Here is a 1,153,433-nt window from a genome sequence, read left to right on the forward strand (position 1 = left end):
GACACACTTGCCAATACAAAATACAAAATTGTTTTAACCAAACCCCTGAGGCGCTCGCACAGTGCCAAATAGTTTGCTTTCCACGGTGAGGATGAAAGCAGTTCCCCGCCTTCCTTCAGGGCAGCGACAGCAAGGATGGAGAATTGTTAAAGCTAGTAATAGGGTTAACTTAAGGGCCCAATCCTGAAGACACAGGCACAGGTGAGTAGAGGGGACTACTTGTGTGAGTAAAATTACTCATGTCCTTGTGTGGCTGAGACTCAGGCCCGATCAGGTGCAGAATCAGGAAAAACTTCCTGCCATGAAGAAAGTGGAATAGTCAGATGGGCAGTGGGGGAAGCCCCATTGCCGGGACACTGAAGTCTAGGCAGAGCTGGGCAAATGATCTACCGAGGGCAAGCCTGCATTAAAAGACCATGGACGCAACTGCATTCAGCAACATGCACCCCCCGCCACCCTGCCAAGAGATCCAACTGGCTATCCTCACATCCCACCTTAATTGTCTTCTGTCATGCCATAAACAAACCCAGGCATTCTCAGCCACCCCATCCCCTGGGAAACCCCATCTCAGCTAGCCTAGTGGGAAGAGCAGAGCGGTTGAAAAACCCTTCTCTAATCCACATCAGTTATCAGGCTGTTACTAACCAACTAGCAAAGCAAAAGCACCCACCTCCTCCAGCATGAACCAAAACCCACGGACAGCCCCCACCACCCAAAGCCCAGAGCGAGATCACCCCAGGATATGATGTTCTCGAAGCACATGCCAGCAGTGCTTCACTATTAACGTCAGCGGGGCCCAATAGAGAAAGCCACGGCAGATCACTCTCTGAGTCTCCCACTGGCTCTCAAGCATCTAAGCTCCTGGGCCAGAGATTTTACACTGGGGCCAAAGCTTGTGGCGTTTTTGTTTGGAAAGCTTTCTGCAGTTGGGGGCAGTGGAGTCGGGTGGACGGGGCATTGACTGGCGAATGGAAAAGACACCAGTTCTCTTCCCGGCTGTCTGCTCTCACTGCTTCCTTTGCCACCTATTGTCTGCCTTGGCTAGACTGAAAGCTCTTAGGGGCAGGGGCTCTTAGTATTGTATGTATCTGCCTTGATTCTTCTCACCTCTCCTTTCACTAGTCATAGCCCCTGGCTGTCTTAGTAGGGTGGTCAGGTGCCTGGTTTTTGACTGGAAAGTCGGCTCAAAAAGGGGACCTGACAGTGTCCGGTCTGCTCTACTGACCAGCCACCCAAAGTCTGGTTACTGCAGGTGGGGGAAGCCGGGGCCATCACCCGCGCCAGCCCCTACGCAGCTGGGGCCACCTCCTACCTTCACTGGGTGGCGTCAGCTCCCAGCCCTGTCTCTGCAGGCAAGTCCCTCCTGACTTGGATGGGGCTGGGAGGGGAAAAGTAGCACGCAACAGGGGAGAGGGAGGAAGAGGTGTGGATTGGGACAGGGCCTCCGGCAAAGAGGTGGGGCTGGGGCAGAGGCAGGGGCTCGGTGGGACAGGGGAGGGGCTTTGGGGGGAATTGGCGGGGTGGGTTGGGATCTCAGGGGGAAGAGATGAGGCAGGAGAGGTCCCAGCACCCCTGCTGGAGTGTCTGGTTTTTAAATATTACCAAGTTGGCAACCCTATGATTTAGCTGTAATGTTGGTACAGTGATTTGGAGAGGTAAAGCACCGTATACGTGCTAAATAGTATTAGTCGCATATGCTCATGTTCCCATGGGAGCTGCTAATGTGCAGCCGTTTTGTGATGACATCAAAGAGGAACTGGATTTGTAATTATACAACTCCTTCCTGTAAGCCAGGAAACATTGGGTTTGATTGGTTGTGTGGGACTTTTATGACCCAAATCACAGAGTCCTTACCTTTCATCTCAGCGATCTAAAAGAGAACGTGGAGGAAAGGAAAACGAAAGCACTAATCCAGCTGCAGTGTACTTCCTTTTGTTGTAGAGCCTGTAGAAGGCCATTGGAGGTTAGACATAATGGAATTCTGCTTGCCACAGCCCCTCTCTCCCCCACCTGGTACCTCCTTTCCTGCCATGATCCTGATGCCGCCACCAGTTTCGCACCAGCACGCTGTTCCTCTAGGCGAGGAAATTTTCTGATGGCTACTTACAGCTGGATGCTGGCTCCTTTGTGGCACCTGAGTGATGCAAAGGGCTTTGAGCTCAGTGATGGATCTGATTGGCTTCGTTAAATGCTTTTTTGATCCTCATTTGTCACCCCCTTGCCGGAGTTCATCCCAAGGTGGTTAGTAAGATTGTCTGTGCAGACTGACTTGAGGGGAGACCCATGTGAGGAGATCTTTCTTTCTTTCTTTCTTTCTTTCTTTCTTTCTCTTAGAAAATCTAGGCAAAGAACTACAGGAAAAATGGCTCCGTGTTTGCTAACTTGCTGTCCATCCCCTTAAAATTTATGGAGTTTCCTTTTTATATAAAAAAATCTGCCTACCACAGCGAACATTTTGAAATATTTTCTGGTAAATTAAAGTGGTGACATGTTTGTAGGGTTCATTGTTAATTTCATTTCCTTTTGCTCAGCCAGTCAGACAAACTGCCAAGTCATTAATCTTTGTTTAAAAGATGATCTTTTGCTGAACAATCATGAATGATCTTGATAGATTTGTGAGGAAAATGAATGATAATCATTTGCTGATAGACACAAGCCTACTAGAGATGATAAATAAGAAAATACACATTGGCATGATTAATAATGTCTGCTGCCAATGGACTTGTGTATCCATTACAATTCTGAATGCAATGCAGTCTTGTTAGGATATTGCCATTTATCACAAGCTCTGAGCAACAAGGATGTACAAGGCCTTGCAATGCAGACAAGTTCTTCCGTGAGAAATGCTGGCATGGAAGATAAAGCTTTACCCATTCAAGGATGGATCTGTGTGTATTTTTCATCTCTCCTTTTTCATCCTTCCCCCTTTCCTATGCCACTTGAACGTGTTACATACAGAGGTCCAATTGTACTATTCTCTAACCTGGAGCACTTCTCTGTTAAAGTGTTTCTGAAGCACCCACGGGCTTCATCTGGGCACCATTCTGCAAAACCACCACTGCTCGGGCTTGATCCACGACTGGTGTAAATCCACATAGCTCCTTTGATGGTAGTGGAGCATTGCCAATGTGCACCAGCTGAGCTACCGAAGCCTAGGTGAAAATAGCTCAGATCTCAGTGTTTGCAAACACACTGTCCTGTGTGCTAGCCCCGACGTGTAGATCACAAAAAGCTCCCACCAATCTCTGCCCCAGAAGTTTAAGCGCTCGTGTGTCTTCCTCTATCACAAGTAAAAGCATCTCTATTTTCTTGGACATACAATGTTCTGAGAGGCAGAACGCCTCCGTGTCGCAGTGACACTGGGGCTTGTGGTGAGTCCGAGAATCTCTATTACTTCCCAGTTGTATTTATTCCTGCCTAATAATCATGCCGCCGGTGAAAGACACACTTGGGAATTGTCTTTTACAAACCTGTCACACACTCTCTTAAATTGCACCGGTCTTTCTCCACTCATCGTTGACTCCTTATGCGGTCATATCTGAATCCTGGCCATGTTACCTTGCCTTTGTCTGAGCTCATGCTAGGGCCAGTACTCTATGTACCAGCCCCAGATAAGGTAGAAAAAGAAAACACACCATTGCATGGCAATGCTCTGATATTTGTAAGGATGGCCTGTTCCATCCACCTCCTAGTACGACTGAGAGGGCTAGCACGGGCTTATTTTCACCAGAGGCGGCGTCCCTGGCCCCCGCTGCCGTAACACAGAGAAATCTGGCTCAGATGCAGAACTGGCACTCGGCTGCTAGGAGGCCACCACAGTGCTAGATGAGTCCCAGAGAGGGTGGTCCTGGTTCCCCAGTGGGAGTGCTGGCCGCACAGGGGCTCAGTGAGCTGCAAAGCCCCTACGTGCAAGCATTGCACACTGTCTCTTAAGTAAGGCCACCCAAACGCAGCGAGATGTCTCAGCATGCGGCCCCCCCCTCACCCCGGGATTGCAAAGCCCGGCCCAGCAGCCTGTGCAGCATCACCAGCCAGCACAAAATATGCTCATTTTAATATGAAAAGCACAGGCCCTAGCCCACCTGTCTGTGATAAGCATGGCAGCCCAGCAGACTGTCTGGCTGCAGCTCTGGCCCTGGGTCTGGTTATATCACGCTGGGTGCAGAATGTTTAGCTGTGAGGCCGGATAAGTCGCTTCATTCACCATCCCAGTGCTGACAGCAGCAGGAAACAGACACTCTAAAAACCCTCTTAAATTTTTGTTTTAAAGCACCATTATTTCCAATAGGGAGTCTTGGTAATTAAATAATGATGCAGCCCTAGACAGGAGCATGACCCCCTTCCCCGGAAGCCCCACAATACCGGCTGGCTGAGGGCCCCCCCACACTGTAACTCATTTCAGGCCTGACACATTAATTGCCCCCACAATATAGGTGAGTATTAGAATCAGACTCTGAGGATGAAAGTGTTGTAGGAAGAGAGCCTGAGACATAAGCCTTTTTATTAGAGGCTTGGTATGAGGCAGGACCTGCTCTCAGAATCTGGCAAGAACAGGGGAGATATTGTAGAAATACACATTCCTAAGAAGTCACAGAGTACTCACACAAATACATCCTGAGATCAAGTGGTACCAGAACATCCCGATATCAAGCATGGGACAAAAACATTCCCTAAGGATAACAGGAACACACTGACCCCTCCTAAAAGATAAGGTCAGGATGACAGTACGTAATAGAAATGCTTTGATTGAACCAACGTGTGCAAGGTAATGGGTAAAACTAACTATGTCAGGGGGCAGTAACTAACTGTGTCAGAAGGGCAGTATGTAACTTGTTTGTGTCGGGGTATAAAGATGTATCTCAGAGGGAATATTTTTGTCTGGCACAGGAATGGAAAATCCCACCGTTCACTAACCCGGTCCATTGTTATGGGCATACATGCATTAGTGGTACCGTGCTTCATTGACAATAAAGCTGGCTGGGTGCCTTCGTCCCTAACTGGATCTTGTGGTCATTGGGTGGTTCGCTTGAGGTCTGCCGTGCCAGCTGTCTGCGCAGGGCTGGGGTGGCACACAGAGGGAACACACACGCAGCCAAACATCTGTCAACATCTAACCACAGAAGGTACCGATAATAGTGCATTGCTATTGCCAAGAGCAGCAAGAGAAAGGCAGATCCACATCAGCCAAAGACAATGAGGAGGAAGTGTCACAGTTTTTCAATCACACATGCATATGTTTGTCACGAAAACAACGCCAGAACTGAAACAAAAGGTAGCCCTGAAAACTGCAGAACTGTTTTATGGCTGTACTATTCCCTTTTCAGTGACTGAACATCCACTTTTTTCAAGCACTGATCAGCTGCCTAAGGCCAGGCTACAAAGCACCCAGCTGAAAGCAGGTAAACGGTTAGATGCAGTTACTGATGGCTTAAAGGTGGAAGCACACAACAAATTATATGGAAAAGCAGTTCCATGACTACAAGATGGCTGGCATAACATACACATTGTCCCAGTGATAGCTGACTGTGGTTTCCTTAGCAGCAGTTGATATAAGAAGACTGGAAAGTATTGTGCTACACCGATAAGAGAAGCCAAGGCATTAGCAACGAACGGTATGGTTGTGTTAAGAGCTACCCGACAGAAAATGAGGAAAAAATGCCAAGTATGGGCAGTGATTTGGAACAAGCTAACCACACTTTGGCTAAGTATGGATGTGCATCACATTGGCTCAATCTACTTGGACAAGCCCTTACACTGAGTGCTTTGAAGAAACATGTTGGCGATTTACAAAAGTATTTTCGTAATCACCTGGAGCCTGGTTAAAAGACTGTCAAGTTCTGTAAATCCCTGGTAACACATACTGAAACAGTCAAACAACATGTCTGGAAACATATATTCAAAAATTGGCCACATTATCTCAGGATTATGAGTGAGCTAGAGGCGGAATTTCAAGCTAGAGTGGTCAGTGAAATTAATAATCAAAGGATTTACCGAGAAGCAAATAACTTGATCAGTCAATTAAATTCAGTTTCTGTGGCACTTAACACACTCTAAAAAGGACACAAGACGGATCTACTGATAAATGAAGATCTTGCCCCACATAAAGCAGATGTACCAAAGAGATTTCATGAGGCAATTACAAATGTTGGCCGACCTCCTTCAGCCAAAATACGCAGGCAAGAAATGTGTCATCGGAACAAGAAGAAATTGCAAGCGGTAGCTGCTGAGCAAAAATCCCGACTTTCTGCCATATTTACTTGCATTTAACATAGAAGACTCACTGTAGCTAAAATTGACGTTTTCATCTGCTACAAGGAAAAAAATTCCCATTTAGCATGGTGGAAAAAAATCTGAAGTATGCCAGGAGTCTCCCTGATGTCACAGAACCGGTGGTGCAAGTCCATTGGTGTCCAGCCAGTTCAGCAAGCATAGAATGAATCTTTTCAGACTTTGGATACATCCATTCAAAAGTGAGAAATAGGTTCCGTCTACCCACTGCATCCAAGTTGGTCTGCTACAGCAGGCTCCGTGGCCAGCCAGACCTGGACAGGTTGTCTGCAGCGCTGCATGCTTCTGATTGCTTAATGCTTCATGGCTACAACTCTGCATTATTGTCCCTGAAGGCTTTTGACTTTGGGTTATAGAATATAGAAACCTGAAAGTTGTCATGGCCTCTATAACTTCCTGGAGAAAACACCAAACTAAATTGTTTACAGATATTCTGACACTATTCTCATTACATATATTTGTATTATGCTCACTGCAATTTTACTTGTTTATTTGCACAACCCTAAATTAATCTCCAAATCGAGTGCCTTATTTGACTACGTAATGCAATTTGACTATGTAACTACAACTAAGTGTGATGTGTGTGATAGTAAAACAATTTTAAAAATAGAAAATATCATAAACTGGGCCCAATTCATTTTTCCCTAGGTGACAAAAAACATGATTTTACCTGATAAAAACGCTCCCTGGTAAATGGTATGCTATCCCTGCCCGCTAGGTTTGGTCTTCTAGAATGTAAGCTCTTTGGGGCAGGGAATTCCATTTACTGTATGCGTGGCATCAAGAACAATGTGGTCCTGACCTGCTTGAGGTCTCTAAGCATTACTGCTATATTCTAAATCAAAGCCAAGCCAGCCGAGTACTGTCTGCAGCCCCGTCTTCAGCCAAAGTATCCCCACAGAAAGACGTTAAAAGCTAGCAGGATTATAGCATTAATGTTGCAAACAATATTTGATAAGGGCTTTTCCACAATGCTGGTGAGTTTCCTTTCCAGGACTGCTTTCTCTTCCTTGGTCAGTGTGGGTCCTGGGCTGCTGGAGATCCCGCAGAACCAGAAATATAACTTCTTCCAGCAAGGAGGGCTCACTGCTGTAGGAAATACACACAGAGAGGGGGAATTAGTCCCATATTCTAAACGCTGGGGTATTCCACTCGCCTCACCTCTGTCCCATGCCCTAAATGCACCATGTCACCTGTCTGCACATCTCCCATGCAGCACTACTGCTTGAGGTGTACGGGGAGAAAACCAGCCACACTGAGCCACATCCTCAATGGAAGGGAACGCTTCACCCTCTCAGCTGACGATAGGTCCAGGAACCAATGGTTGCAGCTCAGGAACAGCTCTGCGCAGGGGTATGCCCACCCACTTTTTACTGGCCGTAAATGCGAGCGATGAGGCGGGGGGCTTGGGGAGAAGAGGCGACACGAGAGCGGGGTTTGGAGGGAATGGGTGGCATGAGGGCGGGGTCTTGGAGAATGGGTGGCACGAGGGTGGGGCCTCAGGGGGAAGGGGCAGTGTGAGGGCAGGGCCTTGAGGGAAGCGGTGGTGCGAAGGCGGGGCCTCTGTGGAAGGGGCAACGCGAGGGTGAGGACCTGGGGGGAAGGGACAGCATAATGGGGCGGGGCCACAGTTCGGGTGCCCATGGACCCCCCCACTTTTAGGGACATTCCGGCGTCCCTGGCTCCACATTAAAGGATTCACCCCAACCAGAGGAATTAATAGTCCAAAAATGACCATGACTGTGGTTAAAAAGTTGTTCTCTTCTAAGAGCACAGAGCAAAAGCCAGACCTTGTCAGTGCTGCAGAGGAAGTGAACGGGTAAGCTGGTTAAACAGCACGGCCCTGTTCACCCTCACAGACAAGTAAGCTAGCTGAAACCCAGAGGAAAGGACATTTAAAATAGCACATTACATCAGTAGCACTTGATATGTTCCAAGTGCAAGCATGAATCAGTCCTTTTCACGGGCTGGAGGTAGCCAAGTGAGTATAACGTTGTACAGAAACTGAGCTGCAAAGAGGGTCGGTGATTTGCCAAAGTGGCTACTGATTTTCCGCACCTACGTTTTTGGACGCGCCGCTTGAACCATTTCGAGAAGTTCCACGTGCCCATATCTCCCAGAAGCTGACCCGACGCTACAGGTACTCAGCTACTTGGACAATCAGGCATAAAGAATCTCAACGTGAGCATCCCAAAACCAGTGGTCACTTTGGAAAATAGTTGTCCTAACTCAGTGGCCCAGCCACCATTAGGATTGAGATGTTCCTGGATCCCAGCCCTGCACTCAGGCCCCAAATCCTACCTGCCCTACTTTGCCCCAGCATTCTTAAAATGAAACTAAAAATGACAACAAAAATCTGTCCTCCAAAGAGGTTAAATAAGCCCAGTCGATTGACATATAAAGCATTTGTTGTTTAATGAATAAAAACCCTTCTTATTTCTCCATTGCCCAACTTCCACCAAGCGCCAGAAAACTTGTAGGATTTCATGGTCTCCGACACAGAACTCATGGCTTGTTTATCAGGCATGAAGTGCTGTGTGAATTATGTCTTTTACTTGTCACTTGCTGTTCCTTCCACGCAGCCTGTCTTAAAAGCTTGAAAAAACATGTTACCAAAACCTCATTAAACTGTTGTATAAGCTGTTCTTCATTTCCTTTCCCATCATTGCTAATTACCAAATTACCAAGACGTCAGGCTATAAAAAGATGAGCTGGGTCAGGTATAATAAGAATTGATAAGAAACAACATCAGCACCCTGAACAGCTACACTAAACTTGAATCCCAACTGCCGCCATTTCCAAAAAATGGAGGAGAACTTTTGTAGTTTCTCACTTCTTCATTTTGAGGCTGTGGCGAGAACTAATTCAAGCATGGCCAGTCTAGACTAAGCAAATGTAGAAAAATCTCACGAGAGAGTTCCCATCTTGCGAGATCTCCAGTTTTGTGGACTCAGGAGGGTTAGGTTCAAAATGTGCACCTGAAATTTTGGATGGTTTTCCAAAGGAAACCTCTGACCATGTTGAGAAGGAGCAGGGGGCTATTTTCGTTCTAATAAACTAATAATTAGAAGTGTGCTAATGGAATTCGCTGATACAGTTGGCAGGCCTTGTCAATACGGAGGAGAATCGGAACATCAGACAGGACGATCGGGATGACCATGAAGGCTTGAGTAACAGAAATGGGATGAAATTCAACAGTGCAAAGTGCACAGTTATGCATTTAGGGTCTAATAATAAGAATTTTATTATACAAACTGGGGACTCATCAGTTGGAAGTGATAGAGGAGAAGGAAGACCTGGGTATGGGGGTTGATCTCAGGCTGGCTATGAGCCACTAATACGATGCAGGTGGAAAAAAGACCAATGCGCTCCTAGGAAGTATCTGGTGAGGCATTTCCAGTAGAGACAGGGCCGTATTAATGCCATTGTACAAGGCACTGGTAAGACCATATTTGGAATACTGTGTACCATACTCGTCACCTGTGTTCAAGAAAGACTAATTCAAACTGGCACAGGTGCAGAGAAGAGGATGATCAGGGGAATGGAGGACCTAACTTATGAGAAGGGACTGAAAAAGCTTGGCTTTTATAGCCTAGCAAAAAGAAGACTGAGAGGGACTATGATTACCCTCTGTAAATACCAGGGAGGGTGAAGAGCGATTTAAGCTAAATAGTTGGTTAACCACTGGAACAAATTACCTTTTGGCGTCTCTATCATTGGAGGCTTTTAGCAGCAAGTTAGACAAATATCTGTCTGGGATGGTATAGATCAGTGGTTCTCAACTGAGGGGGGGGTGCGAGCTATTTCAGGGAGGGCCACGGGACCCCGCAGATGAAGCCTGGTGCCCCAAGTCCTGGCACCCCAAAACCTCAACAAATTACCTAAAACGGCATGTCTGCATCTAAAAATGTCCTGGCTTTAAAGTCCATATCTCAGGCCCTCTAGGGCTTAAAAATAAGTATTTGGTTGGTCTATCTCAGTGGTTCTCTGGTCCCCATCACTGGTCCATCTCAGGCTCTGCTGGGAAGTTTCTGCATCCAGCTGGCCTGGCAGATGCAGGGATTTGCCAAGCCAGAAAAGCTGGGATACTTTTAAAGTTTAAAAATGCTGTTGCTGAACCTGGCTTTGAGGCCGAGGCCATGTGGGAGAGGGAAATTCCACATTTCGGGGGAGAAGGAGGAAACATGTCTCTGGAAAGTTGGGGTTTTTTTTGGTTTTAAATGGAAGCTCTCTGGAACGAAACAGAGGGTTGGAATGTTAGAATAAACCCGAGGGGGATGGGGTATCAGGCAGAGTGCAGGTGCGGTGGTCAAAGATCAATTAATTTAGCATGTAGCTGTCACTGCCACAAACGTGGTACCATCAGATCCATGAGGCGGATGCCACTGAAGGCACTGGAAGGGTGCTGGTGGGCCTTGGACCAGGTTCCCTACGCCCACACATGCACATATTTGGAAGACCCAGCTAACCTACCTCCATGTTCTTTGCTCCCTGAATCCGTGTTCTCCCATGTCGGCACGTCCCCATCACTCTCGCCCACTGAAGGATTTACCTCCACCGACTCGCTCTTGTAGCTCACCAGGTCAATTGCGGGAGGTTTGCTGTGTCTAGTCCACCACGTCAGGCTAGCCAGCTGGATGCAGCAATGCAAAACAAGACCGGGAAAGCAATTTAAACAGCTGTCAGTTCATCGGACAAGACCAGTGCTGGTGACTCGGCTGGGAACAGGAGCTGTGCTTAGAATGGAGAGGGTTTGACCTCACAAAAATCTGTGTTCCTTTTTTCCAACAGTTCTTGTATTTTCAGTTGACTTGTGCCATTTTAATCCTTTTGAGACAAGCACACCTCTCTGTGTGAAGGCTCCTCTCTTTGGGAAATTACATGATCAGTACAGGTCGAGATCTGGATTGGGGGCCCAAAACATGTATGTGTTGATGATGCAGGCAGGGCCAGTACACTTTGTAGTCATATATGGTGCCCCCTTCTCAGACACTCCCTTCTCCCCAAAATATGATCCAGTTAAAGCCAGGAAATATTCAGCTTTAATTAATTAAGTTGCTGATTTCTCCCCCCCTTCCCCGCAATCTGCAAATCACGGTCTACAGCACAGGTTATTAACTGCTGGTGAAGCAGGCTTCCAGTACAATAACACAACCGGCTGGCTCTCCATAGAGATGCAAAGGGACAACAGCCGTACCCAGCACCTCAAGCCTACTGATATGGAATGACCTTTCACAGTGAAACCCCGTCAAAGGAACCAAGCCCAAAGCCTAGGCACAAAGGTCCAGAAGCTCAAGGTTACAGCAAAGGAACAACCAACGGAAGGAACAACAACGGGCTAGGGCATGGCAGAGACAGGACCTTCTACCCCTCCCACACCCAGGGCACTGGGCCAAGACAGACCTTGACAACATCATGTTCATTCAGGGTCCCTTATTTGGGCACATAGGCGAGACAGAGAGAACGTCCCTCAGAGCCCCTGCCTGGCTTGTGACTCCAGCCACAATATGCCCTGCTGTGATGGGGGTGGAGGGCGAGGGGCTGGGAGTGGGGCCAGCCCTGGCCTCCCCCTCTTTCTGGCTGGCTATCTGCTCTCCTCCCCTGGAGCAAGAGTAAAGCAGTGGGGAGGAAGTGGGACTGCCGGAAACACAATCCACTCTCTGCTAAGGCTAAATGGTGTCCCTTGTGCAAGGCAGATTATAAAGTTACAGCCTAGGTGTCCCAGTGTAGGGCAACTTCACCTGTATTCCCCATGGTCCAGCAAAGGCACCCACTCTAGGGTCCTGGTTACCCCACCATCACCTCTCTTGGGCAGAGACTTGCCTGTCTCTGTCTCTCCCTCCTGATCTGGACTTTTCCAGGCTGCGCAGTTCCTTATCTACACTCTGCTATTCCCAGCAAGCAACACTAGCTGACTGGGCCAGCATCTGCACTTAGCTTTCTATTCGAAGGCTTACGAATAGCCTATGTGCCCACAGTTATAAGTTACCACATAGCCTTTTCTAAGCAAGCACATTTTATTCTTAAGGTGAAAGCACGACAGAGAAATCATATTAGAAACAACAAAAGAACCTACATGCATGCTAGAAAACTGATGAGAGACCAGCTCTCCCTACAAGCTCTGGTAGGTATCAGTGCTTCCAACCCTTCCTTAAGGATTTGGGGTCCCCCGGCCCTTGGACAAAAGGTCCTGCCCATTTGCTGGATCAGAAAGCAGGTCCTGTGTCCATTTAAATGCTGGCTATTAATCCACAAGTCTGTTGGCCTCTGTAGAATCCGGTTTGAACTAGTAAAGGTGAGCCTCCCCAGGAGGAGGGATCTCTCTGGAGGTGATACAATCTGAGTCAACTTGCCTAATTCTCTCTCTCTTTCTCTCTCTCTCTCTGTCTCTCTCTCACACACACACACAGAGGTCACCTGCCTCCCCCCCCATGGAATTATATACAGTCCCTGGCCCACAACACTACACAAATGTAAGGCAGTCAGATCTCCCAGACATATTGTAGGAAATTGCCATATCTGCCACACTAGGCCTCAGGGAAAGTCGGCAGCCGGGACAGGGACCTGGCACTATACAGATCCTCTGGCCATTCCCAGCAAAAGGGTGGCAGTGTTGGCATCACAGAGGATGCTGCAACTGCTCTTTGACAACTTGGTGCGGAGGAGTCCTCTCTTCCCTATCTGTCTGTGGCACCCACCCAGGCCCAATATGCACCCAGGGATTCAAGGCACCCTGGCATTTTGTGCTAAGTTCTGGAAAAGTGCTAATAGCCGGTAGGAATTGGTTGCAGATAAAGGAGAAAGCTGCATCATCATTGTAACTTTACAGAGCAGCATCTTGGTCTGGCACTTTGCGTGTGCATTGACTTGGCACAAACAAAAGAGACATTCAGATAAGCAATCTCTTGCTTTCAACAGAGCCAGCTGATGTCTGCCCACCTCCTTTTTATTAAAAGCCGCGAGGTTTTACACTTGCAGCCTAGGACTTGCCACTTCCCCATTTCTCACTGGCTTTTGGCAGGCCTGGGAGGCCTTCTCCTGCCTCAGCAAGGAGCAGAGCAGCTGCTGACTCCAGAAATGTGTGCTCTCATTCCCCCTCCCTTTCGAAGCACACGGCGATGCCAGGATGGTCCAAAACACTCAACTCGTAGCAAGAGACTCGACGCCCGGCTCATGTGTGTGGTGTGTAAGCACAGGAGTCAAAAAGTCTGGACCTTCCAGGGAAATGCACAGTAGGGGCTTGAACTGGGCTAGGATTTTAATGGACCTGGGTCCTTAACTATCAACACATTGTGGTTTATATGGTCATACCCTACACAGCCTATTCCCAGCTGGAGGTGTTGGTGTTTGCACTTGCAATTTCCTTCCCATTCTGTCCTGGAGTGGTGGGGGAAGGGAATTGCTGCTTTCCTCTGGCATCCCTTCCCACGTAACATTACTGACAGAGAGATGGCGGAGTTAATTCTGATCTGCTGAATTCCCATGTGTTTGTGAGAGGGGAACAGAAGCCACTGGGAGCAGCTGACACTGGCCAACCACACCCATCGGAGCGGCTCTTCTGCCAGACAGCTCAGGAGAAGGCAAAGTCACTCATTTCTCCCGACAGCAGATTTCTCCTCTCTGCCTCCATGGAAATTAAGTTCTCCACTGGGTTGCACACCCAGTATCACCAGTTTAAATGTAGATTTTTTTTTTTGTAAACACGCAAAATCTAGATGGCAATTTCCAACTGACACAAAATGTTCCAGAAGATTTATAGCTTTATTTAAATCATTTTCAACCAAGATGAGCATCAGGCAAGGCTAATCTTTCTTGTCACATTTTGCTAAATTACTTTGATTTGATGATCCACATCTTTACTGAGGATTTTTTTTTAATCACTTAGGAAATGTCACTGGAATGTTGCAAAGTTTCTGAGCACAAAAGAATTCAAGAAACTATGCAGATCCCATCACCCCCACTTCCTCCCCAAACACAAATGGTTGCTTGTGCATGAGCTTTCTCTTGGAATTAATGTATTAAGGCCAGAATTTTCCTAAGAGCTCAGAACTAATCACCTATTTTCAAAACAGGCCCATTCCAATTTAGGCCTCAAAATATGGCCAGATTTTCAAAAGAACTCGGTAGACTGGGAGCTAAGGCCCAGATCCTCAAAGGTAGGCTCCTAAATTTCATTGAAATCAGTGCAAGTTCAGAGCCTACCTTTGGCCTGAGCTCTGGTGATGCTATATACCTCTTTTGAAAGCCTGGGATGGAGGGTGTGTGTGTCTGAAATCCTGGCCCCCCACTGAAGTCAATGGGAGTTTTGCCCTTGTCATCAAGATTTCACTCCTGACCTTTACCTCCCTGCCTAAATGAAAGCGAAGCTTTGTGGAGAGCTGCTGGTGCTGAACACTTGAGAAATCTGATTCTCAATTTTTTGGGAAGGGCGGAAACCCAGTTCGGTAGAGAGGGGAAGGTAGGGGAAGTTACAGAGCAGAGCCTAGATATTCAAGGTGCATTGAGCTTCGTGCTCCCCCCCAAAAAACTTTACTTTCAGAAGTAAAGTTTTTGAGGGGCAAGAGTTGCTAAGTCACTAATGGGAGTTCAATGCCTAACTCCCATGGCCAGCCATTTGGAATTAGGCGCCTTGAAAATGTTCCCTTTCAGGTTTAGCTGAGTTGCCATGAAATGCCTTCCCCTGCATCCCTGAGCCCCAATTCTCCCTCCACCTCTCACCTTTACACTCAGGAGCTTGTCGACGGGCTGTCATGTTGGGGACAAGCCTTATCGTGTGTCCTACATGCCCAGCAATGTCCTAAAAACTGCAACTGCAGCAGCTTGCCTTCAACACTGACAAACCAAGGACACAGCAGTGGCATATCTAGTGAGCTGTAATCTCATTAAGCTCAGTCGGCAGGGATTTACTAAAGGGAGATCATGTCTAACAGGGCAGCTATTTTGGAGTAAGCAAAAAAAACCCAAACCAACAACTGCTGACGGAGGAAAGTCAGCAGCATAATTTACATGGACTTTAGGACAGTATTTGACTCCATAGACTGGGTGTAGCAGAAGAGCTGGAATGCAGAGAGAACAGACTTGAATACTGAAGGCAGGTGGTATTTCTGATTGGAAGCTGGGCATGAATCAGTAGAGCTACAAAGAGCACTTTGTTTTAGCATCGCGGCAGGGTCTAGATCTGCTCAGGGGACCTAGATTCAGTGTTGCAGTGCCTTGCTTTTAGGCCCCCTGGCACTTAGTGGAAGCTGCAGCCCCACGTTAGACACCCAGGCTTCCTACACACGACATAGAGGGCGTTAGGTGTCTAAGAATGGGATTCACAAAAGCCAGCACAAGTTGAGTAGGAAACTGCTTAAGCTAGCCAACAGGAAATGCTGAGGAGAGGGGCATGACTGAAGCTCCTGCCCTCAAAGGGAGTTAGGCGCCTACCAGAAGGTGCCTCCCTCCACTTAGGATTCACAACTGTGAACCCTCTCTGGGAGTTAGGCACCTAAGCCAGGTCAGTCCTGTCGCACAAATAACAAGGAGGAGTTAGCAGTGCCTGCCTTATACCCAACGGCCCAGTGGTTAGCTCACTCACCCAGGCTGGGGGAGACCTGGGTTTAAATCCTTCCTCTGCCAAATGTAGAGGAGGGGCTTGACCCCAGGTCTCCCAAGTGAGAGCCCTAACAACTGGGCTATAGTGTGTTCTCATAGGGATCTCTCGCTCAATCTCTCCTGTGAAAGCTGGTCTATACACCTCCAATCTGGGAGCATTTGGATCCCAGACTTTAGCCTGAGCCCGTGTCTCCTCTGCACACTTTTGAAGGGCTGATTTTCAGAGGAAAGGAGCATTTCCAGCTCCCATTGGCTGCACCTGGCACTGTGGGAACTCAGCAACTTGGAAAACAAGCCACCTAATGTATCAATCTCACTCTCTGGAGCAGAACAGTTGAAGTTCCCAGTGCACTAGGCCTCTAGACAAGCACAGGCCCTGGGCGTGTAGCCGGCGATCAGCCCAGGTGGCCCTGTTCATTTGCAGAACGTTGCCATGTTACTGTACCATTTCCTTCCCTCTGTGGTCCCTCTCCCCCAAGTTCTCCTTGCCCAAGGGACTTTGAGAGAAGTCGGCAAAGTGAGAATAAATCCTTCTGTTTCAAAATGCCATCTGGCATCTGACAGTTGCATTTTAGCTTCACCGTCTCAAATTTAATTGTAAGCCCTTTTGCAAGGTTTTCAAGGACGGCGTGACACAATATGGACTACCTACAATGAAGACATATGAACTTCGGAGCATACCAAACAAATTCTTTGCATATTTGTTTCCCAGCACAGCATCAATCACCCACAGGGATGGGAGAGTGTCCAAAACAGCAGGGAGAAATGCTACTGCTGGCAGTTCTTGGATTGTAATTCATTTAAAGCCTCAGCACATTAACTGTACCACTCCAACATCAGCTACAAATCGCTCTTTCCCCTTCTATGTGTAAAGCACTGAGTCATTAAAGGTGGCTGGGCTACATCCTCCACTGGTGTAAATCGGCATAGCTTCACTGAAGTGCTGGTCTTAGTATTTTAAATCAATGCAGCTATGCCAATGTACACCAGAGCTGAGAGTCTGACTTGTCGGTATTTTTCTTGGGCTTTTTGGTGGCATGTCCTTTTTAGTTCACTTGACAGAATAATAATAATTCCTAGCTCTTATCTGGCAGTTTTCCTCAGTAGATCTCGATGCATTTTACAAAGGAGCTGAGCAGCAAGCAGAGCTCGCTCTAATGCATCACACTGCCTTCCAGTGATACTAGCTGGGTTGGGCCTGGTAAGGAGATATGAAGCCCTTTCATCACATGGTTTATTCATAGATTCATAGATATTTAGGTCAGAAGGGACCATTGTGATCATCTAGTCTGACCTCCTGCACAACGCAGGCCACAGAATTTCACCCACCACTCCTACAAAAAAAAACCTCACACCTATATGTGTGCTATTGAAGTCCTCAAATCGTAGTTTAAAGACTTCAAGGAGCAGAGAATCCTCCAGCAAGTGACCCGTGTCCCATGCTACAGAGGAAGGCGAAAAACCTCCAGGGCCTCTTCCAATCTGCTCTGGAGGAAAATTCCTTCCTGACCCCAAATATGGCAATCAGCTAAACCCTGAGCATATGGGCAAGATTCATCAGCCAGATACTACAGAAAATTCTTTCCTGGGTAACTCGGATCTCACCCCATCTAATAGGGATCTAATAGGGATGGGGATCTCACCCCATCACAGGCCATTGGGCCTATTTACCATGAATAGTTAATTACCAAAATCATGTTATCCCATCATACCATCTCCTCCATAAACTTTGAGTTTAATCTTAAAGCCAGATAGATCTTTTGCCCCCACTGCTTCCCTTGGAAGGCTATTCCAAAACTTCACTCCTCTGATGGTTAAAAACCTTCGTCTAATTTCTAGTCTAAATTTCCTAGTGGCCAGTTTATATCCATTTGTTCTTGTGTCCACATTGGTACTGAGCTTAAATAATTCCTCTCCCTCTCTGGTATTTATCCCTCTGATATATTTATAGAGAGCAATCATATCTCCCCTCAACCTTCTTTTAGTTAGGCTAAACAAGCCAAGCTCCCTGAGTCTCCTTTCATAAGACAAGTTTTCCATTCCTCGGATCATCCTAGTAGCCCTTCTCTGTACCTGTTCCAGTTTGAATTCATCCTTCTTAAACATGGGAGACCAGAACTGAACACAGTATTCCAGGTGAGGTCTCACCAGTGCCTTGTATAACAGTACTAAAACCTCCTTATCCCTACTGGAAATACCTCTCCTGATGCATCCCAAGACCGCATTAGCTTTTTTCACAGCCATATCACATTTGCGGCTCATAGTCATCCTATGCTCAACCAATACTCCAAGGTCCTTTTCCTCCTCCGTTACTTCTAATTGATGCATCCCTAGCTTATAACTAAAAGTCTTGTTATTAATCCCTAAATGCATGACCTTACACTTCTCACTATTAAATTTCATCCTATTACTATTACTCCAGTTTACAAGGTCATCCAGATCGTCCTGTAGGGTATCCCTCTCCTTCTCTAAATTGGCAATATCTCCCAGCTTTGTATCATCCGCAAACTTTATTAGCACACTCCCACTTTTTGTGCCAAGGTCAGTAATAAAAAGATTAAATAAGATTGGTCCCAAAACCGATCCTTGAGGAACTCCACTGGTAACCTCCCTCCAGCCTGACAGTTCACCTTTCAGTAGGACCCGTTGTAGTCTCCCCTTTAATCAATTCCTTATCCACCTTTCAATTTTCCTATTGATCCCCATCTTATCCAATTTAACTAATAATTCCCCATGTGGCACGGTATCAAATGCCTTACTAAAATCTAGGTAAATTAGATCCACTGCATTTCCTTTGTCTAAAAAATATGTTACTTTCTCAAAGAAGGAGATCAGGTTGTTTGGCACGATCTACCTTTTGTAAAACCATGTTGTATTTTGTCCCATTTACCACTGACTTCAATGTCCTTAACTACTTTCTCCTTCAGAATTTTTTCCAAGACTTTGCATACTACAGATGTCAAACTAACAGGCCTATAATTACCCGGATCACGTTTTTTCCCTTTCTTAAAAATAGGAACTGTGTTAGCAATTCTCCAATCATACGGTACAACCCCTGAGTTTACAGATTCATTAAAAATTCTTGCTAATGGGCTTGCAATTTCTTTTGCCAATTCCTTTAATATTCTTGGATGAAGATTATCTGGGCCCCCCGATTTAGTCCCATTAAGCTGTTTGAGTTTTGCTTCTACCTCAAATATGGTAATATCTACAAAATATTTGTTTAGATATTGGCAAAATATTTGTTTAGATATTGGGCCATGCCTAGATTATCCTTGACCTCCACTCCATCCTCAACGTTTAGCGGTCCCACTTCTTCTTTCTTTGTTTTCTTCTTATTTATATGACTATAGAACCTTTTACTATTGGTTTTAATTCCCTTTGCAACGTCCAACTCTACTTGACTTTTAGCCTGTCTCACTTTATCCCGACATGTTCTGACCTCAATAAGGTAGCTTTCCTTGCTGATCCCTCCCTTCTTCTACTCCCTATATGCTTTCTGCTTTTTCTTAATCACCTCTCTGAGATGCTTGCTCATCCAGCTTGGTCTGCAACTCCTGCCTATGAATTTTTTCCCCTTACTTGGGATGCAGGCTTCCGATAGCTTCTGCAGCTTTGATTTAAAATAATCCCAGGCCTCCTCTACCTTTAGATCCATAAATTCTTCAGTCCAATCCACTTCCCTAACTAATTTCCTTAATTTTTGAAAGTCAGCCCTTTTGAAATCAAAAACCCTAGCTGCAGATTTATTTTTATTAATCCTCTCGTTCAGTTTGAACTGAATTAGCTCATGATCACTTGAGCCAAGATTATCCCCTACAACCATTTCTTCTATGAGGTCCTCAATACTCACCAAAACCAAATCTAAAATGGCATCCCCTCCAGTCAGTTCAGCAACGACTTGCTGAAGGAATCCATCAGCTATCGCATCTAGGAAAATCTGAGCCCTATTATTATTACTAGCACTCGTCCTCCAGTCTATATCTGGGAAGTTAAAGTCGCCCATGATCACACAGTTTCCATTAGTATTTACTTTATTAAAAACATTAAAAAACATTAAAAAATGTTATCAGTTCAAACCCATGCCAGGCAGGGGGCATAAAAAAAATCAATGTTTAAATAAAATATTTTTAAAAATCCAGGTTTCCAAATTGTTTTTTAATTTAAATTAAATACACATTTATTTTTATTTTTTTTAAAACCAACCTATTTAAAATGAAATTTGAAATAATGACAACCTGTGTTAAGGCCGAAATTTGTCATGACTCTATTAAAATGTTTAAATTGAATGCAAAAAATAATAACACTGAGTCGTATACATGCCAGCTTTTAAAGCATGTCTGGTGGACGTCACTGGCTAAGAACCCGGAAGAAGCGTACGAAGTGCGAAACCAGCTTTTGACAGCCGTAGCCTTTTCTACAAACGCAGGGAGAACATTTTCTTCATCTCAGTTTATTCAGCGAGCTCAGTCCAGTGACTGGTTCAATCAAAGTTAAGAAACCAAGGAAAACCTGTGTGTCTCTTTCAATCAGTGAATAAAAACTAAGTGTGAGAGGACCAGATCAGCTAGTTCTAAAATCTTAAAGGATACGGTGGCAAGAAATAATCAGTTCAGTTCCCTAACTACTGATAATGCAGCCTTTGTTGAATAAAGCAGTTAGTTTTAAATGCAAAACCATGTTTTGAAAAACATTTTTCGTACGCATCCAGCACATATAAGGTAGCTGTATTTAATAATAAATAACAAATAAAATATCATTATAATACAAATTAATAATAATACAAAATTTAAAATGCTGGTTTGGAGCATTTTAACTAATTTGAAGTTCCATCCAAATAGAGTTTGACACAAATCACAAGTAAAAAATGAACCATCGTCTAGCAAATAAAAAATGCATCATTTTCTAACATAATGTCCAAATTAAGAATCTGAATAAAAGCACGTTAAGCTATATAATTAAGGCTAAGTTTTTGTCACGGATATTTTTAGTAAAAGTCAGGGACCGGTCACGGGAAATAAACAAAAATTCATGGCAGCCCATGACCGGTCCCTGACTTTCACTAAAAATATTGCTGACAAAAGGGAGAGGTGGGGTCAGCACCCACTGCTGCTGGGGCTCCCGGGTCCCCCTCTGATGCAATGCCTGGGAGCTCCAGGGTTCCCCTGCCCCTGGGGCTGGGCTGCTGCGGGGTGCCCTCGCCTGAGCAGCTGGGAGCTGCAGGGTCCCCCAGCTGCTGGCCCTGGCCAGCCTATTTAGTCTGCAGAATCTATCCCCCTGAAGCCAGGTTGCAGTAACCAAAAGTCACTATCATCTGAATACTGCTCTATGGCCTATGTCCAGGCAGTGGTCTCGGCTCAGTGAGCACCGCAGAGGCAATTCCATCTCTATCGACACTTCCCATGCCACCTGCCCAGTCCCAGCACATAGCCCACAGACTGACTCTGACAGGAAAAAGCTCCCTTCTGAATACCCCTGAAGCACCGGGGTGGGATAACATAGGGAACCAGTCGACTCTGTGCAGGGCTGTTGGGCCACCACCCATCCCAGTGAAACCCAACCGGACTGCCCTGGCCGAGCCCCGCTGACTCAAACCTCTGGGAATGTCACAAAGGCCATGTCATGGGATTGGAGGAGGCACTGGGTGGAAGATTCACCATCCCAGGGGAGGTCAGTGGAGATGAGAATGAAACGCGTTAGGGATCGAGTGTCACAGCCCTGACCCAGCCAGGCAGAGGCCCCGCTAATTCCCCAACTATTGTTTTACTGGCTGCAGCCTAGATTCCCACGGTGAGCAAAAGGGTCGAGGGGGCGGTGAAGGAAGAGCCCTGTCTGCACTGCTCCCTACTCACCGGCCAGAGTAGCTGGGCAGGTGCACAATGGGGAGCAACCACAAGGGCTCCAGAGCAAAGGGGTGAGGAAGTGAGGGACAGGGAGGAATTGGGACTCAGAGGGTAGAGCTGCGCTGGAGATGGAGGAGACTGCGCTAGCTCTGCCAGAGACGACACGCTAAAAATAGAAGTGTAAGTACGATCCCATCCAAGGCTGTAGGGATGTACCTGGGCGGTCAGTCCCTCCTGCTGCTCGCCCTGCCGCAGCTGCCCTTCTAGTTCTAGTGCGCTAACTAGTGTGGGTACGTCCCCTAGAGCTAGAAATGGCCCCTGCCAGCCCCTGTGTTCCCTCGGGCTCCATTCTTGCTCTGCTCTGCTCCTGCCTCAGGGCACTGCCCCTTACGCGGGGCAGATTGTAAGGTTACCGTTTAGCCCATCGGGTTGATTCACTCGCTGCTCATGCACAATTGCCATAAATCCTGGCAGGATTTACACTCAGGCATGGAGAAAAGAAGGGTGGATTCTTCATCACTGACCACTTTGAAATCAAGATTGGATGTTTTTCTAAAAGATCTGCTCTCGGAATTATTTTGGGGAAGTTCTATGGCCTGTGGTCTACAGGAGGTTACAGTGGTCCCTTCTGGCCTTGGCATCTATGAAGGTCATTTTATCCTCCTCCACATGGGATCAAATTCACCCCCAGTTAAATTCCATTGAAGACAATGGAGATACACCAGGGCTACAAGTGGCCCAGATAATCTCTATATCCCAGACCCCATTCAGAAGTTCGTTTAAAAAAACACTCATGGAACATGGTTGCACTTGATGTTTTTTTTCCTTTTCCTGACCCCAATTTTTATGCAACCGCTCAGTAAACCAAACCGCCTTAGACCCTAAACTACTTGACAGTATCTCTTTAAGCTGACACTCAATAAAACCTTAACCTTTATGCACAGTTCTGTTTTAATACAGTAAGTAAAAGAAAGTTGCTTTCTTCTGTCCCGTGACACTATGTTGTTAAATGTAATTTAGATTACATTGGACTGGAATGTTATTTCTCTAAATGCCAGTGTTGCAAAGATATTAATCTTGTTTGCTTGCAAGATTGATGGGGGCTTTGCTGAAATAGGGCAGAAGCTTCAATTAGATCCATTTAATTCCTTCTCAGCAACACACTGTAATATGATCCCCCCCCCGCACACACACACACTTCTTTTCCTTCTCTCCCAGATATGATGTGCTGTGGTGTGTGTGTGTGCAGAGCTGTACACACAGCATGGGAACTCACACTCCATTGCAATAGTTCATTGAGCCCCAAGCAGTGTTAATACTCTGAGCCCTGGAAAACAGAAGGGCTTGGGAAAGGTGCTTCTTTGTAGACGTGCATTATAGGCCCTGAGACCTCAGCAATAGGAGAGACAGGCCTGTACAGATCAGAGAGTCCTCTTGGACCCTATGGTGGGGAGGGGCTTGCAAGGTTTGAACTGGAGAGCCGCTTACCTTTTCCTCTGGGATTGGTGGGGTGCAAACACTAATCAGGATAATGACGATGGCCGTGAGCACGCAGAGAATGAGGGCAAAGTACAGGTAGTGAACATCCTTTAGGACAGCTGGTCTTGGGTCCTCCTCGCCGCAGGATGGCACCCCATAGGAAAACTCCATGATCATTCGAATGCCACCCACTACCAGCCCAAACATGAGGCCCCAGAAAGCACCCTGTGAAGAAAACATGGGAAGAGACGCATAAGGAAGTGAGGGATCATTGAAAGCATCTTTGTGTGTGGGGTTTTTATAGTCCCTTTCTGGGAATGATCCCTTCTCTCCTGGATGGAGTCAACAGAGCAGGACAGCAAGGGAGGGGAATTCATTCTTGCTCGATACCTTTAATGGCCCTCAGAACTTGTAATCCACACATCCTCCCCCCCCCCCCCCAACTGCAAGACAGACACATCAGACCCGACTGAGCTAAGGTCCTTCCATTGATTTCAGTGAGGCTCTCTGTGGGTACAAGGTTCCACTGAGGTTCATCTCATTGCACGATTGGGACCCATTGGTCCATCTAGTCCAATGGCGTGTCTCAGACAGTGTCTGCCCCACATGCTTCAGAAACAGGGGTAACTCTGCAGTCCTTCCCAGGGGGAGACATTTGATTCTGACCACACCATAAAGGGGGAGAGACCAAACCATAAGAAAGGTTAGAAAGAAACCTTCCTTAAAGGTTTTTAAGATCAGTCTTGACAAAGCCCTGGCTGGGATGATTTAGTTGGGGATTGGTCCTGCTTTGAGCAGGTGGTTGGACTAGATGACCTCCTGAGGTCCCTTCCAACCCTGATATTCTATGTTCTGTGATGGTTTGAGCTTCATATGGGGCTGTCACTGGAAAAGGGAGGGAGGGTTCATTTTCACTTCCACCTTGTTTTCAAGGGGTCCAGCAAAAAGGTCTGATTTTCCAGAAATAATTGGGACCCTGAGCTAGGGTCGGAAATAGAGTCGGAAATCCTTTATGCGGTTTCTCCTGCCTCAAAGGCTGAGCCTGTGTCTGGAGCAGAACCAGGCTCCAGTGGAAGTTTCAAAACAATGGGATTAAACAGCCTCAGTGATGCTCCCCCTTCTTGCTGACAGTGGAAAGAAGAGGGCACAGAGAGACACAAGGGAATGGTAGAAGTTTGAGTCTCCACCTCTGCATATTGGACTGGAGGGAAGCCAAACATGGTAGGTGTTTTATAAATGAATTTCGAGCTCGTGAAAGGTGCTGGATGGACAGACTTCAATGGAGCTAGAACAAGTTTCACCAGCTGAGGATCTGTCTCCTAGAGACTAAGGCCAGATCCTCAAAGTTATGGGAGTTAGGAACCTGGGTACCTTTGAAGATCTAGGCCTAAGGCCCTCTCTTTACTTAGAGCAGTTACAGCACAGACAATGGGAGTGCAAGTTTGCCCCTCACTGACTTAGACCTAGAGGGACCACTTCTAGGAGTACAAAGCTAGTTGAGTTTCCATGGCCCCTCTGCTGAGGCTGCCAATTAGCCTGAATTGTGGTGGCTTCTGCGAAGCTGACACCCATCCAATAGAAACAGGCGTAAGGCCCACTAACTCATGCCACGAAGCCACTTGGTGATAGTCACAGCTTTGCTGGGCTGTGTTTGAATGGGTGACCTAGAGATGAAAGGTTCTATAGATCAGTCCCAGTCCCCCAACCATCCTGTCCTGTGAAATTTCCTGTTTAAAATCATTTTATTGTTAATCCCAAACAACTGGAACCAGTTCTAACTCCTCTGATTTCTAATTTTTCCAGTTAATGGTAAGCAACAATCCACTTGAGTGTTTACTAAGAACACGAACATGAACACCCACACCCACACACACCCTGAGGTGGTACTACTATTCAGACAGGCCCAGTCACTGATTCCTCACTTACGGGCTCATTGATCCTCTTGCAGAAGATTGCCAGGACGAAGAGGGCAGTAATTGGTGGGGCCAGATAACTGGTTATGGACTGAATGTAGTCAAAGAGCTGACCGCTGTTGGACATCTGAATGATGGGAATCCAGAGAATACTGATGACAATGAGGATGAGAACAAACACTCTGGAAGACCGGAGATTGGAACAAAGAGTATTAGCTCTGCATGCTTTAGAATCCACCTGGAAATGCAATCCCCAATCAAGAGACACTTCCTTGGGTTTTCAATGAATTCTAGGGAAAATCATTGTGCATCCTGAGTGAATTCCTCATCTGAAGTGAAATCTAGGACAGGTTTCTCCTGGTAACTGCAAGCAGGAAGTAAATTTCACTCTCCTAAGGAGGATGGCTAACAACCCTCTGCTGAGATCTGGTCAGAGTGTACAAATTAAGCTGTGTGGGGCCTTGTAAGGACCTGAATGGGAGAGATCCAAGGAGAATCCAGAGTGCTGCAAGAAGTGTGCCTGGCAATGTGCCTGGCAATCTCAGGGCTAGCTGACCCATTACTGCCCCAGCAGCCTGACATGGTTTGAGTGAGAACTGCTGGAGGCACTGTCTCTTGGATGAGACAGAGACCCTGACAGCTTGTGATCATGAAAATCCCACAGCCACCTTTCAGAAGAGTAGAGGTGTTTAGTGCCTTCACCAAATTCCAACAAAGTCATTACCTCCTACTTAATAAAATTCCCACTGAAGTTTCAGCGGCATACACTATCCTCCTTCATTTCTGCCTTGAGCTGGTGTGCCATGTTGCTTTCACCCCTCTCTATCCTTCACCTAACTCACAGGGATGTTTTGAAGCTTACTTGATGTGTTAATGTGTGTGACCTCAGATAAAAGGCTCTACAGACCTGCAGATTATTATTAACAGTGTTAGTGGGAAGGGAACTGTTTTACAGCCTTGGTGTAATGCAGTATTGGAGTCTGCCAATAGAGGGTGCCATGATTTCACTGTGGATTGTGTTTAGGACAGGAGTCTATGACACATTTAGAGAACACAGAAGAAATAATCTCTGCAGATCAGTGGCAAATTGAGCCTGTGTATGTAACTGAATCTACTCCAGGTAAAGTTGGGAAACATAACTCATCTCAGGTTTTACTTTTTTCATTAATATGCATGTTAATTTTCACCTGTTTTTTCCCTCCCTCTAAAAGATACACTCTTGTTCAAATAAGAATTGATTCAGGGCAGTTCTTTGGCCTGTGCTGTACAGGAGGTCAGATGAGATGATCACAGTGGTCTCTCCTGGACTTGGAATCTATGAATCCCGGAGCCCAGATTAGGACATTTTGGAGAGTTTAAGACCTGCCATCAAAATAACAACAAAAAATGGTCTCTGCCTAAAACACTCAGTGAAGCCATAAGGAAGTGAGAGGACCTGCCAACAATCATGAGCTCCTGCTCCGTGGCTTTCTTGCGGATCCGCTGCCAGATATCTATGGCGAAGAGCGTGCTGCTGCTGTTGAAGATCGAGGTGAGGGAACTCATCAGGGCTGCCATCATCACAGCTATCATCAAACCCCGTAGTCCTGGGAAACCAACAAGGAAAATTTGGTTCAGATCATTGGTCTTTTAGCTCCTGCATCATGTGCTGCAGATTAACATAAACAGAGTCCAGAGAGCTCTTTGGATCTGTGGCTCTGGTCCAGGCCCATCTTGACTTTTTAGAACTAGTGTCAGGGTTCCTTCCCCACTCTGAACTCTAGGGTACAGATGTGGGGACCCGCATGAAAGACCCCCTAAGCTTATTCTTACCATCTTAGGTTAAAAACTTCCCCAAGGTACAAACTTTGCCTTCTTCTTGACCAGTATGCTGCCACCACCAAGCGTTTTAAACAAAGAACAGGGAAAGAGACCACTTGGAGACGTCTTCCCCCAAAATATACCCCCCAAGCTCTACACACCCCTTTTCCTGGGGAGGCTTGAGAATAATATCCTAACCAATTTATTACAAAATCATCAAAGACCCAAACGCCTGGATCTTGGAACAATGGAAAAATCAGTCAGGTTCTTAAAAGAAGAATTTTATTAAAAAAAAAGAAAGGTAAAAATCACCTCTGTAAAATCAGGATGGAAAATACTTTACAGGGTATTCAGATTTAAAACACAGAGGATCCCCCTCTGGGCAAAACCTTAAAGTTACAGAAAACAGGAATAAACCTCCCTCTTAACACAGGGAAAATTCACATAAAACAAAAGATAAACTAATCTCCCTTGCCTAGTTTACCTCTACTGGTTGCAATATTGGAGACTTGGATTAGGATGGGTTGGAGAAGATGGATTTCTGTCTGGCCTCTCTCAGTCCCAAGAGAGAATAACCACGTAAACAAAGAGCATAAACAAAAGCCTTCCCCCCGCCCCAAGATTTGAAGGTATCTTGTCCCCTTATTGGTTCTTTGGGTCAGGTGCCAGCCAGGTTAGCTGAGCTTCTTAACCCTTTACAGATAACAGGATGTTGCCGCTGGCCAGGAGGGATTTTATAGCACTGTATACAGAAAGGTGGTTACCCTTCCCTTTATATTTATGACAGCTAGTCATAAATATAAAGGTCAAAATTGTTTAAGGTCAAATTCTTTTTTTTTTTAATGTCCTTTATTCAAAATAAAAAATTTCCAGGAACATTTTTTTTCTTTAGAATTTTAATCTTTCAATTAAAAATGTGAAAACTAAAAACTTTAGTTGAAAAATTGGAAAATTTCCATAACATTTTTTGAAAAATATGTTGGTTTTTTTGGTTTCTTTTGATATTTTGCCATAGCAAACACTTTATTCTTTTCCGTTCAGTGTGGCTACTTCTATTTATCCATCTATTTATCCATCTGTTTGTCAAACACACACATACATGCTTGCCTGCTACATAATGGAAAAGAAAACTTTGCTATCTTTTAATTTGTTTACCAATCCAACTGATAGTTGCAGGGCATTGGTTCCTCATATGGATAGCTCAAAAGGCCACTTCATTCCAAGGACACAGCTGTTCAGCGCTAGTACAATCCATACCCCAAGGAATACAGCTTTCTCACCTACAGGCATGAGTCCCATTACGAGCTTAGGATAGGCAATGTTAGAACAACCCACTTTAGCTCCGCAGACGGTTTCACAGACTTTCGGGTCCACACATCCCACTTCATCTGTAGCAGAGAGGAAAGATTAGAAACTGAACAAGCCAGCTTAAACCTCCTTTGTGGCATATCTACTCCAGCTATTGGAAACTGTCTTAAAGGAATGGATTTCTTGATACCTTATTATTTAATATAAGTCAGTAAAACAGCAAGAAAAGAGTTTTCCAAGTTATAGCAATGGGTCCCCAAATAAAGGTGGAGCCTCATGATGACACACTGCAAACTTGGCTCAGAGCAGATGGAACACTTCACCCCTAGATGGGTTGGTGGCAGCTGGGATTGAACCTGAGACATCTGGTTCTAAACGCATGAGTCTTGACTGACTATGCTAAAAGAGCCAGCTCATCCATCTCTCTCTGTGGCCCAGCCATCACTAGAGGAGGACGGAGGAAACATGCACTGCAGCCCAGCTTGGCTCCCCCTTCACCTACTGCATTCACAGCAATCCTATCCAAAGCAACAGTGAGAATCTGAGGACTCACAGTTGCCTACCCTGCAGAACCCATGACAAAGCGGGAGAAAGAGGGGTGACTCAGGTGAAATACTTTTTACTTTTACATCAACGTCATAATGGAACAAACCAGATTCCATGTCTGACTCAAAAGACCTGCCCCTAAAGTCTGTATGGGTCTCTCTACACTGCATTGTAAACTCAGGTCTGTGGGACCTGGGCTTGTGGACTCAGTGTTTCCAAGCCCATGCTTGAGCACCCACACTGCATTGTAAACCTGGGCTTACAGTTGCTGGATGTGCGGACATGTCCATACTGCATTATGTAGACCTTCCGACTTGGGTTTGCGGCTTGACCTGCCTCCACACTACAAATTGACAGGGCTAGGACTCAAGTCACAGCAGGACTGGGGCTCTGATCCACCCCCATACGAGGTTTCTAGGACCCGGGTCCTGAGTAGTTCTTGACCTGAGTCAGACAGATTTGTGTGTGGATGGAAGGGGGAGTTGGCTCAAACCTGAGTCAGAGCCTGGGCTTAGGGTGCAGTCTAAACATACCCTATGTCTCCATGTCTCTCTCTAGCCTACTCCCTTTTGTCTCCTATTAGATACATGCAGTGTCCACAAGATGGTATTCTGACACCTGCCCCTTGCAACTTCCCAATGGCTTCTGCCACAGGTGTCCTAAAGCAGCACCCCAAATCTGGAAGTGGAGTCAGGGGCTGGGAAGCTCCATCTGAATAGCTAACGGGTGTGAGCACTATCTGGAGATAAACCCTGGGACAAGATTGCTGAGCTCTGGCAGGTCTGCACTGACACAAGGACATTGTATTCACAACCCACGAACAGTCCAACTGTAAGGAACAGCAGCTTACCTGGGTAAAGAGCTCTGCTGATCATACCAGGCATGACAATGAAAAACATCGAGAGCATTTTCAAATAACCCGCCAGCACCGATCCACCCTTGGCATGGGAGAGGTTCTTGGCAGAGAGAGACCTTTGCACTATAACCTGCCGTCAGTATAAAAATGGAAAGTGTTAAAAGAAAACCCTGCAGAGAGAAAACAGAGTCATCATCTAACGCAGGATACTTTCATCTCAAAGGATCCCAAAGCACTGTGCAAGCCTATGGGAAAATTCTCCTCTGTGATCTGCACTGAAGATCTCTGTTGCATGGTTCACTCTTGCTGACACCAGCGAGGGTCTGATTGCAGGAAATTTTCCCTTGTCCTTCACAGGCATCACTTCATGGTGATGATAGCTGCTCCCCACCATCAAAACAAGCCCCCCACCCCCAACACTCAGAAGCATTGAACTGCAACAGGAGCTGCACAAGCTTGAGTAGCAGAAAGAATGGGCAGAGGCGGTGGCCCCCCAAAGACAGACAGACAGACAGACAGACGGAAACACACATTCGTCATTTTACTGACTCTGCGAACAGTGCAGCAGCCTGGAAAGGAAGATACTGGGATGAGAGGCGGAAGGGGAGAGAGAGAGAGAGAGAGAGAGAGAAAAGAGACTTACTTTACCTGATCAGTGCACCAACACCAAGTAGCCAGCACAGAGAGGCCGAAGATAAGCCCAGGCCAAGGAATGTCCCCAGTGACAGGGTTCCTGAGCATGTGGAAGGCGTCAGCGCGTGGGAGGTGACAGGTGGTGTTTGGGACGATGACATTGGGTATCATGGTGCTGTATTTCTCTTTAAGTCCTTCAAACCAGCCGACTTTTTCAAACCCTGAGAAGGAAGCAGGCAGTGGTTTAGGTTTGATGCCCTGCTACAAGGTCTTTCATCCACCTTGTTCTCTCCCCTTCTTGCTTTTTTCCCCCTCCTCTCTTCCTTGCTGTCCTCTCACATAGGTTTTGGTGGCCCAGTTGGCGTGTGTGGTGGGGGTAGCAGGACTGCACCCAGAAACGCTGGGATGCTAATGGGATCTGTGGAATTCTGCAGTGCATTCTGGGTGAGACAGCACCAGCACCGCAGAATTCCCTTAGCAGTGGCATCATTACCTGGACTGGCAAGAAAGTGCCCCTAGAACCCAGAGTCGCTGATCAAAACCCTCTGGAAGAGCCTCGGCAGGAAAACATGAAACCACGGGAGGCAGCATTTGGGTTACTGTTTGGTAGGCAGGGCTTAGAGCAAAGTGCTAAGGATCTGTTTTTGTTTCCAATGATTCCCTTGTAAATCCAGAGTAACTCCACTAGAGGAAAGCAGAAGAGATGGCTGAAACTCAAAGGAGTTAATGGGCACCAGAGCAGAGTTTGACTCTGAGGATCTGATCCAGCAAGCTGCTCCGTCAACTCCCAAAGGGAGCAAAAGGCGTTCAACACCTTGTTTGACTCAGACTGTAGGTAACACAGTCCCTCGTTCCTCTTACCTATAAAGGCGAGAACCGAAGCCCCGAGTACCATGATCACAGTCTGCAGCACATCTGTGTACATCACAGCCGTTAAACCACCTGTAGGGAGAATGGCAATCAACAGAGTAAGAGAGAGCCAAAGGGTGAGGTAATATCCTTCCAACAGAATTTGGTCAGTTACAGATATTACCTCACCTATCACATCCTTCGACCAACATGGCTACAATCACAGAGTAAGCAGGTCACCATATTTATATAAATGGCCAACTCTTCTGTGTTACCTGTGCGGGAGCTCTCCCCCCTATGAGGACTCCTTCCTAGGTCTCAGTTCTGGCATTCTGAAAGGGGCAACCAGGAGAATCCTAGGTTGGTATTTATCTGGCCCCAATTATCGCACTGCCTGACCACCTCGTAATCACCAATGGATCTGAGTCCCACAACACCTCTGTGAAGCACAGGAACATCATCTCCAATTTACCGGAGGGGAACTGAGGCACATCTAAGTCCCTTGCCCACAGTCACACCAGGAGTTGGTGGCTGAGCTGGGAACCCAGGTCTCCAGAGGCACAGTCTGGTGCCCTACCCACTAGACCATCATCAAAGGACCGGCAAATGATGCAAACAATTGGGCTAGGGTCGGGATAGGAGTTTTCAGCCTTCTATGGGGACCAAGGAGCCTTTTATGACCTCAGAAGCACCCTGCAGAAATGATCTGTTCCTAGAGCTCTTCAAAGACTGACTTCCAACTTGGGGAGGCAGGAAGAGCAGGAGAAGTGTTTGCTTCTTGGAGCCAAATGTTCAAAGGTTCATGCAATGGCTGAGCTGTGCAAAATTAATAACTATTATTATTATATGCTTGTTTCACATGCTGCTGTTCAGGGACTGCCTCCCCTCCCTCTCTTTGTGCAGTCCTGCCCTGGAGAGGCGTAACTGAGCCCTAGCATTGCCCTGTTGATCTGCACGTAAGGTTTTTCACCTTAAGTCCATTACTAGGGAGGCTGATCCAAAGCTCAAAGTCAATGGAATTCTGTCCATTAACTCCAATGGGCTTTGGATTGGTCCCAGAATGCACAGAAGTAAAATGCATGGGGGAAGCGAGTCTTCACCAGACTCTAGATCAGTGTGCTGCTTTTAAGGCAGTATCATTACCAGCTATAGTGTAGACAGCTGTCACGGCTAGCAAGATCACGGTGGACAGGTAAAGGTTCCAGCCCAGGGAGACTTGGATGAACAGCGCTCCAGAGAAAATATCTGTCTGGAATAAGAGCAAGGAGAATTTGAGTCTCTAGTGAGTTGCATTTATCAGCACTTCCCTGACATAATCGCCAGCCCACCGGAAGGCTCAAAACCCATTAGATGGGCAACCAGAAGGGAGGATGCTTTGAAAGCGAGGGAGGGGGAGACAGAGTGGAAAAGGACAGACACAAGAGGATCAAGAAGGTGCACTGGGCTTTGGAGAGCATGGGGCCTGATTCAGTACTGCACTGTGGCTCCGTGTGCCAGGCCTGAGACAAGCAAAAACCCTCCCCCTCAGGTTAATACCCCTAGTGTGGGGGGCCTTCTGGGGTGAGATCAGGTTGGCCTGTCCCTCAGCAGCTCTATATCCATGCAGTGGCTTTCAGAAACCATTACAGCACAACTTAGAGCAGCCTGCGAGGGTTGTAAGTGGTTGGCACTTCATTCAGACAGGGTCAGAACTCCCTGCGCTCTAAGTGGGAAACGGATTCTGGCACTGGAAGGGGCAACTAAATGAATGCACGGACAAGAGCATGAGTCACTGGGAAACAAGGGAGAGTCCCAAGCACTGTGGGTGTCGTGAATGGTTAGTCTGAGCTCACTTTTCTAGTAGGTGGGATCATCGGCATCTGTTAAAACAGAACATCTTGGTATCACCCTGGGCTTGGGAGACTACATGATCTAATGGTCAGAGTGATGGACTATCAGCTGGACAGACCACGTGTGAGTAGCCAATGTCTTGTGCTTCAACCTATCTATCTCAATATGGACCCTAGTCAGCTCCTCACTGGTGTAGATCAGGGCTTCAATAACATTAGGCCTATTTATGCAGGCTGGAGATCTGAACTAGAGCTGCAGAAGCTCCTTGGGTTTTACTTTGTGGAGGGGGATAATGAACGAGGCCAGACTGAAAAAAAGCAGCATTAAAATTGAGATGCATCCATTGTAAATACAGAAGGTGGCACATAACAAGTGGGGAGGTTTTGTTCTGTATTAATCAACTCAAAAGAAATCTGTAAACCTGGGATGTGGAAAGATGCAGGCACTGTCCATGGGAAAGCGAGACAGAATGGAGTGGTAAAGAGAGTGTTCCTCTCTGTCCCCAAATCATCTCCCTAAAATCCAGCTTCCATTAGACCGCCTGATCTTTACAGCCCTCAGATACACAAAGTGGTGAGGAGGCCGGCGGGGTGTGTGAAGAGCCTCCTGTACATAATGGAATATAAGCTTTGTCTTCCCAGCAGGAAACATAAAGAGAACTGCATCCACACACTTTGACCCCATCTCTCACTCAGCTCTCCGCTCTTCCTGGCAAGCAGGAGGATTATGAAACTGAGCAGCAAAGTTATTAACCTACTTTCCAGCAGGAAGTGCGGCATGAAAAATCCCCCTCATAACCAAATCTCCTGCTGTCGAGCCAGCCACTAAATACGCACTCTGAAAACAAAAGGTGTTACCTTAGAGAAAACACCTCCGATAAGCTGAACCAGACACACCTGTCAGACGCGTATGAATTAGCCTTAGAAGAGAGGTCTCTGAGAATAAGCAGTGAATACTAAGCACACACGACTGAACCGAAATGCATTGGAAAATACTGCTTCCCCCAAAGCCACCTTGTAGCTGTGATGAGCCTTGGGTAGCTGTAGGCTCCCTCCCTCCCAGTATCTGGTACCCTGCTGTGCAGAGGAGCTTGCAGATGACCAGGCTGTGGTTAAGCTCCGATGGGGAGGTGAATGTGAGCTCCATGTGCCAGAGTCCTTAGGGCAGGACCTTGGAGCGAGGCCTTTGATGCCACAGAACCAGAGCCCTAGAGACTGAAGCTCTGTATTTGCCTATGGAATAGGCATGACACAGGCAGCCGCAGTGCAAGCTTACCCAGACTGCCCCACCAGTCTGGTCCACCCCTGGCCTTTAGGGACCACTTCTAGGGTGAAAACGTAGCCCTGTGTCCATGGCCCATTCATTCCTACTTCTCTCAGCCCAGTCTGCTAACCAAATAGCTCCTACTCTGCTGATGGCACCTACGACATACTGTACGGAGGCCAGCAACTCCTCTCACAGAAGCTGACCAGAAGTCATCAGCCCAGAAGGGCATTTGGGCCCAGATCCTCAAAGGTATTTAGGCTCCAAACTTCCACTGGTGGAAGGATCTGTGAGGATCCGGGCCTTAGTCACTACAGATCTGGGCTGGAAGTAAACTTAGAGATATTGGCTTTGAGACAAAAGACTGTCGTTCCTGTTACCAGTCCCTTGAACTGGCTAGTCCCCTGGGTAATGAATATCTCCTGTGCCTAAGACTTTGCACTCTAATCCTCCCTCCGGGTGCACAGGTAACTCCCGTTAATGCACTGAGCAGAGAATATGCTCCTTTCTTTGCAGCATGCAAATGATCAGAAGCTGATATTCCTTCATGTGCCATAAAATGCTACTGGCTTGTAACTAATAACGCTTTAAGAACGCTGTGCTTCTTTGCCTTAAGGTGGAATACATTTCCCATTCATCTTACAGATTGAAATAATAGAAGCAATTCGTGAAGATGGAGGGACTAGAGATAACACTAGCTGTTTCCTTAAAATACAATTCTTAAAACTAGAAATTTCAGTAAAGAAAATAATCATAGAAATACTATTACTCTAAGATTATTTTGCAAAGAATTTAATCAACACAAGATGCAATGGATCAGCTCCGCAGACGGTGTACATTACTTTGGTGTACATGGAAGTCAGTTTGGAGCTAAGCCAATTTACACCAGCTGAGGATCTTGTCTGATCTATGGGAAGGAGTATGGGGGAAGCAAGAGGGCATTTATGGTGCATAATGTGTTCCTTAATTATTTGTAACGTTACTGTAAGGTTCACAGTGATTACTCTGCCTCTGTCTATGAAGCCAGCTTGCTGTAGACACAATGTTGCTTTCCAGTGGGATACATACTGATATCTTGGTGAATATATAGAGAATGAGGGACAGTACGGACATGTAGACTTGAATCCTCTGTCCTCCAAATCTCTTCTTCAGGTACTCGGGCATTGTGACAACTCCTGCAGCAATGTAAACAGGCACAAAAATCCAGCCGAGGGCCAGCAGCGCCCAGGTAGCCTGGCAATGGGGAGGAAGGAAAAGAAAGGGCCATAATTAAACACATGTGACAGACTCTCCACAATGGAAATTCTCTGTACATGCCATGACAGTATCAGACAGCATGGGAATATGGTATCTCTAAGGGAGAGTATTGCTCTGCCATACAGACAGGAAAATCCAGGGACTTGGGGGTTACAAGGGGTAGATGGGTGAATGAGAACAGGATGAATATGGCTGTCAGTACAGTGACAAACCTTTGGAGATCTCTTGTCTCTCTCTTTTTTACAGGATGTCAGATCCTGTTCCACTTCCTTGCCTCCTTGGCAAGATTTCCACTTCATTGCACTAGGTCTATGAAAGGAGATGTAGTATTTGGTGACCTTTGGTACCAGCGGCATTACCACTTATGCCAAGGATCTAAGGCCCGGGAAGTTAGGAGCCTAAATACTTTTGAGGATCTGGGTCTAACTGACCTTCAGGCTCCCGGCTTCAGAGAAGCCTTCGAGCATCTCTTGATTTTTGCAGGACGGTATGACTCGGTTAGCAGATGAGGATGCTGAATGAACAGAATCTCTCTGAGCAGCAGAAAGAGAAGCAACAGAAAGACTCTGATGGACTTTTGGACAACTTTCTGTGTGATTGAACTGGATTTGCGCCTGCACATGGTAAAACCAGTGGCAATGCAGATCCAGCATGACATGGATCATTTGTTTTGGATGATGTGTCTTTTGGGAGTTTAAAGTCTTCTCTCTCCCATCACACTCTGCTGCTCCAAAATCCAGAGATGGAGAAGTTACAATGAGTGGAGTCACATTTGCTCTCCATGATCATCAAAATATATCAATATGTCTGACGGTGCACAGGCCTGCACGTAGACGCCATGTTCTCCTGAAAGGGCTTGTTAGTGCAAATTGGAATTCGCAACGGGACCCAAATCCCAACTCCCGCAGGCGCCTTGAAAATACCAGCTGCAGTGAAAATATATACAAGAAAACTGATCTTGGGTGGATTCTTACTTGCCCCTTGGGGATAAATTGGCACCATTACCAGGCTCTGCTCAAGGGAGGACTTGGAATGGAACGGCAGAGATTCCGAGTGATCAGATTGATGAGTATTGCCGGAAAACTAGCACCAGACTCACTCCTAGCCAGTGCAGCTAGTAATTCCTCTTGAGTTGTACATGCTACACCTCATATTCATGCTCTTAGAAGGGTCAGCGGCTAACCTCCAGTTGATTTCAATAGGCCCCAATTCACACCCAGTTGTTGAACACAGAAACACACATTTTGGAACCTGAAATGTTATTACAGTGTTGCTATCTCTTGTGGTTTTATGGTGTGTGTAGGGTTGTGTAGGTGTGTAGGGCTGCCAACAGTCCCTTATTACAGGGGTTCGCAACCTTTTTCTTTCTGAGGCCCCCCGCAACGTGCTATAAAAACTCCACAGCCCACCTGTGCAACAACTGCTTTTCTGCATATAAAAGCCAATGTTATGGATTAGTAAGCAGGGCAATTGCCTGGGGCCCCACACCACAGGGGGCCACGTGAAACTAAGATGCTCAGGCTTTGAGGGGCCTCAGACTTCAGCGGGGGCCCAGACTTCAGCCCTGCATGGTGGGGCTTTCACTTTTTGCCCTGGGCCCCAGTGAGTCTAATACCGGCCCTGCTTGGTGGCCCACTAAAACCTGCTCGTGGCCTGGATGAGAATTACTGCCTTGTTACAAGGGATGTCCCTTATTTTTTCATCTCTGTACAACAAGATTGGGAGTTGCTGAGCACTGCAAAAAGCAGGAATAAATACCCCTGGCAAATGTAGGCAAGTACTGCTTATTATTAATTATAATAAAATAATAATAAATAACAATAATATCAGGAGGAAGGGTGGGGAGGGGTGCTAAGAACACAGTCCCTTATTTTTAAATACAATGTTGGCAACCCTACTTTTGCAAGATGTGTTGTTTTCCCTAAAGCCCCAGGTCCTGGAATCCTGTTACTATGTGAGAATTTCAACTTTTATTTAGCCTTCATGGCTGCAAAGCACAGCCTAAAAACGTGACTTGGGAGCTCCCTGAAGGTTCAGTAAGCAGCAGTTTAAAGAAAAAGAACCACAACATTTACATATTTTAAGTCTCGTGATTTTTAAGACAATCTCGTGATTTTTAGGGGGTCTGATACAGGAGTTGTGAGCACAGGGGTGGGGGGGGGTTGACAATATTGTTAATAACAGATTCATGGAACCCACACCCCGTCCCCTTGTAAACTGTAACTCCAGGGCAGCCTGGATTCTTACATTCCACTCAAAGCCCCCGACGGCGAGGCCCCCAGCTGCTCCTGTGCCTGCTAGGCCAATGAACAAGCCACTGCCCACGTTGCTTGACATCAGGGAGGCTCCAATCTGGAAGACACCGTACAGGCAGAGAATGCAGAGAGTCATTGCAAGTCGTTTCTAAGCAACATAAAGCACTTCCCTATGGCCCGTCCTGCTGTCACGTCGGAGCTGCTGTCTGATGGATTTTTTTTTTAAAGGATACGGTGCTTTGACTTCTTAAAGTACTCTAACATATGTAAGTCTGCCCCCTGGTGCCGGCCCTCATCCAGTCAGTTTTCATTCAGTCACTGACTTCAGTGGGAGTTTTCCCTTCGACAGACACCACGGCGGAGTTGTCTTCGTGAATTCCGAGGAGCTCAGATACACCAGTGGGGGATACCACAGCAGTTACATAGGTAAATAGATGGATAAGGTCCGAGCACAGATTCAGGATGGGGCCCATTTGAAACAAGCCCTTGTTCCCTTTTAAGTTTATGTATTGTAAACATGTACATTATTGCGGACCCTCTTTATGGCTTATTCCAATCTGTGGGTATTCCGTGAAGTGCAAGGAATCTCCCCACACATTTATTGCTTTGCCCCCAGAGTATCGATGCAGGCTGCGGGACCCACCCCAGACGCTGTTGCTCCCTTGGGATCCATCCCACTGGAGATCCCCTTCCTCTGCTGCAGCTGTTGCCCTAGGTGCCACCCTGGCAAAGTGGGTGAGATGGAGTCATGTTAACAGGGGTGCCCCCGGTCCACCTCTAAAGGGGGATCCCCAACCACAGCAGAGTCCCCAGGGAAGAATGACTGCAGCTCCAGGTGGTGGCATGTTTTCTGGATGAGGTCTGCAAGCTTGGGGTGGGGGAGGTGCATGTGTGAGAGCAATTTGCATCCTTAAGCACCACCTACACCTCCCTTGGCCTATTCAGTCCCCGCCCACTGTGCAGGTCCCGCCTCCCAGACTAGCAGAGGGGCTAGTTGCAATGTCTGGGGAACGGGCTGGCACCATGGCAGTGTCTGAGATGCCCTACAGGGAGGGAAGGCCCCCTCCATGTGTGATCAGAGTTTGAGTTCAGCTGCTGGTTTGTAAAGCACTTTCAGCTTCAAAGCGTGACATAAATGCACCATGTGCAATGCAGCCTCATGTGATCACTCCTCATGCTTATGCCCAGGGCGTGACTCTGCTCCTCTTATTCGCGAGGTGCCCCATTGAAATGCAACCCAACGGGAGAGATGGATGCAGAACTGCCCACATTTGTGAGTGCCTGTCACGTTAGCAGGTGTTGGGCTGATACCACATCTGCAGAGCAGCGCCGCTCGACCTCCCTGGGCTGTGTTACTGGCTGATGTCCGTGCGGCTCAGCAAGATAACCGGAGGGGCAGTTATAAAAATGTCCATTCAGCGGAGGTTATGCAAATCAAACACTCCCTCGCAGCTGGGGCCCTGGCTGGTGATAGCAGACACCGTGCCCCTGGGGCTCCTTTAAGCTCTGTTCCTTTTGTCACCCTTTGTTAGCAGAAAGGCTCATGTTTGACAAAGATCGATGAAACGCAGGAGGCTTGGATACGCAGGGTGAAAAGGGAGGGGCTTGCGGGCAGACCTTATTCAAATCTCCCTGCTCTCAGAATCTCACAAAGTCAGGGGGTGCAGGCATTTTGCACTTTCCCCTGGAAATACTGTGAGACCAACCCCCTTTCTCCCGGTGGGCCAAACCCTGATGTCCTTACAGGCCCAGATCCCCCTGCCCTGGTCAGATCTACACAGGGGATTGTGAGGGAGGAAATCTTTGTGAGGATCCCCCCACAGAAACCCCACCTCCCACAGCATTTCTCTTCCCCCCACCCTTATCCCCACCCAACAGTCTGTGAAGACCTGTCCCCAAACCTAGCATCTCTCTCGGGAGCAGGCCCTGAGCCTCTGCATTGGGCCTTGTGCCCCACCCCAGCTTCCTGGCCACATGGATCTATCAGAGCTGAAACAACAGAGTGTCCCCATTGTGCCCCAGAGGGAACCATGCTGAGATGACACAGTTTCAGCCTTAAACTCCAAGGGATTAGAGGGATGACATTATGTGTAACCTCCTCACGGGTCCCCTCCATCTCCACCCCGTCCCTGTATGGCCCCCAAACCCACAGAGACGCCATTGCAGGGTCTAGGATGGGGTTAGGGAGGAGATGGCAGCTGGAATGTGGCTGAAGGAAAGCAGAGGAGCCTCACCTACAGTGTGCCCTCCATCTATGGGGCAGCTGAGGATCATCTGGGCCTTATTTTTCCTCCGGAAAAAGCCAATGGACTTCTGACCAAGTAGGAATGGAGGTGAAATCCTGTCTACATGGAATTGAACGGCAAAACTCTCACTGATTTCAATGGGAACAATGCTGCCCCCTGAGTAGTTATCATGCCAGTATTCCCACTGGGGTAGCCAGGAAGTGAAGGCTTGCAAAAAGAAAAAAGAAAAAAGGACTTTTGCATTTATAACCTGAGAAAATCCAGTGCCTTTCTATAGGCAAATATTTACACTCCAAGCCCGGATCTTGCATGGTTCAAGAAACACTTGCATGGAAAGAATGTTGCATGTATCTTAAAGAATGTGTGGCCCTGGGAAGGCTGCAACCCATGCATAAATGTGGGTTCAAACACATATAGATGGAAAACTGCAGCAGTCTGGAAAATGCTAACACCTCGGGTTAATTTAACACTGCCCCTAGCATGGTCCAGTGATCCCTTAACTAGATGAAAGCAAGATACACTGCTCTTCCCATAGAATAAAACACCCCTGGCTTTAAGTATCACTCTCCTTTGGGAGAAAGACTTGTCACACCTCTACACAAGCCCAATTCATCCCAGGTGGCCACTGACATCAGTGGAGATACACCAGGGATAAATCTGGCCGTGCATTGCCAATGCTTTGGCTTCCCTCCTGCGGAAAGTTTGCTTTCAAACCACACCTTGTCTGAACAGCAGATTCCTAATATGAGCTCTGAGCAAAGAGTAATAGAGTTTGACCTGCTCCTCACCTTCGAGAAAGTTAAAATATTAATATTGCATGAAGCCGGAAGCCGTGGCCAGAACGAACACTGCTCTGCTTCTCCATATAGTAAACTGCCGATTAAAAGGCTGACTGGTGTAACGTGAAATCGTATCTTGGGTAAATATACTGATTCCCAAGGAATGTAAATACCTTCTCTAATCCACACATCCGACTGTATCGGACACCGATGTAAGAAACACAGAAGATGTAGAGCAGTGAGACAGTGGCCCTGTTATTTATTCTGGTAGTGCGTGTGTCCAACTCAAAGGAAGACACAGATGCTCCAAGAAAAATAATCCTGAAGCCCTGGAAATGGTTGTCTGCGGTTCCACGGCCCATCATGAGACCATGGGGAGGGTGCCCATTTGACTCTTGTCGCCACTGTATTTACCCTACGGCTTATCCCGGGGTGGACAAACTTTTTGGCCCGAGGGCCACATCTGGGAATAGAAATTGTATGGCAGGCCATGAATGCTCACGAAATTGGGGTTGGGGTGCAGGAGGGGGTGAGGACTCTGGTTGGGGGTGCGGGCTCTGGGGTGGGACTAGAACTGAGGAGTTCAGGGTACAGGAGGGGGCTCCAGGCTGGGGCAGGGGTTTGGGGTGCGGGGGGGGGGTGAGGGCTCCGGCTGGGGGTGCAGGCTCTGGGGTGGGGCTGGGGATTAGGGGTTTGGGGTGCAGGAGGGTGCTCTGGGCTGGGACTGAGGAATTCAGGGCACAGGAGGGGGATCAGGGCTGGGGCAGGGTTTGGGGCACGGCAGGGAGCGAGGGGTGCAGGCTCCAGGTGGCGCTTTTCTCCAGCAGCTCCCAGAAACAGTGGCATGTCCCCCTGCCAGCTCCTATGCAGAGGCACGGCCAGGCAGCTCTGTGCACTGCCCCATCTGCAGACACCGCCCCTGCAGCTCCCATTGGCCACAGTTCCTGGCCAATGGGAGCTGTGGGGATGGTGCTTGGGGCGGGGGCAGCGTGCGGAGCCCCCTTGCTGTCCCTACACTTAGGAGCTGGAGCGGGCACATGCCGCTACTTCCGGGAGCTGCGGCATGTGCACGCGGAGTGGCTCCCGACCCTACTCCCAGCTGGAGCGCGGGAGTGGGGCAAGCCCCAGACACTGCTCCCCAGCAGGAACTCAAGGGCCAGATTAAATCAGATGGAGGGCGGGATGGGGCCGGTGGGCAGTAGTTTGCCCACCCCTTGTTTATCCTCAGACCCCACTCCAGCTCCCATTAAAGTCAATGGAGAAAAACTTCAGTGGGAGAGGGATCATGCCCTCTGTTACACTAATGTAAAATCATGAGTAACATCATCAAACTCAATGGAGATACACGGGGCGGGGCTTGGAATCAGTGATAGAGGAAAGGCAGGTTCTGTGGGTCTGACTGCCTTCACTGAGGGTGGTTTTTACATAGAGGACTGCAGACTTCACTGGAGTTACTCCTGGTTTATATTGGTGGAAGAGAACAAAAGCTATAGGCCAAAATCTTCAAATCTGGTTTCCCACCATCAGGCTCCTAAGGCCATGCTTAGACAGCTAAATAAATGAGACTTGACCTTCAGGGTAGCTGAAGCTCGCACCTCAGTCAATGGGAACTTCAGGGCCTCTAAGCCTCTGAAAGGCCACATTGATTTACGTGCCTGAATCTGGATTCAGGAGCCTCACTTTGGGTTGTTTGCCATTTTTCTTCCACCTTCAGGCTGTTGGCTATGGGATGGAAATACTGTAAACAAATATGGGCTCTGTCAGATCAGGAGGGGAGATTAGTTCCAAAGTTGGGGGGTCATTAGTTGGAAATGCGGTTTGGCCAACCCTTTTTGGTTAAACTGGAGGGGCTACTGGCACCTCAGCTGATCTCAGCTGCTGTGACATCACATGAGAGGCCTGCCTTGGAGACCATCTCTCACGACCAGACCCCTTAGGGTGTTATTGCTCAAAGCTGAAACCCTGACGTTGCCAGAGGGTTGCCACCCAAACTGGAATTTAGCTGGGACGCTGGGGTTAACCTCCCAACTCCTGCAGAGAGTGCCGGGATGCTTCAGTTATCAAAAGTGGTCAGAAGACAGTCCCTTCAGCAGCAGAGCAGACCTCCTGCCATGTTGCATCATATGTTTCCTCAGGTGTCAGTATTAAAACAGTCACACCTGGGCTCAAGTGGGGCTCAGCGCCTCTGAGAATCAAGCCCAAAGTATCTCAAGTTGGGCCCGGAAAACAGAAGCAGGCAAACTCAGAGGCTGCTTTTGATCTAAGCAACTTGCCAGATAGTGAATCAGTAGGAGATCCAAGACTGGAACCCAGCCCTCCTAGCACCCACTCATGTGTTCTAACCACTTGGCCATATTACCTCTTGGAGTAGCCGAGCCACCAGACACAATGAGAAATAAGAACAGTAAGGATCCTGGGAAAAGCCAGTTTCCTTTCAACATCTTTTAAACCTTCCACGCTCTAGTCACAAAAACACCCCCTATGCTTTTCCCTAAACATCACCTGGGAGAAATTGGAGCACAGAGCACATGAAAGCAATGACAGTTGTTATATATACGTACGCCTCTCCAAGAGAAGAGGTTGAAAACTTAGGCTGGAGGATTTATGGGCACTGTGTACACAGAGAAAGAAGTTTTTGGTTGAAAACTGTATTCCGATACCAGCGACTCACTAGAGAGAGATATGGCTGTATATTTTGCAATTGGAGGAAAAGGTTATTTATTCCTGTGACACCTTTATTCTTTTAAAACTTTTAAATAACTTTTAGGTGTACCTTTCGCTCCCACAAAAGCGTGCCCTTTAAGAGCTTTGTTCCTTTCTTGTGAATCATTTTGGAGATTTGTATTTTTGTGGTTTGGAGCTGAGTTTTAGTCCTTGCACAGTCAATAGCGTAGACTTTCCCCCACCCGGGGAGGGTAGAGGCAAAGGGCTCTGCTATACGATTGTTTTCTTTGTAGTTTCTACATGATTTTTACGGCATCATGCAGACCTGAGTCATTTAATGCTCCCACGGCTGTTCTGCAGCTGTATGTGAAGTGAGTTGGGAACAGGGGGAGGATCTAAATCCAGCTCCGCATGGGCAGCTGGGGCTGCATCACAGAAGCCACATCACCAGGTATCCCCTTGCCTCTGACCTGAGCAAAAAAGCTAAGAATTGAAAAGACCAGGGAGACTGAACTGTCTGTTTCCTCCAGGTAGGGGTCCCTGTAGCTCAGGGCTGAGACTCCTGGGCAGAGCTGTGTGGGGTGGGTACCGCCTTGCTGTGCCTGTCCCCAGACCTTTCTATCAGGTACCTGGATTCGCTTGAAACCCAATTTTTAAGTAACAAGTGGAAGCATCAGACTCACAGGCAACCATGTCATGGACCGTCCAGCCAGGAAATACCCTCCAACTGTCCCCCGGCTTGCCCGTATGGATGACTGAAAAACAGAACAAACATTAAGTGCTTCCCCCCCACGGGTTCCCGTCCATCACACTGGCCCCGCTCTCCAGTTGTCCTGCCAGCAACATGCTGGGAGTCATCCCAGGTCTGCCCTCCCAGCAACTGATAGAATTGACTACCTCTCCATGTCCAGGCCATCCAGTGCTTTGGCTTCTGGAGGATTCAATAAACCATTTGGCAGACACTCAAGGTGCAGTTAAAACAGGGGAATAATGCACAGTGCTCCAGTACCATCCAGCAGGGTGAAACCTCCGGCTGTAGCCCATCCATTCCTGGGACGTCGGAGAGCTCACCTTGTCGGAGACCCCAGACTGCGTACTACAGTGTGCACAGGGGATTGCACTGGGGCAGTGAAGAGTTGCCCCATTCTAGGGGGAACTCTGAGTGGAACTGAGCCTTAGGAAGACCAGTCCTTCCCGAGCTTCCCAGGAAATGTACAGCTTGTCCCCTGCATGTTCCCAGCCAACGCTTCTGGCCAGTGAGAAGGGGAATGCTTCCTGTTAGCTCATTATTAACACTAGCCTGAGCTAACAAGCCTCTCTGGTTTCTGAGCTGGGGGCCTGCTTGTTACTTTGCAAGTCGGAAAGCCCCTCGGTTTGTCAGGACATTGTACCCAGAAGTTACCAACCAGCAGTGAGTTGTTGCTCTGCTCTGATTTGTGCAGCAATCTCATCTGCATCTTGGTACCCAGGATATGGAGCAGCATTGCCACTCGGAGGAGTCAAAAGATTTGGTCCATGCTTGCAGCAGATGCATGGGGAACCTGAGACTGGGGGTGCGGAGTGAAGGCCTAGGTTTTCCATTTTCCTTCTCCCCATTCCTATGTATGCTGGCTGCCGGCTTGGATAGAAACTACCCTCTGACTGGGTGATGGGGCTTCTGAATCCATTTAACAATCTCCCAGTGAGTGCACATGTGAGGAGTACAAAAAGATTTCCCCAGCCAGGCCGCTAGGCCACTCTTCCAAGTAGGCTGGGTCAAAGAAAATAGGGATCAAATAATCATCTTTCCAAATTTTCCAGTGCCCGATTCAGTCCTTTTCTCTTCATTCCCCCTCTTACGCCAGGCAAGTCTCCCAGCTCGCCATTCTGCAGCCATTCCATGGGGAGCCTCACCCCTTCTCCCCAGTCCATTATGGGATACTTTGCAATTCTGGTGGCACTAACCTTCCCTCAATGCCGTTCAGGGGATTGCAGGGAATGGAATCAGAGCTGCATGGGAGTGTAGGGGAAAATGTTCCTACTCTCAACCCCCTAGCATACCAGTCAAGGCCTGCTACTATCTGGCCCTACATAAGTGATATGTACATATAAAACAGCAGGCTGATTATAAGCAGATATCTTTGCACACACACGAGGCCCATAGCTGATTACACACACTGCCTGTCTTCTGTCCCCTAATGGAAGCAAATCATTGAGCTCCCGGACTCACCCATATCCCAACGGCAAGGACGAAGACAAAATAAATGATGACAACAACGATGTCCACAACCTCGAAGGTAAGGTTCCTCTGTCCAGGCTGGCCAGGTGGCTCTGTGGTGGCCGGGGTGGGCTGGCTCATGGCTGCAAATGAACTGCTGATTGTCTCTCTCTCACACTGGACTTTGATGTATGTTTTCCTTCATTATTCTCCTTTAATAATTAACAGGGTTGGGAGAGTGTCAGTGGGGGAAATCAAGAAACACAGGGTGGCAGATAACACTGTTGGCACACGGGCAATTGGTGGATCCCTGCCCGCAGCATACATCGGCATCCTGTACTGAGCCTGCCTTGTAATTAGCCGAGCTAAGGATGGGCAAACCCTCACAGGGTTTGGAAGGTGGCTCAGATAAGCGAGTTCAGGGAATCAGGATTAAAGGGACTTGAAAGACCTTGAATTAACGAATAAATGGACTTAGGATGTCACGTTTATTTTGATGGGTACCAAACAGGAATCACTCCGAGAATATGGGCTGGGGAAATATAATTGAACCTACAACATGCTGGGACTGGATCTTCCCACAACATACTTAGACTGGGGTAGGGGCCAACTTTCTGCACTCTGAGGTTCCATCACAATACAAAGAATAAATTGTACAGGGCCTGTTCTGGCTAGGGTTGCCAATTGTCTAATCACACAAAACCAAACACGCTGCAGTTGTTTGCAGGGGTGCGGGCTCTGGGAGGGAGTTTGGGGCAGGAGGGGGCTCTGGGCTGGGGCAGGGGGTTGGAGTGCAGGTGGGGGTGCGGGGTGCAGGCTCTGGGAGGGAGGTTGGGTGTGGGAGGGGGCTCAGGGCTGGAGCAGGAGGGGTCGGGGTGTGGGCTGTGGCAGGGAGCTGCTTACTTTGGGAGGCTCCCGGTGACGGTGCTGTGGGGCTAAGGCAGGCTCCCTGACAGGCACTGCCCCCGCAGCTCCCATTGGCCGCAGTTCACAGCCAATGGGAGCTGTGGAGTCAGTGCTGGGGCAGTGCGCAGAGACCCCCTGTCCCCCCAGGGGCTGCAGGGATGTGCAGGCTGCTTCTGGGAGCGGCGCAGAGCCAGGGCAGGCAGGGAGCCTGTCTTAGCCCTGCTGCACTGCCGGACTTTTAGCGGCCTAAAAATCTCATGGATTAGCTTCAGTAGCCTCCGGGAGATAGGGCCTGATTCTGGGAGACCCCTGGTGAAACCGGGAGGGTTGGCAACCCTAGTTCCGACTGCTGTTGAAGTGACATCGTCAACACTCATGATTCTATCCCCAGCTGCTGGAGTCCCGAGATTAAGTGAGAACAGCAGCAGTTATTGTAAAAAGAGGACATTTCCCGCCATCGTGGCTGCAGAGAAAAGCTTGAAAACATGACCCAAGGGTGATTTATAGGCTCAAAAATTAGAAGGAAAATAAAAAGAACCCAAGAGTTATTATTTTTTTAAAGTTCATGATTTTCAAGACAAGCTTATTTGTTGGGGGAAGGGGGGCTGAAGTGATTTTGGAATGCTTGTGGTTGGCCTTTCCATTCTATAGGAGTTCGATCAGGCTCAGGGTCCCGAAAGCTGCAGAGTGCATATTTAAAACAGCCACACCGGGTCTGGGACCCAAATTTAGCTTTTTTTTTTCTTTTTTTCAAGACAAACTCCATCAACTTCTTTTTTCAAATAACTGGCAGGTGAAATAAAAATGTACCCCTGAGTGCCGCTGGCACGTATTCATACATGGCACAGTGCCACCTGGTGCACAAAGAGAACAGAGAGTTGAATTGAATGAGAGTCCAGGACCTGTTATTTAGATAAGCAAATTTTCTTTCAAGCCCTTCATAAGCAAAGAGTCTTGTTGGAAAATCACCCAAGTTAATGAGACACAAGCCTAAGGGCCTAGCCACCTGCAGTCATTAAAGATCCCCGGGCACTGTTCTCCACAGCAGGGCCATACATCCTGCCTTAAACTGCTGTGTGCTGGTTTTATGTGTTGCAGAAAGCTGCAGCATTCCATGCCAGAACCAGCTGCATTTCAGCAGCGGGAAAAGTATTATTAGGACAATTTATTATTAAAGTGATTTCTGTGCAGTTTGCAAGGTGCTTCCTGATCTCTCAGGAGGAAAATTGCTATATGTATAAATATAAGCTCTTAATTATTATTGTATTCTGCTACCTGACATCAAATCAAACCGCACATGGCGACCCTGGACCGCTCGATATGAGCTTCTAAATTCCATTCCCATCAACAGGAATTAAATGCAGATAGCAAGGAGTAGCATTTGTATTGCCCTGTCTTGGGAGCCTGTCACATACACATTTGGCACTGACGGAGTTAACTCGCCTGACTTGCATGAGCATCAAGTACAGTCACCGGCACAGAGCTGGGGAATGAACCTGGGAAAGCAGCTGTCTCTGGGCGTTAGTAGGGGGAGCAGGCATAGATCACTCTGGGTTTGTCAGGGAGCTGTAATTGCTCTAAGGTGTGGCAAGCTGGTAACTCCAGTTCCTTCACTACATCCTGTCAGTGCCATGTGCCACCTGCTGCAGCTCAGGACATTCCCTGGCTGGCAGGTGGGACTTCTGCATTTATGGGTGTGCAGCCCTGTATCCTGTCAATCTCAAGCCAAGCAGGACCTGGCTGCTGCTCCCATTATCTTCAGGGTAGCCCTCCCCGCAGGGGAAAGGAATCCAACACATTCAAAGAGCAGCTGATTCCTCCAGCTTCTGGAACTGCCCTGAAACATCTGCTGCTCACACAACACAAGGAGAATGAAGGCGAGGGAGCAAGGCTAGTGGCTAGAGCAGGAAATCAGCCCTTGGCGTTCCTGTTTCTTAACACCTGTGCCACTGACAAAGGGGGAGTCACTTCAATGGGTTGCCTCAGTTTCACCAGCTATAGGCACGTAGGGAGAAATAAGGAATGTATCTGAAGCCCTTTAAGAGCTGCCTGGTTCGAAGTGAAGGGAGGAAGCAAAAAGAGCTGGGAGCTCCTGGGGCGTGAGACCATAAAGATGTGGGAGTAAGTTGCTGAGTGGGTCGCTCTCACACCATCATGGATGCCAGCTTGATTTTTCACAATGGGGAAGTCTCCCCAGCCATCATGGAACTGATGGGCTTGTGTGACAGCCTGGCCACCTTCTTGGCTGACACATCATGGAGTGAGCCAGGGACCTCCAGAGCGTAGTGTGAGTGGCTACAGCTTGAGCAAAAGAGCCAAGCCACTCCAACGAGGGCAGTAACAGACTCACATCCTCTGCAAATGAGGCACAGAGGGGCCACCTGGTAACATGCACTCGAGAGTGGGTTACACTTGCACAGAAGATTTTCACTGTAGTGATTCAAAGTGCCAACAAAACCTCTTCCCTAGCACCTCACTGGCTAAGAATAAGGTCTTGTCTGCACCCCGGCTTGAACGCCGGCACCTCCAATTAGCTCCATGACTGAAATGACAGTGTTCAAAGATGTCCAAGCTGCTGTGTCAATCCAGTCTCCAGTGGCTACTTCTCCTTCTCCCAAAGTCACGTAACACGGATACCACGTAACCCACATCTGGGATGTGACTGGTTGGGGGATTTGGATAAAATAGCAGGGTGCTGGGTCAGGATGTAGGCGTAGTGCCAGAGCTCACACACTAATGTGTGGTTGTAGCCAAGAGGTACTCAGCCCTTGTTTCAAGGAGCTCAGTCCCCAGCAATTTTAATAATAAGAGGTCCAGTTGGTTGCTATTCCAGATTTGTAAGCTTCCCTCCCAGCAGCAAAGATGACCTGTAACTTACCCTACCACAGCAGAGGGTTTTGCCTGCATAGAATGAGAAGAGTTTACTGCTCCGGCCAAGTAACGGGGAGTGCTGGGGGAGATACTATTCCTGTCCCAGGAGGATTTTCAAGATTTTGAAGTGTTTCCCATCCAGAAACCACCCCCCCTTCCCCGCCCCAAATCTCCATCCAAGTGTTTAATTTCCATTTCAACCTTTTACTTCTTTTTTTTTAACTATAAATTAAATTTCATTGTGAAACAAAAAATCATTTTGGATCCTAAAAATGGGTTTCAAAATGGGACGTTTCAACAATTTTGAAACTTGAAAAAAAAAATCATACTGGGGGAGTGGTCAGAGCTGACCCTTGCCCAGGAAAAGATTTGGTTCCGACAAATTGCCCTTTTCCGGCTAACAAATGCTTGTTGAAGAATTCCCGACCGTGGAGCTGCTCCCTTCCTGCAGGTGGAAGAGTCTTGTGCTGAAGTCCCCGGGTTCAGGATCTGCCATGCCTCTCGAGAGAATGCCCCAGAGGCTTGAATTTTCAATAGTGCCTGCAAACTTTTGTGCATACCTGGTTGTATACAGGGTCCCTGCTTGAGTCTGCACATTGTGCAGTGGGCACACGCTTGCCAGGCACATTCTCTCTCTCTCACACACACACACAGATGCACGTGCCCACACACTCATTAGAAACCCTGTCTCAGAGTGTCCAGGTGAGTAACAACGATCCCAGACACGCTGGGTGGCTCTGAACTCCAAAGAACCAGCTTCTCAGCACACAGGGCAAAATCCAGCCTGGACATAAGCGAGTACCATTCAATTGGCTTTGGCACAGTTGTGCTTGAGGATACCAGGGCTGTATGGTGCCTGTAGTGTTCAGGCTCACAGACTCTGCTATGACCAAGCAGGCCACTGAGAGCCATGCAGTCCAGTGTCCTTGCCCCAACACCCATTGAATACACAGCATTCCAGCTCCAGAATGCACTTTGCTAACTGGGCAACACTAGACAATCGACCAAGTGGGTGGATTTCCCTCCTGGCCCCGGCAGGCGACTCTAGTGCACCCTTGTGAATGAGATTTGAGTCCATTTCTCTTATGCTGTGCATAAGGGCCTAGTCTGGAGACATGCCAAGCAGCTGCAGCTCCCGCTGAATTAAATCCTGTACCTACAGCGCCTAGCACAACGGGGTCCTGGCCCATGAGCAGGGCTGCAAGGCAGTACAGAAACCACAAAATAAAAACAAGAGTCTCCCCCAAATCAGTGGACTTCAGGAATTGGCCCAGAGTGGCTCCCCGATGCTCAGCATCTCTCAGGACCAGCCATTTCCTAAAAAGAAAGGTTCCTCTGTTGCTCCATTACGGGCATGACCCCTCTCTAAGGGTAGCCCACTCACACGCACAGAGGCCTAGAGCAGGGCAGGCTTTTCCCAAGCCCAGCGTTAAAAATGGCAGTCTGCTGGCTCAGGGAGTGGGATGCGAGGCCAGGCTTGCTAACCCCCTGCAGGGCCCTCAGCTCTGGAAGGAGCCCTCCCCAAAGAATGAGAACACACCCTTGGCATCTACACTCTTCCATTGAAATGCCAGGGTTGCTATTTGAAATTAGTTTTGTCTGATTGCAAATGGGTCCGTCGCTTGTTTCAAGGAGGTGTTTTCTGCCGAGGAGCTGAGCCGTGCCAAGGCAGCGCTTGCCTGCTCTTCTTCTCCCTACGAGGAGCCATTTTTGGCAGCACACTAGTTCTTTGGATCTGTCTCTCCCCCGCAACCCCCATCCCCATTACACCATGGGCTGACTCACACCTACCCCACTCTGTGCCAATATGCTAACACCTCAAGATCTCTTAGAGCTTTGAGGTTAGTTTTCTTGGAAATGCAGGCTGCCAATCAATTGCCTTTCCCCAATAAGCCTCATTTGTATAAGGCTTCCTAGCAAAAGCAACGTCTCCCCCCCCCCCCCAAAACAAACAAACAAACAAACAAAAAAAAACCACCAACCAAATCCATTATCCAAAAGAGGCTTTTCAAGCACAAGAGATTCCAACCCACTGAAGTATAATGATTTTCAATTACATATGCAGGGCTGAGACCCTCCGCTGGTGAAAACGGGAATCTCTCAATTGACATCAGCATTGCTACACTGATTTACATTGGCCTGTCTAATGCCCTAAACTGTTAACAGGGGAGCACAAGGTGCAAAGAAGTTCCTTCCTGATCCACAAAGGAATTCTGGTAATTGTTAATATGCCTCAAAAGTGTACAATACCTTGAGCCAGTCTCCTGTGGGTTTCCTTCTGGGACTGTGTATTCCCATAACCTCCGTTTTCCTTTTGGTTCCTGATGCAGAGGCGGAGTGCCCTGAGGGAGGCACGGCAAAACAGTGGCACACCCATGAGGCAATCCGGTTTTCCTCCTCCTCCAGCACTGGCCCTGTGACATGAACTTGTTTTGCTCCACATTTGCTTTGGCTCAGAGTGTTTACATTCACGTTGCCAATCCATTCCAAGCCACCCATCCAGAAAGACGGCTTATTGTGAACACATTGAGCAGCGAACCTTAACCTGGGACTTCTGACAGGTTGGCTTTGTCCAGCGGTAGTATTTATCTCATGTCCCTGGCTCGCCTTGACATTAAATTACCATCTGAGTCAATTACCTGAGCAAATGTGTGCCCCCGACCCCCGCATCAATAGAGGCTGAGGATGGTAATCAGTGTTAATTTTACAGGCACCGGAAACAGTAAAAGTTTAACAGAGCTAGCATGTGAGGGGGTAATATAACTTCCATCGCCTAGTGCAACTGTGTGAGACACTGACACAAATGTTATAGGGCCAGTGCGGGAGTGGTGTAAATCACCCCGACTTTATTGACTTCAGTGTATTTGCCTCCATGAGGTCTTGCTAAACCAACACAACTATGTTTAATATTATTTGCTATCCTTTCACAGCAGCAAAACTGGAAGGACATTTATCTCCTCTTGAGGAGTATAGTTTTCAGCTCACGTCACAGCAGCAGAGAAAGAGACCTTCGAGGGAATGGAAATTACAAGTGGCATTTCAAGAAGTGCAGCTAAAAAAGTGCTAAAGAGCAAGTGTGTCAGGGGCAAAGCATGTTCGGTTAAGTGACAGGCAATTATTCTCCACAGGTTAACAAATACATGGGCTTCCTCTTCATTATGGAGCTACTTCAGAACCGTCAGCAAATAGCTCCGGTGATAATTAGTGGCTTTATAAATGTATGGAGAACTAACATATCTACAAATGACAGCATAGCCAGGACAATCCAAGAGGACAATTGCACACCTAACCTCCTACCTAAGGCATTATTATTAAATCCTTCCTTTGGGTTTTTCTGGAGTGTTGGGCAGTTCATCCGACCCTTTGTTTTTTCTTAGTCTTTGCTCATTGGGAGTTTAGCTTGAGTAAAATCAAAGTCCTCTCTGGTGTAAATTTGGTTTACATCCATAGCAATTCAACTGAAGTGACATCAGTATAGCTGAGCTGAGCATCTGGCCCTGATTTAGCTCAGTCTTAGCGGACAGTAATTTAGCAGGATCAGACCCTTTATTAAGTTAATACCCTCTTAATAAGAAGAGGAGGTTGCGATGGGCTTGGTCACGTCAGAAGAATGGAAGGAGATCGTACCTCTAAGAATATTTTGTACAGTGAGGTTCGTGATGGCTCTAGAAAGCGGGGTTGCCCTTTATGGCAGTATCACGGTGTGTGTAAAAATGATATGAAGTCAATGTGGAAAGCTGGGAGGAGCGCACAGAATCCTGTTCAGCCGGGAAGGAACATCTGGCACTGGGTGCAGCTCACCGGGAAGCGGCTTTGACCCAGAGGATGGAAGCAAAGCGAGAAAGAAGAAAGCAACGTGCTGTAATCTTGGAGTCCAACTCAGATAATACACGGATCAGTGAAACTTGTAACAAGCGGCGTTGCTCTCGAATTGGGCTTGTCAGTCACAAGCAGATTCATCACGCACCTGGCTAGGCCTCTTATGCATACACCATGATCCAGCGATCGACGGTTGCCTCCCAGACCCTCTTGAGGGGGTCATCAGAGGGCAGAATGAAAAACCTCCTTCCATCCTAGAGGGGTTACATGAGGATCCTTAAAGAGCAGGTGGTGCTTGGGCCATCAAGCCACGGCTCTAGGGGTACGTACATCTACACGGCCCGTGGCAGCAAGTCTCCCAGCCCGGGTCAACAGCCTTGGGATTGTACGGCTCATGCTAGTGCTCTAAAAACCGTGGTGTAGATGGTGCTTTGAGGTTGCAGCTCGGGCTCTGAAGCCCACCACTCCCACTAGGATACAGAGACCTGAGTGCCAGTTCGAGTCACAGCTTTGAAGCATGGTCTACACAGCTCGTTTCACAGTTCTAGTGCAAACCCAAGTCTGTCAAACTGGGCTGGGAAGCTCGCAGCGGTGGGCTGGGCGGACGTGCCCTAGGAGGTCCTTCCCACACCAGGAAAGGCCACGAAATTCAACAGGGCCAGCTCCAAGACAATCCATTACTTCCTCAGAAGTCAGCGTCATATACGGGGGCGGGGTGTGTGTGTGTGTGTGTGTGATTCCTGGTCATGGTAGCTCAAGCCAGGGAGAGTCCCTGCTGTGAGCACCAAGTGAGAGAGCATTACAGCGATCAAGCTTCATGGCATTAAATCTGCACCATCATTAGCGCTTAGTTTCCCCTCATTATATAAAGGTGCCAAAGTTTTCTCCAGTGTCTCACTGTACAGGCTGGCCAGGTGCTGAAATCAGAAAGTGACTGCCAGGGTATTATTCCTGGAAGCACAGTGTGTCCCCCAAACTTTGGTCACCATTTTTCTGGCTGTAAAGTGCCTGTAAGGCATCCAGGATCTCTCTCTCTCTTCGGGGCATGCTAATGGTCAGAGGCGATGCCAGCACAGTCAGCATGCAAGGCAGTCTTTCCAGGCCTATCCTGCCCATATATCCGCAGACATGTCCATCTGGCACGTACAGTGCAAGGTCAGCGTGTTTCCTCCAGGAGATCGTCATGGTCACTAGCAAAATGCTATCCACAGCCAGACAACTCAGAGGGGAACTAAATGCCACTAGATACTATTGGTCAGAACCTGAGCTGGGGTAATTTGTCACAGCTCCATTGATGTCAGAGAAGTGAATGCAATTAAAACGTCCTCTTTCTGCTCTCTGCAAGCCTCATTCTGATCTCAGTTATTGTGCATCAGCATAAATATGCAGTAACTTGATCAGGGTTGATTCTGGTCTTCCTTGCCTAGGGTGACCAGGTGCTCTGATTTTATAGGTTTCAGAGTAGCAGCCATGTTAGTCTGTATCCGCAAAAAGAAAAGGGGGACTTGTGGCACCTTAGAGACTAAAAAAATTTATTTGAGCATAAGCTTTCGTGCGCTTATGCTCAAATAAATTTGTTAGTCTCTAAGGTGCCACAAGTCCTCCTTGATGTTACAGGGACAGTCCTGATATTTGGGGCTTTTTCTTAAGGACACATCTATTACCCTCCCACCCCCTCTCCCGATTTTTCACACTTGCTATCTGGTCACTCTATCCTTGCACCAGTGTAAATCAGGTATAACTCCATCAAGCCAATAGGAGCACACTGGCATAAACACGGCACAAGACTAGAATTCAGCATGCTGAGTTCAGTGGTGTTTCCCTGGATTGACTCAGTGTAACTACTAAGATCATTGCTTCAGTGAAGTCCCTCTGCATTGATTGTCATGTAATTAGGACTGTGGAGGTCAATTGAGTCACTCTAGGTTGGTGTAACTGAGAGTGAAATCTGGCTCAAACATGTGACTTCCACTCCCATCTGCTCACTTAGTGACACAAATAAAGCCCTGCAGAGCCAACCCAGCTACAGGTGACTAAACTGGATTCTACTCTGCCTCATTCCCCACACAGCGAAGTCTTCATTACTGCTCATAGATGAAGGAAGGAAGGACGCAGTCAGAGTTTCAGGTTGAATTTGCAGCAGTGGCCAGCTAGAAAAATCATTTTAGGAAAGAGTAAATTTAGCTTGATTGAAACTGAGAGGCAAAGTGAGTGGGAACCCATCATGTTGTATTTACGGAGCGATTGCTCTATCCGAGAACGAGCCTTTGAGAGACCGGTATTAACAAGAGCACAATGTTCAGTGACTCAAGAACAGGGACACTTGGTGTGATGGATGCCACTTTGCCTTTCACTCACTCTCTGGTGTTTAAGCCCTGCAAGGATCTCAGTGGAGTGAGAGTTGTCATGGGACATAACATACTCTAGGTGCTAGCCTCCAGAGAGGGGATGTTATGGGTATTTATAACCTGCATCCTATAGTTGTAGCCCTCACCCCTGTAGCAAGAGGACGGTGCCCAAAGAGAACAAACATGCCTTTGGGGCCCACCATGGGGTCTGCGACAGACCCCGGCGCTAGTGATTTCCCTGGCAGCACAAAAGGGAACGGGAGGGGGATGCAACAAACCCCACTCCCAGTCACCCTGTCGCCCCTGAGCAGAGGGCAGAAGACAGCCAGGCAGATGACAAGCAGAGTCCCAGGCGCTTGGGAAAGCAAGAGGGAAGCTGTGAATAGTCCGGCTTTCCTTCCGTCTGGGAGAGACCAGCCGGGGAGCGGAGAGGAGAGGCGGTCTCCCTCCAGCACTTCCAGGCCCAGCAACGGACCTGCTGGAACCTCAGCTTGCAAAAAAAGCCTAAGGAGAGGACCAGCTGTCCCTCCTGCCACCAGCCTGCCAGCAACAGGAGACAGCCTGGCTCTCCTGACACTGCCTGCAGCCTGCTTGCCCTGCAGCCAGTCCACACCAGATCCGGGATTTGGGATCCAGAGACCCGACCTCCTTGCCACTAAGCTTGTGGGTTCCAAGCTGGAAGAAGCTAGGGAGAGGGCTGCTAGGGCTGCTGCTGGCCGAAGCAGCTTGGGGCTGTAAGCCAAGACGCTCGGCCCTGGTTTTGCTTCCTCCTGTGTTCACAGAGGCAGGACTTCATACGTTCCTTGTAAATAAAGACAACTGCCTCCAAGAAACTACCGGAGTCCATTGTCAGTTTCTACTCCCACCTGGAACACCCCCAGGGCCCTGACTAGCCACTCAGATCAAAAAGGGGTAATGATAGGTTTGTACAGCACTGCCTACCCTGTCTGGTTTTGGGTTAGCGGCTGCCTCTGTCTCTCCTAATCCAGGTCAGATCTCCTGACCTTCCAGCCTGGTTTGGTTGCTGCAGTGATGTGGCCTCCAGCTAAGTCATTCATAAAAAAAAGCCCACTCTTTCCAGAGTATCCAAGGCTAAAACAAACACAGCGTCTTCCACTCCTGCCCTTACCTTAGGGTCGGTCTTCTGTTCAGCCCACCCTCCGTGCTCAGCTTTCCCCATCAGCTCATCCTGGGCTCCTTTTTTGTCTCTCCCTGCTCTCTACCAAGCACCAGCTCCAAGGGCTTCATACCTGGAGTTTCCCCCTCCGTCTTCTCTCCACCAGGAAAGGCCTGGTTTAGCTGCACGTCTCTCATGTGATTTGGATAATTTTCTCCACCCGGGCACATGAGCTAAGTGTGTTACAGGTGGGGCTGGACCCTTCTCCCCTTAAAGAGCCTGTCAGCCTGTAGTGAGCTCCTTGCACAATCCATCCTGGCTGCTGTGGCCTTTAGGCACTATTGCAATATCAATGTTAAATAATAATAAACAAGGCGAGGGAGTGAGGGTGGCAGGATAGAGCGAACTGGGACAGGAATGTGTGGGGAACAAACAAGAGACACTGGTGTTCCCAGGGATCCCTCCTGGATCACTATCCAGAGAGACGCTAAAGAGAAGCAGCAAATTTATGTTACTTTATACCGGTTTTATTATTCTTGCAAGTGAATAAATGCCCAGCCAAGGAATGACTGATTGACTGACAAGCAAATACCTAATCCATTCTCCTCCTATCTAGTACATCTCAGTAGGTGGACCCCACATTGCAATGCAAACCCCCAGGTATGGGACCCCAGATGCTCAGGTACTACCATGCTCCCGGGTGGGTCAGTAGCAGGGCGCCCGGAGCCTCTACATCAAAAAGCCACGATTCACCGTACGGCATGTGTCAGAAAGTGGGAGGATGAAACAGGTTTCAGTTGAGGGATGGATTCGGAACAACACGGAGGGAGGGTGGGTATGCGTGTGAGCACTTTTTTCACTCCAGCAGCACAGCTGGGCTTGGCAAAGCATCCCCTCCGACAGGTCTTCCTCTTCTGCTTTGTGCTCAGCGGAATGATTCTTGACAGCCCGATCCTGAAATCTCTGCTCCCGTCGCGTTCCTCTACGCCTGCCTGGTGCTGATCAGACCGAGAGGTCTGCACGCTTTGTGTTGTTCCCCTAATTAGGGAGAGAGACTTGCGGGCAGGCGGCGAATGCTAAATGAGCATTTCTCAGCCCCAGAGGCAGGCCTGAGTCAAGCAGCCATCTGTGACAAGGCGCACCGAGCAGCGTCTGTTCTGAAGGACACTTCAGTCTCCACTGATGAGATGACACATTAGCAGCATCCCGTAGCGTGCAACCATTACTGGGGCCAGCTTTTCCCTTTGCAGAGAGAGCAACAGCTCAGAAACATATTTTCAAGCATCTGGAAAGGCCTAAATAAAGACATGGCAATGTGTTAGCCGGCAGCATGCATGGGCACCACTGCCCTCTACTGGAGAGACTATCAGATCTGGTCAATCCCGTTCCCCTTGCGAGCCCACAGAAACTTTCAGCCCCACTTCTACAGAGCCGGGCGGGGGGAAGAGCAGGGTTCATGTAAAAGGGAAAAAGTCAGTTAAAAAATCATCTGAGCTTCCTGGTGCTTGCTGACACATTTGGGATCGGGCTAATCGGCTGTATTCTGGATGACCAACCCCCAAAGTTCAAAAAGCATGAGTTTGGCTCCAGAATCATGAGGGTTCTTTTAAAGATGAGGTTGTGTTTGGGGGCTTTTTGATTTTTTCAACGCCCCCCTCCTGCCCCCACACAGTGTGTGTGTGTGTGTTTGTGAGTGAGTGAGAGAGAATTCATATTGCCCACCCTCCGGACTGTATTGGATACCGCGATTTTGGCTCCCAACCCAAGAGCTCTCCCTAGCTGCCCGATGGTGCTGAGCTTCCAGCTTCTCCCCAGACCCCAACATTCTCATTAATTAATTCTGTGGGTGCCCCCCAGCCCCACATCTGCCTCTCCGCAAGGCTAGCAATTAATTACACACTCCTCCCAGCCTCCACATCAGTTCTGCTCCCTACCCCAGCCCCACATTTGTTCCTCGTGGATTTCTTCATCCCCCACCATGGGGGGTGGGCAGCTGCAGGGATTCATCGCCCTGCCCCCTCCCTTCCCAGGCCAGGTGCTGCAGGAGGGTGGAGGGAGGAGCAGAAAAGCCACCCTCTTGCTCACTGGAGGGGAGGAGGGAGAAAAGGGGAGACATCTTGAGCTGCGGGGCACTTTCTGCTCTCTCCTCATCCCTGAGAATGGCTCCTGAGGACAGGGCTCTACCTGCAGCCTTCCTGACTGGCTGTCCTTCCCCAGGAGATGAGCAGTGAGCTTTTGGGCAGAGTGCTGGCTGGAAAGAGGGTTGGAACTGTGAGCAAAGAAACTCTCTCCTGTTCATCTATCTAACATCCTCCCTGGACTTTTAGATAGATGGCAGAAGGCAGCCAATGAGAGGGGGTTTTCCCCCAGGGCAGAGGTGACATTTGCAAGAGGACACAAGCATCTTGGCGCATGGCCACACTGACTCCAGCCCCGGCCACACTTGTGAGGAAATCACAGTAGCACCCAGGGGCCCAAGGACAGGGCCTCCTTGTATCAGGCACTGTACAAGTACGCACAGTCCCTGCTCCAAGCAGCTTACAATCTAAAAAAAGACAAGACAAAGGAAGAGTTACGATACCCTAATTTTATAAATGTGGTATCAAGAAAGGTGTTACCCCTTTTGGCCCAAGTAGTCAGTCAGTATATGAAGGGTGGGGGGTGTGGAGGTTGTTCCTGTTTGACAGAGTAATTGACGATGGAGTCAGGAATTTCTTTGTTGCAATCCTATTTACAAAGAATGTACAAAGTCCTGCTGTGTTCAGGAAAACAGCAGACAGTTTCCCTGTTCCAAGCCTCTTTCCAGCCAGCACTCTGCCCAAAAGCTCTCTCTTAGATTTTTCTCAAGGTCACACTGCAAGTGCTTTTCTGGGGCTTCCTTACCACTTATTCTGTGTGCTCCTGCCCTTTCCCTCTCTCTTACACACACACATAGCTCCACCAAATAATACTCAGTCCCCCATGTTTACATTCAGACCCCAAGGAAAACCCCTCAGACCACATGGCAGAAGAACTCTGACTGCAGCCTTGCAAGTGGCTTATAGGTTTTTATTTTTGGTGGGTTTTTTTTGTGGGGGGTGTCTCCTATTGTTTCAACTATCTATTCCATCAAGAAACTTCATTGCTTCTTACATTTATTCTAAATGAGGGTTGGCTGTTACACTAACCAGCTTGCAATTGGTTTCACCCAACCTCCAGCATAACAGAGGGCTCAAGTGACATGTCCATAGTCACACAGGAAAGCTGTAGCAGAGCAGGGAATGGAATCCACATCTCTTAAGGTGAGTGCCTTAGCTACAAGACCATTGCTTCATTTCTAGCCCCAGCCTTCAGAAAGTCTGGTCTGCCCATCCCCAACTCAAACAATCTGTGAAGTGGGCAGGGCAGATCAGACACCCTGCTTTCTTAGCTTGTCTTAGTATACTTAACATGAGATCTTTTGAAGGAACCTTAATTTCTTAGGATTAATCAGTAAATAAAATAGGTGCATAAATAATTTCAAAGACTTTCAGAGGCTGCTGAAGCCAAGAGAGTCCTGGGCGTAATTGCATGTGACTAGAACAAGCAGTGAATGAAGGACCGGCCAAGGGTGGTGCTGGAAGAATGAAAATCAAACATAATGAATTGCTACAGCTTGAGGGTGTGAGAAAAACTCTGGAACAGTCCAAGTTGTCAAACTGTGAGGTAGGGTTACATTCTTCCCCCTCTGCCCCCCCCCCCCACCCGCCCGCTGGGCTGTCCTGATTAGGTGAATGAACTCAGGCTCACTACAGGGTAATCAGTCTTGCTTGCTGTAACCTTGCAAAAGCTAATCAGCATCCAGAAATGACAGCTCCCTCTAGGGTGCTATTTCTGTAGAAAAACGGCCCCGTGGCCGAGTTTAAATCCTGGGAAAAAATACTCTGGCATTCTCCAGTAATAGTCCTGAACGCTAATCAGCACTGTGATCGTAATAATAATAAATACTCCTAAACAGCGCCTGAATCCAGAGGAATACATCAAACTGCTTTTCAAAGTTGATACACAGCGATGATCCACCACGCAAGTATAAAACTGTCTAGGGTAGGCTGTACAAGCCCTAGTTCCTAGTGCACAGCTTCACTGAAGAAATTTAGAACAGTGATCAAGAATTCCATATTCAACTGAAAGTCCAAGGGAGAATTTTAAATAGACAGAATGGGATCATCCAAATTGGGATTTGGCCAGGACACAGGGGTTCAGACTTACTCTTGGGGAAAGTGTCATGGGAGCTCCAATACTGCCAACCCAAGCATTCCAAAATCACAAGTCAGGCTCCAAGAAAATACTGATAGATAGAAAGATGAGTCTTTTTATTTGCCTTCTGATTTCTGTGCCTTTAGTGGGCCCTTGGGGCACGTTTTTAAGCTGTTCTCCACAACCACGAGGGCTAGAAATTTCCTTTTCTTTTTCATGCAAGCTGAGCATCTCACATAGTCACCTGATTCCAGTAGCTGGGGCTTTAAGAAAAAAACCCTGAATATCACGAGATGTGTGATAAATTTCTGAATGCAGGCAACACTAACACTATGAGGAGCATAAGTGGTCGGAGCTCAGTTTCACATCTTGTCTGAAAGATGGCATGTCGTACAACACAACACTCCCAAATGCTATGCTAATGTAGCTCACTGGTTTGCACATGTTACATAAATTTGTTCTCCCACTCCACCCTGGTGGCTGGCTCACAGAGCTACAGAAATTGTGGAAACCCATGATGGAACTAGTATACTAGGGCTTTGAGAAAGATGCCACCCAACGAATCCCAGTGCCACTTCTTGCAGGGCCTGGGTTTTTCTTTTTGCATCCAAGGTATAATATCTGAGACTGGAGAAATTCACCCAGAGCCAGCTGAACATCAGGGCAGCAAGATCACAGATCAAAGTGCTGTTTGGGGCCATTTGTTCGGTATATTTTAGTATTAGTTTTAGGGTCTCTGTTTGGAGGATCATAGTAGGGTCACTTTAAAGCTAAGCTCAACTGAATACAAAACCCTGGGGAAATACTAGCAATATTAATATCAATTGTACTTTATTCTAGCTTTTTTTCCAGATCTAAGCTGTCTGGAAAGGAAAGTAACATATTGTTAAGGGGATCAGTAGAATTGCCTTCTCTGTCTCTGGCCCCAGTCCAGCAAAGCTATTAAGTGTGTGTCCAACTATAAACATGAGATTGGTCCCCTTGAAGTCACTGAGGTTGCTCAGGCGCTCCAAGTGAAGCATGTGCTTTCCTGGATTGGGAGCTGTTTTCTTTCTTAAGAATTGTTCTACTTTTTCAGGAATCTCTCTTGCCATTGTGATCTAGATTCCTTCTGCAAATCACAGGGTTAATTTCTAGGCTGAATTAGGAGCAGGTCTATGCTACACTGTAAACCCAGCTCTGTGGAACCTGTGCTTGTGGACTGGGTGTTTCTAAGCCCACACTGGAGCATCCATACTGCATTGTAAACCTGGGTTTACAGTTGCTGGAGCCAGGTCTCACAACCGTGCTAATGTGTCCACACTGTACTACACAGATCTCCTGATAGGGAACTGGGGCTCGAGCTGTATCCACACTGCGAAATGACAGTGCTTGGACCTAAGTCACAGAGGGACTTGGGCTCAGACCTCCTCCTTAGCAGGGTCCTGGAACCCAGATCCTGAGTGCTTGCTGACTTGTGTCCGACTTATCATAGAATATCAGGGTTGGAAGGGACCTCAGGAGGTCATCTAGTCCAACCCCCTGCTCAAAGCAGGGCCAATCCCCCATTTTTGCCCCAGATCCCTAAATGGCTCCCTCAAGGATTAAACTCACAATCCTGGGTTTAGCAGGCCAATGCTCAAACCACTGAGCTATCCCTCCCCCCTTATTTATGTGTGGACAGTATAGGGGGCTTGGGCTCAAACCGGAGTCAGAGCCTGGGCTTAATGTACAGTGTAAACATACCCTAAATGACCACATAGAAAAAAAATATGAATGCACCCTGCCCCAAAACATCAGCCAGTGAAATAATCCTGCTCTCTACACTTGACAGCAGATGGCAGTATTGGCTCATTAAGTTCCTCTTCAATAAATGCAAAGCAGAAAAGCCTGGTTCGGTCCCCCATCTGCCTGTCTTGTATTCTGGTATAAATTCTGACCCGGATCATGCCACTCGCAAAGCAGAGTGGGAAGGGAACCCTAATATATATGGATGTCCATGCTTGGGCATATGGTCAAGGGTCTGCATGGGAGAACTGGTCTGGCTGGACTGCAGGAGTGCGTTGGCTTGTAAGCAGGAGTAGATGGAGTTGGGGTTAGATGAGCATCATGGGGTCACTCATCACACTGGCACCTCCTGCTGGACATTTCAGGAAGTAGCTCAGTCTCAGCAGGTGCACCCTCGGGTGGTGGTGGCTCTCCCGTCCTCGCCTCCACCTGCAGACCCATTATAGCTCCTTCCTCTTGGTGTCTGCTTCATGGCACAGCCCTCCAGCTGTCACCATCCAGTTTCCCCCCCTTCCGGAGGACTCCTATACCAAGAGTGCAGACAGTCCTCGCAGTGGCTTGGCAGTCCCCAGCCAGGCCACACCTTCAGCAGTTGGGGGGAAGGGGAGAAGGAAAGGCCCATCCAGTCCTCCAGGCCCAGCCCTGGGACCCTGCAACCAGCAACTTCCTGCTGCCTCTTCCTTCCATCTCACTGTCTCTATTCCCTGGGTCACTTCCCCACATTCTCAGTTCCTTCTGCCTCCGCCTCCGCCTCCAGCTGCTTTGCCCTTTTCCTGTAAGTCCTGGCAACCCACCAGGAGCCCTCTAGGACCAGTCTTCTCCCTAGGGCTCCCTGCATCAGACTCACTCATGCTGGTCTGCAGCTTTCTTTTATATGGGCCAGCTGGGCCCTGATTGGCTGTTCCAGCCACCACCCTAATTGTTGGCAGCTGACGCCCTCATTGGCTGTCTCCCCTGCGGCCCCTCCTTTGGCTGCCTGCCACTCAGACTCCCTAGGCTGGTTTTAACCCTCTCAGGGCCAGTGCGGGGCAGGCGCCCTGTCACAATGAGCATCATCCCCTCTCCAGTCCCTATGGAAGCCAGTCAGCCCCAGGCTGGACTGTCTATGCTATGTTCCGTCCCTCATCCCCACAGGGGGCCTAGGTGCAGCCGTGACCAGTTGGCACCATGCAAGGGGAGCTCAGTGAGGAAATCCTTGTGGAGATTTCAGTGTGGCCAACCCCCAAAGTTCAAAAGTGATTGCCCCCCAAATCATGAGATGGTTACAAAAGATGATACTGTGAGGTTGGGTCTTTCAGTCATTGAAATCCCGCCCCCCCCACACACACACTCCCACACAGCATTTGACAATTAGTGTTATTGGCTCGCCCAAATTTATTGAGCAAGGGGATTCCGGCCCTTGCTGCAGGAGCCCTCGGGTCTCCTTGGCTGCCTGATGGCTCTGATCTTCCTGCGTCTCCCCAAATCCCAACATTTTACTTAATTAATTCTGGATCCCGCCTCCCCAGCCCCACATCTGCCTTTCCCCAAGGCCAGCAATTAATTATATACCCTTCCCAATCTCCACATCAGCTCCTCCCCGCCACCCTACCTCACCTCCTTCTTCTGCAGCTCCAAATGTCTTCATACTCCCACTCCCAGGCCTGGGGGAGGAGCAGCTGCTGCGGGGTCCTGTTCTCCCCCTTCCCAGGTGGTGGGGGTGGGGGACATGTGCAGGGATTTGTCCCTGCCCTCCTGCTACCAGGCACGGGCTGCAGGGGGAGGGGAGGAGCAGGGAGCAGACTGACCTTGAGTTGCTGGGTTCTTTTTGCTCCTTCACCCCCCCATTCCCTATCCCAAAAGTCCTCTGGCCCCTATGGAATGGGGGAGAGAGCTCTGATGCCCTGTAATGTTTAGGAATGGTGTTTGCATGGCCCAGCACAAGGTGGGGGGGATAATACAAGTGTGGAAGATGAGTGAATAATGGGAACATAGTGGATAGTCCTTGGAGAGGTGAAATGCCCCAACAGCTGATGTAAATGAGACGGGAGGTGGAAGACACGGTGACGGGTTGTGCATATGCATGCTTACTGTACGCAGCATCTAATAAAGCTGTATGAATTCTGACGTGCCCCCCTACATGTGCCTTCAGCTCTGGAGCAGAGATTGTATGGATGCGCCATGGTTGAAGCACAATAAATCAGCAACAAGCGGCTTGACCCCAGTGACCCGCATTTTGTCTCAGTGGCATGCAAGGGATTTATGTGAAAAGGGTTCGGAACATTCACTTGGACCCTAACGGAAGTGTCCTAGCACCAGCTTCGGTGTCTATGGGAAGACCACCCTGCAGGGGGATCCTCTGGTGTCATGTAGCTTGAGCAGTGACTCCTATGCCCCCTCCCTCTCTCCCTCCCTGTCGTTGGTGTACGGGGCGTAGTCAGGAGAAGGAGGCATAGCCAGGACTTCCTCACTGATCATTAGCTGCTGCCTAAATCCTATTAGCAACCAGCATAATTTGAGCAGCTTCAGATTTGGACCCAGGCCCAACCTGCCCACGGTTGGGGGAACTCAGTCTTTGCATCCCTCTTCTGAGCTGTGTCGTGTATTTTTCAGCCACAGCTGAGGCCCTGGGGATAAATATACTTTACACCATTTGTTTCTGCTTGTGCTTAACTCAGTTTGGATAATGAAAATAACTTTCTGGTTCTCATGCTGTAGCTTGAGGCCGTCAGGTTGGAGGGGAAAGTAAGGAGGGGTACTCTCTTCAGTCTCTGACCACAGTCCCAAACTGTATCCCTAGGCCCAGAACACTTGCTAAAGCACTCAGTGAAAGAGTCAACAAATGCTGACTTTTGAGTTGTCATCATTAGATTTCAGAGTTAGTACTACATTGAGATAAATTGGGACAGTTCACACCTTTTCCTCTACTGTTGTTGTCAACTGTTTATTCTAAGTTATTCTATTGAGCCTATCAGTGTAATTCGCATTACTAAATGCACAGTAATAAGGGCAGGTTTCAGAGTTACAGCCGTGTTAGTCTGTATTCACAAAAAGAAAAGGAGTACTTGTGGCACCTTAGAGACTAACCAATTTATTTGAGCATAAGCTTTCGTGAGCTACAGCTCACTTCATCGCCTCAAGCAAGACTAGAGCCTTTTACTGTGCAAGACACTGTAGACATACAGTAAAAGATGGTCTCTGCCTCCAGATCTTTCAATCTAAATAAACCAGACAGACATAGCTGAACCCAGATCTATCGAGTCCCAGACCAGTGCCTTAACCACAAGACTATGCTGGCTGCATTAGCTCTTTGCAAGCTCAGGCAGACAGCACGGCAATGATTCACAAGCAGAAGGTTTTCCTGGCAAAGAGAGGGCTAGAAACTTTTATTTTTTAAATTCAAAAGCTTCCGGTCTACAGAAATTGATGGAGGCCCAGAGAAGCAGCATATTAGCCAGTACCAGTTCCATGGGCTTTCCTCTCTCCCTCTTATCTGAATGAGGTCTCAGATTTGCCCCTTATAGTTGCTAGCACTTTGATCTCTTGAGGCGCTGTAATATACAGCTGAAGCCGGGGAGTTTTGCTGGTTTTGCTGCTGCAACATTTAAAAACAAAAACAAACCCTCCAGAATTTTTTTTACTGGGCCTTCTGACGGGCTCTCCATGTGCAGCAAATGGACATTTTTACATCTAACACCCGTTTATCTGTGGTGTTACCACATATACCATTTGCCTTCTCCCAGAACCTTTGGATCTTGGGGCATTCCCCGCGTGCAGACATCTGTGAACGGAATACAGCATAGTATTTCCATGATGCTTCCTACTCTCTTCCAACATATCACAGCGAGGATGCCCTTGTGCCCATATGTGGCCTCTGGAGTCCTGCACTGCAGCCCATGGCTGTAATGATACATTTACTTGCAGGACATTTTCCAGCCATTAGATGTCGCTGTGTGCTATATGGAGTTCTAGCCACATTGGGAATGTCCACGCTGCAGCCGGGCATATGCCTCCCAGTCTGGGTAGACAGACACAAGCTAAATATTGCAGTCTGAGAATCATGGCACTGGCGGTGGCACAGGCTAGCCGCCTCTGAACAGATCCAGGGGGTCAGATGGGCTTGTACATGGGTGGCTAGCCTATGCCACAACCTCCACGCTGCTACTTTTAGCATGTGTCTGTCTACCCAGGCTGGGAGGCACATGTCCAACTGCAGCATGGACATACCCAGCGTGAACCCTGGTAAACAAGGCAAACAAAGTTGGAACTAAAGTTGTGTGCAAAACTGTATTTTTGGTCCATGGTTTCTAGCTGTTTTTTTTTTTTAAATTCAACATCTCACATTAAAGCCAGATTGTAATGCTCTATTTCACACTCATCTGATAACGGCAGGGCAAGGAGAAAGCTGATCAGCTGCAGAATGGTGAACTAAAAGCCAAATTCTCTCGAGCCATTACCAAAGCTGTAGTATACACAAATATGTCTGTGGCTATACTGCAGTTACTGTAGCAGTTGTCCCTTCCATCACCGCTCAGTCCAGGCACCGGTTTAGGGAGACCCCTCCTGGCGACTCTATGCACCACAGACTGTGTTTACTTAGACTGCAACCTGGAAAGCCACCGAGAATCACAGGATGTGTATGTGTCCACCGGTCTCAATACCAATTCTCATTTACAATCATTTGAACTTTGTCCAGTCTCTGCTGTACCAGACGGGACAACTACAGTGGGCAATTGTATGTTCAAATTAGAGTCATCCTTTGGGTTCCTGGCAACTTGCTGATGCAGCCCCAAAGTATGGAAAGTACTGGGAAGAATTTCACCATTCATTTTAAGGTAAATCTGCTCCCAATTTTCAGTGACGCAGACCAGTTTTAGATCAATCAGTTCATCTCACTGATCAATTAGTTCATCTCAGCCACTGTGGCATGGATGGAAAGACCCATCTCTTCTCTCCTTTCCTGCTGGCCTTTCACAGCGGCTCTGCTTGTATCAAACCAAATTTCTGCTTAACTTTGGCATCAGGGGGCAGCAGCTATTCACTGATGCCAGGAGATCAGCATCTTGAGGAGCCTTAAAAAAGTGCAAAGGCTGTGTCTCTTCACACTGATTCCTTTTGAAAACAAGGTGCATAGCATTGGGGCTGTGTTTATTTTCCCCTCAAGTTAGGGCCACCTGATTTTAATTGAGAAATCTGCCATAATAAGTCATGTTTGTGCAGCTGTCATCAGAAATTCACATGGCTTTTTGGGGGGGGAGGGGGAGATATTTACTCAAGCCCTACCTCTGATCTCAAGCAGGGCAGGTTTGCAGTTCATACAAGAGCTCTCTATAGCTTGATTTTACAGGAGTTTTTTTCTCAGTCTGTCATTGCCCTTGCTCAATGTCAAAATGTGTTTATGAAAGTGCTATGCTGCAGGACTAAACTGCGTCAATTTTATGTGGTTCCGCGGAACATAATACTTCGAGCGGCTGCTCCCAGTTTCTCCACTTTGCCTTTTGAGGAATCTGCCATGCTTTTCCTGCCTTCCCTAATCCTCTTCTCAATGTGACTTTTTAAAGAGATTACCGGGGCAGGGGGTCGCTCAAGTTATAGGACTGGTAAGAAGATGTAGAGATCTCCACTAATCACTGTAACGATATACTTATTTGTAATATATGATCCTGCCACTAGATGTCACTGTGTGCTGTGTAGAGATGTATTCCCTGGTGAACAAAGGAGACAAAGCTGGAACTCAATCTCTGTGGTAGCCTGTTAGTTTGTCTGTAGCTAGTGGCTGTTTTATTTAATAAACACTTTCTTCTTCTACAAGCAGATCTGTGGCTCCAGCTAGCATGGCAGTGCAAATGCCACCCACTGGCTGGTCAGTGACTATGTTAAAGTAGTTGGCATCGGCAGTCTACTTTTACATCACAAAACCACCATCTCTGTTAACACCTTTGAGGTGGCTTTAATGATGGAGTTGGCCATGGGGGCGACTGAACTTTCTTTCCTCACTCTTAAAAGTGGTTCTTCTAAGCCAATTTTGAAGCCCATTGGTGTTGCAGGATAGGAAAGCCTGTGCTACTGCTGCCTGGAGTGGAGTGGCTGTGGATTCCTTTGCTCCTGGAAGTGAGAAGACCTAATACCCATCACTCTTAGCTGGGGCACAGGACACTATGCTGGAAGCATGGGCTATGGTTTATGTGCCGTGTATTCAGCACAGTTAAAGTTGCTTTGAAGAGCTAACAGCATAAACCATTTTAATGCCTTATAGTGGCACAGGCATCTTTAAAGCGGTCTACCTACTTCTTTTCTGCCACAGGGGTGAAAGGGAGTCACCACTGCCGAGGTTCACTCACAAGGGAAGTGATGAAGGGAAACCACATTTCAGCCATCTCATCCTTTTCTTCTGTTAGATCTATCAGTCTGTCCACCCACCTTGGGCTCATAGCCATGGTATCTTAGGGTATGTCTACACTGCAATGTCAGCCGCGGGTTTGAACTTAGATTCAAGCCTAACCCTGATTTTGTCTACACACAAATCACACTAACCCAGGTCTTGGACCCAGAGTCCCAGGATCCCCTGGGAGTTGAGGGTCCTAGCCCGAGTCAAGCTGGGACTCAGGGTTCAAACCCTACTGCTTTACAAAGTAGACATACCCCACTGGACGCATGCTCTGGGAGTCTGCCAAAAGTATCCCACAATCCCATGGGCTGAGTTTCTTTGTCCTCTGGACAGTCATGTTTGGTGGACTGTCACATTTTCCCACACTGCACCATGAACAAAGAGATAGAGTGGCAAAATTTTGGGAGGACACTAGAAAGTCTGCGATATGGATAGCTCCTGGAAGGTGATTGCTTTAAGGTGAACTGAAAAGCTTTGAATGGAAGTTAAAACCTTGTTATGAGATCCCACGGGACTGGGAGAAAGAGTCTAGCTGCTTAAATTAATGAGAAGTTCCCCTTGACGAAGTAGAAAGGCACTTTGCCTAGCACAGGGCGGCTTAACCTAGACATCTACCTGCCCCATGCAGGAATGGGTGTGGGGTATAATGATAGGAGGAAAGTGGCTGTGGTGGTGGCTACCAAAGGGGTAAGGTGTGTTTTCCCTTGCCAGCTGGCTAGGAAGCTGGGAGGGTCTCTGGAAATTGGGACTTGCTCTTCTGAGTGACTTATTTTTGTTTGAAATCATTTGTAAATCACTGACAGGCAGCCTTGAGGATAAGGATTTAAATTCTGCCCTTGAGGAGTGTCATTCATCTTCCCTGGCTGGTGGTTCAGTGTTGTCCTAGTGGATGAAGTATTACACTGGGCCTCAGAAGAGCTAGATTCTGTTGCTGTCTCTGTGACTGGCCTGTTGTGTGACCTAGAGCCAGTCATGGCCTCGCTTTGTGCCTCAGTTTCCCAATCTGTAAACGGAAACCGTAAACGGTTAACTGTAAAGCACATTTGGATCTACTGATGAGAAGTGCTCTGTAGGAGCTAGATTTTATTTTCATTCCTCTTCCCAAGATCCCGAGAGACCAGAACAGCAGCAAAGTCCTGTTTCCTTTTCCAGAGGAAGTGACATCCCATTCCACTTATAAGCCCTTCTCTTCATTCGCTAGTAGCGTTCTCCATTCAGGCTGCAATAGCTCACGTTCGGCCTCCGCTGGATCAAGCTCCGGAAATGTGAGACATGCGCCCTTCCAAATAAAGGAATTAGGAAGCTTCCTTTGCAGGCTGGCGACAGAAAGATGAGTTCACCTCAGCTTCAGATTCGCCAGAGCTACACGGCGGCCATGAGGAAACGTGAAACAGATGCCACGTGTAACCTGGGATGAACGTGCTAACAGATGAAGAGCTGTCGTCAGTACTCACGAGCACATGTTGAGCTACACATGCAGAGGACGCCTGCAATCTCAGCTCCACAGACTGTGTGACCCTGCCCCACCCCTCTACCACCAACCACAGCTTTTTGTGATGGTTAGTGCCATGGGAAAGATGGACTCTCCTCTGCCTCTTTTTCGGATGTGCTAAGGAATCACTCAGGAAGAAAAGGAGCCTGGAATTAGGCCCCAACCCTACCCTGTATCCGTGACGAGAGAGAAGGAGGGTGAGTTTGGTGCAAGTCGAGTGTCCTGGGTCTAATGCAGGGGCGGACAAACTTTTTGGCCCGAGGGCCACATTGGGTTCTGAAACTGTATGGCGGGCTGAGTAGGGAAGGCTGTGCCTCTCCAAACAGCCTGGCCCCTGCCCCCTATCCGCTCCCTCCCACTTCCCGCCCCCTGACTGCCTCCCTCAGAACCCCCGACCCATCCAACTCCCCCCCGGCTCCTTGTCCCCTGACTGCTCCCTCCCGGGACCCCCCGCCCCTAACCACCCCAGGGACCCCACCCCCTAACCAACCGCCCCTTCTCCCTGTCCCCTGACTGCCCTGACCCCTATCCACACCCCCACCCACTGACAGGCCCCCTGGCACTCCCACGCCCTATCCAACCCCCCTGTTCCCCGTCTCCTGACTGCCCCCCTCAAAACCCCTGACCCATCCAACCGCCCCCCACACTCCTTGTCCCCTGACCGCCCTCTCCCGGGATCCCCCACCCCAAACCACGCCCCTGGAACCCCACCCCCTATCCAACCCCCCTGTTCCCCATCCTCTGATTGCCCCCCTCAGAACTCCTGACCCATCCAACCCCCCCCCCGCTCCTTGTCCCCTGACCGCCCCCTCCTGGGATCCCCTGCCCCTAACCCGCCCCCAGGGGCCCCACCCCCTATCCAACCACCCCTTCTCCCTGTCCCCTGACTGCCCCAACCCCTATCCACACCCCTGCCCACTGACAGGCCCCCCAGGACACCCACCCCCTATCCAACCCCACCGTTCCCCGTCCCCTGACTGCCCCCCAGGACTCCCCGCCCCCTTACCATGCCACTCAGAGCACCGGACTGGCAGCCCGGCCGGAGCCAGCCACGCCCCCGCGCTGCCTGGCAGGAGCGGCGGGCCAGAGCACTGGCGGCGCAGTCAGCTGAGGCGGGGGAGGGACCGGGGGCAAGCCTCCCCGGCCGGGAGCTCAGAGGCCGGGCAGGAGGGTCCTGCAGGCCGGATGTGGTCCACAGGCTGTAGTGTGCCCACCTCTGGGCTAATGTCAAGGTGTACCTGCTCGGTTGGGTACAGTGTTTGCTGGGCACAGAAAAGGAGGTGAAAGCGGGTTCTGGATCCCTGATCTTGGGAAGGGCTTTCAGCAGTACTATATGGCCCTCAAGGGAAAGGGGAATTGTCAGGGTTCAGTGCACTCGGGGCACGCTTCCTCCTCCCCATCTCAATCCCTGTACACTGGAAGCTGTGGGGAGTATGGGGTAGCTACACTGGCTGTATACCCACTGAGGAGTCCCTGGTGCAGTGGAAAGCCCCAGATCAGGAGATGCAATCAGTGTCCCGCTCCATCCTGAGAATTTGGCCCCATCTCTCGACACATTAAGCCAAACTCAACTTGAATTTGTCCTTTAGGCAACTCGCAAAAACATCAGCTCCCGGCCTTCCCCGGCCCTTCTGCAATGCCAGGTCTGCAGTAGTTTAATATAAACCAGGCACCGCCAGTTGCTGGGGGAAGGACTGTCTGGGATGGGTATTTAGAGAAATGTGCTTCTCTGAAGCAGCCTGCCCAACGTCATTCCAGGGTTTATTACCTGCTGAAAAAGACAGACATGCTTCAGGTGCTAAGTGAAGAGCAGATGTCCTGGCAGAAGCAGCTTGGATAGCTCTTGGGATCGAAACCCTGTGGGGTGAATGCAGGGATATTAATGCAAACTCTCAGAAGCTCAGGTCCAGTCTGTTACAGTCTGTCCTGTAACGCACCATTGCTGGCTTTTTCCACCCCCTCTGCTTTGTATTAGATGCTGCATTTCCATCACCTGCGGGGTTTGGGATTTTTCTGTCGGCCCTAACGCTTTCTCTCTCCTCCACACAGTGTTCTGCAGCGCCAGGCGTCAGTGTAGCGGGTTAAAATGGTATTGGGTGAAGGACCGCAAGGCTGGACCCGAGAGGCAGAGGCACATGATGGCATCTCCCAGTTCGGAGTGGAGAGGCGCATTTACCAGCGCTAGGATTTGAGCTACAGTGATTAATGTGGGGGAGACATTTCTTCAGCACAGAGAGGGTGACTGATTGGTGAGGAGGGCTTAAGGGGCCCTGAGGTCACAATAAGAGCCGGGCTGCAGCAGAGAGCAGCACTGCACTGGGGATCAGAGAGGGCAGCTCAGGAATTGGGAAGTGACGTAGATGCTGGCTACGCTGCCCTCCTGGGGGACCCTCTTTCCTCACTGAGGCTGCTGTGGGGGAAGCCGGCACTGCTCATGCCAGATTTGTTCTGGGGACAGAAATGGTCAGTTTACACCACATGTCAATCGGACATTGAAACACACACAGGCCAAATTCTGAACTCCGATACACCCCCATTAACACTTGTGTGTGAATAGCCAAGAGGATTTCAGCCTGAATCCTCTGGGGTCCTACATCAAGGTAGAAGGCAGATTTCAAACTCATTTAAACACAGCTTGGCCCTATTCACAATGGGATTTTCATACAGTTTGGATACCGCGGTTCCCAGCCCAAAAGAGAGCCTGGACCAAGCCCCACTTCCCAATTAGCCACACTCCTCCCCTTGACTCAACCCTGAAAGTGAAAATCACCTCCAGTTTGACCAGTGTCTTAGAGGCCAAAACTAGAGATATGTCTAAACCCAACTCCTGTATCTGAGCAGGAACATTGGTGTGTTCAGATCCAGGCCTGAATTTAACAGGCCAGTCTGAAATCCAAGATTGAAACACTGCCAAACTTTGGCAGGGTCTGAGGAGAAGTCTCTCTAATTTTCGGTATAGTTTCTAGAAGCCAAAATCCCAACAGCATGAATGAAAACCTCATGGCAAACATAAAAGCAGTTTAAGAGAATTCCACACCTGCCTAAGAGTATTAGAATTGGAAGCTGATCACTGCATAATTAACCTATTACACTGGCCTATTAAAGCTTTTCTCTGAAAAGCATGTGCTATTTTAAAGTAGCCAACGGTGCACCGGTGTATAATTGTTTTATGGGCGTTACACATATGCTTTCATCATTCCCCAGTAAATTACTTACATTATTCCAATATTGCTCCAGAGCACACTTTGGGATTAAAGTCCGAACTAGGCTTTTGCAGCATTGAGCAAAGACATGCAGCATCCTTGAATCTCCTATGGTAAGCACAGTCACAAACCCTCGGCTCAGACTCCAAAACTCCAGTCACGCTTATTTCTTGCAACTGGTTGATGGTTTCAATGGCATTTCACTATAACCTCCAGGGCTGCTAATTTCTCTCCTTATTCATTTTTTCTTATGTTGTTGCTCCAGGTTTATTTTTGCCATAAAAAGGTCTCCCTTAGTTTGGTGTTGAAATCAGCAAGGAAGGAAATCTGCTAAAAGGACTGAATTCGTCTAGGAAGAATTGCGGTTGAGGTTCATGTCAGTGTCATCTTGGGGCAGGCTTAAATCATCCCCAACCTGCCCATCTGCATTCGTAACTGAAAGGATCTGAAAACGCCTGGCCTTTGGTTCATTGTTCAGCGAAACTGGGGTGATGCCTTTAGCTGGTGGGAGTGAAAATTTGTATAACTGTGAAAAGTTCTACAGCAATTCAAGGAAGATATGAGTGCAAAGAAGAATATAGCCCCTTCTGCTGCTGGAGCGGAAACACTGCTTGTTCCTGCCCAGAGATACAAGGCCAAGTTGTAGCCCCACGGAAGTCAATAGGAGTTTGGACACTGGCTGCAATGGAGCCAGGATTTCACCCCATGGTCTCTTTTTCACCTCCAAGCTTAGCAACTAAAATGGCTTCATATTTGTTCCTTTATTATTGTTTTTAATCTATAACTCCATTGATTACATTATTTGTAGCTCTTTGGCTTCAATGGGGCTAATTGTGTGCTTATAGCTTGGCGCTGTTTGCAGGACCTGCTTCCATCAGGGGTTTATGGCTGTCCTGGTCATTACGTGGGTCCATAAGTGGCCAAATTCATCCCTGGTGTAAGTCTTTTGGAATCACACCGGCTATTCATTTCGCTCAAATATTTGTTCTGCCTGGTGCTGCAGATGGAGAGGCATCTTGGCGAGGTCAGCGCCGAGGCCAATGAGAATTAAGTATGATTGGATTTAACCTGATGAAATCAATTGAGAGTTTAATTAAACGGTTGACTGTAAAGTCTCAGAGGTGCTGACCTTCATATTTAGCAGGTACTTGTGACATGTTTATTCTTTTACATGGCATTAGATACTACAATGATGTGACCTGTTGAAAACCATTACATAGCCAGAAGAGCTTAAGAGTCATAGGTCAGCAGCAGTTTCAGATATTCATATAGAGAGAGTTGGTCGGAATTTTTTGTCTGAAATTCTCATGAAAATGTTTTCTTCTTGGAAGCAAACATTTTTGTGGATTTTTTTCTGGTTTGTAAGGGGGTTTTTAATCAATGGAAATCCAGCCCGCAAAATGGATACGTTTTACCAAAACCAGTTTTTGAAAACTGAAAATTGTGCGGTCAGTTTTTGTTGAAAAACTGAAAAGTTTTCTTGGGAAATTTTGACCGGAATATTTGTTAAAAATGAAACTGCTTTCAGAATTTCTCATGAAAAATAACTGGCCAGCTCTACTCATACATCATTGCACAGCGTGCATTGGCTTGTTCCTAATTCTGAACATGTCTCAGAGGGCATTTATTCAACTCCATTTGGTTGACATTCGAGTCCAGAGTCCAAATTATAATTCTAACACTTTGCCCAGGTACACAGTATCAAAAATTCTTTACCAGACCATACCCCCAGCTGGCACACATTGGCAGCGCTCCATTCACTCATGGGACTGAGCCAACTTAGCTCAGGATCTGGCCCACTACCTGACAGATGTTTCATGGCCTGTGTGAAATGTTGTTGAAACATACTGGTGTTTCTCAGTACAGTTCCTCATGTACACCTGGTGATATGTCCAACTCATGGACACACCATCATCACAGCATAAGTCTGAATTTATTATTAGTTAACATTTCTGAGTGCAGTAACACTCAGAGGCACCCAGAGGCCACCACCCCATTATCCTCAAAAAACCCCTTTAAGGAAGGGCAGTGCAGTTATCTCCATTTTACAGATGGGGAACAGAGACACACAGAGGCTAAATAACTTGCCCAGGTTCACACAAGAAGTCTCTGGTAGACCAGGGAATTGAACTTGGGTCTCCTAAGCCCTAGACTAGTGAAGAAGTGAGTTTTGAGACAGGATTTGAGGAAGGACAAGATGGTGGCATTATGGATATCAACTTTCATAGATTCATAGATATTAAAGTGAGAAGGGACCATTATGATCATCTAGTCTGACCTCCTGCACAATGCAGGCCACCGAATCTCACCCACCCACTCCTGCAATAAACTTCTCACCTATGTCTGAGCTATTGAAGTCCTCAAATCATGGTTTAAAGACTTCAAGGAGCAGAGAATCCTCCAGCAAGTGACCTGTGCCCCATGCTACAGAGGAAGGAGTAAAACCTCCAGGGCCTCTTCCAATCTGCCCTGGAGGAAAATTCCTTCCTGATCCCAAATATGGCGATCAGCTGAACCCTGAGCATATGGGCAAGATTCACCAGCCAGATACCCAGGAAAGAATTCTCTGTAGTAACTCAGATCGCACCCCATCTAACATCCCATCACAGGCCATTGGGCCTATTTACTATGAATATTTAAAGATCAATTAATTGCCAAAATCATGTTATCCCATCATACCATCTCCTCCATAAACTTATCGAGTTTAATCTTAAAGCCAGATACTGAGAGCTTTTCCCCACTTGTAAAGGGAGACATGGGAGAAAATGCAAAAATGCTTGGTGAAGAAGCAGCCAATGGGGTGACTGAGGCTGAGGGAAGACAGAAGTCGAAGTGCAACAGTCTTATGTCTTCTTCGGGTACATACAATTAAGTTGTGTACAGCTGGCTGTGTTTCAGGTCAAATCTTACACTCTGGAAGGACCTCTATTAATATCAACTATTATTGTTGCACGAAATAAGCTTTTTCCCCTTTGCAGAGCTGTGACATTGTTTTCGGTCAGATGTTCAACATTCTTATTCCTCTCATTCGATAACTGTTAGTTTTTGAGCTGAAACTCAGGAAGCTGAAAAACAGCTTTAAAAAATGCTGTTTAAATTAATTCACCCAAGAGGTCCATTGTATCGAAAGCCATTTCCACCATAATCAAGAACAGTAGTTGATGGGGGGGAATCTACGTAGCTGCATTAGTTAACCCATTATTTTGAATGCACATATGGTAAAAACCCTGTCATGCATATTTCATAATAAATGTGGATAAATATGTGGGAATGTTGTCTACTTAGGATCAGGTTGTCAAAATTGCTCAGTTCCCATTGAGGCCCTAAACTAAGTGGCCAAAACATGGGTGCAGAGCACTTGAAAATGTGGCCCTTATTGAATGAGAAATCAGAATTCTTTTCAGCTGTCTAGCAGGTTTCTCCAATGGTTATTTACAGATCCATAGCGAGTTTAAAGTCACATTGTTGACCCCTGGCACGTGATAGATGGCTGGCCCGTTTTTCTGGTAAAGTGCAATGAAATTCACAGCTTCCCCATAACTTTTTGTTCACCTGATGCACATGCTCTGAAGACAGTGAATGATAAGAAAATAGTAAGGGATTGATAAATGGTAGAAAGAAAGTTTCCGATTTGTAGTGTATTTTTCTCATTCTTGGCACGAGTCGACTTAAGCCATTTTTTTCCCCCATTGGCCCTAGTTCTGCCAAACAAATCTTTTTTTTTTCTGTCAAATTCACAAGAGTGGCACATGGGAGCATTTTGGCTAACAGGAAGCTGGCTAAGAGAGGTTGTTTTAAAATCAATTTTCTTAGGGAGTAGGAGTGTGGATCATAGTCATAACAGGGCTAAAAGGTCTTTGTTTAACTTAGCGGAGCATAATAAGCGAAGTGTTGCAACCCTGCTTCCTTGCTGCAACATTCTTTTTCCATTTGCTTAGTGGCACCCAAAACACACGCTGTTAATAAGCTGTTGAGAAAATACAGATCTAGTGACACAATTCAGAAACCAAGCTGACGTATGGCGTGTTACATACACAGCCCTTATTTGGACTGGCAAAGGGCACTGAAATTGGTCCTGAAAAAAACAGATCAATTTGTCTTGCTGCAGAGGATGATGGACAGATGAGAAGGAAGGCTGCTCATGGGGTCCAGAATGGAGGAAAGAAATGTGTGTTTGGGGGGGGGGGGAGGATAGAGGGGGATGAATAAAATGGATCCTCTGAAAGAAATGGCAAAAGTTAAATGTGAATTAGACGAGAAGTGAAGTAGACAAGACAAAAATACACCATGTCATTGCGAGCTGGAAAGCAGGTGATGCAACGTACACTGTCAATGTCCCAGGTTAAAATAAATGTTGGGACTATGTAGAGTGAGAGGCTAAGCTCTTTGTGAATTATAGTGGAATAGAGAAAGGGGCAGACAAACGCCCAATGCATTTGAAGTCAATAGGAAGATTCCCATTGACTTTAATGACCTTTGGGCCAGGCCCAAAGAGGTTAGGGTCCAATATTGCTCTGCTTGAAGTCAATGACAGTTTTCTTGTTGATTTCAGTAAGCGGGATTTTGATCCATGTTTATCCTGTGTTATCTACTCCTTTACTCACTTCATAACCCAGTCTGAAGTCTATATTCATTTCTGGACCTTGTGAAAGTAGTCATGAAAATTGTTATGAAATTTGGTGCAAAATTTTATTTTTTTATAATTTAATTATACATATTACCTGAGTCTGATATTGCATTTTTCACAGCACTGTCCTGAAATGGGCATTTTCTCATACAAACTGCTGGAAACTGCTGTCTGAACAAAAACTTGAATTTTGAACAAACAGAAACGTTTTGAGAGTTTCACAAATGTTCCTCAAAACTAGGCCTTTTTTAAAAATGAAAAGAGACATTTTCCACTCAAAAGATTATTTTAGTTTTGATTGAAAAGCCATAACAGGTCCGTATTTTTTTAAAGAAGTGGGGCCACTTGGAAAATAGGAAGTGAAAGGCAAAAACTTCAGTCCGCGTAGATTTTCAATTTTTCATACACCCCTCCAGCATTTTGCCCAGAATGTCACTTTCAGTAGGGGATGTTATGAATTCCAAACCATGGTGTTTGAGTTGATTTGATGCGTTTTGAAACTAGAGACTCACCCAGCCTATTACTCAACAACCGCAGGAATGTTCCAATAAAACAACAAATATTAATAATACCCAATTCTTCTATAGCACTTTTCATCAGTATATCTCAAAGGGCTTTACCAAAGAGATCAGTATCATAATCCCCATTCCACAGATGGGGAAACTGAGGCACAGATAGGCAAGTGATCTGCCCAAGGTCACCCAGTAGCAGAGCTGGGAATAGAACCCAGGTCACATAAACAAATAAAAAGATTTTGCACTTTCACTGCACTTCCCATGCAAAGATCTCAAAGCACTTTCTTAACTTTGTGACCCAAAACTTCAGCCCCTTATTCCCCAGGTGGGTGGAAGCCAGATGCTCTATAAGCAAATAGACAAAAACCAGATAAATATGGGCTAGATGTCCCAAGCCCTAATATGGCTATCCAGAGGAGTGAGGCTCCCGGTGCAGCTGAGTTAGTGTTGCACGGTATGCAGCCCAGATACTCAGACTGGTGCGGTGGCTGCATGCCGGATGTTCCTCCCCAGGAATAAGCGGGTGGGAAGAAGAATGGGCAGAGCAGTAGCTTTGTCCCCTGCCCGCCATCAGAGCTGACCAGATGTGCAGGGAGCAGGTTGCACCCTTTTATAACCTGAAATAAGTTACTCCACTGATCATCTTTAACAATCCCTGAAATAAAACAGCTCAGCAGAAATCCAACAGCTCTTTCTCCTTGCCCAGGGACTTCCTTGCTGGAGCCTCCCTGCTCCTGGCAGTAATTCCCCATTCCCCTTACAGCTCATGTGCCAAGGAGTCCTGACTCCCCCAGTACAGGGCCTGAGACAGGAGCCAACCTGCTCCCTGTCGGTCTCCTGCGCTCTTTCGCCCTCCACGGGAACCAAGTGTTCAGACAATCACCCGACCCCTTCCTAGCTAAATTTGCTAAGCCCCTCTACCAAGACCTGTTGTTAAAGGCACTCTGCCTCAGAACAGGGCTAGCCCCAGGCTGCCTGGCCCTTACATGGGCAGACTGCCCAGTTATAAAGCCCCACGTGAAAAGCAATGATAGTGAGACAGGGACCTGCCACTAACCATCACCAGAAGAATTCCAACTCAAACGACGCCTTTCCACCACATTCATTACTGTGCTACTAGACAGCCCTGGATCCTGCCAGATAACCCAATACATATTTTGGCAGGCAATAAATTAAAGACCACAAATGCAGCCAGCACAATGCACTGGTCATCTGATGAAGATATTGGATGTAGCAGTTAGGAAGTTAGTTCTTAACTGGCACCAAACTATTATGATTTCCACTCTCTCTCTCTTTTTGAAGAATTAATTCGGATGACAGAGATTTAACTTTCTTTTTCAGAAATGCTCTCCATTAAAGAACAGCTCCTGCTGGTGGTTCTTGTTTTGCCTGTGTGAATCCCACTCATGAGCCACATGTACCTCGAATCTCAACCAGTATTTGTTGGGGCCATGCCTGCATGCAGCCATGAACCATGATGTGTGTGGTCAGGCCCCGTGGATGGAGCTGGAGTCACAGCCAGAGTAAGGAAGCCAATAACCAAAGCCAAGGGGTTGGAGCCGGAGTCAGGATGCTGGTAGGGAAGCAGGAGTGAAGTGACTGGGCAGAACAGAAGCAAGGTTGGGAATGAGACAAGATCAGGGCTGGAGCAAGGCTAGGAGCAGCGCCGACATGGGAGAGATCACAGCTGTGGCCATGTGCATTGAGCAGACAGAGATCACTTGGTGCTGTTGGGCTTAAGAACTGGCTTGCTGACATCCTCGGCTAATCAGGCAGAGTGGTCAATCAGGTGGCCTGGCTGTGGTTCAGCTGTGCTCATAGGCTGACCGGAGACTGGGCAGCCACAGCTGCAAGTCCTCATTCCTGACACATCCTGCATGTCTTTATGCCCCCCCCCCCCATTCCCATCTGAAGGCATAAAGGGGCCCTGGAGCTGCTCTGTCCTATACACCCTCAGGTGGGAAGGCCAAGAACATGCCTAGGTCCAGCCCCAATGGACAGAGACTCCTATCTCAGGTGCATGTCCACCATATGTGGGATTCACATGGACAAAGACTCAAAGTAGAGCTACCATTTCTTCATTGGGCTTATCCCAATCCTGGCTGCGATTAGAACATAAATTAATCATTTTTTGCTATTAATATTTTTGAATCAACTTTGTATAAAGCCAGCAATGTAGGAGAAAGATCTCTTCACACTTATATATGAATATATTTAAAATGCCTTCCTACCAGACATCCCACTGCACTCTGTTCTTGTTTGGTTGTTGAACCTGGAAACTTCTCAAATCCTTCACGTCTGGGTAATTCATGAGTTAATACCAGTAATGAAATGCCATGTTACCAACTTGTAGAAATGTTAGACAAATATAATGACCATATTTTCCAGTTACCTAATACACACTTACAAATGTAAAAACCAAAAGAACGGCATAGTTTTCATTGCTATTAACCAGACAATATTGTTCCAACTAAATATAGTAAGTGATGAAACCAATTTAAATATTGTTCAAGTATTTAACACTGTAAATATTAGACTTCACACTCCATAAATATGTGCTTTGATGATGCAGGATTGACAAAAGGAGTCTAGTTAATTACAGATTACATCATGGCTAGGACAGACTCATTCCTGGGGCAGCTGTGATGAATAAGGGGTAAAAAATATATATCTAATAAAAAGAAAAATAGTCTCTGTTCAGTGTTCGCCTTTAATCTTTATTTTTAGGAGGGAAGGGAAAGGAAAATAGACACAGGTACAGAATTCTCCTGACGTAAGCTATTCTGCATTTTGGCCTTGGTTCAGCAAAGCACTTAAGCAGGTGCTTAACTGTAAGCGTGTGCGTATGCCCCATTGTCTTCAATAAGGCTTGTGTGTGCTTAAATCCTCTCCCGAATAAGTATGCCGGCTTGAACTGGGGCCTTCAGCTGTTAAATTTGATCTGCTGGGCCTGTTGTGAGGAATACTGGTATGGCACTGTGCAATGTGGCACTGTTCAAAGGTTAGGAAATGAATGACCAAAGCCTTTGGCATGGACTAACTGTGGATAGCTTCAGGAAAAGGGCAATTTCCTGGTTTTATGAGTCTGATTCTTGTCTCACACCAATCGTACCCCAGTGTTAGTCAACTGACTTTACTGGAGTTACTCCTGATTTACGCCTGCCCACATGAGAGAAAATCCAGCCCTACATATCCATGAAAGGATGGCAAAAGGCACTTGTGTCATATATAATGGAGAGGTAGGTCAGATCCATGACAGCTAGACTTTCCCAAAGCCTAGGAGAGCATTCAGAGCTGGGCTTTGGCTCAGGCTCATCTGTAATATAAAGTAACACACACAAAGAATGAGGGACAAATTCTCTCTTGCGGTCTGTGGACAATCTGATCACACCTCCTTGGTTGAGAATTCCCTCTCAACAGGAGATCCGAACCTGGTGTAAGGGTGCGTTCAGCAGAGGCCTGCACCCGAAGTTGACCAAGGTACCAAAAGCCCAATTTAGCTTGTTACGTGAAGTTGTTTATAAAAGTCAGCAGAACTTGGAGACAGCTCGACTGGTATAAATTCGATTGTTTAAGTCAAAAGAACTGTGCTAAAGGGTAAAGTGCCAGGTTGGCGTGGCAATGAGTCAAAAGATTCCAGACATGGAGGAAAGATTTACAGTTGAAATCACCAAAATGTGTTTGGATTGGTTCATGGTAATGGGGTGAGGTTGCTACCCTGTCTTGGCCACTGAAAGGAATGTGGGGGAGGGGCACATGGACTGCCTCCCCATCCATCTTTTGGGTCCCCATCTTCATCCTGTAAGGCATTTTAGTCAGACTGGGCCCGGGAAAGAGGAGTAGATGACATCACCATCTGTACTGGCTTTGGCTAAATCCTGACCACCACCGAGGACACGAGCCCCATGTCCCTGCTGGCAGCCCCTCCCACGGGTGCCATTTTCCCGCTGTGCCATTCTTCTTTCTCCTTTTTTGTGTTTGTCTTGCTTTGTCTTCAGGGAAATGGAATCAGACTTCAACGTGGCCAGATCCAGACCATTCAAACTACCTTTCTCTCCACACACCTTGCCAAAAAACCCCAGTTAATATAATCTTTAATAGCATCTAAAAGACAAATGAGGGTTTCCTCTGTAAAAGACTGTGTACCTTTCTGGTGAAAAAGAATAAGAGAAACTTCAGAAAAAAGAACTTCACGTCATACGTTATATTTTAAATGCTTTAACTATTCCCTCCCCCCCCATCTGTAACAAGAAGTTAAAATGATTTTAATGGTGGGTGTTACAAAGGATGTCACCAGCAAGAACTTCACACAAAACCCTGGGCCACAATTAACTGTTTAAGGTCGTAACAGTGAACAAGGGATTTAACATCTTGCCCCTTGATGGGATGGACGCTGCCCCTTATCAACACAGCAGGAGGTGTAATTGGCTTCTACACCACTCCTGTCCCAGTCCCAGGCCGAGCCCACATGGGTGTCGTGTTGGGTTGGCAAGAGGATATGGCTGATGCGGAGGTGCCACGCTCATACAGCTTCGGTTATTCTCAGCGAGTGGGTGGCATACACACAAGAAGGACTAGTGAAGTGCACACTGGCTACCCTAATGCTGGCATTTCTTAACTTTTGAGGGTTTAACTTTGCAATCTAGACATTTCTTTGAATACAGTATTGAGCATACCTAATTGAGGAGGGACAGTGCAGTCTAGTGGTTGGAACACAGGACAGTAAGTCACGAGATCTGGGTTCTGTCCCTGTCTCTGCCACTGACCTTGAACAAGTGACTTCTTCTGTTTTTCCTCTCCCACTCTTTGTCCATCTTGCTCATTTGGACTTTAAGCTCTTTGAGATAGTGACCGTCTCTCACTGTGTTTGTACAGCACCTAGCACTGTGGGCCCTGATCTAGGCTAGGGCGTCTACGACTGAAACATACATAATATGTACATTGTATATATCAGAAGAGTGTGTGTGTGTATGTGTTACTCTAGAGTATTTTAACTGTGAGATCATAAATCTATAGTTCTTCTGTACGCTGGATTGATAATACAGTGTGATAAACTCTCTCTCTTTCCCTGAATTCAACTGGGCTGATCACTTCGGGCTCCTGAGACTCTGGGAGGCATGGAAAGCCTCAGCACAAATCCCTGACCTCGGATGTAATCAAATAATGCGGCTGTTTGAGGACATTACTTGTTAACATATTAACAGGTACAGGGCTAAGTGAGTGTTTATTTAGTCCTAGTGTAAAAGCATGTCTAAAATGATTTATGCCGGAAGCCCTTTCTCAGCAAACAGGCTGCTTTCATGAAAGCAGGTCAGTCAGTCACCGTCTCCCTGCCCGCCCTCATAAATCATAGTCAGGTGCTAATGTAACCAAAAAGTGTATATAATCAGCACAATCAGCGTGGTGGCCGGGTGGATACAGTGGCAGCTTGCCTGGGTAACTGCTTTCTGCTTTGAAGGCTGATGTTTTTGGTGGGTGAATGATTGATTTAAAGTAAAAAGAAAAGAAATAAACTTCCCGGCGAAAACCTTGCAAGTCACAAAGGGCGGCTACATTTTTGCAACAGTGTTTAACACACCCAGGGGTAATTTGGCACTGTCCAGATCTTGCTGGGGGGGGTGGGGGGGCGCGGCAGGGGTGTTTTTGTGAGGACAGAGTTGGTGTGTGTCTTTTAAAGAAAATTAGTCCAGGGTTTTAATGTAACAAAGACAGATACCAGAACCGCAACAGCATAAAAGGAGATCTGATTCCTACTTCCCATAACTCTCCCTGAACAGTGGCCGATTGGGGATCCCTAGAACATACTTACTGGAGTTGTCCTATCTTTTAAGAGCTGCACAGAGGAAGCCATTTGCAGGGCCCAACCACCACCATTTGTATTGGTCCTACAAGGCCTATGAGCAAAGCTGCACAGTGAGTGCCATCTATTGGCACATACTCAACTGACATATTCCCAGACACCTCTTGTGGAACCCAGCAGCTTCCTTGTGTGAATGTGAGTCTTGCCTCCGCAGTATTTCATCGTAAATTCTTGATTTGGAAATATTTTCATGAATAAAAGTATTGAGTGGGGGTTCATTGTTAGTGGTGGGATCATAGAATCCTAGACTATCAGGGTTGGAAGAGACCTCAGGAGGTCATCTAGTCCAACCCCCTGCTCAAAGCAGGACCAATCCCCAACTAAATCATCCCAGCCAGGGCTTTCTCAAGCCTGACCTTAAAAACCTCAAAGGAAGGAGATTCCACCACCTCCCTAGGTAACACTTTCCAGTGCTTCACCACCCTCTTAGTGAAAATTTTTTTCCTAATATCCAACCTAAACTTCCCCCACTGCAACTTGAGACCATTACTCCTCGTTCTGTCGTCTGCTACCACTGAGAACAGTCTAGATACATCCTCTTTGGAACCCCCTTTCAGGTAGTTGAAAGCAGCTATCAAATCCCCACTCATTCTTCTCTTCTGCAGACTAAACAATCCCAATTCCTTCAGCCTCTCCTCGTAAGTCATGTGTTCCAGTCACCTAATCATTTTTGTTGCCCTCCGCTGGACACTTTCCAATTTTTCCACATCCTTCTTGTAGTGTGGGGCCCAAAACTGGACACAGTACTGCAGATGAGGCCTCACCAATGTTGAATAGATAATAATCATATTTGTTAACTACAAGTATCTGCTGATGGACCGTGAATCACAAATTTTATTGCAGTGATAATTTGTACCAAAAGGGCATAATTAGTTATTTGGTACTCATTATTCACTCTTTGTTATCACACAGTTAGAAAGTTTCAGTTATCCAATCAAGCAGCAGAAAAAACAATACCACATGGCTTAAAAGACCAATCACACACCAAGATTAAAGAATGTGAACCGATGGCAAACAACCCAATAGACCAAAAATAGTTTGTTCAAACTACCTAGCCAAGAGCTATCAGTAACTACATATACAGAAATTTGCAAACTATTTGTGAACAACAAAATAAAACGCATTAACTTAGATTTGTGGTGGCAACACTAGATGTGTCTCTCTGACCTCCCACCCTTTGTCTGTTTAGCTTGTAAGTTCTTGGGGGTACAGACTATCTTTGGCTATGTATGTGTATGAACAGTGTTGAGCAAAATAGAATTCAATCTCAGTTTGGCTCTCTAGGCTACTACAATACAAATAATACATACTGTTCACAACATAAGAACATAAGAACAACCATAGTGGGGCAGACCAAAGATCCATCTAGCCCAGAATCCTGTCTTCCGACAGTGGCCAATGCCAGGTGCCCTAGAGGGAATGAACAGAACAGGTAATCAGCAAGTGATCCATCCCCGGTCGCCCATTCCCAGCTTCTGGCAAACAGAGGCTAGGGACACCATCGCTGCCCATCCTGGCTAACAGCCATTGATGGACCTATCCTCCAAGAATTTATCTAGTTCTTTTTTGAACGCTGTTATAGTCTTGGCCTTCACAACATCCTTTAGCAAGGAGTTCCACAGGTTGACTGTGCATTGTGTGAAAAAATACTTCCTTTTGTTTGTTTTAAACCTGCTGCCTATTAATTTCATTTGGTGGCCTTTAGTACTTATGTTATGAGAAGTAGTAAATAATACTTCCTTACTTACTTTCTCCATAACAGTTATGATTTTATAGACCGCTATCATATCCCTGCTTAGTCCTCTTTTCCAAGCTGAAAAGTCCCAGTCTTACTAATTTCTCCTCATACGGCAGCCATTCCCTACCCCTAATCATTTTTCTTGCCCTTTTCTGAACCTTTTCCAACAAACCATTGAACCAGCTTTACTTGGTTACTAAGTATCCTTCCTATCTATGCATGTAAAATATGTACATCACCATGACATGTAAGCATCCTTGCAAAAATTGCATAAAGATAATAAAAGTCAATTGATATTTGATTCTTTAATTCCACTGGGCACACACATTTTCAGCATCTTTTTATTTCACCTCTGTCCTTTCTCCCAGCACCATCTATTGACATAATTACTCTGTGATCCTGAGAATCAAGGTAACCTTGAACTTTGACCTACCCACTGACACAAAAATCCATATAATAGGAGACATCATCAATATACCTATTGCCAATGATTAGACAAGTCTAACCAGGTTAGCCAGCTGCTGACATACACACAAAGCATTGCTGCTATGAAAGGACTCATGTCATTACCTATTAACAGAAGAACATAAAACAGCCATATCGGGTCAGACCATTGGTCCACCTAACCCAATATCCTGTCTCTGACAGTGGCCGGTGCATGATGCTTCAGAGGGAATTAACAGAACTGGGAATTTTTGAGTGACCCCTTCCCTCTTGTCCTGTCCCAGGTTCTGGGATCTGTGCTTTTAAAAACCAGGGAAGATATCACCTTAAGCACTGGAAATAGACATTACAGAATGGTGAAGAAGACTGAGTGACCTTGAAAATCTATTAAATAATGTTCCACCTGGATAAAAATACAGAAATATACCATGGTGTGAAGCCTTGTAGAAAGGCATATGGTGTATTCAGATACAGCTGACATGAGATATGATAATGGTGGTATTTGTGGCAAACAGCGATAGAAGAGAAAAAGCAAATATTGACTTCTCTTGAGGTGTGTATCAAGATTTATTGACCAGGGAGATAAATTAATGACCAAGGAGAAGACAATGGATATTGATTCTCAATATTCACCAAACTGAGAAGACAGAATACATATTGTTTCATACACCTAGTGTTAATCATTCATGGCCAGCAATGCCTGTGAGGGGGGAGAAGGGAGAGATGGGCAGGGGCATTAGTACTAATTATTTGTGCTACAGTAGCCCCTGAAGTCTCCTGAGATCAGGGCTCTGTTGCCCTCGGTACTCTACAAAGACATCTAGTGAGAGAGAGAAGCTACCCTGAAGAGCTTTCAATCTAAATAGACAGGACAAAGGACAGGAATAGAACCAAAGAGACAAAGTCTCTCAGTCAATATCACACTGCAGGTTAACAGCAGCAGGGCGCTTAGAACCCAAGTCTCCTGGCGCATAGTCCTGCGCCCACTCCACTATTTGAGTGCTTGCAAAGGGGAGATAGGGTGGCATTTTATTGCAGAGAAGGAAGAAAAGGAAATGAGCGGGAGAAAGGTTTTCTCCTGGGAAAAGCAGAGAAGATGGAGCATAGGCATCTTCCAGACTCTTCAGTACCACTGTGCAACTTCACGACGGCTCAGCTACTGCACATGTACCCTGTGCAAGGTCAGGAACAGCAGAAAGAAGTGATCACTTGCTCCCCGCAATGTAGTTCGGTCCCTGTGCATGTAGGAAAGCTGGCTGAGTAGTTTGCCAGGCAGCAGGCGGGAATTTTTAAAATCCCATCCATCACGCATAAATACTCTGTATTTATTTGTGACGTCTGTAACATAGCCATGTGTACATTACACAGCCCATTAGACTATGAAAGGTATAAATTATTTAAAGCAACCTATGTTGGAATTGTCATTTTTTACATTTAACATTATGTTGTTGCAATATCTAAAGCTCCCTTCCAAATGCAGCAAAAATGTAAAACACATTGGGAGAAAATGGAAAACATACTAACTTGATTAAAATGGGTGCTCTGGATTCTGTCACATTCAGTATTAATTTAGAGTACATTCCGGTGGCTTCATCCTTTCCCTCCACATTCGGCACCAATCTGTTGGAGAAATATAACACAGATGAAAATAAAATAAATACACACACACACACATATATATATTTAAAGCCTGCAGTGTGTATGTGTGTGGGGGGATATGTTTTGGATATACAGTTTAGAGAGAGTTGTTTTCCATTAGCAAATGTAAAGGCGGGTTGGTTTTTGAGGCTCATTTGCATAATGCCTTCCTGCTGGGTAAACAGGATGCACAAATGGGCAATCCCACGAATAATGTCTCTGGTTTTAGCATGGGGTGGGGGTGTCCCAGCCTTGTCCACCCACAACGGGAACGGTAACGACAGCGCCATTCATTGATAAATTGCTGCAAGCTAATGTAGCATGCGTGAAGTTGCAGCCGGATGCAATTAATGAGGTTAGAGAGGAAGAATGGTCTTGTGGTTAAGACGCTAGAATAGGACTCAGGAGATCTGGGTTGTGTTCCTGGTGCTTTACAGAGTTCCAGTGTGACCTTGGGCAAGTCACATAATCTCTCTGTGCCTCAATTCCCCATCTGTAAAGTGGAGTGTCACACTGGGTCAGGTTCCCCTTTCTGGTGGCTTACTAGACTTCTGCAAAGAGACTGTTGGGTCCCCAGGTATTTTAAGTCTCCGGAGTTTGAACAGAGTTTGGGGATTGCTCTGGCTGGGGAGTCCTTAGACACACCCTCAGAGTGTAGATACTCTGTCTAGAATCCCATGCTAAGAGCCTTCCTTTTCCCCATCCTTTGTCTGTCTTGTTTCCTTAACTTGTAAGCTCTTCAGAGCGGGGACTGTCCCTTAGTATGTGTTTGTTCAGTGCCTAGCACAATGAGATCCTGGTCTCAGGGGGAGCCTTTAGGGGCTACTACAATATAAATATTTATTATTATTGTTATTCCTGCCTTAGGTAATTGTGAAACCACTCAGGACTTGTCTACGCTTAAAATGCTGCAGCAGCACCACCACTTAAGAGAGGACACTACCTACACTGATGGGAGGTCTTCTCCTGCGGGCATAGGGAATCCACCTCCTGGAGAGGCAGTAGCCAGGTTGACGGGAAAATTCTCCCATCGACCTAATGCCACACACATGGGGGATAAGGTTGGTTTAGCTCTGTCATTCAGGGTGGGTGAGGAGGTGTTTTTTTCACACCCGTGCATGACGTAGCTATACCGACCAAATTTCCTAGTGCAGACCAGGCCTGAGTGTTTGTAGGAAGTTGCTTTCTTAAGGGATTTTCACTTCCTATCAACATGGTCCTTAAGCATTCTTCAGAGGTGCCAATGACCTACTGAGTCAATTCCATCTACCTGCCCAGCTGGGTGTATATGACATCCCATCCATCACTGTAGGACTTGCGTATGTATTAAAGAAGTGACCTCTTTTCTTAAGACATCACAGTATCTCCACTGCATAGCTACAAAGCCCAGCATCAATTTTTCTCCTTACAAATCCCCAGAGGGATTTCTTTCAACAATAGAATTTCAGGGTAAAATTCACCCCTCTTCAGAAGGCTGACACAAGGCCTATGTATTGTTTTAGTCCTGTCAAAGCCCTCAGAATAGTGGGTGTAAAGGCCTTCTCTGACCCTCTTTATACAGGTGATTTTCACCCGCTTTGCTCTGATCACTTGCTGTTGGTGGTTGATTTGCATAGGAAGTGATTCCTGGGACTGCATATTTACAAACTTCAATCCTATTTCCACAGAGAATATGAACCATGAACTCAAAGCTAGGGACTTGCATGTCTAGGTGCCCAATGACTGGTGCAAACCATGTGCTCAGAGGGACTAATGCTCAGATTTGCGACCCCAATTCATTTTGGATGAGCAAAATGGCAGGATCAAATTGTTCACAGAAAAAGGGAATGAAAATCCATCCAATTCGGTGGTTGGGGAATCAATATGACAACGCAACACCTCCTGAATATTTGTTGTGGGATTTTCAAAAGCACTCAGAAACAACGAGGAGTCTGGTGGCATCTTAAAGACTAAAAAGTGGGGTTTTTATCCACAAAAGCTTATGACCAAATAAATCTGTTAGTCTTTAAGGTGCCACCAGATTCCTTGTTGTTTTTGTGGATACAGACTAACACTGCTACCCCCTGACAAAAGCACTGACCAACTCTGCAATGTTGATTTCAGTGGGAACAGAGTTAGGCGAATATTGAGTGCTTTTGAAAAACCACTACCTTCAAGTGTGGTTGAAAAGTGACTGTGTGAAAATGGCCTCTGGTTACTCTAGAGAGCTGCCCCGTTTGTGTGTTCAGTGTCATCTACTTAACCTAGTGACAGAATACATTTTTACTACTTTTCAGTGCTGTTTGCTCTGCAGAGTCAAAATAACTTTGGGAGAGTGAGTTGGTATGACAGGGTGGACTAGGCCCTGAGGTCCCCTTCTGGAGGCCTTGTGGCCCTGCCATACCCCACCCCAGAAACGGGCAGTAGAGAGGTCCTCCAAACTGCCTAGAGCAGCTGTATGGGAAGCAGCCAATCAGGGTCCACCAGGTCAATATAAGAAGAGCTGCAGGGCCAGAATAAGTTCTGTTCCTTGCCAGAGCTGAAGGAGTGAAGATGGTGTGTGGCTGGCTGAGGGAGCTTGGATGAGGCAGTGCTGCCAGAAGCCGGGGAGAGCAAGAAGGAGCCCTGAGCTGGCTGTGGAATTACAATGTAAAGATCCATACTCTTTACCCCTGCTTATGATCCAAATGAAAATTAACTAGGTAAACCTAAAACAAACTTCTTTATACATTTTAATTGCTTTTCTCTATCAGAACATCAAAATTCAGTGACCAACAACTTCCTCAAAGCCAGTGGATTTATGCTACTTTTCCGTGTGTCTGAATAAGATTCTCATGATCTAGTAATGGAGTTTATTGTGCTCTGAATCCTTAATCTTTACATAGACAAAACTTCCACAGTAGAATCAGTCTTGCTGCTGATATTTCATGTCATTCGGTTGTTGACAACGTGAGCTAATATACAGCAAGATGTTGTTAGTTTCCACAGTTCTGGACATAAGGCCTGCTTCTGCGGACGTAGTTTTGCAGCTAGAAAATGGTTGGATGGCGATTTACTTTAGGTTTCTTCTATTACACTTAAAACACTTTCTTGTGAAACAGGTTTGTAATTCATGCTTTAATGACCTCTGGGAGTCAGGGTAGTGTAGTTCACCTTCTAGCCAGTAGGTAGAGCTAGCAAACCTTGCATCGATTAAGTTAATGCCTAATATTAATTTTTCAGAAATCTAGAAAACCATAACTTCCTTTTCTCTCTGCCTTTTCTTCTCTCGGTGAAAGTACTGTATTTAACAACAATCCTAAACTACTCTTTAGGGAGTTTCAGAGTAGCAGCCGTGTTAGTCTGTATTCGCAAAAAGAAAAGGAGGACTTGTGGCACCTTAGAGACTAACCAATTTATTTGAGCATAAGCTTTCATGAGCTACAGCTCACTTCTGGATAAAAACGTATAGCTAGCACAGCTGACCTTGTGTTATGAATGTTTTAAGCATTTGCCATCTAATGTAAAGAAGTACTAGAGAGAGAAAACTCGGGGCCCAGATCCTCAGCTGCTGCAAATGAGTGTAGGTTCACTGAAGTCAGAGTTATGCCAGTCTACACCAGCTGAGGATCTGACCTCATTGTAAAGTGCTTTCAGATCCATTCATGAACGGTGCTAGACAACAGCTAGGTATTATTATAATGTCCTTACAGTATCTGTGTTACGAATAACACACACACACAGATAGAATGATCAAATTCTAATAATTTACTTTTCCCTGACTGTGTTTTACTGTTTATCTTACACTGACCATGGAGAGTGAGACTGGATTGGTCAGTTTCTCATTTGTTTCGAGTCAGTTTCACTTCTTCCTTCTCCTAGGTTACCGCCCTGCTGCCACATTCAAGTCCAGCAACACTTTCCCTTAGTATTTCGGAGTAAAATCAAGACCTATTTTCACAGCAATGTGAAAATCCCCGTTCTGTAACTAAATCAACTGGACACTGTGCCAGTGTTGCCAACCCCGAACATTACTAAATCATGAGTCAGTCCCTGAAACATCAGGAGAGTGGCTTAAAAAGCATGAGATTTCTTTTGGAAAAAATGTATTTTGGGTTTTTTCTTTGCCTTCTTGGTTTTGAGCCTTTAGGTGGCACTCCGGACACAGTTTCAAGCTCTCCTCTGCAACCATCAGGGCTAGAAACACTTTTTTTTAAAACAAGAGTTCAGATTCCCCTTTAATCATTTGTCTCCAGGACCTGGGGCTTAACATGAAACATGAAGTATCTTGCGAGCTGCTATGAAATCATAAGCACTGACAATGCTGCTGACCCCTTCATGCTTTCTTTGCCTGTCTTTCAAGCCCTCTTTCTGTTCCCTTGACTCTGCTGCCCTGTTGATTTTACTGATACAAGTGAATTATTAATAGAGCTTCAGTTTTCACTGGAGCCATGCAGCCTTTGGCATATGGCAGTAAAATGCAAAAGGGAAAAAAAATAGTCAATTTGCCCCTGGGGCCTTTGATCTGTGGCAGGTGGGAAAGAATGTGAAAAAGCTCTGTACAAATTATGACCTCAGTGCCTTCCTAGGTGGTGTTTCCCTGCTTCCTCAGGGCTTCCTGTACCGTTAATGACTCCCATGGGCCAATATGTGGGAGAGCACTAAGGCAATTACTTAAAGGCTGCCTATAAAATGCAGGGCAGCATTTTGCCTCCTCGCACTGTAAACGCCCTAGTCAGTTCAGACGCATGGCAGTTCAGGTTCAGGCTGTTATGATGAGGGAGGGAGGGCGGACAGCAGGCTGGGGAAAAGTCTGTCTTTTTCATCTCTCTCCCCAACTGTGGGAACAACCTTGGCTGTTTGTTCATATGAGTGCAAGCTCCCTTCCCCTTCAGAACGGCTCGTCTGGGACTCTCTGTCTGCTGAAGCAATCTGGTAACTGCTGCAGTTTGCGTCTCTTTATTCACTTTCCAAACAGGCCGGCAAAGGGAAATACCCCTCCCTTCGCGGAGCATCACTGAGGCTGCAAACACCGTGAGCAGCCAGCAAATTTATCACGCACATAAATAACTGGCCTCGTTCCTTTGTGCGTGGCTGGGTTTTCCTAGCATCCACGTTGCATGTTGAACTGGGGAGGTCAAAGGGCAATGAAATCCCATGCCCTAAAAACTTGAGACCAACTTTGAACAATCTGCTTGTCTCTATAACGGTCACCTCCAATGGTTTCTACATCTGATGGAGTAAGGAAGAGTTAGATATACATCTAGTGACAGCTGCTGGCCCTGTCAATAAACGACACCGGTTAGCAGGAAATTCCAATCAGGGCTGAGCAGGGACATGCTGACAGTATTTTAACAAGGCACATGCATAGCAAGGTCTCCCCTAGCCCGTGAGTGCATGCAGCAGGCCAGGGCTGTCTATCTAGGTGCTTATTTCACCCTCATTCATCACTGTAGTATCTCAGGAACTCACAAACACAGATGAGTTTTATCCTCACAGCACCCCATTGCAATAGGAAGACGTCACCCCTGTTTTATCAATGGGGCACTGAGACCAAGGTCACACAGGAAGTCTGTGGATGAGCAGTGAAGTGAACACAGATTTGAGGCCCAGTCCAGTGATCCGTCCACTACACCATCCTGCCAGGGGACTCTGCCTCACGCTAAACATGACCAATTCCTAATAACAAGGCTCGCTTGGGCATCCATTTACAAGAGGCAGAGCTAAGGCTCCGGACTGAGCCTGAGTTTCAAGCCCTCTTTCTGTTCCCTTGACTCTGCTGCCCTGTTGATTTTACTGATACAAGTGAATTATTAATAGTGGCTGGGTCGTTACACATATTGAATATATTTCCCTATGTTAAGTATCCTCACACCTTCTTGTCAACTGTCTAAATGGACCATCGTGATTATCACGACAAAAGTTTTGTTTTTTCTCCTGCTGATAATAGCTCATCTTAATTAGCATCTTACAGTTTGTATGGCAACTTCCACCTTCTCTGTATATCTATCTTCTTACTATATGTTCCATTCTGTGCATCTGATGAAGTGGGCTGTAGCCCACAAAAGCTTATGCTCTAATAAATTTGTTAGTCTCTAAGGTGCCACAAATACTCCTCTTCTTTTTGAGTTTATTTGCAATCTAACACGGCCAGGCTGACATACGCAAGCTGGTGGCGGCATGTTTCTGTGACTATCAAGGCCCCCATTCATCCCCACTGAAGCCAACAGGCTGACACCAGGGAAGAATACGGCCAAAGTGTTCATTGCTCTTGCTCAGCCCGGCAGATCACTGGAGGGATCCGTTTCACGGAAGAGGCGATCACTCTCCCTCATTTTTCCACAAGGCAGGGCACATGTAGGCCAGAACGGCCACTTTTCATGCTCCTCTGCCCAAATAGACCTGCAAACGGCTACATCGGGGTGTCCCAGGCAGTATATCCTCTGTATCCTTGTTAGACTTGTGCCATGGGACAGAGCAACGGCTGCTTAAACCAGAAGCAGAAACGGGACTATCAAATTAATTTGACTTGTGGCTTGGCTCCTTTCCAGCTCACACTTTTGGATGTGAAACACAGGTGCATTATTCAACCTCCCCTCCACGGGCTCTTGAAACCCTTGGGGGTCTAAATGCTGGCTGCAGAAGCATGAGGCATACAGGGCAGGCTGGAGGATCACACACAACATGCATTTATAGCACAGAGGCTTAAACCCTCCCGCCACACACACACACACACACACCCCCCCCCCAAAAAGCCAACAACTAAGGGTACATCTACACTAGAAACACTCCAGCTGCAGCGTGATAGCATAGACACTTACTACAGCGACAGAAGAGGTTTTCCCATCACTGTAGTAAATCCACTGCTCCTAGAGGCAGTAATTAGATTGACGGAAGAATTCGTCTGTCGACCTAGTGGTGTCTACACCAGGGCTTAGGTTGGCTTCACTGTATCACACGGGGTGTAACATTTTTCACAGGCCTGAAAGACTTAGATAAGTCAACCTAACTTCATAGTGTAGCCCCGCCCTAAGGATGAAATTTTGCCCATGATCTCTGCATTCAGTTTCCACTAATGTCCATGGGAGTCCCCTCACATGGACCATGGATTAATATGCTTGATACTAAGATCTTTGCAATAGCTACCATGTGGGTCCATTCATTTATCAACTCTCCTGCTTCCATGGGTCAGCTGAACAAATAAGTCAGGAGAAATTCCCCCTACTCACCAAGGGCGGCGAGTTACATGGGCCCATGGTGCCCATGCTCCAGAATTATTCAGGGCCCAGGGGCCCGGCTCCACCAATGTCCGGGGCCAGGTCGCTCCCCCGGCCCCGCCTGCCGCCCCCGCGCACCGCCCCGCAGTGTCCCTGCCTGCCCTGGGCAGTGGGCGGCTGCCCCCTGCAGCTCCATGCTCCGCTACGCCGGCTACCGGCATCAACTGCCACCACAGGGTCCTAGCGGCCCCCAGTCACTGGGGCCAGGGCAGGCTGCCCCTGCCCTTCCGCCTCGGACGGACCCTTCCCTTTTCCGGTGGGACCCTCCACAGCACAGGGGGGCTCCCCGCCAGCAGTCACCACTCCTGCCCCATGCTGGGCAAGGGGCAGCCCCATCCCCCACCCGCAGTGAGGGGCAGCAGCAGGGGAGGAGCTGCACACGTGATGGCAGCCCCCGCACCCACCACAGGGGAGGCGAGGGGGCTTCCTGGACGTGAGAGGGGCCCAAGGAGGACGTGCAGTGATGCGAGGTGAGTGTGGTGCAGGGGGACAGAGGGGGGTCCCTCCCCTGGAGCTTGCTGCTGCCGGTGTGGAGAGGGCTAGGGGGAGTCCTCCTCTCTGGTCCCAGCTGGGAGCAGCCAGCCTACATCCCAAAACCCTCATCCCCGGCCCCACCCCACAGCCCTCCCCCCTCACCCCAACCTTCTGCCCATGCACCTCCCACACGCCAAACCCTCATCCCCAGCCTCACCCCAGAGCCCTCTCATTTTTACGTTATTTTAAAAATATATATATATATCGGCTTACAAGGGAGGTGTGGGGGGGCACGGGACTTGGACCCGTTCTGGGTACCACCAAAAATTATACAAACCTGCTGCCCCTACTACTCACATAAAGCCTTGCACAATTGTCCACATTCATTTATAGGGTTTTATTTTCCTTCCTGGGAGGCATGGATTATGGCTCACTGACTGAGGCAGAATACTTGAGGGACCAATGGAGTGAGCTGGTTCTGGAAATCCTGTGCATTAATTTTGATGACTGCCATCTTGGTGATGCTGGGGATTGAACTGGGGGCCTTGAGAGCTAAAAGCATGAGTCTCTAGAGCAGTAGTGGGCAACCTGCAGCCTGCAGGCCACATACAGCCCATCAGGGTAATCTACTGGCGGGCTGTGAGACAGTTTGTTTACAATGACTGTCCCAGTAGCCATGGTTCACCATTCCCGACCAACGGGAGCCGCGGGAAGCGGTATGGGCCAGAGGGACATGCTGGCCGCTGCTTTCTGCAGCTCCCATTGGCCGGGAACAGTGAACCGCGGCCACTGGGAACTGCGGGCGGCCGTGCCTGTGGACGGTCAATGTAAACAAACTGTCTCGCAGACCACCAGCGGATTACCTTGACGGGCCGCAGGTTGTCCACCACTGCTCTAGACTGATCCGCTGTAGGCAGGGGCTGGAACAGACGTACATCCTTGGTGGATCAGGCACAGATGGGGGCTCATCATCACACACGCTAACCAGAGAGTGGCGCTAGCAGCTGTGCTAAAAGACAGCAGGGCTAGAGGAAGAGCTACTTTAGACTGATGGGGGAGGCCAGATGTCATGGCTTCTCACTGGGCACAGAAATAGAAAGCTGGGGACAACTACAGGGTTGGGGAAATTAAGCCAGATCTTCACCCTACTTTTCCACCTTAGGTTAGCAAGTATTTGTGACACCATAACTCAAACCTCTCCAGCCCCTTGTTTGACTTTACTCCAGTCATTAAACTTTCAAGGAGCCCTGGTCTCCATGGGCATCACTCACCTCTTGTCCTGCCTGTCAGACTTGTCGCCACCACCAATCCACTGAGGCAGCGTCTTCCCAACTACGGGCCATATTTTGGTTCATTAAATGGATTATAATTTATGAGTGCATTTTTTTTTATTTTAGTTTAATACTGAGCTCGTTTGGTTTCCAAAGGTGGCAGTTGAAAAATGTGGGTCCAGAGCATGTCCAACGCACTTCATAAAACATAAAGAAAGAAAACAGAGCAGGCCCTTATTTGCCTTTGTTGGAATGAAAGTGACATTCACAATGATGGAGGAGCAGCAGGGCTGGCGGCAAAAAGAGGGAACAGCAGAGTTGGGAAATGTTTCTCTTCCCTGATGGAACATTTCAACAACTGGTCAGGAGCAAATTGTTTCACCTTCATTTGTAGCTGCAGATTGCTTCTGGAGGCAGGACACTGGCCTACATGAACCAGTGGCTTTGATCTTCTCATGGTAAATTGCCAAGGAGCTCAGCCTCCTTGGCAATTTTAGTATTTACATATTTGAAAGGAAGAATGATCTCATATTTAAGGCATCAGAGTCATGGCCTTGGTTCTGTTTCTGCTACTGCCATAAGCTTCCTGTGTGGTCATGTGCAAGTTACTTAATCTCTCTGGGCCTCAGTTCTCCATCTGCAAAATGGATATGAGGGGCAAAAGCAATCATCGGGTGCATAAGCAGGGGAATATCAAGCAGAATTAGTGAAGTGCTGTTACCAGTATATACTGCATTTGTGATGCCACTGCTGGAGTACTGTGCCGACACTTTAAAAAGAAAGTTGGCCAATAGAAAAGAGCCAGAAGAAGGATTCAGGATTAGAAAACCTGTCTTATAGTGAGACACTACAGAACCTCAGTCTATTTAATACAGACGCTCCGCGGGTTACGCAAGACCCGACTTACGCAAATCCGCATTTACAGAAAAAGTCCCGTAAGCTATAAATAGGAGGGTTTTGGGTGGGTTTTTTTTTGTGTAACAGTCGGGTATACATTTCCGACTTATACAAAATTCAAGTTACGCAAGGCATTCTGGAACGGAATGATTGCGTAAGTTGGGGAGCGTCTGTATAACAAAGAGATGGGTAAGAGGTGATTTAATAATGGTCTATGTGGCAGAGCTCCAACCTCATCCCCAATGGTCCTGCACTTCCAGGCAGTTTATGCTAGCTTCAGAGGCTCACAGAGCCCTCCACATAGCCCTTCTCTCTCTAGGGCCAGGGATACAGTCTACCGAGCCCTTTTCATCATGAGCCAACGAGGAGGTTGGTGAGAGAATTCCCACAGTCTCTGTTGCTCCTGTGGCCTTATACCAAAACAGTTTAGCCTCCTGTCCTGACAGGGGCCTGCTTTCCCCTCCCAAGAGGTGTTTCTGTGGTGCTGGGTTGGGGGTTCTGGCCCAGGGACCCTAATGGTAGTAGCTGTTGGCAGCCAATCTTTCACTACCAGAGTTGCTACATTTCCCTGGGCCACTTCCCCACAGCTCTCCTGCTTCTCCCTTCTTCACCCTTACCTTAGGGCTCCCTTACCAATGACTTGAGGGTGTCTTCATTAACCAGCCGCACTTCCTCTCCCCTGGCTCTCCTCTGCCTGATTGGAGTGAGCCCTTTTATAGTATCAGAGGGCCCTTAATTAGAGTCAGGTGGTCACATTAGCTTAATGGCCTCACCTGACTCTTTGCAGGTTAATTGGAGTCAGGTGTTCTCATTAGCCTGGAGCAGCCCCTGCTCTGGTCAATCAGGGAAAGAGAAAACTGGTAATCCAGTGGCTAGTAGACCCGTCTTCGGCTCCTCTGCTGAACCCGACGGGCCTGGAGGGAGGAGGGAGACTGCTGCTCCTGCTGCTGGACTGTGGGCCCTTGCTGCTGCCGCCACTGCCCCTGCTCCAGCTGCTCCCCTGGCCGGGCTGGACGCCATCCACCCACCCCCCTTCTCCGCTACCTGGTTGCTGGCTAGCTGCTGGACTCCCCCACCCACCCACCCTTGGGTGCTGCTGTTACTGCTCCAACTACAGCCCCTTGGGGGGGGGCTGCTGGCCTGCTCCCCAGAGTGGGGGAGTGAGGGACCCCTACCCCAGCCATTGCTGCTACCGCTGCTGTGGATACCACCACCACCATCAGCACCACCTGTGAGGGGTCCTCTCTGCCTGCCTGGCCACCGGGCTGCTGCCTGGAGCTGCTGCTGCTGCCTTTGCTGCTGCCTGGGAGCTGCCGGACCCCGAAGGAGGAAGGGACGAGGCCATCTGCTGCTGGGGGAGTGCACAAGGACTCTGTAGACCACTGTGGAGGGGGCTTGAAAGCTGAGTAACTTTTGGACTGTGCTCTTGTGGTGAGGGTCCTGACTGTGTTTGTGGGGACACAGGGGGTGTGGCGTGGAGCCTGCCCCCTAGTCCATCAGTGTGTCCCCCCCCACCACCACCGTCGGCGCTGCCTCCTCCACCACCCCCAGTGGACACTTACCATCTGCCTCAAGCTCCTGCTTCTGGGACTCCGCTGCTTGCTTGGCCTGCTGCCCCCTTTCACCACCCTGTGGGTCTGCAGCAGCAGCCAGCCCGCACTGACTCTTTTTTGCAAGCGCACGTGGACGCACGTGCCCCCCGCCCCATCCTGGACTGACCCCCTTCAGCAACCCTGCCTCCAGCCTGGTTCTCCCCCCTCTCCATGTGATACCCCTGCCCTGATTGGCCCCTTATTCAGTGCGCCCATGCCCCCTCCCATGCGCTTGTGCCCTTCCCCTGTTTGAGTTTGCCCCGATCTCACTGCACTCCCCGAATGTTGCTATGACCCCCCTCCCCTAGTGCAGCTAGAGGAGCCGGTTTCCTACCCTGAGTCGGTGAGTGTCCCCCACAAGCCCTCGAAAGCCCCCCTGTCCAGCCCATCCCCCTTGGCGCCCTCCTCCCCTGCCTGCAGCCTATCGGGGAGGAGTTGTTGACCTGCCTCCCCTTTCCCCTCCTCTTTCTGGTGTCCTTCCCTCCCTCCCTGCTCATTATGGCGGGGGATACGACAGGTGGGGCCCCTCCAGCAGCCCTAGATACCCCTCCCCCGCCTGCCCCTCCATCACCCCCCCAAGCCTCTACCTCAGCTGCTGCTGCCAAACCACCTGTCACCGCCCCCGCCGGGGCCCTGGCAGCGGCGGGCACCGGGGTGACCTCCGTTGCTGCCACGTCCCTCCCCCCCTTAGATTCTGGGGGAGCCCCCCCAGCCGGCGGGAAGGGCCAGGGTAGGAAGAAGGGGAAGGGCCCTGCTAAAAAGTCCAGGCCCTCCATGGCAGGGACTGCCCTCACTGCCGCGGCCCCGCCACCGGCCGTGGCCTCCCACCCCGCTGCTCCTTCCACCAGCTCTGCGGGTGCCATTCCCCCGGCCCCCAGGGTGTATGCCCAGGTGGCGGCAGCCCCCCCACCTACCGTTACGTCATCTCTCCCGCCCGCCGCCTCCGCTACCAGCTATAGCGGCCGGGGCCCCTTTCCCACCATGACCAGGAAGCATGGCGTCCATTGCCTCCTGGTGCCCGCCTCGCCCCACGTGGAGACCTATGTGCGGGCGTTGGCGAGGGTGGTGGGGCCCACGGCCATTGTGGCGGCCTCCAAAATGTACGGGAAGGTGGTCTTCTTCCTGGCATCGGAGGCCGCCGCCCAGGAGGCAGTGGAGAAGGGCCTGGTGGTGGGGGGCGTGTTCGTCCCCCTCGAGCCGCTGGATGACCTGGGCGTCCACCTGGTCCTGACTTCCATCCCTCCCTTCCTTCCCAATACCGCCCTGTTACCTGCCCTCTCTACCCTGGGGAAGCCCATCTCGGTTTTGAGCCCTCTCCCCTTGGGCTGCAAGGACCCCGCCCTCCGTCACGTCCTCTCGTTCCGCCGGCAAGTGCAGCTGCAACTGCCGCCGGCGGCGCGTGACGGAGAGGCGCTTGAGGGGTCCTCTTTGATCCCCTACCAGGGGGCCCACTACTGGGTGCATTATTCCATGGGGGAGGCCTGGTGCTACCTCTGCTGGGCGATGGGGCACGTCCAGAGGGACTGCCCCTTGGCCCGGCAAGGAGAGGCATCCGGGACCCCCGAGCCCTGGCAGGGCGCTGGCCCTGTCATCGCCGGCGCCCCTGGCTGCCCGGCGCCTGAAGCCGCCCCTCCTCCCACTCAGTCCATCACTGCTCCTGCTCGGGCACAAGGGGCGCCCCCCCAGCACGCCCAGACGAGCGGGAGAGCCCCGTCTCTGCTGCCTACAATTCGGTGGGGCCCCTAGAGGAGGGTGCGGCAGGGATACCGCCAAGCGTGGGAGAGGGCCTGCCCCAGGGGGACTTTTCCCTCCCTTATTCCGCCCCACCGCTGCCTCCCACGGTCCCTGTGCCATCGTTCTTGCCCCCTGACCCGACCCCTGTTAGCCGGCCCCCCGATGATGCCATGGAGGGCTGGGCCCTAGTCCAGCGGAAGCGGGGCAAACGGAAGGCTTGAGCTCCGCTCCTTTCCACCGATGCGGAAGCCCCCCGGAAGACCAGAAGGGGGGGGCGCCAATGCCGAGCCCTCTGCCTTGCCCACGGATGCATACCATCCCCTGGTGCCGGCTGGGGAAAACATGCCAGCACGGGAGGCCAGTACCGTCCCTCCCTTAGAGTCCCCTCCCTCCAAGGACCCCGATGTAGCCCCACTTGCCCCGTTACCATCCGGAACCCCTGTGAGTCTCGGGGTGAGTGTCGCTTCGGGCACTGGTGGGGAGACCTCCGGGGTGGCGGAAGGAGAGCTCCCCTCCATTTACGAGGAGATTGAGGCCCTGGGTCTGACCCCAGTCACCCAGGGGGAGGACGACCCTCTGCTAGCGGGCCTCGATCTAAGCGACCTCACCGCGGCCCCGCCTTCCCCATGTCCCCTTCCCCTAACCGCTACCTTTGCTCCCGCCTCTGAGGGTTCCCAGGGCTCCTCCATCTGCCCGGCCGTGGGTGGCACCCTCCTGTTAGCCGCCGAGCCCACCGAGGCGACCGCTGGTGCACTGCGGCTGGGACCCGAGCCCCACGGGTTGCCCCTCAAGGGCGTGGGGTGACTGACCTCCTTCCCGGGCAGGGACCCCACTGACGGTGCTGTGACTACTATGCCGGCCGTGGTGCCAGAGCCCAGCATCATGGAGGGCCCCCTGCCCCACCCCCACCTCTCAGAGCCTGATCGAGAGGGGCCATTTTCCAATGGCTTGGCTCCTGGGGCCCAGGATCCTGCCTTTGCCCCTCTCCCTGGCTCTGCACCCAACCCCTGCCTTGCCCCTACTTTGGATCCCTGCCCTGCCCCTGAAGTAAACCCCGCCCCTGTCCCCCCCACCTCCCGTGCTATCATTGCCACCCCTGGGGCCGTCATCTCCTCGCTCCTAGAGGATAGCCCCCAGGGAGCGGCTTCTGTATTCCCCAGTCCTGACCCACTAGGGGCTGCTACCTTCCCTCCGCCGCCCCCAATCGAGCCAGGGTTTGAGGGCGGCTGCATGGCACCAGCCCATCGGGCGCCACATCGGGGGTCTGCCCCTTGCCTGCCCGTTTCGGTGGGCCACGGGGCTGTGTCAGTAGTCCCTCCAGAGGACAGCCGGGGGCTAGTGACCCCAACCCCCCATACGCTGTGGGAGGAGCTGCGGAAATTCCTTGAGGACGTCCGGGGCTCCCGTAATAAGGTGCAGCTCGCCCTGCAGCGATGGGGGGATTTCCATCTCATCCTCCGGGCTGCGAGGGCCCTTATGGGGGAGGGTAAAAGGACCGGGAAGCAGGCCGCCGTGACTTACCAGCGGGTCCGCCTCTTCCATGACTCCCTAATTACCTATGGGGTAGGTCACGGATTGTTGCGCGGCCCGTTGGGAACCGCGAGCGTCCCTGCCGGCGAGGATCCCCCCCAGCCCTCCTCATGGAACCTCTTACCATCATCACGTTAAACACCCGGGGCTGTAGGATGGGTCTCCGCAGGTGCCATGTGCTCTCCTTCCTTCGGGAGGGGGGGTACTCTGTGATTTTCCTGCAGGAGACCCATACGGATCCAGCCGCCGAAGCTAGCTGGCGGCTGGAATGGGGGGACAGGGTCTACTTTAGCCATCTCACAGTTCGTACGGCTGGAGTGGTGACCCTGTTCTCCCCCGACCTACGGCCCAAGGTGCTGGGGGTCGCCGAGGCTGTGCCGGGCCGCCTGCTGCACCTCCGGGTCCGTTTGGAGGGGCTCGTGGTCAATCTTGTCAATGTCTATGCCCCGACATCGGGCCCGGAGCGGTTGCGTTTCTTTCAGCAGGTGTCCACCTTCCTCGGCACTTTGGATCCTCACGAGTGCCTGGTCCTGGGCAGGGACTTTAATACGACCCTCGAGGAGCGGGACCGCTCGGGGACCGAGCAGTGCCCAGCCGCCGCAGACGTCCTCCGGGAGATAGTCGACCATCACTCCCTGGTGGACGTCTGGCGCGACCACCACCCGGACGACGTCTCGACGTTCACTTTTGTCCGGGTGGAGGCCCGTCGGTCACGCTACTCCCGGTTGGACCGCATCTATTTATCACGTTTCCATCTTTCACAGGCCCACCCCTCCAGCATCCGGCCGGCCCCATTCTCCGATCATCTCCTGGCCACCGTGACGGTCTCTCTCTGTGCGGAGAGGCCAGGGCCGGCCTATTGGCATTTTAATAACAGCTTGTTGGAGGATGTGGGCTTCGTGGCATCCTTCCGGGAGTTCTGGTTGGCCTGGCGAGGGCAGCGGTGTGCCTTTCCCTCGGTGCGGCGGTGGTGGGACCTAGGGAAGGTGCGCGCCCGGCTCTTCTGCCGTGACTACACCCGGGGTGCCAGCCGACGGAGGGATGCGGCGATAGGGCAGTTGGAACGGGAGGTCTTAGAGCTGGAGAGGCATCTGGCCACCAGCCCCGAGGATCCATCCCTCTGCGGGGCGTGCCGCATCTCCCGGGAGGAGCTCCGGGCCCTCGAGGACCATCGGGCTCGGAGTGCTTTTGTTCGATCCCGCATCCTCCTCCTTCGGGAGATGGATCGCGGTTCCCGCTTCTTCTACGCCCTGGAGAAAAAGAGGGGGGCCAAGAAGCACGTCACCTGCCTCCTCGCAGAGGACGGCACCCCCCTCACGGATCCAGCGGAGATGTGTGGGAGGGCCAGGACCTTCTATGCGGGCCTTTTCTCACCGGATCCAACCGATCCTAACGCTTGCAGAGTGCTCTGGGACGAACTCCCGACGGTCAGTGCGGGCGACTGAGACCGGCTAGAACTGCCTCTCACTCTGGCCGAGTTCTCGGAAGCCCTCCGCCGCATGCCCACCAATAACTCTCCGGGCATGGACGGGCTGACCGTGGAGTTCTACCGCGTGTTCTGGGATGTCCTCGGCCCAGACCTAGTCACCGTCTGGGCCGAGTCTTTGCAGAACGGGGTCCTCCCTCTTTCGTACAGGTGAGCCATGCTCGCCTTATTGCCAAAGAAGGGGGACCTCTGCGATTTACGAAATTGGCGTCCCGTCTCGCTCCTCAGCACGGACTACAAGGTCGTAGCAAAAGCCATCTCGCTGCGGCTAGGGTCCGTGCTGGCGGACGTGATCCACCCAGACCAGACCTACACCGTCCCGGGCCGCACCATCTTCAACAATCTGTATCTGGTCCGGGACCTCTTGGAACTCGGGTGTAGGGACAGTCTGTCGTTCGCCCTCCTGTCCCGGGATCAGGAGAAGGCGTTCGACAGGGGGGGATCACGGGTATCTCCTTAGCACTCTGCGAGCGTTTGGCTTCGGACCCCAGTTTGTGGGTTTTCTCCAGGTGCTGTATGCCTCCGCAGAGTGTCTGGTCAGGCTCAACTGGACCCTGACCGAACCGGTCAGCTTCGGGCGAGGAGTATGGCAGGGGTGCCCCCTCTCAGGCCAGCTGTACGCTCTGGCGATCGAGCCCTTCCTCTGTCTCCTTCGCAGGAGGTTGACGGGGTTGGCGCTACAGGAGCCGGTCCTGTCGGCATACGCCGACGATGTACTCCTCGTGGTCCAGGACCCGGGCGACTTGGCGTGGGTGGAGGCTTGCCAGGCTGTGTACTCGGCAGCCTCCTCCGCCCGGGTCAACTGGGTCAAGAGCTCTGGCTTGGTGGTAGGGGACTGGCAGCAGGTGAGCTCCCTCCCATCCACGCTTCAAGCCATCCGGTGGAGCACGGGTCCACTGCTCTATCTCGGTGTTTACCTTTCTGCCATGCATCCGTCTCCGCCGGAGAACTGGCACGGTTTAGAGGGCAGGGTGGTAGAGCGGCTCCGGAAATGGTCAGGACTACTCTGGTGTCTGTCCCTTCGAGGGCGGGCACTGGTGCTCAATCAACTAGTCCTGTCCATGCTCTGGTACCGGCTCAACACCCTATTCCGGCCCTGGATTTCCTGGCCAACCTCCGGAAGTCGATTCTGGAGTTCTTCTGGTCAGGACTCCACTGGGTCTCTGCAGGGGTTCTCCATCTACCCCTGGAGGAGGGAGGGCAGGGCCTGAAGTGTCTCCACACTCAGGTCCATGTCTTCCACCTCCAGGCCCTGCAGAGGCTCCTTTATGGTGCAGGTAGTCCGGCATGGAGCATATTGGCGCACACCTTCCTGCGCTGCTTCCGAGGGCTCCGATATGACTTGCAGCTCCTTTATCTCCATCCGAGGGGTCTTCCGCAAGACCTCTCTGGGCTGCCGGTCTTCTACCAGGACCTCCTCCGGACCTGGAAACTGTTCACAGTGATCAGGTCCGTGGCGGCCTCCGCGGGGGAAGATCTCCTTGCGGAGCCCCTGCTACACAACCCCCAGCTCCGTGTGCAGGTGGCGGAGTCCCCCTCGGTGCGCCAGAGGTTGGTCCTGGCAGAAGTCACCAGAGTCGGAGACCTCCTGGACTACGACCGGGGAGACTGGCTGGATCCCCTGACGCTCGCTCAGCGCATGGGGCTCTCTAGACCTCGTACTCCCCTGCGCGTACTTCAGGAGGTGAGGGCCGCTTTGCCGCCCGCTGCTCGGGTTTACCTCGACCGGGTCCTGCGAGAGGGCGCGCCCCGCCCACCCTCCACCCCAGGCCCTCCGGACCTTTTCATCGGGCCCCTGCCCCGTGGACCCCACCAACCCCCCCGTCCCTTCACCGTGAGCCGGCTGCGTGAGCTGCAGCCGGTCCGGTTCCAGACTGCGCCAAAACAACATCTCTACACGCTCGTGCTCCACATCCTTCATGTCCTCACCCTCGCGACCCGCTGGGGTATATCTGCCTTCCGCTACTCTGCTGTACCCAACTGGCCTGAGTCTATCATATCTATAAGTACCTACATGTAGAAAAGTTTTCTGATTAGTAGAGGGCTCTTGAATCTAACAGACGAGGGCATAATGAAATCCAATGACTGGAAAGTGAAGCTAGACATATTCAGACTAAAAATAGGGTGCATATTTTTTTACCGTGAGGGTAATTAACCATTGGAACTGCTTTATGTAGTATGTGGTGGTTTCCCCATCACTTGGAGTCTTTAAATCAAGAATCATAGAACTGTAGGGCTGGAATGGACCTCAAAGGGTCATCTAGTAAAAAAATATAGTAAAAAATAGTAAAAAATAATAAATAGTAAAAAATAATAAAAAAATAGTAAAAAAATATAACAACAATTTAGCATTTCACAGATTATAGTAACTCAGGCCGGTGTCTGAAATGGATGAGAAACTCGATGGAATTACAGCACTGATTGGATAAAATGAACCCAGATGGCTCAGATCTGACATAAAGGATGGTGACTTAGCCAGTGAGCCGTCAGGTAAAAATAATAAAATCCAAGACATAAGAAGCTGGAAACGATCTATCAGGTCATCTGGGTCCACATCCCTACACTGTGAAAATGTTCCTTTTCCCCTGAGACAAAAACTAAACGTGTGTTTTCAGCCTAAATGTCTTATTTCCAATCAAGGAAAATAAGAAACAAAGAAAGCATAAATATCATGGGTGAAATCTTGGCCCCATTGAAGTCCATGAGAATTTTACCATTAACTTGAATGGAGCCAAGATTTCACCCAATGTTTCCAGGAGAATTAGCCCTATGTAGCAGCTGGGAAACCACTGAGAGACTTGCCAGAAACAGACAGGAGTGGAGGAGCTTCATCGCTGCCCTAAACGCCAGAGGCGTAATGGGAACATGATGATGAGCAGCCTGCAAATGAAATGGAGCCCAAAATGGCAGCTGACTCCAATTAGTCCCGCCAACAAGAAACTCATGGAGGACTCATCAATGGCTATTAGCCAGGATGGGCAGGGATGGTGTCCCTCGCCTCTGTTTGCCAGAAGCTGGGAATGGGCAACCGGGGATGGATCACTTGCTGATTACCTGTTCTGTTCATTCTCTCTGGGGCACCTGGCACTGGCCACTGTCAGAAGACAGGATTCTGGGCTGGGTGGACGTTTGGTCTGACCCAGTATGGCTGTTCTTATGGTCTCCTCTATAGTAAAAGGCAAAGTGTGCAGAGCAGCAACATACCCTGTTAGTAAATGATTATTAAGTATATTGCATAGCACCTAACCAAGACCAGGGCCACTTTCTGCTTGGTGCTTGATGAACTCACATCACTGTGCACTGCCCTACCACTGGGTTGCACAACCTTCACACATGCTACATTCCCCATATTCATGTGCACTTTGTCCAGTCTCCTTTTAATTAACTCCAGTGATAGGGCTTCCACTACTTCTCTTGGGAGGGGCTTTCACTGTCAAAGGAAGTGCACTATTGGAATAGTCACCTAATCTCTGTCCTAGAATTTCCAGTGGTCATCTTCACCCATCCCAGTGTTTCTAGTTATCCTTCCCTGAAATGCCGTGAGGAATTCTTCTCCTTCCTTTCCTCTGGGGTCCAAATGTCTGGGGAAAATGAAAGATGATGTAAGACTGGAGAAGAAGGTAATAAATCTTGGTCCAAAGGGGATTTCCCAGGGAATAGTGGGCTCAGAGGAGGACGGGAAAGTGATAAATCCTTTGGAATGCAGCCCTTAGCACTTACCTGGCTAGCTGACGACTGCAGCATTCCTAGGGGATTAGCACAGTGCAACCTGCCTATAGAGTTAAGCTTCAAATGCACCCAGTTGTCTTCACCAAGAGTGAGTAAAGTAGGTTAGATGGCAGTGGAATCCAACCTCCCATCCTCCAGGCAAACATAATTCTCCCTCTACCCACTATTCCCATGGTAGAACAGGAGTTGCAAATTAGTTATGTGGGGTAGGGTTGCCAACTTTGGTTGGATGAATTCCTGGAGGTTTCATCACATGGCATTCTCTTTAATTAAAGATTAATCTTTAATTCCTGGAGACTCCAGGACAATCCTGGAGGGTTTTCAACCCTAAATTGTGGGGATTTGTAGCCGGATTCAGCTTCTAGGGGTATTTCTGCACTGCAGAGTTAACCTGGGTGAGTGGTACCCACATTAGCCTAGCCTGAGCAGCCACACTACAAAGCCCTATCTGAGTGACTGGGTCTCCACTGGTGCCACACTCCCTGGTATGAGTTACACTTGCTAGGACTCCTCAGGGTATAGCCTGTGGTTCTTTCTGCAGCATAAAGCTGAGCCATGCTCTAATTCTTCCCTAGCGAATTGTGGGAGAACTTTTCTGTTCTTCTGGGCACTCAGAGGGAATTGTGGGAAGGCAATGGAGGACGAGCAGCATCCTCACTGCAATGTGGTAGAGTACCAGCCTGAGGGAAAGCAGCACTTGAGCTGTAGCCGAAATCCCCATCCGGACCCGCTAGCCTGGGTTGAAAGCACCAGTAAACTTAAGGTGAGTGGGTTGTGTCTGTAGATGGGAGTGGGGGTTAAGGACAACACTGGAGTACGAGCCCAAGTTAACTCTACCATGAAGACATTACACTGGAGATGGGAGCTCAATGGGCCAGTGCACAAACTGCAGAAACCAAACAGGAATATACAGAATCAGTTAAGGTTGAGGGAAATACTTTCCACTACCTGAAAGGGGGTTCCGAAGAGGATGGATCTAGACTGTTCTCAGTGGTAGCAGATGACAGAATGAGGAGTAATGGTCTCAGGTTGCAGTGGGGGAGGTTTAGGTTGGATATTAGGAAAAACTTTTTCATTAGGAGGGTGGTGAAGCACTGGAATGGGTTACCTATCTCCTTCCTTAGACGTTTTTAAGGTCAGACTTGACAAAGCCCTGGCTGGGATGATTTAGTTGGGGATTGGTCCTGCTTTGAGCAGGGGGTTGGATTAGATGACCTCCTGAGGTCCCTTCCAACCCTGATATTCTATGATTCTAACGAGCCAGACTTTGGGATCGGTGAAATCTACAAACCAACCCCTCCTGAATTTAGGGAATCAATGAGCATCGAGGCTAATCTTAGCTTTTGTGAGAGTATGTGTACTATCTATAACTCTCTGTAGCAGGAAGCTAGACAGGAGGAGGCTGGGGAAGGCATTTGGTAGAAGATCTACAGGAAGCAGCTCAAAAAGCTTTATTTTGATCAGTTGTATACTGTAGCGTCTAGGAGCCCCAGTCATGGCCCAGGGCCCCACTGTGCTAGGAGCTATACGAACACAGAGCGGGCAGAAGGCCCGAGCCCCAAACTCCTTGAAGTCTGTGTAAGCAAGCTTTAGCAATAGTGCTGTTTACCATGATCTAATAAAGTCATTCAGTGTAAGAAAGTGACTCTTCCTGGAATTCTTTACCATCGTCACACAACTGCAACTCTTCTTTATTTTTTACAGTAAGTTTTTAGCCTTTCTTGTGAGGAAGATCATTGCGAAAGCATCTGGTACAAAGACCTTGCTGGGGCTGAAAAATTCATCACGGCCTACAGGAGAGCAGAATCTGGGTTTTTAACTCCCAAATCCTTTCAACCCTCCCTGCTGCAACAGTCACATGGAGGCATATGCTACCATACAAAGGGTCGGAGAGTGGGGGTAATACTGGCTGTAGTAATTCAGTACCAGGGAAATGGTTCTATTCAGACCATTAAAGATGAAAAAGGACAAGTGATTTATTAGGCAGAGAAACATAAACACCTTTTCCACAATGGTTACATACTTTGGTTCTTAATAAAGGGCACAGTGTGAAAGGAAAGGCTTCTGGAAGGAGTCCAAGTTACCCAAATCCCAGCTCACCTGATATAAAACACACACGCGCCTCACAGAATTTCACTTTGCTGGTCAGGCAATTGGAGAAGTAGGAAGGTTCAGGGAGCAGATGGGTTTGCAAACAATTGTCAGGCAAACCCGAGAGCGTTCAGGCAGGTTGTCACAAGCTGGAGTTGTCCTTCATCCAAACTCTGTTTTGAAAAACTGGGCCAGATTCTCTCACTTATGAGATGTCATTTACTTCACTAGAGAGGAGAGTCTGGATTCTGTAGAAACTGATGTTTTATAGGGGTCCCTAGGATTTTCCTCCTCTGTGGCGGCCTTGATGGTTAATTTCTTCTTCTCTCATAAGCCTGCATCTCTCTACTCCCTTCCCATCTGGTATTATAATACTGTAAATGTATGTGAAACATATTGCTCTCAGCCTTTAATAGAAAAGATAGGGGTGTTGACTCTGTAATAAAGATGTCCTTTCCCCCAAGCATTTGTTAGGTGATGGAGTGGAATAATATTTTAAAACAAAACAAGCCAAGAAACCCAACAGTATAAAAACACGTCCCTGCTTAGCTTTCATTCTCTTGCTTCTGATGGTGGTAGCAGTGCAAAGAAATTATAAATCAAAAGCGACTGTGCTTTCAGTTGTTATGATCACTAGCAATGTTCCCTCTAATTTCTGACAGGCCGTGTGCCCAGAAAATTTCTTCTGTGCAAATTTTTGACAGGCCACGCGCGCAAAAAATTTCTTCTGTGCAAATTGTTGTGCTTCTGTGCAAATTTTTGTGCACACGGTCTTTCACCGTGTGCGCAGGGTTTAGGATCTGTGTGCACGCATACAGCTTAGTGGGAACAGTGATCACTAGAGCAGTGTAAAAGGGATGAAAATGTTTTTGTGAAATTCTATGTACAATTATTATTCACATTACTCATCATAGAATCATAGAATATCAGGGTTGGAAGGGACCTCAGGTGGTCATCTAGTCCAACCCCCTGCTCAAAGCAGGACCGATCCCCGACTAAATCATTTCAGCCTGGGCTTTGTCAAGCCTGACCTTAAAAACTTCTAGGGAAGGAGATTCTACCACCTCCCTAGATAACGCATTCCAGTGTTTCACCACCCTCAAACACCCTCATAGCACCTAGTGATCCCATCCGAGATCAGGGCTCTAATGGGATAGGCACTCTACAGACAGCTACTAATATCTGGCTTTTCAACAGCATTTTTCATCAGTAGATTTTAAAAGTGCTTCACAATCGTTAATGTACTTATCCTCCCCAACCCCCTTTAAGCTATTATCCCCATTTTACAGATGAGGAGTGACTCATCCAAGGTCACACTGGCAATTTGTGGCCAAGGAGGGAATTGAACCCAGATCTTGGCTATTGCCTTAACCATTGGATCATCCTGCCTCTCTGTGACAGTCCCTGCCCCAAAGAGTGTACAGTCTAAGACAGATAAAGGAAAGCTTTATTGACCCCGTTGTGCAGATGGGGTACAAAAGCCCGGAGAGATTAGATAACTTACCAAAAGTTGCACAAATGTCTGTGACAAAGTAGGGAATAGAACCCCTGTGTCCTGAACTCCCAGCTGGTGTCTTAACGACAAGACTGCCCTTCCTTTCAGATACTCAGCTCTTCATTTCAGGTTATAAGTGATCCAGATGCAGGGTTTTTCACTAGATTTCCATGAAAGGGCCATGTTGTCTTTGAGAACTGGAAATGCATCCTGCTTTCAGCACAAATGGCTGTTCATCTCAAAGACTTTTTGAATTTAAAAACTCAGATTTTTTTGAAGTGTCAGTTTCTTTACTGGTGACAGGGAATCCCAACATTTAGGTCTCAAAAATGATGAAAATTACTTATGCACCACGATAACAAATCCAGTCTGCTTTTAGCTGAACTAACTAGTCCTTCCCACTTGGAAAAAGCAAAAGGAGGGGGATGGGCTAGTTCTCATTATTGCACATCTGCAAACCCACTGCAGGGAGTTAATGAAGTGCCTGTTTGTCACACACAAGGACAGAGTCACACAACGCCTAGCTATGGTCTCCAAGCGGACATGCCGTGGCCACAGAGTCATGGGTTTGGAAAACAAAGCTGCTCAACAAAGCCTTATCATCGAGATGGGCCAGGTTCAAATGGAAACGAAAAGAAAACACTCATGATGTTTTTATTAAAAGGTACAAAAGGTTGTGGTGTAGCTGACAGAGGCCATATGTGACCTGCTTAGCATTCGGTGGGGCTGCTGCAAGATGAAAAGTGAAAGGCGCGTGATGTTAAGGTAAAGTTATACCTCACCTTAATGAGCAGGCAAACTGGGGGAATGATCAGGTTTCCAATGACCTGCACTTCAACTTCCTACTTCTTCAGATTTATAGATGAGCTGCTGGGAAAGGCAGAGACCGCTGGGGGAAGAGGGTGGCTTTCAAAATTGGGGGTCTTCTGAATGATAACCTCTGCACCCTTTGCTCGCAATGGCCTGCAAATCAACATAGCAGTGACAGCATCTTCACTGCACAAAATAGGTGTGGACAAGGCACATCTCTATGTGTGCAGCTGTTTTGGGTTTTTTTTGCAATGAAGACACAGCCGCTTTTCAGACCAGCCCGCAGAAAGAGAGCTTTGAGCCTGCTTTTGCCCTCACTGACATAGTATACATCAGGAGTAATTAGACACGTCAGTGGGGTTTACACCTACAGCTAGAAGGGGTGGAGAATGGATCTGCCCTTCTGGTTGAGCAGCATATTGTACAGCCAATTTGTGCAAACATTATGGTGCAGAGGATTGGAGAATCAGAGCCACCTTGTCCACGTGCCTAATGCCATTGGCACGGATGTTGACAGTCTCCGCACTGCAGGGAAAGGAGAGACAGAGGGTATGTCTCGCCCAGGGTTAGCGGGACTCAAGTCTGCGGACCTTGGGTTTGAAAGCCCAGGCCCTGAGCAGCCACACTGCATATTGGCCCTAGGTTGCTTAAATAAGGGAAATTGCTTCCAGTTCCTGGGAGTTGATTGGCTATTCTTGGGATAGGGAGGACAAAGAACATTGGCCCATGGGATTGTGGAATAATATTGGTGCCCTCTCAGGGCCTGAATCTGGGGGGCAGGCCTGAGCTGCGTCCACACTGCAAAACAATGGAGTTCGGGCGCAAGTCCTAGTGAGACCCGGACTTGAATCCACCCACCCTGTGGGATCCTCGGGCCAAGGCCTACCTCAGATCCAATTGTGTGTAGACAGAAGGCGGGTTTGGGGTCAAACCCAGGGATGCACTGCAGTGTAGCCATACCCACAGTCACCTTCTCACTATTATAGGCATTGGTTAGGCGAGGGGCGAGCTGAGACATCTGCCTTTATGTTAAACTCTGTTTGGCTTATGTTGCTTTGCGCTTCCAGCCTCCCCACCTTGTTGGTCTGTTTCATCCCCCTGTTGTGTTCTGTCTGGCACTTAGACTGTGAGCTTTGTGGGGCAGGGACTTTGCTGCTTGTCCGCACAGTGCCTAGCTCAGTGGCGCCTTGATCCAGGCTTTCAAGGTGCTGCTGTGACAATAAAAAAAATAACATAATTACTGACTGATGACAGTATCTAAATTCACGTGCTTATCTCCAGCATCCAGAAGGATCACCTCACACTTCACACACTGTGGCCCTGATCCTGCTATTGACAGGGACTCAGCAGTGCATCCATGCACTGTCAATTGCAGAATCAGACGTACGTAATCTCTGTAAGGCCATTCCCCTCTCCTTGGTTAAATCCCTCCTTAAGATCTTCTTCCATCTACCACAAACTGCCAGCTGACAGTGGCTGAGAAGAGGCCAAGTCACACGGCGCATAATTATATTTTTAAATGTATAGCCATGTTTATCCTTGCTCCAGCCCCTTTTGGCTCTTGTTTGTCGCTTAGGTTCTGTGCTCTTTGCAGCAGACACTGCAGCCTTCATGACTGGAAAACACCTAGCATATTGCAGCCACCAACCTAATTCAAATAAAGAGGGCCCTATAATTCAGCCTGCAGATAATGACAGCCTTCAGGTAGCTACGATATTTTGCATATTTAATGGTTCGGTCCAATAATCTCAAACTGCATTAGCAGCATGAATGAACTAAGTTTTTCAGCATCTCTGTGACACAGGTAAACATTATCCCTGATTTACAGATGGGAAATGGGTGTTAGAGAACATATGGGCCAGATTCTGATTTCACTGGCACTAGTGAAAACCTGGAGTAAGTCCAGTGACGTGGAAAGTGGGCAGTAGAGTTGGGACCAGAATCCAGGGCAATTCATTCCCTAGACACAAGGAAAGGCCATCCTTCCTGCTCATTTTGTCTGTGGAGCTGAGGGCAAGATTAGGCCCAATGGGATTGCCACACCCATCACTGAAAGGCAGTCACCTCTTCAGTGGAACAAGGCGTGTGTGTTATCCAAATGAAACCACCGGTGGAAATTCTACAAGAAGAGTGAATGTGATTACTCAGGTTGGAAAGACACCAAGGCTAATTTACCTGACTGCTGTTGGGCCAGACTCAGCCCTGATGTAACTTCCACTGTATGTGAAAGGGCATTGTGGTTTTACCAATTAGACAGGTGAACCGGATTGCCCCACTGCACATGTATGCCAGAGTGATCCTGCTGTTAAAAACGTTAATACAAATGAGGGTATCAAATGTTCCCCTTGTTATTTATTGTTTCTTCAAGTAGCAGCCATTGCACAGCCCTGTAACTCTTTGGCCTGGAATATTACTTCACATAATTCACGTGGACAGTTGTACAAGCAGAGAGGGGAGCGATCTATGGTATCCCGATGTCCCGTCATTGTATATCATGTGTTTCTCACCTCGCTCCCACCCTCAGTCTGCGGAGAGGCGGCTTGGTAAAGCTGGCAGGGTCCTTTGATTCATTACACAAAGATAAACAGTTAATTTTCTTCCTGGATAGAACTAATTATGAGAGTGTTTGTTTTTATAAAGCATAGATTTACTGCCTCTGCGATAAACCCGTCTAATTGAAAAGATTGTTTGTTTTAAAAAAAAAGAAAAATAACCAGATTTTGCCTAATGTTTCTCGATCCCTCAGAGCAAAGGAGACACAGTCGCAGGATCCAGTGCTATTTAACACATCAGTGTTTTCTCCCCTGGTCTTCCTAGCAGTCTCCTGAAAAATATGGTCCTTGTCCTCCCCAGAGTAATTTCCCCCTTTCTCATGTTATTATTTATATCACAGTTGCTCTGTAGAGAGACCCATTGTGCTAGGTGCTATACATGCATCTAGTAAGAGATAGCCCCGGCCCGAAATATTTTACAATCTAGATAGACAAAGGGTGGGAGGGAAAACACAGCCATAGAGTGGTGAAGTGATTTGACTAAGGCCACACAGGTGGTCAGTGGCAGAACTGGGAATGGCACCTAGGTCTTCTGATTCCCAGCCCCGTCACCCGCCCATTAGATCACGCTGCCTCTCCGAGCTTGAGCTGAACTTCCCAGAGTGATGGCTCCATTTCTGCTCCACCACTTTCAAAGCTCTTCACAGATCTGTCGAAATCTTGCCCCCACCCCATCTCCTATGGCTCCCCTTACTCATGTCATGTGCTGCGCCACCTCAGCATGCCTTGATGCTCCTCTGATCTGCTACAAGCTGCTCTGAGTAGCCATGTCACTATCCTCATCCGAACCCCCCCCCATGACTCATCCCTTGGATTATCCTCCATTACTGACCTCCTCTGAATTGATCCCGCCTTCCTGACTGAGTTTACTCCCTGTAGGAAGGCCCAAGCATAATATATTTTGCTCTTATAACCCATATCTTTCCCATAGTTCCCTCCCTTTGTTTTTCTCAGCCCCTGCTGAAATTGGTCTCATGCTAGAAGTGGCCCGAGTCTCCTCTCATTAACAGCAGGACTAATGTGGTTGAACTCAAGAAGAGACCAGGCTGGTTCATGAGCTGCAGAAACAATGAAAGAACAGATCCACTGGCTCTCTGCAGGCTGAGGGTAAGGCCTCTCTCAGTCCCTAGCCCTTGTGGAGCACTCATGTACAAGGCCTACTCAGACTTTGAGCACGGGAGAAGATTTTGGCTGCAGAGTGTAAAGCCACTGGATGGTGCTTGAGAGTTGCAAGGAGAACACCGCCTTTGGAAAGGCTGGATTTCAGGCCAGTGCTCAGCAGAGGGATGGACTTAATACTGAGCTGGGGGGGGGGTTCTGTTCCACATTTACTTAGGTGAACATCTTTTGCTTGTTATCAGCATTATGCCTCGAGGAAAAGATGTTGCTGGCTGATGTGGTTTCTGCTGAGTCACACCTCCACCACCTTAAATTCCCGTCAAGAACTGGGACAGGACTGATCCACAATTGTTCAGTGGTGGAGCTTGAAAATCTGCCATTTGGATGTGCAGTACTGAATTATTTAAGAGTTACAGTGGGATCCCTATGAAAACGGATGAATTGAATTCTCCTCAGTTCGCATATCTTGATTTTTCTGTGCTGTCTTAGTCATCGTCGGTGATCCTGCGAGGTCAAGGATGATTTCTTTCACAGGTTTTATTTTTTACGGGTCCTTTGGTGACTGAGGAGTCCGATCCTTGAGCGGCAGGCTCATTGGCAGACATTGCAGGTGGCATTGGAAGACAGGTTGGGCCGTGATTGCTGTGTGACAGTTGTCTGTCCTTTCTTTTCTGGCATTTTTCTGTGACCAGGACAAGGCGATTTTCCTCAAAAATGGACATTCCCGCTCTGACAAGTCTTCACCAGTTATCCCTATCCTGGGCTGCTGTGTGTGTGGTGTTGACGCCACATCTCTTGATGTTTATCTTGAGGGTGTCTTTAAAGCGGTTTTTTTGGCCTCCCCATTTCCTTTCTCCTTTGGTCAGTTGGATGTACGGCAGTTGTTTTGGTAAGCGTACATCAGGCATGTACACACAGTACCCGCTCCACTTCAGCTGGTGCTGGATAATCAGGGCCTCAAACACTGAAGATGTTGGCCTCTGTGAGGACACTGACATTAATGAGATGATCCTCCCACCTTATGTTGAATATCTTCCGAAGAAAGTGCTGGTGCTGGCATTCCAGGTATTTTCTATAGGTCACCCAAGTCTCACAGCCGTAGAGGAGAGTTGGGATTACCACCGCTTTATAAACTGTTTTAGTTGACCCTCTCCCAGTGCAAATTCATTGAAATGTCTGCTGACCTTAGTGTCTACATTTAATTCGTGATGATTTTGATTCCCACTGGCCTACCCTAGCAGAGCCAGGAGAGCTGTGGGAGAGAAAGAGATTCAGTTCCAACCCATGCATCGTTTTAAAAAATTGTAAATTCAGTTCATGTAGCATGACAAGTGGAACTGGAGTGAGGGTTGGGTTTCAGGGAGGACCTAGTTTGGTTGGACACCAAGGCGCTCAGGAAAGCGAGTTGAGTCCAGACTGCTAGCTCTTGAGCTGTAACATCAGCCACTCACCATAGTCGGTGCAGATCTCTTCCATAAATCTGTCTGCCACATCACTTAAAGCTAATGAGATAAAATGGTTCCGACTGCAAGATCTTTATTGTAGGAAATGCATGAGCAAGAAGGGTCTCCAGATCCCAGGGTGAGTTTGACAAGCAGTGAAAAAAAAAACTTTTTACTTGTACACTGGACAGTTTGGATAGAGACCCAACACACCTGGAACCTGGTAATGCCATTTTGTCAAAGTCACTTGTCAGAACAGAACAGCACTTTAAGGCAGTGGATTCTCCATCTCCTGATGTCTTCAGACCAAGACTGGACACTTTTCTGGAAGATATGCTTTAGTCAGACACAAATAATTGGGTTCAATGCAGGGGAAATGGGGTGTAATTTTACATCTTGCACTTGCAGGAGGTCAGACTAGATGATCCAATTGTTCCGTCCGGCCTTAAAATCTATGAAGCTAGGAACATTCTCCAATCCCCAGCCCTATAGCTGTGTGGCAAGGGGGCAGTGCTGGTTCCGAACACATAAATAACTAAGTTAGGCTCTAACAAAACCCAAGCAGCCCAAAGTGGCCAGATTCAGCCCAAACTCTGTCACGACAATCTATTGCCTGAAGCTTAGTGAGGATCTTGCTACAGAGCTGAGAAAAGCAGACAGATATTCCTCCTCCCCAAAGTAGCCCAGTCTAAACTCGGCAAGACTTTTTTTGCACAAATATCTGCAGCACGCAGTACGTAAAGTCACTCGTACGCGCATGACTTCGGGGTGCTGTGCAGAGGCCACACTATGACATACGATGAGCCAAGCCCCCGGCTTTCCGTACATCCCCAATGATGCCATTAGCATAACTCTGTGCCAGTTCATACCACTGGGCGTTACCAAACCAGGTAAAAAAGGACTCTACAAAAGGTATTCTGCTCTCCTGGCCATATGCTTTCCATTCCTACCACATCAGTTCCTTCAGCTGTTTTCTGTGGCACCCCACCCAGCACTCCCACATCAGAGCTGCCAATGACATTTTCCCGCTCCTAACAGGAGAGGTTTTAAAGTGCTTAAGTATTTGCTATGTCTCCTCTTTGTTCTGCCTGAGTTATGTGGTGCCAAGAGCCCCTCACATCCACCCCTCTCCTTTCCAAGCGCAGGAATGCACAGATATATGCATAGAGAAGGAAAGAGAAAAGTACACAGAGAGAGAGAGGGAAGTTACCGGATATTAAAAATTGCTGACCCTTTACAATGGCTGATGCTGAGCGCGGATTCTTTTTCACGTGGGCGGGTTGGGTCATTTTCAAAAAATTGCTGGCTGTTTGGTGATCAGGCAGATTTTGACTGCAATAACAAGTTCTCCGGTTTCCCGCCCGATTACCTAGAGGATTGGAGGAGAAGCCACAACATCTGACATCTTTGATCAGGCCCTGCTGGTTATTGGCAGGTGTTTCCCAAGCCAAGACTATAACGACTCTCAACTGAAGTAACAAAGGTCATCCCCTCTCCCACATTGCTACACAGCTCCCTCTTCCAGTTTCTGGACTGGAGCCACAAAGTTGACCTGCTTATTGGAATGGGGTTGATGGGGTGTTTTGAGGGATAAACAATGGCATCCCACCAGAGATTACATAATCATACTTTCAGTGGACCCATAGCAAGACATTTAACCTTTCGCCTCTGCAGCGTATATCTCCTTCATCTGCCTCTCCACTGTCTTCATCCCTGGATTATAACAACAACAAAATAATAAAACCTCGGTCTTATGTAGCACTTTTCATCAGTAGGTCACAAAGCACTTTGCAAAAGAGGTCAGTATCGTTATCCGCTTTATAAAGATAGGGAAACTGAGGCACACAGCGATGACGTGATTTGCCCAAGATCTCCCAGCAGGCCAGTGGCAGAGCTTAGACTATGACTCAGGTCTCCTGAGTGCCAGTCTAGTGCTCTAGCCACTACGAAATGCTGCTTTAAATTTTATATATTATATATATATAACAAAGTGGTAAACAATCTTATCACATTTTTCACAAAAGCTGGGACTTTAGCTTTGGTGTCCCAGCCACCTGTGTTCCAGATGGGATAATTCCATCCTACCAGCCTAGGTTCCCACCCTGCAGCGTGTAGTGGTGATGTGAATTCTTAAATGGTTGCTCCATCCCACCACAGCACTGACCGCACCAATCAGACCTCACAGAATTTGTGACTAGAAACTCTAACAGGAACCTTTCACTGTATAGTCAATCGGTTGTATCCCTTTAAATATTCTGTGAGTGCTCTAGTGGGTTATATGGTTTAGATGTCACCAGAACCCTGCAGAGCTGGGTTATCTTGCATGTTGTATACAGTTAGTAAGCATGGTTATTTGGCACTCAATGTGCCCATGTCGTTCCTATATGTTACATATGTTGTGTAGTTTGCACAGCACCTAGCACAATGAGGTCTATGATTAGGGCTCCTCCTTAGAATAATAAATAATATAACAGGGATCAGCAACCTTTGGCATGCGGCCCACCAGGGTAAACCCCTTGGCGGGCCGGGCCAGTTTGTTTACCTGCCACGTCCGCAGGTTCAGCCGATTGCGGCTTCCACTGGCCGTGGTTCTTCGCTCCAGGCCAATGGAGGCTGCAGGAAGTGGTGGCCAGCACATCTCTCGGCCCACGCTGCTTCCTGCAGCCCCCATTGGCCTGGAGCGAAGAACCACGGCCAGTGGTAGCTGCAATCAGCTGAACCTGCGGACATGGCAGTAAACAAACTGGCCTGGTCCGGCCGAGTGTTTACCCTGGTGGGCCGTGTGCCAAAGATTGCCAATCCCTGTAATATAATATACTTGTAAACATGGCATAACTCCCTCTCTGTCTCCCAGGGCCTTATTGGATCTATTTCGTGAATACAGTAGAACCTCAGAGTTACAAACACCTCAGGAATGGAGGTTGTTCGTAACTCTGAAAGGTCTGTAACTCTGAACAAACAGTTATGGTTGTTCTTTCAAATGTTTACAACTGAACATTGACTTAATGCAGCTTTGAAACTTTACTGTGCAAAAGAAAAATGCTGCTTTCCCTTTTTTTCAGTAGTTTATGTTTAACACAGTACTGTATTTGATTTTTTTTTTGGGGGGGGGTCTCTGCTGCTGCCTGATTGCATACTAAGGTGTGTGGTTGACTGGTTGATTTGTAACTCTGGGGTTTGCAACTCTGAGGTTCTACTGTCCAATTCTTCTGACAAACAAATCCATATGCAAAAGTTGTATAGAAGTTAATGTGGAGGAAACCAATAAAACTCTATAGAAATGACTTTAAAAGACCTATCGAATTTACTACACAAATGGACTCCTTTCTACAGATTTTTTGAACCATTCATTAGGCTCCTACAGCATGGATATCATTATCTTTTCAATTCTAGAGGATGGTTAAAGTGCCTTACAGAAAGATTACACTCTTCCATTAATTCGAAAGGGCTTCTCCGTAGGGCAAATCTTCATTCATGCAAACAATAGTTAATGACACTGCCAACTTCCTTTGTTGACAGCCAGTTACCACCAGCTTTGACGGCGTCACAACAAAGCTGCATATTTACCAGTGGTGAGTGCCTGGCCAGGACTAGAGTCTAGAAATACTCCGAGTAATATGTTTCGGAAGCACTCAAATATCTGTGGCGGTCAGTTCTTGTGGGTAGCAGTGATATTGACATGGCTGATGCCTCAGGCATATCCCCTAGAGAAGCATAATCAGGGAATGGGTGTAGAATCAGACACTCTTTGATGCTGACATTGATTTCACTCTTGCAAGAGGGAGGTACACATCCACACTTGTGTTTAATAAGCTGTTGGCTTGCTCGCATGAGCATTATTTGGATAGGACTCCATGCATTTGCTCCCTGTTGCACTGTGGTGAATTGGTCTTCAAGCTAGTTTCGTGAAGACAGGCATTGACATCACCATCGCAATTGGCACTCATTGACCACCCTGTTAGCAGTCACAGCGAGTCCAGGGACTGAATAGGCTATGGAGATTAATCCCCCCTCTCACCACGAGAGATGGTCAATGTGCTTGAGGTACATTAGCAAGATAGCGTGTGGGAAACCTGCACGGCCATAGCCTGTCCTGTACCTGCCCACCACAAAAGAAATGGAAATCAGTAAGCTACACAGTAAAACCATGCGACTGGTTTAGCCAATCAAAATTATGGAGATTTCAAGACCACTTTACAATTTTTTCCACTATTATGGAGATGGCAGAGACAAACTTAGAAGCAGCTGGCCCTGGTTTGTGATTTGAACAAGAGCATCCAGATCTCCCTATGCGTTTGTGACATTGGATCTTACCTCGTTAAATGATGCCATAAATCACACTGGTCATTAACGGCATTTGCTTCATGCTTAGATAACAGCCTAGATCATGTGCTAATTGAACTCTATAGGGAAAGATGGAAAAATGTGTTTCACTACATAGTTGTGGCAGCGGTTAAAGGATAAAACACACTGTGGTTAGATGCGGCTGCTGTAAAGTTTATTGAATTTGAAACAGATATCGAAGAGCAAATCACTTTGCAGGTTCTTGCGGATGTCAGGGAGCAATTCACTCTGCCAGGAACTTGATCCTAAGAGCACCTGTATTTCACTGTCTCTCAGACATCAGGAAGCTTTGAGCACCTAGAAAGTGAATGCGAGTGCTTCAGTGGCCCTACTGATTAGCAGAAACTACCAGGCAGGACGGAGAAGGATCCTGACCCCATAGTTTTTATGTTGCTTCTCACATCTGTGTAAATGTGGCAGCTTCGGTGTGAAAATGCAGTACTAGCTGCTGCAGCATCTGCCCAAGTGACAGGACCGATTTGTCTTTTGCAAAAGTTAGCCAGTCAGGGGCAGCCGTAGGTGTGTCTCTGCCTTAGGTGATGAATATTTGGGTTCTCTGACCTCAAGTCAAGAAGGAGAATCCTCCATGTCTTTCCCTTCCTTGGGCCACTTGCCTGATCTTTTCCCTTTCCCTGCTGCCTGGGCCATCTGTCGTCCTGCCCTGTCTCTTGGCCAGCAGCCTCTTCCTACAGCCTGTGCTCTGGGGATTAGCTTCCAGATGTTGGAGTCTACTGACTAGCTGGCCTCATCTCGCAGTGAAAGTTCCCTCTGTCACGGCACCCCTCTGAAACACTATCTTAGGTGATTGCCAATCCAGTTTCGGACTAAAGCAGCTTCTGTAGGCAAGATGCTACAAACTTGTTGGTGAAAAGGATTCCACTATCCAAATGAAGAGCATCTTTATTTCAATGTCTCCTCTTGTGCACCGCCATAAAATGAGATTAGCAGGAGCTGACTGACTAGAGGCCTGGTAGATTTCTCAAGCTGTTTGGCATGGCCGTCTCTGCTTTGCTCCAGGACACCTAGCCTTTTATTTTCCTCAAAGGGGAAGAGCGGGCTTTCCATCGAGAACCCATCTTGCCTTTCCTCCAACTTCCCCTACCCCATTTGTTCTCTCTCCCTCCTCCTGCTCTGTGTGTGTCTGTTCTTAATGCAAGTGCTGGCTTGTAATCCAAATCTCTGGCCGGCCAATCTCTCTCTGGAAGTTGTGGGAGGGTAGGTAGTAGCCTGGCTTTGGCAGTGAAGAATCACAGCCATGGGAGTATCTTTAACAGGACATCTGTCCCTCTCACTTTATTACAGATGCAGATTTCTCCCACACACAATCCAAACCACTATTATTCTAACCCTATTAAGTTAAAACATGTTTCACATTTGGGCCACTGAGGCTGAGCTCCCTTTGATCTACAGTTAGGCATGTCAGGTCTGCAAGACTGTACTGTTGCCCTTCGCTGGACTCTCTCCAATTTTTCCACATCCTTCTTGTAGTGTGGGGCCCAAAACTGGACACAGTACTCCAGATGAGGCCTCACCAATGTCGAATAGAGGGGAACGATCACATCCCTCGATCTGCTGGCAATGCCCCTGCTTATACACCCCAAAATGCCATTGGCCTTCTTGGCAACAAGAGCACACTGTTGACTCATATCCAGCTTCTCGTCCACTGTCACCCCTAGGTCCTTCTCTGCAGAACTGGCTGCTGAGCCATTCGGTCCCTAGTCTGTAGCGGTGCATGGGATTCTTCCGTCCTAAGTGCGGGACTCTGCACTTGTCCTTGTTGAACCTCATCAGATTTCTTTTGGCCCAATCATCCAATTTGTCTAGGTCCTTCTGTATCCTATCCCTACCCTCCAGCGTATCTACCACTCCTCCCAGTTTAGTGTCATCCGCAAACTTGCTGAGGGTGCAATCCACACCGTCCTCCAGATCATTAATGAAGATATTGAACAAAACCGGCCCCAGGACCGACCCTTGGGGCACTCCGCTAGATACCAGCTGCCAACTAGACATGGAGCCATTGATCACTACCCGTTGAGCCCGACAATCTAGCCAACTTTCTACGCACCTTGTAGTGCATCCATCCAGCCCATACTTCTTTAACTTGCTGACAAGAATACTGTGGGAGACCGTGTCAAAAGCTTTGCTAAAGTCAAGGAACAACACGTCCACTGCTTTCCCCTCATCCACAGAGCCAGTTATCTCGTCATAGAAGGCAACTAGATTAGGCAGGCATGACTTTCCCTTGGTGAATCCATGCTGACTGTTCCTGATCACTTTCCTCTCCTCTAAGTGCTTCAGAATTGATTCCTTGAGGACCTGCTCCATGATTTTTCTGGGGACTGAGGTGAGGCTGACCGGCCTGTAGTTCCCAGGATCATCCTTCTTCCCTTTTTGAAAGATGGGCACTACATTAGCCTTTTTCCAATCTTCTGGGACTTCCCCCGATCGCCATGAGTTTTCAAAGATAATGGCCAATGGCTCTGCAATCACATCCGCCAATTCCTTTAGGACTCTCGGATGCAACACATCCGGCCCCATGGACTTGTGTACGGCCAGTTTTTCTAAATAGTCCTGAACCACTTTCTTCACAGAGGGCTGGCCACCTCCTCCCCATGCTGTGCTGCCCAGTGCAGTAGTCTGGGAGCTGACCTTGTTCGTGAAGACAGAGGCAAAAAAAGCATTGAGTACATTAGCTTTTTCCACATCCTCTGTCACTAGGTCGCCTCCCTCATTTAGTAAGGGGCCCACACTTTCCTTGGCTTTCTTCTTATTGCCAACATACCTGAAGAAACCCTTCTTGTTACTCTTAACATCCCTCGCTAGCTGCAACTCCAGGTGTGATTTAGCCTTCCTGATTCCATTCCTATATGCCCGAGCAATATTTATATACTCATCCCTGGTCATTTGTCCAATCTTCCACTTCTTGTAAGCCTCTTTTTTGTGTTTAAGATCAGCAAGGATTTCACTGTTAAGCCAAGCTGGTCGCCTGCCATATTTACTATTCTTTCTACACATCGGGATGGTTTGTCCCTGTAACCTCAATAAGGATTCTTTAAAATACAGCCAGCTCTCCTGGACTCCTTTCCCCCTCATGTTATTCTCCCAGGGGATCTTGCCCGTCAGTCCCCTGAGGGAGTCAAAGTCTGCTTTTCTGAAGTCCAGGGTCCATATTCTGCTGCTTTCCTTTCTTCCTTGTGTCAGGATCCTGAACTCGACCATCTCATGGTCACTGCCTCCCAGGTTCCCATCCACTTTTGCTTCCCCTACTAATTCTTCCGGGTTTGTGAGCAGCAGGTCAAGAAGAGCTCCGCCCCTAGTTGGTTCCTCCAGCACTTGCACCAGGAAATTGTCCCCTACAGTTTCCAAAAACTTCCTGGATTGTCTGTGCACCGCTGTATTGCTCTCCCAGCAGATATCAGGATGATTGAAGTCGCCCATGAGAACCAGGGCGTGCGATCTAGTAGCTTCTGCGACTTGCCGGAAGAAAGCCTCGTCCACCTCATCCCCCTGGTCCGGTGGTCTATAGCAGACTCCCATAACGACATCACCCTTGTTGCTCAGGCTTCTAAACTTAATCCAGAGACTCTCAGGTTTTTCAGCAGTTTCATACTTGAGCTCTGAGCAGTCATACTGCTCCCTTACATACAGTGCAACTCCCCCACCTTTTCTGGCCTCCCTGTCCTTCCTGAACAGTTTATACCCATCCATGACAGTACTCCAGTCATGCGAGTTATCCCACCAAGTCTCCGTTATTCCAATCACACCATAATTCCCTGACTTTGCCAGGACTTCCAGTTCTCCCTGCTTGTTTCCCAGGCTTTGTGCATTTGTATATAGGCACTTGAGATAACCCGCTGATCGCCCCTCATTCTCAGTATGAGGCAGGAGCCCTCCCCTCTCACATGCTCCTGCTCGTGCTTCCTCCCGGTATCCCGCTTCCCCACTTACCTCAGGGCTTTGGTCTCCTTCCCCCGGTGAACCTAGTTTAAAGCCCTCCTCACTAGGTTAGCCAGCCTGCTCGCGAAGATGCTCCTCCCTCTCTTCGTTAAGTGGAGCCCGTCTCTGCCTAGCACTCCTCCTTCTTGCAACACCATCCCATGGTCAAAGAATCCAAAGCCTTCTCTCTGACACCACCTGCGTAGCCATTCATTGACTTCCACGATTCGACGATCCCTACCCCGGCCTTTTCCTTCCACGGGGAGGATGGACGAGAACACCACTTGCGCCTCATACTCCTTTATCCTCCCTTCCAGAGTCACGTAGTCTGCAGTGATCCACTCAAGGTCATTCTTGGCAGTATCATTGGTGCCCACATGGAAAAGCAGGAAGGGGTAGTGGTCCAAGGGCTTGATGAGTCTCGGCAGACTCTCCGTCACATCGCGAATCTTAGCCCCTGGCAAGCAGCAGACTTCTCTGTTTTCCCAGTCAGGGCGGCAGATAGATGACTCAGTCCCCCTGAGGAGAGAGTCCCCGACCACCACCACTCGCCTCCTTCTCTTGGGAGTGGTGGTCATGGAACCCCCAACCTTAGGACAGTGCATCTCATGCCTTTCAACTGGTGGAGTCTCCTTCTGCTCCCTTCCCCCAGACGTATCATCTGGGCCACTCCCCGCAATGGTACCTGTGGAGAGAACATGAAAACGGTTACTTACCTGTATCCGCGTTGCTGGTATATGGACGTTCCCCCTTCTTCTTCTGGAGGTCACATGTTGCCAGATTTCTTCACCGTCCTCCTGTCCGCGCTGCACAGCCTGCTCTGAATCTTCAGAACCTTGTGCCTGTAGAAGCATATCCTGACGTCTGTCCAGGAAATCTTCAGTTTCTCTTATGCAACGCAGGGTCGATACCTGTTGCTCCAGACCTTGAACCTTCTCTTCCAATATGGAGACCAGCTTGCACTTTGTACACACAAAGTCGCTTCTGTCCTCTGGAAGAAAGACAAACATGGCACATCCAGTGCAGGTCACAACAGTTGAACACTCCCCATCCATATTACCTTCCTACTATGAGCTTCCTCAGGAGATGCAGTAATTACTCAGAGAAGTCGTTAGGGTGTAAGCCTCAGTGGGCTCACCCCAGGCGAACTCCCAGGCAAACTCCTGCTGTTTGCTGCTCTGCTGTCCCCCGCTGCTCAGCTGGTTCCCCGCCACTCAGCTGGTTCGCGGAGCGCCGGCTTTTTTAAACAGCCAGGCTCACCTGAAACAAAACACTCCCACCCAACTCCCGCCCTTTTCAGCCAACCGATCAAGCACTCGCTCAAACTTTCAAGCTGCCCTCACTACAAACACTCTGATCCTCTCACCAAACACACATTCAGTCGGAGCATAGTGAATGACACAGACCTCTTTTTCTAACCTCGAATAGATTTTTCATGAGAAATGGTGCTTACCAGATTCTGTGCTAAGATCAGATCCATCAGAATAGGCTCCCGGTTTAGAAGTGAGGAAGTACAATGGTTAGATCACGGGACTGGGTGTTGAGAAAGCTGAGGTTTTACCCTGCCCCCATCTCACTGTGGGACCATAAATAAATCATTAAAATCGATTGTGCCCCAGATTTCACACCAGTAAATATTTACTTTCATTCCAGGGCTCTTGTGATCATAGAATCATAGGGTTGGAAGGGACCCCAGGAGGTCTAGTCCAACCCCCTGCTCAAAGCAGGACCAACCCCAACTAAATCATCCCAGCCAGGGCTTTGTCAAGCCAGGCCTTGAAAATCTCTAAGGATGGAGATTTCACCACCTCCCTAGGTCACCCATTCCAGTGCTTCACCACCCTCCTAGTGAAATAGTGTTTCCTAATATCCAACCTAGACCTCCCCCACTGCAACTTGAGACCATTGCTCCTGGTTGTGTCATCTGCCACCGCAGAGAACATCTGAGCTCCATCCTCTTTGGAACCCCCCTTCAGCTAGTTGATCCTTAATAAAAAAAAACATATATGTAAAACACTTTTGAGATCTTTTTGATCCAACTGTAAAATATCATCATTTAGAGTGACCATATTTTTAACATAACCCCCCCCCCCGAGCACTTTTGTGACATGTTTTAGGGGAGCAAGATACTCAAATAAAAAAACAAATTGCCCCTTCTATGATTGTGTTCCGATGTTGCTCATGTCAGCTTTAGCTCAGCCTCAGTATGTATGTGTCCCAGAGTCAAAGAGTTTTTCCCTACACATTTAGTCTTCTGAATGAGTTTATCATGAAACTAACAAAGCTGATTGGAAAATGGAATTTCCACCCCAAAGGAAATTCTGATAGTTTAGCATTTGTTTTTGGTCTAAATCAGGATGGAAAGTTTAAATGTCAAAACTTTTTGCAGAACAAAAAGTTCTCAAAACTTTTGATTCAGAAGCCAGAGGTAGTTCCATATGCATAGCGGCAGCTCAGCTACAGGGAAAGACCATTATAGGAGAGGTAGATCAGTTGAGGAGCAGGGCCCATAGAGGAGAATGGCAGCAGGAGGGAGGTGGGAACTCAGATGCACCGCAGCACCCCTTTGAAATGCAGAAATTAAGGTGACCTGAAACAAAAATGTCTTGCGTTGGGTCGACAAACCAAAGTTTAATCTCAGGTCATCCTGAAACACTGAGCTTGGATTCACCTATCAGAAAATGCCACCAAAATCTGGACAACTTTGATGTTGACAAAAACCTCATTTTCAGATGGGAAAATGTTTTGTTAGAGATTTTTCAGCCTGCCCTGGACTTTTTTGAAGATCTGTGGCATGAAAGCACCCTGCCAGTACCTAGAAAGGAAGGATTCCTAGCAATGGCCTATTGCAAGTTATTCTCGTCAGACCTGCTTCAGAGTCAAGCCCCCAAATCGCTTGAATCGTGCTCAGATCCAGCATTATAAATTAAAACAAGCTCCTGAAAAACCTTCCCCCTTCAGCTAAATAAAAACAAAATGATGGCACTTGGAGAACAAATGAACATAAAATACAGCAGGGCCAGACTATCTAGCCCCGCTGACTCCAACGCCTTACCCCTCCACATTCCCAACAGACAGATTAAAATCTAACATGTGGCTTAACTCTTACACACAACATGCTGTGGAGGATGGGAAAGGAAGGAAGACTGTAACAGCATCTGCCTGGGAGGGAGGTCTGCTCCCTTCAGACACTAGCTGACCCCAAAGGGCTAGACAATAGCTTTCAAATAAGAGCCCTGAATAAGACCATTAGACCTACAAAAGCCTTCATAAAGACTAGGCTACTGCTGGGCAGAGATCAGAGCCCACCATGCTGACCATATTGTCTCAGTGTTTCCTTGTACTCCACCATCTGAATCCATTTGTGGTCTCTTTCCTTATACTTGATTGTAAGCTCCTTGGGGCTGGGACCGTCTTATTTTTGTGTGCCTAACAAGTGCCTAACACAACAGGAACCTGGTCCAGGAATGCAAATAATTAACAATAAAAGGTAGTTGTGACACAAAGTCTCCTTGGTAAAGGAACCCCAGTTCTTTGCAAATGACTCATCTCAGACCTGAAAAACTCACTACACCAAACACATGTCTTTCAGGAAATTTATCCATAAAGCATAGCATGTCAGGTTTCTACAGAAAGCGCTTAACTTGTCAAGCTTTATAATCACTGTGAGATGTATGTACAGGTAATAATGAAGGAATAAGAGAAGTATATTGAAAGTATGCTGTATGGACTTGGAGTAAAAGCTTGTCACCAGGACATAATGTGTCTCAGTACTGGCCCATTCAAGCAAGAAGGAGATGTCCTCCCACCCTGATAAGCAGAGGATGTAATGCAAGGTTCAATTGTCTCGCCTTGCTCCATCCAAAGCCTTTCAATGAAAAGGCCTCAGAGACAACTGCAAGCAATGGAAATCACCCTGTCTATGGCTAAAGACAAAAGACTGCTTCAGTATAACACAGGGTGGGGAAGGCACTCTGTATCCCTTCACTGAGGCGACATCTCGAGGGGCAGGGGCGTTCTTATGAAAAACTGGATCCTGGTTCCTGTGAAGCCAGCCAGCTCTGCAACAGATGTGGGGTAACCTGCTTTATTAGACGGGAAAGGTAACTGTTAATAAGTGTTGGACCAGGTTCACATTTTATTATTTTGTTTTGTATTGTAACCATCTGTTCCCATCACTGTCTTGTTTCTCTTAGAATCTCTGTCCTTTCCTAAATAAACCTTTTTTTTATTATTATTACAAGTGCTGTGTGTTATACAGGAGTGGTGGTTTAAGGTGAAGCTGGCAAACTGGGGTACGCTGTTCCCTGGAGTGCAGAGAATCTGGGACTTCTGTGAGCAGCCAGTGCCAGGGGCTGGTTACCACAGGGGAATGCTTCAAAGGGACTCAGGACAGTGGTGCACCTACTGTTAACCTGCAAGCAAAGACAAGGCTGGCATAGCCCAGAGGAGGCTGGTTGACAGGCTGGTGTTGTTAGGGTGCTAACACGCAGCTAGGCAGAGGCAATACTCCCTCATGCTGGAGACAGGGTAACAGGTGACTCACAGTCCTGGGTACCCCAAGAACCACAGTTGTACAGAATAAAAAGCCTCTAAGGAATGACTTCCAGAGTCCACAGTTGAACAGAAGCCCCATTGAGCTCAATGGGAATTTTGCTCAGTTCAGGATGGTAAAATTTGGGCCTACATTCTTCCTTGCTCTGGATTCTTAAGTACCTTCTGTCTTGTGTGTATCTGTCTGCTAGACTTTTTTGTCCCTACTTTTCTACTTTTTCTACTTTTGCAAACAACAACTCAACTTTATCTGGGGTAGCAACAGCAGAGCCCTAGCATAGACCAGTCTCCTGCAACTGCTACCATCATGTTGTCCAACCTTACTCAGAGACGGTCTAAACAAGCTGGTGGTAAATATGCCAGTGGTCACCACCACTCTCTCTCTCTCTTGGTAAAATGAGGGAGCTACAGTGATGTTGGCAACTGTGATAAATTTGAGGTAAAAGGGACTGGTTTAGCTCAGGGAGATAATGTGGTCTGGTGACGAGGACATTGGTGTGGAAGTCAGGAATCCTGGGTTCTAATCCCAGCTCTGCCTCTGACATTGGGATTGTTTCTCCTCCCTCCCTTTGTCTATATAGACAATACATTCTTTGGGGCAGAGACTCTTGCGCTCTTTGGCTTTGTACCATGCACGGCACATAGACATTAAAATAATTTTAACAACAAAGACCTTGGAGCAGAAGCCCTTCGCTGCAGCTGCCATCTTTGTTTCTCTGTTTTAAGTTTTGCTGAGTACATTGATGGCTCTAAGCAAATAATAATAAACAGCTAAATGTTAATTGCAACACTTTTCTAAATAGTTCCATCACATGTATGTAAGCAGTGTCAGGGTGAGCTCCACCCTGACATCTGGTGGTGAGGTGTGGCAAGTTGTGGAAAAAAAAAAACTTTAGGGGCTGATCTCATTTGCATAGGCACACCCACCCCGCCTAGACTGAGGCCATAGCTGCCCAAATGGTCACTTCGGCTGCTGTGGGATCCCCAGTGTCTCTGTTATTGGGGCAGGAAGAATAAATTGTTATTACCCTGATTATGGGAACTGTACTTGGCCTTTTGCTATGATGGAGGGACTCACCATCAACTAAGTAGCACTCGCTAGGCAAGGGTCATGGGTTCCAAAACTGTGTGAATTGAGAGAGACTTGAGACAGGTATTAGTACCTGGTGGTGTGGGCCCCTTTGTGAGGGCCTGAAGCACCAATTGCACCTCTGTCTCTCTCCACTGTGGAATGTCAGAGCTAATTTTGGGTCTATTAAGAGTCTTGCTACAGGTACTGTGCTGCATTCACTTTGGCCGTAAGGTGCACCAGCACTAAGGCCCCCACTACTATGAGCTGAAATCACTGCGAGCTGAAATCACTGAGCACTGTGTCAAGTAGTGGGGAGCCAGAAGATCTAGAGTGCAGCGGTGTGTTTGTGAGACGGCGAGCTGTGCGGAGTGGAGCCGGTCGTGGTGGAGCGGAGCCGTCTGTGAGACAGCGGTGTGTTCGTGAGACGGCGAGCTGTGCAGAGCGGAGCCATTCATGAGACAGCGAGCTGAGCAGAGCTGTTCTTGAGACAGCGAGCGGTGCAGAGCAGAGCCGGTCGTGGTGGAGTGGAGCCGTTCGTGAGACAGCGGTGTGTTCGTGAGACGGCGAGCTGAGCAGAGCTGTTCGTGAGACGGCGAGCGGTGCAGAGCGGAGCCGGTCGTGGTGGAGCAGAGCCCTGTGGGGCAGTCAGCTTCAGGACACGTAAGGTGCCCCTTACCCCTTTCCCCCCACACAGGCACATTTTAGCCAGACTGGGGAGTAACACTATGCAGATGAACTTTTGAACTCTGGGGCTGGACTTTTTGGACTTTGGGTGATTTGTGGATTGCTGGACTCAAGAGACGTTTGGGTGCTGGGACTCAAGAACCCGAGGGAAAGGGGCATGCCCCAATTTGCTTGGGGTGGTTTTTTTTGCTCATGGGTTGTGTTATGAATCCTGTTGGTGGTGTTTCCCCAACATAATGCCACATTGTTTCTCTCTGTTATTAAAAGGCTTTTTTGCTACACTCAGACTATGTGCTTGCGAGAGGGGAAGTATTGCCTCTTGGAGGCGCCCAGCGGGGGTGGTATATATTTGTCCCAGGTCACTGGGTGGGGGCTCGAGCCGGTTTGCATTGTGTTATTGGAATGGATCCCCTAGATATTGAACCCGGCCCTTGTTGCTGCCAACTCTGATGGGCAGAAGGGTTACATTTTTGGGGGCTCATCCGGGATCCATTCCAATAACACAATTTATCTTCTTCTCCCAGAGGGATCTGGTAGTATCCACTTCGAAGATCCAACACAGAGAACCACTGGCTTCCCAACAAACAGTCTAAGGCATCTTGCACTCGAGGCATAGTGTACTGGTCGACCACAGTACGGCTGTTTAGGGTGCGGTAGTCAATACACATCCGAATTTTCCCATTCTTTTTACGGACTACCACAATGGGTGAGGCGTATGGGCTGCGGGACTCTGTAATGATGCCATTCGCAGCCAGCTCCTGAAGATGATGTCGCACATCTTCCATCTCAGAGAGAGCAATCTTCCTAGATCTCTCCCTGAAAGGTCGAGAGTCATGGAGTCTGATATTGTGCTCTACTCCTTTTGCACATCCCACATCCCACTCATGCAGTGAGAACACCTTGGATCTTTCACAAAGTTTCTTCCTCAGGCGATCTTTCCAGTCCTCGGACACTGGTGAATCTCCAAAGTCAAACTTTGCTGGGTCTATTGTGGGAACTTGAGTTTCACACTGGGGTTTTACAATCGACTCAGGCTCAAAGAGGTCTGCTATCTTTTGTCCTTGCTTCACAACAACATCACGACTCGTTTCATTAGCAATCAGTATAGTCACCCTTTCCTGGGCTTCAAGGGGTAGAGTTATGACTCCACTGGGGACCAGCACTCCTTCAGGGAGCTCTCCTCCCATCGGCTGCTCTATCATTGCTAACGTCCGTTTACTGCCTTTCAGACAGGTACTCATGACAAGCACTTCTTGCTCCGTCCTTGCAGGCACTACTAAGGGGGTCGTGCCCGCGTACTTCAGTGCCCCAAGCGGTAGCTCAGATGTCTCCCTTTTAGCGCTCTCAATTTTCCTATAGGCTTCAGCACAAAGCGTATGGATCATCAGGGTATTCAGGTACTGGTCCCCAGCCCGCCTTCTGCAGTAATCCTCAGTGAAGTATGTGGGTCACATCGTGTCCCAAGAGGGTGTGAGTACTGATCCTGATAAAATAGAAGCACTCACTACATGGCCACGTCCAAGTAACTACAGAGAACTCAAGACCTTTCTCGGATTTAGTGGCTACTACCGCAGATTTGTGAAAAACTATGCTACGATTGTAAAGCCTCTGAACGATCTCACCAGGGGACATCAGTCCAGCAAGAACAAATCTAAGTCCAAGAATAAGGGGAGGTCTCCAAAGCCCCCTGTGCAGAGACACTATGGCCCATTTGAACCATTTGGGCCACGGTGGGATGAGAGATGTGAAAGGGCTTTTCGAGAAATCATTACTTGCCTAACTCATGCTCCAGTCCTAGTTTTTGCTGACCCAAGCAAACCCTTTATCCTGCATACTGATGCCAGTTTGGAGGGTCTGGGAGCAGTCCTGTACCAGGAAGTGGAAGGCAAACGTAAACCTGTAGCCTTTGCCAGCCGAGGATTGTCTGATAGTGAAACTCGCTATCCCACCCACAAGCTGGAATTTTTGGCCCTGAAATGGGCCATCACTGAGAAATTTCGAGACTACTTGTATGGTGCTCAGTTCCAGGTGTGGACAGACAACAATCCACTGACTTATGTGTTAACAAGTGCTAAGCTGGATGCTACAGGGCAGAGATGGGTGGCCGCCTTGGCTAGCTATGAGTTCAGCATTCAGTACCGATCAGGGAGAAGCAATGTAGATGCAGATGCATTGTCCAGGCGTCCACAGGCTCCAGAAGTTGCTGTGATACCCACAGATGGTGTGAGAGCTATTTGCAGTGTGAGTCGCCGAGAGCCAGAGGCCCGTGAGAGCCTTCAGGTATGTGTTGCAGAAGCTTTGGGCCTGCCCCCTGAATGCATGCCTTCTGCTTCAGTGAACTATATTGCATTGGACCAATCTCCTTTGCCCATGCTCAATGCAGCTGACTGGCAAGAAGCCCAGCGGCAAGATATTGACATTCGTGATACACTACTTGCCAAAAGGGAGGGGCGAAGCCCAGCTGCGGTTGTCCCACCTAACCCGGAGGGTAAACTACTATTGAGAGAATGGACCAAACTAAAACTGATTCAGGGAGTGCTACACCGAATGACCACTGACCCTTTACAAAAACAACGAGCACAACTAGTGCTGCCAAAAAAGTACAGAGCCCTGGCCATGAGGGCCCTGCATGATGACTTTGGGCATTTAGGGATGGAGAGGACCCTGGAACTTATTCGTAGTAGGTTCTATTGGCCCCGAATGGCTGAAGATGTTCGCAGGAAATGTGAGACTTGTGCTCGATGTGTTCAAAGGAAAACTCTGCCCACGAGGGCTGCATATCTCAAGAACATCACCAGCAACAAACCTTTGGAATTGGTATGCATTGATTTCTTGTCTGTAGAGGTAGACAAGAGGAAGGTTGGGAACATTCTAGTAGTGACTGACCATTTTACACGGTATGCACAGGCATATCCCACACGTGATCAGAGGGCCACCACCGTCGCTCGAGTATTGTGGGACAAATATTTCTCAGTCTATGGATTCCCGGCTCGGATACACTCTGATCAGGGGCGGGATTTTGAGAGTCACCTTCTGAAGGAGGTGCTGAAGATAGCAGGAATCAAAAAGTCTAGGACAACGCCTTATCACCCCCAAGGTGATCCTCAGCCAGAGAGGTTCAACCGAACCCTATTAGATATGTTGGGAACTTTGCGACCAGAGCAGAAGGCAACCTGGAGCCAGCATGTCGCATTTCTGGTGCATGCCTACAATGCCACAAAGAACGATGCTACGGGAGTCACCCCATATCTCTTGATGTTTGGGCGAGAACCAAGATTACCCATAGACTTGTGCTTTGGTGTATCAGAGGATGGAGATAGCTATGAAACTCACCAGCAATATGTATCCCGACTAAGGGAAAAGCTGCGGGATGCTTATCGCTTAGCTACCGCTGCGGCTCGGAAGAACGCAGACCGCAACAAACATCGATATGATGCTAGAGTGCGTTCGCAGGAGCTCCAGCCGGGGGACAGAGTCCTGCTGCGAAATTTGGGTATTGCTGGCAAACACAAGATAGCTGACAGATGGAAGGCAATGCCTTACCTGGTGATGGAAAAGCTGGGAGATCTGCCGGTCTACAAGATCAAACCTGAAGACGGCCCAGGGCAAATAAAGACGGTGCATAGAAACCTTTTGCTCCCTGTGGGGGAATTGGTAAGCATCCCTTATGAGACGGGCCACAACAGGGCAGCCGGGCAGAACAGAGGTGCTAGACCAAAGCCGCCATCCAACACAGACAGCGGGCCCCCTGCAGCTAACTTACCCCTATTCTGCACATCTGAGAGTGAGTCTGAGGAGGAAGACACAACCCTGGTGTATCCTGGGATGGAGACAAGATTTCAGACTCAATCAGCTGAACCAAACGAGAGTTTTCCCTCTTCCGCCCTAAACCCCATGGCGGAATTATTTAGGCCCCTTTCTGACACCCCGGTGCCGCTGATGAGACCCCACTGTGATGACACACACAGGTTATTGGACAATGGAGACACACAGGTAGAGGATGCCCTGGGCACCTTGGACCCTCCAGCGTTAGAACTAGGAGTGCAGGGGCCTACGCCAGTAGCCGAGGGACCCTCCAGGGAAGCCTCTCCATCCGTCACTCAAGAGAATGTTCCCCCTACCTCGGCAACAGAGAGTCTCAATAGACGAGACAGGGTGATAAGACCAGTGAAACGGTTAACTTATGATGCACCTGGGGTGACTAGTGAGGAGCCAATACATTTAGCACACAGGCTTGTGGAAGCTAAAGTGGGCTTCCTGAGGCCCTTTGGAGGAAACCCATGAGTTGGTATAAAGGGCGTGTGATTTGTCGGGACGACAAATTCTCGGCTGGGGGGAGGATGTAAGCAGTGTCAGGGTGAGCTCCACCCTGACATCTGGTGGTGAGGTGTGGCAAGTTGTGGAAAAAAAAAAACTTTAGGGGCTGATCTCATTTGCATAGGCACACCCACCCCGCCTAGACTGAGGCCATAGCTGCCCAAATGGTCACTTCGGCTGCTGTGGGATCCCCAGTGTCTCTGTTATTGGGGCAGGAAGAATAAATTGTTATTACCCTGATTATGGGAACTGTACTTGGCCTTTTGCTATGATGGAGGGACTCACCATCAACTAAGTAGCACTCGCTAGGCAAGGGTCATGGGTTCCAAAACTGTGTGAATTGAGAGAGACTTGAGACAGGTATTAGTACCTGGTGGTGTGGGCCCCTTTGTGAGGGCCTGAAGCACCAATTGCACCTCTGTCTCTCTCCACTGTGGAATGTCAGAGCTAATTTTGGGTCTATTAAGAGTCTTGCTACAGGTACTGTGCTGCATTCACTTTGGCCGTAAGGTGCACCAGCACTAAGGCCCCCACTACTATGAGCTGAAATCACTGCGAGCTGAAATCACTGAGCACTGTGTCAAGTAGTGGGGAGCCAGAAGATCTAGAGTGCAGCGGTGTGTTTGTGAGACGGCGAGCTGTGCGGAGTGGAGCCGGTCGTGGTGGAGCGGAGCCGTCTGTGAGACAGCGGTGTGTTCGTGAGACGGCGAGCTGTGCAGAGCGGAGCCATTCATGAGACAGCGAGCTGAGCAGAGCTGTTCTTGAGACAGCGAGCGGTGCAGAGCAGAGCCGGTCGTGGTGGAGTGGAGCCGTTCGTGAGACAGCGGTGTGTTCGTGAGACGGCGAGCTGAGCAGAGCTGTTCGTGAGACGGCGAGCGGTGCAGAGCGGAGCCGGTCGTGGTGGAGCAGAGCCCTGTGGGGCAGTCAGCTTCAGGACACGTAAGGTGCCCCTTACCCCTTTCCCCCCACACAGGCACATTTTAGCCAGACTGGGGAGTAACACTATGCAGATGAACTTTTGAACTCTGGGGCTGGACTTTTTGGACTTTGGGTGATTTGTGGATTGCTGGACTCAAGAGACGTTTGGGTGCTGGGACTCAAGAACCCGAGGGAAAGGGGCATGCCCCAATTTGCTTGGGGTGGTTTTTTTTGCTCATGGGTTGTGTTATGAATCCTGTTGGTGGTGTTTCCCCAACATAATGCCACATTGTTTCTCTCTGTTATTAAAAGGCTTTTTTGCTACACTCAGACTATGTGCTTGCGAGAGGGGAAGTATTGCCTCTTGGAGGCGCCCAGCGGGGGTGGTATATATTTGTCCCAGGTCACTGGGTGGGGGCTCGAGCCGGTTTGCATTGTGTTATTGGAATGGATCCCCTAGATATTGAACCCGGCCCTTGTTGCTGCCAACTCTGATGGGCAGAAGGGTTACATGTACAGAAAAGTGAATGGATCCAAATTCATCCCCAGTGTAACTCCATTGACTTCAGGGGAATTATTGATTTGACCCAATATTTATATATCCACTCTGGTTCTCTCTTCCAGCAAAGTCAGAGTCATTTGAGTCCCGCACTGCTGCTGGCTGATTCCTCTCTCTCCATGTACATGGGCAATTACATAGGCCCAGCGAAATAAGGCAGCAAAAAATATTGGTCTTTGTTATCTTTTTTTCTCGATTCAATATTTCATGCACTTAACTCCACTTTGCAGCTCCTCTTAGTTTATTCTGCATAAATTATACCATTACGGTTCCCATTATCACGAGGGGTCTGCAAATGAATAGCAGGCACCCTGTTAGCATTCGGTATGTTTAAACAGGATGCCAACAGCGGGAAAGGATGTAACACAATGAGCACACACTATTTCCAGTGGCAAGGATTGTGTTCCACCTGCATAAATAGAGTTTACAAGCCAACACTGTGGTTGATTGTAGAGGCATTGTCTCTCCAGTAACATGCCCGCCTGTTCTAAGAGTCATTGTTTTCTTTTCCAGCTTGGTTGGATTGCTCGCCTTCCAAATTGATTTAAACCACCCCCTCCCCCCAAATTACTATCTTTGGGAAAAGACAGCCTTTGTTCACAGCTCACAGGTTAACGATACGCTGCAGATTTAGAAGTACAGCAATGAGCAGTTTCAATAAATAAATTCCCCCCATGAACCTGACCCCTGCTTGCCACAGATGTGAAAAGCAACTTGTGTTGGCTCCTCCAGTGGCCGTCAGGAACTTTGCTATAAATTGTGATCCTAGTGTCAACAGCTTTCATATTTTATTGACCACTATATCACCTCAGCTGTCGCTGTTCACAGTTCAACTGCAAGGCATAATCTCCAGCTTTAATCCAGGATAAATCCTGATGTGCACTCCTTTCTCTCTTCATGACAGCTCTCCACAAACCCTAATGAATTCTATTCTCTGTGTGAAGGTGACTTACTTCAGCAGAGGAGCTGGTTGATGGGCATAAAGCAGCCAGACTGTGTGGTGAATGGGCATGAAGTGCATCCTGACTCTGAATATCCTCAACAATGAAAGTATTTGAAATCTAGGCCTAGACGTGAGATCAGGCTTGTCTTTAGTTGTAGGAACATGGTAATAAAATGATTCACACACAGCTTGTCACGCACGCACCAAGGGAGGAACGAAATGGAAAGTGCAATTCCTCTGAAAGTCACCACGCTTGTAACATTAAGTGCAAATAGATGAAACACCCCAGTCAGCTCGTGGTTATAACTGGAGGATCAAAAGATTGCAATATTTAAAACAGACCTTTGCGCCAGCTAAAATGTCAGATTAAAAATATAATGTGGTTTAATTGCTTGGAATAACACAAAGGGCAGTTCGTTTAAATGGAAGGTATTTGGCAACTTGGTACATTGTAAAGTGTTTAATAACATGCCAGTCAGACCCTTGAAGCACTGATGTCAATTTAGTACCCGGCATGTTAAACATCCTGCACCACATGCGCTGGACGTATCTTTTAATGTAAAGGGTTTAAGTGGAATTTAAGGCTCCAGAGAGGTGCTGGATTGACAGTCCTACTTATTTATAGAACAGCTACAGCATGAGCAAAAGCAATGAAAGCTTCCTCCAGCACTGCTCTTGCCCGCATGCTCTGCTCTGGGACAAGAGGGTCGCTCTTTCACCAGGCCCCATTCAGTCCCTGCAGAGAGTGCCGAAGAGGCACTCGCAGCCCCTTGTGCAGTGGTTCTTGTACCCTGGACAGTGAGGAAATGGGGATCCCTTTCACATGGGGAGACTTGTAAAATGGTTTGCTAGGGCTGGAGTTGATCCAGACGGGAAGGCAGCCATCACTGGGGGTCCAAATCCAATAGACCCACTTCCCAGTCTCCAGTGGGTACATCTTGCACCAGTGGAGCCCATCATGAGATGTCATCTTGTGATCCAATTAAATATCCGCTAACATGCAGTGGTTGCCAAGAGTACAAATTTCCTGGACTAGCAGCAGACCCTTCTCAGTTCTAATCTGGAGCTCGCTGCCTCTCTGTACGCTAAAGCCAACACCTATCAATCTTTAAGGCATGATGTAAAGCTAACCAATTAAATCAGACTTTTAATTAATTACAGTCTTGTCAGTTGAAGGTGTGGGCCTACTGGATGAAAAGGAATTAAATATAGAATACATTGTCCTTGTGGTCTATTAGCTATTTTATGTTAGTTTGCAAAGCTGATGGATAATGCAGAAGCCCCTGAATAAATAACACTGTGAGAAATTCCACTGTGTACACACACTTCTGCTCCTATATAATAGATTGCCTGTTTTTAACCTTAGAAATTAAAGTCTAGTGGGCACCAACCCAGTTCCCTGCAGGTTTTACAGGGATGGTTCAACTTCAAAGTGTTGAAAGCTTTGGTACAAATAACGACAGAACAACTCGATACTTAGCTCAGCCCCCTGAGCTGAAAGTCTCACGACAACAGGCCTGCTTGCGAGGATTCAGATACCCACCAGCATCCAACCAGAGCAGACTTTCTTATGATACTTTAGACCTTCTGATTTGGGTTCCAGTTGGAAGTAAAAAGTGGAAAATATTGAGAGTAAACAAATGAACCAAACTTTTAAAAGTTTAAAACAGGGAAACGTTTGGTTCAGAATTTGAGTGAAAGTTCAGTGGTCAGTTGGTCCCTGATTTTGACTGTTATGCTGTGGCCTGTGATTGTCCTTTTGAGGGCTGTCTTGTGGATAAAGCCCTGCACTGGGACTCAGGAGATCTGGGTTCAGTTCTCGACTCTGACACAAGCTCCCTATATTACCCTGAGCAAGTTACTTAGGGCTTGTCTACGTTGTGCCTTTGTCAGCACCAGCTGGTTTGTAAATTCTAATGCACAACAATACGGTTTGAAAAGAGACTATATCAACGTGTACTAGGGAACTTCTAGTGCACAGCAAGAGTCTACATGGGTCAATAACTGTACAACTCACTGGTGTGCATTACAATTTATATCCCAGCTAGTGTGGACTGATTTAGTTGGGGATCGGTCCTGCTTTGAGCAGGGGGTTGGACTAGATGACCTCCTGAGGTCCCTTCCAACCCTGAGATTCTATGATTCAGTGACTAAGGGTCCATGGACAAGCCCTGTTCCCCATCTGTGCTTCTGTTCCCTATCAATAAAATGGAGATAGTAATATTTCCTTTGTCTGTCTTGTCCCTTTACATCGTAACGTCTTTGTAGCAGGGAATGTTACACACCGAGTACAATGAAGCCCCGATCTGGGTTAGAGGCTTCTAAAAACTACTATAATACCACTAACTAAACTAAACTAACAAAAAAAAAAAACCAGATCCTCAACTGGTTGGAACTGGTGTAATGCTGATTTACACCAGCTATGTGTAGTTTTGAAATACATAGATATTAAGTTACAGGCACCTCCAGTTTATCATTACCATGCATGATTTTTTAAAAGGGGGAATATAATAAATAAAACATGGCAACCAAGGCTACTGGCAAAACAGAATTGGAGTTTAAGGGCCTTTGCAGGAAGTTGGTTGTCTTTGGAAAACATTGGAGGACATAGTTTTCTTGTTCGCTCAAAGTTATTTTTCTTTTATTAAAATCAACTGTTCAAAAACTTAAATTGGTGGGAAAAATGGTCTCTGCCAAGTGTATCCAACTCGAGATGAAAAAACACCAACCAGGTCTTTACATTGTGGTATGGATGTTATTTCCATCTGGATCATTAGCAAACATTCCACAATACAAACCCCAAGCAAGATTGAAAATCTCTAATTTGGCACCATAAGCAACAGACTTTACCACCTCTATTATGATCCCAAACACTTCTTAACACCAACGTGCAGTTCTGGACCTAATGGAGCATAAATACGTAGAGTATGTTAACATTTATAATTTCCCCTTACTCACAGGACAAAAGGTGTACATTACTTAAATCTGGGGCTGCTTTCTCATGCCAGATAAATCTCAAAATAAATACAGTTTAAAAGGGAAAGATAATTGTTTCAGCACAACTCTTAGTTTGGAGAGTTGGACAAAGAAGGTAAATATTTATTCCTATAGTTATTTCTTGGAAAGCTCTCATGACCATACATTGCTCCAGGCTTAGAAATTCCTCTTAGCAAGCGAGTCACAGGCATATCTCAGATAGGTTAGAGCATGGTTTGCTTTCCCCACGCAACACAAGCTTTAGATGGTTATCTGAAATCTTCTCTGCAGGTCTTGGGACTGCAAAGTTGGATTGGAAATGTCATGAGAACAGGCTTTCCTACAGGATTTTTTTTTTTTTTGGTGCTTTTAGTGAGGCTGGCAGTACTAGGGGAACAGCTGCTCAGGTAGTTATTCCAGCAGTTCCACCTACCAACCGGATCAGAACCAGAAGGTTCAATAAGGAGCAAAAGTGGACAATAATGGCTAAAAAAGGCTCATGTTTGGGATCAGGTGGAATTTTGGGCAAAGTATCCACACCCGGTAAGTATCTATGCAGATATGCTCTAGTCAAACTCAAGCTATTGGGCTCAATACATGGGTAGCTGGGTGAAATTCTACAGCCTGTGAAATACAGGAAGTCAGACTAGTGATCGAATGATCCCTTCTGGCCTCAAAAATCTTTGAACCAGGTTTGCTTATTCCTTACGAAAAGATGACCAGCAAAGAAAAAAATAGATCTGTGCCTCTTTTTGGCTGATTTATGATGACTACAGAAGGACTAAAATTATTATTAATTCCCTGCTTGTTTTTAATATTAGAAATTCCAGTTTAGTCTCCCAGGTATTTCCTGGTAGGAGCTATGGACAATTGGAGATATAGCAAGTTTAGAAGATCAGGGACACTACATGAGCCAATGCTGATTAACTGAGAAGGGAAGGTAGAGAGAGAAGGTGGGTGAGGTGATGTCTTTTATTGGACCAACTTCTGTTGGTGAGAGCCAAGTTTTCCGGCTTAATCAGAGCTTTTCTTCTGGTCTGGGAAAATGACTCAGAGTGCCACAACTAAATACAAGATGGAACAGATGCTTCAGCATAACTACTTAATGGGACCAGTCAAGGTGAAGTGGCCTGGTGTGAGAAGGGAAGCGATTTTTATTCAGACTCTTTAAATCACTTTCTGATTGGTTTTGCTGACACCTTTCTCGCTCAAACACCATGGAGACGTGTGGAAAACTGATATCTGTATGCAAGAGTTGACACCACACCCCTTCAGTTGACACCACACCCCTTCAGTTCAGGGTTGGAAAAAACCCACAGTCCATATCTGAAGCCTCACAAGGTTCTTCAGGAGCAGAAAAGACCAGATGTGAGAGTCCTGATATTTCTTAAAGGTCAAAACCACGCAGAACACCCCCTGCTCTCCCCATCTGTGATCACTATACAGACGTGCAAAAGGGCTCATGCATTTTTGCCTTTGCAGGCCACCTTTAAAGCTGTAGAGACTTTGCCCCTCTCGCTCCATCACAGAATCAGAGTTGTAGGACTGGAAGGGACCTTGAGAGGTCATCTAGTCCAGTCTCCTGCACGCATGGCAGGACTAAGTATTATCTAGACCATCCCTGACAGGTGTTTGACTAACCTGCTCTTAAAAATCTCCAGTGACAGAATTCCACAACTTCCCTGGGCATTTATTCCAGTGCTTAACCACCATCACAGAACAGAATGAAGATTTGAGGCTCAGTTCAAAGTTCCCTTGTACTAGTCTTTGCACAGACCCCTTCCATTTTTGGATGTAACTCAGAACGAAGAGTGTAAAGGGCTGGTTTGAATCTTAGCCTGCAAGGCCAGAAGGGACCATTGTGAGCATCTAGCCTGATCCCCTGTGTCACACAGGCCATAGAACTTCTCCAGAATAATTCCTAGAGCAGATCTTTTAAAAATATATATATCTAATCTTGATTTTAAAATGGTCAGTGATGGAGAATCCACCTTGGTGGATTGTTCCAATGATTAATTACTCTCACAATTAAAAATTTACATCTTATTTCTAATCTGAATTTGTCTAGCTTCAACTTCCGGTGATTTGAATTTCCAGACTTGAAGTGCTAGCTCTGGCTAATACACTAACTAGATCTGATTTATTGGAGAACATTTCATACAAGTTTCCCGTAAACTGACACCATCATTATTTGTTATTTATTATTTGCACTGGGGACCCTTCTCATAAATCAAGGTCCCATGGTGTTAGGTATTGCACAAAACACAGAACACAAACATGGTCCCTGCCCCAAAGAGGTTACTCTAGTCAGCTGCTCTTTATATCAGCCCCCACCCAGAAAGATCAATTTGCTTAATTACATAATATCTGTCTCGTGCTTCGCAATAAAGCATCAGTACATTCTAAATATTATTATTAGGCAACAAGACGAGCATTTTACTGAAATCCACTGTCTTACAGGTTTAGTTTAGGCCATGGAGTTGCATGTCTCGTCCCTTCTCCCCCAATCTGTAGACCCCCAGCAGTCATGTTGGAAGGTATGACAGGCTGGTGTGGACATGAAAGGATCCCGCACTCTGAGGGGGAGTTTAAACACCTTTGCAGAAGGTTGGATTATAAAACAGGGAGGTCAATGTAAAAAATGTTCTGCCAGACAGAAGAGTCCCAGGGTTTTCCTCAGCCAGAGTCTGGAGTAAAGTATGAGTCTCGGCCCATTTCAGCCCAGGGCCAGACAGGAAGAGAAACACCCCCCATTGCCGGGTTCTCCTCATGGTTCTGCCCCTCTCCCTAGAGAGCCTCCCTGCCTTCTGCTAGATTCAGGCCCACATCCCCTGTCCAGTGTGATGGGATGCCATTAATTCCCCCCAGTTACCCTGCCAACTGATCTAAGCCAGAGGGAGAGCGTTAACCCCTTTCCTGCCAATAGAAGGAGGAGGCCTAGGACACAGAGTGTTCTCCTCCTTACGGCTGCTGATGGGTTTCTAATACCCAATGAGACTTTGTGCTTTTCCTCCTGGCCTCAGCTCCTTTGCGTTTCTCCATGTGCGCTACTGATTCCCTCCAGTCTGCTGTGCCTTGGAGCTGCCTGCCAAAACCCATATGCTCACAGCTGCCGGAGGCGGCTTGGACTGGCACGTCATAAGAGGCAGTCAGGGCCAAGTTTCCAAATTAAGATAAGGGGTTGGGTTGTGTTTAAAGTCATTCTGACAACGTGATAGATACATCTGGGTGCAGTGTCACTCATTAGCCCTGACAGAGCCCAGGCATGGGCTCGAATGCTATCACATATGTCTCACCTGTGCCTCATTGTCTGCTACAGGGGCCTATGAGGCATCACCGTAAGAAGCTGCACTTTGATTACATATCCCTTTAGAGCTAATTCTTGCCTGTGTGTGCAGGGAAGGCAGGGAAATGGCGGCAGGACACCTTTTCTCCCCTGCACCTGTCCCATCTGCACAGAAGCAGGGTAGGATCCACACCTAGCACACCCTTGCCAACTAGGCAGCTGGACTGGCTAATATGCCCAGTATCACTCCCAAGGAGGTGTGGCCAGCTATCTTGGGGGTGTGGCCAAGTCCCCCCTGTCTTATTTATAGGCAGGGCTGGTAGCACTTTAATCACTGACACAGAGAATGACAACCTACTATTGTCGTAGCGGCAGCGATCTGGTTACAGGTTATAAACCAGCTGATGTGCTTGTCAGTATGATGCCGCATGATGGAATTTCCTTTTGTTCAGTTTGCTTTGTTAAGAACCTTGGAAATTACACACACAAAACTACGTTAAAAGAACATTATTGTTATTATGTGGAAAAACCCAGCATGTGATCATATAATCCGTACCATAATTCAATTGCCCCAGGGGGCTGTGCAGCCTTAATTCTGGCATTTCCTACGTTTTGATTGCTCGACTTTGCAACCTTAATAATGCTCTTTTAACATAGTTTTGATGTGTAAGTTTGTGCATAAAGACTCATCTGGCAGCCAGCACTGAGTACTCTGCCCATTACTCCTCTATAGAGCAGTAAGTAGTTTCCTCCCCTCCTTTTGCCCCCCAGCCTCAAAGCTCATTCCATCCTGTGAAGGCTGAAGCACTCCATAACCTTGTGCTGGGCTATTATTCCGCTGTCTTCCCACATGCCTCTCAGGTAGGTTGATGGAAGAATTCTTTTGTTAACCGAGCTACCCCCTCTAGAGCGAGTGGATTTACTACAGTGATGGAAACCCCCCTTCTATTTCTGTAGCAAGTGTCTACACAACAGTACTGCAGTGGTGTAGTTGTGCGGATGAAGCACTTGTAGCATAGACGTACCGTCAGAGAAGTACGGATCCAATGTTGCTGATTCTCTGCCAGCTGCTCCAGCTTGGTGAGGATGTTCGGCTGTCGTGCAGAATGGAATTCCCAATAAGTCGACAGTATATTCTACAAACTCGTGGACTCTAGGAAACAATCCTGCATTGACAGGAGTATGCAGTGGATGAGCTAATAAGACTTTTTCATTACTAAACTCTGAGTGCAACCCCAGCAGTATGACCTCCAGTTAATGGATATGCATGTCTAACTGAACGCGAGCCGTGTATCCCCTAATAGCAGTTGTGACAAAGTTCCCCCTCTGCCTTGGGGGGTCCTGCGCTTATTGGCGGATTTGCTTGCCTCAGAGGTTCACGGCAGCCCTCAGTTTGGCCACTTTCATGGCTCAAATCTGCCGTTCACTCAGTTAGCCTCATCACTGGCCAGCATGGGGAAAAGGAAGAAGAACAATCCCCGCAGCCTCTGCTGATCCACCTAGGGGATCGGGGAATAGGCCAGAGACCTTCCCCTCTGGTGGAATCCACAGTCCAGGTCAACTCCTCCGGTATCAAGTAGGGAGTTGGGGGAATGGAGGGATGGGGGGAACCCGGGCCCACCCTCTACTCCGGGTTCCAGTCCAGGGCCCTGTGGATTGCAGCTGTCTACAGTGCCTCCTGTAACAGCTGCGTGACAGCTACAACTCCCTGGGCTACTTCCCCATGGCCTCCTCCCAACACCTTCTTTATTCTCACCACAGGACCTTCCTCCTGATGTCTGATAATGCTTGTACTTCTCAGTCTTCCAGTAGTACGCCTTTTCACTCTCAGCTTCTTGCACCTCTTGCTCCCAGCTCCTTGCACGCACACCATAAACTGAAGTGAGCTCCTTTTAAAACTCAGGTGCCCTGATTAGCCTGCCTGGCTTAATTGATTCTGGCAGCTTCTTGATTGGCTGTAGGTGTTCTAATCAGCCTGTCTGCCTTAATTTTTTCTGGAAAGTTCCTGATTTTTCTGGAACCTTCCCTGTTACCTTACCCAGGGAAAAGGGACCTACTTAACCTGGGGTTAATATATCTGCCTTCTTTCACTCTCCTGTAGCCATCTGGCCTGACGCTGTCACACAATGTATAGATGGCTTGCTTCTTTGAACCTCCATAGTCCCATTTGTCTGAAGGTTTCGGATTGCTTTCAAACCCTTTGGAAAAGCAGGGCTGTACTGTGTCTTCTTTTGTGTACAATGAGAGCTCCTTGCATGGAAATATCAGGACCAATTTTGCTTTCCCTTGAACCAAACTAAATGAGGAACAACTTTAATAACTCAGTGAAGTTAACTGGTATAAAACCAATTTCAATGGGGCAGAATCAAGCCACTTCACCCCTGATTCTGTCGCTGAGAATACAATGGCTCTCGTTCCAGCTAAGCTGCTGCCTGAGTTGCTTCATTTCCGCAGCAGTTTCTATCACTGTTGTTTTTTATCTGGGCACTTCAAAAAAAAATTGAACAAAAACATTTTCTTTTCAGGAAATAGGTTTTCATTGAATTCCAAATGTTCTGTGGTGAAAAATCAATTTTGGGGAAATTTTCTGTTAGGAAAATTGAAACAAAATGTTTCAGGTGAACATTAATTTATACCTCTGCTTGAGCTGCTGCTGAGCCTCATGGGACTTGTAGATTTAGGTCCTTAATGGCTACAATTCTCTGCAATGGGTCCTTCTTCTCAGCCGGACTACATCTACCATGATGCACTGAGATCTCACCCTGTGACTGAGCTGGCAAAGAGCATCACGGGACTCCCAATATTTTATCATTTCCCCATTGAAATGTTTCAGAATGGAACTTTTTGTTCTGTAAAAAAGCTTTGATATTTGGACTGTCCCCCCCCCAGTTTGGGATGAAAATAAATGTCAAAATTTTGGAATTTCCCAAGGGAAAGAAATTCCATTTTTGATCATCTCTATTATCTATATAGTGCTGCCGTACACAGGGCTGTACAATGGGGAAAGTCTGCCAGATAGTTAAGAGCTTCCTGGCCTGCACAGCAGGTACCATATATGCAGTGCAACGTGAAGCGCAGAGCAGCGTGAACACTTTAAAGCACAAGGCTGCCACCTTTGTCTCTAAGAAATGTCAAATGTAGATCTTCAAAATAAAGGGCCCGATTCTCCTCTTACTTACACTGGTATAAATCAGAAATAACTCCAGGAGAGTCACACCTGTATAAAACTGATGGGAGTGAATTCAGAATCAGACCTGTCTTACCTTGTGACCCTTAATTAGCATGGAAATTCAAGGTAAGAACACATTTCTCACCTGGTGGAGAGAGGTTAGTGGAGGGGCAGGGGACAGAGATAATCCACTGGGATCAAATTTCATGTAGATGCTGAAGCTTTGCAAACTACCTTTATTTGCCTGCACCATTGATTTCCATGCATATGCAGCTTCTGAAAATTTGCCTCTACCTTTGCTGAAATGGACAGATTTCTTTTCCAGGAAACTATACAGCCCTTGTAGCACTGTGTGTGAATGTTGGCCCTGCTGTTAAGTTCGGCCCTCTGGTATCAGCAAAATCTTGCTGGTCCATGACATATTGCAATTTTTTTGGTCCAGGAAAGGCTCGAGGAGATGAGCAATTTGTGTGATGTTACCCGATGAAATCCTGCGTCTTTGGCAGCAGTAGCTTGACTATGCTAAATCCACAAAAGTATGCCTTTCCCGCGGTGATCCTTCACCTATACCCATGTCCAAATGGCCCAGTATCGTGTGCTATGCATGCCAGCCAAGTGAGTCCTCGCTGCTGCTTATCACACTCATCCCTCATTGTAGCATCTTTGCCTGCTCCCTGGCTCCTGTAGTGGCGCCTGTCCATTTTGAACCATGCTACCAGCTGCACAGTGGCTCACTGCTCTTTTGAGGTCCCATTTGACCATGGTTCCAGATCCAAGTAGTATACATAGAGGGAAAGAAAAGGTAACATGACATTTGCTCTCCGAATCCTGCTGTGCACAGAGCACGCAATTACATTATCCCTGGGCGGGGCATCACCACAGCTCAATATGACTCAGCAGGACAGTGATGCAAATATTCACCAAACGATGAGAGGACAGTCCGGGTACATGACTTATCTGGATCAAGTCATAACGAAACAAGACAGAAAAATGAATGTGCAGGGAACAGCTATGAGATGAGGCCATAGCAACTGGACACAAGAACACTGCAGCAAATTTCCCAGCAATACAGGATCATTAAAATGAGATCCCTTCAGCCACAAGCAGAATACAAGCTATGAGAGCTCAAGGGTATGTGAATATTGAGGAAACAGCCCCATGGAATGACTGCAGGTTGCCTGAAACAGACATCTGTTATGTATTGTCTGTGACAACTCTTGTAGGAAAGCTGATGAGGTAACCAACTAATATATTTAATGAGACAATATATGGAATTAGAGATGGCCTGGATTGCAGAGTTTGGATTTGAACTGCCCCAAATTTCAGTGTTTGGTGTTTGGATTCAGCCCACTAGGGAGAGCAACAGAAAGTTTGGGTCCAAATCTAGTTCCTGATCCTCCTGAAGCTTAGGTGTCTTTAGATCAGAGCTTTTGGCCTGGGCCCCATCTCTATATTTATGATGCAGACATTACATGAATGTTCCTATTTATTTTAATATTATTGTAGAGCTTGAAAAAATGTACAAAGGGCTTTGGGGTTCTCTCTGATGAAATCTGCCGATGGCATTAGATGCTCACATACAACAGTGATAAAATACCATATAAATACATGGGGAGAGAGAGAGTGCCTAAGAATGCATGACATTTTGGTCTCCAAGCACTAAAAAGCACTACAGAAAATGTTACGTTATGCTATAGCTCAAAGAAGTTACAGGCTCAGTGAAGAAATTATTGCACAAGATTCTACGGCCTGTGTTATGCAGGAGGTCAGAGTAGATGATCACTCTGGTGGCTTTCAAATTATATGAATCATCATCACAAATAGTTATCCACCGAGAAACAGGTACATTAAAAATGGCCACATTATCATGACATCAAGATCAAAGAGAACAAATCTTAGACCTTTCTGTTCTTATAGTGAAAATTGCCCTTTCAGCGACATGGTGTGATCTTCATCACCTAATAACACAGGGGTTTGCAATAACCAGTCCTACATTCAGAATACGTGCATTCTATTCCAAGCCTTGCTGTAGGCTCTCTTTTACTACAGCTAAAGCCTGTGTTTGCTCGTTAGGCCAGCATTAGGTTCTTGGAGGCCTGGCTTCAAAAGAAAAGGTTTCAAGTTGTGCTGATTTCTCTGAATCAATTAGGGAAAAACAAAACAAACTCACCAGAGACATGTTGCTTTTGGACAGGACCGGACCTTCCATGACAGAGTGCTGGGAATCACCCATTGCACTAGCATTCTGTCACTGTTTTAACCAATTAGGCCCCAGGGAGGGCCTGATTTACCAGATAAGATCCAGGCTGGGAAGCTAATGAGCTAAATAGCCCATTAGCAAAGAGATTGGATAAAAGCACAGTCAGGCAGTGCAAGGGAAGGGGAGAGGGAGAGGGGGAGGGGGAGGGGCTGGGGCTGGGGCTGGGGCTGGGGCTGGGGCTGGGGCTGGGGCTGAGGCTGAGGCTGATACTGATACTGATACTGATACTGATACCAGAGAGTTTTAAGAGACTGGGTAGGGATGTTTAATAGCATTGTAAATACCATGGCTGCACTAGTATGTGAAGCTGGTAGAGTGAGACACTATAAAAGAAGGTTTCAGAGTAGAAGGAAGGTCTCTGAGCATTCTGTGAAGCTAAGGGGATGGGAGCAGCGGTGATACCCCATCACACCTTCCCAGAGGGCCAACGGGTGCTTGACTCTAGTGTTTTAGCTCACGCCTATCATTGTCAAAGCTCTCAACAATCCACCTTCATCTCAGCTCTCATCCCCTGCTGTGCTGTACACTCTGCCACCCCAGAGCGCCTCGATGCTCCTCCGGTCTCCTGTTACAAGCAGCTCCATGTCTTTTCTCCTGCCCCCCTCAACCACCACCTCAGTCTCCTTCCACATGGCTCAGTCCCTTTAGTTACCTCCCATTACTCTCTTCCTCTTTATCGTTTCTGCCTCGAGATTGACCTTGCTCCCTCCAGGCACACTATAGTGTGCTCTTATAACCCATCTCCTCCCCACAGCACCCTCCCTGAGTTTCTCAGCCCTTATGGTAATCTGTCTTGCAGTGTAAACCCTGCCTGCTTCTCCTCTCACAGGCAGAAATATAAAACAGGGGTAATGTTACTGAAGTTGAAGCAGAGATTATGTAGATCATGCAGCTTGGGGTTGCTGCAGAAACAGCTCCAATCCCTCTCTTCAGGTTGGTGGGGTGGCTTCAGTCAGGCCCCATCTGCTCTGGAGCACCCATATACAAGGCCTACTCCGGCTTTGAACAGGGTAAGGGGATACTGGCCTCTGAAGGTAAAGCCACTGTTCTGGAGAATATAAAACACTCTGCCTCACTATAGGCTACCTTCATTGCGCATGGGAGCGGGTATGTCACCAAGTGCAGCAGTTTCACTCACGAGCGGAATATATATTTATTTGGTCCCATCTTTTGTAAATCTCCATTAACATTGTAAGATTTTTATCTCCTGCCCCCTTTTTCATGTTGGGTTTTCGACAAGGTACATGAAAAAGCCATCTCGCTTGGCTAAATGAGAGACCCTAACATCAAGGGCATTATTTTATTTCCAACCTTCTGTTACTCATGACATAAATCTTTCTAGCCAGGCTCCTTAAAAAGCAGCGGGGAATCCCAGTCAATGTTTCCTAATCTTTGCTTCCAAAATATTCTTGTTTTCATTACAAGGCAATCTCAGAAAGGGGCAGGTTTTATTATTTTTAATCCATACAGTCTATAAATACTAGGTGATCAAGAGCAGAGACCATGGTCAGACAAAACTCTAAAGTGATCTGTTGAGTTATGTAAGGTTATTTGAAAACCCCAACTGCTGATGGAGTTTTAAGATTCAGGGGCTCAAATATTTTAAACCTCAATATTAAGTGTATTTCCCCCCGGGATAGCCTATGTAAACTAGATGTTTATTTTCTTGGCATGCTTAGCTGAGGTTTTATTGTATCAATGGTTGTGTGGGTCTCAGGTCACCTGATGACAACGCTCAATCAAATGCATGTTAAGAAAATAATTCCATCCATTTTAGACCATTATAATCTAGGGATGGAGATTATTCTTAGGTCCTTGTTTGTACACAATAAGCAAAACACAGGAAGACAAAGCCCGTGTCCCAGGGAACTCACAATTTAAGAGGACAAGTAACTTCTATGGAAGATGCAGAAGGTTAAACTGTATATACACAATGCATAATTATAACAGATAGCTGCTATCCCTAACTGCTATTCAGTCCAAGAGGAGGATCTGATAAGGGAGGCCATGTCCTGTGGAAGGCATGATGTGGAAGGAAGTATGAAGATGGTTTGGGGAGGACAAATGGGGAGGGGTTTCAAGGCAGGCATTGTTGTCAAAGTGGGGGGTGGCACTGTCATGATAAAACACAAAAGCAGCTATTAGGGACAGTGCCCCAAGTGCCCAGAAGGAATTGTGGCCACTGATTACAAACCACCACAACCATATTCAATTCCCCCATCTCTTTGGCATGCCAAATCAATGGTGAGTAGGGTAGAACATGCATACATTTTTAATATACTGCACAAAGTGAGAATTTAAGGGATGCACACATTTTTTGTCTGCCTAATGCACCCATCACCGTGGAACTGAAGTTCCATGTACATCATTTTATAAGCAAAAATCATTCAAGATGACCATGCTTGCCTAAGGTCAATGTCAGAGCCAGGAAAAGAACCCAGGAGTCTTGATTGTCAGTCCACTGCTTCCCCGGAGAAGAATTGCCCAAACAATAGATTAACCTCTCACACACACACACAGGTTCTAATACATGATGGGAGGCTTCAAGAGTATACCAGCAGGTTCCAACCCTACAAGGGGAGGCACACCCTTAATTCCCATTGGCTTTCATGACCATGGTCTTCTACACCGATAGGTTTGTCTCTGTTTGCAACCATGTAACTGCAGCGGTTTGTCTTGTTCTGAAGGGACCTCCCCATCCTTTTCATCAGTACATTGTACAGGTCCACAAAGTTCATAGCACGGGCCTTCCCAGGCTGGTGCTATTTTTGCAGCCAACTTTTGTGGCTTGTTTGGGGATTTTTTTTTTTTTTTTGGTTTTATGGTACCACATGCTGCCATGTCAGAAATCTGGCCTTAAAATAAAGGGATTTCTCCTAAACAATTCCCACATCTAAGTGGCATTCAGGGTCCAACAGGGGAAGGAATGAGGCCCAACACATCTTTTTATTAGAGTTTATCTGTGGGAGGCAAGGGCACTGAGGTGAATTCAGCCATAAATCTTGTCAGGGTTAGATTCTGAACCAATATCCGTAGCCAGTAGAATTCTCCGGCCCCTCGGAGTGTTTGGTTTCATACTGAGGACGCTTCATGGGGAATATATTGTTAAAAAATAATTACAGATTTAAAAACAAAATAGCAGAAAGCTCTCACACAGAAAATAAAGGCACCCATTACTTACACGGATAAGCTTCTCTGACGTAAGTAGTCCCATTGGCCCAAATACATCAGTGATGTAGTGAGAATAAGTGCAACACAGTTGCACCATGGATACATTTTGATATTTGGGGACGGGAGACAAATACAGTGGAGACAACTTGCAAAAACAGTCACACTCCAGACGAGAGCTGGGCAAACAGTTGGTAATGAATAATTAGTCTCTTATGTCACCGTCTTGTCCTCTCTATTCTGCCCCAAATTCCCTGCTTCTCCAACAAACATTTTTTTTCTTCCATGCCTCTCCTTACTCATGCAACACCCTTTCCGAGTCACTCTACCCTCTCCTCAATTAAATCTCTCCTGAAATTAGTCATATGGAAGACCAGTGATGAAGCATGTTTGCCAAGAAGTGCAACTATACAGCTCCGACTGATACCAGATAGACCTTGTTGCTAAAGCTGCTCTTCAGGAACACATCACCCCAGTGCTCTGCTCTTCTGCACTGGCTTCCCATTGAGGACAGCAAACAGTTCATGGCCTCACTCCTGATATTCAAAGCCTTGCATGAGATTAGCCTCTTATTTCTAGGTTTGCTTCTAATGCGGGGGACACATCCTCATCTCTAGATAATGCTGTTGTCTAAGCTTACAAACCAAAGGGATGGCGCCTTAGCATACTCATTGCGTTTTCTGTTCTTTCCACCCTTAAGGTTGACAAAGAAATGGTAGTTGAGGAAATCACAAGGCTGCATTATTTACGGAGATCGTTTCGTCTTAAAGTTTGCTAAGCTATACGGAAATGACATGTAGCTGAATATCAAAGGTCCTGATAGGTGCAAGGGCCAGATATTTTTCCAATATTATCTCTCTGAGGAAAAAATTTCTCCTTTCTGTGGATCACTGATTTAACTTCAGGCCTACGAAAAGGTTTGCAAATTAAAGGGAGAAGGTATCTGTGAATGGTTTGAGTGTTATTTTGTGAACAAAGTTGAGCTCATTAGAACAAAGTTCCGTTCTGCTTTCTAATAGTTTATCCATAAATTTAGATTCTTCCCAATCTGAGAGAGTGTAGCATGATATTATGGCTGGGTTTTAAGGAGAGGTTGGCCAACAAGGTGACAGATACAGCAGTCATTTCTGACCATGTGCAGATTGGACTCAATGGCAGCAAGAGTGGTTGAAGGAATGTATCCAGGCATGAACTCCGTTAACACCTGCACCGTCCACTCTCTTTGGAGGTTAGGGAACAACTTTCTTCACACAATGCACAATCATCCTGTGGAACTCATTGCCAGGGGATGTTGTGAAGGCCAAAAGTATCACTGGGTTAAAAAAATAATTAGATAAATTCAATGGCTATTAGCCAAGATGGTCAGGGATGCAACCCCATGCTCTGAGTGTCCCTAAGCCTCTGACTACCGGAAGCTGGGACTGGACAACAGGGGGTGGACCACTGAATAATTGCCCTGTTCTGTTTATTTCCTCTGAAACATCTGACACTGGCCACTGCCAGAAACAGAATACTGGGTTTCTACCCATCCCACAGCACTGGGTCTCTGTGGCACAAAGGCAAAGTTTGGTGAGTCCAGTTTAAATATTGAAAAGCCCACAGCATACTCAGAATGGCATTAACTCTGTGTTTTTGCAATGATGAACAGTAATGCTTTGTTTGAAGAGCTGCAGAAAGAAAGTCATTTGTATGGCAGACAGTTCTGAGCCAATGGATGCATGAGAGATAATTCCTTGTGCAACATCTGTAACGATGACTGAAATTTGCTTTCCCTGCCCCCAAGCTTGGCAGCTTTCCTGTTTGAAAAGTTATTGTAAACCTGTGTAACTAGGTAGCTGTAGAGCAGACAGACAATGTTATGCTCCTTTTGTTTGCTTCTTTCCTCTGGACTGCGCCAGAAAAAGACATGGAACTATTACTTGGCAAATTTTAGCCTGCCAAACATTTGACCATGCAGAAAGATGATTGTTCAGCTTCCTAGCCTGTCACTTCTGATTTAACAGCTCCATGCTCTCAACTGTAGACTAATCTAACCAAACTGAGCAACAGCAAACTCAGTAGCACAAATACAATAAAACCGAGGAGTGCCTGTGCGAAGGGATCATATCTCACATACAAAATTTGTCTGATCCCTGGGCTGTAGAATCCCTAGGTAAAGGAGAAGGACCCACCAGACTACGGACACAATCAGGCTTTATTTACAGACTTTTTCGGAAATCTAGGCTAACCCCCACTTAAACTATCACTTCTGCCCATGAACAGTTGTCCTCTAGAGCTAGAGTAGATTCTAGTGTTGTGACCATCCTGATTCAAAAGACTGTAGAGATGAGACTTCCACCGCTTCCCTTAGACTGGAAAAGCCCTGATGCATCTCACTATTACGATACGTTTGCCTCCATTTTTCTTTAGTTCATTTAACCCCTACCCCATGGGCCATATGAAACAATTCCAGAGATACAGATAGCTTGGACTCACCAACGTTTCTTTACTCCCCGGTAAATATAAGTCCTATTTATTTATATTTGTCATGAGTACAAAGTACCTCTTATGCACTCTAGATGGCTTTTACCAACATCTCTTGACACGTGTACATGAATCTGCAATCTTATCTCACCCTCATATTAATCAAGCACAACTTAAAACGTAAGTACCATTGTCCTTCAGGTTCCCGGATGGAGATCCTCAGGGTAGACAAGCCCCTAATTCTAGAGAAGACTGGGACACAAATATAGGGGTTCTGTTCCTCATGTAGCACCCCGCATGGGTGATCTCTGTTGATCTCAGTTGTGGATCTACTGTATGGAGAGAGAGGGAGAGAGTCTCACTAGAAGGTCAGTCCCAAGTCATTTAGTCTTTAAAGGTCAAAATCAAGGCCTTAAACTCTACTATTAACTTACTAAGCAACCAGTGCAGATTGTGGAGCAGTAGTGCAAGGTGTTTGTGACAGGATCTCCTGCTGAGTAGGCCATGGTATTCTGCATGGCTTCAGCTGGCGCCCATTGCAATCTAATCTTGATGAGATAAAGGCATGGATCATGGCAGCCAGGTCTGCTGCATCCAGAAGCAGCTTCACAACTACCTGGGCAGACACACAGGTAAAAAAAGGCACCTTTGTGACTACTGGGACCTTGTCACCCAGCAGCACCTGATGGGGCTATAACCACACCCCCAGATTGTGCAACCCCAGCACACACTGAAATCAGTGGAGTCTTTCTGGTGTAAATGAACTCAAAATCAGATCCAAAGATTTTAGGAACTAAGAAATACAAATATTCCTTTCTTAATATGAGAACTGTTTTGTGTTCAAAGTCCTTAAGCTTCTTCAATGCATGATACCACAGCACATTGAAGTCAACGGCATGGAAGGAATTACACTAACTCCAAAATTCTTTGGATTGGCAGGGTTATTTTCTAAGACTTTGGTCCAGAAAGCAAAAGTGCTCTAGGGCAGCTTACTGCAGGAATATCCATGTAACCATTTGCAGGTGTAACACCGACAGAACCCAGTCGTCGGCAGGCTGGACTGAACCTGAGACCTCTGGAGCTTAGTGCATGAGCCTCTACTGCATGAGCTAAAAGCCACATTCCTCTTAACTAAGGCTGTAGAGTAGACTCATTAATCTCTCACTAAGTGGTCTCGATGGCACTAGGTGGGACAGAACACCACACCCAGGAGGTGGGTAGGTTATATAGGCTTCTTCAGAGCAGACCTGGACTAGCTGTCTTTAGCCACACACGGAGAACAATTAATATACTTAACTGCCCAGGCCAAACACAATTTCAACACAAAATCAAGTGAAAAGTGGGGGGCAGGGAGGGGGAAAATGGTGTTTTAACTCTTATGCCTGGTTCTATTTGCTTTTAATTTCTCCAGCTGTCAGTGAGCACAGAATGGGGCTGCCGGCTTCTTTACTGAGAAAAATGAAACCTTCCCCATATTACTCCTACATTCTGTAGACTCGGTTTACTGCAAAGCTCATGATTCTAGGTTGATTTGCTTTTAACTGGCTGCATTAGAACTCTGTATAGTCATGTTAATTACAGTCAGAATCGAACCTGGGATTGTTCTGAAATGTGGATACATATTAAAACAAATAAAGACCCCAACTGTTAAAATAACTTTAAGGGGTTTTAACCAAACCTCACAAAAGCCAAGAAATTCAGAGTTAAGTTTCTGTTTCTAACTAACCCCTCTCCGTGCACTGGTCTCAGAACAGTGCCTGCTCTTGTACAACAATACATTGCATTTATACAGCCTCTTTTATCCCCAGATCTAAAAGCAGTCTACAAAGGCTGGGAATATTATCATCCCCATTTTTGGAAAAGGAAACTTTAGCACAGATAGGCTAAGTGACTTGCCCAAGATTACACAGCAAGTCAGTGCCAGCATGTGCTGGGGAATAACATGAAAGGACTCCATGCTCATCAAACTAAACTGGCTCTTTATTAAGAGAACTATTTACAGAGATTCTGCAAGTGCAGTTAGCAGTCCAGACATGTGCATACAGACTGACTTCCTGATCCCTCCTCCAAACTTTTCCCACATGCAACTTGTGCTCCTCCTTCCAAGACCCATGCAGGGTGCTACATGAGGAACAGAACCCCTATATTTGTGTCCCAGTCTTCTGTAGAATTAGGGGCTCATCTACCCTGAGGATATCTTTGAATCAGTGTAGCCACCCCAATAAAGCTATGCTAGTCCAAACATGCCTAGTGCAGACCTGTAGCACTGGAGTAAACAAGTGATTCACACTGGCACAGCGTACCCTGGTTTCAAACCAGAGGAGGCTAAACTGGTGCAACTCACATTTTATCCAGGTGCATCACTTCTACACTAGCAGTTTGCACTAGTGCATCAGTGATGCAGCTACATCAGTGTAGCTACACTGGTGCCAAAAAAAAAAAAAAATCCCCAGTGTAGACAAACCCTGGAATAGACCACACTTGGCTTTGTGGCTCTACCTATCTAGGTTTTTCTATGGTTGCTGTGGCAGGGTCGGCCTCCACAGCTCTCCCTTGTGGGCCACCCCGCCATCTCTCAGCGCTCCCAGGCAGGGCACTGGTAACAAACTTAAACAATAGTCACAAAGGAAATTCAAAGTAGAAGGGTCTTCTGCCCCTCCTGGGCTGCCCTAATCCCCTGCTCTCTCAGAGTGCTCACCCCCCCAACTTTCTCCCTCAAGATCCAGCTCTGACCCAAACTGCTGACCCTCAGGGCTTCCTCCCTGGAGTCTTTCCCCTAGTCTGGATTCTTACTCCCACTGTGCCTCCAGGTTATCTGCCTGGGATTAGGCCCTCTGCAAGGCCTGCTACAGAAGCCTCGTCTCCTACCACCCTCTTCCTTCAGGTCCAGTCCCAGGAGAACCTCCCTCCTACAGTTCCCCTCCACAGCTGAGCTCTCCCAGCCCTTTATGGAAATCACCTGCCTATCCCAGCTACCCACCCAAGCCATCTGATCCCCAGCCAATCAGGATCAGCTGGAGGTTGGGGGTTGCCACTGATCTGCCACAGGCAAGGCTGAAACTGATTCCCACTGTAGGGCCGGCCAGCCAGCCTGTGACAGCCTCCCATCACCGTGGTAGTCCATACCCCTTCTTATGACTGAGCAAACTCTCACTTGTATTCTCTGCTACACATACCTAGCTGCTGCCATGGTCTAACCAAGTGTGATGTGCAACCATACAAGGGTGGCCAGAGGTAGCAGAATTCTCAATCTCTGCCTTAGCAGAGTGGCCTATTCTTTAGTCCTTGCTATCTCTATGGCAGCTGTTGGCCTTGTTCTACTCTGGCTTTATTTGCTGGTTCAACTGGTAACTCTAGTTTTCTGCTCTGCCTTTTTCTCCCCTCTTCAGACTATCCTAGTTCCTCTCCTCATGACATATGAGAGCGGCTCACCCTGCAGTCTGGAGTACAAGCAACCTGCCGCAAGACACAATGGTGATGGGTGCACCATAGATCAATAGATCGATGTTGCTGTCCGTCCAGCCAGCCACCAGGTGGTGCAAAACAGCAATTCAAGCTATAATTTCCCACCCAGAAAACAATAAAATCACCTTTTGGATGCTACTAGCAAGTACCCTGCTAGCCAAGGTGAGAGAGTCCACAAGTTCATGTGATCATTTGCAACAAGTGGGACCTATTTCAGTGGGACACATTGGCTATGTTTCAGAGTAACAGCCGTGTTAGTCTGTATTTGCAAAAAGAAAAGGAGGACTTGTGGCACCTTAGAGACTAATAAATTGGTTAGTCTCTAAGGTGCCACAAGTCCTCCTTTTCACATTGGCTATGGTAACTCAGGTCAGACTGCATGAACTGCAGCTCTCTGACCATTTTTTGTCACCGCTGCATTTTCTGCACTGAAATCTCAGCTGAGCAAAGTGACTCCATCATGGGAACACACTTAAATTCAAACACAATCAGCTGACTTGGAATGCATTGGAGTTATTTGGTCCCATCACCTACAGTGTCAAAAAGAAAGTGGGAGGGAGAATTTGTGCTCTGTCGGAACAGATCCAGGAGAGATCTTGGGTCAATCCTACAGCCAGCTGTTTTACAAGACCTTGAAGAAGCTTAGCCAGGCTTCATCAGAAGAACTATTTGATGGAATTAAGAGGACCAGACTGACCAGGGAATATTTAGTGGTATCGATATGTACCGACTCAGCATTAAATATTCAGCTGAGCAAGGAGGGTACAGGACCATTCATACTTGCTTGTGATTCCTAAGTGATCCATGACTGTTTATTGGGATGGCGTGTCTCTGGCTCTGAAATGGGAAAGAAGCCAATTTATATAAAAAGATACTCTTATACTCCTTTTTGCAGGACTGGATTCTGCTGTATGTGTATATTCTACATATTTCTATGATTCTGTGATTACACAAGTCTACATTTACTTTACATTTCAGGTTGCAGGAGAGTCTGTGTGGGAGTTTTATAGAATGCCTTTCAATATTTATTTGGTTAAGTTTTACAATTATGATTCTCAGGCAAAATGATTCTCAGATGCTAGATCCAGCCCCTTCCATTTGAATGTAACTTAAAAATGTACCAGGTGGAGTTGGTAGCAACAGGGCCCTGGGTTTAATATCTAATGGTTTCTCTTAACAACAGAAAATACAACCTGCTCAAGCTCCCACCTAGTAATCTGGGAACACTAACCTGGGTGTCTCTAAGAGGCATTACTTCCCCTCTCACAAGCATAGAGTCTGTGTACAACAAAGTAAAGCTTATTAAAAGGGGACCCAACATTAATTTGGGAAAATACCACAACCACACTTCAAGAGCATGTGACCACAGGCAAACACCCACCCCACAATGCGTTGGGAAGTGTCCTTTACCTCAGTTTCTCACCAACAAACAAATGTCTGTTAACACACTGCTCCTCTCTCCCTCCCTGTCACCCCACTCACAGTCAGCTGTCTTTGGTTAGCGAAGACCCAGAGTTCAGAGGTGCTTTCGCGAGGGGGGGGGGTTTCACCTTCCGCCCCTGGGGTGGGCAATGCCTCTGCCGTCTCTCTGCCACCGCCATTCCCCTGCTGCAGCTGTCTGCTATCGCTGTCTCTCTGCGGCCACCATCCCGCCACCACTGGTGGCTGTGATGTCCCATTCTGAGGTTCTGCCACGTAACTTGGCTCTCAGTGATTTCAGCAGGTACTGGGGAACCTCACAGCCAGTGCAGCTTCTCTGTTGCCTTTCACTGCCTGCACAGGAAACCTCAGGGTTAGCCCCTGCTCTTGCTCAGCAGCAAGGGCAGCTCTAGGAATCAGCCCCTGGAAACCAAGGCTCTTAATGACGTCTAATCAGCTCCCTCATTAAACACTCTCTTACTCACACAGTGCATTAGCCAGGAGTTGAGTTCTCAGTGGATTCGCCTGTGCTCCACCGTACAAGAGCAGACTCCCCGTGCACTAGATAGCAACACCAGTTTGCCCGCCCACCCCTCTGAATGGATGGAGGGGTGGCTGGGCCAAATTTGAGTGGCACTGTGACCTGGGGCACCAGCTCACAACACCACTCACTGAAATTGGTTCTGGCTGCCCCTCTATCTGCACAAAGGGGAACCCAGACCAGATCTTAGTGGTGTTGTGACCACGCAGCTGGAGCAATGCTCTGGACCAGCACAGCTCCTAAGTGCTTAAAAGTGGACAGCTCATGCTGTGCCACCCCCCAGGGCCTCTGGAGCTTTGAGCAAGTTCAAAAGCCTTGAGAGAGGGCATTCACCTTTCTCTCCCAGTTCCTCCCTAATTGTCACCACTGCTTGAAGGGTCTAAACTGAAAGCGAAGAAGGAGAGGGACTGCTTAGGTTGGGCTCAGTTAAGAAAGTGAGATGAACGATGGAAATTAGGCTGAATATGTGGAGAAAATCTGTAACATTGAAATGCACTATTCAGCAGGATAGTCTCCCTTGCAGAAACCCTATTGTCGGAGTTATTTAAAACCAGGCCAAACAAAAATGCCACCCCACCCTCACTGGTAGGACAATGGGCAAACCGACCTAATGGCTCCCCGTCTCTAATTTATAGGCTATTGATCTCTTCTGTAACCACTTCCGGATTTTGAAGGTGTGATCACCAGACGTAGGCTCAAATGCTGGGAGCAGGCCGCTACAAGCATTTCTCTCTCTCCAGTACAAACCTGAGAGCATTCACTGGGCATGGGATAAATATTTATCATGAGGGATGGCTCTAGGGGAGAGGCTGTTGTAAGCAAAAGCTAGTTCCTACCAGCCCACAAACAGTTCCTGAAAACTTCATTGCCCTAGAGGACTGGCCATTTTGCCTGGATGGTGGAATGGCACTGGTCTTGGTTGCCATGATATCCACCCTCCTGCCATTCCCCTCCTTGTCCTAAAAATCTCACCCCCTGAGCCATTCCATTAGCCAACAGAGCTGCTGAAATGACAGAAGGGAGACCCCCAGCACAGTTTGTTCATGTGTCTGAGACTGACACCGGGAAAGGGAAAACCAGCTTGGAAGCAGCAGAGATGCCTTCCTCCTGAATTCAAGCCTAGATCACCAGAACTCTTTAGGGTTAACGCAAAACATTATTGGCAGGTGTGCCAGGGAGAGCTATTTCAGGCTTATTCGCCATGCCAAAAAGGGCAACATCAATCAAATATCGGAGTTCCTGTGTAGGAAGTAAAAATAATTATTCTGTTATTTATTGCCGTAAAAAAATAAATTCATCTCAGCCAAGAGGGCTGGGGGCAGGGGGAAATAAAAACAAAACAAAAAACCCATGAAAATATTCTGCATTTGTTGATATAAGAGTCTTTGCTTTGGCTATTTCAAACAAGCCTGTGTGTAGATGTCATGACATTTCTGACTTAAATGTGGATCTGAACCAAAACTCTGGATCCAGAGCAAGTTCAGATCCAAATGTTTGCAGTCCATGACCTGTTCCTAGCACCGTGCAATGGACTGAATCAAGGCCCCATATCCAAACAGAGCCCCACTTTGGAAGATTTAAATCCAGATCTGATCCCAATAGTGCAAACCTCTCTCTGCTCAGAATATGCATGGAATGGACCGTTTTGTATGTTTTCTGCTTCAGTTTAGCATCTTACTGGAGTTATCTAATAAGCTGTATATGTGCTAGAGATCAAAAACAATATTCAGCGAGTTTATTTTCTATCCTGGAGTATTTCCAGACGAAAAACAACTCCCCCGTGTGAATAAATTCTTAATGGTGGCCTATATGACTCCAGTGGCAATGTTCTGTATTACTAGGAGAGAGACCAGGATCTGAGTCCCAGCCCTAGTCTTTCACTTCCCACACCACTGGGAGTTGGCAGTTCTGCAGAGGCAGCATGTTCAGACCTCAGGGGAGATAAGGGCAGATCCTCTGCTGGAGTGAATCAGTGTCGCTCTGGCTGATGATCTGGAGCCCAGTGAAGTTGCTCCACAGTGACCCCTGTGGCTGATTACGGGAGTGGATTGACAGGCTCCAAGGAGAATTGAGAAAAGGCGTGACTAATAAGAGATTCCAAGGGCTTCTGTAGAAATGTAGTCATTGTAGGCAGAATACCTCTGGCTACTGCTGATGTTGGACTCCCACCCCTACAGCCCCTTCAAGCATCTGGGACTTTAGAAGACACAGTCTGGCACACTACTTATAAAATGCTATAGGACCCTTTGGGATGGAAGACAAGGTCATCATGGAAATGTTGTACAGAACTGAATACTGTGGCAGAGCTCCGACCTTGTCCCCATGGGTCCCACGCTTCCAGGTGGTTTATGCTAGCTTCAGAGGCTCACAGCAACCCTCCGCATAGCCCTTTTCTCCCTAGGGCCAGGGATACAGTCTACGGAGCCCTTTTCATCATAAGCCAGCAATGGAGGTTGGTGAGAGAGTTCCCACAGTCTCTGTTGCTCCTATGGCCTCATGCCAAAACAGTTTAGCCTCCTGTCCTGACAGGGGCCTGTTTTCCCCTCCTAGGAGGTGTTTCTGTAGTGGTGGGTTGGGGGGAACCCGGGCCCGCCCTCTACTCCGGGTTCTGGCCCAGGGACCCTAATGGTAGCAGCTGTTGGCAGCCAATGTTTTACTGCCAGAGTTGCTACATTTCCCTGGGCCACTTCCCCACAGCTCTCCTGCTTCTCCCTTCTTCACCCTTTGCTTAGGGCTCCCTTACCAATGACTTGAGGGTGTCTTCATTAACCAGCCCTTCAACCATACTTACCCGCCTCTGCCTGACTGGAGTGAGCCCTTTTGTAGTATCAGAGGGGCCTTAATTAGAGTCAGGTGGTCACATTAGCTTAATGGCCTCACCTGACTCTTTGCAGGTTAATTGGAGTCAGGTGTTCTCATTAGCCTGGAGCAGCCCCTGCTCTGGTCAGTAAGGGAACAGAAAACTGGTAATCCAGTGGCCAATATATGTCTTCTGTTACTCTGCTGTACCCAACTGGCCTGGGTCTATCACAATATGTAATGATGACCTTCGAACCATCATATAATTTAATAGAAAATGATATCCCTTTTATAGAATTCTACAGAATGGTTCAATGAACCCATAATAATGATACCGTTCTCTATTATATTTTGTAGGTTTCGTAAGTAAATGATATAGAACTCTATTAGATGTCTTTGGAAACCTATGGGCGTCAATCTTATTACAATTCTATAGGAATTTTCCATAAAGCCATACAAAAAAAAACCCAAAAACAGGTGACAGTCACTGTGATTGATCAGTGTAGGAAGTGGCTTAGGAGATGTTCCTACTCTGGACCTCAGTCCAAGGAGGTTTTCCTTGAAAGGAAGTTCTGTCCTATAGTTGTGAGATTGATTCCATAGGAATTGGAAAGCTGTTGGCTGCCTTTTTTATGGGATACACCTAGAGATGCCAGAGATGCTTGGACCCACATAGAAAGTTAGCAGCGCTATCCAGTGATTAAGATGAAAAATAAAAAGCACCCTGACCCCAGTCAGGTCATGCTCAAGGGCCTTAACATTGCTTCACACAGTATAAAGATTCTTTCCCAGAAATCTGTTTATTCCCCTGCCATACAATACATGTTGTACAAACCACTGGTTTTCAACTTGTGGTCTGCAGACTATGTCTAGGATATCCAAAGGGGTCTGCACCACCATTCAAAATTTTAGGGGTCTACAATTGGAAAAAGGTCAAAAACCACTGGTATAAGCCATTGTTCATGTTAAGGCTCTAACACATCCAGAGGGCTCTCAACATGGGTGGTGGGTCACATAGTCTGGGGGAGGCTATGCCTCCCCAAACAGCCAGGCATAGCGCTGCCCCCTGCTTACCACCACTGTCTGCATGTGGCTCCAGTCCTCTAGCCCCCAGTGCTCTGGGGCTGGGGAGGCTGTGGCTGCCCGCCCTCCCACGCTCCAGATCTGGGGGGCTGCAGCTGCACACCATCCCAGCACGCCTTTAGGACTGGGCCGGTGGCCTCAGTGGGGGGGCTCTGGGCTCCGGCGGGGGGCAGAAGGGGTGGGGCTCAGGCAGAACGGGCGGGTCTGGGTGCTAGCCTCCCCTAGCTGGCGGTTCATGTGCTCACCCATGGCTCTCAAACCTATTTCTGACAGGAGACGCAGAATCATTTCAGTCTCATGGATGGAGGTGACGTTTGCGGTTTTGGAAAGAGCTAGAGGCAAGGATATCCACAGCTTGAGTGAAAGCTCTGCAACTCAAGTTAAGACAAACACAGCCTGCTGCCCGTATCACTTTGGATTTCTGGCTGTTTTCTAAAAGAAAGATGTTATGTCTGTCAACTTGCCCAGAAGAGTGGAAAGGATTGTCAGCTGGCAAGGAGAACCTGAAACCAAGGCTGTCAAAGGCTAAGGAGGGATATTTTACATTAGCTTCAGGGGGAGGAATTCCTAGAATACAGAGGCAGGCGGAAGTCTGGCATTGCTTCGTGAGAAAGTGCCCTCGTCTCCCTAGGTAATTCCTATCTTTAGGAAGGAGGGCAAAGGATGTCAGAAAGCCACTTGCATGACCTTTCAGTAGAGGACGCTTGAGATGACCATGAGGAGGAATTTAGGCGGAGTTCCTTGAAATCGTTTGTTTGCTCCTGGATGTGTTGCCAATTCTCATGATTTTACTGCCATTCTCATGCTATTTGATGTTTTAATTAAGGCCCCAGCTTCAGGAGACAAGTGGTGTGAGAACTGCAGTTTCCTTTAAAGTCGCTAGCCCTCACCACATTGGAGCAAAGCTTGAACACGTGACCTGAGTGTACCCCGTAGGCGCTAAAAAAGACAAAACAGCAAATAAAAAGAACCAAACTTTTATTATTTTAAAATCTCATGATTTGGGGCGGGGGGCTTATATTGAATGTTTGAGGATGGCTAATGGTGCCACATTCAGCAAGACAGAGCCACTAAGGAAGAATAAGCCATCTGCTTATCCAGACTTCAGCATATGGGAACAATGAATAAAGCCAACGTAAGGGCCAAATTCATTCTTTCGTGGTTATGCCAGGGATGAATCTAGCCTGAAAATTTACTGTCCATGTACCAAATCAGCTCATTCTTGGGTGAGGTTGCAAATAGATTTTAAAGTGAAATAGAGGAAGATAAAGGTCTGTGGTATTAATTTGGATGGACTATATGGGGCAAAGGTGTTACATAAGCCACTCACTGTTCAACATTAAACAGTGTTAAACAAGGTTCGAGGTTTGGTGCTTGCTTAATACCATGGCAAAAACACCATTAAAAGTTATTTCAACCTTTTATTAAAGGTACAGAAGAGAAGGGAAAAGAGTTAAAGCATTTCCTGAAATATAAAGTATTAAGAAAGGCTGTCATTTAAAAAAGGGAAGAAGGAGGATCCTGGGAACTACAGGCCAGTCAGCCTCACCTCAGTCCCTGGAAAAATCATGGAGCAGGTCCTCAAAGAATCAATCCTGAAGCACTTAGAGGAGAGGAAAGTGATCAGGAACAGTCAGCATGGATTCACCAAGGGAAGGTCATGCCTGACTAATCTAATCGCCTTTTATGATGAGATTACTGGTTCTGTGGATGAAGGGAAAGCAGTGGATGTATTGTTTCTTGACTTTAGCAAAGCTTTTGACACGGTCTCCCACAGTATTCTTGTCAGCAAGTTAAGGAAGTATGGGCTAGATGAATGCACTATAAGGTGGGTAGAAAGCTGGCTAGATTGTCGGGCTCAACGGGTAGTGATCAATGGCTCCATGTCTAGTTGGCAGCCGGTGTCAAGTGGAGTGCCCCAGGGGTCGGTCCTGGGGCCGGTTTTGTTCAATATCTTCATAAATGATCTGGAGGATGGTGTGGATTGCACTCTCAGCAAATTTGCAGATGATACTAAACTGGGAGGAGTGGTAGATACGCTGGAGGGGAGGGATAGGATACAGAAGGACCTAGACAAATTGGAGGATTGGGCCAAAAGAAATCTGATGAGGTTCAATAAGGATAAGTGCAGGGTCCTGCACTTAGGATGGAAGAATCCAATGCACCGCTACAGACTAGGGACCGAATGGCTAGGCAGCAGTTCTGCGGAAAAGGACCTAGGGGTGACAGTGGACGAGAAGCTGGATATGAGTCAACAGTGTGCCCTTGTTGCCAAGAAGGCCAATGGCATTTTGGGATGTATAAGTAGGGGCATAGCGAGCAGATCGAGGGATGTGATCGTTCCCCTCTATTCGACACTGGTGAGGCCTCATCTGGAGTACTGTGTCCAGTTTTGGGCCCCACACTACAAGAAGGATGTGGATAAATTGGAGAGAGTCCAGCGAAGGGCAACAAAAATGATTAGGGGTCTAGAGCACATGACTTATGAAGAGAGGCTGAGGGAGCTGGGATTGTTTAGTCTGCAGAAGAGAAGAATGAGGGGGGATTTGATAGCTGCTTTCAACTACCTGAAAGGGGGTTCCAAAGAGGATGGCTCTAGACTGTTCTCAATGGTAACAGATGACAGAACGAGGAGTAATGGTCTCAAGTTGCAATGGGGGAGGTTTAGATTGGATATTAGGAAAAACTTTTTCACTAAGAGGGTGGTGAAACACTGGAATGCGTTACCTAGGGAGGTGGTAGAATCTCCTTCCTTAGAGGTTTTTAAGGTCAGGCTTGACTGGGAATTGGTCCTGCTTCGAGCAGGGGGTTGGACTAGATGACCTTCTGGGGTCCCTTCCAACCCTGATATTCTATGATTCTATGATTCATTTGAACAATGTTTCTTGTTCCCTTTCCCTTTAGCTGGAGAGAGTTTTAGAAGGGAATCCCCCCCCCCCGTTGTCTGACAGTCTCTTAGGCGGTATTGAAGATGATAATAATTGCCATTTTTGGATAAGAGAGAAGTTAGTTGAGATGAGCGGGAGCTGTTGTTGCTGCTGTTTAAGTCCGATCCCATTTCATCTCAGGCGATGTTTGGGATTCAGCTGGAGCTGGTGGGGTGATCTCATTTAGGTTCCTCTCTGCGGCCTATTTAGGTCAGGAAATCTCTGAGGATTAGGAGGAAGATCCTGGGTCCCAGGAGATGGTTGGGGTGGTGGCACATATGATGGGGACGCTCGCTCCAGTAACCTCCCTCTATTCTCCCGCCAAAGTCTCTGTTCTTAAGGACCCAAAAAGGGAGCGATGTGTGGAATAGCCCATCCCCTCATTATTTTGTCTAACAATTAGGACAAGGCCCAATATCTGACACACCCATTTTGGTTCATTAATTTCTGGACCCATAGTTTCTTATTTACCAAGGGTGATTTTAACACAGTCCTTGAGTTATATCAGGAGGCCTTTTTGTTTAGGCTAGTTTAATCTTTCTGCCTCCTTTTTGTAACTCTTCCCATCAACATTTTATATGGTAGGTTATTGTGTCATTTTATGAACTTTCACATACTTTTCTGCAGCTGAGCTCATACTTCGAGTAAATTTGTAGGCCCAGTTATCACAACGGTTCCCAGCTAAATGGTATATGTGTTCACAATGCCATGGCCTTCCAGTTAGGGAGGGAAAGCAAACGGGGCCTTTCCTGATGGAGTCATACAAAGCGAGAGTGGGGAAGAGAGGTCAGCAAAGTCTGCTCATTTGGGAGTCCCGGTTTCTCTCCCAGATCCCCCTTTCTTCTGGGAGCAGTGGAATGCTGCTGGCCTAGACTAGCAGTAAGATACAACCCCCGCCCTCCCAGGCCACCTCAGCTGCATCTACCTGAAAGTAGCCATGATTACTCCTGTGTACCCAGATCCAAGGTCCGGGTAGTCTGCATAGGAGTAAGTATTCCCTTTATAATCCTTTAATGGTACATAATCCAATCTCAGTCTTGCTATAAGTGTTCATTAGAAAATGCTTAAAGAGCTTGACATTTGAGGTGTATTGAGGACTATGTTGGAATTTCAAGGTATGAATTTAAGAGAAGTGAAGGGTGTTCCTGGTTATGCTTACAGATGAGGGGCCTCTGTAGTGAGGAGTGCTATCTAGAAGCAGTCAGTCTGAAAAGAGCCAAACAAGAGTAAGGTGGAGTTGTGCCTCTCTGTTTTAGGGAGCAGCCTGCTTTGTCTCTCTCTGGTTTGGGTTCTTGTGTCTTCTTGTTCTGCATTCTGAGAAATAAAGTAATGTTACATTGCAACCTTCCAGCCAGAGTATTTATGTTTTTATTTACTTTGTGTGTATGCCATGAACAAACATCTTTGTGCTGATTGGAGTCCATGGGAGTGCTGTCTATGATTTCAGTGAGTGCAGGATCAGGCCCTATGTGACATAACATAAAACATTAATATAAGGTTGAATTAAAAGGTTGCCATGCTATACTGAAAACCCTGGTGCTGCTTTATGGAGGTCAAGAACATGGTGTGAATATATTTAACAGCCTCCAATTAAGCATGTTAACTATTTTATGAGTAACTATAAAAAAAGTATCTTATGGGGAGATGGACGTGCCAGGCTGCAGGCTTTTCATGCAATGGCTATATAGCCTTTTTATTATTATTTCTCCTAGACACATATAGACAGTGTGGCTGCCCTGCCACATCAGTGATTAATTTCTTAATACTCAATATGTGTTAACATGAAAAACCATTTACATTTCTATAGTGACAGCCATCATGGATCTTCAAGCACCCCACAAACATTTCTTCTTTGAGGGGGTGATGATAAAGCACTAGTATTTACAGGTGGGGAAACTGAGGCACAGAGATGTGATTCTCCCCAGGAAACACAGGGAGTCAGTAGCAGAGATGGAACTAAAACACACGTCATCTGACTCCTAATTGCATAACTCTGTGTTTCCCAAAGTGGTGTGGTGTGACTCACTCTATATAGGTGGGCACAGAAAGGCCTCTCCAATGTCTCCAGAATCTCCGAGCGTCTCTAGCTGTAACCATTCTGAAGAAAAACCTCGACAATGTGATCCCAGTGTGCTGCTGCAGCCGTAGCTACCTACGTTTCCAGAGAACCTGAACATGACCCAGAGTTGTGAACGGCCAAATTAATTTCACTGCATGAGTCAGATGTCACTGTTGCTACTTGAAACCTTTACATGGAAGATTGTTAACTATTTCACTATGCCAAGCATGCAAGCGAAGAGAGGAAAATATATTGCAAAGACCTACATGTTCCACTCCAACTGCTCGTTTTGGGTAGACCTTTAACAACACATGGCAGATTTGCTGGGGAGTAAGGAAAGGGTGGGGCGTGATTTTTTGAAGGGGTATAAGTCAGCTTTCAAAAGTCTGGGAAACATTGACACAACTGAGCCATGCAGTCTCCCCATCGAGAGAATTAGGAACCTACTGTATGTATTTTCCCTCTGTATCTATGCCTGTTGGATGCCTCCTTATACCTTCTGGACTTCTTGTACTAGAGAGAAGCTGTGTCCTGGCTGAGTCACTCACTAACAAACAGAGGTTTGGAACAATTTCTTTGCTTGGCCTATAAAAGTCACTCTGATTTTCTCTAACGTCTTAGTACAGTGTAAAGACAAATCCACTAGAAGAATTCAAGAACCTGCAACTAGAGGAAGAATTTCTGTCTCGGGGTATGTCTACACTGAAATAAAACACCTGCGGCTGGCTGATGTCAGCTGATTTGGGCTTACAGGGCTTTAAGACGGCAGTGTAGATGTCTGGGATTGGGCTGAAGCCTGGGCTCTGGATTCTCCCCCCTTGCAGGATCCCTGAGCCTGGATGTCTACATTGCAGTTTTATAGTGTCAGCTGACATGGGTCAGCCACAGGTGTTTTACTGCAATGTAGACATACTTGGGGGGGTTGGGCTCATTGCCTCTTCCAGTTCTGAATGCTATGTTCACTAACCTAAGAAAATGGCCTCATTCCTACACTGGTGATTTGAAGCAGCATACCCCAGGGCAATACTGTTTGCACACAGTCATTATGCAGTGAGCAGATGCATTTTCTCTGATGACCCTTGTAGCCTTTTATTTTATTTAGAGTGATGCCTAGAGTTAGGGTGACCAGATGTCCCGATTTTATAGGGACAGTCCTGATTTTGGGGGCTATTACCCCCACCCCCATCCTGATTTTTTACACTTGCTGTCTGGTCACCCTACCTACCGTGGTTGACAGTATAACACCCTCTATAAATCCAAGCACTGTCATAAAACTCACTCGGACTGTGGTAAGGTGCCATAAGCTTGCAGTTTCCTTGGCAAATACAGCACTAAATGACTCTGATAACCTTTACACATCTCGTACCTTATAGAAATGCAGGAATCCGTATTCCCTAACAAAAATCCAACTGGACAAATTGTCAAAAGCAGCCTTTGGAATTGCACCCACCAATTAGTTATGTCCAAGTTAGTTTTACTTAAAATGTATAAAAACAGGGAAAGAAAGGGAAAACATGAAACACCCCCCCCCCACCAACCTGTTCTAAGCATCCTTAAGAGTTATTTAAAAGTACAAGCAGACACCAAGGCAAAACCAGCAGCAAACTCAGCCATGCACAGCAGTGTAATTAGATCTTACCAAACAAGGGAAAAATAAGGGGATATGATTATAATTTTGAGCCCTCAAGCAGGTCAGGGTCCCATTGTGCTAAGCACTGTATAAATAACTGGCAAAGGACATTCCCTGAATATAACTCACCCTCCACCCCACTCTCTCTAAAGATTATACTTCCCTGCCACAGGGCATGGTCACCTCCCAGACACCCCTCGTGGCCTGAGGTAGCTCTGCAGTACCCCTGACTCAGTTTCCCTTTACTCAGGGCCTCAATCAATAACTCCAGTAGAAGCTCTCTTCTGGGCTGCTACCACCCCTCCCTGGGGTCTGGCTTTATTAACAAACAGTTCAAAACCATCCTCAGAGTCCCAAAATATCATCCATCAGTCCAATACCTATTCAGCTCTGCTTGCCACAGGCTCTTCCTCAGCCTTCTTCTTATCAGCAGCCACCCCAGGCCCTTCTAGCTGGAGTCCTTCTCAGCTCCTGCCAGCAGGAACACCCCTATCTTCCTACCTAGTGTGCCTTCCTCCCCAGGAAAAGGTCCAACACTCACTCGATGCTGCGTATTCTCTGGCTTTGAGAGGCCACCAGGCAAAGTACTCTGCTGTTGCCTTCACCCTTAGCCTTCTTCAGATCTCTGGCTCAGGCCAAACCCTCCCCCCAGTCACAGACCTCCTGCTCTCTGCAGCCTCTACCATAGCTTCCTCTTCCTGCTCCACTCTAGCTCGTTAGAGAGACCAGCTGCTCTCCATCAGGCCCCATTGTTAATGAGGCACAGGGCTGGACCAGTTCCCTCTGAAAGGGCCCAGTCCACTGCGTGACATGCCCCCAAAGGAGATGAGTCTCTCAGTGTGCCCTGAAGGTCAATATATTTGGGCTTCTTCAGACCCAGTTGTGTGCCTGGGGGCACAAGTTCAAAAGCATAGGGGCCCCCAAGCATGATGCCATGACAGGAGCAGCTTCCCTTTGACCTCAACCCAAGGTCCCGCTTGAGCACAACCACTGAGCTCAGTGAAAGCAAGAGATCACAGATATGGGACAAGAAGAGGGTCAATCTATCAAGGAGGCAGACTGCAGGCTGTTTAGGGTAAAAAACCAAGACCTTAGAAACCCACAAGCAGCGACTGCCGATTGCAAATCACTGGTGTTATACACTCACAGTGAGATAGTCCGCTGAACAGGAGGGATGCGGTGTTGCTTTGGGAACTTGGTTAACAGGTCTGTTTACAGAAGAGGGTCAGTTAATCACAAAATAGCTCCGTTCATAATTTGTTAAACTGCTCGAAAGTGCACTCAGGCACACGGCATCCTGGAGCTCTTAATCACCAGCCTCGTGGAGCGTCTTCTGCCATTGCAGCTCTAGTTGGAAAAAGGCCCTGACAGTGCGGGGAAAAAAAGGAGCAATTGTCATGTAGCTTCCGAAAGCAGCAGCTGATGAGAGAGCTGCAAAGAAAGAAAGAACAAAAATCAAGCTGTAGTTTGAATGTGGGTTTATCTCAGTCAGGAGCAAATGTAATTGCTGAAAAAGCTGTTAAATGAATAAAAGTCCTTTGTTGTATACAGACATTTTGAAGCCATACTTTATGACTTCATTACGGTTTACATTACAGTAGAATGACCCACACAACAGAGGATGGGCATTTTTTCCCCTCTAGTGGCTGACTCACATAATAGTTTTATGAGCTGCCAGCCAAAGGATTTAGGCCCAAGTTCTCAAAGATATTTAGGCTGAAATCAGTGGAAAAGAGGAGGCTGACTAGCTTAGAGGCTCTGGGCCTTAGGCCTTCGACACAAGCAGCAGACACTCATGCTTTTCTTACTGCAGGTCCCAGGTTCACGGTCCCCTACTGCTGTCCCTGCAAGGAGTGTCCGTGCCAGCAGCACCGATGAGTCTCAGCTGAGATCCGGACTCCATTGCCCGAGGTGCTGTGCAAACACATAGTACGGGACATTCGATGGCTAATCTATGTATAAACCCAGATGCAACAGGGCTGCCAAGTGGCATGCATCCTGCCTGACCTGCAGCTCCCCCACTCATGCATTCCTCCAGCCCAGCCAGCTTGTCACACATCTGGTCCCTGTGGGTCTGCTAACCAGACAGACTCTGCTCTCACAGCTCCCCCTGCTGGGCCACAGCTAGAGGTGGCAGCAGGGAAGCAAGACGACAAGCTGGTCGGGGGGATTCTAGGGAATGAGTGGTCCCTGCAGAGAGCTCCCATGCAAGCCTCCAACACGGGCAACCAGACTCTGATCGGGGTCCCAGCAGTGTGAATCTGAACAGCATTAATGGGACAGTCTATAGAGTCTTGTGGCAGAGTGCCATCCTAGAGCACCCCCGTTGTGGCACAGTCAGGCTCTGCAGGTACACTTCCCTCAGCTCCCTTTTACTGGGGATCAGAACTAAATCACTCATCTCCAGAGTCTTTAAATAATTTCCCCCTTATTAATTGGGTTCCCTGCCTCCATTCCCCACTTTAACATAAGAAGAGCGGAGAAGGGGTAGAGGGCCTCCTTAAAGAACGTGGGCGACTTTCAAAGTGATGCTGTAATAGCTGCTACGCGTAAGTATGGTTTATCTGGGAAGGAGCTCAGGGGAAATTCTCTGTGTGTGCTTTATCCAGCAGTGGGTGGGGCACCAGTGCTTTCTTTCCACCCGTCCGTCTCTTTAAATCTGCAGTTCTGCTAAATGCTAAGCAGCAGGCTTTTCTGGTGAGCCAGGTGTGGTGGCTGCTGAATTCTGCCACACCACAACAGAGGGCCGTGTTATCTTTAATTCATACGAAAGTCTTACTACAAGCGTTCTTGCTTGAACAAGACCCTGGTCTGTGAGCGTTAACACTGGCTTCTCTCACCAGGGTCCCTGCGGAGTAGGAAGAGAGAGGTGGGGCAAGATGGACTTCTGTTTATTCTCCTGGTTAGCAACGGAATAGAAGAGACTCCATTGATCTTCCTTAGTCCTTGATGAAACAAAGGCACATTCTTAGAACTGGTTTGGTGGGAGTGACTGTCTCCAGTGAGGGTGAGAAATATGAAAAGCATTGGGTGGCTGAAGGGTTCTCAGCAACCCAGAACTTTGTTGTCTTCTCAGGCCAAAAAGTGGTTGAAAGAAATCTCCAGATGTGATTGTTGATAGACCGCTGACATCGTCATGCGAGCATATAGAATCTAATTGCTTCCTTTTAGAGGTCTGTTTATTGTTTACCCCTTTTTTTTTCCCCTGAGCAAAAGTCTCAAGTTGGGAGCAACAAAGCTCCCATATGAAGATGATCTCAGGTAAGGGCAGCAGGGGATGTGTTAGGAGTAAGAGGCAGTTCTGGAGTAGGAGGCCTGCGGGGGGCAGAGGTGAGGCAATTAGGGGTTGGATCAGCTGGGGGCAGGGGAGCAGTTGACTCTCTGGAGGCTAAGGGGCTGAGGATGCCAGCTAGCCTGGACCTCAAGAGAGATCTGAGTAGGGTCTCTTCCTCTGCAAAGCTCAAGCACTAGGGACAAGGAGCAATGGTCTCAAGTTGCAGTGGGGCATGTTTAGGCTGGATATTAGGAAAAAACTTTTTCATTAGGAGAGTGGTGAAGCCCTGCAATGGGTTACCTAGGGAGGTGGTGGAATCTCCTTTCTTAGAGGTTTTTAAGGTCAGGCTTGACAAAGCCCTGGCTGGGATGATTTAGTTGGGGTTGGTCCTGCTTTGAGCAGGGGGTTGAACTAGATGACGTCCTGTGGTCTCTTCCAACCCTAATCTTCTATGATTCTATGGTTCTAGGGGCCAGATTCTAACCTTGGTCGTAGCAGTGTAAATCTAAGGGGCACTAATGGGAGAATCTCTTTATAGAGTCTCCTAAGGGATCAGAAGGGGAGAACAAGAAACTAGTTTTGGGCAATGTTAGGAAAGGTTTCTGTAAGTATGAGAAACCAAGAAAGCTAAAGTGAATATTTGTTGTTGAGGTTTTTTTTAAGGTTAAGATGTGCATAAGTGATTTATAACAGGAGATTCCGACCTTAGAGAACCGTTAGAAATTTCACATTTGTTTTTTTAGGAAGCACCATATCAAAAAGAAATAAAGAAGGAAGAAGAAGAAGAGGTAAAGGGGAAAATGATTGAATACAACTGTTAAATTTTTAAAAAAAAGAAGATTGTCTTTTGGAGAGGTTTGTATGTTGGCTTCTATTAATTTTGTGTGATGTTTGATAGCAAAGAGTTATATGAGATGTTTGTAGTGATATTCTGTAGGTATATTTATGTTAGTGAGGGTATTTATAGACATTTAAAAATAAAACTGATGTTTTTGAGGACTGATCATTTAAGGGAGAATGGCTGGTTGAGAGGAAGGATGGTCCAGTGGTTAGGGAACTAGCCTAACACTTTCCTGTGTTCAAGTCCCTGCTTTGCCACAGACTTCCTGCGAGACCGTGGGCAAGTCACTTAGCCTCCCTATGCCTTGGTTTTCCAGTTGTAAAGTTAAGACAATAATAATTTTGACATCACAAGGGTGTTGTGAGGAGAAATACATTACAGAGTGTGAGGCGCTCAGATACTCTAGCCACAATGGAGTAGGATCAGTAATGGACTAAATAAATGAGTGTTGAGTTTCAGTTTTTGAACCCTTCTGTGTTGGCTTTTCATTGGTGGCCAGAATTAAACTCGTAGGCCTTTAAGGCTTCTCGAATGTTCTGGAATCCAGATAGCACTCTGCCAGCTGCTGCCAAGGCCACATTCCTCCTAGACCTCACTCCCCCCATCCCCAAAACCCCCCACCTTGTCTCTCTGAACTCTGCCACAGAACCTTCCACCTCCTCAGCTGACCTATGCCCTCAGGCCTCCAAAGTAGGGGAAGAAAAGTAGATTTGTTCCTCACTGACCTAGGATTATTCACCACACTGGTGCTGAATGACTCAACAGTTGCCCCTCAAGCAACATCCCGCTTCCCATAAGCCGTCAGGAAAAGATGAGCCCAGGAGATAGTGGAAGGAATTCATCTGAACCCCAAGCAGGACGAGACTTGAGGCTTCTGCTTCCTTCAAACAGTTTGAGATCGTCCTGCGAGCTGGGATCAGAGAGGCTATTTCTGGCCCTTGCACACCCCTCAGCCCGCCCAGGCCCAAATGTGGGGTGCAATGAGTGAACAGGACCCTGGGAAATGTATTCATGCAAGAAGCTTAGAACCCTTGGGGGTTCCTTCCCTCAGTGTAACACAACTAGCTCTGCCTGTCACCCCAGATAAGGGTTCCTTGCTTCGGAGGCCAGTCATTTTCAGAGCTAAAAGTGTGTGCAGCGGTGGTCACAGCAAATTTCTGTGCAACATAAGAGACACTGGGCCAAAAATGACACCATTGACACTGGCCCAGGCAGCGAAGGCCCCAGGCTGGTGGAACCCTGAGACTCCTGATGGAGAAAATTCTCTTTGAGGGAACCAAACCCTGGGAGCTGGGATCATACATGCCATCTCCCATTCCTATCCTCTGCCCACCACAACAGAAGCTTGCACGTTGAATGGAAGCCTGGTTCACACCGTGATTGTGAGGCCCTCTACCCCCAGCTCCCCCCATACTCTACTACATTATGAGGGCTTTTGACAAGAAGTGAGGGTGAGAGGCTCTCTCCACATGCTTCGAGGCTCTAGGGTCTTGGCCACCTTGTTAAACTCTTCCCCCCCGTCCTGTTAAATCTCAGGTTCATACACAAACTTAAAGAGAAGGCGATGCGCACGCAAAGGACTGTGCTTGTACAGCGCCGAGCACAATGGGTCCTGGTCCATCTCTAAGACTTCGTAAGGGCTACGGCAATACAAACGCAGAATCCTGGGCATCAAATAAAGCACCAGACAAACACTGATAGAAAAAATGGGCATTAAAAGTTTCAAGCACAACATTAGAGACTGGATTTTTCAGCTTTGGGAAACATGGTTTACGGGAATAAGCCACTGAAAGTCCATTCTCTTGTTTAAAGCTTGTTCTGTTTATTTTTGAGGGTCTGGGGGTCTTTATGTCCATCAGTGACATTTTTTTTAAAAGGAGGAGTAAGAATGACACCATCTCCCAACCCTCTTAGCCTGGCTCAGTACCACGGAGGATGCCTCGTCTGGGAGCTCCATGAGTAGGCCTGTTTACAGCAAAGGGTTAGTCAACCACAAAATTGCTGTGCTGATCATTTGTAAAACTGCTCCAGAAGTCAGGCATCCTGGAGCTGTTAACCACCCGTCACTAGGCGCCAGGACAGGTTTCAGAGGGGTAGCCGTGTTAATCTGTATCAGCAAAAACAACGAGGAGTCCTTGTGGCACCTTAGACACTAACAAATTTATTTGGGCATAAGCTTTCGTGGGCTAAAACCCCCTTCATCAGATGCATGGAGTATATTTATACCTGCCTACTGTATTTTCTACTTCATACATCTGATGAAGTGGGTTTTAGCCCACAAAAGCTTATGCCCAAATAAATTTGTTAGTCTCTAAGGTGCCACAAGGACTCCTCGTTGTTTAGGCTGCAGGAGCATCTTCTGCAATTGCAGCTCTAGTTACTCACAGCTCTGCCAGTGAGGGGAATGAAAAGACAACGGAGCAATAGTCAGACAGCTTTAAAGAACCAGGCGTCAGAGCTGAAGTTTGAGTGTAGGTTTATCTCATTCAGGAGCAAATTTAATTTGCTACAAACTGCCCCCCCTGCTCTGCAACCTTCCACCACCCTTAAATTAAGTATGGGCCTGGGAGCTGTACACAAACATAGTAAGAGCCAGTTCTTGCATCAAGGTGATCAGGTTTAAGATTAGGCACAAGTGGACGTAACCTACAACCGTGGCTGGAGGGGAGGGAAGAAGGGGTGGGAATAGTAATATTAAGAATTTTTTGTACAGACTAAGTGTGTGTTTTGCTATCAAACTGCCCCGTTTTCAGTGCACAAAATCATAGGCTGGGGGAAAAATGTACATGCTAAACCTTACCGATTAGGTGAAAGTTTAAAGACTGGCTTGAGGACTCTTTGAAAACATAGCCTGAAGTGTGGGCAGCAAGCAACATGTTAATACAACTGATTCACGGAATCTCCATCCTTAGAGATTTTTAAGGCCCGGCTTGACAAAGCCCTGGCTAGGACGATTTAGTTGGGGATTGGTCCTGCTTTGAGCAGGGGGTTGGACTAGATGACCTCCTGAGGTCCCTTCCAACCCTGATATGCTATAATTCTAGGATTGTTAGCCCCTTGTTAACTAGCTCACTCACTGTGAGATACAGGAAGCTGCAGTGTCATAGACCCCCTAAGGGACAGTGGTGATCATCTCCTGTGAGCTCCCGGATGGCACAAGCCAGAGCATTTCAACGAATGATTCTTGAATTGAGTCAATAACTTGAGGTTGAACTAGGACATTTCTTAGATAGTAAGACATCCAGTGTTGATTCCAAGGCTCCAAGTGAGGGCGAATCCACCACACTTCCTGGGGAGCTGTTTCAATGGTTAACAACCCTTCGTGTTAAAAATGTGCATCTTATTTCCAGTTATAACTGAGGGATTATAGCTGGGGTGGGTGTGTTTATTTATCCTTTGGTGTAATTTGTAAATCGGTAAAGAACAAGTGTGGGGTTTCTTTCAGTTTAATTTGAGATAATCAATAATGCAACTTCCCCCCTTTGGGTTTATTTCAGACAATTCAAACGGGGGACACTGGGGGGGGGCACTTTCCCCCTCCTGCGGCTTCAGCCGGGGTGAGGGTCGGTGGCTGCTGCGGGAGGGGGGGTTCCCCCGCCTGGCGCTGCTGCCACGGAGCGAGGTTGGGGCGCGGGGGCTTCCCCCACCCCACCAGCTTGGTAGCTGGGGTTCCAGGCTTCCACCGTCGGGCAGCGGATTTTTTCCAGGGGCCCCCCCTTTGGGCCCAGTGGCTAATCTGTCATTGGGAAGAGAGGATTTTATTTGTTTCTCCTTCGTTGTGTGGTAGCTACAGCCAAAGACTGTTTGTTTTAGGTACATCTATGGCCCCCTCTTACCATAGCTCATCACAAACTTGCAAAGTATTTATCCTCACTACCACCCCTATGAGGTGGGGAAGTGAACATCTGGGGTTGGAAGTACTCCATATTTAAGCATAGAGCAGGCAATCGTTAATGACTCTTAAATACAGGACAATAGGCAGCCATGTACCAATAATCCTCTCCTGTCAATCCAAGGGCTCATTACATTCTGTCAATGTGTTGTACCTCACAGTGTGGATTGCCTTAACCAGAACTCCCCTTTCTCCTACAGGCACTTAGCGAAGTGCTGAGACTCTCATTAATGCTGACACCAGGCCCGTTTTCATCGTGTTTATTGCTGTTCACTGATCATGCATTCTGTCACTACACACTGTTCACTGGGTTGAATGCACGGTCAACCAGCCATGACTTCTTTCTGGTGTTTGTGTGCATCAAACATGTTAGAGTGCCATCTGGTGTCTGTCCTGGAGATAAGTGTCTCGGCTTTGATATGGTTCCTCTGGGAACACATGAATACGTTTCTGCGCTGCCGTGAACAGAGCAGGAAATCTATCTAGTCTGGTATTTGTGATGACGGATGTAATCCTGCAAATTGTAAGCTAGCTGCCTGCGGGCAGATATAGCTTATCGTCTATACTCGGGGACAGAGAGAATTTATTTGTTTTTAAATAAAGCTTTAAGTAATAGGGTGACATGATGCAGAAACTTTTCAGGGGGAGAGGGGGGCTAGGTGCAGAGCCAAACTTTTATTTTGAACATTAAATTGGTTAAAGTTTCATCAGTAAAAATTGTGGAAATGATTTTCACCATTACTGAGTTCCATGACTGAACCCAGTCATCAGGAGTTGTAACTTCCTTGCTCTCTCCCTCCTGCTGCTTCAGGGAGATGGACGTGGTGGGAAAGGAGAGTTGTATGTTTAGAACCTGATCCCAAACCCATCAGAGTCAATGGGAGTTTTTTCATTGATTTCAATGGGCTTTCAATCTGGCCCTTATATCCCAAGCTTGCAATTCGATCTGCTAGTGCAGAACCCTGATTTCAATGGGGCTATGCATGGGCACAGGGGTAGGCCCTTGAAAATGTGATCAAAGGGTCTTTGACAGGATGGGGGGAAGTTGTAGATGATGTGATCAAAGGGTCTTTGGCCTACTGGATAGGGGGAAGTTGTAGATGTGATACATCTTGATTTTAGTAAGGCTAAACAGTCCAATATCACAGTCTCATAAGCAAACTAGGGAAATGTGGTTTAGATGCATTTACTATAAGGTGAGTGCAAAGCTGGTTAAAAGACTGTACTCAAAGAGTAGTTATCTAGTGGGGTTCTAGTGGGAAGAGGGGCTATCTAGTGGGGTTCCAACAGGGGTCTGTCCTGGGTCTGGTACCATTCAATGTTTTCATTAATGGCTTGGATAATGGAGTGGAGAGTATGATTATAAAATTTGCAGATGACACCATGCTGAGCGGATTTGCTAATACTTGGGAGGACAGGCTTGAATTCAAAATGATCTTGACAAATTGGAGAACTGGTCTGAAACCAATAAGATGACATTCAATAAAGACAAGTGCAGAGTACTACACTTAGGAAGGAAAAATCAAATGCACAACTACAAAGTGGGGAGTAGATGGCAGTACTGCTGAAAAAAATCTGGAGGATTCTCGTGGATCACAAACTGAACAAGAGTCAACAATGTGATGCAGTTGTGAAAAAAGCGAATATTCTCGGGTGTATTAACAGGAGTGCCGTATGCAAGGCATGGTGGTAATTGTCATACTCTACCTGGCACTGGTGAGGTCTCACCTGGAGTACTGTGTCCAGTTCTGGGCTCCACAGTTTAAGAAATATGTGGACAAATTGGAAATAGTCCAGAAGAGAGCAACACAAATGATAAAAGGTTTAGAAAACCTGACCTGAGGAAAGGTTAGAAAGTCTGAGTATGTTTAGTCTTGAGAAAGTAAGACTGAGTGGGGACCCAATAACAGTGTTCAAATAAGTTAAAGGTTGTTATAAAGAAGACTGTGATCAATTGTTCTCCATATCCACTGAAGGGAGGACAAGAAGTAATGGGCTTAATCTGCAGTAAGGGAGATTTATGTTAGATATTAGGAAAAACTTTCTAGCTCTAAAGATACTTAAGATCTGGAACAGGCTTTCAAGGGTGACTGTGGAATCCCCATGCTTGGAGGTTTATAAGAACAGGTTAGAAAACACCTGTCAGGAATGGTTTAGGTTTAGTTGGTCCTGCCTCAGCACAGGGGGCTGGACTGGTGACCTCTCGAGGTCTCTTTCAGCTCTACATTTCTGTGATCTTATGATCAAATGGAAACAATTGCAGAGCACTCAGAACCAAGTAATGGAAACAGCTTTTCAGGAAGTCAGGTGTGGCGGTGAGGACGTGGAATGGAGACAGAAACTGGGTAACGTATTGGAGACATGCCTCAATCCTCACCATGACTTTGGTGCAAACAATGAAGAATCCAGCCCAGAGCAAATCCATTTCAGGTTTTTACACTGACAGCAATGCATATTAGGACAGGTTGTTGCGAATTTAGCTAGGGCTATATATATGCTCATGTACTACAGACATGATCTGTGAAACTTCTAGTTACCTAATTCGCTATTGAGGCTCTGTGACTTGGTTTAAGGAACTCCTAGCAAATGGAGATATGACAATTAAGTGAATAACTGGTGAATAATTGATTGTTTGGTCCAGTGGCTGAACTGACAAATCTGAAAAAAGAAATTGTTTAGTTCTGAACAAAAAGTTATGTTTTGGAGTATAGCGGGGTGGCCACTCGCTCCTGCCTGGAAGGGCCTAAAACAGCCCTGGGCGAGGGCTGGGGCAGGGGAAAAGCTGGGCTGATTGGGGAAGCAGCCTCAGCTGTGGGCTACGCCCCAATCATGGCCCAGCTGGCTCTATAAAGGCTGTGAGCCAGAAGCCCAGAGAGACTCTCTCTCTCTCTCGCCCTGAGAGGGAGAGACCTAATAGAGGCCCTAGTTTGGAGCAGGGCTGGGGAAAGGCTAAGGGAGCCGGGGAGCTCCGGCCTAGGAAAGCCCTAGGCTGCAGGTCTGGGAAGGCCTATTGGGTACAGGGGTTGCAGGGGCAGCCATGGATAGGCAGAGGCAGCAGGTCCAAACCCCCTTGCCTGTGGTGAGTGGCTTATACTGCAGTCTGCCCCAGGGAGCGGGGGCTAGTTGGTGACTGGCAGTAGCCTAGGACTGAGGCGAGGTGGGGATAGTGGGTGGGGGATTCCCCTGGGAGGGGGAGACCCAGAACTGTGGGGTACTGCCAGTGGGCAGCACCCAGTTAAAGGGGCACCGAGGGTCCTGGGAGGAACACGAGAGCCAGCAGCAAGGCGAGACACCGGCTGACAGAGGGCGCTCCGGAGGCTGGAATGCTAATTCCCTGAGACGACCAGCAGGAGGTGCCACCAGTGAGTCTGTGCCCGGTTACGTGGAGTTATATTTGGCAAATTGAAAAAATTTCCTTTAGGTCAAACAATATGTTTGTTTCAAATATCAGTTCAAAATGAAATATCCAAAAGGTTCATTTCAAAAATGTCAGAAATATTTAAGTGTTTCTGAAGTATTTTTTCATTCCGCTGAAATTACTTGTTTCATAATAGTTTCAGTACCGCAGAAAGTACATTTTGGGACAGGTTTGCTAGCCACAGAAAAAAAGTTCACCCAGCTCTAATAATAATAATGAGGTCAAATTTTGCTCTCAGATTTTAAGATCTGACGAGATCATTATGATCATCTAGTCTGACCTCCCGTTTAATAAAGCCCATTGAACTTCACCCAATGCTTCCTGCATCGATCCAGTAATTTGTGAAGGATTATATCTTTTAGAAATACATCCAATCTTGATTTAAATACTTCACTCTCGGTTACATCTGTGTAGCCACATTGATGTCAACTGAGTTACATCGGTTTAAATATGATCAGCAGTTTGCCCTAAGAGACTTGCGGTGTTGAAATGACACATTACCTTGTTTAACCATGAATCAATCTAATCTATCCATCTAGAATAAAAAGGAATATCTCTAGCTTTCAAAATGTACTCAACTTTTTAAAATGCCTCATTAATCTGTCAATTTCCAGATGCCCACATAACTTTATTAGGTTGTGTAGGATTCGAGCCTAGTATTGTACCAGCATTATTACAATTTGTCTGCTGCCTTATGGTTTGTGTCAGTGTTTCTGGACTCTGGATTTGTGGAAAAATCAATAAAGATTTTAATCATAAAAAGCAACAAAAGCAAAACCCCAAGACAAGTTTGACAAGCTTTCCTTTTGCCACTTTTTTTTGTTGAAAACAATGTGTAAGAACATTTAAATTATAGCAAAATATTAAAAATAGCTTCTAATTAGCTGTGAATAATGTTGCTGGAGGGGGACAGCTGAGCTCTGAAGTGTATATTAACTGTTTTTTTTCCTGTTTCAAGTTGAGTCATTACTTTATTATTTTCCTTCTTTCCATTTCATTTAGCAATGGAACTTTCACTAGAAATATATTTTTAGATATTCTGCCTACTGTGAATCCTGACTACCTCATCTGCAGATTAAATCAGCTGCATCACAGATGGTGAAAATAGAATTAGAGGAACTTAACTCAGAAAACAGTTGTAGACTTTGCTCATGAGACCATAACATCACTTAGGTATAGGTGATATAATCTTTACGTGGAACCTTGCATTTGAAGGTTCTCCAATTAGTCAGTGGAATGGTGTGACTTTGGGGGTGTACAAGATAGATATTTAGGTCAGAAGGGACCATTGTGATCATCTAGTCTGACCTCCTGCACAATGTAGGCCACAGAATTTCACCCACCACTCCTGCAAAAAACCTCACACCTATATCTGTGCTACTGAAGTCCTCAAATCGTAGTTTAAAGACTTCAAGGAGCAGAGAATCCTCCAGCAAGTGACCCGTGCCCCATGCTACAGAGGAAGGCAAAAAACCTCCAGGGCCTCTTCCAATCTGCCCTGGAGGAAAATTCCTTCCCGACCCCAAATATGGTGATCAGCTAAACCCTGAGCATATGGGCAAGATTCATCAGCCAGATACTACAGAAATGCACCTAGATATTTCTAGGCCTGAGCAACAGCAAATAAAAACAAAACAAAAAAATTTGCCAGTCGGCGCCAATGCTAAAATCTACTTCAATGAGTTTTGGACCAAGCCATTAAATGTTGATAGACTACGGGGTGAACAGATACATCTGTCTTTGTCAGATTAAATGAAAATCAGTGGTATAAATGGGGGTGTACTCTCCAAGTTGGGTGGAATATGGTTGGCAAATGGGTACTTAACCCTGTGCTGTGTGTAGCATGGAGCCATTTCGTTCTCAAGTGTTGCTGAAGCTTGAGATGAGGAGACATACACACTGTGCTCTCTGGGCATGTCTACAATGCAATCAAAGACCCATGGCATGGCCACCGGTCAGCTGGCTCGGGCTGCGGGGCTATCAAATTGCAGTGTAGACGTTTGGGCTAGAGCTGAAGCTGGGTCTGAGGCCCCGTGAAGGAGAGGGTCTTGAACCCCGGGCTCCATGGCCCAAATTCTGCCTTTTCCCCCAAGGTACCTCCCAAACAGATCCATATATGAACTGCAAAATCTGACTCTGATTTCATGCACAGCTCTCCTCTGAAGGGTATTCTGTGAGGGGTAAAAGCTGTTGCTGGGTGAGGAAGGATAAACACATGCACATGTGTCCATGTACCCCGTGAGTTTCCCTGTCCCACTCATGGAGCCGTCAGGACAATCTCATTCAGATCTGTGCCAGGGGGACAGGTTTGGAGCACCACACTGTCCCAGTGCAGGCAATTGCACGGACTACATGGAGGTTCTCCAGATTAACAATGGAGTCACTGAGAGTGATTTACACCTCGGTCACCTCTCGGCTGGATTACTGCAATGCAATAAACCTGGGCATGAAGCCTTCAGCACTTAGGAAACTCCAGCTAGTTCAGAACGCTGCTGCATCTCTCCTCTCCAACACAGGCTACTGCGGACATATCAGACCTGACTTCTGCTCTCCATTCTGGCTGCCCATAGAATTTGAAATCAAGTTCAAGGTCTCTATCCTTATCTTCAAACTGCTCCGACTTGGGCCCAGGATACCTAAAAGATTGTCTAAAGCTCCGGAACAAAGACCACGCTTGAGAACTCTGCCCCTCCGGCACAATGGAACTCCCAGCAATAAGGGTAAAACTCGTCTGTGCAAGGCAGAACTTCCCCAGGTTCCGAGAGTGTGGAAAGACTTCTCCCAGGAAGTACAGAGCAGCTCCAAACCTCACCACTTTCCACTCCAAGTGCAAGGCACACTTCTTGGACCTTGCCTTCTCTTACATATAGACATAGCCACGGGGATATTTATATTAAAACAAACAAAAGACACCCTACCAAAACAATACCCTCCACTGCCCAGGCATGGGCCTCTGGGGAGAGGATGAGTGAACAAACAACACAGGACGGATGTAGAATCACATCGCTTAATGCACTACTGAAAGATGCTCAGATATTGCAGTGAAGAGTGCAGTATAAAAACTTATATAGAATATAGGGAGTGTCTTCTTCACTATGTTCTTTCAATTTCCACATCTCCCCCCACCTCCACCCTTTATAAAACTACCGCTTGGCTAAGCTTTACACCATTTATACTCTCACAAAACAATCCACTGCCATGGCAGCAAAACACCAAGATATAAACAGTTTATTTCTCCCAAAATCTGTAAGGAAAACAAACCGTTTTACAAGGCTGCGGCTCTTCCCCCCCTCCCCTGCACAGCCTCAAATGATTGCCAATGTAAAATACAAGGGAGAAAATAGACCTTAAATAAACAGAAATGTGAGCATTATTTACTATCCACTGGTTATTTGCCAAGTAGACATCGGCCAGGCAGACATTAGGAAAATATTTATGCAAGCATTAATATATTCTTTACACATGACACATTGCACGTCATTATTTAGTTGTGCTGATAACACGGAAGCTTTACTAGCAGCATATTTCTTCCTGTGCTTAGAACTCTTTAAAGTATGTTTAAGCCTGCCATTAAATCACGGCCAGATATATTTTGTATACACGTGAACATTCCCCACCCCCCAAAGCCATCCAGCTCTTTGACAGTCATGTTGCTGAAGTCTCTTGTCTTTGCATTCTTGTTTCTTCTGGGTAATTGTATTAATCTTTTAAAATAATCCTTTCTAGCACATCCCAACCATCTTCTGAATTTTCCATGAACATCCATCCTTCCAATTCCAAAGCTCAGTGATATGGCTGGTCCATACGGATGGGTGAATCAGAAAAATCACATAAGACCCAATCCAAATATTTTCTGAGGTTTGAAAAAAAGTTTGCTTAACCTTTAGTATTTCTAAAATGGTTCTGGTTCTGGATCTAAGCAGGACTCAGGACTCAGGACTGGAAGCTGAAGTGCTTGCACTGATGAAATTGTGGTATTTCTGTCCCCATTGGGGGGGACGGGCGGGGAAGAAGCTCCAGAAATCTCATGAGTAGTCTTGCTCATGCTAGAGTTCATTTCAGTTTAGCAGACCTGTGGGGTTGGGATAGTTCACCTCCACCCTGGATAAGTGTTCAAACTTGTGAATGTCTAGTTACATCAAAATATCTATCTACATAAGATGGACACATCAGAGGAGCTGCTTATGGGAAAATCTTGCTCCCACAGCTGTGGAGGATCTGTTAACAGCAAAACTGAGGTGAAAGGCAAGAATTTGGCTGGAGGTGGAGCCGGGCAGCAGGGGAGTGGGGGGGAAATACTGCAGGGAATGCACAGCAAAAAGCTGTTCGGAAATTATTTTGTTCACTTGAGCACCATTCATCTACTGATCTGCCATGCATATGGACCAAACCTCAAAATGCTCCCATATTCTTTCCATATTTTGGAGAGGGGAAACGAAGGCATGGAGAATTTTAGTGCCTTGGCCAAATTCACACAGAGGGTCTGTGGCATTTCCAGGGACAGAAACCATGAAACGTGGCTCCCTGTGTCCTGTTCAAACTCCCAGCCCTTCATCAAATAGTTTGAACTATCTTTGCAGCTGCAGATTTGTGTAGGGGAATCTAAAGGGACTCATAAAGCTTAAGCTCCCTTTAAAATGATTCCTTAGGCATGCAAAGGCCTAAGTTAAAACTTTCTGAGATAAGTTGTAACTTACACTGCAACACATGCCTTCCTTTTAATCCATCTTTTCAGAGTAATGTCACAAGGAGTTGCAATCACATGCTTTACAACAACAACTCCATTGGCTAGTCAGTCATCCAGAGTCATTCTTTCCCTTATTTAGGAATTTGTGACCCTTTTTAGAAAGGGTTGATAAAATAGTGTCCTATCAATTTATCACATTAAGAATGAAAATAGAGAAGGAATTGTTAACTCAGTTGGATATTTTTTTCTTCCTTAAAGAATTGAAAACTGGATCTTGCAACATTTCTGTGCCATCCGCTGAAGGTGCATGTAATCACTTGCATCTGTGATCTGGCTTCCCAGTTCTTGGATCAGAGGGAAAACTTCAAAACAAAACAAACCGAGAACACTAAGAGTGAATTGTTCCGGTTATGCTCATGGCTGTGGGTTAGTATTTTGCCATTTGTAACACACCCCAGCTGTACAGTTGACAGAAAGAAAGGAAGATTTCTTAATGAGAAACTAAGCAATAGGCTAGATCCTGCCAGCTTTCTTTTTTATTTGTATTGCAAACATCTAGAGACCTCAAAAGGGGATTCTGCATGAGTAGCTTTACCAAAGTGAATAAGGATACTCCTTGTGTATAGAGACAGCAGAATTGGGCCCCTAAATTATTTACACCAGTATAGTGGCAAGTGAGCCCATTCACTTCACGAATAGGTGTAATAATTACTCATCTGACTAAAGATTGCATGATCAATCCTTAAAATAGTCTCAGGTTCATAGATTTTAAGGATCCACTATGATCACCGAGTCTGATCTCCTTGTATAACACCGGCCTTTCAACTGCAGGCAGTAATTTCTGCATCAAGCCCATAATTTCTGGTTGAGCCAGAACATATCTTTTAGGAATACATTCGGTCTTGCCATAAAGTGACAGAGAATCCACCACATCTCTACGTAAGTTGGTCCAGTGCTTAATTACTCTTCCTGCTAAGGAGTAATATCAATAGTAATATAATATCAAAGTTTACTTTTTTTGAAAGGCTAACCTGACTTACAAGAGGCAATTCAAATACTGCACAGTGGCTTATTTTTATTTTGTTATGAAAGCCACTAGCTTCTCGTGTGTGTGTTTCTGGTATCTTTTTTCCCCGCTGACATCAATTAATCCAGTTCCCTATATGCCCATAGGACATCCATCTCTGGGCTGACTGGTGGAAAATTGGTTGTTGATGGGATGTTCAGGAAATAACCGATTTTCCATCTATTATAATGTGGCCTCACGGAAAGTATACGTTGCTGAGATATAAACCACTGATTACAGTTTCTAGTTAACGAATGGCTTTTGTCAAATTGCCCCAGGCAATGCCTAACAAAGTTGTGATTAACTACTGGTAAAGGCCAATTTCTTTGGGGATATTGCTTAAATGGAGCACAGCTCTACGGTACACAAAAGTTGCTATTCATTAGGCGCTGGGGAAAAAAAATGTGGCAGGAAGCCAGAAATGTAAAGCAGCCCATAAGTTGGCAGAGTAGTTTATAATTACTGCTATTAAATATCTCTCTCTAAAAGATTTGTTGAGATGTAAGATGCCAATGTTCACTTCGGGGTAATATTTCTAGTATGATTTCACTCTGTGATTAAGTATTTTGGAAGGAAGAGACAACATATTAATTAAAGTGGAAGAATAAATGCCTTCTTAATTAAGTGATGAAATACAATTTGCACGAAGGTGGAATTTTCCTAATAACTGCGGAGTGCGTCCTACGCGGTGTTTCATTCAGTTCCCTCTTTCCCGTCTGTTGTCCCTGGAGAATTCTAAACCAACAGTTAGGGCCTGATTCTGATCTCCCTGCCAGTTTTTAATTCCTTTGACTTTGGTGGATTTACTCCTGATTTGGGACAGCGTAAATCAGAGGAGAATCAGGCCCTTCAATTTCCTTTTTGATAAAGGTTTCTTTTATACACCAGGATAAAACTAAACACTCTCTAAACAATTAACTGTGAGGTATTATCAATCTAAAAAGGGAGGGGGGACCTGAGAGCGATGCTATTGAATGGATGTATGCCTCTGCCTTGGTTCCCTTACTGAGTAAATCTGTATCTGCCCCCTTCTTTATTCTCACCCCTTATCTTCTCGAACTCCTTTGTCGATGGCTTACCTTATATCCTAGCTTGAAAGTCTTGGGGAAAGAAGGTCTTGTGGTTAATGAACTGACTGGGGACATGATCACATACGATTTTTACCACAGGACCCCTGCCTCATTCAGTATGCAGGCTGGACAGGGCTCACTTAATAAGCAGCTATTCAATATTTTGTTTTATCCTCATTGTTATGTGTTTTTATGCCGATTGTTCATGGGATTTTTTGTTTTAGCCTCGTTGTTCGATTTACTTCACACTATCCATACCCTGCTCTGAAGACAGAATTATTAATCTCCTCTTGGGCTTCTCTATGATCTCTTCACTAGAATATCTGAATCCCTCACAAATATTAATGAATATATGCTCACAGCACCCCTCTGAGGTGAGGAAGTGGTGTTATTGCCACTTTACAGATGGGGAACTGAAGCACAGAGTTTAGGGTCCAAAGTTTCCACTAATTTTGGGTGCCTGTTTAAGATCCCTAGGGGCTGAGTTTCCAGAGAACTTAGCATTATGTAGCACTTAATATTTTCAAAGCTGAGTTCAGCTGCAGCTGGGAGTGCTCGGTGCTTCTGTAAATCAGACCCCAGGGTGTCAAGTTGGACACTCAAAATATGAGGAACACACTTTTTAGTGACCACCTGTGGAAAGTCTGGTGTCAGTGACTAGCTCGGCATCACATGGGAACCTTGAGACAGAGGCAGTGACAGAATCTGATTCTCGAGGGCAGCCTTCAACTGACTTAACCATGAGATCACCCTTTCCCTTCCTACAACCCCCTGCCTCATTCTTGACAGATATTCCAACTTGTACAACCAATGAAGCAAGAGTCCTACAGACAACCTCCTCCTTCACTACACAACCTTGATTCAACCCCAAAGCAGGTCCATTGTGTGCACTGTCTGAATGAGGCAGGGGTCTTTTTTGGGGGGTGAGGGAGGTAATATATGATCACGTAATTAAAGCCTGTATATAACACACAAGCACAAGGGGACTGAATTAAGGGTAATGACAGACTTGAACAAGATGCTGCTGCTACTGCCCAATGTCTCACCTATTCAAGGCCCTTCATTTTCAGTTTTTATTTTGTTTAAAATTTCTTGAATTTATCAGTGCTTATTTTAAAAAAAAAATTAAAAATGAGTGCAAGAAATTAACTTCAGTTTTCTGGAGAAGTGTTGGGGTTAATATTGGGGGATGGGAGGACAGAAAAAAAAGCAGGAAATAGAGAAATGTAACAGTATTGAAAGTAAAAGCAGTTTAATGCTATAGTTTATTTCATTAACAGTACATACACATGCATGCATGTGTGTGCGTATTTTCTAGTACATTGCCTTTAAGTGCTACACAGCCTCACATTTACTTAGACTAATTTATTATTGACATAAACACCTCTACCTAATGTCATATACTGGATTTTCTCAACATATTCAGCATTTTTGTGTACTTGAGTGGTCCAAAATTTGGGTGAAAATTGGTAAAAACTGAATAATAGCTTTTGTAAACCCGGAGATTTTTCAGTAAAAATTAGTAAAAACTGAAAATGAAGGGCCTTACGCATATTGCAAACCACAGATACATTGCCACCCTCCTCAAAGAGATCAGTGTGCCCTCGTTTTGAAAATCCAGCATGGATTTATACCAGCCTCCAAAATGGAGCTTTTTGTCTTTCGACTTCCATCCTAACTATGCACCCGTATTCTCTCTGCATTGTTATATAGCATTGCCATGTTATAGGACCGCCCTTCTATTCTATCCTAATCTGGTTCTTATATTGTACAAATCACCATGGTATCTGTATTCCTGTAACACTCTGCTTCATTGACTCTATAACTCTTCAAAGCCCATCTGAAAATGTAACTTTTTTAACTTCTAATTTCCTTCCTACTAGGATTACTTACCTTTTAAAAACATTTTGGGTTATGATTTTATGAAAGAAGCTAGCTACAAAATAAAGCTGCCCATTGTTATGTTTAATTGGAAGCTGGTGTGCGCCTACCTCTGGGCGGGGGCATGACAGCAGTTTACCAGTGCACAGCAACAATACGAGAGCAGGAAATACCCTGTCCCAGTGAAAGTGCAGCGGGACTTGAGGGAGGCTGAAAGTAGTTACCTGAATTGGAAAGCAGCCCAGACTCCAGAGCAGCATTGCTGATCTTGCAAAAACTGGCACAGAGACTGTAATGACTGGAAGTGGGCAGGGCCTCAGCTGGATGGCTCTCCGGAAAGATCTTAGCACAGGGAAAACCTAATATTGCAAAATATTGCATTTTGGGTGGGGGAAATTCTATTCATGCTATGAGTTCAGCGAATGATTTCCACAAAGAAGAAGGCTGCTGTTTTTATGCCAGCACCTTTATTTGTACAACTGGAAAGAAAGGTATAAACTCATTTGGGGTTCTTTGTGAACCACTTGGACCCAGGCCCAACAGTTGTTTTTCATTTATCCTCGACATTTTTGACTGCTCCCATTGAAGTGAGATAAAGTAGCACAAAGAAACAAACTCCTCTCTTTTCCCTGACTCCTAGAGTCCCATTCTGTCTCATTTCAGACTGATCCGAGAGGGTATTGTGCAAACATGTGTCTACTATACCAAATGACTGGCAGGTAGCTAATGTAATGCTGATTTTTCAAAAAGGCTCCAGAGGCAATCCTGGCAATGACAGGGAATAAGCCTAATTTCAGTCCCAGGCAATTGGTTGAAACTATGGTAAAGAACAGAATTATCAGACACATAGATGAACACAATATGTTAGGGAAGAGTCAACACGGCTTTTGTAAAGAGGAATCATACCTCACCAACCTATTAGAATTCTTTGAGGGTATCAAGAAACATGTGGACAAGGGTGATCCAGTGGATATAGCATACTTGGACTTTCAGAAAGCCTTTGACAAGGTCCCTCACCAGAGGCTCTTAAGCAAAATAAGCAGTTGTAGGACAAGAGGGAAAGCCCTCTCATGGATCAGTGACTGATTAAAAGATAGGAAAGAGAGGACAAGAATAGAGGGTCAGTTTTCACAAGGGAGAAAGATAAATAGCGGGTCCCCCCAGGGGTCTGTATTGGGACCAGTGCTGTTTAACATATTCATAAACGATCTGGAAAAAGGGGCAAACACTGAAGTGGAAAAGTTTACAGATAGGTAAGTCCAAAGCTGACTGTGAAGAGTTACAAAGGGATCTCAGAAAACTTGGAAATGGGGCAATAAAATGGCAGATGAAATTCAATGTTAATAAATGCAAAGTAGTGCACATTGGAAAATGTAATTCCAAAAATACATCCAAAATGATGAGGTCTAAATAAGCTGTTCAAGAAAGATCTTGGAGTTGTTGAGTTGCCAGTTCTCCAGGATTGTCCTGGAGTGCCCAGGAATTAAAGATTAATCTTTAATTAAAGATTATGTCATGTGATGAAACCTCCAGGAACATATCCAACCAAAACTGGCAACCCCAATTGTGAATAGTTCTGTGAAAACATCTGCTCAATGTACAGCAGCAGGTCAAAAAAGCTAACAAACGTTAGGAACCATTAGGAAAGGGATAGATAATACTACAGAAAATATCATATTACCACTATATAAATCTATGGTACATCCACACCTTGAATACTGTGTGCAGTTCAGGTCAACCTGTCTCAAAAAAGATATTAAAATCGGAAAAAGTACAGAAAAGGGCAACAAAAATGATTAGGGGTATGGGACAGCTTCCATAAGAGGAGAGATTAAAAAGAGTGGGACTATTCAGTTTAGAAAAGAGATGAGTAACGGTGGGATCTGATAGAGGTCTATAAAATTATGAATAAGGAAGTGTTTATCCCTTCACATAACACAACACCCAATTAAATTAATAGGCAACAGATTTAAAACCTAGGAAAGTACTTCACATAATGCACACCCAACCTATGGAATTCATTGCCAGGGGATGTTGTGAAGGGTTCAAAAAAGAACTAGATAAGTTCATGGAGGATAGGCCCATCAATAGCTATTAGCCAAGATGGTCAGGGATGCAAGCTCATGCTCTGGCTCTCCCTGAAACTCTGGCTGCCAGTAGCTGGGACTGTACAACAGGGGATGGATCACTTGATAAATTGCCCTGTTCTGTTCATTCCTTCTGAAGCATTTGGCACTGACCACTGTTAGAAGACAGGATGCTGGGTTAGAAGAACCACTGGTGTGACCCAGTCTGGCCATTCTTATCTTATGAGATATGTAAACATACATACAACTGTGTAGACAGAGAGGAAGGATGATCTGGTGGTTGAGTGCCTGGGCGAAGACTTAAGGCATTGGGGTTTAATTCACAGCTCTCCTACAGACTCAGTGTGTGACTTGCACAAGCCAGATTAATACAAACAAGAGGAATTACTTTTTCACACAATGCACAATTAACCTGTGGAACTCATTGCCAAGGGATGTTGTGATGGTCAAAAGTAGAACTTAATAAAGAACTATATAAGTTATAGGGGGAAGACAAGGGTGAAGCACACAAAAATTGCCCTGTTCCGTACACTCCCACTTAAGCTCCGGTACTGGCCGCTATCGGAGACAGGAACGGGCTAGATGGATCTTTGGTCTGACCCAATATGGCAGCTCTTATATTCTTAAGTCACTTAGGCCCAGATCCTCAAACGTATTTAGGTTCCTAACTTCCACTGATTTCAATGGGAGTAAGGTGCCTAAATATCTTTGAGGATCTGGGTTTAACCTCTCTGTGCTTCAGTTCCCCATTTGTAAAATGGGGATCATACCATCTTGTCTCTTTAGATTGTTAACTCTTTGAGACCAGGACTTTTTTTTGTTGTGCATTTGTACAGCACCTCGCATGATGGGGCTTTGCTCTCTTGGGATTCCTTGTCACTAGCAAAATATATATACTAGTAATATATCTTTAATTGCCCAGATCTACATGTCCACTGGGTTTCTGATAGCTTCCTATTGGCTAGAGCTGCTAGAAAAAAATATTTAAATCAATTTGTGAATATATTTACTCATTTACAGAGTTCAGTTCCCTATGATTCATATGGGTATTCAGACATCCCCAGCTATTTGTGAAAATATTTATGAATCCTGAAAATGTCACAAATCTTAGCATGAATCATTATTTGGCTACAAAATTGTTATGCAAGTTTAGTTAGTCTCCTGTTTAAAACTGTTCAGTCATCTAATTAGGAAGCATACACAATACCAGGTTACTAACTCTACAACATGAATAATGAATATCCAAAGAGAACAGTTTGTCAGTGCCCTATAGGTTGGAAATGCTTCATCAAAACTAATCAGCGAAATACAAATAATGAACACAATTGCAGAAGTCAAGGCTGGTCTGCTAACCAAAAACTATGTTTGGAGCTGGTTTTCCAGCTCTGGCTGTTACAAGATGAAAAATTTGGCATCATGAGCAAAACTTCCCCAAGTATTAGCAAAGAAAGAGAGGCGTTTTGGACTTCCTATTCCAGACTGGAATATGATCTCTCTTGATCTGAGGGCTGCCATCTTGACTGACACAATGGGAATTGGACCAGGGAAATCCGAGCTAAAAAGCCTGAGGTTCTACAGTTTGAGATAGAGCTCTCTAGACTCGTATCTTCATGCAATCACCAGTGGGTTACACCTGCACGGCTTGTATTAGAAGTGTATTTTAATAACCCCACGTCCTATCTCTTTTAGTTCTCCCAGGCAGACTCATGGCAAGTCTTACAAACAAGTAAGTCCTTTTAGTTACGCTAAATTGTAATTGAAGTTTATGTATAGGCTGCTTGTTGTGTTATGTGAGCCCCCCATAGAATAGAATATCAGGGTTGGAAGGGACCTCAGGAGGTCATCTAGTCCAACCCCCTGCTCAAAGCAGGACCAATCCCCAACTAAATCTTCCCACCCAGGGCTTTGTCAAGCCTGACCTTAAAAATATCTAAGGAAGGAGATTCCACCACCTCCCTAGGTAACGGAGGTAACGCATTCCAGTGTTTCACCACCCTCCTAATGAAAAAGTTTTTCCTAATATCCAACCTAAACCTCCCCCACTGCAACTTGAGACCATTACTCCTTGTTCTGTCATCAGCTACCACTGAGAACAGTCTAGATCCATCCTCTTTGGAACCCCCTTCCAGGTACTTGAAAGCAGCTATCAAATCCCCCCTCATTCTTCTCTTCCGCAGACTAAACAATCCCAGTTCCCTCAGCCTCTCCTCATAACTCATGTGTTCCAATCCCCTAATCATTTTTTTTGCCCTCCGCTGGACTCTCTCCAATTTTTCCACATCCTTCTTGTAGTGTGGGGCCCAAAACTGGACACAGTACTCCAGATGAGGCCTCACCAATGTCGAATAGAGGGGAACAATCACATCCCTCGATCTGCTGGCAATGCCCCTACATATACATCCCAAAATGCCATTGGCCTTCTTGGCAACAAGGGCACACTGTTGACTCATATCCAGCTTCTCGTCCACTGTAACCCCTAGGTCCTTTTCTGCAGAACTGCTGCTGAGCCATTCGGTCCCTAGTCTGTAGCGGTGCATTGGATTTTTTCCGTCTTAAGTGCGGGACTCTGCACTTGTCCTTGTTGACCCTCATCATATTTCTTTTGGCCCAATCCTCTAATTTGCCTAGGGCCCTCTGTACCCTATCCCTACCCTCCAGCATATCTACCTCTCCTCCCAGTTTAGTGTCATCTGCAAACTTGCTGAGGGTGCAATCCACACCATCCTCCAGATCATTTATGAAGATATTGAACAAAACCGGCCCCAGGACCGACCCTTGGGGCACTCCACTTGATACCGGCTGCCAACTAGACATGGAGCCATTGATCACTATCTGTTGAGCCCGACAATCTAGCCAACTTTCTGTCCACCTTATAGTCCATTCATCCAGCCCATAGTTCTTTAACTTGCTGGCAAGAATACTGTGGGAGACCGTGTCAAAAGCTTTGCTAAAGTCAAGGAACAACACGTCTACCACTTTCCCCTCATCCACAGAGCCAGTTATCTCGTCATAGAAGGCAATTAGATTAGTCAGGCATGACTTGCCCTTGGTGAATCCATGCTGACTGTTCCTGATCACTTTCCTCTCCTCTAAGTGCTTCAGAATTGATTCCTTGAGGACCTGCTCCATGATTTTTCCAGGGACTGAGGTGAGGCTGACTGGCCTGTAGTTCCCAGGATCCTCCTTCTTCCCTTTTTTAAAGATGGGCACTACCCATGGTGTCCTCTTCTGCATGTCTTTTGGTGAAGTGTGATGTATTATTTAGATAGATAATTGTCATTCTGGATTGTGTGTGCACTACCCATTTAAAAGTCTAAGATTCTGCTCTCTGCAACTACAGGGAACCATTCAGAGAAGCAGAGGTCAATGCAGACAGTCATTTAGGAGACACACATACGGTGCTCCTTCTTGGAGACCTTAAGTTTGCTGTTGTTCTCTTAATGTAAAATAAAGGTCATCCTGACTGAAAGGAACTGTAAACTCTTTCTAAATGGGATAATAGATCAAGGAGGAGTATAGGAAAAAGAAAAGCTTTGCCCAGAGGAAGCCCTCCCTGACCTGGAGAAAACACCAGCTATTTGGAACCCTTGCAAATACCCACCTCCTTCCCCTTCACTATGCAGTTTGTTGGCCGAGTACAAGCAATGACTAGTGACTTGGAGGATTGCCGTTATTAATCTAGAGCTCAACTAGATTAACTTTGTGTTTAGTAAGGAAAGATTTTCACAGGTGTCCAGGATTGGCCCAGTAGCATTAAATGTAGTGGGTGTGGAGGGGAGTGAAGACAGCTAATTCATGTGAAGCGTTCATCTCCTGGTGCTCCCTACACAACGGGGGACAACTCCTGCCTTCACCCCAATCTAAAGGTTTTGCAGTCCAAAATAATGATGGCGACCCAGATTTCTTGTTGTGACCTTTTGTATGCATCTGAGTGAAAGCATTAGATGTGTCATATGAACATGAAGAAAATGCATAGATCATTAAATCTACAAGGGCTATATAATGCCTGGCACTTCAGCAGCTAAATTCAGCCCTAGCATAAGGAGGCATGAGTCCCACTGATTTCTTTGCAGCTGGTTATTGTATGCTATGGCTGAATTTAGTGGCAGGAGTATGGGTCAGCTTGTTGAAAGGGCTTCCATGCTCACAACGTAGCATGGCCCAATGGTTGATTGGTAGAGGCCACTACTATATGAATGATATGGATATAATCATATGGAGTAGACCTGGGCAAAGAAGTGAGGGTTGTTTTTTTGTTTGTTTGTTTCTTTGTTCAGTGGCAATTCTGAAAACAAAATAAAAAAGAATGGTTATGGTTGAACCAAAGCTGAAATTTTTTTGGAGTTTTTGGTGAACTAAAAAAAAATTGCATTTCAGGTCTGTTCTGGAGCAGGGATTGACGCCTGAGACTCCAAGCATCCTGGGTGAATACCTTACCCACCAGGAACAATGTTTTTGCTGATGCAGACTAACATGGCCACCGCTCTGAAACTTTTCAACAGCCGTGTTAGTCTGTATTCGCAAAAAGAACAGGAGGACTTGTGGCACCTTAGAGACTAACCAATTTATTTGAGCATGAGCTTTCGTGAGCTACAGCTCACTTCATCGGATGCATACTGTGGAAACTGCAGAAGACATTGTATACACAGAGACCATGAAACAATACCTCCTCCCACCCCACTCTCCTGCTGGTAATAGCTTATCTAAAGTGATCATCAAGTTGGGCCATTTCCAGCACAAATCCAGGTTTTCTCACCCTCCGCCCCCCCCCCCCACACAAACTCACTCTCCTGCTGGTACCAAGCTAAAAGTAATAAGCAGCCGGGACGGGCATGGGGGTCGGGAGTCGATGTGGGACTACTGCAGCAGCAGCACCTCCTTCTCTGGCCGAAACGATTCGTGTCCAATTTGCAGTGAGTTTCAGGTCGACCAAAACAGCATCTTTTTTCATCTAATAAACTATTAATCGGCAAAATTTTGCCCAGTCTAATATGGAGAACTGTATGGTGACCCCTACATTCTGCAGTGTGGAAACCCAGCTGCACAGGGCCTGAGTCTGCCTTGCCTTCCACAGGTGTAAATCAGGAGAAATAAACTGATTGGAGTCAGTGGTGCTCCACTTGTATAAAACTCAGAATCAGGCCCCTAATTTACGCAGCAAAGGGAGGAATTGCCTTCAGGACTCTCAATAGAAAAGGAGGACTTGTGGCACCTTAGAGACTAACAAATTTATTTGAGCATAAGCTTTCGTGAGCTACAGCTCCACTGAATGCATCCGATGAAGTGAGCTGTAGCTCACGAAAGCTTGTGCTCAAATAAATTGGTTAGTCTCTAAGGTGCCACAAGTCCTCCTGTTCTTTTTGCAAATACAGACTAACACGGCTGCTGCTCTGAAACCTGTCAATAGAAAATGTCTTAGGAAAATACGAAGCTCTCTGGAGGCAATAATTGCATGGTGCCTATCAAAGTTCTAATCATCTGTGAAAATTTATATCTCCCCCCGCCCCCAAATTCACATTAGCAGCATTAAAACTTGGTCGCCTACAGGAACACAAGGAGATGGCCTGAATTAACACACTGTGTACTTTAGCTCATGTAGCCTAAGGCCATGAGATAAGAACCCAAGTGATAAGGCAGATATGTGTTCTTTCCCCAGCACTGTTCCTTATTCCCGATTTTGTTTATCTGCTCTGATTTGTGAGCAGTTGGCTCTCTTGTTAATGACCCTGAGTCAGCGCAAAACATTACATCATGGAGATAAAGCTGGTCTGTAGAGCACAAGGCATGCCTCCTGAGCAAATACATCCAGACACCTGATTTAATCTCCTGCCTCAATGGGGGTCTTCGGGTTAAAAGATGGTTTTGCCAGTGTTTATTTACCTGGTTAGTCACATTCAATACTCCTCTATGAAACCTGCTCAGCAGCTGACTGGGGCTGCCTGAAATCCTCTGCTCCCAATCCAAGGGCCCCTCTCTTTTGAATGTTGAAGCTGAGGTCTGTGATTTGTGAAAATAAAGGGAGCTCAAATAGGATTAGGCAAGATTCCCCACTGTGTGGCTCGCCCACCACACGTGCTTTATGTTTTAATGGGACCAGGAAGATGAGTCAGAGCTTCAAAGAGACTAACAAGGCTGCTGAGAGCTGCCTGGGCTCCTTTTTTGTTTTTTTTGTTTTTTAAAAAAAGCCGCCTTAATTAAATTTGCTTCTTATCTGCTCCGATCATTTTAATTTCATAAAAGAGGGGAGGTTAAACTGGACGAAGACAATAACACAGGGGGAGTCCGAAAGAGTAACATAGAGCTTTTCTCTGCTGGCAGCAAGTCCCCTTTGTGCCAGGTTTTTCACCATTTTCTGTACACCCCAAAGAAAATACAAGCCCCACTAAGGCCAGAGATGCCCTCTGTGGAAACAGATGTTTGCGTCTGCCTTTGATTCCCAGTATCTTGGTCCTTTGTTGCATTGCAAATGTGAGCTCTGCCTTTTTCCCCCAGATGCCCCAACACCGGAGGCATTAACCTGTTCTGAGCAGGTCTGTTCTACTTGACACTTTCATCATCATGTTGGCACGCAGCCACTCCTCCGACATCAGAACTCAATTCAAACACTTCCACGATGAGCTCAGCTGAGACAGAAAGGCATTGGGCTTCCTCACAATAGTACAATAGAACCTCAGAGTTGCGAACCCCTCAGGAATGGAGGATGTTCATAACTCTGAACAAACCGTTATGGGTGTTCTTTAAAACGTTTACAACTGAACATTGACTTCATACAGCTTTGAAACTTTACTATGTGGAAGAAAAATGCTGCTTTTAACTGTCTTAATTTAAATGAAACAAGCATAGAAACAGTTTCCTTTCCTTGTCAAATCTTTTTTTTAAAATGTTCCCTTTATTTTTTTTTCAGTAGTTTAACACAATACTGTACTGTATTTGCATCTTTTATTTTTTAATCTTCTGCTGCCTGATTGCGTACTTCCGGTTCCAAATAAGGTGTGTGGTTGACTAGTCAGTTTGTAACTCTGGTGTTCGTAACTCTGAGGTTCTACTGTAGTGAAGGGAGAATTCGAAATAATACAAAGGATACACTTCAGACAAGTATTTTACCCAAGACCCTGAGGTCTTGTTTTCACTAGGGGGAAAAAGGTGTATTCTGATTTTGTGTTAGCTAACACAAGGATCAAAATCAGGGACTTCAGCATTCTGGCTGCTTCACTTGGATTTTACCTTGTGTCAATTGCCATGCGTTAGCTAACTTGAGGTAAAAACGCACCATTTTTCCTAGTGAAGATGCACCCTGAGCCATCCCATTTCCCATCCCTGGGCCTCCGCTGTCTCCTATACTGTTCCACTAAAGGCCCACAAGCAGAAACCTGGATGCCATAGAAACAGAGGACAGAAAGTGAAGCAACCAGAATGCTGATCTCTGACTTTGATTGGTTTAGCGCTCATCTTTTAATGTGAGTTGTTTTGTTTTATAAACTAAATTTCCTGCCCCTCCAGGGGAAATTTTTCCAAAGCCTCATTGTTAGAGCAGCCATCACAGAAGAAGCCACTTGGCACTGTAAGTGACCCTGTCTTATGATCAAGAGCCAGACTTGTGAACAGCTACTATACCCTAAGGGTAACTGTTGCTACCCTGTCATAGACATGGATGGATGAGATCATGCAGCTGTTTCTGCTGCACTTTCTTTGGCAGTGGCATAAATTTAAAAAAATACATAGCTCTAGTTGCGGCCTCTTCATCCTTAATTGTTGTTGTTACAGACTCTGGGAACTGTGCAATTGAATGGTAGGAATTACACAGCTGAATACCAAGGTCCAAGACTTGCAGGAAACTGAACAGCAAATTGAGTATGACACAAAGACACAAGGAGAAAAGAAGGCCTGGACGGACAGATCATGGCTTCAGCGTATAGTCACCCTATGGATCTCATTGTAACAGGAGACCTTCTAGTCAAACACTCAGGCCAAATGATATCTTGACCAGTCTTATCGTCTGTGTTGTACGCAAGCTAAATTAGTCTGATCTGTCATCCTTTGGAACAGGAGCTGATACATGGAAAAAACTGGTTGAAATAACAGGAATGGTTTGGTTTTGTTTGTTTTGCTTTTTAACTAAAACAGATTTAGACCATGAAACAAGCTGGGGATGGTACAACATTGTCCTCACTTGTGATACGGAAGGCTAGGCTGGACACTGGGCTGCATTCAGAGATACTGGAAATGAATGTGCAAATGATATGTAAGTGAACGTCAGAATGAGAGTAAGTTGGTGCAACTTAAACCCTGAAAGAGGCTGTAGCAGGAAAAGTCATCCACAGAGAGAAGCAAGAAGATGTGAAATAAAGATTCATGCATTCATTCATTTATTCATTTATCTATGATCATAAGGGACCCTTTCCGGCCTTAAAATCTACGTGTTTTTGTTATTTTTAATTAAAACCTATTTAGACCACAAAACTAGCTGGGGATGGTGCTTAGATACACATAGATGTTTAACCCAGAAGGAACCTTTATGATCATCTAGTCTCATCTGCATAACACAGGACGTTATAAAGTATGGAGCCATTTATCATCAGTATTCACTCCCAATGGACACCAACTTACATCATCATTAACATCACTTCTGAATCTCTCTCACAGACACACTCACTCCTCGCCTTTTAGAAACGATCTAGAAGTAATGAAAACATCCTGTCCCGCTTTACCAGAATGCACCGGATACTCCTCCCGGCCCCTTTCAACTCAAGAGGCTCTATTGCTTTAATACTTCACCGGACAGCAGTTTGATTGAAAACTGGTAAGAGGCCACCTGGGTGGACTAATACCTAGGAGGATGTGATATTACTTTTCGGATCATGCTTGGGACTTCAACAGAGATTGGGGTGAAATCCAAGCTTTAGTGCAGGAAGAGTTAATGTGATACTCTATGATGGAAGGATTTGAGATTTTGGTTAAAAGTGCAGCTCCCCTAGGCTAGTGGGCATGTGTTTTATGCTCACTGTGGGCCATGTAGGCTTCAGAGTGCCATGGAACTAACAAAAGAAAATTATGAGGCCCGAGGTTCAGATATTAAATGATTCCATTGTACATTAATGAGGCAATTTTAACAAACTGGCAATTTCCTTTTGGCCTTTAGTTTATGAGTGATCCTATTCAAGCCTTTATAATAAAAGGAACACAGGTGGGTAATTAAGAAGGTGTGAAACGTGAAGAAATAGCCAGCTTTCTTTTAGTGCTCTGCGCAATGCATTGTATAGGGCTATCTGCATCAAAGTGGTGACTGATGAAGTGACCTCACAAACTGACCTGGGGACTAGTTTTCTTTAAAACAGAGCAAGCCTGAGTGCATTCTGTAAATCTTTTGCTCTAAAAACTACTTAAAGCATGGTTAGCCCAAGCGCTGTTCAATAAAAATATTTAGCTAGTATACAGTGCTTTTCATCCATAGATCTCAAAGTGCTTTTCAGACACAGGTAATTATTATTATCCCCTTGATGATTGATTGGGGAAACTGCGGCACAGAAAGATGATTTGCCCAAGGTCACAAAGCAAAGTCAGTGTCTGAGCTAGAACAGAATGGTTTCCTAACTCCTTATCTAGTACCCTATCCATTGGGCCACACACCCTCCATTTTGGATGGTTATTTCCTCATTCCTTTAATTACTCTTCCTGCTCCCATTACAATCTGAGAGAGTACATTTGTATGATGACCACACGCACCACTAACAGATGGGAGCCTTTTCCTAATTGGAAACTGAAAGTTTGTTTTGTTCTTTTCCATTGTCTATTTTGGTTCATGTGAAAGTAAATCTAAAAACAGTGGCACTGCAGCTCAAAAACTCCCCTACGGTTTCTCACATCCACATTCAGCATAACAAGAAATGAAGCCTCAATGTTTCGATAGCATAAAGGCTGGATCCTTAAACTTGCTTCATATGTGTTTCATTTCGGGGCGGAGGGCAAAGGTGGTTTATCTCCTGCTAACCTCTGCCTCTGGTATAGAAATTTCATGAGCTGCTAATCACTGCCTGCATATTTTACCAGAAACCACGCAAAATAGCATTGCTTTGATTTCCATTCTGCCACTTCAGGTTTTGGGGTTTTTTTTAAGCATAATTTGGGATTCAGAAAGGTTTCCAAGCCACAGAAACACAGTACCAATTGGACAGTTGCTATGTATTCTTTCCTTTTGGGTACAATACAATTTGGTGATGTCATTTTCAGGAGATGATCTTTGGGGACTAGCCTTTCACTGGCAGTTAGAACTTCATTATGACCTCCTTCATTATGACCTTCTTTGTAACTCACCAGTGATGGCACAACTGGGCTAGATTCCAAGTCCACTGATTTCAATGGATTTTGAATCAAGCCCTAAAAGTAGTAATATATCACAGGTGGGTATTTCTCCCAGTTGCAGCTCAGGGTCATAATTGCAGCAAAAAGATAGCATGTAAGCTCCCTGGGCTAGGGACTGTCCTTTTGTTCAGCACAACAGGGTTCTGGTCTATGACTAGGGCTCCTAGGCCCTTTGGTAATAGTAAAAAGAAAGAGGGAGTTGATAGTAATGAATATGAATGAGAAGTTAGGAATTGTAGAAAATTGATAAGGATGGCAAAGGGACACACGGAGAAAACTATGGCCAGTAGAGTTAAGAACAATAAGGAGTTTTTAAAGTGTGTTAGGAACAAAAATAATCTTAACAGTATTGGTCCATTACTAGACAGAAATGTTAGAATTATCAATAATAATGAAAAAAATCCTATCAATATGTATATTTCTGTCCTCTATTTGGGGAAAAAACAATGATAGTCCTATCATATGATAACACTCTTTCTATTCTAGTATTTCATGAGGAGGTTAAAGAGCAGCTACTAAAGTTAGATATTTTTAAATCAGCAAATCCGGATGATTTTCATTCAAGAATTTTAAAAGAGCTGGCTGAGGAGCTGACTGGGTTGTTAATGTTGATTTTCAATAACTCTCGGAACATCAGGAAAGTTCTGGAAGAATGCTAATGTGCCAATATTTTAAAAGGGATGTCAGTCTGGGCAAGATCCTGGACTGGCTGATATGGGCCTTGATTAATAAAGAATTAAAGGAAGATAATATAATTAATGCTGATCAACATAGATTTATGGAAAATAGAGCCTTTCAAACAAACTTGATATCTTTTTTGATGAGATTTTGAATTTGGGTGATAAAAGTAATCGTATTGATGTAATGTACTTAGAATTCTGTAAGGTATTTGATGTGGTAGCTCATGATATTTTGATTAAAAAACTAGAACAATAGCAAATTAACATGGAACACGTTAAATGGATTAAAAGTTGGTTAACTGAAAGGGCTCAGAATGTAATTGTAAATGGGGAATCTTCATCAAATGAATGTGTTTCTAGTGGGGTCCTGCAGCGATCAGTACTTGGCCCTACGCTATTTAATATTTCTATTAATCACATGGAAGAAACCATAAAAGCAAATAACACAAAAATTGGGGCAGTGGTAAATAGTGAAGAGGACAGGTCACTGATACAGAGCGATCTGAATCACTTGGTAAACCTGGTCCATCAAACAATGTTTGTTTTATATTCCAGTGCAACAGTGTGGGCAAAAGGGCTAACACAATCCTTGTATGCATAAAGAGAGGACTCTCAAGTAGGAGTAGAGAGGTTATATTTTATATATGTTTTACGTCTGTATTTCACACCTATGTGGCCGCTATTGAAATACTGTCTCCAGTTCTGGTGTCCACAATTCAAGAAGGATGTTGAGAAATTGGAGAGGGTTCAGAGAAGAACCATGAGACTGACTAAAGGATTAGAAAGCCTGCCTTAGCGTGATAGACTCAAGGAGATCAGTCTATTTAGCTTAAAAAGGAGAAGGTTAAAGGGTGACTTGATCACAATCTATAAGTGCCTACATGGGGAACAGGTATTCAATAATGGGATCTTCAGTCTAGCAGAGAAAGGTACAATATGATCCAATGGCTAGAAGCTGAAGTTAGAGAAATTCAGACTGGAAATAAGGCATAGTTTTTGTTAAACAGTGAGAGAAATTAACCATTGAAACAACTTACCAAGGGTTGTGGTGGATTCTTCATAACTGACAATTTTAAAATCAAGATTGCATGTTTTTCTAAAAGATCTGCCCTAGGAATTATTTTGGGGAGATTCTATGGCCTTTTTTACACAGGCTGTAACCGTGCCTCAGTGGGTCACAACTGAGAATACCAAACTCAGGACAAACTGCTGAGAAACAGGGCACACACAACCCAAAACTGGTGGCTATTCTTCCATAAGACATACCAAACTAGCAACAAAAGGAAATTTCTGTTTCACCACGTTGGCTAACAAGAAGTCATAAAACCAGTTTCCAGTTCTTTTTCACCACCAAAAACTCTGGATTTAAAGGTGAGTGGTTCTTTACAACCAGTCTCATCAAATAAAAGGTTCTCCTGAGCTCAAAGGACCAGATCAATATACACCCAGATAAATATATAACTCAGATCTTTGCCCCAAAATTACACTGATGCCAATCCTTTAGTATCTAAAATCTAAAGGTTGATTCAAAAAAGAAAGAAAGGTGAGACCTAAAATTGGTTAAAGGAATCAAATACATACAACAATTGCAAAGTTCTTGGATCAGGCTTGTAGCAGGGATGGAACAAACTGCTTGATAAGTCTCTGGTTGCTTCCAAATCATTGGAAGGACCTCAGTCCCTTGGATAGAATGCTCCCATTAGTATAAATCCATAGTCCAGAGGTCTGAGCAGGAAAGAGGCCAAATGGAGGGATTTCCAGGGCCTTTTATAGTTTCTGCCATGGGGAAGGGAATCCATTGTTCTTACTGTGGAAAATTACAGTAACAAGATGGAGTTTGGAGTTACATGGGCAAGTCCCATGTCCCTGCATTTCATCTAGTCACAGCAGAAAATTCCATTAAGTGTAGATAGGTGTCTCCCATGGTCCCTTGTCAGTTAAATATTCTTTTGATGGGCCACTCAATTTTCATAGTCCCTCCAAGATGTGCTGGGTAACTACCTTGTGGGCATTACCCTAGGAATAAACATTTGAAATCCAGGTATAGAGCCAATATTCATAACTTCAAATACCAAAATGATACATGCATACAGATAGCAAAATCATAACCAGCAAATTATGACCTTTTCATACACATCTCACATGCCACATTTTGCACAAGATTTGTTGCAAATATATAACAGTGGTTGCAACAATGATCTACATGGTCATATTTTAATCAGATAATGTCACACAAGGGATCAGACTAGATGATCACAATGGTCCCGTCTGGCCTTGGAATCTATGAAATAATTAATATTAATAACAATTCTGACTTCATTTAAAGTTAAATATAGGGATGAAATAAATGACAGCTTCAGATCCAATCAAGACCCAGCAAACTTATCAGAGGTGGAGAGGTTTTGTACCTCCATTTATAAGGACTAATAAACATGCAAAAAAGAAGGCCTTGCCCTACTACTTGCCAAATCAATAGTTTTTCCAGTTTTTATACAGTCTGCTGTGCTCAGTACACCCAGATGACAGGCGCTAATCAAGTGCCAAATACTGGCTTTGTCCTGAACTATGGAAGCTTCAAACGACGGGCTGCCTATATCCTGGTTGAATTCCCACACCCCAGTACTAGTCGTAGCCCTAGTTTTCTCCTGATACTTCATGCTGTGCCTGCGTCTCTTTTTCTCTCCTTCACCCCATCCCATGCCATTCTCACACCTCTCTCCATTTCTTGAAACGTCTCTCCCACAGTTAACATGTAGCACTGAAATAATTACGGGACTGGCTTGCCTGCTCACTTCTTTCTCTTCGCCTGATGTGTGGAAAGCCAGGATAATTAACAAACCGACCCAAATGTCTCCACAGAGAACTATAATCTTGAGATTATGTCAATTTAGGAAGCTTGGTATTATATTTGACTGCAGTGTAGTAAAAAGAAAATCCCCCAACTGAGTATCTCTGCTCATAAAGTGATTTAGATTGGGTCTCTCTGTACCTGCTTTCTGCTGGGCTGTCAGAAACAATTAACAAGCTATATTATAGATTGCAGTGTTTTTCTTTCCAGCAAAGCTCACCCTTTATATTGGTGAATGGTTAAGCCATACGTCTTAAAACAAAAGCTCTGGAACCTCAAAGGTCCCTGAGCTGCCAAGTGAGAGAGAACCAGTTAAAAACATTTACAGGGAACTGCAACTTGCAAGTTCGCCAGGCAATGCTGTGCCTCACAACACGGGGATCTTGCTTTGTACAGGTCTCCTGAATGACCTTCCCTAAAACCCGAACGTGCTTCCTGACTATTTCAGAGCATTCAAGCCTCAGGAGGGGAAATCCATGGTAAGGTGCATGCTATACTTTCCACCAGCTCCTATCCCATTTCTCCTCTCCCTGTAGATTAACTCTTGTGTGATGGGTCAGGGCTCCATGAAGAGCGGAAAAGATGGGCTAAGTTCTGCTTTACTGAGGGCTTCAGTGAATCAACACGTTTTGCTAAGCACAGAGATTGCCTGCATCTTTGCACTCATTTCATAGCCCCTTCCCTTTGCTCCTTAGACTCCAGATCCTAATGGTTCCATTATTTTTATTATTATTTAGCATGTACATAGTCGTCTAGCCAAGCGATAGCATCTTCAGTGGCATGATGCAGTTCTTCTCGGCCACCACTGAACCTAGTCAGCAGGTATTCATCGATAACGTGCGTCATTGTCTGTGTCGCGCCACACCTGCACAAAGGGTTGTCACGAAGGCCCCAGCAATACTGGCTGGCTGCACAGAGACCTTGCCTGGTCTGGAACCTGTTTAACAGGGCCCACTGGCGACGGGGCAAAACCAGGCGAAAACCAGGCAGGCAAATTGTGGGGTCGGTGACGAGGGACTGGTTGGGGATTATAACGGATATCCATTCCTCTCACCAGAGTGTTTCTGCCCGAACATCCTGGTGTGGCAGATGAGACCATAATGGGCGAGGTGATGGCAAACGTGCAGCTGGAGGTTTAAAAAGGTCATTGTGCAGTGGCAGGCTTGGGTTGGCGTGTACTTTTTTCAGTAACTTGCCAGTGGCAGCCTCTTGTCTGATAGGAGGAGGAGGAGCAATATTGCTTAGAACTGGGAGCCAGGGGAGTGGAGTCGAGTCAGATGCAGGGTGCCAGAGATGATACGCATGGCAGCATGTAACGCGTATCCACCAGTTTGGTGTGTGACGATCAACTCCAAACTGGTGCACCGTACTCCGCCACCGAATACGAGGTGGCAAGAGCTGACATCCACAAAGTTGGAGCATGAGCATGACGAACCTGCCAGTTTGCTAAGAAGACTGTTGCGCATCTTAACTTTAGCTGCTGTCTTCTTCAGGTGGGCATGATAACTCAGTGTGCGGTCTAAAGTCACACCTAGATAGACCGGTTCTACTTCATGCTTCACCTTCTGACCATTCAGATAAACATTCAGTTCTTGGGTTGTGCAGGCGTGGTGAAGAGGGAACAAATTGGAGACTGTTTTTATGATGCTTGGCTGGAGGCCAAGTCTTACAGTAGTCAGCTAACTTTATCACTGGGTAGCATCAAGCGTGGAACAGCTGCGGGCTATGACAACATATCTCCAGAATTCCTGAAAAGCCTTGGCCCCCGTGCTCAGCTTTGGCTTATGAAATTCTTCACTAGGGTCATCAGTGAAGGTAGGCTACCAAAGATATGGTGCACCGCAAACGTCATTGGCCTCCTAAAGCCCGGAAAGGAACCAAGTCAAGCATCAAGCTATCGTCCCATATCCTTGTCGGTGTGCTTCAAGGCACTGGAGCGCTTGGTCCTACAGCACATATTACTCAATGTGGAGAGAAATTTGAGCCCTGACCAAGCCAACTTCTGCGACTAAGTACTCGCGTACGACCAAATACTCACACTGACCACATTTGTTGAAAATGGCTTCCAGAGAAACTTGAAAACAGGCGCTGTTTTCATCGACCTAACAGCAGCATACGATACGATATGGCACACTGGCCTGCTCATGAAGGCATCACGGGTCCTGCTACCTTGGGTCACAGGCGTCGCTGAACTGTTCCTCCGTGACAGCCAGTTCAGAGTCCATATGGGGGAGAAGACGAGTGCTTGGAGACAACGGAGCAATGGGTTACCCCAGGGCTCTGCTTTCTCCAACCCTGTTCAACCTTTACATCAATGACCTGCCAACAACAGAGTCACAAAAGTTCATTTACGCAGACAACATCTGTTGCGGTACCCAGGCCCGGACGTTCCATGAGTCTGATGCCACCTTAAACCAGGACATGTAAATGGTTCCATTCGCCGCCTTTCTCATTCATGGCTTCTTCTAGGCTGCCCTCTACTTGCAACATCTTCCCCCAAACACCTGCTCTGTTCTCTTCTTTCAGATCCCTTCTTCAAGCCTTTCTGTGCTGACCTCCCCATCAATGACGTCTATGCACCTTGACTGCTTTCCCGTGTCTTATGCTAAATTCTGCAGGGCAGGGATCTTAGCTTGCTCTGTGTTGTATAAAGCACCACGTAACATAACCTGTAGGGCCTGTGAATACTGCGTGTAGCATAGCAGCTTTCCGACCAGCTTTGGGCCGATTTTGTACCCTCTCACTCTATTTATTTTGCAGGAACACTGCTCCTTTTTCCGGTCTGCTCACAGATACAGTGCTAAGTGGACTCAAATTTCTACATTTGGAGTGGAGGGGAAGGGAGGGTAGACCTACATCTTAAACTGCACTTTCTAGATTCTAGGAAACTGAACATTAGGTTAATAATTACCTATTTTTAGAATTGGGAGGAAAGTTTACCCTATTGCCTTTCCCCAAGGGGCAGAGGAGAGACAGGATTCCCTGCTTGAGCATCAGCCTCTTCTATGTTAAATGCCAATAGGACAGGCCCTTTGTCCCTCCATGTGGGAGCTACCTTCCTTGCCCCACTCAGGTGTTTGTGATATCATCACGCGATGATGTAGATTCCTGATACTTACCATCATAGTTTCCAGGTGGATTAGTCAGCCAAGCCGCTTCTCTGAGCTCACGAAAATATGAATAGATCTATTACAGCAGAAGTTAAATTGCCAGGGCAGCCCAGTAGAGAATATCATCCCTTCTAGGAAATGATGCAGAGAAATCCTGAAACCCTCTTTCATCAGAGATACAGAGTGGGCAAATCCACTGATCAGCGTGTCGGCTCCCACTGTCCATTGTGCCTCCTCCATTTGCATCTCCATCCCCTAGGTGAACACGGGATGCGCTCCCCACCCACGCGCCCCACCCTCACGACGTGGCTGCAGCAAACAAGCTGAAGCCGTCGAGCCCAAGGTGTGGGGGCAGACAGAGCACTTCACCCCTCTCCTCCAGTCAGAAAAGAAGATGGGGGTGGGGTGTGCCGCTTGGGGGGACAGCAGCCGTGGTAGAGCAGAGCCTGGCCTCTGTGAATCCTGCTCTCTGTGAGCTGGGCAGGCAGGGTCTGAAACAGCTCAGTGGGGGAAGCATTCCTCTGAAGGGGCCAGGAGCCTCCTGCCTGGGGCTGACATAGGCTCCTCCCACCTGGGGTCCTTGTAGGGGAGACCTAAGCTGGCTGGGGGTGGGAAGAAGATGACCCAGTGTTGGGTGGGAGCGAGGCCAGTGGACACAAGCTTTCCCCCTACCAGTCCCCCCCTACCCGCCATGGATACCCCTAAGAAAGGCAACACAGCCTGGGCAATGCAGAGCCCCGTCTGCACCAGGAATCCATTATGAGGCAGGACATGGGAGAACAGGGGGCCCTGGTAGCTTGACTCCACTGAAGCTGTGCTTCCAGAAACGGGCCAGGGGTGAGAGGTCAGGCAGTCAACAGCATGGAGTCAGCGCAGAGTGCCCCGCATTCCTGGGGGTGCCTCGGGGGCTGAGAGGTTTGGGTGCCAGGCCCGAGACTCTCTGTGCTGAGGCAGAGCCTGCTCTGCTCTGGGAGGGAAACCTCACAGATATTGCCTCCTGCTTACCCCTCTCCAGAGGAGTTTGCTGTGGGAAGGGCTGATCTGTCTGTGAACCCAAACTGTGACTTTTCAAGCCCAAACAGCAAGTGGTGGCCTTATAGTTTGAGAGTCCTTCCCCTCTTCTCATAGGGAAGCTCCACATAAGCATTTGCCTTTCTTCTGCTTAGGCCTAGCCTGGCCTTATAAGATGACCAATGCCGTTCTAACCTTGCCCTGGGCTGATACTTTGCTTTTCTGAGAAGCCACAAAGAATACGGCTGTCGAGGCATGAGCAGAGGAGTTACGTTTTTCTGGGATGATTTGGGGGGTGCAAACATCCCCAGGTGACTTGACTTAGCAGGTTATCCCTGCAAATCTTCAGAGCCAACATAGACAACGGAAGGAAGCATTAGAAACTCTGCAGGGAGCTGGCAAGGCAAACTGGAAAAGGTGCGGGATGGGGGGCAGGGAGGTTGAACACCAGCCACTGTATCTTTTAAAGAGAAGCTAGACAAATAAATAGAGGTCGAGACTCTAGTGCAGATAGTCAGTGAAAATCACAGAGTATATCTCTGGAAGAGAAACAGGCTTTAATTCTCTCAGGTGGGGGTAAACTACTCACCGTAAACCCCCGTACATAATAAAGAATCCACTCTCTCGTAATCAGGACTGTCAGTCCAGTGTTCTTGATGCAAGACGGTTCTTAGGTGATGGCTGGATTAATATATTTTATCAAGCAACCATCATAAACAGACATGGTCTCTGCTTTGCAGTAGAATACATTCAGGTGCGAGTTAGATGTCCACTAGCCAAACCTAATTCTCAGGAGAGACAAGGGAAATGGAGAATGGGAGATCCCTGTCAGAACAATGATGAATGAGATGGTGCAAAAGGAACACGTCCGATAACTGAAAGTCAAACCTAGCTAGCTATCCAGTTTCCAGTCACCTCATCAGTACTTCCTCTGGAGTAAAAAATTAGTGACTCTTTCCATTAAATTCCATTGGTTTATTTCCCCAGCAAGAAACTTGTTCAACTAAATCACTGGTTTGTTGTACCTCTGAATGTTTGACATTATCATGGGAGACATTGAAGAGTCACTTAAAACACTATTCATCCTACAACACATAAGCAAGTCATGTTTCCAGTCAAGCCAATGCGGCATGAATTCAATCTTTCAACATAAAGTAGACTTTGGCAAAATTAAAATAATGTGGATACATAATTTGCATGCTCGCTGAGAAAGAGGACTTCTAGCACTGGTATATAAACACTTAAAAAAATTGTCACTTTTTAGCTGTCTGCCATTACATGGTGTAATTGAATGGGACTTTTTTTCTTTTGACTGTTTCTCATCAGCTCCTACCTGTATTTGATCATCTTCCATCCTCTCCTCCTTATTAGGACATAGGGAATCTCCATTTACAGATCCTCCCCTAAGGGATATCTGAACCACGTGCTCCTCCGCACCTGTTGGCTTTTCCCCCCCAGCCCTTTGTTTAAAAACTGCTCTGTGGCCTTTTTAACTTTAAGCACCAGCAGTCTGGTTCCATTTTGGTTTAGGTGGAGCCCCCATCTTTCCTGTATAGGCTCCCCATTTCCCAAAAGTTTCCCCAGTTCTTCATAAATCTAAACCCCTCCTCCCAACACCGTTGTCTCATCCATGCATTGAGACCCTGTAGTTCTGCCTGTCTGACTGGCCCTGCATGTGGAACTGGGAGCATTTCAGAGAATGCTCCCATGGATCCAAACCTTAGATCCTAACACTCCTGAATTTTATTTTATTATTTATTACATCACTCAAAAAAGTATTCTAGGCTCTTTACAGAGCAACCAGGAACACACGCTCCCTGTCCCAAATTGCTTATAATGTAATATTAAACATGATGTGACAAGTTAGGGGTAACAAGTAGTGGAGAGGTGCTGGAAAGAGGAAGAAAGAGCCTTTCAGCAGTAAGGTCATGTAGTTGCTTTGGTTAGGCAGGTGTATACCAAGTTAGTTCAGTTAGAAGCATGGGGTATTTCCCCCCTCTTTCTTCAATAATGATTATTATTAGCCTGGTTTTTGTAGTTGTTGTGGAGGCGATGGGCTTGAGGGAGGAATTTGAACAGGGAACGAATAGCATCTTCTTTGTGGAAGTTAGGATTTGCAGCCAAACTTTCTGCTGACTTATATCTCCAACAAACTGAACCTTGTCCCTGGAGTCTCATAGTGCTTGGTTCGGGAGAAGCTTGGACCTGGATCCAGATTTTGCACCTCGGGCCCCCATCTCTATTCTTAAGGGAAACCCCCCAAACAGTTTGAGGTTATTCACTCTTCTTCACATAACAGCTAAGAGAATAGAGGGCTCCTCAGCATCCTCGTATTCTCCTGCTATTGTACTTACTTCCTCCTGCATCCTCTATGTGCCATATAACTGTCATCATTCTTGTCACCCAGGAAGATCAAATTTCCTGTGGTGTTTATCACACACCACCATTTCCTTAACCATCCCCTCATTATTGAATGATGAGGCATTCCCTTCTGGGCATTCTATGGGCAGAACACTCCCCACTTCTTCTAGGACCAAGCATGGGAATCTAATAGAGCTGGTGGAAAAAAATTGAAGAAATGGGGTTTGGACAGAAAACAGAATTCCGCTGAAATCAAAACACTTCACAAATCTGAGTTGATTTTGTCCAAATGTCGTTTTGGAGACAAAAGGGGGAGGAGTTCTGACAATATCGAAATGTGTCATTTTAACATTTGCAGAATGATTTTTCCATTCAAAACTCGTTTTTGTTTTGCAGCTTTCTTTTGGAGTATTATATTATATCTTTGTAATATAAAATTTAAAAAGTCAAAATCAAAACAATCCATTTAAATTTTCTCAAAACAAACATTCTGATTGATCTGACATGAATTTTCCCCCAGGAGATTCTTTTGCAAAGAATTTTGAAATACTTGTTTTTTTGTTTCAAATTGGAATGAAAATACATTTTGAAATCCACCGTGAAATGGACTTTCCATTCCATTGACAAGTGAAGAACAGTTCCAAGCAATGAGTAGGCTAAAAAATGTTCATTCAAACTATCTGATGAATAGTTCCAAATAACTATTATAATCATGGAAATCAGGATAGGTTTTGAAACCTAAAAAGGTACCAAGTTAATTGATCTATCTTTCTATCATTGTTTACATACGGATATTCTGACCTACTATCATTTTCAATTCATAATTTGACCAGTTCTGTTGTCTAGTCTGGAATTGGGTGGCTCAGCCCATTCTGAAATTAATTAGGGCCCGATTCTTTGAGAGTTCTCCATACCTGCTGAGTGGCCCTCAGCACTGTAAACTCCCATTAATTTCAGCTGGACTTGATGGCTCTCAGCTCCTCTTCAGAAGAGCCTGATGCCTGATCGAATCAGGTCTTAGTATCATTTCCAAACCTTAAACAGAGCGCTATGGAAACCCAAAGCACCTCTCATTTTCCAAGTTATGCCCCAAGATGATGGGCATTTTTATCTCCTGTCCCTGGCTGAAAATACATGCAGTCAACATAGCCATGGACTTTGTTTTCCTTTCAGTCTCATGCAATAGAACAAAGGAAGTTTTGGGGTGGAATTATTATTTTTTGCACCCTTCTGCAATTGAATCCACTTCCTATCTTCAAAACTCGGTGTAAAACAATGGATTTTCCAGTACATTAGGACCCGCCGCTAGCTCTAGGATTTTCGCTGCTCTTGGCAGCTGTTATACTGGCAGAGTTCCCTCAGCCTCCTCAACCTGCCGCTGATTGATCCCCGTAATCCAATCCATTTTCAACGAGGCACTTCAGCTCCAATAAAAACAAGGGGCTTCTCTGATTGCTGGTTTCAGTTGCAGCTGCTGGAGCCACAAATCTAAAGAAAAATATTTTGAGTCTATTTTTTTAAAAAATTGTACTGGTAAAAATAAATAGATTCACTGCTTTTATTAAATTAAACTCAAATGGAGAAGGTCTATGGCTGATATTTTATACATCGCGGGTGCCTTTCTTTTATCATTATAATTGGGGGTTTTCCCCCCTCCCATGTAATCATGGTGCTGGCCTCTTACAAGTAAATATATTACAGGGAAGGAAATGTCAGGACTGCTTTTTCCCAGGCCTTTAGGAAAAATAAGCATGAAGTCACTTGTATAATATGATACAACTTATAGGCCTGGTGCTGCAAACACTTGATAGATTCATATAGATACTGTGGTTAGAAGGGACCACTCTGCTCATCTACCCGGACCTCCTGCATAACACAGGCCATGGAATCTCAGCCAGTGATTGGTGCATCGAGATCATAACTTCTGTTTGAGCTCCAGCACTTCTTTAAGTAAGATATCCAATCTTGGCTTAAAGACTGCAAGTTATGGAGAACTCACTATGTCTCTAGGCAAGTTGTTCCATGGTTAATTACCCTCACAGTGAAAATTTTGCACCTTATTTCAAATATGAATTGGATTAGTTTCAGATTACAACCATTGGCTCTCATTATGAATTTTTCTATTAGTTTAACAAGCTGTGTAAGATCCAAAAATCTCTTCCCCAAGTAAATACTTGTAGACCGTCATCAGGTCACCTTAACCTTATCTTCAATAGAATACATTGAGCTTATTAAGTCTCTTGCTATATGGCAAAATCCAGATCTTGAATCACTCTTGTAGCTCTTTTCTGAATGGTTTCCAAGTTTTCAACACTTTTCCTCACTTACTAGCTGGGAAAGTGTTTATTACCATTGAAGTGTGCCTAATGACGGTAAAGCACTATGCTGGGTTGTGTTTGCAACCTTATTTGGACAGAACACAGCCCAGAATGCTTTACGGAATTAAAAGTAACAAGACAGTGGACTGTATGGCCTGAGAAAAGTAACCATTGCTGACAACATGTGCCAGAAAACCATGGTTAAAGCCAGTTTGGAGCAAGCAGCAGTTCTTGAAACAGCGTTGATCATGCTTAAGTTTGGCTACATTTGTAGCGAAGTTGCATTCAGTACCAGCTCAGCTGTAACTGTCATTGACACAGTTATCAGCAATGGGTAATTTCCTAGTATAGATAAGGTCTATGTGGTAGAAATTAGAGAAACCTGGGGGGCAAACACATTGTACTGTGACTACCATATAATACCAATAGGAGAAGATACCTTAAAAGGCACAGGCAGGAAAGGAAAGATATGTTTTCAGATGGCATCTGAAGAGATATAGAGAATAAGACACAGATACAGGAAAGGCTCTCGCAGATAGCATTACATGCATAGGAGAAGGCTCCTGTACCATAAGGCGTGAGGTTGCAAGAAGGGATGTAGAAGAGGCGAGGATTAGGTGAGCAGTTGCATCAGAAAGGGCAGAGGAGAGAAAGAGTCAAGGTCTGTCAGGTTGGCTAGAGCAAGTCCAGGAAAGTTTTTAAAACAAGCCAAGGAGTTTTGAACTGGATTGTGAGATGAATGGGAGTTCTTTAGGCATATAATCTTGAGCTGCATCTCTGCGGTTACCAATAGAATTGAAATTAAATAGCACAAGCAGCAGATAGGAGGGGTTGCTCACAGAGACGCAGACTAAACATGTTTCAAGGTTTCTGATTGAGAATCAAGTTCAGCTGTGCTAGAACAATTTTTATAGTGTGGGTGCCGTGAGCCATTGAACCAAACTGTAAATCCTATATAACATGGAAACCATTTCAAGTCGGGGGTGCTGCAGCACCCGCCACACCCCTAGTTCAAGCACCTATGATCAAATTCTGAGGTCCTTAATCAAGTAAAACTCTTGCTGGACCAGCCTCTGAGCTACACCTCAAATTCAGTTGTCTGTATCTGGTGGGAGATGGGATCTTTAGGTCACTTGCCCAAGTCTTCTATAACAAAAGGTTCACCCTGTGAAAGCACACAGAAGTAACTCCACTAACCCCCAGCTGATCCAAGATTAACGGTAATTAGAACTGGACTAGTAATGAGTAATAACGCATAACAGGAATAATTGCACAAATCTTAAATTTATGTAATATCTATCGTATTAAGGGATCCCAGAGCACTTTACAAGTCTTCTGGGGTTCAGCTGGTCAGTATACCATGTGGTGATACCCATCTCATTACATCCTGGCATCAGCCTAGAAGAGGTCTGTGCTCTAGGCTGCAAGGAGAAGATGGGATTCAGTTTCACTGAAGTTTGTGGTTCTCTAAGTTGAACTTTCTTCCTAGTAAGACTTTGATCAGATTGCTAATTAGGGTAAAATTCACCACTGTGCTGAGGGCTAGTCGAGGCCTTATGACACACTTAAATCCCACTTAAGCCAAGTGAATGTCACCTTAGTTTAGGCACAAAATTTAGGTTTTAAAAACCTCACATGAATAGAAAGATTTTCATGCTATGTTCTTCCTAAGATAACCAGTGTTCTTGAGGATTGGGCATTTAAACATTTCCTTGCAGGGTTTGAAACCCACACAGAATAACATTGTGCTTGGCGTGATGTATGGAATCTTGGTCATTCATAAGTGGGAGGTATTTATTAGAGAAAACAGCCACAAAGAAACAAAGAGGCTTCCACACAGCTTGAGTCCCAGGTTTGTCTCCCTTATTTACCAGGGACCACAGAAACTCTGGATAATACAGAGTGACATCTAGAGGTTGAATAACTCATGGGACATAAGCACACGCAGCCAGAAAGTGAAACTGACCAGAATCAGAAAGTAAAGCTGTCCAGCCTTGTTTCACTATCCAAACAAGGTGACATACAAAACATAAGCAAACAGCATATTTGCTCATCAGGTAGCTGTGTGGTCCAAGGAGAGGCCACTGTATTAGGATTCAGATCTGCTCTATTCTCAGCTCTGTGTGATCTTGACTCATTCAATTCCCCTCTGTTTTCTCTCCCACACTTTGTCTGTTTTGTCTCTTCCAACTGTAAGCTCTTCAGGGCAGAGACTTTCTCTTCATATGTGTTTATAACATTGGTGCTATAGCAATCCAAATAAATAATAATAAATGTATTCCAGTGTGCCTGATTTTAATGGTTCTTTCAATTGTAATAATCTAAGATGCTATAAATGACCTAGCTAAGACGTTGTTTTAAAGGTTTGATTTATATCTTGACTATGTTCCTTTAAAACAATTATAAGAAACCCTGCAAACTACTACACATTCAATACTGAAGTACTGTACAGGAGCAGAAAGCAATACCTTTGGAGGAGGAAACTAAAACTGGGAGTAAGGAATGGCAGCTAAAATATAGGTAGCGAAGATACAGGCATCAACTCAACATTACAAGCTCCTACTGCTCGAGCGTGCCAGATTTTCTGAGGCAGCCTTTGCTTTCAGTGATTGACAGGCTGTGTAGCTTCCGCAGAGCTGATTTAGCAGAGTAGAAGATTCAGTGGAAAAGGAAATGGCAGGAAAAGGATTTCAAAACAAAGTTATGGTACCAAACTCCCAGCTAAGCACATTGCCTGGCAGTCAACGCTGCGTATAAATTTGTGCACTGTTGATTATGCCTGGAAGCTTTGACAGGTACTTGAATAATTGATCTCAATGAGAGAGTAGATTGTAGGAGTCACTATTAATAATGTATCAGATAATGTATTAATAAGGTATCTGACTAACTCTGTTTATGGAATCTCAGAGGCACAGAGAGTTTGCTTACAATGAACGGTTCATAATAAAGTCTCCGATGGTTTCAGTTCATGGCTCTGTGCAAGCTATAGCTTCACTGTGGGCTTGGCTTAAAGTGGCGGCTTTGTACAGCAAAAGAAATATTTACATTTAATAGGATTCTACGGCCTATAAAGAAGTGAAGCATGTAAGATCTTTGTGTAGGAACTCCCATTTACAATACGATCGTACAGCACCTAGTACAATGGGGTGGCTTCTAGAACTACTACAATAGAAATGTTAAAGGGTCAGGTGGTTTAGGAACAGGGCCGGGGTCCAATTCGTCATTGTTATAACTCCATTAGAGTTCCACTAGGGATGACTTTGACCTTGGGGGGCCAGGGGACTTGGGTTCTATTCCCAGCTCCAACATGGATTCTTTGTGGGACCCGGGGCAAGTAACTTCATTGCCTTGCACCTCTGTTTCCCGATCTATAAAACATCTGAAATAACACTTACCTCCCTCAGAGGAGTGCTGGGAGGCCTCAATAGGTGAAGTGCTTGGAGATTTGGGGGAAGAGCTATAAAGCAAACGTGTGTATGCCTGAAGGAAGGCAGAAATGATCAGGATGGCAAGTCATTGTTATTTTACTTTCCAATCAAAACTTAGTTGAAAATCTAATTCAGGAATTGTTTTATTCTTTTAATTAAAACCAAAACTTGGTGTTACTGTTTGTGTAAGAGGCCAGTCTGAGATCATGTCGGGAACGCCAACAGTGGAAGCTTCTCCATACCATTACACCAGAAGTGACTCACCCTGCATGGAAAGTACCACCTCTGTGGAGGAGAGATTATTTCATATTCCAGGCCCACTAAATCCTTGGTCTCTCCACTCAGATTGCCAAACCGGGTGCTAGCTGTGTGGTGCGGCCGGGAAGGTCGCACCATTGCTGCCCACATGTGACTGGTTCTATGGAGGGTTGGGGGAAAGAGGACTATACGTTCCAGGGCTGGACTTTGTTTGGGGTTCTCTGTTCAGCGTCCCCTTCTAGTTCCTCAGTTTGTCCCTCAGACATGCTCCCCCCATTTCTGTTAGTTCATTTTCATCCCCTGGCCTCAGCTGTTACCTGGGCTCTGTGGCCGTGCCCTCACCGAAGGGGCTGGGCCTTCAGTTGCTTTGGTTGGTTCCACCCACTAATCCTAAACAGGCTGACACTTTTACTAAATTTACATGAGAAGAAAGATAGAAAGAAAATCCGCATACCTTAAATATATTGCTAAGCAGCAGTCAGGAAGAAGGGATGGCGTACGAGAAGCACCCAAGGGTTAAATGAAGGGTTAGGTAGCTATCACTGTATTTGCTAAAACTGACAACATAACATGTCACATAATTCATAAATTGTGCCATTTCCTTAAAATCAGAAGCTAAGATATATGCAGTACTGTACTGGACGAAAATCAGTCTTTCACCTCGCCCTGGGAAAAAAAATACACACTCTGATTTATGAGAGAGGAAAAGAAGCTTATGTTTTCTTTTACTTTATACAACACTCCTTCCATATACGTAATGGATCACCTGGAGGTACATCTCATGTATAGGGCACATGTGTAACTCACAACATCTTTCAACAGATTTGTATGACAGATACTTTTTCAGTACAGTCTGTTTCTCACTGTTTGCTCTTAGTTTATTTGTGTAACCTGCTCACTGGACCTGGATGTAGCCTTTATTCATGCCACTGTAGGGCCCTTGAATGTGGACAATCCCATTTATCTATTGATATATCCACAGACCATGCACAGCACGAGCAACAGAAATGCAAGCTACCTGTGTGTCTCAGTGACGACCCAAAGGGATCACATCAGGAGTTAGAGGGTGAGCCAATCACTGTGGCCAATTTAATCCTTGACCTCTCTCTTGGGACTGCCAACAAAGAGGCAAATTAGTGCCAACGGCGATGGTGATTTTTGTGATGTAAACTATTCTGGCTAACTGGGCATTGTGCTCAAGACCATTGTTCTGACACTTATCTCAACGGAGACCATCTATTCATTTAATATAGGACAATGAACAGCTTCCAGATGGTGGGAATAAAAGCAACAAGTTGCCATTTGCCTCTGAGAATCTGAAAGGACATTTAATAACTTTTGGTCACTCCCAAGCTGGGATGGATTTGACCTGTTGACCTCAAGGTGAAAGGTTCTGTATCCGATTACCATTCCCCTGACCTAGCCTATCCCCTCTGAAGTCTTATTTTGTAGCTAAACATGGAGACAGATTATAGCAACTCATTAAAGCTGTGCAGAGATAACTCTGCTTTTTGTTATTGTTGTTTTGCTTTGCTTTACACCTAATCATAGGAGCTCAGCTAATTTGATTTAGGGTAAAGTTTGCTCCAGCACACACAGATTTTCATTGCAAAACATGGTGAAAGTTTTCTTTTTTTTAAAAAGCAAAACCCTAAATTTGCCCCCGCTGACCTTTCGCCATTTTCACTTGCTTATAGGGCCTTGAAATGAATTTTCTCAGATGCAGGGGAAAAAGGGAAAGGAACTCAACGTGTTCTGGGAAAAAATATTATTTCGAGCTTAATGGTGAAAACGTTTTTTCCCTCACTCTCTTCATGTGAAAACTTGGCACTTTTATTACTTATTTATTTGGAATTTGATAGCACTTACAGCTATCAATCAACCTGGTGCCCCATTGGGTGAGGCGCTGTACAGACACACAGAAAACACATTCCTTCATGCTACAGAGACCATGTGGCTACCAGCTTATAACTTTTAGCTACAGCCCATAATCCTGACCATGATTTTGCAATAACCAGAGTAGAAAACATCCATCTCAGAACACCTCCCCCAGCTTTAAACAGCACACAAACCCACAACAAACCTGCCTTTCTCTCTCCACATCAGCTTTTCATGCAATATCAAGTCCAAGCTCTTGATCCTTATCTTCGAGGCACTCAGCAGTCTGGACCCAGCAGCTCTAAATGAGCACCTAATGATCCTGGATAAAGACCCTGGTCAATAACTGCAACTCCCAGACACTATGGAGCTGTCCATGGCAAGGGTAAAATTCACCTGTGCAGAAGACAATTTTCTCGGACAGTTTTCAAGGCTGTGGCAGGAACATCTGACCTAAGAAACACCACACACCTGCCTCGCCCAGTGCAAGACACACTTCTCTGACCTGCCTTCTCTAATATGAACACACATAGAGTATGCATAATTTATAAGACAGACAGAGCAAAAAATGACACCAGATCTAAGTGCCCTAGTGCACACACAATTGGTGTTTGTCATATCATTTAATGAGGTTCTAGAAGGTGCTCAGATACTAGAGTGGAGCACTGAGATGTCCAAGAGAGGAAATGTGGTTACTTCCAGCATGCTTTGGTATGCAAATCTGTGGGAATTAGAGGTGAAGAAGCAATGAGATTTTTTTCCCTCTTACACATATTCATGCATCAATCATGGGGCTCTTTGGAACCTCTCTACAAGCCATTGGACCCCGCCGGGAAAATACTGGAAAAATCCTCTTCATGCCAAGTCTCTCTGTGAAGCTGCCTTCTCTAGCTTATCCATTTGTGCTGGAAATGGCCCAACTTGATGATCACTTTAGATAAGCTATTACCAGCAGGAGAGTGGGGTGGGAGGAGGTATTGTTTCATGGTGTCTGTGTATATAATGTCTTCTGCAATTTCCATAGTATGCATCCGATGAAGTGAGCTGTAGCTCACGAAAGCTCATGCTCAAATAAATTGGTTAGTCTCTAAGGTGCCACAAGTACTCCTTTTCTTTTCAAGGAGAGAGAGAAACAGAGACAGGCCACTGATGGGAAGGGTGGAAATGTGACTCTAGGACAGGGTGAAGACTGGAAAAAAATAAAGGAAGAAGGCTCTATGTTAGAATCATAGAAAATTAGGGTTGGAGGAGACCTCAGGAGGTCACCTAGTTTAACCCCCTGCTCAAAGCAGAACCAACACCAACCAAATCATCCCAGCCAGGGCTTTGTTCCTGCTATCCTTGACAAAAGGAGGGCTGTGGCTTCCACAACAGCTTGAAACCAATACGTGAAAAGTTCTCCAATGGTCAAGCTATCATGCACTAAATTCCTCCTTTAAACTGCTGGCATCACTTTTCATTGTTGAGATGTATAATGTTACTCTTCTCTCTATATTCACACGGCAGTTAGCAAGAATGTCTTTGGAACAGGTCAACTTAAAGTTCCTTTTTTCACCTATGTTAACCTCCCAGTCGGCCTGGGTTGGTTGTTCACACTGGCAGTGGGAAGGATATCTATCTCTGGTCAAGAGTTGGCCTGCGCAGAACACCTAATAAAAGACATCTGTTAGGATATAGATATTCAGGCCTGCCTGTAAAGGCCTATACTTTAAGAATGTAGGTATATGTTTATCATTTAGCTAGTAATAGTGGTATACAAGAAAGAATCTGTGTAAGGTCCTTCTCTCACTGTGACAGTCTGAGGCCCTGTTCTTAGGCCAATGCCTTTGGCTAAGCAGCAGAGGCAGCCATAAGCTGGGAAGCGTATGGTCACCTCCTCACATTCCAAACTAGTCAATATGGGGCTGTTAGGAAGGTGATCCGATCTATCACCTCCAGAGAAAGGGAAGAGCCTAGAAGATGTAAAAGGAAATTTAGGTTGATAGTTTTCTGTCTGGTAAGAACTCACTTATCAATAGACACAGCTGGGAAACCCTTATGTCTTTATAGATGTAGTTGTGAAATCCTCACTTCTGTATTGTTTTGTCATTATAGTTCCCACTTTGCTATTGTTTATTTGCATGGTCTCTGTCTGGCTCTGTGATTGTTTCTGTCTGCTGTATAATTAATTTTGCTGGGTGTAAACTAATTAAGATGGTGGGATATAATTGGTTAGCTAATCATGTTACAATATGTTAGGATTGGTTAGGTAAATTTCAGTAGAAAGATTGGTTAAGGTATAGCTAAGGATATTACTATATAAATTAGGGGCAAACAGGAAGTAAGTTGGGATTCGAAAATAAGGAAAAAGGAACTTGGATTTAAGCTTGCTGGAAGTTCACCCCAATAAACATCGAATTGTTTTCACCTTCGGACTTCGGGTATTGTTGCTCTCTGTTCATGTGAGAAGGACCAGGGAAGTGGGAGAGTGAAGGAATAAGCTCTCTGACAACATCTATTGATCATTCACTGTGCAGTTCAGATCTTCTGCCATGACGTAGAAGGGGAATACAAAAGGTTCTGTGTGTTCCTTCCAGTTCCATCATTTCAGAAAAAAATAACCTCTCTTATATAAAGGGATCATCCAGATCAGACACTGGAGCTGCGATAAGTTTCTCCCTGACAGTGGTCAACCATGGTAAAAAAGGTCTTTTGCTGAAGACATTAGTTTGGGAATCAGCTCAAAGTGGAAATTTGCCTGAGTTCTGTTCAAAGTGCTGGGTCCTCCCAGTTTCCCTGTAGCTGGATTGTGCCCAGAGGAATGGAATTTACCAACATATCATGACTGTTCTGGCACCTGTTTCTTTGAAAAAGTTATAAATGTCCCACAGGTCATGGGATGCCCTAAGAGAAGAGAAAAAAATAGTTCTTGGCCTGGAGTTGCAGGTTTGGAGGGCGACAGAAATGCATATCTCATCCAAAGAAAACTCAGCCTTGTTCTGTGCTGCTAATGACTCAGCTGGTAAGCCTCTTTCACTGTGCATGCCCTGCAGAGGTCTCTCGGATATAACCTGTTAGACCCCACCAAGAACACAGTTTTTTGGCTTGAGAAGCATTGCTTGTCTGTGAGGCCTTTGCCAAGAATAAGAAATGGAGATGGGAGAGAGAAGGAACCCAATGGCATCTTTGAGTCAGGTCCCAATTCAGACATCAAACTAAACTCTTCAGTCCCAATTGTCAAACATCCCTGTACATAAGATTTCCCAGCAGGCTGAAATTCCTCTGCCAGTTTATGCTGGCTTTAAACATTTAGAACAAGATCTCACTAAACTTTACAGCTTTCACATTTATGGTCATGATGATGGAGTGGCTTTTTTTCTGGAGTGCTAGAAATGAACAACTAGATTCATAGTTCACTCGTACATGGTGACTTGGGCTGTGCTCTGGGAGAAGGTCTGATCCTTTATTATCACAGGCAACAACTAAACTTAAGATGGTTATTGAGTCCATAATGCATTGGGCCATAAGAGGACTCTCAACAGGGTACAGAACTGGAATATGTTCCAGTAAAAGACTGGATCAGATTATTGTTGTTCCATTTGTTATCTGTCAATAGTGTGCTTGACCATGAACAAGAGACAGAAGGATGGTTACTGTCCTGAGGTGTTTTCAGTCTAGAAATGCAAGATCTTATGGGTGAGATTTTAAAAGTTGCTGACGGGATAGAAATTAGTGGAAATTGTGGAACCTAGAGCCCCTAGAGCCTGATCTCTATTCCATGGAAATCAACAGTTTTTTGGCTTTAGAAGCATTGCTTGTCTGTGAGGCATTTGCCAAGAATAAGAAATGGAGATGGGAGAGAGAAGGAACCCAATGGCATCTTTGAGTCAGGTCCCAATTCAGACATCAAACTAAACTCTTCAGTCCCAGTTGTCAAACATCCCTGTATATAAGATTTCCCAATGGGTTGAAATTCCTCTGCCAGTTTATCCCTTTGGGAATTGGTTTGAAATTCCCAGCCCCCAATACTAATGGCATTCCCTGACTGTGAATAAGAGGAGAACGTGCATGATGAATTCCCTTTGATGCCTAGCTGGAGTTCTGGGTGCTCTGCAATTGAAGGGCATTCACACAAGTGCTATATGAGGCTTGAAAATAATAGGCAATGAAAAGGTAATGACACAAACGCTCTCCTTTTAGGAACAGAATTCAATCCAAATGCTTGAACAACCTGAGGTTCCCTGACACCATGAGGCTGTGTATCCACAAACCATGCCAATGATTCAGCAGCCTTTCTTCAGAAGACAACCCTAAGCTAGCACAAAAGACCCATCTCTGATGAGGGAAGACCAGAAGAGAGTGAATTGGAACAGGGGATGGTCATGTGAAATGGCTTTTTGAGATCTGTTCTGAATCATTAGTGGCAAATGCTATGAGAAAACCTGCAGAATGTTGTGCTTTGCCTTGGGACAATACGAACATAAGAACGGCCATACTGGGTCGGCCCAATGGTCCATCTAGCCCAGTATCCTGACTCTGACAGTGGCCAGGGCTAGTTTCTTCAGAGAGAATGAACTGAACAGTGATCCAGCACCTGCTTCTGGTAATCAGAGAGTTAGAGACACCCAGCGCATGGGGTTGCATCCCTGGCCATCTTGGCTAATAGCCATTGACAGACCTATCCTCCATGAACTCATCTCGTTCTTTTTTTAATCCAGTTATACTTCTGGTCTTCACAACATTCCATGCCAACGAGTTCCACAGGTTGACTGATGTGTGATTAAGTACTTCCTTTTGTTTGTTTTAAACCTGCTGCTTATTCATTTCATTAGGCGACCCCTAGTTCTTGTGTCATGTGAAGGGATAAATAACACTTCCCTATTCACTTTCTCCACACCAGTCATGATTTTATAGACCTCTATCACGACCCCCCTTAGTCATCTCTTTTCTAAGCTGACCAGTCCCTGTCTTATTTCTCTCTCCTCACCCAAAAGCTGTTCCACAACCCTAATCATTTTTGTTGCCCTTCTGATTCTCTGTACCTTTTGAGATGGGGGCAAACAGAGCTGCACATAGTATTCAAGATGTGGGCGTACGCTGGATTTATGTAGTGACATTATGATATTTTCTGTTTTGTTCTCAATTCCTTTCCTAACGGCAACTAACATCCTGTTAGTTTTTTGGAGATGAAGAAACACCCTCCACCATAAGATAAGAATCGAGATAGATAGGCTCCTACCCCCTAGGATAGTGCCTAGTTCTGAATTTTGGAATTTGAGTTCATGTTTTAATGCAAACTGTAAATACAAAAAATGTCCATTGGACACATTTGTGTCCCTGAAGAAGAGGAAGAAAAATGTGTTTGATAAAGGCAGCAAAGTGCAGCTACATTTTTCTGGGATGGGGTTTGAGTACGGAAAGTCAGGTGTTCAAAAGATCCTGCGCTGAAGAAAAGAAGGAGAAGATCCGATTTTTCGTTCTTTTTTTTTTTTTTGAGTCATCTTCATCCAGCCTGAAAGACTAAACAATTTACACCTTCTTTGTTGGAGGCAAGAAAACGAAGAATTACTTCTCAAAATGCAAAATAAGAACGAGGCTCAAGTGTTTTGAATAGATCATTCCCCTTTTCAACGCTGGATTCAAGCAAAATAAGTGGCTCACCATTTGATTTCAAGTTTACCCATCAAGATACTTCCTGGAATTAAATGTATTAGTGGATTGAAATGATTAATGAAAGGCTCCCTCTGGTACTTTTTTCATCTGTTTTATATCTTCTCTTTTATCTCGGACCTCCTCCTCTACTAATCATGTTATTACTAAGCTACTAAAAATACAAGGCGTGAAGACAGATGTGGAACATTCCTGAATTGTCACCATTAGACGTACGTATCATTTACAGAACATTTCACGCTGAAAAGGACTCTCCAGAACTCTCCAAATCCACACCACCTATACAAGTTGGGCATTCTGCGTGGTCAGTTTTGCATCTCTCCTAGAGGGTTGGGGGTTGTGCCACATGCTATGTACAATATATATATATACAGTCTCTCTCATACAAGCAGTAGACTGCATCGTCAGCTGGTGTAAGTTGATTTAATTGAGAACAATGGTGCTATGTGGATTTATACCTGCTGAGGATCTGTCTCTGTACCTGGTGTGCAAGAGTCAGGAAGAGACTTTAGGAGCCTTGTTCTTCACTCACATTATTTTGATGCTGGGACCATACCATCAATGTCCCTTTGATTTACATCCGTGTGAGACTCTTGTTGCCAAATAACAGCTGGTAGAAAAATTCTAAATTTCAAAGTACTGGTAAAAATGTCTGTCCACATTTTGAATTTTGTCCAAAAAAAAGTTCATCAAATTCATTAAAAAAATTGTGATGTTTTCCTCTGGCCATGTGGCCCCCTCCCAACCACTTAGGCCTGGTCCAAAGCCCACTGAAGTCAGTGGAAGTTTTTCCATTGACGTCAATGGACTTTGAATCAGGCCCTGAACCCCTTGCTCTGACCACAAAACTGGACTAGCGAACTAAGCAGAGATTGCTCATCACATTTTAACTTCCCTCCTACAAAGGCCTATAGAACTCCCCCTCCACCCCCCATCCATTTATCCTCATCATTCTAGGTTGATCTTCTCAGAAGCAGCCCCTTTCAGTGCATGGTGAGAATGAAACCGTGTACAGTAAAAGCTGTGTTATTCGGCACTTTACCAACCGGAAAGCTCTAGAAACCAGCATTTCAGGAGGGGATGCGGGGCACAGGCTCTGGGAGGGAGTTTGGATGTGGGAGGGGGCTCAGGGAAGGGAGTTGGGGCGTGGGAGGGGTATTGGGGTGCTGGATCCGGGCGGTGCTCACCTTGGGCAGCTCCCCACAAGCGGTGACATGTCCCTGCTGCTCCTAAGTGGAGGAATGGCTACGCGGGCTCCGAGCACTGGCTCTGCAGCTCCCATTGGCCGGAGGTGGAGGCAACATGCAGAGCCGCCTGGCTGCGCCTCCGCCTAGAAGCAGCAGGGACATGTCACTGCTTGTGGGGAGCTGCCTGAGGTGAGCGCCGCCCAGATCCAGCATCCTGAAACGCCTCTTGCTCTCCAACCCCCTGCCTCGAGCACCTCCCACACCCTCTCCTGCGCCCCAGCCCTGAGCCCCCTCCCACACCAAAACAACACTGGTTCTCCACTTGTAAGGTAACTCCCTTCTCTTCATGTGCCAGTATATTTATGCCTGTATCTGTAATTTTCACTCCATGCATCTGAAGTGTGTTTTTTACCCATGAAAGCTTATGCCCAAATAAATCTGTTAGTCTTTAAGGTGCCACTGGACTCCTCGTCTTCTTCCTCTTAGTTAGCCAAAATTTTTGACTTACCGGCACCACCCCCCCACATCCTCCCCAACATGCCGGATAACAAAACTTTTCCTCTACTATCAAAAACACAGAAATAACACACAGACAGAGGAAATGGAAATACAGAAAAGCTATAGAATATTTATTAGGGGGTTTGCGAGTGAGCTCAGTTAAAATAAGAAACTGACCTAAATTTACATGTCATGCACCTCTGCACCTCCTGCTTTTGTCTGAGACTGGAAGCAGAAATATCAGGTAAATGACAAGGCCCTGATCCAGCACTTAGCCTCCCACTACTTCAGTATCCACATCTGTAAAATGGATATAATAAAGCACCTTGGTAAAGCACTTTGAGACTGAAGGATGAAAATCCCATAACATGCTAAGTATTAATTATTCACAATATTACTGATAAGAAAAGATATTTTCTCAGTATCTCATAATTGACCAAAACTTAGACACCTACAGGAAACTTCCCATGAAAATTCTCATGAGCTTTCCAGCTAATTTTTGACCCCAGAGGTCTGGTTTGGAATACATTTATCTCAAATCAAACTCCCTTTTTGGGACAGGGATTGTCTTTTTGTTCTATGTTTATATGGTGCCTAATACAGTGGGGTCTTGGCCCATGATTGGGGCTCTTAGGGGTTACAATAATACAAGCAATAAATAATTCATAGACTCATGGATCCAAGGCCAGAAAAGGACCACTGTGATCATTTAGTCTAACCTCCTGTATAACACAGGCTAGAGAACTTCTCCAAAATAATTCCTAGGACATACCATTTAGGAAACCATCCAATCTTGATGTAAATATTGTCAGTAATGGAGACCCACCACAACCCTGGATAAATTGTTCCAAAAGTTAATTACCCCTCACCCTTACAAATTTACACCTTATTTCCAGTCTGATTTTGTCTAGCTTCAACTACCAGCCATTGGATTATGTTGTACCTTTCTCTGCTAGATTGAAGAACCCATTTGCAAATATTTTTCCTCATGTAAGTACATATCAACTGTAATAAAATCAACCCTTAACTGGCTCTTTGTTAAATAGATTGGGCTTTGTTAAATAGATTGAGCTTCTTGAGTCTATCACTATAAGGCAAGTTTTCTAATCCTTTAATCATTCTCATGGCTCTTCTCTGAACCCTCTCCAGTTTATCAAGATCCTTCTTGAATTGTGGACACCAGAACTGGAGACAGTATTCCAACAGTGGTCACATGAGTGCCAAATACTGAAGTAAAATAACCTCTCTAGTCGTACTAGAGATTCCCATTTATACATCCAAGGATCTCATTAGCTCTTTTGACCACAACATTGCACTGGGAGTTCATGTTCAGCTGATTATCCACCACGAGCCCCAAATCTTTTTCAGAGTCACTGCTTCCTAGGATAGAGTCCCCCATCATGTAAATATGGCCTCCAGTCGCTGTTCCTAGATGTATACATTTATATTAACTGTTTTAAAACACGTTGTTTGTTTGTATACAGCTTACCAAGTGATACAGATCACTGTATCAGTGACCTGTCCTCTCCATTATTTACCATTCCCCCAATCTTTGTGTCATCTGCAAACTTTATTACTGATTATTTTGTTTTCTTCCAGGTCATTAATAAAAATATTAAATAGCATAGGGCCAAGAAGGTCTAGTGAGGGATACCACTAGAAACTCACCCATTCGACAATGATTGTCCATTTCCAATTACATTGTAAGATCTATCAATTAGTCAGCTTTTAATCAATTTAATGTCTGTCATGTTAGTTTTATATCTTTTTAGTTTTTTACTCAAAAGGTCATGTGGTACCAAGTCAAATGCCTTACAGAAGTCAATGTGTAATACATTAACCTATTACCTTTATCAACCAAATTGTAGCCTCATGAAAAAAAAGATACCAAATTAGTTTGACAGGATCTATTTTCTATAAACCCATATTGATTGGCAGTAATTATATTTCCTTCCTTTATCAATCAAGTCCTGTATCAACCTGTCCATTAGTTAGCCTGGGATCGATGTCACACTGGTTAGCCTATAATTAGCTGGATCAGCATGTTTGCCTTTTAAAACATTGGCACAACATTAGCTTTCTTCCAGTCTTCTGGAACTACCCAGGTGTGCTAAGACTTATTGAAAATCAACATTAATGGTCCAGTGAGCTTCTCAGCCAGCTCTTTTAAAACTCATGGATGCAAGTTATCCAGACCTGCTGATTTAAAGATGTCTAACATTAGTAGCTTCTGTTTAACATCCTCTGAGATACTAGTGGAATGAAAAGATTGTTTTCATATGATATGACAACATCACCTGCTTTTCTCTCAAATAGGGAACACAAATATTTATTGAACTTTTCTGCATTAGTATTGATAATTCTACCATTTCCACCTAGTAATGGACAAATACCATTGGTAGGATAATAATAAGGTCTCAGACTTTGAGAGGTTTGCCCGTCTATGTTACTCATATGGAAGTTCTGAATTGTTTGGACTGAGCTTGTAGTTTTCCTGTGCTTCAAAAAAGAGTTTGGGAAAAGGCAAATCTCTCTACATCTTCTGATTGGGTGAGCTAACCTCCGTTCCAGGAAGATTTCAACAAAACCCCACAGCTGTGTTTAACATCTATAAAGCTAAAGTGGAAGGATTTTGCATCAAATTCTAACAGACATTTTGGCTGATCCAGGCCTGGTTTGAACCAGCCGTGCATGTGTTGGGTTGGGCTCTGAGGTTTAGCACTTCAATTGCCTAAATCCATATTTATACACTGTTCACAAAGCTGTTATGCTGAAAGGATCTAGCCGTTAATTACACGACACAGTCAACCACATGCTTTGGGATCCATCCCAAGTTTATTTAAGAATGGAAAAAGTTATTATGGAAATTACTACAGCTTTTTTTTTAACTGGTCATTTTTTGTATCAATCCATAAACCACAAAAATGCTCATCATTTTAATAGTTTCCTGTTGAGGAAACCTTTCAAGTTAAGCTGTCAGTTAACAAAATGGGTGTGGGACACGCCAAGTGAAAGGGAGGTAAAGTTACCAAAAATATGTCCCCTCAGGGCAGATGCATGTTTGGGTGGTTCTGGAATGACTCAGTTCTCTGGCCTACGCCTCTTCCTTTCAGATATGTTGCAGGGTTCTCTCTTGTCCCTAGTCTTCCTTAGTTAGAGATGTGTGAATGCAGAGTACATTGAGAAATAACCACCCCAGGGGACTGTTCCCCTCTTATTTAAAAAAAAACAAACACAGTATTGGCAATCGCTTATCTGCAGGTGGGCTGGCAGTTTGACACCTCAGGATTTCCCAGATGCTTCTTCCTGGAGATACATTCACATGACTCTCTGTAGGTGGGGTTTTGTGGGCAGTTTGCACACAAGAAAGGAACTGTTGTTGTCATTTGTATGTAGATTATAGATTTTAGTCTGCATGAGGCATGAAATCATTTTACCAGCCATGTATTAAAAAGCCCACTCTACAATCAAACTCTTGGAGTTCTATTAGACTATGTGTGATTATCACTACAAAAGTTTTTTTCTCCTGCTGATAATAGCTCATCTTAATTAATTAGCCTCTTACAGTTTGTATGGCAACTGCCACCTTCTCTGTATGTGTATATATATATATATCTTCTTACTCTACGTTCCATTCTATGCATCCGATGAAGTGAGCTGTAGCCCACGAAAGCTTATGCTCTAATAAATTTGTTAGTCTCTAAGGTGCCACAAGTCCTCCTGTTCTTTTTATTAGACTATCCAGCTGTGCTTCCACACTCATCTTCCTCATTTAAGACATTCATTTCTAATGCATGTAATTAGCACACCAATTAACTCTTTGGGTCCACAAAGGCGCTGTCCTAGCATGATAGGATATTCACCCATCATTTCTCAAAAGTGAGGAGGGCTGCTCTTCTGGCTCAGGCACTAGACATAGTGGGACTCTGGAGAGTGGGCATCTCTTCCATGTTCAGCCTCCTTCTGTAACCTAGGAAAACTCACTCAGAGCAAAAATGTCAGGAGTGCCCCTTGATTCTGGGTAGAGCTGCTTGAAAGTTTGACCAAAAACGGGCTTTTCCTTGATTATTAAAATATTTGCAAAAACCAACATTTTTGGTAATTTTTTTTTAATGAAAACCTTTTATTTTTCACTAAAAATGTTCTTGTACATCAACAATGTTTCCTATTTTGTTTTTCATCTGATAGCTTTACGTGGGAGATTTTGACCAAAAAAATGAACATTTTCCCCCGAAATTTCCCATAAACAATAAGTGGCATTTCTGGACCAGATCTAAGTTTGGATGTCTTATTTTCTGGCCACCCACCTGGAGACACGGCAAGTTGAGCACCCAGAATCAAATGCCATTTTTGAAAAGGCTTGCCTGATTTTTCACATGCAAAATAAGGAGGACAATAACATTTCACTGTTGGAACTCACTGCAGTATTGAGAGGATAAATTCATGAATGGTAGCATGAGGCTCAGATGCCATGGTGACAGTATTCGTAGAAAACCCTAATACATAAGCTAAGAAGAGCAGATCTGATTGGTATTTGGAAGGGCCACCTCTAAAGAAAAGCAAGGTGTTGCAGGACGCAGGGCTAGTGATTCAGTAGTTGGCATTCTTTCTGGTGAGTCAGTGTTTAGCTGTTGCCTCAGAATGGTGCTAGAGGCACTCAGCAGTTCCTGTGCTGCCTTTCTGCTGAGATGTTAAACCACAGACCTGACCAATTTAGAAGTGGCTGCAATTTAATGATAAGGTGGGGTATATCTGGTTAAAATCCTTTCGGATCCTCTCTCGGGCTTACATATGTTCTTCCTCTATCCCTCTTGCCCATTACTCTGGTAACTGAGTGCTTCCCAACATTACAAAGTGCACACATGATGATATATTTTGTTCCTCTTCCCTTCAGTCAGGAGGGACTAGACTTAGTTTATTTTACACGTCTGTGTCTTCTTTTTTGGTTTGAGGTCTCATTTTAGCTGTGGTGAGATTGTGAAGGGGCCTGGTTAGGGATATGGGTTATGCATTTCACTCTGAAGGCTTTGAGGTTCATGGCTACCCTGATCCCTTCCTAGAGGGAGTTCCATATCCATGGGCCAGTCACCAAGGAGGCTCTGTCTTCTGCATGGAAACTTCACTCAAGAGGCTGATGCTTCCATTGTTCAACTGGAAGGTAGATGTTGTGGGAGGTGATGCTCATGGAGGGTCCCTCAGGCAGCTTGGGCTTTGAAGATGAGAACCAAAACCTTTGACCCAGTGGGAAGTAGCGCAGAGAGCTGAGGTGGTGGGCTCTTTGCACTGCTGAGTAGATGGGCTTCTTGTGTTCTCAATAGGGTGCAGGTTTGTTTCGGTTCAGAGGTTTCATACCTAGGAAAAGAGAATTACAAATAACCAGGACTGGATCTCATGAATCCATGTACCACTATGGTCAAGTCTGCATCTGTCCAGTGGGGACGTGGTCTTCTTACCAGCCATAAACAGAGAACCGGGCTTTGCTCACCATAGTTATTTTGGTGTCCAGAATTAGAGAGGTGAGCACCCAGGCTGCAGCCAGTCTCAGTTAATTGAGGGTGAGCTCCCTCACTGGAGGACACGTGGGACATAGTGTTCTTTGTGGCTGATGTGAAGGTGATGTAGAGCTGGTGTTATCTACATATTGCTGGCATTTTATTCCATGCTGCTTCACAGCCTCTCATAGTAGCTTCACAGAGTTGTTGAAGAAGATGAGGAAGAGACTGGATCCCTCTGGGACTCTACAGTTGAGAACTCTGGAATTTGGAGAAATAGGTGCTCCACCCCAACTCTGGCTGAGGCCTAAGATCATTACAGGCTTCATATAAATGTAAGATATTACACTCATATCTGGTTGAGAATGGCCATGCATGTGACTTAGGGGCATGGTAATCAGTGGTTAAGGATTCAGATTTAGGACACAATTCTGTTCAGGTTATAAGCTACAGCAGATATAGATCACACTTTCACTGGCTTATTGCACCCTGTTGGGTGGCAGTCTTGAATGAATAGTTCATTCTATGTTTTATAAGTAAAATTCAGTATCTTCCATTGTTGTTCATAGTGTTGTAGCCATGTTGGTCCCAGGATATGAGAGACAAGGTCGGTGAACTAATATCTTTTATTGGACCAACTTCTGTGGGTGAAAAGGACAAGCTTTTGCGATTCACAGAGCTCTTCTTCAAGTCAAGAGCTCTCTGAAGTTCAAAAGTTTGTCCCTTCCACCCAGAGAAGTTGGTCCAATAAAAAAATATTACCTAGCCTACCTTGTCTCTTTTATAAGTAAAGCAGTTGCTAACAGAGAGGGTGTAATCTAGTGGTATAGCACAGGATGGAGAATTATAGGTTTAGGGTTCTCTTCCTGACTCACTGAATGACCTTGAGCAAGCTATTTACTCTGCACCCGAGTTTCCCCTGTGGAACTTAATTGGAGTTAATTATGTCTACAAGATAGGGAAGTTGAGAGGATTAATTAACTGTTTATAAAATGCTCCGAGAGCCTTGGATGAAGACATTAATGACCATCCTTTTAGACCGAAGCATAACTTTCCTTTTTCTCTAGAAAAAAGCACTTTTAATAAAAGGCATCAATGTTGGCACAACATCTAGCTGACCCCTTAGCATAGCTTCTTTATTTTGACTTACATCAGACAGTTACCTGCTCAGACAATTGAGACTGACCTCTGCTTGCTCAAACGATGCCTCATTAAAATGGAACAGAATTTGTGGACTGTGACAAGAACAAGTGCTACTCTGGCTTATGAGAAACCAGGGGTTAGATTCCTGCTCACTCCAAGTGAAAGGACTGGATTGGTGTAAAGGGGCCCTAAAAACCCCAGGTACAGTTGGTGGAGGATTCCCTGGGCACAGGCACTGTGGAAGATGGCTGCGAAGCTGCCTTCTGAAGATTCCCCCTTACAAGACCTGAGATAGGGTGTGGGTCAGAGACAGGGCTGGAGCGGGCGGTTCTGTAGCTTTCAGGGCAGCCTAAGGAGACTGCCATAACATGGGCCTGCTCTACATTTAAAACTTAGCTCGACATAGTTATGGCACTCAAGGGTGAGAAAAATACAACCTCCTGAGCATACAACCGCCATAACTCTGCAAGCCTGAGCCCTGGTATATACACAGCTAGTGTGGGGTCACTCAGGAAGGTGGTATTCTGACAGCCATAGAAAAGACTCTTCCGTCGGTGTAGGCTGCATCTACGCTACGGGGTTATGCTGGAATAGCTGCGGTGCCCTAGCTATACAGCCATAGTCCCCACAGTGTAGACATGGCCTTAGAGAGGCCCCAGAGCTGTCTAAGTGATGCCAGGTGTCTCTCCAGAACCCAGAGCAGTCCAGGATCAGAAGGATACAAAGGGAGCTTAAACCACCATAGTCCTCCCTGGTCGGTGAGTTCTGTGCTGTATCTTTTTGAAGGGCAGTACATGTTCTCATCCCAGTTCTGTAAGATTATCGGGGTTCCTGGTTTTCAGTTTTGTTTTCTTCTCTTTGGCAAGGAAATGTCAACTGTTTCTGTGAAATTTCATCATGGGCAAACAGGGAGCAAAACAGACCGTGCATAGGGGAGGGGGTTTTGCAGCCCCTAAGCATATAGCCCAAGATTTCTCTCTCAGACTCTATCTGGAGACATCAACAGCTATGACTTTAATGTCAGAATTGGAGAGGATGCTAGAAACTAATCAACAGCTTAATTAAGGTTTTCTAGGAAAGCCTGCTTTAATTAAGAGTAGTCAGCAAGGATTGACAGAAGAATGGTCATGAATATCATCACAAATCTGATTTTGTGAGGATGAAATCATGAACATAACTATAATTAGTCAGAATAAGTTACTTGGACTTTAGAAATGCTATCATTTGATTTGTATTTCAGTAGCCCCTAGGAGGCACCAGTCACAGCTAAGGGACCCATTGTGCTGGGCTCATTACATACACCTGAAGAGATGGCCTCTCCCTCTCAGACCTTGAATCAATTGTCCTGCTCCAGCTCACATTCTGGTTTCCTCTCATTTATGAGCATCAATGTATGAAAGTGATCATAGTATTTAAAGATGGAAAGACCAAGACGCTATTCCACAGACACATTGAGCCTATATGCACCTATATCCAGGAGAGGCGGATTGTTTGGGGGAGGAGAGCTAATAGATCATAGGGTGAAGAGTTCAGATACCCTTCAAGATCCACCCATCCCAGGGCCACAAATGGGACCAGAACCTCTGCTGCATTAGGTCAGCTTTGCCCTGCTTCACCCACACCTGGGAGCCATAAAACCCATTACACTGCCCAGGAGGATGGATGTCCTCTTTACAAGAGGATCCTCAGTTGGTGTAGCGCTGCCAAGCATCCACCTTCCAATGCTACCATGGGATGGGGTGTGGCCAGGGGGATGGGGCACCCCTATGCCCAAGCAGTAATAAGCTCTTCGGGTCATTAGCAGCTGAGAGAGATTACAGCAGCCTTCAGGCTGCTCCAACTTGTGCCTCAGTGTGCAATGAGACTTGGACCAGTGGGGAACGAAGGCAGCTTAGCGCCACTTTGGTACACATCCCCAGCAGAGCTTGGTAGTGGCTGAAGAGCTGATGGGTTAAATATGCCAGCTTCCAAAATGAGCATCTTAAGCAGAGTCGGCCGTGGTAAAAGAAAGGAGGGGGAAAAGCAGTTTGAGTTTTATGGGGATTAGTCTGTAAGACATTTTACTTCAAAGCCATGGTTGCTGATGCCTTCCAGAAACTGTGGTGGAGCCCGTGAGTTCCAGCACCTGTGTTTGTTTTCCCAACCCCTTGGCTCACTCCATTATGAGAATACGCCTGCTGAGTTACCCCTGGAGAGCGCTCTGTAATTAATTAGCAGTCGTGTTCCATCGCCCCTGCAACGGCCCTTCGTGATGTTTCTGCGGGTGAGATGTGAAGAGGGAGTTGCCAGGATTTCAGGGTGGGAAACATTTGGTTAGACAGAATGTCTGCGGCAGCCCTGTGTGTTGTCCCCTTGGCTGGCCCTGGCTCCCAGCACTAAAAAGAACAGTGCTTAGTTTGTAAAGCCATTGCAAACCCCTCCATTAGATGCAGGTGCCTTGTCAGTGTGTTTGATCTCTGCCCTTGGTCCTGTAGGGGATACATAAGAGAGAGTTAGGGCCTGATTCTACTGTCTTGCATGTTTTGTCATCCGCATCTGTGCAAAATGGGTATAAAATGCTCACAACTAATGTCAGTTGGAACTCTGATTTGGCAGCAGTTTACAAAGGGTTCTGCAGTGGCTTTCTAGACTGAGCCTGATTCTGATCTCACGACTAGTGTGACTTCCTTGAGTTCAGTGAAGTTACTCCTGATTTACACGTAAGCACACAGAAGATATAGGCAAAAATTATATTCCTTGTATTCTTCTTCTTCCCCCATATGGCTTAAAAACAATGTTACATGTCCATGTTTAGGTAAACAACTCAAGTTATGCCTTCAAGTGGTGCAGAGAGGATAGAAGAAATAGCACAGGGATATGATCATTTGGGATGTTGGTTCACAAGGTGTTCCATCATGTGAAGTCCATTCCCACAGTCATAAATAGGATTGTGTCTCAGTTCCTATTTATGGGGGAGGTAGCGGCATCTGACACCATGTGATGTGCACATGCAGTTCAAAGTGGACTGTATTTTCAATGGGAGTGAAAAGCCAAAGGGTTTGGTTATTGGAAGATCTTTGTTCCATTGAACACGATAGAACTCCTGAAGGAGTCTCAGGTTGGGATGAATTTTGGGGTGCGTACATGTGCACCAGTACAGGCAGCCACAGCTGTGGTGTTGATTCTCCTGTGCTAGTAATGATCTGCATGATGGTGTTGAGAATGGACATGCGATTCGTGGGAGCTATGTGTCTAGACAAGTGAGCAGTAGTCTCTCTAGAGGAGACAAGGGCCAGTGAAGAGATCTGTAGAGCTTTTACATTGGCTGCCTGGGTCATTCCTATCAGTTTCTGGATGAGACTTACATGAATCTTTATTTTGTCATGGATATTTTTCAGGTGTTCATGGTATATGAGGTTTCGGCCTAATGTCACTCCAAGATATTTCAAGGTGAGATCGTGTCTTCTCTGCTGGCCGCAAAAGTCCACGCGCAGTTTTGCCCCAGCCTTTCCATTGTTTAGATGAACTGCTGACACGATAGTTTTAGTGGGGTTTTGTATTAACTGCCACCATAAGAAATGTTCTTCCACGGTTTTAAGGTCCGAGGTTAGAATTTGTTCTACAGCAGGTAGATCCCATGCCATGTAGTCAATGCAATATCATTAGCACAGACAAATTTCCATGCTCTGGGAAGGTCACTGGTGTAGATATTAAACAGGAACAGTGGTAGGAGTAATCCCTGTGGTAGGGCATAATTGAGAGTGCATGGCCTTCTCACTCGGTCAGTAAGGAACACGCGAAACCTATGGTTGGTCAAAACTTCTCGGAGGAATTTTATCATTGTATTGCATGGGATAATTTTGCTGGCTTTCAAGGGAATGCCTCTCCTCCATACAGTATTGCAGGTGGCAGAGGAGTTGAAGGGCTGGTGATGACAACCTTCTCAGAGTCTGCCCTGTTATGTGCTAAGGCACAATAAATGCCTCATAATGGCATCCAAACGGTGCTCAGTAAACTCCCAGATCAAACAGCAGTGTAAAATCATTGTATTATATACTATACTCCCTTCCTGTTACTAAACCTCTACTAGAGAGAGATTATTATTTTGGCTTTGGCAATATTTTGTGTGGGTGGAAGATGGAGATACCGTTATCTCTTCATTTGGGCTGAACGAAGTATTCTGATTAACAGGCAGTCTGTTTTTCCCAGGGTCCCCATAATTCCAGGCTGATTAACAGTCTGAGTTCTGTGCAGTGTTCAGCACTCTTGAATTTCTTCATTCTCAATGTTTTAATTTCTCCTTGTGAAATCAAACAATATTAGGACTGACCATTTGCCCTGTAGCCCTCACAGGGATCTGGACTTTCTCATGTGGATTGCTAATCAGAGAATGATTTGTTTTTCTTCCCACCCCCCGTGAAAAATTTCATCAAAAACTATTAAAAAATTGGTTGAAAATGTTCTTTGAATTTTTGGGATGTTTTGTAAATAAAAACAAAACCAAAAAACCCCACAAAACAAACCCCTGGCACTTGGAAAAACAAACAAACAAACCCTAAATGTTTGACTAAAACAGTTTCCTCAACAAGACTTTTTTCATCTAAAAATATTTTGATAAGATTTACTCTCATGGTTAGAGTCATCATCCTTCGCAGCAAGGTCTGATGGCTGCTTTGTGTCTGCTTTGGACTGACTTTGCTACTATGCAACTATGAACTCTGTCCAGAGAATTTAAGGCCACACTGAGTCAGTGGCATGGCCAAGAATACAACTATAGTGATAGAAGGTAACCGGCCAGACGTGCTGCACTAATGCTAAACTGAGGCGAGATTTTGCGGAAAAACACCTATTCCCTAATTGTAACTAAGTTAGCGTACCAGCTAGAAGACATGCAGTCATTGACGCCTGTCTTCACTTTGACCCAGAACAGTAAGGCCAGATCATCAGCTGGTGTAAATCAACATAACCCCATTGACCGAGGGCATGGCTCTTACCATTTATCATATTGGTGAACCAAACCAAAATCTTGGACTGTGTAAACAAATGGGTCTGTTTTTAACCTTCTAATATAAACTACTATATAATCTCTCACAGCTCATTAATTATGGTAAGTAAGGGTGGTAAACAGCTTGAATATAGGAGGGCTTTCTGCTAATTAAACTGTCGAGTTAGAAAGGGAGTTTGGAAAAAGGTCTAAGTGAAAGAATCAAGATTTTATCTTCAAAATGAGCAGTGTATTACAGGACAGTATGGGCCTGATCCAAAGCCCACTGAAGTCAATGGGAATCTTTCCATTATCCTGATCAATAGGATCAGGCCCTATTAGAACCAATTGCTCTAAAGTAACATACTACCCAGAAACACATCAGAAATCACGGTTCCTGATTCCCGGCCCTGTGCTGTAATTCCTAGACCATGCTAGGTCTGACTGATGTTGGGCAGGATAGGTAGGGTGGGACTTTCACAGGCACTCAGCCCTGGCCTAAGTCTCCTGCCATGGAAGTCAGTGGCAAAACTCCCATTGACTTCAAAATTAGGCCAACACAGTGCTTTTGAACAATCTCACCCACGCCGCCCTCTAGCCGTCTACAGTTTATTACACTGCTTGAGCCTGGCCTGGCTCCAATGCGAGGAGGTAGAGACGGAATTGGTTTCGCTGTGACTTGCTCTTTCCTCCCCACTCCAACCCCCCCAAAAGGAACTTATTGCAAAAATATCAAGGAAAGTTTCTGCTACTAAAAAACCATGAATCAAGGTAAGACAGACACAATAGAAACCTATATACCTGGTCTGCCTAAACAATGGGGGAAGTTCAGAGCTGTTGAGATACCCTGCAATATCTTAGGGAGTGTATCTGGTTATTGTTAGTAATGGGGGACTCCGAAGGTTTAGAAAAGCATCCAAAAATCTGTATCTTTCCAACAGTCAATTGTGCAATTCCTGCTCTGCTATCTATACAACACGCTATGCAAGCCGCCCATTAGGATCCTGGGGGAAAAAACAAGCCATAATTGAACCCATCTGCTCCATGCGGACTCACAAATCATCTTATCTACAGTGACATGACAGACATTTTTATATTACACAAATCTGCACGAATGGGACACGGTTCCCCCAGGTCAGATTCCCAAGTTAGCACTAAGTACTTCTTTCCTTCTGCAGACCACAAGAAAAGTGACGTTTCAGTAAATTACCGACACCAAGAAGTTACAAGAGGCGGGGTTCTAGGTTTTATTACAAAGCCAAGGGTTGCATTAAAATGTATAGCTAGTCATAAGTCCCACCATTCGTAACATCAAACTCATTGAAAACACTGGCTTCCTTTCCTCCATGTTTTGCTTATCTTGTCAATTCAGACTTCAAGCTCTTCGGGACACGCAAATCTGTTTGTACAGTGCCTAATGGAACAGGGTTCTTTTTGTTGTCCCCTAGGCGCTACTGCATGTCCCATAAATAAAAATGATTCTGGAGGCCCTTTGAAAGCTGCCATTTTCAAGGGAGCCCTTTATTCGAGTGGGCAGAGGGGGAAAAAAAAAAGATTACATATTTTGTCAGGGGATAGATTTTCAAAAGGCAGAAAGAGCAGGTAGGCACCCACTGAAAGTCAATGGGAGTTGGGCACCTAACTGCCTTTGAAATTCTCCCCTCGGAATCTTGACTTACAAGAGCGATAAAGCATTGTTTTTAATGCAATAACGCACTCAAACTTTTGTAATGACATTTCACTTAGGGTCCAATCCTATGAGGTGCTGAGCACCTTCATCTCCCATTGACTTCAATACACTGAACGTCCATAGAGTGAACCCCATGCAGATCAATGGGTTTGGAAGGCATTTAGCATTTCATAGGATCGGGGCCTTCATCACCCATTCCTTACGGATTCCTATTTAAGACTCCAGACTGAAAGAAAGGTCAGAGTTATAAAGCTTCTGATAATGAGCCCGGGGGACTGAATCCACTTATGATCCTTCTATTTGGTCCCTCCTGAGCAGGCATTGTGTGGGTCCAGCTGTGTAGGCTAACCCTGTGACAAAGCTCTTCTGTGGATAGAAGAATTCAGCCTCCAAGAAAAATGGACCCAAACCTAGTATGGTACAATAACCTAGAAAGGAAGACAGATAGAAATAGGTGATTTTCAAATGCAATTTAGATATTGAAATACTCGTTTTGCACACACAAATGGCCTTTTGGATGCACGGATCCCAGTCTTGCAGGTGCAAACAGTTCTGTTTGTACAAATTTAGAGGCAGGTTCAAAATGTGACTGAGGTTTTGATTTATCTTGATTGTGAAAATTGTTGTTAGTTATTAATCCCTCAAAAACCAGGTAGGCCCAGAACTAAGAGAAGCTACTAGTCTATTGATGTGGTTGTAAACCCCACCCCCCCCCATCATCCTAATGAGAGTAGCACACCTGCATAGAGTAGTACTAAACCATATATACACCAGTATTGCCAATCCCATGATTGCAAGTCAGGTTCCAGAAATCATGAGATTGCCTTAAAATCAAGTGTTTTTTTAAAAATAATAAATGTTGGGTGCTTTTCCTTTGCTGTCTGGCTTCTGAGCCTTTAGGGAGCCCTCCCTTCACATTTTCAAGCTTTAGTCAGCAACCAGCAGGGCTAGAAACTTAGTTTATTTGTGAAATGAAAGCTGAGCTTCTCAGTCTCCTAATACATGATAAAATCACAAGAGTTGGCAATACTGTTTATTTAAACACAGATGTACTGTATGTTGTCCCTCTCAACTGCTGTATGTACTCACAGGTCCCCCCGAGGTTCACCAAGAAGAATATGGATCATGATAATGTCTCTTCCTAAGACCTAGAGGCAAACCTCTAAAACAAAAAAAACTTTCTCAAGTTTTTCCATTGTGAATTCAATCAATCACATCACATTATATCACACCTCCCACCACCAGGCGGTAACAAATGTGCTTAACACCAAAGTCCTTTGAGAAAGAAACAAAAATAAAAAAGTCAATGAAACAATCTTTCATCTTTTCCCAGAAAGTGTGTTCCACAATCTTTTATTTTCATCATACTTAATTTTTCATTACACTGAAGAGATATTTTAGGTTTGGGGTTTTTTTATTCCTTAAATACCATTTTCAAAGTCACTATTTATTTTTGCTGGCTGATTGATTTTCTGTCTTTCATCTGACAAAAAGAAAAAGTGATGGTATGGATTTTATCTGTGTAATAGATTCTCTGAAAGGTATGCTTAAGAACTCTAGCACAAAGTCTGAAACTTTAATGGGAATTCAACTGGAACTTGTGGATTCAATTGATGGTGCGCTTTATTAGGTTTCTGAAGCAAAATTGTTACAGTATCACTACAGAAAGGAATATGGGGACTGATTCTGCTGTCATGACCCAGCAAAGGGATTTCTTATGTGCTTAACTTTGAGCATGTGAGTTGCCTCATTACTATCATTACTAAGAACATAAGAATGGCCATACTGGGTCAGATCAATGATCCATCTAGCCCAGTAGCCTGTCTTCGGACAGTCGCCAGTGTCAGATGCTTCAGAGGGAATAAACAAAAGAGGGAAATTGAATAATCCATTCCCTGTTATCCAGTCCACCGTCTGGCAGTCAGAGAATAGGGAAATGTCTACCCATGCCAGCTGACTAGGGCTTATGGGGCTTGGGCTGTGGGACTGTTTGCTTGCAGTGTAGACTTCCAGATCCAGGCTGGAGACCCAGCTCTATGACTCTGCAAGGTGGGATTACAGTCCAAGCCCAGAAGTCTACACTGCAGTTAAACAGCCCCACAACCCAAATCCCATGAGCCCAAGTCAGCTGACATGGGTTTTTAACTGCAGTGTAGACATACCCTTAGGGACACCTAGCGCATGGGGTACCTGTCCTCCATGAACTTATCTACTTCCTTTTTCAATCAAGTTATATTTTTGCCCTCCACAGTATTTCTGGCAACTGGTTCCACAGGTTGAAGAAGTGCTTCTTTTGTTGTTTTAAACCTGCTGCCTATTAATTTCATTGGGTGACCCCTGGTTCTTGTGTTATGTGAAGGGATAAACACTTTTTCTCTACACCCTTCATAATTTTATAGCTCTTTATCATATCCCCCTTTGTCATCTCTTTTCTAAGCTGAGCAGTCTTTTTAATGTCTCTCCTCATATGGAAGCTGTTTTGTACCCCTAATCATTGGTGTTGCCCTTCACTGTACTTTTTCCAATTCTAATCTACCTTTTTTGAGAACTGCACACAATACTGAAGGTGTGGATGTACCATGGATTTATATACCATAGAATTATGATATTTACTGACTTAGCATCTATCCCTTCCGTAATGGTTCCTAACATTGTTAGCTTTTTTGACTGCTGCTGCATATTGAGCAGATGTTTTCAGAGAATTATTCACAATGACTCCAAGATCTCTTTGTCGAGTGGGAAAAACCAGTTTAGACCCCCACCACTATATTATCAATATAGACCCACTAAGGTCAAAATCATCTCTAAAATGGTATTGTACTATACAAGCGACTTTCAGGCTTTCGAGTTAAGCATATGCTTAAGTGCTTTGCTGAGACCTTGTACCAGTTAAAATCAGAAATAACTTCAGTGAAAAATGGCAGTGCACTGGTGTATAAATAGTATATGTGACAGGAGAATCAGGCCCCTATCTTTTAAAAACTCAGATCAAAATGCTGCACTAGCACTGTGAATCAAAGGGAAACCTGAAGCTCACAGAAATGTGGTTATTTTAGGGATAGTGCTATATTTACCCAGTATACCCTGGCCCTATCAGATATATTGACAATAATGTAGTGCCATCAAATTTACATCAGCTGAGGATTTGGCCCTGAAAGTGAACTTTCAATCCATTACACACTCCATAAACTTACTTCTAAGAATTACACTAATCTAACTGGAGGAAAGTAGTAACAGTCTGTGGCTTATGTGACCAATTGCCCCACCGCTCAAAATTTCGAACGTTGAATTTCAAAAGGCAAGCCAAAAAGAGTAAAGAAAATAAACAGAATCCTTTGGAATGAGGACTACATTGGAGAAAATCATGATCTGTGTCTGGACCTACAAAAAAAGGGAGGAGAGATTTGTTGAATAAATTATTCCTTTTTTCATAAATAGATGAATGCACACAGAGAGAGAGAGAGAGAGAAATATAATTATAGGCACAGATTAGATAGTGTCAGTGAATTAATATCCAGGAATATATACACAGCGACACAGCGTGTGTGTGTGTGTGTGTGTGTGTGTGTGTGTGTGTGTGTGTGTAAAATACTTATTTTTTTTCCATTTAATAGATCACTGAAAGACAAATGCTCATTTTTGTATTGCTTGTATTGTGCATTTCTTTGAACTCTCTAGGAAGGCTCATTGAATGGAACAATACATCATTTCTTTCAAGACCATGAAAAAAAAGTTCATTTTAAGTTATATTCATGACAGATGCAGGCTTCTAGAGTGACTTACTCATTCAAAGACAAAGACAAAAAAAACCCCAAAAACTGGAGCCAGATCCTCAGCTGATATAAATTGGAAAAGGTCCATTGAAGTCTATTTACACTAGGTGAGGATCCTCTTTAAAGGTAAATCAAGGAATTAATTCAGTACGTTTCTGGCAAAAACCTTCCTCTTAAAGTGATGCAGTATTTTTTAAATCCCAAGGTCTGTGATTACATCAACAAACCAAGCTCTTTGGCATAGATAGAGCCACCAATCAAGTATTTGAACAAGCATAAGCAAATTACTTCATTCAGTTGCCCTTATTTATTTCAGATTACAAATTTGATCCAAATCTGATTCAGGAAAAAAACCCCACCCGTGTTGCCTTTCCTGTCTGTTTCAGAAGAACTTTCATGAATTGTGGCATATATTACTGCAAAATCAAGTCAGATTATGGAGAGAATCAACCAAGTTAATTCTCAGAACACTGCGTTTGGATGTATGTATGAAGCCAGCTCCTAGCAAATAGATAAGGCAAAAAAGATATGGAAAAGACCTGAATAATTCCTTCTAAAAGGAAAACAAGAGAATGAAAAATGCTTTCTAATTTCTCCTCATGGATTTGTTTAGTGTGCCCATCTGCATTTGGAGAAAAATTAGTACTACACAAAAAGCCACCAAACCGTTTAGGAATCTGTGGAACTATCTTGTTAATTTCTTATGATCAGACAAAGCATTACCTAATAGAATCAGAGAGAGAGAAAACCTGGTAGTCCATCCAGTCTCTTTCCCTGCCAATGTAGGATTAGCCCCCACTGTGCAATTTTTCCAGTCCTGAGCAATGGGGCTTTTGCCACTTGGGAAAAAGCTTCCACAGCTTGATACATCTCACTGTCAAGCAACTTTTCCTGATATTCATTTAATTTCCCCATATTAATTTAATTGCATTACTGCTACTCATATCCTCAGCTTGTTTTCTTATTTCTTGCCACTTCCCTAGTCAGAGTCAGCCACTTTTATAGACTTCTTCCAAAACTCATGATCATATGCCAGGCGGTCATGCAGATTGGTCTGCTGATATCCAGTCTAGGTACCAAGTCTTTGGTTTCCCCCTTGGTCATCTTCCATCCACAGTCATTGCAAAAGCCATCCTACTGATTTAGCTCTCCAGTCTCTATGAGACATGCCCATACAAACATAGCCTGGCCTCCCTCAACTTGTTTTCAACTGGAGCAACCCTTACAACCTCATTTCATATCAGGATGTCCAACTGTTTGACTCTAACATCTTGATTTCCGTGGTGAAGACCATACCGATTTCCTTTCTTGTGGCTGGCCAAGTCTCTGTTCCATACATTAAGATAAGGGGTATAAAACTGTAATTCAACTCACCTTTTAATTTTATAGGCATCCTTTTGTCAGAGGCCTGGGGTCAGCTCCTGGCATTTGCACCATGCAGACTTAGTATGATGCTGGAAAGCACCATCCTCAGCAACCTTTGATTGTAGGTATTTAAGTTCTTTTACTCTACTTGGGATATCCTTTATGGGGAGTTCTCCTCTGTCAGTCACCACAGCCTCAGTTTTACCAGCATTCATTTCAAGTCCAGCCCACTCAAAAGTATGTTGCCACTCTCCAAGTTGGCTTGCAGGGTCTCACAATCTTCCACACATATTAGTAAGTGATCAGTAAAAAGCAGGTTTCAAGTCAGCTCCTTTTGTATATTCTCACTTATGACATCCATGACAACTGCCAACAAAAAGGGTTTCAACATTCACCCCAGATGCTGGCCTACACATATCCTCAAGGGCTATGATCGATATTTCCTCTCCATTCTTAGGTCTCGGATCCGACATCCTTTTCACATTGGGTAGTACCTTACTTCTTCAGCAGGGAGATTGATTTCACTGTGACTGCTCATGGAGTAAGGTACAATGCAGTGGACTAGATCCTCAGTTGGTGTGAGTCATCATAGCTCCAGTGATGTCAAAGGAGATATGCTAATTTACACCACCTGAGGTTTTGGCCCAGTGTGTGTAAGAGCAGCAGAATCAGGCCTTGGTGTTAACACTCTATGGATATCTGAATGTAATGTCTCTTATAGTCTTCCCCTCTCTATCCCCCTCCCCGTCTCACACTCCCCCTCCTCGCCCACGATTCAGATTCTGATCTGAGTTACACCAGAGTAAATCTCGAGTAACTCCATTGGCTTAAGAAGTCATGCTACATGTTGTTCGCTCTTTTAAGCTTTACCTCCCGCTACCTGATATTTCTTTCTTGCCCTTCTCTGAACTCCCTCCAATCTTTCCAGTGATGTAGTGCCAAGCACTGAATTCCTGGTGTGATCGCACCAGTGCAGAATAGTGGAATTATTACTGCCTTGCTCTGTAACATGATGCCTTTTGCTGGCGCAGTCCAAAACGTCAGTGCCCCTTCATTTTTACCCGTATCACATTGCAATCTCCTGTATGCCATAATTTACTGTCCATGACTACTCCTACATCGTTTACAGCATCACCCTGTTTTCTCCTCCTTGTTGATTAGATTGGTTTCAGATTCTTTTTCTTTACATATATTAGCTTGCTTTTGTCCAATCTCACATTACTCTCTGCTCATGTTCTTTACCTCCTTTGGTGCCTTGGTATTATTTCTCTGTCCTGACTGATGTTTGCAATCCCTCCACATTTAATGTCATCTGCAGATTTCATTGGATGAAATGCAATACTCTTGAAATGTTATTTCCTTTTGCCGATCTTTCTGAAGAGGTTAAATCAGATGTGGATTTATACAGACCCCTGCAGTAACCCACTCAATGTCTACCCACAATTCAACACTGTCTTTTATCATTGCTCTTCTTATTTATAGTTCTTGGAGATGGTCATTGAGCTGAAAACTGAGTTCCTCCCTGATTCAACTTTGAATGAATTTATTAAGTAAGATTTGATGAGAACAAGTGTAATTTTCCTAAAATCCAGATTATAATCACAAAAAGCAATCAAGTGTGTCAGGCAGGATTAATTCTTTATAAACCCATGGTGTCTTTTGATCACACTTCTATTATCATTCAGTGTATTGATTAGCTCTCTCAATATTTGTTCAATTATTTTAAGAATAGAAGTTAGATTTATGGGAAAGTAATTGTCAGGATCATGCATATATATATATATATTTAACAGAGGAGAACAAATATAGTACCTCTCTTCTTTGGTACCTTCACAGCTGTCCATTACTTCTCAAAAATACTAGCCAGTGATACAGTAAATGTATTAAGACATTCCCTAACTACCCCTGGGATGTATATATTCTGGAATAGATTTGTGTATGTTCACTTTTTCCACATATTCTCTTACCTACCCTTAAATGCTAGCTGTTGCAACAGGGTCTTTCCTGCCTTAAATTGTATATTATACTTGAAGAAAAAGATATTTATGAAAGGAATTCATTATCTCAGCCAGTTTTTGGGATTTCCATTAATGTCACCCACCTCCTCATTTCTTTAAATGCAACTGCTTCCTCCTTAGTATTTCTGATCCAACAGATATATTTGTAAGAAACCAGCATATTTCCATTAATCCCCAGCATAACCATTTTTCACAGATTACAATCTAAAGACAATACACAGGAGGGGAAGCAGGAGAACAGAAAGGTGAAATGGTCACACAGCAGGCCAGCAATAGAGCTGGGAATATCACCAGGATTCCTGTGCACGGCCCTATCCACTGGACTGCATGACACCTCATTGTAAGAGCAGTGGTCTGACAGGCTTCAGAACTTCTGGTCACAGGAGTCCCTGAGGCGAGAGGGACTCACAAGGAGGCAGAGAGAAAGAGTTCTGAACATGTTCTATTCTCCTCCTCCTCCATAACGCTGTCCCTGCTGCCCTTCCCTCTCAGCTTCCCCCCTCCCAAATCCCTTCACCCTCCGTTGTTCGTTTTCTAAAGCTACACAAGGTTTTGATCATCATCATGGGGGCAAAGACATGCATAGGTCATCTAAACAACATCTACTAGGGATAAACATTTTACAGTCAGGCCAGAATGACTTGCACCCAAGAGTTCTAAAAGAGTTGGATAAGCAGATGTCTTTCCTGCTGATGTTAATTAGTAAAATCTTGGAATACCAGAGAAAATCCATAAGATTGGAAGAATACTAAGGTTGTTCCAGTATTCAAAAAGAGGGAAGGGGGCATAACCTGGATAACTATAGGCTGGCTAGCCTGACATCAGTCCTGAGCGAAATAATGAAGGAGCTGATATGGGATTCAACTGATAAAGAGTTCAAGGATACTAATATAATTAATGCCAGTCAACATGATTTAATGGAAAACAGGACTTGTCAAACAAACCTGATTTCATTCTTTGAGTGGATCACAAGTTTGGCTGATAAAGGTAACTTCATAGACTTTTGTAAGGCATTTGATTTAGCCCCACATGACATTCTGATTAAAGAGTTAGCACTCTGCAATATCAATAAAGCACCTGTTAAATGGATTAAGAAGTGGCTAACTGACCGTCTCAAAATGTAGTCAACAATGGGGAATCATTGTCGAATGGGGATGTTTCTGGAGGGGTTCCACAGGGATCGGTGCAGGCCTGAGGTTATACAACATTTTCATCAATGATCAGAAAGTAAAGAGAAAATCACTGATAATCAGATTTGTGGATGACACAAAGATTGGTAGAGTGGTAAATAATAATGAGGGCAGGAACGTCCTACAGAATGATCTGGATGGCTTGATGAGTAGGGCCGTTTAAACAAAATGTATTTTAATACAGCCAAATGTGAAGTTCTACATCTGGGAAGGAGGAATGCAGGCCATACCTACAAAATGGAGGGCTGTGAAATGCAGGGACTCTGAAAAGCATTTAGGGGGTCACAGTGGAGAAACAAGTGAACATGAGCTTCCAGTGCAATGTGATGGTGAAAGGGGCTAATGCGAACCTTGGATGTGTAAACAGGGGAGTACTGAGGAGGCGTAAGGAGGTTATTTTACCTCTGTAAATGGCATTGGTGAGACTGATACTGGAATACTGTGTTCAGTTCTAGTGTCTGCATTTTAAAGGATGTTGAAAATTGGAGAGGGGGCAGAAAAGAGCCACAAGAATAATCTGAGGGCTGGAGAAAGCCTTACAGTGAGACTTAAAGAGCTCAATCTGTTTGGCTTATCAAAAAGAAGATTGAGAGGTGACTTGATTACAGTGACTAAGCACCTTGGGGGTTGGGAGGGGAAGCAGGGGGGGAGAAGAGAAAACAGTGGGCACTAAAAGGCTCATTAACCTAGGAGAAAGGCATAACAAGAATCAGTGGCTGGAAGCTGAAATTCTTCAAATTAAGCGTAAGGCACCAATTTGAAACAGTGAGGGTGAACCACCATTTGGGCAAACCACCACAGGAAGTGGTAGATTCCCAGGCTCGATGTCTTCATTCCAGAGGCCTTTCTAGAAGATAGGCTTTCGCCAAAACACGGAGTTATGGTTTAGTCACACACAAGTTATTGGGCTCAGTACAAGGGTAACTGTGTGAAATATAATTGCTTGTGATATGCAGATGGTCACACTGGATGATCTGATGGTCCCTTCTGGCCTTAAACTCTATAAATGTATGAAAAGCAACCTCAGCCACAGACTGTGATGAGTGGCCTGTAGTAGCAAATTCCACTGGCTGGCTGTGCACTGCAGACATCCTCTTCCTCTATCTTAACTGCAGCGAGGCTTGGTCTCTCGTCAAGTGCCCAAGCTGGCAGCCCGGGTAGAGATGAACAGCACACTTTGAACTGGGGGTGGGGGGGCGCGGAAATGCATGTGCATACCTTACCAGCAGGGAAACACATACCTTACAAAGCAAACCACACTTTGGATCCCCCTGCCCCTTTTCAAATTAATCAGACCCTTTTAAGGTTTGATCTTGTGTGCACCTCTTTCACTTTCTGTCAGAGAAAAATTCAAGGTGAACACAGTCTTTTCCATGGAGGACTGGCATTGGCAGGCAGCACAATGTTGGGATGTGTCTGCTGGCAACAGAGAGGCTCTGTGGATGTGACTTCCAGACACCCTCAAATTCTAGATAGCTTCAATTATCGGGGTTAGGCCCTGCCATTCATAGCAGGTGGAACCCAATTTGCAAGATTGAGGATTGGATTCAGTTTTGGCATTTGAATTCCGCAAAAGAGGGTGTTGGGATCCATTGTTTTGTTTTGGACCATCTCCAGTAAGAAGGAGGGATGTCAGAACTGCTTTCGTGCCATGAACCTTATTTTTAGCCACCCACAAACTTGACTGCATCCCAGAATCCCCTGCATCAATTCTCACATGGCAGTCCAGAGAAGACTCAAGGGACCCTGGTGTTTTAAAGCAGCCACTGCAGGAACTTGTGCATTGCATTGTATTGAAGGTAGAGCTGCAATGAGTTGAGCAGGTCTGCTTCAGCCAAAGATCAGAGGCAGGGCAGGGCTCCTGACCCAAGCCAGAAGAATAGCAGCAAGACTCCCCTTAAGAGGTTGCAACTCACAGGATGAAAGCTGTTCTAACCAGTAATGGCAAAGGGTGGTTTGGCTGAGACTGCTGGTTACTAGTGGAGTATGAATCCTTCCTAACACCACATATCCTCTGTGAATCAGCACAGAGGAGAACCTGTAACCCACCCTCATCAATGAGTTACTTCTACACCACAGATCCCACGTAGTTAGCTCAGAGGCCAAGCATTACCTAGAGTGGGGAATGGCCCCGCCTCAGACTCGGTGCTGGAAGAACCACCTCTAAAGTTAAAGCACAGCGTGGAGTTAGTTCGTCCTGCCACTACTTGTGCTCTGCTTGTTTTGTGCATAAGTCTCCTAGGCTGTCAATCCAGCACTTCTCACCAGCAATGAATTCACTTGGGGAAATAAAATAGAGAAAGGGGGAGGAACTCGATAACAAGCCCCATAGGTGTGGAGAAATAGTGAAAGGTAAGTAGGGTTTATTTGCTCAGCACTGCCCAGGAAGTCTATTTACCTAAAATTGCCCTTGTTGCCAGAAATCCATGTTTTTTGGCAGATTGGTAAGTTAGTGTGTAAAGAAAGCTGAAAAGGAATCAGTTAAAACATAGGGACAGCCATCAAAATAAAAATGGAATGTACGACGATACACTGAGTTCTGTCTTACAATGGTCGGCACCCAAAGCTTCCTCCAAGAGAAGGTTGTCAACTCAAGCATGTTTAGGAGGATGACATCTTCAAAGGCTGCCTGCTTCTGGCTCATCATCTAAAACACCTTTGCCACGTTAGAGGCAGTGTGATCTAATGCAGAGGTTCTCAACCAGGGGGGTTGCAAACAGGTGGCAGAGCGCGTCAGGACCACCCTGCTCTTCCCTTATCTAGCAGATTTTCCCTGCTAGATGGGAATGAGGTTGTGATATGAAAGAAGTTGAGCACCTCTGCTCTAGCAGACGGGCACTGAACTCAACATTAGGACACATGGGAGTCTATCCCCAGCTCTGACTTTTACAGAGTGTACAGAACACTATAAAACCTCTTACACCACTCATCCACCCACCAGCAGCAAATAGCCCCCTGTGAGGAGAGGTAAGGAGGAAGCAAAGGAACAGCTCTATGACTCACCATCATGTGAGGCACTTGGCTGTCCACTGGAACTGTTAGCCCCTGTATATTATCACTGCGGTTTATTTAATCCACGAATGAACTCCAACTATCATCTAACACGCCCCTCCTGTCTCGCAGTTTATGCATTATTTTCTCATGTGATTGCAGTTGTTTGTTCAGGCTCCTTTTCTTTTTTTTTTCTTTTTTTTTTTTTTTGAGTCAGGACAAATAGAAGCCCAATCGTCAAATGCCAAGAACATGCAGACTTTGGCTAATGTGCATGTAACTATCTGCCTTAACTAGAGATAGGCCCCAAACCCAACCATAGATCTGAGTAACCCCCAATTTTTTTGTGTGGGGAAGCAAGTCTCCAGCCTTCAAGGGTAGGTCCAGACTCCTATTTTGTGGCAGTCCCTCTGTCTATAATTCACCAAACTAGAATCCCAAATCCCTCAAACCTCAGGAGGTTTCAAATCTGGATCCTGATTTGAATTTTGCAGTCCAGGCCAATCTCTTATTTTACCCCTCTCCCCCTAAGCCCCCTCCGATTATTTTTAATGTCCTTTAATCTCTTACAGCACTAAGGACACAATCCAAACCCCTTTAATGTCAATAAGGATCTTTCCCTTGACTTCAGATCAGGCCTCAATCCCTGCAGCTATTGGAGTTCTTTTTTTTTTTTTTTTTTTTTTTTAAATGGAGAGCTTATGTTATTTTTACATAGTGTTTTCCAACTGTTTTGTGTGGACATGTCACTCCTATTCCTGCTTTATATTTGGTCTATATCCTGTGCACAAGGCCTAAAAGATCAGTTATTCAGCCTCAGGGGGTGATTCATCTCTGGCACACTAATATTCAGGGAGGAATTTAATCTTTCAGAAAAGATGCAAATATAAGGAGCTTGCTGAGAAGCATAGGATCAGTAGAACCCATTGAGCAAAGCCAACCCCCTTGCCAGAAGCCAAGAATCTCCTTCCTTTTCTAATCTTGTTACCACTGCAATTAATACTCTGCACGTGATAATGAAAGATGAGCAAATGGTCCCATGATTCAATTTCAATAAACCTCCAAGCGTTCAAGTCTCTGCTTCTAGGCTCCACCGGAGGGGGTTTTCGTTCAGTTCACCGGGGTAGGGTGCAAACGGTATTCTGACATCAGGCCAGTACCCTGGTAATACCTAGATCCAGACACCTAGACCCTAGATTGCAAACACTGCGGGGCAGACATCGTCCTGAGATGCGTTTGCACAGTTCCGAGCACACTTCCGCCCGAATCCCTCTTTGGGGTCTGCGGCAGGGGAGATGGAGCAGAACAGCCAGTGCTGTGAACTCTCAATCTGAAATGGGTAACAACCAATGAAGTCAAGATTTTGCTGTCTGCACTTTTACACTAACAAACGAACAAGAGGTGACTGCTTAGTTGCAATGATGAAGCCAGGGTCTTGATCGGCCCTGGAGTTTTGGACAAGAACTGAGGAGTTCCTCTCCCAGCCTCCCTCAGCAGTACACTGCCCTTCAGAAGAAGCAGACAAGCCTTCTTAACTGGCCTGCTGGCTGCCTATTAGTCAGGGTCTCCTCCTGGCCCTTCTAGGTCTCTGGAGGACTAAGTTTTGTTGGCAGTCTGACCTGAGCAGATTTTTTCCTTACGTGGGGAGGTCAGGGCACCGACTCCTCTAACATGTGGCAGAAAAGGCCTGATGGACCCCATCTCAGGGTCAATTGAAGTACTGCAACAATCATTCTGACGTTTCATTGGATAACCACCATATCTGATCTGTCACTTTGTGACAGGATAACACCCCACTGTACGGTTTTTCTGACTCTTTTGAAACTTCAGCACCCCGCCACAGCAAATCCTCGGTAATATTCACCTTGCGCAAAGCAGAACATACCTCCCCATTGCTTCACCTTCTGGGCTCTGCCCTCTCTTTTGTTGCATAGCCTTAGCACACCTAGGCACAGCTGCATTCAAAGGCATGTTTTGAAGGGTCTGATGATTTTCCTTTGACTAGGATCAGAGACCTAGTGTGTGTGTGTGTGTGTGTCTGTGGAAGGTATGCAGGTGCAGAGACCACTCGTTTGTGAGAGGTAGGACTCTCCGGTCGTCATAAACGGGCTAAATAAAGACCGACATCCAGGGGTATGTTTCCAAACCTAGGAGACTAACAGACAAAAAGACATTAAGCTGATAAGTTTTATGCAAACATCTCTTGTGAACATGTCAACTTTAAAGCATTTAGGCTTTTCCTGCCCTTAATGAAGTTCCCATTCTAGGCCAAGGTAGCCTGTGGAGCATCTCACATATTAATGTGTTCAGAATAATGGGCCTTTAAATCAGCAGCCAGCACTGGACAAGCACGGTATGAGGTCTGCCTCAAAACCATAAAATACATTCAGCTGTGTTTGAACTGGTGTCAGCCAGGGACCCATTTTTCACCAGGAACAAAGTTGGTTTCTTTGAAAGAGCAGAAGGAAGATGCTTATGTAAGTCACTATGTGAACCTGGGTAAGGAATCTAGGCTCCCTGTCTGTAAAATGGGTCTAACAAACAAGTAAGTATCTTGTGAGACTTGCCTTCGCCATGAGTCAGCAAGGTACTTCAGCATAAGCCTAACATTAAGTTCACCATCTCGCTGAAGTCCCCATTATTGTAGTAGATGAGTGACTCAATCTATTTAATGGACTTACCAGGAGAGTTTTTTCTGACTTAATTGACACTACCCACATGCTTAAAGTTAGGCATATGCTTAAGTACCTTGGTGACAAAGTACTAACGAAGTATTGTGAAATTCTCAAAGAGAAGGTGCTCTATTAGTATAATTAATAGAATCTTTTTCGTTAGACTGAGTACAGAAATAAGGGCATGCAAAAGAGTTTCATTCAATGGAAAGTGAACAGTTTTCAAAACAGTAAGAATAATCAATGAACATGCACACTAGCACTGGGTGAACTTTGACAAGAATGGAGGTTGAAGTTCAGATCACCAGCCAAACATTGAGATGCTTACATTTATTATTTCTATTGAAGTGTAACTTAAGAGCCCCAGTGTACTAGATGCTGTAGACACAACAAAAAGGAATCTCTGCCTCAAAGAGTTTACAGGCTGGTCTGTAATATTGGACTGAACATCTCCTCAGGACAGGGCTTTCTGAAAATGTCTGCCCTTGGTGGTCCAGAAAATAAAGAACAAGACTTTTTTTTTGGGGGGGGGGGGGAGGAGGGGGTATTTATCTTCTCTATTCCTCGCCTACCCAGCATAATCTGAGGAGACAAATAATCAGGAGTGTTTTCCAGCTTGCCACTAAAAGGGAAAAAAAGTTTGAATTTGATTGGATCTGAGTTTTAGACAGATGTGTGGGTGACTTATAATTTTATTTAAATTGGTATGCTGATTCCTAGAATACACCTTCTAAAAACCTCCCCCACCAAATGTTATAGTTAGGAGTTAATTTGAAATGCTGATGTGAGATCTAATCAACCCTAATCTCTGTTGCATTGCAGAAACTGCTGTAATGGATAGATTTCTCATGGTGAGCCCTGATGAGTGTCATGCACCTCAGGTTTGAATCCAACCACAAAATGACTCAGTTCTCCAAGAGAGACTAAACAACATCTCTATATTGCACAACTGATTGACTGGAGTCAGGAGTAAAATTCGGGGCCGGGGGGGAGGGACGACACAGTGGAAAAGAGAATCACCTTTGGGGAGTTCAATCCAGAAACCTTAAACCCAAATCCAAGAAGATTTTCCATCAGCATTTCCAAAGCCTTTGGGAAGAGTGCAGGAGGTGAGCAACTTGTGGGCTGAAATGTGAAGTCACTGGACAAAATAGCTAAACCATGAAATGAGTAACTTCCATGGTGAATTCCCTGGAGGGAAGATACAACTTTATGACGTGAGGTGTCTGTCATGCAAACTGTCTGACCACTTTGCAGAGTTATGAGATAAACAACAGCTGGGGGAGAAAGCTATTCAGAGGCATAGACAAAGGAGAAAAGATGAAGACTTCAGATGAAGCTGGAAAGAGATGGAGTCAATGAGGTAGAGAGCAGCTGGGAGGCTGTTCCAGATGATAGACACTGCAGAGGGGAAGGTTCTTGGGAAAAAATAAATGAATAAAACACCACCAGTGATCTTATCATGAGAAAGAAGAGTGGAGGTTCAAATGGGGAGAGAGAGAGAGAGAGAGAGAGATGAACTTGGGGAGGTCCATGCAGGGTCGCCCATAGGTGACAGGTACTTCTCCTTCAAAGAAAGGAGTGTTACACTGGATCCCGAAAGGACTGCAAAACCAGTAGAGTCGTTTGAGGGTGAAGATGGGGTGATGTATTTTCCTTTTAATTGTCAGAAGGTGGGCAGCACCATGATACACGTCAGACTCTGGACCGGAAAGGCCAACAGAACAGCAATAGTCAAGGAAAGCAGGAATGGAGTAATTGATGGGGTGTTCAGCAACAGGTAGAATCAAGGCCAAAGAACATACAAACAAAGTTGGAGAGGTGCTGATGCATTTTTCAGACATAAAAGATGTGGGAGTAGGTGGAAAGTTCAGCATGACACCAAGTTTATATATACAGTGGCAGCCTGAGTGGAGGAGGGGGAAGGAGGTTTGCTTCAGGAGCTCCCCTCAAAGGGAAACATTCCATTGTTGAAATATTTCGCTGAGCATAGGTGGAGATGAAGACAGGTTTATATTATAAGGGCAGGGTCACAGGATTCCCTCACCTCTAGCACCATCTCCTGCTGGCCATCCTGGGAATTAGCTCTGCCAAGCATCATGCTCTCCCTCTGGCTGTCTTTTCCCTCCCATGTGGTCTTGCCCTGCAGCCCGCTCTCACTCCAGGGATTGCAGTCTCCTCTTCATAGTTTGGCCTTCTGGCCAGGTCACTACCATCTGCCTGCTTCCGGGGAATTCAAAGTCCTTCCAGACCCATTGTCTGGCTGGTATCTCCAATGGCCTTGCAACTTCTCAGTGGCTGGTACGGAAACCCAGCCCCACCCTCTACACTGGGTTCCAGCCCAGTGACCCTATAACAAGCAACCAAGGTCTCTGCACTGTCTTACGCATTGCTGCTGTTTCCCTCAGCTTCTTCCTACTTTCTTCCCACTTATCTGGCTTCCCCTCTCTCTGGGTTTGCCAGCCTCCCAACTCCCTCCATTCAGGGAGTGGCTGCAGCTGACTTCCCTGCCTTCCTGCAGCCCCCACATCTGTAGCCAGCTTCCTGGTTTTCTAGGTCTCACCTGTACCTGCACAGATGAGCCTACCTGCAATCCATTTTAGTTCCCTGCTCCCTGGCTCCTCCTCCAGTTGCTGTCTGGGAAATTAATTGGCCATCTTAACCCCTTCCAATCCTGTGTGGGGTGGACACCCATCACAGACAGCAAGAGGGCATGAATGCCTCAGACACCAGCTGAGCAACAGCCTGGATGGCTTCAGGATCGTGGTGAAACAATGAAGTGAACTGTAGCTCACGAAAGCTTATGCTCAAATAAATTTGTTAATCTCTAAGGTGCCACAAGTCCTCCTTTTCTTAATTCAGAAGAATGCATCTCTTGGGCCTGAGATACCAATGTATTAAGGTACCCAACCCTTATCTCTACCTCCAGCCAGCCCAGTATTTGCCATCAGCAAGTCATGTCCCAGGGCTTAAAGAACAAAATTCCCCACCATGAGTCTCCACATGCAGACTGCAAGGCGGCTCTTTCCTTTCAGCCTTGGAAAGGGTATCAGATTGCCCTTAGTGTTGCATCTATCAATGGTGGGCCACAAAAAAAAATAAATAAATAAATAAAAGTTCACTTCGGCAAACAGAAAAATCCCCTTGTGGGGAGTGATATTATCCCTCTAATGTCTTGTCTTAAGAAAAACAGATGTGATCTTGGATAGAAACCTATTTCAGTTGCATTTTTGGACTTGACAGAAAGTTCCCCTCCAAACCGATCTACACGAACACACGCACTTAAAAGCACTTAAAAAAAGTGACGGAATGGGGAAAAGTTTTGCTGCAATTCCAGCTTAGGAGATCTCTCTGGAATGAAGGGTAATTACAAGAAGGACGGCAATGTTGGCTCTGGCAGCTGCCATCAGTGGCCCTGGCCTGTAAAGCTTCAGCCTTCACATTGGATTCTCCTCTCTTGGACACAGAGAGAGGTCTCCTGGAGCACACTGGGATTTCACTTAGTCAGTGATACATATATGGATTATAAGAAACATTTAAGAAAGTTTAGGATACCTTATGGGCCTTGCTAGTTGGACAGCTACTATTTTGGCTCATCCAGACATAGCAGAATATCCCTGCTACCAGAATTTTACTGCTCTCTAGGAAAAAACTGAGGTTATTTCCTTTCTGGAATCATTTCACAAGCAGTGATTGCATGTTGAAGGTAAACTTTTGGGGTAATGAATGTGCCTCCTTCTGTGTAGGAGCCATGGCTTTCTGTTGTTGACACTACCAGAATGGAAATGTTTGGTTTTGGGGTGAAGGCACTGGAGTAGGCCTTGGGTAAAATAGATTCAACTCCTGGCTCTGTCACGGATGTCTTTTGTGATCTTGGGTACCTTGCTTCGGGTGAGTGTGTCACAACTGACTTTTACTGTTTGCTTTACCATAGCACCTAGGAGCCATAGTCATGGTCCAAAACCCCATTGTGCTAGGCACCATACCAACACAGAACAAAAGACAGCCTGTGCCCCTAGGAGCTTACAGTCTCAGGATAAGACAGAAGGATACAGGAGTGCAAGGGAACAATGAGACAATAACCAACTTCAAATGGTAGCAGAGCTAGGCCAGTGTGAGATTGCTGGTATTGTATTCCCAGCCCAGCAAGAAGCAGGAAGGACTGGAAATATCACAAGTAAGAGTCCAGGCCAACACTGAGTGCTTCAGAGAACTGCACCTTCAATGTCTAAGTTCCTGCACTTTCTCCTGTGAAAGGAGGATAATGCTGTCCCTGCCTCTTTGTTTCTCCATTTAAATTGTAAGATCTTCAGACACTTTCTCTTGTTCTCTGCCTGGTGCAATGGTGGCCCAGTCTTGGTTAGGGCTCTGCGGTGCTACAAATGATAAAGACATCATGGGTGTCAGCTGAGACCGAACTAGCATCGCCCACCTCTAGCCGCTGGGCTCTAAGGAGAAGCCCTGTCTAAGCACCAGGCTCCTGTATCCTCTGAGGTCACCACTGAAGGGAGACATGATCCCACACAGAGAATAAGTGACAGTGAGGCTCTTGCACCATTCTAACGTCATTACTACAACATAGCTTTCCCATAGGACTACTGCAGATTCTTTGTGCCACTGCTTAGCAACTGAGTGAAAGAGAGAAAAATACCACACACTGGTACACATGGCACTGTAGACAAACCTTTAAAGCCACATTCAATACCATATGACCTTCAACTCTCTTTCCTCTCCCACATTTGGTCGGTCTTGCTTATTTAGAGTGTAAGCTCTTTAGGGCAGAAACTATCGCTCACAATGTGTTTGTACAGGGCCTAGCACAATGGGGCCCAGATCTCGGTTGGGGTTTCTAGGCACTGCCCTGAAACAAACCAATTAAATCGTAATAAATCCAGCGGCATAACTTCATACATGTAGTCAAGATTAAACTCCCCAAAAAGAGATTAAAAAACCTCAAAATACCAGCCCTGAGCAATCTCCCACCTCCTCCCAATGCTGAGGAAGTCCAAATCACAGCATCTCTTGGAGGTCAGCAGATTTGGGATTGTTTCAGACCTGGGGGAGGGGGTGTAGGGTTTCCAAAATGAAGGCCCCTCACAGAAAACACCCTGCCAGCAGCCCTCTCCCGAGGGCTAAAGTTTGCCTAAAGCTCTGGGATGAAGTGTGATCAACATCATCGCTCCTCTGGCACTAAGGAAGTTTTTTTTTTTTTTAATATACAAACACATAACAAAATGACAAACGATCAAGGGCTCAGTTTTATGCCTTAGATGGCCCCTCCAGCAAAAACAGACCCATCCCTTAAATACCAATCTGGCATTATTGGCTCACTACTGTTGGAAAAAGAGAGACACTGATAACAGCACTACTTGTAACCCTGTCAAGGGGTGATCCACTCACCACCTCGCTGGTGCCTCCTCCTGGTCACTCAGGGGATTAGCTCACGAGGCTGACACCCCACATCTGCGGTTTGCACGCCGTCACTCTGACTCTGATCTCCAGCTCCTTTTGCTCAATGTCTCTTTCGGGACTTAGCCCGCTACCTAGGTCACTCAGTGTTCCCCCTTCCAGGGTTCAGTCCACCAACAGTCCTAAAAAGAAAAGGAGTACTTGTGGCACCTTAGAGACTAACCAATTTATTTGAGCATAAGCTTTCGTGAGCTACAGCTCACTTCATCGGATGCATACTGTGGAAAGTACAGAAGACGTTTTTATACACACAAACCATGGAAAAAATGGGTGTTTATCACTACAAAAGGTTTTCTCTCCCCCAACCCCACTCTCCTGCTGGTAATAGCTTATGTAAAGCTATCACTCTCCTTACAATGTGTATGATAAGGAAGGTGGGCCATTTCCAGCACAAATCCAGGTTCTCTCCTGGATTTGTGCTGGAAATGGCCCTCCAGGAGAAGACCTGGATTTGTGCTGGAAATGGCCCACCTTGATTATCATACACATTGTAAGGAGAGTGATAGCTTTACATAAGCTATTACCAGCAGGAGAGTGGGGTGGGGGGAGAGAAAACCTTTTGTAGTGATAAACACCCATTTTTTCCATGGTTTGTGTGTATAAAAACGTCTTCTGTACTTTCCACAGTATGCATCCGATGAAGTGAGCTGTAGCTCACGAAAGCTTATGCTCAAATAAATTGGTTAGTCTCTAAGGTGCCACAAGTCCTCCTTTTCTTTTTGCAAATACAGACTAACACGGCTGTTACTCTGAAACAACAGTCCTAGGTAGTCTTCTGATTTACTGCCCCAGGGCCACTCCTTTGGTGGCTGGTAAGGGAACCTGAGCCCACCCTCTACTCCAGGTTCCAGTCCAGGGACCCCTCAGCTCAGCAGTTCCAAGCCTTCCTCTCTCAGCCCTCACTGCTCCTTCCTGTGCTCTGGTTCCCTTATCTCTCTAGGTGTACCAACTCCAAACCCTCTTCCCAGGAAATAACCATCCTTTCTGCACATCCCATCAGCTGTCTTTCGCTACCTAGCTTTATAAGCCCTGCCTGGTCCTGCACAGGTGCGCCTGTTCCCTAATTAGCTGCCTCCAGCCAAAAGCTCCCCTGTTTACAGCCTGATTAGCTGATTGGGCCCATCTAGCCCAATTCAGCTCTTGCAGGGCTAGTGTGGGGGATCTCACCCCATCACAAACATCTACCTTTTTCTGGAATTCTCCCATCCAAGTACTGACCTGGCACACCGCTGCTGAGCTTCTGAGATGTGATGGGATCACCGATAGCAGATAAACCCCACAAATCATATCCATTTTAATATGCTTGCTGTCCACTGTAGGGCGTTCAAATCAACAAGGAAGACATTTGATGGGAGAGATTATAGGATTTTCTTGGTTTTATGGCCCAGTGAATGAATAGACTTCAGTACAGCTGACAGCACTTCACATCCAGCAAGCCTGGCAGTTTGGCCACATGTTTCCAGCACTGTATCATTCAGAGATGAATTGGATTAAGGCTAATCTGTGATGTGAAATCCTGTTAGAATTGCCTTTGGATCTCTGCAACTTCCAGGATATAACTCTCCTGCATTGAAACAGATGATGTTTGTTTGGACAGGTGTTGGACATGAGGTATGGGGGGCGGGGGGCAGAGAGAATAGATGTGTTTGCCATGTGATGTGACCCAAGAAAAGATGAAAGAAAAATGTTGAATATCTCCAGCACTGTATCTCCTATTCCACTATAACCAATTGTCTGGCGTGACAAAAGCCAGCTAACTCCCTTCTCCAAATTGATTTAAGAGACAAAACGCTGCACTCGGTCACCTGCACTGTGTGATTTAGACTTTGTCTTAAATCCTTGGGACAACAAATACAAAAAACCTGCAGGTTGCTAAATCAGATCCCTGCTTTTCCTACTTCAGTTTACTTCAATCTCAGAAAGGTTTTTTGCTTGTTTGTTTTTTAAGTGCTGGCTTGACAGCTCTGGAAATTGAAGTTTTCTGTTTGTCCACAGACCAGCTAAAGCATGGACAGAAGCCATGCAAGTTTATCAGCAACAGAGTGGGGCAAATTTTTTTTTTTGGTACAGGGTTTTGGGGTTTTTTTATAAAAAAAAAAATGCAGATTTGCATGGCACAAAACAATTTGCAAGCTGGGGTTGATTTCAAATTGTTTCAACAAAATTTTTTTTTTGCAAACCTCAAAATGGTTCGTTTTGGCATTTCAAAAACAAAATGTGTTTTTCCTTTTGGAATTCCCCTCGGTTGTAATTTTTTTTTTAATTTAAAATGTTTAATAACCCCTCAAAATCAAAACAAAAGATTTCAGTTTGAGTTGACTGAAATGATTCAGTTGACATTAAACTAAACTTTTTTCAATATTTTGTTTTACTGAAAATTTCAAAACATTTTCATTTCAGGTTGACCCAAAATGATTCCTGCCCCAGTTTTTCAGACCTGAACTATTTGCACAGCCCTACTAAGCACCACTTGCCACACAGGAATAACCAGATTGGATTAGAACTGTGGCCCATCAATTTAGTATCCTGTCTCCAACAGTAGCCAGTAGTGGATACTTCAGATGAAGTCATTTAAGCACCCATAATGGACAACTATGTACTAATGTGCCCATAGGGTGAAAGTTTCTTCCTGACCAGTATCAGTCTGTGGTTTCCTTATGTCCTGAAGCATGAGGGTTTATATCCCTTACACATTTTTATCCTATCTTAATTTTTACATGCCTCAAACCTGACTACATGGAGTCTCATTTTGTTCATTCCTTACTGCCCACAAGGGTGTGTATTAGTTAATGCTAGCTGGAAATGAGAGCAGCCTGTTCTAGGGTTTAGGGCCCTGAACTGGGCATTAAAAGACAGCAGTTCTATTCTTGCCTATACAATTGGGCTGCTGTGACGTGTTGGACAAATCAGTTCCCCTCCCTTTATCCCCTCCCACCTTTGTCTGTCTGGTCTACCCAGATACATATATGCACTGTAGTATCTGAGCTCCTGTTGTAAGATGTTCAGGGGCCGTCTCTCACTATGTGTTTGTACAGTGCCTAGCACCATAGAGCCCTAATGTTGACTAAAAGAAAAGGAGGACTTGTGGCACCTCAGAGACTAACCAATTTATTTGAGCATAAGCTTCCGATGAAGTGAGCTGTAGCTCACGAAAGCTCACGCTCAAATAAATTGGTTAGTCTCTAAGGTGCCACAAGTCCTCCTTTTCTTTTTGCGAATACAGACTAACACGGCTGCTACTCTGAAACCTAATGTTGACTGGGGCTTCTAGGTCCTGCAGTTAATATAGCTATTTATATATGTACTAGTTATGTGGAAACTAGACGAACAACACAAGTTCACTTCAGCTGGGTTTGCAAAACTGGCCTGGACTCTTTCTTGTGATATTTCCAGTCCTTCCTGCTTCTTGCTGGGCTGGGAATACAATACCCGCAATCTCATACTGGTGAATCCAATCCCAGCCAGAACCCATGATTCTGGGGATGCACACAAATTAAAAATAGTGAACAGTGAACAAAAATGTTGGAAACTTTAGACCATATTTGAATGATTTTTTTTTTTTAGTTTGTGTTGTGATCTTCTAATTCAGTGATTCTCAAACTGTGGGTTGGGACCCCAAAGTGGGTTTGGACCCCATTCTAATGGGGTCACCAGGGCTGGCATTAGACTTGCTGGGGCCTGGGGCTGAAGCCCTTGGGCTTTGGCATTGGCCCCCGCCCAGGGCAGCGGGGCTTGGACTTTGGCTCCACTCCCCCTCCCCCCGGGGTTGTGGGGCTCAGGCTTCGGTCCCCCCTCCTGGGGTCGTGTAGTAATTTTTGTTGTCAGAAGGGTGTTGCGGTGCAATCAAGTTTGAGAACCCCTGTTCTAATTGTAAAAGGTGTGAATGCACCAGTGCCCTCAGGTGGGCAGAATTCAAACTATTCAGCTGTGTGTCATTGGCCCTACTTGCTAACAGCTAACTGAGATTTTCCTTTAGCTCTTGTCATAAGACCCTGAGGTTTTGAAGCAGGAGAGTCTGGATTCTACATGGGCTCTTACCATGGAATTCCATAGTGACCGAATCTCTTCTCACTTCCACTAGTGTAATCCAGGAGTAACTTCCCTGAGGCCAATGGATTTACACTGGTGTCAGAGAGGGCAGGGGGACCTGACCCCAACTGTGAGGTTCACAAGTCAGTGAAGTGGAGATGATGCAGTTGTGGAACAAGCAGCTCAGTTGAGTAGATCCACAGTCAGTCTCCACTTGAGTTTCAAACACACACACACACAGGTAGACAACCCAGGGGAGATTCCTAGGCTTACTTTACATTAGAAAAAGTTTGCCAGTACTGTATATCTATACTAGCAAGCCCTCCTAGTGTAGATGACAGAGCTTACATAGGCAAAGGATCTTACATAGGCATGTCATTATAGTTTGTACTTTTTCCCTGAACAAAACAAGCTGTACCAGTCCATGTACTTTGCTTTTTTGGCAAATATATCTGCACCTAGACTAAGGCTTTTGCCAATATAAATTTGTCATTTTAAAAAAAAATCATCCCCCCTAACTCACATTGCTACTAGGGCAAAAGAGCCTAGTGTAGACCTGGCCTAAATAAGAAGCAGGACTTGAGCTAAATTGACATACACCAGGTTTCTATTGATTGAAGAGTCCACACCCCCTTTTAATTAAATCCATTTTAAGTCACACCTTTAGTTCAATCAGTGCACCACTGCGTGTGGACCAGCCCACAGATTCACCACATTTAAGTAGCTGCAAATTGGTTACATGGTTTTGATAAGACAATCTTGCCCATCAGGGCAGCAAATATCCCTAGAAAACTAAAAGGACTTTGCTCTGAAAGCTTAAGCAAGAATAAAACATAAGGAAGATGGTAGGAAATCCACAACTTTCTCCTGGGCTGTTTTCATCCAGCTAAGAGGCCCTGCTACAAGGGTTTGAAGAATTCAACATTAATGAGAAATGCCAAAGGAATAAAGAATGTTCTTGACAGTTAAGGGGGGGAGGGAATGTATGCCTCAAATATTTCCATCTCAGAATTAATTAGATTTTAAATGTGTCCATTTCCTACCCATCAGACTCTGTGCGCTATGGATTCAGTGCCAGAATTATGACAAATGACATTTATTCGGCTCGCTGGAACTTTTATCTGAATTATCTACCAAGTTAGAGGTCATGGGCATAACACTTCATTTTTCTCCAGGCCGCAGATACACTGAACAGGAATGCCAGATTGTAAGCCATTTCACAGGCCTGCTGTCATGAAATCATGCTAAAAAATGTTACTCACAATTAGCTTCCAGGGTTTCTGAGGATGAGTTTTCCTCCACACTGATTTATCTGATCTTTTTGGAAAGCCAACACTCGGACAATGTGTGGTCAGATATTCACATGACTAGCACAGAATAAGTGCAGGGTGATAGATTGCTCAGGAGACAATAGTTTCTGTGGAGTTGATTCTCAGATACTTCAAATATTTCATTATTCATTTGGTAGCTTCTGAGCCTTTTTCTGGTTGAAATATAACTCTGAAATGGGTTGTCTTCTTTTAAGCGATGAGTGGGTATGTCTTAACCCTAAACTTTGCTGGCCAACTGATTTGCATAATGAGGGACTTGTGCCACACCTCTAGAGAACCTTAAATATAATGATTTTTTTCTACACCCACTCTAATGTCAGAATTTTAGAAAACCTTGTAAAGACTAAGCTGGTGTAAAGACTAATGTCTTCCTCTCAATTAAAGTGGCACGTTCTTGTCAAACCTTGAGAACTCCAGAACATTAGGAAAACAAAACAAGAACTTGTGAAAAGTGGAATTATCCCAGATGGTCCACTTTAAATGGAGCTGGCAAAACTAGGACCCGAGTCATCCTGTTAGATGGATTGCCGTGCAACTGGGTGTATATTATCCGTATTATTGGCCTAATATTTCAAGCTGAGCTTCTGCTTACAATGCATGTCAGCACATAGACTGGCTTATTCAACTTCCTGAAAACATCTTGTGGAGATAAAACATGTGTATATGTTGTAATCCCTGGTAAGTCAATGTCATCTTTTGTAAAATGGTGACATTTACAGGGCACTGATCATTCTCAGATGTTTTTATTTAATTCAGCTGAACGGCGAGCGAGACATGAACGCACACACGCTGTGTTGAGCTTTTCACAGCAGGAAACTGTGTATCTCTGGACAACTTCCATGGTTGTTTACAGTGATGTTGTAGCCTTATTGGTCCCAGGATATTGGAGAGACAAGGTGGGTGAGGTAATATCTTCTGCTGGACCAACTTCTGTTGGTGAAAGAGACAACAGATGTCGGTCCAATAAAATATATTATCTCATTCCTCTTGTCTCTCTCTAATATCCCTAGACAAGTCACCTCCCCAAAGCGCATGTGGATTTCTCCCTGTCCCCACTGCTTCTACATGTAGTGAATTGAACAGTTGACACATCACCAATTTTGGAGCCTTCTGCCACACTCCAGGGAAGGCAGACCATTGTCCTCCCATCCCCATGGCTTTAATGATAATACTTTACCTTTAGAGTGATGCTTTCCTCTGAGGATTTCAAGTCACTCCTTTTACAGATGAATTAATTCAACCCTTAGGTTCTGGTAGGCAGGGATTATTATTCCCATTTTACAGATGGGGAAACTGAGGCAAGGGGTGGCATAGCAATTTGGAGAGCAGGAAAACCAAGGGTGAGAGTAAATAGAACATAGATTAGTTACGTGTGTAGCCTGATGAACATAAGGCATGTCTGCCGTAGCACCCTCCCTTCATCTGTAGTTCCCTCCACTTCTGCCCTATTAAGGCACAGTACATCAAAACCACCATTTGACAGCCCATGTACAGCAGGAGCTGGCATCCTCTTTTGCATATGGGTAACACTGACAGACCCCGGTCGTCGGTGGGCAGGATCAAACTGAGGACCTCTGGAGCTTAGTGCATGAGCCTCTACTGCATGAACTAAAAGCCAACTGCCTGTTAGCTAAGGCTGTAGAGCAGACTCATTTATCTCTCTCTCTCTCTCTAAGTGGTCTCGGTGCCAGTAGATGGGACAGAACACCACACCCAGAAGGTGTGTGAGTTACACATGCTCTTAGGGATTGAGTGGCAGAGAGCGAGGGAAAATTAGTGCCCAGAAATATGAGGCAACCAGGGCAGCGGAATGACCCCACTCTGTAAGAGGAGATTGCTTGTTAAATTTTAAAGAGAGGATCTATCCATCCAAGCTACTGACCTGCCAGGATGTCACCTGAGAAAGAAGGTTCCAGCCCATTGGAGCAGTGGTTGCTGCTTATTAAATATGTGAGCGGCTCCTGGAACAAGAGATGTCTCTGCGGAGTCACGTTGGCAGGCAGGAGCCATGAAGTTAGAGATGATTGTCCCTGCACTCTGCTGATGGGAACTTGACAGCCCATTTACTCACCTTGCCTTTCTCCCATCCGTTTGGGATGATCACTTAGGAATAGAATCCTAGAATATCAGGGTTGGAAGGGACCTCAGGAGGTCATCTAGTCCAACCCCCTGTGCAAAGCAGGACCAATCCCCAATTCTTGCCCCAGATTCCGAAATGGCCCCCTCAAGGATTGAACTCACAACCCTGGGTTTAGCAGGCCAATGCTCAAACCACTGAGCTATCCCTATCCAGGTCAGTGCTGATGGGGTATCTTTAAGACAGGCGCTGAGACTCATCCATACCCCTTGCCCGTGAAAGTTCAGCCCACTTGGAGTAAGTCCCAGAAGAGACATCACTGCAGCAAATATAGAACAGGAGATCGGAGGAGGGAAAAGAGAGAGACCACTTTACTCAGGGACTGTATGGGTTAGATCATCAGCTGGTGCAGAGAGGCATGGTTCCATTGAGCTCATCAGTTCCAGAAGGGAGCTGTGCTGCTCATGCTGAGGACATAGGGGTAGATTTTCAAAGGCAAGTGGCATTCAGGCACCTAACTCCCATGGACTTTCCATCTAGCCAGGCTCTTCTATGGAGCGCTAGACCCAGGGCCAGATCCTAGCTGCCCCTTGAATGAGTGAGGAGGGGGACTCAGGGAGCCTTTCCAACCATCCCCTTCTTCCCCGGTTATACAGGAGCAACCTGGGTCCTCGGGAGCTCACTCATCTACCGACTGCATGCAGGCCTGACAACAGTTGAGATATTATTTTGCTGGCCTGGCTTCTGCCCAGATTTCCCCTCCCTGCTGCCATTCAGAGCAGGCCCAAGAGCAGCTGAGGTAGAGCTTGGCTGATCTCGGCGTTACCCGGCCCCTGATCTCCAGCCAAGCCCCCAGAGCAGCAAAGATTCTTAGAGAAAACTTCATTTGCACACCCTTTTTTTCAGTAGAGAAAAGGCAGTCTCCCATGGAGATCCACCTGAGAGACACAGAGAAGAGATTGAAATTGCTGTTCCCCAGCCACTAGCTATGACCAGGCCACCCACGCCCGCATCTTGTAGCTTCTTTCCTAGGGACTGCTCTGAAATCTGACATGCAAAGCACAGAGAAAGGGACATTAGCGAAATGATACAAAGCAGAGCTAACCCTCACCCCCAAGTAAATCCATTTACCACCACATGCTGCTCCAGACCCCCCTGGTCACCCTCCATCCTTTCAGCCCTAAGCCGTGTGGCCCCGACTGCAATTAGGACCCCAATACAGCAAAGCATTTAAGCATGTGCTTTACTTTCAACAACACTTTGCCAGTTCCGAGCCTAGTTTGGGGAGGTGAAAAAGAGGGAACTTTGTACTGGCCCAAGCTAAGTGTAGGGAAAATGCATGGTATCCCGTTTATTTAGCATCAGTGTTTAGACACTGAGGTGATAGGTTGCCAAGGACAGACAGACTGGAAATAACCAAATGGTAACTGTTGGCATGTGCTGACTTTTCAGTGGCAACTCCGGCATCAGCTTTCAACTGTTACAGGCCTCTTAACTGAAGATCTACACTAGAAATGGTTTGCTGACATACCTATACCAGTATAACTATACTGGAAAAGGTTCAGAGTAGCAGCCGTGTTAGTCTGTATTTTCCACTGAATGCATCCTATGAAGTGAGCTGTCGCTCATGAAAGCTTATGCTCAAATAAATTTGTTAGTCTCTAAGGTGCCACACGTCCTCCTTTTCTTTTTGCGGATACTGGAAAACTCTCCTAGGCTGGATGCAGCTTTTAGCAGTATAGCTTAGATCGGTTCCCTGAACAAAATAAACTGCATCAGCAAAAGCACCTTGTTGCTGGCAGAACTGCGTCTACACTATGGTTTTTGCCAGTATAGAAATGCCATAAAAAACCCAGTCTCACCCCTAACTGGCCTTACGATGCTGGCAAAAATTGCTCGTGTAGCCTGAGGGTGCCAATGGGGTATCACAGCAAGTATAATTGTTTTGGTAAATTTTGTTTCTTAAAAATGGATTGCAATCCACTAATGGGTCATGGTTCTGCCAAGTTCCAATGTAGTGTACAGTCTGTGCCATCACAGACAGGATCATGACATCCACTGGGCAACACACAAAACCAGCCAGCTGAGTTCACTAGCTATCCTGCCTCTTCTTCCACGACAGCCACAAAAAGCAACAAGAAAGTGACGTGACTATCAAGTGTGTGAGTAGCTGAACAGAGCAAAGGAAATACTGAGCTTCCAAATATGGCAACAGACACAGTGCTCAAGCAGAGTTGAATTTCCTATGATGGTTTACACCACTCCTATTTTTCCTGAGCAATTTCGCCCAACACAGCACGAGCTCCTGAATTTGGATCCTGACATTGTGTGTGTGAATTTTCATGTGAGTTTTACTGTCTCCTTCCAGAGGGAACATGTACAAAGATAGACAACTCACTAACGTACACACACGCACAAGGGTCCTGTAGACCAAATGTTGATGTAAACCATAATGGAAAACATGCTTTGGTTTGAGGAGTATTCTCTGGAGACTTGTGAGAAACTTTCCCTTCACTCTTCTTAATTATAGGTTTCAAATTGCAACTCAAGGTCCCCTAAGATCTTAAGGCAATTTCAGCAGACTTGTCATTTACGGACATGAACAAACAAACAATGTAAGTTGCAGCAATAAAATATCAGTGTTTCGTTGGCACGTCCTCCAATGTGTCAAATGCTGTGTGTGTGAAAGGATGGGGGTCTTTACTGTACAAGCAGTTGGCTGGATAGTCTTCAGATTTTGAAGGTCCATAGCTCTGGGTTTCCTTAATTCATCCTCCTGACGACAGAAGATGTCAATGACCCACAAATACTTTGTGTAAAAATGTAACATCCCACTGGGAATATATGCATGGAAAAAAAATCTAGCCGTTCACGATTTGATATAAAGATACAAGTGATATTGGGCAACAAAATAGGTCTGACTAAAGCCTGCTTTTAAAGAGTCCATTTAATAAAGGAACGGCTCACCTATTTTGCCTTTGTCTGGGCTTGTTAACCTTCAAGCCAAGAAAACCATGGCTGTAGTTAGGCAATCAGTTCCCACTGAATTTCGCCCTAATGTCCTTAGGCCTCTTTAGAAAACCCAGCCTGTGTATTTAAAGCATTTCCTTGCCTCTGTCACTGCTAACACATTAGGTTGGATGACAGTGATTATCTCTATATAACATGCTTGGTGCTTTGTAGACTCCTGCTTAATTGGGAAGGGAAGTCATTTATATTCAGACTGTTTCAAATTTGTTTGGTTTGCTGAAACCATTTGAGCTCAGGAAGGTTTGGGATAAAAGACATCTCTGATAAAGAGCCATCAACCTCAGAGAATACTCACAGTTCACATTCTAAGCCTTCCAAAAAGTGCTTCAGTGAAGCCCGGGAAGATCTGTTTAGGCTCAGCCAGTGTGCCTAGCCCTCAGCCATCCTTCTCAGACCAGATTTGGTATTCCTTTTATTTCTAAAGGTAGACCCCCCCACCCCACAAAATTTTTTTTTTAATTTAAAAAAAACCCACAGATTCAACTTTGAGGCCTTCTCGTGAAGAAGCATAGAAGATCACCTTATTTGTCTGTGATTTATTGCTATTGCATTTAAGCAATTAATAGTTACATTATTTAAAGTGAAAACATTGAAGTCCCTGAGTCTTTGGGAATTCTTCATCTTCAGAAAGGCAGGGCTAAGTGCATTTCACAATTCACATACCAATGCCCCAGTTCTGCCCTGAGCTAAATTCCATGGGAGTTGCGCATGTTCTGAGGGAAGCCAGAACTGCACCCCAATGTCTCACTTGGAAAAGGATCAGTTGAATGTTCTGAATTCAGAACAAGACCGACAGCCAAATGCCACCCTCTTTGAACGCTAAATAATTTAGCTATTACCATGTATGTCTGCAAAAACATTGGCACCATCCCCAAAATGAGGGCTTAGCATTGTTCATCTTCATTTAAAAATAGAGATCCTTCTTCATTCGAGCCTCACAAAAGATGGATCTGTTTAAAATCTTCAGGTCTGACTTTTAAAATAACAATCCTTCAACATTTTTAATCTTCCTCCTGTAGGTGGAGATAGATGTGTGTTGGATTTCCTCAGGGAATACAAATGAGTGATGCAACTCATAAAATAACCCCATAGGCATTTAACATTTCTAAATGACATACCTGCAATATTTTCAATAGGACCTTTGTGTTTTGCTCCATTTACCACTCTCTTTTCTCACACATGCAGAGCATGCAGGAGGAAGGAGAAGAGAAATTTTCCAAGGATCCTGGTGAGACAAGCCATTTACAGCTTTGGTTTTGAGGTTTATGATGTCCTAAACCCACCTAGATGGATCCATGGGAATCAAAATCAGAAGTGACCAGAAGGTCCTATAACTTCTCATTGGTTTTTTTTTTTCATTTTCACACTCCTCTCCACTGCCTCCATTTCAAAGTAGGAGCTCAGACTTACCATGGGAAGGGCTGTTCTCCAGCAGACTTCCTGCTCAGAGTGGCGGCCAAAACGTCAGTCAACAAAACAATGACAGTTTACAGTATGGATCCAGCTCTAAATATGCCTTTAGGTGCCTATCCAAACTGTTCCAAAACATTCAAACCTTCTGAGCTTCCTCCACCACTATCAGCAAATACTTTAGGGAGCTGTTTTCTTATACAGTATCTCACACCAGCTCATCCATTCTCCTAAGCTCTTCTCTCTGGTTGACTTGCTACTGTGGAGAAATCCACAGAGGAAGTCTCCATGAGGTTTCCCCCAGAAAGCTTCCTCCTGAGTTGTCCCATTGGTAGAGCTGGTGGCCAGAGTTTGACACCCTGCAGAAGAGAGGTCACAGACCTTACAGATCGTGGAAGATCTGACAAAATCCAAGGCCATCAGCACAGAGACCATGTGCTTTGGTCCCAACCATGAGTCCCTTCCCCATTCCCTAGCAATGCAGGACCTTTGGAGCCCCACTACTAAGTTTTCTCCTGGCTGGTGGCTGCCCTGGGGGCACATTAAAAGGGGATTCCTAGCATGAGGCTGCAGAAAAATAATAGACCCTCAGGCAATCATTAAGTGATCCATCCCCTGTTGCCCATTCCCAGCTTCTGGGGAGAGCCTTATGAAATGTCCAGGGAGTGTTGGAATGCTGATGCATTAGGGCAGACCTGTGCATTACAAATTCCCATCTATGCATGGATCCCAAGGTACAACTGGGCCCAGAGACATTAACAGGTTAGGGATTGGACTATAAACATTCCTGTCGTGCATTGAACAGTTACTGTGCGAGAATTTAGATTTTTTTTAAAAAAAAAGAAACACCATTAGAATAACCATTAAACTAAAGAGCAACAGAAGATGAGGACTCAAATCCTCAAAGAATTTATAACCCAACCTGCAGCAATCCCTGGATTGACAAAGGATTAAACTGAGCCTAACAAGACTCATCCACATCTTCTTAAGGAAGTTATTAAAGTGCATTAAAGGGTGATGTGGATTTTCCCTTCAGGTTTCCTTTTCGGTTCCGTTTTGAGAAGGATTTTCTCTGGAGAACCTCAGTTGTCAATTTTAATGGTTTAATCAGCGTTGATAGATTCTGTTTATGCTGGGAGAGGACTCCGGTGGCTCAACCTAATGTAAGCTTTACATTGATTGTAAGCAGCAGCTTTCTATGTCTACGCTTCATTTGGGGCTTTGTCAAAGCATTAGTGGACCTATGCAAAGGAATAAGCTTGGCTGATGGCAGGGGGTGGGCCAGCTGGTTAAACAACTCATTTCCATCTCAAATTCCTATGATCCTACAAATGAACTAGGGACTATTTCCTCTACTGTCAACCCCAGAACGGAAAGATTATAGGGGCCATATTGTGGCCTCCTTCTCCACTCTGGGAGCAGAGGGGAGTTGGCATGAGTGGAAGCATGGCCCAGTGGTTAAGGCATTTGACTGGGACTCCTGGGTTTGAGGCCCTGCTTGGCCACAGACTGAGCATGATACGTTTATTCATGACATTATGACAGGATTGCCAGGGCACTACCCTTGATGACCCAAGCGGGCCCTATGTGCTCAATGAAACCCAACTGGGGAAAGAGAGATGCCTTGTCTCCTGTATCCCCCTAAACTTCCCAGAAGCAGCTCTGGGGCAGCTTCCAGCTTTTCCCACAGACTTCACTGGGACCAAGGCCTGCATTGAAGGGCTTTGCTGAAATGGGGCCTAGACCCCAACACTGTCGCTCGCTGTACGACACAAAAAGGGCTAGACTGCACGGCTCTTACTCATGTGAGTTATCCTATGAGCTTCCATGGGGTTTTTCTCGAGTGCATTGGAGCATAAGAACATAAGAACAGCCACAGAGGGCCAGACCAATGGTCCTTGTAGCCCAGTATCCTGTCTTCCAACAGAGACCAGCATGTCAGAGTTGCAGATTCTATCCCAAAATGGGCCAGCACCAAAGAGTTTACAATAAAATAAATAAATGAAAGGCCCAAGTTTTCAGAGCCCTTTCCAACTTGCAGTCCCCATTACGGCAAGTGTGATCCCATTTTACAGCTGAACACACTTATTTCTGCTTTTTATTTGTGTTTGCTACTTCTATGACTCCTATTACCATAGTATCTGAGCACCTTGCAGTCTTTAATGCAAGGACCGTGCAGTTATACCCATTTTACAGAAGGAAAACTGAAGCGCAGAGTTTAAGTGACTTTCCCACAAGTCTGTGGCAAAGCAGGGAATTGAACTGGGCTGTTTTTAAGTCCCAGGCCCCAGCCACTGGCCCATTCTTCCTCTAACAGACCAGTGCTCTCAAGTGAAAATGAGGTCCCATTGTGCTAGATGCTGTAAATACACATAGCAAGAGACATTGCCCGCCACAAAGAGTTTCTAATCTAAATAGAAAAGGAGTACTTGTGGCACCTTAGAGACTAACCAATTTATTTGAGCATGAGCTTTCGTGAGCTATAGCTCACTGCATCCGATGAAGTGAGCTGTAGCTCACGAAAGCTCATGCTCAAATAAATTGGTTAGTCTCTAAGGTGCCACAAGTACTCCTTTTCTTTTTGCGAATACAGACTAACACGGCTGTTACTCTGAAACTAATCTAAATAGTAAAAGCAGACAAAGGGTGGGAGCAGAAACAGATGACATGACTGCTTAAGGTCGCACAGCAGGTGATGGACGGAGGTGGGAATAGAATCCATGTCTCCTGAATCCCACTCTAGAGCCCTCATGTGGCCCCTCCCTGAAATCTCACCTTCCTTTCTGTACTACCAAAGCCCCAATGTACAGCTATAACTATTTTACATTTGGGGACAATGTATACCTTCAGATCAGCGGCACTGCTATGGGTACCCGCATGGCCCCACAGTATGCCAACATTTTTATGGCTGACTTAGAACAACGCTTCCTCAGCTCTCGTCCCCTAACGCCCCTACTTTACTTGCGCTATATTGATGACATCTTCATCATCTGGACCCATGGAAAAAAAGCCCTTGAGGAATTCCACCATGATTTCAACAATTTCCATCCCACCATCAACCTCAGCCTCGTCCAGTCCACACAAGAGATCCACTTCCTGGACACTACAGTGCTAATAAACGATGGTCACATAAACACCACCCTATACCGGAAACCTACTGACCGCTATTCCTACCTACATGCCTCCAGCTTTCACCCTGACCACACCACACGATCCATCGTCTACAGCCAAGCTCTGCGATAAAACCGCATTTGCTCCAACCCCTCAGACAGAGACAAACACCTACAAGATCTCTATCAAGCATTCTTACAACTACAATACCCACCTGCAGAAGTGAAGAAACAGATTGATAGAGCCAGAAGAGTTCCCAGAAGTCACCTACGACAGGACAGGCCTAACAAAGAAAATAACAGAACGCCACTAGCCGTCACCTTCAGCCCCCAACTAAAACCCCTCCAACGCATTATTAAGGATCTACAACCTATCCTGAAGGATGACCCAACACTCTCACAAATCTTGGGAGACAGGCCAGTCCTTGCCTACAGACAGCCCCCCAACCTGAAGCAAATACTCACCAACAACCACATACCACACAACAGAACCACTAACCCAGGAACCTATCCTTGCAACAAAGCCCGTTGCCAATTGTGCCCACATATCTATTCAGGGGACACCATCACAGGGCCTAATAACATCAGCCACACTATCAGAGGCTCGTTCACCTGCACATCCACCAATGTGATATACGCCATCATGTGCCAGCAATGCCCCTCTGCCATGTACATTGGTCAAACTGGACAGTCTCTACGTAAAAGAATAAATGGACACAAATCAGATGTCAAGAATTATAACATTCATAAACCAGTTGGAGAACACTTCAATCTCTCTGGTCACGCAATTACAGATATGAAGGTTGCTATCTTACAACAAAAAAACTTCAAATCCAGACTCCAGCGAGAAACTGCTGAATTGGAATTCATTTGCAAATTGGATACTATTAATTTAGGCTTAAATAGAGATTGGGAGTGGCTAAGTCATTATGCAAGGTAGCCTATTTCCCCTTGTTTTTTCCTAACCCCCCCCCCCCCCCAGACGTTCTGGTTAAACTTGGATTTATGCTGGAAATGGCCCACCTTGGTTATCATACACATTGTAGGCAGAGTGGTCGCTTTGGATGAGCTATTACCAGCAGGAGAGTGAGTTTGTGTGTGTATGGGGGTGGGGGGTGAGAAAACCTGGATTTGTGCTGGAAATGGCCCACCTTGATTATCATACACATTGTAAAGAGAGTGGTCACTTTGGATGGGCTATTACCAGCAGGAGAGTGAGTTTGTGTGTGGGGGGGCGGAAGATGAGAAAACCTGGATTTGTGCTGGAAATGGCCCAACTTGATTATCACACACATTGTAAGGAGAGTGATCACTTTAGATAAGCTATTACCAGCAGGAAAGTGGGGTGGGAGGAGGTATTGTTTCATGGTCTCTGTGTATATAATGTCTTCTGCAGTTTCCACAGTATGCATCCGATGAAGTGAGCTGTAGCTCACGAAAGCTTATGCTCAAATAAATTGGGTAGTCTCTAAGGTGCCACAAGTACTCCTTTCCAATGTACAGCTGTTTCCTTCCGGGAACTGCTCCACCACACGTGGACCTTCAGTATAACGTGTACTTTATCTTTATAACCGTTTATTAATGCTCTGGACGGATTAGCTGGCAGGGGCACAGAACGCTGGAGCAGAGAGGCTGGTAGAAAGCACCACAGTGGGCGTGCTCAAGCAGAGAGAAAAGAGCGGTCCTGTGATCATGCCTATACAGGCTGACTTGGCTTTGGCAGTGCTGACAGCCTCTTGGCTCAGGACTCTTGATTTGTAGATGGCAAACGATGGCTCCTCATGTTTTGCTATGGGAATAACCCTGCTCTCCCAGCATGGCATGGCAGGATTTCAAATAATGAGCAGGCCAAGGCAGCGTTTGATGGAGAGATCCCGTAAACCTCTTTAAAATGGGTTTGCTGTCATAGATCCAGCTGGGAATGGACGAAAGGATTCTATTCATGAATGGCTTAAGGGTCTGTTAGTATTTCTTATTTGATTGGGCAGGACAGAAACATGGTCCAGTGGGCTGAATGGGTATTAAGGTTAGAATTCTATGTCAAGCTCCGCCACTGAATCACTGTATGACCTTAGGCAAGTCTCTTCACTTCTGTTTTCCCATCTGTAAAATGGGGATAATGATATTTACCTTTTTTCTGCATGGTGTTTGGCAGTGGCAGAGCCAGATTGTGCAATCAGGGGGGCGATGGATCATTGGTGGTGCCTCCATATTCAGTGGGTGCATACCTCTTCCTCCACCACCACCTTCTCCTCGTCCCCACCAAGGGGGCACAGACCACTCTCTGCAGCAGCCTCCACCCTTGTACTCTAATCACCTCCTGATGCAGAGAGGAAGGTTGGTGAGGGGAAGCTGGAGAGCATGCCCACCTTGTACACACCTGATAGTGGGGGCTCCTGTACTGCTAGGCTGGGCCCAGCTGCACCCTCCAGGCATTGCGACCTGGTCCACGGGGTCTCAGTGCCACTGAGTTCGGCTTGGCCGTCACTCTCTCATGATCGATGAGTGGCTGGACAATACTTGAGTGAGTGACTTTGCAACATGGCACATGAGGTGTTAGTACCCCATCACCCAGGTTGCAATGCTCAGAGCAGGGAGCCAGGCCCATCCCCGACAGGGTAGGAGACATCACTGCTAGGTGAGTGAGGAGTGTGCTTGCTCTCCAGCTCCATCTGAAAAAGCATCATACATACAACTAAAGGCCACCAGGGTGGCGATCACGCCTCTTCCCCCCCACCCCCCATCCCCCCCCCTCCGCCCCACACGTTAACTCTGCTACTGGTGCTTGGACAATAAGCACGACACAAAGGCTCAGTATTATTACTGGATATGAGTCAACAGTGTGCCCTTGTTGCCAAGAAGGCTAACAGCATTTTGGGCTGTATAAGTAGGGGCATTGCCAGCAGATCGAGGGACGTGATCATTCCCCTCTATTCGGCATTGGTGAGGCCTCATCTGGAGTACTGTGTCCAGTTTTGGGCCCCACACTACAAGAAGGATGTGGAAAAATTGGAGAGAGTCCAGCGGAGGGCAACAAAAATGATTAGGGGGCTGGAGCACATGATTTATGAGGAGAGGCTGAGGCAACTGGGATTATTTAGTCTGCAGAAGAGAAGAATGAGGGGGGATTTGATAGCTGCTTTCAACTACCTGAAAGGGGGTTCCAAAGAAGATGGATCTAGACTGTTCTCAGTGGTAGCAGATGACAGAACGAGGAGTAATGGTCTCAAGTTGCAGTGGGGGAGGTTTAGGTTGGATATTAGGAAAAACTTTTTCACTAGGAGGGTGGTGAAGCACTGGAATGAGTTACCTAGGGAGGTTGTGGAATCTCCTTCCTTAGAGGTTTTTAAGGTCAGGCTTGACAAAGCCTGGCTGGGATGATTTAGTTGGGGATTGGTCCTGCTTTGAGCAGGGGGTTGGACTAGATGACCTCCTGAGGTCCCTTCCAACCCTGATATTCTATGATTCTATGATTTACTGAGGGCTGGGTGACACCTACAGCATATACAGCAACCTACAGCATACACAAGAGACACAGGGACTAATGCACACTTGGAAAGATGACGCTGTTTACGAATATGACATTGCTTGAGAAAAATCTGAGTGGTTCTGAAGAGGATTTATTACTTCACTCTATTGCTCCTGAACCCATGAAATTTTAAAACAAAATACACAAGGGCTGTGGCTAACCTGCCTTTGATCGTAAAAAATGCATCTGCGAGCAAGCGGTATCTATGATAACTGATGGGAACTAGTGGTGTTTTTTGTGGGTCTTCCCTTAAATTGCCTGAGGTGTGTCAAAAACTTCACTTGACACGTATTGACTTTCTCTCTCTTTTCTCGGGCCAGGTTCTGATACCATTACTGCAGTATCTTAGGCTTCCAGGAGTCCTATTGAACCCAATGAGACTGCTTGTGGAGTAAGGTGCTACTCATTTGGCCAGCCTGAATCCTGGGCGACTAGTTCCTCCCACAAGTACTCTTGTGGAAGTCAATAGTGAGAGTAACTGCTCCCCAGCATGTAAGTAAAGGAGTCAGTGTGATAAAAGGTATTAGAATCTGGCTTGTTTCCTCCCCCCTGCCTCCCACCCCACTCCGTTTTGCTAGTTCACACACATTGAAGCTTACATGTGCAAATATCAATACAGTTGTACGAGGCGGATAATAGCAGTGCCTGAACTCACAGAGTTCACAGAGGTATTAGGAAAATCTTTTAAAGATTGTGAGCTGCTCAGATGCTATTAATAATAATCATCATCATCATATGTATTATTGTAATACTTAGTAGCCCCAGTTGTGTTCCAGGACCTCAATGCACTACACATTGTACAAACCGTCTCTGACCCCAAGCCTTATAAGTACTTAGAATAGATAAAAAAGCCCTACAGGGTTATTTATTTCTCTTCTTCCATCATCATTTCTTGTTAAGGAACCATGGGTAAGAGATTTGCTGTTTTTCAGAGCTCATCAGCTCCTGCCACTTGTTAAGGACCCAGAAGTGGGCCATCCGGCCTGGTGGACAGAGCAGGCATCAAGAGCAGGGAAATGGAACTGAGGGTCAGAACCAGAGTCAGAGGCCAGATGCCAGAGCTGAGGGTCAAGCCGGAGTCAGAACCAGGAATTGGAACCGAGAGTCAGAACCAGGTTACCTGTAGTCAGGGAAAGCAGGAGCAGGGCTGGGTCTAAGGCAGGAGCAGAAGCTAATGGAGCTGAGGGTGAATGCTTTGAGCAGCCATTGCCTGGCTGCTGGTGGTTTTAAGAGTAGGGTTTGCTGGTCCCGTCAGCCAGTCAAGCAGTTTGGCCAGTCAGACAGCTCAACCGGTACCCTGCTGTGCTCATTAGACCACCTGGGGGGTTAAGCTAACAGCTCCTAGCAGGCTAGCTGCAGGTCCTTCCTCCTGAAACTTGTCCTCTGTTAACAATGTCCTCCTCCATCTGTGATATCACATTGCAAACCTTCATCCAGAGCTCCATCCACTAGTGATGCTTCCCACCACATGCCTTTGAGCAATTTGTCGTGAGATTACGCAATGGTTGTTGGTAGCGCAAGATGATATTTCCATCAGAATAACTGGGTTGAAGTCACAGTAAACTCTGGTAACACACGATGTTCCCATTACAAAATCTGGGACGGGAATACAATTAGCTCACGCTACTGTCCCATTAGATGAATGGCCTGCAAATGGAACATGAGAATGCATAAAACTGAAGAGGATTCTGGGGAATAGTTTAAAGGGACCTTTGGCTGACTGCCACAGGCTCTAATAGGAGCAGGAGCAGCCACACTTTCAAGATAAATCATGGCCCTGCTGTTTTCAGGTAGGTGCTTAAATGCTTGCAGTACTGGGGCCATAGACTGTAAGATCTCCCAGAAGCTGGACTGGATGACTCACTGGACACACAAGACTTCCCTTGGCTCCCAAACTTTTCTGAGGGCAATGGAATGAAATGGGGGGAGAAATGGGCTTTTTCCAATTAAAAAACAATTCATCGGAACATTCCTGACCACCTCCAGTTGCTGCTTTGCAGAGCTATCCGGCAGGAGGCCAGGTGCAAGGTTCTTGTTCTCAAACCCTAAAACAGTCAAACACAAGGGAGAACAAGAGAGAAACACAAATCGTTACTGGACATATTCCGTGTTCTTAACATTTGCAATTTTTCCCAAGGCTGCTTCATGGGGACCAGAAGGGAGAGATCATAGAGATTGTTTTCACCTGAGGAGCTTGCATTTCACAGTTCCCGTTTTACTAATTTCTAACTTCACATCTGTGACACACTGTACCTCAAAGTAGCACCCTGTAACCTCCATATTCATCATTCGTATATGGTTGTGATATTTCATACAAAGCATGCCATGTAGGATACCATATGAAAGGTCATGATCTGCTGAAACCCACTGTTCTGTCAAAATACGTATATTGTTAGTGGGTAGGAAGTTATGAGATTTTGCTCTATAGTTGTTATTGAAATATGTTGTGAGTCACCCACTGCTAGCTTTCAAATGACAACAAAGGAGGTGACCCCCCACCCAGGTGGGCATTAAACAACTATTGATCAGCAGGGGAATTGTAAACAAAAGATCATCAATTCAACAAGAGACAGTTGCACAAGCACCACACAATGGTGATTGCTCAACTCTGTGACTCTACAGGGCCCACTAGGACATGTCTGGGCCAGTATGTTTCCAGGGACATGGATTGAGAGTATAAAATAAGGTTCCGTAGCATCATGAGACCACTTCTCTCCTCCCCCACCTATTCTGAAGGCAACAAAAATGCTGGGAAGACAAAGACTTTGAATGAGGAGGCTGGTCCCAGGCTGAGAAGGAAATTGAGCCTGTGTGTTAAGAACTGTAACCTGCCTGCAACATCCAGTGGGGTGAGAAAAGCTGTTTGATTAAAATCTTGCTTAGTCTGAAAGTTTAAGGTTTTGAATGTGTGTTTACCTTTTGTTTTCTTAAGTAATTATCTCTGACTTTTATGTCTACCACTTCTAATCACTTAAAATCTATCTTTCTATGGTTAATAAACTTATTTTAATGTTTAATCTTAACCAGTGAATTTATCTAAAGTGCTTGGGGAATCTGCTCAGGATACAAAGGCTGGTGCATGTCCACTTTCCTTTGACAAAGTGGCAAACTAATGAATGAACCTGCATTGTTCAAGAGAAGGTCTTGAGCAGTGTAAGACGGTATATTCCTGGGGTACAAGGTTGGGGGGCTTGGGAGACTTGCTGGTGTTTCCCTGTGCATAGTTCATCAGTAGCTTGCAGAGCATTCATGCTGCTTAGCTGGGTATGCCTCTGCAGGCTGGTGGCTGAGTGAGAACAGCATCTGGTGGGATTTACTGCTTGTCACTGGCAAAGCATTGAGAGACAGCCCAGGCTGGAGAGTTAGGGGGGCATAGCAGTCCCACAATTCCAGGTTGTACCCCAGGGATCCCATCACAACATCCAATTGAAACACCATTCTGACTTTGAAGGTTAAATGGCAACATTTAGGATTTGTTTCCACAATTATCAGTGCACATCGCTGGCAGGCTGTAGTTCAATCAGTTATTGGGTCTGAATCACTGGGAAACTTCTCTGGCCTTCGTTAGGCAGAAGGTCGGACTAGATGATCATAATGGTCCCTTCTGGCCTTGGACTCAGTGGGTAAAAGCCTGGCTCATGGAAGTCTGGGAGTTTTGCCATTGATTTCAATGAGGCCAGGATTTCACCCTATAAGTCTTAAAGAACCCTACTGTCCTGAGGGTGAAATGCCTCAATGTTTGCAGCTTGCATTCCAGTGCCTCGTGTTTTGCAGCGTGCATTTCAAAAACCATTCGTGCACATGCACACACAATGAGACCTTCCGAACACAACTCCTTCGAGGCTGGGAAACATTGTGCCAGGATTTTTAAACAATGAGTAGTAGTGGTATTGCTGGGGGGGAAACCAAAGTGCAGCATCTGCAAAACGGTTTTTGCAAATAGGATTAAAAGGAAAACAGAGGCAAAGTGTTTACACTGGTGGAGAAATTCATTTAGGAAAGCACTGGCACAGCAGGGCATGGAGCATGTGCTAGAAGAGAGCCACACTGCAAACACACTGTGAAAACACACAGTGGAATGGATTAAAGCAGCTTTGGGCAACTTGCCTTATACTGAATATATTCAGAACTATGAAGGGCAGCTGTGTGCTTGCCTGGTTGTTCTTAGGAACCATCTCACCTAGTGCAGATGCTCTAAGCCAACTGGAGAGAGCACTCCCGTCGACTTAATTAATCCACCCCGAATGAGCGGCAGTAGCTAAGTCGGCAGAAGCAGCTCTCTGGCCAACATAACGCTGTCCACACCAGAACTTAGGTCAGTGCAACTTACATCGCTCAGAGGGGGGTGGCTTATTCACACCCCTGAGCAACATAAGTTATATCGACCTAAGCTGTAGTGTTGCCATAGCCTAAGATAAGGGGGTCAGCTGCATGAAAATAACTGAATCCAGCCCAGTTTCTGCTTCAACTGGGCCAGGTCCCCTTCCAGCCACTGCAGCTAGAATGGTGCCTTGGTAGGGCAGCTGGGGATTTCCTTTGCACGGTGGTATCCCTGAGGGGTGAAAAGCTAACCCTGTGCCACTAGTCCCCAGCATGTGCTCCAGTGATCCTCAGTGCATAGCATGGCCCCTCGGATTGCTCTGTTATACCAGAGGCCAAAGCAGTCCTTGGCTCTCTGAAGGACTACAGGGTGGGTGTACAGGTATCTTAAAGCCGGTCTTCTCCCACCATATTGGGACCTTATGCTGACCACAGCTTAGCTGCACTTGGGGATCTGATCCACTAATTATACTTCTGTCAGCATTAAATCTAGGACTCCCGTTCATCTCCATCATATACTCAAATCCAGAGAGGAAAGAATGCTTAAATTTGTCCACAACTGTTCCTTCTAATTTTAGTTTTGCTTCTTTCTGCATTGGTGGCGTTCACTTTCTCGGTGAAATTCACCATGTGCAGAAGGCCATGGGGGAAGAAGAAAAGGCCACATTTGGATTGTATCAAATGGGGTTCATTAGCTTTTTTCTCGTAAAGATTCACCCTTGTGTGGAAACACAAAGTCGATGCAGTCCAAGGTCCATGCACCACTTGCGTATTAAGTGGGATGTAAGGGGTGCATAGACCTCAGGCCGACTCTCCGCACAGTGGTCAGTTTTAGCCCCACTTCCTGATTACAGAGCACACTTTCTGCAAGATGCTTTGTGCCATGTGCCATTCATCTATTCCCTGTATAGCTGTTTTCACCTGCCTCCCCATGTGAAGTCTGTCTGACCTCATGCACATTTCTCCCGCCCCAGTCACAAGACAGAGTGCACCAAATTCACAACTGGTGCATGTCGGTGACTTCAATGGAGTTACACCCGCGCACGCCAGGTCTGAATTTAGCCAGTGCAGTTTTTGTTATAAAATGCCCTTCTTCGACCTAATGAATTTGGATGATTAAATCATGAAGATTTCCACACCTTTGCTAGAAAGCCCTGTTTATGAAGATAAAGTAGACACAGGCTGCTGCCATGCAAATGTCACACTTTACGATTAAAACAATCATAGTCAATGGGCTTTTTTTACATTGGATCTGCCCATTCCCTGGGTCTCCGTACCTGTCCCCTGTGTGATACATAAATGGACACCACAAGTCTCTGTCTGGGCCAGTTTTGGCAATGGTGCCAACAAGAAGAGAAACAGCCTGTGCTCTAATAAAAGAAATATTTATGGCTTGTCCTGGCCAACATGCCCTCTCTTTATAAAACTATATTTTGCTTGAGGATGTTGTCTATGATCTCCCTGACTGGTTCTCATCTCTCCCCTGAAAGGCCTAGTGTCAGGGACTCCTGTTCTTCTGGAGCCTGCTGATACTACCCATGAGTTCATTAACTGTTAGAATCATTAATACTTGATTAGTGCCCTGGCTGAGCTTGGCATCCCATTGTGGAAAACAACACACATATGCATAGCAAGATTCAGGGACATGAACATGGTTCCATCCATTTTTGTCAGTTTCACCAAATCATTTCAGTGGAAAAAAACTCAATCCAAACAAACAAATTCAGAGAAAATCAAAATGTTTCATTTCAAGCATTTTTTAAAAAACACATCATTTTGATTTTCCAGTTCAAACTGGCTTTGTTTCAAAATGTCCTTTAATACATTTTTTACATGGAAAAATGTTTAAAAATGGTCAACATTGAAACCAAAAAAGGGTTTCGATTTCATTGAAATTAGTTTGTTCAACCTGAAATGAATTGGTTTCTCACTTTCAATTTGCCAAAAAAGTCCAACCCCCCCCCCCCCCAAACAAACAAAAAAACCAACAACCCAGTTTGACCAAAAACAGTTTTAATTTCTTTTTGGTTTTTGCAGAATTGCCAGAGAACCAAAAAAACAACAACCAACAAACAAAAAACAAACCAGTTTCTCACCCAGCTTTAATGACTAGCCCCATACCCATTTACAGATGGGGAATGGAAACACACAGCCATCTTGCCCAGGGTCACCCAAGAAGTCTATAGCGGAGCTGGGAATTGGAGTCAGATCTCACGTTCTCGGCTGGTGCCTTTAACCAGCATACCAACCTTTCCCTCACTGGAGAAATAACTATCTTGTCATATGAAGAGCTCACTCTCCTCTGGAACCTTAGTACATTGAGGAAGGGAGGAAAGTTTCAGACTCAATCAGAACTCCTTTTTAACAAGCTCCCTAAAACACAACAGCCAATCACAGGAGTTTTGTGCTGTGCTTTGACTGGAAGGATACGAGCAACAACCGCGATTAAACTGGCATCTGTACTTAAAAAATACTCACAAGTCAGAACAATGCCATCTTCTTGCATTCTCCCTTTAGTACCCTTCCCCAAACCTCCCCATGCAGCTCTCAAGCATGTATTAGGTTTACCCACTACTGCTCTATGCAATTATCATAATGTACAGCACCTTGCACCCAGTCCTGTTCCACCGATTTCCAACTACTGTCGTACTCACAAAACAACTTTTGTGGGCAACATGTCTCAGTCACCTTAGGAACCCTGAGCCTGCATCCCTTGAAGTCCATGGCAAAATTCCCATTAATGCCAATGGAGCAGGGGCTTGGAAAGCTGGCTACACATCAGTTGCGTCTCTGATGCTAATAAAGCTCACTCAGCTGCCCACACCAAATAGCAAGGCCTCTAAAACAAAAGAAGCATATTGCCTATAGTCCAAGAGTTTGTCCCTGGGGATTGCTTTGCTGGATGATAAACTCAGTGGCATAAAGGCAATGGGAGAGAGCAGTTACTTGGAGGAGATAAAGGTTTCTGTGCTGAGTTAGCAGTGAAGCTTGTCCTCTGTCTACATGCTCTCCTGTTTGAGACTGGAAGCTTGGGTGTCCCCAGCACAATGGAGTTCCCAAAGGGCATTTCAGGTTGTTAACAAGGAGGCACCGAGAAGTCCTACTCCCAAGGACACATCTTCCCGATTGCGGACCAAGAATTTGGAACAGTCAAGATGTCCAGTCACAGATAACACATTGTATTCATCTGGCCCTCATTGTATCTGAGTCTGTCACAACACACCTGAGAGATACCAGAATCCAGGTGGATGGTGAATAACCTGTGGCCCGAATGAAAAAAGGGGTAACAAGCTTTCAGTCCATCACTTTACATGATCCAAGCCCACGCTACTAGGATAAAGGAGGGAGAATCTTTCACATTTCTAAATTCACCGAAATAGGCAGGATCTGCTGCTACAGACTCCCTGGGTTCCAAAGGCTGGCTCTGGGTACCAGCATGGGCTGAGGGCACTCGAGTTTCCTCTACATAGCCTCAGTCAATTTACCTCAGCTTACTACCAAGGGGCCTACAGCTAGGGAGGTAAGGGTAGGTCAGGTACCAGGGCCCGTACAATCCTGGGACTCTCTATTTAGACCATCAAACAAAAGAGCCAGACCTGAAGAACAGCTTGGTGCAGTTTGAAAACTTGTCTCTTCCACCAACACAAGTTGGTCTGTGACACTACCTCATCCTCCTTGTCTTTAACAAGGGAACTAGGTAATCTCAGGAGTGTTGGTAGTTCTTTCTGAGTTGGACACATACTCCCTGGGAGTGGGACAGTCACCCAATGACCCTAGTCATTGGCCCAGCCCCAGGGTTAGAGTTCCTATCTGGAGGGCATTTCTGGCTAGGGTTATGGTCCCTATGGGTAATGGTCCACACCATAAGGTTAAGGCTATTATTGGAAGGTCTCATCTAGTTGGGATTGGGGTTCTTCTGGGTAACAGTCCCCGCCATACGTTTAGGATTGCTATGGCGAGGGCTCTTCTTGCTAGGATTAGGGTTAAGGTCCCCTTTCTAGCTCACCCAGCTCTTTTTTTTTTTTTAAGGCCGCTGTGGATACTAGCTTTTTAGCTTGTAGAATTTTTTGAATTTTTAAAGCTTTTTTAAAATGTATTTTAAATTAATTTGTTATAGTTTTTATTAAGCATATAATTTATAATGGCTTTTAATAGGCTAACAATTTTAATAAGTCGAGCAACAGTGAATAATTTATTATTTTATTTATTAGCAAAGCAATTTTAGCAAATGACTTACAGACACAGGCACTTTATACATATACAGCTAACCTGAATCTATGAATCTGTCCTTTCACTTTATTCATTTTAGTTAGTAACACTGCAATTATGCAGATATTTTTGTTCTGTTTGTCTAAGGTCAGATTCTCCTGACTCTGTGATGTCCTCACTTCCAGCTTATGGGGCCTAAGTGTACAAGATGGCAGCGGGTTATGTCAAATCGAGTTGTCTCATAACACTCCCCTCCTTGAGGGTTTTATAATATGAAGACCTTCACTTATAATGAGTTCAATAGGTTACTAGTGAGGCAATCCAGAATAGCCTCAAGATCAAGCAAAGATCTTTTTGCCAGCACCCTTAACTTTTGCCACTGATTTTGCTTTATTAGTGACTTTATAGTCGTTTTGGGGAAAGGTCCATGGTCTGTAAAAGCAGCAGCTTTGTAGCAGGTTGATTTTTGTTACTATCCAGCATGTTAGGGCCAGGAATAAAACCACCACCACCACCTGGAACATTAGAATTACTGTAATTGGATGCAAGGCCAAATTTAAGATTTCTGTTGCCGTGGGAGACCAATTTAACAAAGACTTTCATCATTTGTGTTTTACATTTTTGTTAAGTTTTTAAATTATTTGTTTAATTTTGTGGTTGGAGTAATGGACAGTGACCATGATTTTGTGTGCTTTTTGTTTAGCAGCAAGTAAATAAGTTTTAAATGGGGGTGGCTAAGCAATTTTTTTTAGAACAATTGCATTTATTTTAATGGATATAGGTATTATATTTGAATATCATTTGTATTTTATTTTTAATTTTAATTGGCTATATTTTAATTGTGATATTTAAAATTTAAAATTACATTTTTAATAGCTACATTGTGCCAAAAAATATTTGTTTTTATATGGATTGTAGGTTATATTATGCACATAATTAATTATGAGCATCAGGCTCCAGCTTTTAAAACATACAAAATTTTTATTTACATATATAATTATAAATGTATTTGCAAATGGGTTAATAGTATAATGGCATTTTTTGTTATTTTTAAATATATATTTTGTGGCTGTAAGGCATTTTTATTCAATTTTAGGTTTTTTTAAGCAGGCTTTTAATAGTATTTTTTATTTTGGGGCATTTTTGTTGTTTATATTTTATGTGTTTTATTATTGTGCAGGTTTTTTTTAGTTTGGGTGGAATGGTTTTTAATGACGACTTTTACGTTAGTATTTTGGCTTTGTGCTGGGGGTGGAAGTGGCTGGCCGGAGGCAGTATTGTTGTGTGGCAGGCATTCAAATTGGTATTTTTATTTCATTTCCCTGTTGGCTCACCGTATGACACACACAGTTTTTTCAGAGATTTTTTGAAGTGTCACAGTGATGTTTATGTGGAGCCATTTATTTTACATAGTTACTGTTATTTACGGGAAGTTTTTTCAAGCCTCAACCATGACAAGTTCCGAATTTACATGATTAGAGGAGTAGACCTACAATTCAGATACCAGCAAAAGCACCACACAGGAGTGCATTATATTTAATATTTACATTATTTGTCATTTGAAATACAAAGCAAACTTTTTTTAATATAGCGGGAGGCACTATTCTATATTTAAATAGCATGTACTTAGACATATTTGGGCCCAAGTCAGTATTTGCCAAGCTGTGGGCTTTTGTACTTCCAACTGTGCTTTCGAGTGTTCAGTTGGGGCTCAGCAAATTTATTAGCCCTGATTTACTACGGATGGCTGGAGTGATACCCTTAAAAGGTAAAAGCAAACTTATAACAACTGGCCCAATGTAAAGGGATAGCAAAGAAAGCATTGGCCAAATTTAAACCTTTTTACAGTGGAGGCCATTACCTTCTGATACTTAACCACTACAGAGGTCATCAGTGGGGTCACCCGATTACCGGGGCGAAAATGTAGCCTACACCTCTTGGTGCTTTTTTAAAGCATTCATTTTTAGGATTTTACCTTTTAAATTTAGTAAGCCCTCTAACAGTTGTAATAAGGAGGATAAAAATCGGGGCCTCCCTTTAGCCCCCCTCTCCCCCGCTTTCCCCCTCCTGCCCCACACCCGACCCCGAGCACAAGCCCTTTTGATCACAGCCACTATTTCCCTTTTCTCTCCCAACTCCGCTTGGAGAGCAAAGATCTGCATTTTACATTCCTCATGGTCTGCCTCAGTCTTATTCTGGGAAGTTTTTAGTGAGCCTTTAACCACCGCCTCGCTTTTTTTTGTTTTGTTTGCTTTTTTAAAAAAAACATTTTGACCTTTTGTTTTAGCTTTTTTATTTACTTTGTTATTGTTACACACTTGCTTTTGCATGCCACTATTTGTGCTGCCTGAGTCAGAGCTGTAGCCCTTCAGGTATTTTATATTTCCTTCAGGCTACTGCTCTTTTTTTAATCTTGTTTTTTATTTTTGCTTTTAACTGATTAATTTTTTTTATTTACTATTATTTGCTTACGGATGGCAGAAACACCCTAGGGCCAGTGAAGGTTCCAGGCTTTCAGTGTTTATTACCATATTTATACAAAATCAGTCAAGCTGTTATTTAAAACCACTTTAAGGTTTATTTATTTTTAATATTTGTTTTTATTTGACCAGGCTACCAGCCTGAGTCCCAGTAACAGAATGTATCCATAAACTGACTCGCAGACTATGACACAGGAACTACTGTTTGCAACCCTGCCCCGCCATCCTCTATTGCAAGTAAACTGTGTGTGTCTGTACCAATCATCTCCTTCCTCTCCAAAAACTTCTGGCTGGCTCACTAAATCTGTTACCCGAGGTTATTTGAACCCAAAGCCGTGGTAACTAGTCTCTGTTTTCCAGGCAGTGTTAGGAAATAAATCAGTGTGGGATACAGCACATCCATCTGATAAAATGATTGGTACACACAAGAGTGCTTCCACACCAAAATCCTTGGGTTATTGAGTACTAAAGCACACATCAAAATTAGCAATAGTCTAGAGCACCCAGATAGATATAAAAAGAACAGGAGTACTTGTGGCACCTTAGAGACTAACCAATTTATTTGAGCATAAGCTTTCGTGAGCTACAGCTCACTTCATCGGATGCATATAGATATATATGCAGATAGATATAATTATCCAAAGTCTGAGGTGGTGTTGTGTGATTCAGCAGCGGGGTTCCGGTGGCCAGCCTTTCTCCGAGCCACTAGGGAGTTTGATGCCAGCCTTTTAGCTTGTAGAAATGGCATCATATGACCTCCAGAAGAAGAAAGGGGAACGTCCATGTACCAGCAAGGTACAGGTAAGTAACCGTTTTCATGTTCTCTCCACAGGTAACAATGCGGAGAGTGGACCAGATGATACATCTGAGGGAAGGGAGCAGAAGGAGACTCCGCCATTTGGAAGGCATGAGATGCACTGTCTAGGGTTGGGGGTTCCACGACCACCGCTCCCAAGAGAAGGAGGCGGGTGGTGGTGGTCGGGGACTCTCTCCTCAGGGGCACTGAGTCATCTATCTGCCACCCCGACCGGGAAAACAGAGAAGTCTGCTGCTTGCCAGGAGCTAAGATTCGCGATGTGACGGAGAGACTGCCGAGACTCATCAAGCCCTCGGATCGCTACCCCTTCCTGCTTCTCCACGTGGGCACCAATGATACTGCCAAGAATGACCTTGAGCGGATCACTGCAGACTATGTGGCTCTGGGAAGAAGGATAAAGGAGTTTGAGGCGCAAGTGGTGTTCTCATCCATCCTCCCCACGGAAGGAAAAGGCCAGGGTAGAGACCGTCGAATCGTGGAAGTCAACGAATGGCTACGCAGGTGGTGTCAGAGATAAGGCTTTGGATTCTTTGACCATGGGATGGTGTTCCAAGAAGGAGGAGTGCTAGGCAGAGACGGGCTCCACCTAACGAAGAGAGGGAAGAGCATCTTCGCGAGCAGGCTGGCTAACCTAGTGAGGAGGGCTTTAAACTAGGTTCACCGGGGGAAGGAGACCAAAGCCCTGAGGTAAGTGGAGAAGTGGGATACTGGGAGGAAGCGTGTGAGAGGGGAGGCCTCCTGCCTCATACTGAGAAAGAGGGGCGATCAGCGGGTTATCTCAAGTGCCTATACACAAATGCACAAAGCCTGGGAAACAAGCAGGGAGGACTGGAGGTCCTGGCAAAGTCAAGGAATTATGATGTGATTGGAATAACAGAGACTTGGTGGGATAATTCACATGACTGGAGTACTGTCATGGACGGATATAAGCTGTTCAGGAAGGACAGGCAGGGCAGAAAAGGTGGGGGAGTTGCACTGTATGTAAGAGAGCAGTATGACTGCTCAGAGCTCCGGTATGAAACTGCAGAAAAACCTGAGAGTCTCTGGATTAAGTTTGGAAGCCAGAGCACCAAGGGTGATGTCGTGATGGGAGTCTGCTATAGACCACTGGACCAGGGGGATGAGGTGGACGAGGCTTTCTTCCGGCAACTCGCAGAAGCTACTAGATCGCACGCCCTGGTTCTCATGGGAGACTTCAATCACCCTGATATCTGCTGGGAGAGCAATACAGCGGTGCACAGACAATCAAGGAAGTTTTTGGAAAATGTAGGGGACAATTTCCTGGTGCAAGTGCTGGAGGAACCAACTAGGGGCAGAGCTCTTCTTGACCTGCTCTTCACAAACTGGGAAGAATTAATAGGGGAAGCAAAAGTGGATGGGAACCTGGGAGGCAGTGACCATGAGATGGTCGAGTTCAGGATCCTGACACAAGGAGGAAAGGAAAGCAGCAGAATACGGACCCTGGACTTCAGAAAAGCAGACTTTGACTCCCTCAGGGAACTGATGGGCAAGATCCCCTGGGAGAAGAACAAGAGGGGGAAAGGAGTCCAGGAGAGCTGGCTTTATTTTAAAGAATCCTTATTGAGATTACAGGGACAAACCATCCCAATGTGTAGAAAGAATAGTAAATATGGCAGGCGACCAGCTTGGCTTAACAGTGAAATCCTTGCTGATCTTAAACACAAAAAAGAAGCTTACAAGAAGTGGAAGATTGGACAAATCACCAGGGATGAGTATAAAAATATTGCTCGGGCATGCAGGAGTGAAATCAGGAAGGCCAAATCACATCTGGAGTTGCAGCTAACAAGAGATGTTAAGAGTAACAAGAAGGGTTTCTTCAGGTATGTTGGCAACAAGAAGAAAGTCAAGGAAAGTGTGGGCCCCTTACTGAATGAGGGAGGCAACCTAGTGACAGAGGATGTGGAAAAAGCTAATGTACTCAATACTTTTTTTGCCTCTGTCTTCATGAACAAGGTCAGCTCCCAGACTACTGCATTGGGCAGCACAGCATGGGGAGGAGGTGACCAGCCCTCTGTGGAGAAAGAACTGGCTCGGGACTATTTAGAAAAGCTGGACGTGCACAAGTCCACGGGGCCGGATGCGTTGCATCTGAGAGTGCTAAAGAAGTTGGAGGATGTGATTGCGGAGCCATTGTCCATTATCTTTGAAAACTCATGGCGATCCGGGGAAGTCCCGGACGACTGGAAAAAGGCTAATGTAGTGCCCATCTTTAAAAAAGGGAAGAAGGAGGATCCTGGGAACTACAGGCCAGTCAGCCTCACCTCAGTCCCTGGAAAAATCATGGAGCAGGTCCTCAAGGAATCAATTCTGAAGCACTTAGATGAGAGGAAAGTGATCAGGAACAGTAAGCATGGATTCACCAAGGGCAAGTCATGCCTGACTAATCTAATTGCCTTCTATGACGAGATAACTGGTTCTGTGGATGAAGGGAAAGCAGTGGACGTGTTGTTCCTTGACTTTAGCAAAGCTTTTGACACTGTCTCCCACAGTATTCTTGTCAGCAAGTTAAAGAAGTATGGGCTGGATGAATGCACTATAAGGTGGGTAGAAAGTTGGCTAGATTGTTGGGCTCAACGGGTAGTGATCAATGGCTCCATGTCTAGTTGGCAGCCAGTATCAAGTGGAGTGCCCCAAGGGTCGGTTTTGTTCAGGCCGGTTTTGTTCAATATCTTCATAAATGATCTGGAGGATGGTGTGGATTGCACCCTCAGCAAGTTTGCAGATGACACTAAACTGGGAGGAGAGGTAGATACGCTGGAGGGTAGGGATAGGATACAGAGGGCCCTAGACAAATTGGAGGATTGGGCCAAAAGAAATCTGATGAGGTTCAACAAGGACAAGTGCAGAGTCCTGCACTTAGGACGGAAGAATCCCATGCACCGCTACAGACTAGTGACCGAATGGCTAGGCAGCAGTTCTGCAGAAAAGGACCTAGGGGTTACAGTGGATGAGAAGCTGGATATGAGTCAACAGTGTGCCGTTGTTGCCAAGAAGGCCAATGGCATTTTGGGATGTATAAGTAGGGGCATTGCCAGCAGATCGAGGGATGTGATCGTTCCCCTCTATTCGACATTGGTGAGGCCTCATGTGGAGTACTGTGTCCAGTTTTGGGCCCCACACTACAAGAAGGATGTGGAAAAATTGGAGAGAGTCCAGTGGAGGGCAACAAAAATGATTAGGGGATTGGAACACATGACTTATGAGGAGAGGCTGAGGGAACTGGGATTGTTTAGTCTGAGGAAGAGAAGAATGAGGGGGGATTTGATAGCTGCTATCAACTACCTGAAAGGTGGTTCCAAAGAGGATGGATCTAGACTATTCTCAGTGGTAGTGGATGACAGGACAAGGAGTAATGGTCTCAAGTTGCAGCGGGGGAGATTTAGGTTGGATATTAGGAAAAACTTTTTCACTAGGAGGGTGGTGAAACACCGGAATGCGTTACCTAAGGAGGTGGTGGAATCTCCTTCCTTAGAAGTTTTTAAGGTCAGGCTTGACAAAGCCCTGGCTGGGACGATTTAATTGGGGATCGGTCCTGCTTTGAGCAGGGGGTTGGACTAGATGACCTCCTGAGGTCCCTTCCAACCCTGATATTCTATGATTCTGTGATTAAATACTCTCAGACTTCTTTCCCAAGCCTTTTCAAAGTACAAAGTACACTTTTTAACTAAACTTTTTATAGGCTGTTTTTGACCAACCACATAACTTATAATGGCCCCTAATATGCTAACAATCTTTCTAAAAAAGGTCTAGCACTAGCAAATAATAATTTATTCTTCTACTTATTAGCAAAGCAACTTCCGCAAGAAACTTACAAAGACAGGCACTCAAATCAAGGTCAGCTATTTACACTCTCCCCCGCCCACCCGCATCATGAATCTGTCCTTTCACTTTATTTGTTTTAGTTATTAACACAGCAATTGTGCCAATGTTTTTGTTCTGTTTGCCTAAGCCCCCAAGGCCAGATTTTTCTGACTGTGTGGTGTCCTCACTTCCAGCTTATGAGGGTTAAGTGAACAAGATGCCTGTGGGTTCTATCAAATCCAGTTTTCTCCCCAGAGCTATGTTTAGGGTTCCCATGTGCAGGGATCCCCATGGGTAGTGTACTTGGAGCTAGGTTTAGGGTTCCTATGAGTATGGCTCTCCTCCCTAGGTTAAGGGTCCTACAGATAAGGTACTTGGAGCTAGGGTTCAGGGTCCTATGGGTAGAGCTCCCTGCCCTAGGGTTAATGTTCCTCTGGGTAGGGATCCCCTCCCTAGGGTTAGGGTTCTTATGTGCATGCTTCTGGCTTGGATTTGTTTTCCTATTCGTAGGGTCCCTGCTCTACAGTTACGATTCCCTTGGGCAGGTTTCTTGCTTAGGGATAGGTTTCCTCTGTGTATGACTAGCTCTCAGATGGAAGAGACTGTGTTACTACTGACCCCAGCTTGAGTTAAAATAGACTGCCTTTGAAGTAAATGGCTTCACACCCTATGAACAATGCACTGAGTCACTCAATCGCCCCCTCTCATGGTCTAGCCTCCCAGGAGAAACCTACAAGAGGAAAAAAATTTCACAAGGTTCTTTACTTCATATGGAGCTACAAGAGGAAAACACACTGGGGTACAACTATGAGAAGGGACATGCAAAGTAAGAGCAACAAAATCACTGCTTGTATTTTAAACAAAGGGAATTCAGGGAACACCATCACAGGGCCTAACAACATCATCCACACTATCAGAGGCTCGTTCACCTGCACATCCACCAATGTGATATATGCCATCATGTGCCAGCAATGCCCCTCTGCCATGTACATTGGTCAAACTGGACAGTCTCTACGTAAAAGAATAAATGGACACAAATCAGATGTTAAGAATTATAACATTCATAAACCAGTCGGAGAACACTTCAATCTCTCTGGTCACGCAATCACAGACATGAGGGTCGCTATCTTAAAGCAAAAAAACTTCAAATCCAGACTCCAGCGAGAAACTGCTGAATTGGAATTCATTTGCAAATTGGATACTATTAATTTGGGCTTGAATAGAGACTGGGAGTGGCTAAGTCATTATGCAAGGTAGCCTAAACCCCCCCCCCCCCCCAAGACGTTCTGGTTAAACTTGGATTATTGCTGTGCACATTGTAAGATGAGCTATTGCCAGCAGGAGAGTGAGTTTGTGTGTGTGGTTTTTGGAGGGGGGTGTGTGTGGGGGGGGGGGGGTGGTGAGAAAACCTGGATTAGTGCTGGAACTGACCCACCTTGATTATCATGCGCATTATAAAGAGAGGTTTCAAAGAGGGATGGGCTATTACCAGCAGGAGAGTGAGTTTGTATGTGTGTCTGTGGGGGGGGGAAGGGTGAGAAAACCTGGATTTGTGCTGGAAATGGCCCTCCTTGATGATCACTTTAGATAAGCTGTTACGAGCAGGACAGTGGGGTGGGAGGAAGTTTTGTTTCATGGTCTCTGTGTGTATATAATGTCTTCTGCAGTTTCCACAATATGCTATGCATCCGATGAAGTGAGCTGTAGCTCACGAAAGCTCATGCTCAAATAAACTGGTTAGTCTCTAAGGTGCCACAAGTACTCCTTTTCTTTTTTCTTTTTACGAATACAGACTAACACGGCTGTTACTCTGAAACCTGAATGCACACAATTCATTCTGATACAGTTTGGCAAAGGAGACTGGGGCAGAGCATGTTCTAACTTCAATGTACTGCACTCCTAGGAGGTGTTAACAGCTCGGTGATCCTATATTATTTCACATAAACAGAGGAGGCAGAGCAGAACAGCAGGGATTCCCACCATACTGACCAAGATGGAAAGGCTGTAGAGTTATGTAGGATTATCACTAGGAAGTGGAAGACGAGGGTGGAAGAACATTAACTTTCCTCTTGATCCAGTAGCTTGGCAGAATTCATTTTTTAAAATAATTTTGATGGATAATTTTAATGTTTATTTTTAAACATTTTTTAAATTTTTAAAAGTTAACTTTTCTCAGTTGTGGGAAGCTTTAGGGAGGGTCAGATGATAATTATTGAATGACAGTATATGTTGAGATTTGAAAAATTAAAACATTATAACTGTTAAAACACAAGTTGTCAACATCACATGTCAAAATATACAAAGCAAATATTCTTAAATCAAACTCTGACGTTCTCAAGCACCATTTTTCTTACTTTGCCTATCTGTAAATTTCTATTATTATCAATGGAAACACGTTTTTCATTGGCTTTCATGGATACAGTGAAGTTGGCGTTTACCAGCAATTACCAATATCAATCTAATTCTTCCAAGCATACAGAAGTGGCTCATAACCCTCTGTGACAGGTCCTGCCTCTGGGGTGCCCCCTTGTAGCCCAATAGGGCACTGCTCAACCTATCCCAGGGTCTCTGATGGTCAGTTGCTGCTTTGGTAGGTTTACACTGCTATGGAAGGCTAGGGTTAGTGGAACTTGAGTAGGCAGACACAGGGTTAGAAAACCCAGGGCTTGAGCATCTACACTGATTATCAACCCTCGGTTAAGAGTTTTCTAACCTGGGCCCGAACCCAGGGCTCCAATGTCCACACTGCAGTATACAGATCCAACCAACCATATTCCAGACTTTCTAGTGTCATTCCAAATTGTGGCCGCTCTGGCCTTTTGTTGGTGGTGCAGCATGGGAAAACTTGACTGTCCACCAAACTTGACTGTCCAGAGGACAAAAAACCTCAGCCTGTGGGATTGTGCGATACTTTTGGCGGACTCCCAGAGCATGAGTTCAGTGGGGGCTGCACCTACACTACAAGGAATAGGGCTTGAACCCTGGATCCTGGCTTGACTCAGGCTCAGACCCTCCACCCCTGTGAGGTCCTGGGAGGTACGAGCTCTGGTTTAGCATGATTTTTGTGTTTAGACTGAAGGGGTGTGCGACAGGGTGCTCTACTCACCGCAAGATGGCGCCTCCTCCTGACTGTTCTGGGGATTCACTCTGCAAGGCCAACACCCCTTCCTGCCTTTGCACCTTGTCTCTCTGTTGCTCTCGCGGTGTGCAGCCCCTCTCTCATTCCATGAGTTGCTGCTGCCTCTTTATGACTCGGTCCTCTGGCCAGGTCACTATACACGTGTTCCCCAGTCAAGATGGTATATCCAAGTCCCTTCTCACCAGCAGTCTCAGGCAGTCTTCCCTTTCACTGCCCCCTGAAGCCACTCCCTTGGTAGCTGGTAAGGGAACCCAGGTCCACCCTCTACTCCGGGTTCTGACTCAAGGACCTCTAATTAGAAGTCTATTCCCTCTTAGACCTTGTTACTTTTCCATGAGCCCCTGCCTACATTCCTGGCGCCCACCTGTCTGGGTTTGCCAACTTCCCAGCTTCCTCCTCCCAGGGAAGAACCGTAGGCTATGTGTCTCTGACGCCTTGAAACATATTTCCCTTCTCCCAAGGAGCGACTGCAGACTTTCTCAGCTGCCCCTTTCTAGTCTCCTGGGCTTTATATAGGCCCTTCCTCTTCCTTCACAGGTGAGCTTCCTCCCAATTGGCTGAGTGGGCCCACCTGGCCTATTTCAGCCCTATCAGAACCAGTTTGGGGAGGACACTCCATCACGGGGGGTTAGGCTTGAGCCTGAGTTCAAACCCTGGGCTTATACGGTTAAGTAGACATACCTTCATAGTATGTTGTTGTGGTCCTTTAGCCCTCTGGCTGAGGCACACTTGAGTCCCACCTCTTGGCATGCATGAACGTCTAAAAATAAAGGAATGTTATGAAGTCAAGAACAGAACCATCCTTTCAGTTTTCAGCAGAACCCAGCCTTCTCCTCAGGGGTTGTCTTCATGCAACCAGCCCTTTTAGTCCATCTTGCTAGGCCTATCCACCAGCAGGTTTATCCAGGCAGCAAGCTGTCTCTGACTCTTGGGTGAAACCAGGCTACCCTTCTTGGTCAGCCCTACACTGAGCTGGGCCTTCTCCTTTTAACTTTCCTTTCCAATTTTTTTAATCATGTGATTAATTTTTTTAATCACTTGACAACCCTAATGTAAAGGCGTTGCACGAGTGGTTCCTATATGAGCCTTAATCCATTGCAATTCCGAATTAATTAATGCTGCTATGGAAGCATAAATAATGGGCTAAATTTCGAAAAAGAGACTTCCAGTTTTACAGGCATGAGTCATTGGGCGAACAAATACCATCGCCCGTTTCACAACCTGGTTTGTAGGCACAAGAAACTGTGCCAAAGTCTGGAAGCCATTTTGAAATATCAGGTGCATGTGTGAATATCCACATTTCCACCTTAAGTACCAACTCACACTGTATTAATGACCTGCCAGTGATAATGAAATTAGTGCTGTTGAACCCTGGCAGCATTTTTACTGTGCTCAGTCAAAATCTCAATGTAAGGAATACTACCACGTGCCTGATCCTGCTGTCACTTACACCAGGGGTGTAAGTTGATAACTGTTTTCTTTCTGAGCACTCCACCCTCCCATTCCCAAACATGCTATAAAAATTCCACGGCCCATCTGGGCCACAACAACTGCTTTTAATGCATATTCAGTAGATTAAAAGCTGTATTAAATTTATAGTTTTACAGTTGAACACACACACACAAACACACACACACATATATACTGAAATGTATTAAATATTTTTGGATGTTTTTCTACATTTTCAATATTGATTTCAATTACAACACAGAATACAAAGTGCACAGCGCTCACTTTATATTATTATTTTTTATTACAAATATTTGCACTGTAAAAATGATAAACGAAAGAAATTGTATTTTTCAATTCACCTCATACAAGTACTGAAGTGCGATCTCTTTATCGTGAAAGTGTAACTTACAAATGCAGATTTATTTTGGGTTACATAACTGCACTCAAAAACAAAACAACGTAAAACTTTAGAGCCTAGAAGTCCACTCAGTCCTACCTCTTATTCTGCCAATCGCTAAGACAAACAAGTTTGTTTACATTGATGGGAGATACCACTGCCTGCTTATTTACAATGTCACCTGAAAGTGAGAACAAGCGTTCGCATGGTACGTTTGTAGCCTGTATTGCAAGGTATTTACGTGTCACATATGCTAAACATTCGTATGCCCCTTCATGCTTCGGCCACCTTTCCAGAGGACATGCTTCCATGCTGATGATGCTCGTTAAAAAAAATAATGCGTCAATTAAATTTGTGACTGTACTCCTTGTGGGGAGAATTGTATGTCTCCTGCTCTGTTTTACCTGCATTCTGCCATATATTTCATGTTATAGTAGTCTTGGATGATGACCCAGCACATGTTCCTTTTAAGAACACTTTCACAGAAGATTTGGTTGAAGCATGAAGGGACATATGAACGTTTAGCCTGTCTGGAATGTAAATACCTTGCAACGTCGGCTACAAACGTGCCATGCGAATGATTGTTCTCACTTTCAGGTGACATTATAAATAAGAAAAAAGAAAAGGAGTACTTGTGGCACCTTAGAGACTAACTAGTTTATTTGAGCATGAGCTTTCGTGAGCTACAGCTCACTTCATCGGATGCATAGCATATCGTGGAAACTGCAGAAGACATTATATACACACAGAGACCATGAAACAAAACTTCCTCCCACCCCACTCTCCTGCTGGTAAAGTGATCTTCAAGTAGGGCCATTTCCAGCACAAATCCAGGTTTTCTCACCCTTCCCCCCCCCCCCCCCCACACACATATACAAACTCACTCTCCTGCTGGTAATAGCCCATCCCTCTTTGAAACCTCTCTTTATAATGCGCATGATAATCAAGGTGGGTCAGTTCCAGCACTAATCCAGGTTTTCTCACCCCCCCCACACACCCCCCTCCAAAAACCACACACACAAACTCACTCTCCTGCTGGCAATAGCTCATCTTACAATGTGCACAGCAATAGTCCAAGTTTAACCAGAACGTCTTGGGGGGGGGTTTGTAGGAAAAAAACAAGGGGAGATAGGCTACCTTGCATAATGACTTAGCCACTCCCAGTCTCTATTCAAGCCCAAATTAATAGTATCCAATTTGCAAATGAATTCCAATTCAGCAGTTTCTCGCTGGAGTCTGGATTTGAAGTTTTTTTGCTTTAAGATAGCGACCCTCATGTCTGTGATTGCGTGACCAGAGAGATTGAAGTGTTCTCCAACTGGTTTATGAATGTTATAATTCTTAACATCTGATTTGTGTCCATTTATTCTTTTACGTAGAGACTGTCCAGTTTGATCAATGTACATGGCAGAGGGGCATTGCTGGCACATGATGGCATATATCACATTGGTGGATGTGCAGGTGAACGAGCCTCTGATAGTGTGGCTGATGTTATTAGGCCCTGTGATGGTGTCCCCTGAATAGATATGTGGGCACAGTTGGCAACGGGCTTTGTTGCAAGGATAGGTTCCTGGGTTAGTGGTTCTGTTGTGTGGTATGTGGTTGTTGGTGAGTATTCGCTTCAGGTTGGGGGGCTGTCTGTAGGCAAGGACTGGCCTGTCTCCCAAGATTTGTGAGAGTGTTGGGTCATCCTTCAGGATAGGTTGTAGATCCTTAATAATGCGTTGGAGGGGTTTTAGTTGGGGGCTGAAGGTGACGGCTAGTGGCGTTCTGTTATTTTCTTTGTTAGGCCTGTCCTGTAGTAGGTGACTTCTGGGAACTCTTCTGGCTCTATCAATCTGTTTCTTCACTTCCGCAGGTGGGTATTGTAGTTGTAAGAATGCTTGATAGAGATCTTGTAGGTGTTTGTCTCTGTCTGAGGGGTTGGAGCAAATGCGGTTGTATCGCAGAGCTTGGCTGTAGACGATGGATCGTATGGTGTGGTCAGGGTGAAAGCTGGAGGCATGTAGGTAGGAATAGCGGTCAGTAGGTTTCCGGTATAGGGTGGTATTGATGTGACCATCGTTTATTAGCACTGTAGTGTCCAGGAAGTGGATCTCTTGTGTGGACTGGACCAGGCTGAGGTTGATGGTGGGATGGAAATTGTTGAAATCATGGTGGAATTCCTCAAGGGCTTCTTTTCCATGGGTCCAGATGATGAAGATGTCATCAATATAGCGCAAGTAAAGTAGGGGCGTTAGGGGACGAGAGCTGAGGAAGCGTTGTTCTAAATCAGCCATAAAAATGTTGGCATACTGTGGGGCCATGCGGGTACCCATAGCAGTGCCGCTGATCTGAAGGTATACATTGTCCCCAAATGTAAAATAGTTATGGGTAAGGACAAAGTCACAAAGTTCAGCCACTTTAAATAAGAAGCAGGCAGCATTATTTCCTGCAAATTGTAACCAACCTTGTCTGTCTGAGTGATTGGCTGACCAAGAAGTAGGACTGAGTGGACTTGTAGGCTCTAAAGTTTTACATTGTTTTGTTTTTGAGTGCAGTTTTGTTTTTGCATAATTCTACATTTGTAAGTTCAACTTTCATGATAAAGAGATTGCACCACAGTACTTGTATGAGGTGAACTGAAAAATACAATTTTTTTGTTTTTTACAATGCAAATATTTGAAATAAAAAATAAATATAAAGTGAGCACTGTACACTTTGTATTCTGTGTTGTAATTGAAATTAATATATTTGAAAATGTAGTAAACATCCAAAAATATTTAAAATAAATGGTATTCTATTGTTTAACAGTGCGATTAATCGCGTGATTAATTTTTATAATCGCTTGACAGCCCTAATATATATATAAAGAAAAGGATAATATAGGTACAAAAATAAAAAAACCTGAATATTATGTTCAAATGTTAATATGTTCAAGCCCCGCCGCCCGGGGCTGAAGAGAAGCCAGAGGCATGCAGGGCCCCTGTAGTATGGGGCCCTAGGAAATTACCCTGCTTGCTACCTAGCTACCCCCTAACGCTGGCCCTGCTAAAGCCAATAGGTTTTAGCATATCATGCAGGAAAATTAACACACACTCTCCTAAAAATAAATAAAATAAATAACTATATAAAAGTACACTGTGTCCATATAGCGCAAGGTGAAATGGCTTTTATTTTTGCATGCTCTCTGGTTTATTTTGGCAAACCCCCTAAAACCTGCATGTGCCCCCACCCCAGGGGGCTGCGGACCCTCGTTAAGAACTGCAGACTTACACAGCCTTTACACACGTCATTGACTTCAGCTGATTTACACAAGTGTGAGTGCAGAAGCAAGAACAACATGTAGGTCTTAAACATATTAGTTCACAGTTGGTTAGTGCATTCACCTTTCACCTCTGGAGACCTCCTATGTGCAAATCATAATTAGATCATAAGGGGGAAGGAGGTTGAGGTTTCACCTGAGTCTGTTGGGGTTTTGTCCATATCCCAGAATCACCCCCAAATCTGGAATATGTTGGAATATGGATTAGTTCCAACTATGTAGGAGAGACCCAGGAAAAGAGGGCATGATGTGGAATTAAAACTTCAGTGCATCAGTAGAGTTGTTGGGAAGATCAGGGATTGAAATCGGAATAGCTGAGGGAGCTGTGCAGTGTTGCCAACTTTCACAGTAGCATGTCTCATGACATTTGGTATTTCTAAAGCCCCAGCTCTTAGAGTCATGTGACTCAGCTTTCTTTCTTGTCTATTTTTTTTTTAAGTGGTGTGGGGTGGAGGGTAACTTTCTAGCCCTTATGGTGGCAGAGAGAAGCTTGAAAATGTGAACAAGGTGCACCCTGAACACCACAAGAACTCAGAATATATTTAAAAACTAATGATTTGGGGTCCCCTAACTCATGGTTTTTTAACTTTTGGGGTTGGCAATACTGGAGGTGCATCCACAGTCTGTGGAGACCGAATTAGACCAAGAGGGAGGGTTGGCGGTCAGGCCTAAGAAGAAGAAATAGAGGTGACTTGCCTAAAATCACACAGCGGGCTCGTGGCAACTTGGGGACCAGAACACAGATCTTCCAGTTCCCAGTCCAGCATTCTAGCCAGTCGACCCAACCATCTCCCCCTGAGAAGTGCTTGTACATTGCCTGTCTTCAGTGTGCCTGGATCTCACCATATGCAGTACAGTACCATTGTAGCCCTGTCGGTCCCAGCTTGGTCTCACTCACCTTGGCTCTAGCTGGTGCATTTAACGCCTCACTTTCAGCAGCACCCTATTTAATTTTAAATTAAAGAAAATAAAATTAGGCAGGTTTTGTCAGGTCTAATGAAATCACATGCAAATTTTTTTTTAATAGCCTGAAAGGAAATGAACTGAAATATGTCTGAAGGAATGATTTCGGAACACTTAATAAAAAGGCCCAAATGGAGACAGATGGAAACGAGAGACTGGCGCAATAGCTCTTCAAGCGGGGTTTTATTGCCGTAACAAAAGTGCATATTTAAAAGCTGCCGCACGGGGCATCCATTCAGACACAAGCCCGAGGTCAGGGAATTAAAAGGAGGATAGTGTTTTGAATTTATCTAGAACATTTTTGCAGATTCGTTTACAAGCACAGAACGCCCCCAGGGGCTGCAGAGAGAGGAGAGCATTGAAGGCAGAAGTCTCTGCCTTTTTCCTTTGGCTGATGATTAGTTCATATCTCTTTGACAGCCATGTTTACAAGTCCCTAATTGCTTCATTAATACCTCATTATTACTTAGCAAGTGAAGAAGCTTTTCGCTTTGAAGCTGCTTTGCTGCACTTGAAGGCAAATCCAGGGTGAATGTTGAATGTGTTAGTACTAATTAAAAGTGAAGTCTCTTTCCTGTTTCTTGTGGGTGGTGTTAATAGCTTCAAAGAAAAAAAAAAACAGGCCTCAATTTATATTATACTCTCTTTCTCACTGTCACACCCACACCATTAAACAGTGTAAGGACTGATTACACTCATGCACATGCACAAAGAAATGAATGCAAGGTCCATGCTCATATACAGGATCATCCCCACATTTCTTTCTTTCTTCTTTTTTTTTTACAAGTGCTTCTGGATTCCAAACCCTGAGATTCAGGGAAATCCATCCATTATTCTTTAATGTCTGTACAGTCTACAAATACTAATGACCATTTGACAAAGAGGGAAACTGTCTAGCTTGGCTGGGACAGGTGCATTGGGTGGATAAAAGCACACAAGAATCTTCTTTAATGCTCCATGCGGGACAAAAGCAGGATCTCGGCTTGAACTAGAGCTGGATGAAAAATACCAATTATTTGTCCACAGGGAAATTTTGAAAAGAAAATTGTTCTCGCTGAAGTTTCTCATGAAATTTTCTTTTCGTTTAAAAAAAAAACCTAAAGACAACTTTTCAGATTGGTGAAAAAAAAATCTGCTTTTGAAAACCCATTAGTGATTAAAAATCAGTTTTTGGGAAAAACAAAAATGCTGAAAATGTTTAATGTTAAAAAACCCCCAAACCCTACAATATTTGATTGAAAATTAAAGTTTTTCTACCGGGGGGGGGGGGAAACCTGTATATACAAAAAGTTATTTTTCATCAAAACTACTTTTCAGTGAAAAAAATCCAAACAACTCTAGGTTTAACTTACCCTTGAGCAGCATGCAGTGGGCTTGGCTAACTCATCCAGCACTGCGTCATGGCCCCACTGGACTTTGGGCAGCCTGCTCAGTAGCATAAACTCTTCAGGGACAGGTAGCATCTTTCCGTTCTGCGTTGGTACAGCACGAGCACAATGGAGTCCTAGTCGAGTAATAAATAGCCGTTCCCCCATCTCTAACTACTCCCTTCATTATATTCCCCTTCTGCGTCACGTGCCTTCTGTAGGCGAGGGTCAAGTTTTGCCTTTCATCTATTTCTGTATTACTAATCAGAGGTAGCCACAGTTTAAATAAAAACACTCCACACCAGATTTTTATCTTGACAGTGTCCCTTTAAATATGGGGCTGTAAAAAATAATAATGCAAATACAAAGCAGCAAATTCACCTACTAGCCTGGTCAAAAATCCCATCTACTGATGGGTGGGGTTAGAAAAATGTTCCGTTTATTTACATTATCTTTGAGTTATACCAAACAGAAAAAAAAAACCAAACAAAACTCATTAAGGCAAGCCAAGATCCCGCTCTTGTCAGCATGTGAAGTTTGTCCAATTGGACATATTTAGAATATCAGTCCATTCTGTGTATTTAAAGCCTAAAGCTGTGACAGCTTAGAATGACTCAAACACACTACAGCCACTCTGGTCACTTGGCACAAACAAACCCAGAGTATGAAAGGCGTCCTGTGTGCTCACTTTGGGCAATGTGTCCTTGTCTGAAGATCTGTGGTGAGATGCTGGGATGGGAGCATCATTACTTAAACATCATGTGAAGATTCACCATTGGGGAATAGCCCCCCAAAACTCTAACGTTCTTGCATTCCTTCCTAGGGCAGATCTCAGGCTTTTCACAACACTTTTCAGGGTAAGACTTGTCAGCAAACCCTGAGAACCTCTCACAGCTTGTAATTTAATTGTGTTGATTGAAAACACGGTTAGCATCCTGCTGGAGACATGTCTGAAGACTTGCACGTGCCTAGCCAGACAAGGACTGGTGAGAACGTGGGGATACTTGCCAAAAATGTTAATCTAGGTCAGCAGAAGATGAGCTATAGCTAGGCACTTGCACAAAAAGTGTCCTGGGAAAAGAGCGTATAGAAATGCACTGGGTTTCCTCCAGCCACTGACCTATGGAGATTTGGCTTGCCTGAGAAGCAAGAGGGAATAACACTCTGAACTGCACTGGTGTAGTAAAGCAAGTGAAACAGCATCTTCAGGCTTCTTTTGAGGGCAGGATGCAAATCAGTGGAAGTATTTCCATTGTCTTCAATGGGCTTTGGATTGGGTCCTCAATCGACATCTCATTTACCCCTCTGTACAGAGGCCAAGACATAATGGTACAAGCCAAGAAAAATGGAAGAGTGAAAGATCATCCAAAAAAAATCAACTGGATTGATGGGTCAACATGCTAGGACTAACCAATAAACTCATAGCCTGCTGGGAGTAGAACATACTTCCTTTCCGGAGAGCAACCGTTGAGCTGATGTGTCTTGATATGTAAAAGATAACGAGATCCTTACCTGCTGGGAAGACAAGGCTGGTGTAAGCCAAGGAATCCACTGAGGAGAAACTGGACATAAATAATGATACCTAGCTCTTATCTAGCACTGCTCAGCAGTAGACATCAACACATTTTTCAAAGGAGATTATTATGATTATCTCCATTTCCAGATGGGGAAACAGATTGCTTTGGGTTTTGGCACGAAAGGGATCCAGTAGGAAAAAGGGCTCATTCACCATGCTGGCTCTCCAATTCCTCTAGGGCAGATAGCGGGAGGACTTGTCTCCAGTTTCCCCAGCATAGGGCCAGATCCTGAGCTAATATAAATCCTTATCACTCCTATGATGTCAAAGGACTTCACTCCTACACCAGTTTACACCAGCTGGAGATCTGGATCATTTGTTCAGGGCATAATCTATTCTCCATTAGCCCATGCAGCCTCTTCTACATATGTATATTAGTGAACGGCAGAGACACCCTTTTGTGGCCTGTGTCTTTCAAACGCTCTTAGGAAAAGAGAACACGTACTTTCATGTGATTCAGATGGAATGTACCATTATGGTAGGGGTGTATCTGTGTTTTCCTCCTTTTAATTAAAAGTGCACGCTTCAAAGGTCCCTAAACACTGGAATAGATATGTATTTATTTTTTATAGAGTGGATTCAAGTGCTTGTTTATCTGGCAAAATGCCATTTGAGTTTTCAGGGATCTGTTACTGTTCCCTGTAGATTTACTGCTTGAGGAATAATATTTCATTTGCTTTATGGTTGGTGCCTTACAGAAGGGTGAAAATATATTGAAGCCATCCACAGGTCATCTCCATGAGCGCACGGAAAGGCAATAAAGATAACTCACAATATAGCATGTTACAGTTCAATTGATCAAATCAAGCATTTACACAATGAAGTGAGAATTAAATGCCAATATATTTGTACCATAGGACAGTTTAAGAATTTGGCAAAGCAGTTTCTGAAGAGGAAAGTAAACTCTAGTTTAAATGGAGTCATTATAAAACAATGCACTTTTCCCCTAAGTCTGCAAAGAGCTCCACGTAACATGAATTGACCCTCAACATCCCAGTGAGGTGGAGAAGTGATATTGTCCTTATTTTACAGATGGGGAAACTGAGGCACCGAGAGATTAATTCTGTGGGAGAGCTGGGACTAGAACACAAAACTCGTAATCCTGTGTCTGATGCTGTCTAGGTGGTTAGATGGCCCATATTGCTGCAGGAAAACAGCACCTCATAAACATGCTTTAATTTATTCCTCCCCAATAACCCCTTGAGGAAAGAGACTATCATTATGCATGGGCTACTGAGGCATAGAGAGATAAAGTGATTTGTCCAAGGTAACCCATGGACTCTGTGGCAGAGCTGGAAATTCAACCCACATGACCTGATTCCCAGACCAATGACTTACTGGCAAGACCAACAACTGAAAAGTCACTGAAGGATTATTGCCAGTTTTCATAGAACCATAGAATATCACGGTTGGAAGGGACCTCAGGAGGTCATCTAGTCCAACCCCCTGCTCAAAGCAGGACCAACCCCAACTAAATTGTCCCAGCCAGGCTTTGTCAAGCCTGACCTTAAAAACTTCTAAGGAAGGAGATTCCACACACATACACCCCCCAAGTAACCCTTCCAGTGCTTCACCACCCTCCTAGTGATTTTCCCCCCCTAATATCCAACCTAAACCTCCCCCACTGCAACTTGAGATCATTACTCCTTGTTCTGTCATCTGCTACCACTGAGAACAGTCTAGATCCATCTTCTTTGGAACCCCCTTTCAGGTAGTTGAAAGCAGCTATCAAATCCCCACTCATTCTTCTCTTCTGCAGGCTAAATAATCCCAGTTGCCTCAGCCTCTCCTCATAAGTCATGTGCTCCAGCCCCCTAATCATTTTTGTTGCCCTCCGCTGGACTCTTTCCAATTTTTCCACATCCTTCTTGTAGTGTGGGGCCCAAAACTGGACACAGTACTCCAGATGAGGCCTCACCAATGCCAAATAGAGGAGAATGATCACATCCCTTGATCTGCTGGCAATGCTTCTACTTATAGAGCCCAAAATGCCGTTAGCCTTCACTGTTGACTCATATCGAGCTTCTTGTCCACCGTAACCCCTAGGTCCTTTTCTGCAGAACTCCCTAGCCACTCACTCCCTAATCTGTAGCGGTGCATGAGATTCTTCCGTTCTAAGTGCAGGACTCTGCACTTGTCCTTGTTGAACCTCATCAGATTTCTTTTGGCCCAATCCTCTAATTTGTCTAGATCCCTGTGTATCCTATCCCTACCCTCCAGCGTATCTACCTCTCCTCCCAGTTTAGTGTCGTCTGCAAACTCGCTGAGGGTGCAATCCACACCATCCTCCAGATCATTAATGAAGATATTGAACAAAACCGGCCCCAGGACCGACCCTTGGGGCACTCCACTTGATACTGGCTGCCAACTAGACATGGAGCCATTGATCACTACCCGTTGAGCCCGGTGACCTAACCAGCTTTCTATCCACCTTATAGTCCATTCATCCAGCCCATACTTTTAAACGTATTCATTTACAAAATGTCTAAGAATATGGAATTTGATTGTTCAAACTTTGACTTATGAAAGAGCTTGGCACTGGACATAAAAAAGAAAATATCACAGTCAGAAAATCCTACATAATAATAATAACATTTATTTCCACAGGGTTTGCAAATAAACAAAACATTTTTCGTCCGGAAAAGACAGTTTCTATGCACACACGCCAATTTGCAATACAAAACAATTCTTCCAGACAAAGATTTCCTCAGTGAAATTCACAACCTCTGCAAAGAAGGGTTTGGTTGATTTCATTACACACCCTCACAAATCTATATTTACTGTCAAAAATGATCCCATTTCTCTGAATTTCACGAAACTATAAGTCTTTTTGTTCTGTGTTTGTACAGCTCCTAGCACAGAGGGGTCCTGGTCCCTGACTGGGGCTCCAACAAATAAAATAAAAATTTATAACACAGCTCTGCAAAGCTCACTCTCCACTTGAATCTAATTGGGTTTTTAAAAATATGTGAAAAGCCATTTCCAGTACTGAATGCTCAAGCCATTATATGTAGTTTTCTCATTTTTCTCTTCTCTGTTTCTGTGTGAAAGACCCACACAAACAACAGGAGAAACTCACTTACTACATAGGGGACATATTGAAAGTGACTAGGCACAAAATGCTATCAAATGCACAGAGTAATCACTGATAAAAATATATTCTCTTTAATCTCTGTTATAGAAATTTAAGCTATTTTAGAAAGTTGTAGGTTAAAAACAGTGTACAGAAACATGTTATTTTTAAGCTTGACTCCAGGGATTAGTTGGGTTCCTATCACCAGAGAACTAATCAAAGAGAACGCATTTTGCAACTAATGTTCTAGCTTGTTCCTGTGTTTTAATAGTCTGAGGACAGAGCTGGGCAGAAGAAGAGTTTGAGAGCTTTGTAATGGTGGGTGCTGTTTGCTTTCTGAAACTCAGCTGTTCTTTCTTTCTGGGTTTAGTATTAATTCGTCTTGCTAAGACAATTCAAATGGGAGTTTTATGGTTCTATAATAAACAGAAAGCGGACAACTGAAGGGCATGCAAGAAAAGACAGAAGCCATATATACCATAAGCACTGCATTATGTATTTCATAACACCTACCTTTCTGACATCTTTTCCTATTAACTTTCAGTATGTATCAATAAAGTTGCCACTCTGTCCTGAGCCGTCTTAAATCACTTTAGTCAATCGATGTTTGACACTTTGTACCCTTTGAATTAAGGTTATAAATATATGAAAGCCACTTGGAAAGATCTGACCTGAGAGGAGTGAAAGGTAAAAGATTACTATGGCTGAAATGCCACAGCTTCACTCCGATGATTAAGAACGGACTATTCTACACATACACTTGGAAAACAGAAGAGGTGTTAACTCCAGAAGAAATAAACAAGTAGCTGAAGGAAACTAGACCATATTTTTATAACTCGTGGGGAGAGGTGTGTGGAAAGAGTCTAGGAATCTCCAAATTATTATGTTTGAGAGTCTGAATGGAGAAAAAACTAAAATGTTATAATGCAAATCTGAGTGGTGGGAAGAATTTCCCCAGTAACTTCAAATGTACACATATGTATTTGGCTTTATTTTCAGTTGTGCTTGTCTCATCTCTACCCACATTCCATTCATTTTAAAGCACTATTTTTCTAAACCAGACCACTCTGGAACCTTGCAAAAGAGACGTCCTCAAGGAGAGTCTGAGCTCATCTGAAATCAATGCGAGTCCTTCCACTGCTTTACCAGGCAATGAATCAGGCCTTAAAAAAGCAATCTTCCCAGTCACCAGTGGAGTCTTCATTACAGCTTCTATTGTCACCTCCACCACGTTATCTTCCCTTCCACATCTTATTCCATTTCCCCAGGGGGAAAACTGGGAGCCTGGGTGAGTCTTGCCGTGTTTTCTATAGGTCAACAATTCTGGACTCTTCGTGAGCTTACAATCTATACCACCCGGCCTCCAAAGATTTACATATGTGCTTCACTTTAAGCACGAGTAGCCCTGTTGGCATCAACTATTCATTCAGCAGCACCCTGAGCACTTTGGCATGCAGTGAGGGGCACTTGATCAACCAGATATCACGTGTGTGACACGAATAATAATAGCAATCAACTGGCAACTAGAGGGTAAAATTCCATAGGCTCCAGAGCATGCCCATCCACTCCCAGAAGAAGAGATTCCCCATGTTATCAGGGGAGCAGCCAGCTAGCTTTACAAAAGCTTTCCACGTATCCAGAGTGGCTTCACATTTCAGTACGGCACAGTGTGCATCAGTATACTGCATTTGTAGAGTGCCTAGCACAAGCACATCCCACCCCCCACCCCCCAATCAACTGGGGCCTTCAACACAAATAAATAATATGAGCCCGTGACAATGTTATATGTGCTGTATCCTGAATTATTAATTAACAATGAAACCAAATCCTCCCAACCCAAACACCTCTTTGATCTTTGGGAAAGTTCAGATCTTAGGCCCAGGTCCATTGCTAAAGAAACAGCATCAAGAGAAATGCTGGGAAGACAGAGTTTTGTCATGTGATGTTAGAAAACAGTTCATGGTGGAATTTATTAACATACAAGGACCTTGCGAGACACAATGACCTACTAAACTTATAACTAACTAGGGTTTTGTTTATCTGATCAACAGATGGTGTTTTTCTAATCTCACAGCTATTCCGCATCACAGCACTGAAGTGGCTGCTGGAAAAGGAAATTCATCTTGGAATCAAAAGACCCACCAGTCTAAAAATGAACAGGCCCACACATGGAAATACAAATGCAACAAACGCGAGCCATATTTCACAGGCTGTAAAATACAATAAGCGGTGGGGTTTTTTAAAAGCAGATCTGCTAAATAGGTGAATTTCATATATGTATGGTTTTGTATACAAAAGGTAGCACTGAAAGTCCACTGATGATTCTTGCAAGAATAGAGATGTTTTTAAAACCCTGAGTCATAGCCAGATTCCATGATGGGCATTATACTCTGCCTATCTACGTTCCTTCTTCATTAGATGTGGCACTTTTCACTTTCTGTCTTAAACTGCTGAGTACTGTACGCTGTTAAACAGCTTCCTCGCCCCACCCCGGAAGTGGTTGCATTTCAGTAGTATTTCAAGTGATTCCCAATAATTAGCAAAACAATTTGGGAGCATTCAGGATGAGACACATGATATAAACATATACTGATACTATTCAATATTATACCCAAAAAAGTAACATGCCCCATTAAAAATGAAAGATTCTAGATTTTTTTCAAAAGCATGATTATTTTAGCGGGAATTCTTGAAATTCAAAAAGAAAGTCCCTGTTCCAAAATAATTCATTTACTTTTACAGTTTGTTTCTCTGGGCAATTTTTATAGCTAGTCTTTTCTACCAGCTAACTGCTAACCATCAAACCATTAAGCTTCTTTAACAGGCTTTGGGGTTTATCACAGATGCCCTGAACTGCTCCAGCTTGAAACCTACAGTAGCAGGTAGAGAGTTATACATGTTCAAAGATCAGAGCAATTATTTAATGATTTTGGTAAATATTTACATTAGAAGGGGGTTAACATTACTTCAGATTTGCCCTGAACGGCTGTGTTTAAATGAGAAGTGCAGGGACATATGGAACTGATCTTAAAAGAAAAATTACAAGTACACAAAAGAATTAATTTCCCTTGCTGCTGCAGAAGCGATGGCCTTGTAAAAGTCATCGGTCTGAGGCGTGCCTTTAAGTCCTAGGTGAGACGTCATGATGGATGGCATGTGATTTGCGGTCTGCCGTTTCTGCTCCCTGGACCGTTGACTGAAATTTCCACAACCCGACTCCGCCACTTTAATAGGACAGTTCGGCTTCTGTCTCCTGCTGGGATGTACGTTCCTGTTCTTTTTATGGTTACTTTAGTCATCTCACCCGCAAGCAGCATAAATCAACAAGAGGCTGTGCTTTCCCAGCTAGACGGCGCTTGCATTAAGGGATGGCTCAGGGATTTGCTATAAACCCGGGTATATATTGATCCCAGTGCACCTGCCTTTTACCTAGCAATGGCTACCTGCATTGCCCTTGTGCACAGATAGATCTATTTGTGTTAGGAGCACTGCGGGCTGGGCCCATACACAACTAACTATCCTACAGGACGACAGGTTTCAGTGGTAGCCGTGTTAGTCTGTATCAGCCAAAAAAAAAATGAGGAGTTCTTGTGGCTAAGAGGCTGTGCGGGAGCCCAGGGGTGGGGGAGTGCTTGGGGGGAGCAGAGTATCACCCTGCCCTTGGATCTCCTGGCTGGCCCCAGAGTGAGGTGTTGGGGGCTCGTCAGAGGGTATGGCATGGCACCGTGTGGGAGCAGCTCCCCCACTGGCAGCCACCTGTCCTATTGCCCTTCCAGCGGCCCACACCCTCCGTGGGGATGCGGTTGAAGTGTCTCATCAGGGCTGAGCATTGATGCCCCACTGAGATTAATTGGGGAGACCCACCAGCCATCATTCCTGAAGGCAGGTGGCACGTTGCTGGAAGGCTGGCTTCCCGCCCACGCCAGGGTTAGAAACAGGCTGCCTCTTCCGGCTCCTTTGGGATTTCCCTTGGCAGCATGTCGGGGATAGATTGTCATCATGCAGCTCTTTAGATTTAAGCAACGGAGAAAAGAAAAGGGGTACTTGTGGCACCTTAGAGACTAACAAATTTACTTGAGCATAAGCTTTCGTGAGCTACAGCTCACTTCATCGGATGCATTCAGTGAAAAATACAGTGTGTCACAAAGCTTATGCTCAAATAAATTTGTTAGTCTCTAAGGTGCCACAAGTACTCCTTTTCTTTTTGCGAATACAGACTAACACGGCTGCTACTCTGAAACCAAGCAATGGAGAGACATCCAGATTAAAAGCTTCAAGTGTCCTAATTATCAATTCAACTTACACTTGCATAGTGGCAGCCACCCAGCAGTGGTAAATACTTATCTACAGGTAACGTTTACTCAGCCAGCCACCAGCATTAACTAATCCTATACAGACAACTCAGCCAGCCAGGAAGTCTACCCAGGAACACACCCTTGGCTTTCCCCCAAGCCCTACCAGCTTTTGTGGCCTGCCGTGAAGGTCACCAATGATGGGTTATTTTCGACCAAAGATGGAAGCACATTCCAAAGTCCTCACCGAGGGGTGGCTTGTCAGGCCAGGCAAGTGAGGCGCAGCCTAACCGAGAATTCCCCCAAGCTACAAAGTACATTTTGCATAGTCTTGGTCACGTCATTGATAAATATCTCCGGCTTGGACAAAGGACAAACTGTGATTTGACGTAACGGTCCCAAACGTCTCCCTCCCCTAGTGAAACGCAATGCCAGAAAGTTCAAAGTGAGACTCCAATCGTGGAACAGGTAATCGTGCCTCAAGAAGCGGCCTTGTTACCACAGTGATTTACCACACCTAGGAGTCACTTCATAAGGGCATTGCTATGGTAGCCATGGCTGGGTGAGGCAGGAGAGCAGCAGTTAAGCCTGCCAAGCATTTACAGGGGGTAGGGATGGGCCTGGCACCCTGTGCTCCCCCGAATCCCTGTGTGTTTGCACAAAGGGGCAATATCGAAGCATCCAGGCCCTCCTGGCACGCCCTCCCACCCCTTGCACCCGTCTGGGTAACGGTGGCAGCAGCTCCAGCTTCTTCACTATAAATAAGGGTATGTTTCAGTAGCTATTACACCGTACATGGGCCGGGGGTGGAAAGAGCTATAGAAAAAGGCTGAGGACTCCAGCTTAGAGCCTCTGGTGAGCGCAGCTGTGACAGCGTGCACTAAGGAGAAATGCAACCATCTTGCTGCACATGGGTACAGTAGATATGCATGTTTACAATTCCAGCCCCGCACCTGCAAAGAGCTCTGCATGGGAAACCCCTACAGCCACATGGAACAATTTGCAAGGTTTCCAGAGTGCTTGTAAACAATGGTCCTGTACAGACTTACACACGTAAGTAACTTGACACACAAGGGTAGCTCCATTGAAGTCAGTGTAATTCTTTATCAGATCATGGCCTTAGTTGGAAAAAATCTATCCCCCTTTATGCGTTTCCTATCTCCAGGATCTTGTCTGATAAATCCGTGGGTCTAATTTTCCTCTATAAAAATGTGCCACTGATATCAAAGCTATTGTTAGGAGAACACACTGTTTTCATGTCTGGAGGCCAGAAACGGAATCCAAGCAAAACAAATTTGATTTGGTTTCAACGTCAAAGCCCCTTCAATCGTCTTGTGTAGTTACATTTGTTTAACAGTAACCACAGTGACTGATACACGTGACGTCATTTCAGGCTTTGCCCAGGTTTTAGAAGAATCTTATTTATAATTAATCAGAGGGACCCGATCCTGCCAGCTTTACCCTGGCAAATGCCCATTACCAAAAATGGGAGTTTTGATTAAGGACTCAGAAAGTAGTTAAAAAACCAATCACCTTTAATTCTTTACAGCACAGCGTGTATGTAATATACACACGGAGCGCTCAATGCCTACCCTAGGTAGATTTTATGTTTTAATATGTTAAAAGATGACCTGAACATTGATGCTTAGATATAAACTTCCCCAAAGTTTGGGGAGTGTTTAGATCCAGGATTTGGATTACTGCAGATAGGGACCAGCTGTACGGTTCTGACCCAGAGCTCTTCTGTTGTGTTGCGTGGATGTGGGTGGTTCCAAGCCACTGTATATACCATTGATATACATTGTCCCCCCATTTTAGATATGGGGACGCCCATGCGCAGAGGGGTTATGTTCAATTTGCCCACGCACATGCAGTAAGTAAATGGAAGAGCTGGGCGTAGAATCTAAGCGTGAAATCCTGGCCATGCTGAAGTCAATGGCAAAACTTTCACGGACTTTAGTTGGGCCAGGATTTTGCCTGAAGCCAGCTACTGGCCAAAGCTGTCTCACATAGCCACTTCCAAGTGGTGACAAGCCACACATGTTTTGAGATTCTTATGAAGTGTCGTATCAGAGCCTCTGAAGTTTGCAAAACTGGACCAGAGATTTCTTTAGAGAAGCCTACTTTCTCAGGAGGCTTTATATCCCGATTCCAACCCAGGGGTGCAAAGGCAGCTGCCAAGGGGAATGGATGTGGGAAAATACACATTCAACTGTTTCAAAAGCTTGAACACAAAGTTGTGGTTTGATTCTATAATGAAGGCCTGGAGGATTCAGGGGTGGGAAGGAGGGGCATATGGTCATTTTTTACAGTTGTTTGGAGAGAACGACTGAAGGCAAACACACTCGGGGACAGTGAATTCTACAAACACCTGCATGTGACCCTGTCCAGATTAAGAAATAAAACTGAAAGGGGGGGGGGGCATATTTCTTCTTCTGTAGCAATGCGGCGAGGCCCTGGAAAGTTTGGCAATGATTTAAGAAGAAACTCACCTTTCAAAAGGAACCGCTAACTGAGGGGATATCTTGGAGCTGCATGTTCAGAGAGTTTAACCCCCATTCCCGCCCCGTCCAGCTGCAGGTGGAAATCGGGACAACTGAGGCACTGAACCTAGGAAACCAGCGGGCTGATCAAACCGGTCCCTTTGCCGGCAGGGTAAAGCTGCCTATGGACTGAGATCTTCAGCGTCGGCGGGTGAGATGATTGAGAAACAGGCGCCCTCTAGTGGCGGCAGCTCCTCCCTGCGGCGCACCAAAAAAAAAAAAAAAAAAAAAAAAGTTTGGGAAAGTTGGAAGTTGCTGTAAGTTTTTGCCTCCTCGCTGCGTGTGTGTGTGTGTGTGTCTGTGATATTGACATGCAGATCAGTACCCGCCTTCCTGTGCCTGTTCAAATAGCCGTCCCCAGCTCCATCCTCACCAGCGAGGCTCCAAGCCCCCCTCCTGGAAAGCTCCTTTTGCTCTCCCACCTCCTTTCCCCAGCGCCGAAAAGCTGCTCCGGCCAGCTCAGAAGTGGCTCCTGCGGTCTGCAAACAGAGCATGGCGGAGGCTGGGGCTCCGCCGCAGAGCCGGGCGCATCCTCGGAGCAGCCTTTCCCCCTCTGACAGGCCCTGAGCAGAGAGGGGGGCTCCGGGCGCCGGCTCCTGCTCTGCACTTGTCGCCTGCGGACGGGACGGGCGAAGTTTGTCTGAATAACCAGACCGGGGCAAGGACGGGGCCGGGGGCGGGGGGGGGGGCGATTGAGACCCCGAAGAGCCACCAGGGAAGGCTCAGCTGGGGAGAGGCAGGATGCAACCCACCCTGGCGCTGCTCTACTTCATCTTCGGGGGGATCCTGCCAGGCGCGACATCCAGGAGGAAGCAGACGGACCCCGGGCCATGTGAGCTGCCCCGATCGGTGAGCGGCTTCCCCTCGCCCCAGCCCGCGCCCTGCGCTCCGGCTTCACGCCCAAGCCCCAGGAACGACCAGACGACCCGCAGTGGGGGGGACTGGCCCTCTGCCTGCCATTCTCCTCCAGGTGCCGGCGGGGGGAGGGGGGAAGGGGTTAATTGCTGCTTTCTACCCTCCCCGCCCCAATCAGTTCCCCCTGCCAGGGCATGGAGACATTCCCATCCCAGCCCTGTTTGCCTCCCTCTCCTCTGATGGACCAGGGGGCGGCTGCGGGGCTTGGCTCAAGGGGGACCGGGGGGTTGCCCAGTTTGCACAGGGCATGCCAGCTGCCAGGCGCTTTCTCCCCAAGGAGCCCTGCAGGGAGACGGGGCTGGACTCCGGCTGCTCCAGGGCAAAGCTATGGGGTGGGTCTGATCCCGCCAGCCCGAGGGGGTCACTTTCCCTCTGCCTGCCTGGCTGGATCCACACGTCCAGCGCTCCTGTGCAGACAGCTCGTCCGGCTGCATCTCCACACGCACCGGGCAGTGCCTCTAGAGAGGCTGGGCTGTGGGTATGGGCGCATGGCTCTGAGCGTACCCCGCTGGGCGGGAGCATGCACCTCCTGTGGGTAGAGTTTATACATGGGGGTAGATACACGCACATTAAATACAGTTTCTGCATATGTCTTTCCATATCTACACACTGCCTCCCCTGAGCACAGTATGCATCCGATGAAGTGAGCTCACGAAAGCTCATGCTCAAATAAATTGGTTAGTCTCTAAGGTGCCACAAGTCCTCCTGTTCTTTTTGTGTAGCTAGGGGCACATATAGCTTCTGTCTATATATTTCATCGAGCTGTACGTGTATGTGGGTCTAGCCATCACCACATTTATCTGTGTGGTTACATGCTAATTGTGCACGGACGTGTGTATATAGCTATAGAAACATAGATAAGTACAGTTACTGAAAAGGGATCCATTTTTATGAATTTGCCAAGGTGCCAGTTAGATTTTAAAGCGGAAATCCCACAAGCTGGGTTTGCTAATTGGATAAGCGTTGTTATAGCCAACATAGGATGGACTCTAATAGCGTTAGCCTTCTTTCCACCTTCTCTGTATGTATCTATCTAACTTCTTACTATATGTTCCATTCTATGCATCCGATGAAGTGGGCTGCGGCCCACGAAAGCTTATGCTCTAATGAATTTGTCAGTCTCTAAAGCGCCACAAGTCCTCCTGTTCTTTTTGCGGATACAGACTAACACCGCTGCTACTCTAAACCTTCTTTTATTGGCTGCAGGGAGTGTTCACTTACTAATTTTAAGGCTGGATTCCTTTCAGGGCCACTTTGAACTTGAACTGTATTTCTCAAATCAGGGCACTTGCTTATTCGTAACTAGCCAACAAGTTATTAATTCGCCCAGAACCACATTAGTTACACAACCCACAGTTCATCACTCACATGGAGACAGAACCAATGTTTTGGGTGTGCACTGCACACACACTACAGTCAATCACAGACTAGAGTTGAGTTATACCAAGGAACAATGCACATGACAAGATTTCTTATTCACGTAGGTACACGCACAGGGACTGTATTTTATCTGGCCCTGTGTATTATAGCGGCTCAGTGTGCATATGCCTGGAGTGTGTGTTTGTGTGCCCATACGTACGGAGACAGTTTATGTGTGGTTTATTTGTGTTACGTACGGATTTATGGAGATAGACCGTTTCGGTGTATATCTCACAGACATCTCTACTGAGGCTGTGTGTTATCCACAGTGTGCGTTGTAGGTATAGTGTGTGCAGCAGAGTTGCTGTATATAAAATTCTCTCTCTCTCTCTCTCACATGCTGTCCTGTTGTTTTGCTGGCCCTGAGCCTCGTCCCCAAAACGGGCTGGCTCTCTGACTGTCTCTCCCCCATCCCCAGCAGGGAGAGCTAAACTCCTTCTTGTGGACCATTCGCCGGGACCCCCCGGCCTACCTGTTTGGTACCATCCACGTGCCCTATACGCGGGTGTGGGACTTCATCCCCGAGAACTCCAAGGCAGCGTTCCAGGCCAGCTCCAGCGTGTACTTCGAACTGGACCTCACTGATCCCTACACCATCTCAGGCCTGGCCAGCTGCCAGCTGCTGCCCCACGGCGAGAACCTGCAGGACGTGCTGCCCCGGGAACTCTACCGCCGCCTCAAGAGGCACCTGGAGTACGTCAAGCTGATGCTGCCACACTGGATGACCCCAGACCAGCGGGGCAAGGGGCTGTATGCCGACTACCTCTTCAACGCCATTGCTGGCAACTGGGAGCGCAAGAGGCCCGTCTGGGTGATGCTGATGGTCAACTCCCTGACTGAGACGGACATCCGCTCCCGAGGGGTGCCGGTGCTAGACCTCTACCTGGCCCAGGAGGCTGAGCGGATGAAGAAGAGGACAGGAGCTGTGGAGAGGGTGGAAGAGCAGTGCCACCCACTGAATGGGCTCAACTTCTCCCAGGTAAGGGGGGCTTGGGCCCCTGGGCTTCTCTGCCCATCCCAGTGGAGGGGGGGGAGGAGGAAGGGAAACTGACCAGCGCCAGGGTAAGGGAGCTCAGGAAGACAAAGCATGAGCCAAAGCCCACTGAGGCTGCGACGGCCTTTAGAGCAGGCCCTCAGCACCCCAACGCAGCGATCAAGTGACATAACACTGATGGTGCTGTGTATCTGCAGAGGTGACTCTTTCCCTCTGTGTGTGCACGGGATAGCCACCACAACACAAATGTGCGCACACATACACTCTCGCTCTCTACTGCATGCGATATTAGGGAGCCAGAGGCACCGAGATGTGGTGTCTACAAGTTTGTAATTTGCAAGGGAATGTGTCAAACCTAGTATGTAATTTCTCCAGCAACTTGGTAAAAAGTTTTTAACACCATCCTCTCATTCCCTGCAACTCAGAAGTAAAAATGTGGACTAACTGCGTGGGGGGAGTTTTAATGTCATTTTCAGTGTGTTTAATGTTACGCAAACTGCTTAGGTGTTCTTACTTTATTATTCCACGTCTAAAGAAATGGACTTTCATATAAGCTGTTGTGTATTGATATAAGTTGAATTTTCATTTCTTGAATTTGCAAGGGGGTGGGGGTGGGCTGTGAAGAGGAGGTAAAGCTTGGAAAGTGAAGGACAGATTAAGGAGCAAGTGTTGGTGTAGCTTGAATCCAGAATGTCTCTTTTTGTGCGTAGATTCAGCTTTCTAAACCAGATTTCAAGCCAGGATCTATTTCATTTTAGTGGACTAGCCGTAATACATTCACAGCTCTTGACGTTGCTTTGTGAAACTGTCAAATTAGACATACTGGAAATTCTGAAAATGAGCAAAAAGAGTGGGAGGGGGAAATATTCCAGAGAAGACCATAACTTACAATTACAATGCATCATTTTTTTAACCGGCTTCTGTCATTACTGTTAGTGCAACTATTTCCTGTCCTACCCTGCTGTCCTTATTTGAACAAAAAAAATCCTCAGTGACCCTTTAAGTGGAGAAATTGTCACCAAGTGATGCATTTTCCAAAGATCTAATGGGGGTTTTGCTTTACAGGGGAAAATCACTTTTTTTTTCTTTTAGCAAAAATAAATTCCTTTAATGTTCCCAGTTGTAAGCGTGTACACAGAGTATATAGAGTCCCCACAGCAAATCTCTGAGAGCCTGGGGTCTGAGAGCATGGAAAGTATAGTTTGAGTTGTTAAAAAATTCTTATTTCTAAAACTACAGACATCTGTGTTTTTTGACAAGGAATTTGCTTCTCCCTTTCCCTCAAAGAGTTAACTGCCTTTTCTTTTTTGTTGACCACATACTTCTTTAAAACCAAAGTCTAAATAATTAACCACGGTATCCTCCCAATATTGATCCAATCCTAGTTGGCTGGAGTAGGTCAAATGGTACTTAAAATAAAACACATGAAAGACCTTAGTTAAAAACCTACACTTGGAAGCCTTTTAAATGTGAATCATATTACACATTTTTGTGTGTGTGCGGGAAAGAGAATTGCAAAGAAATGTTCTTACCATAGTACTCAGGGGATGAGAAATCAACTTATTTTCCTTTTGGTCATTAGTTTTTAATGTGTACATAGAATCCCCCTTCCTTTAAAAAAAAAGAAATCAGGACTATTACCTATTTAGTAAAGGAGTTGTTTTATAGACAGTAAAGGGGAATTTTGTGGAATATTCTGATTTTTATTAACAAAATGTTAGGTTTTGATTATTATGGATTGGTGACGTTACTATGAAAACAGGTCACCGTTCAAGAGTAACTTTAAAAATATTATTTTTCTTAGCTTGACGCCACTTCTGGAAAGGTGGCTGTCAAAACAACATGAGACAAAATTAAGTAAAACAAACCAGATAGCTCTTTACTTGCTTCCTTTAAGGTGAATACATTCTGGCACTTGGCAAATTGTTTGGCGGTAGTAATTTGTAATGTTATCACTCTGTCTAGCAGTCTCACTGCTTGGGGTATTACTGGGCTAATTGAGAGGAGTGGGTTCCTATAACTAGGTTTCTCCTCTTAATTCTAAATCTTGGAACCTTCTGTAAGACACACATAATTAAACGTACTAAAAATGGAAATCAGAAATTGACCAGTTCTTATATTCCACTCTGTGTGTGTGGTTTGAGAACATCTGCGCTAAATTACACTCCCATATCTGCTAAGGGCATCAGCACTTCTTACCTGCTTTCAGCATTACTCTAATATTGCATATAATATATAAGAATATTTGGAAATCAAGTCTTGTGATTGTGCCTCATTTAAACATCTCTATGCTTTTGTTTTCCAGGGAAAAATCCAGCATGTTTCCCTTAGTAAGTTTTAAAAAATAGTCATTTGCTTCCTCCCTGACGACATCCCCCCCACCCCCCCGCTGCCATCCCCCCATATGAAAGGCAGCTTTGTGTTACTGAAAATTTTGTTTAGGACTTTGTACACCAAATCCGTTAATCTGATACCATGAGGAGGGGAAAATCAAGAAGTGATCACCCCGTTGTACTTGGTTTTTGATTGTTTCTTAAAGAAACGGGAGGGTTTTGCATTGTTAACCAGGAATGTTCCATGCCCAGAGTTCTTTCAATTTGTGAATTGTTTTATCAGATGAGAAAATTAAGGTGTACAATGTAACTCACTTCTTCTTTGAGAATGTGGTCTATCATTTTCCCATTAAGAAAAGGAGGTCTTGTGGCACCTTAGAGACTAACAAATTTATTTGAGCATAAGCTTTCGTGAGCTACAGCTCACTTCATCGGATGCCTTGGCAATATAACATTTGTAGTCTGAGCCTCCATTCTGCCTGGAACTTCTGTACAGTATTCCCTGCTGATATATGGAGACCATGTGGCTGATATATGGCAGCTTTACCATTGATTTTAATTGCTTTCTAAGTGTTCTTGAGATTGAGAGGGACCCAATCTAGTGTTTACAAGCACCCACAACTCCTAGTGACTTCAGTGAGAGTTTTGGTTACCCAAGAAATGCAGGGTCGGGCTCTGGATATTAGTAAGTACCAGCACTAGCAAACAACACAGTGCATCACTTGGTGGTGAAGGTTTCTAAATCCATGTGTGATAAGTAAAGGTGGGTCAGAACCTCATATTCCAGCATTGGGAAAGTTTGGATTCTGATTCAGAACAGATCAGAACAATATGGATCCATCTTAGTAGCTTTGATGAAGAGTAAAGTTTTTGGGAAATAGCTCAAAGGTTTGGTGCCTAAATCCCTTTGAGGATCTGGGCCTGAGTTCTTAACAGACACTGCCCTGAATCTCCAAGCTCAGGTCCTGCTTCACATCCATATTTTGAACTCACCCGTGTCTTGTGGAGTTGCGTGGAATCTGCAGTGCCAGTTCAGGCCCATCTCTAGTTTTTAGGCTCCTAGTCCCAGATTAGGACGTTCTGTGGCAAGGGAGGAGGAAAGGCACGAATGCCAATGGGAGCAGAAGTGATTTGCCCACAAATGTTCCATGGGGTGAGAGAGAGGATAATGCTTCCTGGAGCTCTAGAAGGAGCAATATCTCCTGGTGCTCTTGGGACCCCACTATCTAAAAGCTCCAATATAGTTATAACAAGGGCTTTCCAGGAAGCGAAAGTACCTGTTTGATTTTGGGTAGATGTGGGCCGACCCCACACCTGATCACACTGAAATTTGGGGAACTTCACCTCCAGATTTGGATCTGAACTTTGCAGCCGGCTCCTAACTCTGTTAGGGGACCTGGGTGAAATCAGGTGTCCATTAAAACAAATGGGACTGTTGCCATTGACTTCAACAGAGCCAGGATTTCACCCCTGTATCTGAGCACCCCTGATTCCAGGGGAAGATTTGCAACTTCGCTGTTCAGTCCTGTTTCTAGACATGGAACCCAGCATGATTGCCAAGAAGGTATTTACTCCCCTCCCTCTAATTCATTCCTATATATTATCCACTTCACTCTCTTTCATCTCCCATCACTAGTTCTTTGTCCACACAGTTAATCCACATTCAGTTGGTGGCAAAGCCTTTCGTTACTATGCTTCCTGTTTGCAAAGTAGCCTTGCTAAACACCCAGTGTTGTCCTGATGATTTTAAACCTATCCATACGTGGGAAATAACACTGATTGAACGAAGGCTGTGTTCATTATCCTCAAGATGTCTAGGTTTTCCTACTTAGTCCTGAATCTGATTATTATCTAGATTGTATCACTGCAAGATATGGTGGGATAAATTAAATGAGAGACGTAATATCAAACTGTAATTGATTGGCTCAGAGACAGCCTCGAAGAAAGGAGCTCTAGATAGTGTCAGATTAAACATCACACTTAGCTATTCTCTTCCTTTTATTTCTCTTCCGCCTTACTCTTTGCACAAATAAACATTGTTTTCCTATTTCCCACCAAGGAGAGTCAGAATGAAGTGGGAGAAATGACTTTGTTAACAAAGTCAGTCTTCATTTCCCAGGTCCTGCTGTTCCATCAAACTCTGGGACATGGCAGCTCTGATTACGCTATTGATAGGATTACAGAGAGTACAAGTGCTGTTTAATAAAAGGACTATGGGTGGTCCATCATGTTTGGCTGGTGACATCTATCTGCACTCTTTATGCTGGGCTCTGAATAGCAGAACCACATGAAATATTAATATACAGACAGGGCAATATTTTTGTACAGCCAGCATTCCTCCCCTGCCTTTTTAAAAATGATTAAATATTTTTGCATCTACAAGAGCCATACTCTTCAGATGGTACAAATTGCTGTAGCTCTGATTTCAGTGCAGCGATGCCAGTTTACACAAACTGAGGACCTGGCCCAATTTAAACAAAACAGATGAAAGTTAAAAATTTTAGAACTGGACAAAATTTTATTGACGAAAAAGCTTTTTACTTTTTTTGGGGGGGGGGGTAGGGTTGTTGGGAAACTGGGATTTTGACAAACTATTTTTCTCTCTCAATTTTTTTTTCAACAACAATAAGGACAAAAGTCCTAAATATTTCAGATATTGGTGGCTGAATACCAGAAGATTTTTGGTCTACCTTTGCCAAAGGTTCTTCCCCCCCAAATAAATGTTTTAGTCTGTTTTATTTTTTGAAGAAAACCTGAATTTCTCAGGTGTGTGTGTCTGTGTGTGTGTGGGGGGTGTAATTTCCCAGCCAGCGCTATAAAATTTATAATGATAAGGAACAAAGAAAAATTAAAATTATTCTGTATTGTCTGTATTCTGAAAAGAGCTCTCGAGATGGAGTCACTTTAAAACCTGCGCTGGGCAACTGTTTAAGATAAACATATGTACTTGAAAAAGAAATCAATAGTTTGCTACTAATAGTTATACCCCAAGTTATCAAAACCTGAAAGATTTTTAAAATCAAATTTACTTTTCATACGGATCTCTAGGGCCATGCTGTTTTCCTCCTTGAGATCTTTCTTTTGCGTCCAGCTCTGGCATCATGCCTATAAAAGAAAAAGTCAGCCAGTTAAAGACAGCTTGTGGAGCAATTGGCAATTAATCTGCAGTATTGCTATTCAATTGCAGATGTATATAACTAATTGTATATACTTGGTTGTACCACTTTACTAACCCCCACAAACCTTCACATATCGCTTGGGTTAGAATAGAATATTAGGGTTGGAAGAGGAGGTCATCTAGTCCAAACCCCTGCTCAAAGCAGGACCAACACCAACTAAATCATCCCAGCCAAGGCTTTGTCAAGCCTGGCCTTGAAAACCTCTAAGGATGGAGATTCCACCGCCTCCCTCGGTAACCCATTCCAGTGCTTCACCAGCCTCCTAGTGAAATAGTGTTTCCAAATATCCAACCTAGACCTCCCCCACTGCAACTTGAGACCATTGCTCCTTGTTCTGTCATCTGCCACCACTGAGAACAGCCGAGCTCCATCCTCTTTCAAACCCCCTTTCAGGTAGTTGAAGGCTGCTATCAAATCCCCCCTCACTTTTCTCTTCTGCAGACTAAATAACCCCAGTTCTCTAAGCCTCTCCTCATAAGTCATGTGCCCCAGCCCCCTAATCATTTTCGTTGCCCTCCGCTGGACTCTCTCCAATTTGTCCACATCCCTTCTGTAGTGGGGGGACAAAAACTGGACGCAATACTCCAGGTGTGGCCTCACCAGTGCCGAATAGAGGGGAATAATCACTTCCCTCGATCTGCTGGCAATGCTGCTACTAATGCAGCTCAATATGCCACTGGCCTTCTTGGCAACAAGGGCACACTGTTTACTCATATCCAGTTTCTCGTCCATAAGCCCCTGTCCTGCGGTCACATTTGCTGGGGTGGATCCCTTCATATCTGAGGGGTCTTGATTAGCGGATCCATTGGTAGGATCAGGGTCTCAGTTTGCCAACACTTCAGGGCAGGGATTGGTTCTGCATGTGTTTTCACGGCACCCAGTACAATGGTGCGCTGATCCTTGTGCTTAGGATGCACAAGGTTCTGATTGGTGTAGAAGTGCCTAGATAGATGGCGGGGGGAGGAGCCAGTTATATCTTCTGTGTGCCATGAAGTTTGGCTGCCCCAAGCCAGCATGGGGAAAAGGAGACCAGAAGAGCGACCGGAGGCACCATTATGCAGAGCCAGTGGCCCTAACACGTCACACAGCATGGCATGAAGAAGCTATGGCTTCTTCTCCAGGGCTAGCAGCTGCAGAGAGGTTAAGCTACAGACTTTTTCTCTGGTGTCAGATTGGGAAGGGGAACATAATGAGCCTCACATTCTCTTGTGCTTAGCCCCGTTGGCAAATTTCTGGCCTAAAATAACTCATCAGGTCCCTCTGAAATAGTGCTCTCGATTAAGGGAGACTTTGCTGAAGCCAGACAGAACGGTCTCCCATTTGTGCAGTTGAGTACTGAAATGCATCAGACTGATCCATCAGCACTGGGTGATATGTTAGAGGCACAGTGGCGTGCCATGGAAACACAGTGTGCTGTGCAGAGACAGGCCACCTTGTTAGACAGCGCGTCGCTCTGTTGAATGGGAACTGAAAGGCTTTTTCTGACCACTCCAGAGTCCACTTTCCTCTGTGACACTTGCAATTGCACTGCAATCCCTGATCTATTCTGGAGGCCAGCGATGCCACCGACTGTTGCAGGAGGCAACTCTCGTTTTTAAAACTGCACATCCAGGAAGGGGGGAAATGTATCCACCCTCTTATTTGGGAAGCATGCTCATTGGGGCAGGGACCGGCTTTTCATTCTGTTGTGCAGTGCCTAGTGTGTTAGGGTCCTGATCCGTGACTGGGACTGCTACTGCAATACAAATAATTAAAAATCCTCTGTGTCTGGAGAGGGCCCCTTGAGAGCAGAAATGGTATAATTCTGCTGTGTAAGGGGGAGGCAGGCATGCCCTGCTGTACAACCCTGAGCCCTGTTTCCCAGAGCCTGACTGTGCAACAGTGCATGGGGATCAGGTGACAGGATTTTGCAAAGAGCATTACTTCACCCACTGGAGTAAAGGCACCTGGGGAAATGACCCCTCCCCCCAGCTGCATGCCACACTGGGGATATGGGCCCAGATCCACAAAGGTACATCAGCTCCTAACTTCCACTGATTTCAAGGGAGGTTAGGACTCTAAACACAGTGTTGTGTTTAGACCTTAAGAACCTCAATTCAAGTACAGTTCAACCTCCAGCCCTCAGTGAAATCTTTAACGGTCTTCCCTCAGTCCCTGGTGCATAGCAGTCTACATTATAAAGCCAACCCACATCATTCCGGCTGGTCAGTGGTTCCTGTACTGAAATGATCTTAAGCAAGGGCACTAATTCACTTTGTGCTCCCGCTGGGACTGGGGTCTGCAGCAGAGCTCTTGGCAAGGCAGGGCTGGGAACTTCAGAGTGATATACTGTGCTGTAGACGGCAGAACAGGCTTCCCCTGTAATGCACTTCAGGTTCCAATCCCTCCATCGTTAACCTCTTCGCTTTCTTTAACAACCACAGACAATGAGCCATGTGAAGGAGAAATATTGGTTAATCCACGCCCAGATTTAATAAATAGGTAGGATTTATCCTGTCTGTCTATTGGCTTTATTGCATGCTTTGACCAGGGCTGTCATGACATTTCTGATTTCTCTCTCACACACACACTGTACACACACACAAACCCCGTGTTACAGTGTAAGGACTGATTATACACACACAGATCCCATTTGACAGCATGAGGATTGATTACACACACACACACACACACACACACCATTTAAGAAGAATTTCAAAGGTGACCAGTGATTTTGGGTGCCTCAGTTTCTGACTTCCCAACCCGAGAGACTTTAAAGGGACCTCCGTTTGAGCCAGCCCCCATCTGCTGAAAATCAGGCCCCTTGAACATGTGGCAAGTAGGGTATTCAGCATCATTAGTTACTTTTGAAAATCTTGGCCTAAAACATTTGAAAAAAAGCCAAGCTCATCATAAAACTGAAATCAAAAGGGATGAATTAAAATACAGTATATTAGCTGTAGGGATGGATGGGCCATGCGACTGAGGTAAGATAAAACCTCCTGCACCTTGGTTTAAATTTACAACAAACTTTGCTGAAGTTGAAGAAGTTGGCGGACCCTCTTTATTTTAATTTCCGTGAGCCTTTGTACTTCCAGGCTCCAGTCACGATAGCGCCTAAGCTGATACAAAGGTAGAGAGGCAACCAGAAGGAGGAAGTATCAGAAATCTCACTTTTGAGCCCGTCCTCCGTGCTATTTATTTCCAGGCTAGGTTTTCAGACCTAAGAGTTATGGATAAGCTTTTGTAACCCCATCCCAAATGTCGGGTGGCTTTCCTGAACCTCCAAACCTTCTAAGGATCACATTGTGAGAAGACATTTATAAAAGGATGGGAGCAACTGGTAGAGCTAAGGTTCTTTCTACAAGCGTGATGGCCACCACACTGGGGATTAAATTAGTGACTCCAGAGCTAAAGGCATGAGGTGCTACAGCTTGAGCTAAAGAGACACAACTCTGTAAATGGGACTCAGATTTGGCACAGAGGAGGACCCGTAACACATACTCATCAAGGGGTTACACAAACTCAACAAATACAGTTCTGCCGTCTTCTTCTTCTTTGGATTTCCATCCTCTGCTCCCTCTAGAGTTCAAGTATGTATTGCAGCTGCTTACTCCTGCTCTGCTCATTGAGGATCACATCTAACAATATTTTGAATCCTTACAAAGTTATAAACACCATTGCTGATGCCTCTGCAAACGGAACCTGGTCCAGAAGCTCAGATGTGAGTACATGTAAATCAAAGGTTCATTTCAGTCATTCCAGTTATTCTAACCATGTTCTTTAACATTTGCATTTCCACTCTTTAGAGGGTCTATGTTTCTATGAGGTCCTTGGAAAAAAGTTTCTGTTGCAAGTCATTTCATTATCATAACGTGATATAAATGGGAGCTGCTAACGTCTGTAAATTAAAACCGTATGTTTGGCACTTTGGGATGGCACCACTGCACGTTGTTTGAATTGCGTAAATCCATCAGCACAAATATTTTTTATATAAATGAATAGAAATCTTTTACATCTTCTTCAAATCTCCCATTATAAGACTGATTTAACATGGGCTTAAACACCCCATTCTCCAAGACATACATGCCCATTACCTGAGTTAATTTCTTTAAATTCTGACATTCTGGGTAACTTTAGGGTAATTTTTAAAATATATTTGTTTACTGATTTCCTGTTAATGCATCCCTACAGACAACCTTCACCTGAACACCTGAAGGCAATGGGAGTTTTGCAATTGACTTCTTTGGACCCAGGAGAGCATCCTGTATGTGTAGGGAGTGAGCCAACCTTCCATTTATTATGGGCCAAATCCCGCAGTTCTTACTCCCTCAAAAACCTCCTTTAGAGTCTGTGTGGAGGCAGGAGGGACAGGCTGGCATGGCAAGGTTTGGCTGAGAAAAGCCAGATGGAAAACCCCAGGGAATATGCATGGTCAAACATAGAAGGGATTAAATAAATGTCTATTTACCTACTTATCTGGCCCCTATTGCAATAGTATATGAATGCCTCAGTTTCAACAAAATGTTGTATCTTCACAACACCTTTGTGGGGCAGGGAAGTGTTATTATCCCCATTTTGCAGATGGGGAGCTGAGGCACAGAGATACTAAATGATTTGCCCAAGGTCACACAGGAAGTCTGTTGCAGAGTACAGAATTGAACCTGGTTTTCCCAGTTCTAGGAGTGGGCCCTAACTACTGGGCTAGCCTTCCCCTGAAGTGGAAATGAGGGAGATTTTTCTTACTTCTCATTTTCTTTTCTATTTTTTGTTAACAAAAATATGGAAACAAAGGCTAGGATTTTCAAGAGACCAGTGAGCTCAGGTGACTTCATTTTGGCGGGCCCATCTGGAGACTTGATCTTCAGAAAGTGCTGAGCCCCAAACTCTGAAAATCAGACCCCCTCCCAGGTGTCTCCACTTGAACACCCAAAAACTGAAGCACCTAAAATCATCAGTCACTTTTGAGTATCCTGGCCAAAATGTTTGCCATACCAACATAGATTTGTTCACCTGATTCTAATTGTTATCTAGTTGTTTAATCTTTCTCCCAGTACCTCTCTATCCAGGTTCTTCTACTGTGCCCACTGCTATTGTACTGGGGTTCCTGTAAGGGACAAAATTACCCACAGTTCATGAAAACTAGAAAAAGAAACTGTCTACAAACAAAGTGAAACTGACCAGGCTAGTTTCATGTGCAGTGAAGTGCAAAAAAGTAAACAAATGGTCAATAGGTTGATTTTTAAAGATCTTTCCATTTGCATAAGTTAGCTTGCTATTATTAGTAACAAAGGGGAGAATATTTCCTTATTTAAAGATTTTATATCTTGACTGCATATTGCCAATATTTTAGAAACTGCATTAAGGCTTATAACCAGCCTAATGACTTACCACATTTGTTAGCAACCAGGGTTGCTAACTGATACTGATAACTTGCAGTATGCTTTCTGCCACTAAGACATTTTTGTTTCCTTTTTGATTTTTTTCCGTGGACATTTCCTATTACAGGTGACAATATAACAGCGATGAAGATATCTATTCAATATTAGGCCAACACAACGCTCTCAGTATAAAGAAGATGCAAAGTCAGCAAGCGGAGTGAGAAAAATGAGACTCGAGAAACATAGCTGAGTTATTGACAGCCACTGTATTTTCTGGCCTGTCACTGCTTTACAATGTTAAAACAATCAAGATAGTGAATTGTATTCCACTAGTCAAATGTACTTGGAGTCACTGGGCCAGATCCCATCCAGTACATATCAGTATGGTTCTACTGATCTAAGTGGAGCTGTTTCAGTTTACAGGTGAGGATACAGTCCATGAATTGAGTTGCATGGCGTGGTCAGCAGGAATTATTGACTAAAGTGCAGTTGACTTCTGGTTCTAGTAGTCTTTTGTGTTTTCTGGGATACCACAAAAAGGACAAACGTTGACCAGATAACTATGCTAACTGCTTATTGTAACATTTAATCACTTAGCAGGGTTAAATATGAAAGAGCAGGGCTTGATTTCTCTTCCCCACCTTACTGAGTAGAATGGAAATCAGACTTAGAGAAGGACTTTTTCAAGAACAGTTTCAAGAAACGAGTAATAAAACAGCTTGTCTAGAAATAGGCCCAATGGAAAATCAGGCTACTAGTCCTGTGTTGTAGCCAGAATTATTCTGAAGTCACGTCTGCTTCATATGGTGTGTTCCAGAGAACTGTGATAGTTTGTTGTCACAAAGAACTATGAGTTTGAGGTTAGTTTTTTCTTTGCCAGTTTCACTGCTCAGTAATGAAAATCCCCTCCAGAGTTCTGATGTATGTCCAAGGGAATGGGGCACGCATCTGGCCCTATGGGAGGATGATTTTGAACACAAGTAGGCTGGCTTTTTCTCAAAGGAGTGGCTTTGGAGAATAGGTTGGTAATGGGATTTGAAGCTTCCCAATGCTAGATTTCTAGCATGACATCAGTTCAAGGGACAAAAACCTTGTTACCATTTGATGACTGCTTGGTCGGTTTGTGGGATGAATTTGTTGTCTCAGCTGAGCGCCCACTAAAATAGGTCTTGACATCAACAAAAATGACAGGTGCTTATCAGTACCTATGCTGGCATTCTTGAGAGAGAGCGAGCAAGGACTCAGTGGGCCTTGGAGACTGAGCTACCATCTTTGATGTGATGCCATCTCTCTAGATCCAGATTCAGTTATGTTGGTGGGACGGTGCCAATGGGTTTTGCATTGTTCTGACTCCTGCTGTGCCTGTTCTATGGCTAAGAGAAGGACTCGGTCTGCGGGGTTGGCAGGCTGGCACCATTTGCCAAGATTATATTCTCTTGTGAGTGATTTAGGCTGGTGTTAAGCTGTGACTCTAGCGGTTCCTTCAGACATAGTCTAGATGAGATTAATCCCCTTTTGTGTCCTGTATGCCCACAGGCCACAACCAGATAGTGGCACCAATAACCCAACCACCCCAGCATGTCTGGTAGGTCTGACCTAATATTTACCAAAAGGACTTATATAAACCCCATTGCTGTAGTACCTGAGCACCTCACCATCTTTGATGTATCCTCACAATGCTCCTGTGAGGTAGGGACATGCTATTAGCCTCATTGTCCAGATGGGGAACTGAGCCACAGAGAGACTAAGTGACTTGCCCAAGGTCACACAGGAAACCTGTGGAGAAGCAGGGACTTCAAAATCTAAGGTGCAGTGCCCTAGGCAAGAAGGTATCCCAAGTGGGCATAGCCGGCTGGCACTTAAGAGGTCAATTGCTAGTAACCAGTGTCTTCCTTGCCGCTCCAAACAATGTCCCATCTTAAATCTATATTAAGTGAGTTCCTCAAATGTTTTTTTAAATTCCAAATGTAGAGCACAATGTCACAGTTTGTTTATTTAAGGCAGTTATGTAAGTACCAGGAAGTCAAATTAGGCAAGTTAAACCATCTTGGAATAACTCACCCTTTTTGTCTGAGAGGAGAATTGAAAGGCTCAGGGCAGGAGTGTTCCTGGATTTGTGCTGTCGTCTGGCTGTGCGTTTGGTTTGTGGCAGTGACTTACTGCCTGCTATGCTGACTGGCTCTTTACCCAGCTAATTGTATGAGGCCAAAGAGGTTTTTCATTATTAACTCAAGTGGCTTGGCTGTGAAACGAGACATACTGTACAGTACATAACTCAAACATGCTTGTAAAGGCATTCATTTCATTCTCAGTGAAGCAGGGTGTCCAGAGAGACGTGAGCCTTTAACGTCTTTGCATCTGAAAGTCTTTCTCTCGAAATTGAATAATTTAGCTGCAGCATTCACACTGGTTCTTGTCCTGGTAATGGAATAGAGCTCTATATCTTAATATATAAGGGCCCTTCTGAAAAATAAACTGACTACTTGGAGCGCTCACTGGGTGTTAATTATGATTGGACAAGCTCACGAGCAATTTAATGTACAAAGCCCTGAGCCATTTATTGCCATGAATTTGAGTGAAAGCAGAGACAGGCCCTGGCCACTCAATTCCGCCCAGATACTGGTTTTGAACATTTTAAGTTTCAGGTTATCCGGGATCAGGGGTTGGGTATTGAGAAGTGTAAGAGCTGAGCCACAGATGTCCTGTTCTGGCCACGCGTAGATGCTGTCACTGAAGAGAAAAGATTCAAGTGTGATCTCTGGAAGAAGAATGCAAAAGAACCTCCAGAACTACTTGAGATTCCTGTCTGCCCTTGATCCAAGGCACAGGATCAAACCTGGCATAGGTTAATTTTTATTACACTGGAAATATTCTTTTATTAGGGGATTACAATGGCTTTTAATTGATCTGCTGTGCAACACACCAAGCAGTGACGTCATAACCCATTGTAAATTGTGGTTTGCTCACTCCGGGATTCTAGATGAGTCAAGGCACCAGTCATGGCCACAGTTCATGCATGGCTCTGCAGTTCTCTTTGATACATCACTTGACGCGCACTACCTCAAGCCCTTGGTATGCACAGTCAACATTGGTTAACAGGACAGTAAGTACAAATAGCAAAGACCTGGATGAAACAAAACTCTTGACAGATGATTCACAGAATCCATACTTAGCAGTTTTAGACTATCACAGAGCTTTGTAGCATCACCCAGTTCAGAGACTCATGGGCACATGGACAAAAAACCCCTCGCTGTTAGCATCTAACAAGCTGCTTGTCCCTGGGCATTAATACATGCCTCTAACCAGCTGTTTTAACCCTTTGTAGCTCTAAAAGAGCTAATAGCACACAGTTAGACTGGAAGAAATACTCCAATAAATATTCAATAGAGTTATCCCCACTGCAAGTGAGAGAGAGTGTTACATTTGAAACAAAGTATCAGGCAACCTTCCAATATAACAGTTATGTCAATTGCATCAAGGTCAGACAGCATCAACACCCCCTCCCCGCACGATCCCTCCTAAAGGCAGCCCAGAAGATGCCTAAAGAAAATCAAGGTGGACACTGGTTCTCTGTTTCTTAGGGCTTTCCAGAATGGTATTTACACACTTTCCCCATTGCTGACCATGAAAAACACCAGAAGCCGCAAACCCAGGTGACAGATACTCCTCAGTGGCTGAACGGGTTTCTTTTCGGGAAAAATAAGTAATGGCCATGTGATCAGGAAGTCACTGAGTTTCAGAGACAGTAGTTAGAATGAGTCTGTGGTTTATTATTGTGGGTTGGTGGTTTTTTGCTTTATTTTTCATTTTGGTTTCATTTGGTAAGTCATCTCCGGTGTGGAAGAATGCTGAGCCCTGTCATGCAATAGGGATATTGATATTTATTTCCAGGACCCAGTCATATGATTGGGATCATGGTGACAAAGTGCAGTGTTCTTACTAGCACTTCTGCGTATCATACCCTTATTGCCAGCTCTAAAAGAAGGAAGCAAGCTTGGCAGCTAAAAAGTGGTGGTGTGGTTATAAAGAGAACACAGATCAATTGTTTTCCGTTTCCTCTGAAGGTAGCACAAGAAGTATTCAGCTTAATTTGCAGCAAGGGAGATTTAGGTTAGATATTAGTAAAAAACTTCCTAGCTATAAGGGTAGTTAAGCCCTGAAACAAATTACAGAGAGAGGTTGTGGAATCTGTCAATGGAGGTTTTTCAGTACAGGTTAGACAAACACCTATTAGGGATGGCGTAGATTTATTTAATCCTACCTCAGCATGTGGGGATAGACTAGATCAGGGTTTCTCAAATTGGGGTCCGCGGACTGCTGATCAACTCCTCCCCCTTCCTTCCCAGTGCCTACTGCACGCCACAGAACAGCTGTTCTGTGGTGTGCAGGAGGCGCTGGGAGGGAGGGGAAGGAGGGGGAGGTGGCACGCTCTGAGGAGGGGGCAGAAAGAGGTGGGAAAGAGGAAGGGCAGGGATGGAGCGGGGGAGGGAAGAGGTGGGGTGTGGGCGGGGTCTTGGGGGAAGGGGTGGAGTGGGGGCAGGGCCGGGAGCTGAGCAGGGGGCTTGGATGTCCGGAAGATTTTTTAAATCAAAATGGGGGTCCTCAGGTTGCTAAAGTTTGAGAGCTGGTGGACTAGATGGTCTCTTGAGGTCCCTTTCAGCTCTACAGTTCTATGATCCTTGTGATATATATAATCTGGCTCACAACCAACAAGGTGAGAAAAGGGTGTATTTTGTTTTGAGCGACAAAACCATCAGCCTTGGGAGCATATTCACTTTGAACAGAGTAATGGGTGTGTCCGACAGGATTTGCAGTGAGCGTTTTATGTAGCAAAGCCAGGAGAACGATGAGAATTCTTGTATTTCAGCTTCAGATCTAGATGGGTAACACAACAAGGGAGTGCCTCAATGGTGCCATTTTAGCACTTTCAAATTCTGACTAGAATGCGGAGCTGAAGAAATATGCGGAAAACAAAACCTAGTGGGAACACGAGGGGCAAGGGAATGACTCTGGTTATGATAGCAAGAACACAGGTGGACTGGCCGGGTCAAAGGCCAGAGTGCTAATCCACAAGCATAGAACACAACAAATGTTCAAGAATATAATATATTGCTTGTGTGCATCATGTCCTCCTGTAATAGCTAGTTCTCAGAAGGTAACTGCCTGCTATTGTTACTAGCTGGAGAAGCTGCTCCTTTAGCTCTAGTTGTATTTGCTTATGCTTTACGGATGAAACCCACGATGTTAATCCATGCTGGGGAGTTACAGTTGTAAAACAAGTAATGGAATGGTAAGGTCTAGCATCTCGAGGACTGCCAGGAATCTTGAGTAGGAGTAGAGAAGTTATTCTTCCTCTGTATTTGGCACTGATGAAACCGCTGCTGGAATCCTATGTCCATTTCTGGTGTCCACAATTCAAGAATGATGTTGATAAATTGGAGAGCGTTCACAAGAATGATTAAAGGATTAGAAAAATATGCCTTATAGTCATAGACTCCAAGAACTCAATCCATTTAGTTTAACAAAGAGAAGGTTAAGGGGTGACTTGATTACAGTCTAAAAGTACACAGAGGGGGAACAAATATTTAATGATGGGATCATCAATCTAGCAGAGAAAGGTCGGACACGATTCAATGGCTGGAAGTTGAAATGAGACAAATTCAGACTAGAAATAAGTGGTACATTTTTAATAGGGGGAAAATTAACGATTGAAACAGTTTACCCAGGGTCATGGTGAATTTCCTATTACTGGCAATTTTTAAATCAAGATTAGATGCTTTTTCTCAAAAATCAGCTCTAGGAATTATTTTTGGAGACATCTGATGGCCTATAAAGGAGTTAAGACTCAATGACCACAATGGTCCCTTCTGGCCTTGGAATCTATGAATACTTCATGAGTACAATATGAGCACTAGTCGTTCAGACTAGGCAAAACACAAGTTGTTCCAATTAGATTTTACTTTAGGTACTTGCTTAGGTAAGAACATAAGAACGGCCATACTAGGTCAGACCAAAGGCCCAGCTAGCCCAGTATCCTGTCTTCCCACAGTGGCCAATGCCAGGTGCCCCACAGGGAATGAGCAGAACAGGTAATCATCAAATGATCCATTCCCTGTTGCTCATTCCCAGCTACTGGCAAACAGAAGCTAGGGACACCATTCCTGCCCATCCTGGCTAATAGCCATTGATGGACCTATCCTCCATGAATTTATCTAGTTCTTTTTTGAACCCTGTTATAGTCTTGGCCTTCAGAACATCCTCTGGCAAAGAGTTCCACAGGTTGACTGTGTGTTGTGTGAAGAAATATTTCCTTTTGTTTGTTTTAAACCTGCTGCCTATTAATTTCATTTAGCGACCCCTAGTTCTTGTGTTACGAGAAGGAATATATAACACTTCCTTATTTACTTTCTCCACACCAGTCATGATTTTATAGACCTCAATCATATCCTCCCTTAGTCGTCTCTTTTCCAAGCTGAAAAGTCCGAGTCTTATTAATCTCTCCTCATACGGAAGCCATTCCATACAAGGTAAAATGATACCATAGGTAGTATCTTAGCTCTATGACTGCAGGATGTGAGCACTTCATAATCTTTAATGTATATATCCTTCACATCCCTGTGAGGCAGGGCAGAACTATAATCCCCATTTTACCTATAGGGAACTGAGAGAGAGAGAAAGGGCTAGATTCTCAAAGGCCTTTAAGCACCTAACTCCTGTTGAGGATCTGGATCTAAGTGACTTGTCCGAGATCACACGGGAAGGCTGTAGCAGAGGAGAGAATTGAACCTGGGTCTCTTGAGTCCTACGTAAGTACCTTCAGTGCCCGACAATCTTTCATAATAGCAACCTAAACACCCTGAGGCAGCTTATCTCTAGGAAAGAGTTTGAGATACACCATCATAATTCCTTCTCTTTGTTAATGTATTAGTTTTTATGATAAGAAAATGTACTATTTGTGGGACCTGATCCAGGGAATTGGTGAGGAAAGTTCAGCTGTGGAAAGCTTGACTGATTGCTAACTTCAGTGGGAATAAGCACTGCAAAATGGAGACCGAGGATGCTAAAAGGCTGGGGTTCATGACACATTCTTCTATCCCTTGGTGACTATTTTGTTTGTCTTAGTCCAACGCAGACTTGATTGCAATGAATTCTTTATTCCCCAGCGCCACTTCTCCACACACATGCACAATTTCTGGCTGAATTTCATTCCAATTTGTAATGAAACAAATCCACAGTTAAGTTGCTTTCTCTGAATCATACTCTTTCTGAAAAAGAAAGTGCCCCAGGTTGTGTAACTCATAACCAACAGATTCCCCTTGTGTTATAACAGTATCTATCAAGGGGGATATTAATACAGGTTGATTTGATTTTCAACCGCTGATTTTTGGCATGGGCTGTGTAACCTGAATGGCCCCACTTTGCCTGTCTCGCTTTCATGCAATGAGCAACTCTGTTCCTACATGCTACAACATAGCATCCAGTCAGCTTCTTCCAATATCCTTGGGTTTCCAGATGTCATAACAAGAGAGTTAGCCATCTTCCATTTGTTTATGCTGGAGTTGCTATGTAGAAACCAAACTGTGGTGCTGCACAGATTTTCAAAAGGACTTAATCGGCCTCTCTGTAAACAGCTCCAAATATTTGCTCGAGTGACATTTATCGTATCACACATTTTGCGCTTGCATTTAGTTCTTGCTTTGCCTGTGTGTTTGCGTTCTCCTGTAAACATTAATGAAGTGCCTGAATACAAATGAATTATTTCACCTCAAAAGAAATTAAGAGAGATTCAGGGGACAAAAGGGCCTTAAGTAATAATGGTTCAACCCGTAATCATTTCTTACATTTTGATCGTGACCCAAAATGCTTTATTTACTAGTTACATATGTACACATACAGGAAACTCTTCACTCCCGTCTGAAACGCAGCTATCTCTGGGGCAAGGCATGAGGCAGTTACTTCACTGATTAATAGATTTCAAAACCAGAAGGGACCAATGTGATCATGTAGTCTGACCTGCTGTGTATAACAGGCCATAGTACTTCCCCAAAATAATTCCTACAGCATATTTTAACAGTGTGCAACAACACTATACATCAGTTTAACACTTGAAGTGAACGAGAATTCCACATCCAGTTGAAAGAGAAATGTACAGTGTAACTATCTAGCGCTTCGTTATGATTAGTGCTGGGTGGGAACTGGTGTTCCTGTCCCACAAGAATATTGGCACTTTCAAAAAAAATTCCTCTCCTGAACCAGGATGAAAAGTTGAAATCTTGAAAATTTTCACAAAATGAAAATTCACCCTCCCACACACACACATTTCAGATTGGGTCAGTCGAACCATTGTAGTAATTTCAAAATGTTTAGTTTTGCTCTCAACCTCCTTAAATAGTTTACATTTTTTTAACCTGAAATTATGTGACATTGTGAACATGCAAAGTCCCATTGACCCCAAAACTGGAACTGTCTTGTTCAGAAAAATCTCAAAATGTCCCTTTTCTACAACTTCAAAACACACTTTTTTCAAAGCAATTTCTGAATGAGAAATATGTCAAAACTGCCCCTTGTCTGCAAACCGTTTTGGTTTTGATGAATCTGCATTTTCTGGCCAAAAAAGAAAAAGTTGAAAAATTCCCAACCACTTCTCATTATGACTTGGACTATGTATGGTTGTGTCCAGGAGTAACCACTTCCATAGAACATAGGATCTGGGAGCATAGGACTTAGCAGGACTCCTTCCTTGGAGCATGTTGGCAGAAAGTGGTTTGGGAATGGGCCTGGCCTTTACAGCCCCCTACTCCCTAGCCAGCATTGCCATAACATGCTTTTAATATATGCAAAAGGCTATTTAACTGCACCATGCCCACTGCTCCCCCAGAGCTAGCAGGGACGGAATTGTGTCTCAGTGGTACCACAATGCTTCCTGGAGCAACTCCTGTGGTGAAGCATCTCATATTCTTCACTTTGTGTAAAGGTGCAATCTAGTCCTAAGACTGCAACCCTATCTAGGGACTAGATGGGCAGAACATTGGGATAGCACCAGTCTTGGGTTGGCACTTCTCTTGTGAAAAGCACAAGACCTTCACCGATCAATGGCTCTCTGTTGTTTCCAGCTGGGAGTCATGCAGCTATTGCACCTTCTGAGATGAGGCTGCTTCTTTATTTAATGTTTCCAGCTTCACCAGCCAAGCTTGTAAGAGCAGCAGTTGGGCTTAATTAAGGCCATGGAGAAAAGAGATTCCATGGTAGTCAAGAGGGTCTCTACAGTAATTCCCCAAGCCTATGCAAATAAATATCCAATTCCTTGGGGCTGGGAGATGTGTGACAGCAAACCAGGCCTTGCATTTATGCTGTAAGGGGAACAATCTTAATCAAGGTCCGGAAGGAAATCAAAGCACTTTTTTAAAGATGATCTCTTCTTCGTATTAATAATAATAATAATAATTAATAATAAAAATCCCATGCATGACATCTGCAGACCACAAAGCCACAGAAGTCAGACACATAAGGTTTTATTTGTTTATTACTTAATAATTGGACTCTGCATAGCTCTCAATATAAGGAGTGGGACCGGGGGCAATCCCCCAGCCACCTTAATCTGACTGGGTAGGTCTAGAAGGGGTTAAGAAAATTAACATGCTGATCTAAAGATTGTTTCAGTTGGACTCAGCTGTTCCTATTTTTTAATGCAACAATAGTCATAAAAATACCCTTTCATCTTTAATAATTACTGAATTGGCTTGTTAAATCTGTCCATTCCAAGAACCCCCTCCACACATAATCAGCATCAGAGTTCCCTCTTGTTAATGGGTTTGTTTGTACAAACCGGAACTCTTAATCTCAGAGTCAAAAAGTCTCTTGAAAGAATTCTCTTAATCTGTGCCTATGGGGACCCAGACTAATTGCTATTGATAGGATGCCCATTTTTATTTTTATTTTTTGGTCTATCTGGAAAAGGGATTAGGTGGTAGCTTGTCACAGTTGTCCACCCAGGCTAATAAAACGAGAGATTAAAATTGTTGTGATTTGCAACGACTGTGTATGTAATGCACTGGAGGGGGGATGAGGGGAAGAAAGAGATATTTTTGTCATCCTGGTGTTCTGATGTGCCGATGAAGGACTCTGCATTAATTTATATACAATGCGCTCAAGGGTTCCTGTCTCTCCAGCGTGCTCTCCAAGGCCACCTCCTTTAGGTGAAACACAAAAATGAAAGTGTAGTTGGAACTCGCTGGAGTCTTCATTTTTTTCTTTTGAGTCTAACTGCCAGATCGGAATCTAATCCACAACATATGTTTACAGGGCACTAGGCTCTCTCTGTGTTGAAATTAACAGCGATACAGTACGAACTAGAGTAAATACCTTCAGAGACCTTTTATCGTCCTTTGTGTTTATGCCAACAGCAAAAATACTCCCTTGTATCAGCAATGTGCCCTTTCCCTTGTTTATGGCCCTTTGAATTTCCTGCTGCGTTTGCGATGAAGCAGATTGTGTCTTTGCACTTGCTCCCACTGCTCTTGCTTTTAAAACAATCATCTTGACATCTGTAACGAAGTTCCATGATAGGCCGGACACCCTTTCCTTACAAAGCTCTAATATGGGGAGGGATCACCCAAGGTTTTCAAATTTCTGGGGACTCACTATGGTGTTGAGTGGGGTAACGCTGGGGCCCATTTATAGGGCCCGTTTATAGTTTGGAAAGCCTGGGGAAGCCCAGTAGCATTCGAGAAGCCGTTAATTGATATGGCACATAAATTAATACAACCACCCCGGGAAACAAAACTAATGACTTTTACGCAGCTCTAAATGAGACTCTTAAAACAAGTTGTTTGCTTCAAGACCCATCTCCTCTTTACTCTGTTTCCATGAGCAACTGCAGAAATGCTGTGCCGTGAAGAGACCAGAGTTTCGCGTGGCAGTCAGGACTCCTTGGTTCTATTCCTGACGCTGCCACTGATTTATTGTGTGATGTTGGGTTGGTTATTTTGCCCATCTGTGCCTCCATTTATTCCACTGCAAAATATGGATAATAATGTGTATAAATTGCATATGAGTGCTGGGAGGCTAGGTAAATTAGTGTTTGTAAAGTGAGCTCTCTTTAGATCACCAGTGAAAGTTTGTATACAAGGGAAAATTAATGCCATTATTTAATAACATGTAATGCTTTACAGGCATGAATTCGTCTGTGAAGAAGGCAGGAGAATGAATATCACTACATCCCCATTTTACAGATAGGGAAAATGAGGGAGAGTAACTTGATAGTAACTTGCCCTAGTCAGCAAAGGGAATGGGTGTCAGAGGTTCTGAGTCGCATCTCAGTTTAACTCTGTTTATTCCATAGCGTCATCACTGATGTATAAAGATGTGAGACCAGAATCAGGCCTAGAGTTCTCATTTTGCTGTATGAGTCAGTGTGTAAGAGATGGAATAATTTCTGCATAAAGGGTACCTGCAGCGGGCTGCCAACAAAGCATGAAGAACTAGAGAAGGAAGGAAAGTCCAGTGGTTAGGGCACTAGCCTGGAACTTATGAGATCTTGGACTCAATTCCCCGCTCTGCCACAGACTTCTTGTGTGACCTTGGGGAAGTCACTTAGCTTCTCTGTGCCTCAGTTTCCACATCCACATTTCCACAATGTGGATTATATAATTTCCCTACCTCACAGGGGTGTTAGGATAAATACATTAAAAACTTTGTGGTGCTCAGGCACTACAGCAATAGGGACCATATGAGAAACAAAGAGAGTAAAGCATTTAGGAATGGGATGGCCTATCCATCTATGGACCTGATTCACAACAGACGACAGTGGAGTTATGTCAATTTTTACCAGCTGATGATGTGTCCCTATATCTCTGACTCTCAGGAAAAGGAAGCATTTTGAGGTTGTTGGTTTTTTCAGTGTATTCTCATTAGATTGTGCTGTCCTTGCTCACATTAAATAGTACTGTGCACTGAGTAGTCTCATTGACGTCAACGGAGCAGCAAATGAAGTAAGTTTTTATTCAATTGTAGTCTCACCCAGTGCTAGCTTACAGCCCACTGATAGTCCTCTTGGGGAAGTTTGTGCCAGACCTTAGCTACTCTGCATCCAGAGCTCTCCTTTCAAGAATAAAAACAGTCTGGGCTAGATTTTCACTTGGACACACACAATGTCAGTTGGAGCCATGTGTGTGCATGTGTAAACCACTGGTGAGTGTGTGTTATAGGTCCCTCTCTGCCCTGACCCATAGAGAATATGGGTTGTTACAGTCCCACGCTACTGAGATGTCGCTCTTTAGTTTAAGCAATAGCAGGTCATGCTTTCTGGAGGTTCCTGGTATAGTCCATGGTGTCGGCCGTCACACATGCCAGGGCAGAGTCTATACCTTGCCAGGCATCTCACTGCACCAATACTTTGCCCCGGTAGCTTCCTGAATGTGAAAACCAATATAACAAAATCTTTTCTTGGAATTTTGGAAGCCATGTTTTATCTTCCCAGGGAGACTTCTGGAGTCCATCTTTGTCCCTTAACATTCTCTATGTGTCTACTCTTTGCGTTCAGGTTTTCAGTTGGAATTTACACCTTTTCCCATGTGATATTTGTTTCCGTGATGTGCTGCTTGGGCAAGGACATTTCAAAGTAATTGACGAATCAGTAACCCATTGACTCAGCTATTTGTAGATTTATCTATACCACGATAAGTGAGAGGAAGATAAGTGAGAGCCAGCCGGTAAAATCTCAGGCTGACTAACACCCCAGATATGGGGAATTTGTTCACTCTGTCATCTGATCTATTGCAATAAAGCAACTTCCTCTGCCTCAGTGATGGTCTAGCTCTTAATTGCTTGCTTCTCAGGGAAATCTTTTATTTGTTCGTTAAGTAGCCGCTGAATGTATCTGAATGAATTCTTCTGAATGGTTAGGATTAACAGAGATTTCAAATTCTGAGCAGCATTACAGGTTTTTGTTTTACTGGTGAAATTTACTAAATATTGCTAAATAGTGTACAAAATAAAATGATATAGGGGAATCTCAGGTCTAGCTATCCAAATGTTTGTTCTGCATTCATCACCGGGGGTCTGATTGTGTATGGAAGCAGATATAAGCCAACGCCTGAACCATCTGACTGTACTGCCTCTGACATGGATCTGAACCCATATCTCTAATGCCAGAATCACCACCTCTGGTCAGAAAGGACCTCTTGTATGATTCACTCCATACCTTTGTAAGAGTTCAGGATTGGCCACGATTCTAATCACTTAAATGTTTTATTATACAATTCTACACCTCTTTCTAGTGCTGCCTGAAGCATTCTCCATTGGCAACTTATTCCATTGTCTAAGTGGCTTCCCACATTTGGACTTTCCCCCCGTAACACATTTAAGATTTTCATTTACTAGTTCTGGATGTAATTCCTTGTTATATTCTCTTATTCACTTTACATATTGTCTTCTCTTTTGTATTAGTACTGCTCAGTAAGTTGTATATAGTTGTCATGATATACAGAATCATAGTCTCTCTTAAATAGGAGGCAGTTATTATTATTTAAAAAAAAACAGTTACGAACTAGACACAAACGAAACTTCTTCAGAGTTTGAGTTACAGTTTTGTCTTGTTTGTTAACCAAGAACCTTGCAGTCCCTGGAAATCTACAGCTCACAGAGACACCTAGTGGCTAACTGATCTACTATAAGTATACATATAATTACAATTAGAGACCCCACACCCTGGAATTTTTGAAATTCCCCTCCACCCAAACAAAAAGGGAGACAGAGATTCAATGTCAAGTCCATGTTGTCCGCCCAAGTGCAAGAACCGTTCTTATTACATTGACGCACCACAGCTGATTTTGCTGTTAGACCTGCCAGGGTTCTAGAGTGCCTCTCTAGATTCCAGAATTCCATATCAGAATGGGGTGTAAGAGAAGGATGAGGGGATCATCAGAATGGACCTGCTACAAAAGAGGTGCTGAGTATCCAGACCTCCAGTTGAAGTCAGTGAGAGTTGTCAGTGCTCAGCTGACCCAGAGGGAATCTATCATCAGTTCTTATGCAAAACAAACCCAGGCCAATTGCTTTAAATTTCAGTTCTTCCACCAATGTTCAAAATGTGACTCCTGGTAGCATTCATGGGGAAAAAACAGACCGATGAGCAACTGTAATTGAAAAAGGGAAACCCTGGAGTTTGAATTCTGGGCTGGCCGGGTTTGCAGCTTTCCCTCTATTTAGATAGAAGCATTTTTTTTTTTTTAAAGAATTGAAAGCTATAGGGGCAAGTGTTCACCCCACCTGTAATCCTCATGCCCAGCCTGACTCAAAAAGAGTCTCCTGCGGCTTTGCTTTTTTTCTTGCTTTTTTGAGCCTTGTCACCCATATTCCCAAATCACATTATGCAAAGTATTTTCCCCTGCCCTTCTACTGTCAGATTTTTGACAGCAGCAAAACCCCTTTTGCTGTCTGGGCAGCTTCCCCTTTTCCAGTTCAAAGGCCTTTCTCTTACAGTGGTGAGAGGGTGGGCTGTGTTGTGACTTTTCCTGCCTCCTGAACCTGTCTTCTTTGGGTAGGGCTCTTTACAAGTGATGGAACCAGGTACTCTAGACACCCCAATTTCTGATGCTTCTCCAACCTCTGGAGCATCTCACAGCTGTGAGGAAAGCGGGGGAGGAGTAGGGGGAGGAAGGAGACTGGAACTGGAAGTTTGGGGTGGAGGATGAATTGTGTAAAGTGAGAATTTAGAGTGTTACACACACACACACACAAAAACAACGTCGTATCAGCCCAATACACGTGTAGCTAATCAGATGCATTTCTGTCATCATCCTCATTACTTTGGGCTCGATCATGCATTGGGATCTCTTTGGGGACAGTGGGTTTTCTGAAGTGAAAGCAACTCCACACAGACATAAGTCTTTCCTTTTCCGAGTCAAGGGCTTTGCCTTCCCCCAGCCATCTTCTGTCTTTGTCTTTTAGACTCTGATCTCAAAGGCAGAGCCTGCCTCTTCCTCAGTGGTGGGCTTACCACACTGGGTGCACTACTGCAGTTTGCTTCACCAGTAACAATTACTGCTCTAACACACACAGGGTCAGATCCTGACATGGTGCGAATAACTGACTTCAATGGAGCTAGGGCAGTTTACAGCAGCTGAGGATCCAGCCCCATTTTATTCCGATGGATTTTCCAAGCCTATCTCTGATGTCAGCTCTTGTCCTCTCCAGGCATTGAACTGAGAGCCCACCCAGCACTGCCTTCTACCTTGTAAAGGGCACATTATGCGGGGTAGTGCTAAGGTCCTTCAAGCATTAAGGTTTCAAAACAGCCCCTGTGTTTATTTCAACTTTCCCTTTCGAAATTGCTTTGACAGCCCCGTGCTTTTCTAGCTCATTTTGTGGAATATCAAGTCCACCGCTGGAGTTATTTGAATTGTGCTGAAAGAAAGAAGGGCCTGTTTCCCTTAAAATTCCATATATTGTGTCGCAGGGGCTTTTCATGTTCCATAAACAATACCCTCTTTTTCTATCCCCCTGCCAGAGCCTTGCTTTCGCTAATTTTCTTGACACGGACAACTTAGTACTTATGTGGACAGCGAAGCCTGATTTTCTGCAGATTTACAAACAAGGAACCCCCAAAATGTACAGGTTTGGGATGCAAGTAGTTTGATAGAAATGAGACTGATTAGTGCCACTTGAACTTAAGGATGTTCTATCCATGAATCCAGCCTAAACTGTTCTTTTCCAAACTTCCATAACTTTGTGTTATCAGGTCTCTTCAGTTACCATGAGAGGTAAGTGAAAAATTAACTTTAAAAAGTGTTGTCCTTATACATCTTTATGAGCATACAAGGAAACTACTCATGATCATAGATGCTGGGGTTTTGCATTTTACTGATGTCCCCATGAAAGCTCTCTAGAGCAGGGGTCTCAAACTCAATTTACCTTAGGGCCAGTGCCAATCCTCAAGTACTCCCAGAGGGCCAATAATGTCACTCATGCCATCCAGAACCCACCCCCCAAAACTCCGCCCCCCATTGCCTAAGGCTCTGGGACGGAGTTTGGGTGCAGAAAGGGTGAGGGGTTGGGCTCTGGGAGGGAGTCTGGGGTGCAGGCTTGGGCTGGAGTTTGGGTGCTGGCTCTGGTCTGGGGCAGGGGCTGGGAGTGTAGGAGGAGGGGGTGGGGTTGCAGGCTCTGGGAGGGAGGAGTGCGGAGGAGGTGCGGGCTCTGGGAGGGAGTTTGGGTGTAGGAGGGGGTGTGTGGGAAAGGGGTGCAGGCTCTGGGAGAGAGGCTGGGGGGGTGGGAAGGGGGTGTGTGGGGAGGGGGTCAGGCTCTGGGAGGGAGTTTGGGGATGGAAAGGGGGAGGGGGTGTGTGGGGGTGCAGGCTCTGGGAGGGAGTTTGGGGGCTGGGAGGGGTGGGAAGGGGGTGCAGGCTCTGGCAGGGAGTTTGGGGATGGAAAGGGGGAGGGGGTGTGTGGGAAAGGGTTGCAGGCTCTGGGAGGGAGTTTGGGGGCTGGGGGGGTGGGAAGGGGGTGTGTGGGGAGGGGGTGCAGGCTCTGGGAGGGAGTCTGGGGGTGGGAAGAGGGTGTAGGGTTTGGGGGTGGGAGGGGGTGCAGGCTCTGGGAGAGAGTTTGGGGGCGGGGAGGGGGTGTGTGGGTGCGGCGCTCACCTGGGTCTCCAAGGTGGGGCGGGCCGCGGGGCCTCCGCGCGCCGCTTCCCAGGCCCCGCCCCCGCAGCTTCCCATTGGCCGCAGGGGCGCTTGGGGCGGGGGCAGCACGCGGAGGCCCCGCCCCGCCCCGTGGCTGCAGGGCGGGGCCGGCAGGCAGGTGGAGCGAGCCGGCAGACACCGCCCAGCTCCGCTGCGCTGCGGGCGCCTCGGGCCATTGTCAATCGCCGGCGGGGGGCGGGGCCGAGGGAGAGCCCCGCCCCCAAAACTGCCCGAGCCCCGCGGGTCCCCTGGGGGAGGTTCGCGGGCCGCAGGTGGCCCCTGGACCGCGAGTTTGAGACTCCTGCTCTAAAGCCTCCTCGTGGTCACAGCGGGTTCTGGGTTCTGGTCCCAGCATTACCATTAACGTGCTGTGTGGCGTAACCACCTTGCACCTCAGTAAAATGATGTTGCTGGTATTTACCAGCACAGCTCAAGAGGGGGGTGTCCCTGACTGGTGCCTAACAAGGGTTTTGCGGTGCCCAAGAGACAGTATCGTTGCATCTGGCCATGCATTTGGCCTCATTTCTCTGGCACACTCAGCAGCAGTGAAAGGGTTAACATGGCATCAAACAGCACTTTTAAGAGGCGGTTTTCAGAAAGCCCATCTCTGGTAACCTGGAAGCTGCCGTGAGTATTTTTGCCCTGCCATAAAACTGCAAACGAGACACCCTAAATATTTCTAAATAGTATAGCTGCTGGATGCTAATGCTTCTTTAATCTGCAGGCTGCTTTTTAAACTGCCTCGCTGCCTGGATACTTTGTGGTGGACCTGAGAGGTCCTGGGTTAATGTAATCTAATGCATCCTAATAGGGAGTATAATTGTTAACTGCCATACCAGCTGTCCCCAATGTATTTAACTCATTTATATGAAAAACACAGCATGGCAATTTTACTGTTCAACATGAAATACTATCATCTCCCTGAGTAATGCATTTTAATTGCAGAAGCAAGACATTGTCTATATAGAAATACCAGGGCTATTCAGTTGTTTTTTACACAGTATCAAACTGCCCTCTTTAAGCACAGAGAGCTGAATAAATAGAGACACAGGGAACCTGGCAGAGCATAATTCAGAGAGGGGGGGAAAACCATGGAGATAGATGACAGGAATGCCAACAGGGCAGGCCAGGCAATGAGCTGACAGGTGACAAGACAGCTAGACAGAGAGACAGTGACAAGCTTCCAGGCTGATGTGTAAGAGCCATTTTGACTGTCATGGGTGCAAATCTGGAGCGAAGCCATTAATTTACACGGGCATAGGAAAGCGATCAGAATCTGGATTGAAATGACTTGTATCTTAGATGAAAAATTAGCTGATGCTTGGGGTCCTGCAAAGCCTGCCAAAGGAGCATTCCTGCCCTTGCTCGCCTAGTTTACGAACCTCTCCCTTATGCAGCTGACGGTGTGCTTCACAGACTGCACAGCATAGTGCTCTATTCATAAGGGGCCAAATTCGGGAGCCTGGACGCGGCTTGAGTGCACAGACTGTGTGCAGGGGGCTCTGCGCAAAAGTTGGGAGAGAAGAAATTCCCTCCACCCAAACCATATAGTATAGTTGAGCCCTTCTGGGAGAGAAAGGATGGTCCAGTGGGTAGGGTGCTAGCCTGAGCCTTAAGAGACCTGGGTTCAATACCCTGCTCTCAGACTGCCTGTGTAAGTCAGTTAATTCTCTTTGGGCCTCAGTTTCCCCATCTCAAAATGGGGCTATTAGCATTTCCCTGTGTTTTGGGGATAAATGTAGTGAAGACTGTGAGGAGCTCAGATATCTGGGCTTCAATGACCGTTGTCAGTAGCGGAGATGGAGAGATTCTGCAGGAGCAGCAGCGGCTGGGCCTGGTGTGTTTACCCAGGCCCCTCTCTGTGCGCTGAAGGCTGCTGAGCTCTGCACAGTGCCAATTCCCTTTGTGGGCTCCCCACATCCTGCCTTTCCCCATGCAGCAGCAGCCGCACACAGATGAGCTGTGTTCTGCCCCTCCGTTGCCTGTTGGGTTGGCTAAGGAGAGGTGTCTAGGAGGCAGGGTGTTGAGGAGTATTTGTGCCTCAAGTATTAATTAGGAGACAACAGGCTTCAAAACATTGAGCTAGCAATAAACTAGTAAAGCTTAATACTCCACTGAAGTATTATTCTATGAAGTCACTCAGAGAGAGAGAAGTATGCCTAGCTTGGAAAGACTAACCCGCATTGGCATTTCATCACATACACCTGGGACGGGCTTCCAAGCCACACAGTCCTCCTTCATACCAAACACCTCGAAGCAGAGAAGAAACAAATCTTTAAGGTATTTCCTTGCCGTGCATGGAGATCATTCAACTTTAGCTGAATGTAAATATGCTGCAGGGTACAGGACCAGGTGGGAGACTAAAATGTGGGCTGTGGTGTCTCCAAGCCAAACAATGCCATGTGAATGATGCATGATATAGCCAATGGATGGAGTAATCTCTGTAATCTCTATCAGAGCCTCTGATGAGGTCAGTGGATACACTCCAGACTTGCCATTTCTACAGCCCAGGTGTGCTGGCACTAGGCTGCATTTCATTCTTGTGAAGAATTTTTTCCATTCCCTCCCAGTAAATAGAAAGGAGATTTGCGTGCTCTTCCATTTGAATGTCATAATTGTGAATCAATTAATTTCTAGAGATTTCAGATATTCTGCAACGGGTGAAATTGAAGGAGGAAAGTTTACATAGTCTCATTCAGATCAGGTGTCAATACATTTAACTGAAGGCTCTGTTCCCCACAGTGGTGACTGGATAAGCTGTAGGGGTTGGGTGAATTTATCCCCATTTTTAACGTAGTCTGCTATTTTGTAAAGCTCACTGAGGCTTGAGAAATGAGCTATGCAAGGAGCCAGAGCCCAGGATTTTGGCATTTTCTTGGTTAGTCCGAAAGAGAAGTTCTGAGTGCATGTGTGTCTAGAACAAAGGATGATCTACTCCTTTCTTTATCTCTCTCTTCACTCTTCTTTCAATGGGGACATCAATCTGTATTTCTGACACTACAAAAACATTCCTGATGAAAAAGACTGATCTTGCCAATGAAAAATTACGGCCTGATGCATTGTCATGGGAAGGGGAAAGGGGATAGAAAGTGTGAGAAGAAATCTGAGTCTACATAACAGAGATCTGAGTCACTGCTTGTTACAAGGGAAAGGACATGAGGGTGAGATAAAGAAGCCTGGGACGTTGTTTGCAGGATACCCTCCCAAATTCTTCTCCTCTAAATACCCGCAGCCACTCAGTGTGGCACTCTGTCCCCATCTAGCACTGGCTAGAGGTTCATGAGCCTTCTATAGACTTGGATAATAGGCATCTTTTAGCTCCAGTAACGGAAGCTCATGGTTTTAGATCCAGAAGTCCTAGCTTCTATTTCCCACTGCTGCCAACCCACCCCGGGGTGCAACATTATACTTACATCCTCTTAGAGTAATTTCTCCGTATGTTACCATGTGGAACCCTTTTCTCTTTCTTTGATGATGTCTGTTCTTCTCATGTTGAGTGCAACAATCCATCAGAACACCTGTACGACCACCAGGGAGCATAGCATAGCATGCACAGGGAATGGTTGTACTTACATCAACAACAACAATGTCTGAATGAAACATACTTGAGTTACAGTTGTATTTTATTACCATGGTTTTTTTGCAAATTGATTTAAGTTTACTGACCTTTTTGGAATATCCAAAAAGGTCTGGTCTGGGTTTCCTTTAAGTGCCGGGTTCAGATTTAGGTAAATTTGTATTTGATCTGAACTAGTTTGGATATATCCTTCATACTTTCAGTCAAGAGACAGACTTCCAGAGATGATAAAATTGCTCATTGGAAATAGTATTCATTGTGAATTTAGCTTCCTTGTTCTGTTCAAAAATCAAATGAGAAGCAGACCTGATTTCTGTGTATGTATTAGCTATTCATAACAATTTGCTGAACATTTTGGATGAATAATTTTCGGTCTGGGGTTTGTTTGGCAAATGTTCAGTTCAGTCTCCATTATTGGTGGCATGTGATTGGTCACCTGAGTCGCATGGCAACATTTCTCAACTCTGATTGGGTGACAAACATTCTGAAGGAAGAGACTAACCAATAGTGAGTGACTATTTGGGCACATGCAAGAATAGCTTTGTTCACAGGAAGATATAGACTTCGGTAAACAGAGACATTTCTCAGTAACCAGTTAACACAAATGTTTGCGAATAGCAGTTAGTAAGGGACCATGAACGCGGCTGAATCAAACAGCAGTTTGGCAGTTGAACAAATGCTTCTGAAAATGTGATGTCGTGGTGATGGAACAGCACCAAAGTAGTCCCTTCTCTTGCAACACCTTCCTTGGCGCCGTGCTGATCTTTAATCTTCTCCGCCCCCCCCCCTCCTTCTTGGAATCCTTTCCTAGCATAGACTCAGAGACTTTAGGGCCAGACGGGACCATCACGTCTGACCTCCTGCACGTTGCCGGCCACAGAACCTCACCCACCCGCTCCTACAATGGACGCATAACCTTTGGCCGAGTTACTGAAGTTCTCAACTCATGATTTAAAAACTTCATTTACAGAGAATCCACCAATTACTCTAGTTTAAACCTGCAAGTGACCCAGGCTATAGGGGAAGGCAACCCCCCCCCGCCCCGCAGCCTCTCTGACCAGGGGGGCGGGGAATTCCTTTCTGACGCCAAATAGGGCGATCAGTTAGACCCTGAGCATTTCGGCAAGACCCACCAGCCAGACGCCTGGGAAATAATTCTCTGTAGTAATGCACAGCCCTCCTCATTCGGTATCTCATGACCAGGGATACTTTAGGGATGCCTTTCTGAGGATGGTTCTTTGCCTGTGGGGGAACAAACAGCTGTGGCACTACAGTGGCCATCTTGCAAATGGCAGCTGCCTGTTCTCTCTCTTTCACATTTTAATTATCTGTTATTCTTCTCCCTGATTATTGTTGACGAAATGGCATATCCTCCCAAATGCTGTTTGTTAGTATTTCACCAACTCTAGGGGCAGTATGAGGAGTGGGACTGAATAAGGAAGGTCAGGTTTCAGGAGGCACCTAGAATGGTGAGACACCACGGGTTCCAGAAGGCAAGCCAGGGCCAGGCTGTTTGACCAAACTCTAGAGAGTCAGCATGCTTAATACAGATCTCTTCCCTGCAGCTCTGCCTGCTCTGACCTCCCCTTCCAAAGACAAATGTTTTTTCCCTGAATTGTTTTGATAAGTGAAGCAAGACTCTTAAAAAACATCTTGATCTGAATTACATACACCCCTGGCTGAGAAATGTGAAAATACATTTACATTTTGAAAACAAGTGATTTTTTTTTCACAGCTGTAAAATAATAAACGTTAACTATGTTCATAGGCAAAATCCAAGTCCATTTCAGATCTAGGGAAAATTACTTCTCCACTGTTACAGGTAGTCTGGTGTAGTGACTAGAGAACTGGACCAGGAAACCTGGGTTTGATTCTCTGCTGTGTGAGGTTGCACATCCCCTGTGTGCCTCTCTTTCCGCTATTTGCCACCCTTTGTTGGTCCTGTCTGGTTAGACTGCAAGCTCTTTAGAGTAGAAGCTGCCTCTCCTCAGTTATTAATACAGCACCCAGCACAATGGGACCTTGATCTTAGTCAAGGCCTACAGGCAGTACTATAATATAAAAAGCAGAGCTGTTATATGGCATAGCATTCCACTCTTAACAGACGGAGCTCTGGCTGATACTAGAATGAAAAATAATCTTGGTTTGGGATTTGTACATATAAAGGGCGGAGTCTAGGATTAGAAAGAGCCCAGAGCACCAACCCCCCCAAAGGCTTATATCTCTGTGTGAAGCAATAATTGTAAGAGAAATAGATGAGATGTTCCAAACACGCAGGGATCTAAACAGCAGGATGTTGAAAGCAACCAACAGACTGCAAGGTTTGCCAGTTCTTAGTGTGTTGTGAAATTCAAGAGGGCTGAAAACAAGTCCTACTGATGACATATTTGCACCCAAACAAACATACACTCAAGCAGGCTACAAACTGGCCGACCTAAAAAAGAACAGGCCCTTTACTTCAGAATGAGGTTTCTGCTCTTCTCTTCCCTCTGAAACGAAGCACAGCTGGGAGCCTTGTTTAGCTTTGCTATGTGTAAGGGGACTGTTGCCCCCTTACTAACATTCAGTGGGGGTGTTTTGGTTGGCGAGCTCCCAGTACTGAAAGGGGAAGGGCCTATGGGAAACCAGGACCCTGAGACTGACAGTCCCCAGGAACAATGGGGAGAGGCCAATGTTCCAGGTCAGCCTGAATGACAGGGCGGGCAGGCTAATCAGAGAGTCAGGAGGCCAGGAAGGTCCCGTCCCGTCCTCTGTGTGAGCTGGATTTGCCTGGGTCAGACAGAGTGGGGCTGAGCTAAGGAGAAAGCAGGCGCCCAAGCTAGGCTGGGGAGCAGAGCTGTGCCAGGTCCAGAGGGACCAGAAAAGCAGCCCAGAGAGAGCAGACCCTGTCCTGGGAGCAGAGCTGCAGCCCCAAAGCCAGAGGCACAGCCCAGAGAGAGCAGACTTGCCCTGGGAGCAGAGCTGCAGCAACCAGAGCCAGAGGGGCCAGAAAAGCAGCCCAGGAAGCAGGCCAGTGCTGGGAGCAGAGTCACAGAAGCAGCCTGCAGAGCAGACCTGTCCTGGGAGCAGAGCTGCAGCAACCAGAGGCAGAGGGGCCAGAGAAGCAGCCCAGGGAGCTGGAGGCAGAGCAGCAGCCGTGCAGAGACCGAGTGGTGCAGCTGGGGCTGGAGCAGTCTGGAGCTGGGTGTGGTGAGCAGCTGGGGAGAGCGAGGGGGACCCTGGGCAGCGGGCCCAGCACAGGGAGACGCCTCAGCCAAGAGGCTCTGCAGGCCAGGCTTGGATCGTAACCCCGATAGGGTGGGGGCGACACTGGGAAGAAGGGTCCTACCACTTAGAGCCTGAGAGCGTGTGGCCACCACCAGAGCAAGTGTCCAACCCACAGCATCCCTGCAGCACAGCCAGGGCCGGAGAAGGAGGCCTGGGACTTACAAGGAACAGACTGTGAACTGCCCAGGCATTCCAGAGACACTGTTTGTGATGTTCCTTGCCACAGAGCGGGTTGATGTGTTTCCTTTAACCTTTCCCATTTTTCCTTATTCTTTTTAAAATTAATTGTTGATTAAATAACTTGCATTTGCTTTAACTTGTATGTAATGGTCAGTGGGTCAGAGAAGTGCCCAGTGCAGAGAGAGTACCCTGGAGTGGGGACGCCCTAGCCCCTGTCCGAGGTGACTGCAGCAAGGTTGGGGGTCAAGCCCCCCAGGAATCCTGGGCCCAGCCTTGTTGGGGTGACGAGGACTCTGCCAGACAGGAGAGTGGAAGGGGAGTCCTCAAGGGCAGGGAGGCCACTGGGTAAAGGAAGTGGGAGCGAGGACTCAGATCCTTTCACTAGCCCACTTCACCGGGGTAGTGCAGAAGCCAGGAAAGTTCCCCACAATAGCGGGACCATTCCCCCCGCTTACATATGTACAGGGGGCCATATAGTTCATCCCAAAGTTATGCTGCACATGTTTGAAGAGAGCTGGAGTCAAGTTCAAGACTCCACCCCGGGAGGCAACGCAGCATGAGGAGTAAGGCTTAACTTTCCTTGCAGCGGGAGAAAAATAGGACTCGGTGAGTGATTCTCCTAAGAAATGGCCAAGAGGCTGAGAAAAGTCTCCCAGTCTCTTCAAAGAGGGGAGAGATTCAGAGGCCTGTTTTCCCCAATTGTTGCAAGATTAACTACCATTCATGTTCCCTGTTATGTTTGCTCCAACCTTATTTGATCCGAAGCAACAGGTTTATTTGCTTAATTTATGGTTGCTCTTAGACTTTTACCTCCTCAAATATAAATTAAAGACTTTTGCTGTGTGTGATATAAAGCAACAGTGTGCAGGAGGGTGAATCCAGCATTTGACTTGGCTTCATGTTTTTCTCCGGGCTATTGAAATGGCCATGTAGTTCTTTAATGTGTGTCGTTAGAATGGTTCTCTTTTTAGAAAACAAATACTTAGATGCTTATTTTTTCTGAAATAAAAGTCTGTGCCAGCTACCAACCACTAATGAATGAGAAGCGCTGTAATAATAAACCTGTTTGTGCTAATTTAGTGTTAATGAGCAACCTACAATAACAAACCAGTGTTACGAACAGCCCTGCCATAAACTATTGTACAAGTGCCAGGGAGAGAACATTTTGGCATGGAAAGAAAGTTTGCTTTTAAGCTTACAAGGGGTCATAATGAACAAAACCCCAAAAGTTTATTAAAAATCTGAAGTCTTTCTAGATAGTATAAAATTAACCCACTCGATTGTCCAAAATATTTTTTTTCAACGATGAATGGAGATTAATGAACAAATGGGGAATTGATGGAGATCTGTTGATTGCAAGGAGAGTGTTGCAAGATTAAACGAACTTCAGCATAAAGATTTAGTGTATGTCACGACAAGGGAGGAATTAGAAGGAGAAAAGTCACTTTCAATGCCATAACAATTTGTTTCTGTATTTAGAGGGGGATTTTCCATGGAGGGTATGGCAGTTAGGTTCTCATCCTCTGTTGAAATTCAAGGGTATTTAGGTGTCTAAGAGTTAAGCGCTTTTGAAAATCCTAGTGTTACACAGATGTACAGCAGTTATTGTCCAATATTCTCAGAGGGAGGCAGTGTGGCCTAGTGGATAGAACACTAGACTAGGCCCCAGGATACCTGGATTCTAGTCCTAGCCTGCCGAGTGACCTAAGGCAAGTCTTTTGCCCTTCTCCATGCCTCAGGTTCCCCACCTGTAAAATGGGGATAATGATACTGACCTTTGTGAAGTGCTATAAAAGAGCTCTGCAATATTAGTACAGCAGAAGCAGCGAGAGGCCGGGATTGAGAAGAAAGAAGTATGCAAGTGACAAGCATGATTTTTGATGAGCAGATCTTTTCATGATCCCATTCTTCTCTCGCTCTCCTCTTAAAGCACCAGTAATTAAATTTGCCCGTCCTTCCCCCAAAGGTAAATTCCAGATTGTCAGTAACTGGCACATTGGCTTGAAAACAATAAGCCAGTCTGACACAGCAGCTCTAGCGTAAATATAGGGATCAGCCCGCAAAAAGCCAACAAAATCCCCCAGACCAAGTGATAACGACTGTTTCACTTGCTGAAATCTCCCAGTAATCTAGGGGAGGAACAGGCTTCATAGCTGAGAATTGTTCGTATATCCGATTTACGGGGGTTTGTTTTTTAGTATCCACTTTTATTACACGTTTAAAAAAAATCCTTGCATAAGATTTGCCAAAGAACATAAGGGTTTGTCATAATGGATCAGACTGCTGATCCATCTAAGCCCTCTATCCCATCTTTGCCAGTGGCAAGCTAGTACAGCACTGGATGCTTTGGAAGAAAGCTGGAGTTTTCATGCTGGATGGTTGTGCAACAGTATAGGATGGCAGGAAGCAGATGGGGAGTTTGCTAACTCGTTGCTGTCTTACTAATGAGTGTAATTGTTAAATCTGTGGGGATGCATGTGTGGAGGTATCTGCAATCTCCGAGGCTCTCAAAGTGCCCACTGCTTTCAAATAGAGTGATTCATCTTTTCCCCTTTCCTCTGGAAAAGATAGGTAAGGGGACATGTATGTGACATATATTTTACGGGCATCTGGTTGCAAACCAAAATTCTCTCCTTGTGGTCAGGGGTCCGGCTGGGGGTGTGAAAAGGTGTTGGTGCTGTAAACTTCACCCACAAAATAAGCTCCATCCATGCGAGTTGCCAAAATGAGACTCAGTTCACAGTAGATTGTGCAGATGTTCAAAATACGATTGATTGTGCATGTTCTCTGGCCACCCTCTTGATGGGTGGATAGGTCCATGGGCTCTGCTAGGGCTTCTTCATGACTGGGGTGGGGAAAAAGAAACATATAAGTGGTGGTAACTCCCACATGCTACTTGTGGCACCAGTATGAGGCACCACGCGTAGTAAACTATACAGTTCGCTGCAGCCCCCACCTCCCTCTTTTCTTACAAGGGGGAATGAAATAGTTGATCATGTTGCCGAATAAATGATCATCACTGTGCATCAGAGTCAACCCTTTAATGGGATGACTGGGACAGTTCACATCTCTCCGAGCTATTGTTCCAGGCACTCTGCAGACTCAGGCAGACATTTCTGTATCAGTTACACTCAGGTCACATTTCTGAGATTTTCTTCACAGCCATAACAGCTAGAGACTTATGTTTTCATTGAATGAAAGTTTAGATTCCTGAGACCATCACAGCAATTTGAGAGAGGTGCCAGTCAGCTGTACCTCTGTGTACTGGCCCAGTGTGACCTGCCTGTTATACAGCCCAATCAAGGCAGTGTAGTGTAGTGAACAGAGCATTGCTCTGTGAGTCAGAAGACCTGTTCTCAACTCTGCCACTGATGTGCTGTGTGACCTTGGACAAGTCACTTCCCTTCTCTGTGCCTCTGTTTCTCCTCCCACCATTTGTCTGTCTTGTCTATTTAGACTGTAAATCGTCTCACAGTGACGACTAAGATTCTGAGCCCTCATCTCTTGGAAATGACTCAGAATATACTCTGTTTGTGAGAGACCAAAAACCTCCTCGCATTTTGTGTGGGGAAAAATGAATCCCAGTTGTGATCTACTGGTGGGCATTTAGATCAGCAGAGGAAAGGTGATCCTGTGGTTAAGGAAGAGGATTGCATCAGGAGACAAAGTTTGGCTCCCTGCTCATCCACAGATTTCCCATAGTACCCAGACAATTCCTTGTGGCTTGGTTTACTCGTCTGTCCAGTGGGAATAGTAATGCCTACATCAGAGTGGAGTTGTGCTGCTAATTCATGTGGGTGCATGCTGTGTCAGTTATGAACATTACTGCTTTGAGATCCTTGGGTGAAAAAAATGTAAAAGATTCTTTTGTAGTTTAGTTTTGTGTACCATAGACTCATAGACTTCAAGGTCAGAAGGGACCATCATGATCGTCTAGCCTGACCTCCTACACGTTGCAGGCCCAGGACTTCACCCACCCGCTCCTGTAATAGACCCCTAAAGGTATCTCATTTTATTCTATCCATTTCTAAGTACGTTTACAGTTATAAGGCACCGGATGAGTACAATGATACTTTATTGTAGATCTGCGCTCACTTCAAACAAACATGAAAGATACGCATTGAGCTTGGAAGCCCAATATAAAAGTTGTAAGCCCAACATCCACACATTCAGTGTGTTCTCACTCACTACTAATTGGTGGTTATTATTCTAATTACTAGAATTACCGTCTTTCTTTGCTGGCTGAAAATTGGTTATGTCAGTCTGTTGATCTCCGATATTCACAGCACAGTGATGCTTACTGCCTGTACTGATACTTGAAGACATCAGAGCTAGTTTGGCTCTGGAGAAGTGAAGTACTTTTGTGCTTATCACTCCGTGGAACTCTGGAATGGGATTTTGAGACTCAGGAATCTGTTTGTTTGTAAGCACTGTTTCTATTAAGAAAATTGATTAGCTTAAGAACTAGAAGGAAAAACAACAAGCTAGAAGTATGGATTCATTAAACCTGGCCTGATCGGAAAGAATATTTCAAATATAGCATTTTTGGGGTTCAGGAGGCAATGATCAGTACCCAGTTAGCTGAAGAGAGGGGAAGTTAGCAAGCTAATAAGATACATATCCAGAAACTCTGGATCCAAACACCTTTGGGCTTTAAGAGCCTCTAGATGATGATTTGTATTACAGGAGCTCCCAGTCACAAGGGGCAGGGCCCTGAACTTTGCAGATCCTGATTTTGCAGCTAAGCCATCTTTCTACAATGGTTGAACCAGAAAAGCAGATTGCTCGACCCCCCCCCCCCCACACACACTCTTTCTCTGCATCTGGATAGGAGGAAATTCAAAAGCCAGATCCCAGTGTGCGCCTTGTGGCTCAGGTCCATCTGACATCCAACTGCTTTCCTTTAAAGGATATATGTAGTGACTGTATTTGGCAAACAGGTGCTCGCTGTTCGGAACACGTGAGATGTGCTAGTACTCCAACATCAGGAGAATTATGGCGAGGAGGTCAACTCTGCCGGGAAACCACACAACAGACCTTATTAACCCCCAGGATTGTTGTGTCAAAATTGCAGTGAGTCGTTTATTTTCCTAAAAAAACTGCTGCTGTTGAGATCTTCGGATCCAGGATCAGGGCAGAGAGCAGGTTTGAATAGTGTCCCTTCATTTGATTTTTCCTTCTCACTGGTCTGTATTGTTGAGCTTTCATAGCAACATTGGGTTTGTCATACAGGATCTGAGCAGTGGGCCATCGGCCCTGTCTCTGATACAAGTCAATAGCAGCTGATTTGGGGGAATGGGCAAGAAATCCAGCAATAGGCAGGTAGGGATAGACTGTCCCCAAGGAAAATTTCCTCCTGACCTTATTAAACATAGAATCATATTAATATAGGGCTGGAAGGGATCTTGAGAAGTCATCAAGTCCAGCCTGCAGCTGGAGGCAGGAGTCAGTTAACCTAGATCATCCCTGTCAGGTGTTTGTCCAACCTGTTTTTAAAAGTCTCCAGTGATGAGGATTCCACAACTTCCCTTGGCAGCCTATTCCAGAGCTTAACTACCCTTATACATAGAAGATTTTCCTAATATCTGATCTAACTCCCCCTTGCTGCAGATTAAGCCCATTACTCTTTGTCCTACCTTCAGTGGATATGGAAAACAATTGATCACTGTCCTCTTTGTAGCAGCCCTTCATGTATTTGAAGACTGTAATCACGTCCCCCCTCAGTCTTCTTTTCTCAAGACTAAATATGCCCAGGTTTGTTGGGTTTTTTTTAACCTTTCGTCGTGGGTCAGATTTTCTAAGCCTTTTATCCTTTTTGTTGCTTTCTTCTGGACTCTTTTTTCAGTTTGTCCACATCTTTCCTAAAGTGTGGCACCCAGAAGTAAGATGCAGTACTCAGGAGCAGCGGAAGCTTCCTAAAAGTGGGGGGCACTAGTGCCCGAACTGTGGCCCTGCCCCCTGCCCCGCCCCTTGCCCACGAGGCCCCGCCCCCATGCTGCCCCTTATCCCCAAGCTCCTGCCCTCGTGCTGCCTCTTGTCCCCCCCCCAGCCCCTGCCCCCTCTCGCTTCTCTCCACCCCTCCCCCCCATCACCTTTACGGCTGGTAAAAAGTGGGAGGTCATAGCCCTCCCACTTTTAAAAGTGATGGGGCCATGGCCCTCTGGTGCCCCCTGTTCCAGCATACCTGGCAGTGCTTCAGTTGAGGCCTCTCCAGTGCTGAGGAGAGTGGCACAATTACCCCTGACATATGACACTCCTATGTATGTTCATACACTCCTCAATATTAGCCTTTTTTGCAACTGCATCACATTGACTCATTCAATTTGTGATCCACTAGAACTCCCGGATTCTTTTCAGCAGTGCTACCACCGCCCCAGTTATTCCCCCAATTTGTAGTTGTGCATTTGAGTTTTCCTTCCAAAGTGAAGTGCTTTGCACTTGTCTTTACTGAATTTCATCTTGTTGATTTCAGACCAGTTGTCTAATTAATGTGGAGTGGCTTAAGCCCTGAAGCAACAAAGTTTATATGCCTTCCAAAATCTTAATTAAAAAAAAAAACTACAGTAACTCTGGTTTTTCTTGTTATCCATGTCATTGCCTGGCCTCAGTGCTATCTTAAGAATTTGACCGGCTGATTGCATGGAAAAAAGTATTTCTTTTGATCAGCTTTAAGTTTGCTCCCTGCAGCACTGCTGAACGTGTGATTTATTCAGATTAAAATGCTGGCCTAAAGGTAACGGAGGATATCTCCAATGCAATGAGTTGGAGATCCATAACGGATCATCTAAAGAGTTAAAAAGAAACCATACATAAAGGTGGGATTCAAATACAAGAAGACAAAAGCTGGTTGCTGCCAGCCAGAGTTCACAACAGAGAAACCTAAAGGGCCTCTTGTACCCAGCATCTTCGTCCATCTTCCCTCACAGAGTGACTCTGGGTCTCAGGTCATCCCAAAGCTAAAGAGATTGCCAGCCATTCATCCTTCTTATCTTTCCACCTGATGGAGTCATTCACTCCAGCTGAGTCGAGACACTCTAACCTTTATTGTGGCTGGGTTGCCTGGTAGGAGCATCAGTAATGAAGACAGGCACCTGCGCGAGCTCGTGTGCTGAAAGACGGCGTTAACCCTCTCCCTGTCAAAATGGCAGGAGAAGTGAATGAGTTCCGGACGCCTTGCTCAAGATGTGGCCTCTTGTAGCTTGGGTTTGTGCCACAGGGACGTTAATCTGTATTAGTCATGTTGGGGAAAAAATAGAGATCTGTAATATTTGGATCTGGATCCAGATACTACCCCCACCCTTCTTAACCCCCCTCCCCCCCCACACACATGTTTTGGCAACATTCAGATATGTGCTATTGGATCAGCCCATATAAAGATTGGGGTTGTCTGTGAAACATTGGCCTGGATCCAGGTTCAGATTTTGAGGGTACCTAGGTCCACCCCCCCCCCCCCCAAATCTGAACACAGCTGAACTTTGAGGTATCTAAAATCTAGACAAGATATTTGTCTGCTTCTCATATCCTATCCCCAGTATAAGATCCTAATTTTCATTCCCCCCATGCTATTACTGAGCTTAGCAATTGTTAAGTCTGGAACGCTTTTGTGGGTAAGGGATCATGTCTTCTGGGCATATTCCAGTGTAACAATCTGCTTGTTAGGAGTTGAGATAGCTGAAATGCTGTGCACTCAGGCCCAACCCCAACATAAGCCCTATGCTACGAGCTGTTTGCAGGGTTGCGACAGAGCCCTATCCAGTTACCATTGTTAGTGGACCCCAGCTGGAATTCTCATGGTCACACATCTGGAAGCTCAGACCTCCAGTATCTGCAGCTCATCCAAAATTAGCAGATCCCAGGTTAATGCAAATGAAACTACCAGTTGTATACAGAAGGCACTTCCTCAGGCGCAGAGACAGGCTGTGGGGAATCTATCCCTGTGGAGTGCATGTCTGAATCCAGGGGAAAGAGATGAGTGATGAGGAGGAGGCATAGTTTATTGTATTAAAGGAAAACAGTGAGGACCTTCTAGCTGTGATTATTGACACAAGCAGCACCCGTCACTCTGGGCTTTCCCTCCACTTATGAGTGACAGACGAAACAAACCTCTGACCTGTTTAATCAGGGGCCTTGTGCAGACAGATTTCTTATGGAAAGATGGATTTGCTAGGGGGATTTGACAGGGGGAAGGGATAGCTGCAGGGTCACTTTGCAAATATTCCGGAAGGGAAGAAAGAGAAGCTTAAGCAGCCTATGAATGTGAATTTGTATGAGCATCATCCAGACAAAATCTGATTTGATTTCTCCATTTTGGATCATGGAACAAAGACTTTCTGATTCCAAAAATCAAGCATTATTCATATCCGATACAATTTCAATTTTATATAGTGTTTTTCATGCACACTGTACCCTCAAAACAATGGGATAAAGGCTATAATGGTTCACTTATTGATTTAGTTATTATTTATGTATTTGTTTAGGTTTTAATAATAAAAAAAGTTAATGGAAGAGCTCTGGAAGGTAACGGAAGAGGTTTTGGTTTTTTTTAATGAATGTTAACGGTTTTGAGCAATAACCATCCGATTGTATCTTTCAACTGTGAAGAATAATCTTATGCCAATGAATTAACAAAGCCAGCCAATGAACCAAAGTAGCAAAATGACCCTTTTAATGAACCCACGCCCCTAGCAATATGTCCTCAATCTTCTTCTAAAACCCTCTCAAATCAATGGCTTTTGCAGTGTGTCTGGTAGATCATCAAATCCAGGCTATTTTGGACCAATGCGGGGAGGAGGGGAAGGCATAATAGGAAGGAAAGAAAGGGAAGGGTGTAGATAAGGGAACAACAAGACAAGCTCAGGTGAGGTATGAAGAGAAATGGAAGGTTAATGGAAGACAAATAATGGAAAGGCTCAAGGAGGAGAACCTGTCAGGAGTTGCAGAAGGCTCCCACTCCAGCAGTCTCCAAGAACGTGCAGACGGGTCAGTGCTAGCTGAAGAAGGATTGTGGAGGGGGTTCAGAGAGACAAGGTCTGTTAATTTAGAAGTTCCATGGAGGGTTTTACAAACAAAGGAGGAAATTTTGACTAGAGGATGCAGTGGAGCTGTTTGAACATGGATGTGTGTGTTTGAGAAGGTGCGTAGCTTCATACAGTTTAAGGCCAGAAGGGGATATTAGACCATCTGCTCTGACCTGTATGTTACAGCTCATTAAATTTTGCCCAGTTGGCACTGTATTGAGCCCAATCATTTGTGTTTGAATCATAGAATCATAGAATATCAGGGTTGGAAGGGACCTCAGGAGGTCATCTAGTCCAACCCCCTGCTCAAAGCAGGACCGATCCCCAACTAAATCATCCCAGCCAGGGCTTTGTCAAGCCTGACCTTAAAAACTTCAAAGGAAGGAGATTCCACCACCTCCCTAGGTAACGCATTCCAGCGTTTCACCACCCGCCTAGTGAAAAAGTTTTTTCTAATATCCAACCTAAACCTCCCCCACTGCAACTTGAGACCATTACTCCTCGTTCTGTCATCCACTACCACTGAGAACAGTCCAGATCCATCCTCTTTGGAACCCCCTTTCAGGTAGTTGAAAGCAGCTATCAAATCCCCCCTCATTCTTCTCTTCCTCAGACTAAACAATCCCAGTTCCCTCAGCCTCTCCTCATAAGTCATGTGTTCCAATCCCCTAATCATTTTTGTTGCCCTCCGCTGGACGTTTTCCAATTTTTTCCACATCCTTCTTGTAGTGTGGGGTCCAAAACTGGACACAGTACTCCAGATGAAGCCTCACCAATGTCGAATAGAGGGGAACGATCATGTCCCTCGATCTGCTGGCAATGCCCCTACATATACATCCCAAAATGCCATTGTTCTTCTTGGCAACAACAGCACACTGCTGACTCATATCCAGCTTCTCGTCCACTGTAACCCCTAGGTCCTTTTCTGCAGAACTGCTGTGTAGCCATTCGGTCCCTAGTCTGTAGCGGTGCATGGGATTCTTCGTCCTAAGTGCAGGACTCTGCACTTGTCCTTGTTGAACCTCATCAGATTTCTTTTGGCCCAGTTCTCTAATTTGCCTAGGTCCCTGTGTATCCTATCCCTACCCTCCAGCGTATCTACCTCTCCTCCCAGTTTAGTGTCGTCTGCAAACTTGCTGAGGGTGCAATCCACGCCATCCTCCAGATCATTTAGGAAGATATTGAACAAAACGGCCCCAGGACCGACCCTTGGGGCACTCCACTTGATACCGGCTGCCAACTAGACATGGAGCCATTGATCACTACCCTTTGAGCCCGGTGATCTAGCCAGCTTTCTATCCACCTTTTAGTCATTCATTTAGTTTGGCTAAAGCATGTCTTCCTGAAAAGCACCCAGAGTGGATTTGAAGACATAAAGAGATGAGGAATCTACCACCTCCCTTGGCAGTGCGTTATAATGGTTAATCGTCCTCACTGTTACCGATGTCCCCAAGGTGGTACATCATTAGGTAGCAGCAGCAGCAGCAAACTGGAGAATTAGTTGTGATGGAGGCGACAGACAGGGAATGGGGGTGAGGTATAGTCAGAATGAGAAGAGTTGAAGGCATGGAAGATTTTACTAGGAGTGGAAATATATAGGCTACTGCCTTATGTTGCCATGAGTTCTGTGCAACATCAGCTATGCAAATGGGGCTTAGTAAATAAGTTCAGATCATCAAGGTTTTGACTAATTGAGGGACTGTCCACTGATGGTTAATTAGCCACTGAGGGGACACCACCTCTTCTGAATAATAGTGAGTTGCAGGTATTTGTGATTACCCAGTAACCAAAGCTAACGGTGACACTTCTACGTCGGAGTGCATTGGGTGTTTTAATGTGTCAGTGTGTTGTATGTGCATTGAATCTGAGAAAAAAGCCATTGTATCAAAGCCGCAGTTAAACAGGACAGTAAACCAAGGTCGGCAGAATACAAGCCCAGCACTGTGTAAAAGAGCAAAACACGTTTCCTTGGTGTGCTATTCCAAGAGCAAGAGACGTGGGGCGTTTGTTTACGAGTGTGAAGCATTAACAAACAGAGCATGGCTGCCAATCACAGATGAAAACCATGTGTGAAGCACAGCAGGTGCTCTTCAGACCTGAATGCAGAAAGAATCCACCAGGAAGGCGCATTTTTCTCTGAACTTTGTGAGCTAAAAGTCAATGAACAGTTTCTTGGCTGAATAGGGAATAACAGGAAAATAGCAATTCCCACAGACTAACGGTCCACCCTGCCTGGGATCATGTATCTAACAATGGCCAAGGGTTAGGACTCTACCAAATTCACAGCGGTGAAAAACACGGGCAGTGAAATCTGGTCTTTTGTGTACTTTTACTCTCTACTTATAGGGTAAAAGTATACAGAAGTACACAGTGTTTCTCAAACTGGGGGCCCTGACCCAAAAGGGGTTCACCAGGCTAGTGTAGGGGGATCACAGTATCACCACCCTTATTTCTGTTCTGCTGCTTGAGGCAACACTGCCTTCAGGGCTGGGCAGTCAGCCAGCAGCTGCTGCTCTCCAGCTACTCAGCTCTGAAGGCAGCACAGAAGGAATGGTGGCAATACCGTGACACACCCCCCCCCACCCACAATAGATTTGCAACCCCCTTTTGAGTTGGGACCCCCAGTTTGAGAAACTCTGAGTCTTAAGGGCCTTACATGTTTATATTTTGCCATTTAAAAATATATATTCATGTTTTGTTACAGCACCATGACATTTAAGATTTAACTATCTAAAGCCGTGAAATTCAAGATTTTTAAAATGCTATGACTGTGACGTTTACGAAAATGGACCATGCATTTGGTAGGGCCCTACCAATGGCAGATGCTTCAGACAGAGCTGTTTAAAAAGTGGAATTTTCCTTTTGTGGGAAATAATGATATTTCAGAATTACTTTTTGTTCTGAATGGGAGTGAAAAGTCAAATACATATTGCTAAAAAAAAGTTCCAAAACGTTTTGAATGGGAAGAGTTGAAATAGGAAATATTGACATTTCTGACCAAAATGAAATGCTCAGACATATCAAAAATAAATGTTTTGTTTCAAATTGATATGTCACAATGAAAAGTGCAATTACATTTTGAAATGTCAGTTTGAAACTGCACTTTTTGTTTCAATTCTCCTGATTGGAATTAAAAAATAATAATAATTGAAATTGACCTTTTCCTGTGGATTTCCACTGGCTGAGGGTTTGGACCATTTAACGTAAGTTATCTCTAGTGTTCTGGGGGGCTTCAGGGCTGAGAGCCTAAGGAAGTTGGACTTGTTTGAATCAATGCTGCTTGCAACATGCAGTGTGAATTCAGTAGTTCCTTGCAGCTGCAGATAAGAATGATGTCATGTAACAGAATGTATGCACCACAATGCATTATTACTGGGAGAATCACATCTGCAAGGAGAACAGTTAGCATCATGTATAATTGGATGAGATCAGGTGATCGTGTTTCTGAAAGGAGTCCAAGTTTGTATAATATGACTGTTAATAAGTATTCCAGTGTATAACAGTCAAGAGTCCATTTCCAGGAGTCATGTGTTGTGACGGGGATAGGTGGTAGGTCATTTTGCACCTTCTGATTGACATGTGTGCCATTTGCAAGCAGTGGGCCATAAATCATGTTAAACATATTGTGTCTCACCGACATCCCATTTTTGAAACCTTTCTGCCGGGAATGTTTTTCATGCTTTTTTTATTACCCTAAGTAGCAGCAACCCACTTACATTTCTAAGAACCTCTGTTGCTGACTTTAAGGATCAAATACAATTACTTTCACTGGAACTACTCATCTCAGGCAAGCAGCACTCTGCCCTAAGGAAACTGTATTTCTTTAAAAGTTTCTGCTGCTTGGTATTGCAGTATTCAAATGATTCCCGTTTCCATATCCCTAAGGAGACCTGATTCGATAGTACACCACATCACACTCTGAAATCTAGAACTTGTTTTTATATTAGATGTGCACAGGGTGAAAAACAAGAGCCAAGAATTTCTAACATGGGTGCCTGCCGTTGGGCAACTAAGGCCAAGATTTTCAAAAGCAACCAGTATTTAGGATACTTCAATTTTTTGGAAGCCCCACTTGAGTCACCTTTAAAGAGGCCTGATTTTCAGAGAGCATATGTTCAGCACCTTCTGAAATTGGGCTCTTTTAAGGTATCTCAAGTTGGTCACCCAAAACTTAAGATATCCAAAATCACTGATCATTTCTGGAAAACTTAGTCCTAGATCCATATTTAGGGCCCTAAATAAATGGTGTGATTTTGACAGATTTTAAGGGCAAAAGAGTACATTGTGGTCATCTGGTTGACCTCCTGCATAACACAAGCCAGAGAACCTCATCCACTAATTCTCATATCAAGGGTACAACTTCTGTGTGAGCTATAGAAGATCATTTACAAAGTCTTGACTTAAAGACTTCAAATGGTGGAGAAACCACCAGATCACTTGAAAAGTTGTTCCAATGGTTAATTAATTTCAAAAGTATTGAGCATTCACTTGCTCCTCTTGCCTAGGGTGACCATAATTCCCAAAGGGAAAATGGGACACTGTGTGGGTGCCTCCCCCGTGCAGGGCTGGCCTGAGCCCTGTCCGCCCTCCTTGTGTGGGGCTGGCGTCACTGCTCGTCCAAGCTCTGCCTCTCCCGTACGCAAGCCCTGCCTCCCCCGAGTGTGGGGCTGACTCACCGTTCACCCCCCACAACGTTCCTCCGCACTCCACTTTTTGACAAAGGTGGGCATTTGTCCCATTTGCTCTTGCCAGCTGATCAAGTTGGCAAGAGCAAATGGGACAAATGCCCACCTTTGCCAAAAACATTGGGATGGCTTAAAAAAGGGACTGTCCCAGCCAAAAATGGACATATGGGCACCCTAAGGCTTGCCCTTAATGGGTGCTGCTGGGTGCTCAGCGCTTTAGAAACTCTGGACAAAGCAACTTTTTTATTTCTAAATGATGGGAGTCAATAAACATATTAAAGTCACTTTCATATTATACATACAGGGATTCTCTAATAAATGTAAATTCCCTGTCTTTTAAACCCTAAGGAATTTAAGTTGCATAATCAACACCGCAGTCATCATCTGCGGGGAAGAAAAAACCATGATGCTTGTACTTTCTTTTTCTGATAACATGGCATAAGCCGCTCATGATTCGCACTGCTGACATATGGCAACAGTGTCCTGTTTATTGTAAACACGAGTCATAGCCCACGGAGTATTTTATTGCTTGTGGTTTTTATTTTGTCATATGTAGCAATTACGTGCATGGCGCCATCTTTCCATGTCAATAAAAAATGTTTCATTTTCAGAGAGCAATGTAATAATAATCCTAGCATCTCTTAATGTGCCACTGTGCTAAGCTAAGCATTGTTTTAATAACCAAGATGAGCATTGGAGACACAGACTTGTTAAAAGAGTAGCATTTTTATGGAATTTCTTTTTATGCCAATGAAGAAAAAGGTTTGTTTCAGTTATTTTCAAAATGAACCATTTTGACATTTCCAAAATTTCTGTTTGCAAAGGGTTGTTTTTTTTTTGTTGGCTGAAGCTATTTGCCCAATTTGACCCAAATCCATGAATAGTTCTGGTGCCCCCTAAAATGCACTTTTGAGCAAATTTACTATTTGCTGAACAAAAATTTGCCCAGTTCTGCTATTGAGGTCAGTAGACCTATGTTGTTTTACAGCAGCGTAGGATCTAGCTTAGTAAGTGTGAAATGGTGATCCTGTCATGAGGTTTGCAGGAGAAAGTGAGTTTACAGGAAAACTTTGAAAACCTGGAGAGAAACTGGAGGCATCCAGTGACTTTTCAAGGAGCAGGTAAAAGAGATTCTTCTGTGTTTTAGGTCTGGTACCTTTTGTGGATGAAATCATCTCAGAATGTGACACGGTGTCATGTGTGATGTGGGTTGGAAAAGTACCCCGTACCTTTAGTGTCACCTGTGATGGCATCAACCAAGGTAATTTAAACACCATTGTAGAGATCACCTTGGTTTTTGCCATCATTTTAAAAATGTTTTCGTTCCTATGCAGAAGTTGGGAGTTGTACAAAGTAATGATAGATAAATAAAATCCAGAATTCCGTATCTCAAATCTATATATAACTAGGAACATGCAAATCAATTAGATAAAACGTGACTATCTGAACCTCCTTCCCAGAGGTGAACTGAACCTTTCCCCCCAGGTTTGATGAAGTCACTTAACTTCATCTTCACTCATCCCTGACTTCTTGGTTCAGACAAGGACAGGGAGCAGGATCATTGAACCACCACGAGAAAGGCAGGGCTCCGGCATTCCTGGCTTGACCAGAAATGGGAAGTGTAGTGCTGGGAATCTCCAGCTCTGGAATGATTTCTAGCTCAGTTTTGCTGATCCAAGAGCTTCAGATAAGCTAGCTAAGATGCATATAAACATCCCAACTTCCGGGTGCTTGTCCAAACCCAAACTTTCGACACTTATCCACCTTGACTGTACATGAATTTGCCTTTAGCAATGGAGATTCCACCCACGTTCTCTGTCTTGCACTGTTGGCAGATGTGCAAGAATGTACACAACAGCCAATGAAACACCTAATCCTGTTTGGTTCTCACACCCACCTGCAGGCAGCCTTTTTCTCTTCCACAAACTAGTCTCTCTCTTTCTCCCTTTTTTTTTTTTTTTTTTTTTGTTAAATCACGAGTGGAGACCCTGCAAACGCCAACCGTGTTAATCAGGTCGCAGAAGCAGACATCTGCTGAAGATGGGCGCTTCCTTAGTGTGGCAGCTGATTTCCTTGCGTTTGTAGAAGTGTAATGTGGTGCGATGGCCCTCATCTCAGAGGCCGCAGTCAGTATTCATCTATATATTTCTCATTGCACGTGCTCACTTTGCTGCATGGGTTCATTGGCTCTGCAATTCATTTCCTCACATATGAGCTAAACGTTACCATAAAAGGTATGTCTACACACCAGCCAGGTGTGATTGCAGCATGTGTAGGCAGACCCGAGCTAGCTTTGATCGACCTAGCTCACTAAAAATCGCAGTGGAGCCATGGTGGCCCAGGACCCTAAGTACGTACTCGGGCAGCTAGCCCATGCCGTGAGTAATTTTAGTGAGCTAACTGAAATGCTGCCCACCTGCCTCAAGGGATGGGGGAGCTTGATCTGGCTGGTGGTGAAAGGAAACAGTCCCAGCCGCAAGAGAAGGAGACACTCACTGAGGGAGACCAGGTAGTTCCTTCCCATCCTTGGAGGCTCTGGCACCCATTGGCCATCTGCAGGGGAGAGGGGCTGATTGGCCAACATTCCTCAGTTCCCAAGATTTAACCTGCAACTGGACCCACATGGGCCCTCTTTTGGCTTCGTTCCAGCAGCCCTACCCGACTCACCCTGAACTAGGAATGGGAATCCAGCCTGATAGATGCTGCAGGTCTAGCCGATTGTCTGCTTGGGAGTCAGGAAGGAATTTTTTCTCCCATTCGCCAATTGGCAAAGGAGCAGGGAGTTGTTTTGCCTTCCTCACAGCACCTTCAAGTCCCAGTAGGTTAGCTAGGAATGCGGTACTTGGATCAAGTTGTTTGTCCATCACAACTCGCCGTCAGTTCCCAGTGCAGTTAAAAGAATAATGTGAGCAGCTCCCAGAGGTAAAAGACCTGGGATTTTGGTGATGAGCCTTGGGCTCATGGGACAGGGTAAGATCTTGTGGCCTTTGCAAGCTGAGATCAGAGCTTGTGGCCCGCACAGGCCGAGGTCCCCACATTTCTTCACCCCCACCCTTCTGCTGAGGAGAGTTAACCCCGAGTTATGGGTTAAATGGTAAAAGTCCTGTAACCCCCAGACTGGAACCAATTAAATGCATGGCATAGGAGAGTATGGGTGATGGGCAGGTAGCATTCCTCCCCTGTGTCTGTCCTCATTTCACTGCTGTGTCTGCATGAATCAAAGCTAGCTCTTGTATGCCTACTGGTGCTGTTCTGATTGCAGTGTAGATGTACCCAAAGACTGAGCCACACATTTGAGAATTCCTTCAAAAACCTGTTTAGGTTTCTAGATTGAAGTGGATTACAAACGGGCAAAAATGCTAACTTGACAGGCAGCCTTAGAGAATTAAATCCTCTGTTTTTTTTGTCATCAGTCAGAAGTGAAGCTGCCTTCCTCAATCCTTACCTGGGAGAGTCACCTCTGCAGAAGAGAATAGTTCAGTCTCCATGCCCCAGTCTCTAGCTATCTAGCCATCCATCCATCGCCTCTCTTTCACAAAACATTTCAACTTTTTGATTTTTTCTTTAACCGAAAACCAAAAATTTTTACAGTAAAATGTTCTGGTTCTTTACTGAAAAATCAGAAAATTTTCATTCGGATGAAATTTTTCTGTGAAAATGTTCATTTTGATCAAAATTATGTTTTGATTAAAACATTTCAACTACCTCATCTTTTAAGACTCCCAGCACAGATGCAAATTACTACAAACTGTGGCATGAACATATGTACATCAGTTTATTTCATGGAATCCTTTGAACCAGACGTCAGATGAAAAGAACTTTTGATCACTATCAACCTGACTTGGATTAAACCAAGAGACAAACCAAAAGTTTCTATATCCCATGAACCATGCAGTTCCCTTTATTTTTACCTTTTTATCACAATGGACTGAGACAGTTTTGAGTAGCTTGCAGAATGTGCTGAAATATGTAAATAGTAATATTTGGGGGGCATTTTTCTGGGATTTTCAAAAATGACACTCTTAAAGTATAACTGTGTTATTTTTTCAGGTATAAAACCATCTAGGGGAAAGCAATAGAAAATGTATTCAGGGGAGTTTTGAGAAAGGACAAGGAACATCCTGATGTCGAGAGGAAAGTAATTCTGAGTCTCTGTTTTTCTCAGCTGGTTCATTCATCCATAATTTTTCAGTGTTCTTCCTGACCACAATAATATTGTTAAAGGGCAGAAAAAGCTTATGACATAGGCTGATGGAAAAGTTTGAGGTGAAAAAAGATTTGATGGAAAATTGGATTTTTGACTAAATGAAAAAAATCATGAAAATTTCCTTTTTTTGAGGGTGTCATCAGTTCCTCCTCCCCCTACCCTACCCTCCCCCCCAAAAAAAAATCTGGCCAAAAATTGTTTAAAAAAATGTTTTTGAGAAATGTCTGAAAATGTCAATGAAAACTTTTTTTTTTCTTTGTTGTCATTGAAATGGTCTGTGGAAAATAAGCCCACGCCTTTAGAGTATTGTGAAAATGCAATGCCCTTTCTAAAGTGTGTATTAATTCAAGGACATCAATGCTAAATCTATGTGCAACTATGCTAGAGATCTGGACTGAGATCTTGTTCCATCTCCCAAGCGAAGGATGATCAAAAGTGATGTTAGAAATATGGGAGTAAAACCTAGGGATGGGCAAACCTGCTCCAGATAAAATAAGTACCATCCAGTCCTTGGCCTGACAATTGAACCAAACCCAATTCAAACATTGTTTTAAGTTTGAAAAAAATTATCTTCTTCTTGCCCTCATTTTCCATGTCCATGTCCTGGCTGTGGCTGGCAGCTGATGGAACAGAATACCGTGAGAACAGGACAGTGTTTGCCACATTCTGCTCTATCTGAACCTACGAAGTACCAAAAAACTCACTAGAAAGCCTGAGCTTGTGGGTTGGGTTGTAGTGCCTTAACTAATACCATTTGAGTCCATGGGAGCTTGACCATTGACTTCAATGCCGGCAGAGTTAAGCCAACTCGGAGTCCTTTCAAACATCCCTCTCATCCCCAGTGTTGTTAGTGCACTTTCCAGACCAAAGAGGGTCTGATTCATTTGGTTAAGCATCCAAAATTTGGACACCTATCCTAACCAAACATAACCTGTAAACCTTTCAAGTTTTGCCATCATCTCTAGGAGAAATATTTGCAAAGCAAAGCCGTCTGCTTGCAGATGTTAGGTGGTGATAAATAGTAGTGGTAAAGTGGCTGGCTGGATATTCTCCAGCCCTCTCCTGATTTAGGGTTATTTTAAAATCCTTCATACATACCCATAGATATATGTTTTCAATGACTTCTGGTTTGGGTTCCGTAAATCTGCTTGAATTATTGGCTCGTGAATGATAGTAAAACCAGAACCCTCTGGGTTCAACAACCTGGCCCTTTTTTTAGGAGCCTATTTTCAGAAGGTAAAAGCCCAGGTATGAACATGGAAAATGTGTGTGCAAAATATGCCCCTTGTATTGAATGGGGCTAAGGTACTTAACCAGCTGTTCAGGGAGGGGGAGGGCAGATGTACTCAATTGGCACACGCAATGGCAATAGCTGTTAACCATTTCAACTGCACTTTTGTGTACATGTTTTTTTATGCACAGGCTCTAGACGTACGTTTTGAATGCTTGAGGGCAGATTCTCAGCTAGCATAAATTGCTGAATCTCCATTGAGGTCAGGTGAGGATTTGCCCTGGTCATCCCATGTGGTGTTAACCGTTCTTTAAATGTGGAAGCTCAACAGTACTAATGACTTCCCAGGTGCTCGTTCAGAATAGGTGAAAAAGGCCTAATTAAACTGCCTCTCTGATGTTGCTGGCTGAAAGTCAGAAGGATCTATTTTTACCCACCTTGTGTTTGCACATAAGCATCCATGTACAGCTTTCTGTTGTTCCTGGAGTCTTTCAAGCATATGGCAAATAGAGTTTCAATGAATTACAACCTATTGCTTCGGGAAATATTGTTGCAAATTGTTTTTCCGCTGCAGCACATTGAGGATTTTCCATGCCACCTCCAGCGTATATTCTAATATTCAAGTGACCATCAGAGAAAGGAGCAGCCAGAAAGGTTGTTGGCAATGTGAAACCCGTCAGCCTCTTGGAGAAAGTTGTAAAGGCATCACAAAAACATGTCAGAATTTAGAAAAACAATAACACTGCTCCTTTTCCAAAGCTATTACTCAGAATTCAGTGAAACCATGTTTCTCTAACTAGATTAGCTTACATCTTGCAGCAGAGGGAAATAAAGCCAACCTAAAACAAGTCTGATATTTATTTTAGTGCCTTAGGCTGGTTGGGTTTCTTATGTCTGTGTTCATTAGCCATAGTAAAAGATTATCACTGTCTTCAGGGACCCTCCTCTCTGAGCCAAATCTAACCCCTCAGTTGCTTTTGCATAGAAATTGGATGGAAATGGCTATGGGCAGTGTACAGCTCTTTGATTCCTGATCATCTGCCTCTTACCTCTGCTTGCCTTCTCACTTCCATCTCTCCAGAGCTGATGGGAGTTTTTCCATTGACTTCCAAGGATGTTGACCTTTATTGCCAAACCCTCTTTTCCTTTGTGCCAGATTCCTACTCCTTTCTTACACAGATCTTACATTCTCTCAAGGCCTTTGTGTCTTTGGATCAGGAACCTCTCACAGAAAAGCCGCTTTTCCACATAAAGTTTTCATCCAATTTCTCCCACAAAATAATGGAACCAGATCCTGAGCTGGTATAAATGGACACTGTTCCATGATATCAGGTTTGGTGAAACTTGAACCCAGGCCTGCAGGGCAACCAGGTAACCAACATCCCCTCAGTGTCATCTGTAGCCTGCCCATTCTCTGTGACCCACAATCCATAGAGATTCAATGCCACAGGAAGTTCCGCCTTGAGGATGTGACTGACAGTGGTCCTAGCCATCCCTGATTGGCTCCTTGTCCCTATATAAGCCCCTGGGGCATACCAGGTGTCCCAGCAACAATGTGGATCCCTAGCTAGCTGCCATAACCGCCTGCTTTTCTGCTCCTGAACTCCCAATATTGACATCAGCTCTAACTTACATTATGACTCCCAGTTGACGCCTGGGACCCCATGAGGGGCTCTTATAACCGGTATTGACCCTTGCTCACACTCTGGCTAGACCCTCAGCTTGACTCTTGAGCCTGTTACTGGCTCTGCCCTCTGGCGTCCGTTCCGGAATCCCAGGCTCCTGCCACTAGTCCTGCCTCCCTTCCCCCAGGACCCTGACTTCAGTGGAGCTTTCCCCATTTACACCAGTTGGAAGGTTTCACTCCATGGTTTTGAGACCTAAGAAATCAAACTCAATATCCAACACAACAGGCTGTCATATGTAGGAGTAACGTACAGATCGCAAGGAAATAAGGAACAGCTTTATTTCATACGGGAGTCATCCTTGTATGGAGCCTGGATAGAAAAAAAAAAGTTTAGTCTCATTGAAAAAGTTTTTGAATCCACAGTGATGGGGTGAATTCAGAATTGTACTAACTTTAGGCATCCAACTATGACTTTAAGAAAATGGAGGAGGGCTTATTTTATAAGGTGAGTGTAATTCACTTTCCCGAGATTGCTCAACTGAGATATACTAATAGCTTTTGGTAAGGGCTTGCTTCCTTTTTTATCCCGGCTTGGCTAAAGGGTGAGGAGGTCAAAGGGCTTTCACAGGATTCATCAGTGGCTCAATTCAGAAACTATCCCTGAACAGCCTACTGCAGGGATCAGCTGACACTGATGACTGGTAGGGACAGGATACTGGACTTAGATAGCCCACGGGTTGATTCACTCTCGTAAGTCCTCTGTTTTTATGGATAAAAAGGGCTCATTCATCTCCTAAACATATGAAGTTCTTGAAAATCATTACCTCCTGGGCAAGAATAAGAGCACCTCTGAAATGTTCAGCACAGCCTGCTGTAAGTACATCTTCCGGGGATTTGCCTCACATAGATGAGACATGTACTGCACATCAGTCGAGCCATCCAGACTGAGTTGTGCTGCCCAAACAATCCGGACTTGGGTAGGAACCAGTGGAGGAGCTTAGTCCTGAAAACCAGAAAAATGGGTACTCCAAAATGTTCCGGAACAGAGGAACAACCTCAATAAACCTGAAGCAGAAAGAAGGTTCCCTGGGGATGAAATCAAAATTAAACAAATAGAATACTTCTACCTTGAACGTCTGCTAGAATCAAATAAGAAGCAGATGGAAGACTTTTAGAAGAAATCCAAGCTGGCTGGATTGCATTCAGGCAGATAAAAGACATCGCTGAGAACAATCTTTCAATTAATGGGGAGAGGAAGTCCTACAATTCATGTAGGCTTCAAGTGATGACACGTGGTTCAAATAACACTGTCCTCATCTAAGAAAACAGTGCAAACCCTTGTCACCACCCCTAAAGAAACATGCAGATGGCAGTGACACTGCTGACTCTATTCTGCAAGATGGAAAACACAGCCAATGTATCTGATGACAACAAATGAACCGATCATTTGTTATGGGAGGCAATTAGTAAGCAGTGGCCAGAACGTGTTGTCCCTAAAGAATTTATCCTGACATTGAGTAGACATGTGGGGCCAAAATTCATCCGCTGTTTAGCTCCATCAAAGTCAGTTGACTTACCCAAAAAAGGAATTTGGCTTATGTGCCCTCAGAGCCTTGCTTTGTGTAAGACTGTCCACTTGGTAAAATTACACTGGTGCAGCAAAATAAAACCAAATTTATCAGCAGATTTCTCATTGTTTGCTTTTTTTTCTGATCAGTTCTACCACCAAGACTGCACAACTGTGTCTGGGAATATTTGTTAAAATTTCAAACAGACCTCCCCTTGACTCTTTGAACCTATTTAGTGTTCACAGTTTAGTAATGTTCCAACAGACTGGCAGAAACTGTCACTGAAGTAGCAAAGTTTAAGAGGCTATTGCAGAATGTTCATGGAAAAGCAAATTCTGAAAATGTAGATGCAAGTATTAGCATCAGAAATCAGATCCTAAAAGATATGCTCACCCAGTCAGGGAACAGAAGCTCAGTTTGGGAGCTGCTGTCTGTATCTAGTCAAAGCATCTTGAAGTTCAAATATTGAATAGTCACAACAACCTGCTTGCAAACAAGCTGCATCCCTGTAATTGTTTGCATAAATTATTGAGCAAATCATTTTAAATAAATAAATGTAAGGCAGTATAGATCCAATTTGTGGACAATTCACAAAGAGGAAAAGAGATACATTTAATTGACAGCAAATTATTCACTATGAATTATTCCCCTAGCTCCGTTCCAAATTCTGTGAGAAGGATTCAAAATATATAAGAAAAGCTCTTCTTTGAATATTTTCAGTCCTTCCAGAGGCAGCAAGGATTGGAATTCCTAGGAGAAAACTTGTTCTTGTGAGCTGCACAGTCAAATTGAGCCTATATTTTGGATAATTGTTTCAGACTTGGGGGTGCTTATGAAAAGCCAAACCTGAATTCTGAGCCTTTTAGGGGTCACCATTACAATTACTGGAGCAAATATCTCACCAAATTCATATCCCAGGCTGAGCACAATTGGTTAATAATAATGAATGTTGAGTGATGTATGGTAAGTGAAATGTGAGCAAATGCAGCATCTCAGGCTGGAGCCCTAGAGAATTGCAAGCAGATAACTGCAACCTCACTTAACTCTTGGAGATGAGGAGAATCCTGATATTGATTTGACCTTTGGCTTTTTTAAAGGGCAGCAGCTTCTTCCGTTCCCAGTGGGCTTTTCCACAGTGGTAATAGGTTTCTTATCAACGCAGAACACTTCACATCATGTCTTTCCACTCTCTCATTATAAAACCCTGCTAAGCGTCAGGGGTCTATTAAGGTGCCGTGTGTGTGTGTGTGTGTGACACGTGTTTAATCCACATATTTTCTACTGGAAGGGATGTGAAAGTGTGAGTTTAGAATTTGAAACAGAGCAGTTTGGGATTATAAAAATTGAGCTTGGCTCACAAAGGCTGTGTGTAAGCAGAGGCTTAATTGAGTTCTCCTGCCTGTAATGGGCCTCTGCCAGCCATTCAGGCTGGGTCGACTGGCTGTCACGTCATCTGTGCACTGGGGGAGTTGGACCAATAATTCCACAATTCAGGCCTTTATTTTAATCACCCCAGTGGAACCTTGGAGGGCCAGCCTTCAGATATGTAGGCCCACTTGCGAAGTTCTTTGTGAGCAACACCATTCACCTGTGCTGCCTTCTTGACTCCACTGCTCCTGTTTAATCTGCAGCCCGTGCCTGGTTCTGACACCACATTCTTTCAGTATCATGTCATGTGATCTCCTTTTTTCAAACTGTTAAGTAAACTGTCCACTGCCACAATAGAGCTTCCTGAAGAGCAAAGCCTTTGGAGTGTCACAAAAGGAGAACTTTATAATGGAACTCAGAACAACTGTAGGTGGAAACTCGTGTCTGACAACCTCACATCCACTTAAGTAACAAAAGGAATACAGCCCCAAAGCCTCTGTCTGAATGAATGCTCGCGATTCCTATGCTGAGGGAGTTTCACTGTTTCCCAATATTGTTTATCAAAGTCCACTGAGAGACCTTTTCTCTTCATAACTGGCTTCATATCGTTGGGGTTCTCAGGCCCTTGACCCTGGACTGTCAGCAGTAAACTGTGAAACCACTGCACACAGGAAAAATGTAGAAAGAAATAACTTCAAGCAAAGTTTTATACCAAAATTCTAAATCTTAGCCGGACAGTTGTCTGAAGATGGACATCGCTTAGTTTCCTGGTTACACTGGAATATGGAGTTCCACCAAATGAGTTGAGGCTAAATTCTGCTCTCACACTTAGGAGTGAAGCCAGTGACTTGTCCCAGTAGCTATTTATTGATATCATGAAGCAATGTCTGTCCATCTGGCCCATCACCTGGCCAGAGAATGCTGAGTGTCTTCCAAGTATTTAGGGGTGCGTGCACAAACTGGATGCCCTTAGGCACTTTTGCAAATCTCACCCTGAAAGTAGCATAGCAATATCTTTGACTATGTCCTCACTGACAGAAAAGGTTTGGTTTTACTATGAGGTAATCAAAGTGCATTGGCTAGCCCATTTCAAAAACATAATGAAGAGAAGGCACTGTAGTTTTGAGCTTAAGGTATACCAGGTAAGGTAAATCACGGGCAGGGAGTATAGGGCTATCCTCCCTAGGTACCTCACAATAAACATGACAGGTACCTTGTCTCCATTTAGAATTTTACAGATGACTTCCCCACTAGTTACTATGCTGTAAAAAACCCACCCTTTTGTCAGTGAAAAGAAAGCCTTTATCTTCTTCATACTTCCCAATTTATAAGAGAAATACCTTAACTAATAGTTTTAAATTTGTCCATTCAATTTGTGTGTGTATGATGTCTGTCTGTCTGTGAGCATGTATGTGTATGTGAAGAACTGATTGATGGAAAGCTATGTTGAAGAAATGAGTTTTGCATTTAGTCCTGCAAATTGTGAAGTCCATGGTCATTCTTATTTCATGTGAATATAGCTGATCAAAACATGCCAACTATATTTTGTGGGAAATTTAGGATTTTTTTTTTTATTTCCTGGGGGGGAAATGCCTCCACCCCCCGCCAGTCAAAAATACAAATACATACCTGCTTCTTTTTCTTTGGTTAAAATGTTTGGTTTCCAAAAACTAAAACCTGGAATTTTGTACAAAAAGCTTAAATTTTATTTGGTTTCTGGTTTTCATTGAAACCAAAAAGAAAATTTTCCATGGAAAATTTTGTCTATGTTGAAAAGCCACTTATCTTGATGAACTCTTGATGCTGACCAACTGCACTTGTGAGTTCCATGGTGTTCGTGTGAAAAGTGATTTTTAATGTTGCTTTAGTGCTTAGATCCTTACACTGTTACATATGGGATGATATTTCCAAAACGAGCCAGGGTGTTAGCCACACAATCCCCTTTGAAATTAATGGGATTTGTGTGGCTAAATCACCTAGTAGGCTTTGAAAATCTTAACCAATGATTTGAAAGACTTCCCTACAGTTTAGTTTCCTATGTGGAAGTGGTATAGCATTGTTTTGCTTCAGTTGGGCAAGAATGTTGTTAGGCTATAAAGAAGATTATTGTATGCAAAATTAAACAAGAAGAGCTGGAATGAAGAATCAAAACAATGGGAAGAAAGTGAGGACTGCAGAACAAGGGAGACAGGAAGAATTCTCTACTATGTATCATTGTTTAGGAATCACAGAATCATAGAAAGGTAGTGTTAGGAGGGACCTCAAGAAGTCATCAGGGCCAGCCCCCTGCTCTGAGGCAGGACCAAGTAAACCTAAACCATCCCTGACAGGTGTTTGCCCAACCTGTTTTATAAACCTCCAATGATGGGGATTCCACAATCTCCTTTGGAAGCCTGTTCCAGAGCTTAACTATGCTTATTGTTAGAAAGCTTTTCCTAATATCTAACCTAAATCTCCCTTGCTGTGGAATACGCCCATTGTGTCCTGTCTGCCTGGTAAAGAATGATTTGCTAAACACAATGTACAGCACTGAGACAAGGGGCATAACATGGGCACCTTCCCTTATAAATCTGAAATTTGGCCCAGGTTTATCAAGGTCCATTAACCTTTCTACATGCCTGAGCCAAATTTGCAGTATACTTGAGGTGACTTTTGAGTGAACTTGGGATAAGGTTAGCCTGGAATGAGTTATGGATCCATCTGGAGAGACTGTAAAATATGGTGGTTTTGTATGGTTAGGTAGAGGCCTATAGGGGCCTGAACCCCCACTGAACCCCTAAGTGTGAGCACTTAGGCTGAGATAAGCAACTGAACATTTCACTGCTTGTCCAGATTTTCTGAGACTCATCCATCGTGACAAAGACATACTAGTAGTTAGAAGCTTTTCAGGTTGTTATTTGTATCATAGTAGCACCTAAAAGGTCCCAACCCAAGATCAGGGCTCCACTGTTCTAGGTTCTGTACGTACCCATAGTAAGAGACAGTCCCTGGTCCAGAAATTACAATCCAAATAGAACAGACAAAGCGTTGGAGGGGAAGTGACTTATCTAAAGTCACACAGGTCAACAGCAAAGCTGGGAATTGAATCTGTGTCTTCCAAGTCCCAGGCCTTACCATTGGATCATGCTGCATCTTCAAAAGTTGCAGAAGGGTTAAAAGTGGATTCTTCCTGCGGAGGGTTTTCTCCCTTCCCCACAAGTGAATATGCATGTGGCCTAGAAAGGAAGATGAAAACAAAATGACCAGTTAACATCTAAAATTGGAGGCAGAGCGAATAATAAGAAAGAAGAATGGCCATATTGGGTCAGTCCAATGGTCCATCTAACCCCGTATTCTGTCTTCCGACAGTGGCCAATGCCAGGTGCCCCAGAGGGAATGAACAGAACAGATCATCATCAAGTGATCCATCCCCTGTCACTGTAATGTGGAACAATGCAACTATATGCAAAATGTTATGGATCATACAGGGGAATGGGAGTGTAGGTGGCAAATTCAGTTTAGTGAAGGTAAAAATAAAATTGTCTGGGAGCAGTGAGCCAACGTAGGGAACACGGGCGAAGTGAAACAGACATCAGGGAATGAACTGGGGAATTATTGTCAAAATATGGCTGAATCAAGCCAGGGCAGAGCAAAAACGACTGATGACACATTGCACTATGGTGTAATAGCAGAAAGAGTGAATAGGAAATAAAATGCAAAGTAAGGAGAAGGTAGATGAGGAGCTTTTGTTAGCTCTATCTCTTAATTCAATAACAAGAGGACATTCAATGAAAACTAAAGGGAGGCAAGCTCAAAACTGATAAAAGGAAATACATCTTCACACAGTGCACAATGAGTGTGTGGAACTCATTGCTCCCAATGAATCATCGAGGCCAACAGCTTAAAAAAAGATTAGACATTTATATGAATAACAAGAATATCCAGTTATATAAACCCTCATATTTCAGGGTATAAGATGACCACTGACAGTTGAGGGTCAGAGGGAAATTTTCTCTGGGGCCAGGTTACTCCATACCTGTCTTCAGCAAAGTTTCTTCACTGAAGGTTCTGGTACCGGCCATTGTCTGAGACAGGATAGTGGACAAGATAGACTATCGGTCTGATCCACTATTGCAATTCCTATGTTCCTGGTGTTGCTATTAAGATGTATGACACCTGATATACCCCTGTCTGGAGCAGAACGGAGTGGGAAATGGTTTTTCCATCTCACAAGAATTTTCTGAGATTTTTCCTGTCCTAAAATGAGACAAGATCTTGACGTTTATTTATGAACTGAACTCCACCCCCAAAAGTATATATATTTATGGTCAATCAAAATGTTTTGTTTCAATAATTTTGAGACCTTTTGATTTCAACCCTTTTAAAAACATTTTTTGCAAATTTTCAAAATAGGAAATTCATCAAAACCAACCCTTTCTTGCAAAAAAGTTTCAGTTTTAACAAATTGGCATTTTCTGATAAACAAACAAACAAACGCTCCATTGAACATTCCCACGCATCTCTAATCTGCAGTATTATGTGCCATAGAAAAATATCATCACCATTAGAAGATGCAGTCTAGGGTAGTGGGGAGAAGAGGACTGGTGAAAAGACCAGGATTGAGGAAAGGGTAAGATTAAGAAGATTGCTGCGAAGTAGCAGGCGGATTGAGCTTGATGCCCTTTTCCTGTTCCTAAAAGTTCCTCATGAGAGGAAGAGAAAATAAACCATGGAATGGTAGTGCACAAGGTTACGTAATCAGTGTTAAGGTCCACTGACCTCACTGCTAATGGTTTATGGGCAGCCACGGGCATCCTCAACTGAATAGCAGCCTGGTATTTTTATTATACCTTCTCTAACACTTGCCAAATGACTCTGACCCATTATGCAGAGACTTATTTGAGTGCTTTGTTTAACACAAGGAGCCGGGTGTGGAGTAGCCTTGATTTGGCTTACGGCTGAGGAAAGATGAGTTAGTCTAAAGACAATATGGGGTGTATAGAACTGCGTGAGACCTTCATAAGGCCCAGTCTTTTGACGTCACTGGATGTTTGACCCATAGCAAATTCCACATCTACTGAAGCAGCAGGAAAGGGCTGTATTGTTTCACTGCATTGCAGCACACGAATGGCACCACTGCACAGAGCCCCACGTCCTGTCTCCAGTGCTCAGTCTGAACAACTGGGCTGGGGAGCTCCTTAGGGAGTGGGAAAGCATTCTCGCTGCAGGCAAGGAACAACAGCTGAGTAGCTTTGCACCTACCACTTCTCCCTCCAGGCTGGTATAGCCTCCAGGTCTCCTGTGCTGTCCCATGCATAAGGGACTGATGGATCAGTGTGGGTGTATGTGTGCAGGGGGAGATATACATTGAATCCAGCACTCCTCAAACTTGCCCTGGATCCCCACTATACAATGGTGCTGTGAAGCTGGGATGCGTGGCATGTAGGGAGATGCACCATCCAACTCTTCAAATCATTCTGTTGGGTTGGAGAGAGGAAAATGATTTGACAACTGGACCTGATGGAAAGGCCAGTGAAGTCTTGGATCAAGCGCTATAAGAGGATTTCAAAGTATCTCATACTCTGACACACAAACCCTCTCTGAAGGAACCATTCTGAAGTGTCCCCAAAAGTCTCCAGTGCAATTTTGTTTGGCTTTCCTTAATGATCACGTATAGTAGGCAGTCAGTTTTGCTGGTCCCTTGGGTAGTTGCTAAGATGCTGCAGCTGGAATTGAACAGGTTACCTGGAAGTATGCTCTAAGATTGAAATCACAAAGGTCCCAGTTCAGTAAAGCACTTAAATGTGTGCTGAATTCTGTCCATTGCAAGGAAAGATGGTCCAGTGGCTAGAGCACTTGCTTGGGACTCGGAAGAGTGGAATTCAGCTCCGTACAAATTTCTTCTGTAACCTTGGGCAAGTAAGTCTTGTCCTATCTGTGTCTGAGTTCCCCATGTGTCAAATAAGGATAATAGCACTCCCGTACTTCACAGTGATGTCATGAGGATAAATACCCTAAGTTTGTGAGATGCTCAGATGCCATGCAAATGGGATACTTGTCAGGGTCTGAGATCCCTATGTAGCAAACCATTGACGCCAATGCTTATGTCCCCTTGAAGTCAATATGGAAGCTTAAAGTGAAGCCTGTACTTAAGTGCTTTGCTGGATCAGGGCTGTAATACCTACTTTTGTTGTTTAACAAATTAATTGATAAAATTCTAAGTATATAAATAGTCTTAGCTATTATGTTGATGACATCTGGCCTTTCAAATGTACCTTCTGGGGAAAGAGTGGATCTAGTGTGTTCATTGAGTGCTCAATAGGTACATCTTTCTCGAAATGCTGCAATGCCACTTTGATGTCTGATGCTTCTGGGACATCTGTATGGACCTCTAGGTAGACTCATGCCTCAGACGTTGCTCTACAGAGAGAGCCATCTTTTTGGCAGTGAAATGCCAGTGATTTCCCCATTTTCCACCACATCTCTACTGTATTTCTATTTCTCTCTAGTAGTGAAAATGAAATAGCCAGTGGCAGCATATTTATGGCTCAGATGTCTTTTTTTCAGTTCAATTGTTTATTGCCTTCTAACATTGATTTTAGAGAGGGAACTGGATAGTATGAAACATGGCTTGCTTATTTTTGTTTAAGCCAAGGATCTGTATATTAAAAACAGAGTGTCCTGGTTTGGATGGTTGCAAGACAGATAGATGATGCTGATGTGCTTAAGCATCATTCATCTGTCTTGGCTATTGTGACAAAGTTCTCCTCTACCTTGGTGGGTCTTGCACTTATTGGCGGATTTGCTCGCCTTGGAGCTTCACGGCAGCCCTCAGTTTGGCTGTTTTCATTAACCCACAGTCCAGGTCAACTCCTCCTGTGTCTGACTAGGAGTTGGGAGGTTTGGGGGGAACGCGGGCCCGCCCTCTACTCCGGGTTCCAGCCCAGGGCCCTGTGGAATGCAGCTGTCTACAGTGCCTCCTGGAACAGCTGTGTGACAGCTACAACTCCCTGGGCTACTTCCCCATGGCCTCCTCCCAACACCTTCTTTATCCTCACCATAGGACCTTCCTCCTGGTGTCTGATAGTGCTTGTACTCCTCAGTCCTCCAACAGTATGCGTTCTCATTCTCAGCTCCTAGTGCCTCTTGCTCCCAGCTCCTTACATGTGCACCACAAACTGAAGTGAGCTCCTTTTTAAACCCAGGTGCCCTGATTAGCCTGCCTTAATTGATTCTAGGGGCTTCTTGATTGGCTGCAGGTGTTCTAATCAGCATGTCTGTCTTAATTGTCTACAGAAGGTTCCTGATTGTTCTGGAACCTTCCCTGTTACCTTACCCAGGGAAAAAGGACCTACTTAACCTGGGGCTAATATATCTGCCTTCTTTCACTCTCTTGTAGCCAACTGGCCCGACCCTGTCACACTATATAGATTATAAACAGAGCAGGTCAAAACTCAGAATTTCCATTTAGCAGGAAATTCTGACATTTTCAAATGTCCTTCTGTCATGAATCGCAATGAAAAGTTGAAATTTCAAAATTTCTGAAATATCAAAATGACCTTATTAAAATATTTCATGGTGAGAAGGTCAAAGCATTTGTTTTGAATTTATCATTTTTACTTTTGTATTATAACTTATAATTTGAAAAAAATTGAAAAAAACACTTTGACCGTATCAGATTGAAAATGTTGTCAAAATTGATACTTTCCCAGGAAACATTTTGATTTCGTTGAACCAACATTTTCAGATGGAAAAAACTTCCAAAAAGTTCATTCTAAAAAGAATGAATTAATAAGCTTCAGCTCAGCATCCACGTGTGTATCCCTATTGACAGTCCTCTGACCCTTTTCTGGTTCTCTCATCCTTAGTTTTCATCACTGGCTACTTTTCAGTGCCTGCTTGTTGGGAGAGGCCTCCCAGCCATTCCTGAGACGCTCTGAACAAATCCTGAGCGGCAAAACACCCCAGTTTAATTAATAAGACAAGAAAAAAATGGAAGGACCCTTGTCTGCCTTTAATAGGTGACATGTTTCCTCAGGCATTATGGCAATGGTGCTTTTGCCGTCAGCATGGTTAGTGGCAATGGAGGAGGTAGTGGCATATCCCTTTATTGCACGTTACAAACTACCAGCCGAGAGGCTTGTTCAAAGTGCAGGTCACTGGGCACCTATATTTTGTCTTTGACATTCCAGCCAAAGACCTTCCACTTCCTCATCTTCCCCTCCCACTCCCCCAACGCTGCTTTCTTTGTGCCAGGGGATCAAGGGCTGGTAGTGAAGATATTAGGTTTCCACTTCAGTCAATACTTTGATGTTCAAAGCTGTTTCATATTCATTAAAGATGCTCTTCAGATGTAATTGCAAGAATTACACTTCCCTTTTTTATGCTTGTCTGTAAACGTTAGGGGACAGGCAGTTAAACCCATTGACGCAACTGAAGGGTTTTTTTGATGAGGGAGAGACATCAAACATATAGGACTTACTCAGAGTTAGCTCTCTCTTTCGCTATGGGATGATATCCGGCTTGAGGCCCTCCCTGCCCCCGCCCTCCAAACATTTACACTTAAAAAGGGTCAGAATGATAGAAATTGGATCTATTGGGTGGTCTTATCCATCTCCTGCCCCACTCTCTACTACTTCTGTAATGTTCCCTACAATATCTCTTCTATCAAAGAGACCTATATGGCTCCCCGTTTCCATAGTGTCTGAGCACCTCACAATGCACCTCTGAGGTAGGGCAGTGCTATTATTCCTGTTTTACGAATGGGCAATAGAGAGAGAGAAAGCAGGGAATTGAATCCATGTTTCACAAGTGCTAGTTTAGTATGCAAACCACTGGACCATCTTTACTCTTCCAGGTCAGGCTTTTTTGTAAGCTTTTCAGGACTATCTGGACAGAAATTCAGTGGGGATAACTTTTCTCAGGGTACTTTCTCAGTTCCACTTCACTTCCCAGCTGTAATTGGGCAGTCCAGATAGGAGAATAATAATAAATGCAAAGCTAAAAAATATCAGGGAATAGGAAGGCAGTGGGCTGCAGAGTAAATGAACTTGTCAAAACTCAGAAGAGGTTCCAGTCAGGTTTGGGTTCCGTGCCGCATGTCTGCAGATGTAGCTATCAGCTGTGTTTTCCCCTGACCCCCAAGAAAGTGCTTTTCCAGTCTGCCTGGTGAGCTAAAGGAATGGCTTCACTGCCTCAGCCAGCAGAGGGAACCTGTAAAACCCTGTAACCTGCCTGAAGTTCTCTAGGCAAAGGGCAACTGTATTTGTGCTCAGAGGGAAACTCATTGTAGATAAACACATCCATGCCTAAGCCACCATACTTCTTGAATAATACAAGGATGTGCCTGGAATGTGCCATTGTCCTCAAGGTCCTGTTCTGATCATCCAGTCCTCTTTTTTGGAACCATCACGCATCAACCACTGCTTGCTAAAGCTGCTAATGGCACAAGTGCTTGCTCACACCCCTCTTCTTCTCGCATGGTTTGGTCTCCTTCCTGCATCTGGTTGTCTGAATATGACTGGGGCGGAGTGCACTGTCAATAATTTTTGTTTGGTTGGGAAGTTTCCAAGCCATGTCATTAACAGGGGATTCCTTTGTCCCTTTTCCAGGCTAGGGGAGGCAATTGCAAACACCTGCATGCTCCTTGAAATGTTTAGAACCTGCGCAGGTGGCAAGAATTTCTGGAGAAAGTTTTCCCCCTTTGATGTTGCAGTTTGTGTTGGGATCTCGACATAACTCAACTCTGTGCTATAAGGACTGTTGCTCAGTTCAAGATGCCGTCCATCAACTACAAAAGAACCACTGTCCATGGCTTAATCAGTTGGATTGTATGTCCTTAGTGGAGTCTGGATGAAGTACAGTATATTCAGCCCTAATATAGGCAATTAATGTCACTCAAATATTACTCCCCTTCCAACTCCTTTTGAACAAAAACAACAAGCTTAATTGCAGAGGTTCCTTTGCATTCAAAAGTATGTTACACTTAATGGAAGTTTTGCTTACACTGAAAATCGGCTGCAGCAATCCTGTTCCTATTAAAAACCTATTTTCAGCAGCAATTCCCCTCCATTCTAGTCAAACTTTTGCTTCCTTCATCTCAAAACTATGTGCAGACCAGATGGCTTCAGCCAAAACTAATTTCCTTAGCTGTCTTAGTGAAGAGCTCATGTGAAATCTTTGACGTTCGACAAGGTGATATTGTTCCCTGTGTGTTAGCACAGCTTCTGAGCCATATGCTGGGGGTGAAAAAACCCTCTTGACGGATTGCTGAGATGCCCATGCAAAGGAAAAGGTAGTTGGCACATGCGGGGGAGGTGCAGTTACACGATGCTTACACAACAGAGCCTGTGATGGTATAGCCATGTAGCATAGACCCTGAGTGTACCCACAGAAGGACTGCTGCAAATGGAGGAACACCACCTTCCCTAACAATGTTAGATATACTGACAGAAGCCATCTTCTGTTGTCAGACCTGCATCTGCACTGGGGTTTTTGTTGGCATAACTGTGTTTGTGTTTTTTTCACAGCCTGGACCATCAGAGCTCTGCCAATATAGGTTTTAAGTATAGACCGGGCTTTCAAATTGAGACCAAATGTTTTTTGGTTTCTGGTTTTTTTTAAAGGCATCTTTAAAACTGCCCTTAATTTAGAAACTCAGCAGCCTGAGTAATTCCCAGATTATTTTTCCTCAGTTCATTTGCTACAGTTGTGTTTTGTAACCAGCAACAAGGCATCTCGCGCTCTCGACTCAGCCACACAGGTGCGAAACAGTGATCCACTGGGTTCTGTAAATCTGAGGTTGGTCAGCTGACTTCAATTCCAGCTCCCAACAGTTAGTGACTTAGACGCAAGTTGGGCACCATACCCAACCTGCAGGCTGTTGCCTTTATCATCAGACCGTGAAGTATTAGCGAGTGCTGGCCAAAATATGCCTAGCCCTTTCCATCCCTCTTGAGACAGTCTAAAAATTGCTGCTCTCCTAGCAGAAACTGAAGCTTTGAAACCCGCGACTACACTTGGACAAAGGATTAGCAACCTGCTTTTCTCTGCCACCACTCCTGCCTTCCTTAGGATAGGCTAAGGATCCTGCAGTTTCTTCCACACTAGTGGGACCTACCTCCTCCTTGGGCTGAGACTCTCCCAGGCTGCACTGCAGGCTGGATCCAATGGGAATCGTCCTGCTGATGTCAATCATAGAATCATAGAATATCAGAGTTGGAAGGGACCTCTGGAGGTCATCTAGTCCAACCCGCTGCCCAGAGCAGGACCAATCCCCAACTAAATCATCCCAGCCAGGGCTTTGTCAAGCCTGACCTTAAAAACTTCTAAGGAAGGGGATTCCACCACCTCCCTAGGTAATGCATTCCAGTGTTTCACCACTCTCCTAGTGAAAAAGTTTTTCCTAATATCCAACCTAAATCTCCACCACTGAGCTATGGATCAAGTCCTGTGGCATCAGGGAAGCCACATTCTGATTCCCTTAATGTAATACTCCTCTGTGTAGAAGTTGGAACTAAACAGTGAACATTTATCTAGCTTTTAGTAGTAGTCTTACGGTAGCACCTGGAGGCCAGGGCCGCATTGTGTGAGGCACTGCACAAACCCATAACAAAAAGACAGCCCCTGCCTCTTCTTTCTGAGCGATTCGGTGTTTAAAGGGGATTCAAACAGGCAGGGAGGAGCACTCAAGTCCAGGAGGATGGGGTGCTATGGGGGTTGCAGTAAGTCTGCTTTACACTGCTCTGACGGTGTAAATTACCTTTGCTCTCACTCTGGGGCCCCTTTCCTCTGCATGAGTGGTGTAAAAGGAGGCTTAATGTAACAAAGAATCAGGCTTATTGGCTTAAACATCCTACGCTGCAATGAATTTCCTGCAGCGAAATAGTCAGGGCCCAGTGACCTCGTCGTGCTAAAGTAAACGTTCGGCATCAGGCGCCGGAAGTACAAAGTGGGGGTGTTATTAATAATGAACTCAAAGCTAATAGGCATATCTGGGAATATACATGGATAAGGGGTCATGCATTCTGGAGCAGTGAGACACCGGTCTTGCACAGTTGCCAGCAAATGAATGCTTGTATTTTAAAAGGTATGTTTTCCTTTAAGGAATTGGGCAGAGTTGTATATAATACTAAAGTAATCATACCATGTTAATATACAGACAGTGTTTTATTACGAATAAGGCCACTGTGCTCTCTCAGAGGTCTCTTCCCAAACGTGATTTACATCATTAAAATATCCCGAGTACATTTGCACTAAAAACGGCTCCACCGGCTTGAATAAACTCAAAGAGCTGCATCCACAACTGGTGAAAGTCAGAGTAGCTCCATTGATTCCAATGGAGGTACACCAGCTTATGTTGCCTCAGGACATGGCCCAGATCCCCTTCTGTTCACCCAGAGCTGGGACCAGTACCCAGACCAAATCTTTGATGTTCATGAACGTTTGATGTTGAGAAAACTTGGTTACCTTCCCCTGCCCCACTATCTTATTTTTCATGTCTCTGTATTTCCTGGTCTTGGCCAGGTCTGGAAGTGCGAGTGTTGACGTACTTGAAACGGCTGTTCTCATGGCATTTCCGGACTGATCAAACGCAAAAATGACTAGAAATGTCATGAAAGGGCCTTTTTTCTGGTGAATTCCTGCCTGCCTTTGTAAATCCAAGAGGCATGTATAGTTTACAGCCAAATGCTGAGTTCTTATGCTAACAGAACCCCAAACCTTAAGTTTTGCCATCACACTGCTCCCTGTGGATGCTCCCACTCATTCACTTTTTCATATTCTTAAAAAAAAGGAATACATTTTGGGGCCTGAATGTAATATCACTACTGGATAGGATGTGATGCAGAACCGCACCACCTAGATGGAGCTTGGGGATGCATGGTGCTTCTCAGAGCTCTTAGGAAGGAGAATTGTTATACCAGTTGTCTGTCTCTCTGTCTGTCTCTCAGTCTATCATTTTGGGGTTTTACACTGCCACCCAACACCACAGTATTTCAGCTCCTTCCACATAAAATCAATGGCAATAGGAAAGTCTCTGGCAGACTCTGTGTGCAGGGATCATGACTCCTTCCCACCCCTTTATGAGAAGCTAGTGCCCACAGGAAGTCTTGGCCAGAGGTTCCTTTGCATTTTGAAGAGCACAAGAGCTGTATAGACTAGTCATAATTTGTCTCTTGATCTCTGTCCCCTTCATAAAATTAGTGTCTTTGAAGAAGATTTTTTTCTTTCTCCTTTTTAGGCAGCTGAAGATGGAAACCCTTCTGAGATCAGAGATAAAATGTGGTGCAAACCAAGATCTTTTCAGAGAGATCATGCAATAATTTTACAGGTCATATCTATGGGAAAGATGGGTGGGGAACTTCCATGTGGTCTGGAGCGGAGTATTGCTTGGATTGCTCCTCTTGTGTGGAATCCATTCTGTGTACAGTGTGTGCACTGGTGGAATGCACTCCTGAAATGAATTATACTCTGTCTCTCTTTGAAAGAAAGAGGTTTGCAATAAGGCAGAAATGCACATGTATTTTTTTCACATGTAGGTTTAGATCTCAGAGACAGAACATGCTTAAGAAGGCAGAAATGATGATGAGGAACTGCACGGTTCCTAGCTAGAGGTATTCCCTTGAGAGTGTAGAATATGACGTTTACGTCGTAGGAAAACTCTCTGTTGTAATCAGAGCTGTTCAAACTCAGCAGTGAAAGGCTACTTGGCTTTGGTTTAACTTTGTATGGGTTTGTGCTTTCTCAGTTTTGCTTTGAGTTTTGAATGAAACCTCAGTTTCACTTGGTACAATGAGTTCTGTATTGTTTTTGGTATTGAACCATAAACCTGCCCAGGGTTCATTGGAAGTGGGCCAAAGCTCAGTTCAGACATTCATAAATGAGTATTACTTAGTTTCAGGGTTCCTTGCAAAACATTTTGCTCTTCCTTAGGTGCAAGTAGGGCCAGGAAAAAGAGATTTTACCTATCTAATAGTGAGAGATGGAATGAACCATAGGTGACAGATGTTACCCACCTAAAGAAGAGCTCTGTGTAGCTTGCAAGCTTGTCTCTCTCACCCAAAAAAGGTGGTCCAATAAAAGATATTACCTCACCCCCCCTTGTCTCTCAGATGTTAGTCACGTCACTTAATGCTCTACTGGAAATGGCTCAGATACCATGGTGACAAGGGTGGCGTAGTAGGGTCCTCAGTGGGCTTGGTGGCCTAGTGGATAGCGTCCACTCAGCTCAGGGAAGGGAAATGGTAGGGGAGCCCAGGCTCATTCACTCCACTGGGCTCTGACCCAGGGTCCCAGGAGGGTCAGCAGTGTTGACCCCTGGGAAAGATTGTGGACTGTCTGCGTTACCCTTCCTGGGTCACTTCTAAGGTTGCCAGGTGTCTGGTTTTTGACCAGAAAGTCTGGTTGAAAAGGCAGTGTCCAGTCAGATGTACTGACTGGACACCAAAAGTCCAGCTACTGTGGGTGGGGGTGGAGGTGCTGGGACATCAACCCGCACCAGCCCCTGCTCAGCCAGGGCCACCTCTTACCTGCATCTCATCATGGGCAGGCAGGCAGCTGGCTCCACATCAGGCTGCAGCTCCCAGAGCAGAGGGAGTCCAGCTGAGGTGCGGAGGGAGGTGGATAGGATCGTGCAACAAGGAATGGGGATGGGGGAGTGCAGCAAATGAGTGGGAGCAGGGACTCAAGGGAAGAGGCGAAGCAGGGGCAGGTCCTTGGGGGAAGAGACAGGAAGGGGGCGGAGCCTCAGGGGAAGAGGCGGGGCAGGGAGGGTCTGGTTTTCATACATTATAAAGTTGGCAATCCTAGTAGCTTCCTACCACTGCTCTCTTTGCTTCCAGTCCAAGATAAGAAGAAAGAATATATAAAAGGGAAGCCAAACCATCAGCCCCAACGGGGCTCAGCATACAGTCCTTGGTGTCTTAGGGAGGCATCTCTAACTCCTTTTGCAGGAGCCTGCAGAGTAAACCTGCACTCCCAGCCTACCCCTTCCGTGCTGGGTTGCTCCCTCTTCAACCCTGTCTCCAGTTGGAGCTTGCTCTGCAGGGTTGGAGGGGCGGGGCTATCTGGACCCATTATAGTCTTTTAACCCCTTCCGTCCCAGTGTAGGGTTTGTATACCCCATCACAGGTAGTGTAAGAACCTCTATATCAGTGATCCTTAAACTGAGGCTTGCGAGTTGCAAGTGGCTCTTTAATGTGTCTCCTGCAGCTCCTGCCTAAGCCATCCCAGACAGGTGGCTCTCCAGCCTCTTTTTGAAACCTCCAGTGAAGGAGCTTCCACAGCTTCCCTAGGTATCTGTTCCATTCTCCCTCTGTTCTTACAGTTAGGAAGGTTTTCATGAGATTTAATCTAAATCTGCTGTGCTGTCGTTTGAACCCATTGCCCCTTGTCCTGCCCTCTGTGGCAAGAGAGAATAATTTTTCTCTATCTTTTTTTTATGGCAGCCTTTCCAAGTATTTGAAGGCCACTATCATATCCCCGTTAACCTCCTCTTTTGCATACTAAACATACCCAGTTCCTTCCTTCAGCCTTTGCTCACACGGCTTGCATTCCATCCCTCTGATCATCTTTATCACTAACCTCTGGGTCCTTTCTAGTTTCTCTACATCCTTTCAGTACATTGGTGACCAAAATTGGGCACAGTACCCAAGCTGAGGCCTAACCAGTGCTGAGCAGAGCAGTACTATTGGCTCCCATGACTTGCATGCTACGCCTCTGTTAATGGAACCCAAAATTGCATTTGCTTTTTTTGCAACAGTGTCACATTGTTTACTCATGTTGAGGTTGTGATCCACCACAACTCCCAGATCCTTCTCAGCGGTGCTGCTGCCAAGATACTTATCTCCTATTCTGAATTTGTGCATTTGGTTTTTCTTCCCTAAGTGTAGCACCTCACCTTTGTCATTGTTGAATTTCATTTTGTTGTCTATAGCCCTGTTCTCCAATTTATTAAGATCCCTTTGAAGTGTTGGCAACCCCCAATAGCTTTTTGTCACCTGTAGGCTTGATCAATATGCTCTCTCTTCCTATATCCAGGTAATTAATAAAGATGTTAAACAACACCGGACCCAGAACAGATCCCTGTGGAACCCCTCTTGATACCTCCCTCCAATCCAGCATCATTCCATTAATAGTTGCTCTTTGTTTGCGGTTGTTTACCAATTATGTATCCATTTAATGGTAGCTCCACTGAGCTCATATTTCTTCAGCTTACTTCTCAGAATGTCATGTGGGACTGTGTCAAAAGCCTTGCTAAAGCCCAGGTATATTATGTCCAGTGCATTCACCAAATCCAGCAAACCAGTCACCCTGAAAAAGAAGGAAATCAAGCTGGTTTGGCATGATTTGTTCTTAGTAAATCCGTGCTGGCTGCTACTGATCACCCCTTCATCCTCCAGATATTTGCAAATTGAATGTTTTCTACATTGATTGAGTAGCTTCCCAGGTATCAAAGTCAGGCTGACTGGTCTATATTTCCCCGGCTCCTCCTTTTTCCCTTTTAAAAAAATAGGCACCACGTTAGCCCTTCTCCAGTCTTCCGGGACCTCTCTGTCATCCATGAGTTTACAAATCTTATTGCCAGTGGCTCCAAAATTTCTTCAGCTTATTCTTTCAGCCCCCTGGGGTGAATAGCATCAGGGCCTGCTGACTTGAATTCGTTCAAATTAGTCAGATTGCTGACATGTTTACTTACCCCAATCAGCATCTCTTCCCCTTTATCGTCTATGATCACTTCGCTCGTCACATTATTTTTTGTGTGAAGACTTAAGCGAAGTAGGCACTGAGAAGCTCCTTCTTATCATCTTCCGTTAACAGCTGACCTTCTTCATTGAACAGCGGACCCACACTATCCCTGATCTTTCTTTTTTGTCTGACATATTTGTAGAACCCCTTCTTGTTGTCTCTAACATTTCTTGCCAGCTGTAACTGATTCCTTGCCTTGACTTTCCTAATTTTTCCCCTACACGCTCATGCTATTCCCATGTATACTTCCTTAGTGACATGCCCCTCCTTCCATTTCCTTTATTATAACCCTTTTGTTTTTTAGATAGCTAAAAAATCTCCTTGAAAAACGCCCTACGAAACAGAATAAATTAGAATGACACTGGATAATCCCAGCTGCATATATCCTGGAGCTCTGTGTAACAACGAGACTTTCGCAGGTCCTTTCTGCAAACGGAGGACCAATGGGAGGACTAGAATAGACTTTACCACCTAGCAGAGTTCTCTGTCTAATGCCCGGGTTTGCTGTGTGTATGTGTCTGTGTGTTAGATTCAATTCAGGCTTATCAGCTCATGCTTTTAGCTCTGGAGGTCCCTTGTTCAGGTCTGTCAGCCAAGATGGCGGCCATCACATTTGATTCAGTAGCACAGGGAGAGCTGAATCCATGACTCCATAGAGTCTGACAGAGCATTTTAAGTGGATTGGCTCAGCTGGAAATCACTTTTTTGCATATGTGCAGATTATTGGTGATGTATTGAAGAAGCCCAAAGATTTTTTTTTCTAGTTTCTAACATGTATACATTAATTATGTCTTAGAACATGTGCACAACATTTAAAACTGTAATTAAGAAAAATATTTGCAGATTAGCAAAAGTTTATCCAAACTATCAAAGCCCCTTAGGTTGCCAAACGGGGTTGGAAAATTTGGAGAAACAGGCTTTTCTCATGGGCAAAGAATTTCAAAAGCAATTAGTGCTATTGGTGCATGACTTGAGATATCTTAAAGAGGCTTGATTTTCAGAGGACTAGTTATCAGCAGGTTCTGAAAATCAGGCCCCTGTAAGTATCTTGGGTTGGGCACCTAAAGTCGCTAATTGGTTTTGAAAATCTTGTCCACGAGGTTTCCAGTCCTTGCTGCTTCCGATGAGACCCAAAGTATCACAGCAGTAACCTTTCTTGGGATGTTTTGGCAGTTTCACTCTTAATCCTGGTAGGCACCAGGAAGTGCAGAAGAGTGAAACTTCAGATACACATCTAAAACTTCCACGAACTTTGTGCCTCAGACCCATCTCCATCTACTTATCTGGCCGTCATCTCTATAGTATGTAACCTCCTCACAAGCACTGATGGACTTATCCTCCACCCCACCCCTAAGAGGCAGAAAAATATTATCCACAGTGCAAGATAAGATACAGGGTAGGCTTGCCCAAGCTCTTAAACAAAGCTTTTGGCCAAGACTGGAACTGAATCTAAGCCTCCCGCATCCTCTCCACGAAACTATTCTTCCATCCTCAGGTTTGCGCTGTGCTCTGAAAAAGGAAGGGGATTCAGAATGGGGGGCAGGCTGATCTAGCTAGCTGGTGGAACAGTATCATAGAATCATATAACTGGAAGGGACCTCGAGAGTCCAGTCCCCTGCACTTAAGGCAGGACTAAGTATTATCTAGCCCATCCCTGACAAGTGTTTGTCCAACCATCATCAGGACTGACCTGTGACAGAGGGAATATGGAGTGACAGAAGACCAAGCAGATGTAGCAAGTGAGGGAAGGGGAACGTTAAGAGACAATATCCCATAAATAAGTGGCTGTTTTCACCATGAATGGGCAGGGGGAGACCATGGATAACCAAATAGAAGGCTTTAAGGAGCGGCGACTAAATGCCAGTGGTTGTATCCAGTTGATTACCTAATGCCATGCTCCAAAGTGCAGGCGTTTTATTAGCTGAAACTGTTTTCTGCTTGTGTTCTCTGCAAACCTTGCCACAGGGACAAGAAGTACCTTGTCTGTGCGGGGCAAAGAATGGCACTTAAACATGGTGTGTTGAAGTACCACTCACATTTAAATTCTACTCTTCAAAGCCCTGCTTCCTGGATACAAAACTTGTTATGTTTCCAACAGAACGTTTACATAGGTAAGCATCAGGTAAAGCACAAGGGTGTGAAGCCAGCCGTGTATATAAACCATTAAACAATTTCAATGCAAAGCTGCTCAAAATGTCTATTAAACTTAACAGTACTATTAAAAGTTCACATTTAAGGTTTCTTTGTTTCTAGCAAAGGCGCTTTGAAACATGAATAAGGTGTAAAAAATTAGCCTTTTCTCAGTACCTACTTTTACACCAAAGACAAAATGTCCCGGTCCATCCCCCCCAATTGGTCTTGGTCCAATTCTGTGCTTGCTTTTAAATTTTCTGAAGTGTAAATGTTCTCTTTATGAAATGGGCTACAGTCCTTGCCCATGCAACTCTCTCCTAAAGAGGTGTTATTTTTAATATCTGAAGGGCAGTCATTTCATTTCATAAAGATAGCTTGTTCAGAGGGGGAAATAAAAATCTCACTTGACGAATGCAGCGTCTCCCAATGATCTTCAACTCCAGGGGTGTAGGGGAACGGGAGAGAGGGCAGGGGCCATAATACTCTTCTGTATTCCCTGCCCTACAGTACGTGTGGCTTTGGATATCATTCCCAAAAACTAATTCTGTGGTATAACTGTAGCCACATAATAATGTTTTTAATACATGCACCAGCACAAGAATGCAGCGTAAAGGATGATATATTAAAGGCTGCTGAGGCTCTGTTAAGAGAAGGCGATGGCCTTTAACAGACCCATTCCGTTCTGTATGTTTGGTGGTAAATGGTTTAATAGGAGCCTGTCTGATGGGAAGGGGAAAAAAACAAGCAGAAACCCAATACTTGGAGTCAGCTAGTAAGACAAAACATCTCTGTTGGTGCAAATGGGCTCACCTCCATTGCCTGCAGTCGAGTTTTTGATCATTCAGACCAGTAGTTGGCTCATCATCCTTCCAGCTTAAATGGGAATTTCTTACTGAAAACCTGTGTGTGGGCTCAAGGTGCAAAGCGTGGATTTGGCTCTATTTCCAGATTTTAGGGATGTAGGGTCCCCTAGGTGTTAGCAGTATGTTCGACCCATTATAAAGGTTTGCAAAAAGTGGAGCCCGATCTGGATCTGTCATCTGAATACTGCCCAGTTAATATTCTTTATTTCTGGGGTTTTGGTTTGGACTAATTGTTAATCATTTCTGATTCTGGGTCTAGGGGACATATATCTGGTTTACCATTTTGGGAAACAACTTAGACTAGAGGAATGGGAAATCTTTAGCCTTACCTATTAAATCAACACAGGAGCCATTCTCCAGAAATTGTTGGGGACTGACTGCTGAGCGGAGGAGAAATTGTGCAAATTTATTCTGACCACATTTCTCAACATCATGTTTGTTGTGTTTGGAATGGACTGTATAGCTTTGCGCTGTCTCTCTCTCTCTCTCGGCACATAGTAACTACACTCTATGCTTACCGGACTGATGAACCAAGGTTGTTTCATCTTTCCCGTCATTTGAAGAAAAGGGAAGGAGGGGAACACCCTAAGCAAAACAGTCCGTTGTTCAATAAGCAAAAATGCTTTCTCAAGAACAGCATATATCTTACGAAATGTAATCCTGGCTGTGAAAGAAAATAGCTGTGGATAGCTTGCCAGATTTATCTGGGTATATCACACTTCATCGATTCCCTGCCATTACAGAGGGCTTGTGGCACTGGTGCATCTCGGTCTCTTCTCTTCTCTGCCAGTGGCACACAACGTGTTAGTCTTCTGAGGGCTGTAATGCTTTGATCTAAATTTGGTTGTTGGGTTTAGTGGGTGGGTGGGTGGGTGTTGTTGATGGCCTGTGATATATAGGAGGTCAGTCTAGATGATCTGGAGGTCCCGTCTGGCCTTAAATTCTATGGCTCTATGACTCTAGAAACAATACATACGACCTTTCTCTTCACCATTTACAGATTAGAGCATAACTGAGAGGAGATGATGATAAAAATGGCAGAGCCAAAGAGGGAATCACAGTCCAGAAGTCCTTTCACTGCATTATGCGGCCATCCATCATCACCAATGATGCTTCAAGCCCTGGTGGAAGAAGTAGTCTGATCTGATGCTTACAGAGATCCTCTGATTATAACCCATGTCTCAGGAGACTAGCATTTGACTCCCAATATGAACAGCCAAAATATAGAGGAATTTATTTTTTAGTGTTAATGTCATGGGACAAGGTAGGAACTTCTCTGGTAACAGAAAGAATAATTAGATGCCAAATGAATACTGGTTTTTTGGCACTAATATAGCAGTTCTGTGATAAAATGACTTGTTATTTCTTCCAGGTTTTTTATTATTTACATGTAAAATAGCTGTGCATGCAGCAGTATCCTCAAAGCAGAGACTGCAACAGAATGACCTTTCTCAACGGAGTTATGAAGTGTGACCTTCTGATGATTAGTTTCAGGGAATTTCTCCTGAACATTTGCTGGTTTTATTCTCAGGATTTATTGTACCCCAAATTTACCTTTGTGTGAAATTTCAATTAAATGGCTATTTTCACTTCAAAAGCACACGAAAAGTGCAACAGTTAAGGTTTCTTTTTTCTCATGCAAAGTTCACTTCCACCCAAGAAGCAGGCCAGATTTTTGCCTTAAAAAGAACCTCTGTTTTCATCTAAAATTGGCAACGGGTTTGCTTGAAATACCTTTGCAACATTTTTTTTTTGCCAAGATCAGCTCATTTTAGTTCATCACAAAGTGCAAAACCACATGAGTTTTTACACTGTTTTTCATTTTCTCATGGCTATTCCATGCACCCTTTACTCCTGCATAATTCAAATCTTTCTTCTTCCTTCTCAGTTTAGTTGAAGTAGAATTATCCAGATAATAGATAAAAAGCTTTTTTTTTTTAAATGAACAATAGTTATATTAAAGGTTGAAATCTTACAGATATAGAAACAACAGCCGTGGCTATATATTAATGAAGGGGAGTGAGATGCACTATAAGAATATGTCATCTAGGAGAAAAAAAGGAATGGAAGATGCTGCAAGTTTAAAACGCTTAGGAAGCTCATTTCGTTCACCAAATCAGTCTGATGGTTCGGAGAACTAGGTTCTGTTCCTAATTTTGCTACTGATTTGTTGCATGACCATGAGCAAACCACTGCACCTCAGTTTCCCCATCTGTAGAATAGGAATAATGAGCCTTACCCTCTGTTGCAAAATACTTTTGAGATTTCTGGCTAAAAAACCCCAGAAGGCTAAAATGAGAGATGACTGTTTTAGTTAAAGGTTTCAGAGTAGCAGCCGTGTTAGTCTGTATCCGCAAAAAGAAAAGGGGTACTTGTGGCACCTTAGAGACTAACAAATTTATTTGAGCATAAGCTTTCGTGAGCTACAGCTCACTTCATCGGATGCATTCAGTGGTTAAAGTATCTCAGTTTAGAGGGAAATGCAGGCAGAGATATTTTATTCACTCTATCTACATAGCAAGAAGAATGCTCAGCACTTCTAAAAAGTGAGACCAGGGTGTCCTGTATTTCAAAAGTTAGAGACAGTGGAAAAAGGCGAATAATGCTTGATGCTTTTCACAGAAATATTTAATCAACATTTCAAACGTTTGGAAAATGTTGACCACTCTAGTAGCTGATTGGAAAAGATCGAACCAAAAAAATGCGAAAAAATTCTGGACACATTTTTTGGTTGAAATTTTGAAAATTCAAAATTGCATCCAGCTCTAGTGACAATGTAACAGGAAGTCTAATGACAGTGGTGATCCCCATTTACCTGATTCCCTGTTCCATGCCTTAACTGAAACTATCCTTCCTCTCTGCAAGGGACTAAGAGGATTCTAGAATCCGCTATATAACCACTTTGAAACTCTCTGTCATATCCATACATTCAAAGGATGAGATGAGCTGAATTCCCTAAACAGAGATTAACTAAAGTCAGTGGAGCTGCATGGAGTTTCACTCACTGAGGATGTATTAGGGCTGGATCAGTGAGGCCTGATTCTCCATTGCCTTGCACCTTGTTTAGTCATTTACACCAATGCAAAGTAAGGGCAAGTTGTCCCTGGTATAAATGACAACATAAGGTAGAAGGTCCAGTGAATTAGGGCCTGGGAGTTTTGCCATTGATGTTAACGGGTTCTGGGTTGGGCCTCTAATCTATCTCCAGCAAAGCCTAGAGACTGATGACACATCAGCAAAATGGCAGCCCAATTTGTGAGAGACACCAGGACCATACACATCTATAGAGACAGTGACACAGTATTTCTTAAGGTGGGGGAGGGGAAGGGACAACAACAAAAAATACCAATCTCGTTTTATAAGCTCATTCCTTAATATATGCTCTTATAGGGTAAATATGTACTTAGCCATGTAAGGTAAAACTAATTGCTTCAGTTTTCCTTTCACTCAAAGACTGGAGATTCCCTCTACCTTAAAAAATAAAAAAAGTCCAATTTTGTTTCTTTGCTCTGCAGGAATCAGTTGTGGGGCTGGGGGTGGGGTGGGTGTTTCAGCTGCCGCCTGGGCTTTTCCGGGTTAGTTTTCACCATGTGAAATTATGAAGTATATACTCAAAGGTTCAAACAGAGGAAAATTGGTGATTGCTGCAGACTCCGTTGGGTGGGTAGCAAGCAGTCTCTTTTAAAAAAAAAAGTTTTCTTTTTTCTTCTTCTTCCAAGAGACTCTATGAGAATGAACTGGAAGAAGCATTTTTTTATTATATCCTGTAATCATATTTGAGCATCTTATTTTGGCTCTTTGCTGTAAGACCACCCTGAAGGTGGCCATCCTCCCACGCACACACATGCACAATTTTGCTATGCATAAAGCCATAAATTTATCACAAAAATATAGGAACTGAGGTTGCTGGAGGATTGCAAGGCAGTGTGCATCGAGATGGGAAGTCTGCATATGTTGGAAGGAATGCCATTTATTACATGCGTTTGCATTTTTATCACCTGCTTACCATTCCCACATAGGTAATAGAAATATACCCATTGCACAGAGCATGGTGGTGTAATGAAAAGGTTTTATTGGCAGAGGCTGGGATGGCTTGAGTAGCAAAGACATGAGTGAGTTCTGAAGGCATTCCCAGATGTGTGCCAAGAAAACATTTACACCCTATTAGACAATGAAGAAGATTCACAGAGATAATACTTGGGATAAAAAAAAAATAGAGACATAAACCCTCATGTTTCAGGGCATCAGCCAACCCTAATTGTCTGGGTTTAGGGAGGAACATCTACTATGGGCATACTGTTCCCTAGCTGTTCTTCGTGGTGCTTCTTGCACCATCCTCTGAAGTATCTGGCACTGATCTCTTCAGAGGCAGGATACCACACTAGATGGACCAACTGGTTTGACCTGGTCTGGCAAGTCTTATGTTCTTCTTATGAATTCTCTATAGGTCATATATTATACATAGTTTGTACAGGATTTGATTGGGGCTCTTTCTCATATCAGTCTGCCTATAATTCTGGTTTCTTAGTGACTGTTCCAACTCCTATTGAAATCAGTGTGCATCTTTCCTTTGACTTTAGTAGGAATTGGATTTGTCCCTTAGTTACTATGAGTCCAAAAAGAAGGGAAATTATAACTAATCCATTTTAGAAACCTCTAAAACTGATCTAAATTGGCTTTGTGATATCCTGGGCTGGAAACAAAAAGTCTTAACACATCAGAAAAGGAAGTTTCTGGGGTTTCTAATAGCATAAAGCTGCTGCTGCAAGCCTTAGGTTGTTCTGAGATATTAGACTTTAAACACGGCACTGGTCCAGAATTGAATCTACAGTTAACCTATAAATGTGCACCTAGGCTCTACAGAGGGATTTGTCCTGTTTAAAAACGTCATTTGGTTTCATAAACGCTGACTGAAGTTTGAAAATGTGCTTGTAAATGAGCCTCATTAGAGCTGGTAGAAAAATGCCGAACAATTGTTGTGTGAGAATTTCAAAACATGCTTACAAACATTTTTAAATTTGTTCATGATTCTTTTTTTTTGTCAAAATCTTGAAAATTTGTTGTGTGAGCTACCAACACCATGGGTCCACAGAGCTACCATATTCCTCCTTCTATGTTGTGTGGGCAGGAGTGAAGCCCAGAAAATGGGCAGTCTTGGCTCCCCCCCCATTCCACTACACAGAGATCAGCATATCTATGCTGGTGCCCTGGGGGAGGTCCACCAAGTCAGGCATAAGTGGGGGGCAGTGTACTTCTCTCTCCCCTGGAGCAAGTGAGACACTGAGTGACACCCCCCGCCCCCCGGAACTATTTCAACTATTTCAGGATATCCTACCAAATGGGAGCTATAGTTCCTCATGTCCCCATCCTTTTCTATGGGCTGAGCTTCCCAGCCAGACTACATATCCCATGATCCGTCATGGCCAGGGACTCCCAGGATGCAACCACCTCCCCTCACCATCAGGTGAGACCATGGTGCATTATGGGAGATGTAGTCTGACCAGAGAGTCCAACCTACAGAGGAGAATGGGATTATAAATGACTGGAAGTACAGCTCTGTTGAGGCACCATGACAGCATTTACAATTTGAAATATTTCAGTTATTTATTTATTTTTTTCTTTTTGCCAAAATGTTGATTTTTTTCCCACAGGAAAAGGACATTTTCTGACCATCTCTAACTGAAAGTCATGGTCTGCCTCTTAGTTTGCCCCTGGGGCAGCACAGTGTTTGCCCATGCTCAAAGCTTGTGGCAAATACATGATTTACACCAATATAATTATGATGGATTCTAGCAAGAGAAGGAGGACTGGAGAACACTCCACAACGTATGTGCCACATGTCAAAGTCAGTGTTAAACTAGGCCCAGTTCTGCAATGAGCTCTGTTTGCGTTGGGCCCTGCAGAGCCCCATGGTTGTAATCGGTGCCGTAGATTGTAAACTCTTTGGGGTGGGTATCTCTTTCTAAATGCTTGTGTGGTGCCTAGAAAGTGAGACACCCACGAGTGTGAATGGGGCCTAGTGTGTACTGCAATATAAATAACAGCAGGATCTTTCATTTTGCATTTTATGCTAACTATGCAGTGCTGACATCCCAGTAACTTATGATCTGACCATGCAAAGTACCCTTGCCTTCAACAGGAATGGAGGGGGCTCCCCATAAGGGAATGCTGAGTGCCTTGAGAGATTGGTCCCATTGCTTTTTGCACCTGGGCTAACTTTGGTGGGACCAAGAGGTCAAACCATGCTCCTGCTCTAACTGAAATCAGTGGCAAACATTTCATTGACTTCAGTGGGGGCAGGCTAGGCCCTGATCCTTTTGAAACATGAACTCTTGCATACTGGGGCATGAGAAGGCCAATGAGCAAGTGAGGGGAAGCGGGATAATCAGGCCATGCCTTTCTGAGCCTGTGTGCTGCTGGGAAATGCATTAAAAAGCCCCAAGTGTGATCATTTATGGGTGTATAATTCTCATGATTATAGTTTTATGGAGCTCCTGACATAAAGTCAAATGTAAAACATCCGGCTCTGGTGCCTGATGCTCCCAGCCAAATCAATAAGAGTTTTGGTATAGATTTCAATAGGAATAGGATTGGGCCTTTAGAGAATACCTGTGAGACCACCATTCCTCAGGTGAGATTTTCCAAAGGAGCCTCACTGAGTTAGGCACCCAATTCATTCAATAGGCACTGGGTGTCAAAGGGCCAGATTTTCAATTACTGTGTATTTATGTGCCTAAAGATGCAGATAGTCACCTACTGGAATTTTCACAACCACTTAAGCAGGTTTGGCACCTCAGAACACGTGGGTTTGATTCCCAGCTCTACCAATCCTTGTTAGGTGACTTTGGGCAAGTAACTTCACCCCAGTGCCTCAGTTTCCCCATATGTAAGACAGATACCGACCTCCTTTAGAAAGTGCTTTGATATCTACTGATGGAAAGTGCTAGATAAGAGTTAGGTATTAATAATGAGAGTAATTAGCTTCAACTAGTGTGGATTTAGCTTGTGGCCAGCACTAAGGTGGTCTGGGGGTGAGTCAATAGGGAAGTGAATAACAACCTTTGACACCATTTGATCTGAATATGCTGGCCTGAAAATTCTCTAGTCATTAAGGAGTGGTATATCTTTTCAGCTCTTTTTTTCTTTCTGTGTGTCAGTGATCTGGAGCCTGCCGTAGAGTAACAGACTGTAGTAATCTCTTTCAGATGCTTCAGTGTCTGTCTGTCTATACCCTGGGCCAGATCACGAGTGAATAGGATCATGAAAACCAGAATAAAACAACACAACAGCCATTCAGTATGAAATGATGGAAATTGGTGGGGGGAGAGAGGCTGTTTTCTTTAATTTGGAGCGTTCATCGCTGCTTCTCAGTTGTCATTTATTAGGCTTAAGTGTGCTGCAGCTCAAATAAACCATGACGTAAATAAAATGGGGAAATATTTTGTCAGTTTCAGAAACTAGCCATGTGTTGCAATCAGATGTGCATGAATAAAAAAAATACCACCAAGAAAGGGTGGTGTATAATACCAAAGGAGGACTTGGCTCATGCTTTGAAGAACAGAACTGTGGCCCTTACTACTGGCTGACTTTCTCTCAGCACCCCTGCTTAAGTGTTTGGTCTGAAACTAGGTTCAAAGGGGGCAGATGACAAAAGCCCACAGGTAAGCATAAAAAAGGTGACCTTAACAGAGGTCTAGATGCTGGGGGCGACATGGAAAATTATAGTAGGGCCTGAGGAGTGACAAGAGGGAAATCAGTGAGGGAATCTGCTCAACATCTTAAATTAGAGAGACAAGGTGGGTGAAATATTTGTCTTGGACCTACAGAAGATGGTCCAATAAAAGATATTACCTCACCCACCTTGTCACTCTAGTTTCCTGGGACGAACACAGGTACAACAACACTGCAAACATCGTAAATGCCTATGCACAAAAGCAAGTAACAATATTCCCTCTAATTTTTGACAGGCCGCGTGTGCAAAAAATTTCTTCTGTGCAAATTGTTGTGCTTCTGTACAAATTTGTGTGTGTGTGGTGTTTCACTGTGTGCGTGGGGTTTAGGATCTGTGTGCGCGCACACACGCGCACAGCTTAGAGGGAACAGTGGCAAGGAGTATGGGGAATAAACAGGAAGAACTGGAAGTATTAGTACATAAGTGAAATTGTGACTTAATTGACGTCAAAGAGAGTTGTTGGGCTAAGTCTCATGACTGGAACTTTGGTATAGAGGGGAACAGCTTAGTCAAGTATAAGCAGGATAAAAAGGGAGGAGGTGTTGCATTATACATCAAAAATATATACACTTGTTTTGAGGTCCAGAAGAAGGTGAGAGGCAGACCAGTTGAAAGTCTCTGGGTAAAAGTAAAGGGGTAAAAGATAGGGGTCATGTCATGGTGGGGGTCTAATATAGACCAAATAGGAAGAGAAGGTAGATGAGGCATTTCTGGAATAAATAGCAGAAATATCCAAAACACAAGACCTGGTTGTAATGGGGGACTTTAACTATCCAGCCATCCATTGGAAAAGTAATATGGCAAAACACAAAATTTCCGATAACTTCTTGGAATGTATTGGAGACAACTTTTTGTTTCAGAACGTTGAGGAAGTAACTAGGGGGGCAGTCATTTTAGACTTGATTCTAACCAACAGGGAGGAATTGATAGCAAATCTGAAGGTGAAAGGAAATTTGGGTGAAAGTGATCATGAAATAATAGATTTCATGATTCTAAGAAAAAGAAGGAGTGAGAGGAGCAGAATAAGGAGAATGGACTTCAAAAAAAGCTGACTTCAACTCACTCAGACTTTAGCAGAACTGGTAGGTAAGGTACAGTTCTGTTCAAAATATTCATCAATGATTTAGATAATGGCATAGAGAGTACACTTATAAAGTTTATGGCTGATACCAAGTTGGAAGTGGTTGCAAGTGCTTTCGAGGATAAGATTAAAATTCTAAGTGATCTAGACAAATGGGAGAAATGGTCTGAAGTAAATAAGATGAAATTCAATAGGGACAAATGCACAGTACTCCACTTAGGGAGGAACAGTCAGTTGCACACATTCAAAATGGGAAGTGACTGCCTAGGAAGGAGTACTGCGGAAAGGGATCTGGGGGTCATAGTGGACTACAAGCTAAATATGAGTCAACAGTGGAACACTGTTGCAAAAAAGCAAACATCATTCTGGGATGTATCAGCAGGAGTGTTGTAAGCAAGACACAAGCAGTAATTGTTCTACTCTACTCCATGCTGATTAGGCCTCAACTGGAGTATTGTGTCCAGTTCTGGGCTCTACGTTTCAGGAAAGATGTGGACAAACTTGAGAAATCCCAGAGAAGATCAAGAAAAATGATTAAAGCCCTAGAAAACATGACCTATGAGGGAAAATTGAAAAAATTGGGTTTGTTTAGTCTGGAGGAGAGAAGACTAAGAGGAGACATGATAATAGTTTTCAAGTACGTAAAAGGTTGTTACAAGGAGGAGGGAGAAAATATTCTCCTTAACCTCTGAGGATAGGACAAGAAACAACGGGCTTAAATTGCAGTAAGGGCGGTTTAGGTTGGACATTAGGAAAAACTTCTTAACTGTCAGGGTTCATTCCCTCTGAAGCACCTGGAATAAATTGTCCAGGGAGGTTGTGGAATCTCCATCATTGGAGATTTTTAAGAGCAAATTAGACAAACACCTGTCAGGGACACTTACTCCTGATTCAGCACAGGGGACTGGACTAGATGACCGCTCGAAGTCCCTTCCAGTTCTATGATTATATGTTAATGAACATGTTGCTAAGGGCAAATCTGATCTTTCATGGGAGTGTTGAACGGAAGAGTCAGGAGAGCTGGCGGGGATGGATTACAGGGATATCCCTGATGGATTGATTGATGACATGATATCATGTATCTGCAAAGGGACTGCTAATCCCATGCATGCTGCAGAACTGTTCATGGGACAGGGGTATTCAGCAACCACAAAAGCTATTGCAAGTAGTGGGATTACTCATCTAAAGGATGACTATCCATATGAGCAAGAACTGGGCTTTTAGACTGTGGGCCGAACCCTTGTCTGCAGTTTGTTCTGTACAGCACTGACCATGCTGTATGTTATATAATATACCAAACAAAACAAAAAGAAAACCTTGCATTAAAAGAATGTTAAGGTTGCAATGTCAAGCACTCAAAAGTTGGGAAATGCCAGTTTTAAGGTTGACCATGTTGACACACTCCATGGGAAATTTCAGTGAGAAGAGGTAACGTTAGGTGATACCCATGTCATCAGTGGCGGAACTCTACAATCAATTTTAGAGACATGCGGTAATTTATCATACACCTTTCACCCTCTGCCCTCTCATCCATCTCTTTGACCATTTCAAATAATCCCATTTTCCAAAAAAATTGCCCCCCACAAAAATATTTCTTCTTTGTTCCCCCAAATGTGGATTTCCTGATCCTAACCACAACTGCTGGAGGACCATGATGGTCAGGATTCAGTTATAGATCAGTGCCAACTTTCCTAGACATACAAATGTCACCACATTCAATGGGAATTTGGCAACTACCTGCCCTTTGTGCATTAGAAAATCTCCTCCTTAATTATTTTCTTGATGAACAGGATCTTGACATCCCATTTTTTTATTAATTTTTTAAGTTTAGGAGCAACATTTTCAAAATCGGCTACTGACTTTGGGTGCCCAGTTTGAGACACGTTAAGTTTCTCAAGTTGACCACATCAACCCAAAGGGAGTGACCACTTTTGAAAACGTTAACATATCCTATTTTCTGAGTGATACAATAAGGGAAGTTCATTCCCTCTGAAGCACCTGGCATTGGCCATTGTCAGAAGACAGGATACTGGGCTAGATGGACCATTGATCTGACCCAGTATGACTGTTCTTATTCTCTAAGTGGGGGATGGGAGGGAAGAGACTTTTTAGTCATTATTTGTAAAGAACTAATAAAGACTGGGAGATGTTACAAGAAGTCTAGCTAATAAAAGCAGCATCAGTAAATAGGTAGATAGCATAAGGCCATTGATTGGTACATAAGTATAGGGTCTGTTGATTCAGTAGAGGAGTTGTTATGCACTGCAAATAGCTCTCTTTGGGCAGCTCTTAACAGGAGAGTCTTTGCAGATGTATCAATAGGGATTTTGCCTGAGAATGGACTTCAGGATTTGACTTAGCAATGTGAGACCTTGCTACAGCTGTCTGCAATTGAATCTTTGCTGGGAAGCGGAGAAAAATCACTGCTTTGTATTTTGTGAGAGGAGATGCTCAGGTTTGTGGATTAGCAATGTGTGAATTAGCAAGGCTCGGCTGCATTTAAATGTCTGCCCCTATGCATGACAGAGTGTGTCTGTTTTAAATGGGAATATCGCACTCTGCCAGATGATGTAAATTTGCCAAGCACTATTGACTTCAGTTGAGCGATGCCGATTTACACCCACTGATGTTCTTGCCCCTTTGCGTTTGGACTGGGCCTTAGCAGAAATTTAAAACTGCTCTAAAGTTTTTTAATTATGGCCCTACCACGGTTTCTGCATGATTTCCTGGAATTCATTGTACGTTCAGTAGGGCGTGTAAATCAAAGAGCACAGCACATGGCGGAGGGGGCTGAGCAGGAGGAGTTCCTGGATGCCCTCGTAAAACTTTAAAAGGCTTGAATGTCAAATTGAAACCCTTGGGGCCCTAAAACTTGAGTCTCAGGGCACTTCTACCTGCTGTTTCATCACATAAGCCTTTCACTGTTCATGAGCTGCAAACCCAAGATGATTATGACTTCCATTTCCCTGCAGTGTATTTAATTTCCCTTTACTGTTGTCATCATGCCCATGTCTGAACCACCTTTCATCTCCTCCTACCACTCATCATCCTTTCAGTTGCAGCCAGTGATGCATAGTCTTTTTAAATAGAGTGTTCCTTGTAGGCTCTTATATCAAAATCTGTTTAACCTCTTGTGCTTTCAAGCTTAAGGAGAAATCAGTGTGCATTAGCAGCTTCATGTGTAACTGCACTCAGTATGAAGAGTCAGGGAATATACACAGGGATACTGGAGTGTACAGGGATAAATGCCATCAGGGATAGCTGGCTGGCTTGCTCTCTCACTTCAGTGCATTAAATGTTTGCACGCTGACTTTGACCCATTCCGACAGAAAATATCCCTGCTGGGCCAGATGCAGAAGGCTGTGGACGCTTGCTGTGTGCTGACCTGTAGAGGTTCTTGGAGGAGGACAAGCCAATGCAAATGCGTCCAGCACACCACCCACCACGCCCTAGACTTGGTCCATTTGATCATTCTCCACTGGGACTGTGGGGGATTATTCCAGATAAGGCTGTGGGCATGAAAGATGGCTGCAGTCTGACTGCATGGCTGGGATTGCTTCAAAGCATGATATAAAAATACCAGGTAGAGTTAGGAAGACTCTGATCCCCTCTCCCATCACACCAAAAGCAGTTCTCCAGGGGCCCCTTCATCCCTGATCGCCATGGTTTTGTTTAGGGAGGAGAGTCCTCATCCTCAGTGCTGCGGGGAGTCTTCCTCCTTCCTCTCTACTCCCCATTCATCTATCTATTTATGTGGCTACTACAAAATGGGGATGGACCTCATCCACTGTGGCTTCTGCTATGGTGTAATATAGCAGAATGACCCCATGGGGACACAGATGCTTCAGAGATGATTTATCTGATTGCAGGGCACCACTGGGGCTCACTCCTGAGTCAGTGAAGCAGCCGCAAAATAGCTGAACTAACTTCCTATCAACACGCCGGGTTTCTGCTAGAAGTAGCTTTGGGTCACTGCTCTCAGGTTATATGAAGTAGAATGTCCTTGTCCCACTGCAGGACGGAGGTGTTAGCAGAGCAGTATGAAACTGTTAGTTTTCACTTGGCCACCTGCAGACGTTTTCAGGGAAAATATACGAGGTGAAAACAAGTCAACCCCAACCCCAAATTAGCTTTTTGCTTAGTCAGGAAATGGGGCTCTTTGGGGGGCATTTTCAGGGACAGCTTGAATTTCTTCACATGGGTGAGCTTCCTTCAGTGCTTCTTACTGGACCAATCCTCGTCCAAACCACTTGGAAGCCCGCAGCAAGCTCTCACGGGGCAGTTTGTACAATCGGAAGAGGGGGTTCTGAATTCAGCTGTAATATCAAAGTTGGGAACTCCCTTATAAACTCTGAAATTCACACCACCTGAAAACAATAAAAGAGAGAACTCTTTTTGACCATTCTCCCTTTTTTTTTCTAAAATGTTCTGCAAATAACCTACTTAGCAAAACACATTTTAAGTAGAAGTTAGCGAACGTCAGTTTCCAAACTGGATCCTATCATTTGACAACAAATCTGCAAGCGAGATGGAAAATATGTGATAAACTAATCTCCCTAAACCACGTATTTCCTAACACCAATGAGGCTCTTATCAAATTAGGGCTTCTTGTACATTTCTGGCCCACCCATTTATTTTACCAGCCAAGTTTTATAATATTATAAAATAAATAATTGAGTAGGTTTTCGTTAGGAGGTTCAGAAAGCCATCAGTATGTATTGGCTTGTCATGTTTCAAAGCACTTTGTTAATGAGGGATGGTTAGAGAAAATAATTCCACCTCTCTTAATGTTTCCTCATATTTGGACTCATTTTTGACAATTCTGAAATATTTGATTAATTTTTGTTTTCACCGATGAGTTTTTACTTCCCCCTCACCTCTGACCTCCGCTTCTGGGTTTGGACATGGATAAGAGCAGCAGCGCTGAAATATCCTGGAGCGGGCTGATCCCTGATGTCTGTGGTCCAATCAGAAGCTGGGAGCACTGGAAATCCTGTAAGAGAATTTGTTTCAGAAAAATTAGTTGTTGGGGCTTGAGTTTGCAAACCGCAAGAGGGGTGGCTTCAGTCTGGGTTCCATTATATTCAAACCACCACTGTTTGTGGGAAAGAGATACTCCGCTCAAAATGTCCTGCTTTATCCTACCTTTAATTCTTATCCAACCCAAAGCTAAACTCTGAACCCTTCAAGATGTCTCTATCACTGACATTAATACGGTACATAAAATGTAGCAGTGCATTGCCGCGGGTTTAGTAGACAAACTAGTAGACAAACGCTGAAGATGTTCATCATATGTTGTATGATTTCCAGGTTCTCTTTCATTTGACCAGTATGGTTTTCCTTTTAGCCGCAGAAATCCCCCAGACACATTGGCCAGCTTCTATTCCCATTTATGCTGTGAGCAGAGTCTGGCCTATCTGTTCCACATATTGTTCTACTATTAGCCAAGTGAGTGATTCCTCTTGACTGAGCTCAGTATACCTTCTCAGTCCTTAGAAATCCCACTGAGCTGCAGCTTAGTAATGGACTGGTGAGCCCAAGGTGGTGGTGTTGGTTATATACTGGATGTGAACCACATTGAGCATCTAAAGAAAATCCCATATAACTTCACTTCCAATTTGCGCACATAAACAAGTTAATAGCAAGCAGGAACCTTTTATAAGTCACTTTACTTTAATTGACATATCATTTTAATTGGCAATTATCTTAATTGATACACAGGGCATAAATATTGTGCTCTGGAAAGCTTCCAGGCCTCCTTTATTAGAGTATTAAGCCACAACATATGCAGATTATATTGAAATACCACTGTAGCATTTGTTGCAAGAAATCTCTCTCTCTTTCTCTCTCTCTCTCTCCCTCTCTCTCTCTTTCTTTCTAATATTGGAGACAGATGTAAAATATAAGACTATATTATATATATTAGCAGAAAAATGATCATAAAGACATATTGAATATAATTGTCAACATAGTCTCTTAAATAATTTCAAATGATCCCTTCTAAGGGGTTTCTACAAGTTTTAACACTCTACTTTTGTGGAAATCGGCTTTCAAGTCAGTCAGTGTGGAGATTAGATCCAAAGATTTAAAACCCCCAGAGATCAAAAGCAGATGCTCTTAGAAGACATTTCAGCCGAGACAGGCCGTCTGGGGACATTGTTTCAGCGGGAAAAGACAATTTATCATTAAAACATGAAAGCCTCAGTTCAATAATAACCAGATGTATATGAAAAAAAGATGGGTGTCAGGGTCTTGATTCATTTGTCTCCCCTTAGAAATCATCTTTATCCAGTACTTAGGACCCGAGTGCGGATTCTTTGATGCCAAGACATAATATAAGGAAAACTGAAACATTTCACGTTGTAAATCCTCAGCAATTGTCAAAGAAATTTTAATCATATAAAAATCCGGGGTGCCCTAGGTAAAGATAAGCAGCAATCAACTTGAGGAACAGAGTCTGTGGGTTAGAATAAAGAGAGAGATGGTCTGGCAAGTGTATTCAAATGTTTTCTCCTTTTTCCATCAACTGTTCTTTTACATTCACAAAATTAAATTCAGCAACAATGCATTGCCTTGACATATAGGACCTTTTTTTCTAAATACTTTGCAAGCATTAGCTAATCCTTTCTCTATGTAAAATAGGTATTGTTGTACCCATTCACATGTAGGGAAACTGAGGCACCGAGGGAACAAGTGACTTGTCCACTGTCAGTATGAGAGTCAGGTAGCAGAACCCAGGAATCCCAATTTCCCAATCCCCTGCTCTAACCACTAGAGAGCATTCACTCCACAGTAAAGTGTATAGTACTGTCACACAGGAAATCCAGCTGTAGTTCCCTATGTGTGGCAAGTAGATTGTCCTCTTCATTCTGCATTTTAGTTTTGGCTTACATGCCTTGCTATGGGATAGCAGGTGTAATTAATGACAATATTTGTTATTAAGTGTTTGAAATGCATCAGAGCAATCCTAATTCAGTGGGCTTAAGCTGCAGCTTAATAGTGTCTTGGGAAGGAGAGCAGCTAAGCAGTTAGAGCAGGCAACTCTTGCTTTTTAGTCTTGGATCTGCTACTGAATAGGTCTCAGATCACTCTATGTGAGTCTCTGCTAACCCATCTGTGAAATGAATAAAAAAAAATCTTGCCTATCTCACAGGAGCACTATAAGGTTTTGTGGATGAAAAGTGCAACATACATATTCTTCTTACTGCCTCAAGAACTCTGATTTCTTATTGTGCTGGACAGAGCTGGTCTGGACTTCTCCAACTAAACATTTTTTACTTTAGAAAATACCGATCAATTGAAACACAAACTGTTTGTGGGAAAGGATCTGCTTGGATGCATCGCCTGATTTGAAAAAAAATGGACAACAATGGTTACAAAGTGCCAAAATGTTCCATTTTGACATTTTCAAAATGAAAAGGTTTGTTTTCTGGTTCAAAACACCCTTTTTCCAGTTTGAAATTTTAGTTTATTTCTACTAACAGCAACAACAAAGGTTAGAAAAAAAAAAGTCAAAATGAAAATGAAATATCTTCAAAATTATCAAAACAAAATGTTTTGACAAACCAGATCTGATTTTTATTATTATTATTATTTTATTATTGATTCATGAAAATTTGGGATATTTCAAATGTTTGTTCCAGTTTGGGACAGGAGAAAGCTAAAAATCTCAAACACTTGAAGGATGGGAAGACCACTTTCTTTCCAGCTATAGTGCTGGAGCGAAGGGCTGAGCAATGTGCCAAATTGTTTTTGCATGCAGATGTGTGATCAAGAACCTACAAGGTATGTTTGTGGGGCAGGTGCTGGGCCAGCTGTTCCAACTAGGCAGGCAGGGCTGTATCCTGTACATTTTAATATTCAAGGAAGGATCTTGTATCCACTTCCCATCTTAGGGCACTCACATACCCTTCCCCCACCACTCCCAACCAACCTGCTCACACAGAGTCCAGGCAACCTTTATTGTTTCCAAGGATTTGGGGGTGGTTGCTTCGTTTTCTAGTCTCATCCCCATTTTGGTGTCTGGAGGTTCCTGCCCCAGGATTATCAGAATGTGCTATTGGCTAATCTTGCCGGGAACTCAGCTGCCTCTGGGCATGGTTGCCTAGCAACCCAGTGATGTGGGCTGGGCCCAATATACCCGACTAAGTGACTGTGCTCCCTGATTGGTCAGAAGAGCCGACAGATCACCATTTAAGCCCTGGAGCCACAGCAGCACGGTGGACTCTCAATGCATTCCACTTGTGCAGCTGCCCCAGACCTGCATCTTGTCCAGGCCTTGCTCCCCCTGCCCCCACCTGCTTCACTCCAGCACTGGTCCCAAGGAGATGGCGGCTGCTGTGCATGTGTATGGTGGCTCCGGGGCTTCTGCGGACAAGAGTTCCCTGTTCTAGCTAATGCTAGGAGATGCTATTTCTCGGGACTGAGTGGCCCATGGAATAAAGTGGTGGGAGTGGGTTTTGGAGCAGCCCTGTGTGCGGTCCCTATTGTACAGGAAAAGATGTTTTGGTGAACTACTTCCTGAAATGTCGGCCCTTCAGAGAAGCCATTACAGGATCTAAGCAGAAGAGAATGGAACGATTGGAAAACATGAGCCCACTTCTCTCAGTCATGAAGCCTTGATTAGAAGGGCAATTTCGCTGGTAACACACGGTACTTGTACTCTTCTCTCTCAAAAAACATATGTATTAATTGAAGCATTAACAGAGTATACAAAGGTGGGTCACACACCGGCAATATACAGATCTTCTTAGGAAAATGAATTCCAAAGAGATGAATGCAGTATGGCAGGTGATCATAGGAGCAAGAGCTGTGAAGACTACAAAGCAGCAAGAATTCCTGAAATTAGAATCCAGTTGGATGACTGCTTTACGTCTTTCTGAGATGGCAGCGGAAGCTGCATATCAGTCAGGTCACATCAAGCTTCAGTGACCACTCGCAATCACATCCAGCTGGTGAAAACACAGGTACAAGAGGTATGACAGCTATCACGGAAAGCAGAGACCACGTTAGCGGAAGCTCAGACAGAAGAGCTCACTGACACAAAAGTTGAGGAATCATCACAGCCGGGCAGTATCCAGCCCTAATTCCTGCCTGCCTCTGAACTCCTGATTCCAAACTCCTGGCTTCAACCACTGGCTTGTCTCCTGACCACTCCTCTGGTTCCACTCTTCAATTTTTGCTTTGACCACTAGGTCAGACTCCTGCTCCAACCCCTAGGTGGTACTGCTTACACCTTGGGGTGTGTGACAAATCTTGTCTCGTGGCTTTGGGGTGGGTGAGTCACCAGCTGAGAGCCCATGTTTGATGTGGGAGCAGAAAGGAGTGATACACTCCCTTTCTACACTTATCAGCTCAGTCTTTGGCTGTACTGTGCAAACAGCATATAGCATCCCATAATCCCTAGTGTGCCATACTGACTGTCTAGGTAGATACTTACTTTTCCAAGGCCAGTGTAACTATAATACCCTAGCACATGTTTAGCAGTAGTTCATGAGGAGCTTCACTAGGGATTATGAGACAAATACCCAGTAGAGCTAGGGTTTAGGGAGAGTGTTTCCCTGGCCTGCTGCCCCACATGCATTCTGCCCCCATGAAGGCCTTAAATGGATTGAGGGTGCTGGAAATGATGGGCCATAAAACATACAGCACAAGGTATCCCATGGGGTAAAGGCAGAAGAGCCATCTGGACAGAGGAGGAAGGCCTGCATCTCTAATAACCAGAGCTAAGTGGCAGGGTGAGAGGAGGTAGCTGGGTAAGATAAAGGGGGTGGAAGGGAGGATGGGCAGTGTGATTAGAAACTACCCAGCCACGCTGAACATTGTAGACCTGAACCAATGTTTAGGATCACAGTAGAAACCAATACCCGCCCTGTGTCAGTTGGCTGCAAAGTTTGCTCTATTTCAATTTCTTGTAAAGCATATTGGGCCACACTCAGCCAAAAAAGCTTCAGCTACAACACTGAGAGAAGATGTCTGGTGGTTAGAAAAATTATCCAGTGAAAACAGATACCGCTGTTGCCAAGGCTGTGGTAAGACTCCTTGAAGCTCGTCAGCTTAGGAAGGATCTAGAGTTGCCAGTTAACTAGAAATTGTGGAAGCTTCCAACAAGAAAGTGCTGTCCATTATGCCAGTGTGTGGGGGCGGGGTGGGAAGGACAGGGGGAGAAGCATATTCTAGGCTAACAAGAACTATTATGTTAGGAAACTGACAGCTTTCCAGAGAATGGTTTCAGCTGAATGAAGAATTTCCATCCTGGAAAAATGCAGTGATTTATATTTTTGCTTTCCCATCTGGGTTCCTAGTGCTCCATGTTTTGTGAGATGCTATCAGTCAAAATACTGAGTTAATTGTAATAACATAGGTGCAAATGATTTGGGGAAGCATGGGAGGGACATCTCTCTCAATATTTTACAAGCCGGTTCCTGTCCCTCCTCTATGCAGTTGCGGAATGGAAGTGTTCTCTCTCCTGGTTCCCCATACCCTGATTTTTGTAAGTGGTTGCCCCCGCGATAGCTTTGCAAAATGCTACATGCAAGTATTGATGGGTAGAAATACGTTTTATTGTCCTGGAGCTTTGCTGTTGGAGGAGGAGGAGTTCTGTGGCAAGTTCTGTGCCTCCATAAGAAATATTTATAAACAGAGCTGGGCTTGAACAGTAAAAGCTGGATCCAGATCTAGAACCCCACTCCCACCACAAAGCAGTGGTGCCAGTGGAGAGATTTCTTGGGCAAGCGGGGGAGAGGAGGGAGGCAAATTCCGCTCCTTGCCTCCACCCCCACTGGCAGGGACCATGTTCTGATCCCTGCTCCCCCCTCCTCCTGCAGGGACTCCAAGTCTCCCCTCTTTCATACTCACACGGTGCATGATCTGATGCCTCCAGCAGTCGAGTTCTCAGTGGAGTCTCTTGCCCACTGGCATACAGGAATAGACTCCCTCCGTTTCCGCTGGTAACACCATTTGGCCCAGCTGCTCCTCCATCTAAACAGACGAGTGGTCGGGCCAAATTTGAGTGGCATTGCAGCCCCGTGACAAAAACCTCTGACTGAAATTTGGCCTGGCCACCCACCCGTCTGAATAGAGGAGCAACCGGGTCCAATGTCAGTGGCATTGTGACTAGCTGGAGCGATGTTCCGCACTGTTCTGGCAGCAGCCATACTGATTTGGTACGGGACCACTGCTTTAAAATGGTTGGGCCATGGCCCCCTCGGCTCCGCAGCCTATGAAATTTTGAGTAAGTGCACAAACTTGGACCCTTACCCTCAAGCCCCCTCCAATTGGTGCCACTGCCTCAAAGGGCAGGGTGTATTGGCTCTTCCTACTTCCAGCAATCGAATGAAAAATTGAGGTGGGGGGTACACATGTCTGGAAAACCAGGTATCAGAAGATAAATGTCAAGTAGAAACATGAGCCCTACATGGGCAACTGGAGTTTTGGTTGCACACACGCTTTTGGTTCACGTCTACGTTTGCTTATAATTAGAGCAGGTCAGGAATTGGTTGATGAAATGCTTTTCCACCAGAAAATGTCAATTTGCTGACATCAAAACTGTTTGCTGAAGAGGAGCGGTTTAAATTAATTTCCACTTTCAAAAGATTTTTTTTGGGGAAAAAATGTTTTGAAATTGTCAGAATGTGCTATTTTGACAATTTCAAAACAAAAGAGGTCAGCTTTCTTGTTCAAAACAAACTTTTGGTTAAAACTTTGTTCATGTAAGATTAAGAAAAAAACTATAACAAAATACAGAATGTTGAGCTTCAAATGAAACATTTCAAAATGATGGGAAACAATATGCTTTGATCAACCCAATCTGATTTATTTGTTTATTTGCATTTTCAGTTTGTGAAAATTTTCAAGGTTTCGAATCTTTGGCCTGATTCAGGACAGGAAAATATCCTGAAAATTCCCATGGAATGGGAAAACTGTTTCCTGACCAGCCCTACCTCTAATGCTAAACCCTTATTGATCCATGTAGGTATGCCTTCTGAGCCTAAATGTTAGTGCACAAGTGTGTGTACAAAAATTCACACAGATATCATGCCTCTATTTTTAACAATCAGCACATAAAGCGCATAAAATAAACATATTTTTACAGGCTGTTCAACCAAGGTTTCAGTTTGGCAAACAAAAACACACAATATACTGGAAACATGAGACTTCATTCATATCTGGAATATAAAATACTCTAGAGTCTTCTGAGTCCGTGCTTAAATTTAGGTTTTCATTTAATTTTAGACACGCTCTAGCCTTGATTCATCCTTCTGCAGAAGGTGCCTTTAATATTCAGACTTCCACTGACAAATATGTTCCAGGCGGGTTTTGCTCAGTGAAACAGATCTTGTAACCAAGAATTTTCCCCCTTTCAATGTAAATGAATAGTGTAATCTGATCCAATATGTCTCATTTCGTGACATGCATTACGTAGTTTTGGTGTGTGGTCACCAAAGTTTGTTGTTTCAAAACACAAATTTGCCAGTTCAGAACTTTTGTATCTTTGTGATAGTATATTGGGTTTAGATGCACGTTTACTGTACCTCCCTTTCATGAAAGATTCCCAGCATGCTTTAATATATGTGTTAATACATAAATACATACATTAATATATGAGAGTAATGTAAATCTCACAGCACTCCTTGGAGATAGGTAAGTATTTTCATGCCTGTTTTACACCAGGGACACTAAGGGGATGCATCCGATGAAGTGAGCTGTAGCTCACGAAAGCTTATGCTCTAATAAATTTGTTAGTCTCTAAGGTGCCACAAGTCCTCCTGTTCTTTTTACTAAGGGGATGATTACACTACAGCTGTTACAGAACTGCACATGGACTGCTGTAGCACCATAATGTAGACTTTTCCTACATCAGTGAAAGGGGATTTTTCCATAATGTAGGTCATCCATCTACATGAGAGACAGTAGCTAGGTTGATGGAATAATTCTGTTGTGGACCTTGCTGCATCTACACTGGGGGCTAGGTGGACCTAACTGTGGAGTCAGGACACAACATTTTTCACAACCCTGAGCAACGTTGCTAGGTAGATCTAATATTTCAGTGTAGACGAGCCCAAAGGCTCGTCCAAGTCACAACCAATATTTTCCAAAGTGTTCTCTAATTTAAACATATCTCAGTGTTTGATCCCTCAGCTTGATACTTCGGGCCGATTTTCAGCAGCGCTCGACACCAACAGCTTCCACTGACTTGCAGAGAGCATTTTAAACCAAAAATGTCTCAAGTTGGGCCTCAAAATTTATGGACCCGTTTGAAAATGTGCATGGATAGCAAGCCCAAAGCCTGGAGTCAGAATGAGAATGCAGGAATGTGAAGGATAGTCTTTGATTTAGGGCTCTAGTCTAGAACTCAGGGTTCAGTTCATGGCTTTGCCACAGACTCCCTGTGTGACCTTGGCCACGTCACGTAGTTCCTCTTTGTCTCAAATCCCATCTGTAAATTGAGGATAATAATACTTCCTTTCTTTCTCTTGTATATTTAGACTGTAAGCTCATCAGTGCTGGGACCGTTTCTTAGAACACTGAGCACAGTGGGGCCTTGATCTTTGTCAGGGTATGTAGGCATTACTACAATATGAATTAATAATAATAATAACAACCCTAGAAAATGCTCATTCTGTTTCTCCTGCTGCTCCTTTTCCTTCCCTACAAATCCTTTTAAAAGTCACTGGGACTATCCCCGTATTTGTTGTATTCATTCTAGATGAGACCCTTATTTTTCAGAATCTTCCTTCGCCCACTTGCTTGACTGTAAAGGCCTGGGTTACTGCAGTGGTGACATAAAATAAATGTGTTTTGCTGATAAATGTGCATAATGGTTCAAGACTACTCCAGTGAATAAACATGATTTCCCAAAGCCAACTGATGCATGAGAGTGGCCTTTGATTAAACAGGCTAAGTGCTGTATGCTACTGGTGCATGAAGCTCTTATTTATCAGCCAAAAACTTATGCTGGAAATGAACATAATTCATTGAGCCTTAACTGGAGACCACTTGAGCTTTCCTCTCATCATACCACTTTGTGGAAAGAAGTGTAATGGAAGTTAGAGTAAAGCCAGACAGAGCAGGGGATTGTTAGTTGGGGAGATCTGGGGAAAATTTCATCTGAAACATTTTTCTGTGGAAAATGGAGATTCGGCAACATCCAAATGTTTTGCAAATTTGGGTCAGTTTCATGAATTGTTCATTTTGGGAAAAAAGCTAAACCGAATCAAGCCAAAAAAAATGTTTTGTTTCAAAATTTTCAAAATGAAACATTTCAATATTTTGGTCTGAAATGACGTTTCATTCCAAAATTGTCTTTAATTTGACTTTAGTAAAATCGAAAACATTTTAAAATGATCAAAATTAAAATGAAACATTTCAGTTTTGTCAAAGCAAAATGTTTTTTTTTTACCTGAAACGAATTTTTTTGACTTTTTTCAAAATGGCCAGTGACCTGAAAAATTTGTTATTCGCCGAACTGTAATGCTGGATTCTGCTCCCAGCTCTGTCCCTGTGGGTATGTTTACACTGCAAAGAGAACCCCACGGTGCCAAGTCTCAGAGCCCAGTTCAATTGACTTGGGCACCTGAGGCTCAGGCTGTGGGGTTGAAAACAGCGGTATAGATGTTCCCGTGTGTGCTGGAGCCTGGGCTTTGAAACCCAGCAAAGGGGTAAGGTCTCAGAGCCCTGGCTCCAGCCCAAGGGGGAATGTCTACACTGCTATGTTTTTGCCCCAAAGTCCTAGCCCTGTGAGCCTCAGTCAACTGACCTGCGGTCTGAGACTTGGCACCGCGGGTTTCTCTTTGCAGTGTAGACATACCCCGAGTCTGTAATTTTCCCGAACAGCCGAGTGTTCAAAAGTAGCAATGGGATGAGCTGCTTCTAAGAACATCATTTGCCTTCAAATATCAATGTGCTGTGACCTGGGGTTGGTTCTTTGTACACCCACGTCTAGTCCTGGTGGCTTGAGCTACGTAATCTAGTTTCTGAACATATGGAAAGGTCCACTGAAGTGAACAGCTGGAATCAGGGCTGGAGCCTCACCCATGGCAGAGCACACGTAGCACACTTTAGGGACTAACTCTGCACAGCAGTGATCCTTTCTCAGCTTCAGTGCAGGACTGGTCCCTCTCCATGGAGCTAAAGCAGCAAAGAGGAGAGCTGTTTTCACTTATACTGGCTCGAAAAAGGGAGTCAAAGTGGCAGCAGGGGATTGGTATGACACCATCACTCCCCCTTTCTTCTGACCACTCCCCTTTTTCTCTACTATGCAACAGGAGGGTGATAGGAGCAGTGTCAGGCACCCGGTCCCTATGCCACCGTTTTATTTGAACTGAGTTCTCATACTGTTTCATCATTCTGCCAGAAGCTGGGAGCGGACAACAGGGGGTGGCTCACTGGCAATCACCTTGTTCTGTTCATTCCCTCGGAAGTATCTGGCACTGGCCACTGTCAGAGGCTAGATGAACCATTGGTCTGACCCAGTTTGGCCATTCTTCTGTTCCGCTCCAGTAAATGAGAATGAGATCAAATTACTGGCTCCAACCAATTTATTTGTAGTTACTGCTGGTGTGAGCTGGGGTTTTAGATTGAGCAAAGCGATTGCATGCTGTTGGTTTCACCAGGGAAGGTGCATTTCACAGTGCTAGAAAGGATGCTTAGGGAGTGGTATTGCTAACGAGATCTTTTTTATCAGTCTGTTTCAATAAAATTCTCTAAGGAGTTTCACTGTGATAACCGGAGGCTCTGTTTACTAAAAGTGATGCCGCTCCCCGTACCATGACTTCCCTAGTAAAATGGTAAGGAAGGATGGGCGAAATCCATCCCTGATGTAACCCAGATGAAAGTCAATGGGGTTACACCAGCAAGGAGTTTGGTCCCACCTTATTCACTTCTCAGTATAAATCAGGGTCAGGAAGCAGTTTACTCTTTTCCTAATAGTCTCAAAACCACTGTGAGTAAGTTCCTTCTCAGCCACTTTGCATATCCAGCTGAACACCAAGAACACAAACCAAAAGAATTTCCTGTCTTTCACATCACTTTATTTCTGTGTTCTCACACACACACACACACACACACACACACACACACACACACACACACACACACACACACACACACACACACACACACACACACACACACACACACACGAAAGAGAAATAAGAAAATTATCTAAAGGTCAAACAAAACTAACTGGTCAAAACCAACTGGTTTTAAAGGGGAATAGGAGCAAAGGCAGATATTTTTGGCAAGAGAGGTGTATATGGGAGTATGGAATTTGTAGCCAGGCATAGATGCAGTTGTGGGGATTTCTAGCCACTGGAATAACTAGCTATGCAGATCACAAGCTATGCCATGACAGCAGTCTGTTTGCCCCAGGATCACTGTATAGCCTTAGAATCATAGAAACGTAAGACTGGAGGGGACATCAATACGTCATCTAGTCCAGTCCCCTGTGCTGAAGCAGGACTAAGTATTATCTAGACCATCCCTGACAGGTGTTTCTCTAACCTGTTCTTAAAAACCTCCAATGACAGAGATGCCACAGCCTCTCTAGGGGATTTGTTCCAGCGCTTAACCACCTTAGAGTTTGGAAGCTTTTTCCGAATGTCTAACCTAAATCTTCCTTGCTGCAATTTAAGCCCATTACATCTTGTCCTGTCCACAGTGGATAAGGAGAACAATTTATCACCCTCTTTTTTATAACAACCTTTTGCATACTTGAAGACTGTTATCGTGTCCCATCTCAGTTTTCTCTTCTCCAGACTAAACAAACCAAATGTTTTCAATCTTTCCTTGTAGGTCATGTTTTCTAGCCCTGTAATCATTTTTGTTGCTCTTCTCTGAACTTTCTCCAATTTATCCACATCTTTCCCAAACTGTGGTGCCCAGAACTGGACACAGTACTCCAGCTGAGGCCTTATCTGTGCTGAGCAGAGTGGAAGAATTATTTCTCATGTCTTGCTTACAACCCTCCTGCTAATACATGCCATAATGATGTTTGGGTTTTTTGCAACGGTATTACAGTATTGACTCATATTTAGTTTGTGATTCACTATAATACCCAGATCCTTTTCTGCAGTAGGCATCTGTCTTCGTTCCTGATAGGGCAGTGGATCTAGGAATGATTCAAAATATTGTGGGGATGGATGGGTGAATGAATGCCTACCACAACTCATGAAGAACTCTCATGCTTCCCAGAGTGGACAGCTGATGCGCCATTGCAGTATCACCCTCATACTACTAGGCGGGCACTCTGCTGTCCTGGAAAGGGAAAGGAAGGAAAGTCCTTTCATCCATTCTGTTGTGCAATTTTAGTGTGTTGGGCTGTGATTATGGGGGAAAGGGGGTGTGATTGTTAGGGCACAACTGACCTTTTGGTTTTGACCACTCTGTTACCATGGTACAGCTAAGTGTTGTCAAAAAGAGGCTGAGCGGTTAATCTGGATGAGGGAAGGGAGAGCAGGTTGGATGAGGTGAGGAAAGCTCTTTGTGGCAGGGAGGTTAGCTGTGGTGAGTTGCAAGGGATTGTATGTAGCTGGAATGGGGCCGGGGTTGAGGATATCCTGGCATGTCCGTGAGTTTTCCTATGCTGGGTGATGAGAGGCCCATGGCACCATAAACTGAGTGAGGACAGGGAATGGGACCAGGGGTCTGTCTGCTGTGCAGAAATGTACATCCTGAGAGATCTACACCGGCATGGCCTTACGTGTTCTTGTTTCAGTGCATAAAAACCCCCTTCTAAGCCACACAGGCCAGTTTGGATCAGTCCCTGCCAGAGGGCTATACCAGTGCAGGATGTGTCGGTTGGCCTTAGGGACAAGTTCTGTTCTAATGTAAATGGGCATGGTCCTGTATACCATGACTGCACTAATACAGGAGGAAGGGTGACCCATTGGGTGAGGCCCTTGACTGGGACTCAGGAGCTTCAGGTTCCATTCCCAGCTCTGCCACAGACTCCCAGTGGGCAAATCACTCACTGGGTGTCCGTTCTGTAAAGTGGGGCTAATAGAAATGCTTCCTTTCTCCCACTCTCTGTATTTAAATTGTACTTTCTTCAGGACAGACACTGTCTATATCTAGGGGTTTCTACAGTGTCTATAGAGCAATGGTGTCCCACTCTGGGTTGGGATCTATGGCATTACCATAATACAAATCACTAACAACATTGCCACATGCCAGACCTTTGCAAGAGATAAATAGTAAAATAGTTGCATCTATACTCCATAATGCCACCAAAGAAGCCATGCAAAGGGTTTCTAGTCCCTCAATATTTCTGTCTGATTGGGGAGTAAAAAAAATATAAACCTGAGCTTCTTTTGAAATATCCATTAAATTTTTTCCAGTGTAGTTTACAGTCACTGTCGCTAACATTAACAAAACATTCATGTTAGCGGCATTTCCCTGCTGAGCCCCAAAGGAAACATTATTGGAAGGGCCAGAGACTGCTGCTTTATTTTATGTTGCCAATTAGCGTGTTTGCATAACTTAATGGACACCATGTCAGGCACAAATTCCAGAATGGATCAGTCTTTGAATCCGCGTTTGACTTCATGGGCAAGCAGCCGTGGTTCCATGAGGCAGCAACAGCTTATACTGAAATGGCCTTCAGGGTTGGGGCTATCCATCAATGTCTTTGGGACTGTTTTCTGTAAGGGAACCACGATGAATGAAAATATAGAAAACTGCCTACTGAAAAGCTGACTGATCGCTGTTTGGAATGGAAGCTGGGCGATACATCCTGTTGGGAAAAATAACTCCACCCCGTGAGGAATGGCATCAAATACTTCAATATGTACATACCTCAAAAGACCATCCTTTACCGGGATCCAAACCCAGCCCCACTGCTGTGGGAATCCTTTTTGTGAAACTCCAACTTAGGTCTTTGCACTGTGTTGTCTCAGCTGCAGTGTATAAACTTCTGGTGAGGAGGAAACCACCCATGAGTGTGCTATTTCCTGCCCCGTGCACTGCAATTTTTCCTTTTAAGAAAACAAGCTGGGTTCTTCCAAAACTTATTTTCTGTGCTCAAAATTTCTCTGCCAAGTTTACCTGATCCAGCTCTCAGTAAGGTCAGTGCAAGAACGTCCATTGCTTTCAAGAGGGGTTGAGGCCTCAGGAATATTTTCTTGAGAATAAAGGACAAGACATTGGTAAAAGTTGCCTTCAGGGGGCAATTCTGGCCGCCATTTTAGTGATAATTTCACTCTGTATTTAGTTGCCTTCCCAAACTTGCTAAAAGCTAATTACACGCAGGTGTTTGCATTATTACTGAATATTTGACGCTGGTTATTTCTTCTTTGCATGATGGTAGCATCTTGCACAGCCCCGGTCATGGATGAGGTCATCATTGTGCTAGGTGCTGTACAAACACAGAACAAAAAGACAGACCCTCCTCAAAAAAAGCTTGCAATTATAGGAACCAGATTATGACACCTTTGTTCACCTTGAGTAGTACCTGACTCCACATGTAATCCCAGGGAAGTCAATGGGAGAAAGGATGGTCTTCTGGTTAAGGCTTTGGACTGAGACTCAGGACTCAGTTTCTCTTAAGAGTCTGTGGCAAGCTAGGAATCACTTGGAATGTTTCCTTGACAAACTGGTAGACTTGAGTGTTCAACATTGTCCCTCTACCTTCCTTGCAGAGTTTCGTCAAATATTTTGTTACTTTCTGCTAGAGCTGGTAAAAAAAAAAAAATCTGTTTCTGTCCCCAAAATATTTTCTTGTTTTCCCCACAGAATTGGAATGTCAACATTTTTAAATTCAAAATTTCCTCCAGATGTTGAGATCTGAAATATTTTGACCAGTTCTGCTGTTTGCAGAGTTTCTCTGTCCTGAAGCTGACTGCCTACATATTGGGCCCCACAACCTTTCCGTTGCCATTCTCTTCTTTCTTTCTGCCCAGGTCCTGCCTACTTCTTTATATATATAGTCAGCCTCTCTCCTCAGCCAATCAAATTCCCTTACCTGCTGTTTATCACTCTGTTAGTGTTTTGCTACTGCATTTTGTTTCACTTCAGTTTGCTCCTTAAAAGGATAATGGGAGGCATCTTAACCAGGCAATGATTTGAATAATGAAAGGTCACCATCATGACATGGTAAATCCTAAAGCATAGGTGCTGGAATTAGGGGTGCTGCCACACCCCCTGGCTTGAAGTGGATTCTATTATATACAAGATGTAAAGTTTGGTTCAATGGCTCCCAACACCCCCACTATAGAAATTGTTCCAGCACCCCGTCCTAAAGATAATTTTTTGTGCCTTGACACATAATTGCAGAATGTTTTGAAGATTACTGATAGGCAATTGTTCTACAATGCTTGTCTTGTCCCTAATTGGTAGTTAGACTTGATGATTTAAGTTTAACAAAATCCTCAAATATCTGAGGATGTGCCTGTAAAAAGGAAATACTTCATTTGTAAATTTACTCCATAGAACTGGGGGTGGGTTTTATGTTATTTTATTTCTATTTGATCATATTTTACATGTATATGTGTAGGAAATATGTAACTAATATAAATTATCTACAGATAGCATCTATCCAAATTCTGGTTTTTAATAAATACCATTTCTGGTACAAGAAAGTGTTTTATTTGGACCAACTCCTTTCTGCTGTATTGCAAATTATGAAGTGGCTTTTGATGTCTGCTTTCTAAATGGCTGTATGCGATGAAATATCCATGCTTATACTGCCTAGTGTAAGTACAGATTTAAATGTTTTCTTGATCTGGTTGTATTATTCATTACAAAATTATTTAAGACCTTTAGACTGTTTTTCCTATTCACAAATGCACAAGAATATTTGCTGTTTGTAACCATTTCCCCACCAACTTATGTGAACTCATTCTAACCTATAGGTTCTTCATAAACTGTTATTGATGATTTTTCCCTGTATATTGATTTGTGATTGGTGATCTAAATCACATGATGTTGACTTTGCTCCCTGATTGGGTGACTTTGGTCATATATGCAGATAGGTGTTGGGAAGAAGAACGGCCATTCTGCAAACATTGCTGGGAACAAAAGCCCTTTCACATGAATGTTTACCAATAGTGAACGAAATGGAGTGTGAATACGTTTGTGGCCATTTGTGTCTGTAATAATTGACCAGCTCTACTCTTTTGCATATTTTTTTCACACAGTGGGTCCAATCCTTAGCTGGTGTAAATCATCATCACTCTTAAGTCAATGGAGCTTCACACATGTAAACCACACCTGTATCTTGTATACTTTATATTTTCCCATTGCACAAAAGCAAAAACCCTTGGGTAGTTCATTTAAGGGTTACAATTCCACTTCTTTGGTAGCAGACATCACTCAGTCTTCAGCCTCATGCCTGCACCCTTCAAATATGTGCTAAAAAGGCCTGATCCAATGTCCATCGGAGTCAATGGAAGTCTTTTTATTGTCTTAAATGTCTGCTGGATCATACTCTAATTGCCTATATAGGCACTTAGTGACATCTTATTGATTTATGGGAGAACTGAGTTCTGATCATGAAATCGGCGAGAACTGGGGCTGTGAAATCTATTTTACTCAAAGATTTGGCAGATTAAGTGGGGCACCCCATTCACTCCCCCAAATACTACTGGATCCATATAAGTCCAAATCCAGTAGCTTCCTTCACCAGCCCACTTCCAATGGCTCCCCCTCTGCAAAAGTTTATTTTGAGGCTGGTATGGAGCACCTGTATGGTATGCCAGGGTATGAAGACTTCTTATGTGGTCCCTGTGTCTGAGAGCCGTGGAAGAACAATACAAAGCTTCAGTGATGTGGAAAACCTTCCTTAGGCCTTCTGCCCCTGGGTAAATTTCACCCTAAATACACCCCTTGGAGCACACACATTGAAAATATAAATAGCAACTCTATTATCCGACCAAAGCAGAGTAGAAAGTAAAACATTCATAGTGTCTGCTAGTTGGCCAACTACGGAGATGAAGGTCCGAGCCATTCAGCAGTCTCTGTCGTGAAATTGCCGTTGATACATCTTTGCTATATCAAAGTTGTATGTGATTTTGCTATTCTATTAATGTGCTGTTCTGACAAAGTTCTTCCAGTCTGAAGGATGGGGGAGTGGGAGATGGGGAGAGAAAGCGTGGCTCTTTTTTTAATTTAATTTAATTTAATTTTTTTTTAATGGCTGGGAATCAAGTTGCTCTTTCTGTAGCTGGCAAGTAACAGGGCTAAGAAATGCTTCGAAAAACCTATATCCCTTGGAATGCTTGTCTTTCTTTCCAAAACTGTGGCAGGACATCCTGATGCTATGAAATTACATGGAAAACAAAATCGCTAGCAAAAAAGGGTCTCCTCTCAGTCAGGATTAGGAGCTTTATTACTGAAATATATTTGATAAGTTAATACATTGCTAGAAATTTTATTATGGTGAAAACTAACAACGTCTTTTTAGGGCTCTGTGGGATTTTGATATGAAAAATGCCAAGCTCTGGAAAGTTTTAAATAATAGGCAATTTACATTTAATAACTCACCTCCGATGACCCACAGGTACTGTGTTTGCCCTTACAACAGAAACATCTGGCTCTTCTGCTGTCCTTATTAAATAATCCCAGGGATACAGGAAAAAAGACAGGGGGGATTGAGCGGGGGGGGGAGCAAAAATAGATGAATTTGCAGCAATAGGCAGTGAATAATTCATGGACTCTCATCCAAATTACACTCTAAAAAATCTTTTAATGAGAGTGAAAGCATGTGGACCAGCTGTTTTGCAGATGACCAGAAATTTGGGACACGCTACTTAGACAAAGATTTAATTAAGATTTAATTTTGTTAATGCTCTCCTCTTTTCTTATTGTTTTAGCACACATGGCATGCGTAGGGACCAATAATAATCATCATTAATAACAAGAACAACTGCAATAGACTATGTATATAGAGTCCCATTCAACGCTCACTGAAGTATGGGAGGCTTTCTGGTGATTTCATTGGGCATTGAAGCAGGCCCATCGAGAGAGCTTTTGATCAAACAATAATATCAGTAAATTTTTACCACATTCCTGTTTGTGGGATTGTAACAATTGTATGGGCATCTCTACACTGCCCGAAAGTTTGGATTACAGAGATGTGAAAAGCAGTGCACAGCAAAGTGCTGCACTATAATTCCCCTGTGTGGACGCTGTGGGCTTGAACTGAAGAGTTCTGACTTGGCATTACTGTAGTCCTGTTTGAAGAGGACTATGTGAATGCCAACTGGGAACCTTTTCTTCATGCCTGCAGCATCCCTACGGGTGAGTTACAGCACAGCATTTTGGTGCGTACTGCTATTTACACCCCAGAATGTTGGGCAGTGTAGACATGCCCAATCTTACCCGTCCTACAGCTGGGTGAAGTGAGGGAGAGAGGTCCAGTGATTGGCTGACAAAGTTAGGGTCAGAACCTAGAAACTCAGAATTTCCATCGCCTCTTCTAACCACTAAACTCTGCCTCTTCTGTACAGCCTCTTGTGTGCAGCGTGCTTTTGAAGTTAAATTTTAAATAGACTTGAAAAGACTCCAGAAAAAGTTTCCTGGTGATCAAGATTCTCCTAACAGATTACCTTGATGAGTTTGCTGGGTTCATTAGCCTCATGAATGCCAAGGAAAACTTTTAAAAGGGGTGTGGGTGTGTGTATGATAATTAGGGCATATTAGACATGAGAGAGATTGGATCTTTTCTATAACTTTATTATTAATTAACATTTATATTCTTATAGGACCTACAGGCCAACTGCCAAAGGCTCCATTGTCCTAAGGGCTGTGAAAACACACAGTAAGAGACATTTCTGGGCCCCCACATCTTACAACACGTAACGGGTGAATAAAACAAACAAGTCGGTTAGGGTAGGGACGGTGGAGGTAGTGTAGAAAATAAAATAGGATAAGCACGATTTTTAGCCAGTCCACTCACTGCTTGCCTAACTATAACTTCCATAACTCATTGCTTCATCTGCTGTCTTCTCCATAATAAGAACTATTTTCTATATGTAAACAAAGCAAAAAGAATCCATGGCTTGAGGGGGGGAAAAATCAGTTTTACAGCATGTTGAACCACAATGTATTATCCTTTGGTGAAAAGAAAAAAATTACCCTAAAGGAAAGGTACTATTATATCAACACATGAATAAGACTGACAATTTTGCATTTTCCCAATGACAAAATGGAACTTACTTCAGATTCTTGGTTTCTCAAGATCTTCCCATGGTTATTGAAATCCAAACTACCCATCCTTGATTATTTTTTCAAGGACTTGCGTTTATGATTAAAGAGACCCTTGGAATAGATTTTGTAATTTTGAGTAACTGAGTCCAGAATAAATTTCATCCCACAAATCTGGTATCATTTTATTTGGTAATAACTGTGTCTGTTAAACTTCTAAAACATTTTCTAAAGGGCAAAGTGGTTATTTTATTTCTGTTCTTCAGTATATCTTGAGCCTGGAACAAACAAATCCAGACATGCACAGTATAAACATTATTATGCTAATGGACTCTTGATATATTAACAGCGTGAGAGATCCAATGCATAGTGAAGTCAATGGGAATCTTTCTGTTGACTTTACTGGGCTTTGGATCAACCGCAAAGGCAGATTCATGCATTAGATCAAAGTCATGCTGTATAGTCTCATCTGACGCCCAGAGGAGTCAATGGATATCTTTCCGTTTATTTCACTGGCCTTTGGATTAGGCCTTTAGTGTTGATCATATAGATCACTATGGGTATTACAACTCAAACTGGAACTACTTAGGAAATAGAAAAGGAGGACTTGTGGCACCTTAGAGACTAACCAATTTATTTGAGCATGAGCTTTCGTGAGCTACAGCTCACTTCCAATGAAGTGAGCTGTAGCTCACGAAAGCTCATGCTCAGATAAATTGGTTAGTCTCTAAGGTGCCACAAGTCCTCCTTTTCTTTTTGCGAATACAGACTAACACGGCTGTTACTCTGAAACCTACTTAGGAAATGAATGTCATACTAGATTTCATTGGGAAAACAAGTTTCCTTTGATTTGCCATAAAAACTCAACTTTGACTAATCACAATAATACTTTTAAAAAAATTAATGATGTGTTTTCCATTTCCATCCAAGAACGGAATACTTAGAAACGTGGACCTAACTTATGCATTTACCAAATGCTGCAGGCTCTACACAGGCAAAACTCCCACTGAATCCATTAGGAGTTTTATATCACAGCAGCACATGGGGACCGCCACAGATCTCAGGCCCCATTGTGCTAGGCACTGTACAAATGTAATGCCGACAGACCCCAGTTGTCGGCGGGTGGGACCTCTAGAGCTTAGTGCATGAGCCAAAAACCAACTAGCTATTAGCTACCTCTCTCTTTCAGTGGGCTCACTCTTTAAATGGTCTCGGTGCCACTAGATGGGACAGAACACCACACCCAGAAGGTGTATGGGTTACACAAAGAAATGGTCCTTGCTCTAAAGAGCTTTATTAGAACAGGAGTAGTAGAGGAAGCAGAGTCACGGGGAAGTGGAGTGACTTTCCTGGGGTCAAACAACAGGTCAGTGGTGGAGCTAGGAATAAAACCCAGGTCTCGTCTCTCTCAGTTCAGTGCTGTATCCACAGGCCAAGGAAAGTATATAAGGTGGTGTGCCCTTTACTTTTTGTTACTTAGCACTGAATTGTTATATGAGTGCCACTTGACCAGCTTTAAAAAATCACTTTGATGTCAGTTAGGGATAGACACTTATCTAGTTTTATCCTTACAGCATTGCACGCTCTGTTACATTTTTTAGTGGCCGGGCTGTTTTTCTAAGCAAATGCATCTCTTAACTGGCCTGCAGCCATATCTCCTTGGCCTGTATTTGCATCGTATCTTGCAGGCTAATCAAGTTCAGGCATGTAGCGTGGTCCACTCCTGCCTTCTAGCCCCACAGAAACCAGCTCAGACTCCACTGACTACGTATCCACTGTGCTGTTCATTTGCATTCCCTCCATCAACACTTTCACAGTGCAGTGGGACAGAATTATTTACGATATCCTCTGTATTTTCAGCCCTCTCCTCAGGACCTCAGAGGAGGAGAAGTTTCCCTTCCCTGAGGCTTCTGTGAAACTGGCTCAGCTAACTTGGCATGTCCATCCTATACCCCTTTATTGGTCTTGAGCCAATCGGCTTGGCTTGTTAGCTCACCCAGCCCACTCGCCTAATCAGCTTTCTCTAGGATGGGTGGGGCAGGGTGGGGAACTGATGGGTGTCAGAGTGATGAGAGTGCATGATCACCTGTAAACTCCCTGCACTCTGTCTCAAGGTGTGATCAGTCTGTGGAGGGGAGGGTATCTAGGAGAATCCAAGTTGCTCTAGGAAATGCTGAAGAGGATTTAATAAGCAGTATTTTTCCCTGTGAGTCAGCAGTGAGCCAATGACTTAGCACGGTTTTAGGAAGTGCTGCCTTACAGATGAGATGAAAATCTGAGGTGCTTTCCCATTGTGGTCATTAATAATCTCTTGGCTCTTTAAGAAAGAGAATGCCATACATTTAACAAGAAATCGGAGCGCTACAGATGTTTAATGATGAAGAGGAGTGAACATGATAAAAGTCTGTAAATAATTGATGGGATAGAGAAGGTAGAGCGGGAATGTCTGTTCTCCCTGGCTCCTAGCACAAGAGCATGGGGACATTCAATTAATTTAAATGGTGGGAAATTTAAAAGTGATAAAAGGAAATACCTTGACGAGTCATTGAGGCCAAGAACTTAACAAGATTCAAAAAGGAGTTCGATGTTATATGGATGTCATCTTTAAGGATAACAAACATTCAGAAGGGATATTAAACCTTGTGCCTGTGTAACTATTGGAGACCAGGAGGACATCTACTGTGGGGGTTATATTATCTCACAGCTGCTCCTGCAGGGTTCTTACACCTTCCTTTGAAACATCTGGAACTGACCACTGTTGGTGATAGGAGACTGGACTACAGAAGTGGCTGCTCTGAGCCAGTCTGCAAATCCTTCTGTTCCTATGCCAGTGCTCCTGACTCCCCGTCCTAGCCCCTTGTGTCCATTACACCACAATACCATCTCATGTCTTTTAGGCAGTACACCTTAATGAAATGCATTTGGAAAATAAAAGGTTTTGTTGCCCAGAAATCACTTTCTAGAGTGGAATAATGTGGGACTCATATGCCTACGTCCATATGTTCTGGTGAAAGCATGCATATATTTTTTCCAGTGCTCTACTGGTTTCCATTTGACACGACTGCCTTCCTTGGCTGCTGTCTCATTGGTACCATTGTGAAAACTACTTTGAGAGACAGCAATGGTGAAAGCAGACCCAGCGTCAAAGTAGCTGACAGCCTATGGAACAACATTCAACAATAAAGAGATAACAGGAGATGTTAAGGTAGAAAAGAAAATCAAACTAACATCTGTTCCCTTTATCAGCCTGGTATATTTTGTCAGTGGTTATTTGCTTTCTGGGCCTCAATAATTTATTGTCCATTTTCTGTCCAATAGGAGAGATGAATGAGACTAAATTCTTCGATGAACTGAACATACATTTGGAAACATCATTTTAGTATCAAAATGACATTTCCATATGACATTTCTGAATGAAGCTGTAACTATATGTCTTGATCACTCACTAGGCAAGGAAAATGCAGCCAGGCTATTTCAGAATTTTCAGGGCTAAATCTTTGTGTCGTTCAACTTTTTCTTTAATATTTATTTTAAAACAAAACAAAATTTATTGCTTGTGGAAGAATATTTCATTGGCCTGGAAACGAAAAGCCCTCTGTTTATCCACTGTGCAGATGTGGTACAATCAGATCAGTGCAAGCAAACCCCCTATGCTGCCCTCTGATGTGCTTCAACCGTGTTCTGAAGCAGAGGGGCGGTTAGTTGCCATATTGAGCCACATATTGAGATTTTCACAGGCACAGATGACAGCTGGGTGCCTCAGTGCTGCTGAAAGTCAGTGGGAACTAGGGCCGAGCCCCTCAAAGTTGTTTAGGAATGTATGTCCCAATGTGGGCCCCTTACTGAATGAGGGAGGCAACCTAATGACAGAGGATGTGGAAAAATCTAATGTACTCAATACTTTTTTTGCCTCTGTCTTCACGAACAAGGTCAGCTCCCACACTACTGCACTGGGCAGCACAGCATGGGGAGGAGGTGACCAGCCCTCTGTGGAGAAAGAAGTGGTTCGGGACTATTTAGAAAAGCTGGACGAGCACAAGTCCATGGGGCAGATACGCTGCATCCGAGAGTGCTAAAGGAGTTGGCGGATGTGATTGCAGAGCCATTGGCCACTATCTTTGAAAACTCATGGCGATCCGGGGAAGTCCCGGACGACTGGAAAAAGGCTAATGTAGTGCCCATCTTTAAAAAAGGGAAGAAGGAGGATCCTGGGAACTAGAGACCAGTCAGCCTCACCTCAGTCCCTGGAAAAATCATGGAGCAGGTCCTCAAGGAATCAATTCTGAAGCACTTAGAGGAGAGGAAAGTGATCAGGAACAGTCAGCATGGATTCATCAAGGGCAAGTCATGCCTGACTAATCTAATTGCCTTCTATGACGAGATAACTGGCTCTGTGGATGAGGGGAAAACGGTGGACGTGTTGTTCCTTGACTTTAGCAAAGCTTTTGACACGGTCTCCCACAGTATTCTTGCCAGCAAGTTAAAGAAGTATGGGCTGGATGAATGGACTATAAGGTGGATAGACAGTTGGCTAGATTGTCGGGCTCAATGGGTAGTGATCAATGGCTCCATGTCTAGTTGGCAGCCGGTATCAAGTGGAGTGCCCCAAGGGTTGGTCCTGGGGCCGGTTTTGTTCAATATCTTCATAAATGATCTGGAGGATGATGTGGATCGCACCCTCAGCAAATTTGCAGATGACACTAAATTGGAAGGAGAGGCAGATATGCTGGAGGGTGGCGATAGGATACAGAGGGCCCTAGACAAATTGGAGGATTGGGCCAAAAGAAATGTGATGAGGTTCAACAAGGACAAGTGCAGAGTCCTGCACTTAGGACGGAAGAATCCCATGTGCCGCTACAGACTAGTGACCGAATGGCTCAGCAGCAGTTCTGCAGAAAAGGACCTAGGGGTTACAGTGGACGAGAAGCTGGATATGAGTCTACAGTGTGCCGTTGTTGCCAAGAAGGCCAATGGCATTTTGGGATGTATATGTAGGGGCATTGCCAGCAGATCGAGGGACGTGATTGTTCCCCTCTATTCGACATTGGTGAGGCCTCATCTGGAGTACTGTGTCCAGTTTTGGACCCCACACCACAAGAAGGATGTGGAAAACTTGGAAAGAGTCCAGCGGAGGGCAACAAAAATGATTAGGGGACTGGAACACATGACTTATGAGGAGAGGCTGAGGGAACTGGGATTGTTTAGTCTGCAGAAGAGAAGAATGAGGGGGGATTTGATAGCTGCTTTCAACTACCTGAAAGGGGGTTCCAAAGAAGATGGATCTAGACTGTTCTCAGTGGTAGCAGATGACAGAACAAGGAGTAATGGTCTTAAGTTGCAGTGGGGGAGGTTTAGGTTGGATATTAGGAAAAACTTTTTCACTAGGAGGGTGGTGAAACACTGGAATGCGTTACCTAGGGAGGTGGTAGAATCTCCTTCCTTAGATATTTTTAAGGTCAGGCTTGACAAAGCCCTGGCTGGGATGATTTAGTTGCGGATTGGTCCTGCTTTGAGCAAGGGGTTGGACTAGATGACCTCCTGAGGTCCCTTCCAACCCTGATATTCTATGATTCTCTGAAATCAAGGGGAATTATGCAGGTAAATACCTTTAAGGATCTGGGCCTAGGTACTTCACTATCACTTGTGCCTTTAAAAACCTCTTTGTGTCCCTCTCTGCCAGTCTTCAGCCTCTCTGCTGTGACAGTTATCAAGGGTCCCAGCTGTGATAGAAGGTTTTTGGCGACTCATGGGGTTTTAAGAGCTCATCAATTCAAATAGGCCATTGACCAGGCGTTCGACAATAACAAATTGCAGTGACCATTACAAATGGATCTGAGCCCACCTTCCCAATCAAAATGCCTCTGAATTTGGGAATGTTCAGATCCAGTTTTGAATTTTGGGGCTTTTCCCCTCTTTAGTTATCATTAACCTGCGTAGGTCTGAGATAGAGACATACTGTAAGGCTGCTCTATGGTAGGGTAGCATGACCTAGTGAGTAGGATATTGGACTGGGACTCAGGAGCTCCGGGTTTTATTCCTGGCTTGGTCGCTGGCCCCCTGAATGATCTTAGATGAGTCACTTCTGCTTTCAGCCTCAGTTTCCCCATCTATAAAATGGGGATAGTGATATTGACGTGCTTTGATATCTACTGATGAAAAGAGCTAGGGCTTATTGTTATTACACCAGTGTCACTCTTCTGAAACACCTTGTCTTTGTATCATGCATCATCAGGTCTGCTTGCTAGTTCCTCACCAGTGTTTGAGGTTCAGTGGTGCTGTGCAGTCATCCAACAAGAAAAACTAATTGTTCTGAAATATTTTGCAATAATATATATTTCAGTATACATAGGCACTGATCCAGCAAAGCACCGAAGTGAGTGTATAACTTTAAGCATGAGTAGTTCCATTTTCTTCAAAGATACTATGCTGTTCTTAAAGTTACACATGTGCTTATGTACCCATGCCTGCTTGGTTTGGCATTCTGTCCCCCTCTAGAGGCACCTAGCCCAGCCAGCGATTGATGACTTTTAGCTTATGCAGTAGGGGCCCATACACTAAGTTTCAGAGGTCCAAGGTTCGAGCCCACCTACCGCCAAGCAGGGGCTGTTGGTGTTACACTTAAGTGTTCTACAGGGTCAAGGCCGTAGTGAACTAGTGTATGTGTACGCATGTGCACGACTTCTCCTTACTGACTGAAATCAGAACTGCTTGACTGCGAGTCATAGGTGCTCTACTTCAAGTAACACTTTCACAGCAGAAAGATCTGAGCTGTCTTTTCCTACTAATTCTGTCCTAGCCATCCCCTGGTAGTTTGGAGGAGCCATGGTCTGCAGTGTGGAGAAAATTCTAGGTGGTTACAGGATATTCTTTCCATATTTTGTATACTTCAAGGGCACAATACTAAGCGTTTCAAAGTGTATCATTTTTTCATCAAGGGTGAAAATCAAACAGCCATTTCAGACTCACTAGAAATTATGAGGCTTCTGGAATCTATTAAAGCATAAATGTCAAAGTAAAATTAATGCTGAGTATTTTCTGAACCTTCTTGTTTTACTCCCCAATGTCTGTCTCCCTTGTTTTGTTATCTGCGCTTTTGCACAGAGGTTGCAGAGACAGAAATCTATCCTGAAAGAGACAACAAAATTATTAACTATTTTCCATGTCTCCGCAATGAACACATCGTATTTTTTCCATCAAGATAACCCTGCTTAGAAGAATGTTGTGGTATCTCAGAGAGAGAGAGAGAGAGAGAAAAAAGAAAAAGAAATCGGGATACCAGAAAACCAGAACTAAATTGCTTTCCCTTCCTCCCCCATGAATATTTTTGAATTATTCTAGTAATGCACCATAACAACAAACAATGTGTTTTCTTAAGTGTAAGTAGATTTTCTGTTCAGGAAATCCATGCCAAAACTATTTTTGAACAAGCAGATGCCAGATGCCTAAACAGATCCTCAAGTGCATTAGCCATTACACATTTCACTTCCATTCGAAGGCCGGGTCTGAAGACAGAAGGCTTATTAAGTTTTACTAGGTTGTCTGAGGAGAGCTTCCTTTTAGACCACCACTCTGTGGGAAATTGATTATGGCAATGCATAAGAGGCCTTTCCAAAGCTCAGCATGTAATAGCTGATTTTCCTTTTAAAGCTCTTCATATTTCCTGGCTACAGCTACAACAAAGTTCCCTCATGGAGGGCCAGATCCTCAGAGGGTATAAATCTGAGTAGCTCCATTGGCTTCCTTGCTGCTAGCCCAATTTATATCAGCTCAGGATCTGACCTGCGGAATTTGTCTATTGCACTATTTGTAATGGCTGCCTCAGTGACAGTAAAATAGAGAGATGAAAGAAACCAGCAGGATCTACAGAACAAATCATACCCCTTGCACCGAAAAGGTTAAAAATAAATTCCAATTTTGTTTGTAACAACCAGCAGGGTCCCAGCAATTCTGGGAATATTTACGAGGATGAATAGATTTTAGAGGTTGAATAAATTATAAACTTTCTTTTCTCCAGTTTCTTTCTGGATAGATGAGTTACATTTACACTGGTACCCGGGAGAGCAGAATTTTGTTCTAAATTCAATCCGTCAGAATATTGGGCCTGATTCTCATTTATGCCACGACTCCTTCAGACCACGGTGGCAGTGTAATTTATGGCTGGAACAGTGCAAAAAGGCCCTAGTGTAAACAAGACTCAGGCCTGTTTTATACCGAACACACTGAAGATTGGCGGGCTACTTATTTTCTGTGTTTGCACAATACATACGATCTGAAATTCACAGAAGTGATGGTTCTGGATCAGGGCTACGGAGAGATTCTATCAGTGTCCATTGGTTTCCAGATTGTACTGATGCTTTAATCTATTCAAATATCCAGAAACAGTATGCTTATCAAAGATCCAAACTTCCTGGATACATACAGCACTGAGCTGCAAGAGATGAAATCATCTACCAAGATAGAAATGTATTGAGTCCAATATGATCAGTGTAAGTCAAAACCAAGGATCACTAAAACCCAATAAAATAACATTGTGGTACTTAGAAAATGAGCTTGGTGAGACCGCAGTTGTACCACATCCCGGCGATCAATTCAACCATCCTTAGGTTATAAAAACGTACAGTGTCATAAGAATAGGTTCCAATTTGTATGAAACCTTGTCCAGATATTGTCACATATGCTGTTATTACCTCATTAGTTATATTATAGTATAAGCTTAATAAAATGCGGCAGGGAAATGGATTTAACAATTTTAATAGATGGGGCAACATCTTAATTTTATTATGTTTCTTCCTATTTTGTGGCCTAGAGTTTCCTGGTACAGATACTACAGTATTAGTGATAGAAATGTGCATATACACTGAAATGATACCAGAACCTCACAATACATGCACAGCTGCACAGATGTGCAGTGAGACTTTAAAAAAAAAATTGCACTAACTTTTTAGGAGTTGAGGGACAAGGTGCGAGAGGTAATATCTTTTATTGGACCAATTTCTGGTGGTGAGAGAGAAGCTTTCAAACATACACAGAGCTCTTCTTCAGGTCTGGGGAATGTACTGAGCGTGTCACAGCTAAATACAAGGTGGAGCAGGTTATGTAGCCTAGGTAGTTAACACATATTTTGAGATACCATTCAAGGTGAAGTGACCCTTTAACACCCTCCAGTCATAGGGGGAAAAGGAAGGAGGGAAGGAAGATGGGGTGGGGGTTGTTAGTTGGTTACAGATTGTTGTAATAAACCATAAATCTGGTGTCTCTATTCAGTCCATGATTTTTAGGGTCCAGCAAAGTTATGAATTTAAGCTCCTAGGCTCATCTTTTGAAAGTGTTGTGCAGGTTTCCTTTGAGGACGAGGACTGAGGGGTCAGATGCAGAGTAATCACGTTGTGAAGTGTTTTCCCACAGGTGATCATGGTGTTTTTTGTCTTTTATCATTCTCCTGTCCCAGCGCGTAGTGATTGTCTAGTTTCATCTACATAGTCGTTATCGGGGCATTTAGTGCACTGGAGGAGGTACGCCACATGTTGGGATAGGCATGTGTAGGACCCATGGATCTTGACAGGAGTATTGGGGTGGGAGTTGATCATTGTAGCAGTGGAGACATGTCTTCAGATTTTTCATCTGTTGTTCTGGCAGGGTCTGTTCCACTTTGATTTGGTGTGCCCTGGTCTGCGGGGAACTTGCTTCTGATGATGATCTTCGAGAGGTTGGGGGCGTTGTTTGAAGGCCAGAAGAGGGGGTTCAGGATGGCTTTCTTTCAGAACATGGTCCCCATCAAGTATGGGTTGTAGCTGTTTTATTATATCCCGCACGGATTCCAACATGGGGTGGTAGGTGACACCGAAGGGTGTGCGGTCAGAGAGGGGTTTATTTCTTTATTGAAGCAGGTTCTCTCGGGGTATTTAGGTGGCCCTTTCCATGCTGTGAACTACTTCTCTGGTGGCGTGTCATTGTTTGGTGAAGGCTGCTCAGGGAGAGTTTCCCTGCACACGGCGGGACAGTGTGAGCCCGATGTTCTGTGGAGATGTGACACAAATCCACGCAAGCCAGAGGACAGTGGATGGAAGCTCCCAGCTCTGCCCCTCTGCCTGATCCCCAGGAAAGGAAGATAAAGGAACAACACTGGACAGCACAAAAGAGCACTAAGGAAGGAGGAAAGTTAACACGAGGGTCTGACTGGAGATGCTATACAGTGCTCATCTTATTGTCACCTTTTGCTCCGGAGCCACATGCGGCTCTTCAGAGGTTAGAGGCGGCTCCTTGCCTAGGCACCAACTCCGGGGCTGGAGCTGCAGGCGCCAACTTCCCAATGTGCTACTGGGTGCTCACGGCTTAACCCCTGGCTCTACCCCAGGCCCTAGTCCCACTCCACTCCTTCCCCCAAGGCCCCCACCCCTTCCCCTGAGTCTACCACACCCTAGGTCCTCCTCCTCCCTCCCCCCCCGCCCACGAGCCTCCTGCACACCACAAAACTGCTGATTGCGGCAGGCGGGAGGCACAGGGATGGAGGGTTAGGTGCTGCTGGCAGGTGGGAGACCCTTGGGGTGAGAGGCGAGCTGACGGCGGGGGCACTGCTGATGTGTTACTGTGGCTCTTTGGCAATGCACATTGGTAAATTCTGGCTCCTTCTCAGGCTCGGGTTGGCCACCCCTTGTCCCTGGAACTCACTGAGTATGGAGGGGAACAAAGTGTCCAAGTGGGGAGCAGGTCTTCTCTTGGAATTATTCTAAAGACACCTAACATCTAGCACAATTTGGGGTCATCCCCTTCCATTTGCTCTTTAGAAGCGTTGTCATGAGTGCCAAGGAGAAGACATTGTTGCAAAAATATTGGTATGGTGGCAAATCTTTGTTTCTAGTATGGTGTCCATGCCTGAGCAGCTAATGTTTTCCAAGCCCCACTTTATTTACATGAGTAGACCCCCACGGACCTCACAGCAGTTACTCACATGAGTACAGTGTGAAGAATTACGATCTTCAGGGAAGTCAACCCCCACCTTTCCCTTCTGTTTGGCGGTAACATTTACAAGGGACACCAGGGAGCCCCATCCAGCACAGGAACACCCCCACATTTCCATCTGCTGTTCACTGTTCTCAGAAGTGAGTTCTTCCCAACCTCCCATCTGGAGCATGGCGAAGGCTTAAATCCAGCTGCAACAATGCAAATCCAAGTTCCATGGTTTTTTAACCAGCAGGAAGCCATTTCCAGCACAGCTTAGGGCTTTTTCTTAGTCATTACAAAAGTGTGAATATTACCACCCAGGAGCTCTTAGTTCCATTTTTGCTGCTAGACTTTTGCTCGGGTTTTTCCTTTTCTCCTTGGGAAAGCAATGGCTTCACATTAGACCTGCAGCCGGCTACCCAATTAAATCCAAGTTCCTTGCATCCTCTCCCCAGAGGAGGGGATACATGGGATAGAGGTCTTTTTCAGGCAGCATAGTGTATCAACAAATGATTGTTTCATGGTGGTCAAGAAAGCAGGAGACCTGCAAAATCGTTACAATTCCACTGAGAGAGGCACAAGGAAACATTTGCAAAGAACTTCTATTTTTTTATATACAAAGCAAACTCTCAGGCTTCCAAGTCTTCTGGCTTTTCTTAAAAAAAGCTTTGTTACATCCCAAAAATTCTCTGTTTGCTTTCCGGGCAGCAATGTAGATTGCCAAATTCTTTTTTTAGGATTGATGAGAGCGAACGTCCAGCGGCGTGAGGGACTCCTCTTGCCTTTGTGCTGAAGAGCAGTCATTAGAGATAAGTTGAAGCTCACACATAGAGAGTTGGTCTGGTTTAGAGAAGCACCTATTTAATAATGCTTTGCACTTTTCATCCACTAGTCTCAACTCATTTAATAAATGAAGGTAAGTATAATGGTTCCTGCTTTAGAGGGGGATAAATGACCTTAAAGAGTTAAAGTGTGTTGCCCAGAGCTTCATAGCAGAGTCAGGAATAGAAACCACTTCTTCTGTCTCATATTCCATGAACCATCCACTGGACCATCCACAGCTCCCCGTTCAGCTGCTCATCTGAAACGTACACAGACCTCTACAAGGTTGCAAAAAAATCACCCAAAAGATGGCAGGCTGGGCATGGCATTTCTGCACAAGACTTGGTGTCAAGTAATTAGCATTTTATTCCTGGCTGTATCACAGACTTTCTATATCGCCTTCTCTAGTTGAAATTGCTGATTCAGCAAAGACAGAAAACTAGCCCAATGCCAGTTGTGTAGGCTTAGTTTGGTCAGAGAAGAAAATGAAGCATTAAAAGTAACAGTGTAGGCCCATAAGAATGCAAGAATTGTTGTATGAGGACTTGGTCCATCCAGCCCCGTATCTTGCTTCCAGCAGTTGCCAATTCTGGATGCTTCAGAGGAAGGTGTAAAAAGCCCCAATATACTATAGGGGAAATTTCTTCCTGACCTGAGCTGGTGATCATCTTATGCCCTGAGGCATAAGAATTGATATTCTTTGTGATTTTATCCTAGCTTATGTCATTGCAGATGCAGTCTCCATCACGGCAAGCAAATACTGTAAGATAATTGGCCACAGTGTGAGAGATGTGTTGAAAGCCAAAGGTGATTGTGGGTAAAACAAATCAAGTTCAATTATCAGTGACAGAGGACTCTGTTATAATGGGAAGACAAGGTTTGTTGTTCATGAAAGCTGTAGACGTTGGTCTTCTGCCATTTCCGTCTCCTCCATTTCTGCTATCGCCGCTTTCTGTCATTGCAATTTCACTAGCTATAGCAGCTGCTCTGAAGCCAGAACCTGGTTATTCAGAGACATTTTGGAGTAGGGCAGTATAAACTATTTTAACTTAAGGAGGGATGTGGCTCAGTGGCCAAAGGCTAGTGCTCCTCTCCCATGTTTGCCTTCCAGTCTCAGTCACTTCATGGACTAGCAACCCTGCAGAAGCAACATATCCAGTTCCTGAGTGGTCGTTATTGAGCTTGATAATGTTCACTCACATATAAAGGAAAAAGTATTCTTTTCATTGCAGGACTCCCTGGATGAAATTCCTTGGCCTGTGCTGTGCAGAAGTTCAGTCTAGATCTTGACGGCACCCTTCTGGTTTTAAAAACTATGAACTTCTCACTAGGCAAATAAGTTTTGGAAACCAAACAGTATAGTCTATTGTTCTTTAGGCTCTGTGGACTACTGGCTTATCAACAGATACCAGTAAAAAGTGAGAAGATCAGTAGGAACCAACCAATACAGGGTCTGGAAGGAGGGCCTTCCATTTCTCCTTAGAGGACAAAATGGCAGCTCCCATATAGTTTGTCTTCGAGGATGTCAAGGAAGGGAAAATGGAGATACCGAGAATGCCTACAGGGTAATGGAGGATTTAATCAGGGGGAAAACCTGAGATGGGAAAACTTACTCAGTGCAAACTCAGATGATTATATAATATGCTATATGAGCCAAACTCATTCTGAGCTGGTTCCCTGCAGGCAAGGATTCATACAGCTCAATGCGAGCATCTGTAATCAATCCATCTTGCCAGAAAATTCATCCCAAATGGTGCAAAATACCTTGTGTCACTCCCTCTGAGTTCTCTTATCTGTCACTTTATCGTTCCCCCTGCTCACACAAGAATATAGTTCCCATTCATATCCATTAGCCATGTGGTTAAGATGCCAGCACTGTATGTGTTCTGTGGCATGTTGTATGTATTGGCCGAGATAGGGAAACTGTATTTCTGTTTCTCCAGCTCTACAAACCATACCCAGAATCAAATGCTCCATCAAACCCCTAAATTCACTTTGCCCATTAGGAAATTTCCTTCCCCGCCAAATACCTTGTTAGTGGTGGCCTCCATTCAATCCAAAAGCAGTTTTTGATTGAACAAAGACGGCACTTATGCAGCTTCAGCATTGTGGTGAAAATTCCTAAGCAAATACCAGCCTCCGTTTTGTTTTGTTTTTATTTTAAACATTTCTTCCTTATTACTCCCTGCTCCGCATGTGAGAGGCCTGTAGCATCATGGTGATTTATGGCATTTCAAAATGTTGTGGCCCTCGTGGTTAGAAAAAAAAAAATCCCCCTGGAATGGATGTGGCTAACCATCTGTTGAAACCGGGGTCTGTGCTAGCCTGAGCAATGACAGGGAAAACCATCTAACAAGCACACTAAACAACTCTGTACAGATCTTGCATCTCTCCCGCATCCGCTTCCATCCCCACCCCACCCACGCGCACCACCTACGTGCTACTTCCGAACGGAGGATCATTAGCCCAGCGGCTGTTTGCTTTCATTGGGTTTGTGCTTGTAAAACTCTAGCCCACAGTGTTAAGAGGTTCATTTCAGTGGTGTGGTTGCTTCCCTCCTGGCGGTCCATGAACTAAGCAATGCATTCCCAAGCACACACAAACGTTATATAATATGGCCATAGAATGGTGCTTTTCTCTCCGCCGGTTCCCAAGAGCAGGGAGGGCTCATGACTATTGTTATTTACCAGATGCTTTAGGTGGGTGCAAGGCGCTGTATAGATAAATAGTTCTCCAGATCCCAGAAAGTGCCTGCAAGCATCTTCTTGTTCCATTTACACCACCCCTTGGAGAATTAAGTCCATTGAAGACAACCCTGTTCAGAGGATCTATGGGCCTGACCCTGCAGGGTTATGAGCACCTCCTACAAAGTGCAGAGCATCCTCCACTCTCATTAATTTGGAAACGAATTGATTGGCAAATAGGGAGAGTTGAGGGCATTCACCGTCTAGTGTGAGGTGCTGAGCACCCGGAATTCCAGTCTTTGCTTCTCACAGACTCACTCTGTGCATGAGTAGTATCATGAGTAAAAGCCTGACAAACTGGACCCAGGGCAGGTGTAGGAATGACAACAGAGGATGCATGAGCAGAGATTAGTCGTGGAAAGCTAACTAAAAGGCGTATTGGGCCAAATTCTCCTCCCTTCAATTAAGCAGCAGTAGAAACAGAAAATGACTAGGGAGTTCATTAGTCTTGTTGGTGTTCATCAGAGTAGGAAGTATGCCTTTCTACCCCCACACATCCCACTATCAAGAGTGAACCAGAATGGAATAAAGTAGCATCCTGCTGCCCCCCCCCAGTTTTATTGTTTAATGTTGATTTTGTGAGTGATTTTGTGGCCAATTCCATAGAGATGGTGAGCACCTGCAATTCCCATGGGAGTCTAGTGGAAGGTGTGTGGATGGTCTGGCCTCTCTCTTGATTTAACCCTTAGTGTAAGAAAAGTAAGGGACTAAAAATCTGATCCTGCCGAGGTGGTGAGTTTATGATCGCCCCAACTCCTACTGAAGTCAAGTGAACTGCCCAGAAATTTGCAGTGCCAGGGCCTGATACTATAGTGCTCTCTACAGCCATGCTTACTGCCAGCAGGCACATGTGATGTGCCTACTTCCACATGAGGTCAAACCTAATAGCAATTCCCATGGTGGACCGCTCTTGAGCACAGATGTGCCGTCATGCCCAATCCTGCCAACAGACCTTTGCAGACAGGGATAAGATCTCTGAAATATTTTTTCCTTTTCCTTAACCAAGATGGCTGCCGTTAGAGCTCTTCCATTGGATAAGCAGCTCATATGCCCCTGTGAGTTTAAAAAATCAAAGACAAAAAAAGAGATCCATCAGCTGACAGTAAGTGAAACTGAAGCACATTTGGAGAGGAACATACATTTTTAAACGGCATAATAAAACATATATTGAGTAGGGTTTTTAGTTTATAAGGTATCCCATTGTCCCTTGGGTTGAAAAACTTGAAAGCAGTTACTTTTTCAACCTGGAAGACATTACTTTTCTACCGTAAACCTCAACTCTTATTAATGAACAGTGTGTATGTGTGTAAGCAGATAAATAATTGCATGTATGATTGCATACAGAATGTAGGGTTGAGACCTAAACTTAGTCTTAGAAGTACTTAGAACAATAGTGTGAACCAGATGGCGGTATAATCCCACAGGAGAAGATAATGCAATAATGCAGAACTTCTGGCATGAGGAGGAGCGTAGTTCTAAGAGGAGGCTAAATCTTATATTTAGGCATGATGCCTAGGCATTAACTTTCCTTTCTTAAGTGAATAGTTTAAGTGATATTTATTTTGTGAGGTAATCTTATTTCCTCTCAGAAACCTAGTGCTTGGTGTAGCGCTGCTGTGATCATTACATTCTCCTGGTTTGCCTTCTCCAGCGTATTGTCTTCTGATCATTCAGAGGCCCTGAACGTGGCGGTGGCCTGCTCCGGACATCAAAGTCAGCATGAGTACCCATCATCTTCTCGCATCATCTTTTGCTGATTCTCTCCATATTTTCCCTCCATGTTTTATTTTGACAAGACTGAAGCCACTGGGCTTTAATGAGCCTCTGTATCCAATTCATTTGGTGTGTAGCATCTGCTTACTAAAGTTGGCAACATTTAAAAAAATAATATGTGAGAAAGGGACAGTCTGACATTTCACATTTGCCGTGTGTTGTGTAAATAGTTGATGCTTCTGATTTTCCCTCTCAAGGATTTAATATATACAATCTATAGGCCATCTCTTCTACTGGTGTAACCTGAAATAGCTCCACTACTGTTAATAGAGCCAGCCAGATTTACACCAGCTGAGAATCTGGCCGTGTGTGTGTGTGTCTAAGTGTCCATATACTTTCCACTATGAATAAAATTCATGGGAATGATTTTCCTGCATAGTCTCCCGGTAACCACCGGGCATTAAAAGTTCTGCCAACAGAGGCATTAAAGTATCAGTTGTTTGACACTCAAGCCTCTGTGTTATATCTACGGGAAGGATACCTGTGTTCCCAAACGTCTGTTTATGAGGGAGGTTTGCCCAGGATTAGGCTTGTGAGCTTGTGTGTCTTTCATGGTAATTAATTTTAATAGAGGCATCTGCGTGTATTTGCAAAGCTGTAAGAAACTGATTATATCAAAGCACCAAATCCCGCCTTTAGCTGCATGCACCCTGCACCCACTGAAGTCAGTGCTTTCTGAAAAATGTTACATCCACTCTGACAAATATTTGCCTAGCTGTATGTACAGGATGAATATTCAGTAGCAAGGGAAATGCATCTCTGGTTTGAATATTTAACTTTTGCTTATATACGAGGGTGCAAACACAAGCCGGGTGTAATATCAGCCAGGGAGGGATTGCACCCAGGCAAATGGAAGTCACTGGGGATATTGCCATTGACTACTGTGGGAGAAGGACAATAGTGGCCTGAATAGATCCACTCACATGAGTAAGGATGACTCACATGAGTAAAGAATCAGGTCCTTAAGTACGGTGACCAGATGTCCCAATTTTATAAGGACAGTCCCGATTTTGGGGGCTTGTTCTTACATAGGCACCTATTACCCCCCCACACTCTGTCCTGATTTTTCATACTTGCTATCTGGTCACCCTACCCTTAAGACTCCCTTCTGCACTGATGCCAACAGAAGATGGTGACCCGAAAACAGCTAAGCAGGTGATGAGCTGATCCTGCCACCCATTGTGCAAAACCACTGTCACCTCATCCTCCCTCTCTCCAGTTCTTTGTTTCACCCGTCCCTTGTGTCTTGTCACTACCAAGTTGAGGCAACTGTCTTTGTACCACCTGTCCGGACAGTGCCCAGCGCACTGCCTCTCCCTCCCCCCAGCTAGGCGATACTGTAATACAAATGTTGCATCATCATCGAATCATCGGGTTAGAAGGGACAGGTTCCACGACCTCCCTAGGCAGTCTGTTCCATTGTCCTACTCTTCTTACAATCATGACAATTGCTTTAAAATAACTTGTGTGTGGGCCTAACTCTTTAAGGTGTTGAGCGCCGACAGCTTGCTGCCATGAACTGTCCCGTTTCTAGTGTCGCCAGAGGGGAGTGGAATGCATTCGGCTCCTTGCAGGATTAAGCCCATTGTTTGCGGTCAGCTTCTCTATCTCGGTGAATGCCAGGTGCTCAAATCAACTAAGGTTTCCTCTGGGTTATAATCTATTGGCTTCACTCATGCAAGCTGGTTTCAATGAGGCTACCCCTGTGAGCAAGACATACAGGATTTTGTCTTGTGTGTTTCTGTCTCTCCAACTAGGCCCAATCCTATAGACCCTTCTGATCGGAGAAAGGACTGAGGGAATGGATTCCCCTTTCATCTGTGAACTTCTCTGTTGCACACACCTCAGGCTGAGCTTGGATTTTCCACTCCAAATCCCATTAAGTCCTTCTTCCCTTTTCAGGCCTACTAGGGAACACAGATGGCACCGTATGTCAGGGAAGTCTGGGAGCAGTGCCTGTTTCAGGCCTGGTGGAAAGAATCAGCCTGGCTGGTTTTAGCTAATCCAAATGGGCAGCATTCCCTTTTGTTCATAATCATGCTCGCCAGGCCAAACTTTCAATTATTTTACTAGATTGGAAGTTGAAAAAATAAAGTAATATTAATAATCCATATGGAAGGAATGTCATAAATTAACATTCCAAAGGTTCTGTTTTTTGCAAGGATGTTTTGAGGTCTTTTGAGCTGGGGTCTTGCCCATGTGAAAGTTTCCCTGTTGCATTTCTTCTGGATCCCCTACTGAAAAAGTTAAAAGATTTCCTAATAGTTGAGGGAAGACACAAAAGCTCCAAGAATTCAGGCTATTTCCCCTTTTCTCTTTTGCTGTGATGGTTGCCTGCTAAACCCCCAAATCTGGCTGTCAGCTAGGAGCAAGTGCTTTGTCCAGTGCGGGAGGAAGCAACATCCATGCAGCTCATTAGGCCAGTGGTTCCCAAACTTGTTCCCCTGCTTGTGCAGGGAAAGCCTCTGGTGGGCCGGGCTGGCTTGTTTACCTGCCGCGTCCACAGGTTCGGTCAATTGCAGCTCCCAGGGGCCACGGTTTGCTGCTCCAGGCCAATGGGAGCTGCTGGAAGCGGCGCGGGCCAAGGGATGTACTGGCCGCCACTTCCAGCAGCTCCCATTGGCCTGGAGCGGCGAACCGCGGCCACTGGGAGCCGCGATCAGCCGAACCTGCGAACACGGCAGGTAAACAAACCGGCCCGGCCCGCCAGGGGCTTTCCCTGCACAAGCGGCGGAACAAGTTTGGGAACCGCTGCGTTAGGCTATTGTAGGGTGTTTCCAAATTAAGGCACAAATCCTGCTTTCCTAGAACTCCCAGTGAAATCAGAGGGCTTTTTGCCTGACTGGCGTCCTTGGTCCTAAGTGAAATTATTCATCGCGTCCCTGGTATTGCACTCCTTTCTCAAGCAAGACTCCCACCAGGAGTTTCAGACCACATGTATTAAATTGCATCAAAGTCAGTTCAGAAGGATGAACAACACTGAGCTGATCCTATTAGGACTTAAACCGATGGCTCAAGGGAGTGTAATACCAAATCTGATGCTTAGACTACTAACCCATCCCTGTCCTAGGGAGGGGGTCATATTCTGGATCTCAGACAAAGAGCAGGAATGAGGATTGACTCCAGGGATTAGACTGTGGTAGATACAGGCCTGTCTTAACTAGAAAGAAAAGGCTTCAGTGAAGATATATTTTATGTGGATTCCCAACTTCAAATGAAAATGTATTTTAAAAATAATCTACCCGCGGAAGCATGAACTCTTTGACTGTGTTATTTAGCTTCTTGAGGTCTGTTAGCATTCAATGTTGTGTTCGGATATCTGGTGTAATTCGCTTTCTTTGCATGAAGCTATAGTATGCAGCCTTTAGTTGGTATTGGTCCTGCTTTGAGCAGGGGGTTGGACTAGATGACCTCCTGAGGTCTCTTCCAACCCTAATATTCTATGACTCTTTGAGTGAGGGAATTGAAATCACTCAACCTAACCAGGGCAGGCAGCAAAGCCCCCCAGCAACTGCTAGTCTGATGGCTCCGTTTCCCCTTCACACCTCTGTATCTGAACAATAGCGGCTCCTGGGACTGGGCCGGCATCACCCCCAGCCCATCCCCAATGCCACCTTTGCTCAGGTCTACACTAAGCAGCTCTGGAGACCCCCTCCGCAGCACACAGCTCTTTGTGGTGCAGAAGGCCTTGTGTTGGCTCTCCGCTCCAGAGTGATTTCACCCATTGAACTAGAAGGTAATGGCTAGTGCCCATAAGGAGAGAGGAAGATGACATTGGTTGTGTCCATTATCTTCCTTTGCTTTTTCCTTCCTTCCTTCTTTAAAGATGCTACTCAGAGATTTCAGAATGTTTTTCATTGCTATGACTTTGAAAAGGTCAACTATTGTTAATATTAGAAGGCCCAACTGAGACTTGGGCTGGGGGTGGGGGGGGGACCGCAGATTTTTTCAGTCACTCTGGAAACACATAGTAAGAGGCAATCCCTGCCCTGAAGGGCCAGCAGCATAAAAAGTCAAGACAGACAAAAGGTGGGAGAGGAAGACAGAGGCAAAGCAGCTTCCCCAACATCAGAGGGAGAGCTCAGACTAGAACCCAGGGTTCCTGAGTCCTTGGGGTGCATGAGCCCTAGCCACTAGACTATACTGCCCCCTTTATGCTATGCATTCTAAACCAGGCTAGTTTAAAAATAAAATACATATTCCAATGTCCGGGCTTCCTTTGCCAAGTTTCACTTCAAAACGCAGTTTTATGGCTTCAATAAATGACCTTGAAAATCAAATCAAATCAAATAAAATAAAATAAATAGAAGTTTCTGGTAGAAAAATCCCTTCCTACATTTACGATCCTTTTTTATTAGACTAACTAAAATACGATTTTAAAAAGGCAAAGAGTCCAGGATCATTCTATGAGGCAGGGTCTGAGTCTTCGTATGTGTTTTCCAGAGTCAGGCACAACGGGGCTGCAATCTTGATCAGAGGCCTCTGAGCTTGACTGCAATACAAATATTAGATCACCATCTTCATCGGCAATGGGCAACAGAAGCAAGAAGAGAAGCTTTTAAGGCTGGGTGTTGATTCAAACTTTCTAATTCAGTTCTGAGATAGTGATTTGAAGGGAAACAATGTAACAGTGCAGCTAGGTAAGGGTGTGGACTGGTGTTTCCCTTCTTAATTAATTGCTCTGTCTGGATTACAAAGAGGCTTTGTCAATTAGAACAAAAAGAGAGGGAGGAGTGGATGTAACAAGAGGCTGAACAATGTGCATTCAATGAAAAAGAAAGAAACCCTTGAATGAATTAGTAAACAGAGCAATTTCCCCTGTAGCTGATTTATAGTAATTAGGAAACTTCACTATGCATTGCTATTGCCAACCTTAAATGTTCAAAAAACTTGGGTCAGGCCCCCCAAAACTCAGGAGATTAGTATATTCATCATGAGATCGACCACACTATCTGGGATACCACAGTTATTTCCTCTTCTAAGCACAGGGGCTCTGTGTTGTAAATATTGGGCTCTGTCAGAAACCACAATGTGGCCTGTCCTTGTTGGCAAATGTTGAATTTTTAATGGCAACCACAGCTGAACCACCTCAAAAGCTTCAAAGACACCTGTTTGTGTTTACTGGGCACCTGTTGCATATTAGCCGTGCCCTTGGAGGCAGTTAATGCCCAGATTCAAAGCAGGTGGGCAAATGACAGCCTTTCTGAGTTTCTCTCTATATGTGGTTTCTCTTTAGATTAGGAGAGGGTCAGGAGCCTCTTGAGCAGCTTAGCAAGAGTCTCCCGCTCTCCACCTTTTGTCCCATTGAAATGGTTCACGCTCTTCACTGTCAGCACAGTCCAGGTGAAGTTCACAAAGTGGCCTTCAAGCTGTTTGCCTCTTTACTGGGGGAAGTATGGCTTTGGAATGTGATGGGCTTCTTATTTGATGGCCTGTGAGAGAGTCCCTAGAAACAGAAACTTTTTGCCCAGATGAGGTAGTTTGGTGTGTTCAGCAGAACTCAGTTTAAGATCACATTGAGGGCTGGTCAACTTGGGGAACTTACATCAGCATCGCTACGTCTCTCAGGGGCATGATAAATCCACACCCCAGAGAGACATGGCTATGCTGACCTAACCTCCGCCGGTGTAGACAGTGCTAGGTTGATGGAAGAATTCCATCACATGATCCTTAGCTCTTAAAGGTGCCTCCCCCTCTCCATTTTAACTATCAAACCTTTTACACCGATTTCTCATCCATTCCTTTGTAACCTAGTCTATAAGAACAATGTCATATGGGATCAAACCAAGGGTCCATCTAGTCCAGTATCCTCCTCCTCACATTGGTCAACACCAAATGCTTCAAAAGAAGATGCAAAATCCATATAAACGGCAATTATATACTAACGTAACTTCTAATTCCGTTGGTCTTCCCAGTGGACAAGTTCCTTGTCACATGGAGAGAACCATTTATGTTTGACCTTATAACTGCTTCAGAGATTCCTTTCTTCATCCTCACCGTTCATTTTTTATTGTCTTTAAAGTTGAGGGTGTGTCAGTGTGCTGTTAGCTACCACCCTGCAGAATCAAAGCCAAAAGCCGGAGCATCCCCTGTGAAATCTGATTGCATGCTGTCAGACTCATTTATACTAACCCTGGCTCTTAGATATTTTGGCATGTTATCAAAGGACTGGAAACATCAGAAAGATTTAATTTACAGCAACTAAGGCCTAGTAACGTGTGTCTCTTCTCTCTCTAACCACGTACTGTTCTTATAAATGTGTATTTCATCACGAAACCAATAAGCATCCTTTATTTAGGGCCCAGCCATATCCTTTATAGTAACTATGGTATGGTATGAACATTCCACTAAATAAACACAGAAATAACTACACTGCTAGGTGACCCTGGTTCTGTTTTGACCTGTCAAACTCAAGATCTGTTTGGTGAAAGTCTGCTCTGTGTTAGCAAGTAGCTGTTCAAACACAGATGCTGCCTGTGTCAAGGAGTCTTTTTTACCTAGAAAGTACAGACAAATATTGATCCTCTATTGAGTTTGGAGAGAAGGGCTTGAACAGCACAATGACATGAGATGGAGACTGAAAGGGTCTCACAGCTGAGGAATTTAGGTTACTAAAGGGCATCTTATTTGCTGATCAGGCAAAGCTTGACATGGATTTAATCCCTCTGGCCGATGTGGTCATGGAGGTTAAGCTTTAACCGATTTCTAATTAAAAGTGTTTACAGATGAGCGCTTTGTTTAGCCAACATTCATTATAAAGGGCTTTACCCCGATGAGGAGCAAGAAGTTTCTTGCCTGTTTTAACAAAACTCTCACTGCGACCCAGCTTCCTTCAGAAGAGGCCATAATAAAGTTATTATAATGACACCCTTTGTGATGTTATCCCAGGTTGATGTGGACTGGGGTTGGGGGGGGCAGCATTTCCACTGTGTATGCTCTGATTTTCATGGTTTATAACTAACTCCTATCCGACAATTCTCTCTGGCTGGGAGCTTGCCAATTGCCATCTAAGGTCTGGGCCCAGAAATCATTAGTTTAAACCCCAGTATAATCACGCTTAGGTTATACAAGGGAAAAAGGAAAGCAAAGGGCTATTGGCTGATTTAAGATGTTTTCTGACATTTGTGTGACTTCAAAAGGGCTCCGGTTCAACAGATGAAACGTGGTGTGTTGCAGGGGATGACAGCTCTACCATTGTCAAAAGTTTGCCCCTAACAGATGCCTGCAGCATTGTGAAGTCCAGAGCGCTAAATATAATTGCAAGTACAATTGCAGATGGAATGTTTGGAAACAGCTGATGGCACGGGTATTGGGGTAACATTAGCTTGAATGTCGATTGTTTTCTACATGAGTACCTCCTGGTTGTGCAGCAATCCATCACATATGGCAACTTTTGACAGTTTGTCACAACGTTAGGTGTTCTTTGAAATTATTTTCTTCATTTTTTAGAGGAAGGTTTCCCTTAAAATTTGAAATAAAAATCCCCAGGTCGCTATCTTATTTGAGAATTGGAGCATAGTGTCCCCTGTTATACACATTGCGTGTGCTTTTCCATTTGAGTTCTGTCTCTCTGAAAGAGTTGCCGTGATGTGATGCCAAGATATTACAATAGCTACGGTCTGTCATGAGACTAGAGCATTGGGTGGGAGCATTCTGAGGTGGACAGGTTTACATTCGTGAACTCAGGAGGTTATTGTAAAGCAAGAGATATGTTTGCAAAGATGCTTTTTCTAATTCCAGGGATGGCATGTGTTACCCAGGGCTGAGTGTGTGTTACAGTCTTCCTCTGCATGAATCCACATGGAAAATTGTTGTTACAGAGCTTTAGCTCAAGCTGCAGTCGCTCATGTGCTTTTAGCTGTGGAGGTCCCCGGTTCAAGCCTCAGTTTGTCAGGCAAGAGGGTGGCCATCGCACATGTATTATGGGAAGAGCGTATTAACTGACCCCATGCTCCTTCTCTCATTTATGCTGGATTTCCTACCCAGTGTAATGAGTATTCTGAGCCTGATGAGTCATCCGATGTAATTACCTTTGAGTCTTAAGGGTCTGGCCAATCCACAAGCAAGGGTCTAACCGGGTGACCCCAAGGCAGGCATACAAGTTCCTATGGAAAGGAGCCACTCCAGTCTGCTCAACATCATTACCTTGTGGATACTCCCAGCTGCCTGATAGTTGTGACAGGCTGCTCCTCTTCTGGTCCCTGCTCCAGCCATATACGGTTGCCTGGATTGTCTTGACACCCAGCTAGCAGGGAATTTCTAAAGGAACATACCCAAAGAGGGTTCTATCCCAGAGCTCTTCCAAACCATCTCACCGCGCTCTTGATTTATTGCAGTACCCCTCTCAGGTTTGTGGCTGCTTCTTGCTTTCCAGTAACTACACTGCTCTCTTAGACCCTGATCCCCCAAGGAACTTTGCACCGGAGTCCACAGCATAGCTGTCTGCAGGCTCAGAAATTTGCCAGCACAGAGCTCCATGCAGGATCAGGGTCTTTTCCTCACTGCTTTCTGCCTTCTCCATCCCCTTGATCCTTTACTCATTTGTTTCAGGGAGAGCTGTGGGGCTCCGTAGCTCACTTTCCCACTCAGCACCTATCTATCTCAGAGACTCAAAATGACTTCCCCACCTGGTCAAAGGGTGTGGTCATTGCTCTTAAAAAGGAGCTGGGATTTAAAGGGACAGGTCACAGCTGTTGGCAGTTTTATCATTACAAATCTAAGACAGCTTGCATCACTTTAATTCATTTGAATGCCTACAAAACAGGGATGCTCTCTTGCACAAATTATTTATAAATACAGGATTAGCCTGTGATATAACAGGCATCATCTCACTGATAAGGTTCAAGTAATTATGGCTAACTAGCAACTGTCAATACCATACAGACCCATTGATACAAGACCATCTGGTATTTCTTCTTCCCATTGCAGACTGAGTTCATTGGTCCAGAAGCTAAAAGAGCTGTAAATATGGAACTTGTTATATAAATGCTTCAGAAAATCATCTGGCAATTTAAACAAAAATGACATGATTACATTTGTTAAGTATGGTAATGAAATATGTACAAGACTCAGCTCAGAGAACTAAGTATGCTGGTGTGGACTGAGAACAGATCAGGAAGCTACATATGAAAAGGAGTATAAAAGAGAGAACATGTTTAAAATATTCTGGGAGGAAAGATGACATTGTGGTTAAAGAGCTAGCGAGCTGGGGAATTCCCGGCTCTGACTCCCTGTCTGATCTTGGAAAGTCAAATACTCTGTGTCTGAGTTTGCTATCTGTAAACTGGGGAGAAGAACACTTTTTTTTCTCCCTCCTTTTAACTCAGAGCTGGGCAAACTGTGGGCCACATCCGGCCCACGGAACCGTTCTGCCCGGCCCCTGAGCTCCTGGCCCAGGAGGCTAGCCCCCGGCCCCTCCCCTGCTGTCTCCCCTCCCCCGCAGCCTCACTGCGCCGCACCGCCAGCGCAATGCTCTGGGCAGTGGGGCGGTGCAGCTGCAGAGCCCGGCCTGACCCGCTGCTCTGTGCTGCACAGTGCGTGGCTGGCTCCAGCCGGGCGGCACGGCTGCCTGTCCTGGTGCAGCCACCGCCAGCCACCGGTGCTCCAGGCCGCACGGTAAGGGGGAGGGAGTTGTATAGAGGGTAGGGGAGTTTGGGGGGTGGTCAGGGGCTGGGGGTGTGGATAGGGGGTCGGGGCTAGGGTGATCAGACAGCAAATGTGAAAAATCAGGACGGGGGTGTGGGGGACTAATAGGAGCCTATATAAGAAAAAGACCCCAAAATCAGGACTGTCCATATAAAATTGGGACATCTGGTCACCCTAGTCGGGGTGGTCAGAGGGCGGGGAACAGGGGGGTTGAATGGGGGCAGAGGTTCCGGGGGCGATCAGGGAGAAGGGGTGGTTGGATGGGGCAGGGGTCCTGGGGGGGGGGGGGCAGTCAGGACAGAGAGGAGGGGTTGGATGGGGCAGCAGGGGGCAGTCAGGGGTGGGGGTTCCGGGGGCGGTCAGGGGACAGAGAGAAGGGGTGGTTGGATGGGGCAGGGGTCCGGGGGGGGGCAGTCAGGAAGGAGAGCAGGGTTGGATGGGGTGGCAGGGGGCAGTTAGGGGCGGGGGGGTCCAGGGGCAGTCGGGGACAGATAGCGGGGGGTTGGATGGGGCAGGAGTCCCAGGGGGGAAGCCCTCAGGGGGCGAGAAGCAGGGTGGGGTCAGATAGGGGGCGGGGGCCGGGCCATGCCTGGCTGTTTGGAGGGCACAACCTCCCCTAACCAGCCTTTCATACGATTTCTGAAACCCAATGCAGCCCTCAGGCCAAAAAGTTTGTCCGCCCCTGTTTTAATTGTGCTGTAATCTCTTTGGCACAGATGCTGATCTTGGGTAGGGCCTTTAAGCAAGAGTGGAGTGAATAATTGATTTTTCAGTTCAGGGGCTGAATCAAAACAGCTGGAAAAAATGGTTTGGGTCAAACAGAAATTGATTTTTTTTTTTATTTGTTTTGGGTCATTTGGGGGAAGGTTTCCACCCTTTTTGTGTTTATTTTTTTAAAGAACCGAATTTCAAAAGGAAATGCTATTTTGAAGCGAAAAGATCGACTCAAAAGGTTTGATGGTTTTAAAATTCCTTTTTCCTATTTTTCAGTGGAAAATAGCTGCTGAATGTGACCCACATTTATGAATAGTTTTAGTGCCCCAAAAATTCATTTTGCAGCTAATGTACTATTTTTATCAATGACAAGTGAATGGATCCTTTCATTTAGAGATTGCATTTTATTAGGCAGTGACTCATTTCCTTACCTTTCAATTTGTATCTCTTTAACAGCAACAACACTTTATTTAGTGCCCTGTAACCATCCGTGCTTGGATGCTAAGTGTGTTTTTTCTCTGTCTTTAAAACACCTATAATCATTGGTGAGCAGGTGAGCACAAACTGGGAGAGAACTTGCTATGGCTCTGTGGCAGTAGCTTGATGTGTCTCAGATCTGGTGTTTTTCTCAGCCTCTACCTGGCAATGAATTTGCATAAGGCTTTACTATTCAGTTTTGCAATTTCCTAGTGACCTTTAGGGTGAAGTTGTGTTCCACACTGGTGCCCCGTCGGCAAAGAATATGCCTGCGAAAGCCTGCTTAATACCAAATGACACTTAAGGGAAATCTTCACTTTCAGCTACGATATTGCAAATTACTGAATGCCGCAGATAAAATTACCACACGGTTCTTCTAAAAATACCTACCTCTGTCATAGTCGTAGGAAGCTTCAAAGGTTTGCATCGAGGGGATCTGGGAGATTAATTTCCGTTAAAGATGCAATTTCCTTATTTAAAAGAATAATTTAAACGCTGCTGTAAAAGCTAAGTTTTTTTTGAAAAGGAGGGTCATATGAACTAAGGGCCATGTGCTGCTGAGAAATTTTCAGACTTTAATATTCTAAAATAAACAAGGACGACTGGATGGATCAGGGATTGGTAACTGTATACTCATGCTTTTTTCTTCAACATCGCTGGTTCCAAGGAAGCTCTCCAGGCCTGGAATGTCCATTGAAGTCAATGGACGACAGGCAGAATCAAGTTACAGATCAGTAATGGTTGAAAGTCAAGATCACCTGGTTGTTCGGTGGCCTGTCATTATGTGTAATAATGATTTAGTGCAGTGGTACCTAGAGGCCCCAACCACCGGGAAAATTACCTACCACTGACAACATGTGCTAGCAAAATTTGCCACTGTACTGGCTCTGGGAGCAGTTGAGCGGTGTGTGTAAACCAGGTCAGACTGTTCAGCACCAACCAGAACCACAAGGGAGCTCCAGGATCCTGCAGGATCACCTTGCGGAGTTAGGGTCTATGTAAGTCCCAACCACCATGACAATCAAAGGTCATACATTTCACGCCAGCTGAGAATGTTGCCCCGAAGTGAAACTGACCAGACTAGACCCAGTGTCCACACTGAGCATAGTGCAAATAATAGACAAACAGCAGAAGTGATGAAAAGTACATTAGATTTGGACATTTCCTTCAGTGTCATTTTATTAATACAGGCAAACAGAACCAGGAGCCAAGATCCAGAAGGCATTTCCAATAAAACTAGGGCCTCAAAGCTTCTTGTGACCAAAACCCCCTAATCCCAGATATCTTCAGCTGCCTTTTTGATCTGGTTGAGTGGCCTCCATAATCTATCTGAGACTGGAGGGTCTCAAACATTTTTCCACACCATTTTACAGACCAAGAGTAAAGGTTTTGCCAAACCTTCATTGCAAGACCCGCATGACTTAATGGAAATCGTTTCATATACAACTCCATTGTGTATTGCTTGTTTGAGCCCAAGGTTCATGGTATTGCTGAGGTCCTTGCTTTGTTTCTCCCCTTGCCTCATGCTATTTCATTTTAAATGATGGCGAAAGATGTGACAGAAGATATGAACAGTATAATATAAAGATCTCCAGTCTCTTAGGGCATGTCCTGGAGTTTGGACCCCCCCCGTTTAAGGGGACTACATTAGTGAGGACTAGGGACCTTTAAGTTTGCACCCGCAGTATCCACACAGGGGAGTTACAGAGTAGCATTTCGGTTCGTGCTGCAGTTCACACCCCCAGTAGTCCGAATTGCTGGGCAATGTAGAAATGCTTTTAGAATACATTGTAGAGACAATCTCAGGCAAGAGACCAGATGAACAGCTCTGAAATGCAGTGGTGTGGAATGTGTCTTAACCTGTGAGCGTCAGTCGCTTCAAAATCTGAGGTCGGTTTGGATAAGCAACCAAAAGTTTGGATGTTTATCCATGCTATACAAGCTAGAGATGGGGCCAAGCTAAAACTTGGATCTCAACACCCTCAAATTTTGTGAATGTTTTGCCTCCTCGGCCCAAGTGCTCATTCACACTCTTCGGTCCTGCAAAACTGAGATGGCAACCTTGAGGGGATAAAAATATTTAGCATTTTTCCAGCGCTTTATATGCTCAACTCTGTATAGACTGTAACAAATGTATCCTTATGAAACTCCTGTAGGGTATGTTCCTATGCAGATGCATGCACAGTGCATACCAAGAAGTTTTATTGGTTCTCCAAAACCTAGGAGAAAGTGCTACATATTCATGAGTGCCATCTACTGGGTACCTTTATATATTAGCCGGCTGTTTCCATGTAAAGACATTTTTTCATTTAGCGAGCCCTCCTGCAACATTTTTTTCCTCTAAAAGAAGCTGGCTGATTTCAATAAACTCGGCAGCTTATTTGCCCTTCCACTTTGTGTGATTCCATCCTTAGTTCCTTCCTTCTTCTGCCGTTTGCCCTCTGGAGATTTTTTTTGAGTTACTAGATTTTGTGGTACCACCGTTGCCAGCCCCTAAGCGTTACCAGTATTTGAGTCTGCTCATAGTCACTGCCAGTTTCCTATGCCAAGAGCACTCCTGTAATGGTAGGTATGGATCATTATTCCCATTTTACAGATGAGGAAACTGAGTCAGAGGGCAATATCTTGCCCAAGATCAGACACTGAATAAGTGACAGAAGTGGAGTTAGAACTCAGATGGGGATATCATGGATTTTTTTTGGTTCACTTGTAATTTTTTTTTGGGGGGGGGGAAAGTTTGGGATTGAACTGAAAACCAATTATTTAAAAAAAATAGTGAATCAAAAAGTCAAAAAAATCATTTTGGACTGAACATTTAATTTCATTTTTGAGCATTTTAAAAATAAAAGGGAAGAAAATTCTGAAATGAAAAGTTGTTTAGAATTGGAAAAAATCAAAACATTTCGTTTCAAAAGTGTCTAAATGAAACATTTAGATTCTCTTGGATTTTTCTTTTTAACAAAACAATGTGGTGACATTGACATGAATTCAGGAAATATTTCAGTGTTGCTGAATCTTCATTTTCTACAACAACAAAATGTGGCCAGAAATCTTTGTCCAGCTCTACTCAGACCTCCTGACTCCCAACTCTGTGGTTTTTTTTGGAGGGGGGAGGGAGAAGACAAATCCATAACTGTACAATGCATCAAGTCTGAGGAAAATACTTTTCTCTCGGCTCATTGCTGCTACATGTGAACAAAGAAATCACACGGGTAGATCAAATTTATGAAGTTGCCCGGCGATGTGTCTGGGTGGTTAATAAAAGAAAATTAGCCTGCAGTGTGTTAGCACATATTTCACTTTTGTCACGGTGCAATAACGAACCTTGTATCAAAGTCTGCGATGCCTTGTGAGTTTTATATGCTCCGTTTCCTACACGTTTAGAAAAGTGGAACCAATTTATAATGTAATGATTTTTCCATGTATAATTTCTTTCTGATTAATTCCATAATGTGGCGTTTTTACTGTGTCCAGGGCCAAAGGCAGCCTCATAAAGGATATGAAAAGGGGGCGGGTTAAAGTGTCTCGTTTAAAAAAAAAGAGTTTGAGCAATTTGCTAGGTGCTCTTTACAGGCTAGATTATACCTCGGATTTTGCAACGTGTAGCAAGGGACAGCAAAGAGATTTCCCCTCTTTACATCCCCTGCATGGGCTACAAGGACTTTCATCGACACATGCAGGGTTATGAGGGGCTATTTGCCTGTTTACTCATTCCTGGGAGCAGGTGGGTGGAGAGTGGGTAGCAATGGGTGGTGGGAAAAGGCAGAGCCTGGGGTTCACCCATTCACTCGCTGGCCAGTGCCTCAGTGGGAGGGGGTCGTAACTTATTCCTGGGGTAGGCCAGCAGGGATTTCCTACCTCCTGGGGTGCAAGGAGGAAGCAGGGGAGAAATTACGACTCAGAGGGGTGTCTCCAAGTAACACTGCCTCCTAGGGTTTTTCCTGGGGAGGTGAAACTTATACTCCATCCTTTGTCCAGGGCTGTGTTTCAAGACACATCCTAGCCCTATTTATTCTAATTATCCGAAGCTTTGCAAGCAGGCTTATTTGTCCCTGTCCCTGTCCTTCCCGGCTGCCTAATTCATTGTGTGATGCAACAAAACCATTGGAATAAAGCCCTGAATCCAAGCCAGTCAGAAATTGCCATTTTGCTTGAGAAGCCTGATTCTGTCTCCATTGAAGTCCGTGGCAAACAGATGCTTTACAGGTGATGCATTTCTTTTGCCTGGACCTCTATCAGCTTTTGCAGAGGAGGGGGCTGAGGGATATGGTGGAAGGTGGAGGGAGAAGAGGCACAGGGAGCACCCAGCCTTAGAAAGACCAGATTCATACATCTGTGGCCCCCTCTCTATTGATCCTTGCGCTACACAGGATCATTTCCCACCATGGATCCGAGGGTGGGTATTGAATCCTGAGGTCCCAGCCCGCTGAAGCTTAATTAATTTTTTTTTAATAACCTTGCCTGTATTTTGTTAAACTGGAAAGAATTTAAAAGGCACTGATTGTCTCCCAGCCGAGGGCCTCAAGCTTAGATGGCTATATATCAAAAGCCATTTAAGACGCAATGTATCCTGCCAATAGAGTAATCTAAGAAGCTTAGCCTCAGGAGAAAGCTGAGAAACTGTCCATTTCACAGATTTGATGAGCCAGATTTGGCCCACTTTCATAACTCCACGGGAAAAACAGGGTGGGGAAAAGGAATAGATCTGTTTTAGCTCCCTCTGACGCTCCCCATTCTGATTTATGCAGATTTACCTTGGGGTAGACGGTGGGGAGAATAACAACCCACCCATTTTCCTTTTATGAAGTTTTCTAATTCGATGAAGGGGAAATGATCCTGGCAATAGAAGCTGCATTTCACACATGTGTATATAGACTGTCAACTTTATTCTATTGCACTGACTACAGTCTGCTTTAGATGCCATTAAACTTTCTTTTCTGCAGAACTAGGTTGAAAATCAACTTTAAAGAACCGTTGAAATTTCTCTGCAAAGTGTAAGGAAAGGCAGAATTATTTTGAAAAATATAAAACAATCTCTTCCATCAGACTCGAGGGCAGATGTGGTCACCGCGACTTTATAAAATCAACACCTTCTAAATCAATGTATCTACTGTCTGGTAATATTATTAGATTTCCGGAAGAGGTGGTTTTTTTTTTCTGAGAAGTCTTTCCTGCTGATTAGCACTGTGTAGGTTTGAGGCGAACTCTATTTTTTACTGAGTGGGGTAAGTTACACAAGTCAATTTTCCCCTTTCACAGCCAGTCAGTTCAAAATGCCTGCTTCATTTGTCTTCATGAGTCGGTAAGTTAGATACCTTCTGCCTGCCAGCCAGTTCCAGACACTACAGCAGACCAGATTATGGGCTGCCTTGCCCATCGTCCCCGTCTGGGTTTGCTTCCCCCACGTTTCTGCAGCCAGCTGTTCTTTGGAAGCAGTGTGGGTCTCTCATGTGGAGGCTTCCCTTGGCCCAAGCCAGCCAGATCTGTGTTAGGTTGGCCTTGACTAGAAATTGTTTGTTCCCTAGAGCAGTGTTTCTCAACCCTTTTGATAACAGGAACCGGCTTCCTTCCTAAACTACATCAGGGAGATCTCAGGGACCGGCGCTGGTCCATGGACCAACCTTTGAGAAACACTACCCTAGAGTATGCTTGTCAGCCTGCACAGGGAGGCTGATCCTGGTCTCATTAGTATCAGCTGCATCTTACTTAGACACATGAAACATGCTGGGGATGCAGTGAGTTTTACTGAAGACTGCACTAGGCTGAGAACATGACGACTTCAGGTTTTTACTTCCAGCTCCATCACTGACCTTCTGCATGACCTTGGGCAAGTCATTTCGTCTCGTTGAGCCTCTTTCCCCTCCCACCCTTTGTCTGTCTTGTCTATTCAGACAGTAAGCTCTTCGGGACAAGGACCATCTCTTACTGTGTCTTTGTGAAGCACTGACCGGGGGTGGGGTGTTGGGGGCCTTAATGTGCTAACATAGTATACATAGTTGGTAATCATTTGCAAACCGTTGACTCACTGCTAGTGAGGACTTTCCCAATCCTGGATAAATAGGGATTCTCTGTGTGCAGGGAAACCGCTCATCTCCATTCTGGCTGTGCCGGTCAGACCCGTGTTAACCATGGCTAAACTGAGAATGGCTGTTTGCAATATCTTGTGTGACACATAGCAACAATTTAATGCATTGTGCTGCCATCTTTGGCCTTGGTTTTTAAAAGGGCATTGACTTGGCCTCTGATTTTGATTTTGTGCCTTCAGCTACAGTGATTGTGGCGAGGTTTATCACTCCGGGTATGGTTACACTAGAGCTGGAAAGCGTCAATTCCAGCTTGAGGAGACATACCCGCACTAGCTGTGACCGAGCTAACGTGCTAAAAATAGAAGCGTAGCTGTGGCAGTGGGAGTGGTGGGAGGGGCTAGTCACCCCAAGTACAATCCCATGTGTGACTGTAAGTACATTCTTGGGGTGGCTAGCTCCTCCCACTGCTAGCACCGCCCACCCATAGCTACACATCTATTTTTAGCATGCTACCTCTGATTGAGCAAGCACAGGTATGTCTCCTGAACCTGGAACTTACACCTTCCAGCTCTGGTGTAGACATACCCTGAGCCATCAATAGCCTGATTCTCAGAGATGCTGAGCACCCAGGTCCAGATCCTCAAAGGTATTTAGGTGCCTAACTCCCACTGGAATCAATGGGAGTTAGATGTCTGGGCTCTAGTTCCCACCCAAGTCTACTAGTCACACTGCATGTGTTATAAAATGTGCCCATGTTAATTTGCACCTCCACAGTTGTGCCCACAATTACTTCCAGGTCCAAAGTTTGCAGGCATAAAATTAGAGGCCACTTTTCAAAATCAGGCCTTTTCCCTTTAAATCATCCCCCCTCCGCGTGCTTTCAGTTTGCGGCATGCTGAGGTTGATGCCCAGGAAATGGAGACTATGACATCGTGTTTGTGTGGGTGTATGTGTGTAATATCTTTAATATGAAACTAGTTGCCACTTAATTATAAAGGCTAAAGACCTCCATTCAGTGTGCTGCCTACAATTTATGAGTCTCCGCTCCCCCAGACACACATTACAGCTATGCTGCAACACCCGGGTGACTAACATTCCTCTTTAATTTAATTTCCTTATATAAATAGCTTCATTAAGGATCTGTTATACAGGCTGAGAAAATAGTATTTGAATGGGTAAGACTAAGTCATTGAGTTCTGCACTCTGCTACTGTTACAATCACAAGCCTGTCTCCTGCAGAGGCAAAGACCAGTGATAACCTCTCCCTCCGCTCTCGCCGTGTAAATCAGGGGTCACTCCACAGAAGACCAAGGAGTTGCACCAGAGTTAAAGTCAGAATCCACCTCCTCTTTGCTCTCCCCAGGAACCTTGTCCAGAATAATAGCCTAAGAGGAAGGCTTGTCCAGTGGTTAGAGTCCTAGCCTGAGCTGTGTGCGACCTGGGTTTAATTCCTGCTCTGCCACAAACGTCCTGAATGACCCTGGGAAAGTCACTTAGTCTCTCTCTCTGCCTCAGTTCCCCATCTGTGCATAGGGGATGATAATGCCCTACCTCACAGGTGTCTCATGGGAGTCAATACGTTTAAAGACTGTGAGATGCTGAGATATACATACTTAAGAAAGAATGGTGCCATCACAGGTATGACTTCGATCTCACAGTGGTTTAGACTGAGCCTTTTGCAGTTACCGTCTTCTCCCTCCGGTTTGTTCATTGTATCTCCTTGTTCTCGCTCATCATGGGCTAAGGGGACAAGTCCTTTAGGGTTGGATCTGTCTTTTTTTCATGATGTGGATGCACGCAGCACCTAACACAATTAGGCCCTCATCCCAGTTTTACACCCTAAAATGACAGTGGATGCATTTTATAGCATGGAGACATCAGTGGCCTGATTCTCAGGCCAACAGCCGGTTCCCACAGAAGTCGCCGATGGTCGCCTTTAGCCACTATCGTATTACCTCAAGTGTTGGGTTCAAGCATCCATTTTTCTCTCCTACGGCAGATCAGACCAGCATGGCAAAATTAGCAAAGCAACATGAATAATGAATTACAGCCTCCTACCCCGTGCTGCTGATGGCACGAGGCATAAATGAAATGGATGCATGTAATTACACAAGGACCAACATATTGATCTGGCATTAGGCGGAGTTCTTTCTTTTCAAAGTCCCTTTTGAAAGACTTACACTCCTGCCAAAATAACAGATAGAAGCATTGTCCGGGAGATGGATACTGCTGATGGCTTTGACACTTCTAAACCTTCTCTCCCCAAGATCATTCTGCCCCAAGTATATTTCAAGGATTTAGTAGGACTTAAGGAGGATTAGACATTTATGGATACCACAGTTATGATTGTTTTATCCTATTTAATGTAAGGGATATAAACTCTCGTGCTCCAGGATAAGAGCCAACTGCTAACTGTCTGGGGTTAGGAAGGAGCATTCCTTGTGGGCATGTTCTTGCATAATTATCCATTACTAGGGATTTAGACCTTCCTGTGAAGCATCCAGTAGTGGTGACACTCAGAAACAGGATACTGAACTGTATGGCCCCTAGGTCTCATCTGGTGTGGTGATTTCTATGCCCTCTAAATTAGTCCAAGAGCATGTCTCACACTTTTTGCTTGGAGATGGGACTGCATTGCTGTCGGGGCATATTGCTTTGCCTTACAGCCATGAAAGGGACTGAGTGATGATTTAGGCCTCTTCTTTACTTTTTCTCATTCCTTTCCCTGGTGACTAGAATGAGACTCGTTTTCATCCGTGGTCGAGTTGGGAGCCAGACCCTGGCTCAGCTTTGCTGTTCTCTATTGGGGCACTTCAGAAGTGCTGGGAAATATTACCCTTTCTCACAGAAGATATGTAACAAACGGGCAGTGTTTTTCTCAAACCCCCCCCCCCATCCTATCAGCAAGAGTTGATCCCGCTGGGACAGAAATATGGGGGCTCTGCTGACACAGTGAGGCAGGGTACTTCTTACCCCACCTGGATAGAATGGAGTGGTTCTCTTGTGGGAAAGAGGACCTAGGCTACAGGTTGAGGAGTCTTGAGGGAGGAACCCTGGGAACAGCCAAGCATGCAGAGAAGTACTTGAGTTGCTCTTTGTTATCTTAGTGTTGTTTCCTTTGCTGATAAACCCAAAGCCCAGGATGATGAGTTTGGACTTGATACATGAATTGGTTTTGTGGAGCATGTTGGGAAAGTCATCTGCTCCCAAGGTAGAGATGTATAAGTTCGACTCCACCCTCTCTTCAGCGCAGGATTGCCCCCTTACACTGTAATACTTTCCAGGGCTTTGTCCAGGTAAATGATCCAAGCGATGGTGCTTCCACCACTTCCCCTGGAAGCCTGTTAGGATGTTTTTCCCTAACATCCAGCTTACATTTCCCTTTTCATTCTTTCATCTCATTACTCCCTTTTTGCATGGCCCAAAGCATCAATTATTTCCTAGCAAGTACATTTCCCCACTAAGCAGCCCACAGAAATCACGACTTCAGTCATGCATGTTTAATCTCCGTGGCATGGTGTTATTGTTCTCTCTGTTTCGTGCTCCAGGAGGAAGTGAGTGATTGACGATGGGCATAAATGCTTAGGGGGTTAAGTCTTTAATGTGTCACCAGTTTTAATTTGTCCCATTTGGGCCTGGAGGGATATGCCAGATAATTGACAAGAATAGTGCCCCATGGCCAGTGCTAATCACTGCTGGAAATCTGCCACCACTGCGGCTGCTTGCATAGCCCCAAGGCATGGAACACCAGCAAAGGCTATTTTCTCCATACAAATGTGGGCATGCATCTCTGGTGGTCAAGGAGAGTGAGCTCTCTATTGGAATCGGCAGTATTAAGTATTCACCCCCTTTCCAATGCCCTCTCATGTCATATTTTCTCTCTTACTAAACAGTGCTATTTTTAGGAGATCTTTAGCAAAGAGAATGCAGTGGTACCCTGCTTATTTCATTGGGGCCCTGATCCAGCAGAACACTTCAGCAAGTGCTCAATTTTAAGCGCTTGGGTAGTCCCAAAGACTTTCCTGGGATGGTTCACATGCCTGATATTGCTTTGCTGGATCATGGTCTAAATTCGCTCCCTCAAAATGAAATAAGCAATTAATGAAAACCCAATTTCTGGTTAATGTGTGCATCCCTGAACTGCCAGTACACATTGTCTGAATTACGCAGCTCAGTCTGAGACCCAGTTGTGGATTCTGAAGCTACATAGGTCCGGAGTGTTTGGGCCCTGTCTTTTTAGTTCTTTTCTAATTGAGAGTGAACGAATACATGAAATTTTGTGACAGAATTGTGCAGAGTTTTGTGACTCAGAAGTTACATTTTGCAGGGGCACATGTGAACATTCTTCAGCTGATTTATTTTGGTACTCTCCAGCGTTTGAGATGGGGATTTTAACAAAGCTCCAAACTCAAAATGAAACTCAGCCAAAACCACTAGATTTTGCCAGATTTTAGGTAGAAACCACTCAAATTCACTCAGTTTTCATCCCAAACCATAACTTGGCCCATTCTCACCTGCCAGCTAGAGCAACCTTGGCTATAACTCAGCGGAAAGGTTTAGGAGTGTCGCTGGATTGGCTTCAGTTTCAGGTTGGAACAAAACCTCTTCCTTTTGCAGAGATCATACTGTGATCATATTTGTAGAGATCATAATGGACTGTTTCAGGCATAGAAAGTTGGGGAATTAAATCCCTTCTTTGGGTTTCAATGTACACAACTCATAGATTGCCGTTGTATTTTCTAAACAATCATATTGTTAACCTAATTGAAGACTATAAATCATACCCTAAACTAAACAAGAACAGCTGACTCTAGGCAACTGCAAGGCAGCAGATGTGATAGCAAACTGGCTTTTCTAGCCACACCTTTACATTTAAGCAAATGTGGAAAGTGCTGGGATACAATTATAGATGAATTCTTCAGGTCATCCTTTGCTTTCCTGTGTGAGCTGGGTGATATTTTTTTGCTAGCTAGAGGCCCAGAACAACAGTACTTTGCCCATATAAAAACTGATCAATAAATAAGAGAAGAACCCATCACATGTTGACACCTTTAGCTCTAGAATGTTTATGGTGTTGTGATATTAGCAGAGATTATGATGCATCATGGTGCTCATTATATCCCTACTGCTCAAAAAGGCATTGGAACCCCATGGAAGCGTACAGCCCACATGGAAGTAAATTGTGTTTAGTAAAAGACATTTTAATGCTCTGGGAGTGGCAGTGTTTATACCATGGAGACTAGGCAGGGAAACATTGAAGTGGCGTTCATTGTTCAGATGTGGTGCCACTGAATTCTCACCAAAAAGGAATTAGATCCTATCTAATGTGACTTAGAAAAAAGGAAGGAAAGGGGAAGTGTCGCTAAGAGATCTGGGGAGATTTAGCTCGTTAGATGGCTTGTTCAAACCCAGCCCATATTAGCAGGAAACAGAAGTTGCTACTAAGTGTATTGGGCCTTGCTGTATATAAGATCACAGAAACAACTGGTGCGTTTGCACTTCCTGGAACCTTTCTCGTCAGTCTCAGTAAAAAGAGATCTACTGAAAGTGAACGTGATCACTGCCTAGAGATCACAGAATCCTAGGGTTAGAAGGGACCACAAGGGTCATCTGGTCTAACCCCCCACCGAGCTGGGCCTTCCCAATTGGGACTGAGGTATATGAATGGGAAGCAGCGGTCAGGAAGCAGGGCCTTGAAGCAAAGCCAGTCTCCGGGCAACCTAACCCAGCTGGCCTATAGTAGGCTGCCTAATTGGCTACACTGCAGCTGGTTGCTTGGAAAAAGCCAGCAGACAGGCTCTTAGCCCCAGCAGCAGCAGCTTGGCAGCTGTTCAGAGCATTCACCCATGGCTGCCATATGTTGCCTGCTTGTTCCCGGCCCTGCTCCCGCCTGGGACCCAGTCGTGCTCCCAACTTGCTTCGTACTGACTCCAGCTGTGACCCGTGGCTCTGGCACCTGCCCTCTGACTCCAGCTCTGACCTTGGGCGTTGATTCCTACCCACTCCTGCCCTGACCATTGGGCCTGACTCCTGATCCAGCCACTAGTTATGACCGCCCACGTTCTGGTCACATGACAAAAGGACATGAGGGCAGTTTGCAATGTAGTTCTAAAACAGCATTATTAACTTTATACCATCACCCAGAGGGCCCAGCTGAGACACATCATTCTAAACATTGTACATTCACAGAGCAAGACACAATCTCTGCCCTGACAAAGGAGAGGCTCGAACTGTTACGTCATCTCCATTTACCAGTTTAGACTCAGAGCCCCAGATTGTTAAAGGTATTCAGGCACTGCTCAGCTCCTAACTGATTTAGATCTCATTTTCAAAAGGGATCTAAGCACATACGAGTCTAAATCCCATCAACTGTCAATAATCCAAGGATTTCAACCTGGCACCTCTCACCATCATTAAATCTACCTTAAAAAGCAGGAAAAAAAGAGAAACAATCTTCTGGATATTGTTTTTAGGTTTTGCTTGATATCTTGCAAATAAATAATTCTAAAATAACTATTACTTGCCTTTTAAAGAAAAATCATTAGACCCTTGGAAAGAGGCTTTTATCCTGAGCCATATTAAAATATATCGAAATGTTTGTGGTTATGTTTTTCTCAAACGTATCTGTTGTTTTTCTGTGAAACTGGGAAGCACAGCTTGCCAACTGCTCTCTGTATATTAGGACAATGACATAAAAGAGCATGCTAGAAAGTGAGGTCACTCGTGACCTGACTTTAACAGGAATGAAATGGCCAATTTCATGTCAGGTTGATGCTAATAAAAGACAGCCCTCCTTTCCCTTTTTATTGCCCCGGGACGCTTGGCGCACAAAGAGTCTGGTGCTGCTTCCAAGTCACAATGTGACGGAAAATGGAAGATATTTTAACCACTTGAAGCAACATTTCCCTCTCCATTCTGTAGTCTGTGGACCACTCCTGTATGTTCTGCCCTTCTTCCAGGCTTAGAATGGCTGGTATAGAGTGCCCTTTCTCCCCCTCCACCTTAGCTAAGAAAGAATCATAGAACAGAATCATAGAATATCAGGATTGGAAGGGACCTCAGGTCATCTAGTCCAACCCCCTGCTCAAAGGAGAAGCAATCCCCAACTAAATCATCCCAGCCAAGGCTTTGTCAAGCCTGACCTTAAAAACCTCTAAGGAAGGAGATTCTACCATCTCCGTAGGTAACCCATTCCAGTGCTTCACCACCCTCCTAGGGAAAAAGTTTTTCCTAATATCCAAAGAGAGGATATCTCCATTAGATTCCCCCACCTTTCATATATTGATAGTTCTAGTCCCTACAAACAATCAAACCACACACATGCCTGTCCTTACCCAGACCTCTTCTTGTATGTGTCCTCCTACTCCTTCCTCTTTTTTAGGTCAGATCCGCAATCGGTCTTCGGTTGAATTGAAGTCAATGGAGTAAGAAGTCAAGGGAGCTATTCTGTTTATGTCCCTTTGTCAATCCATTGTCTTTTTTTTAATTGTAAACTCTTTGGGACCAAGTCCATCTCTCAGAGCCTACCACCACGTGGCCCTGATTCTATTGGTGCTACCGTCATAACAATACTCTTAATTTCACCTTGTGTCATCCTATCGAGGGCCCGATCCTTTGTATTTTGCTTCACTGGGTCTTTACCCTGAATAAGGGCAGAGAGATCAGTACAATTTTGCTTACTCGAAATGTGAGATTGAGGCATCATGATGACAAATGCACTGGCAAATAGGGTGACTGCATCTTGTGTCGCAGAGACAAAGCGTTGGTTAAAGAGTTACAGCAGCTGAGATTTACTGTTCAGCTCTTATGCTTCTAGCTTCTGCATCACTGAAGGTCAGGCTGGGTCAGTGTTTCCTTTATAAACTTGGTTGTTTTTTTTTTTCTTTTAGGGGGTTTCTAGTTCAGCTATAAAAATTCCCTCTGAAACCCCATTCAGCCTGAATTTGATTTGGGGCATCAGGAAGTTAGTGGTGTTGTTGTTGTTTTATTTTATTGTTTCTTTGTAGCTTCAACTTACTTCAGGTGAAAAAAGTTTAAAATACCGGCGTTTGTGATGTCAGACCTTCTGTTATTGGTATAACTAGACACAGGGTGGATTTAAGCAATGCAGGACCCCATCCTGTACTCCTTACTCAGGCAGAACTTCCACTGACTTCTAGTGAAGAGTTTAAGGCAGGTCCCTATGCCTGGCAAAGGATTAGTCTGAACAGGCAGGGTATTATATGTCCCATTACACATGCAGCGACCACCTTTCATTGTAGCTCTGGTGGTGCACGCTCTCTTTATGTAACGCTATCTCGGGCCAAAGCTTGAAGCGTAAACTTGATCCTGCAAACCTGTCTCATGTTCCTAGTCTTTGCTCATACAAGTAAGATCAGGACTTCACACTTGACCTAGAAGCACCACCTCTATGGGCTGAGAGTGATTTAGCTTCCAGACCCATTCAGTGCTGAGTCTGTGGGTCAGTTCTCCAAGTAAGCATCATCTGATAGGTGCTAGTTTGACATGCCATAGTCTCCGAGACTTTAAGGCCAGAAGGGACCATTGTGATCATCTAGTCTGATCTGCATATCGCACGCCACAGAACCTCACCCACCCACTCTTGTAATAGGCCCCTAACCTCTGACCATGTTACCAAAATCCTCAAATCACAATTTAATGGCTTCAAGTTACAGAGACGCCAGCTTTCACTCTAGTTTAAACCAGCAAGTGACCAGTATCCCATACTGCAGAGGATGGTGAAAAACCCACAGGGTCTCTGCCAACTTGACTTGGGGAACTCCAGATACTTGCAAATATAGTGATCAGTTAGACCCTGAGCGTGTCAGCAAGACCCACCAGCCAGACACTTGGGACATAATTCTCTGCAGTAACTCAGAGCCCTCCACATCTAGTATCCCATCAACAGCAGCTGGGGATATTTGCTTCCAGCAGTCACAGACGGGCCACATGCCATTGCAGGCAATCTCATCACACCATCCCTTCCATCAATTTATCAAGCTTAGTTTTGAAACCAGTTAGGTTTTTTGCTCTCACCATTGCCTATGGAATGCTGTTCCAGAACTTCACTCCTCTGATGGTTAGCAACCTTTGCCTAATTTCAAGCCTAAACATATTAATTCACAGTTCACATCCATTTCTTCTTGTGCCAGCATTGGCACTTAACTCCAGATACTGCCATTTGTCATTCTCTTTCTAATCCCCAGGAGACTCGAAAGCACTGAGAGTATGCTTCCGTCTTCTTGTCATGGACTGCTTTCAATTCACAGGTCTGAAAGACCTGAACTACAAAATTCAGACATGCTCTAAAATATTAGGGTTAGAATTAGTCAGGACATGTGGGGTTTTTTCTCCTTGTTTGTTTTTTTGTTTTGTGTTTTGTTTCTGTGAACAAATTTTCATGAGAACAAAAGAGCTTTGATTTTTATCAAAAATTTAAAAACCAAAAACTCCAAAGCTCTCAAATTTCAGTTTTTTGCAACCTAATACTGAAAAACTTTAAGCAGATTTTAAAAAAACAAAATCAATCAGGCTTTTGCAGAAAATGTTCAGTTTTTCTGCGAAACCCAGGACAAAATTTGCCAGAGTTGGACATTTCCCTTGGACATTTCTATTTTGATGGAAAAATAATTTTACACTGGAAAAAGTGTTTTGAATGAAACATTTCAACCAGCTGCAGTCAGGGTGTTTGGGTCAGGCCCATATCTACTCGTGACTGACCAGGAATGTTATCAGGGAAGACAATTGTATTTTAATTCAGGGAGTGTTCGTGGCCTTTCCAGATGAGGTATAGCCTTAAACACTGGTTGCTTTGGCTTCAGATATGGGGATTTCCTTACCAACCTCTCCATTTTCAGCCATGGAGCTTTTGAGAAGCACTCCTAGTGACCACTGATTTTCTTTCTCCCTGCAAGTATTCTTTCATTCACATCCCTGTCACCCGTGTTAACGTCTTTCCTGTGTTTTCTTGGAGACCAAGATTGGCAGCCAAATTTCCAATCTCACCTGCCATGTTTCTCCATAAGTTTCTTGTACATGGTTGCTCATCACTGGCAAAATCAAAAGCTGACGTCACCAGTCCATCATATACGTGCCTCGGGTCTATTTATTGAATTTTTCATCACCTAGTAAATATCTAGCACAAACAATATCAAACTGCAATATATGTATGTATCTTTACAAACTTTCTTCGTTTTGTCTAAAATTCCCTAGTCCTGACTTAGGCCATATTCCACAGGCAATCGCTGGGAAATCACTTAATAGCTCAGATCCTTAAGTGTTGTAAGTCCAGGTAACTCTTTTGAAATCAATGAACTCTATAGTGATTTGGCAGCTCTACATCTGGCCCAATGACTTTTGTAGAACCTGAAGACAGCTTACATAGACCACAAGCATTCCAATAGTTAATTACGCAAAGGAAAATGTAGGTTGTATCTCAGGAAAATGTGCGTATCCCCAAGGGTCAGAAGAAATGGAAGGGATACAGCCTTTGAGAATGCACTATAAGGAACTAATTAATTATATTAATTACTCTATTAACCAGATGCTGCACGTTCCAGGGTGAAGAGCACAGTAAATAGCTAGATCGCTATGCTCATGCAATGCTAATGCTCATGTTGAAAGCCGGCCAGTTCATGGGATTTCTAGCTCCAATTCTAGTTCGGCTAGTCTGGTATCCTGTCCTTCTCTGCTCTACTTCATCTGCGTGAACAAGTCACAAATAAATTGGTTAGTCTCTAAGGTGCCACTAGTACTCCTTTTCTTTTTGCGGATACAGACTAACACGGCTGCCCCTCTGAAACAAGTCACAATGAGTAACTGATGAGTTTGCCTCCTTTTTTTCAGCTCATGAAATATCCATCCACAAACTCTGATTTCCTTAAATTTATTCATTCTTTTAAAGAAGCGATTCAATGGATATGAACAACAGTTCTCTGGTGTTTATTTGCTATTATCCTTTTGAGCTGTGATTGGTCAGATAAGTCACATGACTTTATTTCCCTTCCCTGATCCGACAATTGGGCAAACACTTCCGCAGATACTTACATGTGGGAACATAGAATGTGTTTTCCACTGGTATTTGTGTATGCAACTTTGTAATTCACTTTCCTTGATCCCATAAAACTGGATGACCTAAATGGGTTCAGGAAATGAACCCAAAAAGGGTGAGAACATGACTGCAGCAAATTTATATGAAAATAGAAAGTGAAGTTCACCCCTCTCCAGAGGGCCAGCCCAGGGCCATTGCACTGTGAAAGCAGCACTTTTGCCGGTCATTCCCTAGGGGTGAATTTCACACAGAATGAATATTCAGGTGTTGTAGTGTTGGCTCAGGTACATGCAGTACCCCGGCTAAAAATCCAGTTTATGCCAGGCAGCTGTTATTTCCACAAGGTTCTCACCACAGTGCTACCCGGCCACGGGTTGGAGCACTGTTCTGTCTGTCTGTTGTTCAATGGATCATTTGTCTACTCTTCAGTGGTTTCACGTGCACCATGTCATCAAAATGTAGCAGTTCAGCATGCCACAAGCCAAGTTTCCATCCATGTCTCAGCTTTAGACTTAGCAACTGGTCCTTCCAGGTGCAGCTTTGGCTGGTATAGTTGGGCTTCCAAATAGCCCTTCAGCTAGAGCAGTTTCCTCTCCACTGGATGTTCACGGCTGGGCTCTTTGCTTCTCTTCCAACTATTCTTGCCTCCTCTGTGCTTGCCATATTTTGCATGCCAGGTTCACCTCTCTTCTCATGAGTCCTAATTTCCCTCTGTGCTTAAATGGAAAGCCTTTTCTTGTGCCAGTCATTTTGTGCATCTGCTCTTTGAGTCAGGGCTCTGCCACTCTGCTTCTTCTGCATCCCATGGCTTCTTTCCTAGTCTTTGTGGATGTCCATTCTAAACCGCACTCAATCACCCTCTGTCTCTGATGCCAGCACTTTTAACACAATGGACCACATCCTGCCCCAGAGAAAATCCATTGAAGTCAATGGGCTTGCATCAGAATAAATGAGGGACAATGTGTTTGTTCTTGAAGTTAAACACCACAGCGTTCATAATGAAGGGGACACTCAGCGTTGTTCATTCTATTATAGTGGAACATGTAGGAATAGGGCCATATCCCTTTAAATAGCTTGTGAGCCCTTTTGGGCACTCACCATGTTGTATGTTTTTAGAAGCTGCCAGAAACCCATCAGCATGGCAGCATGTAAATAGCTAGATCTAGCATATTTGTGAATAGTTACATAGTAAATACTATGGTAGTAAACAAGAGTATCTCAGACCCAGCTGTGCCCAGGTGGTTTCTTCACATTCTTTTTATACAAAGAGCAAAAGACCCAACACTTGCCAGGTTCTCAAAATAAGGATAGTAGACATCACAAGGCTGTTCCTTGGCCTCCGATTGCACATGCCATCTGATCAGCACGAAACCTTTCGTGCTTTCCCTCCACCAGGTATGTAATCATGTTTGGTAGTAACAAACAGTGAGAAGGATTCGACTGTCTCAAGCTTGAGGAATTAAGGAAGAATGTAAAACATGGCCCATTGACTAAAGACCATGGTATTTGGAAGGCACGGAAATAGCTCCTAAACCAGCCATCTAGGACATGAGTATTTTTTCCATACTGTTTTCATTACGAATTATTTTTGACTGCATATAATAACTACCAGGAAAGTATGTGTTAGTTATCCACACTGACCTTTTAAACTTCCAGGAGAACTGCGTATTTTCTGAGGCCCCTTGTACGGCCTATTAATAATTATACTCCTCCTGCCCCCCGAGCATCATTGATTAGTTCAGGTCCTGTTTCACACTGGTTTGTATGGTTGTTTGTTTGTTTTTGTTTTAAAAAAGGTCTCTAGAGTTTCTGTACGCTTTTTTTTTCTTCTTATGTTGAACTCTCCTTGACTATAGAGCACACCATTTTCTTAGCATAGAGTTTGGGTCATGTTGACTTGTCACTGAGCAGTGGCTCTGAAAGCTAACGGAGCAAGAAGTTGAAGATATAAATTTGGGTGGAAGCAAAAACCGGAGATCAGATATTGCAACTGGATTTAAACTGGAATGGTGAGGGGTAAAGCAAGAGGTACGGCTGTACATTAGTACTCCGCAACACAACCCATGCCTACATTTTCATTTCTGTTAGCAAACATTTCTTTGTGAATAAATCTACTTTCCTGGCTGTGCTGTGTTAGTACTTTGGTTTCATTAAAGAGCCTGGAAACACCCTAGTGGCTCAGTCTGAGATATATAATACTGCTAACACAGGTTTGTTTCATAACCCACAAACTATTAAAAAATATTAGTGTCCCCTTGGGAGTTCCTCTTAAAGATTCCCTTTCTCTTTCTCTCACTTTCAGATCGGATCTCAGAGAGCCAGCAATAATGCAAGGCAAGCTGGATTTATCCAGTTAAAAAAATTAGATCCCAGGATATTTTAAGACTTCTGAAAACTTTCACAGGCTGAATGTTGCTTTGTGTTCCAGTTTTTGTCCAATGCAAATAGCCATTATGGAGAACTACTGAAGGAATGTGTGGTCACTTTGAATGGTGGGTTTTACCTTTTATAGTGAGATTATATTTTGTTGGAAGTGAATTCAGTCTACGACTTTGTAACTAGATATACTAGCCCTTTAAGATGGAGCAGGGAACACTCCAGGGATACAGTTCCAGGTATCCAGTTCGGTGACAAAGGAAACAGCCACTGAAAGAGAAGTAATATTCCCAGGACAGCAGTTTGTAGGATGGGGGAAAAAACGGAGGCTTCTGATGGTGTCTAGGGATTAACATGCAAGCTTTGAACTGTGGGCAGGTCACCTCTCTCTCTCTCTCTCTCTCTCTCTCTCTCAGCCTGAAGGACTTCTGGGAAATGTAGTCCAAGGAGCTGCCAGAAAGCAAGGCAAGATGTAATAAGCCTCCTCTCTCTCTTAATAGGAGAGACTGCAGACGGAGATGTTGGCAGTCCCTCCTTGACAGGGCGAGATCTACCAGCTGATGTTTTCCTTTAAGTGCCAGAACTCTGTGGGGGAGAATCTGGAACCTGGCAGGACTGTCTGGGAGGAAGGAATTTTGGGGGGAGGAGGAGAGAGAGAGTGGTGTTTGAGCTTCAGTAACAAGACTTTTTTCAGGTTATTTGTTTGGACTTTGCCACCAGACCCCAGAGGAGGAATCCAGACCTCTGCGTCAAGGAAACAACCCTTGGGTCTCCAGAAATGGGAAGCTCCCAACCAGGAGCCATATTGTTTATTTGTTTTTAAAACAGATGCAATGGGTATGGCATTAGGTGACCGTTGGCTTGGTACTGATCCTTATCAGTGGTGCCCTCCCTGAGGGTGCTCTCCAGAGTTTGACTGTGATTGTCCCTTGGGCTCAGTGCCTTCATATTCTGGTCAGCCTGGGCTTGACCTAAGGGTTGCCAATTCCCAGTGCCTTATAATCTAAATAAATCATAGAATCATAGAATATCAGGGTTGGAAGGGACCTCAGGAGGTCATCTAGTCCAACCCCCTGCTCAAAGCGGGACCAATCCCCAATTAAATCATCCCAGCCAAGGCTTTGTCAAGAATCATAGAATAATAGAATATCAGGGTTGGAAGGGACCACAGGAGGTCATCTAGTCCAACCCCCTACTCAAAGCAGGACCAATCCCCAATTTTTGCCCCAGTTCCCTAAATGGCCCCCTCAAGGATTGAACTCACAACCCTGGGTTTAGCAGGCCAATGCTCAAACCACTGAGCTATCCCTCCCCTCCCGACCTTAAAAATTTCTAAGGAAGGAGATTCCACCACCTCCCTAGGTAACGCATTTCAGTGTTTCGCCACCCTCCTAGTGAAAAAGTTTTTCCTAATATCCAACCTAAATCTCCCCCACTGCAACTTGAGACCATTACTCCTTGTTCTGTCATCTGCTACCACTGAGAACAGTCTAGAGCCATCCTCTTTGGAACCCCCTTTCAGGTAGTTGAAAGCAGCTATCAAATCCCCCCTCATTCTTCTCTTCCGCAGACTAAACATCCTCATGTGTTCCAGTCCCCTAATTATTTTTGTTGCCCTCCGCTGGATTCTTTCCAATTTTTCCAATCTTTCTTCTTGTAGTGTGGGGCCCAAAACTGGACACAGTACTCCAGATGAGGCCTCACCAGTGTCGAATAGAGGGGAACGATCACGTCCCTCGATCAGCTGGCAATGCCCCTACATATACATCCCAAAATGCCATTGGCCTTCTTGGCAACAAGGGCACACTGTTGACTCATATCCAGCTTCTCTTCCACTGTAACCCCTAGGTCCTTTTCTGCAGAACTGCTGCCGAGCCATTCGGTCCCTAGTCTGTAGCTGTGCATGGGATTCTTCCGTCCTAAGTGCAGGACTCTGCACTTGTCTTTGTTGAACCTCATCAGATTTCTTTTGGCCCAATCCTCCAATTTGTCTGGGGCCCTCTGTATCCTATCCCTACCCTCCAGCGTATTTACCTCTCCTCCCAGTTTTGTGTCATCTGCAAACTTGCTGAGGGTGCAATCCACACCATCCTCCAGATCATTAATGAAGATATTGAACAAAACCGGCCTGAGGACCGACCTTTGGGGCACTCCACTTGATACCAGCTGCCAACTAGACATGGAGCCATTGATCACTACCTGTTGAGCCCGACAATCTAGCCAGCTTTCTATCCACCTTATAGTCCATTCATCCAGCCCATACTTCTTTAACTTGCTGGCAAGAATACTGTGGGAGATTGTGTCAAAAGCTTTGCTAAAGTCAAGGAACAACACGTCCACCGCTTTCCCCTCATCCACAGAGCCAGTTATCTCCTCATAGAAGGCAATTAGATTAGTCAGGCATGACTTGCCCTTGGTGAATCCATGCTAACTGTTCCTGATCACTTTCCTCTCCTCTAAGTGCTTCAGAATTGATTTCATGAGGACCTGCTCTATGATGTATTATCCCTGTTTAACAGAAGGGAAACTGAGGCACATAGAAATTAAGTGATTTGCTCAAGGTCATGAAGGGAGCCTGTGGCAGAGACAGGAGTTGAATCCAGAGCTCCTGATTCCCAATCCAGTATCATATCCACAAAGTCATCCTTTCTGGAAGCAGGAGGTCTAGAAATCCCTGCCTGAATCCTGGTCATTTTGCCCAACGTTCTCGTTGATTTCAGTGAGAGTTTTGCATAAGACTGGCAATATTTGACTCCACAAGAGAAATCATATTGTGAGATTTTTTTCAGAACAAGAATCAAGAGGTCTGGGGAAATGCTTGAAGAAACACCTGAACTTCAGAATCCAAATATGAACCAGACTCTTCCACCTTTCTGAGCATCCCTCATTGCAAACTGTGGTAACATTCCTCCGCATTTCATCTGTTATCCTTGTATATGAGGGAGATACAGTAGCACTGTTTGACACAGAAGAAATTAAATTTAGGTGAAATTCCCTTTCCCCGTATCTCTCGCTTTATTTCCACCAGACCTGCAGTTAACAACTGGCAATGTTTCATTTTCAGACTCTGTGGCTCTTATTACAGAGGCCACGGGAGTTAAAAACAGTCTCTGCACACACAGGATATGCAACAACTTAACCCATTTCTCTTTGATTTCCCTCCGCAGTGCTAGCATTACAGATGCTGAACAGAATGTGTTAGATGACACTGGTTTTATTTGTCTTCCGTACAAGTAAGAAACACGTCTACTGACATCTGCTTGGAGCCTTTGGTTTCAGATAAATGTAACACATCTTTGATGAGGAGCTGGCCTCTGCGTAAGGCTATGTCAAAATCTGGCAGCAATGAACTAAGGGAATGTGACATCACAAAGCAACTCCACTTTAATCAGCCGGTGTGGACAACACACCTTTACCATTAGGTGGAATTCAAACCCCTCCCTCTGTCAAGGCATCCTTTCCCCAGTTACAAATCCAGCTCTTTTTAGGATTCAAATGAGGTCAGCTTTGCACAGCTTGGAACTAGAAAAGAGAAACCCAAACCTCCGTAGTGATTCCATATGTTAAAGTTTCAATCTAAAGCCTGCAGCGTAGCAGTATGTGTTCCCTTCACAGCACTTTGATCGTTAGGGTACTCTTGGTTTCTTTTTTTCCAGGCTCAGTCCATGGAACTCAGAAATTATTAGAAAGTGAAACGTATTTCCTAAGAATTACGGTACCTTAGCAGGTTTCAGAGTAGCAGCCGTGTTAGTCTGTATCCGCAAAAAGAAAAGGAGGACTTGTGGCACCTTAGAGACTAACAAGTCCTCCTTTTCTTTTTGCGGTACCTTAGCAATGTTATTGAAATATAACTGGGTGGGTTTTGTGTGTCTAAATAAATGTCTAACCCCCACTTTAAAGCCAACACTTTGTATTTCAAGGGGCAGTGGTGGTTTTGGCATCGGCTTGCTGGATCTGAACCTGTCCTATAGTTTTTGGTTCTAGGTCAGGTTCAAAGCTGGAACGAGCTAGCTTTTTAATTCCAATTTGCATGTGGCTCCGAAATGGCTGATCACACGAGATTATGAAAACCTCTCCAGAATGGCTCACTTGAAACTTCTAAGACCCTGAAGGCAAACCTTGTCCTGATTCAGCTTCTGCACACCTGCTCCTCAGCCTACCCCTCCTTCCTGTCCTCTATGTTAATGAAAATATATAAGATTTCCATTATCTAATTCTTTATAAATGCCATCTAGGAAACCTTTTTTCCAAGAGTTCTATAATGTATCCCCTGAAGGAAGTGACATCTTAAGGAATTGACTTTGTCCCTCCAATACGGCCCAACGTAAACATAATCAGCAACATATAAACAGAGCTATTGATACTAATGCTGTAAACTCTCAGCCTTTGGCAGGTGATGTGATCACATGACAGGTGGATTAGTCTGCATCCTTGCAGGTTGTGGCATAACATATTAACTTCTTATGGTGTGGAGCAATCATAGCAGCTAGACACGTAGGACCTGATTCTGAGCTCACTTACACTGGTGTAAATCAGGAGAGCTCCAATAAGGTAAAGGCATCTGTATTTGGTGTGAGTAGAGAATCAGGCTCAAGGTTTTAAAAAATGGTTAGAAACGTGCTTAATTGTTTTGGAAAATAATAACAACTTGGAGCACAAGGAATTAGCTTCCAAAGGCGGTACAAATCCAGGGTAGCATCTCCAATGAATTTTAGTGGCCTGATGCAGGGAATATTGGACGCTCAAGATTTTAGACGTTCCAGCAGAGCAGAGATGGGGCACTATTCATAAAGCATATAAAAAAGCCCCAAAGTCCTAGCCCCAAAGTCCCATAAATCCTCCCTTCCAAGAGCAAGGAAATCCACAGCTTGAAACACATGAAACCACCTGTAAGGCACTTTGAAAACAAAACAAAACAGAGAAAGTCAAGCGTTTTAGAACATATCAAAGAGAACATTTTGGAAAAGAGGAAAAAAACCACTCTGTTATCAGAAGGGCCTAAAGTTTCCACTGCAGATTCCTCATTCCCAGAATATGAGGCTAAATTGTAGACTGGAAAACTTCCCCAGTGTTCTCTGTGCTAATTGGAAGGTCTACATGCCAAGATGGGCTTATTGACTCATTTCAGAGTAACAGCCGTGTTAGTCTGTATTCGCAAAAAGAAAAGGAGGACTTGTGGCACCTTAGAGACTAACCAATTTATTTGAGCATAAGCTTTCGTGAGCTACAGCTCACTTCATATAGTCTCTAAGGTGCCACAAGTACTCCTTTTTATTGACTCATGTCACTATTGACACTATTGTCACAAAAGCTGATTAACCCCCCCCCCACCACCACCACTGTTTTTTAAATGGAAAATTGGGGGTTTGAACACGCATGTTTTCACAAAACCTGTCTGCTTTCTGAGGAAAATATTGAGTTTCTGACAAAATTTTCAGCAGAAAAGGTGGTGTTTGTGTGTGTCTGTGTTTGGCTGAAAAGCTTTCCTTTATTTTCAATGAAAATTTGAAACTCGCTCTGGGAACCACCCACCCCCACACACCATTTGCCAGCCAGCTCTAGTGTTCAGCTCCCTGGGCAATCTTGTCATTGTCAGAAACTAAAGGGCATTTTTGGTTATGCGTTTTTAGAAAAGGGGGTTTAAACTAGCCATACTGCAAGAAAACCGATGCAGGCAAAGGGGCTGGCATTCTTCATGGGGCAAAATCCTGATGTTCTTACTCCCAAGCGGAGTGTTGCCTGAATAAGAACTGATTTCTGCCAACCTTACTAACCAAGTAGTACTAATTAATGACACTACACCCATTTAACTCTACTCCTCGATATCCCATCTAGGGTGACCAGAGAGCAAGTGCAAAAAATTGGGACATGCGGTGGGGGGTGATAGGAGCCTGTATAAGAAAAAAACCCCAAAATCGGCACTGTCCCTATAAAATCGGGACATCTGGTCACCCTACACTGAACCGACATTGGTGAGGCCTCATCTGGAGTACTGTGTCCAGTTTTGGGCCCCACACTACAAGAAGGATGTGGATAAATTGGAGAGAGTCCAGCGAAGGGCGACAAAAATGATTAGGGGTCTGGAACACATGACTTATGAGGAGAGGCTGAGGGAACTGGGATTGTTTAGTCTGCAGAAGACAAGAATGAGGGGGGATTTGATAGCTGCTTTCAACTACCTGAGAGGTGGTTCCAGACAGGATGGTTCTAGACTATTCTCAGTGGTAGAAGAGGACAGGACAAGGAGTAATGGTCTCAAGTTGCAGTGGGGGAGGTTTAGGTTGGATCTTAGGAAAAACTTTTTCACCAGGAGGGTGGTGAAACACTGGAATGCGTTACCTAGGGAGGTGGTAGAATCTCCTTCCTTAGAAGTTTTTAAGGTCAGGCTTGAGAAAGCCCTGACTGGGATGATTTAATTGGGGATTGGTCCTGCTTTGAGCAGGGGGTTGGACTAGATGACCTCCTGAGGTCCCTTCCAACCCTGATATTCTATGATTCTATGATTCCCTTCCAACCCTGATATTCTATGATTCTATGAACCCATTGGAACTACTTGCCAGTGAAAGTCATCCCAAGGCAGAGGGGTGAAACAAAGCAAAAACATCACTTATTTCCTCCTTCAGCCCTCAAACAGAGGGTAAGTGGTCTGTGTGGGTCTTGTGTTGGCCCTCTGCCCAGGTGTGAGCTTCACCCACATGTGAGTGCCCTGGCTCTTCGGACATGGTGGCCAATGTCTTGGCCAAGACAGGAAGAACTGAACCAGGGATCTCCAGAGCTAGAAGAATGGGCTTATACAGCTGGAGCTAAAGAACTGTGGACCCCTAGCAGGTGCTCTGTGGATTTGGCACAGAAAGGGACCTATAACAAACACGTGCAGTGGGTTACAAAAGCACTACTCAATGGGCGAAATTCACCCAAACGTAGATCATAAGGTCTATATACCCCATAAGCTCCCTGGGCTTGTGCATGGATTTGAATTGCATTCAGTACCAGTAAGGGGTCGCAGACTCAAACCCTGGGTAAGAGTTTCAAGATGTGGTCCAATAACTGGGCCTTCAGCCCATGCCCTTACTCTTTGTACTTGAGTTTAACACTACGTACATCTGGTTCTTCATAGTCTTCCCTTTCATGTGGCGGGAAGTGCGTTTCGATTTTGCAGAAGGCGTTAACAATCCTGACTTTGTTAGAATGTTTATTGATATCCTTTCTGTATTTCTTTCCTTTAAAAAAATATTAATGCATTTTAAAGATGTATTAATTACTTTGCTTCTGTTTAAATTTAACAGCGTTTCCAATCCACCAGACTTGTGGCTTTTTCAGCGCCTTCAATAAGTTTTGTTGGTTAAAAGAGGGGAAAACCTCTGCTTGACCGACTGTTTTAATTCCCTTCTCAATTTGCCCTTTCTTTTGAGCAAATCATGATGTAAGGAGACTTGGCCAGATCGCCAGCCAAAAAAATAAAATATGGAAAGGGAGCTTGTGAAACCAGGAAAGAAAAATACCTCTCAGACTTTTTGCCTATTCAGAGGCTCTTTTGAAATTGTCTTCCCATCTAACATGTCATATTTCCAAGCAATTAATGTTCTTAACCACAGCCGGTATCATTAAGAGAGGCTGAGGAGGGTGCCATGGTTTGGTTTGTATTAAAAATAATCCCTCTTCCTTTTTGACCTTTTCAAAGGTCTCTCTTTAGGCTGGGTGCTGCAGCTATGAATACGTGATGGCTTGATTTATTTAACGTGAGAGGGCATCTTGCAGTTATACAGGGCATCTGATTGTAAGGATCCCAAAGTGCTTTCCAGCCGATGACCTTGATCTAGTGCTCCATCTGAGTGAAGGAGTTTGTGCTAGTGGACCAGATTGCAGGATTGAGGTCACTGAGTGCGGGAAAAAAAAATTGCACACATAAGGCTTGCTATTGTGCATTTTAAAGTCAATGACAAAACTCCCTTCAGCTTTACTGGTGCAGGACCTTAGCCTAGTAGACAGTCTTGGGCACTTCTTTGCTCTCATTGACTTTTGGCAAAACTGAGCATGGAATCTGGTCCTCTTTCAAGATAGGGGGAGCATGCGGTACAAGCTCCTCTTCTTTAGGGCTTGTCTCCACTTACCGGTGGATCGACGCTGCGATCGCTCTCCCGTCAACTCTGGTACTCCACCGGAACAAGAAGCATAAGGCAAGTCGACAGGAGAATTTCTCCTGTCGACCCAGCACAGTGTAGGCATCACAATAAGTCAACCTAAGGTACGTTGACTCCAGCTACTTGTATAATAATAATTAAGATAATTAATAAACTGATATGAGTGCTCAGGTACCAGAGTGATGGCTACAGTATGGTAGGTAGTGTTGCTTTGTACTGTTATACACCTGTCGTGTTCCAGCCCAAGCGTGGCTGCATTTCAGTTGTGGATTAAGGGATTCCAATCTACATGATCTTGAAAGCTCTGTGGGACTGTAGAAGATTGCAGGTTCTAGACACATATAAGAAATTGTTAGTTTTATTAAAATACAATGCAAGTAGATCCACCCACTCAAAACTTATCAATAATTAAAGCTGAACAAAAAAATTAAATGGAACAGTTTTCTCTTGGAAAATGCAGTTGTCAAAATCAAAACATTTCTCAGGAATGTGTCAGTTTCGATGACATTTTCAACAGGGAATTAATCGCCTTGATTCTCTTCATTTTTAATAAATGTCAATGTTTCGTTTTCATCAGGTGAAAACGTTTTGGTTCAACTTTATTGTTTTAATTCATTTCATTTTGACTATATTAATTATTATTTTCCAACACTGAGAAATATACCTTATCAAAACAGAAGATTCAACAGTATTGAAGCAAAATGTTTTGATGGTCCCAAATTCAATTTGTTCAGAATTTTTGATCATGGGAAATCTCAAAATTTTGGCTTTTTTGTTCCAACTCGGAACAAAAACACATCTCAAAATGTTGGCATTTCCCACAGAATGGAAATTCCAGTTTCTAACCAGTTCTATAATTAATGTTCTTCCACGCACAAGCAGAACAGTGGAACGTTATGTGCTCGTTGCTGGAATAACAGTCAGCTTCAGTCCATCTCTAGTTACAAGAAGTCCAACCATTTTGAAGCAGTGGGGTAGGTTCTGTTCCCCAGCTTTGCCATTTTGCTGTGCTCTAACAGTGCAAAGGTAATGGAGAAGGGTAGACGGGAATTCCCCTGATGTAAGGGAATCTCCATGGTGTGTAAAGTTGACATAGTTCGCTCTATACCATCTAGTCAGAGGTGGACTACAGTGTGCTCTTGCCAGGTGCGACGGATTCTTCCTCAAAGAAGGGGGGGATGAGGGGATGAGGATATGAGGCCCCACCCCCTCTGTGACCCCGCCCCCAAGCCAAGCCAGAAGCTGGAGCCAGGCCGGGGAGCCCTAGCCCCTCCACCTGCCTGGAGTGGGGGGGCCCGAGAGCAGTCGCTGACCAGTGTCTCTGCTCCCCAGGCCCTCGTGACCAGGGCAAGTGGAGAGTCTGTGGCACCCCACAGCTGCCCAGGCCTCCTAGGCTGCTCTTACCCATGCCAGGCTCCAGCTTCCAGCCTGGCCGATGGGCAGGATCTCGGGGGAAGAGGAGGGGCAGGGGGATGGACCTGTGGAAAAAAGTGGACGGGCCAGGTCCCTCCACTGTCAAAAGTGGAAGGTCCATGGCCCGTTGGCCCCTCCTGTTCTGGTGCCCCTGGCTCTTGCAATGCCTGACCAGAGAGGCTCCTAGGGAACTGCTTTAGCTGGAAGAATTTAGATCTATCCTTAGTTATGGCCAGAGGGGGGCAAAAATCATGGGAGTAGAAAGGTGACATAGAATGAAGCTTGGTTGAAACCAGAGATCTATATGCCTATTTTATCTTCCATTGTCCACTGATGATACAATAATGTTTTCTTTGGACATAGGAATCTACTTCTGTGCTCCCTCAATTCAAAATCTAGCCATTCCAGGCAAAGCAGAGGAGACTATACGTTCCTCTCTTAAGACTTCCCTTCTTTTTGACTGATATATAACTGCAAGAGACGTCAACTTCTGAATCCTGTTGCACTGGGTAGGCAGGGGTGGGGAAGAGGCAGAGAATGTTGGTGCAGAATGATTTCTGCCCGCAGAGAAGACTGTGCGCTTAAGTGTAAATTGTAAGAGGAATTAGAAGGACGGCTCCCAACTTGCTCATAGGGAGAAAGGGGTAGACAATTGTAGTTGTCAATCAATTAGGGGTGAAAACAGCCGGCAGAAATGAGTGCCCTTTTAAAGTCAATTTCCTCTAGCAAAGCCTACCCTCAGCTCCATAAAACAACCCACAACTCCTAGTACATGAAATTTTATAGCTCCTAGACTACAGGTAGAGAGATAGAGAGGAATGTGCAAGAAATAGTTTGTCAAAGGGCGATCCGATTCCTCTTTCAGTGCAGGGTTATGTTTTTCTCTCCTTGTGGTTATGAAGCATCTAATATAACCAGCATATGTGGCTGGTTATATTATATGGTACATGCAAAGCATTAATTAAAACCAGCATCCCGATAACTGGCATCTTGGCCTACGGCACTAGAAGCTGCCATATTAATCAAGTGCATCCGTTGCTGAAGAAAAGTTTAAATCTAAAGAGCCTGATTCTCCTTTTGCTTGCACTGGTGTAACTCCATTGAATGTAATATTCCTGAATTATGCAGGTGGAGGTCAGAGGAAAATCAAGTCCAACATGAAATTTAGAACTAGTTTCTAGTCTGTTGGCAACAGGAAGGGCACTTGCTCCAGTGTTTATAGAAGGCATCTGTCTCCGTTTGTCGTTTAAGAGCTGCTGTCAGCTTCTGATCCTATCTGCTAGGAAGGCCATTCATGATGGTGACTTAATAAACACAGAGCATGTATATAACCCCCTTGCATCTGAGGAATCTCAAAACAGTTTGCAAAATTTAATGAGGTCGCCCTCACAATGGTGAGGTAGCTCATTGTGATCATCATCCTCATTCGTTAGCTGAGTTTCAGAGGTGCTGAGCACCCACAGTTTCCCTTGAAGTCATGAGGGCCACTTGTACTTGAAGTCACTGGGAAGTGGGGTTGCACCACACCTCTGAAATCAAGCCACAAGTGAATCGCCCAAGGAGATACGTGAGGGCAGGGACTGAGGGAGATTCACTCCCTGAAATGCCAAACTGTTCTGTTTTCCCCTCTAGTTTGGACCCTAATTCTGCCAAACTGCCCTGGTATGCTCCATGAGAATTCACATCCCTTGTCTCAAGATGTTTGCACGAAGTTGCGTCAGCTCCCAGAAGGAGATCCCGCACGACGACAGGCAGGGTCAGCCTGACAATGTGTGAGAACTCCACAGCGAAACTGGGCCCCAAGTGACTGGACAGAGGGAGCTATCAGGTCATGGGGGAGATATCTTCCCCTTTCCATCTTGCCGCCTCAAATCTGGTGAAAGGTAGATCTTGTGAGAAGCTTGCACTGCCTGACTGCTCCCTCCAACATCCTCACTGGAGCTGAGGATGTTGGAGGGAAAAATAGAAGCAACCTTTGTAACTAGAGCCAGCCCCTACTTGTGACATTCTGGATTTATTCACAGTTCATATAATACTGTGCTCCTGGTTGGGTCATCATCAAGGAGGATCAAACGTGGATTTCTGGATCTTAATGCACAGGCCTGTGCCTGACTGACAAGACCCACCTCTGTTCTCCAAAGCTGTAACAGGCTCATCAGCCTTTAGGGGTGTAGCATTACCTCCTAGAACTCTGATCCAGGGTTCTGACTCAGTTCATTGTACAAACAGGTCCAGATCTAAACTTCTTCAGGATATGGGGTGGAATAGGAGGGTTCAGCTTGTGTTACAAAGGGACAATGTGACACAACCCATTGGCCATGCACTCTGTACCAGTCTCAGGGAGGAGGGGTCGCACAGGAGCTTCTACCCTGGCGCTACATCATTAGATCTCCTACACTAGTGATGCTCCGGTGGCATGCCATGCCAGCCCCAGCGAGCCTTTGTGTGGATGGTGTGGCCAGAGCCCAGCCCAGGATCTTTTCAGAACCATCTTGAGAGAAAGGAAAACAGAAGAATACATCCATACAAGCTGCTCTATGAGGGCATATTAAGACCTGGCTAAGCAGCACTGTCCTAGGGAGGTCACGGAGTCCCCCTCACTTATAGCAGACCTGCATTTGGCCCATGGCATTTAGCTCTGCGGTGCCTTACCAAACCAACAATGGATTTTTGATGCAGCTTCATTTGCTTAGTTACATTCCTGACGTCATTCAGGAAAATTAACGTCGACCTTTTTTGACCCAGACTATGAAAGAAAAGCTAAGATTCTTTTTTCCCTGCTGCTGGTATCCGCTTCCTCCTTATTGTGAAGGGAAGGATGCCGGGGAACTTGCCACTTGGCGTGAACTGAGAGCACTTAGACTTTTATTGACTGTTTATGATGTGACATAGTGATAATGGTACATTATTAGTCACTCAAGTGGGCAGCCCCAGAGCTTTCTGAACAATAAAAATATATATATGAAGAGAGAGGAAACCCATAAAGTCACCAAAGTCTTGAAAGTCACCCTTAATCATTCATCTCTGCATCCCATTCACCCATCACCCTCCCACCCACTGACACTCCAGGCCTGCATTCACAAGGAACTGCACACCTGATTATGCTATTAGCTACACCGGTGTAAATGAGTAATGACCCCTTGAAATCGCTGGCATAAAGGAGAACGGAATCCGGTTCTGTTCCATTCAGATTCACTTAGAGCCGGATCCAAAACCAGTTGAAGACTTCACTGGGCTTCGGGTCAAGCTCTGAGAGTGGTATTTCCTTTTCTCCTTTGTTTTTTTTAACATTGAGCCCAAGTCTTCATCAGGAGTTGCAGCCCTATAAGTCATGGCAAAATTCAGCCTGTTGCACAGGATCCTCACTTGGGACAAATTGACTTACGTCCAGATTGACAAAATTGGGGCTGTGCTGATCACCAGCTGATCCTCTGAGTTATTCCATTTGTCTATAAAATAAACACAGAGGCTCAGAACTCAACAAAGCTTAGAGGTAGGATGTGGAGATGAGGGATGTCCTTATGCCACCTTTTGGCTCCATGATCCTAGAGCTGGCTGGGGACAGGATTGATCCCCAGTGTAAGTTAACGTAGTCTCTGTGGCTGCTCTAATGTACACCTAGGTTCCTGTGGTCCCGGGGCTCCGTTCTGGTATCCAGGGATCACAAGAGAGGGATGCTCTGGACAAAATCCTCCAATTTAGCTGGTATTATAGCAGAACAGCCTAAGCAGAGGATGACATCCAGTACCTCTAGCCAGTGCGCCAGCAAAATTGTGCTTTAAATATCTTGTTTATTACACCTCATGAGACTGGACATTGTATGTGTTAGGTAGCTGTGGTCTACCTGGATTGTGTTTGTGGTTGGGCACCTGGAATTCCTGGCTCTGCTACTTGCCTGTTATTTGGCCTTGGACAAATCACTCATGTGATAAATAGGGAAACAATCCCAACCTCACAGCAAGGCCAGATCCTCAGCTGGTGTAAACAGGAGTATCTCCTTCATAGCTTCAATGGAGCTACAGCGATTTACACCAAGTGAGGATCTGGCTCGCAGCAAAACAGTCTAAGTATTTATACTTTCTCTCCCAGGTTTTGCAGCATTGAGCTCAGGTGTCTGACACACAGTTCCAGGCAAGGAAGGATTATGACAAAATACCCCTCGAAGAGCACCAAAGTTGCACAGCTCCATACATTTATGGCAACAGGGAGACAGTTAAAATTAGCATCAGACGCAGCAGTCACAGAGGAACCTGTGAAGATATCTCTTTGCATCACAGTTGGTCCTATTCACAATTCATCCACAATCCACTCTGTCCTAGAGCTCTGAAGCAGACCTGTGCTCTGAGTCCATTCTCCCCTTAACCACAGCTTTGAAAATTGACCTCCTAATGTTTAAACAAGACCGCTGCACAGGAATTGTGCACGTGTGCACAGTGCTGTGGGAGAGGGCCAGCAAGGAATCTCAATTACATAAATGGAAGTTTTTCAATTCAAGGGCTTTCTGGTACTTCCTGATTCTGACAGGGTCAGAAAATCTTGCACAAATAGTTGTTTTTGTAATATTTTGGTGTGTTTGATCTTGGACAGGACCAGGAATGGTTGAGAAATTATCTTTTTTTTTATTTCAGTCCTAAAAGAGATTTTGATTGTATTTTGGGTACAAATTCAGATTGATTCTTCCTTTATCTGAGCACATTCCTGTACTCTTAATTCTTCATAGAAGTATCTCTAACTGTAGGTCATGTACTTTACAAGGGTTTCATGTTCCTTCACTTGGAGCCAGATTATGGTCAATGGGCCCACTTGTATTTAATAATTTTCTCCAAGGTAAGTAAGTTAAAGGATTCACCATCGAGTTTTTGGTAAATTAGGTAGGAATCAGAATCTCTGTGTTATGAGTTCATCTGGTCCTATTACTCAGGGACAACATAACTGAGTAGTTAAAACATAAGGCAGGAGATGCTTCACGGCTCTGTGCCTCAGTTTCCCCCTCTGTAAAATGGGGATAATTCTACCTCTATCTATAAAGGGAGGGCATGAGTCTTGTGAAACACATTGGGTCAGACCCTCAGCTGGCATGAATCTGTGTAGTCCCACTGGTGCAACTGAGTGTGGCTCCATTGACTTCAGTGTGGCTATGACTGTTTCTACCAGTTGAGGATTTTAAACCCCTGTAAGATTCACCTGACGTCAGACTTCTAAGTCCTCTTTTCTGTAGCATCACAATCATCTGAATAGCAAACCATTATGATGTCACAACAGGGATTATGGTTTCAATTGAGGAACAAAATGAGTGCTGGGTAATAATAAAACTACTTTGCATTTGCTACTGAGCTTTACATACTCAAATGTTGCACAAGGAACAAACCTGCTTTCAGTGCCTATAACCCTATTAAATAAGTGATGCGATGACATCGCAGGGGCACAACTGTTTCTAAATGGAAAGCTTTTTCCATGAGGTGTCAGCAACACGTTAGATATAGTGTCATGCACGGATACTTCTAATAATATCTTCTGTGTTTCCAAGGGAAATGGACTTAACATTATTGGTGACCGACGGCCAGCTTCACAGCCCCTAGTGATAATACAGAGCTCCGATGATGCTTTGTTGAAGTCAGTGGAGCTAGGTGGATTTACATGAGCTGAGGAAGTTGCCCGCCATCTGTGACTTCCAAGCTAGATGTGCCCTTTTGGGCCTGGTTCAGCTCTCCCTGTCACGGTGCTTATGAGGATTGAGTCTATGGAGTTACAGAAATGTAAGCGAGAGAAGAATCAGGCCCCCCTAACTGGAGCTGGTTGGAAACTTTCCAAGCAGAAAGTTTTCTGATGAAAAACGCCAATTTGCTGAAATCAAAGTGTTTTGCTGGAAAGTCGTCAAATCTCCCGACAGAACACAGGGCATTCTCTCTTTCTCATAGAAACCTGCCATCTTCTCTGCCCAGCTTGTTAGAAGCCAGCCCAAGGCCAGGGACTCCAGGGCTTTCAGGCTCCCTGTTACAGAATCAGGAACCTGAAAGCCCTAGGAGCCATGCCTGAGCTGGGCACCTGGGAGCTTGGGCTTCCAGGCAGAATTTCATATGGACATTTTCCAAGCAGAATGTATTGATTATTTTGGGAGAATTTCCCTTCCTTGTCAAACTTTGGAATTTCTACTTTTCATTTTAAGACAGAATTTGGGGGTTTTTTCTTCAAAATTTCCCATGGAAGGCAAATTCCAACTTTCACTCAACTCTACTCCTAACTGAACAAGGCAGTACCCTCATCCCCTGGACTTCCCCAATAGTCTTTCATGAAAGGAATACGTACATCTTAAATGCCTGATCTCCCCACTCTGCAGCACCAGTTTTATGCTGATTTAACTCCATTGGTTTCACTGGCAGGAAACTAAGATAACAGAGCACAGAAGGTTTCAGAGTGGTGGTAGACGTGTTAGTCTGTATCAGCAAAAACAATGAGGAGTCCTTGTGGCACCTTAGAGACTAACAAATTTATTTGGGCATAAGCTTTTGTGGGCTAGAACCCACTTCATCAGATGCATGGAGTGGAAAATACAGTAGACAGGTATATATACACAGTACATGAAAAGATGGGAGTTGCCTTACCAAGTGGGGGGTCAGTGCTAACAAGACAATTCAGTTAAGGTGGAAGTGGGCTATTCTCAACAGCAGAATATGATGGGAGGAAGAATCACTTTTGTAGTGGTAATGAGGCTAATGTAATCAGGGTGGCCCATTTCAAACAATTGACAAGAAAGTGTGAGTAACGGTAGGGGGAAATTAGTAGGGGGAAATTAGTTTTTGTAATGACACATCCTCTCCCAGTCTTTATTCAGGCCTAATTTGATGGTGTCCAGTTTGCAAATTAATTCCAGTTCTGCAGTTTCTCACTGGAGTCTGTTTTTGAAGTTTTTTTTGTTGAAGAATTGCCACTTTTAAGTCTGTTATTGAATGTCCAGGGAGATTGAAGTGCTCTCCAACTGGTTTTTGAATGTTTCTGGTTTTGAAGTGCTCTCCAACTGGTTTTTGAATAATTCTTGATGTCAGATTTGAGTCCATTTATTCTTTTGCATAGAGACTGTCCAGTTTGGCCAATGTACATGGCAGAGGGGCATTGCTGGCACATGATGGCATATATCACATTGGTAGATGTTCAGGTGAAAGAGCCCTGATGGAGTGGCTGATGTGGTTAGGTCCTATGATGGTGTCCCTTGAATAGATATGCGGACAGAGTTGGCACCGGGGTTTGTTGCAGGGTTTGGTTCCTGGGTTAGTGTTTTTGTTGTGTGGTGTGTAGTTGCTGGTGAGTATTTGCTTCAGGTTGGGGGCGCAGAAGCTGCCTCTCACAAGGCTGGTTCTCCACTGTCCAGCCCTTTCTGTTGCTATTTACATCTGTAAAAAAGGGAATGAAATGTGACCAGAACGTTTGTGTTTTACATGCACTTTGCTGTGCAATGATGAGACCAGGGTGAAGGAGTGGCCCATCAGGATCTGCGCCTACACAATACGAGCATGAGTTTTGATGGGAATATCTAGTTTGTATGAAGAAAAGCATCTTTAAATGTCTCTAGCAGAGCCTGGCTTTGGAAGAGTCTTAGAGTCCTGAACATGAGGCTAATGGTATATAGGGTATGCCTACGCTTTGAGCTAAGAGTGTAATTCTCAGCTCAAGAGGCATCCCCGTGCTAGCTGTGATTGAGTTAATGTGCTTAAAAAGGAGGGGAGGGGAAAGCATAGAGGCCGTGCAAGCCGTGGGAATGGCTAGCTGCTCCGAGTATGAGCCCAGCATCAAGCTAGTGTGGGGATGTCTCCTCGAGCTAGGAATTACAGCCCCAGCTCAAAGTGTACGCACACCCTTTGTCTTTCTACAATCAGAGGTTCTATTCCCACAGCCTGTCACCCTTCTAAAGCAGATAAATTGTGTTTCATGCCGCGTGGTCCCTTTGGACGAGGTCTTAGATATCAAACTTCTAGGTGGATGTTTATGATCCTAGGGTATTTTTCATAAGACTGGGGCTTTGCCTTCATGTTCGTCAAAATCTGACAGTGTACAGGTTGGTTGACACCCCTCACCCCCTGAGATGGCTACATTTCTGAGGAACTGCTTGTAAAAGAACAGAGGAACTGTTCATTGGTTCAGACTAATATTCCAATACATTACTGGATTCTCCCCCATATGAGCTGAAGCACAGTTCATTCCTGCAGATAGCACATATAGTTGATATTGCAGATGTTGTTTCCGCCTATGCAGTTTGGGAATTCCTCTTTATTGGGAGGAAGGGGGGTTCCAGGGCTACCCATGTTGAGTAGAGCTTCTGTAGCATGGCAAATTAGAATCATGGGGCTGTGTTGGAGGCCGGGTAGCAATGTGGAGATAGCTGGGTAAGGTGAGGTTGAGCCATTGGCTTCTTCCATGGGGAGACAACCCCACCTTCCTGATGGGAGAATTTAAGAAAGTCGGAGTTTCCCCTTCCTTATCGTGGATGGGAGAATCTGGCCCTAAAAGAGGGAAGGAAAATAAAATCTCAGTGGCCTTCTGCATTCACCAAAAATAACCAACCACTCGATCAACAGACAGGCTGCATTTATTTTCAAGGATCTCTAATAGCAATGGCTGCTCATCCATGCATAAGAGTGCAAACCTCTCAGTCCAGCCTGGTGTGTCTGGGGTCCCCTTCTAAATGAGATTACTTGACCCCTGGCTTTTTCTGCTCTCTGAAGTCATCTTCCCCCACCCTTCTATTTCTATTCCCCAGGCAAAAATCCAGACTTAAAACCTTGCCCCCAGGAAGGCTTCCTTCCCCCAACCATCATCTGGGGGCACTTGAAGGACCTGATCCAAAGCCCATTGAAGTCAGTGGGAATTGGATGAAGCAAAAGTGCTCACATCACATCTCTGGCTGACAATCCCAGTGCTCTAAAGACACATTCTCTGGAGAGGCAGGAAGGGGGCAAGGAAACAAGATGCTCATTCTAGCTGGCTCCCAGGGGGTGTATGGCCCTATTGTGATAGTAGCAGGGAGCAGCTGCTGCCACAGTAGATCTTTGTGAGGTGTGAAGGCATCAAGCTTTGAAGAAGTGCCTGGTGAAAGGATGCCGCGTGTTGAAAGCATGCTGGGAATAAGGCTATTTTGGCACGTACTGTGAAATGAAATTCCTTTTAATTCTGGTGACATCATATCCCCGGTCTTGAAAAACCGATAGCAACATTTTCTACGCCATAAATAAATCCACTCGAGGGCTAATAAATGAAACTGTTACTAATTTGTAACATGCCATTTTTGCAGTGATGTCCAAGATTCTTATGCACAAAGATTCCAGAGCTGGAAAGAATGAAGCAGCTTGTCCCTAACTGCTGGTTAACTTTTAAGTTAAACTGGCAAATTGGGTGCAGTTCAGCTTTTCGCAAGCCTCCTGGGGAGCTAGGCCATCTTAGGCTTCAGTCTTAAGAGGACTATAATAGTAAAATAAATAAAATCAAATTGGGGGAAGTGATGACTTCACTGATTCAAGTCCGCTGGCAGCTTGCCTCTCCCGCTGAAGGATGCCAGGGTGTCTTTCTGCATCCCGAGTTATATGAGACAAGTTCTTTCTTCTTTACCTGTAAACAAGGTCCTTCCCCCACTGTTCACCTCTTCTTGTTAATTTTCTCTTCTTGAAGTCCACACCGTCTGTCTCTTCATTAATGACAGGTTTCAGAGTAACAGCCGTGTTAGTCTGTATTCGCAAAAAGAAAAGGAGTACTTGTGGCACCTTAGAGACTAACCAATTTATTTGAGCATAAGCTTTCGTGAGCTACAGCTCACTTCACGAAAGCTTATGCTCAAATAAATTGGTTAGTCTCTAAGGTGCCACAAGTACTCCTTTTCTTTTTGTCTCTTCATTAGCATTTCACTCAGTATGCAAATTGATTTCCCTTTTAAGATACACAATGTCTTAGCACTAGGGAGCTAAGTGTTTTCCACCTCCTGCCTGGGGGAAGTGGTCCTAAGGCATGCTACCTTACTCCACTCTACTAAATGCTGATAAGGCCTCAACTGGAGTATTGTGTCCAGTTCTCGGTGACACATTTTGGGAAAGATGTGGACAAACTGGAGAAAGTCCAGAGGAGAGCAACAAAAATGATTAAAGGTCTAGAAAACATGAGCTATGAGGAAATATTGAAAAAAGTGGATTTGTTTAATCTTGAGAAAAGAAGACTGAGAGGGGACATGATAAGTCTTCAAGTACATAAAAAGTTGTTACAAGGAGGAGGAAGAAAAATTATTCTCGTTAACCTCTGAGGATAGGACAAGAAGCAATGGGCTTAAATTGAAGCAAGGGAGTTTTAGGTTGGACAAAAACTTCCTAACTGTCAGGGTAGTTAAGCACTGGAACAAATCGCCTAGGAAGGTTCTGGAATCTCTGTCACTGGAGGTTTTGAAGGACAGGTTAGACAAACATCTGTCAGGGATGGTCTAGTTATTACATAGCCCTGCCTGGAGTGCAGGGGACTGGACTAGATAACCTATTGAGGTCCCTTCCAGTCCTACACTTCTGTGATTCTACCTCTGGGTGACTTGCCTTTAACTGCAAGGCCTTAAAACATAATTTTCACTGTATGTACATAGCTTCTTACATATTATTTGCATGTGCATTTCCCCAAGATTATGATGGCCAGTGTGACACAAGCTTTCAGTATAAACCTTACCTGGCTCTCTTGGGTGAACTAGAACCGTGAATGTTGGAACCAGGGGATCCCTGAAATCCTTAGGCACCCCTGTGCCCTCTGCTAGTTGCATCAAAGAGTTGTTAGGTCACAATGGGACCTGTGTATGTGGAACCCCTATGGCGATGAAACCTTGGTTGGAACTATTGCGTGATTCATGAATGCATTCTGCTTCAGAGCTCTAGGACAGATTGGGTTGTGGATGAATTGTGAATAGGACCAACTGTGATGCAAAGAGATATCTTCACAGGTTCCTATGTGACCTCTGCTTCTGATGCTAATTGTAACTGTCTCCCTGCTACCATTTTCTCACATTGTCCATCTGTCATATCCACCTGTTGTTGCTCATCATTAGAGCTGGTTGAAATGTTTCAACAGAAAAGCTTTCCCCCCAAAATATAGGGTTTCATCGGAATATGAAATTTTTCATGGGCAAATGTAGATTGACTAAGGTTTTGGATTTCCTGATGGGGAAACATGAAACAAAATGTTTCATTTCAATCAAAAATGGTGACTCTTTCATGTTAACCCTTCTGAATAGAAGGTATTTGGGGATCCTCTGAAAAGTTTTTGACTCCTTGCTCATTTTAGGCTGACAACAAATGTCAAAATATTGGAATCTGCCACAGGAGGGAAATATTGCTTTCTGAACAGCTGCACTCATCATACTTGGGCTAGTTTTTGATGGAGCCTAAGGGAGTTAGGAACCCAGCTACTGAACCTTAGCCCTGTGCAAATCCTCCTCTTCGACCGTAAGCTCATTGGGACTGGGACTGTCTTTGTTACAGATGTGTGTACTGGAATGGGGCTCCACTCTCTGGCTGAGGCCTTTGTTGCGACCACTCTACACATATTAGAGAATAATAAGCAGATATAACATGTGTGTAGGTTGCTATACTCTGAGAGAAAGGCTGTTCAGGTGGTGAGGGCCCTATCCTGGAACTCAGGAGAACTAGATTTAATTCCCTGTTCTGCCACTGACTCCCTGTGTGACCTTGACCAATCCACTTAGTGTCTCTGCACCTCACTTCCCGACTCTTCCCCCACCTGGTGAAATGGGGGTAAAAAACATTTTGTTACCTCACAGGGCTATGTGAGAATAAATTAATTAAACAATGTGAATTGCTCGAATATTCTCTTAATGGGGGCCTATGAAGGGGAACACTCACCACCAGTGCTGCCTGGTAGTCAGGCAGGTTGTCTTCTCCCTGGGCATTCTTCTTTCTTACTGTTGCCCTGTCCTGTGGTCGTCTGTCCTTTCAGTGACAGCCCTCCAGTCAGGTCATGGTTTTCAAGTCTGGCCCTTCCAGGGTGTATATATAGAGAGTCCAAAACCAGCAAAGTCTTCGGGATTAAGCAAGGGATTCAGTGTTTTCCCCCTTGGGTCAAGATCTCATGGTGTTTATTCGTGTATCTTCAGGATCTTTCCCCAACTAGAGTCCCCACAGAGGGGATAGATTTCCATAGCTGTCCCTATTTAGGGGTTAGTTGGGGAACCCAAGCCCACCCTTTCCACCAGACACCAATCCAGGGCCCTCTGGTAAGTTCTGCACCCTGGGGTGCTATGCGGCTGCCTCCCTGGATCACTTCCTACCCATGCCCTCTCTTCCCACCACATAAAATAAAGAATTAAACGCAAAAGTACAGTCTTTGACCTTCAGAGAATCCCAGGTCTCTCCTTTATTGGCTGCCTTTTTAGACACTCAGCTCCCCTTTTTAGGCTCCTCCAAGTCTGGTGGATTGGGGCTGCTTGGGCCCAGAGTAGCTCTCTAACCCCTTCCTTTCTAGTGTGGGGTTTGTATACCCCATCACAGGGCTATTATAACTGCCCTAAATAGTACCTTCGTCTGCATGGTGCTGTGATGCACTGACATTGGAAACAATGTTTAATTTAATAAATAATATTTTGTTTCCCTTTAAAACTTTCCTGCCATTATCGGGGAAGGGTGTGAATTGATTCCAGTAGGTTCACACATGAATGGAGCAACTCACCATCAGCGTGTGACAGATTCTCGGGCTTGAAAAGTCTGGGCACAACAGCAGTTGCTCTGGTTCATCTTACGTGAGTAATTTAGAATAATTTGTACCAGGCTGGAAAATGTTCTCTGGATCTCAACTTTATCTTTGCATCGAAAGGGGATGCTGCCAAGTCGGTTAGGCCACAAATTTTGGTTCGCTAAACAAAACAACATAGGTTTTGCAAGGCCGTCTATGAACAGCAATGTGAGCATGACTTTTGAAAAAATGTTAGTTGCCCACTTCTTATTAAAGATAAGCAGAATGGTTTTCAAAAGCCATGCTAACCTTACTCCCCTGAGTAGGGCTTGCAGGACTGGGCCAAAGTGCGAATAGTTTCAAAAGCAAGGACATTTTTGCTAAATATAGGGGGCCAAATGCTTAGTTGGTGTAAACTGGCATGCCTCCATTGAAATCAATGGCTCTAGGCCGCCTTATACCAGCTGGAGGATCTGGCTCCATAATGGGTTTGTTATTTCTTAACTGTCCCTTTTGTATAAAAAACAGAGCTCTATCTATCTCCTGTAAAGGTCACTGCCAATCCGGGGGATTATTCCTTACACCTAGTGAAGCTTTGCGGTTCTTTTAAAATCCTCCTAATGGATGAAGGTTCCTATGTGATTCACTAATGGGATCAGTGAGGCTGAGGGGAGATTGCTTTCCCCCACTGTTCAACATAATAAATGGCACCATTTTTTTTTCAGCCCAGCCGTCTGATCCTTGCTGGGCTAGAAAGTCCCAGAAGCTGTTTTCTGTCAATTTGTTGATGTCTTCTTCCTCTGCTCTCGCCTGCCACAGAATCTCCTTTTGTTAGTTTTCCTTTCAGTAATACATGTGCACTTCAGCATGAGGTCTGGCCACCTTTACCCTCCAGGCATGACTAATTCCCATTTACAAGACCACTACAAACTCCATCAGATCAAAAACATCAAGCAGCCAGGAAAACCCCTGCCTGTAAGGCTGGCTAGAGCTGCTTTCTCGGTGCAGCATGACAGAGTGCTCTCTGTTGGCCGTGCTTTGTTACGATAAGGTCAAGTAAAAATGGCACTTTGAAAGAATGGGGAGGTGGGAGGGTTTGTACTGTGCGTTTTCATACCCAGCCACTATGGCTCTAATAGTAGCCAGGGTTAAAGCAGCGATAAAGATTGAAACTAAGGACTTGGGAGAAGTCTTGCAGCACAAAAGATGCGGGGGGGGGGGGGGGTAATGGTTTCTAAGATTTTAATGGGAGTTGTATTTGAAAGTAGGAAACCATCAGAAGAAAGCAACTAGCAAGTGCATCGGAAGCTGACTGAAGCCATCTTCTGTTCGTGGTATTCAGTAGACATGGCAATGGAAGTACAGCTTGATTTTTTTTTTTTTTTTTTTAGTGGCTTTACTATGACGGGTATCACAAAACGCTTTAGGCAGCTAGCTACAGCATGGGTCGAGAAACACTCAGCATTGGTCTCACTCAGCTGCCCTGGAGATCAAACTCCCATTGACTTCACTGGGAGCAGAGTCTGGCCAATTCTGACTGTTTATGAAAATCCCACCCTACGTCTGACATAAATTACTGAGAACAGTGGTGCGTGGATGCTGTGTGGTGAATACAGACACATATTCAATCTGACTCTCAAGGCTAGTCACAGGAGGAGAGAGGTATTAGCAGGCCTTGAGGTATTGAACTGGAGGGCTACAAGAAGTCTATCTCAGATGGCAGAAAATGCAGAGGAAGACACACTGGCTGTGTGGGGGGCACAGAGAAGAGGCCCATGCCACACGCACAAAGGAAATGGGAAGAGGAGTAGAGGGAGACAAAGTCCATGAGATGGGTTGGAGTAAGTCAGTGGCGGAACAAAGAATCAAATCTGTCTCTCCTCAATCTCAGGCTAGTGCTGGACTACTGGTCCAGGTGTGTTACAGGTAAGTACCGAGATACATTGGCAGAACTCAGGGATGAGGATGGGGGCACGAAGACCAGGACTGGAATAGCAGGAACATTGTAGATCCGGGTTGCAATTTATGGACCAAATTCTCAGTTGGTGTAAATCTACACCATCTGAGGATTTGGCCCATAGAGCTCAACCCAGACCTACAACACCCCTGTTACTTATTAGGGATTTATTATGGCCTTCATCACCATAGTATCTGAGCACATCTTCCAGGCCTGTGCCCTCACAAAGCTATATAGAGCTCGGCTGATTTGCACCACTCAGGACCTGCCTTTATTGGTAGATACAGAGAGCAAATTTACACAGCTCCAGTTTACATCATGTTACACATAGCTATAGTCATTCTGATAAACATCAAATTCAATCCTAAATTCAAAGGGACAAAAAAACGAAGAGCAGAAAGCATTTTGTTCTGCCCATCACAGCATCAGGAAATGTGCAGCGAATCAGCTGCTGAGCTGAGGTAAGGGAAGACAGGAGGGTACACCACAGTCTCTAATGTCCTGTTTTCTACAAAGCTCTTTTTCTCAGGTGTGCTTGTAGTTCACATCACATTTCCAACAGAGCTTCTGCTAACCATGTTGCCCTGTGCGCAGCCTCCGTCCACGAAAAGTGAACTCCAGGAAAAATTGTGCCAAGACTTTATTTCACATTGATGCTTTGTTGGTGTATTCAGAACAATGAAATACAGCAAAAATGTCATAAAATAGAGAGAGAGAGAGAGAGAGAGAGAGAGAGAGAGTCATCTGAGTTTGGGATTAGGGATTAACTGTACAGAGTGCTAATTCTGGTTTTCTCTCTTTCCCCACTATATATATGTCCCCATGTAAACTAATGGGCAGGTACACCAGCCAGGGAGCTTAGGTAAAGCACCAGGGCTAGCTCTGTTAACATAAAGAGGAGTCCAATACAGGATCAAACTCTCACAGAACTAGGGTGATCAGATACCAAGTGTGAAATATTGGGATGCAGAGGGGGAGTGTAATAGGGCCTTATATAAAACAAAGCCCCTAATATCAGGACAGTCCTGATTAGATCGGGACATAGAATCTTAGAACTGGAAGGGACCTCGAGAGGTCATCTAGTCCAGTCCCCTGCACTCATGACAGGACTAAGTATTACCTAGACCAGGGGTGGGCAAACTTTTTGGCCTGAGGGCCACATCGGGGTTGCGAAACTGTATGGAGGGCAGGGTAGGGAACGCTGTGCCTCCCCAAAGAGCCTGGACCCTGCTCCGTATCCACCCCCTCCCACTTCCCGCCCCCCTCAGAACCCCTGACCCATCCAACACTCCTTGTCCCCTGACCTCTCCCTCCCGGGACCCCGGCCCCTAACCACCCCCCAGGACCCCACCCCCATCCAACCCCCCTTCTCCCTATCCCCTGACTGCCCCAACCCCTATCCAAACCCCTACCCCCAGAGAGGCCCCCCCAGGACTCCCACGCCTATCCAACTCCCCCTGTCTCCTGACTGCCCCGACCCCTATCCACACCCCCGCCCCCAGAGAGGCCGCCCCAGGACTCCCAGGCCTATCCAACCCCCCCTGTTCCCTGTCCCCTGACTGCCCCCCCTCAGAACCTCCACCCCAACCAGCCACCCCCTGCTCCCTGTCCCCTGACTGCCCACCGGGATCCCTTGCCCCATATCCAACCCCATCCTTACTGTGCTGCCCAGAGCAGCAAAGCCCAGCCGCCTGGCCAGAGCCAGCCACGCAGCCGCCATGCTGCCCGGCAGGAGCGGCGAGCCAGAGCACTGGTGGCGCATCGCGCTGAGTCTACGGGGGAGAGGGGGCAGCGGGAGAGGGGCCGGGGGTGAGCCCCCGGCCGGGAACTCAGGGGCTAGGCAGGACGGTCCGGATGTGGCCCGTGGGCCGTAGTTTGCCCACCTCTGACCTAGACAATCCCTGACATGTGTTTGTCTAACCTGCTCTTAAAAATCTCCAATAATGGAGATTCCACAACCTCCCTAGGCAAATTATTACAGCGTTTAATCACCCTGACAGGAAGTTTTTCCTAATGTCCAACCTAAACCTCCTTTGCTGCAATTTAAGCCCATTGCTTCTTGTCCTGTCCTCAGAGGTTAACGAGAATAATTTTTCTTCCTCGTCCTTGTAACAATCTTTTATGTACTTGAAAACTGTTATCATGTCCCCTCTCAGTCTTCTCTTCTCCAGACTAAACAAACCCAATTTTTTCAATCTTCCCTCATAGCTCATGTTTTCTAGACCTTTAATCATTTTTGTTGCTCTTCTCTGGACTTTCTCCAATTTGTCCACATCTTTCCTGAAATGTGGCACCCAGAACTGGATACAATACTCCAGCTGACGCCTCATCAGCACAGAGTAGAGCAGAAGAATTACTTCTTGTGTCTTGCTTACAACAATCCTGCTAATACATCCCAGAATGATCTTTGCTTTTTTTTTTTTTTTTTGCAAACTGTTGACTCATATTTAGCTTGTGATCCACTATGACCCCCAAATCCCTTTCCGCAATACTCCTTCCTAGGCAGTCATTTCCCATTTTGTATGTGTGCAACTGATTGTTCCTTCCTAAGTGGAATACTTTGCATGTATCCTTATTGAATTTCATCCTATTTACTCTAAACCATTTCCCCAGTTTGTCCAGATCATTTTGAATTTTAATCCTATTCTCCAAAGCACTTGCAACCCCTCCCAGGTTTCTATTGTCCGCATACTTTGTAAGTGTACTCTCTGTGCTATTACTGATGAAGGTATTGAACAGAACCAGACCAAGAACTGATTCCTATGGGACCCCACTTGATATGTCCTTCCAGCTTGACTTTGAAACACTGATTACTACTCTTGGGGAATGGTTTTCCAACCAGTTATGTCCCCCCCCCCTTATAATAGCTCCATCTAGGTTGTATTTTCCTCTTTTTTTTTTATGAGACGGTCCTGTAAGATAGTATCAAAAGCCTTACTAAAGTCAAGATATAGCACATCTACCACTTCCCCCATCCACAAGGCTTGTTACCCTGCCAAAGAAAGCTATCAGGTTGGCTTGACACAATTCGTTCTTGACAAATCCATGTGGACTGGTACTTATCACCTTATTATCTTCCAGGTATGTGCAAATTGATTGCTTGATTATTTGCTCCATTATCTTTCCAGGTACAGAAGTTAAGTTGACTGGTCTGTAATTCCCTGGGTTGTCCTTATTTCCCTTTTTATAGATGGGCACCATATTTGCCCTTTACCGGGCCTCTGGAATCTCTCCCTTCTTCCATGACTTTTCAAAGATAATTGCGATTGCTCAGATATCTCCTCAGTCAGCTCCTTGAGAATTCTAGGACATATTTCATCAGGCCCTGGTGACTTGAAGACATCTAACTTGTCTAAGTAATTTTTAACTTGTTCTTTCCCTATTTTAGCCTCTGATCCTACTTTATTTTCACTGGCATTCACTATATTGGACGTCCAATCGCTACTAAACTTTTTGGTGAAAACTAAAACAAAAAAGTAATTTAGCATTTCTGCCATTTCCACATTTTCTGTTATTTCCTCCCCCCTCCCTTGAGTAACAGGCCTACTCTGTCCTTGGTCTTCCTCTTGCTTCTAATGTATTTGTAGAATGTTTTCTTGTTACCCTTTATGTCTCTAGCTAGTCTAATCTCATATTTTGCCTTGGCCTTTCTAATTTTGTCCCTACATACATGTGTTATTTGTTTATATTCATCCTTTGTCATTTGACCTAGTTTCCACTTCTTGTAGGACTCTTTTTTGAGTTTCAGGTAATTGAATATCGTCTGGTTAGGCCAGGGTGGTCTCTTGCCATACTTCCTATCTTTCCGATGCACTGGGATAGTTTACTCTTGTTCCCTTAATAATGTCTCTTTGAAAAACTGCACTCTCTTGAATTCTTTTTCCCCTTACACTTGCTTCCCATGGGATCTTACCTACCAACTCCCTAAGTTTGCTAAAGTCTGCCTTCTTGAAATCCATTATCTTTATTGTGCTGTTTTCCCTCCTACCGTTTCTCAGAATTGTGAACTCTACTATTTCATAATCACTTTCACCTAAGCTTCCTTCTGTTTTCAAATTCTCAAACCAGTTACTCCCTATTTGTCAAAGTCAAATCTAGAACAGCCTCTCCCCCTAGTACCTTTCTCTACCTTCTGGAAAAAAAAAAAAAAGATCTCCAATACATTCCAAGAACTTGCTGGATAATCTGTGCCCTGCTATATTACTTTCCTACAGATGTCTGGGTAGTTGAAATCCATCATCACCACCAAGTCCTGTGCTGTGGATGATTTTGTTAGTTTAAAAAAAGCCTCATCCACCTCTTCTTCCTGGTTGGGTGGTCTGTGGTAGACCCCCTACCATGACATCACCCTTGGTTTTTACCTTTATTATCCTTACCCAGAGACTTTCAAGACATCTAGTCACTACACAGAACACTGGGTTCCAGGCAGCAGAGCCTTTCCAGCTTCTAGCAAGCTACACAGGGAAAGGAGATGCTCTTCCCCGAAGCAACTTCCCTTGGTGGAGCTTCCCCTTTACTTTTATACATCACCCATGGGATGGACAGGGAACAGAGGTCCTACTTGTACCTCCTTCGTGCTCTTATATACCTTGTCACTCCCCCATGCTAGTAGTGACCCAGTGCCTCGCAATTACTGATGAATTTATCCTTGCTTGCATGACCCCTCTCAGGTAGAATAATTGTATTAACCACATTTTACAAATGGGGAATTGAGGTTCCAGAGATTAAGAGCTTAATCCAATATCCACTGAAGTCAACAGAAAGACTTCAGTGAGCTTTGGATCAGTCCCTGCGTGACCTCCCCCAGGTAATGCAGGAGGTCTGTGACAGAGGAACAGGGTGCAGTTCCCAGCTCCGAGTTCCACTCTGGTGCCTTTTCTACAAGGCCCTCTTCTTCCTAAGCCTGGAAACCTTTAGAGTTGGTAGGCAAGGCTGACAAAACGTATGGACCGATTCTTCACCTGCGAAGCTCCGTAAACCAGTTGTGGATCTGGGCCTATAGGTTTTAACAGAGCCTGTTAATTTAACCAGAAAGAGCATGAGTCAGCTCCTCAGCTTATGAGAACTGCTATGGGCCTGTTGATTTCAACAGAGCAACGCTGATTTACCCCATCTCAGAATCTGGCCCCCATTTTTGTTTTACTCTGTCCTGAGGTACCTCCATTGATTCATCCATCGTTACCAAGAGTCCAGCAGCCAATGCCCAAAGAGTGAAATTCATGGTAGTGCAGAGGACCTGCTCTTGTTGCTCTCATAAGCCCTTTACTGGGATGTACGTGGTGTGGGGATAGGGTGACCAGATGTCCCGATTTTATAGGGACAGTCCCGATTTTTGGGTCTTTTTCTTATATAGGGTCCTATTACCCCCCCACCCCCATCCCGATTTTTCACACTTGCTGTCTGGTCACCCTATGTGGGGAGTCAGCTGTGGGACATCTACATGAGGGTGAATAGAGGCACAGGATATATTGACTCCAATGGAGCTATGCTGATTTAAACCAGTTTAGGATGTGGCCCCTCATACTTAGCAGCCATGTTAGTGTCTGTCCCTGTTATAGTTAATATTAATTTTGCTTTATGGGGTTATTTTAGAAGCAATACATACTTTGGAACAAAGTTGCCGGGATCCATTTAGGGTTTGTTCTGACCATAAGCATGTGATGAATGGGCTTTAATTTAAATGCCAGTGGTTGGGTCAGTGGCCGGCGATGCCTAGGCATAAGAATTCCTACAACCTCTATACACTACAGCCACATTGTGGGGGATTTAAGGAGGCAAATTTAGCAGGGAAATCCCACACTGCTGGGATTTCTGAGGTTGCATTTAAGTCAAGGGACCCTGATTAAAAAAGCAAAGATGCTCTTGAAGAAGCTTGTTTCAGTGAGGAAAAAAATATCCATTGTGAACAATGCGTTATCTTCGGTTGCCTCCTTCTGGATAATTCTATCCACTAAGCATTTTTCATAGAATCATAAAACCAAAAAGTTAGAAGGGACCACAAGGGTCATCTAGTCTAACTCCTGGCCAAGATGCAGGGGGATTGACCTTGTTGATGTAAAAGATTTGACTCTCCTCTCATTTACACCAGTTTTACACTGAGGTAACCCCATTGATTTAAAAGGAGTTACTCCTGACTTAGACCCATGTAAGCTAGAGGAAATCCAGTCCTAAATATTAAATAATTGACTTTAGGGCAGCCACTCGACTGTCTAGAAGATGTCATTAGTTTGAGTCAATGCCATTAGTTTCAGTCACTGTTGAGTTACTCCAGTTTTGCATCAGTGTAACTTTTACTGGTGTAAATGTGGGGGCAATGTAGGGGTAAATCAGGCCGTGTTTCTTTGACTTGATGATCTAGACAGGATATCTGTCTAAAAGATAGACTCCAGTAGTTTAATTACAAGTTACTGACTTTACTGCTAAAACCCCTGGGTGTCATTGTATAGCATGGATGGTACAGGTCAGACTAGAGGATCAAAAAGGTCTCTTCTGTCCTTAAAGCCTGCACTAATTTGCACTAATGCACCACTTAGTGACTGCAATGGTTCAGGATCAGGCTATAGCTGAGGATCTGGCCCAGAATGTTTATTACTCAATCTATTATTATTTGTCTTCTTAGTTTCTATTTAGGATCTAATACTATTATTAGGCTATTAGATTGTAATATCGGGGAGAATAGTGTCTGTCATGAAAGTAAGTGTTCGGGAGGTTTTCAAAATGTCTACTGACCTAAAGACACAAGTTCATATTTAGTTGGAAGGTTTTCCTCTATCTAGGTTCTGAGTGGTTTTGTAAGGAGTCTATGACTAAGGTTTTGCTAAATTGAAATTGCCCATAGCCTGCGATGATAATCAAAAGGGATGTGTGTCGTTATAAACACTCTGTCGTTTTTCTTCATTCTTGAAGAGTTTTTGTTCAGCCTAGAGGTTCAGAAGTTCAGGAATATAAAGGGATAATTTGTACAAGAAGAGAAAGGCGTTTATTTCACAAGCTCCTGATGCTTCCCCGGGGAATTATCCCTAGCTGCTGGAGTAGCTAGGGTCACACAGAGAAATCATGTATTCTGCTCCCACTTAGGAAGCTCCTAATTTTTAACTTTTTAACAGCCCCGGGCTTAAATTTCTAGCAATGAAATGTGGAGGGAATGTTTGAGGAGTTCCTATTAAAAAGAAAAATAACAAACTTCAAATGATGATTGACTCTCTTTTATGTCTCTAGAATAGGGCCCATAAATCTCGACAGTTTTCTCGTCAATGGCTACTTGTTCATTTTGCTTGGTGACAACTCTTATTTTAACTGAGCGTGATTCTTAAATTAACCTGTGTTTCGACTCAAGTCTCCTTGCTTATCTTTGCTAGGCCTCCCATTGATATATTAAAACCTAGCGTATTGTAACAAATCTGTTCCCACTTTATGGTTGTCATTAGACTGCATGCCATTAGGCCACTTGGAACTTCATGGGTGTAGCAAGGAGAGACCCTTGATCCTCCTACTTCAAAAAGCACAGCCCCGTGTTACTTGAGTTCAGGGGAATCCTTCTTGGATGTTAGTTATATAGGACCTAGGGAGCATGGTTGAGCAGGTCTGATTCCATCCACTAGAGGTCAGTGATGCCCAGTCACAGGAGACATTTCATTACCATGTGGAAGGATTGCAATGATTCCTCATTTTCAAATGGTAACTGTTAGGGATGGAGCCAATTCATGGGAAACAAGCACCTCTAATCCCTGATCCTTTACCATTTTTAGAACTGAACCTGAGCTGACCATTCAAATGTTCTAAAGTCTTTTATCTTTGTCTTATAATTGTGCCTTTCCATACTTCCAGCTTCTGAAAGTTGCTAATAGGAAATACCACCTAGCAGTCCCCCACAAAAGTCCCAAACAAGATCAGCCACTTAATCCCACATGTTTCTGTCAGGCACTTTTGGCTTGCTACGCCGGTGTGTGCAGTGGGCTCTCTTATGTACCATGTATTCATACAGGTATGCACCTTTCCAAGAGCCAGTTATAAGCATATTCTAGTGACTGCCTGTGTGTGGCCAGTGATATTTACAATCTCTATCTTATACCCTTCTGTCAGTGACCTGTTATTCAGTCCTGGGCCGTAATTCTTAAATCAACATCAGCTTAGGGTTCATGGAACCCTGAATGAGGCAGGAATGCTCAGGTCTTTATTTGTCTGCCAGAGAGAGGGAGAGAAACATTCATATCGATAATGCCATACGCTACTAAGCATCTGTCGTCTCTTAACAGGTAGTGAATGAAATCAGGGGACTGAATGGAACACTAAAGCAAAAACTCATTGCCCTGTTTAGATCTCTATCAGCAATGATTAATTTACTGTTGTACGCAGGAGGATCAGTGCAACTCCCAGCGATTTCAGTTGCTTCCACCCGGCATTTGAATGCATGCATTCCTCTGGTAGAGTTTACTTGCTAATACTGAAGGCCCAATCCTGCCAAGGCTTGTGTTGCTGCCAGTGCTTCTGCTCACACTTGCGCTGGTGTAAATCAGGAATCACCCCACTGATATCAGTGCAGTTACACCAGTGTAGGTGAGATCAGAATCAGTCCCAGTGGAGTTGCATGGGACATTAAATGGAATAGATTTGGACCCATCGGTTTGAAATGCACACTGGCTGGGACTTTGGATGGAGCCTACGGAATTTGGGTGTTAGACTGTAAACTCTTTGAGGCAGGGACCATCTTTCTGTCTGTACAATGCCTAGCACAATTGGGTCATGATCCACGACAGGTGCTTATAGGTATTTCTGCAATACAAATAATAGCAATAATACTAATACAATAGGTGTCCAGTCCAATAGGGGCTGGGTGCATAACTCCCTTAGACTTATTTGAAAATCCCAATCTAAATTATGAAATCAAACAGCATGAGAGAGTCCTCTGTTTTTTTACCAACCTCCATGCACTCATACAAATTGCATGTGGACTAATTTTTAATCGTATCCATTCATTTCGGTGATTTTGTTTGAGATAAACTGAACTGTGAAATGCCCTTTCCGTTTTCTATTGCATAGCATTGTAATAAAGGAAAGGAAAGATCCCTCCACCCCAGATTTACCCCAAAACTTGAGCCACGGCTGAGAGAAGATTTTGGAAAATGTTGGTTAGCTAATTTTTTTTTGTTAAGTTCTCATTTATGCTCAGAGAAAGGACAAAAATATTCATGGCTCTTCTTGTGATATCTCTGTCTTGACCAGAAGCAACCAGTGTAGTGTATTCAGCTATGTATGAGTTGTACCAGGCATTGTACCTTGACATCTCCCAAAACTCTTCTGTCTAAAGAGAAAGGCAGTCAGTTTGTGGTCATTTCAGCTCAGACATTCACAAAGGACACAAATGCGCTCTGTCTCTCTCAGGGAGATTTTAATTTTATTCTTTCTCGTTTGTTGGTTTTCACTCATCTCAAATAAAAGTTATTTAAATTGAGAAGATTGGGTGTGGAAAAAATATAATAGCCAGGGTCTGTTCTTGTCTGGTTTTGCACAATTTGCGGCACAGTTTTTGGAAGTTCAATCCAAGAGGTTCAGTGAACTTTGTATAAGCATCCAGATTTCTGGGTCCTTATCGAAACCAAATCTCTGAACCTTCTGAGGTTCTCCAATCAACACTAGCTGTTGTGCTGGGTAAATAAAGTGACCCTTTGCCCTACAGTAAGTAAACTGTCTGTCTACTGACATATCCAAGAGGCGAAATGTATTACAGGGGTTTCTTGAGTTATTGCAGCCACCATTGCTAATGACCTATATTTCCTAGACTCCTATGCTCTTAACTTAACACTGAAAACCATGTCTCTATAGAAACAGCAGTGCATTTTCCTGTAGGATATATAGCATATCTTTTAGTGGTCTAGACCTGTAATATTTACTGGTGCAAGTATCTCTGTCTCATACAAATAATCCCTTTGACTTCACATCTTTGCATTGGCCTTGTCTTAACTTCATTATTTTCAAGTACAAAGCTCTCCCATGAAAAACAGCTTGAAAATAATTCCGTGCTCATTTTTGTCGCTTTTCAGCTTTTACACTTTACCCTCTGGTAAATGCTTGAAAGGACAACCGTCTTGGTCTATTCTTCTGGGGAAGCTTAAAGACAAATACATCGTTGGCAAAACCAGCCAACCAGTGATGGACAGATTGTTGTTTTTTTTTCATTTGATAATTTTGCATAGATCTGATCTTGCAAAGTTCTAATTCAGTGTACATCAACTTTAAAAAGAAAATTCAGTGTTAAAAGGGCCAGTAGGTTAATGGGGGTACAGTTTATTTTCTGTTATTGATCCCTTTGCAGTATCTCTCTACCTGGAAAGATCAGAGCTCTGTCAAAGCACTCATGCTCAGAGCAAAGAGATGTGATTATAGGAAAACAGGCAGACAGGAATGTAAATTAGCTCAATGAAAGCGAACACGGGGTCAGGAAAGATCACATAAACAGAATAGAGAAGTCAAAGCCTCCGGTTTAACGAGGGCAGCATTAAATGTTGGTCTCAGCAATGTTGGTGCTGTGGCACTTAGAATCCAGTAGCATTTAGTTAGCAGAGATGAGCAAATAATTGGTACCAGATAACTTATCCTGAAAACGTTCTGACTCTTTTTGTATGCACATTTGTTGTTTGGATTTTTTTCTCCCGTGTATCCATTGTTTGAAATCATTTGACGAATAATTCTAGGCCTGTAGATTGAAGTTAGCAGTTACAAGTATTTGATATTCAAAATTGAAACTGCATTGCTTTAAATGTGATCATTATATCTCTTGAATAAAATCTTGGGGCAAATGAAATGACAGACAGCTACTCCTCTGTAAAATGTAAACGTAGGGCAACATTCTCTACTGATGCAAATCAGCACTGCTGTACTGAACTAAATGGGCTCACGCCAAATTCCCTCAGCAGAAAATATATCTCATAAAGAATGGCTAGTTACAGTCTAGTTCAGGGTTCTTTACAGGGTCATCATGACTTTCTTTTGTGGACTCTTCCTGACATAATAAAGCAAAGGCCCAGATAGTCTCTTCTCTAGGGAAAAACTATGTCCTCTAAATTCTTCTGTTGAAAGTTAGGGTTCCCCTATTTAAGGAGGTTAACATCAGCAGTGAGGAGGTAGGTAACTGATTTGGTGTTAATTTCTGAGTAAGATGATTCCCTAAAATCATGGTGGAGTGGATGATACACATTTCCCAGCTCTCCTCTGTCCTCCCACTGCACCCACAGATCCACCAGTCGAACTGGGTGAAAAAAAATGACTATTTCGACACCCAAAAATGCAGATTTAGGTCAATTGAAATATTTTGTGCATGTGTGTCAAATTCACTTATTTGGCTAGGTCAAGGGGAAAATTCTCTGAAAAAATCAAAATGTTTCATTCCAGCATTTTCCAAATGAAACATTTTGATTTTTCAGTTTGAAATGACTTTTTGGTTTGATATTTTCCTTCCATTTTATTAAAAATAAAAACCTTTTTAAAAGGTTCATTTGACTCAAGACATTTTATTTTATTTTATTGATATTTTGATCGGGTAAAAAGTTAAAAAAATTAATTTGGGGTCAATCAGAAATGATTTTTTTTCTCGATTTTTCAGCATTGCCAGCAAACCAAAAAATCAGTTATTTGCACAGCTTTGCCCATGAACCTGAGGAAGACTGGAACCCAAGACCCATAGGTGAAAGGCATTATTCTGTAATATCAATCTCCTGAGCCATCCAGGTCTCCCTCCCCCGTAACAATACGGGCCAGACCTTAGCAGGTGCAATCAACATTAGCGCTATTGAAGTCAGTGGAACTTTCGGATTTACACCAGCTGGGAATCTGGCCCTGTATCTCCTGTGTTTTTATGATGAATAGTATGCAGCCTGACATAAAGTCGAGATGCAAAAGCAGTTTGGCTGCAGAGGTTTCAATCAAATATAAAGAGGACATCTGTAATCTGCATGGCGCATCCCATATCTGCACACACAGATCCCCATTACACATTCTGTACCCATTCCGCAATGGAATTCCCATTGACGTCAGTGGAAGTTCCGTTCAGGGAATGAATGCAGAATCTCTAATAGTAATTCTTGGTGCAGAGCAGACAGGAGAATTTAGCCTGGTGTTTGGATGCAGGGGGGTAAATATATGGCCCATAGTGAATGGGGAGACTCAGCTTAATAAGCAGATCACAGACCAGAAGACAGGGAGAGAACTCCTTGTCTATAGCATTTGTCTACAGACACTTGCCTTCATGCAATAACAATCTATGACCTTGCTTTGTTCTGGGGCTCTCCTAACATCTCTAGCATGCTTCCCCAAACACAAAGCAGGCTGTAGCTTTAGGGTTTGCTGGAGTATTTCCTGTAAGACACAGCTGTAGAAGCAGCAGCTTGGTAAGAATTTATGAAGTGTTTTGGGGAATGGCAGCATGTGCCAATTTGCTGCCACATATGTGCCTGTTTACAGAACATCAATATTAATCAGGCAAAGAATTGGAGAGGAGAGGGATTGGCCTTTTCAACACTCAACACTGGGAATACTTCCTGTTCCTTGGGAGGGCGGGGGGAGTGTAAGACACAGCTGCGAAGGCAGAAGATGAACCTAAACGGCTGTCCCCAACTGCTTTCCAACCCGCTCCGAATTTCTGAGCATAGTCTTTGCCATCAGGTTGTAGGGACCAGATCGGTACATGAAAAGCAGTCAATTCTCTCTTAACTAGTAGTCACATAATGAACGCCTCAACTTTCAGGAGTATTCCTACCTCTTTAACAAGACGTTCACCCACCTACCTCAAAAGTAGAACTGGTTGGAAAAATTCCAACAAACATTTTTTAACCGGAATTTACCTATTAGCTGAAATTAAATGTTTTGTGGAGATGGTTCAATTTTGATGCAGTTCCAATGGAATTGCCAGGCAGGTTTCGAAACCCTGCCTGTCCAGCCAGTTTCCATTAGAACCTTCCTGGTTTCTTGCCAGCTTGCCCGCCCAGCACTGTTGGGCTACTCGGGTCTGCTGCTGGGGGACATCTCACTGCCTCTTAGCTGGGGACTCCAGCGCTCCTACGTTCTGGGGCAGCCAGCCAGGCAGACTGCCTTGTAGCCAGGGCACCATTCCCTTTCATGGAGAATTTTGAAATTTGTGCATTTTGTTCTGAATGGGAAGAACATTTGGAAATATCCAAATCCTCCTGAATCTGATTGATCTTTTTCCACGCAAAACTCCTCACTTTGAATTATGCAAGTGTTGTTGGGTTTTTTCGAGTTCAAGTGACTCACCCAAATTTACACAGTAACTGCAAAGGGAACAGAACCCAGGGGTCCTGACTCTCAGTCCCCTAATACTGCATCCTCCTGCATAGCTGTTCCCACAACCCAGTGTGGCGTTGTTTATTCATGGTTTAAATTGCCAGTGAAGGCGCTCTGTCGGTGTGGTTTTTTTTTGTCTCTCCAAGCACAATGAAAATACAGCAGCTTCCTTGAAGGTGGATCATTGCACGTTATAATTAGTTTCTGCATAGTGAGGAAGTCTAAAGTATGAGGTGAAATCAAGAGTCTAATCTTGTCGCTATGAGCTGAAGAGCTGAGAGAATAATTTATCATAACTTAATTGTATGAATTTCTCCTCATTTCCTCTTTGCAGCTTGTCTATAAATAGATCACAATTTCCCTGAATTTATTCACAGAAAAAGTGATGTCAATATTTTTTTGGGCTGCACTTCACTGGCAAAGAGTTCATGATGAGCAGTCAGTCTGATAAATTGCAGCTGTTGTGCTTTGATGCATAGGTCACAATGTATTTTGAATACTGAATAATTTCACAGGGCCTGGTTCCTTCAGGAAAAACTCCCACACACGGAGCGTCGGTCCCTCAGTTTGCAAAATGAATAGGACTCTTGACAGTGAGAGTATCAGATCTGGGCAGCTCCTCTGACCTTCTACACTATGTGCAGAGAATGATGGAACAATGGAAACGGGGGATGTTAAGGTTCACAAGTCACAACTCCACGTTAAATCGCCATTCGTCAGTATTGAGTTGCGTGTGCACTTGGGAGCATTTTGAAGAATACATATTCCAGGGGCAGAATCCATTCTCCATAGCTTTCTAGACTCAACAGTTGTTCCACAGTCGATCCCCAAAGGTTTCCCTTAGACAGTCTAATGGTGTAACTTTATCTTTCCACGCTGAACTCTCCTGAAAAGGGCTGTACGTCTGGTTGTCTTTTGTATGAATTATGATTGATCACCTTAGTTGTCCTTTCCCAGCCTTTCATAATGTAAGTGTTCAAGCAGTTATCCTTAGGATTTCTGCACTCAGCTACTGTTACTGAGGGCCGCAATGTCACTGCCTAATTGATTTCCTGACAGCCTTCTTTACTCTGACTTATTGCTGCAGAGTGAGATGGCTTTGAAGGCAGCAGCCGGGACTCAGATGGTCTGCTTGCTAAGAGTCTGATCCTGCACCATCAAACATCGGTTGTTGACTTCTTTTGGAGCAAGATGAGGCCTTCAGACTCCTATACAAAAATATTTGGGGCCTATCCTACATCCTCACATGACTAGTCTTTATTACACAGAAGATGGTGGGTCTGCACAGTATCAGGACCTTTATCTGAGAGTTTTTAATGAAACAAACCTTTTTACACAAGCACCCTTTAGAAGCAGTACACTCCATTCCTCTTATGTGGACTGAATCTGTTTCAAATGGCCTCCCTACAATCGGAGTTACCTTATGCTTAACTTCTTTTTTGCTCAGACACTGTGATTTCCTTCCCCAGACCTGAAGAGCTCTGTGTAACTCAAAAGCTTTGCCTTCCACCAACAGCCGCCGTCTCTATCTTGTCTCGCTGCACTATCGTGTTAATCAATGAATCTGGCTGACCTTGAGATGTGGATAGCTCAGTGGTTTGAGCATTGGCCTGCTAAATCCAGGGTTGTGAGTTCAATCCTTGAGGGGACCATTTAGGGATCTGGGGCAAAAATTGGGGGTTGGTCCTGCTTTGAGCAGAGGGTTGGACTAGATGACCTCCTGAGGTCCCTTCCAGTCCTGATATTCTATGAACCTCACTGAACAGTTTGCATACCCCATGGTAGTTTCATAGGGCTGGGAGACAATTTTCCACCAAAACTCTTTTTTTTTTTTTTTTTTGGCAAAAAACAGCAACACAGAAACGTTTTTGTGAATTCCTGTTGATTTTGCCAAATTGTTTCAGCCAGAACAAAAGCAAAACAAAACCAATCAGGAAAAAAAACGTTCAAATGTTTCATTTTGACATTTTTTTAATTGACATGATTAGATTTTTCTTTTTGAAACAACTTTTCATTTCAAAATTTCCTTTAATTTTGCGATAAAAAGAGATGAAAATGTAAAAATATTTGAAATCTGCCTGCGTCTCTTGCTTTACATTGAATAAAACATTTTGTTTGCCCTGAAATGATTTCTTTTCAATTTTGAATTTTCGATTTGCCGCAAATTAAAAAAAAAAAGAAGAAGAAGGTCTCAGTTTGACCCAAAACAATTTTTTTTAAATGTTTTTGGAGTTACCAGTGAACCGAAAAATCCATTATTTGCCCATGTCTGGACTTCAACCTTAAACTCAAGCCCAAGTAAGGGGCAGTGAACATTCACTGCATATTTCCAGAAGGAGGCAGAAATCAGATTGTGACTCTAAAGCTGTGTGGTCCTTGCTTCCCTCTTGCTCCAGGGAAGGAGTAATTTGCATGAGCCCTTTTCTTGGCTCCTCCACACCAACTCATTATGGGTGGGAGAGGCAAGACTCCACCCACTTGTGAGGCTCCACCCACTCCCCAACCATTTGCATAAGAAAGGGACTAGAACACGCCCCCAGATGGCTGCTTTCCCCATCATTCAGATTCTGGCAATGTTTCTTGCCCAGGCAAGGCAGTAAAGTGGATCCTTCTGCTTTCCCCATGCAAGGCTGGTGACTGAGATTCAAGGTGGTGGAAAGAGCTGAACATTGGCAGGGTTGGAAAGGAGAGTTTTCTTTATGGAGGTTAATCCAGATGTGTATGTGTTTTAATTGGAGCTGGAACATTTTTCATTTTAAACTTTTTCCCCTACTTAATGGAAAAAGGGAGAAAACAAATGAAAAACCTGGATTTTTGAGGGTGGGGATCATTATCTTAGAAAAACAGACATTGCGTCGAATAAATAAATACATAAAATAAGGAAACAAAAAATGTTTTCAGTCAGTTCTTGTTTTAATGTGTGGCCGGAGCTGAGAGCACAGAGTGTTCATTAAATCTAAAAAAAATGAAGACATTGAAATGTCTGGGCCGATGTTTCAATGTTGGGCTTGTAGCTGGTGTCATCTTTTATGACTGTAGGTGTCCTTTACAGCCACTCTCATTTAGGGCCTGCTTTTGCAAGGCTTTAGGCTTATAACCTGATTTTGCTGAATGAGAAAAAAAAATTGCCTCATAGTCCCTTAAGGATGATGATATGGTAACCTTCTATAGCTGATGATGCAAAAAGAGCTCAAAATTGCTCAGAAGAAATGCTGGAGATTGTGTTGGTTTTAATATAATGGATCTGTTTCCTTTAAGTTTGTCTCCAGTTTAAATGGAGAATTAAATTAACCAGTGGCTGACACAATGCCTACCACTTAATTTAAGCCCCTGATCTTTGAACCCTTATTTCCATCGGTAGTCGTTACTGGCATATGCAACCCCATTGACAGCCCCCAGTGCTGATGAACGCCGCCTGAGATAAACTGTGATAGCAGCCAGGGATCTGGGTTGATGAATGCTAGAAGCTTGCAAATTCATTGTATAAGGTCAAATCCAGAGAGGATTACCATACCATACCTACTAATGTTCCCCAAAAACAACGAGGAGTCCTTGTGGCACTTTAGAGACTAACAGATTTATTTGGGCACAAGCTTTTGTGGGCTAGAACCCACTTCATCAGGTGCATGGAGTGGAAAATACAGGAGCAGGTATAAATACCTGAAAAGATGGAAGTTGCTTTACCAAGCGTGAGGTCAATCCAATGAGACAATTCAATTAACAGCAGGATACTGAGGGAGGAAAAATAACTTTTGTAGTGGTAATGAGAGTGGCCCATTTCAAACAGTTGACAAGAAGGTGTGAGTAACAGTAGGGGGAAATTAGGTTTAGGTTTTGTAATGACCCAACCACTCCCAGTCTTTATTCAAGCCTAATTTGATGGTGTCCAGTTTGCAAATTAATTCCAGTTCTGCAGTTTCACGTTGGAGTCTGTTTTTGAAGTTTTTTTGTTGAAGAATTGCCACTTTTAGGTCTGTTACTGAGTGATCAGAGAGGTTGAAGTGTTCTCCTACTGGTTTTTGAATGTTATGACTGCTGATGTCAGATTTGTATCCATTTATTCTTTTGCATAGAGACTGTCCAGTTTGGCCAATGTACATGGCAGAGGGGCATTGCTGGCACGTGATGGCATATATCACATTGGTAGATGTGCAGGTGAACAAGCCCCTGATGGTGTGGCTGATGTGGTTAGGTCCTATGATGGTGTCCCTTGAATAGATATGCGGACAGAGTTGGCACCGGGGTTTGTTGCAGGGTTTGGTTCCTGGGTTAGTGTTTTTGTTGTGTGGTGTGTAGTTCCTGGTGAGTATTTGCTTCAGGTTGGGGGGCTGTCTGTAAGTGAGGGCTGGCCTGCCTCCCAAGGTCTGTGAGAGTGAGGGATCGTCCTTCAGGATAATTTGTAGATCCTTGATGATGCGCTGGAGAGATTTTAGTTGTGGGCTGTAGATGACGGCTAGTGGTGTTCTGTTACTTTCTTTGTTGGGCCTGTCCTGTAGTAGGTGACTTTTGGGTACCCTTCTGACTCTGTCAATCTGTTTCGTCACTTCACCAGGTGGGTATTGTAGTTTTAAGAACGCTTGATAGAGATCCTCTAGGTGTTTGTCTCTTTCTGAGGGATCGGAGCAAATTAAGAAACCTCAAAGCACCTGATTTCCAATGGGTGGGTGCTTAGCAATATCTTCAAACCAGCCCCTTTAGTGCATCTCAGGTTGGATGCCCCCCAACTCACTAGTCACTTTGGATGGGATCCATGAAAGTACTTAGGTGCCTAAACCCCAGCCGTAAGCACCTAAGTCCCTGTTTTAGATGCCCAAGTCCCAGTTTTGGCTCCGCAAAACTCCTGCTGAACCCTATAGGTGCCTAATTTCACTTGGCACCTATGTTTTTCAGAGTAAAAGTTCCCTAGGAGCCTGTTTCTGCTTCTGGCTCTACACACTTCTGCGGCCCCCCCGGGTGTCCAGATTCCTCTCTCTCCACCAAAGCCCCACAGCGATTCCCAATTCAGGGAAAGACAGGCATTCGGCCACCGAACTCACAGGCGGGGCCTGATCCAGTAGGTGTGACCAGCCATGGATTAGGAGGAGGAGGTGCTCACCTTCTAACTTTAAGTCCAGTGGTTAGAGCACTCACCGGGGATGTGGGAGACCCAGGTTCCGATCCCCGCTCTGTGCCAGAGGGAGAGGATTTGAAGAGGGGTCTTCTCCTGTGTAAGAGAATGCCCTACCCACTGAGCTGTGGGATATTTGGCTGTAAGGTTCCCTCAGTCTTTCCTGTGGAAGCTGCTTCACTGTGGATAAATAATGGAAGAATGGTTGGAGCAGGGGACGGGACCCTGGATCTCCCATCTCAGTGTCTTAACCTCTGGCCTGCAGAGTTGGTCTCTTTCTCTGTCCCAATGACTCTTTCATTGTTTAGTCACAGTTATAAGATGGACAGCCCCACCCTCATCACCTTCCCATCCTCTGGCCATCTTGTGTGGAGTAACTCACTCCCTCAAGTAACACCTAAGCCGTCTGACTTCAGGTGATGGGTTCCCACTTGTGGATTGCTAAACAGAGATAGACACCCCCTGGTAGCCTGGATTGAAGTGCCCACCTCTGAGAGAAGGCTTAGTCCACGTCCCTCTGGTCAGCATCTCCCATTGACTATCTTTGCGGCTCACATTCTTAGGAGCCTCTCTCCCCATTCATCGTGCAGGGAGCTTAGGCGCCTAACTCAGCTTTGGAAATTGCAGCAACGTTCCTGTGATTTTTCTGCTTTCCAATGGGTGGGTTAGGCACTGTGACACTCAGCATTGCAATGTCCAAGTCCCTTCATGGATCCCATCCTTTGATCTTTTTCTGTAAGTGCAGATCATGTGTGGCTCTGACAGGAGCTGATTCATACACTCCGAATCCAGAGTCCAGCTCATTCCCAGATTTCTTCTGTTACATTTGTGACAAAGGAACAACAAAACCCCAGGAAGAGCTTTGCTTGTTGTAATCTGCAAGTACAAACAAGGTTTCAGGTTCTTGGGAAGGTTTTAATGTTCCCCCTTTGAAATGAACAATTGTGAAAATGTGACAATGTGTCCATTTAAGATGAAGGAACCTGATCGCTGGCACTGCCCTTTCGGTCGCAGGCAGACTGCCAGTCAGTGCTTTTGGAAATGCAATTGCTGAACAAAGTAACAGACTCAACTGACTAATTGGTTTGTCTGGTGTGACTTTCAGTAAAGTCTGCATTGCATAGATTAGTCAGCTGGGTATTGACAAACTAACTGGCACAAGCATGCATTGTTTGTGGTTTAAAGATAGTCCAATATAAGTGATATTTCAGTGACATGACTGGAACCCTGGGTCATAAATCCCCATGGCACATATTCACTGGAACTCGAATCTGTTCCAAAGACCTTTGGGCTAACTTCTCTTCTCATTAACCCTGGTGTGATTGCATTGAAGTTACAAAAGTTGAACCCGTGTGTATAAGGAGGGACACTGGCCCTCTGAAGGTAAGGTTTTGACAGTGACCAACAAAGAGACAAAATATCCATGGAGCAGCAAATGGCACTGAGTCAAATTCTGCCTTCGTTTGCACCCATGCAATGGGTCAGATCTCAGATAGTCCCCAGGAGTGTTGCCTCTGCAATTTTAAACGGTGTGCCACCTCGTCAGAGGGTGTAAATTAGACTGACTTTAATGGAGCTGTGTCTGCTTACACCCGCTGATGGCCTCATCATGTGTTCTTTTAATGGCTGTTTTGATATTTTAAACTGAAAAATAGCATAGAGGTGAATTTGATTAAAATCTAATTCAGTTTCCCGAACATTGCCAGCTCACTAGCTCATTAGGAATGTTTCTTTTTCTCTCTCTCTCTCATATAAACATGGAACGTACAAGGGAATATGTAAAGGACCCAATTTACACAATCCAGATTGACTTAATTAAAAGCTGATTTCTGGCTTTAGATTTTTTTTTCCTCTAGTAGTTTTTAGGTGCTCTGCTGTATGGCCTCTGAGATTACAAAGTAGTAAAACAGTGTTATTGTTATTTACATAGAACCCAAAACAATGGCTTAAAAGTCTCCCAGTGAGTTTGCTGCTCCCCGGCCAAATTCATCCCTGGCATAAAAAGAAAAAAACTATTAACTTTTGGGAGGAGGTGTACCAGGTGCCCCCTGCTGGAAGCCCCACCATTCAGCATAACCTACTTGAAGAAGAAAAAGAGTACTTGTGTTATTGTTCGTCTCTAAGGTGCCACAAGTCCTCCTTTTCTTTTTGCAAATACAGACTAACACGGCTGCTACTCTGATACTTGAAGAAGGTGTCCTTTTGTGGCAGGGAGGAGAGCACCTACTTTAGATCTGCAGAAGGTGCCTAGAAAGGCCACGCAGGATCAGCTGCAGGTGAAGCCAATACGAATCAGTCCTCCAGTGGCTAGAAAGGCTGGAATAAGCAGAAACCAGTCAGGGCCCAGCAGGCAGGATAAAAAGGGCTGGCTGCTTCATCTGAGAGTCTACTTCTGGGTAAAGATAGGATAGGAAGTGTCTCCTCTTGTCTTACCTCAAGAAGTCTGGCCTAACTCTGATGGAGCCTTTTTGTTTGAGTCAATAAAAGGCTCTTTTGTTTACACTGTGGAGTATAAGACCCAGGTGGGCCATTCTGAACTGAATATTAATTTGACTGCTATAGGACTAGGTGAGCCTGTGACAACATCATTGGAGAGACAGCCACTTACAACCCAAGTGAATTTGTTGTATTGTTTCTCTTCCTGTTTATCGAGAACTCACTGTGATATCAAACCACTGTAGAATTACAAACTGCGAATAGTTTGCCCTTGCAAATACTTACTACTGAGCACAGTGCTGGTTACCAGTTACCACTGAAGGCAGGTAAGTGTTTGCTGAATCAGGCTTTTATATGCAGAATATGGCCCCTATACTGCAAACAATTAGGTGTGTGAGTAACTTTACTCATATCAGCAGAACCATTGAATTCACAGCAACTTTAGTGAATAAAGTTTCCCACATTTCACAGGAGTGGGTTCTTGGGTCCTTATTCAGCGAAGTATTTAAGCAATGTACTTAAAGCATCACCAGCACTTTAATCATGTGCTTAACTACTTAGCTGAATAGGGATGGATTTAAGAATTGGGGCCTGTGCAAGTTACTAGGTGCAATTAAATCCCACAGGCAAAATCCACAGAATACGTATTTAGATAATATTTATGATATACATTATCTCAGGGAAGTTTTATGGCCTATGTTATGCAGAAGATCTCAATGGTCTTGTAGCCTTAGAATCTGTGAAATCTAATGGAGATTATTTCTATTAGTTTTTCCATTTTGGTTAAAGTGTGAACTCCAACTCCCATCACTTATTTATTTACAAAACTTAAATTTGAGCCTTCACTGAACCTGAGACTATCCCTTTAGAATTAGATTTTTTTTGCTGTCATTGACAGAAAAGGAGAAATGTCAGTGTGTTGTATGTTTCTGCCAGTAATAAAAGGTTTATGAAGCACAAACAGGAGGTATCCCTAATACAAAATAAGGAGACCACGTTACCCTCTGTAAATTATCTACACTAACTATTCATTTTCTTCTGCACTGAACATGTGCACTCAAGGGTCACAGGCACTTAGACATTCTTGATTAATAGCTTTATTTTTTACAGAGCAGAAAAAAGTTGGACGATATCCATAGGATTTGTTTGCTGGATACTTATCATAAACTAAGCTCTACATGGAGTTAATTTTTTTCCAGTTAAAGTGACGCTGGGAAGAAAAACGAGTCTTTTAAAACTTGGCCTTCCCTGTGTAATTGACAACACCACAAGTTATTGCAACTGTGGGGGAAAATATGATTATTTATATTTCAGTAGCCCCTAGAGCCCTCAGCCCCATCATGATAGGTTATGTGCAATCAGATAACAAAAAGACAGTCCCTGCCCCACAGAGCTTACAATCTAAGGGTAAGCTGAGCGACACCATGTTGCCATCTCTTATGGTGAATCTTGTGATGTTTGTTTGTTTTTTTTCCTGAAAGCCTCACCTCCTTGAGTCATGTTATTCTGTGAGAATCTCACCTTTTATTTGGAAGAAAAAAAAAAAAGTTTTGAGAAGTTACTAACTCTCAGAACTGAAGAGAAAAGCTTGGAAATGTGACCCCTAAGGGCTCAAAAACCAACCAACCCAAAAACCCAGATATTTCAGTGTATTCAGTTGGGACGGTGAATCTACACTGGTCATTTCCACTTTCTGTTTATAATCAGTTTTACTTTCTCAAGCATTGGGTACAAAGCACCATGCTGTACTGACGATTTCAAGTGTATCAGGGAGTGGTTAATTTAAACATATACTTTCATTGAAATCTGTTTGTGGGGCAGGAAAAGAGGGATGAAAAATACAGAATCAAATTATACTTTTTAGTAAAATGGTTATTTTAAAAATTTAAATGTGAATTTGGGCTTTAACTAGATTAAAAACACCAGATCAGTAGGTTTGAAATTAGAGATTATGGGCCTGCTGCTGATCACAAGGTCAATACTTTATCTACGCTCCATTAGTAGAACTCACAGTGCTTTACAAAGGAGGTCAGTATCATTGTATTACCATTTTAAAGGTGGGGAAACTGAGGCACAGGGCGGGGACGTGACTTGCCCAAAGTCACCCAGGAGGCTAGTGGCAGAGCTGGATAGAGAACTCCTTAGTTCCAGTCCAGTGCTTTATCCACTAGGCTGGACTCCCTCCGCACTGCGTTTCACGGGTACCAATAGCAAAGCTGCCATTGAACTCAAAGAGAGATGGATGATTAGATATTGTAGCAGGTGTGGAGTCTGATCATGGCATGATTGTGCTAACAACTGTACAAACACATAATACAAAGGCCCAGGCCCAGACTGGTTCTGATTCTACAAGATTCTGGGTACTTCCCTCAGTCATCAAAGCCACTTACTATTTCTCTCGATCAGGGTCTGGTGCCTCCTATTGCCTGCCATGGATTTTGCATTAGCTCATTATGGGCCCAACTCCTGGTGCCTTTATAGTTAGCGGAAGTTTCGCCATTGACTTTGCTAGGAACAGGATCAGTCAGACGCGAGGCAGGGGAAGTCAGTGGAGAAAACATGCTGGCTGCAAAGCTTCCTGTCGCTATTGCTGTTGTGTGGACATGCAAGAGTGCTTTGTGGTCTGAGATCCTTGTTGTTTAGCGCCCCCCCCCCAATATTTATTCAAGCCCTTTAGCAAAATCAGTATGACATTTCTAATGGAAACAAGGAAAGATCTGAGCCTGGTGGCTATTGGTGGGCTGGGGTTTCTCAATAGACTACCTGTCAAGATTGGGCAATGCACAGAAAGGAGGAAAGTCTGTGCTCTTCCCCCACTGCTGGAAGTTCTCTTATGGGAGAGTCCATTGTTCGATCCTCCCAGCCCACCTGCTTCCACTCTGCTGCATAGTCTGGGGACAGTACAAATCAAAGGGGAAGGAGCAAATAGAATAACAGGGGGAGCTTTTCACCAGTGTCCATCTTTGGAGATGACCTTCTGTATGAGGACCTTCCCCCATCTCATGCAGAAGGGGGATCAGCCAGCTCTGTAGCACCATTCCACCATCTCTGCGTGAAACCTGCTGCAGTTCCAAATCCTGGGTTGGGGGGCAGGATCTGAGCTCATGCTTTGTCCCCATGGCAACTACCAATTAATCTGCCAGAGAGCCAATGCTGCCTCAGTCACTATATATTTCAATCTGTTCCTCTAGGGATCCCCTTATTTTGAACCGCTTATTGATGACGATGACGGTAAAGAATGCATTACTTAGCACTTATACAGAGGTTTATATCTTCAAAGAGCTGTACAAAGGCCTTGTTTCAGGGACACTTTGTCCTTCTCCCCAGGTTGGCCAGAAGTATTTGCTTGGCAATGATATAATGTATCACCAAAGTGCATTCAAAATGGAACTCAAGTGGGTTTAGGTCTTAAGTGGGTCTTCACTGGTGCACGGGTTTTATGCAGGGGGTGAATTACACCCAAAGGGCATGATGGGAGACTGGCTGCCCGCTCATAAGCTTGGCAAAATGCCCCACAAAATCTGTTTGCAGAGAAAATGGATGAGAAAAAGTGCTCCCAAAGAAGCAGAATGTCTAAACAAATCCATGCAAATTCCACTGAGAGAACAATGCTTCCACTGCAATGGGGGCTCAGACTTTGGCCTCAATTCAAACCTCAATTCAACCTGATTTTAGTCAGAGTTAGGTGCCCAAATGCCTTTGAGGATTAGGCCAGTGGTTTTCAACCTGTGGTCTGCAGACCCCTTAGGGTCAACAGACTATGTCTAAGATTTCCAAAGGGGTCTGCACCTCCATTTGATATTTTTTTAGGGGTCCGCAAATGAGAAAAGGTTGAAAGCCACCAAACTACTCCTTTGGGCACATGTGATGTGGCCTCCTAGTGGTCTCCTGGTAGAATGGATGAGACCAGTACTGCTATCACGTAAGGTGGCTCTCTGGCTCAAGAGGTGGAATGCTCTGTGGCTTTGAAGCAAAGAGACCAGGGTGTTAGTCCCATGTGGGTGAGTGATTTTCACCTAGGGATTGCTTGCAGTACATGGATTCATTACACTGCAAAGTGAGAAAGGACTTGGTTTTGTACGGTCCTCTTGGCACAGGATCTGTGGATTGTGAGGCAGATCAAGGGCCCGACTCTGACTTCTTTGTCAAGTTAAAAGCTTTCATTGGCATTAGTGGGAGCTTTGAGCGTGCAAGGAATGTGGGATCACGCCCTAGCTCCTTGTAACTTCCCAGCCTCTCGAAAGCTCAGCGAGATCCTGTGGCTGTGTGTTATTGACACTGATGCATCACGCCACATCAACCCCAAGTTTCTTAGCAAATAACACTGTAGGATATGTAGTAGTTACCGTGAGTTTTCAGAGCTCTGCTGTCCGATTTGAGCCATGTTTATTAAACTGGTTAATTAGCAATCTGAAAGGGAAAAACCAAGGTCCTAAGGTCTCCTGGGTCAGTGGCAAGCCACAGCGTGTTAACTACTCTTGCCTTTCAGAAGCAGTAAGTGTGGGTTTGGGAAACATATGGAACCAACTAGCCAAAAGGCTTTTATGAGCAAATTTTAATAGGGGGCACAGTTTTGTGAGCAGAAATTCCAGTGGATGAGTTAATAGTTTCACTTTTTCTTGGCCGCCCCTTTTATAGAAACAAAAGAAAAGTCACACTCACTCCTATTGAGTGGCCTTGCTGCCTGATATTCAGAGGCATCCAACGTTCCTTCTGGACACTGGGGGCATCATTTTAGTAGCTCCCACTGGAACCATTTTTCAGAGCGATTTCCTGATGCTGACCTCATTAGGTGGGTTTCACAGCTCACTAATTCCTTGCAATAACACATGTGAGTTAGGAACAGTGAGGGGACTACCTGTCTTCTGGAAGTAGATGGAATTGTAGGGATTGGGGAAAACGCTTTACTCCCTTTTGTTAATCTGGAATATCAGCATTTCTTTCCCCTTTAGGCCACTTATTTGCCCTAAAAGTATATATTTCAATTCCTGTTCAAATCCAGAGAACCAAAAACCCAACAGCGGTAAATTACAGTCTATACTCATAGGGCAAGGTGTAGTGGATTTGCCGAAGGATTAGGAGTTCCTGCATTCTGATCCCAATCTGGACACTGTAGTGATAGGTTTACTAGGCAGTTGCCTCTTATCATGGATCATTTGTATTGAGGAGCCCCAAACATAGAACAAGATGCCATTGTGGTAGGCACAGAACAACAAGATGTTCTCTTTCCTAAAGAGCTTACCATCTAATTTTGTACTCTCTCAATCTTATTACAAATCTTATTGCGATTTATTTTTTCATAAATCGCCAGCTCCAGGAGTCATGTGAACACATTGTCCGTATATCTATCTATCTAAAGTGCCTCTATGGCTCCCATTACTGTAGTATGTGAGTGCCTCACGATTTTTAATGTATTTATCTTCACAACACTCCTGTGAGGTAGAGGAGTGTGATTGTCCCCATTGTACAGATGGGGAACTGAGGCACAGAGAGACTGAGGGTATGTCAACACTGCAGCTGGGAGTGTGCTTCCCAGTGTGGCTAGACAGACATGTGCTTCAGCTAGCACACTAAAGTAGCAACGTAGTCGGGGGCAAGTCAGTCTAGCCACCATAGTGTGTACCCAGGGAGTCTGAGAGGGTTTGTGCTCAGACATCTAGCCTGAGCTGCTACCCCCTGGTGACACTGCTGTTTTCAGCATGCTAACTTGAGCAGAGCTAGCGCACCTGTCTACCCGAGCTGGGAAGCGCTCTCCAAGTTGCAGTGTAGACACACCCTAAGAGTCCTGCCTGAGACCATTCAGGAAGTCCATGGTGGAACGGAGAATTGAATGCAGGGTTGCCCATGTCCTAGGTGAAGCACACTAACCCCTGGGCCATACGGCCTTGGTGGAAGCTGTAGGGAAAAGAAGGAAAGGTTATAAAGAGGGCAGAGGTTCCCAAACTTTTTTACTGAACTCTCTTCTCCATGGGAGTCACATAATAGCCCCCCTCCCACCCCAGCTCCCACCATCTGGGGCACAAAATGACTCGCCTCAGAGAATCGTAGAATCATAGAATCATAGAATATCAGGGTTGGAAGGGACCTCAGGAGGTCATCTAGTCCAACCCCCTGCTCAAAGCAGGACCAATCCCCAATTAAATCATCCCAGCCAAGGCTTTGTCAAGCCTGACCTTAAAAACTTCTAAGGAAGGAGATTCTACCACCTCCCTAGGTAACGCATTCCAGTGTTTCACCACCCTCCTAGTGAAAAAGTTTTTCCTAATATCCAACCGAAATCTCCCCAACTGCAACTTGAGACCATTACTCCTTGTCCTGTCATCTTCTACCACTGAGAATAGTCTAGAACCATACTCTTTGGAACCACCTCTCAGGTAGTTGAAAGCAGCTATCAAATCCCCCCTCATTCTTCTCTTCTGCAGACTAAACAATCCCAGTTCCCTCAGCCTCTCCTCATAAGTCATGTGTTCCAGACCCCTAATCATTTTTGTTGCCCTTCGCTGGACTCTCTCCAATTTATCCACATCCTTCTTGTAGTGTGGGGCCCAAAACTGGACACAGTACTCCAGATGAGGCCTCACCAATGTCGAATAGAGGGGAACAATCACGTCCCTCGATCTGCTGGCTATGCCCCTACTTATACATCCCAAAATGCCATTGGCCTTCTTGGCAACAAGGGCACACTGCTGACTCATATCCAGCTTCTCGTCCACTGTAACCCCTAGGTCCTTTTCCGCAGAACTGCTGCCTAGCCATTCGGTCCCTAGTCTGTAGCTGTGCATTGGGTTCTTCCGTCCTAAGTGCAGGACCCTGCATTTATCCTTATTGAACCTCATCAGGTTTATTTTGGCCCAATCCTCCAATTTGTCCAGGTCCCTCTGTATCCTATCTCTGCCTTCCAATGTATCTACCACTCCTCCCAGTTTAGTATCATCCGCAAATTTGCTAAGAGTGCAATCCACACCATCCTCCAGATCATTTATGAAGATATTGAACAAAACCGGCCCCAGGACCGACCCCTGGGGCACTCCACTTGACACCGGCTGCCAACTAGACATGGAGCCATTGATCACTACCCGTTGAGCCCGACAATCTAGCCAACTTTCTACCCACCTTATAGTACATTCATCCAGCCCATACTTCTTTAACTTGCTGACAAGAATACTGTGGGAGACAGTGTCAAAAGCTTTGCTAACGTCAAGAAACAATACATCCACTGCTTTCCCTTCATCCACAGAATCAGTAATCTCATCATAGAAGGCGATTAGATTAGTCAGGCATGACCTTCCCTTGGTGAATCCATGCTGACTGTTCCTGATCACTTTCCTCTCGTGTAAGTGCTTCAGGATTGATTCCTTGAGGACCTGCTCCATGATTTTTCCGGGGACTGAGGTGAGGCTGACCGGCCTGTAGTTCCCAGGATCCTCCTTCTTCCCTTTTTTAAAGATTGGCACTACATTAGCCTTTTTCCAGTCATCTGGGACTTCCCCCGTTCGCCACGAGTTTTCAAAGATAATGGCCAATGGCTCTGCAATCACATCCGCCAATTCCTTTAGCACTCTCGGATGCAACTCGTCCAGCCCCATGGACTTGTGCACGTCCAGCTTTTCTAAATAGTCCCTAACCACCTCTTTCTCCACAGAGGGCTGGCCATCTACTCCCCATGTTGCGATGCCCAGCGCAGCAGTCTGGGAGCTGTCCTTGTTAGTGAAGACAGAGGCAAAAAAAGCATTGAGCACATTAGCTTTTTCCACATCCTCTGTCACTAGGTTGCCTCCCTCATTCAGTAAGGGGCCCACACTTTCCTTGGCTTTCTTCTTGTTGCCAACATACCTGAAGAAACCCTTCTTGTTACTCTTGACATCTCTTGCTAGCTGCAGCTCCAGGTGCGATTTGGCCCTCCTGATTTCATTCCTACATGCCCGAGAAGCTCGTTGGCAATGCAGTGCAGAGTGGACCAGGGCTCCTCACTCTTCCCTCCCACCTCCCCATCCCAAGCCTTTTGCTCCCACTAGTTTCAGATGGTTTAAAATAACTGGGGTTGTGGCCAGCTGGATAGCCAGAGCAGGGCAAGGCATGCAGGGAATACCCTAAGGGGGGTGGGGAGGGTAGGGAAGAGAGAGAGGCTGCTGCCAAACTGTGACAGGGTCCCTGTGCACTCCCCACCCAACTGCTGGGGACTCCCTGCATGCTCTCCCTGGGCTTGGATACCCAGCTGGCAACAGCCCTGCATCCCACCCCTCACACCCTGATAATCTGGAGCGGGGGGAGGTTGCCACACAGTTTGAAAACCAGTCGCATAGAGGACCCTGGTTCTGGGCAGGCAGGGGGAACCTGTGGGGGAGTACAGAGAGTCTGGGGTAAGTCCATGGGAGATTTCAAGGACTGGAAGCATTTTTTGATGGAAGGAAAAGCTTTGGGGACTCCTTAAATGTGACCTGGAAATGGGGCACGGGAAGGGATAGGTTTATGCCCTTCCTTTACTACTTTATATTGGATAAAGAAGGCCTGGATTTCCCCCTCCCCCCAAAAAAAGTTTTTTTTGTTTTTTCTTGCCCATTTTTTACCTTCGAAAGATCAAGAGCATCCAGTCTGATTTCCCCTGGTGTTGCCTGATCTCTTGATTGTATTTTAATTATATTAATTACTTAAGAATTCCCAGTTATCATTGTGTGGTCTGGCAGGGTCTTGTCCCAAGGTCAGACCCAGTGTTGTTAGAATTACTATTAATCTGGGAAGCCCAATGTGCACGGAAGCAACTCTGACACTAAGGGGAAAAAACCTTCTGAATTTGCAATCGTTTTATTAACACAGTGAGCAAAGTCACCAACACTCCGTCCCAGCAAGAGAATCTGCAATAAGCGTTGAGACAGATACTCCCATCATCCTTTGCAGAAACCCCCTGAAGTGCTACTCCTCCTCCTCCTCATCGCCGGTGGTCAGCATCCTGGCATCTTTCAAGGCACACAGACCAGGATGCAGCTCTTATAATGCGTTACGCTAAGGTCACTCTGCCTAATGCATATTCAGTAGGGGGTTCAGCCCTTTTTCCTTATTTGGACTTCCACGCCCCACCAGCTAACTCCAATAGGTTGCCAGGCCATTTCCCTCACGCTGATTAGCATATACGTCAGTTGGCTCCCATGGCATTCTTGTGGTTAGACATGCCACTGGTGTTCCTAACTTCAAATATCTCAAGCTGATATCAGCTGGCAAATTGCGGTTCCCTGTCAGCAGCTGAGTCATACCTGCTTGTGGCCTCATTCTGTCTTATGAGCTAGGGTTACTCTTGATTAGCTGCTTATGGTAATGCTTTTTTAGGCCTTGATAAGTTTAGCTACACTCTTGTTGTACAGGTCTTCAGGCAGTACCACAATGAGCCTACAAGCCTCAACTTATACCTAGGCCTTACCTAGCAAATACTTATTCCTAGAGGCTGCACTGGTTTTGCAGGAAGTCTCATCTGAGGCCTCAGATTTGGGCTGTGAGTTTTCTCATTGCTTCATTTCGGACCTTCCTTCGAGAGAGCCAGAAAGGGCATGGGGGCAGAGTGCTGTTAGCAGCTACAGTTTTGCCCGTTGGAAACCAACACCCTGATCACTTAAATCCCCAGGGCACTGGCTGTAGTTAGAACAGGAGGGGCTTCAGCCGTGTGGGTTCGGGAAGGGATCACGGGAGCCTGATGAGCTCACAAGCTCGCCGGCTGGCGAGCGCTGAGAAGAAAGCAAGCCATATAAAAGGCTGAGGGAGGGAGCAGGAAAGGGGGTTCTATATAATTGCTGTTAGGTTGTGATGTACCTGGAGCATGCAGCAGAAAGAACTGGTGAAGGTACTCTGGTGGACTGTATATACCAGTTAATTCAGCCAGAGGGCTTACCAGCCAGGGTTTCCAAGAGCTGAAGGGGTACCCATTCACACACCCAAACCCATCTCTTGCAGGTACCTTTAACTCTCTGTCTGGTCCTTCTGTGTAAACCATGAACTGAATTTCTGTCTATCATTCTAGCAAACGGGTTTGGCCAGTGTTAGCAAGGCCTTGGGAATCTTATCTGGCCATCAAACTCCCATGTCTTATTTCTAAAAGATCTCCAGTTTGCAGTCACAAGTGTGCAGGTGTTTTAGCATTGTGATGCTAAGTTGCATTTCAGCAAGACAAATTTTAAGAGATAGTGCAGACACGCCTAGCTGAAGGCTTGAAGGTAGTAGTGTTGTCTTGGAAAAAAACAAAAAGGTTATGGACGTGGAGCCAAGCTGTCACCAACGTTCAGTGGGTTCTAAGGACTATAATAAAAGGAAACATGGTCTTCTGCAAAAGCATCCATATTTCATAGAGTCATGGATTTTAATGCCAGAAGGGACCATTATTATTAGCTGGTCTGCATAGCAGAGGCTAGAGAATCTCCCTCAGGCTGGATACAGCAAGAACAATCACTTCTGTTTGTGCTGTAACATCTCTTTTTAGAAAGAGATCCGGTCTTGATTCAAAGCTGTCAAGATAGAGCTGGTTGGAAAACAGAATTTTCTTCCCAGAGGAAACGCCAAGATTTTGCAATTTGTTTGTCCCAAATTAGGATAAAAAAGGCGAAATTTTCCATCAAACAGAAGTCCTGGGGGAAAAATGATTCAGAAACATCAAAATGAACTTATCAACATGTTTTGTTTCAATAAAATCAAAATGTTCTAGTATAATACCCCGTTTTGAATGTGAAACAAGGCCACCACGTAAGGTCAATTTATTCTCCTAGGTTCCATTATTATATATAGTTTACAGTTGAAAAAACTATAGAGGCTTTTACATCCTCAAACTAGGAGCAAGAAGTAATGGTCTCAAATTGCAGTGGGGGAGGTCTAGGCTGGATATTAGGAAACACTATTTAACTAGGAGGGTGGTGAAACACTGGAATGGGTTACCTAGGGAGGTGGTGGTATGTCCATCCTAAGAGGTTTTTAAGGCCCAGCTTGAGAAAGCCCTAGCTGGGATGATTTAGTTGGGGTAGGTCCTGCTTTGGGCAGGGGGTTGGACTAGATGACCTCCTGAGGTCTCTTCCAACCCTAATCTTCTATGATTCTATTATTCTATTTGATGGTCGGTGAGCATCGCAGGAAATAAACCCTAAATAGAACAGAATCTGTCACAAAAGTGGAGTGGAAAATTATCTTCTGTGTGATGTGAAAAGGAAAATAATTGGACACAGTGAAGAGTGGTGACCATCGTGTAAATGTTGTATGTGATCAGTATCCAGGCGTGCAAACGTTTCAGATAGGCTCAAAACAAGAGGAGCTGTGATTTCGTCTCTTAAGCTATAGCAGACAGGTCGCTGCTTTCAGTAATGGCCTTGAAACTCTCGATCTGGAGCTGCGGGTTTGTGGCACAATAAAATGTGATTTACTGAAGCTTCAGAAGGTTCTTTAGAACAGGTGGAGTTTCAGCTCGCCATATGCTGGCGAATGAAGTAAATCCCCTGCAGAATAGGCTTTTATTGAAAAACCCCAGATTTTCTGAGCGTAGCCCGTATACATGTGCAGGCCCTTCACCTCCTAATTGGAGAAGGTGGGAAGGCTCTTTTAGAGCTATTTTCTTTAAATGGAGGTGCTTGATCAAAACCATCATCTCATTAAAACCTCAGGCCCCTCCTTCTGCCTGCTGGTGACAATGAAGTTCAAACTTCCATTGTGATTTTCACAGGTGCCGCTCCTGGTATATCCATGCCCATGGTTTTTATAGAATGCCAGCCCCCTTGGAGACAGGCAGTCCAGTACAGCTTTTCTATATCCATTTTTATTCCAGGGTGTTTTTTTCATTTAGTCTTTTGAAGCTGGAAATAAATGTCTTAACCATTCAAGTGGATTGGTGCGGGCATGTGTGTGTTAGATTTTGTAATCCTTGTTTTTCATTTATATCTGAATTCTTCTAGCGAGATTTTTTCCAGAGGAAAAATATTTCCTCGATGTCAGGGTAACAGGTTGAGTTACTCACTATGGTCCCAACCTTGCATTTGGGCCTCTGTAGAGCCCGGGGAATGCAATGGGACTGCACATAGGCATAAGTAGCCTGCCTACATGTATCTAATTGTGGGATCAGAGCCCTTGATCCCGCAGGAAAGACAGCAAGAAAAAAAAGCAACCATCTATCAGCACAGACATTGTTTGTGGTTGGGGGCAAGAATGATTGGCACTGACTAGAAGAAATGTCCTGATCCTGTTCTCCTTGAGATTCATGTCAAAGCTCCTATTGACTTCAATGTTAGCAGAATCCTCCCCAACTGCCTGATTCTTAAGGATCTTACAACCTAAGCTGACCAATACAATTAATAATATATACAGACAGCCCCCCGGGAGATCAGAGGCTGGAAGTGTTGTAAGGGTAGTGCTGATCAGGGCCTTGTGGTTCACTGGCTACATGGAAGGAGTGGTTTTTTAAATTGGGATTAAGAAGGAGAACATGGACAGAGCAGGTCAAGGAATTGTGTTCCAAGCACAGCTGTTGCCCATCTTCAACAGATTGATGTCAGGTTGATTGCAAGCTCTTTGGGACACAGACTGTATGTGTGTGTGTGTGTTTGTACTGGGACTAGCACAAATGGATCCTCATCCCTATTGTGAGGGTTGCATTGGCATCATTGTGAGGTCTGGGAGTGACAAACGCAAGAGTGCCTCCCTGTGAGAGAAGTTTGTCCAAAGAGTTTATATAGGGGTCAAAAGCAGTACAGAGCAAGGTCTGAATTGTCCCCATTACCTTAAATACACATTCATGCTGCTATTAACAATGACTGGGAGTCATCCATTAGCACCCTCCCTTAAGTATTTAGATGGTCTCATTCTGGTCCAGTTGAAATCAGATAGTACAGAAATGAAAGGAAAAAAATTATAAGCCAAATGAAATTTCAAACCTTTGTTTGGATTCAGTTCATGTTTGGAGTATGCGGGCTTCTTATTTCAAAGGAACTAGTTTGTCCATCCTTAATTGATGCAACTGTTTCCTGATAGGCACAAGTTTGTTAGTTTCTTTGCCTTTGCGGTTGTGATTATCTGGTGTCAGCTCTTCTAGAATTAATTATGAGCCAGACTGTAACCCCCCTATGCTCACTGGTGTATAGCTTTTGTTTGGTTGAAGTCTATCCTAATTAGTTACATGGCCTCAATCACTGTATCTTTAATGCACATGAGGTCAGGAAGTGCTATTATACCCATTTTACAGATGGGGGAAACTGAGACACCAAGATTAAGGGTATGTCTATACTGCATTTTATGGCCTGTAGCAGCAAGTGTCTGAGGCTGGATCTACAGACTCAGGCTCATACTATGGCAGTAAAACAGCTATGTAGATGTACAGGCTTGGGTGGGAGCTTGGATTCACTAACGTAGGTTTTTAAATAGTGTAGACGTGCCCCAAATGACTTTGTTCAAGGACATCCAGGAAGTCTGTGGGAGGGTGCAGAATTGAGCTCATGTCTTCTAACTCCTGGCTAGCATCTTAAACTCTGGACTAATGAGACTTTTGGTGTAGGAAGGTGCTCTGCCTTTGGAGTAGGAAGTCCGCAGTCTGGCAGCGTATGGCCCACCTAATGTTTTCTGAGCTTGTTCAGTTAAAGGCCACTTTAAAAAACTGGAGCCAGGTACTGTTCTGGTGAAACTGCTTCCCAAGTGCATGCATATATGGCTCATAAATCGCATGAATAAAAATGCTCTTTCCCAAAGACCAAATCATAATTTTCCATCTCTTCCCAGAACAAATACTGTCTGCTGTATTTATGAGGTGGGACCGTCTATGGGCAGTCAGCTCTAAGTATGTTTATTTTTAAGTCAGTTCTTCGGTAATCTTAAGCACCTCTGGGAGACTTAACTGAGATAGAGATTTAGGCTGGAGGTCACCGGGGTTGAGATGGAGCAAAAGAAGAGAAATGACACTGTTTTTGTGACATCAGCCAAGCAGTGTAAAAAAATAAATCTAGGCTTTAAAATGGCTTTAACCTGACCCTGAAGGAAATGGCCCATAGAATCCACTCCAAAGAGTGTGCTAAGAATTGGAGAAAGACTCCAGCACGATTGTCAGGTTTGAACTATGGGACTGAGTGTGTCAAGTTTATGGCTCTTGAAAAATATACGTGTAGGGGAGTCCCTCCATTGGTTGGCTTGTGTATGTGCGTGTCAGCCTGGCTTTATTAACCCACTTTCCATCCTACAATAGACCCTCTTGGGTAGCTCTATGGGTGCTGCTTTCAACCCAGAGAAAGCTGAGGAACGTGTCTCAGATCTAAACCTCATCTTTTCAACAGCTCCTATCCCTTCGTTTTTTGTCTGAAAGTTCATGCTTCACTCAAAAGTAACTTTGTCCATGAGATGTGTGGAAGATCAGTGCGGTTGAATGAATAGGCAAAAATAACGTCTAAAATACTTCTTTCGCTTTGAAAAAAATAAAATAGTACCTTTTTAAAAAATCCAGTAATTCAGAAAGAGCTGATGTTTAAGGCCCAAAGTCAAATTTTCATATGTTGGTCACCTAAATAACTTCCCTGATTTTTTTTCAAAGGTTCTGAATTCCTTTAAAACAAAATGGGAACCTGTGGGTCTTGAGCACCATTGAAAAGCCAGGGCCCTCAGGCCCTGATTCAGCAAAACCACATGTGCTTAAAATTGAGCATGTATTTAAGTGTTTTACTTAATTAAGACCCCAGTTGTTGAGAGGCTGCTTGGTCTACTGCTTAAAGCACAGGAGAAGACACACTCTGAAGTTCCAGGTTCATGGTGGTTCCTGATTCCGTCTGTGACTTTAAGTGAGTGACTTAACTTTTCAGTCCCAGTTTTCCCATCTGCAAAATGGAAAAATAGTACAAGACCTTATGAGCCATGGGGTAGTTAGTTCATTGTCTGGAAAGCACTTTGAGATCCTTGGTACCATGGCAGTGTCAAGTATTTTATTGCATTATGTTTATCTGCATCCTACTAGCTGGACTTCAATGTCAGCAAAGAATTCTACTGTTAAAGGGATGAGCACTGCTTCTGGTTTCGAGTTCCAATTAAATGAATTTCTGTGTAGTTTCAAGGATCATAACTAAATAACAAAGAACAAAAGCAAAATGAAGAATGCACTGAAGGGTCATTAAAAAAAATAAAGTTCCATTATATTTTATGATAAAAACAATACAGTGTTTAAAAAAAAATTGTAAGTGTATAAAAATAACTAGGCTTGGCAGAATTAAACCTTATTTTTTGTAATTTTTGACAGATATCAATGTTTATTTTTAAGCTTTTTTCATTTACAATTTTGGAAAAATTATGGGTTTTAAGCATTTTTATTTTTATCTGTAAATTTACACCGTTGTGGGAAATTACAGGTGGATCAGACAATGGGAGGGAAGATCAGACACTAATTTCAAGAATGCCGACTCAAAATTAAAGATTTATCATTAAAAAACCAAATTGTCAACATCCCACGTCAAAATATACAAAGCAAGTGTCCTGAAATCAAACTCTAATAAGTTCTCAAGCAGGATTTTTCCTGCTTTCGGCCTATTTGTAAATTTCCATTATTATTGATGGAAATATTTTTTGGTTGGTTTCTGTGTGTCTGATGAAATCAACATTTACCGACATCACAGATAAAAATCTAATCCTTCTAAGCTAGAGGTCCCCAAAGTGAGGGACGTGCACCCCTAGGGGTAGGGTTGCCAGGCGTTCGGTTTTTGACCAGAAAGCCCAGTTGAAAAGGGACCCTGGCTGGTGCTGACCAGGCCGTTAAGTGTCTGGTCAGTAGCACAGTGGGGCTAAGGCAGGCGCCCTGGCTCCATAGAGCTCCTGGAAGTGGCCAGCATGTCCCTGAGGCCCCCAGGCAGAAGGGCAATCAGGGAAGCTCCACGTGCCACCCCCACCCCTAGCGCTGGCTCTGCAGCTCTCACTGGCCAGGAACCGTGGCCAATGGGACCTCCAGGGGCAGCGCCTGTGGGCATGGGCAGTGCGCACAGCACAGAGCCACCTAGCTGCACTTCAACCTAGGGGCTGGGCACACCGGCTGCTTCCGGGAGCAGAGTGGAGCCAGGGCAGGCAGGGAGCCTGCCTTAGCCCCACTGCACCACTGACCGGGAGCCGCCTGAGGTAAGGGCTGGCTGGCTGGAGCCCGTACCTGTTCCCACACCCCAACCCCTTATCCCAGCCCTGAGCCCCCTCCTGCACCCAAACTCCCTCCCAGAGCCTGCACCCCCAATTCCTCCCACACTCTAACCCCTTGCCCCAGCCCAGAGTCCCCTCCCGCACCCTGAACCCCTCATTTCTGGCCCCACCCTGGAGCCCGCACCCCCAGCTGGAGCCCTCACCCCCTCCCACACTCCAACCCCCTACCCCAGCCCAGTGAAAGTGAGTAAGGGTCGGGGAGAACGAGCGATTGAGGGAGGAGGGCTGGAGTGAGTGGGAACAGGGCCTCAGAGAATGGGCAGGGCTGAGGTAGGGGCAGGGCAAGGGTGTTTGGTTTTGTGCAATTAGAAAGTTGACAACCCTACTAGCGGGGTGTGGAGGAACATCTGGGGTGCTGGGGGGACCACCCACGCATCCTCCCTTCCCTCAGCTCTGCTCCAGTCTCACCCCCAGACATGTCCCCAGCTTCCAGCCCCGTGCCTGGCCTGTCCCCATCCTGACTCTGAGCATGGCTCCCCTCACAGCCCCGCACCAGCCACTGGCCATGGCTCTGCTCCCGGCCATGGCTCTGCTCCCAGCCATGGGCCCAGGTGCCGGCCCTCACCGCAGTACGGCTGCAGCTCCACCCCACCCTCGGCCCCCTTACCCCGTCCCCGTCCCCCTCCAAAGTTGCAGCCCCTGCTCCAGGTGGGGTGGACAGGGGCAAGGGGGAACGCAACACTCAAAAGTTTGGGGACCACTGTTCTAAGCCTCCTTAGATGTTAACGACATCCTAACACAAAATAGCCAACACATCAGAAAAATGTAAGAATTTTGGAGCTTTTTACTTGCTTATATTTGTTTTTATTTTACAACTGTATATGTATCTAGTGAAGCTGCTGGGGCTGTATCCTGTTGTCGGTCCTCTTGCAGAACCAGGGCCTAATATCCCATTATAGCTTCCCACACGGCTTTCGACTGCTCTGCCGGCTTTTCTACAAAAAGTCCAATCCTTCCCCCACCCGCAGTCTAAATGTCACCATCTTTCATGCCCCATAAAATCCAAGCTGAGCATATTCGTAATTTGAAAAAGCTGTGAAAAGCATGGTTTAAAGGATTTTTAACCTTTGAAAGGCTCTGCGCTTTCCCCCAAGGGCTATAGCCAAAGGAGGAAATGGCTCATCCTAGGATTTCCTGTGGATTCTAAACATTTGACTAATAAAAATGAAAGCTTTAGAAAAATGTTAATGGGGAAGTGAGAGCAGAGGGTTTCCCCACATGATTTCGCTGAAAACCTTCCTGCAGGCTGATGATTTTTAACAACGCTGCTCAGGTGTGGACTAGAGTATTTCCCACATGGGGATGGGTACCCTAGTCCTCTAACTTTATTTTCATATGTTATTATATTTAGGCTTGGCAGGATTAGATTTTTATTGGTAAAGGTGTGTAAACTTCTATTTCACCGAACACGCAAACAGTCAGAATGTTTCCACTGATGATGATAGAAATTTACAGATGGGCACGAGTAAGACAAATGTTCCTTGAGAACTCCTTAGAGTTTGATTTAAGGATATCTGCTTTGTATATTTTGACATGTGATGACAATTTGGTTTTTAACAGTCATATAAAGCATTAGAATATGGAATCTCAGCATCTACTATCATGAAATATTTGCCTGACCTCCCTTCCCGTTGTCTGAACCACCGGTAACCTATCACAACTGTGGAAATTTAAATGGATAAAAATTAAAAAAAAATGCTCAAACCCCCTAATTTTGCCAACTATTTACATTGAAAAAGCTTAAAAATAAGCATTGATATCTGTCAAAATTTTATATTTAAAAACCCACATTCTGCTAAAGCTACATAAAAGTTGTTGTATTTTTTTTATTATTTAAAAGGATCACATTTTATACCCAACTTATATTGTGTAGAGAGACAAAAGAATGTTTCCATTAATTAAAGCACCCACCCACTGGCAACAGGTTTTTAAACAAATAAAAAACTCAGTTGTGTCAACGTTTACGCACATTTGGTTTTAAGCAGGTGAGCACACCTGTTGTGTTCCCTGGGATGGACTTCCATGTCTTAAACATGTGAATAAAGCTGGGTCAATAAACCCAACCCTGCAACCCTTAGGCCTACTCATGCATGAGTAATTCCTTTCAAATCAATGGGTTTATTTGGGGTAGTGGGTCAGGATTTGTAGGATCAGGTCCAAACACCCTTCTGCAGTTTCTCAACGAGTTCAGGAGTACCAGAAAATGAAGCTGACCTGAAATTGATGATGTGCTTGGCGGGCTGGGGGCTGAGCCTAGGGTCTGTTAGGCAAGGCTGAGCGCTTCCGAACAAGGCTGCAGCCTGCCATCCTTTGATCCCTCATCCCTTTAAGATTCCTTGAGCAGGGGGCAGGGCTAACTCTGGGAGAACAGGGGTTTAAAAACCAGCCCCTAAGCGACCAAAAGAGCTAGCAACCAGAGGAGTTTGGCAAGGCAGTATAGAAAGGGAGTGTGAGAGCCAGATACACCTAATAAACATGCTCTAAACTTAGCCCAATAATCCTACCCCCACCCCAGAAAGAACACACACAAAAATCCTGCAAGAGTAAAAGTAATGCAGGCAGAAGTCTGGCAGCGGTGGTTATTCAGTTTATTGCACTGCATGCCGCGTGTATGATTGCCTGCCTTGTGGACAAGTGGCATATGTGTGCATTTAGCGCCGGCAACTCATGATCCTCAGAGACAGAGTACGGGTTCTTGAGACCAGAGTGGCTGAACTGGAGGAGCAAAGAGAGAGAGGTGCATAGTCTGGGGGTGGGACTGCTCTGCTCTGTCCTGGAAAGTCTCATCTAACAGCCTGTGCGTTTTTGATGAGGATGAAAGTCTCGGGGAAGGAGAACATCAAGTTGGAGTGGAGGGAAATGATCCCATAGTTTGGACCCTCCTTCTAAATAATGTCATGGTGTCCTCTCGCACTCAGGATACCACTCCTGGGGAAGGGAACCCTGTTATTAGGAAGAGACAGAGGGATTCAATTATTAGAAATAGTGGATGTGTGATGATCAGAACTTCATGGTGAATCGTCTGCCAGCTGCAAAGGTTTCAGACTTCTCAAGACATGTAGATAGACTTTTGGGCAGTGCTGGAGAGGAGCTGGTACTCATGGCATGCATAGGTGCCAATGACGTAGAGTACGGTAGGAGAGAGGTCCTGGAGGCCAAATCAGGCTGCTAGGCAAAAGATTGAAGTCCAGGATTTACATGGTTGCACTCTCTAAAGTGCTTCCAGGCCCACACGCAGGTCCAGTTGGACAGGCAGCACTGCGGGGTCTGAGTGCATGGCTGAGATGATGGTGTTCGGAGGAGGGATTCAGGTTTATTAGGAACTGGGGAACCTTTTGGAAAAGGATGAACCTATATAGCCTAGGTGGCACGTGAAGCTTCTTCTGGGGTATGCTAGCTCCCCATCCCGCCTCTTCCACCCACGGCCCTGCCCACGCTCAGCCCCCCGCTGCTACTCACTGCGTGCATCCCTCCTCTCCTCCAGCCCCCTTGCTGTGTGCGTCCCACCTCTCTTCTTGTTCTGGTGGCAGCAGGGGTCTCGCTTTCCAACTGGGCAGTCGGGGTCTGGGCACTGAGGCTGGATTTCTGAGGTCCTGGGCGCTGGGGCGGGGGGCTTGTTGCCCAGCTCTGCAAGCCAGGGCCATTGGCTGGTGCCTCTCTCTGGGAGCAGGAGCCTGGCTTATACCTAATGTTTGGACCCAGTGGTGGAGAAAGTGGAGCTGCTGAGCTCTGCTGTGAGTCTGGGTTGAGGTTAAAGCTGGCAGGATTCACTCCAGATCCACCAGAGCTGTGACTTCCCGAATGCCCTCTGATGCGCTACCAGGGCATCTCCCTGGCTGGCCAGCACAGGGAACCTGCTGCCCCAGAGCCCCATCACTCAGAAATGCAGTTCCTGAACAGCTTTGGGCAAGGCCTGTCACCGCCATGTTCTCCAGCCCCATAGCTGCACCACGAGCTGCCATTGCGGGATGCATGTGGTGAGTGGTGGTGGGCCAGGGGAGCCAACCGGGGAGGGGCGAAGGGGAGGGACAAATGCGGTGAGCGGTGGTGGGTGGGAGGATAGGAGGGCCACATGCCCTATTATACCCATCGCCCGTTCTATAAAGGAAAGATGGGCTCCACCTAAATCAAAATGGAACCAGAAAGGTCATAGAGGAGTTCTTAAACTAAGGACTGGAGGAAAGCTGAACAGGTGAGGAGGAGCACATGGCTTGGACAGAGACATCCATTAGGGGATGATTTATTAAAGGGGATATTCTATCTCCTAGTAAAATGGAGAGGATAGAAGTTGATAAAGTACAGGTAGGAACTGAAGAGAAACTGTCGAACAAAAAAAAGTCCCATTCGATTACATCACTTGAAGGCAGACAGCTAAAACCTTGACAAATTTTGTAAGTCCTTGTATACAAATGTTCAAAGTCTAAATACTAAGATGTGTGAACTTGAGTACCAGATATTGAAGGAGGATATTGATATAATAGGCAACACAGAAACTTGAGGAAATGATGATAATCAAAGGGACATGGTAATACCAGGGTATAAAATATATAAGAATGACAGAGTAGGTCATGCTGGTGAGGAAGTGACACTCTGTGAAAAAGAGTCAAATATAGGAAAAATCTTAAATGACTCAAACTGTACTATAGAATATCTAAGGATAGAAATTTCATACTTGAATAGTAAGAGTATAAGCATAGGAATATGCTACCAACCACCAGACAAGGATGGTGATCGTGACTGTGAAATGCTTAGGGATTGGAGAAGCTACAAAACCAGAAAATTCAGTAATAATGGGGGATTTCAACTATCCCCATAATACTGGGTACATGTCGCCTCAGGACGGGATGCAGAGATGAAAATTTCTAGCCACCATTAATGACTGCTTCTTGGAGCAGCTAGGCCTGGAACCTACAAGGGGAGAAGCAATGCTTCATTTAGTTCTAAGTGGTTCACCGGATCTGGTCCAAGCAGGGAATATAGCTGTACCTATCGGTAATAGTGACCATAATGGAACTAAATTTAACATCCTTTTGGGGGATGGGGGAGTAAGGAGGGGGAGTAGGGAGAGTATACTAAAGAAGCCCACCGCAGTAACATTTAACTTCAAAAAAGAGAACTACCCCAAAATGAGGTGGCAAGTTCAGTGGAAATTAAAAGGAACAGTCATAAGAGGGAAATGCCTGCAAGCTGCATGGAAATAGTTTTTAAAAACACTAGAAAGGTTTAAACTACATGTATACCTCCAAATAAAATAATGATTAAAAAAAACCCAGAGACCCAAAAAAATCCCACCATGGCTAAACAAAAGAGTAAAAGAGGCACTTAGAGACAAAAATATATCTTTTAAGAATTGGAAGTCCAATCCTTCTGAGGAAAATAGAAAGGAGCATAAACTCTGTCAAGCCAAATGTAAAAGTATAGTTAGGTAGGCCAAAAATAATTTGAAGGGCAACTAGCAAAAGATACAAACAAACAAAAATTGCTGTAAAAGTGCATCAGAAGAAGGAAGCCGACCAAACAATCAGTGCGGCCACTGGGCCATCAAGGTGCTAAAGAAGCACTAAAGGAAGACAAGGCCAGTGCAGAGAAGCTAAATTAATTATTTGCATCAGTCTTCACTGAAGAGAATGTGAGGGAGATTCCCACACCGAAGCTGTTCTATTTCGGTGGCAAACCTGGAGAACTGTCCCACAATGAGGTGGTTTTGGAGCAAATTGATAAATTAAAGAGTAATAAATCACCAGAACTAGATGATATTCACTCAACAGTTCTGAAGGCACTCAGGCTTGAAATGGCAGAACTAACTGTGGAATGTAACCTACCACTTAAATCAGACTTTAGCTACCCTCCAGTCATCTGGTATAATGTAATGTCGGTTTTTTGAAAATAAGACTCCAGAGGTGATCCTGGCAATTACAGGCTGGTAAGCCTAATTTCAGTTCCAGGTGAATTGGTTGAAACTGTAGTAAGGAACAGAATTATCAGACACACAGATGAACACAATATGTTGGGGAAGAGTCAACACGGCTTTTGTAAAGGGAAATCATGCCTCCTCAATCTACTAGAATTCTTTGGGAGGGTCAAGAAACATGTGGAGCAGGGTGATCCAGTCAGTGGATATAGTGTACTTGGACTTTCAGAAAGCCTTTAACAAGGTCCTTCACCAAGGGCTCTTTAGCAAAGTAAAGGGTCATGGGATAAGAGGGGAAGGTCCTCTCATGGATTGGTAACTGGTTAAAAGACAGGAAACAAAGGGTAGGAATAAATGGTCAGTTTTCACAGTGGAGAGAGGTAAATAGTGGTGTCCCCCAGGGATCTGTACTGGGGCCAGTGCTGTTCAACATATTCATAAATGATCTGGAAAAGGGGATAAACAGTGAGGTGGCAAAGTTTGCAGACTCTATAAAATTTCTCAAGATAGGAAAGTTCCAAGCTGGCTGCAAAAAATTAAAGGGATTTCCTCTCTATTGGCTATAGAACCATCTGACTGTGAACTAGGTGGCCCATTTTTGGGCTCAGAACTATGCCTTCATCAGCCACCTTGTTGAATTATGTAGCATAAATTATCAAAGCATAATCTGAAAATGTGATGCTGCTCTATGACTTGATAAAAACGATGTCCTGGTAATCAAAGAAAAACAGGGAGAAGATCCCAGTGAACCAACCTAAGTGGTGGTGTGTACCATTAAGAATACTCTTGATGCTAAAAATGAGAGAAGATGAAACTGCAGGAAAACACAGGGCTGAAGGGTCTGTGACTTTCAATAAAATAACCACCAGGGTTATAAAGCCAAATTATTCCTAGGAATGGGAATTCCTCCTATAAAATCACCCTAGATTAGGGTCTTGATCCATGACGGGGATGCCTAAAAACTATGATAATGCAAATAAATAATAAAGGTTCTATTAGTCCCACCTACTCAAATGTTGTCATTCTTCCAACCATTCATAGACCTTCTTAAGAACAGGCTTCCCTGTAAGGATCTTTGAAAACTGAGCTTATGCTCAGTGGTTCTGTAATCAGCATAAATCACCGCCAAGACTATCACTAACGAGCATAGGTACATGATCACTCATTTAAACTTGACTGCCTTTTATGAGAGATAGAAAAGTATACAATTACTTTTTTTTTTTTAAGGAAGTGTTTTATTTCATGGCAGCTTGGATATTTGTGCATTTAAAGATCAAAAGCAATGAATGCTCCTGGTTGCTTAGATTTCTCTGCTAATGCATTCCTGTTGGATTTCCAGATCTGGGATGAGAAAGCTCAATTAGCCCTCTGGGACAGTGTAACAATTTGACACGACCATTTATTTTGCCAGAGGGAGAAGCTGAAAGGTGGCGGGGGATGGGGAGAGAGAGCACGATTGTATATTCTGCCAGGTTTCAGAGTAGCAGCCGTGTTAGTCTGTATTCGCAAAAAGAAAAGGAGGACTTGTGGCACCTTAGAGACTAACCCATTTATTTGAGCATAAGCTTTCGTGATGCATCCGATGAAGTGAGCTGTAGCTCACGAAAGCTTATGCTCAAATAAATGGGTTAGTCTCTAAGGTGCCACAAGTCCTCCTTTCCTTTTTGTTTATATTCTGCCAGTTTCACAAGTGCCAGTTCCCCAGGGATGCTGAAGGTCCTTGCAGGTTACTTATTAAACGACAGGCAGAGGGGCCCCTGAATACACCAGTGTTTTACTGCTAAAGATGTTGAGAAGCTTCTGAACTGCATCTACCAAACAGTTTCCTATTTCGCTTGGGCTTTGGATTTTAAACAGCTGGTGGGGAAGCTGTAGCTCCTCCCAGCTCAGGCCGGTTCATTGGCAGAGATGATGGAACTGCCCTTATTTTCAGGCTGTCACTTTTGCAGTAAAGTGAACTGCAGATGCAGTCTAAAACTCTCTGGCTCACCTTGATTTTTCACATGCCCCACAACCCCACTGAAATCGTGTCTGTAGGCAGGCCTATATTTTATTACCTTCATGAGGAGGGTGGCATATCCCAAACCCTTCTCAGTTTCCTTTTCTAGTCTAAGCTCTGCATCCATGTGACTCTCCTTCGGTTTGGGGAGGGATAAACGTAGCTCCTTCCTGAGCCACTCCCTTGGTTGGCCAGAAGCGGTCAACAAAGAGAAGCAAGAAGCACAAGCCTCATCTGGGGCTCATAAGGGTTCCTCTGCAGTGCTCCTGCATTCTGCTGATCATTCATGCTCTTGTGACCTTATATATAATATATATATATATAATATATATCTATTGTGTGTGTTTGTGCAGGTGCTGTTTGCTTTGAATCAAACCTTGCTACAACATGAAAGTCTACGAGCAGGCAGCTTGCAGGCCCCATACACTACTGAAGATCTCATCAAGCATTATAACTGTGGAGACCTGAATGCTGTCATATTCAATCATGATACTTCCCAGGTAAGGCCATTTCACAGCTGCCCCTGAAGGCTAGGGATGGGCAAACTGGCTAAGAGGTATCAGTAACGACGATGATGTCGATCCCCGTGTCATAGAATGCCCGGCCTTAAGATTTTAAGTAGAGGTGCTACCCTACGAGAACCCTTGGTCCAAACACTCCCTATACTGTGGCGTGTTTGAAATCAAATCCCAGATTAGTATCTAATTTCTGAAATCGTCCCTGTCTCTATAACGGGACAGGTTGAACATTCCCGGGACTTAAAAATCTGTATCTAGTTTTCATCCTCGCATCCTCTGCAAAATCGAAGGGTTAAAGTACGCCAGCTGTGTTCAAGAAAGGGCTTTGCACCCTATCAGGGTAGTTATGGGCCCATCCTCACCACCCCCCTGTAAGGTAGAGACGGATTCCATTGTACAGAGAGGAAAACAGAGGCACCCAGCAGTACTTGCCCCAGGCCACATAGGGAGCCTGTAGCAGAGCAAGGAACATAATCCTGATTTTGTGAGTCCCGCTCCAGCCCCTTGACCATAACCTCATCTTTCCTCACCCCGCCCTTCTCGTTTTTCCTGTTCCTCTTGCTCCTTTTTTGTTCTCCACATGTCTCTCATTTGTCCGGGGAGAGAATGGGTTTTACCTTTGAGTTGCTTTATGCATGCTTGGCGGAGGCGGGGATGACAACTGAAAAGCTTTGCTAGGAATGTGTCCAAACAAAAGATGGAGTGAACCTTATGTAAATAGGCTACAAGGCTAAATAACTTCTCAAACATGCCATAATCCAAACATATTATATGTGTCTGTTGCAGCCCTCCAGTCTGTGCTGATCTTAGTTATCTGGTGCTAATAAAGACTTTCAGTGTAGCTGGATCCTCCTTTGCAGACCAGCTGATGGCTGGTGGCAAACTCTGAGAGAGTGTGCTGGTTTTATATGCGTATGTTAATTTCTTTCTCTCTGTTAACTGTGTGGAGACAGGATGTTTCTTACATCATCTACTGCTGCTCTGATGCAGGGCGACTTAGAAAATCAGGCACTGGACTGGGACTGAAGAGGACCTTTTAGTCCTGGCTCTGCCACTGGCTGGGTGAACTTGGGCAAGTCACTGCCCCTCTTTGTGCCTCAGTTTCCCCATCTGCACAATGGGGATAATGAGACGGCCCTCCTTGGTGAAGTGTTTTGAGATCTATGGATGAAAAGCACGGTATAAGAGCTATGTATTATCATTGTAACTCCAACAGTGTGTGACCCCCACATCTTGGCTGGGTCTTACCTGCACCTGGGAGATAGCTGAAGGGTCTGTCCCTTTCTTACACCTTGGCAACACTTGCATAGCTTATCATGCCATTTGAGTCCCACTGTGATGCAATTCAGTCATCTCCATGGCAACCATATATGATGTCAAAGTCAGTATGCCTTCAAGGGAGGACCATACATTGATAAAATGAACTAAGAAACACAGATCCTTTTGTCAGTCTAAGTAGAGGCATCAGGGAACCCGTCATCATTTCAGGGCCTGATTCTGACACCTTTACTCCTCGTGAGTAGCGCCATACTGTGTGAGGAGTCACTGTTTCTCAGCGGGACTCTGGGCACTGGAAGGTGCTACTCAGCATGCAGAAATGTGGCAGAATTGGGGCATTAATGCAGCAGTTCTAAGACTGTGTTCTGTGGACTACCAGGAGCCCCTAGTGGAGAGCCATGCAGTGGGAGGTTGGAAAAGAAGTGGTCCAGAAGGGAACATTTCTCTAATGATGTGGTATGCGGAATGAAGGAGCTGGAGAACCAAAGAGGATGTGTACCATTGAGAAGACAACCAGAGGCGCCGTCTTTCTAAGTTGCTGGGAGGTGCTCAACCCCCACTCGGCACCAGATGCCGCCCCCACTCCACCCCTTCCTCCAGCCCCAGAGCACCCACAGAGTTGGCGCCTATGAAGACAGCCATAACTAGTTATTGTTGTTTGTTTGTATTATCATAGCGCCTAGGGGTCTCAGTCCTGGACCAGGATACCTCTGTGCGAGGCTCTGTACAAACACAGAACAAAGATGGTCCCTGCCCCAAAGAGCTGGCAATCTAAACAGAAGACGAGACGATGGAGGATACAGACAGCTATATGGGAGAGTTAAAAGAAACAATGAGGCAATTTAAGTGAGCATGGTAGGCTGAGGTACCAGCACACTGGCTGCCTAGTTATCTAGTGTTTCTGGAGGCATCATGGCGAAGGGATTTGAAGGAGTACAATGAAGTGACTTTCCGGATGTTAATGGGGAGCTCCTCCAAAGCATGAGGGGCAACATAGAAGAAAGCATGAAGGTCGTGTTTAGCCTTCCATCACCCACTTTTTACATTTTCAGTCAGAGGTGGGAGTCGACCCTTTGATACTGAATGAGAGACGATAGGCCATGAAGGGCCTTGAAAGAGAAGACAAGCAGCTTATGTTTAGAACTGTCGGGTTAGAAGGGACCGCAAGGGTCCCTTTGTGTGTTGCTGTGTTAGAGAAAAGGGTACCAGTGGAGAGTTGCAAAGAGAGGATCTCAAAGGTATTTGAGGTAAATACATAACCATTTTACAGATGGGGACCTTAGAGGCTCAAAGATAAGTTGGTCAAGGTCAAAAAGCAAGTGGCAAAATCAGGCATTGAACCTAGGTGTCCGGCTGTCCCGTCTTATCTTTTAACCACTGTAAAACAATACAGTCTCTCCAGCAATATATCCATGTTCCCTAGAACAATTTGCAGCTGTTCCCACTGATGGCAGTGACACATAGGAACTCTGTGTCAATAAATCACAGATGCCTGTAAAAGACCTGCATTTTAGACTAGCGAGGAAGAGAATGTTTGTTTTTTTAAAAGCTCTTCTCCTTGCAAATTCTAGGAGCAAATACTGCATTAAAAACATGCCATTCAGGGGAAATAAAAAAAGTTCCAGGCAACATCTCTAGCCAGAGTCCCACAGAGCAGACAGTTAGAACAGATTAGACCACTTACAAGCCAGGGAAAATTAAAATACCATAGAATACTCCGGGCCACGTAGCAAAATGTTGTCAGTGGCAAAAGTCTTGTTGGCTTAACTGGGGACAGAGTTGGGCCCAATACTACTTTCTTGTGTGGGTTTTTTTTTTTAAAGGCAGCTTTAGATTTCAAGTGTTTCATAAATGACAAAAGGATGCACTTTGAACTACTCAGGATAGCTCCAAAGCTTATGTTCTAGTTGGGTGCTTTTTTCAAGTATGCATGCATGGAGATGCCATGTGATTTGGATACCTAATTAGATTAGCCTTTGTGAAGTATGTATAAAACATATCCTTTTACTGGAGAACACAAGATTCTTGGCTTGAATTTAAGCAGTGTGGTTTCTGATGGCCTGATAAGTTTGCAACCCTCCCCAGGATGTTATGTACAGAAGATGTTAGGCCTGCAAATAGAAAAAAAAAACTATACAGTCCAAAAGCACAAATATCATTACTTAAATTTCTGGGTAAATGCAATATTTGCTAATCCTGGTGGTAGAATTGTCAGCATTTTTGGAAGACGGTACTATTCTTCTGTAACATCTGACATCGGAAACATTTGCTAGAAACCATATAGCGTTCTAATATTCTGGCAATTATTCAAGCATAAGTAGATGATAGACAAACAACCTGTCTCCTTTGGAACCCTGGCTTCAAGTGTGAATTACTGTCCAGGGTCTGGAATAAAATGAGGTATCTACATCACAAAAGCATCCTGCGGCTTGTCGGTGCCGGTGGCTACTGCTGCCCTCAGGAATGGAAAGAGCAGAGGGTACTCCGTGTTGATATTGAGGTGCACTGGCCAGGCGGTATGAGACCTGCTATGCTAGAATGTTAGATCAAGCTGCAGTTGGGAGTCAGGTTGCTTTGACAGAGCTGGGTGAGAGAACATATATCAAATACTCCGCATTGCTATGTTATATCCCAGTGAATTCAGATGAGACCCTTGCATTCCCAAGCCCTAAATAAATCCACCATAATTTTTTTTTTAAAAACTATTTTACAAAAGGGGAGAACCCCAAAGCCAGCCCTCCTTGACGCTGCTCTCTGTATGGGCGAGCACCATTTCTCCAAGTTCATCAATCCTTAGTTAAACTAAATAAAACGTAACGGGACCAAGCTTACTCAGGCTATGTCACAGAAGTGGAGAAGGAAACGTATCTCCTGCTTGTACCCGCTTCTTCTGACACTTGATCCTTCTGTGGCTCTTTCAGTTAAAAGATTTATGCTGGACTTTCTGGGCAGAGAGTCAAAATGATACTGACATGAAAATACTATAAAAACAGAGATGGGGTAGGAATGTTCTGCTTCTATGCTAGACTTTAAAAAAAAATAAAAGAAAAAAAGTTCCCTCTCCCTTTATGGAAGAGTACTGTAGGATTTAAGGGGGGTAGTCCTACCAGGTTGGATCAACGAAAAGAAGGTACAAGAAAACTTCTAGTGTAAAATTGAGATCAGCCTCTAGAGGACATTTTTTCCTAACCTTTAAGATCTGAAGCCTCTGGGGTTTTATCCTTTGTTATTTTCCTCCCAAACTGATGTAAGTGTGGATTTTCTCCCTGTTCATATAAATGGAATAACACAGGTTTTTAAAATACCAATAAACTCTTTGGCAACCGTGGTATCTTGTGGCAGGGAATTCCACCAGTGAATTATGTATGAATTTAATTAATTAATTAACATTAATGAATTTAATTAATTAATTAACATTAATGTGTTAATGGCCAATGTGTTAACTTATTATATATGAATTTGTGTATCAAAGGATTCCTTTTGTCCGTTTGAAATGTATTGCCTCTCAGTGTTATTGGATTTCTCTTTGCTCTTGTATTGAGAGAGGCTAAATAGGAGGGTCTACTTTTCTTTCTGTCTGCCTTTCCATCCTACCCCTGTTATTACTGGCTTCCTATTTGCCCCTGACTCCATTTCAACACCACATAGTCCCTCCTCACACATCTGCTGTCTTGCTATCCTCCTCCATTCTCAGCCTTCTCTTGTGTCCTCCCCTGTGGAGTGCAGTGCTGGTCTGGCACCTTTGTAAGTCCCCACTTCTACACTGCATTTTGGAGCCAATTTCGGTTGAACTAGATCCCACTGAATAAAGTGCCTGGGCTGTTTTTATTATGATGGCAATGCAATGATCATAATTTTATGTTTATGTAGCACCTTTCCCGCAGATGTGCCTTTACAAACTGCAAGCCTTATTGGGCCTGGTCCAAAGCCCATTGAACTCAGTGGGGCGTCTTTCCATTGACTTGAGTGGGTTTAGGATTCGGCCTGGGAGATTCAGGAGATTTAGGATTCAGTGGGAGAAGTCTCCCCCTTGTGTAGTGACTGGGCACAATTTCAGTCTCTGCACTCTCTTGAACAATAGTAATTCACATTGTATATAGCGCTTTCATCAGCAGATCTCCAAGTGCTTTACGAAAGAGGTTGGTATCATTATCCCCATTTCACAGATGGGGAGACTGAAACACGGAGACAGGACGTGACTTGCCCAGTGTCGCCCCGCAGGCCAGTGACAGGAATAGATGTCCTGAGCCCCGTGCTGTATCCACTAAGTCACACTGCCCTCCCATTAGATTTCCCTCCAATCTGGCCCAGCAAATTTTGCATCTGGCACTAAGCGCTGGGGCAGCATGCAATACGCACCATGCTTCTGATCATATGAAATTTAAGAAGTATAAATGTATGTCACATCAAAGGAGCCTACCCTCGCTCCCCGCAAAGAGAAGTTGCTGTGTGTCACACGCTTACAACACGCTTGTGGTCTATAAATCACTTGGCTGTGTTACATATGCCTTGGAAAATGTTATCAGCGCATCCTGTGCTTAGACCTGTCCTTGAAGATGTCAAAGTCCTGATCATTCAAATCACATCATTAATTTGCCTCCCTTCTAGTGCTGGATAAATACAACTGAGTATCTGGCTCGCTTCCAAAGCTAGTCAATGAAAACTATCTGCGGAATGCCCCGGTTACAATAAATACAAACGGTACAGCTGAAACCATTAGGTGGAGTGTTGACTGATAAGCAGGCCCCTGATTTGTCCGAGGAATGGAGTTTTATCAAGGTAAAAGAAAATAAACCTGCACACCAAATGTGCAGCTATTGAAACGGGACCGTTTGGAAACATCTTATCACCTTCAGACATAAGCAGCTTAAATGAGCTGGCACAGCATCTTGTCTTTCCTTCGAAAGGGATTACTCTTTCCAGTGAAGCTCTGTACAGAGCACTGGGGGTCGTAAGTGTTGACCCAAAGGAGCTCTGGTTCAGGTTCTAGACAAAGAATCAGTCTTGCATTCCTTGCATACGCATTCGCTCCTATTGAAGCCAGTAGATCTCCCATGATTGGGCCATTACCTCTGGTGACCAGAAAAGCTGAACTGAATTGTGACATGATTATCCAGGGCAGCTCATGCTCCTGAGGCCAGCTATCTGCTTCTCTCTGGGGCAGGACATTTCTGGGCAAATACACTGTTGCAGAGCCAGTTCGGAAGCGCCCGTGCTCTTGTGAGATCATAAGTTCTGCTCCACTTTGTGCCTGAATCAAAACTTTGGATCCTCAGATCCTCCAGCTTTGTAGGCTTTTGGACCAAGAACCCAGATCCAGAGCCAAAATGTGCAAAAGGCCTCTATTTTTTACAATGGGTCAAACCAAAGTACCAGATCTGAACAATCTCAAGCTCTGGGACAGGACCATGCATGCGTTTTTTGGACATATGGATCCATATCCAAAATTTGCAGCTTGGGGTCCATTTCTTTTTAATAGCACTGGTCAAAAATAAATAACTAAATAATAACTCACGATTTTTCATGGGGAAAAAATTAAGATGTCAAAATTTTCATACCACAACTTTTGAAAAATCAATTCTTTTGTTTATTTTAAGCTTTTCAAAGTTCAGAATGTATGTATTCATTCAGTATTTATTTGGTTTGAGACATTTTGACCAGGTCTACTTAGTAATATGGGACCAAACTTTAAAGAGGTGCTCTAAAGAGAGAGAGAAAGGGCTTGCCTATACTACAATGGGTTTGTCAATATATCTATACTGACATAACTAGTGGAAGTGGCAAAGAGTCCTGTGGCACCTTATAGACTAACCTTAGACTAACCTTAGTCTATAAGGTGCCACAGGACTCTTTGCCGCTTTTACAGATCCAGACTAACATGGCTACCCCTCTGATACATAACTAGTGGAGTTCTTCTGCTGGTACAGTTACACCATCTCCTCGAATGACGAGCTATCGCAGCAAAATGAGTCTTTTGCCAGTAAAAGCTGCATCCACATGGGGTTTTTGCCAGCGTAACTCTCTTGGTTGGGGCGCATGTGTGGTATTTGGGGGGGCATGTGTTGTTGTTGTTTTTCCACACTCCAAGCCAACACAGCCATGCTGGCAAAACTTTGTAGAGTAGACCCAGATTTAGTGTAAGAAGTCTTTGGAGTCCAAAAGTATCTGTCAGCCCTCTATAAATTGCTGTAAAGCATTTGAACAGTTCCTTGTTTTTAAGGAGCTGGTTTTATGAAGTTGGCCTTGGAAGGACTTATTTAATCCTACTTGTTCAAGTGAAGTGGGAAGGACTTATTTGTTTTTTAACTATATTGTGGCTTGACTATGGGAGATGCTGTTTCTCTTTTGTATTGTAGCCAGAGGACATTTTTGTCACCTCATTATAAAAAAAAAAAAAGAAAAAGCATTTCACTGCCCTGACTTGGCAGGATTAGAATTCAAGCATTCCACAAGAATGACCAGAGTTCCACATGTTCCTTGAACACCGCAGGCCAGATCCTCAGCTGGTGTAAATCAATGTAGCTCTGTTGTATTCAATGAAGCTATGCTGACTTACATCATCTGAGAATCTGGTGCCTAGATTTTAATCACCTTGGGGACAGTTGTTTCTAGACTAAGGTCAAATCCTGTGTTGATTTATACCCTATGCAACTCTGTCTGGCCAGAAACTGGTCACTTTGATCTACCCTGGGATAATACCATCGATTTCAGTTGTTTCTTCTGATTTCCACCTGTAGAATTGGAGGAGGATCAGGCCGTTTTGGCTTTTGGGGGACCATTTCGAGCATTTCTCTTTGGGGAAAATTTTTGTGACTCTTTCCTTCCTTCATTCCCCATCCTGAAATTCTAGGGCAAAATCCTGGCCTGAAAGAGTATTTGCCAGTCTTATATCTTCCAAGAGGTATCCTCCAGATTGTGGCAGATGTTTGCTTGGCTGCCTGGCTGATTCTAGTTGAATTGGTGCAAAGTCCTGGGTTTCTTTAGAACAATTCAGGATACCAAAACTCTCAAAACTTTATCAAGCTGCAGAGGCTCCTGGAAGTGAGCAAAAGAGGTGAGTTATCTTGTCCTTGCTGTACTCTAGGACCGGACACTTCTGGGCAGCTGCCATCCTATTGCAGAGTCAATTCAGATCCCATGCTCTGGTGGGGTCATAAATTCTACTCTTCCTGGACCTGAATCAAAACTTCAGGTCCATAAATCCTCCAGCTTTGTCGGAGTTTGGAACAAAAACCCAGATCAGGAACTGAAATTTGCAAAAGGCCTGTAACTTTCATAATGGATCAAACCAATGTACCAGATCTGAGTAATCTCATTTTGGCTGGGTTATGTCCGTGCCTGTGTGTGTTTTCAGCTCTGCCATTGCCCTAATCTGTAATTCCTCCTAGTCTGCATTTTGATCTTTGCTTTTTGTGGAATTTGACAGACCTCTTACAAACTGGATCTTTTGGATTACACTTTTTTGTTTTTTTGTTTAAAACCATGTTGCAAACTTTATATAAACATCCAGTCTGGCCACAAACATTGTAATATAAGAATGGCCATACTGGGTCAGACTAATGGCCCATGGAGCCAGTATCCTGTCTCTGGCCAAATCCAAATGCTTCAGAAGGAATGAACAGAACAGGGCAATTTCAAGTGTTATCCTGTCATCCAATCCCAGCTTCCAGCAGCTGGGGATTTAGGGACATCCAGAGCATGGGGCTGTGTCCCTGACCATCTTGGCTAAACGCCATTGATGGACCAATCCTTCATTAATTTACCTAATCCTTTTTTGAACCATTATACTTTTGGCCTTCACAACATCACCAGGCAATGAGTTCCACAGGTTGACTGAGCATTGTGTGAAGAAATATTTCCTTTTGTTTATAAACTGGCTGCCTGTACAAAACAGATATGAAAAAAACCACACGGCCATTTTCCCTTGAGCCTAGACAACACCTACTCATGAAAAACCATCATCGCCTGAGCCTTTGCCTGTATCCTCTATCGACCAGCTGTTCTCCCAGTTTGTAGCAGAGGGTGATATGAAAAATACCTTTGGAAAAAAGAATGAAATGTTTTAATACACCACACACACAAAAAATCCTGGCCACAGGTTCTTTGCTTTATTGCCACACTCTTTCCTTTGATCAGGATCCTCATTTGGGAGTCTTGGCAGCTCAGAGGCGATGGTTTTAGTGTCGGAATAGCAGAAACTTTTTGTCAAAGGAAACAAAGGGTTTAGAAGAAAAATAGAAAAACATGAACTTTTCCATATGTTTGCAGCTTGCGAGGGTTTGCCTCAACAGTCCCAGCTTTGGGGGTTCTGAGGGGATATTAGTAAGCATTAGGGGTTACCCTCAAAACTGAAACCTAACCCTCTATTTGCATATGCTGGAGGCTTGTCATCCTTATTCAATTAATACACGAATCCCGGTAATCCAGCCCTAAGTATACACTGCATACTTGGGTGAAGCTTGCAGAAAGGGGCTACGCTCGTTGTTCTGACTGTGTTTTGTTAAGACTTCTTTAATCAAAACACTCATTCAGATAGGGAGGCCCGGCTGCATATTTTGGCATCGCTACCAAAAGGGGGCGGGGGCTGATCTTGATTTCTTTTTCCTTTAAGTGCTTGGAAAGTGACTATTTAACTGGTGTGGAAAAATAAATAGAAAACATACACGGAGGTCATGACTTCTCCGGGATTCATTGAAAGTCTTTTAACAGGGGTAAACATCTCCCCCCCTCAAGGTGTTTATGAGATGCATGGCCAGTGTTTGCAGCCATTTTTCCCCCCCATTAAGCTTATATTCATGACAGTGGGGGAGAAGGAGGTTGGTTCCAGTGTGAGCAGAAATGGCAGTAGACTTTCTGCAGTCCCTATAAGGTCACAACTCCAACCCAGAACAAGCCAACTGCTCCACTCTGGGTACTTCTGCTGGGATGGAGCACCATTGATGTTGCTGGTGCTTGGTGGAGGGTGCTTGGGCTCTGTCCATACAGGGCTCCTCCTAGGACCAGAGCCTGCTGGGGATATGGGATCAGGCCAAGAACTGCCCTTCTTCTCCCTGGACCCACCGGCAGAGGGGCAAATTGGTCTGTGAGATCTGTCACGTTCTGGTCCTGGAGAAGGAGCAGTTGAGCCTTGAGTTCCCTCCCCAACTCTTGCTGCTATCAGCATTCTGAAATATATTAGAGATTTATACATCTAGATGTTTCAGTGCCACTAAGAGGCCAAATGAGATGAGAGGTCTGGGCTAGTGGCTGGCATACAAGCCTGGGAGTCACTCCTGAGCTCTGAGCCTCCCATGGACACAGATTACTGTAGTCCTAGAGTTCCTCTTTTCCCCACAGCAGCTGCTGCTCCCTTCCTCTCTCATTCCTTTCCCCTCTTTCTCTTGTCTTTCTCTCTCTCTCCCTCCTTCCACCTCTGTATCCTCCCGCCCATAGGGTTCCTGGTGCTGCTGCTGAGCCCTGCTACACCAGGGTCATCGGGGCAGGGCCTTCTTCTCCTCCTCCTCCTCCTCCCGTGTTTTTTTCCTTCTACTGCTGTCTCCAGGATAAAGGGACACAGACTTACTACTGCTGCCATCGCTCCCACTACCAGCCAGCCTGGCCTCTGGCTGCTTTTCAGCTGCAGGGATGGGGGAAGATGAGCTGACTTTGCCGAAGAGGCAGAGAAGACTGAAAATATGCCTCTTGCTAGTGGAATTTGTTCCCCCAGCCCCATGAAAATGGATGTCGGCCTGCACCGCACAATGGATTTGAAACACCTGGTCTCAATAGCGGCACTGAGAGATGGGAGCTGCCCAAGGTCCCAGGAGCAGAACTAGGAACGGAACCCAGTCTGTCTGACTCCCCCTGCTGTTCCCGACTGACTAGGCCATTTTGCAGTACTGACGTGTGGCTTCCTGCCCTCGAAGGGCAGACTCTTACTGAGCTTCAGCAAAGGGCAGAATGGAAAAGCCTTCGCGGGGCTGGAAACAGTGACTTAGTCAAAACTGTAATGCCGCTTCCCTCTGTGCTCCCTGGAGCGAGGCAAGGGGCCGCACGGCAGCTTGGCTGGGGAGTGGGTAGACACCCCAGGGTAGGTGTGCCTGGGAGGGATTGTACTGGTTTTACTGACACGTCTCCAGCTGAAAATTGCAGCTTTCTGACTGAATGGAATGAAGGGTCTGCCCTCAGACATTGTTCTGTGCTGGGTGGGTGTGTGGGAATGAAAGCTGATTAGCAGAATCATAAATGTGTTGAGATTTCTGGTCAATGCAAGTACCGGGCTAGATTTATGTGTCATGTTAAGGCTCCTATAAACCTCTCTAGCAACCTGTATGTCAGAAGATCCCCCTGGTGGGATCAAGCTGGCCTACCTGTTCTGGCTATGCCCTCTTCCACATCCAGCATGTCCTGAATATGCCCTAGACACCTCACCCGCTGCTTCCTCAGGCCTTTCCCCAGTTCTACACAGCCTTGCACCTGGCTTACCCACTTACAGCTGGGCAAAGTGGGTGTGAAAAGCCACCTCCAGTGTAAATAGATGCATAGGATGGGACCTAGTCCAGTATCTCAATGGTAGCCATTACCAGATGCATGAGAGGTAAGAACCCCATGCCAGACAGATGTGGGATAATCGACCCCATCCTGCTTAAGGGAGAGCAGATTTTGCCCTGAATGAGATGAAGGGGTAACTGAGTTGATTTCTCTCACTTTCCATAGAAAATCCTTTCACACCCCTGTTAGGCTTCTGGTATTTTATTTTTCCTGTTAAAAGTCACTAATAAATGGTTTCAGAGTAGCAGCCGTCTTAGTCTGTATTCACAAAAAGAAAAGGAGTACTTGTGGCACCAGACTAACCAATTTATTTGAGCATGAGCTTTCGTGAGCTACAGCTCACTTCATCGGATGCATACTGTGGAAAATACAGAAGATGTTTTATGCACACAAACCATGAAAAAATGGGTGTTTATCACTACAAAAGGTTTTCTCTCCCCCCACCCTACTCTCCTGCTGGTAATAGCTTATCTAAAGTGATCACTCTCCTTACAATGTGTATGATAATCAAGGTGGGCCATTTCCAGCACAAATCCAGGTTTTCTTGATTATCATACACATTGTAAGGAGAGCGATCACTTTAGATAAGCTATTACCAGCAGGAGAGTAGGGTGGGGGGGAGAGAAAACCTTTTGTAGTGATAAACACCCATTTTTTTCATGGTTTGTGTGCATAAAAACATCTTCTGTATTTTCCACAGTATGCATCCGATGAAGTGAGCTGTAGCTCACGAAAGCTTATGCTCAAATAAATTGGTTCGTCTCTAAGGTGCCACAAGTACTCCTTTTCTTTTTACTAATAAATGGAGGATTTATTTGGCTGGTGGTAGGGTATTAATCTGCATCAGTGCCCTGGGCAGTACACCACCGTGCGTAGCTCCTTTACGGTTTCCTCTTTCTCCATTTTGCGTAATGACCCAGGAGTTGATCTGTTTGGAAGCTGCCAACTTTGGGCCATACCAAATTAATTAGCTGCCTCTTTTCTTGGCTATTGAGGGCCCTTTCGGAAGGAAACTCATGGCTCCTGGAGCAGAAACGGTTGAGTCAGCAGCAGTCGTCATTTCAGCAACCACAATCCCATGTCGGCTTTATCCTTCTCTTGGCTACTCTTATGCTCACAGTCCATTCGGCATGCGCTATTGGAATTCTTCACATTACAGGCTAAAGTAACCATAGATTGTTCGGCCAGATGTTAGAAATGTCCATAAATCAGAGGAGAACAGGTGCCTTCCAAGTCCAAGTAGTATATTTTGTAACACTGGAGTAAAAATGCAATACCCCGTTGACCTTTGTTAGCAGTGGAGTCCCTTCTCTGTATAGGCCATGATAACCGTTACTTAAATGTCCGCCTCTTGCTGAAAAACACTGGTATAAATTGAGAGCAGCTCAGCTGGGCTCAATTTGAATCTTACGTACTATGACAGGTTGGCAGCCTTTAGAACTCTCCTTAGGGTCTTTAGAATCCTGTTTGAGCAGCTTTGTCAATTCTTGTGATTTTAATCGAAAGCCTCTGTCTTTTGCTTAAGGCCCTGGATTTCAATATAGCAAGGTTCTAGCCTTATGGTTGCAGAGAAAAGCTAGGAAATGTGAAGTCTAAAGGCTGAAAACCTAGAAGGCCAATAAAAAGTGATGATCTTTAAAATAAATAAATAAAAATAAAAAACTCATGCTCTTTAAGCCAATCTATATGATTTTGGAGAGCTTGATTCATGATTTTTTATCTTGCTGGCTTGGCAATACTGCTTATGGACGCAGGGCTCCTCTGACATGTCCTGTTAATCGAGGAAAGATGATCCTGTGGTTTAGACTGTGGACTGGGAGTCAGGAGATCCATGATCTATTCCGTGTTCTGCCTCTGACTTTGGGCATGTCACCTAATCTCTCTCTCTGCCTCAGTTCTATGATTGGTTTCAGAGTAGCAGGCATGTTAGTCTGTATCCGCAAAAAGAAGAGGAGGACTTGTGGCACCCTAGAGACTAACAAATTTATTTGAGCATAAGCTTTCGTGAGCTACAGCTCACTTCATCGGACTGTAAAATGGGGATACCACATGAGTTCTCTGTTTCGGTTGTGAAATGTTTGGGGCAAGTACTGTACCTTACTCTGGTGTGTGTGTGCGTGGTGCCCAAATGGTAGGAATCAGGAGTTTGAACCCCACATACAGGTGAAGTGGAATTACTGCTGAGCCATAGTATAGGTGAATTCAGTTAGCTTTCAACCAAGAGATAAAAGGGGTTGGAGGAACCTTTCTGAGGCAGAGAGAGGAACTAAAATCTGGGACAGATCTTCAGTGAAAACCCTAAGGACCACCTGGCCTGGGGAAAATGCTTAGTCTGAGGTCTGTGTTTGACGGTTGTACCGCTAATGCCCACCTCAGGAAAGGGAATGTATGGTCTCTACGGTGCATACATTGGCAGCAATGACACTTGCGTAGACACTGGGATGTCTTCAGTAGGGTGTCTCTGTTTTGACGTGGGGGTAACTGAGAAGAATTTTTCTGTCCCTGTCCCATTTTCGTATCTGGGGCTCATCCTCTTGAGTCACAGATGGAATAAAGCTTGAAGGGCAATAACACTGACTCACTCTTCATCTTCACCCCGCCAGTCTCACCCACTGATCAACCCAGGTCAGAGATGTTCCTGCGTTAACATCTAACGGGAGCCTGCACTCTTTGCACTTGACTGATATACGGAGGCCCAATTCCCGTGAAAGCCTTTGGGCCAAAGTCATCTGTGGATTTAAAAAGGCCTGATTCTGATTTCATTCCTACTGCTGCAAGGCTACTGACCTGAATGGAGTTAGTCCACATAGAGTAACTAGAGCAGGGGTCAAATAGGGTGTAAGTAGTCTGGGAAATAAAGCTACGCGTAGCTTGTCTCAGGAGTGAAAATTGCACCATGCTGGTGTTTGCTGGGCCTGATTCAAGAGATGCTCCATTGGGGTCAGTGGTGTTCTACAGGGGTAGATGGGATCAGGAGCAGTTATTTCTATTGCGGCAGGAAAAAACAACTGGAGACTGTAAAAGGTCTATAAGTATAGGTTGGGCCTGCTTTGTTTTATTCACCAATGAATTTAGCTTGAAGTGTCTGCACTTACACGTGTCTGAGGTAATTGTTTTCAGGCAGATTTGGTAAATCTCTGATTCTTTGCGTCAGTCCCCAAACTCCTCTGAGCATTAAAAAAAATAAAAAAAAACACCCCTGTGAAAAAATGTACTTTAGTGTTTATAACATCTCCGTTCCATCATGGCAGGAGCTAGACCATTGTTTCTCTCTGTGTTTTGCTGACGATACTGCAGGACGTTGTGCTAACGTAATATATTTTCTCTCTCTCCGTAGACAGAGCTGATTGCACAGTACAGCTGTGGAGACCAAGCTGGCATGATTTGCTAAGCTGTGGCATTCTGAAGCTTTACGCGAAGGCTTTTATGCTGACCGCTGTGGTAGAACCCAGCACCATTTCCAGATAATATTTATTGTCACTCGGGCCTGTAACCTGGGCATCTTCTTTGACTCTGACCTCTCTCTAGTTCCTCACATCCAGGCTCTGGCTAAATCTTGCTGCATAACATATATTCTCACAACACCTCTGGGAGGCAGGCCAGCTCTATTGTTCCCATTATACAGATGGGTAACTGAGGCACAGAGAGACAAAGTGACTTGTCCAAAATCACACAGGAAGTCTGTGGTGGAGCAGGAACTTGAGTGCAGGTCATCTAAGGGGGAGGGGGGGAAATACCCGCCCCCCCCAGAGTGACACAAATTCTGCCGGCATAATCGCTCATGCGCACAGTGCTATGTTGGTGAGAGACGCTCTCCCATTGGCATAACGCTGCTACGTGAGCTCTCATACAGCAGCAGAGCTGTAATGCCTCTGTAAGCTTGTGCGTGGAGACTGCCAGGAGGCTGAATGCTTTTCAAAGGCTTCACACTCAGTTCCCACCTGTCTCCTGCAAAGAGCGCTCTCTCCGCATATTGCTTGGCAATGGGTTTCCTGAATATCTAAATTCTGCTTGTGTAGATCAACAGCAGGATTCGAACCCAGGACTCTCAACAGCAGTCACTACTGTTTAAAGCTACAGAAGCAACTTGCTCAGCTAGTAGCATTAGTAGGCTGTTCCCTTTTAGCAGCTCAGCCAGTTGAGGGGTTAGCAGCATAGTACACATGCATGCACCGCTAGGGGGAGCTCTATATACTTTATCTTGAATCCAAACAAAAAGTCTCCATGGGGTGGGGAGAGAGAATAAAAACATGGGGCCTTCCAGGGAACACTTAACAGGGGGGCATCCAATTGCCTTGCTGAATTCTTGAGGTTGAGCTTTTACAATAACAATTTGAAAAAAAAAATTAACTCCCAACAACGGTCAACAGCTTGCTAATTGCATGCAACTGTTTCTTGAGTTGCTGATCCCTGTCTGGTGGTTAAGGAGGCAAAAGGCTCCATAAATCAGCAGGAGCAGCTGCCTCCTTCGAGCCAGGCATGGCGTATGTCACAAACTGTAGAAAGGCCCTGAGATATTGGAAGAAGTGGAGATGATTAATGGAGCAGACGTTGAGGCTCGGAGAGTGCTTGCACTACTGTGTATAGCTATGCTTACTTCAATCATTTATCTTCTCTCCTCGCCCTCCCCCTTCTCTTTCCCAAGTGAGGGGGCAGTCATGTTAAGTGTGGTGGCCATTAAAAATAGAATAATTTACAATGTGTTTACAGAGCCGGCATGGTGTTGCCAGTGATGAGGCTTAAATGTGTCCCTTCCTCTTGTTCTTTGGGAGGAGAATGGAAAAGGAATAGGAAACCCAATGCCTGATTTTAAAGGACTGCTCTGGCTTCCAGTGTAGGAGGAGAAAATCTGGGTCCTTTTGGAATACGCTGTTTGATCCGTTCATTGTTATGCCGAGTGGGCATCTTGGGTGAGATGAGCAAAGGATAGTTTAATGACAAGCCAAGAGCAAAAAATTAAATACAATTAACAAGGCAATGTGTATCTTGATTGTACTTTGCTGGATTATAGCTCAGTCTATGCAGGTGGGGTGGAAATATGATGCACCTAACTTTCTGCTTGGGCCAGAGCTTCATATAATCACGTATAACCCTAACCCTAACCCTAAGTCCTTGTATTTCCTGGACAGGTGGGGAAGGTTAGCTCCAGCATCAATGCTTGGCTTGCTAATGGGGTGGAGTTAGGCAGGTCCACCATCCGACATAGCCAATCTTGCATCGGTATTTTGCATATGGCACTGATGGTCCTGCTCTGGAGGCATTTTAGCTAATTCCATATGAGGATCTGTATGCTTATATATGGCCTTCATTTCCTTTGGGCAATGGGTGGAGAAGAGAGATTTTTCCACTTCTAGGTACTGTGCCTTTAGACAGTCTTAGACCTGCTGAGTTATAATTTCATCGTCCAATTCAACTTCTAAAAGCTCCCGCACCACTGGCTAAGAGCCATTGTTCTGATACCCATTAAATATGGAATCTTGGTATACAAGGAAATACAAAGGCTTGTAGTATTTATGTAGAACCAATTGATTTATGGCTTTCCTTTACAGCGGATATTGCACAAAGAGCCAAGTGTGGAATGGCCATTATTTACTCAAAACCAGTCCAGGGGATAGGAATCTTTGACTGCCTTGCCCCTTCCTTGAGATCTGAAGCTGCTGTGCCTTTCGCTTTTGTAGCCAGTAACTTTTTTTTTTTGCCTCTCCAACATCCTCAGATAGTTACTCAAAACAAACACAACATGAGTCCAGTTTTGAAATCCAGTGGACTTCTGTTCATTTTTTTGTCCTTCTCTTTATTTTCCGGTTTCACGTTCTCCTCAGCACTTCCCGGTTCAGTCCCAGACAAGTAAAAATGCCAATATTAAAAAAAATAAATAAATAAAAGCATGCTCTTGTGGAATTTCCTGCAATTTGACATGATTTGCACACCTTGTTTACAGTGCCGGGAAGTTTGGGTGTCTTAGATAAACTTGGGTTAATGTTAATTCCAGTTAATCTGGAATAACGTAGGGTGTTGGATGCTTGGCTGAATGAACCCAACCTTTATTTCATGTTCTCCTTCCCCAAGCCCACTGATTTCTCTCTGTCTGCCTTTGTATCTGAACTGCAGAATTTCTTTCCATTGCAGCTCCCTAACTTCATCAACACAACGCTCCCTCCACATGAGCAAGTGACGGCTCAGGAGATAGACAGCTACTTCCGACAGGAGCTCATTTACAAGAGGAACGAGAGGATGGGGAAAAGAGTGATGGCCCTTTTAAAGCAGAACACAGACAAGAGCTTCTTCTTTGCCTTTGGAGCAGGTATGGAACAAAATATCCTTGTTTGTTTACTTATGTGGACAATGTAATTGAAATCAATGGGGCTGGGGGGGGCGGTTCGTCACTGTAAAACTTGGCCTTCAGTATGGAAATCTTCCTCTTGGGAATCTCCTTTGAGGCAGAAGGTCCTTGCTCCCTGACCTATTTCAGGACCTGGCAGTGATGTGGATTGAAACATAAACTCTTTGCACTTACACAATTTATTTTAAATGCCAACATATGTTCACTTATTTTCCCCCCCTTATTGTAAATCTGCTCATTTCTTAGAGACTAAGTCAGGACATTCCTGGACTTTACTAGTAGATTTGATACATGCCAGGCTACTTAGCAGCCTTTCATATCATCGCAGAATATCTTCAGTGTTCCTTAGAGTGCTCCGGTTTGCTCCCGGAAGGGACTCTATGCAGTAAAGATGCCTGCAATAGATCAATACAATATACACCACTGCCCCCTTTCTTTTTTGAACATAATAGAAACTTTTCTAAGGTGAAGGCATTTATCTTTCTAACTTCTGAGGCCCCAAATAAGCATGTATTTAAAGTTAAGCCAGTGCTTAAATCCATTGATTTCAAGGCAGTTAGCAATTGCCATATTGAAAACCAATAATTGATTCCTACCCTTTGTTTTCTTGCCCTTAGTCAATTTGTAATCCATGACAGAACTTGGCCTCCCACCCCATGACTCTTGCAAAGGATGCTGGCAAAGGCCACTCTTGCAATCCTTCCTCAGGCAAAGCTTCCATTAACATCAATGGAAATTTTGCTTGAGAAAGGCGTCAAGATTTGGTCCAGACCTTCCATTATTCCTTGTTACGGCATGAACACGTTTTGATTTCTTTTCTCAGTGCATCTAGACCAGTGGTTCTCAAAGCCGGCCCGCTGCTTGTTCAGCGAAAGCCCCTGGCGGGCTGGGCTGGTTTGTTTACCTGCCGCATCCGCAGGTTCGGCTGGTCGCGGCTCCCACTGGACGCGGTTCGCCGCTCCAGGCCAATGGGGGCTGTGGGAAGGGCGGCCAGCACATCCCTCGGCCTGCGCCGCTTCCCTCAGCCCCCACTGGCCTGCAGAGGTGAACCGCGTCCAGTGGGAGCCGCGACCAGCCGAACCTGCGGATGCGGCAGGTAAACAAACTGGCCCGGCCCACCAGAGGCTTTCCCTGAACAAGCAGCAGACCGGCTTTGAGAACCACTGCTCTAGACTGAATTTTCTCTGGCATTTTTACTCTCTCATTCCTTGATGTTTCCATGTCTTTAGAAATCAGGAGTTTTGCCTAGCTCTTCTTGCAGAAGGAAAATGCATTTTTTAGGGAGAGAGCAGGGAGAGAGAGAGAGAAAAAAAAAGGGATATGTCAGATGTTTAACAGAGCGAAAGTGGAAGAAGTAAAACTACACAAACAGGTACTTGCCACACATCTCTTCCTAACAGTCATGGCTGAACTGTGGAAGTTCAGGGCTTTTGTTTAACATCCAAAATTGACAAAATGTTTCTTGGACAGCATCTTTTCAATAGTGCGACCAATGAACTGGCCTCCAAGGAGTTTGTTGTAGATAATCTAAGATATGGCAAAGAGAAGATAAAAGATATTACTATTGTCTCTTGTTACAAAGATGTTGCAGGCCTGGCAGCGAAGACGACTCAAATATGGTAGAAGTGGTATGGAGGCATTCAGTGGTTAATGGCAAAGAGATGTCACTTCCTGCTCATCATCATTAGGCCAATAATACATGGAAATGCCACCATCCTACTTGTGAGATTGCTAAAGTTTAATTATCCTGTAAAGACGAAATGAGCAGTTGTGAGGACAAACATTTTAAATAGAGACAGCCCTTGGGGCGGGTCTTAGATTGGAATCTGGAACCAGATTAAGTGAATTAGATTATTCATTATTCATTATGTTATGCAGTTAGATTATATTAACTAGATATGATCATATCAGACATGGGGTAGAACACAGAGAAGAGTCCGTAACTGAGATTCAGATTCAGTGGTGGTGACATCTTGAGAATTGTTCTCTTGAGCTTTTGGCCCCAAATGATGGAAAGCTCATGAGATCAGATCTTCTCAGGAGACTTCCACCAAATTATTCTAGAATTCTTCTCATGAGATTTCATCCATTTCTGCACCCAAATGGGTAAGCAGTCCCCTTTCAGTTTTGGATACCATCTGGAAATAAAACACTACAGGTGAGTTCAGATCCATGAATGGGTCTAAATCATCACGCGTCCTTCCTGAAATTCCTGGAGGGCTGTATTTAAGGTTCTGGTTTTGGCTGATCTTGAGTTTTTAAAATGAAACAAACACTGACCCTATCCTGTACACATTGGGCAACATTGTGGTGCCCAGCCTACGTGTCTTTCTGAATTTCTTGCCCATGAAATGAATTCACTTTCTTCGTGTCTAGTTGAAGGTAGGCGTGGAGGGAATCTGAATGGATTATTAGGACACTCAAACTTTTCTGGCACCAGATTATTTCCCAACCGCTATTTACCTGCCCGAAAAATGCATAGTCAGCTCTTACTTTTGTGGAGGAGTGGTGATGCCATGTGGCCAGTTCAAAAGTCTGATAAACTCAGAATGGGTTCCCAGGTGGCTATGGTGCACCCCATCCCAGCTTCTACTCGTATACCATTGAATTGTAGAAAGCAAAATTGTAACAGACCTACTTTATTCAGCTGTTTTGTCCTTCCGTCCTTGGTAAGCCACTGCAGCTTGTCATCCCTTCATCTTCGGTCCAATCTAGTTTTCAGTGATTCAAGCTTCTGCCGTTTCCCTCAGAGAGACTATTTTGCAATCCAATAGGCGTCACTGTGAACGTTTTTTCCCTTATATTCAGCCTGCATTTTTCTTTTGATCATTTTCACCCTCTTGCACTTAAAAATCTCAGTGTCAAACTGAATATTAAATACTCTCTGATGTTCCTGAGATCTCTGTTTTTAAAGATAGCCCAAAGTCTTCCACTATTGCCGGGTCTATTCCATCTTTATGCTGTAAGTGGTCAGGAGATGATTGATTCTTCCATGTCAGAATATTGCTGTGGTTTTGACACGTGTGAGTTCATTTTCCTTTATGATTCAAGTACAGTTGTGTTTGCAATATTGCCAACTCCCCAGAAATCATGAGCTTGGCTTAAAAATCATGGTTTGTTTTCCTAAATACATCTTGAGTTCTTTTTATTTGCCTTCTGATTCCTGAGCTTTAGGGTGTATACAGGTCATGTTTTCAACCTTTTCTCTCGAACCATGAAAGCTAGAAATGTATCTTTTTAAAAAAAGAGAGAGTTGAATTTCTCACATTTTCCCATGACTCCAGGAGCTCAGGCTTGAAGAAACTTGCCATATAACATGAGAAGCATGATAAAATTGTGAGGACTGGCATTTGGTTTGTTTTAGCAATGTTGCACAAAGTTAACTGATGCCGTTTTGCTTAGGGACCCAGTGAGTTTTGCTAAATGTAGTTACTGAAGTTCCAGCAGCCTGTCAGGTGCATGCCCATTCCTGAGCCTAATTTAGGATCTTGTTTGAGTGGAAGGATAGTTTCTCTTGCAGAGCAGTAGATTTGCATAATGTGCATGACTATACCAGCATAGTATGCAGATGTCCTCATAAACTACAATCTGGTCGCGTTCTATGTACCCCTTTCAGTGATTATGGCAGCAGGATTTTTGTAGACCCCTGTAGGCAAAGATATCCTTGTTTAGAAAAAAAATATGATGGGGGAAGGGTCATGGTGACCATAAATGTGGAATTGACAGGCTGAGGGCCATGTTGACTGTAGCTATCACACAAGGAGACATTATGCTGGCTAACCACTAATGCAGAATCCCAGCACGACTGAGCTAGCGGTTAGTGCTGGAAAATCCCAACTGCTGGCAGCAAAGGGTTTGATTAGTGAATGTTGTGGGTTTGGACTGGCTGAAATTCCTACTGGGATAAAACCTCATGGCAGTGTAGGGCCCAATCTTCTTAATATGGAATTTCCCTTATCACTTAAAAAAATATAGTCCACAAACTGTGGCATAAAGTTACTATCGGCCAGATTGTGACTAGTACTTGCTTGGGTGTGCAGGTGCGGGAAGGCACAAAGAAGCCTTTCTCTCCATCCACCTTTCATCCCTTGTGCACGGGCTCAGCCCCGTTTCATTCCCTACTCCGTCCTTCGTGCAGGGGTTGCTGACTACTATTGGGTTGTGTCTACATTGGAGCTGGAAGGTGTAATTACCAGTGTTAACAATAGCAGTATAGCCCCAGAGGTGCGGGTGGGGGCACGAGTTAACCATCCCAAGTACATACCGAGGGTTTCAGGCGGGACTGAACTCTGGGCAGGTAGCCCATCTGGCTCGTCCATGCAATTCTTCCTATGCTGCTATTTTTAGCACTCTGGTTCAATCCAAGCTAGCGCTGGACTGTCTACCAGAGCTGGAAATTACACCCCAGCTCCAGAGTACACTTAGCACTGCTTGAGGTGCAAACCATCCCACATGAGGTTGAGACGGCCACTGTCCTCGTTAGCCCATGAAATGGCAGGCACAGCTGGCCAGCCATAGTGAGATGTGCACGCTACCCCTTCCTAAAGGATGGTGTAGCGCCCCTACAACTTGGTTTGCTCATGTGAGAGGAATTGTAGCTGTGCGTTACTGTCAATACAGAACAGTAATTAACTACTTCCACCTGGCCCTACGTGCATATGTCAACCACTCTTTGTGGGGAGGGTAGCTCAGTGGTTTGAGCATTGGCCTGCTAAACCCAGGGTTGCGAGTTCAATCCTTGAGGGGGCCATTTAGGGATCTGGGGCAAAAATTGGGGATTTGTCCTGTTTTGAGCAGCGGGTTAGACTAGATGACCTCCTGAGGTCCCTTCCAACCCTGGTATTCTGTGATTATGGAGTTGCACTGTTACAACCTCCTTTTAGCCCTTATACGATTTCATTCATTCTCAACCCATCCGCCGGCTGATAACCTTCCCCACAATAGAATGCACTGCATTTTCCCATGATGCTCCACAGCCTAAAAGTAAAATTCTGTTGAGGGCCGCTCGAACAAAAATCCATTGGGGGAAAATGTTCTAAATTCAGACCCCCTGATAAAGACTCAGGTTGGGGTGATGAAAGTGCCCAGACACACACTGGTGAAAGCAGGAAAATCTCTGGTGAATAGAACTTGACAAGCACGGATGACTGAGAATTAGGAGTCCTGCTGGGGTTTCTTCCCAACTTTGCCACTGACTTGAGGCATGACCTTGAGTTTGCAGAAGCGGTCTCAATTTTTCCGACGATGCTGTGCAAACATTGTGTGTCGATAAGAAATGTTGAAATGACATGTTTTGGCATGTCTGAATTGACATTTTCGGTAAGCTGCCAACATATTTGGGGGGTGGAGTGGGGTTTGACTATTTTCCCTGGAAAAAATAAAATTTCCAACCTACTCTGTACGCAGTTCTCACGTTTGCAATGCCCTGGAACAGGTCAGGAGTTTCATTCTCCATCTTTGTAAAACACACCTGCTGCAATTGAACATTTATGCAACCCCCCCCCTTCTTATTTCTATTCCTTGCCCTCCCCAAGTGAAAGATAGCCCTATGGATTTGGAGAAAATGGGACCCAGCTTTGAAATAGGCTAAATTCTGCAAAATCGAAACCCATCCTTCCAGGGCTTAATCTCCCCAATGAGTCTTGCTGTATCTACGTTCATTGTAAGTGTGCTCCAGCATACGATACAGTATTCGTTGTTCCAGGTCACAGCTTTGATCACTTGCTTTTGTGGTGAAATCAATGGGATTAAAGGAAGAACACTGAAGCCAAGCTGGTCATTGCTTGAAAGGCCCATCCTCAGGAGCCCGAGATGACTGATGTAGTGCAACAGCAAAGCACCTAAGAGCTAAAATACATGGGGAATTTTTGAAGGGCCTTTTATAGCCAAGAAACAGAGAAGCAGCCAAGAGCACATGGGCTGTTAAAAAGAGTTAATATTTTGGCAACTAGAAATATACACATAAAATCAATGTTTAAGAAAAAATCACTTCTGGTTTATTTCATTTTTATGGACAAGTAATTTTCAAGTAACACTTATGATAACACATGGATAAATTTATGTCTGCAGTTAACTTGAATGATATTTTCCTTAGGATGTTTTACTTTCTCATGTTCATTTCTGTCTCTCTTTATTTAAATGGAGCTGTGTCGGTTTTGGGGGGTTGGGAGCTGTATTTATCACCTCTGACGTTCCGATGCAGTTCCAGTTCACAGTGTTTAATAACAGCCGTATCCTCAGAGTACAAGACAGGATTTTGCTGCCTACAAGAAGGATGTTCTGCTGAAGCCAGTGGCTGACCTCAAGTCAGAGGGAAGCATCCACAACTAGGCAGCTATGTAAGTGGCTTGTTTTTCAGACTGAGCAACCACAACTCCTCCTGAAGTATGTGGATGGTGCAAGTGCTGAAAATCAGGCCACTTTGAATTAGCTGCTTCACTATAGGTTTAGGTGGCTAACCATAGGCACCCGAGTTCGAGACTTTGGCCTGCATGTCTGTTAAATAAGACAAAAGAGCCCAGCTTTACTCTAGATATCTGTGTGCCCAAATGATTGCAGGGAGTTTCAGCACATGGTAAGGGTATTGTTAATATATTTTGTACTTTCTATAGGTCCACAAAAATGAAATCGTACTATCATCATCCTCCCACTCTACTGAAATTGTTCCAGCGTGAATTTCATCGTTAATAACAATGGTCATCATAGCTTTTACAATCGCTTTAATAAAATTTATCGGTTGTCATCTTCAAAGTCATTTGCAAACAGTAGCTGATTCATCCTTACGGCAGCCGTAAAAGGTAGATAAATATGATCGTCTCTGTTTTACTGATGGGGAGAGTGAGACCTAGATTTTAAAGGCTTGTCTAGGAGAAGAAATCAATATCAGAGTTGGGATTAGAATGTAGAACATTCTTATTCCTCGTCCTATACTCATCCTGCACATCTCTGACATACCCTTTCATCATAATGATAGCACCTGGCACTTCGGTGCTTTTCATAAGTAGATCTCTAATTACTTTACAAGGAGGTCAATGTCATTATCCCCATTGTACAGAGTGGAGAAGTGATTTACTTAAATTCAGCCAGCCGTCCAGAGACAGAGCAAGGAATAGAATCCAGTCCCCTGAGTCCGAGTCCAGTGCTCTACCCACTAGTTCACCCTGCCTCCTTCAGTTCACAGGATCTCAGAGTGCCTTACAAACCTCATATAGAAAGCATTTCCCCCACTGCTAAAGAAACAGCCATCTCTGAGGTCAAACATGGCAGCTATTTTTCAGCAAACGGTGGCAATAGTCAATATTTTGGGAAGGAAATGAAGGATGATGTATCCAATTAAAAAAAAAACAAAAAAAGGGAGAATTTTAGAAAGTTATTAGCACCTGGCACCCATATGGAATCTGGCAATGGAGTTAAAAATAGGTTTATTTTGGGACTGATTTTGCAAAAGGGGCACATCCAAATATACATGCAATATTGTGGATTTACAACCATTGTACATGCAAATAACCAGACGGGTGATTGGCAGTCACAACTGATGTAAGTGTGTATGCAAATTAGGAATAACATTGCATTCACATTTGTGTGCAGGAGGAATCAGACTTGCTGGAAATCTGGGCCTTTTCCTCTAGAGCTCCACACTTCTTTCCAGTTTTCATTATCCTGTTTTTATCCACTGCAGAATATTTTAAAAAAAAATGAAGAAGAAGAAGAAGTAGTAAGAAAAATATATAGAGAAAACCACCAAATACCAGGAAATAAAGAGACTCTATCCCTGGAGTACAGCTTCCTGCTCCAATGCTGATTAGTGGTACTACTGACATCACCAAGTCAGCTCATTGCAGAGTTGTCTCTACAGAGCAAGAAATTGGCGACCATGGGTCTGAGCTTGGCAAACCTACAAAAGAGAAGAAAAGGGTGAATTAACGGTTTGCAGATGCTGGAATCCCCTGTGTGTGTGTTTATTTGGGCATGCAGATGCTTGTAGTAAAGTTGAGCTGTTGTTTTTTTAAAGGCAAAATGTCATTTACCTTTAAAAAAACAAATGCTAATTTTGACTGAAATCTTGTAAGTTACATTTAAAGGTCTTCATTAAAAATGCAGGGTCTGATTCGTGTCTCAGATATTCTGGTGCAAATCAGATATAACTCATCTTATGTGTAAATCCGGCCTTTTAAAAATACAAGGAACTTTTATTATACATTGATCTTATATCATAGGGACATTTGGAAGCCTCTGAAAAAATATATATATTCCCCTGAAGCTGCATCTGCACAAAGAGCAAGCCTGAGCCAGAGAGGCTAAATAGTAGAAGAAACCCAGCTACAGTACCTCATTTGTTAAAGGAAAACTGAAATGATTAATTACATCTAAGGATGTTTCCTGCAGTGCTCCTTCCCCACAACGTGCCACTTACACCGGGATTGGTTGGGAAAAAACTGGCACAAGAATTGGGTCTGCCGGTTTTATGCCAGTTGAGAATTTCTGTCCATCCAGAGAATTCTTTGCTGGCCAACTATGGCCAGATGCTGGCTCCTTTGTGCTACCTAAGCAGCCTTGTTAGTCACATTCCTAGATTCCTTGGAATTAGAAGTATTGACCTGAATAACTTCTACATTGCATTGCAGTTTTGCTTTAAGAAATCCCTTACAAACCACACCGCACATACTTTGCACGACACAGTTTAATGTTCTGCATGATGAATGAGAGAGTCTGTCTGTTTTCAAGAGAATCTTTGGTTTTAAAAACTCATACGTTAATGTCAGCTCCTTGAGATCCCTGACAAAATCAACTTGCATCAAATTTATTATTACAACTGTGCTGACTTCTATTGCACGACTCTAATTCTGACTACGACCTGTTCTGAAGGAAGCAAAATCTACATTATCCGGTCCTGTCGTACAATATACAGACTTTGGCTGTAGGGATCTCAAAGCACTTTACGAGTGTTAAATGAGGAGTCTCACAGACCTGTGAAATAGGTAATACTATTAGACCCATTGACTCACAGATGGGAAAATTGAGGCACAGAGATGTTAAGGGATAGATTGTGGCCCCTTTATTGGCTCCTATGAGAGTTCCATTGGAGTCAGTGGATGTACACTTGTGCGAATGGGTGCTCACTGGTGTAAAGAAGGAGGGGGTCCATATCGGCGGCCTTATTGACTTGACCAATATTAAGGTACTGCTGGTTGGAGGGATTCTGCCCTCCACTGTGGTCCTTACGGGCTTTTGAGGTGTCATAAAAGGCCAGTAGCGGCTCCACAGCTGAGGTGCTGAGAGCAATGCTGCAAGCTCCAGGGTAGGGGGCATGGCTGCGGGCATTTTGGGTGGCGCCGCTGCCCAGAGGCAGCTAGTGACAGGCTGCTGGAAGTTAGGCAGCCTGCCCCGGGTGTCAGTTATGCTGGACACCTCACCAAGCTCCCACAGCAGCTGAGAATCCGAAGTCTGCAATGGAGACTTGCTGCCCTCCTCTGTTCTGTGAGGTTTGTGCAGTACCGCTAAGAGGTGCAGGGCAGAATCACACCTTACGTGAGTGAGAGTGGCAGAATGCAACTCATTTACTTCAGCAGCAGATGTCGTCGTTCAGGGCCATAGGCGTAGTTTGACTTCTGTATTTGGGCTGCTCACCTCCTCCCCGTACTGTGCTGCCCAGCACAGCAGTCTGGGAACTGACCTTGTCTGTGAAGACTGAGGCAAAAAAAGCATTGAGTACTTCAGCTTTTTCCACATCATCTGTCACTAGGTTGCCTCCCCTGTTCAGTAAAGGTCCCACGCTTTCTCTGACCACCTTCTTGTTGCTAACATACCTGTAGAAACCCTTCTTGTTACCCTTCACATCCCTTGCTAGCTGCAACTCCAGTTGTGTTTTGGCCTTCCTGATTACACCCCTGCATGCTCGAGCAATATTCTTATACTCCTCCCTAGTCATCTGTCGATGTTTCCACTTCTTGTAAACTTCCTTTTTGTGTTTAAGCTCACCGAAGATTTCTCTGTTAAGCCACGTTGATCGCCTGCCATATTTTTATTCAACATCTTCATTAATGATCTGGACGATGGGATGGATTGTACCCTCAGCAAGTTTGCAAATGGCACTAAGCTGGGAGGAGAGGTAGATACGCTGGAGGGTAAGGATAGGGTCCAGAGGGACCTAGAAAAATTGGAGGATTGGGCCAAAAGAAATCTGAGGTTCAACAAGGACAAGTGCACTTAGGATGGAAGAATCCCATGCACTGTACAGGCTGGGGACCGACTGGCTAAATGGCAGTTCTGCAGAAAAGGACCTGGGGATTACAGTGGATGAGAAGCTGGATATGAGCGAACAGTGTGCCCTTGTTGCCAAGAAGGCTAATTGCATATTGGGCTGCATTAGTAGGAGCATTGCCAGCAGATCTAGAGTCGTGATTATTCCCCTCTATTCAGCACTAGCGAGGCCACATCTGGAGTATTGCGTCCAGTTTTGGCGGCCCCCCACTTTGATTGGACAAATTGGAGAGAGTCCAGTGGAGGCAACAAAAATGATTAGGGGGCTGGGGGACATGATTTATGAGGGGAGGCTGAGGAAATGGGGCATATTTAGTCTGCAGAAGAGAAAAGTGAGGGGGGATTTGACAGCAGCCTTCAACTACCTGAAGGAGGGGTCCAAAGAGGATGGCGCTCGGCTGTTCTCAGTGGTGGCAGATGACAGAACAGGGCGCGACAGTCTCAAGTTGCAGTGGGGGAGGTTTAGGTTGGATATTAGGAAAAACTTTTTCACTAGAAGGGTGATGAAGCACTGGAATGGGTTACCTAGGGAGGTGGTGGAATCTCCATCCTTAGAGGTTTTTAAGACCCGGCTTGACAAAGCCCTGGCTGGGATGATTTAGTTGGGGTTGGCCCTGCTTTGAGCAGGGGGTTGGACTAGATGACCTCCTGAGGTCTCTTCCAACCTTAATCTTCTATGATTCTATGGATATAGAAACGAGGGTTGATAATTCTCAAATATATGAAATAGAAAAATGTCCCGTGAGATAGAAAATGTTGAGGCTCTGTCTTCAGCAGGAAGCCATTCTGACTTGAAACGCCTATTATCCCTTTAACTTTACCTCTTTGTGCCTACCTATAGCAGAGCCTATGGTCTCCTTGCAGAAAATCTCATAAGATTTATACTCACTCCCATAGGTTCTCTTTTCAATATTAGTCTTCAAGGCATGTATAATGTCTTCGTTTTAGTGGGTTTAATAATACAGATAAGTAGTTGGTTTGCAACATTTTTCCAGTAATTTTTGAATAAATTCTTCATGATCAACAATCTTTTTCCCTTATTTGAGTAGCTGCAATGCTAACAGACCTCTGAATCACAGAAGGAGTGAGATCAGACTAGGGGAGGGTGTGTGTCTCAGGACTCTTGTTGTTTTACAAAGATCTGTATCTGACTAGTGCTGTTTGAGTAAAGTGACTGTGGTTAAGAACTTCCTTTGCTAGAAGCCATGTTGTCCACAACTATGTGGAACTGGGGAGGAGTGTGTGACAGCAACTAGGGGGCTTGAGAGGTTTGAGGCACCACAGGTGCTGACTCCATGGGTGCTCTGGGACTCAAGCATCAAGAAATTGTGGGTGCTCAGCACCCAGGGGTCAGAGCTTGAGTGTGGAATGTGATGAGTTCTGTGCTCATCACATAACTTCTGCCCTTGGGGCAGGGAGTTTTTTTGTTAACAGAGGCAGGGTGATTCAGAGAACAAAAGGCTTGTCATTAAATTAAATTAAGGATTGATGATCCTGAAAGCATTCCCATGCACTCCAGTTAAAAGCTAGGAAACAAAGGGAAGGAGTAAATGGCCCGTTTTCAGAATGGAGAGAAGTAAATAGTGGTGTCCCTGAGGGGCTAGTACTGGAACCAGTGCTGTTCAACATATCCATCGGTGCTCTGCAAAAAGGGGTGAAAGTGAGGTGGCAAAGTTTGCAGATGATACAAAATTACTTGGGATAGTTAAGTGCAAAACAGACTGCAAAGAGCTACAAAGGGATCTCACAAAACTCCGTGACTTGGCAACAAAATGGCAGATGAAATTCAATGTTAAATGCAAAGTAGTGCACATGGAAAAATATAATCCCAATTATACATAAAAAGGATGGTGCCTAAATTAGCTGTTACCCATCAAGAAAGAGATCTTGGAGTCGGTGATTGCAATGATTTTAATATACTGTAATTCATGATAATGTAATTATGTAGTTCATAACCATTTAATCATTATTAAAATAGTAAAGATTCCAATGATAGACACATTCAGTAACTAGAATGTGAAGGAAGTGTATAAATATGCTGAAAATAGCCTCCCCAAATGCACACACATCTCTTCAAAAGCACCCACCGGCAAAAGTAAAAGTCAGTGCCTATGTGAGGCACTGGTTTGGGGGACTATGGTAGCTGCACTGTGGAGACCCATACTCTAAGGAAGGGCTCAAACAACAGGACTGAGCCTGGGAGTTCACCCTAGAGGCCCAGATCTAGAAACAGTGACTAGACTCAGCACAGACCCAGTTGGCTTAAGGCATGTTGGACTCAGTGGTTGGGTCCACTTAAAACATGGGCCAGTCCCCCCGTGGGTGGTCACCAGTCTGTTGTAACACAGGGCCACATAGCATTTTTCATCATTAGATCGCAGAATGCTTTAAAAAGGAGGTCAATGTCATTAGCCCCATTTTACAATGGGGAAATTGAGCACAGAGAGGTGAAGTGACTTGCTCAAAGTCACAGAGCAGGCCAAAGCTGGGAATACAACTGAGGGCTCCTTATCTGTCGTCTAGTGCGTGTGATCCACTGGGCCACACTGCAACAATAAATAACTTTTCCCCACTTCAACAGGAAAATTATTCATGAATATTATTTTCATCCATCTCCAATATTTATATTTGACAATCTACATAACTAAGCTTGGCTTCCTGAGATGTTAAACCAAGGGCCAGAGAAGTTGTGGGCAATAAACAGCCACTGGCACATTTCACACGAGAAGGGGTTATCCCCAGTGTCCTGAATACATTCTACACAATGAGAAAGGGAGGACTTGTGGCACCTTAGAGACTAACAAATTTATTAGTGGAAAATACTGAATGCATCCGATGAAGTGAGCTGTAGCTCATGAAAGCTTATGCTCAAATAAATTGGTTAGTCTCTAAGGTGCCACAAGTCCTCCTGTTCTTTTTGCGAATACAGACTAACACGGCTGCTACTCTGAAACCTATTGTTCTACACAATGAAATTCCCCCTTTTAATTTCAACTGGATGCAGCATTCTTCATTTCCAGTCCTAAATTGTTGTGTACTGTTGCTGTGTGATTTTAAGGTTCCATCTGGTTCAGAATCAAGCCCTAGCTTTGCTGTATGAGCCATGGAGATGCACTAAAGGCCTCCTTGATCACTTAGATGGGACACATTGGTTATTGGAGAGGGGTGATTTGTGAACCTGGGTAGCAGTAGGAGAACCTCAAGAAGTTTGCTTGTAAGTTGGATGGATTCTTAGGGAAACATTGTTGGTCCATAAATTTCAGCTGTAAATCTCATTAAAACTGGAATTCTTGTGAGAGTTCCAGTATTTCCTGGCTATGACTGGGCCAGAAATAACATGAGAGAAACCTTGTTGAAAAGTGCTATAGATATGGGACCAAATCTTCTTCCCATTGAAATCAAGGGTAGTTTTACTACTAACTTCAATTCTGATTTGTGGATAAGATTCCCTGATCTAGATCATTTCTCTGACATTGCTGGAAAGCAACACCACCCTCCTTCTCTTTATAAGTCTGTTCAATCTGCCCTCCGGTATTATTTCCTCTATGAAATGAGAAGAGAATTGTCAAGAATTTTTAAAAAAAGGAAAAGAAAATGTGTATATAATACACCACTGCCCCCCTCCCCCTAAATATTTAAATGTCAGAAATATAAAGCAAGGGTAGAATTACTTAAAGAGTCAGCAGGGAAATAATTAGAACATCAGCCAGCTGTAGCAAGAAGACATGTCAGAAACTCTAGCTCCTAATCTCCTGTAGATATTAAAAAAGTGAACTTCTGCCACTGTTCACCGGTTATGCTGAGGCCTGTGCAAAAGTGCTGAGGCATGTTGTATGAAAGCTAAAGATGCAAATCCCCTATCCAAACTTGGGAGAAGTTCAGGTCCACCTCTGCCTCTCAGCTCTGCCTCCTCTGGATGTGATGGACCTACTGCAAAACTAGAACTAGAGCTGGATGGAGACAGGTTATTCCATTTGGTAGAGGAATTAGGTGCCTAATTCCCATTGAATTTCAACCTCCTTTCACTGCTACTCAGATCCTATTGTATTCTATTCTGTAGAGGTTCATACACCACCCTCATCATTGCATTATCTGAGCCCCTTCTCGTAGTGCATTAGGCAATGCGACTTGCATCTGTTGTGTGTTCTCCATTCTGTCTCTCATTGATTAGCTGTTGTGACTGAGCTCTTTTCCTTCCCTTCACTCCCTTCCTTATTTTGAAGAATAAAGCAAGCCTGGCATTAGTCCACCCAGAACCTTAAAGCTACAGACCAGGGTCCTGATTTTGAAAGGAGTTTTGTACCCCCAGCCCATTGTAGTCAATAGGTGCTCTAGGTGCTCAAACCTCCTGGCATCTCAATGGGAATAAGGCACCTAATTCCTCTGGCTTGGATTTTCAAAGGCACCTGAGTCCTTTTTGGAATTTATTTCCCCCCCATAAAATTTCCTGAAACAGTGTATCTGACCTCTAGAGACCATGGTAACTGGTCAGAGAGAGGAGACGATTGGGAATCAAGAATCCAGGGTTTTAGTCTCATCCTTGCCATTGCGATACCATGAACCCGTTGTTTAGCATACCTAGAGCTACTCAAACCATGCTGCCCCTGGGAAAGCCTCCACAGCCATGCTGCCTTCATATTAGCAGGTTGTGAGAAAGATATTAGGCAAAAGCAAGACCAAAGACCATTCCTTTCATTGGGCCTTGGAGAACAGCAAACTTGGCCATTGGAAGAGACCGAGATCCAAAGACAAGGACCTTCCTCCAGTATAGTGTAACACCGACCGACCCTGGTTGTCGGCAGGCAGGATCGAGCCTGGTGGCTCTGGAGCTTAGTGCATGAGCCTTTACCGCATGAACTAAAAGCCAACTGGCTGTTAGCTAAGGCTGTAGAGCAGACTCATTTAACTCTCTCTAAGTGGTCTCGGTGCCACTAGATGGGACAGAACACCACATGCAGAAGGTGTGTGGGTTACAATAGCACCCTGCCACCAGTCCTGGAAAGTTCAGTCTGAGCTCTCTGGATAAAATCTTTCCAGCTGATCTGAACTGCTGTGCCATGATCTGTCTCAGACCATTCATGATTTTTTGGCCTGTATTTATTTTGAGATGGAAGAGTTGTGATAATCAAAATGTAAAGAGTAACAGCGCGAGGAGTTAAATTCTTTCCATCTTTACGACAGCTCAGAAGAGATGGACATGGAGTTGCAGAAGTGTAAAGCTTTTCTATTTTTCCTCACTTGTCATCTGCAGGGTGGGAGAACTACCTTTGGAGCGTGGGCAGTGACTCAGTCCCAAGCCTGGCCTTCCAAGCTGTATAAGTAAAATAGACTCCTTTCACACTGAAGTGAGAGTGGTATCGTGTTTCTTTTCACTGCGGATGGTTATGTGTTTAGTTCATCTGGGAGCAGGGAGGAAGAGGTCGAAAACAAAAATTTCTTGGCGTCTGGAATACTCAATTCTCTCCAGCGTACGTTGGTGTAAATCAGGAGTGACTCCATTGGATCCAGCAGTGTAAGTGAGAAGAGAATCAGGCCCACAGTTTCTTTGCAGTTTTTGGAGGCAACTTGTTTTATTGTACATAAGACTTGGGGGGGAGGAGGGGGAATAGGGTTAAAAACAGTAGCAGAGAAAAGGCGCTCCTAATGGAGCCACTCGACAGGATCCCACTTCACAGACCATGCTAAGCCTGTAGCATTTCTGTGCATCTTACACAACATCTTCCTGAACTTACGTTTTCAGAGGCCTTTCAGCCTGCACAAGAAAAGACTGAGTATTGCCCTGCATTTTATTCCTACAGCTTGCATGTCAAATGGGAGCCCTTCCTTATAACAGTTTTGTTTTTCTTTAAACCTGCCAATCATGCTGTTCGCCTTCGCCCAAAGTTTGTTGTCTTTGCAGTTGGTCACAGCATGAGCTACCAAAGAGCTCACTGAGCTTGACAGGAGATTCTGTTAACCTAACCCTAGCATGTGAGCTGGCACCTCACCAGAGCACAAAGGGGCTTTTCAGAAGCTCACCAGAGCTCAAATATTTCATTTCATGGGTTACAATTAATCTGTATTTATTACCACTTATCTTAAATGGCTACAATATCAAGAGTTTAAAAAGTGCTTTTAATGTCAAACTGGGTCAATTAAAAGTCTACTTAAAATATTTGTAAAACTTCGAGCTTGAACATTGCCCCCTCCCTCTGCTGCTGACCAAAATGTCTTAAACAAATACACTTCGCTTACGGAGAATGGCGTTTCGTCAATTTCCCCTTTATATCTAAACAGATTCCAGAATCAATTTCCCTTACTTTTGCACTTTTATGCTTACTGGATTCTAACTATATGTCATAGTAATAATCATTAATAATACTTCAGATGGTTATAAACATTTGACAAAAGATTCTTTCAATCCGTTAAAAAGCAGGAGCCCATTTCATAGATTCATAGTTTTTAAGGCCAGAAGGGATCATTAGATCATCTAGAATGACCTGCTGTATATCACAGGCCATAGAATTTCATACAAGTACTGTACTGAGCGAAAGGACTTGTTTAGCTAACGCACATCTTCCACAAAGGCATTCAGTCTTAATCTGAAGATTTCATCCGGAGCTCACTTTGCAGGGACGTCTTGCTGAATTCTGCAAAAACGTGATGGTGAATGTTTGTAGGAATTCTGTTCAGTTCAGCCCTATTTGCATTCTGTCATCATTAGAGCTGAGCAAAGAATTGAGTTTTTCATTTGGGGCTAAACCGAAGAATCTGGGGGAGGGGGGGAATTGATTTGGTTTGAATGAAATATTGTGTTGGACCCAAAACAATTATTTTTCCAATTTATTTTGGGTTATTTTTGAGCGTGTTACCCGTTTTTTTTGTTTGATTTTGTTTTAATAGCTAAATTTCTAAACAAAATACCATTTTGAAATGAAAAGTCAAAGCGTTTATTTTTCAAAAGGCTCAAAATGCAACATTTTGGAACAAAAAGTTGAAACAAATGTTTTTGGAAATAACCATTTCAACTTTTTTTTTCCAGCGGAAACTATTTGCTGAATTTGACTCAAATTCACAAATGGTATTGGTGCCCTATGGCAGGGCCCACTCGATCCTGCCTCTGCTCAAGTCCACCAACAGCTCAGAAACCTTTTCACCTGGCGTGGTATATTTACAATGGTGATTCCCATCACCCCTGTATATCGTACAGTAAATCTTACTCCTTCAGTCTTAGGAATTCTTCAGCTCCTCAGGCAAACAGGGAAGAGAAATCTCTCTGTCTGCTTCCCCCTTCTACTTCCTTCCTGTGCCTTTTTGTATCCTCTGTCTAATGGCTTAACTAGCATTCCAGCTCTCCTCCACCCACAAATTAGGTAGAGCTCTTCTTAACTAGGTCTGTGCTGCAGTGTTTAATTGGAACTGCAGTGACCAGAGTACTGGCTCAGCTGCTGTTGCCCAGCACTCTGTCACATGCCCCGAAAAATGCATTTTTAATTGAATTTATTATTTACTGAAAATACCTTGCATGGCTCTAGTTAGCTATAGGATAAGACTTCGGGATTGTCACTCTGTGTTTCACTCTGAAGTCTGGAATGACTGCTGAGTCAGTATGAAGCTACAAGCATGGCTGAGAGCTCCCTTTTTTTCAGAATATCACCAGGTTCAGCCATCATTGTATTCACATGCAAACAGACCCTTCAGTTTACGATTGGGTGCTAATTTGAGACAAGACACAGGAAGACAGTGTGATATATAGTATCTGGGGCAGGAGAGAGAGGAACAGGGCACCGAAACCAAGATTATGTGGTTCTGTAGTTCAGCTAATGCCAAGCTGGAAGGTTGCAAGTGCCTGGGATTATTTGTTTTATTTTTTAATTTTAAATAAATTGTTACTCCAGGCTGAACCCCCTTCATTGTTTGGCTGGTTTCCTGTAAGTGATGGATGGAAATGAATCCTGTAAAAAGATCTGGAGAAGGAGACAGTGGGTGACAGATTAATTCTGGGAGGATGGTCCCTGCATAAGAATCACGTGGGGCAAAATTCCTTATTACTTGCTCTTTGTGAATATTTATGCACAGACTTAGAGGAATGGCCATGCGTATTCTCATGTGAACAAAGATTCTAGTGTATGAGCAAGAGTTTTCACTCACCAGTTACTGTTCTCCTATTGAAAAAAAAAGTTTCCATCTTCCAATCAGGAACCCGAAACAATACCACGTGACACATCATCAATCACACATCAAGAATAACAAATAGCATAAAGTTGGTGTGAAGCGCTTGCAGAAAACCCGTAGGCTGAAATTTGCTTGCTTAAACTGTTTGGCAAATGATTTCAAACAATGAATCAGGATCATTTCTAGCAATGTCCAAAATCTTCACAGTTGACCACCGTCCGTCTGGTTTTAGATTTGTGTGTGGCATAGAGACTATTCTGACCTGGTTCATTGATGTTCTCCTGCTGGGGATGGGCAAAGATCGAGTGTCAATGCTGATTCTTTTAGATCCTTCAGCTGCCTTTCATAATGTTAACCAAGAGGTGCTGCTGATACGGCTACAGACATTAGCAGGGATAAAGATCGCTGCTTTGGATTGTCTTAAGTCACTTCTCTCAGCAAGGAGCCCTGTGAGTGATTGCTCTTCAGCAGCAAGAGTTCTCTTACATGGGGTACCAGAGTGTTCTGATTTGTCCCTCCACCTGTCTAACATGAGGCAGGTAGAGGAGATGATGAGCCATCTGGAGAACACAGCGACAATCAGTGGAGCTAGGTGAAAAGTCTGAAATTTTGGGGGTGGGCGGGAGGGGAATGAAAAGTAATGTAAATTTTCATGATTTTTTTAAAAAAAACATCATGTCACCAGCTTTGGCCATCAGTCCACTGCAAACATTCAGCTCTGCTGCTGCACCCCAGCAGACCCACGTATTTGATCAGTTGTGGCTTTTGCCAGAGTCTAGCCAAGCCTGGCGCTTGGAGAAGAATGAATTGGATGAAACTCACCTGCATAAGACAGATGTGATGACGGCAGGTTGGGAGAAACAACCTCTGGCGAGAGAAACTATTTTAGTGTTGGTGGATCTTACATCACTGAAAATTTAAACTCTGTTTTACCATCTCTTCCTAGCAGGTGACAAAGGCAAGTGAAAATGAGGAAAATGAAACTTGGGGCTTAAAAATGGGTGAGAGGGGGGTGAGGCATTTTAAGTGCTATCTAGGTCTAGGCTTGCATCATTTTAACTGTGGGGGAATACGATGAGACAGTGTAACCAAGCACATCTGCTTTTTCTGTGTTAATTCTGCTCAGTCGTGCTTAAACAGACAATGATGGATTGTCCCTGGGTTTTACTGGTAATGTCTAAAAGACCTGGATTTAATTGTCCTGTGTTTATTGCACAAAAGGAGCGAATTATGAGCCACGATGCAGCATCTTCAGTGAAAGTGATTATTAGCATTGCAGAAAGCTGCTCCTCACCGGGATATGACTTTGTCAGTTGGACTCCCTCCCCCGCCGGGACTCAACTTGTGAATTCGCTCCCTCCTGCCAGTTAAAGCTCAGGGTGAAATGCAAAACTGAAAGCGGCCAATGGCTCTATATTTGATTCAGATGTTGTTGGGGTTTTGTTGTTGTTTTTTCTTCCCTTGAGTATGAGATCAGTCAGGAACAGGAGAAGAATTTAGAAACCCAGAAGAGAAATAGCACAATCAAGCGTTTTTCTGGTTGTTGCTGTTTTGTGTAGGGAGTTGGCTGGTGTGTGTCTGAGGGGATGTGGGGAGAATTCTTGATCTGACTTTATTAACCTTAACCTAGGCTTGTGAGCTTTTAAAGCAAACAGCAATTATTATAATCATTTATTGTTTGTATTACCATAGCGCCTAGGAGCCCTCGCCGTGGACTCCATTGTGCTAGGTGCTGTATAAACACAAAAAGACAGTCCCTGGCCTGAAAGAGCTTACAGTCTAAGTCTAAGACAAGATTGATTGAACTCAGTTTAAATCAATGGAGTTACAGTAGTGCAAGTAGGGGGAGAATACGGACTATTTTGTTCAGTCAACAGTTGATTTTTTTTTATGATGCATGGATCCATTGATTTAAACTGGGTTACTCCTGAATGACACTGCTGTAGGGAAGAGGAACATGGGGCCCAACAGTGAGAAGGTCTGGCAAGGAGGGATTTGGAAGATGGCTTTATGCTTTGTGGGCTCAAGGGGTCTAGTGGGATAGAAGACCCACGGGACTGCGACTAGTGCCCAAAAGTAGGCTAGGTGACTCTCAAACATATAATAAAGCAGGGCCCTTCCATACAACCATAGAGTTAGAAGGGACTGCAAGGGTCATCTAGTCTAACCCCCACCCACCCACCCCACCAAGATGCAAGATTTGTGTCTAAACCATACAAGACAGATGACTTGGCCATGAAGATCTTGTAATCTGAACAGATGTTAGGCATCAGGAGGGGATGTTGGGTGCACACGCCACCCTTCCTTAGACCTTGTCTACACGGGGAAATTGACCAGAATAGCTATTGTGAAATAAACTATTCCACAATAGCTAGTCTAAATAGCCCCCCCCCCCCCACACACACACACACTCTATTCTGGAATAAAAGTGATTCCAGAATAATTACTCCACTTTGCGAACAGAGTAATTCTTCTCTAACAAAGTCACTTTTTTTCTTGAATAATGTTCACGCAGGGAGCTATTCCAAGGTAGTTATGGTGGAATAACTTTGACCAGCATGGCTTTTTGGTATATTTCCCCAGTGTAGACAAGCAGATATTATGCTATTTTGCCCCTGCTCAGTCCCCTCACACTGTGATCCCAGAGCCAGATTTTCAGGGGCTCAATCTCAACAACTGGGGCCTTATTCTCTAAAATGCTCAACTCCATTCAGCACCTAATTAAGAACCAGATTTTCCAAAGTGCTCAGCACCCACTGTGACACAGCTGGATTTCCAAAAGAATTAAGCACCCAATTTGCCCAGCTCTGAAAATATGGCCCCTTATTTTGGTGCGTAAATGGGAGCAAAACCTGGCCCTCAGTTAATGCTTTGTAACCCTTTTTATAGTCATTTAGCACAACAGGACAGACTGTCTTATGTGCACAAGTCTTCAAAGGACCTCATGCCGAGAGGCACTGACTCCCAGACTTCAGCAGGAGCTGTCACGGGATCAGGCCTCTGATTGTGTGTCCTGTTAGCACCAGGCTTAAGTCATCACCGTGGCGAGGATTCAAAAGCCCTAGTAGTAAAATGACGAGCCATGAGGCAGGGTGCCATGGGAGCATCTTCATTATTAGGGGGCTCTCCATAATAGAACAAAAACCCACTTGATGAGTCAAGTGGCTTGATTTATAAGTGAACTTTCACTAAAGTAAACACAAGACGGTATGTATCTAATTTGCCAATGAGATCATCTGTTTCTTTGTTAGGAAAGAAAAATGTGTTTCCTTTCCAACGAAAGGGTCACTCAGGCAATTTGCATGAGCAAATAAAGATGAGGGTTAGCATCACTAAATAAATAAAGTACACGCAACTGTAAGTGGCCACCAAAGAGCAGAGCTGCTCAGCCAGAATAGCACTGGGACCAGCACCAGAGGGCTGCTGTTTGCCATGCCTCCCAATCTAAGCATCTCCTGGGTTGGGTGTTGATGGAGTCAGTGACTTATGGCTTAAGTAAAGCGTCTGTTTGGAGTAAGTCAATTTAAGCTAGAGGTGAGCAACAGAGCAGAAACAGGGAAGCAGATCTGTTGGTTTAGTTATCGTCTTTGTGAAAAGCAACTGGGCAGCACAATTCTGATGGCTGGAATAATTGTCTATTTTCCGCCTCCTACTAAAAGAGGTGGAAGGCCTGATTCTGATCTTTGCCACCTAATCTTTTCCGGTGCAATTTAGCGAAGTTACTCCTGATTACCCCGTTTAAGATCGGAATCAGACCCGGAGGGTTCCTAATACAGTGTGAGATTTGTCAGGCTGACCTGTGGAGCAGCTGCCAGCCGCATACAATACCCCACTTACAGCCGGCATGGCAGAATTCCACCGACAAGGTTGCCGTTCAAAGCAATAGTGAAAGTGACTTGGTCATAATCAATCCCAATTCTCATTGTGGATTGAGCTAACCCTGAATGGCTCAAAATGCTGTTCTTTCGCGCCTAACCCTCAGAATAAATCCACAACAGTGTAAAGATCGTTTGGACAAGATTCTGTTTCTGAGGATAAAGCTATTGCTAGAAACTATTACTTCTCTATCGTGGACAGATTGTCTTTAGATCGCATGTTTCGTATATATTATATCCCATGTAAGGGTGACAGCTGTAGCGCTAGATCCATTAATATCTGCCAAAGCAAATATCAGTTGGCATTGTAACTGTGGACCCATTCCTCTCCCCCCGACCCCATCCTGCACATACACATGGGCACACATACACTTTTGCCTCTCTTGGTTTCAAAACAAATGATTCACATTTACACAGTGACATTCAGCAAGTGGGCACTGTGGACAAAGAACCAAAAGGAAAGATCTTGAAAATATAAAGTGGATGTTAAATATTTTTATTTTAAATCCCCACTTATACTGCAACTCATCTATATCCAGGAATGAAACCCACCTACCACCAACAAAGTACCAGTTGGCACAAAAACACGGCAGTCCTTCTGCTTAGCAACAAAGATTTCTGTGTACACACAGCCTCAAGGCTCCGCTGGACGGGATCCCCATGCAGTTCTAGAATCCAGTTCAAGGCTTCTGTCCTGATAGACAAAGCCTTCCGTGGGACTGGCCTGAGATACCTGACGACTGACCTCTCCTGTTATCATCATGACCTGCCACACCAGCTACCTTCCACTGGAACGGTGGCACTGCTGACCATTGAGGGAGGCTGGTGAGTATAGGAGACAGAATGCTCACAGGATCAGACCCTAGGTCTTGCACTGCGGTTGGTAGCCATTCAGGTAGCTACACAAGTGCAAACCCATAGTGTAGGGGAGTTTCACTTTTTCGGACCTGGGGAAAGTGCTTCGCTACTGTAAGGTTTACACTAGTAGAGCACATGTGCACTAGGGATTTGGACCAGTGTATCTAAATCAACCTAGCTAACTCCATGGCTACAATTCCACAACTATGGAACCTGCTCCCCACAAGAAATAAGAATCTCACAGGCCCCTCCTGCATTCAGAACTAAATGCAAATGCTTAACTCTCTGACTTGACTTTCCCACAATGACACACATGTGAACACTAACAACTGATCAAACTATTTCTCCATCAGCCTGGGAAGGTACGACAAGGGCAAGAGAGAGATTTGTTAATGTTATAAATACATACAAAGCTCTCAGAGACTCTGCTGTTAGGGGAGGTGTGGGGGTGGGCCAAGAGATAGGAATAGAATCATAGAATCATAGAATCATAGAATATCAGGGTTGGAAGGGACCCCAGAAGGTCATCTAGTCCAACCCCCTGCTCGAAGCAGGACCAATTCCCAGTTAAATCATCCCAGCCAGGGCTTTGTCAAGCCTGACCTTAAAAACCTCTAAGGAAGGAGATTCTACCACCTCCCTAGATAACGCATTCCAGTGTTTCACCACCCTCTTAGTGAAAAAGTTTTTCCTAATATCCAATCTAAACCTCCCCCATTGCAACTTGAGACCATTACTCCTCGTTCTGTCATCTGCTACCATTGAGAACAGTCTAGACTGGAAGAGACTGAAGGTCCAACTAGACAGTTATCCTATCTGTGCAATTGACCACTCTACTCTGACAGACATCCTACACTGTCTGAGTTTTAGCCAAAGGCAGTGGGCCAAATTCCACTCTGTGACATGAACCAAGCCCCAGTGCGTTGGCCCAGTATCTGTTATAGTGTGGTGTTGCCACTGTGACCTGGATTGGAAAAGAAATGTTGTCAAGGCAGAATTTTGGATTTGGATTATTTTTTGCTGAAGAGGAAATCTGATTTCAATCCTACTAATGATCTATTACATTTCATGGAGGATGTTAAAATAAATAGCCAATGGGCCCTATCAAACTCTCTCACACACACACAAGGGTCCCAAAAGTTCAATTTAAATGGTTGGAAATAAAAGAAACGTCAAACGCATAAGTATGGTAAATTACTGTGTATGTAAGATGAAAGGAATCAAAGCTATGCCAAAGTTTATAACAATAAGTAATAGAAAACTGATGAAATTTTTAAAAGCTTAGCTCAAATAAAATGGATGATGTTACTTTTAAAGTTATATTCTTTGGGCCAAATATACAAGGTTATGTCCTCACTAGCCCTTATGTTGGTATAACTTACGTTGCTCAGGGGTGCAAATAAGCCACCCCCTGAGCGACATAAGTTACACTGACCTCAGCACCACTGTGGACAGTGCTATGTTGGCAGGAGAACTTCTCCCAATGACATGGCTACCACCACTTGTTGGGGGTGGATTAATTAAGTCAATGGGAGAGCTCTCTCCTGTAGGCTTAGAGCAGCTCCCCTAGAGAGCTTACAGAGGCCCAGCTGCATTGGTAGCTATAGCTTAAGGAGTGAAAACTGGACATAAACATCAATGCAAAAAGACAAAGTGGTTAAATAGGTCGCTAATTTAACTTTAGGGGTCAGTATATGTACACTAAGGATGCATTTGACTCATTGTGTTATGTGTGGTATTTGTAGGGTACCAATTAACACAGTTCCTGAGTACCTCATATCTTTAATGCTTTCATACTCCCAGCACCTTTCTGAGGTAGGGCAAGGCTGTTACCCCCATTGGGCAGATGGGGAACTGAGGCACACAGAGGCTAAGTGGCACGCAGGAAGTTTGCGGTGGAGCAGTGAATTGAACCCATAGCTCCCACGCCTTAGGCTTGTGCCCTAACTGCTGAACCAACCCTTTTTGGATGACCCTTGAGAGTGCACAAGGTCGTGCAGGGACAGCTGGAGCAAAGTTAGGGATTGAGCCCAAATCTCCTGGATCCCAGCCCAGACTTTAACCATAAGACCATCCTTCCTTTCATGAGAGAGTGGATAATTGCAGCTGAAAGACAAATATTGCATTTGATTATTAAAACAAAGAATCAAACAAACAGCCCATTTAGTTTAGACAGACTATGTACCCATCACCTTGATACCTAGGTACCAGTGGTACTGGCAATTCAGTATCCAGATCCACAATGTGTCCCCCTCCTAGCACTACTTAATCACCTGCTAGTAACTTCTCAGTTAGCCTCTTAGACACATAGCAGTAAATTAGCTTAGTTCTAATTCGTGGAACACCAGTGCCACAATGTATCCACTCTCAATGTGACTACATCGCTGCAACATTGTGTCCAATTCAAACTCTTCTCCCATGATGGAGCCCCACTGTCCAGGACAGAGCCCCTCTAAGCGCCCAGCGGGCAGGGATCTCACCAACATCACAGGTGTCATTGAGGGGCTGTGTCGAGTCACAGCTTGGGTGCTAGGACAGCCATAAGTCAGACAGGGAACACAGGGGAGGGGCTGACATGCGAAGCACCACCATTCACTGACTCATAGCCCACGACGAGAACCCAGCTCAAAACATGACTTCCATTTACCCCAAAGCCTGGTTAGCTGAACGTTTTGGATGTGCCCCAGGCCATTTGGGTCAACAGGAGTGTACTTTATTGGGTTATAGAGCTTTATATCTGTAGGCCCCCAAACTTAAATCCAATGTAGGTTGGTAGTGGCTGCAAATAGGTATTTTTTGGTGGTCTCAAGCCAGGCCCTAGGAGACAGCTGTCTGCATCCCAAACAAGCAATTGGGTCCACATGGCACCCTTGTTGGGAATCTGCAGAGCAACCAATGGGTGAGAGCTGGGGCCGGGAGCCATTGAAGCAAATGACAAAACTCCCATTGACATCAGCGGCGCAAGATTAAGCCTTGAGTTGGCAATGGAGAATGAATTCACCCCTACATGTGGCCCTGGCAGATAATGGTTCAGAGATGTTGGTAGGACAGTTTGGGGGTATCTTGCACAATAGCTGCCTGTGTTGTATTTGGTTTGTGGACAGAGCAGGGCTGTCGAGCGATCTTTTTCCAGGGGTACATTGACACTGAAGCTTTAAAAAACAGAAAGAAAATTGCAGACAAACTTCCAGTGCAACTAGAAAGGTGTGGCACTAAAGCTAGTCTTTGTTTCAACCTTTGAATGACTGAGGCACTATGAATGCAGCTGAAATGTCCCCCTGTTTGCAACCTCCTGGATACTGTTATGCTGCTAAAATTAAAGTCTACGTTATTTTTAGTAGGAAGCCATCAGAGCCCCACAAATCATACGCTGCTGCCCGGTTCTGATTACAGCCTTGTAACACATTTCTTGTGAATAAAAACCAGTTATGAGTGTCAGACAGTTCGGGTAATGCAGCATTTGTATATTTGGGTAATAGATGCAGCTGTTGGCAAACAAACTCTTTTAAACAATTTTATTTTATGAGTCGTTATTCATTTATGAACTGTAGCAGAAGACTAAGTAATAATCCATCTATCAAAGGCTAGAACCTCCAATATGGGCCTTCGCTGGGATTCTCAAAGATTAAACATATTTCTCCAGACTCTGAGACAGCAGACAACCCCTATTCAGCATAGCACCTAAGCACCTGCTTAATTTGAGGCCTTGAGGCCTGGGCTTGAGTCCCATTAATGGGACCTATGACCTTAAATGTGCTCAAAGTTAAACATGTGATCAAGTACTTAGTCCTGGAACTAGTTCAGGCTGCATAAGGGCCTGATCTTATGGTCTGAGTGACTCCTGGTGTGTGTTGAGAGTCCTTGGCACATGTTATGGGAATTAAGGACACTAAACACCTCATAAGATTTTGCCCATATTGAATATTTTACACGTGTGACAATTAATTCCAGGGATCCAGTTTCTTAGCTAGTGGCTGTGGTTTCTCACTTTTTACCTGGGCAGGTTTCATTATGTGGTAAGACCTTGTGGGCATGGATGACTATAAGCACCCACAACACCTGAAGCTGTTGGACGGCCCTCAATAGTCAGGTCAGGATAGTCACTAGGGAGGGGTGAGTCAAAGGGTTTGGAGTTTGGGTTACATTTGGAGAAACACCCAGAGGTTTGGTTATTTAGCCAAACAATGATCCAAATCTCTGCTGGGTCTGCAGAATTCAGCAGGCAATCTCTAGACTGGGTCTGAAATGCCACAAGACTGGGTCTGAAATGCCACAAGAAAAGCCTTTCCTGGTGATATGTTGGTGCTTTTATTCCAGTCCTGGGGGGGGGGGGGGGAGAAAAGAGAAAGAAAAACTTAGAAGTTTGTTGAACTTTCAGACACCAAGAAAGGTTCAATTTCAGCTTTGAGAGAAAGTTTAAGGAGGTCCTGATTTGATCCAAACCAAGTCACCCATTCCTAGTTGTTCTGAGATATTCCTGATTTCCATATGGCTATGTCCTGATTCTTGCAAGAGCATCTTGCAGGACGATTACTCTGCAATTAATTTCAGGAATCAAAATTAGAACTGGTTCGGAAATAGTGACGTTTTTCTCACAGAAAATGTTTTCCTTTTTGTGAATAAATTGAACAACTGTCTTGTCAAGCTTGAACGAAATTAAAAAATTGCAATTGTTAGGCCTCAAACTTCCGTATTACGCAAGCCTTGCAAAAATAAAGCTTACGGTTGTGGCTTGTGGTCAGGACGCACTGCTACCAGATAGCAATATGTGCAGACTCCTGTGTACTTATCAACCCCAAATTACCCACAATCAAGGTCTAATTGGCTACAGAAAATAAATAGGCCTCAATTATACGAACAACGAACAATTGGACATAAAAATTAAATACGCATCAATTATACAATTAGGGCAACCACATAAACAATAAAAAGAAAAGGAGGACTTGTGGCACCTTTAGAGACTAACCAATTTATTTGAGCATAAGCTTTCGTGAGCTACAGCTCACTTCATCGGATGCATACTGTGGAAAGTGTAGAAGATCTTTTTATACACACAAAGCATGAAAAGATACCTCCCCCCACCCCACTCTCCTGCTGGCAATAGCTTATCTAAAGTGATCACTCTCCTTACAATGTGTATGATAATCAAGGTGGGCCATTTCCTTTTCCTTTTCTTTTTGCGAATACAGACTAACACGGCTGTTACTCTGTAACCTGTCACATAAACAATGTGGCCCACCCTGATTGGTTGGTCTGTTCTAAAACACGGTCGTCAGACCAGATAAAAAGGACAAAGGCACGGGACTCTGTGTGTGTGCATGTGTGTTTTCGGTCATACCTGTCCCACACCCCCTGAACCGAAGGGACATGCACTTCTCGACTGTCTGTACCTGGCCAGTGCAGAAAGCGGCCGACTGAAGGGTAACGTATTGTTCGGACGAATGCAGGGTAAGTCTATGGATTAAAGAAGTCTGGTTGCTCGAGCCGAATTGATCATAGTCGTATCGATACCACAGTACAAAATCAATAGTAGATGGCTGATGCATAATAGCTTTGCATGTATTTGTGCTTGTCTTTTAAGTAGTCCGAGCGGATGCATGTGGTGTGGTCATTCATCAGCTTTATGTTGCCTTTAAAAACACCAGGAATATAGGGTTGGTGAACAATAGTTTTACCTGTGCTTGTCGTCGGGGCTTTCGTTATAACCTGCCAGGACCAGCATATGTAGAGTCACTGTTCAGGAACTCGCAAATGGTCCACAATACTACTTCTGCTTGCACTTGTCTTCAATATAATCTGCCTTTTGTATTCATTCTTATTCAGTGTTGGTCTTTGGTTTTCCTTTTTCTGTTTTGTTTATGCTGTTCAAAAATCATTAAAAGCCTTTCTTGAGGAATAATTAGTAGCTCTTACTTATTTTATATGAACACCACTTAACCTCGTTATATCTGTGTTGGGTGGTGGGAACTAGCGATCACCCTGGGGTGAATTAGGGCCCCGAGGCGTGCCTCCTTCTTCCTTCATCTCCGCACTTTTCACTGGAAAACCAAAACCCTCCAAACCAAGAGCTGGTTAAAAATTTCTGCTGGAACATTTTCTATCCGAAAATGCCATTTTCATTCAAACTGAAACTTTTCCCCTGCAAGTGTCAACAAGGTGATGCAGTTGAAAAAAAAAGTCTAATATTCTGGAGTGTGTTAACAAGAGTGTCGTATGGAAGAAACTCTGCCACGACATAGGGCTGTGCACACCAGCACTTAGGTTGGTGTAATTTATGTCGCTCAGGGGGTGGCTTGTTCACGTCACTGAGCAACATAAATTATACCGACATAAGGGGTAGTGTAGACATAGCCTGAGTGGGGACCAAGAACCGTTTTCAAATGTGTTAAGGGCTGTTATAAAGAGGACAGTGATCAGTTGTTCTCCCAAGTCAACCAAAAGTAGGACAAGAAGTAACAGGCTTCATTTGCAGCAAAGGAGATTGAGGTTCGATATTAGGACAAACTTTCTAATGATAAGGGTAGTTAAGCTGTGAAACAGCCTTCAAAGGAAGGTTGTGGAATGCCCATCACTGGAGATTTTTAAGAACAGGTTGGACAAACACCTCTCAAGGATGGTCTAAGTTTACTTGGTCCTGCCTTAGTGCAGGAGGCTGGACTAGGTGACCTCTTGAGTTCCCTGCCAACCCTCCATTTCTATGATTATATTTTTTAGATGTGGCTTGCTCCTCCACTGTGCTTGGGAGGTGGAGTCTTGGCCTTGCCCCGCCCCAAGCCATTTGCGGGAGCTAGACACCCCTGGAAGGAGCCCTTGCAAAACTGAAAGGACACTGCAATGGTCTTTATGTATCCTCCTTTCACCCCAGCTTCTCATAAAGACTAGGTGCAACCTAGCCTTTTGGCAGAATTTCTACATCCCACTTCCAGGGTCATAGATCATAGAATCATAGAATCATAGAATATCAGGGTTGGAAGGGACCCCAGAAGGTCATCTAGTCCAACCCCCTGCTCGAAGCAGGACCAATTCCCAGTTAAATCATCCCAGCCAGGGCTTTGTCAAGCCTGACCTTAAAAACCTCTAAGGAAGGAGATTCTACCACCTCCCTAGGTAACACATTCCAGTGTTTCACCACCCTCTTAGTGAAAAAGTTTTTCCTAATATCCAATCTAAACCTCCCCCATTGCAACTTGAGACCATTACTCCTCGTTCTGTCATCTGCTACCATTGAGAACAGTCTAGAGCCATCCTCTTTGGAACCCCCTTTCAGGTAGTTGAAAGCAGCTATCAAATCCCCCCTCATTCTTCTCTTCTGCAGACTAAACAATCCCAGCTCCCTCAGCCTCTCTTCATAAGTCATGTGCTCTAGACCCCTAATCATTTTTGTTGCCCTTCGCTGGACTCTCTCCAATTTTTCCACATCCTTCTTGTAGTGTGGGGCCCAAAACTGGACACAGTACTCCAGATGAGGCCTCACCAGTGTCGAATAGAGGGGAACGATCACATCCCTCGATCTGCTCGCTATGCCCCTACTTATACATCCCAAAATGCCATTGGCCTTCTTGGCAACAAGGGCACACTGTTGACTCATATCCAGCTTCTCGTCCACTGTCACCCCTAGGTCCTTTTCCGCAGAACTGCTGCCTAGCCATTCGGTCCCTAGTCTGTAGCGGTGCATTGGATTCTTCCATCCTAAGTGCAGGACCCTGCACTTATCCTTATTGAACCTCATCAGATTTCTTTTGGCCCAATCCTCCAATTTGTCTAGGTCCTTCTGTATCCTATCCCTCCCCTCCAGCGTATCTACCACTCCTCCCAGTTTAGTATCATCTGCAAATTTGCTGAGAGTGCAATCCACACCATCCTCCAGATCATTTATGAAGATATTGAACAAAACCGGCCCCAGGACCGACCCCTGGGGCACTCCACTTGACACCGGCTGCCAACTAGACATGGAGCCATTTATCACTACCCGTTGAGCCCGACAATCTAGCCAGCTTTCTACCCACCTTATAGTGCATTCATCTAGCCCATACTTCCTTAACTTGCTGACAAGAATACTGTGGGAGACCGTGTCAAAAGCTTTGCTAAAGTCAAGAAACAATACATCCACTGCTTTCCCTTCATCCACAGAACCAGTAATCTCATCATAAAAGGCGATTAGATTAGTCAGGCATGACCTTCCCTTGGTGAATCCAGATCTTAACTTGGCAATTGAACTCTATCTCCATTTTGGGCCAAACCAGAACTCCAGGTCTAAACACCATCAATTTTATTTTCAATGGTGATGTCTGAAATCGAGACGGAGGTGTGAATTTTGGGACTCAGGTCTGACTGGACATACTAGCCCTTGTGCTTTCTGTGTGATATAAGTGGCTGTTGTTGACTTCAGAGGCCTATTACTTGTTTGTTTTCTCACTCCAGGAAACATACTGTAGTCTCTGATCATACAGCTCACTCCACGTGGCTACCCAGCATGTGCTTTGCTGGAGAGGGGCGCAAAGAGCATTTAAAATCCCTTCCATGTAGAGCTAAGGTAAGAAGGCAGGTAGCAATGTATCTGTAACCTCTGCAACATAGACTAGATCCAGTAAACCAACCTGACCTGTGTTAGAGGTAGTCAATAGGCCCTAGAATAGACCTTCCATAAAGGTACAGGTGATGGGCTACAGAGCAGAAGGAGACAAATGTCAATGGACGGACAGACAGGCAGCCATGGAATGACAGTATGGTTCTAAGATTGCTTGTTACATCCACTGGGTCCGAGCCAGCAACCCGTGACATCACAGGCACCAACTTCTCCTGGCGCTGGTGGGTGCTCGACCCCTGCCCCTGGCCTGCCCCGACTCCACCCCTGCCCCGCCCCTCCCATCCATGCCCCGCCCCCATTCCAACCCCTTCCCCAAAGTCCCCGCCCCAACTCCGCCCCCTCCCTGCCCCTATTGGACCCCTTCCCCGAATCCCTGCCCTGGCCCCGCCTCCTCCCCTGAGCGTGCTGCATTCCTGTTCCTCCCCCCTCCCTCCCACAGCTTGTTACGCCGCGAAACAGCTGTTTTGCGGCAGCAAGGGGGACACGGCATGCTCAGGGGAGGAGGCGGGAGAGAGCTGGGATTGGGGGGTGGGGCAGGGAGCTGCTCGTGGGTGCAGAGCACCCACCAATTTTTCCCCGTGGTTGCTCCAGCCCCGGAGCACCCACGGAGTCGGCGCCTATGCGTGGCATCGTGCCAATGACAGATTGTCTAGGACCCAAAGACTCACATCTGCTGAGACAGAACATGACAATCCCCACTGGACGCAGCTCCCCACCCCCACCCCCATTTCTTCTTCTTCTTCTTCCAAAAAGTGGTTAATGTAAATAAATTGTCTGTTCACAAGGGTTTTGGCATCTGAATGGAAACACTTGTCTGAGCGCTTCCCCACCCCCAAGCTTTTGCTAAATGAGCCTTTCTTACTGGGAGGCATTCCAGTGGCCATTCCCTCTTTGACCGATAATGAGTTAAATGAATAGGCTGTAAAGCTGGTGACACAGGCAGGTCCTAAGAATGCCGCAAAGCTAAAAAGTCCCTGAGCTCCGGTTCACACAGCAGTTTAATCTTCTGAGTGGGAGTCCACCCTCAGCCCCCATGCCAGAATGACAGTCTCTGTCCTGCACTAACTGCTGTTCTCCTAGGAAGCTCAGAGCTTGTCTATATTTAAAAGTTACCAGTATAGTTAAATTGCTTTCCCCGCCCTCCAGTGTAGGCAGAGTTGTACTGGTATAAAATTCCTTATACCGGTATAACTTTTTTTGAGTTGGGAACTGAAATAAGCTGTACCATATAAGGTATCTGTATAGCTTCACGCATGCATGCACATGCCCACAAACACACACCCAGCTTTATAACTGTATCTGCATCTAGAGTGTTTTACCACTACAACAAACAAAATCACACCCTTAACCAACATAGTGATACCAGTAAAGGTTTTTAAGTGTAGACTAGCTGTAAACCATCAGAGATTCATAGATTTTAAGGCCAGAAGAGACCATGATGACCGTCTAATCCAGGGGTGGCCAATCTGAGCCTGAGAAGGAGCCAGAATTTGCCAATGTCCATTGCCAAAGAACCACAGTAATACGTCAGCAGCTCCCCCACCCCGCTCCCAGCGCCTCCCATTCACCGGCAGCCCCACCAATCAGCACCTCCCCCTCCCTCCCCACACCTCCCCATCAGCTGTTTCGTGGCATGCAGGAGACTCTGGAGGGAGGGGGGAGGAGCAAGGGCATGGCAGGCTCAGGGGAGAGGGCAGGAAGGGGTGGAGTGGGGGCAGGGCCTGTGGCAGAGCCAGGGGTTGAGCAGTGAGCACCCCCCGGCCCATTGGAAAGTTGGCGCCTGTAGCTCCAGCCCCAGGGTCGGTGCCTAGACAAGGAGCCGCATATTAACTTGTGAAGAGCCGCATGTGGCTCCGGAGCACAGGTTGGCCACCCCTGGTCTAATCCGACCACCTGCAGAGCACAGGATGAGTTTGGTTTTGTATTTTTTCTTCCTCCAAAGATTTTCACGTGGTGCCATCCAGATGGAAAAAAGCAAGGAAGGTAGACATAACATGAAAGCTAATTTTTCCCTTCCCTGTGTTATTGCTTTAGATTATTGGGGCTGAAACAATGTAAAGGATCTAACATACTTTTTGTCCTTTATAGTCTTTGTTTACTTTTTTGCACTTCGCTCGTTTTGGATAGGGCAACTAGTTTGGTCAGTTTCACTCTCTCTTTAAAATTAACTTTGCCTGCTGATTTTCATGCTCCAGCACAGTGTTGTTTTGTTGGGGTTGCCAACATTGCCAAAGAATGAGCCAGGCCGAGTACGAACCCACCAGTTCCAGGTGGGTTTGTGCCTCCTCGTAATGGGATGCTGGAGGAGAGCTCACACAGGGATGTCTGCACAAGGTAGGGAATTACATGCCTAGCTCATAGTGTAGATGTAGCCTTAGAGCAGAGGTCTACTCAACTGCAGCATCTCCGCACCACCTGGGACTTCTAACCCCACCCTGATGTTGATTTCTAGCCATGCCCCAACACTGCTCTAAACCATCCTCACCCCACCCCTACACACCCAGGCAGGGGGGCTGGAACAGTTTTTATAGTGGGGGTGCTGAGAGCCATTGAACCAAACTGTAAAACCTGGATATGATGGAAACCACTTCAAGCCAGGGATGCAGCCCCAGCACCCCTTGTTCCAGCACCTATGCACCCACGCTGTTCTAACCTGGTCCCCAGCCCTGCCCTAGCCTCCCCCACATGCATGCTGTAGCAAGTGGGGCACAGTGGTATCATGGAGCCAGAATGCTTTGCCAGCATCTTCCAGCTCCACTACACCACCGCCTTAGAGAGACAGTGTGCTCCAGTGGCTAGGATAGTGGCTGGGGGGGTTAGAAGTCCTGGGATTTATTCCCTGCTGCTGGGGGATCTCAGGCATGTCATTTTGCCTCTATTCCCCTTTGTCTTCTCATCTATTGAGATTGCAAACTGTTCAGAGCGGTGATGGTCTTTTACTACATTTCCGAATACAGCAGGGCCTTCATCTTGGTTGGAGCCTCTTGATGTTACTGTAACTCAAATAACAATAGGGGTGGGGGCTTTTTTTTCTCCGGGAAGTGGGAAATAAATAATAAAAAACTAACTTTTGCATCCAAACTATTTGACCGTGTCACTTCCACTTGGCGTTGTTTTGCTTCAGATAGGGAGGAGAGAGGTGACGGATTGCGGGCTGCAAAAGGTTTCAAGTGCTCCCAATTGGAAAAACAAATATTCAGACAATTAAAATGACTCTTGTTAAAAGACCAGATGGAAACAAACGGCCGCCCTTATCAGGCTGTGCATTTCCAGGGCTACGAGATAATCAGCCGCTGCGGGCATCCTAATTGTGTTAGATTATTTGCCTCTCCACCTGCCTGAACTCTCTCAGCTGATTAGCATTTGATTAGTCCACTTTTAAAATACCATCGGAGCTGCAGCACTGGGAACACTTTCAAAGAGTGTTTTCCTCTTCACGCTGATTGCATCTGCATTAATTATGCTAAGTACTGAAACAGGAACAATATTGATGTAACAGAAGTTTATTAGGTTGATATGGTCATTCAGCCAAGAGGGCTTTGGGGGCAGCCTGCCCTTTGGATCTGGCCTCCAATATAGGAAATGTCAATCTCATTAATATTCAAATTGACCTGATTTGGGTAGTTTCTGTCTGGGAGAGAGGTAGTTTTGGAATGTAATTAGCTTACAGACATTTGCATGTTAATAAAATTCTTGATTATTTTTTACCGTTCTTCACTTTATGGAACAGGAGTGGGCAAAACTTGAGGAGTTGAAGGATTTGAAAACCTCGCAAGCTACATTTAGGGGTTGCTAAAGTATTTTTGAATTTGTCGTGCTCTCTTTCCCACCCCCGTAAATGTCAAGCTGTTTTTCTCAAAAGGATGATGACTATCTAGCTAATATATAGATTCATAGATTACAAGGCTTGAAGGAACCACTGCAATCACGCAATCTGACCTCCTGCATAACACAGAAGTTTTATCCTCATTTAACAGATGGGGAACTAAGGCACAGGGAAAAGATGGGCAAGTACAAATATCTATGGCCACCGTGATACGGGAACATACTTTCCATCCTGTTGCAGTGGGATGTGATGGCCAAAAAGCCTAATGCTCTGTTCTGCCTCCTTGGCGAACGAGAAAGGTGTGGCTCTTTGCACAGCTTCTGTACGTGTGACTTTGAACCCTGTGCAGTTTCCGACACACCTCTGTAGAAAAGGAGGCTTTACAATAATACTTTACGCACAGAGAGCTCAGTGATCTGCACTTTATAAACGTTAAAGATGAGGCTGGTGTCTTGCAATCTGTCTCCGACAAGGGACAGCATGTAGTTATGCAGTGCCAGGAGCAGAGCAAGCACTAAATTGTGATTCAAAGAGTAGCTGTTCCATAGGGGATGTAGGGTTCACTAGCCCTTTTCTGGGCACAAATTATTTCTCCCTTTGTGCTACCTGCTGCTTTTGCCAGGGCAGAGTCAAGGGTCCCCCAACTCTTCCTGTTTGCCTGCCCACCCACGAAGGAGGGAGACCAGCAATCTGTTGATGATTTATCTGTTTTGAGATCCAGATGCAGATATTCTGTGCAGGGGAGCAGTGTGCAGCTCACAGGTGATCCCTAATTGATTTTTAAAAATATAATAAAACCTCCTATTTCCATAGACTCTTTCACCAGAGACTCCAATGGATTTTACAAACATTAAAGAAGTCCCACGAGGTCCCTTTGAGACAGGCAGATGTTCTCTGTACAGCTTGCAAATGAGTAAACTGAGGCACAGAGACTAAAGGTGAACTTCACCCTAGCTCGGCAAGCATACACAAGGTGGGGTTTCAGTGGTACGTGGAATTCATACAAGCTCCATGCTCAAGGTTAATTTGCACAAAGTCTTATGGAAAGTCAGTGACAGAGTTTGGAACAGGACCCAGGAGCCCAGGCCCTGAACTAACCACTAAACAGCACTGTCCATGGTGTCTCCAGTGTTAGTACAAGATGATCATGGAGTTGCTCCCTGTTCCCTTCTATGGAACATCTTTTATTGTATGTCTCAATCATACTGTCTAACCGCAAGATCTTAGGCCTTTTTCAGCCTCTAGTCCAAATTCATCACTGGTCTGTCTTGATTGCCTTCACTGGATGACTTTGACCCTCCACCATCTTATGTCAACTGTCAAGTAGAAAAGAGCTGGGAAATTTGGGGGTGGGGAGGAGGAGAGAAGGGGAAACAGGTCTTGGGTGTTATGGGATCTTGTGATTTTTCTCAGCCTATGGAACATCTGCTAAAAGAGATTTCAGCAACAGGTGTCTTTGCATACATTGTTATCCAACAAACAACTCGTCTGCCAGTCAGAGCATTATGGGAATTTCTACATCTTCTCGTGTTCTGTGTACACTTGTTCTGTGTTCCTCCATTCCTCTATCCTTTGGATTCTCTGTCCATGGGTAGAGAACCATATGTGCCTCTACAAATCCTCATGGAATGCACAGGTCTTAGCCATGATTCAAAGTACTCCACTTACTCACAAAATCATAGAATCATAAGACTGGAATGGACCCTAAGAGGGCATCTAGTCCGGTCCCCTGCACGCAAGGCAGGACTATGTAATAACTAGACCATTCCTGACAGGTGTTTGTCTGATCTGTTCTTTAAAACCTCCAATGACAGAGATTCCACAACCTCCCTAGGCAATTTATTCGAGGGCTTAATCACACTGACAGGAAGTTTTTCCTAAAGTCCAACCTAAACCTCCTTTGCTGCAATTTAAGCCCATTGCTTCTTGTCCTATCCTCAGAGGTTAACGAGAACAATTTTTCTCCCTCTTCCTTGTAACAACCTTTTATGTACTTGAAAACTGTTATCATGTCCCCTCTCAGTCTTCTCTTCTCCAGACTGAACAAACCCAATTTTTTTTCAATCTTTCCTCATAGGTCATGTTTTCTCGACCTTTAATCATTTTTGTTGCTCTTCTCTGGACTTTCTTCAATTTGTCCACCTCTTTCCCGATATTTGGCACCCAGAACAGGACACAATACTCCAGCTAAGGCCTAATCAACGCTGAGTAGAGCAGAAGAATTACTTCTCATGTCTTGCTTACAACACTCCTGCTAATACACCAAGAATGATGTTCACTTTTTTTGGAAACAGTGTTACATTGTTGACTCATATTTAGCTTGTGATCCGCTATGACCCACAGATCCCTTTCCGCAGTACTCTTTCCTGGGCAGTCATTTCCCATTTTGTATGTGTGCAACTGGTTGTTCCTTCCTAAGTGGAGTACTTTGCATGTGTCCTTATTGAATTTCATCCTATTTACTTCTCTAGTTTGTCCAGATCATCTTGAATTTTCATCCTATCCTCCAGTGTTGTGCCTGAGACAACAGCTGACCAAAAACTTGTCATTTTCATGGAAAATTTGGAAAAAAAAATGTAGGTTTTTGTCAATGTTTTCCACACAAAAAATTCCCCAGAACTTTTTTTGTATTTTTACCCCCTCTCTTTTTGGTTGCCTAAAATTAATTTTTCTTTCATTTTTTAACGAAAACCTGGAAGATTAATGTTAAGATAATTTTGAAAATAAATGCTGTCTTTGCACTGCCTTGATGTTTGCCACAGAATTGTTTGATTCTGTCCAGTTGCCTCTGCCTCATTCCCTGATGCCTTACCACCCTAACCAGTATCCTGCATTCCCATAGTCTTTATTCAGCCAACACTCTCATTTGGGGCCATGTCTACATTACACACTTCTGCTGGCATCATTATATTGGTCACGGATATGAAGAGGTGTGTTTTGTGATCAATAGCTGCACCAGCAGAAGCACCTAGTGTCGACACAGTTGGCAAACCTACACTTTGGCCGATGTTACCCCTTTTGATCTAAGTGGCGAGCCACAATTTGTGTCTTGTAGGTTTTTCCAGCTGGGAGGAGAAATTGGTGATGGAATCTGGTACCTTTAATGCAGTCTTCTTTATTTACAAGAAAGGTACAAAGTCCTGTTTCCCAGCTGAAACCAAAATAATAGAAGATAGTTTGTTCACAACCTCAAGCCTCATTTAGCCAGGATGTCCAGCATGGGTGGCGGGTATAATAGGCCATGGGAGGCTAAGCCTCCCCAAACAGACGTCCCACCCCCTCTGGAGTGCGCCACTGTCCTGCCCTGAGGCTCTGCCGTCCCTCCGCCTCTCCCCCTCCGTGCTCCACCCACGTGGGGGCCTTCAGGGAGATGGTGAAGAGATGCCCATGAGCAACGTAAGTTACATCAACTTAAGAAGGGTGTAGAACAGCACTACGTCTCTCAGGGATATGAATTTTTCACACCACTGAGCACCATTGCTAGGTCGACCTGACTTTGTTGTGCAGATGAGCCCACGTTCCACTCAGGGGGTGTGGAATAGGCTATACTAGTAAAAACTCAGCTTTGCCAGTACAAGCTGTATCCACGCCAGGAGCGCGTTGCCAGGGTGATATACCTGTATGCTGGTACCAGTCAAGCTCTCCTAGAATAAGCCTGGCCTAAGTCAGTGGGAATTTTGCCTGAGTGACGACGTGATGAACAATCCCTACCGCACTCTTTGCCTCCTTGCAGTTCTCTCCAGCAATTGTACAAGAAGCCAGGAGTTTTCCTTTCTTCTTTGCATTGGTTCGGTGAGCCTGCTGCACTGGTCTGTGACTTCGGGGGGATTCTTTAGCCTAAGCCTCTTTTGTGGCTACTGGGGTCTGAATGGGTGAACAGAAAGATCTGGGTAAAAAAAAACAACAACAAAAACCAAAAACAACTGCAACAAAGAACCCGAGGGTACCTTGTTTTCTGGAATTTGAATCTCTGACAACTAGCTCAAATCAGCTCCATTAAATTACCCACTACAACACTCCCTGGTCTTCATTTGTAACTCACCCCCTAATTTGCTCCCTACTGACTCTGCATCCAGTTTGCCCTGCCATTCCCATTTTGAAGGCAAGACCTCTTACAAAGCTTTATCTTGTGATGACCAAGGACCCTAGTTTTCCGTGCCTGGTGCTGTATGAAAAGGAAGATGACCATGTATATCCTTGTTGTTACCCCTATTATACAATTGCAACAAATCTTGTACAATGTATGTCATGTAAGGTATCATTTGAGACCTCTACTCTGCTAACAGTGATTATCATGTTTATATGCATGTATCCTCTTTCCACATGAAGTTATGAAACTTTGCTACGTGTCTGTATCTCAAACATGCTTTGTTCCTTGGGTGACACCCATACGGAAATTTTACATCCAGACTAGCCATCCCTGTGTTTGGGCCATCCATTCCTTGATGGACCCACCGTCCATGTGGTGATGGGCCATTAAGGGGAATCCGGTCTTAAGTGAGCCCTTCTTAAGCATATGTCAGGGTTCCTTCCCCACTCTGAACTCTAGGGTACAGATGTGGGGACCTCATGAAAGACCCCCTAAGCTTATTCTTACCAGCTTAGGTTAAAAACTTCCCCAAGGTACAAACTTTGTCTTGTCCTTGAACAGTATGCTGCCACCACCAAGAACAGGGAAAGAGCCCACTTGGAGATGTCTTCCCCCAAAATATCCCCCCAAGCCCTACACCCCCTTTCCTGGGGAAGGCTTGATAATAATCCTCACCAATTTGTACAGGTGAACACAGACCCAAACCCTTGGATCTTAAGAACAATGAAAAATCAATCAGGTTCTTAAAAGAAGAATTTTAATTAAAGAAAAGGTAAAAGAATCACCTCTGTAAAATCAGGATGGAAAATACTTTACAGGGTATTCAGATTCAAAACACAGAGGATCCCCCTCTGGGCAAAACCTTAAAGTTACAGAAAACAGGAATAAACCTTCCTCTTAACACAGGGAAAATTCACATAAAACAAAAGATAAACTAATCCGCCTTGCCTGGCTTACCTCTACTGGTTGCAATATTGGAGACTTGGATTTGGATGGGTTGGAGAAGATGGATTTCTGTCTGGCCTCTCTCAGTCCCAAGAGAGAACAAACAGGTAAACAAAGAGCACAAACAAAACCCTTCCCCCCGCGCCCCAAGATTTGAAGGTATCTTGTCTCCTTATTGGTCCTTTGGGTCAGGTGCCAGCCAGGTTAGCTGAGCTTCTTAACTCTTTACAGGTAACAGGATGTTGCCCCTGGCCAGGAGGGATTTTATAGCACTGTATACAGAAAGGTGGTTACCCTTCCCTTTATATTTATGACAGCATACCTCAGACAGTGTGGAGCAAATGGCTATCCCTGTGATTCAAGAAAGCATGTAAGAACAGGTGATTCGGACATGTGATCTAAGACTCCATCTTTTGCCAGTGACTTTGCATGCCTCTGAGCTGAGCTATGAATTGCAAACTGTGACATCACTGCTTTGTCTTCATTCCTGCTTCTCATCTCTGGGCTGTGATTTTCTAAGAAAGCTTTGAACATAGGACTGAATGACTCCCAATCTGCTTGGGTGAACTAGAGAGACTAATTACAAGCTGGAAGATAACATCACTGTTATCCTGACCTGCAAACGCTGAAAATCAAGTGTAATATATACTTGTAGTACATACCCTCTGAGGATAGGACAAGAAGCAATGGACTGAAATTGCAGCAAGGGAGGTTTAGGTTGGACATTAGGAAAAAATTCCTCACTGTCAGAGTGGTTAAGCACTGGAATAAATTGCCTAGGGAGGTTGTGGAATCTCCATCACTGGGGATTTTTAAGAGCAGGTTGGACAGACACCTGTGAGGGGTGGTCTAGATAATATTTAGTCCTGCCACGAGTGTAGGGGACTGGACTAGATGACCTCTTGAGGTCCCTTCCAGTCCTGTGATTCCTTAACTATTTACAGGTTTCAGAGTAGCAGCCGTGTTAGTCTGTATCCGCAAAAAGAAAAGGAGGACTTTTGGCACCTTAGAGACTAACCAATTTATTTGAGCATAAGCTTTTGTGAGCTACAGCTCACTTCATCGGATGCATTCAGTGGAAAATACAGTGGGGAGATTTATATACATAGAGAACATGAAACAATGGGTGTTACCATACACACTGTAATGAGAGTGATCACTTAAGGTGAGATATTACCAGCGGGGGGGAACTTTTGTAGTGATAAAGTGGGCCACTTCCAGCAGTTGACAAGAACTTCTGAGGAACAGTGGGGGGGGGGGGGGGTGGAATAAACATGGGGAAATAGTTTTACTTTGTGTAATGACCCATCCACTCCCAGTCTCTATTCAAGCCTAAGTGAATTGTATCCAGTTTGAAAATTAATTCCAATTCAGCAGTCTCTCGTTGGAGTCTGTTTTTGAAGTTTTTTTGTTGAAGTATTGCCACTTTTAGGTCTGTAATCAAGAGACCAGAGAGATTGAAGTGTTCTCCAACTGGTTTTTGAATGTTATAATTCTTGACGTCTGATTTGTGTCCATTTACTCTTTTACGTAGAGACTGTCCAGTTTGACCAATATACATGGCAGAGGGGCATTACTGGCACATGGTGGCATATATCACATTGGTAGATGTGCAGGTGAACGAGCCTCTGATAGTGTGGCTGATGTGATTAAGCCCTATGATGGTGTCCCCTGAATAGATATGTGGACACAGTTGGCAACAGGCTTTGTTGCAAGGATAGGTTCCTGGGTTAGTGTTTTTGTTGTGTGGTGTGTGGTTGCTGGTGAGTATTTGCTTCAGGTTGGGGGGCTGTCTGTAAGCAAGGACTGGCCTGTCTCCCAAGATTTGTGAGAGTGATGCATCGTCCTTCAGGATAGGTTGTAGATCCTTGATGATGCGTTGGAGGGGTTTTAGTTGGGGGCTGAAGTGATGGCTAGTGGCGTTCTGTTATTTTCTTTGTTGGGCCTGTCCTGTAGTAGGTGACTTCTGGGTACTCTTCTGGCTCTGTCAGTCTGTTTCTTCACTTCCGCAGGTGGGTATTGTAGTTGTAAGAATGCTTGATAGAGATCTTGTAGGTGTTTGTCTCTTTGTGAGGGGCTGGAGCAAATGCGGTTGTATCGCAGAGCTTGGCTGTAGACAATGGATCGTGTGGTGTGGTCTGGATGAAAGCTGGAGGCAAGTAGGTAGGAATAGTGGTCAGTATGTTTCCGGTATAGGGTGGTGTTTATGTGACCATCGCTTATTAGCACCGTAGTGTCCAGGAAGTGGATCTCTTGTGTGGACTGGTCCAGGCTGAGGTTGATGGTGGGATGGAAATTGTTGAAATCACGGTGGAATTCCTCAAGGGCTTCTTTTCCATGGGTCCAGATGATGAAGATGTCATCAGTGTAGCGCAAGTAGAGTAGGGGCGTTAGGGGACGAGAGCTGAGGAAGCGTTGTTCTAAGTCAGCCATAAAAATGTTGGCATACCGTGGGGTCATGCAGGTACCCATAGCAGTGCCGCTGATTTGAAGGTATACATTGTCCCCAAATGTGAAATAGTTATGGGTGAGGACAAAGCCACAAAGTTCAGCCATCAGGTTTGCCGTGACATTATCGGGGATACTGTTCCTGATGGCTTGTAGTCCATCTTTGTGTCTTTTTTACTATTAATAAAACCTTTGGTTTACTAAGGATTGGCTGATAGCATGGTTTTTGGATAAGATCTGAGTTATATATTGACCTGGGAAAGTAGCTGATCCTTTGGGATTGGAAGAACTTTATACATGCTGAATCTGGTTTTCAGTAACCTCTCATCATAAAGACCAGATGTCTGGGTGCTGATAAGAGCTGTATTGCCTAAGGGGACTCTGTTTTGGCTTTTCGTTAACCAGTGCTACAGAAGCTCATTTTCTTACTGGTTAGGTGAATCTAATTATAGAATAATCCACCAGTTGTTGGGGTGTGTTGGCCCTGTTTCTCACGGTCAGTGCTGGATGTGCCATTCTCAGTGGTGATCCATACAGTCAGGGTCTAGATCATGATAAAAAAAATAAATTCTCTGATAAAAAAGAACCCATAAAAATCCAGCTTCTGTATGAGGAGAGATTAATAAAATGGGGACTTTTCAGCTTGAAAAAGAGACGACTAAGGGGGGATATGATAGAGGTCTATAAAATCATGACTGATGTGGAGAAAGTAAATAAGGAAGTGTTATTTACTCCTTCTCATAACACAAGAACTAGGGGTCAGCAAATGAAATTAATAGGCAGCAGGTTTAAAACAAACAGAAGGAAGTATTTCTTCACACAATGCACAGTCAACCTGTGGAACTCTTTGCCAGAGGATGTTGTGAAGGCCAAAACTATAACAGGGTTCAAAAAAGAACTAGATAAGTTCACAGAGTGTAGGTCCATCAGTGGCTATTAGCCAGGATGGACAGGGATGGTGTCTCTAGCCTCTGTTTGCCAGAAGCTGGGAATGAGCGACAGGGGATGGATCACTTGATGACTGCCTGTTCTGTTCATTCCCTATGGGGCACCTGGCATGGGCCACTGTCGGAGGACAAGATACTGGGCTAGCTGGACCTTTGGTCTGACCCAGTATGGCCGTTCTTGTGTTCTTATACACCACTGGGTAATCTCTATACACCGGAAGCAGTTTATTGGAGTGTGTTTAGCTATGTAAATTTAAAGTGCATTCAAAAATCAACCACAAGAGGGGGAGGTTGTGTGCATTGAAGAAGTGACACTGGTACTTTCAGAAAAATTTAGTTAAAAGATAATGTATGTTTTTATGTTTTCACAAAGTGTAAAAACGAAAGATTCCCACGTTTTCCTATGGCAAACGGATTTCTAGGATTCCTGGTGATGAAGTGGCAGGTAATAAACCTTGCCAGTGCTTTACCTCCCATCTGAGCATTTTCCCTACACTGGTTTGTTCGTTGAGGTGTTTCCCTTCTGTATTTTCATTAAGTATATTTTAAAGTGGGTTAGGAGGGCTGTGCTTTATAGATGATCTAGATCTAATGACAGGTTTCAGAGTAGCAGCCATGTTAGTCTGTATCTGCAAAAAGAACAGGAGTTCTTGTGCCACCTTAGAGACTAACAAATTTATTAGATCATAAGCTTTCGTGGGCTACAGCCCACTTCATTGGATGCATAGAATGGAACATATAGTAAGAAGATATATATACATACATACAGAGAACATGAAAAGGTGGAAGTAGCCATACCAACTGTAAGAGGCTAATTAATTAAGATGCGCTATTATCAGCAGGAGAAAAAAACTTTTGTAGTGATAATCAAGATGGCCCATTTAGACAGTTGACAATTGGATCTATTTCCCCATGTTAAGTATCCTCACACCTTCTTGTCAACTGTCTAAATGGGCCATCTTGATTATCACTACAAAAGTTTTTTTCTCCTGCTGATAATAGCTCATCTTAATTAATTAGCCTCTTACAGTTTGTATGGCAACTTCCACCTTCTCTGTATGTATATATATATCTTCTTACTCTATGTTCCATTCTGTGCATCTGATGAAGTGGGTTTTAGCCCATGAAAGCTTATGCTCTAATAAATGTGCTAGTCTCTAATATGCCACAAGTACTCCTGTTCTTTTTGGTAGATCTAATGGGAAAATAAGTGATATAAAAGCCAGGGCTGTAGAGTGAAAGTCACATGCAGAAACGTTGTTGTTGCTTATTATCGTACAGCACCCAAAGTGTGTGAAAGCAACGGCTGATGTGAAAACAGTGACAGGACACACAGATCACAACTGCTTCCGCAGGTTGCTGATTGGCAGACTCTGCTAGTACCAGCTTTCATTCTCTGTTAGGGATCCTAGCACTGCATCCAAGACATATGATAGGCAAGAAATATAGTCTTAGTTTTCATAGAATCATAGAAGATCAGGGTTGGCAGGGACCTCAGGAGGTCATCTAGTCCAACCCCCTGCTCAAAGCAGGACCAATCCCCAACTAAATCAGACAAGCACTATAATTTCCTCAGCCTTGAAGCATTCTACTCAGTTACACCATGTGTGCAGTTCATAGAGGAAATATTATGCTTTGCTCTCAATGACGTATCGAGGGAGTTTGGCTCTGAGAGGGAGAGACACAATGTGGAGGTGCAGAGGTGTAGCACACAAGTGGCGGTTGCTTGGTGTATATGGAAGTCCGAGGAAGGCATAATACCTCTGGGAGCGTGCCCAGAAGTAGGTGATACCAGATTAGAACTCAAGAGATAAGGGTTCAGTTCCTGCCTCTGCCATAGACCTTGGGCAAGTCATTTAATGTTTCTGTGTCTTGATTTCCTCTCTGTTAAACTGGGATAACAATGTTTCCATTCTGCCTTGTCTATGTAGATTGTAAGCCCTTTGGGGCAGGGACAGTCTCTCAGGATGTGTTTGTGCAGCACTGCACACCATGGTGCCCGGATATCAGTTTGGGCTTCCAGACACGACTGTAATACACATGATTAGTAATAACCCTTAAAAGGCTGCAGTGTCCTTGCCCTGCATGTGACTGGGTTATGGCCTGCAGACCTGTAAATATGAGCTGCTCTTCTGAGCCAGCTTCATTAGCTGGCATGGCTTAAATCCGAGCTTCAGGAGTCCATTTGCTTTGGAGAAGGAGGGGAGATCTGGAATCAGATAACTTTCTCCAGCTGCACTGTTCTTCTCCACCATTGCCTCCACCCTGGACGAGTCTAGCAGCTGCCAAGGCTGGGAAGGTCTCTCCTAAGGTACTTCCAAACATTTTCCAAGAAGGTGCTGTAGACATTTACACTCTGAGGAAACACCAACGTTTTGAACCTTGTTTTCGTTCCAAATTGGAGTGAAAAGCCCACACTTCAAAATCTCTCATGGAACAGGATTTCCAAAAATCAGTAAATAAAAATCTCCATTTGGAAACATTGAAATATTTCATTTTGAACACGCCAAAGCATTATAATAGAAAATGCTGTATGTAATGAGTACATAATATTAAATACAATATACTAAAATTGATATTTCAGTATAACCTAAAAGTTGAAACAAAATTAATTGAATGGATGTTATTGAAATTAAATGTTTTTTTGTAGATCAGGATGAAGAGAGAAAGTGGAAGCAATTCATTCGGACATTTCCTTTTCCAAAAAAATCAACATGTTCACGTGAAACGTAAGGTCAGGCTTGACAAAGCCCTGGCTGGGATGATTTAATTGGGGATTAGTCCTGCTTTGAGCAGGGGGTTGGACTAGATGACCTCCTGAGGTCCCTTCCAACCCTGATATTCTATGATTCTATGAAACATTTCACTTTCCATGCAGCTGCGTGTTCTGATGGAAAACAGTTCTGTGGCAAAATTTTTGACCAGTGCCATGGCACATAAGGCCATCAATCGAGTTGTTTTAATTCATGTATTCATTTATAAGAGTAAAGTAATTTATAATTTAGTAGCAGGATGTTTTAATGATGTTCATCCTTTAACCAAGCAATGATTATGGGCCTAATTCCCTCCAGGGGTTTCCACTTTGTCCAGTAATTGAGTGCAAGCTGGGTATAAAATGTTCCCATTCATCTGTGGGAATGGAGAATTCTGATCTGGTAGCGTTTATACCCTCTTTGCACCCACCTTCATCTTCACGCTCATCTTCATCACATGGCCTCCTGCTACAGGCCTCCCTCTAGCTGCTAGGAAAAGAAACATCTCATGAATATGCTCTGGATTTATGATGTTGACTAGCTATTGGCCTTGTTTTTATTACTAACATCCTGCTGCAGTAAAAGATCAAATTTAATACATATGGCGATCGTCTATTATTTAATCCAATATGTGGCTTCTAATTTAGCTTCACTACATCTCATTATTTTAAATGAAGGCTGCAGATAGACATTTGGCACAGGCCTGCCATCGTTATGTGAAATATCATTATTAATATTCTTTACTGGCAGTGCCTTGTGCAGCACCACCTCATTAGACAGTAATCTCACCATCAGCGCTTGCAAGCCAAGAGGCCAGTTCTCATCTGGTGTAAAATGGCATAGCTCCACTGAGGAGAGGGATAGCTCAGTGGTTTGAGCATTGGCCTGCTAAACCCAGGGTTGTGAGTTCAATCCTTGAGGGGGCCATTTAGGGATCTGGGGCAAAAATTGGGGATTGGTCCTGCTTTGAGCAGGGGGTTGGACTAGATGACCTCCTGAGGTCCCTTCCAACCTGGATATTCTAAGTGCTGTGGTGCTGGTTTGCTAGTGCTGTATGCACCAAATTGTTCCTCAATGCTCCAGGGAGTTCTTGGAAGTGGGCCTGGCTACTGGGTCATCCCATATCTCTCATCCCCAAGAGGACATGTCTACCCTGGTAGCAAGTCTTTTTCTTGTCAGCAGCATGCAGCAGCTGGGGTGCTTTCTGCTCTCGGTCAGGGTGCATCAAAGCATACCATAGCTGTGCAACCTCCAGACCCTTGTGGAAACCCTTTGCCTGGCAAGCAGGGTTCCCTAGAAAAAAGGGATATGTTATTCAGTGATCACGCAGTGCTTAGGGTAACAGGGGCTTGCCAAGGACTCTGCTTTATTCTGAGTTCTATTCCAGCGCGCTGTGTGTAACAGGGCATGCTGGCCCCTTTAAAATCAGTTGGGCCCAGCTCTCCTGTACTAGTCCAGGTGCATTCTAGCTTGGTGGTGTGAAGAGAAGGGTGGGACTGTCCCTGGGAGTTATACATGAGAGAGAGCACAAAGGGAAGGGAGAATCCAGAGTGGGAGAGAAGAGCTGAAGGTGTTCAGAGAAGCAAAGACTGATCAGAAGAACAGCAGAGCTGGGCAGCGAATTTCAGGGAAGGGATGCCCCTGAAGGAGAGAATGGTGAAAGCTTCCTAGTTGAGCAGGGGAGCCAGATCAGGCTGGTAAAAGCAGAAGGCAGTCAGAAGGGCTCCCCGACAAACTTTCCCAGGCCAGGGAGTCATGGCCAGAGAGGGCTGGATGGGACTGAAGGCCAAGAGCAGCAGAGGGAGGTGCCTGCTTGTTCTGTGAGCTGGAGATCTGAAGGCCAGCGAGGGCTGAAGGCTGGGAGTGACGGAGACCTGAGCAGGTGAGAGCTGAGAACAAAACCTGAGCATGAAAGAGGGTGGAGAAGCACCCCCAGCTAGAGAGGCTGCAGTGATGAGTGGTGAGAGATGTCAGAGCTGTACTGGGTGTGTTGATGGACTATTGGGACTTCAAAGAGAGAAGGAAGTGTTTGGACTGTGCTACGAATTCTGGATTATGGCTGTGGGGCTTTTGTAACAAGTTAACCCTACAAAGAGCTGTTCATTCCACCATGGGCAGCTGCCTCCGGGGTGCCTCCTCATTTACACAGTGCATAACAAGAGCTTCCCTATGCTCCTGGCAGACTCTCTGTCTGGGAAGCTGAGCCCTTAAAGGCCCAGACGCCCTAATACTACAGAGGACTTATCTGCTAGTGTCACTGCTAGCACTGACCAGGACAAAATTTAGTCTTAAGGTCAAGCCCCTGGTCAGTCCAGGTGTGAGAATCCTCTGTGCAAAATCTGAGGCACTGCAGCAAGCAGTGTTGGTGGACCTTGAGTTAGTACTGAATAAATGCCCCCAGGTGGTTTTAAACGACACTCTGGGGCTGGTTTGGTTGAAACTGAGCTCATGATGACTAACGTTGGTCATCATCCTCAAACCCATTGCATTTTTCACAGGACATGGGGTTTTGGGTCCTGTCATCTGCCCTGATTCTAGTTAGGGTGAGTACATTCAGCGTCTGAATCCCCCCATCCTTTTATCTGGATGCAGCAGGGTTTTGCTAAAGAGCTGCTGAGCTCCTCCACAACACCGACTGCATTTCAGTGGGGAGCAAAACGTGATTCCAACCAGTACCTTGGGTGCCTCCAGGGAGAAAGATGCTCTGCAGGCATTAAGATGATGTTGTTATGATCATTGTCATTATTTTAACACTAAACAGGGAAGGAGAGATGCTATTGTGTGGCCCCCATCTGCCACACATGTGCTAGATTTAGCCAGGCATGTGGGTGGCGAGGCTGATGTTTCTTGTGATATGTGGAATTTTAAGCCACAAAAATGCAACCACAAAATCAGCAGATTACAATTCCCATTTGCAGGGAATAAATAATAACTATGGAGAGATGGCCCCTGGGGAATTACGGCTGCTTCCAATTCTGTTGTTCAATCTGCTGCTATGTAGATGATTCACAACTCTGTGTGTTTGTGTGCACGTGCACAGATATCTTATGCACCTGTTGCTGACCATCAGGGCAACTGCATACCCAGAATTGATATGCCTGATCCATTCAGTTTCTGGGCGGATTTACAGGGTTTGCTAATTGTACCTGCTAGATCTGTTCTGGCTTATTGCCAGTGGGATGCCTGGCAACATAAATCATTCTTGCACCTCAGAGGAGGGCACTATATCTATTTCAAATTCCCAAGCAGCAGAGCCTCATAAATCTAAACAAATGTTTAAAGAAAAGAATTAGATTCTTTAGAATGATATAATACAATGAAGCTTTAGCAAGTCCTGAATGGAATCTCTGAGAGAGTCAGTCACCCCAGTGTTGGGTTAGGTTAGCCCTTACAGTGTCCAGTCTGGCAACGTACCGAGGGTCCTCCATTCCCATTGATGTACATTGCAGGAGTGGGACACAAAATGTGGGTAGGGCCAGAAAAATTGCTGAGTAAACATCGTTGCCCCTTTGGTCCAATAACTGGGAACTTGCACAGTTGTTTTTGTTAAGTTGGGAAATGGATGATAGGAGTCAGGTATATTCTTTGGAGCAATCTTGCACCTCAGAGGAGATCAGTTTTTTTTTATTGACAAATACACACACACACACACACACACACAGAGTAGAAATAAACAACACCAGGCAGTTCTTTGCTCTAAATTCCCACGTCCGTCACTCCAGCAAGCTCTGTGCCCAAAAGCTCTATCTCTCTAATTCCTCTCAGGGTCACTGATCACAACTTCCCCTCTGGCTTCCTGTATGTAATTAATACATGCTGCAAAAGAACTATCTTAGCCCCTGTATTTACAGTCAGGGAAAAACTTCAGCCCACACACCTTAGCGCTAACCTGCCCTGTGCCTTGGGCAGTGTCTCTGTTGTCTGTAACTGTCTCTAATACTCAAGGAACCTTATTTTTTCTTTCTATTGATTCTGAAAATCCAAAGACTCACTTGGTTCTTAGATTCCAAGGTCAGAAGAGCCCACTGTGATCATCTAGTCTGACCTGCTTAACACAGGCCATGGGACTTCCCCCAAATAATTCCTAGAGCAGATCTTTTGGAAAAGCCTTCAGTCTTGATTTAAATTTGTCAGTGATGGAGAACCCACCACAACCTTGATAAGCTGTTCCAATGATTAAAAACTCTCCCAGTTAAAAATGTACGTCTTATTTCCAGTCTGAATTTATCTAGATTCAATTTCCATTAGACCGTCTTTTACCTTTCTCTGCTAGATTGAAGAGCCCATTATTAAATATTTGTTCCCCAGGTAGGACATTCTAGACTGTGATCAACTCCTTAACTTTCTCTTTGGTAAGCTAAAGAGACAAATTCAAGGAGCGTGCTCACTATAAGTCATGTTTTTGAATCCGTTAAATGGTGGGATACTCTCTGTTTACTCAACGTGTTGGCTCATTTTACTGAAATAAAGAAGCTTGTCTCCTTTTCATAGTGCCCAGGAAGCTGTTGGAGGGCAAGGGGGATTCTGTTCTGCTTCATTTAATATCAAGAAAATTGTCAGCCATGTTGTAATTGCAGCATCTTTATTGCTGGGGATGAGGGAGGAGACATGAAGAAAATCGCTTGATTACCAGCTGGAGTTTGCAGTTGGCACGCCATCATTCGACTGTTAATCTGAGCGGGTGTGAAGTGGAATCAAAGCAGGAAAAAAAATTCTAAGGGGTAAATTTTCAAAAGAGCCCGGTCCAAAATTTTCAGCTGCAAACAATTCAACTATCAGAATTTGTGCCCGGTGCCTTTTGGAGGTGCTGATTCTAACGCCCTGGCGTGCTAGTGTGACACTGAAACTGCATATTTAGGGGTTTGCAATGCAGGTAGTCGCAAGCAGGGTCTGAACATGGAGCTCCTAGATATGGAGCTCTTTGAGAGTCACTTTTCTGAATAGATCCATGGTTGAAAAAGCCATAGTAGTGCATTTCACAGAGTGCTAGTGTTTTATATATAAACAGTGCAACGATCAGCAATATAATATCACCAGGTGCTGCTGGAAATCCAGTAAAAATGATGAGAGCTTTTCCTATATTCCTTTATTTCTATTTCGTCTGTGCTTTCCACTAGCCATTAGCCATCAGCAAAACACTTAATCACATGCCAAACTCTAAGCATATGAGTAATCCCATTGACTTCAATGGAATGGTATTTGACACCGTACTTTTTATTGAAGGCTTGGTTCGCGTTAGCAGATCCAGTCTTGCCGAATACAAAGCCTTTCCTAAAGGTGGGTCCCATGATTAAATTGGGGGCCCAGGCATTTAAAATGGGTTTGAAATGATCTCACTTGGGTTAATGGGACCTGCTCAGGGGCGTGCATTTATAGTGCTTGCTTGGGGTGCTAACTGAGGGACTAGGAGTAATGAAATTAAATTTAAAACATCAGAAACTTAGCCTGAATGTCATGAAGCTGTTCATCACAGTGTGGCCTGCTAGGCCGGATCCTGTGCAGTTCTGAGCATCCTAAAACACCAAGAGCTTCATCTGTAGAGTAATCTCCCAAGGAAAGTGGTGGAAGGGCCATCCCATGAGTCACCTTAAGCAGGACTTCACAAACATACAGTTGGAAAACAAAACCCCATTGGGATGGCAGCATGATCTAGTGGGCAAGGCACTGGATTGGGACTCAGGAGACTTGCGTTCTATTCACTGTTATGCTGTGTGATCTTGAACAAGTCCCTTCCCCTCTTGGTTTCTCCTTCCACTTCTTGTCTTTCTGGCCTATTTCAACTGCAAGTTCTCCAGGGCAGGGATTGACTCTTTCCCTGAGTTTGTACAGCATTTACCACAGTGGGGTCCTGAGCACAATGGAGTCCTGTTCTCAGTCGAGGCCTCTGGGTGCTACACTTCCTGTTGTTTAAATTATTATTAATTAGCTGAGTCAGGGGAGAAAATGGCTTAGTTGATCTAATAAGGTTTTAATGTGACTTTTGTTCCTATTCTGGAAACGTAATAAAATAGCAGCTACTTGCCACATCCTATGTAAAGTCCAGCTGTCACTATGTTTCTGTATTGTAGCTCCCCATGTCCTCAGACAGATAGGTTTCCCACTGCTTTCATTCAGTTTTTTGCAGTCCTCTCTACAGCTGATCAAAACCACACCCCGGTCTGCTAGGAGTGCCAGTTTTAAAACTAGCCTCATAAAAGTCAGCCAAGTTCCCATGGCAAATGCACCCCAGAAAACTTTCAGAATGCTCATGTAACTGATTTGGGGAGCAGCTCTGGGGACCAGCCCACACATTTGGGGGTCTGATAAATCTGATTTACTTGTGTGTTTGGGACTCTTTCCTCTTGATTCAGCTGTTGCCCTGTGAATGAAGTTGTGATTAGGTCTCTGAGGCCAGTTTTCAGTTTCTGTAGTAAAATACTTCATTACTTAAGTATGCATTCCCTTTGGGGATAGTTCACCTATATAGTTCATTGTAAGCATCTGCAAAAAATATAGAAATAAATAAAATTAATTCAGGTTCCCGACTTAAAGAAAAAAAATTAATTAAATGGAAGGTGGGTCCCTATGGAATGCAAAGAGGCAACTTTAAAGACACGTTAAGTATTGGTTTTCAGGGTTTCCCTTCCCCCTTTTTACTTAATAGACTCCAACCGTAGGATTGTGTTTCTCTGTTCAGATGCTAAAACACTTTTTAAAAGACACATATGCAAAGGCATAAAGGCTTAACCCAGACATTTTATGGGATGTCATACTTTTTCAGCTGTTCGGAACATAAACATAAAATAACTAAATAAAATACTGCATGTTCCTTTATCAAAAAGAAAGTTGATTTGTAATTCCCACGGTAGAATCATGAAAATACCACAAGAGCCATAGGGTAAAGGACATTTATGTACAGTAATAAAATTAGCTGACTGTAGAACAAATTTGCTGAAGGCTTTTGGAGTAGAAAACACCTGCCCTTGCCCACCACGTAAATCAAACATAAATATTCATTTTATAGATCAGAGAAATGCCTCTTCTGACAAATCAAAGCCATTCTTTAGTGAAACAGTGCTACTCTGTGAGAGCTTTAAGGGTCTGATCACTGATGTCATTGGTAAACTGCCACTGATACCAGTGGGAGTGGAGTTGAGCCCTTTCAGATGCCATATGGGAATGGGGCCCAATTCTGTCCTGCCACTTCCCTTACTGAGTTCTCAGGGGACCTCAGGGGCCTGACCCTGCATGGTGATCAGGCCCTCTCCTGAATGGTGGTGTGTATCCTCAAGTCCTTTGGAAGCCAGCGGGAACTGAGGGTGCTCAGCACCTCACCAAACCAGATTCTCTGTTCAGAGAGAAATAACACGGCTTAGCTCTCTTTTCAATGTTCAAAGCCAAATTCCACTCCCAGCACATGTGTGGAACTCAAATTGAAGTCGAGGAGAGGCCCATGTGGACTTGTATCCAAGGTGAGTCAAAACATGATCCACTGATTCATAGAATCAAGGCCAGAGGGACCATTAGATCATTTAGTCTGACCTGTATATCACAGGCCATTAAATTGCCCCCTGTTTCCCCTGTACTGAGCCCAATAACTTGCATTTGGCTAATGCAGAAAGGCATCTAGTCTTGCTCTGAAGACATCAAGAGATGGAGAATCAACCACTTCCCTTGGTAGTTTGTTCTATTGGTTAATCACTGTCACTGTTAAAAATATGTGCCTGTTTCTAATTTGAATTTGTCTGCCTTCAGCTTCCAGCTATTGGTTCTTGTTATGCCTTTCTCCACTCGATTAAAGAACTTTTTAGTACTGGGTATTTTCTCTTTCTCCGCATGAAAGTACTTATACATTGTAATCAAGTCACCTCCCATTGATAAGCTAAACAAATTGAGGTCTTTAAATCTCTCACCGTAGGGCATTGTCTCCACCCCTCAAATAATTTTTATAGCTCTTTTCTGTCACCTCTCAAAATTTTCAGTAGCCTTTTTAAAATGTGGACACCAGAGCTGGACCCACTATTCCAGTAGGCAGTGGTGTTGTAGCTTTGTTGGTCCCAGAATATTAGAGAGACAAGGTGGGTAACATAACCTCTTTTATTGGACCAACTTCTGTTTATTGGCCAAAAGTTGGTCCAATAAAAGATATTACCTCACCCACCTTGTCTCTCCAGTATTCCAGTATCAGTCTCACTATGCCATATGCAGAGGTAAAAACACCTCCCTGCTGCTACTCGTTAGCCCCCTGTTTATACACCCACGGGTTGCATTAGCACTTTTTTGCCAGAGAATCTCACTGGGAGATCATTGTTGAGTTGCATGTCCACTGTGACCCCTAAATCCAGAGTCTCTGCTTTCCAGGATTAATTCCCCATCCAGTAGGTGTGGCCTGTATTACTTGTTCCGAGATATATAACTTGGCATTTGGCTGTATTAAAACACATTTTCCAGCTTACCAAGCAATCCAGGTCACTCTGTGTAACGCCCCTGTCTTCATTGTCCTTTACCACTCTGCCAATTTTTGTATCATGCACCAATTTTGTGAGCAGTGATTTTATATTTACTTCCAGATCACTGATGAAAATGTTGAATCGCATCCGGCTTAGTACCAATCCATGTGGAACCCCACTAGAAACACCCCCATTTAATGATGACTCACCGTCGGCAATTGCTTTTGGAGATCTGTTGGTTAGCCAGTTGTTAATCCATTTAACGTGCTTTATTGGACAGTGGTGATTTTTTAAAAATGTCAGCATTTTGCGCAGTACTAAATCAAATGCCCTACAAAAGTCTAAGGGCTTATCCACACTACAAAAGTAAGTCGATCAATGTTAGGCTGACTTACGGCCACCGCAGTAATTACTGGGGCTTTTCATGTCCACACTGCCCCCCTTCTGTTGGTGGTGCATGTCCTCACCAGGAGCGCTTCCACTGAGTTAAGCCCGGCTACTGCCAGGGTTCTTAGCTCCATGTGAAGCTCCCTGCTGGGAACCCCCCTGGGCTCTCGACTCCCCGCTCCCTCACGGGAGCCCGGCAGCAGCCCAGGCTCTGGGTGTGGAGCTCCCTTCAGGGAGCCCAGAACCCGGGCACTACCTGGGCTCCAGCTGGTTAGCTCCATGGGGAGTGGGGAGCTGAGAGCCCAGGGCTAGAGCCTCCCACCCACTCTGGGGTGACGGCCCCAGCCATGAGCCCAGTGGGGGGTTCACAGCAGGGAACCTACCAGCCTTTCTTGTCAATTTCACAGCTCCTGCCCAGTGCTGTGAAATTAACAAGAATGACAGCCAACAGCCAATATAAGCAACAGGGTGTCTAAACAGACATTGCGTCACCCTAACTACACGGACATAAGCCCTAGGCCTCTTGTGAAGGTGGAGTTATTATGTCGGTGTAGTAGGACCTTGCTCACATCAGGGAGCAAGGCTGTAGTGAGTACACTGACATAAGTAGGTCAAAATATGCTGCTTTATGTCGACCTAGCTCTGTCGTGTAGATCAGGTCTCAGTGTACCATATATGCACACAGTTACCTTTGTCAACCAAACTTGCAATTTCATCAAAATAATTAAATCACGTTTGTCTGACAAGACTTAATTTCCATAAAACCATCCTGACTGGCATTAATTCTATTCCTATCCTTTGAGGCCTTATTAATTGAATCCCATATAATCTTTTTCCATTATTTTGCCTGGAACTGATGTCAGGCTTACCAGCTAAACTGGCTCAGAATGCAAACGTAGCTGAATTGTTACAATTGGTTGTGCTGGGTTTTTAGTTTCCCTTGTCATCGTATCCTATCTGCTTGTCTGCACTGTGTAATGCAGCAGATGCCATTGAAAATGAGAGGATTTTTTGACACCAAATACTTATACAGAGCAGGAAAACAGATACGTAATGCATTTCCTCATTTCAGATCAGGGTTTAATCTCCATCTCAGATCCTGAGCCTGAATTACTGCAGAATCTCTCTTCCATTCAATTAAAGTGCAAGTGTTTGGTAGATTCACTTAAGCGAGAGAACATATGCTTTCTGGCTACTTACATGTTCCAGAGCTATATGCTGATTTCCCTTTTGTTTTCAATTGATTAATCATTCAGGTTTCCCCCCAAATCTAGTTAATGAGCCAACCTTTCTTTAATCTCATGTGAAATTTACTATATGTTCTGATATATACCTCATTATTTATAAATCTTCGGTGCCTTCTCTTCTTCAGTTAAGAAACAAAGTATCAGGTCTTCAGCTGCTGTGGGCCGGCCAAACTCTCCAGAAGTCATAGAATCATAGAATATCAGGGTTGGAAGGGACCTCAGGAGGTCATCTAGTCCAAACCCCTGCTCAAAGCAGGACCTAATCCCCAACTAAATCATCCCAGCCAGGGCTTTGTCAAGTCAGTGGAGGGATAATGATTTGTATCAGCTGAGGATAAGGCCCAAAATGATAATGTAGCAAGTTATAAATGGCTGAAGGTAGAGAAGCAGAAGGACTTAGAGCCATTCTCACTGTTCATCTCAGACCCTTAGGAAAGTAAATTGGGGTTTGTTTTGTCTAGTGAACATGGAGAGCATGGATTTTTGTGATGGGTTTGTTTTTCTAGTTCTAAAAGAAGCTTGTATCCTTGGAAAGGTTTCCTTCTGCAGACGTGTATCTGTAAACCAGTATCACATGCCTGAACGTCTTCTGTTCTGATGACAATAATAATGCATTTTATTTGCACATGCCCACTTACAAAAGCATCCTCTGCACTTTGCAATGATACAAATGAAAAGACACAGGGTACATCTACACTGGTTTTTAAAACCCGTGGCAGCGAGTTTCAAACCCCAGTCTATAGACTCGGGCTTTCATTGCAGCACTGAAAACAGCTGGGCAGATGTTGCGGCTCAGTCAGCAACTCAGGCTCTGAAGCCTATCCTCTCCCCGGGCTTCAGAGCCCTAGCCCAAACATCTGCACAGCTGTTTTCAACACTGTAGTGTGAGCCCCGCAAGCTGAAGTCTGTAGTCCCAGGCTGTGAGATTTGCTGCCATGGGTGTTAAAACACCCTGTAAACATGCCCTAAGAACTGGAAAAGTTAAAACATAGTTCAAATAAAACCATTAATAATCTCCATGTGTTGGGCAACAGAAATAAAATGGTGTGAAAAATCTACTGTAATCTCTGCTTTCCTGGACTGAGCTTTTTAGGCATAAAGAGGGACAGGGAAATAAACAGTGACAGCTAGGAGAAGGGGGTGTGTGTGTGAGAGAGAGAGAGAGAGAGAGTGTTCCGGTGCACTGGAAGAAGAGGTGACAATGCACAGGTGTAGAAGATGGGCAGACAGGTGGTCCAGGGGATCTAGATGAACTACGGACATGTTGTCAGCACTTGCATCTGCACTGCCCGGCCAAGAGCTAGAGCTTCACTGGTGCCTGCCAGCAGGAACATGGCAGGAGGCAGTTCTGTGCTGCTAACAGGGATGCTGGTGGAAGAGGTGGTGGGCAAGTTGCACAACTCGCCAGATGTGATCTTTGTGCTCAAAGAACTCCAGGGGAAATTCCATTTGAACTATTTTCATCTGGTTCCATGTGACAGACATATTTGGAACAGATCAATGGGTCAGTTGCTGTACTGATTCCTGGAGCTACTGACAGTGACCAGTAGAAAGCAACAGAGACCAGATGAAAGATTCTGATGAAATCTGCTGGAATTTCCACTACACTTTGATCCTTTACCAGATCTTGACCCACCTCTGAATGAAATGCCTTGGAAGGCTAATTCCGTGATCCTTTTCAGGCCAAGAGGAAAGAGATACTATGGTTTCAGTGAACTGGATAGTTCCCTTCTTATCCTGCAAATCCCAGGCATCAACAATCATGTCCTCATGGACCGTTAATTCGGAAAGTTGTTTGACAGCAAATGTATTATATTATGAATTCTCATATAGTGATGGGTTATTGTCGGAAAGGTTTTACTGTTCACACACAGGCCCCTGTGCATGATTCCGTGACCTTTCATTCACCACTAGTGCCTCCTTTTCTCGTTCCTTCTCCAACTTCCTGCCCTTCTCCCTCTGATGCCTGGTTGTGTAGGAAGTGAAGAAACACAAGGGAGATGATTTAGGGTGTCCATTCCCTCAATGTAAACTTCCTCAGGAATTGAAGGTATTTGAAAAACAGCTGCTTGAAGGATGTTAGAATTCAAATCCGCACTGTTCACATCCTGATGGACCAAAAAAACAAAAAACCCAAGACCCTTCCACCACATAAAAAACCAAGCGTAAACCATAACAATTGACTGTCCCTCTATTTTTTTGCCTTTATCAATATTCCCAAAGCAAACGAACGTGCAGTTCATACTTCCTGCACATGTTGCTTCTTTGCAAAAACATTAGCATTTGAAAGTCTTTGCTGCATTAATCTCAGACTGAATGCAAATACAGTGCCTGACTCCCAAATAAGCAAAACCTAACCCCCAAATTTTCAGCATAGGAAGACTTTTGTGGCTTGTCGTGGAATCACATATTTTTCCAAGCATTGTCTTCAAATCATTAACATTCCAAAGTAGCTCTGAAGAACAGTACTATACTCTTGGTTCGGGTATATTAAGCAACTTGTATTGTTGATGTTCTTAAACTGAAAAGAGTCACTTAAACTCTTTCCAGTGACTTTACTGGAAAGATACTAGGGATACTACTGGACAGGAAATGGTTTTCCCATCCCGTGAAAATTTTCAAGATCTCAAAACATCTCCCCATCCTGAACTGGGACAAAAAGGTGATTTCTGAGGTAATCAAAAATGTGAACACAGTTTTAATTTGGGTCAATTGAAATGGTTCATTTCGATAATTTGAAATATCTTGTTCTGATTTTGGAACCCCCTGCTTTTTTTTTTTTACACTAACAAAGGTTAAATTTTGAAAATGAAAAGTCTTTTCAAAATGAAAATATGAAACTTTTTGTTTCAAAAAAAATTTGAGTCGAGAGAGTCAATTAAACTGACCCTGTTTCACAAACATTTTTGGTTTCAATGAACTGGCATTTTTTTGGTGAAAAAAAGATTTGGCAAAAATTCCTGACCAGTTCTATCAGGGATATAAAATCTTTAAACCACGATTTGAGGACTTCAATAGCACAGACATAGGTGAGAGGTTTTTTGCAGGAGTGGTGGGTGAAATTCTGTGGCCTGCGTTGTGCAGGAGGTCAGACTAGATGATCGTAATGGTCCCTTCTGACTAAATATCTATGAATCTATGGATATGTTAGGTTGTCTGGATCTGTCCCCAGACAGAAATTGGGTAGACAGCAATAATACAAATTCAGGGGCTGGTTTTCATTTATTGTTGTTGGTTTTAGTTATTATTACCAGGGTAGAGACTAGAGGTCCCAGCCAAGATCAAGACCCTGTTATGCTAGGCACTGTAGAAACACATAGTAAGATATAGTCCGAAAGAATTTTTGGAAGGTTTGACCATATATTTCAGAAATTTATTCATGAATTGTTCTATAGGTATGTGGAAGGCAATTTAGGATTTGCTGATATTTGTACATACCTCTTGATCCAAATGCTGGAGTAATGGAATTTTAATGACTGTTTATCACGTAGGGTGACATTAGAATCATGGGACTGAAAACAGTGGTTTAGGTTACAGCATTCTGATGATGCCTGGAGGAGAAAGTACCACAGCATGGAGACCAACTGATGTGAGAATTCTCCAATGGATTCAAACTGAATTCCTTGTCAATTGAGAAATGAGAGTTAGGACCTTTCATCAACTGACTGATGTATGTCTTATTAGTTTCAGATTAATTTAAGGACTGCAAAATGTGGAAGCATTTCATATTGTGCGTGCATTTTTGGATGCCATGGTCCACAAAAACAAAATCCTTTATTCTATTTATAACCTGAGTTTGGGATATCAGCACCGCTAGGAGCTAAGTAGTTTTTTAGAAGCAAACAGGAAGTCTTCAGATTGCATTATAAATTTTAAAATGCCATTCCTTTTTCTCTGTCTCCTCCCGAATGCCATTGCTCTCTGGATGGAAAGTCTGAATAACTGGTAGGAATCTGTGACAACTGTATAATCTATACAAACATAAGGAAGCTAGTTAAACAGAAATTAAAAGGAACAGTCACAAGAGTGAAATGCCTGAGAGCGGCATGGAAACTTTAAAAAAATACCATAATAGAGGCTCAAATTAAATAAAAAGAAATTTAAAAAAAAACCCAAAAACAGCAAGAGGACCAAAAAAATGCCACAGTGGTTAAACAACAGAGTAAAAGAGACATTTAGAGACAAAAAGACATCTTTTAAAAATTAGAAGTTCAATCCTTCTGAGGAAAATAGAAAGGAGCATAAGCTCTAGCAAGTCAAGTATAAAGTATAATTAGGCCAAAAGAGAATTTAAAGAGCAACTAGCAAAAGACACACAAACTAACAGCAAAAAAAATTTTAAGTACATCAGAAGCAGGAAGCCGGTCAAGCAATCAGTGGGGTCACTGGACAATCGAGGTGCTGAAGGAGCACTCCAGGAAGACGAGGCCATTGCAGAGAAGCCAAATCCATCTTCACTGCAGAGGATGTGAGGGAGATTCCCATACCGGAGCTGTTCTGTTTAGGTGGCAAATCTGAAGAACTGTCCAGATTGAGGTGTCAGTGGAGGAGGTTTTGGAACAAATTGATAAATTAAACAGTAATAAGTCACCAGGACCAGATGGTATTCACCCAAGAGTTCTGAAGGAGCTCAGATGTGAAATAGCAGAACTAACAACTGTGGAATGCAACCTATCACTTAAATCAGTCTCTGTACCAGATGACTGGAGGGTAGCTAATGTAATGCCAATTTTTTTAAACAGGCTTCAGAGATGATCCTGTCAATTACAGGCCGGTAAACCTAACTTCAGTTCCAAGCAAATTGGTTGAAACTATAGTAAAGAACAGAATTATCAGACACACCGATGAACACAATATGTTGGGGAAGAGTCAACACAGCTTTTGTAAAGGGAAATCATGCCTCACCAACCTATTAAAATTATTAGAGAGTGTCAAAAAGCATGTGGACAAAGGTGATCGAGGTGATAGAGTGTACTTGAACTTTCAGAAAGCCTTTGCCAAGGTTCCTCACAAAAGGCTTTTAAGCAAAGTAAGCAGTTGTGGGATAAAAGGGGAAGTCCTCTCATGGATCAGTAGCTGGTTAAAAGATCGGAAACAAAGAATAGGAATAAATAATCAGTTTGTACAATGGAGAGAAGTAAATAGTGGGATCCCACAAGGATGTGTATTGGGACCAGTGCTGTTCAACATATTAATGAATGACCTGGAGAACAGGATGAACAACAAGGTGGCAAAATTTGCAGATGATACAGAATTACCCAGGATAGTTAAGTCTAAAGCTGACTGTGAAGAGTGAAGAGTTAAAAAGAGATCTCACCAAACTGGGTGACTGGGCAACAAAATGGCCGATGAAATTCAGTATCGATAAATGCAAAGTAATGCACATTAGAGGACATAATCCCAACGATACATACAAAAGGATGGGGTCTAAATTAGCTGTTACCGCTCAAGAAAGAGATCTTGGAGTCACTGTGGATGGTTCTCTGAAAACATCTGCTCCAAAAAGCTAATGACATTGGGAGCCATTCAGAAAGAGGTAGAAAATCAGGCAGAAAATATCATAATGCCCCTGTCTAAATCCATGGGACGCCCACACCTGGAATGCAGCCTGCAGTTCTGGTCACCCTATTTCAGAAAAAAAGAAGAAGATATATTAGAATTGGAAAAAAGACAGAGAAGAGCGACAAAAATGATTAGGAGTATGGACCAGCTTCCATATAAAGGGAGATTAAAAAGAGTGGGACTATTCAGCTTTGAAAAGAGCCAAGTAAGGGGGGGATATGATGGAGGTCTATAAAATCACACCTGGGGTGGAGAAAGTGAATAAGGAAGTGTTATTTACCCCTTCACATGACACAAGAACCAGGGGTCACCCAACAAAATTAACAGGCAGCAGGTTTAAAACAAATACAAGGAACTACTTCACACAGTGCAGTCAACCTGTGGAACTCATTGCCGGGAGATTTTGTGAAGGCCAAAAGTATAACTGGGTTGAAAAAAGAATCGGTTCCTGGAGGTTAGGTCCATCAATGGCTATTAGCCAAGATAGTCAGGGATGCAACCCCCATGCTCTGGTTTCAGAGTGGTAACCGTGTTAGTCTGTATCAGCAAAAACAATGAGGAGTCCTTGTGGCACCTTAGAGACTAACAAATTTATTTGGGCATAAGCTTTCGTGGGCTAAAACCCACTTCATCAGATGCCTGGAGTGAAAAATACAGTAAGCAGTATATATATATCACAGCACATGAAAAGATGGGAGTTGCTTTACCAAGTGAGGGGTCAGTGCTAACAAGACCAATTCAATGAAGGTGGAAGTGGCCTATTCTCAACAATTGACAAGAAGGGGTGAATATCAAGAGAGGGAAAATTACTTTTGTGGTGCTAAAGTGGCCAATGCAATCAAGGTGGACGTCGCCCATTTCCAACAGTTGACAAGAAGATACCCATGCTCTAGGTATCCCTAACCCTCTGACTGCCAGAAGCTGGGACTGGATGACAGGGGAGGAATCACTCAATAGTTTCCCTGTTCTGTTCATTCCCCCTGAAGCATCTGACACCAGCCACTGTTGGAAGACAGGTTAGTGAGCTAGATGGACCATTGGTCTGATTAAGTATGGTCATTCTTATATTCTTATCAGTGCTAGCTCAGCCTGTCGTATATCCATAAAGAAAGCTGTCAGAAAGGTGGTAAAGATGTTTGACATCTTATTTGAGATAGGGTTGAAGGCACAAGATTTGGATTGGTATTTGGAATGCTTCAACGTTCAGGGGGCTTTAATGTAATGAACCATGGCCAGATACATGTGCACACCACAGTCTTCACTGGTGACTGAATGCTGGACCTTCCGGACCAAATCACAAGCTCTTCCACTTGAGCTAAAGGAGTAACTCTGTTAGTAAGTAGCACACTCTTACACACATTTGAATGAGCTTCTAGAAGGCAACATGGTCACAAACACTTAGCCAATCTATTACGTAGTCTGTCCTGGGCAAGCTAGTCCCATGTGTCTGAGATCCATAGGTTTTCAAGGCCCATCTGGGATTCCGTTTTTAATAAACCAAGTCAGTGTACTTACGCAGGCATCAAGTTGATGAGTGTCAAAGCCAAAATGTTTTGAACCCAAATGACAAGCACCTGCCACTCGAGATGAAGTAATAACTCCTTTAGCTGCTGTTGAATTAGCCAGCTGATAATGGCTCTGGATTGGATAGCTGATATTGCTGATATTAACTATGGGACAACACCTTTAGATCATATGTTTTATCCCTCATTCTTTACATGTTGCTTGTCTTTAGATTGTAACCTACTTCAGGCATAGACTGTGTTTTCCTATAGAGATGGAGAGAACAGTTAGGAGTAGAGCTGCTGAAGTGCAAATAATAATCATATGCAACATAATCTTTATCAGTGTGGGGGAGCCAACAGCGAGAGAAATGATGGGTTCAGCCCATTGTAAAGTTAAGGGTGCGGGTGAGGTTGTGACTGACTTATTTGCAATCTTCAGTGCTGGATCTGGTTCTGCTTTTGAAGCCTGCAAGGGTTTGGTGTAGGCCCGTCACTGCAATTTACTGTATACCTAAGGCCCCCCCACCCTCCAAAAGCCAAGCTCCCCAGGTTGTGGCCTCTTAGCGAAATTACTGTTGGATTTGGTAGCGCCTTCTTTCTCAACGGGTTTCTGCCTGTGTTCAAGGTAAGCCAGAACATTCAAATATTTACAGACGTGCCACATTCCAGACTTCCTTTCCAAAGCTACTTGAGGCCACTTGAAGAAGTGAATCTGTTGTGGTGACAGAGAAGAGCTTCAGTTGCACGCTTCCTTTCATCTGTGTCCAAACAAATGATTCATTCTCACATGCTAGGTCAGTGGGCGCAAGGATGCCTTGTTTCTCTGTGGATTGAGCAAGACTGATAGCAAGTCTTTTCCCTGGAGCTGGGCTGCTTGATAAAAAGAGATTTGCATTAACCTGACAATGGTATCAACGTGTGTAGGAGACACAAATGGTATGTGCTCTTTGCATCCCTCTTCTTTTAATGCACTGGGTATGTGCCGGTATGGAAATGGATGCCCCTCTGTATACTCAGGGAGTGCTGGGCAGTGTCAGCACCTTCAAAGTCCCATGCCAATATGGGACCTTATCCATTAGGAATTGGTCTGGAGGGTCTTGCCCACATGCTCAGGGTCTAACTGGTCACCACATCTGGAATTAGGAAGGAATTTTTCTCCAGGTCACATTGACAGAGATCCTGCAGGGCTTTCACCTTCCTCTGCAGCGTGGGACATGGGTCACTTGTTGATCTGAGCTACAGTAAGTGGTGGATTTTCTGTAACTTGAAGTCTTCAGATCAAGGGTTGAGGACTTCAGTAACTCAGCCAGAGCTTATGGGTCTATTACAGGAGTGGGTGGGTGAGGTTCTGTGGCCTGCGATGTGCACAAGGTCAGACTAGATGGTCCCTTTAGGCCATGCAGAGCTCTTTTGGCCATGCTGCACTGGGCCAGATTTGAACCTGTGACTTAGAGGTGAAAGGCTTCATCTCTTAGTACAGTATCTATCCCGTCCCATCCCTTTCCCCCTGCCCCAATTCCTTTCATCCTTATGTTCAATGTATTCTCTGTTCCTAGATGAAGTGGCAAGTCTAAGATTTTTTTCTCTTGACCTCCCCGCAGTTGCTGTTAGGTTCAGGGTGTTTTCATTGCAGCATTGATTACCTGCAATTCTGTGGCTGGTTAAGCCCTTTTTAGGACACCAGCCCTAAAATCCTCTCCTCGGGCCCCAGCCAGAGAAACTTGGGTGGGTGGTGGGAAACTCTGCCATAACAGGGCTGGATGGAAAGTCTCCTCTTCCAACTGTGGAGTGAGAACAGAGCTGCTACTCAAGCCTGTGAGTCCCATGTTCCACCTGCCGTGGTTGTGCTGAAAGTCCCTGTGGTGCTGGACTGCTTGGCGCACTGGGGATGCAGACCCTACTGTGCCATCTGCTGGCATCATCCCCACCCTGCACTGTGACAACTCAGCCATTCTGCTGGGATGGGGAAAATCCTGGGGGAGGCAACAAGATGATGGGGTGTGTGGACGACAGTAAGTGACAGCAGAGGTGATGCGTAGTGAGAGGGGCACACAGGGTCAGATTCCCTCCCCCCCCAGGTTTCTGCCAGGGTGAGAGTCGGGCTGAGTGCGGCTAAGGGGGACATGCCAGGGAAAGGCACCACCACCGAGCACTACTGCTGAGCCCCACAGGGAAGCTCCCGGAGCAGGAAAGAGAGATGGGGCTGGCAGCACAGCTCCACCAGAGGGGGCGTGGGGAAGCCCTCTGCGTCCTGTCCCTTCCTCACCTGCAGCCACAGTTACCTGCCCGGCAGTAGGTGTCCAGATCCCGCTCCAGCCCACGCCTGCAGCGGGGAGGTGATGGGAGAAGTAAGTGGGGAAGGAGCTGTGAGAAGAGTGGGGGCAAGGTGGTGCCAGTTTGGAGCAGGTGTGAGTGGGGCGGGGGGAATGGGAAAGGGGCCAAAGGCGACGCATGGGGCGGTTACGTCCCCCTCCCCTGAACTTTTAAATTGTGCCCCCCCCCCCATCCAGGGTTATGAGTCGTCTCTGAGGCACAGAGAGCAAGCCCTCCCTCTTGATCCTGATGAACTCTTGGGAATTTATGTGAATTCATTGGGAAAGCTCCCGTTGACTTCAGCTATGCAGGCCTTTTCAGATATTTTTCCCTTGGTTGAAGACAGCCGTTTGGGTGTCCAGTCCATTTCAGCAGAAGATCAGGAAATGGGGCATAATCTGGGAGGGACTCTGCAAATTCATCTATCTGACCTACGCCACCTGAATTATCCCATTACAAGCATTTGAATCGCCTCTCACGTGGCATACCTGATGGATCTCACAATAGTAACACAGTCTAGTAATAAATAAGGCAACTGGCTTTGGTGTCCATTCCATTCTCTACCTGAGACACAGAATAAACTCTGTCTCAGGTAGGGAATAGGATGGGGTGGCAAAGTACACCAGAGCTGCATTGCTCTGAAGTCTAACTTTTACCCTTTACTATATTCCCTTGATTTTAAAAAGTCAGGATAATATTTAATAGGGCATTAGAGTCTTGCTTGGTATTCTCCATCTTTTGCCATCAATTACCTGGGTTATTAATGTGCTTATACACTCAACTATGGTCATTGCTGTGTCTCAACATACCAACAGCATGGAAGGGCTAAAATGGGAATTTATGGCAACAGGAGTTTTTCCCCCCTTATTTAATGGCATGCAGGCTTTGACCTAAAGTGTAATTTTCTGCACATTTAAGGCAGATAAAGTGTCTTTAGCAGCCAAAGGAAAGCTCAAAGGTAACATTATCTAACTAGCAAACAGATGGAGGATTTAAAATTCTTGGTAGCTGAAATGTTGGATTTTAGCCAAAGCATGTTAATGGATTTTTGAGAAGTCATTCTTTTTCTATAAGAGTGCTGGAGACAGATGAATATATATATATATATATATATATATATATAAACAGAGAAAACCTCTATCTATATAGACAACAGCAAGTAAGGATGTTGAACTGCTAGTGTAAGACATGGGGAAAGGGCTTGTTTTGAAACTCAGGGGCATGGTGGATAGACTAGAAAGGACTATGGCAACCCAGCTGTATGGGCCTGTATCTTTGGCTTAATGGCATAAATTATCCTGTTCATTAGTGGGGGAGGTTGCGACTCAGTAACACTGCACCTGAATATCAGCAGCTCTTCTGCTTTGTGTGAGAATTGTTATATCACTGCGATGGAAGTAGTAAAATAAAAACAAAAACAAAGCCCGATTCATGAATATTACTCCTGGGGGAATTCTGCGCCACTGCGCAGTGCAGAATTTTGTAGAAATTAATGTGCATGCAGAATTTCCTTTCCGCCCACAGAAATGGTCTGTAGTGCTGCTAGCCACCATTAGGGGCCACTGGACTCAGCAGAGCCCAGCTTGCACATAGAAGACATTGCTTGGGGGAAGGAGAGGGAGCTAGAGCAGTGGCTCTCAATCAGAGGTCCGGGGCCCACTAGGGGGCCTCAAGCAGGTTTCAGGGGCGCCTCCAAGCAGGGACAGCATTTGACTTTCTGGGGCCCAGGGCAGAAAGCCGAAGCGGCACCGCATGGGGCTGAAGCCCAGATCCCTGAGCCCCACCACCCGGGGCTGAAGTTGAAGTCTGAGCAATGTAGCTTCATGGGGGCCCCTGTGGCATAGAGCCCCAGGCAATTGCCCTGCTTGCTACCCCCTAATGCCGGACCTGGGTTTTATAGGCAGAAAACCAGTTATTGTGTCACAGGTGGGCCGTTTTTATAGCATGTTGGGGAGGCCTCAGAAAGAAAAAGCTTGAGAACCTCTGAGCTAGAGGGTTCCTGGCAGCTGCAGTTCCCAGCATGCCCTGAGGGAAGGAGAGGGCGGCAGGCAGGAAACTCTTTGCAAGCCTGGGACCGAGCATCAGGCTGTTTCTCCCTCTGGATCCCTGGTCTCTGGGGTGGGGTGGCGGGGGCAGGGGGTTCAGGTATCTGGGCCGGGGAGGCCCCGCCGCTGGGCTCTGGGTGGGGGAGGGGAATGGGGTGTGGGTATCTGGGGTGGGGGGGCCTGGGGCTCTGGGGAGATGGGGTTGTGGGTGTCTGGCCCCCCAGCTAGGCTCTGGGGTGGCGGGGGAAGGTGATAGAGAAATAGGAACTGGGTTGTCATAGGGGTTTCTTTAACTCTTTACTCCCAGGGGAATTTTTATGTGTGTCTGTATTGTTACAGACATACTTGTGACAGGTATTTTGAGATAAATTACCAAAATAATTGAAACTGGCATGATTATGTAGTGTTATTTTGACAAATAAAATTTTGCAGAATTTTAAAATATAGTGTGTAGGATTTTCTATTTTTTTGGTGTAGAATTTTTAATTTTTTGGTGAGGAATGCCCCCAGGAATAGACTATGATCATGAATGAAAGCTCAAGTTCTGGTCACTGTGATTCCCAGAATCATATCATTTGCTATTTATGAGTATTCAGATGGCTGTCCAGACTTTGAGTAAATGTTCACAAACCCCACAGGTTTCATGAATTTTAGCATGAATGACTAGTTGTCAAGTGCAGTTGTTATCCTGTTTAGAAGGTTTCAGCCTTCAATCGGGGAACATAAACAATATCATCATGTGACTAAACTGACCAGTTGCACAACATTATTTATGAGTGGTCAAAGAAATCAATTTGAGAGTAAAGTGAATGGTTTCAAACAACTCAGTGAAAATGTACGTGTTACAGACACATCTGCAGAAATCGGGATCAGTTCACGAACTGGCTTTGCAAAGAAAGTGCTAAAGTTGCAATGAAATGATTGTATACACTTAGTCCGACCAGCTCGCCTCTTTTCTAAACAGAGATTTGGGCAAGCACACATGACATTAATACTCTTAGAGACAAGGTGGGTGAGGTAATATCTTTGAATATCCTGGGATCGACGCAGATACAACAACACTTAATACTATGCACCAACTAGAAACACGGAACAAACCACACGGGACCAATGCCACCAATCCTGATCACCCCATGAATTGGGGTAAGTTCGAATTAGGGGTTGGACTGTGTAGCTTTCTCATCTCTAATGGACTGAGTCAGCACCCCAGATCCAAACATCCCAGAACGTTGTGAATGTTGGATATTGGTTTGCTTCTGAGCACTGGTGCTCAGGGGCATCTGTAGAGAGAGCCCACTGAACCTTAATTATTACAATAAAAAAAAAAGAGCACAGGAGACATTTCAGCTGGGACTTGGAGCCTGATCCCCCATTGCAGCCAGTAGAAAGGATCCCATTGACTTGACCTTTGGGTCAGACTCTTTCCGATCAAGGTCACCAGCTGTGGTCTCGAACTTGGCCTCTTGCTCCCCCTGCTGTTGGAAGGGCTGGAGCTATGGCTGCACGCTGTGGTGAAGCTCTGAAACCTTGCTGGGAAAGCAGGGTGTGAGAATGTGTCAAATTCAGTTAAATCTGACAACTTTGTGCATGGCAGGGAATCGTGCCAAATGTGCTATATCTTGGAAACGGTTTTGAGCTTCACCACAAAGCAGTTGTGGAGAGAACACGAGACGTCTCACCAAGCGCCACTTTAAATATAACGCTTCAGCTTTTTTTTTTTTTAATCACTCCGGTAATAAATTATCTGCCCAGTCCAAGGTTAAATACCAGACAGTGAGAACTGTGAGGCCCCCCTGGATGTAAAACACCAAATGTTACTCGGCAAATAATAATGTGTAATAGGTAATGCAATCATATCACTTTTCACCTGAAGGCCACAACACGCTGTACAAAGGTGGTGGGAGTGCTCACCTGGGAGATGTAGGGTCAAGTCCATGCTCTGCCACAGACTTCCTGTGTGACTTTGGGCAAGTCATCGTGCCTTTCTGTGCCTCAGTTTCCCATATCTAAAATGGGAATCGCATCACTCCCCGACCTTACAGGGGTGTTGTGATGTCAGAGTCTATGGTACTGGGGACCATATTATGTACCTCATACAGATAGAAAGGTAAATAAGTAATGTCATCCTTAACTACCCAGACTGTACGTTCTTCAGGGCTGGTCCCCTGTCCCTAGTCTGTCTGTAGATAACCATCTCCAACCGTGGCACTATAGACAAATGTCAAATAACTACTGTTCCCACTGGGGAAAATGAGGCACAGAAAAGGTAAATGGCTTCCCCAGGGTCTCACATCAAACCAGTGGTGGAGTCAGAGCTAGAGCCAAGGTCTCCTGCCGTACTCTCACCAAAAGACAACACTGCCTTCCTACAGAAGCATGCAAATGATGGGTGGTGATGCAGAGTTAGTTCACCCAGCAATTCTTTGCTCAAGACCCAAGTTCAAATCCGGCCACAAGTCAAAATGAGCTAAGCTAAGATTTTCTCCTATATGAATATGGTAAAATCACCCATGAAGTTAAGTTAGTTGTAGCTGTCTGCACCCATGGGACCTGCTCCGGGAGTCTATCCATTGTCTTCATAGGACGGTTATTCAGGCCTAAAGAGTCCAGGGCTGGCAAATGTTACACGTCAGGGTTTTGGTGCATTGAAAGTGGTGCTAAGTGAAGCATCATTTAAAGGAGTGTCATGGATCAAGCACAGGACAGGCAGCCTCGACTTAGCTTTATGTCTTCCGGTGCACTGTGGGGCAGTTTTATCACAGTGTTTAGAGATAAAGATGAGATCAACAAACCGTTTTCAATTGTTACGTATGGGATATGAAGGTTTTAAAGTCTCTGCCGGTGAAAGGCTAGTGCATCCAGGAACACTCTGCTCCACACAGCTCCAGGAACCTGAAATCATAAAAAAGGAAAAAGAAAGAAAAAGAAATACACTGGGCTAGAAATGACCTTTGGATTTGGTTAATAGAGAAAACTAAAGCTGCAGTATGGTCCAGTGATTAGGTCACTGGACTCAAGGTATATCTACCCTGCAGGTCTGATTGCAGCTCCGGTAGCTACCTTGTGGGCTACCAAATGAGCATGTACCGAGAGGCATCTGGCTGGTTTCCATTCAGGTCTTCTGACTCTGAGTCAGTGATATTTTAAAGCTTTTCTCTGCAACCATGAGGGCTAGAAACTTACTTTAAAAAAAAATGCAAGCTAAGATTCTCATTCAGCCTCTTGATTGCAGCACCTGGGGTTGTAAAAGCCATGAAGCACTGCGAGACTCAGATACTCTCTGCCTCTGTTTGCCCTCTAACCCTTCGTCTGTCTTGTCTATTTAGGTTGTCAGCTCTCTGATGTGGGGACTGTCTCATACTAGGCGTCTGTACAACACCCAGCACTGGGGGGTCCTGATCTCAGTGAGGCCCTAGGTGCTCCCCTAATGCTAATAATAAATTTTGCAAACCTTGACATCTGTTTCATACACGCAGTTTGCAGGGAGAAATAACTGCAGTTGCAATTTATGTCCATTTCCAAGTACCCAGTTTGACTGTGCGCAAAGTCAGACATCAACAATCCTCTCAATTCTTCATGAGCACAGGTGCCAAAAAGGGGGCTTTGTTAATGCCTGGCTGGTATTCAGGAATATTTTCATGAAGGAGGACAGCAAAGTGAACCTTTCACAATAGTGATGCTAACACCTGTGGAGGTTCCTCGACTTAGGTGTTTTCTAACATGGTTTGGGTTAGATATAGGTTTATTATTCTTGCAACTGTATGATCTCTACATTGCCTCCAAGCATATATGTCCATATAACTTTTTTCAGATATCACCACCCTCCACTGGTTATTGTGGAATCTACCCTCTCCTCTTAGGTAGCTATAGACTGCTCAGGAATGCTTTGGTTCTCCTGTTTTTCCTGCTCACCTGTTTCCATAAGCACAGATAAAGCTACTTGATCAGAGGCAGGGCGCTGGCTCACACAGAAGAAACACTGCTTGAATACTTTCAAACCGTATTTCATATGCATCAGGGAGCAGGTGTTTTGAAAAGATATCTGAGCTCCCAAAGCAAAAAGAGTAGGAGGGGGATGAGCAGCAGCCAGCAGACGAGTTCCTTGATTCCTCAATAATTAGAAGCAGATTCTGACATTTCGGGGGTTGCGGGGGAACAAGTTGAGTAACTATGAATCTGCCTCCATGTACAGACACTTTACCCTATTGTTCCCCCCCCCCCGTCTTGCACACCACCGGTCTTGTCCAGCCCAGAATCTAGTCTCTTGTGGGTAGACATCAGTTGTAAACAGATGAGAAAACTTAGACACTCTTTTCTTGGAAGGAAGCATGGATTTTTTAAAAAAATGTAAGTACACTGCTGATTTCAAAGCCATGGGGTTTGGGTGGTGGCCCAGACTTCTTGGCTTGCCATTCTCCTTGCTCATCTTGTGAAGTAAAAATCTCATTTTTCCTTTACAGCTAAATGCATACATACATATGCAGATATATATAATATGTATGTACATCAGTGAACTTTCAGTAGCCAGACATTGGATATTGCAAGTTCATCATCATCATGGCAAATCCCAAAGGAACATAGTCTCCTTGCAAAGTGGTCACTACCTATGTTGACCTCTCACTAGGTCCTTCAGACTGTCTGATTGGATATTCAGTGTATGTCCGTGATTGGCAATCTTATTGTGCCACTGAAGCTTTTGGTGACTACCTGATGACTTGCCTGGGTGGGCTATCACGCAAGTGGCAACTGTCAGACACTTAGGAAGCATCATAGACAGTGCTGGAGGATGCTGGGAAGATATGGACACTTGCGTAGCAGCAAGGTGACACTGTAGAAAAGTAAAAACAATGAGGAGTCCTTGTGGCACCTTAGAGACTAACAAATTTATTTGGGCATAAGCTTTCATGGGCTAGAACCCACTTCATCAGATGCATGCAGTGGAAAATACAGGAGCAGGTATAAATACATGAAAAGATGGGAGTTGCCTCACCAAGTGTAGAAAAGTGATTAACTGATGTAAGCAAGCATGAGCTCTGCTGGTGCCGATCTGCCCTCAGAGTTCATATCTGTTCACTGAATGCAGCCATGCTACCATACGCTGTGATCTCCTGTCTGATCTACCAGCTGATCAGTGTCAGAATAATAACACTGTCCATAATAAAGAAAAAAGAAGCATGTACTGGAAGAAGTTGCATTAGTGATTCTATAGAACACAATCTTCCTTCTGAGTCAGTGCTGATGAATACCACAGCCTGGTGTCAGGGGAAACTGAGGCAATGTTTGACATGTCAAACTCAGGCACCACTTGTGGTCAGTAAAGATTCCGCGGCATATTTCACAAAACTGGATTTTTTTGCTATGATGTCCTGGCCAAATTCCATTTAGGAAAAGTTCATTCTGTTTCTGCATAAATTCCCCCTGCAGTTTCAAATGAATGCAGTATGCCCCTTTGCTTCCCCCGCAACCTGTCACATAGCCTTGCTGTGCCGTGGTTTTCAATGGTAGGTGAGGCGATTCCCCAGGTATGATATTATTCATAGGTATGATTTTTTAAAATTGAGGCGGAAAAGGAAACTGGCTTTCATTGCATAATGGCTGTTTGCTCAGTGATCCAGGTATCTCTTGGATATGCAAAAAACTCACAGCTTTTTTTAGTAACCTGGGGGCTAATCCCAAATCCATCTCTTCTCACTATACATCTACAGAAAGGCATGCTGCAGAAGACACATCCCAGCTCCTCCTGGTAAATGAAAGGCATGTGATGCAGTAGACCCTCCTTGAATGGGGTAGTTGCAGAGAAGTTTTTTCTTTCAAGAAATAATAGTAATGATAAATGATTATACATAATTCACTGGGAACCCTGTTCATCCTTTGACATTACCTTCAGGACAGTTTCCTGCCATGAATTCTCCAAGGGGACCTCAGCTGTCTTTAACACAGATGTTGTATGCAGGGCTATAGCTGTGCTGGTCTCAGGATATTAGAGAGATGAGGTGGGTGAGGTAATATCTCTTTTTTGGACCAACTTCTGTTGGTGAGAGAGACGAGCTTTTGAGCTACACAGAGCTCGGCAGAAGTGAGCTGTGTGAATTTGTCAGTCACTTTACCTCTCTAAGAATATGTCTCTGTTTTGTTTTCTATAAAGTGGGCACAACAGTTACGTCCTGGTTCCTCCAAGGTAACTGAATTACCAGTCTGAGACTGTGAGTTCTCTGGGGTCAGGGCACAAGATGTATGAGGTTATATCTTCTGTTGGACCAACTTCTGTTGGTGAGAGGGACAAGCTTTTGAGCTTAAACAGAGTTTTCTTCAGAGCTGGGAAACATACTCAGAATGTCACAGCTAAATACAAGGTGGAACAGATTGTTTAGCATAATTAGTTTACACAAATTTCAAGGGACCATTCAAGGTGAAGTGGCATGTTCACACCCCTCCTGTCATAGGGAGGAAAGGAAGGGAGGGAAACACTTGGGGGCGGGAGGTTAGTGGCTTATAGATTGTTGTAATAAGCCGTCAATCCAATGGGGTGGAGACTTTTCCGTGTTTGTATAACACCTAATGCAATGAGGCCCGAATCTCTGATTGGTGCCTCTAGTTGCTGCCATAATATAAACCGTAAATAAATAATACTGATTCTGCAATTAGACGCGTGCTCATGTTGTTATGCTCATGATGAATAGCATTTCCACAAGTAGCCCTGTTAATTTCAATGGGGCTCCTTGCATAAATAACTATTACTCATTGTACATGCAAATTACAGGATTAGGCCCTAATTAGCGTTTGTAAAGTGCTTAGAGATCCTCAGATGAGAGGTAGGAAGTGTAAAGCATTGTTATTATTAGTGCTCATTTTTAGTATTGACGGTTGTTTATTGCTCATTAAAGTTAGCATGGTGCTCTCGCCTTAAATCTCAATCTCTGCACATCATAAATCAAGCATGATTCAATGCATCTGAGAGCTGGCTCAAGATAGCTCCAGGAGAGGTGTAACCGCAGTATATTGGCAAAGCTGTGAAGAGATGCCTGAAGGTTTGCTGGATGCCAGGGTCAGGACTGTGCTTTGGGTCAAATATTCTCCTGAGCAGTAAGGCTCAGATTTTGAAAGTCGCTTAAAGGATTTAGACGCCCCGGTCCCATTAATTGTAATGGGAACTATTCATAAAAATCCCTTAGGTTTGACAATATCGGCCTAAATTCCATCTGTCACAGTTACAGGGCCAGCTGTCTCCTTTCAGATGTCTCTGAGTGCACCCAGCTCAGGTCTTCAGCATAGAATCATAGAAGATTAGGGTTGGAAGCGACCTCAGGAGCATCTTGTTAGCTCTCTGACACAATTTAAGAAAGCACCTTTTTTCCTCCTAGTGAAGACCCCCTCCACCTCCCATTCAATCTCAGTGGGTCATAATTGCTGGCCTGATTGACGGCTGTGTCTCCCCTTACGTAAGAGTGTTTGAAACTGCCCGATCCCCTTTGTCAGTCCAACATGCAATCCTAGCAGTCGAGCACAAAGATCGCATTTTGGGTACAGACTGAAATATGTGATTAATGATGATATGGTTTTATCTCATCACACAGTCACCGGTAGTAATTAAAATGGAGTGAGAGCACAAGGCTGAAGTAAGAGACAGAAAAGACATAATGGGTGGGCTAGAAGGGACCTCAAGAGGTCATCTAATCCATCCCCCATGCTAAGGCAGGATTAATTATACCTGGACTATCCCTGACAGTTTTATCTAATTCTTAAACACCTCCAATAATGGGGATTCCACAACCTCTCTAAGTAACCTATTCCAGTGTTTAACTAGCTTTATAGTTAGAGAATTTTTTCCCCTAATATCCAGCCTAAGTCTTAGGACTCGGTTTATTTATGGTTTGTATTCTGTGGGACAAAAATGGCAGCTCGCTGGTACAAAATCATGGGACAAAGACCAAATTCATATATACCCCTGTACAGAAAGAAGTATTTTTTTCCTGTGAAAATTTTCAGTAAAAATGTTTTTTTTTCTGTTTTTGTCACAATTTTCTTCCACATTTTTGTAGTTTTCATCAAATATTTTTCTTTGGTGTTTGGGTTTTCATCAACCCTAACTGACCACAACCAACCCAAAACCAAATTCTTTTCAGTTGTCAAAAACAAAAATTAATTCTGAACCCAAAAAAAGGGAAATTTCTCACAAATTTCAATTTGCTAATTTTTTCGAAAAATATTTTGACTGATAATCTTTGACCACCTGTACTCATTTGTCTACTGGTCAGAGTGAGAATAGAAAGTGAAGAGAGGGCTATATTCCTTGGAGAGAGATAAGTACTCTCCTGCACTGTGTAATGCTATGGGTACCCAGCATTGCTTGTTAATACAGTGCTGAAGGCAGTAAGAGAGGGAGGATGGGATCATGTTTCATGGGCCATAAACCAGGGCACACAAAAAATTAATCCACTCAGATATGGTCAACTGCATATGAATCCCTGTAATCTTGAGCACACTCTACATGAACTCACAATTAATCATCAGGAAAAACGAACCCACAAATACAGAGCTGTATGTCAGGAAGAATATTTAACTTTCACAGTGAAATGTTCAAGATCGACGTATGGTGTTGTCCAACTAAGACTGTCATAAAAGTTAATACATATAATGTCACTGTGAGTTATTAGCTTGGAGCTTGACTGTTCCTGTTCAGTATGTTATGATGCCGTGTGGCAATTATTTTCCAGAGAGATTGGAAACTGTAGAGTCCCTCATTAAACAGATCTCTGCTGCTGCTTTGTGGGATGGTTCCCCCCCCCCATAGCTGCCTGGGGTCTTTTTAAGATGACATTTGTAATCCGTGGAATTCATGTTGCAGAAGGTTTGGAATGTGAGACTGGGTTCGGACAAACAGCCAAAGTGTTTTGAAGTCCACAAAATTAGGAGAGAATAGGGCTCTCTCCAGAGGTTTCTTCTTTGGTTGCTGGAACCTGACAGTGCAAATGTGAAAAAATGGGGGAATAAATCCCATTATTTGTTTGTTTTTACATTAGCATCTTGATGGCCCAATTTAGATCAGGGACCTGTTGTGCGAGGTGCTATACAGACACATAGTGAGATACAGTCCCTCCTCCAAAGAGCTTACAAACTAAAGAGACAAGACAGAGAGAAGGCGGAAGAAAGGAAGAATCATTATCTCCATTTAACAGACAGGGAACCAAGGCACACAGAAATTTAAGTGATTTGCCCAGTCATATGGGAACTCTTCTGCAGTGCGGGGGCTTAAAACCAGCTCTCCCGAGAAGCAGTCCCCTGGGGCAATGGGGGATAGTTCTGAGCATTGTGTGTAGGGAAGTGCAGTATGTTTTCCAAACCAGTTTGTCCAGCGACATTTTGAATGGCCACGTCTGTTGTCAGGAGAAAAGGAGTACTAGCAGCACTTCCACTGAATGCGTCCGATGAAGTGAGCTGTAGCTCACGAAAGCTTATGCTCAAATAAATTGGTTAGTCTCTTAAGGTGCGACTAGTACTCCTTTTCTTTTTGTGAATACAGACTAACACGGCTGCTACTTTGAAACAAGTCTGTTGTAACACTCTCTTGCTCCCTCAGTTCATCATCCTCATGTAGACACCCCAGGAACAGAGCTGAAAAGAGTCTTCGGAGGGTAGGTAGAATGAGACAAAAAGAGAGAGTAGATGTGACTTCTTGATTGGTCTTGGAAAGTCACAGTGCATCTTGAATCCCTCCAGGAACGTTTTTCTTGTCTCACTCCCTAAGGCATCGGCTCTGGCATGGAAAAAAACATTTTCAGAACAAGCTCTTCTCATTTTTGTGGGCTCTGTATTGCTCTTGTCACTAACCCAAAGCTTTCATGATTTTTTGTTGTTGACATTCTTGAGTTAATTGGCCACAATGAAAAGCGTTTTGTTTCCTGCAGAAACTTGGATGTGAGGGAAAAAGCATGGAGGCTGGGAGAAATCTACCAGGCTGCTGCCAAAGGGCTTATATAATAGAAAAAAACGGCCAGCCGAAATATAGTGCATGTAGAGTTGGGGGCTGGGTGGGGAAAGAATCTGCTTTGGGGATAGGGCATAGAAACTGGTGTAAGGTGGGCAGTGAATTGTTTTTCTTCAATCCAGGGTGATCTGAGTTTCATCACTGAAGGCAGCAAGCTTTTTCAAAGGACAAAAGAAATTGTTCATCCAAATGACTGTAGAAACATGTATCCTCATTTTACTTTTGGGCCCCAGTGCAGGAAATCCTCCTTGTCAACTGTAAGCATGCACTGAGGCCCCGGTCTTGTGGTCTTGCACCATTAAGGGCAGTGGAAACCGTTGCCTTCATTCATAGATTTTTAGGGACAGATGGGAGCATTCTGACCATCTGCTCAGACATCCTGCTTTCCTCAGTTGGGGTCTTAATGCATGAAAACCACGCAAACCAGCGAGGATACAGAATCTGCTCCCCCAAAGCTGCATGCAGGCTCAAAGGCTCCAGTACACAGTCCAATTTACGCCCAGTGAAGACCAAGCACATATGCTGCACAGTGACTGTCTCATGCCATTGAAGTTAATGGGAATTTTTCTTCTGACACTAGTGGACTTTGGATCTGACCCCATGTTCAGAGTGTGACACCAGAGGCTCCTTGGCAAAGGGTCCCCTGTTCTTTGCAAACAACTCTCCCCTTGGATTTGACAAACTCATTACACCAAACACATGTTGCAGGATATCTCTTCATAAAGAGTAACATGTTAAGGTATCTATAGGAAGCTCATAACTTACCAAGGCTCACAATCACTGTGAGATGTAAGTTCGGGTAATATTTAAGGAACAATGCAACTATATTGAAAGCATCCTTTATGAACTTGGAGTAAAAGTTAGTCACCAGGGGATAATGTGTCTTGGTGGTGGCCCATTCAATCAGGAGGGAGATCATAGAATCATAGAATATCAGGGTTGGAAGGGACCCCAGAAGGTCATCTAGTCCAACCCCCTGCTCGAAGCAGGACCAATTCCCAGTTAAATCATCCCAGCCAGGGCTTTGTCAAGCCTGACCTTAAAAACCTCTAAGGAAGGAGATTCTACCACCTCCCTAGGTAACGCATTCCAGTGTTTAACCACCCTCTTAGTGAAAAAGTTTTTCCTAATATCCAATCTAAACCTCCCCCATTGCAACTTGAGACCATTACTCCTCGTTCTGTCATCTGCTACCATTGAGAACAGTCTAGAGCCATCCTCTTTGGAACCCCCTTTCAGGTAGTTGAAAGCAGCTATCAAATCCCCCCTCATTCTTCTCTTCCGCAGACTAAACAATCCCAGCTCCCTCAGCCTCTCCTCATAAGTCATGTGCTCTAGACCCCTAATCATTTTTGTTGCCCTTCGCTGGACTCTCTCCAATTTATCCACATCCTTCTTGTAGTGTGGGGCCCAAAACTGGACACAGTACTCCAGATGAGGCCTCACCAGTGTCGAATAGAGGGGAACGATCACGTCCCTCGATCTGCTCGCTATGCCCCTACTTATACATCCCAAAATGCCATTGGCCTTCTTGGCAACAAGGGCACACTGCTGACTCATATCCAGCTTCTCGTCCACTGTCACCCCTAGGTCCTTTTCCGCAGAACTGCTGCCTAGCCATTCGGTCCCTAGTCTGTAGCGGTGCATTGGATTCTTCCATCCTAAGTGCAGGACCCTGCACTTATCCTTATTGAACCTCATCAGATTTCTTTTGGCCCAATCCTCCAATTTGTCTAGGTCCTTCTGCCATGGCAAGATGTCATCCTGCCCTGATCAGCTGGTGACGTAATGCAGGTCTCAGTTGTCCAGCCTTGCTCCATCCCAATAGAAAACCATCTGTGGCAACTGCAAACAATCAAAACCACTTGGAGGTAAAAAGGAACATTGTAACAGATGGGAAATCATCTTGCCTATGACTAAAGACAAAAGACTGTTTCAGTATAACGCAGAGTGAGAAAGGCACTCTGTATCCATTCACTGAGGAGACATCTTAGGGAGGGTGGGTATTATGATGAAAAACAGGATACTAGTTCCTATGAAGCCAGCTAGCTCTGTACCAGACTGAACTTTGAGGGTGGGGGAAGGATCTGCTTTATTAGACGGAAAAGGTAACAATAAATACTTGTAGTCCCAGAGTCACATTTTATGGTTCTGTTTTGTACTGTAATCATTTGTGTCCATCATGCTCACTTGTTTCTTGTAGAATCTCTGTCCTTTCTTAAATAAACCTTCTTTTGTTTATTACAAGAGCTGTGCGCTAGACCGGAGTGGAAGGATTAAGGTAAAACTGGGGCATGCTGCTCCTTCGGAGGCAGAGGATCTGGGATTTCTGTGAGTAGCCAGTGTCAGGGCCTGGATATCAGATGAGACTCTTTCAAAGGGACTTAGGGACTGGGATGATGATGATGATGATGATGATTTAGTTTGTGTTGGTTCTGCTTTGAGCAGAGGGTTGGACTAGATGATCTCCTGAGGTCTCTTCCAACCCTAATATTCTATGGTTTTATGATTCTATGCACCTATTGTTATCCTGCAAGGCAAAGTCAGGGCTGGTATAGCCCAGAGGAGACTGAGTGGCTGACAGGCTGGTGGTGTTCGGGCACTAACACTGATCCACTGTGGGCAAGGCTACTTCTCACTAGTGGCTGTGGATAACAAGATGAGTCAGAGTCCTGGGTACCCTGAGTACCATCAGACAGGGATTTGGGGCCTTTGAATAGAGCGCCAGGCCAGAACTGTGTGGCTTACTGAAAATGAAGAGGAGCAGTTTGAATCCAGCCTGGAAGGAAATGTTATTTTCTTATATACTTAGCTGTAGATTATTCCCCAGATTTGTTCCTTTGAAGCCAGAAGGACTTTATAAGGATTTTGGTTCCATTTCCCATCTCTGCAGGTCATCTCGGCAGTGGCCAAGTACTGAATGGGCCCGAGGAATGAAAAAGGTCACCCTTAAAGGTTGCCCTTAACGGTGGCCACTTAACCCATAGCGGGAGGAAATCTCACGTTGCCCTGACCATGCACCTACTAGAATTCTTACTGCACCGCTGCTTTAGCAGGAGAGGAAGGATGGCTCAGTGGTACTAAGGTTCTAACTTGAGACTTGGGTTTAATTCCCTGATCCACCACAGAATTCCTTTGTCACCTTGGACAAGTCATTTAGGGCCAGTTTTTAAAAGGTATTTAGGTACCTAACATCACAGATTGGCACTCTAGTGGGATTTTTAGAAGTGGGTGTTTGGCACTAGGCACTTTAGAAAGATCCCATTAGGTGCCTATCTGTATCTTTAGGTGCCTAAATACCATTAAAAATCTGGTCCTTCATCTCTTTGTGCTTCAGTTCCCCATTTGTGAAATGGGAATGATAGAGCATCCCTACTTCATAGGGGTGCTGTGAGGCTAAACACATTAAGAATTGTGTGGGGCTCAGATATTACAGTAATTGGGATCATATCACTATAATAGATAGAAATGGGAAATATTTAACTGTAGCAATTCCATTTTTCTTTTGGCCCCTACACTTCGGCCCTGGTTCAAGAGTCCAGATTTATGGACCTTTATGGTATGCTGCTGCATTGGCCATCTTTATTGAGGAGCATTTGGGGATGGGCTGAGGTCCTGGGTTGTTTGGGAAGAATGGAACGGGGAACGTGTTTTGCTGATGTATTCGTTAGTAAACCTTTCTGTGTTATGCGGTAGGGTGATGTCATCTGAACAGGGGTGAAAGTAAGTTAGAGGATTTACCGGTACGCCGGAGTCCTGAGCAGGGGGCATGGCCTCAACTGGAAGAGGTGTGGCCTTAACCGGAAGAGGCGTGGCCTTAAATCCCAGGGCCCTTTAAATCTTGATAAAAAGGGCCAGGGCTCCAGCTGTGGTAGTGGCAGCTGGGAGCCCAGGGCCCTTTAAATCACCCCCGAGCTAACAGCTGCAGAAGCGGCTGGGAGCCTGGGGGCTCAGGGGCGATTTAAAGGGCCCAGGGCTCCAGCTGCCACTACCGCAGCGGAGCCCCGGGCCCTTTAAATCACTGAGGAGCCCTGGGGGCTCCCGGCTGCCACCGCTACCCCGGGGCTCTGGGCTCTGCCAGAGCTTTAAAGGGCATGGGGCTCTGCTGTGGTAGCAGCTGCCGGAGCCCCGAGCCCTTTAAATCCCCGCCGGAGCCCTGCTGCCCGAGCCCTGGGGTAGCAGTGGCCGGGCTCCGTCGGGGATTTAGAGAGCCCTGGGGCTCCAGCCGCAGCTACCGCAGGGCTTCGGTAGCAGGGCTCCAGCAGAGATTTAAAGGTCCAGGGCTGTAGCGGCAGCTGGAGCTCAGGGGCCCTTTAAATGCCCACCGCAGCCCCGCCGCCGCTACCCCAGGGCTTTAAATTGCCGTCTGGGAAAGCCGGTCCCGGTACGGTGCACCGGCTCTTACCGGTACTCCGTACCGGGGCGTACCGGCTTACTTTCACCTCTGGCGTCTGAATATGAATTTTGTTGTCGGCTCAGCTTGAACTTGGGTGTTGACTAGAGCTGGGTAGGAAATGGTTTCCCATCCTGCAAGAATTTTTGAAATTTCACAATTTTTCCCAAATGGGATAAAAAGTCAGAATCCTGAAAATGGTCACGAGCTGAAAATACAGGGAAAAACTCAGAATGGGTCAATTGCAATGTTTCATTCTGATTTTGACCTTCTACGTGTTTTGTTGTTGTTGTTTTTTGTTTTTTCTTTTAAACTATCAATGAACTTAAAGTTTGAAAGGAAAAGTCATTTCAACCTGAAAAATGAACATGGTCATTTAGAAAATGGTGAAATTGGTTATTTTGACAATTTCCAAACATTTTTTTCCTGACGTCGTTTAAAACCAGAAATTGGTTGAAACTGACCCTTCCCTGCAAACCAGTTTGGTTCTGACGAATTGGCGCTTTTCAATGAAAAAATGTTTTGTCGAAAAATTCCCAACTGGCTCTAGCTTTTGGTGTCTTTTGTATTGTTAAATCCGGCTAAATAATAAACACACCTGTATATGTGGGCCACTCTTCTTTAATGTGGTGCCATCCATTTGCTAGAATGGGAGGATCCATAACTTCATAGGGATGGTACAGGTGTAGTACTTTGTACTTGATTGCTGTTATTGTTTATTCATAGGAGACTGAAGTAGAGAATTTAAGGCCGGAAGGTCCTAGCAGATGATCTAGTCCCACCTATATATCACAGGCCACGGACACCACCCAGCGCCTTCACACTAAACCCAACAGTTGAAATTAAACCAAGGCATTACAGCCCTCAGGAGACTAACCATGTATGTGCCAAAGGCTAGAAGGGACTAAGGTGCACCAATGTTGGAGGCCCCTGCAGTGGCAAGGAATTGATTGAGATATATTCCCAGGTAATCCAGGCAAGTGGAAGGTGAGAACCCCCTGCAGTCAATGCCAACCTGACAAGGATGGGGCAATTCCTTCCTGACCCCACACAAGCGATCAGTTAGACTCTGAGCAAGAAGCAGCCAGTCAAGTACCTGAGAGAGAGAGAGAATGCTCGGTGCTACCTCAGAGCATTGTCCCTCCCTGTCCAGTGTCCCATCTCCAGCTGTGGCCATCTCTGAGGCTTCAGAGGTAGGAGACAAAAGCAAAAACTAACCGCCGCCACAAATCTAGAATATACTGGGGCTGGGGAGGAGGGAAAGGGAATCCCTTCCTGACCCCTGCAGATGACCTAAAGCATTAGCTGTTAGGAACATAAGACATAAACCACAAGGCACCCTCAGGGTTTTCGAACTTCTGAATTAAACTTATTTTCCAGTGAAATTCTTTGCTGCCTCCCTATTAATGTGCGCTGTCCATTAATACTTTTCAAATCTATCTTTTTTTATTGGCAGACAATATTTCCGGTTAAAAATGTTGTACATGCATCTGAAAGGCCTGGATAATTATTTAAATGCCCATATGGCTATCAGCTTCTAAGCCGAATGGGAGAGAACTCTCAAGATCAATCTAAATTACAATGTCACAGAAACTTTGCAACCCACCCCTAATATTGCTGAGGTGGCTTCTGATTTCTTCCCGTGCTGAAACTGTTCTCGCCACGAGTACAATTTTAAGGGTAAAGAGAGCTACTACAGCCATGCTGATGAATAGCTGTGGATTGTGTTTCATGGCTAGGTGGGGAGGAAAAAACCCCTAGTCTGCGCTCTAATTCCATTAGGATATTACTGTAAATGCATAAATGCCAGATGAGTTATTTATGGCAGGAATCAATAGTTAATATTTAGCAAAAAGTAGACTTTCCATCCTTAAGTCAACTGTATGAGACAAGAAACCAGTTTCATTTTCTTGTGTGCGCATTATGAAGCTTGGGGTGGGGCACTGGAGAGAGGGTCTGAAGGTTCTCTTTTCCCTCTACTCACACCCCTCTTTATATGCATGTCCTTCAATATTTTGCAAAGCCCCCTCCCACCCCAACTGTGACATAATAAAATGGAAAACAGGGCTTTATTGGGGGGAGGGGAGTGTTTGTTTCCAGCTTTTTCATATTAATAAATCCAAATTTGATCAAAGGGATTGTTTTGCCCACAAATTGCCCCCTATCGGTGCTGGGAAATCACATGAAGACAAGGACTGGCAGTCCAATCTGTTGTAGATTTTGCAAGACCCGACTCCCCTTCTTCTGCAATAAATATGTATTTAATCCTCTGCTGGAACTTCCATTTGGCGTGGAGGCTGCTTGTACAGCAGGGGTGTCAAACCCACTGGGAGCAGGGGGCTGGACTCCATGTTAAATGATGCTGTGTGGGCTGGGATATAAATTCCAGACTTGGTATTCCAGCCTATCCCCAGTGCCAGTAGGAGGTTTGCACAGAGATCAAGGGGAGAACACAGCTTCTGGGCAATAATTAAACTTGCATTCGTTATTTATTCAGCACCTTATTGTCGCATTTCATCTCTGCACTGGAAAATCTGCTCCCCTTTAGATCAAAGCTGTTTCTGCTCTTCGCTTTTCTTCCTTCCCCACCTCCCATAAGCTGTGTCTTTCTGTCTTCTCTGCCTTTGTATAGCATCTGCTTTTCTTTCCCAGTAGAAACCCCAGGAGCTTCATGACCACCCTGTACCCACCTTCCACCTGCTAAATTGATCAGCAATGGAATAGTTAACACTGACAATGAAATGTCCTCATAGGGCTTTAGAGTTGACTCTTGAATCAGATTAATAGGGGACAAGGGAGCTTGCACCTCTGAGTCCCTAATTCAGGCTGTCTGCAGACTCAGGCAGACGGCATCAGTTTACCTTCAGTTCACTTTTGGAAGATTATCTCTGCCCAACAAGAAGGCTAGGAACTTATTTATTTTTTACAAAAAATGAAAGCTTCAGTTCTGCATAAACTGAATATGTCACATAGGCTACATAAATATATCTTGAGGGCCATCCTGCAGGCTGTATGTTTGGCACCTCCCTCCGGAGTGGTGTTCTGACACTTGCTGGGATCCAGCCTGAGTTCTTCAGATTCCTGTCCAATGCTTCAAAGTTCCTTACTGCCTTGGTACGGCCTTGCAAGCCTGGAGACCCAAACCAGTGTTTAAAGCAAGTTGTTTAAGGCTGAACAGATCAGGGTTGGCCGCTGATCTGTTATTGTGGGGCTATTCTATGGGATGGATGGACATTTTGATGGTGATTTAGGACTAGAAAAGTTCTGACTTGGTACTCAAGCCTCCAAAACTCAAGCTAAACAGAACCCTTTCTGAGGTTCTGAAAGCTTGGCTGGCATTTATGTATTCACTTTTGCCTACTACGGCATTCCTCAGTATGATCCAATAGCATGAATACAGAAATCCTCTGAGAGAAGTCAATCTGACAGACCTGATGAAATGTACATGCACTTAGCCTATCACAATGGGGTCTTGATCCCTGGTAGAGTCCCCTAGACACTACTGCAATGCAAACAAATAATAGCAATAAGGAAGCCTGACCTTGAAGATTTCCAGCAAGAATTCTAGACTTTGGGGTGTTTGTCTAAAGGGTATTCAACCTCTGCTGATTCTGTCCCATCTCTGCTGCAAACACCATGTAGCAATGTAGGACCCTGGAGGTGTTGTGACCTGGGGTGCTGTGATTGCCTCTCCTGCCTATGCAAATTCCCATTTCAAGGGATTTTGTTGGCTGGCTGGCTGGTTGGTTGGTTGGGGAGGGTTGTGGGATGGGATCCCACTAGATCATCAATTTAGGAGGGACGAGAGAGTTTCTGGATGTCAAGTAAGAGTTGGGCTTGACATGAAGTGATATCTTTGAGGCGAGTGGGCAAGCTTGGAAGGCCAGCATGGAATAAGCATCATGAGCTGATAGAGGTGAGCCAGAAGTTTCCTCCATGGGCAGGTTATTCCATAATTGTCAGCTTTGGGGGTGGGATGGGGTTACTTGGACCTTCCTGTGGATCTGGTACTAACCAGTGTCAGACACAGGATACTAGACTAGATGGATCCTGGGTGATCTGGTATGGCAATCCAGAGGTGCCTGTGTTTTTCAGGGTGGAGGAGCAATCCCTCATTACTGGTCCCATCCCCAACATGTTCTTGCCGTCCCCCTTCCACAATGCCATGGAGACAGCTTAGTGGAAACTGAAGATCAGGGATTGGAGGGTCTTCTACACTCACAGATATTCTGGAGGGATGATCCCCCAAATCAAACACCCAACATGACATTTGCTGGAGCTCGTGAGGGAGTAGAATCAGAAATGTCAGTGCTGGGCATAGAGAAACAAACTTCTGCTGAAATAAGGGGGGGTTCCTTTGAATTGAAATGAAATATTTTGAAGATGGCAAGTGAATATGTGTGTGTGTGAGAGAGAGAGAGAGAGAGAGAGAGAGAGAGAGAGAGAGAGAAAACATTGTTGTACCTTTACAAATATGAAACACAGAGAACAGTCAAAGGGCATTTGGAGGGACCCCATTTATCCTTAAGAAACTTTTCTCGTGTGTGTGTGTGTGTGTGTGTGTGTGTGTGTGTGTGTGTGTGTGTGTTTGTGCACGTGGCAAGTTTTCAATTTTTCAGAGGAAAAATTAAGCATTAAATCTTCCCCTGTGTCCTTGGTTATTTCTTCCTTTCTTTATCTTGAAAGTCCCTGGGCCTGTTCTCTAGATGGTGTATGCTGATATAGCTTGATTTACATCAGTGTGGCTGTCTGCTGTTAGGCCATGATTCTGTAAAGCACGTAATTAATTTTAAATGAAAGAGAAGTCAATGAGACAGCTCGTGTGCTTTTAAAGTTAAGCACGTGCTTAAGTGCTTTGCTGAATTGGGGCATTAAACACTATGGCGATGACAACTCCTTTGGTTTTCTTATCTCTTGGATTCATTTTCCTTTCTTTTGGTATGTGTGTTTTAAATACAGTCCATATCACCAGACACCATATAAACTGTGGCTTGCTCAATTTGTGCAATTCATTTTTAAGAAAATCATTCTTCACATTCCCTCCAGTTCTAACCTTGACCAAGCTAATAATAGATATTTAAAATGATATATACATAAACATTCATTATATCTGTCCTGGGAGGCTGGGACAAGGAGAAATGCTGGCAGGGCCGAGTTTTGTTCAGCAGTGTGGGTTTCCAGCTGTGCCAGACTCAGGGTTCTCTTAACATACTGTTAAAACAAAATCCAGGCTTTGCTTGAATGTTGTCCAGCTTTGCTAAAAGAAATATCAAGCATAATCTTTTTAATGCTGTCACTCAGAAACCATAAGGCTGCAGCGGTGCTGTATCTCTTTGGTCCGCATGTGTGAACAATTTTGCTCAGTGATATTTGTTCAGTGATATTTAAACAGGGGCTGTTATTCTGTAATGAATAGTATGAATAAGTAGAGCTAAAAACTGGAATGCAGACTTAGTTGTGTGATTTAAAGGGGACTAAGCAACAAGATTTTGCTTGCTTGTTTGAATTTTAACATATGACTCAAGTACCCTTGGGTCCACACAACCACAAGACTTTTTGAAACATGTTGTGTATATTTTGAGGTTTCCAAACTTCTGTGATAACTTACCCAAACCACTAAACTATTGAAACTGACCAAGTATCATAGCGGACAGCCATTTCTTGGGAAAATGACAAAATCTCTAGGTGAATCTCTTGGTTCACTGGCTACCTAGTGGGCCAAATTCATAAAAGGGGTAATGAGGAAGTATACGTATTTGAGTTTTCAAATAAATGGTGCCCTTCTTCGTTATTAATTTTTCTACTTTCATGCCTTGGCAACAAAAGGTAATTGTGAAAACCAACAGAGTTTATGCCAGTGGAAACCAGCATAATACACTGGTGAATCAGGTCAAGTTTCTCCTCTCCCTCAATTTATACATGTATGGAAAACCAGTATATCTATACATTTATACACAAAAAACACTGGGACTGCAGTGGAATTCCTCTAGATTTATAGTCATATAACTGAGAACAGAATTTGGTCCAGGGGTACACTATAAGAACGTGAACAGAATAAAATGTAGGCATACATTTGATGGTCTAATTAGCAATAAATGAGGAATAAAAAATACAAAGGCCCAATTTGTGTAAATTAATAGTACTCTGAGAAACATAACTTTCCATTGCCTGACTTTTCTACATTTACATTTGTAACCCAAAAAATAAATTAATATAGGCCCAATCCTGCAAATATGTGTGCGCATGAGTTAATTTTACACACAATATTCCCACTGAGTTCTCAACAAGACTGTTCACATGTGTAAATGAATGCATGCAAGTAAGTGAATGCAGGATCATGCTCATAGCTTTTATATTATATTTAGAATGAGTAGGACATGTATATAGTTTTTGCACTTAATAATGATAAGGATTTGTGATTATATTGGGCCCTCTATCCAGGGATCTCAAATCATCTTAGGAACACTACACACCCTTCCTGCGAGGTACTATATTACTATCCCCATTTTACAGACAGGAAGACAGACATTCTGAGAGGTTAATTGGCCAAGATCAGAGAGGAAATCTGTACCACAGGTGGGATGAGAACCTAACTTTGTTGACTCTCAAGTACGACCCTTAATCACATGACCCTCCTTCCCTCCAATCTAATTTCCTTCTTTTGTTTTCCATTGAAAGAAAAAGAAAATAAAGAGTAAAAATATTTGCTGATGGTTTCTAACATTCCCATGTCAATGGTCCCTGTAGGCTCTGAAGGCTACATCTCATTGAGATTTAACTGGAGGGGCAGAAGGAGAAAGGAGAGAACCATTCATCCAAACAGACAGGGTGATTTGGTGGTGCATACACTGTGCAGAAAGTCCTACGCATTTGCTTGCAGAGTCTGGTGGAATGCTGAATGATACTCATTGTACGTTGCCACCAGATTCTGTACATTTATGCTCTCACACCAAATGACCCCAGTCATAGGCAGAAATAAGTGGTATTGGCAACCTAAGATAAATGGCCATTTTCAGACTTGGGTGACATCACCTCTCCTTATTTGCAGCCTGGTTTGTGAACTTCCTTCTGTAGTCTTCTGCAACAATGACACCCAGCGGCCAGCTAAGTTATTCAAGGAAAAAGCACGAAGCATCTGTAGCCTAGGTGATGGAACCCATGGTTACTGAAGCGTCAGTAACTAGGGATTCCAGTGTTTTAATAACCAGAGTGTTCTTTTTTCAAAAGAGCCTGGTAAAATGGAACATGGCACTATTCTTTTAAAAAGGAATTTTAATGGAGGTTTACTTCCTACCAGCTGTTGTCCACATGAAGAATGCTGACCTAGAAAGAATTCAACATGTTCCATGTCAATGTGGAGGTATGTCCTGTATCTCCAAAACTACAAATTGGTCAACATCTGAGTGAATGGGTGCCCGTGTTGTTGTTCAAACACACATTTTGTCTCTTATGAAACACCCCGTTTCAGTTTAAAGTTTTGCCGCCACAATCCAAATGAACCCATAGAAACTGATTCCTCAAAGAGGTGAAGGGCATCAATTTCACCACTCAAGATCGGCTGAAAAATACAAATCAGAATCTGGGAGACCTATCCTGTGCATTGCAAGGTTTCATTTGTGGTTTTCAGTCCAGACTTTTAGAAAAAGGGTATGGAATTTAATAGAAAATGATAACCTTTCTATATGCAGTGTGGTGGTCGCTCTGTCAGTTCTTGATTTATTGTTGGTCTAATAAAAGATATTACCTCATCCACCTTGTCTCTCTAACCTTTCTATCGGTTTTTTTTAAACTATCCTGTAGAATTTAATAGAGAATTATAGCTACACCAAAGCATTCTACTGGATGATTCAAAACCCCTTATAGAAAGATTATCATTTTTATATTCAATTCATTAGATCTTTAGAGTAATATCTATACAACCCTATTGATTTTCTGTAAAAGCCTATTGATTGCATCCTTATTGAATTCCAAAAGGCTTTTCTGTAAGGAAGGCCATACGCATTGTGCTTTTCAGCATGGGCCATACCCAGAATCAGATCCCCATCCTGTAGGATTGGGTCCTAGCTGAGGGAGAGACAAAAATATTTTAGAAAACTGGCTGAAATGTTCAGAGAGCAAGAACAGTTTTTCCTGACTGTCAGGAGCTTTCCTCAGCCTTGCGCTCTGCTGAGGTCAGGCTCGGGTTTATCGTTGTGTTTGTTTTAGTAACATGTTCACATCGCTTTAGTTATCTTCTTCGCAGAAAATGGAGCCAGAGTTGTGAGCTCTGGAAACAGTTCCCACCCCCTGCTTTTGGCAAGCAAGACCTTATACATTCCAAAATGGCTTGGAGGATTTGCAATGGGATATGAAACACTTCACTCATAGGTTACCTGTCTGAATCCAGCTGTCGTGACGCATAGTTCCTAGTCAGTAGTGTATGTGAAATGAGTTGGTGATCTGAGTCACATAGTAAGAGACTGCCTACTTTACCAAAGCCACAATCCCAGTCATTGACACCCCTGGGAGAGAGGTTGCATCCTCTTCCAGACTGTGAACACTGCCCAACCTGTTGATGGCGCTCAGTAAATACTAACGTGAATCATGGTGATTGCATTTCTTACCGTGCTATCTGAGCAGCCTATAAATAGTGGTGAAAAGCATCTGTTTCCATCAAAAGGACAAAACCTTTCCTTTCCTCCATGTGACAACCGTCTTTTGTAAAAGGGATAAACACTGATTCCTCTAGTCTCCGCTGAGGCTCAGGACGGAGTGGGTCACAGAGAGTGAGCTGCTCTCACACCCCTGGAAAAGGTAGGGCAGTGTGACATGACTCCCCGCACTGTACTTTCCCCATGGGTTTCATTTCCTGGTGATATCATTCCAGCTCCCATCACAAGTAAAGCTGATTGAATGTTTTCCAACAAAACATGTTTTCATCAGAAAATGCTGCTTTGTTTCAATCTAACCTTTCCATGGAAACGTCAATTGCAACTAACTTTTGTTTGGGAATAAATATTAAAAATATCTGAGCAGGGTGAAACGTTCTGTTTTGACACTTTCAGAACAGAAGGTATCAATTTCCCATTTGGAAATGATTTTTCGTTTCAACATTTATTTTATTTCATATTATAAACATGGAAAAAGAGGGGAAAAGGCAAAAAAGAAGCTTTTTTCATCTAACCCGAAATGATTTTTTTTTATTTTGTTTTGTGGGGAATTTCTATAGTCTTTGTTTTCATTACAGTGTGGAACAAATTTTGAAATCACAGAATTTCTCACAAAATGGAAATGCCAGTTCCCACACAAGCAAAAAATCACAAGCAAAAAAATACATATTAAAAAATCATGTCTCTTTAAGTTCCCCTGCAAAAAGACCCTGTTCGCATTTTAAATGCATTCTTTGCAGGTTCATCTAGCATCAGAAAGAGGAGTAAGCTGAGATCCCAAAGAAACAGGACTATGATAATATGAATGGTACTTATGTAAAAGGTGGACATCTTCCTATATTGTCTTCCTCTTCTCTTTAGAATCAAACCCCAATGCCCAATCAATAGTTAACGTATTTAATATATTTACAGTAAAATGTAGTGGTCATCCTTTGACAAAATAAAACGAAGTATTTCTTCACATAAAACACAGTCAACCTGTGGAACTCGTTGCCAGAGGACGTTGTGAAGGCCAAGACCATAACAGGATTCAAAAATGAACTAGATAAATTCATGGAGAATAGGTCGATCAATGGCTATTAGCTAGGATGGGCAGGAATCGTGTCTCTAGCCTCTGTTTGCCAGAAGCTGGGAATGGACGACAGGGGATGGATCACTTGATTACCTGTTCTGTTCATTCCCTCTGGGCTCCTGGCACTGGCCACTGTCGTAAGGCAGGATACTGGGCTAGATGGACCTTTGGTCTGACCCAGTAGGGCCATTCTTATGTGCTTGCTCTCAGTGGGAAAATTCCACTGTGTGATATATGTGCATGAAACTGGGATACCTTTGTTTTCTGCACCATCTTGCTGAGCTGCTGTGATGCATTCTGGGAGTCCTTGACCATGGTGCATAATGGGAAATGTCGTCCAGCTGGGGAACCCAGCCCATAGAGGAGAATGGGGGTATAACACAGCCAAATTATAAATCACATGAGGAACTGTGATGGCATTTTTAATTGAATTGCAGGGGGTGCTGATTGGCCAAAAATGAAAGCTTTTTAGTGTTGAGTTTTCTTTTTTTGGTGAAAAATCATTTTTTTCCTGAGATATCAGACACTTTCTGCCAAAAATAGTTTTTCTCGAAAACCCATTTTCTGTAGAAAAACAGTTAGCAAAACACAGAGGTGACAGCATGGGAGAAGAGACGAAGATGACCCAATGGGAGAAAGAAACAGACACATAGTCAAGAGAACTAAGCGCAATGAAAGAGCTGTGAAGGAAAGACATGAGAGCAGAGATGTGCTGAAAGAATGAGTTTTCACTACCTCTAGGGGCAGCAAGAAACAGTATCTTGGACGGAGTCTCTGTGGTCTGTGCAGCTTTTGGGGGTTTGATTCTCTATGAACAGCACAGCACTGCAGCTCTAAATGAGATATGGGGGACCAAAAGCTGCTCAAAGTTACACGGGCATCCGCCTGGAGTAACCTCATTGACTTTGGGCTTTAAGTCGCTCTCCAGTAATCTACAGGATGGCCCTGGTCCAAAATGTATTTTGCAAGAACTGAACAATTGTAGCGGGAGATGAGATTACAAGTCAGGAAGGAATGGAGTGGCAGGTGGGCCCACATGGGGTTCAAAGTGCTGCCCTTTTTGCCCTTTTATGTTTTATTTCTTAATTCCAAAGATGGTGTCCGAAAGCAGCTGTGAGTCAGTGCTTTGCACGGTCGAGAAGAACCCCATCAAATAGGATGGGAAAAAGATTTCTTCAGCTGCGTCTAAAATAGGGCTGCAAAAGCATTGCACGTTGTTTGCACAGAAGTGCTATAACGCGCACTTTGGTCTCAATTCCCCCCACCCAAGATAAGGAATCAGAAACCCCCACCCCACCCACCCATTCATAGAATACTTTTAAGTGCAAAGTATTGTTGTGACTCTCGTTCTCCTACCCCTACAATCAGCTTTTCTGAAAAGGGCAGGCACCACGGGTGCAATTTGGTGTTGCCTGTTTAAGAGGGCTATTGTGGCTTTACATGAAGTTTGCTCCCTCCTGATCTTGGCCTCTTCCAGGGGCTGGGGCAGCCTCCAGCATAGCTAAGATATCCTCGTAGGGGCCTCTCTAAATTGCAGCAGCCTCTCCAGGCTGCCTGGTACCCCCGCAGTGCTCCCTCCCAGCCCCAGCCCCGCCTCCGTCAAGCCCTCTGTGCCATGTGTAGGACCCTGCCAAATTCATGGTCCGTTTTGGTCCATTTCACGGTCATAGGATTTTAAAAATCATCAGTTTCATGATTTCAGCTATTTAAATCTGAAATGGCGCAGCGTTGTCATGGTAGGGCTCCTGACCCACAGAGGAGTTGGGGGGGGTCACGAGGTTATTGTAGGGGGGGGTTGTGGTTCTGCTACCCTGACTTCTGCGCTGCTGCTGGCGGCGGCGCTGCCTTCGGGGCTGGGCGGCCAGAGAGCGGCGGCTGCTGGCCGGGAGCCCGGCTCCGAAGGCAGCGCCGCCGCCAGCAGCAGCGCAGAAGTCAGGCTGGCCTGGTGTGGTGCTGCCTTCAGAACGGGGCACCCGGCCAGCAGCCGCCGCTCTCCGGCCGCCCAGCTCCGAAGCCAGCGCAGAAGTAAGAGTGGCAGTACAGTGACCCTCCCCAAAAATAACCTTGGGACACCCTTGCAACTCCCTTTTGGGTCAGGACCCCCAATTTGAGAAACACTGGTCTCCCCCATGAAATCTGTATAGTGAAGGGTAAAAGCACACAACAGACCAGATTTCACTGGGGGAGACCAGACTTCATAGTCCGTGATGTGTTTTTCATGGCCGTGAATTTGGTAGGGCCCTAGCCACATGCTATGGTTTGTTGGGGGGGGAGGTGCAGAAGGCAGCCTTCAGATTGTCTTCCACAGTGCGTGTGTTGGGAGAGTCTTTCCCTGGTGTGAACTGGGCCTTTTAGGGCCAATTTATGCCACTCCAGCCCTGTTACCTACTGTAAAGGAGCAAAAGAGAATTTAGGACTGAGGTTCATTAAACAGATTCATGGGGGAAGGGTGCATGTGTGGATGCAGGCTCCATCTGGGAAAGAGGCAGGGCTAGACCAGCAAGGGATGGTGAAGGTCAAGATTGGGTGTATTAAGTAGATGTGTCTGTCTTGGGGTGGATGAATGTGCCCATGGAGAAGAGGAAGACTGGAATGGCAGAGGTGCTGAAAATCAGCAGTAAGGTACTGTGGTAAAGAAACTCATTCTGCATTTGCCCCTGTTAATCTTGTTGCTACTTGATGTCTTTCTTCTTAAATGTTCCTATTATGATCGTGCCCAGTAGCCCCCAGTCAGGATCAATGCCCACCACAGAAGGTGACCGTTTGGAGAAGCATAGTGTGAGTTAATTCAGTGTTCACGACAATATTGTCATGGACACTATTATTGTCACAAACACTGAATTAACTCACAATATGAATGAAAAGAGAAAAGAAAAGAAAACGTTGTGATGAACATCGCTTACGATTATTTGGAGCGTGTCGAAATTTTTAGAATTTTCAATGTTTGGGGGGGCGGGTCTTGCAAACACTTTTGAGAATTTATTTTTAATGTTTAATGTTCACTATTTTTCCCAACATTTGACATTTTGAACAAAGAAATGATTGTGCAAAATTTTGAAAATGTATTACCAAAATGTTTCTGCCTTTTCCCACCCCCTCTATTTGTGTTGGATTGGACTTAACACAACTGAATGTAAGAGGCAGCTGTATTAGAAAAAGGAATGTCTGCTCGGGGTAGTGCTGTCATGATACTTCTGCTTCAGGGAACAGGTTTTGAGGGGGTTGATACTCCCTGAATTTGAAACGCAGAATCCCAGAGCAAAAGGAGAGATGCAGCATTTCACATTGGAACCATATGGAATCACAAATATTGCAAGGTTTTGACATTAAACCATAAATCCATAAGAACCTAGGATATAGGACTTAGGAGTGGAAGGGACATCTTGGGCCCTCAAGTCCAATCTCCTGCTACTGTGGCAATTCCATCATATAAACCCATTCATAAATTTACCGAACTCCACCTTCAAAGTAAGTAGGTTGTTTGCTGCTGCTACTCCTATTAGAAGGCTGTTCTAGAATCTCACTCTGATAGATAGAAGCATTCTTCCAATTTCCATTCTTCCAATTATGCTCCATAATGATGAAAAGATAGGAGAACAACATGTTAAGGAATGGAGTTTGCTGGCAGAAGAGTGTGCATGAGGTCACTGAGGGAGAGTGGATTGACACAATGGAGGGGTTAAAAAATCCAGAGGGCAATACGTGTTGACTGCTTACTAAAATAGCATGGCATCTTTCTAATGCATGAATCACTCAGCCTTACAAATGTTAAGTTAGAGCTGTCTCAAAAAATACACAGTTTGGAGAAGCAGTGAAGAAGCCAGTAAATATTTGCTGCAACGGTGAATATACAGCATTTGATTTTGTATCTCAGCTGATTGCTTAATTCTTGTGAAGTTTAACTACAATAAACACTCGGGGTCGTGCCAAATGCATTGAAAATCAGCGTCAGAGAAAGCGAGGAATGGAGACTGCTGGCTGCTCATTGTAAAGCAGCCTGAGGGCAACATAATGTTATACATAACATCTGATTCATGGCATGGAGAATGTAAAGAATTGAGACCTCCCGACACAGTTTACACTGGCCCTTTTTATGACTAATTGTGCGGAAAATAGCTCGGCTTGTTGTGCGCATGGAAACAGTTCAGGTTTCTGCTGTGTGTCAGCTAATGGCCTAGCAAGCCTTTCTTAGCGTGACTTCAAAGGGTCTGCCATGGAGGCCTTTTGTGCGGGAATTATCTCTTGCTCCTTTGTACCACTTTATCCCTCTAAGCCCCAGAACAACGAATCCTGAAGTGAACAGACAAAGTAATTTGTAGTAGATCTTCAAATCCAGATAAAGCACATAACATTTGCTTAGAAGCATTCTTCTTGCTCCTGTCACCAAAACAAGATAATATTTTTGCCTGTAAGAACCCGTGGGCTTATTTAACTTCTTAGGGCTGTGGCTTGATTCTGATGCTTAGAAACAATGTTGATGGTATTTCATGTCTAAGATGGCAAGGTAGATTTTTAATATCTAGGACTACATGGTTCTCCCTCTCAGAGGTGTTTGAAAAACATCCCTTCGAGTCCCACCCAGAATATTTTGCCCCAAATGAAAACGAAAATAATTTTCATTGTCATTTTCAGTGGAAAAATTGGACTTCTGGCAAAAAATTAAGAACAAAGGTTATTTTGTCTTTTAGTTTAAAAACTGCCAACTCCTCTCTGCCCTGCCACATACACTCCCCCTTTTCCTCCCCCCCCCCCATCCCTGCACTGATTTTCACTTTTGAGTCAATGAGTCAATTTTCAGTCAATGAAAAATCCCAATTTTTTTGTTAGGAAAGCACACACGTGCCCTGAAAATTGCCATTTAGTCAAAACAGCAGTTTTCTATCAGAAAAACAAGGTGAAGTGGGAGGATTTTGACCAGCCCTAGGCACTGTGAAAACACATTCACTGAGAAATTCAGATCATCCAACCCCAAAACACAGGCTCGTACCACTTGAGCTAAAGGGGTGAAATCCTGGCCCCAATGAAGTCAATGTTAAAACTCCTATTGTCTTCATTTGGGAGTTACACAAAGAGATCCTTCTTACAAAGTAGTCGGTTTATTAAAGTAAACTGTGGCCAAACTTTGAGTTCACTGTATGTTTAGCATTGAAAATTACCCTCTAGCAGAAGTCATTGGTATCAAGTCTTCTTTAGGAAACAGATGGACTGCCTTTACTCCCCATTCCTGTCCTGGATCTTGTCCTAATCTTCTACTGGTGAATCGAGTTCAGTAAAAAAGGGCAGAAGGTGACTCTAAATATGCATCAATCCAGGACCTGTTAGAAATGTAGAGTGGCAGAGTTTTTTAAGAGATGGCTCAAATTTTAATTTTGTACAATACCTATGACAGTACCCATTTGTCATCTGAACAGTCTTGTCCTGTATTGTCATGAGCACCATACATACAGATATATTTATAGGCTTGGGAGAATTTTCTTTTCTTTTTTTTTCTGTTTGTAATTTTGACAGAATATTGGGGGGGTTTTTTGTATTTTTTATTTACTTAAAACTTCACAGTTGTGCAAAATTATGGGCTTAAAGTATTTTTTGAATATTTATCTATTTTAAATTTTTACAGTTTCAGGAAATTATGGGAGTGTCAGATAATAATTATTTAATGACAGTAGGCGTTGAGATTAAAAAATGTTAAAGCTTTATAACCATTAAAACACAAGTTGTCAACATTGCATGTCAAAATATGCAAAGTAAATATCCTTATATTAAACTCTGATAAGCTCTTAGGCCGTATTTTTCTTACTTTCCCTGTCTGTAGATTTTGATTATTATAGAGGGAAATACTTCTGTCAGTCTGTGTGTATACGGTGAAATTAACAGTTACTAACATTTATTGATAAAAATCAAATCCTTCCAAACCTAGAAATATAATACCCAGTGTTTTATGACCATGGTTTATTTGCAACAATGAAACTTATTTTAACTTAAATTGTTAGTGGAGATTTTGCAGTATTCATCTTTGTGCCTGATATTGGGATTACCGCATAAACCTCTATGTACCAGGTCTTTTATTTCTCATTTTACCTGCTTTTCTCTGCATATTTACTAGGCATTCCCAGGGCAGTAGATATTCTGACCCTTTTTAGCCCTAGCACTCATCAACTGTCACAATAAATCAGGATAATACTAAAGGGATTTTTCATCCAGGTTCAGGATAAATAGTGAGTAGCAGGTCAGAAGACCTGAAATCCATCCATCTAATCTATCTATTTAAACTATCTATCGAATCTATCTATTTCCACATGCACAAAGTTTTCAATAATTATAACTTCCTAAAGTTTTTACCTTTTAGGGAGATATTTTCCAGGCTTTTTCTCTAACACAAAGGGAATTAATTTGGAAAGTTTTAGCAAAAATGGTATTGCTATTTTTCAGTAGGTGGAGAGAGAATGAAATATACCTAAGCCATTATAAAAATGAAAATAATTTTACAAAATCTTTATTCTTTTCTTTTTAAACAATTGTAGTGATAAAGTGGCAGGAAGTACAGGGAATTAGTTCACAATGCACTGAAATGCCTTTGAGTGTGCTGGTAAAATTGGCATTCATTTGGCCGACTGATCCATTGAAAATCATACACGGCTGTGAATAGTTAACAAAGAGAACACTAAGGTGTTAACAAAGATGTGCCACCAAGGAAGGTCACAGTGTGTGTGCAATTTTCATAGATTTTAAGGCCAGGAGGAACCATTGTGATCATCTAGTCTGACCTCCTGCCTAACGCAAGCCATAGAATTTCATCCAGTGCTTCCCGAATCAACCCTATGACTTCAGGTTGAGCTAGAACATGTCTTCAGATCCTCTGATTTATTCATGGAGAGATAATAAATTGGGCACAGCAACTTTTATTCCAAAAAGGGGGGGAGGAATGAATGAATATTACGAAGAGGAGAAGTAAAGTGAGCAGCAAGGCAAAACTGGTCAACATTCAAGTATCATTGCAAACAAGACACAGCAAAGTGGGAAGGATGCATTCATGGGAGAAGTTAAGGGGTTTCAGATTCTGCCATTTAGGCTAAATCAAAGAGGCAAATATTTAAGGTCAGATTGAAGAGGACTTGTATACTAGGCTCCTCACTATGTTGCTTATTACAGTGTTTCACTGATAAAAGATTCAGTTTAGTTATAAATTAGGGCATGGTCCAAAAACCACTGATATCAATGTAAAGACTCCAATTGATTTCAGTGGGCTTAGGGCTATGACCGAAGAGATGAGATGTCAGGCCTATTGCTTGTCTGTATATGTTGGTATTATTGATTGAATCTCTCTAGACTTTGCTCATCCAGGCAGGTACTTTTTGAAAATACCTGGGTACCCCAAGAGAGACAAACTTCTGACCCTACACAGTCTGCGTTAATAGGGTGTTTGTAGTTAGATTCTTATGCTGTCTGGCCAGTTTCTCACTTCAAAACCAGCTCTGCTGTTTCCACAGTGATCTTTCAGGGAAGGATTAGTTCCTTCAAGAGATAGACTGTTGGACATTGGAGTAAGTGGGCACCAACTCTTGTCTAGTGCAAACTATCTGCTTTGAAAAATATTGATCTCAAGAACAATCTTTGGTTCTGACACTAAGCAGGAACTTCTCTTATCCTCTCCAATTTCTGGGCAAATCTTAAGCACCCCTCCGATACCATTGGGATGTTTTCCTAATGAATAATTAAGGCAGAAGACTGGAGGGCTCAACGCACAGTGATGCATTGCAGACCTTTTCACATTTACATGTCTGGTTTGACTCCTTCCAGACAAATAATGAATAGAATCCAAAAACTGTTGGGTGAAATGATTAATGGTCTCTGTCCACATCCTGGTCGACAGGTGTCTGCATGACAAAAATTGTTAATTAATACAAGTTATCCCCAACACTGTAGTATTTCAGTCCACGACAAATGCCGGAAGGCAGAAAACAAGTGTGTCCAAATTTGGAATGCAGTGAGAACAAAACTGCCACCATCCCATACTTTCCTCAACCTAAATAACGTAAGTACTCAACAAAAGCCAACCAGATCCACAGGTGGCATCCTTGTTGGCAGTCTTAACAGAGAAGCCAAAGGATCAGAAGGCCAAAATATCTCTCACCCCTGAATGTATTGACAGTGCGTTGTTGGGAAGCTGGTAACGCTGCTGCCTGGTCATGATGAGGATAGATGTGGATTTAGGGTTGTTATTATGCTACTTTTTGCCAGGACTAAATGAATTAAGAGCTTTGAAGAATTATAATTGGGTTTCTTTTGGTATTATGATGTAAAGGTCAAAGGTTAATAAGATTCAGGACACTTGTTCCTACAAATACAATTGTTGGCAACTCGTATTCCATGTCAAGAAAAACTAGGACATTGGAGCATGGACACGGAGACATCTTTGTTCCCGATTCCACTTTCAGCCCACTGTTCAACCAGTTGCAGGATCGGGCCTTTGTTTGCTCTGGCATTGCTTTAAAAAAATCCAGTTATGATCAAATCAAATCAATCGCTCACAAATGTCACATTGCTCTCCTCTCTGAAGGCGTGGAACACATTTTTGGGACTGCTCCTTTGGCTTTAGTTATAAGCAAGTTAGTCAGGGGGAAAATCAATTTTTTATGTTTCTGAAAAGGAGGCAGTGGAATCCTGGAACAAGTTAGGGCCTGCAAATGTGATTTGAATCGTTTAAAGAAATGTCTTTTGGCTAAAAACTGTTTATGATGCTTGCGGGTTGCACTAAACCCCTATAACCACATCACCCTCACAACTGATACTAATTAGCATCCTTGTTGGCAGTTTAGGCAGGGAGACCGAGGCTTAAAAGAGCCTGGAGACTGAATTACCCTTGAATCCTTAGGGTGCGTCTACACGCAAGTGGTTGCCCGCAGCAGCAAGTCTCAGCGCCTGGGTTAGAATCATAGAAGATTAGGGTTGGACGAGACCTCAGGAGGTCATCTAGTCCAACCCCCTGCTCAAAGCAGGCCCAACCCCAACTAAATCATCCCAGCCAGGGCTTTGTCAGGCCTGGCCTTAAAATCCTCTAAGGATGGAGATTCTACCACCTCCCTAGGTAACCCATTCCAGTGCTTCACCACCCTCCTAGTGAAATAGTGTTTTCCTAATATCCAACCTAGACCTCCCCCACTGCAACTGGAGACCATTGGTTCTTGTTCTGTCGTTTGCCACCACTGAGAACAGCCTAACTCCATCCTCTTTGGAACCCCCCTCCAGGTAGTTGAAGGCTGCTATCAAATCCTCCCTCCTTCTTCTCTTCTGCAGACTAAATAACCAAGTTCCCTCAGCCTCTTTGACAGACTGGAGCTTGCATTATGGCACTAAAAATAGATTAGCAGCAGCTCAGGCTCTGAAGCCAGGGAGGGGGTGGGGCTTCAGAAAGGGGCTGCGAACAAGGCCCCGCGGATGGGCTGAAGAGAAGGCCTGAAGGGTAGAAGAACATTTTTATTTGCTTGGAACTTTTCAGTTTGGACTCTTGGTACCCCAAAAGGGATTACATGGGTTGTGACTTGGCTGGAGAGCTAAGCCACATCTCCCACACAGATCTGTATCTGGGAAGCTGAGAAAACCAACCTCAGAAAGGGAAACTAAGGCTGGGGTTGCCAGCCATAGTACACTCAGCCAGTGGGGCAGTATGGGGTAAAGGCACCTTATGACAAATCCCAAAGGCTCGAAACCCCATGGACCAATGAAAAGAATCCAAAATTCATTCTCATGAATCTCTTGATTTTTAGCTGATCTCATGTTTTTTTTAAATACTTGAGGTTAGCAACCAATGCTGAAATTCACCAATGTGCAGAGAACCAGCATAAGATCCATCTATCCACTCTGAGTCCCACTTCAGCCAATTCTCCTAGAGAAACAACTATGCCCTAAACAATCACACAAGCCTAACCTATTCGCACAGACGTTAGGAACACCAGGTAACTAGGGATATAAACGTGGCCTGAGTGCACTGTGGTATTTAGCAGAGTATTTGTGTCATAGCATCATAGAAGATTAGGGTTGGAAGAGACCTCAGGAGGTCATCTAGTCCTGCATTCCCCCCAGTCTTACTCCTGAATAGATGCTTAATCTGAATACAGTTAGGATGACTAATAAGACTTCTCTCACCGTTTGCAGGAACAATTGTAAAACCCGGGTGAGGGGATGATTTAGAGTGTGTGCATATGCACGTGTTTAAAATGGCAGCTGTACAGAGCTACCACAACAAACTGCAGGCTCCAGGTTACCGTGGAAGAATTGGCCCTTGAGTTGCCTACCCATTTGATCAATCCCTAGCCCGTAGGGGGCAGCGCGTCAGGCTGTGAGTTGGCTCGTCTCCTTCCTACTGCCCAAAGTGGAGTAGTGGACCAGGCTGTGAGCAGCTGAGTCTCGTTCAGGATTCTGGGGCCCCAGCCAGTTGCTTGACATGACTTGTTGTCCTTGGAGCCAGCCCAGTCTTTGGTAACCTACTCCTCCGAGCTTGGGTCGAAAGGAGGGAGTACCCTCAAGGAGCAGTTTGAGTGACGTGGCTGTTTTTCTGTCCATGTTTTAGGTCACTTCCTGGGTAACAATACCGTGATTGATGTGCTGAGACAAGCAGGCTTTGAAGTGGAGCATACACCTGCTGGACAACCAATTGGAAAGTAAGCAGCTGCCTGCAGATCCTTTAACCTCTATCTCTCTCTCTCTCTCTCTTTCTGCGAGTGAGCAAGATTATTTTGGTGAGCGAAGAGGGTGAGTTATAAGTTATAAGTTCCCTATAAGTTACAGCTACCCGTTTCAATGGAAGGCATCTGAAGCGTCAGCTAAGGGACATCAAAGGTGTGATACTGTGGCAGCAGGTAGCTCCCTGTAGGGGTAGATGATATAGACACTGCTTATTCACACCAGAGATGCTAGAACAATTTGCATAGTGGGGGTGCTGAGAGCTATTGAACTAACCTGTAAACTCTGTGTACCCTGAAAACGACTTCAAACCAGGGGGTGCGGCAGCACCGCCAGCACCCCTCGTTCCAGCACCTATGATTCAGACCAGATCAGACGCACCATGGTGAAGACCAGAACAAGTCAATGTACTGAGAGGTGGTACCATTCTGCTGAGTTATTTTACTCATTAAGAAACGCCATTGTCCTTGTCAGCTTCTCCCCGGCAGCTTTCCCGCTGCCTCTTCCCCTCTCCCTGGGGCAGTAGTCACCTCAACACTGCAGGGCTATGGTGCATTGTTGGAAACGGAGCTGCCACTTTAGCTCCTGTTGATGCTTCTTTGGGCCAGGCCCCTTTTTCCTCCACAGGGATATCGCTCTGCCCTTTTGTGCATCTGTGTCCCAGACAAAGCACACATCCTGAGAGGAGTGCTTTGGAACAATCTTCTCCTCTCTGGTAGTATCCAAGGAAATGCATTATCTTTGCACTGCCATCCTCCCCTGTGCACCCTGGAGATAACATTGGCTGACATTGTTTCTTCCTAAGATTGTTAGCAATGCCGTGCTCGGAATAAGTGCTAGTACCACAGTTCTGAGCAATCGCACGTGTGTTCCCCTCTATGGCACCCACTCTAGGCTCCTGGCTCCTCAGCCATCACCTCTCTTGGACAGAGACCCACATCTCACTCCCTTCTGACTAGGGTTTTTCCTGGCAGCGCAGTTCCCTGCCTACACCGTGCTATTCCCAGCAAGCTAGATGGCCTAAACTGGCCAGAGTCTGTGTTTTGCTTTCTCTCAAGCATAGGTAGGGTGACCAGATGTCCCCATTTTATAGGGACACTCCCAATTTTGGTGTCTTTTTCTTATATAGGCTCCTATTACCCCCCACCCCCTGTCCCGATTTTTCACATTTGCTGTCTGGTCACCCTAAGCATAGGTGCTGGAACTAGGGATGTGGGGGGGGGGGGGTGCTGCAGCACCCCCTGGCTTGAAGTGGTTTCCATCATATACAGGGTTTACAGTTTGATTCAATGTCCCTCAGCATCCCTACTATACAGATTGTTCCATCACACCTGCTCTCCAGAGGCTGTGAACAACATCTTGGCCCACAGCTATAAGTTTGTACACCACTCTGTATAAGCAAGAACATTTATTGTTAAGGTAAAAAATGATCAGAGAGAAAACATATTAAAAACAATAAAAGAACCTATGTGCATGCTAAAAGGCTTACCCGAAATCACCCCAACTCCAACCTCAGGCTCTGGTAGGTGTCAGTCCTTCAAAATCCACTGCTGGGTTTTCCCCGTGGGTTACAAGTTCATAACTGTCTCAGAACCAGGACCACCAGGGATAGTTCAGTCTTTACTTTATACAGCTTGGCCCTTTGATCTTGGCCTCTTGTAAGAGGTGACCAGCAGAAAATGGTCTGCTCCTCAGGGCATAGTTTCAATTTTGGATTTTTGCATACCCAGAGGTGCAGAATTTGCATTCACTTCTCCGGAGAAATTCCCAGGAAAACAACTTAATATCTTTTGTTCCAAAAGCCCATTCTTGCCTGGCACATAGTTCTATATAGTACCTTGAGCTCCCAGCTCTCGCACCTATCACATCCGCACCCCAGAGGTTACATACAATCCCAGCCCACAAGAATACATAAACAATTCATTTAGTACAATGGGCTCCAAAGATACTTAAACATAATTTAATAAGGTCTCCCAAGGATATTGCAGGAAATTGCCAAATCTGCCACATTTTCCTGTCCCCGGTGGAACTAACAGTGCCCAATGCAAATATGAGGTAAGTTTCAATAACAGGATTAATTGCAGGACTAATGAATCTTGCCTGGTTGTGTTCTCTGTACAAAGACACTATCTAGATTGATATAGTCTTAATGTTTAGCTGATTGAATCTTGTTTGCAAAACTCCGGCAGTCCTTCATATAGAATATGATAAAGCTTAATGGTGCATAAGTATCTCTGACACAAAGTTTATCCTAAATGCTTCACAGAGTTTATTCAGCCATAAAACTTCAGAGTTAAATAATATCAGACGGAGAAAGAAATGAAAAGGTACAAGAGGGAAGGAAGGGCATATGTTCAGATATAATTTGGAAATTCATTGGGGTAGAAAGATAGGAATCACTTGTAAATGAGAAGAGCTTGTGGAGTTAAGCTGAAAATAGAGCTAGTCGGAAAATGTTGATGAAAACTCAAATCACTAAAAGAGTTGGTTTTCATCAAAATGTTAATGGATAATTCTGACAGTTCATAAAAACAAAATAAAAACAAAAAGGCCCAACATTTTCAGGTTTGGGGCTTTCTGTTTGCCAACAAAAAAATCAAAGATCTTTTCTGCCAAAAAAAGAGAAGAAGTCATTTATTCGAAAACCAACTTTTCTGTTGAAAAACGTTTCGGTTGAAGATTTTTGAGCAGCTCTAGTTAAAACCATAACGTTCTTGGTCCTCCAGGTCCAGGTTGAGTTTTTTATGGGAGACTGAGTAAAATGTTATATTCTGTCTCCTAGAATCATGATGCCTGTGTTTCTCTGTTCCCATAAAAAAGAGTTGTAGAAAACTTGCATTCTATAGTGTAGCAAGCATGTGAAGGGAGAGATGGGAGTTCAGTGCTAGATATTTATGTGTACATTACACAAACACCTGTCAGGAAGCATACTTAATCTTGCCTCTGCATGGGCAGATGGATTGCATGACATATTGAGATCCCTTCCAGCCCTCCATTTCTATGATTCTATGTGAGATGGATCGAGTTGGGAGGAGGGGTCTAGTAGTATACTACGTTGAGGAACATGGCTTAAATGCCTAGACGGACAGATCAGTAAGCCATGGGAGAGATCTTACTCCATGTCTTCACTCATGGTTTAAAAGAGGGCGTAAATGGCATGTTAATGAAATTTACAGGTGATACTAATTTGCAAACATCACTCAGAACAGAGGAAATGTTAAAAAAACAACTTAGCAAGTTCAGAGCCAGACAGAAAACAGCAAAGTGAGATTGGGTTTGGAGACATGGAACCTAATGCACTGAAAGGAAAATAATTGAAACCACATGTACTGTCTACCTACAGGATTGCCTCTCTCCCCCTGCCATACTCCCACGGGTTCCCCTTTGTAAAAGCAAGGAGGCTGCTGACAAGTGGGGACCATGGAGGGTGCTTCCCCCCTGGGTCTGGAATAGTCTGTATTTGGCTACCTCTGGGCACGCTGCAAAAGACAGGGGTTTTGGAGAGGGTTGAGGGTATGCTCCCAGAATGATGAAGGAGCAGAAAGGACTTTTTTTTGGAGACAACCAACTGGCTGAGTTCCTGTCTGATAGACTGTTTAATGGTGCTGAGTTTATGTTGTAATATTAATAGAGTGATAGGCCATCTAGAGCCTAGTATAGATGTCTTTATATTTTTTTAACCATTTAAATCAAAATAAGTACCAATACGCAGAAAGGGAGGGGAAGACCTGGAAAGCCCTGCTGATGAAAGAGGCACCTTGCAGTGGTAAGGGACAGCAAATTAAACATGAGTTTGGCTAGAATAAAAAGGTCCATACAGTTTTGAGTGGCATGCAGGGAGACATCACTTTCTGGAGCTTTCTGCATGATCTTTGTAGGACTGCACATGAAATAATGGGTCTGAGTCTCCTCTCACTTATGCCAGCGTAGACCTGGAGTAACTTGCTGAGGTTAATGGCATTACAGGGGCATAAAAGAGAAGGGAACCAAGTCCACTGTGTTCTACTCTGGGTCACCACATTGGCAAAAGGCAGTTGAGAAACTGAAAGAAGCTCAGAGAAGATTGACTGGATTGTTTGGTTGTGGGCATGGGCAGAATGGATGTATTGATTTGCAAGAAAAAATTAAAATGGCTAAATGTTTATAGCTTGGCCAACTGTGGTCTTATAGATCTTCTAGATCTGCTAACTGTGAGGGGGCATAATATTTGAATGGTGGGAACACTGATGGAGAGGAATAATTTAGGGTAGAACATGGGGGCTTACGTAGGTGTAAAGGGGTGAAATTAAGGAAAGGAAGGTTTAGGCTAGACATCAAGAGAAGTTTCCTGACAGTGGGATATATTAGGCTGCAGGACAGTCTTTCTAGACAAAAGTCAGAAGACCCATCATTTGGAACTAGCTTTGACAAAACACTAGATGCTGTTCCATGCTATAGGGAACAATCCTACCTTGGCAGGGAGATGGACCAATAGGCCACGTTTGTCTTTGATGTCTCAGATCCTGAGATTCCATAAACAATTTGAATTTCATTAGTCTAAAGGAAAATTAAAGAAAGCTGAGAATAGCTTCATAGCCAAGCGATGTCACCTTAGGTCATTTTATCTAGGCTTTGAAATCTATTTGAGTTTCAGAAAGCATAAGAATATATTCAGATTCTCTCCAGAAATACCTACAGGATTTCATCATGTGTGTTAGAAGAAGTGCGAGACTCAAACAGCACAAAAGCAGAATCCAAAGAATAAAATCTGAAGTGTTCTACCTTGAAAGCTTAATTCTATACATTTGACCAAAAATAAAACCTAGCTAAGAAGAGCAGAGATGATCACCTTCCTGAATCCATGAAAGTGAAGGGCCAGGCTTTTGCATGGATCCATGGAGGAGGACCTGAGTAGACTTCTGACTTTGTGTGCTCTTGTGATAGGGACAACTGTGGTACCCAAGCTCTCCTGTGCATAAGGACTGTAGGACAAGCCATCCCAAAGGCCATGCTCCTCATCTGCTGGCAAGTCATGGAGGAGAGAGAATGCTGTACCTTTCTTTGGTTTGGCACAGTATCCAGGTATCAGCTGCGGCTTGCCTCTTGCTGCTTCCACTGGGATGAGAGGCCTGTATAGAAAGATGGTGATTAATTTCTGCTGTATAGTCCCACGAGGTTAAGGACAGAAATAAAAGCACAGCTTATATTCTTCCATTGAGCAAGAACATATCATTAAATATAGCACCCAACAGAGTGGTTTGATGGAAAGGAGTACTACCGTGCATTTTGTTGGCCTATGAGACTGTATCCAGTACATAAAGCTTTGGCGCGCGGCTGAAGGATGGGGTAGATTCTGAGAATTCTTGAACAATAGAGAATCATCATTGGCCGCAGGTGCTTCCTGAATAGATCTTTTAGTTCTGCTGTTTCAAATTAAATTTGCAGCAGCTGCGGCAACAGATCTGCTCAAGCCATTGGAATCTGTATGAGACAAAATTTCCCCCCTCCCTGCTTTCTAAAGGAGCAGAGAGAGAGAGGGAAGATTGATTTGCTGTGGAATGTGCTCCCTTCCTCAATGAAAGAGGCACAAGACAAGAATGTTTGCTGTTATCTTGGGGCGAGGCTATGAGACCTATGTTTAGCCATTCATTGTCTGAAACCTCTATTTAGGGGCCATGATGAGATCCACAAGAGAAAAACAAAATCCAAACATTGTTCCAGCTCACCCAGCAAATATATTTTGAGGACATATGAGGACATTTTTTCGGGTTAAAAAAAATTGATCCAATTTCAAAAATATTTATTTCATCACAATCCACTCAAAGCACATTTTGATCTTGTTGATGGAGAGGACTAGAACTTAAGGGGAATGTTTTCAAAAGTGCCTAACTCTCAGCTTGACCAAGGTAATTAGGCACATAAAGATATAGATAGGCACCTCATGGAATTTGCAAAATCCCTTGGCAGGCGAGGCATCTAACCTGCTTCATCACTTTTGTATATTCACTAGACACATATCTGCATTGTTAGGTGCCCAAATACCTTCGTAAATCTGGCCCTTAGGCACTTTTGGGATGACACCCTAAACCAGAATGCAATGGCCTCCACTTTATTACTTCCTTAAGGGTTGTATTGTATCAATCATGATGAAACCCATGGGATTCCTGCTGTCAATTTACCTTATTAAAAATCCCCTTCACTGCTGTGGTATGTCCCAGGTATGTTCCAGAATGCATGTGATTGGCATATAAAAGTAATAGGCGTAATGCAGGAAAACACAGTTTGCCCCTGAATATACCTGCTGCAGGCAGGTTGAGCAGCACACACACTGAGCTGCTGAATGTACAGGGTAGAGCAAGCAGTCCACACCTGGGATGCATCTGAATGTCCCGACATTCAATTGATTTTAAAGAAATATGAATGGTGCATTGACCGCACAGAAGGTAACCTGGAGGTGCAGCCTCAAACAAATTAGCTCGATGGTTATTTTTATATGCTGCTGTTTTAGCTGTGAGCGTGGGATCTGCTGCATCTAAGATTTGCTGTGTCAACAAGAAGAATAGATGCTGGGCATGAGGGAAAAAAGTCTATGACCCTGAAGCTGCACAGAATATAGGCATTGCTCTTATTTCTATGTATCTGCGTGGGTGTGAGCAGGAACGTTGCTAAGCATTCTGCTGCCCAGGGTGGAAAATGTTTTCCATGCCACCCCCTCCCCCATCTCCTGAGAACTGAGCCAAAAAGAAATGAACAAAGAAAAATGGAGCCAGCCAATCAGTGAAGAAAAAAAATGGCTAAGCAGTACAGCGCACCCTGGAAGTTGACACCCAAGACAACCACTCTGTGCCCCAGCTCCTAAAACTGGCCCTGGGTGTCAAAGATCCCGTTGTAGGATCAGGCCCAGAGTTGGTATGGATAGCACTTTTCACATAGCTTAATTCTCTCTAATCAACACTAGGCTTAAGTGCCAGATCCTCAAAGGGATTTAGATGCCTATCTCCCATTGAGGATCTGGGTCTAAGTCTTAGAAGAAACAATATGTTTAATTAATTGCAGAAATAAAGCCGTGTTTGTACTATACCACAGTGTGGTATTACAGATGAGAAGGATCAGCTTCAAAAAGATGAATAATGCTGGACACCTTCCCACTGGTTGGAAATCTCCCTTCTCACATGCCAATAGCCATCATTCTTCCCTGTGCTCTGAGCTATACGGATCCATCACACCCATCATTCAAAGTGCTTAGCACACTTCCCAGAACAGCAAACTGCCAATTAACTGGCCATGATCCCAAACCAAAATTCCAGAAATGAACCCACCCACAAATTGGAGCCGTTCAGGTCTGAATGTGGCTATCAGCTTTGCAGCGAGCTTCAGTCCTTCTGGATCTGAACAGCTGCAAATGTTGGCAAAGCTTGGATCCACATCCAGATGTCAACTTTGCATCTCTGACCTGTCTCTGAAATGAACTTTGAAATGGCTTCTTTTGGCAGGTGGAAAAGAACAGGATGAGTTGGAAGGGATGGTCTATCAACAAAGAAGGCAAATTATGCAGAGGTCGATGTTTAAAGAAGATAGGGTAAGACAAAGAACATTGTGAAAGTAGATTGAGAGAAAGGGGGGAAAGGGAGATCTATAGAGTGAAATCTCGACTTCAGTTGGGGCCAGGATTTCACTCTCAGAGTGGAATGGTTGAAGTCAAATGAGGTAAAGTTTTGCTAGAAAAGAGAAGGATAGAGAAATAGCATGTAATGTAAAATGACACCTTTGTCTGGAGATGGGTGAACTGGTTCAGATCAAGTAAGAATTGGCATGAATCTTCACCTGAAACTTTAACCTACCCTGAACCAAATCTCTTCTGAGATGGGAAAAAAATTGGATATCTTTTCCCCACCCTGAATGGTTTCCAGGTGGCAGTGCTGGAACAGTCCCTGATTTCTACTGTGAACTTTTGGGATTTAATCCAAGCCTCTAGATCATCCTCCCTTCACTAGCTCCATCACAGCCTGGACAGAAGGGAATCAAAGCCATAATTCATTGTTTTTCACATGACAATATAATTTGCAATGGTTCCAAAGAGGAGGGGATGGGGATTAAATAGGGATCATGTCCATGTGTATGTGAATGTATTGCCTAACCTAAAGTTGGGGAATAGGATTGTTCAGTGCTTCTGAAATTCAGTCATGGAAATATGGAGGAATTCCTACATGGCCCTAAAATATCATCCTTCGTGATTTTAACTCCCCTGTCTCCACAATTATCTCGGGGGGCAGAGTCACTCAAGGTAAATATTTGGGGGGAGGAGGGTGAAATAGGGAAAGGTTTCAAAATCAGGGGTAGGGAAGCAGAGTTAACTTGTCAATGAAAACTTAAAGACCCTTTCACTTCATAGCAAGGCTTTAGTTATGGCCAGTGTCTATGTATGTTGTTTATGCCACCTGTCAGGTATCGGGCACCTTCTGAAAGAAAATATTAGTTTTGCCAGAAGAAAATTGAAATTATTCCCAGTTCTGCAGCTACCTCTGCTGCGGAGCCCGAGCTGCCAGGCTCCCCCACTCCTAGGCTGTCTGTTGCATGGACTGCCTCAGAGCAGGGGCTCCTAGAGCTTCCAGGCTCCTAGTTCCTTGGCCAAGGGAGCCACGGCTCAGTTCCACAGAGCTGATTCAAAGTCCATTGAAGGCAGTAGAAAGACTCTGCTGAACTTCCATGTTCTTTAGATCTGGCCCATTATGGTTGTTTGGTGACCTACAGGAAATGGGTTGCTTTTCCTGGCATACCTCCCATGGGACCAGTCTCAACAGGACAGGAACCAGTGCCAGAATTGACAATAACATGGTAGCTTTTTGTTGGCGTCCTCATCAGAGAGGCTACAGAATGGATCAGAAAGGAGACAGAATGACCCTCTAGCCCTGGAGATACTGGACCAAATTTAGATGATGTAGCTGTGCCAGTTTACACCAGCAGAGAATTTGGCCCATTCTCGCTCAAACAGGATTAGAAAGAAGATTGCCCTGTCAGTGATCATGTTGCACTTGTCCTTTGGACTGATTCATTCCCCGGTGATATCAATCTGGACTAAAGTGATGCTCCACTTTGTACCAGCTCAAGTGGTACAACGATATAAAGTGGCATCATGTGGCTTGAAGGACTGTCCATTTATCTAGGGAAGCCTGCAGTATGTCTGCAGTCACTCAGTCTACCCAGTGTCAATTTTCCCTACCTTTGTTATCACACTGTCATGCAAAGAGGCCTCACACATTTGACCTGATAGCTTTTCTACTTCCAGAGCCATCTCTTTTAACAGTGGAGTTTGTGGGATGTGTTGTAATCATTAGAATGACTCGCTTTGGTTGTCAGCAGAACTGCAGGTAATTCTGCATGATATGTAGAAGCAAGTATTTAATATGGATGATTTCCTTCAAACGAGGTGTAAGAAATAAGTTCCAAGGTCTTTTCTCCATATTATCCTTTTGGCCAACATTTCTGCAAGTAAAATTCGGTTCACAAGAATAGTTGCTGAAAAGGAAAATGCTGAGAATATTCACGTTTCCACACCTGACTACACTTACAAACACATTTTCACACCTGTAGTAGTGCTGAGGTGTTCACATGGCCATCTTGAAAGTCCCAGGTGATTTGGAAGTCATCCAGAGACAAAACCATGTGATTTAGGTGACCAGTTGCACAGGGCTAGATTGTGAAGTACTTATGTTGTTGAGTACATTCACTTCAGTGGATCTACTTTTGGGAGTAAGTGCTCACCGGCACAAGTAAGCACTCCTCAAACTTGCCTGTAGCAGAACTAACAAATGACGAATAGCAACTACTTGAGGAACCAGTCAGCAAGTAATTTACAATATGTTTGCATATAGTACCCATTGAATGATTTTGATTAACAAAGTTCACTCCTGATCATCTGAAAAGAGCTAAATTCATCCAGTAAATGGTTTGCTGCAACTAGGTTACCCAGCTCCACTCCTGATCTGTGTTAGAGAAGCATCCAGACTTGTTCATCCCTCTGTAAGCCAAACTAACCTTCCTGGTTCACCCTTCACTACAGTTCATGCTACTTACAAGTGAGGATCACACCAATCTGTTTTCCATTTCCTGGAGATTAAATTCCTGTGTTTGACATCATTTTAGCTTAGTCAGAGCTTCCCAGGAAAACAACTCCTCCACTTTCTGTGTGTGTCAGGGCAGCCTCCTGTGTATCGATGCACATGGCAATACTTCATGCTTGCTGAACTACAGAGAGCACAAGTTCAGGTCTTTTCTTTCCCCCTGCAAACTTAATTAACATTAATCCATTTTGAAAGACACTGACTTTTTCCCCTTGCACTCCCTGATGTGCTACGTTGCAAGGAGAATGAGGAATGAGGATGTCTATAAGAAAAAAGTTGGCAAAAGCAATCAGGTAGATATGTCTGGGAAACACATGACTAACAGCCATCGATGGATCCAATATGGAGAGGTTCTTTCCCAGAGAGAGATTTTCCAGTGCAGTGTCCCGATACAAAAATCCAACTTTAGGATTGGCACGTGCACATTTTCAGGGAAGGGACAGAGCAACAGGTCAGGAAATCCTGAAGAAAACTGAATTGTTCAGTTTAGGCCTTGTCCTGGAATGCTCATTGTTCATAATCCCACTGACTTCAGTTGTTCCACTTGTGAGAGATGGACTACTCCTGAGGGAGTTCTGCACCAAAAAATTAAAAATTCTGCACCAAAAAACTAAAAATTCTGTGCACAATATTTTAAAGTTCTGTACAATTCTGCAAATTTTATTTGTCAATAAATAAATGTGGAGGCTCCAGCATGGGAGGGGGAAGCACAGGCCACTGGCTGCACAGAGGTGGGAGATCACCCTGAAGCCCGTACTCCCCCAGGACATGGGTTCGGCAGTGAAGCTGCACCTGACCCTTACGCAGTGCAAGGGCTGGGCCTGCCCCAGAAACACCCTGGTGCCCTGCCCCTCCACATCAGGAGCAGCAGGTGTGTGCAGGCAGGCTCAGGCCTGCAGGATCCAAGGGTGGGGAGATCCAGGTGTGGGTTGAGAGGACTCCATGTGGGGCAATCTGGGTGCGAGCAGCTCAGTGGGGGATTCGGGTGCGGGGGGGATCTGGATGCACAAGGGCTCATTGGGAGGGTTCCAGGTGCAGGGGCAACAGGATTCTGCAGGGGGGACCAGGTAAAGGTGGTTGGGGCTCAGCAGGCGAGTCTGGGTGCAGGGGGTCTGGATGCAGGGAGTGAGGCTCAGTGAGGTGGAGGTTCAGGTGTGGGGGGCTCAGGATTGGGGGGTTCTGGGTGTGGGGGGTGCGGCTCAGTAGGGGTGAGGATGCAGGGGGGTAGGACTTGACAGCGGGATATGAGGGGTTATCCAGATGCATGGGGGTGAGGCTCAGCAGGGTGGGCATTCGGATGTGGGGGGCTTGGTGTGGGGGTTCTAAGTGTGGTGGCGTGAGGCTCGGCAGAGGGGTCTGTCTGAGTATGGGGGTCCAGATGCACAGGGGTTGGGCAGACAGGGTAGCAGATCCTCGTTCAGTGACCCCTGCACCCGCGGCTGAGGAGCGATAGGGTCAGGAAACAGGAGAGGTGGGGGGTGGAGCTTCCTGCAGCTGGGGGAGGTTTCTGGGCGTGGATCTGACCTGTCCCTGTCCCTGCCCCCATCTGCTCCTTGCAGGGAAAGAGGATGTCCCATCCTTTCCCGCCCCCAACCCAGCCAGGACTAGCAGCTGAGCCCAACGCAGGGTAGGAGCCACACGCTGAGGCATCCCCAGTTTCCTTCCCCACACCCCGACACCCCCCCGGTGGTGATTTACCTCTCCACCGGCTGCTCCGGGCACCTGAAACAATACACCCATGCTGCTGGGAGGGGCAGGTAACCTCTTTTTCAGCTTTCCTTTGCTTCCCCATGAGAAAGTCATTTTTCTGTGGGGAAGCAAAGAAATCTGTGGGGGACATGAATTCTGCATGTGTGCTGTGACACAGAATTTCCCCAGGAGTAAGACCCTTAGCCTGTATGATGGACACTGTAAAGCAGATCCTCAGCTGCTGTAAATTGTCACAGCTTCTTTGACTTCCTCTGTCCATCATTTGTAAAGCACCCCATCTCTGTAGGGTGTCATTTTCTAAAGCACTCAGCAGTGGCCCAACTTTGTTCCCATTGGAGTCAAAAGTAAAACTTCCATTGACTTCAGTGGGAAAAGAGTTAAGTTAATGCTGGATCCTTTTGAAGGTCCCAAACTAGCATATTTACACATAATTATGTATCAACTGTTTTACAGCCTCGCCTCCATGCTGACCTACCGGGCCATAGTCTACAGTGATATCTATGTTCCCTCGCCTGTGCCAAATTAAAGAAAAAATATTAGGAAATCCTGCAGTTGACGCACATGTTGGAAAGTACTGAAGTTGCTTAACAGTCTTACTACATTTAGGCTCCTCATTTTTGCATGTATTTGCAATCCCAGGACTGCATTGTTTTCACTCTGTATTTCCAAACCATTCTTCGTTAGTTTAAACAGTAATAGGTAACTCTTGGCACTTCTAGGGCACTTTGTCCTAGAATCTGAAAGAGCTTTACAATTATTCATTAACAATGGCTCACTACATCCCCCTCCTGCCCCCAGAGTAGGCAAACAAGTAGTATTATCCCCCACTTTACAGGTGGGAAAACTGAGCATCTATGTGGCTTTTTAGCCTGAGATATTTAGTCACTTACGGAGGCTTTGCAAATCTGAGCATTGATGTACTGGCTAGAGCACATGGATCAGCCTTGCCCTCTGCTGTATGGAATTTCAGGCCTGCTCAAGTGGGTGTGTACTCGTCACCTTCTAGAGGCCACTGAGGAATATAGCTCTAGTTCATTGAAAGCTATTCTTTTCTGGAGCAGAAAATCCTGAATTCTCTCCCTATTGGCCCCCGTGAAGTTTATAGAACCACAGAAGCATTATGACTTGCATGTGATCATGCAGTTGCTCAGTGACAAAGTTACGGGTAGGGCCCAGGAGTCCTGCAGGCAGTGGCCTGTTCTAACAACTATGTTACATTCCTCATCGGTTTCAGCCCCAACTTTATATTTCAGAATTATTTATGCAAAGATAAAGCCAGTCACAAAAATACCTTTGTAGAGACAACCCATCTCCTTTTAATTTGGAACTGCTGATACGAGTCTGGAGTCTGTTGTCCTCAGAGAGCATATTCCCAGCGATGGGCCCTGTTGCGTTTGAAGTGAGTGCAGTACTTTGAAACGAAGATGAACAGTGAATCAAATCAGGCTGAAAGATTCAGGGTATTGACTACTTTCCATGGAACCCCACTGCAAAGACATGTTTATGTTCTGAAGTATTCCTGACGGACAGCTTGGAAGTCATGCACTAGCCTAGTTGTGGAAATCTAAATAGTTTCCTATTGTGCTTGACGTGAAATGCTTCCCAGATAAACAGTCTCCCCTTCCACCGAGGAAAAATGATACTTCTGTATATTCAGGATTGTAATCACAAGGGACTAAGTGGGGCTGCCGCTTAGCCTCCATGAAGATGCTGGTTTCTGTGGGCATTGGGATATATTTAACCCTAGAGTACGTGTGTGTGCCAACAGCATTCAGAATGAGTTAGTTTTATTCAGTGAAACTGAAATATCTTTCTAGAGTGTAATCGTTTTCTATATCCACATCTTTGTGCCTCTGTTTTTATTACACACTTGGAATATAATGCACAATCCAGCTGGCTGAGTATTGTCCTCCTGGCTGAGTTCTGGAGGCAGAAAGCATCACTGACTGGCGTCATCCCTACTTGAGATATGGTCACACTCTTCTGTGAAGCAGAAGCCTGCAGCATAGTGGTGGATTAGCCACTGGGCCAGAGGCCCATGCCCAGGGACCCCAGCCAATTGGGGGCCCCCGGAAAAATGGGCACCCCCGCACCCGAACCCGCTCTGCGCACCTGAGTTCAACACTGATGAGAGTTGAGGGTGTCTAGTACCTCCCGTGATGGGGAACTCACCTCTGATCTGATGGTCAAACTCTGCTCATTTAAATATATCAAAGGAAGAAGGCCATGTGGTCAGTCTAGCCCTTTACATTTCCATAGGCCATTTTTGCCCACACAACTCTTTGCTTATTCCCGTCCCAACACCTACACATCCGAACTGGGTAGTGAGACCTACAGTCTCCTCTCCACCAATGCATGATACTTTTCATAAATGTTAAATAAGAATTTTACATGTGCATCAAGGGATGATTATAATTCTGTGCTAGGGCACAATGATTTAACAAACCATGTGCATGTCCAGGTATTTAGGAAAGGATTCAGCATAAGGTGACAGTGACATGTATTGTTTGGAATAAATGCAGTTAGAAGAGTCAGAAAATCGCCTGGTGTTTACTTTGCTCTTCTTATCCTGGGAAAGCTGAGAAAAAGCTCAATGACACAAATCTTAGTGCAGTTTTCTCAACTATAGTTCTATGGTTCTGTAACTGAGGTGGCTCGCCCGGTGGGCTGGAGAGCCTGGGGCTAAGCCAACCTGATTAGAAAAAGAGCTCCACCTGGGGGGAATCAGGGATTCAGGCGCCTGGCTGGTGGGTCTTGCCCACATACTCAGGGTCCACCTGATAGCTGCACTTGTGGTTGAGAAGGAATTTTCCCCCAGGTCAGATTGGCAGAGACCCTGGGGGCTTTCGCCTTCCTCTGCAGCATGGGGCCCCGGTCACTTGCTGGTTTAAATTAGAGTAAGTGCTGGATTCTTTGTAACTTGAAGTCTTTAAATCATGAGTTGAGGAGTTCAGTAGCTCAACCAGAGGTTAGGGGTCTATTTCAGGAGTGGTTGGGCAAGGTTCTGTTGCCTGCAATGTGCAGGAGGTCAGACACTAGATGATCATGATGGTCCCTTCTGGCCTTAAAGCCTCTGAGTCTAATGTCCCATAAAGAGCTGCTGTACAAAGAGGGAGGGCCAGGCTAAAGTGGTGACAATGCCCAGCTGGGGAAAGAGCTGGAGTAAGTGCCAGGGAGGACGCTCAGAGGAGGTAGGGGAAAGCTCTGGGAGAGACCCTGATTAAGCAGGGAAGAGACAGAGAGAGACCCAGAGGGGAACTTAAGAGGCTGGGTAGGAAGGGAAAACTCCAAGACAGCTAAAGGAGCAGAGCTAACTGTTCAATTCAGGGCCCTGGGCCAGAACCCAGAGTGGGACTGGGTTCCTTCCCTGACTTGCCCCAAAGAAGGGGGAGTACAAGCCCGCTGCAAAGCTTATCAAGCCCAGCAGGGGGCTCCAGGCTAAGCCCTAAGACAAGCTGAGGAATAGCTCCAGAGATGGTGGAAGGATTTTGTCTGCGTTAGGGTCATTTGGGGACTTTCAATTTGGATGGTTGTGACCCCAGAAGGGGTGGACTTAAAATGGTAACCTGGCCAGAGGGCTGAGTCACTGAAAGAGAAACCAGAGCAACCATTGGCAGGGGAGCAAGCGATCTGCTATGCCAGGCCTGGCCACAAGGGGACACCTAGTGGAGAGTGGATTCGTTGACAGGTTCGCAAAAGCTTTTTCTGGAGGAGAGTTTTCAAAATCACCTAAGAGATTTAAGAGCACAAGTCCCATCGCCTTTCAGTGAGATTTGGGCTCCTAAATCCCTAAGTATCTTGAAAATCTCCTTGTGTGGAAAGGTTTCAGATTAGCAGCCGTGTTAGTCTGTATTCGCAAAAAGAAAAGGAGTACGAGTGGCACCTTAGAGACTAACCAATTTATTTGAACATAAGCTTTCGTGAGCTACAGCTCACTTCATCGGATGCATTCAGTGGAAAATACAGTGAGGAGATTTATATACACACAGAACATGAAAAAATGTGTGTTATCATACACATTGTAAGGAGAGTGATCACTTAAGATGAGCTATTACCAGCAGGAGAGCAGGGGCGGGGCCGGGGGAAGAAAACCTTTTGTAGTGATAATCAAGGTGGGCCATTGCCAGCAGTTAACAGGAACGTCTGAGGAGCGGTGGCGGGGGGGTGGGGGGAATAAACATGGGGAAATACTTTTACTTTGTGTAATGACACATCCACTCCCAGTCTCTATTCAAGCCTAAGTTAATTGTATCCAGTTTTCAGAATAACAGCCGTGTTAGTCTGTATTCGCAAAAAGAAAAGTCAAATAAATTGGTTAGTCTCTAAGGTGCCACAAGTACTCCTTTTCTTTTTGTATCCAGTTTGCAAATTAATTCCCATTCAGCAGTCTCTCGCTGGAGTCTGTTTTTGAAGTCTTTTTGTTGTAATATTGCGACCTTTAGGTCTGTAATCGAGTGACCAGAGAGATTGAAGTGTTCTCCGACTGGTTTATGAATGTTATAATTCTTGACGTCTGATTTGTGTCCATTTATTCTTTTACGTAGAGACTGTCCAGTTTGACCAATGTACATGGCAGAGGGGCATTGCTGGCACATGATGGCATAGATCACATTGGTAGATGTGCAGGTGAACGAGCCTCTGATAGTGTGGCTGATGTGATTAGGCCCTATGATGGTGTCCCCTGAATAGATATTTGGACACAGTTGGCAACGGGCTTTGTTGCAAGGGCAAGATTTTCAAAAACAAGATTCTTAAGTTAGATTCCATGATTCATATAAGGAAGCCCTTATAGCAAAGGTGGGAGATTTCTGGCTGCTCTCTTGTTTGAGTTCTGAGCGTTGCCTATCAAATATACCAGCTGCCTGTCAAGATGGCAGTTGTTATACGAAGCACACTTCCACTAGCCCTGTGGAATTGATTTTAGCTGACAGCTCTGTCAAGGGTTAGGGGCTGGAGCTTTGTGTATCTGAAACCTGCGTGGTCTTGCCTCTACCTCCTGGACAGCAATGGAGGAACTGGAGAAACCTTGGGGTCCTAGTGTCCCCTCTCAGCCCAATGGGGTCAACACCCAGGATGGAAGGAGCGGCTCAAGTAGAGAGAAGGGGCCCATTGTTGGCTTCTACATCTTGAGTTAAAGGACTAAGGGCCAGATTTTTAAAATTATTTAGGCTCTGGGAGTTAGACATCTAAGTGCCTTTAAAAATCTGGACTTAAGTCCCCTTGCTGACAGATGTTGCCGAATCATGTCCTATGTGGACTGAGAAAGTGTAGCAAACATTGAACAGTGGTAAATATTAAGTTCAGATCCCCCATGCTGCTATCGCTTGAACTACAAGAGAATCTCCCTCATTGGATAACAGTATAGGGCCTGGGACACTGAGTTAATTCTGTCCAACCGTGACAGCGATGCCAGTTTATTGCAACAATTTACTTTAAGAGAACCCTGTGAAATATAGAGGTCTGACTGGAAATCAGAGAGAAAATTTCACATGAAAAGCCCTTCACCACCAAACAAACGTTGTTTTCGGGGTTACGTAAACAGATTAGCAGAGGCAATGCTGTGCACTGTTGAAAGGGAAATCTGAGCTAAGAGGCTTCCAAACTGTCCTGGCATTGTACTACAGTACGATAGCTCAGCAGTGTGACTGCTAGAAACTAAGCCGAATGCCAGCCATGCTTTCAGTGCTCGACCATGGTATTCAATAGGCTTGTCGGGAGTGACGTCACACAGATTTTCAGCAGCTAAGTAGTGCCATGAATGAGATGCCAAGACACCTGCTCACATAACTGGCACTTGGATAAAGCATTTTCAACCAAACATCTGCTAAAAAACACACGCACTACAAGGAGGATGCTTCCGAAATGACATCATAGGCTCCGGGGAATGACACCACAAGTGGTTTTCATTTGCCCAATGTTTCGTTTATTGCGGTGTGGGGAAGAAAGCTGAACTTGCTTGCTTCCATCTCCGAGCAGAGATAATGAGATGTTGGGGTTTTGGTTCAAAAACACATCAAGAGCCGCGTGTCTTTCGTTCTCGTCAAACAGCTTCGGTGAAGTTTCCACCGTCCCCTCTCATCTCCTGTCTGATTACATTTTTTTCCTCAGCGAATGCAAGCTTCAGAGTGCACACAGGTCCCTGGATGATGATGGTGTGAACCCAGAGTAGGATGACCAGATAGCAAGTGTGAAAAATTGGGACAGGGGTGGGGGGTAATAGGCACCCATATAAGAAAAAGCCCCAAATATCGGGACTGTACCTATAAAATCAGGACATCTGGTCACCCTAATGCAGAGTGGCATCAGTGACTGCTCCTGATCCTCCCCTGAATCTTGGTAGCTTTGCACTGCTTTACCACCACAAAGGTGCCCCATGGTCGGCCATGGCAGGCCCACCCAGTACAAGAATATTATCTCATGACGCAGCCATCATAGTGGCTCCAACCACCCTCTTCCACCCAGCAGTCTGCAGCTGAGGGTGTGAGCAGGGGAAATAGGATAGGACTCCAGTGATCCCTGGCTGCTGTTGCTGGCCAGTTCGAGTTACAGCACCTCTGTGGTGGTCAGCCTGACGCTCAGCTGGTCCTAGAATCAGGGGATTGGCTTAGAGCCACCTTTGCACCTCCTCCCTTCACCTGGCTCTGAGCTGTTCTTGGCGCCCCTTGGCAGGAGTGATGTGGATGTAAAACTGGTCGGAGTGAGAAGAGGATCAGTGCCAATGATGAGGAAAAGCATTTTTTGCTTGCAAAAAAGTGAAGCAGAGCCCGGTGAGTTGCTAAAATATGGTGCAACACTAAGCTACGGGCACTGATGTTAACCAGCACCTCAGAGGTGTCTCGAAAATACCCGCTTCTTGAAAGCGTCTGACCTGCTTCTGGTGAAAAGCCAAACAGCATATGTAAGGGACTAATCCTTTTAGGCTCTGAGTCCCTCTGGCAAGGTGCTGGGCACTCTCAACTCCCAGTCAGGTCACTGAAGTCAATGGGAGTTGAGAGAGCTCCTGAAAGCCACCTTAGGACCTTACAGCATCAGGCCTTCAGTCAAAAGCACCATGACAGAGTGCTATCCTCTACCAATCTTAGTCAAGATAGAGCTTTGCCAGTAACATCAATGGAAGCAAGATCAGGGCCATGTTACCAGAGCTTGGTTAATGGTGTATGTTGTAAGCAAGTGTGAAGCAGCGTACTACCCCTTTAAGGGCCAGGCGGTGGGTGGCAGCCCGGGGATAATCAAGGAAGACCTGCCCTGCCCTGGGACTGGGCTATTTAAACAGGAACAGGCAGCTGAGTAGGAGGAGCGGGGCATAGAAGCTGTGAAGGCTTCAGAGGGTGGTGTTTTTTCTCTTTGGCTGCAGGAGACTAGTGTAATCTGACTTCGCGACTTTGTTTAGTGGAGTTGAAGTTTGGGAATTCTGCACCAGGGTCCTAATTAGCTGCTTATTGTAATTGCTTCTGTCCTGAAACCTTATTAGAAGGGGACGTGCTATTTTGTTAGTGTGTGTTGGCTCCTCCTTGTGCCAGGCTGTTAAAGCAAACCCAAAACTACCCCAATTGTGGGAAATTAAAGGAGGACCACACCAGGTTGCAAAGGGGCACATGGGGACGCCACATGACTTTACAGAAGGGGTTCCCAAACTTTTTGCTGGCACTACCCAATTTGAATGAAGTATTTCCTGCCAGGACCCCAGACAGCAAAGAGCAAAATCGCATCCTCCGCACAGCATGACCGTACACGGACTGTGTGTGCAACGTCATGCTGCATGGTGCATTTGCTCTACAAAATGCATGCTGCATTTGCTCTACAAAATGGCCTCCTCTCCACAGTGTGACCTTAGATGTACTGTGCATGCAAGGTCATGCTCTGCGGAGGAGGTCATTTTGTAGAGCAAAACGGCGTCCGCCGTGCATTGTGACCTCACAGGCACATTACATGCGAGGTCACACTGTGCAGAGTAAAATCCTCCATACACAAGAGATCACCTCAGCCCCATCTGTTGATGGTATGACTCCATTTAGGATGGCGACCCCCCCACCCCCACCCGAGTTTGGGAGCCTCTGCTTCGCAGCAAGGTTATAAAATCTGATTTAATCACGATCGTTAAAAATTAGTCTTCCATTGCCAATAGCTCTGACCATGACCTAAAATGTTTGCCAGCCACTCAAGTTGTGTATTAAGCTCTATTCAGGTAGATTTGTATTTCTAATTAAAGAGGAGAATAAAGCAGGTATTTTTTTTCTCAAGGACCTGGCAAAAATGAATACGCTTTCTCTTGCAGGAATTTTAATGAAGAATGGATTATTTTCTTTCAGAAAGATGTTTGTGTATTGTGTGACTGCACTGTGCAATTTAGGGAGTTTGTGTTAACACAGAAAGGGAGCCTGTGCAGTATATAGTATTTAAAATCAGTAAGCTTTAGGTTTGATAAAATAGCCTTGGCCCTTAAGGCAAAGGGAGTTTAGATCAGGGGTTCCCAACCTGTGGTACCTGCACCACTCTTGGTCCATGAGCTTGAAGTTCCACCCATTCACCTGCAACAGTTTTTAATGATGGTGATAGGTGAACGAATGACGTTTGACAGCTGCTGGCTTAGACAACATACTGCTAGGCTGCGCACTGTGATTTAAAGAGGAGTTGCCTGCAGACAGTTTGAAGTGTCATCATCTTACACTTGTCTAGGATGTTTGATAACTGTCTTGTTCTTTTCTGAGTCTCTCAGGTCCAGCGATAAAAAGATGTAGATGGGTTTCAGCAACATTTCTGAAGGGAGTCACTTAATCCCTATTTTTAGCTCAGCAGATAGGCTGTTTCACTGCGTAAGTCTTTCCCCCTATGGGCTGGAAAAGTGGATTTAGCATAACTCAGATGTCAGGATCTTCTGACAGGGATCTGATTCCACCCTGCTGCCTACTATGTAATCTTAGTGGTCCCTGTCTCTCTTCTTCCGGAGCCGAAAGCTGCTCATCTTTCATCCCATGCGTTTGAAGAGCTGGGTTCAGCAAGGTACTTCAACAGAAATTGCTACATTGGATCAGATTTGCGATCCATCTAGTGCAATGATACTCAGATCTCAGTGGTTCAGGAGCCAAATTAGCGCTCAGCATAACCCAGAAGAGCCTCAGGAGTGTCAATTAAACAGTATGACGGGGAAATATTTAGGTATAGAGAAAAGGAGTACTAGTGGCACCTTAGAGACTAACCATTTTATTTGAGTATAAGCTTTCGTGAGCTACAGCTCACTTCATCGGATGTATAGGTATAGGTTATTCTCACAGCTAAATGACTGACCAAGTATTATTACAATTGGTTAATAACATAGTACTGATGGGTTAATAACTTAGACTGGTTAATAATGAAATCACACCATGATTTAGTATCACGTGCTGCAAAGAGCCGCAGGAGACACATTAAAGAGCCACTTGCGGCTCCTGAGCCTCAGTCTGAGTGTCACTGATCTAGTGTCTTGTCTCCAACAGTGGCACGTGCCAGAAACATCTGGCCACTGTAGGCAGATGTGGAATTATCTGCCCTCAACCTAATGTTGAAGTCAATGGGATGACTCCTGTGCTTCAAATTAGTCATGTGCTTCAGCACCTTGCCGAATCAGGGCCCAAAACTGGAGTTTCTTTTTCGAATGGGAAGGTAAATTTATGCTCCTGCAGATGTCTCTCTCTCAAGAGCACCCATCAGAGTATTAAAGCAAACAGCTCACAAACCAGGAAACTGGGCAACAGACCTAGAGATGGTCCTGGGTCCACTAACACACACAGCAGTAGCTTGGAGAAATGGGCTTCCTTTACGCAGCATGCAATGGTGGAAAGGGCAGACAGCTGAGTTCCAAACCTGCCTTACATGCCACTGACTTTCCAGAGGTAGCCTGGCTACCACTATGTACTTGGAGTACAGAGCAAGGAAGTCAGTGGAATTATATTGGTATAAAATTGGAGTGAAAGAGAGGAGAATCTTGCTTAGTATTTTTAGATTGTCGTTAGCACTTAGGGAGAGAAAGGGGTTAGTTGAATACTTGTCCTGCTCTCAGTTCTCTAAGATTCAAGATCATAATCATTAAAACAAAATAATGGCACTTTGGTCACCATTTCTAGTTCCTCAGAAATGCCTAACCTACTATCAAAATGCCATGAAATTAGAGATGGAACAGAACCAAACTCGCAACCCAGAACTTTAACTCTGGATCTGGGGGACCTCAGTTTGGCAGATTGGGCCACTGCGAGTGTGAGTTATATGACTTTTAAAGCATAGTGAACTATGTGTTATGAATGGTATTGTCCAGCATCAGAAAAATTCTGCTATCTAATATGACATCATCCTCACTAACACTGAAAGTTAGTGCTCTGAGAGTTCATAGGGGGAGGAAGTAGTGATCGCTTAACCCGACAATAAATTCACCATTCTTCTTTATTAAAGTAATACGTGTGAGTATTCAAAACTCATGTTAAAAGGAAAGAAGTTGTATATTCTCTGTTGCTACTAATCTTTTTCAAGCCATAGCAGAGCAAAATGGATGGGATAAAGTTTGAGAGGAATGTTCTTGTTTAATAAAATGTAAAACTAGAATCTTCAACTTTAAACAACAATGTTCTCCAATCCTCCACATTCATAGAGAGCTCTGAGTGAAATAAATTTCCATCCCATGGGAAATTCTGATATTTCAGCATTTGGTTTTGTATTAAGTCAGGACAAAAACCTGTAACATCACCATTGTTCATGGAATAAAATGTTCTGAAATTGTTTTAGAAATGATGAAATATTTCAGTTTGTCAGCTCAACTTTGAACTGTTTTCCTGTATGCTGGTGCATTGCCTCATGGGAGCTGTAGTTTGGGTCTGATGCTGCCATGCTCCCACTATGGACTAGGCTCCCTGGCCGGATTATATCTCCCAAAATGCACATGCAGTCATGTGACTCCAATGATCCCTCACACCACTCAGAGAAACTTTGTGGCATCGTTGATGTTCTCTAGCCAGGGAGCCCAGCCCATAGAAGAGAATGGAGGCATCAGACCTTTGAACTATAACTCCCATGAGGCGATACGACACTACAGGGGGATGCAGTTTAATGTTCAAGAACTGACTTGAAACCAAACAGTTCAAGTCAGTTCAACAAACCAAAATATTTCAATTCAGGTCAGATTGGAGAAATATTTCTTGTTGGTTTTCCCCACAGAAAATGAAAACAATTTCGCAAAGTTGGTATTTTCCGGCAAAAAATCTTGATGTTGTGGAAACTTGCATTTTCTGTCAGAGTGACGCAGGTGGGAAAACTCCAGGACAGCTGTAACAATCAAAGCGGTGTGCTTGTCCTGCATGGATGTTGGGGGTAGGATTTGGAGAGCCTGCGACGGGGTTCCATACCCCCTTTGCATGGCTCTGGTATGGCCTCTTGTTCTCAACAAGGTTTTGGGGGTGGGAACAGGACATTGGAAAAGCAGGACAACCATGTGGCTCCAACACCTCCATCACATATCACACAGAGCTGATATCCTGAGGCAGTAGTATCGGGCGTGCACAGTCTCCACTACAATTCAAAATTATACTAGGAGCCAGATCTTCATTTGCACTGAGGCCACAGCTCTGCACAGGCACCGACCTTCCCTTTTCAGGGTGGGTGCTCCACCCTCGCTCCATCCCGAACCCCCCTCTTCCCCCAGGGCCCCACCCTTGCTCCACCTCTTCCTGCTCACGCCCCGCCCCCTCCCCCAGCACCTCCTGCCTGCCGCCAAACAGCTGATAGGTGGAGCCCGCTGAGCAGCTGATTGGCTGGGTCGGCCAAGCGGCTGATTGGCGGGTGGATGGTGGGTGCTGAGCACCCACTTTTTTTTTTTCCATAGGTGCTCCAGCCCCGGAGTCACCCACGGAGTATGCAGCTCTGGCAGTGTAAGAGGGCCTTAAGAGAGGTGTGTATTTCAATAACAACTTCCGGAGCAGTGTAAAGGGGCCTTATGTGAAAATTCAGACCTAGCAGTACAAAAGTCCTAGGAAATCACTAAATACTGTGTAGGCCTTATTCTCATTTACACCACAACTAGAGGTGGGGGGAAATTTTATGACCAAAACTTTTTTCAGCAAAAAATGCAATTTGAGCAATTCACAAGTTCATGTTGGTTTTTGCCAAAGTGTTTGTTTTTGCTGGGGGGGAGGAGAGGAAATCCAACAATCTCAGAATGTTTTGATTTGACATTCTTGTGCCCATCTACTTGTCCTGATGCTTCTTTAACACAATTGTCAGCTAATTTTTAATCGCAGAATCTTTATGGTGACCACAGAGCAGAGGAGGAGGAAAAATTGGGAAAATCCCAATGCCTCTGTCGCATGCAGGCAGAAGATGAAGGACACGTGTAAGTGAGCAAAGAATTCTTGACTTGACAAACATTCCCAAACTGGAATTTATGAGAATCCAGATACAATAAAATGATATTAGCTAGAATTTGGCTGTACTGTGCGCAGCAGTGGAATGATGGCACGGAGACGAAGCTGCCACATCACACATTCCTTGCTTTTACCACAGCTTCCCTATTGAGGAAATGAAATCTTTCATCTTGTCGGTTAATCTATAAAATAAAGAAACTGAGAGAAAATCACTAGACTTGGAAGGACTAGGGAGAATATGACAGCTTTGCAAATCAGGAGTTTCCTTCACCCAAGCTAAAAAGAAGAGATGCATATAGCAAATTGGCAAGCTGTGTTTTAAAAGGTTCTCTGTGCATCTTAGGCAATATAAATACTTCAGTAAAATAAGGGAAAACTGGCCTTAGATTTTGGTTGTGTTGAAGCTTAAAGTGTGTTTGTGTCCAGAACAATGTGTAAAAGTGTCATCTGGCTGAACATACCTGCTTCCATTCTTAAATCAATAGCAATTGCATAGGCCAGGATGAATTTTCCTGTCTGCGTCTCTGAATCCTATTTTCTCATTTACAAGCAAAACCAGGACAAAACTCCTGGCTCCACTGAAATCAATGGAGGTTTTGCCATTGTCTTTAACAGGGCTAGGATGTCACCTGTGGTTTCTATTACTGTTAACCCTGAGAATCCAAAGCAGCGCTGGGACAGTGAGCGGTAGTCTACTCTGCCTTGATACTTCCTTAACACAATTGTTGGCTAATTTCTAAGTGCAGAATCTTTTCCGGTGCTGGCAATGTGGCAGGCAGAAAGAAACCAACTGGATTTTCAGGCCTCGGGTTGAGTTAGTAGCACCATCAGTTAGAAAAGAAGCAAAGCAAACAAATCAGATCTGGAATCATTGAGAACGGTTGTATGTGGAACACCAGGATGTTACTTGTACAGACCCACTTTTCTGTCTACAGCTGTGCTAGGTGTTTAGTATGGCCTGATAATGATTTAAAAATCAAAGGTGAATAGCAACAAGCAAAGAGCCCAGAGAATAGGAGTGAGAACTGCAGAAGCACAGCAATGAAGCAGATTAATCTCAACCTGAAATATCAGCATGGCAATTTTTGATCAACCCTTGTACAAAATTGAGAGCAGTAAAGCTACCAGGAACAAAGTGTGACACTGGGACCTCTGTCTTTGTCTAGTTTTACAGAACGAAAAAGACTAATTCTTCCCAGAAGAATCAAGCCCAGAAGAATCAATGTTTCTTATATCCTGGGAGCTAAACTACAAAGAGAATATAATCATATGTTTCCACCTTCTATCACCTTGATTTCATGATTCCTCAGGCCTTGGTTTACAGAATCATTGTATAAGGTCAGGTCATGCTCTTGGTGTAGAAAACTCATCCATGGTCCAAGAAAATCCATGAGTTTCAATTTTCAGAAATTCCTGCAGATCATCCCACAGGGAGAGGCAGGTTTGGGAAAGGTGGGTGCTTCCAACCTGGAGGTGTGTCAAGAGCCTCATGGAAATCCCATGAGACATGTGCGGAACGTTTGTGTGTAGGTGTGGAATTTTTTGACTGTTCTTAGGGAAAATACCTCATGGTCTCAGAAAATGAAAACTTATCCTTGTTTTCTTCTCTGTCTCTAAAAATAACCTTGAAAAATTGCCTGGTTAATAATGGTGAAAGAAAGAAAAAAAATCTACAAGGGGGGGTTACCTATTATATACATGGCTCTGCTAATGCTAGTGAAGAAAGCTAAGAACTGAGAGAAAGCAGAATAATAGGAAAAGAACCCGTCCAACAGTCAGTGAATCTAATGGCAGACTCACTCCACTTGTAATCTAATTGCAGCCCAGTTCTTTTTAAAAATAAATTGTTTATAAAATCAGAAAATAAAGAAATGTGCAAACCCTTCATGCAGGGCCAAAGCCTATTGAAATCAGCAGGACGACTCCCGTTGATTGACATGAGTGTTACCATGGTTTGACAAAATAGCTTACAAATGTTCATATAATATAGTTGGATTAATTTTCCATATTCTGTTAGACTACATTTTTGTTTACATTTCTGGTTAAATATGTTTGGGATAATAACCAGATCTGGAAAAAAAACCCATGATCTCTAGAATTTATTACATCAATTTCAAAATAGTTTCACTCTTAGGCTATTAAAACATGCTGAACTAGCTTGTTGTTGTTGTTGTATCCAATTTTTAAGGATTTTTTTTTTTTGCTTGAATGGTCTCCTGATTATATTTCCACTTCTAAGTGAGAGCCGTGACAAATAATTGAGTTTATGGCCATTTTTCCACGAGATGTATTTCCACCTCAGATTCCCGGTATTTTATTTTCTAGCTTTGTCATTCCTGGGGCCATTTTCCAGTGGTCTTTGAAGGGGCATATGTCACAGATCTAACTCTGCAAAGCACACACTGATCTACTAGGTCTTAGTGAGACGATTACTGATACAACAGTAATGGAACAAATATTAACCAAATGTAATATACAGCTCTCACAACTCAGCTGGTCCCAATACACCAGACACTAAAAATGCAAGTGGTTAGGTTTATGACCCTCTTTAGGTTACAAAATTTTGTAATTGCTCCACTATTTATTTATCCTCTTGTTGAAGAATGTTCCAGAATATCGAGTTTACAACCCATGGGTTGTGTAACAGTGGTGGAAGGAATTACGATTGAGAGTTTCAAAGCTACCAAAGGGATTTGGTTGCCCCATTAATTTTAACAGGGATAGGTCATCCAACTCTCTGAAAAGTGTTTCCAGAATTTCAGCCTGCAAAGTTTCCTCTCTACTAGCTCCAATCTTCTAGGAATTCAGAACATTATGAGCTCTAGAAACAAGGGAGAAGGTGACACAATCTGGAAATGCTGGGTTCTGACGCCTCAATGCACCTTCAAGAAACCATCCATAGATTTCAAGTTGAAAAGGGACCATTATGATCATCTAGTTTGACCTCCTGTATAACACAGGCCAGAGAACTTCCCCATGCATGAGCTGCACTTTCAGATCTTCTCCTTGTAGAAATGAGCATATATGGTAGTTTGTTTGGTGTGTACAGGCCAGGCATCAGATAAAGAGATTATTGTGGTGACCTTTTTGCAGATTGTTCAGAATACTGGAAACATTTTGGGAGATGTGGAAATAACCATCAATAGAAAAGTTCCACAGAAATGTCATCTAACTCTGCTATGGGGCAATGCTCAGTTTTAATGTATATGCATACGCTATCTCTCTTAGGTACTTAGTTGCATGGCCCACTGTCTTATAGTAAGTGAGCTCCTCACAAGGTTTAATGTATTCATCCTCACAACAGCCCTGGGAGGTAGAGCAATGCTATTATCCCCATTTTCATGGGGACCTGAGGCACAAGAGGGACTAAGTGACTTGCCCAAGATTCCACAGGAAGTCTGTGGTGCAGCAGGAAACTGAATCCAGGTCTCTCTCTAGTCTTAGGCTAGCGTCCTCACCACTGTATCTGACAACTTCATGCCTCATTAGGTAGATTTGCGTCACTTCTTGGCATCCTGCCTTCACCCTGCTTGAGTCCATCTTCTCTGTCTAGCCCTTTGCATCATACTTATCTCTGTGGTATCTTCTTAATATAACTGTGCTTACCATGCTTAGTGGCTATATAAACAAACTGATATGTTACTATTTTATCCCTGTTACTATCACAGTAAGATGAGCATAAATACTCAGAGTGGCACACTGAGGATTTTGGGACTGATCCATAGCCCATTAGAGAGAAAAGGCTGGTGTGGTCATATCTTTTATTGGACCAACTTTGTAACTCTTCTCAGTCTACTTTGGAGCAATTTTGTATCTTTTGCAAACTTTGTCAGCTCCCTTTTTCCAGATCATTTATGAATATGTTAAATAGCACTGGTCCTAGGGTGACCAGATAGCAAGTGTGAAAAATCGGGACAGGGAGTTGGGGTAATAGGCACCTATATAAGAAAAAGACCCAAATATTGGGACTATCCCTATAAAATCGGAACATCTGGTCACCCTAACTGGTCCCAGTACAGATCCTTGGGGGATACCACTATTTACCTCTATCCATTGTGAAGACTGACCATTTATTCCTCCCCTTGGTTTCCTATCTTTTGACTAGTTACTGATCCATGAGAGGACCTTCCCTCTTATCCCATGACTGCTTACTTTGCTTAAGAGCCTTTGTCGAGGTTGCTTGATGAAGGCTGTCTGAACTTCCAAGTACACTGAATCAACTGGATCACCCTTGTCCACATGCTTGTTGACATCCTCAAAGAATTCTTATAGATTAGTTAGGCATGATTTCTCTTTACAAAAGCTGTGTTGACTCTTCCCTAACATATTGTGTTCATCTATGTGTCTGATAATTCTGTTCTTTATTACAGTTTCAACCAGTTTTCCTAATAATGAATTTAGGCTTATCGTCCTGTAATTGCCAGGATCACCTCTGGAATCTTTTCTAAAAATTGGAGTTATATTAGCTATCCTCCCGTCATCCGGTACCGTATTTAATAGTTCTGCCATTTCATATTTGAAATGTTGTTAGACACTTACAATACCTCCTACCCTTCTGGGGGTAGCTTTGCTTTAACAGTGAGTATAGGGATCCCTATCTATCTCTTACAATCTTGCATGGGTTTGGGGAACGTAATAAATGTTTTTGAAGACTTTGAGATTCTTCAATGAAAGACCCCACAGAAGTGCAAAATATTTTTATTAATGTTCTCAACGTGAGTCATGAAGCAGAATCTCACTGGGACAAATTCTGATGCCCATATACTGAGTAATAGTTCACTCCGTGGAGTAAAGTGCTACTCAGCGTGAGTAAAGGTGTCAGAATTTGGCTCATTGACATTTTGAAATGTCAAGAAATATCAGCTGTTTTTAGAATTCATAACAAACCTAGAGAATTTAGTGAGAAGCCTCTTGGTTAGGTGTAAGAGCATTATTGAGCTTTGAAGAGTCTCATTATTGTTGCCTTTGAATGTCAAAGTTACTGTGTCTTTATTAATAAGTCTTCTGTAAGCAACAATGAATGCCTAGTAGCAGTGAGGATCCAAATGAGTGACATTGGAAAGACTTTTAGGGGCAATGTGAGATAGTGGAAAGTGACTTTGACTGTTCAGAGTCCTGTCTTAATGGATTTAAGAACAAATTAGCTACTAATAGTAGTAGATACGAATCTTTTTTTGGACTAGAACAAAATGTTCCATAATGAAACATGTGGTTTCACTTTGAAGCACATTTTGTAAATTGTCACCAGTGAAGTTAAGAATTTTTTGTTACTCACTGGTTTCACTCAGGAAGCAAAACTTTTAACTGGGCTTTAACTGTTTCTGTCAGAAAAGGCACAGCTTCAGTGTAATACAAATAGTTTTGCAGGCCACATTGACTATGCGTTTCATGCCACTTTTTTCTCGCTGTACCCTTTGGACCACTCTTGGGATAGGTGAAGATTCGATCTCGCCCCAACTGAACCTGCACTCAAATCTCAAATCTAACGTGAACTTTTCTTTAAGTTAGGAAAAGTTTCCCTTTGGTTTTGTATTATTTGTGTGCCTTTGTTTTGGGTACCTTAGCATTTCCATGAGAGAAAGGCTGTTGTATTGTGTTTCTAACCTGACCATAAGCAAGAATTATTAAAACTCTAGCAAAACACAAAACAAAAACACACACAACAACAACTGACATTTCTCATAGCTGTTCCAGCCAAAGTGTACAGATGCAAGAGGTGGAAGTAGTTCAGATGGCCATGGTGAAGGGACTCAGTTGACCTGGGTTCAAATCCCAGCACTAGGATAGACTTCTTATATGACCTTGGGCAAGTCACCTAACCTCTCTATGCCCTATGCATAAAATGGGGATAATAATAATTAATAATACTTGAACCTGGGTCTTCCACATCCCAGCCTGCAGTCCTAACTACTGGATCATCCTTCCTCAAACATAATAAGGTTCTCCCATTGCTAGTCCAAATTTGGCTGCGCAAATATAATTACCGTAAGAGTCAAGAAAATGGTTGTTTGCTACAAAATGCATTTTCTTCTAAAAGTGAAAGAAAGAAGGGAAATATCTTTCCACCCTGTATGCACCTTGACCTCAACAAAGGTAACCGCTTGTTAACAATAGTGTGATTTCCCACAGTGACGGAGAATCCGCCACAGCCTTTGGTAAGTTGTTCCAATGGTTAATTACTCGCACTGTTAAAAATTTGCACATTATTTCCAGTCTGAATTTAGGGTTCAAAAAAGAACTAGATAAATTCACAGAGGACAGGTCCGTCAATGGTTATTAGCCACGATGGGCAGGAATGGTGTCCCTAGCCCCGGTTTACCAGAAGCTGGGAATGGGTGACAGGGGATGGATCACTTGATGATTACCTGTTCTGTTCATTCCCTCTGGGGAAACTGGCATTGGCCACTGTCAGAAGACAGGATATTGGGCTAGATGGACCTTTGGTCTGAGCCAGTTTGGCCGTTTTTATGGTCTTATGTCTAGCTTCAATTTCCAGTCATTGGATCATGTTATACCTTTTTCTGCTAGATTGAAGAGCTTATTATTAAAGGTATCTTATATCATCAGGCATGGGAAGTACCACACTTGTGCCTGGCCACTGCATAGAGGTAAAAGTTAGACCTGTGAGGAAAAAGGTTTTTCCATCCCTTGAACATTTTTGAGATTTCAATTTTTTTCCTGTCCCAAACAGGAATGAAAAGTCAAAGTCTTGACTTTTTCTGTAAAATGAAAACCTGAGAGGTGGAGGGAAAGTTTGCAGGTCAGTTGAACTATTTCATTTAGATCATTTCAAAATCTTTTGTTTTGATTTTGACCTTTTTAATTTAATTTTGTACTCGAATCGTCTTTAAGGTTTTTAACCAAAAAGATGTTTTGAGCCAGAAATCTTTTCCTTTCTAAAATATTGAAATGAAATGCTTAGACGATTTCAAAACTTCTTTCCAAAAATTCTTCAAGTTGAAAAATGTGTTGAAACGGACACTTTCCCATGGAAAGTTTTTGTTTTGACAAATTGATGTTTTCTGAGGGGGAAAAAACGTTTAATCAAAAAATTCCCAACCCGCTGTAGGAAAAGCCCTTCGCATCCTCACGTGCCTTCACAGTGGCTGGTATAGTTCTTTCTATCAGGCTTTTGTTAGGATGGTCACCCATTCACATATTACATTTATATGTGTTTTGCAGCTCAAGGACAAAGAACACAAGCCCTTCTTCGGGAGGGTCCTCAGGAACAGCTGCATCTGCTGTCCATATTTTTGAGCCTGTACCAGTGTCTTCTCCCTCTTCGATTCCTCTTCAGTCAGATGAAGAAGACAGCCTTCCACCTCACCTCCTGCTACCAGATAGCATCAGCCAGCTGGAAGAGTTTGGCCGTCAGAAGAAATGGCATAAGAAGCAGCACAAACACCATCGCCAAAGGCAGTTCAATGACCTGTGGGTTCGAATAGAAGACAGGTGAGTCATTGCTATTACCCCAGCACCTTTTTCCTTCTCATTGTCTCAAGACTTGACTGTTGACCCCCACTGATTGGCTGATGTAACAAAGTCATGAGTCATGAGGGGACTCTGGGGGTAAGGAGTTGGGCCTGGAATGTGTGATGATATATTTCAGGCATAGAGGGGGGAATATGGGAGTTGGGATGAAGGCTAAGCTGTTATAGATACATTGGATCCAAACTGGAAAGGAAAAGAGAGAGGTTGGCATGATGAGGTTTAAAATACAGGTTTATAAAGGCCAGCTAACAAACCAAAGGAAATGAAACAAACATTATTTGGAAGTGGCTACCTATCTATCAATATAGCTGTTCATCTTAGGGTTACATACTGGTGCCCATCACAGAAGTATCTGACCGCCTTCCATCTAAAATTGATAGCAAAAGCATGGAGTCTCTGGTACTTCTCCCATGTTGGGGTGAAAACTGTGCTTTTCATTTGTGTATTTTGTAGGTTTTTTCGAACTATTTTATGTTGTGATTGGTTGATTTACCCATGTTACAGGTTTTATTTCCTATTTTGGGTGGGTGTATGGACAGGTGAGGGTGTCACTGTTCTGAGTGTGACCTATGCTGTGGTGGAAAGGCTCTTTGGAAGAGGGAGGTTTTGCAGTGTCTCTTAAAGATGGTCAGAGTCTGGATTCTCCTGGTCTTATCTGGAAGTTTGTGCCACAGATGGAGCCGCTTTGTCCCCAGCTCTCATGCACTCAGTCCTGGCTTTTGTGATCTGAGTTTTCCCAGAGAAGGGCAACCTCCTTGTTTTCCATTTGAAGGGTTTCAAGTCCTCCAGTGTCCCAGGATTCCATAGGACCGCCTGTCCCAGCTCAACATCATGTGGGGCAAAAGGGTGTGTTAAAGGCTCAGATCTGGTTGGGGTATGGGTGTTAGCCACACTCCCTGAATTATCTATAAATTCAGGCTAACGGGCAGGATACCTGCTATGCTATGTAGCTATGAGTTCAAACAGCTGGATGGAATTGGCTATTCTTTTTTTTTTTTTATTTATAACTACCATTGCTTCCAAAAATGATTTTGAAAAGGATGGTTCCCCAGCTTAGTGTTGCATCGATACTTTTACTACCCCTACAGGATCTCATCTGAATCTGAACCTTTTATTCCTTTCCCTTCGATGAGGACTGAGGAGATGGTAAAATGTCCGTTTTCTGGCTCACAGAGCCTATGATGAGCAAGACTTTGCATGACATTTGCTTTGCAGCAGTGTTTCTAAGGAGGCATATGGGGGGTTGGGTGGGAGACCAAAGATCTAAAATGAAGAAGGGGGAAAACAAATCTGCTTTAGTGCTTTCAAATGGTTTTTGTTTTGAGGGGGGGGGGTTTGTTTTTTGTTTTTTGGTGCTGTTACAATTCTAAAGCAACTTCCGTTTTAAAAAAAAATTACAAACTGTTAATCCAAAATCAGAGGCTCATGGGAAGCTTTGGTTTCCCAATAAAATGGATGTGGTATTGAACTTTACAAACCAGCTGCTGCATATTGTGCTTTTGGCAGTTCCGTTTCATCAGCATCAACTGCATGCTGGGGCTAGCGCGATGCATTGCACAGGGTGTTATTTTTTAAATGGTTCCATTCCCGTTGGCCATAGTAGAACATAAGACTGTGTAAGTTATTAGAGTTTGTAGTCTGATTATTTCCTGAACGGGTGCGATAGAATAATTCTGCGGCCAGCTTGGCTCCTGGGCATTTCTTAAGTGAAGATAAATTCAATGGGTTAGATCCACAGCTGAGCTATGCTGATTTTACACCATCTTGGGCTCTGGCCCAGTATACCAAGAATGTTCTCCCAGTTCACGACTGTTTCCTAGCTTCCCTATTATTGGGTTAAGTTATACACTGGAAACTTGGTAAGAGGGAAAGGTGCACCAACCTGGGATAAGTTGGGGTGGGAGGGGAACCTGTGTCATTTTTATTTCAGGTGAAAACCATGTAAAACTCAGTCGGCTTCCATCCAAAGCCTTCAAACTTCAATATTTTCAGTTGAGTTTCAAAGCCAAATGTGTGAGTGGGGGAGCACACATGCAAATTTAAACCAGATTAAAGGTTCTTGTCTGAACCCCACTGAACTATGAAATCACTGTTTCAGAGCTCTTTTCCAAAGCTTTATTGACCATGGATTAGAGGACTTTATGAGCCATGAATTGCAGGGCTTTTATGGACTGTGGATTAAAAGTCCATCTCCTACACATCCATGGAAATTTTAGGGTGTTTTTTTAAGCTTCCAATACAGAAACAAAGGAAATGAACAAATGAGAACAATGTTAAAGGAACATCAAAGGTCTGAATTCAACCTATAAAAGCCAGGAAATCCATAATTAATGGTTCCACTCAGGCCTTAACTCATACAGTATTTCTAGTCTGCTCTGGGGTTATAGCCACCATCTGAAATAGTCTAATAAAGACAAGTCATCATTTAACATCATACATTATTATTATTTTATTTTAGACATTGTCTCTCTCCTTTTATTCTATCCTGAGAGCTGGGACTAGCTGTCACACACAAACTGATATTCTCTAGATTTGTGTAACATCAGGGTGTTCTGGTAGAAGGCAGGGCTGAAAGTAACTGAAAGGACTTACCGGTACTCTGGAGTCCTGAGCAGGGGGTGGCCTCAACCTCAAGAGGCGTTACCTGAACCAGAGGAGGTGGAGCCTTTCAAGATTTAAAGGCCCTGGGTCTCCGGCTGGGAGCCCCAGGGCTTTTAAATCACCCCAGAGCTACCAGCTGCAGAGGCGGCTGGGAGCCCCCGGGTGCAGGGGCAAATTAAAGGGGGGAGGGATAGCTCAGTGGTCTGAGCATTGGCCTGCTAAACCGAGGGTTGTGAGTTCAATCCTTGAGGGGGCCATTTGGGATCTGGGGCAAAAATGGGGGATTGGTCCTGCTTTGAGCAGGGGGTTGGTCTAGATGATCTCCTGAGGTCCCTTCCAACCCTGATATTCTGTGATTCTGTGAAAGGGCGCAGGGCTCCAGCCGCCGCAGAGCTCCAGGCCCTTTAAATCACTGCAGATGCCCTGCTGCTGCTACCCCGGGGCGGCAGGGCTCTGGTGGTGATTTAAAGGGCCCGGAGCTCCGGCCGCTGCACCCGAGCCCTGCTGCCGGAGCTCCGGTGGCGCTTTCAGGGCTTGGACGGCACTTTAAAGGGCCTGAGACTCCCCGCAGCAGCCAGCACTCCGGGCCCTTTAAATCTCTGCCCAAGCCCGGCTGCCGGAGCTCCGGCAGGGAGTCTTTAAAGCACTTTAAAGTCTTTAAAGCACTTTAAAGCCTCAGGCCCTTTAAAGCACTGCCTGAGCCCCGCTGCTGGAGCTCCAGGGGTGATTTAAAGGGCCAGGGGCTCCCTGCAGCGGTTGGAGCCCTGGGCCCTTTAAATCACCCCCGGGGAAGCCGGTCCAGTCTGGCACGGCATACTGGCTCTTGCCGGTACGCCGTACCTGACCGTACCGGCTTACTTTCACCTCTGGTAGAAGGTTTCTAGATCTGGAATTCACCTCCCCCTGTTGCTCTGACAAAGCCAAGATTTGTTACAAAGTGAACTATGTCATATGTGGGGGTTGAAAAATACAATTTTATTTCAACAATTTTTTTTCAAATGTAACAATTTCATTCAAAAATGTGCCATGACCAATTTTGATTATTTTTTTAAACAAAAAAAAAACTTAAACAAAATTAAAATGTCCCTTTCTCATGGCAATGTTGGTTGTCAAAAATGAAACGAGAATTGTAATTAGAAATGAAACCAAATGGTTTCATTTCCATTTTCAGAAATCTTCATTTTGTTTCAAATTTGTTTCTTTGCACGAAACATTTTGATTTCTACAAAACTAAATGTTGAGCAGTTCAGCTAGCTTAGCTGGGATTTTGGGGGGAAGGTGGGAGTGTCGGGGATGGGGGGCATGGATGGATTGCACTGAGAGGGTAGGGTGACCAGACAGCAAGTGTGAAAAATCGGGACGGGGTGTGGGGGGGGAGGGGAGTAATAGGAGCCTATATAAGAAAAAGACTCAATAATCAGGACTGTCCCTATAAATTCGGGACATCCGGTCACCCTATGAGAGGGTCACTGCTTCAGTTGGATGGGGAGAGTTTTACTGTTTCCATTGAAACCATCAACTCAGTTTCCTCTTCTAATATGAATAGTTAATTACTGATTATATGCTTGGGGCAATTAAAATACCGTAGGCATTTGAGTGCAAACAGACAAGGTCCTTGCCCTTAAGGGTTTAGACTCTAAAACCATAAGCAAAAAATACTACAAGACCTAGAGAATATATACACCATCGGTTGTTGACATTGTCATTTGAGCACTTTATAGAATAGAAGGGTCTTTAGAAAAGTTCCTTACAGGTAGAAAGGCGGGGAGGTTGGTGAATGGAGGACTATTTCAGGAGCTGAGATAATTTGGAATAAGGCAGAGAGTCTGGAGGAAGTGAAAGGGACAAATGAAATGGTGAGAAGGAAGGACTGGGTAGAGCAGAATGAGAGTGAAGGGCAAATCAGGGATTAACAGCCTTGCTGAGCCTTGAGCAAGAGCTGTTAATGGGGTAGAGTTATGGAGTGCATTGAGGGTGAGTAGAAGCTTCAGCTTCATGCAGAATGAAAAATGGGAGCAAATGTAGAAAATTTCAAGGAGCGGGGAGGAGACTTGGTCAGAGAAGAACAAAAGGACTAAGAGTGTCTAGTGTAGCCATGGAACTGCAGGTCTGTTATTGCCTGAAAATGAAATAAAATCCCACTGTGAATGGGAATGGCATTTCCTTGATACCCCATTGGTGAATGTTCAACCCCAGATGAAGGCAGTAACATTACAAACATCCATTTCTTTTCAAAGTGACAGCTATTTCAGACTAAAAACTTTAAGCCAGTGATGAATGAAGAGTGACAATGTGCAATAAACTCCCCTAATCATGCCCATATACAGTGAACCTTATCAGTTGGGCTGGAATTTAAGCCAGTTAGTCTGTTATCCTTTCCTTGAAGACAATGTAGTGATGGAAAACAGAATGCTGTCAATTTGTACAAATTTTTAATTCTGCTTAACTGCATCTGAAAGGTAAATTTCAGTAAATGAATCCAAATTGTTTCCCTTTCACAACACACAGTGCTGAAATATAGTACTTAGTTTCATTAAAGAGAAGGCTGCTTTTCTTTTTAGGAGACCAAGACACTTTTGAAGTCTAACAGGTAAATTGTGGTCAGATGACTTTCTTTCATATGGTGGCTTTGAGATTGAAATTTCCATCAGTGGGGTTGTGTTTGTTTAAAATATACCATCAGTCTCTCTGTTTAGTGTGGTGGATGCTAAAGGGATACATAACCACGGATGGACACTATGGGCTCCATTCTCTGTTCCAGCCAATCTATGCTCAATATAGGAAATGGGGAAGGGGTAATTGTGGCTCTATGGTTTGTGTTTCCCCTGTTGTCAGATTGGCTGGAGCCCTGTCTAGACCCCAGCATTAGTTAGAGAGTAGCCTTGGGACTTCTCTAACTTGTGACCAGTTACCTATGACTCCAACGAGCTCTTCCAGCAGCCAGGAACAGAGAGGCTTAAGCCAGGCCTGTCGGGAACCCCACACAGGCAGTCAGGACAAGGGTCAGAACAGGGACCAACCTGAGGCAGGGAGTAGCAGAGGAATGCATAATCAGGTTCCAGGCTAGGACTGATACCAAGGGTCAGATTTCAGGATCTGAGTCACAAGGTGAAGTCCAAATCAAGCCGAAGTCAAAGCCAGGAGTTCAGGAGCAAGGAATGGTTGTGGCAGCTACAGGGAATCCACACCGTTGCCGAGACACTTCCTGGAATACCCCTTAGGTTTATATAGGGTGGGGAGCCAATCAGAGCCCCTGAGGCGGGACTTCCCAGGATCTGTGTCCACAGAGGGTCATGGGCAGTGGAGTACAAGCTGGTTACAGCCTGGAGATGGCTGCTTCCAGGTGCTAGACCCACAGGGCCCTACAATGCCTGCCTTTCTGGTCCATGCCTCCTTCAGGCCCCCTACACTAAGGAACTGCAAGGTGGGGATATAGAGCTGCTACCCTGACCCTACACCACCTGGAAATTCCCTCTCTACTGAGGGAATTCTCTGATGGCCATGTCCACCTAGTTGATATCCCCTTTGCACCTCCAGAGCATCATAAAGGGGCAACAAAGCTATCTGATCCTATATCTCACTGGAGTATGTAACCTAAGTAAGTTACTGCAACTTGTGTCCACTTCCTGATTAATTATTAAATACTACCCCATCCACCATTTCCTTCTTCCTTCTCCCCAGCAATCTTTGATATCACCGTGATGCCTCCATGAGTGCCCTCAAACAAGAAGGGATATTGGCTTGATTTCCTTCTGACTTGTTAGATAACATGCTCCAATTATTGCTCTTCAACAAATACTCAAGTGACTACAAAATGCAGCCGGTTATTAACCAGTTCAGTGTAAACATCAGCTTCCAAATGTCTCCTGAGTGACTTGGAGATTCTTACACTCGTTCTTAAGGAGTTCTTTTTTTTATGAAATGAAATATGAAGATCCTGGCCAAATCTTGCTCGCTGTTCTCTTGTGAGTAGTCCCATTGAAAAAGCTATGTGGCATTATGATCGGATGGTGTTGCTTTTGTGATTTTAAAAGTAAGGAAGTGAGACTTTAAGCATGTGCATACCTCCATTGTGCATAGTTCCAAGCGCACATGTGCTTAAAGCTGTCCATGTGCTTTACTGGATCGGGCCCTGATTTAACTGTGCAAAACACAGACTGCTAGGAATCATGTTTACTCTGAGTAGTCCGATTGACTTCATCAGGAGGACTTGCAATTAGATCTGGTTGGGAATTTTCCAGTGAATTGTTTTATTGTTGAAAAATGCTGATTGGTCTAAACTGAAATTCACGAAACAGTATCAGGTTTGATGAAATGCCCAAGTCAAGGGGAAAATCAACGTCAGGGAAAACTGTTTCAGAACTTTTAAAATGAAAAGTGTTCCTTTCCCAGTTCAAAATGACTTTTGGATTAGAAATTTAAGCAAATTAGACTGAAAAAGGTTAAAACAAAAGAAACAAAAAGAAAGAAATGAATAGTCAGAGAGTCATAGTGTTAAAGACCAGAAGGGACCACCAGAGCATGTAGTCTAACCTCCAGCACCCTCACACAAACCCAACAACCAAAATTAGACCAAAGTATTACAGTCCAGAGGAGACTAAACTATCAAGTGTCACAAGCAGAGAATAGGAGAGACTGATAAACACCAGTGCCCAAGGCCCCACTGTGACCTAATTGATTGAGTGAGATATACCCAGATGATCCTGGCAAGTGAGCCATACCCCAGATGATCCTGGCAAGTGATCCATACCTCACACTGCAGAAAAAGGTAAAAAAAAAACAAACCAAGGTCACTGCCAGTCTGACCTGGGGGAAAATTCTTTCCCGACTCCACATATGGTGATCAGTTAGACCCTGAGCATGTGAACAAGAAGCGGCCAGTCAAGCACCCGAGAGAGAGAATACTCTGTGCCACCTCAGAACAATGGCCATCCCCCTCCAATGTCCCATCTCCCCCCATGGCCATTCCTGAAGCTACTCATGTAAGAGACCAAAAAAAGAGAGAGAGAGAGAGAGAAGAAGACGACGACTTGGGGGGATCCCTTCCTGACCCTTACAGGAGACTGGGTGAAGCCCTGAAGCATGAGATTTTTAGGTACATAAGACATAAACTAGAAGGGACCCCTGGGGCTGCCCCCTCCCATCACAAACAACCCCACCATACAATACCACTCATAAATTTGTCCAGCTCTCTCTAAAAACTAACTAACTTGTTGCCCCCACAACTTGTATTGGATAAGGGAAAAAAACAGAAACAAAACATTTTGAAATGATCTAAACAAAACATTTCAGTTGATCCAAACTAAAAAAATAAATCAGTTTTTCAGTTCATGAATAAGGCTAAGATTCAGTCACGGGTATTTTTAGTAAAAGTAATGGACAGGTCACAGGCAGTAAACAAAAGTTCATGGCCAGTGACCTGTCCATGACTTATAGTATATACCTCTGACTAAATCTTGGGTGCTCTGGAGTGGGGGCTCCAGGGGCACCGCAGATGCTCTGGAGGGGGCAGCCTGGGATCACTGCTGGTGCTGGGGGGGGGGGGCAGTGGCACACGTCCCAGGACTACCACTAGTGCTCCAGGGGGCAGGGGTGGCCATGCGCAGCCTAGGACCGTTGCTGCTGCTGAGGGGGGAAGCGGCGCATGTCCCGGGACCACCGCTGGTGCTCCAGGGGGTGGGGGAGTGGCAGAATGTGGCCCAGGACCATCACTGCTGCTGAGGGGGGGGGTGGCACATGGTGACCCGAAACTGCCCCAGCAGCAGCCTGTGTGGCTGGCCCGGAGGCTACCTGAGGTGGTTAGGTGGCCCTGGGATCTGTCAAACCTGCCACTGCAGAAGTCACGGAGGTCCCAGAAAGTCCCAGAATCCGTGACCTCCATGACAGACTCACAGCCTTATTCATGAATCATTTTCAGCTTTTGACTTTTTGTCCTGAGTCAAGAAGGGAAAACGATTTTGAACTCTCCAAAATATTGGTGGAACAGGAAAACCATTTCCCACCTTGCTCTACTCACCGGAGTGACATTATCCTGCTGCTTCTGAGCCGCACAGCAGACATCAAGCCCTTTAATGGCCCTTTAATGTTTGTTAGTCACTTGAGGTTTTTCAAGTGAAAGGTGTTATGTAAAAGCATTAATTTGTATTAGTTATTATAATATTTTATTTATCAATCCCCAGTCGGGACCCGGAATCAATCATCTATTCTTTTTTATGAGAAACTAATTAGTCATGTGTACCAAGTTCCTTTGGAGATACAGTAATTCATAATTATACCTGATAATATCAAAATATTTGTACTTTGAAAGTGTCTGGGGGGATTTTCCAAAGCATTGGCCTGACAACTCCTTCCACTGAAGTTGGTGGTAAAACTCCTTTACTTCAATGGCAGCACTGTTCGGCCAACAGTGAGTGTGTTTGAAAATCCCTCCTGTATTCCGCATTCTGTGTTTATGGCCATTCCCTGAATGTTCAAAGAGTTGTGAAATTTGCTTAAGTTCTTTTTTTTTAATAGTTAATGTGGGATTCTTTTTATTGCCCTTCTGGTTTCTGAGCCATCAGGGTGCATTTCGGCCACGTTTTCAAGCTGGTCTCGGCAGCTATGGAAACTTACTGTATTTAAATGTAGTCTGAGAGAAAATATGGTCCATTGGTCATGGCAGTAGCCTAGGACTTGAGCAGACCTGGGTTCAGTTCCCTGCTCGGCTGCAGACTTCCTGCGTGACTTGCAGGTGTCACTTAGCCTCTGTTTCCCAGTTCCCTAGCTGCCAAACATGAGACGAGCACTGCCCCACTTCACAGGGGTGTTGGGTGGATAAATGCATTAAAGACCATGAGGTACCAAGCGACAATAGTGAACGCACTGAGATGCAAGTGCTTCGGATAGATAAATTCTCATGTGATCACCGGACTTCTAGGCACTGAGGCTTTACATCAAATATCAGGAGACTCGCCCTAAAATCCTGAGAGTTGGCGACCTGAATGCAAGAGCCTTTTAACACAGATGAATAGAAATGTTGGGCTGGAAGGGGCCTCAAGAAATCATTAAATCCAGCCTCTTGTGATGAGGCAGAACTAAGTAAACCTAAACCATCCCTGACGGGTGTTTGTCCAACTTGTTCCTAAAAACCTCCAGCCATGGTGATCCCATCCTCCCTTGGAAGTCTGTTCCACAGCTTGACTCCCCTTAGCATTAAAATGTTTTTCCTAATATTTAACCTAAATCTCCCTTGCTCCAGATTAAGCCTGTTACTTCTTGTCCTTCCTTCGGTAGACAAAGAGAAGAAATGATCACAGTCCACTTTGTAACAGCACATTTGAAGACTGTTATCAGGTCCCTCCTCAGTCTTCTTTTCTCAAGACTAAACATGCCCCGTTTTATTAACCATTCCTCAGAGGTTAGATTTTCTAAACATTTTATCTGTTGTTGTTTTTTCTCTCCAATTTGTCCTCATCTTTCCTAAAGTGTGGTGCCCAGAATTGGACACAACACTCCAGCTGAGGCCACCGCAGTGCCGAGTAGAGCAGGACAACGACCTCCCGTGTCTTGCATACAATGCTTCTGTTAATACACCCCAGATTGATATTAGTCTTTTTCTCAGCTGCATCACATTATTGATCATGTTCAGTCTGTGATCCACTATAACCCCGAATCCTTTTCAGCAGTACTGTCACCTAGCCAGTTATTCCCCTTTGTGTAGCTGTACATTTGAGTTTTCCTTAAGTACTTTGCACTTGTCTTTACAGCATTTCAACATGTAGACTGTTGTCAGAGGAGCACATTCTTGTCTCAATTACCAGGATGCAATCCCACTATTATTATTAATTATTATTATTATTATTATCATCAGAGTGCCTAGGAGCCCTAGTCATGGATCTAGACCCCCAATGTGCTAAATGCTGTACAAACAGAGAACAAAAAGACAATCTATGCCACAGGGAGAGTACCATTTAAGTATTAAATGAGACAAGTCAATGAAGTTGCATGGGCATAATTGAAAGCAGGACTAGGCCCAATATCTGTGCTTGATATTTACTGTATCCTGGTAAAAGTGATGGGTGTATAAAATCTTTGCAAAAGTTGAATAATGGCAAAGGATAACTCAGCACAATATGAATAAGAGGCAAATCTTTTTACTGTAGCCTGTGATATGGCTTTGACATAGTTTCTTTCCTGGTTTTTATTAGTGCTTCTTGGATTAGCAGGTTGGTCAAAGTGCACACAATGTATTAATTAAGATGGTGAAATGTGTTCAGTTTAGAATTTTGTCATGCATCACAACAAGAAATGGAAAACTCTGACACGTGTCTTAAACTCTAGCATGATCACGCTAATACTCCAAATTTGGCAGCCTGCTAGGGGTGATAACGTCTTTCACCTTATAAAACTACAAGGTTCATTTGCTATTCTCCAGACATATCTAAAGAGCTGCACAGCCATGATTTCATATGATAAACAGGCTATGGGTCCAAAGCTACTTTTTGTTCATTCTGTTAGTTTCACTAGGCTTAAGTTTCCTAATGTTCTTGAGAAACTTGCATTGCTGAAATGTGATCAAAGGAATACGCCAAGCTATCAACTTTTTATTTTCCAAAAAAATCTAAAGAAAAGTCTCATTGTTTTTTATTGCCATCATTTAAGAGATTTACACCACTTTGATAATCATTGAGTATACTGTGCAGTGTCTATACTTAGAGACAAAGTTTCTTTCTTTCTTTCTTTCTGATAGTGCGCACATCTGCCCAAAGAATCAGGGGCATGACCTCATGTCCCCCACCCCACATCAACCAGTTGAGTGTTGCGGGTGAGGGAGGGACAGGCTGTACCGCCCTCAGGCAGAGCTGTTCCTTGAAGGCACAATATGGTCCTAAGTAACTTGCCCAAGGTTAAAAGGTGAATGAATCAGAGGCAGGAATAGAACCCAGAAGTTCCAACTCCCAGTCTCCCATTCTAACCACTAGACATCACTTCTGTGTACAGTGGGCTCTTATAAGAGACAATACCAAGCAGATTTTATAAAATGTACCTTCAATTAGGGTGGCCAGATGTCCCATTTTTAAAGGGAGAGTCCCATTTTTGGGACTTTTTCTTATATAGGTGCCTATTACCCCTCACCCCCATCCCGTTTTTTCACAGTTGCTGTCTGGTCACCTTACCTTCAGTCAAAAAGGACATTTTATGGTTCTCCAGAAAGAAATAGGGCAGGCTAGAGAAGTCAAAAAGTAATTCTCCAAAAGTCCAGGGATGATTTTGCTATTCATGTTCGCACACTAAAACACTGCAACTTTGTATTTGATATTGGCCAAGTGCACACAAATTGTGCTTTCAGATCTGTCTACAGAACTGTCACTGACTTGACTGGCCTTTCTGCATGTCTCTCTGAGGGCAGAAATTAGCCTATACAACTGTCTGGCTTTCAGGAGCATGAAGAAACAGGCAACACGTTTTGTATTCTCTTCGCTACTTTCAGCAATAAACTACCTTAAGCAAAGCTTTTTTCCTGCAAAATGAGGCAAATAAACACGTAGAATAGAACATTTGTATCTTGCTGGTAGAGGATTTTGAGCAGTCTTTGAATCTAAAATCCGCATTTGTTACTGGTTAAATATTTCCAACTGGGTGGATGAGTGAAACTAACCAAACTAGAAGCCAGATCTGCAAAGATTTTTGTACATATAGTTACTCTCTATTCAGGAATCCAAGAACATTTTCCCTTCCTTCCTTCTCAGTCTGCTAATAGGAATGTAAATGCAGACGCAAGATTTGGTATGGATCCTTTACAGGAATATCTCTTTCATTTCTGTTTTCTAGTACTTGCATGGCATCTAGCGTTTAAGAAGATGCATGATACGTATACATAATGTTGGGGGTTTCTTTGCTTGAAAAAGTATAACCCTGCTGCAACCATGTTTTGTTCAGCCACTTCAGGTCTGTCTGACGTGGTATAAGTAAAGTGTTTGGTTCCGATTTGGTTGTAAGAACTGGTAGCTGCCAAGCTATGACAATCACATCTCTTACACTAAATTAGGTGGCGTGCATGCCTTCATACTGCATAGTAGCCTTCTACTTACAGGAGGGTGGATGGTCTTGAAGTTAAGGCATTGGACTGACAGCTGGGCTCAGGTCCTGACTCTGCTGGATTTATTCCGTGTCCTTGAGCAAAACGTTTAATTTCTCTGTGCCTCCATTCCCCAACTGTTGTTTGTATTTTGTATCGCTTTCTCCCACCCTGTTTCTGTCTTGCCTGTTCAGGCCCTGATCCTGCGAAGGCTTACACAGGGGCTTACCTTTATCCAAGTCCCGTTGACTTCAGTACAAAAAGGGTAAGCACTTGTATAAGCTTTTGAAGGATCAGGGCTTTGGGACAGCGAACTGTTTGGGGAAGGGACTATTTCTGACTATGTGTATGTACAGCGCCTAACACAGTGGGGCCCCGCAGTGGCCTCTTGGCATTACTGTAATACGAACAATAATTATACTGGCATCAGGTATGCAACAACTTTCTTTCTTAATAGAGAGCACCACTTTCCTCCGTCTTATTTCTTCTTTTTTTCCCCCCTTTCCTTGACTACTTTCTATATGTGGAGCCAGTATTAATGCTAACTGATTAGGCTGTTGGGCCCAGCTCCTTAAAGGTATTTTAATGGGAGTGAGGTGCATAAATAGATCTGAGTGTATCTCTACACCTCAGGCTGGAGGCGTGATTGCAGCATGTGTTCTCCTACCTGAGCTAACTTTGATCTAGACAGGTCAAAGCCATCTTGAATAACAATAGCTGTATAATTGCAGCCACAAAGGCAGTGGGACAGTCTAGCTTCCTGCCTATGACCCCTCCCAATCATGCCTCCAGCCTGCAGTGTAGAGATACTCTAAGGATCTGGGCCTTGATGTCTGTGAACAGGATCCTACAGGCACCTAGATCAGAGGACCAATTAGCAAAATCCTCTGTCACTATTATGATTATTATTATGATTGCTATCTGTTGTGTTACTTTTTTTCAGGGGCTTGTAAGGTACTCCTTGCTGGCACCTGTTGGAGGAAAGATGCCTGTACTATAAATGGAAAAGAAATTTGATTTTACATACATACTTTTTAATGTTTGATCTGTTGGTCACAATTGTGCTAACTGGGGATCTGTTCCAGACACGGGATACACACCCCAAACTCCATTGGAGGTCACAGGAGTTTGGGGCTCAGGACTGGACCCTTGCACAAAAAAAGTCTGGAGAAAAATGTGGGATTTTCCATTGTACAGGTTGCTACTAAGTGGGCTTGACTCTCTTTGTGTAAATGCAAGGATTTTTTGCAGGCTACTTTTAGCCCATTCCAGGAACAGATCCCTATGAGGTCTGATATACAAGAACTTTGCTGTGAGGTTTGCAAACGCTTGTGTTTCTGTGTTGTGAGAGCAGAGCATTTATGTTTAACCAGAGCATATGTTCCTTCAGCTACTCAAAGGAACGGCAGGCCATGCACATGATCCTTGCTCATGTTTATTGTTGCCGGTGAACAACCGTGCGCAGCAAACAGACTCTGGAGGAAAGCTTGTTAGCAGATGTCCTGATGGCCCTTCCAATTTATAAATATGAGCCTCTACATTTCTGTTTTCCATATCCAGAGCTTTCACTTGCCAGATGTTCCCACGGCTGGGTCCTTGAAGTCTTTAACTATGAGGATGCGTGGCATATCATCTATTTCATAGAAAAGAAAAGAAATCAGATTGCTATCTCCTATCAAAAAGCTGGGGGGGGGGGGGAATCCACTCTTTACACTAAAGTGGCTTTTCATATCCTGAATCTGAGATGCACTTTTATACAGCTTTGTAAAATTCTGTGGATCCTGCAAAGATGAATAAAAGTGCATTTCAGATTTGGGTGCATCTCAGATAAATACACTCACCTGGGCATTTTTTTTTGACAGGCTATTAAAATACAAGTAAACAATAATGTTTTCACCCTGATGGGGATACTAACTTTACAAGGCTGATTTAAGTTTGCATTTCACTTAGATTGAGCACGTGCTTTATTATTTTCAGGTGCATTTATTAAGATAAATAGCAGTGAATGGCGTTAAACCAGGGATGAATTCAACCCAGTATTTATCAATTAAATATGAAATGGATAATAGGACCGGAATCAGCTTGGAATTCAAGCATCCCAAACTCCAAGTCCCCATGTAAAAAAAGGTTTTGTCACCTCCACCATAGAATTCCCCCTTCTCCAAACATTAGAGATCTCTCTGTGGGTTATGCACTTGGGAACATTTTCACTGACCAGGGTAGCAAAGGGCAGAACATGGACCACAGAGAATTATATCCATGACGTTCACCCATGAAATGGGCAATTTTAGAAAACTGGGAGCAAAGACTGTTTCTCTGGGAGCAGCTCAGTATCTATGAGGCCAAGTCCAGTGCTGCCACTGGGAAGTGTTGCAAACGTGTGCAAACTGTCTGAATGGGTTCACAGAAAGCTTAGATATGGTTCCATGGAGACACTTAAGTCATTTCCAGATAGGGTCCTAATTAATGTGTACCACAGGGAAACCCTGATTAGCTAGCAGGATTTTAAGCATTGCAGGCGGTCAAAGATTTTTGTACAAGTAATTACTGGCATCTCCAGGACTTCCGAGGGTACTTTACTTTGCTCTGGAAATGTTTTGAGATGGGGACTATGTGTGGTGCCTGGTTCCACTATAGTTGCCTTGTGAGACATAGGAAGTAGCTCGTGTCTTGTGGGCAACCAAGGCGTAATGACCTTCACATTTTAAATTGGCAAATATACAACCTGAAACTTTTTCCCCCACGCCTCAGGCCCTCGAATTCAGGGAAAGACAAAAGAGCTTGCACTTTTTTCCCAGCTTATAATTTGCCTAAATTCAGCACTGCTCAGACATAGTAGGTTGAAGGATCTGACCTGAACTTGAAGTTATTCGCCTAATGTTCTGTTTGAGAACAGTGTCGGGAAGAGAGACAGAGGACAGAGTCCAACGAATAACAGAGAGCAATATGGGGCTGAGACCAAGCAGGAAAAAAAAAGCTACACAGAGATGGAATAAGGTGCAGAGAGGAGGGAAAAAAAGAAAAAAAATCTTGCAAAGTGTTTAACACTAGAGACAAATATATATGTCTTTTCCTCACGCATATCTAAACATGCATGGTTAATCCTGTGCATCTGCAAAGAATAGAATAGAATAGAATAGAATAGAATAGAATATTCCAAACAAACACATGAATAAGCACAGGAGAGCGTAGGGCTAGCCATTTTATTTCTGATTTAACGATAGGCTGAGCCCAAGAGACACAAATCTGGATCCCAACATGGATCACCGCAAGATTGGGGTGTTTGGATGTGGGCGTTCTGGCTCGGACCATTTTAACAATGGGGGCCATGTGCAGAAAGTGGATAAAAGAGATGGATTCAGATTTCAAGCAACACAACATTTGGGGAGGAGGGTTTGACATGACCTGATTTACAGCTTCATCACATGAAAACCTATTTCTTTTAATGGGCACATGTTGCGGACCATCCAATTGCTGGTAGCCTTGAATGAGCACAGTACGGACCAGATTTTTCCTAATTTTCTGGGATTCTTGGCCTGCATAGCTTGTGTGCTGACTTCCCACGATTGTGCTGATTATCACAGGAAGTGTGGGCAAGGTTGACCAGTTAGACAAGCATGTGGTCATTTGCATGCACAGTTACCATGATTATGCATGCAGCTGCAGAAACTGCATGCACAATTCAGAAAAGCATTTTTGTACATCCACATATGTGCACAGAATGAGCATATGGACCCTTATGAGCCAATATTATCAACCCAGCAACTTTACTGAGCACATTTTGGCTTGGCTGTCTCCATAGACCTGGCCAAACAAACAGTTCCAAAGTATTCGATCTCAGCAAGAGCTGGGTTTCATGTAAAAACTGGGATGGATTTTCTAGGTTCTGTGGCCAAGAAGGCCCTGCTCCTCACCGATTTCAATGGAAATTAGGAGCCGAACTATTTTTGAGGATCTGGCAGAGTCCTAATATGAAATCACAAGGGATCTTCTGAGGATCTTAGAGAACCATCCAAGCATTTCTAAGGAGGGCAAAGGGAAGAACTAAAGTTGTCATCTCCTGTATCTGGACCACCCAAACACTAGCCAACAAATCATGGTATTTTTCAGCTATGGTATCTTGACTTATTGTTCACAGGGATTTTAAAGAATTTCATTTCATTTCTTTCTTAGTTTTTTTTTTTCCCTAGGGATGACATGTCGTTTCCTGACAGGCTGGTTTTAATAAGGTTGAAATCTTTGTTGTTGCCAAATCCAAGAGGAATAGAACATCTTTAAGTCATTAGATGGGAATGGGGTAATCACTCAGAGGGTGAGCTTCAAAGGTTATTAGTTTTTACAGTATGTTCACTATTCTGCAGTTGTCTGAAAAATAACCTAGGTACCAGTTCTGCCTCTGCCCCATTCATGGTACAGTGGGAATAGTATTTGTATGCAAACTAATTGAAGGATTTTCCTGAAGGATTTTGGCACTTGAAGTTAAATAGGAACCTGTATGGTATTAGTTAAGGATGGAAATACATGTTAGCAAGAAATAAGAGTGCTCCCACTCCAGAACTTTCACCCAAAAAAACAATAAAGACAAAATCGAACCCCTTCTCAGGCTTGGAGGATGGGCCAGTTCCACCCTTTGGGAATTACCTGAAACAAAGGGCATAATTCCACCCTCGTTCGAGTGAGTGCAACTCTGCTTTCTTCTGTGATTTGCTCCAGAACTAAATGTGGCCACAGAAGTAACAAAATACATCAAGAAAGTCTGTTCAGAAGGAATTTTCCATATAACCTTGGCAGCTGGATAGTCCAAATCTGAGAGAGCCGGCGAAATGTTTGTGCTAGAATATTATTATTATTATTAAGATCCCAATGAAAATCAGATTGTGCTAGGGATTGTACACATATAGATAATCCCTGCCCTAAAAAGTTAACAATCTCATTAGGAAAAGTGGAAACAGAAGCAAAATGATTTGGCCAAGGTCACTGTAAATCAGTGGCAGAGGCAATCATAGACCCAGGTCTCCTCACTCCCAGTCCTTTTCCCTAGCCGCTGAACTATAAGGGGCTGAGTTAAGCATTTGAAATGTTGACATCTGATTGGTCTCTTCACCAGCTGCACACCAGCATCACTTCTTTGGAATTACTCCTGCTTACACAGCCACAGGGGAGAGGAGACTCAAGTCTCAGCCAGTAGGGATTCACACATCAGATGACACAGCCACACGTGTGAAGAGGATCAAGCCTAAACTCCTAGAAGTTCACACAGCAATAGTTTTTGTCAGACCTGGGCAATCTCCTTTGTTGTTAATAATTATCATTATAGTTATTTCTGATCCCAAAGAAATGCAGTCTGAATAACACTTCTTCCAGGAGTAAACATTTGTTGTCATAAATTTAGTACAATTCTTTATCTTGTAGAGGATCTTTCATACAAACATTATTCCCCCAAACCCTTGATATGCTGCAGCACAAAGCTCAAGTTAAAAAGCGAAAGGAGAAGGAAATGAAGAGGTTAAAAACGAGGCAGAAAGGAAAGGGTGTAGAAAGGAAAGGTGGCAGGATTTGCAAAGGAGAAGTCTCTTGCGCCAACTTTAAATTTTCCACAACAGAAGAAGGGGGCTCCAAATGTTTATCCAAACTGCTCGGGTCTCCAAAGTTGGACTGGAAACCTTTCACTACTTCCGACATCTGTTTGGGGCAGGAGTACCCCAAGGCCAGCCTTTCTGATGGTATTTTCACGTCTGGTCCTGGCTGGAACCTGGAAGTGCAAAAGCAGCACAAACTAGAGGAAAAGTGCTTAATTTTAAGTGTTTAAATATTGGCTTCAAGGGACCTATTCATGTACTTAAAATTAAGGACATGTTTAGAGTGCTCAGCACCTTGCAGGATTGGACCTTTGGGCTGACAGTATGGAGACTGCAATTCAGCGTCTCAAGAGAAGACACGTAAAGTATGGAAAACAGTGGGGTAGATCTTTGGTCTCCAACAAAGGTGGCCTACCCCCACCAAGCAAAATAAAAAAATCTCCTTATATTTTGACCTATTCTATTTTTTCCAGAACTCAATCCTTCAAAGACTAATACACATTCTTTAGCTTAAACTCATTTGTGTGTCTTTGTGAGTTATAGATTCATCGATTTTAAGGCCAAAAGGGAACATTAGATTGTCTGACCCCCTGTATAACACAGGCCATGGATCTTCACCCAGCTACTCCTCCCTTGAGCCCAATAACTTGTGTCTGATGAAAGCCTATCTCCCAGAAAGGCATCCAAGTCTTGACTTCAAGAGACAGAGAATCCATCACTTCTCTCAGTACTTTTTTCCAATGGCTAATCACCTTCACTGTTAAAGAAATTGTGCCTTGTTTCTAATTTGAATTTGTCTGGCTTTAACTTCCAGCCATTGCTTCTCATTATGCCTTTTTCCACTAGATTAAACAGCCCTTTAGTACCCAATATATTCTCCCCGTGAAGTTATAAAACTTCTAACAAGCCTAACAGTCATCATACTGCATGTGGCTGGTCCTAGGGACCTGTGAATCTTATTTACTAATCTGTAGTGACATGCATAATGGTCTGATTAGATTCCACAGAAACAGCCTTTTTTAAAAAAGGGAGGACATTATTACTGATCTCAGATCTGAAAAAGCCACCAGGAAAATAATCTGATTGACTCTTCCCACATCTGTGGATTAAAAAAAACAAAACAAAAGCTCAATAATGGTTAAATTTGTTTTGAAAATAAATAGGAAGCACATGCTGAAAATCATTTCAATTTAAAAAAAAAAAAACCAACCTCAAATCACAAATTTGAACCAGGCATTATTTTATGGAGAATTTTGACAGAAACAGCATTGCAACTTACCAGCTCTTTGGTCTTTTAGTTGCAAACTCCATTTTTTTAAGTCTGAGTCTCTGTTGACATGTCATCCGTATGACCTCTTTTCGCCCGATATTATAAAGAAAACCAAATGCTGGGCTTGTACACATTATTGTTTAGGGTGATTAACAATATCATCATGTATTTACATAGCCCCTTTCATCCAGACGGGTCCCAAAGTATTTTGTAAACTGTGTCTAAAAGAATCACTCACCCACCACTGAACTTCAGCCATCTTTGAGGGGAAACATGGCAGCTGTTTAACAGGGCACAGCAACCCTGCATAGAAGCATTGGGCACCCCCTCCAACAACCATTCCATGCATGGAATTCCCATGGATCTCAAAGGGGGCCCTGTGACTGGAAAGCTTGCTGGATGGAAATCTCGGGCAGGAAGTGATAATACCATTGCCATCTGAAACTGCAGAGGTACCCGAGGTAGGCAGGTACATTTGTTCAATTTGGAGTGAGATCTTTTCATGCCCCTCTATTTGCTAAAAAGTTTAGGCAGTGACAAAGAACTGGACTGGGACTCAGGACACCTGGTTCTGTTCCAGGGTCTGCCTCTGGTCTGTTAAAAAGTCATTTAAGGCCAAGGTTTTCAAAGTATATAGGCACCTAAAAATGCAGATTTGTGCCTAGCAAGATTTTCAAAAGTACCTTAGGCAGTGTTGGCATTCCATGCCTCAGTTTCTCCTTCTGTAAAATGGGAATAATGATACTGACCTCCTTTGTGAAGCACTTGGAGATCTAGGGATGAAAAGCATTGAATAAGAGAAGGTATTATCAACAGGCTTTCAACTGTATACACCATCTGAAAGACAATACCTCCAGGAAAGAGCTCCCGCTTGGTGTAGAGGATATTTGAAATTCACTAGCTGTGCTAAGAACAAAGGTTTTGCTTACAACTTGTTACTTCTATGGATTCTACTATTGCAATACCAATACCTATTGCCAAATATGTGACTAGATTTGTAAGGACAAGCTGAACCACAAAAAATAAAATTGCAGTTTTACTACTCCTCAAGTGCTAAACCAGAATCGATCCCCAAACCAATGTATAATAGCAATGTGTGTGTGTGTTTATTTTCATTTTGGTGTACTCCCAATTCAGCAAGTACTTAAATATATGCCTTGTTTTAAGCACATGAAGTCAATGGGCCTGTTTACATATTTGAAGTCAGGCATGTGCATAAGGAACCTGCTGAATCAGGGCCTGGGTTTGCTGCTTTTTGAGAAAGGGTTACCAGTGTTAATGCTGGGAGGGCAATGAATGGCTGCTGTATCGTCTGCCGCATCATCTGATCAAAAGTACGAGCTTGCAAATGTGATACCATAGCAGGTTATTTGGCTCGGGGAGACTGGGAGCTTTCTAGATTCGTATAATGATTCTGTAAATGGAAGGGGGAAACAGAAGGTCAATCACTGCTGAACCAAGTTGCCCATCTATTACATGCTTTGCTGTACATTTTACTGAAGACATTTTATCACAGCCAAAAGACTCCAATATGCAACAATTCTGCATTGGCCAGAGGATGGACTAGGTGCTCTAAGAGGTATTTTCCGGCTCTAATATCTGTGGTTTATTATATATTGTTAAATTAATTAATGGGACTATATAACGTGGTTGGTTGAAATAGCGGGCAACTGGATTTGATGACCCAAGAGATCCCTTCCAGTCTTATGTTCCTGGTTAGCTGCTGACCCTTTTGTCTGTGATTTTATGCAGACACAGCCAGTGCAAATCATTATAGCTCTCACACCAATTTATACCAGCGGTGATTCTGGCCACAGATTGTTATGTTGACTGTGCTTGGTGGGGGGGGGGAGTTATTTTTTATTAGAATTTATTCAAATGTTTTTCTTTTACATCCCTATTTTTGTTCAACATCTTCATTAATGATCTGGATGATGGGATGAATTGCACCCGCAGCAAGTTTGCGGGTGACACTAACCTGGGGGGAGAGGTAGATATGCTGGAGGGTAGGGATAGGGTCCAGAGAGACCTAGACAAATTGGAGGATTGGGCCAAAAGAAATCTGATGAGGTTCAACAAGGACAAGTGCAGAGTCCTGCACTTAAGACAGAAGAACTCCATGCCCTGCTACTGGCTGGGGACTGACTGGCTAAGTGGCAATTCTGCAGAAAAGGACCTGAGGATTACAGTGGACGAGAAGCTGGATATGAGTCAACAGTATGCCCTCGTTGCCAAGAAGGCCAATGGCATATTGGGCTGCATTAATAGGAGCATTGCCAGCAGATCGAGGGAAGTGATTGTTCCCCTCTATTCGGCACTGGTGAGGCCACACCGGGAGTTTTGCGTCCAGTTTTGGGCCCCCCACTATAGAAACGATATGGACAATTGGCAAGAGGCCAGCGGAGGGCAACAAAAATGATTAGGGGGCTGGGGCACATGACTTATGAGTAAAGGCCGAGGGAACTTGGTTTATTTAGTCTGCAGAAGAGAAGAGTGAGGGGGGATTTGATAACAGCTTTCAACTACCTGAAGGGAGGTTCCAAAGAGAATGGAGTTCAGCTGTTCTCAGTGGTGGCAGATGACAGAACAAGGAGCAATGGTGTCAAGTTGCAGTGGGGGAGGTCTAGGTTGGATATTAGGAAACACTATTTCTCTAGGAAGGTGGTGAAGCACTGGAATGGTTTACCTAGGGAGGTGGTAGAATCTCCATCCTTAGAGGTTTTCAAGGCCCAGTTTGACAAAGCCCTGGCTGGGATGATTTAGTTGGGGTTAGTCCTGCTTTGAGCAGGGGTTGGACTAGATGACCTCCTGAGGTCTCTTCCAACCCTGATCTTCTATATACTTTCAGACTGTCCCATGAGAAATGTGGCTACAGGGGCTGTTTACTGCCTCGAAGTCCTGTTTCACTGGTGATTAAGAAAACTGCAGAGAGAATCTGTGGATACCAGCATGCACATTAGATTGTCACAGGCGTTTCTGTCATTTTTCACCTTGTTTGCCAGGAGAATGCACTGCTTCTGTGAGGATAATCTACTAGAGGTGCTCCATGATTTGCTGTACTCGACTAACGCTGTCACACCGGTGCACATGATTGCTTATTAATTACTGAGTGCTGGTAGTGAGTTTGATGCTGTTCATTACATAGAAGCAGACTCTGTCTGACATGGGGCTTGCAGTTTAAGAGCAAAAACATGGGCATAGATGCGACTTTTTACTTTGGATTTCACTGGGACCAGAATTTGGTCCTTGTGACATATAGGGCAATTTCCTGCAATATCTTTGGGAGATCTGACTGTATTAAGTTTATGTATCATTGTAGACCACCCAGGGACCATATGTAATTCCATGGGGGATGGTAACCACAGCCCCTCCAGGAACTAAGAACAGTGGGGTGGTGATTAGGCAAATTCACTTTAGGGAGGCTTGCCTATACTAGTTCAGACTGGATTCTCCAGAGCCCAACAGACACAAAAAGGACTTTTCAATAATTAGTCTGAGTTTAACCTGATGTAAGGCCATCTTTCTGGTCCAGTCAACAGACAGGACCTACTGTCCAAGGGGCACCCCAGTCCTTAGGGAAGGGTTGGAAGGACTAACACTGACCGGAGTTCTTGTGGAGTTGTGGGGCTGGTCTCTGGTAAACTTATTAGCAAACGGGTAGATTCTTTTATTGTTTTAATGTGTTTTTTCTGTAACACTTTTACCTCACAAATAAACATGCTTGCTTAAACAGAGATGCGTGGTAACTTAAAATCGTGGGCAATTATGCTGATGATAGCCTCTGAGATGAAAAGCAAAACAGGCCTATCTAGGCAGTCTGACTTGCTGGGGGAATTCAGAGTGTAGGCAGGGAACTGGGCCTGAAAATACCCCAGTCAAGGGGGAGTGAGATGCATGTCTCTGCCCAAGAGAGGTGATGGCTGGGGAGCCAAGAGGCCTACATGTCAAAGCCTTTGGTGGACCATATAGGGGGGAAAAGGTGGAGTTGCCCTGAACTGTGACCGTCCTAACAGCATGCATAGCCACACTAAATCCCAGCCCAGTGGGAAGAAGCTTGGGTTTTTTGTTTATTTCAAAAACTCAGTGAATCATCAGTCATGTAGTTATTAGGCCAGACCCTCATCTGGTATAAACAGACATAGCTCCACTGAGTCCATTTCAAGTGTGTTGTTTTGACAGACAATTCCTTGTAGCCAGGGAAGAACTGAAGCTCACATCTCTAAGTTTGCACACATAGATGTGGCCACGTGACTAGAGTCAGGACTCTGGGGTTCTATTATTGATTTTTTCACTAGGTTACATTAGGTAAGTCACTTCCCTGTGCTTCAGTTTCATACACGCACACACCCGCCCCCAGTAAAACAGATGAATAACACCTCTCATGCAGGGATGTGGTGAAATAATTAGCACAGTGAACTCTTCCATGGAAAGAAACTTTATCTGTTCAAACTATTGTTCTTATTACTAATTAGGAAGATGTAGACTCAGCAACCACTTACATACTGAAAAAATAATCCTGTTTAATTTTGTCCTCTTGTCTTTTCTCCTAGCACGACCACGCTACCTTCCCACATCAGGATAACCAATGGCTACATCACAGTCAATCCTCCCGTTTGGTTTTCAAACCAACTGGATCAGAGACCACGTTCAGCTCTCCCGTTCCACCATCAGCCAAAGAGCTCAGCTGCTGCCCGGGTATTGGCGCCATCCATAACTGCTTCTTTCTATGTGTCAATAGCGTCTTTTGTCCTGAGTCTATTGAGGCCTTCCTGACCAACCTAGGATTACGTGCAATACCTAAAATGGAGAACAGAGATAATTTATGAATGAGTGTGTGGTTTTCTCCATGACGGTTTCAACCTGGACCTTCTCACCAAGGAGAAATCGTAGTGCCTCTAGATGGTTTTGTCTCTTAGCCCAGATATATTTTGAAACTCTAAAGCTTTATTGTAACACTGACTTACATCTTCTTTTTTGTAGAAGGATCTTTATTTCCCATAGTGCTATGGGGCTTTGTAAAATATATGTGTTCATATATATATATAAAAAAAAGAAAAAGTGTATTTATTCAACTGGTAAACTTATTTTTCTTGGTATTGGATATGTTAATAACATCCCCATTAAACAGTAGTGACGATGAAACAGATAAATTAATATTTTCTAGGTTTGTTTTTTTAACCAACGAATCTGAAATGACACCCAAAGATGCTGTTTTGGTCATTAAAACGTTACACTAACCCTCCCATAGGCAAATCTATGCTGATCGCTGAGATTAGTGGGGGGGTGTCGGGGGGGTATATCCGTTTAGCATAATTTAGACATATTTTAGACAGTTCATGCTGTCTGTGGCCTTGGTGTCACTAGGGAAAAAGGCATGTTCTTAACCCAAGTTAGGGAACCCAAGGTAAAATCCTCTTGAAGAAAAGACCATTTGTGGTTTTCACATGAGTTGGCAAGTCAAGATAAACCCTGAGCTTACCCCACTGCCTTCAACTCAACCTGTAAGAAAAGTGGAGACTGTGTTGTCTTCTCTAGGATTAACAAACTAATACATCATGATAGCTAACTTCAGTCAAGAACTCACCTTTTTCCTAGTGAAAACACATGGCATCAGTCTGGAGTAACTCTGCAGAGTTGGTTTTTCCTCTCACACCCTTTTTTCATGAGTGTGACTCCTCATTGGATTTACTCCAGATTTACACAAGTGCTAATGAGAGCAGAATTTGCCCTGCTTACAGGATTTAAATGTTTAATAGCATGCTAGTCTATAAGACTTCTCAACTGTGGCCACGCTTCACCTTGAGTAAGTTGGGGGTGCAGAAGCATCGTAAAGTTCGCTTTTGTAGCCACGATCCTGCTGCTGTGATATGCGTGGCTGCTTTCTCTGTAACGTTCTGGCCTGATCCAAAACCTATTCAAATCAATGAAAAGACCCCCACTGATGTCAGTGCGTCTTGGATTTGGTCCTTTCAATGGGTTTTGGATTAGGTTCTTAGAAGAGCATGAAGACAAAGGGCCAGATTCACAGCTGGTCTAGATCATGGCAGCTCCACTGACTTAAACAGAGCTGTGCCCATTCATACCAGTTGCAATTTTGGATGATTATCTATGTAGCTAGTTTTGAGCTTGGCAGTGGTGGAAAAAGTACATCTCTTGTTCATAATTCCAATCACACTTCGAAAGAGCGCTAGAGAAAAAAAGAGATGGAACATGAAACTTTGCCCAGACTTCGTCCTCAAAGAGAACGAATCTTGCCAGAAGATAGCTGGGTTAATAGACCTGGTCGAAATGTTTTAATCAAAACAGTTTTTAAGGAAAAAACAAAATGACCAAAATGAAATGTGTTTGCAGAAAATTAGATTAAGTTTTAGAAGAATGGTGCAAACCTAGGCAGGTCCGCTGTTTGCGGAACTAGGCCTGTTTTTCCAGGGGCACGCACATAAGGCTTCAAGTGAAATGGAAGCCATCGAGCTTTGCCCCCAGTGACAGCTACAAGGACATCTCATGCATACTATTCCATTGTATATTTTGGTGTGTGGACAATTAGAGATGTTGGTTTTGGAAGGAAGCCATTCCCCTTCCATGATATTTATTGCACTGGGCCGTGTATTGCAAGCATGTTTTAGGAACTTCCTTTACAGCTTTATTTGAGTGGTTACACTATTGAGGACTTCATTTGAATATAATGTCTTAAAAGGCCTTCAAATTCAACCTTAATGCACCTAAACCAGGGACGCTCTATGGCTGTATTCTAGACAATGAACGGACCATCTGAACTGAGAACTGTGAACTCATTTAAGAATAAATTATCCCACAGTAAATGGACCCGCAGGTAATGCAGGTTCTCTTGGTGTGATGCTACAGTACAGAGGAAGATTATTATTACTTGAATATGGTAGCATAGCACCCAGAGACTCCAGTTGAGATGGTGGCCCCATTATTCTAGGCGCTGTACAAACACACAGTGAGTGACAATTCCTGCCCCCAAAAATGTACAGTCTAAATCAGGGGTGGGCAAACTATGGCCCGGGGGTCTCATCCAACCCTTCAGATGTTTTAATCCAGCCCTCAAGCTCCCGCTGGGGAGCAGGGTCCATAAGCGCAACCTGGAGCTTGCACCCCTGACCCACTCCCGCGCCCCAATCCCCTGTCCCAGCCCTGATCCCCTTCCCACTCTCCAAACCCCTTAGTCCCAGCCCAGAGCACCCTCCTACACCCCAGACTCCTCATCACCAGCCCCACCCAGAGCCCACACTCCCAACCGGAGCCGCCCCCCCCGAACCCCAACCTCCTGCCCCAGCCCAGAGCCTCCTCCCACACCCTGAACTCCTCATTTCTGGCCCCCACCCCAGAACCCACACTCCCAGCTGGAGCCCTCACCCCCTCCCACACCCCAACCCCCAATTTCGTGAGCATTCATGGCCGCCATATGATTTCCATACCCAGATGTGGCCCTCGAGTCAAAAAGTTTGCCCACCCTTGATCTAAATAGGCAAGACAGAGAAAAGGTGGGAGGGGAACAAGAGATCCACAGAGCTGAAGTGAGTGCCCCAGGTGACTGGGAATGTCGGCGGCAGAGCTAGGAGTGGCACCCAAGTCTTGTGACTCTCAGGCCTCTGTCCTATCCATTAGACCAGACTGATTTTTTGTGGGGGACGGGGGGTTGCATCGTTTTAAGTCTATGGACATCTAGGAATTTCAGGGTTGTCATTAGGCTGCACACCATAGTCAGTCAGAACTTCACCCTAGCAGCAGGGACAGAACTCAGACCCTCCTGCTCCAAAAGCATGGGTTCCTACCGCCTGAGCTAAAGGAGAATCTCCGTTAGCATGATAAGACCTATGACATGCGGCTGAGTAGTCCTGAGTCTCTCTCATATAGGAGAATGGTACACATACCCTTTAGCCCAATATACTACGATACTTATTCTACATGTATTCTAGTTATAGCTGTCACGTCCCAAGATTTCATCTGTATTTCAGGGGAAACAGACATTGCCACCATTTATTTGGATGACTCTGTACACGGATGTTCAAACTTCATAGTGTGGTCCATGTTTTATATAGAGACTTCCTCCTGGAGACCTCCCCTTGCATTCAATATTAGGCCACTTTCCTTCCAATTCAAAATCCTAGAACATCTCTGTAGCAACTTCCTCATGTGGAAAAGTAATATCAGCTAAGTATTGAATTTATAGTTAGCTGTTTTGAAGGCTATTTTGAAGCTGGAGCTAAGGAGAAGGACCTGTACTGGATGATCTAGCTTTCCACGGACTTTAGAGAACTGTGTTGAAGTCATTATCATAGAGGTTCCCTAACTAATTTGATAATATTCCCTGTGTGCTTTAGTGTACAGATATCTGTCCAGCTAACTGGTTCCAATCAACTGTTTTTAAATCATACCAGTAAATATGTTAGGGACTACAAAATGAGTATAGCATAGACAAAATGGAATATTTAGTAATTAACTATGCTAACCCAGTACTAATAAAAATACGCTAATGCTAGATAGCACAGAGCTGTGTTTCTGAAAGAGCCTTTATTCAAATGGGCCATGTTAATGTCATGACTATTTTCCACATGAGTTTGGAGAGTGTCTATATAATTCAGAGGGGAAACATGTTGTGTACATAATAGTAATAACCACACACTACTAGCTTCATTGGGATTTTATTTTCCTTCTCTTTTTTGAGCCTTTAGGTTTCATATTTTCCAGCTTTTTTCAGCAACCAAGAGGGATAGAAGCTGATTTTTTCCCTTATGAAAACCGAGATCCTCATGTAATCACCTGAATCCAGGAGCTGGGGATTTTAGAAAAACACCAAATACCACAAAACTCACAATACAGTTGTGAGAGTTTGGCATCATTGTTGTGGGACTTACACGTAATCAACAGATTTCATGAGATTTCTGCTACTCAGGGCCAAGATTTTGGCATTATTGAATCTGAACCTGAACACTCATCTGATTCAGGGTATGTCTACACTTACCGTGGATCAATGCTGCGGTGCTTGATCAACCACGGGTCAATTTAGCAGGTCTAGTGAAAACCCGCTAAATCAACCACAGATTGCTCTCCCATTGACTCTGGTACTCCACCGGAACCAGAAGGATAAGGTAAGTCAACGAGAGAGTTTCTCCCGTTGACCCAGCACAGTGTAGACACCGCAATAAATAGACCTAAGCTACGTCGACTCTAGCTATGTTTTTCACGTAGCTGGAGTTGGTTAACTTAAGTTGACTTAACCCCATAGTGTAGACCTGCCCTCGGTCTCACAGCTGAATCCTAGGCTAAAATCAATCGTAATACATCCTGCCCTATATCCAATTGTGATACTGCAACTAATGCCAGTTAACTATCCAGCTGCTATCCCTGCCGAAAGGAATGTACAATACCACAATCGAAAGAGCAAAGGGACTCTATTTTACTTCTTTCATCGTTTCCCTTGCCAAAATGCATTGCCATTTGAAGAGCATGTATGGGGAGAGTGGGAGAGAAGATACATTGCATTTTGTGAATGGCATATTTTTGGTTCAAGCACTCGTGCCGTTGAATAATGCTATTGTCTTCCTAGAACTCTATTGGCAATGACTGCTGAGCATGATTAATGATAATTATTACTCTGCACAGGTGTCAAACTCCCCCCTTCCTTGAACCTCCCTGCTCAATTCTGCAAACTCAGTTGTAGTTTAGGAACACCCAGTATGCAGTGCTGTGTGTTTATCTAACCTCTTTGCTATTGAGCTGGCAAGAGAGGCAGTAATCCAAGCCATCCTTAATGCAGTGATCAGTCTATTGGTATGAAGAGGTATTTCGTTACAAAGCATCATCTATTTAGGACGTCAGTTTTCCACAGCATGTTACAGTTATGTCAGAGAAACCGCAGTGCTAAGGTTTAGCTTTTTAAAATCAATCAGCCCAGCATAAATGTCATTGTTCCAAATTGTCATTAAGTAACCTAAGGTATTTCTACACGTCATTTGGCCAAAATAACCTTGAGCCACCTCTCTTAAGTGATCTATATTACATAGAGTGCTCTGGATTTCAACTTCAATTTTGAACCTGCTCTACCTGAGCAGAAGAAAACTCCAGCTGCCTGATTTTGATCTCAGTTCACCACTTTTTGCACCAGCATGATTCAGTAAATATAACCCGGATTACGCGGGTGCAAAAAAGAAGAGTAAGGGGTGACTTGATTATAGTCTGTAAGTATCTACGTGGGGAACAAATATTTGGTAAGGTGCTCCTCAATCTAGCAGAGAAAGGTCTAATACAACCCAGTAACTGAAAGTTGAAGCTAGACAAATTCAGATTGGAAATAAGATGTAAATTTTTTTAACAGTGAGAGTAATTAACCATTGGAACATTTTAACAAGGGTCATGGAGGGTTCTCCAAGACCGGCAATTTTTAAATCAATAGTGGATGTTTTTCTAAAAGATCTGTTCTAGGAATTATTTTGAGGAAGTTACGCAGAAGGTCAGACTAAATGATCACAGTGGTCCGAGCTAGCCTTGGAATCTATGAAGCAGAGATAGCTCAGGACTGTCTACCCATGCTGGGAAGCACCGGCCCAGCTGCTGTGTAGATATACCCCTTGTGGCTAGCTTTTAAACTGGTGCCTTAAGCTAGGGAAATTCCATGAGAACTTCCCAACTGTTAACTCTGCTGCTTCTTGTGGAGGGGTGATGAGTCTTCATTTGAAGTTCAAGATGCATATTGGTCAGTGTCCACTTCAAATGTGTGTCAAATATTTCTAGGATTTCTTTGTTCCTCTTCCTCCTCCCACTTTTGTGACCTGTTTTGAAGAGTTCTTTAAGAGTGTAATTAAAAAGATGCTTTCTAATGTTATTTTTTTCAAAATATTTTTGTAGCATAATATATGAATAAAAGTTATTATAAATCCACAGCACACCAGTCTTGTATGTCTAGGTTCTTCCCCCCACGAACTAGGTGTTCATTGAAAACACATGACAATTCAAATCTCAACTTTGGAGTGCAGAATTTGAAAGCTGCCTTTTGCACAGGATGGGCTCATTTTCCCTGGAAATGAGGGCCATTTCAGAGTGGGAAATGCCTGAGATGGGGCAATCTTTGCAGTAAAATGGAGCCCTCCTTAGAGGTCATCGTGAACAGTGGGAATAGCTCCAATAAAGCTATGCCACATTGCACCAGGCGAAGATCTGGCCCCGGGAGCCAATGGAGTTACCTCAATGTCAGTGAGATTCGAATCAAGCTCTTGTGTATTGCAGGAACCATGTTGGTAGCCCTAATTCTCCTTTTGCACTAGTGATCTAACGTCATTGGGCCAGATCCTCAGCTGTTGGAAGGAGCGGCTTCTCTGAAGTCAATGGAGCTCTAGCACTTTACACCAGCTAAGGAGCTGCCCCCTTAACTTCAATGGTGTTACTCTTGATTTACACCATTGTGAGCTTAGAATCGGGTTCTGTGTAGGTGTGGAGGCAGGATTTATTACATAACTCCATGATGTGAGGGCTGTTACAGCGATAACTCACACGTCTGTATATCCCAGTAAAAACCTTGTGTAAATGGACAAGACAGAGGGCCTGCGCTCAGTCCCGGTGGGGAAAGGAGGTGTTTTATTTGAATGAAAACAGTTGGTGTCTTTTGAGCCTTGAGCACACCCTTTTGCAGCTGGCTGTAATCTTTGAATTGTGTATCCCTTGGAGATAAAGTGGAGGTTAGCTGCGTGCATGAAGATAAAGAGGGCTTTGGGAATTTGCTCATTTTTTGGCACATTCCACATTGTTACAATGAAAGCCTGCAGCAAATCATATGCATTATAACCGCTAGCGCATACCTTTCCCTGAATACGTTGCCCTTAATCGCACCTTAATTAGGTGTGAAAGCCTTTGCAATTTAAAGCAATATTTCGAGGTGTCTGGGTCATAGATGTTTCTTTGACAGACAGCCACTCAGTGTGGCGCTCTGTCCCCCTCTAGTGGTCGTTGGGTTTGCTACCACCACAGCTAATAGAGTGTGATTTTCTAGCCCAGACGTTAAGGTGCAGATTCTCAAAGGTATTTAGCCACTGATTTCAATAGGAATCAGGCACCATAATATCTTTGAGGATCTGAGCCTAAACACTGGGGATTTAAGATCCAGGTTCAACCCCTAATGCCAATGACCCATCCAAGAGCATAACATCACAGCCTAATAGTTATTGCTGCTGAGAAGTTGTAGATTTCCCATCATCCCATTGAGAACTGGTCAAAACATGCAGGAAAATGTTCAACATTTTTGGAGAATAGTTTTCATCAGCACTTCGAATTTAAAATATGTTCAGCACTCGAACGGGTCAAAAACCAGCAATAGATATTCTTGGGAAATGTTCACAGCAAATTTTCATTCAAATTTTGAAAATCTGAATATTTTCAGACCACTCTAATGTCAACGTTTCATGCTCAAGGGGGTTGGCCCAGCTTCTGATCATCTTTCAGACTTTTGAGTGCTGCCCCTTAAGCTTTTCCATCCAAACCTAATGAAATCAGGTGGCTTCAATCAGATGGGTTGCCATTTAAGCAGAGCTGGCTGGAAATTTTTGAAAAAAAAATTCCCTCCACCCACCTCCTACCTCAACACAAATTACTGTGCACTCAATGTTGCTGAGGTCCTGTGGGGAAAAAATGGTTAGGCATCATATAATTAAAGCCTTATCATCATGCATATTCATAAGGGGATAGAATTAAGGGTTACCTGGTCAACCTTAATTCTGGCATTTCCGATCTCTTGCAATATTGATAACATTCTTTTAGTGTAGTTGGTTTTTGTATGTAATAAATTATATGTTGGTAAGGAAGTGTGAGTTTAAATAAGTAAATCTAATGTCTAAATTGGACTTGTGTAATATACACATTGATGGCACCAGAAGAGGGTGTAAGTTGCCCCAAATAGACTTCCTCTGCCCTTACTTCAGCTCATCTTTAAATTTGGTCCTCACCCATTGTAGCATCCTGCATGGAACCTGGAAGGAGGAGTACTGGTTGCAGGGGGGAAGAGTTTGGAGGAGGCCCCAAGGAGTCAGTCTGTGTGCACATGGCTAGACTGCCAGCTGCAGTTGCAGCAGCTGTGTAAGTTGGTCTCTTAATAAAGAGCCGGTTTAGTTTTACAAGCATGGAGTCCTTCCATGTTATCACCCAGCACGTGGATCACGGTGGCAGCGGTCAGTTTAGTGAGACCCACAGTAAGGAAAAGAATGTGATTAGCAGGAAAAGAAAGCAGAACTTAGAAACAGCTCAAACATTGCAGGACTCAGAGCACTGGGAATGCAGGAATTTCACATTAAAAAAACCTTGCACAAGAATGGAAGTAACGGAAGCAACAATTTCATCTGTAGACAGAGCTGATCATGGGGGATAAAGATGACAAATGCAGGTAACGCTTTTTTTTTAACTATCTCTTGGGGGAGGGAGGGAGGACAAGAAGTGAGTAAGGATGTGTCTACACGTCAATCAAGAGCTGTGATTGCAAACCCCAGTTACTAACTCAAGTAACAGTAGCAGTGTAGCCATGGCAGCATGGGCAACGGCATGTGTTAGCCACTCAAGTGTGTACCCAGCGTAGGGGAGTCATTTTCTATGGGGCAAAGGTGTGAGTTGCCCCCCAACATTGCTGTGCCTCCTCCCCGGACTTATCATAGGGCTATACGCTCCACTCCCTGCCTCCCTAACATCACAGGGTATAATATAATCACATATAATATAATGTTCTGTGTGCTGTATCCCCTGCCCCCACCCAGAATTTTTGGGAACTGGTGCCCCTAACCCAGGGAGCTGGAGGAGGTTGTGCTCAGGAGGTTTGCCTGTGCCACCGCTACACTGCCCTTGTTACTCCAGCTAGCCTTGATCCAATCTAGTTTAGATAAACCAACATGGGCTCTAATCATGCCTGTTGATTGCAGTGTAGACATACCCTAGGACACTGCAACCAAGAATAATGCCCAAAACACTGGAACAGCTGATAACTGTGTTTGATGAGAGCTGTGACCCCAGACAGAATGGGACTGTAGAGAGATCCTGCTTTTTTCACTCAAAATCAAGAAACAGAAGAGGGAGTAGATACTTAGCTGAGAAATCTGGCATCCACATGTAGCTTTGGAGATATAAAAGATTTACCAGCTAGAAAGAGGATTGTTTGTGGGACACATGAGTCCAGCTTCCAGGAGAGATTGAGAGAAAGAGCTCTAGCTGTAGAGAAATGCCTCCAAGTAGCAAGTAGGCAGTGTTGTTGTAGCCGTGTTGGTCCCAGGTTATTAGAGAGACAAGGTGGGTGAGGTAATATATTTTATGGGACCAACTTCTTACACAGGGGTCTTCTTCAGAAGAGCTTCTTTAGTTGGGCCAATAAAAGCTATTACCTCACCCACCTTGTCTCTCTGATATGCTGGGACGAATGCGGCTACAACACCGCGTACTTGAAGCCATTTCACAGGTCATCTGAAGAAGAGCTCTGTGTTGCTCGAAAGCTTGTCTCCCTCACCATCAGAAGTTGATCCGTTAAGCTATTACCTCACGCACCTTTCGCTCCAAGTTGCAAGGGCAGTTGTACAGTCCAGGGAAAGGATCAAAACCATGCCAGCCACTAGCGGAGAACAAGGGTCACGCTAAAGGACCACAAGAGGCAGGCCAGAGACGGACCGACTGAGAGTGCAGACATCATGGTGTCATTTACATGCTGAGGGACCAGAAGCGAAGAGGTGAGGCAGGAAAGGGAATAAAAGGCAGGTGTGGAAAGGGCTCAGTTAAAAATCACCCTGCCTTACTTTAATGGACACATTTTCCACCCTCTTCCAGCTGCTCAGCATGTAATCTAAACCATTTGAGGCTATGTCTACACTTCCCCTTATGTGAACAAACCACCTCCCTGAGCGACATAAGCTGCACCGACAGACGCGCCGGGGTGGCCAGCGCTATGTTAATGGGAGAGCTTTTCCCGCCGACACAGCTACTGCTGCTCATGGGGGCTGGCGGGAGAGTCCGCTCCCGTTGACTGAGAGTAGCTACACTAGAGAACGTACAGTGGCGCAGCTACGTTGGTGCAACTGCATGGCTGTAAACTCTGTAGCGTAGCTGTGCCCTTAGGTTCCCTTACACACCAGACCATGGGTGTAAATCAGTCTAGGTACTCCAGCTGAGTCTAAAGGCGTTTAACTTATACCACATTACCCATTCCCTCTGAAACTGGTGAAGGGTTTTTAGATTTTCAAAAGCACCCACATGACTTAAAAGCCTGTGGTCAACTTTCAGAAATGTCTTAAGCACTTAGGAGCCTAAATCCCATTGCCTTTAAATGAGACTTAGCCTCCTACCCACATCCCTTTTGAAAAGTGGCTCTTAGGCTCCTAAGTCACTTAGGTGCTTTTGAAAATTTTACCCATCCTAATTACTTTGTGAGCAATGTTTAGCTAGATTAAGCCTAATGATGCCCTTCTCTATATTTTTCCACCCAGGCAGAATTGCAGATGGCTGTGTAATTTGTATTAAATGCCATTTGAGATCTAGGATGCTTATACACAATCATACAAGCGTTGCGGCCCAGTATAGTATAAGATCAGCTTCCACAGATAGGAAGCTAAGAGATGAGTGCCCATGTCTCTAGCCATTTTCTGCTCTCTTGAAACCAGAGACACAATTTTCTTACTGACTGATACTCTTTAATTGTTCCGTGCAGTGCTGTTGTAGCCATGTTGGTTCCAGGATATTAGAGAGACAAGGTGGGTGATGTAATATCTTTTATTGGACCAATTTCTGTTGGTGAAAGAGGCAAAAGAGTGGGATTAGTGGGTTTCGGACTATAAGCTGTAAATCCTGTGTCTTTATTAAGACCATGAATTTTAGTGTCTAGCAAAGTCATGAACTTAAGCTCCCAGGCTCGTCTTAGGAAGGTGTTGTGCAGGTGTCCTTTGAGGCTGATTACTAAGAGGTCTACTATGGAGTGATTGGTTTGTGAAAATTGTTAACCTGGGGTGGTACAGTCTTTGCCTTTTATTATTTTTCTGTGTGAGTTCATTTGAGAGCACAGTGATTGTCTGGTTTCACCCACATACTTATTGGGGCATTTAGTGCACTGGATGTGGTCTACCATATGTTGTGATAGGTATGTGTAGGACCTATGGATCCTGGAAGGTGGGAGGTATTGATCATCGTAGCAGTGGAGAAATGTCTGCAGGTTTTGCATCTGCTGTTATAGCACATATGATATAAGATATACTTACGCTCAACAATCTGTTCCACCTTGTATTTAGCTGTGACACTCTGAGTATCTTTCCTAGACCCGAAGAACAGCTCTGTGTAAGCTTGAAAGCTTGTCTCTCTCACTGACAGAAATTGGTCCAATAAAAGATATTACCTCACCCACTTGGGCGCTCTTTAATTGTGTGGACTTAAGTTAAACTCATAGAGTTTCTTAGGGCTCCATTTCTTAGGACCAGGACATGCTGCATGGGGCAGGCAGTATTCACTAAAGTAAGGTACTTCCAATTAAGAGCTCATCCTTTCTCTGTCTGCTGAAGACCTGGTGTTCATATCTGTTCTTTCTCGGTTGCCACAACAAACTGGTTAAAAAAGTCTCCTAGGACAAGGGTTTTAGATGTTGCAGACTTATGAAAAACATGCCTTTGTTTGCACATTTACCCTACTGCTCAGTGTATTTTACAGCCTGGGTCCCCCTCTGGCCACAGAGGATATGAACATTACAGGCCTAGGTGGAGAACCTCAGCTCAGCCTCCAGTAGCTTGTAGCTCTGGAGGTCCACGGTTCAAAGTCCGAGGTACCAGCTAAGAAAGTGGCTGTCACACACATGAATAAGTACTTGATGTACAAATGCTCAACAGCATGTCCAGTTTTGTGCATACATGTGTATATTTTACAGAAACAGCTTTGGTGCTGCTGTTTTAAAATGTATCCCTTTAAATCCTTGTGTCCAACTGGAAGTAGAAGTAAAACCAGAGGAACTCCAGCCATCAGAGGAGGACACCCAACCAACAAAAATAACCAGAGACCCATAGTTCTGCTGCCAGTAATAACTGCAGTAATAGGAAAATGAGTATGTACACAGTTTACTAAACATTTGGCTGGTGAGAATGTAATTATCTAATTTCAATAGGGTAGATGAAAAACACCAAAAAGTTTTACTGAAAGTTACAAATTTCATGCTGCTTTCTTTGACTGATGATTTCCTTTGCTGTGAATGAAGTGCTCAGATGATTTACTTGTGCAGCTCTTGGGTGAGTGTCAGCTCCTGGCTCTTTGATGGGTGGTATGCAAATGTGATGGAAATGTAACCAGCTCCGACACCAGTTTAAAGTTGGACTGGACAGATTACCCAAGAATATACTGTAGGGAACAGTCCTGTGCTCGATATGCTAAATAGAGGATTGGCTAATGATTTGATGCAAAGCTCAATGGAATCAATGGAAATGGAATGGAAGCAATGGGAAAAAACTTTGGATTGGGTTCTGGATGATTGGCTTTTCTAGATCAGTGGTTCTCAACCAGGGGTACATATACAGGTCTTCTAGGGGGTCCATCAACTCATCTAGATATTTTCCTAGTTTTACAACAGGCTGCATAAAAAGCACTAGCCAAGTCAGTACAAACTAAAATTTCATATGGACAATGACTTGTTCATACTGCTCTATATACTGTACATTGAAATGTAAGTATACTATTTATATTCCAATTGATTAATTTTGTTAATTATATGGTAAAAAATGAGAAAGTCAGCAATTCTTCAGTAACAGCATGCTATGACATTTTTGTATGTTTATGTCTGATTGTTTCAGCAAGTAGCTTTTAAGTGAGGTGAAACTTGGGGATACACAAGACAAATCAGACTCTTGAAGTGGGGAAAAGTAGTCTGGAAAGCCACTGTTGAGAGCCACTGTTTTAGATAGTAGGCCCCAATCTTGCAAAAACTTGAGATCATGCTTTCCGTTGAGCACATAAGTAGCCCCATAGACTTCACTGGATGGGTGTGTTTGTGTGCAAGCAGATTTCTAAAGCCATTCACTTTATTCCATTGAGAGCGAGATGAGATTAAAATATCAACAAATTACATGAAGTCAAAACGGCATCGTGTTGATTTTCAGAGGAATAGAGGAATGATAATAATAACAGACAGACACAATGTATGAATGCTAATAATGATCATTCACACCCGGGGTCCCTTGGTTCTTCCAGTGAAGCACAGTGGGAAGAAAATGACCAGTATAATGTGAGAATACATCAACAGCCAGCAGACAGAGGTGAATCAAATGAAAGACAGATGGAGGTGGAAAATGGGAGATTCCTGCTCTCTTTTACAGAGAAGCTACAATGAAGTGCAATGGCCGTATTATTCTTGAGAATTATGACATCAGTTTTAGAATGTGTTGGCTCCAGATGAGGAGAGATTAATAAGACTGGGAAGACTTCATTAATAAGACTTAATTCATAATTAATAAGACTTTTCAGCTTGGAAAAGAGACGACTAAGGGGGGAATATGATAGAGGTCTATAAAATCATGACTGGTGTGGAGAAAGTAAATTAGGAAGTGTTATTTACTCCTTCTCATAACACAAGAACTAGGGGGTCACGAAATGAAATTAATAGGCAGCAGGTTTAAAACAAACTAAAGGAAGTATTTTTTCACACAATGCACAGTCAACCTGTGGAACTTCTTGCCAGGGGATATTGTGAAGGCCAAGACCATAACAGGGTTCAAAAAAGAACTAGATACGTTCATGGAGGATAGGTCCATCGATGGCTATTAGCCAGGATGGGCAGGGATGGTGTCCCTAGCCTCTGTTTGCCAGAAGCTGGGAATGGGCGACAAGGGATGGATCACTTGATGATTACCTGTTCTGTTCATTCCCTCTGGGGCACCTGGCATTGGCCACTGTCGGAAAACAGGACAGTGGGCTAGATGGATCTTTGATCTGACCCAGTATATCTGTTCTTATGTTCTTTATCAATATTTTGCTGTTCTCAGTTTTGCATCTTCCAGGAAATAGGGTTTTTCATGTATATACTTAATACTGATTGGTTGGTGAATCAGTTAGCTGGCTAGCCAGTGGAGTGATTCCACAGTCCCGCAGAGGAGGGGACAGAGTCTGCCCGGGTTCCAAATGGAGATTTCTGCAGGCAAGCAGAGGGATGACATTATTGCCGTACTTCTGACTCAGCAGGCTGCACGGAGTTGAAGAACAAAGACACTAGCTGAGGATCGGCTGAATTCAACCTCAGGGTTTGGAACTCTGAGCTACTTCTCACTGTGTGTTTCTGTAGGGCCTGACATGTTTAAATTTAATTTTGGTTTAGATTTAAGTATAACTGTGAAGATAATATATGTGGATTATGCAGTAGCCTTGTTTTGTAGTAGAAATTAAGCTCCTGTAATTATGTTTCTTCATCATTATAAAACTATATAAACTATATATATATATAAAGCTGGTACTTAAGAATTAAGTGCATTTTGTTTAGACTTGATTGTGGGGAGGTTGCCCTGTGCAATCCTTGCTGAAAACCCTCACATGACTGAATTCTGGGTCCCTGTGTGCTTTTCGCTAGGAATTGTTGTGACACACTAGGGGAGGGGCAGTAAAGTAAAGTGCAGCCCACCCAAAGGTTATACAGTTGCCCTGGGATTGTTCTTCTTGCCACTGGTTAATAAAGCGATTCTCTACTACCACACCTTTGTGGAGTCAATGTCACCCATTCAAAGAGAGTGCTGAGTGACCGCTAAAGAACTCGCTACTCATTTGCAGTGGTAGTACCATATTATCTCCACTCTGCACTGGTGTAAATGACTTGCCACGAGCAAGGCCTCTTTCCTCTCAATAGGAGGCCCTACGGTTCTAGAACCCAAGCCCGTAGAGCTACCAGACAGTTAACTGCTCCCGGCTGCCACCTAGCAGCAGCTATTAACCCCCCCCCACCCCGCCCAGCCCGCACTCCACTTCCCATGACCCACTGTGGACACAGACCATGGGAAGTTCCTCCCCAAGAGTTTGACAGACAGCAGGCCTGATTGGCTCCCTGCCCTATATAAAGCCAAGGGGCATTCCAGGAAGTGTTTGGGTAACAGAGTGGATTCTCTGTAGTTGCCATGGCTGTTCCTGTTCTAGGCTTTTGAACTCCTGGCTCAACCTCTCCTTGTTTTGGACTTTGTCTCCTGACTTGAACCCGGAAACTTGACTCGGACTCTGATTCTGCCCTGGAACTGACTGTGAACTCCGTGGCTACTGCTAGCTTCAGGTTTGCCCCTGCTTTGACCCTTTGTCCTGACTGCCTTTGTTGGGATCCTGACAGTAAATTAGCAGCCTTAACCCAGGTCCCAGAAGGTGTCTACATCACAGAAACTGCGGACAATTGTTTGTCTCTAATTTTTGCCAGAAACCTCAGCAGGCAAGGCATAGTGAGTGTAGAGGTGGCTAGAGGTGGTCTCTTCAGGACAAGGTTGAGACACAGTGGTAGGGCATGGAACAAGCTGCTACCGCCCATGATGTCTGTCCTTTCAGTAACCGAAGCAACTACGTGCTACTTCGTTCGTGGTGTTTGCGGCAAAGTCACAGTGTAGCCCTCCGTTAGCAGTACCGTGGATTTCCAAGGGACTCCGCAAGTACCTGAGTAGGGGTGGCAGAGTCTTAGCGTATGTCCACACTGCAACTGGGAGGTGTGAGTGCAACACGTGTGGACATACCTGAGCTAGTTTTGATGTAGCTCAAAGCTAGCTTGAGTAACAACAGCGGTGAAGCAGCGACAGCATGGGCTAACCCTTCCGACCCTGGCCACTGCCCATGCTGCCACGGCGTCCCTGCTGTTGTTACTCAAGGTAACTTTGATCTAGCTACATTAAAGCTAGCTCAGGTATGTCTACACATGCTGCAATCACACACCACTGATTGCAGGCTAGCCATATTCTTAGAGGGTAACGGCCATGAGGCAGGAACTCTAACTTTCTGTGGCATAAAGTGCTGGACACACAGGTGGTGCTTGGCCAATAATTAATATTAATAATAAGGGAGGAGCAACAAGTTCATGATTGTGCATGAGAAAGAAGTCCAAGACCTGCTCTGTGCCCTTCCAAAATGTTCACATCCCTATGGAGGTGAAGGGCCTCCTTTAAAGTCTCAAATTTCCTAGGCCATGACTTTCCAAAAATCAAACTGCTTTTGGAAAAATAAGCAATAATTTGTGTAAATGGGAGATTTACACATTAGGATAAAATTTATGAGGTTTGGAATTCCTGTAGCAAGCAGCCAGCAATGAGCTGTGATGAAAAGAAAGCACCTTGCCCAGCATGCAGTCAAGAGGTACAATAAAATCAAGTCATTTTCGGGGGAAGAGGGAGAAACACTTGTAAATGTGCTGGTTTAGGTTTGTCCTGGCCTCCCAAAATCACTTTCCTTCCTGTCCTGAGATTAGTCACAGAAATGAATTCTAAAATACCCAGGAAGAAGAGGAGGGCGAATGGAAAAACTCTTTAATGGGTCTGCCCCAGACTTCCCCATCTGTTTTTCTCCGTCACTCTGAGATCAGACACCCAAACGAAAGGGATGGGAAGACCGGTCTAAAATTATGATATGGAGAGTGATCCAAAGCCAGTGGAAGTCTTTCAATTGCATCCAATGGGTCTCTGGGCCAGGCCCCATAATTTGGAAAGTGACTTCATAGTTCCAGCATCTCCCATGGCTCATGCTCTGGGAGAAGTTTGATTTTTCCCAGAGGTTCTGCAGAGTGATTTTTTTTCCATCATATTTTTTCAGGTTCCTAATAAATGGCGAAAAGGTAATGGTCTAATGAAAATGTGCTCATAAACGACAGTCCCTGAGACTGCTGTAGCTTGCTACAGCTTTAACAATAATACTGCACTTGCCCAAGTCATTTACAAACATTGACTTAATTTCCATGACGTTGAGGGGTGCTAGATGAGGAAATGGTGTTGTATCATATTACTGAGGGGGGGAAAGTGGGGCGCAGATGCTTTCAGTGACTTGCCTTAAGTCACAGAGCAAGTCTGTGGTACTGGTGGGCGTGGATCTGGTTCCTGGTTTATAGTCCTCAGGTCCATGGTATACAGGCTTCAGAATAATGCCTGGCTTACTTACATTCCTGTAGCCACTTCAGGACTCCCCTGCCTGTTTCTTCACTGGCTTTCATGAGCTTTTGGGATGGTACCAATCACTGCTAAGACAATGAGTGAAAGCATGGAGGTTGCTATTTTTACAGTGATTAGAGCAGGGCTCAGGATGTCAGGAGACCTGAGATCTCTTCATAATTATGTCTGTGCCTCTCTATGTGACTTTGGTCAACTCACTTAACCTGGTTGCCTCAGTTTCCCCATATATAAAATAGACATGGTGAGACAGATTCTGTGTTTATCCTTCAGGAAGAGGATAAAGGTGAGGAGGAAGGGTGGGGAAAAGAGACTATTAATAAACAAGGCCTCAGCTCTGGAGATAAGCAGCTCCATTGATTTCACTGGGACTACTCAAATGATTAAAGGTTAAGCATGTGTTTGCAGGATTGGGGTCTACATTGTTAAGTATTGGAAGTCCTACATAGATGTAATTTGAAAGTAAGTGTATTTTCCCTGATGGGACTGAAGGAACAAGTTCCAATGGAAGCAGGATGTGTGGAATTTAGCAAAAATGGCAGATAAATTAGAAATGGTCCAAATGAGCAGAGACAAAACTCCCCCAAACTTCAGGGCTGCTTGGATCCAGAATTTGGATTTGGCTCATTCATTAGAGAACCAGCCTCACAGTTCTGATCTGGGTCAGTCTTTCTCAGTAATAATAGTCCTGGAGGTTCAAGGAGGGACCTGGGAAGGAAGAGATGATTATTCTTTTCCTGACTATCGTTGATATGCTATGTGATCTTATGCAATTCACTTGACCGCTCTGTCTCAATTTTCTCAGCTACGGAATGGGATTAATAAGTTTATAAAGTGCTTTGAAAAGTATGATGCAAAACCATTCCCCTCCCTGGTTCCCCCATTTCCACCACTTCAAACACAAACTACTCATCTGCACTTAAGACCCTTCATGTTCTGTCCCCACCCAACCTATCATCTCTCATATGTTATCAAGCTGTTGACACCCCCACCTCAAATCGGCGCAGGTCTCTATTGTTCACTTGTTACATTTTTAAACAAGCACCATTGTACCGTCTCCCATGCTGCTCCTCGCACTTGGCATAAACTCCCTGTAAACATCTGTAAAGCTACTTGATCGTCATCTTTCAAATCCCTCCTTAAACATCTTCTCTGCTGTGATGCCTACAAGAAACTCAATCAGTATTCAGCACCTGGTACGCTGAAACCACTGCGGATCATGCTGACCAGGTCTGTCTTATTGGGTATGTCTACACTGCAATAGGACACCCATGGCTGGCCCATGTCAGCTGACTCTGGCTGTGGGGCTGTAAAATAGCATTGTAGACATTCAAGAGCCTGGGCTCTGTGATCCCATGAGTGGGGGAAGGTCCCAGAACCTGGGCTTCAGCCTGCACCCGAACATCTACACTGCAATTTTGCAGCCCCACATCCCGAGCACAAGTCAGCTGATGCAGGCCAGCTGTGAGTGGTTGATTGTAGTGTAGACCTCCTCATCGTCACCTTGTATCTCCTCTGTCAATTTGTAGTATCCATCTGTCTCTTGTCTTACACTTAGGGGCAGGAACTGTCTTTTCTTCTGTGTTTGTACAGCCCCTATCACAATGGGATCATGATCTATAATTGGGCACCCTAGGCAAGTGTCTCAATACTGTTAATAATCATTGTTAATACTGCATATACCAGCTCTGTGAAAAGAAATCGTAGGATGGTAACAGCAGTTCTGAACAACATTTGTTTGAGATTTTTTTTGAAGCTTTCAATCCATTTCTTTCCCTTCAACTGGTGCTTTCTTTGGCTGTAATCACCGTGCAGAGCAATGTGTCATTGCAACGTGATAATTTGATGATGATGCAGAAGTGCCCTGGTGCACAAGCACTAATCTTCGGCTAAACCATAATGACAGAATTGGAAGCCATTAGTTCATTGCGGAAACTTCACATGCCATGTGGCCTGCTGTATTGTTCCAGGCTATTACGAGAACTGGCTGTAAGGAGGTTAACTGGAATTTATCTATGGTGTTGCTCACAACTTGTGGTGCAAGCACTATATGCCAGAGGAAAATGCTGGTCACTGAACTATACTTGTTTTAACAATCTCAGTGCTTGATCTTGTGAGCTACAAAGCCCGTGTGCTTGCTCTATTGGAAAGAAGGGGAAAAGCCAGTTCTGCCCAGCCTCATTTGCATGAATTACCCACAATTCCACCTACTGAGTTTGGTTGTTTTTGGTTGGAAATTGTTTATATTTTGATGTGTAAATGTGAGGGTAGGTTACTGTCGTTACTTTGTTCACGACAGGTCATAGGAATTGTGCAGGATATGCCCTGCCGGAAGGGGTCACCCTAACTTTGTAAGTAATGGTCTTTGGATAAAAAGCTTAGGCTCAGTAGAGGGGGTGGGGAGAAGCTGCTGTCTGGCGAGGAGGAGGTTTATTCCAGAGAGCAGAGGCTCTATCTAAGGGATCTCTGGGATCTTTGTCTGTCTGTCTAGTGTTTGTGTTCTATGCAAAGGAATCTCTGGGTCTTGACCGGACAGATCAAAGGAAGCAGAAGCACGGCTGAGCTGACTCCCCAGCAAGGCCTGATTGAACTGGTGGTGGTGATACAGAGATTTCCATATGCCTGATCCAGTGAAAATAGAGGTGAAATCCCAGGACTGAACAAGTAGCTGTACTTCGGAGTGAGACCAACAGAGAAGACCAATGGCAGACAGCCACCTTTGGACTCCCCTTCACTGTTAGTGAAACTAACTTGACCTGTGAGTGGGGTTCTAGGTGTGTCAGGTTTGTGGAGAAACAGAGTTCCGGGCATCCCCAATGCAGTCACTTACTGCCTGGGGCTAAGGGATTGGCCAGATCCCCGACGTGTTGATTTGGGTTGCTTGGTTTCTCATATGCCAATATTTATACTGGGTTTTCATGTTTCTTTTGTCTGTTTCCCCCTTTTTCTCCCCCCAGATAAAAAGATCCTTGTGGTTCAATGTTCCTAAAGGTCTCTGGGTATGTACAAGTTTTGTGGGGGGAAACACCTGCAAAAGTGATTGGGGTGTTAAGTGCTGAGAATGTTGTTGCTGTGACAACGCTGTCAAGGCTGATAAGCTGTTACAGCTGCTTAGGGCTTCTGTTCTTGGAACTCCAGTGTTAGTTGCACGAGCAGAGAGCGCAGCCTGCTATTTCAGCAGACCTCTATCTTACTCATAAAGAATGACCACAGGCATGGTTCAGTGACAAAGGCACTTGGCTAGGTTTATCACCCTCAAGGCATAGTCCTAATGACTTGCACAACTTACACAAGAGAGCGAAGGAGCGGCTCGGTCAGCAGTAGGAATCTCTGCTGTCCCCTTGGCCACACAAAGAGTTAAGGCAAGGTACCCTGCCATTTTTAGACTGGGATAAACCACTTACATACCACCTTACATGTTTCATGACATCTGTTTGTTACCTCCCCTTGTACCTTGCTCCGGATATCTAAGACAAAATGTCCCTATTCATTATTCAATCAAACCATTTTATCTTAGGAGGGGTGAGTGTGTTCCTGTATCATCTCTTAGGAATGTGTTTATGTAGTTACTTGAGACCTCCCAGTTTTCTTGTACCATCCTCTCCAGTCAGGAATATGCTTACTTGGTTAGCCAATACCTAGTGTGGTGTTCTACCAAGGCCAGGCCTACTCTGGTTCACAGCCTTTGGTTTGCACTGTTAATCCAGCAAGGCCTACACAGGGAGGTTTTAATTGACTTTCCCAGTGGCTTGGTGGGTTGTGTGTGTTGGGGCTGGAGTATTAATTATTTTAAAGAAAGGCTCCTAGACAGATTTAGCCCAGATCATGGTGCTGCCATTGGCACCTGGTGGACAGGTCACATGTGTATGTGATGCTGAGCACCTTCAACTCAGGATGCATCAGCAATTTTTCCTAAAGGAGAGTATTCTCGGACAGCTGGGTCACCTCTGCAAGACCAGAGCAGCAAAAGTCTCTGAAATGGTGAACAAAGCATGGAGGGAAATACGAATGTTTAGCACATCTGGCATGTAAATGTCTTGCAAACACTGGCTGCAACAGTGCCTTGCGAACGCCTGTTCTCACTTTCAGGTGACATTGTAAACAAGAAGTGGGCAGCAGTATCTCCTGCAAATGTAAACAAACTTGCTTGTCTTGTTTGGCTGAACAAGAAGTAGGACTGAGTGGACTTGTAGGCGTTACAGTTTTACATTGTTTTATTTTTGAATGCAGTTATTTTTTGTACATAATTCTACATTTGTAAGTTCAACTTTCACGATAAAGAGATTGCACTACAGTACTTGTATAAGGTGAATTGAAAAATACCCTTTTTTTCTTTTTTACAGTGCAAATATTTATAATCCGAAATAAATATGAAGTGAGCACTGTGCACTTTGTATTCTGTGTTGTAATTGAAATCAATATATTTGAAAATGTAGAAAACATCCACAAATATTTAAATAAACGGTATGCTATTGTTTAACAGAGCAACTAATCATGACTGATTTTTTTTTAATCACTTGACAGCCCTAGTATTTAGATATTGTTGCACTCAGGCCTAGTATTCTCTTGCTCTGTAGCGCTTCAGTGTAGCCACTCAGTACAGTCGCAGGAAGGGTTCTCCGATTGTGGTAGTTAATCCACCTCCCGGAGAAGCAGTAGCTAGGTTAACAGAAGAACTCTTCCATCAACCTAGCACTATCTATACCAGGGTTTAGGTCAGCTTCACTACATCGCTCAGGGGTATGGATTTTGCACGCCCCTGAGCGATGTAGCTGGGTCATCTTAACTTTTGAGTTAACACTGGCCTCAGTGTTGCAAAGCCAAACTGATTTAGGATCCTACATCTCATTTTCAAAAGGGATTTTGGCTCCTACGTGCCTAAATCCATGTGGCAGGTGAGTCTTAGGATTCTAAATCCGTTAGGCATTGCAACACTGACTGAAGAAACACCTAAATACTGTTAAAAACTTGGGCCTATGAGAATAATGCAGAATTCGTTTGAAGCCAGACTAAAGCCTCTTTCCACAAAATGTTACCCTTGTTCAGGAATCAAAGACCATATACATTAGTGAACTAAAGAGGCCCCTGGGCCAGCACTTTCACTAGTTACTCTTAAGCATCTTGTGTGAAATTCACCTCAGCACAGAAGGCCTGATGCATGACTTACATCCTTCTCAGCTCCCCAGCTGATCGTAATAACAGGTCCATTAATGACCCTGTGCATCAGCCACCTGAGGGCATAACTGCACAAACCTAGTACACTGCAGACCAGGCTTAAGCAGGACTTCTGTAGTTGGAAAGCTTAGTGCTTGTCATTTGCACAGGGATGCTTGGCATCCCTTCTGCACATCACAGCCATTATTTCCTAGTCTTTAGGTGCGTGTCACACGTTGATGACAGCAATGTCTTGAACATACTGTGCATAAACCTGTTACTGCCTTTCTTAGCTCTTGACCAGCTGTTTCCACTATGACATAACTGTTCCCCTTCAGCTTTTAAACTTCAAAAGAAACCTAAAGTCCCAGCTGCAAACAGCTGGATGGTGTAATAATAAAAAAAAAGTTAGGAGTGACTTGGCCATATAACAGGTAGGAAGCAGGGTAGATTTACTATCAGCTCATTCTTCAGCTCAGATTTCATTGCATACATGATTCAGAGCCCAATCCTGCAGCTTGTGCTCATGCAAGCAGACCCATTAATTTCAGAGACAAGGTGAGTGAGGTAATAACTTTTACTGGATCATATTCTGTCTGGTGAATGAGACAAGCTGTCAAGGTTATGAAAGCTCTTCTTCAGGTCTGCAAAAAGTACTCAAAATGTCACAGCTAAATACTTATTTAGGTATTTAGTGTAATAGTTATTTAATGGTTAAATTTAAGTACTTAGAGTCACATTTTAAGTATCTGAAGTCTAGCTCAGAAGCTTGTCTCTTTCACCAACAGAAGTTGGTCCAATGAAAGAGATTATCTCACCAACCTTGTCTCTCTAGTATCCTAAGACCACGCCATCCACAACAACACTACAAACACCATATGGTTCTACCAGACAGCTTCCCTGGTAATGTAGCTGCTTTGTGTGTGACTATTAGAGCTAGTCAGAAAATGTGTCTACCTTTTTTTGATGAAAAATGCTGGTTTTGTTGAAATGAAAACATTTAGAAAATGTCAATTTTGACAAACATTTCTGCAGGAAAAAATTGAAAATGGAGAAAAATTTCATTTAGGAATTTTTTTTGTTTGGGAAATTAAGAAATTTTGTTTTGGAATTCTGAAATTTTCATTTTTGAATTTTAAAATTTTTGGTTTGGAATGCATTTTTTAAAATTTCATACCATGTCAGTAATAGTGCACGATATGATATGGCATATAGTTGAAATATTCAATTTTATTTTTTTAAACCATTAATGACAGTTGCTAGTTAGTACTGATTGAAACATCTTATCTTCTCTAGATCTGTGTCTGTGTTGCAGTGAAACAATTTAGCGCTTTGACACACACGTTTCAATTAGTACTAAGTAGCAGCAGCCCTTAATGATTTTGAAAATAAATTTTCAACTATTATTTTATGTCATTTTATACCATGATGATGGTGGTATTAGATATTATGAATATGGACATGTTATGAAATAAAGTAAACATAAAATGAAACAAAATTTAAATTTTTTGGAATTCTGAAATCAACATTTCCTAAAACCCAACTTCTTTTTATTTTTTATTTATTCTTTTTGTATTCTTTTTGTATTCAACAGCAATGCAAGGAACGTACAGGCCTGTATCCTGTAAGATGTTAGCATAGTTAGCATAAGGCTTGAGGCCTATGAACTTTGAACGGATGAATGGCCCAATGGAAAAGCCCAAGTATTGGGGAGCTGAAAAAAGTGTGTTTAAGGGGAATTTCTGACAATGGAAACATGAGTCCAACCACAAGAGTGTCATGGCAACGAATTGACATACCTAACAGGTACATGGGTCACAGCTGCAGATACCTAACCACAAGAGGGCCATAGCAACACATTGAGCTATATGATAATAAAATGAGATCATTGATATACTATCCTATAGAAGAAGGACACTCCAATATTGGGAAGGTGAGGAAATATAAATAAGGAAGAGGGGGGAAACCCCCTACTGAATATGCATCATAGCAGCGTTAACATACCATATTATGATAAGTTGCATCCCAGCCCAGGGGCAGTGGGAGGAAGAGATGTAGTCCTTGGGGAGGTGCCTGAATGATGGCCACTGGTGATGAGGGTGAAGGTGATGGTGATAAAAAAGATGATGGCTAACGTTTCAGGTTGTTCTGCCAGGGATGGTGTGAGTACATGGATGTGCAGATGTACATTCTGTCGTATTTTTATCTACCTTACTGAGTTGGGATGTCTATGACTGTACTAAATGTATTAACAAATGATTTGTAAATATAGACGTGTTCCTTTAGTGCAAGTGTTACAGCTGTGCACATCGGGGTTCCCAACGATATAATAACGTGAATAATACTGGGCCTGATCTTGGGACAAGAACCTGTCAATCTTCAGTAATAATTGGGATTTCGTAAGTAAACAATCGATAATCAATAGAACAGGCTACAATTTGGAATTTCCATTTCATGGCATAGGCATGACTTGACATAAGTAACTTGCCTCATTTCTTAGTGGGCATAATTGGGAAAGTGAATGGAAGGTTAAGGTGTAAATAGGAGCTTGACAAACAATATGATGGAGTCAGGATGTCTGTGCTAGCTAAGATAAGCAGCAACACCTTGATGCTAGGCCCAGGACTATGGATGAGATAAACTTGGAGTGTAAAGATCAGGTTCCACATGGACAAAGCATGCTTCCTTCAAAGTAACCAATCCAATCCAAAAATGTGTGGTGTATGTGGTGTAATGTATAGCAAATGCAATGTAATGTGAAAATGTCTATAAAGGAAGAGGTTGGCTGTGTAACTTTGAATGTGTGGTGTGCCCAAGTCAGCATTTGCTGTATGCCAAATAAAGGAAACTGAGTGACGAAATCCAGAGCTGACCTGAGTGTTTTGGATCCCAGAGAACTGGATGAAGTGTTCTCCCAGAACTGGACAAGGTGTTCTGGATCAGCCAAATGGAAAAGGTCTCAGAGGGAATCCCAACACGTGGGAAATTTTGAAGATATTTGTTTTCATTCCTGTTTGGAACAAAATCAAATTTCAGAATTTCCCACAAAATGGAAATTCTGAGTTTTTTATCAGCTCTAGGGATTATGCCCTCTAGTGGCTGACCCAGAGTGGATCATGGACCCATGTAGAGAAATGAGGTGATAGAGGCCTTCGTTTTGGAATTAAAGAACTGTCCTGAAGTTTTCTCAAACTCAAATGAAACCCAAGCCCATATGTGCTGGAACAAGGGGTGCTGGGGGTGCTGCCGCACCACTTGGCTTGAAGTAGGAATAACAACCCAAATACTTGATTTCCGCCTTCGGCACCCCCACTATAAAAATTGTTCCAGCACTACTGCCCAAGCCATGAACTTATGGACCCTTGTTGCTTTCTGGTTCCAAATGGGACAGGATACAGAAATGCCAAAAACATGGGGCTGTTCTTGGGGCCTGACTGAATCAGGAAATACTGGAAATCTCGTAAGGATGTCTGTTCTTTTGAGATTTCCATAGTCTTTTGGACCTGAGGTTTGGATAACCATCCACACTATTGGATCTGTAACCGAAACTCTGAATAATTCATCCGAATGGGAAGGCTTTGCTGAAAAATCTGGTTAGTGTCTTGTCAACGTTTTCTGAGGGGACTTTTACAGAAACAAATTCCTGTTTAGGCCAAATCATCCCATGTGTGTGGAAACAAAAGTTTCTCCAAACTTGTGCGTGACTTACATGGCAACATTTGCCCTTCATATGAATAAGGAAAGGAGGCTTCTTTTCAAAACAGTCCTCTCTGAATTAGACAGCTCCGAAGGGAGCTCTGTTATGCTGGTAGCTGGCATGCAAAAATGAAAGAGCAACAACAGGCCCAGCCTCACAACGAATAAGAACCCTCCCAAACCACAGTTAGTGGAGGGATGTGGCAGTGGTTTTAGACTACGGAAATAGAGTCCAATGACTGCTTAAGCATATTCCAGGAAGGAACACACACCCCAGCAGCATCATTATCCCATTAGACTTGGTGATGTTGCAATCCCAGAGGATCCCTCTTGCCTGCTCTATAGATAGGTTGAGCCCGTGCCATGACTAAATAAAATGTCAGGCTGGAAACATTTAACTGATAATCACTGAAGAGATCTCAGGTGCTTGGAGATCGGTGTGTAAGAGGCAGGCTGACTTGCAAACTCATGTTTCCATTGAGGGCCAGATCCTACCCCCCAGTTTAAATGGGGGTGGCTCTATTGCAGGCAATTGAGCTTCTTTAGCCCTGCTCTATTTACATTTTGGGTGCCTTATTCTTTGAGAGCTGAATTTGAGATGCCTAATATTCAGAACATTGTGAATACCTACACTCTGAAAATCGGGTCCCTTTAAAATGTCTCTAGATGGGCATCCCAAAAACTGAAGAACCTCACCTCACTGACTCCTGCATTATAGTCCATGACGAAGGTAGCCCATACAGGAAAGTCAAGGTGTGCCATAAACTGAAGCACCCAAATTTACTAACCACTCTTTGGAAATCTTGGCCTCAGAGTGTTATCAAGGGAGTATGGGCTAATGGCCAGTATGAGATGAGTAGTCAGGACAATGACTTCAACTGAGGGCTGGTCTTCACTATTGGGAGATCAAAGCTGCTGCAATGGATGCAGCAGGGGTCGATTTAGCAGGTCTAGTGAAGACCCGCTAAATCAACTGCAGAGCGCTCTCTCCAGTTGACCCCGATACCCCACCTCTCCGAGAAGAGTATGATAATTCGACAGGAGAGCATCTCCCATCAATGCAGTGCAGTAAAGACACTGGGGTAAGTCAACCTAGGCTACGTCAACTCCAGCTAACATAGCTGGAGTCGACGTAGCCTAGGTCGACTTACCCCGGTATTGAAGACAAGGCCTGAGCCAGAATTTCACCTCTAGATTCTGCTCCTGGCTTGTTGGGTGACCTTGACTAAAAGTCACTGTATAATAAATGATGACTTTATGGACAAAGTGTTCTTTCCCAACCCATTCCCCTGCCACCAAAGAGAATAGGATTCTATACAAAAGAATAAAGACAAATGCAAATATATATTTGTCAATAGAGTTACACCAGTGTGTAAATGGTGTGAGTGGAGAGTCAGGCCTCTAAATATAAATTATTACTCTTATGAAAAAAGTTGTTTTTGTTGTTTAGTGTAGTTTCAAGCCAAGATGAAATACACTTATGATGGAGAATATGATAATAGAAAAGATAGCGAGGTGATTATCCAAACGAGCACTGGTTGGAAATCTTTCTTGACAAAACATTTTTCCTTTGAAAAGTGTTGAGGTGTCAAAACCAAATCTTTTCATAGAACAGGATCAATTTCAACAAATTTCCTAAGTTGGAAAAAAGTTTTGACTTTTTCTACATAAAAAAGTTCTGTGTTGTGGTTTGAAATGACTTTTTGTTTCAAAATTTAAGTTAGTTTATAGTGAAGGATTAATTAATTAAAAAATAAAAAGGTGAAAATCAAAATCAACTGTTTCATTTGACTTCAAGTTTTATTTATTTTGGTTTGTGAAAACTTTTGAGATTTTTGACATTTCATTTTGATTTGGGACAAGAAAACATTTTGAACTGTCAACTTTTCCCAGGATTACAGAGCCATTTACCATACAGCTCTAATCCAAGCTTCTATGGAAGTTTGCATAACAGCACTGACAAGCTCGCAGGTCAAGATTCATGACCCAGGAATCATGTGCTTTAGTAGCTAGAGATGGATAAATGAAGAAAACAAATGCAACAACCCCAACCCAATGTGATTTCAAATGTGCACCAAGACATATAATACCCAAATGTGCTGAAAAGCATTTACAAGGGAGACTTATCACTTGGCTAAAATAGCTTTAAAGCCTTGCACACCCCACAATCAATGTATTTTAAAATCTGATTAGTTCCTGGTTTAAAATTGGATACTCTCGCCTGTAGAATTAGTGAGCTTTAGTAATTCCTTTTTGGCATTCAAGATCTGTGTTGAGTGGCTTTAACAGGAACGCATATAAAATCCAAAGCAGAAGGCTGAGTATGAAGGACTGTCCCACTTTAATAATAAATATTAAGGGCCTGGTTCTCTACTCTATTATATCAGTTTTATCCCAGCCTAGCTCCACTGTACTGCAGTGGAGTTATCGAGCCCCATTCATTTATATCAATGAGCCTGAATCGCCATTGGGCCTTACCTTGTGTAGCCTTTTACCAACTGATTTTCATAGCATTTTGCATTGACTTTGTACTGGTGCAAATGACTATGCAAGCTGCAGTTAAATGGTGAATCAGGCCCAGTATCTTCAAGCTAACCTTACTGTTCGTACAATGAATGATGCATAACATGGGGGGGGGGTACACAAAACCCCCCCCAGCATTTGGAGCTTGATCAAGTCAATGAGAATCTTTCTATTGATTTCAGTGAGTATTAGATCAGGCCCGTGGTAGGTATCATTTTTCGTTCTGTGGGTCAACGTTGTGCTATGAAAAGTCAGGTATGTTTTTTGAAAAGGGGTTTGTATCCTGAGAGGGAGCAGGGGAAGGGAAGGATTCAAGTGGGAGCCTCTCTTTCGTTTGCATGAGGAGCTGAAGCTAACAGTGCTTCTAAGCAAGGATTGGTTTCAGAGTAGCAGCCGTGTTAGTCTGTATTCACAAAAAGAAAAAGAGGACTTGTGGCACCTTAGAGACTAGCCAATTTATCTGAGCATAAGCTTTCGTGAGCTACAGCTCACTTCATCGGATGCATAGATAAGCTATTACCAGCAGGAGAGTGGGGTGGGGGGAGAGAAAACCTTTGGAAGTGATAAACACCCATTTTTTCATGGTCTGTGTGTATAAAACATCCTCACTGCATTTTCCACTTGATACATCCAATGAAGTGAGCTTTAGCTCACGAAAGCTTATGCTCAAATAAATTGGTTAGTCTCTAAGGTGCCACAAGTACTTCTTTTCTTTAAGCAAGGATTGAATTTAAAAGCCATGATTACAGAGGGGCACTTAACACTGTGCATTTCATTATGAAGTCCACATGGTGCCCCCAGAACTGTAGATGTGGATCTTTGGATGAGCCCTAAATGATCTGAAATTGAACTGTATGTGGGGTTCCCAGGATGCTTTTTAAGCAAATGAAATAAATTCTCCTACTGTAAAGAAAACAGAGGGATGGTGGGGGGTGTATTTTTTTTACAGCGAATTACGTGGAACTTTGTAAGTGAAATGCAGGCAACCTCCCAAGAGGTTCATCAGGCTTGATGAGAGTGTTCCATACAAGGGGCTTGGGTTCCAAATTGGAGCCCTGTGTGGGACTGTTTTTTTAATCCCGCTGTGCAATTCCCTCCCCGACCCCCGCATTATTTCTCGCATTTTTATCCCGCTCCCATCCACAAAAACCTTAGTTCCTGCAGGAGAGACAGATTCCCTCATACTACTTCTTTAACCAACTGCTTTTTTAAATCTATAATATGGAATTCCGACACAATTTTTACGACTAAGCAGGATAAAACCAATCCCTCTTAAACCATTTAAAAATACCTTAACTCCTGTTATAATAGAAATCAAATCTCTTGCTATCCCTTGTGTCAATTTAAGTATTAACAATTTTAAAGTGTTTTTCCACCAGTTGCCGCAGTTGGGGATTTTTGCCCACCGTCATAAATATAAAGGGAATGGTAACCACCTTTAAATCCCTCCTGGCCAGAGGAAAAACCCTTTCACCTGTAAAGGGTTAAGAAGCTAAGACAACCTCACTGGCACCTGACCAAAATGACCAATGAGGAGACAAGATACTTTCAAAGCTGGAGGGGGGGAAACAAAGGGTTCCCTCTGTCTGTGTGTTGCTTTTGCCGGGACCAGAGCAGGAATGCAGGTCAGAGCTCCTGTAAAAAGTCAGTAAACAATTTAGTTAGATATGCATTAGATTCTGTTTTGTTTAAATGGCTGATAAAATAAGCTGTGCTGAATGGAATGGATATTCCTGTTTTTGTGCCTTTTTGTAACTTAAGGTTTTGCCTAAAGGGATTCTCTATGTTTTGAATCTGATTACCCTGTAAGGTATTTACCATCCTGATTTTACAGAGGTGATTCTTTTACTTTTTCTTTAATTAAAATTCTTCTTTTAAGAACCTGATTGCTTTTTCATTGTTCTTAAGATCCAAGGGTTTGGGTCTGTGTTCACCTATGCAAATTGGTGAGGATTTTTATCAAGCCTTTCCCAGGAAAGGGGGTGTAGGGCTTGGGGGGATTTTGGGGGGAAAGACGTTTCCAAGCGGGCTCTTTCCCTGTTATATTTGTTAGATGGTTGGTGGTGGCAGCAATAAAGTCCAGGGACAAAAGGTAAAATAGTTTGTGCCTTGGGGAAGTTTTAACCTAAGCTGGTAAAAATAAGCTTAGGGGGTTTTTCATGCAGGTGCCCACATCTGTACCCTAGAGTTCAGAGTGGGGAAGGAACCTTGACACCCACCCAATCCTGCCCGCAACAAAAGTACATTTTACCTGTCCTACTATTGTGGCAGCAGATGCTGTGGGACCCACACGATTCCAATTCCACTGCTAGGTTCTGTTCCAAATCCACCCCCCTCTTTCTTGAGTAAAGGTATGAGAGTGCCTGCATTTCCCCCTGCCCCCTCCGGCTGCAGCACCTGGGGTGGAACCTCTGCAGGGACGATATCCTCTAATCTCAGAAGATGGAATGCGGGTGTTGTGGTTAGGCCTTGGTATTCCAGGGAGCTGACTTTCCCAGAAACTACCTGTGTGACCTGAAGTGCGTCACTCTATGCCCAAACTGTAAAGCGAGGTAACCTTTGTCTGTCTTGGTGTGGTGGGTTTGGAGCTGCCTGTAATGATTAATACCAGGTCATTGTGGCATTGACTGCCTGTAGATATTGTGTTAATTGATCAGTATGCTTGTCAGGAAATGCACCCAGGATTAGAGGGTGGTTCCTGACATTCAGATCTCCTGGAAGACACTTCATGGGATAAGAAACAATGCAGAACTATTCACTTGCTGCCCTGGGTCTACCACCCTGCTGGGCCTGACAGCCACATTTTCACCAGGAGGGACTCAGCCCCTGTGAGGGGGCGAAAAGGATCAAAAGCCTCAAGGGGTTTAAAGACAGGGTTAAAGGGGAGACTAAGACAGAGACTGGTGGGGATTCTCAGGTCAGGGAGCTTGGGTAAGATAGGCCTACCTAAGCTGCTCTTATATGCTTTACCTTAGTCCTATTATTCAGATTAAACAATACTTTGTTTTAAGAAGGCTGGTTTGGGTTGCTGTATTCACCACTGGTCACAGCTCCTGAAGGGAAGAACCACAGGTGCTGAACTCAGTTGGACCTGCTGGGTGATTACGGTTGATATGCAGGGCGCTGTAGCCCGGGTTGAGGTTTGAGAGTGGAGGAATTGCAGGGAGGTTAAAGGATGAGGCATAAGACCAGGAGAGAGTGCACTCAGACCACAGAAGGGGTCAGAGGTGCAACGAGCCATGAACTGTGACTCTTGGCTATTTAGATTGTAATCTCTTTGGGGCAGGGACTGCCTCTCACTATGTGTATGTACAGCACCTTGCACAAAGGTGCCCCAATCTCAGTGGAGGTCCCAACACGCTGTTGTATTATATGAACAAAATGGCCTGGAAGCTGTGCGTATTCTTATTTATAAGTCCAGAGCCAGTTGCCTCATCTTCAACTGTCCACTCTGTGCAGGTACAGAGTCTACCATACTGGTGATGGAGAATGCAAAGGTGTGACTGCATTCTGCCATCCTCCCATCCACAGGCCTCTCCGCAAAGTAGTAAGCTGGATCCTGCATGACAACATAATTGGTATAGGGGTTAGAGGAGGGGACTTGGAATCAGGACCGCCACTGATTTGCAGTGTGGCCTTTGACAAATCACTTAACCTCTTGGCTTATTAGCTTGTGTGCTGAGTATAATACTTACATTCCCCACTGGACTATGCTGAGACTAAATGAACATTTGATGGGTGAAATAGGTCTACGTAACAGCAAAAGTGAACGATATTGGACTCTCCAAAGTAATGTTAGATGAATCATGTTTGGGTGCAACCTGATGCTACAATGCTTTATTAATGCAACAGTTACTCATATTTGCTTTTCACTTTTTAGTAGTTTTTTTTGAGAAGGGTAACAAAAATAAATGCAGATGCAAAATCAGCACATGGCCGTGATCAGACAAGCTTGCTTGATCCTAGGAAAAGAGGTCATTCAGATGTAAACGAGAGCCTCCCGTTGTCTTTCCATTGGCATTTTCTGCCTGGCTGAAAGCTGAAATAACCCTCCTTGCTATGTACTCTATAGTGTGGTATAATGGCTAAATGGATCTTTAGTACAAAGTATAATTTTCTACTTTGCTTTCAATCATCACTTAATGAAAATGACTCCTAATGTCTTGCTCACCATAACATTCTTCCTTGGCCTCAAATAGTAGCTTTTCTCAATGTAAGTGAAGAGCAAATTGTCTTATAAAGCTACAGTTATCCAATAATAATAATAATAAAAGAGTTCTTTTGTAGCCTGCTGCCCAGAGCCATTGAATTCTCACAGCACGTTATTAACTTCAAAAGGGCCGAGGCAGCGAAGGTGCCATTAACTTTTGCACAATATTCCATTCACGAATCTTTGTATTTTGATAAAAGGAAGGCATGGCTTCATTTTTCTCCAGAGATTAGTTAAAGAACTGATAGTCTATTGCAATTTCAAAAGCATTGATGCATTTGAGCTGTATCCTTAGATTGCTCTGCATGAAGGCCCTTTAGGAGACTTGCATTTTCTTCTTGCATAAGGCATTTGCACAGCCTGAGACACAGTTGATGGCCCCTGAAGTACAAAAATGACAAAGGATTAAAGCATCCACTGGAAGTATCAGGGCATACAGATGAAGGGGCTGATTCTGCAAAGACACCTGAGTGGGCTGGCTGACGCCAATGAAACTATCTGCATGTATAAAGTTTAAAAGGATTGGGGCGCCCCTGAATGGAATTTAAGACTAATATCTGGATGTCACCAGGAAATGGTAATGGGGCACGGAGACTTTCACTTCTTGACTTTCAGTGAAATACTCTCTGTGAAATTCAATAACCTCAAAAGCTGAAGTTTTTCACATTTCATGTTAATTTTGTGAAATTGGCCCAGTTTCTGAGACATTTTTTCAGTTTTCCATTCAAAGCTTCGAGTATTTTTGAGTAGAAATAAACGTCAAAAGTTCAGCACTTCTGAAATGTTGAAACACACTTCTTTTCAATGAAAAATTAAGTTCCACATCAATACACCTGAAACTGCAGATGCTTCACTGCAAAAATTGTCCTTTTTTTAATTGAAAAGCAAGATCTTTGGGTTGAGAAATTGCCCAGAACTGAATTGTGACTATTCATGAACGTTCAGTGAAAAATGCTTGTTTCTGTGCTCCCCTAGGTGTTGGTTTCAATCCAACCAAGGTGGGTAGTGACTGGAAGTTGTTGACATCTGATAAGTGCTTGGTGGCCCCTGTGAAATTATCACAGTAGTCATAGCCCACCTCCTAGCATATGTTTGCACAGCATTTTGGAATAAGCCTCCGAGCCTGGGTTGCACTGTTGCTCTAAATATACAGCTATTTTTAGAGAACTAGTGCGAGTCCCGCTACCCTGAGAGTGTCGACCCAAGCTGGGAGGCTCTTTTTATAATGCTGTGTAGACAAACCCCTAATGGCCAAGTGTCTACATCTCAATGTCCACCACATTGGTGTGACTGGCAACCCAGTTGGAAGACTCTGAAGAGAAGCTAAGAACTGAATGGACCACGGAGACTGATCTCACCTCTACTAGACTTTCTCCATAGATTCATAGATTCACAGATATTTAGGTCAGAAGGGACCATTATGATCATCTAGTCTGACCTCCTGCACAACGCAGGCCACAGAATTTCACCCACCACTCCTGCGAAAAACCTCTCACCTATGTCTGAGCTATTGAAGTCCTCAAATTATGGTTTAAAGACTTCAAGGAGCAGAGAATCCTCCACCAAGTGACCCATGCCCCATGCTACAGAGGAAGGCGAAAAACCTCCATGTGTTGGAGGTCTGAGAGAACTTGAGTTGCTACCGTTGTTAAGCCAACAGCTGTTGTGCATGGAAAGGTCCTGCTCCAGCAAATTGACTGACTATAATCGGACTTTTTATGTGATTAAAATTAGGCCCGGGCATCCGTGCTTTGCTGGATTGAGCACTAAAATTCACACAACAAAAATTACTTTTTTTTTAATAGACTATCATAGAATATCAAGGTTGGAAGGGACCTCAGGAGGTCATCTAATCCAACCCCCTGCTCAAACCTAATCCCTAACTAAATCATCTCAGCCAGGGCTTTATCAAGCCTGACCTTAAAAACCTCTAAGGAAGGAGATTCCACCACCTCCCTGAGTAACCCATTCCAGTGTTTCACCACCCTCCTAGTGAAAAAGTTTTTCCTAATATCCAACCTAAACCTCCCCCACTGCAACTTATAATAAGGAAGGAAAGAAAAATATCTGACAAAATATACTTTCAGCCTAACTATGGAAAATCAAATCTGATTTGGGAAGTGAGACAATGAAACATCATGCTATTTATAGTTGACAGTATGGTTTCAGCATGGCATTCAACACTGTGTTAGCACTACTGTAGCATACCACCAGTTCACGTGACATAGGCAATAACAGTGTTGTAATTACATAAGACAGTCTATAACCTGAAAAGATAATACCGTTCCTCAGCTGTTGCTTGTATCCTGTTACATATGCATACTCTGACGTTCTGTCTTTATAGTATAACCCCTCCGACTCTTCTAAATACTCGATGGACCTGATTCTGCCACCCTTTCTTGCATTAAGAATTTTATTCCACAAGTAGTCCCAATGCAATCAACCATGAGCAATAGAAGGATCAGGCTTAGATGATGTCTCTTATAGCCAGCTGATTTAAGTATACTGCTCACAGAGCATGCTTTTGCAAAAGAAAACATCAAACTCTATATGATATAGGAAGCAAAAATAAACTAATCCATCATGGGGGAGGAGGGGCAAGTGACCAGAAAATCAATACAAGATCATAGCACTCTACCAACATTATGTGAAATTGATCAGGAGCTGTGTGACAAGCCTGCATATTCAAACCAAACTTAGCCCTATTAAAAACACTATAAACCAAAGTTAAAAACTTCCTGTTTAATAGCAACTCACTCTTTCTGATCAAAAAGTATCATTAAATATTGAGAAAGGAGTCCTTACACTGGTTGGATTGATCTCTTCCCTACCTCCAAAAAATAACCTTTCTTATCTTCCAGTTAGCGTCTCCCCAAGAACGCCGAACAGTGTGCAAGCAACATATCTCTGTGACATGAGGGCTTTCAAGGCGGCTTTGCAAAATGTCTAAACCTAAAACTTTTGTTGCCATAGTGCCATCTACAGGCAGTTAAAGAAATTAAAGCCACTTCATTAAATGATGTTCGATTTTTAGAAAAGTGTTTGGGTTTGTATATTGCATACACCACCTTTAATGGTATTGTCGACTAGTATGATTGTTTTTAATATGCCTGTAACACTCCAAAGGTTGAATCTAAAGCCGACTGACGTCAGTGGAAAGACATCCATGGAGTTCAATGGGGTTTGGATCAGACCCTGTGTGCTTTGCTGTGGTGAGCATTATAAATCATTATGATCATTATTAACTCATGATTGTAAAGGTACAGATAAAGGCCTCACTTCAGAAAGACATTCAAGCATGTGTTTCAGTGTTTTGCTCAATAGGGATTGACTTCTGAATCGGGTCCAATGAATACAATGAAATGATGTCAGTTCTTCTTAATCTTATCACAATGCAAACAGTTCTGCTACTGCTGATCCCTGTAAAGCAGTGAAAATAACATTTCACGAGAATCCATTTTTCTCCTGCATATTTTTAAAGCCATGGAAATCATATCTAGGTGAAACTCCTCAGTGTATTAATAGGCTGATGGATGGTAAGCCTTCGCAAGTAGTTTCTAAAGGATTCTGAGTGATTTGTGTTCCATGTGACCATGCTTTGCATTTCTCTGTCACAGAGTGATAAAACCCTTTCACCTGAAGAAATCCAGTACAACTCCCTGGTACTTTTTGCCTGTTGTGGGTTATGCTGCTTTGTTTGCATTTCTGATGGACTACCTACATAGGTACTTTAAATACCATCCTGTCACAGTATCAACCTTGTGAGCAGGGGCGTGCTCAGGGATTTAAATGTGACTGTTTTGGGAGGGGCATTTTAAACACCAGCTCCCCACCCCTGGGGCCCACTGCCTCCCCCATCCCTTTGTCTCTTGCTGCCTCCCCTACCCACCAGGCCCCCGCTGCCTCTCCAGGCTCCCCACCCATCCCCATAGCACGCCCCTGGACCCCACTGCCTCACACACTGCCCCCATTGTCCCGAGCTCTCTTCTGCGCACTCCAGGCGGGTCCCTAACACTTTCTCGAGCCTGCGGGCGAGGAAGGGATGGGATTCCGCAGGCTTCCCGGCGCCCCCTCTGGCAGAGCTGTGCTGCCAGCCTGGCTTCCCTGTTCTGGGCACCACCTAGTGGAGCTCATCAGAAGTGCTCGCTGTAGTGCCTTTCCCTTCAGTGGCGGTCAGCCTGACTCCCACCCTGGCAGTAAGGGGTGAGGACAGGCATGGGGGAGGGAATCCCAGGGCTGGGGCAGAAGCTGGGCGTGGCGGCAGAGATGATTACTGGGGGGCTGTGCCCCTGCTTGTCCCCCTCTTGTGCACACCCCTGCCTGTGACTAGCAAATGCCAGGACAACTGGATTTCGATTTAAAATATACAGAAAAGGGTTCTCTAAAGTCACCCTGTATTAAACGTACAGTCATGAGGAAAAAGGGAAGGAAGTATGATCCTGTTTTAAATCACTGGGCTGGCACTCTGGCTCTGTGGGTTTGGTTCCCAACTCTCTATGACCTTGGATAAGCCATTCAATTTCTCAGTGCCTCAGTTGACCTCAAATGAGGATGATCATCCTTCCTGTCTTGCCCTTTGTCTTGTCTATTTATACTGTAAGTGCTTCAAGGCCTGGAATGCCTTTTACTGTGTCTCTGTACAGCACCTAACACAATGAGGCCCAGATCTCAGTTAGTACTGTAATAAAAATAATGAATGATAAAAGATTGAGCCAACAGCTACCCTTCACCCCAAAACTAGAAAACAGTGATATGTAGAAGACATTTATTATGCTCCTAGGAGAACAGGTTTATAGACACAGCTGAGCTACTAAGGCAAAAGGCTAAGCATATTATGGAAACATACTGTAAAGTTAAATTATGATGAATCACATGGGATAAAATATGGAGTGTGATTTATCTTTCCAGTAAAGGGCTCCCTCTGTTTAACTAGAAGGCCAATAAATGACAGTGGATGGAATGACAGAGTAACTAGGGTTAAATATGGGCATGTGTCCCAAGCAACAAGAGGAATTAAATAGATCTACAGATGTGTGACAACAGAATGCTAATATTTTGCACACATGCAGCGCCTACATGAACAATTAGACTAGGTCACAAATTTTCTCTTTAAACATATTTTGCACAGAAAATGACCTTTCAACGAAATTAAAATTTTTGAAAATAAAATTTTTGTTTTTGTTGAAAACGTTCCAGTCTTTTTGACAAAATAAAAAATAAATACATTTGTGGGGAGGAAGAATCCTCTTAAATATACAGTGTACACGTTCATCTAGGTAAGTGACAATACATTCAGATTCATTATTCTTAAATAAGTAAATGCTGCAATTACCAAATATGAATCTCTGTGGCCATTCTGAAGAGCCCGTCTGTTGTTGTCACCAAAAGATTGAACGCTTCAATCTCTCTGGTCACTCGATTAAAGACCTAAAAGTGGCAATTCTTCAACAAAAAAACTTCAAAACCAGACTCCAACCAGAGACTGCTGAATTGGAATTAATTTGCAAACTAGACGCCATTAAATTAGTCTTGAATAAAGACTGGGAGTGGATGTGTCATTACACAAAGTAAAACTATTTCCCCATGTTTATTCCCCCCCCCCACACACACACACACTGTTCCTCACACGTTCTTGTCAACTGCTGGAAATGGCCCACCTTGATTATCACTACAAAAGGTTTTTTTTCCTCTCCTGCCGGTAATAGCTCACCTTACCTGATCACGCTCATTACAGTGTGTATAGTAACACCCATTGTTTCATGTTCTCTGTGTATATAAAATCTCCCCACTGTATTTTCCACTGCATGCATCCAATGAAGTGAGCTGTAGCCCACGAAAGCTTATGCTCAAATAAATTGGTTAGTCTCTAGGGGTGCCACAAGTCCTCCTGTTCTTTTTGCGGATACAGACTAACACGGCTGCTACTCTGAAACCTGTCACATCTTTATGAATAGTATAGCTGCTTGGTGAACTAAAAAATAAAAGAGGACTTTTCCTACAAATAAAGTTTGGGTAGCCAATTCAGAGAATGGAAACAATCCCATGTGGTGTCATGTGACCAATCTGACAGTGCAAATAGAGTTGGTTGAAATTTTTCAAAACTTAGAACAAATAATTTCATGGACGTTTCAAAATTTTGCATTAAAAAAAAAACGGGGGGAATTTTCATTGGCTTCCCCCCACTCCTTTTAAAACAACCCCTGCAAGTAATAACGAGCAAATACACATAGCAAGTGTTGTGCATATGGCAAAATTACAAATAACAAAGAGGTGAGTGTAAATCATGATTTAGTTACAGATAGCTCATGAAGTATAAACTGGGCTAAAGTCATCACATAAACTGGATTGGCTGAAAAAACTGATAAACTAATAGCTTCAATATAATTAACTATCTACATTATACGAGAAAAGTCCACTGAGAACTTGTGAACACCCAAAGAGCAGACGGTCACGGGTGGTAAGAAGGAACTAAAGGGACATGGGGTCAGCTGAGCATTTTATACTAGTGTGCATTTTATACTGCATTTGGCATCAGAGAGCATTCGAGGGGGAAATTTCCCTCGCTACTGAAGGGGAAATTTCCAGCAAGTGTGCAAGGGGTGTGTAAATACCAAGAATAGAATGGGCATGTGCAACACATCTCAAAGAACAACAGTTATGTGACCTGTTTCAGAGTAGCAGCCGTGTTAGTCTGTATTCGCAAAAAGAAAAGGAGGACTTGTGGCACCTTAGAGACTAACCAATTTGAGCACGTGTACAAAGGGCAGGGACTTAATCAATGCAAGCTTATGACCTGCACTTACTGGGAATTCCTCGTTCATGGGGAATAATTGCAATCCCCGATCCCCATCACGAATGGGGTTCAATGGGTTACCCGCACCTGTCGGCGTAGGGTAGACACACACTGAGCCAGTCAGTGTAGCGTGCATGCAGCCCCGGACATCTAAGGGCATCACAGACATGTTATTGCTCAATCTCGAGTGGCTGAACGCCACTTGTCCCTCTAAGAAGTTGGACGCCGACCGCTCGGGGGTCGCAAATAAATTTGTTAGTCTCTAAGGTGCCACAAGTACTCCTGTTCTAGTTATGTAACCGTCTTTTCTAGGACAGAAGTAACCTATCCATAAAGGGAATCACTGACATTCTATTGTGTATTTACTGGCTTTTTGAACTTTCCATAGTAAACGATGACAAAATAAGAAATTGACCGATCTAGTAGTTCCCATGTCCAAGCTGAATGATGCACAAAACACTCAACAAATAATATGAAGGGCAACAAGTAAAGTCTGGCTAAGATTTTCAAACCTAGGGTCCAGAGTCAGTATTTCTTATTTGGCATATGCAATCTGGTCAAGCCAAACCACAGCGTTCTTATCAACAACGTTCAAGGCACACAGACCTCCAGGAAGTTGTGTCATTTTGCCGTCCTCAACAAGGTGTGTCGTGGTTTGTGGCTACCCACACTGACATGGTGGACAGTCTCTAAACCTCTACCGAAATTCTGCTGCAGCCTAAATTCTATGTCCAGTACGAAATCAGTTGAAAGGATTCCATTGCCTTTAAGGTAAATCAAACCCCGGTTGATGTTAAGCGGGTGTGAGACAAGATAATTATTTGTCACTTTCTCTACGGACCATGAAACTCGCTACGCATCCTCTACCGTAAATTCCTCACCAGGTAAACTTAGCCACAATGGGTGCCGTGAGGGCAGAGGACCATATGGTGGATTAAACAAGTCTTCAGTTAATGGTAAATGTGGCAGATCACACAATTTCATCACAAACTTTGCTACGCTTTCCTGGGAACACTGGGTGGAGCAGTATTGCAGAGAACCGGTAACTGTGGTAGAGGAGTAGATCTGGGTGTGCCTGAAATGATACGCATGGTGGAATTAAGTTGTATGTCGATCATCCTTGCGTGAGATGAGTGAGCCCCTACTGCAGTGCTGTACTCCGCCGCTGAATAACAGAGTGCCAAGGCTGAAGTGTGTAACGTTTGGGCATTGGCACCCCCTGTCATTCCAGCCAGTTTTCTGAGCAGGTTGTTGCGCATTTTGACCTTAGTTGTTGTCTTTGTAAGATGGTCACCATATGTGAGAGTTCTATCCAACATGACACCTAGATAGACCAGGTGTGAATCGTGCTTTATTTGCTGACCATTGAGAACTATATTCAGCTCTCTGCCTGCTTGTGCATGACGTAAGTGGAAGACACCCCTTACTTCCCCTTGGTATCAGGCACTACCGACAACAATAATCAGCCACAGTTGCCATATCTGCATTCAGAACACACTCAAATATGTCAACAGAGTGTGACTGAGCGCCGGGCATATGTTATCTGCATAAACTAACTTGCAAGACCTAGTGTATGATAGGTCATTTGAATATAAGTTAAATAATGTTGGAGATAATACTGATCCTTGAGAGAGGCTGTTCTTCTGGTGCCCCCAAGCACTTGTTCTATCCCCAATATGCACACGGAAATGGGGATTTCTCAAAAACAGAGCCATTGCGCACACAGACCAACTTGGCATAGTTCTACACAATTTCACCAAAAGGCCTGTGTGCCAAACTGTATCGTATTCTGCGGTCAGGTCGAGAGAAACTGAACTAGTCTTCAGCTTAGGTTGGAATCCATTTTCGATGAAAGTTGTAAGTGCCAGCACTTGATTACAGGTACTACGATTGCAGCAAAACCCAGCTTGCTCTGCTACCAGCCTGCCTCCCACAGATGGTGAAACTCTTTGCAAAATCAGATGTGTAAGCACCTTAAAGCAGACGCTTAGTGAATTTGGTCCATAGCTCAAAGACAAGTGTGGATCTTTCCCGGGTTTCAGCAAGGCAATGACTTTCCCTTGGCACCAGATTCTAGGCAAGCTGGATTCCCGCAGACCTCTGTTGAAAAACCAAACAAGCCATTCCCGAGCGCAAGGACCAAGACATTTCATGAATTCAGGCGCAATTCTGTCATATCCGGGAGCTGTGCCAGTTTTTAAATCCTTCAGCACTTTATCCAATTCCAGACTAGTGAATGGCTCCATCTTGCTATCAGCTGGATTACTCTGTGCGAAACGCCACCACTTGTCACGGGCCTGTCGTTTGACAACTCTGTCAACAGGAGCTTTGGCAACCTTCAACAGATGACTGGCAATCTGATTTGGAGTAACTGCTAGTCTGCTTTGTGCACGTGAATGCTGAGCCGCCCCTAGTCAACAAGTTAAACTCCAGCTCTTCCGGCTTGACCGTGTAAAGTCAAATGCCACTGTCGCTTCTTCCCATCAAGCCCGGTGCGCGGCATCCAGTGATTCTATAAGATGGTCTGCAATCTCTGGATCACCTGACTGCTCATACTGCCTCAGCAAGTCTGCACAATCCTCAATCAAATATGTACTCTGTCAGAAGCCACGTGGAATTGCTGAAGTTTTAAAAGTGGCACAACGGAAATAATGACTGTCCAGTCTAGTGGATAGAGCACTGGGCTGGGAGACCTGGGTTCTTCTACTCCTGCTGGGTGATCCTGGGCAAGTCACTGCCCTGCCTTGTGCCTCAGTTTCCCTGCGTGTAAATTGGGATGATACTGACCTCCTTTGTAAAGCGATTTGAGGTCTACTACTGAGAAGAACTAAGTATTATTATTAGAGTTAGGCTTCAAAGCCATGTTTAGGCACCAGCTTGATTTTCAGAGATGCCAAGCAACTCACAGTGAAGTCAATGGAAGGCCGTTCCGTGACTGCCACTGGAGTTGGATCCCTGCAGCCCCACTGCGGGTATTTGATCAGATGTGGTTTTTCCATGGGCATTCAGATCGGCAAAGACAAATGTTCAGGTGGGGAATCCATTCCACCCACGTACTCCACCACTCAGAATGAAATAATGTGGTGCGTGAACCTGTCGTTCCGCCCCCTCGGGCCCAAGGGGCAGGAAGAGGGCTCTGCTGTAACATCAGCGTCCAAGTATAATTTCCTGTAATTGTAAAGTGCTTTAAAGGTACTTGTGAACTTGGCTGAATAGCTCCTAACTAAGCTAATAAATAGCCCAGTTCTGACTCATCTTCTAAACAGACAGCCCTGAATGAGGCAGACTTAGGAAAGGTGCTGCCTTACATTAGCTGTGCTATCCAAACACCTGAACCCTGACAGATTAGTTCACAGCAGGTGAGCTATAATCTGCCCCAAATGATAGTCATGCAATGTGATCATTCAGGCTATGTTACAGTGAGTTTTCTCCCCCCAACCTCCCCTATATTGTGAGCTTTCAACAAAAGTTCCAGCCATCAGATCAAGCAAACATTTTGCCGGTTATTTCCAGGAAGCGTTCAAGTCCCAAGCGGGGATGGCTACCAGCTGATGTCAGATACCAACTGTGGAGAGTTTTTCAGTTATCACTTTTATTCTATAAAGGGTCATTGATGAAAAGAGTATTAAATGAGTTTATGATCAGATTGTTCCTTGCATTATATTCTGTGAAGCTATCGCTAACTGTACCACAGGAAATTTGATCGTTATTATTTTCATGTTACCCAGACTTACAATTCACCTTATTAAAGAACTTACAGCTTCTATGCACAAACAAACAAATAAACGAATTGGTGACCCTGGAAAGATCGAGTCCACAAGCCCGGATATCCCCAGTGTACTGCTTCCTGGAGGTATGTAGGATTGTGAGGCACTTAGTTACCATCGGCCCTTAGCACGAGGAAGCCATTTCTGTGACTGCCAGGGCTCAGATCCCCACCTCCACCAGCTCCAAGAACACATAAACACTCCCCTCTAGGCCTTGAATGCCCCGCTGTCACTTTACAGGTCAGCAACTGGCACACTCTAACCCTTGAGCTCTCCCAGTGTTTCCCTGGAGTATCCAGCTCCGGTCCACTGGACATCCCTTGCCCTATGCACAGATTTGCACCCCAGTGCACCCCAGCTTTGCAGCTCCCCCTCAGACCACCGAGCCATTTAACACACAGCACTCAGGTGTGTTTATAGTGAAATCAAGTATAAATGTACTTAACCAAGCATAGAGATTCAGAGTAGCAAGTAGAAATATTGGAAGGAAATGGTTACATATATAATCATAACATGCATCCTTGAGCCTGGACTTAATTAACACGACTCTCTCATGTCTTGTTGAGTAAGCTCACTGAAAATCTTTGCAGTGCATTACAGCCAAGGCTGGCTGTTACCCTCCTTTCATGAAACGCCCCCTGGCCGTTTGCCTCCTTAGTGAAGGATTCGGAGTGTCCCTTTGCACTCCAAGATAGGTCAATCCTTTCTCTTTATTCATAAACAGAACACCCTCCTTCCTCCTCCCGCTAGCTGGGTGGTTCTTCCTGTACATTTTTTTCTCTTGTAGATTTCACAATTGTTTAATTTACAACTGGCTCAGTATGCAAACTGGCCTACAGTGTGAGGCATACAATACACAAATAGCAAGACAGGGAGTTCAGTGTTGTTTACGTCCTGGTAACCAGCTTTAACTGCAAGACCTTAAGAACATAATTTTTAGCACAGATACAAAACTCCTTGAATGTTATTGGTACATACATTTCACAGTGATTATGATGACCTGTGGGCTACTGGCTCTTGATAGAGAACTCCCATGCCACCCTTTGGTGAACTATTATGCAGATATCTGCCCGAGGGTATCCATGCAAAACCCGATGTACTGCCTATGCCCTCTGCCAGTTGGCATCAAAGAGTTGCTGGATCACACCTCGGCTCAGTGTGCAATATAGACATAATCTTAGTGTCTTGGATAAGTGTGTCATAGTGCAAGGTCCATGTTATTTTCGACTGTTGGGAGTTTTACACGGCTGTTATTCACCTCTGCAATTTATTATTAGGTGAATGATGCCTGGGGGAATATTTTGAACACATGCATTTTTCTTAAATCCTTCACTATGATTGCTTTAATCTAGATCACAAGTCGATGAGGATAATTAGCATTCGTGCACAGTTGGGGATGTCTTTTATGTGTAAATAACTTCACAACAATTTGTGGGCTAAACCCCACTTCATCGGATGCATGCAGTGGAAAATGCAGTAGGAAGATAATAGCTTACCTTAACTGATCACGCTCGTTATAGTGGGTATGGCAACACCCATTGTCTCATGTTCTCTGTGTTTATATTTCTTCCTACTGTATTTTCCACTGCATGCATCTGATGAAGTGGGGTGTAGCCCACGAAAGCTTATGCCCAAATAAATGTGTTGGTCTCGAAGGTGCCACAAGGACTCCTCGTTCTTTTTGCGGATACAGACTAACCCGGCTGCCCCTCTGAAACCTTTAGAACAATTTTGAGTGAAAACATCAATGAAGCCCCAAACAGCTTTTTTCTTTAAAAAAGATACAATCATGATTTTTTTCCTGGGCATTGGTAGAACTAGAGGAAGTCAGTTGAGTTGCACCAAAGTCCTCTTAGTCTTTTTCCTGATGCTATAATAAATACAGAATCATATACTACGCCACTCGAATATTGTATTTGTGTCATCCTCATTATATCCCACAGGATTTCGGAAACGGAGCGATTTTGATTTGAAATAGGAATCCATGCAAATGATCATTCAGTAACATGGCTCAACTTCAGGTGTAGTTCAGAAGCCATTAAAAAGTCATTTTTTGCTAGCCACTGCCACACAGTTACTAAGCAAAGGGAGAAGCATTGGTAATATTGTCTATTCAGGAGACAGAGCTTTCTAAGGGCTGGTCCCAGACTGTGAACGCTCCCAGGAACTCAAGACCATCCCAAGCCTCATCACTTTCCATTCCAAGTGCAAGGGGCATTTCTCCAACCTGCCTTCTCTAATATAAATGCAAAGGAGCATGAACGTGGACAAAAATAAAGCCCTACCAAAACAAAACACTCTCCTGCACATACATTTCTCCTCTGGGGAGAGGATGAGAGAAAGAATGAACCGAGTGCTGCCAACTTTCACCATTTTTATCATGACGCTCACAATACTTGTTTTATTTCTTAAAGGCCCGGCTCCTGGAGTCATGTTACTAAGTGAGCCTCTCAACTTTCATTTTGTTAATAAGTTTCTAGCTTGCAGTCGTGACATGAGCACAGCCTAAAGGCTCAGCCACCAGAAGGCAAAGACAGGGAATCCAAATGTATTTCTTTTTTGAAAACACATGGTTTTTTAAGCCAATCTCATGATGCTGGGGGCCTGACGCATGAGTTTTAGACACTGGGGATTGGCAATACTGCAAACCGCACGTGAAAGATGTCAGTGCTTAGTTCTTTAATGGAAGGCATGCAAACATGACAAGGGCCATGTGAGAACCTGAATGCAATAGAAACCAGTTGTAGTGCCAGCCCTGCACTTGTGACCCTCCCCCCAAAAAACCCATCCTGTGACGGCAATGCCCCTGGAAGTTGCAACCCCACAGGTTGAGAAACACTGATCTAGATGAGTTGACATACCCCCTGGAAGACCTTTGTGTACCCCTAGGGGTATATGTACCCCTGGTTGAGAACAACTGGTGTATAGAACCTGTCCATAAATTGCCTCTTGTCATTCCCATTCCACTTTCTTCTCACTTCTGTCTCATTGGGTCTTATTGGAGCAAGGAGGAGCTTCCTTCTGTGCTTCGAAACTGCCCAGCACATAGTGGGCGCGATTGTATATGAATACTAATAGAATTAGGTGTTGTACAAACCAGTGAGAAGATATTCCCTGCCCCAGCACACTCACAATCCCAGCTAACATCAAGACACAGCAGTGGAAAAACTAGCTAAAAGTAGTGGGTTGAGGGCCTGAGAGGATGAGGTACCAGTGAAGCAACAGAAATCATCTTAGACATCTACAGAATGTAATAGAGGATTGTATACTTTCTATAGGGTTTTCTCTGCTCTCCTATAGAAGGGATATTAAATTTGTATATTAATTTCCCCAAGGGCTCTCGGCCTATGGGCTGTCCTATAAAACAGGACTTTAAAACAGCCTCCTTGAGCCTTAGGTCAATGTTCTTCCACTTTCCTTCCTTGATTTTAGGTGTTACAGTGTTGGCTAATGGATAGAGCACTGGCCTTGCACTCACAAGACACAGGTGGTAGGCCTCGCTCAACTGGTCTGCTGGGTGACCGCTGTAAAAGATCCAGATCCTGACCTCCTTTGGGAGCTGCTTTGAGATCTCTGGTGAGATAAGCTATGAATGGTTATCTTTGACAGCACTGTTCACCTGCATCTTAGTCCTGTCATTAGCTATTCTGTTGGCACCTGCTCTTGATGCCGTTGGAGTTTGCTCTTTGCAGTGACATGTTTGAAAAGCCACCTTGTACAGTGGCTTTGGAGGGCCACTGGTGGGGCTGCAGCAAACAATTTGCTTCCTCTAGACCAGATCTAGCAATGAGATCAGGGAGGTGGCCCTGATAGATAATGGGCCCAAGATAGTTAAGTCCCAGGCAGACTGCGAAGAGCTACAAAAGGATCTCACAAAACTGGGTGACTGGGCAACAAAACGGCAGGTGAAATTTAATGTTGATAAATGCAAAGTCATGTACATCGGAAAACATAATCCTAACTATACATATACAATGATGGGGTCTAAATTAGCTGTTACCACTCAAGAAAGAGATCTTGGAGTCATTGCGGATAGTTCTCTAAAATCATCCACTCAGTGTGCAGCGGCAGTCAAAAAAGCTAACAGAATGTTGGGAATCATCAAGAAAGGGATAGATAATAAGATAGAAAATATCATATTGCCTCTATATAAATCCATGATATGCCCACATCTTGAATACTGTGTGCAGATGTGGTTGCCCCATCTCAAAAAAGACATATTGGAATTGGAAAAGATTCAGAAAAGGGCAACAAAAATGATTAGGGGTTTAGAACGGCTTCCATATGAGGAGAGATTAATAAGGCTGGGACTTTTCAGCTTGGAAAAGAGACGACTAAGGGGGGATATGATAGAGGTCTATAAAATCATGAGTGCTATAGAGAAAGTAAATAAGGAAGTGTTATTTACTCCTCAAAATACAAGAACAAGGGGCCACCAAATTTAATTAATAGGTAGCAGATTTAGAACAAACACAAGAAAGTATTTTTTCACGCAACGCACTGTCAACCTCTGAAACTCCTTGCCAGAGGGTGTTGTGAAGGCCAATACTATAATGGGGTTCAAAAGGGAGATAGATTCATGGAAGATAGGTCCATCAATGGCTATTAGCCAGGATGGGTAGGTATGGTGTCCCTAGTCTCTGTTTGCCAGAAGATGGGATTGGGTGACAAGGCATGGATCACTTGATGATAACCTGTCTGTTCATTCCCTTTGGGGCACCTGGCACTGGCCACTGTCAGCAGACAGGATACTGGGCTTGATGGACCTTTGGTCTGACCCATTATGGCTGTTCTTATGTTCTTATGTGGCAGTTTCTGCGTCCGCAGGGTTTTGCACTCAGACAAGGAAGAAAGTCTTCCTGGGGCTTCGTTTGCCACCTTCTCTGTTTCCAATCTATTACCGGTTCTTTCTTTGCATAGAATCATTTCCCTCAAGGCACTGGCAGTTCTATTAAACTACCTATTAACACTTAGGGTGCATCTACACTGCAGTAAAAAGCCCACAGCACTGTGTCCCAGAACCCAGTTCAGCTGACTCGGACTTGTGTGGCCTGGGCTGCGGGGCTATAAAATTGCAGTGTAGACACTAAGGCTGGCGCCCCAGCTCTGCGCTCCTCCCTCCTCGCAGGGGTAGCAGAGCCTGGGCTCCAGTCCAAGCCTGAATATCAACAATGCAATTTTATAACCCCACAGCCTGAGCCCCCTGAGCCCGGCCAGCTGTGGCCGTGCCCCAGATCTTTTACCACAGTGTAGCCGTATCCTTAGAGACCAGGATGAGAGGTAATGTGAGGAGCAGATTACTCCACATCTGCCTACAGTGGAATTCTTCACCTCCTCCTGAAGCATCTGGTTCTGCCCACTGTCAGAGACAGGTTACTGGACGAGATGGATCTCAGGTCTGATCCAGTCCGGCAGTTGGTCCCTTCCTGTGCTTTAGTTTATCCTTCACTATAGTCATGCAACCAAGGCTAGGCCGCCAGGAGGAAGGGTGTCCGTGAGTTGACATCGTTCAGCGGAGTTACCTGGATCCAGGAGACATCCAGCCAGCCTCCTCAGCAGTACTACCTCCATGGCATGGTCCCCACAACAGATTTCAGCTCAGTCACTGATCATCCTTCAGCTTCCCAGAGTGGTGGCAGTAATATTTTGTACATACATAGCAACATTTCAAATGAGGGTCTTTGCAACAATTAACTCTGCCCCATCAGCCCCTGGGAGGAAGGTTTGTATTATAATATCCAGTTTCCATATGAGCAACCTGAGGCACAGGGGTGTTAAGAGACTTGAAGGCCACATGAAAAATCAGTGTCAGGATTAGAACCCAGGAGCCCTGCGTTTTAGTGATCAGGACACACGTCCTCACTGATGGTCAGGCATGAATTCTGCTCTCTGCTAACTTTCAGGCCCCTGAAGTTGAATATGGACATGTCTGCACTGGAAGGAGTAATTTCCAGCTTCGGTCAACATACCCGTGCTAGCTCTGATCAAGTGAGCATGCTAAAAATAGAAGTTGGCTATGGACATGTATTCATCTGCTCCACTTCGGGTATGGGTAAGCCTGGGCATAGATAAAACTATTACTGAGCATGGGAATTAGTCCAAGTTTGCTGTGCCAAGAAAGGATGCATTCATGTGTAGGAAATGGAGACGCTTTGGTTGAAAACGACACATTTAACACGGAGCGTTGAGTGCACATTTCTGCTTCCCAGTGGCCTTGGGTCAGACCCACGCGTCCTCACGAAGCGTAAGAAATGCTAAGTGCCTGCCTTCCCTCTGAATGGATCTCACAACTTCCCCACGGACAGCACGTAGTCCAGCCTGGCTGCCAGTTGAGAAGAAGGAGCCCCCAAAGGACGTATACCATGTAATGATGAACGGAAGAAGCCCTTACGTCTAGGCAGGATTGCCATTTCCATCTTTCTTCCCGAAGCCAGCATGGTTCACGAATGTGGGGGCATGTATCATTTACACCATTGTGATGAATTAATACAGGAACTTTGCAGGGGGGCGGGTTGGAACAAAAGGCTTATTCTGTAACATGCATTAGCAGTTCCTCTGTGACCCCAATGATCCCGTTCATAGGAGCAAACAGCCAGGAGGCCGCAATGGAGAAAGCCAGGCAAACGACTCATTTCAAACGGAAGCAACACAAACACAGGGCCTGCTTCTCCATTCTCCGGTGCGATGTGGAAGCATTTTACACCCACGTTGCATTGGAGGAAGTGACAACACAAGGGGCAGGCCAATGGCGAATTAGGGCTCGTCTGAATGGAGGAAATTGAAAAGAATATCTTTTCTGGAATAGTTCCCTGTACTCTGTAAATGCACTAATTATTCTGGAATAGTGTCCATCTGGAGAGCTATTCCGCAGTAGCTTTTCCCATCAGTTTCCCCAAGTAGACACGTCCTTAGGTGCACAAACGTCCCATCCTACCTTCAAAGCCCTGACCTACCTATCTGTCCTTCATTCTTAGGATATGTCTCCACTGGAAGGAGTAATTTCCAGCTTGGGTCAACATACCGGTGCTAGCTCTGATCAAGCGAGCATGCTAAAAATAGAAGTGTAGGCATGGCTGTGCAAGAGGCTAGCTGCCCTGACTACGTTCGTAGGGTCTCAGACAGGATCGTCCTCCGGGTGAGACTGCCCCCCCCCCGCCGCTCGCAGTGCTGCGATTTTTATAGCTCAATCACAGGTATGTCTCCTCGAGCTAGAAATTGCACATTCCAGCTCTAAGTGTAGACATACACTTGTTGAGAAATTGACTTCCACTTGTTAGACCAGCAATGGCAACTTCCATCACCCACCTCTCTCTGTGCTCTCACCCATGCCCATCTTTAAAAGCTCAGAATCAGAAGTCATAAACACACTTTATCCTTCCGTAAGTCCCAACTCAAACCTCACCTCTGCCCTCGCACATGCAGGAAACTGCCATCTGAGGACTAAGCAGGTGTCTAGTTGAGAACTGCTCGTGATTGGCTATGAACAGGGCAGTGCAGCTAGACAGTGCCAAAATCCCCCCAGCCCTGTGCCTGCCTGCTGTCCACTCCATCTGCAATGTCTTGTCATTTAGATCATAACCTCTCTGAGAACAGGGGACTGTCAACTACAATTTGCTTGTACAATGTTTAGCGCTAGAACTGGGCGAAACAAGGTAAGTCCATTTCAAAAAAGTATTAGAAAGAAATTTTTTTCCCCTCATTTCAAAATTTTTCAGTGAAAATTTTCAAACAACAGTACTGGAAGTTTTTGTTGGAGGGGAAAAATAAATCCCACTTTTTCCTACTTTATTCCAGACAAGGGAGGAAAAAGCAGAAGGGAGGTAAGTGAAGTGGGTTGGTTTTTCGGATGGGGAGTTGTTTTTTTGTTTTGTTTCAAATCTTTAAACTTGTTTACCAAAAAAAAAAAATCATTTTGACAAAAAAATGGACGTTTTTCTTGCCCAAATATCTGTTCCATGGAAAGGCTATTTTTGATGAAAAATTATTTTTAAAAATTGATGCAAAAATTTGGACCGTCTTCACTTAGCACTATAGCACCCTGACCTCATCAAGGCTATAACTGCTACTACAATATAAATGATAGAATCATTGTGACGGACGGGACAGATTGTGGCAAGCCTTTCGGCAGGTGTGAGCAAAGGAAGCGCCAGGCAGAATTGCATTCCCTGCTCTGGCAACCTGTCCCCTTAGGGGCAGGGTGGGAGGGGCAGAGAGAAAGTGGAAGCATAGAAGGGGAAATACACCTGATTTATACCAGTATAAATATCTCTAAGGTATCTTTGGCCCATCTGCCTTTCTCTAAGCACATTTCAGCCTCATAGATTCCAGCCCAGCAGTGGAGCGAATAGAAGGGTAAGGGGGGCGACTGCCCCCTAGTGGCCTTTAGCTGTGTGTACGGTGCCTTTTCATATGGTGTTAGAACAGTGGTTCTCAAACTTTTTTTCAAGGACCACTTGAAAATTGCTGAGGGTCTCGGCAGCCCACTTAATGATCTTTCCAAATGTTGTTCGTACCATTAGCTAACTATTGTAAAGTGCTTTGGATATATAGAAAAAAAACCCCTTAATAATAATTAACTTATTTTTGTTCTACAAATAAAAGCCCACAACTCGTATTTTAATACCAGTAGTCTGACCTTTCTAATGTGATGGACGTGCCCTCTCTCCCCTGCCGCGGGAACCCCCGAGCTGAGGCTGGGAAGGAGTGGGGGGGGTCTCTCCCTCTCTCCCCCACCGCAGCAGCCCCCGAGATGGGGCTGGGAAGGAGGGCCATCCCCCTCCCATAGCCGCAGCCCTGGAGCGGGGGAAAGTCACCTCTTTCTCTGGCTGCCGCAGCCCTGCACATCCCAAATTCCCCCCACGCCCTCTTCTCACCCCACTGCTCCCTCCCACCTTCCCCCGATTTCCCCCAAGGCCACCACCTCACTGTACATGGTGCGTCCTCTCCAGGGTCCAGACACCTCATTACTGGAGCCACGCCCGTGCGACTCCACTAATTAGGTGGGTGGCCCTTCATTCTCTCGTGTGCGGTCGCCCAGGTGCGCACCTTAGAGAGAACTATCCGTGGACCACCTGAATGGAGCTCGCGGACCACCGGTGGTCCACGGACCACAGTTTGAGAACCTCTCTGCTAGAGAACAAGCCTGCCCCTCCCTTACCCAGCAGTGGTCCCACAGTGCCAGCTCCCTGCTCTGGGCATTGTGACATAGCACAAGGAGTCACATGGCACCACAATCTCCTGCACCGGATTGCACCGCTCCTCACTCAGATTTGGCCCCTCTGCCGTGACGGAGGGGGCGGCAGGGCCAAACCTGAATGGCGCTGTCATCTTGTGCTCCAGGTCATGACATCCAGAGAGGGGAGCTGGGCCCAGCCTCATGGGAAGGAGCCACCGGTGCTTGATGAGTGCGGGGGAGGCTCACTCTACAGCCCCTTCAGCCAGGACATCCCCTTTGCCTCGGGGCCAAGATTAGTGCTGCGAGGGCAGGGTGGATGGTGCTGCTGCAGGCAATGGATGCCCCTTGGTGGGATGAGGAGGGGGAAGAGTGCACCCGCTAAACAGGGAGGTACCACCAAGGACCCATCACCTCCCTGGTTGTTATAACCTGGCTCTGCCCCTGTTTGAGACATTCCAGGGTCCTGTTCCCAGCTTAGAAAAGCTGGACGAGCACAAGTCCATGGGGCCAGTTGCGCTGCATTAGAGAGTGCTAAAGGAGTTGGCGGATGTGATTGCAGAGCCATTGGCCATTATCTTTGAAAACTCATGGCGATCCGGGAAGTCCCGGACGACTGGAAAAAGGCTAATGTAGTGCCCATCTTTAATAATGGGAAGAAGGAGGATCCTGGGAACTACAGGCCAGTCAGCCTCACCTCAGTCCCTGGAAAAATCATGGAGCAGGTCCTCAAGGAATCAATTCTGAAGCACTTAGAGGAGAGGAAAGTGATCAGGAACAGTCAGCATGGATTCACCAAGGGCAAGTCATGCCTGACTAATCTAATTGCCTTCTATGATGAGATAACTGGCTCTGTGGATGAGGGGAAAGCAGTGGATGTGTTGTTCCTTGATTTTAGAAAGCTTTTGACACGGTCTCCCACAGTATTCTTGCCAGCAAGTTAAAGAAGTATGGGCTGGATGAATGGACTATAAGGTGGATAGAAAGTTGGCTAGATTGTCGGGCTCAACGGGTAGTGATCAATGGCTCCATGTCTAGTTGGCAGCCGGTATCAAGTGGAGTGCCCCAAGGGTCGGTCCTCAGGCCGGTTTTGTTCAATATCTTCATAAATGATCTGGAGGATGGTGTGGATTGCACCCTCAGCAAGTTTGCAGATGACACTAAACTGGGAGGAGAGGTAGATACGCTGGAGGGTAGGGATAGGATACAGAGGGATCTAGACAAATTAGAGAATTGGGACAAAAGAAATCTGATGAGGTTCAACAAGGACAAGTGCAGAGTCCTGCACTTAGGACGGAAGAATCCCATGCACCGCTACAGACTAGGGACCAAATGGCGCGGCAGCAGTTCTGCAGAAAAGGACCTAGGGGTTACAGTGGACGAGAAGCTGGATATGAGTCAGCGGTGTGCCCTTGTTGCCAAGAAGGCCAATGGCATTTTGGGATGTATAAGTAGGGGCATTGCCAGCAGATCGAGAGACGTGATCGTTCCCCTCTATTCGACATTGGTGAGGCCTCATCTGGAGTACTGTGTCCAGTTTTGGGCCCCACACTATAAGAAGGATGTGGAAAAATTGGAAAACGTCCAGCAACAAAAATGATTAGGGGACTGGAACACATGACTTATGAGGAGAGGCTGAGGGAACTGGGATTGTTTAGTCTGCGGAAGAGAAGAATGAGGGGGGATTTGATAGCTGCTTTCCACTACCTGAAAGGTGGTTCCAAAGAGGATCGATCTAGACTATTCTCAGTGGTAACGGATGACAGAACAAGGAGTAATGGTCTCAAGTTGCAGTGGGGGAGGTTTAGGTTGGATATTAGGAAAAACTTCTTCACTAGGAGGGTGGTGAAACACTGGAATGAGTTATCTAGGGAGGTGGTGGAATCTCCTTCCTTAGAAGTTTTTAAGGTCAGGCTTGACAAAGCCCTGGCTGGGATGATTTAGCTGGGGATCGGTCCTGCTTTGAGCAGGGGGTTGGACTAGATGACCTCCTGAGGTCCCTTCCAACCCTGATCTTCTATGATTCTATGACAGAGCTGTTTTGCCTTTGATTTCAGCAGTAACCGAATCAGGCTCACAGCTCCTTGACGAACCGCTTGCAATTGGCTTTGCTGGGTGTTGCTGAATGTTCCATCTGTGATTAGCACCTTAGGTGAATTTGATGGCATGTTTCATTGTCCAAATAGCTTATAAAACCGTTCAATAAACCTGTGTAAATCTCATGGTGATCTTTCTTTTTAACAAGGTGACTTAGTACCCTATAGTCCAATTCCATTTACAAGGTCATTGCAGGTGTGAGACCAGCTTTAGAAACATAGCTACTACTTCAACTGTGTATTTTATGAGTCTAGGGAAACATCCGTTTGGACTGTAAAAGGGGCCTTACAGCTTGCTTGTTTCTTTGCTCAGCGATTAGGCCCTTCCCTTCTGCACACAAGTACCCCTTGAAATGCAGCCAAATTAGGCAAGGACTGAATTCCTCTGTGGAAGGAATTTAGTAAGCTTTCCATTACATTGAACTTTGGCTCGGATAGGCTCTGCGCTGCGTAAAGCCCCGAATGAATTTAGTAAACCAAGTACCCTGAAATAACTCCGGAGTCATTAGCAAACCGTGGGTGTTTGGAAATCGCCTGCAGCCAGCTCTATGGCCTAGCAAAGCGTCTCCTTCACCGCTCTCTGTAACACGACGGAACGGTTTGAGGGTGTGACTAATCCAATAATCTCATGGGAGCTACAGAGGGCCTTGCCGAAGGCAAACCGCAATTACTCTTAATCGGGCTCTGGCTCACACGCAAGGGGAGAACTCATGGCTGTATAAAGTCAATGGGAGTTTCACCGGAGGCTTCAATCAGGCCAGGATTTCACCCCACGGCTATCGTCCTGCATCTGGCCAAGGATACCACAGTGTCTTTCGTGCCTCCAGATCTGTGGCTCATTTGAAAGAGGACAGTGTTGAGATACTGGGCCATTACTGAAGCAAGGGGAAGGATGCGCTTTGTGGCATTCCCAGCCCCGTTTCTTACAGCACTCTGGGTTTCCCGAGGGCAGTGTTTCTCAACCTTTTTGATGCCAGGGACCGGCTTGCTGCCTCCCTAAACCATGTCAGGGAGATCTCAGGGACCGGCGCCCGTCCACCGACCGGTCATTGAGAAACACTGCCCTAAATGTCCCAGTGCAATCTGGCCCGATGCTGCCTCTAATGTCCTGGCCAAATTCTACCATCGTCTATATAGTGAGTTTTCAAACACTAACGAGAGCCCCGCAAACTCAGATCTGGCCACCCAGGCTGGGTGGCTCGCTGCCTGGGCTGCACAGACGTTCCCACAACGTCCTGCGCTCATGTATATGGTTGCTGAGTGCTATTAGACAGCTACCAAGCTCAGCCCCAGAGGGAGTCGCCTTAAAGTGCTGAATGGATCAATTCCTTGTTTGCAAGCTGTGGCCAGGCTAGCGGACTGAACATGGGGGCTGCAGGTCAGGCACCCTCGGTGCTGCACCGGACTCACCCGTTGACCTTGGCCAACTCACTCATCCTCTCTGTGCTTCGTCTACCCCTTCTTTGCAGGGTAACAATGCTGATCCAGTTTGGATCACGCGGTGATCTGTGGATGAAAAGTGCTGCTGTAACACGAAGTATCAGTTTGTAAAACAGCGTATGATAAAAGTTGCTCGCGTTACACAGAATATAATGTTATTAGCACTGTAGCAGCTGAATGGGGTATTGGTGCATAGCACAGTGTCAGTGGAACAGGTCTCAGAGATCCTTATCGCTCTGTACTCCCTTCTGCATGTAAGAGTAAATGTTTACAAGACTCAGGAATGCCTTATGTCTGTGGGCATGTCACATCACCTTGGAGATAACCTCTGCCCTCTGAGATCACCGGTGCGCCTGATAAATATGGGAAAGTCCCGTGGTGACCTGTTTAAAAGGGGTCTTACAATAGCTGGGTATTAAAAACACCACTTGACACTTGTAGTCTCCATAGCCTTTTACTGGAGAATCTCAAAACCTTTTACAGAAGGACAGCAGGACCCCACTCTTTAAGTGAAGAAACAGATTGATAGAGCCAGAAGAGTTCCCAGAAGTCACCTACTACAGGACAGGCCTAACAAAGAAAATAACAGAACGCCACTAGCCGTCACCTTCAGCCCCCAACTAAAACCCCTCCAACGCATTATTAAGGATCTACAACCTATCCTGAAGGATGACCCAACACTCTCACAAATCTTGGGAGAAAGGCCAGTCCTTGCCTACAGACAGCCCCCCAACCTGAAGCGAATACTCACCAACAACCACATACCACACAACAGAACCACTAACCCAGGAACCTATCCTTGCAACAAAGCCCGTTGCCAACTGTGCCCACATATCTATTCAGGGAACACCATCACAGGGCCTAACAACATCAGCCACACTATCAGAGGCTCGTTCACCTGCACATCCACCAATGTGATATATGCCATCATGTGCCAGCAATGCCCCTCTGCCATGTACATTGGTCAAACTGGACAGTCTCTACGTAAAAGAATAAATGGACACAAATCAGATGTTAAGAATTATAACATTCATAAACCAGTCGGAGAACACTTCAATCTCTCTGGTCACGCAATCACAGACATGAGGGTCGCTATCTTAAAGCAAAAAAACGTCAAATCCAGACTCCAGCGAGAAACTGCTGAATTGGAATTCATTTGCAAATTGGATACCATTAATTTGGGCTTGAATGGAGACTGGGAGTGGCTAAGTCATTATGCAAGGTAGCCTATCTCCCCTTGTTTTTTTTTTTTTTTTTTTTTCCTACAAATCCCCCCCCCAAGACGTTCTGGTTAAACTTGGATTATTGCTGTGCACATTGTAAGATGAGCTATTGCCAGCAGGAGAGTGAGTTTGTGTGTGTGGTTTTTGGAGGGGGGTGTGTGTGTGGGGGGGGTGGTGAGAAAACCTGGATTAGTGCTGGAAATGACCCACCTTGATTATCACGCGCATTATAAAGAGAGGTTTCAAAGAGGGATGGGCTATTACCAGCAGGAGAGTGAGTTTGTATGTGTGTCTGTGTGGGGGGGGGGGGGGGGAAGGGTGAGAAAACCTGGATTTGTGCTGGAAATGGCCTTCCTTGATGATCACTTTAGATAAGCTGTTAGCAGCAGGACAGTGGGGTGGGAGGAAGTTTTGTTTCATGGTCTCTGTGTGTATATAATGTCTTCTGCAGTTTCCACGATATGCTATGCATCCGATGAAGTGAGCTGTAGCTCACGAAAGCTCATGCTCAAATAAACTGGTTAGTCTCTAAGGTGCCACAAGTCCTCCTTTTCTTTTTTCTTTTTACGAATACAGACTAACACGGCTGTTACTCTGAAACCTGTCATTATGCAAGGCACTGCATTTAGCCGCATGGAGTGGAAATCTATCAACTGCATGAAAAAACTTGTACAGATACAGACAGACATCATCTTCCTTTCCAAATGCAAACAGATGGACATCGTACCAAAAGGACTGAAGGTAAAAAATCCATTACAATCTACATACCACACAGACTATGCTGACAGCTTGTGCCACACGCTCTCAAAGAAACTGCGGAATCACCTGATCAACATCCTCTACAGCAAACAGGGAAAGATTAAGAATGAGCTCTCAAAAATGGATACTCTCATAAAAAACCAACCTTCCACCCAAACTTCCTTGTGGCTGGACTTTACAAAAACTAGACAAGCCATTTACAACGCACACTTTACTTCTCTACAAAAGAAAAAGGACACTAAACTTTCTAAACTACTACAGGCTACAAGGGGCCACAGCAATGGTCCCCTCAACCCACCCAGCAATATTGTTAACCTATCCAACTATACTCTCAGCCCAGCAGAAGCAGCTGTCCTATCTCGGGGTCTCTCCTTCTGCCCCGCCACCCCCTCGAACATGATACAGTTCTGTGGTGACCTAGAATCCTATTTTCGACGTCTCCGACTCAAGGAATATTTCCAAAATACCTCTGAACAACATAATGATCCACAGAGACCCCCCTACCAACATTACAAAAAGAAGGATTCTAGGTGGACTCCTCCTGAAGGTCGAAACAGCAGACTGGACTTCTACATAGAGTGCTTCCGCCGACGTGCACGGGCTGAAATTGTGGAAAAGCAGCATCACTTGCCCCATAACCTCAGCCGTGCAGAACACAATGCCATCCACAGCCTCAGAAACAACTCTGACATCATAATCAAAAAGGCTGACAAAGGAGGTGCTGTTGTCATCATGAATAGGTCGGAATATGAACAAGAGGCTGCTCGGCAGCTCTCCAACACCACTTTCTACAAGCCATTACCCTCTGATCCCACTGAGAGTTACCAAAAGCATCTACAGCATTTGCTCAAGAAACTTCCTGAAAAAGCACAAGATCAAATCCTCACAGACACACCCCTGGAACCCCGACCTGGGATATTCTATCTACTACCCAAGATCCATAAACCTGGAAATCCTGGACGCCCCATCATCTCAGGCATTGGCACCCTGACAGCAGGATTGTCCGGCTATGTAGACTCACTCCTCAGGCCCTACGCTACCAGCACTCCCAGCTACCTTCGAGACACCACTGACTTCCTGAGGAAACTACAATCCATTGGTGATCTTCCTGATAACACCATCCTGGCCACTATGGATGTAGAAGCCCTCTACACCAACATTCCACACAAAGATGGACTACAAGCCATCAAGAACACTATCCCCGATAATGTCACGGCTAACCTGGTGGCTGAACTTTGTGACTTTGTCCTTACCCATAACTATTTTACATTTGGGGACAATGTATACCTTCAGATCAGCAGCACTGCTATGGGTACCCGCATGGCCCCACAGTATGCCAACATTTTTATGGCTGATTTAGAACAACGCTTCCTCAGCTCTCGTCCCCTAACGCCCCTACTTTACTTGCGCTATATTGATGACATCTTCATCATCTGGACCCATGGAAAAGAAGCCCTTGAGGAATTCCACCATGATTTCAACAATTTCCATCCCACCATCAACCTCAGCCTGGTCCAGTCCACACATGAGATCCACTTCCTGGACACTACAGTGCTAATAAACGATGGTCACATAGACACCACCCTATACCGGAAACCTACTGACCGCTATTCCTACCTACATGCCTCCAGCTTTCACCCTGACCACACCACACGATCCATCGTCTACAGCCAAGCTCTGCGATACAACCGCATTTGCTCCAACCCCTCAGACAGAGACAAACACCTACAAGATCTCTATCAAGCATTCTTACAACTACAATACCCACCTGCGGAAGTGAAGAAACAGATTGATAGAGACAGAAGAGTTCCCAGAAGTCACCTACTACAGGACAGGCCTAACAAAGAAAATAACAGAACGCCACTAGCCGTCACCTTCAGCCCCCAACTAAAACCCCTCCAACGCATTATTAAGGATCTACAACCTATCCTGAAGGATGACCCAACACTCTCACAAATCTTGGGAGAAAGGCCAGTCCTTGCCTACAGACAGCCCCCCAACCTGAAGCGAATACTCACCAACAACCACATACCACACAACAGAACCACTAACCCAGGAACCTATCCTTGCAACAAAGCCCGTTGCCAACTGTGCCCACATATCTATTCAGGGAACACCATCACAGGGCCTAACAACATCAGCCACACTATCAGAGGCTCGTTCACCTGCACATCCACCAATGTGATATATGCCATCATGTGCCAGCAATGCCCCTCTGCCATGTACATTGGTCAAACTGGACAGTCTCTACGTAAAAGAATAAATGGACACAAATCAGATGTTAAGAATTATAACATTCATAAACCAGTCGGAGAACACTTCAATCTCTCTGGTCACGCAATCACAGACATGAGGGTCGCTATCTTAAAGCAAAAAAACTTCAAATCCAGACTCCAGCGAGAAACTGCTGAATTGGAATTCATTTGCAAATTGGATACCATTAATTTGGGCTTGAATAGAGACTGGGAGTGGCTAAGTCATTATGCAAGGTAGCCTATCTCCCCTTGTTTTTTTTTTTTTTTTTTCCTACAAACCCCCCCCCCCAAGACGTTCTGGTTAAACTTGGATTATTGCTGTGCACATTGTAAGATGAGCTATTGCCAGCAGGAGAGTGAGTTTGTGTGTGTGGTTTTTGGAGGGGGGTGTGTGTGGGGGGGGGTGGTGAGAAAACCTGGATTAGTGCTGGAAATGACCCACCTTGATTATCATGCGCATTATAAAGAGAGGTTTCAAAGAGGGATGGGCTATTACCAGCAGGAGAGTGAGTTTGTATGTGTGTCTGTGTGTGTGTGTGGGGGGGGAAGGGTGAGAAAACCTGGATTTGTGCTGGAAATGGCCTTCCTTGATGATCACTTTAGATAAGCTGTTAGCAGCAGGACAGTGGGGTGGGAGGAAGTTTTGTTTCATGGTCTCTGTGTGTATATAATGTCTTCTGCAGTTTCCACGATATGCTATGCATCCGATGAAGTGAGCTGTAGCTCACGAAAGCTCATGCTCAAATAAACTGGTTAGTCTCTAAGGTGCCACAAGTCCTCCTTTTCTTTTTTCTTTTTACGAATACAGACTAACACGGCTGTTACTCTGAAACCTATCATACAATCACTTAGACTGTCAGCTCTTTGGGGCAGGGACTGTCTTTATGGTCTGTGTTTGTACAGCACCTAGCGCAGCAGGGTCCTGGTCCATGACTGGAGCACCTAGGTGCTGCTACCACAATGCAAATAATAATAATAATAATTAATAAAAATGCAATACATGCACTCCAATGTCTTGCAGGAAATCAGGGAAGTTGCTAACAATAGAATACGGGCCACCGGTTTCTGAGTCATGGCATCATGTTGCCAAATTTTGAACGATCTTAGAAACCCTCTCAAATAAGTGTTTCTTTCCCAGCTATTACCTTCTCTTAGAGCAAACTGGGATGCCATGTATTTGGGGGGAGTGCCAGTTCCTGGTTAGATCCCATCTCTCTTTCTCTCTCTCGTGTATATAATATATGCAAAGATCATTTTTTGTGGCTTGGCTTCTGCTCTTAAATGGCCCCCTCACACCTGTTTACTGCCTGGTTTATTTTTTCATATTCAGCCTTTATTGGGTAAAACAGGAAGCTTGATCCACCGTCACTTTGTGTTTCTGCTCCCCACTCCCTTTATACCTAGCTGTGCGCAGTGCATTGTTTATTGTTAGCTTAACGGGTGCTGCCATTGTTTCTGATTTAAATACCTTTCTGACCGCGTTAAAAAAAAATGTTTTAACACCACCTTGTTTGCTGGGAGACGAGAGGCTTTTTGCAATTAACCTTCCAAGCTTTTTATTCCGTCACCAGGGCAGAACTTCGGCTCGCATTGCAAGGCGTCCGTGTTCCAGATGTTCTGCTAAATCTAGTGCATGAGCTTCACGCTGGCATGTGTACAAAAGTGGATGTGCTTTTGCTGTGTTCCTACAGGTCCTCAGGTGTGTGGGGTGTTTTCTTGCCCCCCATTCTGTCGCGCCATCGACTGGATATTAGGACTTGCCACTCCACACATGGGGATCAAGGTTGGTCAGGAAGTGGTTACTGACGACTCGGCCTTGCTCGTGAAGATGCCAGAGAATTTCAGCCCTGGGTTCCCAAGACATCACTCACACTATGGGATTGAATGTCTCATGGCAGAAGACCAAGGCCCAGAACCTTGGAACTGGGCCATCAGAACCTCTGGTGCAGGTGGGACCGAGCACTGTGGAAAGCACTGATGAGTTCATCTATCTAGACTAGTGTTGCCAACCCTCCAGGATTGTTGTGGAATCTCCAGGAATTAAAGATTAATCTTTAATTAAAGATTATGTCATGTGATGAAACCTCCAGGAATATGTCTAATCAAAATGTAAATGGCAAACTGAGTTGAAATAGTCACAGCAAACCAGACATCCTCCAATTATTAGGTCTGACAAGCTCCTTAATGAAGTTCATGTCTCACCTATTGGTGCAAAAAATGTCTCTGAGCTGAGACAAAATTCAGGATCTATCAAACTGCTATACTACCTATATTGCTACATGGGTCAGAAACCTGGACCCTCTTAGGGCAGTCTTGGAGCAGCTAGAGGTAATCCATGTGCACTGTCCGTCAGTGCCAAAACCTGAGCATAAAGTGGTTCGGCTATGGGCAAAATGCCATAATAATCTTGCACCGATCTGGCCTTCTCCCACTCACCTGCTACATTCGAAAGTGGCATTTCATGCTCTTTAGCCGTCACCAGGAAGAACAAAAATACTCCAGCTCACCGTGCTCTTAAACTGTCCATCAATGCACAAAGGGGTGCAAGCCTTGACCCTACCTGGCGTTGCCCACAGGGCCGCCCCCAAGGTTAGTGGATTCTCAGGATGGAGCCAAATCTGGGAACTTCACTCTGCGATGCCTGGTGTGATGCCATCAACTATGGTCACTCCAGCTGGTGCAACGCTCCTCCGTAGACTATGTGCATTTGGTGATGATGGGGGTGACTTCCAAATAGGTTAAATTTGGAGCCTGAAAAACTCTGGCAGCAAGAAGTTTGTGAAACTGTAAGTCCAATGGTATTACTTGATATTTCTGCAGGTGAATGCAGAGCACAGCAAAGAGGTTGTCTATATAATGAAGGCTTTGAACCCGGCAACTTGTTTATTCAGTCCTTTAGTAAAATTCCAGCTGCCTGTAATAATTACTTTGAGCACTAGATGGCGAAATCACGTTGTCTTCTCACAGGTCCCATTGTAAACCCTTGAAAAAGGAAAGCTGGGATTTCCAGAACAGAGATACAGCTGCGGGTTGAACAGAGGTTCTTTCTGGCTAGAGAGGAAAGATTTTGTGTGTGGGAAGCAGGCTGGGGCTGAAAATCTGGTAGGGGAATTGGAGGGGGTGGAGATCTCAAAGGTACTTCCTCAGTCATTCAATGGGGCAGCTGGGGCTGCCCTCTTCACATCGCAATGAGGTTGATGCCCCACCCAGTGAGAGTCGCAAGGCTCCTGTCACCTCCCATGTGCCACTTGTACGGATTTTTAAAATACAGGTTTTAAAGGTATAACTAGGTCCATAAAGGAATTTAGAATTTAAAGTGGCTATTAGCCAAGATGGTCAGGGATGCAATCCCATGCTCCAGGTGTCCCTAAACCTCCAACTGCCAGAAACTGGGACTGGACGATACAGCACTCAAAATCGCCCTGTTCTGTTCATTCCCTCGGAAGCATCTGGCACTGGCCACTGTCAGAGGCAGGATACTGGGCTAGGTGGACCATTGGTCTGACCCAGTAGGGCCGTTCTTATGTACAGATTCCCTCGTGCTGCCATTCCACCTCCAGATTTTCACAGCCGTTGCCTGCCATTGAAGCCGTGTTGAGGTCTGACAGCTGATGGTTGCCCCAGATATCCCCATCTATGGATATGAGGGGGCAGGAGATAGTCTAGACACAGGCTCTATTATCTTCCCACCTTGAGCACCACAAGGCTTCCCAAGGGGGGAACACTCTGCATCAAAAAATAATAATAATCCAGTACAGACGGTCCAGAGGCACAGCACTGCATCAGTCCTGGCACATCTCGATGGGTTGCTACCACCCAGCTGTGGGCTGAATCCTGCCCAACTGAGTCTGTGCCACTTTCATAGCACCCTTCCCGCCTGCCCCTAGACTCATGGCGGTCGCTCTGCAGGTCTGGGGATCCATCTGAGTCAGGGATCAAGGTGGGGGAACTCGCCACCTCTGGCAACCTGAACACAGCGGGGCACGGATCAGCATTCACGTCATGCTCCCCGTCAGTACCCGGCCTGGGCCAGGGAACCTAATGATCCAACCAGGGGACCAAATTCGGTGATGAATCCTGGTTAGGTGCCACATGAGGCATGCTGCGCATATGCTGAGAAGAACCTGAACACAGGCCCTGAACACGCACCTATTGCAAGGTGTTGTTCTCATCCAGGCCCTGGTTCGAAACCCACTGGAGTCAATGGGATTCTTTCCACTGCCTTTGGATCAGGCCCTAAAAGGGGAAAGGGAGCAGCAATGACCTTGTTGGCCTTTAGTATTGCTGAGGATGGCAGCAGCAGAAGAAAAGTGACTAGTCTATATTTAGGACCTATGTGAAACCACCCCCACCCCCACAGTCCTTGAGCATCTCACTTTAATGCATTTATTCTCATAACCCTATGAGGCAGGGCAAGGCAGTTATCCCCACTGTACAGATGGGAAACTGAGGCACAGAGAGGCTAAGGGCTAGAGTCACAAGGTGCCTAACTGCCTCTTTAGATGCCTATGGCCAAGATTTAGGCATCACTGACATTCTCAAAAGCCCCCATCAGATGCTGCTTAACCCTAAAGTTCCCAGAGACACCTATGTTTCCTCCAGTAGACACGTGCAAAGCCAACAAAGGCCGGGCCTTGCCCCACAGCTAACGGGCTGCTTTGAGCCCATCCTCATGTCTAAGCCCCGGTGGGATTCATGAACTAGCACTCCCCTCCCATTCTTGCCTGCAGGGCCTGACCTGGTAGGCTTGCTCAGAGCACAGCAAGCAACCTTGCATGGGGGTGAGGGCACATCTCCAGAATACCCAGTAGCGTGGAGGTTAAGGAACTCAGCTGGGATGCAGGAGATATGTTTTCAAATTCTTGTTCTGACTGATCTGGTACAGGGACTTAAACCCAGCTCTGTGGCAGCCTAGCTGAGTGCCCTAACCACTGGGCTACGGGTAGGGCCCTACCAAAGTCATGATCCATTTTGGTCAATTTCATGGTCATAGGGTTTTTAAAATAATATTTCATGATTTCAGCTATTTAAATCTGAAATTTCACGGTGTTGTAATTGTCGGGGTCCTGGCCCAAAAAGGAGTTGGGGGGTGGGGGGTCGTGAGGTTATTGTAGGTGGGGGTTGCGGTCCTGCTACCCCTACTTCTGCCCTGCTGCTGGCAGGGTGCTACCTTCAAAGCTGGGCGCCCAGCCAACAGCTGCCGCTCTCCGGCTGCCCACCTCTGAAGTCAGTGCAGAAGTATGGGTGGCAATATCATGACCCATCTACAATAACCTTATGACTCACCCCCCCCCCCCATACACTCTCACAACTCCGTTTTAGGTCAGAACTCCCAATTTGAGAAATGCTGGTCTCCCCTGTGAAATCTGTATAGCAGTGGGTAAAAGCGCACAAAAGACCAGATTTCAGAGGGGGGAGACCAGATTTCACAGTTCATGATGCATTTTTCATGGCCATGAATTCGATCGGGCCCTAGCTATTGGCCATGATGGCGGGAGGAAAGGACTTTCCTCAAGAAAGGGCTGACCTGGTTTAGGGACCTACCTCCAGAAGTGGGTTCACAGCTGAGACAGCCTCCCCCCTCCCCCCGCCACCCTGTCAGTCGGGCACCTACAGGCCCAATGAATGGGAGTTAAGCACCTCAGTACCTTTGAGAACCTGGGCTCTAAGTCCTGCTCCTTTCCTCTGCCTTTCTCTCCTGGCTGGCTTAGGCGATGCCCTGCTGAGCTTGCTAGCATCGGAGACTCCCATACATGCTATGGGGAGCCTCACTCAGGGCTGTGACTTCCACCGAGCGACAGCTGCATCTGTGTGCTAGGCCTTGCCATGCCTACAGTCCCTTTGTGGCTCCAGCACCCAGGGTCATGCCGACGCAAAGCAGGAAAGTGAATCTTGGGCTCTTCGCCTCGTTTCTGGCTCAGCTGGGGAAGTTTCTGTTTTTAAACCGTCTCCAAGACGCATGGGTTTCTGGCCTCGTCCGACTGCAGCGTGGTGCTCGGCGAGCAGTATAATCGGCTTTGCTGGCTGCTCAAGCTGGGAGCCGGCATTTCCGGTCGCGCTTACAAGCCAATTACATCCCGGCACAAATACATAGTGGAGGGTAGGATGGGGCTGTAAAAGGCTGCCCCACAAATGGCCCGTCAGGCCCCATTTTAAAGGGAGGGGCCTGCATCGCCGTGTAATAAACTTGACATCATCGTGTCCACACACAGCGCTCATGGCACACCACTCTTGTCAGGAAAACCATAATATTCCCAGGTCAAGAGCTGTTGGCAGCTAGCTTGTGACGTGGCTGGGCCCCGGCTTTAACCACGCAACACCCAGCAGTGATTGGGAGGCAGTGGGTTAGCCTTTCACTTGAGAAGGACGCCACGCTCCTTTAGGCCACCAGGGACTGATTCGCAGGTCTCCGTTTGTCCGTGGGACACTCCCGTGTCATTGGCAGCCGCTGCTCAAGAAAAACCCAGGGTGGTGGCAGCAAGGCTGGAGTTCAGAGCTGCACGGAGCTGGCCCAAGCCACTCACCCAGGGCTCTTCCCTCGTGCAGGGCTGGCCAGAGCCCCATCACCCACCCCCTTCCGCCCCCAGCCCCTTTTGGGCAGAACTGGGCATTTGTCCCGTTTACTCTTGCCAAGTGGTGATCAGTTGGCAAGAGCAAACGGGACAAATGCCCAGTTCCACCAAAAAACTCGGGATGTCCGGGGCCAAAACGGGACGTATGGTCACCCTAGGCCGGGGTCCTCAAACTTTTTCAGTTGTGCCCTCGCCTTACCCAGTCCACACCCGCCTTGGGAGCCAGGGACAGAGAAGGGAGCAGGAGCCGGGAGCTGTTGTGGGGCCGGGAGCTGTGGTCAGGAGCCAGGCCCGAGGTGTGGCTGGGCCTGCGGCCAGGCGTGGAGCCATGGCTGGGAGCAGAGCCGGGGACATGGCTGTGGCGGGGCCAGAACAGAGCTGGGGCCACAGCAGGGCTGGGTGGCGCTCCCTGCCCACCCCCCATGGGTTGGTGACCCAGGCCCTGCTGACCCAGGCCCTGCCGCATCCCCCCCCAGCATACCTCCATGCCCCCTATGGTGGTGTGCCCCACAGTTTAGGGACCACTGCCCTACACTGTGATAAGCGCCACCCAGGGAGCCTGGGCAGTTGTGGGGAGCCCCAGACCTTGGAGTGGGGGGGCAGGGTGCCCGAAAGCAGCCGCTGGCCTGTGTCTGTGCCCCCAAGGGAGCACCACCCAGGGCAGCTGGAAGGTTCAGGGCTCCCCACAGCAGCCTGGGTTCCCTGGGCAGCCCTTACCAAAGCCTGGCTTCTGACCAGGCCGGGGTCGTGGCCTTGGGGGAAGTGGAGGAGCAGGGGGCGAAGCCCCATGGCCGGCAGGGGACACACAAATGTTTAAATCTTAATCTGCCTATGACTAATGATAGAAAAGTGCATGGCACCCATTAAATGGATTAAAAACTGGCTGGTAGGACTGCTGCTAGAATTCTGTGTCCAGTTCTGGTGCCCACAATACAGGGGTGTTGATAAATCTGAGGGGGTTCAGAGAAGAGTCACAAGAATGAATAAAGGATTAGAAAACCTGTCTTATAGTGATAGACTCAAAGAGCTCTCTCTATTGAGCTAAACAAAGAGAAGGTTAAGGAAGACTTGATTACCATCTAGAGGTACCTACGTGATAGAACAGATATTTAATAATGGGCTCTTCAATCTAGCAGAGAAAGATATAACATGATCCAGGGGCTGGAATCTGAATCTTGACAAATTCAGACTGGAAATAAGGTGTCAGTTTTTAATGGTGAGAGTAGGTAACTGCTGGAATAATTTACCAAGGGTGGTGGTAGATTCTCTATCACTGACAGTTTTTAAAACAAGATTGCATGTGGTTTTCTTTTAACAGGTCTGCTCTAGGAATTATTTTGGGGAAGTTTTAGAGCCTGCACTATACAGGAGGTCAGACTAGATGGTCACAGTGGTCCCTGCTGGTCTTGGAAGCTACGACTCTAGAATCTGTTTATAGGATTGGGACTTCAGTGCATCACCCCGGCATATCCCCGCGGGATCTAGCACTACGTGGATCAATCTCTAGCTAGATCCTTAAGGCAGTCTGGCAGGCTTTTCAGTCTAGATCTGTCATTGGCCATCTTGTTGCACCACCGAAATGCTTGGCACCCACATGACTGCCAGCCATGTAGTGGCATTCCTTGGTAAACAATAATTCCTTGGTCTTCTGTCTCAATAATTTGCCTACGAGAGCTGCCGAAACCAAACCAGTGGTGATGGAGGTGGTTGCTGAGTTTGGCTACGAATATCCTCAGGTCCTGCCACTTAATATGGCGCTGACGAAGATGACAAGAACTGAAAACTTCAGTGCCAGAGCCTGCAAACACTTAGTATCAGGAGTGGTGCTCAGTGGAATTACTCAGGAGTAACCTTTATGCCCAGTAATACAGGGTTTGGGTTTTTTTTGGCAGGATCAGGCCCACTCTTTTCACTAGTGCAAATATTTTCTCTTCTGCTCACAGACCTTTGGGCCAGATTTTTAAAGGTATTCAGGGACCTACTCTCACTGAAATCAGGAGGAGTTAAGTGCCTAAATACTTTTTAAAATCTGGCCCTTAGCGTATTCCTACCTCATTCCCTGTAATGTAAAAATACCTGGAATGTGCTGGTGACATTTTTCTTGGAGCTCTTTTCTGTTTAACTGCAGCTGAGTGTTGTTGCTGAGAGACTCCTTAGTAACAGGAAACAGTTGTCTAGTTTAAAGAACAAGCTATAAAGCAAACAGCTTCTCCTCCTTTTTAAAGCCCCACAGGACAATATTTACTTTTCTAAAATATCATTTTGCCATGGCTTTGGGACCTTGCTTGACAAACTTGGGGGTCTCAGAGCAGTTCAAAGTGGGCTTGACCTATAGCTGAGCATGGAAAAGAGGAGCTGCATATAAATAACTAAATTACAAAGGGATCAATTCTCAGTCAACTCATTAGCAATGCTTTGCTTCTTTAAGTGATAACTCCACTTGCTAAGACCCCGGTGTAATTACTTTGCACCAGTCACATTTTACCCTTTGGTTCACAAGTTTCATAAATGAAGGTTAAGTTTACTTAACCACCCAGGATTTACCAGCCATGTTAAAGCATAAAATGTGCACACTTCTGGGCACCTCTCCAGAAACGGCCTTGTTGATTTAGAGACTCCAAGGTTAAATGGTAGCTCCTGAGTCCAAGTTAGTTTCCCATTGGGGAACCAGCAGATCTGTTTTGAAACATCATATCATTGTCCAGGCGCGGTTGACTTAACAAGCTTGGAGTTAAGATAGCAGTGATTGCTAAAACCAGAATGGAAATCTGGGGTTTGAAATAAATTACACCCATGAAAGGGATTTTAGAAGCATCTCATTAGATACTGTCTGCCACTGAAAGATGCTATAAATTCGATCTAGCTATATATGTGTGTATAAATAATTCTATCTAGCTATGTGTGTGTGTATATATATATACACACACACACACATAGCTAGCTAGCTAGATATAGATAGATAGATACACACATTTATTTATATCATATACATGATATAAATCAATGTATAGCATATATATGTCCGTGCAATTATATATATATATATATATATATATATATATATATATATTTCCACAGACATACATATCTAAGCTAATCTATCTATCTATCTATATAACATAATTTGCACGGATATATATATAAATTTACATATACACAGCTATTTATTTATCTGTTTAAAAACAGGGGCCCAGAACCTCAGCTAACATAACTCAGTATAGGTCTATTGACATCATGAGAGCTATGCTAGTTCAAACCAGCCGCACATCTAGCCCACTGTTTTCACTGAGATATCTATGCATCTTGATGCATTTGAAAGGGTCTCTCAGTTCCACATAATGCTGCACTGCTATAGCACCTTCCATCCAAGAATATTGACGCATCTTGCAAATAGCAGTGAGTTAAACCCCGGGAAGTTCCCATGTGTTTATTAATCCTGTTTTAATAAATGGGGAATCTGAGTCAGAGGGAGTTGAAGGGGCTTTCCCAAGGTCACACAGGAAGCCTGTGGCAGAACTGGGAATAGAGCCTCGATTTCCTGGCTCCTAGCCCTTTACCTTAAGATAAGGCCATAATTCATCTCCTTATCTGGAGCCATCTGCTGCTGCTTTACTGATGTTTTGTCATATATGTGCTCGTTTTGAAAGAAGGCATCCAATGGCTGGCTAGGATCCTAATCTGGTGTCGTGTTGCTTTATTAACCTCCCTCAAATCATGCTGCCTATGATAGGGCAAGAAACAAACAGCATCATCACGAAATGGCAATTGTGTTTCTCCCTGTTAGAGTGTGACAGATTATAGGATCCTGTAGTCTATAGTCTTGTTGTGAAAAACACTCGCCCTGTCACCCAAAGCAATTTACGGCACTTCTGACAACTCCCTCACTGCTCTCTGTTCCCAGGGGAAAATACATAAAAGCATACGGTAATTTAAACTGCAGTTCCCTTTCCTTTTATGGAAAGAGTGACCTTCAAAGACTCAGAGGATGAAAGAGTCCAAAAGCTCTGGACCTCCAGAGTCAGCAAAACTTGGCCTGGTCTTGCAGTCCTTCTTCAGATAAAACATCCATCGACTTCACTTTTTCTAGAGGCAGAGGCCACCCGTAGGAGGCAGACTGTAGGTCAGCCAGGGCTGATTCCTACCTATCCAGTCCTTTGCTAAGATTGCCAAGAAGGCTGACCTTTACAACCCGGATGCTTGCCCGGTACTAACTGTTCTGTGATCATACTGTCCTCTTTCAAAGGTCAATAAACAGCTGTCGGGTGGCAACAACTTCCACTCACTCCTGCCTGCTGAATGTTGGGCCATTGCATTCATTTGGGCAGCCTAGAGGTGAAACGTTTCCTGATACATCCATTCTCCACAATCAATCTTTAACGAAACAATGGTAACAATTAAAAGGCCTCATTTTTTCCTGAGATCTAAACTCTTGTCGAAATCGAGGACAAATCAAACACTGCTAAGGGTCTGATTCAGTGGACCCTCTATTGATGCGGTTACAACCATCAATGAAACATGTGACTCATGTCTGTAACATGCTTATAAAATCTATTGAGCATTTATAAACACTTTATTAACAAAACCTTAATATAAATTGTGACCAGCTACCTTGGGTGAAGTTCTGACCTCACTGAAGTCAATGGCAAATCTCCTAGTGTCTTCAATAGAGTCAGGATTTCACCCCTCTATATTTAGACAAGAGGTATGATAGCAGCTTGGGGAGGCATACCCATGCTAGCATTAATCTAGCTAGCATGCATAAAAATAGCAGTGAAGACATAGCAGCATGGACCCTGGTGTTGTCTAGCAATGTGAGTGCAGAGTCAGGGTCCTGCAAGGACTTGCACCACTTCATCTTCACTGCTAGTTTTAGCTGTGTGAACTAGTTTAAAGTTAGTGTGGGTCTGCCTTGCCCTCACATCTCCAGTTGCTATGTAGACATATCCTAGGGCAGTGGTCCTCAACCAGGGATACGTGAGCCCCTGGGGGTACACAGAGGTCTTCCAGGGGGGGTACATCAACTCATCTAGATATTTGCCTACTTTTACAACAGGCTACCCAAAAAGCACTAGAGAAGTCAGTACAAACTAAAATTTCATACAGACCATGATGTGTTTATACTGCTCTATATGGTACACTGAAATGTAAGGACAATACTTATATTCCGGTGGATTTATTTTATAATTATATGGTAAAAATGAGAAAGTCAGCAATTGGTCAGTAACAGTGTGCTGTGACACTTTTGTATTTTTATTTCTGATTTTGTAAGCAAGTCGTTTTTAAGTGAGATGAAACTTGAGAGTACACACGACAAATCAGACTCCTGACAGGGGTTCAGATAGTCTGGAAAGATTGAGAGCCACTGGCCTGAGGATATATCCATGCTGCAGTGGGGAGCCTGCGTCCCTGCCCGATTAGACTGACACATGCTAATTTTGTTCATGCTAGTGTGCTAACGATCGCTATGTAGCCAGGGGTGGCATAGGCAGCAGCTTGGGCTAGCTTCCTGAGTACAAACCCACCCAGATCCCCGTGGTATGTACTCGGGTGTCAAGCCCAGCCACCACCCATGTTACCCCCCAGCTACACTGCTATTTTTAGCACGCTAGCTCAAACAGAACTAGCATGTGTCTGTCTACCTGTGCTGGGAAGCACACTCCCAGCTGCTGTGTAGATGTGCCCTGAGTGGGTGTGGGCGTGTATTTTTGGTTGCATCATTCCAAAATCAGCACATTTCTAGTTGGGGATCAAAGTGGAGTTTTAAAGCACTGAGGTAGATATGTTGGTGGCAGCGTTTGCAATAGGTTTAACACAATAGACTGTCTAACTTTTTAATCAGCTAAGAGCTCAGTCTAATAGATCCGGCTCTGAATCACACTCCTTAAATCTTATTCAAATGAAAGGGAGCCTTTTCAAATTGCTAACACCTCTGGAATATTGGTTTATCAAATCTCCCCTGGTGAGCTGAAAACCTCACTGTTTTCCCTTGCACTTTAACCTTCCATTTCAAATGTCATTTTCCTTTGAACAGTCAGGAAAGCCAGGGAGAGAAGTAAATAGCTCACCATCAGAAGAAGGTGAGAACTGAAACTTTACTCCTCCTCCATGAGTTTACCTATGTATCAATGGCAAACCAGAATGGTATGTTTATTTTTATGACTAGTGCCTATCCCTTAACCTCTGGGATCCTAACATTCGCCTGCAATGTAAATACTGGTTTTGCATTCTCTTTATCCGCCACACATGCTCACACACATTCCCATACCTTCTTATCTATATTCATAGCCTCTATACCACTCCATATACTATAGAGGTAGAGTTGTGTCCATATATAAGGTTGAAGTACAGGTATGTGTGTTTGCGTGTATGAAACTGCAGGCATATATGCAATATAGACAAAGGGGTATGGGTGACATGTGAGAGAGACACATACATCTGTAACTACAGAGACACACAAATACATTGTATAAGGGTCGTGTATAAATGCCCTAAGGTCAGGCCATTTGAGAGTTAAGTTTTAGCTCCTTAGCACTCACCTCTGATGCTCTATGGTTTACTCATGCTCATTTCAGGGGATTGTATACAAGACCCCACCCGACTCTCAGTAAATGAGCTGCTTTGGGTTTGCTGAACCTCTGGCCCAGATGAGAGGCACTTGATGCAGGATTGGAGGGGAAGGTAGTTCTAAAGTGACCTTTACCTGTGCCTCCCACCACCTCCATTCCAGGCCCCAAGCGGGAACAAGTTGAGCCCTGATATAATTTAGAGCTGCTCTCAATTGGGTCCTGTTACCCACAGCCCCAGAGGGCTATTCCAAAATCTATAGATAACCAGGGTGTCCTTTTTCCCCTGACAGGCCCACTGAACAATGAGGGTGTTGCGGGGAGAGGGTGTAGGAACAGCTTTGGCAGCTCTATGCTAGTCAAGGCGTTCTTCACATTGGGGAACCTTCAGAAAGGCAGATCTATTGGGTTTACTTTGGCTTCATACTGCTGGCATGGTTATAAACCACTCGAGTGGATGACATGATCTTACCTCTGAAATTCAGACATTTATGGCTCTAGTCACACCTTGGATGGTTCAGTGGGGTTTATGTGTGTTTAATTTTCCTTTTCTTCTGGTGGCCTAAAACAAAAGTGAGAGAAGAAAAAGTGAAATCCTGGTTTTGAAACCCCCTTTCAAATCTGTCGTAGACTCAGTCCAGTTCTTCTGATGCAGTCAGAAGAGCTTGTCAATCCACAAGTTCTGGCCATGAGAAACAAGCAGAGCTGAAACAGTGCAGGATGTCAGCAAATACTGCCCTTCATAGCTCACCGACACAACAAACTGCACTGGGCCTCTTTCACAGCCACAAGATCGTCCCGGGGCCATTCTTACCCTCAGCTTCAGTTTCTCGCACGCAGAGGAAGTATGTAGTAAGTGTGATTAACATTATCAATTATTAATTACTTTTTCATTTTATTTGTGAAAATTATTTAGGAAATGTTTATGGGAAATAGTTACCTTTCCAAGTAAAATAATGAGGGACTTAAGTTTTACTTAAAAAAAAAAAAAAAAACAGCGATTTAGTGGCTTGAAAATTTTCATACAAAAAAAAATAGCTTTGTATTTTAAGTCATCATTTTGATCTGTTCAAAATCGGCTAATTCCTCTGTCCCACATGGACTTCTGTGACACAAGGAGGACGGAGAACTGCCTTAGCAGGCAAGCTGAGGTTTCGGTGGTAGGTGGCATAAAGCCAGCCTTGCTGGCGTTACACCACTCTTTGGAGTAGCAGGCATGCCAGATGCACACCAAGGGTTGACCTGGATCTGAATGGAGTTCAGAGCACTCCAGCCATCCTGGGCTGGTGGAGTTCAGAGGATCTAGCCCAGTCACTTGTATAATGCTATCACCCATGGGTTCTTTCTCCCCACTTTGCACAGGGATTCATCACAAGGTGCAAAGCAGTGGAAAACTGGGACCAAAATGGATGTGTGGCTGATCCTGGAAGATTCTGAGTGTCACCAAGTCCGGCTGACACTCAGCGCCTTGCAGGATTAATCCCTAAATAATCAAATTCAAGGGACTATGTTGCAATGTAGGCGAGGCTCTTTATTTCATCTAATGATCGCAAAGAGGAATGGACCTGAGTTACTACAGCTTTACACCAGTGACACTCTCTTGAAACCAGGGGAGCCACATCAGCATAAATATGGAGCATCACAGAGGTGATTCAGTCACTAATTATGTAGGGCCAGAGCCGCTGCTGGGATAAATTAGCATAACTCTGTTGATTTGAATGGGGCTAGGCCAATTTACATTAGTTGATGATCTGGCTCTTCATTGAGTTAATGTTGCTTACTATGGGCCAGATCCTCAGTTGGTGCAAATCAGTGTAGATTTACATCAACGGAGGATCAGTCTTCATGGATGAAATTTACCCCTGTTTAAAGATCACTTGCAAGGCTTTTGCCCCACTTAAGTCATATTTAAGCCCTCAAAATGGGGGTTAAGTGGGTCAAAGACCTTGTGCTGGTCCTCCACACAGAGGTGAATTCTTCCCCATTTAATCGCTTAACCCAGTTCAAGAGAGAGATTCATTACAAGGCTTCTATGGAAGCCTTCTAACTGAAACCATAAAATATTAGCAAGAATTGAAATATACAGTCAAATTCTCAGCTGGCATAACTCCAGCGAAGTCAAACCATATGGAAATCAATGTGATTCGAGGGCCAGAACAATGCCTTCTACTGAGAGACTTAAAGAGTTCAGTCTGTTTAGTTTATCAAAAAGAAGATCAAGAGGTGACTTGATTACAGTGTACAGTGAATAAGTATCTTCCTGGTGAGAAAATACAGAAAACTAAAGGGTTTTTGTTTTAATGGCATAACAAGAACCAATGGCTAGAAGTTAAAAGCCAGACAAATGCAAATTAGAAATAAGGGACACATTTTTAACGCTGAGGGTGATTATCTGTTAACCGACCACCAAGGGAAGCGATGGATTCTTCCTCTCCTGAAGTCTTCAGATCCAGACTGGATGGCTGTCTGAGAGAGATGCTTTAGTCAAACACAAGTCAGCAGAGCTCAATACAAGAGTAACTGGTTGACATTCTATATCCTGTGTTATACAGGAGGTCAGACTAGAAGATCTAATGTCCCTTTCAGACTTAAAATCTATCAGTCCATTTAAAAGTTTGGCTGATAGTGTCCTGCTTTCCTCTCAGTAACATCAATTTTATACTGTACTGGTGGAGGAACTGATGAAAATCCACTGATTTTGACTGAATTACTCCCAGCCTATTCTAACATAAGGAAGAGGAGAATCAGGTCTTGAAATCTGAAAGGAGCAGTGTTGTTTATTATGCAGAAGCTAATTTGAATAATAAATCATGTTTTGTATTTTCGTGTTTTTCTACAACTACATTCCTCTTAAGCAGAGCTGTTGATTTTCAGTGTATCCGAAACGATGAATGTTCTGATTACTCCAAATTCGAACATTTCCCCCAGAGGTTCCCAGGGGCCAAGTTCATTAACAAAATCTTAATAAAATCAAATGAAAAAAATGTCGTTGCACCATCTGTTCCATAGCAGCGGTGCATTCCTCAAGCTGCGATGTCATCGTCTTTGCATTGTCATGCCTAACGTTTCTTCCAAGTCAAAGACAGATGGACTTCTTTGGGTTTTCAAGTTCTGTTTGCACGGCACATTCTGGAGAAGATGCCTCTGACAGGTCCACAAACAGCAGAGCTTGGATTCAGAACTCTTGGATTCAAAACTCTTGGATTGTTGAATCAAGTCAGAAAGAAGAAAACCAGGGGTAGAGTGGAACATGCTAGCTCGAGAGATAAGGTACAGAGACGTCCATGTTTCAGCCAGTGGTTCACATTCTGCATTTCTATAAAGCAGCCCTAAATGTTCTGGTCGCCAAAGACCCAGCCCACTTTCCATTAAAATCAGTAGGATGCTTTCCATTGACATTGATAGGCATTGGATCAGGCTCGAAACAAAATAAATGAACCCCAATTGCCAGAGAAACGGACTGCTCTTTGAAAGCAGCGAGACCCATAAAGACATACTCACACAAGCATCACTCCTGGCTTCTTCAGTGGTGCTGCTCAAGTGGCTGCACTGTTTAAAGTAGTTATTGTTTTATTCTGCCTCACAGCACCACCTCTACACAGGAAACAGGACTTAAAATAAATCCATCGGGGCTGGGGTTAAGCAGTTACGCGTGAGGTGCAGGGCATTTCCTAGGGATTAGCAACTGGTTAAGAGATTGCCCCAAGGTACATAATCCTCAGGAAATGCTCCATGCCAAGTATGTTATTGCATGAGTAGCTAAATTCCCAGCTGGTTAAGTGCTTTCCCCCCCATTAAAATTCCCCTGCAGTTCCAAATGGACATGGCATTTTCCTTCACTTACTGCCCTGTGCCACTGTAGAGTATTGCTGAATAGTGTTAAACACAGCCCTTGCACTCGGCCTGTCCGGGGGAAGGATTCCATGCCTGCTCCTTTTGGCAGTGCATCCATTCCACTGCATCGCCATGCTCAGCCACATTATGAATGGTAGCCTGACCCTGCTCCATTTGAAGTGTATGAGGACTTTGCCATTGGCTTCATTGGGAATGGGACTGGAAACTTAATTCTCTGTTGTGGCAAGCCAGATTGTTTCAATCATGGCATCCCATTCAGTTTATGGACCAAACCCTGGTCTTGTTTCTCACCTGATTGCATTGACAAGTGTGTAGGTGAAGATGGAAGATATGGTGTTCCACCAGTTAAGAATCCAAAATTCATCCTGCAAAAATGGGCCAATGTTTGTGAAAGAGCATGGCGGGTCTATGAGCTGGCTGAGTTATTCATTAACTCAAATTAAATTAGGCCACTAATTTGCTTCGTTCTTGAATCCTTGACTTTCTTCAGGTACTTTGTTATTCCCAAGTAGAGCTGGTCAAAAACACGAGGGGAATGAAACCATGAAAACAGGATTGACTTCCCCCCCCCCCCGCCCCTGTTTTTGTTGTTGAAATTTGAAAAGTCTATGTAAAAATTCAAAATTTGAAAAAAAAAAGTTGATCAGCTGTACAACCAGTTGAAAAAACGTGGGCACCCATAGGTCCACCAGAGAAGCACCATTGGTGAGGTGGACCTATGGGTGCCCACATTTTTCCACAGAAACCTCAAAACTGTTAGCCCCAAAGAGTTCTGAGTCAGCACGAAGCAATCTCTGTTCCACATCATATGGCAGGAGAACACAACCAGAAGACAGCACCCCTAGAGGGTAGAGCACTGGACTTAAACTCAGTAAAAACAGTGGGTTCTATTCCTGGCTCTGCTCCTGGTCCACGCTGAGCAAGTCACTTCTCCCTGTGACTCTGTAAAAGGGAGATAATAATACTCCTTTGTGAAGCACTTTGAGATCTACTGGTGGACCGAGCAAGGGGGTATTAGTATTCACAATTCACTCTTCTCTTGATGAGAGGGAGCCCCCATAAGGCTGAAGCAGCATCTCAATTTCTTGGTGAGCGCAAGGGTTGGGGGAGCAGTCCAGACGTCATGGTCCTCCTCTTTAGCCTAGAATTGTGCACATGTGCCCAGCTAGCCCATGTGATGGGCATATAATAATAAGTACAAGATGCCTTTTATAATCCCTTCCTTCACTGCACGAAAATACATGCCTGCCAAATAGGTAACTACACAGTATCCCATATTCTGTAGCTAGACTCTCAGCCTTGGCTCCTTGGGGGATGGCTAAATGTCAGAATGCAATTGACACGGTCTGCTCTGTGAAAGGGCTGGACAGGGCGTAGCATGAAATGTTTTCTTTTCTTTTAAAAAATAAAAAGTCAACTCGATAAATAGGCCCAGCCAGATGAGTATGAGTCATTTTTGGTACAAACTAACCACAAAGGCTGGGAGACTGGCTTTAAGTTCAGGACAGAAGGCAGGGAAGAGAAGACTATAAAATAATCCATGGATTTGTTTTTAAGGTGTGTAATATAAGAAGTCAGAAAAATTACCGGACAAGGTACCCTCTCACAAATAACATATAAAAGAAGAAAAAAGTGGCTGGGACATGTGCTGAGAATGGAAAAAGAACGCTTACCAAATACCGCCCTTGAATGGAAAGCAAAAAACGCAAGAAGAAAGAGAGGAAGACCGTGAATAACATGGAAATGAACAGTTCTGAATGACATCAAACACCTCAACATGAAATGGGAAGATTTGGAGAGAAGGGCAGTTGACAGGCAAGGATGGCAAATGTGGGTAGCCCAATGTGCAGCAAAGTAAGGGATGGACTAAGGTCTGAGGTAATATTATCAGTGATCAAAAGCAAAATCATGAGCTTTTCACACTGAAGTTGTAAAATGAATCCTAAGAGATTAGTCACCGGTAACTGGAGAGTGTGAAATCAAAAGATTTTATTGTAAAACTTATGCAGAGAATACACTCTGAATGTGCTTTTATGGCTTGATCGTCCTTCTTTAAAGCTAATGAGGGTTTTTCTATTGACTGGAATGGGAACAGAATCAAGGCATTACTAAAGGTCTCCACTATTGTCTTGCAAAATTCTTCTTTTCTTCAAAGTTCTCCAACTTGTTCATATATTTCTGTGCATGTGTATCTACCATCTATTTGTCTGTATTTCTCTCATCGGTAGATATACATATAAAACACACACAAACCCACACCGATTTTTCAGTGGGTGTGTGCAGGTTTTGTCCATTCGCTTCTGTAGGTCCAGTGGGAGGGCGTCGAAGTTTGGCAAAGTTATAAGTAATGAAAATGGGGTCTCAGAATGGGGAGAGCATGACAACCTCCGTAATACCAAGCCTGCCTTTTGTACACACACAAGACATCTTGCTTATTCTTGTATGCATACGTTATATACATATAGGGCCACATTTTAAACCTTATGAAAGTCAATTAGAAAATGTTCATTAACATCAGTGGGGCCAGAGTTTAATAACAATACTTATATTTTACTCCAAGATAAACCATAAAGGATGGGCCCCACCCTGCAATCTTTACTCTGGCCCTGGTTCTAAAATCATTCCAACGTTGTAAAGCACTTAAGCACATGGTAAACTGCCACTGCAATTAGTGGGACTTAAGTGCTTGCTGAAAGTTAAGCACTCATTTAAGCGCTTTTCTAAACAGGGGTGTTTTCCTGCATTAGGGCCCATGGGCCAGATTTTTTAAAAGAACATATGTGTCTGAAGATGCAAAAACGTGATTTTCAAAAGCACATAGGCACCTGATTCCCATTTCATTTTAACATGCGTGGAAGTTCTCTTCAGGATACATATATCAGATACATATATATATAGTTCAGATACTAGAGTGGGCCACCAAACACACCCATTGATGTATGTTTCTATAGCTATGTAGTAAACGCATTGAAGAATTGCATCTCTGTGTTTACTGCCTGTCCCCAATCTTAAAATAGTATTCATCGTGAAGGCTTTGCAAGCTTTGGCATTCTATATAAAGCCAGCTGCCACAAACCAAATAGAAAGCATAAGTTTCCTTTCATGCAGTTACTTTATAAAGTGCTGTTTTGTTAACAGAAATGAATCTCCAAATTGAGCTAAATAGGCAAATCACAGAAAAGGTCATAACAAAATGTTTTTTAAGTACATCAGAAGCAGGAAGTCTGCTAAACAACCAGTGGGGCCCCTGGACAATCGAGATACAAAAGGAGCCCTTAAAGACGAAACTAAATGAATTCTTTGCTTCAGTCTTCACGGCTGAGGACATTAGGGAGATTCCCAAACCTGAGCCGTCTTTTGTAGGTGACAAATCTGAGGAATTGTCACAGGTTGAAGTGTCACTAGAGTAGGTTTTGGAATTAATTGAGAAACTTAACAGTAACAAGTCACCGGGACCAGATGGCATTCACCCAAGAGTTCTGAAAGAACTCAAATGTGAAATTGCAGAACTATTAACTAAGGTGTGTAACCTGTCCTTTAAATCAGCTTCTGTACCCAATGACTGGAAGATAGCTAATGTAATGGCAATATTTAAAAAGGGCTCTAGAGGTGATCCTGGCAATTACAGACCGGTAAGTCTAACGTCAGTACCGGGCAAATTAGTTGAAACAATAGTAAAGAATAAAATTGTCAGACACATAGAAGAACATAAATTGTTGAGCAAACGTCAGCATGGTTTCTTTGAAGGGAAATCATGTCTCACTAATCTATTAGAGTTCTTTGAAGGGGTCAACAAACATGTGGACAAGGGGGATCCAGTGGACATAGTGTACTTAGATTTCCAGGAAGCCTTTGACAAGGTCCCTCACCAAAGGCTCTTATGTAAATTAAGTTGTCATGGGATAAGAGGGGAAGATCCTCTCATGGACTGAGAACTGGTTAAAAAACAGGGAACAAAGGGTAGAAATAAATGGTAAATTTTCAGAATGGAGAGGGGTAACTAGTGGTGTTCCCCAAGGGTCAGTCCTTGGGCCAGTCCTATTCAATTTATTCATAAATGATCTGGAGAAAGGGGTAAACAGTCAGGTGGCAAAGTTTGCAGATGGTACTAAACTGCTCGAGATAGTTAAGACCAAACCAGACTGTGAAGAACTTCAAAAAGATCTCACCAAAGTAAGTGATTGGGCAACAAAATGGCAAATGAAATTTAATGTGGATAAATGTAAAGTGATGCACATTGGAAAAAATAAGCCCAACTATACGAACAATATGATGGGGGCTAATTTAGCTACAACAAATCAGGAAAAAGATCTTCGAGTCACCATGGATAGTTCTCTGAAGACATCCACGCAGTGTGCAGTGGCAGTCAAAAAAGCAAACAGGATGTTAGGAATAATTGAAAAAGGATAGAAAATAAGACAGAGAATATCGTATTGCCCTTATATAAATCCATGGTACGCTCACATCTTGAATACTGGCTACAGATGTGGTCCCCTCATCTCAAAAAAGACATACTGGCATTAGAAAAGGTTCAGAAAAGGGCAATTAAAATTATTAGAGGTTTGGAACGGGTCCCATATGAGGAGAGATTAAAGAGGCTTGGACTTTTCAGCTTGGAAAAGAGGAGACTAAGGGGGGATACGATAGAGGTATATAAAATCATGAGTGGTGTGGAGAAAATGAATAAGTGAATAAGGAAAAGTTATTTACTTGTTCCCATAATATAAGAACTAGGGGCCACCAAGTGAAATTAATGGTTAGCAGGTTTAAAACAAATAAAAGGAAGTTGTTCTTCACACAGTGCACAGTCAACCTGTGGAACTCCTTGCCGGAGGAGGTTGTGAAGGCTAGGACTATAACAGAGTTTAAAAGAGAACTGGATAAATTCATGGAGGTTAAGTCCATTAATGGCTATTAGCCAGGATGGGTAAGGAATGGTGTCTCTAGCCTCTGTTTGTCAGAGGGTGGAGATGGATGGCAGGAGAGAGATCACTGATCATTACCTGTTAGGCTCACTCCCTCTGGGGCACCCGGCATTGGCCACTGTTGGAGACAGGATACTGAGCTGGATGGACCTTTGGTCTAACTCAGTATGGCCATTCTTATGTTCTTAAAAATCTTTAAAAAAATGTTTGTTTGTTTGTTTGTTTGTTTGTTTGTTTGTTTGTTTTTCCTAATTTTATTGTAGCTACTGTAATATCAATGCAATATTCAGAGGGGAAGAAAATTATGACCATTTGAATATATCTTTAAAGGCATGATTCAAATTGTTCTTTATTTAGAACTGGATTAAACATTGCAATCATCCTTTATTTGTCTTCATCCAACTTTTTTTAAAAAAATTTTTAAAGAAATGCAAAAAAGTCATTTTTCCCTTCCGGATGTAAATTACAACGTTATCTCAAAGTCCAAATGCATGCATTCATTTTTTGCAATGGCAATTGTTTTAAATGGTGCATATTTCAGTTTTGCAGAGGACCACCTAACGGGCAAACTGTGAATATTCTTTGTTTAAACGTTCATAGCCAAAAGGAAGAGCGATTGGTTTTATTTTTTATTTAACCAGAATATACTTATCAACAATACATTCAGCAATGCAATTGAAAAACAAAACTGTAAGGCTACCATTGACTCGTTTAAAGACTTTTAAATTGGTCACAGGCTTTCAACTGCCTGAGTAAATGGTTTCTAAGGAGAGCACGTTTGTAAACGTCTTGATACAAAATGGGCACCCCGGTTTATTCTAGTGCATCTCCGTGAAAATAATATCATCCACTGTCTCAGCTAGCGGTGGCCACACAATCGGTATGAGAAAGAAATTGACAAGCTTTAGCACACAGGGTTCAGAAATGTCATTGTCTTTCTTCTCAAGAGCCTCCTTTAAGCCCCCTGGCTTATAGATCTCTGCTGATCTCCCAAATTCCTCTTCCACACAGGATCTATTATGTAAGGCACTGCACGCCAAGCCTTGGATGGTTCTCTCTACAGGCAAAAATAAAATGCCCCTGAGCTGAACTCGAACATAGCTGGTTTTCTGGAATTTCATACGCAGCTGGGAGCTTTGGGGGAAAGATGCCGGTTGTTTTGGGAACAGGGGAAGAAGGTGGCAAAAAGGGGGCTGGCTGTGTGTGATGTTTCTGTCCCTTCCCCTATTACAGGGGCGTTTGCTGAGCCAAATTTCTCTGCCAGCACACCCTGGGGGGTTATTGTGCTTTGATTGTAACTCCCCCCCGGGTATCTTGATAACAGTGTAAAAATCATGGCCAGAGGGTTGAAATGTAACCTTGTCAGGCACATCAGAACCTCGCCCAGTGCCAGAACCTCTCGCCAGGCTTGGGAGGCAAAGGATTGTCACGTTTGTTGCTAGCATTTGAAATCTTTACATGATTGCTATAATTGAATGCCTTTTTTCTTTTTCATTGTCGGGACTGGAAAACAAGCTGTCAAAAAGAAAACCACAGGCAGGGAACCAGATAATGCAAGCTTTAAAAAAAATGTAAATTTAATCAATAGAAGGAGAAAAATGCTCCATAAAGATTCCTAACAAAACAGCATCGCCCTTCAAATAGGTTAAGGGCTGTTTTAAAGAGGATGGTGATCAATTGTTCTCCATGGTAGGACAAGAAGTGATGGGCTTAATCTACGGCAAGGGAAATGTGGGTCAGATATTAGGAAACATTTCCTAACTCTAAGGACAATTAAGCACTGGAATAGGCTCCCCAGGGAGGCTGTGAAATCCCCATCATTGGAGGATTTTAGGAACAGGTTGGAAGACCTTGTCTGGGATGGTTTCTGGTCATCTGGCTCTGCCTCAGAGCAGGGGGCTGGACATGACTTCTCAAGTCCAGCCCTGGGAGTCTATGCTTCAGGTCTCTCTTGCCTAAGTATTTTATTCTGGCCTCTGGTTAAGGATAACAGGCGCCCCCCAGCTCTGACAGAAAATACAATCCGCCACGTGTGTCCCCACTTTGGTTCATGGCCCCATTCCATGTTTTAGTGGGTGGGGGTGCAGATCCGTTCGTGCTTGCGGTTTATGGCCCGGTTCAGGTGCGGCTAGGCAAGGTCGAGGTCAGCCTGGGCTGTTAAAATGCCACAGTGGAGGAAGAGGTAGGTGTGGGGCTATAAAAAAGGCTTTCTTTGAACAGGTTGTTTGCGCCCGGTGGCAGGAAGCTGGTATGTTTTCAGACAACTCACCTAGATGGTAAGCCCCGGGATCACAGGGAATCAGGAACCCAGAGCAGAGACAGCAGGTGTCCAAGCCCTGCCTGGCCTGGGGGGCTTCCCTTTAAGGTTAACTAATGGAGAGCGGGGGGCTAGGAGCACCCATCAGCCAGTGCCCTCCGCCCCCCTCCCCAGGCAGCTCAAATGGTAATAAGGGAAGGGCAGGTGCTAACACTCACCTTGTGACCAGACAGCAAATGTGAAAAATCGGGGGAGCCTATATAAGAAAAAGACCCCAAAATCGGGACTGTCCCTATAAAATCGGGACATCTGATCACCGTGGTCGAGGGGGGCACCTGCTAATGGCCCGCCCGCTCACCATTCAAAGGGAGCAGCTCTCCCCTTTCTCCGGGCCGCAGAAAGCAGCTCCTGTGTTTAGAGAGAGGTTTGGAAAGGCACGTAAGGACCCCCGGAGGGGCTGGAGGGGTGTGGGTGGGAACCGTCCCAGATTGCGCAGAGCCTCGCCCCTGCCCACAGGAGTCCATGAAGAGACTCCCCCTGGTTTCTGTGCCGCGTGGATCAGGCCCCAAATACATCTTTAGCTCTCTGGCTACCTGGCGTTTATACCGCGCCCATCCCCGTGGTATCTGAACACCAGGCAGACAGATAAGAAATCACCCTGCACTCGGATTCATTCACTCCCTCCTTCACCGCTATTCAAAACCAAACACCCCTCTCCCAAGTACCCGAAACGAGACACGCCTCACAGGTAGATCCATAGGGGATGTAAACCTCGCCTGTGAACGGGCTGGAAATGTCCCAGGTGAAAAGACATTTAGACGAGGCCATTTTCTTCCCCCGTCGCCTGTTTCCCACCAGCTGGGAAGCGGGGCAGAGTTAGGGGTGCGCACCCCAGAGCGCTCGGGCCTGAAGCTCGTAGTTTTTGGTTGGGGATTAAAAGAGGCTGATCGTTTGATTTGCCCACGACCGGTTTTTTTCACACCTGAAGCCCGCGCCAAGGCCGCAGACAGCCGTATCGCACCTGTGGCAGGTGTAACGATCGCCAGTATGGGGTTGGGCGTTTCTATGGTCGTTGAAAAGCCTGAGCAGAAAATTGCCCGACAGCTGCCACATCCCTTCCTAACCCCTCGGATGTGTGGGCTAGCAAGCCACTGGCTACCTGTTCCCAAACGTACCGCTGCGTAACTAGAACCAGGGTTCCCATTTTCCTTCACGCGTAAGCCGGAATCGCGCTGGGTTTCCCTGTTTATTTGTCCCTGGATTTAGAGTAGGAAAAACCTCCATCCATTGAATACTTTTCCAGTGGCCAAAGCTCTACCCTGCGGCTTCCAAAAGTGGCACTTGGGAGCACCTACACGGGGCTGTGAACATGAACATGAGAATATCTCCCCCCTCTCCAAAAAAAATCTCCCCTAGTTACCCCGAGGCGAACTGAATAGACAATGTAGCCCATCAAAATTACCCCCGGACCCCGCTGATTCATCGTTACTCATGCAAGCAGCGGCAAAGTCTTCTACTCAGGTGAGTAAGGTGTGTTTCCCCGATCGGGGCTAGAATTGCAGGCGTCTGATCGAGTCTTCTAAAGATGCCTCGTTCAACTATTCGGGTCAATTTCAGGGCTTTGTTGGGAAGACCGTCTGGATCAAGGGAGGTCGCCCCGAGAGAAAGTTAGTGAGCAGCAGGTAAAGTCGCTACCCACCCTCGCAACTCGGCACACAACAAAGCTCGTCGTGATCCAGGCTGTGAATACCAGAAGTCACTGAAGCGTATGGATTTTGCTGTAGCAGGCGGTACCTGACTTAGACCCTAAGTTCTGGCACGACAGTAAAGGCCGCTGTTTATTCCTCACGGACATCTCATCCAACACCGCTGGATTTTTGCGCACAAAACCAACACAATTAAAAGTCGCCAGATTCGCAGGTCTGTGACGCCAGCCCATTTCCTAATGCTTTGGCTAGTGGCTGGTAATCCATGAGGTTTCCCCCTTTCTTTCCATGTGCTATATTAGATTGTTATTTAGTGGGTCGCTTGTTTTCAGGGGTTAATCAACTAATAACCTAGCCTCGTTTTCCAACAAGGCAAGAAGCCATGCAACTAAAATATCAAAAGCAACCGCATTTTGAAGCCTATTTCGAGGGATGATCCTGGAGTCCTCATTCAGCCCAAAACGCCAATTACTTGCGGGGTTTGCATGAGTACAATCGGTCCTTTTGAGTGAATGAAATGATTTCTTGTCTTGCTTTTCTGTCACTCGAGCACTTTTCTTTTAACCCCCCACCCCCCACACACACACCCCAATATTTAACGACAACTTCTTGGGCTCCACTTCGACACGTTACAATTTCTGCAAAGGACTGTGCAGAGTTTCTGCAAAATTCAAGCAAAATAGTAAGAAAAATTAGACCCTCGCTGCCTTTAACTCGAGTTTAACAATCGCTCTTCCATTCTTGCAACCCGCGCTACATTGGAGACTAAACATATCTCGGTGGAGAGCGTTGTTGTGATAAAACACGATCAATAACAGCATTGGAAAGTAAACCCCTTTTAAAAGGACCGAGTAACAAGCTCTTTCCTCTTCAGAGCACAGGGGGCGCAGTGGGATTGCGTCTGCGGTTGAATTCTGTTCTCTCTGGTCTGAGTGTTACACACGTTTGGAGGTTGGGGATGCTACAGTGGAGATCTGGAAGTACTGGAATGCAAAAATACAACCAGTTCCCAAACAGGGTTGTTGGGTGAAGTGATCTGTCAGGGTAGAGCCTTGGCTTTGAGAAGGTAAAAGCGAAGTCGGGGTGGGGTTTTGTAGTTCTATCTGCCGAGCCCAGATTTTAACAAACAAAAGCAAACAAACACCCCACACCCGCTATACAAATGTCCTCTTAAGAAAAACGGCAGGAAAAGAATCAGAAGAGTAGCCCTGTTAGTCTGTAGCCACAGAAACAAGGAGGAGTCCGGTGGCACCTTAAAGACTAACCGATTTAGTCGGGCATAAGCTTTCCTGGCTAAAAAGCCCCACTTCTTCAGATGCATGGAGCGTACGCTCAAATAAATCGGTTAGTCTTTAAGGTGCCACCGGACTCCTCCTTGTTTTTGCAGGAAAAGAATCATTCCTTTTACTTTTCGAACTGATCGGACAGCTGGCTGAACACCTGTGGTGGAGAGAAGTGCCTCAGAGGCCTGATAAATGTCTCCAACCCGGTCGCAAAACTACAAATAGATAAATACGGATTCACCTGCAGGGAGTGTTTTGCCCTTGGGAAAAAATTCCTTCGATTACATCCGTAATTGCAAAAAGAAGAGGAGGGCTTGTGGCACCTTGGAGACTAACCAATTTATTTGAGCATAAGCGTTCGCCCACTTCATCGGATGCATTGCTACCCATAAACTGTAGACTCATATTTGCATTGATCGAAGATATGGAGTATGCACTATATGTATTTTATGACTTTTTAAAACAAACTTTGTGTTGTGGCTAATCTAAGCACTGTACCCAGATGTACAGACACTCTTTTCTTAACCTGTGGACTCTATACATTTTTTAACATTCGCTTTAATAAAAATGGCAAATGAGGATTAATATATGATTAACCTAAGCCATATATTTAACTCAAGCTTTTCTAGTATTTCCTCGCATTCTCCTCCTCCAGTGGCTTTGATTTTCCTTTGCAAGCAGCTGAGATTATTTTAAACAAACAGCCTTACCCAGGGCCCGATGAAATGACAGGATGAAAAGACAGGTTTATTGTCCCTCATCAACAGATCGTTTAGGTCATTACAAGCCCATTACTGAGAGACAGGCTGGGCTAGCAGAAACCCTGACTCTATCTTATCGTAGGACCCAGTGAGCTCTAAACACGGCGAACACGGCCCCCTGGCGCTGTGCCTTCAGCCTTGCCGAGCAGAGTGCCTTCAAAGACAGCTTCTCCCCCGTCCTTCCCAGCTGCTGCTGAGCTCCCGGGAGTGGGGGGCGGTGACTTGCCCCCAGCCCCATGGATTCTGGCAGTGTGATGGGCTCATAACGTGCCTCTCTGGAGACTCAATTGTTAGAGGGAGCCTTTGTTACACCTTTTCTTGTCATGCCACCGACTGACACGTTTTAAGCCAACACCTTGGAAAATCAGCAGGCCCAGTGTGGACGAACCCAGTGTCTCTCTTGACGCCAGTTAATATTTCGAATTGGGAGGGGGGCTGAAAACACCGTGGGTGGGTTTTATTGGATTGTACTTTATTTTTCCTTTCCTCCCCGCAACCCCCCTCCCCCGAGTGATTCGAATTTGTGACCCAAGGTCCCCAAGGGGGAGGGGATGGTATCCAGGGCACTGCCAGTGAGCCTCTCTTGGGGTGTTCAGAGTAACTCGACAAGATTGGGGCGAGGATCGGGGCGTCTCAGGTTATCCTAAAGTCACACAAAAGCAACATATTTTGGGGGGTGCGGAGAAGTTGACCCAACTCCCACGGAAATGAGTGGAAAGATTCCCATTGACTTCAATTCCCACTGGCTTTCAATCAGGTCCGGGATGCTTTCCCACCATTAGCGTCCATGATCCCCGCCCCCCCCCGGGGTTAAACAGGACCCCCACACCCCATCCCCAGATGAGGTCGCTCATGCATAGAACTCCGTGGCGGTGGTGAGTATCCCCCGTCCTCTCTCTTTCCTCCCACCCCCTGGTAATTATGCAACCTCTCCTGACCCTTCTTTCTGTCCCTTTTATCCCGGCCTCTGCGCCTATTCGCCTGGGCAGACACGGCTGAGCCGCTGGAGAGGGCAAAGGGGGTCCCTCCATCTGGCACTTTCTATGTGCTCCCCCACTCCAGCGAGAAAACAAGGGTCACTTTTTCGGATCGCACACCAAGGCCCGGCACAAATGAGCCCCGGGGCTTTGATGCCTGTGTTTGGCCACAAGCAATTATCTCTAATGATTGTTTTGCTTTTCAGTTTGCCCAACTCGAGAGAGCCTTGAAAAGAAGCTTTAAAGAGTGGAGTGAATAACGCACTTCTCTAAGCAACCTCTCCCTCCCCCCTGGGCTCTTCCCCCCCTACCCCAAGCAACCTCTCCCTACCCCCCCCCGCTTCTCTCGCCCCCTCCCCGCCACCTCTCCGTCCCACCCGGCTTCTTCCCCCCTTCTCCCCCCGGCAACCTCTTCGTCCCCCCAGCAACCTCTCCCTCCCCCCTGGCCTCTTCCCTCCCCCAGCAACCTCTCCCTCCCCCCTGGCCTCTTCCCCCCCTACCACAAGCAACCTCTCCCTCCCCCCCCCCGGCTTCTCTCCCCCCCTCCCCGCCACCTCTCCGTCCCACCCGGCTTCTCCCCCCCTTCTCCCCCCGGCAACCTCTCCGTCCCCCCAGCAACCTCTCCCTCCCCCCGGCTCCTCTCCCCCCAGGTCTCTGGCTCGCTCGGCTCTTCCAAGTTGAGAGAAACAAAATCTCCCGGAAGGTTTAAGGCACAAGACGGGCCGGGCTGATTTCTGAAGGCACAGCCCCGGTTGTACAAATAAGGCGCAGAGGGGAGGGGAAGGAGGTCGGAGCTGGATGTCTATCCGGGGAGGTGAAATGGTTTTCAGCGGGGAAGGAAGCGGAGCCGCAAAGCCTCCCTCGACTTCCCCACCACCCGTCAGGAAACCATGACGCTGCACTGGCTGCTTTGCAGCGGGCCGAGGCGTCCCCTGCTGCAGGCCCGACTCCGCGATGAGGGGCGGGTTGTGTGTGGAAGCTTTTTCGAAAAGGAGACGCTAAAAAAAAAAAAAAGAAAGAAAAAAAATCACCCGGTACAAATGTAACACACCCAAGTGCAGACACACACGTGTTGTGGCTATATAGGGTGAATTCCTGGCCCCACTTCAATGCTCCAACTTCCATCGACTTCAGTGGGGTCAGGCTTGCACCCGTCTCTGCTTCTGCAACAAAACCGGCCCTGTGCCCTCTGCCCTTACAAACCGCAAACCCACCTGCTTTTCTCGGTAACTAACCGTTTATCTAGTAATCGCGGATTTAAAGCACCCTAAGGAGAAGTGCGGGGCGAGGTGAAGGATGGATGTGGCTGTAGGAAATCAACACGCCCTTGCCAGGCAATTCTGCATTCACAAAGCGGTCCGATTCCCCATCAGGTTTCTTCCCCCCCCCCCCCCCCCCAAAGGCACAGTGACAGTCCAGCCACATCCCCAAATCGCAGCGACTTTCTCGCCAGCCAGCTGCACCGCACCCCGTCAGTGCACCGCGCGGGGGTGTGAGTCCAAATGTCCCCTTGTGTGTTTTATTTGACCGATTTCCTCCGATGAGCAAGTCTTCATTCGTTATTATTAGTCCTAATTTATTCTCTTTATTATTATTAATTATTATTATTATTATTATTATTATTTCCTCCAGATCAGGACTAGGAACACCGGAGCCTCCAGGTATCTTTGTTTGAAAGACAAACCTGGCCGCGGGGCTCCGACTCGATCTGGCTGCAGTGACCCTTGCCTGTACTTGGTAATATCACGATGAAGAAGATCGGGCAAGCCGCTGTTCCTGTCCTTTCGATGGGAGGGACATGAGCTGGGCACAAGATGTCTTGGGAAAGGTTTGACACACCAATCCCCCCCCCCCCCCTTGCAGCGGTGCTTTCTGCAGCACAGAACAACCTCCCCCCCCCCCCACCTAAAAAACCTCAATTAAAAAAGAAACTGGGAAACACAGTGAATTAAAAATCATGAGCTTAAAAACGATCCATATGCTTGCAAATGCTTTCCAAATGATCCCTTTAAACCCCATGTGTTCCGCAAGGAGGGAGGCAATCAACCAATCTACAGATTGCATGGCTGGGTTTTCCTGAGACTGGGGAGTCTGCCGTGTGACTAGGCCCTTCTGCCTGGGGTAGGGTGCGCTCGCCCCGGGGGGAGGCCTGTCCCCACCTTAGCCGACGCGGGGGGTCCTGGAGCGAAGCTGCTCATTGAGCCGGTTCACACACAGGTCCCGCAGCGCCTTCGCCGAAAATCAGCTCGTCGCTGCTCCGGCGCCCCTTGGGGACCACACGCAAGCACCGCACAAAGCTTTTGTGTGTCAGCAAAGGGGACGCATAATAGAAGGGGCGAAAGGGAAGGGGGGGGGGGAGATTCGGTGAAGACAGAGGGCAGGGTACCTATAGAGCCAGGGTGGGCAACCGGTTCCCAAGCCGAGATCAAAAGTTGGGCTGTTGGTGAAGCAGCCGAGCAAACTCAAGTGCAGGCCATAATGAGCTCCGGAAACCTACCCGGGAAAGCGCAAGGCCAGTCTCGAGGGGCTGATTATAATACACTGATAGATCACACACACAGTAGCCACAGCAATAAAAGGGAATAAATCTCTCTGCGTGTGCTAAGTACAACACACATTCCATACACACATGGACACTCACACCTTGAAAACACAACGCCCCATACACATATATTCCTATCACCCATGCCTGTATTACACTCACACAGACATACAATACAAATATCCCATGCTGGTAGGTCCCCAGGCTCATATATATATTCCCATAGCTACAATACACACACACACACACACACACATATATATTCCTGTAGCTACAGTACACACACACACAACCAAGGTGGGTGAGGTAGTATCTTTTATTGGACCAACTCTTGGGGATGAAAGAGACAAGCTCTGGGGGTCTGGGGAGCTGAGCTCGCTGGGCCTGGAAAGAGTGTCTCTTTCACCAGCAGAAGGTGGTCCAATGAAAGATATGACATCAGCCACTTTGTGTCTCTGACATCCTGGGACCAAAACGGCCACAACTCCACTGCAAACAAGAAGATATAACATGCAGGCAGACACACACGTGAATGGTAGGCAGATGTATTTTATACAAACTGCACTCCAACCTACTTTACTCATTAATAAAAAGAGGGCCTGGGGTGGAATATAAGAGCAGAAAAGAGAATGGATTGGCTTTTCAAATTAGTGTAAAATTAAAGAAATCAGCGGAATGTCCATCCACCCTTGTCCATCTGTCTTGCAGCTATTTCTTATCGCATTTTTCATTAAAGACTATAGGGAGCCATTATCCAGGATGGGAAGTGTGGCCTGCATTCTCATAAAAAGGCTCCCCAGTCTCTATTATGTTTCTGTGCCTTCGCCATGCTCATGGATGAGCTGAATATGGATGTGAGAAGACAGATAGCTGGTGGAAGTGCAGAAGCATTGTAAGGTCCTAACAACACACCGACCACTCATCCTTTGCATGCCCCGACTGGATTGGCATTAGATTTTAGGTCAAAAATCATGACGGGGGAATTAGAATTCCGGCTACCTAATGATGTGATTGAGTAACATATGCCCAGGTTAAAACTAGGAAAAAAATACATCCCAGACCCAGGCTGATATATAACAAGAGCAACCCCCCACTTGTTCAGTTAAAATACAGTCATAACAATTGATCTCATTCAGCAAAATTGTTTCTAGGAGGAAAACTAATGGATACATCAGGTGTTCCATAGCAATCCTGTGCTTTAGCAGATAGACACCTGACAAGATGACCTATCTTATATTATTTCATCTTTTATCTACGGGTACCTCCACGATCAGCTTGATCTCAATCAACCCAACTGATTGATCCTACAGCAGAACTCACAATCAACAATTTTTTGAACTTACTTCCATCAATCACTCTCTTGTCTCTCCTATGTATGTTATCTCTAGGGGCATATATATTTCAGAATAAAAGAACGGGGGAGGGATAGCTCAGTGGTTTGAGCATTGGCCTGCTAAACCCAGGGTTGTTGTGAGTTCAATCCTTGAGGGGGCCATTTAGGGATCTGGGACAAAAATGGGAGATTGGTCCTGCTTTGAGCAGGGGGGTGGACTAGATGACCTCCTGAGGTCCCTTCCAACCCTGATATTCTATGATTCTATGAACAGCGTACATGTACGATTTATGAAGACATATTCCAACCGGGGTAGCTGTTTGGGAGAGAGGGGTGGAGAGGAAAGAAAAAGAGGGTGATTAATGTATTATTCGCAATGATTTTGATTAGTTATATCACCGGCTGAAGATGGGACATTGTATTTGTGTGGGGATGGAGTTAAATCCTGAAGTGCTCCTGAAAGCAGCCAGCGTGAGAGACCTGGAGACTGAACTCCTGTCTTGTCCCACAGAACAGATACTGGCTGGGCAGCTTTCCCTACCTTGCCATAAAAAGTACTCCACCCCATATCCCATGCTGGTAGGTCCCCAGGCTCATTCAGCCTCCTGGGCCTCTCTGATAAGACTACGAATAAGAGTGCCAATCAGTGCTGTTTTTTAAATGACATTTTTGGTGGCAAAAGGAAAATGTCTAGTCCAAATTGGTTCAGATATCGATACTCACTGTACAAACTGATCCAAGTTCATTGCAAGTTGTTCAATAAAAGGTGACTAGATCTCTATGGTCCCTTGATCTATATGTATCTACTCTGCATAAAGGTGAGTTGATCTATATGTATCTACACTGACAATGATTTCTGAGAGTGGAGGGTTCTTTACTTTGTCAGTCAAAGGCATAATGAGGTCCCAAGGCTGGAAGTTAAAACTAAACTTCAAGCCAGAAACAAGATGCACATTTTTAACAGGGAGGTTAAGTCACCACTGAACAGCTTCCCAAAGGGTATGGTGCATGCTCCATCCCTTGGGGTCTTTAAGTCAAGATTCAGGACCTTTCTAAAAGATCTGATTTAGGTCAGCCACAAGTTAGTGGACTTGATGCAGCAATCACTGGGTGAAATTCTATATGGCCTGTGTTATTGCAAGAGGTCAGATTAGATGATCACAATAGTCCTTTCTGGACTCATAAATTCAATAGAAAGAATCCCATTAGCTTCAGTGACCTTTGGATCAGTATTCCCCCAGTTCCCAAGTATCTACTTTATCTGAATGATACACCTGATCTGTCTTTCCGTACAGTGCCATGTGCCATTGCTTGGGTTTCCTTTCTATGGAGATGGATAGTTGAAGGGTCATAATGTTTCTGGGCTATACGGAATGTGACACACCAAAATTTCCTTGCCAAGAGCACTGATGGCTATAGAGGCTTCCTGGAGGACAGGCCTCCCCTGCAGTGTTTTTGCACTCATCAGCAAGTTAAACAAGAACGTATTAGAACTTTCTTCTGGAGGAAGGGATGTCAGCTGCTGTGTTTGCTTAGACAGTTCAGTGGGCATTGGAAATTGCGTTGATCATAGAATCATAGAACTGGAAGGGACCTCAAGAGGTCATCTAGTCTAGTCCCCGGCACTCGTGGCAGGACTAAATATCTAGACCATCCCTGACAGGTGTCTGTCTAACCTGCTCTTAAAAATCCCCAATGATGGAGATTCCACAACCTCTCTAGGCAATTTATTCCAGTGCTTAACCACCCTGACAGTTAGGAAGTTTTTCCTAATGTCCAACCTAAACTTCCCTTGCTGCAATTTAAGCCCATTGCTTCTTGTCCTATCCTCAGAGGTTAAGAAAAACCATTTTTCTTCCTCCTCCTTGTAACAACCTTTTACATACTTGAAAACTGTTATTATGTCCCCTCTCAGTTTTCTCTTTTCCTGACTAAACAAACCCAATTTTTTCAATCTTCCCTCATAGGTCATGTTTTCTAGACCTTTAATCATTTGTGTTGCTCTTCGCTGAACTCTCTCCAGTTTGTCCACATCTTTCCTGAAATGTGGCACCCAGAACTGGACACAATACTCCAGTTGAGGCCTAATCAGCGCAGCGTAGAGCAGAAGAATTACTTCTTGTGTCTTGCTTACAACACTCCTGCTAATACAACTCCTGCTAATACATCCCAGAATGATGTTGACTTTTTTTGCAACAGTGTTACACTGTTGACTCATATTTAGCTTGTAGTCCACTATGACCCCCAGATCCCTTTCCTCAGTACTCTTTCCTAGACAGTCACTTCCCATTTTGTATGTGTGCAACTGATTGTTCCTCCCTAAGTGGAGTATTTTGCATTTGTCCTTATTGAATTTAATCCTATTTACTTCAGACCATTTCTCTAGTTTGTCCAGATCATTTTGAATTTTAATCCTATCCTCCAGAGCACTTGCAACCCCTCCCAGCTTGGTATTGTCCGCAAACTTTATAAGTGTACTCTCTATGCCATTATCTAAATCACTGATGAAGATATTGAACAGAACCAGATCCAGAACTGATCCCTGTGGGACCCCACTCGTTATGCCCCTCCAATATGACTGTGAACCACTGATAACTACTCTCTGGGAATGGTTTTCCAACCAGTTTTGCACCCACCTTATAGTAGCTCCATCTAGGTTGCATTTCCCGAGTTTATTTATGAGAAAGTCATGAGGGACAGTATCAAAAGCTTTACTAAAGTCAAGATATACCACATCTACCGCTTCCCCCCATCCACAAGGCTTGTTACCCTGTCAAAGAAAGCTATCAGGTTGGTTTGACACAATTTGTTTTTGACAAATCCATGCTGACTATTACTTATCACCTTATTATCTTCTAGATGTTTGCAAATTGATTGCTTAATTATTTGCTCCGGGTACAGAAGTTAAGCTGACTGGCCTGTAATTCCCTGTGTTGCCCTCATTTCCCTTTTTATAGATGGGCACCGTATTTGCCCTTTTCCAGTCTTCTGGAATCTCTCCCATTTTCCATGACTTTTCAAAGATAATCGCTAAGGGCTCAGATGTCTCCTCAGTCAGTTCCTTGAGTATTCTAGGATGCATTTGATTAGGTCCTGGTGACTTGAAGACATCTAATTTGTCCAAGTAATTTTTAACTTGTTCTTTCCCTATTTTAGCCTCTTCTGATCCTACCTCATTTTCACTGGCATTCGCTACGTTAGATGTCCAATCACCACCAACCCTCTTGGTGAAAACCGAAACAAAGAGGTCATTAAGCACCTCTGCCATTTCCACATTTTCTGTTATTATTCCCCCCCCCCCTATTGAGTAACAGGCCTACCCTGTCCTTGGTCTTCCTCTTGCTTCTAGTGTATTTGTAGAATGTTTTCGTGTTACCCTTTATGTCTCTAGTTAGTTTGATCTTGTTTTGTGCCTTGGTCTTTCTAATTTTGTCCCTACATACTTGTGTTATTTGTTTATATTCATCCTTTGTAATTTGACCTTGTTCCCACTTTTTGTAGGACTCTTTTTTGATTTTTAGATCACTGAAGATCTCCTGGTTAAGCCAGGGTGGTCTCTTGCCATACGTCCTGTTTTTCCTACGCAGTGGGAAAATTTCCTCTTGTGCCGTTAATAATGTCTCTTTAAAAAATGCCAACTGTCTTCTATTGTGTTTCCCCTTAGACTTGCTTTCCATGGGATCTTACCTACCCCTGAGTTTGCTAAAGTCTGCCTTCTTGAAATCCATTGTCTTTAATTTGCTGTTCTCCCTCCTCCCGTTCTTTAGAATCATGAACTCTTTCATTTCGTGATCACTTTTACCCACACTGCCTTCCACTTTCAAATTCTCAACCAGTTCCTCCCTATTTGTCAAAATCAAATCTAGAACAGCCTCTCCCCTGGTAGCTGTCTCCACCTTCTGAAATAAAAAATTGTCTCCAATACATTCCAAGAACTTATTGGATAATCTGTGCCCTGCGGTGTTATTTTCCCAACAGATGTCTGGGTAGCTGAAGTCCCCGATCACCACCAAGTCCTGGGCTTTGGATGATTTTGTTAGCTGTTTAAAAAAAGCTTCATTCACCTCTTCTTCCTGGTTAGGTGATCTGTAGAAGACCCCTACCATGACATCACCCTTGTTTTTTACCCCTTTTATCCTTACCCAGAGACTTTCAACAAGTCTGTCTCCTATTTCCATCTCAACCTCAGTCCAAGTGTGTACATTTTTAATATAGAAGGCAACACCTCCTCCCTTTTTTCTCTGCCGGTCCTTCCTGAGCAAGCTGTACCCTTCTATACCAATATTCCAGCCATGTGTATTATCCCACCAGGTCTCTGTGATGCCATAGCTATGTTTATTTACTAGCATTTCGAGTTCTTCCTGCTTATTCCCCATACTTCTTGCATTCGTATACAGACATCTAAGGTACTGATTTGATTCCCCCCCCCCCACACACACACAGTTCTTGGCTCTCCTTTATCCCTGCTATAACAGCCCATGCTCCCCCAAATTCCAAACATTCTCCCAGGTCTCCATGTTCTTGACTTACCTGTGGGCTTTGGTCACCTTCCTCCTTTGAACCCAGTTTAAAGCCCTCCTCACTAGGTTAGCCAGTCTGTATCCAAATATGCTCTTCCCCTTCCTCGATAGGTGGACCCCATCTCTGCTTAGTAGTCCTTCTTCCTGGAACAGCATCCCGTGGTCAAGGAAGCCGAAGCCCTCCTGGTGACACCATCCTCACAGCCAGGCATTCACCTCCAGGATGCATGTGTCTCTGCCTGGGCCCCTACCCTTGACGAAAGAATCAAAGAGAACACCATCTGCACTCCCAACTCCCTCACCCTTACTCCCAGAGCCCTGTAGTCACTTCTGATCATACCTCGCAGTCTCATTAGTGCCCACATGGATGAGTAGCATGGGGTAGTAGTCAGAGGGCTGGATGATCCTCCACAATCCCTCCGTAACATCTCAGATACTGGCCCCTGGCAGCCAGCATACCTCCTGGGAATCCGGGATGTCATGTCAGGGCGACAGATGGGTGCCTCCATCCCTCTCAGAAGTGAGTCACCAACCACCACTACTCTACGTTTCCTCCTGGGAGTGATGGCTGCGATCCACTCAGCCTTGGGGATACACGGCTTCTCCTCCTCCTCTGGGGGTGATTCCTCATCGCTCGTTGCAAGGGCAGCGTATTGGTTTTCCATCACCATGGTGGGTGGGTTGGGAGTAGTGGTTGAACACTGCCTGCTGCCAGAAGTAACTAGCTGCCAGTGTCCTCCCTGTGACAGAGCCATATACGCCTCCCCCGGTGGTGTGACAGCAATCCTCTGTAGCTGGATAGCTTCCTCAGTCTTGGATGTCTCCATGTGAATACTCTCAAGGAATTCCTCCTGGGCACAGCTGCTCCTCAGCCTAGCCACCTCCTCCTGTAGCTCTGCCACCTGCTTCCTGAGAGATTCCACCAGCAGGCACCTTTCACCCTGGATGGTCCCGCTCATCTGGCTTTCTGTGAGTGGGAATTACAGACCACAGTCTCTGCAAATCTACACCAGGATCTGGGTAGAGGCATCTATGATCGGATTGTCTGTCTGGATACAGGCACAGGTGGAGGAGAGAGGAGCAGCGTTGGCACTGGTGATGTGGCTCTTCCTAACTATAGTGACTATATTACAACTCCCTCTCAAACTCCCCTGTTTGCTGTCCCTTGGTCGCTTAGCCGCTGGCTTTTCAGACCTTCTCTCCTAGGTCAGCCCTACCCCCTTGTTAATCACACGGGGAGGATGATCACAAGACTAACTGAGGCTGATCAAAGATGATCAAGGATGATCCAGGGAACAAAGGCTCAAACAGTCCCCAGACACACAGTCCCAACTGACCCAGTAACTGGTCTTGAACGCAAAGCAGCAACAGCAGCAAGGAGATGCTCACCTGATTGGCCCCGTTAAAGTCAGCAGGGGTTTAGCGCATGAATGAGGGTTTCAGAACAGCGCCCTGAAGGAACACAACACTGTCCCACAGCAACCCTTCCCGAGGTCTGTGTATGGAGGGTACTCTCAGGGTATGGGGCTCCATCTGTTCCATGTGGAATGGAAGGAATAGTACTGTCCAACCTCCCTGTTCTGAATGCCACAGAAGGCGCTCCTGGGGTTCAGTGGGAGAGGGATGAGATGGGGCAGGCCAAGGGAAGGCCTGGGCAGGCTGGAGATGTGGTCAGGGAAGGGTGAAAAGATAATACAGTCTTGTAAGTCTGGCTTCAATGAATTGTTCTTAGAGGACTGCAAACGAAGTATTCCAGGCCTGAGCCTGCACTTGTTGCATACTCAAGATTCTTATTGACTTGAGAAGGATTTTTGAATTTCAAAGGCGGCTGGATAGGGCACCATGTGTTTTCAAGTTCACTGCCTATGTCCAACTGATGGGCCAGATCATTGCCCTCATCTTATTCTTGTGCAACCAGGGGCGGCATGGGTGTGACTGATGGCAACACTTGGCCTAAAATGTGTCATAATATTAATGTTTCAATAGGCCCTTTATTAGGCAGCCCGGGCCAGTAGGAAAGGCATTAGTCTGGACCTCGGGAAACTTGGGTTCCATTCCCGGCTCTACCTTGACCTGCTGTGTGACCTTGAGCAAGTCACTTCACCTCTCTGTGCTACCCTTTCACTTCCCACCCTTTGATTATTTAGGCTATGTCTGCACTACCATGGTAAGTCGACCTACGCTACGTAACTCCAGCTACGTGAATAACATAGCTGGAGTCGGCGTACCTTAGGTCGAGTTACCGCGGGGGGTCGATGGGAAAAACTCTCCCATCGACTTACCTTACTTTTCTCATTGGGGGTAGAGTACAGGGGTCGACTGGAGAGCGATCTGCTGTCGATTTGGTGGGTCTTCACTACATCCGCTAAAGCAACCGCCGGTGGATCGATCTCGGAGCGTCGATCCCAGCTGCAGTGTAGACATAGCCTTAGGCTGTAAGCTCTGTGGGACACGGACCACCTCTTGCTATGTGGATATACAGGGCATAGCAGCAGGGGGGCAGTGATTTTAGCTGCTGCTAATACTAACACAGTAAATGTTTGCAATCACCTTCTTAGGAACCATAATCAACAGTGTCCATAACACCATGCTTAGACTGGTTGTGAGAGGCAGAGCGTCTTTCTAGAGAAATAAGGCATTCATTTTGAAGCGCATGTGTTTCTTTTTTCATTTTTGCTCTTTAAAAATCAAACAGCTCTTTTTCCTGTGTGCACAGGAAGACCTGTCGGTAGTGATCAAGAAAATCATGGCGTGCAAGAGACAACTCAGTTTAACGTACAACCAAGTATCTCTATGCGGTATGTTGGCATCACCCAAATCCATTGCTTCCAGCATACTCTAAACAAAAGGTCTCCCATGGTTTCCAGATCCTGATACTATGGCAAGGGTTTATATTAAAAGCAGCACAGGGCATTTCTTAATTACACACACGATTTCTTAATAACAGCCGCAGACAGTATGGAATGGTGGAACAGGTTGTTTTGCTTTATGAATCTTGCATAAAATTTGTAGCCCAGCTTAGGCAGGAAAGTATTATAGAGAAATTGGGCCACATAGGTGTGATGCAATTTTTTACATAGATTAGGCATCAAGAGCTACATTCTGCTCCAATTTAAAATCCTGCAGAAGTCAAGGGTTTCCCATTTTATCCGATAAATGAATACTCTTCATTTCTGTCTGATGGTGTCTCTCACCTACACTTCTCTCCTGAGCTTTTGGGATAGACGGAGGTTGGGCCAAATTCAAGGGTGATGTGTCAAGTGGTGTAAATTACTTGTCAGTAAATGGGTGGAAGGAAGTTAAAGAAATCTAAGGGAGCCTTGTCTGCAGTACACAGTTTTGTTGACAAAACAGGGGAGGAGTACACACTACAATGCTCCTCCTGCGGACAAAACTCCCCTGCTTTGCCGACAAAATAAAACCACATCAACAAGAGGTATAGACCTTTTTGTGACAAAGTTAGATTGGCAAAATGCTAGCCGAATAGCCCCCCATTGGACTCCTTTTATAGCCTTGTGTTCATAACACACAGAACAATACTGAAGAGCAGTGCAGGATCCAGGCTTTCTGATGGAGATGGCTGGGTCGCAGGTTACCAGGGCAGGTGAAAAGTGGCTGACAATCCAGAAGGATGCCCATGGAATGATGGGATCAAGAATCCTTTATCATGTGACACTGTACCTGCCCCCAGAAGGCATTGCAAACCCTTCTCTGAACACCCTGCGGCCAGTTGCACAGTGGCATGGCTACCCACAATGCACTGCTCTCTGTGTCGCTGCAAGAGCTGCTATTGTGGTTGTGCTCCACCGACACAAGGAGTGTGAACATGCAACAGCAGTTTAATTACACTGGTGGCTGTACATCGGCCTAACTTGCGTCAACACAACTCTGTAGTGTAGACAACGCTGAAGTGAATGTAAAGAGTCTATGTGACTCTAAGCAGTGTGATGAGTGGAACTGAAGAAAGAGGGTCAAGTTTCAGGAGGGACCAGCAGGTGCAACACAAGTGTCTTAGGAATGCAAGTTCTTAATGCAACATATTCTCGAGCGTTAACTTGTAACACTGGCCTCACATCAGATTAAATCAAGATCTCTTTCCTTCAACTCTGCCTACCTTTCACATCACTTATTGTAAAGAAACACGTGTAACAAACATGCTAAGGGGATGGAAGGAATTATAACAAGGGGTCGGGAGTGGTCTGGATGGACTTTCTCATGTCCACGTCTCCTGTTAATTGTTTTTCCTGCTGCACATCTCAGAACAGGAGTGTCTCCAACTTTGATTAAGTAGGCCAGTTTCATTGTTGATGGATAAGGAGGTGTACGTTAGATGTTAGTACGTGAGTGAGAGTATAAAATGGTTTAATATACAAGCTGAGAAGGGCGGGGGATGGTGAATGTTTTACCAACTTGGATTCCTTCAGATTTTTTAATACTAAGACTCACCTCTGAAACTCTGAATGTGGTCCATTAACTTGGCAGTGTTTTGTTTTTTTTCAGCATACCACACACTGTACAAAATTAGATTCAAACCCTCTGTGTCCCTTAAAATATTAACATTTATTACACAAATTCCAAGAACAAAGCTAAAGAAAAACAATGAAAATAAACAAGTTTTAAACACAACCACATTTTGAACAGTAACGTTCATTCCTCGAGCCAATCTTTTATTCCTAGGAATATGGCTACAAATATGAAAGACAACAAGTGAAGATGATTCACTTATAACCCTATAAATCTTCGTTCTCACTCAGGGAAAAGTGACTCATCATGTTGTTTTCAGGTCAGAGGTACCATGAGAGTTCATTAATAATTTGTAAAGTGCTTTGAGATCCTTAAATGAAAAGTACTATACATGTACAATATAAATTAGTAGTTATGGCAGGAGAAGCAAACAGGTCAGTATGGTATAATTGGATCTAAAACTGTCCAACACAAATGAGTGTTGCTTTATAAAACTACAATGATTTTCAACACTGTTGCTATTTGTTTCTACCTGGGTCCTATACTGTGCTCACTGTTTACTGATTGCCTGAATCCTTATAGATTCATAGATTTTAAGGCCAGAAGGGTCTCTTAGGTCATGCAGTCTGATCTCCTATCAGGTAATAAAATTTCATATAGTTACTTCTGTATTGATCCCAATAACCTGTGTCTAGCTAAAGATCTTTGGGATCCAGTCTTGATTTGATTACTTCAGGAGATGAAGAATCCACCACTTCCCTTGGTAATACTGGACCTGATTCTCCATTCATAGTGGTGTAAATCAGGAATAACCCCATTGAAGTCACTGTGTGAAAACGGTGTAACTCCACTGATTTCAAGGGGGTTACTCCTGATTTGCAAAGAGATAAGTGAGGGAAGAATTTGGCCCATTGAGAAGTACTTATGGAAGGCAACAGAACTACTTGTGTGCGTAAATGCTACTCAACAGGAGTAAAGATGGTGAAATCTGCCCTTAGCGAAATGAATTAGGGAGGAAAAGAATATAGTCAAACCAAGCAAGGAAACCAGTACTGATTCTATCATTATTTTTCAGCCAATGAACACTTCTTAAAATATTCTGAATCAAACCCATGAGTTGATTTATTAGTATCCAATTACCGTACAAGAGAAGAACAAAGAGGTGAATCCATTTCCTAATGTAAGGTGATGGTTTCTAACACAGTTAGGCCCTAACTGCCTGGCTCTTCCTCACAAGCCTACCTGATCATTTAAAATCAAAGAGCCCCAGGTGCAGTTTGTGTACAAAGGCAAGAACAAAGAGATGAATTGCTCCTCAAGCCACAAGGTTAAGTGCACTATTTCCCAGGCATGGCTTTGTTTTCTAAAGTTCTCTAACCTCTCCTGCTCCTGGAAGCTCCATAGCACATTATATGAAAATGTAGAGGTTCTCTCTTTGAACTGCTCAGAGTAGTGATTAGGCTAATAATTATGCCACTCTACTGATATTAGATTTAGAGGGCCTGATTCTGAGCTCACGCAGTGCATCTTCACTGTTCTCAGTAGAGTTACTCTTGACTGAGGCCGGTGGGAGTGAGTTAAGAATTGGACCCAGAGTATCGCTTCTGTAGTCAAGGTCATTCCACAGGAAGAAACCATGGCTATCCTGTTGCCTTTCCTCCTCCTCCTTCAGTCTGAAACATTGTCCTGGTATAGTACATAATAGTGGTTAAAGGGAGCAACTGTTATGGTGCCTGTTGAAAATTAAGGGCCACATTCTGATGGGCCTTCACATGGGCATGGAGTGGGGAAGGAAGGAAACCATAAGGACTCTCTCTCCTCCATCCCAACCAACTTAGCACTCAGGCAGAATTTCAGCCCCTGCATGCAAGGAAGCGCTAGACCTGCTTCCCCTTTGCTCTGGGGGTGCAGCAGACCAGTGACCCAACCCATTATGTCACCAAAAAGGTCTCACCTCCATTGTTGCTGAGCACAAAATGGCTGCCCTCTTTGCCTTCACAGTCACTGCACTGCTGTTATGCAAGGGTCTCACCTCCATCTGCACACATTACTCCAAGTATGTAGCCTTCTGGGATTAATTTAGGTTGCATTGAGTATGAAAGGAACTTTGTGAGGCTGAATTCTATTCTACATTTTCTGTTCTATTGTTCCTCTAATTTCCTGTGTGATTCAGGGCACATGGCTTTGTCTAGTGACTCCCTTTTCTGGCTCCGAGTGCCCACAGAAACAAAATGCTACGTGTCACTTTTATATAACAGGGACAGAGCTCACTCGGTACTCAAAAAAAAAAACTGGGACCAAATTCTGCTCTCAGCCACTCCACTGAAAACTGAGGGTAGAGTTTGGCTCCTGGCCTCCAATTAAAATAACAAATAAAAATATTTCTTCTGATTACTGGATCCTTTCCAGTCTCTTCTTCTCTAACTCCACTTCCAGCAGGTTTTCTTCTTTATTTTCAACACATGGTATGATTTGGACATGATGGAATAGTAGGACCTCAGACTCTGTACCCAGAACTGAATCTAGTCTCTTTTGAGGCTAATATGATGTTGACTAACCTGTTGATTATCTCGATAACACCATTCAGTTACTCTATCATGGGATCATCATGTTATTATTGTGCTTTCTTCTGTGCTTACAGGTGGCTCCAAATCGGTTAGTGTGGGATGAAGCACTAGGACCACTAGATCTCTATGTACTTGGATCCAGTAGCTGGGTAGCCCTTCATAATGGTATATGGGGTGAGTAGCTGCTATTTGTTGTGTCCTAGCACATAGGGGAAGCTTGATGGTGTGCTGGACATAGGCAAGAGGTGGTCTGAGTCAGGGCCAGTGGATAGATGATTACATAGATCTAGTGACCTTTCACCCCTACGGTGGCACACTCCATGAGAGAGCTATGATAGCCTGAGGTTGCAGAAGCAGCCATATTGCAACTCAGTGACCTAAGAGACACCAATAACCTCACCATTTTCCATTCTAAGTGCAAGGTGCACTCCTTTAACCTGCCTTCACTAATAAAACCCACACTGTGGACTGAATAAAATAAAAATCACCCCAAAATTCTACACACAATTTTACAGAGGCCAATCACATTTCTTAAGTCACTCCTGAAATATGCTCAGATGGCATAGTGATGGATGTAGTAGAAGAATAGAACAGAAGTAGAGTTTGTCTGGAATTTTTCAGTGAAGTGTTTTTTCGGTCAGCAAATGCCTATTTGTCAAAACCCAAACTGTTCACAGGAAAGGGTCAGTTTTGACCAATTTCCCAGTTCAAAGTTTTTTTTTTTAGTTTTGTTTTTCAGTGCAAAATGACTATTTCAAAACTTTAGTTAATTGAGACTAAAAAGATATTTAATTTAAAATTTTAAAAAGATCCATATGAACTTTTCAAAATTAATGGAAATAACATATTTCAGTTGACAGGATCCGGAAAGAAAAAAAAAATGAGATTATTGGTTTCAGGAAATTTTTGACTTTTCCTCCTGATTCAGTATGGGAAACATTTTTGAAATTTGGATGGGAAAACCATTTATTGCCCAGCTCTGAACAGAATAGAATAGAACAGCACTCTACCGCTGCTCTGTGGTCTGGAATTACCTCTTCCATGCCCCACACGGAACCCATGGGCCAACTCCACATAGTCAGACTTGGTTCTGGATGCAAGATCGGCCCTTCGGTGGAAAACGCTAGGGCGACCTCAAGCAAAACTCACCTTTTGGCTGAGATTTGTGAGAGTCAGTTGGCTTTAGGCACCTAACCCCCTTAATCCTTTAGAAACTCCCAGCCTTCCTTTTCAAGGAAAAAGTTAAACAATCTGTCTATGCAACAACCTGAGAGGCTGAGAGAGATGATCCAGTTTCATTCGCACTGTCATTCATAACGAATGACGAGGTCAATTTGTTTCAGTAATACAAACTACACCACAGGGGCCTTCCCTTCCCCCGCCCTAGATTTATCTGCATAAATATTAATACCACATCTCCTAATTAAATCCAGAAGAATATTTACTTTCACCAAGTAGATACTATGTGTCAGAAGTGGGCTTCTTGTTTCCATGCAACTTTACAGCCTGTGAAATAGTGTATTTCTTTCCAGGGTTACTGCCGCTCAGTAAATAACGTGGCATGTTTCTGAACTCTGGCTCAAGTGCACTCCAAACAGAAACAGGCTAATGGGGAGAAATGTAAGAACAATGTCAGTGCTCACAAAGTTCCTACAGAATATATATACATATTGACCGAGTGTAATGCTGCTCTGCTGGGAAGAGTTAATGTAAGTACTTGCTCTTAATGAAAACTTTGATGGTTATTTTATTAGCATTATTTTTTAAACTTAAGTACAATAATAAACTTTCCTATATCCTGGAAAGACAGGCTTAGTCAGTGTGTGCAAAAGTTCTTGGCCTCTTTACTGTAACCATTTATGGTTACATATATTAATTATCACCCATGTATATATCCCCTGGACTTCAATGGGCTTTGGATCAGGCCCTTCTTAACAGTTGGGTATCCCAAAGATGGCTTCAAGACTCAAAAGGTGGATCTGGATTTTGATCAGAATAAATCAAATCTGCGTGTGCTCAAATCCAAGGGTTTGGTGTGACCCATAATAAAGACAAGGGACACTTGCAAGACACGGATCTGGACTCACATTCTGAACAGCCCCAAACTCCTAGATGTTTGCATCCAAGATTTTGGTCTGGGGCCTCTCTACAGCTTTCCCATGTCAGCAGCTAATGTGAAGCTTCCCATAAAGCTTTGTGCTCAGAGGCCTTTGAGTTGATCTTTATTTCATCTAAATAAAGACAACAAGGGGTGTGGTGCCATTATTGCCCCATCAAAGCCAATGGGGAGCTCTGTTCAGACATGAGTGGGTTACAGCCCAAAGATCTATGATTGTGATGAGGACTTGGGAGGCAACAGCCAGTTAACACCAATTCACAAGGTGGTTGCTGATCACAAGGAACTATATTTCCTGTGGATGAGGCTAGGTTTATTTTGCAGTCAGCATCACAATTACAGTAAAACTGGTGCTTTTCCATCTATTGTCCTATACACTAAGTAAACACCATAAAGGGATTATCCCTTATTTGCTTCTGAAAGTGATAACGGGAGAGTTAGGATCAAGGCAAAATGAAATCATGAACAAGCAGCCCAAACCACAACATTCAGCTTTGTTTTCCATTCAGCAAAATAGTACCGCTTGTTTGCCCTCTCTCATTTCCGTTATGGAGTTTTTAAAGTTTTAGATGGCTCCATTCATAAAAATAGCTTCTATGGCACAGGAAATCACTCTCTTTTTCATGATCATGTACTCCGAATATGCGCTGCAGGCTAAAGGGGAAAACTGTTATTCCTGATCCACATTTCAGGATTCCTGCTATATACAGCACAACTCCCACATCAACGGGAGCCCTGCATGTGGAGCGAGTGCAAGTAGCCACGGGGCAGATTGCTGATGTGAGTTTTGTTTTGGTTCAAGTTAAAGAAAGGCAGATATGAAAAGTCTTTAGCCAGCTGAGTGCTCCACAGTTTGCAGAGGGGCTTGGATGGATCCCCCAGAAATCAGGATGGATCCCGGGTGGTGTTACAAATTTGGGCAAGGTCCATGAATATTTGCTGACTCTGAACGGATAATGATTCCACACATCCTGGGTGACCCCACCACCACCAACAACCCAGAACATACACATGTGTGCGCACGCACACACTCTTTGTTGCGTTCAGTAGAATCTGATTAAGGCATAGGCATTTCAGGTCTGTTCCTAGGCCTCAGCTCCCAGAGCCACATAGTTACATCAGAACCTACACTTTCATTTCTACATAAGAGTAAGATTTCATCCTTCTTGGTTGCAAAGAAAAACTCAGCAACGTGAACCAAATATAACTGACGCAGTGATATCTGCCTGAGTCTGCCCAGAGACTGAAACAATCGCTCTGAAAGGGGTTGACTGCCCCATGCAACTCAGTGGGGTGTTAACTCCAAAAGCCACTGCTCCAGGGGGACCTGCCCGCACCACCACCACCTCCGAGGACTGTGTGTGTGGCAGGAAAGAAAGAGGGCCGTGGAGCCAGCTGACCCACTGATACAGATGTACCCTGGCTGCTGGGGCAAGTGCTAGCCCATCCCCATCCACACTTTCATTTCTGCATTGGCAAGGCAGGGGAGAAAAAACTTCTGCTACTGTCACTAAGGAGAAGGGGCCCCATGCAGCCACCCCCGCCACTCTGCCATCACCAGTCCAAGTGGGGGCAGCGGGAGGCGATGAGTCATCCCTGAACTAGAGCCTGATTAAGCTGTATATGGTGAGGAGCCATTCCTGTGCGAGGCTCCGGCCAATCCACGAGCCCAGAGCTGATCTTGTGCCTCTCAGAGCAAACGTATAAGCCACACAGGAGAACTAGCAGCTCAGGCTGCCCATTGCCATGTCAGGGTTTGGAACACTCCTCCGACTAATAATGGGAACAGACTTCACGGGGCTTAGCCTCCCCCACATCTCAGTTTGTGACTGACAGGGCCAGGGTGAAGAGGCGAGCTGCAGGGAAGGAGCCACGGGCGACCCCCATGTTGTGGTGGGCTAGGGGTCTAGCCCCCTGAGCTTCGGGGGGCCTGTCTCCCCCTTCCATTCCCTGCCAGAGCCATGTTCCCTTCTCTGCACCTCCACAGGCTCTTTGGGAAAGCAGGTGGCTGCTCTTTGTAGGGGTCACCAGGATTGGTCCACTGGCTCTCAATCCCGTCAAACTCCGTGGGGCTTGGCTCCTCAACAAAACAGCAGGAGCCATGAAGCTGCTTACAGTGGCTTTGTAACTGCACCCAGCGGGGGGTGGGGGGGGGGGGGAAATAACGGTGTGTGTCCAGGGAAAATTTCAGAAACTATTTTTTCCCCTCAAAAATGTTCAAGGCAATTTTTTTTAAAAAAGTGTCCTATTCTGGAGGAAAAAGGAAAAACAACAATTTTCTTTTGTTTACTTCTCCCCCCACTCACTTTTGCTCTTTCCTTTTTCAGTGGCAAAATGGAAAAAAAGGGAGGGAAAGGAAAAGGGCAGGGAGTGGAGAGGAGAGAGAGAGAGACAAAAAGGGGAGAAAAAGAAAATCTCTTATTCCTGTTTTGAAACCATCTTAACTCAGGCTATGCACATACTATATCGGGTGCTGTGAGGCTAGGTAGTTCACACACACACACAATACTGTGTACTGTGATGCTATGCAGTTTACACACAGACATGCCCACTACTGTAAAGATTTGCATATATGCTTAATTCTATGCACAGGAACTATCCCATTGACTTTGCTGAGGCTACTCACATGCTCAGAATTAAGTTGGTGCCTAACTCTTGGAAGCAGAATGGGACTTTGGAAGCATTTAATCTGACCGCTAAGTGAATCTATGTAGAACATCGAAATTAACCCCGATAATAAAGTTATGCAAAATGTAGGACCCTTACCTAGAGCTGGGCAAATAGGGTCTGAGCCTGTTCCTATTTAAATCAGTGTTAAAAGTCCCATTGATTTAAATTGTGCAGAATAAGGATGATAAGGGGGGGGGGGGAGATGAAGGTGAATATCCTGTTTGAAAAACTAAACAAAACATGAATCTACTCATGAAGCTATTCACCCTACTCTGTAAACTGAGCTAAGGGGGTGGGGGTTGTCAAGCAATGTATATAATTTATATAAAATATCATGGAGCTTGTCTAACAAATTATTCAACCAATACACTTGAGCAACCACACCCACACAAAGCAATGGATTTCTCTACCCTCCTGTTTGTGCTTGATTTTTTGAATCCTTTCATACCATTTGAGGATTTAGGGTCTAATCCATCTATGAACTTGCATCTGAAGAAGTGGGTTTTTTTACCCACGAAAGCTTATGCCCAAATAAATCTGTGAGTCTTTAAGGTGCCACCAGACTCCTTGCTGATTTTGGGGATACAGACTAACACGGCTACCCCTCTGATACTTGCTTTCCATGGTACAGCCTGCGTGCTGCTGGGGTTGAAGTCAACTTTTTCCTTCGCCAAACCAACCGATAAATACACCCACGTTTATTACTATTATAATAATGTGCCCATAGCAATTGAGGATTCCCCCCCCTTTTTTCCTCCAAACATTTACTTTTTAAAAAAAGAAGAAATAAGGTTAGAAAGCAACACATGGAAAACATCTTCGAAAACATCACACCCAACATCTGAGACTACAGCGATTGATTTACTGATCCATTACAGCTCGAAGGGTGAGTTGCAATTTCTTTCTCCAGGATAGATCAGTGACTTGTAAACAAATATGCCTCCGTTTTTAAAATGCATCAGATTTTTGCTGGGGAGGAGGGATAATTTCTGATTAATTAATCCAGATATTTACGTTTAGATCGAGTAAAACTCACTGCCTGTTGGTAATCACTGGATTCGGTAATTTTTATCCCCAGGCGAGTGACTTTGCAAGAGACAGCTGGTTATTTGACTCCAACGAACATTGATTTCCCATGATCACTGGGTATTGGTCCTATTGGGATCCAGGAGGTGGGCGAGGGGCCCATTCTGCCCCACGGGAGGGGAGGACGCCCTCATGTATTTACTTTAAATACTAATAATTTAGAAGTATTGTTATTTATTTGTGTTGCAGCCTCTTAGTGGGAAGAATGGGTTGGTTCCCAGAAGCCTGGCTAATTCTAGCACTGCAATCTGCATCCCTGTCCTGTGGGGATCCTGGAAGTGGGTGGGCGGAAGTGCCAATACTTCACTGGGTATTGGTGAAGCACAAGATCTCCCAAGTCATCAGGATTTTGGAAATAATGGAAAACAGGGTGGAGGGGGGGAAAGGTTCGTTTCCTGATTCCTAATAGAAGTGGCACCATTTAAAGCTAGTCTGACCTGTTCCCAGCTCAGCCTCCCACAATAACTTCTGCCCCTGCAGCCTTCTGTCAGCTGTTAGATCCCCTGGCAGACCTGCCCATGAGCCCTTTTGCAGAAGTTAAGCCTGCTTGCAGGTGAAACTCTTCAGCAAACCGGTGGGCAGCTGGCAGCCGACCAAAGGGGCTAGCCAAGGTAGGAAGCGGCTGTTGCAAAGTCATAAACTGTTTGGAGCAACATCACTGGCTTTTTGCATCGGTTCTGACTGAGTGCTGCTTGTGATCCCGAATGGATGGGGTTACACACTGATCCCACACCCAACCCCTCCCCACAGATCAGAACATGACTCAAGTCCACCCACTCCTGGGTGGGTGTGTTATTTCCCCCCCCCAGTGTCCAGTCATAAATTCCCAACGAGTTTTAATCAACCGATGGTAGATAACCATCGAACGCGGTTAATTTCCAACAAATTATCTAATCCAGATGGTGGCACGATCTGGGTAAACACGTGGCCCAACAGGATCATAAAACAAACAACCATGAAACGGTTTAAAGTTTCAGATCTCGTCTCACCTAACCCGGGACCCTCAGCGAACTGCCCATCTTCCCAAAGAGAAGGCGGGGAGGGGGGAGGAAATGTAAATAGAGGTAATCCGGACCACGTGTGAGCAACCGGATCGCTTTTCAGCCAGTCATCCTGACAGAAAGCCCGCACACAGACACATCTGCCCCGAGGGAGAGGAGCGTCATCTGGATGAATATGTTAATATTTGCACTGGGGCTGGGCAGTTCTCCCTTTTAAACCACGCTGCTGACCTGTGGAACCCAGCTAGAGCCAGGCGTCGGAATCAGGATCGAACCTTGCTACACTTCGAATCGCCCACGTGGAAACGGAGCTCCTAACGGGGTGGTCACCGGTGAGGTTTCAAAGGAAAACACCCCCCCCCCCGCCACAGCAAACATGGCAGCATTACACTGCATGATCCCCCCCCCTCTTGCCTTTGAAATAAATCTGGCCAGAGGGGAAATGGGTGTCAAGGCACTTTAAAAGCGCCGCACCACACTCAAATCAGGGCAGAGCAGAGAGGTGGCGATCCACGCCTCAACAAGGAAGGTTTTCCCCCCCACCCCCATTACTTGGGGGCCCATTCTGCCCCACGGGAGGGGAGGACGCACTCATGTATTTACTTTAAATACTAATAATTTAGAAGTATTGTTACTTATTTGTGTTGCAGCCTCTTAGCGGGAAGGATGGGTTGGTTCCTAGAAGCCTGGCTGATTCTGGTACTGCATCCCTGTCCTGTGGGGATCCTGGAAGTTGGGGGGGGGGCAGAAGCGCCCCAGGCCAAAGGACCTCCCCCAGCCTAAGGGGAGGATCCACAAGGTCCGGGATCTCAATTAATTACAAGGGACAACTAAAGATATAACAGGGATGGGGTGAGGTCACAGGGCTAAACGAAGGGAACCGGACAGGGACAGGCTGTCCCTACCCATACGCAAAGTACGCAGCTGAGAAGGGCACCAGGAAATTTGGGGCACCAAGTTTCCTGGTGCCCTGGGCAGCTGCGTGCCACTCCAGCCCCTGCTCTGCCTCTTCCTCATGGCCCCCGCCCCTGCTCCGCCCCAGCCCCACCCCTTCCCACCCCTGCTCCACTCCAGCCCTGCCTCTTCCCACCCCTACTCCGCCCCCACCCCGCCCCCCACTCCCCTGAGCACTTCAGCAGGGGCCAGGCCTGCACTCACTGGTGGGGGGAAGTGCAGCGACCTGGCCCCAGTCGCACCACCGGTGAGTGCTGTGGGGAGGTTTCCCCCTGCCAGCCCCCACCGCCCCGCAGAGGCCTGGGGCCAGCCCCCTTTCAGGCCCTGTGGAGGCCTGGGGCCCCACACATCCCCTCGCAGGGGGGGTGCGTAGGGCCCCACAATGGCTAGGGACGGTCCTGGATGGGGACACCGAGCAGAGAACCCCAGACAGCGCCCACTGTTCCTCGAAGGTGTCAAGGGAGCCTGCGGACACCGCCCAGAGGAACTCCGCCTGGACGCATGAGCAGACGGAGGATCGGAAATAGGCCCCGCAGTCGCAGGAAACCCCGTCAGCCAACCGTGTCTCCCTGGTCTTGTACATGGCTAGTTTGGCCAGTGCTAGGAGGAGGCTGACAAGGAGGTCCCGCGACTTGGTGGGGCCACAGATAAGGAGTGTGTAGATAAGGAGGTGAGGGGGAAAGTGCAGCCAAAAATGTAACAGGAGATCTAAGAGGAGCCAGAATAGGGGCTGCAACCTGGCCCACTCCAGATACACGTGCGCCAGGGTCTCCCTCACACCGCAGAAGGGGCAAGTGTCCAGGACGGGGGTGAACCATGCCAAGAACACGCCCGTGCTCACAGCTCTGTGAAGGAGCTGCCAACTGATATTCCCGGCAGGCTTCGGGACCAGGCTGGAATATTGGCTGGCCCACCGGGGTTCCTCACCCTACAGAGGTGGTAGGAGGTCCCGCCACTTCGTGTCGGGGTGGGACGCGAGGGTGACGATGTGAAGGGTGTGGAGCATGAGCATGTACAGATGTTTCCTAGGCACAGTCTGGAAATGAGCTGGCTGCAATTCATTCAGCCGGCTCACGGTGAAGGGCTGGGATGGCCAGGTGGGGCCATGGGGCAGGGGCCCGACGAGAAGGTCCGGAGGTCCTGGGGTGTAGGGTGGGTGGGGGGCTCCCTCCCACAGGACTCGGTCGAGGTAGGCTCGAGCAGTGGGCGGTAAAGCAGCCCTCACCTCCTGAAGTATGCACTGGGGAGTACGAGGGCCAGAGAGCCCTATGCGCTCAGCCAGCATCAGGGGATCCAGCCAGTCTGCCCGGTCGTAATCCAGGAGGTCTCCGAGTCTGGTGACTTCTGCCAGGACCAATCTCTGTTGCACCAAGGGGAACTCCGCCACCTGCACATGGAGCTGGGGGTTGTGTAGCAGGGGCTCTGTGAGGTGATCCACCCCCTTGGTGGCCACTATGGACCTGGTCACTGAGACCAGGTTCCAGGTCTGGAGGAGGTCCTGGTAGAAGACCAGCAGCCCAGAGATGTCTTGCTGAAGACCCCTCGGATGGAGATAAAGGAGCTGCCAGTTGTATCGGAGCTGTGTGCCAGCTGCATTCCTGTTCCTAGGCAGGAGTCCCATTTAAATCAATGGGGATAAAATCTAAGCTGACTCGTTCAGAATAGAGGCCTTTTTTTTTACGTATGCAGAAGCACTGGGAAATAAATATGCTCTCCCTGGGCTAGTTCATGCAGAATAGAGGCTCTCAGTGCTGATCACAGACTGAGCGCTGAGTTATGAATTTATTACAGTTTTCAAACATCTGTCACATCCTTTGTGCCCTGATTGCTGTCCCTGAAGGAGCCTAGCAGCCCTTTCTATCACGGGATCACATGGCCGTCATTTTGGCTGGCTAATGGCTTTCAGATGGGCACGCAGAGACTTAAAACTCAGTTTAATGGTTAGCATTTTAGGGAATGGCGGGAGAAATGTCCTGAAACTTAAAAGCTGCAGATAGGAAGGACAAAAACTAGGATCTCGCCTCAGAATTCACATGGTAATTGCCTTCCAATAGCTTTTGGGCCTTGAAAAGGGCAGAATTTAATTTGTCGCATAATATTTCATGGCCACCACCGTTAATAAATAGACAGGAATGATTGAAAAACCTTGAAGTAAAGATTGTTGTAGGTTTGTTTTTGTTTTATCAAGTATATAAAATCACCAAATAAAAAGGTCAAACGGAGCATTCCATTCTGGGAAGATTTGACGGTGATTTGCTATTGGAAATGTCTCTTCGTTTTTAATGAAAAATTCCATCCTATTTTATCGAAATAAAATTAGCTGCAAATAGGAAATGGGTAGAGATTCAAGAGCAAGGCCCTAGTGTATTTTTTAATGGGAAATTACGCCTGTCAAATAGAATTGGGTAGGAATACAACGGAACTTTGAATTTGGAGGTTATTGGGGGAGGAGGGGTTCTATAATCAGTTCCATCCTCTTTCCAGTTGTATTCTCTTATTATATTATCTTGATGAGAAGGATCAAATTATAGTAGCAGACTGTAAAGTGATCACGGCCTAAGACCAACAGATAATGAAAACACTATCTCAGCTCCCATGGTTACATCAGATGCAGGAAAGATGCTATATTTAACCTGGGTTTATTTTTAAGGCAGTTCACACATGAGAAATATTAGTGACTGGTCACATGGACACCTGGGAATGTATTGATTGCATGTGTAAACAGCCTAGCATAAAGAACAGGAGGACTTGTGGCACCTTAGAGACTTACAAATTTATTTGAGCATAAGCTTTCGTGCATTCCACTGATGAAGTGAGCTGTAGCTCACGAAAGCTTATGCTCAAATAAATTGGTTAGTCTCTAAGGTGCCACAAGTCCTCCTTTTCTTTTTATGAATACAGACTAACACGGCTGCTACTCTGAAGCCTAGCATAGGCATTTATGTGCAGTGCATGGCAGACTGCTACCCGGACATGAGATGAAGCCATTCACACTCCTCAGGGCACTTGACAGTTAACTACTTTAACACTAGGTTATTTCATCATTTGTGAGCTAGCATTTGAAAGTCTTAATCAATTTATTTGGAGTCTAGTACCACCATTAACAGGAATGCTATGTTATGCTATATACACTCAACTTTCTTCTTCAGAATGTACATCTCTTGTGGCATAATTAGGTCTTTGGGATCAAGTATAGAACAATAATTTAAATGACGTGTGTATCTATATATTAATTTATAAGTATGCATACATTGTGTGTGTGTGTGTATATATACACACACATGCATGCAAATATACACAGATACAGTTAAGTGCTTTTTGTTTTTTTTACCAATTCACACATCTAGTGTAACATGTGTTAGTGTGTACACACTGCATCTATCAGAGTATACACAGGCTCATACAGATACACACAGAGACAGGATCTATATGGTGTAGGAAATATACTGTTCATTTAAATAAGTCTCCTAATCTTGTTCCCAAAGGTACTATTACCCTCAGGATATGGATGCTTTCAAGAAGAAGAAGAACAAAAATCTGTCTTGCCAAAGCAGGTCTTCTAGTGAAAAGGAGAAACAGCATCACCCTAATTATCCATGTTGTCCATTACCTTCAAGATAGCACAAAACACAAATGTTCTCCCAGTCTTATGAGCAGCAAAAGACCCTCTTTCAGCAATTCATGGTGGTCTTAGATCACAAATGTGCATTAAAGCATTTACTCCAAACATTTGCCTTCCTGGGCTTTTTTGTAGTGTGAAGAAATAAACCAGCCAGCAATGCCTGTTCCCAAGAACTTTCTTTTTCCCCCTTTGCAATTAAGGCAGATCTCTTCTTGCATCTTTCCCCTCTCGTGTGTATAATCTCCATTTCCCCTCAAAGTGTGTTATTTGGTTTTGGAATTACATCTATTTACCCAGAGTGGAAGTTGCACAAAGGTTGTGTTTATGTGAGAAAATTATATCACTGACAAACGCTGATTGGCATGCGGAGGCTGCGAGGGAAAACTGCAGAGGGCGTTTTCATCAGCTTGGAATAACACAATGATTGTGTTTTCAGCAGAGCTAATTGATCACATACCTCGGCACTCTCTGATAGCTGTTTACACAAAAGACGGCTTCCCAGATGCAGCCCAAAAGGGCTTGGAATAAGGAAACACATCCCAGCAAACATAATAATAATCAAAATAATGGATGATCACAGATTATCCTGAGGAGAAAAATCTAGGGGCTAATTCTCATGTACACTAAGATCCCTTTAAATCCCTCTGACAGTATAAAAAGGCCTTGGAGTGGATGCCAACGACATGCACTTCCACACTGCCAGAGAGGTGTAAATGGGCTGGAATGTAAATAAGAATCAGGCCTCTAATCTATCTTGTATGAACCAAAGAAGATGAATAAACCATTTAGCTGTTTTCCAGATACATTAGTGTATACAATGCCCATTCAGTTTTGTCTGGAAATAGTTCCTTGTTATAAGAAACTTCAGCTAGATTAGTGGTTGGGCTTAGACACAGAACCTCTTGGAGGACATAGGATGCCAAGAAGAGAAAATGGGCCTTTTACAAGGAAAGATAATATCTGTTGCCTAGATGTTCTCTGGTTAGTTGCACTTCAAAACCAAAAATAAACAAAAGCACCGGAAATGTATTAATGTGGTGCCCGTGTGAAAATGAACAATCCCTGATCTGACAAGCCAGATTAATTTTCTAATTGAGGTTACCATTCCAGGACACGTTTAATTGTAATGCAACTATCCCCCGGCAAGAAACAAAGCTGTCTGCTTTTCACATGCTTACATCCCTCTATACCCAGTTCCTGCCTGCATATGAGATCTACAAACTCAGAATAGACATAGTTTCATTTAAAAAAAAAAACACAACAAAGAAACAAAAACAAAAAATCCACAAACACACACAACTTGGGGGGTGTAAAACAACATTCATGTTGCAAATTTAACTTATCTATCACCTGCTTTCTAGTTTTGTGTCTGCAAAGTTTCTGTTAGTCTAAAAAAATCAAATCAACCTGTAAGATTTTAGATTGTCGATTTATTGCATGTTTCCAGTTCCACGTCTGTTTTTGCCTTTCAGAAAGTCTAAATCTGCCACATGTAATCCAGAGGAACCTGTTTGATTTTGCTCTTTATTGCATGTCATCTGCTACTGTGTTTAAAGACCCTTCTTTTGAACAGCAAATCAGAATCTGATAATATTTCTCTTTGAAAAGTCAACATTTGATCATTGTTTCGAATTCAATTATGAGGCAGACTCTCTGTGGTATGCAAGCACTATATTTAGGTTATATTAAATTATGTTTTAATAACATCCACTGTTTTTTTTTTTTAATCCACCTCAGCCTTTAAAAGTCTTAGTCTCTTTAAGGTGGGGTGCAGGGGGAAACAGTTTATTAATGCACCACATTCAGAATTGTTTTTTAATTGGAAACATTTTGCAGAGAAAACCATTAATAAAACTCGATTCCAAATCAAACTTCTCTGTGTATGTTATTTTTACTCTGCAGTCAAACTCTTTTATTAGATTTAAAACTTTCACTGTTCTTTTTTATCTCTAGCACTGTAATGTTCTTCAATAAAAAAAGGCCCAGTGACTCCAAAGTCTGGCAAAATAATATACTTTTTGGGATGTCTGTGTATGTTGCCAATTAGTTTTGCTGTAAATACAGACCTCCATCCATCATCAGTCTCTGGGTGGCTATAAGAGATCTAATTTGTTTCAGATGCCTCATGCTTTCTGAGCTATTCACCAACTCTGCTGACCTGCTGTGAAGACCAAAAGCTGCAGAAGGATGACTGACAAGGGAAACTCAGAGAGAAACCCTTATCTGCTTAGGGGCTGATCCTGCCCCACCAAGTGAGAAACAGAGGCCATTGCAAGGGTCTTCCCTCCCGCCCCTTCGCCTGCCCCAGTCTTCTTTTCAGAAGCTTGCAGTTTTAGAAAGGATCTCAAAGGCGTAAGACTCACATTAGGGAGGCTGTCACAAGGTGTAATGGAAAACTCTCCTCCTCAATCCGTTCTCCCACCTTCCCTCTCCTCCTTTTACAAGCCATACTTAAAACCTCCAGTTCCCTAGGAATTTTATGAATGCCTGAGACAAGCCAAAATAAACTCGTAAAGAAAAAGTTTCAAAAAAAGGTCACAGACCCATACAGCAAGTGTTAACCAGTAAATATCAAATCTGAGGCCAGAAAACGTTTGGTGAAAATCTTGTGGCTGTACACAACATGGCAACTCTTTCTTTTGTGTAACTAAAAAGCAGGATTTTTCCAAAAGGAATTCCCTACCTTGAATCCCAACATCAGTGAGTCTGATATATATGTATATATAATATTGTCATTGGCTTCAATGGAAGCCCTTGTTTTCTACTTTCTAAAGTTAGGCACCTAAATCCACATTTAGACACCTAAACGGAACTTGACATCTCGGGGGGTGGGGGGGGGGAGGGAATGGCTTCTTCTTTAGGGCTTGATCAGGCCCTACGTGTATAAGGCCATGATTAGGGCTGGTCAGAAAAATGTTCCATCCTCTCTATTTTTTGACAGAAAATTGGATTTTCAATTAAACAAAATTTTTCATGAAAAATATCTGCTTTTCTGAGGAAAATTTTGATTTTTCATTAAAAAAAATGAATACCTTAGAAACAAACTTTTGGTTTTCTGCTGAGAACAGAAATATTTCGATTCTGATACATTCCACGGTGCCTCATGGGAGTTGTGCTTTGGTTGCTCATGCCGTCTTTCTCCTCCATGGACCAGGCTCTCCAGCAGGACTTCATTTCCCCCGATGCACTGTGCCCCTTGGGACTCCCATGATGCAAGCCTCCATGATACATGGTGCCTCATGGGAGATGTAGTCTGAGCAGGGAGTGTGACCTACAGAGAGTGGGAGCATGGAGGACCTTAACTACCAGTCCCATAAAGCACCATGGTGGCATTTGTGAATCAAACTATTTTAGTTTTTAGAAGAAAATATTTTGGTGTTTGATTTTTTTTAACCAAAATGCCAAATTTTCAGTGGAAAAAAACACAACATTTTCCAGCCATCTCAAGCCCAATTCAACAAATCACTAAAGTACGTGTTAAATTTAAGCATGTGAGTAGTCAAGATATGCACACGCTTGATGGGGAGATTTGCTCTCATACTCTTGCTAACATGCTCACCCTACGTTAAACAGTCCCTTACTAAGAACTGCACCATTCTACAGTACCTGCCTACAACTGCATTTGTGACACTAAAGGAAGTTGCTGTGAATTTGGCTCCTGCAGTGAAGACGCCTCACTGAAGGTAAGGCTGGCCACTGCCGGACCTGTTTCTGAAGCAGATCCATTTTGATCTTGACTACCTGCTCCTGTAAAATGGCTTCAGTTGCACCAACTCCGTTTCAGATGGGCCTAGACTTCATAGGAACCATTGCCAGAGACTGTTGCAGTACGGTCTGATCCTACAGGAGGCTGAGTACCTCTTACGAGGTGCTCAACATCCACAACTCCAGCCGGAGCTCCTGGGAGTGGAAGGTATTCGGCACACTGCATGGGCCTGTCTTGTGGTCAAAGCTTTGGACTGGGACTCTAGAGATCGGAGTGCGGCTGCTTGCTCTTTCACACTCTTCCTCTGTAACCTTGGGGCAAATCACTTACAGAGTCTATGAGGCTGTTCCGAGGACCACTGAAGTCAATCCAAAGTCTCTCGGTGAATTTACTGGGCCCTCTGTGCATCAATTCCTCATCTGGACAATTTACTTAATTTCCCCGACTCATGGCTTTTCTTGTCTGTTTGGATTGTAAGCTTTTCAAGGCAGGGACTGTCTCACTAGTTGTTTGTACAGCCCTGAGCACAATGGGGTCCCAATCTCAGCTGGGGTATCTCGTGGCTGTAATACTACAAATATTCAAAATTGTTGGAGATAGTAAAACACAGAGTAATTTGCTCAAAGGACGATAGTGTACTTTAAAAAGACACTGAGTAAATTTGTCAAAAGTGCCTAAGGTATTTAGGATCCATTTTCAAAAGTGACATAGGTCTAAGCACCTTTTAAAATCCAGCCCTATCTGCATCTTCATGCACCTAAATACCTTATAAAATCTAGCACCTAAACCCCATTGACTTCCACTGAGACTTAGGCTCCTCAGTGTCTAAGTCACTTTTGAAAATAGGATGAAGGCACGTAAGTCACTTAGTCATGTTATCGATGACCTCTTTTCAAAATTAACATCACCAGTTCAGCATTCATTGAGGGGAAAAGAGAAAAAAATATGACCCTCGTCTATCACTTTGCATGCTTAGTTTTCATCATGTTCGGAGGAAATTACTTTTACTCAGAGCCATATGTAGAGCATCAACAAATGCACATTCTGTAATGTTGGGAGTTCTGCAAGCAGGATTACAATGCTAGCAATTTATAGCAGCTGCATAAGTAGCCCCTTCTTCCACACATTATTCTGTCAACATTGTATTTTCCTTGGAAAAACACCTACAGTAGTTTAAATCTCTTTACTGAAAACAAATCTGCTACAGGTGCTTTAGAGTTCATCCATGGGATATGAGAAGGTTGAACGTCCCCAAGAAAGGGAAATTTATGTCAGTAATGACTAATTGATTTTCTTGGCTTTAAAATCCCCAATGTATTTTCACTCCCTCCCCCCCATCTCTTTTACAATGCTAGTAAAAGAAGCTACATCATATATTTGTGTTATATGTGGGTTCATTCTGGAAATCCTTACTTTTTGAAATGCATTTATGTTTTCCCTCATTTCCTTTTACCATCCCTTTATAAAAGGGCTTGTTTTTACAGCCAATCGATAGGCTAAAGGTGAGCAGTACAGAAAAATGTGTTTTGAAAATAAATGCTGAAATCAAGGTAGAACCCAAAACCAAAGACTTTGTGGCTGGAAATGAAAGACACACTTTCCACACTCCTTTGGACTAAATGTAATACATTATAGCAGAACACCAGCTCCGCTGTAGTTAAGGTTGCGCGTCACTTTCTGTTTAAAGTCAACCATTCTTTGTGCTCTAAAATCTAAAAAACATGGTGATACAGGGTAAGGTTAGAAATTTGAGGGCATTTGAGTCAGCATTTCCCAAGATGTAGGCCCCCTGAAAATCAGCTGGGTGTTCTCGCATTTGTTGCACACATAGAGTCTTAGATTTGAAGGGCAGAAGGCACCTTTGTGATCATTTAGTCTGACCTCCTGCATAACACAGGCATAACACAGGCCAGAAAACTCCCTCAAAATAATTCCTGGACCATGACTTTTAGAAAAAGATTCAATCTTGATTTTAAAATGGTCATTGACAGAGAATCCACTATGACTCTTGGTAAGTTGTGCCAATGCTTAATTACTGTCACTGTAAAAAAATTATGCCTTATTTCCAGTCTGCATTTGTCTAGTTTCAACTTCCAGCCACTGGATCGTCTGATACTTTTTTCTCTGCTAGATTGAGGAGCCCAAATATTTAATAATATTCTCCACGTAGGTATTTGTAGACTGTAATCAAATCACCCCTTTAGCTTCTCTCTGTTAACCTAAATAGATTGAGTGCCTTAAGACTATCACTGTAAGACATGTTTTCTAATCCTTTAATCATTCTTGTGGCTCTTCTTTGAACCCTCAAATTTATTAACATGCTTCTTAAATTGCGGGCACCAGAACTGGACACAGTATTCCAGCAGCAGTGCAAATACGGGGGTAAAATAACCTCTCCACTCTTACTCAAGATTCCCCTGTTTATGTATCCCAGGATTGCTTAATCCCTTTTGGCCAAAGCATCACACTGGTAGCTCATGTTCAGCTGATTATCCAATATGTCCCCAAATCTTTCACAGTTACTGCTTCCCAGCATTCCCACTGCTTCCCCACCCTGTAAGTATGGCCTACATTCTTTTGTTCCTAGATGTATATGTTTACATTTAGCTATATTAAAATGCAAACTGTTTGCTTGCACCCAGCTTACCAAGTGATCCAAATAGCTCCGTGTCAGTCACCCGTCCTCGTCATTATTTACTACTCTCCCAATTTTGGGTCACCTGCAAACTTTATCAATGGCAATTTTATGTTTTCTTCCAGGTCACTGATAAAAATGTTAAATAGTATAGGGCCAAGAACTGATCCCTGTGGGACCCACTAGAAACACACCTATTTGGTGATGATTTCCCGTTTACAGTTATACTTTCAGACCTATCAGTTAGCCCCATTTTAATCCATTTAATTTGTGCCATGTTAATTTTATATCTTTCTAGTTTTTTAATCAAAATGTCATGCAATACCAAGTCAAATGCCTCACAGACGTCTAAGTATATTATGTCAACATGATTAGCTTTATCAACCAATCGTGTAATCTCATAAAAAAAGAATAGGTCACTTCGACAGGATCTATTTTCCCTTTTATTTTGACTGGGATCAAGTATATTACCCTCCTTTAATTCTTGATTAATCGAGTCCCACATCAGCCACTCCATTATCTTGTCCAGGATCGACATCAGACTGACAGACCTACAATTACTCAGGACATCCTATTTATCCTTTTCAAATATTGGTACAATATTAGCTTTTTTCCAGTCTCCTGGAACTTCCCTGGTTGAAAAATCAACAGTAACTATTCAGCAAACTCCTCAGCCAGCTCTTTTAGATGCAAGTTAGCGAGACCTGCTCATTTAAAAATGTCTAACCTCAGTATCTGCTGTTTAACATTCTCCTGAGATTCTAGTGGAATGGAAAGAGTCGTCATAAGATATGACTACACCATCTGTTTTCCTCCCACCCCCAAGTGCAGAACAGAATAGTTATTGAACACTTCTGCGTTTTCTGCATTATTATTGATAATTCTACTGTTTCCAGCTAGTAATGGACCAATACCATTGTTAGGATTCTTTTTATTCCTACTATATTTAAAAAACTCCTTCATATTGTCCTTAACTCTGATGGACATAGATTTCTCTAGGTGTCTCTTTGCTTCCCTTTTCAATTTTCTACAAGTCCCAGTGTCTAACTTATATTCATTACTATCTGCTTTCCCTTTCTTCCATTTGTTTATAAATATAAAAATAAATACATTTTTATAGCTGCCTTCACTTCCCCTCTAAACCAGGTTAGGTTTGTTGTTGTTGTTGTTGTTTTTGGGGTTTTTTGTGATTTTTTAACAAACATGGCCTTATTTTTTGATTGTGGACTGGGGTTTTTTGAGCATCTAGTAAAGTTTTCTTAAATAATTCTTAATTATTCATATTTTTCTGATTAAATTCTGCCTCCTCACTGATTTGGCTCATCTTTTTCTCAGCTTTGCAAAATTGGCCCTCTTAAAGCACCAAGGATCTATATCACTGGTCTGGAGTTTATTCTGTTTGCACATTATAACTGTGATCAAGTCATGATCACTTGTACCTAAGTTATCATTATGTTTTAGTTCTGTGACCAGTTCCTCTTTATCTGTCAAGACGTAATCCAATATAGAATTTGCCAGTGCTAACTTTTGGGGTTAGGAAATAGTCATCTATAATATATAGAAATCCCAAAGCGGGTTTAGTACTGACAGCATGAGACCTACAGCATATGTCATTCAAATTGAAGTCCCCCATGATCAAATAGCTTTTCATCCCATACACATTACAGATAGGTATGTAAGGAGCTGATCATCCTGTTCCCCTAGTGTGATTTGGTGGTCTGTAACAGACATCAACTAATACCCCATCATCTTGAGCATTATCTGTTAGGACATTGATCCATACACATTCAAGATAATTTTATTCCTTGTTATCAGTGACTGAGAAATTGGTAATTTCATTTTTGACATAGAGTGCTGCTCCCCCTCTCCTTCCGCCCACTTGGTCCCTCCTAAATAGGCTATCACCGCTGATTTTAACATTCCAGTCTTGGGAATCATCCCACCAGGTTTCTGTAATATCAACTAGATAACATTCATTCTAATAAATGAGCAATTCCAATTCCTCGTTTCTTACCCTCGTTTCTAGCATTGGTATATAGGCAATTAAAGAATTTCTTTGCTTCATGTTCTTGGGTTCCTTGGTTAATTTTCTTCTTATCACCTCAGTTTTGTGCTGAGTGCTCAGATTGTCCCTCTTTTTACCCCTCCTCCTTTGTATTTTGCTTAACACCATTGTGGCTATTCTAGCCAGCCTGGCCCCAAGAAGCTTGGTTCCCCTTCTACTGAGGTGAAGGGCATCAAACTATACAGTTCCTTCTCCCCACAGAAGTTGGACCAATGTTCAACAGAACCAAAACCCTCCACCCCACCTAGCCAGTAGTTCACTTCCCATATTTTCTGCCTTCTGTCTATTGCTCATGGACAGGAAGGGTCTCAGAGAAAATTGCTTGGTCTCAGTGTAACTGAACTTAACATTCTGGATCGGCATGAGATACCCATGTGCAACCTTAATTTTTCCCTAATGAAGTTTTTGGCTAATTATTATATATATCAGACAGTGCTTTAATGGCAAAAAATGTCATCCGGACTTTTAATAATTTGCTTGTCTTCGTTCAACAACCAGTCTTCAGTTACTAAAGTTATGTTCAACTAACTTCACCATACCCAACTATCTATGGCTAAGGTAGTGGACTGGGATTTTAAAAGACCTGTGTTCTAGTCCTGGCTCTTTAATTGGCCTGGTATGTGGCCAAGTTGCTTCATCTCCCCATGCCTCAGTTTCCACATCTTTCAAATGGAAATCATGTTATTTACCCTCCTTTGTAACGGGCTTTGAGATCTACAGATGACATGCCCTATATAACAGTGTGGTGTATCAATATGGTATCTGAGCGTACGCCTGCGGCCACCAACAATATTACTAATTCTTAATAATAATGGAAATATTTAGGTAGCGCCCAAAGACCCCAGTCAGGGTTGCCCCATTGTACTGGAGACTGTACAAACACAGCTAAAGAGGCAACCGCTGCCTTAGAGAGTTTGCAATCCAAAAATCTGCTGTTGCCTTTAGATTCATCCTTTCATCCACTCTCTCACTCTGAGCTCATTCTCCCGACAAAATTGCTCCTGATAAGCTATTATCCAATTTTTACAATAGATGAGTCTAGGGAATACACGGGTAACTTAGTGGCCAGCTGGGTTAGGGACATGGGTATTACTTTAAATTACAAGGAGTAATGGAGAATTTAGTCCAAAGAACACAAGGTATCCATATGTCTCCATATGTGTCCACACAGGCTCCTGCATATAATTTATAGCTACCCCATGGAATAAGGAACCTGGCTCACCGACTGACAAATGCTGTAGAGGTTACAGAATTGATGGTTCCCCATTTCCTCATGTGGTCTTATTGTCAAGATCTTCTGGGACATGCTCTATTCTAAAAATCAATTAACTTTCACAAGGACGGCTCCCACTGAACCTTGCAGTATTCATTCTCAGCCACCATCCACCCAAGTTATTATCCTCAAGCCACGTGAACTTTGGCAAACTAAATGTCTACCTGTAGTGCACAGCTCTGGAAGTTATTATCTCAGGGAGCTTGCAGAATACAGAAAGTTTGGGACAGGGCTTCAGCTGTGAAATAGAAACCAGATTTCTGGGCTGGATGACTTTTGCACACCTGTGATCTCTACTTTTTGAATCTACATTACACAAAAGAAACATCATTTGATTTCTCGGTCTTAAAAGATAATACAAAGATGTTTCAGAATCCATATTCAGGCACCTGAGGGTACATTTTGTAGAGTATCTTTAATAAAAAGTGCAGCTCCAAAGTGCTTTGCATGGTTAATACAGACACACGGGCTTGGAGTTTAGCTTCCTGCTGGCATAATGGTCTGCCAACATAAGAGTAAGGAGAGGGTGGGTTGGGGGCAGGAGGAGAGGGAAGGTGGTGTGGCTGAGTAGAGCTCTGATGTGCCTGACCCACCATTGATGTAAGGTCTAAGAAGGACCTTACCTCAGTGGTGTAGGTTAGGGCTGGCCCGGTGCAGGTCTCACATGCACCAGGGCCGGGTGGCTTTCCATCCAGGAGCCAGTGAAGGGGCGAGATATGGAAATGTTATTCCAGATAACAAGCACTGCAGAGAAGAAGGCTCTCATACCAAAGGTGGCCAAAATACTGGACAGGACAGAGAGAAGGCAGGCACAAGGGGCCTGATCCAAAGTTCACTGAAGTCAAAGAAAAGATTCTTGACTTTAATGGGATTTGGATCAGACCTTAGATGAGCAGGGGGAGTGGCCAAGAGATAGAAGATCCATGTTGCTCTGTGATGAGGGACGCTCACCACTAGTGCCGCCTTGTGGTCACGCATTGGTGTGGCAGGTTGCCTTCTTTCAGGGCACCCCCTTTTTTACTACAGCTCTGCCCTGCAATGGTCTGTCATTTCAGTGACTTAGCCCTATAGCCTGGTCACACTTTCAAGTTCACCCCTTTCAGGGTATATATAAAGAGTCCAATAATGGGGAAGTCTTCAGGATGAAACGAGAGATTCAGAGTTTCCCCCTGAAGTCAGGGGTTTATGGTCCAGACCCTTGTACCTACAGGGTCTTCCCCAGGTAGGTTCCCCATCAAGGGATATCCATCATTGTCCCACTTTAGGGATGGGTAGGGGAGCCTGGGCCCACCCTTCCTACCAGGCTCCAATCCAGCACCCAATGGTAGGCAACTAAGTCCTGCTACCTGGCTGCCTGCCTTGATCACTTCCTACCAGTCCCTTTTCTTCTCACAGAGTAAAGTAAATAACTAAAACACAAATTTACAGTCTCTACCTTCGGAAAGTCCCAAGCCTTCCTTTGTTGGTTTGGTCAGGTCCCTATAGCCAGACCTCAGACAGCAAGCGCGCGGATGGTTCACCTTCCCATGCAAGTTAGCTCACCCCCACGGTCTGCCTGACAGTGAGCAATGCTGTTCCCCTTTTTAAGCTCCTTCTCCAGCCTGTGCAGCTTTGGAGGTGCAATGGGGTGGGGCTGCCTGGGCCCAGAGTAGCTTGCTAACCCCTTCCTCTCCAGGGTGGGGTTTGTACTCCCCATCACAGGGCCATTTTATTTCAACATGCTATCAGTTTCGAGGCAGAATTTGATGTAAAATCCTTGCCACGAGATGGTCCATTATTATCATCAGTTAGAAGCAGGTATACCTTGGCGTAAAGGACAGTAAACAGATCCACGCTGGGGTGATTTGATTAATGCTTAAATGGTGGCTCCAAGAATATTGCAACATTGACTGAAAAAGTTGCAAAGAAATACATGGACATTGTTGTGTTGACTTAACAGGGTGCTCACCGGCTGGTACTTAATCAGGAATCTCAAGTCTGAAGAGGGAACATCAACACTGGCCTCATGTTAGTGGTCCCATTGTATTAACATAGCTAAATGATTTTTACTAAAGAGCAATAACCATATGCTACATGCTGTTCCCACCTAATGACTTAAGCACTGGGGCCCAAATTCTTGAAGGTATTTAGGTGCCTAATCAATGGGAGTTAGGCACTGTGATGGGGTGTTTATCCCACCCCACCCCCCAGAAAGGGGTTAAGGTGGCTAGGTGGGACAATTAACCTCTTAGGCTGCACTGGAGGAGGAGCCAGGGAGAAATGAGCATTATGTAAAGGATGAAGCTCACCTGGACAAGAACAAGCAGGGCTTGTAGAAAGCCAGGTAGCTGAGGGCAGAGGAGTGTGGCAGGGCAGAGGTCTGCAGTCTCTCTCTCTGAGGCTAGGGAAAGCAGGGAACTTGGTCTGGAGGGAAGGACGTACCCAGAGGAGGGCTGAGAAGGAACCTGAGAGAGACAGCATAGGTAACAGTCCAGGGAAACAGCAGCAAGGTGGGGGCAGGGCAGACCTTAGCTGCTGGTTGTAGGACCCTGGGTCTGGTACCCAGAGAAGAAGATGGGCCTGGGTTCCCCTACTAGTCACTGGGCAAGTGGCACTTTTGAAGGGCAGTGAATTGGAAGACTACATGTGTGAGTACAGAGAGACTTTGATATGCAACCTTCCCCCGACCAAAAAATGGGGGAAACTACAGTGACCTGTCCAGAGAGCAAAGCCACAAAGAAGGAGCCATTGAGTCCTGAGAGAGAGAGAGAGAGAGCGCGCGAGCGAGCATCTCCAAGAAGAGGTGTCAGACTGGCAGAACTAATGCCCACAGCAATCAGGAGGAGGCCTCCAGTGGTGAGTAGAACACCCTGTGACCGGCATCTACATACCCTTGAGGATCTGAGCCTTGGTTTGGTATATTTCCCTTTAATGTGCTAAGTCCATTAGAATAGAATGCTTATCTGCATCACTGTTTCACCTCATTGGTGATGTGTTTTATCTGCTTTGGTGATTAACCTGTTTTTCAGCTGATTTTCCTATAAGTTATATATAGATATTATCTATATAGAAACAGGGCCATACCCTCAACTGGTGTGAATCAATGTAGATCCATTGAAATCAAGGGAGTCATACTGACTTATACCAGCTGAGGGTTCATCTCACCTTGCAATGAATGATTACCCCTTGACACAAGAAATCTCACATAAAAAAAATAGTTTTGACTCTTACTATCAAAGCAGGAAATAAATAATAATAGTACTTAACAGTTCTATTGCATTTTTCATTAATGGATCTCAAAGCACTTTACAAAGATGACACAATCCACAGATGGGGAAACTGAGGCAATAAGAAATGTTGGTAACTAAGTACTTGAGCCACATGAACACCATAGAGTTTTAATAACTTCTAATATCAACTTGTCACTTCAAAATATTGTCAATAGTCCACTAGCACATCTATGTGATGTACATAGCCCATTTTCTTACATCTCGCTAATAAAATATATTATAGCCCATTCAATGACTTAATATAATGAATTTGCAGCCATTAACCATGAGAGAATTCTGCTGTCAGAAATTGAATCAGAGGTAAATGAAGGGACAGGAGAAACCTGTTGTCTGTTTTAGCATTAAGGTGGTATGGTTTTCTCTTCAGCAAACGTCAAGGTCAAGCTTACGTCAAACTCAGATGAGGTCATATAGTGTGATGTCCAACTTGGTAATGTCATGTGAAATATCTCGCTTAATTCTCCTGAAATCCTACTGAACTGGTTGGAGGAAATTTTTTTCCAGATTGCAGAGAAAGACTAAGATCCAACACAAGAATTAGCATAAGATTTAGGGCCAAATTCTTTGATATTGTAAACTGGCAACACTCCACTGTCAATGGAGTTTCACCTACTTAACCCATCAGAGAACTTGGTTCTCCATTTCAGTATATGAAATAACTGCTCATCTCACCTCAAGTCTTCTGTGCTACTGGATGTTGGAGACTTGACAAAGAGAGAATGATCCTAGCAATTTCACAGCCAGTTAAATCTGTTTGCTGTTAGCTCAAGTTCAAAATGTCTTCCGTTTTCTTAGAGCTTGGCTTGATGGCCCTCTGTACTCTTTTTTCCCCTCCAACAACTTGGTGATTTGCCTTCAGCAGTAAAAAGAAATGATGATGATGACACTTCACTTCTCAGCTCCTTTTCCCACTTATATGGTGCCATATGTATCCACAATTGTTTGCCACTCCTTCTGGGCTATGGCACGGGTTCATAGATCTTGGAGTTCCGGTCCTTTTCTCTTCAAACTTCTCTTGAGTTTCTCCATCGAATCCTCAGTCTTCCATGTCCTTTCTTACTGTCATCTTGCTCCCATGTTTTCTTTGCTGGTTGTCCTTCTCCCATTCTTAGTACGTGGCCAGCCAACCTCAAATATGCACTCTCCAGATTATCACTGAGACGCCCAACTTCATCTTTCCCCTTATTTTGTCCATGTGTATGCTGTCTACCCTCCACTTGCCTGCCATTCTCTTTAGCATATTATTTTCTATTATCTGCACCTTTTCTTCCATCTCCATAAGACCCCCCATTTCACAGAAAAAATGAATTTCAAAAATTATAATTTTCTATGCAAATATTTATTGTGATCAAAAAGCCATTTTTAATTGAAAAAATATCTTGAGAAATTTTGACCATCTTTCCAGTTGACTACAATGGGAATGGGAGCAGGCCTTAAATGTGCTTAAAAAAGGAGAAATTTGTCTTGATGGTTTGTAGACAAAATGCCTTGTTCCTTTCACTATTTTTTCCTGGCAATTTCTAGATCTTGGGCAACTGACTCCTTTGTTCAAAATTTTAAGCTCTATAGAGAGACAATTCTTTTGCATCTATCTCATAGACTTTGTACATTTCTTTTGATTTTATAAAGAACATTGGCAGGAAAGCAGAATCTTTGGATTTATTTTCTCATCCTCTCTTGTTCATTATTCCTCACCTTTAAGTAAAAACCCACCGCTATTTGTGACTTCATAATTGATTGCTGTGGAAGGTACAGAGGATTTGAGACTGAGGAATAAGCATCAGGAACAGATAAACTCTGAAGGAGCTCTTGTCACACAAGTATCCTTGAGGATAAAGAACTAGGGAAGAGAATTGGAGACCATTTGTCAACAAACTGTCAGTTGCTCTTTAAAAATGCAGGTAAGGAAGGAATATTTGAATCTCCGAGACCAGACTGCATTCAACAATTTAGAATGGGATGGCACCTAACATGATGTCTTACTCAAATCCAAGATCTCTTTTAGCAACCATCAGAAGTCTTCTTCATTTGGGACTTTTAAAAGTGGACTGGACAAGATCACTTGAAAATGAGCTTTAGGGAACAATCTGCTTCTTTAGGGAGTTGGTCTGGAGCTCTAATAAGCCTTTTCTTTCTCTGTCTTCTATGAATCTCTTTAAAGGGTTTTAGGCTCCAATTCAGCAAAATACTCAACCACATGCTTAGCATTGGTCATGTATTTAGGTCTTACCGAGTCCAATGTGGTGTAAGCATGTGCATAAGTGCTATGCTGAATAGGGCCCAGATTCTGCAAACACTGATGGATGTGCTTATATTTACTCACTTGAGTAGTTCCATTCAGATCAATGGGACTGCTTACATGAGTAAAGTTAACTGCATACATAAACATTTGCAGGATCTGGGCCCAGGGATGTGGAAACAGCATGTGCTTAAAAAAACAACGAGGAGTCTGGAGGCACCTTAAAGATTAACAGATTTATTTGGGCATAAGCTTTCATGGGTAAAAAACTCACTTCTTCAGATGCATGGAGTGAAAATTACAGATACAGGCATAAATATACTGACACACGAAGAGAAGGGAGTTACCTTACAAGTGGAGAACCAGCGTTAACAAGGCCAATCCAGTCAGGGTGGATGTGGACCACTCCCAATAATTGATGAGGAGGTGTCAATACCAAGAGAGGGAAAATTACTACAAAAGCACAAAATTGCCACATCGCAATATATTATTGACTAATCAACAGCTGTTTGTTTGGCAACTGGCAATTTCTTATGTTACTCAAATTCAGAAATCTGCCCTGTGACTAGATGGAGGAAAACTGTGAGTAGATTAACTTCTGTCTTGTTGAACTTCCAGTTCAAGGTTCACTCACAAACAGGTTACTTTTGTCCGGTTCAAATTTTACTGCATATTATTGTTCCTATTTGTATACGAGTGGTGCCTAGAGGCCCTACCTGAAATCATGACCCCATTGTGTTGGGTGCTGTACATACACACAGTTAGAGATTGTAAATTCTTTGGGCCCTGACTATCTAAACAGACCCAACAGACTAAGAGGAGCAGAAAGGAAATATTGGCATCTCGACTTTACAGATGGGGAACTGAAGCACAAAGTCACAAAAGGACATGCACGAGGTCACATGGGGAACGTGTGGCAAATCCAGGAACTGAACTCAGATCTCCTGAGTCCCCATCCATATCCTGGATCAAAAGGATGCCTTCCTATCAAAATTGTACTTTAAATATTTTGGACTTTTTAAAAGCTGGTTCTTTATATTTTCTATTGCTCTGTGGGTGGGAACTTAGTAGGGGAGTTACATAGGTGAATGACAGTTCTATTTAAGTATAGAGGTGGTGCATCTCAAATATTTTGATTGTGTCTTAGACTGATAAATGATTTTATGGTATGAGTATATTAGAGTCGCCTTTTTCATAATACAACTAGCACTGTGTGTAATTTATAACTACAGTGCAACCCAACATTTATTTTCAGCAACTTCTCCCAATTATCCACATCAATTGATGTCTCTGAGTGAAGTGCCAAGTCTTCAGAGTACGTTTGGAAAGTCGGATATGTCTGCATAATACAAACCTATGTCATGTTGGGAATTAGTTTGACTAATAGATCATTAATTAAACCCGTGTGAAGCCTGGGTTTAAAATATAGACCTGGTTTTCAAACGGTTTCATTTATAAGATAAATTCTCCCCAGAAAATGTTCTCTTTGATGTCCAATATTAGTCATATAAGCAACAATAGGACAGACATTTTCTCAGACCTATTTCCCACTACATTTTCCTTGATGTGCTTGACACTTTAAACTTCTTCTGTAGAGTATTTGAATGGTGGGATCTATAGATAAAGAAGATAAAGGTTTCCATGGTGTATTGATCCAGAAGAGATGCACCTAGCATAAATTCCAGCCTTAAATGTACATATAGAAACACTTCCCTTGAGGACACAAATTATGTATGTCTCTAAGGTAATATCCAGCTGCCACTGGAGCTACATTACAGAAACCATAACAGGAAATGTTCATTTTCTCAACCTTAATAATCCTTTCAGTAGCAATTACTTTGGAATTTTAAGAAATTACATTAATTCCCAATTAATTTTTATTGCAAGTTATTTCACATTTAAACAAAAGTCAGTTCTCGATACTGCAGTGATTTCTTAAGTCAGCTCCTTGACTTCTTGTTTAAATGGCTGTTGTACTGTAAATAAAATGTAAGCTTAAAAGGCTAGGTTTCTGTTGCTCCAGTGAATAGAAATCTCTGAATGCAAATGACCACAGCAGGAGATCATTACATGCCCCAGTGTAAATGCAGAGGAATCTTCATGGCAGAGCGGTGGACAGAAGTCAGAAAATTGAACAGAAGCTGCAAGTCTAAATTCTAATCCCAGCAACAAATGTAATAACTGCCATTTGCTATTCCTGTGCAAATCCGAGGCCAAATGATACTGCTCAGTGCCTGGAATGCCCATTGTGGTCTGTCGGAGTTGTAAGCACTCAGCGCACTGGTCTATGCATAGCAAAATAATAAGCCAGTCCAGCTGCCACCTTGCAATGAGGTGTGCGTGTGCATGTCCTTCCTGCTTATTGCTTCCTGCTCCCTCTTCCTGTTTGCTTCCCAGTTCCTGCTCCTTGAACTCAGTGTTCCAGTTCCTTTCTCGCTGTGTCAGTGGATTCAGAGTATTGGGGGGGGGGGGGGGGGGTTAGTTACTCAGGGCCTGCTGCTATGTCCCTGCCCCTTGGATTGTTTTGTTTTTTCAGATGTTGCTGACTTAACTGGTTCCTGATTATTGCATGTTTTGATTAACCACCTACTTGCGTGCCTTGCTTCAATCTCCTTGTGTTTTGGTATTGCTGTTCTGGGGCGCCGCAGAGAGGAACATTACAGCGACAAGGGCTTCTGTTCCGAAACCCGCGCTGCCTTCCGCTGCTGGCTGGCGACGCTTTTATTGGGAATTCTCGGAACGATGTGCCGATCCTGCAACTCTCCGACGCCGCTACGTGACCCTGGCTGCAGAACTGCCAAGGCTGCGATGGCTTTGATATTTAGGATGGACTCCCAGAGCCCGCGCTGCTCCTTTGAGGCGGGCTGTGCAGTGCCTCGAGCCGCATTTTGGGACTGGAGAATCTCTTCTGCTAAAGAGGAAAATGTTTTCTGAAGCTTGCCAGCTGCCCAATGAAGCCATGTATGAGTCTGTGTGCCATTTGCAGCGGCTGGCCCAGGACTGTGAATGTGGCGATGTTATGACGCTCGTGTTCTGGGATATTTTTGTGAGTGGCATAGCCAATAACCATCTGGGCGAACATTACTGGCTGAAGATATTATAATTTTAATGTCAGATGCTACAGCTGCTAAGAGTGAGGCATTTGAGAGGGCTCAGGTTAAAAGAGTCTCAAACTGCTTCTACTTATGTGTCTACACTTAAACCACCAGCTGCTCCTCCTGCTCATAGGTGCTGGAACTAGGGGTGCTGCAGCACCCCCTGGCTTGAAGTGGTTTCCATCACATACAGGGTTTACAGTTTGGTTCAATGGCTCTCAGCTCCCCCGCTCTACAAATTGTTCCAGCGCCCCTGCTCCTGCTTCTATCGCCCAGAGTCCTCCGACGCTGCCTCCTCCCTTCCACAGCCTTGGCAGAGAAAGTTGCCAGCTCCTCAGAGTTTCCGCTGTGGTAGTACAGCTCACCTGGCCAATTTCCCTGCCTGCCCGGCTCGAACTGCTGTGTTCCTGGCTTGTGGGAAGGGAGGAAACTTTAAGTTAGTGTGCTGCGGTACACTGGTACACAATGACGGGTGGCCTGAAGTAGATCATGTTCATGGGGAACCACGTAAGACCACCCTTACCAGCAACCCTGTCATTTCCTTTAGTATGATCTTCTCAAGGCAAGGTGCTGGAGCTGGTATCCCATATCGTAGAAATTAAAGGTACACCGCTGATGTGCATGGCATACACGGGCGCTGATGTTAAATGTTCTCCCCTCTGGGTTTGTTCATAATCTGGACATTTGCCTGAGTGCAATGGTTATAAAAGTTTGGAACTGATTCTGCTATATCCCTATGACACTTTGGGAATTCTCACTTCTAACTGGCGTGGCATCAGAGAATTGAATCTCTCACTAGTTTTAGATACCACTCACTACCAGAAGAAGAACATAAGAACAGCCATACTGGGTCAGACCAAAGGTCCATCTAGCCCAGTATCCTGTCTTCCGACAGTGGCCAATGCCAGGTGCCCCAGAGGGAATGAACAGAACAGGGAATCATCAAGTGATCCATCTCTTGTCGCCCATTCCCAGCTTCTGGCAAACAGAGGGACCATCCCTGCCCATCCTGGCTAATAGCCATTTATGGACCTATCCTCCATGAACTTATCCAGTTCTATCCGGGAAGTCCCGGATGACTGGAAAAAGGCTAATGTAGTGCCAATCTTTAAAAAAGGGAAGAAGGAGGATCCTGGGAACTACAGGCCAGTCAGCCTCACCTCAGTCCCTGGAAAAATCATGGAGCAGGTCCTCAAAGAATCAATCCTGAAGCACTTACATGAGAGGAAAGTGATCAGGAACAGTCAGCATGGATTCACCAAGGGAAGGTCATGCCTGACTAATCTAATCGCCTTTTATGATGAGATTACTGGTTCTGTGGATGAAGGGAAAGCAGTGGATGTATTGTTTCTTGACTTTAGCAAAGCTTTTGACACGGTCTCCCACAGTATTCTTGTCAGCAAGTTAAGGAAGTATGGGCTAGATGAATGCACTATAAGGTGGGTAGAAAGCTGGCTAGATTGTCGGGCTCAACGGGTAGTGATCAATGGCTCCATGTCTAGTTGGCAGCCGGTGTCAAGTGGAGTGCCCCAGGGTTCGGTCCTGGGGCCGGTTTTGTTCAATATCTTCATAAATGATCTGGAGGATGGTGTGGATTGCACTCTCAGCAAATTTGCAGATGATACTAAACTGGGAGGAGTGGTAGATACGCTGGAGGGGAGGGATAGGATACAGAAGGACCTAGACAAATTGGAGGATTGGGCCAAAAGAAATCTGATGAGGTTCAATAAGGATAAGTGCAGGGTCCTGCACTTAGGATGGAAGAATCCAATGCACAGCTACAGACTAGAGACCAAATGGCTAGGCAGCAGTTCTGCGGAAAAGGACCTAGGGGTGACAGTGGACGAGAAGCTGGATATGAGTCAACAGTGTGCCCTTGTTGCCAAGAAGGCCAATGGCATTTTGGGATGTATAAGTAGGGGCATAGCGAGCAGATCGAGGGATGTGATCGTTCCCCTCTATTCGACACTGGTGAGGCCTCATCTGGAGTACTGTGTCCAGTTTTGGGCCCCACACTACAAGAAGGATGTGGATAAATTGGAGAGAGTCCAGCGAAGGGCAACAAAAATTATTAGGGGTCTAGAGCACATGACTTATGAAGAGAGGCTGAGGGAGCTGGGATTGTTTAGTCTGCAGAAGAGAAGAATGAGGGGGGATTTGATAGCTGCTTTCAACTACCTGAAAGGGGGTTCCAAAGAGGATGGCTCTAGACTGTTCTCAATGGTAGCAGATGACAGAACGAGGAGTAATGGTCTCAAGTTGCAATGGGGGAGGTTTAGATTGGATATTAGGAAAAACTTTTTCACTAAGAGGGTGGTGAAACACTGGAATGCGTTACCTAGGGAGGTGGTAGAATCTCCTTCCTTAGAGGTTTTTAAGGTCAGGCTTGACAAAGCCCTGGCTGGGATGATTTAACTGGGAATTGGTCCTGCTTCGAGCAGGGGGTTGGACTAGATGACCTTCTGGGGTCCCTTCCAACCCTGATATTCTATGATTCTATGATTCTATGATTCTTTTTTTAAATAAAGACTGTTAGGATGGTGTCCAGTAGAGGCCACATTTCCCACGGAGCAGCTATTGGAGTAGGTGGGGAGGACAGACTGAAATAGCTGCCCTCAAACACAGTATTTGTGTAAGAGCATGTTGGACATTTTTCATTGACACTTTTTTTTTCCAATGAAAAATGTCATTTGTCAAAATCAAAGGTTTCGAACATTTTTGGTTGTGACAAAACGTTCTTAAAAAAAAAAAAGCAGCATTTCAGCAAAGTCAAAGTTGGAATAGAACATTTCAATTTTGTGCTTAGAAATTATTTTTCCCCAAAACTAAAATTCACTGGTTTTTTTATATATAACATTTTTAAAAGTTTTAAAAGCTCAAAATCGGAATGCAATGTTCTGATTTCATAAAAATGAAACTGTTCAATTGATCTGAAACAACAAAAAATGAAATTTTGGGGGAAATCTCAACAATCTTTTGCTTTTGTTTCATTTTGGAATGGGGAAAAATCAAAATTCCTGAATATCCAACAAAATGGAAAATATGGTTCCCTCCCCAGCCTTCTAATGTACTAGAGAGAGTGTTTCTGCATTGTACTTTAATGACCACGTCATCTGTCTCTAAATTATCTTGCCTTGTTTTGACTTGTACAGAATACAGACACCAATTATTATCTTAATTTAGGAGACAGAACTCAGGCCTGTAGACTACTGCTTTACTTAGCATACTCAGTCCATACTACCAACTATATGAATAATTTACACACTGTTGGATCTTGGACATCTAACACACAACATTCACAGGTGTTTCATTTTAATGTTCCCCACTTGGGCCAACAGAGGAATTTAAACCTGAGACCTTCCATGCTAAAATCTTGAGACTCTACTGCATGAGTTAAAGGGATGAGTCGGGGTGGGCAAACTTTTTGGCCCAAGGGCCACATCTGGGAATAGAAATTGTATGGCAGGCCATGAATGCTCACAAAATTGGGGTTAGGGAGCAGGAGGGGGTGCAGGCTCTGGGGTGAGGTTGGGGATGAGAGGTTTGGGGTGCAGGAAGGTGCTCCAGGCTCGGATCGAGGGGTTTGGAGGGTGGGAGGAGGATCAGGGTGGGGGCAGAGGGTTGGGGTGTGGGGAGAGGCTCAGAGGTGCAGGCTCCGAGCAGCGCTTACCGCAGGTGGCTTCCGGAAGCAGCGGCATGTCCCTTCTCTGGCTCCTATGAGGAGGCACAGCCAGGTGGCTCTGCATGCTGCCCCATCCGCAGGCAGCACCCCTGCATCTTCCATTGGAGCACAGGAGGGGGCCATTGGAGCACGTAGGAGCCAGAGCAGGCCCATGCCGTGGCTTCTGGGAGCCACTCGGAGCAGCCCCTGACCCTGCGCCCCATCTGGAGTGACGGAGCGGGGCAAGCCCCAGACCCCGCTCCCCAACGACTCACAGGTAGGATCTGGCCCGTGGGCCGTAGTTTTCCTACCCCTGGGATAAGGCCTTTAGGTGGAAAGGGTAGTAGATTCAATAATCCTGCTATGCTGACTCACCACTAGAGGGTGACAAAGATCATCACTCTCCTGGGTTGGGATTTCTGCTTTGGATCCACTTATGAGCCTAGATGCCTGCCATGGTGAAGCAAAATATTCTCCGCAAGTCAAATGACTGTGCTGCATTGCAGCCCTGGAGTGCTTCTCTGGCAGCATTAGATGAGCCACCCAGCGCTCAGGTAAATGCTAGGTCTGTAGCATGGTCAGTTCTGAAGTGGATACACTGAGGTGGGAGGGGTCTAGGAGACATCTCCTCTATCTCGTTCTTCCCCCTCCAGTGCCAGCACACATACCCAAGGCTAGGCGTGAAGATCTATTGTGTCTCACCCCCGCCTTCCTAACACACATCAGCTCTTCGAGAGGAGGAGCCACCACCTGCCACACTCCTTTTAAAAGGGACCTGTAACAAGACCGCTAGTCTGTTTACATAAGAGATGGGCCTCAGATAGGGTTGCCAGACCGCCAGGATTGTCCTGGAGTCTCCAGGAATGAAAGATTAATCTTTCAGTAAAGATTGTGTCATAGGATGAAACCTCCAGGAACACGTCCGACCAAATTGGCAACCCCAGCCGGAGCTCTGCAGTCTCTATCTAGGGGCAGTCAATTATCTAGGGGTGTCCATATCTGGGTTTACGGTAGGGGACCTGTCCCTGATTCCTGTACATCCCAAATTGTTCATGCCATTCCTGGATGCCCACAGGGCCTCTATAACATGAGCTTTGTTAAAGGTTTACATAGCTCTAAAATAAGTAGTTTAAAAAAAAAACCCTCTAAGTTTACAACAGATGGACAAATGTGCCACGGGCACAGGCCTGTCATCATGCCCTCCTACTGCATTTTCACCTGATCATGTGGTGTGCACCTGTAGCCAGCTGGCGACGCACTTGCTCTCAATGGGGGAAGAGATTCCCCAGGCCTGGATTTTTGGTCCCTGATAAGAGAATTTGTGTGTGGTCTGTATGTATGCATATGTGTACCTGGACATAAATAACCACCCAAACCAGGTCAGCAAGTCCCAGCTAAAGCTAACAAGAGACCAGGTGCTGGAATGACAGAGGTGGGGAGCAATGACAGATTTGGGGTGGGTGCATTGGCAAAAGCAGTTGTGGGGGGAAATGTTTCAGATCCAAGTTCAGGTCACCTGAGCTCTTGAAAGTTCAAGGGTTTGTTCATGGGTTTGGTGGCTAAAAGGTTCAGGTTGTATCTCATCTGTTTTTTCACATTCGATACTTCATTCTCTTGTTCTTTATATTTAAAACCATCTCATTCCAACACTAGAGTTTAGGATTTCACCCTGCATGTTTGGGATCTTCGTCCTTAGTCACAGGCCTCAGAGAATCGAAAAGAAGAAGCTATCTACTCCAAAGATGGCATTCCTGGCTCTCAGTTTTAGCTGGCTGAATTTGAGGAAGCCGCTGCACTGGGAGTTTAAAAAGAGTCGGTAAAATAGTTTAGGAATCTGTAGACGTTTAAGGGGGAAATCTAATTGCCAACATGCGGTTTTGCTTTAATTGTTTTGGGTGCATGAATTTTGTTCCTGGGAAAATGAGGAACTTAGTAACGTTAACTAGTGCCAGACAAGCCCAGTGCAAGTTTGCCACACACAACTCTCCGCGCTTCTCACTCTTAACATCGCCCTGGGCTCTGATTCCGTTGCTTAGCCTACCTTGAGCAGAGATGACAGTTTGGTCTGGAGACAGATGTCTTCTAGCAGCTAATAAAGATGCAATAGATAATGGTGAATACTAAGGGCTGTTCAGAGGAGCTGAGTAGATGAACAAGTTGCTTAAGCTATTCCCTCCTTGATTAAAGAATCTGGTTTGTTCCTTGTGGCTGATTGTTTACTTCCCTTCAAACACAACAAGTATGGCAACCACTCCATTCTTCCCAGCAGGCTTTGAGATCCCAAATCTCCAGAGATCAATACTACTATGTTGTAAAAAAATTATGACCTTTAATTTTGACTCACAAAGCAGCCTTTTTCTTGTGATGTTCACCGCTGCATCTTACAAATATGTAATGTTTTGAAAGTATTATAAACTAGTACGACTCTGCATCCTTAACATCTCCACCTCTCCTGCTGGAAGGGAGGTTTGTTATTTTGTTCTCAGGAAATCAGGGTTACTGAATGGAATCAACCCCGCAGGAAATGCAGGAGAGCAAAAAGGGGAATGTCATGGTTTCAGAAATGGGATGCAACTTGCCTGTGGTGGGAGGGAGCCCAACTCACAACCCTAGAGCTGAACACACACAAAGTTTGGGGGGCAGCTGAAATGCAAACCTGGATCTGAATTTTGCACTTTGCACCTGCAGTATCTTTGCAGAGGGCTGATCCAATCCCCGACTTCCCATCAGCCCTAAAGCGGCATTTTAAATCTGCCTCTGAGGGGTTGTCTACGTGATGCATTAGTCTGCAGTAGAAGGCTGTAAATTCTAGTGCATACTAGCACGTCGGGCACTAACTGGCTTGCGCTTACCCTGCAAGTATTACATTAACAAGCAGGAGGGCTCTTCTAGTGCACGCAAGCAGGGTCCGCACACCACGAGTGTGCACTAGAGTTTACACCTCTCCGGTGTAGATTAATGCCCTGTGTAGACAAGCCCTGAGTTTGGTGGCGCGAAGCTATCTTGGGTATGTCTACACAGCAATAAAACACCCACAGCTGGCCCAGGTCACCTGACTTGGGCTGGGGCTGCAGGGCTATGGAGGGTATACGTGCGGGCTCAGGCTGGAGGCCGGGCTGTGAGATCCCATGAGTGGAGAGGGTCTCAGAGCCCGGGCTCCATCCTGAGCCCAAACATCTCTGCTCCAATTTTATAGCCCCACAGCACGAGTGCAAGACTGCTGGCCCAGGCCAGGCATGGGTGTTTTACTGCAGTGTAGACATACCCTTTGGTTCCTGTCAGCTCTCCTTAGACTATGATAAAGGAGGACAAAATGTTAGGCAGACTTGTTGATGGAACTGAAACTTAATGGTTGCCAAAGACTGTTTTTGGAAACAGTGCAAACTCTAAACTGAAACCCTACTGGCACGCAAGAGAATCTTGGCTTTTTACTACTAGGCCCAAAACTAACATTTTCATAATAATTTTCCAGTATCAAAGTGATAGTTTTTATCCAAGACAGCTGAATACTGCAGAACTGTGTAACAATAAGTCAGTGCCAAACATATGCTATGTATCTATTTTAACACCTTTGATAATAAAAAATGCATGTTCGTAGCAGTTTTCTCAACTTTCCTTCAATAACAACATCCTAGAGTTGATGCTTTTTGTTTTCCTTTCACATTATTACGAACCTGTGTTTAATTCTCAGGGCCAGTTTGGCTTTTTAACCTCTCTTTCTACATTCCACTAGTAATGTCTGATTAAGAAATTAGCCTTTCAAGTGCTATAAAAAAATCCAAGAAATACAGTAACACAATACCACGGAAAACCGATATAATCTTCTCAAAACTATAAAAATTGGTCACCCGAAGGAACATCTGCATGGTAAAAATTTTAAACAAACTGGAAAGGAATCAGATAGCCCATAAAGAACGAAGCAGCTAGAAGACCCATTGGTCAGCTCACATTTTTTGCTGTCATCCTGACTCAGAAAGGATGATCATTCTGAAGCATGTTTCTTCAGTTTTAGTTACCAGCATCTGGAATGAATTCCGGGATAGAACACTGAAAGTTTTTAAAAGGAAACTCAACCTTACAATAATTATTCCTTAAATCATTAATATGGTGAAAGCGCCAGATGTAAAAGTATGAAAAAATACAATAAAATTATGCTCCCAGGTATCAGTCAAATCCCCAATGTGCATCTGTCTTTTTTCTCAGTTCATTAATATGGGTTGCAGCCTCAGACATTTTCTTTTATGTAAAAATTTCCACTTGCTTGTTAAGTCTTCTGTCTTGCATTAGATTCGCTGCTCCACCGCTCAAAACAACCCTGGCAGCGTATGTTGCTGGACTGTGGATCTACCATAATGTAGGCCTGTCTCCAGCAAAAGATAACAATGTATTAGTCAGTTATCCAGCTCAATGAGAACTGCTTCAGTGGGAAGGTTTTCACCAGGGCCTTGATCCTTAAAGGGCACAAGGGTCTGCCCACGTGGAGCTCATTGCGGGATCAGGGTCTAATTCACAGGCAAGAGATATTACTTAATAAGGACTAGTTGTGATTGCAAATCATGCAAGCGATTGCTCAGCTTGCTGTGCTTTTGTTGGGGTCAAGGTCATAAACTGACTTGGCAACTCTCACCACCCATTCCTGATCCATGCCTCATGCATGCTTATCTACGCTTATGCTCAGGGTCTAACTGATCCCCAGTTACAGGATCAGGAAGGACTTTTCTCCCAGATCGGCAGTGACCTGAGGGGGTTTTCACTTTCCTATGAAGCATTGTTACAGGTCCCTTGCCGAGATCATCTGGATAGCTCTCTTCATCAATTCCCTGCCATTACAGAGGCCATGGGCACTGGTGCACATCATCCCTCCTATTCTCTGCAAGTGGCACACCATAGTTTAGTCTCCTGTGGGCTGTAACACTTGGGTCTCATTTTGGTGGTTGGGTTTAGTGTGTCAGTGCTGGGTGGCGCTGATGGCCTGTGATATGCAGGAGATCAGACTAGATGATCTGCTGATCTCTTCTGGCCTTAAACCTCTAAGGCTATGACGAAGCACCAGGACTAGAAACGGGGAGATGAAAGCCACTAGATTCGTCAGGTGGGCAGGTTGGGGCTCCATGCTTATTTGGGAACGGGAGGCCAAGGCTGAACTCACTATCAGGGTGGTGTCTACCCAACCCTGGGGAGCCTCGGCATGGTGCTATATTGCATAGACCTGTCAAAACCTCCTAAGTGACTTATGAGCACAAGTCCCATTGGAAGTCTATGGGGCTTGTGCTCCTAACTCACTTAGATCCTAATAAAGATCCCATCCATTCTCTGTATTGCATCAATTCCCCCCTCACACACACTTTAGTAAGAAGATGACCCCATGCTACTAGATTTCTTGCAGATAAATGCTCATTTGAATATTAATAATTATGCCAGGCAAGTGCCTAATTAGATGCATAAGAAGTTTGCCAGCAGCTGGGAATGAGCGACAGGGGAGGGATCACTTGATGATTCCCTGTTCTGTTCATTCCCTCTGGGGCACCTGGCACTGGCCACTGTCGGAAGACAGGACACTAGGCTAGATGGACCCTTGCTCTGACCCAGGGTGGCCGTTCTTATGTCTCACTGAAAATAAATGGTAACTGCCTGGATTGCAGTCTGTTCCCACATGCCATTCAGATTTATATGCCATAGACAATAAATGGGCTTCCTGGAGAACCAGATGGAGCTGGAGGGGGACCAATGATAGCATAGAGGGAGTACGTGTCTGAAAACCCTGGTTAACTTAAATAAGTAAGTTGCTATCTCTCCATAAATCCTGCATCCATCCCCTGATATATGACCAGACCTTTGCACAGCATTCTAGAGTCACTTCTTCAAACGCCACAAAGGGGTCAAAGAGAAACACATCCACTCATCAGAATTAAAATCTCTCCAACCTAAGCTGCTCAACTGTCAGGAAAGCCACTTGGTTGGTTGCTATCTGAAAGCTCCTGTGACTTGTCTCAGGGCAGAAGCCAAGGTTTGGGGATATGTAGATTAAGCAAACTCTCAGCCCATCCCAGAGAGTGCATGAAAGGACTGCCTTCTCTTGACTAGGCCAGAGCCTGCTTCTTTCTACCATGTTAAACAAATGCATAGTACACTTGTCAGCAGGTTTTTCCTGGATAAGCAAATCCATTGGTTATTTGTTAAGTCTTGACTATGTGCTTGGTGCTGCATAGGCTGACCAGATCGCAAATGTGAAAAATCGGGATGGGGGCGGCGGGTAACAGGTGCCTATAGAAAACAAAAACCTGAATATCAGGACTGTCCCTATAAAACTGGGACATCTGGTCAACCTAGTGGTGCATGAGACATACATAAGGACAGTCCCTGCCACAGGGAACTTCTATTCAGCAGACCAACACATGCACCAGGGAAGTCCGAGGAGGTGGTACTGTTAAATAGAATCTTGTCCTCTCTTTTGTGCTCCGAAGCAAGGCAGTTGTGGAGAAAGCACTTGACTGACGAGGTGGGTTAGGGTTTGTGGCCATCTGGAAGATGTGAATCCTTGGGAGAGATCAGAGAGGTGAGAGCTAGGGGATCATCTGTATGGGGATTAAGGATGGCATTCCATGCAGAGGGACAAACATAGAAGGAGACCTGAAGATGGGAGTCAGAAGAGGAAACAAATGGGCTGGCAAGGTGGGTTTTGCTAACTGTGCAAAGGTAGCCAGGGCGCACACGACAGCATTGAGATGAGAGTCACAGTGCAAGAGGTGGAGGGTGGAGTTGAATTGGGCCTGGAAAGGGAGGAGGAGAACATTAAACATGTTATATTTTCATAGCCCAGTTGTGCCCAGGGGCTATGATCAGGACTGGAACCCTGGTGTCCTGGGTGCTGTGCAAACACATGGTCGCCACCCCAAAGATCTTACAATCTAAGAAAGACCTTGCAACAGAGAGCTGGTGGAGGGCTTGAGGCTGGCATGGAAGATAATTTTAATGATTGTGGTTTGGCTATAGAGATGAGCTCAAGCTGGAAACCCAGGGTTTTCTGGAATCTGTGCATTTGATGTGAGATAACCTCTAAATGCCCTAGCTTGCTGGGGAAAGATAATGGTGTGTGTAGCCTCCAGACACCACAGAGCATAAACAAACCATCTAGAAGTGACCAGGTATGCAACAGGCACATGAAAAGGCTTTGTACAAAAATCAGGGATGGGCAAGCCAGTATGGATGCAACAGGGCCAGCCCACAACATTTTGGCACCTGAGGCAGGGAGCTCAAATGATGCCCCCATGCCCCCTCACTTGGGCCAAAACTCTGGGTCCTAGTGGTGCTCCCCCTCCCCCCACCCCCAGTCTGGCACCTGAGGCGGCCACCTTAGTTTGCCTCATGGTAAGGCCAGCCCTGGGATGCAATGAAGAACAGTCCCAACCTGTCATCCATTCTTTAAACCCAACTGGAGTCTTTCCAGCTGATTTGTATTTGAATATTTTAAAATCATTTTGTGCTCCACCACACTTAGTGATTTGGCCAGGGGAGGAAGCTAAAATATCAAATTAACCCTGGATGAGCATGAGATCTGCATCTTGGCGGATTCCCCCAAAATACCATGTGGATCTCAGGAGAAGGTGTGTGGTTGCAAAATTTGCAACTCAGTTTTCAGTGCAGGTAAACTTCAGATATCATCTATGAAGTTCTTGAGGACTATCCACACAGAATGCAGCCTTTCATTGATTTAGTTGGGGATTGGTCCTGCTTTGAGCAGGGGGTTGGAGTAGATGACCTCCTGAGGTCCCTTCCAACCCTGATATTCTGTGATTCTTACATAACATTCTATAGCACCCATCACCAGAGTCTCTGAGACGCTCACAGCCGTTGATTACTTTTCCTCCCACAGGAGATAGTGACGTACTATTATTCAGAGACAGGGGAAGTGACCTGTCCTATTTACCCCCTGGAGATATTTACAGAGATCAGTCGTATCCCCCCTCAGTCCTTGTTTTGCTGGGCTAAACAAACCAAGGTATTTTATGGTGTCTCTAGCCTGCAGCTGGCAGCGTGTTTCCGGCTCAGGTAGACAGACAATTTGAATGCTAAAACCAGCAGTGTGTGCCAGGGTAGCACTGGCAACAGTTGTATTGATGGGGAACTTGCGTTGCTGAGCCTCATACACACAGGGAATACAGGCCAGGCTTTACCATAAATGCTAGCTCCATTTCTTGTCCCATCTCCTGTCCACGTGCTCCTCCTCACTGCTACGCTTTTAGTGTCTTGGGATTGAAGTGGGTGTCATGAGGTAGGGAATAGGTTCCTGGAATTGTTTTTTCCTCAATCTCAGCTATATACAGGATGCCCAGACAGCACAGAATCCCCCTGACTTCAGCAGAAATTGGCATGATCCCTCTCAGAGCTCGGTAGTGAAGCATTGGGGGTTGGACTAGATGACATCCTGAGGTCCCTTCCAACCCTGATATTCTATGATGCACCACTTCCAGTACAGATGTGCACCTATCAGACACTGTTTGATGCCAAGAGTTGAACAGGAGTGTCACGGGGTGCACTGACCTCTCATGAGTGCCCCCTTGGCTGAGTGCGTGTGCCTGCCTGCATTCTCTCTCTCCGTTTGTCCCTGATCCAGGATAGAGCAGTGCCCCAGGGCTCCCTCCCCGGAGACAATGTCTTCGCCCTCTTGGGCTTCTGGGCCACTATAGTTCAGTTCTCCCTCTGGGATGCCCCAATGTCCAGGCCACTTCAACCCAGTGACTAGTGAGGGGTGGGGGGACCCAGGCCCACCCATGACTCTGGGGTTCAGGGACCCTGTAGGTAGCAGCCATCTGCTGTGTCCCTTTAACTATGTTGCACAGCTTATCTAATTCCCTAGGCCACTTTCCCATGACCCCACACCATCTTCACCCTTACATCAGGGCCTTGTCCTAATGGAGTCCCAGCAAGCAGCTCAGGGCTCCTTCTCACTCTCCCTGGCTTCTGTCAGCGCTGCCCTGTCCAGGGTTCTGCATCTCCGTCAGGCAGCCACACTCCTACAGCTCCAGCAAGGAACTGAACTCCCTCTGGCCCTGCAGCTCTTCTTATAGTAGGCTGCTGGGTCCTGATTGGCTGTGACCCCACAGCCACTCTAGGCAGCCTGGAGGACCCTCTCCTCTGCCCTTTTTTGGGGTGGGGTATGGCAGGGCCACAAGGCCTCCAGCAGGGGGCCTCAGAGGTTCTGGTATACCCCATCACAAGGAGAGACAGGTGAATGGGGAAAAAAAACTATGCAAGATTGAGAGTGCCAAGCCTATAAAGGTTCAATATAACCCTATGGGTCGGCCAACAACCATGTTGCAGTCAAGAAATCCTTGGGAGTCTGAAAAGAAGGCCTTTGTGGCTTCAGACAAAACTGAGGTGAGATGGCCTGGTGGGTGGATTTCTAATTCTAATTTCTAATTCATACTAATGATTAACGGTGCTAAAGCACGCGTCTGACTTGTGTGGAAGTAGTCTGTGCCCGCGATATGTGGTATTTGAACAACGTGGATCGTAGAGGAAATAATGGAACACAACAGACCTATACATCAGCAGTGTCAGTGTGCTCCAGGGGGGAGCTGCGTGAGACGAATGAAAAGGAATTTAAGAAAGTTGTCAGAAATCTCATTCCAGGCGGGAGTGAAGATTGAGCAAGCCTGCAAGACAAACAATACAATATGTTACAAATACATAAGGGAGAGGAGGAGGTCAAGGGAGGAGACACTGGAGGGCTCTTGAGAAACTGAGTTAGGGGATGAGTGTCAGAGGAGGCAGCGGCAGGTATTTCTGAGGGAAGCCTTAATATTTACCAGGGAGGGCAATGAAAACATTCCAGAGTCTACGCTGTGGTGTCTCATGAGGAGACGAAGATGTAAAACTGGCCACCAGAACAGGTACAAAGTACAGCGGAGGAGTAACAAGGGTAACATTTTTTTGAAAGCAGCAGCCTGATTTAAGAGACTACGTCCCATTTTCAAAAGTTACTGAAGCACTTAGGAGACTTAGTGCCGCTGAAAGTCCATGGTGCCTAGGCTCCGAAGTCGCTTTTGAAAATGGGACTTCGGTGCTTTTGAAAATGTCACCCATTTACCCACAGTCCTATTTAGCATTTCTATTGTGGTAGTGCCCAAAGGCTCCGCTCAGAATCGAAGGCCCTGTCACTGAGTCACGTGCTTGTGCCAATGCAAAGCAAGACACTGTGCCTGCCTTGAAGTGTTTACAGTCTAACTGGAAACAAGAGGCAGCAAGTGGGCCTGGCGAGAAACGGGAGGGAAGAGGAGGGTGTGTGAGGAGAATAGGAACAGGAACGCACAGTTACACCAGCTCCTGTGGGCACCATGGGATAGTTCCCAATCATTCCAATGAGGCTCGGATTTTCAAAGGAGTTGAATGGCATGTCCAACTCCTACCAGATTTCAGTGGAATTTGGGTACCTAACTCCCAGAGGCTCCTTGGAAATTCCCAGCCGTAGGCTTTAAAATTCCCCTTCCATTCAGAGCCCTCTGAGCTCTCTTAATATTTACCACCCTCTCCCCGTTCCCATCCAAGTAGAAGTTACTCTGCCCTCTTGCTCCTTTTTTACTACCTCCCTGCTCAACCCAAATACCGTCCCTCAGGGGTTCTTGCTCAGGGTCACGCTGAGGGTGGTTTATTCTCTCCCTGCTCTCTCGGCTGATGTCTGGGGGTAGGAAAGGCAGGACTGGACAGTGACCAGTTCAGATGGAAAAGGAGGATTTCCTGTACGTGTGGCCTGGGGAAGTTGTCTCTCTAAACAGTGTCACTGATTAAGGCTCTTGTACTTGTGGTAGGCAAGATCCCCTTCTCCATGCAGATCTGAGTCTAACTAAAACCAGAGACCTCTGCAAGTCAAGACCACCTCCCAGAATTGCTCAAGACACGGCAGCTACAAACTGAAAGGAAGGATGGTGGGGATATTTAATTCTCCACTGACAACAGGAGAGGTACACAGAGAACTGGAAAGGAGGTAATGTTACATCCCTGCTTCGGGAGGAGTCAAGAATGGAATGGAGACATCAGTCTGGCTATTGGGGGAGAGCTGAAAGCCATGAAGGGAAGGAAAAGGCAGAAGGGCATTGGTCATACAGAGAGTGCACAGAGCCTCCAGAGCAATGAGGTGGGAATGACTTTAGAGCTGGTCAAAATTTGTACATTAGCATTTTTTGGACAGAAAATGGCTTTTTCAACAAAAAAAAATGGAAATTTTGGTGGAAACGGCCCCTGTTTGTCAAAAGTTTGTTTTTGGCAACCAAAACCCCAAAATTTTCAACTTTTAAAAACTTTTTTCTGGGTTTTTGACAAAAACGCAAACATTTTGATGAAAACAAATATTTTTTTGTTGTCACTGCAATTTTTCACAGGGGGAAAAAAAATATCACTTTCCGACCAGCTCTGGAAGATGTTGAGAGTCTCTACTCCTCCTGAAAACCCCCCAAAGAACAGTAGACACTGACTGGGACTATGAGAAGGGTCTGGGATTTGGCCTTATAGTGATTTCTTTTTTTCTCTTCAGGCAACTGATCTCGTGGGTGCAGGATCAAAATTTCACCTCCTATATCTAAGAAATAGACCAGGATTGTATGTTAGATGGAACACATTCCAAGGCCTGGTCTGCTTAAGGAAAATGGTATAGTGTTCGCTCTCTCCTCCTGTTAAACAATAACGTGCTGACTGAAAACGTCAAGCTTAAGTTTAAACAAATAAAAGACTGTCTGGCTGTGGGTAGAGAAATTTAAACACATATTAATTATGGCTGCTAATACTCTGACATTTTCAGGGTTTTAATAAACTAATACATATTTCCCCTTCATATTTCACTGACATGAAATCTGTTTGGCACAAGTAATTTCAACAACTCTGGATGACGGGTGCAAAAGGAAAATGAATGTGTAGAGTCCTTAACGTGAACCAGTAGTGCCCTCACTCAGAGCAAGTCATGTGTAACCCTATTGCCCCTGCAAATGACGAAATCACAGCCCTGGTCTTTGACAGGCATTTCTGTATTTGGAACAAATGATTTATTTAAACAATAATAATACAGGAATCAGATGAAGGAGGAAAGATAAGATCAGAAAGGCTGTCTCCAGAATAGGATAGACTGGAATAAAAGTCTCACTGAAAACATTACAAGGATATCATTTAAAAACCATTAGCATGAAGTGGCAGGATTCCTATGGTTCAAAAATAGTGGGTCGGATTACAAAAGACAACGTTCTAGACCAGGGGTTCTCAAACTTCATTGCACCGCGACCCCTTTCTGACAACAAAAATTACTACATGACCCCAAGAGCAAGGACTGAAGCCTCAGCCTGCCCACCCGAGCCCCAGTGCCCTGGCGGGGGGTCCAAAGCCGAAGCTCAAGGGCTTCAGCCCCTGGTGGTGGAGTGGGGGAGGGCCTGTAACCTGATCCTCACCACCCAGGGCGACCCCATTAAAACAAGGTGGCAACCCACTTTGGGGTCACAACCCACAGTTTGAGAACCGCTGCTCTAGATCAGCGTGGTAGCTCAGGTCGTGTTGTTATTGTAATGTAAAGGAATAGGGTAGTATCCTTTAAATAGTTTGTGAGCCCTTCAGTGATGCTCAGTGCGTCATCTGTTTCAGAAGTTGTCTGTACCTAACCAGAGCAGCAGCGTGTCTATGTAGCCAGGCCTTGCATGTTGGTTATATTCAGAACACATGATTAATTGGATCCCATCCTGCCCATGTGGTTTCTTCATATTATGTTTGTTGTGCAAAGAGCCAGAGACACAATTATTATTATTATTTATATGTATTATGGTGGCTCTTAGGGACCCCAGTCATGGAGCAGGGCCTCATTGTGCTGAGTACTGTACAAACTCATAACAAAGAGTAACATAACCCAGCGCCTCCTGGGAAATTTGGGAATGACTCCCCATACAGTACTCCGGGACATCAGGAAGGCAGGGGCTAACCCCATCAGAGAGAAAGATCTCAATTTTGGGGAAAGAGTGGAGAGATGACGGGTTGCTCAGGTTTTCAAGCAGGGTGGTCACAAGCAGGAATGCAGGGGCATGACCCATGTGGCTCCCCTATAAGGGGATCTTGGCTGATAGGAGGAGGATGCTGGAGAGGGTTCTGGTAAGGAAAGGACTAAGAATCTCTATACTACAGTAATGAAGGATCATCAAGAAACTAGGCAGATCGATCTAGCACCAAGCTCAGAGTTTCATATTTAGGTAGGGAGCGGTTTAACTACAGATTAGAGCTGAGACTTTTTTTCTTCAAGTTTCAATGATATTTCCAATTTTGAAAGTTAAAAAAAAATCACTTTTTTGGGTAACATCAAACTATAGATCTGGGCACAATCTTTTACGTTTTCAAACTTCAAACCTCAAAATTTAGATACATTTGCATTTTGAAAAAAAAAAATTCTGAAATAATTTTTACTCACCAGTTCCTTTTTCTCAGTCACAGGCAGAATGAGGCAGTCTTCTCAGTGACAACTTTTGTGTTGGGATGAGGCTGCTATCACTAATTGTTATAATTAATAATATATATGAATCACACGACAGCTTAAGGACACCTGTTCACAATCAAGGGCCTGTCTGGTAGGCACAGCATAAATGCTTATTAAAAGACAGTCACTGTCATCAATGAGATTACATTTGTTGATGCAAGCAGGGGAAAGTGGAAGTAAAAAGGCAACACAAAAAGGGAAGGATTGATAGATACATCAATGGGTTTACTGCAGATTTACACTGCTGCAACTGAGATCAGAATCTGGGCCATTATTAGCAGCAGCATTACAGGTATGTCTACACTGGGTATGTCTACACTGCAATGAAACACTGGCAGCTGGCCCATATCAGCTGACTCGGGCTCTCAGGGCTCTGGCTGCCTATCTAAAAAATTGCAGTGTAGACATTCAGGCTTGGGCTGGAACCCTGGATCTGGGACCCTCCCACCTTGCGGGATCCCAGAGACTGAACATCTACACTGCACTTTTATCCCCATGAATCTGAGTCAGTTGACGAGGGCCAGCCACGGATGTTTTATGGCAGTTTAGACATACCCTAAATGCCCTAAAGAAGATCAGGGTTCCATTGTGCCTGTAGCAAAAGACAGTCCCTGCCTTGAAGAGCTTACAGTCTAAACAGACAAGAAAGAAAACATGTGGGAGAAAATGTATTATGTCCATTTCACAAATAGGCAACCAAAGCACCAAGAGATTCTGGCACCGATCCAGCAAAGTTCTTAGGCATGTGGCTAACTTTAAACACATGATTAGTCTCATTGGCTCACCCGAGGTCACACAAGACATCTGTGGGAAAGCTGGCAATTGCATCTAAATCACCTGGATCCCAGCCCAGTGCGGTAACCGTAAGATCATCCCACACCACTTCAGATGCTGAGTTTCCTTTACTTTTAATAAAGCTTGATTTATACTATATGTAGCAATGGTTTTGTTTCTTCTTATGCCTGTTCTGACATTGAGGAAAGCCATTTAAATCTCTGCAGATGAGACATGGAAACTGATTTTACTCTCACTCCGCCACATTGAATTTCACTGGGGTAATTTAAGTTAAATGAGATCAGAATTGTGCCCATCATTTAGTGTTCCACAAATGCACAAAGAATTAGAATGAAACTCCCATTTGCCTTAATGGGAGTTACCAAAGTAAATCCCTGTATGCAGAGGAGGCCCCCTGACCTTTAAATTAGGTCTTAAATTCTAGGAAGAATATGATTTATTGGTGGAAGGAGACTAAGAGAAGGAAGCGCTCTAAGGGATTCATTTTATTACAACACTGAATGCTGATATGTAAGTATCATGAAATAAATATGATCTCCAGAAGGAGTTTGACATCAAGTATGTAGGGAACCAACAGGTCTGGCTGCAGAGTTCTGAAGGTGATTGGTGAGAGACAGATATGAAATCGAAATGAAAGAAGCCAGTAGTGGCCACAAAAGCATTGGAGAAATGGGAAACACACAGAGCAGCTGGAGGAGATGGGAATAATGGATACAAAGTAGGAGGAGCTCAATGCCTTCATTTTCGTCATAGCACTGATGTTCTTATAGCCTGTGCAACTGGAGAGATCAGCTTTTTGTGATTAACGTTTGAGGCTTTGGTGTTTGATTTACAGGACTGGGAGTCAGATGACCTGGATTCTTTGCTTCTGGCTGGGCTATAGACTTCCTGAATAAATTTATGCAAGTCACTTAGGCCCAGATTTTCAAATCTGGGGGCCTCCGATTATGCACACAAATCCATATTGACCTGCCCGATTTTCACAGGCGCTAGCAACAGCAACTCCCATTGACTTCCAGGCCCACTCCTCACGGTTGGGAATTATGGCTTTAATTCTCTGTGACTCAGTTTCCTCATTGCTCACATGGGGGCGATATTACTCCCCTTTTTACCAAGGTTGGTTTTGAGGTTCCTTTCATCAATGCTTGTAAAGTGCTTAGAAATAATAAGATGGAAAGTGCGACCGAAAAGAAAAATACAACAATGTGAAGCAGCCCCAAAAGAGAATGATAAAAGCAGCTTCCATTTTGAATAATTACTCTGATTATTGCAATACTGTACTTTCCACCAAGGAACTATAATAACTGGCCCACAAGAGATCGATAGATATGCAAAGCATTATTAGTTCTTAATTATCATTATATATAACACAAAATCTATGGTCTTTGCTATTGCAGCAGTCTAAAGCCAAAATGTGGGGGCATTTATAGTTGGAACTAGAAGAAGAAAAATGATCCTTTGATTCTTTACAGGAAAAGCACAATATTATCCAGAACTAAAAAATGAAGCCAATAATAATTGGTATTTATGGAGCACATGTCATCTGACAATCTCAGAGCAGTGTAAAATGACCTTAATGGAAGCTGTGGGTGTTAAACACTTCTGAATATCAGACCATTAACTTAGATAACTAAATATGGCATTAGTTGACTAATTTGAAGCACTCACGTTGGAACATTTTGACCCAACCAAGGCTATTGATGCTCAGCCCTTTGATCTAATTGCTAGACCAAATGAATAAAGCACTTTAAATGCAGTGCTGGTTTCTTTTCAGGTTTCCTAAATAAATGGACATGTTTTTAGACGCTGCAGAGAAAACATCATGTGGAAAAAATGACATGTATTCCATCAGCTCCCTGTCCTGAGAGCCACCTGTGAAGTTGTTCATATCTGTTGTTGCAGGAAGTAGAGAAAAATTGCAAGAATTTAACCACTCCAGGAGGCTATTCTATTTGAAACCAGAGGACGTTCCCCTTTCAAGAATCTTTGTCTTTACCAAGAGTGCTCTTTTCTCACCGAGAGCCCGCGATGAGGAAATTTCACTTTGAACAGGGCCCTGTCTCTGGAAACAGAGTTTTCGTTGCATGCACACACACACAAAATCCAGCAAATTGGGTGATAATTTGCTTTCTTTAGACTCACTGCCATGAATCTTTTTCTCTGTGGCAAAGTTCAATTTAAAAGCACAATCGGCTTAATATACATGGGACACATCAGATCTAGAGGAGGTGGAAAGGCGTCAGTTTGAGAGGCTGGGTGAACGGCGTGATGTTGCTGGACTGCTGGTAATCTCCTCTATGAGGTTTGAGCCTCCATTCTTGTCCTTGGGACAGAGTGGAGGTGCAAAGGTGGCCTTTGTGCTCTGCATATCCCGGGAGCCTTCAGCGTAAGTTAGAGCAGCCTGCTGCTCTGCCTAATGCATTGCTTCCCGTGGCCCCGGGGAACAGAGAATTGGCATAGTGTCGTGCACTCTGGCCACGCCCTGATGTTGTCCCCGTGCTGGTGCTGGGAGCAGAGCGAGTGCAAAGTCTTTACACCAGCTCTACAGCACCTCATGAGCCCCCTGTGCAGGGATAGCCTCAAACGGCTGTTTCTGTCCACTTTAAAGCCCCTTTATGCTTACAGAGTGGTGGAAAAGGGCCTTAGCCTCATTGTTAATCAGCCCCCATACCTTGGGGCGTGCTGGATGGGACCGTAAATCCACGCTCAAAATCCAAAAGCCAAGAACTGCCTGGAGAGACTGGTGGTTTTGCCAATGCCAGTTCCCATTCCATAATGAGGCTTGTGTCCCTCCCACTTTTGCCATGGGATCTCAGATACCAGGGTGATGGGCCTGTGATAAGATAGGTAGACAGACTCTTTCCCTTGGACGGTGCTCCCAGCCCCCGCACTAAGGATAGGCCAAGGCTCAGAAGAACTGCGTGCGACCACACAGCCTGCACGAACGTTGGGTTGGCTCCGAAGCCGGAGGCACCGAGCAGACTTAAGCACATCTAACTCCATAACAGTGTCTCTTACAATGCTCCTTCCCTTCACGTTCTGTTCTGTGTAAGCACATTTGTTATTAATCATCCACTTGCATGTTCACACAGTGATTTTAACTCTTCAACCATATATTCCATCCTAGCAACTTAAATTAATATTTGTTGGAATAATCTATTTTAAATGATGTCTGGCCAGCGGTGTGGCCTGGCTAGCAGTGTTCTGCTCTCCCAAACGGACGTTTTTATTTGGGTTGCCCTGTGTTTTCTTCCCCTGCTCTTATTTTATATCATCCACAAAATCTTCCACTCAACTGGATATTCTCTACCAGTGCTTCTGCATTCAGTCAATGGAGGTCAAGTTCTTTCTTTCTTTTCTTGTCCTAATATCTTTGGACATGTGGCTCAATCAGACTTTTGAGGGACTTTTTATTTGCATTAATTTGAAATATTTCTGTGTAGGATATAATTGTTTTGCAGCATTTATTAATGAGGGGCCTTGATCCTGCAACAAATCCTGTCCACGGGCAGTCCCATGAACCGGCACGGTGCCCCCTTGAAGTCAATGGGGTACCTCTGTGGTACAGGGATAAGCCCATGTTCACTACATTTCAGAATTAGGGCCACATTAGCCTGATTCATCACCACAAAGATAAAGAACAGGAAGGTGATCAGGCAATTATCTGAGACAGGCCTAAATTCAAACTCCAGATCTAGACAGCCTCCAACTTCGGAAAGTTTGAAACCTGAATCAGATTTTTGCAATTCCGTCCCACCTCTGGTAAAGATTACTGAAGGGCAATCTTCATTCATTTTGAGCAGCAAATACTGCATTGAGTAGTTCCACTGATTTCTCATGTGCGTAAGAGCTACCCAGGGTGAGTAACAGTTTCAGAAACTGGCCCAAAGTCCTTTATAATTCAAGGAAAGAGGGGAAACCTCTCCTATTAAAAAGGAACTCTGACTCAGGGGTTTTGATCAACCTCAGATGGTTTGGAAAATAGCATTCTTAGTGTTGTTTATTTTCAGAACATAGACCAGATAGCAATTAATCCTGACAACATCTCCGTGAGGTACAAATGCAATTTGTTCTCACTTTACAAGACACAGAGTACATTACTCAAGCCCCTTTGAAGTCAACTTTCCATTTGCTTCTATGGCTCAGGCCCAGAGATAATAAGTGGTTTGAATAAAGATACAATGGGCGTGTGTTTCAGAGCTGGGACTAGAACTCATGACACCAGTATTCACCATACCTACTTCAGGATTTCATCTCAGTCCCCCTCACTTGCACATGCTCAGCTAACTAGCCCATACCTAGTTCTCTTAGCTGAATCTTCTCGGAAATGCAATGTCTGAATCTCTTGGAACTTCAGCACGTGGTTGGAGATCTCCCAAGAAAATCCCTCTCCTCTTACTCTTTTTCACGATATACAAGGTTTCCTTCTTCTAGCCTGATTGCCTGAAAAATCAGCCTCTCCCAGGATGCTTTGGTGTTTCCATCTTGAATCTGTACATTGAGAACCATGTAAAATGGGGGAAAAAAGGCTAATGGAATATTTTTGAACCACAAAGAGATTGAGTTTGAATTCTGGGTGAAGATTCATATTAGGTTTCCTTTTATATGAGCAGGTCTTCAACCATCTAGTTTAGAAAAATCATTGTGAAGTCCTCTGGCTCTTGACTCCCACAGGGGAAACAAAAATTAGAATATTATGACCTCCCCTTATTCCACATGCAAGTCTCCCAGAAATTTCACACATGCATCAAGGAGAGAATGTGTCCCCTTGTTAGCATATTCCAAATTTCAATCCACTCTATTAATTAGATATTCTCTGCAGCAATGGAATCTTGGAAGATACTCGCTCCCATATTTAGCTTCAGCACAGTGGCCAATCCATTAGCCCATCTCTCCTTACCCAGTTCACCCTTCATGCCCCCCTTGTACAAAGACATGGAGAGGTCTCCTATGGAGATAGGTTCAGTGTGGAATAACAAGTTTTGGCCCCTCCCAGGGGCTCTGTAAATCCTGCTTCCCCGCTGCACAATGGAAACATATCAGTACCACTGTAGGCAGGGCCTGCTATGGCAGTGGATGAGGGAGCAGATTTAGCCCTTTATTATCTGTATTCCTAAGATTCTAGCAGACATAGGAAACTGTTGCTGAATTAACCTTAACAACACAGGTAATGTGAATGTATCCACCTGATACTGTGCTCTCTGCACTGGCTTCCTATGGGATAGAGGCCAGTTCAAGCTCTCTATTAACCGACTGATAAAGCTCTCATCAGGACTGATCCCATCTCCCTGAGACATTCTCCTTCCACAACCATGACCTCTCACAATAGCTAAGATCAGACAGAACAAGGAAACAGTCAACCTACGTAGGGATGCTAATGAGTGCAAGAGACAGAACTAGGATGGGAGTTGGACCTACACTCCCGCAAGAGCTAAGGGGGACCACTCGCCTCTGTGCTTGCAGAACTAAATGCAAAACTTGTTTCTCCACTTTAGCTGTCCCGCAATCATGCCTGCACACACACACATGCGCACACGCACACACACGCGCCCCGCCAAACCCAAAACTTATAAACCAATCAAGGTATTTCTCCTGAAAACTGGGAAAGAGGAGAGAGGAAAAGAGGCAGATTCTTCTTTCTATTTTTAAATACGTGTGAGGAGCACAGATAGGACAGTGCTGAGGGAGGGAGGGATGGGGCGAGGGATCGATAAATAGACTGATCTTTGAACAGCTTTGAGACAGCTTTATTGGTAGCTGATCACACAAGGTATCAATTTCAAAATATCTGTTCTTATCCGCAAGGCCTTGTGTTTGAGATTGACCAGGGACAAACCTTTTAATGTGTCTGCTTGTCAAATTGAAGATAACCTTCAGTAGACATCTGCAGGAGGAATCTCCACTAAAATTGTTTGAGGGCAAAGAGCAAAATAGCATATTTTGGTTAAAAGCCCTTTTTGCTAACGGCTACGAAGTTAAGTCATGAGCTCAATTATTTGCTTTCACTTTTCGTTTTTCTTCGTATATGACAATGATTTTTATGACTCTCTATATAGGACACCGAAGCATAGGGTAACATCTCGCCTCAGTAGAGACCTCTTGTAATGGAGTCATTTCTTTTTCCACCACAGAGGAACTTCACTAGAACTGCAATGGAAATTTGCACATGGCTTTGCAATGAAACAATCGGAGACGTCCATTCTACTTTACGATGGGGCTATTCCTGAGGGATTCTGGGGCCAGTTCTCAAGCAATACTGAATAGACAGTTAGAAATGGGATTTTTTTAAAAAAAATGGTGGGAGGGATGGTAATTGAAAAACTAAAAAAATCCCAAACCAAAATTTGTGGGAGAGGGTTGATGAAAACATGGGCGGGGGGGGGTAATACAAAAAATCATTGTTTTGCAAACATTTCCCTTTTGTGGAAATGCCATTTTTTTCATCAAAAAAAGGTCCACTGAAAATGTCTCAATCACCTCGCTAGTACTGCGCATTTGCACCCTCCTTGTAAATCCACGAAATTGCAAGTGCTTAGCAGGTCTCAGAATCTGGATTTACAAACGGAGTTTGCTTTACCTAAATCCACTAATCCAAAAGCCTTGTTCAGTTTTTATTCAGTCCTCACTCAGGCAAAGCTCCCATTTAGGGGGAGTGAATAAGGACCCAACTGCCAGGTTCCACTGTATACAAAACAATTATTATTAAGCATGGGTGTTAGTCAGCGGTAAGCTCTCCTTTAGCACTTAAACTTCTGATGTTCCCACAAGGAAATCTATTGAGAGACTGTGCTTTGTAAATTCATTTCCCTTTGCTGGCTTATAACACAGCTGCTATATATTATCTTATACATTTGCCCACAAAGGTGCATTCTATAGGCAAGATTGATCCATTACGAGCATCCCTTTTTACTCATTCACTGCTTTTCAGTGTAATGTTTGGGGACCCTGTTCTCAGCCACTTGTACATTTCAGCACTTGAAATGCACCAAGAGGGACAAACACTTGACTAATATCTCCACCTTAATATCTCCACCCGTCTCTCTGTTTCTCTAGCTTTCTCCCCAACCCATTGTGCTGACCAATTGTGCTATCATAAAGCAGAGCATTGGGGGTTGTTTTGTGGTGGCCAAGGACCGCGCAATCACAAGCTTTATTGCATACCATCCCAACCAGTGACCCTTGTTCTTATCATGAGAGCCCATTCAAGGGGAAATTACACCAGACTTCAACTGGGGAAAGTGTCCCTCTGTTTCAAGGCTATTCAGGGCTGTGACCACAAAAGGTGAGAACTACAGAACAAGCCTCTTCTGCTTTAATTGTGAAATATTTCAAGCAACTAGTAAAAAGAAAAAAACCCAGCAAACAAAAAAAACTCCCAACAAAAAACCTATTGAGATCAGGTAGTCCCAATTCCCTGAGATAAACAAGTTCAATAATATACTGGTCAACAGAGTTAGCCTATCTTCAACAGGCTTTTGTGTTTTTAAAAAAGGACTAAAATAACCACTTGGAAATGTTAAACCAAGGCATGGCATTTTAATATGAAAATAGAGGCCTACTATATTTTTGGTTCCCTCGAACAATGATTGCCCTCAATGAGATCATTTAGACCCTGCAAATTGGTTTCTGCCAGGATTTTATGATCATAAAAACAATTCATACATATTTATGGCAAGCGGCTTTCAAGCATGGGTATTTTTTGTTTATTACCATAGTAACAGCATGGTCACGAGAAGTGCATATTTTGGCTCAGTTCCAAAACAACATTAAAAACTGACATTTTTTGTCAGTTTTTAACAGGAATCACAATGAATACCTGAATTCTATTTTCCCATTAGGTGAACTCAAGTGTTTTCTGGCAACTCTGTTTTTTCCCTCATCTACAGAAAATGTGACTTTTTTTTTATGCCAAGGACTTTTGAGACAATAGCTGTGGAGACTCCCCTCAGCTCTGTTTACAACGATATCTAATTCTGTGCTAATTTTTAATGGCCAGGATTCCCGAGAGATTTATTTGCAAATTTCAGCAACTTGAGTTCCTGCTTCATTTTCTGAAATGCAGTGCTTGGAACTGACCCAGCTAGTAGGTACTCTTGTGTCCCTCTTAAACCATTACAGCATAATATAATGGACAGTGACTAGTTATCACAAATAAAACACCCTATTGTCTAGAGAATCAGAGAACACATTTAGTCTTGGGTGAACTCGCTGAATTAGATGCACCATTGACCCAACTTAAACAAACACACACTGCATTTTAAGCCTTGAATTTCTACTTAAACCAATAGGACTGGGGCAACTTTTAACAAAAAGGGACCTTTATACATTCCATTCATGAGTAAGTAGTTTTGCAAATGGAAGTAAACAATTGACATACACTCCTGAATTATCTTATTAAGAGTCATCGCTTAAAATTCTTTGCACTCTTTCTCTCAAGGTCTTCTTAATATGTCACCATTATACTTTTCTTAATGTGTCTATAGTACTGCCATTATCTAGACCCTTTTTCTATTATGATTCTCCATATCATGATGATGGAGCCTCTTATATAAGGACATACTGGTCTACACATGCCCAGTAATGCCCAGCAAACTGTGGCCCTGATCCTGCAACAAAATGCAGGCTAATCCTTTCATCCACAAAGAGCCCCTTTGACATCAGCGGGCTACATGTGTGTACCGTTATTTGCCTCTAACTGCAGTGGGAGTCTGATTTCATCTTGTTCAGATCATGAAGAGATTATTTAAGAAGGAAGGAACTGACCTACTCTTGTCTCCGGCCTTTTCTAAAAAGAAATCTTTGCTCTTGTTTTTTAGGACCCTAGGTATGCACTCGAATGGCTAGCCCATGCTGCCGCACCTTCACGGCTCTTGTTTTTCGAGCATCTAGATCAAAGCTAGCTCGGGTATGTCTACACTGTACGTCTTACAGTGTAGATGTAGCTTTATTAGCAAACCACAAGGGTAACTTTTGTTGATCCTAATGAAAGGAAAGTAGAAGAAATCAGTACATTCTAGGTGTTGATTCTAGGTGCCTCCAGGCTTGTCTTCACTTCAGGGGTAAGTCGACGTAAGTTAAGCTATTCCAGCTATGTGAATAATGTATGGAGCTGACGTAGCTTAGGTTGACTTACCGTGGTGTCTTCACTGCGTTGCATAGATGGGAGATGCTATCTGGTTGACTTCCTTTATTCTTCTCGGGGAGCTGGAGTACTGGGGTCGACCGGAGAGCGCTCTGCCATCCATTTATTGGGTCCTCACTAGACCCGCTAAATCGATCCCCGCTGATTTTTGGTTGCCCAAGTTCAGACACCTGGTTTCCAGAAGTTCTGGGCAATCAAAACTCGTATTTGCAAGCAATGAGCGTTGTGGGTGCTTGGCATCTCTGAAATGCAGGCCCTCTATAGCTATATTTACCTCCTATGCATAGCTGTATATGCATCCCATGTTAAACATACCAAATACACTTCTATCTTAATGTAGTATAAAAGAAGCAAGTTGGAGTGCTCTTTATCTTCTTTGAAAATCCATAGATGCTATTTATTGTTTGTATTTTATACAGGCTTCTCATCTGAAGACACAGTAGATGTAAATATATTGTATGTGCCAAAGGACTATAAGCATCACAGAAAGAAAGAGAGAGAGAGAGAGATTGTTATAGGACTCACAGTGTGCTAGGTTCTTTCTAAATGGAAATGAAAATTCAGGGCCCATTGACTTCCCTTGACGTCAAAGTACATTGGATTAAAATCACAGTCTCTGCCTTGCCCACTTTACAAACAGAAATACTTTGCTATATTCCTCCAGTGTTTTATTACTGCATAAAACAGCCATTTAAAAAAACCCACTTCAATGGGTTTGATCAGAAAACACTTAAGTAACACAGAAGGAATTTGCAGATTTTTGATACTACATTATTACACTAATATCTTAATCCTTTACCAATGACATTTAAATCCCTACTGGGACCTGGATTCAAAATTACATTATTTAATGTTTATACAGTGAATAATCCAAACAATATTTAACACTAGCAAAGAAAAAGCACACACACACCCTGCATGGATTGTCTGCTTTTCCTTTTTTAGCAGTTACCCAACCAAGGGCCCTATTAAATTACCCTGATTTTTATGATCTTAAAATGAAACTCTCTGTTCCAAACAGTCTACAGAAGAAATGTTTTAGACACATATCTGTGCCATGGAGCTGAGACCCGACTTCATGTCCAAAGCCTTCCAAAGATCAAGGCTGTTTAGAAGCATTTTGGAGGTTCCCAGACAAACCTATTTACTATAGATGGGCCCAATCCTGGTCCCATTGACTTGATTGGGCACAAGATGAAGACCTAAGAGAGTTGATGAAGAAATGGAAATGATCTACAAGTGGAATGTCTGCTTTCTTTTGGGTTCATTGTCTTCAAAATGGTTCAGGTAGCTGGTGTGCTGGGCCCACTGCTTATTGTACTGATCATAATAAATTACCTTGTGCTTTCCCATATGATTGCAATGTCCACCTGTTATCTCCTCTTACACTAAGGCAGTGTCTATACCTAGGCTTGGCAGAATTCAATTTTTTAAATAATATGGATGGACATTAATGTTCACTTTTTATTTTATTGATTGAAATGTTCACAGTGGCATAACAATATGAGCTTTAAGTGTTGTTTTCTATTTTTATTAATTTCAATTTTCACAGTTACGAAAAATGATGGCATGGTCAGTCAGTAATTACTTAATGACAACAGAGGCAGAGATTCAAAAACTTAAAGCTTTATAACCGTTGAAACACAAGTTGTCAACATCACATGTCAAAATATACCAAATAAATATCTTTCAATCAAATTCTAAGAAGCTCTCAAGAGCATTCCTCTTATTTTGCTTGTCTGTAAATTTTGATGATCATCGATGGAAATATTTTTTGTCCGTTTGTGCTGTCTATGGCAAAATCAGTGTTTATCAACATTTGCCAGTAAAAATCAAATCCTTCCAAGTCTATCTATACACAAAAGCTATATCTCTGCATCAGAATAGTTAAAGTGATACAACTCCCCCAAATAATATGCTCAAATAAATTGGTTAGTCTCTAAGGTGCCACAAGTACTCCTTTTCTTTTTTCCTCCAATATGTGGATGCAATTCTATCAGTGTAACTGCACCTTACACCAGTATATTCTTATAACGGAAAGGAAATAAGTTATACCAGTAAAAGGCACCAATGTAACTGCATCTACAGTAGAGGTTGTACCTGTTTAATTATACCACGTCCATAATTGGCATAGTTACACTGCTACACAAATTGCATGTAGACCAAGCCTTGGTTTGTTAGCTTTTTGCGGCAGAGACATTTTGGTATATGTTGGTAAAGTGCCAAGCACCAGAATACAATACAAATAAATAAATAATAATACCTAGCTATTATTCAGCTCAAAAGGAATGCAGAAGCTATACTGTCACGAGAAAGGAGCACCCACCACAATTTTTTCTCCGACTGTGACAGTTTAAAATCCTTGAGATGAACCACCATGCATGGGAGAAATTTGTGGAGGTGGAGGCTTAGGGAACCGACATTCTGATATAGCCCATAGATGTATACAGAGCGGATTTCTTCTCTCCCTCTCAGTAGCTTTTTTCAGGTTCTCTCCAAAGTGATACACAAAACCAATAATGCTCAAGTTCAATGTGAAATCTGAGTAGGTTCACCCTTGCCCAGACCTTGAGGGTATATTGTGAAATAGTATTTTTCAATTCACCTTCATACACATACTGTAGGGCAATCTCTTTATCATGACAGTGCAACTTACAAATGCAGATTTTTTTTTTTACATAACTGCACTCAAAAACAAAACAATGCACATTTTTAGGGACTACAAGTCAAAGCATGAAGGGGCATACAAATGTTTAGCCTATCTGGCAAGTAAATACCTTGTAATGCCAGATACAACAGTGCCATGCGAACGCCTGTTCTGACTTTCAGATAGTATTATCTCCCATAAATGTAAACCAACTTGTTTGTCTTAGCGATTGGCTGAATAAAAAGTAGGACTAAGTGGACTTGTCTGAGGTGAATTGAAAAATACTATTTCTTTTGTTTATCTTTTTTTACAGAGCAAATATTTGCAATAAAAATAATCATATAAAATAAGCACTGTACACTTTGTATTCTGCGTTGTAATTGAAATCAATATATTTGAAAATGTAGAAAAACATCCAAAACCATTTATAATAAATTTAAATTGGTATTCTGTTATTGTTGAACAGTGCAATTAAAACTGCGATTAATCGCAACTATTTTTTTTAATCTAGTTAATTTGTTTTACATTAATTGCATGCATTAACTGTGATTAATTGACAGCCTTACTTTTCAGATGGAGTCCTATCTCTGTCCTCCACTCTGTACACTAGCTGCCCATAGCATATCAAGTTCAAGATCTCAGTCCTTATCCTCAAGGCATGCAACGGTCTGGGCCCAAAAGACCTAAAGCATCACCTAAAAATCTGGGATGAGGACCACAGCTGACAGCTCTGCTTCTCTGTCACAATGGAATGGGTAAAGCAGAAGACAGAGCTTTCTTGGGGGTTCCTCCGGACCGAGGAACAAACTCCCACAGGAACTAAAGATCATCCCAAACCTCCCCACATTCCATTTCAAATGCCAGCTGTACTGCTTCAACCTGCCTTCTCTCAGATAAACCCAGAGCAGGAGGGACACGGTCTCTCACAGTATTTTTGCCAGCAAGTTAAAGAAGTATGGATTCAATGAATGGACTATAAGGTGGACAGAAAGTTGCCTAAATTGTCGGGCTCAACAGGTAGTGATCAACAACTCGATGTCTAGTTGGCAGCCAATATCAAGCGGAGTGCCCCAGGGGTCAGTCCTGATGCTGGTTTTGTTCAACATCTTCATTAATGATCTGGATGACGGGATGGATTGCACCCTCAGCAAGTTCCTGGATGACACTAAGCTGGGAGGAGAGGTAGATACTCTGGAGGGTAGGGATAGGGTCCAGAGTGACCTAGACAAATTGGAGGATTGGGCCAAAATAAATCTGATGACGTTCAACAAAGACAAGTGCAGAGTCCTGCACTTAGGACAGAAGAATCCCATGCCCTGCTACAGGCTGGGGACCAACTGGCTAAGTGGCAATTCTGCAGAAAAGGACCTGGGGATTACAGTGGACGAGAAGCTGGATATGAGTGAACAGTGTGCCCTTGTTGGCAAGAAGGCTAACGGCATATTGGGCTGCATTAGTAGGAGCATTGCCAGCAGATCGAGGGAAGTGATTATTCCCCTCTATTCAGCACTGGTAAGGCCACATCTGGAGTACTGCATCCAGTTTGGGGCCCCCACTGCAGAAAGGATGTGGACAAATTAGAGAGAGTCCAGCAGAGGGCAACAAAAATGATTGGGGGCTGGGGCACATGACTTATGAGGAGAGGCTAAGGGAACTGGGCTTGTTTAGACTGCAGAAGAGAAGAGTGAGAGGGGATTTGATAGCAGCCTTCAACTACCTGAAGGGGGGTTCCAAAGAGGATGGAGCTCGGCTGTTCTCAGCGGTGGCAGATGACAGAACAAGGAGCAATGGTCTCAAGTTACAGTGGAGGAGGTTTAAGTTGCATATTAGGAAAAACTATTTCACTAGGAAGGTGGTGAAGCACTGGAATGGGTTACCTAGGGAGGTGGTGGAATCTCCATCCTTAGAGGTTTTTAAGGCCCAGTTTGACAAAGCCCTGGCTGGGATGATTTATTTGGTGTTGGTCCTGCTTTGAGCAGGGGGTTGCACTAGATCTGAGGTCTCTTCCAACCCTAATCTTCTATGATTGTATGACATATAAGAAATCCTATCAAAACAAACAGTAGACTGCACACACAATTCTCCCCCTGGGGACAGGATGGATGGAAGGAAGAAAGCCAACAAGCCCTTTAACTCTATTGGCACTGCTCACCACTGCTGTAATATCTCATAACCAAGCAAATGGGAGGAAAGGAATGAAGAAATAGGAAACGGAAATGCTTTCTGGCTTTGTGTTTACTGTGCGGGTCAGACAAAGAAAACAAATCCTTCCTTCTGGTTTGCCACAATCCATTGTTAAGAATGAATCAAATTTAGGTTGTAAAGGGCAACAGCTCTCCTTTCCCCCAATGCTTCTACGTTAAACGAAATCATGAAAGACACATGACGTGCATGAACAGACACCTCCCCTGCTAAGTTTTCATGTCTGTTCTTCAAACCTGCCTTATTTAATGGCCTAGATTTTTTCTTCTTCTTCTTCTTCGTTTGCGGAACATTTTATAATTGAAACCTTTACTCTCAAATATAAAAGTCAACTAAGCATGGCTTGAGGTTGTGGCACAGATATGTGTGTGGAAGAGGAGAGGATGGGTAGACATGAAGGAAATAAATGTTATTTCGTCTCTTTTGGAATGGAAAACATTTTTACAGGCTTCTTTGGAAAGACAATTTGGAAAGATCTTCTGTCTCATGTCTGTTTCATCTCTGTCATAAGTGGTTATTTGAGTTTTATTCCACTCTTCAACTATGTCAGTCTGTAAATACATACATTTTAAAAATCCAGGACACTTCCACAGACACATTTATTAATATCAAAGCTTCTCATAACCTGTCAACGTTCCCAATATAGAATCTTATGTTGGAGAGCTGAATAGATCGACCATTTCAAGATCCCATGAACTGAAATACAGGCACACATTGGGCAATGTGCTGGTAGGTAGGTAGGTAAGTAGGTAGATAGTGTGACAAAGCTCTGTCCTTGTCTCCGTGGGTCCCGTGTTTCCTGGCAGATTTCGCTAGCCTCAGAGGCTCACTGTGACCGTCCACGTAACCCTTCTCTAGAGACAAGGGTCACAGTCTACTAAGCCATTTTCATCATAAGGCAGCAAGGGAGGTGAGGAGAAGCTAGCCTCCCTTGCACAGTCTCTGTTGTCTCCCAGTCTCAGTGATTAATCGGGGGGGGGGCAAACAGGGGAACCCGGGCCCACCCTCTACTCCAGGCTCCAGATCAGGGACCCTAATAGTGTCAGTTATGGTAGCTGACCTTTTAGAAACATGACATGTACAATTCCCTGGGCTACTTCCCCACAGCAGCCCTCACTTCCTCAGGCTCCACTTCACCCTTACCTCAGGGCCTCCTTCCTTGTGCCTGATATGGTGTGTACTGCTTAGTCTCTCCAACAGCGCAACTTCCTCCCACAGCTTCTGACATCCACACCCACCTGACCAACTGGGAGACTTTTAACTAGTTTCAGCCAGTCCCTGATTGGCTTCAGGTGTCCCAATCAACCTAGCGTTCTCCCTGCCTTCTGGAAAGTTCTTAATTGGCCCCAGGTGTCTTAATTGACCTGGAGCAGCTGCCATTTACCTTACCCTGGGACCAAGGATTTGTTTATCCTGGAGCTAATATATCTATCTCCCACTACTTTTCTATAGCCATCTGGCCTTGCCCCATCACGATAGATAGATAGAAAATCTAATAATAGTTTGAGATCCTTTCCTGCCCACCAACCTTTGGATTATGCATGACAATTTTGAAAGTGTTAAAGGCAATTCTGTTCTTAAAGTGGACTTGTCCACTGAAATATAAAGATCTTGATGCAATTCAGATATTTGTTTGAAAAATAGCAACCGAGCATGTTTAGTAGCTGTTTCTCAGAACTTATTTGCTATGTAGCAGCACCATGTTGAAGTTCATTAAGTGAGCTGTAGCTCACGAAAGCTTATGCTCAAATAAATTGGTTAGTCTCTAAGGTGCCACAAGTAATCCTTTTTTTTTCTGCGAATACAGATTAACACGGCTGTTACTCTGAAACATAACAAATATGGACACGTAAAGGCCCATGGTTGCTCCTGTTTTCATGGTTTGTATCTTGCAAGTTTCAAACAGCACTCCAGTTCAGTACTGCAACGATATGGCATGTAAGCCTGTGTTCTGAGGTCTCCCAGGAGAGCTGGAGGATTGGACCAACTTCATCATGAGCGCTGAGCAAGCCTTCTTCCTTGTCTAAAGCCGTATGACTGCTCATTACAAGGAGCTCGTGGGGGAGCTGAGAGATCTGCTCAAGGATTTAGGGTCACTTCCGTCAAGATTCACCATCACTTTTGGTTTGGAAAAATAGGGCTGTTTGGTTTCACAAATCCCCTGATGACCAGCCTAGGGGGCGGATAGACAGTGTGCGTGCAGCAGGCAGTGGCAGTGAGACTAGGATATGGAGGTGGAGGGGTTACCTCAGCACTATTCAATACCTTTGCAAAACTGAATAGGCTAACAACAAACTGAGGCCCTGAACGTGCAGATGGTTCCACTGAGGTCAATGGGGCTCTGCGTGGCCATTGGAGGCGAATGGCTGTACAAGGCTGGAGAAGGGCAGATGGTCCTGATCTTTTTAAATCAATGGGATTCCCAGAGGGAGTAAATGTCCAAGTTGCATTTTCATAACCTTTCAGAAGGATGGATTTAAAGACCATCCCATATGCACAAAGGAGCAGAACTAAGGTTGTACTAACTTTTTGAGTTAGTTTTGAGTGCTTGACTTGGCAATCTGAAAAACATTCATTCAATGTCATTTTTTGTATGTAATTCCCTAGAGGGGGAATTACATACAAAAATGTATGTATGCAGGAAGCGGTGCGGACTGAGGGATGTGCTGGCTGCCACTTACCGCAGCCCCCATTGGCCTGGAACAGCGAAGCGTGGCCAGTGGGAGCTGTGATCGGCCGAACCTGCAGACGTTGTAGGTAAACAAACCAGCCTGGCCTGCCAGCGCATTTCCCTGACAGGCTGTGTGCCAAAGGTTGCCAATCCCTGCTGTAACATTTGAAGGATCATTGTGAATGATGCATGATCTGAAATGAGAAATGTTCATCCCACTCACACAAAGAATGCTCTGCTTTCTCTAGTGTCCTGAAGTGTTTAGCCACTGAGAAAAGCCATTCTGTCTTGGAATAAGTCATTTCCCCTTTCAAAAACAGCCAAAACTGGACTGGATTTAGCACTAAATAATATACAGTGGGGACAATCCTGCACAGAAAGAAGGATGAATAAAATGACCCAAAGTTTAGGTCTTTTCCATCTTTAATCCTGATGATGCCTACTTCCCATCATGACAAATACAGACAGCCCCTAATGAGTGACAAAAGCAAAGACAGGAGTTGGAGTTATTCTAGTTACATCATAGGCACCGACTCCAGGGATGCTCAGGACCCACCAGCCACCCACTGATCAGCTGTTCAGCAGTGGGCAGGAGGTGCTGGGAGGAGGGGCAAAGTGGGGCGGGAAGAAGTGGTGGAGCGGGGCTGGAACACCCACCTGGAAAGAAGAAAGTGGGCACCTGTGCATTACATTGACAACCCATGGAATATTACCATATGCCGCAGGCATTTCAGAGTTTGCCAGTAGCTCTTCTATCCCAACCTATCTTACCACGAAGACAAGGGAGCCCTGAGTAAACTCAAAGCAAACTAAGAAAGGTTCCCAGTTTTCAAAACAAAGCTTAAGCAAAAGTCCCAATTAGGGCGACCAGCTATCCCGATATTATTGGGACCATCCCGATACCAGGGGCTTTATCTTATATATGCAACTACACCTCCCCCACCCCCAGATTTAAAAAAGTGTCCTGATTTTTCACACTTCGTATCTGGTTACCCTAGTCCCAATATGCACTGGGGTTTGTTGTTTGGTTCTTTTAAAGCATGACTGGCTCCATGAATTTTAGGCCTTGCCCCGAAGTTCCAAGGTAATCATCCACTGACCTCATGTTGATTACAGGTTTTTTCTGGAAGGTAGGCCCAACCAACGAGTCCTGTTACGATGAAGCCCGGGGGAGCTGTTCAGTTTTGGGGGGCAGTCCCTGCAGCCTTTTCACATGGGAGGGGCTAACCTATCCCCTTGACAGGATGGCAAGAGACCTATTTATATGACCCTCACCACTATAGTAATAGAGCACCTCGGTCATTAATGGATTTTACCCTCACACCATCCCTGGGAGAAAGGGAAGTTGTCATCTTCATTTCACAGATGGAAACTGAGGAGGGTAGGCTGAGTGACTTGCCTAAGCTCCCAGGCAGGCAGGCTCTGGATGGGTGAGGCACTGAAACCAGCCATAGCCCAGGGTCCCTTCCACTAGACCATCCTTCCTCCCCTCCATGTTTTTCTGTGGGAAGGGATGATCGGGGCCAACGTGTGAATGTGCGGTTACTGCAAATGCAAAGGAGAAGTTAAAATACATTGAAACTCCTAAAATCTACATTTACCGGCTGGGTCACGGAGCTGTTTTACTTGCTACGAATAGGAACTTTTGGAATGGAATCAATTAGTATTAGTTTAAAACATCATCTGGTTTGGTTTAACAGAAAGCTTCTGTTCAATGAAATACAGCATTGGTAAATGAAAAATAAAAGTTCTCTAATTTTAGTAACTCCTAAAGTAGTAGTTTAAGACACAAACTGTGGTATAGTACATCTGGCATTACTGTGCGTTTAGATAAATCACCTTTTTTTCCTTTCTTTTTTTCTTTTTTTAATGTCCTCATATTACTATATTCCGGCAACAATCTGGAAGAGAATAAATAACACATTCATCCTTAACATGAATCATAGCCCCTTGCAGTCTGATTGCTTATCTTCATTAGGGATAATGATAGGTTATAAACTGTTTCTTTCTTTACTTTTTAAACAGATTGTTGCTCAGATAATTAAAATCGTCATTAAAATCAAGATACAAGGAATCCTTTCCTGAAACCATCTCCATTTTTGTGCAAGATGAATGGCATTTATGTATAATTTTCTACTACCAGGGATGCCGAAATCAAGTATAAGACTCCACTAGAAAGCTGAAAGGCATGATAGTCTTTTAAGCCAGTGTATTAATTACGGCCAACCCTACTGCTCATTTGATCAAAATCGTTTTCCAGTACTAACATTCCCTACACTTCTAAACATTCTGAGAGTCATATGACCTGCAAAGATCAGCTGTTCTGCATTTTATCTCCTTGGAGACACCTGGCTCCTGCAGTCTTGCTATTGGTCAAAACACTTCAGACCCACCCAGAAGCCAGGAACCACAGGTTACTTGAAAGGCAAATCAGAAATGTGTCAGTGGGCCTGGCTCTGCTCTCACTTCTGCCCGTGTGACTCCATTGACTGCAGTGGATTTACCCTGGAGTTACATCAACGCTGTTGACATCAGGATCTGGTCCACATGATAATCAACCACCTAAGGCATCTTATTTTTTAAGGATGACGCCTGCCTAGCTGTCCAGCTGGGACAGCTTTGTGGTGCTCTGCCCCTTTACGGGTGTTCCCCCTGCACCCCTACCGAGCTAGAAGCAGCAGGGTTCAATAGCCACTATACCAGTGCTGATTACAGAACTGGTCCATTTTTTTCATTCGGAACTTTTTTATTCCCCCCCACCACCCCGTTTTTAATGAAAATTTATGTGAAAAAATTTTTCTTTCTTTTCCCCCCCCAAATTATTTTTTTATGGGAACAATTTTTTCTCCCTTTCCCTCCCCTGCCCTTTTTCAGACAGGGCTGGGGGTGGGACACAGGAAAACAGCAGAGAAAAAGGAAAACAATACTTTTGATGTTTTAAGATATTTTTTGTAAAAAAATCAGATTTTTTTCACAAAATATGGGAGTAATTTGTTTTTATATATTTATAAAACACTTACCACTTCCCCCCCCAGCTGGGATAGTTCCGGGGGGAGGCTGTCCTTTTAAAGGTATCAGCCCCACACCGCACAGCAGTGGTGCAAGTTGCCAAAGTGTCTAGCACTGGGCCTACTTCTGAAAACCTAGACTACGGGTTAAAAAGAGAACAAATACAGCTAAGAAACAAATCAAGCATGATAAAAGATCATGCTGATTTAAGGTAATTCATCCTTGGGCAGAGCCGTCATGGGTTCATAGCCACGCACAAAAAAAATCACCAGGCTTGGGATGTACCATACATGTTTCAGCATCTATTGCACGAGTCAGCAGAAAAAGCTACAGGGAGGGATAAGCAGAGTGTGGGGCGAGATGGAACAGCTGTTAGACTTCCTAATCAGTGGAAAAATGGCATCGCAGCCCATGTTACACTGCAGCTACTGATGCAAAAGTGGAAATTTACAGATCATTTTTACTCAGTGATAATGATTTTAGCAGATGCCCGCTGCACTTCAGCCAGTTTCTGGATCCCTTCTCACTTAAATGACTGAAAGAATTTTGTCTGGGAGCAATAATCTATTCGCTTTTATTGCCCTTTTATAAACGTTCCATCCCAATCTACTAGTGAAATGAAGAGGTGTGAGCACTGCCAAATAAATTCAGCAAGTGGCGAGAACAAGCCTGGGTTTATTACAGCAGCGAGGCCAAGCAGTAACATAAGCAAATGTCCATCTCTTGAAGTCAAAGGGAAAAGCGTGGTAATTCCTTGGAAAAACTGCTCCATTAAAAGAAGGAAGATAAGGAGAACATTGGGGCTTCTGAATGTTTTTTAGACTTGACCTAGATCTCTCTAGCCTACTTCCTCCTTCCTCAGTGCTTCCTGTTAATATATGCAGTGTCCACAAGATGGCTTGATGCCACAAATGCTACGTTTCAGAGGGGCAGCCATGTTAGTCTGTATCAGCAAAAAGAACGAGGAGTACTTGTGGCACCTTAGAGACTAACAAATTTATTTATGCTACAGTGGACATGGCTGCATGAAGCCACTAAGGAGTGTTTTACAATGAGAGCTGAGGCATGAGGTGCTGAGGAGCAATTCCTTTTCCACCTGGTGTAATTGATGCTGGAAAAATCTGTATAGCATCATACTGTGCATTTTATTAATATATACTGTACTCCTCCTGAACTCACAAGTAAATGATTGGAGGATGGAGTGAAGAAATTAGGAGCATAAAAATTGAGCTAGCCATACATCTGATACTGGGCATTGTTGCAAGAAGAGATTGGAAGCCAAGGACTTGATATCTTTTATTGATGATAGTACAAGTGTGGCTGATAAAGGTAGGATTTCTCTAAGGCATTTGACTTAGTACTGCAGGATATTTTGTTTAGAAGACTAGAATGATATAAAATTAACATGGCACACATTAAATGGATTAAAAACTGGCTAACTGATAGATCTCAAAATGCAAATGTAACCAGGGAATTAGCATTGAGTGGGTGTGTTTCCAGTGGGGTACTACAGGGATCAGTTCTTGACCCTATGTTATTTAACATTTTTATCAATGACCACAAAGAAAACATAAAATCATTACTGATAAAGTTTGCACATGGCACAAAAATTGGGGTAGTGATAAATAATGAAGAGGACAGATCATTGATACAGATCAATCTGGATTGTTTGGTGGGCACAAGTCAACAATATTCATTGTAATATGGCTAAATGTAAATGTATACATACTTATTGTTTAAGGAAAGCCTCCATCTCTTTCATATGCTGCTTTCAAAACCAGTAAGATTTCCCCAGTACTGGTGATTAACCCTCTGATCAGAAGGAAGAATGGTGTCACCCCTCAACCAAGAAGCCCCCAATTTGGGGGCCTTGTAGGTCAGCTTCCCATTGGAGGAGAAATCAGCAAGGTGGACTTTGGGTATTTTGTTAGTGTAACTTGTTTATTTATACTGTACATATGTAACCCTTCTGGATGGGTGCTGATGACAACAAAGGTGGGGCTCAATCCATTTCGGAGACGTTTTCACCAGCGACTACACACCACAGCACAGAAACACTAACCCAGGAACCAATCCCTGTAGCAAACCTCGTTGCCTATTCTGTCCCCATATCTACTCTAGTGACACCATCAGAGGACCCAACCACATCAGCCACACCATCAGAGGCTCATTCACCTGCACGTCTACCAATGTGAGATATGCCATCATGTGCCAGCAATGCCCCTCTGCCATGTACATTGGCCAAACCAGACAGTCCCTATGTAAAAGAATAAATGGACACAAATCAGACGTCAGGAATGGAAACATACAAAAGCCAGCAGGAGAACACTTCAATCTTCCTGGACATTCTATAACAGATTTGAAAGTAGCCATACTTCAACAAAAAAAACTTCAGAAACAGACTTCAAAGATCACAGGTTTCAGAGTGGTAGCCGTGTTACTCTGCATCAGCAAAAAGAACGAGGCGTACTTGTGGCACCTTAGAGACTAACAAAGACTTCGAAGAGAAACAGCAGAACTAAAATTCATTTGCAAATTTAACACCATTCATTTGGGCTTGAATAGGACCTGGGAGTGGCTAGCTCATTACAAAAGCAGTTTTGCCTCTCCTGGAATTGACACCTCCTCATCTATTGTTGGGAGTGGACTACATCCACCCTAATCCAATTGGCCCTGTCAGCACTGGTTCTCCACTTGTGAGGTAACTCCCTTCTCTTCATGTGTCAGTATATTTATGTCTGCATCTGTAACTTTCACTCCATGCATCTGAAGAAGTGGGGTTTTTACCCACGAAAGCTTATGCTCAAATAAATCTGTTAGCCTTTAAGGTGCCACCAGACTCCTTGTTGTTTTTGTGGATACAGACTAACACAGCTATCCCCTGATATTTCTCAGATAAAAAAACCTATGGCCCTCCATCCAGAACCACAATCCTACTTCTGGCTCTGGAAAATTAAAATAAAACCTCCTTGGTGTTCTTTGCCAGTGGCTCTTCCCCAAGCACAAACACACAGAAGCAAAGCTGAGCCAAAAATAGGAATTACCAGCCCCCAGGAAATGCTGATATTTCAACATTTGTTTTCATCCTGAATTGGGAAGAAAAGTTTAAACATCAATATTTTTGTCAGAGAATGAAACGCTTCGAAAAATGTTCAATTCAGAAATGCCAGAGCATTTGGTTTCAACTCAATTTTCAGCTGAAGCAAGACATTTAGATTTTCCCAAATTGAAATGTTTTGAAGCATTTTGAGTCAGTTCAACATGAAACCAGATTTCCCTATGGTGGCACATTGCCTCCTGGCAGTTGTAGTTTAGGTGGCTTGATGCATTCTCCTCCATGGGCCAGGCTCCCTGGCCAGACTAAGTTGCTGATGATGTGACTCCCATGATACACCCAGTTAGAGGATAGACTGCACTGCATCGCAGGAGATGTAGCCCTGCCAGAGCGCCCAGTCCATAAGAGAGAATGGCTGCTTGAACAACAGCTCCCAGGAGGCAATGCACCATGTTGAACTGACTCAAAAATACATGTTGGGTCAGGTCAACAGTCCACAATGTTTCGACTGGGGTCGAACCAACCTGAAATAAAATATGTTGTTTCACTTTTCCTGACAGAAAATTGAAAGTGTTCAGCCAAATTAAAATGTTCTCTTGGAATATTTTTGATTTTGTGGAAACTACATTTGCTGTCAGAAAATCACTCTGGCCGAAAATTCCCAAATCCCAATCAGTCCATGGGGACATAGAACCACAAATACCTTTTAGTGGGAGCAACGCTGATTTTAAGATACCTGTGCACTCCCCATACATTGAGGCTCTTCACAGTTTCGCCTGCCCTTAGAAACATAAATGGGCAGGTCTGCCCTGCAGCTGGGAGAGAACCTCCCAGCCCAGCTAAACAGAGCGGCACGATCCGGCTCAAGCTAGCTCTAGCGTAGCTCAAGCTAGCGTGCATAACGCAGAAACATGGATGTTCCAGCTTGGGCTCTGAAGCTTAGGGGGTCGGGTGGGCTTGAGAGTCTGAGCTTCTGTCCAAGCTGGAACATCCACATTGTTATTTTTAGAGTGCTAATTCAAACCCTACTAGTGTGAGTCTATCTACCCAGGGGAGGCTCTCTCGCAGCTGCAGTGTAGACTTCCCCCTTTAGAGCAATCTCATTGTTACCTTAATGTGTACTCTGTTTCCCATGGCCGCTTATGAGCCCTGGGAGTCAAAGAACATCCACTCCAGCTGACATGCCCCTTAGCATGGTGGCTGGGGGCAAGAACTTCCCTTACATCAGGTCTACTCTAGCCCGGGAGTCCCCCTGTGCAGGCAGTTTTCTTAGGCGTCATTCCCATCCCCCTCTGACACTGCCAGAGCAGTACAAAGGGGGCCTTGGCACAACTGAGAATCAGATATTTGGTGTTTGTGCATCGATAAACACAGCAATATGAAAGGCAAGGAATGAATCTCATCTGAACTAATGCTAGGTAACAATAACTAGTGTTGGAATCATTGCCCAGTTGAAGACTATTTTGTCTAATGTAAACATTGAATTGATTTTCAAGGTCCTTGATTCCACTAACCTTTTAATATTCAGCCGTGAAAAGGGCTATATACTGTGATAAAGTTCCTCCTCTACCTTGGTGGGTCCTGAGCTTATTGGCGGATTTTGCTCACCTCAGAGATTCATAGTAGCCCTCAGTTTGACCACTTTCGTGGCTCAAATCTGCCGTTCACTCAGATAACCTCATCACTGGCCAGCATGGGGAAAAAGAGTAAGAACAATCCCCGCAGTCTCTGCTGATCCACCATGTGGGTCGGGGAACAGCCTAGAGACCTTCCCCTCCGGTGGAACCTCCTGTGTTGGATCAGGAGTTGGGAGGTTTGGGGGGAACCCGGGCCCACCCTTTACCCCAGGTTTCAGCCCAGGGCCCTGTGGACTGCAGCTGTGTAGAGTGCCTTCTGGAACAGGTGTGCAACAGTTACAATTCCCTGGGCTACTTCCCCATGGCCGTCTCCCAGCACCTTGTTTGTTCTCACCACAGGACATTCCTCCTGATGTTTGTTAATGCTTGTACTCCTCAGTCCTCCAGCAGCACGTCCTCTCACTCCCAGCTCCTTACGCACACCTCACTAACTGGAATGAGAGCCTTTTTAAACCCAGGCGCCCTGATTAGCCTGCCTTAATTGAGTCTAGCAGCTTCTTGATTGGTTGCAGGTGTTTTAATCAGCCTGTCTGCCTTAATTGTTTCCAGAAAGTTCCTGATTGTTCTGGCACCTTCCGTGTTACCTTACCCTGGGAAAAGGGACCTACTTAACCTGGGGCTAATATATCTGTCTTCTATCACACTCCTGTAGCCATCTGGCCCAACCCTGTCACAATATTTTATTCCAACGTCTGAGCTGAATTGTACCCGTCATCTTTTTTAGGAGTGTGTTCTTCAGACAAGAAGATGAACAGACACTACAGCTGTCCTTGTGGAGAAGGGACAATGATGAAGGACAGAGATACAATCCATCCCTTGCGTTTCCAGCTTCCTTGAAAATAAAAACTTTTAAAAGCTTGGATCTCGCTATAGCTGGTTGAAAAATGGGTTTCTTTCCCTGCAGCAAATTTCAATTGAATAAATAAAAAAATTTTAAAAAACGCTTTTTGTGAAAAAGAATAACTCAGTCTCTTCATTTTTTGAGTGGCATGGCATTCAAATGATTTGAAAATAGAGAATGACATTAAACTGGATGAAGAAAAATTAGCAAATAAGTGGAACAGTTCATAGCTAACCCTTGTTGCTGTGCCCCACAATCCTAGCTGGTGTAATCTGGCTGTAGCCCCTCTCACACCACCCCCATTAGCCCCCAAAGCAAGGGGCATGCTTGGAACAAAGAGCACATGGCTAGGGAGTCCTTATGCCCAGCAATTCTTGGCTGCCAGAACAATACCTTGGGTTCATCTTCAATCAGCATAGGAGTGGCATAAAGCACAACTCAACCAGAACAGAGGATCAAACCCACTGCATTTAAACTGAATATCAAAAATATGAAACTAAAGATGGGCCCTAATCAGAACCCTGGATTCAGGCACCCTCATATTGAGGTAGAGCTGAGATATGTATCTAGCTTCTGATCTGAATGTTGGGCTGATGTCTTTTTCATGGGCTGAACCCCATCTGTTTATCATTCAGGTATGTTTCCAAATAGAGCTGGTCAGCAATTTTTCAACTAACCATTGGGGTTTTTTAATGAAAAATGCCAACTCATTGGGACCAAAATTATTCCAAAGAAAGGGTCAGTTTCAACAAGTTTCTTATTTTGAAAAAAAAAATATTTCCGGAATTATTGAAACAGGATGTTTCAATATTTTCTAAACAGCAAAGTCTTGTTGGCTGGTTTAAATCGACTTCGTTTTGAAATTTAAAATAATGTATAGTAAAATAAATGCAAAAATGGAAACAAAGGTCAAAATTATAACAAACCATTTAAAAATTATCAAAATGAAATGTTTTGATTGACCCAATCCATTTTTTTCTCCCAGTTCACACCATTTTTCAAGTTTTTGACTTTTCTTCCCAATTTGGGAGAGGAAATTTTTTCAAAAAAATCTCACAGAATGGGAAAAACATTTCCCCGCTCAGCTCTGCTTCCAAGCCTGCCTATCTGAATGGATAACTGGGAAGGGCTGTTGGACAGAGGTTTAATTGGGGCTGGAGATGTTTTGTTATATTTTTTTGGTGAAAAGCTGGGCGGGAGGGTTATGTTGGTGGAGACCTGTCACTTACTGCTATGGGACAGTGTTTTGTCAGAAAGTCTAGAACCTGAGGTAGGAAAAAAAATCAAAACATAATTTTATATATCTGGATCTGAAATTATTGGTGTGGACCCATCTCTGCATGACATTAATATTATTGCATTATCACTTATACAGATAATATATTCCAATGGGAAGGTTAGAGCACCTAATTCCAACTCCTGGTCCCACTAGAACCAGTTGGCCTACTGAACACTGCATATGTAATGGGGAAATCTAAATATGCTATCAATAGACATATCCAGATAGAAAATAACAGTTGGTATATTAAAACAAAAAGGAACGTTTGGGACTTATAACAAAGTTCTTACTCCTTAATCCTCTTTATAAAGCCAAGGACCTTTACAGGATTGGTGAATGTGTGATATAAAAGGAATCAATATGACAGCTGAGCAAAATCAAATTTCTTCTTCAGTTTTGATTTAAATGCTTTGAACCACCCTGAGTTTCACTGGTCGCTTCAGCTTTGACCAAGACCAAACACTTAAAGCAAACTTCCTCTGCTTTTGCTTTGAGTCCATGTACAGCCATTAGAGTTACACTTGCAGTGTTTCAGTGTGAAACCATAAATCGACTCAGGTTAGTTCAAACATTTTGCCAACATCTGCTGACCTTCCTGTGCACCTGGTCTGAGTTTACACTGAAATCGCAACCCAGCTTCATTGGGTTTCAGGTTTTGTTGCAAACATTTCACAGAGTCACGCTGTCAGTACTGAAACTTCATAATGAGTTGTGAACCTTTTATGGTTTAGAGGGTTGGCTAAGCATCCAGCCTATCCAAATTTATCCAGCCCTCTTTAGTCTGGAAATTTCATGACATCAAGCTTTCTTGAGAGACTTTCAATAGAGCTGGTCAAAATTTGTTGATGGAAATTTGTTCACTAAAATATTTGAAAAAATTTTAATGAAAAAATTCAGTTTTTCAACTAGCTCTAATTTCCAAAACATCCCTGGGTCCATCTGTGCTGGAAATACTGCAAAGAATAAAACTGGCTTTTATTACAGTATTTCCATTTCTGGCCATGGCTAATACCAAGCAGCAGAGAAGTGTGACAACACTGAAAATAAAAACTAATTAAGCATGTTTCAGTTCAACCTGAGAAATGCTCATGCGTAGGTTGAATTTAGGTTTGGGGTCGAAGGACTGGGTCAGATTTCACTTTTCTCCAAATAAGTTGGCTCATCCCTTAAAACATGGTAAAACTTTACTTTACTCATTTATTTTTCCATTTGTGAATTTCATCGATGAATATTTTTATATAAAGAGCATCCATAAATGAACCAGAAATACTCCCCCCTCTTCATGTGAGAGTATACCTGACAGGGAAACCTAACGCATCCTGTCACAGAGATAGGGTGAGGTAGGCAAAGCAGGATAGAATAGGGGGCCCTCTACAAAGACATTAAGTTCCCCAATTCAAGGCTCAGTAGTTTTGGGTGCAACTTTATCCTCGCCCTCTTCTTTTACCCAGGACTGGCTCTAGGCACCAGCATAGCAAGCACATGCTTGGGGCGGCCCAATTCCAGGGGCGGCAAAAAAACTTGTTTTTGGTTTTCGTTGTTGCTTGGGCAGTTGTGCTCTCAGAGCTTGGGGCAGGAAAAAAGCTAGAGCTGGCCCTGCTTTTACCGGCCCCAAATTCTTATACTGAGGTATTAATTCCTGTGGGGATGGGCAGAAAATAGTGTACCTAAAATGATGCAAGAGCTAGTGAAAATGCCTTGCAGAGAGAGGTTTAAGAAGCTCAATCTGCTAAGCATATCAAAAAGAGGATGAAGAGGACTTGATTACAGTGTAATAAGTACCTTCATGAGGAAAAAATATCAGGTACTAAAGGGCTCTTTAGGCTAGAGGAGAAAGGCAGAACAAAAACCCAAGGCTAGAAGTTAAAGCCAGGTAAATCCAAAGAAATAAGGCACACATTTTAAACAGTGAGAGTGATTCACCATGGGAACAAACGACCAATGGAGTCTCCATCCCTTGATGTCTTCAAATCAAGACTGGATGCTTTTCTGGAAGACGTATGTAATTGCCGTCAATACACAAGTAACTGGCTGAAATTGTATGGTTTGTGCTATACAGGTGGTCAGACTAAATGATCTAATGGTCCCTTCTGGTTTTAAAATCTATTAATCTATTAAAAAAACCCAACAACCTGTGTGTGTGTGTGTGCGCGTGAGTGTGTGTGAGAGAGAGAGAGAGACAGAGACAGAGACAGAGAGAGATTGAGTCAGGAGAAAAACTGGCTAATTGTATCCTAATCTCAGTTTAGGTGTGAGAATAAAGGAGGAACTCCACGTTGATAAAAACAAAAACCAGAAGATCAGAACCAAAGGCATTCTCCCCACCCATTTGGTGGCAACTCGAGGCCAAGATGGCTCATTTATAAGTGCTGGGAAAACTGCTTCTTCCCCACAAAATTAATGCAGATAACCCTTCATACAGATGTGATTAAAGTGAGAGATTCGGGACAAAAAATCAGGGACTGAGCAGATGGGTGCATATCTTTGGAAAACCACCAGTCCTAGGAAGCAGCTATAGGAGAACTGAAAATACTGTTTGTACCAGAGGCTGAAAATGCTGTAGCCCTTGAAAGAAGCCATTAAATAATTAAAACTATCCATGTGCTGCAAGATCCCAGTGGTGGGTAGGTCTAGTCTGTACTGATTTTCTAACTAACTTACTCCGTGTATATATAGACATAAATGTTGAAGACCACCTGCCAGGTACTGAACCTTGTTTTGAGATGCCCTAGGAAATCATCTCCATGACTGCTGTAATGTCAACAGTCTCTGATCTTCCAGGTCAAAACACTTGGGCCAGATCCCTAGCTAGTGCAAATTGGCTATGATCCTTGAAAATCAATGGAGCTATGCCATTTTATATCGGCTGGGGAACAGGCTGAAGATTTTTAAAGCAGCAAAATGGAAATTATATTTGAAAACCAAAAGATACAAGCACCATTAACTGTAATGGGATCATCCATGCCAAGCAAAAGAACACTCATATCAAGTACGAAGTTAGTAAAAGCAACTCCAGACACCTTTTATCCTGCTAAAATAGAGGTAGTTCACAACCATGAAAAGACTTTTGCAAGAAGACTCCTAAGGAATTTTTAGCCAGAATGTTTTAATTATTTTTGTGCAATTAGAGCTGATCAGAGAAATGTGACAAAGCCAAATTCCATCAGAATATGTGGTTCCAATGCTTCACTAAATTGGGTTGATTTTTCTGGAATTTCATTTCAGAAGAAATCTAAGAAAAAAGGCCCAACAATGTCAAAATGTTCTGTTTCAATATTTTCAGAAAATGTTTCCATTTTTTGTTTCAAACGACTTTTTGTTTCCAAGGGTTTTTGTTTTGTACTATACTATATCTTACAATATAATACACAAATTCTAAAAGACAAAAGTCAAAATGAAAAGATTTGGGCCAAACTGAAATATTTTGAGCAACCCAACATGAAATTCTGGGTGGAATTTTCCAGTTTTCACTTCACCTCACGTCTGATCTCAAATGAAGCCAAATTTCAAAATCCTTCGTGAAACAGAACGTCCATCCAGTGCACAACTTTAACTTTAATGCCTAATTAACATTCTGGATAATGAACAATTTGTTAAAGATTCAACACATTGAACATGTCATTCAGCAAAGCCAAGGAAGACTAGGCTTGATAAGTATAACAATATTTCTAAGACGTTTTCACTGCTACCCTTGTGAACACATGCAGGGGTGGTGTGTGAACTGGTTCATAATATACAACTATTAATTGCTACACCCAAAGTTTGATTGTTACTTATTTATTGCTTGTATCACAGTAGAATTTTGAAGCCCCAAGTAGGTGAGAGTACCATTGTGCTAGGTGCTGTATATTATCACAGAGAGAGACTATAGAGCTTGAAATCTAAATAAACAAGATAGGAAGGGAAGCAGAGGCATAGGTGCTGACTTTATGGATGCTCCAGGGCTGGAGCACCCACAGAAAAAAAATATTGAGTGCTCAGCCCCCACCAACCACCCGCCGAACAGCTGTTCAGCGGTGGGTGGGAGGAGCTGCGGGGAGGGGGCAGAGCGGAGGTGGAGCAGGGGTGGGAAGAGGAGGAGCAAGGGTGGGGCCTTGGGGGAAGGGGCGGAGTGGGGGCAGGACCTTGGGGCGGAGCAGGAGGGGAGCACCCACCCCGAAAGAAGAAAATCGGCATCTGTGAGCAGAGGTACATGCCCAATGTCACATCTATGTGACTTGCCCAATGTCACATAGCTGTTCAGTGGCAAGAAATAATCCAGGTGTCCTGAGTCCCGATCCAGTGCCTATATCCTGAATCTGGAAAGCAGATGTGCAGAATCTCTTGGAATTAAGATAATGGTCTCAGAACACAAAAGTCTGGCAAGTCTTCTGTGAGGGGACACCTAACTGTTTTGACTATTCCTACACCGGGCCTCTGCTCACCTGCGGCTACATCACCGAAACCAGATCCCAATTTTGCATCACGTAGTTATAGCAAAGTTTACTATTTGCAATTTTTTAAACCTATAACAAGATATACAACATACAGGACGGGGCTGAAAAACAGCTAATCAACATGCACTTGCTAGTTGCTTCACAAGGAGGAACTTGTACCATTGTTATTTCACAGTGTGTCACATTAGAACCTTCCAATCCTATGGAGATGTTTCTTAGTTTATTTCCTTTACCCAGCCCAGTTTTTCTATTGTCAATATTACCCCGTATTTTTGTCCTCTGTGTGCCAATTTGTTTTCTTACTAGAGATCTGATTAGCTTGTAATCTAGGCCTCTGTTGAGGAGCAATCTGGTTTAACTTGTTTCCAGTTTTTATGATTTTGTAAATAGTGTATTCACTGTAAGATCAAAATAAAGATATAGAGTCAGATTCCAATATCATTTACCCTGATGTAAATCCATTCAGCTCAATGAAATTATTCCTGATTCACACCAGTGGGAGACCAGGATTTGGCTCATAAAATAGAAAAATTCTCTTACCACGAGACGCAGTATCTTCCACTAGAATAGTTTTCAGTGGCAGTTACTCACTGTATGGCAAGAGAATCGGGATCCAGGATTTTTTAGACAATTTTATCCATTCTTCATTTTTAATTTGTGGAGGTGCTCAGGGACAGTGATGAGGGACACATATGTAGATGGACAGATGGACGAATGGGTGGATGGATGAGCTGATAAAAAAAAATCCAGTGGAAACTGACTTTTCAACCAAATTGAAATTTTCCCCCCAAAATTCAATTTTTCTTGAAAAATTTTGAGGTTTTGTTGAAAACGGATATTCCAAACACTGAAAGGAAACAAAATCAGTTTCTGGTCAGTGAAAAACAAAATGTTTTCAGTTTTTAGCAAGTGAAAAACTTTGTTTTCAGTGACGCAAAGCAAAAATATTTTCAAGGTTCAAGTTTGGGGGTTTGTTTGGGTTTTGTTGTTGTTGTTGTTTTTACAAAAACCTCAAAATTTTCAATAAAAATTGAAGTATTTTATTTTTGTAAAAAATATTGCGGGAAAAAGAAAATAATTTCCTGACATCTCTAAGAAATGAGACAGAACAGAACAGATTAGATCGACTAGCTCAGGTCATCCTCAGATCTCTGTTGATTTAGACCATTTGAAACTTTTTTTCCTTTTCTTTTTTTTTTTTGGGTACAAAACAGAAGAAAAAGCAAGAAAATGCTTCTCTTTCTCTTTTTCTCTGCATCTCTTGGAATGTTTAACAAAATGTCAGAAAACCCAAATCTATGTGGTGATATAATTCCTAAAAATAAATATTTCCATTGTGGAATATTTTCATTATAGACACAGGAACTTACACATAAAGCAGATTTCTACTTATTTTCTTTGAAAATAAAATAGTGGTGATAAAAAAAAAATCCTGCTATTAGGAATGAATTTAATTTTACGTTATATTTTCCAGCTGTAATCTTTCGATAGAAGTAAACCTCAACTCCTGGAAGGTTTTTAGTTTTACATGTTTATTTCATTTTGTTTAATATCCTAATCGGTTCACAGTAAATTTGACCACACACACATACACAGTAACCCCAGCTGGTTGAATGTAGCAACTGAAGCCAGAGACATAATCCAAAATACCAGTACTAATGTTGAAAACTCAGCAAAATTACGAACAGGATGCTTAAAATTATGAACTTGGCATCAGACCCCAACAGTCATGATGATAACAGAATTTTGCGGGAAAACAAGTTCCGTGCTCGTTCATGTCTAGATGCTTGTTTTAAAGGAAACACTTACATTTAACTGGCTTTGATTTATAGTTTTATAGCCCTTTTGGCCAGTGTTATGGTTTTAATAATCTTGCCTGATAACGGCTGTGTTTTTCCTTGTGGGTAGGAGGATGATCTAAATTAACCCTCTTTGTTGTTGTTACTGTTCTCAGTGTCTTCTTTCTCTTAGTTCACTCCCTCCACCATAATATCAAAAGCAAGCAAACAAAAAAATCCCTATGCTAAATACTGTCTGATGCCTCACGGAAACCATTGCAAATATTCCAGGCCAGATTCTCTGCTGCTGTAAAACTGCCTAGTTCCACTGAAGTCAATGAAGTCCTGGTGATTTACCCCAGCTAAGGTTCTGGCCCCCTATTTAGAAGCAATGCTTCTTACTTTTTCAAATCTTTCTCGTCTTTCATTACTATGGATTTTTGAACTAGAGCAAAGGTTCTTGTTGCTGAAAGGTAATTCTACTATCCATGCTTATTCCTATCTCACAGGGCCCGATTATGATCACTGTTACACCAATGTAAATCCAGAGTAACTCCACTGAGGTAAGGGAATCACTTTTGAGTTACACTGATATCAGATCATGATTTGGCCCAGAGAGTCATAACTTTCTGGGATATCAGAGGGTCAGATCCTTTCCTCTTCATTTAGACCAATCTTCCATTGACTTCAGTGCTGAGTATGGGATAGAAGGTAGGATGTGAAGAAAATCATTCCAAGGTAAGGATGCAGTACCAGCACGCTCCTTCTCAAGTTTCCCACACTGAAGTCAATGGAAATTTGGGGTACACATGGGATAAAAGAAGATAATATTAATTCAAATGGGGGGAAAGAGGCAAAACCAGATGAACTCTTAAAAAATACCACACACAATTTCCCTTCTTTCATGAGTGCTCTAGAAAAGAGAACAAAGGAGGAAGGAATAGACATAACAAATATACCATGCAGACAGAATTGTTTCTATATAGTCTGAACTTTTCTAGGAAAATTGGGTGTCCTTAACTTGAGAACTCAAACAGTAAGGGTAGATAACACAGTGCGAAGATCAAACACATCAACAATCAGAAAGAGAGAAAAACTCGAGGCCACAGAAACATTTTGTCTTGACGGTAGGCCACCGAGCTCCATTCGCTATGTCTATGAGGCTAATCAAAAACTGAAACCCTTTGTGCAATAAAGCTTGTTATCAAGAGTCCTCATCTGGCCTGAACGTCTTAATTTAATGATGATATGGCAACATCGCCTCTCTACTGCACAGCACAAATTAACACACTGACTTCTGAGGACGTAAATCTTACTCGGCATTTTCCCCCCATGGAGTTTCACTATCCAGATAGGAGGGGGAAAAACCATCAACCAGGAATTACATAAGGAATGTTTTACGTGGACAGTGAACACAAAAAGCCAGTCCACCCCGATATGCAGTTTTTCATGACTATTACCACAATATTCAGGCATATTTTTATGATACCCTATTTTACACACTTTGGGCCAGACCCTCAGCTGGTGCAAGTCAACATAGCTCCATTGAAGTTAATTTATAGCCACAAAGGATTAGGCCCATTGCTTCGTACACCGGAATCCATCAGAATCCATCCTATTGTCATTGAGGCTCATTCCTAGAGCTTGGTTTTGCAAGATATTTGTTAAAAATATATATATCTGCATGGTTCTTCCTCTCTGAACAGACTTAGTATGAACTGGAGACAGACTCACATCTGTATTTGGCCAATTCTAGCCTTTAAGTGCCCTCCCCAATTAGAAGAAAGGAGGTTAAGTGAGTGGTACATAGTCGTTAAGGAGGGAGATGTTCACAGGAGACTTGTGGAATCAATCCACACCTGATGCATAACATACTTTCTTTTACTAAATGTCTCGGATCTGCCATCTTGATTTGGCACTCAAGATGAATTCACAGGAAAACCATTTATCTGGCTACATCAGTTAAGTCAATAAAGAGGAAAAAAATTCAACACAAGAATATGAGCAGCTATGTCCCCAGCCCCCACTCGTTTTGAAACTTTGTTATTATGGGATGGAGTGTTAAGGATCTGTCAGCATTTCTATTACAAACCTCAATCTTCAGAGGTTTATAAACTCAGCCGTTTAAAATAACACCACATTAAAAACTAGGTATGTGAGTTGTCAGCAGTGGTGAGTCTGGTTTCTTTAAGATGGTTTAAAGAAGTTTAAGCAGATTATTAGCGTTAGAGAGGTCAAAAGTAATCGGAGGTGGTTTTTTCAGATACATTTTTGGCCACCTCTGGATAAATATTGGTTTAATTTTAAAAACATTCAGCACATAATGTGGACTGTCTTTAAACGACAACAAAAAAAGAAACCCCTCACTAAGTGACCACAATATTTATGTTCTCTAAAGGATCTCCTGCACACGCACTGTACTCTTTATAACGTTTGCCTGTGATGTGATGTGTGTAATATGATACAACAATAGGTATATTGTCAGAGAGGTTGCCTCTGTGTCCTTAACTCACTCTCTGGAATCCAATGTTATTCTGTGGACCTGGCCCTGCTTCCACTTACAACAGCCGCAAAACTCCCCCTGACACCAACGGGAACAGGCGCAGACCCTCTATATACAGTGTACTGGTAGCTTAAATAGGGATCAATGGGGTAAAGAATGGAGCATGTAGCCTATGTGTCATTATGATTTGTGGTATGGTAACACCTAGCAGTCCCACCTAGTACAGACACACAGTACGAGAGAGTCCCTGCTTCCGAAAGCTCACAGTCTGACTCTAAATAGACGAGACAGATAAAGGGTAGGAGGGCAAACAGAGACACCGATGTGCAATCCCACAGCGAGTCAGGAACATATTCCAGGCCTCCCGACTCCCAGTCTCATGCCGTATCCACTAGACCAGAGTGCTTCTCATTTGCCCCATTTAAAATTAGACCATTTCTATAGCTCTACCATACTGGGCTCTATTCTGGTCTCATTGACCCCAGTGTAACTCCATCAGCTCCGGCAGTCCCAATTTACACCGCTGCATGCGAGAGGAGAATCAGGCCCTTTCTTTTTCTCTCTCTCTCTCTCTTTAACTGTAGAATGGCTGGCAGCAAGAGCAATGACCTCTGAGGTGCTGCTGTAAAAAGGGCTGTTGGTAGGGCAGTCTCAAGAAAAATGCCCAAAGGATCCTTTTTCCACCGTGAAACCTGCAGAATTTGTTATGTGCCTAATGGCAGATGAGATTGAATTGCAGTTATGCTGATCATCCTCGTTCTCCAAACAGAAATAGCACATGCAGGGCACCACCCCTTGGCCCAGGTAAATAGCCCTCCTTTATAGCTTCTCATTATTTCCCGTCAGTTCTTGATCTCCTTTATCTGATTGTTGCTTCCAAGTATTTTGCAGAAATGAGGGAACCACAGCAGTCTCTATTTATCCTGGTGCCTTATTGTTCTCAGTGAAAGTTTTTGATCACATTCCGTGGGCAGAAAGTAGAGATTTCTAGTGGGGCCGTATCTTCATTTTTTCCATCTCATTCAAAGACCTGATCCAAAGGCCACTGAAGTCAATACTGAGAATCGGGCCTATCAAACATTATGCAAGTGCTATGTATATTATATTAAAGGGACACTGTCAGCATTGTTTTAAATTTAATTTCCTTGCTTGAGTATCTTTGGTACTTAATGTAATCCTATTACCATAACAACTGAGTGCTTCATAATCTTGAATGAATGTACCCTCAAAACACCTCTATGAGTTAGGAAAGGGCTAGTATCCCCATTTTACTGATGGGAAACAGAGGCACATAAAGACTGTGTGATTTATCCAAGGACACACATGAAGTCTGTAGAGGAGCAAGGAATCAAACCTGGGTCTCCAGAGTCCCAAACTAGTACCCTAATCACTTGACCATCCTTTCCATCTCTAAGGCACAACCTATTAGCTCATTAACAATGAAAACTGTAAATGTATTATATGTATATAATTTACTTTTCATCACTTGTGCTGTTTGTTTACTTTTTGCACTTCATTCAATGTGGACAAAGAAACAAGACTTGTCAGTTTCACTTTCTGTTTATACTCAGTTTAACATTTCCATACATCAACTCAGTGGTGCTGTATTTAATTTCACAACATGGCAGGACAATGTTTAAACTGAAAAATGAAGGCACCAGTCCTGCAAGAGGCTATTTGTGTATGGGTGGATGCCTGCAGCTCCATGGGACCCCTTTGACATCTATCTCTTGTAGGATCGGGGCCTAAATTTGTTCCCAGTAATTTTTCTATTAAAACCCTTGAGAATCTCTTTCTTTTTCCCAATTTTGCTGTTTATGCCAGGTTCAGGATCAACTCCAACCCCAGTCCAGCTTGTGTAAATGGATACATTTGGTATTTAACAACACAGTAAGTTCAAAAACGGCAGCCCACATCAAGCTTTTATTACACATACAATAAAGGATTCCTCAGTCATAAAAAATGGGCAAGAGGAGGAGGAACAGGCCACCACACAAAAATTCCTTCTTTATTGTCTTAAGATATGGGAGGAAATTCTCCAATTATTAAAGTGTCCCTTATGAAATATGCTACAGAATTGATCCAAAATGCTGCATAAGCACCATATTGTAAGCTCTAGTGGTTTGGGCCATTGCTGTACTATAGGCCCTAATTCCATAAAACACTTAAGTACCTGCTTATCTTGAAGTCAGTTAGGCTACTCACATCCTTAAGGTTAAGCACATGTGTAATTATTCACGAGCTCAGGGCCTTAGTTTACAATGGATGCTCTATTCCAAAGGTCCTGCCTACACTGTGAGAAACGTAGGGGGAGGGATAGCTCAGTGGTTGAGCATTGGCCTGCTAAACCCAGGGTTGTGAGCTCAATTCTTGAGGGGGCCATTTAGGGATCTGGGGCAAAAATTGGGGATTGGCCCTGCTTTGAGCAGGGGGTTGGACTAGATGACCTCCTGAGGTCCCTTCCAACCCTGATATTCTATGAAATGTTAATGCTAAACAGAAAACATCAACATTGTTCATTCTTTTGGTCAAAATTACCTTTGCATGCCCAAGAAATGCACATTTAACTTAGGTGCAACACACACACAATTTTTTCATGATAACTACCTGTACATTTTAACGATTTACAGCCTGATTCAAAGTTCATTCCAGTCACTGGAAAGACTCCCATTGACCTGAATGGTCTTTGGATCAGGCCATATACACTAGGCTAGGAAACCAAATTTGCAGCCTTACTGAGGGAAAACCCTACCTGACTTCAGAAGGACTGCCATGGTATTGTTGTCTGTGTCAGACCTGCTGGGACAGCCTCTTTGACAAGTTCCCATTGGGGATTACAGTTGATGTTTATTAGTTATCCAGTCACGGTTCAGGATCCCACTGTGCTCGGCGCTGTATAAATACAGAACAAAAAATGATCCTGCCTCCAAAGAGTTTGCAATCTAAGACAAGAGACAGCGGGTGGATGCAGACACATGAGGGAGTACAAGGAAACAATGAGACAATATTGGTCAGAATGACAAGCACTAGTCCCGGCACACCAGCTGCCTAGCTATTTATCTTTACTATATTATATTTGTGTGTGGCTCATAACAGTTTGTTTTATAATGCTTTTCTGTTTAGCTGCAGTAGCTCCCCAGAGTTATACAAGCAAACGGACAGCCTTTAAAACTAATTACTGGTTTGTATATAGTAAAGGTAGCTACTTTATATACAACTCAAAGTTCAGCAGGCTGATCAGCAGCACAAAGCTGGGACATGCAGCCACAGTCTGATCGACCTTTAACCATTTCTGCTTCCCTAGCTGCAGCAGAGCTGAATCAAACCCCAAGGACTCTTGTTTTATGCTCACAGGTGTGGTGATTTTTGTAATGGTTATCACAACAGAAGAAATACGTTTACATGTCCACAAACATGACATCATAGGCTGATCATGTTAGAAACTTGCCCTACATCCCTACCACATAGCTACCAGGAGACACCTTCCGTGTAGCAATCTTGATAAATGCTTCACAACAAAAGAAAACATTTTAACCTACTTGACATTAAATTCATGTGTCTATGATGGCACATATACATGCGGCAATATACAGGTGTAGCTGTTTCCAATCATTCAATTAATTATCTTTTGTTAAATAAAAGTAACATGAAATTGTTAGAGGAAATTACTCTACAATTTAGTAATGGTTTAGTATGATTCTATACGGTTTTTTGTTTAAATGGAGAATTACATCCTTGCCATAGAGTGCTACAAGATAGTTCAAAACTAGAGCTGGTCAGGATTTTTTCGGCAAAACCTTTTGTCACCAGAAAATGACAAGTCGTCAAAACTAAAACTCTGCATGGGAAAGAATCAGTTTTGATGAATTTTTCGACAAAAAAAAAGTTGATGAAAAAGTCTCAATATTCTCAACATATTCTGTTTTGACTTTTTTCCAAATGGAAAAGTCCAGTTTTTCCAGTTCATTATGACTGTTTGTTTTGAAAAGTGAACTAATTATTGTGTTCAAAAATTAAAACGGTCAAAATCAAAATGAAGCATTTTGAAATTATCGAAACTAAATGTTTTGATTGATCCAAACCAAATATTTTTTTCAGACTTTTGGCCTGAGAAAATTTTTAAGCTTTCAACTTTTCATCCCAAATCAGAACGGGAACATTTTTCGATGTCTCAAATATTTGCATGGGAATGGAAAAAGTTTATTTCATAGCTCTCTTAAAAGAATACATAAGGCCAAAACTCTACTGGAATGAATACCGTGAAAGGAGTTATACTGGCAGAGAATTTGGCCTACAGAAAGGACATAAATCTCTCATTCATTTTTGTGGAACAGATCCTCAGGTGGGGTAAATCAGTTGCATAAATCAGAGGATCTGGCCCTACTGTTTCTGGAGTCATTTCCATGGAAACCTATTAAAAGCTTATAGACCCATACTGTTTTCACCCCTATTAAATTCTATTAAGGTATTTCAAGAAGGGAGATTCATAGATTCCAAGGCCAGAAGGACGGTTGTGATCATCTTTATTTGATCTCCTGTATAACAGATCTTTCAGAAAAAAACAACATATAATCTGGATTTAAAAATTGCCAGTGATGGAGAACCTATCAAGACACTTGGTAAGTTGTTCTAATGGGTAATTACTATCATTGTTAAAAAAATCATAGGGTTAGAAGGGACCTCAAGGGTCATCTAGTCTAACCTCCTGCCAAGATGCAGGATTTGTTGTGTCTAAACCATCCAAGACAGATGGCTATCGATCCTTCTTTTGAAAAACCTCGTGTGAAGGAGGTGAATTTCAGTCTGAATTTGTCTAGCTTCATCTTCCAGCCAGTGGATCCTCTTATGCCTTTCTCTGCTAAAGTGAAGAGCCCATTCTCAAATATTTGTTCCCCATATTGATACCTATAGACTGTATCAAGTCCCCATTTAACCTTCTCTTTATTTTGCTCCTTGCGGCTATCATTATAAAGCAGGTTTTCTAACCCTTTAATCCTTCTTGTGGCTCTTCTCTGAACACTCTCCAATTTATCAACATCCTTCTTGAACTGTGGACACCAGAACTGGATGCAGTATTCCCGCAGTGGTCGCACCAGTCCTGAATACAGAGGTCAAATAACCTCTCTCCTCCTACTCAAAATTCCCTTGTTTATGCATCCCAGGATCGCATTAGCCCCTGTGACCACAGAGTTGTGCCAGGAGCTCATGTTCAGCTGATTATCCACCATGACCCCCAAGTTTTTTTTAGAGTTGCTTTTTCCCAGGATACAATCCACTATCCTGTAAGTATGACCTACATTCTGTTCCCAGATGTATACATCTACATTTAGCCATATTAAAACCTATTGTACCCAGCTCTCTAAATGATTCAGAATGCTCTGTATCAGTGACCTGTCCTCTTCATTATTTACCACTCCCCGAAATTTTGTGTCAGCTGTAAACTTTATCAGTGATGGGTTTATGTTTTCTTCTGCGTAATTGATCAAATGGTTACCAAGAACTGATGCCTGCGGGAACGCGCTAGACACACCCGAGCTCAATGATGATTCCCCATTTACAATTACATTTTGAGACCCATCAGCTAGCCAGCGTTTAAGCCACGTAATGGGTGCCATGTTAATTGTATATTGCTCTCTTTTTTTAATCAAAATGTCGTGCGCTGCCTAGTCAAACACCATACAAATCATTAGGGGTTTTCAAGCCCTTTGCACGATTTTTAACCTAGGGATTTAAACCAGGATGAAAAGCGGCCCAGTTTGACCGTGCAGCAGATTGGGTGGGAGGGAGAGAGGGCTGAAGGCAGCAGGCCTTTAAAACAAGGCACTTGCTAAAATCTATTGTTATCTAACATGCAGTAAATAGAATCTAATATTTCCCTTGAATCAAAAATGATCTACCACAGCAGTTTTCATTACTGCGGGGTGCGGGGGGGGGGGGGGAAGACATTACTTCTCTGAATTACACGCCACTTTCATAATTCTCCCTGAAGTGCCACACAGGGACTGTGTTGAAGGGAGGAAAATGAAAACAGCTGTGGAGGTTTTGAGTTACTCCAGTTCGGCTCTGCCTCTGGCCCTCGCCCACCAATGCAGTTTGTTCCTAATCCCAGTCGTGAATGTCCGTATTTGTTACTGCTTGCTAAGGCGAGGCTTCTGCCTCTTGGAATAATAAAAACGGTGGTGCGCTTATCTCCACTTTCCAGACAGTTGCAAAAAGTCATCAAGTCACTATCCTGCATCCAGCTACGGGGCTGTCAATCAAGCCTGCTGCCTAGAGCTGTGTTGGCTTGCCTGGGAACTACGCGTGACCATTACATTCAGGGAAGCTGCTCCTTCTGTTCAAAAGCACTCCATTATTTTACTGCTCGCCCACCGTCTTCGCGCCTCAGAGATGCATCCTCCTTTTTAACCAGGCTTCAGCGTAAAGAAACCAGCTGAGAGTTTGCAATGGTAAATCCGTTCCTGAAATAGGTCACATCGTTTTACGGGGGGATTCGGGTTTGGAGACAAACTTTGATAAATAAGAAGTGACTTCGTTTCACCGGAGCTCCAGTTTAGACTCAAAATCCCCTTTCCCTCGTTCTCCCACAGTGTTGCTCCAAACAGACAGATTTCTCTCTGTCTTCTAATCCCTACCACTCCTCAATGCTGCCATGTATTTCCCAGTGCTGCTCTCCTATTTACTCTCTAATCCCTAACTTCCTTCCACACTCTCCAAATAGTTCTCTCCAGTCTCTGGTTTATTAACTAAAGCTGTTTATTCATGTGTCGCTAGAAAGTAATTCTGTATGTTCCGTTTTCCTCTCCTGCCCCCAAAACCCCCAGCATATGCTGGGATGTCATTTGTTCCTTTGGATGACTGCATACGCTTCTCCTATGCATTTCAAATAGAAAAGTTTGGGGGTGGGGGAGTTCCTGGCAGCTCCCCATCGGAATACCATATCTGTTTTTAATTTAGTTAGTTAAAAATCGCAGCCCATTGGAATCTGGAAAAAAACATCCTTTTTTCTTTTTTGGTGTATATGGAAATGGTGCAGTGTGTTATTTATTACATGTACCGTTGGTGTCTGGGCTGCACGACACCCTTAAAGGGCTGATAAAGGCTGACTTTTTTATTGCTAATGAAAAATACAAGATAATTGTTCTGCACAAAGTATATTTAATGACGATGCCTTAAAAATAATCCTGTGGAATTGTATAGTAATCCTGAAACCTACCCCAGGGAGAGCCAGCTCACAAACACAAGACTTGTGGGTTTAGGCAGCAGACAGAAAGAAGCTGAAACAGAGAGAGAAGATGTGATCTTGAGTCCCACAGTAGACCAGCCCATGTAACTTGGGAGGCAGTGTGGCCTAGTGGCCGCAAGCTGGGAGTGGGACTCAGACTCAGAAGATGTGGGTTCTAGTCCCAGCTTTACCTCTGCTTTCCTAGCTGACCCTAGTCAAGTCACTTCCCCTCTCTGTGCCTCAGTTTCCTCCTCTGTAAAATAGAGATATGATACTGACCTCCTTTGTATAGTGCTTTGAGATCTCCCAATGAAAAGCTATATATAAGAGCTAGCAATTATTTATCATTCGTGACCTTAGGTGCCTAAATGTAAGCATCTAGGTTAATCCACTGGCAGGCCACGAGACAGTTTGTTTACATTGTTTACATTGACCGTCTGCAGGCACGGCCACCTGCAGCTCCCAGTGGCCACGGTTCACCATTCCCAGCCAATGGGAGCTGCGGGAAGCAGCGTGGGCCGCAGGTTGCCCACCACTGCTCTAGAGACATATGTAGAGTGAAAGCTCTTTGGGCTAGGGACTATCTTTTTGTTCTGTTTGTACAACACCTAGCACCATGGGGTCCTGCTCACGACTAGGGCTCCTACCAGAATAAGATAAATAATAATAATATAATTTTTATTATTAATTATTATTATTAGAGGGGTTCAGAAGGATTCCCCCAAAGAGTCATTTTGGAAGGGGCCAGGCTATGCCAAGAGGTGGCAAGTATTTTCACAAGGGAAGATATTATTAGATCATCATCCCCCATCCCAACCTCCCTCCAGTGATACACGCCAAGTCCTCTCTTATATTGACAGTGTACCCAGCATATATTTCAGGAACTGAGTGTTCACACTTTCATCAGAGTGTGGTTGATACACATCAGTTTGCCCAGAGCTACTCTTATCATTAGTTTGACAATGGCATCTAAAGATGAGGGCCTCATTGTGCTAGGCACTGTACAAACACTAGTGAGAGTGAGTCCCAGCCACTGTCTAAACACAGAAGAGAAACCCAAAGTATTATTACTCCCATTTTACAGATGGGAAATTGAAGTACTAAGAGATTCAACGACTTTTCCCAGGTTACCCAGAAAGAGCCAGGAATGGGCCCCACTCCTCCTGAGTCACAAGCCAGCACTTTAACAACAAAACCATCCTCCTGTGAGGATCCACTGGTCTTGAACCCACATCTATAGGTCCCCAGGCAGCCATCAGACACAAGCCATCATCCAGCAGCTTATGAGTAACTAGTGGGCAGAAGGGCTAAGGGAACACTGGTCCCACCAAAGGCACCTCCCCCGGAAGTCCTGATTAGAGCAACACCCAGCCGCACTGGTTGGTTTGGCTTCACTGTTTAAGCCAGACAGAAGGACAGTAAGTTGTTTGTGCAACTGGGTAAATTCGTGGCTGACTGCTACATTGGACCTCGCCTTCTCGGCTGACTCCTGAGCCCGGCTCTCCTGACTTGTCCACGAGCCTCCCTTCCCAGCCTGGTTCCTGCTTTCCTGCCTCATTCCTGATTCCTGCCCCGGTCCCTGACTCTGGTTCTGAACCTCCGCCTGACTCCAACTCTGATCCTTGGCCTGAAGCTGACCCCAGCTCTGACCTTCAGCTTGACTCCTGCTTTGACCACTTGGTCTTCCTGCCCAAGTCCTGGTGGTGATCCCTTCTCCTCTCTATTTCATCCCTCTTGGCTTCTGGTTCTTTGAAAGCATTTTTGTTGAGATGGGAAAGTAAATGAACATATTCCCCAGTCATAAGCATGCACGGGACAGGGGGTTAATCACAGGTTGAAGGGAGTACTGTGATGGGAGCCCCATCTAGTGCATCAGTAGAATGAACAGCTTGTGCAAATAATAAAAAGTTCCCTTAGTCCATGAACTTTAAGATACTTCTCTTCCTGAGTTTGGCAACAGAGGGAGAAGAGGGATTAAGCCCCTACAGCATTAACCAGTTTTTGCCCCAGTACGACAACCTACCAAAGAGATGTTCCTTGGATGACAGAAAATCACACCAGCATGTTACTAAAAATAAATAAATTGATAAAAAATTAATCAAGCATACAGAAACTGACGCAAAATGGGCCATATGCAAACAGCCAGCCCTAAGGGGCAGCTCTGTATGGACCGCACTGTTGACCCAAGTTTTTGTGTTATTATTTACTACAGTAATTGATGCAAAACCACTACTTTACCCGAGCAACCTCTGTGTCACATGGCGAGTATACCCCACCTCTGGGAAGCCGGGCTGCTCCATAAAGAAAATCAGCCAAAGTTAGTGTGCGACTCTGTACTCTTTTACAATGTTTTCAAAAATGTTTTACGACATGTAGAAAGGCTTCCATAAAAGTGGACTTATTATTCCCAGTTTAAAGCTGCCTTTTCAAGTGCAGCTTTCTTACACAAACATTTTCCTTGTGTCTCCCCGCCCTCTTCCTTTGTGCGTTGTGTTAAAGACAAAAGGGACCAAATCCTGACCTGAATGTAAATCAGCACCGCTCTTTTGGCTTCAGTGGAGCCAGGCCGAATTACATCAGCTGAAGACCTGACCCAAAAGGCGCTTAACTAGGCACAGAGGAAAGGCCTTTGGCCCTGTTCTGCTGGATGCAACTGAATCGGTGTTTCTGTGCGTTACCCCATTGCCGTTATAGGCGTGGAGTGAAGTAGGGACAGATTTTGCTCTCACTGAATGAGAATCATCTTACTCCTTGAGTAGTCCCATTCTTTGTTTATGTTTCCCTTGAGTTACCTGTGACCTTTTATGTGATTTGGCTCTTCCTGGACAATGACCCTCACTAGACCTTTGCTTTGAAGAATGACACTGAAGTCTCTGGCATGTGCGAGGCCCAACCCTGGCTCTGCCTTACCCTTGTTCAGAATTCAGCCTCTCTCCGAGATGTCTAAAAGCGTTGTGGGGCCAGTGTCAGCAAACTTTGTATCACCCAGCCTAACGGAATCCCTACCGATCTAGATATATAATGGAGAAAACAATTATCTCTATGGCCTTCTGGCAATGGGCCAGGATAAAACGTTTATGCCGAATCGCTTAGTCCTATCAGTGCCGGCAGTGAGCCAATTGCCCTCACAGACAGGTGCTGAGGGAGTAACTCTCCAGACATGAGTAGTCCCTTGGTCTTCAGTGGAACTACTCACATGAGTAGAGTTAAGCCCGTGAGTAAAAGATTGCAGGAGTGAGGAGCATTTTGGGAATCTTCTGGACCAAAGGCTCTATATAATTGTCAGACGCGGTGTGGTTAATATTGCCGGGGTTAATATACGCAATCAAGCCCTCACACTTCGGGGTTAGAACATAAATGCTCTCAGCATGTTAAGGATGACAATTCTAATGAGCAAAATAGTCACCTGATTAGGTATTTAAATGGCCTCATTTTCATAGCATCTGAGTTTCTTTCAATCTTTAATCCGCACAGCTGGAACAGAGGGGTGGCCAACCTAAAAGTGGGGGGGCCACCGGTACCCGAACAGTGACCCTGCCCCCTGCACCACCCTTCCCCCGAGACCCCGCCCCCAACCTGCTCCTCCCCCTGCGCTGCCTCTTCCTCCCAAGACCCCGCCCCCGCTCGCTCTTCTCCGTCCCCTTCCTCGGCATCACTCACCCTTACGGCCAGTAAAAAGTGTTGGGGACATGGCCCCCTGGCCCCCCCGTTCTGGCGCTCCTGCCTCACAGCACCCTTGTGAGGTCAGGCAGTGCTACTATCCATGTTTCACAGAGGAGAAACTGAGGCACAGAAACCCAAATGGCTTGCCCACGGTCACATAGGAAGTTTGTGGTGGAACAGAGAAGTAAGGCCAGGGCTCCCAAGTCCTAGCCTGGTGTCCTAAGCACTGGCATTTCTCTCCTCACATTGTTTAATTTGAATTGTTAACACTTTCATAGCCATTTTCCTCAAAAGCAGCAACCTAACGCCCCCACCCCCACCCCCAAACCTATCTTCAGCACTAGGTTTGCCTAATAAGCCAGAATGAATCACTCAGAGGGACGCTGTTTATCTTTCCTCATTGTATACCCTTGCCCTGTGCTCTTCTTTGGATGGCCGTTCATTGGATCCAGACATCAAACCTTGCTTCTTATTTTTCCAGCAGCAGCATTTGGCTCCTGGCAGACTGCAAAGACATTTCTGTCGGCAACTTAGGAATTCCCTTTGTGTCTTTCATGAGGCTAGACTCAGCTATCTTGTGCACCTTGATGCAGAGGAACGTGTGCAAATTTGACCCTTCTTTAATGCAGAGGAATGTGTGCAAATTTTATTTCAGTTTCAATAAGACCTCACTCACATTCGCCGAGAGGCGACCCGGCTTATACCACTTGAGTCACATTGTTCTTTGAAAAAGCTGCAGCGATGCTGTTTTGTTTCCAATTTAATTTGGGTTAAATAGGAAAACGAAACATCTTCTGTAATGATTCAATTTTCCCCCCTCGTGTTAAATCTTTGGCCTCAAGTACAATAAACTCAGGGTTGTGAGTTCAATCCTTGAGGGGGCCATTTAGGGATCTGGGGCAAAAATTGGGGATTGGCCCTGCTTTGAGCAGGGGGTTGGACTAGATGACCTCCTGAGGTCCCTTCCAACCCTGATATTCTAAGACACCACCATATTTCAGGTATTTAAAGTCAATGCTCCCACCAACTGCAAAGGAAGAAGCATAAAACTCTTAACGTTACAATACATAGCAGAGCCATTTCTGGTTTCTCTTTTAGAACTGGTCCAAAATTGATTTTGTTTTCCATGAAAAATTTAGATGAAAATGAAACAAAAAAAAGTGGTCATTGAGTTGGCCGTGGGGGGGCGGGGTTGAGAAAAAATGGAAAGACCAAACCTGATTTGATTTTTTATCTCTCTGTAGTTATTACAACCAAACTCTTACAGTGTTTCCGGTTTAGACAAGTGACATTTTTTCAGATTTTTGTTTGTTCGTTTTTACAAAACTCTGAAAAAACTCAACAAAAAGGGAAAATTTTCTCGTGCAAAATTCCATATAGTCAGAAAGTCATTTTTCCAACCCCCAAAAACATTTTGGTGAAAACCCGTTGACCCGCTCTATTTTTCATTCTGAACCTGCCTCTTATTAATGACTTTCTTAACTTGCTGTCTGTGCAGAGCTGAGTTCAGTGTCGGTACTTAGCAAGTCATAAATAAAATAAAGTTTTCATTTCTCTTAGTAATAGTATTACAGTCACGTAAAGGCCCCAGCAGTGACCAGAGACACATTGTGGTAGGCACTTGTCTACACATGAAAATCTGGAACAAGATAGGTGTGAATTTAAAGCAGAGTAGCTATTCCTGATTAACTCCATGTGTACATGTTCTGATTCCAGAATAAAAATATCTTATTCCAAATTCGATTAATCCATGATGGGATTAACCTAATTTGGAGGCTGTCTATATAAACACTTCGTTTTTGGTGAGACGGGGTGTAAATCTACCTCGCACTAGCCTACCACTCACAAAGTGTCCAGGTTGACAATGCACTAAAAATTCCTAGCGTGCTTTGATCTATCCTATGTATGAAATACCACTATATTAATATGCACAAGGCAAATTTTAGTTCACGCCAGCAAGGTCTAGATGGCTAGTTAGTGCACAACACATGGGTGCGAATTAGCAAGCACACCCCTCGAGTGCATATTGTGACGCCATGTAGAAAAGCCCTGAGGCAGCGATTGAATAATTGTCTTGTCCAAGGTCATACAGGGAGTCAGGAACTGAACGCAGATCTCCTCAGTCCAGATCCAGTGCCTTAACCACAGAGCAATCCTTCCTCACCAGAACACGCTTGGATCCCTTACTGAGCCTTCAGCTGACTGTCGGGGTGATCCAAATTGCAGTTCCCTGACCACGCGGCTAACTTGTAACGAACTGGCTGCAGCATCACCAGTTTCACATGGATGCCAGCAAAGGTTGGCTATTTATGGTTAGCCACAGCCTGCTCTGATTTATTTTATTTATGCCACTTGTGTATTTGGTTTTGGACAAATCTGCCTAATACGATTTATATTTTAAATGAACCTATTTAAAACTATGGATGTCAACATTTCAGTGGTCTTTTGGGGGCCGTTATGAAGGAGCCCTGGTTGAAATGTATCTGATGGGAGTTAACCACTTCTTTCGGAGCGCACATGTGTATAATGTAGGCTCTTTATTGCTTTTCTCTTAGGTTCAAGATATGCAGAGTAGAGCCTTCCTAAATGCGTTTGTGCGTATGCTGGATTTATGGTATATATGGGAATAAACTCCTGTCCTCAATTAAAGGAACCTCACAGGGGTGAGTAAGGATCTGTGCCAGCTACATTGGAAAGCCATCTGGGTGCTGCTGGGGAGATGAACCACGGGGATATTATGCAGCAGCGAGAGGCAGAACTCTCATTCAGATCAACGGGAACTGCTTGTGCTCTGCAACCCTCAGCCAGGTCTGAATGTGTCCCCAGCGACAGTGCGCTGCTGACACCGTGTCCCCATTGAAGTCAACGGCAGTTTTGTCATTGTCGTAGCTACATACAGGATCCGGCCACAGAAGTGGGGCTCTGGGTTACACCAGCTGGTGTGGTAGCTGCTTCCTGAACCAATTACCAAAGAGGGAGCCTATCCTGCTTCCTGCATGGGTGGAAGCAAAAGTCGAGGGTCCATGACTCCCGAGTTCCCTCCTGCAAAGAACTGAGTGCTTCTAAGAGGTGCTGACTACCTACAATTCCCACTGACTTCAATGTTTTTAGACACAACAAGAATTCAGAGCATGTGGAGTGATCCAGAGGTCCCCTGACTCGCCTACTACATACCAGTGCTTCTTTCACTGCCTGTACTCTGGGGATCCAGTCTAACTCCCCCTGGAGTTAATGGAAAGACTCCCACTGGGGAGCTGGATCCAACTCCCAAATAACTCAGGCTTCATAAGGGAAAGAATAGCACACGATCAAATTAATTAATAGGCCAGATCCTCCATTGGTGTAAATCAACATACAACAGAACCTCAGAGTTACAAACACCAGAGTTAAGAATCACACACCTCATGTGTAACCGGAAGTGTGCAATCAGGCAGTAGCAGAGACACACACACACACACAAAAAGCAAATATAGTATAGTACTGTGTTAAACATAAACGACTGAAAAAAAAAGGGAAAGTTTTAAAAAAAGCTTTGAGACGGTAAGGAAACGGTTTCTGTGCTTGTTTCCTTTTAGTTACGATGGTTAAAAGCAACATTTTTCTTCAGCACAGTAAAGTTTCAAAGCTGTGTTAAGTCCATGTTCAGCTGTAAACTTTCTGAAAGAACCACCATAAGGGTTTGTCCAGAGTTACAAACCTTTCAGAGTTACGAACAACCCCCATTCCCAGGGGGTTCGTAACTCTGAGGTCCTACTGCAGCCCCAGTGAAGTCAGCTGCTCATACCCGCAGAAGAGCTGGCCCCAGGGTGGCACTGTAATGCTTATGCTCAAAGGGACAGAGTACAGGCTGACTGTATAACCCCAACTTTAGCCATTTGTGGCTTGTTCAGTGCTTCCCTTGGCACACTGAATGTTCTTTTAGCATTGTGTTTTGTATGGCATGGACAGTGCTTAATTTGTGCCAGGCCTTGTCGGGACTGAGCCCGGGCACCTCTAGGGTTGGCAGTTCATGGCCCTGGCACCTCTTGGCTTGCTGTGTCAGTTATGAAAGGGGAAAAAATTGCTTGAGCTCCAGCACCTCTTTCCTTTCAAATTAAGCACTAGGGATGGATTTTGTGTTAACACATGCGCACACACCATGTATACACAGAAAGTCTATAAACTAAAGCACTCGTATAATTTTAAAATGGACAAATCAGTTTAAAGCTTTAAAGCAAATCTGGTAAAAGAAAACCTCTCCTGGGTTGATACTTTGTTTGCCAAGTTTCAGCCTGGAACGAATTTTTATGACTGAGTTATAAACCCTTGAAAATAGAAGTTTATAATGGAAATCTTGACAAATCCTTAACACAGGCCCCATTGTAACATATTATGTACATTGCCCATTGATCTACAGCAACAACAAAGTTCTATATAAAAATCTCTAGCCATGGGATTGACATGGTTACCATCAGGCTTCCAAAAATATTTTTAAAAATAAATAGGTGTCTCTTTAAATGTGGTGAAATCAACAAATTATGCATTGAAAAAGACATGTAAATAGTCATATGTATAAAACAAATACAATAAGCTCCAGGACCAGTGATATTTCTTAGTTGAAAATCATCGTTTCTGAGACAGCAATCCTGCACTGAGGTGGTTCTTAATGGCAGATCAGGGCCCAAGTTAGAAACTGCAGAAATGACTTTCCAATGGGATTCATTGGGTACTTAAAATGATCATCACCTTTTAACATGAGCAGGAAATAATTGTTAACCTTTTTTGATTAGTTCTAATTATTTCTTTTTTTTTCAAACATGCATAAAAATGGTGGTGTCTCAGATCAGTTGGCAAGGGCTGACTTTTTAATGGCAGCCCGTATACGGGTGTATATGGGGCCAAATGTGCAAAGGGCAGGTTCCTTCTTATGGCATCCTCATACTTGAAATTAAATTTCTGCACCCATAGTTGATTGCAGACACACAGCTGACAGCTTCCGCCTCCAACTCCACATTTGTAAATCCAAAAGGCAGAGGTGCAAGTGGCAACTTGCTTCATGAGCAAAATAATACAGATACAAATTTTGCAGTATTTGCAAAAAAGGAAACTGGACTTCAGCCTTTTAACCCATGTACCCTTATATTAGACATCTATACGCAGGCCCAGATGTGACCAAAAATCAAGCAATCAGTTTTTCTTCCTGTTAATATTAGTAGCTATCTACTGTTGGTGCTTATATGGCACCTGTTACCATAGTATCTGAGCATCTCCTAATCTTTGATGTCTTTATCCTCACAGCACCCCAGTAAAAGCAGGGAAGTGCTATTATCCCCATTTGTAAAATGGGGAACTCAGGCGAAGAGAGCCTAAGTCCCTTGCTTTAGGTCTAGCAGGACATCTGTGGCAGAGCAAAGAACTGAATCCAAATCTTCCAGGTCCCACGCCAGCACCCTAATCGCTAAACAGCTAACAACATGATTTATGCCTGATGATCAGGTAAGTAGCCACCCATCTGCCAGCATTATGGGCACGTGCACATGCAGGTGCACTTTTTGGAAGCCCCATTTGCACCTTCAGATAAAGGCAGCTGCCTTTTTGCAACTCTGGGCGAAAGTGTCTATCTGAGCTCCGGTACTCACAGCCCAGGGAGAAAGTCATTTCCATCTCCAGTGCATTCCTTTCCCTTCCACTGAAACTGATTATTACATTGCTGCTTGAGCATGAACATAAATTTTTCCAAGTTAACATGTTGCTTTAGGTTCCCTTGGTCACTAGACTTCCATACATGCGGCACCGTTTGTGTTTCTAAGCAATGTCTCAGCCACCACATCAGGGGTCGCCGAAATACAAAAAAAGAAAAGCTCGATTTTTAATTTTCTTTTCCTGGCTATCTCAGCTGGAAACTGGAAATAAAAGACGGGGGTCTATGTTCCTGGCACAGTGTAGCCCTAAAGAAATGTAGCTCGTAGGCCAACTTGTATTTAGAGCGTTCCCATAAAATTGCTAGTTTGTGCCCACTTTTAAAAATAAATGCATTTCCCTGGCATTAGCTCGGGAGAAAAAAAATGTGATTCTCAGACACGTGAGACGCATAAGAAAATATCTTCTCCTTGTGCAATGTCCCAGCAGGTGTTGGCCACAGATACCTTTAAAAAACAAGAATAAATAAATTCCAGAGTATTTCCACACACTCAATCTTGGCAGCATCCTTTTGGACATTTTGTTTCACGTCTGACAAAGAAGCAGCATAAACTCACAAGATTTTTTTCAACCCAAGTCATTCATAAGCAAGCAACATGTTACGCAGACACTTGGACAAGACAGAGGACGTTCCACTTGACGGCCTGCGCGAAAGCTCATTGAAATCTATGGAAAGAGGCATAGATTTTAGGGCCAGAAGGGACCGTTACGATAATCTAGTCTGAGCTCCTGCGTAACACAGAATTTCATCCAGCTACCCATGTATCAAGCCCTATCACTTGTGTTGGACTAAAGCATCGCCCCTTGATTTTCGTGGGCTTTCAGGATCAAGCCCTTCAGCCCTCAGTTCAGCAAAGCATTTAGACATGTGCTTAAATCCATCTCTATTCAAAATATCCAATAAAAGCACTTACATTTCAGACCATGCTTAGGCATGGGCATAGTTTGGGGTGGGGGGGAGTGCAGGAAGGTATTTCCCTCCCAAACAGAGGTGAGGCGTGGAGGGGCACGTGGCGTCACATGCCACTCCCCCTCCCCTGATTTCTGGGGGTCTGTCCTTGCCCCACTGTACAACCCCCACCCCACGCCCACGCCGAAAGCATAGCAAGCCCTACAGCCGGACCAGGGCAGGGAGCAGGACAGAGCAGCTGCTCTGGGTTGCTCCCTGGGCAGCTGGATGCTGCCTCCTAGGTCCTAGTGCCCACTTGTTTCCTGTACAATGGTGAGTACCCATAGGGGGCAGAGCAAGGGGGGTGGGCTGGGGCAGGAGGGGATAGGGCAGGGGGAAGAAAAGGGGATGGGGGAGTGAGGGATGGGGCGGGGCAGTAGGGAAGGGGGATGGGATGGGGATGGGAATGGGGTGGGGGCAGCCGGATCCCAGCATGTGGGGTCCCCTCAGCAGCAACAGCGGCCCCAGCAGGGAGGCGGCCGCAGAAGGACAGGGAGGTACCAGAGCAGCCACATCGTTGCCGCCGTTGGTGTCAGAGTGGCCACAGCTCCCGTGCTCGGGTCGCCACAGCAGAGCAGCAGCATCTGGGGCTCCCCCATTAAGCCAGCCCATCCCATTCCCCCCCCACCCCGCACTAGCAGCCCGGGTAGCACTTCAGGCAGGGGGAGAGAGCCAGTGAGCCAAGGGAACTGGCTTCAGCATACACGGGCATGCGTGTGCGCCCGCGCTTTGCCTCCCCCCAATATAGCAGTCAAACTCCGCCTACGTGCATAGGTCCCTGTCACAGGGCGTCTCTGTCACTCCCCGGTGGACCGCACTGCCTGGCCAGTGTGTGTAGTTTCACAGTCACACCAGATCAGGGTGCTGCCGATTGCGCCCTGTCACACAACTCCCCCATTATTTCACTGAGGCCTTTTCTTGTCTCTGGAAGAGGTCTCCTTTGCTGCCCTACCCTCTTAATGGGGTTGGGATGCTTCTGGGGGCTCCTTTGGGGATGGCCTTCCATGGACCATCAGGGAGCGTCTACTGCCTTCCACCCACAAAAAGTACACTTTGAGGGTGGAGGTTTTCCCCACACCATCAGCCCGGACCATAGGTCATCACACCAATCATATCCTACAGGTCTTTCCTCCAGTTTAATTGACTCTGGGCTTATATCTACCCATGTGAACTGGCCCTCTAGATCCACAATTTCAGAAGCCCTCTCTCCCCCTGGCTTATCTAGCCCCTGGTTTGAGACTATTGGGTTAGGTTCGCCCACCAAGGCTCCTTTCTCAGGACCCTTCTCTCTCTCTTCAGCTCGTTCTCCATCCAGGGCCTTACCCAGGGCTTGCCTTCCTTCTCCTCTAGGTGTCCCTGATCTAGCACTCCCGGCTTCACTGCCCCCGTCTCACCTTTACCTCCTCCCCTCAAGTGCTTCAGTGTGTTGCATCTTTCCGAGCTTGTTACTTTATATCTAGGGATATTGCATATGGGACCTGGAGAACACCCTGGAGGGTCTACACATGAGCTTTTTGCACTGACCCACCAGTTGGAGTCCCTTCCCCCATCATCTACCCTTTTTACTCCAGGGGAATGGGGTCCAGTCTGAGTAACATTACTGAGTAAGGCAAAGACTTTACTATCCCTACTCACTGCCATCTAAACTTTCCTTCTACTCCCAAGAGGATAACCATCGTGGGATAAGTGCTCTTTTCCCCATGTGTACCATAGATTGTTATCATTGCCCCTTTCCTGTCACCACTACAGTGTAACCAGGCCTAACAAGGGAACACGCTGTTGCTGAATCCACAATGCTCCTTGTCTCTCTTCACATTCTTTGACAGTAATCATCCTTATCCCCGATTCCCCTTTTACGCTGTTGTGACAGAATGTACCCCTGTGCCCACACCTTATACACTATTGTAATAATCTTTGTACATAATTTTCTGGTCATTATTGTCCTGATAAAATGTGTGTGGCTACATAAGATTCCTGTATGGTGGTCTTAACACATGTTCCAAACAGAGAAATAGCCAAATAGGCCTGTCTCAAACAAAGGAATGTGTGCTCTGCTTAATTTGCATTGAAGCAGTAAACAGAGCCAACAAGCAGGAAGGGAAACAAAACAAACTCCACCAGGTAAGGAAAAGCAGCAAGGAATAGCCCTTCCTTTCCTTCTCTGTCCCCTGAATCTCAGCTGGAAATGTTTTCCAAGAGGGGGACTGACGCTATAAAAAGCAGGGACAAACGCATCAAAGCACCCCCTCCTCTCTCTCTCTGTCCATCGATTCACTGCACCAGAAGTGACAAAGGAAGCAGCCATTGAACTGGAAATGGGATCCTGACGGAAGAAGTTTGGTCAGTAAGAATACTGAGAGCATGTGGCAAGAAAACTTTGCCTTGAATTTAACATAATTTGTTAAATTAGGCACAAGTGGTGTTTTATCTTTATTTTTCTTGTAAACATTTCTGACTTTTATGCCTCATTGCTTGTACGAGCTCAAAATCTCGCTCTCTGGAGTTAATAAACTTGTTTTATTGTTTGATCTATTCCGGTGTGTTTAAACTGAAGTGTCTGGGAAACTCCATATGGCGTAACAAGATGTGCACACATTATTTCTATTGATGAAATGACAGACTTTATATGAACTAGTATTGTCCGGGAGAGGGCTGGGCAGTAGAGGACATACCTTTCTGGGGGGATTTAAGACTCGAGTGAGTTGGATTGGCCATATAACAAAGGCTGGTAGGAGCCAAGGTGTGGCTGGCTGGCTGCAGCTCACCCACAGACACAGCTGGGAATGACTTGCATGCTGGAGGCTGTTTGCGAGCTGTCCAGACTGGAGGCTACAGCAGCAAAGCAGTGTAAAGGGCACCTCAGGGAAGAGGGCAGGTGACACAGCTACTCATCAGCCTGGATTGTACCCTGGTATGTCACACCTGTCCACCCCCAGAATGCCACGAACCCACAGTCCATGTAGGGGCAGTCTCTCTGTATGCGTCCTTTGCTCCTGCCCTGGGAGCAGACTTCTGCGCGGGCCACTAGGGCACCATCATTTTACTCAGGCATCCCCTTCCTGGACTTTGCTCTATGTGGTTCTTCAACCTTCTTCCCCCCACCCTTGGTATAGGGGCACAGAGCTCTTTCCATAGCAAGTCTTCTTCCACATACCCCCTCTGTTCATTTTACCACTACCTCTAATGATGCTGACTGGTGCCTCCAAACCCCGACCCTTGTAATCTCAGGGATGCTCTGTATAAACTGCTCCAGAATAATGGAGTCCATGAGGTCCTCAATGTCTGGTCTATTCCAGCCACAACCATCAAGTGGCCCAGTCCTACAACTGCTGCGCAAAGGCCCTGGGATGTATCCTGCAGTTCCATCTCACTGGCTGAATTTTTGGTGGTATTTCTCAGCTGACAGGCCAACCCCGGTCCAAAATAGCAGCCTTCAGTGTATCATAGTCTTTTGGCCTGGTGTTCGCTCAGGGCCGTATAGGCTGCCCGAGCTTCACCAGACAATTTAAGGGGCTAGCTGCAATGCACATGCACCCTTGTCCCATCTGGCACTAGTAGCCACCGTCCCAAGAGGTTAGTAAACAGGAATCAGGGCCATCCCCTGGGGCCATCTCACATAGTCCCAGACCCACTGTTCGATTTCCAGTCCCCTCACTGGCACTCATCAGGAGCGGTTGCTGTACCTGGACCTGCTCCTTGATGTATTCTTGCAACGTACACTGCTGCTTCGCCTGCCAACTCAGAAGTGCTCGCCTCTCCGCCTGCCGGGTTTGCTGCATCTCCTTTTGTTGTTCCACTGGCTGGCACAGCATCTCGTCCATGGTGCCCAGATCTCCCGCCTTCGCACAGTTCCCCCCTCCTCACGTATCCTTCTCGGTGAGCGAGTTACTAATCCTGAACAAGTCCCCACGTGTCACAGGGGGTCTCTGTCACTACCCGGTGAACCTGGCCATTTCATGTGGTCCCATGGTCACAAACACACACTGGGCTGTTACCTTTACCAAGTGTGATTGGGATCCCAGTGGGGCCAGCTGAAGTCACTCAGTTAGGGTGAACTGAAAAGAAAGGGGCAGACAATCCCCAAAACTGGTGGATTTTTCAATACTTAGATTCACCAAGCCAGCATAAACCAGCTTCTTTATTACCTCACTGGTTGCCCAGAAGGCAAACAACACAGTTCCCTTAAAGTAACCCAGCCTTAGGCCTCCAAGTCAAATATGATGAAGATTTCTGAAAATCTTATTTCATCCTATAAAAGAAAAGGTTCTACCAATCCCAAAGGATTGGACACACGACCTCCCAGTTAATGAATATTCCAGGTCTTACCCAGATACACGCTTACAGCTAACTAATTAACTAAACTAAAATGTACTAAGAAAAGAAAAGAGAGAGAGTATGGTTAAAAGATCAATATACATACAGGCATGAGTTCAATTCTTGAGGTTCAGATACATAGCAGAGATGGTGAGCTTTGTAGGTGCAAAGAGTTCTTTTAGAATTTAGTCCACAGGTTACAGTCCAATGTCCAATCTCATATGCAGGGTGTTTCCAGCTGAACTGGGACCTCAATCTTGCGACTCAAACTTCCCCTGAAGAAGCTTAACCAGATCTGAGATAAAAGGCATTGGGACCCAAGGATCTTTTATACAATTTCAAGCCTTCTTTGACAAGTCGGAGTCCCTTGGGGAACAATAGGTAATTAGGGAGATTTTTAAGGTGGTCCATCACTGGGAGGAGAGGTAGATACGCTGGAGGGTAGGGATAGGATACAGAGGGATCTAGACAAATTGGAGGATTGGGCCAAAAGAAATCTGATGAGGTTCAACAAGGACAAGTGCAGAGTCCTGCACTTAGGACGGAAGAATCCAGTGCACCGCTACAGACTAGGGACCGAACGGCTAGGCAGCAGTTCTGCAGAAAAGGACCTAGGGGTTACAGTGGACGAGAAGCTGGATATGAGTCAACAGTGTGCCCTTGTTGCCAAGAAGGCCAATGGCATTTTGGGATGTATAAGTAGGGGCATTGCCAGCAGATCGAGGGACGTGATCGTTCCCCTCACTGGTGAGGTCTCATCTGCAGTACTGTGTCCAGTTTTGGGCCCCACACTATAAGAAGGATGTGGAAAAACTGGAAAGAGTCCAGCGGAGGGGAACAAAACATGATTAGGGGAGTGGAACACATGAGTTATGAGGAGAGGCTGAGGGAACTGGGGATGTTTAGTCTACGGAAGAGAAGAATGAGGGGGGATTTGATAGCTGCTTTCAACTACCTGAAGGGGGATTCCAAAGAGGATGGCTCTTGACTGTTCTCAGTGGTAGCAGATGACAGAACAAGGAGTAATGGTCTCAAGTTGCAGTGGGGGAGATTTAGGTTGGATATTAGGAAAAACTTCTTCACTAGGAGGGTGGTGAAACACTGGAATGCGTTACCTAGGGAAGTGGTGGAATCTCCTTCCTTAGAAGTTTTTAAGGTCAGGCTTGACAAAGCCCTGGCTGGGATGGTTTAGTTGGGGATTGGCCCTGCTTTGAGCAGGGGGTTGGACTAGATGACCTCCTGAGGTCCCTTCCAACCCTGATATTCTATGGTTCTGTGACTGGTACTTAGCTATACCAATTAACATATGACAATTGCCTGTTCCTCCACCATTCACAGATGATTGGCTCTACATTTCAAAGAGAGATGAATACAGCGATATCCCACGTTTACAATTCATTTAAATGCTAGGCGAAATTGAAATTTAGAAAAAACACAAACATTATCTCCCCATATGTCTTTAAGGGTTGAATTTGAGTCATTTATTTTGCAGGATGTTTAACCCTTTCTGGCCATGCACCACACCAAGCATCTCAGTGTAATGCACGCTAACAACAAGGGCAAGCTCTCACTCCCCAGCCCAGGCTCATCCTCTGAGCGTCCTTCTGGGCCTCCCCTTGCTTCCTGTTCCTTGCACGTATAGTCTCCCAATTCCCTCTTTAGCCCAGTGATTACCACCCAGGTGCTCATAATCCCCCAACAGAAAGTGTGCAATTGGCTTCCGTTGGGCCTGCAGACTTCTTCAGGCTGCAGCAGTGTCAGTGATCAGGGTGCTGGTGATAGCACCCCATCACGCTCCCATTGAACCCAACTGCATTTAAGCACATGCTGAAGTGCTGTGCTTCGTCGAGGAGGACCTAGAAGTATGGATTCATTTATTAGGCTCTAGAGCAGCGTTTCTCAAATGCGGCCCCCAGGGGATTTTCTTGCACTCACAGCCTCCTGGGCAGTGACTGGGGTGGGGGTGGGGGGCACAAAGCAGCGCCTCTCTCCCAGGGCCACCGGAAGGGGTTGGGCCCTCCCCCTCTCTGGAGCCACAAACACCAGAGGAGCCGGCAGCCAGTGAGTTCCCCATCTTCCCGGGGGTGGTGAGGCTTGGGGTTCGGGCTTCAGCCCTGGGGCGGTGAGTGGCAGGCTCCAGTCGTGGGACTTTGGGCTCTGGTCCTAGACCCCAGCCACGTGGCCGTGGGTGCCGTCCCCCAGCCACAGGGCTTCGAGCTCTGGCTACCTCCCCATTGCCCCTGGCCCTCCATCAATTCCCCCCATCAATCCTGGCCTCACTGTGTCCCTACTCACCTCCCCATTCAGGGCTTAATTTGTCCCCTGGCTTGCCAGGACTGAGTAAGTCTGCTGTGAAAATTGATATTTGTACAGTTATTAACATAACTTTTCACAGTCTCCCAGCTAGCTAATAACTCTGCTAAGGAAAGCGATATTAACAAACATACAAATATCACTTTTCACAGCAGCAGACTTACTAGCTAGCAAGTCTTTTAAAAAAAGGCAACCAAAAACTAAAGAAACAAGAACAAAAGACAAGAACGGGTGAAGCACCTAATTTGTGTTTCTATTCTGTTTAGGTTGAATAAAGAATAGAGAACAGTACGTTATTTTTATTATTGAGTCTACAAAACAACCCAACATAAATAAATTATGATTTGGACCGGGATATGTGCCTATTTATTTGTTTTTCCTAAAGTTAATTAAGTATTTAAAGAAAAATTGTCAGAGCGGTCACCAGGAAGAGTTGGTGGCTGCTCTCGGAGGCCACCAAAACATTTACGGTGAGAACCCCTGCTCTGGAGCAGATCGCAAAAAGGAATTTCCATCCGACGGGAAATTCTGAGATTTTGAAATTTAGTTCTCTCCAGAGGAAAAGCTTGAAATTAAAAAAAAAAAAAATTCTAAAATATTTCACTGTGAACTTTCAAACATTTTAATTATTTCTCATAGAAAATTCCAACACATTTGATATGTTCCATGCCACGTTTCAATTTCATTGAATCAGCATTGTCCAACAATAAACTGTTCCACTGGAAAATTTTCCACCAGCTCCATTAGAGTTCAAAACCCAGGGCTCCCTCTTTCAGGAACAAGCCCCTTTTTATCGGGCTAGCTAATGATCCTTGTCTCTTCACACACTGGAGAGCAGGCACTGATTCTCTGCAGGACGCTGCCGTGCATAACGGCTGTATTTGCATCCACTCTTCCACTTAACAAGTGAGTTTATTATAACCTTGGTAAAGTGCTTCGGGACACTCCAGACTCAGCAATGGCTCATTAGAGCCTGAGCTGCGTTGCGGGGATCGAATGGGGAGAGGCCCACGGCCTGAATGGATGTGTCTAGCGGCATTTTGCTTCTCAGAGACAAATGCCACCTAGGTGCAGGGGGTGGTGTGAAAATTGCTAAAGAACTTTGCAAAAAAGTGGCCAGAATTCTTCCCCCGCATGGCTCCCCTGGTGCACAGTGGGTGAGGCTCTGGCCCCACCCACGTCATGTCTCCTCTGAGGCCAATACCACTGCCACCATTGTTAGCCTACCTACCTCCAGCAACTGCATATTCCCCTGCACCCAAATGATTGCTGCCCCTGCAGCATATTGCTCGTTGGGGAAGGGCTCTACTTACCGATTTCCCCCCAGCACACTCATGCATGTGGTAAGCAGTATTTGGCAAAACACTATAGAAATGTAAGTTACTGTAATTTCAGCTTGCCTAAATATTTGATTCAGAGACTCTTTTAATGCGTAAAATGCATGAACAGCATCATAACTGGAGCTTGTTGGCTAAATCACATAATCCTGTACAAACATATAGGAAAGACACCGTCATCCTCAGTTTTTGAAGGGGTTTTAGGACTGATTAATTCTCTGTGCTTATTAATCACAACATGTGTTAGTGTTTGATAAATGGCCCAACAGTTGCATTAGCTAATAAGTAGGAGAACAAAACGAACTAGTTTCATCTGTTTTTGTAATAAGACAGAGAGCATCATGGGAGCATGCACGGTGGTCATGAATAAAAGAGAAACATTCATTTATGATAATTGGTTTCAGCTCCCCGTTTGGCTGGTTCTTGTGACCTAAATGTATCCAGTTGTTTCCTTTCTTTCTCTTTGGTTTTTGGGTCACTCCTAATGGTTTAATTCAACAAAAAATGTCTACCATTTCCTGTAACCTCTGTCTTTTTTCATTCCTTCTTCCAAAATGTTTTTTTTTTCTGTGCAGCATCTAGAGAAATCTCACTCTATGTTTCCTTCCAAGTGAACAAAGTCAATATTGTTGACAGAGAAAAGATTTAACTCCAGGCAAAAAAAGAAAAAAAAAAGTAATAGCCATTTATTTGTCTCCACTTTGAGTTCACAAGGGTTTTTTTGTTTGATCCTGGCGGTCAAGATTTTGACACGGAACATGCCCCCTCTGACCAGGAGCAATTTATAGGGGGAGGAGGAGACAAAAATGCTCATTCATGTTTAAGAAAGCAAAGGAAATGGCTGTAGATTAATTCTTATGCATTTGGAGCAAAATTTTCAGATAGGTCTAACACATTCAACCATGCTAGTTGAGACACACAAGGGGCAAAACTCAGCCCTGGAGAGTCATGTTTTGTTACTCTTGGACACCTTTCAAAACATCAGCACTCATTCGTTTTTGTTTTTGTTTCTTAGGCCAGCTTTCTCCAGTGTAGCGTACAGATATTGTATGTCATTTTCAGGAACAAGACCCACTTTGGCAGGGATGCCTTTAAAGGCTAAAGACTCTGCCCTTGCAGTGTTCTTCATTTTGTGCACACGGTCCACTCTAACCGAACATCACAAAGGTGTTTTTATGCATCTCATCTTGCATTTGTTCCATTACAAAGAGCTAATCTGGATTGTATGGTACAGTGACTTGGGTTCCATCTGGATGGAAGGTGCTACGCAGAAAATTGTTATCATGGATGGTGCAGGCACTGGCTATCATGAAGGTTGTCCAACACTTCCCATTATGAGACCCTGTTTTTAATTGCTTATAACTTTGGCAAGCTTTAACCCATTTGGGCTGAAATTTCCCATGCCGGTTATCTGCTTCAAGCTGAATTTTTCTGGGTAAGTTTCAATAAAAATGGTTCAGCTACTTCTGAGCACAAGGCTAAGGGAAAGTATTTTGTTGTGCACATGTTACAATAAATTCTTACAACCAATTGTTTGAGAAAGTCTAGAACCTTTGGGCTTTGAAGCAGGGACTTGAAATTTGGCAGAATGGTTGCCTGGATGATAGGAATGTGCCTTTTGCTGTCCCCATGAAAAACCACCCAAATTTGGCCAAGTTATAAGCCTTTGAAAAATCTGAATTTGCACATGCTAATTAAGAGACTTGTTAGAGTTTGGCAGATCAATTCTCTCATGATTCTGTCTTCAGTGAGCACGCTCCATCATGAGGCTGCAGGGCCTGTGCAGGATTTATCCTGCAATTGTTCCTCCTGGCTTCTGGGGCCACTGTGGCACCAGACATAGGTACTGAGAATAGAGAGATTCTCTGTCCTGTGCTCTCAATGCTCTCCCCTGGGCACTTTGCAACTCTTTGCTGCCCAGTCAGCATGGAAGAGGAAACAGCTTGAATGAAACACAGAGGGGACAAGAGTTGGACATGGGGGATGTGGGGATGGTAGACTGAAACAAGGACCACAGGGGTGGGGTGAGACTGGGACTGACTATATAAGGAGACTGGGAGCAGGGGACAAATTGGAACAGCAGGGAGACTAGAACTGGGTGGCAGCAAGGGGGAGATTGAGATTGGACATTGAGCCAAGGGATGGGAACTAACTGTGCAAGGAGACTGGGGCAGGGAGCCTGGGTGGATGGAGGGAACAAAATGGGGCAGGAGTGGGCAGTAAATGAGGCAAGGGTCTTGAAGAAACAAACGGTATGTGACCATGTAATTAAAGACTGCATCATTGTGCAAATGCATAAGGGGGCTGAATAACGGTGACACAGGCTGCCTTAATACTGGCATTTCCTATATTCTGAGTGCTCAACTTTGCAACCTTAATGTTCTTTTGAAGTAGTTTTGTTTGTGTGTAATTTATCATTTATACCACGGTAGTGTCTACAGTCCTCAAACAGGTCAGGCCCCCGGTATGCTGTACAAACACACACTCACAAGAAAGGAGAATCGCTGCCCCAAATAACTTACAGCCTAAACGATCAGACATGGTAGGTAAATGAAACAAGGCGGGCAGGCGGAGGTAGGAGGGCTCAGAAAGGTAATAGGATGTTTTAGGGTAGACTGGCTGTGTGCACATTTTGTAACCAAACAGTAGCAGTAATTGTAGCTCACCGCCCATCTTGCCTAGTAAAATTGTTAGATCATTGCTACAGTATCAACCCCAAGCATTCAAAAATTATGAGCTCGGCCCTTCAAAAAAATCACAAGATTGGCGTAAAACATAGGAGATTTTTAAAAAAGAATATATTTGGGGTTCTTTTTTACTTGCCTTCGGGTGCTGAAGCATTTAGGAACCAGGTTTTCAATCTTCTCTCTGCAACCATGGCGGCCAGAAACTTACTCTGAAGGTGAACTCGCCAATGTGGTGAGGCAGGATTCTCTTCCCCACAATCCCTGAGCTGGTTCCCAGGGCTCCGCCCAGATGGTCCAGAGCGTGCTCTAGGGAGAAGATTTGGGGCATAGTTAGGTTTGGCAGAATCCAATTTTTATCTTTTTATCATTTCAACAGATCACATCAATGTTTATTTTATCGCTTCTTATTTTTATCTATTTCCATATTCACAGTTGTGCAAAATTACGAGTTTTAAGCATCTGTTTTCTCTTTTTAGCTATTTCAGTTTTCACAGTGGTGGCAAAGTACCAGGGCAGAGCTCAGTCAATAATTATTTAATGACAGTAGACACTCAGATTCGAAACACTAAAGCTTTATAACCATTAAAACACAACTTGTCAACATCACATGTCAAAACATACACACTAAATATATCCAAGTCAAGTAAGTTCCTAACCAGCATTTTGCGTACTTTGCCTATCAGTAAAATTTGAGATTATCAATGGAAATATTTTTCATCGGTTTGCATGTGTACAGTGAAATATGCAGCGTAGCTGTAGCCATGTCGGTCCCAGGATAGTAAAGAGACAAGGAGGGTGAGATAATTTTCAAAAGCTTCTCTCTCTCTCTCACCAATGGAAGTTGGCCCAATAAAAGATACTACCTCACCCACCTGGTCTCTACGGTGAAATACACATTTACCAATAAAAATCTAATCCTTCCAAGCCTAGGTAAACCAAATTCTGTAGGCCAAATTTTCGAGTGGAGTAAACTGGGACAGCAGGATTGAACTCACTGAGGTGACAACGGATACCAGCAGAAGATATAGCTCTGTGGATTCAGAATACCCTTCTTAGTAATAAAGCAGAATTGTTAATTACAAACAAAACGTTACACGGATGGATCAGAATGTCTTTAGTACAGGTAGTAAATAAAAAGGAATTAACCCCACTGTCTGGGAACAAGATAAAAAATATTTTAATGGTCAACAGTGATAAGTAACTGGAGATGAAAGGGGAATAGGATATAGAGTATATTAACTTAGAGTAAATTTTCCTTTAAGTATATGATGTCAACAAGAGGCAAACTTATCATAATATTTAGTTTTTACACGACTACTAAAGACACATACTAGCAGAATTCTGGTTTTCTTGCTAGTTCTGTACTTTCCTATCATGGGAATTAAACACATTTTACCACACAAATTTCTAACAGTCACATTTCCAAAGAAAACAGTGTTTCTGTAAACTATATGCTTCCTGTCTGTGACACCTGCTTTGCGTTTATTTGTATTAGCGGTGCCTAAACATGTGATTTCAGGGAACCATGCTTCCCCTCTAAATGCGCCAGCCATTAAAATGGTCTTGTACCTTATCAGTTTCAAGCACACACATACACAAAATCCTACTCAAACCAAAAACTTATGAAACATTCTTAGAGGTGATAATAATAACAACAACAACTGCTGTCACTATGTTTCTAATCTGCTTACAAGAAGAAAGCAAAGAATGATCATAATGTGAAATTTCCTGTATAGTTATTTGGCTCATTTAAACTTGGACTGGACAAATCACTAGGTAATAGACTGTAGGGAATAATCCACTGTCTAGATGATCTACTAGGTTCTTGCTTTCGCTAATTCCTGTGGTCCATATTCTCCTTCCCCACTGTGCATTGCAAGGAAAATCACAGTGGGGTTCCATAGAGGAGCAAGTAGCTAATCCAAGTCCTGCCCCAACTCAATTTCACTAAGCCTCCTTTCAACTTCTGCCAAATACCACGTGGCCGCTGGGCTGTGTGGAAATATAGGAGAAGGCAGCAAGGTGCAGTGGAGAAGAACTACCCTAAGTGGCATCCTCCCCACCTCAAAACCGCAGCACCATCACAGCTGAGCTCAGCCGAGAGTTAATGCTTCTCCTGGTGTTTGCTGCGACTCCTCTCCTGCATGGGGGCAGTGAGCAAATGGCAGCACAGCAGAAATGCCGTTGTGATTGGGGAGCAGTCCGCCGAGGAGCCTGGAGGAGGAATTCATCCACGCAATCAGGGCGTTCGCCATGGTGCTGGGATCCCCTCAACCCTCTGGCCTTTTAGGACACTGAGCACCCACACCCGTGCTGGGCCTGTGGACTCTGCTGAATTTTCCCCAAGGTGTAACCGCTTGGCGGAATTAAAAGAGTAGGTTTCCCCGGCACCAGATTTTCACTGTCCTGTCCGTGACTGTAGGACTAATGCATTTGGTCTTCTGTTCCAGCACACACAGGGTCAGCAGCGGGTATCCAACCCAGGAGCCTTCCTCAGAGCTCTCTACTGCTTGAGCTGTCACTATCGTGCGAGCGCATACGGACCGTGGGCTAGCCTTTACTCACAGACATGGTCACCCAAAACCAGTTGTGCCATGGGCTTTGCACAGGAAGGAGTCATCCGATGACTGACTCTACATGAGCAGCCAGTTGTTGGATGTGCAGGGTACATCTGTGGCACCCAAATGCTGTCGATGGCACGAGGAGCTTTAACTCCAAACATGGGGGAAAAAAAAAAAAGATCCCATAACAATAAACCATAATCACTTCATATAGAACCATTGAAACACAGGGCTGGAAGGGACCTCAGGAGGTCATCTAGCCCAGTGTTCCTCAACCATTTTGATACCAAGGACTGTCTTGCTGCCTTCCTAAATGGTGTCAGGAAAATCTCAGGTACCAGCGCTGGTCTGCAGACTGGTCACTGAGAAACACGGCTCTAGTCCAGCCCCTGCGCTAAGGCAGAACCAACTAAACTTAGGCCAGGCTTAAAATCTCTGGGCCTGATCACCCGCAAATCCTCTGCAACCTCCAATTTGATTTCAATAGGGCCCCTGCGTTGATGCCATGTTAGTATTATGCAGATCTCCTTTTCTTTGCCATCCTGTCCTCTCACTCTTCCCAAAGATCTATCACTGGGCTGTAAGGGCGACATGAGAAAAAAGGAGCTGAAAAACAAAGCAAGTGGCCAGCAGATACACAAGGATTTCACTTGACTTTTCAGATGAAGACCATATTGAAATCTTTCAAGCAATGCATGTCTACAGAACCTTCCTGCCCATGTAGCACCCCCCTTTTCACACAGCATTAGACAAGGAATGAGGGGGGTCACAATTTTGGCTGATGCAATCCCATTGCAATCAATGTCCAGCAACAAGATAATTTGCTTAGACAACCCCATCTCCATTTCCCTTGGTAGACTTCAGGATCACCAGTCCACTGGAGGGCAGATTTAACGCCCACTGAAGACAATAGAAAGACTCCCACTGATTTCAATGGGCTTTGGAACAGGTACTTGTTTTCAGAGTCTGCTTAATAATAATTTACGCAGATACTTCATTCTAAAGTTTCCGTCAGCATACCTTGGTTTGAAATATCCCACTATCTCAGTAATTTATATAAGTGATTTTCACTTCTATGGAAAGGTGGTGGTTTCAAGACTATATAACACACTTCCTATTATAAATGCAACCTTACCATAACCAAATCATTCTTGAAGGGATTTGCACATGCATTTTGTACCATATATAAATCTTACAGAACCATATAAATGTGACTTTAGCCATGATAAGTGACTGGCTTCAAATCTCATCAAATGAATTCAATCACATGGATTATGCAGGTTTCCTATAGCCCAAAACAGCCTCATAGGCATTGTAATTTCAGTAAGAATTAATCTAAAAAGCTACCATCACAATTCAATAACAAAACTCACTGGAACAGTCTGTTCTGCAGATCGGGGGAAGGCGTATTGATGGGATGGAGTGCGGAAGCTCGCAGTGCTATTGACCATGCAGTTCTGTGGATAAAGGATTTTTATGTACAGAGGTGTTGATGCAACATCCTTTCACCGGCAATGAATTCACTTTGATATAAAAGAACTCACTCGTTCCTTTAAGAAATCCTAAGATTTTGACTAGTGTAGATAAGAAGTGAGATATAGCTATATCTGTGTAGCACCGAAGTACTTTACAAGTATTGACTGCAAGCCAAAACCTTCTTTCAGTGTATGCGATGAAAGCAGTGCCACTTTCAGTGTTGTTCCACCCAGCCAAGTGAATTTGTAATTGTACAGTTTCACTAAATCCCTGAATATTTCTGCTTCTTTTTGTTCGACAGCATACAAAATACATACGCTGGTGAGCTTGATTAGGAATGACCGGTGCATTAAAAGATGTGATCACAGCCTTTTGTCTATCTTTGCTTTTTTTTCCTTCCTGTGACATGCAATTCCATCAACGTCAAGTTAACATGCCCAGCATGTAGGCATATTTGCAATGTGTTTGGCTTTATGCACGCTTTTGCATATGGGAGTCGGGGCTCTTCACCCTCTAAGCTATGCAATCGATATGCTTCTAATTATTCCAGCGTGAGAGACGACCTACACCAGTTCTGGGTCTGGGTTGTTTATGATGCACTTCTCCGGCAAGGGCTGAGGTTTCTTTTTAGAGTGCATCGATGGAAATTTCTAGCGGTTTGAACGGATATTTCTGACCTCAGCCTCTAAGTACAAGTAACGGGAGGCGGCAGCAGCCACCCTCTGAAGAGGCAGTGCCAACGGGACCTGCCAAAAGGCAGGCTGACAGCATTAATAAAATATTTAGCAGAAGAGTAAATAACCGTCAGATGCAATAAAAGCAGCAGTGTGGCTGCTCTGCTACGCCATAGCAATGGAAAGAGCTAGTGTTTTGCTGTGAGGTGTTTTTAATTAGACAGGGCCCAGGCCTGCATGGTGCTGAGCACGTCCTGGGAGCCGATGAGAGCTCTTCGACTGCTGCCGGAGCCACCTTGAAAACACCAGGCTCTCAGGCGTGGAATGGGGTGGTAGGAAATGGGCCAGTGCACCTTTAAGAAAATATTGCTGTGCAATTAGGACCCACCTTGTATTTTTGAACCACTCATGTAAAATTAGAACTTGGAAATGCCAGATTTATCTGCCATGGTAAATGCCTGAAGAGGGGGCCTGCAGCCGGGGTACTTCTTTAGGGCTGGGTTTTGATTTGGACTGCACGCCCGTGCAGGAGCATAAGAACCCTCCTCACACGTCTGTGGCAAGTGTGACGGTCACGCTCTTGGCCGATCCACCAGGGATTGAACTGATCTCCAGAGCTAAAAGCATGAGCTGCGATACAGGGAGGCTGTAACAACTCTCATCCTCTGTGGATTGGCACCAAGGGGGACCTGCAACACACACTCACCAGTGAGCTGTACAGATTATCCAGATCTTGGGGGCTGTGCACCTGCTTCCTCCCCCCCTCTTCACCTGGAGCAAGAGGGGGCAGGAAACGGGTGAAGCCTTACCTCCACTCTTTCCCCCTACCCATGTGCTGGTTAGCACAGTTAAATCGAATGGGGAATGAGATGGGAGTGCTGTAATGTATAGGCCAGCAGCAAACTGCTACCCTCCGCTTGCCTCCTGGAGCAAGAAGTATGTATGGGTGGGATGAGGACCCAGAGGGTGTCTTTGAGGCACAATTCTTTATCGAGCGACTCTTAGGGTGGCGTAGCTTACATATCACGGCCTGTGCTCTGGGCTGCACCTAATGGCACAATCGAGCTTTGGGCATTTATAGTGTAAGTGACCAGCCCTGCTGCTGTTTAATCCAACAACAAGTGACCGTGCAGAAAGGAGCTTCCCTCTTGAGGTTGATGGTTCCATGTTCCAGCTGCCAGGGGAGGTCATGGCGTAGGCGGAAAGGTGGTCCCACAGTAACACGGGCTGGTCCTGGGCAGGGCTTTGAAGATGAAGACCAAAATTTTGAATCCAACCCAGAGGAGAGCACTGGGGCCTGAATTCCTGACCAAACAGGCTGCTGTGTTATGAAGCCATTGCAAATCTTTGAAGGGGCTGCGGTTTCATACCCAAGTACATTTTTGCCATAATCCAACCTGGAGGTGAGTAATGCCCGGTCCGCTGACTGACAGGAGTTTCAGTCATCTTGCCAACCATAGATGGGGAAATGGTGTCTTTTATGGTCATGACTATTGGGGTATCCCGAAGCAATGAGGATACAGACCCATGGAAACACCAAGACTGTGGACTTTCCTAATGATCTGACGGTAGATGTCCTCAATGGAAAGTGACTGGGTAGATGTGGCATGTTCTCTGAAGTTTCCTTTCTCTCCACCAGCCTCCCCTCAAGTTTTAAAACCATACCATAAAGACAACAGCTAAAGCAAAAAACCTGCCAGAACAAAAGCGGAACTTTCCTGCCAGAATATCTGTAAAGAAAGAAAATTATTTTTTAGAGTTGCTGGCATGGTGTGCTGAGGAAACCTTTCCCTTTAAACACTAAAATTAAATAAACACATGAAACACAAGGAGAAATTTAATTACTTTATAGCTTGACTTTGGTCTTTTGCCTCAGGTATCTAGTTCTTCTCTCACTGATGTGGAAACTAAAATTCCGCCCTAACAGTGTCATTCATTTCTTGGCAATGGAAACCCAGCTTTCCTGCAGCTGTGGGCTAATGCATTTTGCATCAGGAAATCCCAACTCCCAGCACCTTATTCACAGAACCACACTGCAGGTGAAGGAGGAGCTAGCACTTCACTCGGAGTACAATCAAGTGGGACAGGGGCTCCACTGTCTGAGCAAGAAGACAGGAGTTAGAGCAATGAATCGTGAAAAAACAATTAAAGGCGCTATTCAGCATCTGCATTCTATGACACACAGTTCCTCTAGGACTAAAGAAGCCCCCAAGAAACTGGCAGCATATATAGGGCTATACTGGGTCCTATATTTCTGTCTAATCCTTTCCTAATCCAGATTCCCAAAATGCTATTTCTCCCCCCTACTGGAACTAGCTAATGCTGGCTTTAAATGAATGTCCATTCTAAAAGCACAGAGGACCCAATCCAAAATCCACTGTAGTCAATAGACTCCCATTGACTGCCCTTCCTAGGAACAAAAGTTGTTTCAATCCCTTGTAGACAACATAAGTAATTCAGCATTAAAGAGTGCGAATTTAGCATTGAGAGATTAGGAACACCTCTCTTGGGACTCACCTTTCCTCCTGACTAGAGGCTCCGCCAAGACTCTCAGGTGCTGATGAAATGCTTGACTTGATGTTTCAAGCAGGAAATAAATGAAAGACACCCTAACTCTTTTCCTTTATCGAGCTAAGAGGATTGTTCCTGGAAAGGCTTTTCGCACATTGGGGAAATCCTCACAGCTCCTTTCAGAAAAAATGTCTTCTGAGATCAGAAGCAGAATGCTAAGTCTTCCCTTTGCAGGCTCATATAAATCAGGAGAAGACAAGAAGGAATCTCGGGGTATATACCATGGCTACATACACAAGCATGCTCACACTCACACAGAATGCAGCTGGCATCTGAAATGGTCAGCACTGCATTTATCCCCTTCATTTTTGCCAGTGTCTGACATAAATGCTGGGAACTGACAGCGGAAAACTGCACATGTACATTGGGCCTGAACCCAAACCCACTGAAAACAATGGAATGACTCTCAGTTGACTCGAAACTGGCTTCAGATCAGGGCCATGATCATTGTTTAGCTGGAGGCACACAAACCAAACGGTACACTAGACGGGACCAGCCACTGGGGCATGGTAAGCCTGCGACCATAGGCCTGCCTGATGTGGGGAGACCTAAAACCATCAACGTTAATGTCAGCCTCCATTCCTTTTTATTTTTTTAAAGTAAGTCTGAAGCCCTCTTCTGGGGGAGAGAACCTTGAAAATTTGAAATGATCAAGTTTGTCACTCTGTTTTCCTAAATACAGTTTTACAAAGATTGCAGATTATCCAGTCCTCCTTCCACTGGCTCCCCCATCTTTGTCACACCAACCATAATCTGCTTGTCTTCACTTTCAAGGCCTTTCACAGTCTATCCCCACTCTACCTACCAGCTCTCATTTACTGTCAAGATGTCGGCTCCCACCTCCAATTGGCCCAGAGTGCCAGCTTCCGTCGCCCACTGGTTACATTTTCAAACACAGCACCTTTGCGCTTTCTTCCATGCTGTCCCACACCCTGGGGAGGGGCTCCCCATAAACAAAGCCATCTCATTGTTCTCCTTCAAACTCTCCTTTGTCGTGGTGCCTTCAAAAACCTGGACAATGGGCTGGCTGCTGTTGTGCTGAGACCACTGTCTACCATGCCGATGCCTTTTAGTTCCCTGTCACTCTGTCTGTATCCATCGGTTATCTCTTGACTTGTATTTAGGTTGTAAACTCCTTGGGCCAGGCACCGTCTTTGTTCTGTGTTTGTACAGCGCCTAGCACCATGAGGTCCTGGTCAATGACAAGGGCTCCTAAGTGCTACTTAATACAAATAATAATAAGGATCAGGGGCCCGTTGTGCTAGGCCTTTTGGGACGCATTGGAAATGTTCTCAATGCAAATCCAGATCTGGATCAGAGGTTTGCCAAGGGCCCAATCTATACAATGGGATGAATCTAGCTTTAACACAAAACAACACCATACTTCTGGTTGCCTCCAAACTGCCCAAAACCTATCCATATCTGAGCACATGCAGTTCCCTTTAACAGGCTTCCTATCAAGCCAAAAAAAAAAAAAAAAAAACGAACCACAAGTTACATCTACAGTTTTTTTCCTGATGGCCACAAAATAATTTGTTTCACTAACATTTAAGCAACAATTTGCATTCTTGCTGGTGAAGAGATACCACACAAGGGTAAACTCTGATATTTCTTCACACGCCAACTCCCAAAATGATACAACCTTTCTCCTCCTCCTCCTCTTTTTCTCTTCCCTCCCCCTGCCCCCCATTTTAAAGCTTTATTTACTAGACAGGTTTTTTAGCCCACGGAGAGCAGCTGAGAATCACACCAAACATTCTGTAGCAATCCGTTAGCTCAAGGAAGAGTTCTCTAAACCCATCGGGATTACACGATACCAAAACCTAAATCTCCACTTTGTAGGTATTTAGGCCTGGCCTACACACAATTTTTGTGTCAGTATAACTATGTCAGTAAGGGATGTGTTTTTTATTGATATAATTGTATCAGTAGACCCCCCAAGTGTGGAAACATTTATCCCAGTAAAAAGGTGCATATACCAGTACATCTCACTCCCCTTCCCATACAGAGAATGTCTACACCATTATAAAGCACCTTTACATCAATATAACTGCATTCACACTAGGGAGGGCTATATTGTTTTAACTATACTGATATAATTAAATCTGTACAACTTTCGGGAGTAGACAAGTCCTTAGGCCTAGATTTTCAAAAGTGACTAGAGATTTTGGGTGTCACTTGAAAGGGGACTAGAAGATTAGACCGAGTCTCTCAAGTTGGACACCCCAAAACGGAGGCATGCAAAATCACTAGTTACTCGTGAAAATCTTGGCCTTTGCTACAGTGTACAGTGGGCTTGCAAGAGAATAATTCAGTAAGATTTCCCTTTCCTTGTTGTAACAGCATAAGAGAAAGTCAGGACTTAAAAGGAAATGGGATAAACCTAGAATTGTGCAAAATGAATTCTCTAACTCAGGGGGGCTTGTCCTGTGATGAGCACAGAGTCACGTCTTGAAAACTATCAGCATTTTCCAATCCCCAAAGATATATCTGCTAGTAAGACTCAGGGGAAAGTCTATGTAAAAACAAATAAATAACTAAAAGAAAAAAAGAGCATCTGAAAAGAGTTGCATCAAAGCAGATCTGGCTTCATTTTCAATGGCTGGTGAACATAATTCACGGCAGAGTGAAATGCTGGAATCTCTGTAAGCACTGGGTACAAATATAGCTCAAGGAGGTGTTTGGAATGAAGGAAACAGTGGTGCTTCTTCCATTTCCCATGAATATCATATGCACAGCTCCAGCCATATGTTGTGCTGAATCTGCCACATTCTTCACTGGTGGGCACAGATGTGGGCTGATCTGACGGATCAGGGTCCTGGGGTCAACCAGGAGTAAATTGGGGGCAGATGATTTGAGAGATTCAGCTTATTTTTAGAATAAAGATTGCTAAGAAACATTTCTACCATGTGTCTGAGCAAGAAAAGCGTTTATCTCGCTTGCTAAAAACAAAGAAGCGTCTCTCTGAAATAAGACCTCTGTTTTAACGGACTAACAAAGAATTTTCTATTCACTATATGGATCACAGGTGTCCTAGATAACCGTGTAGTTTGCAAAATCATCTTATTTCAGTGCCTCATTTAGGGGAATTATTTTCAGGTGGTGTCAGACCCAAGCTCTTTATTTGCAGTCACAAAATGAATTGCACCCACAAATCAGAGGAGTTACACCTCCAATGCCTAACTTGGATTTTTGGCCGCAGCTATACTGGGGGTACAAAGGGCACCCAGAAAAAAGAAAGCACCCTTCTGAACACACAGCCATCAGTACAAGAAGATTAAAGAAAATCCAGGCTAACGCAAACTCATGCCAAATCCAAAATACAGCAGAATGTAGAGAACACACAGTTTTCTATTCTGTATCTCCTATGATTTGCACACACAAAAACTGAAGTGTCTCCCCACTTCTCTGCAAAGTTTCATAGCGGAGAGCTATTGCAAAGTGTCATACGACTATGACATCATTCGGTTTCACAAAACGCACTGCTGAACATTTTCTAATACACTGTGAAGACTTAAAAGTAATTAAAAACTAAACAATTCTTGCCAAATAAATGAACAAAACCATGTTCTGTGATGCAGGAGCCTGGCTTAAAAAAAAAAAAAGCACATTTTTGCTATATCATAAATTTCAGTCTTTCATAATGGGTCTCTCCTACTCAAATGATCAAGGGCCAGATTTAGGTATTCTTACTTGCATTGAGTAGAAGCATACTCCAGAAGTAGGGCCTGTTGATTTCAGCATGGGGAAGTGTATTGCGATCCAGCCCCAAGATTCCTCTGCAATAGTAAGGTCTTGCCACACTTGCTCCCAGAGTGAGTGTGCTCAGATACGCTGTGTCTACACTACTGCGGTAAGTCGACCTACGCCACGCAACTCCAGCTGCGTGAATTGTCCCTTCAGAAAATGTGATCTTTATTCTTTTGTGTGGAAAACTCAGCTTCCGATGTTAACCTTTAAAACAATGTCCATTATCCAGAAAATGGGCTTTATTACAGTCACACTTGGTAAAACTGCCTTTGTTTGTTTTTTTTTCCTGTAAGAGATCATTTAGAAATCCTACGACAGCTGCCCAAGGAAAAGCGACCTGCCGCTCCACACAGTCATGCAGTCTGTGGTAGCAGTATGTAAATACGATTAGAAACAATGTGCTTTAAATGTCTTAGCTCACACATCTGTACTGCACACAAAAACAATTCTGAAAACGCTTGCCAATTCTGAGATGGATCCAAGCTGCAAAATTCTGACATGCTTGGAGGAAGAAGTGGAGTGGGGGTGGGTCTGGGGCAGAGGGGGCTTCGAGCATCCCTCGGATAGAGAGGATGTCGGTGCCTATGTTCAGATCTATCCAGATCCAAAATGTGGGTGTATTTGGCTATTAGATTCTGATTCAAGCCCCTCCCTACATGGAATTCTGGCATAGGCAGGGCTAAAGGGGATTTTACCATTGCACTTTTATCGAACTAGGCTCTTGTGAAGAGTCACAATCTGTTTGCAGATTTATTTATCTATCTATCTATATTACGGTAGCATCTAGAAGCACCAGTCAATGGCCAGACCCCATTGTGCTAGGTGCTGTACAAACAGAACAATAATTCAAATGGTGAAACTGACCACACTCAGGAGACGTGAGCGGTGCATAGACCTCATACTGTGGACAAGAAACCCCCCTTTTGCAACCAAAAGAACCACTAAAGGGAGCAAATACTGGTCTCATTGAACTCAACAGAAATGTTGCCCCGACATCAGATCAGAATTTGGCCCCACCATTTTCTAATAAATTATTCAGAATGAATAATCCCACCAATCCTAGTGGTTATTAGAATTGGCTAGAAAATGATTAATTCCCCACCCCCGCCCCGCATTAAAATTTTTGACAAAAATGGATTTATTTGTCTTTTGTTGAAAACGTTGAGGTTTCCACAGAAAAACTGAAAAGAAATTTTTTTTTATTTTTTTATTTTTTGGTTTTCAGCAACCAGAAATCCAACCCCTGCTCCACTTCTGGCAAATGAACCTTTTCAGCTGCCAAAAACCTAAGCATCATCTGTTTCTGGCTTTTGATGGAAACCTGAACATGTTTGACAAAAAGGGCATTTATTTTTATTGAAAATATCCATTTTGTCAAAAAGTCAATTTCAGTTGAAAAATGTTTTGTCTGAAAATTTTCAGCCAGCTCTAGTCATTACTCACATGAGCATTGCCATTGATATCAAAGGAACTACATGGGTCTGCTCAGACATAAATCTCATTCACAGGAATATAGATCTTCGAATTGTTCTGAAGCTTTATTTCACCTTTGTGAGGTCCAGCTTTGTCAATGCACAGTGTAGAAGATGCATTTAAATCTAGGTTGGGAAGCTGCCTGAGAGACAATCTCAGAGGAAACGAGGCCACTTGTGTAAAGTGTTGCTTCGCTTCCTCCATTGCAGCTGGGCTTTAATGGTTTCTTTATGACACCAAGGACTGAAGTACTTTCATTTATTCTTATCAAGAGCGAGGTCATTGACTGCAGAGCAAAGGTAGCCAGATTTCTCCCAAACCCTCCAAAGGACTATTCAGAATAACCCAGAATCTCACTTTGTAAATGCAACAACTTTGCCGTGAAATGACGGTAGAGCAAAGTCACGAAATTAAAGTACCCACCTAAAGAAAAATGTACAGGGGAGAAATACATGTTAGGGAGGTGGAGCCTAGCTGGAGAAAGTTCAAAAATGAGAAACATTTGACAAATTGTAGCGTTTCCCATACATCAAATCCCTGGGTCCTCATCCACAAATCAACGTGCTTACGAACCTTTAAAACAGCTAAGAACAAACAGAAAGTTGAAACAATCTCCCAGAGGCATATTAAGCCCAACTCTCAAAAGAGAGGGAGGGATCATTCTGAGATGTTCCCACCTTCCATGTAGGAGGAGATGCATCCTGCTTCTCTGTACAAACCCCAGGCACTACAGAATCCCTGAGCTGGGAATGTGCAGCAGGGAGGCACCTGTAGGAAGACCATGCATGGGTGCCTCTATACTACTTGCATGCCACAGAGGGGGTTTCTGTGCCTTCCTTGCATAGACCAGTGTGGAGGGCTGCTTAAGGAGCGTGTCGATTACATGGATTTGATGGCCCTAAAGCCTCAGGCAAGTGATGTAGAGATAGATGCTATCTGGCAGCAGTAGTGGCTGTGAGAGGGAAGATGCATTGCGGCTTGCATTTCCTCCTGTGTGACATTCCATGGCTCAGGCTCTCCGTGGGTGATGTGAGTTATACCAAGTGTGAAAATCCTGGATTGAAATTCACTGAAGGCCCTGGTTTGGGTTGCATGGCACAGCATGGTCCACTGTCTCTCTATGATCAGTCACTAGCAGTATCACTAGCAAACATGAACCTGACTCAGAAATCCCACTGGTAAAAGACACTGGAAAGAGAGCTTAGGGATGCTTCCAAGTTTCCGATCCTTCATCCCTTTCCTGAGTTGTCCTTAGCCATGTAGGTACCGCCACTGACTTCAGTGTAACTGTGTGAGTAAGAACTACTCATGTGTTACCCACACACCTCCTGAGTGTGGTGCTTTGTCCCCCTCCAGTGGCCCCGAGACCACTTAGAGATTAATGAGTCTGCTTCAGCCTTAGCTAAGAGTCATGTGGCTTTTCGCTCATGCAGTAGAGGCTCATGCATTTAGCTCCAGAAGTCCCAGGTTCGATACTGCCTGCCAGTGACCAGGATCTGTTGGTGTTACATAAGCATGGCAGGAGCAGATCCTTTTCAAGTACCGTACCCATGTGGCTAAGGTGAACTAACTTGTCTTATCTAACACATGTAACTAGAGCCACCATTGCCTAGAGGATTGACAAAGTACAGACCAGATCATAGCAATGAGTACAACTCTACAATTACATTTGCTGTAGCTCACGAAAGCTTATGCTCAAATAAATTGGTTAGTCTCTAAGGTGCCACAAGTACTCCTTTTCTTTTTGCGAATACAGACTAACACGGCTGTTACTCTGAAACCTGTCATTTTCAGGGTGGTGAGAGCATTTGTCCCCTGCTGAGACAGAGCCTTTCCTGCTTTAAGTACGAGCTTTACATTAAACATCCCTGTTCCAAATCACAGCTAAATGCTTTACCATATAACACAGTTTAGTGATAACCCTGAGCCTGATCTTGGCATGATAAGTTTTGCACTAATTTGACTCCTATTTAACACCAACAGTAGTGAGAGGAGACTCAGGCCCTTTGAATCTTGTACAGACGACATTGCTCACGCTAGCTCTCACATGGGGAAGCCTGTGTAAAGTAATATGAGCAACAGCTCCGTCGAAGGGAATCATGTTGGTGTCATTTAACACAATGAAAAGTTTAATTGGTTACAGCTGACGAACAGGGAATTGCATTAAACAGCACATTGGATACCCGGCCGTGGTTTACATCAAATTGTCAATCTCAATATGGCACTCTCCTAAAAAAGCCGCTTTCCCTGTAAACTCTCAGGAAACATAGCAAATCATGGCAACATGTTTATAGTCTTCAAATGCCACACAGGGAACCCGATACGGATCTTTTATGGTGGGCGATACTGTAGGGTGTTTCACCGTGTCCAGATTCATTTTCCAAATATACAGCACAGCCTCATGAATCCTACCTAAATCCCTGGGTGCTGCCGAGATAGGCGTTTAGATTAAGCCTCAGCGCATACCCCACACAAAGCCACATTCAGTCAATAGAAGACATACCCTTCGGCTTTTCTCCACATCATATTTTTCTTTTTGATTCCAGCCCTAAAGACTGGAAATGACAAACTGCAAATGCACTGATCTTCACGGTCTGCCACCATGCACGCTGCCTCTGTTGGTACACTGCGGATATGAGAACTCAGCTAACACAAGACCTCAGCCACAATGCATCCAGAGGGGAATTCTTTGTATTGAAACAAAAGCTCCCTTCTGCATTTAGTGGTGGTTTTCAAGTTAGTACTAAACAGCTATTTTCAAAATACCAGTATTAGCTAGTGAGCTTATGGGGTGTAGATATGATCAGGCTGAGATAAAGGATGGCTTTCTGGTGAAGTCATTGGACTGGGACTCAAGCATTCTTGGTTCAGTTCCAAACTTCATATGTGACCTTATGCAAGTCACTTAACCTCTCTGTGCCCTGAAGCCCATCTGAAAAATGGAGCTAACAATGCTTCCTTTCTCCCATAATTGGTCTTGTCTATTTGGATTGTAAAGTCTTTGAGGCAGGGACTGTCTCTTACTATATATACAGCTCCTAGCACAAACGGGCCCTAAGATCAGCGGAAGCCTCTAGGAGCTAATACAATACAAAAAACCCAACAACAATGAGGGAAATTGGGCCACAGAGAAGGTTAAATAACTTACTAAAGTCACAGAGGGCATCATCGTCAGAGCTCAGCGTTTGTGTTTTTTATAAAGAAAAGGCAGCACCCATTATGGCCCTGACAAGCAACTCTACAGTAAGAAATCACTGTGCAAAGGAAAAAGGGGAGAGAAAAATATTAGTAGATACGGAGAGTCCATTTTGCAGCTTTTAAGGGGTAGAATGTGTTGGGTGGGTGAGAAGCTATATTTCAGAAAAATATCCAGAAAACATCCTTTAAGGTGTTACCTTAAACTTTCCATGTAGGTGGTTTACTATGATATTGAGGTATCTGCCAGGTTCCAAGATAAGAAACTACAACGTGAAGCACATACTTACAGAATGATCTAGTTCCCAGTTTAATCAGTGGGAACACCAGCCACCTTCCATGAGTACTGGATCAGCCACATAGAGCATCAGCTTTGAACTAATTTTATTACAGAACAAATAAGAACAGAAAACAAAACCATTCTGTAATTTGCAAATACCAGGATCAGGAGCTTTATAAGAACATAAGAACGGCCATACTGGATCAGATCAAAGGTCCATCCAGCCCAGTATCCTGTCTTCCGACAGTGGCCAATGCCAAGTGCCCCAGAGGGAATGAACAGAACAGGTAATCATCAAGCTCATTCCCAGCTTCTGGCAAACAGTGGCTAGGGACACCATCCCTGCCCATCCTGGCTAATAGTCATTGATGGACCTATCCTCCATGAATTTATCTAGTTCTTTTTGAACACTGTTATAGTCTTGGCCTTCACAACATCCTCTGGCAAAGATTGACTGTGCATTGTGTGAAAAAATACTTCCTTTTTTTGTTTAAACCTGCTGCCTATTAATTTCATTTGGTGACCCCTAGTTCGTGTGTTATGAGAAGGAGTAAATAACACTTCCTTATTTACTTTTTCCACACCAGTCATGATTTTATAGATCTCTATCATATCCCCCCTTAGTCATCTCTTTTCCAAGCTGAAAAGTCCCAGCCTTATTAATCTCTCCTCATACAGCAGCCGTTCCATACCCCTAATCATTTTTGTTGTCCTTTTCTGAACCTTTTCCAAGTCCAATAGATCTTTTTTGACATGGGGCGACCACATCTGCCCGCAGTATCCAAGATGTGGGCGTACCAGGAATTTATGTAGAGGCAACATGATATTTTCTATCTTATTATCTATCCCTTTCCTAATGATTCCCAACATTCTGTTCGCTTTTTTGGCTGCCGCTGCACATTGCGTGGATGTTTTCAGAGAGCTATCCACAATGACTCCAAGATCTCTTTCTTGAGTGGTAACAGCTAATTTAGACCCATCCTTTTGTACGTATAGTTGGGATGATGTTTTCCAATGTGCATTACTTTGCATTTGTCAACATTGAATTTCATCTGCCATTTTGTTGCCCAGTCACCCAGTTTTGTGAGATCCTGTTGTAGCTCTTCTCAGTTTGCCTGGGACTTGACTATCTTGAGCAGTTTTGCATCATCTGCAAATTTTGCCACTTCCCCATTTACCCCTTTTTCCAGATCATTTATCAAAATGTTGATTAGGACTGGGCCCAGTACAGACCCCTGGAGGACACCACTATTTACCTCTCTCTGTTCTGAAAACTGACCATTTAATCCTACCCTTTGTTTCCTAGGACCTTCCCTCTTATCCCATGACGGCTTTCTTTGCTTAAGAGCCTTTGTTGAGAGGCCTTGTCAAAGGCTTTCTGAAAATCTAAATACACCATTTGCCTTGGAACCCCCCTTGTCCACATGCTTGTTGCCCCCCTCAAAGAATTCTAGTAGAATGGTGAGACATGGTTTCCCTTTACAAAAACCATGTTGACTCTTCCCCAACACATTATGTTCATCTATGTGTTTGACAATTTTGTTCTTTACTATAGTTTCAACCAATTTGCCCGGTACTGAAGTCAGGCTGACCAGCCTGTAATTGCTGGGATCACCTCTGGAGCCCTTTTTAAAAATTGGCGTCACATTAGCTATCCTCCAGTCATTTGGTACAGAAGCTGATTTAAAAGATAGGTTACAGACTATAGCTAGTAGTTCTGCAATTTCACATTTGAGTTCCTTCAGAACTCTAGGGTGAACACCATCTGGTCCTGGTGACCTATTACTGTTTAGTTTACCAATTTGTTCCAAAACCGCTTCTAATGACACCTCAATCTGGGACAGTTCCTCAGATTTGTCACCTAAAAAGAATGGCTTAGGTCTGGGAATCTCCCTCACATCCTCAGCCACGAAGACCGATACAAAGAATTCATTTAGTTTCTCTGCAATGGCTTTATCGTCCTTGAGTGCTCCTTTAGCATCTCGATCTTCAGTGGCCCCACTGGTTGTGTAGCAGATGTCCTGCCTCTGATGTACTTAAAAAATAATTTGCTATTACTTTTTGAGTCTTTGTCTAGATGTTCTTCAAATTCTTTTCTAGCCTTCCTAATTATATTTTTACACTTCATTTGCCAGAGTTTATGCCCCTTTCTATTTTCCTCACAAGGATTTAACTTCCACTTTTAAAAAGGATGCCTTTTTGACTCTCACTGCTTCTTTTATTTTGTTGTTTAGCCATGGTGGCTCTTTTTTGGTTCTCTTACTATGTTTTTTTAATTTGGGGTATACATTTAAGTTGAGCCTCTATTACGGTGTCTTTTAAGAGTTTCCATGCAGCTTGCAGGAATTTCACTTTTGGCACTGTACCTTTTAATTTCTCTTTAACTTCCTCATTTTTGTGTAGTCCCCCTTTCTGAAATTAAATGCTACAGTGTTGGGCCTCTGTGGTGTTTTCCCCACTATTACCAAGCGGTCCAGCTATATTCACCCTCTTGGACCAGATCCTGTGCTCCACTTAGGACTAAATCAAGAATAGCCTCTCCTCTTGTGGGTTCCAGGATGAGCTTCTCCAAGAAGCAGTCATTTAAGGTGTCAAGAAACTTTATCTCTTCCTCCCATCCTGAAGTGACAGGTACCCAGCCAATATGGGGATGGTTGAAATCCTGCATTACTATTGAGTTTTTTATTTGTATAGTCTGTCTAATCTCCCTGAGCATTTCACGGTCACTATCACCATCCTGGTCAGGTGGTCAGTAATATGCCCGTACTGCTATATTCTTATTATTACAGCATGGAATTACTGTCCAGAGAAATTCACTGGTACAGTTTGGTTCATTTAAGCTTTTTACTTTATTTGATTCTACGCTTACTCATACCAGTACATTTCACACATACAACTGCCACTTACAATACTCCTATTTATATTACAGGTAATGCCCAGGGTTCCCAACTGTGGTCTAGGCCCATTGCACCAGGCACTGTATACACACTTAATAAGAGACAGTCCCTGCTCCAAAGAACTTACAATCGAAATAGACAAGACAGACAAAAGATGGGCAAAATGAAACATTATTATCCCCGTTTTATAGATGGAAAACTGAGGCCCAGAGACACTAAGTGACTAGCCCAAGGTCACGCAGGAAGTCTGTGGCACAGCTGGGAGCTGCTCCCAGATCTCCTGCTCCCAGATCTCTGTGCTTTAACCGCAAGACCATTCGTTGTATTATCTGTAACAGCACTGAGGTCAGCTCTCAGTGTAAAATCTGCTATTCTAATAGAAGAAATCAGGAAAGGCTTTATTAAATGAACCCTTGGTGGTCAAAAGAGATGCAGCAGTTCTGTAAAGAGCTCTCTTATGTAGTCCATGCCGTGTTTAGTACAAGATGGTAAATTCTTCACAAAATGGGTCCTTTGTGCCTAATTTTATCCACTTGACCTAGAGGTTGCATTTTTTAGGTGTTCTGCCAAATGCAAACATGTTCCAGTTACTAAGTACACCTCTTGTTCCAAACCCTTCTCTGCATAGCTCCATGCTAGCCGAACATCGCTTTTTCCCCACATCTGCAGAAGATATGGAAAGTTACAATGCAATGTACTGACAAACGCCCCCACTAGCCACTCACAATGGAAAGCTCCTTAGCAATGCTCTCTCCCTGTGATGCAATGCAACACGTTGTGGGGGTGTTTAAAGGTGTGCGGTTAAGAAAGTCAACATGATAGTTTGGTGTTAGTAGAAATTATCGCAGCTGGATTATCTGCTTTTCAGCTTCTCCTGTTCTAATCCTTACAGTAGCCTTGATTCATACAAGATCTAAAATCTACCAATTTCAATTTTCCCCTTTATGTAAATACCATCAGTACAACTAAAGTCATTATCATCAAGCCATCTGAAACTGATCAACACACTTCATTGCAAAGTAAGTAGACTGTACTCCATAATAAGATTGTAATTTGCACCTTTATTTTAATTCAAGGAAAACTTTACTTTCTTTGGTGCATATGTTAAGCATGGAACATATTATTTAATCCTAATGCAAATCACACGGACAGGAAATGTCGTAAAGAGAAAAGTAATCTTCTGAAGGAAAAATAAATTATCAACCACGTTATGAAGGAAAAGAAACATTCCCAAATAATGTCTTTCTTTGTTGGTATTGGCTGGCAGCATAATCCTTCCAAGTAAATTGTAATTTCCAAATTAGATTATACATTATGTCATATTAGTTTTATATTAGAAAAACAAACTTACTTAAAGGAAAAAAGCCAAAGTTGACTTGGTTGGTGATATAAAATTTTTGTGTTTCTACTGTGAAATGTTTAATGTTTTCTTTACAAGTTTAACAGCAAACATAAAACCTAAATTAAAGCAAGGTATTTATTTCACATGCGTGAGCCTTGATCAGAACTTAAAATAGGAAAAGGAAAGTGGAACATTTTCAGGACACACACATACATAACCACAGCTATAGGCGCTATATACAGATATCAGTGTGCACATTTACACAGGTCTGTATGTTTATATATGCATTTGCATTAATGTCTCTATATTATGTGTGGGTCTGTATATTACATGTGAAAGGAAATCTGTGTTTAATAAACATTAAGGGTCCAAAGTCAAGCACTCAAAGACTCGGAAATGCCAGGGTTAAGGTTGCCCTTGCAACTTTAAATTGGTTCCTTTGTGTATCTTCATTATCATTAAGTCCCTTTGTTTTCAGGATCAGCTCCTCAGGAATTTATCAGTGTTTATGCAAAAATTAAGAAAACAAGGGAAAATTGGTAAAAACTGAAAATAAAGGGCAGTGGGCAAGTTGGGGGAGAGACACCAGGCACTCACAGGATGGAGTGACCTTGGCTGTTGGGTGGTCTTGGCTACTCATTCCCGCCAGAAGCTCCGTCCAGAAGTGGGGCAAGTACACACAAGGTGCAGTCTTCCACTGCCCATCTGACCCCGGCCCTTCAGCACAGCCCCATCCATTTCCTCTGTGCATACAGCTGCACCCCCCACATGAGCGCCCTCCTGACCCCAGACGTGACTGCAAAAAATCCAGGTGAAAATTGGTAATGCCCAAAGAGTGGCTTTTCCAAAACCTGGGAACTTGTGGAAGAAAATCACTAAATACTGAAAATCACTAAATACTGAAAATAAAGGAGCTTCATTGTGATACAGCCATGAATTACATGATCTCATGACTTGTTTTTCCATAGGCCCCCTGGCTCATTCAGTGTACATGATGGATGGCCCTCACAGAATGGGTAGCAGCTATTCGATATCTTTTAATCCTCATCGTTCAATGGGCGGCCCCCATGCAGCATTTACTGCTCACCATCCAAACCCAGTGCTGCATATAGAATTATTAATTTTGTTATGAGCTTTCCCTTGATGTATCTTTGCTTACAGCATTAATGACTGTATCTTCACAACACACACCTGTGAGATCAGGGGTTGGTATTATTCCCATTTGACAGACGGGGGAACTGAGACACAGACATGAAAGCCAATATTGTCAGAAGTATCCATTTATTTGTGGTACCGAGTTTGAGGAGCCCAAGAGCTTGATTTTCAGAATACTTAGCATTTTCATTGCACCTTATCTATCCAAAGCACAGCCCCACGGCCTTCCATTGCAGGTGTGAGTGCTCACAGAGTGAAAAGTTTGGCTTATGTGACTTTCTGAGCACCACCCAGGGACTCCAGAGGGGAGGGTGCTCTAGTGGTTCTAGAACCTTCTGCCCCCGTCCCCACCAGCCTCTCCCTTCTGTCCCATTTCTCCCTCCCCAACATTTGCCCTGCTCCCTCCCCTGCTACTATGCACTCTGACCCCAGCCTGTTTGCCCCACACCCAATTCTTTCCCCTGTCCCCTTCTACTCCCCATCCCTCTTCGTCCACTCCTACCCCATCCCCAACTCCTACCCATGTCCCCATCGCCACTCCTCTCTCATCGCCAGCCATTGCCCCTCCCCTCATCTTCTGCCACCTCCTGCCGTGCCCCTTCCCCCAGCTCCTGCTCCTAACCCCATCCCACCCCATTCCTATCCCCGCCCCCCTCCATCTCTTTCCCCTCTGCCTGCTCCGTATTTGAATCTGGCTGCCTTCTCCTTTTCCTGTGCCTGGGCACCAGCAGGGGGAGCACTGATCTCACAGGAGAGACAGGCTCCCTGCACCCAGAAAGAGCAATTTCAGGAACAATCCTGCTCAGGCCCTGCATCCCCCTATGATTCTATGATTTAGACTGCTCAGGGAACGGCACATGAGCACCTGATCGGCACGTGGGGATTATGCAGAAACGGAGCATGCTCGATGCACGTGGCATCTGGAGAGAATTTATCTGCCAAATTCGAACGAGTAGGTACTGAGCGCGTGCAACATGAGATTTTTCAGAGGCTTATGACTTGGCCAAATTTGGGTGGATTTTCTTAAGGACACCAACAGGCTCATTCCTCTTCTCCCCTCCCTCCCGCCCACCCCCGTCAAATTTCAAGTCCCTGTGCCAAAAAATGGAGGTGCCAGAGTTTCTCAACTAAACAGTTATCACATTTTTTTAAAAAAAATGTGGGCAAATTTTCCCTCATCTCTTTCTCAGAACCAGTTGGACCATTTTAGCTGAAACTTTCCCCCCAAAATTCAACCTTAGGCAGACACTCAGTATCAAAAATTTCAGCGGAGACAGTTTACGTTTGTCAAAGCTATAAGCAGCAGAAACCAGGGTCTTGTAGTGAGAACTGTTGGGTGACCTTAATAACTGGCAGCAGTGCTATCTATAATACATCCATGCACGAACACTTCCATACTCATTAAAGTCATCGTCACTTAGCAAGAAAGTTTGAAGGTTAGCTGTTTGTGAGTTAAATGGAAGGCAATAAGCGGTATGTTTTTTTTAAAAACTGTATTTTTCCACGCTTCCAGATTCAAAAGTAGCTGACTGGATTGTCCTCATAGGCTGCAACAATAACACTTAGAGTTTATCTAGCACTTCACATGTTCAAAGCACTGTACGGACAAATAACAATCACCTCTGAGCTGAAAGAGGATGAAGTTTGAACCCGACAGGTCAATGTTAAAGAAAGACAGGAGTGACTTGAAATGAAAGATCCTATTCAATCGGAGCTGCAGTGTTGCTACATTGATATATGCTATAAAACACACACATTCACATCTTTTATGCTGAGTACATTTATAAATCATTTATCAGGGGTTAATAGATTATTAACAGATGCTGTACATCTGTTATAAGCCTGAGTCCTATGTGTGCTAGATCATTGCAAGAACATCAGTAGAAGGTGTTATAGATGGTTATAAACCATGGTTATAAGCAATCTGTTGGACTCTATAAAAATCTATAACTATTGATTTACCATTTATTAAAACATCTATTAATCATTTATTAACCTTTTAAAAACTCTTTAGAAGTGGAACTGAAATACTAAATGACAACCATACATACAGTCTTGGCTGTGAGATAGCGTGTATTAGAGAGATCAAGTGGGTGAGGTAATATCGTCTTTTGGACCAAAGATAGATCTATCTGTGTGTGTATGTGTATTCTCATCATTGAGAACCAGGTCTATAAATCAAGATCCATGAAGCTTTAATTGACTTATGCTCTCTCTACTAACACTGAAAATCACTCCAAAGCAATGACAAAAGATACAATATCTTGCTTCCCCCTCTAATATATTTTACACTTCCATGCGGATTTCAAATGAATTACAGTGCCCTGATTTCTCTTCCCAAGCACTGATGCTACATCAGAGCAGGAATCCAGTTTTATAACCGGATAACCAGAATCCCATTGTGTGGCAGAGTCTCTTCACAGTACCACTGGTGTAAATCAGAAGTATCCCCATTGAAATCTCAGGAGTTACACAGATGTAAAGGGAGAGGAAAACCAGACCTGTAGCTACTTGGCAAGGGTTCCTGTACACTGCTGTTTGAAATGAAAGCATTTCATGATGCATGTGTTTAATTTTTTAGTCTCTGCAGGACATCAACTGACTTTTGCTTGTTGCATGAAACGTTAAGTCAAAAGGAGCATTTGGGCAGTCGGAGCAAGGATTATTAGGTCATTATGGGTCATGCCACCATTGAAAATCTCCATTCATGTACACAGTTTAAAGTGTAATCTCTTCAAAATGATTTATATTGCTGATAACAGGGTTTATCAGCCACTATAAACATATTGGTTTGCTATCTACATATGCTCATATCTCCACGTAGCCCTGGATTATACCTAGGGCCCTACCACATTCACGGTCCATTTTGGTTAATTTCACGGTCATAGGATTTTAAAAATCGTAAATTTCATGATTTCTGCTATTTAAATCTGAAATGGCGCAGTGTTGTAATCGTAGGGGTCCTGCCCCAAACAGGAGGTGTGGGAGGTTTGCAAGGTTATTGCAGGGGGGGTTTGTGGTTCTGCTACCCTTACTTCTGCGCTGCTGCTGACGGCGGCGCTGCCTTCAGAGCTGGGCAGCTGTAATTCAGCGGCTACTGGCCGGGAGCCCGGCTCTGAAGGCAGAGCCGCCGTCAGCAGCAATGCAGAAGTCAGGATGGCCTGGCTAGGCTCTCCGTCAGCAGCCATCACACTCCGGCCGCCCAGCTCTGAAGGCGGCAGCGCAGAAGTAAAGGGTGGCCTGGCCTTCAGAGCTAGGAACAGCCGCCGTTCTCTGGCCACCCAGCTTTGCAGGCAGAGCAGAAGTGAGGGTGGCAATACTATGACCCCCCTAAAATAACCTTGCAACCCCCCTTCAACTCTCTTTTGGGTCAGGACCCCCAATTTGAGAAACAGTGGCCTCCCCCATGAAATCTGTATAGTATAGGGTATAAGCACACAACAGACCAGATTTCACAGGGGGACCAGATTTCACAGCTTGTGATGCATTTCTTATGGCTGGGAATTTGGTAGGGCCCTAATTACACCATTACAATGTGCCCAGCTGTGCTACCCCTGGACCAGCCCAGGAGGGAGACGATTGCTCCTCATGTCACGCTCCCAGTCTCCCCAGTTAATTGTGTGGGGTCTACACCTGGTGCCGCATATGCTGTGTGACACCAGCACAGCTGGGTGCATTGGAGGGGGCAGAGCCAAGGTTGTGCCCAATCCCCAACCCTTCTGCCCACCTGTGTGGGGAGGGGACACAGCACCTCTGTGGACCCTACTCCCCCCTGCCACACTGCTACCCAAGAATGAGGGTTGCCATCACAGGTGTGTGACTGACTCTGCACCTAGATGCTAGCTGGGCCTCAATCCGACCCAGAGCCAGTATTTTGTAGCTGGTGGTTTTCCCCACATTCAGAATAGAATGGATCTCATTTCAATACAGTGCATTAAAGGAATGTAAGAATACATTAAGGCAGGGAGTTAGGAACCCATCTTCATAGAATCATAGAATCATAGAATATCAGGGTTGGAAGGGACCCCAGAAGGTCATCTAGTCCAACCCCCTGCTCGAAGCAGGACCAATTCCCAGTTAAATCATCCCAGCCAGGGCTTTGTCAAGTCTGACCTTAAAAACCTCTAAGGAAGGAGATTCTACCACCTCCCTAGGTAACACATTCCAGTGTTTCACCACCCTCTTAGTGAAAAAGTTTTTCCTAATATCCAATCTAAACCTCCCCCATTGCAATGTGAGACCATTACTCCTCGTTCTGTCATCTGCTACCATTGAGAACAGTCTAGAGCCATCCTCTTTGGAACCCCCTTTCAGGTAGTTGAAAGCAGCTATCAAATCCCCCCTCATTCTTCTCTTCTGCAGACTAAACAATCCCAGCTCCCTCAGCCTCTCCTCATAAATCATGTGCTCTAGACCCCTAATCATTTTTGTTGCCCTTCGCTGGACTCTCTCCAATTTATCCACATCCTTCTTGTAGTGTGGGGCCCAAAACTGGACACAGTACTCCAGATGAGGCCTCACCAGTGTCGAATAGAGGGGAACGATCACGTCCCTCGATCTGCTCGCTATGCCCCTACTTATACATCCCAAAATGCCATTGGCCTTCTTGGCAACAAGGGCACACTGCTGACTCAGATCCAGCTTCTCGTCCACTGTCACCCCTAGGTCCTTGAGACAGCAGAACTAGAAAGGCATGAACATTATTAGAGGCCTGGACTGACTTCCTCAGGAATTGGTATTGAAAACACAGGACTGTCTATTTTTAAGAGGAGATGTGACAGAGATATACAGAATACGGGGTGAGACAGAAAAAGTAAATTGCGGGGGTTTTTTGGCCCTCTCTCTTAGTACCAGGGAATCGGGGCAGTCGGTGGAATTGAAAGGCAGCAAATTTCAAATGGATAAAAGGATTTTAACTCAACATTTTTAACTTGTAGAACTCCCCCCCATTTGATATAATCAAGGCCAAGAACTCAGTAGGATTTGAGAAAGGATGACACACTTATGTGAATAATATAACTATCCCCAGTAACCTTGAGAGAGTAAAACTGTGTAAGAGATATAAGCCTTCATGCTTCAGGATATAAACCAACAGCTAACTGACCGGGGATTGGAGAAAAAATTCCCCTGCTGGAATATTAACACAAAAAATTATCCATTGTGGATTTTTCACACCTTTCGCTGAAGAATCTGGTATTGGCTCTAGTCAGAAAACTGATACTGGACGAAATGGATCATTGATCTACTCTGGTATGACAGTTTCATATGTCCCTAAATCTTGCCTCTCCCTCTAATGCAGAATATCTGCATTGGTGTTGGCTGTGGAAGAGAGATTAGTATTTTCATTTTAGGACCCGACCCTTCAGCCAACACTCCTTCCTCAAAGTAATCTAAGCAGCATTTAGTGTCTCTCGCACCATGCTAGTTTTCTTTTCTTCCTCTTCTATCCTTTTTTCAGTGGACTCAGTTGGGAATTTACAGGATCGGGTCCTTAGCTTGAGGCACCTGCCATAAGAGTTGATCCTATCACAAAAACCTTTGTGACACAGAATGCCTCACAAAACCCAGCTGGGGGGAAAGGGAGAAAAGGAACAATGCCGGAGATGGAGAGCTCTCACAATGTCCCCAGAAAAGCTTCCCCAAGCAAGCTCGAATCCAAGCCAAGACACACACAGAGTCCCGGAGGCCATACCTTGAATGATGTCATTGCTTTGCACATACACTTCAATCACTGCTCCACTTCGTAGCCGGCCATTATTTATCCTAATAAGAACTCAAAGAAAGGACGGGGGAAGTTAACTGAAGTAACCTCCCACTCAGCCCAGATGCATTAGATTGTTTTCCTTTCTCCTGGCTCCCAAGAGGTTTCACGGGTACCTATAGAAACTATTCTCAATGAGAGTAGCACTGGGGGGATTTTATTAATAATAATGTGATGTCATCGTACTCAACCATTAGCACTGATGCCACTCAATGGCTTCTTGTGTAAATATCTTTTGAAGGTACTACGTGTTGCCAGAGAAATCCTTCTGAAATACTCTGATTGCAAACAACTCCCCTGGCCTTTCCAGACGGCCTGAACCAGCGTCCATCGATTTCAATGGGAAAAGTACTGTGCCCAATTATTTAAATTAACATCTTACATTTAACATGCCAAACTCCATTCTCCTGGTGTAATCCCATTGAAGCTGATGGGGTTTCACTGCAAAGGATTTGGCCTCTGACCTAAGTAAAACAAACAGCCTTCCAGTTTTCATAGTTACAGATCAGAAGAAACTGTAGGCATCAAGCTGGTTTTTAATGATCCTTAGTCTAATATTTCGTATTATACGCAGCACATTATAGCTCTCTTGCAATATAATCGAGATGCCTTGTGTTAGTTATTATTTTAGCAATTTAATTTTTAATTCCATAATAAGAAGGATATTGAAACGAATGAATCTTTTAAAGTGCAGATTAATTAAAGGGAAAACCGCATTGACTTTTCTCATTTGGGAATAATAATGTCGGTGCTTTGCCACTTTGGACCCAAAATGCGCTCGCTCACACCTTAAAACGGTTTCATTAAAGTTTTCTGTCCCAATACAAAGTGATTTAATTCCATTTGCTTTGTTCTTGAGATGAAATCTGAAGCTGGGAGGGGAGTAGGGGAAAAAAAAAGAGGCATCTTAAGTCATCTAAGCTTCCACTAAAGAACAAATCAAAACATTGGAAGTTCTTTCAATTGGCCCACCAGGCCACGGTGAGGAGAAGTCAGACAAAGAGGCATTGTAATGCTCCATGCAGTGAGGTTTGTCCAAAAACATCAAGCCAAACTCATTCCAACTGAACGCTTTGCAGCTGAGAGTAGGTGCATTTGAAATAGCGTAAGATCAATAAAATCCAGCCTCCCTTTTTCACAGGAAGTCAACTGTTAAAACAGTCATGAACTTGTCCAAAGCATGTAAAGCAGTAAGGCCACACAGAGTCTGGGAATCAGGTTACTCCTCGATGGTTTAAATCACATGGTATAAATTTATACTATGATGGTTATTCTTAAGAGCATCTTCCTTGGCCTACCCCATAGGTTTAGCCAAAAAAGCATCTCAGCTTCCTACACTAGTTTTGTGGCAAGCTTTTAAAAACCCATTCTGCCATTCTATCCTTTACTCTGCCTAGCAACCGTATTACAAATGGTCTGCAAACAAGGGATTATCCCTGATACGGAATATACTGCAGTAGAGGCATGACTGGATGTTGAGAACAGCTGTGTGAAACAAACAACTTGCCTGGGCCTTCTACTAATCTTTTGGGAGTTGACCCCTCCTTGACAGAGTTTTGAATAGAACAAAAAAACCCTGATCCAAATTAAGTCTGCAGAAATTCAGACGTGAAATCCATACTTTGCGGTTGGTCTGATCTCTATAATGAACCAAACCAATCCCATGGATTCAAATATCTCCCGAATCTGAAGACATTCATTTCAGAAACTAATCTTTGGGTCATATCCCTAATGGTGGTCCATACAGCTATGCTGATTTACACCAGTTAAGGTTCTGGCCTCTGGTGTCTTGGACCCATCTCTAGTTTGGGGAGTTTGGATTTAACCAAAAAAACCAACCTTAAAGCAAAACTCAGCTGAAACAATTAAGGTTTCCAGCTGAATCATTAGTCCAGGTTTCTTTCCATCTCAGCCCAGATTAGTTCAAAGCTCGCTCAACGTTTATCTCAAGTTTGCCAAAAGATCTTTGAACCTCAGCAAAGTGTTTGTGGAACTCAGCTCGAGTACTGAGTCTGCAATGAACCTGCTTCCTGGATTCATTATGAACATTTCACGCAACTCTCGCAACTTGTTGAGGACATAACCTCAGACCAGATTTGCAGCCTTATGTATGCAAATGTTCTTGCTTTTGAAGTGCCATTTCTTTTGTGATCTGATGACATTCTGGTAGAAAACGAGTGATGCCAATACACCCCACAGGAATGCTGCTGTCACCGTGTCTCAACATCTGTGAGAGATTAACGACATAGGAAGAAGCAGGAGGAGGAGGTTACATTTGGTGATCCTGCCGGAGATGTTCCTGGGGCACTGGAATTTTTACTAGAATATTAAATTTACCTATTCTCATTTGCTTTGCTTTCCAGGATATGGGTTTTAAGAAGAGTATGGAGAACACAGGGTTAGTGGTTTCAGGTGAGCCATCCTTATACGGCTACATTTTGAGATACCTAGGTACAAATGCCAAATCTAAGCAAGTTCCTGCCATGGATGAGTTGAATGCATCTTCTTCTACATTCTTCCATTAGTGAAACCAACACCTGCACTGGTGGATCTAATGATGAGAGGGGAAATCAGATGCTCATTAGTCAAAGATATGGTTGATGTGAAACCAGTAGCTAGCCCTATATGTTGTTCCAGCTTTGTACCTGTGGCTTTGTCTCAAGGTGTCTTCTGCCTGTCAAACACAGATGGCGGTTCCTTGGAGACTGTCCAGAAATCAACAGTTTCAGCTCACAGGGATTTGCGCAAACCTCTCCTATGGTTTCTGTCATCATGGGTTATCCCACCATGGGCCGAATCCTCATCTGGTGTAAATTAGCATAGGTCCATTCATTTAATTAGTTCCATGGTGATTTACACCAGCTGAGGATCTGGTCTCCAGAGTTTTGGAGTTTAAATAAACCCAAAATCTAAAGCAAAAGTAAGCCGCAACTTCTGTGTTTCATCCAGAATCTGATCCCATAAAACCTCTGTGCAGGGAACTTCCACTGACTTCAGCAGAAGTGCTGCGTACATGGAGAGCTGGATTGAGCCGATCCCCTGACTTGGGTCAAAACCATCTGCTATACATGATTTTGATGCAAACCGTAAATCAGCCCAGGTTCATTCCAAAGTAGGCCCAGGAGCATGACTCTTAGCAAACCTTTCAATGAACCTAAGAGACAGTTTTCGAATTTGTAGTGAAACCTGAAACCAAGTGATTTTCCCCAGGTTCGGGCTTTCATTGTAAACCTTTCCCACAAAGCTTTATTCCCTAGATATATCCTCCCTCAATTCTTTATTATGGTTGCACCCCTGTTCCAGCCTGTAGGTAGAAGACCACCCTTACAAATGCTAACTGAAGCACATTAATAACCATGTAGGAAAATTGAGGCAAGAAGGAAAAGCAGATATTTAGTGGAGAACTGCCCCAGGCAACCCATTCCAAATCTGTCACATATCACAGAAATGAAAACTACATGTAACTCTAGTGCAGAACTTTCCATACTTCATGAATAATGCCACCAACAGGTTATATCCCTAGCAAAGCAGTAGATAGCTCAGCATTTAGTGGCTGTCTCTTGACTATATTATGACATACCAGTGAAGTTCTGCCATGCCTATGCAAGCTTGTGGTAGGGCACAGCTTGGGTGGCAAGCCACAGGAAAACCCCAGCTGAAGTGGGACATGCAGTGTGCCATTAAATCCTGCAGCCCTCTCTCATAACATATGCTTACAAACAGTGGATACAAATATGTTCCAGTGTGGGATCTAAAAGTCCTGCCCAGTGGATGTCTATGAAACATATTCATGTCAAAACACAGCTTCTAGGATCAGAAAACAAAATTATTTAGGCATCACCTGAATTAATCCCTCATGCGTACCTCCCCCCGCCCCCCAAAATCTTTAAATACATAGATGTCAGTGTATATCAATCACATTGTATCCTAAGACGACACGCAGCTATTAATAGTTAATGAGACAGATTTTCAAGAAGACTTCAGTGGCAGTGAAGTACCTAATTCCCATTGACTTATGATGAGAGTTAGGCATCTAATGGTTATTTGGGCCTTTGAAAGTCTCCCCCAATGTACAGAACCATATTGGTCCTATAAAGCTATAATCGCAAGAGATGTGTACCAGACATTACAAAGATTTTCAACTCAAGACCGGGAGGGACTGTGATCTCGGTTGTCTTGGTGTAAATCAGGAGTAGCTCAGCTGAAGTTGACGGAGTTACATCTATGTAAAGCTGGTGCAAGAGCAGAACCAGGCCCAAGAAAATTGCAACGTCTCCATTATGTCAATCACCTAAATTCCACCCCTTTTCCCCCAAACAATACATGGCCATGCTGCCATTAGTTCGATCAGTGAGGTAAAGGAGTTGTGCTTAAAGCTGGTCGGAAATCTTTCCACAAAACGTTTTTCATCAGAAAATACCAATGAATCAAAACCAAAACTTTGCACACAAACGTATCAGTCTCTAATGAACTTTTGTTTCATGTGAAGTCCAGGATGAAATTTCTGGTCAAAATGAGAGAGACAGACAGACAGACGGACACATGCACACACCCACCAATCAACTTCAGAATAGCTTATAGTCCAGTAGTTAAGGACACTCACTTGTGATGTATGAGATACAAGTTCAACTCCCTGCTTTTCCTGATCAGGAACAAAGAGTTGAACCTATATCTCTCACAGACCCTGAATGAGTGCCTCCATGACCACCTATCTGGGCCATTCCGGATTGAGTCTCTCTTTTGTGATGATATGAAACCAAATGCCAACTTTTTTTCATGATAAGGAATTTGTGTTTTCCGGCCAGGCATAGGTATAAGTCTGTTGGGAGTATATCAGTACAGCTCACCAGCTTTACAGCTCTAACCCCACTTGAAACAAACAGAGCTTTTAAGCCACGAAACGTTAAGCTAGTAGGGGCCCCTGGGAAGAGAGAAGGGTAATTTACACAACTTTTTGCTCTGCTTTTCTCTCTGCTGTGCCATCAGGAGTGGAAGGGCCTGTCTAGTTTGCCGAGGTTTGCATTGCATTTCTCAAGACAGAATTCAGTCCTGAAACTGGAAAATCTAACTTCCTATTTTAAGAAATACTTGACCTGTATTAACACCAAGAAAATTCTTAGCCTAGAGCTAAGATGTATTAACAGTTGAGGGGAAAGAAATGATGCTCAAGGTATTCTTCTAAAGGCTTCACTCTCTCCTTGCTTTGCAAAGCAGTTGTGGACAAAAGACAATGCAACAATACTTAAAACAAAAAATCAGAGCTGGGTTTTTTTCATATCGGATTTCTAGACAGGTAGCAGTGCCTTGATAATGCCCTTGTTATAAAGGAAGCGAAAACATGATCTACCGCGCAAAAAGTATAACGTTAGCTGAAAATAGGCTAGGAAGGATATAACGTCATACCTAACACTACATTAAATGCAAACCGAGAACCTGATATATTTTAGGAAAATTCAGCACACGCTAGACTAATAAACCTTTTACAATATTATTGCACATGTTCATTTCACTTTGTACAAATAATCATTCCCTTCACATCTAATAATTCTGCTTGACACATTTGTGGCCTTATAAAAACACCTTTGAGGTGCTTGTTTTTAGGTGCATTGATCATTTATTTATATAAACCCCAATGACAATGACTAACGATTGTGATGGTATAAAAGTCTTCAACCATGTTCTTTGTCTTGCTGTTTGTTATTACAGAAATGTAAAATAACTTAATAGGAGATTTTATTTTAATACATGAAAAGTGGCCTTTTCACTTTTGAAGTGGCATCATATCAATCAACATGAAAGAAAAGGAGAAGGTTGCTTTTTTTTTTCTTTCAGTACATTTTCAATATTGGAATTAGACACAGTTTGCAGTTCCATTTGTCTGTATAATAGGGTGAATCCAAACAAGCCAGACTTTGGGAAAGTATGGATTCAAATTCAGATTTTGTATCCTCTCCTTAGAGAAAATTTGGGTTTGGTTCTGTCCCTCGTAGAGATACGAGGCCTGATTTGATCTCATTTACCCAAGTGTAAATCAGGAATAATCAAAGTCAATGGGCTTAGACTGCTATAAAACTCTTGTGTAATTAGACCCATGAAGCTTGGAACCAAGTTTGGCATTTTGATTCCTGCTCATTTTCAATTTCATCCCTAATTGTGCTGTGATATTTTTTTCAACTTTCAAAACAAATAAAGACTCTTGTCTCCTGCAGGCCAGATCCTCGGGTGCTATAAATCAGAATAGCATCATTGACTTCAACAGAACTGCACTGATTTACCCCTCCTCGAATGCTTATTCCTGATGGTGACTACTCTGGAGAATGGTGCAGCAAACCAATTCCACACTGATTTAAAAGGATAAAAAAGGAAATAAGGACAACCTGGGGAATTACAGACCAGTCATCTCAACTTCACTATCTGGAAAGATAATGGAGAAAATAATTAAGAAATCAATTTGCAAATACCTAGAAGATAGTAAGGTGATGAGGAACAGTCCAATTGGATTTGTCAAGAACAAATCGTGTCAAACCAACCTAATAGCTTTCTTTGACAGGGTAACAAGCTTTGTGGATAAGGGGGAAGTGGTAGATGTGGTATATCTTGAGTTTAGTAAGGCTTCTGATACTGTCTCGCATGACCTTCTCATAAACGAAGTAGGGAAATACAAGCTAAATGGAGCTACTATGAGGTGGGTGCAAAACTGGTTGGAAAACTGTTCCCAGAGAGTAGTTATCAGTGGTTCACAGTCAAGCTGGAAGTGCATATTGAGTGGGTCCCGCAGGGACTGGTTCTGGGTCTGGTTCTGTTCAATGATTTAGATAATGGCATAGAGAGTACACTTATAAAGTTTGAGGATGATACCAAGCTGGGAGGGGTTGCAAGTGCTTTGGAGGAAAGGATTAACATTCAAAATGATCTGGACAAACTGGAGAAATGGTCTGAAGTAAACAGGATGAAATTCAATAAGGACAAATGCAAAGTACTCCACTTAGGAAGGAACAATCAGTTGCACACAAACAAAATGGGAAATGACTGCCTAGGAAGGAGTACTGCAGAAAGGGACCTGGGGGTCATAGTGAATCACAAGATAAATATGAGTTAACAGTGTAACACTGTCGCAAAAAAAGCAAACATCAGTCTGGGATGTATTAGCAGAAGTGTTGTAAGCAAGACACAAGAAGTAAGTCTTCCGCTCTACTCTGTGCTTATTAGACCTAAACTGGAGTATTGTGTCCAGTTTTGGGGGCCACATTTCAGGAAAAATGTGAACAAATTGGAGAATAATCATAAAATAAAAATGATTAAAGGTCTAGAAAACATGACCTATGAGGGAAGATTGAAAAAATTGGGTTTGTTTAGTCTGGAGAAGAGAAAACAGAGTGGTCATGATAACAGTCTTCAAGTACATAAAAGGTTGTTACAAGGAGGAGGGAGAAAAAATGTTCTCCTCAACCTCTGAGGATAGGACAAGAAACAATGGGCTTAAATTGCAGCAAGGGTGGTTTAGGTTGGACATTAGGAAAAACTTCCTATCTGTCACGGCAATTAAGCACTGGAATAAATTGCTTGGGGAGGTTGTGGAATCTCCATCATTGGGGATTTTTAAGAGCAGTCTAGACAAACACCTGTCAGGGATGGTCTAGATAATACTTAGTCCTGCCATGAATGCAGGGAGCTGGACTAGATGACCTCTCAAGGTCGCTTCCAGTCCTACGATTCTATGATTACTCTTGTGTGCTGTTTTAATAAGCCACTAAAATGACAACATTTTCGTTAAATTTACGACGTTTGATCTATGAGCAAGACTTAACCAAAACCAGAACCTTCATTCCACTTATGACCTCAGATACATGTAAACTCAAATTAAGTGTCAAGGAAATATGATATAAATAGGCAAATTATAAGCACTTACGTAACAATATAAGCATTCTGGAGCTTGGTTTACCATTAAAATGGATGTACAGTTTACCATATTTTACTGGGTCTAGATTATTTTCAAAGCAAACTGAAGTAGATTAGCAGGTTTATGGAAACACATGTTAAATGGCCAGACAGGATTTTGTTTTCACTAAAACCACATCTCTGTCATTTTTGCTATTAACATCAGATTGCCATATTTGGGGTTGGGAAGGCATTTTCCCCCCAGGTCAAATTGGCACAGACCCTGGGGGTTTTTCGCCTTCCTCTGCCTTCCGGGGCCCGGGTCACTTGCAGGTTTAAATTAGTGCAAATGGTAGATTCTCTGTAACTTGAAGTCTTTAAACCATGATTTGAGGACTTTAGTAACTCAGCCAGAGGTTAGGGGCCTATTACAGGAGTGGGTGAGGTTCTGTGTCTTGTGATGTGCAAGAGGTCAGACTAGATGGTCACAATAGTTCCTCCTGACCTTAAAGTCTATGAGTCTATGAAGGGTAAAAAATAAAGAAGAGGTCAGGGGTTCAAGAGAAAATGATCCTCTACTAAACAACTTGAGCTATAAGTTCTTTGGGGCAGAGATCATCTTTTTATTATATACAGCACCTAGCACAACGGGGCCCCGATCCCTGCGTGGAGCTTTTAGGCCATACCACACTACAAATAATAATACAATTCAGTGCGGCTGCATAGCCACCCATTTATTCCTGTTCGGACACAGAGAGGAGCACCCAGCTGTGTAATTCTCATGGTTTAGGACTGCACTCAGAGCCCTGTGCTGCCAGACACACCCATTCTCCACACAAATCCTGCCTTTTTTTCCACTCTGTTCTCAAGTGTGAGAAAGCAGGTACCAAGGGGCTAGGACTGGCCAAAAAACAGCCCTTATTTCTTGTCGAAGGACAAAAAGGCTTTAAATTTTTTCGCCAACAATTTTGCAAAGGATTTTTTGTTTGTTTGTTTGCCCTCTCTCTTTTCTGGTGGCAAAACGGAGGGGCAGGAAAGTAAACGGTTGGGCGTGGTGTGGAGAGAAGAGAACAAATAACTGAAAAAAATTCCATTTCAAACGTCACTTAGATTTTCCACAAACATTTTGGTTTAGGTAAAAAGGCCACTTCGTCATCAAAAATATTTTCAGGTGACAAATTTCAAGCCGCTGTAGTCAGTGGTGCTGGAACAGTTTTTATGGGGGGGTGGGGGGCTGCCATCAGAAACCATGTATTTGGGTTATTGTTACGACTTCAAGACAGCGGGTGTGGTAGCACCCCCAGGACAGCTAGTTCCAGCACCTATGGTCTGTAGTGGAGACTAAATTCCTCTCTGGGAAGAAGAACAAGTCTAGCACGTCAGCTTGTTTCTACTCACATGCAGAGGGGGAATTTCTGTCCGTGAAACTCCCATTGATTTCAGTAGGGTGAAGATTTTACCCATAGCCACATTTACACTAGTTTCGCATCATACCCTGCCATCATGAGCTATTGTTGAGGCTAAATTACATGGATAACGAGACAATCCAGACACTCTAAACGAGACTGAAAAATAAAATGGGATACAAACCCTCATACTTCAGGGCATAAACCAATCTCTAAATAACAAGGTTAGGAAGATATTTCCCTGACGGGCCACCATCAGACAAGATCCAGGATTAGATAGGTCTGATCTGGTATAGCAATTCCTATGTTCCTATCACGTACGGACTTGCAGGATTAAGGCTAAAGGGATTCAATTCAGGTTGCTGGGACATTTATGTACATCTCTGAAAACAATGTGGTGAAACCCGAGGCCTGATCCTGCTTCACTTGTGCCCCTAGGACCAGATCCTTGCTTGTGTAAATTGGAACAGTTCCACAGATTGCAGAGAAGCTACTCCCATTGACACCAGCCAGCTGTCTGGCCCCCAAAAGTCTGGGATCTTGTCTCATTGCACATTTGCAGAGATTTACAAGCACCTTCAAGCAAATTATGGTAGAGATGGTGTTTTTAAAGAGCAGCACTCACAGTGTTTATTCAGCTCTCTCTTTTGTGCTTATACCCACTTTCATTTCTACTGGAAACTTACCAGGAAATGTACGAAAACCCTTAAATCAGAGGAAAGCACATTGAACTTGAGATTAATTTGGTCTTAAAGGTGAGCTCCATTTTCATGCCACTCTTTTTGTCTGCAATCTGTCTTTATAACGGACACTAATTAATAAGCAGCCACAGCTTTGGAAAACTGCCTTTAATCTTAGAAAAGTGTAAATACTCGGGGTTACTAATGCAAAAATCTCACTACACAATTCATCAGTATATTGCAACACGTAATTTTCTTTTATAGCTACTTACTGATTTAAGGGACTAAAAGCACAGGTGAAGCTGAAAAGAAATGTTTAAATGCTTTAGATGTTTAAAGTATTTCATTTTATTTTTCGGCATGCCGTGCCAAGGCACTTATATTTTCCTATAATATTTTGGTATTTCTCAGGCAGCCAAGCTTAATTTTTCTATGATTTATATCAATGTTGCTCCATTGACATCTGTGGGGTTACTCCTGATTTGCACCAGTGTAAATCAGTTGAGAATTAGACCTGTACTGGCTCTGTTAGCAGTGATGGGGGTCTCCGACCACTAGAAAAGTAAAATATTGCTCTCCAAATTCTGTTTTTAATGATCACTTCCTTTCATAATGATGCAAGATTATATATTGACTGCGAAGGGCTGTGTATATGCCATGACTAAGATATATTTTCATCAAACATTTATTTTTCATGTCTAGAGCTAATTTGTATTTGATTAAAGGATTTCTAAGCACTTCCAGGAAAAGACTGCTCACATTGAACTGGTTTTCTCAAAAAAAGTGAACGAGCGCTGCCAAAAAAGTGGTTTAAAATACATCTCTTTTTGTTTTGTGCAGTGGAGTGGGGACATTTCACTTCCTGAAATCTTAATCAATACCACATTGGTAATGAAACTTATTCATACTACTGAATTTGGGCTAGCCCATCACTAGCACAGTGCAGCAGTGCAAAGGGGGGCATAAGGTGAACTCCGTATCGTCTTGCATGTGCTACCCATACTACAGGTTATAATTCAGGAAGGAAAGCAAGTTCCAATGCAAGTGGGTGGGATGGAGCAGAAACTGGGTGGAGCCTTAGCTCCCCCCCCTCGACGCACTCGCCATTGTGTTTGTGGCAGTAGCCCCAGCCGTGGATGCTGCTCCAGATCAATGGCTAGCGTCGTTTACTCTTTGTTAGGGGCAAGACCCGGAGATAGACTGTAACTCAGAGCGTGATCTTCTTCTTAGGCTGTCCTTGGGACAGTGCAACACCGTGCTGAGGACAGAGAGAGTCTTTTGTGGGTCAAATTCTGAGCTCAGGGACACCCATGTATATCAAGAATCATCATCACTGACTTCAGCAGCCTCATTCTCAATCTAGAGGCAGGATGGTCCAGTGGTTAGGGTGCTAATCTAGGATTTTGAAGACCTTGGTTCAATTCCCTGCTCTGGCAAGAACTTTTTCACATCACCCCGGGCAAGTTATTTAGCCCCTCTGTGCCTCACCTTCTCATCTCTAAAATAGGCATAAATAGCAACTTCCTACCTCCCAGAGGCTTGGTATTTAGACCCCTGCGCAGATCCAAAATGTGTATCCACATCCAGTCCACGATCCACATACTTGGTCTGCAGATATCTGCAGATTTGCAGGGCTCTAGATATAAAATGTGGGTCCGCATCCATCCGCGATCCACAAACACGGTCCACAGAGCGCCGCAGATTTGCAGGGCTCTGTTGGTAGTGTGAGGGTAAATACATTAGAGAGTATGAAGTGCTTAGATACAACAGTAACACTGACCGTATAAGCGGGCTAGATAGAATCAGAGTCAGCACTTCCCTGCTTCCTAGGGTTCAGGTTGATCTTCCATAGCCGCTGCTGCTCTGTGCCAAAGGGAAGCTGCGATGCATCCAGCACACAGGGAGGAATTTTCCGCAACCAAAATCGCTTTAGCTATTAGGATGCTCGGATTTTCAGTATAAATAAATGTATTCATGAGAGCACTTAAGACAAGTCCTAAGGTTAACAACAATATGCTGTGCAGCTTTACAGCTGTGACAAATATTTAAGAAATCCGATACGGCGTGCCTAAAAATTATTCATTTGCAGGCCTCGTTGCCTTTGAGGATCAACTGTTTTATTTGCAATTTTTGACATTTTCCTTCTTTTCCTGTTTGGCCTGTGAATTTGAAAGGGTTGTAAACACGTATTCCAGCTCCCTGCTCCAGGCATTGGCCTGCTGTCACAATGCCAAGAGAAAAGGAGGCCGATAGGTCCTTTAGTTCATACCGATCTGAAGGGCTTGTAAAGATAGCATTTGTTTGTTTTTTTGATCTGACTTTGAATCTGGCTGTAGTGCTACCCTTCAGGGAAAAGCAACTTTTAAATAAATGCTTCAAGATTGTGCAAACATTTCAGTAGTCTCAAGTCCTGGTGTTCTGGGTCAGAGAAGGAAGAAAATACATGTCATTCAACAAAGAGATGGAAACGATAAAAGATGGTTAAGGCTGTAGTAATAATTTTTCCTGGGTTGGGTGATGGGTTCTCTGTGCTGCTGAAGCATTTGGAGGAATCATTCGTTCGTATTTTAATCTGTATATTAAATGCGCATGTGTGCGTGCTTTACAGACATACTTCCCAACATACATATTTCATATGGATTAAAATACACACCGTTCTTTCAGGACCAACAAAGCATAGGCCTGGGGGATTTTTTGTTTGTTTTTTTGCTTCCTCTTCATCTCCCCAGTTCTTTGCCTTTTTTAGGTCTTGCAAATGATTGTGTACTTCCTCATTATTTAAAAAAGACTGGCAAACTTGTTCTTCGGTGGTTCGCAAGTTATGCTTTTGCCTTTATCATCATTATTTATTATTTGTATTCAGGTCGCATTTAGAGGCCCCAGTGGAGTTCAGAGCCACAGTGTGGCAGGCGCTGTTCAAACAACTGGTAAGAGAGAATCCAGGCTCCAAAGAGCTTGCAAACGAAATAAACAAGATTTTCCCCAAAGGGAAAACGGGACACCCCAGGGGCTGGCTCACGGCCCCCCTCCCCTCCCTGCATGGGACTGGCCTGAGCCCTCCCTGCCTCCCGCAAGCACGGGACAGGCCCGAGCCCCCCTGCTGCCTGCACAAGACCAGCCTGAGGCTCCTCTGTCTCCCCCCTCTGCACACGGGGCAGCCCAAGCCCCCCTGCCACCTGCCCGCATGGGGCCAGCCTGGCCCGAGCCACTCTCCTAAGCCCTCCCTCCCGCATGGGGCTGGCGTTGCTGCTCACCTGCCCTGCATGTTCCTCTGTGCCCCACTTGGGGTCGTACCCCCCTTTTTTGGTAAGTTCACAGAGTTGCCATGAGCCAACAGGACAAATGCACAGTTTTGCCAAAAAATTTGGAACAGCCAGGACGGGGCTTGACAAAGGGACTGTCCCAGCCAAAACGGTGGGCACAGTTGAGAACAGAGCCTAGAATCTGTGACTCTGAGCTCAGTGCTCTATCCACTAAGCCAAACTGCCATCTCTCATTGTCTTCTTTACAATGTACACAGAGAGCCTGAAAGATTATTTATACACCCGCGCACACACAATGGGGCAAAAAACCTTAACTTGCTTCAAGACCGAGCTTGATAAGTTTATGGAGGGGATGGTATGATGAGGTTGCCTACAATGGCATATGGCCCATCCACGACTATTATCAGCTGTCGCCAGTAACTAGAGTTGGGACACTAGATGGGGAGGGTGCTGAGTTACTACAGAGAATTCTTTCCCAGGTGTCTGGCTGGTGGGTCTTGCCCACATGCTCAGGGTCTAACTCATTGCCATATTTGGGGTGAGGATGGAATTTTTCTCCAAGTTACACTGGCAGAGACCTTGGCAGGATTTTGCCTTCCTCTGCAGCATGGAGCCTGGGTCACTTTCTGGTTTGAACTAGAGTAAATGGTGGGTTCTCTGTAACTTGACGTCTTTACATCAACATTTGAGGACATCAGTAACTCAGCCAATAGTTCTGGGCCTATTGCAGCAGTGCATGGATGAGGTTCTGTGGTCTGTGATGTGCAGGAGGTCAGACTAAATGAATGTGATGGCCTTAGAGTCTGTGCGTTTGTACTAGGACATCAGTTAACAAGAAGTAAAATCCTAGGGAAGGGAAGGCAAGGTGGTTTGCCGTTTTCACAGGAGTTGACAGCATGAATCAATGTCTATGGAGGAGCCTAGACCTGCTAACAAGTGGCCCTGGCTTCACTAGGATTTTGCTTTGGGTTAGTAAACTTGAGTTAAGAACACACTTTATTTTTTCCTAGTGAAGACAAGACCTGGGAGGCCTCCGGGATGCATACTGCTTCAACAGGGACTTGGGGATCTTTAGCAAAGACACCATTTATTCAAAATGTTAGTCGGACACGTAAGAGCAACAAAACCCAAAGCATTTTAAGTCAGCATCTGACTAAAAATCCCTTCTCCTCTGAATTGTTCAACTTTTACTCTTTTAGTGTGAATGCAGGTAAGCTGGTACAAACTATAGCTTATTCCTGCCGTATGACACCTTTGTGCCGATAACACTGCTTACATGCCAGGGGTTGTCTCAATCTTCCTATTTTGCTGGGAAACTCACACCCCTAACCAAAATAGTGAAATCCATACAAAAACTACAGGTAGGCCAGCCCTTAGCAAATGGGATGTTGCCACTGCACCGGCTCTCCAGTCACCATAGAGTCTGCCAGGCTAGACAGAACCTGTATTTCCATTGTGTAGACCAAGCAGAATTGATTTTTTTATTTTGGGGGTGGGGGGGGAAAGAAACCTTTCAAGCTGCCTTTATCCAGTGTGAAGAAGCAAAACCAAGAGCACTTGTGTTTTCCTTTACAGCTCGGGAGATTGTCTTTAAATACTAAAACAAGACTACAGGTTGGGCCAGGTCCTTTTCTCTAAGAATTATTTTGGGAAAGTTTTGAGGTCAAACAAGACGATCACAATGATCCCTTCTGACCTGGGAACCTATGAATCTGTGACTTCAATGGGAGTTGTGCCAGGATCAGGCACGTTATAAAGGAAATGATACATAATCGTAGTGCTCTTGCAATGCAATTAAAAACCTTTGATCACTTAAGAACTGTGGGGCAGATCTGCATCTGGTGTAAATTGTCACAGCTCCATTGACTTCAGCTGAGGTACAACAATTTACATTAGGTCGTGCCCATTTCTTTTAATCCAGCTCTTCCTTTTGGACAGAAGGGCAAGAATCATCATACTTAATTAACACTGTCTGTAAAGGTTGAATTTATTGCCTTGCCGACTGATATATTTTATTACCTCATGTGCTGTCAGGTGTCAAGAACACAAGATGAAAACAAAGTACGATCTCTAATGGAGTTTGTATTAGCACTACTGATTCATCATTATCGTCATCACTGTCCCCTGTTAATAAGGAAAGAGAGAGAGAAAAGGAGAGATGACGGTAAATCATAAGAGAAGTAGTCCGGCCAGGGAACATGGCCTGTAGAGGAGAATGGGTAGGAGGGACCTGGAACTACAACTCCCATGAGGCTCTGCTGCCGCTCTGGTGGCCACAGATTAATCGCAACCAAAATGAAAAATTCTACCAAAATCAATCTTTTCCGTCAGAACATTTCAAATTCAACGGAACCACATTTTCCGATGGGAAAATGTTTCATTGGAAATTTTTTCATCCGTCCTAATTTTAATCCACATGATTGTGTGTGGACAAGAACAGTCATGTTTAAAAACATGATAGCTAGTCCTGGTTAATCCATGGGGATGGGGCAGGGAGGACCCCATCTGCACTAGGTGCTAAGTTGTGTTTAATATAATATTAATTAAGAGGTGCTGCAATTTCCCAGCAGGGATGTGACCTTGCAGATGGGGAAACTCAGGCCAGGAGGTTAGTGATTTCCCAAAAGCCATGGAGGAAGTTGGTGAGATTAGCACACAGGAGTCTCTGGCTCAGAACTTGTGCTCAGACCACCTCTCTCTTTTTAACAGAGCCATGTGGAAAATTTCCACTCAAAAGTGAAGTCGGTGAAATATTGTGTCACTTCTTCCCCCTAACCAGCTCTGCTTTCTAACAGCCTGTAGCATATAGTAATGGAGTAGTATCCCTTTAAACCGTTGTTGAGCCCTCTCATGGTGCTCACTGTGTTCTGTGTTTTAGAAATCTCCAGATCTCAGTAGGAGCCACAGCATGTACCTCACTAGGCCTGGCATGTTTGTACCTGAGTGGTTGCTTCCTATTGTTTCGATGGGAAAAGAACAAAAGACCCAGCAGAGCCCTCATTCAGTCTGCAGTCTGAGCACTTTTAAGGGGCGGAGCAGAGATTTTTTTTTACTTCTTGAGTTTGAAACTGCAGGCCACAAACCTCACTAGGGAGGAGAAAGCCCAAGAGGGACTTCCCACAACGTGGCCGGAGGAGGGGGCAGGCAGACTCGCAGTGCCTCCGGTGAGGTGACAGATTCCTTCCCAAGGGATCAATGCACAAGCCACCTCAAAGAGGGTAGTGGGGAGGCAGGGCCATGTCTCCCCATTCCCTATGAACCAGTGGAGCTTGCCAGTCACAAGGGGAGAAAGATAGTAACCTGCCTGCTCCCCAGTTATCAGCTAGGTGGTAGGGCAGTCAAACCCCAGGCCAGCCCATCACGTGGGATACAAACACTGCAGGTCAGCCTTTGATTGCATGGGAAAGGCGGGGACTTTCAGAGTAAGGTAATAAACATTATTGCTGAATCAAAACACATCGGTTAGTTTTGCCGTGGTTTAATGTGCACACGTTTCCTCGATAGGAGACAAGACTGTAAATCACTGGCCCTGCCCTTTCCTTTTATTGCTTTTAGAGCTGGCAACAAGGTGACACACTGCTAGGAAAATCACACTTTCGGCCAGTTTTCCTCCTGCTCCGCCCATGAGTCACCATCTCTCGGCCCATCCGCAGATTAGACCTCCTGCTTGGAATTCCAGCAACCACGCTAAAAGACTTGTCATTCGCCTTAGATAGCTGCATGTGGTTACCCAAGTCTTGGCCTAGATCGAAGGCTGTTACCTAAGCAGAAATTGGAAAGATTCTCATCCCAATCACAGCACCTGGCACCTCTATAAAAAAAGAGACATGTTAAAAAAGGACTAGAGATAGTTGAATTACTGACTGCGAATAAATTATTCAGCACATTCAGGCATTATAATTATTTATGGACTGTAACTGCAGTCATGCCTGGTAGCCCAAGTCCTGGACTAGGAACCCGTTGTGCTAGGTGCTGTCCTAATAGAACAAAAAAAAAATGGTTCCTATCTCAAAGAGTTTGTAATCTAAGTAACCTTTTATCTATGTGCAGAAAACTGCCCTCTGTATAGAGGGTTAGCATAAGGCCTCTGCACCACTCAATTTCACCCTCACACCCTTCTCAAAGGGCTCCTGATGCCTACGGTTGCCAACTTTCTAATCGCACAAAACTGAACGCCTTAGCCCCTCCCCCTCCCCAAGGCCCCGCCCCCACTCACTACAGTCACCCTCCCTCGGTGGCTCACTCTTCCCCATCCTCACTCACTTTCACTGGGCTGGAGCAGGGGGTTGGAGTGTGGGAGAGGGTGAGGGCTCTAACTGGGGGTGCAGGCTTTGGGGTGGGGCCAGAAATGAGGGGTTCAGAGTGCTGGGGGAGGGCTCCAGGCTGGGGCAGGGAGTTGTGGTGCCAGAGGGGGTGAGGCTCCGTCTGCGGGTGCGGGCTCTAGGGTGGGGCCGGGGATGAGGGATTTATGGTGCAGGAGGGGGCTCTAGGCTGGGGGGGTAGGACCGAGGGATTCATAATGTGGGAGGGGGCTGCAGGTTGAGGCAGGGGGCTGGGGTGTGGGAGGAGGTGTGGGCAGGGATGAGGGGTTCAGAGTGTGGGAGGGGGCTCTGGGCTGGGGCAGGGGGTTGGGGTGCAGGGGGCTCAGTCAATGGGAGTGCGGAGCCGGTGCCACTAAGGTCCCTTTTTGACCAGGCGTTCTGGTCAAAAACCTGTCACCTGGCAACCCTACTGATGCCTGCAAATGTATTTATTATTTGTAACTATTTGCCAGATACTTTGAACATTCAAATGAAGAGATCTGCTCTTGGAACTATTGTGGGGAAATTCTCTGGCCTGCATTGTACAGGAGGTCAGACTAGATGATCACAGTGGTCCCTTCTGGCCTTGAAATCCATGAATCTATGAAATTTCAGGAAATGGGCTGTTCATGAGCTGTTCACTTTGTGTATACAAATATCCACTGGCCATGGCCCGGGACTGGTCACCTACTGGAGAAGGTCACATGATGTCATTTCCGTTCCCTGATTGGATGGCTGACACTTTTAAAAATAAAATAGGAGACTTGGCTAATGACGAGCGGTGAAGACATAGATAAAGAATTGTAATAAATTCTTTAATAAAGAAATATTAATTATTGTAATAATAATAATTTGCATTGCGGTAGCCCTGGGGGCCACTTTGTTAGGTGCTACAAACCCAGGACAAAGAGACAGCTCCTAATGGATTTTGAAAATACGGCTGTTTATGCAAAGAGCAGCCATTCCCTGGACGTTAGCGTGAGCTAAAACCATGGGCCATAGAAGAAAGAAACAAAGAAGAGAAAGAAGTTTCAGATATGCATCAGGAAAAGTTCCCTTCTAGCTGAGAAGTGCTGGCTGGATGCTGCTCCCTCTGGAATCTGTCATAGCCAAGCTGGCCTGATAGATTGCTAGCGAGTCACCAATTCACCAACCCCCAGGCAAAACACACTCCCTCGGCACTGTTGCAGCTCAGGCTGGCTCCGAAGCACCAAGAAACCCATGTGACTTCGCTACCAGCAGTGAAGCTGAGGGTTGTGTTTGTAACGGTATCCTGCCAGGCAGTAAAACTCTGGATCCCTATTCTTTGGCTGCCTGGTGCATTTCTGTTGTCAGGCTGCGGGAGGTGGGATCCCAAATGGCAAGCGTTCTCTCTCTGTGGAGCGAGGGGGTTAAACGTCTTTCATCACGACACCCACTGTGGTCGAGGCTGCCATGCCAGGCCGTGACTGTGGCGTCCCTGTGACAGGAAGACTGGTGATTAACATCAACCACCAATCAGTTCCTTGTCACAGACCCTCGGCTTCAACCTGCCATGTTGTCAATGGGCCCCTCTTAACCGATTCCGGACTGGACCAGGCCTCTGTGCAGCCACACAGCACCATTGGGGTCTTCAGGACAATCCAAGCTGCATCGGCAGTGCAGATCAAACCATGATACGTATTGTCGAGCACCGTCCGCTAACCAAATTCAGCAGTGGGCTCCGAGTGCTCCATTTGGCCACTAAAAAGGTTATTGCATGCTCTGTGAACGTGCAAACGCTAAATAAATAAATGTGGAGTAAGTCAGGGCTGGATTCCTCACTCTGCATGAGTCACAGACCTCAGAGAGAGTCTACATTTTTAAATGTGGGCACCAAAATTGCCCCTGTGAAAGTCCCCACCACCACCACACCCCCGCAGGGCACATGTACATTTAGTTAGGTGGCCAGGATTTGAGAATTTGTCTCCAAATGGGAAACAGATTGGAAAATGGATTAGCAGGAATAAGATAAAGGATTAAATACAATCAGCAGGCGACCACATTTGAAAAGACACAGATGCACACGATTAACTTGCAGCATGTGTTAGAGCCCGAATGTTAACCTCAGAGACGGGCCCAGCAGAAATCCCAAATCCCCAAGGGCTGTTTTTTTAGGCCCAGCTCTGAGCAACAGTAAGTGCATGAGATGCACCCCCCAGGAGTAACCTTGAGAGGCAAGAGACACCCCTGTGAGTCGCAATCCCACCCATGCATTCTTCTTGCTCCCGGGGCAGGAGGAAGTAATTTACTGCTTGCCTATACCAGAAGCAAATGACTACCATGCCACCAATGCTGGCTTGGCTACTCTAGCCAGAGAGTAGAAGGGGTGGAGCTAAAACTCAGCCCATCTTCTGCCCATTTGCTCAGGGGAAGGGATAAGCAAGCTCCTCTTCTTCCTCTGCAAATTGTGTGCCTTACCAAGATCACACAGAGTCAGTGACCAAAGAACTTAGGAGTTCTGGCTCCCTGCCTCCAGCTCTTCCTAAAGGTTGGGTGTCCCAAGGAAGATATCAAGGGAATTCTTAGTCACCTGTGTGGGTGCATAGTCTGAGCCACCATCTACTCGAAGTTTGGGAAAGTTACGATCTGAATTTGAATCCAAACTGTGTCTCAGTCCCATCTCGAGCTAAAATACGGTTATATTTTTAACATGGTTTTTAGGAATGTTCTAACATCTCCCTTCTTCACACGCATTTAAGACCCGTAAGAATAGTAAATATTGCCGAGAGACAGAGCAGCATCTGCACACTATCAAGTTTTCCTGGATCTCAAACAGCACTTTGGCAATTTCTCTCCTAGGTTTACCAGCTGGGGATTTTTTTTTCTTTTGGGGAGGGGAAGGGGAGTCTGCTAGAAAGACAGCTCTTCTTTGTTGCGAAGCACTTTCTCACTGGCAGACCTTAATTGTCGGGTTCTCATTGTCTTGACATTTGATCCAAGTTCATTAGTTCAGTATGAAAACATAAAAACGGAGAGGGCTAAATTCTGATTGTGGATGTTCAGGAGAGGTGGTGGAGGAGAGGCAAGATTTCCTGTAAGGCTCAATGAGTGCTGCAAATCAGCTGACACACAGCACGATACTGCTTCCTAAAGCAATGCTACGTCTGGGGCACCAAATCCTGATCCTCACAGGGCAAACTCCTATTGGCAGCAGTTTAGTCAAGGAGTGTGTCTTAGTATCATTCACCCGGGGAGCTCAGGGTGCTGAGCAAACCTTGATTAAGGCGCAGAAGTCACATGAGAGGGAGGTGAATTTATATACCATTTTTATACACTGATAAACTGAGGCACAGAGTGAGTATGGGCCAGATTTTCAAAAATGGTGCTGTAAGTCGGTATAGCATCATCGATTCCAAGGCTAGAAGGGACCATTGTGATCACCTCGTCTGACCTCCTGTGGAACACAGGCCAGAGAACTTCTCCAAAATAATTCCTAAAGCAGATCTTTTAGAAAATCACCCAATCTCCAGTTAAAAAATGTCAGTGACGGTGAATGCACCACAACCCTTGGTGAATTTCTCCAGGGGCTAATCACTCTGATTATTAAAAATGCTGTCTTATTTCCAATCTGAATTTGTCTAGCTTCAACTTCCAGCCACTGGATCATGTTACACCTCCCTCTGCTACACTGAAGACCCCGTTGCCAAATATTTGTTCTCCATGAAGGTTCTTACAGACTGTAATCAAGTCACCCCTCAACCTTCTCTTTGTTAAGCTAAACAGCTCCTTGATTCTATCACTGTAAGGCAGGTTTTCTAACCCTTTAATCATTCTCGTGGCTCTTCTCTGAACCCGCTCTAATGTATCAACATCCTTCTTGAAGTGTGGACACCAGAAATGGACAGAGTATTCTAGCAGAAGTAACACCAGTTCCAAATAAAGAGGTAAAATAACTTCTCTCCTCCTACTCAAGAGTCCCCTGTTTATATATCCAGGGATCACATTAGCTCTTTTGTCTGCAGCATAGCACCAGGAATTTATGTTCAGCTGATTATCCATCATGACCCCCAAATCTTTTTTTAGAGTCACTGCTTCTCAGAATAGACTCCCCATCCTGTAAGTATGGCCTACATTCTTTCTTTGCAGATGTATGCATTTAGCCATATTAAAAATGTATATTGCTGGCTTGTGCTTACCAAACAATCTATGTTGCTCTTTATCAATGACCTGTCCTCTTCGTTATTTATCAGTCCCCCAATTTTTGTGTCATCTGCAAATTTTATTAGTCATGCTTTTATGTTTTCTTCCAGGTCATTGATAAAAACTTTGAATAGTGTAGGGCCAAGAATTCATCCCACTGGAAACAAACCCTCACAATGAAGATTCCCTGTTTACAATTGCATTTTGAGACCTATCAGTTATCCAGTTTTTAATCCATTTAATGTTTGCCATGTAAATTTTATATCATTCTAGTTTTTTAATCAAAATGTCATGGGTTACCAAGTCAAATGCCTAGAGAAGTCTAAGTATACTAAATCAACACCATTACCTTTATCAACCAAACCTGTAATCTCATCACAAAAAGATATCAAGTTAGTTTGACAGAATCTAGTTTCCATAAACCCATGTTCATTTGCATTAACTAGATTATCTTCCTTTAATGCTTTATTAATCAAGTCTCATATCAGCTGCTTCATGATCTTCTCCAGTATCAATGTCAGACTTATAGATGTATAATTACCCAGGTAATTTCAATTACTCTTTTTAAATATTGGCATAAGATTAACTTTCTTCCAATCTTCTAGAACTTCCCTGGTGTTCCAAGACTTATTGAAAATTAACATTAATGTTTCAGGAATGTTTCAGGTCATGATCACTTGTCCCTAAGCTATATTAATTTTTAATTCTGTGATCAGTTCCTCTTTATCTGTCAATATAGAATTTGTCGGTATTGGATGCAACACTTTGAGTTAGGAAATTGTCATCTATAATATTTAGAAATTCCAAAGATGTTTTTAGTACTGGTAGCATGAGACCTCCAACATATGTCATGCAAATTGAAGTCCACCATGATCAAACAGTTCTTTTTCTTACACATTGCAGATAGGTGTGTAAGGAACTGAATATCCTGTTCACTAGTGTGATTTGGAATGCCTATAACAGACATCTACTAATACCTGATCTTGTGCTTTATCTGTTAAGATGCTGAACCATATGCATTCAAAATCATTTTCTTCTGAGTGACCAAAGACTCAGAAACTGGTGATGCTATTTTTGACATAGAGAGCTGCTCCTCTCGACTTCTGCCCACTTGATCCTTCCTTAAATAGGTTATCACCATTGATTTTAACATTTCAGTCATGGGAATTCATCCCACCAGATTTCACTAATGCCAACTAGACAAAATTTACGCTAAGAAATGAGCAATTCCAATCCCTCTTGTTTGTTACCCAGACTCCTAGCATTGAATTCAGCTGAGCTATGCTGATTTACCCCAGCTGAGAATCTGGCCCAAAGTGTGCAGTCCTGATAACTATGTCCAAATTAGACATACAGTTGAATACACTTTTGTGTGCGATTGCACATGCCTGTTAAGGACATCAGAACTGGATCAGACAAGTGGTCCAGCTTGACCAGTACCCCATCTCCAATAGTGACCAGAGCTGGATGTTTCAGAGGGAGGTGCTCAAAACCGCACAATATGCAGATATGGGATCATGTGCCCACCATGAAGGTCTCATCCTCCTCTGTAATAAAGATGGGTTTAAACCCTAAAAGTGAGAGCTTTCATACCCCTTCCAAACCTCTTTTTTAGCAACAACTATTATAACTCTGGATGTTCTTGATAGCTATATAACTGCCCGATTCTTCTTAGAATCTTGCTATGTTCTTGGCCTGAGTGTCAACCGTCTGTGGCAATGAGTTCCACAGACTAGTTACTCACTGTGGGGGGAAATATTTCCTTTAATTCATTTCGAATTTGCCACCTTTCAGTTTCATTGACTGTCCCCTTGTTCTTGTGCTATGAGATGTTCTTTAAAACGGAGCGAGTTCCCCAAGGTCGCGTAAGTCAGTGCCCAAAGAACGCAGGCGTTCTCTGACCCCCTGCTCTGACATTAGACAATGCTCCTTCCTTCAGCCCACACTGATGCTCAAAACCTAGGTGGTCAAATCCAAGAGAAACAGATTTGTTTAAGCCTTTGCCAATGTGAACTTTATTGCAGAAGTTTCTTTTAATAAAGGCTGCAACACAATCCTTTCAATAAAGGCAGAGGCCAATCTAGCAATACCCTCGTGCACGTACAGAGTAAGTTAACGAAGGAAGGGGCTAATTCAAATAGACTTCAATGCCAGGAAGGAGATGGAGTGCCCAAAGTGGCATGAAATAAAAATGAAAAGAAAACCCAGAGCCTAATATTAATCTGCAGCTTTCTTGCCATACGTGGAAAAGAATTATTATTTCTTCTTCTGCTAATATGTTATGCAGCAAAACCACCAGTAATATGAAAATAAATTACACCTGGGGCAATCTTACATTGCACTAACAGTCTGGCTCTGATTAGCTGTGGCCCCCCCCCCCCCCCCAGCCTTTATCACTGCATGCATCGTATTAGTGCATTTCAAAGAATTCACAGAGAAATTCATACTTCGACCTTAAAACGGAAAGTAAAAACACAGCTGAATTTAATTACCCACTGACCACATGTGCTGGGTTAGGTAATAAAATATAGAAGCAGTGAGATATGTAATGCTTTATTAAGCTATCTTAGATACAACTGCATGCATGCCAATTATGCCTGCAGGCTACCGAAGGCTACTCAGAATCTCTCCCGGACCACCCAAAGAGCGAGCTAAACAGAACCCGGTTCTTGCTGCACAGAATAGACATCCATAAATAATAAAGCCATAGGCCCCAGAAGTGACTCCTTACTCCTATCTTTCTTTAAATCCATATGTTTATCGAACACACGTAGCCCTGACATGGGCCTTTTCTTCTCAGCATCGTTCGAGACATGGATTTTTAATGCTTTCCCGATGCGTTTTTAAGCCTGGCTTAGGGCTCAAGTTTATGAATGTTTAAATAAAACAGCTGAACATTAAATAAAGCCCAGAGATGGCTGGATCAGAAAAAGGAAAAGACGAGCTGCCTCACTCCCATCCCTCCCACCCCCAAAATATCCTGTCTGCAATTAAAGCAGACAGACAAAGCGGGAAATCATTTGCTGATCTGCTGGACAAATAAATACGTTTCTGTTTTTTGAACACACACGGAAAGCCACGAAAGGACAAATCCGACCGTAATGCTGAAATTAACAATTTAAAGAACTCCAGTAATAAACCAGAGCTGCAAATGTGGATCTAACCAGATCAGTGTGTTCAGGCAGTAATTTTTGAATTACTCTAAACTAACATGAACTCTTTTTATATGCTTCATCCAACCCTACACTGCCCATAACATGTAAACTTACACTAGTAAAACAGAAAGCTATACAGTGAGTAATGAAAAGACCGATAAACAGGAAAAAAAAAAAAAAGCCCAGCTGAAGGACACATTGCCAGGGAACTGTACTATAAACTGGATAACCAAGGTTTATGAAGAGACTCAGATTTTTGGGCCTTGATCCAGACAGGGGCCCATGCTCTCAGTTTCCAGGGGGAAAGAGAGTTGACTCCATTGCTGCTCCGAGCCCCCCTCTGGCAATGGTGGTTAAGAACAATACCACTCCTGATCACAGCAAGCTGTTATTGCAAGAACCACCAGCACGAAGGAAGAAGAGAGGTTTCTGCTCAGGGCAGGAGTTGGAATATTGGTTTGGATAGAGCAAGTCCAACGAGAGGGGGCAATGTGCATTTCAGGCAGAGGTCAGGAAAGGTCTAAAGTTAGATCCAGACATATTCTTTCCTGGGATAGGCCTGAGTTAAACATGCCAACCCAAACACCCCCAGACTTCAGCGTGTGACCCTCTCTCTGTGTCTCTTTACCCTCCCAGTCTTGGCTATTGAGATTGTAGGCGGTTTGAGGCAGAGAATGTCTCATTCTGTGGTTGTACAGCATCAAGGGCAATAGGGAGCTAATCTCAGCTGGCACTTTTAGGCACTACGGCGACACAACTAATAAATAATCCTAATTATAAGACTAGACTAGGATCCAAACTTCACCAAAGGTCCCTATTCCTTTCAATGGGCTAGACCAAAATCCCAGGTCGTAGCAACCCTGAATGTTTGGCATGTTCACACTGGACACCAAATCTTTGGGTCACACTTCCTTCCACCTCCCACTACCCTGTTCTTCTTTTCACATGCAGTTCTTCTGCTTTTCAGGCATGCAGCCAGGACCAGAGGCAGATTTGCTGAAAGACACTGCTGTGTGAAGAACGCCCTTTCACATATTCCTGGCCTGGCTGAATGCAAGAAGACCTGGAACTCAAAAGGGAGCTGATTCTTGTGAGTTTTCCATCTCACTTCTGCAGAGTTTCAAGGTTCAAACAGCTGGGAATAAGCATCCACGCTTCCCAACAAAGCAGGGTGAACAACCACCAACCTGATCCAGTAAATTTAGCTGAGGCAGCATCTTGACTGCGGAAGCTGTCTTTATTAGAACAACACTTAGCCTTTGCAAAGCATGGCACACATACTAACTGATCAGTCCCCTCCACACCTGGGCAACACAGTCATTATTATTCCCACTTAAGAGCTGGAGAACCAGGAACAGAGAGGTTGAGTATCTCACCCCAGGCCACACAGAGAGTTACTGATGGAGCCAGGATTAGAACCCAGGAGTTCTGGCTCTTAGCCCTCTCTCCTCCAGCTCGAGTTTTTGAGCAGATTTTCCTGGGGTGCTCAAGCTTGCATATGGTTTCTAAAGCTTGGTCCCAGAGGATCACAGTGTGTGGGTTTTCAAGCTTCAGACCAGCAACTCATACAAGAGATCAGGAATTCTCATTGACAGCAATTGTTCAAACTGTGCTTACAAGAGACAGCAGATCACTGCTCATTTTGCATTCCCTTTATAAACAATTGTTTATTTTATTATCTTTATTTGAAACAGATTATGCAGCAGAAGACTTCTGGAAAAATCTTTTCCATCTGACTGCTATTTTTTTTTTAATCAACAATCAGTAAATGATGAAAGTGCAGTTTTTTTGGTTTTTTTTTTTTTAAACCAAAGAATGTAACAGGGAAAATTTTTGTTAAAAGTGGATACAGTACAAGTTTACCCATGTTTATACAGAGAAAATTCAGGTGAATTCTAAGCCCTTTAGCAAAGAGCTAGTGTGATCTTGGTAATACATTCCGTAATTGGTTTTAAGTATGTGTTTTGCCTGAATAATGATCCCTTGGTTGAGCTATGAGTAGGGTATACACTCAAGACCCTTGTTGCCAACAGCATAAAAGTCCCTACCTTTAGAGTCAAAGGAGTAACTCCTTCTGTGAGTAGCAATAGTAGAGTCTTATCTTCTTATGTGGAACAGCCACCAGAGGGGGACAAAGACACACAAAGACTGCCAGCATGGAAAACTTGTACAGAATTTAGTAAAGAGGAAACCAACAGGTTTCTACGCTGATTAATAAAAAATAATCCTATAGACCAGGGGTGGCCAACCTGGGGCTCCGGAGCCACATGCGGCTCTTCAGAAGTTAATATGCGGCTCCTGGTACAGGCACCGACGCCAGGGCTGGAGCTGCAGGTGCCAACTTTCCAGTGTGCCAGAGGGTGCTCACTGCTCAACCCCTGGCTCTGTCCCCACTCCACCCCTTCCTGCCTCCTCCCCTGAGCCGCCGTGCCCTCACTCATCCCCCACCCCCCCGAGCCTGCTGCCACCATGGAACAGCTGATTGGGAGGTGAGGGAAGGGAGGGGGAGGCGCTGATTGGCAGGGCTGCTGGTGGGTGGGAGGCACTGGGAGCAGGGGAGGGGGAGCTGATGAGGGGGCTACTGACTTATTACTGTGGCTCTTTGGCAATGTACACTGGTAAATTCTGGCTCCTTCTCGGGCTCAGGTTGGCCTCCCCTGTTATAGACATTAATAGAGGATGATTTTTTCTCTGTAGGATTTTACTCAGTTAAAATTCCGATTAAGTCAGTGGGCCTGATTTGCCTCTTACATCCGAGTAAATCAGGACTTCATTGAAATCCATTGTGTAAAGCTAGCAGAGGTAGAGGAAAACAGGTCCACTGACTTCAGTGGGAGTTCAGCTAGAGAGACCATGCTGTAAAAACTAGAACTGGTCAAAAACGTCCAAGAAAATTTTTGAACAAAATTTAAAAGAAAACTTTTGTGTGAAATTTTTTAACAATATGAAAAGTTATTTTTTTTTAAGTTTATTCTTCCCCCCACCCCCTATTTTCTCCCCTTTTTTTTCTTCCCACCCTCCCCTCCACTGGAAAAGGAGTAAAAATGGGGGGAAATACAAAAAACAAGGGTGGTTGGTTTTTTTGGTAGAAAAACAGGGAAATTTTTTAGCAAAATGAAGATTTTCAATTACATTTTTGTTTTGGCTGAAAAAAAAAACAAATTTTCTTTCAAAAAGTATTTAGAAAAAAATTCCCAACCACTTTAGTAAAATCCAAATGAAGATTTCTTTGCCTCCCCATGTAAATGTAAATAACAAATCTACTTTTTCAGCCTAAGGTTTTTCTATGGGGAAAAAAAAAGGCAACCTAATGCATTTGTAACTCATCAACAATGCTTTAGCACAACCTGCAATGCCCATAACATCCCCATAAAAATGTCACTTAAACATTATTCATGATTTTGTTGTAATCCTTCAAGAGGGCTCATTGCCTAATTAATCATTTTTACACTGTATGTGTATTTAATTTGGAGAACAGTTTGCTGTGGCTACTCATATACGCACACTGAGAGAAGATACAGCTATTTTACAATTGAATATGAAGCTTTAATTATTCTATTCAGAAACAAAGTTTTCATCAGAGGATCCTTAGGCCATCCTGGCTCTCAGAGCAGCTGATTACTGTAATGAGGTCCCTAGTGGAATTACAAACATTATGAAAAGGATTGTACAGTGTTATTAGACCTACAACAATAATCATGATGTGCATTTCAAAAGGCATGTAGAGTTGGACAAGATTGTTTAGGCTTTCTATTGCTGTGGCGAAAGCTCCACTGGAGTATGGTACGGAGTATTCTTTTGCAAAATGCTTTTTCAGCTTTTTTTAAACACGTCATGTTTCTGGCACACAAACATAATGTTAAATTAAAAACATCAAATACTCTTGCTGGAAGGTTGCAACATAACACTACTTTTATTCTGATAATCCAGAACAATAGCACACCAAAACCAAAAACAGAGGAGACAAAACAGGCTGCTCCTTAAGGGACAGAAGCATAATTTGCCCCACCTTATTCTAAGAAGGTTCTTTCTGGATTGATTCTGATCACACGCTTCCTGCAAGCAGGATCAGGATCCCCTCCACTTCTCGCCCGCCCCACCCACCCACTGTTAACGTTTTAGCTTTCAATTCCAATACAGTCCTCGATATATCCCCGTATGAAAGATAAGATTATCTGCTAGGAAGAGCCAATAAACATAAATGTAGTGATTTTGACTTTGCTCTCCTGACCTCCAACAAATACAAGACCTTGTATTATGCGAATGTAGGTATTTATGTCAAGTTTTTCAACAATGAGAAAAACCACTGGAAATTATGGGATTCTTAGCTGCTATAAATTAGTCGGTCTCCAATGAAGTCAACGGAGTTAGGCCGATTTACACCAGCTGAGGCTATGGTTATGTTTTGCGTCCCAGGGTGTCTGAGGATACATACAGTGATGCTATTGTAACCCAGTGCCGTTTCTAGGGCTAGGCATGCACGGCGGTCACCCATGGTGCCAACTTTCAGGGGGCCCTGCATTTGGCTTTTTCGTTTGGTTGGTTGGAGGGTTTTTTTGCTTGGCAGATTGGCCAGCCCGGGGAGGGAGGGGCAGGGGGAATGTTGCTATGTTGTGTGTGCTCAGCTGCTCCAGTGAGGTGTCGAAAACATTTTGCACCCTGGCCAGTAAAACATTTAGTGCCACTCCTGTTGTAACCAGTTAAAATAGAGTAGAGCAGAAGGCTAGTCCTGTGGTTAGGACATTGTGCTGGGACACGGGAGATCTGGGTTCAGTTCCAAGCTCTGCAGCAGACTCCCTCTGTCTACACTGGCGGGAGCGTGTAGGGTATACATACCTACACGCAGCAGTGAAAAGCAGGCTGAGGCCACGCTGCAGCTGGTAGATACCTATGGCAGTGAAAGGCTCTGGCAGCATGGAAAGGCTCCCACTAACTCCGCACTGCCGGAGCCTTTCCCCATTGCTAATAATGCGGAAGGCCCTGCTTGGGCACGTAGAGAGCCATGTAAAGGTTCTGGCATGCAAAGCACTCTACTCACCTAAGCTGTCCCACCCCATCTCCATTGCTACTGGTACCCATGCGAACTGGGTATGCAGTGTTTGTACTCTACACACGGGCGCAGGTGGAGACGTACCCCTGTGTGACCTTTGGCAAGTCAGTCACTCTCTCAGCCTCAGTTCCCCATCTGTAAAATGGGGATAATAATACTTCCTTCCTCTGTTTTATCTATGTGGATTAAGAGCTCCTTGGGGGCAGGGATTCTTCCATGTGTTTCTACTGTGCCTAGCATAAATAGGGCCATAAGCAAATAACAAATAGTACTAATATATGGCTGAATTCTGCCTTAAATCACATCCCATGTCTTCATTTTTCTCATACTGCACCATGCACACCAGTCGGCACATAGCAAATCAGAATAACCACCACCTATATTCTGGGAGAGATTTGGTGCTGGGAAAAAGTGTGCACTTTTTCAAGTTTTGCAGTTCACCTCTCAGTACTGTCCCAAGCGCTGTGGTCATGAGGGAACCCCCCCATCCCCAGTTTCAGAGCATGGGTTGAGTTCATTTTGGAGAAGCTCCCCCGCATCCAGACACTTAGCTGCACCCATGAAACACCCCAGGATCTGCAATGAGACGATGGCGGTTTCACAGTCGTGATGGTATCTCGGCACTTCTGCTCCTAGTGCCAGTCAGAAATGCAAGGCAGGCAAAAATGGATAAATAATGAAGGAAAAGCGTTTAACCAAACTGTTTTGAGTCCCAGAAAAAGCTTGGGTCCAGTATCAACTTTGGCTGAAGTCGGAGGCCAGCTGTTCTGATTTGCCCATCAAAAGTTATTGTTATCTGTGTTACGGTAGCACCCAGAGGCCCTGGCTGATATCAAAGCACCATTGTTCTAGGGAAGCCCTGTACCTACAGAGAGACAGGCCCTGTCCCAAAGAGCGTACACAATAAATAGACAAAACAGAGGGGAAATGACTTTCCCAAGGTCACATAGCAGCTCACTGGCTGAGTGAGGATTGACACCTTGGTCTCCTGCTTTGCAGTCCAGTGTCCTCTCCCTGGGACCATGCAGCCAGCAGGTAACAAACCAGCTGCCTTTTCTGCCTCTATGCCGCAACCCGACGGGTCTGTCGACAAGTCAATTGCAGAATGGGGACAGAGGGGGACATTTCACGACTCACCCTGTGCAAGTGTGGAGCTCCTCAGACACAGCAGGAGGGGTTTGTTGCTGCTGTGACTGTGGGGTGGGATTTGAGGAGGCCGCACTGGGGACATGGAGCTCAAGCATGGCACGTAGCACGGCTCCACTGGAGATCCCTGGGCACTGTCACCTGGGGGACACCTCTGAACTGCACTCCCCTGCAGACAAACCCAGCTCCCAGTCTGGCCTGCCCAAGCTGTCTTCTGATGTCCAGGATTTGGTCCTAAATTCTTCTCTCCTCCGTATTTAAATTTTCTACTCCCCTCCTCCAGAACTTCCCCAGTAGCATCATTAACCAGCGCACGCTGCAGAGGTGAAGCTCCAGGGCCTGTCACTTATGCCCCGCAATGCAGGCCCACCATGGGGGGAAAAAAAACCCATGAAGACACACATCCTGCTGAGCTGCCAGAGGAACATCAAAAACAGAACCAGCTACAGGGAGTTCTGATGTGGTTTCAATTTTGGATTCTGTCACTGGGAAAGTAATCAGGTCAATCAGAAATGTGGTGGAAACCCAGCTGAGAACATGAATGACTGTACATTCTGGACCACCCAAGACCAAAAAAAAATACCCTAGTAACACTATAGCTTTTATCATTAGGGTTAGAATTATAGCTACACTGAACCTATGGAAACAATTCGAGGCTGTGTGAATACTTCCATTGCAATCCACATCCACTCTCCTCCCCTCCCCCCCCAAGTCGAGTATCAAACTACTGCAAAGCTTCAGTTAAGGCTGAAACTTGGGGACAGATCCTCAGCTGGTGGAAATAGGTGTCACTTTATCGAATGAGCTGAACTTTTCCCACCAGCTGAGGGTCTGGCTCAGGCACGATTCGTAACTGCCCGTAGTGGGGAAGGGCAGCGGCTACAGCAGACATTACTGAGCATGTTCAGTCCATGTGAGCATGTGAGCTCAGTACAAGCCAAGCAGGAACTCTGGAGAGGCACATGACCCTGCGTCCCGCCCCCTACTCGGCACCTCTGGGCTGGCCATTATTATATAAAGTTCCATCTTTGAGTGCATATTTTTTCCCCCTCAATCAGCCTTCAGAAAAATCTATTTTGGGTCCTGTTTAAGGAAGTGTATATGGTTTCTTTGTAAACAATGTTTGCAAATGAAGAGCTAAGCATGCAAGATTTGCTAATTTTTTTATTTGTTCTCTGCACTGCTGTAAGAACAGTGTTGAACTAGTACGAACAAACAAATGGATGAGAACAGGGAGACTTCACTAGTGTGACTTCGGCAATGGGGTCCTGGTTCTCCACTCATTTACTCCTCTAAGTCAGCAGTAAAGCCACTGTAGTCAATGCAGTTACACAGTGAGAGGGTGGAAAATGTGGGCCTAGCTTGTGAAGAAGATGAAATTCACCAGAGCTACAGGGGGCCTCTACAAGGCACTGTGTCCACCGCTTAACTGGTGCATGGCAAGCCTCTGAAAATAATGAGCCAGGTCCTCAGATGATGTATATTGACATAACTCTATTCACTTCAGTGGAATCATAGCAATTTATACCAGCAGAGAATCTGACCCAGTCTGAGAATAACAGCAGAGAATAAGGAACATGAAATCTGTAAAATGATTAGGATAAGTCAAAGAGAGCCCAGCTCCACAATTCAGATCTGGATGCAGATTTCAAGCTCCCCATAGTTCAGGGCTGGTTGGACCTGTCTCTTTGAAGTAGCCCTTAATACAGATTGTGTGGCTTGGGGCTAGCAATGATTGTAAGCTCAGAAAGAGGTCAGTCCTTTTAGAAGATCTTAAAATTAACAGCACAAATAGACCGACCAGCATTATCCAAATAGATCGCTCCAACGTCCCAAAAAGGAAAAAGAAAAGGGAAGGGATACCCGCATGCCCAAAAAAGTGACAGCACAGAACCCCAAATGCAACAGCGTGACCTCCCGAAGTGATGCTACACCCTCGATACTGTGGTGTCCCCCTCCCCCGAGACACTAGCGATAAGCAAAAACGTTCTTTCCCTTTTGTCTTTTCTTTCCCCCAATTAATTTCCCCCTCCCCTTTTTTTTGAACACGCAACAATGAGAACGGGGTGTCAGGAATCAACTTTCTCTCTGCCCTCCCCTAGTTCAAGCTCTAGCTACAAGTGGAATCAGAAACACATTCCACAATCGTGGCGAAAATACCATGATAACTTACAACAGCGATTAAGCGCTCGTAATCGATCATGCTTTACCATACCATGCTTTGCCCTTAGGGCACAGACCACAGACGAGGGGAGTTGATGGACACTTTCAGATCCCAGCATTCCAAGCTTAAAATGCCTCCTCAAATTTCTGGGCAGGCAGACAGAAAGCCTTCCAAAAACACAAGTGACTGTATGAAACAGAAGTCCTAAGCAGGTCTGATTTGACTGGCTTTCCACTGTCCCAGCAAAATGAATGGGAAATGCAGAGGAGAAAGCTATGGAGTTTTAGTAAATCATAGCAAACGTATTGTTATCAAGAATGGATTAAGACCCATGTTGGCCTGGAATGATGAATAATGTGGGTCCCTGATCAGAGGGTGAGACAAATTCCACCAGTGTACCTCCTCCTCCTCCTTATAAGAGGGTGGGTGGTATGGAGAGAAATTCGCCTGCAGATGGTGAGGCTAAAAAGCCAGGACATCAGTTTCTTTTGCCACCATCCTACAGCAGTGAAAACTCAGCGCCAGCCTGCAGGTACGAAAAAGCTGGCCTATATGTATGCAAATGCCATCTATCTGCATCAGCAACCCCAATCAAACAGCGCATCTCCCCACCACAAACTCCTGGGGCACGGGTTGGTAGCACATGTAAGTCTCAGAGCTCAGGGCTTGGACTGCAGATCATTTTGAGAACCTCCCCTACTCAGAAATCCAGAGGCTCTCTCAAGAATGTGTGCATGGATCTGTATGCACGCACACAGTATCACCAACCCGAAGTGTCCAAAAAAGCATCAGTTAGGTCACAAAAAAATCAAGAGATTGGCTTAATCATGAGTTTAAAAAAATACATTTGGGTGCTTTTTATTTGACTACTGGTTTCTGAGCTGCTTGGTCACAATCTGGTCATATTTTCAAACTTCTCTGAAACCACAAGTGTGAGGAACTTCCTTAATTTAAAAAATGAAATCTGAGATTTTCATGCAATCTTCTGATTCCACAAGTTTTATGGACTTTATGGAAACCACCAATTATTGCAAGACTCATGATCAAACCATGAGAGCAGTCAACCCTGTGTGAGACAGACTGGATTAGCTAATACATGCTTAATTCTATCAGAGCTGGATGAAAAATAAACACAATTTTGTGAGTATTTTTGAAATTTTAAAATGGTTTTCACTTCACAGGGTTTGAAATGGACCACTTCTTTTAAAAAAAAGGTGCATGAAAAATTCTTAATCGAAATTTTAATCTAAGGTCACAAAATAGTTCTGGATTTTTTTCATTTACCAGAACCCAGTTTTCAGTCAATTTTAAAATTTCAATAATTATTTTAATCATGTTCTCAGTAAAAAAAAAAAAAAAGTTTGATTAAAACGTCTATAACCATTTTGATAATGCTTTCAATAAACCTGTTTAAAAAAAAAAGTTTAACAATTTTTGTAATGTTTTGACTAGTAAATTTTTGGGGAAAAAAAAGACCTCTTTATTCCAAATATTTCCACCACTTCTAGTCTATCATTTTGTTGTTATTTAGTGTCTTTAGCTTGTACAATTCAAGCACGTCTCTCACACACGTACAAATTAGCCATTGGTATGAGAAAGAAACACATTCATTGCTTCAACAAAACGTATTATCTAGAGATTTTTTTTTTAAAAAATCACTGCTTTTGAGATATTTATTCCAAAATTATTCAAAGCAATTGCTTTTTTAAAAAAAATTAAGTCCCATCTTCTCTAAAAGGCTATGTTAGGAAATTGTTGTTAACAGACTTTCTTTTTGGTTTTAAGACCTTCGGGGCAGGGATTGTCTCTTATTAATGTTTGTAGAACTCCCAATACAGTGGAACCCAAATCTCAGCCAAGGCCTTTGGGCAATATTATAACAGAAATGTTCGATACTACTAACAATAATCAGCATGGTTTTGCCCCTGTGGGTAGGACAGACTTCTTTATAATAGTTTACAAAATCCATTTGAGATTAAGGACTTGTCTACATGGGGAAGTCATTCTGGGATAAGTGTCCACGTGGGCAGTTATTCCAGGACAGCTATAGCAAAATTAGAGTTGAGCAAAGAATTGGCTGACCTGACTAATCTAAAAAAATATATATTTATTCATTTTGGGTCAATCTGAAATAGAAAATGTCTGTTTGTTGTTGCTGAAACAACCCTTCCCTGCCCAATTTCATTCTGGGTCAAACAAAACATTTTGTGAAATAGTTTGTTTCACTTGGGGGTGTTTGTTACACTTGTATCTTTGGTTGGTTGGGTTTTTGAAATAAACCTAACTAAATTTCAAAACCAAACATTGCTTCTGAATGAAAAGTCGAAATGTTTCATTTAGAAAATGTCACAACAAAATGTTTTGACTTTTCAAAAACATTTTTGGGCTGAAACTATTTGCCAAATTTGCAAATGATGTCAGTCAATCCCTTAATGAAAAAACTATTTGTCTTAAAAAAATGTCATCCCGCTCTAAGTAAACTAGTTATTCCAAATAGCTATTCTGGTCAATTTCCTTTACTCACTGCACTGTTCACATTGGTTTTTAAAAACAGTTTCTTAGTACAGCCTTGTTGACCCGTATCAGCACAGAACTGTACAAAACATATCCAGTGGGAACATAGTATCATTCACACCTAGGGTAACCAGATGTCCTGATTTTACAGGGACAGTCCCGATATTCGGGGCTTTGTCTTATATAGGTGCCTATTACACTCACCCTCCGTCCCCCATGCTGATTTTTCACACTTGCTATCTGGTCACCCTATTCACACTTTGCCTATACAAGGCTTTCACTTTGACTAGTCAAATTCAGCCCAAAAGAACATAAAAGCCAAATCAGAAGATGAGACGAGTGCTCCTAAGGCCAGGTCTATACTACAAATTTTGGCTGATGCAAGTCAATTGGCAAATAGCCTCCAAAGTTTGTATAGGGCTCGGCTGCCTGTCTATAGGGCTTGTATAGGGCTCGGCTGGTTTTGTCAGTGCTGCGCAGACTCACCAGGAATGCTTGTGTCAATGCAAAGTGCAGTGCACCACAGACTGGGAAGCCTATGTGTCATGTGCCACTGTCCAGCACAAGGCCTTTTGGGACATTTTTGCAATATTTTGTGGAATAATCATGACTTGCCCAGGGATCTCTGGGAGCTAGATCCCAGCATGCAGCTTTCTCCATCCCATATCCCATAGTTTTCATGGGATTGTTTAAAAATCCAACAAACCCATGTGGGTTCCATGCATGGAACCCTCAGAAGCTCTGCACTGTTCTCATGAAAGTTGCAGTAAATACGGGACACACGACCCTCCTGTATTTTCTGACCCACGGAAAATGCTGCAACAAGGGACATGATGATTTCTTCCAGGAAGAGTTTTCTGAGGGACATAGCAAAAACCAATTCAAGGTTGTTGAAGGTGTTTATGGAGCAGCTGCAGAGGGACTGCTGAGAAACAAGCCCTGACTGTTAAGATTGCGTCATAATGAAGGTTTGGGAGGACTAGCTGTGACTGCAGATCTTTCAGAGGCAAAAGGACACGTTCCTGGATCTGTGTGTTGAGCTCACCCTCGCCCTCCAGTGCAGAGGCACCAGAATGAGAGCTGCACCGTCAGTGGAAAAGCCAGTGGCGATCACGCTCTGCAAGCTTGTAACACGAGATTGCTACTAGTCCGTGAGAAACCATTTTGGAGTTGGAAAATCCACAGTGCGGGCTGTTGTCATGCAAGGGTGTAGGGCAGTTCTTCATCTCCTGCTATGCAGAACTGTGACTCTCAGCATGGTGCAGGACATAGTGGATAGATTTGCAGCAATGGGGTTCCCGCACTGCAGTAGGGTGACAGCATGTAGATATCTATTTTGGCAGCAGCCCATCTTGCCACAGAGTGCATCAATAGAAAGGGCTACCTCTATGGTTATGCAAGTATTGGGGGTTCACCAGGGATGCTTCCCCAATATCAATAAGAATACAGGACTGTTCAGAAAGCTGCAAGCAGGGACATTCTTTCCCAAGTGGTGGATTACCATTGACTATATTGGAACACCAACAGTGATTCTTGGGGACCCAGCCTATCCTTTGCTCCCCTTGCCACCTCGACAACACCAAAGAAAGATTCAGCTACCAGCTTACCATGCGCAAAATGACTGAAGGGACACTGGTGGTGTTTACTCCATAGATTGGATCTCAGTGAGAAATATATCACAGTGATCATAGATGCCTGTTTTGTCCTGCATAATATATGTGAGATAATAGCTGCTGCCAGGGTGCAGGTGTAGCAGCTGTCTGCTGATTTTGAACAGCCAGACAGAAGGGCTATTACAAGAGCCCAGTGTGGAGCTGTGCTGTTGAGGGAGGCTTTGAACGAGCACTTTAATGGTCAGCCCTGGTCATGCAGTGTCTTCACTCACACCACGTTGACTTAAGTAGGTTGACCATGGTTCGACACTTTTCAAGGGGTTGGTTTACTGCGTCACTGTAACAGGAAGCTTACTTCAGCCAGAGAATAATTTGATGTAGATACATGCACAGATAGGTAAACATAAGTCGCCTTGCATTGACTTAACTTTATACGTAGATTAGGCCTAAAATTGTGATGACAAATTGATATTCTTTCCTGGATTTATGGGATTCAAATTCATTTCCAGTGGAACTCCACTGAAGTCGATGGAATAAAACTGAGGACGATCTCAGCCCATGTTGATTTATCAAAATGCCCAGAATGATTTATATACATTCTGTACTATCTACTTCAGGATTTTCTGTAGCACCCAACAACATAACACCTAAACACAGGATGACAGTATGTAAATGCATGACAGTATTATTATTATTCTCTCCAACCTCTCCCAGGTTGAGAGTTCCCAAATTTTTTCATAGTGTGGACCATGTCTTAATATCGAGACTGTCTTGTGGACACTTCCTTTCCTATTCAGGGCCATCTTGACTGCCTCCCATTCCATGCACAATCCCATTACGTCCCAGTGAAAACTCCAGCAATTGCTTATATGGAAGTGTAATATCAGGAGAGGACAGAATGGATTTTAGGCTTCTTTGAATGTGATGTAAAAGGAAACAAGTAGGAGGAGTCAGCACCGTGGGACCAACCAGTTCTTTGCAAACTACCAGCAAATGCTCCACAGATCACAGTTTGGAAACTACTGGGAGTAGTGCTTTTTGGTCAAGCTATCTCCAAATACCCGCCAACTTTGGAGAAACTTACCTACAGACCCACATCCAAGCTGGATGGCTCAGGACCAACACTACATCTTCCCCTTTGGCCTCTAGCCACCATCCTTGATTCGGACATGCAAGTGAAATATTTGCCAAGCACAAAGCAACGACGACAGGACTGCGACGTTTTTCTGCCTGGGCCCCTGTTATATCCTCCCACTCATTCATACCCTCCAACACACCATCCCATTGTGACAAGCCCCTAATTACTTGATGTGGACATTGTCCATAAATTAGGAGACATTACCGAGTTCTTTTGGCCATCGAGTGAGATTACTGTGCAATGAGACACCTTTATGTCCAGGCTTGAAATCCAGTATTTACTTAAAACACTCTCAATCAATGAAATTTTATTACAGCCGTTGATTGATAGCACATACAATTTTGCTTCCTCTGTTACTTTAAACCGGAGGAGGCTTTATGCCTGATTCATGCACAGCAAACACAGCCTTCTAGCAATGTCAACTGTCAAGTGGCTGCGGAAGGAAATAATTATAAATCATTCATGTAGCAACTTTATGACATATCTGTGCTCGGACTCATCATACTGATTTCTGTAGACCTGCATGCCTCACAGTTAGCCATGGGCAAACAGTGTTCCAGGCCCCACAGAGGATCTGGGGAAGACCGGTAATTCTGCAGCAGCCAGAGTTGAGGAGGTTGGAAGTGTGTCTCATCTGCAGCCTGGTAAAGGTGACACACACACAACATCCATTGTTGAGCTCAACCATCAAGAGGGTTGTCTATCATATCTTGGCAGATGTACCATGACCGGCTTACTGAAAGGGTGCTGGATCAGGCTCTGTGCAACTTACTGGGAGTGTTCTTTTAATTTGGCAACTTTTTGAAATAGGGGGTTGGGTGGGGGAGAAATGGGAAAAATGTCGGTGTGATTTGTGCTGTTTTGTATGGTGCTCCTGTATTCATGGCACTCCCTATGGGTTAGGATATTTTGTTTTGCTCTGAAATAGAAAGAGGATGGAAGAAGTGAATGTGGTGGGAGCCTCATGAGAAGCGGGAAAGGGGCAGGAGCTTTTGAGGGGAAGGACCGTCCAGTGGTTAGAGCACAAGCCTAGGACTTGGAAGATCAGGATTTAATTCCCTACCCTGCCACAAACTTTCTGTGTAACTTGGGAAAGTCACTTAGCTTCTCTGTGCCTAAATTCCCCATCTGTAAAATGGGACTAATACTCATAGACTTTAAGGCCAGAAGGGAGCATTGTAGATCACAGCACCTGAGCCATGCACTCCTGTAATAAACTCATAACCTCTGGTTGAGTTACTGAAGTCCTCATTTCTTGATTGAAAGACTTCAAGTTACAGAGAATCCACCATTTACTCTAGTTCAAACCAGCAAGTGACCCGAGCCCCACACTGCAGAGGAAAGTGAAAAAAACCCAGGGTCTCTGCCAATGTGACCTGGGGGGAAATCCCTTCCAAATCCCAAATATGGAGATCAGTTAGACCCTGAGCATGTGGGAAAGACCCAGCAGCCAGACATCTGGAAAAGAATTCTCTGTAGTAACTCAGAGCCCTCCACATCTAGTGTCCCCCTACTGTTACTCACACCTTCTTGTCAACTGTTGGAAATGGGCCATCCTGATTATCACTACAAAAGGTTTTTTTTTTCTCCTGCTGATAATAGCTCACCATACCTGATTACTCTCATTATAGTGGGTATGGCAACACCCATTGTTTCATGTTCTCTGTGTATATATCTCTCTTCCTACTGTATTTTCCACTGCATGCATTCGATGAAGTGGGTTTTAGCCCACTAAAGCTTATACTCAAATAAATTTGTTAGTCTCTAAGGTGCCACAAGTCCTCCTCGTTCTTTTTCCATTTCCGACTGTTGGAGATATTTGCTAAGAGCAGTCATGGGTGGGCCATATGCCATTGTAGACAACCTCATCATACCATCCCTTCCATAAATTTATCAAGCTCACTCTTGAAACAGGTTAGTTTTTTTGCACGCCCTATTCTCCTTGGAAGGCTGTTCCAGAACTTTACTCCTCTGATGGGGAAAAACTTTTCATCTAGTTTCTAGCGTAAACTGATTGATGGCCCGTTTATAAACATTTGTTATTGCACTAATATTAGCCCTTAATTTAAATAACTCCTTTCCCTCCCTGGTGTTTATTGCTCTGATGTATTAATAGAAAGCAATTATATCTCCCCTCAGCTTTTGTTTGGTTATGCTAAATAAGCCAAACTCCTTAGGTCTCCTCTCACAAGGTAGGTTCTCCATTCCTTTGATCATCCTAGTAGACCTTCTCTGTACCTGTTCCAGTTTGAATTCATCTTTCTTAAACATGGGAGATGAGAATTGCACACAGTATTCGAGAAGAGGTATCACCAGTGACTTGTATAACAGTAATAACATTTCTCTATCTGTACTGGAAATACGTCACCTGATGCATCCTAGGATTGGTCAGGGGTTTGAGCATTGGCCTGCTAACCCCAGGGTTGTGAGTTCAATCCTTGAGGGGGCCATTTGGGATCTGGGGCAAAAACTGGGGATTGGTCCTGCTTTAAGCAGGGGGTTGGACTAGATGACCTCCTGAGGTCCCTTCCAACCCTGAGATTCTATGGTTCTATGAATAGTAATTCACTACTTCTCATAGGCATTGTCAGGATGAAACATTAAAGACTGTGAGGCACTTAGATACTATCGTGACAGGGTCCAGAGAGAGAGTGAAGAAAATAGCATCTCCTGCCTGATTCTAACATTTTCTCCAAAACGATGTTAGGATGGCACAGGAGACATGGGCAAACCTCAAAATGTTGCTAGTTTGGATTGGCAGCCAAGATTCTCAGTAAGGTACTAATTAACTTCATGTGCTTAAAGTTAGGTACCTTGCCGAGTCAGTGTTTAGATGTATAGAGGAAGCCTATGTAGATACCTTAAGCCTGCAGAGCTAACATAGGCTAGAAATCAGTAACAACAACAGGCTTTCCCATAATAAATCTGGTACTTTCTGCTTCTGACTGGGTTGGGCTGACCACACAAACAGTCTTTCTCACAGTACTTTGGCACTGTTCGTTCTATTCTCAGCTGGGGTCCAGACGCAGAGAGGTGCAAGAAAATGACAATAATGAAAAGAAGTTGGGATAGGCAAACCTCCTGGTGTTGGAGGCTCTTCAAGGCTCTCAGACTCTTTGTTGGGTTTGCAAAACTGGGACAATTTTTGTGAATTACATTTTCCTGTAATTCAAAAGGCATGTTCTCCCACAGTGACCACCAAGGGTGATTCCGTTATTAAAGGGACGAGCATTTTTCTAGCAAAAAAGAAAGCCCATGGTATGTCTGAGGGAGAGAAGAAAGGAACCACTGGCTGGCACATGTGAGTGTCCTATGTACAGTTTATAGAATTTCTCTCTGTTCCTGTCTTCCCCTGCTGTATGTTCTCATCTTCAAATGTTTTTGTCCACTTGTTGTTTTTAACAGAGATGGGCCAGAGATGCAGACCTCATAGCCAGGTTCAGAAGCAATTCTGAACTTCCCCAAAGTTCAGGTTTGGCATCGTGTTTCCAGTATGCAGAAAGCCCCAAGGTGTAATGCTCATATCGGAATCTTGAGCCAAACTTTTCCAAAGTTCAGGTAGCTGGTGATGGTTTTAACACCATTTCCCAATTCAGGTTCATCTCCACTTGGACTATTCCATATGCCCACAGATTTCTCTCTGTACTGCTATGCAGTTTTAATTTACTTCTGCATAATGTCATCCTACGCAGAAGCCACTCCCCACACACACTGCATCTACACTGCTATTTTTTCCGCACTAGCCCAACCAGAGCTAACCCAGGTATGTCTGCCTGAGTTGGAAATTACACCTACAGTGCAGACATATTTCTAATCACAACAGTGATATACAGAGTACTATTGTCTCCCTGCTTCGTGATGTGATGCTTCTAATTCTGCATCACAATGGCTAAGTTGTTTCCCCTCTGGTACTATTTTACAAGCTAAAATCCAATTTCCTGTTCACTATCATGCCAAGGTCTCTTTCAGATGCATTGTGGTTCCAGGTATTCCCCTTCTCTAACTGAATGAGTTAAGTTGGGAAGGTGTTTGCTTTCACTTTTAATTTCCTTCCTTTTGATGGTTGCATCACAATCTTAACATGACTGGAACATGGGGGGGGGGGTTCATGTGTTATGAATCATCATTGACCAATCAGTGATTTATTTAACCCAGGCTCAAAATATATGGCCAAGAAAGTGAGACTAAATAGCCAGGCGTTCATTGGAAACAGATCAAGACGACACTCTGTTAACATCCTTCTTGACTGTGGGTTGTTCCCTCACATCTGGCCACTAAGTGCCTCTATAAATCAAAAATGGCATTAAAGGATGAGAAAAACTTCAGGGTGACCGCAGCCAAATGCTGACATCTCTGCTCTACCAACAGTTTATCATGAAGAGGGAGCCTTAATATAGTCGAGCCAGTGTCAGTTCTGTTGATTTGTTTCTCAGGCAAACGTCTGTGCTTTTTTCCCAGGCTAACTCCCATGTAAGAATCACCCTTCTAAAAGGCTACTCCCCTCGACTTATTCAAGTCCCCCATGAAGGTCCACCACTGCTGTGATGTTTCTAAAGGCATGAAGTTCCCTGCCAACCAGACGGGTGCTCCTGCTACCCAGCTTTCCTTGTATTGTGATTGTGGAGGCATCTTCAGGGCACCAATAATACCGCAGATTTGCTGTGGCATGGAGAGATGAACTAAGATGGGTTTACAAAACAGTCTCCTTTGCAGAGTTATAGGGGTCGGTCTTGTGAGGATACAGGTACTATTTCTTTAAATCTGTAGCAGGAAGCCAAGCAGGGAGGAGTAGGCAAGATTCTAGGCAGAAACTCTACAGGTAAACGGAAAGAAACGGAAAGAGAGTTCAGTGGATAATACTAGAGTTGCTTGCAATTTTTAGAACACAATGGGGTATGTCAACAGAAACTGCTTTTCCTTGAAAAGGGTTTGAGAGAACCTTGTGAAATTTTGAAAAACCCTCCACTTTTTTTGCAACGTCTTTGATCAATGTTTTACCTGAAATTTGAGTGCCAAACTTTGTTGAAATGAGCCTGGACATTTTTGGTTTATGGTTTTCAGAAAATGAACGTTTTTCTGGACTTATTTCGAGACCATTTTCAATGTAAGAAACTGGTTAAAAACCTTTGTGGAAAACAAACAATGAGTCTGGTTCGAACCGTGGGAAATGGAAACAACTAACATTTTTCATGAAAATTTTCGTTTTCCAACCAGCTCTAGATTAATGCCATTTTCCTTAATCTAATAAAGTTCTTTGATCCGTGTGTAACAGTAATACACCCTGTGTACATCGGCCATGGGGATCACACCTGGGGCCTCTTGAGCTTAAGTCATGACCCTCTAGGGCCTGATCTCTAGATGGTCTAGCCACCAGTAGATGGGGACAGAGTGCCACACCAAGCAGGCGGGGATTCCACGTGTAAAGAAAAAACTCTTCCCATAATTCTTTATTACTGCCACATGATACCCTGCTCTCTGATCAACCTAGCGGACTGGAGCCACATACTGATAGGCCCATCCTCTGCTTACTTAGTCGGAGCTGAAAGTCTAAAACATCTTAGTTTGTGGGCCACGCCGCACATCCAGTCCGTCTTTTCAGCTGTCCCTCAGAATGTGCAGTGTTGCCCTGTAACTAAGGCAAGAATACTACCTTCAAACAGGGCCTATGCCCCTTTTTTGTCTGACACTGCAGGCATAACAGTGGCCTGAAATTAAAGATTAACCAGAGTCCTTAGAGTACACATTTTACTACCTTATGCCAGGCCTATAAATTCTTTCACCATATATTTAGCCAGGTTCAACACTGAATATGTCTTGGCTATAAAAGTTACTACCTTGCATGTTTCATTAGAAAGAGTAAATATTTTAACTACTTTTGTTTTGATGGAGATTAACCAGATTTAGGGCCACATTCTAGATTTTCCACTAGCATAACCAAGAGCTGAATTTGGCCAACAAGGCTGCAGAAGCCTTTGAATGAGACAGACCGTGCTTGTGCAAATATTAGCTTTGTGTCATTCAAACGCTGTCAGAATTTCATATGATTCCAAGCCAGGTCAGATGGGATCAGAATATCTTGCCTTCTGACGGACTCTCTCTCTTCAAACCTCTGTGTGCTGGGTTCGAAGGAGCACTACAGAGCACAAATCCATGGTGTGCATTCTCCTCTGTAGGTTCCCCCTGTCTCTGAACTGCTTCCGCTGCACACAGGATGCCCTGAATGCCATTGTTCTGTAACATGAATAATATTAATTTAAAAGGCATCATCATAATAGCTTTTCAATAATTCTGGATTTTGCTGTGTCTTGGGATATTGTATGCTGCCCATCCCCATAGTATCTAGGCATGCCTACTAACTTTCCAGGTGCCTGACGCTCAAATCTGTTTCACGGCCAAGCTTTTTTCTTCCTGCACATATATTAATTGGTTTGTTATCATCAGACCACTCATAACTGCTGGGCTGATTTGCTACTTTTGGATCCCACATGATTGCTGTTTCCTACTATAGAGCTGCTTGTGATGAGCACTAGGTGGATGACATTGGTGTCATTCTAGCAAAATATAACTGATGCATTAAAAAAAAATTACAAGCAGCCTTCAAACATAGACTTGATCCTGCAATCGTATCTGCACGAGCAAACTCTTCCCCACCCCCACCCCCCACCCACCTACAGCCCTACTGAATTCAATGGGGCTCTGCACAGCCCAGGAGTCCACCTACACAGGTCCAATTGCAGGATGAAGGCCATAAAATATAGGTCAAATGCTGGTCCCAAGACTGGCCTTCACTTAAATTAGTATCAAAATATAAAGGTTTTATTGAAACAATGTCCTAAATTTAGAAGCGGCTTGTGTTTTATAAGTTTTATTTATTTTACTGCCCTATTGTCAGTTAAAAAACCTGTTTTCCCTTCCCACTCGCTCTGTTCTTTTAAGTGTTTGTATTTTCTTAAATTCTCCATCTTCTAACAGTCCCCACTGAGATCAGGCACTGCACAAACAGTGGGAAAGACAGTCCCTGCTCTGCAGAGCTCACAATATAAATAGACAAGATAGCGAAAGGGTGGGAGGACAAACAGAGGCAATTACTTGCCTAGTCCCAGAACATGGTTGGCAGAGAGGGGGAACAGAACCCAGGTTTCCTGACTGCTAGTGCAATGCACTATCCAGGGGCAGCACATGACTCTTCCTTTTGGGGAGACTGGGCGTGCCCAGACCATGGCCTCACCCCCACTTGGCCTCCTTCTCCCTGAAGCTCCGCCTATGCTCTACTCCCGGCCCTGTACGGCCCCCTTCCCTGAAGCCTCACTCACCCACTCCTCATGCCCCCTCCCCACCCACCACTCGCACCTCTTCGCCTCCTCCCTCAGTCCCCATGTGGGCAGAGCAAGGATGGGAAGAGGTGGAGGGAAGGTGGGGCTTCAGGGGGAAGAGGACAAGCTGGAGTGGGACATGGGGGCAGAGCGCGGGTAGGGCCAGGGGAGGCTTAGCCTCCCCTGGCATCTTATGCCTGCTGCCCATGGCGATATCCATTGAACCACACTGCCTCCAGCTGCAGCATATTGCCAGCCAAGGCCCCAAACCTTCAATAAGTGCCATGCAAACAGACTCCCCATCCATGCAGAGCCCCATTGACTTTAATGTGGCTGGATGGATGCTCAGGGGTCTGACTACGTGGACCTCGTTGCAGGACTGGGGTCTTCCACAGCAACATGCTCCAGACAAGTACTTTGTTATCTGAAGGTTTTTCAACAGCCATGAATAAAACCGCAGCAAACTCTTTAACACTTCCAAGAAGACCTCAGCTCCTACTGATTAACCACGGTGCAAACTTCATAAAAGGATTGACCTCCACCATCTATTTATATACTTGAGTAATCCCAATAAAAAAGGAAATGACACTTTGCCACAACATTACTAAGACCACATCCTATAAAACCATTCAGCAAAAGCAAAACAAGAAAGAGGTGTGTTTGGCAATCGTCTGTTATTATACTGGCCTTTGTCAGTGTTACGTTGCTTCTAAAAACAATGAGCAAGGAACAAAGCTTGTTTGTGTTTATGGGCTGGTTCTTGGCTTCTGTCAGGGGCGGCGGGAGGCTGAGCCTCCCCAAACAACCTGGCATGGCCCTGCCCACGCTCCGCCCCCAGTAGAGTGCCTATGAGTTCCCGCTTTTATGGCCCAGGCTGGGGCTGGGCAACCTGCCTCCGGGATCTGGGGAGGCTAGGGCTGGTGCCTACCTGGCACTGCCTGCCCCACACTCTGGGGCTGGGGTTCAGGTAGCTGCCGGCCCCACGCTCTGGGGCTGGGATTGGGGGTGCTACTGCGGTGCTGCCCACCCGGTGCTCTGGGGCTGAGGTCAGGGACCCCTCACTCCAGGGTTAGGGTTGGTGGCACCCGGTGCTCTGGGGCTGGGGTTGGGGGAGCCGCTTGCCTGGGGTGGGGAGGCCAGCAGCTGTGGTGGGGTCCAGGTTCCAGAGAGGGACGGGGCGGAAGGGAGCCCTGGGCGGAAGGGGAGAGGGCTATTCTAATGCAGTGGTTTTCAACCTGATATCCGCGGACCCCTGGGGGTCCACAGAATATGTCTAAGGGGTCCATGAAAGGTTGTCATTACCACAGAACAGTGGTTTTCAGCCTGGGGCCCGCAGACTACGTCTAAGATTTCCAAAAGGGGTCCGCACCTCCTTCAAAATTTTGTTGGGGTCCATAAATGCAAAAAGCTTGAAAACCCCTGTCCTAATGCCCGAGTGGAAGATGCACTTTGAACCCTTGGATTCCACACTGCAGGAGTGCTCTGTTTATTTTTCTGATTGCCTTGCTTGTTTCATTTCCACCTCATGGCCGTGGCATGTCTCCCAGTTAACACACTGATGTTTCTACACCAACCCACAAATAAATACAAGCACCCACATCAGGAGGAATGGGGAAGCTTTTGAATGACACAGCCCTCCCAGTGGTTTCCATCCAACAATCATTATATTTGTTTAAGCTCATGGAAAGAGCCATCGAACATGCTTAAAATAAAGTGTATATTTTTTTTCCAAGCAGTGGGTGATGCCACCTATATCATCCCACAAGCCAAGGTACATTTTCAATGCCCAGCAGGAAAAAATACCATTTGGATCAATGGTCTTCCCTTTCCTTCTTTCTCCAACAAGCTATTATTCAAATTGTTAAAAGAAACAGCTATCAAGGCTAGAAAGGTGCTAGACAGACAGAAATAAAACAACAAGATGAGAGGTTTCAACCCCGGCCTCTCCCCAGGAGCATCATTATTTTCTGTTTTGCTCTGCATTCGATACAAGGGGAAAAGCCGTGAGCAGGTGACTAAATTTAGATCATTGCTGATATGAATGAAGGTGCACTCGCTGTCACATAACACCAGAGATGTGACTCAGAACAGCGCACCATGGAAGAGTGAGAGAGCTCTGATTCACAAGTGCAACAATTCTTCCGCCCTCGCTTGCAATCGGCGATCAGTATTCTGCAAGCAGAACCCCGTATTAGCCTGGGCCCAGCTCCTACCCTCCACTTCAGCGAGTGGAGGGAATGATATGCATCATGCAGAATGGGGGATCAGTGCTCCATGTCACAGTTATTCCTTGCCCAGCCATGCTCTTACTCACTGGGTACATCAATAATCCAGTGGAAGGCGTAATTTCCAGTTTAGACGTGCTAGGTTTGATCAAGGTAGCTTGGTAAAAATAGCTGCAATAGCCTGGGCTAGCCACCCCAGGACAATCCCATCCAAGGTCCTAGATTAGTACTTGGGGTAGAAAGTCTGGGACTTCATCTGTACCACTAGGGCTACCCTGCTATTTTTAGCGCACTGTCTATTAAACCTAGCATGTCTAGGCTGGAAATTACCCTCTAGTTGCAGTGTAGACTTACCATATGTTTGTTTATATAGTGCCCAGCACAACTGGGCCCCGGTCTCAGTAGCAGCCTGTCATAAATATAAAGGGAAGGGTAAACACCTTTAAATCCCTCCTGGCCAGAGGAAAAAACCCTTTCACCTGTAAAGGGTTAAGAAGCTAGGATAACCTCACTGGCACCTGACCAAAATGACCAATGAGGAGACAAGGTACTTTCAAAAGCTGGGAAGAGGGAGAACATCAAAGGGTCTGACTCTGTCTGTCTGTGTGATGCTTTTGCCGGGGACAGAACAGGAATGGAGTCTTAGAACTTAGTACGTAATCTAGCTAGATATGCGTTAGATTATGATTTCTTTAAATGGCTGAGAAAATAAGTTGTGCTGAATAGAATGAATATTCCTGTGTGTCTTTTTGTAACCTAAGGGTTTGCCTAGAGGGATTCTCTATGTTTTGAATCTAATTACCCTGTAAGGTATTTACCATCCTGATTTTACAGAGGTGATTCTTTTTTACTTCTATTAAAAGTCTTCTTGTAAGAAAACTGAATGCTTTTTCATTGTTCTTAAGATCCAAGGGTTTGGGTCTGTGGTCACCTATGCAAATTGGTGAGTTTTTTTTTTTAACCAAACCTTCCCCAGGAAGTGGGGTGCAAGGGTTGGGAGGATTTTGGGGGGAAAGACGTTTCCAAACAACGTTTTCCCAGTAACCCAGATAAATGTTTGGTGGTGGCAGTGGAAGTCCAAGGGCAAAGGGTAAAATAGTTTGTACCTTGGGGAAGTTTTAACCTAAGCTGGTAAAAGTAAGCTTGGGGGGTTTTCATGCAGGTCCCCACATCTGCACCCTAGAGTTCAGAGTGGGGAAGGAACCTTGACAGAGCCCATAAGCGCTACTATAATACAAACAAATAACTTACTTGTATTGTAGTCGACTGTAAGCTCTTTGGGGGCAGGAACTGCCCTTCTGTTCTGTTTGTACAGAGCCTAGCACAACAAGGTCCTGCTCTGTAATTGGGGTTTTGAGGCACTTTTGAAATGCATATAAATAATAATAACAGCAGCCCACTGAAGACTATTGAGGGAGGGAAACTATAAAATCTGCAGATGAAAAAAAGCTGGAATTTTTACAACAAAACTTTTTTTTTCAAGCCAAAAATGGACATCTTCCTGCAAATGAAATTTTCTTGTTTTTCACAAACATCTTTTCTTCTGTATTTTTATTGAAAATGGAAACAAAAAAAGTTATCAAAATGGTTACAGAATTTTTTTCATTTACCCAACTGCCACGATCTCAATAAACATGTCGATAATGATTTTAAAGAAAACTTAATTTTTTTTTAAATGCCCATAATGGAGTCCATTTCATACACTGAAGTGAAAGCAACTTTGAAATTTCAATTATTTTTCATGAAAATGGGTTCTCATTTTTTGACTGGCTCTGCTGAATATTAGAGCTGGTTCCAAATTTTCCAATGGATCATTTTTCTGTTGGAAAATGCCATTTTGTTATTTTATTTTATGTTATAAAAATTACAAAATAAAGTGCTTTGATGTATTGAAAAAATACATTTTGACTGATGAAAAATGAGGGTTTTTTTTTTTTAAAAATTGTGTTTCAGAAGCAGTTTCAGAATTTCAGCTTTTTGTTCTGTGGAACAGAAATTCCAGTTCCTATCCAGCGTTACTGAAGATGGCGGAAAAGATCTCATGTTGCCCAGGCTCTGATCTTGGAAGCATTTATGCACAATTAACCAGTGGAACTCATTGCCAGGGGATGTTGTGAAGGCCAAAAGTATTACTGGGTTCAAAAAAGAACCTGATAAGTCCACAGGTACATCAATGTCGATTAGCCAAGATGCTCAGGAAGACCCTAAACCTCTGACTGCCAGAAACTGGGAAGCAAAGATGGGGTGGGTCTCCCAAAATTGCCCTGTCCTGAAAATCTGGCACTGGCCACTGTTGGAGAGAGCATACTGGGCTACATGGACCATTGGTCTGACCCAGTGTTGCAGTTCTTATATCCTTACGTTTAGACTAAAGTTAGGCACGTGTGAAGGTCTTTGCCAGATCGGGGACCAAGTTAACTAGTTGACGTTTAAATACACTGGTATAATTAAAACTATGTAGATAAGCCTGCAGGCTCCAGTGCAATCCATCAGTGCCTTGCTATGATGCCAAGAGCAGAAGACACCCCTGAGAACTTAGCCCTTGAGTGTTCAACACCTGGCAAGATTATGAGAACATGCACCAGTGCCATACACACCATCGAACCAGTTACATCGAACCCTTTGAATTTCCAGAACCTTCTCGCTAGCTTGTGTTGCCGTAGTTCCCCTTGGAAAGTCAAGAAACACTCCTCAAATATCCTCCCATTTGTCACACGCTTGTTCCCTTGTACACATCAATACCTCTGCAAGTGGGGCCATTAACCTGACCCAGCCATTACACAAGGGGCCTTTGTGTGTTTAATTATGTGGTTTAAATCTGCAGGATCCGTGATTCAGGACAGAACAAGCTCTTCCATCGGGGCCATTCTTGAGGCTGAACCATCCATGGGTCCTTTTAAAGCTTTAATGTGGATCAAAAAGCTAGATCCCGGATGCTGAGTATTTTTGACATTTAAACACATTTTTATAACTAGAGCACATGACAATCCTTTAAACAACCATGTGGTTTTATTTTTACAAGGCCTCCAATTAAGCAGTGTTGTTTAGATTGGTAATACTTGCCATGCATAAACTTTCTTAGCACATGGCATAAGAAAACAAATAAGCTCCATCAGATATGCATTTCCTGTGTCAAAAGAGCTGAGGGAAATAAGTGGCATTTTTGTCATAAACGGTCTGCAGATTTCCTCCCTGGAGGGTGCAAGGAACATTCAAAAATGTAATACAAAGGATCACACACACATGGACCCAAATCCTCAAGCCGTGCAACTCCAATGGGTGTTTCTTCTGGTTGAGGACGTCAAGATTTGACCCAGGGGAAGTACTTTCTGTCTTTGTGAAGCCCTGGCTCTCTGATCTTGAGATGGATAGTATGGGCATATTAAAGGCAATGGGGCATTCCAGGGGGGTAGCAGTATATCTTTGCATTATCAGTTCTAGGAACAAAACCCAGGTAAGCATTAGTGAAAGGTCCTGCAGTGAAGGTGCTGGCTGGGTATTGGGGAGACCAAGGTTCAGTTCCCTACTCTGCACCAAACTTCCTACAGGACCTTGCACAAGTCACTTAGGGCCAGGTATTTAGGTGCCTGGTGGGATTTTCAACAGCACCTAATGGGAGTTAGGCACTGATGCTACATCTTTTGCTGTGTAAATGCCTTTAAAAATCTGGTCCTTCGCCTCTCTGGAAATGTCTACACTGCAATTAGGCACCTGTGGCTGGCCAGTGTCAGCTGACTCAAGTCTGTGGGTCTCAGGCTATGGGGATGTTGAACTGCAGGGTAGACATTTCATCTTGTGCTGGATCCTGGGTTCTGGGACCCTCCCCCTGCCCTAAGTCCCAGTGCCTGGGCTCCAGTCCAAGCCCAAACATCTATGCCACAATTAAACAGGCCTGTAGCTGAAGCCTGAGTCAGCTGACACAGGCCTCTGTGCCTCAGGTGCCCATCTGTGAAACAGGGATACTAGCACGCCCCTGCCTCCCAGGGGCGTTGTGAGGATAAATACATTCAGTGCGCTGCTGTGGGCAAGGCTGCCCCCCCCTTTGGCCCTGTCAGTCACATGAAGGGTGGAATAAGGGCTTAAAAACGGGAAGTTCCCAGCAGTTGCTGGGTAGCTCTGGGAGAGAGCAGATAGTGGCTCTACAGCTCCCAAAGGAGACTTCTGAAAGCCTTCAGAGGAGCTGCCCTCAGGAAGGGTATTTATTAGCCCTCTCCAGGCCCACAAAGAGACAATGGGCCCTAGTATTCTGGCCAGTAAAATAGGTTTTGTAATCCCCAAGGCAAGCCAAGGTGATCGGTGCTGCCATCCTCTACTCATCTGGGGGTTAGAGACCTGAGAAGACCAAAGGGACTAGGGCAGTGGGGAGCCAAAAGCTATATCCCAGCCCCCCACATCATCCTAAAAAGACCATCTAACACAATGTGTGTGACAGGGACTCCTACACAGGCAGGTGGGACTTTTCAGTGCCTTTCCAGTAGCAGGCACCCATCAGCAGCCTCAGAACGGTAACAAACGCACACATTCTGATGTTCGTGAGGCACAGCCGTCTTTACGCAAAACTAGCCTCAGGTGTGTCCGGAAATAAACCCACTCTTGTGTTGAAAAACGCGCCCATTTTAATGAATGAATGGAGATGATGAACATTTTCAGTGTTTGATTTTCTTTGGGCCAAAAACTCAAATGTTGACCAAAAACAAAAGTCAAAGAATATTTTCACGTAATTTAGGGTGGGGGAGGGGTTTTTTTTGGAAAATTTCACTAACGTTTTGAAAAGCGAAATAGTTAAAAAAAAATCAGTGGCAAATAGTTTTGTGAATGTTTTACTGCTTTTTCAACCAGTTCTGCTACAAAATTAGCCTGTTTCACTTAAAAAGTTCACTTGTCAAGGCAAAACATTTATCCACCTACTATTGGGGGCACTCCAGGGCAAGCTGGGGGGTACAGAAGGAGGATGTAGATTGCAGGTGGGAGGTTGGTGTTGCCAGGGACTTCTTACACCCTAAATGAGTGTGTCTCAATGACCGGTCCCTGGACCGGTGCCCATCCTTGAGATCTCCCTAACACAGTTCAGGAAGGCAGCAAGCCAGTCCCTGGTATCAAAACGGTTGAGAAACACTGCCCTAGCAAGTCTTCATCCCAGTAATGGCCCATACTGGTCTCTGCAACAGGTGCACAAGTTAGTTGCTCGCTTAACTTGTCCCTGGCAATGGAGTTGGATGGGGAGATCCATGCACTAATGGTACCATACAGTGTGGTGAGACTTTATCCATTAATGTCTGTAAAACCTTCTGAGATCCTTGGTGCTATAGAATTGCAATGTACTTTTAGTTACCCTTTATTCTTATGATACAATTCGGTATCCTTCTCAAACACTAAGGTAAAAAATAATTCCACCAGTCAACACTTCTTCCAATTCGTATTCTTTACTTTGATTAAACATCTTCAAAACTTGACAAATTAATGTTTTATTGTCCCCAGATATTTCTAATGGATCTAAATGTGCACATGGTTAGCCATAAAACCTGAAACCAGGGAGGGGCTCATTACCAATTTGAAACTCCATCCAAGTTTGCCAAATGCTTTGTGAATCTGGATCCAGTTTCGAACAAACGTGACCTAACAAAGGGTTTCACTTCAAAGCAGCATGAAGCTTGATGGCTTCAACTTGTGATGGACCAGAATCAAAGCATCCCTTACAAGCTTTGGGGAGGTTCCTGCCCAGATGGAAGCTGGTCAACAAACTCTATAATGCAAAACTTTGCATCCAAACATACTCCCTACAGACTTCTGTTCACTACAAAGCTAACTCGTGTTATACCTTGCGGGTTCCCTTAACCCAAATCCCAACCACACAGAAAAATCCCTCATTTGAATGTGGTGGTGCTATGAACTTGAGATGGCTAAAGCTTGTTTGAGCTCATCCAATCAGCTGCTACAGTCACTCTACAATGCCACACGATTGCTGCCAGTCCTCCAAAAACTCTCAATTCCTCTGGGGACAGACAAGTTCTCTCACAATACACTGAAAGAATGCATAGAGATAACCAGCACGCTGCAGCGCTAAGAACCATGGGATATGCCCCCAGAAGTCTTTGCACCACCCACAAGTACATCACCAGTGAAGATGCAACAAGCTGAGTATTAATTTGCAGTGTGACTGCTCTCACTTGAACTAGGCTAACATCAGATAAATAATTCACATGCAGATCACTAGGGTTGACTCTGCAGTGAAGGCATAATCTTTAAGCCCCAATTCAGTATAGGATCTAAGTATATATTCAAATCCCATTGACTTCAATGAGGCTTAAACACATGCATAAATGCTTTGTTGAATCAGGGCCTTGGGCTAACACATCAACATTCATCCCATCTGGGTATGAATAATTTCCAGTGAGATTAATGAGAGTTATCCTAATCTTTTAGGGAAAGAACAGGATCCCTGGATACTATGGTGGTGGATATATCAGAAGCTCATAGGGACGGATGGATGGACAGACAGACAGAGATGACCAGACATGATTTATTTTTGTTACTATCAGATGACAAAATCAGTCACAGGGCATAGATATGGGTTATTTTTACATAGCCCATTTTCTGAGCATAACCATACTGCAAATGAAAATCAGTTCCACTTTAACCTTAAACAGTGGCAAATCAAAATGTGACTCATTGTAGAATTATTTCAAAGATGCACATACATATTTATTCAGTGTCCCTAAACCAAACAAACAGTTGTATATTGTTACCTACAACATAAGTCTTGGGTCTTAAGTCTCTGGCCAAGAAAAATATTATCATAGCTAGTTTGTTATGAAAACGTTTGAATAAAAGAAATACCATCAATAACTTATGAAAAACTTCAACCTTTAATCAGCTAAGCCTTAATAGGGTTCAAGATAACAGTATTTTGCCAAGAATATAAAATAATCATAAAATATTGTAATTGATGCACTGCTTTGGTTTATTACAGCTTGCAAACTAGATAGCTGAGCACATGGATAGAGAAAACGTTGGGTCTTATGCCAACATTGTTGCAATAACTAAACACCGACTATTTGGAGTTTGGGAATGTCACTGGTTTTTATTTATGGTCCATACAAAAATGTAAAAATCCTGGTCCAGAGTCTCAACAGGTGTCAATCCGTGTAGAACCATCGTGGTCAACGATCAATGCTGATTTCCAGCAATTGAGGGTTCAGCATAGTGTATTTAAGAGTGGATTTGGCAGACCCAATTCCTGCTCAGATTCAACCATCTAAATTTAAATCTAACAAAAATACAGCAAATAAACCTTGGACAATAAGTTACACCAAGTCGTTTCCTTTTTGGAAAGTAGTTAGCTGCAAATAATTCCTAATATAAGGTTTGCAGTGCTCAGTGAATACAAATCTTTATTTGGGGGCTGCGGAGCGAGCTTTTTTTCTTGCTCTCTTGACAGTTTAACAGCATGCCAACAATATTTGCTTAAAGTCTTTGGCTCCATTAATCTCAACCCCAGCTACAAAGATTGCCAAAGCTGATGACAAATCCCAGTTAGCATGGATCATCCACTTCCCCATGACAATATTTTTCCCATGACATTAGAATAGCAATTTTCCCCAAAGAGGGCACAAGTCTACCAATTCTCAAGAAAGGATAAGTCTATGGCTTAACATGACTGATAGAGATAGCTGGGGACTACATGGAAATAGGAAGGATAGAAAATACCCTTGCACTCTAATTGGCTTTTTTGTTTGCACACAGTTGTTTCTAATATGGACAGATCTCCATAAGAAAACACAAAATTAGCACCTGTTAGGACAACTTAACCTTCAGGGAGAAAAGCAAACATCCTTGGGTTGTCTAGATTTTGCAACAAGGTTAAAAAACAGCTGATTTTTGCCAAGATTATTTTAACCCTTCCTTGCAATACTCCACTCTCCATAAACTAGGAGAACTGCACCATTCGTCAATGACATGTAGAACTGGATTTGAACTTTGAAGCGTCTTCCTAGCTCTGTAGTGGGCCAAGCCAAACCCCCTGGATTCAAACTTCATGCTCAGGCCTATCTGTTAATAGACAGAAATATTTTATTTACCTTGGGGTAGCTCCTAAGGCCCCACTCAGGAATCAAGGTCCCAATATGCTAGCTGTTGTATAGACAAATCATGCAAAGACAGTCCCTGCCCCAGAGAATGAAAGGATAAATGGCAAAAACTGATAAACAAGGGTGGATGACAAGGTAACAGCAAAGACATAATTCAGAATAGAGTTCATCAATATTAGATTAGATGGGCCAGATTCTTAACTGCTGTAAATTGACGTCACTCAATTGATTTCAATTTGCCGTGATGTGTGTGTGCATACATGTGTGTATATTAATTATGGGGGTTATGGAAGAGGAAGATTGGAAATGCTTTTTAATTAGGTTTTAAGCACATCTTTTAGGGGTAAACAAACGTATCCAGATACAAGAAGAACTGATCCAAACATGTGCCCAGAACCAAACCCAACCATTTCTAGATTTGGAAACATTAGCTTAACATTGTTCTTTTCCCCTTTCTGTCATGCATCTGGGTATTAGCTAGGATCAGAAGTGGAAATCCTCCAATGCCATGAGACAGACTGTTCTGACAATGTGTCCTTTCTGAGCAGGAAGGACAGAAATTCCATGAGGAAAACCCAGGCCCTTATCCTCCAGAGGCATAAGAATGTGGTTAACTTTACACTCGATGAATAGACCCACTGACATCAAAAGGACTTCTCCAAAGATAAGCATGTATTTGCAGGACATGGACCTAGGTCATGAGTTCCGCCTTTTCTACATGGGGAGACATGTCAGAGAAGAATAACTATTCCGCTATAGCCACCCTGGTATAATTTAGCTATTCCGGTATAACTCCCCAGCATGGAGACACTATTTGAGAATAAAAGTGAATTTTTATTCTGCAATAATTACTCTGTCTCCAAAGCTTCATTACTCCACTCTATCTATGGTGGTCTATCTATCTATGGTGGTCAATTTCCCCGATGTAGACAAGCCCTAGAACCTTCTCATGAGTTTATCCCATAAGCCCATGTTGATATTTTAATTATCTCTCTCAAATTTTAAGGAAGAAGAACATATCAAACCTTGCTTGTGTCTTTTTTTCTTTTTTCTGCATCAAATCTCTGTAATCACTGACAGCCTCCGCTGTATCATGCAACCCTCTTCGCTGGGAAGCGATGGGGGACTGAGTTATTTGAAGCAGCCAGCAGCTTTTGTGTAATTTAGACTAGTGCACCATGGAATTTAAATAATGGCAAATATAAGCTATGAAGCCCACATCAGAGAAAAAGTGACCTTTAAAAGCTTAAGGACAAAGAAATTAAAAAAAAAATCAGTTTCCCATGTCTGCTAATTCTTTGCTAAGTCGTTCGTTTAGTCATGCTCATTAAAATGCTCTTTTTGGAAAGTTTCGGGCTAGATTGCAGCTTTGCCACAAAGCCTGGGCAAGGAGCAGCAAAAAGGCATGCTGCCCCAGAGGGGATCAAGGCCAGAACCTGGTCTCAGAGAGCCACAGTATCAGTGGGGCACACGCTCATCATTTTATCACAAGTCTTGTGAAAGCTGAGGCTTTCCTTTAAAGCCCTAGCTCCTAGGGCCAGCTGATTACATGAGTATCTCAACTCTAACCCTCCCCCAAACTTGAAAATGGGACCCGAGTGCACCTTGAAGGCTTGGAAACCAGGACAAAAAATTGGGGGGGCGGGGTCTTTTCATTTAAATGTCATGATTTTTAAGACAATCTCATGATTTGGAGAGTGGGGGGCTGACATGGTGTTTGTGGTGGTGTGTTTTTGCAGGGGTTGAATGCAGGGCATTGGCATACTGCAGCACAGTCTTTTGAGCCCCACTTGCTCCAGAGGGGATGTGATCTTGGCCAGCCCTATATCTGGCACAGATTACTTCCCCACCTACAACCTGCTCAGCTGCACTGACCAGTGCGGGGCTGGGGGGGGACGTGGGGGTGGGGAGAAACAAGATTCTGCCCTCTCTCCACCCCCTTGCATGGGAGAGGCTGCCCTCCTTCCTACACTGCACCCTAGGACATGGCTAATTTCTGTGCCTGGGTGTAAGAGGAAGCCTCACACCCCATTACTCTCCAGCCTGGCTGGAGGGCACAGCTCTGCCCTTTAAAAACAATGGAATGCCATACCTTTGCACTTCATTCAGACCCAAATTAATCTGGTCCTCCCTGTAACATGATCAGCAAATTTTGGAGCCCATTTATCAAAAATAGCACACATTTCCTCCCTTCTGATTGATTACACTGTGTAGGAAGGTATGCTGGTGAAGACAGCGGCTGTCACAACTGGACAACTCTATTCCTGGTCTTAGAAAGTGGCTGTCGAGTATGGGAGGCCCAAATGCCAAACCCAGAAAGGAGAGAAAAGATCCTAGGGGAAGAAATCCAAGATTAAAAAGAATAGATGCTTGCAAGCAAAAGCTCTGTCATTCAGAGATTGCTGCGGAGAATGTGCGACACTGGCATGTGCTGTGTGTAACAAAATAGTCACCCAGCTCGCACTGCCAGTGTTTTGTTACTGCTGGAAAATGAATTGATTAAACTAGGGACTTTAACTTTAGTGGAACTACCCAGCTGTGTAAGCTTACACCCATGCAGGATCGGGGCCTCAGTGAGTCTACTGAGCTGAAGTGATCGTAATTGAACTCACGTGATTGTAACACCATTCAGCTCGCAATGCTTCTTATCACTCTCCAATAGACGGACCACTCTCTCCCCTGCTGGAGTCTTCCATTTCTCTGTCAGCACCTCAAGCAGCTCCCATTTTTGCTACCCAGTGGCCAACATTACCCCAAAAGGCCTTATCATCGGGCTGTCGCTACTAACCCTCCCTCCCCTGAGGAGGGCTGCAGCAAAAGCAGAGAGAGACTTAGTTTTGACAACAGATTAAAAGGGAACAATCCACCGTATAAATGTAAAATGGCTTTATGGGGGGGGCACCTATCTATATGGTTGTGTGTGTTTTTTGAATAATCAGTATCTGCAGGTAATGGTTCAATGTCACCCAACAGGAAGTGTGTGCACAAAAGCAGTGATCCTTGACTAAAGAACAGCATACTTAACAGCTCAAAAGCAATTGTTGTAAAACCTGACCGAATGGTGGCTAGCAAACATATTTTATTGTCACTGGTGCAATGAAGCTTCAACACTTTCGGGGAATTTTACCTTGGGGAATGGTGGATATTTGATGAAGAAATCTGAGCTCAGCAGGTCACGGACATGTTTACTGTTTCCTCCAGAATGTACATATCCTACACAAAATACAACCTGGGTCTTCAGAAGAAAAACACTTTATTCAGCTTTGCATAGATCCCAAGGTCATATAACATAATCTCTCTGAAGTTTGCACAGTGGCTCAAACTAAAAGGACCAGGCTGATGAGCTACTGAGTGCCTTCGACTCCCACCTGCAGCAGCGGGTGAATTTGGCTTTCGCGGCATCATTTGGGCCCTGATTCTGCAAGCATAGATAATCGACTTTTTCCTCTCAAAGTGCTGAACTCTCTCAGCTCCCACTGGAGAGGTTATCGGTGGCCCTGGCACAGAAAAGCTCGGCCCCCACTCAGGAATCTGAGCAGCGATAGGCTGTTGACTAGAACTAGTGTGTTTGGAAACGCCATCCTCAAAGATAGCTGGTCCAGTGGTTAGAGCACATGCTTTGGACTTGAGACCAGGGCTCAGTCCCCTGTTGTGTATCCCTGGGCCACCTCGGCGGGGAGTCACTTAGGGTAGGTCACAGGGTGGAACGGCAGCTGGTGTGGACAATTTAGCCAGCTCAGGCGCAGGAAGAATGAAGCTGCAGCCACGTGGCCTTCACAAGTAATTACCCAGCGTTCCTGGCAGGCTGGGAACTGATGCGCTCTGCCATGGCTTCACTGCTAACAGTACCCAAGCTGACTAAATTAAAGCTGGCTCGGGTATGTCTACCCAGGCTGCCCTAACACCCTGTGACCGCAATGTGGACATGGTCCCCTCCTGTAAAATGGGAATAAATTGCACTTCCCTACTTCACAGGGGTGCTGGATACATTTAAGACGGTCAGGCTTAGATACTGTGGTGATGGAGCCAGGTAAGTACATTAGATAGATTCCTACCAGGGCTGGAAGTAAAACATTTGCATAAATGACATTAGTTCTATCTTGGCATGGCATCCCAGGTTGGCAGAGACCTGAAGTGAAGGAAATCCCTAGCAGCAGCCTTCTCTTCTCAATAGTATCAGTGGTTAGCAAAATGGAAATATCCTGCTGAGATTAATCCTGGTTAATCGCTAGTCAACCCTCATCTTCTTTTAAAGATTTAAAAGTTTAAGGTGGGGGGGGGGGGTAGAAGATGCAAGAGGGAAAAGCTATTAGTGTCAAATATGCTCACCATCCCTAAATGGTATTTAAAGAAAGTCAAAGATACAGGGATTAAAATTGATCTGAGCTTAGGACAGGAGAGCCAAAAACTCTTGAATTCTAATCTGAGCTCTGACACTGATTCGCCATGAAGCCTTGCCCAAGTTGGTTTTCTTCCTCCGTTTCCCCAGGAGTAAAATGGGGAAGTCAATATATTTCTTCGGACACTGCTGGCTGGTAAGTAGTGTTGGAAACGTATTTTGAAAGCTTTTGTCTGATGCTTTTCAATTACAAGGATGACTTACACATGGGTCAATTATTTCCAAATGTGTCATATGTCATAATTCATTTCTTAACTGCTAATAAGGTTTACACGTGTCTTTATTTACTCTCAGATGGGGGGTGTCTACAATAAAGCAGCACAGATCTCATGGCCTTACGCTATTTGAATCATTATGTATGATGAATAGTGATGAATGAGCTGGCTTTAGCTGGCCCTCATCCATTGAGATTAATGGGAGTTGAGCTGCTAAATCTCTGCAGACTGATTTGAAAATGGAGCCGAGTAAAACAGGTCCCGATCCTGAGAGCTGTTAAACACTTTCAACTCTGGGTGAAGTCAATGGGGCTTGGAGGCATTGATCACCTTTCGCCACTGGGCCAGTTCATGGGAGTGGAGGGTTTTTAGCATCTTGCAGGGATCGGGCCCTTAATGAGCATCATTTTTAAGTGTGTGGCATCCCAGAAATTGGGGAACATAAGAGCCAAATTCATTACCCATGGGGAGAACTCCATTAGGTGCAGTGTAGATACTCCCGGGATGGCCAGCAGGTTAGACTTACCCCTTTATCTGCAGATAACATTCCAGAGCTATTTCATTTTCTAATGCAACTCACTGAAGTATATTAAGAGGAAATATGTTATGGATTGAAGAGGCAGGGGTCTTAAATGTAGCAAGATGATAGTGGCATAAGCTACTGTCATCCTTATATGTTTCAACTCAAAGGAACATTTGGCATCCCCCTGGGAATCAGATGGGTTTCCTAGGCAAAGGGACAGATTTCCCTTTGGTTTGTTTGGGTCTGAGGGGACAGATTGGCTCTATTCTAGCTCTGAGGCTTCTTGGAGTCATGCCTTCTTTTGACAGAGGCAGGCCCAAGGCTAGGGGCTGTCTGGTTTCCTTGTGCAAGTCCCATGCCTGAGACACCAAGGTGAGAGGTTGCTTTTGGGCAGGTGAGATCAAAGCACAAGGTTTGCAGGAGGCAGGTTGTTCTTAAATTGCACCAGGCAGCTGGTTCACTTTGGCATATGCTGTCTCCGACCTCCTTCCACGATATACACAAGGATACAGCCTGGATGGGAAAAAGCCACTGCACCACTAAGTCTCCACAGAGAGAGGTGGTAACTGACTGAGGAGCCTTCAGAACCCCCCAAAATGGCCATCGCTTAACATTCAGTAAAGCAGACTGCTCTGGGAGCAGTACATGGTGAGGCCTTTCATTTACTAGTTAGGGTGGGAGAGCCTTGAGGGAAGGGAGGGCGGCAAAATTTGCATACCATTGTAGCCATATACGCCTATAGGTCCAAATACATCCTTGGGTGCCATTCTACTTACTTCAGGGGAGGAATGTCCACTGGAATGCCCTCTAGTGGTGGCTCTGATTAGAGTACTTCCTTAGAAATATCCATTGGGCTACATTACCCAGGATCCTTAATTAGAAACCGGCTGTGTCTGTCCAGGAGAACTGAAAGCAAAGCATGGTGGACTGCGAGCAGCAAACGGCTAGGTCTTTCTTTCCCACAGAAAAAATCATATGAGTATACAGGTGGATCAGATACTGTGGGGATGGAAGCCATCCAAGTAGCTAGCTAGAGAGAGAGGCTTTTAAAATAAACCTTTTAAAATCGTATTATATTATTTGCAAAACAGTTTAGAACCATGAAATAATCTCCCTAATACCACTGTGAGGTAGGGCAATATTACTATCTCCCTGTTACAGATGGAAAAACGGAGGCAGAGAGGGTAAGCGATTTTTCCAAAACCTCAGAAGGAACCAATGTCAGAGTAGGTATTAGAACTCAGGAATTCCTGGCGCCCAGTTCTGTGCTCAGGTCATTAGCTCACACTTGTCTTGTTTGCAGCACCCCTTCCCCATTATACACACAAACAAAACTCCTCTCCAAATTCCTTTTGGCAAACCAGTCAGCCTGTGCTGGAAGGGGTCAAATTACAACGTACAGAATATATATAGAAATCCTTTATCTGAAAAGGGATTATATGCCCTGAGGGGAGGGCGGGAAATCCCTCCTTTAATCAGAACCTAAATGGGAAGACCCGGGTTGCACTGGAAGTGAGATTTCAGAAACGCAAGGAATGAATGGTCTGCTTTGTATCCACAGCTTTGATAGATCAGTTCCTTCAGTGACAGACTTGTTAATCTTTCCAATGTTGCTTTTTCAAAAAAAGACAAACACAGCGGATAAATGTAGAGGGCCAGCCACATCCCCTCCCATAGGAAGTCTCACCACATGGGCAATTCTTCCAGTTAAAGAAAACAGCCCGCTTTATTTACAGGGTAAATCATTTTGACTTATCTTGCAGGGCTTGCTCATAGCGAAGTGACAGTTTCTCCCAGTTGCACAGTAAAGGGCTGACTGGGAAAATGTTTTCCTTCCCACCATGTAGAAACAACCAGCCAAAAGGAGGTGAGGGAACTCTTCATTTTTGTAATACACTGTTAATGCTCTCCTAGCTGACAATCACACAGACGCTATAAAGGCCTGAATTCACTGCTCCTGGCAACTGCATCTAGAAATCTGAACCTCTACAGGGATTTTGAGCTAAGTACATTGAGGCGAGTTAGATCTTTCAGCCTTTAGAGGGTAAGGTAACCATTAAAACAGCTTCTAATTAAATTGTGTTACTCTGAGAAAGGGAAAAAAAAGTCTCCTTTTTCTTTTATTCTACATTGTGACCCAAAAAGCAAATACATCTTCCTCACCTAAAGGAGATACACGTGTGGGGAGAGGAGATTTTTCAATAATGAACACTCCAAATGAGAGACGTTGATTGTTTTTTCCTTCGTATACATTTTTCCATGCTCATCAGCTTTACACAGCTGAGTTAATCCAGGTGTTTTTTAGATGTGTGGCTTAAATACAAATAAACGTCTGCACAGTTTTGCACAATACTGATTATTGTTTTCTCTCGAACAAAAGTTTGCAAGAGAGGAATAGAATTGGGCTCAATCCTGCTCTTGTCAAAGTCAATGAGAGCTTTGGCACTGACTTTAGTACAAGTCTGATTCAACCCATTTGACCAGATTCTGACTTCAATTGCGATGGTGCACATCTAGAGTAACTCCACTGGCTTTTTAGGCTACGGATAACTGCAGACACTTACTCATGTTCTTAACTTTTTGCAAGTGCATGGAGTTAAGCCTGTAAATGTTTGAAGGATCAGGGGACATAGAATGAGGAAGGAGTCTTCTTAATGAATACGTCTGTACGGCACCTTGCACATTTTCAGCACTGCTGCAATATGAATAAAAATAATAGAAACTGACCTCAGTGTAACTGAGGTCAGAATCTCTGTATCTGAAAAAAAATTTGGAAGAAATATAAAAGGGCATAAGAACAGTTACACTGGGTCAGACCAATGGTCAATCTAGCCCAGTATCCTGTCTTCTGACAGTGGCCAGTACCAGTTGGGTCAGAAGGAATGAACAGAACGGGGCAATTTACTGAGTGATCCATCCTCTGTCATCCAGTCCCAGCTTCTGGCAGTCAGAGGTTTGATGCCCAGATGCTATGGTGATAAATACAGCATAAATAACCAGTGGGAGGATCAGCGGACGGATGGATCATTGGATAGATAGCTTTGGTCTGGGGGTCAGTGAAAGATTTGGCACCATTTTCCTCTCTACTTATGCACAGATGTACCAATATAAGCGGCCTCCCACACACTTTGTTAATGGCTCTATTCAGTTAAATTGTATTTAATTGCAAGCATGTGCTTAAGTCCCATTGATTTCAAGCGTAAGTGTTTTGCTGAATCAAAGCTTATATACATAAATATAATTATACATACATGACAGAGAGAAATCCATTGTGGAACTCTGATTCCACATTACAGAAAGAAGGCAGCTTCCACTCTCAAGCGAACAGACAGAAACTCGTACACATGCTCTCTGCACTCCCATAATTCCTTGTATAAAAGTTGCTTCAGAAAATAAAGGATGCCACGTTTGGGACTAGAAGTCGGGGAAGTCTGTGTAGCAATGCAGATTTACCCCAGTGGAGAGTCTGGCCCCTTGATTGTGAAAAGACAATACTTTGCTGTCAAGTTCTGGTAACGTTCATTTGTTTAATTTGAAATATGAAAACATATGTTCTGATTTATGAACTGCAGGTCAAACGTGCAGGTGTTAATGGCTTTTTGCTGAGATTTTCAACTCCAGCCAGTCATGTGTATGAACAACCAATTCAGAAAAAAATAGAAACTATAACAGCATAGCGGTGTTCCCATCATCTCATAGTAACAAACCAGCATGGGGAAATTAGAAACACAGACCTTTCCAAGAGGACTCAGCCTCGGCAGGTAACAAAACCACCTTGAATCCTGCTTGAGTCTAAAAATATGCTTCTGTTTTGACCTTAAATGGTGCAATTTACCATAATAATAAACATTTTAAAGACTTTCCCCTGAAAAGGGTTGAAAGTTGAAAGCTTTCTCTGTTGCAGTTAGCTGGATTATTAAAGGTAATAGCAAAGCTGCTTGTGCTAACGAAGGTTGCATAAAGATTTAGAATCCCTTACAATTTTCCCTTTTTTTTTTTTTTAATATCCCCCCTAGGGCCCCATCTGCACAGGTAGATTTATGATGGCCGAGGACTATACTGAAACACAGGGTGTGTCTAAACTATGGGCTAGGTCTTCAACTGGAGTCAAACAACAGTTTACAAAAGATGCAGTCTGGCCCTATAGATACAAACATATCACAGGAGACTGGCTATAACTTGGCTTTCCCCTACTCCGGTTACAAGCAGAGTTCCAACGGTAGGGTAGACTAGACCTTGGCCATGTTTTGTAAGTAATCATCTGAAATTACTCTGCCATTTAGAGAGACAATGTCGGGGAGGCAATATGTTCTATTGGACCAACTGCTGTTGGTGAGAGAGACAAGCTTTTGAACCGCATGGAGCTCTTCTTCAGGTCTGTAACCAGGTAAGTGAACAATTGTGTTGTAACCAGGTTCTGTGACATGACATTTATAGCGTTGATAGGGTCACAGTTCTGCTCTGAACAGGGTACAAGATGCTTGGGACACTGCTATGTTATAACATTATCCCCTGGCATGCTAGATGTGACTTGAGGCTCTGTCCCCAGGTGCTGGAACAACCATGTTTAAAAACTTTGCTTGAGAACAGTTGAAAGTCAGTTGTGATTCAACAGGGGTCTAACATGGGTTGGCCAATCAGCATGGATGGCATGTTAGGATGGTATTCAAACCCAGTGCTGTATCTTCAGTTCCTACACTGCACTGGTGTTCTAAGACAGGTTAACCCTATGCGTAGTAGACGACCAAACCATACTAGAGGGTCATTTGACCACAAGCGAGTTGAAACTCGACATAAGCACTATTCTTAAATGTATCTGCTGCCATAATTCCACTGAATTCAATGTTCTTATACCAGCAGCGATTCTGGCCCCCATTGTCTTATCCGACTTATTTTGATCTTCTTCCATCTGCAAAGCATTCAGGGTCAGAACCTAAACTGGCAAGCTGGCAAAGCTTCATGGATTCAAGTGGAACCGCAACCACCGACAACAGCTGATTTCCCCCCCTTATGTTTCTTATGGTCCATAAGTTATGGGGTACCATTGCCCTGTTCGATTTACTTGCTTTCCCTGTAGCATCAATAGTAACATAACAGCAGTAGAGTTCTAGGTGACAAATTATGTTTTATTTGTCCCCTGGCTCTAGAATCTCAGAACCCAAGACACTGTGGCTATCATAGATTTTTAAAATTCTTTTGCTACGGAGTCATGGCCCTAAGAAGCAAGACCCATATTTTTAAAAGTCCATGTACAAAAAGGGCACAGGTACTTTTGCATGTACACAAGTGGCATACAAAAAACACTAGACGTATGGGTACAAATTGAGGCTGCAAAGGCATCCTTGCCTGCAAATTGATTTCTTGCATACGCACATTGAGGGTGAAATGCTGGCCTTACTGAAGTCAGTGTTTTGTGTGTGCAATTCGTGCCCATGCAAAAGAGTGTGCACACTTTTGCACGTAAGCCTTTTATACTGGCACAGAGATTTTCAAAGCTACCTAAAAGATTTGGATGCTGCCATTCATGTCACCTAGAGGGCTTTCAAAACACCACCCTGTGCTCCTAGATGTTAAGAATGGGTGAGGCATTCCATCAAATTATAAGAATTTTAAATGAAGCCAAGCATTTGTGAAAATGGCATGCTTCCTTACCTTGAGACAACAAAAGTATGGGAGATTATTATTTCAGTGGGTATTCTAAATGACTATGTATAGTTTGTAATAATTAAAGCAGTTTCAGATGTCCAGGAAATGACCTAACCACATAATTGCCCATCAAACATTTAACTTTTAATAATTGCATTTTGTAGGATAGCATCATCAGCTGTCCCCGTCAGTGTATTTTATAAAAACTGGGAGAACCCACAACAAAAGGATGCTCGGAAAGATCCTTTTGCAATATCCCAAATGCCTTCATTTTCTTTTTATGCCGCTAAAGATGATTTTCTGTTTCTTGTGATGCACCCTGCTGCTTTGTTTATAATCCCTAAGAGAATGGGGACATCATGGAGAAAAACAAATGAGACAGAACTAACCTTTATTTATATATTAGTAGTTTTATTGCTGATCAAATGTTGAGTTAAAAATCAAACACCGAGTGTGTTTGGGTAACTAATGTTCCTAAGGATTCCTGATGGCAGGTGCTGTCAAGAGACTGAGTTCTGATTCATGATCAGCAATTTTCTAAGGTTTGGCATATAAACCTAAAGGGTTTAATCCAAATCCCATCATATCCACCAAGACACTTAGTCAGCATGATAGGTTGTGGCCTCATCACACCAGCAGCCTAACCGTTGTCAAGTTTTTGTTGGCATCAGGGCAAAGGAGAGTTTTAAGGAGGAATCCGAGGAAGGATAAGGGATTGATTTTGTGGATGTTCACAGGTAGCTCCTCCCCAGCGTGAGGTGCAGCTTGGTAGGAAGCACAAAGGTGCTTGTTTGATTGACTTGGTTCTATTGGGAAAAAGGAAAAAGGGCAAGATAGAAGCAGCAGAAAAGGCTCCCAATGCATATTAAAAATGCACCAAATGTTTTAGCGGTCACAGAAGTACAGTAATCAATAACAAAAAGTGGTTAGATTTCTGCTCTAAAGGAAATATTATTGCTTGGCAGTAAATAGATAAATTGACTTATTTTTATTGCCCACTTCCGTCCTCGTATTGTTTGGCCGATCTCCTGTTGCAAGTTGAGAATGCTGCACACATAAACAGTCCCACTGAAATCAAAGGTAAGCACAGGGATGCAGGACCATAGACGAATATTATAAACTCTAAGGATCACGTCTACCTTTATTTTTGTACAGCACCTGGACCAATGGGGCCTCTGCCATGCAGAGACAACTGGTGCCTGCTGATAGTGGGGGGGGCACAATTTATAGGGTCACCTCCCCTCCAAACTCCTTGAGTCACCCCCCCATACCCTCAGTGGCACCTCCCTGCAGCTCCCAGCTGTTTGCTGCTGCCTCTCCCCACTCCTGCAGCTCCCAGCTTGCCGGCTCCAGCCGCTGCCATGCGGGGAGAGTGCCTGGCTGCACCATGTGACCGAGCAGGGCCAGCAAACCCTGGCAAAAATGTGATGGCACATGGCCCCACGGCCCCCCACCCTGCCATGTCGCCTCTGCTACCATGCCTGGACCTCTTGGTGCTACTGCATTAGATCAAATAAATAAAACATTAATATCACGCCTCCTACTAATCATAATCCGTAGCTCTTTATCTTGGACTTTTCACCAACAGATCGCAAAGCACTCTGCAAAGGAAGTCAGCATAACAACCTGAAGCTTCATCCCCCATACAAATGGAATCTTTTGCAAAGTTGGAAAAAAAGTGGGGTTACTTATTTTCTTATTTGCCATCTTGGAGATCCCCCTGGCCTTTCCAGCTTCTGGATGCGTCAGAACGAGACAGGTCAACAACATCACACGAAAGGCCGCTATGGGGAGGTTCCCGGCCTAGCTGGAAGTTGCAGGGCTCTAGTGAGAACGCATGGCTTAGTAGGACCGACGTCTCAGTTTTGCTGACTAAGACATCTGTATTTGCATGCGAATTTTGGGTGCTCGTCTGAACTGAACAGCCCCGCTTTTCTGCAGTCTGCCCATCACGACCTCACCCAGGTCCAGATTCAGCAACGTTCCAAAGCACATGGCTAACTTCAAGCATATGAATAGTGCCATTGATTTCAATGGGACTTCTCATGTGCTTAACGGTAGGCATGTGCCGAAGTGCCTTGCTGAATCTGGGCCCCAATGCTTTTGTGTATATGCATGGATTTGCAAAAGAGCCCAAACACTTGGTGGGTCCCTCGAAAAACGTAACGGAGACATGAAGCACAATGAATACCAGACAGAGCCTCTACTGTATGTATCACTGGCTTGTTTGCCCCCTGATCTGAATTATGGCCAGAAGTTGAAACTAGAAAAACTCAGACTGGAAATAAGGTGCACATTTTTAACAGTGAAAGATCATTAACCATTAGAACAGTTTAGCAAGGGCTGTACTGGCAATTTTTCAATCAAGATTGGATGATTTCCTTAGAGTCATGCTCTGGTTCAAACAGGAATTAATTCAGGGTAGTTCTGTGGCCTGTGTTAGGCAGGAGATCAGATGCTAGACGACCACAGTGGTCCCTTCTGGCCTTCGAATCTATGAACTGTATTGTTTCATCTGATTTCCAATTTCAGTTTCCTCTCACGCTGCTTCCCTTGCTTTCCCTCACAGAGTAACTGGTGCTTACAGGGCTATAACAGCACTGGCGTTGTGCATTGATAACACCCTCGCCGCCCATGTTGACACCTTGACCTGAATTCAGTGACCCTTTTCACAGCCTGGCATGTAAGGTAGTGAAAAAGGGGAATGAAAACAGCTGTAATAGTGAATAAAATATTTTCTCAAGGGTATCCTTTAATTAAGGGGAAAAATCCATGCTGAAACTCTATTAAGCATTGGCTTTTAAGCTTCCTTTGAGAGAACAGGATTTTATTCCTGAGTCTGCCTCCAACCAGGTGGGTGATGGTGGGCAAGTCACTACACTTATCTGTGCCTCAGTTTCCCCATCTGTAAAAATGAGAATTTTCTCTGTAAAGCACTCTGAGATAAACAGATAAGAGCTAGCTATTACTACTCCTCTGATTAACTGAAGAATCATACACAACCCACTTTAAGACAGTTTCACATTAGATATTGACAGAAGGAGTAGAAATGGGTTATTTTTCCTCACTCTTGACAGATATTCTGGTTTTCAAGATTAAAAAGCAATAAGAGTCTGTGAAAGATTTACTCTTAGCATATCTAAAAGACTGCCTGCAGCCCCAGGATAAAGACGTGGTCAACAGCTCTGCTCCCCCAACACAATGGAGAGCCCTACCTCTCTAGTTGAGCCAGGAGAGGGAGCTTTCTTGGGAGCTGGTTTGAAACTGTGGAATGAATTCCGCCAGGAACTAAGGACCATCCCAGACCTCCACAACTCATGCTCTGAGTGCATGAGGCACTTCTCTGACCTGCCTTCTCAAACAAATACAGAGCTGTGTGTGTATTATATATATATATATATATATATATATATATATATATATATAAAAGGATGCATCTCTTCCCTGGACTTCTGCTATTAGGAATTGACTTTGTGGGTTGCGTCCATCCAAAAGTGGCTTGCCATAGTTTGGGAGAGTCTGTACAGAAAGCACTCAGCCTTCCAAACGACAAATATACAATGTAGCTGGGAATGTGGTAACTACCCTTGGTAAACGTCAGGGGAGAACACAACTTGTGGAAACTTAATTCCCTTGCTAACTTCTTTGCCTTGTTGAAATATTAAACAAAAATAATTTCTCTTTTTATCTTTGAGTCAGCAGGACAAATTCATCACTAATGGATTAATGGGGTTATGCTAAGGAAGAAAGATGAATTTGTCCTAATGGATTGTGTGTCTCTGTGTTCTTATTGATAGCTGCTTTAATTAAAAACAAACATTTAGTCTTCAGAGCTGGTCAGAAAAAAAAAAAATCTAAAAAACGTTGAAATTATTTTCAACATTTTTTGTAATTTTTTGTTAATCATCTAATTTGTTATTGTTTTCTGTATGCAAAAATAAAACCCTTTAAAATTAATTTTTGGTCACTTTAGTCACATGAAGGGATCTTTCCCCCTGAAAATCATTATTTCAAAATTTAAAACTTACATTTCTCCCCAAATGTTATCCCACAGACAGCAAGACTAAACGATAAAGACACTGATTTTTAAATAAATATTGATAAAAACTTTATGAACTTTTAAAAAACCCACCATTTTTATGAAAAAAATCAATGTTGAAAAAGGATTTTTCAATTAAAACAGTTTTTCTTCCACAAATTCAACCAAATCTAATATGAAGGTGACAAAGTGTCTTTCTCTAACCACTGACAAGGATCTTCTTGGTAAATGAATGGAGTAAAGCAAAATTAAGTTGCACATTAAATAGCAAATCAAAATGCTCCATTTCATCGTAGAGGCTTATTCTGCAGCCTGCCTGGCTCACCAGCTGTATTTAGAACACATGGTCTTTACAACACAGAATTCAAAGAATTTAGAAAGAGGAAAAGTTGACTGATGAGGAATGAAAAGAGCGCATGATGAAATATGGAAGCTACTGAACTCTGTAGTCTGGGGAAGATGCATTTTATGTGTCATGTTATATTGCATGCCAATCAATTACAGTGTGGCCTATATAAACACATCATGTGAATTCTGACAAGGAGTCGGGGTGAAGCAGGGTGTCAGGGTAAAACAGAGGATAATAAAATCACTTTAGATTTATTTCTCTAAATTGGAAACTTCATGCTTACACCTGACTAAATCATCAGCCTGAAACTCTAGCTCCACTCCCCCAGAAAAAGTATGAAACCTTATCCCATATTTGTTTAACAGAGGCCAATCAAGCCGGACTAACGAATTCTGCAGATGTAGGCTGCGGGCCTCATTCGGCTGTTTCAATTCTGCTGGGCTTTATCAAACTTGTCTTCAGTGTACCCATCTTACTCTGAGTCTGGCTTCCCCCGGATCGGCAGCAAGCATGTAGCTGCACTGACTTACTCAGCCCTCATGAGGGACACGTACACGATGATGTTCTTTCACATTAGCTGCGGCCTTCATACATTCTGACAAATCCTAAACTAACATTGCAGGTGGTCAACAACTGGGTCCGGCAGATGGCAGCTCATAACCCCGCACAGCTCTGGCTCTTGGAACTCCATTGCGGGTCCCTTTCTTTCCTGGGGTGGTAATCAGCATTGTCATTTTACCAGCAGTCAGCAAGTCTCCTCCTTGCAAAGCACAAGATCACTCTTTTCTTAAGTCTAGCATAAGGAGCTGGTTAAAAAACAATAAATCAGCAGTGAAACGTGGATAACAACCTTCTCTGTAAAATCAACATGGATTGTGTTCCTGCAGGGAGTCTTCTGACAGCCTAGCTGAAGCCTAACTGCTTACAGCCAGATTTACCAGGCTGCCGAAGGGTTTTGTTTTGTTTTGTTTTTTTGTCTCTTTGCCTTTTGTACGCTGTTCTGCTATGTTAGAAAAATCAATAAACAAGGCCTTGACCCTGGCATAACTTCAGGCATCATTCACAACCTCTTCGTATCTCTCTTTTCTTTTTAAATACACATACACACGCACGGGGAGGGGGAGCGAAGGGGAGGTGGAATCTTGATGCAAGATGTGCAAAACTTGTTTGCAACAATATTCCTTGACAGGGCAAATCAAATTAGAAGATTAATGGAGCCTGCAGAGAGAGAGAGAAGAGGAGCTGAGGTGAAATATAGAGAAGCAGGAAATACCTGAAAAGAAACCATATGTGGCATGGAGGTGCTAGAGATTAATTTGCGCAATTTCACTTCTTAGGGTTTTTTTTTTTTTAACAACATAGAAAATCAAAAATAGCTTTTTCCATTTTTCCTTTTTTTCCTCGGCCCTTGTTTCAGCTCTGGTTTATTTTCTGATAATTTCTCCTCCCTCCCACCCCGCCACAGGTTTTCCCTTCAGCTGACTCCTCAGGCTGGCTAAATTGGGTGATTAAAATATAGGAAGGCCTCCAGATTCCCCTTAGGACTGTATTTAATATCTGTAAAACTGCCACTTTGCCTTGCCAAGGTAAACATCATCGCATTCAGTTCAAAGGTGAGCGAGCCTAAATGTTTCCCTTAGCCTGAAAGGAATCTGTCTTGGGACCCAGTGCACCAGGCTGGAGGGAGGTGAGGGTGGGCCCCCAGCCCTCAGCATGGTGGCCAGTGAAGCATCTGTGTACACAATGCTCACGCCTCCCCCACAAATACTAAAAATTTCTCATTAAAAATTATTGCTGTGTCAACATGTGAGGCCACCAGCCCCCAATCTGGAAAAGACGTTCTGGTTTTTTCTTTCCTTTAGCTGGGAAAGCAGCCGGGGGGAGGGAGCGGTTTGGAAACAGAGCCAGGGAGAAGATGGGATGTGAGACTGAAGTCATTGGCTCCTGGACTTTGGATCTCTCCTTTCCACCTTGTCACTCAAGCTGATATTCCAAACTGTTCCACTTCATCTATTTTAAGTTACTTGCTACCCAGAATTTTTTTTTTCCCCTGCCCTCCTTTGCTCTCTGAGAGGCTTATATATACTTCACATGGCCGGAGGTTAAGTAGCATTTGGTGTTGCTTCAAATGGAAATGTGATTTTAGGTGATTTCTGTGGGTTGCAGCTGAAATACCTTAACGGGCCTTTTTGGAGCAAAGATTTTCCACTATCTAGATCCCCACGTACACACACTCAGGCCTTGATAGATTAAAATTTGCCCGACCTGTATGTGTTTATCTCTATCAGATGGTGAGGAATTCACATCCGAACACCACCTGAGTTTGTGGGACAAAGTTTGCTCTGAACTCAGCTCCGGTTGGGTTTTGATTCTGTCCCCAGTTAAATGGGTTTGTAGGTTTTCTCCAGTCCAAAAAAAGCTAAAACACAGAACTATTATTGCAAAGCTACCGGGGTGGGGATGGGGGTGAGAGACAGGAAGTTACACTGGAAAATATGGAAGGTGGGTGGAATAGGATACAAAACTAGGCAACAACCCATAATTACTTGTAACATTTATCTCTGGGGAGGGCATGGTGGTGGGAGGTCAGCCAAAACTCAAAACTTCTGAAACTTTCAACGTTCTTGTTCTATTGAATCCTGTTCCATGATGCATGCAGGCTTATGCCTAGACGACATGAAATACAGCAACGTGTAATTAACCTGATGTAATGTAATATATCAATAAGTTAAAAAAACCAACAACTTTCTTTGAGGTCAGGTACCCACACACACAATTCAAACAGTGGAGACCTAATCCAAATTTATTGGAGTTTGTAACAGCTGGACTTATGCCTCTAATACCTTTTAAGTGCCTCTTTTAACAGAGAACTGAGCGTGTCTTTCATGAAGATGGAGTTGAAAGCATGTTAAGTTCACAAGCATGAAAATAGCTATTTAGATCTCTTGGAGACAAAGTCTACCTTCAGTTTACAGGCAGTGCAACCCCCACTAATGGGCAGAATTTGGTCTTAAGTGACCCCATGGCACATGTTTGCATAGACTTTGTTTACAGTAGGGCCTCTTTATAGCAAAAAAAAAAAAAAAAGTACAAACATATTTTCTCCAAACATACATATTTTAATCTTTGAAGCCTTTAACGTCCCTGCTTCACCATCAAACCCCAAAGCAGGAACTAATGTACCTTTTCATCAGCAATCCCCACACCCACTTCCAGGCCCCAATACAGCACAGGACTTTAACACATGCTTAACTCTGGAGTCAATGGGACTACTCACGTGTTTAGATTTTGAGATTGATTGGGGCCATAGAAAATTGCCTTGATGTAAACATCAATGCTCCCAAGAGCTGATGAAAATATATTTTTATTATAAACACAGAGAGGAACTGTTTTGATCTGAATTTTATGGGGAACAAGCTTTGAACCGATGCTTTTTCACGGTCAGAGCTAAACAGAAACTGAACACCGCCGCGACTGAATGACTGTTTGAAAAGGCAGCACGGAGCCAGGTTGATGTTTGTATATAATGAAATTCAGTATCGATGTGATATGGACATCATCCAGCCTCTGAGACACATGAGGGAAGTGTGCAGTGCTTTAGGAGCAGCTAAAATCCATGGGGCACAGGGAAAGGAGCATCTCTAAATACTAATAGAGAAAAGAGTTTGGGGAACTTTTTATACGTAAATCATGGCTAGAAATATTTTGAAAATAGAATGAAATGTCCAGATATAAAATATATACGAGTATGAGCACCCTACAGGGGACACACAATGGGCCAATTTCTGCTCTCAGCTGTAATCTGGCAACCTCACTACCATAATAATACTTTGCAGTAAAATAGCATGTGAATAGTTATCCAAGTGCTTTACCAAGCAAGAACAATCCCCCTGCAGGAAGGCAGGCACCGGCAGCAGCTCTCATTCTCTCTGGCCCTGCACCTGGTGTCATCATTCCCACTCATGCAAAGTGGCTGTAAAATGCTATCCAATCTGGATCCTCCACTCACATAAGTGACAGCACTTGGCATGCCCTTTGGACAGATGTAAATGACTACACACATAGAAAATCAGGTCAAAAGAGATTAGATGACTTGCCCAAAGCCAAGCGGCAAGCTAATGAGAGCATCAGAGTTGGAACTGGAGCCGGGCAGGAACAGTGTTTTCCTTTTTTGCAGGCAATGCCGTGATTTTGAAATTTTACTTCCATTGTGAAACAGCAAACATTTCTGCCATGCATTTTTCTTTGGACAAATCAGCATTTTCTGGTGGGGAAACATTCTGACCCGATCTTGTTAGAAGCCATCTCTCCTGATGTCTCACTGTGTATTTAATCATAGAATCACAGGGTTAGAAGGGACCGAAAGGGTCATCTTGTCTAACTCCCTGCCAAGATGCAGGATTTGTTGTGTCTAAAACCAATGAGCTCAAAGCTGTGTGCCAGTATATGGTTGCATGGATAAAAATGAGGACAGGATCTGGCCTGCTGCACAGCCCTTAGGGTTTAGCTCCACTGGACTAGAACACCTGTGGCTGGCCCATGTCAGCTGACTCGGGCTTGGTCTGTGGGGCTATAAAATTGTAGTGTAGACACCTGGGCTTGGGCTGGAGGCAGATATCAATGATGCAATTTTATAGCCCCCCGCAGCCCAAGCCCTAGTCAGCTGACACAGGCCAGCCACAGTTGTTTTACTGCAGTGTAGACATACCCTACGAAAGCAGTTATTTTACATCCCATACCCCTATTCACCTGTGGGCACCACATGGCACGTCTTTTTGTAATTCTTAGGCCCCCACAGCATGACTGGCTCCACTGGTATCTATCCATTGACTTCCTTGTATGTTGCACCACGGTGATGAGCACAAGAGATTAAAGGGAAGACATACAGATAGCAGGTGTTATAAAGGAATATGTGGTCCCATGCGCTATTTGTTCTGTGTTTGTACAGCACCTGGCGTAACAGGGTCCTGGTCCATGACAGGAGCTCCTAGGCACTACGATAACACAAATAAATAAGAAGTGCCAGATTAAATGAAGTTATAGAATTCACCATCATTAACCTGAGACTGGCATATGGATAATCCAAATTTCCAACTGGGAAGGAATTGGGAGTTGCCTATAATATCGTCCGTTTGCTAGACTGGTGTTGTGTTTGCCGCATGAGCACAAGGGGTTAATTCCAACAGGAGCTAACCGCACATAGGCCTGAAGGCAGGCCAGAATCTCAGGTAACCCCGTTCACAGATGGACAGCAGTGCAGGTGTCATTTGCTCTTGAAGTTTACCTCTGACCCTGGGGAGTTCAACACCCTGGCCAGGCACATGTGGAAGGGAAAAATCCAGGCTGGAAACTGGACCAAAGAAATTTAGGGTGGCTAAAAGCACAGTCCCTGAAGTACAGGGGAGAGGCAGGCAGAGATGGCTGGGAAGGAGACTGATCCCCATTTCTCAGAGGTGGTGGCAGCTGGGTTAGGTGACCCCTTGCTCAATGAAGCAAATTAACTGCAGCCTCTGGGAAACACTGGCAAACCTTACAGGAATTGAAGATCTCCACAAGGGTTTTTTCCTTCTTTTTATTAAATCATGGGACGATTTTCTGGTACGTTATCTCCAGAGAAGGACAGTTGACATCTTACTCGAATGGCGCACAATAAAACCAACTGACACAGAGCTGCATTTTCTCACCCTCAGGTTCAGGGATTATATTTAACTGGATGAGGCAGAATTAAACATCTGATGAAGTGAGCTGTAGCTCACAAAAGCTTATGCTCAAATAAATTGGTTAGTCTCTAAGGTGCCACTAGTACTCCTTTTCTTTTTGTGAATACAGACTAACACTCTGAAACCTAATTAAATATTAGTTAGGCCAGAAGAAAAAACAAAAATGAAGCGGAAACTTGTGATTAACTGAGATACTGTTGTGGATTTTGCTTTTAGTGACACTTTCTATGATGCCCTGTGCATAAGCAGAAGTTGGGTACAGTATTTTGCAGTAACATTATGACCACTGTCCCCTCTAAGCTGTGTGCGTGCGCACACAGATCCTAAAACCTGCGCACACGGCGGAACACCGCGCGCACAAAAATTCGCACAAAAGCACAACAATTTGCACAGAAGAATTTTTTTGCACACACGGCCTGTCAAAAATTAGAGGGAATATTGATTGTGACAGGCAGACTTACTGGAAGAATGAGCTATGGGAGCCATATAAAAGAGTAATTTAGGCTAGCAAGAAGTGGCAACATGGTCCAGTGGTGAGGCTGGTAACCTGGGAGACCAGCGTTCAATTTCCTGCTGTACCACAGACTTCCTGTGTGACCTTGGACAAGTCAGTTTCTCTTATACCTCAGTCCCCATCTGTAAAATGGGGAGAAGAGCTCTTCCCTAACTCACAGAAGAGTTGTAAGGATAAATACATTCAAGATTTTGAGGTGCTCAGTGACTTTGGTAGTGGAAGTCATCGAAGTATCTAAGACAGATTGCACACATAAAGCCTGACCACCTTGGTCATGTTGCCTACCCAGCCAGCACTACCTACTTCTGTGCGGTCCGGGTTCCCTCCAACTTCATCCCCAAATGAGGTAGTGGGGAGATATAACCCACTTTCTGCCAACTCCACTTTTTCCCCCAAAGACTTTTCCACCTTGGGCGATGCTCCACCAGCGTCTACGCAAACCTGGGTTGAACTTTGCCCTGAGTCTGTGACCTAGCAAGGAGAAGAGGTTGTTCTCTTGGTGGGACCCTGATAGATTTCCAGTCCACTTAAGGGTCAGATACTACAGGGATGAGTGCCATAGCAATGCACATGATGATAAACTATAGGGACTGAATCTCACAATTTACCCTCATTTTAAGGCCCCTTTACGTTGCTAGAGCAAAGTGCAAATAGGAATCAGGGTTATTATATATTGTAGCCTGAACAGATGTTCAAGTTCACCTTTACTGCTCAAGGAGTGGACTTTCCCCAATGGAAATGACCATTTTAGGGTGTAGCAAAAAGCATGAGTCAGAACTGGATTCAACTGGGTTGTACCATTCTGGTCCAGCTACAAGGTCCCATTCAATGCCATGTTAATTTTGATTTAACACTATCATCCAAGGGGAAGGCTATGGGGCTCAGCTTTCAAAAGTCTGGAAAACACAGCCCTAAGCAATACTTGGAGCCAGATTGCATCAGATCATTGCTCAGGAGCAGAAGGATGGGACAATGCCCACCAAGATACTTCGCCGGACTCTACCCACCTGTCTCCTCCATTCAGGACTGGTGCCAGTCACAGGCTGTATGCTTACCCAAGACTGCATGAGGCAAGTGGCACTAATGATGCTGGCCATTCTGAAGGGGATAGGGAGAAGTCAGGGACTGTCTGCATCAGGAAGCTCTCAGAGGCATTGTCTTTCCCTGAAGCACAAACCCAGAGCTCTCAGATGGGCAATGTGACTATACACCACCCGGCAGGTCAGTACCTCCAAAGTGCACTGGAATCTCGGTCAGTTAAGATTAGAGCAGAGTGGTGGGCAGCATGCGGCTCATCAGGGTAATCTGATTGCGGGCCGCAAGACATTTTGCTGACATTGGCCATCCGCAGGCACCGCCCCGCGCAGTCCCCAGTGGCCGTGGTTTGCAGTCTCCTCCTTGTAACAACCTTTCATGTACCTGAAAACTGTTACCATATCCCCTCTCAGTCTTCTCTTCTCCAGACTAAACAAACCCAGTTTTTTCAAACTTCCCTCATAGGTCATGTTTTCTAGACCTTTAATCATTTTTGTTGCTCTTTGCTGGCCTTTCTCCAGTTTGTCCACTCTTTCCTGAAATGTGGTGCCCAGAAGTGTACACAATACTCCCATTTAGGCCTAATCAGCGCTGAGTAGAGCAGAAGAATTACTTCTTGTGTCTTGCTTACGATACTCCTAATACATCCCAGAATGATGTTCACTTTTTTTGCAACAGTGTTACACAGTTGGCTCGTATTTAGCTTGTGATCCACTATGACCCCCAGATCCCTTTCCGCAGTACTCCTTCCTAGGCAGTCACTTCCCATTTTGTACGTGTGCAACTGATTGTTCCTTCCTAAGCGGAGTACTTTGCATTTGTCCTTATTGAATTTCATCCTATTTACTTCAGACCATTTCTCCAGTTTGTCCAGATCATTTTGAATTCTAATCATATCCTCCAAAGCACTTGCAACCACTCCCAACTTGGTATCGTCCACAAACTTTATGTGTACTCTCTCTGAGCCATTATCTAAATCATTGATGAAGATATTGAACAGAACCAGACCCAGAACTGATACCTATGCCTGTCCAAGTAAGCAAGTGACTGCAAGAAGCACCGACTAGAGAGGGCTTGGAGGCTTTTTGCAATATTGTAACTAGGCAGTCAGACCACAGTGATGTATGGGAGTCAAGAAATGATTGATCCAAGTTATTAATATCCATGATTAGAAGCTTAATTAGAGATATCAGGAATGCCAGATATGGATAATGGGTAGGTACTAATCTTATTATGGTCATGGAAGAAGATCTGATATGGTTGTATGTTTAGTTACTTAGAGAAAAGGTATAACAGAGCCAGTCTAGTTCCCTAATTTTGGGGTTCCTCGAGTTCCCAAGGTAGTGTAAAGTGAATCAGGACCAACTCTCTGATTTGCTCCACTTCCTTTTCCTTCCATCTATGTTTCTAGTGGTCTGCGCAATGTAAGACTGTAAGTATGTACAAAGTAAAACCATAAGTATAAAAAATGCCGGACACCATTTTACTTCTTATTCTTATACTTATGCAAATTAATTTCTCAGATTTCAATTATATTTGTCCATATTAACTAAAGCCCATACATTTCTGTGTTCCATTTTTATCTTTTTAATTGACTATAAGTAGCCTCCTGAAAAACAACCTGTTATCTCTGACAAGTGCATGTTGCACCCCAATAATAATCTTGTAATTGCAATAATCGAGAAGGCTACAATGGCTGCCAAAGCTCAGAGGACTGATAATTTAAAATAGAACCAAATGGTGGCGCAGACGGAAGAGTCATGGCTGACAAAATGTAGGACTCCATTCAGTGTTGCCAGCTCTTTACATAATGGGGAAATGAGAGCTCACACTCAAAGCTGGGAGCATCCCAGGGTTCTACACCAAAATGGGGAGGAGCCTTTCTGATGACCACGTAAACCTCCATGTGTCTATAAAGCTGGGCTAGAAATCCTGTGGGAACAGTCCTCTATACCAAATTTCCAGTATTTTCACAATGGCTATGATGATGGCCATCACTGGGGACTGAACATAGGGCACTCCAGACCTCAGAGAACAAAGCCAAAGAATTAAGGGCCAGATTTTTAAAGGGAGTTCATAGATTCTAAGGCCAAAAGGGACCATGGTGATCATCTAGTCTGAGCTCCTGAATCCAGGCCAGAGAACATCCCCAAAATAATTCCTAGAGCAGATCTTTGAGAAAAACATCAAGTCTTGATTTTAAAATTGTCAGGGATGGAGTATCCACCACGACCTTTGGCAAATTGTTCCAATGGTTAATTATGCTCTCCATTAAAAATGTACACCTTATTTCCAGTCTGAATTTGTCTTGCTTCAGTTTCCAGCCGTTGTATCCTGTTATATCTTTCTCTGCTAGAGTGAAGAGCCCATTATTAAATATTTGTTCCCCATCTAGATACTTATAGACTGCAAACAAGTCAATCATTAACCTTTCTTAAGATAAATAGAGTGAGCACTCGGAGTCTATCACTATAAAGCAGGTTTTCTAATCATTCTCTTGGCTCTTCTCTGAACCCTCTCAGCATCCTTCATGAATAGCGGGCACCAGAATTGCACACAGTATTCCAGCCACAGTCACACCAGTGCCAAATAATATAAAGGTCTCTACCCCTATTCTATTCTACAAACCTCTCTACTCCTATTCAAGATTCCCTTGGCCACAGCATCTAACACTGGGAGCTCATGTTCAGCTGATTAACCACCACGAGCCACAAAAGTCTACATTAGATCCCTACAGATGCAGATAGATTCTTTGTGAGACTTTCAAATGGACCTAACTCCTCTCCTATTGCAAGTAGGCACCCAGCCCTTTTGAAAATCTCATTAGGCACCTATCTGCCTTTAAAAATCTGGCACTTAAGTCTCCTACCTGGTAGCTTTAGAAAACTGCTATCCCCTATGGATCAGACACAAAACAGTGTGTTACTTTTGCACTCCTGGTCTTTGCCAGAACAAAGAAGCACCAAACACACACAAAAGATGAGAAACACTGAGGAATGAAAGAGTTGCCCAAATATTTCGAACCTGCAAGAGGTTTGGTTCAGGTTCATTTCAAGTATGGCACAGAGGTTCAGATCATTTATCGTATCTCAGATATTTCACCCATTCGCAGTGCATGAGCTACCAGGTCAGTGTAGTCAGTTAATACAAACTTTATTGTAGAGCTGGCCAATATTTTCTGCACAAAAATTTTATCACAAAAATATGTGGTTTAGTCACAATGAAAATTTTCCAGGGGAAAATGTCAATTTTGATTAAATATTTTGATTTTCTATGGGAAATTCAAAACATCTCAATATGAAACAAGACCTTTTTTGTTTCAAAAGTCAAATTGAAATGAAAGATTTCATCTCAAACTGACATTTTGATTTAAAATGACTCATCTGCATGTCATTTTAAGTCAACTTCTGCATGAAAATTTTCATTTAGAACAAGTCAGAACATTTAGAAGACATCAAACCTAAAATATGACATTTCCAAATCAAAATTCTTGGGAACTTTTCACAAAAATTTACAATTGTTTGAATTTTTCATCCTGATCTGGGACAAAATTAAACGTTGAAACATCAGAATTTCCTGCAGGATTAAAATTCCATTTTCTAAGCAGCTCTACTTCAGTTGACAATGGAAATATTAAGTCTTGCATTATGTGTCTACAGACTTTTTTTTTTTAAAAAAAACTCCCACCTTCAAAATCTGGAGACCATAAATAGACCATTTTTTTCCAGGCTGCAAAACAGCCTTTTAAACCAAACATTTGTAACCATCACATCTGTAATAAGTACAACGTTTTTTCAAAGGGATTACATCGGACTGTGGTTTTCAGTGCTGCTTCGTTGTCTGTTGTGAAAGCTCCGCATCATAAATTAATTTGACTCTTATCTTCCTAGTACAATCTGCTTTCTGACAGATTGTTTTTATCTTGGTTCATTCCTGTTTCTTATTGACAACTCAATGAGCTGTATAATAGATATGAGTTATGAACATGGACAGGTTTTGTAATGGAATATTTTTTATCCAGCAATGTATCATTTGTAATGTTTTTATTCCGCTCCTTCCCTTCTGCTACTTTTACAGACTAAGCAGAAAATGAAACAAGCAATGTAACTAGACTTTCCTGGAGCCCTTTTAAATTCATCCTGGAAGATCTTTGTATACCGACTAGGAATGTTATGTTGTAAGGTGTTATTCATACCGGACATAACTACTCAAACAAACAATGACATAGTGAAGGTTAAGTACAGTGTAGTCCTGGTGAAAATCCAAGCACTGGATAAAACAACATAAAAGAAGTTCAGATTTGTACATACCTATTAAGTGATGTGAACAATAACGTTAACCTAGCAACAGAATCTGAGAAGAACGTTAGCCAGGCTACATTAAAAAAAGGCCATGATGAAAAAAAAAGTTATATTTTTTTTGTCCTGTGGTATAAAAACCCAATCTCGCCATTTCTAAGATCCTTATTCTCAAAAGTCAGGTAAGAATCCTGGCCAAAATTTTCAGACTCAGGTGCCTAAAGTTAATCACCAGATGAGCACTTGCATCTCCCTGTTGACTTCGAAGGGGGCAGCGAGTGATCAGCACCTCCAAATAAATGGCCTGATATTTCAATCTGTCTAGATATCACGAGTACCTACACAGTCCCTCTCACCAGATCATCTCATAATCTTTAACGCATTTAGCCACACAACACCCCTATGAGGCAGGGAAGTATTATCCCTGTTACATAATAGAGATAGAACTGAGGCAGAGAAACTAAGGCACAGATACTCAAAGGTATTTAGGCACCTCATTTGTATGGAAATCAATGTGATTTGCCTATAGTCACACAGGAAGTCTATAGCAGAGCAGAGCCTTACAGAGCCCAGACTGCCACCCGAACCACTGGACCATCCTTTTCGTCTTCACATTCCGGAATATGGAGTTGGGGGCCTACAATTAGGCACCTAAGTCTGAAACTTTTGGTTCTGAACATTCAGTAAGAACATGGATTTGAGGCTAAAGAATTGGGAGAGTGCCCCACCAGCAGATTGTCTCCTTGTACCACAGCTTTCCCTGATGTAATTTGACTGAAATCAGTGGCGTTACACCCAGGCTGAATACGGTGGTGACGCTGGTATAAAGAGAGTAACGTATAAAATCCTTCTAAATCAGAATCATTCTCTACTCACTTACCCCAGGAATAGCAGTTTACATGTCCTGTGTACTCACTTTTCCCGGGACAGCAAGCCTCATGCACCAGGGTTGCAGTCAATACCTAACTCTTAGAGGTCAGGATGAGATGCAGCATGGTGGGGGGGGGAGGGGGCACACGGGCAGTTTATCCCATAACTGCCCACTTTGGGGATCTTACACCTCCCTCTGAAGCATCTGGTGCTGCCCACTATCAGAAACAGGATACTAGGCTAGAGACCTTGGGTCTGATCCATTCTGGCGATTCCTATACACTTACATTTTCTGATGGAGAGTATTTCCGGTGTCCTCCAGTTAAGTTTTATCTTCTTAACTTACCTCCCCAATTATTAGTCTCTATCAGTACCTTTGGTACTAGTCTCTTAAAGCCTCAGTATATTAGCCTAGTAGTATCATTAATAGTACCTTTCCCAATTATAGCATTTTTCATTTACTATTCTGGTTCCGGGCTACAGAAGTGCGACGTTCAATCAAGTGTAAGTGTCCATGACAAACTGTGAAGTAGAGGTACCCACAGGGTACAGTATAACTTTACTGTCAAGCCCTGAAATAAACAAGCTAATGAAATAACACCGTAAAGTTTGTTCTAATTAAAATTAAGAACATTTTATCTCCCTCACTTTAGCCTTAAACCGGGGCAGATTGAAAGTCACAATGGAACACAAAATTGGCATAGCAGGAGACAAAAATTATGAGCATAGTTGCAAGGTTAGGATTGTTGAACATGTCTAGTAATCTGACTGGTTCTTCACCCCAATGCCCTGATGTTGCCTCTTTTGTGAGCCCATAGAATAGACTAAATATTATTACTCACCACTTCCAAACACTAATGGGTACTTAGTATGGAAATGAGCCTGTACCAGGGTGGGACATCAGATCTGACCCCAGGAGTTCAGATGCTATGGAGCATGGATGCATTATAAAACCCACAGATGGACAAACAGAGAGACAGAGCTGGTCAAAAAAATTCTAAATTCCCTTTTTTCTTTAATGAAAATAGATAATTTTGATTTAAATATACATTTATATATATATATATATATATTACACATACATACATACACACACACACATATATATTTCCCTCTCATTGTTTGACCAGCTCTAATAAATAGGAAGACAATGAAGTGACTGATGAACTTCTACAACCCATGTTATGCAGGAGGTCAGACTAGAGATAATTGTAGAAGTTCCTTCTGGCCTTAAAAATCTCTGATAAAGCTAAAAATTAAGAGAGACCATCTCAAGCTTTAGGGAAGTTCAGATCCCCCCTCAGAGATCCAAATCTGAATTTTGCAGCTCTGTAGCTAGCCAAACCAGAACATCAAATCTGCTTATCTTCAGACTTTGGGGAAGTTCTGATCCAGTTCTGGAGCCAAACTTCACAATTCCACTAGCATGTGTCTACCCACATTCTTAATCACTGTAATATCAGAGCAGTTGCACCAGTGTCATACTGCCAATATTTCAACAGAGATCTCACAAACCTTTCTCTCCTTACCCTGAGATAAACCCGATGTCCCAGCAGTGGCTGTGCTGCAGAGAGAATCATAGAAGATCAGGGTTGGAAGGGACCTCAGGAGGTCATCTAGTCCAACCCCCTGCTCAAAGCAGGACCAATCCCCAACTAAAGCATCCCAGCCAGGGCTCTCTCAAGCCTGACCTTAAAAACCTCTAAGGAAGGAGATTCCACCACCTCCCTAGGGAACGCATTCCAGTGTTTCACCACCCTTCTAGTGAAAAAGTTTTTCCTAATATCTAACCTAAACCTCCCGCACTGCAACTTGAGACCATTACTCCTTGTTCTGTGATCTGCTACCACTGAGAACAGTCTAGATCCATCCTCTTTGGAACCCCCTTTCAGGTAGTTGAAAGCAGCTATCAAATCCCCCCTCATTCTTCTCTTCCGCAGACTAAACAATCCCAGTTCCCTCAGCCTCTCCTCATATGTCATGTGTTCCAGTCCCCTAATCATTTTTGTTGCCCTCCGCTGGACGTTTTCCAATTTTTCCACATCTTTCTTGTAGCGTGGGGCCCAAAACTGGACACAGTACTCCAGATGAGGCCTCACCAATGTTGAATAGAGGGGAACGATCACGTCCCTCGATCTGCTGGCAATGCCCCTACTTATACATCCCAAAATGCCATTGGCCTTCTTGGCAACAAGGGCACACTGTTGACTTATATCCAGGATGGGTGATTGGACTATGCTGCAGATTTTTTATCACAGCGTAAACATCGCCTGAGATCATAATACCTGAACCAAAGACAGAGGTAGCACCACCGTCTCCCCTTTTGCTGAGACACCATTGAGCACGATGGGGGGGTCTAGGGTGACCAGATGTCCCGATTTTATAGGGACAGTCACAATTTTTGGGTCTTTCTTATATAGGCTCCTATTACCCCCCCACCCCTGTCCCGATTTTTCACATTTGCTGCCTGGTCACCCTATGGGGGTCACATGGCTGCTACTTGGAGAAGTAGCCCAGTTGGGCAGCCCAACCCAAGGAGGAGAATTGGGGCATGAGACACTCCAGATTACAACTCCAACTCCCAAGAGATACTACGGGGGCATTTTTTAATTCAAAATTTTCGGTTTTCAAATTTTCAACCAAAATGTGACACTTTCCATGAAAACATTGATTTTGTGGGAAACTTCATTTGCTCCTGAAACTTTAACAGAAATATTTTGACCAGCCGTAAAACGTAGTCATGTTGTAAACCAGACCTGGCAGAGAGTTTTCCTGTTATCCGAAGAGTCTTTGTAAGTGAATGTGTGCATGGTCCACGAGTATCTTCACTAGACATGTTTATTTTATAGAAAAAAAAAGACAGAAAAAATGCAGAAATAATATATTATCACAAATAGAATAAGTAGATTTTTAATGGGGGATTTAAAATTTATTATATGCAGCTGTAACAAACTTTAGGCACACTGTACAAATCTACATAATCCATAGGCCTGATTCACTATTGCCTTGACTACTTGTGTAGTCAGCTAGGCTTATACAAAACTCTTTGGGATGGGGACTATCTTTTAGTTGTTTGTACAGCACCTAACACAATGGGGTTGTGGTCCATGACTAGGGCTCTTAGGTGCTACGACAGTACAAATAACAAATAAATAATAATTTTACATCTACTTTACACAAGTGTAAATGCCACTGCAATGCCAAGCAATGGAGACCCAATAAAACATCAAAACTGGGCATTCAAACTCACTGCCAACAGGATATGCCTTAGAGGGGTCTGATTATCAGGGGTCAGATGCCAAGCAGTTTCTGAAAATCAGCCCCCTTTTAGGTCTCCCATGTTGGACAGCCACTCTCACTAGTCGCTATTGAAGATCTTGGCCATCGAGCTCAAAACCATCTTCCCATGCCAGACCAAACCCCTAATCTCTGCATCTTCCCAGGAAAAGAGGCGGGGTTTCTAGCTTGTCCTGGAGACCACTGAATTCAGGCTCATGCAGACGGAGAAAGGAAGTGATCTCCTAAGCCAAAGGACACACGCTACAGCCAGCCTGCTTCCGGTTTATACCAGGAGGTAGCTTCTCAAATATGGTCTGATCTAAAATCGGTTTAAATCAATAGAAAGACTCCCATTGGCCTCAATGGGCTTTGGACGAAGTCCTGGCAGACCCAGAAATTTTTCACATGGTACACATGACTAAACCCCTCATGGCTGCCCCCTTCTCCCCTCAGGGCACCTCTCCCAGCCAGTTCCCCTGTGCACGCACTCACCACAGCTCCTTCGTGATGGAGGGGCCACAGGGCGCATGGGTATCTCAGTACCACTCAGGTTTGCCCATGACGGAGGGGCCAGAGGGCCAAACCTGAATGGGCAGTGCGGTTGCCAGCACTGCTCCTTCTTGCCACTGCCATGGAGCTGGCTCCTGCTCAGGTCTCCTCTGCCCCGGATGCCTACCTGGCCTTACCCCGCTTCCAAGTGCCTGAGCACCCCGCCAATGATATGTACCCAAGAGGAACGACAGCAAATTTTGAAACCTCCATGGCTGCCATGAGAGGGAATGGTCACCTCCTCTCAGCTCCTGCCAGTAGCCAGCATACCTGGTGGAGCAGAGCTATGGGATAAACTTTGTCCCCCTCTCTCTCCGCAACTCACCTCAATCTTAAACAACAGAAGTGGATCTGCACATATCCAATCTGAACCACTGACATCTTTGAGGCTCGTCTTTCATCCCAGGCCGAATGGGCAGAGTTTTGAGCTCATTTCACAAGCGAGTTTGGACGAACCCAATTCCCAGACTCTCCTATGAACAGCCTATTGCAGCTCTGAATGTGTTGGGTCAAATCCACCTTTGGGTTGACTCCAGCTTGAATTTAGACCAGGGATCAGAGTAAGCATTAAGAGGGGAAAAAATATCTCCTCCAAAATTAATGACTTCAGTACATTGCCATAGCACTGAGAAATTACAGTATGATCATTGCAAACTGTCAAAATATATGTTGGCAGATGAATTTATAACCCTGAAGCTCACTGAAGTTTTGCAACCCCTGTGAATATCTGCACAGAGGGAGGGGGTATCACAGAGATGTGAGGAACCTGGGGCAGAGACCGTCTTCTTTCTATTTTTACATCCCCAGCACCTAGCGTAACAGGGTCCAGATTCTTGATTGCAACTCCACGGCACTACCAAATGCCTCATCATAATCACAAAACCAGTTTGAGTTCATGAAATTAAATCCAGGCCTTGTTTCCCCAAGGTCGATTCACGAAGGTTTTCTGGCCAACGGAAAGCCTGGGCTATGTATTCGGAACAGCAGAACCTCTCAAAACCCTTAGCTGGGACCAGTGGGTCATGTATACACAGGATATATGAACAGCATAAACATGGTCACTGCCAGCACACTTTCCAAAGCACCAAGGACAGGTCCTGAGGGACAGATGTTTAAAGGAACTTAGCTGCCGAGCACCCACTGAAACCAATGGGATTTACGTGCCTAAATACCTTTACAAATCTGGCCCCAAGTCCAGCTCTAGATGATCAAAAGCTATGACGTCGCTGGACCCGGCTACAACAGGTCGTGGGAACTCTGCCGATTACTGAGTCTGGCCCTGATCTGTACTGAAGCACATGCTGAGTTTTAACCACGTGAGCACTGTGGTTAAACCACTGACTGCTTAAAGTTAAGCACGTGCTCAATCGCTGGATTGAGCCTTACTTCAATTTGTGTGCTTCAAGGTAAGCATTTACTTCAGTGTGCTGCTGGATCCAGGTGTAAATGAATCCATGCAAGGGGAAAAGCAAGGGCAATGCACTGTTCAGTTTGGTCATTTGGCAAAGGTATTTTTGTTCTAATGGTTTATGATCATATTTCATACCACACCAGTAAATGCGCTGGAGCACATTTTGTAAGAATAATGTAGTCTTACTAATGAGACTTCACTCCAGCTCTCTGATCTTACACCTTCGCTAACAAACTGCAAGACGCAACCATTGCTGTGTGAAAACTACAGGGCAAGGCTCGACTGTATTATTATATCTACTTACAAGAAGCTGTGAATTGCTAGTCACATTTGAAGTGCATTAAGTTGGATACAAACAGTTCTGGGATAGTCAAAAGTCAGAAAGGAACGTGCCTTTTTCACATTGCGAGGATGACTATTTAGACTCAGGAAATGCAGGTCACGAGATGAATTCATAAGAAAGGCATGAGACGTCTACGGTGAGGGTGAGAAACTGACCACGATATTTAGGAAAACATTTCGAGTAATTAATTTTCAACCAATTATGCAGCAAAACCATTTGTATGGAGTCAATGGGTACGGAATGTGTGTTTTCAAAACAGCTATACACAATAACAACGGGACAGCCTGTTAGGTGAAGATCATGCTGTTTAGTTTATAATACAAAGTTGGTGTGAGTTTGCACTGAGGCAAGCACTGGTTGATGTGTGAGTTGTCCCCCCTACCCAAACTTTGGTGGGGAGGGGAAATTCGTCTCAGAAATAGGCTTAACGGCATTAGAATAAAAACCAAACACAGCTTTCGTGCCGTGTTCAAGTTACAGGATCAAGCCCATCGGGAGATTCCAAAAGGTATGGTGGGTTCAGCAGCTTTAGCTCAGCCACAATCACATCCTAAGTACTGTATGATAACCATTCACAGGGGCAAGCGCACGAGGAGAAGGGGCAAAGGTGACTTCATGCCTCCTTCGTGTCCTCTGGGCTGCCGCAGGGGCTGAAATGGCCCCCGGAATAAGTTAGAGTAGCTCCGGGGCCGCTCTAACTTCCAGCAATCTCAGCAGGCAGGGCTGCCTCTGGATCACAGCAGGCCAGAATCCCTCACACCACTCAGCACCGTCGTCCCCTCCTCCGCTGAAACTTGCAAAGGGGCGGGAGCAACTTGTGGTCACTGAAGTTTGTGCTAGGCAGCTCCTCTACCAAGGGAGCTCTCCCCTCTCCTGCATGGCCCCTATAAGTGGAAGGCCACAAAAAGCACTGTGTTAAGGTCCTCAGTGAACAAGGGAAAGTAGAAGAGCAAACAAAGTCACTGGAGCACATTTAAATTTTGGACTTTTCTGACTTTTGGGCACTTGAGCTTGCAATAATTCAGGGGGTTCATAGAATGTTTCACTTAGGTGTCTCCTCTTTTTCCTACAACCAGAAATGAAGATCAAAGGAAACCAATGAAAATAAATCTGAAGGTGACTGATCTGCAGTTTAGAAACTCTACTGCCCTTGCCCGCAAAACTTAGACGTACGTTGAACACTTAAACATAGGGCCTGAGTCTTTCCATTCGTTCCAGTAAGGGTTGAATCAGGTATGTTCAGTTTAGCTATCCTGAAGCAGGAGGTCATATGGCCTAGTGGATACAGCACTGAATTAGGAGACTTCTGCCCCTGAGCTGCTGCGTGACCTTAGGCAATTCACTTTACTTCTCTGTGATTATTTCCCCTTCCCCTCCTACCCCCCCAATTTCAGTTTCAGACCCATCACTGCTGCAGCCCTGTCCAACATGCAGTTAGTTTGTGTCATTACACAAAGTAAAACTGCAAAAAGAACAGGAGGACTTGTGGCACCTTAGAGGCTAACAAATTTATTTGAGCATAAGCTTTTGTGAGCTACAGCTCACTTCATCGGATGCATTCAGTGGAAAAACTATTTCCCCTTGTTTATTTCCCCTCCTACTGTTCTTGTAAACTGCTGGAAATGGCCCACCTTGATTATCACTACAAAAAGGCTCCCCCCCACCACCCTGGTAATAGCTCACCTTCCTGATCACTCTCGTTACAGTCTGCATGGTAACACCCATTGTTTCATGTTCTCTGTGTATATAAACCTCCCCACTATATTTTCCACTGCATGCATCCGATGAAGTGAGCTGTAGCTCACGAAAGCTTATGCTCAAATAAATGTGTTCATCTCTAAGGTGCCACAAGTCCTCCTGTTCTTTTTGCGGATACAGACTAACACGGCTGCTACTCTGAAACCTTAGAACATTTTAAATCTCTTCGTCAGTTCATCCCCTCGGAAAGGGATTTTGCTCAAGTATTCCCCCCAGATTAGAGACCAAGCAACAGAAAGTCCCGCCGGGAAGAGTGGGGTTTCGAAAACGCGTGTCCATGTGAAAGTCGGGGTTGCAACTGAATATGTTTGGCCAGAACTACGCTGCACCTGCTTTAGTATCACAATCGTGCTAGTGCAGACCCCTGTGCCTATGCAAAAGTCCGTTGACTTTAATGGGGGCAGCACCAGCCGATCCTGATGCGGGACTGGGGTCAACAGACAGTTAAAAGAGTCTCTTTACTCCTGGAATTTCTCCAGTCCCTGGCAGCTTCCAGAATCTGGGAGTACAGCCAACCTTTGCCCCACCTTCCCAGGTTGTGCCAAGCTCAGGTTGGCTAGAAGCCCAGAACTGAGGCCGCTAGTCTCATTTTAGACCAGGGGGGTTGGGAGGCGGGAGGGAACTGAGATAGAGACAGGTCAAGTGACTTACCCGCGGCCGCATAGCAAATCAGTGGCGGAGGTGGGATAGAACTCAGGAGTTCCTGCTGTCATCCAGACCACCCGGCTGGCTCGGAGACCACACTGCCTCTGTGAAATGTGTGGAAATTTGCAGGCATTTTCCCTGATTTCTACAGGGATTTTTTAGTTCCACACTTGGCTCACAGCTGTTTGCCAAAATCAAATTGCTGAGGTGTTTCTGTCTCTCTTTCAAATTCCATAAACAGACAGTTGGACGGGGAAAAAAAACCCATCAGCTAATCACAGCTGCATCTGGGGGATTCATGTTAGCTCTGGCAGGCTGCAAGCGGAAAACCCCAGCTTAGATACGGACTAAGGCCCTGACTCTTTCCCCACTGCCCCCCGCACTCCTTCTGCAGCCATTCACACCAGTACCAAACACTGCCGAATCAGAGTAGGCACATTTTACAGCCACTTTGCACCAGCGAAAATCATTACAAAAGGCGCAGGTGGAGGAGGCTCATGCCTTGCATCTTTCGCGTTACGAGGCTGTCGTGCCAAAGACTGTTTTGAAGAGAGATCATCTGATGCAGCCAGGCCCTCAGTAACTCAGAAATAGGTGAACCAGCCCACGTGTGCAACTTCCCTGCTAGCCGCCAGCCCATACATACCAGAACTAGCCAGGCTTCCATAGGGCTATGTGGACAGACACCAGCTAAGGATCTGGCCCCCGATTCCTAGTTCACCCCAACTTTGCCTTGTTTTTCCAGGTTGCTTCTTTCCTGCTCTGTCTGTTCACTAGACGTGCACAATCCTCCATGTCCCTTGTGTTTTGAAATCCATCCAGAAACCCCTCCCACCTCTTGCATGGTGTTTGTGCTTGCCTGGCAGTCAGCACTTGTCTCCATCTGGGTAATACCTATGTTCTAAGTGAGACTTCCTTCCTGGTCCATACACCTGCTTTCAGGGCTAGCTTCAGGGCAGACCAGGTGCAGCAGGATATCAGGGACAAGATGTGCAGCGGCTTAACAGAGTGAATGACCATCAGGCCATGAGAGGAGCATATGTTTTGCAGTTTACCTGTAGTTGGAGCCAGTGCTGCAACCTCCCAGCAAACAAAAGGTTAAATAAACAAATCCTGAGTGATGCATTGGGCTTGCCAGATGCACAAAGCTCTCAGCCAGCACCATTTCCCCTTCCCTAGCTGCACATTCATATTTTGTATGATGTCAAGTTGCAAAAAAACAAAAACAAAACCACCTCCCCAATTCAGATCACAACTGTGCATAAAATGACCTGAAAGCCCATTTTGCATATTTCCTTCTGGCCCAGCGAAGTGGAGGAGAGAAGCAGTGCTCAGACGGCCTGTCCTGGTACTTGTGGACGTGTGACCTACAAACGTCTCCCATATAGACCCATGTGTTTTCTCCTATCTCACTTCATCTCTCACAAAGCCCGAGCGATCCCGCGCTATTGCAGATTTATCGCCATCTGAAAAACATTAAATATCGCAAGGTTTCAAATATTTTCAGACAGCCCAAGAAGTGGCTCTGATGGAACTGTCTCTTTCTGGCATAAAGCTATCAATTTTCCATGAACGTTTATGCCTGGATTTGTTTTCCCCCCCCCCCCCCCGCCATCCCAATCAGATCCAGTAAAATACTGTATAACAAATGGCTTTTATGGCCTTTTAGTAAGTGAAAGGGAAGTGTGGCTTGTTATTACCAAGACTGCGTGTGTGGAAGTAACAAAGAGACAATAAATCCCAATTCAAGATAATTCACTGGGGCTTGGTTGCAACTTTTCAATCTGCACTTCCCCAGGAGCAGAGAATGAACGGGGATTCAACCTAGATTTTGCCCCAGCTCTGGGCGTAGCTGGAGTAAGTTACTTCCCCCCTTCTCATGGAGTGACTCCCCCCATTCTGTGTACCCAGCCTGCTATCGGGTCCCACTCCTCCCACTGCCCGCCCCTCATTTCACTACTTGTTTGTAGCTGGACACAAAATCCGGAGCAGAAAGGGGTTGGTTTCTCCTCACCTCCCCCATGTGGCAAAGGAATGGTTGCGACAATCTTGTCCGTGGGTGATCCCATTGCCAGGGAGGACAGTGGTTTCAGGCCAGGTCTGGGAATCAGAAGATCTGGGTTCTTCGGCAAAGGCTTGCTGTGGGGATGTCTATACTGCAGTGCAAGCCCAGGGTTACGGGGGACTCGAGCCGTGTTAGGGAACCCTGGGCTTGAATGTCTACATTGTATTCTAACCCTGCATTCAGACTCATGGCTGGGCTGTGCTAGGTGAGTGCATGGCATCATTACTGATTAAAAAACATTTTTATCTTCAGTCCTGTTTAGAAGAATAAGACTCGGGGGGGCTCTCCATTGATGGAGAGAACAGCGAGAGTAAAACACTAGCTGTGTTGTCTCATGCAGGGGTTCTCAACCTTTTTCATTCTGAGGCCCCCACAACATGCTACGGCCCACCTGTGCCACAACTGTTTCTGCCTATAAAAGCCAGGGCCAGCATTAGGGGGGTAGAAAGCAGGGCTATTGCCTGGGGCCCACGCCACAGGGGGCCCTGTGAAGCGAAGTTGTGGAATCAGCCTCAGGTGCCGGGGCGTGGGGCCCTGGGCTTCAGCCTTTCTGCCCTGAGTCCCAGCGAGTCTAACGCCGGCCCCCCGAAACCTGCTCGTGGCTCCCGGGGAGGGGCAGAACCCCTGCTTGAGAATTGCTGGTCTAGTGGATAGTGCACAGGCCTGGGAGGCAGGAGACCTGGGATCTAGTCCCAGCCCTGTTGCTGGGTGACCTTCGGAAAGTTGCTCTGCTTCCCTGTGCCTCAGTTTCCCCATTTGTAACAGTGACAAAGATCCTGATCTCCTTTATAAAGTGCTTTGAGATCTATGGGTGTAGGGTGACCGGATGTCCCAAATTTATAGGGACAGTCCCTATATTCAGGGCTTTTTCCTATATAGGCGCCTATTACCTCCCACCTCTGTCCTGATTTTTCATTCTTGCTATCTGGTCACCTTATATGGGTGAAAAGAGCTCTTGCATAGATAATAATTATGCTATGAAAAACCATGACTGGCCCAGCCAAGCCAGGACACGTGATCACCGGCTTGATGTCCGCAGACCAAAGGTGGAAAGTATTTTCTGCCCAGCATGGTCTCTGCTTCAACAGGGCTTGTACCTAGTGGTGCACTGGGCAAAAGGCTCCCCCTTTTGTGGGGGGGAGGGTCCACTGGAGACAGCGCCAATGTGGTGCTCAGACAGGAGAAATCTCTATCCGGAAGGCACATTTCCATGCTGAAACAGAGATTAGCAGTCATTTCTGCCCTTATCTCCCATCTGGTCTGTGGAGCTAATGAAAGGCTTTCACTATTAGCAGGCAATCACACTACCCACTCTCACTTTCTCCTGGGGTTCCAAAGTTCACTGCCTTCTGCCCAGTGCACCAGCATACAGTTATTTGATTTTATTTCTTTTCAACAGGTAAATTGTGGGTTGTGAAAAGCTCCTGACTCAGCTTCTTTCCCAAAGAAGGAAATGATGCAAGCCCACACGGCCTCCAGGTAAGCACCACGGAAGGCAGCTGTCAGCAGGTGGAAAGTTAGTGTCCCTGGAGGGCTGGTTCTTGGAAGGGGGAAGAGGAACCTGTAGCTGCTGGAACGGGAAAGAAGAAAAACTGAATGGGAGGAGGGCATTGAAACAGAGGGTCTCTGTAAAATCTTGGGTGAGCCATCAAGAGATGAGATTCTGTTCTATTTGGCCCCATTACTGTGCTATCCTTAGGTTGTTTTTTAAGGTGTCTGTCTATCCTCACAGCATCCCAGTGAGGCAGGGCAGTGCTATCGTGCCCATTTTACAGATGGGGAACTGAGGCACAGAGAGACTAAGGACTTATCTGCACAGGGGAAAAAACCATAGTAGCTAATGCGCACTAGCTGCTCTGCATTAACGCCCCATGTGGACACTCTAAGCACCCTAATGTGCAGCCGCTGAACGCACTTTGAAAGTGCATCAAGATAAACTGCCCAAGGGTTCAGGGGCACGCCTCTCAGAGCACGCCTACACGAGCAGCAGTGTGGAGAGTATAGATTCCGCACGCCCCCCTTACACTGGTATAAATAGCAGTGTAGACAGTGAGGCCCACCTCAGGCAGGAGTGAAAGTTACTTAAAGGACTTACCGGTACGCCGGAGTCCTGCGCAGGGGGCGGGGCCTCAACCGGAAGAGGCGGGGTCTTTAAATCCCCCGGCCCTTTACACTGAGATTTAAAGGGCCCAGGACTCCGGCTGCGGTAGCGGTGGCTGGGAGCCCTGAGCCCTTTCAATCACTGACGGAGCCCCATGGTAGGGGTAGCTGTGGTAGCGGCCGGGAGCCCTGGGGCAGCAATTTAAAGGGTCTGGGGGTCCAGCCACTGCCGGGAGCCCCAGGCCCTTTAAATCGCTGGCCTGAGGAAGCTGCCTCCTGCCAGTACAGTTGGCTGTGTACCAGCACTTGCCGGTACTCCGTACCGGACCATACCGGCTTACTTTCACCTCTGGGCCGAGGTGAGTAGAGTGCCCTACATGCTTGAGGTAAATACCCTGCATGGCTCTCTACACACTCAAGCAATGCCTCACACATCTACACTGCAATTTATATGTAGTGTTCCCCACTGCCGGAGCCTTTCACTGCAGCGGGTAGCGGCTGTGTTTTACACACTGCCCTGAGTGCGGACATGGTCTCAGAGTGCAGTCTGGGTGTCCACCTGACAGAGACCCTAGTGCACTTTAAATCCACGCCCTCGCTTACTGTGCGCTGACTTCCCTTTGTAGGCAAGCCTTAAGACCCAGACTCTCAAAGGTATTTAGGTGCCCAGCCCCCCTTGATTTCAAATGGCTCGTGTAAGGTCACACAGGAAACCTGCAGCAGAGCGAGGAATCGAACCGTGGTCTTCTGGGTCCCATCCTCCCTCCCCCATTCCAGTCTAGTTCTTGCACCACCCTCATCCATCTACATCAGAGTGTTTGCCAGCAATGCATTAAGCGATGTGACTAACATCTGTCACATGCCGTGTGTTTTTTTCCCCCCTCATCCTCTCCCCTCAGATTTAGTCCCCCGCATCCAGGCACCTCTGAACTCTGCTGACACTCAGCTGTAGACATCCCAGCTGGCCCTTCCTCGACAATTCAACCGAAAACAAGGTTTTATGGGCCATCCTATGGATTCAATATAAAGTTATAGACCCTGCCATAGCATGCCTCAAAAACCCTCTGGGAAGAATCACGTAGTGGGTAAGTTTTTAGATTCATTTCCAAGGGCCTCCTTCAAGGCCAGATCCACCCCTCTCCCCACAAATGGTGTAGCTTGGGTCCTGTGCTATATAAAACACAACCCAGGGGAAAAATGGGTATAAATATACACACACTTCATACTTCACTGGTACCATGATGTCACTGCCCACTGATTAGTGCATACTGTCATATGTTTACCATACTATTTAAATATAAATACTAGTTTATATAGAAGCCATTTACTGGATGGCATTTTGGGGGAAGTTTGAGGGTATGTTTTGCAGGGGAGAGGAGATGTTAAAGGTGCCGTTTTGTTGCCTTGATTTATTAGCTGGCTGATTTAATTCACTATTTAAAGAGGAGCACTTTTTGGTAGTGGATGGTCCTCCTTTGTGATTGTATATCAAATTAATGGTGGGGACTCTGATTCAAACTTATTTCATGGGCATTTTTCATTGCTAATTAAATCTAAACAAATAAAATAAAGGCCCCCGCTCTGCAAGTATATAGCCCCTTGCACTTCATACACGCATCAATATAATTTTAGAAACGAATCCTCCCAATCTCACGAGGAGGGGTAAATAACTGTTGTAAAAATCCATTTAGACAGATGGATAAACTGAGGCACGGAGTGTAAATGACTTGCCTAAAATCAGAAATTGAATCAGTGGCTTAAAGCAGGAACATGACTCACATCCCGACAGCTGCTTGGTGCTCTAACCACTCGATGACATTCCCCTCACTCCATGTCCTCACCCACCACCCTGGGAGGAGGGCAATGTCATCTATAGGTTTATACATTACATGAGTTCATATATCTTCTTGTTTTAAGAACACATATATATATATATATATATATAGCTGAGAACCAAAGTGTTAAATTAAAATTAAAAGTAGCTGGCCCAGGTTTTTACTGTCACACGTGCACAAATATGTTGTTTGGATATTTTTACAGCCATTAACTTTTCCATATTTTTATATATATATATATATATATATATACACACACATACACACACACACACACACACACCCCGACCTCCCATTAGGTATTGTAAACTGGATCTCCTCTCTTGTTGCCAAATATATTTCAATTAAATTAAAGTCACCTTTGGTCTTAATGAACCCTTGCTGTTTGTCTAATGTGATGATTAGTTCCAGCTGCAAACACTGGATACTTGTGCTGGTGGGTGGCTGGAGATGCTTGTTTTCCTCTTGAGTTTGTGGAGGGTAAATAGGAAGAACCAATGTAGCCACAGTATGATTAATAACTATTTGTATTAATGCAGTACGTAGTGAAATGGAGACCCTGTTGTGCGTACAGACACCGGCACTGAAAAGCTGACAATCTAAGCAGACAATGGCGGGAAAGGAAAGAGAGGTTAAGTGACTTGCTCAAGGCCATACAGCGGGCCAGTGGCAGAGCCAGCAATAGTCCGCAGCTGTCTTGAGTCCTACTCCAGTGACCTGTCCACTAGACCAGTAGGTGGTTATTTATACTATAGCTGATTTCAGTGCAACTTTATCTTGACTTAGCTTGCTTTTTGTATTAGTGGGTCCATTAGTGGTTGGTCTCTTCTTTGTCCCTGAGAGTAAGGGGGTTGCTTTTGTGTTTAAAATACTGCCAGAGAATCAATCACCCTCTCTCATCAGCTACTGTAGCTGTTTTAGCTATCTCAGCTAAAACAAAGAATCTTCTTTTATTTCTTTCTAGTTAGTAGTAAACCCTCTGCTTGTCAATGCTATAGAGCAGGGGTGGGCAAACTACAACCCGCGGGATGCTTCCAGCCCATCAGACATTTTTATCCGCCCCTCAAGCTGCTGCTGGGGAGCGGAGTTGGGGGCTTGCCCTGCTCCGCCCGCCTGGTGCTCCCACCAGACCCACAATTCCTTTGATGAGCACCATCTTCCGGCACGCAGAGCCACACTGCACAGGTGCGACTTCACCGCACTGTTTCCGGGATCAGAACCCCGCCCCTATGCAGCAGCCCCACCCTGCACAGCAGCGCGCCCAATCCTCTCCTATGGCCCCACCCTCGAGAGCCTCGAAACCACCCAGGGGCCGCACCCATCCCAGGTAGGGTAACTCCGCCCGTGGCGGTGCCTGGTACTGCCGCCTTGGTGTCACTGCCAGCAGGGCCCCTAGGAGTCCCCAGTACCGCCCCTGTAGAGCCCCCCCGCTGCCACACACACACCCGTAAGTCCCCCCCTACACCTTGGTAGCATCCCTTATAGAGCCCCCCCATGCTACACCCCATAGAGTCCCCCTTCCCACCACACCGGGCATTCATGGCCCGTCACACAATTTCCAGATGCGGCCCTGAGGCCAAAAAGTTTGCCCACCCCTGTTATCGAGGCTTCCAGAGAGACCAAAAAAAATGACCTAGAAGAACTAGGATCCAGGTGAGTTTGCTAGCATGGACGCAGCACAGCATTGTGATAGCAAAAGAGCTGGTGAGACAGTAGGTTTAAGGTTCGAACTGGCCCCTCCCAAATACATCACTACTGACGGAGGGCACTCGAAGGCTCCGATCCCAGAATCGGATCCATGCAGACAGACACCTGCCTCTACGTGGAGCCCCAGTCACTGCCGAGGGGATCTGCCCGGGCTGCTGCAGGACCCAGGCCTAAAACAATATGGGCCTGATTCTCTTCTCAGCTTAACCAGGAATAGCTCAACTGAAGAGCCGAGCTCGGTGTAAAACCGAAGTCAGAGGAGAATCAGGCCCTATGACTATGTGGGCAAGTGCTAGCACAAAGGAATCATGAATTAGTTTGCAAGCTCAAGGCAGAAAGGTGCGTATTTTTGTATTAATTAAGCAGGAGTCATATATAATGTGCATACAACACATCACACATATACATGTACGCACAGCCAAATTCAGCTCTGATGACTTCTCTAGGGTATTAATATGCCAGTGTTTTGTCCAGGCTTGTTTTAGTACGGAGACAAATTCCGTTGCCTCCTTGATCATCTCACTGTCAGGAAATTAATTCACTACTACGTTACATTGCATTGGTGCAGCAAATTGCCTCTGCTCCGGATACTACCTCGCAAGTTCCCCACTCAAAGCTTTGTGCCACATTGATGTGAACAGCGGGTAATAACATCCCAAGTGCTATAAGCCAGGACACCAGAAATCCATAATTTGGAGACTGTTCCTGAATATTTTCCAAAGATTTGAGTATTCTCCAACATCAGTGCTTTGATTTGAAAAGTTCAATAAGCGTCTAACTCTTCTGGTTACCTTCAAAGCAAGGCACCATGTTCACTGGTTCTGCAAACAAACAGGTCCAAATAAAAGCCCTGAGAAAAGTGCAAACTTCTCTTCCCCCTCCATTTTTTGTTGAATGCAGCTTTGATCTTTAAGCCAAATCATCAGCATTTAACAACTGGCGAATACCCTTATCCAGTGTGGGTTTAGCTTGTCTAAAATGACTTGAGATATAATCCTAGCCAAAAGAGGAAGGATGGTTTTAAGAGTAAGGCAGTGGACTGTACACCTCATGAGATCTGGGTTCAATTCTCCCCTTTGCAACAGGTGTCCCTGTGTGATCTTGGGTCAGTTACTTAATCTTAAGGGTAAAAGGAGGTTAATAAAACTGTTCTTCTCCCATCTTTGGTCTTGTCTATTTAGACTGTAAGCTCTTCAGGACAAGGTACTTGCTCTAGGATCCACTGTAGAGAAGTTCTCTGGCCTGTGTTGTTCAGAAAGATGATCACAATGGTCCCTTCTGGCCTTGGAATCTAGGAAGCTATGAATGAATCTGCGTTTGTACAATGCCCAGCACAACAGATCCCCGATTAGAGCTGTGCAGAAAACAGACCTTGCATTTGGTGAAGGATTTTAAGGTTTCAAAATCTGGCCTCATTCCGAATCAGAAGAAACAATGAAAATTACAAAGTTCTCCATGAAGGAAAAGTCTGAATACAATTTTGTTTGGGGTTGATTGAAAGGCTTCATTTCTCTTTTGACTTTAATCTATAAGATATTATAAAACTTTCAGAACAAAAAATCAAAACTTTTCATTCTGAACATGCCCCAAAGGGGTGTTTCAGGGTTGTCGGTGCTTCATTTTCCGGCTTTCTTCCAAAGCTAAATTCTGATAAAATCGACCCTATGACATGAAGCATTTCACACACCCATTCTGAAATTGATATCGCGGGCATTAGCTGCTACCTTCCCAGTCCCCCCCATCTCCCACCACTTTAATTGCTCTTAAGTCCTGCACAACAATAATGAACAGATTCTTTATCTTGATTTTCAGTGGTGTCTGCCCCTTTTTGTGGACTCTGATGTCTAGGCTGCAAAGCCAAAATTGCCAAAGAACTGTACTATTTTTGTGAAAACCGTGTCCAGTTTTGCTAGAAAACCCCGGCTCATTAAAACTCTTGCACAGCAATCTACTGTATGCCACTTCAATATCACTGACATGTATAATTAACACTAGGTCAGACATACCAATTGTACAGTTTATAAAGCATCTTGTTTCCAATGCTGGTCTGCCTCACTTCGATGTGTGCCAGAGACATGTAACAGATACCAGGGCAAGGAGCACGGTCAAGGGAAATCAGTGGAAAATCTTTCATGTACGTCTGCTTGGATTTTTCATCCACATTTCAACAGGGGTAACCTGCGGGGATTGGAGGGGTTCTGCTGTTTTTTCCCCAGTGTTATTATTCGAGCTTGCATGCAAAAGAGGACAAAAAATTAGAGATGGGCCCAAATTAAACCCCTAATCCAAGCAATTTTGAACTTTGGGGGAGTTTGGATCCAGAGCTGAACTTTGGGCCAGACTCTCTGGGATGTGCTGGTCCCTTTGGGCCACTCAGGCAGTAGATGTGGGTCAGATTCTGGGCATAAATGGCTGACAGAGAATTTCCCTGGCAGAGAAAAATGCTCTGGTGGCTCAATCCCAGCTGCCCACCCTGGCACAGAGGGTATGTTGGGGAGAGGGCGGGGAAGTGTCAGAACAGATCTTTACCAATTGTCCAGCGATGTGGGACCTTATGCCAGTGGCAAAGGTTAGAGTAGCCCCTCGGCTGCTTTAACTGATGGTAGGGCATGGTCGATACAGAACTAAGAAGCTATAACCAGCTCCTTGATCCCCCCACACCCCATGCCAAGTGGAGTTGCGATGCAGGGGAGAGCCTGGTCCTCCGTCCTATAACGGACCAAACCAAAACCCTGAATTAAAATGCCTTTAAATTGTGGGGAAAACTCAGGTCTGGATTTGGATCTAGATTTTTTGGGCTCAAGCATATTTCTTAAGAACAGACAAACTAATTGGTAGAGGATAAAAACCTTTCATCCAAAACTCAAACCCAAAATATCTGTCAAGACTGCACTAGGTGAGAGAACATTTTTCCATTCCTTTCCAAACTAAGTACGTATCCTGCACTCATCACCCAGATATCCTTTATATTTCTGAGCCTCAGCTGGACAAGAACATATCAGAATACAGCAATACTGGGCAGTTTTTAATGGTGAGGGTAAGCAAATTACCAGAGGATGTGGCAGAATCCCCATCTCTTGAAGTCTTTAAATCAAGAGTAGGCCTCTTTCTAAACAATAAGATCTTGTTTAGCCACAAGTTCTTGGGCTCGATGCTGGATCACTGCGTGAAATCTATGGCCTGTATTGTGCAGGAGGCAGATTAGATGATCATGAGGACTCATCTTGGATTTAAAATCTGTTAATCTAACCCAACCAGCAAATGTAATTACCAGAAATTTCATGAGGAAGCAAGCTACTGATCCTCTGGATGCCATCTTTTCTAGGAGGAAGGTGGGCACTTTGATCCCAGTTTTGCAGACCCAAAAGGCTTGGGATAGTTTACCAAAGTTTTGGTAATTTTTGTTGCTTACACGAACTACCCCTAACAAGCTTGATCCCCTAACAAGTCATTCAGTTGAGCATCTCTACTGGAAGGCCCAAGATACAGTGAGTGACCTTCTCCACCCCACAGGCCCCAGACCAGCTAGGAAGGAATTCAGTGCCAGACAGGGTCATCATGGGGGAGGAATGAGTGGGTGCATTTGTGGAAGGAGGTTGGGGAACTGGGATGGCGCTTTCTTGTTAAGAACAGGAGAGGTGATGAGGAGACCCAACAGGGTTCTGATCCAGGAGGAAGCTGCCCTAATTCCACACTGAGTTCACATCATCTTCACCCCTAGAACTCTCACTTAGTACAAAGTAGCTCATAATCCCCCACACAGGGGGCATGTGAGCCGGGAACATCGCACTAGCATTTCATCCTAGCCCTGGTGCCAAGGGGCTCACATGACCCCCAGGCCCTCCGCGGCTGCAATGCATCAGCGTTGTCAGGACTGGCTCCATTTTACTCTGCAACTGGCTGCCCGGAATTTATGAGAGCTACCGATGATGCCGTCCATCACTGAGGCAGTCACTGGAGGAAATGAGGGTGATCTGTCCCCCTTCAAATTGAGGATGTTTTTCCTGTTCCCTACTAAAAATAATGGCCTTGGCATTGCCCTTACTAACTGTTCACACACAGTCTTGCAATGGGACTGCTGGATCGCATCCACCCTTGCTGCTGATCCCTCAGTTGGAAGCACAGCAGGGTCTGGGGAACTGGACAGAGTAGCACATTGGCTTGTAAAATCCCTGTAAGCACCCTTCTTTGGTCATGTGACCCTCATGGCAGCCAAATCCCCATTTCCAATGGGTAAAGGAACGTGGGTCAGGTTTTCCCTCCTTATCTCAAGTGACTTACCAGATGGAGACGCCTACCGCAGATCTGGGCTGACAGCTGGGGCAGACTTTGTTAGCTAACGCTTTTCACCTGGGATACCATAACTTAAGCCCAAAATGGATTTGCTGGCTCTGCTCACCCTGTGCTGTCAGATATCGCTTGCACCTAACCAGGGCCCTGAGCAATAAAACAGACAAACTCTGAGAGAGAAAAATCACTGGATGAACTCACGTCTCAGCCAACACATGTAGGCTAAAATAAGAAGCCACTCATTTGGGGACCAGTCTGACTCACAGTATATGACAACTATGCCATGAAATTATCTTCTTCTCTGAGCCAAGGAAGGACTTGCGGCCAGGGGCACCACAAGAGGGGGGCCGAGAGGGGCCAAGCTGGCTCTGGGAGTGCTGCTTTCAAGGAGGGGGCGGCAGAGGCCTGGAGAATAGCATTGCTGCCACCAGCCCTACCCAAGCACCCGAACTTCACCATCATCTCCTAACACCTCAAGTGGCAGGCAGCTGGCTGGAGCAAGGGGCCCAGCCCACACACCAGGGGCCATTAGTGCGGGTGGGGGGGGATGGCATGGAAAAGCATCAAGCCCGCCTAGCAATTAAACTTTGTGGACTCAGGATCAAATCTGAGTCTCCATCCCCAAACTCCAGCCCCTAATCCCCCTCAGTGTCTACTACAATCTGCTCCCTTCACAACTAATATTATTCAGTAAAAATTCAGTCAACGTTCCATAAATTTTTTAGACAGCACCCACCCGTCTTGAGACTCCATGGGGTGCCCCTGATTACAGCCCCATTTCCATCATGTAGTTCTTTCGTGTTCAGTACTAAAGTCTTTACCCAAACTATAGTCATTTCTATATGTTACTTATAGTCCAGCAGAGCTTGAGCACTCATCTGAAGTGTAATTGGTTTCATCTCCCCATCAAAGTTTATACGTGATTATTTGCCACTCTGCATATAAAATAGATGGCATAGTTTTAGAAAGATGTTAAGATACTTCTGGGCATCCAAAATAAATGAGATTTCAGAACCTGTGCTCCAACTCTAGATGTTTTACTGTTAACACTAAAGCTGGTTTGAAAATGGAAAGTGTTCCCCGCCTCGTCCGTCCCCCCCGCCCCCCAAAATGTCAGTTGTTTTTGTTCTCCAGGTTTAGAGAAACTATGACTTTGGTTCAGTGTTGAATTCTGGGGTTTTTTTGTTTTCCCATTTTGCCCTTTTCCTCCTTTCTTTTCTTTACCCTCTCACCTTTTTCTTTTCTTTTTTTTTTTCCCTTCGCAATTTTGCCACTGAAAAATGGGTGCAGGGAGGTCGCAAAGGGGAAAAACTTACAAACTAAAAAAGGATTTTTTTTTCTTTTCTAATTCTATTAAAAAACAACAAATTGGAAAAACCACCACCTTTTTTTTTGCAAATATTTCCAGTTTTAGGGGGGGAAAAGGGCCATTTTTCATTTTAAAAAAGTAGCCTTTGAAAAGCATCAGCCAGAGCTAGGTACCTCTTTCCCTAACATTAGGATCCAGATTCAGAACTTCTCCAAAAGTGCAGCCCAAACCAACACTAAGAACACTAAAGGGTAAGAAGCAGAATTCTTGCTTCCCATGTGAACGAGCTGGGTTTGATTCTCAACCAATACACAGCTAATATGAAGTCAGAATACATGATCTAGTGGCTCCTTCTGGCCTTAAAAACTATGAATCCATCCAGCTTCTGATTGCTTTTAACACCACATGACCTGCTTAGTAATAGGGCATGGGGTAGAGCAGTCCCTCCCTCAGAGAGCTCCAAGAAGTAAAGGTTTGATCTTGCTTCTCCCTCTGTCTCCCTTGAGAGAGAGCCGGTCAGATACCCTCCCAGCATTTGCCACCTCTCAATCCCCTCTTGTTTATCCTGCCTTGTGCACTTTTACTTCTCTTGTTTAAAAACTTACCTGCTTCTGCATGCCATGCCAGGAACTATGTTTGGAGGAGGAGGAGAGAGAATCAAAATGGAGAACAATCCATTTGTAGAATAAGCCTCACCCACAGGAGGAATTATGTCAGTTAGTGGGCGGAGCTCACCCCTATATAAGTAGAGCCCTGGGCCAAATAGCACACAGGTTAGGTGAATTCTAGAGAAGAGGGAATAACAGGCTAGCTCTAAGCTACCAAGTTTTCTTTAGGGAAATATTGTCAGAATTTTTTTTGTATGTTATTGTCTTCCATGTGCTCTGTAAGCACGTTGTATAAATTAATCACCTGTGCTCTCTGCTCTATTCAAAACAAAAAATGCATGCTGGCTTGTTCATTCAGCAGTTTACTGCTTGTCTTCACTGCAACAGTTAGCTCAAGTTGGTACACTCAGGTTACATCACTTGAGCTAGCCTAGCTCAAGTGAGAACAGCCACACTGTAAAACACCACTTAGGCTATGCAGAGTGATTGGATTAGTAACTGATGAGTTGTGCTAACTTGAGCAGTAGCCTGTAGCTACATTCCCCCCAGTACTGATGGCTCAAACATCAGCAACACTCAAGCTTCAACCCACCCATGCCAGCTAGCTTGAATTTAAAGCACTGCTTAACTTAAGAACATGAGAATAGCCATACTGGGTCAGTCCAATAGTCTATCGAGCCCACTATTCTGTCTTCCAACAGTGGCTGGTGCCAGCTGCTTCAGAAGGAATGAGTGATCCATCCCGTATTGTCCAGTCCCCAGGAGAGCTAGAAATTTTTTTGTGTGTGGATGGGAGTCAGGTTAGAGGCAAGGCTCAAATTACACCTTGAATTAACACTGCAGCGAAGACAAACCCTCACATAACATCTCCCTAGTCCATGTGTTTTTCTTTATTTGAGCTCCGCCAACCAACCAAGTCTTTGTATTTTATTTTTTTGTTTTGTTTTCTCCTTTGTTTCTCTCTCCCCTGTAATCAGGGAAGTGAAGGGATTGTTCCATGGATGTAGTTAGTTCACTTCTTTGAGAGGCTGTAGCTAAGTCAACAGAAGAGGCCTTCCATTGATCTAGCTGTGCAGACGTGCCGACTCCATGGGTGCTCTGGGGTTGGAGCACCCATGGGGAAAAATGGTGGGTGCTAAGCACCCACCGGCAGCCCCCCATCAGCTCCTCCTCCACCCCTCAGTGCCTCCTGCCTGCCACAGATCAGCTGTTCTGTGGTGTGCAGGAGGCACTGGGGGGGTGGGGGAGGAGTGAGGGCAGGGCACGCTCAGGGGAGGGAGCAGCACAGGACAGGAAGAGGCGGGGCAGGGGTGGAGTGAGGCTGGGAGTGGGGTGGGCGCAGGAAGAGGCAAGGCAGGGGTGGGCCCTTGTGGGAAAGGGTGGAGTGGGGGCAGGGCCTGGGTCGAGCACCGTCCGGCTCATTAGGAAGTCGGCGCCTCTGTAGCTGTGTCTACACTTGGGGTTAGAGTCGACTTAACTATGGCTCTCAGGGCATGACATTTTTCACAGCCCTGAGCAATTTAGCTAGGTCGATCTAATTTTTAAGTGTACATCAGGCTCCTGAGAGCCAAGACATTAGTGTCAGGGGGACCCAATATCTTGAATGACGAATCCCCTTTGTGTTCATTACACCCATGTCCCATCTCTTCTCTGTCCTGAGAGATGCTACAAGGACAATCTCAGACTTGGAGGTGACCAAGGTCTCTAACGTCTATAAATTCCCCCACGTTCAACTTTACAGGAGCAGCCTGAGAAAACTTGCTGTTATCATAGGTACCCCAATCAGTTGTGTTTAGGCAGCTAGAGGTATCACAATAACAGTTGAAGCCTTCGTGTACATCCTAGAAAATTCATCCTGCCGTATGGACCGAAGTATTCTGTCAATAATGGGCTACTAATGGCATAGATAATTATTTTTAAACAAAAAGACAAAGGATGTGTTTAAGCCTCAGAAATGTGGTGACAAAACAACTACACAATTTCAAGGAAACGATACCAACCGGTTCTATGGCTGAGTCGCTATTACACAACTAAGGCTGGATCCTGCCTCACTGTAGAGGTGCCACAAAAGAGCATATATAGATTATATAGCTATAATTTGCTGGGGGAATAGCCATGTGGCGTAGGGCTAGCCGAACCAGCACAGCCTGCTCTATGTAATCCCGTTACTCTCACAGCCCCTGGTAGAGTAGGGGCCATGAGTAATCCCTGGAAGATATCATGTTCCCAGCCAATTCAATTTAGAGCAGCCCCGAGGCCCATATGAGGCCCAGATCCTCAGCTGGTGGAAATTGGTGCAGGGGTTCTACAACAGGGAGGCCAGAGGACCATGGCGCTATCATTTCTTACCAGCCATAAGGGCGAGCAACAGGGGGGAAGGGGGCGGAGAGCAGCGAGCAGGGGGCGGGGCCTCTGGCTAAGAGGCATTCTGAGGGCAGGCTCTCTGGGGGAAGGGGCAGGGCCATGGCTCTGCCATCAGTGGCTCCCCCCACACACACACTTTTATGGAGCTTCTGCTGCACCTGAATTGGTGTCACTCCAGTGAAGTCAATGGAGCTGTGCCGGTTTACATCGGCTGAGGATCTAGCCCTCGTTGCACCGTACCGTTTTTTCCCCCCCCAAAAAAGGATTCATTGTTTTACAAGCCGAGCTGATTGGAAAATGGCAAAAATGATTTGGCAATAAATAAATGAATAGATTGAAATGTCAAGGTTCTTTCCATTTCACAAGCTGCCACATGGCCCCGTTTTCTGACAAATGGTCTGTGATATTTTTTGGTTACCAACATTTTCATCAAAATTATTTTCTGGGTGTTTGTTTTTTGAAACATGTCATTTACTGACAACGTGGTTTTGGTAAGAAAATGTGTTTTTTTCCTTGATGAAAGCTTTGTAGAAAGATTTTAAAAATGACAGTAAAAAATCATGGAAAATTTGGTGGAAAATGGAGGGTTTTTTTTTTTAATGTTTCATTTTGGGGGAAGATAGGGGGGAATTAATTTTACATGTAAAATATCTCAACCAGCTCTACAGACACATTTTGCCCAATCCCCTATGAATTGAAAACGCTGAATCCAATCCAGTTGGAATTATCAGTAATGCAGGCTGGAGCAAATTTTCTACTCAACGAGGGTCTGATTCTCCTTTCACTTACTCAAGTGTAAATCAGGAGTGATGAGGTTGAAGTCCCTGGGTGTACACCAGAGTAAATCCAGAGTGAGAGGACAATCAGCCTAGGAATTTTGACAATGGCCCTTGTAAAATGTCACTCCACTGTCTTAATATACTTTGCACAAGACTCTCCTCCACTGCACATTCTCTCTGTTAAGTGCACTACATCTTCAGTGCAGCTCACTTCAAAAAGCTCTCTCCTGGACAGTTTCTTTCCTTGAATGAGAGGCATGATCTTACCCAGACCAGAATCCTCATCGCCCAGGCTACTTGTGTGGTCTCCTCAAAAGGTCCCAGCATGCTACTACCCTCGGCATCCACGGAGCAGGTGTCAGAGGCAGCTAGTACCCCCTAACCCCCTCGGCAGCCTTGCAAAGTCATTAGTGGCCTTCAATTGTCGGAGCAGAGAGAAGTGGAAAATTCCAAACCAGCTGTTACCTCCCTGGTTGGGATGGTACGTGTGGGCAGCTGCTTGCACCTGATGTATTCCAAGGTGTGATGTGCTATACGGGGAAAACTGAGGGGAGCACAGCTCGAGCCAGACCCAGAAAGGGCGCTAAATGATCCAGTTCACGTACACGTCTTTTAGCTGGCAGGGTCCTGAGTTCAGGATGATGGGCCAACATTCTGCTCTTGCTGACACTTGGCCAAATTCTGGCCCTACATTGAATATCTCCTAAAGAAAGAACCCCACAACAGTGCCGCTCCGGCAACAATAGACACCTGTCGCCTGGCTGATCACAGCTCCCAGGTTCAGGTCCTGATTCTGTTGAGTCATTATTATTTTATTTAATAGTTGTAAAAAAAGGTAGTGCCCAGAGGTCCCAGTCAGGATCAGGGGCCCATTGTGCTAGGTGTTATACGAACACATAAGCAGACATAGTTCCTGCCAATTACAATCTAAGAAGACAAGTGTCATTTGAAAGGTAGCGAGTGATAAAAACAATCAGGTATATATTATTTTTGTAGGTGTGTTTATCTTTGCTATTTTTTTCTTAACATAAAAAAGTCAAGTAAGTGTCAGCTGTGTGCCTCAGCCTAGCCATTGCTGGTTGGCTGATCTCTTATAGGCATCATGGTATCCGTGTGTCCTGGGAGACGAATTTTATACTTCTGCAAATCTGGCAGCTAATTCATTGAAGATCCTGGTGTTACACCTCATTTCTACCAGTGTAACTGAGTGGACGTCCGCAGAGATTAGTGTTGCCAGAAGCAGGGGTTAGTTTCCTGGGCTGGGAATTGTGTCATGTGAATTGCTTGGATCAAGCACAAAGTCACATGGACAGCAACCTTTGGCCCTTGCTATGGAGCTACAGGCTACAGCTTCAGTTAGGGGAAGCCTCCAGAGTGTTGTCTCTATGCTTGGTTCGGGATTCCACCCCACTTTTCTCCTCCTGCTCGGCCCAGTGGCCTCTCTCATCTAGGCACAGGTAAAAACTGCCTCGTAGAATCTGCCCCAAACGAATGCGCTCGGCTGACCAGCGCTACTGTATTTTTAAGGTGCTGTTAGGTTGGGAGCTCAGCTCCCAGGTTAAATAAAGCCCTTCTGATGTGGACACAAGTGCTTGCCAGCCAGGGACTCTCTTTCTTCTTTGCACATTTGTCTTTCAGCTTTTTAGCTATGAGCAGAGCTTCCTTTGTGCCAGGCCACAGCCACAGCCCTTCTTTTCATTCCAGGGCACAGCCCTGACCCCTTGTCTGTCAGCAGCTCAAGGTGTGACCTGGGACGTCTGGTGTGCACAGGTCATGCCGTGCAGAAGACCCCACTGTGTTCTACAAAATAGCGTCCTCCGGGCAACGTGACCACACACGTACGGTGCATGCGCGATGGGGAGGATGCCATTTTGAGCTGCCACACCTCTTTCTTTGCACATAAAGCCCCGTCGATGAGCACTTACCCTAACCTAAAGCATCTTAAGTGTTACATTCATTGAGCACACACACACACACACACACACAAATGAAATGAAAACCAGGATGCAAATCAATAAGAAATCTTAACAGATGGAACACGACAGGATCTCCTGACTGTCTGCTTTCTGGATCCGCGCTGTGGCGTGGGAGCATGCTCTCCATCTGAGACTCAGTAAGCCAGAGATGAATTACTGGTGACAGCTGAGATGAGAGGCAAATGGCATCCCAGTGAAACTGGCCAAGGTCTATTACCACATGCTGTGTGATCCTAAATACCTTGAGAGCAAAGGTCAGGAGTACAGGATTCTGCTCTCAGGCTTCATCACCCCCACTCTGCTTGCAGAAACGATTCGCCTCCACGTGTGGAATAAATTTTGGCACCTTGGCCTACGTGAATAATTAGTAGCAACTAAGTTTATCCAGCAAATTTAGCCTCTTTGTCTGTTCGCAGGATAACTGCGGGTGATCATGCTTTCCTCAGAGTTAGTCAATTAAGGTGTCCCCCAGTTTAGCTCTATGGATTGAGCGTGAAGAGTTTTCTGCAGGTATTTGATATTTACTATGGGCCTGACCCAAAAGCCACGGAAATCAACGATTCCCATTGACATCAGTGGACTCTGAATCAGACCCAGTGTGAGCTGCCTGACAGAGTTTGATTGGTCAGATAATTCACCGAGTAATGTTTCTGTTCTCTGATTGGCTAGGCTTGTAACAGTTGCTGAAGTCGATGCTGGTGCCTGTGACTTTAACATTTGCTATCCACGAATGTCCACCGCAGGAAACATCAGTTGTGTCGTTATTCCCAGAGCAATGACAGCGCAGGAGAACGAGCTGGGCTGGTGGTCTTTCAAAGCAGAAGGCTCTGGGTTCTATTCCCCGCTGCCTCTGTGACCTTCCAAGAAGCCGGGTTGGGGATCTGCTGTTTTTATTTGGAGTCCTCACTGCTCACGGGCTCGTCCCAGTCCCACACGGAGAGCTGGGGATTGTTCAAATATTCCTGTGTAATGGGCAGATACGATCACAGAAGTAGCAGTGTAAAAATGGCCCCTTCTTACTCCAAATACCTGCTCCCCGAGGCTAAAATCCAGCCCCAGCCTCCATGGCCATGGGGCTCCCCAGACAGCAGAACCAGTGCAGTTCCCCAGAGCAAAGGGGCAGGAGGCCGGGGTGCGGAGCTTAACTCTGTGTGGCCTCTCTGTGACAGCACACCGGGGGCTGGGAAGAAGAAGGCATAGGTGGGATGGATATGCTGCTACACAGATCCTCCCATTCTCTGCCCCGTGAAGCCAGCTACAGCCATTGGGCAGGAACAGACTCCCCAGAGCAGCTGTGCAGTTGTCCATCAATGGCTGTCGGCCAGGATGGGCAGGGATGGTGTCCTTAGCCTCTGTTTGCCAGAAGCTGGGAATGGGCGACAGGGGGTGGATCACTTGATGATTACCTGTTCTGTTCATTCCCTCTGGGGCACCTGGCATTGGCCACTGTCGGAAGACAGGATACTGGGCTAGATGGACCCTTGATCTGACCCAGTCTGGCTGTTCTTATGTTCTGTCACCCATAGGGAAGGATTCCTTTTCTGGGGTCATCTGCTCACCACCTACCCAGGCTCCACCTTTCGCCTGTGTATTTTCCAGTCATATACATGCTCCCTTTACTGACCAAAGCAAGTGTTTGCTTCTGTTAACCCTGCCCAAACCCTGCAGCTGTGGGAGAGGGAGCTGCAGTCTGTCCTCCCTCATATATTCTCAGGTCAGTCATGACTGCAAAGGGCCAGATTTTGCCCTTACTCACCTCTCATGCAAGCCCACTGGGCCTAATTCCGCTCTCATTTACCTCAGGCAATGCTGAGGTGGCACCGGTGAAAGTGAACAGAATTTGGCCCAATGACTTCCATAGGTTTGCACAAGGCAGAAATCCGCAAGTGATTTTGCCCCACTTCTTTCTTGCTGGTAGCGGTCTGGAAGGCAGAAGGATCCCACCTTCCTTGGTGGAAGGCTCTGGGGCGAGCCCCGCACGGCATGTGAGCTGATCACGCCTGATACAGTACAAAATTCCCTACGTTTTTCTCTGTACTGTCATTCTTGCCACTCGAGCTGCTCAGAGGGCTTCCCAGTACAGAAGTACACTCATCAAGTCAGCTGCGCTTTCCTTGTTGTCGCACTGAAACTTGTCACGAGCCTATCCAGGGTCCAGATCCTCAGCTGGTGTAGAGGGGGTGCAGCTCCCCTGGCTTCAACAGAGCGATGCCAACATACAGCAGCTGAGGGTCTCCCCTCCTCCCCTGGTGCATGGGGATCCAAACAGACAGCGAGTCACTTGACAGGCTGTGTTTACAGACCTCCCGCTCTCAGCGCCAGACTGGGGCAACCAATTGTGTGGGATTTCTATAGCAAAGATCCAGCCATTTGTACAATGCAGCTCTTGGCTTTATTGTATCGTCCCAGGCTACAGGGAACTCACTACCCTTGAGTACTGAGGCTCCATGCCGAGGATACGTCTGTACTAAGGGCCAGATCCTGAAGTCTCTGTTGCTACGTTTTCACTCAGACTTTACTCAGGCACTAGCGTCCATGTGAGTCCAGATACCTGGTACTATGACGGTGTATTATTTCCACTGCAGCAGCACTGAGGAGCCCTAGTCATGGGCCAGGATCCTGTTGCGCTAGGCGCTGCACTAACACAGAACAAAAAGCCAGTCCCTGCCCCAAACAGCTGACAAACAGGGAGTCTCTACGGTTGCCAGGTGTCCGTTTTTTTATCAGAAAATCCGGTCGAAAATGGCACCTGACAGTGTCCGGTCGGAAATGCTGACCGGACACAAAAAATCCTGTTGCCGCCTGTAGGAGCAGGGCGACGCATAAGGGGGACATGCGGGGGCAAGTGCCAGCCAGATTGGTCTGCCGGGATGGGGAGAGGAACCAGGCTCTCTCCTGCCGACCCAGAGCAGAGCAGCTGGCAAGAGAAGTACGTGGTCCCGCCCCTTCCACTCCCCGCCTGGGCCCGGCTGCCAGGATCAGAGTGGAAGGGATGGGACCATCCACTTCTCCCACCGTCCACTCCACTTTGGGTTGGCGTCAGAGCCCAGCCCCCCCCCAGCACGGCAGCTGGGCTGCCAGAGAGAGAGCCTGGCTGTGGTATGCGGTGGTGGCAGGCTGCCCCACGCCCAGGCCCGGCTGCTGGAAACAGGGGGCCGAATGTGCCAGGGGGCAGGTCCAGCAGGAGGAGACACCCCCGCACCTGCAGGTAACTGGTGGGGTGGGGAGTGTGTGGCGGTCCCCAGGCTCGGCACAGGGCGGGGCAAGGGAGAGGAGTGAGCAGAGGGCGGGACCTTGGGGGAGGGGTAGAGCAGGGGGAGGAGCCTTCTGGGGAGGCGATAGAGTGGGGGTGTCCAGTTTCCAGAAATTAGGAAGTTGCGAAACCTCGGAGGCCATGGGAAGAGAAGAAAAGAGAACGTCTCAGCTCCTGGATGAGGGATTGGGCCTCTCTCCTGACACCTGTGCACTGGAGCCCTCCTTGGGTGGAGGTCCCCTCTCCAGCACAGAAGTGGGGTTCAGTTACCTGCATGGCACCATCACCAGGACCTGCTGGAGGCCTCCCGGCTGGTCCCAGGACCTTCAAAGGAAGAGGATGTGGGAAGTGGTCAGGCTAGGGAGCAGCATCACATAGGGGGAGGGTAGGTCTTGGGGGGATGCCCATGGTTCCCCATCTCCCTGGCCCAGTTTAGTTTACAAGGGGGCTGTCTGAGATGTCACGGGGACCCAGTCCAGAGCGGGAATCTGCCTTTGAGGGTGTCCCCAGGGTAGAGACCCTGCTAAAGAGATTCCGCTGGATTTGCTGGGGGACACTGGGCCTCCGAGTGAATGGAGCAGTGCGTTTTGGTCATAGAGTCAGGCAACCTCGGCTGCAGGATGCTACTTGTGTTAGCCTTAAAAATCCTACTTTTTCCTGATTTTGAAACTGGACTGGACTGTACCAGTGGAATAACTGTTTGTATTATGGGGCAGTTATAAATAATATTTCTTCTTTAAATAGCGCATTTCATCCTTAGACTGTGGAACACTACGAAAGAAGGTTGGTGTCACTGTACATATGCGGAAACAGGCATGGAGAGGTGAGGTGAGTTGCCCAAGGTCACAGGCCACATCAGTAGCAGAGAGAGGAATAAAACCCACCACTCTAGGCTAGCTCCCTACCCACTGGGTCATACTGCCCTGTCATTGTTATTAAGTGTCGACAACATACTTGCCGCTGAGCTGGACATACCCTACGAGTATATCAGGCAGAAGACAAGCCAAGCCAATGGGCAAATCGAAGGAGAGAACATTCGAGGAACAATGTGCTGATCCAGGCAAACCTCCTCACTCAGAGGGAACCTATTTGGCCTGCTCATCAGAGCACTGGAGTGCATTGAAGCAGGCCCCCTGTCCGACGCTTCTGGAAGCTGCAGAACAAAGAAAATAATGACAATGGGAGTGATGTCTTTTTAACGGGCCCGAGACGAAAAGAATCAAGAGAGTCAATATTTATGCATGAAAACAAAATAAGCTGAGCCCCTAGCACAGAGGAATGTGAGGGAGGCAGGCACAGTGCTGGGATAATAATTATTTCATCTGCCAGCTATTCCAAGATACTAGATTGCCCTTTGCTGTGCCCATGGGCCACACGTATTGTGGATGGCATGGGGAGAGAACTGGGGCAGATGCACAGGGGCAGGTGAGGATTGGAAGCCCAGTCCTAAACAAACATGGGTTGCGCAGTGGGGCAGGCGATCACTGTGGCAGCATCAGGTGTGTGACGAAGGCTGGCTCGGTGCTTTGGCAGATGCAGGTTCCAAGCCAACCTCGTCCCAGTGTTGAAGCGAGTCAGAGGTCAGCGGCTGGAATGTGCCTAGTGCTTTTCTTTAACAGGGGAGATGTTATTCAAGAACTTGCACCGATCGCAGGTCACAGGCGCTGGGCCTGCTCTGGAGAAGCCTAAGGAATAGTCCTGGGAGGGAGAGTTGGCTTTGGTGGAGCCCTTGCTGAAAACAGAGGGAGGAGGCCAGAAATCAGCCCAACGGCCTCTGTGAGGGCTCAGGCCTGTAAAGGGCTTGTTTACATTCGGGGGGAGGTGAATCCACAGCTCTGGTAAGAGGAGGTTCATATTAAGAGAAGAATCTGGGAATACACCCCAAATACACCCCCTCCTGCCCATCCTGAGGAGATCAAGTAGGTACTGAGGAACACCAGGGGGGAAAGGGAAAAAGGAAGCCCCCAACCTGCCCCTCGGAGTAGCAGGGGAGCTGCTCCATGTGCTTCCTTGATCCCCTCTGTGGTGTGCCTGGGAAGACTGAAGGTGCCATAGAGTGGTAAAACTTCTTGCCTTCCCCTCTTCCTCTTCTGACCTGTCTCTGCTGCAAGCCCTGTCCCTCCAGGCCATGCAAGGAGTATACACATCCATTGCAGGACCTGCCATATAACGTTTTCCCTTATGTACATTGGTGCCACTGCCCGAGGGCCCTCCAGAGAGACAGGGGCAGGATTTGCCTCTAACAGCTGTAAGGGGGGACGTTCAGATGGGATTCTTGTAGGAGAGCATTCCAGAGCCAATTCAGTCCTCTTGAGCCCCCAAAAATTCCAGCCAGAGAACCTGGTTCCATCATGTCTGTGCATGCATGGTCATATGTACTTTCACATGTGGCTACACATGTGGCATGTGGCTGTTCCTTCCTGTGGCTTTTAGCATTTAGTTCTTGTTTCCCCCCCCCCAATACTAAAGAAAAACAAGTGGGAAAACTTACAACCAAATATCACAGCAATAGTACAGTAGAGCCTCAGAGTTACAAACTGACCGGTCAACTGCACACCACATCTGGAACCGGAAGTACGCAATCAGACAGCAGCAGAGACCAAAAAAAAAAAAAAGCAAAGACAGTACAGTGCTGTATTAAACATCAAACTACTAAAAACATAAAGGGAAAGTTTAAAAAAAGATTTGACAAGGTAAGGGAACTGTTTCTGTGCTTGTTTCGTTTAAATTAAGATGGTTAAAAGCTGCATTTTTCTTCTGCATAATCAAGTTGCAAAGCTGTATTAAGTCAATGTTCAGCTGTAAACTTTTGAAAGAACACCCATAACGGTTTGTTCAGAGTTACAAACCACCCCCAGTCCCGAAGTGTTCATAACTCTGAGGGTCTACTGGACTACCAGGGAGGCAGGTGATTATCAGATAATACATGCCACAGCATCCCCACCGCTCGTAGGCATGAGAGAGAGAATGAGGTACGGTATGAGTTCTAGCCGTCACTCCGAAGTCTTTTAGCTTTAGCAGTTTCTTTCTCGTAAGTTATTATTTAATTCAGTTTCTGAAACATTAGTCAGCTCTATTTGTGAACTGGAAAAGAACCCCTCCCTTCTATTCCCAGAGCTATCATTATTCATTAGCCTTCTTGGCCCTCGGACTTAAACAAAATCCAGCAGTGTCACGACTTTTTAATAAGATATCATCTTCAGGCATGACAAACATGAGAGCTTAGTAAATAATAACTCTAACATGTAATGTCATGCCTAGCCCATCTGTTGCACTAATGACTGCTTTTCTGTCACCTGCCAGTCTCCCACCGCTGCTCTGCACTCAGCAGCGATAGCCTCCCATTTTGTATCATAGAGTTATGGAGCCGCTCGCATGCGTTGGCGAGTCATGAATCTCTCCACCAGCTGTTTGTGTTTTTATTGGGAGTGACAGAGTAGTCAGCATTTTTGCAGGGAAGGAAATTTATTTTGACACACATGCTGGTATTAATACCAACACTGGGTAGTAGAACTGAAGAGCAACAGAATGGCCATGTTGCTTTCTTTGTCCCACAGCCTGAAAGCAATGGTAATTTTGTAGCATTGTTTTTTTTTTAATATAGAGACCATTTTCCATGGAGCTTTCAGTGTGCTCCCAGTCCCCAAACATTCCCCAAGCTTAGAATTCTAATACATGCTTAGGCTCTGGTCTCTCTGCGTCTCCAAGAAGCTAAGATATAGAACTGTGCAAATACTTGGTTTCAGAGTAGCAGCCGTGTTAGTCTGTATCCGCCAAAAGAAAAGGAGGACTTGTGGCACCTTAGACACTAACCAATTTATCTGAGCATAAGCTTTCGTGAGCTACAGCTCACTTCATCGGATGCATTTTCCACTGAATAACCAATAAATTGGTTAGTCTCTAAGGTGCCACAAGTCCTCCTGTTCTTTGTGCAAATACTTGATTTTTTAATTCAGTGACTGACCCCACAACAAAAAATCCCTTTGGGTCAACCTGAAAACAAACATTTTTCAGTGTTTCCAGCAATATGAAAAAGAAATGGGGGCGGGGGGTGAATGAAATGTGTTGTTCAGCCCCAAACTAAACATTTCCTTTCATTGGCATGGGGGGGTTTAAACCTTTTTTTTTTTTAAATAAAATTCTCTCCAAAGGGAAAAGTCAAAATATTGTTTCAAGAATGCCAAAATGAATCACATCAGCACTTCCAAAAGTTGGTTTTTATTCAACAAAAACAATTCACCAAATCGACCCAACTTGGCATTTTTTTAGTTACCCCAAATCTGAATTTTTTAGCAAAAAAAAAAAAAATTAAAAAACAATTGTAATTTGCACAGAAAATGTCACCCAACTTTACTTCGGGGAGCCTTTGGAATGTTGCCTAAAGGTGAGAACTCCTGAGTTCTATACTGTCCTCTCCCCAAAAAAGTCAATGGAAAGTCTACCATGGACATACATGGGCTTTGAAAAGGGCCCCCACAGACACACTGTAGAAACTTGGGCAATCACATTAACCCATCTATGCCTCGGTTTAACCATCGGTAGAACAGGGACAATGACACTTAGTCAAATGTTTCCTCAGCTTTCAACAGATCTGAATTTAATCCATGCTATTTGCTCTGCTGCAGAGAGGTAGGTCTTGCAAGGATCAGTGCTTGTGCAGTTTGAAATCCTCATGGAATTCGCTTCAAAGGTCTTTTTACTTCTGCTCTGAATACAGAATACTGTAGTGTCTTTAGAAAGGAGTTTATTGACCATTCACTAGCCCAGATTCACTGGAATGACCAAGTTGTGCTTGGTACGAGCCCAGAAGTGGTGGCAAAAATTGTTTTAAGCCACCTGTGTGGCTCCCTGATCCAGGGGGCAAATGGGCACCAACCCAGTCCGTTGGCACAGTTTAAAGCAGCCTCAAGGTTGCTCTGATTTACACCAGCTGCCTCTAGCTCACATGGGCCTGGGATTAGTTAGGTCACACCCCCTTTTCACTTGCCATACCCCCTACATCAGGGGGCTGAAGAAGGTGGAATAGAACCACTACCACTATACAGGGCCATGTACATCATTGTTACAGCCCCACTTCATGATGCAACGCAATCAATGGGCACTAGAGAATCTGACTCCCTTATTTGTTGCCAGACACACTAAACTTGGTCTTGTGTAATTTTGATAGCAATACTGGGCTTCCAAAGCAGGAGTTAAATTCCCCAATATCATTAACCAGCAAAAGTTAATACAGTCAGAAATGATTTTGTAGATGTGCAGATTGTACAATACACGGTTTTAAGTAATGGAAATACAAAGCCCCACTTCACCTAGGGTTTGGGGTTTGTTTGGGGTTTTTTTGGGGTTTTTTTCCTTTTAAACTTCATTTGCATCGACTTCTAAATGGATAATACAGGCTGCATGGCGTTACTTTTTCCATGAAAACTAATATTGCCATGCATGCTTTTATCAGGAGGGTAATCTGAGCCCGAGCTAACGTTTGAAAAGGCACTGCAGCTGAATGCGAAAATGGGGATTTATTAGTGAAAATTAAGCCTGAGATTATTAGCTAGAAGCTTTACAAGTTTTCTTTAAAAAGTCTGAAAAATAAAGTAAGGGAACAAGCTGTATAAGCAAGCCTCAGAGAGAGCATGGGCCAGATCACTAGCAAGCATGTAACAGTATAGCTCTGATAAGGAAGGACACCGACGGCACACGTGTGGAACTCAGCAGACCCCAGGGTCAACTCACTTCTCCACCACAGACTTCCTATGCAACCGCAGTCAAGTTATTTAACTTATCCGTGTCACAGTTCCCCCATCTGTAAAATGGGGATCTTTGTACTTCTCTATTCCCCAGGGGTGTGTAAGGATAGACACTGTGAAGTGCTCAGATACTTCACTGATGGCCATATAGATACCACGGATGATGCTACACCACTGCACACCAGCTGAGGATTTAGACTGGGAGTGGTGCAATGTGCCTTCCACCCAGCACGCAGGAACAGTTTTTGTAGTGGGGGTGTTGCGAGCCATTGAACCAAACTGTAAACCCTGGATATGATGGAAACCACTTCAAGCCAGGGGGTGCAGCAGCACCCCTAGTTCCAGCACCTATGCTTCCACCCCCTGTGAGGGCCAGAAACAATTACAGTCTCTCCCCTTCCTCTGTGCACCCAACAAGGCACAAATCAGCCCAATGTGGGCCGGGGAGGGGGAAGAAGAGGACAAGCCCTACTATGACACAGCCTGCAAATCCCATGTGCTCAAGGGGTGAGAATGCAACCCTTTGGCACAATCCTTTGAGCTGTCCTTAGCTCTGCACAGCCTGGCCCAGCCCTCAGGGAAGTAAGATCTGGCCCTAGATGATTCCGACTGGATTCCTGCATTTTACAGTTCTGCTGTTCTCTGGGTCTCCCTGTTATTGGTTTGTATCCTTCAGGAAGATGAAAAATTAAATGTCAGAGGAGCTGGGTGTCACAACTGGTGCCTCTAACACGGAGGCTCTTATACAACTTCAGTATCAGTAACGCTGTCTGGTAATAATTTGGGAAATCCGCACTAGAGAAAGAGTCACCTAGTGGTTAGGGCAAGCCAGTGGGGCGCAGGAATCCAGGGTTTTCTGCCTGGCTCTGCTAATGATGCAGTGCTTGCTTCAGGCAATTCCCAGGAGCCTTTCTAAACTTGCATTTCCTCTGTAAAATGGGGCTAAAATTATTTACGTACCTCCCAGGAGTGGTATAAAGCTTAATTAATTAATTATAAAGCATTTTGGATCGTGTGATAAAGGTGCAATGGAGCAAAGGAAAATTATGGCCGTCTCACGCTTGCAGTGCTTGCAATAAATGCATGACTGAACATGAATACGTGTGGGCACGGACTTTGAATTGGGTGTGCAGAGAAATCATGTTTACTCTCAACTGTTCGTGTTTGGATGGCAAGGCACTCACTTGCAGATTGCTGGAAGCCTTCCTTAAGGCCTAGCCACTCGACAAACGTACGCTTCAAAGCTCCCTGTCCCATCAAATCTGCAGGAAGCCTTCTGTTGTAAAACCATGAGTGATGGCACATGCCCCTGAAAATTGGGTCATGCCTTTTTATGCCCGAGTGTTATCGGAGCAGCTTCGGGTTACTTCACTGTTCACAGCAGTGCCTTTGGGCTTGGGGAGAGTGTAGGCTAGCGGATGCAGCACTGGACTGGGAATCAGGACAGCTGGCTTCTGTTCTCAGCCCTGCTGGGTGACCTTGGGCAACCATCCTGTGCCTGCTTCCCCTCCAGCCCTTTGCTTGTCTTGTCCTATTTCGATTGTAAACTCTTTGGGGCAGGGCCTGTCTCTTACTATGTGCACAGGACCTAGCACAATGCAGCCTAGAGCTCAGGTAGAGCCTTCAAAAGCTACTGTAATATAAATCATAAGCTCAGAATTCCCAAGATCTGTGTCTAAAGCTGCCACTAACTTGTTGGGCAAGTCATTTCAACCATGCGAGTATCAGTTTACCTATTGGTAAAATGAAGAATAATGATATCTGTCTCACGCTGATGTTACTGACACTTAATCAATGGTTCTGAAATAGTTCTGAGAAAGAGAGATGTGATGTAAGTGTACAATAGAAGAGTGGGAGTCATGAAACAGTTTGCCAAGGGTTGTGGTGGATTCTCCATCCCTGACCATTTTTAAATCAAGGTCCAATGTTTTCCTAAAAGATCTGCTCTAGGAGTATTTTAGGGTAGTTTTATGGCCTTGCTATACAGGAGGTCAGACTAGATGATCAGAATGGCCCCTTCTGGCCTCGAAATCTATGAATATTTTATTATATTACTGATTTTGGTGGGTGGGGTGTTAAGGGTCAAAGGCAGGAACAATGTATGCAATAAAAACAACCCTAGCTGGCATAGAGGGGCTTTAGCAGTAGATCTCAAAGCACTTTACAAAGGAGATCAGTATCATTTTTCCCATTTTACATATGTTGAAACTGAGGCCCGGGGAGGGACGGGACTTGCCCAAGATCTCTCAACAAGGCTGTAGCCAACTCAGGTCTCCTGAGTCACAGTCCAGTGCTTTATCCATGAAGCCACTCTGCTACCAGCAATTTTTCTGCCGCCCTAGCTGGACCTGTCCTGGGCCTCATCCCCCTGACGTCAATGGGAGTTGCAGGCATTCCACACCTTGCAGAATGAGGCTTCAGATCTCGTGCCAGTGCTCCTATAAACCCACGCCGACTCAGGGTGGCACTCTGTCTCCCTCTAGCACCTGGACTACGTAGAGGCTCCAGAGTCCCTATAGCTCCAGAGCCTCTGAGCTAATGCACCTGAATCTTTTAGCTCTGGCAGTGTGACGCTCACAGTCTTAAATCCAGAGGTCCTGCATTCATGTCCGTCTCACGCTCCATGACCTTTCCAATGGGTGTCTCATTACGTGTAGCTCTGATACAATGCTTTCATCCCTGGACCTCCAGGCACTTGGTGAAAACACAGCTAGCACCATGTTATGGGTGTGGACATTTAGAAGTGACTTGCCCAAGCAGCGAAGTGACAGAATTAGGCATTGAACCGAAGCCCCCTGACTCCCAGCCCAGTGCCTTAGCTCTGAGACCACAGCGCTTCCTCTTCTGTGGGCTGAACACTGCCCAGATCAGCCCGTCATTAACCAGTCACGAAGAATCCATCCTGTAGGGACGGACAAGCCAGCGTGTGCTCTCGCTGACCCGAGAAAGCGGCATTTGTGCTGAAGAGCAACCATGTAGTGGGTGAAAAGATAAATCTATAGTTTTACAAACAGAAAAGAAACAAACCGACTCTCGGAGAAAGCAGGAGGCTTTGTCTGGAAAAAATATAGGCACATTTGGCAGGCTTTCTTGGACTCGGATGCCCTTGCCATGTGTACACAAAAGAACCTCTCATAAGGTTCTAATTTCCTTTTTACTTTTTATATGGCCAATAATAAGACTCATAACTTTAATGTACTATATAGATCTTAGTAGAATGCGAGGGAATGTCTCCAGCATGGTTTTAACCCTTTGGATACTGCTGCTGTCCCTATGCAAAGCAACGGTTCCCGACTTTTAGGGGGCAACAGAGCCCATTTAACCAGATCTCAGTTCTGACGGGCAAAGGGCTGATGTTCTAAGCTTCAGTGCTCCAGCTCTGTAGTAAGGCTGGAGTTTAGAGACGCACAAGCTGATGTGTAGGGTCCCTATAACTGAATTGGGAAGAACTCTCACCAAGAACTCAGCCCAGAGGTTTATCCTCAAGAGAAATGCAGAGTACCAGTTATAAAAGGCTAAAATACATGTATTAGCTGGGAAGCAGTGGCCTAAAGCAGCCAGATTCTGGCTGGCCTCTGTAAATGACGTAGGTCCAGCACCCCAATGCCAGAGCACGTGTTCCCATTTTGGCCAGGTAAGAGAGTGGGGCAGCACCTGGTGAGGGCTGAAGGCCGGAAGAGCAGTAAAGGGAGTTTCCTGCTGGATCTAAGCCAGAGAGCTGGAGTGAAGGGCCAGAAAAGGCAGAAGGCAGGGGAGCAGCGAAGGGGTTTACCTACTGATCTCCCCAGAGCTTGAGGACTGGACCCAGAGGAACTGTGAGAGGGTCAGGCCGGAGTGCAAGCAGCTGCCCAGCAGAGATGTGGTGGGTGTTCCTGCTGGGAAGAGAGGGATTGCACTCCATCTGGAAGGACTGGGGTGGCTCTCCTGGTACAGAGATGGGAGAGGGCTGACAGAGGGTCAGGATGTGGCTGAAGATACCGGTGTGTGGGGTGTAGGGCATTGAGAGGCAAGATGCTTTGAATTTTAAGGACTGGAGTGAGGAATGTGTTATATAGTTGGGACTTTTATTCTGGACTGTCTTGAACTACGTTCCGGTACTAACCCATATTGCTGGACTAAAGGATAAGCCTCGCATGGCATTATGGGGTTACCTGAGAGACCGAACCAAGGCAGGAGTGCCTGTCATGCTGTGGTCTGCTGCAGGAGGGCGCTCTAGGCCTGCCCCATGACACAGTAAGTCCACTGGAGTCAAAGGTAACTGAGGATAGAATCCGGCCTTAAGAGTTAAAAGGGAGTCTGTTAATAGTATCTCACTCTGGGTACAGCTAGATATTGGAACTGTATTTTAGATGATTGAGGCTAGGGTGACTAGATGTCCAGATTTTATAGGGACAGTCCTGCTTTTGGGGTCTTTTTCTTATATAGGCTTCTATTACCCCACCCACCCCCCAACCCCTGTCCCGATTTTTCACACTTGCTGTCTGGTCATCCTAATTAAGCCAGATCCTCACCTGGTGTAAATCAGCACCTTGAAACTGCTGGAGTTGCACAGATTTACACCACTCTGGCTCTGGCCCACAGTGTTGTCCTCTGTAAATCACCAGCAATCAGAGGATTTGTACGACGGCAATGGAAACCCATTCTTGTCTCCCTGCTCCTCCAGAGTCAGAGACCTCCTTGGCGTCCCATCTTGGAGCTCATTTCTTCTAACATTCTTGGAAAGCGAAGCTATGAGGCAAAGCCGTTTGGATACACACGCAGTCTATGTCAGAGAACAGGGTGCTGGTTTCGCAAAGGCCAGTTTTCCACTACCCCAAACAGGAGAGCAAGCATGATTTCTTGCTCCATACCAGTCAGGGAGGCATTTTGAAAGCCTGATTTATGCTGAGCGGTCTGGAAAAAAGTCTTGGCTGTTGAATGAGGCTTAAGCTCCACAGCACCCAAGCGAAGAAAGCCTAGTGGAGGATCAACAAGTCTTAACCATGCATGTCGAATTTTGGTCCGAACAGAGCCTTGTTTTATTACTTCTGCTTTCCCAGTTATTGCTGCACTTACTCAAACATATCCAGAGCATCATTTTCTAAAGGCATGAGATGATGCACAGCAATAACCATTTCGATTTTTTTTTTTTAAGCCCAGCTAATCATCTCACCGCTCCATCTTAGACAATTCACGGCGGCCGAACTGCACTGGAATACATGGGCTGTCCTGTCACAAAACCAAAATGGCTGGAGCTACACACCCACTTTCATCCCCACATCTTTGCTGCTTTCACTGGTTAGGGAGACAATGCTGCATGCTGGTGAGACTGAGGTAAAATGGAGCCTCCCAGGCTTGATGACTGACTGTGTGTGACCTTGGCCGAGTCTTCACTTTTCCTATGCCTCTGTTTCAGGGGGAGGGATAGCTCAGTGGTTTGAGCATTGGCCTGCTAAATGCAGGGTTGTGAGTTCAATCCTTGAGGAGGCCATTTAGGGATCTGGGGCAAAAATTGGGGCTTGGTCCTGCTTTGAGCAGGGGGTTGGACTAGATGACCTCCCGCGGTCCCTTCCAATCCTGATAGTCTATGATTCTATGATGCAGTTGATCCCTGTTCGTAACTCACCGTGTGATCCCGAGGTGGAAAGTGCCACAGAAATGCAACACACAATCTTCACACAACACAGTTTTCTCAGTGAAGCCACATGAGAGCTCCTTGCCTGCAAGGACAATTGCAGTTCAAGAGCCGGTGCCTGGTACGTGACCAGAATCAGGCACACAACTTTAAAAGTGTGTTAATGAAGTCATCCGCTTTAATTCTTTATATGTGGCCCACTCCTCTCTTTTCCACCATTCCCCTTATGGCTGTAAGTTTCCCAGGTCCCTTAGAACTCAATATTTGTCCACCAAAGCCCTACACAGAAACCACCTGACCCTTCCCAAATGTAGTAAATTCCCCCAACGCTGAAGGAAACTGTTTGATTCTGAGATCTGGGTCTCAGAGAACCATGACTCTGAAATGAATCTGCAGCGGTTTAATGAATCCGTAGTTTCTCTCATTATTACAGAGCAGAGAGTGGTCAGATCTATAAGGAACTGCATGGCCAGAGACAGGGGGCTGGATCTGATGGACCTAATCTGCTATAGCAAGATCATATGTTTCTAAGCCTCCTCCCACCATATGTGTCATCCAGCTAGCAGGCCCTTGCAGAATATTGCTCCTGGATGGTCTTTGGAAATCCCACCTTCCTCCACATTGCTTATAGCTATTGCTCCAGGAGAAAAAGAATGGAATAGAAGCTTAGATCTGGGTTTCCTTCTTGGCAGTTTTTAATAATCACTCTAGGCCACTGAACCACCCCCACCACTGAAAGTTAGCTCTGGTTTCAGAGAGCAAGTCCTGGAGAATAATATCTCTGTTTAGATACTGATATAGTGAGGGGCCAGAGTTCCAGCTGTGTAAATTAGCACATCTCCATTGAAGTCAGCAGAACTATGCCCAGTTACTCAAGATGAGGATCTGGCCCACTGGTCTCATGGCTCTGTGTCAGTCTTGCTGGTGACACGCTGCTCCCTTTTGTTCCTGGGGGAAAGATTGCCCAGTGGTTAGGGTTCTAGCTGGGGATTTGGAAAAACCGTGTTCAATTCCCTGCTCTGCCACTGACTTTCTATGTGGCCTTGGGCAAATCACTAAAGAGCACATCCTCAAAGATATTTAGGCATCTAATCAAGGTGGGTTAGATGCTTCAGGACCTTTGCGAATCTGAGCCTTTGGCCAGGTTGATACTAAAAGTGTTAGGTCCACCCAGCTATGTTGCTCAGAGGTGTGAAAAATCCACACCCCTTAATGAAGTAATTAAGCTGACCTAACTCCCGGTTTAGACAGCACGAGAGAAGAATTTTTCCATCAACCCAGCTGCCACCTCTCAGGGAAGGTGAATTAACTACAGCAAGAGGAGAACCCCTCCCGGTGTTGTACTGAGTGTCTACTCTGAAGCTGTACAGCAGAGCATGTGTAACCTACACACCTTCTGGGTGTGGTGTTCTGTCCCCTCTAGTGGCACCCAGACCACTGAGAGATTAATGAGTCTTCTCTACAGCCTTAACTACGGGCCATGTGGTTTTTAGCTCATGCATTTAGCTCCAGAATTCACAGGTTCAATCCCGCCCGCCACGGACCGGGGGTCTGTCATTGTTACACATGGTGCCACTGCAGTGTTTCTAGTGAGGATGTAGCCTTAGTCTCTTTGTGCCTCAGTTTCCCATCGGTAAAATAATAGCACTTCCGAACCTGACTGGGGTGTGGTGATGATAAATAGATTAAAGTGTGAGGCCTCCATTACTATGGTGATGAGTACAATAGATTTTAGATGCAAACAAGGTGTAACAGGATCTCAGCCTGGCACAGGGATGCAGATTTCTTCTGTGGATCAGGAGTTAGCAGCTGGCCTACAGCTGCTGAGTAACTTCTGCTGACTCATGTGAGTCAAGTGCACTTTATCACCTGCACCAGAATACAAAAGGTGGGTGACCCCTTGGTCAGGGGAACTGTCTAGGATTGAGACCGGGAGTTCTGCAGGAAACCTTCATAATAGCCAGGGTTGGGGGTGGGAAAAGCTTGGGCTGAGGTTTATTATTATTCGTCACCCGGAGAGCCAGACCCCATGAAAGGGATATGGCTGACCCTACGGCATGTGTGTGGACTCTATTCAGATCAGGGAAGGAATGCCAGCTGCTCACACCTGGATAATAGTGTAGGGCCACCTCCTCCAAGACTTAAGCATTGACAAGTGTAGCGACTTGCTGTAAAACCTGCCTCCAAATTTGGTGCGTAATTCAAATGAAGTACTATGTTTCGCTATCACTCTGGCAGAGGGAAAATGAGGAGCTAGGGTAGGGGAGAATATCTGTTTAAGGTGCTTATGTGGCCTCCATCACCACAGTATCTGAGTGCCTCACACCCTTAAACGGATTTATCCTCACAACACCCCTGTGAGGTAGGGGGGTGCTGTTATCCCCATTGTACAGATGTGGAACTGAGGCACAGGGAGGCTAAAAGATTAGCCCAAGGTCATACAGGAAGTCTGTGACAGAGCAGGGAATTGAACCCCGATATCCCAAGTGCAAGGCTAATGCCCTGACCATCTAGAGCAGTGTTTCTCAAACAGAGGGTCCTGACCCAAAAGGGGGTCACAAGCTTATTGTAGGCAGGTCTTGGTATTGTCACCCTTACTTCCGCGCCGTTGCTCATGGTGGTGCTTCCTTCAGAGCTGGATGGCATGGTATTGGGGAGGTAGTGGGGGGTCATCACAGTCTGAAACATTTTCAAAGGGGGTCCCAGCAAAAAAAAAGTTTGAGAACCTCTGACCTCGATGTTATTTTCTAAGGATCACAACCACTCCTTACAATGAAGATGATGTGAACACGTTTCCCACCACCATCAAGAACTAAACTCCACCCTTCTATCTATCAGCTGTATCTCAGAAATGTGGAATGAGTTGTATGCCCAAACAGCTGACAGCAACCCCCTGGGAGTCACTTTTGTCCCACAGGATTCCTGCCTTCTTTCAGGAATCACAGCACCACATCTGAGGTTAGGTTCCCCCTAACACACACATGGCTTGATCAAGAGGTGGGTGGCTTTAGCAAACTACTTCAGGCCTCAGTGTGCCCTGGATATGTACATGTGACTTCCATGAGCCTCCCCGGGCAGAATTTAGTCCTTCATTTCTTTGGATGCCCCAATCTGAAAGGGTCAGATCTCCAGTCGCCTTAAGTGAGTGCAAGTTACAGCTGACCTCTGTCAAAATAACTGACACACTTGAGAGTTCTCCATCTGTGGGGCCAGTTGGGAGCTTTCTGCAGGCATGTGTTTTTTCGCATCTTTCAGCTAATTCAGAGATCCAAATGCAAAACTCTGTGCTCAGGGTCATCTATAGATTTGTGAAACTTCCTGGAACACCTCAAGGCCATAAAGCAATGCAGGGATTACCAAAAAGAAAAAGAAAAAGCGTTTTCATCTGGATCAGATTGAATCTTCCATCTATATTTTTTCACAGCACTTTATGGTTTCAAAACACCATGTGTCTGAGAGAATTCAGCAGACGAGAATGTGCTTGAGCAGAATAATGCAACCACCAGCAGCCACGTGTGCTATCCTGAGGGCACTTTGGAATGGTGAACTGTCAGGATTAGCTTAGGAGAACTAGGAACTGACAGTATATCACACAGTCCATTTAGCAGCATAACTATTTGTATCCTATGGCTTCAGTTGCACAGGCCAGTGCCATTTTATACAGTGCCGGAAGTGTGCATGGATCTTTACAGACAAATAAATGGGTGCCTCCCAGAAGATCTTAAAATGCTGAAAGGTGCTCAGCATCCAGCAACTTCCATTGCTACTGTACTGACTACTGTCGCCCTCCTCCCCAGAGGAGGCTGATCCTGCCTTGCAGAGATGCCGGATGTATGGGGCCTGATATTGCTCCTGTTGACATCAATGGAGTTTTGTCAGTGACTCCACTGAAACCAGGCTTGGGCTCATCGCTTGTAAAAGTCTTTGGGGGGCTTTTCTGGAAGAGAGGTGACTACGCCAGTAATGATACGTGATTCCAAGCAGGAACTGGAATCTGGGTCTCCCACGTGCTAAGTGAGCACTCTGACCACTGGCTGTTCTGGGGTTAGGTGTGCTTGCTTTCTCGCTGTCTCTTCCTCCCACTCCCCCAGCCTACCCCTGAGAGACCTTCCCAAAGAGAGCGTTGCCAGAACCAACACGTTTCTGCAGAAAGCTTCTGTGATGACAGATCAGCATTTTCCGACCAAAGGAAAAACGTCAAAAAAGCTCCAACCTGCTCTTCGTGTACGCTTCCGATGCCCTTTCCCCCCCTTATGACTCTGACTTACCAGGGGAAGTGAGGTAGGCCTTTGATGGGTGTGCTAGACTTGGAGGGGCCTTATGCAATCAAAAGGGTGGCATTTTACACCCCATTTGCCCTTCCATTGAACAGGTGTAAGTGACCACGCAGCAGAGAATCAGGCCCTTTAGCATAAACAGTTGAAATAATCCAACGCCCGTCCTTTAAAAATCAGCACACGGTGTTCGTCAGTACCTATATGTGCACTGGGCCCGATCCTGTGCGGTGCCGAGTACCCTCAGCTCCCAGTGAAATCAACTGGGAATGAAGAATGTGCCACATCTGACAAGTCTGGGCTCACAGCAAAGTCAATACACTATGCAGAGACCCACAAGCCCTACTACATTACATGTTTATTTGAAAGACTGACGTAAACATGCCTTAATCACATATACACACATATTTATGGTAGTTGGTTGTCTGTGAGGTACATCTTTGTTTAGGAACACCGCTAGCTTGCACACTCAAAATTCGCACAGAGATGAGTGGGGCTCTTGGGTACGAAAGGAATGCAGGATGGTGCCCCGCATGCGTATCCTGATGCTGCCATATGTGGATAGTTTAGATAGTTTAGTTGCTGGGGTTTTGAAAGGAGGCAGAAATATGTATTTCCCCAGTAATCTGAACATTTCAATAAATGTAATGTTTTTCCCTCAGCTGGAGAGAGCTGTGGAATCTAGAAACCTGTTGCTACAAGCCAGCCAATCTGAGATCAGAATGTGAACAGCCAGTCCAAGTGTAACAATCAGACCCAAAGCTGGGGGATCTCAAGGGGTTCGTTTTTCCTTTAAGGTTACTTCTTTATTAATGTTTACATGATGTAATACAAAGAAAGCACCTCAAAATCAGAGGAGCTAGGTTTTACTCCTTACAAGGACAATAGAATAGACAGACAAGACACTTAGAAGAATAGCTGGAGAAGACACTTATAAAAAGAAAGGCCTATCCAAATCCGTCACCCAAAAACCATATCTCCACCCATCAGCCTCCCCCTCAGCATACCAACAAAAAAATCTTGGTCATGCATAACATGTTTAGGGATGTAATGGACAACTTCTCCCTGCATTTGAGCTCTGCTGGCATCCTGGTTACAGATCCCTGCTCCAGCATGAGGCTGGCCTGCTCAGAGGATAGAATCATAGGCCTGGAAGGGACCTCAATGGGTCTTCGAAGTCCAGTCTCCTGCACTCCAGGCAGGACCAAGCATTATCTAGACCACTCCTGACAGGTGTCTGTCCAACCTGCTCTTAAAAATCTTCAGTGACAGAGATTCCACAACCTCCCCAGGCAATTTATTAGAAGTTTTATTACACCACATCCCTGTCTCTAGCCTACCCTCCCCTCGCCTCCTCTCCCCTCCAACAGACCCCCTGCACTGGGGTCGGGGCTGGCTCCTTCAGGAACCATGTCTGATAGAGCCACAACCGTGGACAGTTCTCCATTAGCTATTTCGGGTCAGAATCTGGCCCCTTTATGTTGCCTGAGTTGTGTCTATACATCTCCTACCTATATTTTACAGAATCTTCCAGCCATATAACCACTCTTGGGCTATCATTTTTGTAAACATTTCCCTTCCAATTCTCCATTTACCCAACCACCACCCCACAGGGTGGTTATGGTCTATCACCTGTTAAACACAAGGCCAAATTCTGTGAGGTGATATCCTGTCCTTGCTGGGTGCCCTCCCATCCCAAGGAAAGCATCTTTACTCTCTGGGAAGCCCCATGCACATTCATAGCCCTGCCTAAAAAATAGAAGTGAATTTCCTTAACAGTATCTTGCCTTTTGAAACATCAATCCCACTTATTGCCAAACCGGGGGCCCAAACCTGCCCAATACTGAGCACTTCCAATTGACTTGCCCTTGGGTGCTCAGCACCAGACACTATCAGGCTAGGAGCCTTTAAACAGAGTGTGTTTGCTTTCAAAGCCTGCTTTGTACTGTAGCCTTTTACAGTTGATTCTGTCCTCTCCCTTTAGATCTGGACATAGCTGAGGTCAAGTTCTGCCCCGATTTACACACCCTGGGGTGGGTTCATCCTGCTGTCCCATTGGCTCAGCAGGAAAATGCCCATTTGACTTCAAGGGGACCAGAATCCAGTTCCCCTGCCCTCCTTATTCATATCACTTATTTGAGGGTTGTTGGAGGCAATTCCAGGGAAAGGAAAACATTAGATCTCCTTCATTAAGAGTCATAACTGGCTGTTCTTACCCTGGGTCCCAGTCCGCTGCTCTGACCCAAACAACTCTCCCATTGTCTGGCAGAATTCAGTTCTAGATTGCTATGCAGTGTGTAGAGAGTGAGGAGGATTTCCAAAGCACTGCTGTGCCTTATGCCCACCCCCACCTCCCCTCCCTACACACACACACACAAAATCCTTAACATACACAAAGACTAATTATTCTGGCTCACTTGCGGGCAGCGTGTAATGGTGATTTTCATTTGATTTTGGAGTATTTGTGTTTCAATAACCTCCTTAACCCAGCATCTCACCTCTATAATTCTGGATATTTTAAAGGCTCCTAACCGGAGCACATACTTCAGATGCTGCATTCAAGATTTGTTGACTGATGAGTTGCATTGGCCTAATTGCAAGCCCTAATTACAGGATGTTTGTTTGTTTGTTTTTTAATCCAGGAGCTGTATTACTGTGTACATAAAATTCATCACGGTTTAGTGCACAATGCTTCATATTGACTAACCTTCCTCTGGGGGCCTTTGGAGGCTGGGGTTTGAAGATTGGCTATCTGCATATAAATATCAGGGCAAATGTTACCAGGAAAATGAACTCCCTGAAGGGCTGGGTTAAGGTTTGTAACTTTTGTTTGTGATCCCTTCCAAATCAATGGTATTTCTGTTTAGTTCACTGTGCAGCATTTCGATTGAAAGTCCTGAGCCTGAGAATAGATTGTGAACTCTGCACACCACGGAATGTATTAATGCCAAGATCTCTGTAATTCCATGGTTTTCCAGATCCTATATCCACTGTACATACCTCCCCTAACCTCAGCTATGCTCTGGGGGGAAAGGAGGGTGCAGCTCTACAGAGAGAGGTGGCCAGAAGAGGCAGTCGTCTCCAAAGAGCACATGGGGAAACAGGGGGAAATGTGCATTTAATTCAGCCGCTATCTATTTATTTTCAGGTCTATTAGGGGTGTTCTAGGATTTAGCCCAGCACTGTTTGGATGCCCACAGATGCAAAGCATTACAGTCGAGCCATGCATGCTACACAGCTAAGAACAGAAGACTTTATATAATAAAGCACGTGGGGGGGGGGGGAGGCAGAGATTCTTTTGACCCTGGGCATTTTCTCTCTGTATTTTCACTTCAGGAGGGGAAGGGGAGAGGTGATCAGACAGCATGCATTTGCAAACCGTTAAGAGAACATGAACGTGTGTGTATGGGGCAGAGGGGCAAAGAGGGATATTATCTGTGTATATAAATAGGCAAAGTGTCCAACAGTCATAAAAGGGTTACAAGCGGGTGGCAGATAATATACTGGGTGAAAGGGGAGGCTGGAGTAGTTATAATTATGATAAGGAAACAGCAGGCTTTGCCATGACACCACCTTGCCCCTGCTGTGTGGGAGTCTAGTAAAATGGCATGTGTTTATAGACGGAGTAAATATAAACCTCTTCAGGGTTATTTGCACACACGTTTCTTGGGGCAGGAGGCACAAAGCTTTAAAAGTACAGTTGCCAAAAAACAACAACAACAATAAAAACAACAAAAGATGCAGCTTCATCTGGGCTGGCGAGCTGCACCGCATTCCCCAGTGGCTAAAGGCCGGCTGCAGAAAAGCCTTGCAAAAGGATGGACAGTTCTAACCGAGGGAATAAACCAGGGAATGTCAAGCAGCCTTGGCTGGGTTACACCTCCCTGGAACTAAATTTGGAGTTTACTGTTTCCAAACGGGATAGTATGAAGAGCTGTCAAAATTTAGCCGGATTTTTGCAATGAAAGATTTACAACTGAAATGCGAGGTTGTTTGAAATACGCCAGGGCTCTCCATTTCCAAATAGATCTTGTATGCCCCTAACAATAATGTGTACCGCTAGTTTAAATCAATCTTAATTATGCATTGCTCTTATTTACCTTGAAAGAGCGCATACATTAGCATCAAATTTTTCTGTTCTGAAAGTGTCTTTTAGGCATTTCTACAGCCACAAATATTCACTGTCAATATGTTTTGTTTGGGTTTTTTTGTTTTGTTTTGTTTGGGTTTGGGGGCTTGGGAAAGAAATTAAACCTCTAAATAGTTTGGCATACGTATCAAAACGCAGTCACAAGCAATTAGCATTATTCCGCACTGTTTTTAATTGCGTTTTTAAAATTGCATTTGGTTTTGGGAATATGTGTCTATAGATTTAGAGAGAAGAAAGAGAGAGAGAGAGAGATAGACACACCCTATAAAAAGCTGATGATTGTGCATAGTGTATTTTGCTATATCATACACACATATATATATGATGATTGTGCTTATACACACCCTATAAAACGCTGATGATTGTGTGTGTGTACACAATCATCGGCGTTTTATATTAATAACATGTATATTGTTTAATTTGGAACAAATAAAATTAAAATGTTATTTAAAACAATAAATAGGATTTATATAAATAGGCGTTTAAGGAGGGTTTATACTGTAATACTGGAAAGATTGATAATACCTGAATATATGGGGGGAGGTTATAGTTGACAGGTTAAACGTGTGCAGGGTAAAAAAATCGCTGAATAACCCTCCCCCCCCCAAAAAAAAGGTAAAACAACATTGTAATAAACAAAGAAGTTGGTATGTACCTTCCATTACTGGACACTTGCATTTTGTGTCCAGTCAGGTCCATATTAGCTGAAGGTCTCACTGTCGGAACACTGAAGGGTTGTTTATTTTTAACTATTTCCAAGGCTGGAGTTTGGAGATTTCCCCTCACATAGCTCCGTGTCATTATTTCCCCCTCGCTTGGAAATGAGCCAGACTTCTCACGCCTTTTCAGTCCCTACTTTAAAACATCACACGGCAGATCTGCTGGGCGAAGAGGTACCTAGCGCAAGTCAGTTTCATGCATCCGATGAAGTGGGCTGTAGCCCACGAAAGCTTATGCTCAAATAAATGTGTTAGCTCTAAGGTGCCACAAGTCCTCCTGTTCTTTTTGCGGGTACAGACTAACACGGCTGCTGCTCTGAAACCTGTTTAAAAAATGTGTGTGATGTGTAGTTTGTGCGTCTTTATTGCCACTCCGCAGGGTCTGTACAGGAAGCAAACCTACATAATGCCTGTCGCGGCCTATCCCTTCCTTTGTTTTCAGTTAGCTCACCCTTGTTACCAAAAAGAAAAGGCACTTGCATTTCGAGAGAGATGGAAGGTGCACATGTAGTGAATTTCAAGGGTCTGGGTCATCAGCGAAGCAAAAAGCTTTATTGTAAGAGCCTGGGATCTCTCCCAGCACCCCCTTCAAACCTGCCCTGGGTAAAACGGAACTAAGAACTCGTCTTTTGCCAGTACTTCAAGCAAGCACGTTGTTAATCCAGGTCCCAGGTTGCTGCTGTTCCAGAGGTCAGATCTTTCCTTTTCTCCCCTTTCCTGCCTCCCCCTAGCCCCCGCCTCCAGCCTCCTCACCCCCTCCAACGCACGCGTTATATATTATCATATGCATGTCTCATAGATATACTGGCACGCTCCTTGGGCTGGAGCAAAACACGAGCCTCTCTGTGCAGCGAGCAAACTAATTTTGCATTGAAGACAGGTTGATTGGCGGAACAGGCAGAGAAAAAAGAAAAGGAGGACTTGTGGCACCTTAGAGACTAACCAATTTATTTGAGCATGAGCTTTCGTGAGCTACTGCTCACTGCATCCGATGAAGTGAGCTGTAGCTCACGAAAGCTCATGCTCAAATAAATTGGTTAGTCTCTAAGGTGCCACAAGTCCTCCTTTTCTTTTTGCGAATACAGACTAACACGGCTGCTACTCTGAAACCAGGCAGAGAAAGTGCTGGCTGACTCCATCTCCCCCGAGAGTCATTGTGCCACCCTTGTGCTGGTAATCTTTTCATGTTCGGGATGGTTTTATAGCTGTTGATGTCAATGTTATCCATACTCCAAATATCTTGTCTTTTAGCGGGGAGAAAGGGTAAGGCAATTGTTTAATACCTAGGTTACACACACACACACACTTTGTTCCTTTAAGGGCCTGTCCCGTGATCAGAGTCACTTGGCTGAAGATGTCCCATAAACACAGGTTCCCCCATACATTAGTTGCTTGTCCATAAGGCCGTGCAAGAAGACGTATGAAGAGGCCAGGCCAAAACTCTCCCACTGACTTCACAAGCTGGGCCCCCTCCTGAAAGCCTTGACTGGCAAGAATGACCCACCCGGGTGAGAGTTGGCAGGATCAGGCCCCTTAGTGAGAGTTGAGTACTCAGTTTCACTATCCTGGGAGTGAATCGATGTCACCATCTTGCTCCCATTGGAATCAACTGCAAAATCGCATGGATCTCAATCGGAGCAGGTGATAGGACTGGGGTCCTGCCGGTTCTACAGAGGAGCGAGTCATTCCCCCGTACCCGGGGAGCACACCACGTGCGTTGGGGAGCGGGGTTACAAACCAGAGCCAGGTAGATCAATCTCTCTGCTCTGCCCCGTCGGTCAAAGGAGTGTCTTTAATGCAGCAAGCAATGGCTTGCGGAGAACATATCTCCCCGCGCCCCTGCTAAAAACACGCCCCAAACCCTTTGGAAGGATGCAGGTGTCTGTCACAGCGGGAACGCGGGTTGCTGCGAAAAATGAACCCTTCAAGCAGGAGTCAATAAGTGTCCGCAGAAAAGAGGGGCCAAAACTGGGGCCACCCGCTGGTCTGGCTTCGGTCAACCAAACCCGGCTTCGGCTACCGTACCGCGCCGCGCTTGTGCCAGGCTGGGGATGAAGAAACCGGGAGGGAAATGCCGGAGTCAGCGGGCTCACGGCAAGGCAAATCAGTGGGAGTTTTTCAAAGCCCCCGGAGCACGCAGGGGCTCGCCCACCCTGGGCTTACACGTGCTAGCAGCCCGGTGTGCTGGAAACCGCAGGTCGGTAAAACTCCCGCTTGACGCGTGGGGTTCAAACAAAAACTCGAGGCTTTTTCCTCTCGTTACTCTAGTCCCAAAGCTTATCCGAGCGGGACTCACCGGGCATCCATAGCGGGATCGCAGAGCCAACCCTGCCATGTAGGTCACCCCGCATTCGTGGCTCAATAAAGCAAGAGGGAGCGGGAGATCCCTCCAGAAACAAGGATTGGAAATTGATTTGCCAGTTGGATCTTCCTTGGAAGATACTGACCAAAACCTCCTCCCGGTTCTGATGAGGTTTTCAGTTAGAAAAACACATCTAAAAGTCCTCGTTTAGGATACACACAGTCAAACGGGTGCTTAGTTACCAGCAGTCGGATTGATGTTGGGTTTTTTTGGTACAGAAGACGATTATAGCAAGCAAACATTACAACCAGAAAAGCGAGCTTTGAGAAAGCCAGCTTTGCTGCCCTGCGAATGTTTTCATGGGGTAAAGTAAATGGGGCTCACAGACTGCTCCCCACTCGTGTCTCAGTGCAAGGAAGGTTTTCCGAGACTGCTTTGCTTCGAGATTTCATTGGAAAAAGGAAAGATCCGGAGTCTCCTTACGTTCCGACACCGGATTCCCCCCCCCCCCCCACACGAGCCGTGTTATTTCGCCTACACAAGAAGCGAGTCGTTTCTTGATTATTATTTATGGGGTCGGGTTACATGATACTGGCTCCTAAACAAACGCAAAACCAGGCAAAGCTTGGGACTGATTTATGGGGGGGGGGGTTGATAACTACATCTAGCCCCCGCTCTCTCAGACCCTCCCCTCCCTTAACACGGATCGTTTCTGAGTAAAGTCGCGATTTTTTTTCCCTCCGGTGGTCCCTACGCTGAGAGCAGGAGTTTGTGATGGGAAGTCTGTTAAAGCCATTAGGACTTTGGCACCGGGGCACAAGAAAAGCAACACAAACACCACTCACTTTTCTAAATAAACATTAGTCTTAAACAGTTTGCACTATTGACCCCCCACAGATCTGATTACGTGTAATTCTCTGAACCATATTTTAAGACCTAGGACTTTTTTTTTCTTTATTTTTTTTTGGGGGGGGGGGAATTAGAGGAAGCCTCCTCTTGGTACATATGTGTCACACACACACACACACTTACTTCAGTGTTTTCCGTTATTTTGGGGGGCTGGAGGGGGGGGCGCGGTTCATGGTGCACCGCCATTGAAGGGAGCTGTTTTCACGCTGCGCAGCTCTCGCTTTTCAAATCGGATCAAACAAATCTGGGCGAACCGCTTCTGCCCACGCACACGGTACAGCAAAAATTGCATGATCGAGTGCAACGTTTTCTTCCTTTTAGACTGGATCCCCCCCAGGGCATTTCACTTTACAAAAAACACAAGCGGACAAGGACCTCGAATCCTCTGCTGGTTTTCCGTGGAAACGAAGCATGGCCCAGGCCAAGTTTTGGGGGGATCCAAAACAAAAAAGCGGGGGGGGAGTCATAACACCATTTCTTGGTCATTTGTATTTCAGGGGTTTGGGGAAATGGGTTACACAGAGAGAGAGCGACTCGACACCACGTTATCCCAAGCGAAGAGGAACTCAGGGCTAACTGCGGAGGGATGCACGTTGCCTTCCGCTGCTCCTGCAACCGTGAACCTGCGGCAGCCCGGCTCAATGTCTCCCTTTACCTGGGCCGAGCCTCACTGTCTTTCCTGCCCGCTTCTCAGACGCTGGGTGCGGGGGAGGGACTGGAAGGGCAGAGCCACGAGCCCCTCGGCCGGGTCTGCGGGGATGTTCACGGCACGCCCGCGGCTCACGGTGCGTCTGGTTGCATCGCCCAGCCAAAGCTGGCGGGATCTGCCAAGCGGGCGCCGGGCTTCCCCTCCCAGAGCCGAGGCTGCGAGGGCAGCCGTGCCCAGGCGCCGCCCGTGTAAGCGGGAGGGCCACACCTTACAGTTCCCGCTAATATCGCGGCGTCCCTCCGCTGCACCTGGACGGATTTCTCTTGAGCCAGCCCTTGTCACACGGTTCCCCCCCCCCCCCAGGAGCAGCGATCCAATCGGTTGCCACGGCAACTGTAATGGCATTAAAATGGGGCCCGCCCCCCCTCTGCAGCCAGGCCAGGAGGAGACCCGTGCAAAGCGTTGCGATCCGTGAGAGCACGGGCGGCGTGCGTGGGTTGCTCAGCCGCGGGGAGAGAGCAGGAGCAGGAGGGCCGATCAGTGCTGAAGAGATCCGGCCGCTGCCCCCAGCCAGCTGTTCAACACCCCCCCGTGGGGTGACGCCAGCCCATGTCCAGCAACATCCACCCCCTTACAAGCAAGTGATTTCCTTTTGGAGCTCACCAACAGACTCAGGCGGAGGAGAAAGTTAAACACTCATAAAATAATAATTAACACTAACTAATAACACGATATCATCGCCCCCTTTCGAATTGAATCTTTGTAAGACAACGCCCCCAAAGGGGTGGTGGGCAACGACAGATTTCCAAGCACGGCCACGCACGCTGGCTTGTGCATAGTATATCGTGGTCTTTAGGGAAAATGACAACACCGGTTGCAAAGCCAGGAGACTAAAGGGGAGGGAGGGAGACACAGGTGTTGTGCTTCCCCCCACAGTTCACTTTGTAGGAGATGAAACCAGCAAAACACGGAACCCGGCGCTGAAAACCAGGAAAAGAAATGGCGGGGGTGGTTTGCAAAATGGGGTCCCCTCGCCTAATGAGGGGGAGAACCTACCTGGCTCTTGCATTGCATCCGCAAATCTATCCGCATGAAATTGGGTAAATATTGTTATGAAATCCGATTATTTAAAAAATATTAAGAGCCAGACTTATGCCTGGAGATCTGACCAGAAAGAGAAGCCTCGTTTTTAAGCGGTGGGGAGCCAGGATCCTTTTGGGGTTCAATTGAAGAAGAGGTGTGTTCCCTTTGCGATGAAAATCAGCGCGTTGTCACTTTACTGTCAAGAGAACTTCTCTTTTTATATCCGAGTTGATTTCCAATAATCCCTTTGCAGGGTAATTTCCAGAGCTGTTTGCTTAAAAATTGGATGGGTTAAAAGAAGTGTTTAATGTCACAAGGAAACGTCCGCTGTGAATACCCCATCTACAGTTAGATTCCTTCCAGCTACACAGTTGCCATAAAGGTAAAACTTTATCAGATGATCAAAGGACGCTGGTTGACGGTAATACCGAAACTCTGGGCAGCCTAGCTTTAAAGTGACCATAGACTAGACCCCACTAGAATAAATTGATTGTTTGTTTATTATTTGATACTTGGTAACTACATTTAAAATTTAGGTTGTCATACAACGGCGATGGGGGGGTGCCCCATAACTAGATATGAAATGGATACTGGTCTGAGTTCATTAGATAGGAATTTCCATAGAAATATGTTTGTTTCTAAACTAGATTTCAAACTCTAACTCCTAACTAGAAACATCCTCGGAGACCCCCTGGACGCTACTTAAGGAAATGAATTTAGGAATACCCTTGAGTGAGGGACATCGGTAGATCAACTACGATTCTTAATTTCATCTCCTGGGGGGGGGGGGGGGCGGGGAGAGAGACTGTTTCCCAATTGCGTTCGATTTGGTGTCAATACCAGTTCTGTGCATCGGATTTACACGAGCGAGCAATTTCTGCGGCGAATATTTTGTCATCTAACCTCTTCCCACTGGTGCAATTGAAAACCAGACATCGGCTTATTACTTTGGCTGTGCGGGGTTGTTTCCGCAATAAAGGTGAGCATTCTGCCCACTTCCCCTCCGGTCTCTTCTTGTTTGTTCTTCAGTGGTGCAGGATCCGGCCCCCAACTGCCCCCATCTGTGGTACACAGATGCATACTGTATACACTCGCATTCACACTATGTGAAATAAATGAATGTGTCTTCGCATCCAACTGTTCGGCATTTTCCTCAGGCGAGTAGTTCTTACGCAGCCCTCTCTAGTCCCCTTGACGTTAATCCAAATGATTCTGGGAAGAGCTTTTCAGGATCGGGTCCATACCGGGCAAAGGGGATGTTTTCCAAGGAAAATGTTTTCACTTGCAAGTCATACGTGAATGGGAGGAGACCGCTGGGCGAGTCTGCTTTAAATTACATCGGGAACGTCAAGAAATGGGAAGGAATTTTTGTATTATTATTTACAAGTTACATGCATATTCTGCCATGCCCCCTGCTCCCACTCCAAAGCCCTTCGCCTCTGTATCTGCTCTGTATCGACACAGGTTCGTTTGCAGATGATGGCGGGGGGGTCGACTTATTTTATGAACTAAGGATTATTGCAAAACCCAAGATGCTGGGCCCGATCCTGCCCAGAAATCAATGCGACGGGAGCTTTTCTATCAACAGAAGTGGGGGGGGGGGCAAGATCTGGCCCGACAATGGTCCCCACCCGGTTACCACGTGGGATCAACGTGCTCTTTCTTTGTAGCCATTTGACGCGAGGTTGTGTCCGTCCATCCACCCCCCCCTCCACCCCGCCCAGCCCCGCAGGGCGAAGGGTGATGGCTTAAATATTTCGGTCTCTGACTTGGCCTTGGCCTTTTATGTTAAGGTTTATGGCAAATACCAGGTGGCTGCGGCTGCTGCTTTTGACGAGCACACCGATCCCCAGCGCACCCTTACACTCCGTGTTCACTATTGCTAGTGTCCTGTTGACTCCGGATGCGCTCCTGAGCACGATTAGCGAGTGCTGGAGGTGCAAGCTGGGGGGGGGGGGGTCGCCTGCCCCGCCAAACTCGCTGGGCCGCAGCTCTGAAAAGCTGGCTCTCCTGCCAGATAGTCGGGGCTGGTGGGGGCTTGGAGAGCCGGTGTTTGTCGCGCTTTAAGAACACATAGCAAGGTGCAGGGGGGTGGAGGGGTCCACTTTCACAGGAGGGATCATTCAGCTGCGATTTGGTTCCCTGGCAGGCTGAGCTCAGGAGACAAGGCTGCAAAGGGGGCGGGGGGAGCCTCCCTCCGTCCCTTGAACTCTCCTTTTCCTGCCTTTGTAACTCTCAGGACACGCCAGCCAGGAAGGGTTTAGCCCCCTCCTGCAGACGTGTTCTGGGGCTTGGAGGAGCGTTTGCTGGACGGGTTCGCACAGCGGAACTATTTGCCTGGACCCCTCCAGGCCTCGGCGTGGTTTGCCATCCTTCCCTCCCTAGGCACTTCACAGCTAAGCCACTGTGCTTAAGGACTCACCATCTACTTCGGATGGCGCAGGCCCAGCCCTGACTCCAGCGGTAACATAACACTGGATCCTGCAGCCCTCGCTCTCTCACAGCTCTGGGAGACGTGGGGGGCTGGGTTTTGCTTCCTAGCTGTCCAGTGCCTAGTACGATCAGACCCTTTCTCGGGGTTGTTTGGTTTAGGGTGGAAGGTGAAGGGAGTCTTGTGATAAGCTCCCAGCACCTGTGGGCTCAAAGAACAAGGTTGGGGTATCGGTTCCAACCAGGGGGTGCTACTGCACCCCGAGCACCCCTAGTTCCAGTACCTGTGGCCAGGGATGCTGGAACGATTTCGATCATGGGGGTACTGATGATGGTGCTTGTTATTACTACTCCAAGCTCGGGAATTCAGCCCCACCGAACAAGGCTCCCTTCGCCTGCAGAACTGGGGCCTGGCCTTTTCTCTTAGCCATATTTCCTGCCGCCTGCCCCATCAGGAGAAGGATGCATGCCAGCATGAACAAGGGAAGCCTCTTGGGAAGGACTTGAGAGCGGCAGGTCTCTTGTCTGATAGGTCGGGCCAGGAGGTTAGCTGGGAATTTGTGCCCAGGTGGTCTGCCCCTTTTACAACCCGGGGGGGTGGGGGGGGGCAATAAAACTTACTGTAGCTGCAGTGAATAAAGTAGCAAGAGGGACGCCTAGCAGCCTCCATTCAGACCGGCTCCTGGCCAAATGGACAAGCGGAAAGAGCTCCCCCCTCTCTCCTGTCCCATGTTTGCAGTGTTGGGCCCCGGACGCCAGCGGGACTGGGGGGTGCGGGGCGCGAGGGGCTAGTGTGTCGGACCAGTTGCTGATGGTGACTGAGACAAGCCGGGGAGCCACGCAGAGAGCTCCGTGTCGCTGGAAAGCTGCTCCTGCACCGGCCGAAGTTGGCCCCATAAAAGATAGTCTCACCCACCTTGTCTTATTCACGGCAGACGCAGGTAAAAGACCCCAGCGGTGAAAAGCAGCCAGCTGAGTCCCGCCCCCTTGTTTGGCTTGAATTACCAGAGGCCACTTAGTCACCTGGCTGGATTGACACCCATTAAGTGGCCTATCCCCCCCCCCCCCATCTAGGGCCCGATCCTGTAGTTCTCGTGGCAATAAAGGCTGCAGGATCGGGCCCAAGGCACTCGCCCCGTTCCTAAGCGTTCTGGAGGGGCCGGATCCGTCTCCCATTGAAAGGGATTGAGGTTTTTTTTTTGACTTCCAAGATCAAGCAGATCCAGGAGAAGCCCCGGTCGATGGGCAGTGAAGGGCGGGGGCAGGCAGGCAGGGAGGGGAGCCACAAACTGAACGACAAATGCAGCGTTTGCTTCCACGTCTTGTAATCATCTCCCCAGCACTCTGTTTGGGTCCAAGCCCCAGCCACAAGCCAAAAGCTTTTCCTGTGCAGTTCCTTGCATTAGCCATTTCTTCCGCGGGTAGAACCGTTTCTGGTCTTGCCTGTCATCACAACGGCTTCCAGGTGTGAGATGGTGCAAACCACTTCTCCAGTCGCTTTCTGTCCCGCCTCCCTCCCAAGAACCAGAACAAAGCAACCCGCGCAAGGCGAGCGACGTCTGCGAGAGACACAGTTTGCAAAGAAACTCGCGGCCGCTGTGACTTGAATAAAGAACACCAAGTCACCCTCTGCCTTTTGGGGAGCACCGATTATAGTGAAATCACGAGTGGAAACTCTGCTTTTTAATCCAGCGATGTTTCGTGATTATTTTATTACCAGCCCCAATGTGTATTTGGAAACTTTCGCCCTCTACAATTTTTAGGGTTTTTTTTTTTAAATGGAGTTATTTACTGCATGGCTGAAGCTTTTTCCAGTGCACCAGCGTTTAAATATCAAAATCGTATCTATTCCCCCCCCCCCACCCCTTGCTTTGTGTACAAAGAGATACTGCACCTACCCTTGGCTAAGTTTAGCAAAGCTTGAGCCAGCCCACCCTGCATCTTTGACTTGCAATTGAGCAAAAACAAAACCCCAAGAACACTTATTCGGAAGTGGTTTTCTTAGCCAAGGTTTATTTAGGTGGCTACAACCACCAACCTGTCCAGCAGGAGATTTAATCTCTATTCTCAGAGAGGGGGCAATCAAATGAGGTTAAAAATAATTTCCCCTGTGAAATGTGCCAGCGTTCTCTGCCGTGCTGCTGACATGGGGATTTCCATCAGGGTGGATAAATTTACTGGTGTCCCACATGACCGGGGAAGGGAGAAGGTCATGAGACTGAGATTTACTTTATAAATCACAGAGACATGGATTTCCACTCCGGGTACCGCATTATCCTGCCCTTGACTCGAACTCCGTTCAGTTGGCAGAGAGACGCCAGAAAACGCCGATCAGTGGAACAAAAGTAGAATTTTAGGCCGCAAGTTATTTGCCCTGAATACAACATGCTTAAATGGCCAACAGAAATGGGAAATTAAATCTCTGCTAATAATGTGATCGTTCATAGATCGCTCAGCTGACCTAGAGAACCTGATTGCGGCTAGGAATTTAAGGAATATGTTTCCAAGGACCTCAGTGCCCCGTGGCGCAGATTGCCATCGAGGGCAATGGACAAGTGCCACCAGCTTGAGGATATGCCCCCCCAAATCCGATAGACTTTGAGAAGACATCAGTGCTGTGGGTTCTGTGTCTATCGATTTCGAATCGGATTCTTGCTGCCCTGGAAATCCATAGGACTGTTTGCCACTGGCTTGACTGGGAACAGGATCTGGCCCTTCCTCCAAAAACTGGTTTGCATTTTTGGTTTGTTGTGTTTTTATGTATTTAACAGCCACTGACAGGGCAGAAGGGATCCCAGAGCTAAACCACACAACAGATGGCGGAGGAGAGGCAAATCCGAGAGGAAAGTTGTAGCCAGAGAGTCCACGTAAGATGTGGGAGGGAAATATTATAATGTAGGAAATGTTAGTTTTCCTTCAACTGTGAAGAAAGAAAGAAGAGACTATGCACGGAATCTCTTTGATATGGTTGAGGATGTGAAACAAATTTTAGTTAAAAAGAGCAGTGACTATAATTTAGTCCAAAGCTGGAGCTGACATGAGCCGACGAGTCTGAAATGTGACCAGATTGCGTTTACAGGGACAGCGCCTTTCCGCAAAGTATTAGTTTATGTTTAAAGAGAAAGCGTAGAGGTCTATTCCCGCCCCTGGCTGTATACTTAGGAGGCTCTTTAGCTGCTTCGCTCTACCAACCCCAACCAGACAAAATCCTACATTAAAAGTGGGAGGTTTTGTCTGTAAAACCAAACAGCAAGGCACACAACAGCAGAGCGACCGGCAAACGTCAGCCCTCAGACAACTCAGTATAATATTCAGGATCATTTCGCTGGGGGAAAAGGGGGAGGCGGGAGGGGGATCTAAAACGACTTTTGCTTCTGCCGTGCTGGGCTCATTTTAATCTGCTGGCCTGGGTTGCAAGTTGAGAGCCCATTGCGAAATTCACTCCAATCGTCACACGACATTCATTTTTGTGACCAAAACAAAATTTACCTCCTCAGAAGCAGTTTTAGGGAAGGCCCCGGTCTTCCAATCAGGGGCTAGACTGCACCTCAGCTAACCCTGGTGCCCACCAACTCTTGATTGTAAGACCTATTGGGGGCATTTGTTCACACAAACATCCACTAAACAAATAATTTGGTCGATATTTTCTTTCATTTTTCTGAACCAGAAAAGAAGAGAGAAATGCACTGAATAAAATTCACTGTCAATTAATCATACAGTCCTACGAGCTGTGAAGTGAGGGCTGGGGGTTTTTTCCTGGTTAAAAAAAATAAGTTTTCCAAGGAATGAATTAAAAGCCCTTTTTTTTGAATCATTGCTTCTAAGGAACATGCTTAACTTGTATATACTTGTGTTACCCTGTGAACCTAGAAGTATTTTATCATATTCATGTCTGAAATGTGCGGGGGGGGGGGGGGGGGGAGGAACAGAAGAGAAACTTACCCGTGGGTTATGGGGAAAAAATCCGTGTGGGGATCTGTTCACCAGATTGGAACCAGACTGAAAGACCTTGTTGGTTCCGAATAAAACTGGTTCATGCCCTGCTTCTTGAGTATGCTCAAGAACCGGTGTAATTTACCAGCTAGAGCAAAACTCCCGTTGACTTTCCAGGGGAGCTTTGCCTGGTACTTCAGCTACACCCAAAAACACTTTTGACACGGCAAAGTCACCTACTTCCCACCGAAGTTTTCTATGACCATTTTAATTCAGCGGCAGGGGAGCCTTTTCACTTCCTGAACGCAAATTTCAGGGCACTCCGGCTCATCTTTTGAATGCAGGGAAGCTGAGCCAGGAAGAATGGGGAGGCGAGTAATGGGAGTTTTGCTTGAGTAAGGACTGCAGGAACCGGCCCTGTTCGTTTCACAGCGTAAATTCCCCGCACCAAAGCGCAGCAAAATGAAATAACTGGTAAGAATCTCATTTTCCTTGAAAATGAGGTTACAACTGGGAGTCGATGGAATTTTAGCCCAACTTTTAGAAGGTGCGCGTGCATATCATTTCCTTTTTGATCAAATCAAGTGGTTGGTATAATTCCTGTTGCACAGTCTGACTTGAAAAATCTGATCCTAATTAAACAGGAAATACTGGGGAGGGGGGATGTAATTAACAAGAATCTGAAACATTGCAGAGAGACAAGTTAGCCTTTGCAGGACTAGACCCAGAAGAAACGGCATCTCCATTCCTTTTCCAATATATAATCTTCCGTGCAGATTTTCATTATGTTTTACAAGGCTATCTTTGGCAGGTGGAGAATATGAACTTTCGTTGGAAAAGAATGCTAATAACTTGCGATTTAAAAATATATGTATATATTTGGGCACTCGAGTGACACAGCATGCCTTGCCAAAATAAACACGAGCTATTTATAAAATAAGGCAAAATATCCAGGGGTTTTAATTGGGGGAAAATGAGATGTTTTTCCTCAATCCAATTTTGGAATGAAACAGTATTGAATATTAACCAGGCGCCTCCGATTGGCACATAAATCTATTTCACGGTTCCATATGTGCCGTTTAAAATAATCAGACGGCCAATACCCTGATTTAGTTTATCAACATTTTATCCCTGGGTATCATCAAAGGAGTATCAAGAGCCATTAAAATTAGCATTTGAATTAAGATGGAGATGGAAACTCGAGATCAAAGCCTTCGGTGCTTGTTATGTGCCATCCTGACACCTGTTGCTATGAACTACATAGACTCAAAGGTTAATTTTATTTTTATTTAAAAAATAGCACAAATGCTCAAGAAATGCTCGCAGGAGATAAATGGGAAAAGGGGGCTTCTATTAGAGGCATAAGGTGTTTTCAGGCTGCAGTATCGAGTAGTAAGGGTTTAATATCACTGTGATGTTTTCAAGCAGAACTCACATTAGGATAGCTCGGTGTATAGCCGTTTCTAATTTCCATGCTCCGGTAAATTCTAAAGTCTGCTAAACAATCAACTGTTGAGTTTCCAATTTTTTTTTTTTAAAAACCATTCATTAATACCTTGGTTGTCTCTCCAGCCTTCAAGCTGAATGCGAATCACAGAGATCCCTTTAGTCTTTCGCCTACCTGGAACCTATACAAGGCAGACTTTGTTGTTGATCTGGTTTCTGTGCAAGCGGCAACGCTAGCCGCTTAATTCCTTCCACAGCAATGAAGCAAAAAGATAAAATTGGTTTATCCTGACCAAAAAAACCCCATAAAAATAAATTAAAAAAAACCCTCATCGCGGCGCGGTTGCTAAATTGAATGATTGCCCTGCAGCTGCATTGCGAAGACCATGCTAAAAATCCCTGTCTGCCTTCATGGCCTTGCTGATTTCGATGCAAAGTTCTTGCGACCATTTGAACTTTGCCAGCTGCCTGTCTCAAGCCCAGCCTCTCCCCGCTTTCTAAACTTGGAAACTACGCGATCGAAGAAGGATCCTCGCCGGCCGGGTGTTCGTCGAACCTAACCGAGGATCAGGCGTTCAAAGTTAAAGCCAACAAGTTTCTTTCCCAGTCCCCGCGCTGCGAACGGAAAACCGCCGAACCGGGCCGATGCAGCGTACAAGCCGCACGGCGAGACAACGTGGCGACTGTGATAAGCAATCAGTTTCAGACCGAGGAGGGACGCGATTAATAAAAGACAACAAGTTGAAGGCACAGAAAGAAAGGAGGCAGAACGAACTGAAGGGAAACTGGAGAGAAGCCCGGTTTAAAATGTCGTTTGATTCCTTCCCTCAGCTACCAAACCCTTTCACAACCAAATCCACGCGGATTGCAGGTTTCCGATGCAAAGCGTGTGTACGCGCAATTTATCTTTATTCTAGAGATGTAACAGACCCTTTGGATGGGGAGTAATTATAGGAACTATATGTGTTTCTCTCTCCTTTTTTACCGTGACGCTTAATTAGCTCCGAGGGCAAAATGTCAGTGAGTGCTTCCAGCGGGGAGGCGAAAATGGATTTTAAAAACCGCCACGAAAATCATTACATTCTGAAACGCTTTGAAAGGTGATTTTTCTTAATAAAACAAAAAGTGCAAAACCAGCTAGGGTCTTCCCTGCAACCAGTCACATTTTGTTTCACTGTAACTTTTGCTTCGGATTTCAAGCAGGGAATGGTGCTGACACACAAAATATAAAGTGCATTGGTGGATATGAAGTATGTGTGTTTGGGACCTGCAGTATTTTCTTACCTAGCCTGCATTGGATAAGGAAGCATGAAAGCTAAACTAAAAGAGGGAGCAAAGTTTGCAGCTTGGCTGATTTGTTCTCTAAAGAGCCACCAAAGCCTGTATTTAAGCGTGGAATTGAGGCTATATGAGAAGTCTCCCGTGTCTCAATCCATTCGAGCGTATTAAGTAACAAATATCTAAATATTCGCACTCCAATAGGCTCGAGGGGGCAGAGGTGCTGTCTGAGATCTTTAAATACCACCCTGAAAAAGTTTAGCTCCGGACCTTCAGCGCTGCACGATAAATCTTTATTTCATTTCAACATTTCCAAGGGGTTCCCCTCCCCACCGCCTTGCAAACTGAGTAAAACTGACAACGTCTATTATTCTCTCGTGGCTACCAACAATCCTTCCCCATCACTGTCACAAATGGGCTTTCAAAGCCTCTGAAACTGGACAAAGTTTTAAACTTCATCAAGTGGCCACTAAAATGACCCTTTAGGTCTAAATTTAAATATGCCAGATTTGAGCCCTAAATAAAAGATTCCCCCCCCCCCCCCCCCAGGACTAGGCTCTGCTGCCGTCAAACTTTAGAGAAATAAACAAGTTTGCTATGTTTTTTGCATGTCTGTATTTCCCTAGAACTACAGCCCCTGGGTGGTCGCCCATACAAAAAAAAAAAAAACCCAAAGAACAAAAAAGCTTCAGAGAACTAACAAGACGAGACACAAATTAACGTGGTTAATAAACCCCTTGCAATATCCAAAGCCAGATATGGCCTGGCAAGATTGGAAAGACCCTGTTACAGAAAGTCCCCCCTTGTCAGCCTCAGCGGCTCATATCTTTGTGTGAAATATCTAAAAACACTGCACGATCACGTTTTCCATCCAATAACTGCCGCTTGTGTTCCCAAAGCAATAGGCATTGAAGATTTTAAAACGTAGGGAAAATTTAAGAGGTAACAGCTTCTTTCCCAAAGCAGGGGAGGGATGAGAAACGTTGTGGATTAGGAGGGGGGAAATAGTCCACTCCCTTGCAAATATTTGTCTTAATTCATAAGTCAAGAGAAAGTGTCTCAAGCAAGGGTGAGATGACTACTCTAATTAAGATTTAAAGCAAGCGAGAACATGGGGGGTTCGTCTCAGAAATAGGAAACCAAAGAGGCCTGGCCATCAGGAGAGGGTTTAACCACTGGAAATCGGTGCTGTTTAGAAAAGGTGTTTTCCATAATCCAGATAATTTTTCAGCGCTCCGTTTAAACACAAAGACAAATATATTGGAGACGGGAAAGGGGCTTCTGACCTTCCTAATTCCCCAAATCAGTTTAAAACGCTCCTGCGGGCTTCTGAGCGCAATAATGGATACCAGAACCTGCCAAAGGAGGAGATGTTAGGAGAGAGTTTTAATGTGATTCCAGGAGCCTGAAGTTTCTGATGGGATGCGCGGTGGAGATTTAAAAGCCAGATCGAAATTGACGCGCTCTTCCTTCTATCCCAAGAATCGTGATCACCCAATTTAGGCCAATGACTGAGGGGGGACACGGGACCTAACAATGGAAAGGGGGTTTCCCTCCACACCAGATGTGTTCTGAAACGTGTTACAACATTTGTTGTTCTCGGAGGCCTCCTCCTTTACAAACAGAAATGTTGATGAGAAGGATTGTTTTCCCTAGCCATATCAAAAAGGGGGGGGAGTTACAAAAAAGGAGGGTGACGCGCCCTAAAAACCATCTCGCGGGTCACATTTTTTGTGCCCTTGAATGATAGAAGCGGTTGAATGAAACCCACTTCGAATCGAAACCTCCATACTATTTAGTATCTTCCGGGCGGCTGTTAAAGTTCCTTCAACTGACACCCCAGAAAGGTATTTACCTCCCCAACCCCAAACAGTCCACGAAAGAAACGTTTGCAAACGGGAGAATTCGGCTGGCATTTTATGTATAGACAGGAACTGGGCAGGGATCTATTTTGGACCGATTCTGCCAGTCGTTATTCAGGCAAAAAACTCCTAGCGAGGAAGGGCTCCAGGATCGGGCGCTATAGTGTTAACATTCAGGTCTTCGGCCTTCAATCTTTCTAGGTTTATAAGGGGGGTTGGGGTTTTTTTTGCCCCCCTCCTTTTTTGTAACTGCAGTTTTCGAACAGAGCAGAACAAATTCATACCCGGATTTTGGCAACAGATTCTGCTTGAATTCTAACATCGTTGAGTGATCGGTTATTGCCAATGCCCCCTCCCTCCCCCCAACAAACAAACAACCCCCCTCCTTTAACCAACTCGGCGTGAAAAGCGATCCTCAACGACAGCTTAAAAATAATGCCCCGTGAAGATCAAACCGACAGAGCCAGCCAGCCCCGTAATCAGAGGCCATTATCCGCAGTGGCCACCCCCTCTAGAGTTAACGTTATTCCCTATTTCGCTGTTAACCCCGCCGCCGTGGCAAGGCTTGGCAGTGAATCGAGGGCTCTCAGATCCAGCAAACCCTGGGGTGCAGCGGAGTCCGAGCCCCCTGCCCCCGCCACACAGGAAAGTGAGGGGGGCCATAGGGTCTGCAGACAGTCGTTTTTACGGGTTAACCACCCCACGCGTCGTACAATATTCGTTTCTAAATACCACATTCACAGCGAGGCCTAGAGAAACCCAGAGCAAAAAAATCAACGCACCACGACACAGAGTCAGGCTGCAGTGCAAACGAGACAAGTCAACGAGGAAGGTTTGATCTCGTTTTGGCTCGGATTAAAATTGGTTAGCTTTCCCTGGTAAGTTTCATTCATGGCCACAGAGTAACATAGAATCATAGAATATCAGGGTTGGAAGAGACCTCAGGAGGTCATCTATTCCAACCCCCTGCTCAAAGCAGGACCGATCCCCGACTAAATCATCCCAGCCAGGGCTTTGTCAAACCTGACCTTAAAAACTTCTAGGGAAGGAGATTCCAACAACAACAAATATTCTCCCTTGACCGGACCGGAGCGGGGAGGAATGGGTGAACAAGACAAAACGCCAGCCACAAAAGGGGATTTCAACCTAACAGAAGAAGTTTTTAAGTGGGGAGGGGCCTGGTATGTTTGAAGCCATCATTGTTCTAGTCAATGAGCAAAGGGTGGAAGCCTCAGAACAACTATCAGTTGGGTTTGCGTAACGACTGGTTTGCAATCTGCTACCTCTCTTCTAGGAAGAGATTTGCCCTCCTAGGGGAAATCCCAAATACCTGGTGCAGAACAGCACCGCTGTCCTAAGCAAGATCTGCCCAACGGGGTTTTAAATGCAATGTCCTGTTGATTAACTCTGCAAACCAGACACACTGGCTCTACATTTTACATGCCCGATGGACCGGATTTCATCCGAAATGCTTCTCAAACTATTTTCTACCAGCCACTAAATTCTATATTTATTTAGTTCCCTGCCACAGTTTCCCACCCCCCTTCATCTCCCCCCCCCCGGCTCTTTTTAAAAATCGCTCGCTACTTTTAAAATAAAAACCCTGATGTATAAATTCTCTCCTTTCTCCCTATGGATCCCACATTATTGAAACCAACCTCATTCATGAAAGAGGATCGGAACAAAGTTAGTCTCTCTTCACTATCTTCAGTATTTAATTCTAACTCCTTCAAAGGCTCCGGGGAGAGAGAAAGGGCGGGGGGGGGGACCACCCCTCTAGTAATGAGCTTGTCAGAAACACCCCCAACCTAGCCATTTAACTACTTGCACGCAAGTTCTAGCCAAAGACAAGGGGAGGCCGGAAGAAGAAAAGGGCTGCAGAGGCTCTTCAGTGTTTCCACCATGTGCTTGGCAATCTGCAAAATAGATTCATTGGCCTCCTCTTTTCTCCCACGTCGAGCCTTGTAGCCCCTTTTGTAGGAGCTGGACATGAAAGGGGACAACCAAGTGTCCGACAGAAGATCGCTTTTCAAAAGCAAATGTGCGTGAGAGCGAGATGTGAGACCGCTCGCTGGGCGCCTATTCAGGGGAAACAGCCCCTTAAGCAACAACATCAACAAACTCAGCTGAGGCTCGAGGTGGATTAAGAGAGATGTAAAATGCTACACGAATCCCCCCCCCCCCCCCCCGCGCACACACACACACTCACCCGCGACTGCTCCTGCCTGTTAATATATTGATCTCTATGGGGCCGGAGTCCATTGGCACAATGCGAAGCTGGTAAATGAATATTGGGGGGGGGGGGGTGGATTGAATCAGTCTGGTGTAATTCACTGAAAGCACAAGGCTCTTTGCGCACAACTTCCCTGCTTGCTGCACAAGAGACCAGGATGCTTCTTTAAAGTAACCCGATTGCTTTCAAGTTCTTGCGTGACAATACAAAAAAAAAAAAAAAGGGGGGGGGAGGGCAGGGAGCGTTGCAAGATGTTTATTTACTTTCGTAAGTTGTTGCAAAATGTAGGCAGAGCGCTCGAGTTTCATTGGGCCAGCCGAACTCCTCGGGCCCCAGGAAAAACAAAATCCTTTCAGCTATTTTCCCATGGGTCAACGTTTCCAAACAAAATAAAAAGGGGGAGAAAAACAACCCCCCCCACACACACACCGTATTCTCTCCCCTCCTTCCGTAGGAACAGCCTGGCAACAGCGAAAACAGGAGTTCAATGGGTTGCCCCATGTAGAACCAAAACTAAAAGTCTAATAATGGAAAGGAGATTTTATAAACCTTGAATTATGATTTTTTTAAAAGGGGGGGCATGTTTACAAAAAGAGCAAAAGCCAAATTTAAACTTTTAAATTCTGACCTGGTAAGAAGAGGAACTAAAACATTTACCCTGGGAAATAAAACCAAAATCAATATATTGATGACCGTCTGTCCTTCTAGTCCGCTTTCCTCAATGTCTATTGAAGAATTCGGTTCCAATTTAGGCCAGCTAAAACCTAACGAGTTTGGTGCTTCAGTTTAGCCGGAGCTTTGGTTTTCAAGTAATCAGAAGCCTCCCCCCACGGAGATTTAAGTGGTTTTATTTTTAAAAGTTACTCCGTTTCTAACTTGTGTCAATTGGATAGCTACATCACTCCGTTCTGAGGCCCGGAGTTAGGGTGGGGGGTGATCAGTTCTTACATTAAGAAAATACATAAGAACGAACCATCGTTTGGGGTTTTGTTTTAAACAGTTCACAGACATTTATTAATTTACACCATGGTGGACAAAACTGCGTTGGCCTTTTCCACAAAGTATTCACAGATTCCCCCAATAAAATAGATAGGACGGATGCACAACCAGTGAAGAGAGTGGAGTGGAATCTGCACATTATCTCCCCAATAATCTATATACAAATAATTACAGATACATTTAAAAAAAAAACACCCACCCGCACATTTAAGGGGTGGAAAAACTGGGATTAAAAAAAATGAAAATTATAAAGCTTCCTGATATCTCCGATCTTTTAAATGTGTATTTGAATACGTCTCATTCAAAAGGTCCTGAGTTTCACGGATTTTTTTTTTTTTAAATATACTGGATGGTGCCTTAGAAGTAAAACCAATCAAACCAAGATTAAAAAAAAATCGGATCATTAAACATTTTCCTCGAGAGGAGAAAAATATGCATACGTTTGAGGAAACCCTTAAAATCAGAGCTTTGAAGGAACGCTTTTTAAAAATACCCAGACATTGTAAACTCCCCTTGTAAGTTTCAAGCCCAGCTCTCTCTCCAGGACGTTTGCAACCCGCAAAGAAAATGTTTCCAAGACCCGAGATCGATTTTTTAAAAAAAATTAACAGCTATAAAATGTTACATTTTAACCAGCTGAATTTCCCATCGTACAGTATGGACACTTTATAAATGTACTTTTGGAGTCGGAGGGGGGGGTGGTTTATAATTCTTTTTCGAGCAGAGGGAAGAGATACAGAGATCTGGATGCGAACGAGACAAAACACAAAAAGAAAGATTTCCTACCTTAAAACACAACAGGAGGAGAATTTGGGGGGGGGGAGAGTATTTTTTTTGAAGGGGGGACTTTTTCTGTTTGTTTGTTTGTTCTCTTTTAAAAGGGACAGCTACTCAGAGTTGTGATTTTGCTGGGAAAGTTCTGTCCGGGCTGCAGGAGAGACTCGTGGGCCAAGTTTAAGGGGTTCTGTGCCGGTGCCAAAGCAGGAGTCAGCATGGCCAGGACTTGAGCCTGGCTCCCAACTTGGCCCGCGGCGTAAGGTGAGGAGGTGGGGGAGCTGCTGTGGGGCTGCGGGGCCGCGCCCCCGATAATGTTGTCTATGGAAAACGAAGGCCTCCGGGGGGTGCTGTGGCCGCCGCCGTGGCTGTTGTCCGCCTTGAGCGTCTGCAGGAGGGCGGCGGCGGCGGGCAGGGCGGTGGGGCTCAGCTGCGGGTGGTAGAAAGGTTTCCTGCAGCTCAGCTCGCCGCCCAGGAAGGAGGGGAGGCTGGGGGCGCCGGAGAAGACCGAAGCGGCCGGGGGCGGAGGTCCGGGCAGGGGCGGGCAGTGCGGGGGCTGGAAGGGAAAGGTGCCCCCCGCGCCGGGGTGGGGCGGATGGGGGTGGTGGTAACTCTGCAGCTGCAGGCCGTAGTTGTAGCCGTAGGGTCCGTAAGGGAAGCCGGGCAGGAAGGGGCCGGGGTCCCCCCCGGCGCGCAGCAGGAGCTCGGGGTGCGGGGGGTGCAGCGGCGGCTGCTGCCGCTTGAAGCGCTTCCTCCGGCGCAGGAAGCTCCCGTTGTCGAACATGTCGGCCGACTCCGGGTCCAGCGTCCAGTAGTTGCCCTTGCCCGGGTTGCCCGGCTCGCGGGGGATCTTGACGAAGCAGTCGTTGAGCGAGAGGTTGTGGCGGATGCTGTTCTGCCAGGCCGGGAACTTCTCCCGGTAGTAGGGGAAGCGGCCGCTGATGAACTCGCAGATCTCGCTCAGCGTCAGGCGCTTCTTGGGGCTCTGCAGGATGGCCATGGTGATGAGCGCGATGTAGGAGTACGGCGGCTTCACCAGCGGGTTCTTCCCGGCCGCCGGGGGCTTCTCCCCGGGCGCTGCGCCCCGGGCGCACGCCGGCTCCGGCGCCCCCGAAGGGGACCGCCTCTCCGGGGAGCCCCCCAGGCGCGCCTTGCTGCTGGCCCCGGTCCTGGGCAGCCCCAGAGGGTCGCCGTCTTCGTCTTCCTCCTCTTCCTCCTCCTCGCTGAACTTGCCCCCGTCCTGGGGGGGGCCCACCACATCGATATCCGCGTCCTCCAGCTCGGAGAGCGGCTCCTCCTCCGGGGAGTTCTCGGACATGATCCCGCAGCCGCTGCTCCTGCTCCTGCCCAGAGTCATTCTCGGGTAGCCGAGCCCGGGCTCCCCCCACCTAGCGGCGGCCCCCGGAAGGGTCCCGAGGCGGCGGCGGCGGCTGGGGCTGCGCGGTCCTCCCTTCTCTCTCCAACGGGGCACTGCCGGCAGCAGGCTCCGGCTCCTTCCCCAGCTTCCCGCCGCTCTCCGGGCGGGAGAGAGTCAAGGCAGGATCCGGGTGGCGGCTGGAGGGGGCGGGGGGGGGGAATGGGAGTAGGAGGGAAGGACACAGAGGGGCTGGGGGCTTGCGATCGCTCCTTGGCAGAGTCTGGGGGAGGGAGGGGCCCGGGGAGGGGTGGAAAAGGGGATGGGGGTGGAGGAGGGGGGGCTGTGGGAAGGCGCCCTCCCCCCCGAGCTCAGACCCAGCGGAACTTCTCACACACTGAGAAGCCTGCAACTGTTCCAGGGGCCTTTATACCGCAGCCAGCGCATCACGTGCCGCAGCCACCGCCGACATCCGCCGGCCGCCCCTCTCTGCCACTTACCCCTGGGGGCAACCCGGGCCAAGCGAGCCCCTTCCCTTCCCTCACACCCGAGCCGCGAGTGCAGCCGGGGGGGAGGGAATTTCCACCGGCCGTAGCTCTTCCCCCCCGGGCTTCTGCATCCATCCCTCGACGCCAGTCCCACCCTGCACCCGCCGCTTTGCTTTTGCAAAACCCTCACGCTCGTCCCTGGGCAAACCCACCTCCCCAGGACTTCACAGTCTCCCTCTCTGAGCCTGGATTTGCGGGTGCACGCGTTTCTCTACCCCAGCTATGCCGGGCTAAACTCAGCCCTTCCCAGCGGACGGAAAAGGAGCGTTAGCCGGAGACTCGCAGCACACCAATGCCACCCAACCGAAGGAGACGCCCCACGCATATCGCTTTGCTCCCTACCTGAAACATCGCTCCAGGCAGGTTTTTTTTAGGCACCAAGTGTGACTGTGATATTTAAGTGCATCCTCATGCCCTGATCCTGTCCCTTGGTCTCAAGAATTCATTGAATGGGGAATGGGGGGCGGGGGGGAAATCACAGCTCAAAATACTGGCAGACCTGACTCTCCTGGGGAAAGGGGAGCAGGAGGGTGGAACTGAAAACACGCGGATGCTAAAATACGGATTGCGAATCAAATCCACCCCCCACACCCACTAAAACTGCACTCAACTAGAGAGCTAGGGCAGAAGGCTTTCCTGATGCAGCTCCGGCTACGTGTATAAAGAGCAGAGGGTCTGGGGGGGTCAGGGGACGCTTTCCGCATGGGGTTAACACGACGCTTGGTTAGCACCAGCGCGCCTTGCAGACCCCTAACAGGTCTTAAGTTTGCCACATGCAGGTTTTATGGTTCCCTACGTAGACAGACCGTTCCCAAGGAGCCAGGTTATTTGCACTGCCCCTTGGGACGGGAGCGCACGCTTTCCCAGGGAGATGCTCAGCTCCCTGCTGATTTAAAGAAAGCTGCTACCGGACAGGTGTTGGACAGAGAGGGGAAAATGCATCTTCAAGCTCAAGGCAAAGCAGCTCCCAGAAAGAGACTGTCGGAGGTAAGAATAGGTTCCCCAGCCATCGCCTTTCCCCATAGGACAGCCCAGCTTTCGGGCCCGATCCTTCTTCCCGTCCCTACCCCCAGCCCATCTGGGGGCTTATCCAGGAATGTAATATCGATGGCACAACATATTAACCGGGGGCCACGTATTCGGCGCAGGCTTTCCTGCCCCGCACGGCTGAAAGTCCCCCCAGATCACCACCACTTGGCAAAAACCGAAATAGCCGAGAGCAGATCAAAAGCTGCTTCCGTGACGAAGATCGTCCAGGCAGCGACCCCGGTTGTACCTGCGATGAACCCCCAAGCAACGCCGCTAGCAAGTGTCTTTAAAACAGAAGGGAGAGCTAGCTCTCTGTTAAATGAGAGACGCCGTGCTTCCAATCCATACACGCCCTTTTTAGCACCTTGATGCTGGCGTCAGCGCGAGTTTTCTGTCCCTTAGGAGGCCAAGCTATTTTCTATTTCTAGCGTCCTCCAGAAATTCCCGTCTTATGGCTGAAAACAGGGGGTTACAACCGACTGCAATGCACCAACCAGCAGGGTCCCTCTCTCGAGCTATCGCGACGCTAAATGAAGCAAGGGATGGAGGAGAAAGCTGTGATCAGATGAACCTCGCTAGACTGGAAAGACTTTATTTCAATCCGGCTAATGAGGCCCGTGGGTAATGTCCGCACACACGGCTCATCCACTTTCTTCAGTATCACTTTCCTGTAGGTGCTCTCATAAAGGAAGCTGGGTTAATTCACGAGATTTACCGATTTTTCTTGTGGCGAATTGAAGGGGGAAGTGTAATCCAATTAGTTTGTAATAGGGGAGTTTTGTATAGGGAAGAGTTTGCAGCGCCTTCTTCAACTCCCCCCGATTACCACCACTTTTACTCCTGGCCCTCCCCGCAAAACGAATGGAGACGTTTTCCCTTGCAGAATTAGGGGGCATATGAGTCATCCCTGAAATCGACCAGGCTAAGCGTGTGAGAAAGGATTAATCGCATGAAGGTTGGCAAAGATCGGGCCACTGCCGAGAATAATTCGAATGCAGTCCAGGGCCCGCGGGGGGGGGGGAATGCTTCGCTTCACACAGGTGTGAGAACGCTTCTGTAGACAGAGTCCTGGGTGGGGAGGAGAAGCTCCCGTCGGATACCAAACAACTGGAATTTCAACAAGTGGGATTTTAAAAAGAGCCCCACATTTAGCAGTGTGAGAAACTGCCGTGATGAATTGCAGCTCGCTGCGGCTGAGGAACAGGTGCGACCATTTGGTGGTCAAATCTCCAGCACTAATACCGCTGAACTGGGCCAAGCAGCTGCATCCTCCCCGCTTCCAAATACCGCTCACAATTATTCAATTCCTAACGACTTGGGCACAGGCTCGCTACAATTAGAGGGCTCCTTAATAAAATTTCAGCAGTGCATGCCAGGCATTGTCCTGGACTTCTCAAGTTTAAATCGATATGCAATAGCCCGCATCCCATAAACAAACTTAGTTCCTTTTTGTAGCACTGGAATCAAAGATAGGTTTTATTTACCTTTTTTTTTTTTTTTTGGTGCAAAAAGGCAACCACTTACTGATTCAGGGAAAACCCCACGTGTGTAAACACAACAGCTGCGCTCCCTCACTTTTACACTCCTTTAATCCCAATAATGTGCATTGGGAATATATTTTTTTAAATTCTAAATTAAGGACTAAATGCTCCGGATACTTGACATCTTTTCTATCCGCTTTGTTTAAATTAGCTATTGAATAATCAGAGCCTTGGAAATCCGATAAGGAACGACAAATGTAAGTGCCGGGGCGACTTTTCCTACCTTTCTTAAGTAAAAGTAATAATTTTGCCTCCCCTGCACAAACGAAAGTGTTAAAAAATAAATAAATCCGAAGCAGCTGCTAGCGATTCCGACCACACACACAAAACGTGCTATTGAATTTCCGCTTTGTCTATTTCATGACTCAAAGTAACTGCCAGGAGCTGGTGTCTTTATGGGCGTGGAAAAAACTTTGATTTTAAAATCATTAAGTAAAGGTAAAGAAGGCAGCTGTTAAACCCTCCCCTCTCCTAGATTTTGCAGCCGAATCGAGAGCAGCCAGGGTGAGAACCATCCGAGAAGAGGCAAAGACGAAACTGACAAAGGATCCTTTGGAGTTGAAAATCTCCAGTCCTCGCTATATAGAGAAGCCTGAACTCCTGCCTGGTTGAGTCACGTCCGAATCCAGTTCGATCGGCCTCAAAATTTCCTTTCCTTTACGTTGGCAGGCTCAGCTCCCCTCAGAAATCAACAGTGGAAATGAACCAGATGGGCATTCTAGGACCATAAACCCACATCAATTGGGCAAACAGGGCAGTGCCCATGCGGGGTAAACGGGGGGGGGGGGCACGAAAACCAGTCAAACAGCTGCTGCCCTGTCGAAACACCAAATACAATTCGATAAATGCCAACCGCGTGTAATGCCGAACAGGCTCCTAGATAAACCACCGATAGCTTAACTCAATAATCATCAACTCATCGGCCAGGGCGACGGAGACACTTCGCTGATATTACAGACTCCCGTGGGTTCAATTTATTGTATTTATCCATAGAAACCCTTAGATTTGAAACCCGGTAGGGGCTACGCGACCAGAAAGATTTCAAAGAAATCATAAATACAGGAGATTTTTGTTTCTAGGGAGGCAGGAAGGCTCAGTTCAGCTGGTTTACTCTAGAGAGATGCAATCAGCTCGCGTTTGTCAAATCTTCTCAAAGTGTATACCTCAAATTCCTCTCTTCTTTATCTTAGAGCACGCTGAACTAAAGTAAAGCACATGGGGAGTGAACAGACTTTAGTTCTAAATATCACATGCCTAGATCGGCGATGACTGACATTTCTAAGGAAAAACAAAACTCCATTTCAGATCAGCAATGGCCTGAGAGGAAACAGTCTGAAGGGCACTTTCCCCTTTAACTCTAAAAGCACTTCGGTAGGTCCAATTGATTTGAAGTTCATAGCCTCAGTGCTCAGTTTTATCCCACCAGATTGGCTGCTCATGTTTGTGGTGGCTTATTATGGACACACACACACGGTACTCTGCACCTAGCCCTTCTGAAAGGAGTGTGGGAGAAAGAGCCTGGACTGACATTATGACAGATGGTCACATCACAGAATTTTTTCCAAGTTTTTTTTTTTTTAAATGGTTAGTTGGCATATTGGGCTTCAAAATGAGACTGACAATAGGCCAGTCAAATTGCTGAGGCACTAGTCTATCCGAAAAGGGATGAAACTTATGTCTAGACAATGCTTTCTTTTAATTTTCCAAATACTTTCAGGTTTAAGGGAAAAAACAAAACCAACAACCCTCTCCCCAGGCGCTGTCTCTAGGCAGGGTTTCTATTCAGTTCCCATCCTCAATTCCCCCCCAATCTATCATCTCTCCCCCTTTTTATATGGATTTATAAAATATTCTAGGGGGGAGGTCTGCCGTCAATTTTACATTATAAATCCATACTCAAGTTTATTTCCTGTGTTATTGTTCCCTGATGTGACGCCTACACATTACAAAAAAGTTAGACAGCAAGAATAAGTCAGCAGATCAACTTTGCTAACCCTTCTTCCTTTTCATTCTAAACTTCTGTTATGTTCTTTATTACCCCAACCGCGTGGAAACTTTTTAGGCTAATGTTTATTTGTTGTGCATTTCTCCTTAGTGAGGGGATACAAGATTTCTCCCCAGAGCTCCACATTTTAAAATTTCCCTTAAAGTTTAAGACAGACTGCCTAATCACAAGATCTTTGCCTTTAAATAAAACCATTAATTGCTGCTTCAGTCTTCATGAAACTGGTGGAAATAGGTGGGGGCCTGGCCGATCCCACTGATTTCAGCAGGTAAAATCCCCTCTGGCTGGCGTCAGTAGGAACAGGCTTGGGCCCAGTCAAGTTTTAAGGCTGAAGCAGTGATGAGAGCATGTTTTCCCTATGAAAACCTTAAGTCAGCCTGTCTGGAATCCTGGGCTTTTTCCATTTGCCAAAGGTTATTCAGAGTAAAAGGAGAACAGTTCCAGGAGCACCCTCTGTAGAAGTAAGGACTTGATTTCTTATGTCTAGCTCCTTGCATTGAGATTGTCCACGCGCAGGTCTGCATGGATATTGGCCAGATAAGTCTTTCTTAGCCAAGGGCCTGATCTTGTACCCCTTACAGGAATAACTTCCAGCGTTAGTTTTGGCTGTATAGAGGGTGCAGCATTGTGCCCTCTGCTTACATTGGTCATGCTGATACCGTACTTGCTTGGTTTGTCTAGACATGTGTTGGTTATTATTTTGGAGCTTTCAGATTTCCATTGTAGACAGATTTGCTCCTGGGTTCTTTCCAGATGATCTATTGCATTTTGCCTAATTTTTTTTTTATGCTTCCTCGGTTGAGTACCATTTATATTCACTTATTCTAATGAGACTCATCTCCAGGTCCCCGAAGGCTAGCTGATAGATCTTGCTGCATTGCCTTTTTGCTATCAAGCTTTGGCTGTCCTCTAACTTTTTTGAAAACGCTAAAAAGACAGATCTGTTGCTCCCTGGGATATCCCGGGGGTCTCTTTTTCCACTTATGCAATTTCCTTTGATGCTAGTTCTCTTCTTTTAGTTTCCAAGGTTCATAATTTCTGATCCCTCAGTGACTCTGAACCTCCTTTTCAGCCACACATTACCCAGATTGCAGAAGCTGATTTACTATGATTTAGGCCTGTTTCCAGTCTGTGGGCCATGCTGCAGCATCCTCTAGATGCTGGATCTCAAAATGCTTTTATCACAGCCTAGGTTCACATCCCAGATACTTCCATCAAGTTGCAGCCTGCAGAGAATTCTACCACTGGAATAGTCACTACTGTGTTGAGGGGGTTTTAAAAATTGCTTTGGCCAAAGCAATTAAGATCTAACTTAGGTGTCTAAAATTAGGTACTTAAATAAAGAATGGCCTGATTTTCCAAAATGTTGAGCACCAACAATTTTCATTGATTCCAGTGGGAGCTTTGGTTGGTTTTTAAGAATGCCTTTGTGATTTTAAGAGCACAAGTCCAGTGGAGTTTCCAATTGGGTCCTTAAGACCTCTGGGGAAAAAAATTTAGGGGATTAGCTTTAGGCACCCAGGTTTGAAAATATTTATCCATGTCCCTCCCTTCTAGAGCTTATTTCCATTGCATATTAAAGCATGACCCAACACTCAACCTTGGATGAAGTCTTAATACTTAGCTGTTTAACCCAGCTTTGACACAAGCTTTTTGTATAGTTCCTCCTGACTCTCATATGAAAAGACGGATATACGCACAAGTGACTTAGTGGAACTTGGAGTTCTCAACTCAGAGGACCACATGCATTTTTGAAAACACACCAAATCTGGTTCTCCTCTTCGCCATAAAAAAAACACACCAAAATGCACAAGTGTGTTGAAGTTAATTGTGCTTTGGCACATGCAGCCACACACATTTAGAAAAGCCAGCATGCCATCCACACAAAGAAAAATATCCTTAAGAAAACAGATCTGTTAATCACTATTATTTTAAATCCCAAAACAAAGTTAGAAAAATCTCAGGGAATTGTATAAGGGATAATATTTTCCAACTGTGGGTGTCTGCCATAACACATCTGAATAAAAGGCTTGATTCACACAGATACTGAGCAAAACAGCCTCTATTGAAAATTTTAAACCAAGATTTTCAAGGGCCAGATGTTCAAAGTCTGTATTTGTTCATGCCTAGCTTACGCCCAGACATTCCAGTTGCATGCAGGTACACGAGCTATTTGTGCACGTGTATGGCAAGATAGGAGCCCATCTGGCCTCATATGTGCAAAGATGCCTGGTTTTAACACAGGGTATGTGTGTACATAATAGGTATGTGACCATAAAAAATAATATCCTAGGTCTTCTATAGTACTTTGCATCAGCAGATCCCAAAGTGCTTTACAATGGAGGTCAGTACCATAATTGGTTTCCCCATTTTAGGGGTGAAGATGAAGAGAAGTTAAGTGACTTGCCCAAGGTAACCCAGCAGACCAGTGGCAGAGCTGGGAGTGTGTGAATGCACTTTAACACATTGAATGGTGCAAATCTGGCTTTTACATGCAGATGATAATATACAGTATATTTGACCCATTAATTCCAAATAATATGGCCAGAAGTAAATTTAAAAACTCCCCACTTCTACATAAAAGGGAAGTAGAAACCTTATTTTAAAGAAGAGAAAATTAGAGGTAGGTAAAATTTGAACTCTGGTACTGTTGATTTATGATTAATACTGTTTATTTGTATAATAAGTAGTCATAATAATGAACCAACAGCACCAGAGTTCAAATTACATGATACCATAATATTATATCATTTGCATCATAATCCCGTTTACCTCGGTGTTACTCTCTCCCACACACTCTCCTTTACAGCCCACATTGAGAAAACGAAAGCCAAGGTTAGCATATGCCACCACATTCTCAGCAAGCTGGTTACATCAGAGTGGGGTACAGACCCGTCGACTCTGTGAGCGGCCACACCGGCACCTTGTTACTCCTCTGCCTGTACAGCGTGGGCGTGATCCCCCCAGGCAAAGAAGCAAGACCCTATACTGAACACCGCCTGCCACTACATTACAGGGTGTTGTGAGCCCCCCTGTGTCAACAGCCTCTACATCCTCACCAGCGTTGCTCCTCCTGGAATATGCCTGGAAGTTGCTAGTACTGTTGAGTGCCCAAGGCAACGCACAGATCCAAGACATCCACTGCACGACAGACCACCAACGCTGAGTCAGCTGAAGTCACGGCTAAGTTCTCTCACCACCGTTAAGGATGACCCAGCCATTGCGTATGCACAGATATGGCGAGAAGCAGTCGGAGGACCTGACAAGAAGATTGGTACCATGATAGCATCTAGATGCCTAGCTGAAAGCAAAATCCCACAGCGCTAGGCATTGTACAAACATGAACGGAGACAAGTGTCTTTGCCCTGAAGAGCTTCCAGTCTAAATAGGCAAGACTGAGGGCGGGAGGGGAAACAGAGGTACAAAGTGGTTAAGTGACTGGCCCAAGGGCATACAGTAGCTTTGTGGCAAAGCTGGGCATAGCATGCAGATTTCTGGAGTCATGTTCCAGTGTCCTAGCCACTGTTCCACAGAGCACTGCTTCTCCTGTACACTCACCCCATGCAACTAAGAATCACACTCCCCCCTGCTGCTCACCTTTGAGGATTGCTTTAGCATTTGAGTCTTTAAATCCATTCATCCATCTTGTGACCTTGGTTCTCTCTATTTTTGAGGAGGAGAAGGGGGGGGGGTTCTCTAAAGCTACATAAATGTGCCTGCTGCAATTGTAAACACCCCACAATATGAAAGAAAAGTGGTGACTGGTGTCAGGCAGCAATTTCATAGAACTTAGTAAATTGTAACAACCACTTTGCCACTTACCCCTGCGAAGCCAGCAGGTGACCTTTGCCTCTCGGATGTGCTTTAATAATGGTGGGCTCTGGACCAGCCCCTACGTCAGTGGTACACAATCTCCAGTAGCCAAGGCATTTCTTGCAACGCTGGAATTAGATCAGTGTGGGTGGGCCCATATTAAAGTCAATGGATTCCTGGCACAGGTGGTGAGGTATGGCCAAGATCCAATTGCAGGATCAAGGCCTTATTTTCTGCACAGTTTAAGCTGGAATTTAAAAAGAAAAGCTTTCTGGCCCTTATGGAAGTATAATACAGTTCTGGGGAGACCTGATCTGGAGAACAACATGCTAATTCAGACTCTCCTGCTCCAAGAGCAGGTCTTACATGGTTTAGCTCATCTTTGGAAAGATGCATTCAGTAAGATTCCACTGGAGAAAGGGCACAGGGTTGAGCCAGATGTTATTTCACAGCTTGATAAATGATCTGGAGGAAGAACTGAGTTGTAGCTTGATCAAGTTTGCAGGTGGACTGAACACACTGAAGGGGGTGGGATGTGGGTGGATACAAGTGGGGAGAAGGAGAGGAAATATTACTGGAAGGAGAGAAATTAGAAAAATGAAGACGATAAACACAAGATCAGGAAATAGTGTATAGAAATCAGCAGAGCAGAGAGATCTGAGTTTAGTGCAGAGCACATGAGATATAAGCTAGAAAAAAAAGTGAGGATACAGAAAAAGAGGGCTATTGATATCCATATGGCATTGTCACAGGTAAGGCTAAAGAGGTTCTAACTCTTCCCTATACAACCTGGATAAATGACATCTTTGGAATCCTGTATATTGCTTGGGGAACTTTCCTCCACGCCAGTCAGACCTCAAGAAATGGGACAGAATCCAAAGCAGAATGAGTAAAATGACGTATGCCACGGAGGCTGCAATTTATCAAGGTAGGTTGTTTAATAGAGGGTGGGTTACATTGTTAAACAAAGAGGCCTGATGAGCTTTGTTGTTCTGTGGATGGTTTTTAACATTGCTATAGAAATATCATTAGTTTTAATTTCATTAACTGCCTAGACTTTGAATTAGGCACCAAAGGTGAAATTCACCCTGTGCTGAAAGTCAGCACAAAGCCTCTTTTGAGGGCCAAAGTGGGATTTGCAAAGTGCCTAGCCCTTAGAATCATAGAAATTTAGGGCAGGAACAGGCCTTGAGAAGTCACCAAGTCCAGCCCCCTTACCAAGGCAGGACCAAGTAAACTTAGACCAGTTGTTGAGGGGCTGATACACCCCATCACCCTTTGGGGGCAGGAGAGAGGTGTGTTACGGCCCTGCAATTGAGTCTGTAAGGCTGCCCCGGTCTTGGGGCTGCGTGGCTATATGGCCTTAATCTGTAGCTTGGCCCTTGCTCTCAGGGCAGGGCAGGGCAGCCCAGCGGTCAGAGTCAATAGTGTAGGTGAGCTGGCCCACCACCCCAGTTGGGCGGTGGCCAGGATAAGGGGACCTGGGCCCACCCTCTCCTCTGGGTCCCAACTCAGGGTCCTGTCAGTGGCAGGGTTTTCCACCACCAGTTCAGTGGGGATCCTACCAAAATACACTGAGCCTGTCTCCAGTTCTACCACCACTTACTCCCAAAGTTTCCCTGGGTCACTTCCTACCCAATTTTCTGCAATTCGCTGACTCTGGGTCTCCATGGTCTCTCCCCACTCTGCAGTGTCCCAAGCCAGTGTTTCGGGGTCTGTCTCCATCTAGCTGGCCTCTACGTCCTGGAGTGCAGGTGTTTCTCCTCCAGGACTCAGTAGCACACCTCCTTCCTCGCCCGCAGTCAGCCAAGACTGAGCTGCTCTGCTGCCTTTTATATCCTGTCTCCAGCTGGAACATGCCCAGCAGAGCCGAAGGGGCGTGGCCTCCTCATCCAAGAGAGGCGGGTTAACCCCTGCTGCACCAGTGTGGGGCTGATATACCCCGTCACACCATTCCTGACAGATGTTTGTCCAACCTGTTCTTAAAAAGCTTCAACGAGGAGGATACCACAACCTCCCCTGGAAGCCTATTTCAAAACTTAACTACCCTGAGAGTTAGAAAGTTTTTCCTGCTGTCTAACCTAAAATCTCCCTTGATGCAGAGTAAGCCTATTATTTCTTCTCCCACCTTCAGTGGACATAGAGAACAACTGAAAAGAGTCCTCTAACACCCCTTAATTTATTTGAAGCCTGTTTATCAGGTCCCCAATCTTCTTTTCTCAAGACTAAACATGCCCTTAAAAAAAAAAAAACACAACAGACTCTCGTAGTCAGGTTTTCTAAACCTTTTATCATTGTTGTTGCTCTCCTCTGGACTCACTCTCTCTCCAATTTATGCACATTTTCCCCAAAGCGTGGTGTCCAGAATTGGACACAGTACATCAGCTGAGATCTCCAGTATTACGTACAACGCTCCTGTGAATACCCTCCAGAACGGTATTAACCTTTTTTGCATCTGCATCACTTTGTGGACTCTCAGTCAACTTGTGATCCATTACAACCTCCAGATCCTTTTCAGCAGCGCTACCACCTAGCCAGTTCGTCCCCATTTTGTAGCCGTGCATTTGATTTTTCCTTCCTGAGTGAAATACTTTGCACGTAGCATTATTGGATTTGATCTTGTTGAATGCAGACCAACTCTCCACTTTGTCATGGTCATTTCCTCTGAAGTGTTTGCAACCCCTCCCAGCTTAGCGTCAGCTGCAAATTTTATAAGCACACCCTCCACTCCATTATTCAAATCATTAGCGAGGACCAGTTCCAGAAGTGACCCGTGACCCCACTTGATATGCACTCCCAGTTTGACCGCATGCCATTGATAACTACTCTCACAGTACAGGCTTTCAACTACTGGTGCACCTACTTGACCGTAGTTTCATCGAGACTGCATTCCCCAGTTTGTGTATGAGAAAGCCATGTGGCACTCTGTCAAAAGGGTTACTAAAAACCATAGGACTGGAAAGGACCTCGAGAGGTCGTCTAGTCCAGTCCCCTGCACTCATGGCAGAACTAAGGATTATTCTAGACCATCCCTGACAGGATATATCCCATCTATTGCTCCCCCCCACTACGCAATTAATCCTGTTGAAGAAGGAATTTAGATTCGTTTGGCATGATTTGTTCTTGACAAATCCATGCTGGCTATTCCTCATAATGCTATTATCCTCTAGGTGCTTACACATTGGAACAAATTATTAACCTGTCAAAGTTAGGTTGACTGACCTATAATTTCCCTGCTGGTGCTCTGCACGGGGTGAATTTCAGCCTATAAAATAGAAAGTTAAATCACTTCCATCAGCCATCTAGAGCCCTTATTATCCCCTAACAGCATGCAATGTCCCTCTCTGGTGTGTGGCCATTAGATCACTGATTCAATGCACATTTTCCAGGTTTCAGGGCCTCCATGCCCCACAATATTCAAGTGAATGACTTGGAAATGGGTTGCCAAACTGCTACAGGGACTGGGATCTTTCCTCTCTGCTTGGATTGCGATCCCGAAAACTAATCCCCAGTTTGTGCTATTGGGGAGCAGATCCCCATTCTGCTCCTAGATGACTTCATGGAGGTCTCTATTTCAGCCTCCAAAGTCACGAGTCACTTCTGAAAAATCTTGGCCTGCTGCTTGACTTGACTTTTGCATTTCCTGATTTGTTTGCTGTACCTAACACCCGCGTTAGTAAAAGCCTGCTGCATTGGTGTAATTCATTTGATTCCAGTAATGGTACTTCTCTGGTGTCGATCAGGAGAAATATGCTTTTTGCCCCCACTGATGATTCAGCCTAGATAAATCCTCACGCCTGTTCTGATGAGACAGAGATTCAGACTGTTGGATTCACGGCAGGCCCCCCCCCCCCCCATTATCCTTAAGATCTGACTACTTCACTGCACTGGCCCAGTTTCAGTCTCAAGAAAAACTCCCACTGAAGTCAATCAAACAGGTCCCCCTGATGCACACATCCTGTACGCATCATAAGGAGCCTGGAATGTGGGTCTCAGCTGTGGGATTTTTGGGTACTCTTGCAGCTCAGAGATAAGCATGCCATCTAGAGGATGTCAGGTTTATTGCTGATCCACTGCTTAAGAAGCTGCTAAGCGTTCAGGCTGGAGACCCAATAAAGGATAATCAAGCTGGAATCCTCCTCCCACTGTTTGGGTGCACAAGGGTCAGCCATAGCAGAATTGGGATGGTTACTCTGCCACTGTGCATCATGGCTGCTCTCCCCCATTGTAACGCAAGGAATATGGAGCGGTATATACGTAATGTGAGGCCCCCCCCAAGGTGGGTCATTAGCAACAGGGATTAAAGCTGGGCCCTCTGGTTCTAAATGCATGAGTGCGTGCAAGTACCAGAAGGGGAAGAAGTGCTACTTGTGGTTCCACAATACCCAGCTCTTATTCGGCGCTTCTCCTCAATGCACGTCACAGCCCTTTACAAAGGAGGTCTGCGTCATTCTCCTAATTTTACAGATGGGGAAATTGAGGCACTGAGGTGAAGCGATTTGCCAAAGGTCACCCAGCAGGTCAATGGCAGAACCAGGAATAGAACCTGGGTCTACCAGTCCAGGACTCTAGCCACTAGGCCATGCTGCTTCCACCACAGGGGAAGTAACACACACCATGACCACAGCTGCTGCATTCATGCTCTGCAGGGTTGGGGAAAGGGTCTTCCCCCATGGGCCCTGAAAAGGCCACCTGAACCAAGCCTTGATTTAGGACTTTGCAGGTGGTGGTGATTCGCCCAGAGAATCCATTTGCTGAGCACAACCCCAGGAAGCCTCCTGAGGGTGACCACTCTCAGCGACTGTAATCATGAAAGCACAGGGGAGAAATCTAACCCTTTGATTATTTTTTTTAAAGGAATATCTGTGCAACATTAATTATTCTTGGCCAAACGTACACATGACAAAGGGCACTGGAAAGAAAGATGCCAGCAGAAGCCATACCTGAGATTCTTCCTCTGGTTAGATTTCAGCATGGACCATGAACATCCCCAAAGCCAGTGTTTTTCAAATGATGGTCCATGGATCATTAGGGCTCCGTGGAGCTGTCCCTGGCAACCGGCAGACATGTTCCGAGAACCAAAGCAGTGGAGCGTTGACTTGGGTGCATGAAAAAAGTCTATCAAGCCTGGTCCACACAATGAGAGCATGAGAAAGTCAGCCCTGAGCAAATACACCACGTTGCAGCACTATCAGGACTGCCTCATGGACAGAGCAATGAAGATGCAGTCTAGTGCCACCCCTTTGTCGGTGCCTTATCAAAATATGGGTTCATTTAGTTCCCAAGAGATTTTTATCCTCCTTAGTTCAGCCAGCCATGTCTTCCGTGTCCCATTAAGTAGACTTGTAGCACAGCTCAGGAGCACAGCAGAACATGGCAGGAATTCACCTCCCTCGGTGGCGGTCTAGCCCTTGGGCTGGGAGCAAGCAAATGGCAAAATGTTAAATTTTTACAAGGGCTAGTTATTTACCGTTTTCCATTCGGCACCTGTCCTGTGTTTTGTTAGAAGTTAGCCACACACAAAGCCTTAACAAGCGCTCCCTCTGCGCTCACCACATCAACCCCATCAGACAAAGCCAGCAACTCAGCCTCACCCTCCCGACTGTAGTTCGCCAAAAGAGAATGAGCTCAACCAAGTGATTACTCAAATCTCAGGTTGCTACAGGGATTATATGAATTTGCCATTCAAAGGCAATTTGGGGAGACCGGCAGCTCGCTCCAATTCTCAGGAGTATGTTAAATCAGAGTCCTTTGAAGTAGGCATTAGTTACCTTGCCACTTGTGAAGGCAAATTTTAGAATATTCCTCATACCAGATAGATATCTTTAAAAAAAAAATAGGAACATAAGATTTGCTAGATGGGATGAGCCATCTAGACCCATGTCTGGTCTCTGACAGTGACTAACACGAGCTGTTGCAGAGGAAGGAGCAAGAAAACCTGCAGCATGGGATAAGCTGGCCACCAGGAAAGTTTCTTCCTGACCCCCAGCAGTAAGAGGTTGGGTTATGCCCTGAAGCTTGAAGGTTAATATCCCTTCCAAAAATCTTTTTTTTTTTTTAAATCTTTTGTCACACTGGATATTCTTGTTATCCAAGGAGAAAGGGGGAAGCCGAGACCTAGTTATAGCTGAGTCAGAATTTGGTATTTCCTTTGCTCCTGTGGACCATGTGCTGGCCCTTACTTGGGGCAGACTGCAAAGTGCCAATCCGATCCATAGCTGGTGGGATTAATTGCATAAGAAAAGATCAGATGTCAGTCACTAGTTAACAGGCGGGCAATGCATCCCCCCCTCAGTGCCTGATCCACAGAGGAGGAGAATCTGTTCCAGCCTCCAGCACCAGAGTCTGGTTGTCTAGCTCAAGCTGTATGAGACCATCACGAGGTTCTCTACACACCACTGGAGAGCTTCCTCCTGGTCCCACCTGGGGATCCACTCTGCCAGCCTGACACCACTTCCTGGGGTTGCTCACTCCCTGTCTCTCAGCCTTGCTCTTTCTGGACTCAGCTGCCCCCACTTCAGGGCTTGGCCCTCTGACCAGGTCACCATCACTGTCCCCTGTTGGAGAAGAAGGGTGGTGCATGTATCACAGTCTCTCCAGAGGCACTGTCCTAGGTGGTCTTCCCATTAGCTGCCCCATAATGGTGCCACTTCCCCAGGGCCTGGTGGGGGAACCCACGCCTGCCCCCCCCAGGGGCCCTAGACCAGGGACCCTACAAAAAGCAGGGTCTACCAGTCTAGGACTCTAGCCACATACCTACAGCTTACTGCAGTCTCCCTGGGCTATTTCCTCCCAGACCTTTGCTCACCCTGAATAGGACTGCAGCCCCTCCCTTTCTATGCTCTGCTACTGGGCCTTATACATGCCTTTCCTGTTCCTCTCCAGCTGAGCTCCATCTCTAATTAATCCTCCTGGCAGACTGGCTCCTCCTCCAGGTGCAGCTTAGGGTGCTAATTGGCCTACCTAACCACCTTAACCCTTTCAGGCCAAGGGTAGGACAGACACCCCACCACAGTCTCTCATTGCTTTCAGCTCTGGAGGTCCCAGGGGCTGGCTGGCACATACGCACAACAATAATTCTTACAATATTAGGCCCAGCTGCTTCAGGGTTCTTTACCATGACCTTCAGTGTTCGAGCTTAATCTTGCAACTACTGAAGTCATTAATATGGCTGCTATTGACTTCAGTGAGGTAGGATCAGGAGCCTACCTATGCTCAGAAGAGTCCCCATTCCCAAATGTGAGATCCCAGGGCAGCGGCTTTGAGTTTTCCCGCTTGACCTGAAACGCTGGGAAATACCCTGGACTAGATCTAGGGAGTGTTTCCCTCTCCCATCACTAAGACTATTATTGAAATGTCAGCAGTCAGTAGTCCTCGCTGCTCGTTCAGTTAAGAAAACTGTAACACTTGCAACCCTAAAGAATTGTCTAAAAACTCTGCTAAGGAACCTAATACAGGAAATAATTGTTCTCACCCAGCAGAGAGCACCCTTGTTAAAGTATGAAGGAGGACGTTTTCATAGCAGTGGTCTGCAAGCAAGACACTCCAGCAAAGTGATGCTCACTAAAATAGACAGTGAATTATGACAAGAGGCATGCTAGAGGAGATAAAAAGGTACCCAATGAAAGCAGGGGAGTTAAATAAAAGGAACAGGTGATGTCTGTGAGAGAAGAGGTTTGCAAGAGTCAAGAAAATGGCCAAGATTTTCAAAAGTAACATGATTTGAGGCGGGGCTCAACTTGCAAAACCTTCAAAGGGAGCGATTTTCTGACCGGGCGGAGTGCACAACCTCCCCAAACCAGGAGTCCTGTCCATGTCTCTTAAAATTGTATTCTTTACTCCCATAGCCCCTCATTCCTTCCCCAGAACCCCACTAGAAAGCCAGCTATATGAGTAGCCAATATGGCTAGCCTCAACCAGATTTATTTAAAGGCTTAGCACCATGGGAAATGGTTGCACTAGCTTTAAGAGTTCCTCCCCCATGGGGCTAAACCGTTAGTGTCTGCTGTGAGCCGACAGCAAACTCATGAGGTTGTAGGGTCCCCCCAGACACCCCCCGACACTTCCCTGAGGGGGAGGTCCTCATACAGGGGGAGATCCTGGCATACCCCTCCAGCTACAGAGGGACCCACCTAACCCAATGAAATCACTATGGTTCTCCTGGAGAAAAGGGGCAGAGTCTAAGAAAACCAGGAAGCTCTACTCAGCAGGGGGGTTGGGTAGCAAGGGCCAGTGGAGATCATGAAGTAGCTCTGTGGTAAGCACCTGGCTTGTTTGGAAGTCTCCAGCCTCCCCCGGGAACCTCCCCTGTGCAGCTCAGCAGGGTACTTAGCAAGGTCTGAGTTCTAGCTGACTGTGAGAATGGGCCTCTTCTCAAGAAGATAAATAAACAAATAAACAAACAGGCATCAGAAATATCTACCAGCTAAAAGACAGGAAGGTGCACCAGCACCTAGTTCTAATACAGCTACTTTAAGCTTGGAACGTTAGGTCTTTGCCAAATTTAAAGGGCCACCCCCCCGCACACCAAAGCATGCTGGGAAAAAGTTCCTATCGAAGGACAACCCTGCCCTGGGAAGTGGCTAATTATAAAAGAGCTTGTACTGACATGGTTGTAGTCTTCTATTGCCGTCCCGTTACACCCATTCATTTTTATTGTGCAATGCTATTTTCTAGGCCCTGCTCCATTACCCCTACAAATTCCTTCTAAAGACGCTCTTTGCTATGCCTATGAGAAGTGAGTTATCAATAACACTTAAAGTAATACCACTGTTGTTCCCTTTTCTGAGCTTCCCTCCACACCCTGTCTCCCTGACACGGGTTAGCTTGCAAGCGGTTGGGACTTAATTTATAATTTGTGACTGGGCTGGCGTGTCTGCAACTCTGAAACGCTCCTTGCAACCTGCTGAAAGTTATCAGGTAATTCTCTACAGAGCCACTCAAAATGTGCTCTCTTGGGCAGCAACTCTGCTGAAAACTCAGGAGCTTGCTACAATGTCTGCATGGATGTCAACAGCACTCCAAGCAGATGCAGGGGCCTGTGTTAAATGTTCACAGTCCAGGATTGGAGCCTTTGTTACACTCCAGTTGCTGATGTTGGGACTTAGTTATCATAAAAATCTAGGGCTTGATCCTACCAGTGCTCATGCCTTGGCTTCACTAAGGAGGAGTCAGTAGAGATAAGAGTACGCTGAAGTTTAATCACGTACGTAAGTGTTTGCAGGATGGGGGCCTGTCAGCACGGGGATGAGCGTTAAATTCATATGCCGAGTCATTGCCCTGTGTGTCTTCTGTGGCGTTTCAGAAAATTCTTCCAGGGGAGTTTTCAAGATCTTCTGTAAAGTTTGCCTTAATAGGAATTCTGAATTCTTGGCTGTTCCATGGGATAATTCTCCTTTTTTTCCCTCTCCATTTTCCACTTTTAGTGATAATCCCGTGGCAGGCTGAGCCAGTTCATGCTTGGCTAGACAATAAAGACCTCCTGCTGTCTGGCTCTGTCGTTGTTTTGTATAATTGTTCCAAATAATTAGCCACCAGCGCATGCTCTTCTGAGACCTCTTTGTGCTGCAATGATACTTAGGGGGTAAGCATCCGATGGAAGAGACTCTACGTAAAAGAAAGATTTTTAGGCCAGGGGAAAATGGATATGTTCTTAGAATAACACTGAAGAAAATAAAACAATACGTAGCTCATCTGCAGTAAAACATTGTTTCTGTCTCAACCGGAGCTGGCCTCGGTCAAGTGTAGAGTAGATTTACCAGGTATCTGCAGTGTGATTTGCCTTATGCTAACAACAGAATTAGTCACTATTAGTTTGTTGTGAAAGTTATAATGTATGTTACTAGGCTCCCATCTAGTGGGGAGGGAGATAAGGTGCAGCTGAGTAAAGATGGCTGACTGACCAGAAGATTTGTGTGTTCGGCTTGTCATGGATATTGCAAAAGCCAACAAGGAGGTTGAGTCAGCAACTTTTGCTCATGCAAGAAGTCCTTACTCACTTGAGTAGTACCACTGAAGTCAACAGGACCTCTGCCCTGAAGAGTGCCCACTATTAAACTAGCACTTGTCATCCACAGATCTCAAAGCAGCTGACAAAGTTGGAGCAGTGCCATTGCTCCCATGTTACAGATGGGGAAACTGAGGCACAGAGAGAGGAAAGTGAATTGATTTGGTCAAGGTCACGCAGTAAATCAGTGACAGTGCAATTCCCAGTCCCGCACGCTAGCCACTGAACCACACTGTCTCTCTTGGAGGGTGCAGTATTGGGGAGGATCACATGTTATCTCACCAAAAACTGCATTTATATGATAGAGATGAATATAAGACAATATTCTACTTCATGGGATATTGTCCCATGCAGAGCAGTTGTTTTATAATTACAGTCATTGTGCAGCAGAGAAGTCGGCGGAGTCACTCAGTCTAAGAAACAAAATGACACATGGGGAAATTATAACATTAAAGGGTCTACACTGGGAAAACTCCTAACCAGTCTTAAAACCAATTCAGCCAAATCAATTTTAAAACCAGTTACATCCACAGTGTAAGACCCAGCTGTAGGCAGTCTAGGGTAAATAAAAGCCTGGCTTGTATCAATCCACTATATGGCATCCTGAGCAGTGCAAATGAAGCCACTGGTTCAGGGGGTAAGATGTGGCAGATCCAGGCAGGAGTAAAAGAACCTATGACTGCCAACAAATAATGACATCAGCCCTTCAGCTCAAGTGGCAGAAGCCCATGCTGAAAGTCAAGGGTTCAATCCCCACTAATGCCCATGATGGGGATTGGGTTGCACAAACACAAAACATAGCAAAGGGCACACAGCTATTCCTTGTGGAGTTAGAATTCCTTCCACGGAGCCTGGGCGGCCCAGCCTAGTGGTCAGAGCCAGAGCCAGAGCCAGAGCCAGAGCCAGAGCCAGAGCCAGAGCCAGAGCCGGGAACAAAGCAGGCACAGGAGCGACCACAGCTGCAGGCATAAGCACTGAGCAGCCACCAGCCAAGTGCTACTGCTGGGCTTAAGAGCAGTCCTGGCACCTTTGCTTGGCCAATCAGATGATCTGGCTGCGGGTTTCAGCTGCGGTTAGCTAGCTGCTCCCAGGCCCAGCTGCAGGGCTTCATTCCTGACAATTCCCACCAAAGAGGCTACTCAGGAACAGAGAGAGCCCAGTGCATTCCTGGTGTAATTCCTCTGGAGTGCTACCAAAGATAACTTTGGCTCTGTGCTTCTCAAATGTTCTTGGGGGCTCTGACCACTGCCACTGCAGATTTTACATGTTCTCAGTTACCACCCTCTACAGAGTCTTAAAAAGAAAACAAAAAGCTCATGCAACATTTTTAGAACTTTGATGATAAGTTGAAATGTTTTTCTTGTTTTACCAAGTAGTTGCTACACCAGTGCAGCCAATGGATCCATCAAATGTCTGTCTTTGGCTCCAGCTAAAAGTCTGCGTCTTTATTGTAAATGTCGTTTTAATAACATGATTGTCTCTTACATAGATACGACTTTTCATCCATTAATCTCGAAGCACTTTACAAAGAATGCCAGAGTCATTACCCCCATCTTACAGATGGAGAAACTGAGGCACAGGGAGGGAAAGTGACTTGGCCAAGGTCATCCAGCAGGCCAGTAGCAGACCCAAGAATAGAACCTAGGACACCTGAGTCCCAGTACTCTAGCTAATAGGCCACACTGCCTCATATATAATTTTAATATAGGTATAAAATATTTTTTTTCTGGAGGTTCAAAGGGGCTACTGAGAACGGAACACCCAACTAATAACACCATCTTCACAGTGCTAGCAACCCCAGGCATTCAAAAATCATGAGTTGGGCCCCCCAAAAATGAGAGGATTGTAAAAAAAATCTCTGATTTTTTAAGACAATTAATGTTGGGTTCTTTCAATTTGCCTTCTGATCTGTGTGCCTTTTAGGGGTCAGGGTTTCAAGCATTTCTCTGCAACCATAAGGGTTAGAAACTTGAATGAAAGTGGAGAGTCTCAGGTACTCAGATGACTCCAGGAGCTGGGGCTTCAAGAAAACACCAAATATCACCAGACTCGTGATAAAATCACGAGTTGACAACCCTGACAACAACAGTCCTGCTACCTATCAACTATGCACTGGATGGAATTCCCTTTGGACGCACCTGCAATGCACTTTCCCAGTCCACAGGCCCAATCTCATTGTTAGCTTTCCTTTGAGACCACAGGGAAAAAAAAGGGAGTTTCACCCAAACTCCATCAAGCTTTTCAATGGTGTTCACTGATCCATTGATTTCAATGGAAATTAGGAGCCTGAATACCTTTGAGGATCTGAAGTTTAGTCTAGGCCTTAGTTCCCCGCCTATATAGAAATGTACTTCACCTCACAAGAATGTTGTAAGGATAATTACATTAAAGATCATGATGGACCTAAGGCAGATCAACTGGGCATTGTATAGCAGACAGTAAGAAATATCAGTACCCTCAAGGGCACAGCGTGGTCATCAAAGTCTCCAAGGACCTACTTTGTCACCTACTTTGTGACAAAGTATGCTTCACTCTGTTCCACAAGCATAGCTCCCAGTTGCTTGTGCTCCAGCTAAATCGCCCATCTCTGTTAACCGTGGAGGGTCTATGGCACACAGGTGAGCAGTTCTGATTTTTTTCAGCAGAGGGCAGTGACGCACAGACACAAGCCAGCTCAGGGCAATATTTTGCATTTCTATAACAACTGCCCTTCAAGAGGCTCAAAACACCTTGCAATCACTGATACGCTTTCACAATACTTCTGTGAAGTCGGTGAATGGTGTTATGCGCCTAACTGCATGGAGAGGAGAGACTGAGGCACAGAGAGGATAAGTGACTTTCCCAAGGTCTCAGAACAAGCCAGTGACAGAACTAAGAAATGGGGGTGAGGGGATGTTTTTACACTGCACCGTTCACATAGGAATTGCCATACCAAGGACAGACCAATGATCCTTCTAGCCCAGTATTCTGTCTCTGACAGTGGCCAGTCCCAGACGTTTCAGAGGAAGGAATTAAACCCTCATAATGCATCTAACTGGCTGGTGATCTGTTTATGAACTGAAGCATGAGGATTGTTAGCCTTGGTCATTTAATCCTAGGGAGTGTATCTGCAGATGCTATTATATTGGGTCACAGTACCGATCCTATAATTAAGGTTACATGGGACATGTATTTTATTCCATTTCAACACTTATTTTTCATTGCCACAAACCCTTGTAAAAAATTTATTTTTTGATTTTTTTTTATCTAATAAACATTCAGATAGAGGAACACAGCACCAATCAACAAAGGCCTAGAATGGAGGGAGGAAAAGAAGAGTAGGGGGGAGAGGAAATGAGCAAGGGGGGGGGGAACCAAGAACAATGATCAAAATGGAAAATGAAATTCCCATGTATTTTGGTAAGTTGTGTGAGACAACAGGAGATGAGAAGGGGGGAAAAACAGAAAGAATGGATGAAAAGCAGGTGAGATGCACACAACTGTGAGCTCTCAGTGATTTCTGTTTTTTTTCTTAAAGCCCCAACTTTTGGAGTCATAGGATTATGTGAGAATCTCAGTTTTCATTAAAACAAAAAGGACATTTCCAACCCCTAAAGGTTGAAAACGTGACCTCTGAAGACTAAAAAGCCAGAAGACAAATTAAAAGAACCCCAAACCTATTTTTAAATATTTATGATTTTTAAGCCCATCTCATGGTTTTGGGGCATTGCCTCATGATTTGAGGTTGAGGTTGGCACTATCAGCTGCAGAAACCTGGCCATAGCACAAGTGTTCCTGCTGGGGGAGGAGGAGCCAATAATATTCGTTCCAACTGGGACCAGGGTGGGGTTCCAACAAAAAAGATTGTTAACTTCTGATTTATCTTTTTGCCAGTGTTCCCATTAGGCAACTGTATGCCAGATGCTGCAGCCAAAACTCCTACTAAAGTCAGTGTTCCCTAGTACCCTGATTAAGTAACCATTAGCCTTCTCTGTTATTAAATTAAATGATTTCCCCACCGGTCAGGGGGGATGTTCCAATAAACGGCATCCTGATTGAATGTGTCTTCATTAAGCTTGGTACATTGTACTTTTCAGATAGGACAGTATTTTCACTGTTGGGTACCTTAAATTAGGCCCCTAAATCCATCTTTAGGTAAAATTTTCAAAAGCAACTACGTGATTTAAAAACCTATGTCCCATTTTCAAATGTGACTTAGGCACTTAGGGCCAGATTTGTCAAGGTATTAAGGTGCCTAAAGATGCAGATAGGCACCTAGTGGGATTGTCACTAGTGCTTGGTACCTAACTCCCATCAGCACTTAGGTGCTTTTGAAAATCTTGCTAGGCACCTGCCCTCATCTTTAGGCGCCTAAATACAAATCTGGCCCTTAGGCCCTTTAGAAAATTTTACCCTTTGCAACCCGCATAGGGGACCTGGTTTTCAAAGTTGCTATGCACCCACAGCTCGTGTTACCATCAAAGGGAGAGGCAAGTGTTCAAGCACTTTGGAAAACAGGACCATTGTTCAGGTTCCTCTATGGATTTAAGTGACTAACTCGAGATTTGAATTTTGGACACATGGTATAAACCTGTCAGTGTGTTTTAGGAGCCAGGGAACTTTTGCTAACATTGCTCAGCGCTTCTGTGAGCATCGCACCTGTGGGTCCTTGCTATTTTGTGTAACGTTCTAGTTAGGTTATAAATGCAGTTTAAATAGCGTGCATTAGACCTTCATCCTGTGAAGTGCCACATCTGTTGTACAGCAACATCTATCATCAGCTGATAAAAGACAGCCCCCTAATTAATCTATGCTCTACCGTTATAAAGACAAGTGTACTAGCTTTGATTAAACTGACATTGCATTTACATTAGCCTTGTCCTCAGCTATTCATGGCAATCTCTCTCTTTTCAGGCTGTGGTTCAGATCTTGATGGAATCACAAAGGAACCTGATTGGGGCATGTGTATTACATCTGTAGCATCTCCATGGTTCTACGCAGTGGCATGACACAGCGATTGTTAACTGAACAACAGAGACATGAAAACTATTGCTCTGGCTACAATACAATTCTTTCCCCATACTCCACAGCAGAAGCTAGGACAGCCGTGTCATTCCTGTGTTTGCCACTAGGGGTCACTGTTGCCTTCAGCTGTCTCAATGTCCCCACAAGGTGGCCGATAACTGATCAATCAAAAAGAACAGGAGGACTTGTGACCCCTTAGAGACTAACAAATTTATTTGAGCATAAGCTTTTTCCCCCACTACATGCATCCGATGAAGTGAGCTGTAGCTCATGAAAGCTCATGCTCAAATAAATTGGTTCGTCTCTAAGGTGCCACAAGTCCTCCTTTTCTTTTTGTGGATACAGACTAACACGGCTGCTACTCTGAAACCTGATGAATCAAAGGTTAACTTGGTCATTATCAACCTTAATATATTCTAGACTTTGGTGAGTGGGGCGATCAGGTTTAAAATTTGCTTGGGTTAATATTGTACCTGACAGTTTTTCTGGATCTAGGTTTCAATGGCAAGACATAAACTCATGGTCCAAGGAATAAAGTAGATAAATTTCCAGTGAAAGCAAAACCTTATAGAATCTGAACTATGTCTATGAAATGCAGAAACTGATTTACTATAAACAGCTGCATAATGGCTATATCAGCAGATGACATCCTTTCAGGCCTGGGGAGTGAAAACACACACACTGTAATTATCTTAACGCCTAGAGGAGGTCCCAGCTTGTACCAGGACCTACACAAACACATAGTGAGTGACAACCCCTGCCCAGGAGAGCTTTCAATCTGAACAGATACAACAGACAAAGGGTGGGAGGGGAAACAGAGGCACAGAGATTAAGTAAAGTCTCACCTGTAGCAGAACCAAGAAGAGAACCCAGACCCCCTGATTGTTCCTAGTCCAGTGCTTTATTCACTGAGCCTGTTGAACTACTGACCTGGTTTCAGATTAGTTATCAATTTATAAACCCACCTTCAGCTGGTTCCATGCCAACCCCTCTATTATTTGAGTTTCATTAGCAGATCTAGAATATTTATCTTAGTTTCTTTCTCGCTATGAAAAAAAAGTGATGCATTTTTTTAAAAGACAAATCCTCAGGTTTACTGAGCAAAGATAAGAACAATCTAGTGTAAGGCCTTGCCTATGCATAACATTTGCAAGGATTTAACTAAATGAGTTTGCCATTTTTTTAAAATCGGTGGAAATTTCATATATACACAAGGCCTAACATTTCTAGGGTGATCCACAGAAATCCTCTGGGCAATATATTTTTATTGTACTTCACACAGTGTCAAGAGGGAATTTTTCAAACCTTCCCCTTTTTTTATTAGTTAGAAGTAGACTATTTCCAGGTGCAAAAGGCGTTATGAAGACAACTGCCTCACCCTTTGAAAACAGCATTTACAGGCTAGAAATATAAGCCACTGAAGATTTCCAATTATGTGTTTTGACCCATAGGTAACTGCTTTAAGGTGTCTCAAGCTGAGTACCCCCAAAAAGGGGTCACCCCCAAATCACTAGTCACTTTTGAAATGAAGGTCAAACATTTAAGACCTGCTTCTGCTCTGATTATAAGTGGCAAAATTCTCATTGACTCCAGTGGGAGCAGGATCAGATCCTGTATTCGATACAATACTAAAAGGACTTTACAATGCCTCGTCTTAGGGACAGCTTTTTAAAGGTATTTAGGTGCCTAGTGTGATTTTCAAAAGTAACCTAGGCACCTAACTCCCATCAATTTCAATCGGGACCTTTTGAAAATCCCACTAGTGCCTATATCCTCAAAGGCATTTGGGCACCTAACTCTCCCTGAATTTAAGGATGTTTGGTGCTTAAATATCTTTAAAAATCTGGCCCCTGGCTACTTTCAGTGGTCCTAGGAGTCTATGCATTTTTCATTCTTCGGTGGGTTCCGTCTCGCTCCCACTGAAATCAATGAGGGGTTTTGCCAATCACTTCAATGGCAGAAGGATCAGATGATTTCGGAGTGTCATTACTTAAGACAGCCCGAATTCCGTGGATAGTGCTAACTAAAGAGGGGAGGATTTTATCGGAGACTTGGTTTCACAACCGGTGATAATTGCTCCTGTTTCATTGAAGTCATATAGAGGAGAATTCAAAATAAGCCACTAAAGCAAATGAGGTCTAGTGGGCCACATGTAAACTTTGCAAAGCTCAAATCCACCATGGCCTTGCAAGGCTTATGCCCTGCATGACATTTTAATCCAACTCATTTGCTAGATTCATCCTAACTGTAAACAAGCCTTTGAAATGAAAGCTTAAATGCCTAGTTGTGATACATTAACTTAATCAAGAAAATACTCTGAACACATTAGTTTAACAACAGTCCAAAATACAAGTGGCTACAGTCTCCCTCACCCTATGATTAATAATAAATAATAATAATAAGAATTTTAAAAAAGATCTTCACCCATTATGATTTTCATTTTATTTGTAAATATAAGGACTAAGCCATCTGAAGTCAGTGGAGAATCTTTCCACTGACTACAGTGGACTTTGGATCATGCCTTGGGTGAGGTTTGAATCTCCCGAACAGATTATTATTAAGAGAGGTGGTTGAATAAATATTTGTCGGCTTTATTATCTGACAAATGTCACTGGTTTGTTTTCTCAGTCAGCTGTTTATTCCACAAGCCACACTTTCTGGAATTCAATCAGCTCTGATGCTTATTGGTCTGATGGAAAGTCTGTGGCTAGATTTCTGAGCCTGGAAAGACTCCTGCTAAGCCTTCAGTAAGTGTATCCCGTTAAGGGAATCAAATATCATGGCTTGTACATGTGCAGGGTTGGAACAGGCCTACTGCAAACTCCAGCTCGTATCCCAGTTTTATTTTTTAGAAGTTAAGTGTCCCCAAATGCAACTTCAACGGTGTGAGGAAGGAGACAGCTGAAAGATAGGAGGGAGAGATAGCTCAGCCCTTCAGACACCCTGAGCCCAGCTGGCTCCAAAGGCACTTGAGCTGAAATCCAAAGCTGCAAAGAACTTGAATAGCCCTTTCAGAAGTTTTCCGGGGGATCCCAACAAACGACTCCTGCAAGATTCCTTCCTGCTGCTTCTGGATGACTGGAAATGAATCGACTTATCATCCACCCTTTCCCCATCACTTCCCACCTAGGGCAGCATTTGCCACTTGGCTCCCTGTGCAGAAATCTCACAGATTAACCCTTGATTCTGATAGCACCATTTCAGGCTAGTATAACAGCGAGGAACATGTTTGGTCCAGAGTTTCATCAAATTGTTCCCAGAGAGCTGTACATATGTGTACCTACCCCATCCCTCCACCTTGACTTCTTTTCAAGCCAGGTCCTTTTTATCTAATCCTCCAAGAAATGCTTCCATCTGCCATGCAAACCCACCTTTCATTTCCACAACTTCAGAAGGTCCTGATCCTGTTCCCATTAAAGTCCCATTCACTTCAATGGAAGCAGGTAGGGTCTGTAATTGCTAAAGAATCAGGAAAGTGTATGGTTCTGATCCCCCACTGCTTACTAAGGCAAAACTTCCACAGACTTCAAAGCAGTTTTGCCTGTACAAAGATTGTAGGCTCAGGTCCTACATCCCACAATGCCGTATTTACAAGAGTCCTTTAATTATTTTTCTTCCGAAAGATCATTTTACCTTTCTCTAGCCCCTTCAAAAGTTTAAAAAACAGAAAAAATAAACTTTGGAATGATATGCAGATAATATTGTTTACATGAGACTGAACCTTTTCAAACTTCTGTTGGGTATAAAATATCTTTCTGTAGTTAGCTTTATGGATTTATTTTACAAATAGTCTAAATACCTCTCCGGATT

The 1,153,433-nt window shown here is 44.7% G+C and overlaps 3 protein-coding genes, 2 long non-coding RNA genes and 1 pseudogene across 7 annotated transcripts; 2 read left to right on the forward strand and 4 right to left on the reverse strand.

Moving 5' to 3' along the window:
* Window positions 1-4,465: 4,465 nt before the first annotated feature.
* Window positions 4,466-112,372, reverse strand: SLC5A9 (solute carrier family 5 member 9). 2 transcript variants are annotated; one of them, XM_074961775.1, is made up of 16 exons: window positions 112,074-112,372; window positions 88,417-88,512; window positions 45,616-45,815; window positions 44,090-44,161; window positions 37,710-37,814; window positions 35,274-35,438; window positions 32,256-32,361; window positions 31,125-31,205; window positions 30,279-30,484; window positions 29,625-29,760; window positions 28,201-28,308; window positions 26,556-26,706; window positions 25,134-25,302; window positions 23,217-23,432; window positions 10,762-10,921; window positions 4,466-7,374 (listed from the first exon to the last, which is right to left on the reverse strand). In XM_074961775.1, exons 3-16 carry the CDS (start codon window positions 45,742-45,744, stop codon window positions 7,169-7,171), a joined length of 2,010 nt encoding a protein of 669 aa, XP_074817876.1. In that variant the 5' UTR covers window positions 45,745-45,815; window positions 88,417-88,512; window positions 112,074-112,372; the 3' UTR covers window positions 4,466-7,168. The 2 variants fall into 2 exon arrangements, with proteins under 2 accessions (XP_074817876.1, XP_074817875.1); XM_074961774.1 differs by having other exon boundaries at window positions 4,468-7,377; window positions 112,074-112,365.
* A 207,726-nt stretch (window positions 112,373-320,098) lies between these two features.
* TRABD2B (TraB domain containing 2B) lies at window positions 320,099-727,359 on the forward strand. Of its 2 annotated transcripts, XM_074962317.1 has the most exons (7): window positions 320,099-320,245; window positions 322,149-322,709; window positions 549,721-549,867; window positions 567,823-567,997; window positions 670,933-671,023; window positions 702,421-702,690; window positions 726,787-727,359. In XM_074962317.1, exons 1-7 carry the CDS (start codon window positions 320,138-320,140, stop codon window positions 727,007-727,009), a joined length of 1,575 nt encoding a protein of 524 aa, XP_074818418.1. In that variant the 5' UTR covers window positions 320,099-320,137; the 3' UTR covers window positions 727,010-727,359. The 2 variants fall into 2 exon arrangements, with proteins under 2 accessions (XP_074818418.1, XP_074818419.1); XM_074962318.1 differs by lacking the exons at window positions 702,421-702,690; window positions 726,787-727,359 and adding an exon at window positions 678,518-678,589.
* LOC141992648 (diablo IAP-binding mitochondrial protein-like) lies at window positions 417,763-418,618 on the forward strand (annotated as a pseudogene).
* Window positions 726,809-888,742, reverse strand: LOC141992975 (uncharacterized). The gene is made up of 3 exons (XR_012640708.1): window positions 888,583-888,742; window positions 801,047-801,136; window positions 726,809-727,033 (listed from the first exon to the last, which is right to left on the reverse strand). It is a non-coding gene; the product is annotated as an uncharacterized LOC141992975 (long non-coding RNA).
* A 125,842-nt stretch (window positions 888,743-1,014,584) lies between these two features.
* Window positions 1,014,585-1,062,359, reverse strand: LOC141992976 (uncharacterized). Its single transcript, XR_012640710.1, has 3 exons — window positions 1,062,285-1,062,359; window positions 1,061,645-1,061,742; window positions 1,014,585-1,014,651 (listed from the first exon to the last, which is right to left on the reverse strand). It is a non-coding gene; the product is annotated as an uncharacterized LOC141992976 (long non-coding RNA).
* Window positions 1,062,360-1,123,451: 61,092 nt separating this feature from the next.
* On the reverse strand, window positions 1,123,452-1,125,874 carry FOXD2 (forkhead box D2). The gene has a single exon (XM_074962319.1). It carries the CDS (start codon window positions 1,125,678-1,125,680, stop codon window positions 1,124,424-1,124,426), a length of 1,257 nt encoding a protein of 418 aa, XP_074818420.1. The 5' UTR covers window positions 1,125,681-1,125,874; the 3' UTR covers window positions 1,123,452-1,124,423.
* Window positions 1,125,875-1,153,433: the final 27,559 nt, after the last annotated feature.

This window comes from Natator depressus, chromosome 8 (genome assembly GCF_965152275.1).
Source record: "Natator depressus isolate rNatDep1 chromosome 8, rNatDep2.hap1, whole genome shotgun sequence".
In the NCBI taxonomy this organism is placed as follows: domain Eukaryota; kingdom Metazoa; phylum Chordata; order Testudines; family Cheloniidae; genus Natator; species Natator depressus.

Excerpts from the sequence above, each read along its gene's own strand:
- SLC5A9 (XM_074961774.1), bottom strand. The coding sequence starts at position 45,744 with ATGAGCCAGCCCACCCCGGCCACCACAGAGCCACCTGGCCAGCCTGGA. Across the intron at positions 26,707-28,200 it reads AATGGGACTCATGCCTGTAG|GACTACGGGGTTTGATGATA; the intron begins GTGAGAAAGCTG and ends TTGGTTTCCCAG. Across the intron at positions 25,303-26,555 it reads GAGCTCATGATTGTTGGCAG|AGTGTTTGTTCTCATCCTCA; the intron begins GTCCTCTCACTT and ends CCGGTCTTCCAG.
- TRABD2B (XM_074962317.1), top strand. The coding sequence starts at position 320,138 with ATGCAACCCACCCTGGCGCTGCTCTACTTCATCTTCGGGGGGATCCTG. Across the intron at positions 567,998-670,932 it reads CTTCTTTGCCTTTGGAGCAG|GTCACTTCCTGGGTAACAAT; the intron begins GTATGGAACAAA and ends TCCATGTTTTAG. Across the intron at positions 671,024-702,420 it reads GCTGGACAACCAATTGGAAA|CTCAAGGACAAAGAACACAA; the intron begins GTAAGCAGCTGC and ends TGTGTTTTGCAG.
- FOXD2 (XM_074962319.1), bottom strand. The coding sequence starts at position 1,125,680 with ATGACTCTGGGCAGGAGCAGGAGCAGCGGCTGCGGGATCATGTCCGAG.